Genomic DNA, 919,029 nt, shown 5'->3' on the forward strand with positions numbered 1-919,029 from the left:
ACCTTCCGGTTACCTTAATACCGGGGATCCCACTGACCAGTGCGAGGCACTTTGTAACATGCATGCAGCGAGCTAACATAACCTGCTTTCAGGACATCTTCCCGAACGGGCAGCTCCTAACACTGGAAGCAATGAGAAGTAGGGGGGAACACACGCCCCTGGATGTGTTCCTATACTTCTGGCTGAGGAACTCCCTGAAAACAGCCCTTGCCAACATTTCCCCAGGAACCGGAATCGCTCCAGTATTGGACAAAATGCTTTGGAGGGTCGACAAGGGCATGGTGGTATCTACATTACATGGCATGTGCATTACCGCCACGACAAGGGGGGGAACCTCCTCCCGGAGCAAATGGGAAAGCTCACAGTGGGCGTGTAATACCAGACGAGACATGGAAGTACTGCTGCAGAGAGACGAGAAGAGTGGTCCGGAATACCAAATTCAAACTGATCCATTTTAAATATCTGCATCAATTCTATTATACACCGGCTTTGCTGCACAGATTCTTTCTGGACACCTCGGAGAGATGTGTAAGGTCCAGCACCACTCTGGCTTATTTCCTACATCTGGGTGGAGATGCCCAGCAATCCTGTTCTTCTGGGAAAGGGGCTTTGGAACTCTGAGTGCGATTGTGAGGGGAAAAGGTGGCCCAAGTTCAATGACTGCGTTGTTGGGTCACACAAATCAAATCCCGAAAAGGGTAAAAAAGCTGGTTGGGTTGCTCCTGGTTCTGGCCAAGAGGAGGGTGGCGATGGTATGGGTAGGGATCCAATTTCCGAGGCTGGAAAAGTGGTGTGCAGATATCCTGTACCATAATCCAATGGAGACAGAATTTGGCAGACTGACACATCCCCATGCTAAACCCAGAGATATCTGGGCACCAAATGTACATTATCTAATTGCTTATTCTCAGACACGAGCTGAGGATGCCCAGAACTCTCCCCGGAGGCCTCCATAAACTCTGTGTGGTATAACAAGAGGTAGTCGGTCAGTGGAGGAGTTACACCTGATGTTACTAGCAAAGTATAACTACCAAAACTGTTCATCCACAAGAGTCACTGTGATGTTGTACGGACTTATTGTTCAAGATGTATGAGCAGACAGGGAGATTGGGGAGAAACCCAATGGACCACTGTGTTGTTTATAGCTCTGGTTGATTTTGTATTATGTTATGTTTGAGTGGTGAGTGTTAAAGCTGCGAAATGATAGTAAAAAAGAGTTTAAAAAAAGAATCAACAGCAAATTCAAACTCTGAGCGCAGCAATATTTAAAGCATTTACAAAGTGTAACTTCTGAATACAGCACAGTTCAAACAGTGGCAGAAATCAACATAGTAATAAAACCTTGGGCGTCTCGAGATTTAAGCAGCGGCTGGAGTCAACACAGTAGTAAAGCCTCGGGGCAGATCGGGATGTAAACAGTGGTGGGAATCAGCAATAATTTACATCGGGGTGCAGCAAGAATCACACATATTGGGTCAAGTAGCAACATCTAACATCTAGGCAAATTGTCCACTGTTGTACTCGCAGCAAAGGCATTTAGCCCTCCACCCATTGTATCCCAAACCTTGTAGTTGCTGCTGGCATTGTTCTGCTCACATCTGGGCGTGTCTCCCTAGTCCAGGTGTCCCAGGTCTGAGTGCTGCTGCATTTTACTGTCTACTGTTGTATCCCCATTTAGGTGTCCCCTCGATACAGGTGTCCCAATCCTGCTCCTACTGACCCCTCCTTAAACGCTTGTCCCCCTGACCAGGTGCACAAGGCCAGGTGAGTACACATCTACTGTTATATCCCAGTTGGACGTGCCACCCTCTACTCAGTCACATATGCCAATGTATCCTTCCCAAAGGTTAGATACCATGTCACACACTGGCAAAATCAGAGCTGCATGCTGACACACCTGTAGACCAGATGCGACCCACCACACCCTAACCCAGCCATCGCCAACGCACAGCCCATCATCCCAACCCTCCACCTTGGTTCGCAGCACCCCCACCCACCTTCCAAAACTCCAAGGTATACGTCCCTCCTCCTCGCCTTTTCAACGCCCCTTGCCCCCACATGCTACACCCTCCACATAGATCTCGCACTGCTCAAACAAGAGCGGCACAATGGCGAGAGGTAGCTGAAAACATTGACGCCCCAGAACATACCGGACCACCCAGTGACCTAGGTAAAAGAACATTCCCACCCCAACTGTCAGCTACTCACCTGCACCCTCTACTCATACCTCCCCCGAACAACAAAGCACCCCTGCCCCCAACACACGCTTCCCTTCTCTTAGCGCAGCAAGAGCAGCCCTGTCCAAAACCCCAACCTCCACAGCCGAAAGTCAAGATAAGGCCCAGACCAAAGCCACCTCAGGCTCCTCCTAGCATCACCCATTCTCCAACCGAGATCCCAAACCCTGCCCCCTTACTATAGGGCCCAAACCTCCCTGCTGGCACCCAACCTGGTCCTAGCATTATTCCCCTCTTCACCCATCCCCCCTGGTGAACCTCCCCACCCCCCCATGCCTCCTCCAACACCCTCGCCGCTACCCACCCCAACCAACCCCTTGCCCATAACACCCTCCCCCTGGTCACACCCTCACCCAACTCCGAATAGTTGGCACCCCTCCTCTTCCGCTCCTCCTACCACCCCCACCCGCCCAGCACTTGCAAGCATACTCCACCAACTCTCTTGCACCCTCATCAATGCCAGATCAGTCTCCCAAAAACAAATTCCACATCTTTGACCTCATCACAGAAGAAAATCCAGACGTCGTTTTCATCACAGAGACCTGGTTTGCTGACGATTACGAGCCCGTTGCGCACAATGCCTTCCCACCCGGGTACAACCTTACGGTGCGGAACAGTTCGTGAAGGGGTGGAGGACTTGCGATACTACATAAACACCAGTCCCCACTAATAATTAAGGACACCAGAGACTACTGCTTCTGGTAAAACTCCAACTCTCACCCTCCACCTCGCACGTCTTCCTACTCATCTACAGACCCCCCTGGCTACAACAAAAATGTTGCAGACACACACTGCGATGCTCCGACAACCACTCTCAACCTCCATCCAACACTTACCATCCTATGGGGTTTCAACATCTGGTTCACCCACCTTTGAACCCTATGGCCCGATCTCACAGACAACCTAGAAGCCTTCAACCTGACAACGCATCTCCACACCCACCCACACTGGAGGCCACACCCTTGATGCGATCTTCAGCACCACAAACATATCCACACTGCCACCTCGCCCCCATCATGGATATATCACTCAGCAATTTTCGTCTCCGCCCCAAAGGCCATGCCCAACCATCACCAACCTCCATACCTCTCACTCCACTATGGAAAATGGTTATCACCCAGATCTAGCCAACTTCCTCCTCACCTGTCTCCCAACACTCTCCCTCCAGGAAGGACGACCCCATCAAACATTTCGACTTCTGACTCTCAAACGCTCAAACGCCCTTACACCCCTCACCCCAACAAAACAGACCTCTCAGAGATCAGGACCCACAACCAGTTGGTACACCGCCAACCTCAAATCACTAAAATCCCTCGATCACTGTCTGGAACGGACCTGGGGAACCATCCCTACAGCCCAGAACAAAACTGCCACCGCAAGACTAACCAGAGCATACAGATTGGAAATCCGAAAAACCAAGAAAGCATTCTATGGGAACAGAATCTTAAACTCTCGCAACTCGAGCAAGGCACTGCATAGAATCATTTCCGAATTTAACTCCCCAGCCTGCTCTACCCCTTCCCCCCATCTCCCAATCCCTATGTGACATCTTATCAGAACACTTCCACAATAGTGCTATCGACAGATACTCCATCTCTAAATTTGAACACATGCCCCGCCCTCTACCCACCCACAACCCTAACCTCCTGTCGAAACCCCCCTTTGATACAAACCTTTACCTCTTTCTCTCCAATCTCACAACAGGAGTTCCTCTTGCTCCTATCACAAAGCCGCCAATCAGGCGCTCCTGAGGAACTCTGCTCGCCCACCATCCTCGATAACATCCTAGCCTCAACCTGTGCAGGCTGTATCGCATGCTCAATCCTCAACCACTCCCTAACACTGGGAACCTTCCTGGAAGCCCTAAAAACCTCCTACATCAAACCACTCCTCATAAAACTGAAACTCAACCCCCTCCTCCCCCAGAACTATTGGCCTATGTCCAACACACGCCTCATGGCCAAACTCATGGACCGCACAGCATACAAGCTGCTTTGCCTTTTCACTAAATCTAACAACCTCCTGAGCGCAGCATAATCTAGCGTCAGACTGCTCTGAGAAACAGAATCCTCCCCAGTGTCCATCTGGGATGACCTAAAAAGAACAGCGGATGCAGAAGGCTGATCTGCACTCATCCTTCTTGACCCCTCTGCCACATTCGATACCATTGATCACACCATTCTCCTAGAAAGGCTACACTCATTAGGAATCAAAGACACTGCCCTCTCTTCGATCTCTTCTCATCTCTAATCGCTCACAAATCAGGCTTCTCCACCCGTTTACCTTCACCTCACGACCAGTAACAAAAGGGGTCCCACAAGTTGCATCCCTATCTCCCCTGCTCTTCAACATCTATCTAAACTCTATTCCCGCACTCATCCGCTCTCACAATCTTACCTGCTACAAATACACAGACGACACTCGGATCATCCTTAAAATCCCAAAATCTTCAGGATCCAACCATCCAGATCTGTCATCATGACTTTCTGATAGGGACTACTGAATGATGACCAATCACCTCATCCTCAATCCTGGGAAAACTGAAATCCCAGTCTGTGGGAAAATAGTGCTCCTTCCCCAACCTATTCCCTGGCCGCAATCCCTAGGCCACCCAACGGCAACCTCCACCTTAGTGAAAAACCTCAAATGCGCACTGGACACAGATTTATTCTTCTCCCAACACATCAACTCCATATCCAAAACCGGTTTCTTCCATCTACACATCCTAAGGCGTATCTTCCCTTATCTCACCTATCCTCACCGTTGCTCCGCCATCATCCTCTCCCGCTTAGACTACGTAAACTGCCTTTAACTAGGTGCACCAGCGTTTCTGATAAGGAAACTGCAAAGAATTTAAAACGCTGCAGCCCACCTGCTCATTAACCTACCTCCCAAAGAACACATCAGCCCTACACCAAGAGTCCTCCATTGGCTAACTATTGGCCGACGCACTACCTTTAAAGCCATGTGCATCACACACTGGGCCATCCATAACACCGGCCTGGAATTCCTTCAAGACAAAGTCACTCACAACCACCCCTCAAGGACTCTCAGATCTCGCGCAGCATCTCCCCTAGTTGTCCCACATTACAACTCCTGCGGACTGGGCAGATCCTCTTTCTCCTTCCAAGCACTGATCTGGAACTCCCTACCCCTGCACATTCACAATATTGACAATCACCTAGTGTTCAGAAAGATCCTCAAAACCTGGTTTTTCCCTCCCTCCTCTTGAAACCCACTCACATTCTACACTGTCGATAGGTGCACAGAAACATTGACCCAAACAACAGTCCTGTCCACCAATAAATACCCCATGGATGCCGGCAGCGTTTGCAGCGGCACACCATAACAAACTATTGTCCTCCCCTACCCCCAACCCCCACCCCCATCCCTCCGGCCCACTCTCCCACTGTTCAGACTTTTGTTTCAGCGAGACCAGGGAGGAAGGATAGCTCAGGGGCATTTGTCTTGGAAACAAAACAACACAGAGCAACACAGGTTCGGTCCTGCGCTTGGAAACTACTCACTGGCAATTAAGCGTGGTACAAATGAACAATAAAATAAAAAAAATAGCAAGACCAATCAATCGCATTGGACCAAGAAAAATATCATTGCAGCTGAATTCCATCCAAGCATATGGTACATATACCTTACACCATGCCTGTGGACACAGGCACGGCCACCCATCCATCCATCTATGCACCCTAGAATGCAGCTATGGCTATTCTATTCCAGTCTATCAGCTCACATAGCCGTCCACACTGGAACCCCTGATGTACCTCAACACCTCTGCCATTAGTATACAGCAACAAACTATGGAGAAAATGCAATCTATCTGGGCACACATTGAATCTTCAGCACGAGCACTCTATCCTAAACCACCAACAGCACCCATCCACGTGCCTGACCTCCGGGCTGCTTACTGGAGCCTAACCAGCCCACCCAAGTCCTAACCTGGCAAAATGCACATATGGATCTTTTAATGTAAACTCTTCGAACCTCCTGCACATGGACTGAGGTCACAGAGGGCATTCCAACCATAAAGCACACTGAAGTAATACAAATGGCGAAAGGGCCCTATATAAATGACAACTACAATACAAGATATAAAAGTAGTCAAAATGTTACTTCTGGATCCAATAAAATGTAAGTAGTAGCAAGAGTCAACAACTGCTAGACCTTTGAGCTAAGTCACACATTGTGCGCAGCTTTAAAACTTGCTGACTGGAACGAGAAATGAGCAGTGGTGGGATACAGTTGAGATAGTATAGTAATGGCTAGCTAGACAGCAATGTTTCACTCAGTTGCTAACTAGAGGTTGCAATACAGTTCAATATTGTGGTAAGAGCCAGTGGTAGTAATGTAGGGGTGGCAGGGGTTTCCAGAGAACAGTGATGGGGGTGCTCCCAGCCTGTCTCACCTTACCTGCTTGTAGCTATAGATTTTTCCATCAGGCGTCCAGTTCGAACAGGGCAAACACGGGATGGATGGGAGCTGCCCTTTTCCTTGTGGCCCTTATCTAGCTGCCCTTGGAGGGTCACAAAGAAAGGTTCTTCTGGGTCACATGACTCATTCACAGACCAATTAAGCAGGCTGCAGGCGGGTCTAGGTGTGCAGGAGGGAGGAATTTGGGATGGAAATGGACAGAGGAAAACAAAAATTGAAGCGAGGGACAAAGTTAGCCCTAGATAAAGGAGACACTCGCCAGCCACTGATAATCAGGCTCCACAAACGAAGCCAAATGGGACAAGGAGAGCGTGGGCAGCAGAGAAAACTCTCTGCTCCTCGCAAGATGTTCTGGGTCACATGACTCATTCCAATCGAGAAGGCTGCAGGCGAGTCTGGGTGTGCAGGGGGAGGGTCTGAGGGGAGAGTTGGGATAAAGAGAAACAAAATAATTGGAAGCAGGGGTTGAGGGCCAAGGTAAGCCCCAGCAAAAGGAAGCATTCACCAGCCACTGATAATCTGGCTGTACAGATTAAGGCAAATGCCCACCACCCAGTGGCAGAGCCAGGGTGCGTTGCAGGGGATGTGGTTGCACTCCATAAGCGCCCCCTGGTGTCCAGTGTATGCCCAGTGCACCCCCAGCCTCCTGCTGGTGCCCTATTATCCACCCCTCAGAACCAAAAGCTGCCTCCACTACTATCACCACCGCCATCAACTTGGTAAACATCAGGGGCAAATCCATATTTGCAGAGCCATGTCAAATGCCTGATTACTGCACTGGACCCCATGCATCTTCCAACGTAATATGATGCATCTATTTCTAACTGAAAGGATTGGCAGCAAGCCTCCATTCCATCATTAATTAGGTTATTAAAACCTTCTTGCAACTACCCTTTAGGAATGTTTTCTGCAGCTTGTGGAATCAAATCCCATAATGTGTATGCATAGTTTGCTAGTGCACGAGATGCTTTAATAGCTTTTAACGCCATACTTTCTGCTGAAAAGAACCTTTTAGCAAGGGCACCATACCGCTTATCAATCTTATCAGGAGGGATGGTTCGATAAGCAGCACCTTTTAAAGTTAAAGTTGCCGCCTGTACAACTAAGCACTCTGGTGTTGGATGATTCGGGAGGAAATCAGGGACCACAGAAGAAGGTTTGTTCTTTTTCACCAATTCCTTATCTTTAGCGGGAGTGGTGTCTGGCTTTTTCCAGATTTCCATAATTGTGATCTTTAGTGCTGTATGTAAGGGCAGCACAGGCTCTTTAGGAGCCCCTTGTCTAAGGTATCTGTTAGACCATCTTGGGTAATGTCCTTTGCAGGATGACCCTATCCTAAATACTCTATCACACTATTCATGACATTCCTATATGCTGCATTCGGGTGAGAGTGCACGTCAGGTGCTTCACAATCAACCTTATGGGAGGTATCCAAGATACTGACATCTTTCAAGCATGACGCCTTCAAGTCAGGATTCATCTGAAATCAATTCCTCTGCAACATTTGGTGTTCCAAAACATTCTTACCCAAAAGGGATCACGTCTTGTTCCTCCTCTTCGTCCTAGAAAATGGACCCAATAGAAATCAGGCTTAGATTGCAGCTTGAATTTTGAGGTTGACACAGAGATCAACGTCCTTTCGACTTCTTTGAGAGGAGGTCACTGAAGCATTTTGCATCGATGCTAACTCAGTGGCCGATGAAACTCGAGTAGACATCTCGGAAGCCTTTCAACTCAGGTTTATGGGCACGCAGGTCAATGTCTGACTCAATTCCCTGCTGGTCTTGGAGGACGCAGTGGGATCAACAGCTGCCTTAGACTCTTTGAGGGATGAGGAGGGGTCACCTTTGAAAAAACCTCCAGCAATTTCTCATGAAACATTTCCCATTCAGCCACTGAGGTGGTATTTTGGGGAAAACGTACCCGACAAACAATGGTGTTGTTGCCCACTCTTCTTCTGTAAAGATGAATAGGAGGAGTGACAGGAGTCACTCCTGGATCCCGATCACTTTGAATGTTTGGAAACATTTTCTGGGCCTTTCCAGAGATTTGTCTCTGTTTTCTCTCTGAAGGTGTGGAATACAGATTTTAAAACCCGACTGACCAAGGTTGACCTTTGACCTTCTCTGCTTCAGGGCCTTACTGGTCACCGCTTGAGACACACATTCAATGTCTTCATGATTTTAGCTAGGGCACATGAGAAATCCTGTGTAGATCAGGGATATCCATCTCAGAGTAACAGTCCACACATCTTTTGAAACCTGTTTTTGGCATAGACATTGTGATAAAATCACAAAAAGATGATATTAGGACTTGTGGTGGTGAAATCCGCTGAGCCAAGTTGAACCGTTCAGAGAGTGTGCTGTGTGTGTGGAAAAACACAACTGAGGCAACAGGCGCAGTGGATTCTCTTTATACTATCATCGACGTTACATCCGGATGTGGGGATGGTAACCATCGATGGACATCCATGCCGCACAGCACCCCCTGCTGTTGAAAAAGTTTGAGACTGCCAAGCAGTTTACAAATATATCTAAGCTGAGGAATTCATGGGAGGACACAATCCATTAGAAAGAACATTACTGAGAGGTAGGTTATTTGTTACTCTAATGGACTCCTTCTCCCCCATAAATTCCTCAACTATGATAGAGTCCCAATACAGTACAAATGACCTGGAGGGAGAGAGCGAGAGAGACAGAGAGAGACAGAGAGAGAGAGAGAGAGAGAGAGAGAGAGAGAGAGAGAGAGAGAGACAGAGACAGAGAGAGAGAGAGAGAGAGAGAGAGAGAGAGCGCAAGAGAGGAGAATCAAGGACACCGAAATGAGCATTCTGACCAGATATAGAATCCAAGCATTAATGTTCAGCAATCTTGTGCAAGGACGAACATTTTGCTGCTTTGCAAATGTCCAAAACAGGTACTCATTGTTGCAGAGCTGAGGTGGTGCTCAACCCTCTGGTGGAGTGGGTCTTGAGACCCTCACAGACCTCCTTGCCAGCCAGATCATAGCATTCAGAGATGCAGAATATGATCACAAACTGCTTGGACTTCATATTCCGGAACCATGGGCCACAAGTACAGGTCCAGGCTGAGCAGGCGATCTTCCAAAGGCATCTAGAACATAACGCTTCAAAAGGAAAACATGGAAGACTGGATTTATTCGCTACTGTTTGGGCAAAGGTAGGTGGTAGGCGACAGGGGAGATGATCCTGGTCAGTAGAAAGGGTCCTAGATATCAGAGCGCAAATTTATAGGGAGGTTCCACAAGGTTAAGCTCTTAGCAGACTTTACTTTATATTATTTGTAATGCGCACTATGGACCCAGAAGCATTATGGCGCGTACAGTAATACAAACAAAAAGCAAGGAGAGTGCAGTCAGATATCAATGGCATGAGAATGAAGAGAGACAAATATTGAGTTTAGGAGAATAACTGTGTTTTTAAATCTTTCTTTAAGGCCGTCAGCAAACTCTGGATTCTTAAGGCTGCCGGGAGCAGATTCCAAAGCTTAGGCACAATTCTCTGCTTTCTTTTTTCTACTTCTCGGTAAGAACGAATAGTTCTGCCCGCTAGACCTGAGGGCTCCCTCGTCGACCTTCTCAATGATCTGCTCCTGCAGGTAGGAAGGCATCAGGCTTAGCCTGCACTTAAAGGTTATGACCAATAGTCTAAACTTGGTCCGTGTTTCCACTAGTAGCGAATTCAGGGAGCACATAGCCTCAGAAATATGATTTCGGCGAGACAGGCCAATCACAACTCTAAGAGCCCAGTTTTGTACTATCTGGGGTCTACCAATGTCCCACTTACAGAGACCAACCAGGAGACTACTGCAGTAGTCGATCTTGGACCCTATTTATAGCTCTGGCAATTGTTTCCGAGTTAGCCTGGCTAATGAGGGGTCGGAGGTGCGATAGCAGTTTGACATAATATACAGAGGCTGAGACAACACCGGTAACATGGAAACTCATAGTGAGAGACTGATCCAGAACCACACCCAAGATTTTCAATTTGGGAAGGGGTGTGATGTTATCAACTCCTAACCTAAATGAACTGTAAGCCGGGTCCAGTTTAAGAAGGGAGACTGAACTGCCAACGAACATCAGTTCCAGCTTCCCTTTGTTCAAAGCAAGGTTGTTATCGAGCATCCACTTCTCTATGAGATTCAAAACTCTATTGAGTTCCTGTTCGTCATGCAAGTGGCAGCCTGAGAGAGACAACACATTGAGTGTTGTCGGCATAGTTCGAGAACAAGACCCCTTCCAACTATAAAAGCGAGAAGAACGGGGCCATGAAAATGTTGTAGAGGCATAAGAACGTACTTGCCCCTTGAGGAACCCCAAAGATAATTGGGAAAGCCTCTGCCTTGTCAGAGCATACTCTACTATGTCTTCTATCATCCAGGAAGGATGCGATCCAGAATACGGCTGTGGGCGAAAAGTTGGCAACTTCCACCAATCTAGAGATCAATCTAGATATCAATATAGAGTGTTCGACCAAGTCGAACGCAGCTGACTGGTCCAAGGAAATTAAAAGGGAGCGAGAACCCTTGCCTAGCCGATCCAGGAGTCTAGACTTCAACTCCAGAAGTGAGGTCTCAGTACCATAGCATGGTCTAAATCCGGATTGTGGGGGTTCAAAATAGGATACTGAGAGAGGTGCTCCGAGATCTGGCCATAAACTACCCTGTCTAGTATTTTTAACAAAAAAGGTGCATTTGAAATGGGACGATAATTAAGAGGATTAGAAAATAGAAGTGACCATAGTCTTTTTTTTTTTTTAAACTTGACTTTTATTAAGTTTAACATTGGATGTGAACATACAGGTGGGTACATGTTATGCATTGCGAGTTATTTCGCGAAGGTATTCCAGTCCACCTTAACAGCATTTATCAACATTATTGTACATTATCCCAAAAAAGAGTAGGAAAAAAGAAAACAGGGGAAAGGGAGAAAGAAAAAGTAGAAACGCCCCACCCCCCTCCCTCCTCCCACTCCCCCAGCTTTCGAGTCCACTTCCCCGAGGCATTGCCACTGTGAATCGTAGTTGGCTGCGTGACGTTCATGATTATTCATCTTAAAGTCATACATTTCCATTATGGTCTGTGACAGGCAAGGGTTGTTGGCAATGGGCCTTTCAGCTTGCCACCAGTGGTGGCGCAGGTTAAGCGCTAGTCTTCTTGCTGTGTTGGGTCATCCGTGGTTGAACGCGAGATGTATTGTACAGTGAAGTCATACCAGGCTTCTTCTTGTCGTGCGGCTTTTTCATGTAGTATTGCCGTTATTTTTTCCATTGTGTAGATGTTCGTGGCGATCTGTATCCAGTCCTTTTCATTAGGGAAGCGTGGGGCTTTACATTTTATCACGAGGGCTGTTCTCGCTGCGAGTAAAAGGGAGGATGTTAGACCTTTTACCCTGACCATTTCGTCATCTTCTTCTTCGAGGCCCAAAAGAATCAGGAGGGGTGACATTTCCCTCTCTATGCCGTCCAGCTGTTTGATCCATCCCAGGACTTCTTGCCAGTAAATGCGGACTTTGGGGCAGGCCCACCACATGTGCCAGTAGTCGGCATTCATGCCACATTGTCGCCAGCATCTTGGGCTGGAGGTCTGGAACATTTTGGACAGCCTGTATGGATCGTACTGCCATCTGTGGAGTAATTTTATGGCGTGTAGTTTATACTGGGCCGCGATTGATAGTTTAGATGGCGTCTCACAAATTTTGTCCCAGGCCTGCTGATCAAACTCCCTGGCAAAGTCTTGTTCCCATCTTGCTTTAAGACGGTGGTTTGGTGCGTCATCTTTGGTAATTAGAGCCCTGTACATTCGCGCTATGAGGCCTTTGGAGGCTGTAGTTGTATCCAGGGCATGAGTTCTCTTTGTGTGGTGGCTTTCCACTCCTTTCTGGATATGACGCCTTTCAATCGGAGGTACAGGAAGACTGGTATCGGGTGAATTTGGAGGGCTTCTTCCAGTTCCATTATTGAGATGAATTTCCCTTTTCTCCACAGCTGACCGACTCTCTCGAGACCGGCATCAAACCAAGATTGGTATCTACCGTGTTCCAGGATTTCTTCTCTGATCCCGGGGGACCAGAGATGGCTCAGTGGCAAAGGCCACGTGGTGACTCCTAACATCGCCTTCCCCTTCCTCCATATGTTCCAGAGTGTGCTCAGTATCGGGTGGTTGCGCAACTTTCTAGATAGTTTCTGTCTGGGGACCCATAACCATTCTGCTAGCGTTATGTTGAAGAAAATGTTGTTGTCCAGTTGGACCCATTGGAGGTCCTTCCTGTCTCGCAGATGCGGGATTAAAATTCTGAGCTGCGTGGCCTGATAATAGCTTTCTGTGTCCGGCAGGCCCACTCCTCCTAGGTCCTTTGGTAAGATTAAAACCTCATAGCGGATTCTGGGTTTCTTATCGTTCCACAGAAATTCTAGTATGGCCTTTCTGACTTGTCTGAAGAAATGCTCCGGGATTGTGATGGTCAAGACCTGAAAGGGGTACAGGAACCGTGGGAGGGTCACCATTTTGATTGCGTTTAGGCGTCCCATGCAGGAGATTGTCAACGGTTTCCATTTTTTTAGAACAGTCTTGAGGGCTTCGAGGAGCTGAGGGAAGTTTGGCTTCGTAAAGGTTGTCGAGATGTCACATCAAATTAATCCCCAAGTATCTCAGTGTTAGGCCTCCGATGATCAGCCCAAGGTGTTCGAGGATGATTTGGTGTTCCAGGGATGGCTCATGGAGTGGAAAGAGAATGGATTTGGATTTGTTGATCTTGAATCCCGAGAGCATGCCGTAATCCTCTATCAGCTGGATCGCTCGAGGAATGGAAGACGTTGGGTTTGAAGCATGGAGTAGAATGTCATCCGCGTACAAGTCTAGGTTGTTTTCTTTGCTGTTCACCGTAATCCCTTCCACTGCAGGATCTGCTCGCAGCATTACGGCGCGGGGTTCTAGGGACAGCGCGAACAATATTGCCGAGAGCGGGTAACCCTGTCTCGTACCCCTGCTGAGAGGGAACCAACGGGAGAATTGGGTGTTCACCGTGACCGATGCTCTTGGGGAAGTATAGATTGCTTTGATCCCTCGACGGAGTGTGGGGCCTAGGCCTATCTTCTTTAGTGTGGCCTCGAGTAAGTGCCATTCGACTCTGTCGAACGCCTTTTCGGCATCTATGGAGAGTAGCGCAGGTTTGCTCGACGAGGTTTGGGCCTCATGGAATAGGTGCATGGTTTTCCGGGTGGAGTCCGCTCCTTGTCTGCTTAGGATGAAACCCACCTGATCATTGTGGATTATTGCGGGCATATGTGACTCCAGCCTCGCAGTAAGGATTCTCGTATACATTTTTGCATCGATATTTAGGAGGGATATTGGGCGGTAGGAGGCACACAGCTTTGGGTCCTTACCCTCCTTGGAGATGACTGTTATCAGTGCTGCAGCAAAGGATTCGGGTGCCACGCCGGAGTGCAGGATATTGTTAAATAAGTTGACCATGAAAGGGAGAAGGGCATCTTTGAAAGTTTTATAGAACCCTGCCATGTACCCGTCATTTCCGGAGGCTTTCCCCATTGGAAGTCTTTTGATTGCTTCTTCAATTTCTTCTCCTGTGATGGGGGCTTCTAAGGCAAGTGCTGTATCGGGCGGGATAGTGGGCAAGGGTATTCGGTCCATGTATTCACTTATTGCTTCTGGATGCGAAGCAGCGCGCGACTTGTATAACTCTTCTTAAAAGTCGGCAGAAGCTTCGGGGACACTGGGGGGAGGTGGTTCGTCGGAATTCCCTTCTGTTTGGATCGTGGGCAGCCACCTCTCTTGGCGTTGGCCCCGCAATCTTGCGGCTAATAAGGCGCCTGCTTTGTCCCCATGTTCATAGTGTTTCTGCCTAAGGTATTGGAGTTTGCGCGCGATGCTACCCGCCTCCAGTTGTCGTGGCTCCTCCCTCTTGTCGTTGGCCTCTTTGATCTTCTGTGGTCTATCTTGGTCAGCTGACTGTGCAACAAGGTCCAATTGGGTAATTTCGTTACGGAGCCTATTTTCTATCAATAATCTTTCTCTTTTTTCCGCTGCTCCCTCTCTAATCAGTAATCCCCTCCAGGTCGCCTTGCCTGCTTCCCAAATTGTGTTCATGGGGGTTTCGCCCGTGTTGTTAATCTCAAAATATTGGGTAATATCCTGCTCAAGTTGTGCCCGAAAGATTGGGTCCTTGAAGAGAGTTTTGTTGCAACGCCATTTGGAGCATATTCGAGGAAGGGCCATTTGATCAAGGATGACCGTGACCATGTCGTGGTCTGACCATGTGACAGGAATTATAATGGCTTCGGTCATTGCCGTGTTGAGGTCTGCGGTTAAGTATATATAGTCTATTCTGGAGAAGGTTGCATGCGGCGCTGAGAAGAAGGTAAAGCCCGTCCGGGTGTGATTGGTATGTCTTCACGCATTAGTAAGGTTGTAGGCCGCCATCATGTCTGCGGCCGGAGGGCGTCTGGCACCTGCGGAAGGGGGCATAGAGGTGAGACCCGATTGTTCTGGGTCCATCCATGTGTTCAGATCCCCTCCGAGTATGATGTCGCCTTCTGCTTCGCACATGACTTTCGGAATTATCCTCTGTAGAAATCTGTCTTGTCCTGTATTGGGGGCATATATTGCTGCAAGGGTGACGACCGTGCCTTGTATCCTGCCCACTAGGACTAATGCTCTGCCACTGACGTCTGTCCGTGACTTCAAGAGTTCGAATTGGATCTTTCTGTTGACCAATATGCCGACTCCTGCCTTCTTCAGCGGGCCAGAGCCCCAATAATCAGACCCTAGCTTGGCATATAAAACCTTCCTCTCTTCTCCCTTGCTATATCAGGTTTCTTGTAAAAAGAGAATGTCCAGGTTGGCCCTCTTGAACTCTCTCGTTACCAGCAATCTCTTGGTGGGGGAGTTAAGTCCCTTAACCTTCAGCGTGACAATTTTAATTGTGCCCTGCCTGTCACTTGATTCATTATGTCTGTGAGACATTGATATATTTGTGGAAATCATTTGCAATGTCACGCTGCGCATTATAAGAAATTGCCATGTCGGAAGTAGTGCTGTAGCTGCCTCTCCTTAACAGGGGTTGTATCTGAGGTTGTGCCATTCCCTTTGACCCTCCCCCCATCCTCCCCTGCAGGGTATTGAACATCATACCCTTTGCCCTCTGATCAATCGCATTGTTCTCTGGTTCTTCGATGAGGGTCTGTGAGTTTTTGTGATGGCGTCCGAGTCGGACTGGGTGTGAACAACCGGTCCACTGTCGGACCACCATTGAGGGTCGTAACCGCACGACCCCGTTGAATAATTACATCAAAATAACGTTTTTGACCCCCCGCCCCCTTCTCATGAGATTATGTAACAAACAAGAGTGTATCAAACAACAGCAATTTTAACTATGAGATTATGATACATGCGTTTTCCGGAGTCTTCATTCCTCGGCAGTTCTCGTACGCTATTCAAGAAGCCTCGTCCGCCGGGATATAGAACTTGGAGTCGCAATGTCACTTGTTGTTGTCTGGTGTGTCGTTGGGCCGTCTGTATTTTCTGGATCCCTTTACCCTTTTCCTTCTCGGGCCCTGAAGTTCCCATCGTGATCTGTCCTGCGCGGGGGTGTTCTGAGTCCCCTCCCCCGAGGCTGCTCCGAGGAGATCGGCAGTGCAGTCTCGGATTTCCTCTTCAGAGCGGAGTAGAAACTTCCTGCTCCCATGTTGAAACTCAAGGGAGAAGGGGTATCCCCATCTGTACCTCGTGCCTTGATCCTTTAGCCATCTTGTGAGAGGGCCGCACATGCGGCGTAAGGCCAGCGTCAGTGATGAAAGGTCCTGAAAAATAGTAATCTGGGCTCCCCCAAGGGTAAGGGTGCCCCCGGACCTGGCTTTAGCAAGTATCCTTGTTCTATCCTGATAGCTGTGGAATCTAGCAAGGACCGATCTCGGGCCACCTGGTGGCCCACCAGCTCTGTGAATTCTCTCAGTCTTGAGTTCGTCAATGTCCTCATCCGCGGTCAAAATTTTGATGATATCGTGTATCGTCTGTTTAAGGTGTTCCTCCGTCTCCCCTTCTCTCTCCGGAATTCCAAAAAAACGTAGGTTATTCCTTCTCTCCCTATTTTCCAAGTCGTCAATCTTAAGGCGAATCTCGTCCTCCTTCTTCTCTATGTTCCGTATTCTAAGCTCCATTTGGGCTTCCAGAGTGTCGATCGAGGCCTGGTTGTTCTCGACTCCTTCTAGTCTCTCCTCGATGTTATCTATCCTTTGGGTCATCTTATCCATTTTACCCCCAAGGTTGGCTCCCATGTTTCGAATTTCACTTAGAAGGGCAGCGATGCCGCCCGTTTCGGAGGCTTCCAATGACATTGTTGGCCTTGAGTCAGGAGCCTGTGGCAGTGGGATGTAGGCGTATTTGGCGAGTTTACTTGGAACGTTCATGGAGCACTGGCCTGCGAGGAGGCACATGCCCCGGGTTCGGGGGCTGTACCCTCGGGCCTGGTGTGTTGAGAGGCACATAGGCAACGTCAGAGGGCCCCGACGTGATGATCCTCATAGCGGGGGCTCTTTTGGTGGGAGGAGTGGGAGGAGGCACACGCCCTGTCTCCAGGAGCTCTACACTCCGTTTTAGTCTGCGTCCTGCGTTGGATTTAATGTCCCGGGGGGCTTGGGTATCGATACCGGCCCGTAGCGGGGCTCCAGAGAGAGTACGTGGGGTCCAGCCTCAGGGAGAGGGTCTCAGGTGCAGGTGCAGTGGGGGGGTGAGCTCCTCTGGGTATTCTGCTGTTTCTCAGTTCCTGGGCCACTTGCCCGTGTCTCGATCAGGCCGTAAGTTAGGGCCTTGCCAGAGGAGGGCACACGCCTCATGTGTGAGGGCCCAACCCTCTGCTTCCCCGTCGTGTGCAGCCAAGTTCGCCTCTATGTTGGGAGAGGCCTCGGGCGTTGAAGTCTGCAGGAATTGCGTTGATGGGTCCAGTTAGAAGCAGAGGAGGCTGGGGTGGGAGCAGCACTTTAATGGTTGTGCGGGTTCCCTGCAGCTGGGAGGCGAAAGTCACTAAATATGGTCCCCCAGCGCTGATGCCGTGTGGCGCGGGGACCAATGATGCAGCTGGTGCATGGAGTGCGTCGAACCTGCAGCTCCGTTTCAAAATTAGGGCCGCTTTCGGTTGTGCTCCAGCGCTCCGTTCAATGGGGCCCCCTGGGTGCGGCGCCATCAGATCCTCTGTGAGAGTGGGGGGGGAGGGGTCGCCTCAGCAACCCCCACTCAGCTGTCCAAGAATAGGGGGGAGAAGCGGGCCCCCGTCCTGGCGAGATGCCTCAGAGCACTACAGGAGGGGCGGGCACTCACCTCCGCGGGCTCACTCTGCCCGCCGCGGGGCCAGCGTCCCAAGACTCGGAGGCAGCCGTCCAGGGAGTGCGCACGGGGACGCCTGGGGGGGCCGGCCCCCGAAGTACGCTGGGGCGGTTGGGTGTCCGCGGCCTCCTCCAGAGTCCCCGCGCGGCTCCAATCTCCGGCAGGGAGCGCAGTAGGCGGAGTCGGGTGGCGCGGGCTTTGGCCTCCTCCCAAGCTGGTATCCTCGTGGGCGAGGGGGGGACAGGTACCAGCGGGCTTTTCTCCCTCTCTGGAAGTCCGATTCCGGTCAGGTTTTCGCTCGGGAGGTGGGGGGCGCTTCTCGCGGCTCGGACTGCCGTTATTGGGCACGGGGGGGCAAAAGTGGGGGCTCAAGGCACTTTTGGGGCCTGTGGGTCAGGAGCTCACATGGAGGCAGTCATCGTCCGTGCGCCCCCTGGTGGCCAGTCTGACCATAGTCTTTTTAAGATCATCAGGGACCTTGCCAACATGCAACGAGGCATCAACAAACTTACAAATGGCCTTAATGAGGGACGGTGGACAAGTTTTTTATGATCAGAGAAGAGCATGAATCACCTCTGTAGCAAGATGCTTTGAGCTGTTCAATAACTTTCTTCAGGTCCTCCTCCGACATGGGTTGAAAATGTAATTGTGTAACGGCCGGATTACATGTAAAGGGCTTCTGGGAACCAGTATCTACCGCACATGGTGAATCTTTCTTTTTGCCAAGTATGTCCCTTCTGATACCTTGGAGTTTTTCTTGGATGTCATCTTGTATCTGCTGACACCACTTGGCATCTTTTAAAACTATTTGGTCAGCAGACTGTGGAACTAACTCTGGCTCTTTTGGAATTTTAAAGATTTCCTTGACGTCCTAGAGAGCATTTGATATTCTAGTATTATGAAATTCTTTTTTGGTTCCAAAATGGCCGATTTATAAGCCTTGGCTAGGGTTTTATAAGCTGCTAGCGATACTGGACCAGGAGCTGCCTTCCAGAAGTAAAACGCCTTTAGTGTTTGGGCTTTTTGTTTTCGAAGCTCAGCAGTAAACAAGAGTTGACCTTTATAACCCTCTTCATTGTGTTTTTTTTTGCTTCAGCAGAGCAAGTGTGTTAGAAATAAGGGTCATATTTGAAGCTAAATAGTGTGACTATTGGTTTCAATAGTGGTAGCAAATAGTTATTAAGAGTGTCTACAAGGATTGCATTCTGTGAGGGGCCGATATATCAATATGATGTCGATAGTGGCCTCCGCATTCATACCTACCTTAAACCTACGTCATACCTACAGACAACTAGACCTTGTCCGTAGGAGCAAAGTCAATTTCAGAAGACCTCCGCTTATCCGCATACATTTTTTGGAGATACTTGGTTTATTAAAGCATCTCTGCTACCAGTTTGTGTACGTCTCAAAGTTTAGTGAGAAGAGCATTGGTAGAGGGAACAACCGAGGGCTGTACAGTGTGTATAAGTAACTTCTTCGGGTGGTATCCATACGTGTACAAAAAAGGGCTACAACCGATGGAGGAATGCAAAGATTTGTTATATGCCACTTACGCTGTGTCCAGGTAGGTAATACAGTTGCCGTGAAGGGCATTGGCATCTCATTGCAGACATTGTTCCAATGTTTGGTTTGTTCTCTTGGTCTGGCCATTGGTATGGGGATGAGAACCAGAACTGAGACCTTTTTGGATTCCAAGATGTTTACAGAGTTGGGACCACAATACTGAAATTAATTGTGAGCCCTGATCAGATGTTATCTCGTCCGGAAGACCATGTAGTCCTGTACATGTAGTGAAGAAATGCTTGAGCCATGAGATGGCTCTAGGGATGGCTGGCATGGGTATGAAGCGTGCCAACTTAGAAAAACAGTCCACAGCTACCATTATACAAGTGTTACCCGATGACTTAGGAAGATCCACGATGGAATCTGTGGCAATAGTATGGCAAAGACATGGAGGACATTCCAAAGGATGCTGGAGTCCCTCTGCTCACCTACGGGAGGATTTATGTTGAGCACAACACGACAGACACAGAGGCGGTAACCTGAGCCGGTAAACCCAGCCACCAGAATTGTCATTGTACAATACACGATTGTGGTTTTGATGTCTCGATGACCGGAAATGGGAGTATCATGGCAGTCAAAAAGGAGAGATGCACACTTTTTTGGGAAAATAGTCAGTTCCCCCAGAACAGCTGGCTGTCCTTGTACTCATGCTTTTGATTCTTGGATAACATGGTGAATTGAGGATCGATAGAGGTAGATGATTGTATATGGTCCAAAAAGGACTGGACTAGGTTCAGGAAATGCTTGCAGGCAACATTGGTATGGGTTCCTGGTCCAGGTTATCGTCAGCTAAACATTACCTGGAAAAGTCGCCGGCCCTGAGGTACGAAGAGCCAAGCATGTGTGTAATGGAAAAATCGAACTGGGCGAAGAAAAAGGCCCAACGAGCATGTCGGCTACTGGGGCACTGTAGTGAGCAAAGATGTTCCAGGTTTAGGTGATCAGTACGTACGTGGATGAGGTACTCCCAAAATGTGATGACGCCACTGTTCGAAGGCCCCCTTAATGGCCAATAATTCCTTTTGAATGACTGCGTAATTGAGTTCACAGATTGTCAATTTCCTAGACAAAAAGGCAACCAGATGTTCTTCGACAGTCACAGGATCGATTTGCAAGAGTACTGCCCCGATGGCAACGTCTGAGGCATCTGCCTCAATAACAGAAGGTCTGATATCGTCGGGATGATGTAAAATAGGGGCCTCCATAAAGGACTTTTAAGGGTTCTAAAAGCGTTTTTTGGCCCGCTCATCTCACTGAATTATAATACTTTTTTTGTATTTAATTAAAGTGCATTTGGTTAGATTGTAGCCTTTTACACCAACACACAGTAAGAACCCAATATACAAAAACTGTACTTTGTAAACTGTATATTAAAAGGACCTTTAAGACGACCCATAAAATCTCTTAAAATAGAAAATGCAGAATAAAAAATTAGGGACAAAACATTACAGTTTACATTACATTTAACCTTCCCTGATGGTAGAGGTAATCTGCCAAACCACTGATTTCCAAACGTAATATGCCACCGCCGTTATAACCAGCGACTCTGCCCCAAAAATACTGCTCCACAGTTGATCAGAAGTGTACAGAGTGAATTTACTATATGCTTTCTTGTAAGAGCTATCAAGCAATTATAATTTTTAATTTATAAAGCGTTTAATAACTAGACGGTTTCCAGACGCAAGCCTGGGATTCCAACTTATGTTGCTATGCGTTGTTGTGCTTTCAAGATTGAAGTCACGATTAGCCTAGAGAATCCAAGAGAAGTCTGTAGGTAAGTGGGTGTATTCAGCTATGAATTCACAGTAATAATTGGCAAAGCCCAGAAACCTCTTTGTAGAATTTAACATCATGGGAGCTCTGCCATAGATGATGCTGCTTAAGAAGGGCCAGGCCTCTGTTTCATGCTTCTGGTGTTCCTCCAGGGTATTGGAAAAAAATCAGTATGGCGTCTAGGTAAACCCTCATGTTTAGGCCAGTGAGGTCGGAGAAAATGTGATCCATGTACACGGTGGGGTCATTACTTAGTCCAAAAGGCATGACCTTTTATTTGAAATAGTCCAGAGTTGTCTTGAATGCAGTCTTCCATTAGCCGCCAGGCTTTATGCGGATGAGGTGGTAAGCACCCCTGTGGACTAATTGGAGAAGCAGGCGTTCTTCAGGGATTCTATTATGACTCTAATGAGAGGCAAGGAGTAGCAATCTGTAATGGTTATTTCATTGAGTTGGTGGTAATCTATGTATGGGCACAAGGTTCCATCTTTTAGGCACAAAAAATATCAGTGCTCAAGCAGGTGATCTAGAAGTTTCTGTGTACCCCTTAGACAAACATTCTTCAATGTACTGTTGTAACACTTTCCGTTCCTTGGGTGATAAACAGTATACCTGTCCATGCCGAACAGGCTGTCTCCTCAGAGGTCCCTGATGAGGAAATTCCCTTGAGCAGAACCACTTGAACTTCCTGTTCAGAATGGAAGTGAAGAGGTCCAATTGGGAAGTACCCCAGTGTGGGATCAAATCACCTCCAGAACTTCCTGGCAGAGCTACCACTCATGGGAGGTTTAGGACTACCTGCTCAGTGCATCCAGTAGTATGTTCTCCTTGTCAGCTAGATGTGCCGTAGTCGGAGCCCAGAACCACAATCAAATTGCTCCTCTTCACAGAGGCAAGGAGCCCACGCCTCCCATATTGTTGAGCTAGAGGCTACCGTATTGTCCATCAGGACCATTGCCATATTGCCCTTCAAGGAGGGGAGGAAAGTGACCAGGGCCAGCCTGATCATCCTCAACTCCTGTAGGTTGATGTTCTCTGGCACGCTGATAAGGATACATCTGTGACTACAGTCGCCTGTGGCTAAGGTTCACTAAATAGTGATCCCTTCAAAAGGATGTCCTTCATGGATCATCACTGCAGATCCCTAGAAATTCAGACCAGAAGGTGGTCTGAATTTCATCCCTGAAACTGTGACCACTCTGAGCTCAGAAGCCACTGTTGAGACCTCATGCACAGACAGACCTCAGGACCATAAAATCCTTAGAGCTAGCAAGCGCAGAAAAGCAGAGGCTGAAACAGTCATCTGAGGTTGGAAAACCTGAACCATCTTGAGGGCGTTCGCCACTGTCTTCGAGTGGGAAACCCCGACCCAGGCGAGTGCTCAAGACTGCACTGATAAATCAGAGGGACTGCAACAGCGAAACCTTCCACTTCCTGAAGTTCAGGGAGAAGTTCAAACTGTGCAATAGGCTGCCCGTCCGGTAAAAGTGTGCCAATGCTAGATTTGGTGAGCGAGCTCAGACGAGCCAGTCATCCAGGTAGAGAAAGAAATGAATGCCCTCTCTGCTAAGCCAAGGCACCACCAGTGCGAGCAGTCTGGTAAAAACCTTGGGTTTGAAGAAAGACCAAAAGGGAGTATTTTGTACTGGAAATGAGTTTCCCACTTTGAATCTCTGGTATTTCCTGTGCTTCTTGTGGAAACCACTTGGAAGTAGGCATCCTGGAGAGCTAGGGATACAAGCCATTCGTTGACTTCCAGGGCCAGGAGGATCTGTGCCATAGTGGCCATCTTGAACTTTTCCTTGCGCAAGTACAATTTCAGAATCCGTAGATCCAGAATGGATCTCTAGCCTCTGTCCTCCTTTAGCACCAGAAAATGTGTGGAGTACTGACTTGTTCCGAGCAGGGTACCATCTCTATGGCCCTTTTTTCCAGAAGCTGACAAATCTCTTCCAGTAGGAGAGGTTCCGGAGGCAATGGCTGGTGGTATAGGTAGAAAAAGGAAGCCAGTATCCCTGTTTTATGACCTATAGGACCCAGGGTTCTGAGGTGGTAGTTTTCCATTCCTCGCCAAACAGGGATATTTTGTCTCCCACAGGGAACAGATGGCAGAAGTCCACTTCAGAGGGGCATCATGCTAGGAGCTGCGGAGGACACAATGGCGGTTGGAGCGCCTCCTCTAGGTTCACCTATACCCCTGTATGGATGACACTGCCCTTACCTGCCCGAAAGTGCTTGACCTCCAAATGTTTGGTAGGGGGGCGGGCAAAGGGGCGAAAACACCTTCCCCTTCTTGGCGAGCTCACAGGTTGCTGTTGCTGTAGTGCCAGCACCAGCGACTTGGCGGTAGCCTTGGAGGCTTGGAACTTCTGGAGCGACTCATTGGCCTTGGTGCCGAACAAGTTCATGCCATCGAATGGCATGTCCAGAAGTAGCAAACCCAGATGTCCTTAGCCAAGAGAATCTTCCCAAGACCGTGCTGGTTGTCATCGACCTTGCAACGCAGTCTGCGGTGTCCAGACCAGATTTCAGAATCTGAAGGGATGCTTTGTTTCCATCCTTGATGAGGGCCTCAAAGCCCTGCTGCATCTCCACCTCAGGGATGTGCTCTGATGCCTCTGACCATGACTGACCACAGGCCAAAGGAAACCTTGGCCAAAGTGCTAGATGTGTTGACAAACCGGAGACCAAGGCTGAAAAGCGGAAAATCTTCCTACCCCATGCATCCAGTCTCTTGCTCTACCTATCAGGGGAGGAAAAGAAAGGAAAGCGGTTCACTTAAGGGTAGCGGCCCAGACCCCTTCTCTGGGGAAGCATGGGCAGAAAGAAACATGGGGTTAGAGGGTGCCGGCTTGTGCTTTTTGGCCAGGTCACGTCCAAAGTGAGAGATGAAGCAGGTCTGGCCCATAGTTCCAGCTATGGTCCCAACCCATCCCGAAAGTTATTAACTTCTCTTTTTTTGTGACCCTCGAGGAGGATGCCAATCAGGAAGTTCTGCACCCTAGTTTGTGAAGGAGCTGGAAGACCTAAACTGTCAACCACCTTCACTGTCAGGTGCTCTAAAGTGGCCTGTGGCTTGAATGGGCTGGCAGCAGGGAACATGTCTATCCCTCGCAAAGTGTCCAGGTCACTTGCTTCCTGCAAGCCGGCCACCATGTCTATCAAGTCACCTTGTTCCCTGTAGAACTCCTCTGGAAAGTCATTTCTCTGGGGTGGAAGGGCTCAGTCTGAAAGGGGCAGGATCCCAGTCATGAAAAATGTACCTCTAATTGGGACATTTATGCCCTTCTGAGGAGCAGGAGGAACACTTTTGCATCACCAGCACTGCTAGACAGGAACCTGAGGTCAGGGCACTAGCATCCGAAGATCTAGTCACTTCTTACAATGGAGTCCTAGCCGGTCCTTCTAGTCACTTCTTACAATGGAGTCGTAGCCGGTCCTTCCAAGTGCAGTGGGATTCATCAGCTTGGACGAAGGTGGTGGGAGGGAATCCGGTAGTGCCGATGCAACGGTTTATGGCTTTAGGGCCAGGTCCGCCAAGGCCTTGGTGAAGATGTCCATCATCTTCATCCTGAACGCCTCCCACTCCTCTGTGGTAGAGGACTGGGTGGGAAACGTTATCTGTTGAGCCTCTTCCTCACTGTCGTTTCTTGAGTGGAGGCTCGTCTTCTTTGAAGATAAAGAAGAATAATGTCACGTACAACTGTCAGGGGATCTTGGCCTCTTGTAGTGCTTACAGACAAAAGTGAAAGGAAGGTGAAAGGTTTAGCTCCAAACTCTCGAAGCACCAGGTGCATTGATTGACACCACGTGCAGTCCACATTGGAGGCCTGCAAGCTGCTCCGGGTTTAAACCCCGAATACATCTAGTTGGAAACGGCATCGCAACAAATTTGAGAAGATGTGGAGAAAATGTGTTATTCAATTTGTGCCTCGCCAGATGTTGGACTACATCTCCCATGATCGTTCACAAGAAAATATGCTGGCTAGTGCAAAACATCTGGTGGTCCACAAATTGAGTAGCCATCGTCTGGTAAGACTTCTTGATCATCATACATAGTTCTGCGAATACCCCAATCCTGTCATTGATGGGGTTGATTGTGATTTTTCTGATACAGCATTTACATACTTGCCATTTTGAAAATATACAAGCAGTGCAGAAATACGCAAAAATATGAACATTTAGCACATGTTATTGCAGTTGGAACTCGCAATATAAACATTAGATAATGTTGCCAGAGACTTGGAAAGATATGTAGCGTGATGACAAGCCTGAAAGATGAGCCACCCCAATAATTCATGTATAATGCAGTACTGGACAGGCTTCATCGGGTGCTTGAACTTGTGCTTCCATCGGTCCTTTAGCAGAACGGGGAGTCTCCAAAGATTTCTCATGTTTACAGCTTTCATTTAAGAGGGAGAAACCAAGAAATTGCCAGTGTTACAGTCTGCCCTGTTGGAAGGAGGCTCTATGTGCATTACTGTGGTTGTAAAATAGCAAGAGGACGCCAGTAGAGAACAGCAGTAGCAGAAACACTAATGATCTGTTCAGTCACTCGCTGAATTTAGCCACTAGACCTATGGCAGAACCTTTTTCTGGGTTAACAGTATGGGGTGGGGTGGTATTTTGACTGGCAGGCTACTTGTGAGAAGGCTGCAGTAGGCAGCCTCTGGGTTCATCCTAGTCCTGCGCATGATGTCGCTTCAAATGGAGCACAAATGATATGGCACCCAACTTGGCCCAAGCGTTTCCCAATGACAAAGATTTCATTTAGTACAGAGTGCAGGTGGTGAAATTAAAAAAAAAAAACACTTACCTTCAGCAATGTACTTTTTGATGGATTAGTCCGCACTCCCACGTAGTCCCTAACCTACAATAAAACTCCTAAATCCTAGTCCAGCACAGGAAATCTTTTCAGCCACTGTTGCTCTGCCACTGCTCTGCTCGACATAGCTGGTGGCCATTGCTGACAGATGTGACGTCCGAGTGTTCTATGTTGCGCCGGCCGTGCCCAATAACCACACTTCCACACATGTTCCCTGCCTCCAAATACTGAGGCAATGCGTAACTGTCATAGGCTAAGAGGATCCTGTATGAGGGGTAGGGGTTGATGAATCTGTGGGAGAAAAAAACGAATATACAAGATAAAACACAGGATGTCAGCAATTGATTCTTCTAATGGCTTCTTTCCTCCCACAGATTTCTCATCTTAGAAAGACTCCCCAAGCAGCACCAACACAAGCGAGAGAAAAAGCCTACAACAGAAAATGAGAGCACTGCACGACAACCTGGTGTCCTGACCAAACAGGTCATCTGAGGGTATTGTACAAAAATGTTGCCCTCATTTGTGCGCCCCCGTAATCAATGCGACTTTGTAGGTGCACAAAATGAGGGTGACATTTACAGCGGTCAAGCAGAGCAGGAGTTACAGGGGTGTCCCCCGCTCTTCCTGGGCGCAGTAATGGGGGTCGGGGGTTGCAGGGATGTCCCCCGCTTAACATTTCAGAAAGCGGGAGACACATAATAAAAAAAAATTTAAAAAAAAGATAAGCACCCTGCAGTGTCAGCTCCAACCCACGTTAGTGGGAGGAACTGACACCGCAGGGACCGCAGAGTGTGCGCGGCACACTTCTGCGTGTGCCGCCCTAAATGTAAGTGGAGTGGGGGTTTGGGTGGGGGGTAATGCAGGCCAGGGGAAGGGGGCACAGTGATCCATATGATCGCTGCGCCGTACCATAACTGACGTCAGCATTTTGGCTGTCGCAGTTACGGGCGGCGCAGTGATCACATAGATCCCACCAGAGTAATGATGCTTTGAGAACATATCGAAGGATGCCAGTGTAGCTGCCCAACAGAGGTCAATGACAGGGAACCCCATCTGCAAGGCAGGCCTCTTACAGAATGAGCCAGGTGACCTGAAGGCACTTCCTTGTTTTGCTAGAACACAGGACAGAAACATTAGCAAAGATGACAGAGCTGGTCGTCCTTCTGGAAATCCCCCCTCCAAGAGACATTGTAGCTCAGGGTCTATCGGCATTGATATGATGTTACATCTCCTCTGTCTTGGAAGGATGATGTGGAGGGAAGAAGGCAGAATGATGGATATCCTAAAACAGATGGAACTCAATCACGGGATGGGGAGGAAGCGTCGTCAGACCCGCAAAGTTCCCTTCTCTTTAGGAAAACAGTAAGGAGGCGGCTACAGAGAAAGGGTCCTGAGCTCAATCATGTCTAGTGGAAGTTACGTCAACCAGTAAAATCACTTTAAAAGGTAAGCAAATGCAGAGCACGTGAATGAAAAGGTTCAAACAGAGCTGCCACTCAGAAAATGGCATGTTGGAAACATCTTAATTAACCCTTTTAAAAGCAGTACACCTGTAGGGGTTTTGCAAACAATGAACCCGATTCAGGCATCCTTTCCAAGACCAGATTAGCAGGCAAGAACACTATCACAAGGCCAATCTGCAGGCCATCAAACTCAGAGGAGGTTAAGCACAAGGGACCCACATCATTCTTCAAGTACCAGCTAAAAAACACCGACTCCCTGTACCTCAGTCTCTCAGCAGCAAAGCATGGAGGTTGGGAGTGCGGAGGCGTTGAGTAAAGACTTTGGCCCTGACTGGTAAAGTAAGTCCACTCTCATTGGGAGAGGGTTGTCAAATGTTAAGGGTGGACCCGAGCTTCCGCAGTATCTTGAGAACAATCGGGCTAACAGAAATATGAGGGGCAAAGGGCTGAGAGGCACAGAGAAAGTTGAAGCTTTAACTCAACAATCAAAGTGTCTCAGAGTGGTTCCCTCAGGACCAATTGCCTGGAGCCGAGCGACTCACATTTCTGCTTAAGGCTGGAGGCAAAGAGGACAACACTTGAAGGCTCCCCCAGGAGTCAACTATTGCCCTCCTCCAGCACCTCCTGATACAGCTCCCACTTGTGAGAGACTACCACCTGCTCAGAGCATTCACCAACAAAATATTCTTGATCGCGATAGGCTGCCAATAGGGAGTCACCATTTCCTACAGCTCAGAATCACAGTTACATTGCCTACATGCAGAGGTGGCAACCCCACCACAATTTTCATGTTAGGGTAATGCATGGTACAGTGTTGTTGGTGTGTATGTTTTGTGAAAAGAAAAGCCAGAAGGGTCAATTCGACGGCGTGCTGTTCCAGGAGTTTGACATGCTCCATTGAGTCCACTGGGGACCAAAGGCCACACATCATCGGATCATCCAGGTGAGCCCCCTACCTTTCAATAAGGCAACTATGACCACCCTCACCTGAGGTCAAGGCTGCTGGAAAGATTCTCATTTCAGTACATGGTCTCGGAGGGTGCGCCATAGGAGGTTATGGGGCATCTTGGTCATGAATTGAGATGTCTGTTATGGGACATTATGAGACCACTGACCGTGCAAAAGCCACTGTAGAGACCTAACATGCGGCCAGGACTCTGCCACAAGAAAAATGCAGTCTGCCTAAAAGGTGCAGAGAGGGTGTGATCCTGGACTTAGGATACAAGTGATGGCCTGTCTGAAGGATGCCGAAAGCACTGGACTCTGGATGCAATGCCCTCCCTGAACTTGTTTCCATAACTACCCAATTTGAGGGAAAAGTTCAAGCTGTGCAGCATAGAACATGTGCGGAACAGGTGGTCCAAAGCAGGCTCTACCAAGGCGGCTTGAAGGAGCCAGTTCCCCTGCTGAGACAAACAGCCGTTACAGCTTTAGCTTAGTGAAAATTGGGGAGAGAGCGTATTGATGGCTTAAAGGTAGGGCCATAAACGGACAGTGACACCACTGACGATAAACCTCAGATACTACCACTTGTGTAGGATTGTCAATTGAAAGTATGTGTTCTGTAAGTCTAAGGGCACAAACCAGTCGTGAAGGTCCAGGCACGAGACACCATTTTGAACACGTCCTTGAACAGAAACAAGGTGACTTGCCACAAATCGAGGATGCGCCACAGTCCTCCATCCACATATGGTAGCAAAAGAAATGAATGTACCATTGCATCGCCCTCTCTGAAGTGGTCACCAGCTCAATGGCAGCTTTACCCAGTTGAGAAAGCCCCAGCAGGACGACATCCAAGGCACGTCATGACAGGGGAAAGGGGGCCTGCCGGGGTTGAGAGGAAGCAGGGCCGGTTTTACACCATATTGCACCCCAGCCGGGAACCATTGTTGGCACTCCCAAACCCCCAAAAACAACAAAAATAGTATGTTACAAATGTTGTAAATAGGGCATTCAATAAAGAACTAGATGGAAATACAAATGCGATAGAAAGTGCATACTTTAGACACTAGGTTACAGTCTTAGAATGTTACCTGTATTAGGTGTTCAAAAAGCAACTTTTCTTGACTTTGCCCTTTGCTGCTGCCAGGGAGCTTAAACACAAAAGGCCCACTGAAGAGCTCTAAACCTTCTTTGTCAGCATGTAGCTGATGTGGAGGAACCAGTGCTAGAAGGCAATGAGGTGATAACACTCCTGTATAACACTGATAACACTGATCACTGATGTATATCCCATGGGAAGAGAAAACACAGCTTGTAATGCAAGCGCTGCAAAGCTCATATTTTAAGGAAGAGCAAGGCACAGGGTAGTGGGGGGGGGGAATCAAAGAGGATTTTCTGACAACCCGGTACAAATAGGGACAGACTCGCCCACCCTTGGCAAAGAAAAATGAAAAAACAAATAAAAGCGGTTTAGAAGCTGAGATGAGTTGACTGAGGAGGCAAAAAGGTCTCTGGGTGTACCTCTCCCTCTGGCTGAGAGAGTGTAATGCCTATCAAACCCTTTAGGCTGCTAACCCCTGTACCGATGGACAAAAGAGGGAAAAGACAACGGAGCATCCCATTGCCAAGGATGTGAAATGTTATGTTGATGGATACCACGCACTGCTGCCATTAGCAGGGTCTCCTGGCGCTGTTTATTCACTGCCAGCGCCAGCTACTAGCCCATATACCAGGATGCCTTGAAATTCTCCAAGGACTCATTGGCCCTGCAGCCTAAAAAAAGATTTCCTGAAGTCCAAAAGTTTGGAAAGGATTTCAGGCATAAAATCTGAGGTATGAATTCACAAATCCCCCTAACAACCACAGCAGAGCCCATTGACCGTGCCATCCAATTTGCCATGTTTATGCTAGCCTGCAAAATTTATATTGGCACCTTCCTCATCATCAAATCGGCAATGACTCCCTGAATCTTTGGCAGGAGACTGGCAGTTGCCTGCGGGACCTATTCCCAAAAGGCATGGGAGCAACATGAGTAAGTGAAAGTGGCAGTAACCAACCAAAGAGCCCGAGTAACTGCCAGAGGAAAAGAAGTTCCTCCCTACTACTTTCAGCTTCTGGCTGAATGTGGCAGCCTTGGTTCCTTGCTAAAGGCTCGAACCACCTCAGGGGCTAGATCGTTGGACAATAAAATCATTGTCGGGTGCAAGTCTGTGTCAATGGCCAGGGCTGAAGGTTTCTCCCACATTGAAAGCATGGGAGTCAGAAGTGGCAAACCTGAAGCTGGCACCACAGCACTTGGCACAGGGGCTAATGTGCCGGAAGGTGGACATGCCCATGGGGGCCCTCTCCTGGCCTTGTAGTTCAGCATTTTCTGCATGAACTCCTCTGGTGTGGAGTAGATAGTGGAGAATGGCACCTGCACAAACCTATGTGCCGATTCCTCCAACTCAGATGCCAAAGTCGAGAGTGGTGGCATTTCCTCTGAGAGGACGCAGCAGAGTGCGGTTTTTAGGAAGATGAATTTGGGGGTTGATAATCCTAGAGGCTTTACTTTTTGTCTTTCTTTTCAGCTTCCTCATTGCAGACCTTGGACCTCTCTGGTTCCTTAACTGTCAAAGGATCTGATGGAACCATAGACTGGAGGAGTGTGATGAATCCTGTGGTGCCGTCACTTATCCCCAGCCTAAGATCTCCTCCCATGCAGCCGCTATATAACCCTGGAGGCGGAAGGGGGTTTTGTGAGGGAGGATCACACAGGAGGAGATGGCTGTCGGGGAGATGTGGTCATCCCATCAGGAGGGACGCAGTATTCTTCCATTCCATGTAAAGACCACACTATAATTCCTAAAATCCTGTGGCATGTTGTCATTATAAAAATCCTTCCAGTTGTAACACTTTAAAATCCCTTCTTGCCAAACACCCTAGACAGAATACCATGTGCACCTCATATGTACCTAATACATGCATAACACCTCCTGTTTCGGATGGTTTTGACTTTAACAAACATCCAAAGCAATACAACTTTAAAAAGCACAATAATCCTATGGACACCAACTCTCAAAAAACCTCAAGTACTGCCACGAGGAACGAGGTGTTCATGTGGATTAAAAGAAACCTCAAGCTAAACGTGCAGGCTAGTTGTGATGAAAATCAGCTGTACAGGACATTTAAAAATGGTGTGCCTCTTCAAGTTAAATGTTTCGGTGGAGACGAGAGATGCAGAGTGGGCAAAGTTGGTAGAGCAGAACCGAAGGCAGGCACACGAGCAAGACTGTGCTGAAGGAGGTAGCTGCTTCCTACCGAAAAAGGCGAGAGCCCAGGAGAAGCACACTGGGTACCGCAGAACCACCACTGGGGTGCAGACAGTGACAGAGGCTGTCAGAGACACAGTCGCATTGAAGAGCAGCAGTTCAACCGGCGGGTGAATAAGAAGCTGATGGGAGAACTGCAAAATGGTCTGCAGAGCAGGAAATGCTTTCCCGAAGCAAGGACCTCGCCGCAGCCATGCAGCATGGATCGGAAACACCAGCAAACACCAGTGAGTCTGCCCAGTATTATTGGGAGCCACAGGGCATACCGACAGGCGTACAGAACATTGGAAACTTGTTTTAAATATTAACCAAGTAATGTAGAAAGACATAATTTACACAAGTTTCCGTATATGAGATGTCGATATGGGGAAAACTGGAGTAAAGATTGTCATAAGTAATTGTACACTAATGAAAAAGTAGAGGGACAAGTCTCTATTTATAAAAATGTCAATATGGGGGAAGTTGGAACAAGTAATACCTGGAGCCAATGAAAGTATAAATGGTGAAGGAGTACAACTGTGTTATACTTCAAAAGAAAGAGAACTGAAAGATAAAGAAAACGTTATAAGAAGACCTGTTGAAAGACGTATATACAAGGCAGTGACCGTTTGGGGAAAGGAAAGGCTGGCAGGGGAGTATACCAGCTAATCGATCTAGATAAAGTGAGAGTAAAATACATTGTGAAAAGGTTCCTGGCAGGAGAGTATACCTGGAGACCATCTTTAAGAGGTTGTGTACAAGAAACACTTTTTACATCCTTTCAAACAGGATCTATGTCATCACTGTGACCCCCGGAAACCCAACGGCCAAAAATGCCAATGTTTTTTTTCTCAACTCCCTTTACACCACAAACATATGCAGGGGGGAGAACCCTCCCTAGCCCCTCCGATACTTGTATTATATCCCATACTCCCCTTACATATATATGAGGTGTAAGTGGGGTGGTCGAAAAAAAAAGTCTGCATTTTTGGCAGTTGGAGTCCTGGAGGCGATATTTTGATATATTTCCTATCAAACACCATTGCTTAGTAAAGACACTGATCATCCTTAAGAAAGTGTTATGTAAAAGAGAAATTTTAACTAATCTTAAGGGGTCATTATTTGAACAGAATATTTTCAACATTCTACCGGAGATGGTTCAGGGGAAGGGAATCATCTCCTGGATGCAGGGATTGTTTTGGTGGAATTGCATATTTCGTTTTTGCGCACTTTTTTGGTGAATCTAAAGCAGACACATTTACCTTGCACCTTTTGTTGTTCATTTTTAGTGTGAGCAGGGGCGTTGCTAGGGGGGGTAAGGGGGCTAAAGCCCCTGATCTTTTAGTTGTAGCCCCGGATAGAATCTCAGGAGCTACAGCCAAAAGACTAGCTAGCCCCCAGTCCCAACAGTTCTGACATCAGAGTAGCCCCGGGTCTTTTCCAGACCTACCAACTCCCCTGAGTGTGAGGGTCAGATACGTTTTGGACACAAGGACAGTTTGCCCAATTTTAATGAGACACAGGCTGATTTTTAGTTTTGATTTCCTAGGCTGGGAAACTCTCTTTAGGATAGGGACAGAAAGGCCTTTATCCAAACCCTTTTATTTTGGATACAATGTCTAATGTTTAAAACATTACAACTTTGCGTCCACCTCTCATTTCTGACCCCAGAGGTTTTGCCACGCTTATGCAGGGCAGTAAAGTGCTTTAGCAGTCTGCAGATGCATTTTCTTCTGTTCTGTTGTGCGTCACTTCCCTGCATCTCTTTCCACAGGGATAGTGCTGTAGGCCTGGGAATTAAAAGGTATCCTGTGATTTGAATATATAGCTACTGTTGTATGCCACCACTAGGTAGGCCTGGGAATTTAGGTTCTATGTGAATACTGTGCATTTTTAATGCCGAAAATGAAAATGTCCATTTTATTTTTCAAACAGAGAACTCCCATAACCCCCTCCATACTCCTCATTTGTTATAACCCTAAACTGCCCCCCCCCCCCGATATAATTGTGGGGAAATGTGCATGTCAAAACCTGATATTTTAATTTCCTGCAATTTCTAGTGATTACATGATACAAAAATTGAAAAGTGTCTGTCCTAGCCAATGCCACAATTTCTGCGTCCCCGCCGAGAGACAGACACACACCCCCCCCCCCCCCATGGCACCACAGAAATATAAATTACTCACCATAGTGAGTAGGACGACTCATAGTCCTAAGTCCTCTTTCATCCATCCTTTTGGGTGTCCCCCAGGAAAGGGGACGAGAACCAGAACATTTTGGCAGCGAAAAAATGAAATTCCCTTTATTTTATATAGAGCGCAGGGGCACTGCCCTGGACGTGAACACGTCTCCTAGCCCGCCCTCCAGTGCCTCACCTCAGTCCCCTTTTGACACAGATGCTATAAGGAACAAGTTACTTACCTGTAACTATCGTTCTCCAGCATGGGTCTGCCATGGATTCACACACTCATGAATATTCCCGGTCATCAGGCTGGGAATCCTCTATAAAAGAACAAACAGTTTCACTTTCACTTACAAACTGTATTTCTCCTTTAAACCAATCACTGTCCTCTGGGTCATACTGCCCCCATCCAATGACAGTCCTCTCTCTAAGCCCCTCCAATGGCAGCCATCTTCAGATTTGGTACGCACATAAAGTGGCAGTATGACAAAGAAGAGCCGCAGAGGGGATGGAGGGAAGGTTCACATGTGAATTCATGCCAGACCCATGCTGGAGAACAATAGTTACAAGTAAGTAACTTGTTCCTTCTCCTGCATGGGGTCTGGCATGGATTGACATGCTCATGAATAACGAATACATAGCAGTAAAACATTAACAAACACAGGAGGTAGCAAGGCTCAACAGAAGCAATCAACTCCTACCTCTGGAACAGACTCACCTCAACTGAACAGGTTGCATAGCACTGCTTGGCCAAATCTGGACTCCTCCCTGGAATGCCTCTCAACGCAGTCAAATCTCGTGAAGGTGTGCCTGGACTTCCACATAGCCGCCCTGCAGATGTCCAGCAGGGGCAAATCAGACAGGAACGCCGTTGTCGCAGCCAACCGATGACAGTGCGTGATGCAGCCGGAGAGCCACCTTGAGATGGAAGCCTTGTGCAAGGCCTTCCCATGGTTCAGAGGACCAAAGTTCATGAACAGTTGAGAAGTCTTCCAAAATCTCTTTGAGCCTGTTAAATAGAACTTCAGGGCATGACCAACGTCCAGAGAATGCAAGGCCCTTTCAGCCGGTGACTAAGGCTTCGGGAAAAAACAGGTAACACCAAAGGCTTGTTGAGGTGGAATTCTGATGGAATTTTAAGCATAAAAGAGGGGTGCGTCTGCAGCACCACCCTCAATTCGTGGAAAGTCAGGTATGGCTGTTTCCAGGATAAGGGCCTGGATCACACCTACCCTCCTGCCAGAGGTGATGGCCACAAGGAAAGCTGTTTTCCAAAAGAGGAACTTGAGGAAGGCCTGATGCATAGACTCGAAGCGGGCCCCCATGAGACTCATCAGTACCACGTTGAGTTCCCACACCGGCGCAAAAGCCTTCAACGGCAGGAAAGGTCAAAACAGTCCCTTGAGTAACTCCCTTAACGACCCAATGAGACCAAAGTGAAGATCTTCCTGGAGACCTGGTGTAGCGGGAGATGGCCGCCAGATGTACCTTGATAGAGGTGTGCACCAGTCTGGCCTTGGCCAAGGATAGCAAGTATGGAAGAATCTGAAGCGCCGTGTCACTCAGAGGGGTAATCTTCTGAGACCAGCACCACGTTGTCATGATTCCTGCTCCTCATGTCCCCAGCCCTCCAAGATGTCAGGCTGGAGCCTGGCCACGATCACCTACATGGCCCTCAAGGGCCTCTCCATCCCTCTAAAGACCCACTTGGAGTCAGACTTGGCGCTTGTGGCACCAGACTCACTCACTCCCATAGGAAAACATTGGGGATTGGACTTGTGGTGCATTGATGGGGACAAGATGGATGCCCCCACATATTTCGGTTCCCAGAACTGCATGTGCAGTCTAGTCTTTTGGGTGTGGTTCAGCCCAGAGACACCTGGGATACCCAGAGACTATTTAAGCCACGCCCAGGCTGAGAAACATGCTTTGTGTTTTCTGCACCTGCAGCGTGACACTCCCCGTGTTGGGATCGGTCTCAAGTAGGCCTGCATCTTTCTTCTGCGCTCAGCTCCTGCAAGAACAAGAACACTGTTAGGAACAGCCTTACCTTGCAGCGCTTCTGCCCATCATTCATCGCTTCTTCTGTTCTGCGGGCATCTTCGGCGGTGTCATTTTCATCCCGGCATGCCGCTTCCTAAGGAAAAGGGAAAAGAACAGAAAAAAGGCATTAGTAAGCATTCAGCAAATCTTCGCTTATTTTTAAAGACTGTACGAGCTACAAACGCTTACCTGAATCCCAGCCACTCTGGGGGAACTCTGCCTCCGGAACTTCTCAACCATCTGCAAGAGGGAAAAGACACTCCAGGTTAGCGTGGAAACATCTAGAGGCGCCGCACACCGCGCTTACTCACCGCATTTCTTCTTCATAACCGGCATCCACGCTGAAAACGTCGGGGCACCTAAAAGACACAGAAAAAGAACTCAGTTCAATACAAATACGAAAGGGTCGCATCGCGCTCTCACTCACCTTCAGCGCTACTCATCTCAGCAGCACGTCGCCATGCCCGGAATGCCGGCCATCATCTAAGGAAGGAAAGGAACGAAGTTAGAGAACTGTTCAAAAGACTCATTATACTTACCTGTCGGACTCTTGCCAATGAGGTAACTAGGCAGCAACGAGCCTGCATCAATCAACGCGCCCCTGCGCTGACAGCAGGATGGAGAGCACACTTTCCAAGAAAACAAGGTGAGCTGTGGATCAAAGGGAAGGGTTGGACCCCGGGGAAGAAGGTGTTCAAGCACACAGAGACAATAGGGAGTTAAACCAGGGGCGTAGGAGACACATAAAATCTGGGGGGACAGGGGACATCTTGGGGACTTTGCTTTATTTATTTATTTATTGTGTTTTAGTCAAAGAACTCGACTTTTCACAAAATTAGAATTAAAATAGCAGTACGTATTAAAGTACAAATATCTCTGTATAAAACAAGAGAAAAGAAAAGAAAACAGAAGAAAATTAAAGGACTCCGCAGCAAAGAACATGTCTTTGTATGTTGCATTTCTGGATTTTTCATCTGACTATGAGCTCATGGTAAGAGAGAGGAAATAACAATTACTTCCAGTGGGCCACAGCTAGGGCGCCAGCTCGTTAAGAGGCAGATCACCTGTAATTGGACTCCTGCCAATTGAAGGAGTTGAAGCCTTTTCTACCAACTGCAAGTTGCTACATTTTTGTGTGGGGCAACGGGACGTGTGTGTCTCTTGGAATGGAAGGATGGGGGTTTCAAAGAAAGAGGAAATCTTGTTTGTACCTCTGAGTAAGCCCTGTAATGGGAGTAGAGGGACCAGGTGTGTGATGCTGCTGCTTTGACTTTCCTCGGGGGAGGGGAGGGAGGCTGAGAGAGTACAGCAAACAAGGAGGATGAGCGATCGCAAGCCCACCCCCTTATAAGAACTCCCCAGGTCCACGGCCGGATATGTCGGACTCGGGGAATGCCTAGTAGGTGGGGTGTATGTGGACCCAGGGGGGTGGCCAGAGGGGCAGCCCGCTATGTTGACTGCCCCTCTAGCGCCCCTGCGAGTTTAGTTTAGTTTAGTTTAGTTTATTATTTGTAGGGCGCGCCAAGCCCTGGAGCATCAGGGCGCACAAGACAAGAATATGCTCAGCTTTGTTACAGGTACAATTACATAAACATAATACATTCTGCCATAAATAAAATATATACAGGTACATGTGCATGGTCATAATGCAGTATACAATAAGCAAGAATGAGCAGGGCTGGAGCAAGGTCGAGACAGGAGGTGATCAAAGTACAGGAATATTTACAATGTGGAGGTGATATACAGTGGAATAGGTACAGTAATATATAATGGAGTAAAATAAAGAAAGTGGTATCAGAACTGGGGCATGTAGGTGGAAAGCTAGTAGGGACAGTCAGGTCAAGCAGGTCGGATTAGTTAGATGTCATTAGCTCTCAGCCACTTGGTCAAATTCTGCCTAGATTTCGCAAAGGGCTGGGGTTCTCTTATGTCATGTGGTAGGGAATTCCAAAGCTGTGCTGCTTTGACTGCGAAGCTATGTCCTCCAATAGTGGCACGTTTAAAGCGAGGGACATAGAGGCAATTTGCATTGACCATTCTTGTTGGTCTAAGTGAAGTTCTTAAGTGTAGCCTGTCCATGAGGTAGGGTGGTGCCATGTTATTGAGGCACTTGTGAGTAAGGGAGGCAATTTTAAGTTGGATTTTGTCCTGAGTGGATAGCCATTTATATTCTCTTCTTATAGAGGAGATATGCTCTTTCCTGTTGATCTTAAGCGCAGCTCTCAAGGCATTATTCTGTAGGACCTGGATTTTTTGGATAGTCTGTTTGTTAGCCCCAATGTAAAGACCATTACAGTAGTCCAGTTTGGACAGAATAAGGGCTCTGGCAAGCGTGATGCAGCTGTCTGTAGAGAGGAATTGCTTGCTGGCTCTAATGAGTTTGCAAGTATATGCTGTGGAAGAGGCTAGGGAGTTGACTTGTTTGCCAAAGTTTAAGGTGGCGTCAAGGTAAAAGCCTAGGGTCTTGACTTCCTTTGCTACTTTGATATTGTTCCCATCGATAATGAAGCTGGCATAGTCAGTGTTGAGTTTAGTTATGTATGTCGGGGTGCCTAGGATTATGAGCTCAGTTTTGTCGTTGTTCAGGCATAAGCCATGTGTGGCCATCCATGCCTGAACGATGCTGTACATTTTATTCACTAAAGCCAGATCCACGACGTAATCTCCTGAAAGCGGAAGGAGGATCTGGGTATCGTCTGCATAGTTGGTGTAAGCGATACCCAGATGATCCATTTCGTCAAAGAGCGGCTTTGTGAAAATGTTATAGAGGGTTGGTGATACACAAGATCCCTGGGGTACACCGCACGTTATAGGGATCGGGTCAGCTGAGGCTGATGGAGAGAAGACTCTCATGGTACGGTTATTCAGGAAGGATTTGATCCATAATATGGCCTCTATAGAGAAGTGAGCAGCAGAGTCTAGGTGGCTGCATAAGACTGTATGGTCCACTAAATCGAACGCTGCTGAGAGGTCTAGCAAGAGGAGTAAGGCTGCTTGGCCATTGTCCCTACATTGATCTATTTGGGCCTTGAGATCGATAAGGGCAGTCTCTGTACCATGCTGGGGACGGAATCCAGATTGGCGGGTTCCGAGCAGGTGGTTGGATTCAAGGAAATTTTGTATTTGCATGTATGCCACTTTGTCTAAAATTTTTAGAAGAAAGGGCACAGTCGTGATAGGCCTAAAATTGGTAGGAATGGCAGGGTCGAGGGTTTGCTTCTTTAGGAGTGGCAGGACCCACGACTCTTTAAGATTTTTCAGTACAATGCCGGTAGTGAAGGATGAGTTTATGAGTTTAGCTATGAATGGCGATAATTCTCTTGCAGCATCCTTAATTAATTGGGCAGGGCATTGGTCACCTTTACAGTTGGACGGTTTAAGTCCCAGGATCACTTTTTCGACTTCAATGGTAGAAACCTTGGAGAAGCAGAAACGTGTTATTTGTTTAGCTTTAAGTAGGGGTGCTGGGGTTAGGGCGTCCTGAGGTGTGAGAGATGCTTTTTTTAGGGCGATTTTGGTTTGTAAGTTGACTACTTTGTTGATAAGGGCAGATTGAATGTCTGAGCACCATTTTTTGTCCTTGGTGCAGTTTTCTTGGGGAATGATGGGTGTTTCCAGCTCTTTCAAGATACTGAACAGTTCTCTGACACTTGATTTAGATTGGGATATTCTGGTATTGTATGTTTCCTGTTTGGCTAGTAGGATATCTTTGCAAGGTTTAGTTTGTTTTCAACTGTAGGAGTAAGTCTCCATTTGGATTCTAGTTTTCTTTTGGTTAACCTGAGATTTTTTAGGTGGGGGGTGAACCATGAGTTGAGATGTTTTTTCGGTTTACTAGTCCGTAATTTGAGCGGTGCTATGTGATCAAGGGCTGAGTTCATAGTTTCATTGAATTGATCAACTAGCATATCAGGCTCCGTGTTAGCTGGGAGCGAGTTTAGTTGGGGTAGTATGATTGGCAACAATTTTTCCGTGGTTATTAGCTTTTTGTTCCTCGTGGGTATAGGAGGGGCAGGTGTGGGCTTGGCTGTGGCTAAGTTAGTATCTACTATAAATAGAAGAAGAAAGTGGTCCGTCCAGATCTGGGGAACAGTGTCTGTAATGGTTACTCCACAGTTGTGATCAGCTATCCAGTCAAGGATGCGACCTTTATTATGAGTGGGACAGGTGACTCTTTGGGCAAAGCCCAGCTCTTTTAGGATCAGAGCAGTGGCTGTGGACTGGGTGTCTTTAATATCATTGTAGCCTAGGTTGAGGTCTCCTAGCACTATGGTTTGGGAGGTGTTTTTCAAATTGTTGGACAAGGTGGTGGAGAGGTCCTCAACAAAGGTTCCAATAGGACCAGGAGGTCTGTAGAGCAGGACAATGTTTAATGTTTGGGAGCTGGCGGTGGCTATTTTGACCGAGAGGCATTCACAAGATTTTGTGATGGGGGATGTGGAGACTCTTATGTCGAGACTGATCTTGGCAATAATGGCTAGACCCCCGCCTCGGGAGGTGTGTCTGTCAGCTTGTATGATGGTATAATTGTCGGGAACTGCTAAGGAGAGGGCGGGACCCGCTGCATCATGAAGCCATGATTCTGATATGGCTAGGAAGTCTAGGTGGTGTCCGAGAATAATATCTGAGATTTCTGTAGCATGAGCGACTAGGGACCTAGCATTTATGAGTGCACCATTGAGGTAATGTTTAGTGAGCATGGTGCTTGCTATAATGGTAGGTTTGGAGCATTTTTGTGTAGGTCTTTTAGGGATATGAGCTTTCCTAGTGTGTTCTGCAGTGGTTTTCGGCAGTATGTTCATTTTTAGGAAGTTGATTTGTTCAATTTGCTTTGCTGGAAGTTCGTACAATTTTGGTAAGTGAGCACGAAGTTTGAGGTTTCTGTCTATGGTACTACAGGCCCTGTATGTGGTAGTGTCATCTTGATATTAGTTTACTATAGGTCCAATGGTTTGTTGAGGAATAGGCATGGTCAGTGAGGGGAGTGATAATACCACTAATAAGATGAGGGAGGCAGCGTAGAGAGGTAACTTAGCTGTCCTATCTAGTGGGGTGATACTTTTTTTTTTTTTTTTTAAATATTTTATTGATTTTATATTTTAGAAAAACAAACAACACACAACACAATACAACTGTTAATTATTTACAGAAACCACAAAAGAAAATACGAGAAAGGAAAAAAAAAAAAAGAAAGGGAAAACTCCCCCCACCCCCCATCAAGCCAGAGCCGGCTCCCTTGTATCCTCAGTCGGGGCACCGTCAGGAGAAACATTGTCCGTGGGCACATCTTCAGAATTCTCAGAGTCGTCCAAGCCCTGTTGTGGGTTGGTCATAGAGGCCACCAATTGTCGCCAGGCCAGCAAGGGCCCTATCTCCTCCTCGCCCCCTCTAGTGACCGCTTCAAACCAGACCACGGATTCAGCCTCCGCCCACCTCACAATGTCCGCCCACCATAGTTCCACTCTCGGCCTGCTAGCCGATTTCCAGTTCATGGCAATCCTGCGTTTGGCCAGAACATATGCCAGGTCCCTCAGCTTGCTCAGGTGCCTAAAATGTCTGGGCCTGGGGAAGATCCCAAGCATACATGACCAGGCAGATCCCACGTCCAACACCACTCCCCCACTTGCTAGCTTCATCTTGACCTCCTCCCAAAATCTATACACTTCCGGGCAGGCCCAAAACATATGTAGCAACCCAGCTTCCACCTCCCCACACCTGGGGCATTTTTGAGTAATCGAGCCTCCGAACCGTGCGATCCTCTGGGGAGTCAGGTAGGCCCTGTGAGTAATGTAGAACTGGAGTTGTTGGAGCCGTGCATTTCTGGACACCTTATGATATCCCAGGACCCTCTTCCACTGACCCTCCGTCATGAGTTCACCCATCTCCTCTTCCCATTCATGCCTCAGTTGGGGCAACTCTTTCCCAGCCTTCGTTCTGAGGAGTTTGTATATTCGTGATATTTCATGCCCACCCTCTGAGACATCATACATAGTTTCAAGGGTGGCATCAGGATCATCTGCCAGTGCCGTCTCCGGCCATCTCTTTCTTACACGTTTTACTAGCCTAGCATGGGTGATGTACTGGCCTCTGTGCACCCCCGTCTCATCCTGCAACTTTTGAAAGTCCAGCGCTTCCCCCTCTCTCCATATGTCCCCAAGCGTGGCCAGGCCCACCGGCTCCCAATGCCTGCGGACAGAGTGAAACAGTTGGGTGTCGTTTTCGCACAGGGCCACCAGCGGGACCTGCCAAGATAGTGGTTCTGACTCTCCCATCAATTTCCATGTTCTGTGCCAGACCTCCCATCCCAACCTCAATAGCCACCCTCTTCCCGTCAGTTTATTCCTTTGTAGCCACACCACCTCTCTCAGGAAATATGGGGCCGCATCATCACGCAGCAACCTAGATTCCGCCGAATCTTCATCAGACAACCACCTGGCCACATACAACAGTTGTCCCGCCAGATAATATAGTTCGAAGTTGGGCAAGCCTATACCCCCCTTCTCGTACGGGTTCTGAAGCTTCCACAGGGCCACCCTATTCCTGGAGTTACCCCACACGAAGCCCCTACACATACTATGAAGTCGTACAAATAGGCTTTTAGGGATCAAATACGGGACGTTCACGAAGAAGTGCAGGAGTCTGGGAAGGACCACCATTTTCAGCAAAGCCGCCCTCCCCATCATGGACAGGGGCAATCTGGACCAGAATGTCATGCTAGTGCGGTGATACTTAGTATGTTTGGTTTTGGAGAGTACATGCTAGCTGACAAAGTCAGGTGCGCAGATAGCAGCACAGTTAGATATAGCTTTCGCTATTAACCTGAAGATAGGGAGTTGCGGCATGCGAATCGAGGCACAGCTAGATTCAGCTTTACACTAAAGGTATGCAGTTATAGAATGCAACTAAAAACATAGCAAGGTTCTAAGTTCCATTTTAGCGACTAAAAACATATCCCTAAATGCAATTTTAACCTGCAATTGAATGGTCTGTAGGCGACCTTAAGGCACAACACAATAGAAATGGTCTGTAAGCAACCATAATGCACAACACAATAGAAATGGTCTGTAAGCAACCATAATGCACAACACAATTGAGTGGTCTGTAAGTGACCTTAAGGCACAACAAAATTAGGTTGCTGTGGCAAGGTCAATTAAAGAAATAACCCCAGAGAGGGCTGACCTAGTGCGGCTTGGAGAGTATGCATAGCAGGCCAGTAGCATCGTAGCAGGATCCTATAAGTGGCTGCAGATGGTTCAGGTCTATAGACTATAATCTCGGGCAGCACACAAGACATTGATCATGGGGGACCATAGCAAGGTGAGGTAACAATAGGTACAGCCACCTAGGTTCAAGAGTTAGTGAGTGTCATAGTGTAAGGCTAGTGGTAAAGGCAATACAGAAGTTCAATGGAGAGCATGTAGAACAGGTTGGGTAGAGAGGTAGGTGCGGCCAAGCATGCAGAGCATAAAAATGATGGTAAAGTGGTGTTTAGAGTAGAGAGTGATGCACCGTTGCAAATCTAAACCTATGGGCGGCGTTGTCGACAGAATGGCTGCGAAGGGGGGGAGGACAGAGGTATGTGTGGAGTTGCGCTTGATGCTGTGCATGGATTAGGAGCAAGGGGAGCAATATATGCAGTGCGAGGTATCTTTGGGCACAGATACATCATACAATCAGGCATGAGTGCATGAAAATGGCATTATGAAAGTTTGTGGTAGCAAAGCCTTTTCAAGAATCAAAGCAGTTCAATTTATCCACGGGCTGCATAAGGGAAGTGGCGTTTACCGTTGTGGTTGGTCTGGAATCCGGCAGGGTGTCCGGGCGAATGGCGAGGAAGGCTGAGGACAGGTGAAGACAGGTATTGGCCTTGTTATCCTGGGCCTTGCTGGGAGTGGGCCGGCTTCGCCTACCGGCTGGTGATAGGCTGCTTAAGGTGGCTCAGTGGCCAATCAGATGCGAGGACAGTCGGCTGTGCTCTGTTAGGCACTGGGGTTCCTTGAGACATGGCGGGCGGCCATCTTGGAAGTGTAAAAACCTTGTGGTGGCTGATGGTGGCAGGGGCAAACACAGCAGCCGAATTCGAGGGCAATTCAGGATGGATCCAGGAAAGGGAGACCACTGCTCCTGCAGGGTCCGGGGGAGCTCCTGCTCCTCTGGTGAAGGAGGGGGTCTGCTCCACGGCTGGGACAGGTGAAGACAGCCTCTCACGATGAGTCTGGTGCCCCTTATTCCATCTCATGCTGGCTTCAGAGCCTAGCCTTCCTTTTCCTTTGTTATTCTGAATGCAAAGCTGGACTCTGTTCCTTTCTCGTTTAACATGTGCTGCAAAGCCTGATTTATTTGATTCTCTCATACGTTACTAGGAAAGCAGAGCATGGGTCCCCTGCCCTGTTACATTATTCAAAGAGCCCCTCTGGCCTTTCTTTTTCTCTCACTGCTTGCTTGTTTAATACATACCTCCTTGCTTGAACACTCAACATATTCTTCCTAACACAGCAATGGCAGCTGCAGTCTGTCTTAACTTCTATTAGTTCCGTGTCTTGAATTGGCCTCTTATTTCCGCTTTTCTGTCTGCAGGGGAAAGGCATTTGCCAGTCACTACCATGATGGTTCTACCAGGTCATAAGAGGGCAACAGCTAGTCAATATTGGAAGAACATGGGCATATTGTGCCAGAGGCTGGCAACTGCCTTCCTAATGCCTACACAAGAGACACAACTCATGCCTTTGTTTCTAACAGTAATTCAGTGGATGATTTCTGGCTTTAAATAACGTTAGTAACACCTGGAAAGCACAGAGGTTGCTCAACAGGGTTCCTGGAGCATGAGGGGTACCCTACTCATGGGCATGCATGATTGGAGGGCATTCTTGCCCTGGTTTGGAGCCTGGCCCCTACAGCCATGATGGGGGGAGGGGCATATTACTTTTGGTTGTACGTACCCCTTTGAGGGTGGGCAGACATTGCCTCCTGCTTTAGCCCACTAACAGCTCTGCTTTGCAACTTTATCACACATACCTGTCAGGTGGCATGTAACTCAATGCTACTAATGTTATCAGCCTTAGAGGTCTGGAATCCCTTGCCACATCAACTAGGGTAGAGGCTTGCCACCCGAGACTTACCCATGTCTGAGTCGGCATCTGTCGCCCTGTGGGGAAGACACACACAGAAAGAGCAGGGCACAGTGCCCTTGTGGGTTTTTCACACTTCTTCCTTGGAGTGGGCAAAATTAACTCCACAGAGAAAGTGGCTCATGCTGGGCAATATTCTGCCACTTTGAAAATGTCACCCAAACAGCGAAATTGGCCATTTGAAATACCTCTGTCGACTGCTTTACACGAGATGGCAATTAAGGGAATTTGCCAACGCACTCAAGAAGCACAGGACACGCTCTTACCAGCGACATGCCATGCTCCCTCATTCTGATTACGAATTGCCATTTATCTGGGGTCATGTTAAATGTATTTATTTATTTATTACATGTGTAGCATCACGCAAAAAAAACCCATGCATCAAGGCGCAAAGTAAACTGCATGGAGTGGACCATTTCCATTGGCGCACATTTTTACTTTTCCGCCACAAAATGGAAGATTTTAGCATAAACGGCAAGTGAAATCACATTGCTTTTCCACTTTGGAAGAGTGTAAATACCTCGCACAATTAGCGATTGCTGGCGGTATTGACAATGGCTTCCTCTGGACTCTGCCCACTTACCAGGTTAAATTTCCAAGCAGATCCCAGAGGAATCCCTTCCCTGATTTCCAGCATGAGAATCCATGCTGGCAGTAAGGCCGCATTTGTCTGGTGGAGTGGGAAATACAGGGGGTCCTCGTGTGTCCACTCGGCTCCCGAACTCCACCCAGAAAATGCACGAAAATCTGGCCAATTAGAAAAAGTGACAATAATAGTGTTTTCCACCACTTTTTCTGAACCAATTGACCTGGAAAATGCTGTGTTGCATCGGAATCTGAATGCATTCACTCTGCCTATTATCCCACCAGAAGCTTAAGCCAGGTGCTGAACACAGGTGCTACATATTCCTTTGCCTTTGTGGGTGGCCAGAGTGAAATGTCTGAGAATTGTGGTTTTTTCCACCAAATTTCAGAGACATTTCCCTCTGCGCACCCTCCGAAACATGCCGCCAACAACAAATGTCCTACCTTCCCAGGTTCCCACAGGTGTCCCGACAAAAACAGTAGCTCTCATGTGTCGATGCACCTACCTTGGCGCAAAGGGAAAAGGCTAACCAACTGATAACCCCAAGCCTTTCGGCAAAGAAGCTTTTGCTAATCTGGACAATCTACAGAATTACGCCTAGGTTGTCGAAGCCACCAAAGAAAACAGAGAACCCCATGCATTTCCTAAAAGAAGACACCCTTGGGCACCCCCCTTTCCACTAAAAACATCCATGGTGGTTTAGTGACCCCCCCCACTCACCCAAAACAAGTTGTTATTATTTTTTGTTATTTTTGTTTTGCCTCTTTCCTAGGGCAGATTGTGCTAGCAATCTGCCCCCAGGGAGTGCTACATGAGATGCCCCCCATCCATTTGGGGTGGGGGGAAGGGTCACCCCCTTTCCACTAAAAACATCCATGGCGGTTCAGTGGCCCCCACACCCACCCAAAACAAGTTATATATTTTTTTTATTTTTGTTTTGCCCTTCCCTAGGGGCAGATGGGCACATGTGTGTGACCATCTGCCCCAGAGGAGTGGCAAAATGTACTGCCCCAAGCTTAGGGGGTGGGGTGGCTCTAGCAATATTTGCAGTGGCCTCTCCCCTCACCCCAAACGGATGGAGGCATCTCATGTACCCCTTCCTAGGGGCAGGAATCTGCCCCAGGGGGGGCTACATAAGGTGCCCCCATCCACCTAGGGTGGGGGGAGGGCCCCCTCCCTTTCAAACACAAAACGTCCTGGTGGTCTAATGCCCCCCAGACCCTCACCCAAAACAAGTTTTAATATATATATATTTTTGTTTTGCCCTTCCTTAGGGGCAGATGGGCATATGTGTGTGGCCATCTGCCCCCGGGGGGGGTCAAAACATACTGCCCCAGGTTTGGGAGGGGTCGCGCTGCCAATATTTGCAGTGGCCTCTCCCACCCACCCCAAATGGATGGAGGGCATCTCATGTACCCCTTTCTAGGGGCAGAAATCTGCCCCCAGGGAGGGCTACATAAAGTGCCCTCCATCCACTTAGGTGGGGGGAGAGAGGGCCACCCCGCTTGCAAAAATCCCTGGGGGCTAGTGGTCCCAACCGCACCCACCCCACCCAAAACTACGTTTTAAAAGAAAATCGTTTTTTTTGTTAGCCCTGCTTCCCTGGGGGCAGATTATCACCCATCTGTCCCCAGGGTATTGCCCCCATGCTTTGGGGGCCAGAGGGAGAGGGCAGCTTACATAGTAAGCAGCCCCTCCCCCCACTTCAAAAACAGATCCCTGCATGACAAACCAAACACATATTCTGGGGGGATACATGATATTACATCCCCCACTTAAAATTGTGGGGGGGATTTGTCCACCCGGTCCCCCCATGTCCTACACCCATGAGTTAAACTCTACCAATCCTGTGTTTCAGGCCCAGTTCTCCAGTCGAGTAGACTCCAGGGAAGGGTTTGAGTTTGTAAGAGGTCAGAACAGGCTGAGTGACGTCCATGTGGATACCAGGTGAGCGTTACACACGTAGAGTAACGCTCCACTTGTGACCGTAGCACTTTAAAGTAGACGATGCCCTGGCCTTGGCGAGGACCTCCCTACAGTCCACAGGCAACTCATATCCTCCAAATTCTAGGGCTGCAGGAGCCAAACCCTCAGGTTCAGCGATTCTGGGTCGTGGTGAAGGATTGCACCTCCTCAAGTGAGAAGATCCGGAACCACTGATAGCTTGACCAGAGGTGACGCTGACAGGCTGAGAAGGTCTGGGTACCAAATCTGCTTCGGCCCCGCCGACGTGATGTGTGTCATCCTGCATTGGTACTGTCTGAGTGCATTGATGACTCGTAGTGGGAGAGGAAGCGGAGGAAAAGTGTACAGAAACAGGCCTTCCCACGGGAAGGAGAATGCGTCCCCCAGGCTCTTCGCTTGGTGGAATCTGCTGACAAATGTGAGAAACCTGAAGTTCTCTCACCCGCTAGTCCCCGGAGATCTGTCATCCGGGTGGCCAGGACACGGTCATCACTATTGGATCTAGTTCCTGGGGAAGGACCAGTAGGGAAGGATCACCTGGATAGGGGGGTCTTTGGGGAGTGAAAGTGGGACACTGATGGGCAAGACACAGTACCCCCTTCCTTCTTAACCCTTTTTCCCCATTCTACTCCATAGGATACTTAGAATCTCTACCCAACCCCTCATTTTGCAACACAACCACTTTCCTACAATGAAAAAGACAACTGACTAACACCAGAGCCGTTTATCTGACATGTCCCAACACAAGGGTCAGGTAGTCAGGCAATTGAAAATAACTACGCACACCTGACGGCCCTTTCCTGTCCCCACAGGGATAAAAGGCAGAGCAAGAGAGCACACTTTGAGCAAGGCCGAACGCACCAGGAAGCAGCTAATCTGGACCGGCAGTTCAAACGAAGGAGAAAAGTGGCGAGACCTGAAGGGATGACTAGGGGGGAACTGCCCTTGCCCCTTTTAACTCGACCCGCAAAGCCTCTGAAAGGAAAATCATAACACCAGGTAGTCCAGCTGGCATGTGGTGTGACAGGTGTCAACATCCTGCGCTGATAGCCAAAGTTGGGAGAAGAACTTGCCACTGTGGTGCCGTCCTTGACTCCCAAGACAAGAAACGCCAACAGCTCAGCACAGCCGGTGAGTCGGCAAAGACAGATAGTAAAACCAAATTGTGCTGGGCCCAAATTTGCATGCGGCAACTTTGTTGAATAAAGAACTTGTATAATTGAACTTTAAAATAACCCTAGTAGAAGATTCAGAAGCAGAGTGGTCAGGTGTCGCAGGGCACTCATTCAAAAGGACTCTGACTGAAACCCTTGTGGGTTGTGTTTGTTGAAACTACGAGAACCAAGAGGCCTTAGGAGAGGTCCTACGAGGGTCGAGCAAAAACCCTCGTACACGCAAAAGTCTTTGACACATTGGAGAATACTGATTGAACTGTAAAACTGGCAAGTGCAAACCCGGCTGAGGCATGTCCACAATAGATAGTTGTTTAAAAGGATGTTGAGACTGTTGAATGATACATTTTGAGGGAAAGGCTGTAGTGAACCCGATTGAGGGAGGCTAACATTGCAAGAAGGATCAGAGCCCGGCTGAGGGGATGCAAAGGGGCAGAGGGCAATCATTACCTGAATGTGAAATATTACCAAAGGAACTTTTGTTTGTTTATTGTTTATAGTGCAACAGGCCTTCTAAGGCAAGAGACTTTGGAGAAAAGAGACTTGGCCCCAGAAGGTCCCGGCATCGTTGAAAGGAGCTGTAACCTTGTGCTGGCGAGGCCCAGAAGTGTGCTGTGCTCAAAGGTCCAAACTTGCCCCGTGCTAAAAACGTGGGGAAGGGAGACCCCAGCCCTATCATCCTGACTTATCATTTGGTGAACATTATACCACACTACTAACTTAGTTATAAGGATTTGCAATATTTTCTTTTAGTACATGCCCTTTTTAATTGACAAGACACCACTACGACTGCCTTATTATTATTTGACGGTCAAAGCGTGCTCACATCTTAGATTTATGTTTAGATTAGGCACATTTTCGCACCGATTATAAAGTTTAATAAATAACCTTGAACTGTGATCACTTGTGTCTGTCGTTACAATTGCCACCATGAGTTCCTTAAACCTCTGTCATTTAGAGTTCGCCATCGTCACAAACCGATCATTCCGGGGCCTGTACCACTTGATGAAGATGCAGTCCACCTGGTCCTGCCGCAGTTCCTACTCGTGGCAGGAGTGCAATTCCCTGCTGAGGGAGTCTGCAATGGTGTTCTTGACTCCCACCAGGTGAAAAGAAACTTCTCTTAACTGACGGCCCAGTGCCACAAGTAGTGAACTTCCTTGGAGAGTGGTGGGGACCGAGTGCCCCCCAGTTTCTTGATGTAGAACATTGTGGTGGTGCTGTCCGTGAAGATCCTCACCACCTTGCCCTTCAGAGACAAATGAAATTACTTGAGGGCCCAGAGCACTGCCCGTAGCTCTAGGATATGGAGATCCTTCTCTTCTGGCAGCCACAGGCCTCTGGCGTGCAGACGTCAGGTGTGGGTTCCCCAGCCTTCCAGTCAGGGGTGTTGCTAGATCTGGAAAAGATCATAGGGCTAGGCTGCTGTTGGAACTGGCAGGACTTGTGGCTAGCTAACCTTTTGGTTGTAGCACCTGAGCTTCTATCTGGGGCTACAACCAAAATACCTGAATCTATAGCCTCCTCAGCACCCCCCAGCACCACCAGTGAAGAGTTTGTGGTGACCATCTCCTGGTATGGGGGTTGGGGGTTTGAAACCCAACACCCTGGGCGATGTTGGAGTGGACACCCCTCCACCTTTTCGCCCGACGGAACTCATCATTGAACGGGATCTTGTCCGAGAAGCTTGTGGACACCTGTATCCAGCGAGCATCCAGGAACTCTGAAGAGGTCGAATCTGTAACCTGCAGAGCCAGATGAGGTAGATGCAAGACGACATCATGCCGATCAATGACTTGATGTTTTGCACCGTGGCAGTCTTCATCGACATTAGTCACTGCACTTTCCCCTGAACGGCGGCTAATCTCTCCTCTGAGGGTAACGCCAGGCAGGAGACCGTATTGCTTCTAGCTCCTAGGAACAGCGCATTCTGCAATGGGGTCAAGCAGGACTTTGGATAGTTGATGGAGAATCCCAGATCCATCAACAGCCGAAGGGTTGTCTCTGTGTGTCCATCTGCCAACTCCCACAAGTGGGCCCGGATGAGCCAGTCGAGGTGCGGGTACACGTGTATACCTCGTAGTTGCACCAGTGCCAGGCTCTTCGTGAACACCATGGGGGCCGACTTCAAGGCAAAAAAAGGGCCTTGAATTGGTAGTGCTGTCACTGCACCACAAAGCATACAAACCTTTGGTTTTTCCTGTGAGTGGGGACATGGAAGAAGGCGTCCTCCAGGTACAGCGATGTTAAGAAGTCTCCTCTTTCGAGTTGGCCGAGCATGTGCTGCAACGTTACCATCCTGAACTTTTGGGACTTGAGGTTCTTGCTCAGACATCGCAGGTTTAGAATGGGCATCCAGCCCCAGGTGATCTTTTTGACTAAAAACTATCTGGAATAGACTCCGGAGCCCCGGAGACGTTGGGGAACTAGCTCTATAGCCCCTTTCCACAGCATGGCCCGCACCTCCTCCAAGAGCTGAGGGATGTGCTGCTCCTGCCGGGCCACTGGTGGGATCTATGGACACCTGCGCTGAAATTCCAGGGTATTGCTTGGATGAGAGCATCCAGCACCAGTCTGTCAGTGGTGATCTTTTCCCACTCGCTGATTAACCTCGTCAGCCGGCCTCCCACTAGGGTGCATGGGTTGGGGCCAATTGTCCTGGACTGTTCAGGCTTGCTTCGGTGCCAGCGTCCAGCCTTGTGGGCGATGGCAGCACTGTCCTCCACCACCATAGGCCTGGGAATGACCTCTGAAGGCTTCCCGACTCGTGGACCTGGAAAGCTGACGGTACGAGGAGGAAAAACCTTTTGACGACCTGCTCGACTTGCCTCTGGAGGAGCGAAAGGAAGAGCGGTGCTGCTGGAGTGTGCCCAGGGAATGGGCCGTCTCTGTATCCACCTTGATGGCCTGTAGGGATTTGTCGACAACTGTGATGGCGTGATCCAACGCTACCTCCCCCTCCTGGAAGAGAACGATTGCCTCCATTCTCTTGTCATCGGGGAGGAACTCCAAAATCGGACCCATTGTGTACCACAGCTCCCTGTCGTGCCTGGCTAGGACACCTTGATGGTGGACACCGCAGTGTAAATCACCTTTCTTCCAATGGTGTCCATTTTCTTCCCCTTGCTGTCCAGAGGGACTGAAGACGACGAGTTAGCCGACCGTTTCTTTGCAGCTGCTGAAACCACAGAATCCGGCGATGGTTGTGACCTCAGGCCCTTGGCTGCAGATTCCGGCACCCGGTACTTCTTCTCCAGCCTATCCCATTTGGCCTGAGCCGCGCAAGGGTTCTTCAAGAGGGCCAAGCCCGACTCCCACACATCGACCCCCTGCTCAGACAGAAGGTAAGCATGCACCGACATGTGTTTACACGCTCTGTCCCCACAGGCCATCCGCACCCCTTCTGGTCCCCCTGTGATGTTCCCTTGTGCCCTCCACCCTTCTCGCACACAGATGTTGCCTGTTTTGCTTCATTCTTCTACCCTGCTCCCCCTCTCCTCCCTCCCACCCTCCAGCCTACTTCTGCAGGAGTCTGTCCTGATACATTCTGGTTTCACATCACTGTCTTGTGGCCAATGCTGGATTTGACTTTTATGGACTTCATTGATTCATGGTGCGTCACCCTTTCTCAACTCTCATGCTGGACTTCCTTTGCATCTTGTACTCATGGTGGCCCTGAATCATGCTGTTCCCATCATCATCTTGTATGCTGGCTTGCAACATTATGTGTTACTACTGACTTCTGCAATTGTATTCGCTCTCCCCTCTTGCTTCTCCACTCCTTTTGACTGCTTACTCTCTGTTCTCTCCTCCTCTCCCTTTTCCTATCTCCTCCCCTTACTTTCTTCTATGCACTTTATCAGAATTGTCCCTGTACCTAGTATGACAGCAACATTGTCTGTATCCTTCCCCCACCCCTTACTTGTTCCCCCTCACCCCCCTAGCTCTACCTGAAATGTCGTCAGGCCTAGTACGATAGTCTCTTGTTTTGCTCCTCCCCTCCCTTTCTGCACCCCTCACCTGTTTTTCTCTGGCTCTACCAGAAATGTCGTCAGGCCTAGTACGGTAGTTTCCTGTCTGTTTCCATTTCCTTCCCACTCTCCCCCTCCTTTCCTTATCTATGTCTTAGCTCTTGCACTATCAGAAATATTGTCATGCAAGTACGATAGTAAACATCACATCCTTACTGTTTCTGGCCTGTAAGAATGTCATTGTATTTTCCCTTGTGCCCTCCCTTGCCTTGAAGTGCTTTAAAAAACACTGTGTAAAGGCGCTACATAAATAAACTATCATATCATTCAGAAGGGGCACCGCCATAATTGTCTTCCTCTTGACCTCATGCCTCTGGTACAGAAAACCCTCCTTTTTGTTTTTTTCGGGGCACAAGCTGGAACAGCTCGGAGGCTCTGGCAATCTCGTCCGGTGGGGATGCCCTAGGCTGTGGAGACCCGCCACCCACTGCGACAATATAGTGGTCGCCCGTCGTTGCCGTGGCCGTATCCGTCCCTGTCTCTTCTGAGGGTGCTCGACGCAGAGGTTGAAATGGGGGCGTCGGACGACGATTCCTCCTCTTCGCTGGTGGCTGATCAGGGGCTTGGGGAGGAATCTTCTTTTGGATCTCCGACACCAAGGTGTGGAGGGTCGACAGGATGTCCAGAGACACAGCCCTCAGCTGAGCTGGCGTGATCAGAACACTAGGCCCCGCGCTGTCGTCATCTTCCACGTCCTCGTGAACAATGCGCAAGGACTTCAAGTCCTCGACATCCGTGGTTGAAACTTCCATGGCCTGGGACACGGTCTGGGGCTGGTACGGGGCCACCATGCCCTCCCCCATTTTTCCACCTTGAGGGATCAGAGCTGGGCTCAGAGACAGCATCGCCCCTTTGCCAAAGTCACTGCAGTGGTTTCATACCTCGGGGAAAGGGACACCTGTGCTGTGGGGGCTACCTTCATGGGGTAGCCCCCTTGGCCTTCGTAAGAGCAGCCGCCACCAGCTCTATCGTCAATGAAGACCTCTCCTACGCTGCTTGGGCCTTCTTGGGAAGTTCGGCCGCCTTCTCCTCTGTCCCTGGCTTCTCTGGCTTCTCCTGCAGCTTAGCCAGGATGGACGATTTTCTCTTTGAGGAGGAACTTGAATTCCGGCTGGCGATGGAGACGGATGCTGATGTCGATCACGCCCTGTCCATCGCGGGACCCGCTTGTGCGGCGACCCCGATGGAACCAGACTTGCGGTTCTTGGCCTTGTCCACGGATGAGGCACCCTCAAAGGACTTAGAAGACATCTCCTTGGACCGGCCGGTCCTGGGTGAGGCATGATCCTGCTCGGAGCATGGGGCAGAGGCCTTGGCGTTCAGCCACACCACCAGTCTACTGTGCCTATCCTTCTTCATCTTCTTGGAGAAGCCAAGGCATATCTCGGAATCTCATTCCTTGTGGTCTGGATTCAGACAGTAGAGGCACTGCAGGTGCTTGTCCTCAACAAACACATTCTGCAGCCCACACCTGGTGCAGGTCTTGAAGAGGGATCTTCCTTCCTTCTCCTCCGTCATGGTCGCACGGCACCAAATAGGCCCAATGGCCTTCTGGAAACTTTGACGATCTTCGCCCCTGAGGGGTGCTGAAATTCACCAACAATGGATCCCCACTGTCGGCAGAAGGAGTAAAGAGCACACAGGCTCTTTTGGAACGAAAATAGAACCTTTTTCAGTTGAAAAACACAAACAAACATAGCAGCAGCTTGCAGAGAAAACTCGAGTTCTCCCAACACTGAAGCGTGCAGTAAAAATCTGAAGATGGGTGCCAGATGGCTTAGGGGCTTAAGGAGAGGACTGTCATTGGATGGGGGCATTATGACCCAGAAAACAGTGATTGGTTTAAAGGAGAAATACAGTTTGTAAGTGAAAGTGAAACAGTTTTTTCTCTTACCGAGGATTCCCAGCCTGTCGACAGGGAATATTCATGAGCATGTGAATCCATGCCAGACCCCATGCTGGAGAAACCTGGCTATGACTATTTTAGTTTCTGGTCTACCAGTGGGGACTGGCAGGTGGGATGCATGGAGGAACAGGGATTTAGGACTAGGAGTACTCCCGTCACTACGGTGAGTAAAGTAAAATGTACTTACCTATATAACTCTTGTTCTCCAGCATGGGTCTTGCATGGATTCACATGCTAATGAATATTCCCAGTCAGGCTGAGAATCCTCAGTAAAAAGAATGCAGTTGAGCTTTAAACTTTAAAAAACTACACATCTCTTCTATAGTCCATTAGTGTCATTTGGGTCATACCGCCCTAGTCAATGCCGCCAGAGCATTTAAAGTGGCAGTATGAACTAAGAAGAGCCAGAGAGGGGAAGGTAAGTAATGTGTACATTCTCCAGCATGGGGTCTTGCATGGATTCACATGCTCATGAATACGATTACACAGCAGTACATATACACAACCACGGGAGGTGGCAAGCCTCACAGAAGCAATATATTTACCCCTGGAGCAGACTCACCGCAAACAAACAGGTTGCGTAGCACCGCTTGGCTGACCCGGGACTCCTCCCTGTAATCCCTGTCGATGCAGTGCAATCTCGTAAAGATGTGGGTAGACCTCCACATAGCAGTCCAGCATGTCGAGCAGGGGAACACGAGCGAGAAACAGTGTTGTCGTTGCGATGGCTCTGATGGAGTGTGCTCTCGGCCAGCCTGGAAGTGGTCTGTTGGCCAGACAATGACAGTGCATGATACAGCCAGAGATCCATCTGTCTTTGAAAGCCTTAAAGAGGACCTTCCCGTGTTCCACAAGTCAAAAATTGACAAAAAGCAGAGACATCTTCCGAAATTCTTTAGTGGGTGCCATGTAGAATTTAAGGGCATGAGCAATCTCCAGTGAATGCAACACCCTTTCAGCAGGCATTGAAGGGTTCGGAAAGAAGACTGGAAGAACCAAAGGCTCGTTGAGATGAAAGTCTGATGGAACCTTTGCAATGAATATGGGAGGAGTCTGCAGAACCACCTTAGTAGTGTGGAATCACAAGTATGGATGTTTGCAGGAGAGGACCTGAATCTCCCTGACCTGCCTGGCTGAGGTGATCGCTACCAGGAAGGCAGTCTACCACAATAAAAACTTTAGAGGGGCACAATGTTTTGTTTAAAAAGGTGACCCTGTGAGCTTAGACAGGACCACATTCATCTCCTGAGTTGGGGCAGGAGCCCTCACTGGTGGAAAAGACCTGAAGAGACTCTTGAGGAACTCCTTGATGAGCCTGTGGAACCACAGGGAGAGCTTGCCTCAAGCCCGTGTGTACCAGGATATGGCAGCCAGATGAACCTTGATGAAGGCTTGTGTCAGGTCTGCTTTGGTGAAGGAGAGCAGGTATGGGAGGAGCTGCAGAGCCATTACTCGCAGCGACATGATCTTCCATGCCTGGCACCACACTATGAAGCACTTCCACTTCTGCCTGTAGCAAAATACCCTGCACGGTGCAGCTTCCACTCTCCTTTAACACAAACGCTGGGAAATGGCAATGACTAGCTAACGCCACATTAATCAAAGCCAGGTCTCTAAAGAATGGTTCAAGTGTTGGGGAATCACCTGCGCACACTTTCTGTCGTGTGACCAACCAATGCGCAAAAGATGTTTCAGAGCATGGGGCTCTTGATGCCACCCATTTCTGCATTTCATACACCAGCAGCTAAGCACAACCTAGGAAGGCAGCTCCTTCTGCATAGTCCATTTCTCTCCCAAGCTCAGGACAATGTTCTTTACCATAATGGAGAATGTGAAAAAGCGCAGGGCTGCAAGGCTGGGGGGTGAGAACGGAGGGCAAAGCGCACTACGCTTGGGGTACACTGGAGATGCTTCCCCTGATACCCGCAGTACTCCAAGTCCCTTGAAATGAAATTCGTCTATACACTGCACAATGTGCAAGGGACGCTCTTATTCAAGCAGCACGCGACTAATAATTTGCAAAAAGTCAACTTCACGAGTCCCAAGAAAAGGTCACCTTCCCCCCCTTTAAGAATTTGATTGTTTTTATGTTGGGATGGTAGACATCGTTTTTCTTTGCGATCTTACAGTTTCATGGTGCTGTCGGGAGCTAAAATGAGATCACGAAGGAAACATTTAAGAATTTTGAGAGTTCACAAGCATGAGCGCATATGTTTAAAGTAGACTTTACCACTCACATGGAGTAGTGATATTGTTTACGTGTGTCCCTCTTACAAATATTTAACTTCCCGTGAAATATTTGATGCAATACATATTGCATAAATGCATGTATTTTAATGCTGAGATAGACGGGCTTGTACAACTATCGGTGGGTATGTTGCTGGTGCTTGTTCTTGGAGGTTTGAGTAACACTGTTCAAGACAAGGTTAATCACCTTTTAAGAGTGGCTAAATGTTTAAGGTCATACGAATGACATTAGTGTAGATCTGAAATTGTCGATTCTCTGACCTGAGTCACAGCAGCAAATTGGTCATTGTTACTAAAAATGAAGAGCAAAAGCAGACTAACATAACCAGGCCTGTTCGGGTTTGACCCTCTCATTGCTGTTTTCTGAGGTTCATGAAATTCAGCAGATGCCAGCATTGACAATTTTGTTAAGTCATAGTCCCCACTCCCTCTGCACAGCCCATGACACATGCATGAGATCACAGGTCGGAGGAGGGGGGGGGAGCAACGATGCATCTCGCCTGGGGTGCAATCTGTTGTAAAACAGGCCCTGCTCCCGGGTCAGCTTCTCACCCCTGGAGAACGAGCACCTTGAGCAACAGAAAAAGGTGCAACCTTCCAGCACGGCTCCCCTTTTACGCTTACTCCGGTTACACATAGCCCCAGCTCCCAGGCCATTCTTCCATGAACCATAAGCGTGATGCACAAGGACAGATCCTTGCTTTTCTTCTTGAACTTTCTGCTGCTGCAAATTCACTGGCACTGCTCCTATCACCATTCCCTCTATTACACTCATTTGGCGTTTTTTTTAAAACAGCTACATCCCTTTAACAGGTGCGAGTTCACAATTAGCCCTGCATGACCATCATTAAGGGGACATGTTTGACCTCTACTGCTCTCAACAGGCCTCTTCTTCGTCCCAGTACCCAAGTGGCGAAAGCAACTAGTCTTCAATGATCTTAGTTGCCTCTTCTTCGTCTCAGTACTTTTTGTAGCCATGTATGAAGAATTCAGGGGAGTTTGTTTGTAATATCCCATAAAGACGGGCAATGGGTTGGTTTGGACATTCTTAGGGAAGGGGCGGTACCAGGTCTCTCCCAAGGGCATCCCACTCCCAGTGCCCACAGACCCTTCACCAATGTGATCCTCCCTCGCTTGTCCACCCCTCCGGGTCAGGATCTTAGAGCAATGGCCTTTCCCTGGCCACTTGCGCAGAGGATCCATGGGGAAGAGGAGTGAGAATACCCTTCGGTTTCTCAGTCCCCAGACAGCATGCTGTCTCTGTATCAGTTTTGATGGCCTGGTGAATGACATCCACCACCTTCCCAAACTGGTTGTCCCTGTCAAAGGGCATGTGGACGACTTTAGTCTTTGTGGAAATTTGTGGCCTTCAGCCAACCCTGGCACCAGAAATCCACACATAACAGGTCAATATTTCCATACAATGCCCCACAACAGCATGACTGAGGTTAATCAACCCTTAGGGTAGACCTTATATCACAAAAAGGGGTGCAGATGCCCATAAGATAGGCAAAAATGTCCGATTGCTAAGTTACACCAGTTCCTTTAAGGAACAGCCACACCATTCCTTTGGGGGAACCATGAGTCCGCTATGTCGAGCTCAACTGTGCTGGAGTGGTCTGAAGCCACCTGTCCTTGCGGGAATAGGGTCAAATGTTCAGCCTTCCTGTCATCAGGGAGGAAGTCTAGTATCAGTTAGAGCTTGTACCACAGCTCCCTGTCATAGCTAGACAGGCTAGCGAGGGGGTTGGCAGCCTTGATGGTGGAGGCTGATGTGGTAATGATGTGCTTGCCAGCCGCATTAAGCTTCTTTCCTTGCTGGTCAGGCGGCACCATGGATGATGCCGAGGGATTTGAGGAGCTTTTCCTGGCGGCGGCCAATGCCACCGAGTCCCGAGAAGGCTTAGACCTGAGACCCCTGGGGGTCAAATCTGGGACTCAGTACTTCATCTCCAGCCTGTAACGCTTTGCTGGTGTGATGTTTGAAGCCTTCATGACTGCCAATCCATATTCCCAAATGTCATCCAACAATGGGACCAACACAACGGTATTGTTTGCGGACTCCCTCCTTTGAAAAAGGAAGCCTTCCTTCTTCTCATCAGGAACCAGATTGAAGAATTTAGCCGCCTTGGAGATTGAGTGGGAGGAGCCAATCTAATCCGGGGGTGAAGCCCTAGCAGGCTCGTAAACATCCAGTGGTTCCCCATATGTGGGAACGTAGTCATACTCATCCGTGTGAGTGCCAGTGGTGTCTGTGCCAGTATCTGTGCAAAATGACTCCTCTACAAAAGGGGGCACGGTCCCTAACACTGGCCCAGGGGTAAAGTGTGCCCTATGGGGCGGTGTCAGCTGACGCCAGGTATGCCTTGGAGGATTTCTGGCTGGGACAGGAGCAGCAGGCAGCCGCTGCTGAATTTCCACCACCAGCGTATACAAGGTGATTAAATGTACAGGGACATGGCCCTCGGTGCAGGTGGTGCAGCAGGAGACGGGCTCAAGCCCTTTGGAAGGCTAAACGGCTGCTAAGGCTCATGGGACAATGATCCCTCATGAGGCAGGGGCCCTTTGCCCCCTATTGGTCCAAGTAGAAATTGCCAGTCAGATCCTCCTCAGAACTGGTAAAAATATGTATTAATCTCTGGGGGGTGGGGGGAATCCACAGAAGCCAGAGGGACAGCCTTGGTAGGCATGGGCAGAAACTCCAGAGTTGGAGGCAACACTCTCATGCAATCAGAGTATCTCGGGAATGAGACTACGACAGGAGCCTGCAGGGCGGGAACAGGTACAGCAGTCGATGGGATCATGGTCGGAACTGACAACGGGGGTCTATGAAGCAGACACATCCTGGGCAAGGTGGTCATTGTGAAGATGACCTTTGTCAGCAAACTCTTTGTCGCTGAAGGAAGAGTTGTTTTCCCCGACAGAGTCATCAACGGGGTGCTTGTCACCAAAGTGGTCAGGGCAGTAGTCCTGAGGGACGAGGCCATCGTCGTCAGGGCTTGCGCAGCTGGCAGCAGAGCCGGTGACCGGACCATCAAAGATCTGCTCTTCATATGCTTGGAAGGTGTCAGTGACTTCCTCACTGATGGAGGCAAGTCGGCAGGCTAACCGTCGACTGGGTCGGTGACGGGGAACACAACCTTCCAGAATTCCACAGCCACGGAGGACGTTGATGAGGGTGCCGATGGAGCGTTGAATTTCGCCTTCTTTTGGATCTTCATATAGGAAGCATCCTCAAAGGACCTCAACCTCTTCTTACCAGAGGGAGTACGCTCAGAGGACCAGCCAGTCCTGGATGAGGCATGACTGCGTCCGGAGGCCACGTCAGAGGCCCTCCTCTCCTCATTCCATGTCACCAACCTCCGGTGGCGATCCAGTTTGATCTTCGGTACATAGACCACACCCCAGCTGGGACCTGAACGTGCTGTCAGCCCTTCAGCGTAGGCCCTTTGAGCCTCTGGTGGTCTTACTGATCTACCACAGTGGGGCAAGGACCGGTTGTATAATTCCCACTCGTACGTATTGGACCCCAGCCTGCTTCCAGATTGCTGTCCCCCAAAAGGAGCTTTTATCCAAATTCCCTGAGCTATGGCCCACTCCCAGATGCAGACTGCCTCCATGCAGAGAAGCGTGTATCTGGTGCCACCCTGTTTGATGAGATAGAACATAGTCGTTGAATTGTCAGTCCTGTTCAAGACTGCTTTGCCCCTGATCAAAGGCAGTAAGATCTTGAGAGCTAGGCCTAACACCCTGAGCTCCAGCAAGTTTATGTTTGAACATGCCTCTTGCTTGGGACGGGAGCTGTGAATGGAATGGTTGAGGAAGGTTGCCCCCCCCCCCATCCCTGGTGGGATGAATCAGTTGTGATCACCATCGAGTGCTCAGGAGGAGTGAGCAGAGACCCCGCCACCACATTGCTATTGAGGAGTAACCATTGAAGATCTGCGTGGAGTGCCGGTGGAATGGGAAGTCTGTCCGACTGCGCACCAGTCTCTTGATCCCAAGATGATGCCAGCTGTTGCTGAATGCGCCTCATCTTAAGCCGGGTATTACGGACGGTCAGGACACATGAGGCCATGGACGAGTGGAACATCTGAGCCCTGGAAAGGAAGATCTAGTATCCTGTCTTACACATGAAGGAGAACTTGGCAATCTGCATCCAAGCGGTCCTCTGCATTTCCACGCCCACACAGATGTTCCTGCAGGCAGTGTCAATGTGCGAGACTGTGGACTCTAGGTCCTGTGCAATGGTTTTTGCTTCTGCCAACCCAGTCTCAAATGCTACCTGCTTGCCCAATGGCAGGTGCTGGAGGAAGTCTCCAATGTCCGTCCATAGTTTTTGATTCTCTGCAGCCAATGTGGTGTCAACATTGGTTGTCATTTTACCGACAGTAGTTTTTCTGATGGATTTTACACTGAACAAAAACAATCGAAAAAACTAATCAAAATGTTTCTTTTTTATTTTGGGGTTCCCCCCACAAGCTATGCATTTCCCTATGTTATTAACCCTGACCCCACTCCCCACCCCTTTTAACCCATTACCCAACCCCCATATGTCTTTCAATGAGTTTTTTTGATGGAATTTTTTCAGTAAAAATTCCACCGAAAGCACTAGTGTCAGCAAAAGGACATTGTACCTCAGCATTGGCCTGCCGAAGACGAAGCCCTGCATTGAAGTATACTTTTTTACCTAAAAATTCTAATAATTTATCATCCTTTGAAAGACAGTTTGTGGTAGAGGAAGCCACTGATTAACCAGACGGTTTGGAATACATAGATGCTGTCATCACCACCGAGGAGTGGGTCTGTGGGTTTGCCACCAGCATCACTTGCTCGCTTCTCCAGTAGCCTAAAGTGTGTGTCCAAACGTTTGTTGAGCTGAGCATTGGCCCGCGGCTTTTCCCAGACAACCTTATCAACCGTTTGCACATCCTTTCGGAGCAGGATGCCAGACCTTCTTGCAGACCTAAGAGGTAGAACCTCAGCCACAACCTCTGGATCTTCTTGTGTCGGCTCTGGAATGCCCAGGAAGTCGGTAAGATCCTGCAAGCAGTCATGAAATGTCCTGAATGAAGCGGAAGACTCGTCCTCATCAACATTATCTTGTGCCTCTGGAGGAGAACCCAGGGTGCTAGATTGCATGTCAGGAAGACACCCCTGTTGATCCTGCAACATAGGTGCTGGCATAGGAGGCACTAGTGAAGGAGAAGGGGTGGGGGGAAGCTGAGAGGGAAGCAGGACCTGCACGGGAAGTGGAGGCAAGACAGCTGGACTTTGAGGCACGGGCAATACCCGGGGCTGCATCAGAGGCCCTAAAGGGGGTGGTAGCATTTGGGGAAGGACATCCTTGATAAGTTCCTTCCAGTACCCATCCATCTGTTGTGATCTCATGAAGGCGAGGAAGCGCTTGAAAAACCTCTTCGTGCAAGCTGCCTGGTCAGGACAAGAGGGCAGGGCCAGGGCAAAACCTTCTGCTGCGCTGTGCCACCTTACCAAACCTTGGAACTTGCAAGGGTTATTCCAGAGAGTAGGATATATATATATATGACTAATTGGTTACCAGGTCAACTGAAATGTTTGACTAAGTGCCAAAAATGCAAGGCCGGTCCACATGCTACTGTATGTAAATCTTTTGTACATCCTATTACAGGCCTTGAATTTGAGATCAGGCATTTTATCATACTCCATTTGTTGTGTATGTCCTTGCATGTCCTTGCTTGAAATGGTACATAGGGTCTAATACATGTAAACTTAAGCTCAGAATTCTGCAGCGTCTCAGAGATTAAGAATTTTGATCCTACATACCCGATGGCCAAATATTTCAGGCAGGAGCATGACAGTGACTTTCATTTACTCACGTTTTTTTCTGTGGTCCATGTCCCGATTCACCAGAGAGGAGGATACCGAACCTTGAGATTGAGACAACTGGAAACTAGGTTTATTTTAGATTTTGACACTATTTATGTATTTATTTTTTTGTATTTTTAAAGTACACAACAGCCCGTGGGCATAGTGGCACTGTTACGTACAAAACATTGGCTGGTTACAAAAGGCGGGTTGATAATGATTACAAGGCATTTTGCTTTACAGTAGCATTTTTAGTTACATAAACTGGCAGTGCAGACATGAAAATGTTAAGGTACAGTTCATGTCAGCGGGGGGAGGGCGGAAAGATTATATAAAAAGAGTGGTTTTGAGGGATTTGCAAAAGGAGTACAGAGAGGGTTCAGCTCGGAGAGAGTTGGGAAGGTCGTTCCAGAGCTTGGGTGCTATGTGGGGGAAGCTAATGCCTCCAGCCTTGGCTCTTCTTATGGTAGGAACTTGGAGTTGGTTGGCATGGTGGCTTCTTGTAGGACAGAGGGAAGATTTCCTGGTTATGGCTTCTGTTAGATAGGAAGGTGCAGTGTGATTGATGCATTTGTGTGTGAGGCTGAGTATTTTGAAATTGATTCTTTCCTTGACTGGGAGCCAGTGAGCATTTCTTGTGGCCTGTGATACATGGTCAAATCTGGGGATGTGTAGAGCATCACGGAGCGCATTGTTTTGCACTGTTTAGATTTTTGGATGATGTGCCGGCTAAAAGGGCGTTGCAATAATCTAGTCTGGCTCCTATGGTGGCTCTAGCGATGAAGAGGCAGTTAGGAGTGGTAAGGTAGGGTTTTATGGCACAGATGAGTTTGGTGTTCAGTGCGGATGAAGAGGAGATGGCGCTGACTTGTCTTGTCATGGAGAGTGTAGCATCTAGGTAGACTCCAAGGGTCTTCACGGCAGAGGAGAGAGATATGCTAATATTGTCAATGGTCATGTGTGAGTATTCTTGGCTGAGCTTGGATAGAGTTTCGCTGGGGGCCAGGATGATGATGATCTCTGTTTTGTCGCTGTTAAGGCAAAGACCATTAATAGCCATCCAGGTTTGGATCGTGGTGTAGATGTTGAGGAGAGCTTCTGTGTCTTGGACATAGTCTCCAGTGAGGGGGAGGAGAACTTGTGTGTCATCGGCATAGTTTGTGTAGTCTATGCCAACTGAGTCCAGTAAGTTAAAGAGGGGTTTAGTGAAGAGGTTGTAGAGGGTCGGTGCAGTGCATGACCCTTGTGGGACTCCACAGTTTATGGTGGTAGGGGGAGCGTTGGCCTGGTCAGAGTACACTTTCATGGCTCTACCTTCTAGAAATGAAGTGATCCAAGTAGTTCCTTTGTGAGAGAAGTGAGCTACATTGAATAGGTGAGATGTGAGGATGCCATGGTCCACTAGGTCAAATGCTGCGGAGAGATCGAGTAGTAGGAGGAGGAGAGCAGGTTTGCCTGTGTCCATTATTTTGGTAATTTGATTCTTTAAATCTAGGAGGGCAGTTTCGGGTCCCATGGCCTTTGCGGAATCCCGATTGTCTTCTGCCTAGAATGGCCTGGGTTTCCAAATAGTGTTGGATTTGGTTATGGGCGGCTTTATCTAGGATTTTGCGGAGGAAGGGGATGGTGGTGATGGGGCGATAGTTATTTGGGGAGGTGAGATCTAGAGAGGGGTTTTTTTTAGGAGCAGGCAAACCCAGGCTTCTTTTAGGCATTGAGGTACGGTTCCGGAGGAGAAAGAGGCATTGATGAAAGCTGTGATGATAGGAATGAGTGCTTCTGTGCACTCTTTGATGGTGGTGGGTGGGCAAATATCACCTTTGCATGTGGAAGGTTTGATATTTTTGAGTAGCGCAGAGACTTCTAGCTCTATGACTTCTCTAAAGACAAAGAGAGGTATTTGTGGGCAAGGGTTGTGAGGGGGGATTGAAGGGGGCATGGGGAGGTTGTTGAGTGCTTTACGTTGAGATGCAATTTTCTCCTGGAGCGTTTTAACTTTGTTTAAGAGGGCTGTCTGGATGCCTGTTCACCATGCTTCATCCTTGATGATTTCGTCAGGGCTGGACTCGGGGGTAGTGAGTTCTTTGAATATAGAGAATATTTCTCTAGATTTGGAGCTAGCTTTGGTAATTCTTTGATTATAGGATTCGGATTTGGCTTTGAATATGGCATTTTTGTAGGTCCGTGAGATTTCTTTGAACTCGTTGAGAGAGGATTGGTTGGGTGTTAATTGCCAGTTGGATAGAGCTTTTCGTTTCTTGGTGCGCAAGGCAGATAGTTCTTCTGAAAACCAGGTGTTGGAGTGCATGGATTTTTTTTCTTTTTTAACTTCCAATGGGGCAATTGACTCAATAGCTTGGGCGAGGGCATTGTTAAAGATGTTGGCGAGAGAGGTGGGCTCTTGGTTAAAAGGATGCTTGAGTTCAGGGATATCAAGAAGAGGAGCGAGGTTGGTACAGTGAGTTTTTTGGAGCTTCTGACTTTAGCGGGGGGGCATGAGTAAGGGTTTTACGAATGGGTGTGGTTGGAATGGAAAATTGGATGAGATAGTGATCCGTCCAAGGGAGGGCTGAGATGGAGGTGATGGTCGATGCGCAGTTATGATCTGCTAACCAGTCGATGGTCCGACCTTTGCAGTGAGTTGGTCTGGTGATTAGTGGGAGCGATCCTTAGCTAAGTGTACAGCAGCCTTATCTTTGGGGTCATCTAAACCAAGGTTAAGGTCGCCAAGTAGGATGGTTTTAGTGGAGCTTTTCAGGTTGCTGCCTAGGATTTGGAGGAGTTGCTTTTGGTAGTCTGGGGGGGAGCCTGGTGGTCTGTATGTGACTATGAAGTTAATGGTGCAGTTAGGGGAGAGAGCTAGTCTAGCAGAGAGAAGGTCTGCGTTGTTGTCCCATTGTCGGTTACACAGCTTAATGGCAAGGGAATTTTTATAGATGAGGGCGACGCCCCACCTTTAGAGGTTTTGTGGTCCTGTCTAAGGATGGTGTAATCCTGAGGGAGGGCGAGGTGTATGGATGGGTTGGATGCTTCATGGAGCCATGTTTCGGATATGGCTAGTATGTCTAGTTTGTGGGTAATGATGAGGTCATTGATCTCATGGGCATGGATGGAGCGTGCATTAATGAGTGCGCAATTTAGGACAAGATTGGCTGTTGATGGATCATGAGCGCTGGTGATCGGAGTCGGCGAGGTGGTGGGTACACGTATAAGTGAGGGAGGTTGGGGTGTAGGTTTGGGCGCAGGGTGATGGGGGATGTGTGCGTGGACAGGTGGGTGTGTGTGTGTGAGAATGTTGTGTGGGTGCGAGAGCTAAGCTTGTGGTTCCTGCTGTGAGTGGATGGTGGAGAGCTGCGGAGCGAGAGGGTGGCTTAGTGTGGGTTCTTAGTCTATAACGCCTAAGGAGGTGTCCAGGCTGGTTAGAGATGCAGTGGTTAAGTGTGTTGTATAGTGTTGTGCATGAAGCAGAGTGCATGATGTTTGGTGGTGGTGTAAGGTCTGGGTGTGCAGGGAGCAAGCTGCAGGTGGCCCAGGGAGAGAGTGATGAGGAAAATGGAGGAAGGGGAGAGGAGAGGTGTAGGCACTGTAAGGTGGGTAGCTGTAAGGTGGGTAGCTGAGAAATGCATTTGTAAACAAATGCTGTATAGTGCTTGTGAAGGACTAGTTGAGCAAGTCCACTAGTATAGTATCAGTGGAGCAGTCAAAGGCCCGTAGGGGCTGGCAAAGGCATACACAATCAATAGGCCGCTAGAGGCTGGCAAGGGTCAAAAATATTTACTAACTAAACATCCTAATGGTCATAACGTGGATGAGGAGCTACATATGTTCATGAATATCTGATATTATTGCTTTTTTGTTCGACTCCCTCTCTTCTTTATTCTCGCTATCTAATACTGTTTCTCCCAGGGATTAATATGGTATAACGACCTGGCCTGGAAATGCCTCTCTAATTTTAATATTTGTGTTTTTTCACAATAGATCCTTTTTTTCTGGTTCTAGTGCTGCCGTGTCTCCTCTAACATTTGGAGAACGTCATTGCATGATTCATGCAGGACATTTTATTTAAATCTGTCTTGCACTCTCCTTTCAAACCCCCTTTTCTCTCCATTTTGTTATCATATGGGTCCTTGCTTATTACTATAACTGGTTTTTCTTCGGCATTTGCACTTTATTACTCATTTTTAAGTGATGCAAACTGAAGGCTATGTATTAACTGAATGCACTTGCACTTTAGCTTTTGACCATACGTATTATATACTGGCATGTATTATTGATAGGAAGATATTGGTTTACAAATGCACTTGCACTTTATTGCCAACTACATCTTTGGCTGTATACTGCTGCTATGTGAATGTATCTGCATTGGAAGGTATTTCCTCTCTGCATCTCAAGGCTTTGGTTTAGGATACTTAAATGCATTTGCACTTTTTGCCGAAGTTATGAACTGTAGAACAAATTACATTGTTGATGAATGCACTTGCACTTTATGGTTTCTCAGAAATATGTCCTATTTTTATGGTTGTAGTACTGATACTATTGCATTTGTCTTTGGTATCAATATGTGTTACATATTTTCAAGGCAACCACATCTATGTACTTGCACTTTATGTCTTATTATTGGATCTAATGTTTTCCACTTTGGTTGCATTTTATCTGTTTTAATTGTAGACATGTTTCTTAGACTGCCCCTTTTTTTCAGCAGCTTAGGAAACCATTGTGCTCAATCCATTTCATCATTGGATTGTACTTGCTTCTACTCCAGCTTACTATGGCTATCCTGTTTTCATGGCATATTGCAGGACCGAATGGAGATGGGTGAAATGAAAAAGGGACTACATTTTAATATCTATGGTGATTGTTTGCCTCGTTCCCCTAACGTGACCAAGCGCTCAGGGAAGCGAGAAACACGTTGTTCAGGATTCCCTCTTGGCATCCTGTTTTGTTTGTTGTGTGTTTTTGCTGTGATTTTGCTGATAATAAACTTGTTTCTCTAATCTGATTCGAGTTTCTATTTTTGGGATTGTGAAGTGCCTCATCCCGGAGTGCGGTTTTCTCCTCTGCTGTTTTCCTATATAAATAAATAACCTTGGGGAGACCAGTCTCCTGACGCCTGGGGCCCACTTCCACCTGCTGGAGAACTGCTGCCCCCTTGTGGGGCCTATTTGGAGGGAGAAACCATGGTGTGTGGCTTACCCTTTAGCCCAACAGCATCATCGATTCGTCTTGGCTCTACCACGTGCTTGGATGTGATTTTGTGCGGGTGTACCCAGTCCTGGATAATGCCCGGGAAGCTATGGTCCGGCGGAGGGTCCCTCAGAGGTGTCTTTGTTGTATGGCTATGCCCTACAGGTTTTGGACCAACCTCAAAGGGCGCTCTGGTTGACTTTTCACGTCTGTACCTTAGTCCGACCTCAGAGGAAGCTCAGGAAGGCATCTTGCTCTGCGTCTAAAGAAAGGCAGTCAGACTGCAGTGTACCAAAACCTCTATATTATGCTTAAATTAGAGCCCAAAGGCCACTCGCACCCCAGTGCGGAAAAAGAGCTGGAACACCCCTTGGTGCATGGCTGGGCAGTCGTGCCCCACGGTGCCGGTAGCTCCTGGACACCCGTCTCAGAGACTGAACAACCCCTCCCAGCCGAGACAATCGCCATGCTGGGGTGCCTTAGAGAACAAGGGGCCTACCTTGTCCTGCTGCTTCGATGATTTTGCCACAAAGTTCTTAATATGATTCGCCGGCGATTTACTGAAGATTTTTCTCCATCGGGATAGATGGTTCTTCAAGGACCATGGAGCTAGGGCGTCAGAAGCGTCCCAACGGTGATCGGGATACAGGCACTCAAGGCAAAGCGTGTGAGGGTCTGATGTCGGGAAGGCACGAGGCACACCTGGTAAAGCCTCCCGAGATCAACATTTGCCAGGGAGGAAAGGCACTGAAGGATGGTGAATTATTGAAAAAGAGAGTCAGGGAAGTGCGCAAGCACCAAAAAAATACACCGGCGCAAGCTGCCAGGTCTGTTCCCCTCCAAACAGAAAAAGGGGGCTGAGGTGAGGCACCAGAGGGCAGGGTTAGTACACTCTGAAGACAAATCACTCTTATTTCACACTTCTCCCTTTTGAGCTATGTTATTTTGTCAGGATGGTTTACATAAAAGTTCATCAAAACATATTGGTGGAATTGTCAATTTTTTCACACCACTCTGCACTACTTAACCTCTTCTTTCTGGTCCACTTGCCTGCCAGGACTAATCTCTATGTGTCCCTTTCCTGGTATACTCACCTGACAGGATAAAAACTGATACCTCTAAGAGGTGTACTCTGTGGTGAGGCTTGTTCCAATCTTTCCACACCTATTTCCTCATTGAGCAAAGAACATTTAACAACTGCTTCTTGATTCAATCTCTTGACTTTCAACACCATCGGTTCACAACTTCTTTTACATACATATGGTACAAAAGAAAAATGTTCACATGGAGGACAGTTTGTCCTGGGCAGGTCATACTTCTCTCTGTCATGGTCATGAAGTCAGGGGCACAGGAATGCAGGGGTCGCATGCACAGGAGACCTGGGTGGACACTGTCCTGGCACCTTTGGCACCAAGCTCATGAACAAAAGTAAACAAGAACATCCATTTAACACCAAAAAGCTTTTATTATGGACATAGCACTTCAGATGCATTAACCTTGAACATTCCATCCATTAAGCAGGATGCATTAACCTTGAACATTGCATCCATTAAGCAGCCCCAAGTGTATTCTTGGGTGTGGCTGCTAATGGATTGCCTTTGCACGTGCTCACTCTCTAGGAGTGGCAAGGTATGGCTGGTAAACCAGCCCTAATGGGCGCGCCCACGATCTCAGCTATATAAAGCTGCCCCGATCCTCAAGACAAATGCTTTGCGTTAGTCTGCACTTGCAAGCAGCGTAACGCTCACCATCGCCTGAGGTCAGACTTACCTTTGAAGATCCTGCTTCCTGGACATCCTGCTTCCTGCCAGCATACTTACCGACTGGGGGAAGCTGTTCTTACCTGTACATCTCTTCGGCGAACCAAGTATTCATCTTTACACTTTCCGGAATGCTGAAATCTTCATCTTGGCACCGCAGCATGACACGCTCCATCGTCGGCAGCAGCGCCTGCAAGGAAAAACAGAAGACAAGGTTAGACATAGAAAAAACAGTCAGTTTAAGGTTGCGCTTCCACTTTATATAAGGCACAACAAGCCCCTTTTCAAACGTTCTGACACGGTCAGGGGATGACCCAAATATATTAATATGTAAAGGAGATCATTACACCAAATAACATTTTTCTGATCTTGTGCACAGGTGTTGGTGTATACCCCACAATACTGGTACCTTCAGTCCTGAAAAAATAGACCCGGTACTTGTTGTTTCTGTTATAAAAAGTTTTTTTTAGTTTTTAATCATTAATTCACAAGCATAAAAACACTTATAAAAGTGTTTGGTATGAGTCAGACCCAACCTCACACAGCATGGTTATAAAAAAACAATACAAATCACGAATTACACATCCATATACCCACATACAAAGATAAAAAGAAATACACAAACAGACAATAAACAGATTTAACAATTTTCCAAAAACCTGAGTGTAATGACTCGGGTGCACAAAACTCCCGACATGTTTCAGTTCTTAGTTACTCAGATGCATGAACTTTCTTCAGGGGAATATTTCAATTTCAAGGTTTCCACCATGCAATCCAAGGTCAAAATTATGGGTTCTCACACGCTTCCTAAACCAGGAAACAAACAAAAGGGGGCAGTCACCACCCATATACATCAGTCAGATAAACTCAGAAACAAATTCCATAAACCAGTGCAAATTGTTTAATAAATCACAAAGCACTGATAGAATTAGGACATGATTGCACTCAACCTGACTCCAATATCGAGCTACATACCTCTTCAATTGGTACCAGTAGCGCCGGTGTAACTACACCACAATTTAGCCGTTGACTCCAACAAGTCGAGTCTTCGTTACTCAATAGCTCCCTAGTAGCTGTAGGTCAACTTCAATGCTGCAAACCAGTCAAAACATACAATTCATCACATTGAGACCACAAAAAGTTTCTCCCTTTACCAGCAAACACCAATATGTCACCAGACAGCCCTTCTAGCTGCACCAGAGTGTACCAACACCAGACCGTGATAGTATCCCATGGCCCACATGCACCACTGTGTGACCAACACCCCCACTCACTTCCCCTAGGTGTGACAATGCTATACCCTGTTGAATTTGAGAAACCGTAATCTCTAGCTTAAAATGCGGCACCCCCACAGTGGTAAAAACAGTACACCGTACCTCCTTTTTCAATATGTGCCGTGTCACTATATATCCAGTTCTTCTTGGAAATGGATCAAAATCGCTGTATTAAAGTATCCAAGGCTAAAAACCTATATGGAAAATGAAGCGGGATAACCTCTGTGAAAGTAAACTTATCCGTACCGCTGTACTCATTTATTTATGAAAGTAACGATGGCCCCGGTACAGACCACTCATCAAATTACACCCCATAGGACTAAATACCCAAAAAGGCATACCTGTAACATGCATAGCAAAAAATTCCCAGTGAACCCAAAGCTTCGGAATAGCCGTGTCTGCGGTACCAATGTAGAACGCACTGTGCTTCGATTATCTGATCTCGCGTCCAAACACGGAAGTGTGTTGCGCGACATAGAGAGAGGACTACGGAGGCTGTACCATTGGAGAAGAACACAAAGAAAGGACTTCCGTGCCCAGGACATACGGCTATTACAATTACACGAGGTCCCCGAATGGCAGCGCTAGGAGTGCTGTACCCATGAAAAAAAGGCTGGAATGCCATACACGTGATGGTGGGCCACCACACGGGCCAGCATAACAGGCCCAGTTGCCCAAATGTAGATTAAAATAACCTATCACCTCAAACGAGTACCATCCTCACACCGAATCAGACAAATAAAATACAAATGAAAAGAGCACATACGAAAATATTAAATAACTGCAGAGTGGCCAGATCTCAGCGTGTCCACCAGAATCACACTACCTCTTATACCAAGTCAATCAGGACATACAAAGATGGCAACCACGACGACACTGGATTGCATGTGGGACTGCAGAAAACGCCAGGACATATATCCTGCACATAAGTCCAAACATCACATTACACATTAGATCACATTTGTGACAACAATGATTGTCTCGTGGAAGGTATTAATCGTGTGTACATTGTCACTCAATTTCTTCATTTAGACCCACAACGTGGCTTTGACATTTAAATATCATTTTCTGTTCAGACAATAACAATTTCCTATCTGTTTCACATTTGTTCTTACCCACCACTTTCTTCAAAATTACCCATCTCAAATCCTCAAGTGTATGCTTCATTTGTGTAAAATGTTTGACCATGGGTGCTGTAAGAATCTGATTCTTTATACAGCTACGATGTTCAACCATCCGTGTCCGACACTTTCTATTCGTTTTCCCAATATATTGCAATCCACATGGGCACGTGATTAGATAAATTACATTTTCCGTGTTACAATTCGTCATGTCATCAAGGGACCACATCGTAGTCGGATTCAGTAAGACCTGTTTGGTTTCTTTTGTATAGGCACACATAATGCATTGTCCACATGGGAAATGTCCTTTGACAGGTGGGAGACCCCACAGTGTAGTTTGTCTGGGTGCTGTCATCTGTTTCACCGATATATTGTTCCTGATCAACATGTTTCTGATGTTTTGGCTTTTTTTGAACGCTATTAAAGCAGGATGTATAGATTTGTCATTATAAACCTTTCTCCAGGTTTTGTTAATGATACCTTTGATTTTGTAGAGAAGGTATTTACAAACACAATGCGGTTTTCTTTATCTTCCCCCTACTTTTTCTCTAGTAGAGCTTCACGATTATTAAATGCTCTTTTGGAAGATGTTTTCACCAATTTGGCCGGATAACCTTTGCTACATAATTTTTTGGACAACACGGCCGCACTACTACAGTAGTCCTGCTGTAAGCTGCTGTTCCTTTTTAGTCTTAAAAATTGTCCGAAAGGCAAGTTTGTTTTGATGTGGTTAGCATGATGACTCGAGAAATGTAACAAAGCATTTTTGTCAGTCTTTTTGTTATATGGTTCCACTTTTAAATTCCCTTCATGATGAAAAATAGTAATGTCTAGGAAATTGATTTCATGAGAATTTATTTCTTTGGTGAATTTTAAAAAAAGGATTTTGCAAGTTTAGCCATTCCACAAACAGTTGAGCTTCAACTTCTGAGCCTTCCCATACTATAAAAATGTCATCTATGTATCTTAGCCATTAAACTAGATGTTTTTTGAAAGGATTAGTGTCGGGGTAGATGACCAGTTTTTCAAAATATTCTACACAGAGGTTGGCCAAATTTGGAGCCATGGCTGCACCCATAGCGGTGCCCTCTATTTGTTCATAGAAACTTCCTTGAAATTGAAAGAAGTTTCTAGTCAGTGCCATTTCAGCACACCACATTATAAAAGCACTACTCACCGGATGCCCATCTTCTCTGTCTCTCAGAATTTCTTCGACTACATCAAGACTAGCTCTTTGTGGAATAACCGTGTATAAAGATTGTATATCGAGGCTAATCAATAGAAAATTGTTACAATTGTAGGGCAGATTCTCAATTTTATTGATGGCATCCAAGGTATCCCTCAGGTAACTACTCATTTTCAATACGCATTTTAAGCTAGAGATTACGGTTTCTCAAATTCAACAGGGTACAGCGTTGTCACACCTAGGGGAAGTGAGTGGGAGTGTTGGTCACACAGTGGTGCATGTCGGCCATGGGATACTATCACGGTCTGGTGTTGGTACACTCTGGTGCAGCTAGAAGGGGTGTATGGTGACATATTGGTGTTTGCTGGTAAAGGGAGAAACTTTTTGTGGTCTCAACGTGAAGAATTGTATGTTTTGACTGGTTTGCAGCATTGGAGTTGACCTACAGCTACTAGGGAGCTATTGAGTAACAAAGACTCGACTTGTTGGAGTCAACGGCTAAATTGTGGTGTAGTTACACCAGCGCTACTGGTACCAATTGAAGAGGTATGTAGCTCGATATTGGGGACAGGTTGAGTGCAATCATGTCCTAATTCTATCAGTGCTTTGTGATTTATTAAACAAATTGCACTGGTTTATGGAATTTGTTTCTGAGCTTATCTGACTGATGTATATGGGTGGTGACTGCCCCCTTTTGTTTGTTTCCTGGTTTAGGAAGCGTGTGAGAACCCATAATTTTGACCTTGGATTGCATGGTGGAAACCTTGAAATTGAAATATTTCCCTGAAGAAAGTTCATGCATCTTAGCAACTAAGAACTGAAACATGTCGGGAGTTTTGTGCACCTCAGTCATTACACTCAGGTTTTTGGAAAATTGTTAAATCCATTTATTGTCAGTTTGTGTATTTCTTTTTATCTTTGTATGTGGGTATATGGAAGTGTAATTTGTGATTTGTATTGTTTTTTATAACCATGCTGTGTGAGGTTGGGTCTGACTCATACCAAACACTTTTATAAGTGTTTTTATGCTTGTGAATTAATGATTAAAAACTAAAAAAACTTTTTATAACAGAAACAACAAGTACCGGGTCTATTTTTTCAGGACTGAAGGTACCAGTATTCTGGGTTATACACCAACATGTGCACAAGATCAGAAAAATGTTATTTGGTGTAATGATCTCCTTTACATATTAATATAAGGTTGCGCTTCACCATACTTCATGATTTTCCTTAAACCATCACTTACCTGCTGTCGAAAATTGCGGTAGCATCCATCTTCCATCCGGCTGCGTCTCACAGCAGCATTGAGGCTGCATTTCCATCTAAGGGAAGAAAACAGAAGAGAGACATTATTGCGGGCATAAATGGGATAAACATATAAAGACATTTAAGAGAACGAACAGCATCACAAGAGCTCACGAAACACTTACCAATCATAAGGAGAAGCATAGTGGCAGCTGGACTGGACTAATCCTTATCAGGGATCAGGGAAGGAACTAGATCCCATTCGACGGGCCCCTGCCAGAAGTAGCAGGACGGAGAGCTTATCTTCCATAATTCACATCTTTATGGGCCGGCGGTTGCTCACAGAAACCGTACTTTGGGGTGAAGGGTTCGAGAGGTACAACAATCACAGATTGGCGCACTCACACACTCATCTCCACGCAGGTGTCATGCTTCCCCGATGGAAGCTGTGGCATTCCTGGAGACTCCATTGATATTGCCGTCACGTTTTCTGACGTTCTGTTCTCAGCAGTCTAGTGACTACCAAGATGGCCGCCTGCCATTTATACTGGTGACGGTTCTTTCAGTCCAGTGCGTTGCACCTTCGGTAATTCTTCCTGCCAACGCTAGTGTTATTTCACTCTTTGAGCTAACGCTCCTTTGGTGTTCTCTCCTCTGTCTTTCGCCCTCCTCTGTGCGGTTGTCTCTTCGATCGCTTCTCTGTAATTTCTGTCCTTAGCGCTTCTCTGGCGCCCCTTGTTTATTCTACTTCAAGTTGCCTTACCTGCTCCTGCTACGTCTCTCTCTCTGTCCACGTTTCTTTTTTCGTTGGACAGCTGCTTCCCAGCTCCTTGGAGCCTTCCGCGTACTGTTCGCTCTGAAGACCACCTCTCTTCTAGTGCCCGCCTTTGTATCCTTCCCTAAGCGGTTCAGTCCTTCCTCTTTAGCACCATGCCACCTTTGGGTGACTGTGCGCTCTACAAGTGAAGATAACATAACTGTTCTCACTCTACTCTGCACTGGTGCCTCCAATCATCCTGTATTCACTGCCTTACCTTTTGTTCCTCGGTGCCTTTGATAAAGGAAGTTCTGCAAGCTGTTCAAGGAGCTATTATATTCACAAAGCTTGATCTAAGGGGTGCCTACCATTTACTCAGAATCAGGGCCGGTGATGAATGGAAGACTGCCTTTCGGACACCCTTGGGTCATTTCGAGTACACAAAGTAATGCCCTTTGGGTTGGTGAATGTTCCTGCAGGATTTCAGCGTTTCATTGACAAGCTATTTGCTGATCTGCTGTATACCACGGTAGTGGTTTACCTGGACGACATCCTGGTGTTTTCTAACTCAACCATAGAGCATCACCAACATGTACGGGAAGTACTCAAAAGACTCTTGCAGAATCAGCTATTCGTTAAACCTGAGAAGTGTTTTCGACTTTCCCTCGGTATCTTATTTGGGTTTCATTCTTTCGAGAGATGGGATCCACATGGATCCGGGGAAGATCAAAGCTATCTTGCAATGGCCTACACCCAAGAACGTTAAGGATATGGAGCGTTTTTTGGGTCTTGCCAATTTCTACAGGCAATTCATCTCTGGATTTTCCAATCTGGTGCTTCCCATTACAGCTCTCCTGAAGAAGGGTGTACCATTTGCCTGGTCGTCTGAAGCTGATCAAGCGTTTCTTACACTAAAACAGGCTTGTACCTCAGCACCCAAATTGATACAACCCAACCAAGCTCACCCTTTCATAATTGAGGCTGATGCTTCAGGTGGAGCGACAGGAGTGGCACTATTGCAAAAGGATACAGATGATAAAGAACACCCAGTGGCTCATCTATCACATACCCTTACCTTCAGCCAACGGAATTATTCCGTGATAGAGAGAGAGCTATTGGCTATAAAACAAGCATGTGGACAGTGGCGTCACCTGTTACAAGAAGCAGTACATCGCTTTACAGTCCGTACAGAGCACAGAAATTTGAATATTCTTCAACAGATGGAGTGCAGGAATGCCAGACATGCCAGATGAGCGTATTTTTTTCCCAGTTTGATTTTGATATTACCTACATCCCAGGGAAGGAAAACGTTCTTGCTGACACTCTATCTCACAGCCAAGGTATGGACATTGAATCCAGATCAGAGCCAGAATTGTTGCTGACTGGCAAAGCCTTTCAGACCATGGCTAATACCTTCCTCAAAGATACCAGAGGCAGCTTAGCTCTCAACAGACCATCTCAGGCCTTAAGGTTGCAGCTGGAGGAAAGATCAGGACTTTACTTCAGAAATCATTCATTATATCTACCCAGTTTTGTCTTGGAGTCATGACAGTCCCTTGGCGGGTCACAAGGGCCAAAAAGCTACTTTGGATCTGTTATCACAGTATTTTTGGTTTCCAAGTTGTGCTTGCGACGTCAAGACTTACATGTCTACTTGTCCCACTTGTGCCATCAGTAAACATCAAACCTCTCGACCCCTTGGTCAGCTACAACAAGAATCAGTTCCATCCCAACCTTGGACCCATATATCGATGGATTTTGTGGTAGATCTCCCGTTATCACAGGGTAAGATTGCCATCGTGGTCACAGTTGATACTCTAAGTAAGCTGGCTCATTTTGTAGCATTACAGGGGGTGCCTTCAGTGCCAAAAACTGCAAGAATTTTTCTCAGAGACGTAGTGAACTTACATGGTCTCCCTGAGACGGTGGTGTCGGACAGGGGCTCCCAGTGCACTTCATTGTTTTAGGCCTCCTATTTAAACAACTGGGTATTCAACGTGCTCTCTCATCAGGTTATCATCCCCAAAGCAACGGACAGACCGAGAGAATCAAACTATGGAACAATATTAATAATGTTTTTGTAGCCAAAAACAGGAAGATTGGAGTCTGTACCTCCCGTCGGTGGAATTTGCTTATAATAACACCTCCCATTCGGCTATCCGGATGAGTCCTTTCTACTGTACCTATGGATATCACCCTCGTCACCTGTCTGTGGGTTTACCTGAGCCTTCAAAAGTACCTTCCATTGAACTTCTTATCCAATCGCCTTAAAGAAACCCATCAGCTAGCATGTGATACCCTAACAGCTAGCCGCATTGACTACTAGAGATGGGCAGATAAGAAGACACTTCCCAATCCACCATGGAAGGAAGGTTCCAAGGTATGGCTGGCCACTACGTTTTTACCCAGGTGGGTTCACACCGGAAAGTTTGCCCCAAGGTACATTGGCCCATTCAGAGTAAAGAAGAGGATCAATGCAGTGGCATTTCAGCTAGACCTTCCCACTCAACTGAGCAGAGTTCATCCGGTGTTTCATTCTTCGTTACTCAAGGAATATCAGCTGGACCCTTATCGGAGAAGGACCATCCAAACTAAGTACGACAAGCCAAGTTAACCAGAGGAGTATGAGGTTTCACATTTAGTGGATTCTCGCTACCATCAAGGGGGTCTCCAATACTTGGTACATTGCAAGGGTTAAAGGGTTATTCTACTGAGGAACGTACTTGGGAAACCCACCATCATGTCCACGCTCCCTTACTCATTTGGAGATTCCATTGTCTCCATCCAGGGAAGCTGGGGGGACCCCCGGTGAAGAGGAGGCATACTGTCATGCTTCCCCAATGGAAGCTGTGGCATTCCTGGAGACTCCATTGATATTGCCGTCACATTTTCTGACGTTCTGTTCTGAGCGGACTAGTGGTTACCAAGATTGCCGCCCGCTCTTTATACTGGTGACGGTTCTTTCAGTCTGGTGCGTTGCACCTTCTGTAATTCTTCCGACCTGTCAACGCTAGTGTTATTTAACTCTTTGAGCTAACGCTCCTTTGGTGTTCTCTCCTCTGCCTTTCATCTTCCTCTGTGCGGTCGTCTCTTCGATCGCTTCTCTGTCATTTCTGTCCTTAGCGCTTCTCTGGCGCCACTTATTTATTCTACTTCAAATTGCCTTACCTGCTCCTGCGACGTCTCTCTCTCTCTGTCCGCGTTTCCCTTTTCGTCGGACAACTGTTATGTTATGTCATTTGTAATGTGCACCTGGTACCCAAAGGCTGATGGGCGCAGCTCCCTGAACTTGAATCACCCCCTTCAGGCCTCTCCCTCAGTAGAAAAGCTGTGAGCGGTGGTACGCAGCTGCTTCCCAGCTCCTTGGAGCCTTCCGCGTACTATTCTCTCTCCACTCTCCACTGGTGCCTCCGATCAGCCTGTATTCACTGCCTTACCTTTTGTTCCTCTGTCTCTTGTTGGAGGGCAGTTTCTACGGATCACTCCTTCTGTTGTCCTCCTTCCATATCCGGATTCAGACATAAGACACACCATACTCCAGATAACATCCAGGAGGAACCATCACTGGGTTTTTTCAGCCAGTAGGCTTTTTCCCTGCTTTGATGACGGGCTCCCGGGAGGCCTCGCGGTCTGGTGTTTAACCTCCGGACAGCGTGGCTTCCAACGGAGCCCGGCCTTATTTACATGACAAGAAGGCGGCCAAAGAGCCAAAGGTTTCTCATAGAAGAAGAAGGGCCATAACCCAAGAAGACGCTATAGAAGAACAAGGTGAGGAAGAAGGAGGGAAGATTTGAATCAATTCTGACAGCAGGAGCAGTATCACCACGTACCACCGCTCACAGCTTTTCTACTGAGGGAGAGGCCTGAAGGGGGTGATTCAAGTTCAGGGAGATTGCAACCGTGCCCCAACGCCTCTGCAAAGACCAGGTGAGCGTAACACTCTCCCCCTTGATCCTTTCTATTAGGGGGGCCTCTCTCCTGAAGATTCTTGTTTCCTTTTACACATGCTATTGACTGTAGGTCAACTAGGGTATAGTATTCCTTAATAGGATATCTTCCTTTAGGCAAGTGACGTCCTTTTTGCTCTTTAAATGTGTCCTTTTGGCTTTGGTAATGTGGGTTATTGTATTATCTCATTCGACCTCTCCTTCTTGAAAGGCTACACTTGTTTCCCCCAGTTATTGCCCCCTCTTGGCTTTGGCAATGTGGGTTATAATGTCCTTTCATTCGTTCATTCACCTTTGAAAAGTGACTAATGCTTCTCTTGGTTATTCCCCCCTAGTGGTCTATTTTGGAGCACCCCAGGGTTACCTCTAATAGGCCAACTCACCAGTATATCCTTGCGGCTCCTGCAGACATGATGCTTCTGTTTCTTTACACGTCGGGCCTTCTCGAACGTTTGACAGCTCAGTAGCACCTCTCTCAGCATGGACTGTCAAAGGAACACCCGCTGCTCCAAACACAAATCGATGAAAGGTTTTCACTGAAGCCCGATGCAGGACACAGAGAGCCTCTCTCTCTGCGGGGCAGCCGGCCTCCACACTGCTTACCGCTGTGTCTCCTCTGTATCTGCCCGGGACTCTGACCTTCTCCGCTTGCTCTGCAGGGCTTCCCGTTTCTAGCTACGTGTCGGCTTCTACTTCCTCCTGCTGCTGCTGCTTCTGCTGCGCATACTGCTCCCACTACAACCACTTATCAACCTGCACCTGAACGGCCTTTAAATGTTAAAAGGTCACGCTCAGGTGTGGGTTGTTACAACATCTAGAACGCTCACTGCGGTTCAGAAACTCTGCATCCCTCCTCCTCATCTCTGTACTAAGAGCATTATGGGACTTGAAGGTAGAATGTTCCTAGTTATTTTAAGATTATGTAATCTACTTGGATTACATGTTTTAGAAGATATGATTTTAAGGGAAGGTTTTAAAGGATATGTTTTCATTTTATGTTTATCTAAACCTATTATAGAATCATAACTACTAAAAGTGGTTCCATTATCACCCTGTTCCCTAAATACCTTGTTTTCCTGTTTGCGCAAGGATGCCTTCCTATGACAAAATGTCATCAGAGATTCAGGCATTAGGGAACCCTCACCCTCAGAAGATAAATACTGTGTCTCTCCTGACTAAATCATCCCATTTCCCTGAGGGCCTTCTCCTCCTGTGTGATCCACTCGGCTAACTCCACCCCCAGGGTTAGGATCAAGTAGTGGCTGCCTTCCACTGGCCACATGGGAGGAGACATTAGGCAGGGATTCTGTGAGGATTCTGCAGGAATCATCACACTTACCACTATGGAACAAGGTAAAAGTAACTCCAGACTAACTCCCTGCTTGCCTTCCTCCCTCTCTCTCGCTCTCGCTCTCCCTCTCCAAGGAGGTCAGCTCCTCAGCGGCCATTTTGACCTTTGGCTCTCTAGAGTTCAGACCTCTGACCCCCCCCCCCTCTATTCCTGTCCCAACAGATAAGGCCCCTCCCCCAGAAGGTTCACCCCAACCCTTAAATGCCACAAAACCACATCCTGGAACGCAGATGGTGGGCTGACCCCTCACCTCATAATATATCTACATACGCCCAACAGATCAAAGCCTACAAGGCAGAAATTCAAAAGGCCAAAAGAAAATTCTACTGGAACAGAATCTCCAACGCCCTAATATCAGCAGGGAACTCCACAAGATCATCTCAGAATTCAAGGGCCCCTGTGCACTTCCTCTCCCCACTAACCCACTTCCAAGCACTCTGCGACACGCACTCTGACCACTTCCACAACATAACTGTGGAAAGAAACTGTCCCATTGACTCCAAACTAGCAGCGCTCCTGCCCCACTTCCTTGCACCCATGCCTGACATCACTGACCCACCCTGTCCACTGTTCTCTACCTTCTCACCCATCTCACATCCTGAATTGCTCAAGCTACATGCCAGCAGCCTTCTCTTCGGATCTCCTGGAAACCCCTGCAATCACGCTCTCCTAAAACAGATCCTTTCCTCAACCTGTGCCAGCCGCATTGCAAGATCCATCATTGACTCACCCCTTACCTCAGGCACATTCCAAGCAGCTGTCAAGACATCCCACATCACAACTCTGCACTAAACATCCACCTTGACCCCCCCTTCGATCAGCCAACTGCAGACATATCTCAAACAACTGTTTCATGGCCAAACTAACTGACTAAAAAGCCTACTCCCAGCTATGCCTTTTCACTGAATCCAATCTCCTCCTTGACTCCGCCCAATCCAGCTTCAGACCCCCCTACCAGGAACTGAATCCTCCCTAGTCTACATCTGGGATTATCTCAAAAGAACTGCAGAAGGTTGTGCCACACTTAAACTCCTTGACCTCTCGGTGGCCTATGACACCATTGACCACTGCACGCCCACAAACAAAATCCACTTGCTCGGCATCAGGGAAGTGGAAATCCTTCACGTGCCTCTGCTTTCCTTGATCCTGTACCCTGTCACCAACAAAGTACCAGAGCGAGTATCCCTATCACCCCATGCTCTTTAACCTCTACCTAAGCCCCCCTCCCTGTTCTTATCTGTTCCCATGGCCTGACTTACTACAACTGCACAGATGACACCAACAACATCTTCAAGATCCTCAAGGACACCTTCAACAACCCCCACGCCTCATGCTTCACAAAAGTCAACCACTAGAGAATGGCTAACCACCTCCTTCTCAACAACGGAAAAACTGAAATCATGATCCACAAGAAGACTATCTTCCCCTAACCCACCCCTGGCCGTCCTCCCTAGGCCCTCCACCCCCTACCTCCAACACAGCAAAGAGCCTTTGATGTACAATGGACACAGATCTGATACTTTCACATCACATCAACCTTGAGAATAAATCATGCTATTTACATCTATGCCAACGTATTTTCCACTCTCTCCTATCCGGAGGCACAGACAGGGTAGGACCTGAGCAGGCAATGCCCACCCCAAAATCTGTACATGCCCATTCAGCAGTGGTGTGTGGGCTTTTTCAGATGTTAATGTCACTGAGGTGGGCCCACCTACATTAGCTTCAGGCCCCAATTATTAAACAATCCTGATTACGCCTCTGCTACTACCCTCACAGAGTTGCGCCATCACTGCCGTCCTCTCATGCCTAGTCAACGCCAACTGCAGGTAGCTGGGCACTCCAGTATCAACTCAGAGGGGTCCAAAACACTGCAGCCAGGCTCCTCCTCCTAACCCTAGGCCCAAGAGAGTGCATCTCAGCCGCCCTCCATGTCCATAGAAAAATTGAATGGGGATCGCCCATTATGCCCAATGAGGCATTCACTTGTGTAGTCTCCCCACCTCACTTTAGTCCTATATGACCCTAACCAATGAGGTGACAGGGCTTAAGCTCCACCCCAGGCAGCCATCGTCAGATTTTGAGCCGTAAGTAGACTACATGTATGACTGCCTGGCCTTGGAGCAGCCTCTCAGGGGAGGCGGGTGGGCGCATGTGAATGAAAGATACCAATGCTGGAGAAATACAGTTACAGGTAAGTAACTAAGACTTCTCCAGCATTGGATCGTTCATAGATTCACATGCTTGAATAGAATACCAGGCAGTTAAGAATGCTCAAATTTCTTTACCCCTGAAGGTTAGTCTTCAGTATACCTAGTGTATAGCAACTCAGCTTAGGTCACATTTACTAGGAAAGGCAGGAGAAAGCTGCTCCTACCTTACACAAATAGATATCGGAGGACCGCCTGCCCAACCGCTGATTCCTTGTTAGTGTCTTCAGTCAAGCAATAATGCTTGCCGAACGTGTGCAGCGTGCTCCAGGTAGCCGCTCCGCAAATGTCTTATCAGTACTCCTGCGTGGAAAGCAACTGAGGCTGCTCTTCCGCTGGTGGAGTGAGCTGTAGGAGGTCTAGTGAGTGGGTCACCTTTAGACTGATGGCAGTGACTTATGCATTTAGTCACCCAGCGTGCAAGACTTTGCTTAGAAATAGGTTGTCCTTTTGTGTGACCTAAGAATGCTATGAAAAGCCTTGAAGAAGCACGGAGCTCCTTGGTCCTTTGAATATAAAATTTGAGGACTCTGGCAACATCTAGCGAGTTCAGTGTTCTCTCGGCATTTGAAGTGTGGTTGCTGAAAAAAGTCAGGAGTACGATACGCGCCGAGAGTGACATTTCCAATGGAACCTTGGGTAGGAATTGAGGGTGTATTTTAAGGATGATGCAGTCCCTCTGGAATGTGGTGAACGGCGATTCCGATGATGGGGCTTGCAGTTCGCTGATCCTTCTACCCATGTGGTGGCTACCAAGAAAGCAGCTTTCCAGGATAGAAACTTCATGTCACACCTATTTATGGGTTCATATGTTGATTACATCAGTGCCGACAGGACAGTGTTCAGGCTCCAAGAGGATACCGGTGCTGGTGTTGGTGGAAAGATATGCAGCAAACCTTTAAGAAATATTATAATCGCTGGATTGGTGAGTAAAGATGATTGATTAGGATTTGTCGTATAGGCCGATATGGCTGATAGATGTACCTTAATGGAGGCCACAGAGAACCCTGTTTTTGCCAGGTGTAAAAGGTAGCACTTGTTCCACTGACATAGTGAGTGGGTCCAAAAGTGAAGTCTCTCACCATTTGCTGAACCGTGTCAATTTCCGGATGTATGTGATTTGTGTGGACAGAGCTCTAGATGCTTTGATTATGTCGCAGGTTTGCTAATTTCCGCTGTTCAGGAACCATGTTTTGAACGATAGGCTTGCTGGGTCGTGGTGGAGAACCTTGTAGTTCTGCTGCATCATTAGGGTCTGGTGAGCCCCGAGGCAAATTGGTGACCCTTGCAAGAGGTAACAGAGGGTCGGATACCACACCCGTCATGCCCATTCCGGTGCTATGAATTATCATTCTGCACGGTTGCTCCTTAACTCTGCGTAGAATGCGCACTATCTGTGGAATTGGTGGGAAACTTACCTGTCCAGGTTACTGAAAATGCGTCCCCTAGTAGTAGGTCCTCCGGGTATCTCAAGGCGAACAGTTGACCTTTCTTATTGTCCTCGGTGGTAAAGGTGTCGATCTCCGGATGTCCCCACCTGCAGAATATCCATTGAGCCTCTTTCTTGTCTAATTCCCATTCGTAGGAGGTTGTGTAGACTCTGCTCAGTTTGTCCGCTAGGGCATTGTTCACTCCTGGCAGGTTATTCTGCTTTGAGCTGAACTTTGTGCTGTAGTGCCCATGACCATAGCTTCTGTGCTTCCTTCGATAGCATCTCTCATCTCGTGCCTCACTGCTTGTTGGTATAATGCATGGAGGTTGTGTTGTCTGTCTGGATCGTTACTACCTGCCCTGCTAGTACAGGTAAGAAAGCTTTCGGTGCCCCGCGTATTGCTCTGAGTTCCAGAACGTTGATGTGTAGTTGGGACTCTTGGTAGGACCACGTGCCCTTTGTTTGCAAATCTGCCAGGTGTGCTCCCCAGCCTGATAGAGACGCATCTGTTCTAAGAAGCGTTGACGTCGGACCTTGGAATGGCATTCCCTGTGACAGATTCTGCGGGGTGCTCCACCATTGAAGTGCTTTGTGGAAGCTTGTTGGAAGCTGGATGATGTCTTACTATGACCCGAGTGCTTGTGTCCATTGGTGGTCCATGGTCTCTTGAATTGGCTTCATGTGTAGCCTGCAGTTTGGAATGAGAAATATACATGAGGACATCATGCCCAGGAGGGATTTGAAAGATTGTACTGTGGTCGTCTTGCTGTCGCAGAACCATGAGATCAGTTGTAGCATTGCTGATACTATGTCTGCAGAGGGCCGTACCCTGGGTATGCAGGTGTTCAGCTGTGCACCTAGGAAGAGAAACGTCTTGGCAGGTATCAGGCAGGATTTGGTTTCGTTTATGGAGAAACCTAGCTCCTTCAGAAGATTCATTGTTTTCTTGACAGCGGAGGTTGCGAAGTTCAACGAACATGCCCTTATTAACCAGTCGTCTAGATAGGGAAAAACCTCTGTTCCTGATCTTCTGAGGTTTGCTGCCTCCGGTGCCAGGCACTTAGTGGAGACTCTTGGTGCTGACCCTTGGCCGAATGGGAGGATATGGAATTGGAAGTGTGCATTTCCCACTGCAAATCTAAGAAACCTGTGTGGTGGGTGTATGGTGGAAGTAGGCGTCCACAGTTGCTACGAAGTCGTGTTTGTTTAACCAAGGGAGGACATTTTGTAATGACGTCATCTTGAATTTGATGCGCTGTGGGCTATATTGACCCACTCAGCAGAATCCCCATTCATAACCAAGCTGCGCTTTTGCAGTCAACAGCAAAATGGCTGCACTGGCTCCTTGGAGCACATCCTAAGTACCAGGCCTGTGTATAAAATTAAAACTAAATCATCCCCAAAATAGGCAAAAAGCAATAGAATACAGATCACCCTTACATAAATACATTAATAAAGAAAGAACATTTCCAAAATGACCACAGTAGAGATCAATATGGCCAGGGAGCACCTTCTGCACAAGTTATTTGTCAGAGGGAAATGGCCAGAGCAAGATGAAAAGGTCTGGCTAGAAGAAATGATACAACAAGTCACTGCCATAAACATGGACATGTGACAGGACGGTGGCCTATTGCATCAAGCTTTGAGCGAGTTATACATGACTCCGATAATTAAAGAGGAGCAGATTAAAATTGTAAGAATCGTGGCCTACATGTATCTCCATATGGGAGTGATGCAGGAAAAGCATGAAGAAAATACAACTCTAGCACAAAATCAATCTGATCTCTTAACTAAAATCCAGACTGAACTAAAATTAGCGGAACAAAACTTGCAAAAGAGCCAAGATTCGCCAGGTCCGGAACCTCACACAGGATCTGGGTCGCATGTTGAGGGCTCAACAGAACCCTCAGATGAACATGGCGGCTCAGAACCCCTCAAATCAAGGGTCTGGTACCCCAGAACAATGACAGGGGGAGAACCCCGAGAACTCACCGGTTCCAGAGGCGGCGGCATAGGGTGCAGGGGGGTGTAAAGCCCAAGAGGAAGCTTCCTTCCTCACCTGTGAAAAGCCCCTGGACACCCCGGAACCAGAAGAAAAATCTCTTGCCCCTGAAAATCTGCAACCCGGGGAAAAGCGGGTAGGTAGGAGAAATAAAGCCAGTAAAAAGGCCCATTTTGTGGAGGAAGTTAGTGTCCTCCAATTTGAAGGGGAAGAATCCTCAGAAGAATCCTCAGAGGATTCTAGGGAAAAAATCTTTTCCTTCAGGGACAGGAGGAACTCCTCCAAAGAAAAATGGGTCCCAAGAGATCCGAATGACTGGATGGGAGTGGGGACTGATTCCGAGTCACCCATCCCTGAATCCCAGAAGAGAATAGTAATGCAGGGATCCTCCCCACAAATTGGTTGTAGTGACTGCCACCCGGTAAGCGGGGGCAGCACAGACCTAAGGGAAACGGGGGATTCCAAAATCTCTACTATTTCAGGATGCCAAATTTTCATTACAGATCCCCAGACTCTGGCACAGAAAATTGTCCGAAACTCCACTGTGTCAGAGCCTAAAATGAAGAAATTGACCACCCAGCTTGCCGAAAATGCACATTACCTTTGTCCGCTTGAGGAGAAGGAGGGTAGATTTTATGCCCTGGCCCAAGTACCAGGGCAATGTGAATTTTCAGCACTGGTGGACACTGGATCCCAAGCCACTCTTCTGTCAAAAAGGTCCCTTGAGCAGCTAAATTCAGGAAAGGGGGGAGAGATACCAGTTCCCTCTTCCTGGACAACTCCAGAACTTCAACGGGAATGAAATTCTGGTCGAGGGGAGAGCGCATTTGGAAATAAAAATTGGGCGACAAAAAGTGAAACACCCGGTTATAGTCGTTACTCCAGAGGGAACACCCTGTCTACTAGGGAATGACATCCTGTGCAGGTTGTCTCCCCTAATAGACTGTGTGAACAAGGTCCAAAAATCAACCTTCCTTCCAGTTTTAAGTGGCATTCCACATTGTAAGGAAATACTTTGAAATTGTATACTGATTCAGAATCTGAAAATCCCAATTCTATAGCCAAAAGTGATGAGAAACCAGCTCAAAGTTTAGCTGCTATTCAGAAAATTAGAGAACAGTTGTTCATCCCTATTCAGTTAAATGAGGGGAAGGAGTCTGTTCTCACCCGAGTGTGCGTGAAAAACAGAAAGGGCTTAATCAGCGAAGCCATGTTCCGAAAGCTCCCAAAAGATCCAGCCATTCCCACATTTAAATTGATCGATAAGTGGGAAATGGGCCTGGAAACTCCCAATTCCAGACATCTCCTTCCTAGCAGGTGTATGCTCAAAATGTCTATAGGAAACAAAAGCATAGAACATAATTGTTGGGTGGTGCGAGATGTCCCTGCTGCACTCTATTTCTCAATCGATTTACCATTCATTTGGACCTGATAAATTACAAAGCTTGGTCCCGACTAGGGGGGGCAATCCCATGGACTTTGATGATTCAGAAAAAGCATTTTGGTCAGCCCAATTGCTGCCATATGCAGTTGAAGTTCAAATTCGAGGAGGTCACATCCCAGGACGGACTAGACAATTCCCACTTGGATTAAAAATTAAAAGGGGACAGAAACTGCAAAAACCTGACACATCTGTACACCTCAATGCCCATCTCCAACAGCAAGGGTTGGGGTTAAACCCAACACCATTAGTTAATGTAGAATACAACACCATTCCAATAGTGTTGAATAATAGCAACCTCAGGAGTATCACTCTGGGCGCAGGCACCATCATAGGAATGGCGCTTGATGACTGACATTATTTCATGGATCTAGGGAATGAACTGATAGGAGCAATCCCCAATGACTGTTTTGACAGTGACAATGACTTACCACCAGACAGGATCTACACCCAGCAAGGGGGGGAAATTTCTGGTGTACTCTTGCTGCCAGTGAGGAAGAGGTGACCTGTGACATCAGGCAGGATGTGGTTATATTCCAAGTCCACAATGACTGCCTCTTCTACCTGAAACCCTGTGTCCAGGTCAATACTCTAGCCAGAGACCTCTCCACCCAGCTGGAGGAGGCTGCTGAGATAGCAAAACCAGAGGTATTTCAAGGCTTCAAGCAAATGGTTGAAGAGGGAGTCAACCTAGCTGATGCCTGTGAGACTCCAGAGCAAAAGAAAAAGTTGAAACAGGTGTTCTTAGATTTTCAATATCTCTTTGCTGTGGACTCTTACGACTGTGGTCGCACCGAGATCCATACTACAATAAGTCCCACGGACCCTGGAATGACTCCAGCGTTTGTGAAGTAATATCGCTTGCCTCTCACATCCATGGAGTCCCTGACGGAAATAATCAAAAACCTTGAGTCCCGTGCGATAATTCATTCAGTCCACAGCACCTTTAATAATCCGGTGCTGGGGATTTAAAAACCAAAAGGCCAGTTCTGATCGTAGGGAGCTAAATAAATGGGTCCACATGTCCCGATGGTCTCTCCCGTACATTGACCAAGAACTGGTCTCAGATCCAGGGATCAAAGATATACACTGCCATTGACCTGACCAATGGGTACTGAACTGTGCCTGTCAGTAGGGAGGACCATTACAAGCTGTCCTTTACCTTTGAGGGCAGCGGTACACATCGACCCGGACTCCCTTCGGATACATAAACTCCATCAACGAGTTCAACATCTTCCTACATAAGGCCATGCCCGACCTGGGTGCGAGGGGTAACCTGGCTTATGTAGATGATGTCCTCATCAAAAGTTCATCTGTGGAGGAACACATAGTGGAGATCCGTTATGTTCTGACACAGTTGAGGGCCGCCAGAGCAAAGCTTTCCTTCCAGAAAGCACAGTGGTGTAGAACCCGTGTTAATTTCTTGGGACATGAAATAACTCCTGAAGGTCTCTGTCCCCAGGAGAAGAAAATGGAAGCACCCCTACAACTGAAAGACCCCACACCTCTGCGTGAGCTAAGAAGCCTCCTTGGACTGACTAATTACAGTAGGAAGTTCATTGAGGATCATGCATAGGTCACAAGATCCCTGATCCATCTGTTGAAAGGGGGGGGGTTAAGAGGGAGTGGGTTCCAGAACAAGCTAAGGCAGTAAAACAGCTCAAAAGAAGCCTCTCACAAGCGCCTAGTCTAGCTTACCCTCTCAAAAACAAGGAGTTCTTCTTGGAGACAGGGTTCCAGAATACATGCTTGACAGCAGTATTACATCAAAAGCATGACAAGGAGGAAAAATTCAATGATTTTGAGAAGGCACTCCTGGCAACGGTGTGGGCATTGAAAAATTAACGCCCGTTCATCCAGGGGAAACACATCATAGTGGAGACTCCACACCAGCCTTTGCAATAACTCCAAAGTGACAGAATCTGGGCCAGAAATGTGAGTAATTTTAGAATTACTTCCTGGATTCTGTCAATGCAAGGCTTTCCTGTGGAAGTCAGATATGGCCAAAACAAAAAGAGTCCCCTTGCGCAAGGTCTGGCTGACTTGCATGATTGTGCCAGAGAAAACTGTCTCGAGGACGAAAGTCTTAAAACCCAGGACAACATGGAGGCGTACCTGAATTCCCCACACAAAGTCTGTGAAGAAGACAAGTGCGAGGGAATGGCCACAGTTTATGTGGACAGGGGCTCCTACCATGTTGACAACAACGGGGAAAAGAAACTGGTGGCCGGCGTTGGGAATGCCTGGGTGAATTATGCCCCGCAACCCTCTGCTGGGTACAAAATCGGTCCACCGCAGTAGTCAGGTGGCAGAGTCGATGGCAGTTCACCAGGCCATCCTCACTGCCGTCCAACACCAACTCCACAAACTGGTCATAATCACTGATTCAGATTATGTCCGGAACGGGTTTGTGGAGCACCTGGTTAATTAGAAAACCAGAGGCATGCTATGTTCTAATAACAAACCACTTACACTAGGCAAGCTAATCCACAATATTGATGATCTCGTCACTGCTTGTGGGATGACCATCTATTGGAAGAAAATCAAGGGTCATTCCAGAATAGAGGGGCCAGACAAAACTGGAAACAACCTAGCTGAACAGTTGGCCAAAACCAGAGCCATCCAGGGTAACCTCCTTGAGATCAAGTCCCTGTTGGGGGTAATCCAGGTCACTGCTATCACTAGGTCCCAGACAAATGCTCACAATGAACTCTCAACCACCCACTGAAGTAAGGAGACCCCAGATGCTGATTTAACCATGGCACAAAAAGGGGAACTGATTATAGGGAAACTTTATCAACACATTGAGAACTTTCCTCTGGCGGATACCGATTACATTGAGAAAGAGGACCTCAGGGTGGGTGTTGTTGAAGTGTCCAAAAATGTTCTGAATCTAAGACGGTTTGTTGGTAAGGAGATCCATCTCTTGTTGTGACCAGTGGGTGGTACCTACCTCATTCCGAAGCCTGATGCTTAGTCACGCCCATGATGCAGCCACAGCCGGTCATCAGGGGTTTCACACTACTTTAGAAATCTTACGAGAAGTTCCATACTGGCCACACATGGGGCAGGACGTCGACCAGTACTTGAAGGGGAGTCTTGTGTGTGCACAATTTCAGCCAACATCCCTCACACACCGAGCTCCCCTCCAGAAGAGGGGGATGACACTGCCTTGGTCCGATTTACAAGTAGATTTCATCATGCCCATGATTCGCTCGTCTAGGGGGAACAAGTACATGTTAACAGTAACATGTTTGTTTACCATATGGGTGGAATGTCTCCCGGCCCCAAATTGCAAGGCAGAAATAGCAGCTGCCCTAATGATCAACCACATCTTCTCGTGTTTTGGCCTACCCCAAAGGATTGAGTCAGACCGAGGTAGTCACTTCACCAGCAAAGTGATGATAAAGACGCGGGATATACTTGGGGTATAAAGGAAACTTCACATTGCATACCACCGGTCCTCTAGTGGGGAAGTTGAGAGGAACAATAAAACCATTGTGAACATTCTAAAAAAGTTTGTGGCAGAACCTGGGCCAGGTTGGGACATCCGATTACCGCTTGTCCTGATGGCCATCAGATCTACACCTTCTTCTGCAAACAAGATGTCTCCATTTGAGCTAATGACTGGACGAAGGATGGTGCTACCTCAGCATCTGTTCTACCCCTTCAACGTGCTTTTGCGTACGCTCTGCAGAATCTGGAAGAGGGGATGAAGACTCAATATGACTTAAAAAATGACAAAAAGGAATACCAAACAGGAGACAGGGTCTACCTGTACAATTTCCAAAGGAACCAGACCAAAGAGCGAATTTTTATTTTACCAAGCTGGCGTGGCCTTTTGAAATTGTAGATAAAATTTCACCTCCCCATCCGCATCCCCAAAGGAGAACTGACAGAAGAGAAATGGGTCCCTATGAATCAGCTAAAGAGTTGTCACTCTAGGCACACTTTGCAGCAAATTGAGGAGCCCAGGGAAAACCAAATAGAGGAGACATCTAGAGAATAAGAACAAGAAGAATAAGAAGGGAACAAATAGATATATAGGTATAATTATTTAACAGGGAGTATTTTTCTTCATTGTCAGGACGAAAGAGATTCCCAAACCTTCTACCCAAATCCATAGTTATCTGTGTCTTGTGAGTGAGCATTTGTCTTGTTGTCTGAATACTGTCATTATTGCAATGCATGCAACCTTCGTTGAGGGCAGTCAGTGCGAAAATGTATTAACCGGTTCTTATCTATTTCAGTAGATTCATACTGGTTGCACCCTTTATAGACCAAGGAGGACCTCCCCGGGGACCTGGAAAGGAGAGATGGAAGAAAAAGCTGGGGGTGTCGCTCAACACCACAAAGGAAGAGGTCAGGGAAAGCTGTGGGTGTCACTCCATAATCCAACGAGAGAACGCGAGGATCGTGGCATACCACTCCCTGATGGAAGGACTCCTACCTGATGAACCCCACTTTGCCCTACTCTCCCTCGAAGAGGAATCTCAGAAGAGTCAGGGGGGGTTGTGGGCTACATTGACCCACTCAGCAGAATTCCCATTCATAACCAAGCTGTGCTTTTGCAGTCAACAGCGAAATGGCTGCGCTGGCTCCTTGGAGCACCATTGCATCAAAGCTGCATTTTGCAGTGACAAAAGGATGGCTGCACCATCTTGCCAAACCCCTATTGGGCGAGTTGGAACAGGGGGCACACCAAGAAAGGTGCCAGTGTGTTCTTGGGTGCACCCAAAAGAAGCAAATCAAAGCAGGGCTGTTCTGCTGCTTGCAAAAAATTCCCATTGAAAACTGAATATTTTACACTGAAAAGGATGCTGCCCTGACTATTTTCAACTATTACACATGACATTGTTTTGATCAAAAAGACCCTGCAATTCCCATCTATATCCACATTGTGCTTCAGTAGAAAAAAGCATGATCCGTGAATGACAGGCGGTGCCAGCAAAATCTGAATTTCTTTTTTTTTAAATCAAAAGAAACTTCATTTTCAGCCGCAGAAAAAGCTTGACATTTGAGTCACTAAATGTCAAAAAGATCAATGTTTCAAAGAAATCCTAGCTCTCTGGGCCTATGTCAATTCCAGTGCATCAGTGTTTCAAACAAATTGCTGCAAGAAACTAACTAACTATGGCTACAGAACAATGCGGGAATTCAGATGGAAGAGAAAAACCGAATTTGAAAGAAAAATGCCAGCAGTCACCACATGTTTAAATGTACTTTGGCAAATAAGAAAAATACCCGTTTAAAAGTGTATGTTGGATAAGTCCCTGCCCTCATCTAGAAATGTAAAGGGGTTTGTGCTGTGAAACCTATATGGCAGGCTTTCTTCTGATTCAGAACAAAAATAAATAAAATAAGGATTTAAATTACATTGGCTGCATGGGGGAAATCAGATCCAAACAGGTTTCTGCTTGGTGGTTGCTAGCAACAGAAGGCCCCTCACAGTAGATTCTAGGGCACACATGGGTGATAATTGCAACCTTGGCAGACTTTTGTCTGGGCTGAGGCCTCTTACAATAGAAATTCTAGGACACCAAACTGTGAAGTGGAGAAGTAGCAATAAACATTCAATCAAACTGGGCAACCCCCATCCCCATCCCCACCCTGGGCTGAAATGACAGTTGGTGGTAGATGAGAAAATAATGGGCCAAGTGAAGGACAAAGGCACGCCCCATTTGTTTCCAAAGACTAAGGTATTAATAAAATGTTAAGACTTTTATCTTTGCAACAGGACTTCTCAAAAATGTAAAAAGTAACAGTGTATATGTAATTTTGTGGTTTTTAGTTTAAGACGTGGTAGCTTTCACTGCCATGTTGGGAACAGAAATGGCAGAGAAGTGGACATTCTGCGGAAAGTATACATGATGCTATTGTAAAATTCAATACTGATATGCCTAATAATAATCTATACACATGTATAGTGTTATAGAATTCTCACTGAAAACAACGAAAAATTGTTAAACAGACAAAACAAGGTCCTACAACTGTGACAATTGGACTGCCATGCTCTACATAAAATATGTAATCTGCCCATGTGATTTGTTAAGATGCCACAACTGTAAACATGTGCCATTTATGTCAAAACTGTGTTGTGGCAATATTAACTGTGGGAGGTTCTGTACATTGTACATAGTAAACCCACATCATAAAGCTGATGTCATGTCCAATTGGTTAACACGAAGGCAGTAACCATCACCCCTGACCAATCCAGTTTAGGGGCGTACTCAGCTAAGCCTGCCCCAACATAAAATTCTGTGATGTCACCATGCTTTATATAAAGGATGGCTGACAGGACTCTAGACAGACTGTCCTGAATTTCCAGCGCCTGCGTTCCTGATCTTCTACATCCATCTTGCCAGATTCCACTGCCAGGCCAAAGCATAGCCTACCCCACCCAGCAAGGCCTTGATCTAAAAATCCCACTAAAATCCCATTAATCAGGGGAAAAGCTGTGGTACCTTTAGCATCCTGTGACCAGACTGGCTGGCTGTCCGCTAACTGCATCCAGCTGTACCTGTGCCATCGAGTGACCAGAATTGCCCTGCTGTTTGCTTCAAGGGGTGCCCACGGTGCGGTGACCAGACCTGGTTGACTGTTCAAAAATCCCAAAACTCAAGCGTGGACTGTGAGTATTTCCCATCCCATAGAAACACATAGCCTACCCATTCTGACCCTTTTATCTTTATTCCACTCTCCAACCCATCCTATCCATGCCTTGGTAATTTGTCCTACTGTCAGAATTATTTGTGCATCTTGTCTGTGATTTCCTAGTGTTAGTGCCATTCTTTCATTCATCCCATCTTGTAACTCCTTAGCGATATTTGCAATAATTGAAATTAATTCCCATATAGATCTGATCGGGGGGGTGAAAGGGTTAAGTTGCAAATTAACCCAGGATCCTACCGTGTCTTTCTTTAACAACATAGTCTTAATAATCTAGTTTAATTAAAATCTGTCTTTCTTTCCCAGCCGATTTTCTCTCTTTCACAGCTTCATTTTCTCAAAAATCGAACCTCCTTTGATCTTGCAAATCCCATCCATATCTTCAGCTACAACCATCCTTTCATGCTTATATTATCCCTGTGATATACATCTATTCCCCAGCCCAAAAACCGCATTCCAAATCGGAGCATTTCACCCGTTTTCCATAAAAAACGTTTGTGACATTTAAAACTGCATCTGTGTAAAATGCAACTTTCCAACGTGTGATTCGGATGCATCGTTTTCTTACTTGCAACTGGTTATTGAACTGTATGCCTTTTGTTGAGAACTTGCCTTGTGATTGCTAGTGTTCATCCATTCCTGCTATCTTAAGAAGTCATATTTGCCTCATAGATTTAACTGCACATTAATTATTTATCAATTTCCGAGTGTCATTTTGTGCCATTGCAAAGGGCCTCTTATTTTATGAGAGAAGGTCGGATTTTGACTCAGTTTGCTGCACAATATCCCTGACTCCCTGCTGTCCACTTCAAATTTGATTCCCAGGGGTTTGGGAGTGCATTGCAGGGGGAAAGTCTAGCTCTGGTGCTATCTACCCAAAGAGAAAACCTGCTCCTATTCATTTGTGCTTTGTATATGCTCTTGTAGAAGGTTAACCAAGTGTATTGTTTCAATTTCCATAGTAATTATCAACCCATTGGTGATTGCTGCCCAATATTAAAATTTGTATGATTTCCTTTGAATTTTAAAAAGAAATAAATATTGCATTCACACCAACCGGCCTGGTTCCTGGTTCATAATGACCCGGGATATTGAAAAAGGGTGTGTGAGATGGGTTGTGCGCCATCTCAAATTGAATTCATAGAATATAAAGAAGAAAAAGCATTCCAATTGTGCGCTACATACTAGGCTAAGACCAAGGTGTGTCGCCCGATTGAAATCCTTAACAGCGATTGATGAATTTGTTTAGCGCTCTTAAGTTCAATATTGGCCTCCACTGGCCGTTCTTTTTCCTGACTAGGAAACACTGGGAGTAGAAGCCTCTTCCCCTTTGTTTGACTGGAACTGGTTCTATGGCTGCTTTTTGGAGCAGCTGGTGAATTTCTATTGTCATATGTTTCACGAGGTGTGCCTTGCGTGGTGTGGGCGGAAGTGAGGGAGGCTGATCCAAAAATTCGATTGGGTGTCCCTCACGAATTACTTGCAACACCCACTTGTCCGATGTAGTCTTTCGCCAGAGTTGGTAATGACGGCTTATTCATTCTCCCACGGGGTGTGCTGTGGGTGGAAACGGCATGATTGGATTGTGTTTTGGCGTGGTTGGAGCCACTCCTGCCTCTGTGTATTGAAAGTGATAGTGGGTTGTAGTGGTGCACACGTCTTAACATTAAAGAATTCACTTAAATTCAGTTAGTTATCATGGTAGTTTCCAGGTGCTCCTTGTTAGATCTGTGCTACAATATCAGATAGAGAGGAGAGCAGGTCCCTCAAATAACGAGGTGCAAACAAGGGCACACAATTAACGATATAATTGTTAAGGTATTCACACTCTTTTTCAGACAAATCACAGTTAATTGTATAAAAGAAGAGTTTTAGATTGATAGTTATACGTCATACATTCTGAAGCGATGAACTTGATGTCAAAAACATTCTTACAATTAGGTAATTAGTGGCATTACACTGTGTACTGCTTCAAACAATTCACAAATAAACATTATTACATTCACAAGTATTTCATGTTAATCATACAAGTTTTCTGCATATTGTATGCAGGTTTTCAAAGTTACAAGTAGGTTCAATCCTTGTCAGTCCCGATATCTCGATAAGGATTAGTTTGATTACACCAATAGATGTCACCCATCAGCTACTACGCGTTTCGGGCTCTCGCGCCCTTCTTCAAATATAGGTATCAGGAGTAATTATTTTCTGTAAAAATAAGAGTGATAACTTTTTAGTATCTGGACTAAGCTTGTTTTCTTTGCCAACTGTAAAAGATTCATTTCGCTCTAGTGTACTAACCTCAGAACCAAGGGTGGGCCAGACGTTGTTGCCCTTCAATCTTTCAAAAATACTTTCGGGCGCCAGTTCCGTGGGTACAAAACACTATTACTATTCTGTGGATATTCACATGGTGGTGGTCTCCAGTGGGACAAGTCGCTATACTAATGTGCTGTGTCCCACTGCGAGACCTACTGCGTAGGAATTTAAAGTAAAAGTTTTCTTAAATTGGGTCAAGAGACTCACCTAGAGCTTTTTCATTATCTTGTATGAGGTCTGATTTCCATCACAGACACACTAAGGCTGTGGCATTCACATGGAGAATGTCAGTTCCAGTGACTGCAAGAGGATACTATATATTAGATGTCTGATGTTGTTGCTAGACATATATCCCTCATAGGCATTCAGTGTGTGTGATTATTTAATATAAATATTCATACCTCTCAATCAAGGCTGTCTTGATTAATTCCTCCTGTTCTCTTTTGCCAGCAATAGTTGCAGAATATGCAGGTTGGCAATCTGTAATAGCCAGATAATCAATTCCTGTCTGCATAAATGCATAAAACTCGAATCAGTGGTCTGTGTTCCAAAAGTCTTAAATGCGACCAAATAAGTCAACGCGTGTTTACATTCATGCAATATATATCCACCTTCTTACCTCAGGTAATTTGAACAGAGTTGTGAGATTAATATGTTGTTTCTCCTAGGGCATTCTTCAATAAGTAGATACCGCAGCATCTTTCCTAGGAATATGCCGGATCATAGATCGGCATGCATGAGTAGGTCATATTTCCTGTTAGTTTAAACTGCTGTCAATATCTGGTGAAACTGCTGGGTGATTATGTAATTAGAGTCATCTATTACTAAAAGTACCCCTCATATAAATTTGTCAGTGTCTCTTGGTTATAGGGAATTCAATGTGCGTTGTTCACAAAGACCAGCTGCTAATCAACCGTGCTGTGTGTCAGCTTTTATGTAAATCTCTATGTACATAAGGACGATTCTGGCCGCCATTTTAGGAGTGTTTATAGCACACGTGTTTCAACTGAGTCCTATACATTAATTGACCTAACTGAGCTATTCGCTCTTGTGATTAATAATACTGGCATCTTTGAATGTCAGCGTTACAATATTCTCATTGGACGCTGTGTTTGTTTGCCTAAATATGGCTATTATTTTGTTATAATTTTAAACCTACAGTCCTGTATGGATTTTGATGTTCGGGAAAACCCTCGCCCGATTTATTATTGATGCCAATTGGTTTTCGAACATTGTTTACAGTTATACACATTATCAATTCCTGCAGTCGTCTCTTGACTTTCCCAAACCGATATCTGTATACAAACTTATGATTGACCAAATGCATCCACCAATACAAGATAAACAGGGATAATTAACAGGACAAATAGATCATATTAATATCACAAAATGATTCTGAAGCATACGTGTTCTTTTCTCAAATGATATGAGATGACCATTCCCAGTGTTTTTTCAAGGTTACATCTGGATGTGCAATCACAATTAATATGCTATATTCATCAATTCATAGTAACACAGGTCATTCATACACGTATGTAAATCACATTGATGTCACAAGCATATTTACTGAGATACCTTGACCATATATTCGACTCTCAACAACTTATATAACAAAATCCAAATGTGGATGGCTATCAACGGCCTCTGTCTTAACTCTGATAAAACTGAGCTCCTACTCGTAGGATCCCCTGACACCCTCAAGAAACTTGACGCCCAGTTTAGCCACTTTACTATTGACTCAATCAAAATTCCAGTACTAGACACGGTAAAAACATTAGGCGTCTATCTAGACTCTAACTTATCCATGACCAGGCAAGTAAACACAATCGTCTCCTCTGCTGCTTACCATGCTAAACTCCTCAATGCAATCAGACCTTATCTGTCAAAAGACTCATGCACCAACATAGCCAGAGCCATAACTGGCTCGCGGCTAGACTACTGCAATGTTCTTTTCCTAGGGACCTCCAACAAAAACCTTGAGAAGCTGCAAGTAATCCAGAACAGCGCCCTGCGTGCTGCACAAGGCATTGCCAAGAGAGAGCACATCACTGCCACCAGAAAAGCATCCCACTGGCTCCCCATAAAGGAAAGGATCATTTTCAAAGCGCTAAGTATCACCCACAAATGCATCCACCTCTCGGCCCCAGTGTACCTATCCCAGAGAGTCCACCCGGTCTCCTCCCTGGAATCCACTAGGACACCATATGCAAATATGCTTTCTGTACCTAGGGTAAAAAGAGCCAGAGCAGGGGGCGCCAGCTTCCCTTACCTTGCTGCCTTACACTGGAACACCCTTCCCACCTCTCTGCGAGCTGACTGCTTTCCGCAAAGCCATGAAAACTTCCTTGTTCACCTAACCAACACCATATGTTCAAGCTCTCATGTATGATGTATTATGATGTATGATACCGCCTAAACGCTGAACATAGGATCCTGCCGCACTGTAACCCAAGGCACAACCTGTACTCATTGTAACTAAGCGCATCTACAAGTAACAGCGCCACAATGCCCCTGGGCTGCCTGTGCGCTATATAAATGTAATAAATAAATATAATTGTCTCTTATAATTATGATAAATCACAGCATGATTTGAGTAGCGTCCCAACCGTCCAGTGTGTCACAGTTTGACCAATTTCCAATTTTTTTAAATAGCAATTCAAATCCCAATCTAAATTCATCCCTCGTGGGTGCATGGTGTCAAGTTTCTGAATCACAGGTCGATATGTGCATAAGTGTTTTGCGGTGTCCTTTGTATGTATGGTTAACATAATTCCCTCTGATTATGTTATGACAACAATTACAGTTATTAAAGGGAATGGTACCACTAAAGTCCTTCTTCTTAGTTTTCTTGTGACTGAAGTCAGACTTAATCAGATGGTCACGAACAGATCTACTTTTACCGTAGGCAAACAAGGGGATGGGGAGGATAGGGAAGAGTGTTGCCAGTGCTGGATCTAGTGCCAGCATCTTCCAATTTTTCTTAACAATTTGTTTTATCCGACTACTCTGTTGAGAATAAATAGTAACATACACAATGTCACTGCTTGTGTTTTTAGTGCTCCGTCTTCGGGCTTCTGGTCTAGATGTATTTTTGAACTTGGTAGCTTGTGCTTGTACTTTTTCTTTGTCATATCCTCTGTTCAGGAATGTGTTGGTAAGTTCTCTCGCTTTAATGTCAAATTCAGTTTCCTCTGATATAATCCTTCTATATCTCAAAAGCTGGCTTAGCGGAATACTCTCTATCACGACTGTGCCCTTTCTTCTAAAAATTTTAGACAAAGTGGCATACATGCAAATACAAAATGTCCTTGAATCCAACCACCTGCTCGGAACCCGCCAATCTGGATTCCGTCCCCAGCATGGTACAGAGACCGCCCTTATCGATCTCAAGGCCCAAATAGATCAATGTAGGGACAATGGCCAAGCAGCCTTACTCCTCTTGCTAGACCTCTCAGCAGCGTTCGATTTAGTCGAACATAGTCTTATGCAGCCACCTAGACTCTGCTGCTCACTTCTCTAAAGAGGCCATATTATGGATCAAATCCTTCCTGAATAACCGTACCATGAGAGTCTTCTCTCCATCAGCCTCAGCTGACCCGATCCCTATAACGTGCGGTGTACCCCAGGGATCTTGTGTATCACCTACCCTCTATAACATTTTCACAAAGCCGCTCTTTGACGAAATGGATCATCTGGGTATCGCCTACACCAACTATGCAGACGATACCCAGATCCTCCTTCCGCTTTCAGGAGATTACGTCGTGGATCTGGCTTTAGTGAATAAAATTTACAGCATCGTTCAGGCATGGATGGCCACACACGGCTTATGCCTGAACGACGACAAAACTGAGCTCATAATCCTAGGCACCCCGACATACATAACTAAACTCAACACTGACTATGCCAGCTTCATTATCGATGGGAACAATATAAAAGTAGCAAAGGAAGTCAAGACCCTAGGCTTTTACCTTGACGCCACCTTAAACTTTGGCAAACAAGTCAACTCCCTAGCCTCTTCCACAGCATATACTTGCAAACTCATTAGAGCCAGCAAGCAATTCCTCTCTACAGACAGCTGCATCACGCTTGCCAGAGCCCTTATTCTGTCCAAACTGGACTACTGTAATGGTCTTTACATTGGGGCTAACAAACAGACTATCCAAAAAATCCAGGTCCTACAGAATAATGCCTTGAGAGCCGCGCTTAAGATCAACAGGAAAGAGCATATCTCCTCTATAAGAAGAGACTATAAATGGCTATCCACTCAGGACAAAATCCAACTTAAAATTGCCTCCCTTACTCACAAGTGCCTCAATAACATGGCACCACCCTACCTCATGGACAGGATACACTTAAGAACTTCACTTAGACCAACAAGAATGGTCAAAGCAAATTGCCTCTATGTTCCTCGCTTTAAATGTGCCACTATTGGAGGACATAGCTTCGCAGTCAAAGCAGCACAGCTTTGGAACTCCCTACCACATGACATAAGAGAACCCCAGCCCTTTGCGAAATTTAGGCAGAATTTGACCAAGTGGCTGAGAGCTAATGACATCCAACTAATCCGACCTGCTTGACCCGACTGTCCCTACTAGCTTTCCACCTGCATGCCCCAGTTCTGATACCACTTTCTGTATTTTACTCCATTGTATATTACTGTACCTATTCCACTGTATATCACCTCCACATTGTGAATATTCCTGTACTTTGATCACCTCCTGTCTCGACCTTGCTCCAGCCCTGCTCATTCTTGCTTATTGTATACTGCATTATGACCATGCACATGTACCTGTATATATTTTATTTATGGCAGAATGTATTATGTTTATGTAATTGTACCAGTAACAAAGCTGAGCATATTCTTGTCTTGTGCGCCCTGATGCTCCAGGGCCTGGCGCTCCCTACAAATAATAAACTAAACTCTCTATAGTTTTTCTGGGAATAAGGCTGGATGCCAGCAAGAGGCTTTCTGTCTGTAGATTTAGTAAAGACTGTGGTCTCTAATTTGTTAGAATTTAGATAGACCAGTACATCCAGAAACTCTATAGATGTTTTGCTGTATTTGTGTGTAAACTTAATTCTTGGAGCTAATGTGTCCATATATTGAAAAGATTCACTCAATTCATCTTCAGTACCAATCCATACTCCGAAATGATCATCAATATGCCTCACCAGGCATTTGAGTTTGTTTTCCCATCGCGGATTGTGTATCACTTGGGTTTCCTCTAGGTAAGACATATATATATATATATATGTATATTAGCATAACTTGGTGCCATTACGGCCCCAATTGAAGTACCTGATATTTGTACAATATAACGGTCCTCAAATCTGAAGAAATTGTTTAGTACGATCTAAGTAATTATAGGATGAGTAACCGATCGCCTTTGACCGATTCTTCCATATTGTGTAGCATCCATTCCATTGCTTCCAGACCTGCTTGGTGGTTGATGTTCGTATGCAAGCTGGACACATCCATTGTGAACAGTATATCTGTATTCTCATCAAATATTATTTTGTTGAGCTTTTCCAAAAAATGGTTGATGTTTTGATATAGCTAGTAGATTTGTGTGCAAGTGGTTGGATAATCTTATCGATATACTGGGCCAGTGGTTCTAGTAGACTATTATTTGCCGCTATGATAGGACGTCCTGGTGGATCTTGTAGAGACTATTATTTGCCGCTATGATAGGACGTCCTGGTGGATCTTGTAGATTTTTAAAAATTTTCAGTAAAATGTCTATGACAGGCATAATTGGATGTAGATTTGCAAGAAATGCTTTTGCCTTGTGTGTTATCAACTCGTCCATTTCTGCCTCATCTAATGTTTTCTTAATCAGTTCCCGTATTTGTTCTGTGTGATCATCAAATATCTCTAAGTATCTTGATCACTTAATTGTTTTTCAACCTCCAATTTGTACTTAGTGGTATCCCAAATGACTAGCGCGCCTCCTTTGTTGGCTGGTTTGACGATCAGGTCAGGGTTCCGCCATAGTTTATCCAACACTTGTTTTTCTCTGTTTGTTAGATTAGAGCGCGCCCTATTTTGGAATTGAATTTTCTATACATCCTTTAGGGCCGATTTCTGAAATGCTTCCAGGACACAATTTTGGACCGGTGGAGAAAAAGTACTCTTAGGTTTCATCTCCAGGAATTCTGCCGTTGTCTATTTTCTGATGTTTCGATGGTATCAAAAAAGACTTTCAATTTCATTCTCTGAGTTAATTTAAAGAAATCATTTTTTTCTTTGAGTAAAGTGCTACTGTGATGGGAAATAAATGAGATTCCTTTCTGTAGTGTAGATCGCTCAAAGTTACTCAACTTGTAGCTTGAGTTGTTTACTACTAGGTCTTCCTTGGTGGTTGGTTTACTTTCCTTGCTGGTTTTTTTCTTTTTGCTTCTTCTAACCTGACAAATCTAAAAAAGAATAACTGGTTGTTGAACTCTGTGGTGGTTTTGAGATACTTGCTATGTGACTTGTGTTCCTTGGGTCCCTTACAGTTTCTTGTTCGTTTTCAGGTGTTTCCTCCGAACTATCGGGGTCTCTGCTGGATGCTTCTGATGAGGGCAGTGTCTGACTCAGTGGTTGTTTATTCCTGTTATACTGTTGTCTTCCTCCTTTTTCAGTTGTCTCGTTGATAGTAGTAGTCTTTCCAGGTGTACACTATATCAAGTTTGTAGGCAAGGGTGTCCCTTCTGAATATTCTTATTTTCTTTGATTCGATCTCCTTCTTGTAGTCCTCAAGCTTGTTTTTAATCTCCTCCAGTAATAGGGATAATTCTTCTTTTGTTATCATAGATGATAATGCCTTCATGGGGGTTTCTAAATCCATTTTGATTGTTGTAAGGGATTTTGCTAGTTCTTCAATGGTTAGGATTATAAAATCTAGTGAACGTTTGTTCAATATCAGTCTCCACCTTTTTACAAACTCTGTATTTTCTTTACATACAGTCGGTTCTAGGTCTATTCTTAATCCATGCGGGATCCGTTGGGCTCTGGCGCACAAAAGTATTTTTGAAAGAGTGAAGGGCAACAACTTCTGGTCCACCCTTGAAGATACTAAAAAGTTATGAATCTTATTGTTACAGAAAATAATGACTCCTGCTACCTATACCTGAAGAAGGGCGCGTGAGCCCGAAACACGTAGTAGCTCATAGGCGACACCTATTATTGTAATCAAAATAATCCCCATCGGGACTGACAAGGATTGAATCTACTTGAAACTTTGAAAACCTGCATACAATATGCAGAAAACTTGTATGATTAACATGAAATACTTGTGAAGGTAATAACTTTTATTTGTGAATTGTTTGAAGCAGTACACAGTGTAATGCCACTAATTGCTTTGTACAAATAATGTTTTTGACAAAGTTAATCGCTTCAGAATGTATGAAGTATAACCATCAATATATAACTCTTCTTTTATAAAACTAACTGTGATTTGTCTGACAAAAAGTGTGAATACTTTAACAATTATATTGTTTAATTGTGTGCCCTTGTTTGCCCATCGTTTTTCGAGGGACCTGCTCCTGTCTGTGTATTCAACGTGGCCAAAGAGATCATACCCGTCAAAGGGCATATCCAGTATTTGTGCTTGGACTTCTGGTCTGAGGTTTGTTACTTTCATCCAAACTTGCCTTCTTAGGACTGTGCCGTGGGCCGTTTGACTGAAGCCTGATTCTGCAACGCCTACCGCAGTATCAATCAGGTGATCGGATGTGGCTTCGCCGTCCGTTATTATTGCCCTTGCTTCCTCTTGGAAATCAGCCAGTAGATGTTTGGTTAGCTTCGATATGCGAAGCCATAGTTCCCGGTGCAAGCGCACTGTCATAGCCAGAGCATTACCTGCTCTGATGGTTAGGGAAGCTGATGATACTTTCCTGTCCATAGCTTCAATATTTGTCCTCCTTTGTCAGGGGGTGCGGACAATACAGATGAGGGGTTTGCCAGGTTCTTTCTAGCTGCCACTTTGATTACAGAGTCTGGCTTTATATTTCCTCTTAAGCATAGCGGAGCCGTGTCTGGGGCCTTGTAGTTTTTCTTTGCTCGCGATACGAGAGCAGGTGTAGACAGAAGAACGAGTTACTTACCAACTGTAACGTTCTTTCGACTGGATGTTCCTCCCACGTATTCCTCATCTTGTGACAATTCGTTATCTCCAGCTTCGCTGCTTCGGAAAAAAAATTCTCGGCAGAGGGCACTGTGCTCGAGGGCGTGGCGTCGATTGTCCCTCGATGTACTCCGTCGACGTGGCCGATGGTATAAATAGCTCGAGCCGTGCCCGTTGCTTCAGTTCAGTTTTTTCAAAGAAATATATATATAGGAGGAACACCCAGGCGTGTCCCATGACCAATACATTCTTCGTGAGAGGAAAGTGTAAGAAACGTAAACTGTACTGTGGGGTAGGATGGGAGGGTCGATGAGGAATACATGGGAGGAACATCCAGTCGAAAGAACGTTACAGTTGGTAAGTAACTTGTTCTTCGAATGGATTGTGTCCTCCCACGTATTCCTCATCTTGTGATAGGCTCCCATAGCAGTATCAATGTTTGGAGGTGGGAGTACTAATTTCAGTTTTCGTGGACAGAATGCAGAACTTCCTTTGCAAATAAACCCTCGTTAGAGGAGGCAGTGTCCAAACAATAATGTTTAACAAAAGTATGCATTGTTTTCCAGGTTGCAACTGCACAAATAACTGCTGCTGGGACTCCCCTCTTTAGAGCCGCAGAAGTAGCCATTCCCCTTGTAGAATGGGCACGAAGCCCATCTGATGGTTCTTTTCCCGCTAATCTGTAGCATTCAACTATGGCTAATATGATCCAGCGGGAAATGATCTGTTTTGTTACAGATAAGCTTAATTTATGACCAGTATAACCCACAAACAGTTGGTCATCTTGTCTCAATTTAGCCATGCTTGAGATGTAAAAACTAAGTGCCCCCTTGGGATCTAATCTGTGTAATCTCTCCTCTTCTTTGCCCAGATGAGGAGGAGGATAAAAAGTTGGTAGTACTATTTTTTGTGACAAATGGAAGTCCGAGACTACTTTTGGCAAGAACGAAGGTTTAACTTTAAGGACTACCTTATCTTTATAAAAAATTGTATATGGTGGTTTGCATGAGAGAGCCTGAAGTTCGCTAACCCTGCGGGCTGATGATAGGGCCACAAGGAGGACAGTTTTTAGAGTCAAAAGCCTCAATGGACATGAGTGCAGAGGCTCAAAAGGTATGCAAGTCAAGAATTTTAATACTGAATTTAAGTACCAAGTTGGTACATGAAAAGGTACTGGAGGGTATACATTACTAAGCCCCTTTAAGAATTGAATTATTAACGGTATTTTGAAATATGAAACCTCTTCCGAGGAGCGCTTGAAAATGGACAGCCTAGCAAGGTATCCTTTGATTGTTCCTATCTGGAGCCCCAGATTAGCTAGATGTAGTAGAGAAGAGAGCACCATTGGGGTGCCACACTGAAAAGGGTCCACATCCTTGTCTTTGCACCAGTTACTAAACCTGTTCCAGCGACATCGGTACAAAGACTTGGTTGCTGGTCTTCTGGCCGAAAGCAAGATTTCCATTACGTCATTCGGAAGATCCCAATCCTTGTATCCAACCTCTCAGAAACCATGCGTGAAGGTTGAGTGTCTTGACCTCTGGATGGAGAACCCGACCTTCCTCTTGCGAGAGAAGATCCTCTCTTTGCGGAAGACATATTGGAGGGCAGATGGACATGTCTAGACGGTCCGGGTACCACGTCCACCTGGCCCAATCTGGGGCAATTCGGATCATGGTTTTCCTGAACTTTCTCAACCTCCTGATTACTTGAGGAATCACAGGGACTGGGGGAAACGCATCCAGCAGTGGAAACTTCCACTCCACTACGAATGCGTCTCCCAAAGCTCCTCTTTGAGGAAATTCCCTTGAGCAGTACTGATCGCACTTCTGGTTGATCGCGGTGGCAAACAGATCCACTTGAGGGGTTCCCCAAAGGGCGAAGATCTCCAGAAGGACTTCCTGAGCCAGCTCCCACTCGTGAGAGACCGTACTCTTCCTGCTCAGAGCGTCTGCCGCCGTGTTCTTCTCTCTGGCTAGGTGAATTGCCGACAGAGAGATTCCTTCTCGCATTGCCCAGAACCAGAGCTGCATTGCTTCTCTGCACAGTGGCAGTGACCCTACTCCTCCTCTTTTGTTGAGGTAGTACATGGCCACCGTGTTGTCTGTCATTACCAGGACATTTTTTCCCTGTACAGAGGGCAGAAAGGCCTTCAGAGCTGGTCTGATTGCCCTCAGCTCCAACAGATTGATGTGTAGTTTGGACTCCGATGGAGACCAACAACCGCTGATTGTCAGATCGTTGGTGTGTGCTCCCCACCCCATGAGTGAGGCGTATGTCACTACCGTTATCTCCGGCGATGGTTGCCAAAAAGACTCTCCCTTGAGAATGTTGTTGTTGCAAGCCCACCATAGAAGATCCTGAGCAACTGCGCTCGGGACTTGCAGAAGATCCGACATATTCCCTGAGAACTGGGACCACTGAGTTCTGAGTGCCCATTGAAGGGATCTCATTCTCAACCTGGCCTCTGGTACTAGGAAAATGCAGGATGCCATGAGGCCGAGCAACCTGAGAAAATCGAAGGCCGGTAGATGTTGGGCATTCTGAAACTTCGTTACCATCTGCTGGATGTGGAGAGCTCTCACTTCGGGAGGCGAGGCTTTTCCCGATGAAGTGTCCAAGACTGCTCCGATAAACTGGAGTTTCTGGGATGGTATTATGTGGGACTTCTTGAAAATGAGGGAGAAGCCCAATTTGTGGAGGAAGTGGCAGGTGATCGAAAGATGTTCCTGAGCTTGTTCTGGAGAACTTGCTCTGATCAACCAGTCGTCCAGGTAGGGATATAGGGGAATACCTCCTCTCCAGAGACTTGCTGCCACAACCGCCAACAGTTTGGTGAAAACCCTCGGGCGGAGGTCAACCCGAATGGCAGAACTCGAAACTGATAATGAGAATTGCCAATCGCGAACCTCAGGTACTTTCTGTGCTTTGGATGGATTGGCACATGAAAGTAAGCATCCTGAAGGTCCAATGATACCAACCAATCTTGGAGTTGGAGAGCCTGAAGGATCTGAAAAAGAGTCACCATCTTGAAATTGTCCTTCCTGAGGAACTTGTTCAAGTTTCTCAAGTCCAAGATGGGTCTCAGTCCTCCGTCCTTTTTTGGGATGAGAAAATATGGGGAATACCAACCGTTGTTCCTCTCCGCTACAGGTACCAGTTCTATGGCACCTTTCTCTAGCAGGGTTAAAATTTCCTGCAACAGGAGCGGATCCGGAATTTTGGCAGAGTTAGTTCCCGGTGGATGATTGAGGCCTTTTTAGAAAGGGGAGACACTAACCTTGGGCTACTGTTTCCAGCGCCCAAGCATCTGAGGTAATGCCCCGCCATTCCTTCAGATGTTGAGAGATCCTGCCTCCCAAGGGTGTTTTGTGTAACAAGGCCTCAGAGGGATTTGGAGGCGGCTGCAGGAGTGGCTGAGGGTACAGATGCCACTCCTGAGGCTGATTTTGCACCTCTTCCTCGTGCTCCACCAGGGAAGTTTCTTTTGCCCCTTTGAGAAGCCTGTCCTCTTCCTCTACCAAAAGAGGAGTAGTATCGAAAAGAACGACCCCTCCAGGAAGATGAGCTGGAATAGGGTTTTAGAGGCTGGCGCAAAGAGGCGCTAAGTGATTTAGCTGCCACTTTCGAGGTCTGAAGTTTTTCTAGGCTTTCATCAGCCTTTCTGCCAAAGAGCCTCGAGCCGAGCCATCAAAGGGCATGTTGAGGAGTCTAGCTTGCACGTCTGGTGCAAACCCCGACTTCCTCAACCACGAAAATCTGCGTAGCACAACGCTTGCAGCCATGGATCTGCTAATACTATCAGCATTATCCAGTCCAGACTGGAGACATTCCCCCATTGCCTCCTTCCCGTCTTTGACTAAATTCCGGAAGCCTTCCCTTTCCTCGCATTCCAGAATATGATCAACCGCCTCCGAAATACAGTCCCACAGGGTATGGGTAAACCTGGCTAGGGTACAGGTGACATTTGCCGACTTAAGTGCCATACTGCATGACGTTAAAATTTTACGTGCCCAGGCATCAATTTTTTTATCTTATCTTGAGGGATAGTTGGATAAGCAGTTTGTTTTGAAGTAGATGCTGCCTGAATTACTAAACTCTCTGGAGTCGGATGTTTATTCAAATATTCAGGATCCGTTCCAGCTGGTCTATATTTTCTTGGAAAAGTGCTATCTGCAGCAGCAATAGTTTCTGGTTTCTCCCAGTTTTTCTCCACAGTCCTTTGAAGGGCCCTGTGAAAAGGGAGAACATGATCTTTCTGAGGTCCCTTGACAATTATATCCGTCATGTCATCTTGTTCAAAAATGGGTGAAGTATTACCCCAACCCATATATTGAACTACCCTGGTCATAAGACCCCTGTACCCAGCATCTGCATGCTCTGCAGGATCAGGTTTGGCGAACTCTAATTCTGGGGCTGTGTCAACTCCATTGGCAGAATGTAGAGTATCACTCAGGTCTCTCATTCTAGATTCCTGGTCAATAAGTTCCTCAGGAACTTGTCTTGTACCATAAGTAACTCCCAAAAGAGTAACCTTGTCTTCTTCTGAAGCAGACTCTTCATAGATTGCTGACATAGATTTGAAAAAGTCTGACCTGGGCAAAGGAGTGAATCTCCTTTCTTCCTCTTCCATCTGCTTCGAAGGAATTGGCAAATCCCTCTAAGTTTTCAAAGGTGTCTTCGGAGTCTTCGAAGATGACTTTGATAATGGCGTCGGTGACGCATTTGGCTTTGGCGTCGAAATTATCGACGTCGAGGGCGTCAACGAAGTTGTCGAAGTCTTCGACGACTTGTGTTTCTTGCATGGCACTGGAGAGGTGCTCGACTCTCGAAGAGTCTTCGACGGTTTTACGTCGACTCGAGGTTTTTTGGATTCCTCGACACTACCGGTCTTAGCCATGGTAGCCTTGGACTTCCCTTTGTCGTCCAATGGAGCGACTTTAGGGGTATGGCTTTTTCGAGAGTCTTTCGAGGAGGTCGGGCTGCATTCTCGAAAACCTCCATCTTTTTGCGGAATTCTTCCCACTTACTGGGAGAATCCAATTTAGTCGGACAACGAATTTCTTCTGTCGACTCTGAAGAAGAAGATGAGGGAGATCTATGTCTCCTCTTCATTTTCTTCGAGAACGACGAAGAGTGTCTCGATCTACTACTAGATCGAGATCTCTTTGAGTGCCTATGGCGATCCGATTTCTTAGAATCAGTCGCTTTCTTGTGTCTTTTTGACAAAAACTTTTTTGAGGCCTCACTCCCCACCGACAGTTTACCTCTCCTCTCACAAAGAGCTTTTTTGGTCATAGATTGGCAGGACCCGCAGTCGTCGGTTCGGTGACTGGAACCGAGATACCAGAGACAAATCCGGTGGGGATCGGTGATCGACATCTTAGATCCACAATTTGCACACTTCTTAAACCCAGTTCTGGGTGTCGAAGGTGTCGAAGATGATGACATTTTCTTCACAGGAAATAGAAGTGTGCCGTTCTCGATAGCGAAGCGATCGGAAAAACGGAACTGAAGCAATGGGCGCGGCTCGAGCTATTTATACCAGCGGTGACGTCGACAGAGTATGGAGTACGTCAAGGGACAATCGACGCCACGACCTTGAGCACAGCACCCTCTGCCGAGAATTTTTTTTTCCGAAGCAGCGAAGCTGGAGAAAATGAATTATCACAAGATGAGGAATACGTGGGAGGACACAATCCATTCGAAGTGTAGCTAGTATTTTTACTCATGCATCCAATACTGTATCTAAGAGAGGGATAGTATTGACAGTTCGTCTACGCTTAGCCCCGTGTTCGTATAGGACCGATTTTTCTTCTGACATTACTTGCAGTTTGAAAATGTCTGCCGCCTTGCCAATAATGGTATGGAATGATATCAAGTCATCCAGTAGTGAAGTTTCCCCTGGGGAATCCCTTTTCCTTGGTTTCTCTATTGCATAGTCCCATTCACTGTGTGTCTGGGTTGTGAGTAATCTCCCCTTCCTATGGGTCTGAAAAATCTCTTAACGGGTCAATCGGAAACAGAAGCAGTTGAAGGTATTATAGTTGGGTCCCTTATTGGCAAGTGTGGTCTTGGTCTAGGCAAAGATCTCAGTGGTGAGAATCTTGTCGGTGAAGCACTCTAAAACCAGATAGTATGGAGAAGCCTGGTTTGTTATCATTAGAGAATCATTACCCATTATTAGAGAATCATTACCCATTTAGGGATCCAGTTATTCATCATTCATTCTGATTAGTAGTGACATGAAGTAGTGACATCATTAGATTATCCACATATATGTAGCCATTTGCATTTGCTATAGAATGAGGCCTGTTATATTTGAAGTGCCATTTATAGACGCGTTATATTTCTAGACATGCAGACATATATTGTTATGTATTATGTATGCATATAGAGACACCACGCATGAGTGTGCACTTAGAATATGCATTATAGATAGCGCTTGGGTTTGAGAGAGAGAGAGTAAGCATCAGAGAAAGCATGAAGCCATTCCATTGAGACAGAACAGAAGCGTTAGTGAAGAAGTTAGTGTGAACGAGGAATGCGTAAACAGTTTCTTAGCAGACAGAGATTAGATGTGACTATTGCCTTAGTAGAGACACAGAGAAAAGCATGGTATTATTAGCCTGGGTTGTGCTTCGCAGACAGAAAAGGTGGGGGCAGGCAGCAGCAGAAAGCGAAAGGAGCTTTGCAGACAGAGACATGCAAAGATAGAGGGATTTGAATGGAGGAATATGGAGAGAGGTATGGTATGGTAACAGAAGCACTGATAGATATGACAATTGTCATGACGACCAGAACACGCAGTGATTGAGCAGTACACGACATGCATCACAGACTTTAAGGCACTGCTCAGATTTAGAAATGCTGACAGATAGACGGAGAGGCATTTTAGCCTAGAGAGACATGTAACCATGGATATGTATTTATGTCATCGAACAGTATAATGAGAGGTGAGGCTCTGAGATTTGGAATGCTTCTCTCTGCTGGTCTGCTCTATGGGATGTAGTTGGAGATGGAGTTCTAGATGGAGATGACACACTGACACTCAGAGTTCTGAGATCGAGGGAGCTGCTCTCTGAGATGGAAGAGAGATGTTTGGATGACTCAGTGAGGAAGCTTTTGGAAAGCATTCTGATGAGAGCTGATGAGATTGATGTGGCAGAGAGAGGCCTGGCCCTGACTGACTGGCTGATTGCAGAGTTAGCTGGAGAGGAGAGACAGAGCAAGAAGGGGAGTATTGATCAGACACGTGCATGGGGAATTAGGACAGACACTCACACAGAGCTTTGGCTGACATGATAGATGGGTAATCAGACAGGGATCGTCTTAGAGAGAGAGAGTATGAAGTGTGGTGTGGAATGGAGAGGAATGGTGTGGATTGGAGTTGCTATTAGATTGCTTGCATTAGAAGCCTGTAAGGTTCATAGTTATTGCATTGCACTGTAGATTTACACCCAAAGCATAAAAGGTGCAAATTCGAGATTTGCACTATAGTAGTGTTTACATCATGCATTGCTGTGTATGAATAAAAGTGTTTCTAGTGTTGAATCAATTCATGTGTTTTCTTTGTGTCTTATGTTAGTGTGTCCGTAGGAGTAACACAGTGCACAAAGGCCCTGAGATTGAAGAGCGGGGGGGGGCATAGTGATCTGCTTCTAGGTCTGTTAGGAGGTTCCAGCGACCGTGGCCTTTTATGAGCTCTGTTACTGGTGGGATTGCCTCTAGGCGTGCTGTAATGTGGCGATTTGTCTCTCTGAGGGGGATCTTGTGTTCCTCGAGGTAGTGGACAAATTTCTATGTCTGGGCCCAGTTGGTACCGATGGTTGGGATCTTTGGCGCCTATTGACCTCATCAATAATTCTTTGCATTGACTCCATCAGCGTAGGGTCATATGGATCTGTGACATCATCAGTGGTGGGGTGCCACGGTGGACTTTTCTCCTTGGGGATGAGAATAGGTTGTTCTTGTATGAATTCAGTGTCAGAAAAGTCTTCTTACAGAATGTTATCTGGCAGCTCTACCATATCTTTTATTGGCGACAATTGTAATATCAATGGTTCTTCCTTCTAGAGTGGTAGGGGTCATGTCTTTTGGTTTATTCATGTTATCCTCGTGGACCTCCGTGGACTGCATCCCTGCCGTCACTGGGGTGTTCATGGACGGTGCTTCTGGCTTGTTTTTGCCTGCCGACGGAGAAGTAGATGGTTTCGTCGACAGAGCAGATGATTCGTGTTTCGACGATGACTTTGTGGACAAGTGTGGAGACTGGTGCAGTCAACGAGAAATGCGCGGACGAATGGCGAGTCTCCTTCGACAGCTGTTTCATAGACTATTTCGATGACAAGGATTTACTCGTCGATGACTAGGTTTGGAGAGTGGTCGTAGGCGTCTTTTCTTTCGTTGACGGTCTAGTCATTTATGAACTTTTATTATTACTGCTTGTAGATGGCAGTTCCGTGGATGATCGTCCACCTGACGAAGTTTTAGAAAACACTGCCTTACCTTCAGCGGTAGTTTTTTCCTCAGCATGATGTTTTTTTCTGGTCCCCAGAGCTGGAGGAAGGTGTGAGGGAAGTCTTCTGTACCTTTTTCCTGCTCCTATGCGTGGGGGATGTCCTCTTTTCCACTGAAGAGGCCCTTCTTTTAGAAGTTTCTCTCTCAGATGATTTTTGAGATAGAACAGTCTGTAGAGTTTCACTTGAGGTATATTGTTATTGTTATTTTGCATTTGTATAGCGCCTTATATACCATTGGTATGGTCTGAAGGCGCTGGTAGGTTGAACGCCCTTGGGAACCGAAGTTCGGGTCAGTGGAAAGATTAGAGTCCAAAGGTGCGTGTGCGCACCGGTATGTGTGCAGCTGATGCGGAATTCATGTGGTAGCTGCTTCTTAGCGGTAGGTGTGGTGGTTGAGAGATCAGGGATATGTGTTCGGTCTGGCTGGAATTATCCAGACCGAGTGTGGCGGCGTTAGGCCTGAGGAGATACGCCTGGCTGGGGGTGTGAGACCAGCCATGTTTACTTAGAGTGATGGGGGGTGAGCGGCAGATGTTGATATGAGAACAGTTATACCGAATGGGGTCATAGTATCTCTGTGTTCTAGTTGAATGGTGGTGTAAGGAGAGAGTAAGCGTGGGGTGTGATATGCAGTATGCTCTTTCAAAGATTCCTTGCATTCCAAAACAAAATAAGCACGTCGCGCAATTCTGAGCGGTCAGGTCCGTTCTATGTGTTTTGGTTCACATCCGCTCTATGCACTATTCACCCATACACTCATTTGTTCCATGCTTTCGTCCGCTCCACAACGTTCGTTCGTTCCATACATTCGTTCGCTCTCCACACGTTCGTTTGCTCTCCGTAGCCTCGTTCGTTCTCTGCACCATTGTTCGCTCTACGCACCCTCGTTCGCTCTACGCACCCTCGTTCGCTCTACGCACCCTCGTTCGCTCTCCGCACCCTCGTTCGCTCTCCGCACCCTCGTTCGCTCTCCGCACCCTCGTTCGCTCTCCGCACCCTCGTTTGCTCTCCGCACTCTCAGCCGCTCTCCGCACTCTCAGCCGCTCTCCGCACTCTCAGCCGCTCTCCGCACTCTCAGCCGCTCTCCGCACTCTCAGCCGCTCTCAGCCGCTCTCCACTCTCCTTTGCTCTCTACGCTCTTTCGCTCTCCACGCTCCTTTGCTCTCTACGCTCTTTCGCTCTCCACGCTCCTCCGCTCTGCACGGTCCTCTGTTCTGGACACTCTTCAGCTCTCCACGCTCCTCCCCTCTCTGCACTCAACCTCTCTCTACACTCATGTGCTCTTCACATTCATCTGTCTTCCACATTCATTTGCTCTTCATATTCGTCCGCTCTTTACTCTCAGCTAACCTCCACACTCATCCGCGCTCCACACTCGTCCACTGGCAGCGCTCCTCCTCCACGGTCATCTACACTCATCTATATTCATTCGGTCTCCTATTCATCCTCCGCACTCATCCGCCCTCATTCATCTGTTCTCGACATTCATCCGCTCTCGACACTCACCCGCTCTCGACACTCACCCGCTCTCGACACTCACCCGCTCTCGACACTCACCCGCTCTCGACACTCACCCGCTCTCGACACTCACCCGCTCTCGACACTCACCCGCCCTCGACATTCATCCGCTCTCCATACTCATCTGCTCTCTACATTCTTCCGCTTTCTGCACTCATCCGCTCTCCACACTCATCCGTTCCCCCCACTCAGTCGCTCCCCCCACCGCTCTGCACACTCATCCGCTCTCCCCGCTCAGTCGCTCTCCCCGCTCAGTCGTTCTCCCCGCTCAGTCGCTCTCCCCGCTCAGGCGCTCTCATGCTACTCTGCTCTCCACGCGCCTCCGCTATCTACGCTCCTTCACTCTGCACGTTCCTCCGCTCTGCACGCTCTTCCGTTCTCCACGTGCCTCCGCTCTCTGCACATAGCCGCTCTCCACACTCGACTGCTCTCTACACTCGACGGCTCTCCACACTCTTCCATCCTCCACATTAATTTGCTCTTCAAATTCATCCGCTCTCCACACTCATCCGCCAATAGTATTCATCCTCCTACATTCATCTACAACTCATCTATACTTATCCACACTCATCCTTACTCATTCGCTCTCTCCACTCATCTGCTCACGTCCTCCACACTCATCCGCTCTCCACAGTCAGCCGCTCTCCACGCTTATCGGGTCTCCACGCTCATCCGCTCTCCACGCTCATCCGCTCTCCACGCTCCTCAGCTCTCTACGCTCAACCGCTCTGTACATTCATGAGCTCTCCACATTCATCCGTCTTCCACATTCATTTGCTCTTCATCTTCTTCCGCTCTTTACACTCAACCGACCTACACACTCGGCTGCCCCCCACACTCATCCGCCAACAGCATTCAACCTCCACACTCATCTATACTCATCACAGTCATTCGTACTCCCCACTCGTCCAATCACGCCCTCCACACTCTTCTGCTCTCCACGCTCGTCCGGTCTCAACGTTCATCCGCTCTCTGCACTTTCTACATTCCCAGTGATTTATTCCTATTGTCCACTTCACTGTTTTAGATCTCCATTACTCGTTTTAGTTCTGTTTGTCATTGTAGGTTACAGTCTGGTTAGTTTAGCTGTATTTTATTTATTTATTTATTTATTTTGTGGTTTGCTGGGTCGGTGTTATTGTGATTGGTGTTGCTGGTTTGGAACCGGTTGGTTTTAGGGAAAGAGCCAGGTTTTTAGTAGTTTGCGGAATGCCGTTAAGTCCTTAGTTAGGCGGATGTGGGGAGGGAGCGAGTTCCATAGGGTCGGGGCCAAGGCTGAGAATGATGCTCCGCCTAACCTGACTGAGTTTGTCTTGGGAATTACTAGGAGGCCGGCTGAGCTTGATCTAAGGGTGCGAGTGGGGTGATAAGGTATTAACTTTTCTTGAAGATATTGCGGTCCAGTTTTATGTAGTGCTCGATGGGTGAGGCATAAGGATTTGAAGGCCACTCTACGGGCTACTGGAAGCCAGTGCAGTGTCTTGAGGGCTGGGGATACGTGGTCTCTTGGACCGAGCGCGAGTAGGACTTTGGCCGTCACGTTTTGTGCTCTTTGGAGTTTATTCAGTTTGTAGGCATGAATTCCGAGGTATAGGGGGTTTCCGTAGTCCAGTCTTGATATGACGATTGATTGGACCGCGGAAACTCTGTTGGGAAATGAGAGATATGGAAAGATGCGCCTAAGGTTTTTGAGGTGGTAGTGGCAGGACTTTGAGACATTGTTGACTTGGCGCGAGTGTGTTAGGTCGGAGTCAAGGGTGCATCCAAGATTTTTCACTGTGTTGGAGGGTGTCGGTGAGTTGCCCATGGCGGGTGGCCAGGGAAGTGGGTGCGGTAGAAGATCAGAGTTGCCGCAAACCATGATTTCTGTTTTGGATGGGTTTAACAAGAGGTGGCTTTGGGTCATCCAGCGTTCTATGTTCAGGAGGCAGGATGCAATATCAGGTCGGGAGTTGGGTTTTGCGTTCAGGATTTTTAGAATTAGTTGAGTGTCGTCGGCGTAATTGTAACACAGGATGTTGTGTGAACGAATTATTGGTGGGAGGGTGATCAGGTAGAGATTGAATAGGAGGGCGGATAGACATGCTCCTTGTGGGACTCCTGTGTCGACTGGTTGGGCTTGGGAGGTAAAGTCGGAGAGTGTCGTTATTTGGTGCCTGTCTTTGAGGAACGAAGCTATCCATTTAAAGGCGGTTCCACGAATCCCTAGGGAGTGGAGGCGGTCCAGGAGGATTGCGTGATTGATCGTGTCAAAGGCGGCCGATAGGTCGAGAAGGATTAGTGCGACGCATCCCGCAGAGTCGGCTGTCATTTTAAGGTCATCCCAGATCGAGGTTAGGGTGGTTTCAGTTCCATGACGGGTTCTGAATCCTGACTGAGCGGGGTCCAGGAGATTGTTGGCTTCAACAAAGGCATTTAGTTGGGAGTAGACGGTTCGGTCAATGAGTTTGGCAAGGAACCTAGTGTTTGAGAGGGGGTGTAGTTTTTGGGCTCGAGAGGGTCGAGCGCAGGTTTTTTAATTAGAGGTTTGACGTGCACCAATTTGAATGCGTCTGGAAAGATACCGGCGGAAAGGGAAGCATTTATGATAGATCTTGCGTGTTCTCCTGCGCAGATGGAGGCAAAGATTTCTTTTAGGGTTGTGGCTGGGCAGGGGTCCAGTGGTGATCCAGATGGTTTCCGGGCGGATAGGAGTTTGAGAAATTGTTCTGGTGATATTGGACTGAAGGAATCGAACGTTGGTTGCGTAGAGGTCGCAGCTGATGGGCTGGCCGGTACGGGCGGAGGATTGCCAGGTGGCTGTAAGAGAGCCAGTTTGGTGGTTAGAGTTTTTGTCCTTTCGATAGCCGTGGAGTAAAAGTGGAGGGAGAGAGAGTCACACAGTGATTGTGACGCGGTCGGGATGGTTGTGTTACAAGCCGGATTGGTGAATTCGGAGATAATTTTGTGAAGTTCTTTGCTTTGGTTTTTGCAGTTTAGGATTCGGGAGTTGTAGTGGGCCTTTTTTGCTTTCCGGATTTCGGCTTTGTACCGATACAGGTGTCGGGCTAAGGAGGTCTTGCTCTCATGGGTTTTCTCTTTCTGCCATTTGCGTTCTAGGTATTTGTATTGTCTTTTAGTGGTCTTCAGCTCAGGGGTGAACCATCTGGGGAAAGGGCCACGGCGGGTTGATGGTTTGCACAAGTGGGTGAACCGCATCAGAGATGCGTTGAGCCATGAATCAAAGGCCTTAGGGGTTAGTTGGTTGTTCAGATAGCAGGTAGGTGGAGGAGACTGGAGGAGTGCCTCGGCTAGGTCTGGGATGATTATTAGTTTCTTCCAGCATTTGCGTATGTTTGGAGGTTCAGATGCGAGTACGGGAAGGGGTTCGGGTGAGTGGATGGCGAACGAGAGAATGAAGTGATCGGACCAGATGACAGGGATGGGCGGCATTAGATGGGTCAGGGAGTTGGAGCTAAAGATGGCATCAAGGGTGTGTCCTTTATAGTGAGTCGGGCCGTTTATGTGGGGTTGGAGATTAATTGCATCTAAACCGTCAACCAGGGAGTATGTCATAGGGTTGGTGGGGATGTCGAGCCATATGTTGAAGTCTCCAAGAAGGATGAGGTTGGGATGGTTTAGTTGGAGGGTGGCAATAGAATCGCAAAGGTTGTTTGCGAAGTGTCTATCGTAGCCAGGAGGCCTGTACATTATTAGGAAGGTGTGTGAGAGCGACGGGGAGAGGGATAGTTTAACGAGGAGAGATTCGCAGGATGGAATGGAGGGTTGCTTGTCGATGATTGAGGCGCGGAAGAGAGATTTGAAGACTAATACTATCCCCACTCCCCTGGACGGACGGTTCAGTGGGATGAGGGAGTAGTCAGGCGGGAAGGCTTCATTAGCAATTGGGCTGAAGTCGTCAGAGAACCAGGTTTCAGTAATGAAAACTAGGTCTGGTTTGATTGAGGCGAGGAGATCAAAGATGCAATGTCTGTTTTTTGCCACAGATCGGGCGTTAAATAGGATGCAGTTCACATCGGCAGTCAAGGATGGTCTTGGTGCTGGAGCGGGATGGGGCGGTGGAGAAGAGGGTGGACGGAGGGGGGTAGGGTGGGTGATGATAGATGGGAATAGTGGGCGAGCAGAGAGATTGGCAGGCTTCGGGTGGGGTTGGAAGGCTGCGTGTGATAGGATGATCGGGTTTGGGTTGGGGGATTTTAAGGAGGGGTGTTGGCGGTTAGGTGTTTCAGTTGCAGGTGATGTGAAATCGAGGGAGAGGGGTTTCAGGCAGGGAGAAGCCATGGGGGAAGGAGGAGATTGCGGGATAGAGGTGATGGGTCGAGACAAGGGAGGTGAGGAGTGCTGAGAGATTGAAGGGGACAAGGAACGTTTCCTCCTTAGCTTCTTTGCTGCGACTGGTGTGTGGGAGAGAGTAGAGGGGTCGGAGGGGTAGAGGGATGCAGCTTCAGTTCTTGCTAGGGCTAGGCGTGCAGTTTTTAGGGAGGGGAAAGGGTGTGGTCAGGGGGCAGGGTGGCAGGGGTATGAGGGGAGGGTGGGAGGTGGGAGAATGCAGGGTGGGGTGTGCCAGGAATTATAGTGAGGGGAGCGGGTATGGGTAATGCTGGTGGGTCGGGGGTGGGGTTCAGGGGATGAGTGGTCTTGGGGTGAGTGGCTCGCCATCGTGCCCCCCTGGCTTGGTGTTTGGAGAGGGGAAAGGCAGGGAGTGCGAAGGAGGTTGGAGAGATTTGGGAGGGGGGGGCGGGAGGGAAGACAGATCGGAGAGTGGGGGTGGTCCACGGGGTTCGTTTCTGGCTGACTCTTGAGGAGTGGGTGCACTCATGATTGGTGCGAGCTTTTAGGTTGATTTAGGAGGGCTTTCTGATTGTAGTTCTGAGGCGCGGTGGTGGTGACATGCTTTTAGGCACACCTTAAGGTTCAATTGCTTGAAGATGATACTAGACTATTGGTGGTTTTCTAGATAGAATAGTAAACAGAGGTGATTTTAGTTTATTGGGTACACTTCTAAGTTCACCTGTACACAGAGAAGATATTCGGTCAGCCTCTAGATTCAATTTGCTTAGAGGGGGTATTAGATTATTAGTCACAATTTTGGATTCTATATTACAGATATATTGTTAGTTATACTGTTGGGATTGAATAGGGCACGGTAGTGGTGGACTTCTTTCAAATCACCTTTATACAAGGAGGGTATTAGGCATGGATCTAAATCAACTTTGTAGTTAGATTATTAGTCACTGTTTTAGATTCTACATTACATAGCTATGCTGTTAGTTATTTCTAAATCAGAGTTTCACAGCGAGGTTGTTGGGCACAGATTTAGATTCTATATTACACAACTATGTTTTTAGTTATACTAATAGGATTGAATAGAGCACGGTGGTGGTGGACTTCTTTCAATTCATCTTTATGCAGGGAGGGTATTAGGCATAGATATAAATCAACTTTGTAGATTATTAGACACCGATTTAGATTCTACATTACACAGCTATACTGTTGGTTATTTCTAAATCTGAGTTTCACAGAGAGGTTGTTGAGCACACTTCTAAATTCAACTATCACCGATAGTCAATTGGGTCCACTTATAGATGTATAGACAGGCTATTGGGCACACTTCTAAATGTAACATTCGGGGTGGGTAACTTTCTAAATTCAACTTTCACAGAGAGGCAAGTTGGGCACACAACTAAACAGACTTCTCGCGTTCTGTTCACTTCTAAATGCAACTTCACTTCTAAATGCAACTTCTAAATGCACTTCTGAATTCAACTTTCATATAGAGGCTATTGTGTACACTTCTAGATGAGCTTCTTAATTCAACTTTTCACAGAGAGGCTGTTGGGCACACTTCTAAATTCACAATTAGTCTATTGGGTACACTTCTACTTTTGACTTTCCACAGGGAGGCTATTGGGCACACTTCTAATGCAACTTCTAAATGCACTTCTTAATTCAACTTTTTACAGGTAGGGACTTGGGTACATTTGTAAATGCACAGAGAGGCAATTGGGCACACTTCTAGATTTAGCGAGGCAATTGGGCACACTTCTAAGAGCACTTTTAAATTCAACTTTTCATAGGGAGGCAAATGGGTACACTTCTAAGTTCACAGCGAGGCTATTGGGAAGACTTCTAAGTGCACTTCTAAAATCAACTTTCACAGAGAGGCAATTGGGCACACTTCTAAATTTACAGCGCGGCTATTGGGCACACTTCTAGATTCAGCGAGGCTGTTGGGCACATTTCTAAATGCACTTCTTAATTCAACATTTCATAGAGAGGGAAATTGGGCACACTTCTAAATGAACTTCTTAATTCAACTTTTCACAGAGAGGGCAATTGGGCACACTTCTAAATGAACTTCTTAATTCAACTTTTCACAGAGAGGCAGGTTGGGCACACATCTAAATGGACGTCTCGCGTTCTTTTCACTTCTAAATGCACTTCTAAATTCAACTTTCACATAGAGGCTATTGGGCACACTTCTAAATTAACTTCTTAATTCAACTTTTCACAGAGAGGCAACTTGGGCACACTTCTAAATGAACTTCTTAATTCAACTTTCACATAGAGGCAAATTGGGCACACTTCTAAATGCATTTCTAAATTCAACTTTCACATAGAGGCAAATTGGGCACACTTCTAAATGCACTTCTAAATTCAACTTTTCACAGAGGCAAATTGGGCACACTTCTAAGTGCACTTCTAAATTCAACTTTCACATAGAGGCTATTGGGCACACTTCTAAATTTACAGCGCCGCTATTGGGCACAATTCTAGATTCAGCGAGGCTGTTGGGCACATTTCTAAATGCACTTCTTAATTCAACATTTCATAGAGAGGGAAATTGGGCACACTTCTAAATGAACTTCTTAATTCAACTTTTCACAGAGAGGCCAATTGGGCACACTTCTAAATGAACTTCTAAATTCAACTTTCACATAGAGGCTATTGGGCACACTTCTAAATGATCTTCTTAATTCAACTTTTCACAGGGAGGCAAATTGGGCACACTTCTAAATGAACTTCTTAATTCAACTTTTCACAGAGAGGCAAATTGGGCACACTTCTAAATGCACTTCTAAATTCAACTTTTCACAGAGAGGCAAATTGGGCACACTTCTAAATGCACTTCTAAATTCAACTTTCACATAGAGGCAATTGGGCACACTTCTAAATGAACTTCTTAGAGGCAGATTGGGCACACTTCTAAATGAACTTCTTAATTCAACTTTTCACAGAGAGGCAAATTGGGCACACTTCTAAATGCACTTCTAAATTCAACTTTCACATAGAGGCAAATTGGGCACACTTCTAAATGCACTTCTAAATTCAACTTTCACATAGAGGCAAATTGGGCACACTTCTAAATGCACTTCTAAATTCAACTTTCACATAGAGGCAAATTGGGCACACTTCTAAATGCACTTCTAAATTCAACTTTTCACAGAGAGGCAAATTGGGCACACTTCTAAATGCACTTCTAAATTCAACTTTTTACAGATAGGCAAATTGGGCACAACTCTAATGAACTGGGTGCAATTTGAATTTAACTTTCTCAGAGAGGCTATTGGTCACAGCTTATAAGTGCACTTGGGAGCTACTTCTAAATACAGTTGGGTACACTCCTGAATGCAATTGGGTTCAACTTTCTCAGACAGGCTATTGGTCACAACTTCTAAATGCAATTGTGTATACGTCTGAATTCAGCTTCTAAAGTACTTCAAAATCAACTTTCGCGGACAGGTACACTTCTAGATTCGCTTTCAAAGAGAGGCTATTAGAGATTCCATCAAGTGTGGCATATGCTAACATTCACACTTCTGCTCAGAGGTGGCGCAGGCTAATTTGTGTGGTTCTCTCGGGTTACTGTACTAGTTATCATTAGACTGCAGGCTATTGAAAGGTAGGTTAGAGTGGCAGGAGCTTTCAGGAGCAGAGTAATTGCTCTACGTCCCACCCAAGCCAGCACTTACAGTTTTGTCGGTGCCTGGTGTCTGTTGGCTTCCTTGGCGTCCCCTGCGGATACCTGCTGACACTCCCTGGAGTCGCCTCTGTTGGAGTCGCCCTTGGCCTAGGGGCCCTTAGCCGCTGGGGCTGCCGGGCGGGGGCTGCCCTGGGAGGACTGGTGATGAAGGGAGGGATGGGCGGGGCAGGAGGCGGGGGGGTGGGTGGTACCAGAAAGGGGCTGGCCGCTAGACCCGGAAGGCAGAGCGGATGGCCCAATCAGAGTGCGGGGCGGGCTGGGAGGTGGCCTGCGGGGCCCGAGGGGACTGGAAGAGGGAGTGGGGAGGGATGGAGGGGAAGACATGGGCTCGAGGTGGCCTGGGGGGGCCTGCAACGAGCGTTGGGATGGGGAGAACAACACTACACGGCCCAATCACGGCACGATGGGCAGGGATGGAGGAGGGCGTGCTCGCAAACCAGGAAGGGATGCGGGAGGGAGAGCGGGCAGCAGCGGGCTAAGCAGGGCCTTGGGGGACCTTCTATATGTTAAAAATGGGGTCGGATGGCTCACGGGACACTTCCACTCAACTCGGATTGCTGGTACAAGTGAGATGGCTGGGGCCTGCAACGAACGTTGGGATGGGGAGAACAACACTACACGGCCCAATCACGGCACGATGGGCGGGGATGGAGGAGGGTGGGCTCACAAACCAGGAAGGGATGCGGGAGGGAGGGCGGGCAGCAGCGGGCTAAGCAGGGCCTTGGGGGACCTTCTATATGTTAAAAATGGGGTCGGATGGCTCACGGGACACTTCCACTCACCTCGGATTGCCGGTACAAGGGAGGGGGCTGGGGCCTGCAACGAGCGTTGGGATGGGGAGAACAACACTACACGGCCCAATCACGGCACGATGGGCGGGGATGGAGGAGGGCGGGCTCACAAACCAGGAAGGGATGCGGGAGGGAGAGCGGGCAGCAGCGGGCTAAGCAGGGCCTTGGGGGACCATCTATATGTTAAAAATGGAGTCGGATGGCTCACGGGACACTTCCACTCACCTCGGATTCCCGGTACAAGTGAGGGGGCTGGGGCCTGCAACGAGTGTTGGGATGGGGAGAACAACACTACACGGCCCAATCACGGCACGATGGGCGGGGATGGAGGAGGGCGGGCTCACAAACCAGGAAGGGATGCGGGAGGGAGAGCGGGCAGCAGCGGGCTAAGCAGGGCCTTGGGGGACCTTCTATATGTTAAAAATGGGGTCGGATGGCTCACGGGACACTTCCACTCACCTCGGATTGCCGGTACAAGTGAGGGGGCTGGGGCCTGCAACGAGCGTTGGGATGGGGAGAACAACACTACACGGCCCAATCACGGCACGATGGGCGGGGATGGAGGAGGGCGGGCTCACAAACCAGGAAGGGATGCGGGAGGGAGAGCGGGCAGCAGCGGGCTAAGCAGGGCCTTGGGGGACCTTCTATATGTTAAAAATGGGGTCGGATGGCTCACGGGACACTTCCACTCACCTCGGATTGCCGGTACAAGTGAGGGGGCTGGGGCCTGCAACGAGCGTTGGGATGGGGAGAACAACACTACACGGCCCAATCACGGCACGATGGGCGGGGATGGAGGAGGGTGGGCTCACAAACCAGGAAGGGATGCGGGAGGGAGAGCGGGCAGCAGCGGGCTAAGCAGGGCCTTGGGGGACCTTCTATATGTTAAAAATGGGGTCGGATGGCTCACGGGACACTTCCACTCACCTCGGATTGCCGGTACAAGATACACTGCTCATGTGGATCCCTCATATATACAAGTTTCATCGGGTGCAGTCTCTGAACACTGAAGGCTTCTTGGCAGTTGGTGTTTCCTCAGCCATTGTGTGAAGTAATCTTTCACTTGACTAAAACTGGTTGAATTTTGTGTTTTCTGGTCCCAGAAAATCACAAACAGTAGTTCTTGACTAGAAGATAAAAATAGGAAACATTTTGAAAAGTAGCTTGAACAGCTAAATATAGATAAAACATCTAAAAGCTCAGAGAGCTGGAGGATTCCCTCTGTTATACTGCAGTGAAAAATCTGAAGACTGCTGCCCAGGGTGGAGCTTAGGCGTGCCACCTCATTGGTTAGGGTCATAAAGGACCAAAGTGAGGTGGAGGAACTACACAAGTGAAAGCCTCGTTCGGCATAATGGGCAATCCCCTTTCAATGTTTCTATAGAAATAATATTTAATTATTAATAATTATTTTAAATCACTGAGGATTCCCGGTTTGATGACAGGGAATATTCACACATGTGAATATATGACAGATCCAATGCTGGAGAAAATATGGAACTACATTCCTTTTATCATCGACCGTATAGGATCACCTCACCTTACAAAAGGCCCTCAAGAACTGGCACCCCACACCCCTCCTAACCCCTTGAGTCTTGATGGGCCTAATCCGTTTCTCAGGTGAATTTCACCCCAACAGCTAGGTTTGGACATCAATGAGTCCCTCACAGAAAGGACTCGCGTAGACCCGCAGGACAGGACCTCGATGGAAGATGACCTCAATGTCAGTCCAGAAAAAATACCCTTCCGTAACAGAGGCAATGTATTTTGTTGGCGGAAGACCAACCGCCTCATATGTCAGTATTAAGTAAATGCAGACTCACAAACATGACCAAAGTGCGGCCATTTTGATGGGATTAGAATTCGCCATTTTGTCTAATTTTTGCTTCTTGCTTTCTGTTCCACCTGCTTTGCTGTAAGCTTATTCTATTACGTTATTTCATTGTTGCTCGTGCACAGAGCAAGGCCACGAGATACATGTTGAAACACAACGCAGGCAATCCAGACTGCAATGCCCAGTCCCCTCCCTCACAAGTCCTTGGAAGTAAGCAACAAGGGATTTAATCATTACGCAGGTGCCAGTTAGTCTCGCAGATGCGGTAGAAATGGTAGTAAATGAACAATTAATGGCTTGAATTATGCTCTCTTATACGGCCCCCCTTCACTGAGCCCTATAGAGCCCTGGAGAGCGAACTGACCCCTAGCACAGGAATAGAACGCAGAAGATAGCGAGGCCTGGAATGTGTCTCTCCCCTGCACACAGCTTGCTTGAAAGAACAGGAGCAGGGTGTTCTCCAAAACAAAGATTCATGTCTCTGAGTCCGCAAAAATGAAATGTCTGAAGCTGTCATAATCGTCACAATTGTCAATCATCAAATCCATTTCAAAAGAAATACATTATGGGCGGTTTTGAATATGTAATTACTGATAGGAAGATGGTTGCTTTGTATTTATGTAACTGATGTAAAACGCTCGCTCTCTTGCGTCCCTCGGGGTCTGGAGAGACACGTTGCGGGACGTGAGACCCAGTTGGCCAACTGAGACTATTTGCTTTGCAATAAACCCTAGCTTTTGGGAATACAATCTTGTGTCTGGCGTATCAGTTTGTGTGTGGCGATTGTGCCTTGTTTCCATACGCGAGGGTCCCCTCGGGGCCCCATCAGTATCCCTCTGAAGGCATGGGCGCACATATCTGCAATCATCCGTTACTTGAAGATACATCGCACAAAAAATCTGCCACTAGAATGCATCTAAATCAAACTATAAAATTCTGTCTAGTTGGCCACAATAAGTCAACTTGACTCGCATACTCTCCTGACAACCTATACATCACCCATTTTTATATTATTTATTGAACATTTGTATGGCGCCCATACAGCAAAATGTGCTTCCAGGCACAAGATAAAGGGGTGTGCAGGGGCACGGGGACAGCAGAGAAAACAACAACAGTCCTACTAGGCCTTGTGACATTGGATCGTGCAAGTGGCATAGCAGGAAGTGCATGGCAAGGGGCAGATCAGGAGGAAGGGATGGAATAGGGGAAGAAGTGCAGGAGCGAGGGAGCCCCAGGGGCTGGGCAGGTGCCAAGGGGAGCCCGGGAGGGCAAGCACAGGGAACAAGGGATGGGGTCAACTAGTGAGAGGGAAGGGGGTAGACAGACTCAGTAGGCTAGTCGGCGAGGGGTGCCAGGGCAAGTGCTGATAGATAGGTGAGGGGCAGTCAGGTCGAAGGAGGGCCTGGCCCCAGTAAGGTTCATAAGGGATACAAGCAACCAGACATAGTGGCAGGTGTAGACTAGCAGGGGAGGTATATGGGGAAGGAGAAGAAAAGGAAGGTCTTGATAAGCTTCCAGAACTTAAGGAGATCCAGCTCAAGGCGTTGAGGGGCAGGGAGGATATTCCAGAGGGAGGCTCCTGCCGAGGAGAGATATCTACCCCCCACACTCTGCTTGGAAAAACATCTGAGCTGAGTTGAAGCTAGAGGACTGACGGACACAAGCAGGGAGGCATTTAGTGAGAGAGTCGGATATAGTGAGGTCCCAGGCCCTAGAAAGCCTTGTGAATGATGCAGAGGGTCTTGAATTTGATCCTTGCAACCACAGGGAGTCAGTGGAGAGATTTCAGGGCTGGAGAGATGCAGTCCCTGGGCTTGAGGACAAGGATAAAAGCAGTGCAGTCCTATTCTGGATTAGTTGAAGAGGATAGAGGGAGGAAAGAAGCAGATTAAGGAAGAGGCTGTTACAGTAGTCCAGCCTGGAGAGAACCAGAGCTCTGGAGAAGGTGAAGAAAGGAAGATAGCCTCTGAGGTGAAGCTGAAAATGAGACTTCTTGACAAGGTCAGCGATATGAGGTGAGGGGAGTCGAAGATGATCCTCACATGAGGGATAGGGGAGGGGGCCCAAGGAGGGCCAGTAGAGAGTAGGAGGAAAGGAGGGGGCAGGAGTCCCAATGAGAAGGAGCTCAGTCTTACTGGCATTAAAGCAGAGATTGTTAGCAGCTCACCATGCCTAAATAGCAGTCAGTAGGGAATGAGGGAGGAAGGAGAGGAGGAAGAGGAGGGAAGCTTAGAGAGCTCTTTGTCGCCAGCTTTGCATTGGAAATGACGAGAGAAGGTGGATATCAGGTGGGCAAGAGGGACAAGGTAAATGTTGAAAAGCCACGGCGAGAGGATAGAGCCCTGCGGCACACCGCAGGTAGAGTGTGACAGAGGAGAGAAGAGGGCCCAGTTGTACTTGGAAGGGCCGATTCAAGAGGAAAGGGGTCAACCAACTCAGTGCCTGGCCAGTGATGCCCAGGGTATCACGTAGTCGATTTATAAGAGTGGTATGATTGACTGTGTCAAAGGCAGAGGACAGATCAGGGAGGATGAGCTGAAGTTGAGGGTTGAGAGCAAGTCATCACAGGTGTTCAGTGGAGCAGTTTCCGTGCCTCTGGCTGCTCTGAAGACAGATTGGTGGTCGTGGAAAAGTGATGGATGCCCAAACAGGGGGTAGTGGAAATAAGGCAGTGGAAATAGCAGTCGGTAGCCAGGAAGGGAATGTCCGCAGAAGGCTTTTTTAGAAAAGTATTTAGAACCACCAAACAGCCGACACATGTCACAAGGTCGTCCTCTAGGCTGTGACATGCAAACAAGACACAATTTCCAAAATCATATATGAAATTATAATAAAATATCAAAATTAAAAATTAGAATAATACAAACAAAATGCAACAGTATCAAATGTAAAGTTACATACCAAGTTGCAAGTCAAATTCAAGGATGAGAGGCAGGTGCAGAGGAGGATGTCGCAAAAGTTGAGAAAGGTAAAAATAAATTACACACATCAAACCTTGAACATATTAGAATATAGACAGTCTAGATGCTGCCAATGCCCTTGGTTAAGACCATGCAATGCTACGTCTAAGGGTAACCAGATATAGAATGTGAACCAAACCTAGGCGGATCGCAGGAATGAAATGCCACTGTCCTTTTAGACAAGTATTTTTTATTCTGTATGATTGTGCCCTAGTCTTGTCACCAATATTGGTGAAAATATAATAGTAGTCCCAGAAATAGTGAAGTTATCCTTTGCAAGATTGTGTGTTAATGGTGGTGTGGAAAACAAAAGAAATCTCACCAATTGGTCGGTGGATGAATTCCCTGCGGGTGTCCAGAACTATTACGTCACTCATAAGAGGGGTTTTCCCTTGGTGACCCTTGGATTAGCATGTGCTGAAATCGAAAGTACAAAGAAATTGCATAGGTATATTGGCTAGGAAATGGCAGTAATGCAATGGTATTGGGGATGGACTAAAATCAAGCTTGCCCAAATTTAAATGTGCAGCAACTCGTGGTTGCATCCATATGGTCACTGGTGTGCTACTCGCAGTAAGATGTGGTATTAAAAGTAATTGGGGTGCTGCTGATAGTGACTAGATCCACAGTTACTCAAATGGTACCGATACCTAAAAAACTAATATTAGTCGGTAACAATCTGATAGAACTTATTGCTGCCCATACCAAAATGTGCAGCCATCTGAAAAAAAATATTTTTGGTGAAGACCAGAAAGCCCATAGCTCGGGAATAATCCTGCGTATCTCCTCGTGGCGCGCATCCAGCGCCATTTTGTTTGGGCTAATAAAGTGGAAACAAGGCGTGTGACATCACACGCACAGTGTGAAGTAACACACCCAAGTCGCGCGTATACGTGATGCACAATTATCAAATATAGATGTCATCTGTACAAAGATGCAATGTGTTGACATTTAGATATTCATTTTTAAAAGATGATATAGAAATTAGATCTGCCGCATCAATGTCCATGATAAACTCATAATAGTATAAACTCATAATAGTCTGGGTCTTGATAGGGGAGATCCTGGCCAACATGGGCATGGTCCAGGACAAACATCCTGGCTAGGATCATCTGGGTCATTCCCAAAAACATTCACTGTGGGGATCCTGATGGGATGCCTCCAACAAGGGAAATTGGACACCAGGAGAGTGGAGACTCTGGGACCCAAAAGGATGGGGCACACGTCCACATCCCTACGTCTTTTCAAAATGTCCTCAAATTTGCCTGGGAAGTCAATGAACTCGGCCCACTTGTTCATGTAGGCCTCAAACCTATCCCTGGTCCAGTCAGAAGGGGCCGAAGGGCCAGGAGAGGGAAATGGCTGAGCAGGAGGTGGTGAGCCATGACATAGGGTTCTAGAAAGAGGAGGGGAGGCTGGAAAATAACCATCTGATCCGAAACAGGCAAATCAGCCTTCGTTGGTGAGCATTCAATAGGGTTGATGCTCTTGGCATTGCACCAGATGACAAAGCGTTTCCATTTGCTGGAGTAGCAACGTCTGGTGTTAGGTTTTCGTGCTTCTCAAGTATGTCCATACATCTTTGAGGGAGTTGGAAGTGTCCGAACTCTATGACCTCAGGAGCCAGACTGCTAAGTTAAGAGTTTACGGCCATGGAGGAAGTGTTGCCCCCCGTCTTGTCACAGCATGTTTTACGGGCATGGCAGCTTTCTCGCAGGGGAGACTGACATTGCCATAAGATGAGAACCAAGGCTGGCAGGCCCACATCGGGGCCACCAGAATCATCGTTACTGGTTCCTGGTGCATCTTGTGCACCATCTTGTTGAGTAGGAAAGTCGGGGGGGGGGGAGCGTAGACAAATTTCCCTGACCATGTTATCCAGAGCACATTCCCCTTGGAGCAGTTCTGCAGGTACCTGGAGGCATAATCTGGGCATTGGGCGTCCTCCAGAGTCGCAAACAAGTCGGTCTTTGGGAAGCCCCAGTCTGAGAAGACGTTGAGAACAATGTCTTCGTGCAATTGCCACTCGTACTCTACGGGTAGTGGGAAGTCTATGCTGAGCACGTCCACCAGAAGATTGAGTTCCCCTGGAATGTGTTGTGACAGGAGGAACATCTTGTGTTTGAGAGCCCATTTCCTTGTGTTCTGTGACAGTTTGGATAGCCCTGGAGAGTGAATGCCCCTTTGCATGTTCAGGTAATACATGGTCGTGGAACTGTCCGTGAGGACTAGGACTCTCTTTCCCTGGAGGTGTTTGAAAGGCCTTCATGGCCTTGAACACTGCTAGCAGTTCAAACAAGGTTATGTGGTTGGATGCTACTGCTGGCACCCAAACGCTGTGTTCCGTCTGATGAAGGAGGTGAGCACCCCCACCCCATCAGAGATGCATCCGTGGTGAGAGTGGCTTCGACTGCAGGGGTGGTGAAGGTTTTCCCCCTGCAAGAGGTTTTCCCTTGGCTACCACTGCAGAGAGAGAACGAGGGCTCCCGAGACAACCACTACATCATCCCACTGTCCGCTGGCCTGACACCATTGGCTTGCGAGATACTCTTGCATGAGGCGCAATGTGCGTGTGGAACTAGATAAATGCAGGAGGCCATCATCCCGAACTGTTGCATGGCTTTGCGTATGGTCAACTCGTGCTTGGCTACAGTGAGGGATCTGGAACAGCATGTTTTGCACCATCTCGTTCAAGGGAAAGACCAGCCTGTCTTTGGTCCGAATTAGAGTCCCCAGAAATTGTTTGACTTGGCTGGGTCGAGGCTGGAATTTTTCTCGTTGATCGAGAATCCCAGACTGAAGAGGAGATCTACTGTCTTCTGGGTATTTGATAGGCATGTTCCATACGAATCCCCTGTTAATAGCCAGTCATTGAGGTAAGGATAGACTGGAATGGACTGCCTGCGCAGGGGAGCAGCTACTACCGCCAGTACCTTCAGAAACACCCTTCGGTGTGAGGAAATGGCAAAAGGAAGGACCCTGAACTGATGGCATTTGTTCTCGATCATGAACCTTAGGTACTTTCTGTGCGCTGGCAACATTGAACTTCAAAAGTATGCAACTTTCAGATCCAATGTTGCCATGTAATCCCCCGGTGTCAACAGTGGAATTACTTCCTGCAATGTTGTCATTCTGAACTTTTGCGGCTTGACAAATTTGTTCGCTGGGCGCAAGACTAACACAGGGTGCATGGTGAGATCCTTTTTGGGTACAAAGAAGTACACTGAATAAATACCCTTGTTTACCTGATGAATGGGGACTACTTCTATGGCACCCTTTTCCTGAAGGTTCTGCACCTCTTCCAGCAGAATCTGCAGGTGTGCTGGCGATAGGTGTCTGCTGCTTGGTGGATGGTATTGAGGTGGCCGGTGGAACTCGATACATTGAACTCGATGATGGTCTTGAGCACCCACTGGTCTGAAGGGATCCCCTCCCATGGGTGAAGAAAAGATGTTAAACGTCCCCCTATTGTGGAGGCATGGGAGGGGACCCGGACTGGTGAGTCATTTTCGAAGCGGAGACCAGGGAGCCTCTTGGGGTGGAGTTTCTGCCTCTACCCTTGCCTATTCATTGTCCCCTCTGCTGGTATTGGCTTTTGCCAGCTGACCCTTGTCCAGAGGACCATGGGGTACCCCCTTGCCTGCGCCATACTGGCTGTATGGAGATTGCGAAAAAGACTGACCCCAAAGGAACAGCGAGAGTTTGCCCCTCCCCGTTGTTGAAAAGGTCTGGCTGTGATTTGGTTAAGAGACTTAAGAGTCTCATGCTCTTTTTTTTCACCGTCTCCAAGGCGTCGTCCACAGCCTTACCCAACCAATTTGTTTCTTCCACAGGTTTATTGAGGCCGGAATCTCTGGCTCAAATCCTGAGTTCTTTAGCCAGGCATGCCTTTTGTGAAGAGTACCCTGGGTCAGAGTATGCCCCGTCGTCTCAGCTGCCTCTAATGTATTTTTTAGGATGTTGTGGGTCACATGTTTTCCCTCGGAAACGACTGACAGCAGGCGTGATCGCACAGGTTCAGGGACTTCTTGGAGGCCTTCCTGAAGAAGGTTCCACTGCACATCACTATAACTCGTAAGAGTAGTATTATTTGCAATTCTTGTCGAATATGCCGCCGAAGTGGTGATACCTTGCCAAGGGCATAGAGCTTTTTGCATTCTTTGTCGAGGAGGGCACCTCTACAGTAGACAGTGGCACCCCAGCACTCTTCCTGGTGGTGGTAACAACCAGGGGGTCTGGAGTGGCATGCCCTCAAATGTACAAAGGCTCAGACAGAGAGGGGCAAAACAGTTTCTCAACCCAATGGTTGGCAGCCCTTGTAAGGGTAGGGGACAGCAAAGAAGGGGCAAGGCTCTTTTTAATGGAATTTAGCATTGGGATTGCCTGACTTGTGGGTTTTATATCCTTCAGAATGTCCTGAACAGAATCAGTGTCTTGAATAGCTTCCTGCGTGGCAATTTGGACGTGGTCTGCAGTCCATTCCAGTATTGCATTAAAAGCCATATGATCGTCAATAGGCGATGCCTGCCGCTGTTGAGGCGAGGAGGGAGGATCCAGACAAATTACTTCCGGTTCAGGAGTTGGAGTGGGGGAAAGCCAAGGTGCTTCCTCTGCTGGTTGATCTTGACCCCAATCTAGGCACTGGTCAGTTGTGTCCTGCCCAAATGGATTGTCATCACCATAGGGATCTTTGTCTGCTTCTTCTGGTTCAGAGAACTCAAAAACCTCTTCTTGTTGAGTTAGAGTTTGGCTTCTAAGCTTCTGCACCTTTGGTAAAATAGGTCTCTTGGGAGTAATAAACGTTTCTGAAAAGTCTACAAATTGTGACAGTTTGTCAATTTAGTTCTCAAACCTCACTCTGGTCCACTGGGATGAACCAGTGGGATTGGAGGGTGCAAAGGCTCTCCAGGAGGAAAAGGGTCCTTACAAGGAAGGGACTTATCTGATAAAGCCTTAGAGAGGGGCAGGGACCCTTCAGAATAATCTCCTCAACAAGAAAGGGTGCTTTTCAGTCGGTTCGCTGCTGAAACAATAGCTGCGAGACTCTTGCATAGCTCCAGTGGTTTTGAGAAGGATTTCAACATGCCTGTAGGCATCGCTACGGTCTTCAGCTCCGCCAAAAGCTTTGATGCCGACACGCTCTTTTTTTTTTTTTTAAATAAGAGATGCCCTTATGGGTGGAATGCCCGGACCCATGCCGAAACGATAGATGCAGGGACGGCCGATCGTTAGGCACCAAAGTTTTCAGCAGGCATGTTGGCGTCTGAAGCTTCTTCGAGGGAGCTTGTATGTTTATCGTTCGGTGGTGCGGGTGTGATCTCCCCATAGCAGTACCGGTGGGCTGCCTGTCGGGGCCGGGCAACTGGGGTCTGGACGGATCCGAAGAGAGATCTATGGCCTCCACATCAGAGCCATGGCTGCCGCTAGAGTCTTCGTTACTTGAGGCGACAGCGGAACAACTCTCGGACTGCATCACACAGACCGCCCACCGCTTCGTCCGCCTATCCTTTAACATCTTAAGACAAAACAGTCCGCAGGACGTAGGGGTCCACGAAGTAGCCGAATACTAGACGACCATCAGTCGTGGGACAAAGAAGCGACGAAAACTTCCAATATATGTCTTTCAAGCTCTGCATAAGGCAACCAACTAGTTGGAATGAAAAAATAATCTGGAGGGACCTCGATGTGCGAGGGATTTTGGGTACAATGCACGTCACGTTAGGGATAGTGTTACAGGCACGCCTATGTTGATGTCCCCTTCGATCCTTGAAATAAAGATGCAATACTCTGACTACCACAAGATGTCGGACTATATGCACAGCATGTGATTCTAAGCAGATTAACAAGCATCAGAAAAACTCTTCAGAGCTCCACATCATGTGCAACCAACTCGGGAGGTGGAAAAAATTATCTGGTGGGACCTAGACGCGCGAGGAATTTTTCTGCATACTACATGTCACATTAGGGATAGTGTTAGTCACACCAATGTCCCGAGCCTGTTCAACAGCTGATCCAGTCCTCCAGGGAGCAGGAGCAGTGTGTCCTCCCAGTCCGGGAGACAAGAGCAACTCCAGCTTAATTAGGTAAGCCTGTGGGCTTCATTGTGACTACAGCTGAAATCAGCCATTCATTCCAATATATATATATATTGCTTTGACTTTTTTCTACGTGCCATTTCTTATCAGAATCTAAGAGGAAAGTGTGCAGCTGATCGTGCATTTTAAAATATTTGCACCACACACCACAAGGGTTAGCAAGTGCTAAAATGGCTGCCTCATGTTTTGTTGTTAATTCTGCTGCCTGATCTGTCAAGTTCCTGCAGTCCGCCCTGATCGGCTAACCTTGCATACGTCAACCAATACTGTGCCGCAGGCAGGCATTAGCCAGCCCACCAACTAAGGCACACTAACCAAGGCTCCTGTCCCGAGCCTGTCGGAGCCAGGAGTAACGTTCTACAATTCCCGCAACCCGCACCTGCCACGTTGCCTTTGTCCGCTCTACTTCCACGGTATGACTGTTCTCAGTGACTCATGGTATATTCAGCGCCGTCGCCCGTCTCAGCTACAATCACACTTGCCAGTCACTAATTACTACTTACGGGTCATTCTATAACATCCACTGTATAGTCTGCGCATTCCCCCCTTGCACACAATCTTCTAATATTGTATACCGCTCATGTCTCTCTATACCCACTGTTAAATACTTCTTCCACTTTCTTACAGGTAAGCAAAAGATCCATGCAAACTATTTTATCACAATCTCTCCGCTGCATGCTGCCCCTAACCCTATGCTTGACTGTTCTCAAGCTACTGGCCACGTGCCAACCAGTGTTACCATACTATAACTTCGCTTAGCCACTGTTAAAACACCAGTTCCGCCGCCTGATTCTAGTGAATGTTGTGTAACGGTGCTGCCTTTCTGCTAATGGATGAACTTATTTCTTAGTACCATTCCCAGCTCTGACCTCAATGCAACTCTTAAACTACAATTCCACCCCCCACGTAGACTAGATGTCTCCTCGTGATCTCTGCACTATCGCATTGTACCATATGTTAGCATTCTAAGTACTCCAAGTTACCCTTTAACAACGTTTATCACCACTCATTTGGGGTAGTCATCTATTTTATCTCCTGGCATGCTTTTTTAATATTTAATGTTTATGCTGTTCTTGCCTGCCTATTGCCAGTGTCTACCCGAGCAGCCTATTTTTACTGTGCTACATCACCTGTCCAGCAGGATAGCTATATATCATTGTTTTCTACCTCTGTATTAATGTCTAATGTTAACGTTTCCTGCCTGCTGCATGACTCCTTTCAAGTGATTACTTGATCACTTCGTCTACCGTGCTTCCCTTTATACCAATGTATCACAAGATCCATCAACAGGCATCCCACCTACGCACTCCACAGATCACACACTTCACTAAATTAACCTGGCATCTGACCCTATTAATATTGCCTGCCCTAACCATCTACCTTAATACTGCACCGCTAACAATGCATGATTCCAACAGGACTTGCCCCCCTCACATTCCTCTACAGGGACGGAGTACCGCCACTCATTTATCCACAGTGCACTCACCCTGCCGGCCTGCCCCCCCCCCCCAGGTGCTCCGTTGCCACAACCTGCCTTCCTGCCCCCTTAGTATCTAGGCTCTTCAGCGTTAGGTCTTGCACTAAACCATCACAACACCTCAGTGTCACCATGTCCACGGCCCTGAGGAATCACAGATTGGACACTAGCTCACACTTCACCTATGCCTCGAATTACACTAGAGCCAAACACACTTGCATCTTGCCTGTAACGCTAACAAAGACACCTCCTCAATGGATCACCGCCGTCCCTAACACCCACCAAAACTCACCTGCTCTCCCCTCCTGCCCTACCCTCATTCCACAGTCTGCTGCCATTCACTCAATCAATAAGAGCACACCCCTCCTCTCAAAGGCGCACTTATAAATGCACCCTCTATCCCCACCCATGCTATGGAGATCCACGAACTCATCACTTTCCATGATCTCGATTTACTTGCCATCACCGAGACATGGCTCCATGAGGCGTCTGGACCTGCCATTTGACTTGCCCTCCCATCTGGATACTCCATCCTCTGACAAGGAAGACTGCTGATGTAAGGAGGAAGAGTAGCTCTTATAACTAAAGATGCTCTTTCCATCAGGCTGCACAATCTCCCATGGGCAGGTAACGCCAACATTATCTCCGCCAAACTGTCAATGTCCCCTAACTGCACCATAAATATACATTACATCTACCGGCCCCCAGGCCTAGCCCTAGATTTTCAGGCGCATCTCCATTTATCATGTGGTAACCGTAAGAGCTCCACCAAAAACCATTTTACTCGGCGACCTTAATCTAGGCCTAAATGATCCTAAAGATAAAGCAGCCTTAGCCAAGGAACTCAAAGACATGGGATTCCTACAAAAAAATCACTAGCCCCACTCACTGCAAAGGTCACACCCTCGACTGGGTGGCTGACCATAACTGCTCTACCACCGTCAGTTCCAATTCACCTTACCCATGGTCTGACCATAATTGTATACAATTTCCCATTCCTACAGCCCCAACCACAAAAGCCCTCACCTATGCTCAACCTGCACAGGTTAGAAGATCTAAGAAATTAACTAAGGACACCATTTGTCCTTTTCTGGATGTCCCAGAACTCAAGCCACCATTCTCCAGTGACCCTGGAATGCTAGCAGATATCTACACTGACCACCTTACCAAAGCAATCAACGCTATTGCCCCGATTGAATGCAAAAATGGGAGAAAATCTATGCAGGCTAGCTCATGGTTCACAGCTGAACTAAAGACCTTACGTACCAGTATGAATCGAGATGAACTAACTGCCATGCCTAGTGATTCCACTAAGGAAGATTTCAAAAGGTTATCCTCAAAGTATAAAGAAGCAATCATTAAAGCCAAGTCTAACTCATTCAACACACAGATCTCTAATGCCAACTCCCAATCCAAGTAAAAGTTAGCGATATTCAGAGACCTTATCGCCCCCTCCACCAGCCCGGACGAGATCATTAAATATGAAGCGTCGTGCTCCAGGATACAAGCAGCCCTGCTCTGCAAAATATAATTACTCCAAGAAAAAATCCAAGTGCAATCCAAATCCTTACCAAACCATGACCAGCCTCTCCCGCCTAGCCTTTCCACCTATAATCCTAACATGCTCTTTTCTTTCCAAGACGTCACAGAATCTGAAGTACTCTACCTCCTCCAACATCTAAAACCATCCGGCTGCAAAGGAGACATTTGTCCTCCAAACGTCATTAAAGAATGCACGGACTCCTTTGCACTTCTCTTTACGGCTTTCATTAATGCTTCATTCACCACAGGTACGGTCCCATCCAGCCTCAAAGAAGCTTGGGTGCGCCCACCATTAAAAAAAGCCTCCCTAGATCCCTCCTCCCCCAAGAACTACCGGCTCATCACCACTGTCCTATTTCTCCTAAAAATACTAGATAAAGCAGCTCACAATCAGATTCAACACTTCCTCGTGGCCAACTCCATCCTCGGCAAAAGGCAATCAGGATTCTGCAAAGGTCATGGCACAGAATCTGCCCTTCTCGACCTTAAAAACCAAATAAATTATGGACGAAGGCAAGTTTCCTCTTCCCCTACTTCTGGACCTCTCAGCCGCTTTTGATCTTGTGGACCACAATATTCTTACTAGACATCTCACTCACGCGGCGCAATTCTCCAAAGAAGCCACCTTGTGGATCACATCTTTTCTAGAAGGAAGAGCCATGAAGGTTTACTCAGACCGAGCAAGTGCAGCTCCAACTACTATCCACTGCGGAGTCCCTCAGGGTTCATGCACAGCTACTACTCTTTACAACCTGTTCACAAAGCTGCTCTTTGACAAACTGGACACCCTCAGCATAGCATATGCAAACTATGCCGATATCGGGTCCCAGCGCCGAAATCCTGCGGAAGCAGCCGAATAGCCCGCCAAATCCCCCAAACTGGTACACGCAACAGTAAGTTATACAACTAATTGAGTTGACCAGGGGAAGAGGGGGAAGTGGAAAAAATAAACGGTCAGGATAACTCCGGTTTCCTCAACTTCTAGACACCTTGGAACTCAGGATACCTGCAAATGACAGCATAATTAGCATCTCTACTGGAACTCTTCATTTACCAATATGTACCTTCCCATAACCTCTAGATACCTGACAGCTGCTGTATATTTACTCAGAGGCACTTGAAAGGGTTTTATCATAATTATTTACCTTTGCTTTCCACTGCTGAATTCTCTAGGACTTCTACACTTCTCTTGAGCAATCTAACTTCTGTGTTGCTGAACGTCTTCTGTAATTTTGAACACTTGAACATATATTGAATTCTTGCTGAACTACTAATGGTTTGCAACTCTAATCAGGTGATGCTTCTGCTGCTTACTTGTCACTAAACTTTACTCAGTTTGTTTAAATCGCTTTTGCTGCTCTCATGTAGTTTTGTTGCCTTGCCTTTTGGCTTATTATGAAACTCTCCTCAAATCTCTCTTCATTGCCTTTGCTGTACTTCATGCAATTCAATTGCCTTGTATAAAAGTAACTTGAAACTAGAAAATGCCTTTTTACTTTTCTCATATCCTCTACAGAAACTGATGAAATCATTTTCTCAGTTTAAAAGCTTGCGTGCACACGCTACCTGAACTTGCTTGCCACTGCTGGATCGCACAATTTAGGAGAACGCTGTCTTCTTCACTGATCAGCTGCTCTCCAAAACCACCGAACGAATCTCCTCAGCGGGTCTGTTGAGAACCGTGCTACGCGGCTGCAACAGACTTTCTTGACACGCCGCCTCGCGCTATAAAGTCCTTTCCTCGAACGAGCCGGCACACGACGCGTGCCTGAACACTTCTATTTACACAGCTGTGCTTTCTTGACACTCGCGCAAGCTGACAATAACAAACTGCTTCATCTTCTAACCATTTTGTCAATTAAAAACTTAACTACACAGGTTACAGAAGATAGTCTTTGACTTTTCTTCTGTACTTCTAAATAAATGAACCTTCTTGACTAAACTTAAATGATATGATATTAAGTAATACACTTTCTTAAAATTGGTTTTCAGAAAACTTCAGTCACTTATCTGAACTTTCACATCACTGGCTCTTTCAGATGATTGGTTGCTGGTAATTTGATGTTTCTTCCTTAAATTTCTTTTGCTTTAACCAGAACTATTGAACACTGTGACCATCCTTGAACAGATCTTGAATGAAAGGCAGTTTAGAACCTCACTTTCCAAACTGCATCACCGTAGTCCCAGTCAAATCACTGCCGAACAGGAAGTACTCCATCATGAGTTGGGACACTAGTTGTTGGCTGATATTAGAAATACCATTTCAAAGCAATTGACCTTCCGAAACTACAACTACCAAAATTGACAATTAGTAATGCCTAACCTGATGCCTTCTGTTAGCCAGGGACCGGACCGTACCCCCCCCACCCCCGGTAAATCACTGCCACAAGGCCTGGTTTCTCATGTCTGCGTAAATGAAATCCTTTGACTAACATTGGTGAATTTACATCTTGCTTAGCCTCTCACAATCATTCCTCAGGACCATACCCCTTCCAATCTATTAAATACTGCAATCAACCTCAAACAACCCTGTAATCCAGAATGTCCTGAACTTCATACTCTTCTCCTGAACCTTCCACACGAACTGGACTAGGTGCCCGAGTTAGTCTAGTTCCATTAATACAAGGTTTCAAGAGATGGATGTGTAAAGTGGGATGAACCTTCAGACTAGGTGGCAACTTTAAGTTTTATAGTGACTTGAGAAGAACAAGTTACTTCTTACCGTGTAACGTTCTTTCGACGGGATGTTCCTCCGACTTATTCCTCATCTTAGATAGGCTCCCATAGCAGTATTCTATTATTGGAGGAGGGAGTACTAACTTCACGCTGTCTTCTATTGATGAATAGAATGCAGTACAGCCCTTCCAAACCTAGTCTCTTGACTGGAGGAGGAATCCAAATTGTAAAAACGTGTAAAGGTATGGACAGACGACCATGTAGCGGCCGCACAGATGTCTTTAACCGGCACGCCTCTTTTGAGGGCCGATGAAGCTGCAATACCTCTGGTCGAATGAGCCCTAAGGTTTTGAGGGGGCTCTTTCCCTGCCAGTTTATAACATTCCAGAATGGCAAGAATGATCCATCTGGAAATGGTCTGCTTAGTTATTGGTAACCCCAGCTTGTGACCTGAGTAACCTACAAACAGCTGGTCTGCCTGTCTTATCCTGGCTAGTCTACTGATGTAAAAACTTAAAGCCCTTCTAGGGTCTAGCCTGTGTACCCTCTCTTCCTCTTTCCCCGGGTGAGGAGGAGGATAGAAAGATGGTAGGGTAATCTTCTGAGTGATATGGAATTCAGAAACCACCTTTGGGAGGAAATTAGGTTTCACTTGCAGGACAACTTTGTCTTTGTGAAATATTGTGTGAGGGGGTTTACAAGAAAGAGCTTGTAATTCGCTCACCCTTCTAGCAGATGTAAGTGCTATTAATAAAACAGTTTTAAGGGTAAGGAATCTTAACGAACAAGAATGGAGTGGTTCGAAAGGTGTGCCCATCAAGAAAGTTAGTACTAAGTTTAAATCCCATAGGGGAACTTGGAATGGTCTTGGGGGATAAACATTGGTTAACCCCTTTAGAAACTGTATTACCAAGGGTAATTTGAAATAGGGTGGTTCTTCCGCAGTGCGCTTAAAGATGGATAGCGCTGCGAGATAGCCCTTTATGGTGCCAACTTGAAGGCCTGAATTCGCCAAATATAGAAGGAAGGACAAAACCATTGGTGTACCACATTAAAAAGGGTCGATATTGTGTTCTCTACACCAGCTGCAAAATCTGTTCCAACGGCAGCGGTATAAAGACTTTGTTGCTGGCCTCCTTGCCGAAAGCAACACCTCCATAACATCATCAGGGAGCTCCCAATCCTTGTACCTCAACCTTTCAGAAGCCAAGCGTGAAGGTTGAGGGTTTTGATGTCTGAATGGAGAACCTGACCTCCCTTCTGTGAGAGTAGGTTCTCTCTGAGTGGAAGTCGAATTGGAGGGCAGATGGACAAGTCTAGAAGGTCCGGGTACCACGTTCTCCTGGCCCAATCCGGGGCAATTAGGATCATGGTTCTCCGGAATCTTCTCAACCTCCTTATCATTTGAGGAATGACAGGGACCAGTGGGAACGCGTACAGAAGCGGAAACTCCCAGTCCACTATGAACACGTCTCGCAGAGCTCCTCTCGGGGGAAATTCCCTTGAGCAGAACAGATCGCATTTCCTGTTGACGCTGGTGGCGAACAGATCCACCTGAGGGGTTCCCCAAAGGGCGAAGATCTCTTGAAGGACTTCCTGAGCTAGTTCCCACTCGTGGGAGACTGTGCTCTGCCTGCTCAGAGCGTCCACTGTCAAGTTCTTCTCTCCGGCTAGGTGAACTGCCGATAGAGAGATTCCTTCTTGGATTGCCCAAAACCAGAGCTGCATCGCCTCTCTGCAGAGGGGTAGTGATCCTACGCCTCCTCTTTTGTTGAGGTAATGCATGGCCACTGTGTTGTCCGTCATTATCAGGACGTTTTTCCCTTGTACAGCTGGCAGGAACGCCTTCAGCGCAAGTCGATTGGCTCTCAGCTCTAACAGGTTGATATGTAGTGTGGACTCCGATGGAGACCAACGACCGCTGATGGTCAAGTCGTTGGCGTGGGCTCCCCACCCCGTGAGTGAGGCATCCGTGACTACTGTTATCTCCGGCCAGGGTTGCCAAAAATGTTCTCCTTTCAGAATGTTCTCCTGACAGGCCCACCACTGAAGGTCTCGAGCCACCCTGTCGGGAACCTGAAGATCATCTGTCATTCTCCCTGAGAATTGTGACCACTGAGTCCTCAGTGCCCACTGGAGGGATCTCATTCTCAGGCGAGCCTCTGGCACTAGGAAAATGCAGGATGCCATGAGGCCTAGCAACCTCAAAAAGTCGAAGGCTGGGAGACGTTGGGCATTTTGAAACTTGGTAATCATCTGTAGAATATCTTGAGCCCTCACCTCTGGTGGCGAGGCTTTTCCCAGGGAAGTGTCCAGGATCGCTCCTATGAACTGGAGTCTCTGCGATGGTATCATTTGTGACTTCTTTAAATTGAGGGAGAAGCCCAGTCTGTGAAGGGAGTGGCACACGTGATTTAGTTGGATCTGAGCTTGTTCCGAAGAGACAGCCCTGATCAACCAATCGTCCAGGTAGGGGTAGACATGAATCCCTTCCCTCCTTAGACTTGCCGCCACTACCGACATTAACTTGGTGAAGCCCCTCGGGGCGGAGGTCAGCCCAAATGGCAGCACTCGAAATTGATAGTGAGAGTTGCCAGTTGCGAACCTCAGGTATTTCCTGTGTTTGAGATGGATAGGCACATGGAAATAAGCGTCCTGGAGGTCCAGAGATACCAACCAGTCCTGGAACTGAAGGGCCTGGAGGATCTGAGAAAGAGTGACCATCTTGAATTTGTCTTTTTTGAGGAATTTGTTCAATTCTCGCAAGTCCAAGATGGGTCTCAGTCCTCCGTCTTTCTTTGGAATGAGAAAGTAAAGGGAGTACCAGCCCTTGTTCCTCTCCGCTACAGGTACCGGTTCTATGGCACCTTTCTCTAGCAGGTCCAAAATTTCCTGCAAGAGGAGCGGATGTGGAGCTTTCCGAGAGCTGATCCCCGGTGGATGACTCTGAGGTATGCGTAGGAGAGGCAGGCAGTAACCTTGGGCAACTGTTTCCAATGCCCAAGCATCTGACGTGATAGCCTGCCATTCCGCCAGATGTTGAGTCAACCTGCCTCCTACAGGTGTCCTGTGAGGGAAGTCCTCAGAGTGGTTTTGGGGCGGCTGATGCAGATGCCGATGGTAAAGAGGCACCTGCTGTTGCTGCGGCCTTTGAATATCTACCCCGTCCACCTCGGGTAGTTCTTCTTTGTCCCCTTTGAGCCGGTCGTCCTCTACCTCTTCCGAATGCGGAGTAGAAGCGAAAGGACTTGCCTCTCGCAGAGGTTCCTGTGGGACGAAAAGGTGTCTGACGGATTGCAGCGCCTAGGGATTTTGCTGCTGCTTTTGAAGTTTGCAGTTTTTCTAAACTGTCATCCGCCTTTTTCCCAAACAAAGAAGAGCCATCGAATGGCATGTTCAAGAGCCTGGCTTGCACATCTGGGGCAAAACCAGACTTTCTCAACCAAGCAAATCTCCTGGTTGTTGTACTTGCCGCCATTTCTCTGCTGATACTGTCAGCCGAATCAATGCCCGTCTGGAGGGATTCGCACATAGCGTCTTTACCGTCCTGTATGATATTCAGGAACGCCTCCCTTTCTTCTCCCTCCGGGATGCAGTCAGCCGCTGTAGAAGCACACTCCCAAAGTGTATGGCTGAATCTAGCAAGGGTGCAAGTAGCATTCACAGATTTTAACGCCATGCTACATGCCGAAAAAACTTTCTTTGCCATAGCATCATATTTTTTTATCGTCCCTGTCTTGTGAGACGGTAGGATAAGCCGTCTTGACATCGGTAGAAGATGCTGCCTGTACCACCAGACTTTCTGGGGATGGGTGTTTTGACAAAAACTCCGGGTCTGTAGAGGATACCCTGTATTTTTTAGAAAGTCTTTTATTTACTGCCGGGGCGACATCTGGGGTTTCCCAGTTTGTCATAATCTTCCTCTGAAGAGCTTTATGGAAAGGCACCACAGGATCCTCCTGTGGGCCTTTATCAAGAATATCCGTGAGGTCATCTTGTTGGAAAGATTGTGAAGGAGCAGACCACCACATAAACTCTGAGATCCTGGCCATTAAGGCTCTATAGGGGGTTTCAGCATGCTCCCCCGGGTCTGGCCTAGCAAACTCCACCTCAGGGGAAGTGTCTAACCCACTTGCCTCATGTAAGGAATCATGAAGATCCTTTAACCTGCGTTCTTCAGAGGGAAATTCTTCTCTAATTGGGGTTACAGGTCCCTGCAACGCAAATGTGTCTTCCTGTTCAGACAATTCACCCTCTTCCAAAATTGAGGACATAGTTCTCAATTGTTCTGAACTCATGAAGGGAGTAAATCCCATTTCCAAGGCAGAGGGTGCCGAACTTGTCATTATCGGCCTCGAAAACGTCGATGTCGTCGACGCCGAAGGCTTCGAGCGTGGCGTCGAAAACAAAGGCGGAGGCCTCGATGACCTCGACAGAATTGGGATTCTACTCGACAATCTCGAAGCCATCGTCAGAGGACCTGGGGATAGTCACTGGGTGTGTCGTGACCGTGACTTTTCTTGGCGTCGACACCGGTGTCGAAGGTGGCGTCGAGTCGACAGACCCGTGTGTCGAAGGTCCCTTCGACAACGGCGAAGACACCGACCTCGGCGTCGACGGAACCCTCGTCGACGGCGTTGACGGAACCTTCAAGGAAGGTTTGGAGGTCATAGTCCTACTCGAGGTTCGAGACGCGCTCAAGAGGTTTCCTTCGCCGGGTACTGCGACTCGTGGCGTTTTTGACCTTCGGGTCGCTCTCGGCAGTCTTCGAGGGGGTCGAGGCCGCTTTCTCGAAGACGCTCATCATATTTTTGCGGAATTCCTCCCATTCAGCCCGGGAACTATGTTTCGTGGGGCAAGGGATTCTTTTTGGCGAAACAGAGGAAGACGGAGAAGGGGATCTTCGACGTCTCCTCTTCGAGTGCTTCGATCTCGAGGAGTGATGGGACCCACTCCGAGACCTGGAGCGCGAATGGTGACGAGGAGACGAGTGTCTCGACTTCGTCGACGAAGAAGAAGCTTTAAAAGTCTTTCCTTTCTCCAGCTTCCCCCTACGCTCCTTCAGGGCCTTAGCTGTCGTGGACACAGTCCTCGCACTCCGAACAATGGTGTTCAGCTCCCAAACACCACAGACAAACTCTATGAGGGTCAGTCAGCGACATCTTTTTTCCACAATCTCAGCATTTTTTGAAGCCGGATCGAGGAGTTGTCGGTTCCGACGAGGAAGCCATCGAGTACGGATCGAATAACTCGATGTAAATAGGATTCATCTGACAAGAACTGAGCAACGGTATTCCGAGGCACTGAGTAAGCGCGGAAAAACGGAACTGAGCAGCGGACGCTGCGCGCGGCCTTTATAGGCAGGATGACGTCGATACGGCGGCTGTCGAGGGACATCGACTCGGAGGACGTCGACGCGCAGCGCCCTCTAGAGAAAAAATTTCCGAGGCCAGCAGAGCTGGAAGGAGATATCTAAGATGAGAAATACGTCGGAGGACACAATCCCTTCGAAAGAACTTTATCAATTTCAAATGGCCCCAAAAACTCTGTACTAAACAATCTTTACCCTTCAGGGCTATGTTCCTGCTGGAAAACCAAACCATAACCCCTGGTTGATATCCTGGAGCTGTTCTACGCTTACGATCAGCAAATCGCTTACAGTTTTTTTAACATTCTCAACCATGGCTATTAATCTACCTTCAACATCAGGAACTTCCACTTCCTCCAAATTCACATCCCTAAGAAATCTGGGATGAAACCCCTGGTTTAAATAAAATGGCGACATGGTAGTCGAATCTTTTGCCCTATTATAACAAAACTCTGCCAACCAAATTAACTCCACCCAACGCTCATCTGTCTTGAGATAACAACGCAAATATTTCTCCAACTCCTGATTCACTCTCTCGGTTTGACCATTCGCCTCAGGATGGAAACTAGTGGTTAGACAGACCTCAATTTTCAACTCCTTACAGAATGCATGCCAGAATTTGGACACAAACTGTGACCCCTGATATCACTTGTGTTGGAAGCCCATGTAATCTAACTACATTTTGCAAGAAAGCTTGTGCTAAATTAGTGGCTGTAGCTGAACCCTTTATTGGAACAAAATGACTGGCCTTGGAGAGCACATCAACCACCACCAACATTTTAGTGCAGCCCTGATCTAGAGGCAAATCCACAATGTAATCACAAGATGATTTGCCATGGACAGGGAGGAATGGGTAGAGGAGTCAACAACCCTGCTGGCCTTTGATTTTCTGACTTCACTCGCGTGTAGATTTCACACATTCTCACATAATTCAAAATGGCCTTACGCATCCTTTCCCACCAATACTCTCTACGTAATAGTTCTAAGGTTTTCCTAAAACCTGGATGTCCAAAAAGCGAAGAGTCATGACACTGTTGAAGAGCCTCCTCTCGCATCTTTTCAGAAGGCAAAAATAACCTTGCATTCACAAATGGCAAACCATTCTTGATCTCTCGTGCCGGATCCATCATTTGCTCCGCAGTCATTCCTTTCGACACCTGATCACTTAAACTCAACACCTTTTGAATCTCAGAAATCCTAAAGTTACTATCTTGAAGCAGAGGCACTGGGGTAAAAGGATCATCCTTGGAACTTCCAGGATTACATCTGGATAAGGCATCCACCTTACCATTTTGTCGCCCTGGCTTAAAGATAATCACAAAGTCATAATCTCATGAAGAAAAGAGATCATCTCAGCTGGCGTTGCATGAAGGCCTTCACTGAACGCAGAAAGGTTAAGTTCTGATGATCTGTAAGCACCGTCACTTTATGTCTAGCTCCAAGCAAATAATGCCTCCACTCGCCGAACGCTGCTTTGATAGCCAAAAGTTCTCTGTCAGAAATGGTGTACTTTCTTTCGGCGCTTGAAAACATCTTAGAATAGAAAGCTACAGGAAGTAGTTGACCCGTACTTGGATGTCTCTGTGAAATAACTGCTCCTAAAGCCTGATCAGAGGCATCTGCCTCAACAAAAAATGGTTGCTCTACATCAGGATGTAATAATATCGATCCAGGGGTGAATTTTCTCTTTAAAAAACTAAATGCCTCCTCCGCCTCCTTCTCCCAGATGAATTTTACACCCTTCTTGAACAACTGAGTCAGAGGTGTAACCACAGACGAAGAGTCTTGAATTAACCACCGGTAGAAATGAACAAATCCAATGAATCTCTGAACATCTTTTACGCAGGTGGACGCGGGCCAGTCCAAAACTGCCTTAATTTTACTGGCATGCATTTCCAAACCGGCCGGAGAAATTCTGAATCCCAAAAATTCCAATCTGGTCGTGTGAAATTGACTCTTCTCCAATTCGGCGAATAAATGATTCCCAGCAACTTCAGCACAACCTTTCATACGTGTTCCTGAGGTAGATCCTCTTCCTGAGAAAAGATAAGAATATTGTCGATGTAGACAACTACAAAGACATCTAGATACGCCTGCAGAACCTTGTTGATGAAATATTGAAACGCTGCTGGCGCATTGCAAAAGCCAAACCGCATTACTTGGTATTCGAACAATCCGAAGCGAGTTAGAAACACTGTTTTCCACTCATCACTTTCTCTGATTCTAACCAAGCGATAAGCTCCATGGAGATCTAACTTGGTGAATACCTTGGCACCTTGAATGGAATCTAACATGGTCGAAATCAGGGGAGGCGGATAACGATTCTTGATAGTTATTTTGTTGAGGGCCCTATAATCTATGCAAGTTCTTAGACTTATCTTTCTTGGGCACGAAAAAGAGTGGTGTTGCTGCAGGCGATTGAGAATGATGAATAAATCCTTTCTCAAGGTTCTCCTGCAAATAAGTATTCAAATGTTCATTCTCTCTCTTTTAATGCATACATTCTGCCACATGGAATTGAAGCCCCTTCCTCTAAATCAATCTTACAATCATAAGAGTGATGCAGTGGTAACTCATTAACCTCTCGCTCACTAAAAACATCCTCAAAATCTAGGTAGCATTCAGGCAAATTTCCTACCGCAGCCCCAATCATATGCTCCTCAGCTATTCCACCAGGCGAAAATTCTCCCTGACTCACTTTCTCTCCTATATCACACTCCTTCCAAACTTTTACGCAGTGTACCAAACAAAACTCAGACCGAAATTCCACCGTCCCCTTAGCCCAATCTATTGAGGGGTTATGCAAAGTAAGCTAAGGCATACCTAAGATAATTTGCAATTGATGTGCGTCAATTAACTCAAACATGACCTACTCCCAATGCCCTTCTGAAATCTTCAGCTCAAAGAGTTCTGTGGTTTGTGTAATGAGCCCCAAGCTGAGCTGTGTCCCCTTAACTGCTCTGACTTGTGCTGGGACCTCCTTGTCAACAACTGGTAGCCCTAAATGATTGGCTAGAGTTTTGTCCATAAAATCGCCAGTTGCCCCAGAATCTAAAACTCAAGTACCCCCACACATCAAACCACCCTTCCAAAACAAGGATACGTTTATTGTGATATGCGGTACTGATGCCTGAATAGTGTTTGCTACCATCTGACCTCTTCCTAAAGATGGAAAGATTTTTCGAGGGGTTCTGGGACAATTCCCAACAAAATGCCAGTATCCCCACAGTAAAGACAAAGATTTTCCTTCAGTCTCTTGTCCTTTTCCTCTTTAGTTAATGGAGGTCTAAACTGTCTCTAACAGAACCCTTGATCTCTCTTTGAACTACATCTACCTTAGGACGCTCACTTCTTACCCAAATCCTCCCCCTCAGGAACTGATCCCCTACGCTCCTGGCGTCTCTCACTTAATCTTGCGTCTAATTTCAAAACCAGGGTAATTAACTCCTCATTGATGCCTGGTCTCTCTACCACTGTCATCAGAGCATCCTTTTAATTCTCGCAAACCACTGTATAGAAAAGTGAAGATCTTTTCTCCTCCGGCCAAGTACTTTCTAAAACTAATGCACGAAACTGAGTAATATAAACAGATAAATCCTTGTTTCCTTGTTACAGTTCTAACAACTCACTGTCCACATTCTGAGTCAATGTACGCCTATCAAACATCTTTCTAAACTCGGCTTTGAATAGTTCCCAATTCCCCAACTCATTAGCCCTTCCTTCAACCAACAGAACCGACCAAGCGGCCGCCTCGTCTGACAAAAATGAAATTAAAAAAAGCCTTCTTAGCTCTTTCATTAGGGAACGACTCACGTCTACACACAAAATGCAATTAGCATTGCATGAGGAAAGACTTAAACTTGTGTTGATCTCCAGAGAACCACTCCGGTGGAGCCAATGGAGTGGTTACCACAGAAATGGCTGGCACACCCCTTTCACGCTTCTCCATCCCTCTAACTCCCCCAACTGTAACACCTTCTACTTCCGGAAATAACACCGGTGGTTCTCTTTTTGGATTCCAACCAGACACTTGGTTTCTCAGCCTCTACACCTTCCTTTTTCACCAAAAGACTTGACTCCTTAAGCTTGTCACTTAATTCTACAGTCTCTTTCTTTGACATCAACATCTCTTCCCTCATCTCTGCAAGCATTTTAGCTAAGGAGCCTAATGACGCATCTGCTCCAAGCTCCATTTCTGCTCAGGCAGGTATTTAACGTGGGCCTTTCATTCTATCAGGTCCCAGCGCCGAAATCCTGCAGAAGCAGACGAATAGCCCGCCAGATCCCCCAAACTGGTACACCCAATAGTAAGTTATACAACTAAATGAGATAACCAGACCGGGGGAAAAGGGGAAGTGGAGAAAATAATAAACGGTCAGGATAACTCTGGTTTCCTCAACTTCTAGACGCCTTCGAACTCAGGATACCTGCAAATGACAGCATAATTAGCATCTCTACTGGAACTCTAACATTTCCCAATATGTACCTTCCCATAACCTCTAGTTACCCGACATCCTCTGTTTATTTACGGATAGGCACTTGAAAGGGTTTATCCTCATTTACATTTGCTTTCCACCGCTGAATTCTCTAGGACTTCTACACTTCTCTTGAGCAATCAAACTAACTTCTGTGTTGCCTAACATCTTCTGTAATTTTGAACACTTGAACATATATTGAATTCTTGCTGAACTTCTACTAATGGTTTGTAACTCTAATCAGTTGATGCGTCTGCTGCTTACTCGTCATTAAGCTTTACTCCGTTTGTTCAAATCACTTTTGCTGCCCTCATGTAGTTCTGTTGCTTTGCCTTTTGGTTTACTATGAAACTCTCCTCAAATATCGCTTCATTGCCTTTGCTGTACTTCATGCAATTCAATTGCCTTGTATAAAAGTAACTTGAAACTAGAAAATGCCTTTTTACTTTTCTCAGATCCTCTACAGAAACGGCTGAACTAATTTTCTCAGTTTAAAAGCTCAGACGCACACGCTATCTGAACTTGCTTGCTGCCGCTGGATTGCACAATTTAGGAGACCACTGCCTTCTTCACTGATCAACTGCTCTCCAACTCTGCCGAAATAATCTCCTCAGCGGGTCCGTCGAGAACCGGGCTAGACGGCTGCAACAGACTTCCTTGACACGCCGCCTCGCGCTATACGGTCCTTTCCTCAAACATGGCCGGCACACAACATGTACCCGAACGCTTCCATTTACACAGCTGTGCTTACTTGACACGCGCACAAGCTGACAATAACAAATTACTTCAACACTGGCCTGCGCACAGAAGCACCACATTCATTTTTATCTTGTAACTATTTTTTCACTTAAAAACTACAGAGGTTGCAGGAGATAGTCTGACTTTTCTTCTCTTCTTGTAAGTAAATTAACCTTCTTGACTAAACTTAAATGATATGATATTAAGAAAAAGACTTTCTTAGACTGGGTTTTGAGAAAACCTCAGTCACTTATCTGCACTTTCACATCACTGGCTCTTTCAGATGATTGGTTGCTGGTAATTTGATGTTTTTTCCTTAAGTTTCTTTGGCTTTAAAAGGAACTCTTGAGAGCTGTGACCATCCTTGAACAGATCTTGAATGAAAGGCAATTTAGAACCTCACTTGAAGTTCCAAACTGCATCACAGTAGTCGCAGTCCAATCACTGCTGAACAGGAAGTACTCCATCATGAGTTGGGACAATAGTTGCTAGCTGGTATGATGATTATATTAAGGAAATACCATTTCAAAGCAATTGACCTACCAAAGCTTTAACAACCACAATTGGCAATTAGTAATGCCTAACCTGGCGCGTTCTGTTACCCAGGGACCTGACAGATGATACACAGGTACTCCTACCACTCTCGGGCTCTTATGACCAAGACGCCGCAGCCCTCCACCTGATATACACCACCATACAAACGTGGATGGCGGCAAAAGGGCTATGTCTCAATGGAGATCAAATCGAGATCCTCATTACCGGCCCTAAAGAAACTCTATCCAAACTTGGTAAATACTGTAACTTCACCATCGACAACTCCTCCATCCCGGTCTCCTCCTCAGTAAAGACTCTAGGGGTTTACTTAGACTCCACTCTGTCCATGACGCGACATGTCAGCTCTATTGCCTCCGCTCACACCACCAAACTAGTAAATTCAGTACAACCCTTCCTATCCAAGCAGAACTGTCTTTCAATAGCTAGAGCCACCATTGGGGCTAAACTAGATTATTGAATGCCCTCTTAGCAGGTACCTCGGCCAAAAATCTAAATAGACTCAAAGTCATCCAAAATAACACCCTCAGACCAGCACTAAGCATTCCTAAAAGACACCACATCGCTCAGGCCAGGCACACAGTTTACTGGCTCCCGGTCAAGGAACGGATCCCATTCAAGATGCTTACCATTACGCGCAAGTGCTTAGCATTCAAAGCCCCGCCATACTTATCCGAGAATATCATCAGACCCACATCCTCGCATCCTAAAAGAACCTGTCATGCCAACCAAGGAACAAGTTACTTACCTGTAACTGTTGTTCTCCAGCATGGGTCTGGCATGGATTCACATGCTCATGAATATTCCCCGTCGTCAGGCTGGGAATCCTCGGTAAAGAAAAAACCAGTATCAGTTTCGTTTCTGATCTGTCTTTCGTAGTAATAACCAATCACTGGTCTCTGCGTCATACTGACCACAGCCAATGACTGCCCTCTACCTAAGCACCGCCTCTGGCAGCCATCTTCAGATTTGGAAGCACGTGAAGTGGCAGTATGACCAAGTGAAGAGCCGCAGAGGGGTAGGCGGGAGGGTTCGCATGTGAATCCATGCCAGACCCATGCTGGAGAACAACAGTTACAGGTAAGTAACTTGTTCCTTCTCCAGCATGGGGTCTGGCATGGATTCACATGCTCATGAATAAAGAATACATAGCAGTACACACATGCACAACCACGGGAGGTGGCAAAGGCTCAACATTAAGCATTACATCAAACTCAACATTAAGCATCTTACCTCCTCACCAGGCTCACCTCAGGCAAACAGGTTGCGCAGCACTGCTTGGCCGACCCTGGAATCCCGATCGACGCAGTAGAATTTTGTGAAGGTGTGCGTCGACCTCCACGTAGCAGCCCTGCATATGTCCAGCAAGGGCACACCAGAAAGGAACGCCGTGGTAGCTGCGATCGCTCTGGTGGAATGGGCTCTCGGACGGCCAGGCAGCGGTCGGTTTGCCAACCGATGACAGTACATGATACAGCCGGAGAGCCATCTGGAAATGGAAGCCTTCGAGAGAGCCTTCCCCTGATTGAGAGGTCCAAAAATCACAAAGAGTTGTGACGTCTTCCGAAAACACTTTGTGCGGTCCACGTAGAACTTCAGCGCTCTAGCCACATCCAGCGAGTGCAAAGTCCTCTCAGCCGGCGACGAAGGCGACGGGAAGAACACAGGCAACACCAAGGGTTCGTTGAGATGGAAGTCCGACGGTACCTTGGGCATGAAGGAGGGGTGCGTCCTGAGCACCACCCTCGTGTCGTGAAAAGTCAAGTACGGGGCCTTGCAGGAAAGGGCCTGGATCTCTCCCACCCGTCGTGCGGAGGTGATGGCCACAAGAAACGCTGTTTTCCACGACAGAAACTTCAACGGGGCCGAGTGCAGAGGCTCGAACGGAGGCCCCATGAGCTTGGTCAGCACCACGTTGAGCTCCCACGCCGGGGCCGGAGCCTTCACCGGCGGGAACGATCTGAACAGTCCCTTCATGAATTCTTTCACCAGACGATGAGACCACAAGGACGTCCGGCCCGTGGTCCTGGTGTATCGGGAGATCGCAGCAAGATGAATCTTGATGGACGCGTGTGCCAGTCCAGCTTTGGCCAGCGTCAGCAGGTACGGCAGTACCTGGGGGGCCGTAATCCGTAGAGGGTTAATCTTCTGTGCGTGGCACCAGACAGAGAACCTCTTCCATTTGTGCCCGTAGCATTTAAGAGTCGAGGACGCCCTGGCATTTGCAAGAACCTCTCTGCAGTCGGCCGGTATGTCGTATCCTCAAAACTCTAGCGCTGCAGGAGCCAGGCCTGCAAGTTCAGCGATTTCGGGTCGTGGTGGAGGATGGCGCCTCCTTCCCTGGAGAGTAGATCCGCGTCCACCGGCAGCCTGATTGGCGGGGACGCTGATAAGTCCAGAAGGTCCGGGAACCATATCTGCCTCGGCCACGCAGGTGTGACGAGGATCATCCTGCACCGTGACCTCTTGAGCTGGTTGACGAGCCGGATTAGCAGTGGCAAAGGAGGGAACGCGTAGAGGAACAGGCCCTCCCAGGGGAACGAGAAAGCATCGCCCATGCTCCTCGCCTGAGGAAACCTGCTGGCGAACCTCCGGCACTTGGAGTTCGTCGCCGTCGCGAACAGGTCGATCTGGGGTGTGCCCCACCGTCGGAAGAGGCGATCCACTAGATCCTGCCGTAGTTCCCCACTCGTGGCACGAGCGCAGCTCCCTGCTGAGTGAGTCGGCGATGGTGTTTTTTATCCCTGCCAGATGAAACGGCACCAGAAACATCCTTTGGGCGACGGCCCAATGCCACAGGTCCTGCGCCTCCCTGGACAGTGCTGGAGACCTGGTTCCGCCCTGTTTCCTGATGTAAAACATGGTGGTGGTGTTGTCGGTGAAGATCCTCACCACCTTGCCCTTGAGGGACGGAAGGAAAGACCTGAGGGCCCAGAACACTGCACGGAGCTCCAGGACGTTGATATGGAGGGACTTCTCCGTCGGGAGCCAGAGGCCTCTCGCGTGCAGATTTTCGGTGTGCGCTCCCCACCCTTCCAGGGAGGCATCCGTGGTCACTGTCTCCTGGTGGTCTGGGGACTGGAAGTCCATGCCCGCCGTCAGATGCGTGCGGGTGCTCCACCACCTGACCGCTCGGCGGAAACTCTCGCCGAGTGTGATCCTCTCCTTGAAGCCGCCCGTCGTTTGGATCCAGCGCGCGACCAGGAACTCCTGCAACGGGCGCATCCGGAGCCTGCACATGGGAATGAGGTAGATGCAAGAAGACATCATTCCGAGGGGGGACTTGATGGACCTCACCTTGGCCGCATCGGAAACCAACATCCGCTGTACCTTGCCCAGGATGGACCTGGTCCTTTCCTCCGACGGGGAGGCCAGAAGGGACACTGTGTCGAGCTTCGTTCCCAGAAACAGTGCGTTTTGCGCGGGTACCAGGTGGGACTTGGCGTAATTCACGGAGAATCCCAGGTCTGTGAGAAGTTGGACGGTCCTTGCCGTGTGCTCCACGGCGAGCTCCCTCGTCTTGGCTCGGATGAGCCAGTCGTCCAGGTAGGGGTAGACGTGGATCCCCTCGCGGCGCAGCTGCGCCGCCACCGGTGCAAGGCACTTGGTAAATACCCTGGGTGCCGACCGTATTCCGAAGGGGAGGGCTTTGAACTGGTAGTGACGCCCTTGGACCACAAACCTGAGGAATTTTCGGTGCCCCCTTAGGATGGGAATATGGAAGTAGGCATCCTCCAAATCCAACGACGACAGGAAGTCTCCTTCCTCCAGCTGACCCAGGACGTGCTGGAGGGTGACCATCCGGAACTTCTGCGCCTTGATGAACTTGTTCAGACGTCGGAGGTCTAGGATGGGGCGCCATCCTCCCGTCTTCTTCTTCACGAGGAAGTATCTCGAGTAAACTCCGGAGCCCCGAAGCCTCTTTGGGACAAGTTCGATGGCGCCCTTCCTGAGCAACGCCTTTACCTCCAGGAGAAGCTGAGGGACGTGAAGCTCTTTCCTGGCCACGGGGGGGACGCGCGGGCACCTTCTTTGAAACTCGAGCGCGTGGCCCCGGGCTAAGGCGTCCAGCACCCAACGGTCGGTTCAATCCTGTTTCGACGAGGCTTTGCCGCCTTGACCTCCTTGGCGACGACGGCGGGGTCCGCCAGACTTGCCTCGTCCTCTGTAGGCCTCCTGAGACGACAAGCGGGCCGCTTGACGGTAGGTGGAGAAACCGCCGCCGGAACCTTTGGAGGCGCCCTTGCCTCCGCTGCTCCGAAAGGGCGTCCGTCGTCGCAGAACCCCAAGGGCCCGGGCCGTCTCAGTGTCCGCTTTAATGTCCTGGAGGGAATCGTCCACTGTTTTCCAAAACAGGTTGTTCCCATCGAACAGCATGTCCAGGACTCTGGTCTGTACGTCTTGACGGAAGTCCGTAGCCTTGATCCATCCACGCCGCCTAAGGCACACGCCGTTGCCCAACTGGCGAAACCCAGTGTCGGCGATGTCCGTCGCAATAGTGATGGCGTGGTCCGACGCCACCTCACCTTCCTGTAGGATCTCCAGGGCATCCGCCCTCTTGTCGTCCGGTAGGAAGTTCAGCAGGGTAGCCAGTCTGTACCATAGCTCCCTGTCGTAGCGGGCCACGATAGCCAAGGCGTTGGCCGCTTTAATAGTCGTCGCTGCCGACGAGATGACCCTGCGTCCCATCGCGTCCAATTTCTTTCCCTCGCCGTCCGGTGGGGAAGTCGATGTGGAGGCCGCACCCCCCCCGCTTTCTTCCTGGCCGCCGCGGAGACGACAGAGTCCGGGGTAGGCTGCGCCCGGAGGCACAGGGGGGGCCGCGTCCGGGACCCGGTACTTCTTCTCGTACCGGTCTCTTCTAGCTGGCGTAGTGGAAGGGTTCTTGAGGAGGGCGAGGCCCTCATCCCAAATGTCGTCCAGTAGAGGCACCGCGAGGACCGTCTTCCTCTTGGCCTCGCTCCGTTGATAAAGGAATCCTTCCTTTTTCTTCTCCTCAGGGCAGAGCTGGAAAAGCTCGGATGCCCTGGCGATCATGGAGTGGAACGATCCAATCTCGTCGGGCGGAGAAGCCCTGTGGGAGGTGACGACGGGAGATCCTCGTCCTATACCTCGTCGTCCGTACCCGTCGCTGCCGTGTCAGTCCCCGTATCATCCCCTCGGGTGGACGGGGAGGAGGGCTGGACGGGTCGCGACGGCTGAAAAGAAGGTGGAGGGTGAATCCTTCTCTTCTTGGGCGGGGGAACACCCGAAGGTCCCGGTTCAGGATCCCCCGACGGGAGAGGTTCCTCCGTCGGTAACGGTAGTCTTGTCCTTATCTCTGAGCATAAGGACTGTATAGCCAACAAAATGGCCGCCGAGTTGTCTTGCAGTGCTGGCAGAGGGGAATCCGACGGGCGATCAGGGGCCCCGTCGTCACCCTCGACGCTGTCGTCATCACCTGCGTCGGGATCCATCCCGACGGGCCGGTCTTCATCCACGCCAAGGCCGTGGCTTAAGACCTCGATCAGCTCTTCCTGAGGCCGAATCTACGACGACGCCCTGCCCCCCCTTTTTCTTCCCCGCCGGGGATTTCACGGGGGTCCTATCGATGGGCACAAAAGAGGACTCCCTCCGAGGTGGCAGGGAGACTCTGAGCCCCGAGGTCGCCACCACTGGTGTAGCCTCCACAGGCTGAGCCAGGGCCGCCCCGACAGTATCGATAGAGGGCTTGGCCGGATGGATTAAGGCCTTCACCACCTTTGGTGCGCTCACTGCCTTATCTTGAGGGGGGGGGGACACTGCCTCGCTCCCCCTCCGATGGGGCCTTCGAGCTCGACCGGGGCCTCTCCAGGAGCTTCGCCGGGTGCTCGCCCTTCCTCTTACCCGACCCAGAGCATTGGCTCGCGGCTGAAGGTGCCGGGGAGGGTGCGCCCTGCCTGGCGCCCGTAGAGCCCGACCGTTCGGCGCTCCCGGTGCCAGCGGACTCGCGGTGCTTGGCCTTGTGTTGGACCCCCGTCGCCGGGGCGTCCTCAAAGGTCTTAGAAGAGCGCTCGGATTTCCTCCTCTTTTCGCCTGACAGGCTCTTCCCTTCCAGCCAGTTGGCGAGGCGTTGGTGGCGGTCCTTCATGGTCCGCTCCGACATATTGCCGCAAAACGCAAAGTCCTTCTCCACTTGCGTCTTGTCCTCATGTAAGCAGTAGAGACAAAAGGAGTGTTCGTCCTCCTTAAAGACGTTCTGAAGCTGGCATCCAGGGCAGACCCTGAACAGCTTTCCGGGCGTCGAGCTTCCCTTCTCCTGGGCCATGTCCGGGCCTGAGAAGCTTCTGGAGTCCTCCAAAACGTAGCTCGACGAAATCTTCACCCTTGAGGGGCGCAGACGAATCCGACACGGGTCCCCGTTGATCGGATGGAGAGTCGGTGGAGCTTGAGGCTCTTTTGACCGAAAAAAACGAAGTTTTTGAGAAAAAACGTGAAAAAATAGCACTAACGCTCGAGAGCAATAGCACGAGGATCCCAACACATGAACGTGCGGTAAAAATCTGAAGATGGCTGCCAGAGGCGGTGCTTAGGTAGAGGGCAGTCATTGGCTGTGGTCAGTATGACGCAGAGACCAGTGATTGGTTACTACTACGAAAGACAGATCAGAAACGAAACTGATACTGGTTTTTTCTTTACCGAGGATTCCCAGCCTGACGACAGGGAATATTCATGAGCATGTGAATCCATGCCAGACCCCATGCTGGAGAACTGCGCATTTCACCTATCAAAAGGGCCAAAGCGGGTGGGATTGGTTTCCCCCACATAGCCCCTAAACTATGGAATGCCCTACCCAACACAGCAGAGACCTCCATCCCAGCCTTCTGGGAAAATGCTAAAAACCACTCTTTTCAACTAACACATCTCCTACCCTATTCTCTCCCACCCCCTGTCCCTTCCTCCTCCTTGTACTGTTTATGTAAGTATGCTGTCTTTTAACAGCGCCACAATGCCTTCGGGCTGTTGCGGGCTTTATACATTTTAATAAATAAATAATAAATGTCCACGTCACTTTTCGATCTTTGAAAAAAGATGCATACTATATGCATAGCATGTTATTCTAAGCAGATGCACAAGCATCAGAAAAGGGTTTCTTTGGACCATATGTATGCTACAAGTTCTTTTTACCTAGTGTCAGTCCTGTCTCCCTCCTAAAATAAGTCTGGCTGCCCTGCAATAGCTACCACTTTAATGAGTGGTACAGGCCTGTACTAAGAGTTGGAGCTTCTCGAACTGCCCAAGGTATAGTTTTATAAAGTCCCTTTGTGTGGACTTTAGAAAAACTGTGCTAACAATATTCACTCCAGAATCCTAGCCTCACCTTTAGAGGTTAAAAGTTCTTAGAATTGTGGGCAACCACCAACACAACACAGCTGAGCAATACTTTGCAATCTCAAACTGAAACGCACAACTCCAATCCAAAACTAGCAATCCAAGAATGTTTGTAAGGCAGACAATTTTACAGTGGCCTCAAATTATGAAATTGTGTGCTTTGTTCACTTTGATTATGCTTTGTCACATTGTTCTTTAGTGTGTGCCCTTTCATATTTCTTACAAGAATTCATCTTGATGTCACTCATGTAGGCGAAGTGTAGGAGTGACTGTGGGAGACTTTAAAGTAGGGGAATACAAGGTCTCCAAGACCAAGCACAAAATCATTGTTTTGCTGGCTCTTTTTCCGGGTTTGTGCGTCTTTCCGTATGCTACTCATTCATGAACTAATATTTTAAGTATGCAAACCTGGTATGATCCATTGGGAGGTAATGCTCCGGGCAATGTGCTTACTGCTGTATAATTTGTGTAGCATTTGCAAGCAAAGTCCAAGGACCCTGAACAACAGCACTGGGTTTGGCTGCTGCACACTGAACCCATTGTATACATTAATATTACTATCTAGTAGTTTACAACAAGTACATAAACAGTAAGTTTGACATGCAACATGGAAAAAAAAAGAATCACTTTTATTTGCAAAATAAACTGAAAACAAATGAACATTATGTTTGCATGCTAACAGAACAGATTTAAGAGCCACTTTCTTTTTTAATACCCAGAAAGAAAATTTAAATTTGTCATCTATCCCTGCAACTTTGGACAGAAATTGTTTTTAATCATAGCTGTCCAATAGTACATGGGCATAAACTAAAATCACGCCTGGCTAATCGCCAGCCGCACCATCGTTATCTTGTTCTGTGACAGCCTCTCCACCAGCATCTTTTCCTTCTTTGCTTCTTTTAGACTTTTTGTGTTTGTGCCTCCTGTGGCCATCCCCTTCTTCACTATCATGTCGACGCCTGCTAGTACTTTAAAAACACAAAAAGAGGAAGTTAAGATTAGTGTTAGCATACAAAATAATAGCAGATTCAAAATACAATTTGAGTTAACAGATAAATGAAATAAGATGGGAAAAAGGTTCCCCACCATCACTTATGATTGGTTTGTAATGTTTCTATTTTTATCTATTGGTATTTGTAAAGTGCTTTGGCGATAGCGCTAAAGAATCAATTTAACATGGCAAGAGATTTTTGACAGAAAGACTGGTATTAAGTGTGAGAAATTAGGGATAGAAAATTAATTTTCAGATGACTGCGAAAAATATGGAAGGAAGTGAAGGATCGGAGAGTAAGGGGTAGAGCGTTACCTTGTTTTAGGGCAAATAAAGCGAAGGAGTGAAAGCAGGAAGATGCACACTGAGGCTTAGGGATAATAAGAAGGTACTGAGATTGTGAATGTTGAGAACGCAGAGGAGAATAGAAGGACACAAGAGAAGACATATGATGGGGCGAGACCATGGGTACAATTAAAGACTGCACAAAGGAAGAGGAAACTGAAATCAAAACAGCAGCAGAGACGCCAACTGCAGAGAGGAGGAAGTAGACGTGCAAGGGGATGAAAGGAAAAGGAGGCTGATAGCAGGTAGATCAACTAAAAGAGCAAAATAATCAAGATGAGCTGGGAAAATAAGTAGCTTGGTGGCATGAAACGAGAGAATTGGGCAGGCAGGACAGATTGTACAGCTGAAAGCGATAGATACAAGCAGTGTTTGTGATGTGTGTTGAGAAACAAAAGATTTGAAAACGACACAGGTTACAGGCAGAAGGGGAGAATGGTAGGAGTGCAGGGTAGTAAAGAATGTCAGAAGGTGGACGAGCGAAAACAGAAGGGAGAAAGAACAGACTTTTTTCAGAGTTGAAATGAAGTGAGAAGACTTCCATGAGAAAGAGAAGATATGTGAATTGTCCACATAGAAATGACAGGAAAGGTTGAATTATTTAAGGATAAAATAGGAATGGTGCAGAGAGAAATTAGTAGAGGCACAAGATAAGGCTCCTGGAGTTCAGGGACTTCTGACTCCCATTTCGTCGGTATGTTCTCCAGTTGGAACATCCCGAACATGCTTCGGAGGGAGCGCGGAAGATGATGAATGTCGGAATTTCGGATAGATGGGATCAGCTTGATGTTATTAAAAAGTGTGCTGGGGAGGAGGGAGAAGGTGGATGGTTATATGTGATCTTCGCTAGGCTGTTATGATGGGTTGTGTTGGATGACAGAGAAGGGAACAGTGACTGGGGGGAAAAGGGGGGGAAGGGGGATTGTTTGAGTATTAAAATGCAATAAAGAAAGTTAAAAAAAAAAGAGAAGGCTCCTGGCGGACAGCATAAAGTGTGATAGGAAGAGAGGTTACCAATGTAATAAACAGTCGAGTGTTAGGTAAGATTTTCATATCAATGATTAATCTTCCTGACCTATGTCAACCCCAGAACATTTTGCTTTACTGGTGGCTTTTTTCCCCTTATACTTCAGCGAGTGGGAACCTTTTTCCACACACAGAGTCTTTAACTCTTTCTATGGATGTCGTTTCTAAGACTCTCTAGAGATTTTATCAACTTTGACAACTTTTGGGACTTACTGCCTATTGTTCCTGGGTTGCGCTTCGGGCTCCCATTTTAACTTTCTCTGGCTAACCTTAATATGATATGATAGGTTATTTATAACACGCTTAATACCAAGAGGTTTCTAAAGCGGACCCGGGGATCGAACCTGTGTTGCTCCCTATCGTCTTGCTTCCAAGGCGAGCATGTTGCCCCTGAGCTATCCTCCCTTGTGAGAACTACAAATCCCAAGGGTATAAAAGATCTTTGGATCCCTTTTACATTTTATTAGATGAAATCAGTACACCCCACCTTATGTGGCATGCTAGGGAGGTAACAATGTATCCCCTTTCTCCTTTTAACTAACATTTATACGACTGGGACAAGCTTACCTTTATTTCCACAGCCCCAGTAAAATGGGCCCCAGTCTTCTTTTTTGCCATTTTAGTGTTCCTTGTCCTTTCTTGTTCCTTCCTCTGACTTCCAGGGCGGAAAAGCCTTTGTATTAGCTTTATCTTCGTCGGGAATCCTGTGGATTACCCACCCAGGCTCCAGAGTGACCGAAGGCAGGAAGAGCGTGAGGAGTCCAAAACTCAGCAGCCCTTTGTCTTCCATCCTGACTGCGAGAATTCAGTTCAAACTGGAAGGCTGGCTGTGCTGAAAGTACTGCCAACCGCCGAAGTTTAAATGGTGCATGGCTGTTTGATTGGCTGGGTTCCTGCATGAAAGTCTGATCCTGGAAGCTGAAGAGGTATTCTACCACTGGATCCGAAAAGGAAGATGAAGAAACAAAGGCAGTAGCGATTTCCAGCTACCGGAGAGCATGCTTATAATGGCCGCGCCTTTCGTTTTAAGTCTCCCGGACTCCCCTCCCCAGAAGGTTTAATACAAGTGTTGCAGCCATTATAAATACAACAGTGTTGTATTTATAATTGCCATGAGTTTTAAATCTCCCAGGTTGCCCCGATCCTGGGGGAGCCCGGGAGACCTAAAACGAAATTCGCAGCATTTATGAATACTTCGCCAGCCGCTGTGGTGTAGTGATGGGACAAGCAATGGGGTTTTTCCTGCATTCCCTGTACCACACCTCAAATCTTTTACATCTGCACACATACAGAGATCATGTAGATGGATGCGTGCAGCCAGTAGCACCTCAAGTACCTCAGAGAGGTCCCCAGTCGTCATACCTCATCTTCAAGAGCCACGCATGTAGGTTGAGGGATTTTGGGTTCGAGTGAAGTACATGAACTTCCGACTGGGATATGAGGTCCACCCGCCGAGGCAACCATAGAGGTGGGCAGATGGTCGATTCCAGGCGTTCCGAGTACCATATGTTCCTCACCCATTCGGGGCCGAACAAGATCATAGTGGTTCTAAATCTCCTCAATTTCCTGAGAACCCGTGGGATGACTGGTATCAGAGGGAAGCCATGATGGAGGTGGAAGACCCACTCCACCAGGAATGAGTCTCCCAGTACACCTTTCATAGGGAAATTCCCTCGAGCAAATCTGTCTGCACTTTGTGTTGGACCTCTGTTAAGGGAGTTTTCCTAAAGTCGACCTGTGGTAAGACTTTATAAAACCACCCCTGGGTATATAGGCCCCAGCTTCTAGGATAAGTCTGTACTACTCCAAGGGTTGGCAGTATGGCAGAACAGCAAGGCTTATTTTAGGAGGGAGATGTGAGCTGTATGTAAGTACAATCAATTCAGTAAATACATAGGCCCTAAGAAACTCGTACACACTTGTAGTTCTAGTAAAATAGATATTTATTTTATATACAGAAGGTAAAGTTATATTCAGGTAAGTACTACTTTAGCTAATGAACACAATAGAAAACATGCAATACTTCAGGTGTGTTAACCAATAGTAAAGAATTATACAGATCATGAGCACTGTTCAATGGTAAGTAAAATCACTTGTGATAGCAGCTCAGGAAATATTCTGTTATAGGAATAAAAGGGCTATTTAACAGCAACAATAGCAGTTCAATACTTTAAACTACTTGTAATATACTTTTCAGAGGACTTGAGTCATTTGCAGAGAACTCCCTGTCAGCACACCTGATGAAAACCGCTTTTTGCAACTTGACGGCCTATATGAGAAGGCTCTGTCCCAAACGAAATAGTCTATGTTGCTTCATATCCTAGGTGGTGCTGGGGAGGCTACGGCCATAGAGGATGCCATGAGGGCAGCTATGCTGATGGCTCACTGTATCTATGTTAATTGGCATGTGTATAGCGCCTACTGCACATTGGTATGGCCTCAAAGAGATGAGGATGAACACCCTTTGGAAGACTGTAGTCTAAGTTGAGAAGTTGTGAGAGGAGTGGTTAAATGTGTTTGTGTGCATTTATAACCTGACTGAAGATAGATGGGGAATGGCTAGTGCCCCAACAGCAGCCCATATTAGAATGTGTGGGACGGGTGCTGTGTCAAATTGTCAAGCAAGTCAGTTATGTAAACAACGGGACCCAATTGTGTTTGTGAGACTGCTTTATTCGATGGGTGGTGGTGCTCGGCTGAGAGTGATGTATGTTAGCGTAGGGTGTAGTCAAATAGTGTGCATGTCAAATGTGTGAGGCTATGCGTAATGCAATCTAATTTAGGAGCCCTAGTGAGGCACAATCCAAGTGTGGCAAATAACCAACTGTGGCATGATTGAAATGGCAATCTAAAATGAGAAACCTAGGCCTGCAAAATGCAAGTGTGGGAAAATACAAACTGTCTACTCACATCTCGTTCCCTCGGCACTCAACCTCACTTTCCCATGTACCACTGTGCCTTCTCGCACCTGTGCTCCTTTACCCAACTCACCCCACTCCATTTCACATCACTGTCAAAGACAGCCCGGCCTTGCATCTCTGCAAAGCTCGATCAGGATGCAGCTTTAGGAAACGGTGGACCTTTACTTTACAAATTTATTTTTTTATTTCAATACAGTAATACAAGATGTAAAATAGCAACAGATACCTTCGAGATGACTTGTGCCGCGTTACTGTTTCTTCTTTTTCTCTATGCCTTCTTTCTCTGTGCCTTTCTTCCTTTTCTCTGCTGACACTTTCTCTGCTTACACGTTCCCTGTGCCGTTCGTAACCTCTTTCAGCATATTCTCTGTATCGGTATCGCTCTTCCTCACTGTTAAAAAGTCAGGTGCAAGAATTAAATGTTTAAAGTTCATGGGAAAGAAACTACATCTTAATTCAATTAAATTCACCATAGAAGCATGGGGAATCTGGCATGAAAAGCTTTACAAACAATATTATAATTAACATCTTTTCACATGTAAATATAATGAACAATGTTTAATGCTCTCATCACTACACAGGTGTAGATTTCAATGCATATCAATTTAAGGGCGATTATTTGGTATACCAGTAACCCCCATAATTATCCTCAAAGAAATGTGCAGCTAAGATCTAAATATAGTAACTTACAATAACCTCTGGCTTATTCTACCATAGCATAAATATGGAGGTACAGACATGAACCACATGGCAAGGTGATCAGGAGCAGCAAGTTCTTCAACAAAAAAGCAATTGTCTAGAGTAACTAAAGCAGCCCTTCGATCTAGAAGACAAAAACATTACCTTTTAATTAAAGTGCTATATTGAAACCTCTTTAATGGAGGCATGTAATGCAGTTAGTCCCATTGAAATTTGAATATTTAGAAACATGTGTGCGTGATAAAATTAGAGGCAAAGAACACACTTCTCCCCATTTGTCCAAGCTTAAAACTATAGAACAAATTACGTACCCCTAAGTAATGTTCTTTCTAAGGGATGTTCCTGTTAGGCAAAGTTTGTATGCAGTACCCTCTGGGACCACTACACACAACTGACCACAGGCATAGGAAACCCAACCTTTGGTATAAGCTTGTACTACACAGGTTGGTAGTGTGTTGAGCAGCCAGGCTTATCTCAAGAGGGGTCAATGTCAGCTGTAGTGGAGTTACAGAGAGTCACAGTGACAAGTGTACAAATAAACTCTTACACACAAGGTGTCTTGATTAAACACGTATTAATTTATTTAACAGTCATAGTAAACCTTCTTTAGAGGGGAGCAATGTTAACACAAATATACTTCAACAAAAATACACACTCTTACGTTTTCTAAATCAGCAGATACCCATTTGGGATGGCTCACAGACACTACATACACCCTCAGGTGACTTCAATTGCTAGGGTGCTGTAGACATTAATATATCACTGTTTGCATTTAGACTTTCTTAGGAGAGTCAAAGAAAAGAGGGATCGGAATAAAACAAGTATTCACACAATGATTCTAAGCAGATAAGTACTTTCAATAACCCCCAAATGCAAAGTGAGTTAAACCCTTCCTATAAGGAAGGCAAAAACTCAGGAGAGGGGAGTCATTCAGGGAGCCAGGCCAGCCAATGTTCAAGTCAGCAAAAGTCAAGGTGAAATGAAGCACTTCTTGAAGGTAAGCAGAAAGTCTTTCAGTGTTTTTAAAAGTCTTGGTAGAATAGAAGAAATCAAAGTAGGGCCACAGGCTGATTAAGCTTGTGATGTAAAGAAGCTGGTAACAAATCTACAAATGCAACCAAGAAAGTCTCCAATGAGGACAATTGGCTACACAACAAGATGGAAAGTTCTCTTAGACTGTACAGTACCTTTAGGCTGAAGAACAAGTGCAGCAGATGACTTCTGTTCCTGTGCAGCTCCGCAGATCCCGCTGTTCCTGGGCCTCAGTCGTGGGGACAAGAGGGACAACATCTGGGGACTCCTGCACTGCAATGGGACGGTCACCATTCGCACCCAGAAATCTTCGAACAAGTGGCACTTCGGTGTTTCAGCTCCTCGCGTCTACCGCAAATAGCACCACCATGGTTCCTGGCTGTCGAGATGGGCTTTCTTTGCGTCTGGGGTCCCGCACTCTTAAGGGGGCTCAGGCTCGGTCAGTCCTGCTTCCTGGGAGTCCGGAGGATCTTCCTGGAGCAGCTTAAAAGCAACGCACACAGAATTGTGTTCCTCTCCCTGGCTATCTGGTTCCTGCAGCGACTGCAGTGGAAACTTAACCAGCTTCGAGAGGATGTCCAGGCGGCTTACTCTGGAGTTGATTGGTCCGACCAACTCGAAGGGAAAAGTCGTCCTTGTGGGCCTCTTCTGTCGATACGAATTTGAAGCTTCAGCACAGCAGCAAGGCTTCACCGGGCAAACATGTCCACGAGTTGTAGCACGCGTTGCTTCCAAGTTCTTCTTCGAATTCCTTCGTCCAGTGGTCGAGACTGCCTTCCAAGCCAAAAAGCTCTTTACACAGGTTTCTCCTATTCATTCCAGTCCAGCTGTCAGTCACCCAGCAGGGTAGCTGTCCTTGCCGGACAGCCAGCCGGCCAAACACCTAAGAGTGCTTACCTGTCTCCTAGGAGATTAAGCACAGGTAGTTTTGGGCACCTCCCTCATTTCCTGCCCCCGCCAGACACCCTGGAGCCAAAGCGGGCTTCACTCGTGAAAAAATGGCACCCTTGGGTGCTTTACTGCAGCTGCGAACGCAGCCCACGGGAAAAGCACACCATGGTAGTTAAAAGTAAACTACTGCCACCAGCCATTCATCGAGGAAAGATTAACATAAAATTGTTACATGAGAAGCTAGACAAAGGGGATACCAAGTAACCCCTCCAGCATCCCATTGTACGATTGTGTGTGCTGGGTCTAGAAAGTTACAAATGTAAGTAAAGTCAATTTCACTTTACTGCTCTTGGAAACCGTAGTTTATCCAAGAGAAGGTATTTAAACTTTTGGGAAATCTGAAAGACTTCCCTATGCCACTGCACTGAAGGTGTGGTGTGCCACAATGTTTATGTTAAAGGATATTTGTACTGCACACTAAAAGGATATTTGTACTGCACACTATCACCACAGGAGTGGTCCCCTTGAGATCCGGCTGCTCTGAAAAAGGGAAAGCAGTGGGGGGTGGGTTAGTGGGCAAATGCTGGAAAAGTGCAAGAGAGCAGTGATGTGCTGTTGGCGGCTTCAGCCTGGTGGGTCCGTTGGATGGGCTTGGGTTGTTTTACGGTCGGTAATCGTGCGCTGTTGTGCGAGTCTATGTGTGATTTGTTTTGTTGTTGCAGTGTAGTGAAGTTTGTGCGGATTGTTGTGTTCTAAGTTTGTGGTTGTGTTTGGTTAGAATTTGAGAGGTGTATGCAGAGGGGTACAATCTTTAGTGGATTGGTTAACTGGCATTGCTGTACTGAAGTGAGGCGCTGAGTTTCTATGTTCTCCCCAGGTGGGTTGCGAGAGCATCTCTGTGTCTTCTGTCTTGATCTGGGCTGTCCGATATTCACAGTCCCTTTCACACATGGCATCTACTCACATTCTTAACCCAACCCAAGTTCGGCTTTGGCCACCTACTTGACACCTGTCTGTATGCGGGGCAGGCAGGTAGGCGTTTGTGCGTCCCTTACAATCTGGCCCAGAAAGCATTCCCAATCCAGTCGGTGCACGGCATTGACTAGCCAAAGCTACTCCATCTATATGTGGCAGATGATTGGCATTCGTCATCTTATTCAGTTGTTTTTATTGCTATCGCTCCCAACCCCTTCGAAACGTGGCACATGCCATAGCTTGCAATAACGTCAAAGGGCGACACCTGCTTTCATTCAGGACTCCATACTGTCAGTGCCCGTGCCAATGTCCACAACTTAGTTCAAGTGTAGCAAGTGCTAACATTCACACAACTCTACAGAAGTATGATACTTGATAGCGATTATGGGGCAGGTGAGGATGTTGGCATTGAGTGTTGGCATTGAGTTGGCTAGGGATAGCGATTCCTGTCCTCAAGGGTGTCGCTTGTCTCCTATTCGACTTAGCATTGTCTCTCTTGTTGTAGTAAGAGATTCTCTGGTCGGTTCTGGGTGTTGTCAGTGTCATTCTAAATGTAGTCATCCTTTTTCTTTGTGTTTCTGTTAGGCAAAGTTTGTATGCAGTACCCTTTGGTTTGGGACCACTACACACAACTAGGACTGCAGGTGTAAGCAAAACCAACCTTTGGTACAAGTCTGTACTACACAGTTTTGGTAGTGTTGCTGAGCAGCCAGGCTTATCTCAAGAGGGGAATGTGAGCTGTAATGATGTTACACAGAGGTCTACAATCACAAGAGGTCAAGTAGACTCTTAGACTCAAGGTTTCTTGGTAAAACACCTATTACTTTATTTCAGTTAGTTATAAAACATTCACTAGAAGGAGGCAATATATATCACGCACAATGTACTTCAGTACTCTACACGGTATGTTACTGAGGCATTAAAACTACTTTGAAGTAGGAGCAAAAGGGCATAGGTTAATAAAATAAAGACGACAAGTATTCTTTAGACGTTGCAAATATTTTGAGTTCACCAGAGGAGTCAATTCAATGCAATAGGTTAGGCCAAAGCCAATGGGCTAAAGTCTTGTATAAAATAAAGCAGTTCTGGTAGTTAAACGGAAAAGTCTTTGCCAAAGTTCTCAGAAGTAGTTTGTAAAAGAACAAATCATATGTTGGGTCACAAGCTGATTAGGCCTGTAAATTGCAAAAGTTCCAAGCACTTTTGCAGTGAGAGGCAAGTTCTCTCGATCGGGTTTTCACAGTACTTTACAATGAAGAAAAAGATGCAGCTGAAGACTTCTGTTCCTGGCAGTTCCTGCAGATCTCGCTGTTCCTGAGCCTCAGTCGTGAGGACAAGAGGGAGGACGTCGGGGGACTCCTGCACTGCACTGGAACTGGTCAAAAAACTGGCAACTGGCAAATCTTCAATTCCGGTAGCTGTAGTCAAGCACACAAACTGGTGTCCCTCTCCCTGGTTACTCGGTTTCCTGCAGCACTCTGAGGAAAATACAACCAGCTCCGAAAATGGTATCAAGGTAGTTTAGTGTCGAGTTGATGGGTCCCACCAACTCAAAGGAAGAAGTCATCCTTGAAGGGCTTCTCTGTCGAGATGAACTTGGCGATTCGGACCTGCAGCAGGGCTTGCCTGGGCAAACCAACAGTCCAGGAGTTGCAGCAGCCGTCCTCTTCAAGTTCATCTTCGGTTCTTTCGTTCCAGTGGTCGACTGCCTTCCAAGCCAAGCGACTCGCCTTTCATTCAGTTCTCTCCCATTCATTCCAGCCTAGCAGGGTGGCGGTCCTTGCCGGACAGTCAGCCAGTCAATCACGCCAGAGTGCAGTTGGGTTTCCTAGGAGACCAAGCACAGGGAGTTTCGGGAACCTCCCTCACTTCCTGCCCACCCCAGACACTCGGACGCCAGAGGCAGTCTTCAGTCCTGAAGCCTGCCAAAGGCGAAAGAACAAAGGTACCAAACCTGGTTTGGTGCGCAGAGAAACTCTAGAAGGACCTTTCCAAAAAGAAGCGCCGAAAAAAGAAGACCGGGACCTGTTTAAACATAGGGGGCTCAGAAGCCATCTTGAAAAACATGACTCCCGCGATTTAACGCTACCAGTGTTCGTGGTCGGGGAAAAATCATGGTAGTTCGCTGTAAAACCACTTCCACCAGCCATTTCGAGAGGCAAGGGTAGCATGAGACTGGTACATGTGTTTCTAGACACAGGGGATACTAAGTAACCCCTCCAGCACTATATAGTAAGATAGGGTGAGTTGGGTCTAGGAATTTGAAATGACTAGTAAAGTCAATTTCACTTTACTTTCTCTTGGAAACAGTAGTTTATCCCAGAGAAGGTATTTAAACCTTGGTACAGCCTAAAAGGCTTCCCTGTGTCACTGCACCGAGGGTGCTGTGTGACACAAATGAAAAGATCATGCCTATGGAGTTTAGGCTCCATAACCAAGTGAACACACAAGAGTAAAACACACATCAAAAGAGTGGGAAAAAAGGCTCACACACTCCAGGTAAAAAAAATCAAGTCCTCAAAATCCAGCATAGTTGCTGGGGGTCCCTAAGGTGAGGGGAATTAGCACATTTATGAGAATTCTCCCTAACAGTTTCCTGTTCGGTTGTTTTGGGTTTTCAGTTTTAGTCTGTGGTGCTGAAGAGCCAGGTTTAAATAATTTCCGAATTGTAGGTGATCTTTGGTGTTTATTTCTTTCGAGATGTTCCAGGTTTTCGCAGCTAGGTGGGAGAAGGAGGAGCCCCAAGTTTTTTCTTAAGATATGGTTTTTGTTCCAGGTGGATTTCGTTGCTTGATCTGAGTCTCGTTGGTTTGTAGATTGTTATTTTCTTCTGCACTAATTCAGCTCCTTATCAGTTGATTGCCCTGTGTGTTATGCACATTGTTTTGAAGGTGATGCAATGTTTGACTGGGAGCCAGTGCAGTGTTTTTAGGGCTGGAGTGATGTCTCTTCTGGATAGTTTGAGGAGCAGTCTGGCTGCTGTATTTTGGATCCGTTGTAGTTTCTTCAGGAGGTATTCTGGTATCCCGAGATAGAGGCTGTTTACATTTCGATTCTTGACATGAGGGGGCGACAATTTTGAGTGTTTTGTGGGAGAAGGAGAGGAAAGGTAGGATTCTTCTTGCCGTGTGGAGGAGGAAGAAGCATTTCTTGATTATTTAATTTATTTGTGGTTCTAAGGTTAGGGTGTTGTCCATCAGGACTCCCATATGTTGTATTACCTTAGATGGAATTGGTGCGGTTCCCATTTCCGTTGGCCATGGAATATAGGTGTTCTCTTGATTTTTGGATATAATCATGATTTCCGTCTTTCCTGGGTTGATTTTCAAGTTGTTGGCATCTATCCAATTAAAGACTTCTTTTAGACACTTCGATTAGGGTCGAGTGATCGGCTTGAGTGTCTTCGATTTTGTAGATGATTTGAGTGTCATCTGCGTAGTTATAGCACGTAATGTATTTTTTGAAAGTTCTGATTACTGGAGTCCGGTAGATGTTGAAGAACAGTGTAGATAGTGAGGAACATTGTGGTACTCCACAGTCGTTAACTTGTGGGGTGGATTTAAAGGGTTTTATCCATACGGTTTCTGTTCTGTCTGCTAGGAATGATTTAATCCAGAGTAGTGCCATGTTCGTTATGCCCATGTCTTCTAGTCTTTTGGTTGGGGTGGCATAGCTAACTGTCGAAGGATGCGGAGAGGTCGAGCAGAATCAGGACTGAGGTTGTGTTAGAGCCGCATTATTTTTTAGGTCGTCCCAGATGGATAGTAGGGCTGTTTCTGTTCCTCTTGCGGGTCTGAAACCGACTTGTGCTTGGTCTAGCAGCCGGCGTTTTTCTACCTGTTCTTGGGTTCGTTTGTATACGTAGGTTTCAAAGAGTTTCAATGAGTTTTGCTGGGTAGGGAATATTGGAAATCGGCCTGTAGTTGGAGGTCTTCGACATCGCCACTTGTGTTTTTTAAAAAGCGGTTTGATATATGCTGATTTGAAGGCTCCTGGTACAGTTTCTGTTGCTAGTGAGAGATTTAGGAGGTTTTTGTAATGTTCTGATGGCGTTCCTTGTGTGAGGATTGATTTGTAGATGTGAGGGAGTGTTAAGATGGATTTCTGAACTCTGACCTGGAGGGGCAGAGGTTCAGAAGGCCAGCCTAGTTTCTTGGAACAGGGTAACCTCTGGACAAGCCAGACCAATCAGGGTAGCGATAGTGGCGGTCAAGACTAAGTCTCAAGAGGGGTGAGGGTGACTGAAAGACCTCAATGAGCACACAAAGCAAGGACACTTACAAATTACTCCAGACAGGTGTTATATTAAAACTATAGACACATTTATTACAAGGCATTTGTAACATCGACCATAGCAAAGAATCACAATAATACTAAAGTAAACCAACACATCACAATCAATACAATATATATGCAAGACCGAGGGGGAAAAGGAGTTAGGAGCACGAAATATGTAGACCACCTAGATGAGGAGGAAAACAGGCAGTGCAAGTAATCATTAGACCCAGTTCGACATCAGAAATCCACCTAACTAGGCGACAGTCCAAGCCCTACGAAAAGAAGAGCCTTATGCTCAATAGTACCTGCACGCGCTTGTGCCAATGTATAAAATAGGGTCTCTTCAAGGGTCTCTGACAGTTCAGGAAGGTGGATGAGGCGATGAAGAACAAGTTCCCACTAAAGCAAGACCTCCACTTGCGGGCAGAGGCAGGATGGATCCGCTATTTCGCAACGGTAGAAAAGAAACTGGTTCCTGCGTTAGGGGCCACCGGTTGGGGTATGGACTACTCACCGGTCCCCGACGCAGGCTGACCCAGACTTCGCCAGTTCAGTTCACGTTGCTGGCAGGTTCGGATGCGACAATACGGACGTCTCGAAACCGTGTAGATTCCGCGGTAGCAGGGTTCAGGCCAAAATGGAGAGGACCCAATGGGAGATCTGCTCACACTCACTCCATACGTGGACCAATCACGGACCACGGTGGTCCCAGGCATTCAAGACACTCCAGACTCTCTGGCACCCAGGATGTGTATTGGGAACAGACATCCCAGCCCACGTCCTGGAGGCACACACACAAGGCATGCAGAAGCCCGCGAAAGCGTTGGATCTTGCGGGAAAGTGCATGGCCAAATAAGGGCGTACCCAGGTCGGCTCGACCTGCGGGCAGTTGAAGGGGCAAGATGGCCAAAGGACAGGACAAAGAACCTCGTGGCATGGCCATTTTGGGGGCCAGGCCACCTATTCGTGCCAGACGCGGTAAGCGCAGATAACGTGGCAAAAAAAGGTTCAAAACATAAGATAAACGATAGCTGCCACTAGTCCTGTCCGTGACACCTGCACAGTTCATAATAAGTCCAGCGAGAGTTTCTAGGGCCTTTGGAATGACTAGAGACACAAGAGTGCAGTAAAGTAAGTTACATTGCACTCTTGTTACACGTTGCAAAAAAGCTGCAACATGAGGAAAGGACTAAGGGAAACAGTCTCCCAGTACTGACTGTCTTAAGGGCATGTCAGTTTCCCCATAAGAATTGAGCGAAAGCCCAGAGGAGTGCGGCAGAGGGCTGCGCTTCTCTGGCAAAGTTTCGATCATGGGGTAAAACAGCAGCAAAAAATTTGGGGGTTGCCACATGGAGGGAAAATTACATTAAAATATGAAATCTTTCCTAACAGGGAGGCAGGGATCCATGGGTGATTCTGCTTTCTTGCTGTGTTTTTACCAACAAGACGAATGCCTCTGCTGATATTTCCGGAAGGTTTTGGAGTTTGTGCTGTGGCTCTGTGTTAGGTTCTGTTGGTTGAATGTTGTGGTGGTTAGGTCTGTTTTTTTATGATTTGTCATTGATGTCATTGATTTTGTTCTTGAAGTGGTCTGCCAGGTCGTTGCAAAGTTTCTCTGAGAGGGTTGGGGTGTTGTTGCAGCCTGGTGGGTTTCTCATTTCTTTAATGATGTTTAAAATTTCTTTTTGTGTGTTGGTGGCATTGGTGATTCTGTCGTCATAATGCTTTCTCTTCGCCTTTTGCATTTCATTCATGTATGCGCAGATTTGTTTCTTGAACAGTATTTTTTTGTCTCAGTTGTATTTTTTCCTCCATTCGAGTTCCATCTTCTTGTTGTCCTTTTTCATAGTGCTTAGTTGTGGGGTGAACCATTTTGCCATTGCTCTTTTTTTGATGGGGGGGAATAGTTTTTCCAGGGTGATTTTATCAATTTTATCAGCAATCCATTTGTGTAGTAGCTCCGCATTCCCGTCTAGGTCAGCCAGCTCTAGTTCTATAGTTGAGAGTTCGGTCATCTCCAGTTCGAATATGTTGCTTGCTTTGATGCTTTTGCAGTTTCTTTTTGTGGTGATTGAGAGTTTGGGGGGTTGGATGCAGATGTGAGTTGGTAGTCTGATCACAAATGGGATGATGAGATGGTCGTTCCAGAGTATTTGTATCGGTGGTGCTGTGGGGATACGTTTTTCCTTGGCGAAGAATGCGTCAAGGGTGTGTCATGCTGAGTGTGTTGCCCCTTTGACCAGCTGTCATAGTTTCATGGTTGTAAGTTTTTGTATCAGTGAGTTTTGGGAGTTTCCTCAAACCAGATGTTGAAGTCCCCCAGGATGAATAGAGGTGTGTGGTTGTTGGCTATGTTGGTGATGGCTTCTATGAAGTTGTCAATAAAGGTTGCATCGTATGTCGGTAGTCTGTACACCAGGATGAATGTGATGTTGGTTTTCGGGTTTGCTGATAGGTGTATGACCATGGTTTCAGAGTTGATGTTGAGAGGTTTGTCTGTTTGTATTTTCAGGTGTCCTTTGAATGCTATTGTGATGCCTCCTCATTTTACGTTTCCTGTTTACCTGAAGGCATCTGAAGTTGGTTGGGAAGCAGCTTTGGAGTGCGATTTTGTAGTTGTCGTCCAGCCATGTTTCTGTGATGAACAGGATGTCAATGCTGCAGTCATCAAGGAGGTCAAAGATCTCTGTTGAGTGTTTTGACATGGATCTTACGTTTATTAGGTTACAGTGGAGTTTGGAGGTGTAGTTTGGTTTGGGCTTTATTGTTGGGGTTGTCTTCTGATCAGTGTTTAGGTTTCCTTTCTGATCAATCTCTAGTTGAGGTGTTGGTACAGGTGCGTCTATGTCGTCGAAAAGTTCTTCTAGCTTCGTTCTTGGGTTTTTGTTTTCATCATGTTCTTCTAAGAATTGTGGGTGTCGAGTGGAAGTTCCTCTTGTTTTGGTGATGTAAGGTGTTATTGCGTCGATTGTGTTTGTTGTTTGTAGTGTTGTCCGTCCTTCTGCGTGGTTGTGTTTGGTTGTCTGCTGTTGATTCTAGCGTTGGGTTGGTTCGTTCTGGTGACCAGTTGTTTACGAGCTATGGAGTTAAGTAGAAGAATTTGTCTCTTCTCTCAGCGGTTGTTCGGTTTTCGTTCCCGTCTGTGGGAGTGTGTTCTGCAGTTGTGAGTCATTGTTGCTGTTCTTGTGCGTTTGTTCTTTCTTTTACTTTCCCTTGGTATAGGTCTTTTGATCAGCATTTTGAGCTTGAGAGTTGTTTTGGTCTTTATTTTGTTTGTTGATGCCGAGTTGATTTTTTGTTTTGGTCTGGCTGTCTAGTGGTGCATTACTGAGTGTGGAGAATTGTCCGCTAGAAGTTTGGGTTCTGTCTGTAGTTGGTGTTGTCAGCTGGTGCTGCCGACTAGTTCAGTCGCTTTCTTGTGTAAGGGAGGGGAGGGGAGGTAGTTAGGGTTATATCGTTGAGTGTTATCGGTGGCTGTCCTTAATGTCCATCACCTTGGACGAAGTTCACGACAGTGAGCTGGCTATGTGGAGATAAGAAGGATAGCTACTAACTACAAAATTGCCCTAAAGGGCATAACTAAGAATCACTCTCTCATCTTATGAGGCGTGAGCCCCAATTCCCAGTATCACTCTACAGTAATCAGCCAGTGATTTCTGTCTCTCTACAGTAATGCTTTTCTAGGTGTGAGTTGGTCAGTCACATATGAGCGTCCTGTATAGTGGGACAGAGGACTACCATCAACGGTGCAGTTTGGAATGGGGCACTGTTAGATTTGAGCGTCCAGTACAGTGGGAGAGAAGCCTATGCCTAACTGATCAAGTGGGTGTTGTTCTAAACACAGCTATGTTTGAGACACAGGTGACCAGAAGATTACAATAAACACAGAAAGATTTGAGTCCTGTATAGTGGGAGAGAGGCCCACGCCCAACAGGTCAAGTGGGTATTGTAAAAGATGATGCCTATGGAGTTTGTCCGACTCCACAACCAAAACAAAAACAGTGTTTAAAATCACATTAAAATACATGAGAGAGTGGGAAAAAGGGTCTCACTCTCTCCAAGTTAAAAATGTAAAGTCCTAAAATCGAGCAAAGTTGCTAGGGGTCTCTAAGTCAGAGAGGAATTAGCACATTTCTGAGAATTCTCCCTTACACTCCAACCGAGTTTGTGCAAGACAAATGACTGGGGGTTAGTAACAGCACTGTGAGAAAGTGCCTGAGCTGTAGAATGGGCAGCATTGTCGCTCATACAGCAGGCAAAGCTGGGTGGTCTGAGCTTTGATGTGCACGGCCCAACTGTCTGGAATTTCCTTCTGCTGACTTGGATCAATTTCTTCGACTTTGGCTTTTAAAAAGGGACTTAAGACAATGTTGTTCAATCAGTCTCCTGATTAGTTGCCCTCTGCCTCGCCCCCTGACATTTCGATCTATTCTGACTTAAACCTTCAAAATAGGTCTCCTCGTGTTTTTCTCATTGTGTGTACACATTGAGGCCTGCGGCGCACTGTATAAGAACTCTAATAAGGAACAAGTTACTTACCTGTAACTGTTGTTCTCCAGCATGGGTCTGGCATGGATTCACATGCTCATGAATATTCCCCGTCGTCAGGCTAGGAATCCTCGGTAAAGAAAAAAACAGTATCAGTTTCGTTTCTGATCTGTCTTTCGTAGTAGTAACCAATCACTGATCTCTGCGTCATACTGACCACAGCCAATGACTGCCCTCTACCTAAGCCCCGCCTCTGGCAGCCATCTTCAGATTTGGTAGCACGTGAAGTGGCAGTATGACCAAGTGAAGAGCCGCAGAGGGGTAGGCGGGAGGGTTCGCATGTGAATCCATGCCAGAGAACAACAGTTACAGGTAAGTAACTTGTTCCTTCTCCAGCATGGGGTCTGGCATGGATTCACATGCTCATGAATAAAGAATACATACCAGCACACACAGGCACAACCACGGGAGGTGGCAAAGGCTCAACATTAAGCATTACATCAAACTCAACATTAAGCAAATCTTACCTCCTCACCAGGCTCACCTTAGGCGAACAGGTTGCGCAGCACTGCTTGGCCGACCCTGGACTCCTCCCTGGAATCCCGATTGACGCAGTAGAATTTCGTGAAGGTGTACGTCGACCTCCACGTAGCAGCCCTGCAGATGTCCAGCAAGGGCACACCAGATAGGAACTCTGTGGTAGCTGCGATCGCTGTGGTGGAATGGGCTCTCGGACGGCCAGGCAGCGGTCGGTTTGCCAACCGATGACAGTACATGATACAGCCGGAGAGCCATCTGGAAATGGAAGCCTTCGAGAGAGCCTTCCCCTGATTGACAGGTCCAAAGTTCACAAAGAGTTGTGACGTCTTCCGAAAACCTTTCGTGCGGTCCACGTAGAACTTCAGCGCTCTAGCGAGCCACATCCAGCGAATGCAAAGTCCTTTCAGCCGGCGACGAAGGCGACGGGGAGAAAACAGGCAACACCAAGGGTTCGTTGAGGTGGAAGTCCGACGGCACCTTGGGCATGAAGGAGGGGTGCGTCCTGAGCACTACCCTCGTGTCGTGAAAAGTCAAGTACGGAGCCTTGCAGGAAAGGGCCTGGATCTCTCCCACCCGTCGTGCAGAGGTGATGGCCACAAGAAACGCTGTTTTCCACGACAAGAACTTCAACGGAGCCGAATGCAGAGGCTCGAACGGAGGTCCCATGAGCTTGGTCAGCACCACGTTGAGCTCCCACACCGGGGCCGGAGCCTTCACCGGCGGGAACTATCTGAACAGTCCCTTCATGAACTCTTTCACCAGACGATGAGACCACAAAGACGTCCGCCCCGTGGTTCTGGTGTATCGGGAGATCGCAGCAAGATGAATCTTGATGGACGCGTGCGCCAGTCCAGCTTTGGCCAGCGTCAGTAGGTACAGCAGTACTTGGGGAGCCGTAATCCGCAGAGGGTTAATCCTCTGTGCGTAGCACCAGACAGAGAACCTCTTCCATTTGTGTCCGTAGCATTTAAGAGTTGAGGACGCCCTGGCCTTTGCAAGAACCTCTCTGCAGTCGGCCGGTATGTCGTATCCTCCAAACTCTAACGCTGCATGAGCAAGGCCTGCAAGTTCAGCGACTTTGGGTCGTGATGGAGGATGGCGCCTCCTTCCCTGGAGAGAAGATCCGCGTCCACTGGCAGCTTGATTGACGGGGACGCTGACAAGTCCAGAAGGTCCGGGAACCATATCTGCCTCGGCCACGCAGGTGCGACGAGGATCATCCTGCACCGTGACCTCTTGAGCTGGTTGATGAGCCGGATCAGCAATGGCAATGGAGGGAACGCGTATAGAAACAGGCCCTCCCAGGGGAACGAGAAAGCATCGCCCATGTTCCTCGGCTGGGGAAACCTGCTGGCGAACCTCCGGCACTTGGAGTTCGTCGCCGTCGCGAACAGATAGATCTGGGGTGTGCCCCACCGTCGGAAGAGGCGGTTCACTAGATCCTGTCGTAGTTCCCACTCGTGGCACGAGCGCAGCTCCCTGCTGAGTGAGTCGGCGATGGTGTTTTTTATCCCTGCCAGATGAAACGGCACCAGAAACATCCTTTGAGCGACGGCCCAATGCCACAGATCATACGCCTCCCTGGACAGGGCTGGGGACCTGGTTCCGCCCTGTTTCCTGATGTAGAACATGGTGGTGATGTTGTCGGTGAAGATCCTCACCACCTTGCCCTTGAGGGACGGAAGGAAGGACCTGAGGGCCCAAAACAGTGCAAGGAGCTCCAGGACGTTGATATGGAGGGACTTCTCCTTAGGGAGCCAAAGGCCTCTCGCGTGCAGATTTTCGGTGTGCGCTCCCCACCCTTCCAGGGAGGCATCCGTGGTCACTGTGTACTGGTGGTCGGGGGTCTGGAAGTCCATGCCCGCCGTCAGATGTGCGCAGATGCCCCACCACCGGATCGCTCGTCGGAAACTCTCGTCGAGTGTGATCCTCTCCTCAAAGCTGCCCGTCGTCTGGATCCAGCATGCGTCCAGGAACTCCTGCAACAGGCGCATCCGGAGCCTGCACAGGGGGATGAGGTAAATGCAAGAAGACATCATTCCGAGGAGGGACTTGATGGACCTCACTCTGGCTGCGTCTGCAACCAGCATCCGCTGCACCTTGCCCAAAATGGCCCTCGTCCTTTCCTCCGACGAAGAGGCCAGAAGCGACACTGTGTCGAGCTTCGCTCCCAGAAACAGTGCGTCTTGCGCGGGCACCAGGTGGGACTTGGCGTAGTTTATGGAGAATCCCAGGTCCGTGAGAAGTTGGACGGTCCTTGCCGTGTGCTCCACGGCGAGCTCCTTCGTCTTGGCCCGAATGAGCCAGTCGTCCAGGTAGGGGTAGACGTAGATCCCCTCTCGGCGCAGCTGCGCCGCCACCGGTGCGAGGCACTTGGTGAACACACTGGGTGCTGACCTTAGTCCGAAGGGAAGGGCTCTGAACTGATAGTGACGCCCTTGGACCACGAACCTGAGAAACTTTCGGTGTCCCTTTAGGATGGGAATATGGAAGTAGGCATCCTCGAAATCCAACGATGACAGGAAATCGCCCTCCTCCAGCTGACCCAGGACGTGTTGGAGGGTGACCATCCGGAACTTCTGTGCCTTGATGAATTTGTTCAGTCGTCGTAGGTCCAGGATGGGACGGCATACTCCCGTCGTCTTCTTCACGAGGAAGTATCTTGAGTAAACTCCGGAGCCCCGAAGCCTCTTTGGGACGAGCTCCATGGCGCCCTTCCTGAGCATCGCCTTTACCTCCAAGAGAAGTTGAGGGACGTGATGTTCTTTCCTGGCCACAGGGGGGACGCGCGGGCACCTTTTTTGAAACTCCAGCGCGTGACCCTGGGCTAGGGCGTCCAGCACCCAACGGTCGGTGGAGATGGACTCCCACACGCTGACGAAGCTCGCCAGCTGGCCTCCCACCGGGGTGCTTCGGTGGGGGCCCGACCCCACGGCCGGTTCAGTCCTGCTTCTACGAGGCTTTGCCGCCTTGACCTCCTTGGCGACGACGGCGGGGTCCGCCTGACTTGCCTCGTCCCCTGTAAGCTTCCTGCGACGACGAACGGGCCGCTTGACGGTAGGTGGAAAATCCGCCGCCGGAACCTTTGGAGGCACCCTGTTTGCCTCCGCCGCTCTGAAAGGGCGGCCACCGTTGCTGGAGAACCCCAAGAGCCCGGGCCGTCTCCGTTTCTGCCTTGATGGCTTGAAGGGGATCGTCCACTGTTTTCCCAAACAGGTTGTTTCCATCGAACGGCATGTCCAAGACTCTGGTCTGCACGTCTTGACAGAAGTCAGTAGCCTTGAGCCATCCACGCCGCCTAAGGCACACGCCGTTGCCCAACTGACGAAATCCAGTGTCAGCGATGTCCATCGCAATCGTAATGGCGTGGTCCGACGCCACCTCTCCTTCCTGCAAGATCTCTAGGGCATCCGCCCTCTTGTCGTCCGGTTGGAAGTCCAGCAGGGGGGCCAGTTTGTACCACAGCTCCCTGTCGTAGCGGGCTACGATAGCCAAGGCGTTCGCCGCCTTAATCGTCGTCGCTGCAGACGAGATGACCCTGTGTCCCATCGTATCCAATTTCTTTCCCTCGCCGTCCGGCGGGGAAGTCGACGTAGAGGCCGCGCCCCCCCCCGCTTTCTTCCTGGCCGCCACGGAGACGACGGAGTCCGGGGACGGCTGTGCCCGGAGGCACAAGGGGGCCGCGTCCGGGACCCGGTACTTCTTCTCGTCCCGATCCCTTCTAGCCGGCGTCGTGAATGGGTTCTTGAGGAGGGCGGGGCCCTCATCCCAAATATCGTCCAGTAGAGGCACTGAGGCCTCGCGCCGTTGATAAAGGAAACCTTCCTTCTTCACATCCGGCAGAGCTGGAAGAGCTCGGATGCCCTGGCGATCATGGAGTGAAAAGATCCCATCTCGTCGGGCGGGGAAGCCCGGGTGGGAGGTGACGACGGCAGATCCTCGTCGTAAACCTCGTCGTCCGTACCCGTCGCGGCCGTGTAAGTCCCGGTTTCATCCCCACGAGTCGTGGACGTGGAGGAGGGCTGAACAGGGCGCGATGGCTGAAAAGGAGGTGGAGGATGAATCCCTCTTCTCTTAGGGGGAGGGCTCCCAGAAGGGCCTGGCTCCGGGTCCCCCGTCGGGAGCGGTTCCACCGCTGGTGGTAACGGCAGTCTCGTCCTTATCTCCGAGCATAAGGACTGTATAGCCAACAAAATGGCCGCCGAGTTGTCTTGCAGCGCTGGTTGAGGGGAGTCCGACGGGCGGTCAGGGGCCCCGTCGGCATCCTCGACGTTATCGTCGTCTCTTACGTCGGGATCCCTCCCGATGGGCTGGTCTTCTTCCACGCCATCGCCGTGGCTAAAGACTTCGATCAGCTCTTCCTCAGAGGTTGAGGCCGAATCCACGACGACCTCCTGCCCCCCCCTTTTTCATCTCCGTCAGAGGTTTCATGGGGGTCCTGTCGATGGGCATAAAAGAGGACTCCCTCCGTGGTGGCAGGGAGACTCTGAGCCCCGAGGTCGCCACCACTGGTGTAGCCTCCACAGGCTGAGCCAGGGCCGCCGCGACTGTCTCGATAGAGACCTTGGCCGGATGGATTAAGGCTTTCACCACCTTAGGTGCGCTCACCGCCTTCTCCTTGGGTGGAGGGACACTGCCTCGCTCTCCCTCCGATGGGGCCTTCTAGCTCGACCGGGGCCTCTCGAGGAGCTTCGCCGGGTGCTCGGCCTTCCTCTTACCCGAACCAGAGCGTTGGCTTGTGGTTGATGGTGCCGGGGAGGATGCGCCCTGCCTGGCGCCCGTAGAGCCCGACCGTTCGGCACTCCCGGTGCCAGCGGACTCGCGGTGCTTGGCCTTGTGTTGGACCCCCGTCGCCAGGGCGTCCTCAAAGGTCTTAGAAGACCGCTCGGATTTCTTCTCGCCTGACGGGCTCTTCCCTTCCAGCCAGTTGGCGAGACGTTGATGGCTGTCCTTCATGGTCCGCTCCGACATATTGCCGCAAAATGCACAGTCCTTCTCCACGTGCGTCTTGTCCTCATGTAGGCAGTAAAGACAAAAGGAGTGTTCGTCTTCCTTAAAGACATTCTGAAGCTGGCATCCAGGGCAGACCCTGAACAGCTTTCCGGGCGTCGAGCTTCCCTTCTCCTGGGCCATGTCTGAGATGGGCCTGAGAAACTTCTGGAGTCCTCCAAAAGCGTGCCTCGACGAAATCTTCACCCTTGAGGGGCGTAGACGAATTCGACACGGGTCCCCGTTGATTGGATGAAGAAACGGTGGAGCTTGAGGTTCTTTTTGACCGAAAAAAATCGAAGTTTTTGAGAAAAAACGTGAAAAATAGCACTAATGCTCGAGAGCAATAGCACGAGGATCCCAATACTTGAACGTGCGGTAAAAATCTGAAGATGGCTGCCAGAGGCGGGGCTTAGGTAGAGGGCAGTCATTGGCTGTGGTCAGTATGACGCAGAGATCAGTGATTGGTTACTACTACGAAAGACAGATCAGAAACGAAACTGATACTGGTTTTTTCTTTACCGAGGATTCCCAGCCTGACGACGGGGAATATTCATGAGCATGTGAATCCATGCCAGACCCCATGCTGGAGAAATGAAGTTTTTTTTCTAAATTAAAAGTTGCTGTATAACATGCTCTTGAATGCTCCCACTTCGCGCAATAGCATTTCCCAAAGCATATAGAAAAGAGGATGTAAGAGTTATAACCTCATCATTTTGGGGATATACTTTTTGCTGGAGAGTGTGTTGTCCACGTAAATAAAGGGTAGCTTGTATTGTTTAAGGATTCTTTCAAGGGGTGCATTTATGCACTGCCTCCCTCGAAATGACCAAACCATTGGTATATGGAAAAGGTGCATTCTATTACAGCTTGTTTGCCACAGTTTAATGGGTCAACAGACTTACAGTTTAAAGGAAGTAATTATTGCAAAATGGTTTGCGAAATAAAACTTCTGATACAGGACATACCTTCTCAATGGAACAGGATCAACTCTAAAAAGAAAAAACAAAAAGGTATTAACTTGATGGCAAATTTGCTCCACATTGTGTAATACACATTAACACAAACACATTAATTGTATTGAGAAAGGCAGAGCACCACATTTTTATTAATATGCGACAGAAAGAAAAGGCAGCATTAATCTCTTATGCATACAGTACTTCAGAAAAAAAGATGTTTCGTGGGATCAGTGCTCACACATTTCTGGGTTTGTAGAAATTTGGCCAGTTCTGGAATACACTTTAAATCTGCAGAAGAAGCAGATGCTTGGCTGCAAGTGCATCTAATATTAATGGAAACTAAGTAAAATAGAAACCATACGAAGCTTGCATACACGTTTGTTCACCAAGTACACCTGACTATTGAGATTTCATAATCACCAAGTCAATACAAATATTTACTTATTCTGAATAGAGACTCATACTCTTGTTGCTATTTGAAGTCACTTCTCATGGGTCCTAGAACATTCATATTGATGGGGGAAGATAGGATTTTCTTTTGCACAGCATCAAAGGAAATCACTTGGTAGTGTGATGCAAGCAAATCTCCAATCATGCCTTGCCTTCAAAAACATATCCTCCCACCTGCCACACCTCATGTACCTTTCCGCAAGTCCTTACAAATAGCACGGATACATGGGGGCGGTGGTGCTTTAGAGGCGAGAATAATGCAAAAATAGCCAAAGCCTCATGACAGACCAGTTGCGTTTCTGGTCTAGAGCATACATCCACCACTTCCTGTTTACAGGACACGTGGCAGAGTCGAAGTGGGAACTTTGTAGATCAAATCCAGAAAAACACGCTGTAAATTCAGATATTTCCTTTACCCTGAATAAGTACATGAAAACTACCTAAAGTAAAGAACCCACTATTGCAATACACAAAACGAATGGTCCTCATAGGACACACTGTACCTACATTCAGACTTCAGGCCAACATATATGGAATGAAGCCTGTAAGTTGGCGTGGTGCTCTTGTAAGACCCACTTAAAAAGTGTGTGCTGCGTAGATATGTTTTAGAGGGCCGATTACATAGCTAAGAGACGGTCTAAAAGAAAGGGCGAGAGACACTTTCACATGAAAGTCTAAGACTTTTAGATAAGGAAAGATGAATTCAGAGAGCTACCATTTTCCCATGGAACATGGACACAAATAACTTATCCTCTTGGTCAACGAAATACAAGGTGGATTCTTGCAGGCGGGGGAATGCGAGTATAAGGAGCAGAATGTGTGGATGGGGAGTTAGAGCGTGGTAGGTGAGTGATGGCAGGTTGGGGGGTTAACACCATGATCAAGTTAAAGTCAAGCAGGCAAGACTTCTGGGACCATTCCAGGGAATATTTCCCTGGATGCCTTCTGAAGTAGATTTGGCTTGAATGTATGTGCATGCAGACATGAAGTGGGCCCTTTCTTCTGAACTTTGTAAGACTCAATGAAAGACACCTGCCCGTTAGGTACGTTTTTCTAAAGTGTAATTGGTGTGGGACTTCGAAAGTCTTGATATAGGCCAGCACTACACAAGTTGGTAGAGAGGCTGAGCAGCCAGGCTTCTGTTAGGAGGGAGTTATGCGAGCTGTAGAGCAGTACAAAGATCAGTACATACATAAACCCAAAAAAACACTTACTCACTTAAAGTTATATTAACATATTTGGAAAAAGGGAAAGTAATTTCATCCCTCCCGAAGAGGATAGCACACAAAAGAACAAAGTTTTACGCCAGTAAATGACTTCTTCCAAATAATTCACCAAAAAAAGATCGTAGAATCCTTAGAGTGTCCAGTTTATTGAAATATATGCATTTATATATATACACAAGGCAAACAAGCACATCTAAAATGCAGCAAATAACTTTCAATTGGAAAGTGAAACAAATTATAAAAAGGAACAATAATGCAGGTGAGTAACTTTTTCTATGCTTTACATATCCAGCACACAGAGTGACATCAGTTAAGGTCAGTAACAGCACTAATATGTATTACCTTTGCAGAAGTGAATTAGGAGGGAATGTTTAAGGTTAGACAGAACACAGCTAGCAACTGTTAACGAGTACACTCTCCCAGAGTGATATAGGCAGTGTTTCCTAACTCTAAAAGTGTTCAGAATTAAAGTTTGTGGAGGAACAAGCATTGCCAAAGGCAGTACGATCAAGAAGATGGACTGTTGGGCCTTTGAGAAACCAGGACAGCCACAGTCAAATGGACAGTTCCAGTCCTGATGAAGATCTTCACAGGTAAAGTTAGTTTACCAGTCGGTGGTTCATGAAGAAACCACAGGAGCACAAGGAAGCCTTCCTGGTAACACAGACTGTTCGGTCAGCACTTAGGAGTTGAGGTCAGCTCTCAATAAAAGAAAACAGCACTTTCCATGCAAGGAAGCACCGAAAATGGCACAAGGTAGTTACAGCCTGTTAGGTAAGATTTGCACAGAACTGGTCAATCTTCCTGACCTGGGTCAACCCAGGAACCTTTTTCTTTATTAGTGGGATATTTGTCCATAATACCTCAGTGAGTGGGAACCTTTTTCCACACTCACAAGCTTTAACTCTCTTTATGGGAGTCATTTTTAAGACTCTCCATAGTGTCTTTTTAAAGTTATCCTCATTAACAACGTATTGACAATAAGTGCCTGCTGATGCTGGGTTGAACTTTGAGCTCCCCTTTTAACTTTCTTGTGCTAACCTTGAGTGAACTACAGTTCCCAAGGGTAGAAAGGATCGTGGGATCCCTTTTACATTTTGTTAAGTGAAACCAGCACACCCCAACTTACGTGGAGTGCTGGGGAGATACAATGCATCTCGTTTCACACTAAAACTGTAACAATTCTGTTACAGTGACAAGCTTACCTTCAATGGCTGGTGGCAGTGATACCTTGTATTAATTTGGTGCACCTTTACCGCGGGCTGTGTTCACAGCTGCAGTAAAGGGACCCAAGGGTGTATTTTTACCAAAGTGCTCCCCCACCCCCGTTTTTTTTGCTATTTCAGTGTTTGTCATTTCTTGTTCCTTCCCCTGCCATCCAGGGCGGGAAATTCCTTTGTGTGATTTTTGTCTTCGGCGGCAGTCCTCTTGACTGCCCGTCCAGGCTCCAGTCAGTCTGTGAGAGAGAGAAGTGAGGGAGGAGTCCAAAACTCCCCAGCCGTTTGTTTTACGCCTTGCCTGAATGGGGACAAATCCCAGTGGGGGGGGGGGGGCTGGCTGTCCTGATTGGACAACCACACCACCCCTTCTTGTAAAATGCGGGGAGAGAATGCAGAGGTTGTGCTGCAATTCCTGATAAATACTGCAAACCTGAAGACATGTCGACCCCTGGAACTTAAACTGAAGAGGAAGATGAAGGAAAAGCGGCTGAGACGATTTCCAGCGACCGGAGAACCTGCTGTGTAACCAGAGCCTCCTGTAGCCCTTCCTTCCAATCGATCTGGGGTCTCTGGAAACGACGACCCCGAGCCTGGTGAGACCCACTAGACTCAAGAAAACATGCATTGAGCCATCCCATGTGCTGCTGTGATCTTGCGTTGTTGCAATACCACAATACCCTGGGACCTCAAGCCATCATGCGGTGCACGGTCTTCCGAATCTCGTTGAAACTTCGTGGGCATCCTGGTGGATCTGCAGGGACACGAATCGAGTCCGAAAAGTCCACTCACCAGTGTGCTGGACCTTTGTAACGATGAGAATTCAACCGCGATTTACTGTCTTCTTCTGTGCTCCTTGAAAAGGCGCCAAATCTGCAGAACCCCATTCAGCTGCGAGGGAAACCTTGCCTAGAGGCTTCTTCATTGATCCCTGCTGCAAAGTCCCTTCTGAGGTCTTTTTTTCAGTCTCCACGACAAGGAATGCACTGACCGGGTATTTGGCTGAAGACCCCGAAGTTCCCCTGCTGCAAAATCTTCTTCAATGCTGAGGTACTGTGTTGGCTTTGGTATGTGTTAGGCAATGTTTGAATGCAGTACCTTCTGGGAACACTACAAACAACTATGATTACAGGTGTAGGCAACCCAACCTTTGGTATAAACTTGTACTACACAGTTTTGGAAGCGTGTTGAGCAGCCAGGCTTATCTCAAGAGGAGTAATGCGAGTTGTAGTGGAGTTACACAATCACAATTAAAGGTATTCAAATAAACTTTTACACTCAAGGTTTCTTGCATAAACAATAATGTATCAGTCAGTTATAAAGCCTTCTTCAGAAGGGAGCAATAGAATAGTAACACAAATAGACTTCAATACCGTACACTTTGATTTTCTGAATCAGACAAGGCCCTTTTGGGATGGCCCACAGTGTTAGGCAACGTTTGTATGCAGTACCCTTGGGGACCACTACACACAACTAGGACTACAGGTGTAAGCAAACCAACCTTTGGTATGAGTCTGTACTACACAGTTTTGGTAGCGTTGCTGAGCAGCCAGGCTCATCTCAAGAGGGCAATGTGAGCTGTAACGATGTTACACAGAGGTCTACAATCGCAAGTACTCAAATAAACTCTTACACTCAAGGTGTCTTGGTAAAACACTTATTAATTTATTTCAGTCAGTTATAAAACATTCACTAGAAGGAGGCAATATGTCTCACACAAATATACTTCAGTACTTTATACTGTACGGTTCTGAGGCATTTAAACTACTTTGAAGGAGGAGCAAAAAGGCATAGGTTAATAAAAAGAAGCTTAGTGTTATTCCTAGACAGTGCAAATACTTTGAGTTCACCAGAGGAGTCAATTCAATGCAATAGGTTAGGCCAAAGTCAATGGGCTAAAGTCTTGTATAGGATAAAGCAGTTCTGGTAGTTAAACAGAAAAGTCTTTGCGAAGTTCTAAGAAGTTGTTGGTAAAAGAAAGATTCATATGTTTGGTCACAAGCTAACTAGGCCTGCAAGTTGCCAAAGTTTCAAGCACTTTCGCAGTGAGAGGTAAGTTCTCTCGGTCGGTTTTCACAGTACCTTACAATGAAGAAAAAGATGCAGCTGAAGACTTCTGTTCCTGCAGATCTCGCTGTTCCTGAGCCTCAGTCGTGAGGACAAGAGGGAGGACGTCGAGTGACTCCTGCACTGGGACTGGTCAAAAAGCTGGCAATTGGCAAATCTTAAATTCGGTAGCTGTAGTCAAGCACACAAACTGGTGTCCCTTTCCCTGGTTATTCAGTTTGCTGCAGCACTCTGAGGAAAATACAACCAACTTCGAGATTGGTATCCAGGTGGCTTAGTGTTGAGTTGATTGGTCCCACCAACTCAAAGGGAGAAGTCGTCCTTGAAGGGCTTCTCTGTCCAGATGAACTTGGCGATTCGGACCTGCAGCAGGGCTTCACTGGGCAAACCAACGGTCCAGGAGTTGCAGCAGCCATCCTCTTCCAGTTAGTCTTCGGTTCTTTCGTTCCAGTGGTCGACACTGCCTTCCAAGCGAAGAGACGCACCTTTTATTCAGTTCTCTCCCATTCATTCCAGCCTAGCTGTCACTCACTCGACAGGGTTGCTGCCCTTGCCGGACAGTCAGCCAGCCAATCATGCCAGAGTGCATTTGGGTCTCCTAGGAGACCAAGCACAGGAACTTTCGGGCACCTGCCCCACTTCCTGCCCACCTCAGACACGTGGGCGCCAGAGGCGGTCTTCAGTTCTGAAGCCCGCCAATGGTGAAGGAACAAAGGGACCAAACCTGGTTTGGCGCGCAGAGACCATCTCTAGAAGGACCTTTCCAACAAAATAAAATGGCGAAAAACGAAGACCGGGTCCTGTTTAAACAAAGGGGGCTCAGACGCCACTTTGAAAAGTATGGCTCCCGCGATTTAACGCTACCGTTGTTTGCGGTCAGGAAAAATCATGGTAGTTTGTTGCAAAACCACTGCCACCAGCCATTTCAAGAGGAAAGGGTAGAATGTGACTGCTACATGAGCATTTAGACACAAGGGATAGTAAGTAACCCCTCCAGCACTCAATTGTAAGATAGGGTGCGCTGGGTCTAGGAATTTTAAAGACTAAGTGAAGTCAATTTCACTCCACTGTCCTGGGAAACAGTAGTTGATCCCAGACAAGGTATTTAAACCTTGGGAAAGCCTGAAAAAGGCTTCCCTGTGTCACTGCACTGAAGGTGCTGTGTAACACAAATAAGACGATGCCTATGGGGTTGGAATGTTAGGTGCTGGCTTTGGAGGTAGGTAGTTTGATTGTGAGAAGTTCACAGGACTTGATGTCTGGAGAGGGGGCTATTCTCATGGCTAGGTTTGCCTTTGAAATAATGGCTATACCTCCACCTCTAGTGTCAGGCCTGTCGGCTCTTAAAATAATGTTGTTTTCCGGGACTGCCAGAGCTAGGGCTGGGTCTGCAGCTGTGTGTAACCATGACTGTTGTTGCAAGGAAGTCCGTTTTAATTCTGTCCGCGATTCTGTAGCATCTAGAGCTGATTTAAGGATGGAGGTGTTGGTCAGGAAGTTTGTCCTGACTTACTTTGATGTTAGGCTTAGAGTTGGTTGTTGTGGCATTCTTTATTTGGCTGACACCAGTGTTGGTGTTCATCGGACAGGCCGGACGTTTGTTTGCAATTGTTTTAGGGTTGGATTTCCAGATCGGACACTATGACATTATTGTTCTGTATGGCATTGAGGTTAATATGAAGGCTGTTAGTCGTGTTATAGTGGCTTGTCTTAGATGCTCTACTGGAGAGAGGTTCATGAAGTTTAGAGAGTCGTGGACAAAGTCTTGTTTCTGATTAAGGTAGGACAAGGTGTAGCCAATTTAGTGCGCGCATAATGTCCTTGGTAGGATGTATTTGGCAGGATGATATGGTCCCTAGCATTTGCATGTACTGCATTGGTAAGGAAGGAGTCTATGTTTAGTTTCGGTAAAAATCTTGTAGGTTTGATGTTAGACGTCTGGTAGTCTAACTTGGGACGAGGGAGGAATGTGGTAGGTTTAGGCTCCATGGGCAGACATGTATTGTTTACAATGGTTCGAGTTACTAGGTCAGGGCGGTCAGAATCTATTGCTGTTATTTGTAGGTTTATGGCTCTTAAGCCACAGACATTTTGTCAGTGGGAAGGTGGTGGCGTGCAGTGGGTAGCTCGGTTATGGGCTAGCGAGAGGCCCTTAGGTAAGCATTAGCAGACGGCTAGAGCAGTTTAGTACACTAGGCGTAGAGGGCTAGAGTAGTGCAGTACAATGCGATAATGGGTGTATATCAATAGTTAGTTCAAGTGCAGTATAGTCGGTAGATGGGGGCAGAGTTGTACAGGGAGCCAGAGGACTTGAGTAAGAAGGAAGGCTAGGTCAATACAATGTAATCAATACAGCAGAATGCTCCAAGGGCGTAAAAACCGCCGATAGAATGGTGCGTTACATTGGTCAAGTCAAACCAGAGCAGTTGGACTAATGCAATCTAGTATGGGCTGAAAGGTGTAATGCAGAATCTAGACAGACAAATGTGGTATTGCAGTTGAATGTGGCAGGCATAGAATACATGGCAGTTCGAAACAGCAGTGCAAGATGCAAGTAAGGCAGTTTGAGTCATACCAGTAGGGCTATTACAAAGAGTCGCCTGTATGATGTACTGGGGCCGTTCGCATCAGACCAAATGTGGTATAGTAATGTTGTGAGGCACGAATGGAGAGCAACGGCAAGTAGTTTAAGATAATAATGGGGGTTAAGAGGTAATCAGGTAGAATGCAGTCATAATAAATAGCACAGCGGTGTAGCACGAGTAGATTAGGACGCTGGTCACAATACAGCAGGTAGGTCAATGGACTTATGGATCAGAAGTAAATGCAAACATAAGGCTGTAAGGCATGTTAGTATGCAAGTCAGGCTTAGAATCAGATGCGCGGGACCACAGATGTCACAATTGTCTCAGGTTGTCTTCTAATAGGAAGGCTTGTAAGGCACTGGGAGTAGGGTACACTTGTATACCCAGCGTGCAAGGGACATTTCCAGACAGTAACAGTTCGTAACACATTAGGTGTAGGTCAACAGCAACAAGAAGTTGTGCAGCAGCGAAAAGCAAAGTGCGAGTTTGGTGTATAGATGGAGCAGGAATCAGGCAAAGCTTACCCTCCATCAATGGTAGTTCAGCCATGGTGCAGCATTACTTTACGACTGCGTATGGCCATAGATAGTACTTTACAGTGTGCAGGTCTCGTAGCGCTGCGCCGAGATAGGGAAGGTGAAACACGAGATGGGAAGAGTCACTGGCTTAGGCATCTGGCAGCTCTGGACAGGCTCAGGACAGGAAGAGCCTTGGTAGTCGTACCTTAGGAGGTGGGACGGCTTCTCTTGTGTGCCATCTCAAACAGATTGACCTGGGGCCTGCCCCAATTGGAGATGCGGTCCACCTGCTCACGCAGAAGCTCCCACTTGTGGCAGGAGCGCAACTCCCTGCTGATGGAGTCTGCGATGGTGTTCTTGGAGAGCGCTGGGGATCGAATGCTCCCTGTTTCCTGATGTAGAACATTGTGGTGGTGTTGTCCGAGAAGATCCTCACCACCTTGCCCTTCAGAGACGGAAGGAATGACTTGAGAAACTGGAAAACTGCCCGTAGCTCCTGGATGTTGATATGGAGATCCTTCTCCTCTGGCAGCCACAAGCCTCTGGAGTGCAGACACCCGGTGTGGGCTCCCCAGCCTTCCAGGGAAGCGTCTGTGGTGACCGTCTCTTGGTATGGAGGGTTTTGAAACACTGTGCCTCAGGCGATGTTGGAGCGGATGCCCCACCACCTTATCGCCCGATGGAAATCCTTGTTGAGCAGGATCCGAACACATGTATCCAGCGAACGTCCAGGAATTCCTGAAGCTGTTGCATCTGTAACCTGCAGACCCGGATAAGGTAGATGCAGGACAACATCCTGCCGAGCAACGACTTGATGGTTCGCAGCGTGGCGGTCCATCAACAACAGCCGCTGCATTTTCCCTTGAATGGCCGCTACCCTCGCCTCAGAATGTGACGCCAGGCAGAACACTGTAGAGTCTTGTGCGCGTAGGCACACCGCGTTCTGCGATGGTGTCAAGCAGGACTTTGGATAGTTGGAGAATCCCAGATCTGTCAGCAGCTGGACGGTCACCTTATGTGTCCGACAGCCGACTCTCGTGAGTGGGCCTGGATGAGCCAGTTGCCGAGGTACGGATATACGTGCATATCCCGTAGATGCAGATGGGCCGCCACCAGTGCCAGGAACACCCTGGGGGCCGACTTCAATCCGAAAGGTAGGGCCTTGAACTGGTAGTGCTGTCCCTGCACTACAAAGCGTAGAAACATTCAGTGTTTCCTGTGAATGGTGACGTGGAAGTAGGCATCCTCCAGGTCCAGCGACGTAAAGAAGTCTCCTTTTTTCAGTTGGCCGAGCACGTGTTGCAACATGATCATTGTGAATTTTTGGGACTTTAGGCATTTGATCAGATGTCGCAGGTCTAGTATGGGCCTCCAGCCCCCGTATTCTTTCTGACCAAAAAGCATCTGGAAGACACTCCGGAGCCCCGGAGTCGCTGGGGAACTAGCTCTATCGCCCCTTTTCGCAGCATGACCTGTACCTCCTCCAAGAGCTGAGGGATGCGTTGCTACTGATGGGCAACTGGAGGGATCAGCGGACACCTCTGCTGAAACTCCAGGTTATGTTAATAGGTGAGAGCGTCTAGCACCAATCTGTCGGTGGTGATCTTTTTCCACTCGCTGACTATCTTCTTCAGCCAGCTTCCCATTGGGGTGCACGGGTTGAGGCCCAATGTCCTGGTCGGTCAGGCTTGCTTCAGCGCTGTCCTCCTCCACCGTAGGCCTGGGAACGGCCTCTGTAGGCATCCTGAGTAGTGGATCTGGAAGGCTGACAGTACGATGAGGAGAAACCCTTTGAAGACCAGCTCGACCTTCCTCTGGAGGAGTGAAAAGAAGAGCAGTGCTGCTTTGGCGGGCCATCTCTGTATCCGCCTTGATGGCCTGTAGGGACTCTACTACCTTCCCGAAAAGTTTAACTCTGTTGAAAGGCACGTCCAGGACCTTCGCATGAACTGAAGTTTGGCAGACAAAGGCAGACAATGTTCCACATCTGGCGGAACCCTGTGTCGGCAATGTCCAGCGCCACTGTGATGGCGTGATCCGATGATACCTCCCCTTCCTGCAAGAGAGCGATTGCTTCCATCTTCTTGTCATTGGGGAGGAATTCCAAAATCGGACCCAGCTTGTACCACAGCTCCTCGATGTACCTGGCTAGGATCGCCAGGTCGTTAGACGCCTTATTGTGGATGCTGTGGTGTAAATCACCTTCCTTCTAATGGCGTCCATCTTCTTCCCCTCGCTGTCAGGAGGCACTGAAGACGAGTATGAGTTAGCTGGCCATTTCTTCGCGGCCACTGAAACCACTGAATCTGGCGATGGTTGCGACCTCAGGCACTTGGGTGTGGATTTCGGCACCCGGTACTTCTTCGAGCCTATCTGGTTAGGCCAGAGCCGTGCACGGGTTAAAGAGGGCCAGGCCCTCCTTCCACACATCGTCTAGAAGGGGCACCGCCATGATGGTCTTCCTCTTGGCCTCGCATCTCTGGTACAAGAAACCCTCCATCCTGGTTTCTTCAGGCACAAGCTGGAATAGCTCGGAGGCTCTGGCAATCATGGAATGACCCCACCTCATCCGATGGGGGCGCCCTAGGCTGCGGAAACCCGCCGCCTGCTGCGACAATCTCGTTGTTTTGGCGGTATCCGTCCCTGTGTCTAGGTCTGCTGAGGGAGAGGGGGCCTGACGCAGATGTGGAGGCTGAAATGGGGTCGACGCTTCCTCTTCTTCGCTGGCAGCTGTTCAGGGGTCTGGAGAACCATTGGAACCGTGCCCTGTGGCATCCTCTTCTGGATCTCCGACACCAAGGTGTGGAGGGTCGACAGGATGTCCAGAGACATCCCTCCACTGAGCTGGCGTGATCAGAACACTAAGCCCTGCGCCGTTGTCGCCCTCATCCTCTTCCACATCCTCGTGGACTGTGTGTAAGGACTCCAGGTCCTTGTCATCCGTGGATGAAAATTCCATCGTTTGGGCTGTGGCTTGGGACTGATCCAGGGCCTCCTCGACCCCGCCCCCTTTTTTCCACCCTGAGGGGCCAGAACCGGGTTCTGAGACGGTGTCCCATTTGTCCCGCGTGCCAGCAGACTTTGCCAAAGTCACTGCAGCGGTTTTGCATCTCTGGGGCATGGAGACCTTCTGCGCTGCGTGGGCTACCTTTACAGGGTCAGAACCATTAGCCGTCGTGAGAGCAGCCGCCACCAACTATTGTCTGCAAAGTCTTATCCTGTGCCGATTGGTCCTTCTTGGGCTGTTCGGCCTTCTCCGTCCGTGGCTTCTCGTGCTTCTCCTGCAGTTTAGCTGGGTTGAATGATTTCCTTTTCAAGGAGGAGCTCGATTGCCGGCTGGCAATGGAGGCTGATGACGATCGCGCCCTGTCCAACGTGGGACCCAGTTCCGTGGCGACCTCATGAGTCCCAGACTTGCGGTTCTCGGCCTCGTCTTGGGCCCCCACGGATGAGGTGCGCTCAATGTACTTAGAAGACCGTTCCACAGACCGGCCGTGCCTGGGTGATGCATGACCCTGCTCGCAGCACGGGGCAGAGGCCTTGACGTTCAGCCACGCTGCCAGTGTACTGTGCCTGTCCTCCGTTTTCTTGGAGAAACCGAGGCATATCTTGCATGCGCCTTCCTTGTGGTCTGGGTGCAGGCAGTAGAGGTATTGCAGGCGTTTGTCTTCAACAGACAAATTCCGTAGCCCGTACTTGGTGCAGTATTGAAGAGGGATCTTCCTTCTTTCTTCTCCTTCGTCATGGTCGGAGGGCACGAAGTAGGCCCGATGGCCTACTGGAAACTTCGACGATATACACCCTTGTGGGGGACTGAAATTCACTAACAACGGATCACGCTATCGGCAGATGGAGAAGAGAGCAGACAGGCTCTATCAGAACAAAAATAGAACCTTTTTCCGATGAAAACATGTAGAAGTAGCCTGAAAAGCTAACTAGAGCACTCCCAACAGTGAAGTGTATGATAAAAATCTGAAGATGGCTGCTAGAGGAGGGGCTTAGGGAGAGGACTGTTATTGGATGGGGCAGTGTGACCCAGAGAACAGTGATTGGTTTAAAGAAATAGAGTTTGTAAGTGAAAGTGAAACTGTTTTTTCTTTTACGGAGGATTCCCACCCTGATGACGGGGAATATTCACGAGCAAGTGAATCCAAGACCAGATTCAAAAATAAAAGCAACAAGTTTGGGGGTTCCATAAAGATGGAAGTAAATGTGCAGTAAAGGGAAGTCTTTCCTAACACACGCCCCCCCGCATCCCAGACTAAGGGACAGGGGGAACTAATCCACCCCTGGATGGGTCCTCTGTTCCAGTCCATTATCCCTGTTGGACAGCCCATCAAAATTAATAAATTTTGGATCTGGCATATGCCCAATAGTGAAGTTCAAGGCCTGCAGACTCATGAACCACCTGAGACACTTTGGATTCTCTCTCTTGACATCTATTAGCCACTTCAAAGGCTTAGGGTGAGCAAAACACAGTGAAGCGAGTCCCATGGAGGTAGCACCTCAACTTCATAAGGCACCGCAGCTCTTCTCCACCTGTGGCCAACTGAGTTCTCCACTCCTAAACTGGTAGCTCATTAGACACATAGGTTGTTCCTCGCCTTTGTCATTAAGCTGTGAAAGTTTTCCAACTATCCCAGTGTCATAGGCATCTGTCCACTCTATGAAAGGTCTCTTCCAATCAGTTGCCCTTAACCCAGGGTCCTGACCTAAGGATTATTTCAGGCCAGTGAAGGCCTCCTCGCAATCCAGGGTCCATAAGAACCCCTTCGGTTGCCCGCTTGAAGTAGTGAGGGCAGTCAGAGGGACAGCTATGTTGCTATAGTCTGCCACTTTGCTCCTGTGCATCCCAGTGAGGCCCAGAAAAGTTCTCACTTGGGCTTGGGTAGTGGGGATTGCCCAGTTATGTATATAAAGGTCTTCACTGACAAGAGGTTGCATCTTGTCCCCACATACACCAACTACATGCGTGAGGAAGGCCAATGGCTCCTGTTCAGTTTGACACTTGGTTGTCTCCCTGAACAAAATGGTCTGATGAAGGTCCTGACACAGAGACTCTTGAGTCATACCTAGTTCCTTCCAAGTGGGGGTTGAATCTGCCATGTCATCCAGACATGCATCACTGAGCTCCATTTTCCCCATTCAGAACAGGGGCTAAGCTCATTTGACAGGTGTCAGTTGCAGCCATCAAACCATAAATCCATACACTGAAGTAAGGATCTGAAAAGGCCGAAACTGCTGTCTCCTCCTCAGCATAGACTGCAAGGGATATGCTGCCATACCCTGCAGAGAGATCATAAAAGCAACCGGACTGTTCAGTAAATAGCTGATCCACTTGATGGGGCCCCTAGGGGACCCTCGCGTATGGAAACAAGGCACAATCACCAAACACAAACTGATAACGCCAGACATGAGGTTCAATTCCCAAAAGCTAGGGTTTATTGCAAAGCAAATAGTCTCAGTTGGCCAACTGGGTCTCATGTCCCGCAACATGTGTCCCCAGACCCTGAGGGACGCAAGAGAGCGAGCATTATACAACAGTTACATATATACAAAACTAACATCTCGCTATCAGTAATGACATGTTTAATACCGCCCATTAAGTATTTCCTTTGAAATGGATTTGATGATTGACAATTGTGACAAATATGACACGTTTGGACATTCATTTAGCAACAGTTTGCAATCTGCGGACTTGCAGACATGATTCTTTGTTTTAGGGAACACACTGCTCTTGTTCTTTCATGCAAGCTGCGTGCAGGGGAGAGACACATTCCAGGGCTTGCCATCTTCTAGTTTCTATTCGTGTGCTAGGGGTCAAGTCGCTCTACAGGGCTCAGTGAAGGGGGGCCGTAAAAGAGCATAATTCAAGCCATTAATTGTTCGTTCCTACCACATCAGTGAGATTAGCTGGCACCTACGTAGTGATTAAATGCCTTGTTGCTTACTTCCAAGGACTTGTGAGGGAAGAGACCGCCATTGCTGTCTGGATTGCCTGCGTTGTGTTTCAACATGTATCTTGTGGCCTTGCTCTATGCATGAGCAACAATGAAATAACAGAATAGAATAAGCTTACAGCAAAGCAGTTTAAACAGAAAGCAAGAAGCGAAAATTAGACAAAATGGCGAACTCTATTCCATCAAAATGGATGTACTCTGGTCATGCTTATGAATCTGTATTACTAATACCGAATTTATGAGGCGGTTGGTCTTTGGCCAACAAAATACATTACCTATGCTATGGGAGGCTAATTTCTAAACTCGCACACTAAGTTGCTACCTCTTAGTGAAGAGTGTCTGTCTTGGGGACAGAGTACAGCGCTATAGCGGCCATACAGAATCCAAAACTGGCTTGCTCTTTATTCTGTTCTAGTTCCTCATTACTGGAATCTGGACAGCTAGAGTGCTCAAACACTCCTTGTTCCAGATCTCACAACAACTCTGGGGCAGATCCAACACCAACTTTCAGAACTTATTTGTTCTGAGTCACCACAATACTCAAGCTTGGTGGGTTCACTCACTCCCAGAATGCAGTCTGGTTTACACCAACCTGTGTTAAGGGGTATCAGTGACAAGGGGGGAGATTGCTTCAGCAAACTCTCCAGCTCACCATGCCAATGCAGGGTCAGGTGAGGATACACTAGGTCATCCTCAGTGAAGCCATTAGAAGGGCTGCTTTGGCAAAGGGCAGGGAAACACATTTCTCTGGCTCCCACTGTATAGCCATATGCAGGGCTCCAATTATATCTCTCAAGATAAAATCCTTTACACCATTCCTAGGAAACTGCATGGCAACTGTTAGGTAAGAAATGGTGCTGTCCAAATGGTGTAGGACTATACAAGACTTATCTACTTGGTATTAGACAATCAATCCACCTTTTAATATAGGCCTGTACTACACAAGTTGGTAGTGTGACTGAGCAGCCAGGCTTTTCTTAAGAGGGGTAATGTGAGCTGTAGAGCTGCACAATTGAAAATAGTAAGTACAAGTAGCCAAGTAACACTTACACAGTTATATATAAATATATATTTTTTTTAATTATTTGAATTTAATTGTTATTTAACTATTTTTACAAAACGTGAGTCTTTTTCCCTTTTCCCACTGATGTGTCTTATGTTTTATTCAGTTGATCCAAGCTTTATCCCGTTGATGTTGTCTCTTTGGCCTTGAATCCCGTTTCTTGTTCCAGGCCAATACTCCAAGATCTTTGATGTGGCCAGAGCATGTGAGATGTTCTCCCCATTAATCAATCTGTGCCACCAGTGTTCTTCGTCCCATATGTGTACTAGTTTCACAGGGTGTTTTAAGTAGGCTTCTCTTGAATTTATGGATCCTGGGCATCTTAACAGGAGAGGTCTTGATTGTTTGTCTGAGTGGCATCCTTGCAGTAACGGCATTAATTGGTGGGGGATTGTCCCCTGATGGCCAAAATCGTGTTTGTTTTTAAGAGATTTAGCGATGCTTTTAATAAGTAGCACGCAATGTCCTGTCAGGAAATTTGATCAGATGGTCCACTTTTTGCATGTTCGGTCTCAGATGTGAGGTTATTTTGTAGCTGGCAGCTATTTCTAAGGTTTGGATCCAATCTCAGATTTTACAATTTCCTTTCACTTTTTCGGGGTTGAAGTCCAGCTCTTCGTTTGAGCTTCCCATGTCATATAGGGTCAAGTTTCTCTTAGCCCAGTCCATTAGCATTTTATTCCTGCCGCTTTCCATTTCTTTTCTGATAATGTCCAACAGCTTTGGACGCGGGGTTCTCTTGATTTTGCTGTAGAACATCAGGCCGTTTCTGTTTATGATCCCTTTTAGCGATGTTAGGCTAAGTTCTTTTCTGATCGAGGCTATCGGCGTGCCATTTGGTAGTTTCAAGATTTTATACCAATAGAGACCTTCCAGTTTATTCCAGATTCCCCTCTCGCATTTGTGGAATTGCATCCATTCCATATGATATTGTTGGTATAACCTTGGCCTTGTAAAACTTTAAAATTGGAAGGAGGGAGGCCACCAGGGGGCGCACAGGCAATGGCTGCCTGATCGCATCGCTCCCGCCGGATCCGGTCTGCCAGAGGGAATTGAGCCCCCCCCTGATACCCCTCCGGGGCCCCACCCGCATTTACTGGCCGATTGACCCCCCCCGGACACCCCCGCAGCGAAAGAACGGAGTCTGCGGACCCCGGGAAGCCCGAGATCGAGACCCGCGGGAGCCGCGGGAAAGCAAGATACGCGGCCCGCCCCGCCGCAGAACCAGCAAGGCAGTGCAGCTTTCCGGCGTTTCCCCCAGACGACACGCAGCAGAGGCGGGCGGAGCGCAAGCCAGAGACCAGCGCCGGAGGCGGGGAGCGGAGACGGGACGACGCGGTCCCAGAGAAAACCCCCGTCGGGGTTCGCCGGAGCCCCTCCTGCGCCTTCGGGCCCGGCCACTGCAGAGGACGGGCCCCTCCTCCCCCGCCGAAGCTGAAGATCCACGGGCGGCGGGAGCGGGCCCCCATGGGGAGGCAGTGGATTTGTGCCGGGGATCGGAGGTGAGGAGGTGCGCTCGAGCGCCGGCCCCCCCCTCCTGCCACCAGCAGCTACCCGGGTGAGTGGCCCCCGCCGAGGGACGGTGGGGCGAGTGCCCGCCTGGAAGGATCCCCCCCCCACTGTGGGGATCAATCCTAAGTGCAAGGGGGACAGGGGGACAGGAGCAGCAACCCCCCCCCCCGCCGAGGGTCCCAAGGGGGAAGGAAGGGGGAAAAAAAAAAAAAAAAAAAAAAAAAAAAGAAAGGACGGGCCCCGGCCGGCCACAGTGACCCCGAGATAGGGTGTGAGGCCCCCGCCGGACGACGGTGGGGCGTGTGCCCGCCCTCAGTGAGGTGAAGCTTGCTCCCCTTCCCACGGAAGCGCCTGCGGCCCGTGCCGGGGAGGCCTCCCCTCCCCCCCCCCCCCGAGGGGGGCGCAAAAGGCGGACCCCCCGCCCTCGGGACACACACCGGATGAGCTGGAGAGAGACTTTGCAGGGGTTCCGCTTTCAAGAAGCCAAGAGGGGCAACAACGGTTCGGGCCCCAAAAGAACCATGGCCTAGTCGGAGGATGCGGCTCCCCCCCCCCGTCAGCTATGGAGAGGGGCTTCGCCTCGATCCTACAAGAAATCAGGGACATGCGCTCTGACATAGCCCAAAAACTCGAGAAAATGGACCAGAGGGTGGAAAAGGTCGAAGACAGATTACTCCAGGTTGAGACCAACCAATCCTCATCAGTGACCCAAGACATACAATTTAAGGTGAGGTTGGAGGCCCTGGAAAAGAGAGAAGAGGAGAGAGCCCGACAGATGGACGATTTTGAGAATAGGGAGAGAAGGAATAACCTCAGATTCTTCGGGGTGCCGGAGTTGGAAGGAGAGACAGAGAGGGACGTCATCAGAGCAGTGCGGGACATCATCACCCTCCTATTCGCCGATGAGATGACCACAGAACCTATATTCGACAGGGTGCATAGGGCGGGGGGCAGACCGGGGGGCCCCCGGTCGATACTGGTCAGGTTCCACTACTACTCGGAGAAAATTAAGGTGCTGGAGGAAGCCAGGAAGGCCAGAAATATCACCTACAACAATGCTCAGGTCTCAATATTCCAAGACCTTTCCGCCTACACGCTAGCCAAGCGGAGAATGTGTCGCCCGCTCACGCAGTTACTCAAGGAGAAGGGAGTGCGATACAGATGGGGCTACCCCTTCTCCCTGACTTTCGAATACATGGGTCAAAGAACTACCCTGGTTATTGAAGAGGACATCCGGGGTGCCCTGCTGGAATATGCAACGGACACGAATGACCGGAGGGGCCCGTCGGGGCCGGAGAGGGCAGGACCTAGTGGACCCGGCCCGTCGGGGGAAAGGAGGAGGCGAACCGGCGCACGAAAGTTCAGGAAAATGAATACGCCATCACCAGCTAAAGACGGGGAGAGGAGAGACCCGGATGACTAGGAAAGGGATCGCTGCACACAGGTTGGGACAGCTCAGTCAGGAGCAAGTGGGCGTACCGATTCCTACGCCCCGACGAACAGCAAGTATACGGGATGTATTGAAGGGGTGGGGCCCTGGGGGGCCCGGGGGGCTCAGGAGGAACAGCTTCCAAAACGATCGGCCCGGCCAGGGGAGCGGGCTGGTGGTTCGGCCAAAAGCCAGATATGGCGGGACAACTTGGCTGGACGCCGGGGAGGGGGGAGGGGGTCAACGCGGGAGTTTGGGGGTTTCAGTTTGGGGGGGGTCTGGGGGGCAGTTGGGGATTAGTTACAGGCCCTCCGGAAGGGGTTGGGAGGGGGGGGTGCATAGGATCCAACCATGGGAGTATCCAAACACAGGTGGTGTAGGTGAGCCGACACGGAGAACGGAACCGCTAGATGACGGCTGAGGGTCTGCCAGCCCTGGGGGTGGGCACTCTCAATGTACGGGGCCTGAACACCCCCACGAAGAGGTCCCTGGTCACTAGAGAATTCAGAAGGGCCGGCCTTGATATTCTCTTCCTGCAAGAGACTCACTGGGCAAGAGGAAAGGAACCCACGATGAGGGGGGAGGTATAGGAGAGGTGTTCTGCGCGTCCCACAGGTCCAAGAAGAGGGGGGTGGCCATCCTTCTGGGGAGAAACGTGGGCTTTGTAAAAGAGGAAATAGTGAAAGACCCGGAAGGCCGATACCTGCTGGTGCGAGGATCCCTACAGGGCTCACCGCTCACCCTGGCGGGGATTTACGGTCCCAATGAGGGCCAGGCCCAGTTTTGGGAGCGAGTGGCGGAGAAACTCAAGCTCTTTGTCCGGGGGGGGTTGGTAGTGGGAGGTGACTTCAACATGGTAATCGACCCCGACTTAGACAGAAGGCGTGTTGGCCCTCAGCTCCCCAGGCCCACGGACGTCCACATGGCCCGGTCCTTCCGGAAGGTTAACGCAGAGTTGGGCTTGGTGGACACACTCCCCTCCCCCGGAACGGGTACTCCTTCCTACACATATTATTCGTCCACCCACTCGTCCTTTTCTAGAATTGACTACATCCTGGTGGACGAGTCCCTGCACTCGTATGTCTCAGGCCACAAAGTTGACCCCGTCCCCTGGTCGGACCACGACCTGGTTCGAACCACCATAGCAAGGGGCTGGCTAAACGACCGCAGAGGGAGATGGAGATGTAATGATTCCCTGCTGAAAGATGAGGTCCGTGCCCAAGAGGTGCTAGAGGCTATTACGGAATTCTTTGAATTTAATGACAATGGCGAGGTGGGCCCACACACCCTATGGGACGCCTTCAAGGCCACAATAAGGGGCTTTCTCATCAAAATGAGCGCTCAGGCCAAAAGAGTGAGGGAAGCCCAGGAGAAAGCCCTGAGGGGGAAAATTGCCCAACTGCAACCGGTGGGGCCCCGAACGGCCCCCTTGGACCACGGTCGGCTCGAATCACTAGCCGACTATCGGCTCCAGCTGCGAGACCTCCTCTTACACAAAACGGAGCGAAGCCTCCAACTGGTCAAGCAGAAGTATTACGAAAAGGGGGACAAAGCGGATAGAATCCTAGCCTGGAAACTGAGGGAGGTCCAGAGGGAAAGAATGGTAAAGGCAGTGAGGAGTGAGGAGGGGACCATGGGCCATGACACTCCCCACATAGGAGAGGCCTTCCGGAGATATTTTGAAAAACTCTATACCTCGGAATGTGGCGGGCGGGACGAGGAGATAGAGGGGTTTCTCAACTCGGTTCGGATACCGGCCCTGTCCGGGGAGATGGCCGAGGGACTGGAGGGGCTGGTGACAGAGGAGGAGGTGGGCAATGCTATTAGCGGGATGAAGGCGGGGACCTCCCCCGGGGAAGATGGCTTCACAGTGTCCTTCTATAAACGGTACCGCTCTACTCTGGCCCCACACTTAGCAAAGGTTTTCAATGCAGTATTAGAGGGGAGGACCCTCCCGGACTCCATGATGGAGGGCATAATTGTCGTCCTTCCCAAGGAAGGTAAGGACCCCACTGATTGTTCCTCATATCGCCCTATATCTCTACTAAACATTGATGTCAAGGTCCTTGCCAAAATCATTGGGAAACGGATGGAGAAGATCCTGCCGACACTGATCCATGGAGACCAGGTGGGGTTTGTAAGGGGTAGGCAGGGCTCAGACAACATCCGTAAAACCATAAACTTGATCCACCACGCCCAGAACTCCGATCTTGACGCGAGCCTCCTCTCTCTGGACTCGGAGAAAGCGTTCGACCGGGTCGAATGGCGATATATGGAGCTACTCCTGCAGAGAATGGGATTCGGTGCACACATCAGGGGTTGGGTGATGGCTCTTTACAGAGCTCCGAAGGCCAGGGTACAAGTGAACGGCAGGCTGTCGAGCCCCTTCTTCCTCTCACGGGGCACGAGACAGGGGTGTCCACTGTCCCCCCTGTTGTATATCCTAACGATGGAACCCTTGGCCATAGCGGTGAGGTCGCTCCCGGAGATCAGAGGGATAATGAGAGGGGAGGTGGAATTTAAGCTTTCCCTGTTCGCCGATGACATCCTGGCGTACCTGGTGGACCCCGGGGCCTCCCCCCCCCCTCCTGTCCCTGGTGAATACATTTGGGCACTTCTCGGGGCTGAAAATTAACGCTTCCAAATCGGTCCTTCTCCCCATGCGGGTAAACGACCCAGCTCTGGACCCCGTGGGAACCTTTCACGGCATCACAGTGGGCAGGGTTTCTATTCGCTACCTGGGAGTCCTCCTCACCAGAGACCTATCCCAACTATCCCCCGCTAACTATGACCCGGCCCTGGCTAGCATTACCAGGGACCTCAGGAGGTGGAGCTCCATGATCTTGTCCTGGTACGGCCGCATGACGGCAGTAAAGATGAACGTGCTGCCGCGCCTGTTGTATCTCTTTACCTCTCTCCCATCCAACATTCCCGACCACCTCATGAGGACACTACAGAATGCGGTCCGAGAGTTTATCTGGCAGGGTAGGACCCCGAGGACTGCGAGGGCGGTCTTGACCCTGCCGAGGGAGGAGGGAGGGTTCGGCTTGCCTGACTTCCAGCTCTATTTCCGAGCCGCCCAGTTGCGAGTCCTCCTGGAGCACATGAGGGAGGGGATGCGCACCTACTGGTCTTACCTGGAGGACATGGACGCTCACCCCCTCAAGGTACGCGATCTTCTCTGGGCTCCACACAAGTTTATCCCGAACAGATTGAAATCCCATCCCACCTTGGGTGTCCTTTGGGCAGTCTGGAGGGAAGGCCCCCAGACGGCGCACCTAACGACGTGGCCATCCCCAATGTCCTCTCTCTGGGGACACCCGTTCAGATTAGGTAACAGGGGTTTTTCCAAGGCACAGGCATGGTCTGACGCGGGTCTGGAGTGGGTGGGACAACTGTTCCGGGAGGGGGAATTCCTGCCCTATGAGGACCTAAGGGACGCCATTGGGCGGGGGTCTCTTTCCGTGTTTGAGTATCTACGCTTGAAGGGAATCCTCGGCGACCAATCATGGGGAGAGAACTTGAGGAGGCAGTTGACCCCCTTTGAGAAGTTCCTTGATATGGCGACCTCTAGAAAGGGAGCAGTCTCCGGAATGTATAGAATCCTCAATACTGTGAAATTGGTAGAACGGAGGGGCTTTCGCTCATATTGGAACGATCTCGCAGGGGAGGTGATTTCGGAAGACGCTTGGGCTAGGATCTTCAAAATTGCTTTTCACGGTAATTTGTACACGGCGGATATGGAACATAACTTTAAGATTCTGCAGGGATGGCACAGGGACCCTGTGAAACTATCTAAAATGTTTACGGCGGTGTCCCCCGACTGCCCGAGGGGCTGCGGCCAGAGGGGCTCACGAGGCCACATGTGGTGGCACTGTCCGAAAGTGCAGGCATACTGGGCAGAGGTGAGGGGCTGGATGGCTGAGGTCACGGAGGAACTGCTTCCCCAGGCCCCCCTGACGGTGCTGTTGGGCCTCCCGCCAGAGACCTCGGACCTCTACAGGTACCCCAGAATGTGGGAAACGATGCTACGGGCGGGGAGAGTGGCATTGGCACAGAAATGGAAGAGCCCGGAGACCCCATCCAAGGCTGACTGGCTAAAGAAATTGAAAAACTTGTTTCTAATGGACAAACTAACGGCCATGGTGAACAACGATTCTGGGTCATTCCTTGAAAATTGGCAGGGGGTAAGGGAGGCCTGGGGATGGGATGTGCACTGAGGCCAGGGGGGGTGGCCGAGCGGGGCTCGGGGGGACTAAGCCGAAAGACTGGACCATAAAGTACCAGGGCCCCCCATGGGCGGAATGGGCGCCCACGGCCCGGGGACATTCGGTCGGCCGTTGGCCGTCAGAGAACACCGACGCTCACATTCACTACCAAAGTAATGGACGCAAAAGAAAAGTCCAAATCTCCCTATGTCATGGATCAAGTTGGTAAAATGAGGGGTGGGGGGGAGTTTGCTGGGCAAGTGCACCGTGAACAACTGATGATTACAAATATTGCCTGCTTGTTATACTCTTTAAAATGCCAATAAAACCAAAGTTTAAAAAAAAAAATTGGAAGGAGGGAAAACCGGACAAATTTTCTGTTTAGAGCGGCAGTTTGCAACGCTAGTGCGTTCATCTTGGCATAGAGCGCTTCTTGTTTCGGTGTTTCAACCTGACTCCTGTTTATTATCACTTACAAGGTATTTGAAGAAGTTGACGGTTTCCAACTTCTCATCTTTCAGGTGCCATAGCATCTTTTCCACCCTTCTGGTGGGCTTTTCCATGATCATTATCTTGGTCTTGTTAGTGTTAATTTCCAAGTCATTTTTTTCAGTATAATGTACCAAGCGGTCTGTCTGGCGATGGAGGCCTATTTTTGTGTAATCCAATGGGATTATGTCATCCGCATAGATCAGTCGTGGGACCTTTTCCTCTCCAACTGATGGTGGGAAGGGTTTGATGTCATCCATTTCTTCAATGTCCCCCATATAGGCGTCTAAAGGGTGGGAGCCAAGGGGCATCCCTGCTTCACGCCTTTTGTTGTTTTTAAGGGTCTGAGAGTTTGCCAGTACCTTTGAGTCTCACCCACATGGAAGTGTCGGTGTAAAGTAATTTGACCGGGTCTAGGATTGAGCTAGGGCAATTCTAGGTTAGCTTTGACCATAGTTTCCCTCTGTTAACTCTGTCAAACGCTTGCACTAAGTCGATGAAAGCAATGAACTCTTGGACGGCCCTCCAGAACTTTGGCTTTCAAAATGCTGATCAGCATGATGTTCCCACTGACTGAAATGGGTCAGCGTGCCCTGCCGTTTTGATGCAGGGTGAAAATTTGTCGAGATGTCAGGAGCCAAACAGCTTTCCTACCACATCGAGCAGGGCTATCGGGCAGTAGTTTTTTGGGTTGTTTTTCTCTCCTTTTTTTTGAAAATGGGGACGATGTTAGCCCTTTTCCATGAAGCCGGTATGGCTCCTACACTCTAACATCTCTCGATGATTTTACTGATCAGGTTTGCCCACTCAGCCGGGTTGGCCTTTAGTTGGATGTTAGTAATCCCGCCTGGCCCCGGAGCTCTCGAGTTGTTTAATTTTTTGATTTTATTCATGAGGGTTTCTTTGTCGTAGCCTATGTCCCAGGCGGACTGTTGGAGGTTATAATCTGTTTTTTCTGTATCGTGCATTTGGTTAAAGAGCTCTCTGAAGTACGTTGTCCAGGCATTCGCACTGACACAGTTTTCTAAGTTGTTTTCTGTGTAGGTTGAAGTGGCTTTGACCAGTGTCCAAAGTCATTCGCTTTTCTGTTGGAGTGCTTGAGTCTTTTTGATACAATTCAAATCGGTGATTGCTTAGCCAGTTTCAATAGGTGCTTTTGGCTTTTGCTGCCTGTGCTTTGTTAGTTTCAGAAGGGCGTAGGTTTGCGTACCTAGTTTCACACTTCATGGCTTTCCTCCTTTCCCGTATTTCTGCATTGCAAGCATGTAAGTGCTGTTGTGGATGTTTACCTTGTAAGTATGGGTTCAGAAGAGGTTGATAATCCGGAGCCATAAAAAACGTATTTGATGTCATCTGGTCACTCTGGGCTGTGTAGGTTCTCATGATTGAGCAAATCGCTTCTTTCGTTAGTTTTAGACAAAGGCCTTGGGAGGCACTCTCCATGGGTGTTCTCATTATTTGTTGTCTAACTTTTGAAGTGGGCCAAGTGACCGTTAGGATGTGATCATTGTGCTGCGTTTCAACCACTTAAAATTTGTTATGATGCAGAAAAGTTCCTTTGAGACGTAGATGTGGTCTATGTTCCTTTCTGGAACATCTCTTTCCCAAATCGGGACTGCCCGTTTGGTCTTTTTCGATAAGGATTGTAAATTATAAAGGTCCCGTGACTCCATTAACTCGACCCAAGCATCGCCGCGTTTCCATCAATCTGTATGATGCCCAATGTTGCTGGTGATCTGCTCCATTGATTTTCTGCTTTTGCCCTCCCCAGTTTCAAAGCAAATGGCGTTCAAGTCTCTACAAATGATTGTATCACTTATGTTGTGAGCTGTGGTGGCCTCTTCGATGGTGGAGTCGATGGTGTTTAGAAAAGTCTTTGCTGTAAATGCTTGTGGGTTCCAATAGACATTCATCGCCAAAAGCAATTCAGTTACGGGCAGTGCAATTTGAGGTTTGCAATGAGTCCCTGAGAGCAGGGCTGCCTGCACAAAGGTGGTTGATGTTAAAACCTTCATCCTATGTAGGGGGCTGCCAGAGCAGACTGCCATCATGAGGCCTGAGGACGGTCTACCTTTTATCCCCTTTACGGCGGCACTAGGCTGATTTCAAAACCATCTAAAATCGGGGTGTTTAGCAACCAAGTTTCTTGCAAGCATGACAGGTCGAAGTCACTCAGAATACCATCTCCTGCCGTAGTGAGGTTTGTGCACCGTCTGGTGTTCCAGGAGCCAAGCATCAACTGTTTTGCTGGCTGGGTTTCCAAGTGTGTGACTAAGGGCGGCAATGGACCAGAGTGTGTTGGTTGCTATTTTCTAGACTTGCACGATAAGGTCCCCGGAACCCACGCCCATCTCTTTAGTTCTTGATCTGAAAGAGCTTTTAAAGTGTGCTCTGACCGGGGGAATATATCCCTCTACGTTTTTCTTGACTTAATGTAAATTTCAGGTTTGAAGGTGGCCCGTGAGGTTTACGTTCATCCACTATGGAGTGTTCTTGATTTTGTTGAAGGTTGCAGGGATGCAAGGATAGGTGGTTTTCTCTTGCCAGTGGTCATTGTAATGATCAGTAGACTTGGGGCCATCTTTTTTTATTACAGTATTTCTCTTTTGGTGTATGTTTTTCTTCCTGCTCTACTCTATAGTGTAGAGTTGATGGTGATCTGGTTTGGTGGAAAGATCTTTGATGGTGTTCTCTGAGTCGGGATCGCCCTGGATCTGTAGCGTCCTGAGCTTTGTTTGTCAGCTGGGGAGTCAACCTGTCTTTTTTAGGGGATTGGGTCGGGCTCTCTATTCCTCGTTCCTTAGATGTTTCTCTGAGGTTGTATCCCAGTCGTCATAGCTTCCCAGCGGCTTTGCTTAGCATTAGCTTGATGCTTGGCGATGTTGAGTGTAAATAGATGCTGTCCAAGCGGCCGCTTCTGGCAAATTCGATGATTTTTAGGTCTTCTCCTCTTCTAAGGCTCTTCAAGTCCGATATATGTTTCAGTAAGTCCATTACCATGTTCCTATTCAGAATTAAGCTGTCTCCTTTATCTAGGACCCGTTCCAGTTTCAGGGTCCTTGTCGCTCTACTTTTGTGTATGAGCAGGGCCCTGTCTCTAGGTGCTGTGGCTTATAGTCGAAATTTGCCTTGTCCTGCCGGCTGGGCGGACTGCCTTTCATGGTTATTATAGTTGGCTTTGTTATGCAAATTGTTTGTATTGTGGCCGCTTTGTCTTTTTGGAATTTTGTCAGTGCTCCGACGGGCCCTTGGTTCCTCTATGTTTAAATTGGGCTGTCTGCTATGTCTCTCGACTGATTCCGGGCGATTCTCGTTGCTTGCCCTCAATTCACAAAGAGTTCTTTTTCTGTTGGTTCGATCTTCTTGCCTTGTTAGGCTATCACGTTTTTTTTTGCAGGGTTCTAAAGGTGGGAGAGCCTGCCTCCACTAAAGCAGATTTACTTCTCGGTTCATACTGTGGGGGTGTATCATCGATGAAACACACTTTTCGTTTTCTATCATGCACGGGTATTAAGTCCGATTCTGAATCTTCGAGGGTGTACTGGCTAATCTCCATCAAGTTGTAGCATCGGAGTCCTCTTGCACTATAGTCGGTTCATTTGTGATACATCACGTTGGCAATGAAGGTTGCAGTATCTTGGTGTCGCATAGCCCTGGTATCGTCTGGTGATAGTCGAGAAACATGGTCAACATTTCTTTCTTTTTTTTTTTACTTTTCCAAAGAAATTCTTTCTCTGGTAAGGTGTTGATCTTCCCAGCCGATACTGGCTCTTGTTTTTGTGACTGATCGGTTTGTTCTGAGCCGGCTGGTTTTTGCCCGGCTTCCGTGGGATGTGGGCACATTTCTGTTTTGTTTCTAGCTTGGTCCTTGGACTTCATAGGTGTCTTTTGTTTAAGTTCCTGTGGTTATCACGCAATTCTTGTTTTGAAGATTGGATTTAAGTCCATCAGTTTGTCCCCCCACTGATCCTTTTCTGTCATTGAGCCTTGATCTCTTGTGTTGGTTTTCCAGGCTTCACTGGCCATTATGTAGCCTTCCAAGCGTATGAGTTTCGAGTGCATTAAAGCCGTCATGGACGTATAGTCTTTTTGTGTCTCTAGTAATGACTTGTATAATTTGCCGAACGGTGCTAGGGCTATTGTCACCTCTGACATGATTGCAAAAATGTCCAGTTTTTCATTGGGTGACAGTTTTTCTGTTGCGTGATCCATCTCGATTGATCTTTTGGTTCGCAGTGGAGTTTGCAACTGGCTGTTGGGTGGGACGGCAAATTCATTTGCGATGTTCTTCCCGTTGCTCCATTGTTGGTTCATTTTTCCCTTTGTTGTTTGTAGCGTTGGAGTTTCTGGGAGCTTTACTTTAAGTTCCAGAGCTTTTGTTTCCCCAAAAAGGAGTTCATTTGTTTGGCAGAGTGATTTCTTTCATACTCGTCACTGCTTTTGGGGTTGAGGTCAGGTTGAAAACCTCAGCTAATCTTATCGGATTTATGAGATTTTTTATCTCTAATGTAGTAGTTTCGTTGAGGGGCCCACTTTGGGCTTGCTTGGTCACAGTACTGGATTTTCCAAAGTGCCATCTTACTGGATCAGGAGTAAGGTTCATATCTTCTTTTGTGGATCTTTCTGGCTTTTCCTGTAAAGTCTGGGGTTCCTGCTTTGCGGACGTCTGGTCTAGTATATCGGGCTCTATCCCTTCTAAAAATTTCTTATATTTCAATAGCTCGGGTTGAAAATTCTTTGACTAGTTTATTGAAATTTTTTCCGAGTGATGTTTATCGGTTTTTTCGCCGACCTTGGTTTCGGTTTTCCAGAGTTTTCTATAATTTGTGTTCATTTAGTTTTACTGGCTATTTTGTCTTCTTTCAGTTTTTCCTTTACTTTCGTGATAGGGAGGCTGTTTGTTTTAGCCTTAGTTGTGGACAATCCCTGGAGATGTTCCTGGTATATTTGGTACAGCACCAGCATTTGTCTCCAACTCTAATTTGTTATCAAAATTGGTTTGTGGGGTTGCATGTGGTACCTCGTCTAGTATGATCTATTTGGTTTTTCACTTGGGCTTGCTTCTCTCCTAGAGGTGACAAGATTTTTGTGTCGCTCTTCTTCAGGGCTTGTTGCAGTGTCACAAGCTGGGGTTGTAGAGAAGGAGCAAGGCAAGTCACTAAGATTAAGCCTTGGGCTGGACAGGTCCTTTCTTGCTGTTACCAGTTGGATTTCATTACTTATTTGCGGTAGTGTGAGAAGAGGTTGTTCAAATTGTGCCACTACCATTGATGACAAAATGTTATTTGGATTGGCTTTGGAATCAATGGATAATGAGTCATTTAACGCTTCTGAAGTGGTTTGTGTATTTGGGAGTGTGCCAACCTTGCAGGAAGGGGCACCCCCATCCTCCCCTTTACTTTATCCTGCCCGCGCCGTTGGATCCAGGCAGCTGCTGTTTTCTTCCCTGGCCTCTGCGCATGCTCAGTCGCAGGCTCCCTCCATGCTTCCGCCCCTCCCCGCTCCAGTGACGCTGGCAGCTCGGAGCTGCCACGCACCCTGAAAGGTGCGGATAACTTATTTATTATATACAAAAGGTTTAAATAAGCATTCTTTAGCACACAGAGTGACTTCAGTAAAGATCAGTATTGCACTTATTTCAGTTACCAATTCAGTTATTGAGTTGTTAAAGGAAGGAAAGGTTTGAAGAAGATTTAAAACATACCTTCAACTGTTTGTAAAACAATTACAATCTCCTAAAGGGAGGCAGGTAAACTTTTATCCCAGCAATAATAGTGTCAATAATTAAAACCTATCAGGGGAAAAAGTACTGCCAAAGCCAGTAGGGTCAAAGGAGTGCCTTTAGGGAGCCAAGACAACCAAAGTCAAAGGACAAAGTCAATAGTTGTGATGCCCTTCTTCTTAGATACAGTCCTGAGAAAGTTAGTAAGTTCAGAAGAAATCACTACCTCAAGTGAGATACTTTGTCGCAAGCACAATCTGTTAGGCCAGTGCAAGTGAGTGGAGATCAACTCCAAAAAGTACTTTGCAAGACGGGTAGCACAACTTCTGGTTAAAAGGTGAAAACCCCAAGCCCCACAGTACCTTCGATTTGAAGAAAAAAGTTCCAGCTGGATTCCTCCTTGCTACAGCTTGGGAGACCCTGGTTCCTGGACCTTGGTCGTGGTGACGAAAGGGAGGACGCCTGGCGGGCTCCTGTGGCAGTACTTGGGAGATGGACTCTGCAGCAATTGATTTCCTTTGTTTCAGCAGCACTTCAGTGTTTTGGCACCTCTTCCTCAGCATCAATGAAGAACAAAAACTCTGGTTGGAAGAAGCTTTCTCCCTCGGTCCTGGACTCTGGTGTGGGGACTCTGAATTAAGATTTCCTGCTTCGATAGGGTCCTCTGGATGTCCACAAAGATTTGGACGGATTCAGACTTCGCAAGACGATGCACCCTGCAATGGTCACAAGACCCCTGGCAATGGGCTTCTGCAGCTCTGGTGAAGCACAGCAAGTCGGCGGTTGCGCCAAATGGAAGCTTGTCTTGAGGCTAGTTGGTCCCACCAGTCTAAGAGGAGAAGTCGCCCTGTACAGGTTTCCCAGTCGATATGAAAATGGGGTCAGCACAGCTGCAGTGCTTCAACCAGGCACCTCGTTGTCCAGGAGGGTGCTTCTGGCGTCTAGTTAACTTCTTCGGATTTTCCGCTCCAGTGGTCGACTTTTGTCTCTAGTTCCAAAAACCTCGCCTTTTATGCGTTTTCCCATTCATTCACAGCCTATGCTGTCAATCGCACAGCATGGTGGCTGTCCTTTTGGGATACCCAGCCGGCCAATCAAGACTGGTTTCACTAAGACACACCTAGAGACAAAGGACAGGGAAGTTTCGGGACCCTCCCCCAATTCCTGCCTTTCCAGACACACTGGAGCCTGGGCGGGCTTGAGGGTTGAAGCCTGCCACAGGCAAAACACACAAATGACTCAAACCTGTTTCAACCAACAGAGTAAAAGCCAAGAAGAAACTAAAACAGAAAATGTGAAAAAAAGAAGATGGAGCCATTTTGGGAAAATGGTCAGCCATGGGTGCTGTACTGCAGCAGATACCGCCCTGCAGTAAAAATGCACACTGGTAGTAAAATTAAACCAATGTCAGCAGCCATTTAAAGTATGTAAGTGTAACAAAAAATGTCACATGAGTTCTGGGATAGGGAATTACTAAGTAAACCCCCCTCCCCAACATTCCACATAAGGTGGTGTGGGCTGGTCCCTCAAAGAGAAAGGTAAGTAAGAAAGGGATCATCTTACTATACTTGGTAACGGTAGTTCACCAAAGAAAATGTAATTAAACATTAGGAGAAGTCCAAGGGACTTCTTGGTGGCACTGCGCCTATGGTGCTGTGTCACACCATGCAAAAGCAGATGCCTACAGAGTTTGTCAGACTCCATAAAACAGTGAAAACATAAAAATCCCAGTCAGGAAAAATACATGATAGAGTGAGAAACGGTCCCACTCAGGAGGGAAGAAATCACAAGCCCCAAATATGTTAATGTTAAAGGACATTTGTACCACGCACTATCACCACTGGAGTGGTCCCCTGGCGGCTCTGAAAGAGGAGTGGAGGTTGAGTTAGTGGGAGGAGGCAGGAAAAGTGCAAGAGAGCAGTGATGTGCTGTTGGCGGCCTCAGCCCGGTGGGTCCGTTGGCTGGGCTTGTGGCGTTTGCGGCCGGTAGTCGTTGTGTAATGTTGTGCAAGACTATGCGTGTTTTTGTTTTGTTGTTGCAATGTAGTGACCTTTGTGCGGTTTGTTGTGCTGTAGATTTTGGTTGTGTTTGGTTTGAGTTTGAGAGGTGTATGCAGAAAGGGAAATTGTTAGTAGGGTTGGTTAGTTTGCATCTCTATGCTGAATACAAGAGCTTGGGGTCACTAAGGTTGAAGGAAGTTAGCACAGAAATGAGAATTCTCCCCAACAGCAACCTGTCCAGGTCCACCAAAGCCTTTTGAATAGTTTACCTTGCCAAGTTGTGACACATGGCAAGGCCCATGCCTCTGACAAGTGTTCTGGGATTCACAGATCAAGTTTGACAAGAGAAGGTCCCACCTCCTTCTCTGGGGCTCACTTTATTTAATGTATTTATTTATAACGGTCTGTTAGGGAAAATTCTCAAAAATGTGCCAATTCCGCTCTACCCTAGAGACCTCCAGCTCTTTTTGCTGGACTTTAGGACTCGGAGGACAGCCACCCTGCTGTGTGAGTGACAGCTAGGATGCGAATGAATGTGAGAAACCTGCATAAAAGGCGAGATATTTTGCTTGGAAGGCAGAGTCGACCACTGGACGAAGGAATCCAAAGAAGAATTAGAAGAGACGCTTACGGCAACTCCTGGACTGTTGGTTTGCCCGGTGAGGCTCTGCTGCGGTGCTGAAGCTCTGAATTCGCCTTGACTAGAGAAGCCCTGCAAATGACGACTTCTCCCCTTGGGTTGGTGGGTCCAACCGACCCCAAGACGAACTCATCTGGAAAACCTCTAGGAGCTGGTTGTACTTCCATTGCTGCTGCAGGAACCGATTGCCAGGGAGAGCAACACCAGAATTGAGTGTGTCGTCTTTAAGTCGGACCCGAGCTCCAGGAAGATCCTCCGGACTCCCATGAAGCATGACTGACCGAGCCACAGCCACCTCAGAGTGCTGGACCCCAGATGGGAGAAAAGCCCATAAGGTATCCGAGAACTGCGGTGGTGCTATTAGCGAGAAGCTGAAACCGCGAAGTGCAGCTGATCTGAAGTTTGCCCACTGCTGCCACCGACCTTTGAATCGTAGTGCAGAAGTCCTCCGTCTTGTCCCCACGACTGAGGCCCAGGAACAACAGGATCTGCCAGACTACAACAGGAACAGAAGCCAGCTGGTACCAATTTCTTCAGATATAAGGTACTGTCAACTAACAAGTACTTACCTCTTGTCATGTAGCCTTGCTAGCTCTCAGTTGAGACTTGCCTTGGTTGCCTGTTGCAGAGTTGCTTGCAGCTGTGCCCTTCACAAGCCTCCCAGCTTGTGCCCCCAACAGTGATTTCATTTTTTACAAAGATTTCTAAAACATTGTGCAAGACTTTTTACTTACTTTCAGGAAGTGCTTCAGCTCCCCTGGACTTTTGCTCAATTGACATTGGCTGTCCTGGCTCCCTGAAAGACTCTTCTAACCTCTGACTTTGTGCTTTAACTATCCTTCCAAAAAGTCACACATTCTATAACTTGTGTAGCTGGGAAAGGGGTACATTACATTGGGGGGACGAGGGGAATGGGGGTTCACAAAGTACTTACCCGCTTAAGAATATTTGTGAACCACTGTTTTATTCCCGAACCTTTTCCTTTTGACACTAAACTCAGTATTGCTCAAAATGTACCAGTGATATATCAATGGCCACAGTGTCCTAGTTATTGAAGTCAGCTCAGGGTGTAGGAAGTGTCTGTGTGCCATCCCAAATGGGTGTCTATTGATTTATTGAATCTGAGTGTGTGTATGAGTATATTTTTGTGTTACATACTTGCTCCCTTCTAAAGAAGGCTTATTCAAACTGACTTTTTAATACATCATTGTTTAATCAAGAAACCTTGAGTGTTTATTTGAATAACTGTCACTGTGAAACTCTGTTGCAACCCTACGGCTCATATTGCCCCTCTTGAGTTAATCCTAGCTGCTAAGTAACTCTACCAACTTGTGTAGTACATGCTTATACCAAAGGTTGGATTAACTATTGCCAAGAGGACAAGGCTGGTGCAGTCTCCCACAGGGTACTGCATACAATCTTGCCTAACAGCTTTTGTGACAAAGCTTTTAAATATTTCTGTAATAGGTCTATTCCACAGTTGTCATATTGCTGAAGCTCTAACTAGAGAACAAAAGTAGTTTGTATTTTTCACTCACCTGTTATATACACCTCCGCCCGGACTATGGTCCCGATCCCTCTCCCTTTCTCTATCCCTCTCTCTTGTGCGCTCACGTTCCCTGTCACGATCGCGATCCCTTTCTCGGTCACGTTCACGCTCTCTTTCTCTTTCTTTCTCTCTTCTTGGATAATAATCCCACTGTTTGCTGGAATCCACCATGTTTGCCCATGGAGGAACAGAGCCAGAAAGGTGAGGAAATGAAACTAAAGAGAAAAAAAGGCATCATTAAGAAAGTTTCAAAATATTATTTGTATGTTCACATGCACAGTAATTGCCAAATGTATCCATTATGCACAGGAAATGCGAGAAAATAGACAAATCATTCAAACTGCTGATTTTAGATGTTTACGCAGCAAGTTGAAAATACCCACTAGAGCGCATGATTGTTTACTATAAGGAACACTTTACCTTCTCATATTTTGATATTCATGAGTCTATGACATAGCAACATTCTGTTGGCAATTCCAAGCCTTGAGTTGATGGACCAAATTAAGGATCTCCAAGCCCACGCCCAGAGAGCCCCAGACGCACCACGGTTTCAGGCTTACCTCTGATTCGGTACAGAACTCCCATTTAGAATTAATATGGGAGTAGTTTCTTAACTGCAATTCCATTTCTCCAGTGTTGGTATCTTTCATAGATTCACATGCTGTGAATATTCAGGTTGGGAATCCCTGGTTACTTATATTTTAATACCTTTCCTAAGGAAAAACGTCTGAAACCGTGAGTGTCCTGCCCACATCGTTGTGGGTGCTTTTGGTTCCTACCAATAGGATGTCGAGTGTTTAACTCCACCCCAGCAGCTTCCCCTCATATTTTAACCACTCTTGTAGGAGGAATAAAACATACAGAGGTAGTTTGCCTGGAGTGGAAGGCTGGAGGGCGCATGTGAATCTATGAAAGATACCAACACTGGAGAAATTGAGTTACACGTAAGAAACTACTCCCTTCAACATCATTGGATCTTTTCATAGATTCATATGCTGTGAATACATTTTTATAGCAGTATACATTACAGGAGACAGGCAAACAGATCACAACCCCTGATTCTATGCCCATGAAAGAAGCATTTATACGTAGCGATAACCCTGGAAGCTGCAGGGTTTACCTTACTGGAACAGCCATTGAAGAACTGCACATCCTCTGCGTGCTGCTGCAGGCAGTGGTGCCTTGCAAAGGTGTGAGGCCCTGCTCACGTTGCTGCCTGACAAATGTCTTTGATGAGCACGCAAGACCACAGCGCTACCGAGGCCTCAGCAGCCCTTGTGGCATTTGCCCTGGTTGTAGTCTGCAGTGGCCTGTTGACCTTTGGGTGACGAGATCGTAGAGGATATCCCACCTTGCGATACCCTGCTTTGTGATAGCTTTCCCCTTGCTTGAAGGTCCGAAAGCGATAGAGCCGTTTTGCTGTTCTGAAGGATTTGGTCCGGTCCAGGCAATATTTCAACGCCCTTTGACGTGCAGGGAGTGTAATGCCCTCTCCGCAGGGGTAGTGGCATTTTGGAAGAAAGTAGGCAACGTGATAATTGCGATTTTGTGGATGAAGTGGGGACTGGTGGAGAGGATCACTTTGTCGCTTGCAAACCTATGGTATGGAGGGGTCCACCAGCAATGCTTGTAGCTCTGAGACCCGTATGGAGGAAGTAATAGCGACCAGGAAAGCCAGCATCCAAAAAACTAGATGTGAGCTGAATAGAGGGGCTCAAAGGGAGGTTTTGTGAGGCCTGCTGGGACCATGTTTAGGCTCCACACCAGTGGTATCCATTTCTATGGGTGAAAGGAGTGGAAAAGTTCCTTTAGAAAATGTTTGAGCAGCCCGTCGCTGTAGAGGGCTGCTGCCAGGTGTACTTTTGAGGAGATAGGGTGACCTTCCTCTTATCTTTTGCAGGTATGGAAGGACCTGTTGTGTTTGTATAGTGGTTGCAGGTTGGGCTGTTGTGAACACTATGTGCAAAACCTTTTTCACTTTTGGTTGCACAAGCTGTTAGTGGAGGGGGTCCTATCTGAGGCTAGTATATGTTGACATTCCTGCGGTATGTCTAGGTGGCCGAATTCGGAGTGATCAGGAGCCACGCTGACAGCTTGAGGGAGGGTGGGTCGTGATGCAGAATTGCACCGTTGCTCTGTGACAGGAGATCTGCCTGGGCTCCCAGGTGGATTCTTTTATCCGTCGATATGTGGAGGAGGTCCGAGAGCCATGTTGGTCTAGGCCAGTACGGTGACACTAAGAAAATTTTACAAGTGTATCTCTGGATCATTTGGATTGTTCTCCTGATCAACGGTACGGGGGAAATGCACACGCAAAGACTTTGGCCAAAGGAAATGAGAACACGCACCCGCTGTTCTGGAGAATGTATATTACTGTGCTAATTCCTCCCACCTCAGAGACCCACAGCTTTTTTGCTGGACTTGGGACGTTTAAGCCTTAACTCCTGAGTGAGTGGGACCTTTTTCTCCCTCTCTCATGCCTTTATACCAGATCTGGTATAGTCTGACAAACTCTGTAGGCATCTGCTTGTTGTATAGTGACACACAGCACCCTCAGTGCAGTGCCACTGGGAAACCCTTGGATTTCACTTAGGTTTAAATACATTTTCTTGGGTGAACCACTGTTCCCAAGAATAGTAAGGTGAAATTGATCTTAGTGTTCAGTAAGATTTCATAGAAATGGTAAATCTAGGGGGCGTGACTTGTCGCGAGTGCTATGGCATCGTAGGAGCCCCTGCATAAATGATGATTGGAGCGAGGAAGGGACGGGGCGCTGAATGCCTGAAATCTTAGGGTTCGTGCACCCTTCCCACATCGTTGTTGAAGGTAGTTTGTGTGCGGCCTGGCAGGAAGGAAAATGGAGGCTACTTACTGGAGCTTCGGAGAGAGAGTGCGAGCTCCGTGGAGCTGCAGATGAGGGGGCGAATATGCACTCCTTACGAATTGAGGGATAACAGTGAGCAGAAAATATTGAAGGCATGCTGCTGCTGTTAATTCAATACAGACTATTTTGCAGTATAATCGCCCAGCAACCCCAGGGAGCACAGATACCCCCCTGCCAAGCCGAGCTGCGGCTCCGGAAAACAGAAGCAGTTGGGACCTTGTAAGGAGGAATCAGAGCGTACTAAGGCTGAAGTGAAGCTCTGGACCTGATGTGCCCCGCACCCAAGCAACGCTGCAGGGGCCAGACTATCAGAGTACCACGCACAGCATTACAGCAGGGCTACACCCAGCCTGGGCGACTCATTCTAAAGGCTGACTCGAGTCGTGTGTAAATCGCACGGGTGCTCGGTGCGCCCAGTAACACTCCCAACGGCCACCATCACGTCGCTTCGGGCAAGCAAGTGAATCCTTAAGTGCAGGGGACCATGACGCAGAAGGTAAGCGGTGGGGGCCCGGGAGCGGGCTTCCAACCCCCGTTCTCTCCTCCCCTTCCCTCCCGAATGGATGTCAGTGTGGCCTGGCGAGGTCTACACCAAAAATAGCAGCTGGGTGCCAGGATCGCAGGAAGATTACTCCCCCTGCACCCTGCCAACCACCTCCTCCACTACCATTCTGACGGCAGCCCAACTTGATCATCGCTCAACTCTGGACCTGCAGGATTGTGGGGGTCCCTGCCTGTCTGCAGTGGTGGAAATGGAAAGAATGTGGTGGGGGATCCCACAACACAGGGGTAGGCGAGGAGTTTGGTGATGGGCTGTGCCCGAGGGGCGTGGTCTAGAGGGGGGGCGGTGCTCGTAGTGGACATCCAGCAATGCTGGAATACTTTACATGTACCATCAGTTGTACATGTAGCGAGAATTGTGCATTACTCACCAGTGCCAAAGCTGCGCTAAAAGGCAATGCCTTCGCAGCAGCAGCAGCACCCTGGCCGAATTGGCGCCCTGCCTTCCCTGCGCACTTTTAGGAGCCTCACACAGTATTTATGTAGAGCAGTCTTCCTTGCGCGTTAACTCATGCCATGCGGGCATGTTTTAATGAATATTTTTACCAGCCAGAGCAAGCTAATTGACTGGGTTCAAATCCCAGCTTCACAGCCTATTAATAAATCTTGTGACTTGGGAACAAGGTTTTCTTTTGCTGTGCCCCATCTGCCAAAATGCAGAGTCGGTAGAAGCGACTCAGTGTAGGCTTTGCAAAGAAAGCAGTCATAGTGGAAATGCGAACCAATGGAATGCACATCACACACTTTTTAACTTCAAGAATCAAAGGCTAACTTAAATCCTTGTTGCGTCCGGTGATATCCACACATATGCACATTATGGCAGATCTTTCACTGTTTCAATTCAGACCCGCCCAGGATCCCATTGAGTGTGCGAAGGGGGTGCTCATGTGAGCCGGGTGCATTTAATAAGAAAAGGGCACCTGCCGCGCCTTCTCCCAGCTTGGGGGAGCCTTTGAAAGACTCCCCAGTGCTGGCTGGCAGGGGGCTAATGGCGCCCTGAGGGGGCTTGGCGCCACAGTCGCCTGCCCTACGCTTTTTTTTAATCTATTCTGTCGCGGTTCATGGTCTTGCGCGGCTGACTCTGGCCGGATCCCGAGATCCGGCTCCATATCCGATGCTGGATCTCAGATCCGCCGAGAGCCGGCCCAATGAGCAGCACTGCCTGTCTGGGTTTATCTCTGGACCCCCTCTTGAATTCGTGTGCTGCCTGAAACGGCCTTATACTCTACAGGGCCCCCTCCTGATAGGGCACCCTATATCACACCCAGATCCATTTCTGTGGCTCGAGACAGTGAGATCCTCCGCCTATTGCCGCTATCCTGTAACTATAACTGCAGTGGGGCAAAATCCCACACACACTCTTTGGATCCTCCCACTTGTGGCTGCTCGGACGACTGCTTCTTTAGCGCAGTGGGAGTGGGTCCTGGTCCGCAGACTCTGGCACACTCTCACAACTAGTGCAGCAGGGGGCCTGGGCGAACTCGGGAACCTGGAGTCCCATCTGGCCATTCTTCATCCTCCCAGCCACCTGGCTCCCAGGCGGGTCTGGAGGATCCACACATCCTACTCAGTGGGACCTGGTCCTGTCTGTCCCATGATCGCTTCAGAAGGGGGGGTTAGAGGGGGCACTCTGTTGAGATCCTTGCACTAACTGTGAGAGGAGTTGGGGCGGACCACTCCCCTACTTTGAATCCTTTGGATCTGAGATTTGGTCTCCACCGTGGGTCCCTGTGCTGGGGCCCGGACCCTATGTGACTTCTGACTGCCTTCCTGGCTACTGAGATTAAACGCTGTTCGGCAATATTGTTTGCAGTACCCTTTGAGTGCACTACAACAACCCTGACCTACTGGCAATAGGAACCCAGACTTTGGTATAAGTCTGTACTACATAAGTTGGAAGTGTGGCCAGTAGCCAGGATTATCTCAAGAGGGGTTAATGTGAACTGTAGGGGAGTGACACAGAGATTCACAGTGACAAGTATTCAAATAAACTCTTACACACAAGGTTTCTTGATTAAACCATTATTCATTTATTTTAACAGTCAGTTAGGGTAAGCCATCTGTCTTCAGAAGCGAGCAAGATAAAGCAACACACAAATGCACTTAAAAAATACTTAGTTTTTTAAATCAGCAAATAACAATTTGGGATGGCATACAGACACTTCCTACACTCAGGTCACTTCAATAGTTAGGGTGCTGTTGACATTCATATATCACTGTTGCATTTAGAATATTCTTGAGAGGAGTGTCAAAGAAAAGAGTTTACAAGTATTTACACAATTATTCTTAACCAGTTAAGTACTTTCAATAACCCCCCAATGCAAAGCCAGTTACCCCTTTCCTGGAAGGTAGGCAAAACACAAACAGAAGAGAGAAGAGTCATTCAGGGAGCCAGGCCAGCCAATGTTAAGTTAGCGAAAGTCAAGGTGAACTGAAGCACTTCTTGCAGGCAAGTAAAAGTCTTGCACAATGTGTTAGAAATCTTTGTGTTATGTATATTCCTAAAGCGCACATACACCCGGAGGTATCTTGGCGCTAGGTAGAGCAGGAGGCAGCAGCAGTCAGGAGGACCTAATACAGAGAAGTCTTTAGGGCTCGGCGGAAAGACAGATTGTCGACAGAACGAAGCGACAGTGGAAGACTGTTCCAGGTTTTTGCAGCAATCACAGAAAAGGCACGGCCGCCAATGAGAGAGAGAGTCTCACTCGGGGGGATAGAGATCAATAGAGCAGACTGAGTACGCAGAGGACGAGACGGCGCATGACAGGGAAATTTAGCCTTGATGTATTCTGTGCCCCGCTTATAAAAGGCACGGTGCACCACACAAGATTTAAAAAGAATGCACTTCTCGATAGGTAGCCATTGCAGTTGCCCAAGCGATGGGGTCATGTGGGCTCGAAAAGGGGGACGAATCACTGCATGGGCAGCTGCATTTTGAAGCAGTTGGAGGCAGTTAGTAAGGTTGCCTGGCTGACCTAAGTAAAGAGAGTTACAGTAGTCCGTGGTGCTCAGCACTAGAGCAGCAACCACAGGTGTGTGGTATTTGGTCGGGACAAAAGGGAGTACCTTATGTAATATGCACAATTTAAAGTGTCCAGACTTGCATACAGCACCCACTTGGGGTATCATGGATAGAGAGGATAACGTGAAACCCACATTTTTTTTTACATAGGGCAGGTACCTAGTGAGACTAGCCAAAACTCATGGGTCCAAAAAGACAGGGGGCTGGAGGTGCCCAACACCAGCACCTCTGTTTTGGATCCATTGAGCTTCAGCCAGTTGGCCGCCATGCAGGCGCTGAGGTCTTCCAGACAACTCCTTAGCCCAGTCACAGTGTCTGCTCTTGTGAGATCCAGCCGGACCAAAATCTGCATATCATTGGCATAAGAGTAATATCTGAACCCATGCGACAAGATAAGAAGCAGAAGGGGACGGATATACATATTGAAAAGAATGGGAGAGAGAGCCGATCCCTGGGGGACTCCACATGAGAGCAGCCCAGGAAGAGAGCAGAAAGGGGGCAAAGATACTGACTGGGTCCGAATAGACAAAAAAGCTTGGAATCAATCAAGTACTTGACCTGAAATGCCAGCATCGGAAAGCCGAGCCAGGAGGGTGAGGGTCAACCGTGTCAAGCGCAGCTGACAGATCCAACAGCAGTACCGCTCCCACCCCGCTCTGATCAACTAGCCGGGAGCGATTGTCCATTACAGAATTAAGGACAGATTCCGTTCCCCTTCTGGGACGGAAGCCAGACTGAAAGGGATCAAAGAAACTAGACGATTCAAGAAACGAGGATAGCGGCAACGCGATCAACATGAACCAAACTGTAGCCTTTGGGGCCAAAACCTGGGCAATAGAAGAACCAGAGGATTCCTGAAAACAGGTTTCAATACGTAGGAGAAAGTCAAACTGATAGGTGGACACAAGGTCATGGAAATGCGCAGCGAGCGTGTGTTCAGCATGCCATACTTGAGACTGTCAGAATTGGTGTTATAAACCCTGGGGCCATAGAGTGTCAGGGGGTGCCAGGAAAAGTAGCAGCATGCAAGTACGTTAATTTAAGGATATTTGTACCACATACTATCACCAACGGATTGGTCCCCTTGCGGCTCTGGAAAAAAAGGGAGGGGTCAGAGTTAGTGGGATGAGCTGGAGAAGTGCAAGAGAGCAGTGATGTGCTGTTAGCGGCCTCAGCCCGGAATGCCGTTGGCTGGGCTTTGGGTGTTATACTGTTGGAAGACGCTGTGTGCTGTTGTGGTGGTTTTTGATTAGAATTTGAGAGGTGTATGCAGAGGGTGAGGTTGTTATTGGGTTGATTAATTGCCATTGCTGTCTTGAAGTGAGGTGCTAAGATTTACGTATTTCAAATTAGGTGGGGTGTGTGGGTGTCTCCGTCCAGATCAGGGGCTGTACGACACTCACGATCCCTTTCCCATATGGCATCCGTTCATATGCATAACTTTTCCCAAGTTGGGTACAGGCCGCCTATGCGGCCCTTTTTGTGTGTGGGGCAGGCAGGCGTTTGTGCGTCCTTGCAGTCTAGCCCAGAAAGCACACCCAATCTAGTCTATTAGGAGGGCGGCATCGGTAAACCCGGGCTTACTCCCTCCATCTGTTGGGGCTGCTTAGCATTCATCATCTTATTTGGTTGCTCATTCATGTTACTGCTCCTACCCCCTTTGGAGTGTGGCAATGCAAACGTATGCAATTATGTCCAGTGGCGGTGTCTGCCTTCATTCACAACTCTCTTCGGACCATGCCCCTGCCAATATCCTCAGCTTACTTAGTGTGACAAGTGCTAACGTTCACCCAACTTTATACAGGTATGATCTATAGTAGCATTTATCGAGTGGGTGAAGGCTGTTCACTGGGAGTTGACTAGGGATGGTAGATTATGTCCGCATGGGTGTAGCTTGTGTCCTATTAGACTTGGTGTCGTCTCTCGTTGTAGTAAAAGTATCTTTATTCGGTTCTAGATGTTGTCATTGTCGTCCTAGATTTGTCATCCTTTTCGTTGCGTTTCCCCGATTGGTTTTTCAGTTTGAGTCTGTGATGTTGAAGCCAGGATTTTAGTAATTTTCTGAATTGTAGGTGGTCTTTGGTGTTTCTTATTTCTTTCGGGATGTTGTTCCAGGTTTTTGCGTATAAGTGGGAGAAGGAACAAGTTACTTACCTGTAACTGTTGTTCTCCAGCATGAGTCTGGCATGGATTCACATGCTCATGAATATTCCCCGTCGTCAGGCTGGGAATCCTCGGTAAAGAAAAAACCAGTTTCAGTTTTGTTTCTGATCTGTCTTTTGTAGTAGTAACCAATCACTGGTCTCTGCGTCATACTGACCACAGCCAATGACTGCCCTCTACCTAAGCACCGCATCTGGCAGCCATCTTCAGATTTGGAAGCACGTGAAGTGGCAGTATGACCAAGTGAAGAGCCGCAGAGGGGTAGGCGGGAGGGTTCGCATGTGAATCCATGCCAGACCCATGCTGGAGAACAACAGTTACAGGTAAGTAACTTGTTCCTTCTCCAGCATGGGGTCTGGCATGGATTCACATGCTCATGAATAAAGAATACATAGCAGTACACACATGCACAACCACGGGAGGTGGCAAAGGCTCAACATTAAGCATCACATCAAACTCAACATTAAGCATCTTACCTCCTCACCAGGCTCACCTTAGGCGAACAGGTTGCGCAGCACTGCTTGGCCGACCCTGGACTCCTCCCTGGAATCCCGATCGACGCAGTAGAATTTCGTGAAGGTGTGCGTCGACCTCCACGTAGCAGCCCTACATATGTCCAGCAGGGGCCCACCAGAAAGGAACGCTGTGGTAGCTGTGATCGCTCTGGTGGAATGGGCTCTCGGACAGCCAGGCAGCGGTCGGTTTGCAAACCGATGACAGTACATGATACAGCCGGAGAGCCATCTGGAAATGGAAGCCTTCGAGAGAGCCTTCCCCTGATTGACAGGTCCAAAGTTCACAAAGAGTTGTGACGTCTTCCGAAAACACTTCGTGCGGTCCACGTAGAACTTCAGCGCTCTAGCCACATCCAGCGAGTGCAAAGTCCTCTCAGCCGGCGACGAAGGCGACGGGAAGAACACAGGCAACACCAAGGGTTCGTTGAGATGGAAGTCCGACGGTACCTTGGGCATGAAGGAGGGGTGCGTCCTGAGCACCACCCTCGTGTCGTGAAAAGTCAAGTACGGGGCCTTGCAGGAAAGGGCCTGGATCTCTCCCACCCGTCGTGCGGAGGTGATGGCCACAAGAAACGCTGTTTTCCACGACAGAAACTTCAACGGGGCCGAGTGCAGAGGCTCGAACGGAGGTCCCATGAGCTTGGTCAGCACCACGTTGAGCTCCCACGCCGGGGCCGGAGCCTTCACCGGCGGGAACGATCTGAACAGTCCCTTCATGAACTCTTTCACCAGACGATGAGACCACAAGGACGTCCGCCACGTGGTTCTGGTGTATCGGGAGATCGCAGCAAGATGAATCTTGATGGACGCGTGTGCCAGACCAGCTTTGGCCAGCGTCAGCAGGTACGGCAGTACCTGAGGAGCCGTAATCCGTAGAGGGTTAATCTTCTGTGCGTGGCACCAGACAGAGAACCTCTTCCATTTGTGTCCGTAGCATTTAAGAGTCGAGGACGCCCTGGCCTTTGCAAGAACCTCTCTGCAGTCGGCCGGTATGTCGTATCCTCCAAACTCTAGCGCTGCAGGAGCCAGGCCTGCAAGTTCAGCGATTTCGGGTCGTGGTGGAGGATGGCGCCTCCTTCCCTGGAGAGTAGATCCGCGTCCAGCGGCAGCTTGATTAGCGGGGACGCTGACAAGTCCAGAAGGTCCGGGCACCATATCTGCCTCGGCCACGCAGGTGCGACGAGGATCATCCTGCACCGTGACCTCTTGAGCTGGTTGACGAGCCGGATTAGCAGTGGCAAAGGAGGGAACGCGTAGAGGAACAGGCCCTCCCAGGGGAACGAGAAAGCATCGCCCATGCTCCTCGCCTGGGGAAACCTGCTGGCGAACCTCCGGCACTTGGAGTTCGTCGCTGTCGCGAACAGGTCGATCTGGGGTGTGCCCCACCGTCGGAAGAGGCGATCCACTAGATCCTGCCGTAGTTCCCACTCGTGGCACGAGCGCAGCTCCCTGCTGAGTGAGTCGGCGATGGTGTTTTTTATCCCTGCCAGATGAAACGGCACCAGAAACATCCTTTGGGCGACGGCCCAATGCCACAGGTCCTGCGCCTCCTTGGACAGTGCTGGAGACCTGGTTCCGCCCTGTTTCCTGATGTAAAACATGGTGGTGGTGCTGTCGGTGAAGATCCTCACCACCTTGCCCTTGAGGGACGGAAGGAAGGACCTGAGGGCCCAGAACACTGCACTGAGCTCCAGGACGTTGATATGGAGGGACTTCTCCGTCGGGAGCCAAAGGCCTCTCGCGTGCAGATTTTCGGTGTGCGCTCCCCACCCTTCCAGGGAGGCATCCGTGGTCACTGTCTCCTGGTGGTCTGGGGTCTGGAAGTCCATGCCCGCCGTCAGATGCGCGCGGGTGCCCCACCACCGGACCGCTCAGCGGAAACTCTCGTCGAGTGTGATCCTCTCCTCGAAGCCGCCCGTCATTTGGATCCAGCGCGCGTCCAGGAACTCCTGCAACGGGCGCTTCCGGAGCCTGCACATGGGAATGAGGTAGATGCAAGAAGACATTCCGAGGAGGGACTTGATGGACCTCACCTTGGCCGCGTCGGAAGCCAACATCCGCTGTACCTTGCCCAGGATGGACCTGGTCCTTTCCTCCGACGGGGAGGCCAGAAGGGACACTGTGTCGAGCTTCGCTCCCAGAAACAGTGCGTTTTGCGTGGGTACCAGGTGGGACTTGGCGTAGTTCACAGAGAATCCCAGGTCCGTGAGAAGTTGGACGGTCCTTGCCGTGTGCTCCACGGCGAGCTCCCTCGTCTTGGCTCGGATGAGCCAGTCGTCCAGGTAGGGGTAGACGTGGATCCCCTCGAGCGCAGCTGCGCCGCCACCGGTGCAAGGCACTTGCTGAATAACCTGGGTGCCGACCGTAGTCCGAAGGGGAGGGCTTTGAACTGGTAGTGACGCCCTTGGACCACAAACCTGAGGAATTTTCGGTGCCCCTTTAGGATGGGAATATGGAAGTAGGCATCCTCCAAATCCAACGACGACAGGAAGTCTCCTTCCTCCAGCTGACCCAGGACGTGCTGGAGGGTGACCATCCGGAACTTCTGCGCCTTGATGAATTTGTTCAGACGTCGCAGGTCTAGGATGGGGCGCCATCCTCCCGTCTTCTTCTTCACGAGGAAGTATCTCGAGTAAACTCCGGAGCCCCGAAGCCTCTTTGGGACGAGTTCGATGGCGCCCTTCCTGAGCATCGCCCTTACCTCCAGGAGAAGCTGAGAGACGTGAAGCTCTTTCCTGGCCACGGGGGGGACGCGCGGGCACCTTCTTTGAAACTCGAGCGCGTGGCCCCGGGCTAAGGCGTCCAGCACCCAACGGTCGGTGGAGATGGACTCCCACACGCTGACGAAGCTCGCCAGCCGGCCTCCCACCGGGGTGCATCGGTGGGGGCCCGACCCCACGGTCGGTTCAATCCTGTTTCGACGAGGCTTTGCCGCCTTGACCTCCTTGGCGACGACGGCGGGGTCCGCCAGACTTGCCTCGTCCTCTGTAGGCCTCCTGAGACGACGAGCGGGCCGCTTGACGGTAGGTGGAGAAACCGCTGCCGGAACCTTTGGAGGCGCCCTTGCCTCCACTGCTCCGAAAGGGCGTCCGTCGTTGCTGCAGAACCCCAAGGGCCCGGGCCGTCTCAGTGTCCGCTTTAATGGCCTGAAGGGAATCGTCCACTGTTTTCCCAAACAGGTTGTTCCCATCGAACGGCATGTCCAGGACTCTGGTCTGTACGTCTTGACGGAAGTCCGTAGCCTTGAGCCATCCACGCCTAAGGCACACGCCGTTGCCCAACTGGCGAAACCCAGTGTCGGCGATGTCCGTCGCAATAGTGATGGCGTGGTCCGACGCCACCTCACCTTCCTGTAGGATCTCCAGGGCATCCGCCCTCTTGTCGTCCGGTAGGAAGTCCAGCAGGGGAGCCAGTTTGTACCATAGCTCCCTGTCGTAGCGGGCCACGATAGCCAAGGCGTTGGCCTCTTTAATCGTCGTCGCTGCAGACGAGATGACCCTGCGTCCCATAGAGTCCAATTTCTTTCCCTCGCCGTCCGGTGGGGAAGTCGATGTGGAGGCCGCAGCCCCCCCGCTTTCTTCCTGGCCGCCGCGGAGACGACGGAGTCCGGGGTTAGGCTGCGCCCAGAGGCACAGGGGGGCCGCGTCCGGGACCCGGTACTTCTTCTCGTACCGGTCTCTTCTAGCTGGCGTAGTGGAAGGGTTCTTGAGGAGGGCGAGGCCCTCATCCCAAATGTCGTCCAGTAGAGGCACCGCGAGGACCGTCTTCCTCTTGGCCTCGCGCCGTTGATAAAGGAATCCTTCCTTTTTCTTCTCCTCAGGGCAGAGTTGGAAAAGCTCGGATGCCCTGGCGATCATGGAGTGGAACGAACCAATCTCGTCGGGCGGAGAAGCCCTGGTGGGAGGTGACGACGGTAGATCCTCGTCGTATACCTCGTCGTCCGTACCCGTCGCTGCCGTGTCAGTCCCCGTATCATCCCCTCGGGTGGACGGGGAGGAGGGCTGGACGATGCGCGACGGCTGAAAAGGAGGTGGAGGGTGAATCCTTCTTTTCTTGGGCGGGGGAACACCAGAAGGTCCCGGCTCAGGATCCCCCGACGGGAGAGGTTCCTCCGTCGGCAACGGCAGTCTCGTCCTTATCTCTGAGCATAAGGACTGTATAGCCAACAAAATGGCCGCCGAGTTGTCTTGCGGCGCTGGCAGAGGGGAATCCGACGGGCGATCAGGGGCCCCGTCAGCACCCTCGACGATGTCGTCGTCACCTGAAGGTGCCGGGGAGGGTGCTCCCTGCCTGGCGCCCGTAGAGCCCGACCGTTCGGCGCTCCCGGTGCCAGCGGACTCGCGGTGCTTGGCCTTGTGTTGGACCCTAGTCGCTGGGGCGTCCTCAAAGGTCTTAGGAGACCGCTCAGATTTCTTCCTCTTCTTCTCGCCTGACGGGCTCTTCCCTTCCAGCCAGTTGGCGAGACGTTGATGGCGGTCCTTCATGGTCCGCTCCGACATATTGGCGCAAAACGCACAGTCCTTCTCCACGTGTGTCTTGTCCTCATGTAAGCAGTAGAGACAAAAGGAGTGTTCGTCCTCCTTAAAGACGTTCTGCAGCTGGCATCCAAGGCAGACCCTGAACAGCTTTCCGGGCGTCGAGCTTCCCTTCTCCTGGGCCATGTCCGGGCCTGAGAAGCTTCTGGAGTCCTCCAAAAGCGTAGCTCGACGAAATCTTCACCCTTGAGGGGCGCAGACGAATCAGACACGGGTCCCCGTTGATCGGATGGAGAGTCGGTGGAGCTTGAGGCTCTTTTGACCGAAAAAACGAAGTTTTTGAGCAAAAAACGTGAAAAAATAGCACTAACCCTCGAGAGCAATAGCACGAGGATCCCAACACATGAACGTGCGGTAAAAATCTGAAGATGGCTGCCAGAGGCGGTGCTTAGGTAGAGGGCAGTCATTGGCTTTGGTCAGTATGACGCAGAGACCAGTGATTGGTTACTACTACGAAAGACAGATCAGAAACGAAACTGATACTGGTTTTTTCTTTACCGAGGATTCCCAGCCTGACGACGGGGAATATTCATGAGCATGTGAATCCATGCCAGACCCCATGCTGGAGAAGGAGGAGCCCCCCCCAAGTTTTTTCTTAAGGTATGGTTTTTCTTCCAGACGGATTTCGTAGCTTGATCTGAGGAGTCTCGGCTTGTAGATTGTTAATTTCTTTTGCACGTATCGGCTCCTTGTCCGCTGATTGCCCCGTGTGTTATGCACATTGTTTTGAAGGTGATGCAATGTTTGACTGGGAGCCAGTGCAGTGATTTTAGGGCTGGAGTGATGTGGTCTCTTCTGGATAGTTTGAGGAGGAGTCTGGCTGCTGCATTTTGGATCTGTTGTAGTTTCTTCAGGAGGTATTCTGGTATCCCGAGATAGAGTCTGTTTGCATAATTGATTCTTGACATGATGAGGGCGATGATAGTGAGTGTTTTGTGGGTGAAGGAGAGGAAAGGTAAGATTTGTCTTGCCGTGTGAAGGAGGAAGAAGCATTTCTTGATTATTGCATTTATTTGTGGTTCTAAGGTTAGGCTGTTGTCCACCTGGAATCCCAGATTTTTACTACCTTAGATGGAATTAGTGCGGTTCTGATTTCCGTTGGCCTTGGAATTGGTCTCTTGATTTTTGGATATAATCATGGTTTCTGTCTTTCCTGGGTTGATTTTCAAGTTGTTGGCTTTCATCCAATTAAAGACTTCTTTTAGACACTCGATTAGGGTCGAGTGATCGGCTTGAGTGTCTTCGATTTTGTAGATGATTTGAGTGTCATCTGCATAGTTGTAGTGTGTAATTTTGTATTTTTTGAAGATTCTGATTAGTGTAGTTTGGTAGATGTTGAAGTACAGTGGTGATAGTGAGGACCCTTGTGGTACTCCAAAGTCAATGACTTGTGGTGTGGATTTGAAGGGCTTGAACTTAACGGTGTGTGCTCAGTCTGCTAGGAAAGATTTAATCCAGAGTAGTGCTTTGTCTGTTATGCCTATGTCTTCTAGACTTTTGATTAGGGTTGTTAAGGATTTCAATCAGGCGATACACCCTGGTCTCAGCCTAGGATGCAGCATACACAACTGAAATGCTTATTTTATTATATATATATAGGTTCAATATTTGAGAGATACACCACTCATATCACACACCCTTTTCAAATACCCTGGGTCACAATGTACCAGGAACCAGGCTGGTAGGAAAAGGTAATATTTATTTATTTAGAAATTCAAGAAAATCACGCTCTTTTTAATATGGGGCAGCAATCACCAATGGGGTGATTAGAACAATATGAATGTAAGCAATGCACTTAGTTTAACCTTCTATTGACAACTACAAAACACCAGGGAATACAGACACTTTTGAACTTTGGGAAAGATAGCACTCAAGTTAGGATTTCCCCCTGCAATATTCCTCAACCCCAAAATAATCAATTCTAAATAGATATAAGGAAGCAGCAGGTAATCAGGAGTGAGGGATAAGAAACAATTCAAATCCAACCTTTCCTCCCCAAACAAGAGAAAACGGATTTGAACCCTTGCACTGTGAAAAGGACACTTGGAAATGGCTGAATAAAACAATGAATGTGTGCAAAAATCCTTAAAAAAGTACAACTCTCCACGGGAGCAACACTGGAAAGTTACAAGCAATTATAAGCAATAGATTTAGCAAAAGCATATAATTAAAACATGAATGGAAGGTTTAAAACAATTGATAGTAAAAATAACATGTGTAAAACTTTGCAAAAATGCTCATTCCCGCCTAAAATTAACCAAACGGTTTTTGATAAAACGGGTGAAATATTGTAAAGTGAAATGAGCTCTCTAGCTGTTAAATCGAGTGAGTTATGCCAGATCTAGTGAGGTGCGTTTTTGAAAATAAAGGCGCGTAAAACGAACAGATATCCATTTTGACAAGGACAGTTTTACTCTACACTAGGGCATTCAGGCTAGGCTACCAGCTTGAGAGACAGTAAGCTCTAGAGTTCATTCGCGGAATTAACCCTAGCACCACCGTGCTTGTCCTGGAGGACCCAGTCCGATTACCCGAGGCAGGACTAAGGGCTTAGGAATTAAAGGTATTGGCGCTAGCACAAGGAATCAAAGCAGGGTAGCAAGAATGATTATGACACTATTACAATTATCAGAATAAAGATAGGATGACTTGGAGATTGGGATGGAACAAAGCAAGGCAAGGTTTACTATGTTTCTATTGATAGTCCACTTTTAGTTCGGATTTTGGACAGTCAGCGCTCTGGATCACCACACGGATCTGGTCTAACAGGGCAGCCGGGCAAACTCAGCGGGGCAGAGTCAGCTGGGCAGGGACTGAATACCAAAGGATAGATCTTCTGGACTGGCAGTTCTGGTTACTGGATCCTATAGGGCATCAGGATAGCAGTGAGTGGCAGCAAGCCAGGTAAATTCAGGATGCTTCCCCAAAACACCACAGCGCTTCCCTTGGTTATGGGGATTATTTTAGAATTGAGGCCTAGCTGAAGCAGGATCAGCAATTGCTTGGCCTTGTGGTTGGGAACTGGAGTTGAGATGGATAGATGCAAGATGAAGACAGGAACAGGACGTCGGCGTATGAATCGGTGTGTCCCCTGACTGCTAGTCAGGGGCCCTTATTTATAATACCAAATGACGACCTTACAGTATATGACAGGGGCAGGATTCACTACCCATGCCTATAACAATAGGAATGGGCAAGGGAATAGTCTCCACCTTACAATTGGTTGGATATCAGAAAAGTGATGTCATGTCTATGAGGTGATTGTTACTGTATCTAGAAACTCCCACATTTCCTTTACTGAAAATCCAATTTTGCCAAAAAACGATATTTATGCAGTTGCCTCCTCTTACTAAATCAGATACACAGGTTACATATTTTGTGCAGCACGAATTAGTCCAAACCTCCAGTCTGTGCGACCTTGTTTCATCTTTCTGACCCATTTTGGTAATTTTACACATTAAATATTTGGTCCACGATTCCCCAATTTTATACACAGATGCAAATTGTCCCCAGGGATGTATGTACAAAATTTGACTTTTGCAACATGGATGCTTTTCTGGGAATACAACATATATCACTGTTTCTGTCCAGGGTGTGCCACGACATTCTACCAAGTTTTCAAACAGCCCACAATTCCACTTTTACGCTGTGAAAATTCCACATTTTTACCAATTTTGACAGCTGAGATATAAGTCTTTTTCTTCATAAAATAGTCTTAAGACAAATGGGAGTCATTGTCATTTTTTTCTTCCCAGCTAACACCAACAGGCAGTTTCTTCCAAGCAGGATAGGGCGACTCTCTTAAAGGGATGGTCTAGTAAAAATATTTAAAAAATAGATAGGCAACATAAAAAAAAACACTAGCATTCTCCGTTTTAAAACTTCCTATATAAAATTTTGAGCTATTCAAGCTAAATTCGCAAAAGCAAGCACATGGGCGCATCCATTTTGTGAAATGGAGGCCCTCCTGCGCTGGCTTTTGCGGCACTAATGAAGGAAAAGCCTGCCAGCTGTAGTAAACAAAGGCTACCGCTGGGTGGCTTTCCCTTCATTAGTGCTGTAGGCGGAGGACGGGGACCGGAGACCAGAGCAGGAAAGCTGCAGCTGAATCTCAGTAAGTGCTATTTATTTATTTTTTTTAAAATAAGCACTAGTTTCTTTTTGTGGTGGTTGTGAGTTTGGGGGCCTGGGTGCAGAGTGGAGTTGGTAGTCTGATGATGAAAGGGATGATGAGATGGTTGCTCCACAGTATTTGTATCGGTGGAACCGTGGTGATAAGTTTTTCCTGGGCGAAGTATCAACGCGTGTTCTATGTGGCATACCTGTTTTGACAGGTTTGTCATTTTGCTCAGCGTGCCCGAGCCGGGCACAGACGGGCCTTACTCAGGCACATAAATGACTGGGGAGTGTCACGTGGGAGTCGAGGAAGCTCGGCCCCACAATCAAAGAAAGGACTGCGGGACTCGCAGTTGTACGTTAAAAGCACAGAGCACTCGTATTCACACAACCTTAAAATTCATGAACTCATCAAGGCAACCTAGAAGCACGAGGCGCTGAATTCAGTAATTATTCTAAAACAATTTAGGTAACAGCAAGAGGCTGCGAGAGGCTTTATATGGATCCCGAGGGACACCTCACCTCCGGCAAGTCGCGGGCGTGAGCTCTGGCACTAAATTCCTGGAGAGCGGTTAGGGAGAATTCTCATAAATGTGCTAATTCCCTTCACTTTAGAGACCCCCCCAGCAACTTTGCTGGATTTTGAGGATTTTTTTACCTGGAGAGAGTGTAAGCCACTCTCTCATATATTTTGATGTGTGTTTTACTCTTGTTTCTTTGATTATGGAGTTTTAGACAACTCCATAGGCATCATCTTTTCAGTTGTGTCACACAGCAACCTCAGTGCAGTGACACTGGGAAGCCTTTTAGGTTCTCCCAAGGTTTAAAAACCTTCTCTGGGATAAACTACCATTTCCCAGAGAAAGTAAAGTGAAATTGACTATTAGTCGTTCCAAATTCCTAGACCCAGTTAACTATCTTACAATAGAGTGCTGGAGGGTTTACTTAGTATCCCCTGTGTCTAGAAACCCAAGTAGCAGTGAAATGCTACCCTTTTCTCTCGATATGGCTGGTGGCAGTGGTTTTACAACAAACTCCCATGACTTTTCCCGAACGCGAACACCGGTAGCGTTATATCACAGAGGCTATGTTTTTAAAGACTGCGTCTGAGCCCCCCCTTTGTTTAAACAGGCCCCGGGCTTCTTTTTTCGCCGTTTCTTTTTGGAAAGGTCCTTCTAGAGTTTGTCTCTGTGCGCCAAACCAGGTTTGGTCCCTTTGCTCCTACGCCTTTGGCGGGCTTCAGGAATGCAGACCGCCTCTAAGACCCTAGTGTCTGGGGTGGGCAGGAAGTGAGGAAGGTGCCCGAAACTCCCTGTGCTTAGTCTCCTAGACTCACTCTGGCGTTATTGGCTGGCTGACTGTCCTGCAAGGACAGTCACCCTGCTGGGTGAGTGGCAGCTAGGCTGGAATGAATGGGAGGAAACTGGATAAAAGGCGAGTCTCTTGGCTTGGAAGGCAGTGTCGACCACTGGAACGAAAGATCCGAAGAGGACGGCTGGTGCAACTCCTAGACCGTTGGTTTGCTCGGTGAAGCCCTGCTACAGGTCCGAATTGGCAAGTTCATCTCGACAGAGGAGCCCTTTAAGGACGACTTCTCCCTTTGAGTTTGTGGGACCAATAAACTCGTAAGCCACCTGGATACCCTTCTAGGAGCTGGTTGTATTTTCCTCAGAGTGCTGCAGGAAACTGAATAGCCAGGGAGAAGGACACCAGTTTGTGTGCTCGACTACAGCTACCGGGATCGAAGATTTGGCTTTGTAAGCTTTTTGACCAGTCCCAGTGCAGGACTCCCAACGTCCTTATGCTTGTACCCACACTGAGGCTCAGGAACAGGGAGATCTACAGGAACTGCCAGGAATAGACGTCTTCAGCTGCATCTTTTCTTCATTGTAAGGTACTGTGAAAACCCGACCGAGAGAACTTACCTCTCACTGCGAAATTGCTTGAAACTTCGGCAACTTGCAGGCCTAGTCAGCTTGTGACCCAACCTATGAATCATTCTTTTACAAAGTACTTCTGAGAACTTTGGCAAAGACTTTTCCGTTTAACTTCCAGAACTGCTTTATCCTATACAAGATTTTAGCCCATTGACTTTGTCCTAACTTATTGAATTGAATCAACCCCTCTGGGGAACTTAAACTATTTGCACTGTTTAAAAAGAACTGCAATATTCGTTTTATTAACTTATGCCTTTTTGCTCCTACTTCAAATGCTCTGAATGCCATTTTGCTCCTCCTTCATAGTAGTTTAAATGCCTCAGAACCTGATCTTGTGAAGTACTGAAGTATATTTTTGTGCGAGTTTGCCTCCTTCTAGTGAATGTTTCAGAACTGACTGAAATAAATTATTAAGTGTTTTACCAAGAAACCTCGAGTATACGAGTATTTGAATACATGTAATTAAAGACCTCTGTGTAACATCCTTACAGCTCACATTCCCTCTTGAGATAAGCCTGGCTGCTCAGCAACGCTACCACAAAACGGTGTAGTACAGACTTATACCAAAGTGGTTTTGCTTACACCTGTAGTCCTTGTGTGTAGTGGTCCCAAAGGGTACTGCATACAAACTTTACTTAACAAGCGTCAAGTGGGAGTCGAGGAAGCCCAGCCTCACAAACAAACAAAGAGGACTGCCAGGACTAGTAGTAGTATGTTAAAAGCACAGAGCACTAGTATTCACAAAAAAGCGTGAATTCACAGTCAAATTCACAGTAAAAGTCGGGTCAGAAGCTGCAATGCCTGTGGGTAGTAGAAGATGCAAGCCACTCCACAAGAGCAACCGAGACAAGTCAACTGAGATCAAGTAAGGTGGCACAACAAGAGGTAAGTTCTCTTAAGACTGTACAGTACTTTTAGGTTGAAGAAAAGTGCAGCAAATGTCTTCTGTTCCTGTGCAGCTCCGCAGATCCTGGTGTTCCTCTGCCTCAGTCATGGGGACAAGAGGGAGGGCTTCTGGGGACTCCTGCACTGCAAGGGGGCAGTCACCGACTGCAACCGGTGTTAGGCAATGTTTGTATGCAGTACCCTCTGGGAACACTACAAACAACTCGGACTATAGATATAGGAAACCCAACCTTTGGTATAAGCTTGTACTACACAGTTTTGGTAGCGTGTGGAGCAGCCAGGCTCATCTCAAGAGGGGTCAATGTGAGCTGTAGTGGAGTTATACAGAGAGCTACAAGTATTCAAATAAACTCTTACACTCAAGGTTTCTTGAATAAACAATTATTTATCAGTCAGTTAGAATAACCCTTCTTCAGAAGGGAGCTAAATAACAGTAACACTCAAATACACATCATGAAATACACACTTATAATATCTCTAAATCGGTAGATACCCATTTGGGATGTCCCACAGACAATACCTGCACCCTCAGGTGACTTCTATTGCTAGGGTGCTGGGGGCATTAATATATCACTGTTGCATTCAGAATCATATAGTAATAGGTCAAGGGAAAACATTATTTAGAACAAACAAGAGACCACAAATATTCTTAAGCAGGCAAATACTTTCAGATCCCCAATAAGGGTCATTCAGTGGAAGACGCTAAGCCAAAGTCAATAGGCAAAAGTCTATGGAGCTGAAGCACTTCTTTGTAGGTAAGTAGAAAGTATTTGCACAATGTTTTAGAAGCCTTTGAAGACAAGAAGAATCAAATGTAGGGCCACAAGCTGATTAGACTTCAGACTTAGAAGATGCAAGCAACTCTACAGTGAGAGGAAAGTTCTCTCAGACTTTGTACAGTACCTTTAAAATGAAGAAAAGATGCAGCAGATGACTCCTGTTCATGTGCAGCTCTGCAGATCTCACTGTTCCTGGGCCTCATTCGTGGGGACAAGAAGGACGACGTCGGGGGACTCCTGCACTGCAACGGTAAAAACTTGCAAACGGTAAAGTTCACTTTCAGTGGCTGTTCAGTGTTTCAGCTTCTCGCGTCTACCACAAATAGCAACACTGCGGTTCCTGGCTGTCGAGATGGACTTTCCTTACTTCTGGGTTCCTTCACTCTTGAGGGGGCTCAGGCTCGGTAAATCCTTCTTTCTTGGAAATAATAAAACTAGTATGCCAAGGCATGCAAAAAGATCCAGGACAAAAGCGCCTTGTTCGTGGTGATTGCAACATGAATTCTAATTTCAACTATGAGATAGATTAGAAGGCATCTAACTCATCATAGTTGAAATTAAAATTCATGTTGCAATCACCACGAACAAGGCGCTTTTGTCCTGGATCTTTTTGCATGCCTTGGCATACTAGTTTTATTATTTCCGACGGGTTTTCCAGTGGCTCACCGTCGGTCCAGTGACTAGCGACATATCGATACCGACAAGAAACAAAGGGGTTATATTTGGTTACAACCATATTTTACTTTCACTTAATGCTGAACGGGTCGCCCAACGGACCAGCTGTCACTGTAAGCGCAGTACATTTTTCTTCCTTCTTTCTTGGAGACTGGAGGATCTTCCTGGAGCTCTTGGCCAACTTAAAAGCAATTCACACAAACTGGTGTTCCTCTCCTTGGCTCTACGGTTTCCAGCAGCAACTCTGTGGAAATTCAACCAGCTCCGAAACAGATGTCCAGTTGGCAGTTGATTGGTCCCACCAACTCAAGGGGAGAAGTTGTCCTTGCAGGGGTTTCTGTCGATGCAAACTTGGCGTTTCGTCACTGCAGCAGGGCTTCACCAGGAAAACCAACAGTCCAGGAGTTGCAGCAGGCGCCTTCTTCGGTTCCTCTGTCCAGTGGTCAACTCTGCCTTCCAAGCCAAAAGCCTTGCCTTTTATTCAGTTCTCTCCCATTCATTCCAGCCTAGCTGTCACTCACCCAGCAGGGTGGCTGTCCTTGCCAGACAGTCAGCCGGCAAATAACCACAGAGTGCATTTGGGTCTCATAGGAGACTAAGCACAGGGAGTTTCGGGCACCTCCCTCACTTCCTGCCTATCCCAGACACCCTGGAGCCAGAGGCGGGCTTCACTTGTGAATCCCACCAAAGGCAAAGCAAACAATGGGATCAAACCTGGTTTGGCACGCAGAGTAAATCTCAAGAAGGACCTTTCCACAAAGAAATGGCGAAAAAAGAAAACTGGGGCCATTTTGACAAAAATGGCAACCTTGGGTGCTTTACTGCAGCTGGGAGCGCAGCCCGCGGTAAATGCCCACCATGGTAGTTAAACCACTGCCACCAGCCATTCAGTGAGAAAAGGTTAACAAAAATGTTACATGAGAAGCTAGACAAGGGGGATACTAGGTAACCCCTCCAGCACTCTATTTTAAGATAGCGTGTGCTGGGTCTAGAAAGTTACAATGTAAGTAAAGTCAATTTTACTTTACTGCGCTTGGAAACAGTAGTTTATCCCAGAGAAGGTATTTAAACCTTTGGGAAATCTGAAAGACACTGCTGTGTCACTGCACTGAAGGTGCTGTGTGACACAATGTAAATGGATGCCCATGGAGTTTGTCAGACTCCACAACCAAAAGATACCGTGCCCATAATCACATTAAAATACATGCGAGAGTGGGGAAAAAGGCTCTTGCTCTCCACAGGTTAAAAAAATCAAGTCCTCAAAATCCAGCAAAGTTGCTGGGGGTCTCTAAGTTAGAGGGAATTAGCACATTTCTGAGAATTCTCCCCAACACAGGCAAAGGCAAGTGCGTAGTTTGTCAGATAGGGTATTTCTGATAAGTGCAGAAGAAAGATGGGGACTGTATGGGTACAGAAACAGATCCCAGTGCAAGGGGTGGCTCAGGAGGCAGTGCAGGAGGATGAGCAGGTACTTGGGCAGGAAGGACAAAAGGTGGCCAGGAGTATGATGCCAAGAGAGAAAACAGATCAGCAGCGGCTAGGAGTGGCAAAGGCAGAAGCGAAGAGGAAGGCCTTGAGTTTCTTCCGGAACCGAAGATGGTTCTCCTCAAGTATCAAGGTGGCCGGGAGGCTGTTCAAAAGGGAGGCTCCCACCAAAGACAGATCCCCCCCCCCCCCCCGCTCGTTTCTTTGAAAAACGACTGACCCTGAGGTAGTTGGAAGTAGACGAGCGAAGGGCTCAAGAGGGGAGGTATTTACAGAGGGATAGTTGAAGGTCCTAGAAAACCTTGTGGACAATACAGAGGGTTTTAATTTTAATCCTTTCGTCCACTGGGAGCCAATGGAGGGATTTTAGAGCTAGAGATACGATCCCAGGGCTTGAGGCCAAGGACAAGTCTCGCAGTCCCGTTCTGGATTAGTTGTAGAGGGCGGAAAGTGGAGGCAGGTAGATTTAGAAAGAGGTTGTTACAGTAGTCCAACCTAGAGAGAACCAGAGCTTGGGAGACGGTGAGCTTCTGGGGGAAGGAGAGGCAGAGTACCTCCAAGGAGGTGCAGTAGGAAGTTTGACTTTTTAGAGATGTCAGAGATGTGTGCGGAAAAGGAAAGTGTGGAATCAAAGATGACACCAAGATTTTTAGCCTTGCAGGTAGGGTAGGAGGAGGGCCGAGGGAGAATAGCCAGAGAGTGAGGGGAAAGGATGGTGAAGGTGTACCAATGAGGAGGATCTAAGTCTTGTTGGCATTTAGACAAAGATCACTGGCGGCACACCAATTTTAAATGGCGATTAGGCAATCAGAGATGAGGGAGGGAGAGGCAGTGTCAGAGGGAAGCCTGAAAATGAGTTGGGCGTCATCAGCATAGCACTGGAAGTTTGAGCAGAAAATGGAAATGCAGTAGGCGAGAGTAGCCAAGTATTGGTTGAAAAGCCAGGGTGAGAGGTTAGACCTCTGGGGAACATCACAAGTTGTACCTGGGAAGGTTGATCAGAAAGGAAAGAGGTCAGCTAGGCCAGAGCCTGATCGGTGATACCCAGGTTGCCACAGAGACGGTTGAGCAGGATGGTATGGTTGACCGTGTCTAAAACAGAGGAGAGATCAAGTAGGATCAGGACAGAGGGAATGTTAGAGTCAAGGTTGGAGAGCAGGTCTTAATGAATGTTCAGGAGAGCAGTTTCCGTGCTTCTGGCAGCTCTGAAACCAGATTGGTGGTCGTGGAGAGAGCCAACAGAGTAGGAATGAAGATTAAGCTGCGATATGGCCAGCTTTTCCAGGAGTTTCCCCAAAAAGGGAGTAATGGAAATTGGGCGATAGTTAGCCAGGCAGGAGGGATCAGCTGTAGGTTTCTTGAGGAGAGGATGCACAAGGGAGTGCTTGAGAGGGGAGGGGAAATAACCAGAGGCAAAGGAATGGTTACAGAACTCAGCAAGGGTCGGGCGAGGGTTTCGATGTGGTCCTTAATGATTTTAGAGGTACAGAGATGAACCTGTTTTGATGAGGCTTTCATAGATCAGACTTGCCTAGCAAAGTCATCAGGAGAGAAAAAAGGAAGTAAGGAGAGTGAGGGGGAGGGGTGTCAGGCTGGGAAGGAGAGGAAAGAGGAAGGGGTGGAGGAGAGGGAGGACAAGATGTCTTGAGTTTTGGAATTGAAGTGAGGCAAGAGAGTTGCAAAAAGCCCGAGAGGCATCAGCGGGGTAGAGGGCGGAAACTGCAGCAGGGTTGGCAAGTTGCTGGCAGATTTTATAGAGTTTGGCCGAGTTGTTGGATGCCGCAGGGACGGGGGCTTGAAGGTGGCCTATCTTAGAGCGGACAGCGAGACGGTATTGCCTTTGGAGCAGGCGGCAGGCCAGTTTGTCTGAGTATGAGCAGGAAGCCCTCAATTTTCTCTCAGCCACCCTACACTTCCGTTTAAGTATAGCTAGGTCAGAGTCATATAAGGAATTCCACTTGGCTTTGGAGTTCTGACTGATCCGCTTGACGGGGGGCAAGAACATCAAGAGTGGCAGAGCTAGAGGAAAAGAGCAGGGACAGGGCTGTGCCAGGGTGAGAGTCAGCCTGAAGTGGGGGAGGGGAGAGAAGGTGCCAGCCAAAACTCGATTGACACACGCTTCATGGGTTGGATGTCCGAGAAGATGGGTGGCAGTCTTGGGGTAGGCTTGGCAGGAGGAGAAGGAAAGATGAGAGGAGAGGGGGCAGTGATCACACCAGGAGAGAGGAGTGGTCAGGGGAGCACAGAGGGGGAGGCCGGAGGAGATCGCGACAAAGTGTGTGACCAGCAGAATGAGTAGGGCTCGAGGGGATGGTAGAGAGGGAGAGGATCGCAGAGGTCACGAAAGAGTGCAGCTGGGGAACAGGGAGAATCAAGATGGATGTTGAGGTCACCAAGAAGGAAGAGTTGAGCGGTTGAGGCCAGGAGGGAGGATGAGAGGTCTGCCCACTAGGAGAGAAAAGAGGTAATTTGGCCAAGCAGCCGGTAGAGAGCAGCGACAGTGAGAGTGGCTAGGTGAGAGGGAGAGCCTGCAGACAAGGCATTCGAAAGAAGAGTAACTGAGTGGGGATAATAGAGGCAGGAATCCAACTCACGAAAGATCAGGGCTACACCCCCTCGTGGCCGATTGGATCTGGGGGCAGATAGGAGTGTGTAGCCGTGAGGGAGGAGAGTGTCAAAACGCGTGACAGAGCTGGCCGCGAACCAAGTCTCGGTAAGACTAAGGACATCAAAGTCAAGTTCTTCAAGGAGGTGGCAGATGTCAGGAGTGTGTTACAGCAGAGCGGGAGTTGAGTGTGGCAAGATGAAGAAGGTTGCCAGCCTTAAAAACCTTTCGGGGAAGGGTACAAATCAGGGGTACGCCCTGCAGAGGTGTGGAGGGAGCTTGAGATGGGGCAGAAGGCAAGAAGGGCAAGGTGGTCAAGGGAGGAGGGTAGGGGACAGCAGGAGATAAGAGAAAGTTGATGAGGCAGCAGAACAGTGTCAAATTGGAGGAGATTTGCCTGAGGGCCTCCACCACAACAGTGACATTCAGGTAGACATTAATGATGACTCTGGAGGAGTCAAAGAAAGCCATGAGGACTTCCCAGCGTGTGCCACCATTAATAGAAGAGGCGACAGGACAGAGCACAGAGATCATATGAGGGGTCCATAGATCCGGAGAAGGAACGAAAAAGAGAATGTCAGTGAGGGTTTGTCTGGCAGATATGCTGGAATAGGTATCAGCGATGGGGAGGCCTGGATTGAAAGCCAAGAGATCTTTTTGAATTTTTTATTGCCAGACGGTGTGAAGGGAGGGATAGTTTATAGAGAAGCAGTTAGAGTAGCTAGGAGAAACAAATAGTGTCATGAGCAAGAAAAGAGAGGAGGCAGTAGGAGAAAGTATGCAAGTACAGCCGTATGGAACAGTCACTGGGCTAGCAGATACAACTGAGGGCCAAGGTAATGAGAAAAACAAACCAAATTTGACTTTTAACACACCCAAAATTACAGTTAAAGAAACACCCAAATTAGACTTAACACTCACAAAGATTTGACTTACAAAGGCCGTAATAGGGGAACATAGGTGGAGGGAATGAGGTATGCGATTAGAGGAAGGTGCTGAAACGAGGACACTCGACAGCAACTGGGGAGACGAGTTGGAAAAAACAGAGGGAAGAGTAAGGTTTACAATGAGGAGCAAAGGAGTGTGAGAGCAGGAGGAAAACTAACCCATGCAGAGGGAGATTCGAGAGTCTTAGTAGTCCAGAATCATTGTTGAGTGAACTGGAAGCGCCAGGGCAGATTAGGTTGAGATAGTAGCCTCACGTAGGGTTCCGGTAGCAGACAGGGGCCTTAGAAGTGGGCCTTTGATGAGGGGGTTGGCTAAAGCCTGCCAGTCCCCAGTTGATTATTAAAAAGACAAGCGCCAGCCAATGGTGCGACAGGACAGAGGGATGCAGCACACTGCCCCTGCCTCAGGTGAAAGATGCACCAGAGAGGCCATCTTTGAAGCACTGCATGGTGAGGGCAGTAAAGTTGGCAAAAAGAAGACTGCACGCTTCAACACCACGTAGCATACAAAATCAATGCGAGTCCGGGACTGATGAAGAGTCAGTGCGATTGCAATGCGCGGTAAATTTGCAAATTAACACATACACCATAAGTGATCCAAAAAGCTTTCCATGATCACTCCATAATGCAATTGTCCCCAGGAGGAGCTGGGGTAGTGGGCTGCACACCTACCTCCAGAAAGAGCTTGCTGCTGCAGATGCTCGCCACGAGTGAGCCCGAAGTGAAGAAGTCAGCAAGGCAATGAAGAACCTCATGCTCCGTTGTGCAAAGAAGACAGGAACAAGTTACTTACCTGTAACTGTTGTTCTCCAGCATGGATCTGTGTCAGGCAAGATTGTATGCAGTACGCTTTGGGTGCACTACAATAACCTTGACCACCGGGCAATAGGGACCCAATCTTTGGTACAAGTCTGAACTATGCAGGTTGGTAGTATGGTAGAGCATGTAGGTTTATCTCAAGAGGGGTCAAAGAGAGCAGTAATGTTGTGACAGAGTTTTAGAACACAGTTATCCAAATAAACACTTACACTCAAGGTTTCTTGATAAAACAATTATTAATATATTTCAGAGCCAGTTATATAAGCCTTCTTCAGAAAGGGAGCAAAACATGTAACACTTCTATATATTTCAAAACACACTGTTTCTCTAGATCAGATGATACCCATTGGGGATGGCACACACACTTCCTCCTACACCATCAGGTGACAAATAGCTAGGACACTGGACATTGATTTGTCTCCGGTACATTTAGAGCAATACTGAGTTAGGTGAAAAAGATAGAATAGAGGAATAAAACAAAGGTTAACAAATAACTCAAACAGGCAAGTACTTTAAAACACCTTCCAAAGCACAAAGTCAGAGGTAAAGAGGAGTCTCTCAGGGAGCCAGGACAGCCAATGTTAATTGCACACGCAATGTCAAGGAGAGCTGAAGATCTTCTATACAGGTAGGTAAAAGGTCTTGCACAATGTCTGTAGAAATGTTTGTAGAAAATAGAACACTTGAAGGGTCACATGCTGGGAGGCTTCTGAAGGGCAAAGCTTTAGAAACTCTGCAAGGTAACCAAGACAGGTCTCAACTGAGAGCAAGTAAGGCTACAAAACAAGAGGCAAGTTCTTAGACTTTACAGTAGCTCTGGTTAGAAGAAATGGTTCCAGCTGGCTTCTGTTCCTGTGCAGCTCTGCAGATCCTGTTGTTCCTGGACCTCAGTCATGGGGACACGAGGGAGGATGTCTGGGGACTCCTACTCTGTAATGGGACGGTCAGCGGCAGTCTTACGGAGAATTCTCTGAAATGTGCTAATTCCTCTCGACCTAAGAGACCCCCAGCAACTTTGGAGAATTTTGAGGACTTTAATTTTTCCCACACTCATGTATTTTAATGTGATTTTGAACTCTTTCTCTTTTGGTTGTGGAGTCTGACAAACTCTATAAGCATCATCTTTTACATTGTGTCACAGCACCTTTAGTGCAGTGGCGCAGATAAGTCTTTCATATTTCCCAAAGGTTTAACTACCTTCTCTTGGATAAACTACTGTTTCCAAGAGCAGTGAAGTGAAACTGACTTTACTTACATGTGTACATTTCTAAACCCCGGCACACACTATTTTACCATAGGGTGCTGGAGGGGTTATTTAGTAATCCCTTTGTCTAGCTTCTCATGTAACATTTTTATGGTACCCTTTCGTTGATGAATGGCGGGTGGCAGTGGTTTACTTTTTACTACCATTGTGTGTTTTTACCACGGGCTGCGTTCGCAGCCACGGTATGGCACCCATGGGTGCCATTTTTGTCAAAATGGCCCAGTCTTTTTTCGCCATTTATTTGTCGAAAGGCCCTACTTGAGATTTACTCTGCGCGCCAAACCAGGTTTGGCCCCTTTGTTCATTTCGTCTTTGGCGGCATTCACGAGTGAAGCCCGCCTCTGGCTCCAGGGCTCTGGCAGGGGCAGGAAGCGGGGGAGGTGCCGAAACTCTCTGTGCTTAGTCTCCTAGGATTAGTCTCCTAGCAGTTGACTGCTACATGAGTATCTAGACACAGGGGATAACTAAGTCACCCCTCCAGCACTCTGTTGTAAGATAGGGTGTGCTGGGTCTAGGAATTTAAAATACTAGTAAAGTCAATTTCATTTTTACTTACTGTGGGAAACAGTAGTTTGTCCCAGAGAAGGTAGTTAAACCTTGGGAAAGCCTGAAAGGCTTCCCTGTGTCACTGCACTGAGGGTGCTGTGAGAGACAATTGCAAAAGACGATGCCTATGGAGTTGGTTAGACTCCATAACCAAGAAAACACACACAGAAAACACATTGATTTGTTTGTTTGTTTACTCATTTGGTAATGTGCACCAACCCCTTAGGTAGCTGGGCGCAGCGATACAAGTAGTCTTAAACCTTAGTTATAGTGCATATCACAGATGCATACATATACATGCATACTTGGTACAGTGCATATCAATAGCATATACTTTCATGAGCAAACAGGTATCGAGGTAAGATATAATACTAGCACCAATGGTTATCACATGGTGGCGGCAGGTGTTTACATATTAGGTGATGCCTGGGTAAATGAAATGGGTGCGGTAGTCGTGTCATGTAGGGGAGGGTAGCAATTCAGGCTAAGGAGGTTCTGGTTAAGAGTCATTAGTGCAAAGCCGTTTGAGTACATTATGTCTGAATTTAGGGTAAGGTTGTTCCTGTCTGAGGTCAAGTGGGAGCATATTCCAAGAACTGGGAAACTGGTTCCTCCAGCTGTAGAGCGTGTAAATCTTGGGATCTCAATCATAGATGTGTTGGCAGATCTCGTGGGGCGGGTGGCTGTTCTAGTGATTTTTTCCGAAAGGTAGGGTGGTGCTAAGTTGTTCAGGCACTTAGAGGTGAGGGAGACTGTTTTGAGGAAGATTCTGCCCTTTATTTATTAGCCAGTGAACCTCTTTTCTGAATTTGGTGATGTGCTCTCTGTGAGGGATCTTCAAAGCTGCTCTCAAGGCGTTATTTTGCTGTCTTTGTATTTTATCTGTGACATACTTCTTAGCTCCCGAGTACAAGGCGTTACAGTAGTCTAATCTGGACATTATGAGAGCATTGGCCAGGGTAATGCAGCTAGCACTAGAGAGGAACGGTCTGGAGGCTCGGATAAGTTTGCAGGTATAAGCTGTTGAGGAGACAAGGGAATTGACTTGTTTAAGGGTGAGAAAAGAATCCAAATAGAATCCTAGGGTTTTAACCACGGGCATCACCTTGATAATATTGTTATCAATGTTGAAGGATGCGTAGTTTGGGCTTAGTTTTTTGAGATTGGCTTCAGAGCCTAGGATCAATATCTGTTTTGTCGTCATTTAGGCAGAGGCCATGCAATGCCATCCATGCCTGAATGAGGATGTATATCTTGTTCACCAAGGCCGAGTCCGCTTCAAAGTTGCCCGAAAGGGGTATGAGGATCTGGGTGTCGTCTGCATAGTTAGTGTAGGTGACACCCAGTCTATCCAACTTGTCGAACAGCGGTTTGGTGAAGATGTTATACATGTGGGTGAGACACATGATCCCTGTGGGACCCCGCAAGATATTTGGATAGAATCAGCGGAGGGGGAGGGGGAGAAGACTCTCATAGTGCGATTGGCTAGAAATGAGAAGTTGGCTGCAAGCCTAAGGTGGTTGCATAAGACTGCATGATCCACCAAGTCGAAGGCTGCTAACAAGTCCAATAGAAGTAGCAAAGATGTTTTTCCGTTATCCTTCAGCTCCTCTATTTGAGTCTTGAGGTCTAACAAAGCTGTTTCAGTGCCGTGGAGAGGGCGGAAGCCAGACTGCCGTGAGCCTAGCAGGTGGTTGGCTTCTAGATAATCCTGAATTTGTAGGTAGGCAACTCTGTCAATTTTGAGTAGCAAAGGCACGGTAGTGATAGGTCTGTAGTTGGTGGATATGGTAGGATCAATGGTTTGTTTTTTTTGAGCAGGGGGAGGACCCAGGATTCTTTCAAGTTAGTGGGCACTATGTTTGATTTAAAGGAGTTTATAAGCTTTGAGATAAAGGGGACTAGGTCCCTAGCTGCATCCTTTATTATTTGCATTGGGCAGCTGTCGCCCTTGCAATTTGAGGGTTTGAGGGAGAGTATGACTTTCTCTGTGTCATTAATGGAAATCGTCTTGAAGCTGAAAGGCAGAATTGTTCTGGTCTCCATATGTTATGGAGGTTGTTGATCAAGGATGGGTAATGTGGCCTTTTTGTTAGCTATTTTGAGTTGGAGAGATGAGATTTTATTCGATAGAGCATTTTGTATGTTGGTACACCAGGTCTTGTCCTTTGGGACATCGTCTATCACTTGGATTGGTGATTCCATTTCCCAAAGGATGGAGAAGTAGTTGGATTTAGCTTTTGCAACTGTCATTGAATATATTCTTTTTAGTGTTGATTAATTCTTTTTTTATAGAGTTTGGATAGTTCAGTTAGTTTGTCTTTGTTAGAATCAGTAGGGGAGCTACGCCAGATCACTTGGAGCTTTCTTTTTTGTAGTCTTAGCTCTTTTAGTTGGGGCGTGAACCAGGTATTCAGACGTGATTCCTGCCCGCCTTTGCGCAGGTTGACTGGTGCGATAGTGTCCAGTGCCTTTGTCATAGCATTGTTATAGGAATTTACTAGTGTGTCGGGTTAGGCATCACTTTCCAGTCCATTGATGGAGGGGAGGAGGTGGGGGATTAGTTTTTCTGCAGAGATGTCCTTGTTACTTCTGGTTGGGAGAGGAGGTCCCATGCTAATGGTTTTTGGCCTGAGGAGATGAAGTGTGGTGGAGAAATTGATTAAGGAGTGATCCGTCCAGAGTTACGGGACAATATCAGTGATGGCAATATTGCAATTTAGATCGGATACCCAGTCGAGGGTCCGTCCTTTGATGTGGGTAGGAGAGAGGACTTTTTGAGTAAGTCCGTGATCAGTTAGTAAGGCTGCTATAGATTGGGTGTGTTTATTATCTAAATCATTAAAGCCAAGGTTAAAGTCTCCCATCAGCACAGTTTGTGAGTGGTCTTTTGTATTATTAGCTATAAGACTGGTCACGTCATCTTTAAATGTATCCATTGGTCCCGGTGGCCTGTATACCAGGTGGATGGTGAGTGTACGGTTATTAGATAACAGTTTAGCTGTGAGTATTTCACAGGTTGAGCATGGTGGTGCGGTGGCAAGTCTAATGGGAAGGGTGGTTTTGGAGATGATGGCTAGTCCACCGCCTCTGGCCTTAGGTCTATCAGCTCTGAGTATCTGGTAGCTGTCGGGAACAGCTATCATAAGGGTTGGTCCTGCTGCCTCGTGGAGCCAGGTCTCCGTTATGGCAAGCAGGTCCAGATTATCATTGATTAGGATGTCTGCTATTTTTCGTTAGCATGGGCTTCCATTGATTTGAAAAGTTCAAAGTCCCAAAGTTATCAAAAGAGCTGGAAGGCTCCAAGGTGGGAGGAAATGGCACATATTTGAGAATTCTCCCTAACAGCGGGGAGTCCAGGGGACTCCCGCCAAAGATAATCACACAAAGGAATTTCCCGCCCTGGATGTCAGGGGAAGGAACAAGAAAGGACAAGACAGACTAAAATGGCGAAAAAAGAAGACAGGGGCCATTTTGGTAAAATGAGCACCCTTAGGTGCATTTACTGCAGTTGTGAACACAGCCCGTGGTAAAGGTGCACCAAATTAATACAAGTTATCACGGCCACCAGCCATTGAAGTTAAGCTTGTCCCTGTAACCGAATTGGTACAGTTTTAATGTGAAAGGGGATACATTGTATTTCCCCATCACTCCACATAAGGTGGGGTATGCTGCCATCAAAGAATAAAATGTAAAAGGGATCTAAAGATCCTTTCTATCCTTGGGAACTGTAGTTCTCTCAATGTTAGCAAAAGAAAGTTAAAAGGGGAGCCCCTAGGGAAACCCAGCAACAACAGGCACTTATTGCCAATAAGTTGTTAAAGAGGATAACTTTAAAAGGACACTATGGAGAGTCAAATAAATGACACCCATAAAAAGAGTAAAGGATTCTGTGAGTGTGGAAAAAGGTTCCCACTTAGAGGAAAAATATCCCACTAGTAAAGCAAAATGTTCTGGGGTTGACCCAGGTCAGGAAGATTGACCAGTTCTGTGAAAATCTTACCTAACAGCGTCCAGCACCCAACGGTCAGTGGAGATGGTAGTCGACACAACTAAGTTCACCAGCGGGCCTCCCATTGGGGTGCACATGTGGGGGCCCGACGTCCTGGCCGGTTCAATCTCGTTTAGAGATCGACGGGCCGCCTTGCAGTCCTGGATGACGACGGCGTCCGCCCCCGAAGGCCTTGGAGTGACCCCTGTTGTGTTCCTGGGTCGAGGAGCGGGAGGGCTGGCGGTACGAGGACTAGCCCCTGCCGAAACCCTTCAAAGATCGGCTAGACTTCCCTCCTGAGGAACGAAAGGGCGGTCGTCGTAGCCTGCCTATGGCACGTGCCATCTCTGTGTCCGTCTTGATGCCTTGGAGTGATTCATCCACAGCCTTCCCAAACAGGTTGTCCCCATAAAAGGGCATGTCGAAAACCCTTGTCTGGACATCCTGCCTACGGTTGGTGGCCTTGAGCTAGCCACGAAAGACATAATTTTCCATCATGCGGAAACCTGTGTCCGCGATGTCCAGGGCCACTGTGATGGCGTGGTCCGACGCCACCTCACCTTCTTGAAGGCTCGCCAAAGCCTCTACGCGCTTGTCATCGGGAAGGAAGTTAGGAGCGGTGCCAGCTTAAACCACATATCCAGGTCGAATCTGGCCACGATTGCAAGGGCGTTGGCAGCCTTGACTGTCGTCACTGCCGAATAGATAACCTTTCTACCCATAGAGTCCAATTTCTTCCCCTCATTGTCCCGCAGGGGTGGAAAAAGACAAAGGCACAGAATTCGACGATTTCTTCCTGGAGGCAGTCGAGACCACCGACTCTGGCGACGGTTGAGATCGCAAGTACTTGGGTGCAGAGTCCGGCATCCTGTACTTTTTCTACAGCAGCGCTCTCTTCACTGGGGCTGTCTAGGGGTTCTTCATCAGAGCCAGCCCTTCATCCCAAACATCATCCAGGAGTGGGACCGAAAGGATGTCTTCCTTTTCGCCTCCCGGCGCTGATATAAAAAACCTTCCTTCTTTTCCTCCAGCGTGAGCTGTAAAGCTCTGACACTCGGGCAATCACTGCATGGAAGGATCCCAATATGTCTGGCGGAGAGGCCCTGGGCGGAGGCGACGGGAGGTCTCCCATCCCGCTGTCATCCGTGCTCGTTGTCGCTATGTTCGATTCCATCACCGTTTGGGGAGAGGGAGGCGATGAGTGGCATGGAGGTGTGGGATGCCTCTCCTTCTTGGCCAGCGGTTCCCTCGGTGTCAACGGGGTGGCCGGAACCAACGCCGGGGGTGGAGCGGGCGGAGGGGCTGTCGGCATCTTCCTCTGTATCTCACACACCCATCCACGGTATCCCTGTCCAAGTCGCCCCTGTTGTGGGGCGATTCCCCGATATCCCACTCGTCCTCGTCTCCCCTTCTTTGGGTCGTGACTGGTCGGTCTCGAGCTGAGGTTCGTCCCCCTGGATGGTGTGGACGGAAAGGATCTCATCCTCGTCATCCGAAGAAATGTCCGTTCCTTGGAGGCCTTCACTCCCCCTTCTTTGGGTCGTGATGGGTCGGTCTCGAGCTGAGGTCCGGCATCCTCTTCTCCAGGGTCTTTGCAACTGGCTTGCTCGAAGCCTCGCGCTCCTGTGAGGAAGCAACACCCTGGCAGTCATCTGGGTTCGCCCCCACGGCCTTCGAGAGTGACTCCACCACCACCTAGATGGATGGGGACGATTCTACCTGGTGCACCTGGGCCTTACTCCGGTAAGATGGACACTGTACCTTGCATGGCCTTCTCCTGTTTGGCCTTCTCCGAATTCTCTTTCAGCTTCCCCAGGCTAGCTGACTTCCTCTTAGACAAAGAACCAGAGTGGTGACTGGAGATCGATGACTATCGCGCCCAAACACTGCGGGACCCGCTGCAGCGACGACCCCGACTGAAGTGGACTTGCAGTGCTTGGCCTTAGGTTGGGTCCACACAGGTGGGACCCCCTCAAAGGTCTTAATAGCCTGCTCAGGTTTGCGGGATACGGGAGAGGCATGTGCCCCTGGGTACCACCCGGGGGAGAGGACTCGGCCTGCAGCCAAACTCTAACCGTGTTGATCCTTTATCATGAGCTTCGTGAAGCCACAGCATATAACACAATCTTCTACCTTATGCGTCGGGTGCAGGCAATATAGACACTGGGAAGGTTTGTTGTCCATGTACACATTCCACAAACTGCAGTCGGAAAAAAGCTTGAAGAGGGAAGCGCCATCCTCCTTGTCCGACTTGATCCACGCGGTGTAGGCCTGAACAACCTCTGGAAACTTCTTAGAAGAATAATCGAAGAAATCAGCGCTTGAGGGGTGCTGGAAAGAGCTGATTAAAGGATCCCCATTAGTGAGAAGGATAATCGATGGAGCACACTGGCTTGATTGACTGAAAAATAGAGTTTTCCTATCAAAAAAGCGAACCAACGGCAGACGAGCGTGAAGAGCGAAACACGAGGACTCCCAACACTTTAACGTGCAGTTAAAAATCTGGATATGGTTGCCAAAGGAGGGGTTTAGGTAGAGGGCCGTCACTGGCTGGGGGCAGTATGACCCAGAGATCCGTGATTGGGTTATAGGAGAAAGACAGTTTAGAAACAAAACAAACATTTTTTTCTTTTACAGAGGATTCCCAGCGTGACGGGGAAAATTTATGAGCAAGGGAATCCGTGCCAGACCCCATGCTGGAGAACAATTATTTTGACATGAGTAGGTAGGAAAAGGAGCTACTAAGTAACCCCCCCCCAGCACTCCACAAAAGATGGGGTGTGCTGTACCAACAAAGAGTAAAGTCAATTTCACTAGTTCACACAAGAAAAGGTATTTAAAACTTAAGAGAAATCTAAAGGATTTCTCTGTGACACAATCCAAATCAAGTCAAAACAAATGAGTGAGAAGAAGGGCTCACTCACTCCAGGTTTAAAATTTAAAAGTCCTAAAGTCCAGCAAAAGAGCTGGGGGTCTCTAAGCTTGAAGGGAATTAGCACAGAAATGAGAATTCTCCCTAACAGGGGATCGACCAGAGTTTCTCGGGGCAACACCCACGTGGTGCCGGTCCCCTTCTGCAGCTGGTGTCCCCTTTACAATGTTACAGTTCGTTGAACTTTTCTCACTTTCATTTACCACAGCCTAGTTCTTATCGACTCTCCCCACGACTCACTGGCTGTGATGAACCGCTTGGTTTTCCCTCTTTACTGGAGTCAAGGCCGGTACCACAGAAGCAGGAACCTTGTTCGCTCAGGTTTATCGGCGTTAATATGCTCCGTATACCGTTAACATCTGATGCAGCACACTTGGGCTATTGTCCTCGGTCTTCCATTTCTTTCAGCTGAGGGTTTGCGGGGGTTTACCGAAGATGGCAAGGTTTTGTCTCTCCTCGTCCGCCTCTCGATATTTGCTGCATTTGCCCTCTTCTTAATCTCCCGGGTTTGGATAGCTGTCTCGTCGTGCGGTCTGCCTTGCTCGTAACTAAGCTCTCTTGCTCCCCCTTTTATCCCTGTGGGGAAGGGAAAGGGCCATCAGGTGTGTGATTCTGATCAATTGCCTGACCCGTGCTTTGGGACATGTCAGGTAAACGGCTCTGGTTAGTCCGTTCTCTAGTGTGTCATGCGAAAGTGTTTATAGAGGAAAAGGGGGGGCAGTGGTTTTGAATGTCCTACGTGGTAGAATGGGGAAAGGTGTTGAAAGAAGTGGGATACTATGTCTGACCTGTCGGTAACCCACTCCCCGAGAACCCACAATCCAGGTGATCCTCCCTCACTGGTCCACCCCCAGGAAGTGGATTCAATAGGGATGGCCGTGTCCTGGCCACCTGGATGACAGATAACCAGGTACTAGCTAGGAAGACACCTTCAGGTTTCTCACAGCACTGCAGGCATTGTAAAATGCTGTCTTACTATAGTATGCCATGACCAAATGTTTGTTAAAAAATAAAAAATAAATTTAAAAGCAGATGCATATTTTTGGTTGGTTTATCACTCACTTTATACAGCAGATCCTGCTGATTCGGCAAACTGAAATAGCCGTCCTTTTAGTATAAAAAAATATACCAGGGGACTGCATGGACCACACTAGTCAAACATTTATGAACGTCTGCCGAGTGATGCATCTTCTCAACAAAACAAAGATTATCGTAAAGTGCTGCATGAAATCTTTCTGATCGATGCCAAAAATTATTTTCACACGTTTCTTCATAGGTCCATGGACAAAATGGAACAATCTCTGTAGAAGGGTTTTGGGCAATTATGAGTTTATATCATGAATTCACAAAACAATTCTGAAGACAGTAGTAAATAATGGATTTTTCTTTCTTTAGATTACCTCGGACATACTAGTTCAGTGCTGGGTCAATTTCAATTGTAGTCGCACAGTTTATACGTTTAAAATAAAATCAGAAGGTATAAATGTATAAACAATTCATAGAACATGTAATGAATTGACTTACCACCTCCATATGGAAATGCAGGACCAGAGCGACCATCGTACCCAGAACCATGACCGCTGTTTCAAAAAAGAAAATTAAATTTTCAAACGGACAGAAATGTTTGAGCATGAACACAAGTCACAGCATATTGCATGCTAGAGAGAATTTTCATTTTTGTGCGAATTCCCTCGAACCTTTGAAAGCCCCAGCTCTTTTGCAGGACTCAGGAATTTTTACATTTTAATACTGAGCGAGTGGAACCTCTTTCTCACTCCCATATGTGTTTTACTGACTATGATTTTCTATGTTCCTTACTGTTTAATGGAGTCTTGTAAACTCCATAGGCATCTGCCTTTGCATTGTGAGACAGCACTATTTGGGCAGTGCCAGGGAGAGGTCCTGTAGACTTCAGCATATATTCTTCAGTGAACTACTGCTCCCAAGAATAGTAAGATTACCCCGGTCTTACTTACGTTTACTTTATGGATCGAGCGCACACCACCCCGTGGAGTGCTGGGGGGTTACATAGTAATTCCTTTAACCCATTCAGTTATGGAGAATTTTCATTTCAGTGCTAAATTCCTCCCACCTTAGAGACCCCCAGCTCTTTTGCTGGACTTAATTTGAACCCTAGGTGTTTTCTTTGTTTTTGTAGTCTGACAAACTCCATAGGCATGTCTTTTACATTGTGTCACACAGCACCTTCAGTGCAGTTGCACAGGGAAGTCTTCCAGATTTCCCAAAGGTGTAAATACCTTCTCTGAGATAAACTACTGTTTCCCAGAGCAGTAAAGTGAAATTGACTTTACTTACATTTGCAACTTTCTAGACCTAGCACACACCATCTTACAATATCCCCTTAGTCTAGCTTCTCATGTAATAATGTTACGTTACCCTTTCCTCACTGAATGGCTGGTGGCAGTGGTTTACTTTTAACTACCGTGGTGTGCATTTAGCGCGGGCTGCATTCGCAGCTGCAGTAAAGCACCCAAGGGTGCAATTTTTGTCAAAATGGCCCCAGTCTTTTTTCACCATTTCTTTGTGGAAAGGTCCTTGTTGAAATTTACTCTGCGTGCCAAACCAGTTTTGGTCCCTTTGTTCATTCACCTTTGTCGGGCTTCAAGAGTGAAGCCCGCCTCTGGCTCCAGGGTGTCTGGCGGGGGCAGGAAGTGAGGGAGGTGCCCGAAACTCCCTGTGCCTCGTCTCCTCTTAGGAGACCCAAATGCACTATGTGGTGATTGGCCGGCTGACTGCCCGGCAAGGACAGTCACCCTGCTGGGTGAGTGACAGCTAGGCTGTAATGAATGGGAGAGAACAGAATAAAAGTGAGTCTCTTGGCTGGGAAGGCAGAGTCGACCACTGGACGAAGGAACCAAAGAGGAGCTTGAAGAGGACTGCTGCAACTCCTGGACCGTTGGTTTGCCCGGTGAAGCCCTGCCCAAGGTCCGAATCGACAAGTTCTAATCGACAGATAAGGACGACTTCTCCCTTTGAGTTGGTGGGAACAATCAACTCCAAAGTAAGCCACGTGGACACCCATCTCGGAGCTGGTTGAATTTCCTCAGAGTTGCTGCGGGAAACCATACGACCAGGCAGAGGGACACCAGTTTGTGTGAGTTGCTTCACCCACCGGAATTGAAGTTTTGCCAGTTGCAAGGATTTTGACCAGTCCCACTGCAGGAGTCTCCCGACGTCCTTCCTCTTGTCCCCACGACAGATGCCCAGGAACAGCAACATCTGTAGGAACTTCCAAGAACAGAAGTCATCAGCTGCATCTTTTCTTCATTGTAAGGTACTGTGAAATGAGTCAGAGAACTTACCTCTCGCAGTGAAAGCGCTTGAAACTTTTGCAACTTGCAGGCCTAATCAGCTTGTGACCCAACATACGATACTTTTTACAAACAACTTCTGAGAACTTTTGCAGACACTTTACTGTTTACTTACCAGAACCGCTTTATCGTATCCAAGACTTTAGCCCATTGGCTATTGAATTGACTCTTCTGGTCAACTCAAAGTATCTGCACTGTGAGAATAAATTTAGTCTTTTATGTTCTGATAACTTTTACCTTTTTTTAAGAGTGTACAGTACTGAAGTATATGAGTGTATGATTATATAATTGCCGCCTTCTAATTAATGTTTTATAACTGACTGATAAATTAATAAGTATTTGTCAAAGAAACCTTGAGTGTAAGAGTTTATTTGAACACCTGTGATTGTAGACCTCTGTGTAACATCATTACTACTCACATTCCCCTCTTGAGATAAGACTGGCTGCTCAGCCCTGCTACCGAAACTGTGTAGTACAGACTTATACCGAAGGTTTGTTTGCTTACACCTGTAGTCATAGTTGTGTGTAGTGTTCCCAAAGGGTACTGCATACAAACTCTGCCTAACACTGGCAAGCGGTGAGGATAAATTGTAGAGTTATTACATTGAGAGTTCTGCTTTACTTTTGTTCAAATAGTAACCTTCACAAGGCTAAGCACCACTAGAAAAGGAATTGTAACATACCAGATATGGACAACTTCAGACAGGAAGCCCTCATCATTCTAATAGAGCAACTGAAAGAAACGTGTAAGGGCAAGAATCATCCTGTTAAAGGAAAGAAAAATTAATTGAAAGATTGGTGAATCAAAACCTGAATAGTAGGCCTGTCACACTTGCTATCTCAGAAAATGTGGAAAATGTTGATGAGGATGATAATGATTCAGAGTCGAACTAATGTTATTGAAGAGTAAGAAGAGTTAGAGTCTCAGCATGTGAGCCCCTCTTTACCTCAACAAGCTCTTAGGCCTCAACCTTTAGCCACAGGGACCCTACCAGGTCCAGTACCGAGTCCAGAATGTGTCTCTCTTGAAAAAATGAGACTTTAGAGTTCAAATGATTCCAACTCCAAGCTGAAAACAAACAGCATGATCTCAAACTAAGGGAAATGGAATTACAACATGCTCTTGAAATTAAGAAATTGTCTCTTGAACAAGTTTCTATCCCAGAGTCTTCTAGGTCTTCCAGTCCTAAGAGACCTTGCATGCCTAAGGAAGCAGTGAGTATGTATGAGGTGAAGCTTGATATTTTGGATTGGTTGGGTGCTTTTGAATAGAATTATGGGATTCAGGGTTTCACAGGGAATCAATTGATTCCTTGGCTTTTGTCTAGGCTCCTCCAGGTTCCAACTGATGCTGTAATGGAGCTGGGGGAACTTGAAAGACTGGAGTACGAAAATGTGAAGCTAGCTTTGACTGATAGATTTGGGAAAACTCCTTCCCAGAACCTCAATAATAATAATTTAGCATTTATATAACGCTACGAATCCACGGGCATCTGAGCGCTGCTTATTATTACCCACAGTGTGTGGTGCTCATTTATCGACCTTGGAAGGATGAAAGGCTGAGTTTGGCCCTCTGCCGGGATTCAAACCTGCGTCAACAGGCTCTGCACAGATGTCAAAGCGAGCGCTCTACTTGCAGTGCTATCGGACCGGCATAAGAGGTTTAGGACCCTCATTTGGAAAATGTTATGCTTGTGGGTCAACTGACCGTGTGAAAGGGGATCCCAGATGCAAGGGTAAACCTTCAGGGGTCCACGCTGCCTCCTTAGCCTTCAATTCCTGAGGGGAAAAGTACATATGGCAAGTGGAAACATTCAACTATTGGCTGAAGACCCCATTGGAGTCTCTACCAGTGTTTCATTTGTGTCTCTGGGTCTGTGGGAACAGCAGAGATTAGATGTCTATAATTCTATACCAGATAACACAAAAGAATACTACAAGGACAGTGTACTTGTAAATGGTCAGGAGACCCCTGCCATTAGAAACACTGGGGCCAGCATTACAGTGGTGGATGAAACCTTTTTCAAACCTGAGGTTGTTGCTAAAGCGCCCAAAGGCCTCACTTAGCTTGCTGGAGGCCCTGTCCAAATGCTTCAAAGACTACCAGCTCTCATCCAGTGCAACAACATGACTAAGAATACCTCTCAGTGTACAAAGTGGAGTGAGGTGCCTGGGAGAGTCCTGCTGGGGAATGGCTTAAAAACTCTTGGAGTTGTATCAAGCACCCCCAGGGCTCCCAGTAAAAGGAAACAGGAGCAGACAAGGAAGGCCAGAGAGCTCACCCTAGGTGACTCTCGAGGTTGTTATAGGAGAACCTATAACACTGAGTTCACAGGAAATGCCAACTTCTATTTCCAGGAAAAAGGGGAAACCCTAGGTCTCAGCAAACAAGAAAGATAGCCCTCCTATGCATCAAACCAGGACATCCCTGAGAGGACAGTCCAAAGTCACCCCTGTGACTCCACCAGCTGAGGCTGAGTGAGAACCAACCAGGAGAGGTTGAATCAGCTGCTGAAGCTTCAGAGCTAGAAGAAGACATTCCCCCTGTTGGAGAGCTAGATCCTAAAGACCATCTTGAGCTGCAGTCTTTACTGGCAGAAGGTGGCCCCTGTAAGGCAGACTTCAGCAGAGGTCAAAGAGAGTGTCCTACTCTTGAGCCAACAGGCAGCTTTCCCAGCTGGACGGGCAAGAGCCAGGGAAGCATAGGTTATACTGAGAGGATGGCATCTTCTACAGTGAACCTACTGAGTCTATCCCAGGGGACTACAGGAGACTTGTAGTGCCTCAGGAGATAAGACCAGTTTCTACAGCCCATGAGATTCCTTTGGCTGGTCACTTAAGCTTTAAGACCAAGTAAAGGATTTCTCTATATTTCCACTGGCCTAAATTGGGGTCTGATGTAGATAATTCCGTAGAAGCTGTCACACTTGTCAGACATCTGGCAAGAGTGGAGCCAAGAATGTGGCACCATTGGTGCCTCGCCCAGTGATGGAAGTTCCTTTTGAAAGGGTAGGAATCAACATTGCTGGTCCCTTAGCCCCCCCCCCCCCAACATCTTCAGGCAATAGATTGATACTGTTTGTGGTAGACCATGCTACCAGATATCCTGAAGCTATACCTAGGAGGACTGTTACTGCTCAGGCAGTTGCTAAGGCCCTACTTGGTATTTTTAGCTGGGTCGGGTTTCCTAAGGAAGTCATCTCTGACAGGGATCAAGCTTTATGTCCCACTACATGCAGGCCATGTGGAAAAACTGTGGAGTGACTTACAAGTTCTCAACTGCCTACCATCCTCAGACAAATGGATTGGTAGAGAGGTTTAATCGAACTCTGAAGAGCACGATAGATGCTTTAGAGGAAGCTCTTAGAAGAATCAGACCTTCTACTGCCATGCCTTCATTTTGCTTATAGAGAAGTCCCTCATGAGGGAGTTGGTTTTAGTCCCTTTGAGCTCCTCTGTGGTCAGTCATCCAGTTAGAGGCCCCTTGGCCCTAATTAAGGAGGGGTTGGAGAGTGCTCCTTCCCCCACGCCAGTGGGAGTCACTGACTATGTTAGGTCTCCGAAGGAGAATGACACAAATGAGGACAGAAGCTTCTGATAACTTGAAAGCAGGTCAGGCTCTGGTGGAGCATTGGCATGACCAGAAGGCCAACATGGATGAGTTTACTCAAGACCAGCTAGTTCTAGATATGGTACCTACAAGGCAGAGGGCATTACCTAAGGAGGCCCCCAGGGTCTTTCACACCAACCGTCTAAAAGCCTGTGTCTCTAGACCAAAACTGGGAGCTTTGCTTCTAGCCTCTGGTCAGGAGGAGGAGGAGAGTGAACCTCTACCTGACATCCTCAGGGGACAACCTTTAGATGGAAAGATAGGAGTTAATCTCTCTTCTAACCTGACACTGGAACAACAGGAGGAGTGCCAATCTCTATTAAATCAGTTTGCCCCTCTGTTTTCACTATCACCAGGCTTGACCCCTTGGGGCCAGCATGAGATTCTCACTGGTGACTGTTCATCTGTTAAAAGCAGGTTAAAGCAGAGGTTACAGAATGTCAGACCGTGTAAGAACCAACCTAAACGAAGATGTTAACAAGTTGCTTTATCTCTGGGTAATAGATCCATCTACAAGTCCATAGTCTAATCCAGTTGTACTAGCACCAAAGGCAGGATCCAAGGAGTTGAGATTCTGTGTGGACTATAGAGCCCTTAATGCAGTCACAAATACTGATGTCCATCCTTTACCTAGGAGAGATGAACTGGTGGACAAGCTTGGTTCAGCCAACTACCTCAGTACATTTGACCTAACATCAGGTTATTGGCAAATAGCTCTGACAGACCATGCCAAGGAGAAAACTGCATTTTCGACCCCAGCAGGCCTCTACCAGTTTAAGGTTATGCCCTTTGGATAAAAAATGCACCTGCTACATTCCAAAGGATTGTGAATCATGATCTGAAATTGGATGGAGGACTTCTGCATGGCATACTTGGATGGCATTGCAGTGTTCAGCCCTACTGGGAAAGATATTGACCACCTAGGATATGTATTGCAGGCTCATGAGCAGGCCCATCTGACCAGAAGAGCATGTAAATGTCAAATTAGTCAGAGCAAAGTGGTCTAGCTTGGACATGAGGGAGGAGGTGAAATAAGGCCATTGCCTAACAAAGTACAAGCTGTACAAGAATGGGCCACCCCTACTACTCAAGCCCAAGTGAGAGCCTTCTTAGATCTCACTGGCTATTATAGGAACTTCATAGAGAACTATGGAACCATAGCTTCTCCCTTAAATGTGATCTCCTCACCCAAATTCCCCAAGAAGCTCAGGTGGAATGAGGAGTGCACTAAGGCATTAGAAAGCTCTTTGTCAAGCTCCAGTCTTAAGAGCTCCCGACTACAGCCAAACCTTCATTGTGCAGACAGATGCTTCCAATGCAGGCATAGGTGCAGTCCTGAATCAGCTGGGTGAGAAAGGCAGAGAACACCCTATCTGCTTCATCAGCAGGAAGCTGAAGGAACCTGAGACAAGGTGGGCAACCGTAGAACGCAAGTGTTTTGCCATTGTGTGGTATCTGAAGAAGTTTAGACCTTACTTGTATTGATCTACCTTTGAAATTCAGACCACCAACCCCTGAGATGTTTAATGCAGATGAAGGGGGGCCTAAATTGTTAAGATGGTCAATAAGCCTAAAGGGGTTTGATTTCACCATTGAACACAGGTCAGGGTGTAATCACCAAAATGCTGATGGTCTCTCCAGAATGTATGACCGACTGTTATGCTCACCTGGTATCCACAGGGACGTCACCCAGCCAGGTCACTCGCTGGTATGCTTCTCAGCTTTGCTCCGATGTGGTCTGCAGGGAAGGTGCTGCCTGAAAATACAGGAGGACTGTGTTCAAGACTGACCGACTGGGGCAAGTATCCTCCCTCCACCCCCGTATGATTTCAGTCCCTCTGGCGCCCTCTCCTCACCTTGTGTCTTTCATGGGTGAGTGCGGTCCAGTTACTTCACCGACACCGGCCCGTTTGATATTGTTCAGGTAGGTCTTATTGCTGTTTAGTTTTGTTGCTATCCTGCATGCCTTTGTTTAAAGTGTCTCTTTCTCCCTTAGGTATGCGGAGCTTCAACGCAGCGAACTGGCTTGCTTGAGCCCTGCTGGTAAATGTTGGCGCATTAAGAGCGCTATGATGCAGTAAGTAAGCGCTATAGGCAGCGCTGCGAAGTCTTGCCTTTGCTAACCTGTGTTTTCCTTCCTTGTAGGTCGTGGTGTTCTTCAGCATGAGTGGAATGTCCGGAGTGGTGCCAGCCGAGAGGCGGCCAGCCAGGTAAGCCTTTTGAGCAGTTCGTAATTTGTAAATGTCTCTACTGCTTTCTTTAATGTTTCCTCCATCTTCCACTTTCAGGTCGTTCTGTCCGGGAGGCGTGCAGATTCAAGGAAGCTGTTCTCAGTAGCTGCAAGTGTTTAAAGATGAAGACTGCAGGTGAGATGATGCTGCTAATGATGTTCCTTTTGTCTCCTTGCAGGTCCTGCTTCTCCAAGGTTCGAGGGAATAGCTGAACACGGTGAGCGTCACGTTGCAAGCTGCAAAGTAACGCGAAGCGTGTTGTCTTGCTCAGGTGTGGTTTAAATAGCCCCAATAAAATAGTCCAGGAAAAGTAGTCCCTAGGCTACCACACCCAAAACACTAGACCGCATAGCTTGGTTCTTAGAAACCAAGCTATGTGGATGCCTCCATGTTGGCTGACAATAATAAAGTAGTTCCCAAGCACATTGTTTATTCATGGTGTATGAGCCTGGCACCATAGGCGCCAGGACTGGCCCCATGAGGGCTTTTGAAGAGGATGCCAGGCTCTAGAGGCCTGAGTCCTGACTCCACCTGGCCAACGGGTTTGCTAGAGGGGGTTTTGGGCGAGGGTCGTGACACCGACTGGAGTAAGGTGACTCATCCAGGGGTGGTGTAAATTTTCCTGTCCCTTAGTCTGGGGGGGACGAGTGTTGGGGAAAATTCTAAAAAATGTGCTAATTCTCTTCACCTTAGAGACCCCCAGCAACTTTGCTGGATTTTGAGGACTTGATTTTTTTACCTGGAGAGAGATTGACCCTTTTTCCCACTCTCTCATGTATTTTGATATGTGTTTTACCTATGTTTTCCTGGTTATGGAGTCTAATCAACTCCATAGGCATCATCTTTTTGCAATAGTGTTACACAGCACCCTCAGTGCAGTGACACAGGGAAACCTTTCAGGCTTTCCCAAGATGTAAATACCTTCTCTGGGATAAACTACTGTTTCCCAGAGTAAGTAAAGTGAAATTGACTAGTCTTTTAAATTCCTAGACCCAGCACACCCTATCTTACAATAGAGTGCTGGAGTGATTACTTAGTATCCCGTGTCTAGATACTCGCGTAGCAGTCAAATTATACCTTTCCTCTCAGAATGGCTGGTGGCAGTGGTTTTACAATGAACTACCATGATTCTTTCCCACCGCAAACTATTGATAGCTCCGGTAATGTTAAATCGCGGGAGCCATGTTTTTCAAGATGGCGTCTGAGCCCTCTCTGTAAAAACAGGTCCCAGTCTTCTTTTATCGCCATTTCAGGAAGTGAGGGAGGTGCTTGAAAATCCCTGTGCTTAGTCCCCTTAGCAGACTCAAATGCACTCTGTGGTGATTGGCTGGCTGACTGTCCGGCAAGAACAGCCACCCCGCTGGGTGAGTGACAGCTAGGCGGGAAGGCATGGGAGAGAACTGAATAAAAGGTGAGTCTCTTGGCTTGGAAGGCAAAGTCGACCACTGGACGAAGGAACCAAAGAAGAGCTTGAAGAGGACGACTGCTGCAACTCCTGGACCGTTGGTTTGCCCGGTGAAGCCCTGCTGCAGATCCAAATCGCCTAGTTCTAATCGACATAGAAGCCCTGCAAGGACGACTTCTCCCTTTGTGTTGGTGGGACCAATCAACTCCAAAGTAAGTCACCTGGACACCCATCTCGGAGCTGGTTGAATTTCCTCAGAGTTGCTGCAGGAAACCGTAGGACCAGGGAGAGGGACACAAGTTTGTGTGCGTTGCTTACTGCCACCAGAAGAACAAATTACTTACCAACTGTAACGTTCTTTCGATTGGATGTTCCTCCCAAGTATTCCTCTTATTATATATTCGCCAGCTTGCTGCTGCTTTTCTGAATTTTTTTCACCAGAGGGCGCTGTGCTCAAGGCCGCGTAGCTTGGTCCCTCGCAGGCCGCCATCAAGTCTCAACGTTATCAGTCGTATAAAGGGCTCAAGCCGCGCCCGTTGGATTCAGTTCTGTTTTTTCGATGTTAAAGGTTTCATCAGTTGTATCAGGTATCGCAGGCTCTTAAGGAAGTACAAGTGCAAAAAGCGTAAAATCTGTACGGAAGGGTAGGTTGGGAGGGTCAATGAGGAATACGTGGGAGGAACATCCAGTCGAAAGAACGTTACAGTCAGTAAGTAACTTGTTCTACGAATGGATTGTGTCCTCCCACGTATTCCTCATCTTAGACAGACTCGCACAGCAGTAGTAATTTGGAGGAGGGAGTAGGAACAAGTTACTTACCTGTAACTGTTGTTCTCCAGCATGGGTCTGGCATGGATTCACATGCTCATGAATATTCCCCGTCGTCAGGCTGGGAATCCTCGGTAAAGAAAAAACCAGTATCAGTTTCGTTTCTGATCTGTCTTTCGTAGTAATAACCAATCACTGGTCTCTGCGTCATACTGACCACAGCCAATGACTGCCCTCTACCTAAGCACCGCCTCTGGCAGCCATCTTCAGATTTGGAAGCACGTGAAGTGGCAGTATGACCAAGTGAAGAGCCGCAGAGGGGTAGGCGGGAGGGTTCGCATGTGAATCCATGCCAGACCCATGCTGGAGAACAACAGTTACAGGTAAGTAACTTGTTCCTTCTCCAGCATGGGGTCTGGCATGGATTCACATGCTCATGAATAAAGAATACATAGCAGTACACACATGCACAACCACGGGAGGTGGCAAAGGCTCAACATTAAGCATCACATCAACTCAACATTAAGCATCTTACCTCCTCACCAGGCTCACTTCAGGCGAACAGGTTGCGCAGCACTGCTTGGCCGACCCTGGACTCCTCCCTGGAATCCCGGTTGACGCAGTAGAATTTCGTGAAGGTGTGCGTCGACCTCCACGTAGCAGCCCTGCATATGTGCAGCAGGGGCACACCAGATAGGAACGCCGTGGTAGCTGCGATCGCTCTGGTGGAATGGGCTCTCGGACGGCCAGGCAGCGGTCGGTTTGCCAACAGGTGACAGCACATGATACAGCCGGAGAGCCATCTGGAGATGGAAGCCTTCGAGAGAGCCTTCCCCTGATTGACAGGTCCAAAGTTCACAAAGAGTTGTGACGTCTCCCGAAAACCCTTCGTGCGGTCCACGTAGAACTTCAGCGCTCTAGCTACATCCAGCGAGTGCAAAGTCCTCTCAGCCGGCGACGAAGGCGACGGGAAGAACACGGGTAACACCAAGGGTTCGTTGAGATGGAAGTCCGACGGTACCTTGGGCATGAAGGAGGGGTGCGTCCTGAGCACTACCCTCGTGTCGTGGAAAGTCAAGTACGGGGCCTTGCAGGAAAGGGCCTGGATCTCTCCCACTCGTCGTGCGGAGGTGATGGCCACAAGAAAAGCTGTTTTCCACGATAGAAACTTCAACGGGGCCAAGTGCAAAGGCTCGAACGGAGGTCCCATGAGCTTGGTCAGCACCACGTTGAGCTCCCACGCCGGGGCCGGAGCCTTCACCGGCGGGAACGATCTGAACAGTCCCTTCATGAACTCTTTCACCAGACGATGAGACCACAAGGACGTCCGCCCCGTGGTTCTGGTGTATCGGGAGATCGCAGCAAGATGAATCTTGATGGACGCGTGTGCCAGACCAGCTTTGGCCAGCGTCAGCAGGTACGGCAGTACTTGGGGAGCCGTAATCCGTAGAGGGTTAATCTTCTGTGCGTGGCACCAGACAGAGAACCTCTTCCATTTGTGTCCGTAGCATTTAAGAGTCGAGGACGCCCTGGCCTTTGCAAGAACCTCTCTGCAATCGGCCGGTATGTCGTATCCTCCAAACTCTAGCGCTGCAGGAGCCAGGCCTGCAAGTTCAGCGACTTCGGGTCGTGGTGGAGGATGGCGCCTCCTTCCCTGGAGAGTAGATCCGCGTCCGCCGGCAGCTTGATCAGCGGGGACGCTGACAAGTCCAGAAGGTCCGGGAACCATATCTGCCTCGGCCACGCAGGTGCGACGAGGATCATCCTGCACCGTGACCTCTTGAGCTGGTTGACGAGCCGGATTAACAGAGGCAAGGGAGGGAACGCGTAGAGGAACAGGCCCTCCCAGGGGAACGAGAAGGCATCGCCCATGCTCCTCGTCTGGGGAAACCTGCTGGCGAACCTCCGGCACTTGGTGTTCGTCGCCGTCGCGAACAGGTCGATCTGGGGTGTGCCCCACCGTCGGAAGAGGCGATCCACCAGATCCTGCCGTAGTTCCCACTCGTGGCACGAGCGCAGCTCCCTGCTGAGTGAGTCGGCGATGGTGTTTATCCCTGCCAGATGAAACGGCACCAGAAAAATCCCTTGGGCGACGGCCCAATGCCACAGGTCCTGCGCCTCCTTGGACAGCGCTGGGGACCTGGTTCCGCCCTGTTTCCTGATGTAAAACATGGTGGTGGTGTTGTCGGTGAAGATCCTCACCACCTTGCCCTTGAGGGACGGAAGGAAGGACCTGAGGGCCCAAAACACTGCACGGAGCTCCAGGACGTTGATATGCAGGGACTTCTCCGTCGGGAGCCAGAGTCCCCTTGCGTGCAGATTTTCGGTGTGCGCTCCCCACCCTTCCAGGGAGGCATCCGTGGTCACAGTCTCCTGGTGGGCTGGGGTCTGGAAGTCCATGCCCGCCGTCAGATGCGCGCGGGTGCCCCACCACCGTATCGCTCGTCGGAAACTCTCGTCGAGCTTGATCCTTTCCTCGAAGCTGCCCGTCGTCTGGATCCAGCGCGCATCCAGGAATTCTTGCAACGGGCGCATCCGGAGCCTGCACATGGGGATGAGGTAGATGCAGGAAGACATCATCCCGAGGAGGGACTTGATGGACCTCACTTTGGCCGCGTCGGCCACCAACATCCGTTGCACCTTGCCCAAGATGGTCCTGGTCCTCTCCTCCGACGGGGAGGCCAGAAGGGACACTGTGTCGAGCCTCGCTCCCAGAAACAGTGCGACTTGCGCGGGCACCAGGTGGGATTTGGCGTAGTTCACGGAGAATCCCAGGTCCGTGAGGAGTTGGACGGTCCTTGCCGTGTGGACCACGGCGAGATCCCTCGTCTTGGCGCGGATGAGCCAGTCGTCCAGGTAGGGGTAGACGTGAATCCCCTCGCGGCGCAGCTGCGCCGCCACCGGTGCGAGGCACTTGGTGAATACCCTGGGTGCCGACCGTAGTCCGAAGGGAAGGGCTTTGAACTGGTAATGACGCCCTTGGACCATGAACCTGAGGAATTTTCGGTGCCCCTTTAGGATGGGAATGTGGAAGTAGGCATCCTCCAAATCCAACGACGATAGGAAGTCTCCTTCCTCCAGTTGACCCAGGACGTGCTGGAGGGTGACCATCCGGAACTTCTGCGCCTTGATGAACTTGTTCAGCCGTCGCAGGTCTAGGATGGGGCGCCATCCTCCCGTCTTCTTCTTCACGAGGAAGTATCGCGAGTAGACTCCGGAGCCCCGAAGCCTCTTTGGGACGAGTTCGATGGCGCCCTTTCTGAGCATCGCCTTTACCTCCAGGAGAAGTTGAGGGACGTGAAGTTCTTTCCTGGCCACGGGGGGGACGCGCGGGCACCTTCTTTGAAACTCGAGCGCGTGGCCCCGGGCCAGGGCGTCCAGCACCCAACGGTCGGTGGAGATGGACTCCCACACGCTGACGAAGCCCGCCAGCCGGCCTCCCACCGGGGTGCTTCGGTGGGGGCCCGACCCCACGGCCGGTTCAATCCTGCTTGGACGCGGCCTTGCCGCCTTGACCTCCTTGGCGACGACGGCGGGGTCCGCTAGACTTGCCTCGTCCTCTGTAGGCCTCTTGCGACGACGAGCGGGCCGCTTGACGGTAGGAAGCGAAACCGCCGCCGGAACCTTTGGAGGCGCCCTTGCCTCCGCCGCTCCGAAAGGGCGTCCGTCGTTGCTGCAGGACTCCAAGGGCCCGGGCCGTCTCAGTATCCGCCTTGATGGCCTGAAGGGAATCGTCCACTGTCTTCCCAAACAGGTTGTTCCCGTCGAAGGGCATGTCCAGGACTCTGGTCTGGACGTCCTGCCGAAAGTCCGTAGCTTTGAGCCATCCACGACGTCGAAGGCAAACGCCGTTGCCCAGCTGGCGGAACCCAGTGTCGGCGATGTCCGTCGCCACGGTGATGGCGTGGTCCGAAGCCACCTCACCTTCCTGCAGGATCTCAAGGGCCTCCGCCCTCTTGTCGTCCGGCAGAAAATCCAGCAGGGGAGCTATCTTGTACCAGAGCTCCCTGTCATAGCGGGCCACGATAGCCAAGGCGTTGGCCGCTTTAATCGTCGTCGCTGCCGACGAGATGACTCTACGTCCCATAGCATCCAATTTCTTTCCCTCGCCGTCCGGCGGGGAAGTCGATGTGGAGGCCGCACCCTCCCCCGCTTTCTTCCTGGCTGCCGCGGAGACGACGGAGTCCGGGGTAGGCTGCGCCCGGAGGCATAGGGGGGCCGTGTCCGGGACCCGGTACTTCTTCTCGTACCGGTCTCTTCTAGCTGGCGTCGTGGAAGGGTTCTTGAGGAGGGAAAGGCCCTCATCCCAAATGTCGTCCAACAGAGGCACTGCGAGGACCGTCTTCCTCTTGGCCTTGCGCCGCTGGTAAAGGAAGCCTTCCTTTTTCTTCTCCTCAGGGCAGAGTTGGAAAAGCTCGGAAGCCCTGGAGATCATGGAGTGGAAAGATCCGATCTCGTCGGGCGGAGAAGCCCTGGTGGGAGGCGACGACGGAAAATCCTCGTCGTATGCCTCGTCGTCCGTACCCGTCGCTGCCGTGTCAGTCCCCGTATCATCCCCTCGGGTGGACGGGGAGGAGGGCTGGACGGGGCGCGACGGTTGAAAAGGAGGTGGTGGATGGATCCTTCTTTTCTTGGTAGGGGGAACACCAGAAGGTCCCGGTTCTGGATCCCCCGACGGGAGAGGTTCCTCCGTCGGTAACGGTAGCCTCGTCCTTATCTCGGAGCATAAGGACTGTATGGCCAACAAAATGGCCGCCGAGTTGTCTTGCGGCGCTGGCAGAGGGGAATCCGACGGGCGAGCAGGGGCCCCGTCGGTATCCTCGACGATGTCGTCGTCGTCACCTGCGTCGGGGTCCATTCCGACGGGCTGGCCTTCTTCCACGCCTAGGCCGTGGCTTAAGACCTCGATCAGCTCCTCTTCTGAGGTTGAGGCCGAATCTACGACTACGCCCTGCCCCCCCTTCTTCCCCACGGAGGGTTTCACGGGGGTCCTATCGATGGGCACAAAGGAAGACTCCCTCCGAGGAGGCAGGGAGATTCTGGGCCCTGAGGTCGCCACCACTGGTGTAGCCCCCACAGGCTGAGCCAGGGCCGCCGCGACCGTTTCGATAGAGGGCTTGGTCGGATGGATCAAGGCCTTCACCACCTTAGGTGCGCTCACCGCCTTATCCTTGAGGGAGGGGGCACTGCCACGCTCCTCCTCTGCCTTAGAGCTCGACCGGGGCCTCTCCAGGAGCTTCGCCGGGTGCGCGGCCTTCCTCTTACCCGACCCAGAGCGTTGGCTCGTGGTTGATGGTGCCGGGGAGGGTGCGCCCTGCCTGGCGCCCGTAGAGCCCGACCGTTCGGCGCTCCCGGTGCCAGCGGACTCGCGGTGCTTGGCCTTATGTTGGGCCCCCGTTGCCGGGGCGCCCTCAAAGGTCTTAGAAGACCGCTCGGATTTCTTCTTCTTCTCGCCAGACGGGCTCTTACCCTCCAGCCAGTTGGCGAGACGTTGATGGCGGTCCTTCATGGTCCGTTCCGACATGTTGCCGCAAAACGCACAGTCCTTCTCCACGTGCGTCTTGTCCTCATGAAGGCAGTAAAGGCAGAAAGAGTGTTCGTCCTCCTTGAAGACGTTCTGCAGCTGGCATCCAGGGCAGACCCTGAACAGCTTTCCGGGCGTCGAGCTCCCCTTCTCCTGGGCCATCTCCGAGACCGGGCCTGAGAAGCTTCTGGAGTCCTCCGAAGTGTAGCTCGACGAAATCTTCACCCTTGAGGGGGCACAGATGAATCCGAAACGGGTCCCCGTTGATCGGATGTAGGATCGGTGGAGCTTGAGGCTCTTTTGACCGAAGAATCGAAGTTTTTGTGAAAAAAGCGTGAAAAATAGCACTAACGCTCGAGAGCAATAGCACGAGGATCCCAACACATGAACGTGCGGTAAAAATCTGAAGATGGCTGCCAGAGGCGGTGCTTAGGTAGAGGGCAGTCATTGGCTGTGGTCAGTATGACGCAGAGACCAGTGATTGGTTATTACTACGAAAGACAGATCAGAAACGAAACTGATACTGGTTTTTTCTTTACCGAGGATTCCCAGCCTGACGACGGGGAATATTCATGAGCATGTGAATCCATGCCAGACCCCATGCTGGAGAATCAGAGTTTTTAATTCTGTACTGAATGGAGGACGGCTTTTGCAAAAAGGCCTCCTTGGTAAGAAGTGGAGTCTAAACAATGTTTTACAAAGGTGTGCATGGATGACCAAGTGGCCGCAGCACTAATGTACTGCACAGGAACACCCCTCTGAAGAGCCGTGGAAGTTGCTATGCCCCTGGTTGAATGAGCCCTTAAACCATCTGGAGGCTCTTTTCCTGCCAAATTGTAACATTAAGATATTGCTAGAATTATCCATCTGGATAAGGTTTGTTTGGACACACCAAGGCCCAATTTGTGTCCAGCGTAACCGACAAATAACTGATCAGTTTGTCTAAATCTTTCAAGTCTATAGATGTAGAAGCCGAGAGCCCTTTTAGGGTTTAGTCTGTGGAACCTTTCCTCCTCTTTACTAGCATGCGGAGGAGGATAAAAGGAAGGTAAAGTAATCTTCTGTGACGGATGGAAATCAAACTATTTTAGGTAGGAAAAAAGGCTTGACCTCCAAAATAACTTTATCCTTGTGGAAAATAGTGTGAGGAGGCTTACAAGAGATTGCCCACAACTCACTCACCCTGCAGGCTGAAGTTAAAGCCACTAGTAAAACAGTTTTTAAAGTTAGGAGCCTTAAAGGGCAAGAATGTAAAGACTCAAAAGGGGCACACATAAGAAACTTTAAAACTAAATTTAAATCCCAAACGGGAATTTGAAAAGGTGTAGGAGGGTACACATTTGTTAACCCTTTAAGAAATTGGACAACTAAGGGCATTTTAAAATATGAAACTTCTTCTGAGGTTCGCTTGAAGATAGATAGTGCTGCCAAATATCCTTTAATAGTTCCAACTTGGAGCTTCAAGTTGGCCAAATGTAATAGAAAGGAAAGCACCATGGGAGTGGTACATTGAAAAGGATCCACATTCTTATCCCTGCACCAGTTACTAATTTTCTCCCAATGACACCGGTATAAGGATTTTGTTGCTGACCTTCTGGCCGAAAGCAAAATCTCCATAACGTCATCCGGGAGGTCCCAATCCTTATCCCGCAACATCTCAGAAGCTAAGCGTGAAGGTTGAGTGTCTTGACCTCTGGATGGAGAACTCGACCTTCCTCTCTTTGTGGAAGAACTATTGGAGGGCATATGGACATGTCCAGAAGGTCTGGGTACCACGTCCTCCTGGCCCAATCCGGGGCAATTCGGATCATGGTTCTCCTGAACTTTCTCAACCTCCATATTACATGAGTAATCACGGGGACTGGAGGAAACGCGTAAAGGAGTGGATATTCTCAGTCCACTACGAACGCATCTCGTAGAGCTCCTCTCGGGGGAAATTCCCTTGAGCAATTCAGTTCACACTTCTGGTTTGCCCTGGTCGCGAACAGATCTACTTGAGGGGTTCCCCAAAGGGCGAAGATGGACTTCCTGAGCTAGCTCCCACTCCTGGGAGATTGTGTTCTGCCTGCTCAGAGCGTTCGCCGCCGTGTTCAGCTCTCCGGCCAGATGAACTGCCGATAGAGAGATTCTTTCTTGTATTGCCTAGAATCAGAGCTGCATTGCCTCTGCACAGTGGAAGTGATCCTACGCCTCCTCTTTTGTTGAGGTAGTACATGGCCACTGTGTCAGTCATTATCAGGACATTCTTCCCCTGTACAGAGGGCAGAAAAGCCTTCAGTGCTAGTCTGATTGCTCTCGGCTAAAAAAAAGGTTGATGTGCAGTTTGGACTCCGTGGAGACCAACAACCGCTGATTGTCAGATCGTTGGTGTGGGCTCCCCACCTCGTGAGTGAGGCGTCCGTCACTACAGTTATCTCTCGCCATGGTTGCCAAAAAGGTTCCCCTTGAGGATATTCTCCTTGCGAGCCCACCATAGGAGATCTTGAGCCACCTTGGACGGAACTTGTAGAAGATCTGATATCTCCCTGGAAAACTGGGACCATTGTGTCCTGAGGGCCCATTGCAGGGGTCTCATCCTCAGACGAGCCTCTGGCACCAGAAAAATGCAGGATGCCATGAGGCCTAGCAACCTTAGGAAGTCGAACTTAGGACGTCGAACACCGGTAGATGTTGGGCATTTTTAAACGTTGCTACTATCTGCCGAATGTGGTGAGCTCTCTCCTTGGGAGGCGAGGCTTTCCCCGAGGTAGCGCCCAGGACAGCTCCGATGAATTGGAGTCTTTGGCTCAGAATCGTTTGCTACTTCTTGTAATACAGGGAGAAGCCCAGCTTGTGTAGGAAGTGACAGGTCATGCCTAGAAGTTCCTGGGCTCGTTCGGGTGAACCTGCCCTGATTAGCCAGTCGTCAAGGTAAGGGTAGATGTAAATCCCCTCCCTCCTGAGACTCGCTGCCACAACTGCCATTAGCTAGGTGAAGACCCTTGGGGCGGAGGTCAGCCCAAAAATGGCAGAACTCGAAACGGATAGTGAGATCCGCCAATTGCAAACCTCAGGTACTTTGTGTTTGAGATGGATTGGCACATGAAAGTAAGCATCCTGAAGGTCTAATGAAACCAGCCAGTCCTGAAGCTGAAGAGCCTAAAAGATCTGAGAAAGGGTCACCATCTTGAACTTGTCTTTCCTGAGGAAATTGTTCAAATTTCTCAAGTCCAAGATGGGTCTCAATCCTCCGTCCTTTTTGGGGATGAGAAAATACGGGGAGTACCAGCCCTTGTTCCTCTCCGCTACATGTACATGTTCTATTGCACCTTTCTCTAGCAGGGTTAAAATCTCCTGCACAAGGAGTGGTTCTGGAATTTTTACAGAGTTGGCTCCCGGTGGATGATCTTGAGGTCTTTGATGAAAAGGAAGACAGTAACCATGGGTCACTATCTCGCATCTGACATAATAAACCGCCATTCGTCGAGGTACCTAGTGATTCTGCCTCCCACCAGGGTGTTGTGGGTTAAGACCTCGGAGTGGCTGCAGCATTGGCTGAGGAGGTAGTAGCTGCTGCTGTGGCTGATCTAGCGCCTCTCCCTTTTCCACCACAAAAGGGTTTCCTCTGTTGGCCTCTGACTGGCCTGCCCCCTCCCTTTTCCAAAAGAGGAATAGAAGCAAAAAGGGCGACTCTTCCAGGAAGATGACCCTGCGTAAGAGTGTTGCTGAGGTTGCTTTATAGTGGCGCTGAGTGATTTTGCTGCCGCTTTCGAGGTCTGCAGCTTCTCCAAGCTCTCGTCCGCCTTGCTGCCAAACAACCTCAAGCCATCAAAAGGCATATTAAGTAATCTGGACTGTACATCAGATTTCCTTAGCCATGCAAATCTACCAAGACCGTGCTAGATGCCATGGACCTGCTTATACTCTCTGCCCTGTCCAGTCCTGACTTGAGGCACTCCTTCATAGCCACCTTTCCATCCCTTACTATCGCCAGGAAACGATCCTGTTCTTCACCCTCCGGGATGTGATCAGCCGCTACATTCAAGCAGTCCCACATAAGGTATAAGTAAATCTAGTAGAAGTAAATCTAGCTAATGTACAAGTCACATTAGTAGATTTAAGGGCCATACTACCCAAACTGAAAACTTTCCTCGCTCAGGCGTCAATCTTTTTGACGTCCCTATCAGGGGGCATGGAGGGATAAGCTGATTGCGTATTTGCAGTCGCAGCCTGAATCACCAAGCTTTCAGGTGAAGGGTGTTTAGACAGATACTCAGGATCCGAAGGAGAAGGTCTGTACTTTCCCACAAATTTCATATTTACAGCTTGTAAAGACTCGGGGGTCTCCCAATTTATCATAACTCTCTTTTGAAGAGCTTTGTGGAAAAGGATTGGGTCTCTGATGTCCTTTATCAATAATATCAGTCAGATCGTCCTGGTCATACCTTGGAGACACTGACTTCCACCCCATAAAATCTATCACTCTTCCCATGAGGTTCCAATACACCCCTCAGGTGAGGTATCTAGGCACCTGGCCGATTGTAGGCAGTCATAAATGTCTGCCATTTTTGAACTAGGATCTACTAGTTCCCCTGGGACTTCCCTTGTCCCAAATCTAACACCAGCTGATGTAATTTCCTCATCAGAGGTATGTTCTTCAAAAATAGCAGACATGGATTAAAAGAATTCCTGCCTGGGCTAAGGATGGAAAAGGATTTCTGGTAAAGGAGGCAGCATAGACCTAGATTTAGCCATAGATGTCGCCTTGGGTATCGGTATAAAAGATTTCCCCGTCAAAGGCGTCGAAGGCGACAATGGAATCGACAATGGCTTCGATATGCTCGAAGGAATCCCCAAGGTCATTGAGGAAGGCTTCGATGTCATCGAGCAAGGCTTTGACGCCGAAGGCATCAACGCCATCTTTGGCTTCGACAAAGTCGTTGAAGAATGCGTCGAGTCAATACCGGACTTCGACGATGAGGACAGCATTTTGTCCTCCGTCAACCTCGATTTGTGCACCGAAGGTTTCCGTTTTGCTTCATGAGGCACTGGAGAATCATCCTCCGAGGACACCCTCTACTTCTTGTCGGATTTAGCGTGTGCTGTTTTAGATTTCCCTCTGTCACTTTTGGAGTGGACAGGGGCATGCTCTTCACGCAACTTTTTTGAGGGGGTCGGGCCGCCTTCTCAAAATATTTTTGCATTGAAGCCCTAAAGGCCTCCCATTTTTGGGGGGAATCATGCTTAGAAGGACAAGAAACAAACCTGTCGGCCGAGGAGGAAGAAGAGGACGAAGATCTGGGACTTCGCTTTTTTTATTTTTTAGATGAGGAATAAGACTTCCTCGAGCGACTCTTCGACCTCGACCGCCTCGACTCGTGATGAGATTTTCTACTCGACTCTCCCGAGTCTTTTAGTCTTTTTGCTGACTTTAAAGACTCCTCTCCCGTCGCTAGCTTACCTTGGCGTTCCTTAAGAGCCTTGATTGACATCGCCTGACACGACTCGCACTTGTCGACCTGATGGTCAGGACTAAGGCACCAAAGACAGTTGCGGGGAGGATCCATAATGGACATCTTTCTTCCGCACTTCAGACACTTTTTAAAAGCATCTTGGGTGTTGTCGGAGGGGAGGATAAAGACATTTTTTTACTGGGATAACTGACGCACCGTTTCGAAACATGAAGCAGAAACTCGGAAAAACAGAACTGAATCCAACGGGCGCGGCTCGAGCCCGCAGCAAGCTGCCGAATACATTTAAGATGAGGAATACGTGGGAGGACACAATCCATTTGAATTGCTCTTTTGCCAGTTGCAAGCTTTTTGACAAGTCTCAGCGCAGGAGTCCCCCGAAGTCCTCCCTTTAATCCCCACGACTGAGGCCCAGGAACAGCGAGATCTGCTGGAAATGTCAGGAACAGAAGTCATCAGCTGCCTCTTTTTCTTCATTGTAAGGTACTGTGAAATGAGACCGAGAACTTACCTCTCACGGTGAAAGTGCTGGAAACTTTTGAAACTTGCGGGATAATCAGCTTGTGACCCAACATGATTCTTTTTTTTACAAACTACTTCTGAGAACATTTGCAGAGACTTTACCGTTTACTTACTATTAGGAAATGTTTGCATGCAGTACCCTTTGTGACCACTACACACAACTATGACTACAGGTGTAAGCAAAACCAACCTTTGGTATAAGTCTGTACCACACAGTTTTTGGTAGTGAGCTGAGCAGCCAGGCTTATCTCATGAGGGAATGTGAGCTTGTAATGGTATTACACAATGGTATTACACTATATAGGACCTTCCAAGTGCACTTCCTCAAATTTGAATCTGCATTTGAAACTACATTTGAAACTCTCTTCCACTATACAGGACTCAAATCTCAGTGTGTTCTCCTATACCAAACTGCATTGTGAATCTTGGGCCTCTCTCCTACTATACAGGACTCTCAATCACAGCATGCTCTCCTGAAATATACTGCACTCTGAAACCTAGGCCTCTCCACCTCAATACAGGACCCTCAGGTCCAGGTGTACTCTCCTGCATCAACGTGCACTGTGGGGTATGAGTCTCTCCTTCACTGATATAATATGATAGTTTATTTATGTAGTGCCTATACACAATGTGTTTCAAAGTGCTGTGCAGGACTCTCTAACCTCAGTATCCGCTCCCGCACCAACCTGCATTGTAGAACCTAGGCCTCTCCCACCATGCAGAACCCACATCTGAGGGTGCTCTCCTGTACCACTACACCTAGGTGTACTCCCCTGTGCCTGTACTGCACTGTGAAACCCGAGCCTCCTCGCCACTATACACGAAAGACAACTCTAGGTGCCCCCACCTCCATCTCATAATTTAAACCTGCCACACTGTGAGGCCGGAGCCTCTCCCGCTATCCGGGTACTCCAGTCGAGATGTTCAATTGCTGCATAGGTGTTCAATTGCTGCCAGCCTTTCTGAGAGGCCTGAACCACCTCCTCCCCCCCACCCTGCGATATCTAGGCTTCTTAAGATAGAGCGTTAATTACCACCAACCTCCATCAAAAATAAACCTCCCGTCACCCAGGCGTCCCCAACCTGATACTTGATCACCTCCTGCCATCAGCGAAGCCAGACCCCTCTCCCGATTGCTAAATATCCCATTCTTTATCACTGCCTGACTTTGCGGAAGCGGACCTACCCGTTACAGTCCAAGAATCAGAAATCAAGCTGTTCAATCATCTTTGGCTCCCGCCGAAACCTACATCGCTTCGGACATCTGATACCCCACATCCAAGAATACATGCTCATTGTAAACCACCTCTAACAATCTAAGCTCTCCACCTCTTGCTTCTCATTCGTCTGGGTTTAGTTTATTTACTTGTATAGCGTACCCCACCGAAAGGTATCTGGGCGCTTTTACTTGGGTACATGGATACAGAGATAGTAAACAGGACCCCGCAAAGCAGGGGAGGTGTGTTACAGATCACCTTACAGGCAGGAGCAATGAGAAACATAGGGGAAACAGCTATGCAGACAAGCATATTTACAGAAAGAAGTACAATTTATAGATATACAGTCACTAGGCCTAAGTTACATTTACAAGGAAATAGGGCAGTTACATTTACAAGGAGATGGAGCAGCACAAACTATGTGTGTGTGTGCTCCGTGTCGGAGTTTAGTCATGCTCAGAGGTCGTTTGAGCTAGGGAGCCGTGCTTTAATTTTAGCTCTGAAGGTCCAGGACTCAGACTCTGCTCTAATGTCGGAGGGGAGGGAGTTCCAGCGTTTGCCCACTAACACTGGGAAGCTAGAAAGACATGCTGTTTTTACATAGTATTTAGGGATGGAGAGTTGGTTGAGTTAAATGGATCTGGTGGGTCTATTGGTCTTATGTCTCAAGAATTTAACTGTCAAATAAGAGGGTGCTGTGTTTGCTAGACATTTATGGGTGATGACAAGCGCCCGGAGTGTAATTCTGTCACAAATGGGTAACCAATGAGCCTTTCTTCTGAAGGAAGAGAGGGTATTATCATTACCTGCTACAACTGATTTGTAGAAACCCAACACACAGCAAGCACCAAGGCCAGTAACTACCACCATAATCCCCACCCAAGTTACCTGCACCCATAGCCCATATTCAGACGCCCCACCCGCCTATGTACAATAACCCCAAGGACAGCACTCCCGTTGTAAGAGGAACACCCCTACTCAACTGATTGAACAAAGACACACCCTTGAAAAACATCCAGACGGAACAACCTAAGAGGATTAAAATCAACACTAGCCTAGCACGAGGCACCACAGTTGGAAAAACTGCCCCTATAAACCTAACTCCTCCCACCAAAGACCCAAAATGCCCTGACGTAGAATTGGACGGAGACGAAGAGAAAAGGAACACGATACAAATAATACAGATACACAAGCTCAACCACCCCCAGCAGAAGACGCCTTCAATACAGAACACACCACGCAAAATAATACTATCTACAAAACAAACATTGCAAGAGAAAAATCCTTACACCTTACACGGTACCTCGCACCAACCAAAGAACCTAGATACTTCAGCAAAACCAACATTTCCAGAGGGATACAAAAAAAAACAAACGGAACAAAAGAAGAGTGGACCCAAGAAGAGAATAGGACAACGTCAACCCCCTTACTCCCTAGATCGCAAGAACAGAAGGGCACTATTGATACCCACATAAAATGACAGGAGATAAAGAAACAATAGAAGTCAAACGAATTATCAATCTCCCAGACTGATTCAAAGACAAAGCCGCCTTCACAGAACCTCAACTGCTCGGAGCCAACATAAAAGAACCCCAACGTAACACCCACAAATCAAAACCGGGAAAAAATAAACCAAATGACACCAAAAAGATCTACTGCAATCTAACGCAAGATCAATGTCCAAACATGCCACTGAAATCTACGACCTAAGTGATGGAGGCATTGACATCCTTTTCGTAACCAAAACATGTCTAGATGACAACTATAAGATCACCCTCAATAACTGCCTCCACGATACCTTCAAGTGCATCCAAGTAAACAGGAAAACCAAAAGAGGTGGTGGATTGGCAATCATCCACAAGGAACACTTGGAAATTAAAGTGGAAGACCCACTAAACATCAACAAATGCGAATCCCTAATCATACGTCTATCAACAAATCCCAAGACAAATCTGAAATCCATACTGGTATACAGACCACCAACGTACGATGCAGCCTTTGTAGACAACTTCAAAGAAGCAATCACCAACCTAGCTATCGAGCGTAACCACCCGATTATCCTCTGAGACTTCAACATCTGCTTTGAAGAAGAAACCACAACCTCACAAAAATCTCTTATTTGCCAACTAACAATGAAACTACATCAGCTGCTCAAAGGAGCAACCCACACGGCAGGACATACACTGGATGCAATCTTCACCAACAGAAAACTAATTACCATGGTGCCACCGATTCAGATCCTCTGGAGCGACCACCTCATCGTGCCCTTCGTAATCACACTGCCCTTCCCAATAACCAAGAAACAAGAAAAGCTAACGATCATCATGAAAAGAAATTGCAGAACCATAAAAAATTCCAACTTAAAGGAAAGACTGCAGATCACCAAACCACAACCATGGGCGAAGCAGACCTAGACACTAAAATATATATACTTCACAACCGGAACGCCACAACAATCGAGATCGCCAAAGAAAAGCCTTTCAATCCATCACGCAAAAGATAAACAGCAAAATGGTTCACCCCACTACTAAGCGCCATGAAAAGGGAAAAAAAACTAGAACTAGAATTACAAAAAGCAAAAAGGAAATACTACGACAACAGAATCCTCAAAGCATTAAACACCCAAAAAACGATTTAAAATCAAACCAAATAAAAAACCCATCCGGCTTCAACACTCCAATACCATCGAAGAAATTATGCAGTGACCTCACAGACCACTTCAAAAATAAAATCATGACTGTTGCTGGATTTTGAGAGAGTGAGACCGTTTCCCCCACTCTCTCGTATATTAATGGGATTTTGTACTCTGTTTCTTTTGGTTGTGGAGTCTGACAAACTCCATAGGCAACATCTTTTACATTGTGTCACACAGCATCTTCGGTGCAGTGACACAGTGAAATCTTTTAGATTTCCCAAAGGTTTAAATACCTTCTCTGGGATAAACTACTGTTTCCCAGAGCAGTAAAGTGAAATTGACGTTACTTACCATTTGTAACTTTCTAGACCCAGCATACACTATCTTACAATAGGGTGCTTGAGGTGTTAAGAAGTATCCCTTTGTCCATCTTCTCATGTAACAATTTTATGTTACCCTTTCCTCAATGAATGGCTGGTGGAAGTGGTTTACTTTTAACTACCGGGGTGTGCTTTTACCGCGGGCAGCGTTTGCAGCTGCAGCACCCAAGGGTGCAATTTTTGTCAAAATAGCTGCAGTCTTCTTTATTTGCCAGTTCTTTGTGGAACGGTCCTTCTTGAGATTTACTCTGCGCGCCAAACCAGGTTTGGCCCCTTTGTTCATTTTGTCTTTGGCGGGATTCACGAGTCAAGCCCGCCTATGGCTCCAGGGTGTCTGGCGGGGACAGGAAGCAAGGGAGGTGCCCGAAATTCCCTGTGCTTAATCTCCTAGGAGACGGGAATGCACTCTTGGGTGCTTGTCCGGCAAGGACAGCCACCTTGCTGGGTGACTGACAGCTAGGCTGGAATAAATGGGAGAAACCTGCATAAAAAGGCAAGGCTTTTTGACTTAGAAGGCAGAGTCGACCACTGGACGAAGGAATCCAAAGAAGAACATGGAAGAGACACCTGATGCAACTCCTGGACCGTTGGTTTTCCCAGTGAATCCCTGCTGCTGTGCTGAAGCACCAAATTCGTACCGACAGACGTCCTGCAAGGACGACTTCTCCCTTTGAGTTGGTGGGACCAATCAACTCCAAAGTAAGCCACCTGGACATCCTCTCGAAGCTGGTTGAAGTTCCACTGTAGTCGCTGCTGGAACCGAATAGCCAGGTAGAGGAACACCAGATAGTGTGTTGCTTTGAAGCTGGCCAAGAGCTTGAGGAAGATCCTCCGGACTCCCAGGCACCAGGACTGACCGAGCCTGAGCCACCTTAACAGCCTGCTGGGCCCCAGATGCAAGGAAGGCCCATCTCGACAACCAAGAGTCGGCAGTGTTGCTATTTGCTGAGATGCGAGGAGCTGAAACCGCAAAGTGCCACTGAATAGAAGTTGGTCCTTTTCTGTCACTGACCGCCCCGTTGCAGTGCAGGAGTCCTCCAGATGTCCTCCCTCTTGTCCCCACGACCAAGGCACAGGAACACAGGATCTGCAGAGCTGCACAGGAACAGAAGCCAGCCAAAGCACTTTTCTTCTAACCGAAAGGTACTATAAAGTCTAAGAGAACTTACCTCTTGTGTAACCTCACTTGTTCTCAGTGGAGACTTGTCTTGGTTGCTTCGGTAGAGTTGCTAACAGCATCTTTACCTCACACGACTAATCAGCTTGTGGCCCTACTCTGATTTCTTCTTTTCTACAAAGACTTCTAAAACATTGTGCAAGACTTTGACCTACCTGCAAGAAGTGCTTCAGTTCACCTTGAATTTCGTCCAATTGACTTTGGTCTGGCGTGGCTTCCTAAAGGACTTCTTCCCTCTCACATTGTGTTTGGTCTTCCTTCCAGGAAGGGGTTAACTTACTTTGCATTGGGGGGTTACCAAAAGTACTTACCTGCTTCAGAATATTTTTGAGATCTCTTGTTTTATTCTAATAATCTGTTTCTTTGACATACTCCTGAGTATTGCCCTAAATGCAACAGCGATATATTAATGTCCACAGTGTCATAGCTATTGAAGTCACCTGATGATGTAGGAAGTGTGTGTGCCATCCCAAATGGGTATTTGCCAATTTAGGGAAACTCAAGAGTGTGTATTTTTGTAATATTGTAGTAATGGTAATAATTTGTTTCTAGTGTATAAGGTTTTAATTAAACAACTTGCACTTTAAATCAATTGTCAGTGTCTTTTGGAGTGTATTTTTGTGTTACTATTATATTGCCCCTTCTGAAGAAGGCTTACTCAAACTGACTCTGAAATAAATTAATTGTAAAATCAAGAAACAATGTGTGTAAGAGTTTATTTGAATACTTGTCACTGTGAATCTCTGTGCAACTCCCCTACAGCTCACATTGACCCCTCTTGAGAGAAGCCTGGCTGCTCAACAGGCTACCAACCTGTGTAGTACAGACTTATAGCAAAGGTTGGTTCCTATTGCCATGAGGTCAGGGTTGTTGTAGTGCACCCAAAGGGGTACTGCATACAATCTTGCCTAACAGAAAGACAAAAGCTGTGGAGTTTTGGACTCCTCCCTCGCTTCCTGCCTACTCAGATACTCTGGGACCTGGGTGGGGAATACAAAGGATTCCTGCAGTGAGACATTTCCACTGAGGTCGTTCTGGCCTAGAATGGCAGAGGAAGACCTCGGAAACAGCTAGCATAATTACAAATGGCGGAAAAATAGAAAGGTAGCCCTTGTGTGCATTACCGAGGCTGATTTAACAGCCTGCGGGTAATAAGACTAAAAAGTCACGAAGGTAAAACCACTGCCACCAGCCATTCAAGTAAACCTGCAATTGTAACAAATGCTACAGGTAAGTAAGGGGATAGACTGTATCCCCAAATCACTCCACATAAGGTGGGGTGTGCTGGTTTACTATATAAAATGTAAAGGGGGGTGAAAAATCCTCCTTTGCCCATTGGGAACAGTAGTTCACCCAAGCAGATTAAAGAGAAATTAACAGGGAAGCCCAGAGGGGCAACCCAGCCTAATCCCAAAAGTTATAGGAAATTATAACTCCAATCAGACTATGGAGAGACATAAAAATGTCACCCATAAAAAGAGTATAAGACTAGGTGGGAGGGGTAAAAAGATTCCCCACTCACATAGGCACAAGGGGAAATAATCCCCAAATTCAAGTAAAAGGTTTTGGAGTTGACACAGTTCAGGAACATGTATCACAAATATGAAAATACTATGTAACAACTGCTAAAACCTTAAGGCCTCTGAAAAGTGCTTGTTAGGCAAAGTTTGTATGCAGTACCCTCTGTGACCACTACACACAACTCTGACTACAGGTATAGGAAACCCAACCTTTGGTATAAGCTTGTAATATACAGCTTTGGTAGTGTTTTGAGCCGCCAGGCTTATCTCAAGAGGTGAAATGTGAGCTGTAGTGGAGATTTACAGTTACAGGTATACAAATAAACTCTTACACTCAAGGTTTCTTGCATAAACAATTATTAATGTATTAATCAGTCAGTTAGAATAAGCATTCTTCAGAAGGGAGCAATATAATAGTAACACAAATACACCTCAATACTGTACACTCTTAGTTTCTAAATCAGTAAAGACCCTTTTGGGATGGCCCAGAGGCGCAACCTACGGCCACAGTTGACTTCAATTCAATAACTAGGGTGCTGGGGACATTAATATCTTAATGTTGGCATTTAGAATACTTTTAGAAGTTGGTAAAAGGTAAAGATTATTAGAGCAAGAGACCACAAATTGCCCAGCAGAGTCTTTGGAGCAGAGTGAGCAGTGTCTTGGAGTATCTCTGCAGTTTAAATTGGCGTGGCCGTGACTCTGTTAAAACCTGACTCGCACCGTGCAGCAGTCGCGGTGTCGAGCAGTCTTTGGAGTCCTGGGAGCGGAGCGGACCTGGAGCCGGCAGTTAGCAGCGTAAAGAACTTATTTTACTTATGGACAAAACAAATTTCACTATGCGGGAACGAGGGAAGTCCCTCCCCCTACCTCCTTCATTGCCGCCGCCGAAGACGCAAGCCCAGCTGCAACGGGAACATGCAGAATCAAGGCTCGAGACGGGAGGGCAGATGGAGTCGACCGAAGAGGTTGCAAGTAATCAACACCAAGTAAGTCATCTCATATCTCCAAATCAAAGTCAGAGACTCACCTTTTATTCAGTTCTCTTCCATTCATTCCAACCTAGCAATCACACGCCAAGCAGGGTGGCTGCCCTTGCCGGCATCCATTATTTGCACCAGGTTCCTTTCTGATTTTGGACACGCATTTGAGGTCGTTTCCTCATTTCCACCAAAAGTACATGGGACACATGTAAATTGGCTTTTATATGCAGACGACCTAATCCTCCTTAATGCGACTCCTATCAGACTACAGCAGAAGCTGGACGCTGTAAAAAATATATGTTAAAAACAATGGTTTGCAATTCAACAAAATAAATATGAGATACTGGTTCTACAAAACCTAAGGTACATCAAGAGAAGTAACGGGAAACAATGTAAGTGGTGCTTGGGAGAGGAAAAACTAAATATTGTAACCAACACCAGATACCTGGGAATGAAGATCAGTTGCAATATTGATGATAGTGAAAATTTCCCATATTTTTTTTTATTAAGGATGGTTGCCTGGCATGCTAGCTGTCAACACTTGATTTTGGCCATTTCAACCCAAGGACTAAGACCAGTGATGAACTTTTATAATCAAAAAGTGGTCCCGGCATTGATACTTGGTGCAGAAGGTGCCTTTGGATGCTCACATCAATTGTGGGCGACACTGGAAAATATCTTTTGGGTAAAGGTGCTACAGTCACCTAAGGGTACTCCAACAGCGTGCATACGATATGAGCTAGGGCTTATATCTATTAATGCACGTGTATGCACGTGTATGTTAGAATATGTTAACAATCTCTCGCAAAACAACGATGAAAGATGTTGTCCCTCAATTCCAAATATAGAACAATCCTGACAATGGCAACGCAGAGGGTATTAGTCTTAGGGTCCCGACGATGTGAGGTCTTGCTTGAAGAACTAGTAATTGACATCACAACTCTACATTGCAATCCGAATTTAGCCAAGACTAAACTTTGGAGGCTCGACTGGATTTAAACAGGAGCACAAAGATCACGATGCAGAATAATGAAGGATGTGCCCTCTGAAGCGAGAGCATTCAACAAACTTCAAAACTTTGCGGAACACTTTCCGGATTCATACCGAAGAGCCTTGTACCTGAGCTTTCTACTGAACACATTTAAAACTAAAGAAAGGTTAAGCCATTGGGCGAAAAACCAGGGGATGGATTTAACTTGTAGATCTTGTGCTCAACAAGAGGAGACTTTAAAACATCTCGTACTATTTTGTACTGCTGTTCGAGCTCAAATAACAAAACACTTAACATTAATTCTCAAAAAGCAGCAATCGCTGAGTGCTGAGATCTGGTGGGCAAGGATTTTCAGTGGAACTGATCGGAAATTAATTTACACCTTGTCCTTCTTGGAATAAGAAAGAGACTTGCTGCTGCTTAACAATAACGTGTAACTAGAGACTAAAGAGAAACTGTCGATGAAATTATGATTTATTTTACTCAAGGGAAATAATGGAGGGTACGATGTGATAATGTCTATGTTTTTTCTTGTGTACTTTTTAAAGGTTTGAATAAACCGTGTTAAAAAAAAAAAGAATATTCTTAGCAGGCAAATGCTTTTGGATCCTCCAAGGACAGTCGTACAATTCAATAGGCTAAGCCAAAGTCAATGGGCAAAAGGCTTATATAGGATGAAGCACTTCTGGTAAGCAGAGGGAAAAGTCTTGGCACAAGTTCTTGGGAGTTTTTGAAGAAAAGAAGAATCAAATGTAGGGCCACAAGCTGATTAGGCTTGTGAGGTGTAGAAGTTGCAAGCACTCTACAGTAAGAGGTAAGTTCTCACAGACACTTTACAGTACCTTAGAAATGAAGAAAGAGATGCAGCTGATGATTTCTGTTCCTGTACAGCTCTGCAGATCTCGCTGTTCCCGGTTTCCATCAGCAACTCTATGAAATTCATCCAGCTCCAAGATGGATGTCGAGGTGGCTTACTTTGGAGTTGATTGGTTCCACCAACTCAAGGGGAGAAGTCGTACTTGCAGGGGCTTCTCTGTTGATGCGAACTTGGTGTTTCGGCACTGCAGCAGGGCTTCAACTGGCAAACCAACGGTTCAGGAATTGCAGCAGGGGTCCTCTTCAAGTTGTTCTTCGATTCCTTCGTCCAGTGGTCGATTCCGCCTTCCAAGCCAAAAGACTCGCCTTTCATTCAGTTCTCTCCCATTAATTCCAGCCTAGCTGTCAGTCACCCAGCAGGGTGGCGGCTGTCCTTGCCGGACAGTCAGCTGGCCAAACATCACAGTGCATTTGGGTCTCCTAGGAGACTAAGCACGGAGTTTCGGGCACCTCGCTCACTCCCTGCCTACCCCAGACACTCTGGAGCCAGAGGTGGGTTTCACTCGTGAATCCCGCCAAAGGCGAAATGAATAAAGAGACCAAACCTGGTATGGCACGGAGAGCAAATCTCAAGAAGGACCTTTCACAAAGAACTGGCGGAAAAAGAAAACCGAGGGCCATTTTGACAAAGATGGCTCCCGTGTGTGCTTTACTGTAGCTGCGAACGCAGCCTGCGGTAAAGGCACACCATGGTAGTTCACATGAAACCACTGCCACCAGCCATTCAGTGCGAAAAGGGTAATATAAAAAATGTTACATGAGTAACTAGACAAAGGGGATACTAGGTAACCCCTCCAGCACTCTATTGTAAGATAGGGTGTGCTGGGTCTAGAAAGTTACAATGGTAAGAAAAGTCAATTTCACTTTACTGCTCTTGGAAACAGTAGTTTATCCAAAAGAAGGTATTTAAACCTTTGGGAAATCTGAAAGACTTGCCCGTACCACTGCACTGAAGGTGCTGTGTGACAATGTATAAGATCATGCCTATGGAGTTTGTCAGACTCCACAACCAAAACAAACCGTGGATAAAATGACATTAGAAATACATGAGGGAGTGGGAAAAAAGGGTCACACACTCTACAGGTTAAAAAAATTAAGTCCTCAAAATCCAGCAAAATTACTGGGGGTCTCTAAGGTGGAGGGAATTAACACATTTCTGAGAATTGTCCCTAACAGTGCTAACCTGCTAATGTTGGTGTTCATATATTTTATCCCTACAACATAATAATTGGATTTACTATAACAGTGGAAATGCTTTAATCAATTGTATAGGTTTTACAGTGTGGTTAACATACCTGATTTATTGCATCGGTGTCCTATAATGTTTATTAGCTTTGCAATAGTACTTGCTTAACTTAAGATTCATCATTGCCTTGTGTATATATAAAATAAATAACTGATAACTATTTTGATATAACTAAGTATGTGTTTCTTTTGGCCGATGTATACTCTAAGTAATACAGCTCAAATCTACCTCCTAAAATGAGCCTGGCTGCTCTGCCATACTGTATGAGGGATAGTGGAGACTCACCCCTTCTGGCTGGAAAGGTATGCAAATCCCGTGGACAATCTAGACCTCCTTTGCTGGGGAGAAGCAGGGCTTGTAAGATTGAGTAATTACAGTGTAATTCAGATTGGTATCTACAAATAGAAAGGGGAGTAAGGTCAACCCCTCTGGTATTCTCATCTAGTAAAGAAATCAAGTTAATTCAAAACAATTGGACAGAAAGCTGTCCTCTCGTGTGTGCATCCTCTGCAGCTTCTTACCTCTGCAGTGTTAGTGAGGATTCCGAGAAGGCAACCGCGAATGGACGAAGAAGCGGAATGCCTGTTGACTATACATGGACGCCTGCACGAGCCGACGCGATGACGTCAGATGTAAACATCTGACGTCATTGCGTGACGCGCACTCAACATCGCGCCAGCATCTCCATTCCCGGTATATGGGACAAGGAGAGAAAAAGCGTGACGTGCGTCGCCATAGTTTTGTAAAAGGTGGTGTGCTCATGACCGTTAAAGTTGATAACATTGAATATTTTGCTCCTGAGGAAGGGACATCACTTCCCGAAACGCGTTGAGCCATCTGAATAGTGGCTAGGCCTCCGGTGTACCTAATATGTATATATTCTTTGATTGAAGACATGTCACTAGATGACGATCAACAATTGGTAATATTGCTGAATATAGACTGGCATGTATTAATAAATTGGATATTTGTTGAAATCAATAACCAAGTGACTATATGATTATTATTCATACAGATTACAAAAGCACAGAAGAAATTACCTAATTACCTATAAGAATACTCCTTTTGTGGTAGATTAGCCCTATAATTCAACCAAACTTTGACTTACCTTTTCCTGTTTTCAAAGCATGAGTACCACATAACCTTATGTCTTGACTAATTGATTGCCTTTGGCATTAACCCGAGTGTGCAGGGGACGCAAATGATCCCCAGCCTGTGGACACTTTATTTCTCTTGCTCTGCCATACTACCAATAACTAGAGTGGTACAGGCCTATAATAGAAGTTGGAGCTCTGTATAACAAGGGTATAGTTTTATAAAGTTCTACCAAGGTGGATTTTAGAGAAACTTCCCTTACACAGCTGCACTGTTAAAGGCATGTAATTAAGCCAATTCCCAAACAAAGTAGTAAACTGACCGTGTAACATTTTTAATATTAGGTATGCTATTGGTTTAACAGGCATGCTTGCGTTAGAAACAGTTACAAAAATAAAGGTACCTTTCGATGGTTGGTATGAGGGAAGGTGGTGGGCCCCCAGGCGGTGGCGGAAAACCTGAAATATTAGAACCATATCATTTAAGCATCATTATCTATTGACACACATTTACAAATAAATATTAAAGTCCATGCAAACAAAGATTATTCCATAAACTGGGTGTTGCACTTTTTTCAGAGAACAAATCTGTAACCTAGCACATATGCAGCACCTTACTAGTGGAGATTTATATGTGCATTCCTATGTGACTGGCTTACAAAGAGAAAAAAACTGGTTCTCCAGCATGGGCATTCTTAAGAGATTAGTATGCTCTTGTAAACCACACATGCTGATCGAGTGCAGCACTTTTACAACAGACATTTTTGCATTAGAAAGCATGTCTATGCCAAAGAGCACATATCTTTACAGGTCCTTTAAGAAAGTAGCACAATCGCTCGGTGTGAGGGGTACCAGAGCATGCAATACAGCAACCATCATCTGAGCTAGTTTTGACTTCTGAAAGAGTGAGGTTCAGAAACTAGTTACATCCTTTGCAAGGGAGGTCCACAAACAAAACTGGTACGAAGCATGTTATGTTATTGGGTCACAGAGCGCAGCTTCGGCCATTTTAATGGGCTCTTGGCCATTAGGGATCTTAAGAAATGGGGTGGGGTGTTAAACGTATAGCCAGCTAATGGTTGCTGGAGGGTTGAGTTATACAGATCGAAAAGGGAGGCTGTGTAAATAGGTGTTTTGGGGGTGCACTGTGTTAAAACCCGGCCTGAGCACATTTGATATCAAGTGAGAGTTTGTTTGGAGACCCATTTGGTTCCATACAGGCATGTCATATGCTCTGATGTTGTAGTTAGTGTTTGGCCAATAGTTGATCAGTATTATGATTTGTTAGATAAGAATTGATGTAGTAACCCTGTGGGAGACTACACAACATACGTCCTCTTGGTATTAGGTAACCCACCTTTTGGTATAGGCCTATACTACACAAGTTGGTATTGTGACTCAGCAGCCAGGCTTATCTCAAGATGGGTAAATGTGAGCTGTAGAGCTGTAGCAATGAAATCCACAAATACAAGTAGCCAAGTTACACTTAAAATCAAGGTTGTCATCAATATATATTTAGTTAACAGTCGTTTTTAAATAAGCATTAAGAACCAGATGAAAACAAAAACCCAAGACAGAACCTAGAACTCTTTGATGGTGCTGACACCCCAAACCCTTCACCTCAAAAAGAGATCGAACAGGAAGAAAACCCCAACTCCGATCAGAAGACGACCTCAACTAGAAAGTCCATACCAAACAACACCTCCAAACTCCACTGCAATCTTATAAACACAAGATCCATGTCAAAACACTCAACTGAAATCTTCGATCTACTCGATGACAACGGCATTGACATCCTGTTCATCACAGAAACATGGCTGGACGACAACTACAAAATGACACTCCAAAGCTGCCTTCCCACAGACTTCAAATGCCTTCAAATAAATAGGAAAAACAAAAAAGGGGGAGGCATCGCAATAGCATTCAACCACAGAAAATAAAAACAGATGACCCGCTTAACATCGTCAACTACGGAAACCATGGTAATACACCCAACAGCAAGCCCAAAAACCAACGTCACTTTCATCCTGGTGTACAGACCACCGACATGATGCAACCTTCGTCGATAACTTCATAGAAGCCATCACCAACATAGCCATCAACCATGAACACCTAATCATCCTAGGGGACTTCAACATCTGGTTTGAAGACAGTCACGCCAACTCTCAAAACACACTAATTGAACAACTCACGACCATGAAACTACGACAACTAGTCAAAGGGGCAACACACTCGGCAGGACACACCCTCGATGCAATTTTCACCAAGGAAGAACTCATCACCACGGCACCGCCAATACAAATACTGTGGAGCGACCATCTCATCATCCCATTCGTGATCACTATGCCTACTCAAGTCTGCATCCAACCTCCAAAACTCACAACCACCACCAAAAGAAACTGGAAACAAGTCAAAGAAAGCAACCTATTCCAACAACTAGAGCTAACCAAACCTTCAAATACAGAACTAGAGCAAGCTGACCTAGATGGGAAAGCGGAGCTACTACACAAATGGATTGCAGACACAATTGACAAGATCGCCCCATAAAAAACATTCACCCCATCAAAAAAAAGAGCAACGGCAAAATGGTTCAGCCCACTATTAAGCACCATGAAAAAGGAAAACAAAAAGATGGAACTGGAACGGAGGAAAGAATACAACCCAGGCAAAAAAAACACTGTTCTAGAGACAAATCCGCACATACAAGAAGGAAATTCAAAAGGCGAAGAGAAGGCATTATGTTGACAGAATCACCAATGCCACCAACACCCAAAAAGAAATGTTTAACATAATTAAAGAGATGAGAAACCCACCAGGCTGTGACAACACCACAGCCCCCTCAGAGAAACTATGCGAAGACCTAGCAGACCACTTAAAAAAAAAAAAAAAAATCAATGACATCCGACAAACCATACAAAACCTACCAACCTACCACAACATACTACAAAGCGAACCTATCGCAGAACCTCAGCAGAAACTCAAAACCTTTCCAGAAATATCAGCAGAGGCATTCGCAATGCTGGTAAAACACAGCAAGAAAGCTGGATCACCCATGGATCCCTGTCCCCGGACATCTACAAATCAATCCTCGCACAAGGAACCCCAGCAGAATACTACAGAAACCTTCTGAACCTATCACTAACAGGAACTGTACCGAGGACCTTCAAATCAGCATTTATTAAACCACTTCTAAAAAACACAAGTGAGACGTAGAAGACCTCTCCAACTACAGGATGATCTCGAACATTCCCGACCCGGCAAAACTCCAGGAAACCTACGTATATAAACTAACCCAAGAACACGTAAAAAAACACCACCTGCTAGACCAAGCTCAAGCCGTTTTCAGACCTGCAAGAGGAACGGAAACAGCACGATTATCCATCTGGGACGACCTAAAAACTAACGCAGACTCAAACACAACCTCAGCCCTTATCCTACTCGACCTCTCAGCAGCCTTCGACACAGTCATGACACCCTAACCAAAAGATTAGAAGACATAGGTATAACAGACACAGCACTTCTCTGGACTAAATCATTCCTAGCAGATAGAACAGAAACCGTATGGATTAAACCCTTCAAATCGACTCCAAGAGCTAACGACTGTGGAGTGCCACAAGGATCCTCACTATCACCACTGTACTCCAACATCTATCAGACTCCGGTTATCAGAATCTTCAAAATGTACATTACATGCTACAACTACCCAGATGACACTCAAATCATCTACAAAATCAAAGACACCCAAGCCGACCATTCAACCCTAATAGAGTGTCGAAAAGAAATCTTCAACTGGATGACTGCCAACAACCTAAAAATCAACCCAGGAAAGACAAATCATGATCATATCCAAACACAAACAGAACGAAATCGCCATCCCCTGGCCAAAGGAATTGGGAACCGCACCATCACCATCTAAGGTAGTAAAAAATCTGGGAGTCATGATGGACAACACCATAACCTTAGAACCACAAATAAATGCAACAGTCAAGAAATGCTTTTTCCACCTCCGAACGGCAAGAAGAATCCTACCTTTCCTCTCCTTCACGCACAAAACACTCACTATTGTTGCCCTCATCATGTCAAGAATCGATTATGCAAACAGCCTCTACCTCGGAATACCAGAATACCTCCTGAAGAAACTACAGCGGATCCAAAATGCAGCAGCCAGACTACTCCTTAAACTATCAAGAAGAGAACACATCACTCCTGCCCTAAAAATACAACACTGGCTACCAGTAAAACTTTGCATTACCTTCAAAACAATGTGCATAACGCACAGGGCAATCAGCAGACAAGGAGCAGAATTCTTACAAAAGAAAATCTACAAGCCAACAAGACCCCGACCCCTCAGGTCAAGCAACGACATCCGCCTGGAACCAAAACCATACCTCAAGGAAAAACTTGGAGGCACCTCATTCTACCACTTAGCCGCAAAAACCTGGAACATCCCAAAAAAAATAAACACCAAAGATCACCTAAAATTTAGGAAATTACTAAAAACCTGGCTCTTCAGCACCACAGACTCAAAGTGAAAACCAAAAGAGAAAGGAATAGGGATGACTTAACAAAAGTGGACACGGACATCTCCCAGACCCGACAGGGTAGCTCCCATGGCACATGGACGAGTGATGCCGAGCATAGAGTGGAACTCAGGTGAGACACATGGAGACGGACTCAACAACCCCACCTAAACCCCGCACTTGCCCCTTAGTTCCCACCAGGTACCACAGTGTTGTGAGATTGTCGGGATATTATCAAACATCACAACTACTGAGCCATGTACATTGACAGGTGAACTGGCCATATGACTTGGAAGGGAAGGCAGGTAGGTAGGGCTACGAGGTAGACAAGGAGGAGGGGGGCAGATTTGAAAGGGACCTTCAAGGCCAGATGGTCCCAGATCAGGACAGAGGCGCAGTAGTGCTCCCGAAACCCATCTAAGAACACTACAGAAGTCGAAATCCACCGCCTCAAGTGAGGATAGAAATGCTAACTAATCAATTTGCACTAACAATTTCCGGCCTCCGCATACATCTCTCAAACTCCAAACCAAACAACCACAAACCTACAGCACAACAAACCGCACAAACTTCCCCCTTTCAAATCGCACATTGCACTACCGGCCCCTTTGGCAACCTTAAAGTGATGCTATGAACCTCTTGTGATATTCCAATACATGTACGACTAATGTAGTAATACACCCCATGATTGCTCATTGCCTTACTAGCCCCATGGTGACCTTAACATGATGCCTGAATCCACTGTCATTCCGATATGTAATGGTGTCATTTCGATTTCTATGTGATTTCATGCTGCATATATTAAATTATATGATTTATGGGATTTACTAGCCCTACTTGACCATAACGTGATGCTTGAATCCACTGTCACTCTAATATGCAATGGTGTCATTTCGATTCTTATGTGATTCTCATGCTGCAACTATACCTTATGCTGGAGTACCACACCCCCAGCCTTCCTGTCCTAGCACTGTGCTCTATGAACTTGCAGCGACTCTAATTCGGATGTGACCATTGAACCTTGCTATGATTGTTTTTAGCTAAGCAAACCACCCAAGGCTGAAACAGCATACACCTGCTACACGGCCCTATTAGCATATTCCATGATCCATACCACTGGGTGAACCCCTTGGTTACAACTAGCCACCCTCAATCTACACTGCAACACCTTAGCCAGACAACCTTAAGCAAAGTAAGGGAAGTAACCTGAACCCATAACTACTCTAACTACCATGTGTAGAAACCTGACCTCCCTGACCCTCCTAACTACACTTACAATCCTGGCCTTTGCTACCTATAGCACTAGCCCCCCCCCCCCAACAGACAGAAACCCGATACTTAGGGCAAGACTACCTTGCATATATGAACCAAAAAAGAAACAGTGCAAATAATACTGCTAGACTCCCAATTACACAGACTCACTTGGATAAGCAAACTCAAGCCACAAAACTCTCAACTCTGACCCTGAGGCCCACTCACTCTCACAAAAAGAAACACCTGAGTCAAAATAAACACGACAAATCTGTAAGCAATCCCATTCCCAAGAATACTTTGTCATTAATTGGATCCCTTATCAATGCCAGATCCATGGTAGCCCATACAACCGAAATTGCTGACATGCTAAATAACGGTAGCATCGACCTCCTTGCCGTAACAGAAACCTGGCTCCACGAGGCAGCAGGACCCTCCCTGATGCTAGCCGTACCTGACAATTACCAGATCCACAGAGTAGATAGACCCAATGCAAAAGGCAGTGGCCTAGCCATCATCGCTAAAACCGCTCTGCCGATCAGGCTCACCACCTCACCTCCCTGTGCTTCTTGCGAAGTACTCTCAGCAAAACTGCCACTCTCCAATAACCGCACGCTAACCATCCATTTCATCTATAGGCCCCCAGGTCCCTTGGATACCTTCGAAGATGACTTTACCACCCTCATAGCTAACAATACCCAAAACCACTCGCAAACGCTGTTGCTGGGTGACTTTAACATTGGCTTTCATGAGCCAGATAACAAAAATGCCCTTTCTTTAACAGCCATCCTAAATGACCACGGGCTTACCCAAAAAGTCCTCACCTCCACACATGTTAAAGGTAGAACCCTTGACTGGGTATCTGGACTTAACTGCAACATAGTCATTACTGACATCATCCCTCAACCATTGACCGACCACTATCTAATAAACTTCACTGACACACTTGATCTCCTCAGCTCCAAAATTATCAAAATGATACCAGCACTCCCCACCAGAAGCAAAAAAGACATTACTACAGAAAAACTCATCCCCCTCCTCATGCCTACTATTAATGGCCTGGAGAACAATACTGACCCAGATACCCTAGTAGACACCTTCAACAAAGCTATGTCCCATACACTACATACTATTGCACCACCAAAACTATACAAAGCTAAGCAAGAAGCCCACCTTAATGCTTGGTTCACACCCCAACTTAAGGACCTCAGAAAGCAGAAAAGAAAACTCCAAACTATCTGGCGCAATTCGCCCACTGACAATAATAAAGCTAACTTAACCCAATTCTCCAAACATTACAAGACAGAAATTATCAATACAAAAAAAAAATGTATTCAATGACAGAATTACTAATGCTGAATCTACTACCAAGGAACTTTTCGCCATCCTCCGGGAAATGGAATCCCCCATTCAACCAACTGACACTGTCCCCAAGGACAAGATATGGTTTACTAACATATAGAACGCCCTATCGAATTAAAATATCCACCCTCCAACACAAAATAACTAATAAAAAGGATTCCCTCCCTTCTACTGATCAACAAGTACCCTTAGCAGCTGAACACAATACTATCCCGCCTTTTAGCTTCAAACCCATCTCTATTATCGACACTGAAAAGGTTATCCTCTCACTGAAGCCATCTAACTGTAAGGGCGACAGTTGCCCAGAACAAATAATAAAGGATGCAGCTAGAGATTTAGCCCTGTTTATCTCGAAGCTCATTAACTCCTCCTTCAAATCCAACAGTACCGACCAACCTAAAAGAATCCTGGGTCCTCCCCCTACTTAAAAAACAAACCCTTGATCCATCCATCCCAACCAATTATAGGCCTATCACCACCGCACCCTTCCTACTAAAAATCATCGAAAGAGTAGCCTATCTCCAAATTCAAGATTACTTAAAAGCTAACCATCTACTAGGCTCGCGCCAATCGGGTTTCCGCCCTCTCCATGGCACTGAAACAGCCTTGATAGATCTTAAAACTAAAATTGAGGAATTTAAGGATAGTGGGAAAATAGCGTTGCTACTCCTACTGGACTTGTCAGCAGCTTTTGACTTGGTGGATCACGCAGTCTTATGCAACCACCTCAAGCTCGCCGCCAATTTCACAGGGGAAGCTATAGCCTGGGTCCAATCCTTTCTAGCCAACCGGACCATGAGAGTCTTCTCCACCTCTACCTGCGCTGATCCCATCCAAATCACATGTGGGGTCCCACAGGGCTCCTGTGTCTCACCCACTATGTACAACATTTTCACCAAGCCATTGTTGGACAGACTAGGTGTCACCTACACAAATTATGTAGATGACACCCAGATCCTCATAGCCCTTTCAGGCAACTATGAAGCGGACCTGGCCTTGGTGAATAAAAAATACAAACTCATTCTGGCATGGATGGCCACGCATGGCCTCCGCCTGAACGACGATAAAACCGAAATCCTGCTCCTCGGATCAGACCATAACCTAACTAAACTCACCCCGGACTATGCTTCATTTAACATTGATAATACTATTAAGGTTATGGGAGAGGTTAAAACTCTAGGTTTTTACCTCGACTCAGCTCTCACCCTCAAAAAGCAAGTGAACGCCCTCGCCTCTACAACCACTTACACCTGTAAACTCATCCGTGCTGCCAGACCATTCTTGTCCAGTGCCATCTGCCTCACCTTGGCCAATGCTCTTATGTCTAGACTGGACTATTGTAACGCCCTATACTCAGGAGCCAACAAGTCGGTCATTGACAAACTCCAGAGACTACAAAACAACACCCTAAGAGCAGCTTTGAATATCCCACGCAGAGAGCATATCTCCAAATACCAGACTGAGGCCCATTGGCTAAAGATAAAGGACAGAATCCTCCTTAAAACTATTTCTCTCACATCTAAATGCCTAAACAATCTAGCACCCCCATACCTAGCTGAAAAAATCAACAGGAGACCCTCAAACCGACCGACAAGATCTGCCAACACCTTCTTACTCGAAGTCCCTAGATTTAAACTAACCACGGCAGGAGGATCTAGCTTCCCTGTTAGAGCTGCACAATCATGGAACACACTCCCACCTGACCTCAGACGCCCATTACCCTACATTAGATTTAGAAGTAACGCTCTCAAATGGCTGCACAACAACGATATGCAACTCCCCCTCATCTAGTTGATCATGATATGCATATGTTAAGACCGTCTTCTTCCAATGCTGCCCCATTATGACACTGTATGTACTGTTATCATTTGTATCATGTGTTGTAATTTTGTTCTGTAATAGCCTGTTTCAGGCACTGTAACTAACCTTTGAGTCTACCTGTACTGTTGCGCCTTGCTGCCCAAGGGCTTGGCGTGCATTATCAAATAAATGAACAAACGAACACTACATTGCAACAACAAAACAAAAACACACAGACTCGCACAACAGTACACGATGACTACCGGCCGCAAACACCCCAGGCCCAGACAATGGACCCACCAGGCTGAGGCCACCAATAGCACATCACTGCTCTCTTGCACTTTTCCAGCTTCCTCCCACTAACTCCCTTCCCTTCCTCTTTCAGAACCACCAAAGCGCCAGGGGACCACTCCGGTGGTGATAGTGCACGGTACAAATGTCCTTTAACATTAACATTCTTTTAAAAGGGCAATATATTTAACAATCAAATATAGTTTAAAATACTTTTTCAGAATCAACACAAAGCTAGTAGATACTCTTTAGAGATGCTTCTTACACTCTTCCTACACCCTGAGGTGACTTCACTAACTAGGACAGTAATGGCATTTATATATCACTAGTACACTTTGTAGATTCTGACGTTTGTAGAAAGGAAAAAGGTTAAACAGGTTCTCAGAGCATGTGAGCACTTAAACCTTCCAATGAAGACTAGATAAAAAACTTTCCCAGCAATAATAGTTAAAAACCAAGTTATCACCTATGACGGACAATAAGTATCAAAGTCAAATCGACAAGAAGAGTCTGCAGGCAGCCAGGACAGCCAAACTCTATTGGAGCACAGTCTATGGAGCTGAGCCACTTCTTAGATAGCAAGTTGTGCACAAACTTGGAGAGTCTGTTGAAGAGAATCAATGTAGGGTCACAAGGGTAGAGCTGTAATCAACTCTAGCAAAGTAGCTACTTCAAGTCTCAACTGAGAAGAGCAAAACTAAAGACACTGAGGTAAGTACCCCAAGTCAAAACAGTACCTTTGGTTAGAAGAAGAGTGGTCCAGCTAGATTGTTTGGTTGCAGTGATGCAGATCCTGGGTTCCTGGGCCTCAGTCGTGGGAACAAGAGGGAGGACGTCTGGGGGACTCCTGCGGCAGCAATTCAGAGTTTGGTGGCAGCTGCGGGTTCTTTTCACTTCGTTCTTTTTCTTTTCAGTGCAGAAGCACTTCGCGGTTTCAGCGCTCGGTAAACAGCACCACCATGGATCTTGGATACGATTGGGCTTCCTTCACTCCTTAAGTGGGACTCTAGCTCGGGTTGCGCTGCTTCTGGAGGGTCCTGGGGAGAATCCTGGAGCTTCTGGCCAGATCACAGACGCTGCACTAGACTAACGATTTCTCGACCCCTGGCACTCGGTTCCTGCAAAAGCAAAGAAGTACAGCCAGTCGGGGAAGATGGTCCAGTGGAGTTAGTCCACCTAACCCAAGGGAAGAAGTCGTCCCTTTCAGAGCTTTTCTTGTCGATCAGAATAAACGGCAGCAGGGCTTCACCTGGCAATTTAAAGGTCCAGGAGGATGCAGCAAGCTTTGTTCACAGTTTCTTCGTCGGGTTGTTCTTCCGAGTGGTCGACTGTCTCCAGTCCCAAAACCCTCATCTTTTAAGCAGGTTTCTCGCATTCATGCACAGCCTAGCTAGCTGTCACTCAAACGGGAAAGGACAGCCAATCAGGACTGGGTGCAATCAGGCATTCCTAAAGACAAAGGGGAGTTTCAGGAACCTTCCTCACTTCCTGCCCTTTTAGACCCACTGGAGCCAGAGGCAGGTTTCAGTACTGAAGCCCGCCAAAGGCAAAACAAACAAAGGGCTCAAACCTGGCTTGGTGCACAGAGTAAAACCCAAGAAATACCTCAACTGGAAAATTGCAAAAAAAGAAGACCGGGGCCATTTTGACAAAATGGTCACCCATGGGTGCTATACTGCAGCTGAGGAAAAATGTTACATGAGTAGGTAGGAAAAGGGGCAACCCACCAGCACTACACAAGATGGTGTTTGTGCGGGACCTACAAGGAGAAAAGGTAAATTAAGTCAATTTCACTTTACTATTTTTGGGAATAGTAGTACACACAAGAAAAAGTATTTAAACCTTATGAAAAATCAAAGGATTTCTCTGACACTGCAATGAAGGTGCTGTGCGTCACCATACAAAAAGTAGATGCCTATGGTGTTTGTCAGACTCCAAAGTCAAAGGAAACAATCAAAATCAGGTCAAAACATATGAGAGTGAGAAAAAGGGCTCACTCGCTACAGGGTTAAAATTAAAAAGTCCTAAGGTCCAGCAAATGAGCTGGGGGTCTCTAAGGTTGAAGGGAATTAGCACAGAAATGAGAATTCTCCCCAACATGGTAATGCATAGGAATTTGGTGTTCGATATGGTAGGAGGCTGAAAGGCTAGTTGGTAGTTACCGTTAGGTTTGGCCACAGGGGACTCCCAATGGGTGTGCTCCATATATCTGGTTGACAAGTACATAATAAAAGGTATTGAGCAGGTCAATTTCACAAAGACCAGCATTTGGCATCTTTATATTAAACAGCCATAAGCGTGGGCGGAGCAAGCTTAACGCCAGGTGTTGGGGTGAATTTGCATTTCTGTGCCAATTCCTTTTAACCTTGGAGACCCCGAGCTCTTTTGTTGGACTCGGGGCTTATTCATTTTAACTTGTGAGTGGGACTTTTTATTCTAACTGTTTTTTCTGACTATGATTTCGGTTTCTTACTGTTTAATGGAGTCTGGTAAACACCATAGGCATCTGCTTTTTGCATTGTGACGCACAGCACCTTTTGTGCAGTGCCACTGAGAAGTCCTTTGGAATTCTCTTAATGTTTAACTACATTTTCTTGGGTGAACTACTGCACCCAAGAAAAGTAAGATGACTCCTGTCTTACTTAGCCTTTCTTTTGTGGGTCCAGCACACACACACTCCCTATGTGGAGTGCTGGGGGTTACATAGTAACTATTTTATCCCACTTCTCATGTAACATTCTGGCTGGTAGCAGTGGCTTCTTTTTTACTACCTTGTTCCATGTATCAGCAGGCTGATTCCTCAGCTGCAGTACTGCAGCCAGGGAGGACTATTTTCTCAAAATGGCCCTGTCTTTTTTGCCATTTCTTGTCAGTTCCTTCTGGGCTTTTACTCTGTTTGAATCAGGTTTGAGTCCTTTGTGCATTTTCCCTTTGGCAGGCCTTAGCCCTGAAGCCCGCCCAGACACCAGTGTGCCTGGAAAGTAAGGAAGTGAGGGAGGGCACACGAAACTTCCCTATGTGTCTGAGTGAAACCAGTTCTGATTTGCCAGCTGACTGTCCTGCAGGGCAGCCACCCTGCTGGGTGATCGATAGCCTATGGCCGTGAAAGAATGGGAACCTGCAGAAAAGGAGGTTTTTGAGACTAGAGGTCAGGGCCGACCACTGGAAGACATGAACAGACACCAGCAGCACCCTCCTGGACCGCGAAGTGCTTGGTGAACCCTTGCAGCATTGCTGACCCCGTTTTCGTTTCGACTGGGTAGACCCGTACGGAACAACTTCCTCCCTTGTACTGGTGGGACCAACAAGCCTTAAGACGAGCTTCATTTTGGCGCAACCCCCGACTTGCTGTGACTTTCCAAGGCTGCAGAATCCCAATGCAGGGGGACCCCTGACCATCATCAAGTGCATTGTCTTCAGAAGTGCAAATCCAGCCAAAGCTTTGTGGGCATCCCAGAGGACCGAAGGAAATCTTCTGTCGCGAGCCCCCTCACCAGAGTCCAGGACTGAGGAATCAATAACTTCTAACCAGAGCAGTTTGTCCTTTGGCGCTGAGAAAAAGGCACCAAAACCACGAAAGGCTGCTCAATCGAGTAGAATCCATTGCTGCAGAGCCCCTGTCTCCCGTGCTGCCGCAGAAGCCCGCCAGACACCCTACCTTTCGTCACCACGACGAAGGACCAGGAAAAGCGTCTGCTACACTGAAACAGGAAGGCATTCAGCTGCAACGAATTCTTCAGTTCACAGGTACTGTGGGGCACATCTACCTTATGCCAATTGTGGTGCTACTGAGTTTTGGGCATACTATATTACCCTCTTTAGAGTTGACCTCAACTCATCTGCCCTGGCCTTGCAGCTTGTGCTTCCTCAAGGTGGCTCATCTTGAGCTTCTGTGATTGTCTATTTGAACTACTGACTGCTCTAAAACATTTTCTAAGAACAGAATATCATAACTTTAAACTAGCCCAATGACTTTGGATGTACTGGCTCCCTAAAGGCCCCCTTCTGAACCTATTGGCTTTGGCAGTGCTTGTTCGCTTACAGGTTGTATTGTTGAACACTATTATTGCTGGGATAAAAGACTGCCAACATCCCTCTGGGAGAAACTAACTGTTTTCTCCTTACAAAGTATGTTCTGATCTGACCATCTTTCCCTCCTTGAAACTCAATATTGCAATGGTGATCATGAATAAGTGTTATTACTGACCTCAAAAGACGTCACTCAATGTGCTGGAATATGTATAACATGAAAAGTTACTCACCTGCTTTATTGCCCTTGGTGAAATTGAATCCTAACTTTGTAATTTATATTAGTTGCTACTTTTTAAAGATGGTCTAAAACTGAGTGTATATAAATAAATATTTAAACAATAACTAAGTGTTTAATTGGATACCTGTATTTACTGATTTCATTGCACAGCTCTACAGCTCACATTATCCATTTTAAGATAAGCATGACTGACTGCTCAGTCACACCACCTTGTGTAGTACAGGCCTATATTAAAAGGTGGATTATCTAATACCAAGAGATAAGTCTTGTACAGTCCCACACCAATTGGACTCTACAAATTCTTACCCAACATAGTTTTATCAGTGCTATGCTTAATCCGCTCTCCTAGTGAGCCCCTCGGCACTTTTTTCTGGATTTCTGGACCTTTCTCTTGAACCTTCCCCCCCCCCCCTCATTCATTCTTAGATGGTGTTTGGGAGAATTCTAAGGAAATGTGCCAATTTCCTTCAACCTTGGAGACCCCCAGCTCTTTTTACTGGACTTTAGGACTTAATTTTTATCCTGGAGAGAGGGAGACCTTTTTCCCACCCTCTAATGTATTTTTCTTTGATTTCAACTCTTTGTTTGGAACAAGTTACTTACCTGCAACTGTTGTTCGCCAGCATGGGTCTGGCATGGATACACATGCTCATATATATTCCCAGTCAGACTGGGAATCCTCGGTAAAAGAGAAAAATGTTTCAGTTTTGTTTCTAAACACTGTCTTTCTCCTATAAACCAATCACTGAGGTCTGGGTCATACTGCTGCAGCCAGCCAATGACTTCCCTTTACCTAAGCCCCTCCTCTGGCAGCCACCTTCAGATTTGGTAGCACGTAAAGTTGCAGTAGGACCAAGAGAAGAGCCGCAGAGGGGCAGGCAGGAGGGTTTCCATGTGAATCCATGCCAAACCCAGGCTGGAGAACAACAGTTTCAGGTAAGTAACTTGTTCCTTCTCCAGCATGGAGTCTGGCATGGATTCACATGCTCATGAATAAAGAATACATAGCAGTACATACATGCACAACCACAGGCGGTGCAAGGCTCAACATAAGCATTTCTTACCTCCTCACCAGGCTCACCTTCAAGCGAACAGGTTGGGCAGCACTGCTTGGCCGACTCAGGTCTCCTCCCTGGAATCCTTGTCGATGCAGTCGAATTTCGTGAAGGTGTGCATCGATCTCCACGTAGCAGCCCTGAAAATGTCCAGCAGGGGCACACCATACAGGAACGCCGTTGTAGCAGCGATCACTCTGGTAGAATGGGCTCTCGGACGGCAGGCAGCGGTCGGATCGACAACCGGTGATTGAGTGATATAGCCAGAGAGCCAGATGGAAATGGAAGCCTTGGACAGGACCTGCCCATGGTTCACAGGACCAAAGTTCACAAAAAGCTGAGAAGTTTTCCGGAAACTCTTCATGCCGGCCACATAAAACTTCAGCACTCTAGCCACATCCAGTAAGTGCAAAGTCCTTTCAGCCGGCGACGAAGGCGTCGGAAAAAACACAGGTAACACCAAGGGCTTGTTGAGATGAAACTCCAATGGAACCTTGGACATGAAGGAGGGGTGCCTCCACAACACCACATTGTCTCGTTAAAAGTCAAGTAAAGCCGCTTGCATGACAGGGCCTGGATCTCACCTACTTGTCTTGCAGAGGTGATGGCCACAAGGAATGCTGTCTTCTACGACAGAAACTTAACCGGATCCGAATGCATAGATTCGAATGGAGCCGCCCCCCCACGAGTACCTACTTGCAGTCCGTGGAAGATCGTAGCCCCCAAACTCTAATGCTGCACGAGCCAGGCCTTCAGGTTCAGCGACCCAGGTTGTGGTGCAGAATTGCAAATCCTTCCCTGGCGAGCAGATCTGCGACCACTAGCAGCATAACTCAGACGGTGACACCAGGCAGGCTACCGTATCAAGCCTGGATCACAGGAAGAGCGCGCCCTGCGATGCAGTCAAGCAGGACTTTGCATAATTCACAGAGAACTCCAGTTCCATCAGCAGGTGTACCGTCTTTGCTGTGTGGTCAACGACGAAGTCCCTTGATCCGGCCCGGATGAGCCAGTCATCCAGGTAAGGGTACATGTGGATCCCTTGCAGTCGTAGATGGGCCGCCACCGGAGCCAGGCACATGGTGAAGACTCTGGGTGCTGAATTCAGCCCGAAAGGAAGAGCCTTGAGCTAGTAATACTTCGACGAAGCGCAGATACTTGCGGTGGTCTTTGTGTATGGGGACGTGGAAGTATGCGTCTTCTAGATCCAACAATGACAAAGTCTCCCTACTCCAGCTGGCCGTGCACATGCTGCAGCTTGACCATCCTGAACTTCTGGGACTTTATGTACTTGTGGAGTCGTCATAGATCGAGAACAGCCCTCCATCCCCCGGTCTTCTTTCTTGCGATAAAGTATCTTGAGTAAACTCCGGAGCCCAGAGTTTCTTTGGAACCAGCTCCATCGGCCCTTTCCTTAACATGGCCGGAACCTCCAGCAGTAGCTGAGGGATGTGTTGTTCCTGTTGGGCCACCGGTAGTATTCGAGGACACTCACTGAAACTCCAAGGTGTGTCCACGGGCGAGAGTATCCAGCACCCATCTGTCGGTGGAGATTGTCTCCCACACGGTGACTAAGTTCACCAGCCGGCCTCCCACTGGGGTGCAGCGGTGGAAGCACAACATCTTGGCCATTTCAGTCCTGCTTGGCAGTCGGCCGCCTAGTGAGCCTTGACGACGACGGCTGTTAAGCAGAATTGCATGCAGTACCCTCTGGGACCACGACATACAATTAGGAATATAGGTGTAAGCAAAACCAACCTTTGCTATAAGTCTGTACTACACAGTTTTTGGTAGCGAGCTGAGCAGCCAGGCTTATCTCAAGAGGGAATGTGAGCAGTACAAGGATGTTACACAGAGGTCTTACAATCACAGTGGTTCCAGTAGACACTTACACTCAAGGTTTCTTGGTAAAACATTGATTAATTCATTACACAATCATTTAGAAAACATTCACTAGAAGGGGGGCAACTTAATATTATACACAAACACACTTAGATACAAAACCATTAAGTTTCTGATTAAATTAGGCTCCACTGATATAGGAGAAAAATGGCATTTCAGTTACTTTCAATGGGAGTAAAAAGGCACAAGTTAATAGATCAGATCACAAATACTTTCTTAGGTCGTGCAAATAGTTTCAGTTCACTAGAGGACTCGATTCAGTTCAATAGGCCTAGGCCAAAGTCAATGGGCTAGTGTCTTGGATAGGAAAGAGCAGTTCTTGTAAACAGTAAAGTCTTTGCCAAAGTTCTCAGAAGTAGTTTGTACGAAAAAGAATCATATGTTGGGTCACAAGCTGATTAGGCCTGCAAGTTGGGAAAGTACCACGAACTTTCACCACGAGAGGTAAGCTCTCTCAATCCGGTTTTCACAGTACCTTAATATGAATAAAAGATGTTGCTGAAGACGTGGGTTCCTGGCAGTTCCTGCAGATCTCAATGTTTGAGCCTCAGTCATGGGGACAAGAGGGAGGACGTCGGGGGACTCCTGCACTGCACAGGGACTGGTGAAACAAGCTGGCAAATGGAAGCTCTTCGGTTCGAGTAGCTGTAGTCAAGCACACAAGCTGGTGACCTTTCCCCTAGCTAAACCTAACCAGCTCCGAGAATGATATCCAGGTGGCTTAGGAGTTGATTGCTCTCACCAACTCAAAGGAAGAAGTCGTCCTTGAAGGGGCTTCTCTGTTGAGATGAACTTGGCGATTCGGACCAGCAGCAGGGCTTCACCAGGCAAACCAACGGTCCAGGAGTTGCAGCAGCCATCCTCTTCCAGTTCATCTTCGGTTCTTTCGTTCGAGTGGTCGACTCTGCTTTCCAGTCCAAGAGACTCGCCTTTTAAAGAGTTTTCTCCCTTTCATTCCAGCCTAGCTGTCACTCACCCAGCAGGGTGGCTGTCCTTGCCGTACAGTCAGCCAGCCAATCACGCCAGAGTGCATTTGGGGCTCCTAGGAGACTAAGCACATTCCGTTTCCGGCACCTCCCTCTCTTCCTGCCCACCCCAGACACTCGGGCGCCAGAGGTGGTCTTCAGTCCTGCGGCCCGCCAAAGGCGTAGGAACAAAGGGGCCAAACCTCCTAGGATTAGTCTCCTAGCATTTGACTGCTACATGCGCATCTAGACACAGGGGATACTATGTATATTTAACCCCTCCAGCACTCTATTGTAAGATAGTGTGTGCTGGGTCTAGGAATTTGGAAAGACTAGTAAAGTCAATTTCACGTTACATTCTCTGGGGAACAGTAGTTCATCCCAGAGAAGGTATTTAAACCTATTGGAAGTCTAAAAGACATCCCTGTGTCACTGCACTGAAGGTGCTGTGTAACACACATGAAAAGATGATGCCTATAGAGTTATCTAAAACTCCATAATCAAAGAACACAAGAGTAAAACACACACACACCGTATGATGTGTTGTATCTATGATTGTTACCTCCATCACCCTGAAACATCTGTACTCAAGCTTTGCATATCCTGTAACTGTTGCATCCTGATACCCCAGGGTCTGGAGCGCATTACAAATGATTAAACAAACAAACATCAAAATACATGAGAGTGGGAAAAAAGGCTCCCACTCTTTCCAGGCAAAAAAATCAAGTCCTCAAAATCCAGCAAAGTTGCTGTGGGTCTCTAAGGTGAAGGGAACTAGCACATTTATGAGAATTCTCCCTAACAAAAGCAGTCACCTCTGAAGGCCTTGGAACAACCCCGGTTTGCTTCCTGGGTCGCGGAGAGGGAGGGTTGGTGGTAAGAGGATGAGCCCGTGCCGAAACCCTTCGAAGACATGCTAGACTTTCCTCCTGAGGAACGAAAGGACGGCCTGGCCGTCTCCGTGTCGGCCTGGAACGCCTGGAGGGATTCACCAACAGTCTTCCCGAACAGGTTGTCTGCGTCGAACGGAATGTCCAGGACCATCGCCAGGACCTCCTGCCTGAAGTTGATGACCTTTGCACTCTGAAACACTTGTGTATGAGCGCAATATAAATAAAATATAATTTCATTTCAGCCGGAAGGCTGTGCATGTTGGCTGGCAGCGGCTTGCGCTGCCCCTCATAGGCCTCTGATAGCGGCAACCATCCACCTTCCTAGACCTTGGATACCCGACAACCGGGCCTGGAGCCCGCAAAGGTGAAAAGAGTGCGTCCGACTGGCAGAAGCCCTCCAGATAGAATTTCAGAGAGCGTCTGACATCCAGACAGTGCAAGGCTCTCTGAGCCTCGTCCTTGTGGTCAGCCAAGAATGTAGGTAGGACTATTTCCTGGTTTAGATGGAACGCAGAGGGTAACTTAGGTAGGAACGCTAGGTGAGTCCGCAGGACCACCTTATCCATGTGGAAAGTGGTATAGGGTTTTGAAGCCACCAGAGGCTGGATCTCGCTGACTCTGCGAGCGGAGGTGAGGCCTACTAACAGAGCTGTCTTGATGGTGACCAGTCTGATGTCCATGGATGCCATTGGCTCGAAGGGTTTGTGCGCCTAGGCGCCCAACACCACATTAAGGTCCGACACAGGGTGTGGCTTTTTGATGGGCGGGTAAAGCCTGGACAAGCCCGCCAAATGTTTCCTGACTATCGGGTTGGAAGAGGAGAAGACCTCCTCATTTCTGTAGGCCCCTATGGCTTTGAGATAGGTGCGACATGTGTCCACCTGTGTTAGACAAATTTTGAATGCAGTACCCTCTGGGAACACTACAAGCAACTATGACTACAGGTATAAGCAACCCAACCTTTGGTATAAGCTTGTAGTACACAGTTTTGGTAGCGGGTTGAGTGGCCAGGTTTATCTCAAGAGGGGAAATGTGAGCTGTAGTGGAATTCCACAAAGATTCACAGTTACAGGTATTCAAATAAACTCTTACACTCCAGGTTTCTTGCATAAACAATTAATAATTTATCCATCATGCAGTTAGAAAGCCGCCTTTAGAAGGGAGCAATAGAATAGTAACAAACAAATATACTTCAATACTGTACACTGAGTTTCTGAATCAGAGGTGGCCCTTTTGGGACCCAGTGTAAAAAGGGTCCCATTCTCTTCCAGGTAAAAACAAATCAAGTCCTCAAAATCCATCAAGTTGTTGGTGGTCTCTAAGGTAGAGGGAATTAGCAAATGTTTGAGAATTCTCCCTAACACTCTGTACGCCTGAGTGGGCAAGGTGTGCCGAGAAAAAGCGCATCGTCCAGTGTGCGCTTCAGGGGAGTTGATTTCCTTAGAATCTGCCCAGTGACAGAGTCTGCTCCATTTACTTCTGTATTGGCTCCTAGTGGCCTTGCTCCTAGCGCCCTGGATGATCACCAGGTTATCCTGAGATAGGCTCGGGTGCTTGAGGGTGATCTGCTCAAAAACCACGCTGTGAGGGATAGCTTCTGAGGAGCGGGGTGAAGAACCCTGTCCCCCCCCTGCTAGCACAGGAGAGGTGCTGGGGCCAGCAGAAGGTGAATGGATGGTTGGTCCGAGAGGCTGAGCAATTCGGAGAACCACAGTCTCACCGGCCACCAAGGCACTATCACTATGATGCTGAGGTGACAAGCCTCCTTTATCTTGCAGAGTAACCTGGGGATGAGGGGTGTGGGTTGAAAAGCATAGGTTGTCATGCCCTCCCATTGAATCTGCATGGCGTCACCCAGGGAGCCGGGGCCTAGTCACTGCCAAGATGCAAACTGATGGCACTCCCTGTTCCTCCAGGAGGCAAATAGATCCACTTGAGGATGGCCCCATGTGTTGAAAACCACCCGCAGCACCTGGTCGTTCATTTGACACTCGCAATTGTCAGCTCCTAGCCTGTTGAGTCTGTCCGCTTCCAAGCCCGGAGATGGATGTTTTCCAGGGCCAATTCCCACATGCTGACCGCTAGGTTGCACAGTGGAGGGGACCTGGTATTCCCAAGCTTGTTGACATAGTACATGCAGGTGGAGTTGTCGGTCTGGATCAGGACAGTCATGCCCTTGATGAGCAGGTGGAAGGCACTGAGGGCTAGCCAGATGGCTCTGCGCTCCAGCCAGTTGATATGAGACTCCTGCCAGGACTAGACTCCACAGATGGTGTGGCTGTCTAGAGTGGCTCCCCAGCCCTCTAGGGAGGATTCCGTAGTAATGGTGACCTGCGGAGTCAGCTGCCGGAAGGGCCTGCCCGTCCACAGATTGCAGTCCTTGGACCACCACCTAAGGTCTGAGTGGAGAGAAGGCGGTATGCTGACCAGCTCCGCTTGGGAGCCCTTCTACTGATTCCATGAGGCTGCAAAGTGCAGCTGCACTCTCCACATCCAGAGCCTTGTGTGTGACACGGCCAAGAGGATTGCTGCCATGATACCCAGTAGGTGCTGGTACCGCCAAGTCAAAGTCACTGATCTGGTAACGAAGTGCATAGTGGCCCTCTTGATGGCCATAGTCTTGTCCTTCGAAGGAAATACCTTCTCGGATCTTGTATCCCAGATGAGGCCCAGGAAGATGAGGCTCTGCGTGGGCTGCAGCTGAGACTTCTTGAGGTTGATGGTAAACCCCAGGTCGTGGATTGAACTCATAAGTGCGGAGGTGGTGTGGACAACCCCCTCCGGGGATTTCGCCCCGATGAGCCAGTCGTCCAGGTACAGGTAGACATGGTGGCCCTGAGGAGGGCTGCCACTGCATTCATGAGTCTGGTAAACACCCTGGGGGCTGAGTTGAGGCCAAAGGGTAGCACCTTGTACTGGAAATGATAGCCCATGATCCTGAAGCGTAGGAAAGAGTGATGGGCTACCAAATCGGGACGTGTAGGTAAGCGTCCTTCAGATCCAGGGAGCACATCCAATCTCCCCTGTCCAGTGTCTCTGCAATGAGTGCTGGCGTAGCCATCATGAACTTTTAAAGAGGGAGGGAGAGGTTGAGGCTGGAGAGGTCCAACACAACTCACATGCCAGCCTTGTTCTTTTTTTGTATGGTGAAAATCCTGGAATAGAAGCCTAATCCTCTCTGGGAGGCAGGTACTTCTTCCACTGCCTGGCTCTCGATGAGCGACTGGGTCTACGCCAACCGAGTTGCCGCCCCAATCTGTGGAAGGGGAGGAACGAGGCGAGGGAGGGAGGTATAGGTAGGCGGTAACCCATGGATACTACAGAGAGGATACAAGGGTCCGCAAAGTTCTGGCGCCAGAAATGAATGCGAGAGGCTAGCCTGCCCCCCAATGGAGACACCTGGACCTGGAAGGACTTGTCATGCCTTTTTGCTCTCTGAAGCTTCTACTGAGGAGGTGGACTGAAAGAAGCCCTCTCCCCCCCCCCTCTCACCCCTGGTCACCCTTTTTGTTGCTTGCGCCGGTTCTGACTCGGCGAAAGGTCAAGTTGTCTCGACCTCCATTCCTGGAATCCCCAGAACTCACCAAATGCCCGTCCCTTATCGGAGCGTTGATGCGACTGGGTGTACGCCTTGGGCGTGGCGTTCCAAGTTTAAAGACATTGCTGTTTGCAAGCTGTTCTTACCCAATTCCTCATTGGTGGTAGAGTGGAAGAGGTCACTAACCTCGAAAGGAAGGTCCAATGTGCGATCCTGGACATCAGGGTTGAACTTTGTAGCCCGCAGCCAGGCCGTCCGTCTCATGTCCGTGGTGATGCAGATGGCCCATACAGAGGTGTCGATGTGGGCCACTGTGGACTCCATGATAACTTGCCCTACAAGCTTGGTTTCTCCTAGACTTGCCTTAAAACGTGCCTGGCTCTGTGCCGGGAGTTCTGGAAGGAAGTCCGATATATCCCGCCACAACCTCTGGTTAGTCGCTGCAAGCATGGCATCCGCGTTGGCTTGACGCAGGGAGGCGTTGGGAGTACAGCTTTTTCCCGTACGCCTCCAAGATCTTCTCCTTGCCTAGCAGCGCCGAGAACGAGGTGGCAGAGGACGACCGAGGCTTAGAGTAGAGTGATGCTGCAGCAATAACCGTCGAGTGCGGCTGGCAGTGCGTTGATAGCAAGAGTGTATCCCCCCCCCCAATCCGTCTATACTTGGCATCGAAGCACCGATTGACATGCTGGGCCGAGTGTGGCTTGAGTCAACCCTTCTTGGCTAGAGCGACGACATCCTTCTGCATCGGGACATCCGTCTTGCTAGGGGGTGTTAGGGAGAAGACCTCTGCCAAGACTCCCTCCTCGGGGTGCTCTACCTCGGGATGAGGATGGCCCAGATATTCTGCCAAACCTGCAAGCCTATCATGAAAGGCCATCGCTGAAGACAGCGTGTCAGGGTCCTCCTCCTCCTCGTCTGTCTGCCTGGTCCGTCGCGGGAGGATGGGTGCTGGGAACCTTGGGCTGCGGTGTGGAGCTGGAGGCTGCTGAAGAGGTTGGCTCGGAACCGACTGCACTGGGGGCAGATTCGAAGGAGCCAGCAGCAGGGGCTGTGCTGGGGCCTGTTGTGCTGGAGCCATGGAAGGACGAACTATAGGCACCAGTGGAGTGACCGGAGGAAGCAAGTCCATGACTGCATTCCTTAGGATGGCCAACATCTGGGGGTTCCCCATCAGCCTCAAAAACCTTTCGAAGAACCTATCCTCAGAGGCTGAAGAGGAGGCAGGGGATACTGACGGAGTGGCTGGGGGCTTCTGGGGCCAGAGCACACTCAGTCTGGGTTGCACGGGGAACCTCCCCTGCGCTACTGATGGATACACTGTAGGCCACATACCTGGTTGACACCAGTCCCACCTTGAAACTCGTTCACCCGCCTGCTCTGTTCCAAGGAGTGGCATTGGACGAGCGGCCATGTTGTCTGACGCAGCGGCCATTTTGTCGGGCTGCGTGCCATAGGCCAGAGACTTGGTTCTTGGCCCTCCGGACACGGCCTCGCCCAAGACTCTTGGTGTTGGAACATGAGGCCTATCATGCACCTCGGGTCTAGACCAGGAAGGCGTATCGCCCTCGGCCTTGTCACCGGTAGTGCTGCGTGCAGGCGCCCCCTCAGACATGGAGCCGGTACTAAGGCATAGCCCCTCGTGTGTAGACCCAGTAGAAGAACCTTGCGGTCCCTCAGCACTGATACCGGTAGGTGTGTGTGCTGGTAACAGAACCAGAGTTTCCTCCCGCTTGGGCAGTTCCACCTAGCTAGCCTGTTCCTCAGTACGCATGGAGTCAGTCGCACAAGGTGCAACCTTCCCAGCCGTGGTCAAGGCCAAGGCAGCGGAGGCAAAGAGCATAGCGGTCAGACGTGGGAAAGTCCCTCGCAGGCTGGACACCTGCTGAAAGCCGCTGAAGTCGACATGGGCCGGGGAGAAGCGTGATGCCGGAGGAACAAGTACCCGGATGACAGACAAAACGTTAAGAGAAGAATCCAGGGAAGAGCGCATGGAATTACGTGGCAAGGCCAAACCCATGAGCGCTGATGAAATCGGCCTGTTCCAATCGACGCAGAAAAGGGGACTGAGGAGTGGGAACCGGTGGGCGGAGTCAGGGTAGCACCCCTGCGCGCCTCTATTTAAAGGGGAAGGTTTTTCTGGTGAAAAAGGTTCAGTTTCCCATCCTTAGGAAGGGACGCCCATACAGTATGGAGGAAAGGGGACGTAAGAGTATGTGGAGGCTCGTCTGGCGCTGGGGGCCCCTAAAAAGGAGTGCAAATCCCTGCTGATGGAGTCTGCGATGGTGTTCTTGACTCCCGCTTGGTGAAGAGGAACATAGAACATCTCTTGTCCGACAGCCCAGCGCCACAAGTCCTGCGCTTCCTTGGAGAGCGCTGGGGAGAATAGAGTGCACCCCTGCTTGCAGATGTAGAACATTGTGGTGGTGTCTGAAATCCCTCACCGCCTAGCCCTTCCGAGGCGGAAGGAATGCCTTGAGGGTCCAGAACACTGCATGCAGCTCCCTGATGTTGATATGGAGATCCTTCTCCTCCGGCAGCCACGGGCCTCTTGCGTGAAAACTTCCAGTGTGAGCTCCCCAGCCTTCCAGGGAAGTGTTTGTGGTGACAGTCTCCTGGTATGGAGGGTTTTGAAACCTTGTGACGGAACTCATCCAGCGTGATCTAGTCCGCAAAGTTTCTAGACACCTGTATCCAGCGAGCATCCAGCAACTCCTGAAGAGGTTGCTCCTGTAACCTGCAAAGCCGGATGAGGTAGATGCAGGACATCATGCCGAGCAACGACTTGATGGTTTGCACTGTCGCGATACTCATCAACATCCGCTGCAACCTTACCTTGAATGGCTGCTACCCTCTCCTCCGAGGGTGACCCCAGACAGGACATCGTATTGTGTCTGGCTCTTAGGAACATCACATTCTGTGATGTGTCAAGCAGGACTTCAGATAGTTTATGAATGATCCCAGATCCGTCAGTAGCTGGGCAGCCAACTACCGCGAACGGATGAGCCAGTCGTTGAGGTATGTGTATGTATGTGTATACCCCTGCAGACGTATATGGGCCACCACCGGTGGCAGGCATTTTGTGAACACACTGGGGGCTGACTTCAATGTGTAGGGCCTTGAACTGGTAGTGCTGTCCCTCCACTACAAAACATAGAAACGTTTGATGTTTCTTGTGACGGTGGACTTGGAAATCGGCATCCTCCACGTCCAGCGACGTCAAGCAGTCTCCTTCCTCCAGTTGGCCGATCACGTGCTGCAAAGTGACCATGCAGAACCTTTGTGAAGTACTTGTTGAGACGTTGTAGGTCTAGGATGGGCCTCCAGCCCCCAGTCGTCTTTCTGACCAGAAAGTATCTGGAATAGACTCCGGAGTTGTTGCTGAACTAGCTCCATCGCCTCTTACCGCAGCATGGCCCATACCCTCTTCCAGGTGCTGAGGGATGTGCTGCTCCTGACAGGACACCAGAGGGATCCGCAGACACCTGTGTTGAAACTCCAGGGTGTGTCCCTGGGCGAGAGCGTCCAGCACCCATCAGTCTGCCCTCGATTGCCCATCGATTGTGCCCTATCCACCTTGAGAACCGCTTCCGCTGCGAACCCGGTGGACTTAGACTTGCGGTTCTTAACCTCATCTTGGGGTCCCAAGGATGAGGCACCCCCAAAGGACTTGGAAGACCGCTTCACGGAACTGCCGGTCCTGGGGTGAGGCATGACCCTGCTTGGAGCACAGGTCAGAGGCCTTGGCATTGAACCTCGCTTCCAGTCTACTGTGCCTGTCCCTCGTCTTCTTGGAGAACCAGATGCAAATTATGCACTCCACTTCTTTGTGGTACGGGTGCAGGCAGTAGAAGCATTGCAGGTGCTTGTCCTCCACAACAATTTCCGTAGCCAGCATTTGGGGCAGGGGCTGAAGAGGGACCTTCCCTCCCTTCTCCTCCGTCATGGTTGGTGGGCGTGAAGTAGGCCCGATGGCCTTCTAGAACCTTCAACGATGTTTGCCCTTGAGGGGTGCTCAAATTCACAGACAACGGATCCCCGCTGTCAGCAGATGGAGAAAAAAGCACACAGGCTCCTTTGGGACAAAAATAGAACCTTTTCCGTCGAAACCCACGTACAAACACACAAATAGCTCAGAGAGCAAACTCGAGGACTACCAACACTGAAGTGTGCAGTAAAAAGCAGAAGATATCTGCGAGAGGAGGGGCTTAGGGGGGGACTGCCATTGGATAGGGGCAGTATGACTCAGAGGACAGTGATTGGTTTAGAGGAGAGATACACTTTAAGTGAAAGTGAAACAATTTTGTTCTTTTCCAGAGTATTCCCAGCCCGACGACGGGGAATATTCATGAGCATGTAAATCCATGTCAGACCCCATGCTGGAGTGGGTGCTGGGTCACCATGCAAAAAGCAGATGCCTATGGACTTTACCAAACTCAAACAGTAAGAAACCAAAAAATCCTAGCCAGAAAAACACATGAGTGAGGAAGAAAAGTCCCATTCACTTAGGAGTCAACATTAAAAAGCCCAGAGTCCAGCAATAGAGCTGGGGGTCTCTAAGCTGAAAGGGAATAGGCACAGACATGAACATTCTCCTTAACATACAAAAAAACACAAAGCATAAGACGTCTGCACCTATGCTAACAAACAAGAGACTGATGCACAAGTAGTGGTCTTGAATGGGCAACGCAAACAAGGAACTGAACGGAGAAGCGCACTGGTGGCGGGTCAGGAAGATTTGACGAGCCAGGCATCCCTTATACTCGCATTTTCTAAACTTCCAGGATATAGTTTCCGGCACAATGATAAACAGGAACCAATCTGTGGATGACCTTATGCTTTAGGATTTTAGAGCGCATTTCAGTGCAAACTTGATACACTGGACAATAAGTGTCCCTATGCTGCCAGCAATCACTGTAGGAAAACAAGGGTTTTTAATTGTCAAGGAAAGTTTGTGAAGGCCGTATTACCAGGGCATAATAAGAATTTTAAAAACACGCTCTAGAGGATTACATTCTGACCAATAGACATCATTGTGACATATTTCATGAAATAAACTAGCATGGGCAGCTAAGCCCTGTGCGTTTGCTTGTGGCTTTGCGGCTCAATGCCGAAAAGCGATGCCACCACCTAAATCAGACAGCAGCGTCCCCACTTATTTAATTTCTTCCTCACCCCCGATTTGCATGGGAGGTGCTGCGGCAGCAGGGATTTAGATATCAAAAGAGTGGTACCAAAACTTCCACGAGATGTGTGGCTAGCCTGTGAAACTATGTGTTGCAGTTCCATGGAGACCCTGCAAAATAAACAAAGACCCTGGAAAAGAAGGGGCAGAGCAAATTGGGAACCACAATTTAGACTACTTTTTTCATGCATCTACCTAAAATAAGAACAGCCAATTGTGCAGGGATCCATGCCTGCAAGAGTGGGAATGGCCATCCAGGCGAAAGGGTGAGAAAAGTGCACTCGGATGTTTTCCATGGTGGTGGAATACATGCGGGTGGCATGCTCTCATTGAGCAAAACCTACTACTTTTGGCATTTGGCTTGAGGGCCGTTTATTCGGACTGCAATGTCAGCTGCGTCTAAACAACCCTTGAGCCAAATCACTGGCGCTGAATTGGCTATCGCGCCACTCTGGCCACGTCAAAAGAGGCTGTGCGGCCAAAGTGGTGCACCAAAACAGCCTGCGACCAAAGGCTTGCGCCAAAACCTGATGTACCCAAGAGATTCTACCAAAAGGTTAGAGGACATTAGTTTAAAAGGAACTACTACACACTGGATTACTTCATCTATCTGGACAAACATTCATATCCCTCTGAGGTCATGACACAGAAACCTCATGTGTGGACTTCCAAGCATCCGGTCTTTCACCTCCTTTTCAATATCTTCATTACCAAGCACCTAGAACTTACCAATAGCTTATATGCTTCAACAATGCAAGCAACCCCCATATCTCATGCAAGCTTGTATAAAAATGACAATGCAGCAGATCCTCCCACAGGTCTTGCACATAGTGTCTCCGGGATGACAAAAAGATTGATGCTTAACACGGTAAATGATTCACAACCCACACTGCCGAGACCCGCACCAAACGCCTACAACAACTGTAAAAAAACGTCAGACAGATCAAACCAGAGGTTTTAGCCATTGCTTCTTTCAAATCCACATCTGGCTCACTGTGCCTTACATTATTTCCATGAAGAGACTCATGGTAATGGTCACAAAAGTACTCAAGATTATACTATGCCACCGGCCACTACCTGGCGTTCCCAGATTACCTTCTGTATAGGCCCGAAAGAATCCAAAATGTGCCATCTAAACTTCTACTGAGACTGTAAAAACACTATCACATCACGCAGCCCTCCAAAACTCCACCGGCCCTCAATCAAATAAAACCTATGCATAGCCCACCATGATGTCCATAGTAGAGGCCTGAAAATTCCCCACTGGGAAATTCGTCTAAAACCTATTGACACCGCTTCGATTCAATCACTGTGCCAAGCTTCAACGGGAAGCTGACTCCATCATGTATCCACTTTAAACTATGCAAAAATAAACCCTCACAAACGACAGCAGGCTGCATACAAACACATCTTGTCAACAGTGCAATGCCATTGCAAACATCTCTCGCCCCATCCCATCACCCCCTCACACCAATGGCTAAGGTTTATGCTTTGGTCTTTGTACATTCAAGCATGGTGTTGCGCTTTTATATTTGGTTGATAATTTTATGACCAAGTACATACCCATCAAGATTTATCTCGGCTTAACTTGGATTTATAATAAATCATTATTTGTTGTAATACTATTGCTTGGCAGTGTTTCTGTTGAACCCTTGGTATGATACATGTTCTTCGTACGTTCCTACAGCACACTCTCTCTCCTAAAATAAGCCTGGTTGCTCCGTCTACGTTACCACATACTCAGGTGGTACAGCCTTATAGTAAGAGTGGAGGCTTGTACTGTCTCAGTTGAATAGTTTTGCTAAGCCCTTAGTTGGACTTCAGAAAAGCTGTCTTAATACGCGACGTGTGGGCTGGAATCATGGACAAGTAATATCAGAAGCGACTAGCATTGTCAGAACAGAAAAGGGACTGATTGGTACTACTTTTACATGAAAATCATGTTATACTATGGGTCTTGTTACCTTTCATGACAAACACATGGTGCATTCTTATTTGATATACCCTATCCTCAATACAAGCACCATTATAAAGACAGAACAGCTCAGCAATGGCTGTTTCCTTCATGCAATATATTTACCTGGAGGAGGCACAGTTATGGGTATGCCTAAAAATGAAGAAAAAAAAACACATTAAAATATGTAGCCAAGTACTTCTTTATGTATCTTACCAAAACAACAGATCTACAATGATTATGCCCCAACGTCAACATAAGGTACTTATTTTAGTTACAAGACATGAAACAAACAGAATTCTGAAAGGGTATGCAGACTTCCGATCGAATTCTACACTGAAAGGAAACTTGGGACTCTAATACATATGGTTTCTCTGAGGTTTTAGGGTGGATCTGTCCATTCTCTCAGTCACCCATGCTGAAGACCTATCTAGAGGAGAGGAATCTCAATACCAATGTAAAAAAGAGCCATCTTGACTGTGCTTCTCCTTAGGCAGCATTCAAGATGAGGGACAAGGGCACTCATACAATAGTCTTTAAACATAAGTTGTAGAGTGCTCGCTTTGACATCTGTGCTGATGCAGGTTCGAATCCCGGCAGGGCCAAACTCAGCCTTCCGAGGTCTATAAACGAGCACCACACACCGTTGGGTAATAGGCAGCGCTCAGATACCTGAGGGTTCGTAGCGCTATATAAATGCTAAATTATTATTATAATAATGGCATCAGGAATGCACAGCTGTATGCAAGTTGCAATCAAGAATGCATGTCACACTGCAAGGTGCACTTTACAATCGCCCTAAATTGTACTTGCTTTGCTGAGGTAACATCACAGATGCCCATTTAATAATACAACTCAACAGATTAAAGAGTAAGCACATCACAAACTAACTAAAACAAACTATCCCCTCTAAACGACAATACAACAGTAAAAACACACCTGTTATTAAGTTTCAATAAAAAACATGTTTGCCAAAGGTATGCAAAATATTGGCTTTAGGAACATTCCAGCAATCTCATAAAAGGCAAAAATAAAATGTTACTTATCTCTTCTACAGAGACCGGAAAACAAACTGTGCCTGCTATCAGGATGGCCAACGCATTATACAATATTGCTAAGAGGCACCTATGTAAGCATTAGAGAGCCGTTTGAAGGCCTTACCAGGCGTTATGGGCCTGAATGCCTGTGTTAAATGAAAAAGGGCAGCAAGGAGTTTTACGGGCCAAAAAGCCCAGCAAGGCTCAAGGTGCGCTAATAAAAACCATGTTGTTCTTGACCCTCTATACTATAGCACGGTTATCCATCAACCTTCAGCTTTACTCATGAAACTATCCAGATGTTTTTGACTGCAGCTCCCATGATCATGACATAGTAGTTCTAGTCCAAAGCAACTTGAGGGCCACAATAGTAAACATGGCGTTATGGAGATTTGTGTACAATCGTCAGGTTAGATGGTTAAAGAGCCTTCACCAAAGAGTAGACCAGTGTGTCGCAAAAAAGTAAAGACCAGACATCACAATGGTAGATGTAGAAGAGCACCTGTGCTTAACTTGAAGAGTGAAGATGGCAAGCAGGGAGGTACAATTATTCCAAATGGACAACACACAAAAATTCTATACAGGTTATACTGAAAAATATCCACTATTTATGAGGTCACAAAATATTGAGGATAAGAAAAATTAAAAATTGGGTTAAACAAAGCAATCCGTTGATGAAAAGCAGTAAACTTTCGGTTAAGGCTTAACTACATCTTTACCCTAAAATGTAAGCCCCATACCTGGTGGCTGTTGGGACAGTTTTTCTCAAGTCCTACCAAGACTTCACCAAAACCATATCTGAAGCAGTACAAACACTCCACTTTTACAATAAGGCTGTACCACAAAACAATGAGGTAGCACGGACAGAGCAGCCAGGCGTATCTTAGGAGGGAGAGAAGACTGTAAGCTTGGAACAAAGAAAAAGCATACGTATGGTTTTAAGAAATACTGTAATACTAGGAACAGTAAAAATGATTATAAATACATGTAGGCCAAGATAAATCTTGGGAAAGTTAAGTACTAATACATAGGTATCATACTAAAACACAAACTCGGACTCACATTACACCGAGTAAGGGAAGCAGGGATTGAGGGTTGTGTGGCCTGGATCGACTTGTTCAGTACAAAGTGAGTCCGAATTGTTAAACGTCCGGCAGCAGCAATCAACAAGAGAGGCTTCCAACAAAGGATTCTTCAAGGCTTCTAGCGGCTCTGTGAATTTGGCACCCTTTTACAGGTATCTGAAGGACGAATAACTCTGGTCGGATTCTCTTCACTCTTGGTCCTGCACTCTGGTGAGGGGACTTCAGGGATTTGAATCGTGTCTCTGCAGGTCCAGCAGGAGTCCAAAGTTTTAGAGAGAATCGGAATTCGGAAGGTCATGCACAGCACACTAGCTCGAGGTCCCTGATATGATATATATGATATGGTATTTGTAACGCGCCTATACACAGGTGTTTCAAGGCGCGACGAGGCGGGGGGGAGGAACAAGGGGAGACAAAACAAACGATCCTACTAGGCCAGGTGTCATTCAGATCGCGCAAGTGCAGGGGTGGGGGAGGGGGGAAAAAGTGCAAGGGGAAGGGGAGGGTGGGCAAGTGCAGTAAAGGTAAGTGGCGTAAAGTAATAAATAAACAAGGGCCAGCTAGTGGCAAGTGCAAGGTAAGTGCAGAGCAAGTGCTGGGGAAGGGGGGGGGGCTGTAGGGATACAGAGACAGTCCCGTAGTGCAGAGGGGTTCCAGGGGATCAGTGACTGGGACCAGGACCGAAGGCAGTTTAGAGTGGTCCAGTTGCAGGATCAGTGCAGTTTAGTGAAGAATTAATTAGCTGTTCAGCAGGGGAGAGAAAGCAGAAGCAAAGAGGAAGGTTTTGAGGTGCTTCCGGAACCGGAGGTGGTTCTCCCTCAAGTTTCAGGGAGGCAGGAAGGCTGTTCCAGAGGGAGGCCCCTGCCGCGGAGAGAGATCTACCCCCAGCTCGTTGCTTCGAGAAGCGACTGACCATGAGGGAGTTGGAGGCGGATGAGCGAAGGGCTCGGGGAGGAAGATATTTGGGAAGAGAGAGTTTGGTTTGCAGCCCAGCAAGGTCGCAGCACGTTGAGGGATAGCTCAAAAGGCAGGTGTTCCTGAGACTGGCGGGTCTCACCAAATGGGAGTAGTGGTCGTTTTCGGGACCCCCCATGTCGAATGGAAGGAAGGGTTAAAACAGGCTATGTTTACACAGCAGGCTATCCAGTTGCTGGAATTCGTTACAGATGTCTTTTCTTCATCATCCTCTTTGGATTTGGTTCCAGTGGTCAACTTGTCAGCAGCTTCCAGGATCGGACTTTCAGACAGGAACTACAGCATAACTTCTACAAACTTTTCCTGAAGTTTACAGAGAGGCGCAGCTGGCTGTCCAATCAAGACAGCCAGGCTCCCCGTGGGAACGGGGCATGGTGGAAGACAAAGGGCTGCAGAGTTTTGGACTCATCCCTCACTTCCTGCCTTCACAGGCACTCTGGAGCCTCAGCGGGGAACACAAAGGATTCCTTCCGAAGACAAAAATTCAACCAGTTTCTTTCCCGCCTTGGACGGCAGAAGACCCAAGAAACAAGCCAACGTGAAATGGAGGAAAAAAAAATAAAATGAGCCTGCCATTCTAGCACCATGGAGATTGTTAGGCAATGTTTGTATGCAGTACCCTCTGGGGACACTACAAACAACTGAATACAGGTTTAGGCAACCCAACCTTTGGTATAAGCTTGTATTACACCGTTTTGGTAGCGTGTTGAGCAGCCAGGCTCATCTCAAGAGGGGAAATGTGAGCAGTAGTGGAGTTACACAAAGATTCACAGTCACAGGTATTCAAATAAACTCTTACAATTTATTTATCAGTCAGTTGCCTTATTCAGAAGGGAGCAATAGAATAGTAACACAAATACACTTCAATACTGTACACTGAGTTTCTGAATCAGTAAAGACCCTTTTGGGATGGCCCACATACAGCCTACACCCACAGGTGACTTCAATAACAAAGGTGCTGGGGACATTAATATGTTACTGTTGGCATTCAGAATACTCTTGAAAGTTGGTAAAAGACAAAGGTTATTAGAACACAAGAGATCACAAATGTCTTAAACACTTAGATCCTTTTAGAAGAGTCATACAATTCAATAGGCTAAGCCAAAGTCAATGGGCAAAAGTCTTGGATATGATGAGGTACTTCTGGTAGGTAAATGGAAAAGTCTGTGCACAAGTTCTTAGGAGTCTTAGATAAAAAGAAGAATCAAAGGTAGGGCCACAAGCCGATTAGACTTGTGAGTTGTGGAAGCGACAAGCACATCAACAGTAAGAGGCAAGTTCTCTTAGACTTGTTTTACAGTACCTTAGCAATGAAGAAAAAGATGCAGCTGATGACTTCTGTACCTGTGCATCTCTGCAGATCTCACTGTTCCTGGGCCTCAGTCGTGGCGACAAGAGGGAGGACGTCGGGGGACTCCTGCAATGCACTAGGGTGGTCAAAACTTGCAACCTGCAAACTTCACTTTCAGTGGCTATTTCGTGTTTCAGCTCCTCGCGTCTACCGCAAATGGCAACAGCGCGGTTCCTGGCTGTTGAGGTGGACTTTCCTTGCTTCTGGGGTCCTGCACTCTATTGAGGGGGCTCGGGCCAACGCCAGGAGTTGCAGCAGGCGTCTTCTTTGGTTCTTTCGTCCAGTGGTCGACTCTGCCTTCCAAGCCAAAAGACTAGCCTTTTATTCAGTTCTCTCCCATTCATTCCAGTCTAGCTGTCACTCACCCAGCAGGGTGGCTGTCCTTACCGGACAGTCAGCCAATCACCACATAGTGCATTTGGGTCTCCTAGGAGACTAAGCACAGGGAGTTTCGGGCACCTCCCTCACTTCCTGTCTACCCCAGACACTCTGGAGCCAGAGGCGGGCTTCACCACTGAATCCCGCCAAAGGCGAAATGAACAAAGAGACCAAACCTGGTTTGGTGTGCAGAGAAAATCTTTAGAAGGACCTTTCCACAAAAAAATGGCGAAAACAGAAGACCGGGGGCCATTTTGTCAAAGATGGCTCCTGTGCCATTTTGAAAAAGATGGCTCCCGCGGTTGCTTTACCAGAGCTGCAAACGCAGCCCGCGATAAATGCAAACCATGGTAGTTCAAATGAAACCACTGCCACCAGCCATTCAGTGAGGATAGGGTAACAAAAAGTGTAACATGAGGATCTAGACACACGGGATACTAAGTTACCACTCCAGAACTCTATTGTAAGATAGTGTGTGCTGGGTCTAGAAAGTTACAATGGGAAGTAAAGTCAATTTCACTTTACTGCTCTGGGAAACAGTTTATCCCAGAGAAAGGTATGTAACCCTTGGGGAAATCTGAAAGACTTCCCTGTGCCACTGCACTGAAGGTGCTGTGTGACAATGTAAAAGATGATGCCTATGGAGTTTGTCATACTCCATAACCAAAAGAAACACATGGGTAAAATTCACATTAAAATACATGAGTGGGGAAAAGGGTCACACACTCTCCAGGTTAAAAAAATCCAAGTCCTTCAAATCCAGCAAAGTTGTTGCGGGTCTCTAAGGTGGAGGGAATTGGCACATTTCTGAGAATTCTCCCTAACAGAGACCCTCCTGTGCATTACTGTGACTGATTTGACAGACTGCAAGTGATAATGACTAAAAGTCATAAAAGTAGTTTCACAGACACCAGCCATTCAAGTTAACTTGCAATTGTAACAAATGTTGCCAGGTAAGTGAGAAAGGCGGGGTGTAATGGCTCACTATATAAAATGTGGCGGAAATGGGTGTTCGGGACCGTTTTTCTAAAGTCCAACTAACGGCAACTAAGGACTTCATAAAGCCATATCTGAGGCAGTACAAATCTCGACTCTTAGTATAAGGCTGTACCGCCTGAACATTTGGTAGCATAGACAAAGCAGTCAGGCTCATTTTAGGAGGGCGATAGGGCTGTAGATCATTACAAAGAAATTGCAGCACACACATGGTCAAAAGAAACACTGAAACACTATGTATTGTAAAAATAAAGGGGTTATTTAAATACAAGTAGGCCAAGATAAATCTTGGGGAATTAAGTACTATAACATAGAAAGACAAATAAAAAAACCAACTCAATAATTATTGTATACAAACTACAAACCAAAGTATAATCTTTAGATTAAAATTAAGAAGTCACGGCGAATCAAACCTATAACATTAAGCAATTCTTGGGGAATAAAACCACAGTTCGTTACTTTAAGTTTACAATAAGTAATTCAAGAAAGAAAGATTCAGATTGCGGCAGTTTGCACACCAGAATTCATCCAGCCTTGCTGAATCTGATTGTTCCTCTTTGTTTAGGTGCTGAGCCTGCCTACTGTGCCTGGGACCGGGCCTCTGCCACGAGGTGCATCAAACGGCACCTTCCAACATGGCCGCCCTGGTCTCTTGCCCTTTCCAGTGCTGGGCTGATTACTCCCTCTGTGTGATTTGACTTGGCCCTGCATTTGTGGGCCCATCAGGAGCCGGTAGGCTCACAAGAAAAAGCCCGGTCTGTCCCAGTCAGTGCTGCTGGGACGTGCCCTGGGTCCCACTTCTTGGCCCCATCAATCAATATGCCTTTGAAGATTATTTCGCCACACACAACGCTCTGCCAGACTGTTACTTCTAGGTCCACGCTATCAGGTGAGATCAGTGGCTTCCCCAGCCCCATTTAATCTCTTCTTTGCGGCCTACTAAGTTGTCATCCCTGGAATGGCCCCACGATCTACGGTGACTGTTTTCTGACTTTACCCACTGTGACTCACTTCACCATCTACGGTATTGCTGTGCTGCAACCCCCATTGCCTCCCTAAGTCCTTTGTTTCCTTGAAAATCGTTTTTAGCTCTGCCTCTCTGCTGCATTGAAAGTCTGTGTTCCCCTGAAATTCCTTCTTAATGTGGCCCATCCCTGCATTAAGAGTGCCTGTCTGTCGCACCCTCTGTCCCCCACCCCCTGTGTTTTTGCCCCGCAACTCCCCTCAACCCCCTCCATGTGCCTCAGCACATCAGCCTGCTAAGTGTCCTCCCCGCCTCCCCCGCTCTCCTCACCTTCCTTCCTCCTGAATCCTCAGGACCTTTCTGCAACCATTGTGATTCTCTCCCTCTCCATCTAACCTTCTGGCTCCATGCACACAGCGGGCCACTCCTTGGATGCTCTCATCTCTACCAACATCCCTCTCTTTAACCCTCATTACCTCGGTCTCTTGGACTGACCACTCTTCTCAAACTTGAAGCGCTCCTCTTGCATCAGCACACCTGTCCAGTTTCAAAGGTTGTATACTAATTGGCCTTTCCATAATTGACCTTGGGAGAATTGACCCAATTCAGAAGGTCAATTAGGACATACATGTGGGGCGAAAACCCTCCGCAGCCCCCACCCAATCCAAAAACCCCTGCAGCTCCCACCCAATCCCCTTATATTATTTATAATCCAAAAACAACCCAATACATATATAAAATAACTAAAATAATATAAAGGTAAATTATGCAGAAGGTCAATTAGGACCACTATAATTAGGTCAATTGTGCAAAAAGGTAAATTGTAAAAGGTCAATTTGGGTAATACCATTTCAAAGTCACCAGACCCATGACAGCGACTGCCTTTGCCTCCAACTCCACCTCCTCTTGGCCTCCTATTCCTGCGGCTGACTGCTACCCTGACACAGCCCTCGCTAATTTCAATCTATCACCAAAACCCTGGATACTCTTGCCCCTCTCATGAGGGTCCGACGGAAGGCTGCCAAAAAAGTGCAACTCTTGGTGTTAGGGAGAATTCTAATACATGCGCTAATTCCCTTCCCCTTGGAGACCTCCAGCAACTTTGCTGGATTGCGAGGACTTGATTTTTTTACCTGGAGAGAGAGAGAGCCTTTTTCCTCCACATTTTGATGTGTGGTTTATTCTTGTGTTCTTTGATTATGGAGTTTTAGACAACTCCAAAGGCGGCATCTTTTCATTTGTGTCAAACAGCAACCTCAGTGCAGTGACACAGGGAAGCCTTTTAGGCTGTCATAAGGTTTAAATACCTTCTCTGGGATAAATTACTGTTTCCCAGAGAAAGTAAAGTGAAATTGACTTTACTAATCTTTCCAAATTCCTAGACCCAGCACACCCAACCTTACAACAGGGTGCTGGAGGGGTTACTTAGTATCCACGGTGTCTAGAAACTCATTTAGCAGTCAAATGCTTCCCTTTCCGCTCAAAATGGCTGGTGGCCGTGGTTTTACAATGAACTACCATGATTTTTCCCGACCGCAAAAAACGGTAGCGTTAAATCACGGGAGCCATGTTTTTCAAGATGGCACTTGAGCCCCCCTCTGTAAAAACAGGTCCCGGTATTCTTTTTTCGCAGTTTCTTGCTGGAAAGGTCCTTCTGGAGTTTGTCTCTGCACGCCAAACCAGGTTTGATCCCTTTGTGCCTACGCCTTTGGCAGGCTTCAGGACGGAAGACCGCCTCTAGCGCCCGAGTGTCCCAGCTGGCTTAGAAGGCTGAGTCGACCACTGGAACAAAAGAACCGAAGACTAGCTGGAAGAGGACAGCTGCTGCACTCCTGGACCATTGGTTTGCCCGGTGAAGCCCTGCTGCAGGGCCGAATCACCAAGTTCATCTGGAAAGAGACGCCCTGCAAGGAGGACTTCTCCCTTTGAGTTGGTGGGACCAATCAATTTAACACAGCCACCTGGATCACATTTTCAGAGCTGGTTGTATTTTCCTCATAGTGCTGCAGGAACCAGTGAGAGGGACACCAGTTTGTGTGCTTGACTACAGCTACCGGAATTGAAGAATTGCCATTTGCCAGCTTTTCGACCAGTTCCAGTGCAGGTGTCCCCTGACGTCCTCCCTCTTGTCCCCACGACTCAGGCTCAGGAACAGCAAGATCTGCAGGAACTGCCAGGAACAGACGTCTTCAGCTGCATCTTTTTCTTCATTGTAAGGTACTGTGAAAACCCGACCGAGAGAACTTACCTCTCACTGCGAAAGTGCTTGAAACTTTGCCAACTTGCAGGCCTAGTCAGCTTGTGACCCAACATATGAATCTTTCTTCTACAAACAACTTCTGACAACTTTGGCAAAGACTTTTCCGTTTAACTACTAGAACTACTTTATCCTATACAAGACTTTAGCCCATTGACATTGGCCTAAACTATTGCATTGAATTATCAGAGGGTCCGCTTGACGCATTCTATTTCCTCTCAGCTACCCTACACCTGCGCTTAAGGGCAGCCCGATCAGAGTCGTACCAAGTGTTAGGCAACGTTTGTATGCAGTACCCTTTGGGACCACTACACACAACTAGGACTACAAGTGTAAGCAAACCAACCTTTGGTATAAGTCTACACTACACAGTTTGGTAGCGTTGCTGAGCAGCAAGGCTCATCTCAAGAGGGGAATTTGAGCTGTAATGATGTTACACAGATGTCTACAATCACAAGTATTCAAATAGACTCTTATACTCAAGGTTTCTTGGTAAAACACTTATTAATTTATTTCACAGTCCGTTATAAAACATTAACTAGAAGGAGGCACTCTATATCACAAATAAATATACTTAACAGTACTTCACACTATCAGTTTAAGGCATTTAAACTACTTTAGAGGAGGAGCAAAAATGGCAGAGTATTTGAAGTAGGAGCAAAAAGGCATAGGTTAATAAACAGAAGGTTACAGTTACTCTTAAACAGTGCAAATAGTTTGAGTTCACCAGAGGAGTCAATTCAATGCAATAGGTTAGGCCACAGTCAATGTGCTAAAGTCTTGTATAGGATAAAGTAGTTCTGGTAGTTAAACTGAAAAGTTTTTGCCAAAGTTCTCAGAAGTTGTTTGTAAAAGAAAGATTCACCTTGCGTTCTTGCAATACCCCAATACCCTGGGACCTCCAGCCATTGTGTGGTGCACGGTCCTCCGAATTCCGAATCTCGCGGAAACTTTTTGGGCATCCTGGTGTATCTCCAGAGACGCGAATAGAGTCCGAAAAGTCCCCTCACACGAGTGCTGGACCTTAGAAAATCGCGGTTGAATTCTCGTCTAAGTCTTCTGTGCTCCTTGAAAAGGCGCCAAACACGCAAAACCGCATTCAGCCACAAGATAAATCTTGCCTAGAGCCTTCTTCATCGATCCCTGCTGCAAAGTCCCTGCTGAGGTCTTGTGTTCAGTCTCCAGGACAAGGAATCCACTGACCGGGTATTTGGCTGCAGTCCCTGAAGTTCTCCTGCTGCAATCTCTTCTTCATTGCTGAGGTACTGTGTTGGCTTGGGTATATACTTACCTTAAGCCTGTTGGGATTTCTGTGTAGTCCTGGGGTGTTTTCTGTGATTGGGAGGTCCCTCATCCAGTGCACCCAGTCCCACTGCTAGAATCCTGCTGGGGTGTCTTCTGTGAAGCCCCTAGACCCTCTTTTAACCCTAGAAAGTAAAGTACTAGCCTGTTTTCCCAGTTTTTCTAAGGAACTCTGACTTTTGCTACTAAAGAACTTATTCTAACATTGCCTGTTGGTCACTAGTCCCAGTGACCCCCCCCCCCCCTCCTGCCACTGAGAACACTCATGCTCCAAGAATAAGGGAAATACTTTGAAGGGATTGGGACTTCTGCCTAGAAAAGAAATCAAGTGTTTTACTTACTTGTAAAGAGTTGGTGGGTAACTGTAGTTCTAGGAGTGAAGAGTTAAAAACGTTCTTACTGATCTTGAATGTGTGATGCACTATTCTTAAAAGTATGGTTAACATCTTTTCTTCCTTAGCCACTGTTTTGCCAGTCTAAAAGAAAGTAGATGTAAAGGTGTTTTACTCTCCTGTGATTAGGTTGTGCCTCTTTACAAAAGTAATGTGTTGGTTTCACCAGATTATTCTTGTAGGGTAATTGTAGGAGTGTCCTCCAACTGTTGGTATCACCAGGTTAGTCCTGTTAGGATAACTGTATGAGTGTCCCCCACTGGGTCTTGCTTCCCCCGACTTGCTGCTAGCCTGTCCTTAATAAGTCTACATTAGGTTGTTGTCTACCTAGAATAACTATTCAGTAAAGTGTGACATTGGGTTTTACTTTCCCCTTCATTGTGAAGCTAAAGTAGGTGGGTTTTACTTACCTTGTGTTAGCTGTGTGCCATTCAAAACAAGTTACCAGAGTTATTGCTTACCTCCACCTGGTGTTTTCTGATTTCCAAAGCAACTGTAATTGTATATTACTTCAATAGGTTTCTACTGCACCTAGAATAAGTGTTTCACTATTCACCAAAAAGTATATTGTCCATTTGAATGTTTATGTGATTTGTTCCAAGAGTCACTGTACAACTGGAAGGGCCTACTGCCCTTGTATTACCAAAAGTAATCTAAAAGTAACCGTTGGTCTTTTACTCACAAAGAATAGGCTTGACCTATACTAAATGTGTATAACAAGGTTTTGACTTCCCTAGAACTACTGTTTGGTGTTCCAAATAAGGTTTATACTTGGGTCTGTGTGCTTTCAGGTATAGTGTTGTGTTTTATATTGTGATTTCATATAATGTGTTAGTACTTACTCAACCCCTAGATTTATCTGGACCTACCTCTATTTAAATAAATCCTTTATTTTTACAATACATAGTGTTTCAGTGTTTATTTGGATCATTTGTATTACAATTTCACTTGTAAAGTATCTACTGCCCTCTCTCCCTCCTAAGATAAGCCTGGCTGCTCTGCCTACGCTGCCGCGTACTCAAGTGGTACAGTCTTATACTAAGAGTGGAGTCTTGTACTGCCTCAGTTGAATGGTTTTGAAGAAGTGGGTAGCACTTCAGAAAAACTGTCCTAACAGACCTACTGTTATTTCCCCTTTTGTTCTTTCAAGGCCTTTCCCATCATCGACGGGCAACTGAAGCAGTCCGAGGTGTTATGGTCCACTCAGAGGCACCATAAACATATACAATGAGGATCAGTCAATGATATTTTCGACCCACAATCAACACTTGGTGAACCCGGTCTTCAGGTTTGTCGGTGTCTACGAAGAAGACATTCTCGATTTCTCAAAGTTATGATGTCATTACACAGTAAAGAAGCGCGCTGTATTTCTAAAAGCGATAGCATTCGCGGAAAAACAGAACTGAAGCCAACAGGCGCTGCGCATGCAATGCCTTCGACGACGACATCCACAGACGGAGGCCCTCAAGGGACATTGAGTCGACACCGAAATGTTTTGCCGGAGCATCTGAAGCTGTATATCGAATACCAAAGATGAGGAATACGTGGGAGGACACAATCCATTTCAATGTCCTATACTCTGGACTGCGGTGTGTCCAAAGGAGACCTCTGCACTCGTGACCCTGGCGGCTTCTTCAACCGGATCAAGCACAAAGGCACTGTCCACAATGGATTCCACAACCTCAGCAGTGGTTTCTGGTGAATACCGATTCATGAGGGTAAGATAACATAACTGTTCCTTTCCGCTCATTCTCATTAGGGTTACATAGGCATAAAGTCCTGTCCCTAAATCATTTTTCCTGAATCTTGTTAATGGAGGCCAGGTCAACAATCCCTTCCTAGGACAATCGTAGTGTCCGTGATTCAGTGAGTTTGCATACTTGAACTTTACTTATCTCTTTGACTTTTGCCCCAAACCATCTTAGTGTTGGACATTCAGTGATTATTGCAAAGTGCCCTTACTGAAATATCATGCATCCGACTTCATGCCTGCATCACACTGGTTATTGAATCATATGCTTTCTTTCTTCTCTTAAGGGAGCATGTGTGCATCTGTTTTATATTAAGTGTGGCATAATATTTGCCTATAGGTTTAACTTGCTTAGTATGGATTTTAATGGCCCACGACATCATTGAATATGTTTGTACTTCCATGTCTAACTGGAATTATTGGTATGGTTCCGTTTGGACTCATTGTAGCCCTCAACCACTCTGAGCCCTTATCAGAGTAAGCCCTGGTCCTCTGCTATCTTTTATTTATTGGGTAGGGCTAGATCGGTGTGTCTCCCTGTTCACCATAATATGTTGGCCTACAAAACCCTGCCCAATGTGCATTTTGGAAATCCATCTAAACGGAGAGCTTGCCAAAATACAGGACAAAAACCTCAAAACGTTTCATCCAAGCTTTAGGACTAAATTAACCTCTTTCTTGAAGGTGCGCACTACCACATTTGACAGATGTGCCAACTACAGGTCTCTATGCCTGCGATAAACCCTTTTACTCAACAATCTCCTGCCAATCCCCAAGCTGCAGATAACTCTCCAGAATGCGCTTACTTATTGACAGCATGTGATTTTATTTTGCTTCTTGTACGCTCTTGCCTATCACTGTCAATCCCTTGTGTTTTTTCTTTTCAACTCTTATGCTGATCTGAATGAACCAAGACCTATGAATGATCACATGTGTTGTTACCAATTAGTCTATCTCCCTTCCTCCTCACCTCTAGTCTTGGAGAACTCAATTTTGAAGGGGCATTAACAAGAGCACCAACTGAAAAGGAACATTCTTAAATGATTCAGTGCTCACCTGGCGGTGGGATCAGTGGTGGTGCATTGGTGACGGAGGGAGGCGGTGGAAGGAATGGAGGTGGTGGCAGGTGCGTAGGAGGAGCACCCGGAGGGAAAAATGGCGGCAAGGGCTTCATAAAATTGTTGTTATCCACTTCTTGCGGAGACTGCTCAGATATCACCTGAAAGAGTTAAAGCCACAATCAGCTAGTGATATAGCCAACTTCATTACCAAAAATAAAACAGTGATAATTAACATTTTGGAACATCTTAATCATTGTACCCAAAGGAACACATTTGCACAAACGCATCAGCTGAAACCGAACATACACAATGTTAAGGCTTCTAAAAAGGATACATCCATCAAAGGACGTACTCTGACGAGTAATTACTTTTTGGGGAGAACTGAGCACTTTACAAAATAACAAGAAAGGTTTATGTTTTTTAGATATTTATATTAATGCAAATTGTCTTTCACAATTTCGCTCTGAACCTCAGTACTAAAAGAATAACCAGGCAAGTCACAAGGGAACCTTTCCATCGTACCAACATTCACAATGTATTTACTATGCTCACAACAATAAAAAAAAGGTTTCATGTGTTCCATCACTTACATGACCTTAGGTTGAGAACGACCATCTCAAACAAGATTATGATTGGAGTTCATGCGTTGCGATGAGCAGCTGTGGCAGAGTCTGGAGATTTAATACTTTTAGCTTTCCATATCCTGACCTGAATGGTTAGTTTGGACTATTAAGCAGTGCTTGCACCACCTATAAGCCGAAACTATTGCATTGGGGTAGACATAGGGAGAAAAGGAAAATGAGAAGGGGCACAAACCTTGTAGGTGGCATTTGGTATTTGGCCATCCATTGACTGTCCATGGCATGGCCATGCTAATCCCTATGGCCACTCCCACCAAAAACACCTCATCGGAACTCTGAGCTGACAATCACACCTTACAAACTATTCACTCAAGTGCCTGCCAGTGTTATTTTAAAGGAATCTTCTGAGAGATAATGGCTTAATTGGAGGTGTAAATGTGCCACTGGAGTAATAAAAATGTCTTACGCACGTCTGCCTTCAGCCACTCAATGTATAAGCATGATGTGTCCTTTCACTGAAGTCCTTTAAAATGAGCATTGGCAAACCAACAGCTCTGGCTTGTGTTATAAGTATTAGGTATTTGCAAACACTGCTATTAGATGCGCAGGCACTTGCACCTGCTACTATCTATTGGCAGTTAATACTATTTTTAGAGTGCCTGGCACGTGCCTTTCCCATGACTGAACAAAGGCCCAAACTGTTGGCATTGCCAAAGCTTGATTTTTGTGGCGCTGAGAGGGACTGTGGTTCCTCATCAGTGTGGACAAGTACTGGCTGCTTCTAGGCCAGCCCATCTACTTACTTTAGGAACATCACTGGGTAGGTCTCAGTGTTGAGGTGAAATAAACAGTTACTCACCGTAGTGAGTGTACTCCTAGTCCCATTTAGTCCATTGTTGGGAGGCATCACACGGGCATGGGGGCCGTTTGAACCCCGGAAAAAAACATACAATTTACATCCGACTCTCAACGCTGACTGATCTGCAGGAGACTCGCAGGTAAGGATTTTACTGCTTGTGTCATACTAGCAACAAACAGATTTACGGGGCGTTGGGTAAGATTTTCATAGTAATGATACATCTTCCTGACCGGTGTCAACCCCAGAGCTTTTTTATTTCACTGGTGGATTATTTTCCCTTATGCCTCCGAGTGGGAACGTTTTTGAACACTTACGGAATCTTTTACTCTTTTTATGGGTGTCATTTTTAAGACTCTCCATAGTGCCTTATAAAAGTTATCCTCTGACAACTTTTTGGCAATAAGTGCCTATTACTGCTGAGTTGCCCTAGTGGCTCCCCTTTTAACTTTCTATGCTAGCCTTGTGAGAACTACAGTTCCCAAGAGTAGAAAAGATCCCTTTTACATTTTATTAGGTGAGACCAGCACCACTCACCTTATGTCGAGTGCTGGGGAGATACAGAGTATCCCCTTTCTCATTTTAAATGTAACATTTATGTTACAAGGAAAAATGTATCTTTAATGGCTGGTGGAAGTGAACCTTTTTATTAGATCGGTGCACTTTTACAGCAAGTTGGTAGCCGGTAAAGGCACCCATGTGTGCTGATTTTACCAAAAAAGCCCCCTTTTGCCATCTCAGTGTTCCTTGTCCTTGAGTGTTCCTTCCCCTGACCTCCAGTGTGAGAAATTCCTGTGTGAGATTTTTATCTTCGGTGGAAGTCCTGTGGATTCCCCGCCCAGGCACCAGAGTGTCTGAAGGCAGGAAGCGAGGGTGGAGCCCAAACATCTGCAGCCTTTTGTCTTCCAGCCCGTCTGCGAGAAACCAGTTCAAACTGGAAGGCTGGCTGTCCTGAAAGGACTGCAAACCCCCCAAGTTAGAACATTGCAAGGCTGCTTGATGGGCTGGATTCCTGCATTAAAGTCTGATCCTGGCGGCTGAAGAGGTAGTCGACCACTGGAACCAAAGAGGAAGATGAAGAAACTGCAGCTGAGACGATTTGCAGCAACCAGTGAGCCTACCTGTGTAACTGGAACCTGCTGTAGCCCATCCTTCCATTCGACCTGGGGACTCCGAAAATGATGCCCCTGACCTAGAGAATGGTGAGACTCACTAGATTTAAAGTGCCGCATTTTGAGCCATGCCATGTCATGCTGTGACCTTGCGGGACTTCAATACCCTGGGACCTCAACTCATTGTGCGGTGCACAGCCTTCGGAATTCCGAATCTCGCTGAAATTTCGTGGGCATCCTGCTGGATCTCCAGAGGCACAATTCAGGTCCACAATGCCAACTCACCAGCGTGATGGACTTTAGAAATGATGAGAATCCAACCAGTGATATTCTGTCTTCTGTGCTCCTCAAAAGGCGCCAAATCCACAGTTCTGCATCCAGCTGCGAGGAAACCCTTGCCTGGGGCATTCTCCTGTGATCCCTGCTGCAAAATTCCTTCGCAAGTCCTGTCCTCCGTCTTCTTGACAAAGGAATCCATCGATCAGGTTTTTGGCTGCAGATCCTGAAGTCTTCCTACTGCAACTCTTCTTCTGTGCTGAGGTACTGTGTTGGCTGGGGTATTTTACCGACCTTCAGCCTTAGTGATCTCTGTATTGGTTTGGGGTATTTTCTATGATTGGGTGGCCACTCATCCAGTTCACCCAGGCCCACTGCGGGATCCTCCTAGTGAAGTACCTGGACCCTTTAACTAAAATAAAACACTTGTTTGAACAGTCTTCCACTGGAACTCTGACTTTTCCTGCAATAGAACCCCATCTCACCCTTCCTACAGCTGGCTATTAGGGAGAATTCTCATTTCTGTGCTAATCCCCTTCAATCCCCAGCTCTTTTGCTGTACTTAGGACTTTCATTTTAACCCACGAGTGAGTGAGACCTTATTCTCATTCTCTCATGTGTTTTTATCTGATTTGGATGATGTGTTTTCACTGTTTTTTGAGTCCGACAAACTCCATAGGCATCTACTTTTTGTATGGTGACCCACAGCACCTTCAAGTGCAGTGTCACAGAGAAATCCTTTCAGATTTCTCACAAAGTTTAAATACCTTTTCTTGTGTGAACAACTGTTCCCAAGAATAGTAGAGTGAAATTGACTTTATCTTCTCTCTTTGACGGTCCAGCACACCCCAGGGAAAGCAAACCCCAAAGATACACTATAGGAATGATAAAAGGATCTTCAAGGCAAAAACGTATTGGTGAGCTTTTACACTCATTCAGTGAATACTACTAAAACAGTACCAATACTTATTACTTTTCAGAAGAGGGGAAACACCATTCAAAGTTAGTAAAGCAACTTATATACTTTTTAGAGGGGTGCCATGAAACCCAAAGGTAAGCATATACTTTTTGGCACTTTGTAACCACTTCTTTTACAGAGCTAAAGTTACCACACTAACTACGCAAGCAACGTTTACACTCGTTATACTTTTAAGGAAGAATCCTATTGAGGCAGAATAGGGACACTAGTTTTCTAAGTGCCAGCTGTAGGCATGATGAGATAGGGTTCAGTTGCAGGAAAGTCACAAGTTCCGTAGGAGATCTTCTTAAACAAGTATTCTTTCACTTTGAGTTAAACTGTTCAGGGACTTCACAGAAGGCTCCCTCTATATGCGCTCCACATTAAGCATGGTCAAACTTTTAACCACATCAATCACAGACTCGAGCATCACACGATGCACACCAGACATAAGGGAAGTACTACCCAAGCCCATAGTACCTTAGGAGAAAAGAGCTTCAGAGCGGACGCATTCGGGATGCAGCAGCACAGGACCCTGTCCCTGGATTTGATTTTTGGTCTGGAGACTAAAGAACTGGACACTGAATAGGAACTTGCAACAGATATCTTCAGAGGAAGCCTCCAGCAAAGGCCTCTTCACGGATTCTCGCAGCGCTGTGGAATTGACGCCTTTTTACAGCAGCCAGATCAAGAACAAATATCGCTGGTTGGATTCTCTTCACTGTCTCAATTCTGCACTCTGGTGAGGGGATTTCAGGGATTCGAATCGTGTCTCTGGAGGTCCAGCAGGAATCCACCAAAGTTTTGGACTGATTCAAACTTTGGAAATGCATGATCAGCACTCAGACTCGAGGTCCCAGGGTATTGGTGGTTTTCAGCCTAGAAAGGTCACAGCATGGGATGGTTCAAAATGCAGGTCTTCATGAGACCAGTGGATCTCAACAGCCTCTGAGAAGGAGTAGTCGTTTTCGGGACCCCCACGTCGACTGGGAGGAAAGTTTGCATCAGGATCCGGTTACATAGCAGGCTCGATGATCGCTGGAAAACGCTACTGACATTTTATTCTTCCTCTTCGGATTCAGCTGCAGTGGTCGACTTGTCAGCCGCTTCCAGGTTCGAAGTATTAATCAGGAACTACAGCACAAACTCTGCAATCTCTCCCTGCAGTTACAGAAATGGGCGGTCTGGCTGTCCAATCGGGACAGCTAGCTCCCCCACTGGGAGTTGGTTCCTTTAAGGCAAGATTAAAGACAAAAAGGCTGCAGTGTTTTGGACTCCTCTCACACTTCCTGCCATCTCAGACACTCTAGAACCTAGGCGGGGAATGAAATGCATTACTTACCGTAAAAGCATTTCTGATGATTGTATCAGCTTAGATTCACATGCTGTGCATATGGTCCGACATCCAGTGGTAACCGCAGAGTATTGCATCTTGTCTTTCGGGGACCGAAAGGGGACGTCGGCATAGGCGTGTCTGAAACACTATCTCTATCGTGACGTGTGTAGTACCCAAAATCCCTCACGTGCCGAGGTCCCTCCGATTGTATTTTTTCTGCCATGAGGGAGCCCAAGGCTATAGTGAGTGAGTACATGAAGAGAGAAAGTAGTAAGAAGTCTATGTTCCTTCCACCCCGAGCGGGGAGGCAGGGAGGGCGCATGTGAATCTAAGCAGATACAATCATCAGAAATGCTTTTACGGTAAGTAATGCATGTCGTCTGATGCTTGTTAATCTGCTTAGAATCACATGCTGTGTATAGACTAGCGAGCAGTACCAAGAGTTTCAGGTGGGTTGTGAGAAGGACCAGTAGAAAAAAGATGTCTTAGTACTGCTTGTCCCACCTGAGAATCAGCCCTAGAATGAGTGTCTAGGCAATAGTGTTTTGTAAAAGTGTGTACAGAACTCCAGGTTGCCGCTTTGCAAATGGACTCTAGGGGAACATTTGCAATGAATGCTATGGATGCCCCAGTGCCTCGAGTAGAATGAGCTCTAGGCTTGAAGGGCAGTTCTCTCTTTGCAAGAGTGTAACAGTGTGTTGCATTTGACAATCCACCTTGATATTGCTGATTTAGAGACAGGGTCCCCTTCTCTGCCAGCTGCCACTGAAACAAATAATTGTTTAGTCTTCCTCAGTGGTTTAGTTCTATCCATGTAGAACATGACTGCCCTGCGCACATCTAGTGTGTGAAGGCTTCTTTCGGCCATGTTAGTAGGTCTCTGGAAGAACGTGGGTAGTTCGATTGACTGGTTCACATGGAACTTCGAAATAAATTTCGGCGCAAATCTGGGATGTGTGCGCAGAACTACCTTCTCTTTGTGGACTGTAACAAAGGGGTCCAAAACCGAGAGGGCCTGTAGTTCGCTAACTCTTCTGATAGAAGTGATAGCTACTAGAAAGGCTGTCTTGTAAGTCAGATCTTTCAGACTAGCTTTATGCATAGACTCAAAAGGGGGTCCCATGAGCCTAGTTAAAACCACATTTAGATCCCACCCAGGGGCTGGGTGAGTGATGGGGGGATAAATTCTTTTAACCCCTTCCATAAAGGCTTTAATCACAGGTATTTTCCACCACGACACCTTTTGCTGTGACGTGGTGTAAGCTGACAACGCCGCTAGGTGAACCTTTAAGGAATTGAAGACTAACCCAGAGTCCAACAGATGGGTTAGATATAACACAATGTGTGAAGGCGAGCAATCGGTGGGATTGAAGCCTTTGGAACTGCACCAGATGACAAAACGTTTCCATTTGCTGGCATAGCAATAACGTGTGTTAGGCTTTCTTGCCTCCCTCAGTATGTCCATGGATCTTTGAGGGAGTTGCAGATGTCCAAACTCTAAGACCTCAGGAGCCAGGCTGCTAAATTCAGAGTTTGTGGGGCATGGGTGCAGAGTCTCCCCCCTTGTCCTGAGACACCATGTTGTACGGGCAGGGCAGCTTGACTGGTGGGGAGAGAGACATTTCCATCAGGTGCGCGAACCAAGGTTGGCGGGCCACATGGGAGCCACCAGAATCATGATGACTGGTTCCTGGTGCATCTTGTGTACTATCTTGTTCAGAAGGGGAGTCGGGGTGGGGGTGGGTCGAGCGTAGACAAATTTCCCCGACCAAGTTATCCAGAGACCGTTCCCCTTGGATCGGTTCTGGGGGTACCTGGAGGCGTAATCTTGGCATTGGGCGTTCTCCTGAGTAGCGAACAGGTCGATCTCTGGAAACCCCCATTCTGCGAAGACGTTGGATACAATGTCTTCATGCAGTCGCCATTCGTACACTTATGGCAGAGGAAAATTTCTGCTGAGTACGTCTGCCAGCAGATTGAGTTCCCCTGGAACATGTTGGGATATCAGGAGCATCTTGTGTTTGAGAGCCCATATCCAGATGTTTTGGGACAGCTTGGATAGCCCCGGAGAGTGAGTGCCCCCCTGTTTTTTCAGGTAATACATTGCTGTTGTGCTGTCGGTTAGGACCAGCACTGTCTTCCCTTGCAGTTGCTCCTGAAAGGCTTTCAATGCTTTGAACACTGCTAGTAGCTCCAGTAAGTTTACATGGTTGGACGCTACCTGAGGGGACCACACTCCGTGCGCTGTCTGTTGAAGCAGGTGAGCGCCCCTACCCCGTGAGAGATGCGTCTGTCGTGCGAGTGGCTTCCACTGCAGGGCTGGTGAAGGTTTTCCCCTTCAAGAGGTTCTCCCTCGACCACCACTGCAGAGAGAGAACGAGGGCTGGCGAGACAACAGATCTTCCCATTGTCCGCTGGCCTGACACCACTGGCTGTTGAGCCAGTCTTGCATGGGATGCATTCGCAGCCACGCGTGGGGAACCAAGTATATGCATGACGCCATCATCCCTAGCAAACGCATAGCTTTGCGTACCGTCACCTCTCGACTGGCTACATACTGAGGAACCTGAGAGAGCATGTTCTGAACCCTCTCGCTGGAAGGGAAGACTAGACAGTCTTCCGTACGAATTAGAGCCCCCAGGAACTGTTTTACTTGGCTGGGGACTAAGCTGGATTTCTTTTCGTTGATAGAAAATCCCAGGCTGAACAGTAGGTCTACTGTCTTTTGGGTGTTCGAAAAACAAACGTCGAACGAGTCCCCCGTGATGAGCCAATCGTCGAGGTAAGGGTGAACTGGAAGTCTGCGCAGGTGTGCCGCTGCCACTGCCAGGACCTTGGTAAACACCCTTTGCGCCTAGGCAATGCCGAAGGGGAGTACCTTGAACTGGTAGTGTTTGTCCTGAATCACAAACCTTAGGAATTTTCTGTGCGCTGGCAGCATTGAAATATGAAAGTATGCATCTTTCATATCCAATGCTGTCATGAAGTCCGCCTGTTTTAGCAATGTGATCACCTCTTGCAGTGTTACCATGCAAAACTTCTGGGGCTTTATGAACTTGTTCGCTGGGCGCAGGTCTAGAACAAGACGCATGGTGAGATCCTTTTTGGGTACAAGGAAGTACACTGAATAGATACCCTTGTTTACCTGAAGAATTGGGACGGCTTCTATGGCGTCTTTTACCAGCAGCGCTTCCACCTCTTGGATCAGGATCTGCAGATGTTCCGGTGAAAGGCGTCAGACTGTGGAGGTCGGGCGAATTCCACGCAGTAACCGTGGGCTATGGTCTTTAAGACCCACTGGTCTGAAGTTATCCCCTCCCATGCCTTGAGGAAAGATGTTAATCGCCCCCCGACCGGGGAGACATGGGAGGGGACCTGGACTTGGTGGTCATTTCTGACCCGAAGTTGACGCTCCTCTGGAATTGGAGCCTCTATTCTTTCCACGCTTCTGACCCCTCTGGGGGTAGTAAGTGGGGCTTGCAGCAGGTTGACTTGAGTTGAAGTTGCCAGTGCCGAAATTATTTTGAGCGGCGCGGGCTTGTCCTCGAAAGGACCGCCGAGAATTACTGCCCCTCTGTGAAGAGGTTTTGGGAAATCTGGTGCAGCGACTTAATAGTCTCATGCTCCTTCTTGGCTATCTCCAACACATCGTCTACCGCCCTGGCTTGCCGGAGGCTTTTCATTAATAATGTCCTCTGTGAAATCTTGTTCGGGCAAGGCTTCCAGGGCGGCAATTTTAAAGAATTATGCTGCTTTTTTCAACATGTTGGTGAAAGCCATTTGATCATCCACCGGGGAAGCTCGTCGAATCGGGATGGATGGGGGAGACTCCAGGCAAACGATATCAGAATTGTGATCATTCTGCTGGGTGTCCTCCCAGTAGTCCGTTGCCCCTTGATCTTCCCCATAGTTGTCCAAAAAAGAAGCCTCCTCTTCTTCTGTATAGATGTCTCTATACGTGTCCATCTGGACCTCTTCTTGATAGTCAACTTGGTGTTGGGCATCTTGTGTTTGAGGGTTAGGGTCTTTTCTGCGGAGGTTGATCAGTAGCCCTGAAAAACTGCTCCTTCCGATCCATACATCCCTCGAATTGCTACGTGGTCCACTTGGATGACCCAAATGGACCTAGCTGAGTAGGAACCGGGTTCTCTGCCCTAAGGCGTTGAGAGGATCTCCTCAGGGTGCTTGAGAGGGGTACCTGGCTTTCTTCGGAAGAGTCTTCGGGATCGTCTTCCAAATCCATGGAAAACTTTTCAGCGGATTGGCCCATAACTGTGGACGGAACCGGTACTAAGCCCACCGCCGTAGCAATCCTATTGATGCTCTTACGGATAATCACCGAATCTTCGGGAGACAACGCCTCCGATGATGTGTCGGCAGTGAAAATGTCTTCCGTGGCTCCAGAAGGGCCAGCGGATGGCTTCTTGGGTAGAGGCCTTCTTGTAGTTTTCGGGCCTATACGGGCCTTGGGAACCTTGGAATCCGTCGAAGTTTCTTGTTCTGAAACTTCGGCGCATGTAGTTTGGGGATTAGCGCCCTTGTTATGTTTCTTATGCCCAGTCGTCATGCGCTGCTGCGGATGCGGGCAAGGCTTCGGATCAGACCGATCCGTGGGCGTCGCCAAAGTTTCCGGCGGACCCGTTGGCGCTTTCGCCTTCTTCGACGAAGTTGTCGAGGAGGGCGCTTGGGTTGTTTGCTTTGTGTGGTGCGATTGTACGCCCCTGTCACCGGGTGTGGTCCCTGTAGCAAGACCGGAGTCGAGCCTGGAAGGGTTGGGGACGGGCGTGGCGGCCCTAGAATAGTCCGCCTCAAGGTCTATAACGTCCGCGTTGGACGTTTGGTCATCCGATGTACCCCCGTCACTTTCGGCTGGTCTCGCGGCAGGGGAGGGAGGCTCCACGCGTGACATTCCATACGCGGCCTACCGCTTCAACCGGCACTCCTTAAGGGTTTTATGTTAGAGGAGTTTACACGCCGAACACCGCTTCTCGTCGTGCTCTAGGGGGAGACAAGCGTTACGACGTGTGCTCGTCTTTCCACGGATATCTGACCCTACACACAGGGCAGAATCTAAATGGAGTCCTTTCCATAGCAGAAGGGAAGGGTGACCAGACTCAGCGTCGTGGAACCAGGAGAAGGGATCGCAGGCCGAAATCATCAAGACCCCCACTTCTCTCCACGCAGACCTCACGTGGTGGTACAAGGACTGCAACCGGCTGACGGGCAAGCCCTTCAGCCCCCCTGCCCCACAGGTGACGATTACCAGAGACTCCTCCCTCAAAGGATGGGGAGCCACCCTGGAGGAGCTATCGGTCCACGGCACGTGGACCCGTCGAGAACAAGAGTACCACATACATTGGCTGGAACTGAACGCCATCTGGTTAGCGCTCAGAGCCTTCCTCCCACAGATCATGGGAAGGGGTTTCCTCATCCAGACAGACAACTCGACCAGTATGTGCTACATCAACAAGCAGCGGGGGGACCAGGTCCCCCACCCTGTGCAGACTGGCAATCAACATGTGGGAATGGGCCTTGGAAAACAAGATTTTCCTCACAGCAGTCCACCTCCCGGGGGAATCCAACCTGGAAGCGGACAGGCTCAGCAGGTTGGGAGCGGACAACTGCGAGTGGCAGCTAAACGACCTAGTTGCACTGGAGATCTTCCACAGATGGGGATCCCCCCCAGCTGGATCTCTTTGCCACCAGGCACAACAGGAAGTGCCCCCAGTTCACCTCCTGGCAGGGGCAGGGCCGGGGCTCCCTGGGCGACGCCTTATGGATTCAGTGGAACGGCATGTCAGCATATGCCTTCCCGCCCACTTCACTGATTCACAGAGTGCTTTGCAAGATCAAGGAGTCTCGCCAGCTCAACCTCGTTCTGAAAGCTCCATGGTGGCCAGCCAGGCCATGGTTCTCGGAGCTGCTGAGCCTCTCGGAGGTCCCTCCAATCCATCTCCTGACGGGCCCAGCATATCTTGACGCAGCAAGGGGGCAAGGTAGTTCACCCCGCCCCTCAGAAGCTGGCCCTCACAGCGTGATTCCTGAGCAGGTGACGCTCAGACGCCTCAACGTATCCCAAGCCAATCTGGATATCGTACAGGGAGCTAGGAGCAAGGCTACCAGAGCCCAATATAAAAGTAAATGGACCAGGTTCTGCCACTGGGCACACTCCAAGGAGATCGACCCTGTGGCCTGTTCATTGGACGACGTGCTGTCATTTTCGGCGCACCTCACCAACTCCGGCGTGCAGGTGGACACCTGCTGCACATCCCTCTGTGCTTATAGGAACTCTGAGGTGGAGGTCTTCTCCTCCAACCCGGTTGTCGAGACATTTGGCCGGACTCGCTAGACTCTCCCCGCCCATTAGGAAGCCATATTGTGGGATCTGAACCTAGTCTTGGGCGCCCTCGCGCACAAACCATTGGAGCCTATGGCGTCCGCTGACATCAGGCTGGTCACCGTCAAGACGGCCCTTCTAGTCAGCCTCACTTCAGTGCGAAGGGTCAGGGATATCCAGGCCCTTGTCGCATCAGAGCCGTACACTTCATTTCACAAAAGGATAAGGTGGTCCTGCGGACCCATCTGGCATTTCTACCTAAAGTGCCATCAGCCTTTCACTTGAACGAGGAAATCCTCCTTCCTACATTCTTTGCTAACCCGAAGGACGAGCCTCAGAGAGTTCTGCACTGCCTAGATGTCAGGTGTGACCTGAAATTCTACCTGGACAGGACCAAGGGCTTTCGCAAGTCGGTTGCCCTGTTCATCACCTTCAGAGGCGCCAGGCTATCAGGCCTCCATTTCCCACTGGATGGTCTCGGCCATCAAGGAAGCGTACAAGGGCCAGCATAGACCCCTTCCGGTGAACATGCATACCCACGCGGTCAGGGCCAAGGCAACGGCCATCGCCTTTCAGGTCATAAGCAGGGCGGCCACATGGGCCACTCCATCGGCTTTCTGCAAGCATTACTGTTCCCCGGAACCGGTTTGCTTAAGGAGGGTCTCCTCTCCACCCTGGGGCTGCATTCAGTTGTAATTGCCCATGCAGTATGGAGGAAAGGGGACGGTACGTAAGAGTAATGTAATTATAAGTTACTCACTGTAGTTAATAAAGTACTCTTAGTCCCCTTTCCTCCATACGTCCCACCATCCTGCCCCCTAATAATCTGGTGTCATTAGGCAATGGTAAGTATTGTCGACGCGTCTTTGGGGACTGAGGTGTGGCGCCTGAGGGCGGAGGCAGGGCAGCGCATGCTCCCAAGGCCGCGCCTCTAAATTTAGAGGGGGAAAAAGGTTCCGTCTAACGTCTCTTGCGAGGGATGCCCATGCAGTATGTAGGAAAGGGGACTCTGGACTAAGTACGTTAGTCACTACGGTGAGTAACTTATAATTTATTACACAATCTTTTAGAAAACATTCACTAGAAGGAGGCAACTTAATGTTATATACAAACACACTTCAGTACTGAACCAATAAGTTTGAGTAAATTAGGCTCCCCTAAAATAGGAGCAAAATGGCATTTCAGTTAATTTCAATGGGAGTAAAAGACACAAGTTAATAGAAATGGATCACAAATACTTTCTTAGGCAGTACAAATAGTTTCAGTTCTCTAGAGGACTTGATTCAGTTCAATAGGCCTAAGCCAAAGTCAATGGACTAGTATCTTGGATAGGAAAGAGCAGTTCTTGGAGTAAATGGTAAAGTCTTTGCAAAAGTTCTCAGAAGTAGTTTGTACGAAAAAGAATCATATGTTGGGTCACAAAGCTGATTAGGCCTGCAATTTGGGAAAGTTCCATGAACTTTCACCGTGAGAGGTAAGTTCTCTCAATTGGGTTGGCACAGTACCTTTATATGAAGAACAAGATGCAGCTGAAGACGTTGGTTCCTGAGCCTCAGCCGTGGGGACAAGAGGGAGGACGTCGGGGGACACCTGCAATGCACGGGATCGTCGGAAAACGCGGCCAAAATGTAGTCACTTCAGTTCCAGTAGCTGTAATTCAAGCACACAAGCTGGTGTCCCTCTCTCTGGTTAAACCTAACCACCTCTGAGAATGGTTTCCAGGTGGCTTACGAGTTGATTGGGCCCACCAACTCAAAGGAAGAAGTCGTCCTTGAAAGGGCTTCTCTGTCGAGATGAACTTGGCAATTCGGACCTGCAGCAGGGCTTCACCGGGCAAACCAATGGTCCAGGAGTTGCAGCAACCGTCCCTCTTCCAGCTCGTCTTTGGTTCTTTCGTTCCAGTGGTTGACTGCTTTCCAGTCCAAGAGACTCGCCTTTTAAACTGTTTTCTCCCTTTCATTCCAGCCTAGCCGTCACACACCCAGCATAATGGCTGTCCTTGCCGGACAGTCAGCCAGCCAGCCAATCACGCCAGAGTGCATTTGGGTCTCCTAGGAGACTAAGCACAAGGTGCTTCGGGTACGTCCCTCACTTCCTGCCCACCCCAGACACTCAGACGCCAGAGGCGGTCTTCAGTCCTGAAGCCCGCCAAAGGCATACGAACAAAGGGACCAAACCTGGTTATGCGCGCAGACACAAACCCTAGAAGGACCTTTCCAAAATCCAAAAAGAAACAGCGAAAAAAGACGACCAGGGCCTGTTTAAACAAAGGGGCTTAAGGCGCCATCTTGAAAAACATGGCTCCCGCGATTTTTTGCTACCAGTGTTCGCGGTCGAGAAAAAATCATGGTAGTTTGTTGTAAAACCACTGCCACCGATAATTTCAATAGGAAAGGGTAACATTTGACTGCTACATGAGTATTTAGACACAGGGGATACTATGTAACCCCTCCAGCACTCTATTGTAAGATAGGGTGTGCTGGGTCTCGGAATTTGGAAAGACTAGTAAAGTCAATTTCACTTTACATTCTCTGGGAAACAGTAGTTTATCCCAGAGAAAGGTATTCAAAACTTTTGGAAGTCTAAAAATACATCCCGGTGTCACTGCACTGAGGTCGCTGTGTAACGCACATGAAAAGATGCCTGTGGAGTTGTCTAAAACTCCATAACCAAAGAAATCAACATAGAAAACAAACAGAATTGAAAAGTTCAGAGCCCCAAAGTTTAGCAAAAGAGCTGGAGGGCTCTAAGGTAGAGGTAATTAGCACATTTATGAGAATTCTCCTTAACACTCTGAATGCTACAGACTGGCAGGCAAAGACTCTCCTGAGAGTTTACATGCTCATTCCTCCAGGGGCATGGCTACATGGACAGCCCTTCAAGGGGGTGTCCCTATTAAGAAAATGTGATGCTTTAACGTGGTCCTCAGTACACACATTTACCAAGCATGATTCTCTGATGCTTCCTGTGCTCAGGGTGTCGCTTTTGGTAAGGCAGTACTTTATTCCGCCCTTTAAAATTCTGAATATACAAATTTTACTCCCTCCTGCAATCATGGATACCTCTATGTGAGCCTGTCAAAGATGAGGAATTCTTTGGAGGACAGTCCATTCGAAGAACAAGATACTTACCAACTGGTAGCGTTCTTTCGACTGGATGTTCCTCCAATGTATTCCTCATCGCCCTCCCAACCTACCAGTCAGTAGAATTTCCCATGCTATTACAGCTTTCGTTCCAACAAGGCGGAGTACTCTCATGACTGTATTTATGGGCACTGGTGCTACACAAGGAGGGGAAAAACAGAACTGCGGCCAACCGGTGCCGTGCGTGATACATATAACCTCAGATGACGTTATCCTCGATGGAGGACTTCGAGGGACATTGAATCGACGCAGCGCGCCCTCTGCCAAAAATGTTTTCAAAAGCAGCCAAAGCTGGACATTACATGTCAAAGATAAGGAATATGTTGGAGGAACATCCAGTCGAAAGAACGTTACCAGTTAGTAACTTGTTCTTCTGAGGTCTTCCCCTGTCATTCTAAGTGGGAACGACCTCAGTGGAGGTTTTTATCTTTGGCAGGAATCCTTTGTTTCTGATACTTGTTAATCTGCTTAGAATCACATGCTGTTCATATGGTCCGACATCCAGTGGTAACCGTGGAGTATTGCATCTCGTCTTTCGGGGACCGAAAGGGGACGTTGGCATAGGCGTGTCTGAAACACTATCCCTATAGTGACGTGTGTAGTACCCAAAATCTCTCACGTGCCGAGGTCCCTCAGATTGTTTTTTCCCACCCAGATAACTGGTCGCCCTATAGCGGAGCTCTTCATGAGTCTTTGTTTATCTTACCGAATTGTCGGTTTAATCCCCGTTAAGTCACTTCGGCCATCAAGAACATCTTCGACGAAGACTACGGGGGAATCGTCTACGGCTGTGGGTTCCGGCGCCTAAGATCCGGCGTTCGGACTTCCACGTGGTCGGGCCTTCTGGCCGGCCTACACAGTAGGGAGAGTGGGTTTGGGGTTTGCCATACTGCTATGGTCTCTCCTCTTCTTCACTGCTTTCCTTTATGGTAAGGGACGGCCAACAGTACCGCTGCAAAAAGGCCAAGGAGATGTTGGTACCACCAAGCCGAAGTGGAGCTTCAGCTGAGAAAGGGGGATGTGGCCTTCATGATGGCCGAGATCTTGTCCTCCGAGGGGAAGACCCTCTCGGAGCGCGTGTCCCAGATGAGGCCTAGGAAGGTTAAAGACTGCGTGGGTTGCAGCTGTGACTTCCTGAGATTGAGCGAAAAGCCCAGGTCGTGTAGTGTGTTCATCAGTGCATGGGAGGAGTGGCGAACTGTTTCTGGAGATGTAGCCCTGTTGAGCCAGTCGTCCAAGTATGGGTATATGTGGAGGCCCTGAGCCCGTAGGAGGGCTGCCACTGCATTCAAGAACCTGGTAAAGACCCTGGGGGCCGAGTTGAGGCTAAAAGAGAGAACCTTGTACTGAAAATGGCAGCCCATGATCTGAACTGGAGAAAAGAATGATGGGGTTGCCAGATCGGGAAGTGCAGATAAGCATCCTTCAGATCCAGGGAGCACATCCAGTCTCCCCTGCACAATGTCTCCACAATAAAGGCTGGAGTAACCATCTTGAATCTCTGAAGAGGTAAGACAAGGTTGAGGGTGGAAAGGTCCAGAACAACTCTCAGGCCAGCCTGATGGTTCTTCTGAATGGCGAAGATCCTGGAGTAAAAGCCCAAACCTCTCTGGGAGGCTGGGACTTCCTCCACTGCCCGGCTCAGGACTAGCAACCGAATCTCAGCCAAAAGAGTTACTGTCCCAACTTGAGGGAGAGGAGGAGGGAGGGGAGACAGGAATAGGTAGACTGAACCCCGAGGATACTACCGACAGGATCCAGGGGTCCGCAAAGGTGTGTGTGAAGAGCAAGCCTGCCCCCACTGGCAACTCGTGGACCCGGAGGGGTGTGTCAAGACTTTTTTCCCCACCAAGGCCGAGGAGGGGGACTGGAAAAAGCCCTTGCTCCCCCCACCCCCCTTTTTGATGCTTGCGCCGACTAGGTGTAGGCGAGCGTTCCGGCTGCCTGGACCCGCTTTCCTGGAAGCCGCAGAAGCCTCCACATGAGCGACCCTTATCTGAGCGTTGCTGAGACTGGGAGTATGCTTTGGGCGTGGCCTTTGACAGAATGGACAGAGACTTAGCCATCAGAGCTATTCTTCTTCTTGTCCAGCTCTTCGTCTGTGCTGGAGTGGAAGAGGTCACTGCCCTCGAAAGGCTGATCTAGAATACGTTCCTGGACATCCGGGTTTGAAATTGGTTGCCAGGAGCCAGGCCATCCTTCTCATGTCCGTGGCAAGACAGGTGGCACGTCCAGAGGTATCGATGTGAGCTAGTGTGTACTCCATGATATCCTGCGCCACAAGCTTGGCCTCGGCTAGCCCCGCCTTACAACGTGATTGGCTGTGGGAGTGGATTTCTGGGAGGAAGTCCGCAATTTCCTGCCATAATCTCTGGTTAGCAGCTGTCAGCATGGCGTCTGCATTGGCCTGTCACAGATGCAAGGAAGCGTTGGAATACAACTTCTTACCGTATGCCTCCATGGTTTTCTCCTCCTTGCCTAACAGCGCCGTCGAAGTAGACGAGGACGACAGGTTTGGAGTACAGTGATGCTGCAGCGATCACCGAGCAGTGTGGCTGAGGATGGAGGAGAGCAAGAGTGTATCCCCCCTCCATCTACCTGTACTTGGCGTCTAGGCGGCGGTTGACTGGCTGGACGGAATGTGGTTTGAGCCAACCCTTCTTGGCGAGGGTGACTACATCAGTTTGCAGTGGAATTCCCGTTCTGGCAGAAGGGAGGCTCATGAGGACCGCTGCGAGGACGCCCTCTGCCGGCTGTGGGAGGCCCAGGTATTCTGCCAGGCCCGCAATACGTTTGTGGAAGGCCCTGGCCGATGATGGTGTGTCAAGATCCTCCTCCTCCTCCTCATCAGTATCCTGAGGGTCTGGGGGATCCTGTGGTGGAGGAGGAGGAGGAGCTGGAGGCAGGGGCACAGAGACCACTGCCATAGGCTGAGGCGGATGTTGGTATGGAACCGATTCCGGAGTAGGCTGAGGAGCCGGAGGAGGTGGCTGCGCTGGAGCCAGAGGCGTCGGCATAGGCATCTGTGGTGCCGCCAGCCTTAGCGGGAAGGACTTAAATGACTACATCATTGATTATAGCCCCAAATCTGGAGATTTCATGAGGTCAAGGAACCTCTCAAAGATCCGATCCTCGCTGGCTGAGGAGGAGGGCACTGAAGGGGTTACTAGAGGCAACTGAGCCCGCTGCTGGACCCTGTACATATGGACGCAAGGGAAAGCAGCCCTGCGAATAAGGGAAGGCCGTAGGACACGTACCTGGTTGATGCCAGTCCCACCTCGATCCTTTTCTGGCCTGTCGGCCATTTTGTTGAGCTGCCTACCACGTGGCTGCGACGTGTTGCTCGGCTCGTCGATGCGATCCACTGCCAAGTCTCATGTGTGAGGCGTGCGACTTGCCCCGCTCCTCGGGCATGTGCCAGGTGTGTCCACCTCGACACGGGGGTCGTTAGAGCTGCGTTCTGGCGCCCCATCGGACGTACTGCCAGTAACAGCGCATAGCCTCTTGGCCATGATTCTGGTACAAGGGCGGAGCCCCTCGGGGGCAAGCCCGATAAAAGAACCTAGCGGCCCCTCCGCCCTGGCACCGGGAGGATCTGAGGACCCCCTCAGCCCGAAGGCCGGTAGCTGCGACTGCCTAGGTGCTCGAGTTGGTATAAGGACCAGACCGGTCCCTCCCGCGTAGGAGAGTCCCCGGGAAGGAGTCTCCCTTGCAAGGTGCGGATGAAAATATAGGCCCTACCTCTTGGCCTGGAACGTTTCACAAAACTCTTGAGGTCCTGGGAAGGAGTCCGCTGGAAAAGCTCCCTCCACCTGGCTAGTCTGTTCTTCAGCGCTTTCGTGGACAGCGGGCCGCACCCCAAACAGGCTTGCCAACCGTGGTCTGGGCCAAGGCAAAGTAGGCAGGCAGAGGGCGTGGGGGTCTGAAGATGGAAAAGGCCCGTTGCAGGATGGGCACCTGCTGAACCCTGCCGGGGTCGACATGCGCCGGGAGGAGCTGTGGCGTCTGAGGACCCAGTACCTGTTGAGCAAAAAGACAAAAGAAGATAGAGGAAGAATCCACACTTGGAATTACATGGCCGAAGCCAAACCCAGGAGCGCTGGTGAATTCGGCCCTTTCCCGTCGACGCAGAAAAGGGGACGGGGTGTGGCACCGGAGGGCAGCGCATGCTCCCAGGGCCGCGCCTCTAAATTTAGAGGGGGAAGAAGATTTTTCTGGTGAAAAAGGTTACGTCTCCCGTCCCTCGCGAGGGACGCTCATGCAGTATGGAGGAAAGGGGACAGGACGCAAGAGTAAGTGTTTTACCAAGAAACCTTGAGTGTAAGTGTCTACTTGAACCACTGTGATTGTAGGACCTCTGTGTAACATCCTTGTACTGCTCCCATTCCCTCTTGAGATGAGCCTGGCTGCTCAGCTCGCTACCAAAAACTGTGTAGTACAGACTTATACCAAAGGTTGGTTTTGCTTACACCTGTAGTCCTAATTGAATGTGGTGATCCCAGAGGGTACTGCATGCAATTCTGCCTAACACAGATATTGCTAAAATGATCCATCGAGACAAAGTCAGTTTGGTAACAGCCTGTCGCAATTTGTGTCCTTTATACCCTACAAAGAGCTGGTCGTCGACTCCCAATTTTGACATTCTGGAGATGTAAAAGCGTAACGCTTTCCTAGGGTCCAGCCTATGGAGCCTTTCCATTTCTTTACCAGGATGAGGTGGAGGATAGAAAGCTGGTAGCACAATTTTCAGACTTAAATGGAAACCTGAGGCTTCCTTAGGCTTGTTCTACATTATTTAATCGCGTTAACCCCCCGCCCCCCCCTCCCGTTCGCTTCATTTATTTTTTTATTCCCTCACACACATTTTTTACCCCCCCCCCCCCCCCAAAAAAACGAGTTTTTTTTCGGAAATAAATTTGCGGTAAAAAAACCCTGCAATGAAAAGTCCCGCGATCAAAGGACGGTATACCCTTATGCAAGAACGAGGGTTTTACCCTTAACACAACCCTGTCCTTGCGGAATATGGTAAATGGTGCTAGGAACAAAGTGCTTGCAACTCGTATTGACTTAAAGGTTAAAAAACTTAACGGACATGTGTGCAAAGGTTCAAATGGGGCACACATCAGCAATTTTAAAACCAGGTTCAGGTCCCAAACCGGAACCTGAAAAGGAGATGGAGGGAACAAAATCAGTAAGCCCTTTTAGAAATTGAGTGACCAGTGGGATCTTTAAATAGGAGCATTCCTCAGATGAGCTTTTAAGTAGCTGTTAGGGAGAATGCTCAGAAATGTGTTTATTCCCTTCTACCTTAGAGACCCCCAGCTCTTTTTGCTGGACTTTAAGACTTTTTATCTCATGTAATTTTAATGTGATTTATTCTCGGTTTCTCTTTTGACTTTGGAGTCTGAAACTCCATAGGTATCATCTTTGCATTGAGTCACACAGCATCTTTGGTACAGTGGCACAGGGAGATTTCCCAAAGGTTTAAATACCTTCTCCTTGGAAACTGTAGTTTTACCAAGAGAAGGTATTAAAACTTTTGGAAAATCTGTTTCCAAGAGCAGTAAAGTGAAATTGACTTTAATCACATGTGTAACGTTCTAGACTATCTTACAATAGAGTGCTGGAGGGGTTACCTGGTATCCCCTTTGTCTAGTTTCTCATGTAACATGTTTATGTTACCCTTTCTACAATTAATAGCTGGTGGCAGTGGTTTACTTTTTACTACCACTGTATGTTTATACCGCAGGCTCCGTCCGCAGCCACGGTAAGGCACCCATGGGTGCAGTCAAATGCTACCATTTCCTCTCGAAATGGCTGGTGGCAGTGGTTTTACAACAAACTACCATGATTTTTCCTGACCGCGAACAACAGTAGCGTTAAATCGCAGGAGCCATGTTTTTCAAGATGGCGTCTGAGCCCCCTTTGTTTAAAGAGATCCCAGGCGTCTTTTTTCAACATTTCTTTTTGGAAAGGTCCTTCTAGAGTTTGTCTCTGCACGCCAAACCAGGTTTGGTTCCTTTGTTCCTTTGCCTTTGGTGGGATTCAGGACTGAATACCGCCTCTGGCGCACAAGTATCTGGCGTGGGCAGGAAGTTAGGGAGGTGCCTGAAACTCCCTGTGGTTAGTCTCCTAGGAGACCCAAATGCACACTGGCATGATTTGCTAGCTTCTCAAGGACAGCCACTGTGCTGGGTGAGTAACAGCTAGGCTGGAATGAATGGGAGAGTACTGAATAAAAGGAGAGTCTCTTGGCTTGGAAGGCAGAGTCGACCACTGGAACGAAAGAACCGAAGACAAACTTGAAGAGGACGGCTGCTGCAACTCCTGGACTGTTGGTTTGCCCGGTGAAGCCCTGCTGTGGGTCCGAATCACCAAGTTCATCTCGACAGAGAAGCCCTTCAAGGACGACTTCTTCCTTTGAGTTGGTGGGACCAATCAACTTAACACTAAGCCACATGGATACCAATCTTGGAGCTGGTTGTATTTTCCTCAGAGTGCTGCAGCAAACTGAATAACCAGGGAAAGGGACACCAGTTTGTGTGCTTGACTACAGCTACCAGAATTGAAGATTTGCCAGTTGCCAGCTTTTGATCAGTCCCAGTGCAGGAGTCCCCCGACGTCCTCCCTCTTGTCCCCACGAGTGAGGCTCAGGAACAGCGAGATCTGCAGGAACTACCAGGAACAGAAGTCTTCACCTGTATCTTTTTCTTCATTGTAAGGTACTGTGAAAACCCGACCGAGAGAACTTACCTTTCACTGCGAAAGTGCTTGGAACTTTTGCAATTTACAGGCCTAATCAGCTTGTGACGCAACATATGATTATTTCTTTTACAAACTACTTCTGACAACTTTGGCAAAGACTTTTCCGTTTAACTACCAGAACTGCTTTATCTTATACAAGACATTAGCCCATTGGTTTTGGCCTAACCGATTGCATTGAATTGACTCCTCTGGTGAACTCAAAACATTTGCAACGTCTAAGAATTGTGATCTTTTTATTAACCTATGCCTTTTTGCTCCTACCTCAAAATAGTTTAAATGCCTCAGAAACGTACAGTGTAAAGAACTGAAGTATATTTGTGTGCGATACATCGCCTCCTTCTAGTGAATGTTTTATAACTGACTGAAATAAATGAATACATGTTTTACCAAGAAACTTTGAGTATAAGTCTATTTGAATCCTTGTGATAGTAGACCTCTGTGTAACATCATTACAGCTCACATTCCCCTCTTGAGATAAGCCTAGCTGCTCAGCAACGCTACCAAAACTGTTTAGTACAGACTTATAGCAAAGGTTGGTTTGCTCACACCTGTAGCCCTAGTTGTGTATTGTGGTCCCCAAGGGTACTGCATACAAACTTTGCCTAACCCGCAGCTGCAGTAAAGCACCTAAGGGTGCCATTTTTGTCAAAATGGCCCTGGTCTTTTTTTTGCCATTTCTTTGAGAAAAGGTCCTTTTTTAGATTTATTCTGCTTGCCAAACCAGGTTTGGTCCCTTTGTTTGATTTGGCTTTGGCGGGATTCACAAGTGAAGCCCGCCTCTAGCTCCAGGGTGTCTGGGGTGGGCAGGAAGTGAGGGAGGTGCCCGAAACTCTCTGTGCTTAGTCTCCTAGGAGACACAAATGCACTCTGTGGTGATTGGCCGGGTGACTGTCCGGCAAGGACAGCCACCCTGCTGGGTGATTGACAGCTAGGCTGGAATGAATGGAAGAGAACTGAATAAAGCGAGGCTTTGGGCTTGGAAGGCAGAGTCGACCACTGGATGAAGGAACTGAAGAAGAATTTTAAGAGGATGCTTGCTGCAACTCCTGGACCATTGGTTTGCCCGATTAAGCCATACTGCTGTACTGAAACTCCAAATTCGTATCGATAGAGAAGCCCCTGCAAGGACGTATTCTCCCCTTGAGTTGGTGGGACCAATGAACTCCAAAGTAAGCCACCTGGACATTCTCTCAGAGCTGGTTGACCTTCCACAGAGTTGCTGCTGGAAACCGAAACGCCAGGGAGAGGAACACCAGATTGTGTGCGTTGCTTTTAAGCTGGCCAAGAATTCCAGGAAGATCATCCAGCCTCCCGGGAAGTGGAGAAATGACAGGGAACAATGAAATGACGAAAAAAGACGAAAGTGGCCATTTTGGTAAAATGAGCACCCATGGGTGCCTTTACATGGGCTGTGGAAACAGCCAGCTATAAAGGTGTACCAAATTAGTGAAAAGGCTCACTGCCACCAGCCATTAAAGGCAAGCTTTTCCCTGTAACATAATGTTACATTTAAAAGGAGAAAGGGGGTACATTGTGTCTCCCCAGCACTCCACATAAGGTAAGGTGTGCTGGTTCCACCTAATAAAATGTAAGAGGGATCCAAAGATCCTTTCTAACCTTGGGAACAACAAGTTACTTTCTTACCTGGTAACATTCTTTCGATGGGATGGTGCGACGACGTATTCCATATCTATGGCAGGTAATGTCCACAGCTGTGCTGCTTCGGAAAATCTTTGGCGTCTGCATCAATGACGTCGATGCGCCGTCCCCAAGGACCTCCTCCGACGGCCGACGTCACCCGATGTGATAAGTAGGACGCACAACGCCCATAGCCTCAGTTATAGTTTTTTCCCAGAACGTGTGCCACCAGTTCTCTGCCAGTAAGACACACAAGGCCTTGCGGAACGCAAGCTTCAATCGCAAAAGAAATTCTGCAGCGGGGAAGGCAGGGAGGGAGGGATATGGAATAGGTCGTCAGACCATCCCATCGAAAGAACGTTACCAGGTAAGAAAGTAACTTGTTCTTCGAGGGGATTGGGTCCTCCGACGTATTCCATATCTATGACAGACTCCCAAAGCAGTACCAAGCAAGGAGGTGGGAAAGAATTTAGAAGGAACAAGTTACTTACCTGTAACTGTTGTTCTCCAGCATGGGTCTGGCATGGATTCACATGCTCATGAATATTCCCCGTCGTCAGGCTGGGAATCCTCGTTAAAGAAAAAACCAGTATCAGTTTCGTTTCTGATCTGTCTTTCATAGTAGCAACCAATCACTGATCTCTGCGTCATACTGACCACAGCCAATGACTGCCCTCTACCCAAGCCCCGCCTCTGGCAGCCATCTTCAGATTTGGTAGCACGTGAAGTGGCAGTATGACCAAGTGAAGAGCCGCAGAGGGGTAGGCGGGAGGGTTCGCATGTGAATCCATGCCAGACCCATGCTGGAGAACAACAGTTACAGGTAAGTAACTTGTTCCTTCTCCAGCATGGGGTCTGGCATGGATTCACATGCTCATGAATAAAGAATACATAGCAGTACACACATGCACAACCACGGGAGGTGGCAAAGGCTCAACATTAAGCATTACAACAAACTCAACATTAAGCAAATCTTACCTCCTCACCAGGCTCACCTTAGGCGAACAGGTTGCGCAGTACTGCTTGGCCGACCCTGGACTCCTCCCTGGAATCCCGATTGACGCAGTAGAATTTTATGAAGGTGTGCGTCGACCTCCACGTAGCAGCCCTGCAGATGTCCAGCAAGGGCACACCAGATAGGAACGCCGTGGTAGCTGCGATCGCTCTGGTGGAATGGGCTCTCGGACGGCCAGGCAGCGGTCGGTTTGCCAACCAATGACAGTACATGATACAGCCGGAGAGCCATCTGGAAATGGAAGCCTTCGAGAGAGCCTTCCCCTGATTGACAGGTCCAAAGTTCACAAAGAGTTGTGACGTCTTCCGAAAACCCTTCGTGCGGTCCACGTAGAACTTCAGCGCTCTAGCCACATCCATCGAGTGCAAAGTCCTTTTAGCCGGCGACGAAGGCGACGGGAAGAAAACAGGCAACACCAAGGGTTCGTTGAGGTGGAAGTCTGACGGCACCTTGGGCATGGAGGGGTGCGTCCTGAGCACTACCCTCGTGTCGTGAAAAGTCAAGTACGGGGCCCTGCAAGAAAGGGCCTGGATCTCTCCCACCCGTCGTGCGGAGGTGATGGCCACAAGAAACGCTGTTTTCCAAGACAAGAACTTCAACGGAGCCGAGTGCAGAGGCTCGAACGGAGGTCCCATGAGCTTGGTCAGCACCACGTTGAGCTCCCGGGCCGGAGCCTTCACCGGCGGGAACGATCTGAACAGTCCCTTCATGAACTCTTTCACCAGACGATGAGACGACAAAGACGTCCGCCCCATGGTTCTGGTGTATCGGGAGATCGCAGCAAGATGAATCTTGATGGATGCGTGCGCCAGTCCAGCTTTGGCCAGCGTCAGTAGGTACAGCAGTACTTGGGGAGCCGTAATCCGCAGAGGGTTAATCTTCTGTGCGTGGCACCAGACAGAGAACCTCTTCCATTTGTGTCCGTAGCATTTAAGAGTTGAGGACGCCCTGGCCTTTGCAAGAACCTCTCTGCAGTCGGCCGGTATGCCGTATCCTCCAAACTCTAACGCTGCAGGAGCCAGGCCTGCAAGTTCAGCGACTTCGGGTCGTGATGGAGGATGGCGCCTCCTTCCCTGGAGAGAAGATCCGCGTCCACTGGCAGCTTGATTGACGGGGACGCTGACAAGTCCAGAAGGTCCGGGAACCATATCTGCCTCGGCCACGCAGGTGCGACGAGGATCATCCTGCACCGTGACCTCTTGAGCTGGTTGATGAGCCGGATCAGCAATGGCAATGGAGGGAACGCGTATAGAAACAGGCCCTCCCAGGGGAACGAGAAAGCATCGCCCATGCTCCTCGGCTGGGGAAACCTGCTGGCGAACCTCCGGCACTTGGAGTTCGTCGCCGTCGCGAGCAGATCGATCTGGGGTGTGCCCCACCGTCAGAAGAGGCGGTCCACTAGATCCTGTCGTAGTTCCCACTCGTGGCACGAGCGCAGCTCCCTGCTGAGTGAGTCGCGATGGTGTTTTTTATCCCTGCCAGATGTAACGGCACCAGAAACATCCTTTGGGCGACGGCCCAATGCCACAGATCCTGTGCCTCCCTGGACAGGGCTGGGGACCTGGTTCCGCCCTGTTTCCTGATGTAGAACATGGTGGTGGTGTTGTCGGTGAAGATCCTCACCACCTTGCTCTTGAGGGACGGAAGGAAGGACCCGAGGGCCCAAAATACTGCACGGAGCTCCAGGACCTTGATATGGAGGGACTTCTCTGTCGGGAGCCAAAGGCCTCTCGCGTGCAGATTTTCGGTGTGCGCTCCCCACCCTTCCAGGGAGGCATCCGTGGTCACTGTCTCCTGGTGGCCGGGGGTCTGGAATCCATGCCCGCCGTCAGATGTGCACGGGTGCCACACCACCGGATCGCTCGTCGGAAACTCTCGTCGAGTGTGATCCTCTCCTCGAAGCTGCCCGTCGTCTGGATCCAGCGCGCGTCCAGGAACTCCTGCAACGGGCGCATCCGAAGCCTGCACAGGGGGATGAGGTAAATATGCAAGAAGACATCATTCCGAGGAGGGACTTGATGGACCTCACTCTGGCCGCGTCCGCAACCAGCATCCGCTGTGCACCTTGCCCAAAATGGCCCTCGTCCTTTCCTCCGACGGAGAGGCCAGAAGCGACACTGTGTCGAGCATCGCTCCCAGAAACAGTGCGTCTTGCGCGGGCACCAGGTGGGACTTGGAGTAGTTTATGGAGAATCCCAGGTCCATGAGAAGTTGGACGGTCCTTGCCGTGTGCTCCACGGCGAGCTCCTTCGTCTTGGATCGAATGAGCCAGTCGTCCAGGTAGGGGTAGACGTGGATCCCCTCTCGGCGCAGCTGCGCCGCCACCGGTGCGAGGCACTTGGTGAACACCATGGGTGCCGACCTTAGTCCGAAGGGAAGGGCTCTGAACTGATAGTGACGCCCTTGGACCACGAACCTGAGAAACTTTCGTTGTCCCTTTAGGATGGGAATATGGAAGTAGGCATCCTCCAAATCCAACAACGACAGGAAATCTCCCTCCTCCAGCTGACCCAGGACGTGTTGGAGGGTGACCATCCGGAACTTCTGTGCCTTGATGAATTTGTTCAGTCGTCGTAGGTCCAGGATGGGACGCCATCCTCCAGTCTTCTTCTACACGAGGAAGTATCTTGAGTAAACTCCGGAGCCCCGAAGCCTCTTTGGGACGAGCTCGATGGCGCCCGTCCTGAGCATTGCCTTTACCTCCAAGAGAAGTTGAGGGACGTGATGTTCTTTCCTGGCCACAGGGGGGACGCGCAGGCACCTTTTTTGAAACTCGAGCGCGTGACCCTGAGCTAGGGCGTCCAGCACCCAACGGTCGGTGGAGATGGACTCCCACACGCTGACGAAGCTCGCCAGCCGGCCTCCCACCGGGGTGCTTCGGTGGGGGCCCGACCCCACGGCCGGTTCAGTCCTGCTTTGACGAGGCTTTGCCGCCTTGACCTCCTTGGCGACGACGGCGGGGTCCGCCTGACTTGCCTCGTCCCCTGTAAGCTTCCTGCGACGACGAACGGGCCGCTTGACGGTAGGTGGAAAATCCGCCGCCGGAACCTTTGGAGGCACCCTGTTTGCCTCCGCCGCTCCGAAAGGGCGGCCGCCGTTGCTGGAGAACCCCAAGAGCCCGGGCCGTCTGTGTCTGCCTTGATGGCTTGAAGGGAATCGTCCACTGTTTTCCCAAACAGGTTGTTTCCATCGAACAGCATGTCCAAGACTCTGGTCTGCACGTCTTAACGGAAGTCAGTAGCCTTGAGCCATCCACGCCGCCTAAGGCACACGCCGTTGCCCAACTGGCGAAATCCAGTGTCAGCGATGTCCGTCGCAATCGTAATGGCGTGGTCCGATGCCACCTCTCCTTCCTGCAAGATCTCTAGGGCATCCGCCCTCTTGTCGTCCGGTAGGAAGTCCAGCAGGGGGGCCAGTTTGTACCACAGCTCCCTGTCGTAGCGGGCTACGATATCCAAGGCGTTGGCCGCCTTAATCGTCGTCGCTGCAGACGAGATGACCCTGCGTCCCATCGTATCCAATTTCTTTCCCTCGCCGTCCGGCGGGGAAGTCGACGTAGAGGCCGCGACACCCCCCCCGCTTTCTTCCTGGCCGCCGCGGAAAGGGGGCCACGTCCGGGACCCGGTACTACTTCTCGTACCGATCCCTTCTAGTTGTGGATGGGTTCTTGAGGAGGGCGAGGCCCTCATCCCAAATATCGTCCAGTAGAGGCACGGAGAGGACCGTCTTCCTCTTGGCCTCGCGCCGTTGATAAAGGAAACCTTCCTTCCTTCTTCTCTTCCGGGAAGAGCTCGGAAGCCCTGGCGATCATGGAGTCAAACGATCCAATCTCGTCGGGCGGGGAAGCCCGGGTGGGAGGTGACGACGGCAGATCCTCGTCATAAACCTCGTCGTCTGTACCCGTCGTGGCCGTGTCAGTCCCCGTATAATCCCCACGAGTCGTGGACGCGGAGGAGGGCTGAACAGGGCGCGATGGCTGAAAAGGAGGTGGAGGATGAATCCTTCTCTTAGGGGGATGGCTCCCAGAAGGGCCTGGCTCCGGGTCCCCCGTCGGGAGCGGTTCCTCCGGTGGTGGTAACGGCAGTCTCGTCCTTATCTCCGAGCATAAGGACTGTATAGCCAACAAAATAGCCGCTGAGTTGTCTTGCGGTGCTGGTTGAGGGGAGTCCGACGGGCGGTCAGGGGCCCCGTCGGCACCCTCGACATTATCGTCGTCTCCTACGTCAGGATCCCTCCCGACTGGCTGGTCTTCTTCCACGCCAATGCCGTGGCTTAAGACTTCGATCAGCTCTTCCTCAGAGGTTGAGGCCGAATCCACGACGACCTCCTGCCCCCCCTTTTTCTTCTCTGTCGGAGGTTTCACGGGGGTCCTGTCGATGGGCATAAAAGAGGACGCCCTCCGCGGTGGCAGGGAGACTCTGAGCCCCAAGGTCGCCACCACTGGTGTAGCCTCCACAGGCTGAGCCAGGGCCGCCGCGACTGTCTCGATAGAGGCCTTGGCCGGATGGATTAAGGCTTTCACCACCTTAGGTGCGCTCACCGCCTTCTCCTTGGGGGGAGGGACACTGCCTCGCACTCCCTCCGATGGGGGCTTCGAGCTCGACCGGGGCCTCTCCTGGAGCTTTGCCGGGTGCTCGGCCTTCCTCTTACCCGAACCAGAGCGTTGGCTCGTGGTTGATGGTGCCGGGGAGGATGCGCCCTGCCTGGCGCCCGTAGAGCCCGACCGTTCGGCGCTCCCGGTGACAGCAGACTCGCAGTGCTTGGCCTTGTGTTGGACCGCCGTCGCCGGGGCGTCCTCAAAGGTCTTAGAAGACCGCTCGGATTTCTTCTTCTTCTCGCCTGACGGGCTCTTCCCTTCCAGCCAGTTGGCGAGACGTTGATGGCGGTCCTTCATGGTCCGCTCCGACATATTGCCGCAAAACGCACAGTCCTTCTCCATGTGCGTCTTGTCCTCATGTAGGCAGTAAAGACAAAAGGAGTGTTCGTCCTCCTTAAAGACATTCTGAAGCTGGCATCTAGGGCAGACCCTGAACAGCTTTCCGGGCGTCGAGCTTCCCTTCTCCTGGGCCATGTCCGAGATGGGCCTGAGAAACTTCTGGAGTCCTCCAAAAGCGTGGCTCGACTAAATCTTCACCCTTGAGGGGCGTAGACGAATCCGACACGGGTCCCCGTTGATCGGATGAAGTAACGGTGGAGCATGAGGCTCTTTTTGACCGAAAAATCGAAGTTTTCGAGAAAAAACGTGAAAAATAGCACTAACGCTCAAGAGCAATAGCACGAGGATCCCAACACTTGAACTTGCGGTAAAAATCTGAAGATGGCTGCCAGAGGCGGGGCTTAGGTAGAGGGCAGTCATTGGCTGTGGTCAGTATGACGCAGAGATCAGTGATTGGTTACTACTACGAAAGAAGATCAGAAACAAAACTGATATTGGTTCTTTCTTTACCGAGGATTCCCAGCCTGACGACGGGGAATATTCATGAGCATGTGAATCCATGCCAGACCCCATGCTGGACAATACAAATTTAGCATGCCCAATCAAATTGCGGAATAGAGAACTGCCTTGCCAAAACGTACAAAAGTGACGTACAAAAGTATGTACTGAAGCCCAGGTGGCTGCATCACAGATGTGACGAATAGGAACTCCCCTCTGCAGGGCAGTAGACGCAGCCACTCCTCTGGTAGAATGGGCCCGCAAGCCAGCCGGAGGGTCCTTACCCGCCTAGCGGTAACACTCGGGGATCACCAAAATAATCCAACGAGACAAAGTCTCTTTCGTCACAGCTTGTCCCAAACGCTTTCCAGCGTAACCAATGAAAAGTTGATCGTTCACTCTGACCCGGGACATGCGTGAAATATAAAAGCTCAACGCTCTCAGAAGATCAAGCCTATGGAGCCTCTCCTCTTCCTTACCAGGATGTGGAGGAGGATAGAACGCCGGAAGAACAACCTTCTGGCTCAAATGAAAATCCGAAACCACCTTCGGAAGAAAAGGATGAACTCTAAGGACAACCCTGTCCTTGTGAAACACAGTGAAGGGTGGCTTAACTGAAAGTGCCTGTAACTCACTCTGCGAGCGGAAGTAACCGCAACCAAAAACACAGTCTTCAGAGTCAACAGCCTCAAAGGGCAAGAATGTAAAGGCTCAAACGGAGCACCCATAAGAAACTTAACAACAAGGTTCAAATCCCAACCTGGCACCAAAAAAGGTGACGGAGGGATCACATTAGTGAGCCCTTTCAAAAATTGCGAAATTAAAGGAATCTTAAAATAGGAACACTTCAGACGAGCGCTTCAATATGGACAGCGGCGCCAGGTAACCTTTAATGGTCCCCACTTGCAAGCCCCTGTGGGCCAAAGAAAGCAAAAAAGACAAAACCATGGGAATGTCGCATTCAAAAGGATCCACATTCTGAACTCTGCACCAGTCGCAGAACTTTCTCCAACGGCAACGGTACAGAGACTTTGTTGCCGGCCGCCTGGCCGAGAGCAATACCTCCGTCACGTCTTCAGGGAGGTCCCAATCCTTATACCTCAAACTTTCAGAAGCCAAGCGTGAAGATTGAGGGATCTGACCTCTGGATGGAGACCCTGACCCCCCCCCATCCCGTGAGAGCAGATTGTCTCGGTAGGGAAGACGACGTGGAGGGCAGATGGACAAGTCTAGAAGGTGCGGGTACCACATCCTCCGGGCCCACACCTGAGCAATGAGGATCATCCGGGAACCAAACCTCCGTAACCTCCCCAGCACTTGCGGGATGACGGGGACTGGAGGAAATGCGTACAGCAGTAGGAATGAACACTCCACCACGAACGCGTCTCTTAAGGCTTCTTTTGGAGGAAATTCCCACAAGCAAAACCTTTCGCACCTCCGGTTGACACTGGAGTCGAGGAGATCCACTTGAGGGGTCCCCCAAAGGGTGAAGATCTCCAGGAGAATCTTCTGAGCCAGCTCCCACTCGTGAGAGATCGTGCTCTGCCTGCTCAGAGCGTCCGCCGTCTCGTTGTCGTCTCCGGCCAGATGAACCGCCGAGATCGAAACTTCCTGCTGGATGGCCCAGAACTTGAGCTGCATCGCCTCCCTGCACAGCGGAAGTGACCCTGTCCCCCCCCTTTTTGAGGTAGTGCATGGCCACCGTGTTGTCCGTCAGAATCAGGACACTCTTCCCGCGCACAGTCAGCAGAAAAGCCTTTAGGGCTAGCCTGACGGCCCTCAGCTCCAACAGATTGATATGGAGTCTGGACTTCGACGGAGACCAACGACCGCTGACTCAACTCGTTGGCATGAGCTCCCCATCCCGTGAGGGATGCGTCCGTCACGATCGTCACCTCCGGCCAGGCCAGCCAAAATGGGGCCCCCTTCATCAGATTGCCCTCGACGGCCTACCACAGAAGGTCCCGGGCTACCGAGGGCGGCACCTGAACACGGTCCGACAGCCTGCCGGAGGACTGAGACCACTGGAGCTTGAGTGCCCACTGCAAAGATCTCATCCGCAGACGAGCCTCTGGCACCAGAAGAATGCAGGATGCCATGAGGCCGAACAGTCTCAAGAACTCGGACGCTGGTAGATTCTGGGCAAACTGAAACTTGTGCACCATCTGCTGAATGTGAAGAGCCCTCACCTGAGGAGGAAAACACTGCCCCAGGGACGTGTCGAGCACTGCTCCGATGTACTGGAGCCGCTGCGTTGGTGTCAAATGGGACTTATTAAATTGAGGGAGAAGCCCAGCCTGTGAAGGGAGTGGCAGGTGACAGACAGATGATCCAGGACCTGCTCGGGAGAGCTCCCCCTGATCAACCAATCGTCCCGGTAGCGGTAGTCGTGAATCCCCCCTTTCCTGAGATGCGCTGCCACTACCATGAGCTTGGTGAAAACCCTCGGGCGGAGGTCAATCCGAACGGCAGGACCCGAAACTGAAAGTGCGAGTCGCCAACCGCGACCCTCAGGTACTTCTTGTGCTTGGAATGGATCGGCACATGGAAGTAAGCATCCTTAGGGTCGAGAGACACCAACCAGTCCTGAAGTTGAAGGGCCTTGAGGACTTGAGAGTCACCATCTTGAACTTGTCCTTCCTGAGGAGTTTGTTCAAACCACGCACGTCCATGATGGGTCTCAATCCCCCATCTTTCTTTGAAATAAAAAAATAAGGGGAATACCATCCCTTGTTCCTCTCCGCTACAGGCACCAGTTCTATGGCGCCTTTCTCCAGCAGGGCTTGAATTTCCTGCGCAAGGAGCGGATCTGGACTCTTCAAAAAGAGGTTTCGTGGTGGATTGTCGCGAGGCTTCTGCCGAAAAGGAAGACAGTAGCCGTGGGTTATGATCTCCAGAACCCACACATCCTAAGTAATGGCTTGCCACTCTACAAGATGCTGCGCCAGCCTTCCCCCAACCGGCGAACCATGGAACCTGGCCTCATGACTGAGTGGTAGCGGCTGCGGCGTTGCCCGAGGGCAAAGAGGCAACTGCCCGAGCGGCCTTGGCACCTCGAGTACCTTTGTTTCCACCTCTGGCACTCTTACGATGGCCTCTTTGACTGCTAGCTCCTCTTGCTTTACTGAAGGACGAGTAACAGCGAAAGGAACCTCCCCTCCATTGCTGTCCCCTAGGACGAAAAGGCAGAGGTTGGCGAACTGCAGCACCCAACGATTTCGCTGCAGCTTTGGAGGTCTGCAACCTCTCAAGGCTCTCGTCAGCCTTGCTGCCAAAAAGGTGTACACCGTCAAAAGGCATGTTGAGGAGCCGGGACTGCACATCAGGAGTGAACCCAGACTTCTGCAACCACGCAAACCTGCGCATTACGGTGCTCGCCGCCATGGACCGGCTGAAACAAGCCGCCAAGTCCAAACCCGACTGAACGGCCTCACACAGCATCCTTGCCATCCTGAACCATAGCAAGGAAACCATCCCGTTCGTCCCCTTCGGGAATATGATCAGCCGCTAATGCAACAGTTCCACATAGTGTGTGTGAAACGAGAAAAGGCACATATGGAGTTGGCCGCCTGAAGCGCCATACCCCCCGAAGAAAACACTTTCTTCGCCCAGCCGTCAAAACATTTGTCGTCCCTATCCGGAGGGATGGTAGGATACGACGCCTGCTTTGCCGGGGCCGTAGCCGCCTGCACCACCAAACCCGGGGTGGGGTGCCTAGACAAGTAGCAGGGGTCGCTACTGGCTGGACGGTATTTTCGTGACAAAGACTTGCCCACTGCCGGGAGACTCTCCGGAGCAGTCCAAGCCGCCGCCACCCTTCTCTGCAGAGCCATATGAAAAGGCAAAACCGGGTCAGTGGGTGGACCGAGATCAAGGATGTCCATGAGATCATCCTGAACAAACTCCCCTGGGGGAGCTGACCAACCCAAGTACTCAGTAACCCGAGACATAAGACGCCGATATGAAGAATCGCCATGAGTGCCAGGCTCCGGCCAACAAAACTCCACCTCCGGAGAGGTGTCCAGTCCACTGGCATCATGCAGCGACTGCCTCAGGTCATCAAACTGGCTATGGCCCGAGATAAGGTCATCTGGAACCGTTACTGGAACCAGGCCGCCATCAGAGCCTTCATCACCCTCTGAAATGTACTCCAGGCGGGGAGAGGAAGACCTCTGCGGACCAAAGCAGTGCCGGACCTTAGCCATAGCCTTTCTAGGGGCAAACCCCGTGCCACGGGGCCCCTCCGACACCACCGCCTCGAAAGGCGCCGGCAGAAAAGGCGTCGACGTCTAGCGAATCGACATCAGCTGCAGCGCCGCCAGCATCAGCGGCGTCGACACAGTCCTACAAGCCGGAGCTCCGAGCGTGTCTCTCGAACAACCTGGGCGCCGACGGCATCGACGACCCCCTCGGAGGCGGAGCCTCGAGAGAAATCCTCGAACGGGCATGGCAAGAACAGATACCCTTGTCTGAGCGGGACCTCTCCCGCGAGCCGTGCCGACCACCCGAGCCCGAAGGCGTACGGGCGGTGTCTCTCGACCGGTGCCGACCGACCCCACTCGGAGGCGCGGACGGACCAGTGCCCTGCGACTCCAAAATCGCTAGCATCTGCTTCCCGAAGGAAGCCCATTCCTCCGGTGTTGCTTGCATGGAGGGATAAAGTATCCGCCGACGGGCAGAGCCCTCGTAAGAGGACGGGGAAGGCGACCTATGCCGGCGCTTCCTGGATGCCTAGAAGAGGCAGAGGAGTGGCGAGACCGACTCCCGGAAGGAGACCGACCGGACTTCCGACGACGACGCGGAGAGTCATCCCTCGAGTCATCGGTCGAAAGCCCCACAGACCTTGACTTCCGGGGCTTAGACACCCGGCCTACCGACAGCTTCTTCTACCATTCCCGCAAGGCCTTTGCAGTGAGCGACTGGCAGTCGACACAGTCGTCCGTATCGTGGGCCTCCCCGAGGCACCAGAGGCAGGCGGCGTGCGAGTCCGTGACCAACATCTTGGACCCACAGTCCCCACAGTTCTTGAAGCCCGGACGCGGGGTCGAAGATGAGAAAGACATCGCCACGAACAAGTCTTCACAACAAACCGAACAGGTTCAACGAACCGAGAATAGAAAACAGCAAACTCCAACGAGTCGAGGCGTACCGAGATTCACGAAGCGAACACGTTCGCGGAAAAAACGGAACTGAGGCTATGGGCGACGTGCGTCCTACTTCTCACATCGGGTGACGTCGGCCGTTGGAGGTGGTCATCGGGGCGGCGCATCGACGTCATTGACGCAGGAGCCAAAGATTTTCCAAAGCAGCACAGCTGTGGACATTACCTGTCATAGATATGGAATACGTCGGAGGACCCAATCCCCTCAACTGTAGTTCTCACAAGGTTAGCAAGAGGAGGTTAAAGGGGGAGCCCCAAGGGCAACCCAGCAACAATAGTTAGTATGTGCCAAAACGTGTCAAAGATGATCACATTAAAAAGACACTATGGAGAGTCATATAAATAACACCCATAAAAAGAGTAAAAGACTATGTTAGAGGGGAACAAGATGACCCTTCACCTAGGGAAAATAATTACCAAGTCCAAGCAAAAGGGTCTGCGGTTGATACAGGTCAGGAAGATGTATCGTATATATGAAAATCTTACCTAATAGCATGATAAACCTACCACCCTTTAGCTTCAGGGAGGAGTATGGAAAAAAGCTACAGCTTGTCAAAATTAGCACTTTTTCATTCCGATGAGATGACTTGCAGTTTTATTTATTTCTAAGCATCGGATATAAAACATTTGAAAACAGTGCACAGACACTTTCTAAAACCATCCTTAACAAGCAAAAAACAAATGACATATTTGGCTATCTTCCTCCGAACAACAGATGTGCCCATCGGGCTACGGTATTATTGATACTGAGCACTGCAAACTGACAGCATAGGAAAATACTGATACGGACGAGATAAATACATGATTGGCTACACAATAGGAATATATGAAAAAACCTGAATATTGCTGTTTTCATTGGCACCTCGTCGTCTTCCTTCCACGCGGGAGATCGTTGTCTGACCAATAACATCAATGGCAGTGGTCATTTTCCTACTGTTTAATGCTGAGGAGTATCCAGAATCATACCCAAGCTTCTCTGGAAGACTTCAAAAAATCATAAAATAATGTTAGGCATTAATCTCAGACAGCAATATAACTGTAGAAAAATGCCACATTATACCCACATATAGAAACCATTTTACACGTATTCTTTCTTTCAAGACAAGGAATGTATGTGTGCATGTTTTTAAAGTGTTTGCAGGTAGAATTTATTTCAGAGCACAAGTATTTTAGTGTAAACCGAGCAGGAAGGTAGAATTAAAGAAATATCGGGTAGTTTAATGAGTAAGAGCATTTGCAAGTGCCAAGATAAAAGTGGATGTTAACACATGCATTAAATAAACTATCTGAGGCAAAATCTGTACTTTCTGGTATTCTATCTCCCAGTAGCAAACCTCGGCCTCTGCCGTCACATAAGTAGAGGGAAGACTACAAAATCTACAATCACAACTTCAAAAAATACATATATACATATGGGATACACTACTTAATAGTATTTCTGGTGCTTGTATCTGCTTAGATTTACATGGTCTGCATAATCTGACATCTAGTGGTAGTCGCAGAGTATTCCAACATTGTTTTTTAAACTCGAAAACATATGTCAACAAGGCGTGTTAGTAATACCATCCATAGTGTGACATTTACTGTACCCATGGTCCATCACGCGTCATGGTCTCTTACGATTGTTTCTTTCTGACATGAGGTTTCATGAAGTGTAGCTTTAGTACAGATGTGATGAAGCAGAAACAGTGATAAAACAGAAAAACATCTATGCGCCTTCTACTCCAGTAGGGAAGGAAGGGTTGGTGCTTGTGAATCTAAGGAGATACAAGCAGCAGAAATACGATTACAGCGAGTAATGTATTCCTTCCGGATCTGCTTAGATCACAAGCTCTGCATAATTTAGCGAGCAGTATCTGGAGACGGAGGTGGGAAGTAAGAAGGTAAAGCAGCAAAGATGTTTTAGAACCGCTTGTCCTCAGCGGCAGCGTGCGCGTCTTGGAAACAAGAAGACACGAAGCAACAGGTTTGATCCCCGGGTCCGCGCTTAGAAACCTCTGGGTGTTTATGCGCATTATAAATACGTAACTAAGACAAAAAAAAACACAATTACGCAACTAAGAAAAAACAAAATTCCTGTAACAGCGCCTCGATGCCTGTGGGCTGTGTGAGCGCTTTATAAATGTTAAATAAATAAATAATAAACTAAGAATCTGTTTTCGAGTGAGTGTCAATGCAATGATGCTGTGTGAAAGTATGGATGGAACTCCATATAACAGCTTTGCAAATGGCGTCTCGAGGGACGCTTGCAATGAAGGCTAAGGTAACTCCTGTACCTCTGCTAGAGTGAGCCCTGGGAGTGAAAGGTAAAACTCTTTTAGAGCGGGAATGGCAGAGCTGTATGCACTTGACTATCCATTTGCAGATGGTGTTTTTGAAGTGATCGCCCTCTGTCCCAGGTGCTATGGAAACCAAGTTGGTCTGTTTTTCTTAGAGGTTTAGTTTTGTTCACATAGTACAAGACCGCCCTCCGTACAGCAAGTGTGTATGGAGGCTCTTTTCAGCTGAATTGGATGGATTTAGAAAGAAGGTAAAAAGTTCTATGGATTAACATGGAACTTTGGGGTGTGTTCTGAACATAATCTTGTCCTTGTGGATCATGAAGAACAAGTTAATTAACAACTGGTAACTTTCTTTCGACTGGATGTTCCTCCAACATATTCCACATCTTTGACATGTAATGTCCACAGCTGTGTACTTCAGAAACTCTTTCGGCAGAGGGCATCCTGTGTCGATGGTGTTGGGTCTATGTCCCTCGAAGGCCTCCGTTGAGGGCGACGTCACTGGATGTTATAAATAGGACGCACAGCGTCCGTAGCCTCAGTTTATGTTTTTTCCTCCATAACTTGTGACCTGCACATATCCAATGCCTGATTGACTGCGCATAGCCTTGTGTGAACGTAAGCTGCAATAGCATAGGAAATTCTCCCGAGGGGCAGGCTGGGAGGGCGACGTGGAATACGTTGGAGGAACAACCAGTCGAAAGCATGTTACCAATTGGTAAGTAACTTGTTCTTCGAATGGATTGTATCCTCCAACGTATTCCACATCTTTGACAGACTGCCAAAGCAGTACCAGAAAATGGAGGAGGGAAAATAATTTATTCTGCCATCTGATTGGGTATTCTAAAGAACCGCCTTACCAAAGGCCATATCTTGGCAATGGAGAGTATCCAGGGAGTAATGTTTGACAAAGGTGTGCATAGAAGCCCATGTGGCTGCATCACAAATATTCCTAATAGGAACTCCCTGCTGCAGGGCTGTGGAAGTAGCCACGCCCCTAGTGGAATGAGCACACAACCCTTCTGGAGGGTCCTTGCTCGACAATCGGTAACATTTAGTAATGGTGCGGATAATCCACCTGGACAAGGTCTGTTTGGTAACAGCCTGGCCCAATCAGTGTCCAGCATACCCCATAAAGAGTTGATCTTCCACTCTGATCCTGGACATTCTAGAGTCCAACCTAAGTAGTCGCTCCTCTTCCTTACCAGGATGAGGAGGAGAATAGAAAGACGGAAGAACCACTTTCTGGCTTAAATGAAATTCAGATACTAACTTAGGTAGAAAGGAAGGACGTACCCTCAGTACAACCCTATCCTTGTGGAACACAGTAAAGGGTGGCTTACATGAAAGTGCCTGCAATTCACTCACTCTGTGAGCAGAAGTAACCGCAACCAAGAACACCGTTTTGAAAACACAACAGTCTCAAAGGACAAGAGTGCAAAGGTTCAAATGGAGCACCCATCAGGAATTTCAAGACCAAATTCAGATCCCAAACCGGCACCGGGGACGGCGGGAACACATTAGTGAGCCCTTTAAGAAATTGTGAAATCAAAGGAATCTTAAAATAAGAAAATTCTTCAGACGAGCGCTTGAAGATAGACAGTGCCGCCAGGTAACCTTTAATGGTACCCACTTGAAGGCCCCTGTGGGCCAAGGATAGCAAAAAAGATAGAACCACGGGAATGGAACATGGAAAAGGATAACCATTTTGAACCCTGCACCAGTCGCAAAACTTGCAGCAATTGTACAGGGATTTTGTTGCTGGCCGCCTGGCCAAAAGCAACACCTCCATCACATCACTCGGGAGGTCCCAATCCTTATACGGCAACCTTTCAGATACCAAGAGTGAAGATGGAGTCCCGACCTCTGGGTGGAGAGTCCCGACCTCTGGGTGGAGAGTCCCGACCTCTGGGTGGAGAGTCCCGACCTCTGGGTGGAGAGTCCCGACCTCTGGGTGGAGAGTCCCGACCTCTGGGTGGAGAGTCCCGACCTCTGGGTGGAGAGTCCCGACCTCTGGGTGGAGAGTCCCGACCTCTGGGTGGAGAGTCCCGAACCCCAACTCCCTCCCCAGGAGCCCCTCCCCCACCCCCTTCCTCACGCGAGAGCCGATCCTCTCGGTAGGGAAGATGGCATGAAGGGCAGATGGACATTTCTAGAAGGTTCAGGTACCATGCTCTCCTGGCCCAATCCGGAGCAATGAGGATCATGTGGGTTCAGAACCTCCTTACCACTTGAGGAATGACCGGGAAAAACGTGTACAGAAGTGGGAATGACCAATCCACGACAAATGCGTCTCCTAAGGCTCCTCTCGGAGGAAATTCCCTTGAGCAGAATCTCTTGCACTTTCGGTTGGCACTGGTCGCTAAGAGCTTCACTTGTGGGGTTCCCCAAAGGGCAAAGATCTCCAGAAGGACTTCCTGAGCCAACTCCCACTTGTGAGAGACCGTGCTCTGCCTGCTCAGAGTGTCCGCCGCTGCATTCCCCTCTCCGGCCAGATGAACAGCAGAGTGTGAGCCCTGCTGGATTGCCCAGAACCAGAGCTGCATCACCTCTCTGCACAACCAGAGTGACCCTGCCCCCCCCCACCTCCCTTGTTGAGGTAATGCATGGCCAATGTGTTGTCCATCATGATCAGGACACACTTCCCCAACACAGACAGCAGAAAAGCCTTCAGGGCCAGCCTGATGGCCTTCAGCTCTAACAGGATGATGTGGAGTTTGTACTCCGACAGAGACCAACGACGGCTGGCGGTCAAATTGTCGGCATGAGCTCACCATCCTGGGAGGGAAGCGTCAGTCACTACCGTCACCTCTGGCCACGGTTGCCAAAACGGCTCCCCTTCATCAGGTTCCCCTCGTTGGCCCACCACAGAAGATCCTGTGAGACCAAGATTGGAATGTGAATGGGATCCGACATCCTGCCTGAGAATTGGGAGCACGGCATCTTGAGGACCCACTGCAGGGATCTCATCCTCAGCCTGGCCTCTGGTACCAGAAAAATGCAAGATGCCACGAGGCCGAGCAACGTTAAGAATTGGAAAGCTGGGTGATGCTGGGCATGTTGAAACTTGTCCCTCCATCTGCACAATGTGATGAGCCCTCACCTTGGGAGGCGAGCACTTCCCCAAGGACGTGTCCAACACAGCCCCGATGTACTGGAGCTGTTGGGAAGGTGTCTCGGGAGAGCGCGCACAGATTAGCCAGTCTTGCAGGTAGGGGTAGACGTAAATCCCCCCCACCACCATTAACTTGGTGAAGACCCTCGGGACGGGGGTCAATCCAAATGGCAGGACCCGAAACTGAAAGTGCGAGCTGCCAGCCGCAAACCTCAGGTACTTTCTGTGCTTTGGATGAATCAGCATATGAAAGTAAGCATCCTGTAGGTCAAGAGACACCAACCAACCTGGAGGACCTGATAAAGAGTAATCATCCTGAACTTGCCCTTCTGGGGAAGTTTGTTCAACCAACGCAAATCCAAGATGGGTCTCACTCCTCAGCCTTTCTTTGGAATAAAAAAAAAATGGGAATTACCATCCCTTGTTCCTCTCCGCTACAGGTACCAGTTCTATAGCGCCTTTCTCCAGCAGGGTCAAGATTTCCTGCACAAGGAGCGGGTTTGGAAGCTTCAAAGAGATTCCCCGGTGGATTGTCATGAGGCAGCTTTAGAAAGGGAAGGGAAGGCAGTAGCCATGGGCTATTGTATCCAGAACCCACGCATCCGAAGTAATAGCGTGCCATTCTTCGAGATGCTGATAGTCTGTCCCCAACTGGCGAACAATGGAACAGGGCCTCATGACTGTTTTGGAGCTGCTGCAGCAGTGCCTGAAGGCAAAGAAGCAGCTGCGAGAGCGGCTTTGGCACCCATATTTCCCCGACCACCACAGGTACTTTTTTCGCTGGCCCCTTTGACTGGCGTCCCCTCGTTCTACCAAAGGAGGAGTAGTAACGAAAAGAACCTCCCCTCCACTGCTGTCCCCTAGGACGAAAAGGCGGTGGTTGACGCACAGCTGCGCTCAAAGATTTAGCTGCAGCTTTTGGGGTCTGCAACCTCTAAAGGCTCTCCTCAGCCTTGCTGCCAAATAAATGCACGCCATCAAAGGGCTTGTTCAAAAGACGGCTTTGCACATCCGGAGCAAAACCAGACTTCCGCAACCACTCAAATCTGCGTATAACGGTGCTCGCAGTCATGGACCGGCTAACACCGTCTGCCGTGTCCAAACCCGACTGAAGAGATTCACACATGGCATCCTTGCACAAGAGCAAGGAACCCCTCCCTTTCTTCCCCAACGGGAATATGCTCAGCCACTAAAGAAAATTCCACAGAGTGTGTGAAAATCTTGCCACGGCACAAGTGGAGTTGGCCGACTTTAGCGCCATACTCCCCGCAGAAAACACCTTGCGTGCCCACCCGTTGAAGCGTTTGTCGTCCCTATCAGGAGGGATGATAGGATACGCCGCCTGCCTAGAGGTGGCCGTAGCCGCCTGAACCACCAAACTCTCAGGAGTGGGGTGAGATGAAAGGTAGCTGGGCTCTACCGGAAAGGCAGTATTTCTTAGTTAATTTATTAACTGCCGGAAGAGATTCTGGTGTCTGCCAAGCAGCTGCCACCCTTTTCTGCCACGTCAAATGAAAAGGTAACAACGGGTCAGAGGACGGACCTGGATACAAAATTTCTGTGTTGTCGTCCTGAACAAAAGCATCAGGAGGACTAGGCCAAATAAGATATTCAGTGACCCTAGCCATGAGTCTCCTGTAGGACGACTCAGCATGAGCCCCAGACTCAGGCCTGCCAAATTCCACCTCAGGAGAAGTGTCCAAGCCACTGGAATCATGACGAGATTGCCTTAACTCTTCCAACTGACTCTCCCCGGAAAAGACAGGAGCCACATCAGTCTCAAGGTCAAAATCTGACCTCATCCTCATAGATGTAATCCAGAGGGAGGAAATACTCCTGCCTTGGGACAGAAGGTGGTCTGGAAACCTCAACAGGCCTCACAGACTTGGAAGTAACCTTCCTTGGAGGATCCGCAGTACCAGGGACCTCCATCGGCAAATCCCGGCCAAAAGGCCCTGAAGGCGTCGACCGATTCGGTGTAGTGTGCGCCACGGCGCCGAGGACTAGTGTGAAGGCAAAGCTTCGACATCCGTAACCGACGGACAGTGCTAACGGTGTCTACGCCGACCCCAAGCCCTCACCAGGTTTCGTGGGTCTCGCCGGGGACGAGGAGTGAGACCTGGAAGCACGTCTCTTGCGATTATCCTGAACCTTGTCCGAACGGGACCTCAAAGGTTCCTGGTGGGAATCGCGCCAAGGACTCAAGCCCAAAGGCGCACGAACCACGGATCGAGACCGTTCCCGGCCGGCTTTTTGCAAAGGCACGGACGGAACTCTGCCCTGGGATTGGAAAATCGCAGCATCTGCTCTCTGGAAGCTGCCCATTCCTCTGGAGTCGAGGACTTAGTAGGACAAGCCACTTTCCTTGCAGCACCATCCTCCGAGGACGACGGGGAAGGCGACCGGTGACAGCACCTTTAGTGTAGTGTCACATAGAAATCCTTTGTATTCCTATTAAGGTTTAAAAATACCTTTACTTGGGTGAACTACAGTTCCCAAGAAGAGTAAAATGAAATTGACTTTACTTGCCTTTTCTCTTTGTACGGCCAGCACACACCATTTTATGTGGAGTGCTGGGGGTTACTTGGTAGCCCCTTATCCTACTTTCTCTTGCAACATGTTTTGTTACCCTCACTCTTAAATGGTTGGTCCCAGTGGTTTACTTTTTCGTACCATTGTGCTTTTCTACCGCAGGCTGAACCCTCAGCTGCAGTACAGAACCCATGGGTGCCCATTTTGTCAAAATGGCCAGTCATCTTTTTTCGCCATTTTCTACTTGGTCTTTCTTGGCTTTTTCTCTGTGCATTGCGACATGTTTGAGCCCTTTCTTTGTCTTGCCTTTGGCGGGTTTCAGCCCTGAAGCTCGTCCCTGGCTCCAATGTGCCTGGAAAGACAGGATGCGAGGGAGAGTCCCAAAACTCCCCTATCCTTTGTCTCTAGGAGTGCATGAACAAAAACTAGTCCCGATTGGCCGGCTGGCTGTCCTGAAAGTACAGCCACCCAGCTGTGATTGACAGCCTATGTTGTGCATGAATGGGAAAACTTGCTTAAAGGCAAGGTTCTTGGGACTACAGGCAAAGTCGACCACTGGAAGAAACATCCGAAGAAGAAGAAATTGTGAAGAAAAGCCCGCTGCAACCTCCTGGACGTCGTTTTGCCCGGTGAAGCCCTGCTGCTGTGCTGACCGCCTTTATCACCTTGACAGAGACGCTCCGACAGAACGACGTTACCCCTTGGATTAGTGGGACCAACTAACCCCGAGACAAACTCCACTTTGGCCCAATACCCGACTGGCTGTGCCTCTCCGTTGCTGCAGAAGCCCAATGTCAGGGGTCGAGTGTCCATAACGAAGTGCAACATCTGCCGCAGAACAAATCTGGCCAAAAGCTCCAACAGCCTCCACAGGACACTCCAGAAGCAGGAATTCCCGATCCAGAGTCCCCTCAGCAGAGTGCAGCACCAAGGGAGCAAGGAAAGTCCAACCTGTGTCCATCGTTCTGCATCAGTGCTGTTTGTGAAGCGCTGAAACCGCCAAGTGCGGCTGAAACGAGTCCTGCCGCAGGAGCCCTCCAGACGTCCTCTCGCTTATGATCACGACTGAAGCTGCGGAACCAGGAACTGCTTGGCTGTAGCAAGAGAGAATCCAGCTGGACCTCTTTCTTGTAACCAAAGGTACTTTTTTCGGGCTTGTGGGTACTTACCTTCTTGCCTTAAGTCATGCTGTCTCACTTGAAACTTGCATCGGCTTACTTTCCGAGTTGATTTCAACTCCATTTGCACAGGCTTAACAGCTTGTGCCCCTACAAGTGATTTCCTGAACTCTCTAACTTTGTGCAAGACTTTTATCCAAGAAGTGCATGAAAACTATAGGCTGTATCCAAATTACTTTGGCTGTTCTGGCTCCCTAAAGGCATTCAACTAAATCCATTGACTTTGGCATTGCTTATCCCCCCATATGTTGTAGCTTGTTAACCACTGTTACTGCTGGGAATGATTTATCTAGACTTCATCGGAGGATTCCATGGTCCTCACATTTTCCGAGTAACTGTTCTAACCTTTTTACTTCCCTTAAGCCCTTCTTTCTGCAACTCAGAATATCCAAAAGTATACTCGTGTGGTATATGAATGCAAATCTGCCATCTGCCTGCCACCTTTGAATTGTGCTGCATCCAGTAACCACTGTGCTTCCCCTAATTGCCTTCCCTCCCTAGCTTCTGTCCGTCTCCACCCCCACTCCCCCCGCAGTGTCTGCATTCCCCACTTTTCTACTCTCTCACCTCCACAGATATGGTGCTCTTTATCTCTCCTATCTTTTCCAACTATTTCTCCATCAACTATCCTTCCCTTCTCACTAAGTTTGGTAGGAAGAAGCTCAAAAAGGATATCCTGGTCTCCAACCCAGGCCTATCTATTGCTGATACCTACACCAACGCTTCCAGCAGACAGACTGTAACCGGCATTCTCTTTGTCGTTCCCTCGCCAGACCTATGGACTCTTCATATGGTCTGTCCTCTCGCTTTTCTCTCCTCTCCCATTAATGGTGGCACCCGTTGGGCGGCCCTCCTTGCCTCCTTCCACTCCTCTAAGGTCATCATTAATGTCTACAAGAATGGCACCGTCCTGTTCCAAGGCCCTCAGGACAACCTCCTCCTCCTCTTCCTCTTGACAGACCCTTCCCATGCCTTACCAATTTCCTTTCTGCTCTTGCTATCCCTTCTCTCCCTTCTGCGGCTTATTTGCCCCCCCACACTCCGCCACTTTGCTTGCGCCGCCTTCTTCCACCACGGCTACTCTTCCCCCTCCTCTGACCTCCCGTGTGCTCCTACACCTTCGCACAGATTACTTCTGATCTGTAGCCCTCCCCGGAAGTCTTTCAAGGACGGCAAACTTCTCCACCTTGCCACTCTTAACTCTCGCTCAGCTGTTTAATACTCCTCTGACACATGCCGGCTTCTACAAAAGCTTGACCTCAATGTACTTGGTCTCACTGAGACATGGTTGAAGGCCGGCTCTGTAACAAGTTTTGACACACTCCTATCTGACAGCTCAAGATCCTCTTTGCGCCCAAAGCCTACTGCATCGGTGGGGGTGTAGCCCTGATCTTCCGTGAGTGAACTCCAACCTCCATCATTCCCACTCAGGCCTATACCTCCCTTGAATGTCTGGTCTGTAGGCTTTCCCTCTCTCCTGGAAACTCCCTCACAGTGGCTACCATCTACCGACCACCTGGTCTGATCACCTCGTTCCTATCCGAGTGGGCTGACCTCTCCTCCTCACTCTTGGCCTAGACCACTCACCTTCTCGGAGACCTCAACATCCACCTGGATGCCCCCTGTCCCTACTCTGGACCCTTTCCGCAACCTCTGCGAGACTATTGTTCCCTCTGACCCGACTCACTCAGCAGGGCACACTCTAGATGTTCTCATCTCCACCAACCTCCCCCTGTCTAACCTTCTCACCACTCCTCTCTCCTATCCTGACTACCTTCTCCTATCCTCCCATCTCTCCCTCTCTACCCCTCAGGCCAAGACAGCTCCACAACTGCCACCTACCTTCTCAGTCATCTGACCCATGAAGCATTTGACAGCTGTGGCTTTCGCTGTCACGGACTCCCCCCCTCCTCCATCTCTCCTCCTGACACTGCCCTTTTCAAACTCCACTCTATCTCTGATACTCTTTATGCTCTTGCCCCCGTCACGAGGATCCGCCTGAAGTCAAAAGCCAAGTGCAACTCTTGGTACGACTCGGACCTCGTCACCCTGAAACACAAGTGCGCGGTTGCCGAGAGGAAATGGCAGGCTTCTTGTGCATCCTCTGACAAACTGGCCTGCCTCCTGCTCCAAAAACATGAACAGCTCTCTGCCTGCACGGAGAAGAGCCCACATCCAAGCCTGCGTCTCTGTGGAATCAGACAAACTCTTTAAAATCTGCAAGGTGCTGGCCAATCCTGCTGCAGTCTCTACTTCTCCTGTCCCCTCCGAGGGACACTAAAGAAACGCTGGCAGAGACTCCAGTGGGGTCTTCAGCCAATAGTTGAATGTTTTCACTTGCCAAATGTAGTTCTCCCTCAGGGATTAAGGCGAAGGAGGCAGAGTGACCCCTGTAGGTTTACCCTTGCATCTGGGATCCCCTTTCACATGGTCAGTAGAACTACAAGCATAACATTTTCCAAATGTTTTGACAAATGGGGGCTTCTGCTGACCTCCCTCTGGTTTGGCACCAGAGGTTTCACTAGACTGACCTGATTTTCCATGTGGCTTACCCTTTTTCTGTTTGTGGCCCTCTTTTGACTTGGATGTTTTAGAATTCTCGGTCATCTTTCTTGTGCTGCTTCCCCTCATCCTTTTTATGAGTGGCCCCAGAAACCTTGTGAGTAGCCCTGTTGACAACCCATAAGTCAGCAGCCTTTGCTAGCTTCTTGGGATCCAGCTCTTTAGAGTCAGCCAAGTGCTGTGTCAGCTCAGGAGAGCAGGCATCCAAAATAGACAAGTTTAACAAAGGAGGTTCAGCGCCATTTTGAAAAACATGGCTCCCGCGATTTACCGTTACCGGAGCTGCAAACAGTTTGTGGTAAATCATGGTAGTTCATTGTAAATCCACTCCCGCCAGTCATTCTGAGGGGAAAGGTCAACATATAAATGCTACATGAGTAACTAGACACAGGGGATACCAAGTAACCCCTCCAGCACTCTATGGAGTTGGATAGACTCCACGACCAAAAAGAAAGTGTGTATAAAATCATATTAAAATACATGAGTGGGAAAAAAGGTCACACACTCCTGGTTAAAAAAATAAAATCAAGTCCTCAAAATCCAGCAAAGTTGCTGGGGGTCTCTAAGGTGGAGGGAATTAGCACAATTGAGAATTCTCTGTAACAGACCTTCAAACGAGCTGCCAAGTCTCATGAAGAATCGGAGTACAGCAGGTGAGTTATTGTGATACTTACCTGCACCCCTACGTCCCCTTTAAAGGTTTGATAACTTTTATAAAAGGCTTCTAACACTTTGGCTTTGCCATTACTTGTTCACACAAGCACTCTGAAAGTGAAAGTTGGGAACACATTTATTAGCTACTTTAACTCGTCCCCTGACACTTGGAAATATTTACTGGACCCCATAGACCCTACCATCATTTTTTTTCCAGCTTCACAAAACTGTAATGAACAACTTTGATGAGCTTTGGGAACAAGGCCCCCAACATTTTAGGAATGGACGTCTGAAATTGGGATTGAATCTCTGGATTAGTGCTATTACTAATCAGAACTTCCCATTTCATGGGATTGAGATGTATTTTGCCCTTCTCCAGCAAGTGCATAGATGCATCTAATTTTTAGTATTGAGTGATAACATTACCTTTTATTTGGCCATAAGTAGAGAAGTATTTGTATACCCGTTTAAGTATGCTCCTTGACTATTTCACTGTGTGCTCATTGTGGACCCCTTACAAGCCAACCACCTCAAGACTTATCCTTCAGCACTCGCCTAGTGTGGGGGAGAATTCTCATTTCTGTGTTAATTGCCTTCTACCTTAGAGAGACCCCAGCTCTTTCGCTTGACTTTAGGACTTTTAATTTTTTACCCTGGCGTGAGAGACCTTTCTCTTACTCCCTTGTGTATTTTTCATTGATTTGAACCCTGTGTTTCTTTTGGTTTTGGAGTCCGACAAACTCAATATGCATCATCTTTTTGTATTGTGGCACACAGCACCCTCAGTGCAATCTCACTGAGAAGTTTTGGATTTCTCTGAGGTTTAAATACCTTCTTTTCGTCTTTGTAGACCCAGCACACACCATCCTGTGTGGAGTGCTGGGGGATACTCAGTATCTCCTTTGTCCACCTTTTCATGTACCATTTTTTGTTACCCTTACTACAATTAATGGCTGGTGGCAGTGATTTAATTTTCTTACGTTTGAGTGTTTTTACCACATGCTGAATCCTCAGCTGCAGTATTGCACCCATGAATGCCCATTTTGTCAAAATGGCCCTGGTCTTCTTTTTTTTTGCCATTTCTTGTTTGTAAGGTCCGGTTTGAGATTTACTCTGCGCGCCAAACCAGGTTTGGCCCCATTGTTCGTTTAGTCTTTGGCGGGATTCACTGGTGAAGCCCACCTCTTACTCCAGCATGTCTGGCAGGAAGCGAGGGAGGTTCCCGAAACTCCCTGTGCTTAGTCTCCTTGGTTTCAGGAATGCAACCAAAGTTGATTGGCTGACTGGCTGTCCTTGGAGGACAGCCACCATGCTGTGTGAGTGACAGCTAGGCTGAGAAATGAATGGGAGAAATTTGCATAAAAGGCGAGGTCTTTTGCAAGGAAGGGCGAGTCGACCACTGGACGAAGGAACCGGAGAAGAAACTGGAAGAGAAGCTTGCTGCACCATACTGGACCGTTGGTTTGCCCGGCGAAGCCCTGCTGCAGTGCTGAAGCTCCAAATTTCTAATGGACTAGAGAAGCCCGGAAAGGATAACTTCTTCCCTTGGGTTGGTGGGACCAACTGACCCAAAGACAAACTTGACGAACCCCTCTCCCTGCTGGCTGTACTTCTTTGCTGCTGCTGCAACCAAGTGCCAGGGGACAGGAACACCAGAATCGAGTGCATCATTTTCAAGCCGGACCCGAGCTCCAGGAAGATCCTAAGGACTCCCTCGAAGCAGGACTATCCAAGCATGAGCCACCTCAGAGTGCTGGACCCCAGAAGCAAGGAGAGCCCATAAGGTGTCCAAGAACCACGGTGGTGATATTTGCGAGTAGCTGAAACCGCAAAGTGCTGCTGATCTGGAGTGTGCTTATTGCTGCTGCCGGCTTTCAAACCGTAGTGCAGTAGTCCGACGTCCTCCCGCATGTCCCCACGACCGAGGCACAGGAACAGGATCTACAGGACAACAAACAGAAGCCAGCTGGAACCTTTTCTTCAGACTCAAGGACTTGCATTTGCTGCCCTTTGCAGAGTTGCTTGCATCTTTGCTCTTCACAAGCCTCCCAGCTTGTGGTCCAACAGTGTGGCCCAAGAAGTGCCTCAGCTCCCCTAGACTTTGCTCAATTGACATTGGCTGTCCTGGCTCCCTGCGGACTCATTTTACCCTCTGACATTGTGTTCATCTGTCCCTCCAAAAAGTCATACATAAGTAACTTGCATAGCTAGGAAAGGGTTAACCTATATTTCATTGGGGGATTGTAAAGTGCTTACCTGTTTGGAGCAGCTTGTTAACCTATTCTTTTTCCACAACCTCAGTATTGCTTTAAGTGTTACCGTGATATATCAATGTCAACAGTGGCTCAACAATTGAAGTCACCTAAAAGGGGGGGTGGGGGTTGCCTATTGCCCTTTCTAAAGAAGGCTTATTTTAAAACAGCTTAAATTCATAAATAATTATTTAAATAAGCAACCTTCACTACAAGTGTTATTTGAATACCTGTCACTGTGCATCTCTATGTTGCACCTCTACAGCTCACATTAACCCCTATTGAGATCTGGCTACACAGTCATTCTACCAACGTGTGCAGTACAGACCTATACCAACAGTTGGTTTGCCTATTGCCAAGAGGACAAGGTATTAGGTACCTCAATGTTGTACACTGGTGGAGTGTCTGGCTAACACTTACACAGTACACTGATATTTGATTACCTTTCAACTAGATATGATAATATGGAAACCATTATTTTCACTACTTTAAATTAAGTGGATCATTTGAAAAAGTTGTGTAGTTAGGAAAAATGTCTCTTTACTGCACCTTTCCTTCCCCCAAACTTTTTGCTTTTATTCTGGATCCTGACCTGTACTTTTTACAGTGCAGTGAAGCCTTAAGCTTCACTAACACTGTCTTTTGCTCATCGGTTCGTCTATGGGGAAACTGACATGGCCTTCAGGCTGTCCGTACTGGGAAACATTGTTTTCATTAGTCTAATTACATTGTCACTACGTTTGGTAACTTTTTATCATTGTACAATGCATCTTAGAATGCAGTACAATGGGGTACACTTGTCTTTGCCCTAAACTAACAATCAGAGGATTTGTGGCTACTCTAGGTTCACAAATGGACATGCTGGTGGCAACAGTGACTTTTTACCATCTTGTTGGTGCTTTTCGTTTTAGCTTTTCGGCGGTTACCGCGTTTGGCTACTAACTGTGGCTAGTGACCAAACATGGCCATGCCACAAGGTTTTTCACATGTCCTTTGGCCAGCTTTTCTTTTAGCCTTCTTCCTGGCCTGTGAGGCCAGGAAATTCCCAATATGGACTTACAGTGCCTGTGAAAGCAGAAGCTTTTGGCGGGCTACTAGAGGGCTACGTGTGTTTGCTGGCAGGATGTGGGCTGGGACTGTCTGTTCCCAATCCACAAACTGGTTTTCAGTGTGTGAGGGGTATGCAGGACCACTGCTGGGGTGTGTGTGGAGCTAGTTCTGCTATTAGTATGTTCTGCTCTTACCTGGCTTTTGGGATAAGAAGAGGGCCCATGCACCCACTCTAGAGAGATCCTGGAGAAACCTTAAGGAGCCAAGACTCCTGTGCAGCAGTGAGACCTGTGAGAAGACCAGAAACCCATCTGAAGGAGGCCAGGCGACCAACTTCTGCTGCTCTCCTAGAAGAGCCATGTCTTGATATTGATCTTCAACAGTTCTGCGAGGGAGCTGCGACCTTTGGAGTGGTGGGAACATCCATTCCGGATTTCTGCTCGGTTTCCTGCGAAGAAGAGCCATTGGAAGTGCCCTGGGACCTCCCTGTGGTTTACCAGCTCAGTTTGGGCTATCGTGCTGCAGACATCGGCGTTCCGCATTGAGGCCTGGAACTTGGGAGATCCTCAGCTTGTCCTATAAGACATACCTCAGCGAGATCTCTGAGTCCTAGCTTCAAGGGGACCCGAGATAGAAGGGAAAGTCTGAATGTGATAAGCAAGTCCCTTTGCTGCAAGGACCATCGTCCAAAACAGCTTACCCGAGTCCTGTCCTGAGAGAGGCCCTGCATCGTGTTTTTCTGCATTCTGCCACGCGAGTCCTTGCACCAGCCAAAGACACTTACCGTAGAACTGCCCTAAACTGCAACGCCTGGAATAATACTTGGAACTCTTGGTTTACGAATATCTCAACCGCAATGCCCTTGTTATTATATAGGCGGTATAGAAGGATAGCAATTAAGGCATACAATACAGAGTACTTGATAGTCAATCTAGCAGCTAATTAAACAGCATTTGACTACAATCCATACATTCTTGAAAGATTATCAACCCCACGATACATAAATAATTTTTTTAGCAATCATTTGGTATGGGATTACCCAAGAATCATATTTGATGCAATCAAATCTCTAGAAATCACTGGTCGTTGGTTCAAAGAGAAAAGTGTTGCCAGATTATGTAGGTTCTGTGGAGACCAAGAACTGGAATCTATTCGTCATCTACTGACCGAATGTAATGCTATGGCCTGGTTGAGATCAAAAGCCTTGACATCTATGGGGTTTACTACACCCATTGACACCATTGATCTATGGACATTGTTCTTAAGTGGCAATCTTGAGGGGTGTATGATTTATCTTACTTTGCTATGGCGGAAAATGTATGAAATCATTTTGATTGTTGAATTTTAAAATTGATTTATGATATGGCATTTGTAACGCGCCTATACACAAGTGGCCCACAAAACACTGTACACGCCCCACAAAACACTCAATCGTCACCCTCATCATGGCAAGACAGCCACTATCTCAGAATGCCAGAATACCTCATGAAGGAACTACAACGCATCCAAAATGCAGCAGCCAGACTTCTCAAACTATCCAGAAGAGACCACAAAACCCCAGCGCAAAAAATACTACACTGTCTCTCAATCAAACAACGCATCACCTTCAAAACAATGTGCATAACACAGGGCAATCAGCAGAAAGGGAACTGAATTCCTACAAAAGAAAATAAACTACAAGCCAACAAGAGCTCTCAGATCAAGCAACAAAATCTGCCTGGAACAAAAACTGTACCTCAAAAAAAAAAAAAACTAGGAGGGTCCCCCTTCTACCACCCGGCTGCAAAAACCTGGAACAACATCCCAAAAGGAATACGAAATATCAAAGACCACTTACAATTCAGAAAACTACTAAAAACCTGACTCTTCAATACTGCAAATTCAAACTGATAAACTAAACAATCAAACAGGAAACACAAAAAACAGAATGACAGATTTTAGAAGGACACTGACAAACAACCAGAACCGACCAAAGGAAACCCCCACAACTACATGAAAGACTACACTAGATCGAAAAGGACACGACTAACAACCCATGAATACGGAATCGGCACCCATGGCCAACCCACCCACTCCTTAAACGCTACCAGATACCTTATTTGAATAGAGTTGAGTGAATGTTTGCAGCTGCCACACTTGAAGTTGCGGACATTGGCATGGACAAGGCTAGAATAAAGTTGTTAATGATGGCAGATGCTGCGCCTGAACGTATATGCGAGAGCTGGCACCTGCCAGGCTTTGAGCGGGCTGTGAACGGTAGCCTGCGTGAGCAGCTGATTAAACTGTGAATGGCGACCACCGCTAAGTCTGGATGGAGTGGCTTTGGCCAACCGGTGCCGCGTACCGATGGGAATCTGAAGGCCATCTTGGCTAGATTTGGGTGGAGTCATTAACACCCGCTTACCCCGCACACAGATAGGTTTGTCAAGAGATAGGCAGGGCCAAACTATGAGAAGGTGTTGAATGTGGGTGGACATCATGTGTGGAACGGACTATGGGATGTCAACCGATCCCGGAGCTGGATGGAGGTGTGGAGCTGCTCCCGTGCCCCAATCGAAGAGGAAATATGGACATTTAGCACCTCGCTTCCTAGTAGCTATGCCAACTAACCAATCCACTAACAATTTTCAACCCTCTGCATACACCTCTCAAACTCTAACCAAACAACCTCAAGCTATAAACGCAACAATCCGCACAAACTTCACTACACTGCAACAACAAAACAAACCACACCGATTCGCACAACAGTACACGATGGCTGCCGAACGGAAACACCCCAAGCCCAGCCAACATGTGTTAACCGGGTTGAGGCCGCCAACAGCACATCACAGCTCTCTTGCACTTTTCCAGCTTATTTCCACTAACTCAACCCCCCACTTCCCTTTCTTTTTTTCAGAGCCGCCAGAGCACCACTCTGGTGGTGATAGTGTGCGGTCCAAATATCCTTTAACATTAACAAGTGTTTCAAGGCGCAATGAGGCAAGGGAGGGGACAGAGGGAAGAAAGACAATGATCTGACTAGGCCAGGTGACATTGAGAACGCGCAAGTGCTAAAGGGGGGGGGGTGATGTGCGAAGGGAAGAAGGGAAAGGGACGTGCAGTATATAGGATAAACAGTACATAAATGCGAAGTGCGGCCAGCTGGTGGCAGGTGCAGGGTAAGTGCAGATTACAGGTGTCAAGTGCTGGTATGGGCTGTAGGGATACAGACAGCCACAGAGTGCATGGGTTGCCAGGAGGGCAGTGCAGGTGTGCAATTGGCGGGGAGGGACCTGGGCCCAAGAACAGAGGGTTGCCAGGTCACCAGTGCAGTTGCAGCCAGGAATTCAGCAGGGGAGAGGGCAAGAGAAAGCAGAAGCAAAGAGGAAGGTCATGAGGTGCTTACGGAACTGGAGATGGTTTTCCTCAAGTTTGAGAGGCAGGGAGGCTATTCCAGAGGGAAGCCCCAGCCGAAGAAAGATCTACCACCGACTCGTTGCTTGGAGAAGCGACTGACCCTGAGAGAGTTGGAAGCGGATGAGCGAAGAGCTCGAGAAGGAAGATATTTAGGAAGTTGTTAGGTGGTTAGTTGAAGGTATTGAGGCCCCAGGCCCCAGAAGGCCTTGTGGACGACAGGGAGGGTTTTAACTTAATCCTCACAGCCACTGGAGCCAGTGCAGCGATTTCAGAGATACGATCCCTGGGCTTGAGGCCAAGGACAAGTCTTGCAGTCCTGTTTGGGATGAGTTGGAGGGCGGAGAGTAGAAGCAGGCAGATTTATAAAGAGGCTGTTGCAGTAATCCAGCCGGGCTCTGGAGACAGTGAGCATCTGGGGGGAAGGAGAGGAAAGGATGAATACAGGAGGTGCAGCTGGTAGTGTGGCTTCTTAGAGACGTGAGGAGAGGAGTGTGTGGAGTCGAATATGACCCTGATGTTTTTAGCCTCACAGGTGGGAGCAGGAAGAGGGCCAAAGGAGGCCGGCCAGAGAGTGATGGGAAAGGAGGGAGCGGGTCTGCCGATGAGGAGAATCTCAGTCTTACTAGCATTAAGGCAGAGATCATTGATGGCACACCACTGCTGGCTAGGAGACAGATGAGAGAAGGAGAAGAGGTGGCTGAGGGGAGCCTGACAATGAGCTGAGTGTCATCTGCATAGCACTGAAAGTTGGGGCAAAGTGCGCCAATGCGATGGGCAAGAAGTGGCAGGTATTGGTTGAACAGCCAGGAAGAGAGGTTAGACCCCTTGGGAACACCACAGATCGAGATAGAGGAGAGGTAGGACCCAAGTTGGACCTGGGAGGGTCGATCGGAGAGGACAAAAGGAAGCCACGCCAGGGCCTGATCGGTGATAATCAGGTTATCACAGAGACGGTTGAGCAGGATGGCATGGTTGACCGTGTCAAAGACAGAAGAGAGATCAAGTAAGATGAGGACACAGGGGGTGTTGGAATCAAGGTTAGAGAGCAGTTTCCGTGCTTCTGGCAGCTCTCTAGCCAGTCTGATGGTCGTGGAGACAACCAACAGATTCAGTGTGAAGATTAAGCTCGGAGATGGCCAGCTATTCCAGGTGTTTGCCCAGGAAAGTAGTGATGGAGATTGGGCAATAGTTAGCCGGGCAGGACGGGTCGCCAGAGGGTTTCTTAAGAACAGGGTGCACAAAGGAGTGCTTCATGGGGGAAGGGAAGACTCCAGTGGCAAAGGAGTGGTTGCAGAAGTCAGCCAGGGCAGGAGCCAGTGTGCCAATGTGGTCCTTGATGGTCTTGGAGGAACATGGGTGAACCTGTTTTGATGAGACTTTCATAGATCGGACTGGTCTAGAAACGTCATCCGGGGGGAAAGGCAGAGAAGGAGGGAGGAGACGTGGCCGAAGATGGACCAGAGGAAGAGCAGGGAGTAGATGGAGATGGGGCGAGGAGACTAGAGAGAGGACATTGTATAGCAGATTGTAATTATTGTTTTAATTTCATGAATGTAATTGGATTTGTGATTGGTGCTAGTATTAAAAGTCAATAAAATGACCGTATAGTACTAAAATAAATATGCCCTACTCTAGTGACTGTAGATATGTATTCTATTATTAGTGTTATGTTATACTTATACCTGTTCGTGATTTTTCACAGTTTTGCATGGCCATAAATAACTATTTTTATACATACTGTAATTGTAATTTGTGACTCCCATTGTGTGTACTCATTGCAGACCCTTTACAAGCTCAGCACTTCGTGACTTTGCCTAGACCACTCGCCTTGCTACCTTGAACGGGTTTGGCTACAGCTCCAGAGTTGTCCCTGTCACAATATAGGTTGGCATTCTATACATCGGTCCACCAGGCCAGAGCATAGAAAATCAATCCTAACCAAGACATAATTACAGCTGCCTCCAGCCTACCCCGCAGCACACTTGTATGGTATATGGTAACAATCACCATGGTGCCAAAATGGGTGCTTAAATTGCACTCCTGCCCTCATACCAATATGGGCTTCTAGGGCAGCTCATCAGAAAAGGGGTTGCAGTGGCTGTGTGGCTATAGTAGAAACACTGGCCACAAAAGAAAAGTAAAAGAATATTTTAATCAACTGAGAATCCAGCAAAAAGCAAGCAAAAATATGGAAAAATGGCACTGACATTCAAGGGAATATGAAGACAAAAATATTAACATTAGAGGTGGTACACCCATACAGTTGAACAAATTTGGTGTACAGGGCAATTTAAAGACATTTGGCATTGATTACAATAGATCTAGCTTGCTCTTAAAGAGATTAATGTAGCGATTCACATAAAGTAAACCAACCTTGGAGGTGGCATTCCCAATTTGAAAGGTGGGGGAGGTGATGTAAAATCTGGTTTGACAGACTGCTGAACTACCTCTTTCTCTTGATTTCCAATTCGCCCCTGTTGAACCTTTAAAAAAAGAATTAATCATTACTTCAAGAGGTGCAACTGCTTAGACACTGATGCACCTTCCGAGAAGGTTACAAAACATGAAAGTTTACATGGACACAATAGGTCCTCATCCCATCAAAAATGCATTTCATTGTAAAACAAATATATAATAAAGGATTTATATTTTCCCAATTAGCCTTTAACCAAAATTAATAAATACACCTTGATACTATCTTACTCCTGCATTCTTCCCTTATTGCAGCCACTTCCTTATCCTGACACGGTTATGAGGGTTTTTTAAATTCATTACCTGGGATAGGACTTCAAGAAATCAAACTTGGGGAACAGGGCTGTTATAACCAGATTTGACCATAACAACTTTATCAAGGGTAGCGAGGCTGAGCAGATAGGCTGAACTGAGGGAGGTGGGTAGTGTTATGCAGTACACTTACAAGTAGGATAACTACATGAAATTCAAGTCCAGACCAAAAATGCTTATTAAACTACCACACAGAGTTTACACACGTAAAGGCAAGCAAAAATTAATATAAACATATGACAAACATTACCTACCACTAATGTGTTGCTTATATCTGCTTAGATTCAACATGCCTTTCGTAAGCTGGTATCTAGCAGTTGAAGACGAGCATTACATTTGTTTTTTCCTTTCTTTGTAAATTTTAATGTATTAGTATTTACATTATGTTTGTTAAACCTTTATCTACCGTAGAGGGGAGGATGGGTGGGCGCATGTGAATCTAAGCAGAGACAACCACATAAAGAGGATTATTGGTAGGTAATGCTTAACATCTTAGGCTTGTGGATCTGCTTAGAGTCACATACTTTGCATAGAGTAGCAAGCAGTACCTGAAGGAGGTAGTTCATTAACTGTAGGAACAGTAAAGGTTTTAACACGGTCTGCCCTAATTGGGAATGATATATTGCCCGACTGTCAACAATAGTGTTGTGTAAAGGCATGCACGGAGCTCCACGTTGCTGTCTTACAAATAGCTTCAAGTTGCACATTAGCAATGAAAGGAAGAGTAATTCATGTACTGGGTGTGGAATGTTGTGCTTGTGAAGCTGAGGCTGTAACACGGTTGAATGCACCTTATAACCATCTGATGATAGTAGCCTTAGAGACAGGGTCAACTTCTCTTTTGGCTACTAGAGACAAACTGATCTGTTGTCTACTGTTTTGTCTTGTTAAGATAGTACATGACTGCTCTACATAAACCCAATGTATGAAGAGCACATTCCTGTGATTTCTGTGGGTTTTGAACGAAAGCCAGCAGTCCAATTGATTGGCTGACATGAAATATGACTATGTAATTTAGAGAAACATGGATGTGTTCATAATACAACCTTGTTTTTAAGATATGTGAAAAAAGGCTCAGACACTGATGAAAGCTTGTAGTTCACCAATTCTGCAAACGGATCTAATGGCTACAAGAAAATGCCACCTTGTAAGTGAGGTCTGTTAGGCAAGATTGTATGCAGTACCCTGTGGGAGACTGCACCAGCCTGGTCCTCTTGGCAATAGTTAACCCAACCTTTGGTATAAGCATGTACTACACACGTTGGTAGAGTGACTGAGCAGCCAGGCTTATCTCAAGAGAGGTCAATGTGAGCTGTAGGGTTGCAACAGAGTTTCACAGTGACAAGTATCCAAATAAAACTTACACTCAAGGTTTCTTGAATAAACAAGTATTTATTAATTTAACAGTCAGTTCAGTAAGCCTTCTTTAGAAGGGTGCAAATATAAATATATTTGAAGTATATTAAATATACTTCAAAATACACTCAGTTTCAATAAATCAGTAGATACCCATTTGGGATTGCACACGGACACTTCGCTACACCCTGAAGTGACTTCAATAACTAGGACAATGTGGACATTCATATATCACTGGTACATTTAGAGCAATACTGAGTTTGGTGTCAAAAGGAAAAGGTAAGGGAAGGAAGCAATGTTCAACAAGCTTCTCAATCAGGAAAGCACTTTTGAACCCCCCCCCCCCCCCCCAATGCATTGCAGATTAACCCTTTCCCAGCTACCCAAGTAAACAATATATGACTTTCGGGAGGGATAGTTAAAACACAAAGTCAGAGATTAGAAGAGTCTTCCGGGAGCCAGGACAGCCAATGTCACTTCAGCAAAGTCTAGGGGAGCAGAGACACTTCTTGAAGGTAAGAAAAAAAGTCTTGTACAATGTTAGAGAGTTTTGTAGAAAATGAAATCACTTGTTGGGCCACAAGCTGGGAGAGGCTTGTGGAGGGCAAAGCTGCAAGCAACTCTGCAAAAGGCAGCAAATGCAAGTCTCAACTGAGAGCAAGCAAGCTACACAGCAAGAGATAAGTACCCCTTAGTTCATAGTACCTTTGGTCTGAAGATATTGGTTCCAGCTGGCTTCTGTTCCTGTTGCAGTATGGCAGAACCTGTTGTTCCTGGGCCTCAGTCGTGGGGACAAGAGGGAGGATGTCTGGGGACTCTTGCACTACGATTCGAAGGTTGGTGGCAGCAATGGGCAAAGTTCAGGTTGGCGGCAGCAATAGGCAAAGTTCAGGTCGGCGGCTCTTCGCGGTTTCAGCTTCTCGCGAAAAGCACCACCGCGGTTCTTGGACACATTGCATGCTTTCCTTTCTTCTGGAGTCCAGCTCTGTTGAGGTGGCTCAGGCTTGGTCAGCCCTGCTTCAAGGGAGTCTGGAGGATCTTTCTGGAGCTCCGGTCCGGCTTAAAGACCATGCACTTTATTCTGGTGTTTCTCTCGCTGGCCTGCGGTTTCTGTAGCAGCAATGGAAGTACAGCCACCTTCGAGAGGATTACCAGATGAGTTCGTCTTGGGGTCGATTGGACCCACCAACCCAAGCGAAGATGTCCTTTGCAGGGTTTCTCTAGTCGAGGTGAACTCTGAGCTTCAGCAATGCAGCAGGGCTTCACCTGGCAAACCAACGGTCCAGGAGTTGCAGCAAGTGTCTCTTCCAAGTTCTTCTCCGGATTCCTTCATCCAGTGGTCAACTCCGCCTTCCTTGAAAAAGGCCTAGCCTTTTATGCAAGTCTTTCCCATTAATTTGCAGCCTAGCTCACACACACAGCAGGGTGGCTGTCCTACAAGGACAGCCAGCCAACCAATCACCTTTGGGTGCATTCCTGTAACCAAGGACTCGAAGCACAGGGAGTTTCGGGCAGCTCCCTCACTGCCTGCCCTGCCTGACACGCTGGAGTCAGAAGCAGGCTTCACCAGTGAACCCGCAAAGACAAAACAAAGGGACCTGGTTTGGTGCGCAGACAATCTCAAGAAGGACCTTTCCAACAAGAAATGGCGAAAAAAAGACTGGGGGCATTTTGACAAAATGGGCATCCATGGGTGCTGTACTGCAGCTGCAATCGCAGCCCACGGTAAAAACACCCAATGATAGGAAAAACTAAACCCCTGCCACCAGACATTAATTGTAGAAAGGGTAACATAAAAATGTTACATGAGAAAGTAGACAAAAGGGATGGGAGTAGTTTACCTGTAACTATTTCTCCAGCGTTGGCATCTTTCATGGATTCACATTCTGTGAATATTTCCCGTTAGGGTGGGAAACCTCAGTAACTTTAACCTAGCGTTTTTCTATGGAAAACTTTGACACCTTAGTGTCCTATCAACGTCCTTTTTGGGTGCTTTAGGCTACCCAATAGGACGTTTGGTATAAATAGACCCACCTACGCGGCTTCCCTTCAGATTTTAATCTCCAAAGTAGAGGCAACTCGAATCATGGTTTGCCTGCAGGGGGAGGCCAGAGGGCACATGTGAATCCATGAAAGATACCAACGCTGGAGAGATCGAGTTACAGGTAAGAAACTACTCCCTTCTCCAGCATTGGGTCTTTCATGGATTCATATGCTGCAAATAGATTACATAGCAGTACGAACAACCCTTGGAGGTGCATGAACGGCAAACCAAAATCCCATGCCCCAGGCCATAACCACGAACATAACTAATCACATCCAACAGCATGCATGATAACAGAACCAGCAAGTGATAGAGTAAAACACAAACCCCAGAAGCTGCGGGGCTTACCTTATTGAAACAGGCGTTGAAGGACCGCCCGTTCCACCTGTACATCTTTCACATGTTGCTGACCCAGACAATAGTGTCTGGTGAAGGTATGCAGCACCGCCCAAGAAGCCGCCTGGCAAATGTCAATGAGCGGGATTCCAACCCAGAGCACCGCCGAGGACCTTGTAGAATGGGCTTTAGGATTGCCCCTCAAGGGCTTGCCAGCCTTTCCGTGACAAAATGAAATTGTGGACGAGACCCTACGGGAAAGTCCTTGCTTGGAAATGGATTGTCCCTTGCAGGAGGGACCAAACGCCCCAAATAGCTGTTTCAACTACCTTAAGTCCCGAGTACAGGCCAGACAAAACCTCAGCGCCTTCTTAACTTCCAGAGAATGCAGGGCTCTTTCCGCCGGTGTGGCCGCCTTAGCGAAGAACGAGGCCAAGGCAATTGTAGCGTGTTTGTTAAACTCCGAAGGCGCTTTCGGTATGAAGTGCATGTTAGTAGACAGGAGAACATTCTCCCTCATGAATCACAGGTAGTGTGTCAATTACCAGCGCCCGAAGTTCCAAAATCCTCCAGGCAGATATGATTGCCACTAGAAACGTGACTTTCCAAAAGAGGAACTTCAAGGACACCGTCGACATGGGCTCAAACAGCGGTTTCATGAGAGCAGCAAGAACCACATTGAGACTCCATACCGGAGCAAACATTTTCCCCCGGGGGAAATATCAGAAAAAGTCATTTCAGAAAATGCTTAACCAATCTGTCACTAAACAGAGGAGTAGCATGACGCCGTTTGGTGAATCTGGAAATGGATGCTAAATGCACCTTGACTAAAGACAACGCCAGGCCCTCCTGCACCAGATGAAGCAGGTATGGGAGGGTAGGAGCAGGCATCGAAGTGGAAGTGCAAACGCCGGAAGCCTGTATCTTGGGCAGATACAAACGCAGCAGAAAAACCTCTGAACAGGCTTAAGGACCCAATATATATAACGGCAAAGAGACGCATAGCCAGGGGATGGAAGAGCCCCAAAAACCTAAGCGAAGCAGGGGAACCTCACGAGGTGGATAACGGCAGAAACTGGAGCATGGGAAACCGCAATTCAAGAACAAAGGCTAGACACCAGCGAGGATCTGCACCGATGGATAGCGCCAACAGTACCATTGCTCCATCCCAATGTGTCAGGCGCTACCTCAGACGAAGCGGATAGCCCAAGCTCGAAAGCTGGCACAAAGAGGACTGATGAATAGACTGGTCTTGGTGGAGGGAGGTGAGGGAAGGGAATTAAAGATGTGTGAACTATGAACGTTGCATTGATAATGTTATAAGTTTGTTTCAAATTGTTAAAACCAATAAAGAAATTAAAAAGAAAAAAGCAGGTATGGGAGAACCTGGGCCGGAGTAACCTCTAATGGCCGCACTCCTGGCTGCTGTTCACACCAGGAAAAATATATATTGGCAAAACCCTCTTTTTTGTGGGGCCTGACTCTTGAGGGTAGATAATGGTAAAATTATAGGGGGAGTAGAGTCAGAGGCTTCCCTAGCCAAAGGCGTGATTGGGGGGAAAGGGGGTCAACAGGACCTTGCAAAGAAGCTATATAATTAATAGCTTTGAAAAAAGAAATTCACCGTAGGATACATGGAAAACAATGAAGATTTATTTTAACAAGACTTTTTGAATTTGTGTGTGCCGTGGCACAACACAAGTACATATAAAAGTGCATGTGTAGTCTGCACAGTAGTGGGTTAGTATATTGTAGTGACAAGTCTGTTTTGTGTATTGTTCAAAATCACTGCACAGTTAACATTGTCATAGTGGTGACAGTATTATATATATTCAGAATCACAATACAATGTTTAATGTATTGTGATTTAGAAAAATATGTCTTCTTGTTAAAATAAATCTTCATTGTTTTCCATGTATCCTACGGTGAATTTCTTTTTTCAAAGCTATTATATAGCTTCTTTGCAAGGTCCTGTTGACCCCCTATCACGCCTTTGGCTAGGGAAGCCTCTGACTCTACTCCACCTATAATTTTGCTGTTCACACCAGGCACAGAATCTTACCCATTTCCTACTGTAAGAGACATTAGTGGAAGGAGCCCTTGCCACCTCCAGGATCCGACAGCACTCCTGTGAAATACCTAAATGAACAAACTGAGTGGTCAGGAGCCAGGCAGCCAGGCTCAGATGCCGGATCGTGATGCCACACTCTCCCTTCGTCCTGCGATAGTATTAGATCCTGTACTGCCCCCAGACAAAGTGGCTCTTCCACCGCTAGATGAAGGAGATCTGAGAAGCAAGTCTGTCTGGGCCAGATTATTCAGCACCGCTATCTGCGCACCCACTGGATCGACGGTCAAAGCAGCGGAAACGGCGGAAGGGAATGCATGCCCAAAGAGGCCTGTCAATGGGAACGAGTCTGCTTTTGACCCTGGATGAGCCACTCTGCTGGAAACAATGGGCACTGCTTGTTCTGCTCCTCCTTCAGCATCCACTCATGCAACTGCACCACCACCCCCCCCCAGTCTCTGCTAAGAGCGTCTGCCTGCACATTCTGGACCCCTGGCAGATGGTAAACTAATGTAAATTCCCCGAGCAATGGCCCAATGCCACACCTCCTGAGCCTCCCTGGACAGGAGCCAAATAGCGTGCCGCCCCTGCTTCCTTAAATAGAACATTGTGGTGGTATTGTCCGTCAACACTCGAACCACTGTGCCTTGGATGTGAAGGAGAGAGGATTTTAGGGCCCAGTGCACCGCTCGCAACTCCAGTACATTGATGTGAAATCCTACCTCCACCCGAACCCGTACCAGATTGTCTGTGCATGCCCACCATCACAGGGCTTCCACCAGTCCTTTGGAGATGACCACCTTGTCCGACCATAACCCCTGACTTTGCGACCACCTGTCTGCGAGAAATTCTTGGACTGGTCCCATGAACAAGCAACAGTTTGGGATAAGCGTGATGCAGGACGCCATAAATCCCAGTAGTGACATGTAACTGCGGACCAAGACCACTGTTTCTTGGCCCCATTCGGCCGCTCCCCGCCCAGGCTCCAGTCCGTCTGTGAGAGCAGGAAGTGACGGAGGAGTCCAAAACTCCCCAGCCCTTTGTCTTACGCCTTGCTTGAATGGGGACAGATCCCAGTGGGGGGCCAGCTGTCCTGATTGGACAACAGACCGCCCCTTCTTGTAAAATGCAGGGAGAGAATGCAGAGGTTGTGCTGTATTTCTGGATAAATACTGCGAACCTGGGAGCCGAGACAAGTTGGCGACTGGAATTGAAACTGAAGAACATGACTAAGGAAAAGCGGCAGAAACAATTTCCAGCGACCAGAGAGCCTGCTGTGTAACCGTAGCCTGCTGTAGCCCTTCCTTCCAATCGACCTGTGGATTCCGAATATGCAGATGCCGACCCAGAGCCAGGTGAGACCCACTAGACTCTAGAAGACCTGCATTTTGAGACATCCCATGCGTTGCTGCAACCTTGCGTTGCTACAATACCAGTCTACCCTGGGACCTCAAGCCACTGTGCGGTGCACGGTCTTCCGAATTCCAAATCTCTCTGAAACTTTGGGGGCATCCTGGATCTCCAGAGACACAAATCGAGTCCAAAAAGTCCCCTCAACAGAGTGCTGGACCTTTGTAAGGACGAGATTTCAACCACGATTTTCTGTCTTCTGTGCTCCTTGAAAAGGTGTCAAATCTGCAAAACCGCATTCAGCCGTGCGGGAAACCTTGCCTAGAGTCTTCTTCATCGATCCCTGCTGCAAAGTCCTTTCTGAGGTCTTGTTTTCAGTCACCACGACAAGGAATCCTCTGACCGGGTATTTGGCTGCAGACCCTGAAGTCTTCCTGCTGCAAAATCTTCAATGCTGAGGTACTGTGTTGGCTTGGGTATGTACTTATCTAAAGTCTCTTAGGATTTCTGTGTAGCAGTGTTTTCTGTGAAGGGGAAGCCTCTCATCCAGTGTACCCAGGCCCACTGCTAGAATCCTGCTAGGGTGTCTACTGCGAAGCCCCTGGATCCTCTTCTAACCCTAGAAGTAAAGTACTCACCTGTTTGGCCAGTTTTCGTAAGGAACTCAGACTTTTGCTACTAGAGAACCTATTCTGACACTGCCTGTTGGTCACTACTCCTAGTGACCCCCCTTCTGCCACTGAACACTCATGCTCCAAGAATATGGGAGAGACGTTGAAGGGATTGGGCCTTTTGCCTAGAAAAGAAAATAAGTTTAAAAGTTACTAATTTATAAAGAGTTGGTTGGTAACTAATTCTAAGAGTGAACAGTAACAAAAGTTCTTACTTGTCGTGAATGTGTGATGCACTATTCTCAAAAGTATGGTTAACATCTTTTCTTCCTTAGAAACTGTTTTGCCATTCTAATAGAAAGTAGATGTGAAGGTATTTTACTCTCCTGGGATTAGGTTGTGCCTCTTCCAAAGTAAAGTGTTGGTTTCACCAGATTAGTCCTTTTGAGGATAATTGTATGAGTGTCCACCAACTGGGTCTTGCTTCCCCTGACTTGCTGCTAGCCTGTCCAGAATAAGTCTGCATTAGGTTGCAGACTACCTAGACTGAGTCATTCAGTAAAGTTTAACATTGGGTTTTACTTTCCCCTTCATTGTGAGGTTAAAAAAGTATATGGGTTTTACTTACCTTGTGTTAGCTGTGTGCCATCCAAAAATAAGTTACAAGAGTTACTGCAGACCTCAATCTGAGGTTCCTTGTTTTAAAAAGCACCTGTAATTGTACATTACATCCTTAGGTTTTACTCACCCAGAATAAGAGTGTTATCCCAAAAGTAGTTATAGGTTTTTACTGCACCTAGACTAAGTTTTCCACTATTCACCAAAAGTATATTGTCCAGTTGACTGATTATGTGATTTGTACTGAGAATCATTATACAACTGGAAGGGTCTACTGCCCTTACATTACTGAACGTAATTGTAAAAAATAAACATTGGTTTTTACTCCACAAGAATAGGCTTGACCTATACTGAATGTGTATGAAAAGGCTTTGACTTCCCTAGAACTACTGTTAGGTATTTTCAAATAAGGTCTATACTTGGGTCTGTGTACTTTCAAGTATAGTGTTTATACTGCTATTTCATAATGTTTTAGTGATTCCTTAGCCCTAGATTTATCTGGCCCCACCTGTATTTAAATAAATCATTTATTTTTACATACAAAATGTTTCTTTGGATCATTTGTATTACAATTTGACTTGTACTGATTCTACAGCCCTCTCTCCTTAAGTAAACCTGGCTGCTCTGCTTACGCTACCATGTACTCAGGCGGTACAGCCTTATACTAACAGTGGAGTCTTGTACTGTCTCAGTTGAATGGTTTTACTTCAGAAAAACTGTCTTAACACCCTCTTAGATTTGTTAAAAACACCTAGGCTTTTCACATCCATCTGGACCACCTCCACTGTAAGTGGGTTTTCAGGTGTATCCATGTTTAGAGTTTTAGGAACCACTTCCACTGTAAGTGTGTTTTCAAATGGTTCAGCCACTACAGGTTTAACTGAAGGGGCCTTTATTTTAAAGGACATACAGCACACAGGGTGCGTGGCATCAACACCAAGGCTCTTGTCAGCCCTAGGAATTGCTTCCATAGCAATGGGTCGAGAGTCCAGGTTTTGAGATTCAAGGACTCCCCTCCACTGTCTGAGGTTTCAGAAGCACTTTCTACCTCAGGCTCAGCTGAAGGTAGAATGACATCAGTGACTTGAACAACGCTTTTACACAGCGTTATAGATTGGGCAGGAACACTTAAGTTCCTATCGACGGGGTGAACCACTTCCATTCTAGGTGGGTTTTCAAGAGGTCTTTCACCTCAGTGTGAACTGAAGGTGGGGTCACACCAGTGACCTGGTTAATGGCATCACACCATATTTGATACTAGGACAAAGGTGTTTACGTTTCTGGGAACTAGTTGAACCACTTCCACTATGTGGTTTTTCAGGAGGCTCCATCACCTTAACAGCAGCAAAAAGGTGTGGTTGCAGGAGTGACCTATAGCTTTGTGGGCCCAAGGGCTTTGTACCAATTTGAAGTTATGGGTGCTACACCCAAGTGCCATTCAGAGTGGCAGTTAATGCCTTTTGTCTCTAAGGTGGGGTCGCCTAAGGGGCCCTTTCTTACTTCAAGGTTAAGAGCCTCAACCTTTTTACAAAGGGGCTCAGCTGAGCCAAAGGCTACAGCTTTTCTGCTATACTCTGTATTAACATATTTCTTAAGGGATGAGGGGATAGAATGTTTAGACCTACCTTTATTCTCAGAGTGCCTTAAGGGGTTTAGACATTGAGAAGCGTTGTTTTATCTATTTATGAGAGCTTATTTTACCCTATCCCAGTTACTTCTTTCCACTTCATGATTTCCAAGATCACTTGGTAGTCTCTCTTGGGAAGCATAAAAAGAACCCAGGGTATTATATCACTGTCACACAGACCAAACTTTGTACAAGTGAGGCCAAGGGTGTTCAGCTATGCAACAACGTCACTTCATCTTATATTGACTCACCAATTCTGGAATATGCAGACTCAGAAGAGCCCGGAAAAGAAGAAGGGTCCAGAAACTTGTCTTTTACAGATATGTTACACTTTTTCTCACTTTCCCAGATCTTCAAATTGTGTTTCCACAGGAGTTGTCTTTTATACAGTTCCAGAGACATTTCAGCAGACATGGTAGGTAGTAAGGTAGAGCAAAAGAAGGAGGGGGGGGTGAACTAACATCCTCCTCATCAGAACCCTCATATTGCTCCTCAGAGGAGTTTGGACAGCTGTTTGAACCCTCATCATCCTTACTTTCAGCAATATTGTTACAAGTGGGCATAGGTTCAATGGAGCCATTCTTATGGTCCCACAACCTTTGTATAAAGTCAAGCGCATTTCCTTTACAATTGAGGCCCTTCTCTTTACACATTGTGAACAATCTTTTCATTGAAACATTAGAGTACTCCTCAGGCCTAAAGCAGGCCATGGTGTTGGTTCTTGTATTAAATACAATAAGTAAATTTTACTTTGGCTAAACCAAACCTACTGCATGGTTTCCTTTAGACACAAAGTATATCAATAATCAATGTAATGTAATCCACATTTATCCAAGTGCATGCCAACGGTGTTAGGACAGTTTTCCTGAATTCGAACTAAGGGCTTAGTAAAAACATTCAACTAAGGCAGTACAATACTCCACTCTTCGTATAAGGCTGTACCGCCAGAGTTCATGGTAGCGTAGACCGAGCAGCCAGGCTCATATTAGGAGGGAGAGAGGGCTGTAGAAGCAGTACAAATGAAATTTTAAAACAAATGGTCCAAAGAGAAACAAACACTATGTATTGTAAAATATAAATGGTTTATTTAAATACAAGTAGGCTGAGATAAACAGTTGGGGGAATAAATACCATCGCAAATCATATAAACACATTATAAAAACACAACAGTATGCTTGCATGTACATAGACCAAAGCATATAACCTTATTTGGAACACCTAACAGTAGTTCTAGAGAAGTCAAAACCAATAGTTCGTTTTGGATTAATTACAGTAATACAGGGTAGTAGACCCTAGCAGTTACACTGAAGCGCAGCAAGAAGTCACACAGTAAATCAACTGGACAATATACTTCTCAGAATAGTACAACACTTGTTCCAGGAGCAGTATAAACCTATAACTCTGATTCAGGATAAAGGTTATTCTAGGGGAGTTGGACCTTGAAGTGTAATAGTATATTACATTAGGTTTTACCTGCCTAGAATAGCCGTGTGCCATTCTTGAAGTGTTCTTAGGTGTAGCTAAACTTGGTCTGCCTTCAGCCATCCAAAAATAGTGTAATACATTCTTTCTGATCTTAGACTGTTCCACTGAGATGTAAAGTAGATCAGTTCAAGAGAGATTAAGGCAAGCAATAACTAACTTGTTTTAGGATGGCACACAGCTAACACAAGTTAAGTAAAACCTATACACTTTTCAAAACAAGTTATCAGAAACTTAGAGGTAAGTATGAACTAGGCAGACTTCTCCTGGACACGCTAACAGCCATTCAGGGGAAGCAAGACCCAATTGGGGACACTCATACAATTATCCTAACAGGAATAATAAAGTGAAACCAAAAGTATTACTTTTGGAAAGAGGGGGACCCAATTCACAGGTGAGTAAGTTAAACTTCGATATACTTTGTTAGAATGGCAAGAGTTTCAAAGGAAAGTAAGACTAAGAATTCTTAAGAAGGCATACAGATTATTCAAGATGTGTAAATCCTATATATATGTTTATGCTTATTATTTGATAATGCGCTCCAAACCCTGAGGTAACCGGGCGCAGCAGGTACAAGATAACTTAAGCTTAGGTTACATACAGAGGACACAAACAGCTGATGCAATACAAATCAGAATAGCATATTTACAGTACATATATACAGAAAGTACAAGATAAAAGTATCTCGCAGCCCAGAGTGGGTGATGAGGTCTAGAGGCGAGGCAGTAGAGTGCAATGCTCCCTGGACCTAGTGTAAGGGCTCAGTTTATTTGTCATTGGCCCACAGCCAATTTTTCACCTTACATCTAAATCTAGATTAGGGTAGATCAACTCTTAATGCAATGGGGAATGTGTTCCAGGCTTGGGCGGCTCTAACCGGGAAGCTAGCACCACCTGATTTAGCTCGCCTAAATCTGGGAGTTTCTAGTAGATGGTTAGAGGCCCTAGTATGTAGGTGACTGGAGGATTTTCTGGTCAGTCTAGCCGAAATGTAGGGAGGTGCAGTGTTGTTCAGTCCTTTGTGGGTGAGAGATAATGTCTTGAGGAGCACTCTGTCGCTGATTTTTAACCAGTGGTGGTCTTTCCTGACGTTAGAGATGTGAGCTCTGCGCGGCATGTCCAGGGCTGCTCTAAGGGCATTATTTTGCAGTATTTGCATTTTGTTTATGACAGTTTTATTGGCGCCCGCATAAAAGGTGTTGCAATAGTCCAACTTGGACATTATTAGTGCTTTGGCTAGTGTGATGCAATTAGTTTTGGAAAGGTAGGGTCTGCAGGTCCTGATTAGTTTGCAGGTGTATGCTGTAGAGGAAGCCAGGGTGTTGGCTTGTTTTTTGAGAGATAATGTGGAATCAAGGTAAAATCTTGAATGGAAAAACAGATCTAAGGTAAGTAACACCTTTTTTTGTAACTATACACTCAGAGCTACAGTTACCAACTAATTAATTTGCAAATAAGTACATTTCCGACACATGGTTTTCTTTTCAAGGCAGACCCCCTTAAAGTATTCAGCCCTTCCCAATTCTAGTAGATGAGTTCTCTCAGAGGCAGAAGAGGGACCCTAGTGGTCTAGGAGCCAGCTGTAGGTAGGGTGAGATAGGGCTCAGTTGCAGGTAAAGTTCAGAGTCCCAGAGGAAGACTGTTCAAACAAGTATTTTACTTTAGAGTTAGTTGAGGACCCAGGGACTTCAGAGAAGATACCCTAGGAAGATTCCAGCAGTGGGCCTGGGTGAACTGAACGAGGGACCTCCCAATCATAGAAAACACCCCAAAACTACACAGGAACCACAAGGGACTTAAGGCAAGTAAATAACCATGCCAGCACAGTACCTAAGCACAGAAGATGATTTTGCAGCACAAGGACTTCAGGATCTGGAGCCAAAACTCCAGGCACTGCATTCCATGTCAGGAGGACAGAAGACAAGACCCTGGATGTGGTTTTTCAACAGAGATCAACACAAAAGGTTTCAGGCAAGGGTTTCTTTGTGGCTGGACGCAGCTCTGTGGATTTTGTGCCTTTTCAGGAGCTCAGAACACAACAGAATATCGCTAGTCAGAGTTTCGTTGTTTTCAAGGTCCAGGACTCTGGTGAGGGGACTTTTCATACTCAAGTCTCTGGAGGTCCAGCAGGATGCCCACACAGTTTCTCCAAGATTCGGAAGACCGTGCACGGTACAATGGCTAGAGGTCCTAGGGTATTGGGGTATTGCAGCCCCGCGAGGTCACAGCATGATGTGGGATAGCACAAAATGCAGGTCTTCTTGAGTCTTTTGGATCTCACCAGGGTCTGCGGCGTACGTTTCGGGAACCCCAGGTCGATTGGAAGAAAGGTAACAGCAGGCTCTAGTTGCACAGCCAGCTCTCCAGTTGCTGGAAATCATCTCAGTTGTGTTTTCTTCATCGTCCTCTTCGGTTTCGGTTCCAGTGGTCGACTACCTCTTCAGCTTCCAGGATCAGACTTTTATGCATGCACGCAGCCAAACAAACAGCCATGCAACTTTTAAACTTGGGGGGGTTGGCAGTCCTTTGAGGACAGCCAGCCTCCCAGTTTGAACTGGTTTCTCGCAGTCAGTCTGGAAAACAAAGGGCGGCAGGGTTTTTGAATCCTCCCTTGCACCCTGCCTTCACAGACACTCTGGAGACAGGGCGGGGAATCCACAGGATTTCCACCGAAGATAAAGTCAACACTAAGAATTTTCCCAACCTGGAGGACAGGGGGAAGAAAGAACAAGGAACACTGAAATGGCGAAAAAAGAAGACGGGGGCCATTTTGGTAAAATGAGCACCCATGGGTGCCTTTACAAGGACTTTGGAAACAGCCTGCGGTAAAGGTGCACCGAATAAAAAGGTTCAATGACACCAGCCATTAAAGACAAGTTAGTCCTTGTAACTAATGTTACATTTAGAATGAGAAAGGGGATACCCAGTATCTTCCCATCACTCCACATAAGGTGGGGGATGTATGGGGGTGGAGGGGTTTGCTGGTCTGACCTAATAAAATCTAAAAGGATTTTTGGATTCTTTTTACCCTTGGGAACTGTGGTTCTCGCAAGCGTAGCCAGAAAAAGTTAAATGGGGAGTCCCAAGGTCAACCCAGCAACAATAGGAAGTATGTGCCAAAAGTTGTGAAAGTGGATAAAATTAAACTATGGAGAGTCTAACAAATGACACCCATAAAAAGAGTAAAAGATTCTGTGTGTGTAGAAAAAGGTTCTCACTGAGGTACAAGGACAAATAATCCAGCGGTAAAACAAAAAGCTCTGGGGTTGACAGGTCAGGAAGATTTATCATTGCTATGACAATCTTATCTTACAGGTCATGGGTAACCCCTCCAGCGCCCTGTTGTAAGGTGGTGTGTGCTGGGTTGATAGGCAGAATTGCAGGCAGTACCCTTTGGGGCCACCACACACAATTAGGACTACAGGTGTTAGCCAAACCAACCTTTGGTGCAAGTCTGTAACACACAGTTTTGTGGTAGCACTGCTGAGCAGCCAGGCTTATCTCAAGAGTGAATGTGAGCAGTACAAGAGGTTACACAGAGGTCTTACAATCCAAGTGGTTCAAGTAGACACTTCTACTCAAGGTTTCTTGGTAAAAACACTTAGTAATTTATTACGCAATCATTTAGGAAACATTTAGGAAACATTTCACTAGAAGGGGGCAACTTATTATATACCAATACACGTTGAGCGGACCGGAGTGTGTGGTGCAGACTGGGGTGCATGGAGGGATAGTAGTGCATGGAACGGACTGGAACGCATAGAAGTGCGTGACATATATAGTATGGTTTGGAATGCAGAGAACGTTTGAAAGAGCATATAACCCATCATTCACAGCACCACGCTTACCCTCTCCTTTACACCACCACTCAATTAGAACACAGGGATACTATGACACCATTCGGTATAACTGTTCTCATACCAACATACGCTGCATACACGCCATCATTCTAAGTAAACACTGCTGGTTTTACACCCCCCAGCTAGGCGTTCTCCTCAGGCCTAACGCAACCAGTCGGTCTGGATAAATCCTGCCAGAACGAACACATACTCCTGATCGCTCAACCACCACACCTACCGCTAAGAAGCAGCTATTACACGAATACCGCACCAGCTGCACACATACCCAGTGCTCACACGCACCTTTGACTCTCTACTCTCTACTGATCTGAACTTCGGTTCCCAAGGGCGTTCAACCTACCAGCGCCTTCAGACCATACCAATGGTATATAAAGCGCTATATAAATGCAAAATAACATAATAACATAACATAACATATGGAAGAAAGGGAACTATGGACTTGGGAGTACAGTAGTCACTACAGTAAGTAACTTTCTAACTCCTACATCCAATCCCCTTTCCTACATACTGTATGGTTTTCTCAAACACAACAAACTTAAGGAAGGTGATGCATAAAGTAGTTTTAAGCAAACAAAATTTGGAGTACTGCATGGCCAAACACTGCATCTTTGCGTGAACTGACATCCAGACAGTAATAACGGTGGTGTTGTCCAAGTGGCTGCTTTGTTGATGACATCCTATGCTACATGATGCTGAAAGGCGACTGCAGGTGCTTTTGTGCTTACCAAATGTGCTTGAATACCTTCAGGCCGTGTTTTGCCCTGGACATTGTAGGCTTCTGCTATACACAACACTATCCATCTCACAATCAATGCCTTGAAAGCTATTTTGCCTGTCAAAGTCCCACTGAATGTTACAAAGAGAGCCTAAGAGCTTCTGAAGGACTTGAACGTGCTTAAATAAAACTTTAAAGCTTGTCTGATGTCTAAATAGTGCAAGACTGTCAGCTTGCGACTGTGGGTTAGGAAAGAATTTGGGCAATGCAATATTTGCTTTATGTGAAATTCAGATATCACATTAGGTACAAAGGTTGGGTGTGTACGTAAAATCACTTTGTCCTTGTGAAATATTTTGTACGGCTCAGATGCTGCTAGCGCTTGAATTTCACTACTCTTCTTGCTGATGTTTATGCCACTAACAGAACTGTCTTACTTCAGTGTCACACATGTAGTGTCTTTTGAGGCCATATGCTCAAATGGCTCATGAGCTAGTGATGCTAAGACAATTTCGAGATCTCAGGAGGGGCAAGGCCTTCTGACTGGGGGAAATCATCTTAACCATTCCAGGTGTTCGTTGTGGTGCGCTAAAGGAAAGGTGATCTGAATTTCTATACCCCCTATGGGATCTAGATACATCCTGCAAGTGTACCTGTACTCCTAACCAAGCTAAATAAGCGGAAAAAAGATAAAATATTAAACAGCGTACAATTTCAGGTGTCACCACCACACTTGCTCTTGTATTGGGACCTAAATGAGTTATTGCTAGCTCTCTGAATTATGTCCATGTTGTCTTCAAACATCTTCAGATGGGCCGTTCGTTTTACAAGCACTAAGCTGCTAGGACCATCATTTGTGGGTTCGGGTGAAGCACTGATCACCCTTGTTGAGTGTTAGGGAAAATGTTGATTTTAGTGCTTAATTCCTACAACCTTAGAGACCCCCAGCTCTTTTGCTGGACTTTTAATTTTAACCTTGGAGTGAGTGAGCCCTTTTTATCACTCGTGTGTTTTGACCCGATTTGGATTACATGTTGGCTTTGTTTATGGAGTCTGACAAACTTCTTAGGCATCTCTTTGTATGGCGACACACCGCACCTTCGGAGCAGTGTCACAGAGAAATCCTTTAGATTTCTCATAAGGTTTAAATACTTTTTCTTGTGTAAACTACTGTTCCCAAGAATAGTAAAGTGAAATTGCCTTTACTTACCTTTTCTCTTTGCAGGTCCAGCACACACCATCTTATGTGGAGTGCTGGGGGGTTACTTAATGGCCACTTATCCTACCTACGCATGTAACTTTTTTAGGTTGCCCTCACTACTTTAAATGTCTGGTGGCAGTAGTTTAATTTTCCTACCATTGAGCTTTTCTACCGCAGGCGGAATCCTCAGCTGCAGTATAGCACACATGGGTGATCATTTTGTCAAAATGGTCCCAGTCATTTTTTTCCGCCATTTTCTGTTTGTGAGGTTTTTCTTTGGATTTACTCCGCACGCCAAGCTATGTTTGAGCCCTTTGTTAATTTTGCCTTTAGCAGGCTTCAGTACTGAAACCCGCCAGTCACACGAGTGTGAGGAACCTTTCAAAGAACCTGTCCTCACAGGATGGTGGGGTGGCAGGCGATATTGACGGGATCGCAGGAAGCTGTTGGGGCCGGTGCGTATTCTGTCTAGTTGGTTGCAGCGGGAACCTGCCCTGCGCTGCTGATGGATAAGCTGTAGGCCATGTACACCTGGTTGACCCCAGACCACCCTTGTAACTCATACACCCACCTGCGCATTGCTCGGGGAGGTATCGAAGAGCCGCCATCTTGTTTGGCACGTCGGCCATCTTGTCAAGCTGCATCCCGTGTGCCTAAGTCGTGGTGCTAGGCTCACTGGGCCAAGCCTCCTCCAGGACTCGACAGTGGAGCAGGATATCTGCCCTGAACCTCAGGCCGAGGCCTGGTAGGCGGGTCGCCCTCAGCGAGGTTGCCGGTAGTGATGCGAGTAGGTGCCCCCTCTGCCATGCTGCCAGTACAAGGGCGTAGCCCTTTGGGTGTACCCCCAGTAAAAGAACCTCAGCACTGTCTTCGGGTGGATCTACTGACCTCTCGGTCTGGCGGCCGCTAGCTGACTGCGCCTCAGTACTAGTGCTGGTATGAGAACCTGAGGTTCCTCCCGCTCGTGCATTTCCTTGGGAAGGTATCACCCTTGCGGGGTGCGTTGGAAAAGAGCAGCCCTACCCTGGGCCTTGATCGATGCTTGACAAAGTTCTTCAGGTCCTCTGGAGGCAACCTCTCCAAGAGTTCACTCCACTTAGCCCTGTCTATTCTTCAGGGCACACAAAGTACAACCTTCCCATCCGTGGTCGGGGCCAAGGCAGCGGAGGCAAAGAGCGTGGGAATCGGACATAAGGAAGAGTCCCTCGCAGGCTGGACACCTGCTGAAGCCCGCTGAGGTCAACAAGCACTGGGGCGTGGCGCCAGAGGACTGCGTACCTGATTGATAAAAGATGACAAAAAGACAGAAGAATGTGCGGGGAAGAGCATATGGTATTACATGGCAGCGCGCCTCCAATTTTAAAGGTGAAGTATTTTCTGGTGAAAAAGGTTCCGTCTCCCGTCCCAAGGAAGGGACGCCCATGCAGTATGGAGGAAAGGGGACGGGACGTAAGACTAAGTAGTGATTCATTGAGACAGGAGTCAAAGGATTTGATGGTTAATGGACTGAGGTAGGCGGTGCAGGGAGACTAGCAGGGCTTCAGCTAGCTCAGGGAGTACCTTGACTGTTCCAGCATTTGTTATCCTGTGTGGGAGTAGAGTGAGCCATGGGTGGAGGGGTTAGGGGCTGGGGCGTGAACAGTGAAAGGTATGGCACAGTGGTCTGTCCAGATGAAAGGTTTGGGACTAGATACAGAAATGAGATCCTCAGTGCTGAAGATTGCATCGAGGGTGTGACCTCCAGAGTGTGTTGGACCAGTGGATTGTCAGGAGAGGTTGAGAACCTCAAAACTGTCGACCAAGTGTTGGATCATGGAGTTGTTTGGCACATCAAACCAGATGTTGAAGTCTCCCAGAGGTGAGGGTAGGGTGGTTTACCTGGATGGGAGCTAGTGAGTCACAGAAATTGTTGGCAAAAAATGTCATATCCGGGGGTCTGTATACGAGTAAGAAGCTGTGAGTTAGGGTTGCCAGAGAGTTTCACTAGAAGAGATTCAGAGTTAGCATTGCATGGCTAACTTTCGATGAGTGAGATGGAGAAATGTGGTTTATAGAGCATCGCAAGGTGTTAATAAATCTGCAATTCTGTCCTCCACTAGGAAAACTCAGGCCTTTACACCATGTCCCTCTGTACCAGCCGGTGAGAGAGCTTGTCAAAATGGCTGCTTCAGACCACGTGGGCTGAAATGCCATTTTGTCACTGCCTGAAGTGATCTGCATCACAGGTTTTAGTGATCCATTGTCTCTACAGGGATTGTAGGGGCTTTTGGATCTGTTTTAGCCCTCTAACAGGGAACCTCGGCTAGAGACGGCACTAGCAGACCTGGAGCACTTGTTAACCCTTTTGGTTTCTGCAGAGAAATTAGCCATCAGTCATTGTAACTCAGCAGGGGCGGTGCTTGAAGATTTAGGGCCTTTGCCCTCTTTCTTTGACCCCTCAGCAGGACTGGTATGACCACAAGATTGTTTGTGGTAAAGATTAGGGTCACGCTTGGTAGCCAGAGCTCCAAAATGGAGCTCCACGAACCCACTGGTCTTTGAAAAAGCCCCCCGATTGGGGATCCTCAGGGTTTTACCCCAGAACCTTTAGTCATTTGACAGGAAACCTCAAGACTAGGCTCAGTATGTTTAGTCCCAGACTGAGAAACCTCGGAAATTACTGCGGTTGAAGCAGCCCCAGAAGCATTGGGTTTAGTCTTAGCCCCCCCCCCAGATGGGGCACCTCGGATTAAAAAAAAAACGTTTTTTGTGGTCCCATTTGATCTTCTGTGATGGTCTGTCATGCCTCCAAATGAGACGATATAGGTCCTCCCACCGGAGACTCTTGTGGCTGATGGAAAACAATTTGGATGATTTATCAGGCTCAAGACCACCTGTTGCCAAAGAGGAGGCTGATTACCAAGAGAAAAACCACCCACTTTGCCTTTGCTGCTCGCGCCGAGGTGAACCAGAGGAGCCCTCTGCCTGGCATGCTTGATGCTCCTGGGTCCCACTGAAACCAGAGTCGGAACTCGTCTGGGTCCCGACCTCTGCGTATAGGTTGCTTTAGCTGGTGGTTTTGGCAAGGACCGACAAAGATTTAGCCGTTTGCGTACTTGCCTTTGTTTTATTGAGTTCCTCATCGGTGGGAGAGTTGAACAGCTTTTTACCTTCAAAGGGACGATCAAGTACTTTGTTGTGAATCTCCTTGGCGGGAGAGGTCTACTCCAACCATAAGGCCCGGGTAGATATGTCTAAATGATGGGTCGCGGCCTCCAGCAGGTCCTGAGCCAGAACGCTGGCATCGGATATGCCCCCATTAAAATCTTCAAGCCTGTCCTAAGGGATACATTCCTGAAATTCAGAAAAAGTTCCTTCCACAGCATGCAAGGATGACTTCGGTATTCGCCTGGCGCAGTTGAAGACCAGAACTGGAAAATACTTTATTCCCCAATGGCGTCAAGGAGTTTGTACTCTTTAGACAGGACCTGAGAGGCAACCGTAGAGGGTGGGGAGTAAGGCTTAAACTTGAGCGTAGCTGCTGCCACCACCGTTGATGAGGGGAGTGGACATGCAGTCAAGGGTAGGTCTTCTGACAAGTGTAGCTTATAGCGAGAGTCAATGTTCCCATGTACCTGCTTCCCGGACTTAGGTTTTTCCCCAGACCTTGCGGGCTTCAGCAAGCACATCGTTTTGAACGAAAAAGCATGTGCGCTCCTGTGTTTTAAGAGTTAAGGCTCCTGAAAGTACAACACCTTGTGGAGCCGGAGGCTCAGGTATCAAAATATCCAGCAATGCCATATCTACAACCCAGTCATGAACGACTCTGACAGAGTGGGGCGGGTCATCACTATCCTGGCCTGCTTGCTCTTAGTCAGCTGTGGCGGAAACAGAAAACTGATCTGCAGCACGTGGTACCTCAGACCGTGCAGCATACTTAATTGCGCAATGGGCATCTTAAGCACAGGTGAAAGTGGAGGCAATGATGGCAGTGTAGGAGGGGGCCCCACCGGAAGAGGAAGGGGCAGCACTACCGAAAACTGCTGAGGGGTTGTATGAGCAGGCTGCGGGTCCAGAAGCTTAGGATACATTTCTTTGAATAAATCTTTAAAGTATGCCATCGTCGGGGCAGAGTGCATAAGGTCCTGGAATTTGCCAAAGAACGTGTCCTCAGAGGAAGGTCGAGGCATATGAGTGGATAGAGGCCGCTCTGGAGGGCATACCCCCAGGATTGTAAAGAGGCTGGTTGCCAGGATGGCCCTCCACCAACTGGATCCACATAGACAAAGGAAGCGAGACTATGGCAGCAGAAACAGAGCACGCCAATCCAAAGGCAGCGGAAAGGATTCCTATTGCCCACGCTCTCTGAAAATGCTGCTCAGCCCCAAATATAGGTCCCTCTGCACCAGTGGTTTAGAACGTTGGTGTGAAAGATCTTGTCAAAATGGCCACCTCAGACCACGTGGGTTGAACCGCCATTTTGTCACTGCCTGAGGTGAACTGCGTCACAGGTGTCGGTGAGGCCATTGTCATCACAGGGGATTTAGGGGCTTTTAAATCAATTTTAACCTTGTGACAGGGAACCTTGGCAATCAGTACTTGAAGACTTGGGGCCTTTGCCCTCCATTACCCATTCAGTAGGATCGGTTCGTCCACAAGACTGTTTGTGGGTAGGCTTAGGGTCACCTCTGTAGTCAGAGCCCTCGTAGAGGGCCCCTCGATCCTGCCGGTTTAAAATATAGCCCCTAATTGGGGATCCTCTTGGATAACCCCCGGTGCCCTTTAGTCACTGCACAGGAAACCTTGAGACTAGTCACAATAAGTTTAGTTCCAGACTTGGAATACTCAGGAATAACCCCGGTCAAAACCACCCCAGAAATGCTGGGCTTAACCTTAACCCCCAGATGGGGAATCTTGGATGACTATCCGGTCTTGACCAACCATTGACAGGGGGCCTTGGAGCAAACTCTGGAATCCAGGTTATATCCTTTAGGGACACCTCCGGAGAACCCTGGTACCAGAGCCACTTGGGCCACTCCCGGAACCAGAAGACCACAGGTAGGAGTCCCCTGGTCAGGGTGCCATAAAAAGTAAGGAATTTACTGGACGCTTCCCTTATTTCCATCGATGAACTGCTGTAAATATGGAGGAGGAATCCATTGGAACACCGCTCACCTGACGAGATGGCGCTGCAGTGCCTGGACGGAGAGGGAGTCACAGTAGAAGCAAGAGTGCCACTGATGTTCTGGGCCCAAGCACTCCATACAGAATGGGGATCCGGTCTCGCGAAACTACATTTGCACGAACAGGACACGAATCCCTGATGCTTTCGACAGAGTAAAGACGACCGAGGAACCGGAGCAGGAAGATGAATGACAGGGGAATAAACAAGAAGAACAAGTTACTTTCTTACCTGGTAACGTTCTTTCGATGGGATGGTCCGACGACGTATTCCATATCTATGACATGTAATCACCACAGCTGTGCTGCTTCGGAAACTTTTTCGGCGTCTGCGTCCTGCGTCGATGACGTCGATGCGCCGTCGTCGAGGACCTCCTCCGACGTCCGACGTCATCCGATGTGATAAGTAGGACGCACGACGCCCATAGCCTCAGTTGTAGTTTTTTCCCCCAGAACGTGCGACATAAGTCAACTGCCAGTCAGACACAAAGCCTTGCGGAACGTAAGCTGCAATCGCAAAAGAAATTCTGCAGCGGGGAAGGCAGGGCGGGAGCGATATGGAATACGTCGTCGGACCATCCCATCGAAAGAACGTTACCAGGTAAGAAAGTAACTTGTTCTTCGAGGGGATTGGGTCCTCCGACGTATTCCATATCTATGACAGACTCCCAAAGCAGTACCAAAGCAAGGAGGAGGGAAAGAATTTAGAATCAAAATGTAGAATAGCCAATCAAATAGCAGAGCAAAGGACCGCCTTGCCAAAGGCCAGATCCTGTGCTCGGATGGAATCAAGGGAATAGTGACGTACAAATGTATGTACTGAAGCCCAGGTGGCTGCATCACAGATGTTGCGAATAGGAACACCCCTCTGCAGGGCAGTAGACACAGCCATACCCCTGGTAGAATGGGCCCGCAAGCCAGCCGGTGGGTCCTTACCCGCCAAACGGTAGCACTCCGAGATGGCCAAAATAATCCAGCGAGACAAAGTCTGTTTCGTCACAGCTTGCCCCAAACGCTTTGCAGCGTAACCAATAAAGAGTTGATCATCCACTCTGACCCGGGACATGCGTGAAACATAAAAGCTCAAAGCTCTCCTAGGATCAAGCCTATGAGCCTCTCCTCTTCCTTACCAGGATGCGGAGGAGGATAGAATGCCGGAAGAACAACCTTCTGGGCCAAATGAAATTCCGTCACTACCTTCGGAAGAAAAGAAGGACGAACTCTAAGGACAACCCTGTCCTTGTGAAATACAGTGAAGGGAGGCTTAACTGAAAGTGCCTGTAACTCACTCACTCTGCGAGCGGAAGTAACCGCAACTAAAAACACAGTTTTCAGAGTTAACAGCCTCAAAGGGCAAGAATGCAAAGGCTCAAACGGAGCACCCATAAGAAACTTAAGAACCAGGTTTAAATCCCAACCGGGCACCAGGAAAGGTGACGGAGGGAACACATTAGTGAGCCCTTTCAGGAACTGTGAAATCAAAGGGATTTTAAAGTAAGAACACTCTTCAGACGAGCGCTTAAAGATGGACAGCGCCGCCAGGTAACCCTTAACGGTACCCACTTGCATGCCCCTGTGGGCCAAAGAAAGTAAAAAGGACAGAGCCACGGGGATGTCACATGCAAAAGGATCCACATTCTGAACCCTGCACCAGTCGCAGAACTTACGCCAACGGCAACGGTACAGAGACTTTGTTGCCGGTCTTCGGGCCGAAAGCAACACCTCCATCACGTCCTCAGGGAGGTCCCAATCCTTATACCTCAACCTTTCAGAAGCCAAGCGTGAAGGTTGAGGGATCTGACCTCTGGATGGAGAACCTGACCCCCCTCCCGTGAGAGCAGATCGTCTCGGTAGGGAAGACGACATGGAGGGCAGATGGATAAGTCGAGAAGGTCCGGGTACCACGTCCTCCGAGCCCACGCCGGGGCAATGAGGATCATCCGGGAACCGAACTTCCGTAACCTCCGCAACACTTGCGGGATGACGGGGACTGGAGGAAACGCGTACAGCAGCGGGAAAGACCACTCCACCACGAACGCGTCTCCTAAGGCTCCTTCTGGAGGAAATTCCCGCGAGCAAAACCTTTCGCACTTCCGGTTGACACTGGAGGCGAAGAGATCCACTTGAGGGTCCCCCAAAGGGCGAAGATCTCCAGGAGAATCTCCTGAGCCAACTCCCACTCGTGAGAGATCGCGCTCTGCCTGCTCAGAGCGTCCGCCGTCACGTTTTCGGCTCCGGCCAGATGAACTGCCGAGATCGAAACTTCCTGCTGGATGGCCCAGAACTCGAGCTGCATCGCCTCTGCACAGAGGAAGTGACCCTGCCCCCCCCCTTTTTGTTGAGGTAGTGCATGGCCACTGTGTTGTCCGTCAGGATCAGGACATTCTTCCCTCGCACAGACGGCAGAAAAGCCTTCAGGGCTAGCCTGACGGCCCTCAGCTCCAACAGATTGATATGGAGTCTGGACTCCGACGGAGACCAACGACCGCTGACTGTCAGCCCGTTGGCATGAGCTCCCCATCCCGTGAGGGATGCATCCGTCACGATCGTCACCTCCGGCCAGGGAAGCCAAAATGGAGCCCCCTTCAACAAGTTGCCTTCGACGGCCCACCACAGAAGGTCCCGGGCGACCGAGGACGGCACCTGAATCGAGTCCGACATCCTGCCGGAGGACTGCGACCATTGCGTCTTGAGTGCCCACTGCAAAGATCTCATCCGCAGGCGAGCCTCTGGCACCAGAAGAATGCAGGATGCCATGAGGCCGAGCAACCTCAAGACCTCGAACGCTGGGAGTGTCTGGGCATGCTGAAACTTGTGCACCATCTGCTGAATGTGAAGAGCCCTCACCTGGGGAGGAAAACACTGCCCCAGGGAAGTGTCGAGCACTGCTCCGATGTACTGGAGCCGCTGTGTTGGCGTCAAATGGGACTTCTTTAAATTGAGGGAGAAGCCCAGCCTGTGAAGGGAGCGACAGGTGACCGACAGATGCTCCAGGACTTGCTCGGGAGAGCTCCCCCTGATCAACCAATCGTCCAGGTAGGGGTAGACGTGAATCCCCCCTTGCCTGTGATGCGCTGCCACCACCACCATGAGCTTGGTGAAAACCCTCGGGTGGAGGTCAATCCGAACGGCAGGACCCGAAACTGAAAGTGCGAGTCGCCAACCGCGAACCTCAGGTACTTCTTGTGCTTGGGATGGATCGGCACATGGAAGTAAGCATCCTTGAGGTCGAGTGACACCAACCAGTCCTGAAGCTGAAGGGCCTGGAGGACTTGAGAGAGAGTAACCATCTTGAACTTGTCCTTCCTGAGGAGTTTGTCCATGATGGGTCTCAATCCCCCGTCTTTCTTCGGAACCAAAAAATAAGGGGAATACCCTCCCTTGTTCCTCTCCGCTACAGGCACCAGTTCTATGGCGCCTTTCTCCAGCAGGGCTTGAATTTCCTGCGCAAGGAGCGGATCCGGACTCTGCAAAGAGAGGTTCCCCGGTGGATTGTCGCGAGGCCTGTGCCGAAAAGGAAGACAGTAGCCGTGGGTTATGATCTCCAGAACCCACACATCTGAAGAAATGGCTTGCCACTCTACAAGATGCTGCGCCAGCCTTCCCCCAACCGGCGAACCATGGGACATGGCCTCACGACTGAGTGGGAGCGGCTGCGGCGTTACCTGAGGGCAAAGAGGCAACTGCCCGAGCGGCCTTGGCACCAAGGGTACCCTGTCGTCCACCTTTGGTACCTCTGCGTTGGCCTCTTTGACTGCCAGCTCCTCTCGCTTTACTGAAGGAGTAATAGCGAAAGGAACCACCCCTCCACTGCTGTCCCCTAGGACGAAAAGGCGGAGGTTGGCGAACTGCAGCGCCCAACGACTTCGCTGCAGCTTTTGAGGTCTGCAACCTCTCAAGGCTCTCGTCAGCCTTGCTGCCAAAAAGGTGTTCACCATCAAAGGGCATGTTGAGGAGCCGGGACTGCGCATCAGGCGCAAACCCCGACTTCCGCAACCACGCAAACCTGCGTATTACGGTGCTCGCCGCCATGGACCTACTGACGCATTCAGCTAAGTCCAAACCCGACTGAACGGACTCACACATGGCATCCTTACCATCCTGGATCATAGCAAGGAAACCATCCCGCTCATCCCCTTTGGGAACATGTTCAGCCGCTAACGCAACATAGTTCCACAGAGTGTGCGTGAAACGTGACAAGGCACAAATGGAGTTGGCCGCCTGAAGCGCCATACCACCAGAAGAAAACACTTTCTTCGCCCAGCCATCAAAACGTTTGTCGTCCCTATCAGGAGGGATGGTAGGGTACGACGCCTGCTTCGCCGGGGCCGTGGCCGCCTGCACCACCAAACTCTCCGGAGTGGGGTGCCTGGTCAAGTAGCAGGAGTCGCCACTGGCTGGACGGTATTTTCGCGACAAGGATCTGCCCACCGCCGGGAGACTCTCCGGAGCAGTCCAAGCCGCCGCCACCCTTCTCTGTAAAGCCATATGGAACGGCAGAACCGGGTCAGTTGGGGGACCAACATCAAGGATGTCTGTCAGATCATCCTGCACAAACTCCCCTGGGGGAGCAGACCATCCCAAGTACTCAGAAACCCTAGCCATAAGGCGCCGGTACGAGGAATCAGCATGAGAGCCAGGCTCATGCCTACAAAACTCCACCTCCGGAGAGGTGTCCAGTCCACTGGCATCATGCAGTGACTGTCTCAACTCGTCAAACGGACTATGGCCCGAGACAATGTCATCCGGAACCGGACTAGGAACCAGGCCATCAGAATCCTCATCCGCCTCTGAAATATAGTCCAGGTGGCGAAAAGAAGGCACTCGAGAGTGCTTGCTCTTAACCAGAGCCTTCCTAGGGGGTCCACCCGTGCCCTGGGGTACCTCCGACACGAAAGGCGTCGATGGCGTCGAGCGAATCGGCGCCAGCGTCGAGAGAACCGGCATCGGCGCCGAGAGGATCGGCGTCGAGGAAATCGGCGTCGACGTCGGATGCAGCGCCTCCAGAATCGGTGGCGTCGACACAGCCCTCGAGGCCGGAGCCCCGAGCGTGTCCCTCGACGACCTGAGCGTCGACGGCACCGACGACTTCCTCGGAGCCAGAGCCTCGAGAAAGCCCGTCAACGCCCTCGACGCCACAGACGTCGATGCCTTCTTTGAAGACCTCACAGGTGCACACCGTCTCGAACGCGTCGAGGACCGGGACCTGGAACGGGTACGTCGAGAACGAGTCCCCTTGTCCGAACGGGACCTCTCCCGTGACTCGTGCCGACCACTCTTGCGAGCGGTGTCTCTCGACCTCACACGACCGACCCCACTCGGGGGCGCGGACGGCTGAGTACCCTGCGACTCAAGAATCGCCAACATCTTCTTCCCGGAGGAAGCCCATTCCTCCGGCGTCGCACGGCTGGAGGGGTAAGCGACGTGCCGGGCAGAGCCCTCCGAAGAGGACCTGGAAGACGACCGGTGTCGGCGCTTCCGAGAATGCCTCGAAGAGGCTGAGGAGTGGCGAGACCGACTCCTAGAAGGAGACCCACGAGACTTCCGACGATGACACGGAGAGTCACCCCTCGAATCATCCGTCGAAAGCCCCGCAGACTTCGACTTCTGGGGCTTGGACACCCGACCTACCGACAACTTCTTCTTACGTTCGCGTAAGGCTTTGGACGTGAGCGACTGGCAGTCGATACAGTCATCCGTGTTGTGGGCCTCCCCGAGGCACCAGAGGCAGGCGTCGTGCGAGTCCGTCACCGACATCTTGGACCCACACTCCCCGCACTTCTTGAAACCCGGACGCGGGGTCGAAGACGAAGTAGACATCTTCAGAAGGATTTTCACAAACAAACAGGTTCGAAGAACCGAGAAGAACAGAACTCCAAAGAGTCGAGGCGTTGAAACCGAGAAACACGAAGCAACACGTTCGCGGAAAAAACGGAACTGAGGCTATGGGCGTCGTGCGTCCTACTTAACACATCGGATGACGTCGGACGTCGGAGGAGGTCCTCGACGACGGCGCATCGACGTCATCGACGCAGGACGCAGACGCCGAAAAAGTTTCCGAAGCAGCACAGCTGTGGTGATTACATGTCATAGATATGGAATACGTCGGAGGACCCAATCCCCTCGAAATTTCCCTACGATGCAAGTGCATCCAACCATGAAAAGAAAAGGCCAGAAGGGTGATGCACGGGGCGGAACTATGGGAGGCGGAGCTACGGTCACATGCAGTGGAACCACGTTTAAAAAAAAAGGACAGTTATTTTGAATGCTTCAAAAGTGCTCCGGTCCCGTCACGATGGACAGAATGTCCCAAAAATAAGGAGGAAAAGTGACAGGTCGAAGGAGTATGATCCCCAACTAAAAGAGTCCAGCCCTAAGTTGTCTGGGGTCTTTTGCCCAATAGTTCAGGTAAATTGCCACAGATTCTTTGAGGCAGGACAAAATATGCAGGTACGGTCTCTGGGGTCCAGTGAAGAGTTAATTGTCAAAACAAGTTAAACTAGCTAACAAGTAGCCACAAATTTCATAAGTCTTTCGTGAGCAAGCAAAGGCAAAGCCAATATTGTAAGAATAAATTTTATTATAGGCCCATAGACTTATAATGGGAGTTTAGGGGCAGGCAAGAATCACCAACTTAAACCCCATACTCTAATTCTTCCGCAGACTAGGCAGGAAAAAGGAAGAGGCTCCAAGGTTGCTTTTCCCCACCGATAGTGACAGTCCTCGATTCACTGGGGTTGTAGGTACTAGCTTAACTTCGGTTGACTTTCACTGTTGCAAGGATTCTCAAATGAAGAACGCAGCAAAACTCAATGCATGACCCTCTCAGGACTCGACTCGGGCCAGTTAAGCGATTTCAGATGGTGGTCACCACAGCACAGCGACGCAAAGGGTTTCAATTGCAGCGGTCAGACTTTCCCTCCTATCTCGGGTCCCCTTGATGCTAAACTTTCGCAGAGGTGAGACTTCTAGGGCCAGCTGAGGATCCCTAAAGTTCCTGCACAGTAGCCCAAACTCAGAGATGGGCAGCCACAGGACTGGAGCACTTCCAAAGGCTCTTCTTTGCAGGGTACCGAGCAGACATCAGGAATGGATGTTCCCTCCACTCCCAGGGTCGCAGATCCTTCGCAGGGCTGTTAAAGATCTTCTGCACGAGAGGGCTCCTCCAGGACAGCAGTAAAAGTTGGTAGCCAGGCCTCCTTCCGACGGGTTTACATTTTCTTCGCAGGTCTCACAGTTGGCTAGAAGTCTTGGCTCCTTCAGGTTTCTCCAGGATCTCTGAAGAGATGGTGCAGGGGTATCATTCTTATCCTAAAAGCAAGGTTAGTACAGCTGCCCTCAGTAGCCAATGACGGATATTAGCCCCCACACACAAAAACCTTTCGGGACACTCATGCCTATGACTCACACTGAAACCAGTTTTGGGATTGGGACCAGACAGTCCCAGCCCACATGTCAGCAAACAAACAATGCCCACCAGTAGCCCGCACTGAAAGTCCTTATAAGAATTATCCAGGCCTCTCACTGGAGCTGTTGGGAAGGTGTCAGATGCGACTTCTTGAAATTGAGGGAGAAGCCCAGCTTGTGGCAGGAGCGGCAGGTGGGACCAAGGTGATCCAATACTTGCTCGGGAGAGCGCGCACAGATCAGCCAGTCGTCCAGGTAGGGGTAGACGCGAGTCCCCCCTCGCCTGAGATACTCAGCAACCACCACCATTAGCTTGGTGAAAACCCTCGGAGCGGGGTTCAATCCGAATGGCAGGACCCGAAACTGAAAGTGCGAGTCGCCAGCCGCAAACCTCAGGTACTCTGTGTTTGGGATGAATCGGCACATGAAAGCAAGCATCCTGTAGGTCCAGAGACACCAACCAATCCTGAAGTTGAAGGGCCTGGAGGACTTCAGAAAGAGTGACCATTTTGAACTTGTCCTTCCTGAGAAGTTTGTTCAACCAACGCAAGTCCAGGATGGGCCTCAAAACCCGTCCGTCTTTGAGATAAAAAAATAAGGGGAATACCATCCCTTGTTCCTCGCCGCTACAAGGCACCGGTTTTATAGCACCTTTCTCTAGCAGGGTCAATATTTCCTGCACAAGGAGCGGATCTGGAAGCTTCAAAGAGAAATTACCTGGTGGATTGTCACGAGGCCGCTGTAGGAAGGGAAGGCAGTAGCTGTGGGCTATTGTATCCCGAACCCACACATCCGAAAATAATGGCTTGCCGCTCTTCGAGATGCTGAGACAGTCTGCCCCCAACTGGTGAACCATGGGACATGGCCTCATGACTGTTTTGGAGCAGCTGCGGCAGCGCCTGAAGGCAAAGAGGCAGCTGCCTGAGCGGCTTTGGCACCTCGATTTCCCCGACCATGAGTACTTTTCTGCTGACCCCTTTGACTGGCGGCTCCCCTCGTTCTATCAAAGGAGTAGTAATGAAAAAACGACCCTTCTACTGCTGTCCCCTAGGACGAAAGGGCAGAGGTTGATGCACAGCTGCACTTAAAGATTTTGCTGGAGCTTTTGAGGTCTGCAACCTCTCAAGACTCTCGTCAGCCTTGCTGCCAAACAAATGCGCGCCATCAAAGGGCATGTTCAAAAGACAGGCTTGCACATCCGGGGCCAAACCAGACTTCCGCAACCACACAAATCTGCGTATAACGGTGCTCGCAACCATGGACAGGGCCACACTGTCTGCCGTGTCCAAACCCGATTTAAGGGATTCACACATGGCATCCTTGCCATCTTGCATGAGAGCAAGGAACCCCTCCCTTTCTTCCCCCTCGGGAATATGCTCAGCCGCAGGAGAAACAATTCCACAGGGTGTGTTAAAATCTTGCCAAGGCACAAGTATTGTTGGCTGATTTCAACGTCATACCCCCTGCAGAAAACACCTTGCTTGCCCAACCGTCGAACCGCTTGTCGTCCCTATCCGGAGGGATGGTAGGTTAAGACGCCTGCCGTGAGGTGGCAGTAGCCGCCTGAACCACCAAACTCTCGTGAGTGGGGTGAGAAGATAAGTAGCTGGGTCGCTACTGGAAGGGCGGTATTTTTTGGTCAACGATTTGTTAACAGCCGGAAGCGATTCCGGTGAATGCCAAGCAGCCGCCACCCTTTTTTGTAAAGTGAGATGAAAAGGAAACACTGTCAGAGGGCGGACCTTCATCTAAAATGTCAGTTAGATCATCTTGCACAAAAGCTTCCAGAGGACTGGACCGCATGATCCCCAGGCTTGCCAAATTTCACTTCCAGAGAAGCGTCCAAACCACTGGCATCATGAAGAGTTTGCCTCAACTCTTCCAAATGACTGTCTCCAGAAAAGACAGAAGCCTCATCAGGCTCAGTAGGGTCCATGTCAAAGTCTGACCTTTCCTCCACCCCATAAATGTCATCCAAAGGGAGGTAAAAACCTTCCTTGGAGGATCCACAACATCAAGGATCTCAGATGCTACATTTCGGCCAAAAAGCCCCAAAGGCTTCGAGAGCGTTGATGGCTTTGGCGTCGACAAGGGCACCAATGGTGCCGAGGGCTGATACGAAGGCACTGCTTCGACGTCCGTATCAGAGGGACACAGCGCTGACTGAGTCAATGCAGATTTCGAGCCCTTCGCAGGATTCTGCGGTCTCGCTGGGGACGAGGACCGAGACCTGTAAGCACGTCTCTTGCAACCATCCTGAGCCTTTTCCGGACGGGACATCGAAGGTTCCCGATGAGGATCGCGCCGAGGACCTGAGACCGAAGGCATGCGAGCTACGGCTCGAGAGCGTTCCTTGCCAGCTTTGCGAAAAGCGCAGACGGAACTGTGCCTTGCGACTAAAAAAATCGCCAACATCTACTCCCTAAAGGCAGCCCTCCTCTTGGACAAGCCACTTTCCTCAAGGCACCATCCTCCGAGGACGGGGAAGACAGATGACGGCGCCTCCTTGAATGCCGAGACGAGGAATGGCGGGAAGCACTCCGGGACCGAGAGCCCCGAGATTCCTTCCGATGCCGAGAGTCGCCCCTCAAATCATCGGTGGACATACCATTGGACTTGAAAGTACGTTTGGACTTACTGGATTTAGAACCCCTACCTACCTGAAGCATTCCCTTACGCAAGGCCTTAGCAGTCAGCAACTGGCATTTAGAACAGTCGTCGGTGTAGTGACCCTCACCCAAGCACCACAAACAAATGCGATGCGGGTCGGTGATCGACATTTTAGACTTGCAGTCCCGGCAAGTCTTGAAGCCAGACCGCGGAGTCAGAGAAGACATGCACTCTGTGGTGATTGGCCAGCTGACTGTCCGGCAAGGACAGCCACCTTGCTGGGTGCCCGACAGCTGGCCTGGAATGAATGGGAGAATTCCTGAAGGGGTTGCATTTGCAACCTGCAGAGCCGGACGAGGTAGATGCAGGACATCATGCCCAGCAAAAACCTGATGGCCCGCACCATGGCTGTCAGTCATCTACAGCTGTTGCAGCTTCCCTTGAATGGCTGGTATCCTCTCCTCCAAGGGCGAAGCCATGCAAGACACTATTGTGTCTGCCGCCTAGGAACAGCACGTTCTGTGATGGCGTTAAGGAGGACTTTGGAAAGATTGAGAATCCAGGATCATTTAGCAGCCGGACAGTTACTCTGTGTGTCCGTCGGCCAGCTCTCACGAGCGGAGGCACGAATCAGGTATGGGTACACATGTATGCCCTGTGGACAGATGGGATGCCACTGGTGCCAGGCTTCTCGTGAACTCTGGGGGCAGACTTCAAGCTGAAAGCTAGTGCCTTGAACTGGTAGTGCTGACCAAACTTTAAAAAGTCTGGTGTTTCTTGTGAATGGGGACATGGTAGGCGTCCTCCAGTTCCATCAACGTCAAAAAGTATTTTTTCCAGTTGGCCGAGCATGTGTTGCAACGTGACCATCCTGAGCTTTTGGGACATAAGGTATTTGTTCAGATGTCATAGGTCTAGGATGGCGAAACTTCAATCACCTCCCATGATACAGACCCTCGACTCTTTCTCTCCCATCACAAACCTAGAGTTCCTCTCGCTCGTAGCAGATAGCCGCCCTTCAGACTCACCTGAGGACCCCCCCCGCCTACCCTCAATCAAAAACATCCTAGCCTCCACCTGTACAGGTAGCGTTGCATGCACAATCCTCAACCATTCACTCACATCAGGATCTTCCACGAAAAGCCCCAAAAATTCCTACGTTAAACCCATCCTCAAAAAACCAACACTCTACCCACTCCTCCCCCAGAACTACCACCCTATCTCCAACACACGCTTCATCGCCAAACTCGTGGACCGCGTGGCATACAAACATCTTCGACACTTCGCCGAAGCCAACAATCTCCTAGAACCTACACAATCATTTTTCAGGCATCTCAGAGGAACAGAATCTTCCCTAGTCTCCATCTGGGACGACCTAAAAAGAACAGCCGACGCAGAAGGCTGCGCATAACTCATCCTGCTGGATCTCTCCGCTGCCTTCGATAGCATTGATCACACTATTCTATTAGACAGGCTAAAAACAGAAGGAATCAGAAACAGCCCTCATGGATTTCCTCCATCTCCAATCCATCACAAATCAGGCACCTCCACCAGTTCACTTCCACATCACACCAGTAAGGATAAGTGTCCCACAAGGAGCATCCCTACCTCCCCTAATTTCCCACTTCTACCTAAAACCCCTGCCCTCAATCATCCGCTCATACAGTCTTACCTGCTACAACAGCGCAGATACACAGATCATCCTCAAAATACCAAAATCTCAAGGCTCTGGTAGTCCGTACCCGTAATGCCTCTCGGATATTAATGACTGGATGACGACCAACCATCTCATCCTCAACACAGGGAAAACTAAAATCCTAGTGTGCAGGAAAACTGCCCCCTCCCCCAACTGATTCCGTGGCCTCAAGCCCCAGGATAAGCACCAGCAATCCCCAATGTGGTAAAAAGACTTGGGCTGCACATTCGACACAGACCCATCCCTCACCCAACACACCACTACTGTAGCTAAAAACTGTTACTTACACCTACGGATTCTCAGAAGCATCTTCCCTTACCTCACCTATCCCAGCCGCTTCTCGGCCATCAACTCAATCATCCTGTTCTGCCTAGATTATGCAAACCGCCTCTACCTAGACACTCCAGGATCTCAACTAAGGAAACACCAAAGAATCCAAAACGCGGCAGCACACCTGCTCATTAACCTAGCCGCCAGAGAGCACATCAGCCCTACACTAAAGGTCCGCCACTGGCTCCTGATTTGTCGATCACCCACTGAGCCATCCACACCACCAGACCGGATTTCCTTCAGAGACAAACTCATGCCCTTTTAGCAATCAAGGAACATCAGATCTCTCACAGCGTTTCGCCTAGGTGGTCCCAACTCACAACTGAGGCTGAGCGGGTCTTTCTCCAGAAGGACCAATCATCTGGAACTCCCTACCGCTACACATTCACAACACTGAAAACCAATGAAATTCAGAAAGGCCCTTAAATCATGGCTCTTAGCAAAATACTCCCTCCCACCCCCCTCGAATCCACTTCATCGAACCCAGTCAGGCCAGCCAATCAGGACAGGACACCCTTGCACCAATTACAACACAGGGGCGGGCAGCGTTCACAGCAGCTCACCTGACATACTATCCCCCACACACAACATTCACTGCTTAAATACATCAGGGAAGCCAGCAGCCTTCCCTGTGGTACACTGCAATATACTCACACCCCCATACCCCCAAACCCGAGAACGCCAATCATCTGAAACTCCACAACCTACACATTTGCAACACTGAAAACCATCTGCAACTCACAAAGAGCCTATAAATCCTGGCTCTTCCCAATCTCCTCCTGAACCACTGTTCGTTGAAACCACACTACCGAACCCACCATCCGCTTACACCAAGCACAACACAAGCAGTCAGCAACTTTCGCAATGGCCCACCTGACACCATCACCCCATGGACCACACTCCTACCCGACAAATACACCAGTGAAGCAAGCAGCCCTCACTGTGGCATACACCAATAAACTCACCCACGCTCACTGCCTCCCCCGGCACATTCCCCACACCTTAGCACAAGAGAGACCACGAATAATGAGACAAATAGACCAGGGAAGCCAGCAGCCCTTGCTAAGGGACACCGCAACAAACTGACCCACACCCACCGCCTACTCCGACCTTCACACTAGAGACCATGAACAATGAAACCATGCCGTCCACACTGAACAAAGATCGCTCCAGCCGAAAGACTCGAAAAGGCACCAGTCCCTTTAACCTCGAAGACTACGGTACATATACCTTACACCACACCTGTGGACACAGGCCACAGGCACAGCCAACCATCCATGCACCCTAGAATACAGCTATGGCTATGCTTTCTGGTCTAGCAGGACATATAGCCATCCACACTGAAACACCAGACGTACCTTAACACCTCTGCCACTAGCATACAGTGACTACTAACAAAATTTGGTATAGCTGGCCACACTGACTCTTGCAACAAAAGCACCCTATCGCAAACCACCAACAGCGCCCACCCACATGTCTGACCTCTTTTGGGCTGCTTAGACAAGCCTAGACAGCCACCCACCCAAGTCCTAGACGGGCATAATGCACACAACCATCTCCTACTCTACATTTTTTAGAATTTTCCAGCACATTGACTACAGTCAGAGGGTGTTCCTACCACAAAGCACATTGAAGCCATACAAATGGGGAAGAGGGCTATATAAATAACTAAATGCTAATACAATGGGCCTCCAGCCCCCTGTCTTCATCCTGACCAGAAATTATCTGGAATAGACACCGGAGCCCCGGAGCCGTTTGGAAACTAGCTCTATCGCCCCTTTTTGCAGTTTGGCCTGTACCTCTTCCAGGAGCTGAGAGATGTGCTGCTCCTGATGGCAACTAGAGAGATCTGCGGACACCTGTGTTGAAACTCCAAACTGTCCTTGGGCGAGAGCATCTAGCACCCAGCTGTCAATGGTGACCTATCTCCACTCGCTGATGAACATTGTCAGCCAGCCTCCCACCGGGGGTGCACGAGTGGGAGTCCAACTTCCCGGTCGGTTCAGGCTTTCTTCGGCCCTGCTGTCCTGCGGGCGACGGCGACAGTCCTTTGCTACCGTGGGCCTGGCAACAGCCTCTGTAGGCTTCCTGCGTTGTGGATCTGGAAGGCTGTCATTATGAAGTGGAGAAACCTTTGGAAGACCTGCTCCCTGGAGGAGAGAAGAGCAGTGCCCAGGGAATTGGGGGTCTCCATATTCGCTTGGATGATCTGGAGCAGGGGTCTCCAAACTTTAAGTTAGCAACTGGTAGTGAGGGTCCAATGGTGGAGAGCTAATAGCGGGCAATATCGGCGGTAGGGATGTCCATAAACAGAATTTGTTCTCATTTCTTGGGCTGTATTACCTCTTTATACAAAGACAGAATAACATTAATTCACTGTTCTATTCATAACTACAAAAACATTTTCATTGCATTTTTTTTAATTAGGAGAGGTCTCAAATTAGTATCAGAATTTAGGAACGATAGAGACATTCAATGTGAAGGTTGACACTGCATGCTATCCACCAGTGCTCTGTAGTCTGGTGTACCTTGGTACAGCAACTCAGAAGGAGTCACTCAAATGCTCAATGGTCAAGCAGGTTCTAAATTTTGGTTTGAGGAAGTTCATGTCTGAAAAAGCAGATTCGCAGAGATATGTAGAACCAAACGGAGAAGTCACTTAACACAAATTTGTATTTATTGGTTATTTGTAATGGGCCCCATACAGCAAACAGGAATTACCTGGAGGTGGCAAGGCTAGGAGCCATCTGAAGGCCAGTTGTGTCGGAGTAAGTAAATTTGGACGTTACCATTTGATGGCATACTGGGCTTTTTTTATAGCACTTCATTCATGAGGGTCTCTTGAGGCTTCTGTGTGCTACATAGAAGAACTGCACTTAACCCCATACTTCTCCGTTTCAGCAAGCCCAACCCTTTTCCCATCCGAATATTTGGAAATAAAATATGTTACCACGCAAAAGAGGCCCAGGGTAGAGGCATACCGGAGACTCTCCAGAGTTCCCAATAGGCCAGACCATCCCTGTTTAAAAGGTATCCAACCAGCAGGGATGCACCCAGCTTCCTGTGCTCCCAGGGTTAAGGATGCATGTGAAAAGATACCGTGGTAAAATTGCAGAATCAGACCCGAATTATATGAAGTCAGGCCATGCTTTTGTTGCACCATAGTTGAAGTATGTGCCGATATCTGTGCCTGTTTTTGTTGTAATCCTTAGTCCGGATGTGAGAAAAGAAGGCACATATTAGGCCATTTACGAAAAGGTGTCCAGATTATTACATCAGCTTCACAGGGTTGCAGTTTGGCTTTCAATGTATAATTTGTAGATCAGTCTTACATTTAAAGATGTATAACTGCAGTGTAAAGCTTGTAATATTGCCCATTCTTAAAAAGACTAAAAACACCACATTGATAAGCAGCGGGGCTCCAGTGACCAAGCTTGGCTCATTTCCGAATTGTGCCAGGGTGAAACAGTGTCCGGAAAATTCAGAACGGCCGAAAGGTTTGACCAGATGTGCCATGCGGTGCTAAGGGCTGCAGGGGTGTCCCCCGCACCCTTCCTCATATTGTGAGCAGGGGTTGCGGGGGGGGGGGGTGCCCCGCAGCCATCCCAAAATATAAATAAAAGGAGAGGACCCTGCAGCGCCAGTTGCCGGTAACAAGTGAAAGGGAACATGTGTTGCAGGGACACTGCGAGTCAGCAGCCACAAGGTAAGTAGAGGGCTGGGGGTGTGGATGGGACCAGGGGCAAAGTTAGAAATGTTCTGGGGAGAAAAGAACGAAGGCTATTTCGGAAAAATTATCTTCAGTCTTTTCTCCCCCGAACATTTGGATCTCGGGCTTTCAATCCCGATCCGTTCTGACTTGGGGTACTTACCTCATGGTCTGTAGCTTCGCTCTTCACATTTGAGACTTGCAGAAGCTGCTTTGCTAGATTTGATTTCAGCTCTACCCTTCACAAGTGTAACAGCTTGTGACCCCTACAGAGATTTTTCTTCAGCAAACTCTAATTTTGTGCAAGACTTTATAATCTAAGTGGTGCCTCAGCTCCATAGACTGTGCTCCAATTGACTTTGGCTGTCCTGGCTCTCTGCAGACTCTTCTAGTCCATTTGAGTTTGATACTTACTGTGCCTCATAGGTGATAACTTGGTTTTTAACTATTATTGCTGGGAAAGGTTTTTATCTAGACTTCATTGAAAGATTTAAGTGCTCACGTGCTCCGATAACATGTTCAACCTTTTTCCTTCCCTTAACCTTTCTACAAACCTCAGGCTCTACAAAGTGTACTAGTGATATATAAATGCCATTACTGTCCTAGTTAGTGAAGTCACTTCAGGGTGTAGGAAGTGTGTAAGAAGCATCTCTAAAGCGTATCTACTAGCCTTGTGTTGATGCTGCAAAAGTATTTTAAGGTATATTTGATTGTGATACATTGACCTTTTTGAAGAATGCTTATTTATATTGTTAAATAAATATGTAAAACAAAAACCTTGTGTACAAGTGTTACTTGGCTACTTGTATAGGGGGATTTCATTGCTAGAGCTCACATGCACCCCTCTTGAGATACACCTGGCTGCTCAGTCACACTACCAACCTGTGTAGCACAGGCCTATACCAAAAGGTGATTGACCTAGAACGAAATACGCTTGCACTCGAATAAGGTTGGAACAAGTCAATATAGAGTCAGGTCTATGTTGCTGAGGGGCTGCAGTAGCAGTGGTTATGGTGACTTCCCTATGGCACCTTCAAGGAACAAAGTTGCATTAAATGGTTATCCACTGCTTGCTGCGCCCTCTACTTGGGTTTAAAGTGTGTATCAATAAAGAACAATTTACAAAACGTGTTCAAATAAACTGCCTGTGTGGCACTATTTATTAGTGGTTGCTATTGGAAGCATACATGAGTTAAACAAAAGCAAAAAGAAGATTGTAACAATCAATTTAGATTGTCAGTCATAAGTCACTGTTTAGAAAGCAGAAAAGGAAACATGTGGACAAATTTAGGAGGTTATTGCTAGTAACCTAGATAGAAGCTCTGGGAGTGACTGCTTTTTTGCCAACACATGTTTCGACCTACTGCGGTCGTCATCAGGGCTAAGGGTTTGTCTGAACATCATTAGACATTTCAACATATGTAGTTATCTGGTACAGATGTTCTTGCTAACTTGAAGGTAATGAACAAACAGGATACTGCAGGATGCAGTCTCAACCTTCCACTCTGTGACCAAAGGTGCGTTTGTGCTGAGTGCGTTTTACTGGAAATCCAAGCCGTTATACATGCTGGTTTATCCAAAAGACTCCAGCAGATTAAATTTCTTTCTCTTGTAATAGATGCGTGTTGATACTGACTGCTTAGAATGTAGAGTGAAAGGTATACAACTTGGAAGGTGGCTGTGCGAGCTTGCAATGGGAAAGCCTTTCAGAATTTCTTTTCGTGCCTCGTTTGGCATACTTTCTTTTCATACTCCAGTATCCGTACCCTTCTTTGCCATGTGGACTATTTCCTGCATTTGAAGCAGTTTATTCGCCTTCATATCATTTCTCCAAAAGAGGTACGAAAAGAAATTCTGAAAGGCTTTCCCATTGAGAGCTCGCACAGCCACCTTCCAAGTTGTATACCTTTCGCTCTGCATTCTAAGCAGTCAGTATCAACACGCATCTATTACAAGAGAAAGAAATTGAATCTGCTGGGGTCTTTTGGATAAACCAGCACGTGTAACGGCTTGGATTCCCCTCTGTCTTTTGACAGGCATTGCAGTTTCCGCACAGGTGAGACTGACATTGCCATCAGATGAGAACCAGGGTTGGCAGGCATTGGGGCCACCAGAATCATTGTGACTGGTTCCTGGTGCATCTTGTGCACTATCTTGTTGAGATGGGCAGTCGGGGCGAGGGTGGCCAGGGGCAGCCCAGGGGGGTCAGCGTAGACACATCCCTGACCATCTTATCCAGAGACCGTTCCCCTTGGAGTGGTTTTGCGATTACCTGGAGGCGTACTATGGGAATTGTGTGTGTTCTCCAGAGTTTGCGAACTAGTTGATCTCTGGGAAGCCCCAGTCTGCGAAGACGTTGCGAACAAGGTCTGTGTAATTGCCATTCATACTCTAGGGTAGTGGGAAGTCTCAGCTGAGCACGTTCCCAGAAGATTGAGATGCCCTGGAACGTGTTGTGATAGGAAGAACATCTTGTGTTTGAGAGCCCATTTCCCCATGTTCTGTGACAGTTTGGATAGCCCTGAAGAGTGTGCACCCTTGTTTTTTCAGGTAATACATGGCCGTGGTACTATAAGTGAGGACTAGGACCGGCTTTCCCTGGAGGTGTGTTTGAAAGGACCTCAGGGCCTTGAACACTGCTAGCAGTTCCAACAAGGTTATGTGGTTGGATGCTACTGTAGGGGACCACACTCTGTGCGCCGTCTGATGGAGGTGAGACCCCCACCCCACCCTGTCAGAGATGCGTCCGTGGTGAGTGGCTTCTACTGAAGGGGTGGTGAAGGTATTCCCCTGCAAGAGGTTTTCCCTTGACCACCACTGTAGAGAGCGAGAGCTACTGAGAAAACCACTAGATCGTCCCATTGTCCACTGGCCTAACAGCATTGGCTCGAGAGCCACTCTTGTATGGGGTGCAGGCGCAAACATGCATGTGGGACTAGATAAATGCAGGAGGCCATCATCCCCAACAGTCTCATGGCTTTGCGTACGGTCACCGCGCAATTGGCTACATAGTGAGGGATATGGAACAGCATGTTGCGAACCCTCTAGTTGGAAGGGAAGACAAGCCAGTCTTTGGTACGAATTAGAGCCCCCAGAAATTGTTTGACTTGGCTGGGGTCTAAGCTGGACTTCCGTTGATCGAGAATCCCAGACTGAAAAGGAGATCCACTGTCTTCTGGGTATCTGATATGCATGTTCTGTTCAAATCCCTTGTTATTAGCCAGTCTTCGAGGTAAGGATAGACTGGAATAGACTGCCTGCACACGTGCGCCACTACTACCGCCAGTACCTTTTGTAAAAGCCCTTGGGGTTGAGGAAATGCCGAAGGGGAGAAGCTTGAACTGAGGGTGCTTGTTCTCAATCATGAACCTTGGGTACTTACTCTGCGCTGGCAACATTGTAATATGAAAGTATGCATCTTTCATATCTAGTGTTTCCATGCAATTCCCCCTGCGTCAAGAGGGATTACTTCCTGCAATGTTGTCATTCTGAACTTTTGTGGCTTGACAAATTTGTTCGCTGGTCGCAAATCTAACAGGGCGCATGGTTAGATCCTTTTTTGGGTACAAGTACGTACACTGAATAAATACCCTTTTTACCTGATGAATGGCGACTTCTATGATTCCCGTTTCTTGAAGGATCTACACCTCTTACAGCAGAATCTGCAAGTGTGCTGGCGATGGGTGTCCGTCTTGGAGGATGGTATTGAGGTGGCCAGTGGAACTCAATAAAATAACCCTGGGCGACGGTCTTGAGCACCCACTGGTCTGAAGTGACCCCCTCCCATGCGTGAAGAAAGGATGTTAAACATCCCCCAACCAGGGAGGCATGGGAAGGGACCAGAATGGCGGGTCATTTGGGAGCCTCTTGGGTGGAGTTTCTGCCTCGGCCTCTTTGTCACCTCTGCTGGTATTGGCTGGTGCCAGCTGCGCCTTGTGCAGAGGACCACGAGGTACCTCCTGTGCCATACTGGTTGTGTGGCGATGGGGCGGGGGAGGGAAATACTGGCTCGAAAGGAACAGCGAGAGATATCTCCCCGTTGTTGATGGGGTCTAGCAGTGATCTGTTTAAGAGACTCAAAAGTCTCGTGCTCTTTCTTCGCTGTCTCCAAGGCATCATCCACAGCCTTGCCAAAGAAATGTGCGTCTTCCACCGGTTTATTTATTAAAGAGGCCTGCGTCTCTTGCTTAAACCCTGAGTTCTTAAGCCAGGCGTGCCTTTTGAGAAGAGTGCCTTGGGCCAGAGTTCACGCCGCCGTCTCTGCTGCATCCAATGTATTTTTTAGGATGTTGTGGGGAACCCGTTTACCTTCTGAGACAATCGCCAGTAGGCGTGATCACACCGGTTCAGGGACTTCTTGGAGGCCTTCCTGAAGCAGGTTCCACTGCAAAACACTAACTTGCAAGAAGTTTTGAATTATTAGCAATTCTTGTTGAATATACTGACCTGTAATGAGTTTGCCAAGGGCGTACAATTTATTGCAGTCTTTGTTGTGGGGTGCTTCTGCAGTTGATAGTGGCACCCCAGCCCTTTTCCTGGTGATAGACACAGCCGGGGAGTCTGGAGTGGCATGCCCTCGGATGTACAACAGGTCAGAAGGAGGCTGGCAAAAAACAATTTCTCCACCCGAGGGTAGACAACCCTTTTAAAGGTAAGGGGATAGGAAAGAAGGTGCGAGGTGTTTGATGGAATTTAACAAAGGGATTGCCTGACTTGTGGGAGGTTTCTCCTACAGAATGTCTTCAACTAAAGTCAGTGTCTCAAACAGCTTCATGCGTGAATTTGGAAATGGTCTGCAGCCCTTTCAGGAATGCATTAAAAGCCATCTCATCAGGGGCGCTGTTGCACAGCAGCACCATGCAGATGTGAGCGTCCATAGTTCCCGAGTAGCGCACATATCCTGCAGTTTTGATCCTGGTCCAGGCATGTTGGTAAGTTCTAAAACATTGTCCCGGACAGCAGAACAACGCGGCTGCACACCGCCACAATCCTGATGATCACATAAGGGAACCCTGAGCACAGACCGTCAGCAGGGGAGCGCGACAGCAGGTGCCATCTTTCAACCCGGCCCGGCAGCATTGTCGGAGCCGGAGGCCACAGGCTGGAACATTGCTGGGTGACAGCAGCCGCCTCTCCAACCCCCCCGGACAGCCAGGAAGCAGGCCCCATAGAACAGCGCTGCAGCGGTTGGGACCGCACAAAGAAGCAGAGGACCTGACATCAGGTCCCCCTTCCCCCCGGGCGGGAGAACAGCGACCATGGATCGCAATCCACCAAGAGACTCCTGCGGCAGACTGAGGTGAAAGGCCTGGGGGTCTGCAAAGCATCCTGGGGAACTGAAAAGGGTCTGCAAGTGAGAGGATGGCCCCCAGTGTAGGCAGCAGGGCACTCCTCCAGCATCAGGACTACTGCCTGGGCACCCCGAAAAGCTGTGAGCCACCCAATTTGCTGGCAATCATTACTAGTCTCACCTCCCACACAGCCCCCATCCCCCCCCACACCCCCGTGCAACAGGGAGCAGTGCTGGAGGACGCAGAACAGCAGGAGTCCTTCCTTTCCCCCTCTAGGTGGGAGGAAGACAGCAGCGCGCCACTGGCATAACAGAGGATGCAGCAGCAGGGGAGGAGTGTAGGGATCAAATCATCAGGCCCACTGGGCTGTGACAGAACCAAGGGGGGTACAGTGGGGGCACCCCTCCACCAGACCTGAGAGACAGTCAGAGACCATACTGGACGCCAGAGGTGGGGAGGCAACAAGATAAACGATACACGGACACTCACAATCTGAGCCCCATCCGGGGGTGGGCAACAGGAAGCCTACATAACCGTGCATGGAGGAAGCAGAAAGTCCCTGCGCTGCCATCAGCAATGGGGTATCCTCCACCCACTGGGGCCACAGCATGCCCACCTTGACCGGACAACACAAAGGAGCAGGAGGCGGCGCTAAAACTCACCACACAGGTCATCCAGACCAAAGGGATAAATCCTGGCACGTCCCAAGCCACTGGCGGAGAAGAGCCAACAGGGCATTGGTAACCCCATTGTGTAGTGAGAAAGGAAGCCGACTGCACCATGATCAAAGACAAGGGGTAAGAAGGCCGGGCTCCAGTGTAAGATGGATCAGTATACGGCGGGTACGTCCCAGTTCCGCACAACTTGCGCCACCGAGACAGCGGGCACGGAAGGGGAGCTGCCAGACTGCCAAATCACTCTTCGCAACATAATGAGCTATAGGGGAATCCAGGTCCCATATGGAGGAGAACAGACGGTATCATCAGAAGTGACTTTCCACAGGCAAGATATGCGAAACATGGCCTCGAGGGTCGGGGAGGCAGAGCAGCACATCTCAGACTCGGAGGACACCATTTAGAAAATGGTGAACAACCGATGGTGGTCACCCAGAAGGTCACATTGTGTTCAGGGGTCAAGAGAAGGTTAGTCCTACAGTTTCTCAATAGGCTGTACCCCAACATCATATTCCTCACAGAGAATCATTTAGCAGTCACGGAATGCAAATTCTTTCTCGGATCCAACTACAGGGTGGCTTTCCACGCTGGGTTTGCATGCCAAGGGCTCCAGGTGAACGCTTATACCATTCTAGCTTGTGGAGGTGAGGTCCGACCCCAGGGGGCGCTATATCTTGGCAAAGGGGGAGCTATGGGGTGTGTTCTCAACTGATCTAGCGGAATTACAGGGGCTCACACTTCAAAGCCATGCGGATGCTTTGATATAAAGGGGGGTGGGGGAGCTCACTGCAATGAGGTGCTGGACCGGGGGTTGGCCAGAACAAATGTCGGTACAAGGAACCTAGAGGCCTGCACTAAATTGCGCTGATTTGCTGAAGCTCTGGGGTGAGTGGACACATGGAGATGGCTGCATCCCACTGAGGGGCTATTCCTTTTTTCCCAGGGTACATGCATTGATGTCAAGGATTGATAATGTTTTCGGCCCAGCGAACATGACCCATCCGCTGCTATCTGCCAAATACCTGGCAAGAGGGATATCGGACCATTCCCCCCTTAGTTATGGAGCTAAAGAATGGGACAAAGCTCAAAGGGTGCTGGTGCCTCAATACTTATTACCGGGGATACCTCGAATTTGTGGATGGCCTAGCAGCAAAAAACAAGGAATACTTTGGAATAAATACTGGGACGGTCGATAGCCCAGTCACACTTTGGGAGGGGGTATAAGGCCACATTACAGGGGGGAGGCGCTCTCATCGGTGGCAGCTAAGCATAGGAAGCATGTGGAGGAGGAGAGAGTAGTGCAACAGGCGGAGGAGGAATCTCTCTCCTCCGTGGCACAGAAGGCCAAGCAGACGGTAGTTAGCGCAAGAAACACTGCACAACATGGCACTGGACAATGCAAAGGGAGTGCACTCGGCCAGACAAAGCCAAATCCACGAAACCAGGGATAAAGGGGTGAAATACTCGCCTGGTTGGAAAGGAGCGAGAGAGGGACTGGACATGTGCGTGGGGACTGAGGACCGGAAGGTAGGGGAACTGGATGCACTGAATCAGGTGCCTCTCCCAGTTATCTGCTCAATAAGCTTTGGGGTTGGAAGCAGACGCCTGAGGAAATTTCTGCAGCAATTGCACAGCTACAGACAGGGAAAGCGCCAGGGCCCAATGGGTTCCCAATAGAGACATGGAAGCGGCTGGGGTAGAAGGTGAGCGGCCCTCTGCATCGCCTTTCTACAGTGTAAACAAGATGGAAGTCTGCCGCATGACCTCAGAAGGGCTAGCATAGTAATTCTCCCAAAGCTCGGTAAATCCCCGGAACAGTGCCTCCTATAGGCCAATAACACTCATAAATGGGGAGCCTAAGATTTAGGCCCGAATATTGGCCAATCGGTTAATGGGGGTGATGAGCTCACTGATACACCCCAACCAGGGCGGGTTCATGCCCTCCAAATCCACGCAAATGAAAATTTGCCAGGCACAGCTCATTATTGGTCTAGCAACTGAAATACCAGACACGTTGGCACTCATTGCCATAGATTTCGAGAAGGCGTTTGATTCTGTGCGGTAGGACTCGCTTTGGGGAATAATGGGCCGCATGGGATTTGGCAAAAACTTCCTTGCATGGGTCAGCTTATTATATACCTCCGCCAAGGCAATGGTAAGAGTAAACTTGGTCACCTCCTGGGCCTTTGAACTAGGAAGGGGCATAGAACCTCTAGAAATAAAACTGAGGGAAAGCCCAACATGGGAGTGATTCAAATGGCCCTAAGGGTGCGGGGGAGGTGGTGGTGGGGGGCAGGACAACCTTAATATACATGAGTAACCAAGGCTTGGTGCCTGGAATACTACAGGCATACCAAAGCTTTAACGGGCTCAAATGGCAAAAATCTGTCCTTTTCCCATTGCAGGGAGAAGTAACATGGCTCCCCCATGAATGACCATACACAATAGCAGAGGCTGGCTTCAAATACCTGGTTTTCACCTTAACCCACGCTTGGCAGACAATATCCAGCTCAATCTCACCCCAGTAGTGAACAGGTTCACACAGGGTATCATTCACTGGCAGTCCCTCCCACTAAACTTGTTGGGCAAAGCGGCCGCATTTAAAATGCTGGCACTACCCACATTTCTCGATGCCCTGCAGAACTCCCGATTCCAATGTAGGTTTTTGTGGAAATTGAGGGATCCTTAAGGGGGCTCCTATGGGAGGTGGGAAGGTTTGTGGTGGGGGGGCAGGGACACGGGGAAGAACAATCGCCAGTGGCATTGAAAATGCTACAACAGTCAGTATGGGAAGCAAGAATAGGCTTGCCCAACCTCTGTACATATTACTGGGCAGCCAAGCTGGGGATGGTGAATGACTGGCTACACAGTGACCAGTCACTCCCACACATCGTTGGAGAGCGGAAAAGGATGAAAAGCCGGACGCTCAGACAGGCTCTATATGGGGGGGGAAAGGTACACAAGGACCCTACCTGGGCCGATGAGACATGCATGCAAAGTATGGGTGGAGGCGCACCAGACCATTTGGCATAACACGCACAATGAGATGTATAAAATGGGGTATTTTGAGAGTAGGGCGGCGAAAGGAATAGACACCCTGGTGGAAATAACACAAGTTGGGCACCTTCGGTCGTTTGAGGAGCTGCAACGACAATATGGCCAATCAACTGCAACAGCCTCATTCTTAATCTGCCTGCCTCTACTCTCCACCCTCTGCAACTCATCCAAAACAGGACTGCCAGACTTGTCCTTGGCCTCAAGCCGAGAGATCGCATCTCTCCAGGACTGAAATCTCTACACTGGCTCCATGTGGCAGCAAGGATTAAGTTCAAAACCCTCTGCATTGTCCACAAGGGCTTCTGAGGCCTGGGGCCTCAATACCTTCAACTCACTTCCCAAATATCTTCCTTCTCAAGCTCTTCGCTCGTCCGTCTCCAACTCCTTCAGGGTTAGTCGCTTCTCCAAGCAGCGAGTTGGAGGTAGATCTTTCTTCTGCTGGGGCCTCCCTCTGGAACAGTCTCACTGCCTCTCTCAAACTTGGAGAACCATCTCCAGTTCCGGAAGCACCTCAAGACCTTCCCTCTTCGATTCTGCTTTCTCTCCTCCTCTCCCCTGCTGAATCTGAAACTGGTTACCTGGCTACCCTCTGATCTCGGGCCCAGGACCCCTCCCCTGCCAGTTGCACACCTGCACTGCCCCCTTGGCATCCCTTGCACTCAGGGACTTTCTGTATCCCTACAGCCCCCACCAGCACTCGGCACCTGATGTCTGCACTTAGCCGTGTATTGCCACCAGCTAGCCGAACTTTTATTTATTTATGGTCTATTTATTTTTACTGTTATATTATGTACTGCACCTCTCTCCCCTTCCGCCCATAACCCCCTTCCCCTGCACTTGCGAAATCTCAATGTCACCTGGCCTAGTAGGATCGCAGTGTGTCTTCCCTCAGTTTCCCCTCCCTTGCTTCATCGCGCCTTGAAACACTTGTGTATAGGTGCGCTATAAATGCCATTTTGGACCTGGGTCCAAAATACCTTCAACTATCCCTCCGTACTCTCCTTCCCTCAGAAGCTCACTGTCTCCCAAGCTCTGATTCTCTCTAGGTGGGACTATTATAACAGCCTCTTCCTAAATCGACCTGCCTCCAATCTCCGCCCTTTACAACTAATCCAGAACAGGACTGCAAAGCTTGTCCTTGGCCTCAAGCCCTGGGATCGTATCTCTCAAGCCTGAAATCCCTTCACTGGCTCCCAGTGGATGCAAGGATTACATTTAAAACCCTCTGCATTGTCCACAAGGCTTTCTGGGGCCTGGGCCCAAAATACCTTCAACTATCCCTCCGTAAATGCCTCCCCTCTCGAGCCCTTCGGTCCTCCAACTCCCTCAGGATCAGTCGTTTTTCAAATAAACGAGCTGGGGGTAGATCTCGGTCTTCGGCTGGGGCCTCCCTTTGGAACTGCCTCGCTGCCACCTTGAAACTTGAGAACCATCTACGGTTCCAAAAGCTCAAGACCTTCCTCTTTGCTTCTGCCTTTGCCCCGCTTCTCCCCTGCTGATCTGCTTTACTCTCTCGGCACTGTGCACCTGGTCACCCTCTGTCCTTTGGGCCCAGGTACCTGCTCACCCTGCCTCCCTCCGGGCCACCCCTTGCACTGGGGCCTGTATCTGTACCATACAGTCCCCCAACTACTCTTCTTCTGCACTTATCAGATATACCCCATCTGACTAACCTAGCACTTTACCACCTACTGGCTGCACTACCACTGTTCATCACCTTTATTTAACTTATTATTTATTTTCTCCTCTCCTATGCTCTCCACTTTGCAATTTATCCCCCCTCCCATGCACTTCCCCCTTTTTTCCTCCCCCATGCACTTGCGCGTTCTCAATGTCACTGGGCCTAGTAAGATTTTTTTTGTTTCTCCCCTCTTCCCCTCGCCTGGTTGCGCTCTGAAACACCTGTGTACGTTTGCGATATAAATAAAATATATATCTAATTTCATAACAGGGGAGGAATTTCGATATATGCAAATCTCATGCCATGAAAGCCCAAGCCCCAAGTAGTTCCCCGCTGGAGGCAAACCTATTCTCAACGGGCATCCCTGCTAAGGTCACGTCCATATTATACCAAGTGCTAACGGCATTTGGGACCACAGAGCTCACCGGCCTTCGAGAGAAAAGGCAGCAGGACCTGGGAAGGACTTTAAATTTAGAGGCACGTGGGAGTGCAGCCCAGGGAGCATGCGCTGCCCCGACTCCGCCGCCACACCTCAGTTCCCATTGACGCGTCGACAATAGATTTAACATTGCCTAATGACACCAGTATTATGAGGGGGAGGTTGGTTGGTGGGACGTATGGAGGAAAGGGGACAATGGACTAAGTACGTTAGTCACTACGGTGAGTACCTTATAATTACTCGTGTCCCGTCCCCTTTCCTCTGTACTGCATGGGCGATAACTAAATGTAGCCCTAGGGTGGAGAAGAAACCCTCCATAAGCAACTAGGTTCCTGAGAACCGCCTGTCCGAAAGCTGTGTCAGATCTACAGCCAGCATCCAAACAGTCATGCTTGGAGAAAGGAGTAATGCTTGCAGGGAGAAGTCCTTAGAGGAGACGGAGATAGACGATCTAAAGGGAGAAGATGAGAGCTTCCATTTCAAAACCATCGAGAATGAGACTGTTGGCCCTGATAATCCAATTAAAACCAACAAAGGACCTGGCATTTCCAATGCCAGCGTGTACAGCCATTCGTTTGGCAGCAAATCTCACGCCATTTATAGCAAAGTTTATAAACAAATCCTTAATGGAGGGTTATGTCCTAAGTGCCCTGAAGGGAGCACTGGTGAAACCCCAACTGATGAAGCCCAACTTAGATGCTACAGTTTTGAAAAGTCCAGTAGCTAATCTATACTGGCCCACAGAAATTATAGGCAAAGTGGTCTGTGGTCAATTTCAGGATTTTGTGGACAGCAAGAGTTTCCTGGACGAATGCCAGTCGGTTTCGACCCATTCATGGGACAGAGCCCGCCTTATTGGCGGTCCAGGATCATCCATTAGAAGCTACAGATAGGGGAGGATCCACAATATTGTTGATGCTGGACCTACCTGCGCCTTTTGATACGATCGACCATAAGATTATTCTTCAACGCATTGGTAAAATTGGAAGAGCTTTGAAAGTAGTGGTAGACTGGTTTAGCTCCTTCTTGAAGGACAGGACCCAGCGGGTAACACTAGGAGGCTTCCTTTCAGAGTTACTATGGCTAAGATGAAGAGTCCCACAGGGATCAGCACTGTCACCACTGATCTTTAATCTATATATTCGACCATTATTTGATATATTAAGGAAGCATGGATTAAGATTCCATTATTACACCGATGACGCCCAGATTTACGTGGAAACAGAACATAGTGCAGGCATTTGAAAAAATTGACCAGTGCATGCAATAGATTAAAAGATCGATGGCATGCAATCAGTTACAGCTTAATGCAGCTAAAACTGAGGTAATTCTATTTGGACCAGGCAGTAAGATGAGGGCTGAAAAAAAATATAACCCCACGGATCCTGGGCGAAGAGGTTCAGTTTTCAAGGAAAGTAATGAACCTTGGATGTATATGGCAGGAAAATCTGGGCAGCAAAGCCCAGGTAGGTGCTAAAGGGAAGGCTGTGTACCATTCCTTGCACATGCTTAGGAATGTGCTTACCTTTATGTCAACTGAAGATCATTCAGTGATCGTGGGGGCCTTAACTGATCGCGACTACTGCAATGGCCTAATGGCAGGGATCTCGGCAAAACAGATGAGACTTCAGAGGGCCCAGAATGCGGCGGTTAGGATAATCCCTCACCTGGGAAAAGGGATCATGTCTCGGCCTCCCGTAGATCTCTCCACTGGCTGATGGTAGAGGATAGGGTCAAGTTTAAGGTGGCGTGCCTTATGCACAAATGTTTATGACCATGCACCATAATATTTGAGTGCCAGGATCCATCGTTTCCAACCAACCAGAGTTCTTCACTCGGAGATAAATTGTTGAAGACTGTACCCAAGACTAAACAGATCTCGAAGGGTGATAGGTGGTTCTCTGTGTTTGGTCCGAAGTTATGGAACCAGTTACCAACTATTATTCGCTCATGTCCATCGCTGGAAAGCTTTAGAAAAGCACTAAAAACCTTCCTATTCAAGTGAGTCTAAGTCACATGTGCCACAGCCCCTATGCTCTAGTCAATGTGTGAACCATAGTCTGCCTGGTGCGCATAAAAAAACTCAATCAAATCACAAAACAGAGTGAGTGGCCCAAGTGCCCGCCCTGCTTATGACTTGCCAAGGGACATGTCGCTGGAATGCGATGGCCGTTGCCTTGGCCCTGACTGCGTGGGCATGCATGTTCACCGGCAGCGGCTTGTGCTGGCCCCCGTACACTTCTTTGATGGCCGAGACCATCCAGCGGGATATGGAGGCTTAATAGTCTGGTCTTGAGGCTCCAAAGGTGATCCGATTTGCGGAAGCCCTTGGTCCTGTCCAAGTAGAACTTCAGGGCATGCCGGACATCCAGGCAGTGCAGCACTGTGATTAGTCCTTAGGATCGGCAAAAAAGTATGAAGGACCATTTCCTAATTCAAGTGGAAAGCAGACAGCACCTTGGACATAAATGCTGGGTGTCTGCAGGACTACTTTGTCCCTGTGAAAGGTGGTATGTTTCCAAGGCGACCAGTCCCTGGATTTCGCTATGAGCCGAGGTCAGGCCGACCAGCAAGGCCGTCTTGATGGTGACAAGCTCGATGTCCGCGGACGCCATTGGTTCAAACGGTTTGTGCGCCAGGGCGCCCAAGACTATGTTAAGGTCCTAAACTGGGTGCAGCCTCTTGATGGGCGGGTAGAGCCTTGCAAGCCCTGTCAAATGTTTCTTGACGATAGGAGAGGATGAAGAGAAGATCCCCTCAGTTCCTGTAAGCCCCGATGGCTGCGAGGTATGTAGGGCAGGTGTCCACCTGGACCCCCACCAAGTGAGCGAGGTGTGCCGAGAGCACGTCAACCAAAGAACATACCAGAGGGTCGATTTCCTTGGAGTCTGCTCAGTAGCAGAACCTGGTCCATTTACTTTTATATGGGGCCCTGGTAGCCTTGCTACATGCGCCCTGTATGATTTCCAAATTAGCCTGAGAGAGGTGCCGCAGCGTTACCTGCTCAGGCACCACGCTGTGAGGGCTAGTTTCTGGACGCGCGGGGTGGATGACCCTGCCCCCTGCTGCACCAGATGATGTGTTGGGCCTGTTGGGAGGTGAATTGCAGGCACCTCCAAGAGGCTGAGCAGCTCCAAAAACCATGGTCTGGCCGTCCACCATGAAGCTATTAGAATGATGTTGAGTTGGCAAGACTCTCATCTTGCAAATCACTGAATCAGCAGAGTGGGCGGGAAGGTGTAAGCCGTCAAGCCGAAATGCGTTACCCAGGGAGCTGGGACCCGGTCCATGCAGGAGGCGAACTGAGGGCACTTCTTGTTGAGCCAGGTGGCAAAGAGATCAACCTGGGGATGACCTAACCTGTTGAAGATCTCCAGAACAAGGTTGTTTAGCTGCCACTTGTAATTGTCCGCTCCCAACCTGCTTAGCCTGGCTGCCTCCAGGTTGGATTCCCCCGGGAGGTGGACTGCTATAAGGTAAAGGTCATTTTCCAGGGCCCACTCCCACTGCTTGGCTCTCTGAAAGCACTGTCACAATGTAAAAATATGATGCCTATGTCAGACTCCAAAACCAAACCAGCATGTCTGGCTCTGCACCAGAGGTTCTGGAAGGAAGTAGGCTATTTCCCGCCAAAGCTTCTGGTTAAAAACTGCCAGCATGGCATCCACGTTGGCTTGACAAAGATGCAGCGAAGCGTGGGAATAAAGCTTCTTCCCCTATGCCTCCAAGATCTTCTGCTCCTTGCCTAGAAGCGCTGATGACAACTGAGGCTTTGAGTAGAGTGACGCCACAGCAATCACCGAAGAGAGTGGTTGATGGTGGGCCGACAGCAAGAGAGTATCCCCCTAATTTTGCCTATATTTGACATCCAGGCGTCGATTGATCGGCTGAACCGAGTGGGGTTTGTGCCACCTCTTCTAGGCCAAGGCGATTACGTCCTTCTGCATTGGAACCCCCCATTCTAGCCGTGGGGGCGTAGAGTGAGGATTTCGGCAAGTACTACTGCCTCCAGTTGTTCGACTTCGGGTTGAGGAAGGCACAAGTACTCTGCAAACCCAGCAAATCGTTTGTGGAAGGCCTTGGCTGACGAACGAGTGTCAGGGTCTTCAATCTTATCCGTGTCCACCTGTGCGCCTGGTTGGTCCAGTGCAGGTGGAGGTGTGCAGGGCGCCAGGGCTGAGGTGTGGAGATCGCAGCTAGAGGCTGCAGGGGAGGCTGGTACCGTACAGCCTGAACCGTGGGAGGCAGGGGAGCCGGAATCGAAGGAGCCGGTGTGGACAGCGGGGGCTGCACCAGGACCTGCAGCACTGAAGCCATAGGAGGAATTACTATGGCCGCAGGCGGTGGGGCCAGAGGGAGCTTGTCCCTGGTAACATCCTTGAGGATCGCCACCATCTGAGGAGATCTCCGGAGTGTGAGGAACTTTTCAAAGGCCCTGTCCTTGCAGGCTGGTGGAGTGGCAGGTGACAGTGACAGGATAGCAGACGCTGAGGAGGGTGCGTATTTTGTCTAGTTGGTTGCAGAGGAAATCTGCCCTGCGCTGCTGATGGATAAACTGTAGGCCACGTACCTGGTTGACACCAGTCCCCACCCTTGTAACTCATTTTCCCACCAGCTCCATTCCTCGGGGCGGTATTGAACGAGCAACCATCTTGTGGTGCTGCATGCCACATGCTGAAGTCATGGTGCTTGGCTCAACGGCTCCGGCATCCTCCAGGACTCTTGATGGTGGAGCATGAGACCTACCCTGCACCTCAGGCAGAGAACAGGTAGGCGGTGTCACCCTCGGCAGAGTCTCCGGTAGTGCTGCATGCAGCCACCCCCTCCGCCATATTGCCGGTACAAGGGCGTACACCCGGTAAAAGAACCGTGCAGTCCCTCAGCACTGTCTCTGGAAGGATCTACGGAACCCTCGGCCTGGCGGCCAGTAGCTGAACTAACCTCGGTACCCGTGCTGGTCTCAGAACCTGCGGGTTCCAGACACTCTGGCATTTCCTTGGGAAGCAGTCACCCTTGAGGGGAGCGCTTGAAAAGAGCGGCCCTCCCTTGGGCCTTGACCTATGTCTGACGAAGTCCTTCAAGTCCTCTGGAGGCATCTTCTTGAAGAGATCCTTCCACCTAGCTAGTCTGTTCTTCAGACCAAGCGAAGTAAGTATTGCACGCAGTACAACCCTCCCATCCATGGTCGGGTCCAAGGCAGCAGAGGCAAAGAGCATGGGGATCTGATGTAGGCTGGGGAGGAGTGTGGCGCCAGAGGACAGAGTACCTGATTGATAAAAGACGACAAAAAGACAGAAGTATCCGTGGAAGAGCGCCTGGTATTAACATGGCCGAAGCCAAACCCAGGAGTGCTGGTGAAAATGGCCCGTTCCCGTAGACAAAAAAGGGGACCGAGGTATGGCGCCGGTACATGCTCTCAGGGCCTAGCTCATGCAATATAGAGGAAAGGGGACAGGACGCAAAAGTAAGCATCTCTAAAGTATATCTACCGGCTTGTGTGTTGATTCTAGGAAAGCTATTTTAAAGTATATTTGATTGTTATATGTATTGCCCTTTTTAAAGAAAGCTCATTTATTTAGAATCTGATGTTTAATAAATAACTATCCAAATATTCAAATATCTCCTCTGTATCTCCAGTGCTTGTATTGCATTCAAACACCAGCAGATTTTCACTCCGATAAAGACCCTTAATTCTAGTGTAATGAGGATACCTGTTGCACCTACATGATTTCTTGGCAGGCGGTGCAGTCCGTTGGTTTGATGCCTTGAAGTCGTTTTGCCACAATTAGCATGCACTTATTTTCAAGAATTGCTTTACCATTTATTAATTAATACAGCATCTGCAGTGCTGTCGCATTTAGACCACAACTACCGGACATCCGTCTGGGACCCAAGGTGGTACCATCCGGTGCCACCTCCCGCGGATAAGATCCGCTATTTGAATAATTGGATATTTACACAGTAGCATTTTCACTAAATGTTTTTTACTATCATGTTTTGTTTACATGCTTTCCATTCATGATGTGCTTATTTCCATTTTTGGTTTACATTAATACCGTTGGTTGTCTTCTGGCAACCAGTATTTCTGCTGAGTATTTTTCTCTCTGTTTCACCCTTTTTTTCGTTTTAATTTCTGACCTGCTCATAATTTTTGATTCACCCCCTTGTGTATCTACAATTGATTGTTTTGCCTCTAGTGTCTACTGCGCGTTCAACTGAAATCCCGGCCCCATTCATCAATAGGGCCTCTAGAGCAGGCTCCAACCTTTTCAGTTTGCCGGAGATTGCCTTGGCGGAGTGGCAAAGAGTGGCAGTCTTGCAGCTTACCTCGTTGACTCCAGTTTCCTGCGTTCACGCCTGGAGGCGTGTCCCTACAGCTTCCAATATCTCTACAAAACGCCATTGCCTCCGCGGAGCAGACACGGAGTGGCGAAGAGTGGCAGTCTTGCCGGTCATGACTGCCAAGACTGCAGACTCCAATTAGCCCCTGGAACAAGCGGTTCAAGCTCAGGACTTGGAAGAAAGGCGCCTACTACGTATTGCCGTGTTCGTACTACAACAAACATTCACAAACTGGGAATGCGCCCTTCTGAGAAAAAGCGTTTCCCCCAGCTTCTCAAAAAACAAAAAGACACTTGCAGCTCGAAAATGGAAGAAAAAATGAATGCATCGTCCTCACCTTCGTTTGAAGCCAGTGTCCTGGGGGAGCAGCTAGCCGGGGACCGTGGAGCTTTGGAAGAGGACTCGCAGACTCCCGGGCGGTCGCTGCAGCCCGCAGGAATACCATCGAGCAGTTTGCCGGCTCCCGCTGCCGCCTCCTCCCCGCTCCAGCTCCCCAAGTCCTTCTGGAGGGAAGGGCGGGTGCAGTGAGCTAGAGGAGAAGGGCGCGGGCACGCAGACGACGGGAGGAAACTGCCGGCCCAACACCAGAACTTCAGTGAGCAACGACCCTCGAAGCGGGGAGGGTGGCGTGAGGACCAATCGATTTTGATCCTGTCGACTCCGAGGCCCTATGGGAGTGCCACCCACACAAAACCCCCCTTAGACTCGGCAACCACAGAAAGGTTGCCACCTACCCCAACGTCAAAAAAGTGCTTCAAACAACAGAAGAAAGAAGGAACAAGTTACTTACCTGTAACTGTTCTCCAGCATGGGTCTGGCATGGATTCACATGCTCATGAATATTCCCCGTCGTCAGGGCGGGAATCCTCGGTATAGAAGAAAAAAAAAAATCAGTTTCGTTTCTGATCTGTCTTTCTTAGTAGTAACCAATCACTGGTCTCCTGGTCATACTGCCCCCAGCCAATGACTGCCAGCTCCCTAAGCCCCGCCTCTGGCAGCCATCCTCAGATTTGGTAGCAAATAAAGTTGCAGTATGACCAAGTGAAGAGCCGCAGAGGGGTAGTTGGGAGGGTTTGCATGTGAATCCATGCCAGACCCATGCTGGAGAACAGTTACAGGTAAGTAACTTGTTCCTTCTCCAGCATGGGGTCTGGCATGGATTCACATGCTCATGAATAAGAGAATACATAGCAGTACACACATGCACAACCACGGGGGTGGCAACAGGCTCAACATTAAGCAATACAACAACTCAACATTAAGCATCTCTTACCTCCTCACCAGGCTCACCTTAGGAGAACAGGTTGCGCAGCACTGCTTGGCTGACCCTGGACACCACCCTGGAGTCCCGATCGACGCAGTAGAATCTTGTGAAGGTGTGCGTCGACCTCCACGTCGCAGCCCTGCAGATGTCTAGCAGGGGCACACCAGACAGGAACGGCGTGGTAGCAGCGATCGCTCTGGTCGAATGGGCTCTCGGACGGCCGGGCAGCGGTCAGTTCCCCAACCGGTGACAGTGCATGATGCAGCGAGAGCCATCTGGAAATGGAAGTCTTCGAAAGAGCCTTCCCTTGATTCACAGTCCCAAAGTTCACAAGCAGCTGCAACGTCTTCCGAAAACTCTTCGTGCTACATCCAGCGAGTGCAAAGTCCTCTCGGCCGGCGACGAAGGCGACGGGAAGAAAACTGGCAACACCAAGGGCTCGTTGAGGTGGAAGTCCGACAGCACCTTGGGGATAAAGGAGGGGTGCGTCCTCAGCACCAGCCTCGTGTCATGAAAAGTCAAGTATGGAGGCTTGCAAGATAGGGCCTGGATCTTTCCCACTCATCGTGCGGAGGTGATGGCCACAAGTTAAGCCGTCTTCCATGACAGGAACTTCAGAGGCGCTGAATGCTTAGGCTCGAATAGGGCCCCCCCATGAGCCTGGTCAGCACCACATTAAGCTCCCACACCGGGGCAGGAGCCTTCACCGGCGGAAATTATCGGAATAGTCCCTTCATGAATTCTTTCACCAAGCGATGAGACCACAGGACGCCCGTCCCGTAGTCCTGGTACATCGGGAGATTGTAGCCAGATGTATTTTGATGGAGACCTACTGTCAGCTTTGGCCAGCGACAGTAGGTACGGCAGCACTTGAGGGGCCGTAATCCACAGAGGGTTAATCTTCTGTGCACAGCACCAGACAGAGAACCTCTTCCATTTATGTCCGTAGCACGAGTCGAGGACGCCCTGGCCTTTGCAAGAACCTCTCTGCAGTCGGCCGGGATGTCGTACCCTCCAAACTCTAGTGCTGCAGGAGCCAGGCCTGCAAGTTCAGCGACTCCGGGTTGTGGTGAAGAATGGCGCCTCCTTCTCTGGAGAGAAGGTCTGCGTCCGTCGGCAGCTTGACTGGTGTGGACATTGACAAGTCCAGAAGGTCCGGGAACCAGATCGGTCTCGACCACGCCAGTGCAACGAGGATCATCCTGCACCGGAACCTCTTCAGCTGGTTGATGAGCCGGAGCAGCAGCGGCAGCAGAGGGAATGCATAAAGAAATGGGCCGTTCCAGGGGAATGAGAAAGCATCGCCCATGCTCCTCGGCTGGGGGAACCTGCTGGCGAACATCCGGCACTTGGAATTCGGCGCCGTCGCGAAGAGATCGGTTTGGGGTTCGCCCCATCGTCGGAAGAGTCGATCCACTTGATCCTGGCGTAGTTCCCACTCGTGGCACGAGCGCAGCTCCCTGCTGAGTGAGTCGGCGATGGTGTTTTTTATTCCTGCCAGATGAAGAGGCACCAGAAACATCCGTTGCGCGACGGCCCAATGCCACAGACCCTGGGCTTCCTTGGATAGGGCCAGGGACCTGGTTCCGCCCTACTTCCGGATGTAGAACATCGTGGTTGTGTTGTCGGTGAAGATCCTCACCAAATTGCCCTTGAGGGACGGGAGAAAGGACCTGAGGGCCCAGAACACTGCGCGGAGCTCCAAAATGTTGATGTGGAGTGACTTCTCCTCCGGGAGCCAAAGGCCTCTCGCGTGAAGATCTCCGGAGTGCGCTCCCCAACCTTACAGGGAGGCGTCCGTCGTCCCAGTCAACTGGTGAGCTGGGATCAGAAAGTCTGTGCTTGTCGACAGATGGAGCGGGTACCCCACCACCGGATCGCCCGACAGAACGTCTCGTTGAGGGATCCTGTACTCGAAGCTGCCCATCTACTGGACCCAGCGGGCGTCGAGGAACTCTTGCAAGGGGCGCATCCGAAGCCTGCAAAGGCGCACCAGATAAATGCAGGAGGACATCATCCCGAGGAGGGACTTGATAGATCTAACCCTGGCCATGTCCGTGGCCAGCAGACGCTGCACTTTGCCCAGATTGGTCCTGGTCCTTTCCTCCGACGGCGAGGCCAGCCGCGCCACTGTGTCGAGCTTGGCTCCCAGAAACAGGGCGACTTGCGACGGAACCAGGTGGGATTTTGTAAAGTTGATGGAGAATCCCAGGTCTGTGAGCAGCTGGACGGTCTTCGCAGTGTTCTCCACGGCGACCTCCCTCGTCCTTGCCCGGATGAGCCAGTCGTCCAGGTAGGGGTAGACGTGGATGCCCTGTATGCGCAGCCGCGCCACCACCGGTGCGAGGCACTTGGTGAAAACCCTGGGTGCCTAATGGGAGGGCCTTGAACTGGTAGTGCCGCTCTTGGACCACGAACCTGAGGAACTTTCGGTGTCTTTAGAATGGGGATGTGGACGTACGCATCCGCCAAGTCCAACGGCGACAGGAAATCGCCCTCCTCCAGCTGTCCCAGCACGTGCTGGAGGACCACCATATGGAACTTCTGCGCCTTGATGTACTTGTTCAGTCGTCGTAGGTCCAGGATGGGGCACCATCCTCCTGTCTTCTTTCTTACGAGGAAGTACCTTGAGTAAACTCCGGAGCCCCGAAGCCTCTTTGGGATGAGCTCGATGGCACCCTTCTTGAGCATCGCCCTTACTTCCAACAGTAGTTGAGGGACGTGATTTTCCTTCCTGGCCACGGGTGGAACACGAGGGCACCTCTGAAACTGGAGGGCGTGCCCTTGGGCCAGGACGTCCAGCACCCAACGGTCGGTGGAGATGGACTCCCACACGCTGACGAACCTCGCCAGCCGGCCTCCCACTGGGGGGGTGCTTCGGCGGGGGCCCGACCCCACGGTCGGTTCAATCTTGTTTGGAGGCCGCCTTGCCTCCTGACCTCCCTGTCGACGACAGGCACCACCTGGCTTGCCGCGTCCCCTGTAGGCTTCCTGGGACGAAGATCTTGCCGCTTGGCGGTATGTGGAGGAGCCACTGCCGGATCCCTTGGAGGCACCTTGTCTGTGGCCGGCCGTTGTTGTTGGAGCATTCCCAGTGCCCGGGCAGTCTCTGTCTTGATGGCCTGAAGGGACTCATCAACCGCCTTCCCAAACAGGTTGTTCCCGTAGAAGGGCATGTCCAAAACCATGGCTTGTATGTCCTGGCGAAAATCCGTGGCCTTAAGCCATCCTCGTCTCAAGCAAACGCTGTTGCCCAACTGACGGAAACCGGTGTCGGCGATGTCCGTTGCCACCGTGATGGCGTGGTCCGAAGCAATCTCGCCCTCCTGTAGGATTTCAAGGGCCTCAGCCCTTTTGGTGTCCGGAAGGAAGTCTAACAGAGGGGCGATTTTGAACCACAACTCCCTGTCGTAGCGGGCTACGATAGCCAGGGCGTGGGCCGCCTTGATAGTCGTCGCTGTGGATGAGACGATCCGTCGTCCCATCGTGTCCAACTTCCTGCCCTCGCCGTCCGGCGGGGAAGTTGATGTCGAGGCCGATGCCCCCCCAGCTTTCTTTGCCGCCGCCGAGACGACCAAATCCGGGGTAGGTTGCGCCCGAAGGCACAAGGGGGCAACGTCGGGGACCCGGTACTACTACTCGTACCGATCCCTCTTTGCCGGCGCCGTGGCAGGGTTCTTGAGGAGGGCCAGCCCCACATCCCAGATGTCATTAAGAAGCGGTACGGCGAGGACCGTCTTCCTTTTAGCCTTGCGCCGTTGGTAAAGGAAGCCTTCTTCTCTTCTGGGCAGAGCTGGAAAAGCTCGGATGCCCTGGAAATCATGGCATGAAAGGATCCAATCTCGTCGGGCGGGGACGCCCGAGCAGGGGACGACGGGGGACACGTCCCGTCGTCGCCTCTGTCGTCATAAGTACCTGTCGTAGCCGTGTCCGTGCCTGTATCATCCCCATGGGTAGTAGACCGGGGGGAAGGCATAGCAGGCCGCAGAGGTGGCGTAGGATGCATCCTCCTCTTATGCGGTGGACGTTCCGAAGGTCCTGGCTCCGGTTCCCCCGTCGGGTCTGGCTCAGGTACCTCCGTCGGGGGAAGGGGCAACCTTGTCCTCATCTCCGAGCAGAAGGACTGAATCGCTGACAAAATGGCCGCCGAAGTGTCCTGCGGTGCCGGAAACTACAGGAGCGAGGGTTCTTGAGGAGCCTTGTCGGCGACACCGTCGCTCTCGTCGTCGCCCTCGCCGGGATCCCTCCCGATGGGCTGGGCCTCTTCCACGACTTCGATGAGCTCTTCTTCAGAGGTCGTGTCCGTATCCACGATGGCCACCAGCCCCTCCCCCACCTTTTCCAACGAGGACTTTGTGGGGGTCTTCTCAATGGGCCTGAAAGACGACTTCCTCCCCGGTGGCAGGGAGACTCTGGGTCCTGAGGGCACCACTGGTGTAGCCTCCACAGGCTGAGCCAGGGCCGCGGCGACATCCTCAATCGAGGTCTTAGCAGGGTGAATTAAGGCCATCATCACCTTCTGGACGCCTGGGGCCTTCACCTTGGGGTGGGGGGGAGGAGGGTCCGAGCCTCGCTCCCTCTCTGCCGGAATCTTTGAGATCGACAAGGGCCTCTCCAGAAGCTTCGCCGGGTTCTCGGACTTCCTCTTACCCGAGCCAGAGCGTTGGCTCATGGTTGATGGCGCCGGGGAGGATGCGCCCTGCCTGGTAGCCAAGGAGCCCGACCGTTCGGCGCTCCCGGTGCCCGCGGACGAACGGTGCTTAAACTTTTGTTGGGCCCCCGTCGTGCCCTCACAGGACTTCAAAGACCGCTCGGACTTCTTTTTCTTCTTCTCACCTGACGGGCTTTTCCCTTCCAGCCAGTTGGCGAGACGGAGGTGGCGATCCTTCATGTTCCGCTCCGACATGTTCCCACAAAACGCACAGTCATTCTCCATGTGCGTCTTGTCCTCACGGAGACAGAGGCATAACGAATGCTCGTCCTCCTTGAAAACATTCTGAAGCTGGCATCCAGGGCAGGTCCTGAACAGCTTCCCGGGCGTCGAGCTTCCTTTCTCCTGGGCCATGTCCGGGGTAGGCTTCGGAACTTCTGGAATCCTCCAAAAGCGTAACTTGACGAAAACTTCACCCTTGAGGGGCGTAGAAAACTATGCCCGTTGATCGGATGTAGAAACGGTGGAGCTTGAGGCTCTATTTAACCGAAAAATGAGAAAAAACTTCTGAAAGCGCGAAAACGCAGCAAAAGCTCGAGAGCTACAGCACCAGGACTCCCAACACATGAACGTGCGGTAAAAATCTGAGGATGGCTGCCAGAGGCGGGGCTTAGGGAGAGGGCAGACATTGGCTGGGGGCAGTATGACCCAGAGACCAGTGATTGGTTACTACTAAGAAAGAGATCAGAAACGAAACTGATACTGATTTGTTTTTCTATACCGAGGATTCCCGGCCTGACGGGGAATATTCATAAGCATGTGAATCCATGCCAGACCCCATGCAGGAGAAATAAAGTTTGAATTACTGCCATAGTTCACACATATTCAGAGAAACAAATGTGTGAAAAGACACCAGTTAAGTCTAAAGCGCCAAAAAAGCTATCGCAGCTTCATGAGGCTGACCCCTTTTTTTCACACCAGGAAAAGGTCCAGGAAAAAGACATTCCACATATTTCAGTGCTGGAAACTACGAGCAATAAAAAGAAACTACGTCAGAGCCAGACGGCATCACCAAAGAAGGGGAAAAAACAGACAGAAGGCAAAAGTGAATACAAAGTCTAACACTAAGAAAAAGAAAACGTTGATACAAGAGTCCCGGAACAGTGTAAATTCAGGGGCCAGAACAATAAAGAAATTATGGGCGCTGGAACCAGGTAAAACTCCAGTATTTAACCTGGTAACGGACTTCTTTAACGCCTTTGCCCCGCAGGTTAGGGGTCCCCAATACGATCTCACAGATTCTGAAATATTAGAAGCAATTAACTCTTGCCAACCACCTCAGAAAACCAGGAAAACTGACTTTCCAACTAGCACCCCCCTGAAACCTTCGACCCCCCACGAGCCACAAGCCTTACCAACATCTGAGCACTTGCCACCAGCGTTGGGTACTCCAACGCTGGACGTATCCTCCCTGCCACAAGATCATGCTCCGGATGGGGACATGGTCAATCAACAAATTCCCCCGAAAATCCCAGCGAACCAACATGAAGAGCGCAGGCGTGACACCCAGGTCCCCCACCTCGCGAATGGGAAATTTTCAACCGACTGGGGAAAACCTTCTGGCCCGGGAAAAGAACCTGCCCGTTTACCCAGAAATATCCTCAGAGGCTCTATTGTAAACGACCCTTCAAAGTCTCCTACCCCCTTCCGAAAAGGCCAATGAAGACAAAACCCCCGTGGCCTTTCCACCACCAAACAGTCCCGAGCCAAACCAAAATCATGGCAACAGAAAGCAGATGGGAGGCCAACCCCAAGGAGGGAACCCAAGAGAAATACAAAAACAAATCAAGTCGGGAGCGGCAGGATTCTACAGACTATTTCAATAACTCCTCAGCAAGAAAGTTGACGGCAAACAAGCAAAATCCAAATAAAAATATATCAGGCGCTCCAAACGACTTTACGGCAAATAAGAAACTGGACTTCATATCAATCATGTCTGCAGTGTCGACAGCTTTGGCACCTTTCACAAAGTTATATGAATCTATCAGCGAAAATCTGAAAGTTCATACCACCATGCAGGCAATGATATACACAAAATTGATCTTTCTGGAAGGATACATTACTGCCCTAGACGAGTGCCTAAATACAAACACCTTATCTTCAAAAGAACAATCAAAGGTGGAAATTCCGTACGGCCAAGAGAGGACCTCTACTTCAACACAAAGTTCACCAATCCCATCATCGACAGCCATTCCAGTGGCCAGAGAGCCCCCGACTTCAACTAAAAATGGCGCTGTGATCTACAATCAAAGTGAAGTCATACACATCAGTGAAGAAACACCACCAAGACCGAATGGAAACTAAACCCAATCTAATGAAAAAGAATCACTTAGATCGAATGGAAACTAAACCAAACTCATCGAAAAAGACTAGGCTTAGCCGATATTTTGTGCACAAAATGGAACATCGACGAAAAAAAAAATGGACAAGTCAGATTCAGGACCCATTCAGCAGAAGCAAAAAAAGAACCAAATCAAAAAGGGCCGTCCCTCTACACTCCAGGGCTCTACCCTTGTCTTCCAGATTCCAAACGACACAGGAACTCAACAATCTCCAAAAACAGTAGAAGACTTCCTGGCCGATCAGCTAATGAATATTAGTGAACATCTAGAGAAGGATCCAACAAGCAGCATGCTCACCAGAAAAGAACAAGTCGAAGAAAAGGCATCGCTTAGCCCCCCCGTCTCGCCAACTAAAGAGTCCACCTTTTCGTACCATGGAAGAAAGAACCACCATTCTTCACCAGCTCCTAAAAACCAACCAAACCAATGCTGGACACAGGAAAGTATCATTTTCCTCAAGGACAGAGTCGCCTTCGCCAAAGCGGGGCACCCCAAAATCGGAGCCCTGGCACAAACCCAGAAAATGGGGCAGACTTTCAAGCGGGGAGGACTTGCGGTGAGCCTTAAGCAAAGAGCTCAAAAGAACACCTAATTCGGGCTAAGGAGCCCCTACGGAGGGTCCACTATAAATCAAAAACTGAATCTTACCACGACCGGGGCAATTCCACCAAAAAGACTGTCTGGTCTTTAAAAATAGAATAACAATCAGAAAATTGTGACGAAGTAATTCTTAACAGAAGAGGAGTTCTAACCCTCTTTGGCTTCATCCCAGCGCTTCGACATATCAAATCCGAGGACCTGAAATTAGTGGATCCCTACCATTCAAATCGTAGAGCAAAAACTTACCTGTACATTGCCTAAAAGAAAATACAGTCCCAAATAATCGAAGAAGCAGAGGAATTATCTAAATTCGGCTACAGGGTGACTGGAAACTCGACATCAACCGGGGAGCGCAGAGAAATACAGGTCAACACCGCAGCGAAGATAGCAAGCACAGGCTCAACAAGAAACAAGAGTGAGGACTACTCTTACACAAAGAAATCGTACAAGGAGGCGGCCAATTCTCAAAGAAGTAGTGAGAGGAACTAAACAAGTGGAAAAAACAGGGATACAAGCTCAAACAAAAACCCACAGAAATCAGTGAACAAAGAACCTCCAAAAAAACAAACGCCTAGGGAGCCGCAAACATACAATCAAGACCTAATGAAAGCACCGGAAACTTCACAATCAAAAGGAAATTTACAGGGAATTTGGTCTTGGCTCCCAAAAGCCCTCTCAAACAACCTGAATAAATAGCAATGCGAAGGTCGGCAGAGCCACGACAACGACATCCTGCCAGCCGACCCGCCTCGTACTGCCCTAAAACTTTGTTCTTGGAATACTCGTGGATATACACATTTGATGACACAGAATGATGCCGATTTAGCTTCATTTGATGTGATCTGCCTACAAGAAACATGGCTCATAGATAAACCCATCTTGGATGGCTATGACCTAGTCCTGGCTCCTGCAAAAAAAGGCGTATTAGGCCGTCCATCATCCGGCCTACTTGTGGCTTGCAGAAATGGTGCAGGAATGAAAATGAAAAAACTCTGCTCACAAACCTATCTATACTGGCAGTCCTCATTGAAATCGAAGCTCCTGAAAAGACACAAAGCAAAGAAATAGCCATCTTAAATACCTACTGAAACCCAGCGACCACAGATCCAAAACACTTCACCCATATGATGGAAGAAATAATAGATGCAATCCAATCAACACGACAGGTTTCATATCTTATAATCTGTGGAGACCTCAACAACATCCAAAAAACCCGGTGCGACAGAGGGGAAAACCAGCAGCCGTTCAGAGAGGAAATCTTTGGCGCAAGTTGATGTCCTCACGACATATGCTAAACCTCGACACGGTCTTTAAAGAGAAAGACCGTTTGCCGACATGGGAACAGGGAACGTCGAGAGCTACAATTGACTACATCTATGCCTCCCGCCCCTTTCTAGAAAGTCCAACAACCTTCAAGGTCCGCAAAACAGCCAGTGACCATAACCAGTTAATAACAACGTGGTTGACCAAATTCCGGAGAGCAAACGACAAGCCTTATAGCATCGAAGTAAACAACCAGGGAAACCGCCTAAAACTTTCATCTTCGGCAGTAAGGATGCTCACACAGAGGGTCCGTCAGAAGAAAACCCCGAACCAGACTATGTGCCTCTACTCGTGGCTTTTTCTAAAAAAAAAAAAAAAGGGCATCTCAAACCCCCGGCACCATGCATAAACACACCTATGATGCCCAGTTGGCCTCTAAAAGAAGGGAATTCCGAAGAATTAAGAGACAACTGAAACAACCATCGCCCAGCCAACAGGAAAAAAAACTGTCAGAAGCATCCACAAACTACAGAAACTGGGTAAAAAAAAAAAAACATCGCTCTCTCCTGTACCAGCAAGATTCTGAAAAAGTCCTGAAAGCGATCTGTGGCAACAAAGCCAGGAAATTCTGGTCCCTCATAAAATCCACAACCCCATCAAAGAAAAATTCCATCATTAACTCAATGGGTGAGCAAAAATGGATCGACCACTTTATCAACTCTTTTTGAATCCCCAACAAAGGAGGACGGCTGCACAGAAAATGACCCCTCAAGTTGGTTACACCTTGATGATCAAGAAGAAATCCTCGAGACTTTATAAAAACTAAAAAACTCTTGAGCAGTCGGTCCAGTCGGGATCTCCAACATGGACCTAAAAATAAACCCACAGAGCGGTCAAACCTCCAAAAAATCGAAATCGAAATCGATTCCACCTTCGTGCACTAAAGCGACCATCGTCCCAATCTACAAAAAGGGGGACGTGTGTGATCCTTCAAACTTCCATCCAATCGCACTTTTAGATTGTATCGGAAAGGTTTTCGGGGTCTTACTGTTGAAGATTACAAACTTGGGCTAAGCTAGCCCCATGCCACGACAGATTCCAAACAGGCTTAAAAAAAACGTCGGCACATCAGCAAACATCTTAGTCATCAGCATTCTAAAGAGCAAGGTTCTGGAAGGAAAACCAAGATGTTTTATGGCTTTAGTTGACCTTTCCCAGGCCTTTGACCTGGTAGACAGGTCCCGACTTTGGTCAAAACTTGATGGATGGAAATGTCCTAAGGAGATCCTCCTGCCGCTAAAAGCCCTGCATACAAACACCTCTCTCAGAGTGCGACTGACCCCGCAAGGACAAGTCTCTGCAGAAATTCCCACGGGCATGGGAGTTAAACAGAGGTGCCCTCTTCCCCTCCCCGAGTTATTTCTAGCGTAGATGGGCGACTTTGGCGAACCAGAAGACCTTACAAAAACATTTCCACCAAAACTGGCCAAGGTACAAATCAGCCGACTCATGTACGGCGACGTTCTCATCCTGTTCGACCAGACCCAAATAGGACTGCAGATACAGTTAACAAACCTACGTTACACGATGGAGAACAATCTACAAATCAATAAAGACGAAACAAAAATTCTAATCCTGGAATCAGCACCTAAAAGATCAGACAAATACAACTGGTACCTGGAAAGTATAGAGATTGAAAGAACAAAAGAATTAAAATACCTGGGTGTGACCTTAGACAGTTCTCGTCACGAAAGTGCAATGCAAGAAAGCCTGATATCAAAAACCAAAAGTTAGCAGCCCAAGGCAAAGCCATCGACCTAAAATTCGGAAAATTCTCGACAATCCCAGTAAGTGAATTTTACAACAAAAAAAAGTAGTGCCTTCTATTACATACGGAGCAGAAGCAATGCCACAAATCCCAAACAAACTCTGGACAAAGCTGGAAGGCATCTTCTGGAAAAAGGTCTTGTGCTTACCTAATTCAACTTCAATGCCGGCCATCCGACGTGAACTCAGTCTTCTTTCCCTAGCAGGCACAGTAAACATCAACTCGGTCCTGCTCTATCGAAAGCGCATCTCTCAAAGTCGACCAGAACATCTACACGATAGGCGAAGAAATTAAAACAGATTCAGTGAAAATTTTAACTGGAAAGAGGAGAATTTATCTTTATTGGCCTCAGTCGCATGCTCAGAAGATGATCTGACCTCGAATCCGGTCAGAGTGTGCGAAAAACTTAAAAATCTCGACTGGTCATACACCCAAGCGGAAGTAACAGCCAACAAACTTCTAGCTCATCTTCCACTTACACTGTGCAAAGTAAATGAACTTCAGAGATACATTAAAACATTTCCAAATAGATCATCCAGGAATTACTCGCTCAGGCTAAGACTAAATCTAATTGAAACAAACGAGATTCGCCACATCCGAGGTATTTCAGCCACTAGTGAGTGCCGTCTTAGTGGCGCAGAAAAGGAAACCATACGCCACTTACTAATGGCCTGCCCAAGGAACCAAGCGATAAGATCAGCATACTTCGACTTTTCCTGGGTAAACGGTCACTTCGACGCCGACCAATGGTGGCTCAGACTGATTGGAGGTGATAGAACAACGTGGCAGATTGCCTTGGTGAAGATCATCCAAGAAACATTGAAAATGCTTGGCTGAGGCATCCTAGGACTTGAATACAGGAACAAGAATTTTGTAAAGTTCCATTTTGGAACATACATAAATAAAAAAAAATTCAAAAAATTAAGGTCACATTAGTGATCATTTCTTTTTGACATTTTGATATTTTTTTGATAAAAACACATTTCTTTAACCAAGACTCCGGATTAATTTGAACTCTAACAGATGAAGTTGAAGCAGTAAACTTGAATTGTTTTGAATAACTGGTTTCAAATTACACAACCCAGGTTGGGTTCTAACAGAGACCGGCTGTTTGACTAGGTTGTTTATCTAGTCTATTGTTTCATTTGTTTTTCGGGTCAGGGTGTCTCCAGACCCATTGCAGCCAGCTCCTGTGAGCTTTCACTTATTTTTGCATATATTATTTTGTCAAAGCTTGAAGATTCATACAGACACTTATACATTATCTATGTATCTACCCAGTGGTGCCCACATATTCCTTTTTTTTCCACTTCTAGCCAGCCACAACTCATCTTCGCTTTTAAAAGCGACAGTTCACCGATACATATGATGGAGAACACAACCAAATCCCTGCCTCGTATGGCAGTCTTTTTTGAGCCCCCTTTAAGTCATATAGCCAGAAAGGTTTGGTTCGAGATTCAGGTTAGTATCAGTGTTAAGAGCACCCAGAAATGTGCCAATTCCCTTCTACCTTAGAGACCCTCAGCTCTTTTGCTGGACTTTATAACCTTTTATTTGTAAACTGGAGAGAGTAAGACCTTTTTCCCCACTCATTTATTTTTCTGTGGTTTGAACTCTTTCTTTTGACTTTGGAGTCTGAAACTCCATAGGCATTATCTCATTGTGACAAAGCATCTTCAGTGCAGTGGCACAGGGAAGTCCCTTAGATTTCCCAATGGTTTAAATAGCTTCTCTTGGTAAAACTACTGTTTCCAAGAGGAGTGACGTGAAATTGACTACTTACTTTTTGTAACTTTCTAGACCCAGCACACACTACATTACAATAGGGTGCTGGAGGGGTTACTTAGTATCCCTTTTGTCTAGTTTCTCATGTAACATTTTAATGTTACCCTTTCTACAATTAATGGCTGGTGGCAGTGGTTTACTTTTTACTGCTGTTGTGTGTTTTTACCGCGGGCTGCGTTCGCAGCTGCAGTAAGGCCCCCTGGTGTGCCCATTTTGTTAAAATGGCCCGGTCGTCTTTTTTCCCCATTTGTCAGAAAGGTCCTTCTTGAGATTTACTCTGCGTGCCAAGTATGTCTGGCAGGAGCAGGAAGTGAGGCAGGTGCCCGAATATCCTTGTGCTTACTCCCCTTGGTTAAAGGTATGCACCCAAAGGTGATTGGCCAGCTGGCTGTCCAGCAAGGACAGCCACCCTGGTGTGTGATTGACAGCTACGCTGGAATGAATGGGAGAAACCAGCATAAAAGGCATTGCTTTTTGGATTGGAAGGCAGTTTCGACCGGTGGACGAAGGAATCCAAATAAGAACTTGGAAGAGACACCTGCTACAACTCCTGGACTGTTGGTTTGCCCGTTGAAGCCCTGCTGCTGTGCTGAAGCTCTGAATTTGCCCTGCAGGGACTTTTTGCCCCTTGGGTTGGTGGGACCAATCAACCCCAAAGTGAACTCAACTGGACATCCTCTCAAAGCTGGCTGTACTTACATTGCTGCTGGAACCGAAGGGCCAGGGAGAGGAACACCAAATCGAGTGCATTGCTTTTAAGACGGACCAGAGCGTCAGTAAGATCCTCCAGACTTCCCTGAAGCAGAACTGACCAAGCCCGAGCCACCTCAGAGTGCTGGACCTCAATGTAAGGAAAGTCTGAAGAGGTATTCGAGAACCACAGTGTTGCCATTTGCTATAGATGCGAAGTGCTGAAACCGTGTAGTTCTGCTGAATTGAAATTTGACCTTTGCTGCTGCCGACCTTCACATTGTGTTGCAGGAGTCCCAAGAAGTCCTCCCTCTTGTCCCCATGACTGAGTCACAGGAACAACAGGATCTGCAGAGCCACACAGGAACAGAAGCCAGCTGGAACCATTTCTTCTAAACAAAGGTACTGTCTTGGTTGCTTTTGCAGAGGTGATTGCAGCTTTGCCCCTCATAAACCTCCCAGCTTGTGGCCCTTCAAGTGAATCTTATTTCTACAAACTTTTCTAAAAACATTGTGCAAGACTTACTTACCTGCAAAGAAGATCTTCAGCTCCCCTAGACTATGTTCAACATTGACTGTCCTGGCTCCCTGAGAGACTTCTACCTATGACTGTGCTTTGCCTTCCCCTCCTCCCCCCAGGAAAGTATTATTTTACTTTGCAGTGAAAGGTTTAAAAAAGAACTTCCCAGTTGATGAATTTTGTTAACTTGTTTTTCTCCTCGATCTAATCTTTTGCACCCTAAACTCAGAATTGCTCTAAATGTAGAAGGCTTATATAATTGACTGTTAAATTAATAATGGTTTAATCAAGAAACCTTGAGTATAAGTGTTTATTTGAATAAGTGTCACACTACTGCTCACATTGACCCCTCTTGAGAGGAGCCTGGCTGCTCAGACACACTACCAACCTGTGTAGTACAGACATTTACCAAAGGTTGGGTTGGGTTCCTATTGACAGGAGGTCAAGGTTGCTGTTGTCTCCCAAAGGGTACTGCACACAATCTTGCCTAACAATCAACCAGTAAGTATCGGCCAGTTCTGACTGTGCAAGCAGGTTCAGAGGTTTTTGAGGTCTGATGCCAAACACCCTAGACTGTGTACACCATGGTTATGGACTTATATTTGGAATGAGAAGAATACATGAGCAATGTAAAGGAAGATTTTCATATGGCACCTTTTCCTATGGTACCACCAGTCTTTTTGCTTAATTTATAATCCTGAGAAGACTTTAAGGTCAGTAAAGCCTTCTGCTTCACTTACCTGGTCTGTTTTGCTCATTACTATGGGGAAAAATAGTCTCCAGGACTGTCAGTACTGAGTGTGAAGAATCCAGCGGAAACTCCAGCCTAAAGTCTTCACGCAGATGGCAAGGGCAGAAGCTTACCGATCACAACCCTGGGAGTAGTGTACTGCGGGAGTATCACCTGTGTGGAGACCATGCCCAGGGTAAGGGGGCGATTTCACTAAGTGAGAAAGTATTTTTCCTTAAATAGAAATACTCTTATCACAGGTTTAGAGGAGGAATTGGCTTATTGCCATCTTGATATATCTCGGACTCCTACTAAGGTTGGAAAGATACATTCTAAAGACATGACTCAATCTAGTGTTGAACCCAAAGAACAAATCTTTTATAGCCATAAATACCCACAATGCCAAAGATATGTTGAGCGGCAGGGGCGCAAGTCCCAGGCCCTTCGTTGCTTTAGGACAAGGCGATTGTAGAGGCTGTTTGAGGGGAGCCAGGAGATCAGAAGGGGGATTGGGGGTTGCCTATATGGAGTTGGATTGTAGTGGAAACAGTGAATTATATTAGTATCACGCGTGAAATGAAACTCCATTTTAAAAGTTAGCAGCCATCTTGAAATTGAGGCCTAGTGCCATAGCTATGCCAGCGTGCTTTCATCCCATCCAGAGGGTTAGATGGGTGTGCAAGCGTTTTTGCTTGCAGCCCTGGTAGCCCTACATAAGTTTTTATCTTTATTGATCAATTGTTAGGCGCTTATACAATAAGAACATACGGTTTCAAAGTGCCCACAGGGCAGGGAGGGAGAGTGGAAAATACATTACAACATAATATTTAAGAGCAAAGGGAGAAAGAGGGAAGGGGGCAAATCTACTGTGCATTGTGAGTATTCAGAACGTGCAAGTGCAGAAAGGAAGTGGGGTAAGTGCTGGGGAGTCCGAGCTCGTGGGTGAGCCACGGAAGAAGTGCTAGGAATGTTGAGTGCTACACAGCCTGGGCCACAGGAGGTCTAAGTTCGAGTCTCCAGAGCAGAGGGTGTGCAGATTCAAAGTGCTGTGGAATGACAAGAGCTGGGGAAAAATGGGTGTTGGAGGTCAAGGCCCCGAAGATGCACAAGAGTCAAGGATACAGATTCAGCAACTGTGGGATTAGCAGAGGCAAGGATGAGGAAAATAAAGTCTTAAGGAGCTTCCAGAATTTGAGAAGATCCTGTTCAAGGCACAGGGGAGGGGAAGGCTATTCAAAAGGAGGGATCCGCAGAGGAAAGCGAGCGACCCCCTGTCCCCTGTTTTGCAAAACACGTTACACACTGAGTTGGTGCCAGAGGAGCGAAGTGGTCTAGAGAGACTATTTAGTAAGAAAGTTGAAGATCGTGGGGTCCCCGGGCCGAGACGGCCTTGTGGGTGATGCAGAAGGATTTGAATTTAATCTGTAGCAACCGGGAGCCAGTGAAGAATTTCTTGGGTAGGAGCAATGCGGTACCTGGGCTTAAGGCCAAGGATAAGTCCCTCTGCACTATTCTGGATAAGCTGTAAGGGGTGCAAAGTGGAAGGACGATTCAGGAGACACTGGTTACAATAGTCTAGAGAGAACCAGGGCCTGAGTCACATTGAGCCTCTGGAGGAAGTGAGAAAAGGTAGGATTCCTTTGAGAAGGAAGAGCCAATAGTTGGACTTCTTGGCTATGTCCCGAGTGTGATGGGGAAAGAAGAGCCGAAGAGGACCCCAATGTTTCTGGCTTCAGTTGAAGGCGCACGGGGGAGCCCATGGAGGAAGGCCAGAGTGAAGGGAAGGAGGAAGCAGGAGTCCCAATGGGAAGGATCTCAGTTTTACAAGCGTTGAGGCAGAGATCAATAGAGGCGCAGCAGGACTGGATGGCAGATAGGCAGTCAGGGATGATGGGGGGTGAAAAAGGGTCAGCAGGGAGTGTGAAGAGCTGTGTGTCTGCAAAACTGGAAGTTGGAGGAGATGAGGCGTGCAAGGTAGATGTCAACAAGACATGGGGAAGAATATAGAGCAACTTAATTTCTTGAACACAGTTCTTCATTGTGTCTTATTGGTGGATGTAACTCAGAAGGAATGTGCCCTGCAAGGTCAAGACAGGGCCGGAATGGAACTTTGAAGAGGTCCCAGGACAAGGGGGTGAGGGTTTAAGACTTTTGCCAGTCTAGATCTCTAAATTATAGTGGCTGGAGACCGCAGAGCATAAACATTGGAGCACACTGACCAGCCCAAGACCCATGGCCATATACCTGTAGAGTGACCAATCGATTAGAAAGATCAGAAAACGGTGACGGGCTGCTCCCCACCATCGGTTTATGTGATTTGTGCTGCAAGGTGCCAGGGGAGAAGGTAACATTTCTGCTGCGGGTGGGATAGATGTGGAGGTGCATACATGTCTGGGAAAGAAGCAGGGCTCACATAGTTCTGAGAAGTTATCACGATGTTGAAAGAAGCCGCCTCGCCCATGTCCTGGATACCAGGTAGTAGAGCTATGAAGTTAATTGTGTAACCAAATTGCCAATTAGAGTCCTCTTATTTGATAACAGAAGATCCTCACGAAGAAGAGAAGATGCTGGTACAAATTGCCGGGCATCCTGCATGAAGCAGGCTATATATGTATATGGTCGCACCAACCAGCTACATGAATTTGTAATTTACGTGCTGTACATCACTCATGACTATGTGCATCTTTAAAACCCATTGCTCATGCTGTTTTGGCCAGTGTGATTGGTAGCAGCAGAGTTCTTAGCTGGCACGTACTTACATTTTTGCGAGAATAAGCTTTGTTCTCCTTGCAAGGTGTGCTGGACCTTTTTCCCTAGCAAGTTATATTTCTTCTGATCTGAGCTTTGAGGGGCTACTCTACAGGTATGTCAAAAGGAATGAGACGAACAAGTTACCTACCAACTGTAACGTTCTTTCGACTGGATGTTCCTCCCACGTATTCATCTTATGATATTCCTATTCGCCAGCTTTGCTGCTTCGGAAAAAAATTTCAGCAGAGGGCGTTGTGCACGAGGTCAGGGCGTCGATGTCCCTCGACGGGCTCCATACCGTGTCGATGTCAGTGTCAGTATAAATAGCTCGTGCCGCGTCAATTTGCTTCAGTTCTGTTTTTTCAAGGAAATATTCAAGTCAAACTACTTTTGGTAAGAAAGATGGTTTAACTTTAAGAACTACTTTGTCCTTGTAAAACGTAGTATATGGGGGTTTACTTGGGAGCCTTTAGTTCACTAACCCTGCGGGCTGATGTTAAGGCTACAAGAAGAACAATCTTTAGTTTAGAAGCTTCAAGGGACAGGAGTGCAGAGGCTCAAATGGTGTACAAGAAACTTAAGTACTAGATTTAAATCCCAAGTTGGGACATGAAACGGTACTGGAGGGTATACATTAGTAAGCCCTTTCAGAAATTGAATGATTAATGGAATTTTGAAGTAGGAAACCTCTTCCAAGGAGCGCTTGAAAATGGACAGCGCAGCAAGATATCCTTTAATGGTTCCGATCTGGAACCCCAGATTGGCTAGATGCAGTAGGAAAGAGCGCCATTGGGCTGCTACATTGAAAAGGGTCCACATCCTTAACTTTGCACCAGTTACTGAATTTGTTCCAACGATACCGGTACAAAGATATTGTTGCTGGCCTTCTGGCCGAAAGCAAAATCTCCATTACGTCATCCGGAAGATCCCAATCCTCGTATCGCAACCTCTCAGAAACCATGCGTGAAGGTTGAGTGTCTTGACCTCTGGATGGAGAAAGCGACCTTCCTCTTGCGAGAGAAGGTCCTCTCTTTGTAGAAGACGTATTCTAGGGAAGATGGACATGTCCAGAAGGTCCGGGGTACTCCTGGCCCAATCCGGGGCAATTAGGATCATGGTTTTCCTGAACTTAATCAACCTCCTGATTACTTGAGGAATCACAGGGACTGGAGGAAACGCGTACAGAAGTGGAAACTTCCAGTCCACCACAAATGCTTCTCCTAGAGCTCCTCTCAGAGGAAATTTCCTTGAGCAGTACTGTTCGCACTTGCGGTTTACCGTAGTCACGAGCAGATCCACTTGAGAGGTTACCCAAAGGGCAAAGATCTCCAGAAGGACTTCCTGAGCTAGCTCCCACTCGTGGGAGACTGCTCTGCCTGCTCAGAGCATCTTCCGCCTTGTTCAGATCCCCGGCTAGGTGAACTGCCGATAGAGCTTCCTTCTCGTATTGCCCAGAACCAGAGCTGCATTGCCTCACTGCACAGTGGTAGCGACTCTAAGCCGCCTCTCTTGTTGAGGTAGTATATGGCCACCATGTTGTTCTTCATTATCAGGACATTCTTTCCTTGTACAGAGGGCAGGAAAGCTTTCAGCGCTAGTCTGATTGCTCTCAGCTCCAATAGGTTGATGTGTAGTTTGGACTCCGATGGAGACCAACAACCGCTGATTGTCAGATCGTTGGTATGGGCACCCGTTACTACAGCTATCTCTGGCCAAGGTTGCCAAAAAGATTCTCCCTTGAGGATATTGTCATTGCAAGCCCACCAAAGTAGATCCTGAGCAACTGTGCTCGAGACTTGCAGAAGATCCAACATACTCCCCGAGAACTGGGACCACTGAGTTCTGAGGGCCCACTGAAGGGATCTCATTCTCAATCTGGCCACTGGCACTAGAAAGATGCAGGATGCATGAGGCCGAGCAACCTCAGAAAATCGAAGGCCAGCAGATGTTGGTCATTCTGGAATTTTACCATCTGCAGAATGTGGAGAGCTCTCATCTTGGGGGGCGAGGCTTTGCCTGAGGAAGTGTGCAAAACTGCTCTGATAAACTGGAGTTTTTGGGATGGTATCACGTGAGACTTCTTGAAATTGAGGGAGAAGCCCATGTTGTGAAGGAAGTGACAGGTGATCAACAGATGTTTGAGCTTGTTCTGGAGAACATGCTCTGATCAGCCAATCGTCCAGGTAGGGGTAGACATGAATCCCCCCTTTCCTGAGACTTGCTGCCGCCTCCACCATCAGCTTGGTGAAAACCCTCGGAGCGGAGGTCAGCCCGAATGGTAGAACTCTAAACTGATAGTGAGAACTGCGAACCTCAGGTACTCTGTGCCTGTGTTGGATTGGCACATGAAAGTAAGCATCCTGAAGGTCCAATGATGCCAACCAGTCTTGGAGTTGGAGAGTCTGAAGGATCTGAGAAAGGGTTACCATCTTGAACTTGTCCTTCCTGAGGAACTTGTTCAAGTTTAAGTCCAAGATGGGTCCCAATCCTCCGTCCTTTGGGATGAGAAAATAAGGGGAGTACCAGCCCTTGTTCCTCTCCGCTACAGGTACATGTTCTAATGCACCTTTCTCTAGCAAGGTTAAAATTTCCTGCAACAGGGGCGGGTCTGGAATTTTGGCAGAGTTGGCTCCTGATGGATGATCCTGAGGCCTTTTTAAAAAGGGAAGGCAGTAACCTTGAGCTACTGTTTCCAGTGCCCAAGCATTTGAGGTAATGCCCCGCCATTCTTTCAAATACTGAGAGATTCCACCTCACACTGGGGTTTTGTGTGATAAGGCCTCAGTGATTTGGAGGCGACTGCAGTGATTTGGAGGCGACTGCAGAACGGCTGAGGTTAAAGATGCAGTTCCTGAAGATGGCTGTGCAGTCTTTCCTCGCCCACCACGAGTGACATTTCTTTTGCCTCTTTGAAAGGCCTGTCCTCTTCCTCTACCAAAATAGTAGTACCGAAAAGGATGACCCCTCCAGGAAGGCGAGCCCGAATAGGGTTTTTGAGGTTGTCGCATAGAAGCACTAAGGGATTTAGCTGCCGCTTTTGAGGTCTGTAGTTTGTCTAGGCTTTCCTCAGTCTTACTACCAAACAGTCTCAAGCCATCAAAAGGCATGTTGAGGAGTCTGGCCTGCACATCTGGTGCAAACCCTGACTTTCTCAACCATGCAAACCTGCATAGCACTGTGCTTGTAGCCATGGACTTGCTGATACTTTCAGCAGTGTCCAGTCCAGACTGGAGACATTCCCCCATTGCCTCCTTCCCATCTTTGACAATATTCAGGAAGCCTTCCCTTTCCTCGCCTTCCGGAATATGTTCAGCTGCTGCCGAAATGCAGTCCCACAGGGTATGTGTGAACCTGGCCAGGGTACAGGTGACGTTAGTTGACTTTAAGGCCATGCTACCCTAAGTACAAACTTAACAGGCCCATGCATCTACCTTCTTATCCTCTCTATCCGGAGGGATGTTTGGATATGCAGTTTGTCTTGAAGTAGTTGCAGCCTGAATAACCAGGCTTTCTGGAGTGGGATGTCTGTTCAAATACTCAGGATCAGAAGTAGAAGATCTATACTTCTTAGGAAAATTACTGTTTACTGCAGCAATGTTGTCAGGAGCTTCCCAGTTCCTTTCTACTGTTCTCCGAGGTGCCCTATTGAAGGGGAGAACTGGATACTTCTGGGGGCCCGATCTAGAATGTCCGTCATGTCATCCTGATCAAAGGTGGGTGAGGCTCTACCCCAACCCATATATTCAACGACTCTGTTCATTAAACTACTGTACCCTGAATCTGCATGTTCTGCAGGGTCAGGTCTCGCAAACTCTAGCTAAGGTGACAGATCAATGCCACTAGCAGAGTTAAGAGTCTCGCACAGGAATCTCATTTTAGGTTCTGGGTCTATTAATTCCTCTGGAACCTGTTTAGTGCCATATTGCACTCCAAAAGGAGAAACCTCCTCATTTTCAGAGCCACTTTCTTCAAATATCAAAGACAGACTTTAAAAAAGTCTGATTTTGGTAATGGAGTAAATCTCCTGTCTTGTTCATGAGTTTTCATCGAGGGAATGGAAGGATCCGTCGAAAGAATCTTCAACGACACCGATGGAGTCTTCGACAAAGGTGTCGAAGACGCTTGAGGTTTCGATGTCGAAGCTGTTAGCGCAAACGGCGTCGACGAAGTTGCGGGTGTTTGACAACTGTTTATGCGAGGTCAGGGAAACTCAATTCTCGAAGATTGACGACTTAGCGTTGACTCGAGTCTTACGAGTTTCACCCATAATACTGGGTTTAACCGCAGTAGTTCCCGACTTCCGTGTCGTCCGATGGGGCAACAGAGGTCTGACTCTTCTGATGTTTCTTTGAAGGGGTCGAGGCTGCATTCTCAAAAGACATCGATCATCTTTTTTCTAAAATCTTCCCATTTTCTTGGGGAATCCAACTTAATCGGGCATCGTACCAACTCGGCCAATGTTTAGAAGAGGAAGATGAAGAGCGCCTCAATCTACTACGAGATCGGGATCTCAGTGTTTTTTGTGATGCTTCGATTCTTTCGAATCGGATGATTTTTTGTCTTTTCGACAAGGCCTTCAAAGAGGGCTTAGAAGCATCCCCCCCCACCGCCAGTTTACCTTTCGTCTCACAGAGGGCCTTCATCATCGACTGACAGGAGCCACAGTCGCCGGTTCGATGATCGATCTGAACCTAGGCACCAAAGAAATGCGGTGAGGATCTGTTATCGACATCTTCAAACTGCAGTCAATACATTTCTTGAACCCAGTTTTGGGTGTAGGAGTAGATGAAGACGACATTTTGACAGAAAATTTTGAAGCACGCTGTTCCAGAGCAAAGCAATCGGAAAAACGGAACTGAAACCAACAGGCGCAGCACAAGCCATTTATACAGACGGTGACGTCAACACGGTACGGAGCCCGTCGAGGGACATCGACGCCACAACCTCATGCACAGCGCCCCTTGCCGAATTTTATTTTCCGAAGCAGCAAAGCTGCCGAATACGATCATCATAAAATGAGGAATACGTGGGAGGACACAATCCATTCGAAATATATGTTTATTCCTGTCCCATCTGGCTCTAAAAAGGTTAAACCTTACAACTCCTTTCATTATCAAGTGAGGAAAACTCAGAAGAACAAGTTACTTACCATATCTGGTAACGTTCTTTCGATGGGATGTTCCTCCAACGTATTCCACATCTATGACAGGTAATGTCCACAGCTGTGCTGCTTCGGAAAGTTTTCGGCAGAGGCCGTCCTGCGTCGATCCGTTGTCCCTAGAGGGCCTCCGTCGAGGGTCGACGTCATGGGATGTTATATATAGGACGCACGGACGCAATCTCCTGCCATTATGACTGCAGAAAGCCTTGCGGAAACGAAGGCTGGGAGGGCGATGTGGAATACATTGGAAGAACATCCCATTCAAAGAACGTTACCCGATATGGTGAGTAACTTGTTCTTCGAGGGGATTGTGTCCTCCGACGTGTTCCACATCTATGACAGACTCCCAAAGCAGTACCAACTTATGGAGGTGGGAAAAGAATTTACAATTTTAGAATGCCCAATCAAATGGCTGAATAGAGGATTGCCTTACCAAAGGCCAAATCCTGCCCATGGATGGAGTCCAAGGAATAGTGTCTCACAAAAGTATGGACAGAGGCCCATGTGGCTGCTTTGCAAGTATTGCGAATAGGAACCCCCCTCTGTAGAGCAGTGGAGGCAGCCACACCCCTAGTAGAGTGAGCCTGTAAGCCTACTTGAGGGTCCTTTCCCGCCAAAAGGTGAAACTCAGATTGTCAAAATGATCCATCTGGACAAGGTTTGCTTGGAAACAGCCTGACCCAAGCGCCTTCGAGTATAACCAACAAAGAGCCGATCATCCACTCTGACCCGGGACATCCGTGAGAGATATAAACTCAAAGCTTTCCTAGGATCCAATCTATGGAGCCTCTCCTCTTCCTTACCAGGATGTGGAGGAGGAAAAAACGCCGGAATAATCACCTTCTGGCTCAAACCGAATTCCGACACAACCTATGGAAGAAAAGAAGGCCGCACCCTCAGGACAACCCTGTCCTTATGGAAAACAGTAAAGGGTGGCTTGGCGGAAAGTGCCTGCAACTCAGTCTGCATGTGGAAGTAACCGCAACTAAAAACACAGTTTTAAAGGCCAACAGTCGCAACGCACAAGAATGTAAGGGCTTAAACGGAGCTCCCATTAGGAACTTTAAAACCAAATTCAAATTCAAATCCCATCCCGGCACCTGGAAAGGCGACGGTGGAAACACATTAGTTAGCCCTTATAGAAACTGGGAAAACAAAGGGATCTTAAAATAAGAACATTTCTCAGACGGGCGCTTAAATATGGACAGCGCCGCCAGTTAACCCTTAATGGTACCCACTTGCAAGCCCTTGTGGGCTAAAGAAAGCAAAAAAGACAAAACCAAAGGAATGGAACATTGGAAAGGATCCACGTTCTGCCCACTGCACCGCTCACAGAACTTCCTCCAATAGCAACAGTAATTTCGTTGCGGGCCTTCTGGCCGAAAGCAACACCTCCATCACGTCTTCGGGGAGGTGCCAATCCTTATACCTCAACCTTTCAGATACCAAGCATGAAGGCTGAGAGACTGGACCTCTGGATGGAGAATCCGACCCCCCTCCCGTGAGGGCAGATCCTCTCGGTAGGGAAGACGGCGTGGAGGGCAGATGGACATGTCTAGAAGGTCCGGGTACCACGCTCTCCTGGCCCATGCCGGAGCAATGAGGATCATTCGGGAACTGAACCTCCGTAACCTCTGCAACACTTGTGGAATGACGGGGACTGGAGGAAATATAACTTCCTGCTGGATGGCCCAGAACCAGAGCTGCATCGCCTCCCTGCAAAAAGGGAGTGACCCTGCCCCCCCCTTTTTTGTTGAGGTAGTGCATGGCCACTGTATTGTCCGTCATAATCAAGATATTCTTCCCCCGCACAGACAGCAGAAAAGCCTTCAGCTCTAACACATTGATGTGGAGTCTGGACTCCAACAGAGACCAATGTCCGCTGGCTGTCAACTCGTTGGCATGAGCTCCCCAACCTGTGAGGGATGCGTCCGTCACGATCGTCACCTCTGGCCGTGGCTGCCAAAATGGTGTTGCCTTCATCAAATTGCCTTTGTCGGCCCACCATAGAAGATCCTGGGCGACCGAGGTCGGAATCTGAACGGGATCCGACATCCTGCCGGAGAACTGCGAACACTGCATCTTTAGAGCCCACTGCAGAGATCTCATCCGAGGCCTGGCCTCTGGCACCAGGAAAATGCAGGATGCCACGAGGCCGAGCAACCTCAAGAATTCGAACGCCGGGTGACTCTGGGCACGTTGAAACTGGTCCACCATCTGCAGAATGTGATGAACCCTCACCTGGGGAGGCGAACACTGCCCCAGGGGTGTGTCAAGCATTGCTCCGATGTATTGGAGCCACTGGGTAGGTGTCAAATGTGACGACTTTAAATTGAGGGAGAAGCCCAGCTTGCGAAGGGAGTGGCAGTTGACGGACAGATGATCCAGGGCTTGCTCGGGAGAACGCGCCCTGATCAACCAATTGTCCAAGTAGGGGTAGACGTGAATCCCCCCTTTCCTGAGATACGCTGCCACCACCACCATCAGCTTGGTGAAGGCCCTCGGGGTGGAGGTCAATCTGACCGGCAGGACGCAAAACTGAAAATGCGAGTCACCAACCGCGGACCTCAGGTACTTCCTGTGCTTGGGATGAATCGGCACATGAAAGTAAGCATCCTTGAGGTCCAGAGACACCAACCAAATCTGAAGTTGAAGGGCCTGGAGGATTTGAGAAAGTTACCATCTTGAACTTGTCCTTCCTGAGGAGCTTGTTCAACCCACGCAAGTCCATGATGGGTCTCAATCCCCAGTCTTTATTCAGGGTCAAAAAATAAGGGGAATACCATCCATTGTTCCTCTCCGCTACAGGCACCAGTTCTATGGCACCTTTCTCCAGCAGGGAGAAGATTTCCTGGAGCTTCCCTGGTGGATTGTCGTGAGGCCTCTGCCGGAAGGGAAGACAGTAGCCGTGGGCTATGATCTCCAGAACCCACACATCTGAAGTAATGGCCCGCCATGCTCCAAGATGCCGCGCAAGTCTGCCCCCAACCGGCGAACCATGGAAATGGCATCATGACTGAGCGGCTGCGGCAGCGCCTGAGGGCAAAGAGTCAACTGCACTAGCGGCTTTGGCACCCCGAGCACCTTGCTTTCCCCCCCAGGTACTCCTACGATGGCCCCTTTGACTGGCAGCTTCTCTCGATGTACCAAAGGAATAGTACCACCGAAAGGAACCTCCCCTCCATTGCTATCCACTAGGACGAAAAGGCAGAGGTTGATGAACTGCAGCACTCAAAGACTTTGCTGCAGCTTTGGAGGTCTGCAACCTCTCAAGGCTCTCGTCAGCCTTGCTGCCAAACAGATGACCACCATCAAAGGGCATGTTCAGAAGACAGGATTGCACATCAGGAGCAAACCCTGACTTCCGCAACCATGCAAACCTGTGTATCACGGGGCTCGCAGCCATTGACCGGGTGACAGTCAGGTGTGTCCAACCCCAACTGAATGGATTCTCACAGGGCATTCTTGCCGTCTTGCACAAGGGCTAGAAAACCATCCCTTTCATCCCCTTCGGGAATATGCTCAGCCGCCAAAGACTCAGTTCCAGTGTGTGTGTAAATCTCACTAAGGCACAAGTGGAGTTGGCCGACTTCAACACCATACCCCCCATTCGAAAATACCTTCTTCGCCCAACCATCAAAGCGCTTATCGTCCCTATCAGGAGGGATGGTAGGTACGCAGCCTGCTTCGAGGAGGCCATAGCCGCCTGCACCACCAAACTCTCCGGAGTAGGGTGCATCGATAAGTAGCAGGGGTCACTACTGAATGGGCGGTATTTCTTCGGAAGCGAATTAACTGCCGGTAGACTTTCCGGAGCAGTCCAAGCCACTGCCACCCTCCTTTACAAAACAATCATCGACAGGTGAAACGGCAACACCGGGTCAGTGGGCAGCCCTTGATCCAGGATGTCCGTCAAATCATTCTGAGCAAACAGTTGGAGCAGACCACCCCAAGTATTCCGTCAACCTTGACATGAGACGCCAATAGGAGGAATCTGCATGCGCCTCAGGCTCAGGTTGGTCAAACTCTACCTCTGGAGAGGTGTCAAGGCCACTAGCGTCATGCAATGACTGACGGAGTTCCTCCATCTGACTATGCCAAGACAAAAGGTCATCAGGGACATCAGGAGGCACAGGCATCTCATCAGACAGTTCAACCTCTGAAATATCCTGTAATGTTGGGAAAACTCCAATCTAGGAGGAGGAAGAGAATAGGGCTCAAAAACAGGCCTCACAGACTTACTGAGAGCCTTCCTCGGAGGTTCCACAGGCCTCAGGGGCACCTCTGGCAAATCCTCCACAAACTGCATCAAGGGAATCTGCGTCAACGTCCGAGGCGCCGACAACTACAAGGGCGGATCCCAGAGTGTCCCTCGACAGGCTTCACAGGTTCCGACAGTCTGGATGACCGCGATCTGGCACGGCTATGGCAATTTCCCTTGTCCGAGCGGGACCTCGACGGCTCGAAATGATCGCGCCAACCCCCCCGAGCCCGAAGGTGTGCGAGTGGTGGACAGAGCCCGTTCCTTGCCGCCTTCTTCCGAAGGCGCGGACGGAACTGTTCCTTGCGACAGAAAAATCGCTAACATCTGCTGGCGGAATGCATCCCATTCGGTCGACGACGAAGACTTGGTGGGACAAGTCAACCGTCTGTCAGTCCTCCACCGACGAAGACGGGAAAAGCATCCGGTGACGGCACTTCCTAGAATGCCTCGACGAGGCAAAGGAATGGCGGGAACCACGCCTAGACAGAGATCCCCAGGATTTTCGCTGACACAGAGAGTCGCCCCTTGAGTCATCGGTCAAAAGCCCAGCAGACTTCGATTTATGAGGCTTAGACACCCTACCTACCTTCAGTTTCCCCTTACAATCCCGCAAGGCCTTAGACGTCAGGCACTGGCAATCCTTGCAGTCGTCGGTGGCGTGGCTTTCGCCGAGGCACCAGAGGCAGATGTCGTGTGGGTCCGTGATGGACATCTTCGAACCGCAGTCCCGACATTTTTTAAAGCCTGACTCCGGGGTAGTAGAAGAAGAAATCGTACACAAAGAAAGAATCGAGCGTGCTGAGATTCCGAAGCAAACGTTTGCGGAAAAAACTGAACTGATGCTACGGGTGCCGTGCGTCCTAGATAAAACATCCGGTAATGTCAATGCTCGACGGAGGCCCTCGAGGGACAACGGATCGATGCCATTGATGCAGGATGCCCTCTGCCGAAATTTTTCCAAAGCAGCACAGCTGCGGACATTACCTGTCATAGATGTGGAATACGTCGGAGGACACAAGCCCCTCGAAAGATTTTCTTCTTTAAAAGGGTTAACTTAAGTGGACTGCATGTCCCAGAATCCCTCGGGGACTGTGGCGAAGAGGAAGGCTGAGGAAGCAGGCACGAGCTGAGGACAGGCAGGCCTAACAGCTTTTGGGAAGGTCGGGCAATTAGCCCAACGGGACTGTACCTGAAGCAAATTAAGCCATGTGAGGGGCATAATAGGCTGCAGCAGGAATGAGCAAAAGAAAGAAGCAGGAGCTGGAAGGTCGGCAGTAGCAGAAGAGCATGAGCCTGGCAGTTCACTAGGAAGTGTGACCACAGAAGGGACGCCAGAGCAGAGGAATAGCAGATGTCACCTGCAGTCCAAGTTAGTCTGTGCACAAACCCTGTTTGGCTGTGGCAGCATTGGAAGAGGCTGGCACAAACAGGCAGTCGTTCCAGGTGCACCCAACTGCTGTGAATGCAGAGCTGAAGTTGTGCATCAACCCAAGCCCATGCGCAGAAGCAAGCCGAGGGAAGATGGAGAGTGGAAGACTCCTTTAATGCGGCTGGATAGGAGACAGCCGTGCAGCAGAGGGGTGTGGGTTGCAAGAATGCCTGTAGCAGTAGAACAAAGCCAGGAGGCAGAAGCAGCCCACAGTTGCTGTGATTGGGAATCAGTAAAGAGAAGCTTGTACTCCAAATCAAGAATACATTGCCAGTAACCAGCTAATTTCATACTCGCGCCAACATAGAAGGGAGTAAAAGTTCACAGAAGTGAGAAGTCTCTTACATGGGAATCCTATCACGCACATTTTTACAAAGCTGAAGCACACGTGTCTAGAAAAAGCATCTTCTCCCCCTTGTTTGATCTAACATGTTGCCAAGGGGTCCCTTGACTCTTGTTAAAGTGGAGAATGTTGCTGCTAATCTTAATAAACCAACTGCCTTTCCTGCAATATTACAAGTATATTTACCAGTCACATGAAACCGTGTTTCCCAAATGCCTTGGAAGCTAAACGCCAACCGAAAGGTGGGAGCACTTATCCTTTTGAAGTGGAAGTTCAACATCAGAACGAGATCGCGTACACCTAATTATCTTTGCATTAAGAAACTTGCTACTTATAATATACCGAAGACTGTTGTAGAAGTGGCTGAAGACAAATTAAGAACACTGCATGATTTAAGCAGGCAAGGGAAGCATCATCAGATCAATGGATTTGTTTAGGCCCAAACCAATTGACTTGCTGCTGAAATTGTATAATGGCAAAGTGGCCTCTGTCGCTGGATTTGGGATGGAGCTGTTAATGTTAAAGGTTACTTGGACCGTGCACTATCACCACCGGACTGGTCCCCTGGCGGATCTGAAAAAGGCCAGTGTGAAACAGGGAGGCAATGGGAGCTGTTAGTACGGTGAAGTGGGAATAGGAAAGTGACCTATGATGTTCGGTTGGCAGCTTCAGTTTGCACCGTTTGTTGAGCTTAGGTGCGATTTTCAAGTATGGGTGATTCCCATGGGCTGTTATGTATGGTTGTGTTTTTATGTTGCAGTGTGAAGTACGTGCAGTTTGCTGTGCAGAGATGCAGTCGTCCTAGTTTCTGTAGTAGAAGAGTTTGCAGAAAAATTAGGTTTTAGTATTGGCTTCTCTGTAGGGATACTCCAATGTTAATCCCATTCTAGTGGAGAATCATTTCTTTAAAAGAATTTTGTGCTTGAGGTCCTCTGCTCCAAATTTTGGTGTTGACCTAGAGCTGAGGTGCAAACTAATTGGGGCGGATGCAAGTGTAAGGCAGCCCATTTTTCTCTGGCTCAGGTTATGGGGCAATAAGAAGGCACCATTTACCCAGGAGTGGATTCCTTTCATGGTTGTTAAAAGGCATTTGCAGAAAGGTTTTGTGAATGTGTTATATGAAGAAATAAATGATGGAACTTAATATAATACATTTTTAACTGCCTTCCAATGTCCTAACTCGAGGTGATGTAAGATTGCTGTTCAGTTGCTTCCATGATCATGCAGGGTCTAAGAAAGCACAGATGTTGAAACTCAAGAACAAAGGGCTAATTACCATTATGTTCCCTGGCATACAGAAGTACTTACTGCGGGACTAGTCCTCATAACAAGGGCAAAGTGATTGCGTTTTATAAAGGGCAGTGGTGCAGCATGGTCTGGGGACATTGCCAATCAGTCCTGTCCTCTGTGTGATGCCCCATACGAGAATCTTGCCGACTTGCTATTCAGTCGACCATATGCAGGACAAAAGAAGTTCTGTGCTACGTTCCTTGTTTCATGACTTGGGCTTTGTTCAATATCAGCCTGCCCCGACCTTATGAGCTGAATCTCCACATGGTGGATGGTCTTTTAATCTATCTAAAATCTGCACTTTAAATTAGAAAGTGTTTGATTAGAGTAAGTCATGAAATGTGGATTTGTATGGTTAAATATTTTATGATATGGTGATGTATATGCTCTTAATATTTGATCCCCCCGTTATTTGCATAGATGTATTTTATTCATTGAAATGTTTTTATGGAATGTTTTGTACATATCCGAAATAAACATTTTGATGAAGAACAAGTATTATCTAAGCCAGTAGGCCAATCCATGTTAAAGTGAAACCAGCTCATTTAAGAAATAAATATCACTACTTTAAGGTCCAAGGCAGAAAGGGTGGCAGATAGTGAGCTAAAGACTCTAATCTCACCCTAAGTTACTAGGGGAATCCAGACGTGGACCCCTTGCTCACTACTCTTAAGGAGGCAAAGCTCCTCCCTACTGATGAGGTCCAACCAGACCGAAACACGTGTCTGGGGATGCTGTTGGTACTCTTGTTCAGAGGAGAATTGCCTAGCATTTTGGTGCTGGACTGCCCCAGGGCAGGACAAAGACTGATATGTTTGGGTCATTTCTTCTCTGTGAAAGATAGTGAGCTAAAGACTCTGGGTAAATCTCTCGTAACCAGGACTAATGTCTGGCAGAGGGACCCCCCCTTGTTATTTTGCATGAAAGGGTGGCAACTACAGCCTAAGGGCAAATAATAGAGACACAAGACATATGAAGGGAGCTGGGTACTAGAAGAAAATTGGTAAAATCTGTGTTAGGGAGAATTCTCAGAAATGTATTAATTCCCTTCTACCTTCGAGACCCCCAGCTCTTCTGCTGGAATTTAGGACTTCATTTCAAACCTGGAGAGAGGGAGACCTTTTTCCCCACTCAAATATTTTTCTGTTATTTGGACTCTGTTTACTTTGACTTTGGAGTCTGGGAAATTCATAGACCTCTTTACATTGTGACACACAGCACTTTCAGTGCAGTGGCACAGGGCAATCTTAGTAGCTTTACCAAGAGAAGGTATTGAAACCTTTGGGAAATCTGTTTCCAAGCGCAATTTAGTGAAATTGACTTTACATACATTTTGTAACTTTCTAGATCCAGCCCACACTATGGTGCTGGAGGGGTTACTTAGTATCCCCTTTGTCTAGTTTAGTTTATTATTTGTAACGCGCACCTAACCCTTGGGTAACTGTGCGCTTCTCGTGTAACATTTTTATGTTACCCTTTCTACTATTAATGGCTGGTGGCAGTGGTTTAGGTTTTACTACCATTGTGTTTTTACTGTGGGCTCCGGTCGCAGCTGCAGTAAGGCACCTATGGATGCCCATTTTCTCAAAATGGCCCCAGTCTTTTTTCGCCATTTCTTGTTGGAAAGGTCCTTCTTGAGATTTACTCTGCGCACCAAACCAGATTAGATCCCTTTGTTTTGGCTTTGGCGGGATTCACAAGTGAATCCTGCCTCTGGCGCCAGTATGTCTGGCAGGGGCAAGAAGTGAGGTAGGTGCCGAAACTCCCTGTGCTTAATCCCCTTGTTTACAGGAAAGCACCCAAATGTGATTGGCCGGCTGGCTGTCCTTTGAGGACAGCCACCCTGCTGTGTGATTGACAGCTAGGTTGGAATGAATGGGAGAAACCTGCATAAAAGGCAAGGCTTTTTGGCTTGGAAGGCAGAGTCGACCACTGGACGAAGGAATCCAAATAAGAACTTGGAAGAGACGCCTGATGCAACTCCTGGACCATTGGTTTGCCCGGTGAAGCCTTGCTGTGGTGCTGAAGCTCTGAATTAGTTTCGACTAGAGAAGCCCTGCAAGGACGACTTCTGCCCTTGCGTTGGTGGGACCAATCAAACCCAGAGTGCACTCGTCTGGACATCCTCTCGAAGCTGGCTGTACCTTCCACTGCTGCTGCTGGAATCGAAGTGCCAGGTAGACGAACACCAGAATCAAGTGCACCGCTTTTAAGTCAGACCGGAAACACCAGGAAGATCCTCCGGACTTCCCTGAACCAGGACTGATCCAGCCTGATCCACCTCAAAAGAGTGCTGGACCCCAGATGCAAGGAAAGTCTGAAGTGGTATACGAGAACCGCAGTGTTGCAATTTGCTGTAGACGCGAGGAGCTGAAACCGCTAAGTGCAGCTGAATTGAAGTTTGCCCATTTCTGCTGTTGACCTTCCCATTGCAGTGCAGGAGCCCCTAAACGTCCTCCCTCTTGTCCCCACGACAGAGGTCCAGGAACACCAGGATCTGCAGAGTTGTACAGGAACAAAAGCCAGCTGGAACCATTTCTTCTAACCAAAGGTACTCATGTATTGTGTACTTGTTCCTTCTCCAGCATGGGGTCTGGCATGGATTCACATACTCATGAATAAAGAATACACAGCAGTACATATATACACAATCAATAGGAGGTGGCAAGGCTAAACAGAAGAAATTACTCTTACCTCCTCACCAGGCTCACCTTCAATCGAACAAACAAAAAGGTTGCCCAGCAATGCTTGGCCGACTCTGGACTCTTCCCTGGAATCCCTGTCGACGCAGTATAATTTCGTGAAGGTGTGCGTAGACCTCCATGTAGCAGCTTTGCAGATGCCCCGCCGGGGAACAACAGTCAGGAACGCAGATGTAGCGATTGCTCTGGTAGAATGGACTCTCAGACAGCCAGGCAGCAGTCGGTTTGCCAACTGGTGACAATGAGCGATGTAGCCGGAGAGCCACCTTGAGATGGAAGTTCACAAAAAGCACATAAGTTATCCATAAACTCTTTGTGCGGGCCACACAACTTCAGCACTCGAGCCACATCCAACGAGTGCAAAGTCCTTTCAGCCGGGGAAGAAATTAAAAGCTACTCACCGTAGGGACTAACCTACTCTTAGTCCATAGTCCCATTTCCTCCATACTGTATGGGCGTCCCTCATGAGGGATGGGAGACAACGTTTTTCACCAGAAAAACCTTCTTCCCCTTTGAATTTAAAGGGGTGCGCCCGGGGCGCATGCACTCGCCTGACTCCGCCCACCGGCACCACTCCTCAGTCCCCATTGATGCGTCGACAATATGCAACATTGCCTTACGACACCAGTAATATCCAGCGTGGGGATGGTGGGACGTATGGTGGAAAGGAGACTATGCACTAAGAGCACGTTTGTCACTACGGTGAGTAACTATTAATTACTTTCACGTCCCGTCCCCTTTCCTCCATACTGTATGGGCGATTACAACTGAGTGTAGCCCTAGGTTGGAGAGGAGACTGTCTGACAGAAAGCCGCGTCTGACTGGAGGTGAAGTCCAGACAGTGCTTGCAAAAAGTCGAGGGGGTGGTCCAGGTGGCAGCCCTACTGATGATCTGCCACGGAACATAGCGTTGGAAAGCAATAGCCGTGCTCTTGGCCCTCATAGCATGAGCCTGCAAATTAGCCAGGAACTGGCTTGTGCTGCCACTCATAGGCCTCCTTGATGGCCGCGACCATTCACCTAGACACGGAGGCCTTGGAAGCCTGCTACCCTGGCCTTGTACCGAAATCCTTGGTACTGTCCAAGTAATACATCAGAGCGTGTCTGACATTGAGGCGATGCAACAATCTGAGATTCATCCTTGGAATCTGATAAGAAAGTAGGTAGAACCATCTCCTCGTTAAGGTGTAAGGAGGATGAGACCTTGGGTAGGAAGGCAGGGTGCGTCCGGAGGACCACCTTGTCCTTGTGAAAAGTGGTGTAGGGCTCCAAGGCCACAAGGACCTGGATCTCGCTGGCCCTGCACGCTGAGGTGAGGCCCATGAGCAGAGCTGTTTTTAGGGTTACCCACTTGATGTCAACAAACGCCATTGCCTCAAATGGTTTGTGTGCCAATTCGCCCAATACCATGTTGAGGTCCCAGGCTGGGTGAGGCCTCTATGGGTGGGTAGAGTCTGAAGGCCTGCCAGGTGCCGCTTGACCACTGGGTTACAGGAGGAAAATAGACCCCACTGAATTCCGGTAGGCACCTATGGCTGCCAGGTAAGTGTGGAATGTATCGACTTGCACTCCGGAGTGTGCGAGGTGTGCGAAAAGGAGAGGACATCATCCAAAGAGAACAGAAGGTCTTATTTCCAGATTAGCCTGCGATAGGTTCAAGTGTTTCGAAGTGACCTGTTCAGGACCCACGCTGGTAGAGCTAGCATGTGAGGAGCAGGGTGGAGGACCATGCCCCCTGCTGTGTCAGGAGCAGAACTGGGCACAGCAGTAGAAGAATGTGAGGCCTGTCTGATAGGCTGAGCAACTTTGAGAACCATGGTCTCGCCAGCCACCAGGGAGCTATCAAAATGATGCTGAGATGACGCTTGCTTTATCCTGCAGATCACCCTGTGGACCGGGGGGTGGGTGGGAAGGCGTACGCCCTCATTTAGTTCCACTGTAGCTGGAAGGCATCGCCCAGGGAGCCGGGGCCTTGTCAGGAAGCAAACTGCTGGCATTTCTTGACGTGGGAGAAAAACAGATCCACTTGGGGGTGCCCCCACCTGCGGAAGATTTCCTCCAGTACCAGGTCATTCAATTGCCACTTGTAATTTTCCGCCCCCAGTCTGAGTCTGCCTGCCTCCAGGTTGGCTTACCCCAGGAGGTGGAAAGCAAGGAGGTAGATGTTCTCCAGGGCCCACTCTCACATGCTGATCGCAGGGTTGCAGAGTGGAGGGGATCCGGTACCACCCTGCTCGTTCACATCGTACATGCTGGTGGCGTTGTCTGGATAAGTACTGTCTTGCCCTCTGAGAGGTGGGAAGGCTTTGAGGGCCAGCCATATGGCCTTCAGCTCTTGCCAGTTGATGTGGGACTCCTGTTCCTGCCCGGTCCAGACTCCATGGACGCTGCGGTTGTCCAGAGTGGCTCCCTAGACCCCGAGGGAGGATTCTGCTGTGACAGTGAACTGAGGGAGAGTCTGCCAGAAGGGCTTGCCCTGCCATAGGTTGAAGTCCGCGGACCACCACAGGAGGTCCGGGTGGAGAGACGGGGAATGTCCACAAGCTCCGATTGTGAGCCCCTCTCCTGATTCCAAGAAGCTGCGAAGTGCAGCTGCAGTCTCCACATCCGGAGTCTCGTGTGGGGGACAACCAGAAGGCCTGTCGCCATAATGCCCAGTAGGTGTTGGTACAACTAGGCCGAAGTCAGTCCTGGAGAGGAAGTGAGAAGTAGCTCTCATAATGGCCGTGATCTTGTCTTGAGGGAAACACCCTCTCGGAGACGGTGTCCCAGATGAGGCCCAGGTAGGTCAGCTTCTGCGGGGTTGCAGCTGAGCCTTCTACATCAATATTGAACCCCAGGTCATGGAGTGTGTTCATAAGAGCGGAGGAGATGTGAAGAACCGCCTCCGGAGAGGAGGCCCTGACGAGCCAGTTATCGAGGTATGGGTAGATGTGGTGGCCCCGAGCAGAGCCGCCACCGCATTCAGTCTGGTGAATACCCTGGGGGTGGAGTTGAGGCCGAAGAGTAGAACCTTGTACTGGAAATGGCAGCCCATGATCCTGAAGCAAAGAAAGGACCGATGAGGCTGCCAAATTGGGACATTTAGATAAGCGTCCTTCAGATCAAGGGAGCACATCCGGTCTCCCCTGTTCAGTGTCCCCGCAATGGGAGCTGGCGTAACCATACTGAATTATTGAAGAGTTAGGGAGAGGTTGAGGGTGGAAAGGTCCAGCACAACTCTCAGGCCAGCCTGGTTCTTCTGCATAGTGAAAATCCTTGAGTAGAAGCCCAAACCTCCGGGAGGCTGGGACTTCTTCCACTGCCTGGCTATTGACGAGCGACCAGGCTTCTGCCAGCAGCGCTGTCACAATCTGTGGGACGAGAGGGAGGGAGGGACTGGTAGGAGGTACCCCATAGAGACTAGATAGGATCCAGGCGTCCGAAAAATGTTGGCCCCAAAATTGCATGTTAGATGCAAGCCTGCCCCCCACTGGAGACACATGGCCCCGAAGGGGCGGGTCATGCATTTTTTCCCTCAGTCTGCTGAGGGGGATTGGAAAAAAAACCTTGCCCTCTCCCTTTAGTTGTTTCCTCCGATGTTGACACGGGGAACGGTTAGGTGCCTGGACCTCCATTCCTAGAAGCCTCAGAACCCTCCAGGCACCCGCCCCTTGTCGGAGCGTGGGTTGGACGGTGTATGCCTTGGGCGTGGCCTTCTTAAGAATAAAGACTTAGCAGTCTGAGCTAGTGTTAATTTTACCTAATTCTTCATCCATGGAGGAGTGAAAGGTCAATGCCGTCGAATGAAGGGTCCAATATGCATTCCTGGACATCCGAGTTGAACTTTGTAGCCGGAGCCAGGCCATCCTGGTCTCTGTGGCGATGCAGATGACCCAGCCAGAGATACCAATATGGACCACTGAGGACTCCATGTCGTCGTATGCTACCAGCCTGGCTTCTCCTAGTCCCGCTTTGAAGCGAGCCTGGCTTTGGGGCAGGCGTTCGGGAGGAAGTCTGCGATTTCCCCCGGGAGCCTGTGGTTAGCGGCTGCCAGCATGGCATTGGCTTCACGCAGGTGCAGGGAGGCGGAGTACAGCTTGTTCCCGTATGCCTCCAAGATCTTCTCCTTGCTTAGCAGCGCCGAGGAAAAGGTGGCTGAGGACGACTGAGGCTTAGAATAGAGTGACGCTGCAGCAATCACCGAGGAGTGCAGCAGACTATGATTCGAAAGCAAGAGTGTATCCCCTCTAGCTGGCTGTACTTCGTGTCGATTGATAGGTTGGGCAGAATGCGGCTTGAGCCACCCCTTCATGGCCAGGGTAACAACGTTCTTCTGCATCGGGATCCCCGTCTTGGAGGGGGGCCTTAGCGCAAGTACTGGCAGGATCCGCTCCTCGGGCTGCTCAACCTCGGGCTGAGGAAGGCCCAGGTATTCTGCCAGGGCCGCAAGGCGTCTGTGGAAGGCCTTCGTTGATGTTGGTGTCGGGGTCCTCGTAGTCTGTCTGCCAGAGTGCTCGAAGGATCCAGAACTGGTGGAGGGGTACTGGGTTGCCGTGGGCTGCTGTGTGGGAACCAGAGCCTGTGGAACCGAGTGTACCGCCGGTGGCGCAGGGGCCGGAGCAGGAAGCGTGGGAAGCGCAGGGGCCTGAGGCACCAGAGCCATTGGAGGAATTGCAGGGAACCAGTGGGGCGACCTGAGGGAGCATGTCCCCGATAGCATCCCAAAGGATATATTCCATCTAGGGTGTTCGCATCAGCGCAAGAAACCTTTCGAAGAACCCATCTACGGAGGCTGAGGAGGTGGCAGGATATATAGATGGAGTGGCTACGGGCTCCTGGGGCCAGGGCACACTGTCTGGGATGCAGGGTGAACCTGCCCTGTGCTGCTGATGAATAAGCTGTAGGCCACATACCTGGTTGACCACAGTCCCACCTTGTGACTCCTTCGACCCGCTCTGAAGAGGAGGCATCGGACGAGTGGCCATTTTGTGGAGCTGCGTGCCACATGCCAGTCCTGGTGCCTGGCTCGCTGGAACCAGCCCTGTCCAAGACGCTTGATGTTGGATCGTAAGGCTTATCCGCACCTCAGGCCGAGTCCTGGAAGGCAGAGAGCCCTCGGCAGACCTGCCTATAGTGCTGCGTGAAGACGCTCTTTGGAACATTATGCTGGTACTAGGGCGTTGCCCGTTAGGGAATAACGCCAGTACAAGAACCGTGCAGTCCCTCAGCACCAATACCGGGAGGACCCAGAGACCCCCTCGGACGCAAGACCGGTAGCTTGACTAGCCTCGGTACGTGTGCTGGTACTAGAGCCCAACAAGCCCCTCCCAGTCAGGTGCTTCTTTGGAAAGGAGTAGCCCATGCGGGGTGCAATAGTGAATAGAGGCCTTACATTAGGCTGCAAACAAAAAGGTAGACAATGTCCTTAGGTGACGTCTGGCAGAGCGCTCTCCACCTAGCTAGCCTGTTCTTCAGTGCCCGAGGTTTCAAGGAGTTGAACGCTGAGCAACCTTCCCAGCCTTGGTCGGGGCCGCGGCGGCGGCCGCGGCAAAGGGCGTGGGGGTCTGATGTGGGGAAGAGCCCCTCGCAGGCTGGACACCTGCTGAAGCCCGAAGTCGACATGTGCCGGGGAGGAACGTGGTGTCGAAGGACCAAGTATCTAGAAGACAAGACAAGATGGCCAAAAGCCAAGAGCGCTGGTGAAATCTGGCTGTTCCAGTCGATGCAGAAAAAGGGACTGAGGAGTGGTGCCAGTGGGCGGAGTCAGGTGAGCGCATGCTCGCACCCCTAAATTTAAAGGGGAAGTAAGAGTAGGCGTTAGAAAAAACACAGGGTTCGTTGAGATAAAATTCCGGCAGAACCTTGGTCATGAGTGAGGGGTGCATCCGCAGCACCACCGTAGTCTCGTGGAAAGTCAAGTTAGACTGCTCGCAGGACAGGGCGTGGATCTCCCCCACTCTCCTGGCAGAGGTGATGGCCACAAGGAAAGCGGTCTTCCAAGACAGGAACTTTAGTGGAGCTTCATGCATCGGCTCTTATGGTGCCCCCGCCCCCTCATGACCCTAGTCCGTACCACGTTGAAGTTCCCACGCTGGGGCAGGCACCTTAACCAGCGGGAATGAACGGAACAGTCCTTCGATTAACTCCTTCACTAGACGGTGCAACCAAAGAGAAGGCCATCCTGAGGACCTGGTGCAGTGGGTGATGGCCGCCAGATGCACCTTGATGGAGGCATGTGCCAGCCCAGACTTAGCCAGAGACAACAAGTATGGAAGGACTTGGGGAGTTGTGACCCTCAGAATGTTAATCTTCTGCGACCTGCACTAAATCATGAAGCACTTCCATTTGTGTCCAACAATTCTGAGTCTACGACTTTGTGGCCGTGGCGAGGACCTTCCTACAGTCCGCAGGCAGCTTGTTACCACCAACCTCTAATACTGCAGGAGCCAGGCCTTCAGGTTCGGCAATCCTGGGTCACGTTGCAGGATTGAGTCTCCTACCCTAGCGAGAAGATCAGCAACCACTGGTAGCTTGACTGGAAGGGACGTTAACATGCTGAGAAGGTCCAGGTACCAGATTTGCTGGTGACTCGTAGCAGCGGCAACGCGTATAGGAACAAGCCTTCTCAAGGGAAGCAGAATGCATCCCCCATGCTCCCTGGCTGGGGGAACCAGCACGCGAACCTCCGGCACTTGGTGTTAGTCGCTGTCGCAAACAGATCGATCTGGGGACTGCCGCCCCTGAGGAAAAGGTTGTCCACTTGATCCTACTGAAGCTCCCACTTGTGGCAAAAGCGTAGCTCCCTGTTGAGGGAGTCGACGACAGTTCTTGAATGCTGCCAGGTGGAAAGGAAAGATGCACATACCCCTGGGCGACAGCCCAGTGCCACAGCTCCAACGCCTCTATGGAGAGCACTGGGGATCTGATGCCCCCCTGCTTCTAGACGTAAAACATCATAGTGGTATTGTGCATGAAGACCCTCACCACTTTGCCCTCGAGAGATGGAAGAAATGACTTAAGAGCCCAAAACAGCCCGTAGTTCCAGGACGTTGATGTGTAGTATCTTCTCCAGCAGCCACAGGCCTCTGGCGTGGAGACATCCAGTATGTGCTCCCCACCCCTCCAGGGAAGTGTCAGTCGTGACAGTCTTCTGGTTTGGAGGGCACTGGAAGTCTGTGCCGCGGTGATGCCCCATCACCTTATCGCTCCACGGAACTCGGAGCACAATCCTGTCCTTGGAGCTTCCAGCCACCTGGATCCAACAGCAGTCCAGGAATTCCTGGAGCGGTTGCATTCGCAACCTGCTGAGTCGGGCAGTAAGATGCATGACGACATGCCGAGCAGCGACTTGATGGTTCTCAACGTGGCGATCTTAAGTGCCAACAGCCGTTGCACCTTGCCCAAAATGGCCACCATCCTCTCCTCCGACAGAGCCGCTAGGCAGGATACCATGTTGCGCATGGACCCCAGGAACAGCACTTTCTGCGGTGGAGTCAAGTAGGATTTTGCATAGTTCACAGAGAAACCCAGATCAGTCAGCAGCTGGACGGTCCTCTGTGTGATCAACAGTGACATCCTTCAACTTGTCCTGGATGAGCCAGCCAAGGTATGAGTGCACATGAATTCCTTGTAGTCTCAGATGGGCCGCCACCGCAGCCAGGCACTTCGTAAAGACTCCGGGCGCTGACTTCAGTCTGGAGGGGAGAGCCTTGAACTGGTAGTGCTTCCCTTGAACGAAGCGCAGAACTTGCAATGTTTTACATGAATGGGGACGTGGAAGTAGGCATCCTCTAGATCCAACGATGACAGAAAATCTCTGCCTCCAGTTGGCCGAGCACATATTGAAACGTGACCATCCTGAACTGGGACTTTATGTACTTGTTGAGTCGTCGTAGGTCAAGAAGGTGCCTCCAGCCCGTGGTCGTCTTTCTAACTAGACTCTCCATAGACTGCTCCAATTGACATTGGCTGTCCTGGCTCCACGCAGACTCTTCATCCATTTGACTGATACTTACTGTCCCTCATAGGTGATGTATTGGTTTTAAAACTAAAATTGCTGGAAAAGGTACTTGATTGGAAGATTTGAAAGTGCTCACATGCTCCGAGTACCTGTTTCAGATTTTCTTTCCCTTAACCTTTCCCTTCTACCAACCTCAGAATTTACAAAGTGCCTAAGTAATATAAATGACAATACTGTCCTAGTTAGTGAAGTCACCTCAGGGTGCAGGAAGTGCGTATGAAGCATCCCTAAAGAGTATCTACTTGCTTTGTGTGGATTCTAAAAAAGTATTTTAAAGTGTATTGATTGCTACATATATTGCCCTTTTTAAATAATGCTCATTTAAACTGTTAATTATTTATAACTAAAACCTTGTGTAATTGTTACTTGGCTACTTATATTGGTGGATTTCATTGATACAGCTCACATTTAGCCCTCTTGAGATAAGCCTGGTTGCTCATACACTACCAACTTGTGTAGTACAGGCCTATACAAATATGTGGGTTACCCAATACCAAAAGGGTTGTGTAGTCTCCCACTGGGTAACTACCCAAGTTAGTGGCTTATACCTGTGTCATGGACATTAAAGATGTCCTGGTCAGGTCATCCAGGAACATCTACAGAAGGTTGCTGTGGACGTTCATCCAGGGATGCAAATTGAGTACCTGGTGAAAGGAGCATAGTGGACTTCAGAGGAATAGGACAGGAATTCACAGACATATGTCTCGACTATAACAGCGAACTGGCCCGATCTCTAGTCCACCCAGAGGCGTGATGGGCTGGGCAGATGGAACATGATCCTGCTGCAGGGCCTTAGATGGAAGGGGGAAGGCTGGAGAATATCCCTCCGGTAGCGGGAAGGCCTTTTTAGGGTGAGAACCCTGTAAACAGGCTTTAGAGAGCTTCACCAGAAGCTTTGTGAGCGTTTTGGCAGAATGGGTCCGTTTCGATGCGTCTTTGGACACTACTGCATAGAGGGCCAAAAATGTATTGGGAACGCCCACCAAAGAAGAAGTCAATGCTGCGATGAAGGGTGCGCAAAGCACGCCGTGTTAGGGAAAATTCTCAGAAATGTGCTAAATTCTCTACCTTGGAGACTTAATTCTAATTGTTTTTCTGTGTTTGTTTCTTTTGGTTATGGAGTCTAACCAACTCAATAGGCATCTTTTCATTTGTGTCACACAGCACCCTCAGTGCGGTGGCACAGGGAAAACTTTTCAGACTTTCCCAAGGTTTAAATACCTTCTCTGGGATAAACTACTGTTTCCCAGAGTAAGTTAAGTGAAATTGACTTTACTAGTCTTTTAAATTCCTAGAGCCAGCACAATCAATCTTCCTATAGAATGCTGGAGGGGTTGCTTAGTATCCCCTATGTCTAGGTACTCCTGTAGCAGTCAAATTCTACCCTTTCCTCTCAGAATGGCTGGTGGCAGTGGTTTTACAACTACCATGATTTCTCCTGACCGCAAGCGCCGGTAGCGTTAAATTGCAGGAGCCATGTTTTTCAAGATGGCGTCTGAGCCCCCTCTAAAAACAGGTTGTGGTCTTTTTTCGCCATTTCCTTGTGGAAAGGGCCTTCTAGAGTTTTGCTCTGCACCCAAACCAGGTTTGGTCTCTTTGTTCATTCACCTTTGGCAGGCTTCAGGAGTGAAGACCGCCTCTGATGCCAGAGTGTCTGGGGTGGGCAGGAAGAGAGGGAGGTAACCGAAATTCCCTTTGCTTTGCTTAGTCTCCTAGGAGACCCAAATGCACTCTGGCGTGATTGGCTGGCTGACTGTCTTGCAAGGACAGCCACCCTGCTGGGTGAGTGGCAGCTAAGCTGGAATGAATGGGAGAGAACCGAATAAAAGGATACTCTTGGCTTGGAAGGCAAAGTTGACCAATGGAACAAAGGAATCAAAGAAGAACTTGAAGTGGACGGCTGCTGCAACTCCTGGACCGTTGTGGTTTGCCCGGTGAAGCCCTGCTGCAGGTCCGAATCGCCAAGTTCACATCGACAAAATAGCCCCTGCAAGGACGACTTCTACCTTTGAGTTGGTGGGACCAATCAACTCACAAGTAAACCACCTGGACACTTATCTCGGAGCTGGTAGAATTTCCTCAGAGTTGCTGCAGGAAACCGTAGAACCAGAGAGAGGGACACCAGTTTGTGTGCTCTACTCACAGCCACCGAAATTGAAGTTTGCCAAGTGCTAGCTTGACCAGTCCCAGTGCAGGAGTCTCCCCCCCCCCCCTCCTCCCCCCGACATCCTCCCTCTTGTCCCCACGACAGAGGCACAGGAACAGCGAGATCTGCAGGAACTGCCAAGAACAGAAGTCTTCAGCTGCATCTCTTTTCATTGTAAGGTACTGTGAAATAAGACTAAAGAGTACTTACCTCTCGCAGTGAAAGTGCTTGAAACTTTTGCAACTCGCAGGCCTAATCAGCTTGTGACCCAACATATGATTCTTCTTTTCACAAACTACTTCCAAAAACTTATGCAGAGGCTTTACCGTTTACCTACCAGAAGCACTTTCTCCTATCCAAGACTTTAGCCCATTGACTTTGGCCTAGCCTATCGAATAGATTTCTGGTGAACTCTAAGTATTTGCACTGTAAGAATAGTTGTAACCCTTCATGTTCTAATAATCTGCCTTTTACTCCTCTTGAAAAGTATTCTGCAATAGTATTGAAGTATATTTGTGTGTGATTATATTGTCTCCTTATTAATGTTTTATAACTGACATAAATTAATAAGTATTTATCAAAGAAACCTTGAGTGTAAGAGTTGATTTGAACACTTGTGATTGTAGACCTCTGTGTAACATTACTGCTCACATTCCCCTCTTGAGATAAGCCTGGCTGCTCATCTCCGCAACCAAAACTGTGTAGTATAGACATATACCAAAGGTTGGTTTGCTTACACATGTAGTCCTAGTTGTGTGTAGTGGTCCCGAAGGGTACTGCATACACACTTTGCCTAAAATGCTGAACTGAGTTTCAGTAGGCCCTGAATTTTGACAAGCCTGCAGGTGTCGAAGGCTTTCTCTGCAGATCAGTCAAGGAAACCATAGGGGTTGTGTCTTCAGGTGTAGTGTGTGTGTGTACTCGACACAGGGGTGCGATTTCCATATTGCACACCTGGAGGCATGCTTGTCAGGGCCAAGGATGGGCATGCAAAAACGCATAGGTTCCACTGCATGGCTTCCAAATCGGAGCCATGACTGCTGACAGACTTCTAGTCCAATGCGAGTGGGTAACTGCTTGCATAGGGTAGGCTGCCTACCGCCTGGTGCGCAGTCAATGTTTTGGGACAAAAAAGCTTACAGGCCTTGTGGTCACAAGGGAGGCACAGATTGCACTGGCAATGTGCCTCTTTCCAGGGTAATTTGCTGTTCCAAAACCAGCAGAATTTAAATGGTGTTCGCTTTGTAACAAATGGCAGGCAGACTGAGGAAAACTGCAAAGAATCCTAAAAGCTGCAGTCTGCCTGCTCATTAACCTATCTCCCATAAAACACATCAGCCCTACACAGAGTCCTCCATTGGCTCCCTATTAAAGATGCACTACCTTTAAAGCCATGTTCATGACCCACCAGACCATACAGAACACAGGGCTGGAAATGAGTCGCCCACTACCACCCCTCAAGGACCCTCAGATCTGGCACAGCATTTCTCCTAGTAGTCCCAGTACAACTCGTGCAGACTCTACGGTCTGCATATTCACAATATTGACAATCACCTGGCATTCATAAAGGCCCTCAAACCAGTGCTTTTCCCTCCCTCCCTCTTTAAACCCTCACCCACTCTAGACTCTCGATAGGTGCACATAAACACTGACCCGAATACAAGACCCCTCCATATCAACACCCCTCTGATGCCAGCAGTGTTCACAGATGCACACCGTAACAAACGAACAAGTTACTTTCCTGTAACTTGTGTTCTCCAGCATGGGTCTGGCATGGATTCACATGCTCATGAATATTTCCAGGCAGGCTGGGAATCCTTGGTAAAAAGAAAAAACAGTTTCACTTGCACTTACAAACTGTCTTTCTCCTCTAAATCAATCACTGAGTTCTGGGTCATACTGCCCCCCAGCCAATGACTGCCCTCTCCCCAAGCCCCTCTTCTGGTAGCCATCTTCAGATTTGGTAAGCGTGTAAAGTGGCAGTATGAGCCGCAGAGGGGACGGCGGGAGGGTTTGCATGTGAATCCATGCCAGACCCATGCTGGAGAACAATAGTTACAGTAAGTAACTTGTTCCTTCTCCAGCATGGGGTCTGGCATGGATTCACATGCCCATTAATAAATAGATAGCAGTGCAACATTACACAACCACGGGAGGTGGCAAGGCTCAACAGAAGCAATTACTCTAACCTCCGGAACAGGCTCACCGTCAAGCCAACAGGTTGCGTAGCACTGCTTGGCCGACCCTGGAATCCCTGTCGTCACAGTATACTCTTGTGAAGGTGTTGCATGGACTGCCATGTGCAGCCCAACAGATGTCCAGCCCAACAGATTTCCAGCCCAGGCACACCAGACAGGAACGTCGTTGCAGCAATTGCTCTGGTGGAATGGGCTCTCAGACGGCCGGGCAGCATTCAGTTTGCCAACCGATGTGTGAAACAGCCGGAGAGCCACCTGGAGATTGAAGGCTTGGACAAGGCCTTCCCATGGTTGACAGGACCAAAGTTCACGAATAGTTGATACTTCTTCCTGAAACGCGTTTTGCATGCCACAAAACTTCAGAGCACGAGGCACATCCAGCAAGTGCAAAGTCCTTTCACCCAGCAACAAAGGTTTCAGAAAGAACAAACACCAAAGGCTTTTTGAGGGGGAATTCTGACAACCTTCGGCATGGAGGGGCACATCTGCAGCACCACCCTCGTGTCATGAAAAGATAAGGCCTGGATCTCACCTATCCTCCTGGAAGAGGTGATGGCCACGAGAAAAGCAGTTTCCCCATGAGAGGTGCCTGACGCACAGGCTCGAAGGGGGCCCCCCAATGAGCCTTCTCAATACCACGTTGAGTTCTAACGACGGAGCAGGCACCTTCACCGGCGGGAGGGAACAAATTCTTTGAGGAACTCCTGACGAGACGGTGGGACCAAAGAGTAGACCGTCATGGAGACCTGGTGTGGTGGGAGATAGCCGCCAGATGCACCTTGATAGAGGCGTGCTCCAGCCCCACCTTGGCCAAGGACAACAAGTATGGAAGAATCTGCGGGGCCGTGACACTCAACGGGTTAATCTTCTGCAACCGGCACCACGAAGCAAAATGCTACCACTTGTGCCCGTAGCACTTAAGGGTCGACCACGCTCTAGCCCAGGCAAGGACCTACATGCAGTCCGCCAGCAACTCAGACCCACCAAACTCTTAAGGCTGCAGGAATCAAGCCTTCAGGTTCAGCGATCCTGCGTTGTGATGCACGATCGTTCCTCTGGTGAGCAGATCCGACCACTGGCAGCTTGACTGGAGGTGACGTTGACAGGCTGAGGAGTTCCAGGAACCAAATCTGCCGTGGCCACGCTGGGGCGACTAGGATCTTCCTGCATCGGCACAGTTTGAGTTGATTGAGGACTTGCAACAGGAGAGGCAATGGAGGGAACGCGTACAGGAACAGGCCTTCCCACGAGAAGGAAAAAACGTCCCCCATGCTCCACGGCTGGTGTAAACTGCTGGTGAATTTCTTGCATTTGGAATTAGTAGCTGTCGTAAACATATTGTTCTGGGGTCTGCCCCATTAAGGGCTGCCAATTTCATCCCATCGAAGCTCCCACTTGTTGAAAGAACAGCCGAGTGAGTCGGCTGTCATGTTCTTGACAACCTCCACCCCTCCAACTGCCCGCTGGAAAGGAGTTCTTGACCCCCGCCAAGTGGAAATGAATGAGGAACATTTCATGGGCGATCAGTCAGTGTCACAATTCCTGCGCCTCTCTGGAGAGCGCTGCGGATCTGGTTCCCCTGCTTCCTGATGCAGACCATCGTGGTGGTATTGTCTGTGAAGACTCACCACCTTGCCCTTCAGGGACGGAAGGAACAATTTGAGGGCCCAAAACACAGCCCGTAGTTCCAGGACGTTGATGTGTAGTGTCTTCTCCAGCAGCCACAGGACTCTGGCGTGGAGATGTCTGGTGTGGGCTGCCCAGAACTCCAGGGAAGCATCTGTGGTGACTGTCTCCTGGTACAGTGAGCTCTGGAAATCCGTGCCCCCGGAGACAAAGCGCACGCCCCACCACCTTATCGCTCAATAAAACTCCTCGTCGAGAGTAATCTTGTCTGTAAAGCTTCCAGACAACTGAATCCACCAAGCGTCCAGGAATTCCTTAAGGGGTCACATCCGCAACTTGCAGAGTCGAATCAGATAAATGCAGGACATCATGCTGCGCAGCGAATTGATGGTCCGCACTGCGGCAGTTAAGCGACAACAGGCGTTGCACCTTGCCTAGCAGGGCCGCCATCTGCTCGTCCAAGGGAGCTGCCAGACAGGCAACCGTGTTGAGTATGGCCACTAGTAATACTGCATTCTGCGATGGTATCAAGCAGGACTTTAGATAGGTGACCGATAACCCCAGATCCGTCAGCAGCCGGACAGTCCTCTCCATGTGTTCCAGGGCCATTTCCCTTGACCTGGCCCGGAAGAGCCAGTTGTCGAGGTACAGGTACACATGTATTCCCTGCAGACGCAGATGGGCCGCCACCGATGCCAGGCACTTCCTAAACACGGCGAGCGCCGACTTCAGTCCGAAGGTGAGCCTTGAATTGCTTTTCCTGCACTACTGACAGCAAGAATTTCCAATGTTTTTTGTGAATGGGGACATGGAAGTAAGTGTCCCCCAGATCCAGTGATGTCAGGAAGTCTTTCCTCCAGTTGGCCGAGCACAAGCTACAATGTGACCATCCTGAATTTCTGTGACTGGAGATTTGTTGAGGCGCTGCAGGTCTAGAATGGGCCTCCAGCCCCTCAGTCTTTACCAAGAAGTATCTGGAGTAGACTCAGGAGCCGCTTTGTAAACCAGCTTCATTGCCCCTTTTCATATCATGGCACGTACTTACTGAGGGATGAGCTGCTTCTGCCGGTCCACCGGTGGCATCCGCTGACATTTTCTTTGGAATTCCAGAGTGTATCCGTGGGCGAGCGCATCCAGCACCCATCAGTCGGAGATCTTTCCCCACTCACGGACGAAGCCCGCCGGCCGGCCTCCCACTGGGGTGACTAGGTCAGGGCCGGACGTCCCAAGCGGGTCAATCTTGCTTCAGGGCACTGCGTGCCACCTTGGGAGCACCTGACCCATCCACCGAAAGCCTTGGAACGAGACAGTTTGCAGTACACAGAGGATCCCCACTGAAGCCCTCCGAAGATCTGCTGGATATCCCTGCTGAGGCACGAAAGGACGGATGATGTTGCTGAAGCATGACCAGGACAGCGGGCCTTCTCTGTGTTTATCTTAATGGCCTGCAACAATTGGTCAACACCCTTCCCAAAAAGGTTGTCCCCTTCGAAGGGCATGTCCAGCACCCTCGTCTGAACCTCCCGACGGAAGTTGAAGCTTTCAACCAGCCACCACGACCTAGGCAGACACTGTTCCCCATCTGGCGGAAACCTGTGTCCACGATGTCCAGGGCCACAGTGAAGGCATGGTCTGATGCTACCTCGCCCTGCTTGTCTGGAAGAAAATCCAGCAGCAGGGCCATCTTCTTCCACAGCTCCCTGCTGCATCTGGCCAGGATTGCAAGCGCGTTAGCTGCTGGACTGTTGTCGCCAAGCAGATCATTTTCCTACCTATGGCATCAAACTTCATCCCTTCACTGTATGGAGGAATGGAGGCTGAAGACTGGGGGTTAGATTACTTCTTTCTTGCTGCCGAGACCAGTGTCAAGAGAAGGCTGCGAATGTAGGCACTTGGGTGTGGACTCCGGCACATAGTACTTTTTCTCCAGCCTATCCCTCTTGGCCAGGGCGGAGGCAGGTTTTCTCAAACGCCAGGCCCTCGTCCTGAACATTGTGCAGGAGAGGCACAGCCAGAGTGGTCTTCCTCTTGACCTCACACCGTGTGTAAAGGAAACTTTTCTTGGTACCCGCTGAAAGAGCTCAGACGCTGTGGCTAACATGGCATGGAACAACCCCACTTCGTCCAGGGGAGAAGCTCGCTGTGGTGGAGAAACAGTGTCCGTAGTCACAGTGTCCATCCCCATATCCCATGGTGGAGAGGGGGTTCAGCATGTGCTGAGGTTGATGTGGCGGTGTAGGGTGCGGTCTCCTCTTTGACGGGGCCTGGCCCAGTGTTGCCGGGGCCAGATGTTTCGTCGGCATCCTCTTCTGGATTTCTGACACCAACGTGTGGAGGGTTGAAAAGATGTCCAGCAAAACGTCCCTTGGAGGTGTCAGGGGAATAGGCTTGCTGGGCCCAGCGCCCTCGTCAGCATTTCCTCTGTCGCCCCTCCTCTGCGTTCCCACAGTCGTCGTTCCCCATGTCCTCCAGCACCGTGTGAACAGACACCAGGTCCTCCTCATTCAAGGAAGAAATATCTGTGCCCTGGAGCACGGTCAAGCCTCCCACCCCCCCCCCCCCCTCCACCACTTTTTGGATCCTGAGGGGTCAGACTCGGGGATGGCATCCTCTCCTCCGGCGTCGTCTCCACCAGCGTGGCCAAGGCCTCCTGCCTCTGAGGCAGATACACTCTGGGCACCGCCGGGGCCCCTGAACCGGGTCAGCCCCTTTTGCCTTAGAGAGGGCTGCGGCCACCAGCTCCATCGTCAAGGCTGACTTACACTCGTCGCCTGGGCCTTCAGGTGCAGGTCGGACTCCTTTCCCTGCGCCTTGTTCTCCAGCTTCCCAGGGTTAGCAGATTTCCTCGGAGGAAGAGCTGGAATCAGATGGTGAAGAGTAGTGTGCCCTGCCCATTGTGGGACTTGCTTGTGCTATGACCGACGGACTTGCAGTGCTTACAACCTCTTCACAAGGCCCCTGTTCAGCATCATTGACTCCCTGTGCATATCGTATACCAACTATGTGGATGACAGGTACTCATCCCGCTCACGGAGGACTACCTAGCGGATACAAATACACTTGCCACCATTTACTCCACTATCCAATATTGGATAGCAGATGCCTCAAAGTGAAAAAACAGAACTTCTACTCAAAGGATCATCCTCTACATTGGGTAACCTCTGAACAGTACGCATCTTTCACCTTTTACAATATTCCCATCAAGGTCTCCAACAATGTTAAGACACTGAGTCTACCTGGACTCTGATCTGTCTATGGCTAGACAGGTTAATGCCATCGCCTCAGACTACTACTCTTAAGTTCTCAAAGCTGCCAGACCCTTCCCGTCACGCCAGAACTGCTTCACCATTGCCAGGGCAAAAATTGGATCGAGGCTGGACTACTGCAATGGCCTACTAGTTGGGACCTCCAACAAAAACACGACCAAACTCCAGTTAGCCCAAAATAACGCACTAAGGGCAGCCACAGGGATCTCTAGAAAAGACCACATTTCCGAAGTGAGAAGACAGGCCCACTGGCTCCCGGTCAAAGACAATAGTCTTCAAAACCCTTGCCCTCACCCACAAGTGTCTCCATGAACTTGCTCCCCCTTACCTGACCCAAAGAATCAACAAGCACACTGCCACAAGACCCTTAAGGAAGTGCTACTCCAACACGATTCTCACGCCAAAAAAGCACAAAGTGCGAGCTGGGGGCTCCAGTTTTCTCACTCTGGCCGCCACCCACTGGAACACACTTCTTCCCCTCCCCACCCTCACATTAAAATGATCAAAACCCACCAAGCATTCCGCAAAGCTTTTAAAACTAAGCTCTGTTTGAAATGAAAATGTTATCATCTGTAACAGTAAGCCTCGTATCATGCATCTGTATGTAACTATTTATATTTGTATAACCAAAAGACCTCTGGTCACCTGTCTAACCTTTGAATCAAAATTCCTACAAATTCTTGTAACAGCGCCTCGATGCCCCCAGGCTGCAAGTGCGCTATACAAATGCAAATAAATAAAAATAAAGTGCTTGGCCTTTTCTTGGGCCCCCAGGATGGAGCGCCCTCAATCTAAGTGAACTGCGCACAATGCATTTAGACTAATTCTTACTTGCTGTGCCTTCTACCAAGGTATCTTGTGCTCATCTCTTAACCCATGTGCCCAATTGCATAGTGTCTCACTAAGTTACACCTTGTTTTCACCTTCTGCCAAATGTGCCCATATGCATAGTGCTTAGACAGATACCTCCCAACAACATACACTTGTTGATTAATTATGTGCACCAGAAAGACTTGATTTCTCTACTACTGATCCTACTTATCTACATAATGTCAGAAGCAAAAAACTCACCCAGTCCCCTACCCGATAGAAATAGCAGACTTCGCGCTAGACTACCCTGTCTCTAAGAACCCAGAACTAACAACAACTCAAACCTAAACTCCATCCTCAACTACAATACCACTGCTCCAGGCCATGAACTGTTACCTAGTTCAGACCTCGAGAACGACCAGCCTAAATCGCTGAACCCAGCCTACCACTCCATGAAATCCCGCACCACAACCAATCAACCCAGATCAGGCCCTACCAGTCCTTTAGAGACTAACAACTCGACCACTATCTTGGGAGTGCTCATCAATGCAAGATCTCTAGTGGCTCATGCTACTGAAATAGATGACCTATCCTCTGATGACCTGGATATCCTAGCGGTCACGGAATCATGGCTGCACGACGCAGCAGGTCCTGCCCTTATGCTAGGTAGATACTTAGATTGGACAGACCTAATGCTAGAGGTGGAGGCTTAGCAATCATAGCAAAAACCAACCTTGCCTTAAGACTTATGACTCCACCACAACTTAAGTCCTGCGAAACACTTGCCGCCAAACGGCCCATATCCAGCTGCCGCACCTTAACCATCTACTTACTATATTGACTTCCAGGGCTGATGGCACCTTTGAGGAGGACCCATCTAATCTCATAGCAAACACTAAAACCTCTGGGCAATTTCAAACTTGGCTTCAATGACAGGGAGGACAAACAGGCTCTGTCCATAGCGACCATCCTCTCAGATTACGGATTTACCCAAAAAGTTCAGGTCAGCTACCCTTGACTGGGTAGCTGACCTGAACTGTACCACTTCTATCACCAAAATAATCCCGCAACTGTGGACTGACCACTCACTATTTGATTTATTTCTCCATAGCAATAAACAAACTCCAAAGGTCATAACTATGCCTCCAGCCCTAATTACCAGATGCAAAAAAACACCACACAGGACAAACTACTACCTCCTTTCCTCCCACCACCCCTCAATATCCTACCAAGTAACACTGACCCTAATATCCTAGTTGAAGCTTTTAACAATACCATGACTAAGGCCCTAGATATTATTGCACCAATTAAATCACGTACAAGTAAACAAAAGGCTCACCTTAATGCCTGGTTCACACCCCACCTCAAAGAACTAAGACTCCAAAAAGAAAACTACAAGCCCTTTGGCAACACACCCGATCGGCAGAAAACAAACTTCAACTAACCCAGTTTGCAAATAACTACAAAAAAATAATTCGTACCAAAAAAACCTTCAATGAAAGAATATCCAAGGCTAGTTCCAACAAAAAGGAACTTTTCGTGATCCTCCAAAAATTGGAATCTCCATCGCCCCACTAGACAAAGCACCCAAAGACACAATGGTGTACCAGCATTCAGACTGTCCTGACCAACAAAACAACTACACTCCAAGTCAAAATTGCTAATAAAAAAGCTTCCCGGCTCACCACCGAGACGCTACCCACCACCCCTACTGAAACTACCAACATTCCAGCGCCATGCAAACTCACTAATGTCACCATTCAGGAAACTGAGAAAGTTCTCATCCCTGAAGCGGTCTGTCAGGGTGACAATTGTCCTGCCCAAATAATAAAAGACACTGCAAGAGACCTTGCGCCATTCATCCAAAAACTGATCAACGCCTCCTTAATGACAAACACTGTCCCAAGTAACCTAAAAACGTCCTGGGTTCTACCTCTGCTCAAACACTCTAGACCCAGCCATCCCCACTAATTACAGACCCATCACCACAGTACTGTTCCTCTCAAAATAATCGATAGAGTAGTTTACCTGCAAATTCAGAACTACCTCGAAACTAACCACCTACTAGGCTCCCGCCAATCCGGATTCAGGCCGCAACATGGAACGGAAACAGCACTAATCTACCTAAAAACCCAAATCGATCAGCTGAAAGACAAAAGGTAAACTGCTATGTTGCTGCTCCTTGACTTGTCGGGGGCCTTCGACTTGGTGGACCATGCAGTCTTGTGCAAAAACCTGGCATCGGTTGCCCACTTCTCAAGTGATGCAATAGCCGGAGTCCAGTCCTTCCTAGAAAATAGAACAGTGAAAGTGTTTTTCCCTACGGCTTCGGCAGACCCGCTCCAGACGACCTGTGGCGTTCCACAGGGATCGTGTGTCTCGCCTACTATGTATAATATATTTACCAAGCCCATATTTGACAAGTTGGACATGCTGAGTGTCACCTACACAAACTATGCAGATGACACACAGATCCTCATACCCCTTTCAGGCAACTGTCTCGGATACGGCATACAATATACCTCCTCATTCAGGCATGGATGGCAGATCATGGCCTCTGCCTGAATGAAGAGAAAACAGATCCTGATCCTTGGCTCAGATGCCAACCTAAAAAACTGAACTCCAACTACTCGGCAATTAATCTAGATGGCAACACAATCAAAGTTGTGAAAGAGGTTAAAAAGCCTATGTTTCTACCTCGACTACCTTAACTCTAAGTAAAATAGTTAACTCCCTGGCATCTTCCACCGCTTACACTTGTAAGCTCATCAGAGCCTGCAGACCATTTCTAACTACAGCTAGCTGCATCACCCTTGCTAATGCCCTAGTGTCTAAATTGGACTACTGCAACACCCTCTATCTAGGAGCCAACAAATATATCCTGGATAAATTACAAACGTTACAAAACAATGCCCTTACAACAGCCCTAAACATACCACTCAGAACCTATATGTAATATCAGAAGAGAATACCACTGGCTAAAAATAAGCGACAAAATGCTCCTCAAAAACGGTCTCTAACCTCCAAATGTCTCTACAATGCTCCTCCCCCTTACCTTACAGAAAGAATAGTTAGGACAACTTCGACCCGCCCCTCCAACTCCCACTGTCTAGAGATACCCAGGTTCAAGTTAACTGAAACTGGAGGAAGTAGCTTCTCGGTGAAAGCTGCAGTGTCCTAGAAAGCATTAACTCTAGCCCTTAGAACCAATCAGTCCTATCTCAGCTTTAGGCATAACACTCTAAACTGGCTCCGCTCAAATGCCCTTTATACCCGCCTTATGTAACCGACTGCACATTCCCACCGCACCTGCCTGTATTGCCTGCTTTACTGGCCTTATGTATCTGTGAACTGTATGTCATTATTGTGCAACTAAGCATCAAGTTTCCTTGTACCTCTTTTGCCCAGTTACCTAAGGGTTCAGTGCGCATTACCAAATAAACAAAGGACTTCGAAGCCCGCTCCTCGGACCAGCCGGTACGGCTTGATGCACAGGGTAAAGGCATTGGCCTTTAGCCACGCCGCCAACCTACTGTGACTATCCTGGACAGTTTGCTTGGAAAAACCAAAGCGGATTTCACAATCCGCTTCCCTGGGTTCCGGATGGAGACAGTAGAGGCACTGGAGGCGTTTACCCTCTACAAACCCGGTTCCTCAATCCGCAGCTGGAGCAGAGCTTGACGAAGGAGCCTCCCTCCTCCTGCGACATGGTCCGGCGTGCCGTGTAGGCCCAATGGCATTCAAGAATCTTCGATGAAACTTCGATTATTGCCCTTGAGGGGCGTTGAAAGGCACCGACAAACGAATCCCCGTTTGCCAGTCAAAGGAGCAAACGAGCACACAGGCTCCAATGACCAAAAATAGAAATTTATCAGAAATAGCGTGAAAAATGAAGAAAAGCTCACGGAGCAAAACACGATGACTCCCAACACTTGAGCGTGCAGGAAAAATCTGAAGATGGCTGCCAGAGGACGGGCTTGGGGAGAGGGCAGTCATTGGCTGGGGCAGTACGACCCAGAGATCAGTGAATGGTTTAGATGAGAAAGGCAGTTATTAAAAGAAAAAGTTTCACTTAGAGGATTCCCGGCCTGACAACAGGGAATATTAATGAGCATGTGAATCCATGCCAGACCCCATGCTGGAGAACCATCGTCCTCCCCTCAACCCCCGGCCCGTCATCCCTCCAGGCCCTCTCCCACTGCTCAGACTTTCGTTCCAGCAAGACCAGCCAACAGTACTGAACCAAGAACAAAACAAAAAAAAAGAACATTGCAGTCGAACTCCAGCCAAGCCCACGGTAAGTATACGGCCCTCCATGCACCATAAAATGCTCAACCCTCCCGCGACTCCACCTTGACCATTCTCCATAATAACCTTGATTTGTTTGGCTAAGTTCCCTGTTCACTATAAACTCGGTTCATCAGGCCAGCGTTTAGAAATCCATCTTAAATGACTTATCGCCAACAACACTAATTTAAGTGGGGATGTTTACTTCAATCTTAAAGTGGTTTGGGTACATACCTGTTCTTGTGCCTACTAGTCCGTTATCCATCGAGGTATAGTTCACTCATGCAGCTACCTACATCTAAAATGTGGTGCTCACCATTCTTTTGAGGGGTACCCAGTCAAATAACTCTTGGGCAAGCTCCTAGAACAAGCACTTGTATGAAGGACACTTCTATGGGAAAACTGCATTTACTATGACCAAATACCCTTGAAGTATAGAAGAACAAGTTACTTACCAACTGTAACGTTCTTTCGACTGGATGTTCCTCCCAAGTATTCCTCATCTTATGATAATTAGTTTTCGCCAGCTTTGCTGCTTCGGAAAAACATTTCCGGCAGAGGGCGCTGTGCTCGAGGTCGTGGCGTCGATTGTCCCTCGACGGACTCTGTGCCTTGTCAACATCACCGATGGTATAAATGGCTCGAGCCGTGCCCGTTGGCTTCAGTTCTGTTTTTTCGATGAAATATTGGAGGAACACCCAGGCGTGCCTCATGACTGATGTACTCTTCGTGAGAGGAAAGTGTAAGAAAACGCAAACTGTACTGCGGGGTAGGTTGGGAGGGGTGATGAGGAATATGTGGAGGAACATTCAGTCGAAATAACGTTACAGTTGGTAAGTAACTTGTTCTTCGAATGGATTGTGTCCTCCCATGTATTCCTCATCTTATGATAGACTCCCATAGCAGTGGCAATTTTGGAGGTGCGAGTACTAGATATTGTTTTCATGGACGGAATGAAGTACCGCCTTGGCAAATAACCCCTCATTGGAAGAGGCAGCATCTAAACAATGCTTGATGAAAGTATGCATCGATTTACATGTTGCAGCTGAACAAATATCTGCTGCAGGAACTCCTCTTCAGAGCCGCAGAAGTAGCCATCCCCCTAGTAGGATGGGCTCACAATCTGTAGCATTCAATTATGGCCAGAATGATCCAGCGGAATATGGTTCGTATTGTCACAGATAATCCCAATTTAGGACCTGAACATCCTACAAAGAGTTGGTCATCTTGACGTAATTTTGCCATTCTTGAAATGTATTAACAGAGCCCTTTTGGGGTCTAGTCAATGCAGTCTCTCCTCTTTGCCCAAATGAGGAGGATAGAAAGTTGGTAATATGATTTTTTGTGACAAATGGAAGTCAGAAACGACTTTTGGTAAAAAGGAAGGTTTAACTTTAAGAACTACCTTGTCCTTGCAAAAAGTAGTATATGGAGGTTTAGATGAGAGCCTGTAATTCACTAACCCTGTGGGCGGATGTTAATGCCAGAAGGACAGTTTTTAATGTTAGAAGCCTCAAAGGACAATAGTGCAGAGGCTCAAAATGTATACAAGTTACATACATAAGTACTAGATTTAAATCCCAAGGTGGGGCATAAAAAGGTACTGGAGGGTATACGTTAGTAAGCTCCTTCAGGAATTGAATGATTAATGGAATTTTGAAGTAGGAAACCGCTTCCGAGGAGCGCTTGAAAATGGACAGCGAAGCAAGATATCCCTTAATTGTTTCAATCTGGGGCCCTAGATTGGCTGAGTGGATCCTAGGAAAGTAAGAACCATTAGGGGGGCCACATTGGAAAGGGTCCACATCCTTGTCTTTGCACCAGTTACTGAACTTGTTCCAACGACACCGGTACAAAGATTTCGTTGCTGGCCGAAAGCAAAATCTCCATAACGTCATCTGGAAGATCCCAATCCTTGTATCTCAACCTCTCAGAAACCATGCGTGAAGGTTGAGTGTCTTGACCTCTGGATGGAGAATCCGACCTTCCTCTTGCGAGAGAAGATCCTCTCTTTGCGGAATACGTATTGAAGTGCAGATGGACATGTCCAGAAGGTCCGGGTACCACGTCCTCCTGGTCCAATCCAGGGCAATTAGAATCATTGTTTTCCTGAACTTTCTCAACCTGATTACTTGAGAAATCACTTACAGAAGTGGGAACTTCCACTACGAACGTGTCTCCGAGAGCTCCTCTTGGAGGAAATTCCCTTGAGCAGTACTGTTCACACTTACGGTTGATCATGGTAGCAAATAGATCCATTTCAGGGGTTCCCCCAAAGGGCAAAGATCTCCAGAAGGACTTCCTGAGCTAGCTCCCACTTGTGGGCGACTGCGCTCTGCCTGCTCAGAGAGTCTGCCGCCGTGTTCTGCTCTCCGGCTAGGTGAACTGCCGATAGAGATTCCTTCTCCTATTGCCCAGAACCAGAGCTGCATTGCCCCTCTGCACAGTGGTAGTGACCTTACTCCTCTCTTGTTGAGGTAGTACATGGCCACTGTGTTGTCCGTCATTATCAGGGCATTCTTTCCCTGTACAGAGGGCAGGAAGGCTTTCAGCGCTAGTCTGATTAACCCTCAGCTCCAATAGGGTGATGTGTAGTTTGGACTCTGATGGAGAGTAACGACTGCTGATTGTCAGATTGTTGGTGTGTGTGCTCCCCACCCCGTGAGCGAGGCGTCCCTTACTACTGTTATCTCCGGCCATGTAGCCAAAAAGATTCTCCTTTGAGGATTTTGTTGTTGCAAGCCCACCATAGTACATCCTGAGCAACTGCGCTCGGGACCTGCAGAAGATCGACATATTCCATGAGAACTGGGACCACTGAGTTCTGAGTGCCCATTGAAGGGATCTCATTCTCAATTTGGCCTCTGGCACTAGGAAAATGCAGGATGCATTGAGGCCGAGCAACCTCAAAATCGAAGGCCGGCAGATGCTGGCCATTATGAAACTTTGTTACCATCTGCAGAATGCGGAGAGCTCACCTCAGGAGGCAGGGCTTTTCACCGAGGAAGTATCCAAGACTGCTCCAATAACTGGAGCTTTTGGGATGGTACCATGTGGAACTTGTTGAAATTGAGGGAGAAGCCCAATTTGTGAAGGAAGTGGCAGGTGATCGAAAGATTTTCCTGAGCTTGTTCGGGAGAACGTGCTCTGATCAACCAATCGTCCAGGTAGGGGCAGACGTGAATCCCCCTCTCCTGAGACTCGCTGCCGCCACCGCCATTAGTTTGGTGAAAACCCTCGGGCGGAGGTTAACCCGAATGGCAGAACTCGAAACTGATCGTGAGAATTGCCAATCGCAAACCTCAGGTACTCTGTGCTTGAGATCGATTGGGACATGAAAGTAAGTATCCTGAAGGTCCAATGATACCAACCAGTCTTGGAGTTGGAGAGCCTGAAGGATCTGAGAAAGGGTCACCATCTTGAACTTGTCCTTCCTGAGGAACTTGTTCAAGTTTCTTAAGTCCAAGATGGGTCTCAATCCTCCGTCCTTTTTTGGGATGAGAAAGTATGGGGCGTATCAACCCTTGTTCCTCTCTGCTACACGTACTTGTTCTATAGTATCCTTCTCCAGCAGGGTTAAAATGTCCTGCAACAGGAGCAGATCTGGAATTTTGACAGTTGGTTCCCGGTGGATGGTTCTGAGGCCTTTCTAGGAAGGGGAGCCAATAACCTTGAGCTACAGTTTCCAGTGCCCAAGCATCCGAGGTAATGCCCCGCCATTCCTTCAGATTCTGAGATCCTGCCTTCCACTGGAGGTTTGTGTAACAAGGCCTCAGAGTGATTTGGTGGCGGCTGCAGGAGCGGCTGAGGGTAAAGATGCCGATCCTGAGGCTGGTTTCGCACCTCTTCCTCGTCCACCACGAGGGACATTTATTTTGCCTCTTTGAAAAGCCTGTCCTCTTCCTCTACCAAAAGAGTACCACCGAAAAGAACCACCCTCCCCCAAGAAGATGAGCCGGAATAGGGTCTGATGCTGACGCATGGAGGCGCTAAGAGATTTAGCTGCTGCTTTTGAGGTCTGAAGTTTTTCTAGGCTTTCATCAGCCTTACTACCAAACAGCCTCGAGCAATCAAAAGGCATGTTGAGAAGTCTGGCCTGCAAATCTGATGCAAACCCAGACTTCAACCACGCAAATCTGCGTAATACAGTGCTCGCAGCCATGGATCTGCTGATACGATCAGCACTAGCCAGTCCAGACCGGAGGCATTCCCCATTGCCTCCTTCCCGTTTTAGGACAATATTCAGGAAGCCTTTCCTCGCCTTTCCGGAATATGATCAGCTGCCGCCAAAATGCAGTCACACAGGGTATGGGTAAACTTGGCCAGGGTACAGGTGACATTGGTTGACTTAAGAGCCATACTACCTGAAGTAAAAAGTTTACGGGCTCAAGCATCAACTTCTTTACCCTCTATCCGGGGGGATAGTAGGATATGCAGTCTGTCTTGAAGTAGATGCTTCTTGAATAACCAGACTTTCTGGAGTGGGATATCCGTTTAAATATTCAGGATCAAAATTAGCTGGTCTTTATTTTTTGGTAAAAATTACTGTTTACAGCAGCAATATTTTCAGGATTTTCCCAGTTCTTCTCCACTGTTCTCTAAAGTGCCCTATGGAAGGGGAGAACTGGATCCTTCCGAGGACCCCGAACAATTATGTCCATCATATCGTCACGTTCAAAAGTGGGTGAGGTTCTACACCAACTCATATATTCTATCACTATTCATCAGACTCCTGTACCCTGAATCTGCATGTTCTGCAGGGTCAGGTCTAGCCAACTAATTCCGGTGACGTGTCATTGCCACTAGCAGAATGCAGAGTCTCGCACAGGTCTCATCTTAGATTCTGGGTCTATATGTTCTTCTGGAACTTGTCTAGTGCCATATTGCACTCCAAAAGGAGAGATTATCATCCTCAGAGCCAGATTCTTCATAAATGGAAGACAGACCTTAAAATTTCTGATCTTGGTAGTGGAGTAGATCTCTCGTCCTCCTGAGTTTTCGTCAAAGGAATGGAAAGATTTTTCGAAGGTGTCGAAGGAATCTTAGACGACCCCGATGAAGGCTTCGACACAGGCGTCGAAGACGCTTTTGGCTTCGATGTCGAAGCTGCCGGCGACGAAGTCGTGGAAGTTTGACGACTTCTGTTTATGTGGTATCTGAGAGGTACTCGACTCTCGATGAGTCTTCGACGACATGACGTCGACTCGAGTTTTTCGAGTATCCTTCATACTACTGGCTAGTACCACAGTAGTTCGACTTCCCTTTGTCGTCCAATGGAGCGACAGGGGGTACGGCGCTTCTGAGATTTCTTTGAGGGGGGGAAGAGGCCGCATTCTGAAATACCTCCATCTTCTTTCGAAATTACTCCCATTTTCTAGGGAAATCAGACTTTGTCGGGCATCGAACCACTTCGGTCGATGAATCGGAAGATGACGAAGGAGATCTGTGTCTCCTTTTCACTCTCTCACAAGAGGAAGATGAAGAGCGCCTCGATCTACTACGAGATCTCTTAGAGTGTCTATGACTATCCGATTCTTTCGAATCGCTCAATTTTTTTATGTTATTTAGCCAAAGCCTTTGAGGCGGCCTTGGACGATACCCTCCCCACTGCCAGTTTACCTTTCCTTTCACGAAGGGCCTTCTCCGTCATTGACTGACAGGAGCCACAGTTGCTGGTTCGATGATTAGAACCGAGGCACCAGAGACAAACGCGGTGAGGATCTGTGATCGACATCTTCGATCTGCAGTTGAAGGTGTTGAAGACCACACTTTCAGTAGAAAATTTCGAAACGTGTCGCTCGAGAGCGAAGCAATCGGAAAAACGGAACTGAAGACAACGGGTGCAGCTCGAGCCATTTATACCATCGGTGACGTCGGCAAGGTACGGAGTCGGTCGAGGGACAATCAACGCCACGACCTAGAGCACAGCGCCCTATGCCGAAATGTTTTTGCCCCGAAGCAGCGAAGCTGGCGATAACGAATTATCATAAGATGATGAATACATGGGAGGACACAATCCATTCCAAGAACCAGTTTAAATCAGCTTAAAGTTTACTTCCACTATATTGGTCTGCCTTATAAAACCTAAGGCCTATGTAGGATTTTTTTTCCCCCCTATCTTACCAAATCAATACTGTAATGCAACCTATACACATTCTTTGGAACTGTTCATTCTAAATTGGGATGGAGGCTCCCATTTTGAACGTTAAACTGTTTAATGTTGAAGTCGTTTTACTTACCTTCTAGCATCTTATGCCCAATACATGTGGACTGTTATTAAACAAAAGGTTTGTTGTTGTGTGTGAAAATTAGAATGCTTTTTAATCGCTGGAGTTCATTGTACTTCACAAACAACCCTCTGACTTCCAATGTCACAGGCCATAGCTAATACGCACACTTCATCAAATCGTTGCAGGTCCAGCAAGTCTGGTTTTACAAAACGAAACAGGGTATTCTGAAAAACCTGGCACACCCCTTTAATGTTTACCTTATTTTGCACATTGAATGGACCCCCTCACTGGCTAGCACAGTGAGAGGAGGGGACTGACCTGTTGAAGTCTGGCAGGTTCGCGGCCGGGCCACAGGAAACCTTGACACAAATTGTTACTTTAACGTACTGTAATCCTTGCATGATGCCATCTTGTGACAGAAAATGTGCGGGTAGGATTTGGGAGGAAATCTGCAGGACCAACAGAACTTGCTGGACAAGGTGAATGGCGACAGGCTAGGCACGAGAAATAAGACTACCCACTGCATTTTAGAAATGTTTTACAGTGACCAAACCAGTACATCTCTTGGGCCATATCTCCGAAGGTCTGAGGAAGCCACAGGAAAGCTGACCAGAAAAGCACTTAAGCTGTGAAAACACAATTTCTAGGAATAACCCTTGCACTTAGCTGTCAGGGCACTTGCACATTGTTTTTGTTGGCCAAGCTCTGTAGCAGATGTGGCAGACGTGGAAAAACTGAAATCCAGAGCAGTGGGCAATGAATGCAGAGGTGCAGGGTACAGGCAGTAGACCTAGATCCAACATGGTCTGTAGACAACATGCAATGGAGTCAAAGAGCCTCATCTTATGGGATGTTCTTATAGCAACTAGAGCCACGCAGTTAAACACCAGTCTCTTGAAGATTCCTTCCCACTGCTTGCAACTGGAATTCAGCACACAAAGTGCATGACATAGGTGGATCTGGGCCCCCAATCAAGACAACACTAATACTCTGCGCCTTATAAAAAAGCCAGGCCCACAAAAGGAAAAGAAAAGCCAATCTAGCCTGTGCAATTGGAAAAAATAAAAGCAAAAGAACAATTTACTGCGCACGCAACCCAATCTAAGTTGAGAAAAGGAATGGCTGGGTGCAGAAGTAATGCAAGCACTCCCTGGCGTTGCACCTTTTACTAAACTGCTGGGCATTGTGATGGGATCCCATCCCCAGAGGACGGATAAAATAAGGGGAAACCTGAAAAGGCTGTAGAAGTAGAACTAAATTTCACATCAAAAATATTTCCTTATTCAAGTGACAAGCTGCAAAGCAAATGTAATTAAAGGTAAATCACACCTCAAAAGGAAACCCATATTAAAACAAAGCAATCTGCCCTCCCACCTCACCAGATAGGCTGCTCGAAATGAATGCTGCCCGACTCTCCAAATCATTACTGAAATGTATTTCATTACCCCCGCAAAGCATGGAATAAGTAAAAATCCCCTGCTAAAGCGCTACTTTTACATCTTGCTAAAGAAAAGCTCACAGCCAGTATGATAAATGGTCTAGCACCAGATCTATTCAGAAGGAAATTTGCTCCCATTATTAAATGGATATCTTGAACAGCACATCTCCACACATTTAAGCCGATTGTCGCCATTAAAAAGGGTAAACTAAACAATGCATGTCACTTCAGAAGGGTGATATGAAAATTTAACATAGGATAGACACATGAAATCTTTCTACTGGAGAGATCATGCTTAAGATGCAAAAAAGTTAATGGGGAACTGACTAATCAATGGTGCTGCATACAAGCCAAGTATTCGATACTGATTTCATCAAGTTGGATGACTGCTTTAGCCATCATTTGGCTCAGTTCTTCTGGTGGTACAGATTAATCCTTTTGAAAAAAACAAGCTGAAAGAAGTTTGTAGTAAGCAAGGTGATTGGAGCACTATTCACAGATCACAATGCAGCATAGGAACATGCTTAAGGGAAACAGTAAATCTACCACATTTTTCACAAAAGTAAACTGCCCTAAACCCACTCTAGCAAAACCTCAGTTCTCTTATTTAGTTTAAGATTCTTTATTAGGCTTTAGCTTCTGCTGTAGGAAATAGTGCAGTAGATAACATAACAATGTCTACAATAAAGACTAAATTAATTTTACATTTTTGTAGAAGAGCATTAGCACAAATGGAAATGCAAATTAACAGATGCATCAACATTCTAAAATCGAAGGTACTAAAGAAAAACAATTTATCTCAAGATAATTCTGTAAGTAATTTGTATTGTTACAATACGTATGAATTTGTCACTTTCAGCAAAGAAAATAAAACTGAAAGCGCAACAAAAACTATCAACTCAGCACAAAATTTACCAGTTATACCACTATAATCGGCATTAAATAAATTAAATGAACAGTATGATTAGGCTCCAAATAAGTTGTGTAGTTGATAAAATATAAGGCAATCCTCAAGAATTTCTAATTCCTGTACCGAAATCTTATTCGTTGTTGAGGTAACAGGTAATGCTTCCAGTCCCATTCTTAACCTCTTCTGTTTCTCACAATATGATTTCCAAGTATCCTCATTAAAGCCATAGTTGAAATAATCGGACAGGTCAGCACCTGTGATGTGGAGAAAATAAGCAAGGTTTAAAAATCAAACCACTACACAGATTTGGGAAATTAAATGCGTGCATGTTGTCACTGCTCCATTTTAAGCCAAATACAGGAACAATTCAAAACTAGGCAAGAAGCCTACAGTACACACAACCCTAACTGTTTTGCAGGGGGTGGAACAGGAGAAGACAATCAAACCTAACATATGGCCAACTTTATAGCACATATTTGGTATTATGACAAATGTTCCACACAGACATTTGTCTTTGCACTTTTACGCCCATTTCTTTACAATACTGTAGTCCTTTTGTACAGCTTTAGTAATTTATGGAGTTTTAATTTTCAAAGAATAAGTGGCAATTTGCTTTATGTACCAATATTTAATTCTTCCCATGTGCGATTCATTTTAAATGTCATTAAAAGGTAAGGAGAATGTGCCATAAGCCCACGCAGTAAGAAATCTTACATTATCTACGAACTCAAAAAGCAATATACCTGGTTTTCTCCAAGGCTTATCCTCAAATGAATCCAAGTCCACATCCACAAGGGGAACACCATTAATACTGCCTGGTGCCTCAAGATCAACACCTTTTACTTTACCTCCTAAAAAGCAACAAAACGAACAATGAATTGCTTTTCCTGGGACAAAAACAAACAGCAAATTATGTCATGCCTATTTTGAAGATAACTATGCAATTTATTTTAAACATTCATGAAAAACGTTAGTGAGGTCAAGTACGAAAGAATGTTCTTTTTAAATAGGGAAATTGTATGTTGCAAGACAGGTACAAGAAGCATTCTCAAACACTGCAAATTCGAAAACCAAATCAACTTTCAAAAATTGAACTTTTTTACAAAGTCTGGTAGATATGCCATAGGTTTGCAATAGAAATGGTATTCAATGTTAGGGAGGATTTTCATTGTTGTGCTCAATTCCTCCCACCTTAGAGACCCCCAGCTGTCTTGCTGGACTTTGGGACGTTATATTATGCGTTGTCTTGTTTATTGGAGTCTGACAAACTCCGCAGACATACCTTTCGTATCGTGACACACAGCACCTTCAGTGTAGTGACAGAAGTACTTTGGATTTCTCCTAAGGTTTGAAAACCTTCTCTTGGGTGACTACTGTTCCCAAGAGTAGTAAAGTGAAATTTACTTTACTTACCTGTGTTTCCTATGTAGGTCCAACACACCCCATCTTATGTTGAAATGCTGGAGGTTGTGGGGGTTACTTAGTAGCCCTCTTTCCTACTTATTTCACTTTTGCGCTCTAACACACTTGTGTACAACCGTGTTACAAATAAAATATATCATGTAACATTTTCATGTTACCCTCTACTTTAAATGGCTGATGGCAGTGGTTTAATTTTCCTACCATTGTGTGTTTCTACCGCAGGCTGAATCCTCAATTTGTCAAAATGGCCCCGTACGACTTTTTTCACCATTTCGTGCTTGGGAGGCCTTTCTTGGGTTTTATAATAATAATAATAATAATAATAATAATTTGGCACTTATATAGCGCTACAAACCCTCAGGTATCCGAGCGCTGCTTATTATTACCCACGGTGTGTGGTGCTCATTTATCGACCTCGGAAGGATGAAAGGCTGAGTTTGGCCCCGCCGGGATTCGAACCTGCTTTAGCGGGCTCTGCACGGGTGTCAAAGCGAGCGCTCTACTCGCTGTGCCACTTGACCGGCTTTACTCTGTGTGCCAAACCAGGTTTAACCATGTTCTGTTTGCGGGCTTCAGTGCTGAAACCCACCTCTGGCTCTAGTGTCTGGCAGGGCAGGACGTGAGGGAGGTGCCTGAAACTCCCTATGCTTAGTTTACTTGGTTACCTAAATGCACTCAGTGGGGATCATCTGGCTGGCTGTCCTTGCAGGACAGCCAACCTGCTGTGTGAGTGACAGCTAGGCTGTACATGAATGGGAGAAACCTGCATAAAAGGCTACGCTTCTAGAACCAAAGAGTCAACCAGTGGCCGAAACATCAGACGAAGGAAACTGGTAGAGAAGCTTGCTGCACCCTCCTGGACTTTTGAACTGCCTGGCGAAGCACTGCTGCAGTGCTGAAGCTCCAACTCCAAATAGACTAGCGAAGCCCCGGAATGGAAGACTTCTTCCCTTGGGTTGGTGGGACCAACTAACCCCAAGACGGACCTTGCTGGAGGACCTTCCCCCAACTGGTTGTACTTCTTTGCTGCTGCAGGAACAGAGTGCCAACGGTCGAGAAATCTGTAGTCTAGTACATCATCTAAGTCGGACCAGAGCTCCAGGAAGATCCTGAGGACTCTCCCGAAGCAGGACAACCTGAGTCCGAGTCATCTCACCAGAGTGCTAGACTCCAATTTCAAGAGAAGCCCATAAAGTGTCCAAGATCCTCAGTGGTGCGATTTGCCCGTAGCAGAAACTACGAAGTGCCGCTGAATTGAAGAGCCCGTAGCTGACGCCGACCTTCAAACTGCAGTGCAGGAGTCCTCCAGACATCCTCCCTTTTGTCCCCACAGTTGAGGCCCAGGTACCCAGGATCTGCAGGACTGCAACCAGAACAGAATCCAGCTGGATCCTCTTCTTCAAACCTAAGGTACTATCTTGACTAAGGGGTACTTACCTCTTGTCTGTAGATCGCGTGTTCACTGGAGACTTGCAGTAGCTGCTTTTTGCAGAGTTGATTCCAGCTCTGCTCTTCACAAGCCTAACAGCTTGAGGTCCAAACATTGATTTCAAACTCTAAACTTTGTGCAAGACCTTTGTGCCATCTGAAGTACCTTAGCTCCTAAGACATTCAAATTGACACTGGATAAACTAGCTCCCTGTAGACTCTTCTGACCCACTGACTTTGTTATTAACTGTCCCCCTCATAGGCAGCGCATAAGTTGAACTTGTATTGCTGGGAAATCTCTTATCTAGAATTCATTGGGAGATTGATAAGTATCCACATGCTGAGAGAACCTTTTCCACAACCTCAGAATTGTATTAAGTACAAAAAGTGATATATAAATGCCAAAACTGTCCTAGTAATTTAAGTCACCTCAGGGTGTAACAAGTGTGTCTGAGGCATACCAAAATGGTATCTACTTGCTTATCTTAGGATATGATTGTGTATAGGTGCTATACAAATAAGGAACAAGTTACTTACCTGTAACTGTTGTTCTCCAGCATGGGTCTGGCATGGATTCACATGCCCATGAATATTCCCCGTCGTCAGGCCGGGAATCCTCGGTAAAGAAAATAATCAGTATCAGTTTCGTTTCTGATCTGTCTTTCTCAGTAGTAACCAATCACTGGTCTGGGTCATACTGCCCCCAGCCAATGACTGCCCTCTCCCAAAGCCCCGCCTCTGGCAGCCATCTTCAGATTTGGTATGTTAATGTTAAAGGACATATGTACCGCGCACTAGCACCACCGGAGTGGTCCCCTGGCGGCTCTGAAGACAGGGGGGGGTTAGTGGGTGAAGGCTGGAAAAGTGCAAGATTGCAGTGATGTGCTGTTGGCAGCCTCAGCCCGGTGGTTCCGTCGGCTGGGCCTGGGGTGTATGCGGCCAGTAGTCGTGTGCTGATGTGCGAGTCTGTACGTTTTTGTTTTGTTGTTGCAGTGAAGTGCGGTTTGTTGTGCTGGAGGTTTGTGGTTGTGTTTGGTTTGGAGTTTGAGAGGTGTATGCAGAGAAGGAAACTGTTAGTGGTATTGGTTAGTTGGTATCTCTACCCTGGATTGACCAGTTGGGCTTGTGTTATCATACACGACGTGGTCGCACCGTGCCTCAGAAGGTGCCCATTTTGCATTCGAGGCCCCTTGAGCATTTAGCTGTCCCCTCCGTCCGCTCCCTCAATAACTTTGCATGCTCCTCACCCCCATCCACATGACCAGCGCACCTGCTAGTGTCAATCCTTCAGATTGTGTGGTGATTGGTGGTATCTCGTCCGTTCCACAACCCCGTGGTACCTAGTTGTAGCTGTATGGGCGGTGGGGGATGGCAAGGATTGGTTGGGGTTGTTGCTCCAGTCTCCCTGGGTCTCGCAGGTGGACCCCTGTGTCCAGTGTCAGCCCTACTGGTGCTCAGAGTACTTCTGACAGTTCTAGGGGCTTGTAAATATCCTTTCCTGTTGAGTCATTTGTCTTACTGTTTCGGTTTTAGCCTCTGGTGTTGAGGAGCCAGGTTTTTTAGTAATTTTCTGAATTTGAGGTGATCTTTGGTGTTCCGTATTACTTTTGGGATGTTGTTCCAGGTTTTCACGGCTAAGTGGTAGAAGGTGGTGCCTCCAAGTTTTTTCTTGATGTAAGGTTTTAGTTCCAGTCGGATTTCGTTGGTTGACCTGAGCGGTCTCGTTGGCTTATAGATTGTTATTTTCTTTTGCAGAAATTCTGCTCCTTGTCCGCAGATTGCCCTGTGCGTTATGCACATTGTTTTGAAGGTGATAGTGTTTTACTGGGAGCCAGTGTAGTGTTTTTAGGGCCGGGGTGATGTGTCACGCAAAGTGGCAGTATGACCAAGTGAAGAGCCGTAGAGGGGTAGGAGGGAGTGTTCGCATGTCAATCCATGCCAGACCCATGCTGGAGAACAGTTCCAGGTAAGTAACTTGTTCCTTCTCCAGCATAGGGTCTGGCATGGATTCACATGCTCGTGAATTAAAGAATACATAGCAGTACACACATGCACAACCAACGGGAGGTGGAAAAAAAGCTCAACATTAAGCATTACATCAAAACTCAACATTAAGCATCTCTTACCTCCTCACCAGGCTCACCTTAAGCGAACAGGTTGCGCAGCACCGCTTGGCCGACCCTGGACTCCTCCCTGGAATCCCGGTCGACGCAGTAGAATCTCGTGAAGGTGCGCGTCGACCTCTACATAGCAGCCCTGCAGATGTCCAGCAGGGGCACACCAGACGAACGCCGTGGTAGCAGCGATAGCTCTGGTCGAATGGGCTCCGACGGCCACGCAACGGTCAGTTTGCCAACCGATGACAGTGTGTGATGCAGCCGGAGAGCCATCTGGAAATGGAAGCCTTCGAGAGAGCCTTCCCTTGGTTCGCAGGTCCAAAGTTCACAAAAAGCTGTGATGTCTTCCGAAAAACTTTGTGCGGTCCACGTAGAACTTCAGCGCTTATTCACATCCAGCGAGTGCAAAGTCCTCTCGGCCGGTGACGAAGGCGAATGGAAGAAAACGGGTAACACCAAGGGCTCGTTGAGGTGGAAGTCCGACGGCACCTTGGGCATAAAAGAGGGGTGCGTCCTCAGCACCACCATTGTGTCGTGAAAAATCAAGTATGGAGGCTTGCAGGATAAGGCCTGGATCTCTCCCACTCACTGTGCGGAGGTGATGGCCACAAGAAACGCAGTCTTCCACGACAGGAATTTCAACGGTGCGGAATGCAGGGGCTCGAATGGCACCCCCATGAGCCTAGTCAGCACCACGTTGAGTTCCCACGCCGGGGCAGGGGCCTTCACCGGCAGGAACAATCGGAACAGTCCCTTCATAAATTCCTTCACCAGGCGATGGGACCACAAGGCGCCGGTTCTGGTGTATCGGGAGATCGCAGCCAGATGTATCTTGATGGAGGTGTGAGCCAGTCCAGCCTTCGCCAGCGACAGTAGGTACGGCAGCACTTGAGGGGCCGTAATCCGTAGAGGGTTAATCTGTGCACGGCACTAGACAGAGAACCTCTTCCACTTATGTCCGTAGCACTTGAGAGTTGAGGACGCCCTGGCTTTTGCAAGGACCTCTCTGCAGTCAGCCGGGATATCGTACCCTCCAAACTCTAGTGCTGCAGGAGCCAGGCCTGCAAGTTCAGCGACTCTGGGTCGTGATGAAGATTGGCGTCTCCTTTTCTGGAGAGAAGATCCGCGTCCATCGGCAGCTTGACTGGGGGGGACGCTGACAAGTCCAGAAGGTCCGGGAACCAGATCTGCCTCGGCCACGCCGGTGCAACGAGGATCATCCTGCACCGGGACCTCTTGAGCTGGTTGACTAGTCGGAGCGGCAATAGAGGGAACGCATATAGGAACAGGCCGTCCCAGTGGAACAAGAAAGCGTCGCCCATGCTCCTCGGCTGGGGAAACCTGCTGGCGAACCTCTGGCACTTGGGAGTTTGTCGCCGTCGCAAACAGGTCGATCTGCGGTTTTCCCCATCGTCGGAAGAGTCGATCCACTTGATCCTGACGTAGTTCCCACTCGTGGCATGAGCACAGCTCCCTGCTGAGTGAGTCGGCAATGGTCTTCTTTATCCCTGCCAGATGAAAGGTCACCAGAAACATCCCTTGGGCGACGGCCCAACGTCACAGATCCTGGGCTTCCTTGGAGAGGGCTGGGTATCTGGTTCCTCCCTGCTTCCGGATGTAGAACATCGTGGTGGTGTTGTCGGTGAAGATTCTCACCACCTTGCCCTTGAGAGACGGGAGAAAGGACCTGAGGGCCCAGAACACTGCACGGAGCTCCAGGATGTTGATGTGGAGCGTCTTCTCCTCCGGGAGCCAAAGGCCTCTCTCGTGTGATGTTCTCTGGTGTGTGCTCCCCACCCTTCCAGGGAGGCATCCGTCGTCAGTTATCTGGTGGGATGGGGTCTGAAAGTCTGCTGGCCGTCAGATGAGCGCGGGTGCCCGCCGTCAGATGAGCGTGGGTGCCCCACCACCGGATCGCTCGCTGGAAGGTCTCATCGAGCGGGATCCTGTCCTCGAAGCTGCCGTCGCTTGGATCCAGCGGGAGTCGAGGAACTCTTGCAGAGGGCGCATCCAAAGACTGCACAGGCGCACGAGATATATGCAGAAGGACATCATCCAGAGGAGGGACTTGATGGACCTCACCCTGGCCACGTCTGTGGCCAGCATATGCTGCACCTTGTCCAGGATGGCCTTCGTCCTTTCCTCCGACGGTGAGGCCAGACGCGCCACTGTCGAGCTTGGCTCCTAGAAACAGTGCGACTTGCGACGAGACCAGGTGGGATTTGGGAAAGATGGAGAATCCCAGGTCCGTGAGCAGCTGGACGGTCTTTGCTTTGTGATCAACGGCGAGCTCCCTTGTCCTTATTCAGATGAGCCACTCGTCCAGGTAGGGGTAGACGTGGATCCCCTGCAGGCGCAGCCGCGCCGCCACCGGTGAGAGGCACTTGGTGAACACCCTGGGTGCCGACTTCAATCCGAACGGTAGGGCCTTGAACTGGTAGTGCCGTCCTTGGACCACGAACCTGAGGAACCATGTGTCCTTTCAGAATGGGGATGTGGAAGTACGCATCCTCCAAATCCAACGATAGGAATTCGCCCTCCTCCCGCTGTCCCAGCACGTGCTGGAAGGTGACCATCCAGAACTTCTGTGCCTTGATGTACTTGTACAGTCGTTGCAGGTCCAGGATGGGGTGCCATCCTCCTGTCTTCTTTTTCACTAGGAAGTACCTCGAATATACTCCAGAGCCCCAGAGCCTCTTCGGGACGAGCTTTATGGCACCTTTTTTGAGCAACGCTCTTACCTCCAATAGCAATTGAGGGACGTGATTTTCCTTCCTGACCACAGGTGGAATGCGGGGCACTTTAGAAATTCGAGGGCATACCCCTGGGCCAGGGCATCCAGCACCCAACGGTCGGTGGAGAGTGACTCCCACATGCTGACCAACTTCGCCAGCCGGCCTCCCACCGGGGTGCTTCGGTGGGGGCCCAACACTGCTGCCGGTTCAATCTTGCTTGGAGGATGCCTTGCCGCCTTGGCCTCCCTGGCGACGACCGAGGGGCCCACCCGACTTGCCTCGTCCTCTATAGGCTTCCTGCGATGAGGAGCGGGCCGCTTGGCGGTACGTAGAGGAGCCACCGCCGAATCCCTTGGAGGCACCCTGCTTGCCTCTGGTGCTCTGAAAGGACGGCCTCCGTTGCCGGAGAACGCATAGGGCCCTAGCTGTCTCTGTGTCCGCCTTGATGGCTTGGAGAGACTCATCCACCGTTTTCCCAAACAGGTTGTTCCTATCGAACGGCATGTCCAACAGCTTGGCTTGTACATCCTGGCGGAAATCCGTCGCCTTGAGCCAACCTCGTCTAAGGCAAACGCCGTTGCCTAGCTGACGGAAGCTGGTGTTGGCAATGCCCGTTGCCACCGTAATGGCATGGTCCGATGCCACTTAGCCTTCTTGCAAGATCTCCAGGGCCTCAGCCCTCTTGTCGTCCAGTAGGAAGTCCAACATGGGGGCGATCTTGTACCATAACTCCGTCGTAGCGGGCCACGATCGCGAGGGCGTTGGCCGCCTTAATCGTTGCCACCGACGAGAACACGCCGTCCCATTGCATCCAGCTTCTTCCCTTCGCCGTCAGGCGGGGAAGTTGACGCTCAAGCCGATGCCCCCCCCCCGCTTTCCTCTTGGCCGTCGCTGAGACAACCGAGTCAGGGGTTGGTTGTGCTCTAATCCAGCAACGTCATCCAGCAGAGGCACGGCGAGGACAGCCTTCCTCTTGGCCTCGCGCCGTTGGTAAAGGAAACCTTCCTTCTCTTCGAGGTAGAGCTGAAAAAGCTTGGATGTCCTGTTGATCATTGCATGGAAAGATCCGATCTCGTCGGACGGGGAGGCCCGGGCTGGCGATGGGAGCTCCGTCCCGTCGTCACCGCCGTCTGTACCCTTCGTGGCCGTGTCTGTTCCTGTGTCATCCCCAGGGGCGGGGGACGTGGGTCAAGGCCGTGAGGGCCTTCTCTTGTTCGGGGGGCTTCCCGCCGTGCCCGGCTCTGGTTCCTCAGCCGAGCCTGGTTCCGGATCCTCCGTCGGTGGTAAGGGCAATCTCGTCCTTATCTCCGAACATAAGGATTGTATTGCCAACAAAATGGCCGCCGAGTTATCCTGCGGCTCCGGAAGCGAGGGGTGACTAGGACCCTCGCCGGGATCCCTCCCATGGAGACGGGCCTGTTCGACGAGGGCCCTTGTCGAGGCCCTCTAAGACTTCTACCAGCTCCTCCTCGGATGCTGTGTCCGTGTCCACAATGGCCACCGCCCCCCCCACCTCTTTTTCCACCGGGGTCTTTTCGGTCTGAAAGAGGCTTCCCTCTGCGGAGTCAGGGAGACTCTGGGCCCCGGGGTCACCTCCACTGGTGTAGCCTCCACAGGCTGCGCCAGGGCCAGCGCGACTCCCTCGATCAAGGCCTTCACCGCCTTAAGCGTGCTTAAGTGGTTCACCTTGGGGGGTTGGGGGGGGATCACCGTCTCGCTTCCCCTCGGCCGAATCCTTCGAGGTCGACCAGGGCCTCTCCAGAAGCTTACCCAGGTTCTAGGATTTCCCCTTCCCCAAACCAGAGCGTTGGCTCGTGGTTGATGGTGCCACGGAAGGCGCGCCCTGCCTGGCAGCCGAAGAGCCCAACCGTCCGGTGCCCGCGGACTCGCAGTGCTTTGCCTTCTGTTGGGCCCCTGTCGCCGGGGCGCCCTCACAGGACTTCGAAGACTGCTCAGACTTCTTTTTCTTCTTCTCACCTGACGGAATCCTTCCTTCCAGCCAGTTGGAGAGACGAAGGTGTCGGTCCCTGATGGTCCGTTCCGACATGTTCCTGCAAAACGCACAGTCCTTCTCCACGTGCGTTTTGCCCTCATGAAGGCAGTAGACCCATATCGAATGCTCGTCCTCCTTTAATACATTCTGTAGCTGGCATCCAGGGCAACCACTGAACAATTTTCCAGGCGTCTAGCTTCCCTTCTCCTGGGCCATGTTCGGGTAGGCCGCAGAAACTTCTGGAATCCCCCAAGAAGCGCAACTCGATGAAATCTTCACCCTTGAGGGGCGTAGAAAAAAATACGACATGGATACCCGTTAATCGGATGTAGAGAGGGTGGAGCTTGAGGCTCTATTTGACCGAAAAATGAGAAAATCTCTTTGAAAAAGCGCGAAAACGCATCAAAAGCTCGAGAGCTAAACACGAGGACTCCTAACACTTGAGCGTGCAGTAAAAATCTGAAGATGGCTGCCTGAGGCGGAGCTTAGGGAGAGGGCAGTCATTGGATGGGGGCAGTATGACCCCAGAGACCAGTGATTGGTTACTACTGAGAAATACAGATCAGAAACAGATACTGATTTTTTCTTTACCGAGGATTCCCGGCCTGACAACGGGGAATATTCATGAGCATGTGAATCCATGCCAGACCCCATGCTGGAGAAACTATGTTTCAAAGTGTTCTGAGGAAACTTTATGAAGTGTATTTTTATTGTTGCATATTGCCCTTTTTAAGACGGTGTACTTAAAACGGACCGTTAATTATTTTACTAGAAAACCTCGAGTAGAACAAGTTACTAACCAACTGGTAACGCTCTTTCGACTGGATGTTCCTGCAACGTATTCCTCATCTTTGATATTCTCGTCCAGCTTCAGAAAAAAAAATTCTCAGCAGAGAGCACCATACAGCTAGTCTATGTCCCACGAAGGCCTCCGTCGAGGGTGAAGTCATCGGGTGTACAAGCAGCACGCGCGGCACCCGTTGGCCTCAGTTCTGTTCTACCCTCCTGTTCGTGTTAGTCTAGGCAGACGGTAGGCAGCCATGCGAGCGCTGAAGTAGTAAAAGGAAATTCTACAGAGGGCTAGGATGGGAGGGCGATTAAGAATGTTCGAGGAACATCCAATCGAAAGAACATTACCAGTTGGCAAGTAACTTGTTCTTAGAATGGATTTTGTCCTCCAACGTATTCCTCTTTGATGGACTCCCAAAGCAGTATAATAAGGAATTTGGTGGAGGGAGTAAAATCTTGAGATTGATGGTATCTTACAACGCTGAATATAGTACTGCCTTACCAAAGGCGACTTCCTGAGAGTGGGAAGCATCTTAACTAAATTCTTTGTGAAAGTATGCATTGAAGACCAAGTTGCTGCATCACAAATTGATTCAATAGTGACACCCCTTTGAAGGGCAGAAGATGCTATACTCCTGGTCGAGTGGGCTCTCAAACCTTCTGGTGGGTCCTTACCAGCCAACCTGTAGCATTCTGAAATGCAAAGTACAATCCATTTGTACAAATCGTGTAAACCAATTTCCTTCCAGTATACCCAATTAAGAGTTGATCATCAACTCTGAGCGTGGAGAGCCTAGAAATATAAAAGCTTTAGGGTCCAGCCTGTGGAGTCTTTCCTCCTCTATACCAGGATGAGGCGGAGGTTAGAACACCTGCAGAATGATTTTCTGATTCAAATGGAAATTAGACCTGACTTTAGGTAAGAATGAGGGTTTCATACTCAACACAACCCTATCCTTGAGGAACACAGTATAGGGAGGCCTGGAAGATGGAGCCTGCAACTCACTCGCTCTACGTGCAGATGTTAATGAGACCAATAAAATGGTCTTGAAGGTTAGCAACCTCAATGGGCGTGTTCAAATGGGTGTTAAGCAAAGTTTGTATGCAGTACCCTTTGGGACCACTACACAACTAGGACTACAGGTTTAAGCAAAACAAACCTTTTGTATAAGTCTGTACTACAGTTTTGGTAGCGTTGCTGAGCAGCAAGGCTCATCTCAAGAGGGGAATGTGAGCTGTAATGATGTTACACAGAGGTCTACAATCGCAAGTACTCAAACTCTTACACTCAATGTTTCATGGTAAAACAATTTATTTCACATTGTTATAAAAAATTCACTGGAAGGAGGCAATACATCTCACACACAAATCTAATTCAGTACTTTAAATGCCTCCGAAACATAGTGTAAACTACTTTTAAGGAGGAGCAAAATGGCATTCATAGTACTTTGAAGTAGGAGCAAAAAGGCATAAGTTAATAAAAATAAGCTTACAGTTATTCTTAGACAGTGCAAATATTTTGAGTTCACCAGAGGAGTCAATTCAATGCAATAGGTTAGGCTAAAGTCTTGAATAGGATAAAACAGTTCTGGTAGTTAAACGGAAATGTCTTTGCCAAAGTTCTTAGAAGTAATTTGTAAAATAAAGATTCATATGTTGGGTCACAAGCTGACGAGGCCCACAAGTTGCCAAAGTATCAAGCACTTTTGCAGTGAGAGGTAAGTTCTCTCGGTCGGGTTTTCAAGACTTCTGTTCGTGGAAGTTGCTGCAGATCTCGCTGTTCCTGAGCCTCAGTCATGGGGACAAGAGAAAGGACGCCGGGGACTCCTGCACTGCAACTGGTCAAACAGCTGGCAAATGTTCAATTCCCGTAGCTGTAGTCAAGCAAACAAACTGGTGTCCCTCTGCCTAGTTATTCGGCTTCCAGCAGCACTATGGGAAAAATACAACCAGCTCCAAGAAAGGTATCCAGGTGGCTTATTGTCGAGTTGATTGGTCCGACCAACTCAAAAGGTAGAAGTCGACTTTGTGGGGACTTCTCCGTCGAGATGAACTTGGAGATTTAGACCTGCAGCAGGGCTTCACCGGGCAAACCAATGGTCCAGGAGTTGCAGCAGCCATCCTCTTCCAGCTAGTCTTCGTTTCTTTCGTTCCAGTGGTCGACTGCCTTCCGAGCCAAGAGATTCGCCTTTTATTCAGTTCTCGCCCATTCATTCCAGCCTAGCTGCCGCTCACCCAACATGGTGTGTTACGCTCACCTGATTCCCACAGAGGCGTCGATCTGGACTGGCCCGCTGTTGCTTCCACCAGAGTAACACGTAGAGCCGAGATGACAGACCCACTTAGCTTCGTTTGTTGGACTCGTACGAATATCTTTCTGCAATGGAGAAGGGGAATTAACCGCCCATAATCTGAGCGTTAATCCGCCTTCCCACTCCCCTTGTCTGCCCACAGAACACTCATGAAGTGCCCTCTTAATCTCACCTGATTTGGAAAGATGAGCTCCCCATCCTGCGTCGAGTGCAGGGGTGTGTAGACTACCAGTTACTTCACTGGCGTGGAGGAATTGGCGAGTTCCAGTATTGACTCTAAGTCCAATCGTTCGTAAGAGTTCAAAAGTCTGATCTTCACTCTGCCAGATTCCTTGCAGGTTGCAGATTTAAACCACTAGAAGAGTTCCAAGTGGCAATTGGTAAGATCCTGGTAAGTCTATTGTGGTTCTCCCCTTTAGGGCCGGGGTACAGCGATGATGCAGAATTAACTGCGCCGACCCGAAAAGAGGCGAGTACCCCCGTGTGGTAATCAGGTAAGTCTTTGGGGTTAGGTTGTATTGTCCTTGTTTTTTCCCCCTTAGGGGCCGGGGTGCAGCAGTGATGCAGAATTGACTGCGCCGACCCGAGATGAGGTGAGTACCCCCGTGTGGTAATCAGATAAGTCTTTGGGGGTGGTTTATATTGCCCTTGCTCACCCATTTGTTCTCGTCTCCCCCAGGTGTTGAAGAATGGCCTGGAGATGCTGGGTTCGCTATGGAGTAAAGTAATGCAGCCCCGGATGGTGAGTTCAGCGCGGCGCTGCGAGGCACTGTGAAGGCTTCTCTCTTCCAGATCGACAATGTGCTGGATCAAGGATTCAGGTAAGGGTTTTGTTCTGATCTCTTCTCCTTTTTTTGTTCCAGATGTTCCAGGGCTGAAGCGGGCGTGGCTGAAGACTGGAGTTGCTGAAGACACGGTGAGCGTTACACTGCAGCACGCAGTATAACACGAAGCACGTGTGGCTGTCCGGGTGTGGGTTAAATAGCCTAGTAAGAAGTTCCAGGTAAGTATTCTTCCACAGCCCCACCCGAGAGGAAAGGAGTCCCTGAGGTAAAATAGTCCCTCTAAGCCTCATCTGGCTTGTGGCTTCGTGCAGCATGGTCTGCATCAGGTAGGTATGCAGCATGGTCTGCATCAGGTAAGTTTTCTGTAATGAGCTTGGCGCCCATGACGCCAGGACTGACTTTATTCTTATGAGCCTGGCGCCATAGGCGCCAGGACTGTAGCCAAATAGCCCCTAACTGGGGTTTTTGGCCATGCTTCAAGTGGCATGATGCCTGCTTCTGGGGTTGCTGGGCCTGGTCTGGCTTTCCGGGGGCAGGCATTGTGACAGCTGGCTGTGCTTGCCGGACAGTCAGCCAGCCAATCACACCAGAGTGCATTTGGGTCTCCTAGGAGACTAAGCACAGGGAGTTACAGGCATCTCCCTCACTTCCTGCCCACCCCAGACACTCAGGCGCCAGAGGCGCTCTTAAGTCCTGAAGCCCGCCAAAGGCATAGTAGCAAAGGGACCAAACCTGATTTGGTGTGCAGAGAAACTCTAGAAGGACCTTTCCAAAAAGAAATTGGGAAAAAAGACTGGGACCCGTTTAAACAAAGGGGGCTCAGACACCATCTTGAAAAACATGGCTCCCGCGATTTAACGCTGCCGGTGTTCGCAGTCTGGACAAATCATGGAAGTTTGTTGTAAAATCACTGCCACCAACCACTTCGAGAGGAAAAGGTAGCATTTGACTGCTACATGAGTTTCTAGATGACATGCATTACTTACCGTAAAAGCATTTCTGATGATTGCATCTGCTTAGAATCACATGCTGTGCATATGGTCCGACATCCAGTGGTAACTACGGATTATTGCATCTTGTCTTTCGGGGACCGAAAGGGGAAGTCGGCATAGCCGTGTCTGAAACACTATCCCTATCGTGACGTGTGTAGTACCCAAAATCCCTCACGTGCCGAGGTCCCTCCGATTGTATTTTTTCTGCCATGAGGGAGCCCCAAGGCTATAGTGAATGAGTACATAAGAGAGAAAGTAGTAAGAAGTCTATGTTCCTTCCACGCCGAGCGGGGAGGCAGGGAGGGCACATGTGAATCTATGCAGATATCATCAGAAATGCTTTTACGGTAAGTAATGCATGTCTTCTGATGCTTGTTAATCTGCTTAGAATCACATGCTATGCATAGACTAGCGAGCAGTACCCGGAGTTGGAGGTGGGTTGTGAGAAGGAACAGTAAAGAAAAGATGTCTTAGTACTGCTTGTCCCACCTGAGAATCAGACCTAGAATGAGTGTCTAGGCAATAGTGTTTTGTAAAGGTGTGTACAGAACTCCAGGTGGCAGCTTTGCAAATGGACTCTAGGGGAACATTTGCAATGAATGCTATGAATGCCCCAGTGCCTAGAGTAGAGTATGCTCTAGGCTTGAAGGGCAGTTCTCTCTTTGCAAGAGTGTAGCATAGTGTGATGCATTTGACAATCCACCTTGAGATTGCCGATTTAGAGAAAGGAACCCCTTCTCTACCAGCTGCCACTGAAACAAAACTGTTTAGTCTACCTCAGTGGTTTAGTTCTTTCCATGTAAAACATGACTGCCCTGTGCAAGTATAGTGTGTGAAGGCTTCTTTCGGCCTTGTTATTAGGTTTCTGGAAGAACGTGGGTAGTTAGATAGACTGGTTCACATGGAACTTTGAAACACATTTCGGCGCAAACCTGGGATGTGTGCGCAGAACTACCTTATCTTTGTGGACTGTAACAAAAGGGTCTAAAACAGAAAGCCTTTAGTTCACTAACCCTACTGAAAGAATTGATAGCCACTAGGAAGGCTGTTTTATAAGTCAGGTCTTTCAGACTTGCTTTATGCATAGGCTCAAAGGGAGCTCCCATGAGCCTGGTCAAAACAACATTCAGATCCCACCCAGGAGCTGGATGAGTGATGGGAGGATAAATCCTCTTAACCCCTTCCATAAAGGCTTTAATTACTGGTATCTTCTAGCACAATACTTTTTGTTGTGATGTGGTGTAGGCTGACAGCACAGCCAGATCAACCTTTAGGGAATTGAAGACCAACCCCGTGTCCAACAGATGGGTTAGAAACAACACAATGTGTGAGGGTGAGCAATCGATGGGATTGACGCCCTTGGAATTGCACCAGATTACAGTTTCCATTTGCTGGCATAGCAATAACAAGTATTAGGCTTTCTCGCTTCCCCGAGTATGTCCATGCATCTTTGAGGGAGTTGCAGATGTCCAAATTCTATGATCTCAGGAGCCAGGCTGCTAAGTTCAGAGTTTGTGGGCATGGGTGGAGGGTCTCTCTGTCGTGAGACAAAATGTTGTACGGGCAGGGCAGTTTGGCTTGAGGGGAGAGTGACATCAACATGTGAGCGAACCAGGGCTGGCGGGCCCACATCCACATGGGGGCCACCAGTATCATGGTAACTGGTTCCTGGTGCATCTTGTGCACTATCTTGTTGAAAAGGGGAGTCTGGGGGAGAAGGGTGGGAGGACGGGATTCTGGGGGGAGGAGAGGGCCGAGGAGAGGACGGGGGGGGGGGGGGGCGGTGAGGGTTTGAGGAAAGCGTAGAGAAATTTCCCCAACCAAGATATCCAGAGACCGTTCCCCTTGGATCGGTTCTGGGGGTACCTGGAGGCGTAGTCTTGGCATTGGGCGTTCTGAGTAGCGAACCGGTCGATCTCTGGGAAACACCATTCTCCGAAGACGTTGGACACAATGTCTTCGTGCAGCCGCCATTCGTATTCTTCTGGCAGAGGAAAAGCTCTGCTGAGTACGCCTGCCAGAAGATAGAGTTCCCCTGGAACATGTTGAGACAACAAAAACATCTTGTGTTTGAGAGCCCATATCCAAATGTTCTGGGACAGCTTGGATAGCCCTGGAGAGTGAGTGCCCCACTGTTTGTTCAAGAATGCATTGCTGTAGTGCTGTTGGTTAGGATCAGCACAGTCTTCCCTTGCAGTGGTCTCTGAAAGGCTTTCAATGGTTTGAATACCGCCAGTAGCTCCAGTAAGTTTATGTGATTGGATGCTACCTGAGGTGACCACACTACGTGTGCTGTCTGCGGTAGCAGGGGAGTCCCACACCACGTGAGATGCGTCTGTCGTGAGAGTGGCTTCCACTGCAGGGGTGGTGAAGGTTTTCCCCTTCAAGAGGTTTTCTCTTGACCACCACTGCAGAGAGAGAACGGGGGCTGGCGAGGCAACCAACAGATCTTCCAATTGTCCGCTGGCCTGACACCATTGGCTGTTGAGCCACTCTTGCATGGGACGCATCCGCAGCCGCGCGTGGGAAACCAAGTTTATGCATGACGCCATCATCCCTTGCAATCGCATGGCTTTGCGTACCGTCACCTCCTGACTGGCTACAGATTGAGGAACCTGAGAGACCATGTTCTGAACCCTCTCGCTGGAGGGGAAGACAAGACGGTCTTCCGTCTGAATTAGCACTCCCAGAAACTGTTTTACTGGGCTGGGGACCAAGCTGGATTTCTTTTTGTTTATTGAAAACCCCAGGCTGAAGAAGAGATCTACTGTTTTTTGGGTGTTCGAAAAACAAGCGTCGAATGAGTCCCCGTGATGAGCCAGTCGTCGAGGTAAGGGTAAACTGGGACTGATAAGTCTGCGCAGGTGTGCTGCTGCCACTGCCAAGTCCTTGGTAAACACCCTTGGCGCTGAGGCGATGCCGAAGGGGAGTACTTTGAACTGGTAGTGTTTGTCCTGATTCATGAACCTTGGGTATTTTCTGTGCCATGGCAACATTGAAATATGAAAGTATGCATCTTTCATGTCCAATGTTGCCATGAAGTCCCCCCTTTTCAGCAATGGAATTACCTCCTGTAGTGTTACCATGCAAAACTTAGGCGGGTTTTATGAACTTGTTCGCTGGGCGCAGGTCTAGAACAGGATGCATGGTGAGATCCTTTTTTGGGTACAAGGAAGTACATTGAATAGATACCCTCATTTACCTGAAGAATCGGGGCGGCTTCTATAGCGTCCTTTCCCAGCAGAGCTTCCACCTCTTAGATCAGGATTTGCAGATGGTCCGGTGAAAGGCGATGTGATCGCGGCGCTCTGAACTGAGGAGGTTGGGCGAATTCCACACAATAACCGTGGGCGACCGTCTTTAAGACGCACTTGTCTGAAGTTATCTCCTCCCATGCCTTGAGGAAAGATGTTAATCGCCCCCCGACCGGGGAGACATGGGAGGGGATCTGGGCTTGGTGGTCATTTCTGACCCGAGGCTGAGCCTCCTCTGGGATTGGGGCCTCTGCATCTACCTTTGCTGCGCTTCTGACCCCTTGGGGGGTAGTAGGTAGGGCTTCCGGAGGAATGATTTGTGTTGAAGTTACCCATGCCGTAGTTATTCTGACCGGCAGGGGCTTGTCCTCGAAAGGACTGCCGAGACTTATTGCCCCTCTGGGAGGAGGGTTTCGGTGAAATCTGGTGCAAAGACTTAATAGTCTCGTGCTCCTTGGCAGTCTCCAACGCTTCATCTACCGCTTTCCCGAAGAGGTTAGTCTCCAATGGGTTTGTTAATAAGAGAGGCCTGGTTCTCAGGCCTGAAGCCCAACGTGCGCAGCCACGCGTGTCTTAAGAAGAGTACCTTGAGCGAGAGACCTGCCTGCTGTCTCTGCAGTGTCCAGGGTGTTCTTTACCCAATTCAGATTAACACGTTTTCCCTCCGAAACAATGGCAGGAAGCTTTGTTCTGGCTGGCTCAGGAACCTCTTGGAGGCCTTCTTGGAGCAAGTTCCATTAGGCATCAGCATAGCTTGCTAATAGCATGCTGTTAGCAACCCGAATGGTATAAGCAGCTGCTGACGTGACAAGTTTGCCTAAGGCATACAATTTCTTGGACTCCTTGTCCGGGGGTGACTCCCATGGCAAGGGGAACTCCTGCCCTCTTACGAGTGTTGGTCACTACCAGTGAGACCGGGATGGCGTGTCCATTAATATACAGAGGGTCAGTAGGAGAGGGCCGAAATAACACTCAGGCTCACGGCCCTGTCTGGGCAGGTGTGACTAAAGATGGAGCTATTCGTCTCTTAACAGAGTTAAGGAGGGGAATGGATTGATTTGCCAGAGGTTTTTCTTTAATAATGTCCTCCACAAAATCCTGCTCAGGCAAAACCTCTAGAGTGGCGATTTTGAAGAATTCTGCTGCTTTTTCAACATGGAGTTGAAAACCATTTGGTCATCCACAGGGGAAGCCTGGCGAACCGGGGAGGACGAAGGAGAATCGACGCACAAAATAGAGTCCTGATCTTGCTCCGACCAAGGATCCTGACCTTCTTGCTGGGTTTCCTCGCAGTTGTCCGTTGCTTGTTGATCTTCATAATCGAGAAAAGAGGACTCTTCTTCAGTATAGATGTCCCTATATGTGTCCACTAGGACCTAATCTTCCTGATGGAAAACCTGAGGCTGAACATAGTGTTTGAAGGTTAGGGTCTACCCGAGCCTGTTTTTCAGCAGAGGCTGATCAGAAGCCCTGATAAAGTGCTTCAGCCGATCCATACACCCCTCGAATTTCTCCGTAGTCCATTTAGAGGACCCAAATGGACCTAGGTGAGGAGAAAACGTTCTCCGCCCTATGGCGTTGAGGAGCTTCTCGGGGTGCTTGAGAATGGCTCATGGCTATCCTCAGAATCGCGGCCCAAATCCATCAAAAACTTTTCCGCGGATTGGCCCATAACTCTTGGCGGAACCGGAATTAGGCCCACCGCCGCTGCGATTTTACCAATGCCATTTGTCGTGAGACAAAGCCTCCGATGATCAGTCAGTAGTAGAAACCCCGTCTGCGGCACCAGAAGGCTCAGAGGACGGTTTTCCAGGTAGAGGCCTAGTCGAAGTTTTCGGGCCTATAGAGGCCTTGGAAAACAAAGTTTCTGGTCCCGAAACATCGGCGCGTGTTCTTTGGGGACTAGCGCCCTTATTAGGTTTCGTTTGCCCAGTCACACGCTGCTGAGGGTGCGGGGAAGGCTTTGGATCTGAACGATCCGAGGGAACAGCCGAAGTTTTCGGCAGGCCCGTTAGCGCTTTTGTCTTCTTCGACGAGGGTGTCGAAGACGGCGTAGTGGTTGTGTTTAGTGCGATGCGATTGTATGCCCGTCGCCGGGTGTGGTCCCTGTAGCAAGACCAGAGTCGAGCCTGAAAGGGTCGGGGACGGGCGTGGCGGAACTAGAAGTGTCCACCTCAAGGTCTATAAAATCCGCATTGGACGTTTGGTCATCCGAAGTACCCCCATCACTTTCGGCTGGTGTCATGGTATGAGAGGGAGGCTCCACGTGTTGCATGCCGTACGCGGCCCACCACTTTACACAGCAATCCTTAAGGGTTTTAGGCTTAAGGAGTTTGCACGCCGAACACCGCCTTTCGTCGTGCTCGTCCTTCCAAGGATACCTGATCCTACACACGGCAGAATCTAAAGGGAGGCCTTTCCATAGCAAAAGGGAAGGATGATCAGACCGAAAGGGAAAACAGAGTAAAGGAGGAAAGACATAATATGGCCACCCTGAACCCACTCTTCCTAGTGTATAGGCAGGCGGATTTTAGGCACCAAAACCCACAGCAGTAGACGATTCCCTGTAGTTTTCGTCAAAGATGTCAAAGATGTTCTTACAGGGCGAAGTGACTTAACAGGGAATAAACCGACAAGATCCCCGAAAGACAAGATGCAATACTCCGCAGTTACCACTGGATGTCAGACCATATGCACAGCATGTGATTCTAAGCAGATTAACAAGCATCAGAAACAGGGGATACTAGGTAACCCCTGCAGCACTCTATTGGAAGATCGGGTGTGCTGGGTCTAGGAATTTGAAAAGACTAGTAAAGTCGATTTCAATTTACTGTCTCTGGGAAACAGTTTATCCCAGAGAAGCTATTTAAACCTTGGGACAGCCTAAAAAGGCTTCCCTGTGTCACTGCACTGAGGGTGATGTGTGATACAAATGAAGAGATGTCTATGGAGTGGTCTAAAACGCCATAACCAAAGAAAAGAGTCAACACATCCAAAATGCATGAGTGGGAAAAAGGCTCACTCTCCAGGTAAAAAAATCAAGTCCTCAAAATCCAGCAATGTTGCTGTGGGTCTCCAAGGTGAAGGGAATTAGCACATTTATGGGAATTCTCCCCAACAATGGGGCACACATCAAAAGCTTTAAAACCAGATTAAGGTCCCAAACTGGAACTTGAAAAGAAGGTGGGAACACAATGAACCATTTTAGGAATTGAATCACCAAGGGAATTTTAAAGTAGAAACACTGTTCCAAAAAGCGCTTAAAATAGAAAGCGCTGCTAGGTAACCTTTTGTGGTCCCCAACATCGAGACCTTTGTGTGCCAATGGTAAGAGGAAAGAACACCTCTGGAATTGAAGATAGAAAAGGAACATTCTTCTCCCTGCACCAGTCGCAAAACTTATTCCAACCGCAATGGTACAGAGATTTTGTTGCTGGTCTTGTTGAAAGCAATACCTCCATGACTTCATCTGGGAGGGTCCAATCCTTGTATCTCAGCCTTTCAGAAACCAAGCTTGAAGGTCGAGAGGGATGACCTCTGGATGGAGAACCCGTCCCTCCCTTTGAGAGAAGATTCTTTCTGCGGGAGATGAATTGGAAGCCAAATGGGCATGTCTAAAAGGTCCGGGTACCACGTTCTCCCAACCCAATCCGGGGCAATTAGGATCATGCGGTTTCAGAACCTTCTCCACCTACTGATGACTTGAGGAATGATGGGAATCGGAGGGAACTCTTAAAGTAGTGGAAAATCCCAAACTACCACAAACGCGTCTCCTGGAGCTCCTCTCAGAGGAAATTCCTTTGAGCAATACCTTCCGCACTTACAGATGACCCTGGTCACAAACAGATCTACTTGAGGGGTTTGCCAAAGGGGAAAGATCTCTTGAAGGACTTCCTGAGCTAGTTCCCACCCCGACACTGCGCTCTGCCTGCTGAGAGTATCCAAAGTAGTATTTTACTCCCCAGTCAGGTGAACACAGTGTTAGTGACCCTACACCCGCTCTCTTTTGTTGAGGTAATGCGTGGCCACTGTTGTCCGTCATTTTCAGGACATTTGTTCCCCGTACAAAGGGCAGGAAGGCTTTCAAGGCTAGTCCGATTGCCCTCAGCTCCAAAAGGCGATACGTAGTTTGGATGCCAATGGAGACCAACGACCGCTGATTGTCAGACCTTTGGCATGGGCTCCCCACCCCATGAGAGGCATCCATCACTACTGTAATCTCCGGCCATGGATGCCAAAAAAGTTCTCCCTTCAGAATGTTGTCCTCGCAGGTCCATCACTGAAGATCCTGTGCGACCCTGCTTGGAACCTGAAGTAGGTCCGTCATCTTTCCTGAGAACTGGGACCATTGAGTTTAGAGCCCATTGAAGGGATCTCATCCTCAGGCGGGCCTCTAGCACCAGAAAAATGCAGGAAACCATAAGGGCCGAGCAACCACAAGAAAACGTAGGCCGGAATATTCTGTGTATTCTCAAAATTGGAGACCATCTGAAGAATGTCTTGAGCCCTCGTCTTCGGTGGCGAGCTCTTTCCCAAGGATGTGGCCAATACAGCTCTGATGTACTGGAGCTGTTGAGGTGTCGTTTGTGACTTCTTGAAATTGAGGGCGAAGCCCAGTCTGTGAAGGGAGTGGCAGGTGACTTTCAGATCCAGGGCTTGCTCAGGAGAACACGCCCTGATCAACCCATCGCCTAGGTAGATCATCCTGAAGGTCCAATGACACCAACCAATCCTGAAGTTGAAGGGCCTGAAGGATCTGAGAAAGAATGACCATCTTGAACTTGTCCTTCCTGAGGTACTCGTTCAAGTATCTCAAGTCCAAGATGGGTCTCAGTCCTCTGTCCTTTTTGGGGATCAAAAAATATGGGGAATACCAACCCTTCCTCTCCGTTACAGGTACTGGTTCTATAGCACCTTTCTCTAGCAGGGTTAATATCTCCTGCTGTAGGAGCGGATCTAGAATCGTCAAAGAGTGTTTCCCTGGTGGTTAGTTGTGAGGCTGTTTTAAGAATGTAAGGCAGTAACCGTGGGCTATTGTTTCCAGAGCCCAGGCATCTGAAGTAATGTCTCGACATTCTTTAAGACGCTGACACAGCCTGACTTCGCACTCTTACCTCGTCCACCACGAGGGATTTTTCTTTGGCCTCTTTGACGGGCCTTTCCTCTCGCCTTTCAAAGTGAGGAGTAGTAACTAAAGGATTGTCGCCTCCAAGACTGTCCAGATGAACAAAAAGGCTGAGGTTGTCATGATGCCTACCTCCAAGGAGCCAGGTCCGACCCAGCAACCCCAGAGGCAGGCATAATTTTCGCCAGGGGAGTGCCAGCGGGCCCAAGCTGGGGCCCTTTGGACGCAGTCCTGGCGCCTTACACACCAGGCCCATGTTGGACCCCTGTCCTGGCGCCTTAGGCGCCAGGCTCATAAAGCTAGACATGTGTTCAAGTGTTTTAATGTGCACTTACCTGATGCAGACCATGCTGCTACATCCAGGCCCTCTTGAGGCCTGAATGGAACTACTTTACCTGTGGGGCTACTTTCCACCCGGGTGTGGTCGGGGAAGGATACATACCTGATCGGTGGAAGGATACACACTTGGAACTTCTTCCAAAGCTATTTAAACCACAACCGATCAGCAACTCACGCTTCGCGTTGTTCTGCTCCTCGCAGCTGGACGCTCACCGTGTCAGCTCCTGCATCTGGACCTCAGCCATGCCTGTCAGTATCCTGGGTCACCTGCAGAGAGACACAAAAAATCTTACCTGCTAAATCAGCACCACAGAGACATCACACCCACGATCCTGAAAAGGAAGACATTTTTTTAAAGCATTTCACTACGATCGCTGCAGAGCTGCTTTTCACTCACCTATCCTGGACGCCTCCATCTTCAGCAGCGATCATCCGGATCCACAGCCACTTCCCAGAGTCTAGAGAGAAAAAGACAAGAACGAGGTGAGAGAAGGAAAGGAATAGGAAAAGCTCAGTTTCCTTCTAAGACTTACCTGTTGGGTCATTTCCATTTCATTTCGGGTCTTGCCGCTTCCAGGCATTTTCCGGACCCCAGCCCCTATGGGGAAAAAAGACAGACATTGAATGAGCGAATGCAAAGACATTACCCGAACGCTCATCCAGAACTCACCTGTTATTTACTGGAACTGCACGTTTCACTTCGGGTCAGCGCCATATCTCTGGCATTCCGAACACCGGCCCCTAAGGGGAAAAAGACAAGCATTAGCGCTTGCTGCAACAAGACAATGAACATTATTATTAAGCTTGGACTTTTGAACTTGCAGCAGAACTTTTACAGCGCCTTACCTGAATAGTCAAGCTTACCTGAACTCCCATCAATCCTCAATCCAGTGAAGTAACTGGGTTTCAACGCGCCCCTGCATCAGAAGCAGGATGGAGAGCTCATCCTTCCTGACCGTAAGATGAGACTTCACAGGGAATCGTGGAAGGGCATCGTGGAGGGTTGGAAGAGAGTGGGAGGCTTGAGCATAACTCAGTCAGTAGGTAATACTCCCTTTTCACGCACAGGGGAATATTCCTGCGAGCCAGAGAAGCCAGAGTAGAGGGACCCTTCCTGTCCATCTTCAGAGTCCTGCGCTTCACCATTGAAGAAGCATCAGCACTCGAAGCCTGACCTGCGCCTCCGTGGGAATCAGGTGAGCGTTACAGAGGTTGCCTAACAGCCGCCCATAAAGATTTGGCAGCCAATTTCGAGGTCTGCAACCTCTATGGGACTGCACATCTTGTGCGAAACCAGACTTCCACAACCACGCAAACCTGCGCATAACTGCTTGCAGCCATGGACCTGCTGACGCGGTCTGCCGTGTCCAAACCAGACTGAAGGGATTCACGCATGGCCTCCTTGCCATCTCTACCATTGCTAGGAATCCCTCCCTTTCGTTCCCTTCTGTTATGTGCTCCACCGCCATAGAGTGCACAAACATTTGGCTAAAGCACATGTGGAGTTGGACGATTTTAAGGCCATACTTCTCTCTTCCCCCCCCCCCCCCCCCCCAAGAAAATACCTTGCGTGCCCTTCCCTACACACGCTTGTTGCCCCTATTCATAGGGATGGTAGTGTACACCACTTTGTTAAATGTAGCTGTGGCTGCCTGGACCACCAAACTCTCGGGAGTGGGGTGTTTGGACAGATAGCCGGGGTTGCTACTGGAAGGGCAGTATTTTCTAGTAAGGGACTTATCCACAGCTGGGTTAGAATCCGGGGACTCCCAATTCTTGGCCACCCTATTTTGCAAGGCCACATGGAAGGGTAAAATTGTGTCAGTAGGCAGACCTTGATCTAGAATGTCTGTCAGATTATGTTATAGGTACTTGTATAGCGTACCGTCACCAACAGAATTGGTCCCCAGGCGCTCTGGCCGATCTGTAAACAGGAAGGACGGGTAGGGTTATTTGGGAGGAGGGGAGAAGGCGAGTGGGAGAAGTGGTGTGATTTTGGCAGCTTCAGCTCGGTATACACAGTGTTGGGCTTTGGTGCTAGTATCGTGCGAGGCCTCGAGTGCTGTGGGTGATGTTTATGTGTTGATGCAGTGTCGTAAAGTGCGTGCGGATTGCTGGGAGAGAGATGTTGTGTGGCTTTGTGTGGGTTAAGTATGCAAAGGATTGAGGGTTGGGCTAGTGGGGTCTGTATCCTGATTCAGGTACTTATGGTTCCGTTAGAGATGTCCATCTGTGGGTTGGGTTGTTGCTGGGCCGAATCGCTTTGTTGGTGCTGCGCAGATGCAGCTGTATCAGTATTATTTTGATTGGTAGGTGCGTCGGAACCTTATCTTCGGGTGTGGGACTGGGTAGGTAATATCTATTCTCAGGTTATGTAGTGAGACACTGGTCGGTCGAGGCTTTGAACTGTTCAGGGTCGGAGTGGTGTTGATGTGGCGTCCTAGTGCATCAGTCTTGGTGAGCTTGTTTATTCAGTTGTTAGTTTCCTTCTGTTCTGACTGTCTTTCCGTTGGTTCTTTTGTTTCCGTGGGGTGAACATCCTTGGGGCTATTGTTTAGTTGTATGTGGTGGGGCATTGTGCTTGCTGTGTATTGGTGGACAGTGTAGTGATGAAATATTGTTTCTCAACCACTGCATTGGGGCTTGTGGTGCAGTGCTTCCTTTCCATCTCTATATTTTGTCCTTAGCGCTGTTGGGGATGGTTATAATTTAAGGTCATGGTCCTCTTGATTCGTCCTAGTGCTTGTCTTCGTCTTGCTAGGTTTACAGTCTTTGGTGGTATTGCGGCTGTCTCCCGTTCGGTCGTTTAGTAGGTCGTATGATATTTACTTTGGGTTTTTCCCCATTGATTGATCGGTGTGCATCAGGGTGTCTTAGTTGTGTTCATTGATGCTTTAGTTGTGTGTATGCCCCTGTGGCCGGTCTTTCTAGTTATGACGTGAACAGACAGGTTTTGAGTAATTTCCTGAATAATAGTTGGCTTCTTGTGTTATGTATTTTGGAAGGTCATTCCAGGTTTTCGGGGCTTGGTGAGAGAAGGAGGATCCAAGTTCTTTTCTTGTAGGGTTTCGGTTCCAGGCGGATGTCCATGCTTGATCTGAGCGGTCTTTTGGGTTGATGAAGGCGCAGTTTTCTTTAGGGACTCAACACTTTCGTTGTGTACTGCTCTCTGCGTAATGCACATGGTTTTGAATTGTATAAATTGTTTTATTGGTAGCCAATGTAGTGTTTTCAGCACTGGTGCAGTGTGAGTCTCTTCGGGGTAGTTTCAGGAGTAGTTTGGCTGCCACATTTTTAAAAGTTGTAGTTTTTTTTTTTTTTTTTTTTTTTTTTAGAGTGGTTCAGGCATGCCTAGGTATAGGCGTAGTCTACTTTGGACATGAGGGCGAGGATTGTGGTTGTTTTGTTGGCAAACGATAGGAACTGTAAGATCCTCTTTGCTGCTCGCAGGAGGAAGAAGCATTTCTTGAGGAGAGCGTTTACTTGTGGCTCTAGCGTGAGATTGTAAAAAAAACCTGGGGTTCCCGATGGACAATCAGATAGAGTGCAGGGGTTTCCCCCGAGTTCCCTTGGCCAAGGGATGAATTGGTTTTCTCCTCCAATTTTTGTGAGGATCATTATTTCAGTTTTGCCTGGGTTGATTTTGAGGGAGTTCGAGTTTATCCAGAAGAATACATCGCGGAGGCAGTTTTCTAGCATCGTTTATTTCCAGGTTGTCCTGTATTTTAAAGATTTGTGTATCGTCAGCGTAGTTGTAGCAGGTGAGGCCGTGGCTTTTGATGATTTTGATAAGTAGATACATGTAGATGTTGAATAATAGCGGGGAGAAGGATGATCCTTGTGGTACTCCACAGATGGAATCTCATGCTGGATTTGAAGGGTTTCATCCATAAGGTTTCCGTTCTGTTAGGAAAGATTTGATCCATAGTAGGGCGGTGTCTGTTATTCCAAGTTCTTCTAATCTCGGTATGAGGGTGTCATGGTTGGCTGTCGAATGCTGCCGATAGGTCTAGGAGTATCAAGGAAGTGCTGTTATCCGAGTCTCCGTTGATTTTTTATATCGTCCCATATTGAGAGTAGAGCCGATTCCCTTCCTCTCAGTGGCCTGAAGCCAACTTGTGCCTGGTCTAGCAGGCCGTGCTCTTCTATAAACTCTTGGGTTGTTTTGTATATGTACGCTTCGAGCAGCTTGGCTGTATACGGGATGTTTGAGATAGGTCTTTAGTTGGGGGGAGTCCTCTACATTTCCCGCTTTATCTTTGAGTAGTGGACTGATGTATGCAGTGTTGAAGGCTTGTGGTACTTTCCCAGTTGCGATGGAATGGTTGAGGATGTTCCTGTGAAATTCCATGGGCGTTCCTTGTTTAAGAAGCGATTTGTATATGTCTGGTGGGCAGGGGTCGTCGGGGGACCCTGAGTTATACGAGTTTGACTAACGCCTCAACTGATTTCTGGAAAGCTTTGTAGCTTGTTTAGGTCTTCCTCCTGGGTGTAGGTAGGGGTCGTAGTCTGATTAGACTGTCTGCTTTGTATGGTTTGTGGATGTTGGTGATTTTGTTTTTGAAGTGTCTGCGAGGTCATTGCAAAGTTTTGAGGACGGAGTTGGTGTGTTACATCCCGGAGGGTTTTTGATTTCGTTTATAAGAGTTCTTTTTGGGTGTTTGGTGCTTCGAAGATTCGGTTGTCGTAGTGTTTCCTCTTTGCATTTCCTTTTTGTATGCCCGGTTGTGTTGTAGGAATTTCAGTTTGTTCACTGTGTCGTTTTGTTTTCTCCAATCATGTTCTAGTCTTCGGTTTTTCCTTTTCATGGTGCTAAGTAGTGGGGAGAACCACTTTGCCATTGCCCGTTTATGAGAAGAAGTGAAGGGTTTTTCTTTGGCGATGTTGTCTATAGTAGTTGTAATCCAGAAATGCAGCAGGGTTACTTTTTTGTCCTGTTAATCTTCTTACATGAATGTTGGGTGTGGTTTGCTTAGCTCCAGGAGTTCACTCAGGTTTCAGTTTGAGGGTTCTCCACTTTCTTTTCATGGTGATCGTTGTTTTATCCGGTAGACTGACTGTTGGGGTGGTCATTTTGATTACGAAGGGGATGATGAGGTGGGCGCTCCAGGGTATTTGTATTGGGTGTGCCGTGGCAAGGAGTAGTTTGTTTGTGAAGATTCTGTCAAGTGTATGCCCTGCTGAGTGGGTTGCTCCTTTCACTAATTGTAGGTTCATTGCTGCTAGTTGGCTGGTTAGCGATTTTTGTATGGTCGTGGTTTCTCCTTTGAACCAGATGTTGAAGTCTCAGTGGACTATCAGGTGATTGTGTTTGATGGCGATTGCTTCTGTGAAGGCGTCTACGAAGGTTGCATCGTAGGTTGGTGGTCTATAAATTAGTATGAATTTCAAGTTTGTTTTGGAGCTTACTGCTAGACGCATGATTAGGGATTCGCATTTATCTATGTTTTGTTGAATCTTCCAATTTGATATCAAGGTGTTCCTTGTGAATGATTGCCAGTTCTCCCCTCTTTTGGTTTTTCTGTTTGCTTGGACGCATTTGAAGTATTCAGGCAGGCAGTTGAGGATGATCTTGTAGTTGTCGTCTAGCCAAGTTTCTGTTACAAACAGGATGTTGATCACCCCCCCACCCCCGTGGCAGAGTAGATCGTATATCTCGGAGGCATGTTTGGACATTGACCTTGCATTGATGAGGTTGCAGTGGATTTTTTTGGTGTGGTTTTGCTTGTTAGTTGTTCCTTGTTTTGGTTTGTGTCTGTTGATTTTATTTGTATAGCGCTCCAGACCCAGGAGTAAAAGGCAGCTTAAGGATAGGTAACAGGCACAATAATAGAGATTGCAGTAATACATTTGTCAGAATCTGTACAATATATACAGTCAGAGGTGGTTAGATATACAGTTGTGGCATCTATAAGTACAATATATACAGTTTGTGGTGGACTGAATCAAGCTATGGTAGGTGTTTTGTTTTGTTTAGTAACCATCCAATGGCGAGTGTCCTGAATAGTTGGAAGGATATGGCCAGCTTGATGTTCAGAGGCAGAGTGTTCCAAAGTTGAGAGGCGAGGACCGTGAAGCTCGAGCCGCCGGCTCTTTTAGAGGTGAATCTGGGCACTGTGAGGCAGAGAGTGTTGGAAGATCTGGTGATTCTGGTTTCAAGGTGAATTTGCTCGTGGGGGGGGGTGGGGCTAGGTGGTTTAAGGCTTTGTAGGTAATGCACAGGGTTTTTAGATCAATTTTTTGTTGGAGACCCATTTGCATGAGATTCTAGTGGCAGAGGTATGATCGCGCCTAGAGATGTTTAGTGCTGCCCGTAGCGCATTATTTTGGAGTACCTGTAGTTTATTGATGGATTGGTTGGCACCTAGGTAGAGGCTGTTACAACAGTCTAACTTAGATTGTATGAGAGCTCTAGCCAGCTTGAGGCAGCTGGTAGTGGATAAGAAGGGTCTGCAGGCTCTAATTAGTTTCCCGGTGTAGGCGGTGGCTGAGGCGGTCGTGTTTACTTGTTTAGTGAGGTTAGTATTGGCGTCAAGATAAAAGCCGAGAGTTTTGACATTTTTTGCGATGGGGATAATATTGCCATCGATAATAATGTTGGTGTAGTCTGGGCTAAGTTTCTGTAAGTTGTGAGGTGATCCGACAAGAAGTTCGGTCTTCTCATGATTCAGGCAGAGGCCGTGTGTGGCCATCCATGCCTGAATGATGCTAAAGATTTCATTGATCCTACTGACGTCAAAACTGTATTTGCCAGAAATGGTGAGTAGTATTTGGGTGTCATCTGTGTAATTGGTGTAGGTGACACCCAGATTGTCCAGTTTGTCAAAGAGGCTTTGTAAAGATGTTGTAGAGGGTGGGGGATACACAGGATCCTTGTGGGACGCCACATGTGATTGGTATAGGGTATGCTGCTGCTGATAGTGAAAAAACCCTCATGGTTCTGTTAGCCAGGAAGGACTGTATCCACGTGACTGCGGAGGAGGAGAAGTGGGCGGCGGATGAGAGGTGGTTGCAAAGTATTTTATGGTCAACCAGGTCGAAGGCTGGAGAGGTCTAGGAGGAGTAAGATGGCAGCCTTGCCTTTGTCCTTTATGTCATCAATCTGACGTTTGAGGTCAACAAGGGCAGTTTCTGTCCCGTATTGAGGTCGAAAGACAGATTGGCGCAGTCCTAACAATTGGTTGGTCTCTACGTAATCCTGAATTTGCAGGTAGGCCACTCTATCAAGGATTTTTAACAAGAATGGAACCGTGGCGATTGGCATGTAGTTAGTAGGAATGGCTGCGTCTAATGTTTGTTTTTTTAGGAGAGGGAGAACCCATGATTGTTTCAAGTTGTTGGGTACTGAGTTGGTGGAGAAGGATAGGTTTATTAGCTTGGAGATTAAAGGGGAAAGGTCTCTTGCTGCATCTTTGATGATCTGGGCAGGGCAGCTGTCTACAGTTAGATAGTTTGAGGGATGTTATATTTTTTAGGACTTCTGGTATGGTTACCTTTTCGAAGGTGAAGCCAGTGGTAATGTTAGAGGTGGTAGGTATACTCTGGGTTGGGGGGGGTTGCTGTTGGAGAGTTGAAGTCTCTTGGCTTCAATTTTCATTTGGAGGCCAGTGATTTTGTTGGCCAGGGCATTTTGGATTCTTGTGCAGCAAGGTTTGTCTTTCACAGGCATGTCCGTCGGTGGGTTGGGATTTTTTAGCTCCTTTAGGATGGTGAAGAGTTCTTTGGTACAGGAGGCTGCGTTGTTTATTCTAACATTGTAGGCTTGCTTCTTGGTACGGATTATCTCCTTTTTGTAGTGGGAGGAAATGTTCATGAGATTGGATTTATTTTCCGCTGATGGAGTTGTTTTCCATAGGGTTTCCAACTTGGCTTTCTGTTTTCTAAGTAATTTAAGTTCAGGTGCGTAGCTTTAGTGGGGCAATGGCGTCAACGGCTTTGGCCATGATGTCATTATAGGTACTGACTAGTAGGTTAATGTCAGAGGTGGCAGGGATCATATTTAGGGTAGGGAGAACCAGTGGTATAAGTGTTTCTGCAGTAATGTTGTGCTCGTTTCTAGTTGGGCAGGTTGGTGCAAGGGGGCACTGTTTGGAGTTTTGGATGTTAATTCTAATGTCAAATGATATGAGGAAGTGGTCTGACCATAGGAGAGGTTTGGGGGCTTTGCAGGTGATATTGCAATTGCGGGCAACGAGCCAGTCGATGGTTCTGCCTTTCTGATGAGTTGGTAGAGTAATAAGTTGCGTAAAGTCATGTTCAGAAAGGGCAGTAGCAAGGGAGGACGCCGGCGTGTCGCTGGGGTCGTTGTACCACAAGTTGAAATCGCCCAAGATGTTTTGTGAGTGAGGCATGGAGTTCTCGGCTATGAGAGCTGTGAGGTCTTCCTCAAAGGTACCTGTGGGTCTATATATTAGTTCCAGGGTAATAGTGCTCGGAGGGGTAGTTTGTATTTTGATGGTGAGGTGTTCGCATGGCTTAAGTGGAATGGAGGTGACGGATCTGATATCGAGTGAGGATTTAAATATAATAGCTACACCTCCTCCGCGAGCATTAGGTCTGTCTGCCCTGAGGATGGTGTATTTGACGGGAACCGCAAGGGTTAGATAGGGACCTGCTGCAGCGTGTAGCTAGGTTTCTGTAGTGCAAGGAAGTCGAGATCTGCTGAGAGGATAATGTCAGCGATTTCGGTGGAGTGAGCCACGAGGGATCCGACATTAAGTACAGCACCTTTTAATGGGGCGATGTTGTTCTCATTGGTAGTGATCTTGTTATTAGGCTTAGTCCTAGGTGTTTCCAGTGATTTATTAGGTGCAGTGTGGAGTCTGGAGCCTAGTCTATTGTTGTGGGTAGTGAGGTTAGGGTTGGCTTTGGGCCAGTATGCTAGAGGCTTGGAGGGTTAGTCTTGGTTTGGACATGTTTAAAGTTGTTGGGAGGGTTAGGTAGAGGGTTGACTGGTGTGGTACTGGCCGTGGCGGTATGATGTGAAAGGGCACTAGGTGGGAAAGGTGGCAGGGTAGGTAGGAAAGGTGTGGGGCAAGGGACAGGGTGGTTTCTCGGGCAACAGAGTTTGGCAAGTCCATTTCTAATCGGTATGGAACCGTCTCTGCTGCAAGGCGCGTTATTGTGCAGGACAACAAAAGGGAACATGATGAGGATGAGCCAGGTGGGCATAATTGTAACTGAAATGTAGGTTGGGATGAAGAGTAGTGGGAGGTGAGAGGGGCTGTGAGATAGGTACTAGCAGGTGTGCATAAGGTGGCGTCTAGGATCAGGCAATCTCAGTTAGGTTGAGATGCAGGGGGTAACACCTAAATATGCACTAGCAGTGGACCAATATGCACTAGCAGTGGAACATCCAAGTATGGGATAGCAAGGTTAGGCAATAATGCACTAGCAATGGAACATCTAGATATGAGATATCAAGGTTAGGCAGTAATGCACTAGCAATGGAACATCTAGATATGAGATAGCAAGGTTAGGCAATAATGCGCTAGGTAGCACCTGGGTACTGTTCAGAGGTTAAATGCACAGCATAATAGTGTTCTGATGCAGTGAGCAGAGTCGAGGCATAATAGGACACTATTAAGTACAGTGCGTAACAAGTTTAGACTAATCTACGGATGGGCAGCGCCTAGTTCGATTGGGCCAATAGGTCTTAATGCTGGAGGATTACTCTGGAATAGGTTAGAGAGATAATTAGAGGCCAGTACATTGGGTTACAAGTTATGCAGTGACAAGAATTATATTAACATATTTGCGCTGGGTCATACATTGAACATTAACAGCATGAAATGAAAATATTAGCAGTTGGCTGTTCCGTGGGCTTAACACACATGCCAGTCACAGGTGAAGCAAGTATAGAGGCATAGGTGCCGGGTCAATGGCAGCAGAGTTACGGCACACTTATGACCATGTCGGCTGTAGGTAGTTCATGTGAAAGCTGTATTAAAGTTACCTTCTCGGGCATACGTGTGAGGACAAGGGGGTCTGGCAGACAGCAGTCACGGCACCGAACAGGCACAGAACAGGTGTCGGCCTTGTCTCCCGTGGACCTCAGTGAGAGGGGGCCAGCTTTGCCTGCCGGCGGCCAATGGAGCAGTAGATTAGCCGGGTAGCCAATCAGCTGGCTGCTGGTGGCCTAGCTCCGGCATATGTGGCTGCTGGAGTCGAGGGCGGCCATCTTGTAATGGCAAAAAGCCTTGTGGTTTCGGTGCGGCAAGGGGCTCTATTGTAGCTTTTCCGATGCGTATGCAATGTAGGTGAAGCATCCACATAAAATATTGCTCATATGCTCGCAATCAGGGAAGCGCTGGCGAAATGCACGTTTGGTTGCGGTGTATCGTTATTGGCGTTGATTGGGGGTGGATGAGGATCAGCAAAGGCTGCAACTTCATTGAAGCGGTCTGCTAGATTGAAAGCTTGGCTGTTCATCGGTGTTGCTTCTCAGTTTATGCCGGTTTGGTGGCGGTCCGTGAAGTCGTTTTCATTGAATTGGTTAGGTTGATGTTTGGGTTGCTGGTTATAAGATCTTCGTTGTCGCTATGTCCGGAATGGCGCGGGTGTTGAGGCTGTCCTTCTGTTCTTGTGATGTATGGGGTCGGACTCAAGCCACGTTCTTCTTGGGTGCTCCAGTTTTTTTCCTGGTTGTCTCGGGCTGTTCTTTGTGCGTCTTGATGTCTCTGTCGTAGGGGTATCCTGGTTCTGGGGTTGTTGCGAGGTATGGTGTGAGACGTAAGGATTTTTCCATTTGGAAATTTGTTCTGGACGTTTTGGTTTTTGGCGTTGTGTTTCCTCTATTTGCAAGTGTTGCTTCGGTGGTAGGTTGGTTTTGTGTGTCTGTGTCCAGTGCGGCCTTGTCCTGTGCCCTTTCTCGGCATCCCTTCCTGGTCCGGGGCATTTTGGTGCTCAGTGGGGAAGTGCCGGTTGAGTGGTTGGCTGCTGTGTCTTGTGATGTGAGTGCTGGTATTTGTGTTGGTAGGCTTGGGTGCTTTTTTGTGTGTTATGTTCTTCGGGGGGTTGGTTTGTGTATCCTCAGAGCGCTGTCCGATGGGGTTGTGGTGTTGGGCGAACAGTTGTCGGGGGTGTAGTTCAAAATTCAGTGCTGTCTATGTAGGTCTCTCGGAAAAGGAAGAGGGCGGCAGAACTATATTATCACGGTCTGGTCCTCACTCGGAGTATGTTAAGGGGGTTAAGCTAAGTTTGTGATTGAGACCAAGTCTGTGTTCTACAGTCTTGTATGGTAGGAGGGACTCCGAGTATTGTAATCCTTAAAATGCAAATTATGGGAGCGGAACCCCTGCTAAATTTGGGAGCCCCGTTTAGTGGGGGAGGGGTCCACATCCAGCGGGTCAGATGAGTACCGTATTTCTTCAAGGTGTGGGAGACAGAGGCAAATGGGAGCTAATAACGCTGTTTTATATCAGTTTGTTAAGTGGCTACGATTATAGGGTAGAGTGTTGGATCTACTCTTAACCCAGGCCACTCCTACCTTACTGGTCCTTGTAGTTGACGGCTCGCCACTGGCTTCCCTTGCTGACACTTCCTGGAGCCGCCTCTGTTAAGCCGCCCTTGGCCTTGTGCCCTTAGCCGCAGGGCTGCGCTCGGTAGTCCAGTGATGAAGGCAGAGCGGACCAATATGAGTGGCGCAGGGCGTGGGGTGTGCATGGGTTTCTGGGGGCTAACAAAGGGCCACAGGAATATCAAATTTAAGGCTCACCAGGATGGGTATTGTGCTCACCGCGCTCTGTGGGAGGGTCAGGTGGCGGGAGGAGGGAAGACAAACCAGGAAGCGGTGCCGAGGTTTGGGAGACGAAGGCTCACAGGGTCTGGGCAAGTTTGAAAAACACTATAGGGGCACAGATGGGGTCGTGCACCCTGCTGCACCTACCTGCTAGCTCAGTTGAAAAGGAGGCAGGCAGCTGTGCCGAGATCACAAGACCCGAGCAGCTATGGCAGCAATAGCCAGTCAGTGGGGTGGGAGGGTCGGGGAGGCAGGAAGGAAGCGAACCAGGAAGCGGGTGTGGGGATGAAACGAGGACAGTGAGCCAGGCTACAAGGGCCTGGGGGGCACCGCAAATATCACGTTAAGTGCACAGATGGAGATGCCTACTCACCGTGCTTCGGCAAGCCCCCTTGGTGAAGGGTGGTTTGGACCAATCATGGAGGGTCGGCGGTTATGGGAGGAAGGGGAAGGAGCCGCAATGGAGCAGGGAGGGAGAGGAGGCTAACGGGCCCAACGCAGCCCAAGAGATGTTTAATAAAGGGCCAAGAGGGTTTCACAGGCCCATGCCAAGAAAACTCACCTGCTCAGCTCCACAGTACTGGGCTCCTAGGCCTCAATGGATGGATAGCCAATCGGGAGGCAGGGGCGTGCTGGAGAGAGGAAACCAGGAAGGAGGGACCGGGAGGGAGAGGGCTGGCAACGGGGCTTGGGCCTGCTGCAAACGAGCTAGAAACCGGGTCTGGAGGCCCATGGGGACTTTCAGAGGCAGAAAAACACTCTCCTACTCAGCTCCACGTTACTGAATAAATTGAGCTGGTGGTCTAGCCCATCCTAAATAGTCTACTACCTTTGACATCAGCTGCCGGTAAGAGGAATCAGCGTGTTCTTCGGGCTATGGTTTGCTAAATTCAGTCTCTGGCGATTTATCTACACCACCACCATTATGTAGTGTGCAATAAGGTCACTAATTTTACTCTTCAGATATCAAACACTCTGGCACATAAGGAGTACCAAACTCCAGACCAAAAGGACCCTCATCCTCAGATCTTACCTGTTCTTCGAAAATTGATAAAGATTTAAAGAATTCCTTTCTGGGCAAAGGAGTGAAAGTTCTTTCAGGAGGAGTTGGTTTTGTTTTAGCAGCTTTTTCATTTGCTGCAACATGCTCAGAGGACCAAGTTGGAACCTAAGTAATCTTCGGCGCAGACTTCAACAAAGGCATCAAAAATGGTGCCGAAGTCGGTGAGGTTTCGATGATTACCTTCGAGGATTCCGCCTTAAGCGTGTGCGGGCTTTGGACGGCATCAAAGACCTCAAGCACGCGCCCCGGCTCGAATGACTTCTTTATCGGAGACCTTGAGGGCTCATGATCGGATCACCCAGGCTTGAGGGTGCATCAGTGTCGCTACGGTAACGCTCTCGGCCGGCTTCCGAGGAAGGCGCGGACCGTGGCTTGGCCTTCTCAAAAACTCCCACCATTTTTTTTTTATTTATTTGTATTTGACTCTCCTAACGAGTAGGAGAGTCTTTACAAAAGGAAGAAAAATACAATCAGATAAAGTGAGAAAATCATTACATAAAATACCTTCAGACATGGAACATTACAGTATATAATCAAAAGAAAAGAAGAAGAAAAAAAAAGGAGAAAAAAGAACCATCCTTCAAATAAAATTAGAGACCAAGAATTAGAAATATCTACTCATTAAAATGGGCGTGCATCATCAATCTTATACAGATTTGCAAAGGGTAGAGAGAGGGGAATGGATAATTCATGAAATATTCATGTAACAGTCTTTTTCCAATTCTCTTACAATTACATTACATAGTTTCGTTAGGGCATATAGGAGCGGTTTGTGGTTGCCTTGCATCATTCTAGCCCAAAGGAAAGGCAGGCAGTCAGTAAAATTAATATTTACAAATTCAGTCAATAAAATCGTTGTTTGATTCTTGAAATGGGGACAATATAAAACCAGATGTTTTAATGTTTCAATGGTTTCGGTGCACATAGGAAATCTGCAGTGCGTACTCGATGCATACAACTACTACTCTTTCTTTGGTATGGAACAAATTAAATTTAAACCAAAGGAACATCTTCCGAGTAGAGTTACAAGGAAAAAGCACAATATAATCGTATCTAGGGATACGTTTGCGTGTAAATAAGTGATATTCCTTGTAAAGTTTGTATGATCTCATTCTATCGAGGGTGGTACACCAATCGAGTTCGAACAGTTTTTTTTTTAGCATATCCTGGTCTGTAGTGAACATCATCCACAGTAATGTTGGCCATCTTAAGTATAGCAGCCATTTTTGTCACATAGAGAGCCATAGAGGACGTGGGCAACAGGTTAATGGTCCGATTCAACTCAACATATAGGGAGTTCGCTATGGGATGTCCAATCTTAGCGAAATTGGTTAGGAGTCGCCATTTCCAACGAGTGGATAGAGCGACTAAACCTAATTCATGCCTCAAGATTACGTTGGGTAGGGACATCGGAAGCGACATGGCACGTTTCAGGGCAGTTCCTTGCATTTGATCCAGAATTGGGCCCATCTCACCCATACATATGTCGAGAGAGTACAGAATTACACTTTCAATTTTTAAAGTTAAAAACTCGATGAGGGGAGTTAGTGAAAACTTACAATATTTCGCATAAATTACTTTGGATTGTGATATCAGGGGTCTGATCTTTTTATTGAGGAGGTCAGTCCACATGTGGATAGAGTTTTTCTCTGTTAAATGATAACCCAAATAGATAGTTTCGGTAATGAGGAATGGGGGTCCGCATGATGTGCCATTGCGACTTGCCAGTTCGCTTCCGAACACCAAATTGCATTATTGCTGTTTTGGCAGGGTTAGGTGTCAAATTGTGTGCTAATGCAAATTCCTCAAATAGCCGTAGTTTGAGTTGGAGGCCTGACAGGGTGGGATCGAATAAAATAATATCGTCTGCAAAGGCGAGCCATTTGAGACGGATCAAGCCAATTTTAACAGAGAAAAGATTTTTTGCATCCCAACCTTTATCGAGATCGGAGAGGTATAGATTGAAAAGGGTGGCGGCAAGGTTACAGCCTTGCTTTAGGCCTACCTCTGTGCTGATAGCTTTAGTAATACGTCCCTCTGAGGTGAGCTTAATTCTATAAGAGGTGTTTGTATGTAAGGCTTTGAACCAGTAAATCAGGACAGATGGAATTCCCATATTGGTAAGTTTAGCCCATAATAAGTTACGGATCACTATCGAAGGCTGAGGACATGTCGATGAGAGCAATATATACAGGGTTAGATGTTGGTTTCTTAGCTTCTGCGATGGTAAATGCCATAATCATGGCATTAAGCGAGGTGGACATACCTTTCCTAAAGCCAGTTTGGTATTTGGAATATAGTCCTAGTGCTCCAATGTGATTCTCCAGGTCATGAAGGAGAGAGGCGAATAATTTGGCCGCAGTGTCAATTAGGGCAATAGGTCGATAGTTCTGCGGCAACGCAGCGTCTCCTTTTTTAAAGATCGGGAAGATATTGGCAGTTAGCCATGAAACAGGAATAGCTCCTGTATTAAAAATAAACTGAAACTTGGTATTTAAGATACCTGCCCACAAATCCGGGTCATCTTTATATAGACAGGGAGGCAAGCCATCGGGGCCGGATGATTTGGAATAATTGAGTTTAGATATTGCCCACTTAATGTCAGCGATAGTCCAAACCAACCGCGGCAGGTCATGATATCTTAAAACTGGGGTCGTTATATTCGAAAATCGCACAGGAGTCTTGAATTTGTGTCTGATATACTCATACCAGGTGGATTCCGATATAACATTCGGCATAGAAAGCGATACTTGAGAAGTATGGCTCTTGATCGTTCGCCATATAGTTCGAGTGTCATGAGATGCAATGGCTCTAACAAGTTTACAATTTATTTCATTGTGTCTTATTAGCCTTATCTGCTTCAGGCTGCGTTTGTATGCTGACACGATAGAATTGCGCCGCGCGAGATACCGTTCCCGCGAGAGATCAATGGATTTTTTCAAAGCTCTAAGAGCCTTGTTTTTCTCCCGCTTCTGTGCTTTGCAAAGAGGATCAAAGAAGTGACGATTTTTAATATCAGTTTTTTTCTTTTTGCTAAAATATGTTAGTGCTGCATGCGTTATTTCAACATATCGCTGCTCAAGAACATTCGTGGGCATTCGTTCCAAGTTGTTCCAAAGTATTGTGGCTGACTTTACAAATTGGGTAAATTACTTGCAGTGTCATAGACCATCTGATAGAAGTCATAGAGCGATCTACTTCACACAATGCAGTAGCATGGTCAACTCCAGTAATGGAAATGTCGAATTTCAAGTTGCCTGATAACACAGCGTGGTCACCAAAGGGCAACATGGAGATTCTTAGAGGAGATGATCGTAGAAGCAAATTGTGACTAACCAATATGAAGTCAATTGTTGACCCTTTTCCATCCCTTGACCATGTGGTCCAATTTGACAGGTCAACGGGGGGAATAAGATCTAAATCCCAATCTTTCAAGAAGGTCCTCCATATATCACCTCTATTTTTCGAAAGTAGGTTTCTAGGAGATCCGCCAGTTTCATTGGGGGTTCTGCAATCGCATTTAAAATCACCGCCGAGAATGATTTCAATATTATATTCGTGAGTTACAAATTCTAAGCAATTCTCAACTGTCTCAATCATCTCATCAATGGGGGTAGTAGACGGATTCCAATAAATGGTCATGACAATTAAATGACGATAATTATAGCTATTAGTTTCCAATAATATTGCTAGAAGATTATTGGCATGCCAGACAATTTTTGAATTGAACATGAGAGCATTGTCTATAGCTATCATAATACCACCAGATGGATGACCGGCAGGAGCTCATATAGCAGGGATATAATGCGTTGAGTAATCAGGCAAAAGAAGGGAAGTGGTTTTCATAGTCTCCTGAAACATAAGTATTGATGGACGACTAAGGCAATCAAGAGTTGAGTGCCATTTCATAAGGTTAAGGTAGCCACATGAATTCCACGATTGAAAAGAGAGTAGAGTTTTAGAGGACGGCTATGAAGTGGGGGAGCGATCCGTAGTTTTTAAAAGAGAATTAAGCATGGGGGCAAGCCATGGTAGGTCATGAGAAATGCCTACTTTAAGCAGAAGCTCGGTGATTACGTCATTGGCAGCCCCATGATTTTGGGATTGCAATGAAGCATGTGATTTGGGGCTCAGAGCCTGAGGACATTTAAATTGAATAAATTTGGTAGCCTCTTGTTCGTTTTCCAGTGAGTTTAAGGTGAGACCTTCTTCATAGATACCTTCCCTATTAAACCATAGATATTTCTTTACAGCCTCTGAAGCTAAATGAATTACAGCACGATAATTATTGTCCGTAGCTAATGACACTCTCAGAATGTCTGCTGATTTAAACATCCGTAATTGAGGGATGCGATTGAATAGTGCCAAGATGAAGGCCCGATTAATCCGGTTCCTACCAAGTAGATCGCTTTTCCCCTCAAATCCTAATAAATGGTGCTTTTCTGGGAAGATTTGTTCATTAGTGTTAGATGACTGGTCAAATGATTTTAGGTGGGGATCAAAGGCGATTTCACTGGAGGAAACAATGTGAGAGATCATAGATGGATCTTGATGAAGTTACATTGGAAGAATTAGATTTCAATGATCTTTCATTAAGTTCCTTCCTAAGGATGTCTAAAATTTCATGATGGGATAACATGGTAGCAGCTTGAGGATCAAAGTTGCAGTTACCTGTTAAAGAGCCCTGCTTCGAGGTGCAGTTCTGGACATGAGATGGAGGTGTAGTACATTGTGGCTGACCGTTAGGAGGAAGAATAGAAGGTTCCATAACAAATTGGGGAGCCAACGATGCTGCCTTACCTAGTCCGTTACCGGACATCCCCGGGCTAGTTCTACTGGGGAGATCAGCATTGTCGTGCAAGATAAGACAATAGTTAGTTATTGCTCGAGTGAGAAAGTGCAGGTAATGTCACCTTATTACTGCTAGATTGTAAATTAGTCGAGCGTGCAGGTGCTAAATGCACAGATGGTGAACCGGAGGCATTTGGTGCGTTAACTCGAGCCTTGACATCGTTCATTGGATTACTAGTGTTGACGTTTCCGTTGGTTCCGGAGAATGAAGTACATGCTTCACTATATGTTCTGGAAATGGAATTAGATGGACAATCAACAAGTACGATTTCATCATGCCGAGTAGTGCGATTTCTCCCACAGACCGGGAAGTAGGTGGCCAGGTTAGATTTAGCTCCTACCAAGGGTGATGATACTTGTCCTTTGAGAACTGAATTAGTTGGTATTACATTATTATTTTTCGTTTTAAGGTGGGTGTTTCAGTAGAGTCAATTCGCTGTTTTTCGACTCGATTAGTATCAAGAGTAGTCAATCTAGCGTCATCAGTTATGGGTATTCTGGCGGGTAGCCCAGTCGTCTCACAAGGATGAACTGCAACATAACTTGCAGACATATCTGAAGTTATGGGTGGAAATAAGACGTCTTGGCTTTCTTTCGAAAGTTGATTAAGGTCAATATGATCCTCATCTATTAGTGGGTCGACAGAGATCTTAATATTCAAATCAGTTACAGGATTTGGTTCTTTTATTTCAGTATTCCTCTTTCTTTTAGCATTTCTTTTGGCCGCTATTTGGTGAAGTTTCTTAGCTCTCCGCGACATGAAACCAGCATAATTACCACTAGAAGGAGGATCCGGAGGTTCAGATTGCATATGTTCAAGAGCTGTCAGAAGAACAGAGGGGCTGTCCGAACCGTTCAAAGAGGTTGGGGCTACAGATGAATATAGAGCTATTAGAGTATTCATTTTCTCTATGGCAGATTTCAGATGGCAGGAAGAATTGTGACATATGCACGAGGCAGAATCTATTGGTGTTTTCAAGGGCGTAGCAGGCAGATCGGGAGTCAGGTCCAGGGAACACTGAATGCTTTTATTTTTCATAAGCGAATTAATAACAGGTGGATGGGTCGTGAGGCATACATTGTGGAAATTTCTTAGCGTTTCAGCTGCCACAATGAAGCCTTCGATCCGATCCATCTTTGAAGTTATCAGTGATTGCGTTGACTTGATCTCCCTCAGTGCAAGATGGGTCAAATCATGACCTTTATCCAAGAGATCTAGGATACGGATGATCACCGGAAACGAATTAGGAGAGTATTGGGATTGGTTCCCCTCACAAGAGTGCTGGGTTTGACACTCAGCAGGCGGTAATAGGGAAGGGTCCGCTTTGTTATCTAAGGAAGTGGATTCAGGTGAAAACAATATGTGCGGAAAGGAGAGTTTTTATTAATAACATTGGCCGAGCCAGCACTCGTATCCAAAAAAGTTTTGGGATCGTGAGGCGCATGAGATTGGGAAACCATGCGGTTTTTTACACAATTAAAGACTATGGGTGTCAGGGTGCCAATCGAACGACAAACAGCCTTGTCCAATGCCTCCATTTTCGCCATGGTTAGAGCGAATTGGCATTGATCAGTCTCAGAGACCAGGGGGGACTCAGGACAGCTTTTGAAGTCATCGATAGCCTTACATACTTCAGGACTGATTAAGGGAGAAGAAATAGGAGGCACCGGAGGAACCAGGGGCGAGGAAAGTAGGGGAAGTAGTGAATTATTTTGAGCATTTATTTGCACAACATGTTCGGCAGGGCGGAGTGTGCTCGGCATCTCTTGGATAGATGTAGTCGCTAGAACTTGCAGGGCTGGTAATTCAATATAAGAAGTTGTTCCCGGGCATACCAGTGAATCAATGGTGGTTACAGAGAGCGGAAGAGGGGCGGTGAATTTGCCCTTGATGCTTCTTAAACCAGTTGCCATTTTCACGGAAATAACCTTACAGGAGATAGAAATCAGGAAAGTCCAAGAAAATAAAATAACTTTCACTTTTGGAGTGTGACGCGAGCAGTCATAGAAGAGACAAAACCAATCAAAAATATGTTAGCACATTAGATAGAGCAAAGGATATTAGACTGCACATGCATCGCAAAACTGGTAAGGAACCTAAAGAGAGATGTGGACCATTAGGGGTAGCCTCACCCCGCAACAAAGCAGCAAACAGCGAACAGCAAACAGCGCTACTTAGAGCGCGTACTTAATGCACGCGCGCAAATGCGCACAGGAAGAGGATTAAGTACACTTCCGGTGGCGGGGGGCGGGACCAACTAAAATAATGAAAAAAGGAACATATATAAGTAAAATATACTTATACTAAAGAGTGTAAAGTCAATGATGAAGGCAGATGGAATGTATACCAAAGTCCAGGCAGGGTCAGGCAATCCAGGCGAATCTTGAGCGCGTAGAGCAGCAAGGATGGCCAGCAAACAGCGCTACTTAGAGCGCGTACTTAATGCGCACACGCAAATGCGCGCAGGAAGAGGATTAAGTACACTTCCGGTGGCGGGGGGCGGGACCAACAAAGTCCAGGCAGGGTCAGGCAATCCAGGCGAATCTTGAGCGCGTAGAGCAGCAAGGATGGCCAGCAAACAGCGCTACTTAGAGCGCGTACTTAATCCCACCATTTTTAAACGAAATGCTTCCCACTCTTCGGAAGAAGGTTTAGTGTGGCATCTAAACTTACTTGGGGGATTAGTCTGAAGACTAAGATGGTGAACGGTGGCATTGTTTCTTCGATCTTTTTGTCGAAGACGAGTGGCGGGAGCCACCAGGATCTCAACCTTTCTTCCGTGTCGAGGGGAATGAACTTCAACAGTCTATGATCGGTCGGATATAGATTTACAACCCACCTGCAATTTCCCCTTCCTCTCTCGCAGGGCTTTACCAGTCATTGCCTGACACTTTGAGCAGGCCTCTGTGTCGTGGTCTTCTTCCAGGCACCATAGGCACGATCGATGCGGGTCTGTGATTGACATCTTAGAACTGCACTCCTTGAAACCCGAACAAGGGGTAGTTGGGGTCATCTTGGATGATTTTTATGAAGAATGGAACTGCATAGCAGAAAACAGCAACAAGGTGTGCCGAGTCGAAGCAACACGTTATGCTGAAAAACAGAACTGAGGCCAACGGGCGCCACGCATGCTACTTGTACACCCGATGACTTCACCCTCGACGGAGGCCTTAGAAGGACATCGACTGCACGGCACCCTCTGCAGAGAATTTTCTTTTTTCCGATACAGCCAGACGAGAATATCAAAGGTGAGGAAAACGTTGGAGAACACAATCCATTCGAATTAGTGTTACTTGGATACTTCTAATTAGGAATCTCAGTGTTGCATCTCTACAGCTCACATTGACCCCCCCTTGAGGTAAATATGGCTGCTCAGTCTCTACCAACTTGTGTAGTAAAGACCTATACCAATAGGTGAGTTACCAATTACCAAGTGGACAAGGCTGGTGTAGTCCCACAAATGGGTACTGCATTCAATCTTGCCCAACATGACAGATCGGCCAAAATAAACGACAGTAAAAGTGCATTGAAGGGAGCAAATGGTCCAGAGATTCAAGACACAGATGTAGTGGGTTGTCCATAAAAATGGTATAAATGGAAACAGCATAGCAGGACAGACTGGCCAACCAAAGAGGAACCAAGGCATCTTAACGAGAGCAATAAGGGATTCCAACAGGTGCTCCTTTTGCATCCTAAAGAAAGGTACTGGCGTAATAGAGGGTATAAAGGGTATGGTTATGGTTATCTTTTCGTGTGCAGGAGTGGAAGTGCCAAAACAAACAAGGAGCTGACAAACAATGCCAGAAAGAAGAGCTCTTCGACACAGGAATCAATGAATACCAGATAAGGGATAATCAAAGGTTGTTTAAAGGCGGTCTCATCAATTAAGTCAATATATGGTCTCAACACGCCAGCACTGAAAAAGCTAATTGAGTTTTAAATGTTTTCTTAAGTCCTACCAAGACTTCACAAAAACCATACATCTGAGGCAGTACATAAGCTCCACTCATATGGTCCAAAGAGAAACAAACTATGTATTGTAAAAAATAAAAAGGTTTATTTAAAAACAAGTAGGCCAAGACGAATCTTGGGTAAATAAGCACGATCATGTTATATATAAACAATTATAAAAACAACTCAATACTTAAGGAACACAACCCAAAGTATTACCTTAATAATAGTAGTCAGCAGTTAAAGGTTAGGTAAACCTAGAACGCATTAATTCCTGGAGAATAAAACCAGGTTACATATACTTTGGATAGTCCGTAATTAAAGGGTAGTAGACCTTGTCAGTCATGCTGTGACAGCCAAGAAACCACACAGTAAACCACCCTGTTAGAAGGATACTTTTCTGAATAGTGGAACCAATTCATGGAACAGTATGAACCTATAACTACATGTAAGATAACCTTCAGTTATACCAGGTGATTAAGACATAACATTGTATTAAATAGCTGCTTTTCAGATTAGTGAAACACAGATTAAGGTAAGCCATAACTATTTAAACTATTTTAAGATTGTACACAGCAGACCAAGGACAGTGAAACCCACGGTACACTTATTTAGACTGGCACACTGGTATGCAAGGTAGGTAAAATCCAAGGAAGACTTCTTGTAGAAAGGCTATAAAGCAAGCCAGGGGAAGCAAAACCCAGTTGGTTAACATACACTTATTTTCTGAAGGAAATAGTGAAGCCAACAGCATTACTTTGGGAAGAGGAGGATCCAATTCACAGCCAAGTAAAAAAAACACTTTTCAGAATGGCAGAACACACTTCAAGATAAGAACGCAACTATTCATATTTCAGGGGAACAGTTACAAATACAACTTATACATCAGTAAAAGACTGTTTGGTCAGATTTTCATAGTGATGATAAATCCTCCTGACCTGTGTCAACCCCAGTGCTTTTTGCTTTACTAGTGGATTATTTTTCCTTATACCTCCAGTACAGTCTTACTCTTTATGGGTGTCATTTCTTTTTACACTCTCCATAGTGCCTTTTTAATTTTATCCTCTGACAAGTTTTGGCACATACTGTCCATTGTTGGGTTGCCACCAATTTCTCTGGCTAACCTTGAGAAAACTACAGTTCCCAAGGGTAGAAAGGATCTTTGGATCCCTTTTACATGTTATGTGGTGAAACCAGCACACCCCACCTTAAGTGGAGAGCTGGCGAGAAGCAATGTATCCCCTTTCACACTAAAACTAACAATTATGTTACAGGGACAAGCTAACATTTCATGGCTGGTGGCAGTGATACCTTTTACTAATTTGTTACACCTTTACCACGGGCCGTTTGCACAGCTGTGGTAAAGGCACCCAAGGATGCTCACTTTACCAAAACGACTCGGTCTTTTTTCACCATTTTATTGTTGCTTGTTAGGGAGAATTCTCAGAAATATGCTAACTCCCTCTACCTTAGAGACACCCAGCAACTTTGCTGGATTTTTGAGGACTTGATTTTTTTTTTACTTGGAGAGAGTGAGACCTTTTTCCCCCCCATTCTCATGTGTTTTTGTACTCCGTTTCTGTTGGTTGTGAACAAACTCCATAGCCATCGTCTTTTAAATTGTGTCACACAGCACCTTCAGTGCAGTGACACAGGGAAGTCTTCCAGATTTCCCAAAGGTTTAAATACCTTCTGAGATAAACTACTGTTTCCCAGAGCAGTAAAGTGAAATTGACTTTACTTACCTTTGTAACTTTCTAGACCCAGCACACACCATCTTACAATAGGATGCTGGTGGGGTTACTTAGTATCCCCTTTGTCTAGCTTCTCATGTAACATTTTTATGTTATCCTTTCCTCACTGAATGGCTGGTGACCGTGGTTTACTTTTTAGTAACATTATGGGATTTTACAGCAGGCTGTTTTCGCAGCTACGACAAAGCATCCATGGGTGCCATTTTTGTCAAAATTCATTTCTTTGTGGAAAGGTCCTTCTTGAGATTTACTCTGCACGCCAAACCAGGTTTGGTCCCTTGGTTCATTTTGCCTTTGGCAGGATTCACGAGTGAAGCCGGCCTCTGGCTCCAGAGTCTGACAGGGACAGGAAGCAAGGGAGGTGCCCGGAACTTCCTGTGCTTAGTCTCCTAAGAGACAGGAATGCACTCTTAGGTGATTGACCGGCTGGCTGTCCGGCAAAGACAGCCACCCTGGTGGGTGGCTAACAGCTAGGCTGGAATGAATGGTAGCAAGCTGCATAAAAGGCAAGCTTTTTGGCTTGAAGGCAGAGTCAACCACTGGACGAAGAAACCCGAAGAACTTGGACGCCTGCTGCAACTCCTCGACCATTGGTTTGCGCGGTGAAGCCCTGCTGCTGTGCTGAAAGACCAAATTCAGAAGCCCCTGCAAGGACGGCTTCTCCCTTTGAGTTGGTGGCACCAATCTACTCCAAAGTAAGCCACCTGGACATCCTCTCAAAGCTGAACACCTGTAATTGAATATTACATCCTTCGGTTTTACTCACCTCGTATAACTTATCACCAAAGTAGTTATAGGTTTTTACTGTACCTAGAATAAGTGTTCCACTAGTCACAAAGCTTATATTGTCCAGTTGAGTTATGTCATTTCTTGCTGAGCATCACAGTACAACTGTTAGTGTCTACTACCCTGGTATTACTGAATGTAATATGAAAGTATCCATTGGTTTTACCCCAAGAATAGGTGTGTCCTATACTGAATGTTTAAAAAGGTTTGAATTCTCTAGAACTACGGTTAGGTGTTCCAAGTAAGGTTGTATGCTTTGGTCTGTGTACCTTCAAGCATTGTGTTTTGTTTTTTCCTAATGTGTTTATGACTTTGACCAGTACTTCACCAAGACTTAACTTGGCCAATTTCAATTTATTATAATACTTCTGTTGTCCGTTTCCATTGATTCATTTCTGTGATAGATTATTTTTACCGGTCTACAGCCCTCTCTACCTCCTAAAATAAGCCAGGCTGCTCAGTCTATGCTAAAATGCACTCAGGGTGATAAAGCCTTATACAAAGAATTCTCGTACTGTCTCAGTTGACTAGTTTTGATGAAGTTTGGTAGAACTTCAGAAAAACTGTCCCAACACTAATACAGCTCAAGGCAAAGACCTGACCTTGTAAGTCCTTCCCTAATCTTGAAGCATGCGTTCAGTGGCAGAAGATATCTAGACCCTAGTGGTTTATAGGCCAGCTTTGGAATGCTGAACTGTCAAGAGCTCCTGAGAAAGGCTCTTCAAACAAGTACATACTTTACTTGCAGAAAGGGTCCTGGGACTTAGAAGACACCCTAGAGGGAATCCAGCAATGGGCTGGGCGAGCTGGATGAGGGAACTCCCAATAACACAAATCACCCCGTAAGCTTCACACGAATCACACAAGGCTTAAGGTAAGTAATACCCAAGCCCATGCAGTACCACAGCAGTGAAGAGGAGTTTGCAGCTGGAAGTCTTCAGGATCTGCAGCCCAAACCAATTCCTTAAATTCCTTGTTGTGGTGACTGACGATAGGGCACTGGAGAAGACTGAATATCGCTGGACGGATTTGTCACTTTTTGGGTCCAACACTCTGGTGAGGGGACTTCAAGGATTTAAATCAAATCTCACGGGGCATTCTGCTAGACCTCCAAAGTTTTAGCGAGATTCTGAATTCAGAAGACCGCACAATGGCTCGGGGTCCCATGGTATTGGGGTATTGCAGACCAGGAAGGTCACAGAACATCGTCGGATGGCTCAAAATCAAGATCTTCTTGAGGCTAATTGATCCCATCAGCCTTTGTGTTGAGCCTCCATGTCAATTGGAAGGAAGGGGTACAGCAGGCTCCGGTTACACAGCAGGCTCTCCAGCCGCTGGAAATCACTACAGCAGTCTTTTCTTCATCTTCCTCTATGGTTTCAGCCCCAGTGGTTGACTTATCAACTTCCAGGTTCAGAGTAAGCATCAGGAACTACAGCACAGCGTCTGCAATCTCCCCCTGCATTTTACAGAAAGGGGCAGTCTAGCCGTCCAAACGGTATTAGCATACTTGATGACAAACCAAATTGACCTTTTCAATTTGACCACATTTGATTGTTTTTGTGGGTAATTTCAGTCAATTTAAAGTAAATGTTTATATGGGGTGGGGAATAGGTTAAGGTGAGGGAAGAAGGGGGAGAAAGAGGGTCTCCACCTACATTTCCGAACAAAATAAATTAACACAAAAGATTTGGTCAAATTGCACAAGGTCAATTCTTTCCCATCAAAAAGACCTAAACCGTGGAAGCCTGATACCCCGGTTGTGCTTCGTCCAAGGTGACAAGGTAACCCTTGGTTCTTTTTATGTAGAATTTCAGGGCACGCCTGCGAGCCAGGCAGTGCCAAACTATCTGTGCCTCGTCTTTGGGCTCAGCAAGATAAGTAGACAGCCCTATTTCTTCGTTCAGACGGAAAGCACCTTATGCAGGGATGCTGGATGTGTCCGCAGGACTACCTTACCCCTGTGAAACATGGTATAGGGCTCTGAGGCGAGCAGCACCTGGATTATGCTTATCCTGCGAACTGAGGTGCGGCTGACTAGCAAGGGCATCTTAATGGTGACCAGCCTGATGGCCGCTGACGCAATGATTCACATGTTTTGTGCGCCTGGGCACCTAGCATTATATTGGGGTACCACACCGGGTGCAGCCCCTTGATGGGCGGGTAGGGTCTCAGAATTCAGTTAGGTGCTTCTTGACAATCAGGTTGCAAGAGAAGACCTATTCCTTAGTTTCTGTAGTCCCCAATAGCTGCCCTGTAGGTGCAGCAAGTATCTACCTGCACGCCCGAGTTGGTGAGGTGCGCCAATAAGGAGAGCACGCCGTCCAATGTACATGTAAGGAGGTCGATATCCTTGGAGTCAGCCGAGTGGCAGGACCCGGTCCACCTGCTCCGATGCTGGGCTCTGATAGCATTGCTCCTAGCGCCCAGTATGATCTCTAGATTAGCCTCGGACAGGCTGAGGTGTCCTAGAGTGACCTGCTCAGGAACCGTGCTGCAAGGGCTAGTTTCTGTGGCACAGGGTGAATGTCCATGCCACCCTGCTGCGCCAGAAGATGTGCTAGACCTGTCAGAAGGCGAATGGTAGGTCTCTCCGAGAGGCTGAGCAGCTCCAAAAACCATGGCCTGGCTGGCCACCATGGAGCGATCAGAAAGACGCTGAGTTGGCAAGACTGCTTAATCTTGCATATTGCCCTGTGTATCAGCGGCGTATGCTGTCCTGCCATTCCACTGAATCTGAAATGCGCCCAGGGCTCCAGGGCCCTGTTCCTGCCAGGTGGTGAACTATTGTAACAGGAGGCAAATAAGTCCACCTGGGGGTGTCCCCATCTGCAGAAGATTTCCTGCAGTACGAGGTCGTTTAGCTGCCACTTGTAATTGTCTGCTCCCATTCTGCTGAGCCTGTCCGACTACTGGTTGCATTCCCCCAGAAGGTGGACAGCCCTGAAGTAGATGTCAATTTCCAGGGCCCATTCCCACATGCAGACTGCCAGTCTTCACAGTGGAGTGGACCTGGTACCTCCCTGCTTGTTGACATAGAACATGCTCGTCGAGTTACCTGAATGAGGACGACCTTGCCCTTGATAACTGGAAGGAAGGCTCTGAGCGCTAGCCTGAGCCTTCAGTTCCAGCCAATTGATATAGTACTCTTGCTCCTGCCAGGACTAGGTGCCCTGTATGCACTGGTTGTCGAGGGTGCCCCCCCAATCCCTCGAGAGCGGCGTCTGTAGTGATGGTGACCTGTGGGTTGCCGGAAGGGCTTGACCGTCCACAGGTTGAAGTCCCTGGACCACGATGCGAGGTCCGGGTGAAGAGTAGGAACGATCATCTCTGCCCGAGAACCCCGTACTTGGTTACTTGATACTGCGAAGTGCAGCTGTATCCTCTTCATCCTGAGTCTCGTGTGGGGGACAGCCAATAGGACCGCTGCCATGAGACCCAGTAGGTGTTGGACCCACCAGGCCGATAACACTTATTTGCCGAAGAAGCGCGCAGTGGCCCACTTGATGGCCGTGACCTTGTCCTCTGAAGGAAAAACAGACTGCCCAGATGAGATCCAAGTAGGTCAGAGTCTGCATAGACTGCAGCTTCGACCTCTTGAGAATGAGCGAAAAACCCAGATTGTGAAGTGTGTTCATGAGGGCATGAGAGGTTTAGCTCACTTGTTGGCTGCCATCTTGTGCTCAGAGGGAGAAACTCCTACAGAGCTTGTGTCCCAGACGAGGCCCGGGGAAGGTCCAGCTCTGCATGGGCTGCAGCCAAAACTTGAGATTGATAGTGAACCCCCGGTAGTGGAGTGTGTACATAAGTGCGGAGGTCGTAGCAGCCGAAATGCAGCACCTTGCATTGGAAATGGAAGCTTGTGATCCTGAAGCGTACTAAGGAATGCAGCAGCTGCCAAATCGGGAAAAGCGGTTAAGCACCCTTCAGATGCAGGGAGCGCATCTAGTTTCCCCTGACCACTGTTTCCACAAATGCTGGCGTAACCATCTTAAATTTTTGCAGTGTGAGAGATTGAGGGTGGAAATGTCCAGCCCCACTCTCCTGCCTAGTTTTTCATCTGTATAGTGAAAATCCTGGCATAAAAAGCCCAAGCCTTGTTAGGAGTTTGGGACTTCAACAGCCTGGATCTAGGCAAGCGCCTGGGACTCCACCAGCAGAGTTGCTGTCCCACCTGTGGGAAAGGAAGGTTCCAGTAGGCGGTACTCTGCAGAAACTACAAGGAGGATCTGGGGGTCGGAATAATTGCACGTGAACGGCAAGGAGGCACCGCAATTGAGTCACGTGGACCCAAAGGGGTGCGTCATTTTTTTGTGGAGGGTTGTCTGGAACTCAGCCCAGGAAGCCCCGGAAACCACCAAGCACCCGCCCCAGTCAGAGCGTGGCTACGACTGGATGAGCTCTTGGGCTGGCCTTCATAAGAAGAGCTAAAGCCTTCGTGTGTGTGCAAGCTGTTACAGCTTTTATCCAATTCCCCATCCCTGGAGGAGTGGAAAACATCGCTGCCATCGAAGGGAAGGTCCAATATGTGTTCCTGGACCCCGGGGCCAGGCCGTCCTCATGCACGTGGAAATGCGGATTGCCCAGGCATAAGCAATGATGTGGGCCCCGGGTGACAATGTCCTGCGCTGGCAGCCTGGATTCTCCTAATCCCGCTTTGAGGGGTGCTGGCTCTGTAGAGCGCTGAATGCAAGAGTGTTCCCCTCCATGTGCCCTTACCTGGCGTCAAGACGAGCGACGGACCGGGCCGAGTGCGGCACGAGCAACCCCTGTTGTCCAGGGCAACTACCTCTATCCATTTGGAAGGGGGCCTTAGTGTGAGCGATTTTGCTAAGACCCCCCTCATGGGGCTGCTCTACTTAGGGCCGAGGTAGGCCCAACCACTCTGCCAAACCTGAGGCGTTCGTGGAAGGACGGGGCTGAAGATGGCGTGCAAGGTGTACCTCCATGTCCACTGTGCTCGGGGGTTCCGGAGCTGGCAGAGGAATGCTGTGCGGCATGATGACCAGAGCCGGTGGCTGATGTGGAGCCGCCTGTACTGTGGGTGGCAGGGAAGCCAGAGTCGGAGAAGCCAGCTGGGGCAGCAGCGTCTGCGCTGTGGCACATGGCACCAGAGCCATCGGAGGAATGACTATGGGTGTAGGCGGGTGTCCGGAGTGAGCATGACCCTGATGGCGGCTCAGAGGCTGTAGACACGACAAGTGATATCAGCGGAGTGGCCCAGAGCATCTAGGGCCAGGGCACACCCTACCTGGGGTGCAGGGGAAACCTGCCATGTGCCATTGATAGATAGACTGTACACCACACACCTGGTTGACGCCAGTCTCCCCTTGTGACTCTTTCCTCCACCTGCTCCACAAGAGGGGATATCGGACGAGCGGCCATCTTGAATGGTGCGACAGCCATATTGTCATGCTACATGCCAAAGTCGTGGTGCCAAGCTCTCTGGTCCCCGCCCAAGACAGTTGGTGTTGCAACAAAAGGCCTATCCCACGACTCAGGCTGTGACCTGGAAGGCATATTGCCCTCGGCAGAGCTGCTGGTAGTGCTGCGTGAAGGCGCCCTCCCCCCCATGGACCTAATGCTGTTACTAGGGCATTGCCCCTCGAGAGTAACCCCAGTAAAAGAACCTTGCAGTCCCTAAGCCCTCTCGGCCGTGAGGCTGGTCGCTGGACTATAGTACATGTGCTGGTACGAGAACCCAACAGGTTCCGGAGATCAGAACCTTCCGGTCCCTCAGCACTGTCATCTGCTGACCCCCCTCGGCCTGTAGCTGACTTAGCCTCGGTACTTGTGCTGGTATAAAAACCGAGAGGTCTCACCCACACGGGCGAGTCCCTAGAAGGAATCTCCCTTGCGGTGTGTGCTGGAAAAAAAGTGGCCCTACACGAAGATTGACGTAACCATTCTGGTCCTCTGGAGGCGATCTCCGGAAGAGCACCCTCCTGGCTAGTCTGTTCTTCAGAACCCGAGGACAGCGCGTTGCACATGGTGCAAGCTGGTCAGCCGTTTTCAGGGTCAAGCCAACGTAGGGAGAGGCGTGGGGGTCTAAAGTTGGAAAGAGTTAGTGGCAGGATGGACACCTGCTGACCCCTGTAGAAGTCAATGTGCACCGGGGAGGAGCGCGACGCCTGAGGACCGAGTATCTGAATGATAAAAAGACAAAAAGACAGAAGAGAAGAAGTATCCACGCGTGGAATTACATGGCCGGAGCCAAACCCCGGAGGTGCTGGTGAATTTGGCCCATTCCTGTCGATGTGAAAAAGGGGACTGAGGTGCAGTGGCGGAGTCAGGGCAGCGCATGCTCCCAGGGCAGCACCCCCACGCACCTCTAAATTTAAAGGGGAAGAAGGTTTTTTCTGGTGAAAAAGGTTCCGTTTCCCGTCCCTTGGAAGGGATGCCCCTGCAGTATGAGGGAAAGGAGGTGGGATGTAAGAGTAAAAGGCAATTATTTTTAACAGTTCAAGTAAGCTTTAGCATTACTTTTCAGAATAAAAGCTGGTGAATACTCTTTGAATATGCTTAATAGATTTCTCCTAAACCCTCAATTGACTTCAATTACAAGTGTTAGTCAAGATTGTGGGCTGTACCCTTTGCGAGACTACACCAACCTTGCCCTCCTGGCAATAGGTAACCCAAAGTTTGGTACAAGTCTGTAATACACAAATGGGTAGTGTGGCTGAGCAGTCAGGTTTATCTCAACAGGGGTCAATGCGAGCTGTAAGGTTGCAACATAGTTTCACAATGACAATTGTTCAAATAAACACTGGAACTCAAGGTTCATTGATAAAACAATTTATTTCAGTCAGTTGTATAAGCCTTCTTCAGAAGGGAGCAATATATGTAACCATTAAAATAAACTTCAAAACACTCTTAGATTCTCTAAATCAGAGGATACCCATTGGGTATGCACACAGACTTCCTACACCTTCCGGTGCCTTAAATAGCTAGGACACTGTGGCAATATCTTACCTTTAGAGCAATACTCGGTTTGGTGCAAAGGTTAAGATCTGGGAATAAAACAAATGTGAACAAATGATTCATAAACTGGTCAGCACTTTTCAACCCTCCAATGAAAAGTAAATGAACCCTTTCCTAGGGGAAAGGCAAAGGCACAAGGTCGGAGTGGCGCTAGACAGCCCACCATGATGGCAGCTCTTCTGTGTCTGAGGTGGCGGAAAAGACATACCAGCAAGAGTCTCAATTCCCCCCGTCCCCAACTCCCCAAACTCCAGAACACTAGTAAAACGGCGTAAGAGCCGCCCCCACCACCCCCCCCTGATCACTGGGTGGGCAGCGGCTGCCCCTGGGCGGGAGAGTGACCACGGCCGTGGGTGAGACCCTATGGCCGACGTGAAGACGGTGGTGGTGACCACAAATCGTCAGAGGAGCCAGACTAGTGCCCCAGACCCATCAAGGGACCAGAAGATTGCGGGTTGGGGAAGCTCACCCCTATGGGGAGCAGGCAACGGTGGCGCTGTTGGTGGGGATCCTAGCACTGACAGCATCTCATGAATCCAACAGGCACTGAGAGTCAGCCCAACACCAACTTGCGCCGCCCGCCGGAGAGATGAGCGTCGGAAATCAAAACTGCACAGAAGCACTTCAAGAGACCCTCAACCGCCCGGACCAGCCTGGGGCCCTCTGAAGTACACCGTGCAGACCTGCACTACAAATCAATAGGGCGTGGAGCGGAGACAGTGTGGAGACACTCCAGACTCCCAAAATGTATGGTGTAGGGTGAGTCCGTTGGAGTGCGAGCAGGACCTGCGGGAGACCGAGTTCACACGTGTCGAAGGCTTTAGCAGCACCTGCTGTGCTTCTCCAACAGCCCTGTGAGCCCAGGGAACAGCGGGCTGCTAGACTCCACCGAAAAGCAGCAGGAAAGGAGGGCGCTCCCCACTGTGGCATTGGGCCTTACTTCCTCCCATGCAGCGACGGCAGACCAGAGGCTGACACGGATGGCGCGACGATTGAGTCGAAAGACCAGCCCAGCAAGATCCAGGCCCCATCGGGAGTCCGGAATCCTCGTCTCCCGCAGCCTCCCACTTGTGACGAAGTCCACTGAACAAACCCGGCGGGCTGAGGCGGCTCTGCCCAAACTGGACCTAGGGCTGGAGGCAGTTGGAGCCCATCCCTAGGTCCCCAGTGGAGATCCACCCTTGAGACCTTAATAGTGTAAAGCACTGGGACACCTGGAGTTGAAGCCTCCTGTTGCTGTGCAACTCGACAGCACCGCAAGACAGAGGGCTAACTCACTGCAGCACACAACCGAAAAGAATTGCCTGGGAACCAGTTGACTCAGAACATCACTGATCATAAAAGCAGCAGCCAGAGGGTAACAGTGGCTAACGAACTTGCCTGCGGCCGATTCGGTCACAAAACAGCTCAATAACGCAGGAGGAAATTAAAAGCCCCCTGCGGGAAGGACGTGGAACGCAAACCAGGGGTATTGTACGTTCCTACACAATCTCCTGGCATGTACAGCAAGAACAGGAACCATCTGGACCCCATGAGTTCCAAGGGCCAGTTAAAATCCGCCCCCTGGCCGCCCCATGCGGCTGGAGCCGAACAAACTGAATAAAGCTACCCAGGTGCAGACAAAAGAAGGCCAATGCATGGTGCAATGGTGAATGGTGAAATAAAAACACTGATTGGCGAGCCCCCTCACAAACAGGGTGCCCCGAGGGCAAACAAAACCCTGCACAGAAGCTGTTGCCAGTCTTAAAAACTCCCCAAAAGGTGGCTCCCAACAATACTCCTGACCAAAGCAGTCCTGAATGAGAGCCTGATAGAGAGCTGGGCCAACACCTGCAGCCATAATCCTGCAAGCTATATCGCCACTGCAGCTTCAAACAATTGATCCTCCATCGTTACGCCTCAGAGGAAGCTAAACCCTGCTTGCTGCTGCAACACTTCGTGGTCGGGCCACTCTTTTTAGATGCAGAAAAGGCCTCCGACTCAGTCGAATGGACATACCTTTTTGCATTAAACTAGTCTCACTCCTTTACAGGAATCCCTCGGCCAGAATATGGCCGGGGAGAACATAGTCGCCGCAATTTGAAATAAAAAAGGGGGGGGGGTGGAGATCAAGCAGGGCTGCCCTCTGTCGGCCCTGCTGTTTGCCCTCTCGATGGAACCGCTCGCAGAAGATCTGAGACACCGGCAAATTGAGAGGAGGCTTACTCTAGGCCTGCATAAACTAATTCTATCACAATACACGGATGACGTGGACCTCTTCATTAGTGACCCAGAAGTCAATTTGAATTCAGTGATGCAGGAGGTGCTCAAGTTCAGGGTATTCTCTGGGCTCAAAAATCAATTTTAGCAAGTCAGTAGTGCTCTCTAACAGCAGAGACCAAGAAATTCTGTGATGAATTGGAATTTCAGTGGGAGTCCTCCGGCGTAAGATACCTGGAAATAATGCCATCTAGATACCGCAAGGAACTGTTGTGATAACCATGGGAAAACCATTGAATCGCTCCAGGAAAAAATAGCAAGGTGGCGACTCCTTCCACTCACACTAATAGGACGTGTATCCATAGTTAAAATGATAGTATTACCCAAACTCCTGTACTTATTCGTTAACGTTCCTTTATTGCTTTCTTCTGACACTCGCGTGACGTATCTTAGACCTAATATGAGCCCCTAATATGAGCCCCTAATATGAGCCGAAAATCCAGCAAGAGTAGCCTACACAACACCATCAACCACAAAGGGAAGAGGGTTGGCTTTACCAGACCTGGAGCGCTACTACTGGGCCGTACAACCACAATTCCTGGGGAACTAGTAGGCCACCCACTTTGTTTGCCCACATGTTCAAATAGAGCGAGCTCTGGTGACCCCCAATTTGTTACAGGCAGTGATTGAAGGAGAGCTCTGGGTCCAACTGTCAGGGTCCCATACTAGTCACTCTTCAGACACTCTACTTCGAGGGTAGGTTTGTAGGAATTCAGGCTGGGAACTAAGGGAAGTGAGTGATGCGGAAATGGCTTGGGGCAGTGTGTAAGAAATGTCCTTAATGTAATTCTCAGGAAGCCTTTGTCAGCCCTGGGCAAGATGGGGGCTCTGAACTTAAGCATGAATTGGCTGTGGCTGGGAGTGAGGTAGTTTGGAATTCTTTAGAGAGTTCTAAACTGCCTTTCATCCAAGAAAACACCAGAGCAGGTCGCAGCTTTAGAAGTTACATAATCATAGACTAGTAACCAGAGTTTGTAAAAGGAATCTTGGCATTTGAAGTGAGACTCTTGAACTCTGTACCATAAAAGCTAAAAGCATACAGGAGTCTCTGAGAAGAAAAGAGGAAGTAGAGTTAAAGGCACACAGATGAAGAAAGCTAAGTGATTCCTACTTTTCTATAGTTTAACTGAAGAAATGTTCATTGAGTTTTCAAAGCAGTTTATATTTAAGCAGCAAGTTATAGTAGCATAATTGCATTTCCGTTTGTACTAAGAATAAGTATCTAGAAAAGGATTGCAGATTAAGGCAGTTTATCGTAAAAGATTAACATTTAGTGTGTGTTAAGCAAGCGGCGTGATAAAAAAAGACTAATTTACTAATTAAATCTGTTGCTGCTCGTGTGCAACAGTAATCCATTAGCGTTTCGTTGCTACGCGTCTTCATGCAGAGTTCCTGTCAACCCTATAGAGTAAAGGACCCATTGACTCCGCATGCGCTCATTCCCGAGCATCGCAGTCCACGTCCATTAACCAGGCAGCTCGCGAACCGCGGCACGTGACAGACTGAAAGTCGCGTTTACCTACCAGACTGAAAAAAAAAGTTAAACGGAACAATTACCTGGGTAAAGACAGTTCGAGCAGCGTTACAGCAGCACGAAAGAATATTTCTTTAGCAGCAGTTCTGTCTACAGCAATTCAGTGACCAAGTTGTACGAACTGTATAGTATTAGGATTCACTTTATGATTCAGTTTTCAGAGCACTGCATTTGGCAATTGGTTGAGCCCCTTTCCAAAGAGCAAGGACTCCATTAAGGGTTATCTGGAAACGTGGGGTAAAAAGTGTCAATAGAGGGTCTGTTCTCAGGTAGAGGGAATATGTATATAATTTACAAAGTGAAGAAAACAGAAAAGACTCCAAAGACAAAAGCTTCTGAAAAGACATAGTAAGAGACAGGAACTTCCATTAGAAGATGGAAGTGTCTCAGCTCAAGCATCAAGCCAGACTATTGAAAGGGTTTTCAAGCTGTCATCCCTTCCAATCTTCAAACCTAAGGGGCCTATCCGCCAATGAGCATTGGCAGCAGGTATGTGAGTGAGTATGGGGAAAGAGTTGGCCACAGGTAAAATAGGAACAATAATTAAGCAATGAGTGTAATTGTTTCCTAGGTATCTGAGCAATCTAGTCCAGAGGTGATCGGGTTCAGAAGTTTTGACCTAGAAGAAGCCTGCGTTTTTTATTTTCTCCATTTCCCCTTGCGTTTGCCAGTTCGTTAGTTGTAATTCAAAGACTGTCGGATTGGCGGGGGCAGGGGGTGTAATGGGCGCTTCACTATCGTCACTCCTGCAGGAATTCAAAGGCTGGACCGGAAACACACCAACCAAACACTAAACGTAGTCCTGATTACATACGCAATATGGACAAAGATGGCAGCAAGGGGCAACGTCTACAGCCGATACTCACCCTCCTTCCAGCAAAATATATCCCATATCCCAATGGTACCCATAACTGGTGAGCAGTTATACCTGCAGTGGGCAGGCAAGTTAAGGATAGTAACCTTGGGACACTTGTTTGTGGACAGAGTCCTCCCCACAACCCAGCAAGCCAGGGAGCGGGAAGCCGACTCAGCCCTTGATACATTCGTGCATTTCTGGCTCTGCTACACTCAAGTCCTTCTTTCCCTCATTCCCAGCTCAAACACCAATATGGCAATTACTACACAGTGATTCAGAAACAAGGGGCGGGTCGGTTGACCTCAGAGATATACAGTGAACTGCTGGGAGATGAACAGGGCAAGATGGAGGACCCAAGCAAAAAGGTGGTAAATATCCCTGGGAGCCCCCATTGAGGAGGACTGGACCTATATACTCTGGCAGACTCAAAAGCCTTCTCTTAATTCTAGATTTGAACTAATTAATTTTAACTATGTCCATCAAGTGTACCACACACCAGCTAGGCTAAACAAACACTCAGTCCATCTCGTAATCATGCACCAGATGCAACTACGCCCCAGCGGACTTCCTCCACCTTGCTTGTGAGTGTCCGGGAGTTGGCCAGTTCTGGACAGAGGTGTTTGCTAAGATCCCAATAATGGTTGGGGGAACAGCTGGAATTGCGCCCGCTTGTTGCATTACTGGGATGTACTAAGGCCCTACAACCTGCTGTGAAGAGACAGGGTTGCTGCTAGTGATGGCGGTGACCATATCCTGGAGCCATAGCCACTACACGGCTATGGCTCCAGGGTATGGCATACGGTCATAACGCGGAGACCGTATTTATGTTATGTTATGTTATGTTATGTTATTTTGCATTTATATAGCGCCTTATATACCATTGGTATGGTCTGAAGGCGCTGGCAGCTTGAACGCCCTTGGGAACCGAAGTTCAGGTCAGTAGAGAGACTCAAGGTGCATGTGAGCACCGGGTATGTGTGCAGCTGGTGCGGTATTCATGTGATAGCTGCTTTTTAGCGGTAGGTGTGGCGGTTGAGATATCAGTAGTATGTGATTGTTCTGGCAGGGTTTATCCAGACCGAATGTGGCTGCGTTAGGCCTGAGGAGAACGCCTGGATGGGGGGGGGTTGGGGGGGGTTGGGCGGGGCGGGAGGCGTAACCAGCAGTGTTTACTTAGAATGATGTGGAGTGAGCGGCGGATGTTGGTATGAGAGCAGTTATACCAAATGGTGTCATAGTAACTCTGTGTTCTAGTTGAGTGGTGGTGTAAAGGAGAGTAAGTGTGGTGGTGAGATATGATGGGTTATATGCTCATTCAAACCATACTATGTACATCATGCACCATGCATTCATCTGTTTTGCTCATTCACCCTCTCTACGCACTCATCCGTTTTATGTCCACAAGTACTATGCACTCACCCCCTCTACACCACACTCACCCCCTCTACACCACACTCACCCCCTCTACACAGAGGCTATTGGGCACACTTTAATTCAACTTCTAAATGCACTTCCAAATTCGGCTTTCACAGAGACGCCATTGGGGCACTTCTAAATCGGCTTCTAAATGCACTTCTAAATTCAGCTTCCACCTAGAAGCTATTGTGCGCTTCTAGGTTCAACTTTTCACAGAGGGGGTATTGGGCACAATTCTAAATACCACTTTCTTTGAGCGGCTATTGGGTACCCTTCTGAAATACAATTTTCACAGGAGGCAATTAGGGATTCCCTCTAATTGGGGCATATGCTAACACTCACTTTCTGAAATTCCATCTACGTGTGGCATATTCTAACAGTCACATTTCTTTCTAGATTTGGCCCAAGACTAAACTTGAGTATTCTATCTAGGTGCGGCTTACGCTAACAATCGGATTTCCGTCCGGATGCGACGCAAGCAAGGGTTCAGAATCCTGAGTGTGGTGTATGCCAACAGTCATATTTCTATCTACATGTGATGCAAGCTAGGTTTAGAATTCTAAGTGTGGTGAATGCTAAGAATCACATATGCTAACAATCACAATTCTGTCTAGACTTGGCACAAACTAAACTTGAGAATTCATCTAGGTGTGGCATATGTTAAGTCATATTCTATCTAGATGAGACACAAGCTATCGTTCACATGCTAATAGTAATTTCTATCTAGATTTGAAGCAAGCTAGATTCAGAATTCTAAGTGTGGTGCATGCTAAGAATCACATGCTAACCGTCACATTTTTGAATTCCATCTAAGTGTGGACATGCTAACATTCACAATACTATCTAAGTGTGGACATGCTAACCATCACAATTCCATCTAGATGCGACGCAGGCCAATGTTCACAATTCTGAGTGTGGACATGCTAACATTCACAATTCTATCTGAGTGTGGATATGCTAACATTCACAATTCTATCCAAGTGTGGACATGCTAACATTCACAATACCATCCAAGTGTGGACATGCTAACATTCACAATACCATCCAAGTGTGGACATGCTAACATTCACAATACTATCTAAGTGTGGACAAGCTAGTATTATGGCACTTTATGTTATTGGTAGGTAAGATAGAGTGGCAGGGGTTTTCGGGAGTAGAGTGATTGCTCTACTCCCCACCCATGTCACACTCACGGTTTTTGTTGGTGTCTGTTGGCTTCCTTGGCGTTCCCTGCGGACACCTGCAGACACATCTTGGAGCCGCCAATGTTGTTGCCGCCCTTGGCCTTGGGGCCCTTAGCCGAAGGGGGCTGCCGGGCAGAGGGCTGGCCTGGGGGTTTCAGTTAGGCCAGAATGTGGACCAATCACGTACACAGGGAGGATCGGGAGGCGGGTGGGTTGGAAATGGAGGCTGCACGCGAGACACAGGGCACACGGGGACACTTCCACTCACCTCGGATTGCCGGTACAAGCGAGGGGGGTGGGGCCTGCAACGAGCGTTGGGATGGGGAGAACACTGCACGGACCAATCACTGCACAATGGGCGGGGATGGAGGAGGGCGGGCTCACAAACCAGGAAGGGATGCGGGAGGGAGAGCGGGCAGCAGCGGGCTAAGCAGGGCCTTGGGGGACCTTCTCTATGTTAAAAATGGGGTCAGATGCTCACGGGACACTTCCACTCACCTCGGATTGCCGGTACAAGTCAGAACATTGCCCCTTCATGCGCACCCCCCATTGAAATTTGGGGTATTACATTCACTATATGCAGCTGCAGACAGATAAACTGTATGGCGGCCAACTTTTGTCTGGCTCAGAGAATGTAATTCCAATGTGATGCTTGTAAATTATGCTTCTTGGGACTCTGCAAGGGGGCTAGGGGCAAGAGACCCGGACACCTTGTGTTATTTGTTGGTGTTAAAACCTCCAAAAAAAAGGTATTTAAAAAAAAAAAATGCACAAAGTCTGAGGTAAGAATAATCTTTCAGGTAGCCAGGACAGCCAATGTTATTTGAGCAAAGTCTAGGGAAGCGGAAGATCTTCTTGCAGTAAAGTAAAAGTCTTGCACTCTTTTTATAGAAAAGTTTGTAGAAATAAGATTCACTTGAAGGGCCACAAGCTGGGAGGCTTGCGGGGCAAAGCTGCAAGCGACTATCCAATGGCAAGACAAGTCTCAACTGAGAACAAGTTAGGCTACACAACAAGAGGGAAGTTCTCTCAACTTTACAGCACCTTTGGTTAGAAGTGGTTCCAGCTGGCTTCTGTTCCTGTGTAGCTCTGCAGATCCTGAGCCTCAGTCGTGGGGACAAGAGGGAGGACCGTCTGGGGACTCCTGCACTACAATTTCAAGGTCGGCCGCAGCAATGGGCAAACTTCAATTCAGCGGTAGTTCGCAATTTCATTTCCTCACATCTATAGCAAATACCACTGCAGTGTCTGATACCACTACACTTTCCTCACATCTGGGGTCCAACAATGTTGAAGCAGCTCAGGGTTGGTCAGTGCTGCTTCAAAGGAGTGCGTAGGATCTTCCAGGAGCTCGGGTCCGACTTAAAAGCGATGCACTTTGTCTGGCGTTACTCCCTGACATTTTGGTTCCTGTAGCAGCAATGGAAGTACAGCCAGCTCCAAAAGAGGTCCAGATGAGTTAGTCTTGGAGGTCGATTGGTCCCACCAACCCAAGGGGAGAAGTCGTCCTTGCAGGGCTTCTCTAGTCAAAACTAATTTGGAGCTTCAGCACCACAGCAAGGCTTCACCGGGCAAACCAATGGCCCAGGAGTTGCAGCAGGCGTCTCTTCCAAGTTCTATTCCTTCGCCCAGTGGTAGAGTGCCTTCCAAGTCAAAAACCCTTGCTTTTATGCAGGTTTCTCCCATTCATTCCAACCTAGCTGTCAATCACAGCAGGCTGGCTGTCCTCCCCTCCAAGGACAGCCAACCGGTCAATCACCTTTGGGTGCATTCCTGTAAACAAGGGGATTAAGCACAGAGTTTCGGGCACCTTCAGCACTGCAGCAGGGCTTCACTGGGCAAACCAACGGTCCAGGAGTTGCAGCAGCTGTCTATTCCAAGTTCTTCTTCGGATTCCTTTATCCAGTGGTCAACTGCCTTCAAAGCAAAATACCTACTCTTATGCAGGTGTCTCCCATTCATTCGCAGCATAGCTGTCATTCACAGCAGGATGGCCAGCAAATCACCCTAGGGTGCATTCCTGTCAAGGAGATTAAGCACAGGGAGTTTCGGTCACCTCCCTCACTTCCTGCCCTGCCAGACACACTGAAGCCCGACAAAGACTAAACGTACAAAGGGACCAAACCTGGTTTAGCACGCAGAGTAAATTTCAAGGACATTTCAAACAAGAAATGGCAAAAAAAGACAGGGGCCATTTTGACAAAATGGGCACCCCATAGGTGCTTTACTGCAGCTGAAGGCCACATTAGAAAACCTCAATGGTAGGAAAAAGTAAACTACTGCCACCAGCCATTATTTGTAGAAACAAATGTTACATGAGAAACTAGACAAAGGGGATACTATGTAGCTCCTCCTGATCCATATTATAAGATAGTGTGTGTTGGGTCTAGAAAGTTACAAATGTAAGCGAGATCAATTTCGCTTCACTGCTCTTGGAAACAGTTTATCCAAGAGAAGGTATTTAAACATTTGGGAAAACTGAAAGACTTCCCTGTGCCACTGCACTGAAGGTGCAGTGTGTCACAATGTAAAACGATGATGTCTGAGTTTGTCAGACTACAAAACCAAAAGAAAATGTTCAAATTAAAGAAAACTACATGAGTGGGAAAAGGTTCTCTCACTCTCCAGGATAAAAATGTAAAGTCCTAAAGTCCAGCAAAAAGAGCAGAGGGTCTCCAAGGTAGAAGGGAATTGGGACATTTCTGAGAATTCTTCCTAACAATGTGGGGCCCTAGGAATTGTTTGATTTATTTATAATGCGCACCATACCCCCGGGGCATCAGGGCGCAGAAGATATGTTCAACTTAGTTACAGGGTACATAGGTACAAGATATACATGACAAATATACAAGAGATTAGGCATACTACAGAGTACAGGGGGGATACATAGGATTCATTCCGTAACAAGAATTACATAATCAGATAGCATATTATTGGGAAGGCATAATACATTATGACTAGTTAATAGGTAGGGGGCTGGGGGAGTGCAGTTTTCATGCAGACTAGGATGTCAGTAAAAGAAAAGCCTTATTCCATGGAAGTTAAAAACACAAATCTTACCTGCTGCACCATAAACTCTTCCTCCTGTCTTGATGTTCAGATTTACCGGTGCTGTTCCATAGCTCCTAAAATTGCAACACAAATGTTAGAATTAAATAGATAAAAATGCAATTAAAAAGACAAAGCAGCAAGAGACCCAGTGGGTCTTGCAAATCACCGATACAACAATGCTCAAGCCGTTTTGAAACAGTACTAAAATTCATAGACACATTCACTGGATTCTCGTATGTGTCTACTTTGAAAATGGCGCTCAATCATGCCTTAGTAAAGCATTAGCTCATTTATATTACATTTTCTTCTGCATCAATTGACTAGCACATGTTCTAAGCATACGGCCCCAGTCTGGTATATTGGCTCCTGTAGTCTTAGCCTAAAATAGAAATTTCTACTAGTTTTGTCACTTGATTGGTTTTTGCTGAAACCCGAACCAACCAAACAAATTGCATGGTTTGTGCTCACTTTTTGAAGCAGGATAAAGTAAATTCAACAAGAAGTCAACCAGGTCAGCAAAAGATTTAACTTAATACGAGTCCAAAGTCTGAGTTTGTCTTGTCTGGACCCAAAACTGGCATTACAAGGAACGGTTTTGTCCTGAACCCAAGGGTATTTTGATCAGTTTTATATAAAGTCAGATTTCCCCCCTCCCTCGGATTTTAGCGCTTCTAAACAGAATTGTGTGTTAGTTTCCCACTTTAAACTTTTACCAAAAACAGAATTTAACTTGCCAATAGCCATTGGCACACCTCTCCCACTATTCCTTGGTGAAACCCAAGCCTCCAATAGGTACATTAATTAACAGAACCAATTGCCAGTCCTACTTCTGTAGATATCCTAGGGCAGCAGGCAAAGGTCATAGGCTTGTCCCAAGCGGTTTTACCTTTTGTAAGAAGCTATGGTGGCTGAACAAGCTCCATTGCAGCAACAGGCTAAGGCCCAATTCTGGGGCTCTTTAAGTTTATTTATTTAGCAATTTTGTTTATCATTGTGCTCATTTAAGTGTGATTGTTAGTCCAGGAACGACCCTAACCATGTATAGTATGTATAATATGTTGGCCGGAAGCCAATCGCATCATATGACCAAAATCGCAAACACAGAATTGTCAGTATACCCACAGGGCGTCCATCTTGTGTAACATCTGCCATATGCTTTTGTCCTTTCTGTAAAATGCTTTGCAAAATGTATTTGATTCTGAAAGCTCATACACGATGCGAGGCCACAGCCTGCATGTTGAAAGATCAACCCAGACAGGAATGCCAAACAGTACAGAAATACATTGTTTTCCTCCATCACAAAGTCCTTGGATGCAAGCAGAAACGGCATTTAATCAGCGGCCCAGGTGCCGGCCCGTCTCACTAAAGCTATAGCAATAGGCAGTTAAAGCATGAATTATACTCTTCTAGCGGTTCTCCTTCGCGTAGCTTCCTTAGAACAGGCTGACCCCTAGTACACGAATAGAAACTGGTAGATAACGTGCTTTGGAATGTGTCTCTCGCGAACACGATATTCTTGCTGATCAAGTGCTTTATGTTCTCTATAACAAAGAACTGTGTCTGCAACTGTTGCTAAAATAGGTATAATTAGATTAAGAAACTTGTCATATTGTGTCATATTTGTCATAATTGTCAATCACCAAACCCTAGATCTAGAAGATACATTACGGGCAGTTTTGATGTGCCTTCAAAGATTGCCTGTTTGTATATATGTTACTGCTTGAATTATGTTCTCTTGTGTCTCAGGAGGTCTGGGTGACACGCGTTGCAAGACGTTCGACCCAGTCGGCCGACTGAGCATACTTTGCAATAAACCATAGTACTTGGAAAATCGAACCTTGTGTCTGTCGTATCACTAGTATATGGTGAATGTGCCTTAGTTTCCATATGCGGAGGGTCTTCAAGGCCTAGCACGATCTGTGCTTTTACTTCCTCCACACAGCAGCTGCTTTTGCCCTACCCACTCTCACCAGCTCGGATTAGTTGATTCTATGTGAGAAGATATGGAACACAACTAAAATAAGCTATGGGGTATGGGATAAGACTTCAACGAGCTAAGGACAAACAATAAAAGCAAAAAGAACAAGTTACTTTCTTACCTGGTAACGTTCTTTCGATGGGATGGTCCGACGACGTATTCCATATCTATGACAGGTAATCAGCACAGCTGTGGTGATTACCTGTCATAGATATGGAATACGTCGGAGGACCCAATCCCCTCGAAATCTTATTACCAATTTATTAACCTTGGCTAAAGAGGGAAGTTTAGCCAGCAATGGTCTTACCAAGTGACAGTAGCCCAAATGTCACCTAAAAAAAATTGACTATATAGCCATGGGAGTAGCGCATTGATCACACTACTTGGATAATCTGTTGCCTTAAAACAATAGCCATTCGTCAGGAAGGTTTGCCATAGTGTTAAAAAAAAAATCAAGGGTTAGTATATAGTTGATGAGCCTTTCTTTTAAATGGTTTGCCAATGCACGTTTTAACCTGAAAACAGTTAATCCAACCTTAATAGTTACTCAAATTCACACTTAGTCAAAGGCTGTTCCTTGTCAAAACACTCCAAGGAGCATGGAATATTCCCAAAACATCCATTGCCTCAATGGCAAATTCTTGTCTTCCAATTTGTGACCTTAATTATTGGGCTAAAAAAATTAATCAAAGCACATCAGTCCATTTGCCTTATTCAGTGTTCCTCATTTCTTAAAATGGAGCTCCTTCCCTCCGTCAAGGACAATGGCGCACTTTAGAGAACAGCGCTGTTCTCCAAAGTGTGCGGAACGCTGTGCTGCTCGCATTGGTCATTGTAGGAAGGAGTTCCATTTTGTCTGGGAAGGCAGGAAATTAGGGAGGAGCCCGAAACTTCCCTGTCCTTTGTAGGCATGCCTGGCTGAAACCAGTTCAAACTCCATAAGAGTGAATTAATGGGTTCCAGAATATAAGGCGATGATTTTGGGACTACAGGCAGAGTCAACCACTGGAATAAGGAATCCGAAGCAGAAGACTAGCAGTGACAACAGCAGCACCTCCCAGGACCGCAGAAGCACCGGTGAAGCAATCCAGCTGTGCTGAACCCGTTTTTAAATTGACTGGGAAGATCCACCAAAGACTACTTCCTCCCTTAAGCTGGTGAGACCAACAATTATGGAACTGCGGAATCTGCAATACTAATTGAGGCCGCAGTGTTTCCCCCCCCCTTTTTTCCTTTAATTTTTTTCCTTTAATTTCTTCACTTATCTCCTTTGCATTCACATTCACTCCATAAAGATTTTGTGCTTATTTAATAAGGTTTTTCTTGCTTTGTTTTCTCTGTGTTCAAATCTATTTTGAATGTATGTGTCCTGATGACTTTTGATTTTTCTGAACTTGGCCTAATATTTTGTTTTAAAAATTTAATTTTGTTGTACTTCTGTTCAAATTTGTATAATTATCTTTGCTGTGATTTTGATTCTAAGCTATTCTTAGAAAGCAAAACCTTTGGAATTTGTCTCACCAATCATGTACAACTGATGGTTGCTTTATGTTCTTAAAGATTTCATTAAATATTTTCTTTCAAAAAAGGAGTGTTTTCAGTTTTTAGAGTGGCACAAAATAATTGTGATATCCGCTGTTAGGATACACTATAATTGAAACGGATTCAAATTATATTAGATTTTTTTGATAACAGCATAGTGGATACTATTGGTATAACAATATATTACTTTTTGCATGTCCCAATCTACATTATACTTTAGACTATCCCTACATCATTTTTATGTATGAAGGTGAGACCAACTAGCCTCAAGAAATTCATTTTGGGCCGTTGGGCTGCTCCCCCCTTCACCCCCCCCCCCCCCGACTTACTGAGACTTTTCTGGGCTGCAGAAAACCAATACCCAGGGTGCCTGGACCATTATAGAGTGCATCATCTTACGAAGATCGAATCCAGCTGAAAGTTTGCAGGAACCCATGTGGACCTCAAGAGGCAGGAATTCTTCACCAAAAGTCCTCTCACCAGCGTTCAGGACCAAGTAATGGAAGAGAATCCAACTGTCAATATTTGTTTCTACTTGGCGCTGAGAAAGACACCAAAACCACAAAGCCGCTCAAGTGAGCTGAACCCATTACTGCCAATCCCTTCTCCAGAGTGCTGCCATAGAAGCCCGCCAAAGGTCCCCCTTTCGTCACCACAAACAAGGAGAATGAGCATAGCACCTAGAAGGAAGCAAGCTGCAATTTCTTCTTGATCTTCAAGGTACTGTGGGGCTTGGGTTGTAATTACCTGGTGCCATTTTCGGTGCTTCCTTTCTTGGGAAGTGCCGTTTCCTTTCATTGAGCGTTCACCTTAACTGCACTGTGCAAGCCTAACAGCCTGTGTGTTATCAGCAGGGCACCCCTTGAGCTCCTGTGTTTTCTTCATGAACCACTGACTGGTAAACAAACTTTTCGTCTGAAGATCATCAGAACTGGAACTGTCCATTTCACTTTGGCTGTCCTGGTTTCCTAAAGGTCAACCTTTGTGATCCTACTGGCTTTGGCAATGCTTCATCCTCCATAGAATAATTAAGCACTTTCAGAGTTGGGAAACTGTCTATATCCCTCTTGGAGAGTACTGGTTATTAACAGTTGCTAGCTGTGTTCTGTCGAACCTTAAACTTACCCTCGTAACTCAATGCTGCAAAGGTGATACATAAAAAAGTCATGTTATTGACCTTAACTGACATTACTCTGGGCTTGATATGTAAAGCATAGAACAAAATACTCAATTGCATTATTGTTCCTTTTATAAATGGATTCCATTTGCAATTCAATGTTAGTTGCTGTATTTTAGATGTGATGTGTATGACATGCATTACTTCCCGTAATAGCATTTCTGATTCATCTCCTTAGATTCACATGCAGTGCATATAGTTCGATATCTAGTGGTAACCACAGAGTATTGAATCTCGTCTTTCGAGGATCAAAAGGGGACATCGGCATAGGCGTGTCTGTAACACTATCTCTAACAGGTCCCGCCGATTGTATTTTTTCTGCCTTCAGGGAGTCTTACGGCCATCATGAGCGAGTAAAGAAAGATAGCAGTAGTAAAATGTTCCTTCCATCCGAGCAGGGGGGAGGGGCAAGGGGTGGAACAAGGGTGGGCGCATGAGAATCTAAGCAGATACAATCATCAGAAATGTTAGTACAGTAAGGAACAAGTTACTTACCTGTAACTGTTCTCCAGCATGGGTCTGGCATGGATTCACATGCTCATGAATATTCCGTCGTCAGGCTGCGAATCCTCGGTAAAGGAAAAATCACCATCAGTTTCGTTTCTGATCTGTCTTTCTTAGTAGTAACCAATCACTGATCTCTGGGTCATACTGCCCCCAGCCAATGACTGCCCGCTCCCTAAGCCCCTCCCCTGGCAGCCATCCTCAGATTTGGTAGCACGCAAGTGGCAGTATGACCAAGTGAAGAGCCGCAGAGGGGAAGGAGGGAGGGTTTGCATGTGAATCCATGTCAGACCCATGCTGGAGAACAGTTACAGGTAAGTAACTTGTTCCTTCTCCAGCATGGGGTCTGGCATGGATTCACATGCTCATGAATATAAGAATACATGCAGTATACACATGCACAACCACGGGAGGTGGCAACAGGCTCAACATTAAGCAATACAACAACTCAACATTAAGTATCTCTTACCTCCTCACCAGGCTCACCTTAAGCAAACAGGTTGCGCAGCACTGCTTGGCCGACCCTGGACTCCTCCCTGGAATCCCGATCGACGCAGTAGAACTTCGTGAAGGTGTGCGTCGACCTCCACGTAGCAGCCCTGCATATGTCAAACAGGGGCACACCAGAAAGGAACGGCGTGGTAGCTGCGATCGCTCTGGTGGAATGGGCTCTAGGACGGCCAGGCAGCGGTCGGTTTGCCAACCGATGACAGTACATGATACAGCCGGAGAGCCATCTGGAAATGGAAGCCTTCGAGAGAGCCTTCCCCTGATTGAGAGGTCCAAAGTTCACAAAGAGTTGTGACGTCTTCCGAAAACACTTTGTGCGGTCCACGTAGAACTTCAGCGCTCTAGCCACATCCAGCGAGTGCAAAGTTCTCTCAGCCGGCGACGAAGGCGACGGGAAGAATACAGGCAACACCAAGGGTTCGTTGAGGTGGAAGTCCGACGGTACCTTGGGCATGAAGGAGGGGTGTATCCTGAGCACTACCCTTGTGTCGTGAAAAGTCAAGTACGGGGCCTTGCAGGAAAGGGCCTGGATCTCTCCCACCCGTCGTGCGGAGGTGATGGCCACAAGAAACGCTGTTTTCCACGACAGAAACTTCAACGGGGCCGAGTGCAGAGGCTCGAACGGAGGTCCCATGAGCTTGGTCAGCACCACGTTGAGCTCCCACGCCGGGGCTGGAGCCTTCACCGGCGGGAACGATCTGAACAGTCCCTTCATGAACTCTTTCACCAGACGATGAGACCACAAGGACGTCCGCCCCGTGGTTCTGGTGTATCGGGAGATCGCAGCAAGATGAATCTTGATGGACGCGTGTGCCAGTCCAGCTTTGGCCAGCGTCAGCAGGTACGGCAGTACTTGGGGAGCCGTAATCCGTAGAGGGTTAATCTTCTGTGCGTGGCACCAGACAGAGAACCTCTTCCATTTGTGTACGTAGCATTTAAGAGTCGAGGACGCCCTGGCCTTTGCAAGAACCTCTCTGCAGTCGGCCGGTATGTCGTATCCTCCACTCTAGCGCTGCAGTTGCCAGGCCTGCAAGTTCAGCAATTTCTGGTCGTGGTGGAGGATGGCGCCTCCTTCCCTGGAGAGCAGATCCGCGTCCACCGGCAGCTTGATTGGCGGGGACGCTGACAAGTCCAGAAGGTCCAGGAACCATATCTGCCTCGGCCACGCAGGTGCGACGAGGATCATCCTGCACCGTGACCTCTTGAGCTGGTCGACGAGCCGGATTAGCAGTGGCAAAGGAGGGAACGCGTAGAGGAACAGGCCCTCCCAGGGGAACGAGAAAGCATCGCCCATGCTCCTCGCCTGGGGAAACCTGCTGGCGAACCTCCGGCACTTGGAGTTCGTCGCCGTCGCGAACAGGTCGATCTGGGGTGTACCCCACCGTCGGAAGAGGCGATCCACTAGATCCTGCCGTAGTTCCCACTCGTGGCACGAGCGCAGCTCCCTGCTGAGTGAGTCGGCGATGGTGTTTTTTATCCCTGCCAGATGAAACGGCACCAGAAACATCCCTTGGGCGACTGCCCAATGCCACAGGTCCTGCGCCTCCTTGGACAGTGCTGGGGACCTGGTTCCGCCCTGTTTCCTGATGTAAAACATGGTGGTGGTGTTGTCGGTGAAGATCCTCACCACCTTGCCCTTGAGGGACGGAAGGAAGGACCTGAGGGACCAAAACACTGCACGGAGCTCCAGGACGTTGATATGTAAGGATTTCTCCGTCGGGAGCCAAAGGCCTCTTGCGTGCAGATTTTCGGTGTGCGCTCCCCACCCTTCCAGGGAGGCATCCGTGGTCACTGTCTCCTGGTGGGCTGGGGTCTGGAAGTCCATGCCCGCCGTCAGATGCACGCGGGTGCCCCACCACCGGATCGCTCGTCGGAAACTCTCGTCGAGTGTGATCCTTTCCTCGAAGCTGCCCGTCGTTTGGATCCAGCGCGCGTCCAGGAACTCCTGCAATGGGCGCATCCGGAGCCTGCACATGGGAATGAGGTAGATGCAGGAAGACATCATTCCGAGGAGGGACTTGATGGACCTCACCTTGGCCGCGTCGGTCACCAACATCCGCTGCACCTTGCCCAGGATGGTCCTGGTCCTCTCCTCCGACGGGGAGGCCAGAAGGGACACTGTGTTGAGCCTCGCTCCCAGAAACAGAGCGTCTTGCGCGGGTACCAGGTGGGATTTGGCATAGTTCACGAAGAATCCCAGGTCCGTGAGAAGTTGGACGGTCCTTGCCGTGTGAACCACGGCGAGCTCCCTTGTCTTGGCTCGGATGAGCCAGTCGTCCAGGTAGGGGTAGACTTGGATCCCTTCGCGGCGCAGCTGCGCCGCCACCGGTGCGAGGCACTTGGTGAACACCCTGGGTGCCGACCGTAGTCCGAAGGCGACGGCTTTGAACTGGTAATGACGCCCTTGGACCACAAACCTGAGGAATTTTCGGTGCCCCTTCAGGATGGGAATATGGAAGTAGGCATCCTCCAAATCCAACGACGACAGGAAGTCTCCTTCCTCCAGCTGACCCAGGACGTGCTGGAGGGTGACCATCCGGAACTTTTGCGCCTTGATGAACTTGTTCAGACGTCGCAGGTCCAGGATGGGGCGCCATCCCCCCGTCTTCTTCTTCACGAGGAAGTATCTCGAGTAAACTCCGGAGCCCCGAAGCCTCTTTGGGACGAGTTTGATGGCGCCCTTCCTGAGCATCGCCTTTACCTCCAGGAGAAGTTGAGGGACGTGAAGTTCTTTCCTGGCCACGGGGGGGACGCGCGGACACTTTCTTTGAAACTCGAGCGCGTGGCCCCGGGCCAAGGTGTCCAGCACCCAACGGTCGGTGGAGATGGACTCCCACACGCTGACGAAGCTCGCCAGCCGGACTCCCACCGGGGTGCTTCGGTGGGGGCCCGACCCCACGGCCGGTTCAATCCTGCTTCGACGAGGCTTTGCCGCCTTGTCCTTGGCGACGACGGCGGGGTCCGCCAGACTTGCCTCGTCCTCTGTAGGCCTCCTGAGACGACGAGCGGGCCGCTTGACGGTAGGAGGAGAAACCGCCGCCGGAACCTTTGGAGGCGCCCTTGCCTCCGCTGCTCCGAAAGGGCGTCCGTCGTTGTTGCAGAACTCCAAGGGCCCGGGCCGTCTCGGTGTCCGCTTTAATGGCCTGAAGGGAATCGTCCACCGTTTTCCCAAACAGGTTGTTCCCATCGAAGGGCATGTCCAGGACTCTGGTCTGAACGTCTTGACGGAAGTCCGTAGCCTTGAGCCATCCACGCCGCCTAAGGCAAACGCCGTTGCCCAACTGGCGGAACCCAGTGTCGGCGATGTCCGTCGCAACGGTAATGGCGTGGTCCGAAGCCACCTCAGCTTCCTGCAGGATCTCCAGGGCCTCTGCCCTCTTGTCGTCCGGCAAGAAGTCCAGCAGGGGAGCCAGTTTGTACCAGAGCTCCCTGTCGTATCGGGCCACGATAGCCAAGGCGTTGGCAGCTTTAATCGACGTCGCTGCAGACGAGATGACTCTGCGTCCCATAGCGTCCAATTTCTTTCCCTCGCCGTCCTGTGGGGAAGTCGATGTGGAGGCCGCACCCCCCCCGCTTTTTTCCTGGCCGCCGCGGAGACGACAGAGTCCGGGGTAGGCTGCGCCCGGAGGCACAGGGGGGCCGTGTCCGGGACCCGGTACTTTTTCTCGTACCGGTCTCTTCTAGCTGGCGTCGTGGAAGGGTTCTTGAGGAGGGTGAGGCCCTCATCCCAAATGTCGTCCAATAGAGGCACTGCGAGGACCGTCTTCCTCTTGGCCTCGCGCCGCTAATAAAGGAAACCTTCCTTCTTCTCCTCAGGGCAGAGTTGGAAAAGCTCGGATGCCCTGGCGATCATGGAGTGGAACGATCCAATCTCGTCGGGCGGAGAAGCCCTGGTGGGAGGCGACGACGGTACATCCTCGTCGTATACCTCGTCGTCCGTACCCGTCGCTGCCGTGTCAATCCCCGTATCATCCCCTCGGGTGGACGGGGAGGAGGGCTGGAAGGGGCGCGACGGCTGAAAAGGAGGAGGGTGGATCCTTCTTTTCTTGGTAGGGGGAACCCCAGAAGGTCCCGGTTCTGGGTCCCCCGACGGGAGAGGTTCCGTCGGCAACGGTAGTCTCGTCCTTCTCTGAGCATAAGGACTGTATAGCCAACAAAATGGCCGCCGAGCTGTCTCGCGGCACTGGCAGAGGGGAATCCGACGGGCGATCAGGGGCCCCGTCGGTACCCTCGACGATGTCGTCACCTGCGTCGGGATCCATCCCGACGGGCCGGTCTCTCTTCCACGCCGAGGCCGTGGCTTAAGACTTCGACCAGCTCCTCCTCCGAGGTTGAGGCCGAATCTACGACGACCCCCTGCCCCCCCTTTTTCTTCCCCACGGGGGATTTCACGGGGGTCCTATCGATGGGCACAAAAGAGGACTCCCTCCGAGGTGGCAGGGAGACTCTGAGCCCCGAGGTGGCCACCACTGGCGTAGCCTCCACAGGCTGAGCCAGGGCCGCCGCGACAGACTCGATAGAGGGCTTGGCCGGATGGATTAAGGCCTTCACCACCTTAGGTGCGCTCACCGCCTTATCCTTGAGGGGGGGGGCAGTGCCTCGCTCCCCCTCCGCTTTCGAGCTCGACCGGGGCCTCTCTAGGAGCCTCGCCGGGTGCTCGGCCTTCCTCTTACCCGACCCAGAGCGTTGGCTCGTGGTTTATGGTGCCAGGGAGGGTGCGCCCAGCCTGGCGCCCGTAGAGCCCGACCGTTCGGCGCTCCCGGTGCCAGCGGACTCGCGGTGCTTGGCCTTATGTTGGACCCCCGTCGCCGGGGCGTCCTCAAAGGTCTTAGAAGACCGCTCTGATTTCTTCCTCTTCTCGCCGGACGGGCTCTTCCCTTCCAGCCAGTTGGCGAGACGTTGATGGCGGTCCTTCATGGTCCGCTCCGACATGTTGCCGCAAAACGCACAGTCCTTCTCCGCGTGCGTCTTGTCCTCATGTAGGCAGTAAAGACAAAAAGAGTGTTCGTCCTCCTTGAAGACGTTCTGTAGCTGGCATCCAGGACAGACCCTGATCAGCTTTCCGGGCGTCGAGCTTCCCTTCTCCTGGGCCACGACCGGGCCTGAGAAACTTCTGAAGTCCTCCAAAAGCGTAGCTCGACGAAATCTTCACCCTTGAGGGGCGCAGACGAATCCGACACGGGTCCCCGTTGATCGGATGGAGAGTCGGTGGAGCTTGAGGCTCTTTTGACCGAAAAAACGAAGTTTTTGAGAAAAAACGTGAAAAAATAGCACCAACGCTCGAGAGCAATAGCACGGGGATCCCAACACATGAACGTGCGGTAAAAATCTGAAGATGGCTGCCAGAGGCGGTGCTTAGGTAGAGGGCAGTCATTGGCTGTGGTCAGTATGACGCAGAGACCAGTGATTGGTTACTACTACGAAAGACAGATCAGAAACGAAACGGATACTGGTTTTTTCTTTACCGAGGATTCCCAGCCTGACGGGGAATATTCATGAGCATGTGAATCCATGCCAGACCCCATGCTGGAGAATGGTGCCTTCTTCTCTGGAAAGAAGATCCGCGTCTGTCGCCAGCTTGATAGGTGGGGACGTTGACAAGTCCAGAAGGGCCGGGAAACAGATCTGTCTCGGCCACGCCAGTGCGACGAGGATCACCCTGCACCTGGACCTCTTGAGCTGGTTGATGAGACGGAGCAGCAACGGCAGGAATGCGTACAGGAACAGGCCGTCCCAAGGGAACGAGAAAGCATCGCCCATGCTCCTCTGCTGTGTGAACCTGCTGGCAAACCTCTGGCACTTGGGAGTTCGTCGCGAACAGGTCGATCTGGGGTTTGCCCCATCGTTGAAAGAGCCAATCCACCTGGTCCTGGCGTAGTTCCCACTCGTGGCACGAGCGCAGCTCCCTGCTGAGTGAGTCGGCAATGGTGTTTTTTATTCCTGCCAAGTGGAAGGGAACCAGAAACAACCCCTGGGCGACCGCCCAGTGCCACAGATCCTGGGCCTCCTTTGATAGGGCTGGGGATCTGGTGCGTCCCTGCTTCCGGATGTAGAACATCGTGGTGGTGTTGTCGGTGAAGATCCTCACCGCTTTGTACTTGAGGGACGGAAGGAACGATTTGAGAACCCATTACACGACTCGTAGCTCCAGGATTTTGATGTGGAGAGACCTCTCCTCCAGGAGCCAGAGGCCTCTTGCGTGGAGATCTCCGGTATGGGGCCCCCCATCCCTCCAGGGAGGCGTCCGTCGTCACCGTCTCCTGATACGCCGGGGTCTGAAAGTCCGTACCTGCCGTGAGGTGCGCACAGGTACCCCACCAGAGAAGCGCCCGACGGAACTCCTCGTCGAGTGGGATCCTGTCTTCGAAGATGTACAAATACTGAAATTGATGAAAATCATCAAGTATTAAACTATCGTTTTTTTTGCAGTAAATCAACAGAAGTTAATTATTTTTTTGCTTTGAACTACATTGTATCTATACACCACGAGTGGTGTTTAGGAGTGCAGCCCGCACCGCTGGCTTAACGGCCTTGGTCCTCACCTCCTGTCTTTGAAGCTGCCCGCCGCTTGAATCCAGCGGGCGTCGAGGAACTCTTGTAGCGGACGCATCCGAAGTCTGCAAAGGGGCACAAAGTAGATGCATGTGGACATCATCCCGAGGAGGGACTTGATGGACCTCACCCTGGCCACATCCGTGGCTAAAAGGCGCTATACCTTGCCCAAAATGGCCTACGTCCTTTCTTCCGACGGAGATGCCAATCTCTCCACTGTATCGAGCTTTGCTCCCAGAAACAGTGCTACCTGCGACGGAAACAGGTGGGATTTGGGGTAGTTGATGGCGAATCCCAGTTCCGTGAGCAGGCGGATAGTCCTCGCTGTGTGTTCGACGGAGTTCCCTTGACCTTGCACGGATTATCCAGTCGTCCAAGTAGGGGTAGACGTGGATCCCCTGCAGGCGCAGCCACGCCACCACTGGAGTGAGGCACTTGGTGAACACCCTAGGCGCCAACTTTAATCCAAACGGCAGGGCTCTGAATTGGTGGCGACACCCCTGGACAACAAATCTGAGGAACGTTGTTTCCTTTTAGAATGGGGATGTGGAAGTAAGCATCCTCCAGGTCCAACGACGATAGGAAGTCACCCTCCTCCAACTGTCCCAGCACATGCTGGAGGGTGACCATCCTGAATTTCTGTGCCTTGATGTACTTGTTTAACCAGTGCAGGTCCAGGATAGGGCACCAACCGCCTGTCTTCGTTCTGACGAGGAAGTACCTTGAGTATGCCCCAGAGCCTTTTGGGGACGAGCTCGATGGCACCTTTCTTGAGCATCGCCCTTACCTCCAACAGCAGTTGAGGGACGTGATTCTCCTTCATGGCCACGGGAGGAATGCGAGAACACTTCTTTTGAAATTCTAGCGAGTGTCCATGGGCCAGGGTGTCCAGCACCCAACGGTCGGTGGAGATGGACTCCCACACGCTGACGAACTTCGTCAGCCGGCCTCCCACCGGGGTGCTTCGATGGGGGCCCGATGCAACGGCCGGTTCAGTCCTGCTTGGAAGAGGCTTTGCCGCTTTGGCCTCCTTGACTACGGTGGCGAGACCCTCATTGCCTGCCGCGGCCTCTGTAGGCCTCCTGGGACGAGGAGCAGGCCGCCTGGTGGTACGTAGAAAAGCCACCGGTGGATCCCTTGGAGGCTCCCTGTCTGCCTCCGGAGCTCCGAAAGGGCCGCCGTTGCTGAAGGACTCCTAGGGCTCGGGCTGTCTGTTGGTCTTGAGGCCTGGAGGGAGTCATCTGTCTTCCCAAACAGGTTGTTGCCGTCGAACGGCATATCCAACACTCTGGTCTGGACGTCCTGGCGAAAGTCTGTAGCCCTGAGCCATCCTTGTTGAAGGCAAACCCTGTTGCCCAGCTGGCGAAATACGGTATCGGCAATGTCCGTTGCCACCGTAATGGCGTGATCCGACGCCACCTCGCCTTCCTGCAGAATCTGTAGGGCCTCCGCCCTCTTGTTGTCCGTAGGAAGTCTAGCAGGGGAGCCATCTTGAACCAGAGCTCCCTGTCGTAACGGACCACAATCGCTAAGGCATTGGCCGCCTTCATCGTTGCCGCCGAGATGACTCGTCCCATGGAGTCCAACTTCTTGCCGTCGCTGTCCGGCGGGGAAGTCGAAGTTGAAGCCGCCGCACCCGCCTCCGCCTTCTTGGCCGCTGCCGAGACGACCAAATCTGGCGTAGGGTGGGCCCTGAGGCACAATGGGGCGGCGTCGGGGACCCGGTACTACTTCTCGTGCCTGTGCCTCCTGGCGGGTGTCGTGGAAGGGTTCTTCAGGATAGCCAGCCCTTCGTCCCAGATGTCGTCAAACGGTACCGCGAGGACCGTCTTTCTCTTGGCCTCCCGTCGTTGGTAAAGAAAGCCTTCCTTTTTCTGTTCCTCAGGGCAGAGCTGGAAGAGCTCGGATGCCCTGGCTATCATGGTGTGGAAAGAGCCAATTTCGTCGGGTGGAGAGGCCGGGGGGGGTGATGAAGGAATGTTTGTTGCATCATCGCCACCGTCGTCGTCTGTCCCTGTCGCTGTATCCGCCGCTCATTCATCCCGAGGGTCCGGCAAGGGGGATGAGGGGTCCACAGGCCTTGTGGCACGAAGGGCGGTGAGGGGTGGACTCCCCTCCGCTTTTTCGGAGGGATTCCCGACGGTCCAGGTTCTGGATCCTCCGTCGGATCAGTTTTAACCTCGTCCTTATCTCAGTACATAAGGATTGGATCGCCAACAAAATGGGCTCCTTGCTATACTGGTGCTCGAGCAATGGCTGCGACGGGCGGGATGGCTACTCCACTGGGCCCTCATCGTCGCCATCTGCGATCACATCAGCAGGATCCTTCCCCTGGGATCGAAGCATCTCGAACCTCTCGTTGAGGCCTCCGAACCTCTAGTTGAGGCCTTTCACGGTTTCCACCAGATCCTCCTCGGAGACTGAATCCGAGTCTGTAATGGCCACCGCCTCCCTCCACCCCGCTTTCCACCGGGGTCTTCACGGGGTTCTTAACGATGGGCTGGAAAGAGGCTTCCCTCCGCGGTGGCAGGGAAACTCTGGGCCCCGAGGCCGCCTCCTCTGGCGTAGTCTCTGCCGTTGCGACAACCGCAATAGAGGCCTTTGACGGGTGGATGAAGGCACTCACCACTTTAGGTGCGTCATGGGCCTTCGCTTTGGGGGGGTGGGGGGGGGGGTCATCGCCTTGCTCCCCCTCGGCTCCCTTTGAGATCGACCGGGGCCTCTCCAGAAGCTTAACCGGGTTCTCAGACTTCCTCTTCCCCAAACCAAAGCGTTGGCTCGCGGTTGATTGTGCCGGGGAAGTCGCGCCCTGCTTGGCAGCCGAAGAGCCCAACCTTTCGGCGCTCCCGGTGCCCGCTGACTCGCGGTGCTTGGCCTTCTGTTGGGCCCCCGTCACCGGGGTGCCCTCACAGGTCTTAGAAGACCGCTCAGACTTTTTCTTAGCCTTCTCACCTGCTGTGCCCTTCTCCAGCCAGGCGGCGAAGCAGGAACGACGATCTTGCTTGGTCCGTTCCGACAGGTTCTTGCAGAACGCACACAGTCCTTTTCCACGTGCGTCTTGTCCTCATGAAGGCAGTAGAGACATCTCTAATGCTTGTCCTCCTTGAAAACATTTTGCAATCCGCATCCCGGGCAGCTCCTGAACAGCTTGGATCCGGGAGTCGAGCTTCCCTTGTCCTGGGCCATGTCCGTTGAGGTAGGCCTCAGATCTTCTGGAACCTCCAAGAAGCTTAACTCGACGGAAACTTCACCCTTGAGGGGCGTAGAAGAATTCCGAAACGGGTCCCTGTTATCGGAAGTGGAAACGGTGGAGCTTGAGGCTCGATTAAACCGAAAAATGAGAAATTCTCCTGAAAAAACATGAAAACGCAGTAAAAAACTCAAGAGCTAAACACGAGGACTCCAACACTTGAACGTGCGGTAAAAACCGAAAATGAGAAAATCTGAAAAAAGCGTGAAAACGCAGTAAAAGCTCGAGAGCTAAAGCACGAGGACTCCAACACTTGAACGTGCGGTAAAAATCTGAGGATGGCTGCCAGGGGAGGGGCTTAGGGAGAGGGCAGTCATTGGCTGGGGGCAGTATGACCCAGAGATCAGTTATTGGTTACTAATAAGAAAGACAGATCAGAAACGAAACTGATACTGTTTCTTTACCGAGGATTACCAGCCTGACGGGGAATATTCATGAGCATGTGAATCCATGCCAGACCCCATGCTGGAGAAGTAATGCATTTCTTCTGATGCTTGTTAATCTTCACATGCTGTGCATAGTCCAGAGAGCAGTACCCAGAGTTGGAGGTGGGATGCGAGAAGGAACAGTAGTGAAAAGATGTCCTAGTACTGCTTGTCGCACCTGAGAATCAGGCCTAGAGTAAGTGTCTAGGCAATAGTGTTTTGTAAAGGTGTGTATAGAACTCCATGTTGCCGCTTTGCAAATGGACAAAAGTACCATGTGCAAGGGAGCGACCAGCTGTTTCAGCAGCATCCAAGATATTGTTGAACATTTTGTGATTAACTTGTTTGCCCTCCAATACGATTGCAAGTAGGCGGTTGCGCACTGGTTCTGCAACCTCCTGCAGACCCTCTTGCAGTAGGTTCCACTGGACATCTGAATAACTAGCCAATAGGGTGGTATTATTGCTATGCGTGTGGAGTAAGGTGCAGCAGTGGGCTTTGCACATCTGGAGCAAAACCAGACTCGCAACCAAGCAAATCTCCTGGTTGTTGTACTTGCCGCCATGGCCCTGCTGATGCGGTCAGCAGAATCAATGCCAGTCTGAAGGGATTTGCACATTGCGTCCTTACCATCCTTAATGATGTTGAGAAACGCTTCCCGTTCTTCTCCCTCCGGGAGGCAGTCAGCCGCTGATGAAGCACACTCCCAAAGTGTGTGGCTGAACCTTACGAGCGAACAAGTAGCATTGATGGATTTCAACGCCATGCTACATGTGGAAAAGACTTTTTTGGCCATAGAGTCATATCTCTTATCATCCCGGTCCTGTGGAACAGTAGGGTAAGCAGATTTACTACCTGCTGAAGTAGCTGCCCGAACAACCAGACTCTCCGGAGTAAGGTGTTTGGATAAATATTCAGGGTCAGCAGAAGACACCCAATATTTATCTGATAATTTTTTGTTAACCGCCGGGAAAAGCAGGGGAGGGTGTGGACCATCCAATAAACTCTATTATCCTTGCCATCAAGGTTCTATAAGGGGTTTCAGCATGTTCCCCTGGGTCTGGTGTGGCAAATTCCACTTCTGGGGAAGTGACCAACCCACTTGCTTCCTGTAGGGATTCGTGGAGGTCTTTCAACCTACCTTCCTCAGAGGTAAATTCCTCTGGTGCAGGAGTTGCAGATCCCTGCAACTCAAAAGGTCTTTCCTGATCCGAATCCTCCCCTTCTTCATAAATAGAAGATAAGACTCTGGAGTGATCAGGTCTTGAAAATGATATGAATCCCATTTCCAGAGCAGAAGGAGCCAAATTTGTCATGATTGGCTGAGAAAACGTTCACAGACGTTAAAGGCTTGGAAGCCATCGAAAAAGGCATAGAGAAAGGTGGTAGAGGCCTCAATGAACTCGAGAGTATCGGGATTCTACTCAAGGTTGTCGACAACATTCTCGTGCTCGAGGCTCTGGGTATGGCCACTGGCTGTGAGGTGGCCGTGGGTTTATCCTTTCTCGGCGTCGACTCGACTGACCTATGCGTCGAAGAACACTTCGATAACGGCACCGACGATGCCGATCTATGTGTCGAAGGGATCTTCGACGATGGCGAAGACGCAACTTTGCCTTTACTCAAGGGTTTGTGACGCTCTCGAGTGGCTTCTTTCGCCGGGTACTGCGACTCACAGCTTTTTGATTTTTCGGGTCTTTCACCCAGGGTATCACCCTCAGCAGTCTTCGAGGGGGTCGAGGCCACTTTCTCAAAGACGCTTAGCATCTTTTTCCTGAATTCCTCCCACTCAGCCTGAGAGCTATGTTTTGTGGGGCAGGAGACCCTTTTTGGGGAAATGGAAGACGAGGAAAGGGATCTTCAACATCTCTTTTTTGAATGCTTAGATCTCGAAGAGCGATGGGAACTGCTTCGAGACCTAGAACGAGAATGTCTTGTGATGGCGAGGAGACTAATGTCTCGACTCCGCCGAGGAAACTTTCGAAATAAATTTTAACTCTCGAGCTTCCCCTGACGCTCCTTCAAGGCTTAGCCGTCATGGACATGCAGTCCTCACACTCCGAACAATGGTGCTCGATGCCCAGGCACCACAAACACATCCTGTGAGGATCCGTCAACATTTTCTTTCCACAGTCTCGACATTTTTTGAAGCCGGACTGTGGCGTCGTCGGTTCGGGTGAGGAAGCCATTGAGTACAAGTCGGTATTCACAAGGAATATATTGATATATTTGACTGGAGAACTGAGCAACGATATTCCGAGGCCCCACGAAGCGCGGAAAAACGGAACTGAGCAACGGACGCTGCGCGAGACTATTTATACGCGTGGTGATGTCGGCGCCGATACGAGGCCGTCGAGGGACAATGGCTCGAGGGACGTTGATGCGCAGCGCCCTCTACTGAAAAAAAAATTCCGAGGCCAGCAAGCTGGTAGATGATCAAAGATAAGCAATACATCGGAGGACACAATCCCTTCGAAATATAGTTTCATGTAACAATGTGTGTAATACAGGCCTAATATTAATAGGTGGGTCCCTAATGTTAAAGGACATTTGTACCGCGCACTATCAACAGCGGAGTGGTCCCCTGGCGCTCTGGAAGGTCTGAAAGAGGGAGGGAAGGTGAGTTAGTGGGTGGAGGCTGGAAAAGTGCAAGAGTGCAGTGATGTGCTGTTGGCAGCCTCAGCCCGGTGGGTCCGTCGGCTGGGCCTGGGGTGTATGCGGCCGGTAGTCGTGTACTGATGTGCAAATTTATGTGCGTTTATTTTTTGTTGTTGCTGTGTAGTGAAGTTTGTGCGGTTTGTTGTGCTGGAGGTTTGTGGTTGTGTTTGGTTTGGCGTTTGAGAGGTGTATGCAGAGGAGGAAATGGTTTGTGGTATTGGTTAGTTGGTATATCTGTCCTGAATTGACCAGTTGGGCTCGCGTAATCTAACCCGATGGGGTGCTTGGGCACCCTGTGCCTCTGAAGGTTAATAATAACAAGCGATCAGTCTTGTGAAGTCCCACACCAGTTGGACTTTAGAAAAACATACACAACAAGGAATAAGATTGTAAAAGGAAAAATAATGCAGCCGAGTAATGTTTGTTTATACTTTTCATATCCAGCAAACAGGGACTTCACTTAAGGTCAGTAAAAGCAGTTTTATGTATCACTGTTGAAAAATTCAGTTTAAGGTGAAGTAAAGATTAGACAACATAACTAGCAACTGTTAAGATTACTCTTAACTGCACCTTTGCTTCCATTTTAATGGACCCCCAGACTTTGCCTTTATATTTGATCCCAACCTGTACTTTTTACAGTGTTATTCGGCATTTATATAGCGCTCCATATATCATTGATATGACCTCAAAGCACTGGTAGGTTGAACGCCCTCAGGGACTATAGTCCAGGTAAGTCGAGAGTAAGGTTTCGTAGGGTGCTTGAGAGGGTGCTTGGGTGCACAGATTATGTGCGCAGATGATGCAATTGCCCGATAGCTGCATCCAAGCAATTCAGTGCAGTGGTACTTGATATCAGTTGAATGTGTGCAGTCTGGAGAATGGTCACAAAAACTAGGTTCTGGCTGCATTAGGCCTGCGTAGGATGCTTGTGTGCAGCTAGGCTGTTTTGCGTGGGGTATAGCTGCATTTTATCAGAGAGATGAGGTGTTCATGAAGTGTTTGTATGTGAGCCGCTAGGCTGAAATTAATTGAGGGGTGTAGCTGCGCTGTAATTGTGTGTTGGTGTAGAGATTGAGCATGGTGATAGGAGAAGTGAGTGTCTGGAGGTTTTGATCCAACAAGCTCACTATTCCGGATTTCAGGTGAGCGATTGCTGCCTTCAGAATAAAATTATTAGGGACTTAATGGACGCTTTCAGTGGCGTCATTGCTCGGGATCTCTGAACATTTGTCGGCAGATTGCAAGGTGTCAGCAGCCTTTGATGTCTTAATTGGCATTTATGGAAAGAGTCAGGTTTGTAGGGCTTTGTGGAAAGCCATGTAGTCTTGGTCAGGTGTGTCGAATATGTGGAGGGAGTGAGTGCCACAGAGTTGGGGCCAAGCTCGAGAAGGCGGATCCTCTAATCCTGACAGAATTAGAGGACGGAATCACTAGGAGGGTGGTGCATCATGTTAGGGTGTGAGATGGGAGATCGGGTTTTATCTTCTCTTGTGGGTACGTTGGACCAGTCTTGTGCACTGCTCGGTGGGTAATACATAGGGTCTTGAAGGTGGCCCTTCGTCTGACTCGACGCTTCACTACACTGTCTCATCATTGTACAATGCAGTACAATGGGGTACACTTGATTTTGCCCTAGACCAGCACGCAAAGGATTTCTGGTTACTCTAGATGTGCTAAATAGTCAAGCTGGTGGCAGCAGTGACAAATGTTTTGGTGCTTTTCATTTTAGCCTTACCGCGTTTTGCTACTAACTGTGGCTATTGACCAAACGTTGCCATGCCTTGAGGTTTTTCTCTTGTGCTTTAGCCATCTTGTCCAGCCGCCTTCTATCCTTAAATGGACTTCCAGTGCCCGGGAAAGCAGAGACGTTCGACAGCCTACTGGAGGGCTGTGTGTGTCAGGCAAGATTGCATGCAGTACCCTTAGCGTGCACTACAACAACCCTGACCTCCTGGCAATAGCAACCCACCCTTTTTATAAGTCTGTACTACGCAGGTTGGTAGTGTGGACGAGTAGTTTGGCTTATCTCAAGAGGGGTTAACGTGCGCTGTAGGGGAGTTAGAGATTCAAGTATTTAAGCAAACACTTAAACAGGGTTTCTTGAAAAAACAATTATTAATTTACCAGTCAGTTAATGTAAGCCTTCAGAAGTGAGCACTGTAAACCACCACATAAACATACTTCTAAACTATACACTCTTAAGTTCAGAAGCAGTAAATGCCCATTTGGGATGGCATACAGCAGAGACATACACCCACAGGTGACTTCAATAGCTAGGGTGCTGTTGACATTAATGTATTACTGTTGGGATTCAGGACTGGTTTAAGAGCAAGTCAAAGGAAAAGGTTATTCGAGCAAACAAGATACGACAATTATTGTTAAGCAGGCAAATACTTTCAGATCCCCTAATAAGAGTCATTCTGTAGACCAGGCCAAGCCAAGGTCAACGGGCAAAGGTCTATATGAGCAGAAGCACTTCTTTGCAGGTGAGAAAAATCTTTGTACAATGTTTTACAAGTCTTTGAAGAAGAAATGTAGGGACACAAGCTGTTAGACATGAATAGTAGAAGATGCAAGCAAGAAACTCCAAAGCAAGAGGTAAGTTCTCTCAGACTTTTACAGTACCTTTGTATTGAAGATAAAGTGGAGCAGATGACTTCTGTTCCCGAGTAGCTCTGCAGATCTAACTGGTCCTGGGCCTCAGTCGCGAGTACAAGAGAGGACTTCTGGAGACTCCTGCACTGCAATGGGACAGTTACCGCTCGCAACCAGCAATAATCTTAAACAAGTGGCTGTTCGGTGTGCCAGCTCCTCGCGTCTATCGCAAATAGCAACACAGCGGTTCCTGGCTGTTAAGAGGGCTCAGGCTTGGTCAGTCCTGCTTCCTGGGAGTTGAGGGTCTTCCTGGAGCTCTTGGCAGCTTATAAGCAACGCACATAATCTGGGTGTTCCTCTCCCTGGCGTTTCGGTTTCCAGCATCAACTCTGGAAAGTCAACCAGCTCCGAGAGAATGTCCAGGTGGCTTACTTTGGACTTGATTAGTCCCACCAACTCAAGGGGAGAAGTTGTTCTTGCAGGGGCTTCTCTGGCGATACGAATTTGGAGTTTCAGCACAGCAGCAGGGCTTCACCAGGCAAACCAGCAGTCCAGGAGTTGCAGCAGGCGTCCTCTTCAAGTTCTTCTTAGGTTCCTTAATCCAGTGGTCAACTGTGCCTTCCAAGCCAATAGCCTCGCTTTTTATTCAGTTCTCTCCCATACATTCCAGCCTAGCCGTCAGTCACCCAGCAGGGTGGCTGTCCTTGCACGACAGCCAATCACTACAGAGTGCATTTGGGTCTCCGAGGAGACCCTAGCACAGGGAGTTTCGGGCACCTCCCTCACTTCCTGCCCACATCATACATCCAGGAGCCAAAGGCAGGCTTCACTCGTGAATCAAGCCAGAGGCAAAGCGAACAAAGGGACCAAACCTGGATTGTCACGCAGAGTAAATCTCAAGAAGGACCTTTCAACAAAGAAATGGTGAAAAAAGACGACCGGGCCATTTTGACAAAAATGGCACCCATGGGTGCTTTTACTACAGCTGCGAATGCAGCCCACGCTAAATGCACACCATGGTAGTTAAAACTAAACCACTGCGACCAGCCATTTATCGAGGAAAGGGTAACAAAAATGTTACATGAGAGGCTAGACAAAGGGGATACTAAGTAACCCCTCCAGCACCCTATTGTAAGATAGGGTGTGCTTGGTCTAGAAAGTTGCAAATGTAATTAAAGTCAATTTCACTTTACTGCTCTTGGAAACAGTAGTTTATCCCAGAGAAAGTATTTAAACCTTTGCCAAATCTGGAAGACTACCCTGTGTCACTGCACTGAAGGGGCTGTGTGACACAATGTAAAGGATGCCGCCTATGGAGTTTGTAAGACTACATAACCAAAAGAAATCTTGTTCAAAATCACATTAAAATACACAGGTTGGAAAAGGAGTCTCTCGCCAGATTCAAAAATCAAATCCTCAAAATCCAGCAAACTTGCTGGGGGTATCTAAGGTAGAGGGAATTCGCACATTTGAGATTTCTCCCCAACACGGACCAACCTCTGATGCACCTTCCGCTGAGCCCAGCTCATCTACTGTCACAACAAGGGGGGTACAGTGATACTCCCCGCCCACAGAAGTTAGCCCTTGCAGTGTGTTTCCTGAACAGGTCACAGAAGCATCTGCGCCTCTCGCAGGCTAATCCAGACATTCAGGGTATTATATGAGAGATGCCACTAAGAGCCAGTTCAAAAGCAAGTGGACAAGGTTTTGCCACTGGGCCGAGTCCAAGGAAGTAGATCCTCAATTGCTCACTGGACGATGTGCTATCTTTCTCTGCACACTTAGCGCACTCTGGAGTGCAGATCGACACATGTAGCACCCATCTAGCGGCCATCGGAGCCTACTGGAATTCGTAGGTGGTGCTCGTCCTCAAATCTGGTGGTTAAAGACATTGGACGGGACTCACTAGGCTCTACCCGCCCATCAACAAGCCACACCCTGTGTGGGACCTCAACTTAATGTTGGGCGCCTTGGCGTTTGCGGACATCAGGCTGGTCACCATGAAGACAGCCCTTTTGGTGGGTCTACATGATGAAGACAGCCCTTTTGGTGGGTCTACATGATGAAGACAGCCCTTTTGGTGGGTCTACATCATGAAGACAGCCCTTTTGGTGGGTCTACATCATGAAGACAGCCCTTTTGGTGGGTCTACATCATGAAGACAGCCCTTTTGGTGGGTCTACATCATGAAGACGGCCCTTTTGGTGGGTCTTGCGTCTGAAGACAGCCCTTTTGGTGGGTCTTGCGTCTGAAGACAGCCCTTTTGGTGGGTCTTGCGTCTGAAGACAGCCCTTTTGGTGGGTCTTGCGTCTGAAGACAGCCCTTTTGGTGGGTCTTGCGTCTGAAGACTTATACTACCTTTCACATCGACAAGGTAGTACTCTGAACACATCGCGCGTTCCTTCCTAAGGTAGTCGTGGCGTTCCACCTAAATGAGGTGGATAGTACGGCCTACTTTCTTTACAGACCCCAAGGACGATTCTCAGAAGGTTATACATTGTTTAAATGTTAAGGGAGCGCTAAAGTTCTACCTGGAGAGAGAAGAGCTTCTGCAAATCTGAGGCTCTATCACCTTTGGCGTTTCAAGGCACGCATAACAGGCTTCCAAGGCTTCCGAAGCACGATGGATGGTGGCAGCCATTAAGGAGGCATATGAGAGGCAGCACAAGCCGCTTCCGGCAAACATGCTTGCCCATGCTGTCAGAGACAAGGCACGGCGGTCGCATTCCAGAGACACATTCCGTGGCAGGTCACTATCATGGCAATCACATGGGCCATTCCCTTTGCCTTTTGTAAGCACTACTGTTTGGATGCCTGCTAAGTCGGACGCGGCATTCGGGGAGGCAGTTTTAAGGAACTTATTTTCTTAAGGAGGGTCACCTCTCCCCCCTGGGGCTACATTCAGTTGTAATCGACCATACAGTGTGGAAGAACGGGGACGGAACGTAAGAGTAATTATAAGTTACTCACTGTAGTGACTAACTTATAATTTATCCTGGAACCGCTTTAGATGGCTTAAAGGAACAATGCATTGAAGTGTGCATTTCTTTCAGCTCTCGTAATACATCTTTAGGTTACCTATTGCAACAATACACATTCTTTTATACCGTTTTAACCTACAGATTATAGTCTTATCCAGCTCTAATAAGATACTTCAACATCAAATATTTTTTTGGGAAATCCTAAATCATTTTTAGAATTATTGCAATCTTGCTGTTCCTGATTTAAAGGTGTGATTAAGCGAGACAAACAAGTTACTTACCAACTGTAACATTCTTTCGACTGGATGTTCCTCTCACGTATTCCTCATCTTATGATAAATCGTTATCCTTCCAGCTTTGGAAACATTTTTTCGGCAGAGGGCGCTGTGCATGAGGTCTTGGTGTCGATGTCTCTCGACGAGCTCCGTACTGAGTCAAAGTCACCGTCAGTATAAATAGCTTGTGCTGCGCCCGTTGGCTTCAGTTCTGTTTTTTCGAGGAAATATTGAAGGAACACCCAGGCGTGTCCCATGACTGATACTCTTCGAGAGAGGAAAGTGTAAGAAACGCAAACTGTACTGTGGGGTAGAATTGGGAGGGGCGATGAGGAATACGTGGGAGGAACATCCAGTCGAAATAACGTTAGTTGGTAAGTATCGTGTTCTTCGAATGGATTGTGTCCTCCCATGTATTCCCCATAGCAGTGTAAATTTTGGAGGTGGTAGTACTAGTTACTGTTTTCATGGACGGAATGAAGTACCGCCTTAGCAAATAAACCCTCATTGGAGGAGGAAGCATCTAAGCAATAATGCTTGATGAAAGTATGCATCGATGCCCATGTTGCAGCTGAACAACTACCTGCTGCGGGGACTCCCCTCTTTAGAACCAAGGAAGTAGTAATCCCCCTAGTTGAATGGGCTCAAAGCCCATCTGGTGGGTCCTTTCCCGTCAATCTGTAGCATTCAATTATAGCCAGAATGATCCAGCGGGATATGTTTTGTTTAGTCACCGATAATCCCAATATATGACCTGTATACCCTACAAAGGGTCATCTTGACGTAATTTTGACATTCTTGAAATGTAAAAACTGAGAGCCCTTTTGGGGTCCAGTCTATGCAGTCCCTCTTCTTTACCCAAATGAGGAGGAGGATACAATGTTTGTAATATGATTTTTTGTGACTAATGGAAGTCAGAAACTACTTTTGGTAAAAAGGAAGGTTGAACTTTAACTACCTTGTCCTTTTAAAAAGTAGTATATGGAGGTTTACATGAGAGCCTGTAGTTCACTAACCCTGCAGGCTGATGTTAAGACCACAAAAAGGACAGTTTTCAATGTTAGAAGCCTCAATGGACAAGAGTGTTGAGGCTCAAAAGGTATACAAGTTAGAAACTTAAGTACCAGATTTAAATCCCAAGTTGGGACATGAAAAGGAACTGGAGGGTATACATTAGTAAGCCCTTTCAGGAATTGAATTATCAGTGGAATTTTGAAACCTCTTCCGAGGAGCGCTTGAAAATGGACAGCACAGCAAGATATCCTTTAATGGTTCCGACCTGGAGCTCCAGATTGGCCAGATGCAATAGGAAAGAAAGCACCATTGGAGTGCCACATTATAAAGGGTCCACACCCTTATCTCTGCAGTTACTGAACTTGTTCCAACGACACCGGTACAATGATTGTTGCTGGCCTTCTGGCCGAAAGCAAAATTTTCAATAAGTCATCCGGAAGATCCCAATCCTTGTATCTCAACCTCTCAGAAACCATGCGTGAAGGTTGAGTGTCTTGACCTCTGGATGGAGAACCCGACCTTCCTCTTGCGAGAGAAGATCCTCTCTGTGCGGAAGACATATTGGAGGGCAGATGGACATGTCCAGAAGGTCCGGGTACCACGTCCTCCTGGCCCAATCCGGGGCAATTAGGATCATGGTTTTCCCGAACCTTCTCAACCTCCTGATTACACGAGGAATCATGGGGACTGGAGGAAACTCGTAGTGGAAACTTCCAGTCCACCACGAATGCGTCTCCTAGAGCTCCTCTCGGAGGAAATTCCCTTGAGCATTACTGTATGCCCTTCCAGTTTACCGTGGTTGCGAACAAATCCACTTCAGGGGTTTCCCAAAGGGTGAAGATCTCCATAAGGACTTCCTAGCTAGCTCCCACTCGTGAGAGACCATGCTCTGCCTGCTCAGAGCGTCTGCCGCCATGTTCTGCTCTCCGGCGAGGTGAACTGCTGATGGAGCGATTCCTTCTTGTATTGGCCAGAACCAGAGCTGCATTGCCTCCCTGGACAGTGGTAGTGACCCTATGCCGCCTATCTTGTTGAGGTAGTACATGGCCACTGTGTTGTCCATCGTTATCAGGATATTCTTTCCCTGTACAGAGGGCAGGAATGCCTTCAGCGCTAGCCAGATTGCCCTCAGCTCCAATAGGTTGATGTGTAGTTTGGACTCCGATGGAGACCAACGACCACCGATTGTCAGATCGTTGATGTGGGCTCCCCACCCAGTGAGTGAGGAGTCCGTTACTACTGTTCTCTCCGGCCATGGTTGCCAAAAAGATTCTCCTTTGAGGACGTTGTCGTTGCAAGCCCACCATAGTAGATCCCAAGCAACTGCGCTCGGGACTTGCAGAAGGTCCGAAATATTCCCTGAGAACTGGGACCACTGAGTTCTGAGTGCCCATTGAAGGGATCATATTCTCAATCTGGCACTAGGAAAATGCAGGATGCCATGAGGCCGAGCAACCTCAGAAAATCAAAGGCCGGCAGATGTGGGGCATTTTGGAAAATTACCATCTGCAGAATGTGGAGAGCTCTCACCTCGGGAGGCGAGGCTTTGCCCGAGGAAGTATCCAAGACTGTTCCTATAAACTGGAGCTTTTGGGATGGTATCATGTGTGACTTCTTGAAATTGAGGGAGAAGCCCTGTTTGTGAAGGAAGTGACAGGTGATCGAAAGAGGTTCCTGAGCTTGTTCGGGAGAACGTGCTCTGATCAACCAATCGTCCAGGTAGGGGTAGACGTGAATCCCCCCTCTCCCGAGACTCACTCCCACCACCATCAATTTGGTGAAAGCCCTCGGGGCGGAGGTCAACCCGATTGGTAGAACTCAAAACTGATAGTGAGAATTGGCAATCGCAAACCTCAGGTACTTTCTCTGTTTGAGATGGATTGGCACATGAAAGTAAGCATCCTGAAGATCCAATGATACCAACCAGTGTTGGAGAGCCTGAAGGATCTGAGCAAGCGTTACCCTCTTGAACTTGTCCTTCCTGAGGAACTTGTTCAAGTTTCTTAAGTCCAAGATGGGTCTCAATCCTCTGTCCTTTGGGATGTGAAAATATGGGGAGTACCAACCCTTGTTCCTCTCCGCTACAGGTATTTGTTCTATAGCATCTTTCTCTAGCAGGGTTAAAATTTCCTGCAAGAGGAGCGAATCTGGAATTTTGGCAGAGTTGGTTCCCGGTGGATGGCTGAGCCCTTTTTAGGAAGGGGAGACAGTAACCTTGAGGACATGCATTACTTACCGTGAAAGCATTTCTGATTGTATCTGCTTAGATTCACATGCTGTGCATATGGTCCGACATCCAGTGGTAACTGCGGAGTATTGCATCTTGTCTTTCGGGGACCGAAAGGGGAGGTCGGCATAGGCGTGTCTGAAAAACTATCCCTATCGTGACGTGTGTAGTACCCAAAATCCCTCATGCGCCGAGGTCCCTCCGATTGTATTTTTTCTGCCATGAGGGAGCCCAAGGCTACAGTGAGTGAGTTCATGAAGTGAGAAAGTAGTAAGAAGTCTATGTTCCTTCCACCCCGACGGCGGAGGCAGGGAGGGCACATGTGAATCTAAGTAGATACAATCATCAGAAATGCTTTTACGGTAAGTAATGCATGTCTTCTGATGCTTGTTAATCTGCTTAGAATCACATGCTGTGCATAGACTAGCAAGCAGTACCAGGAGTTGGAGGTGGGTTGTGAGAAGGAACACTAGAAAAAAGATGTCTTAGTACTGCTTGTCCCAACTGAGAATCAGACCTAGAATGAGCGTATAGGCAATAGTGTTTTGTAAAGGTGTGTACAGAACTCCAGGTTGCCGCTTTGCAAATGGACTCTAGGGGAACATTTGCAATGAATGCTATGAATGCCACAGTGCCTAGAGTAGAATGTGCTCTAGGCTTGAAGGGCAGTTCTCTCTTTGCAAGTGTGTAACAGTGTGATGCATTTGACAATCCACCTTGATATTGCCGATTTAGAGACAGGATCCCCTTCTCTACCAACTGCCACTGAAACAAAGAATTGTTTAGTTTTCCTCAGTGGTTTAGTTCTATCCATGTAGAACATGACTGCCCTGCGCACATCTAGTGTGTGAAGGCTTCTTTCGGCCAGGTTAGTAGGTCTCCGGAAGAATGTGGGTAGTTCGATTGACTGGTTCACATGGAACTTCGAAATACATTTCGGCGCAAATCTGGGATGTGTGCGCAGAACTACCTTATCTTTGTGACCTGTAACAAAGGGGTCCAAAACCGAGAGGGCCTGTAGTTCGCTAACTCTTCTGATAGAAGTGATAGCTACTAGAAAGGCTGTCTTGTAGGTCAGGTCTTTCAGACTAGCTTTATGCATAGGCTCAAAAGGGGGACCCATGAGCCTAGTTAAAACCACATTTACGTCCCACCCAGGGGCTGGGTGAGTGATGGGGGATACATTCTTTTAACCCCTTCCATAAAGGCTTTAATCACAGGTATTTTCCACCACGACACCTTCTGCTGTGACGTGGTGTAGGCTGACAATGCCGCTAGGTGAACCTTTAAGGAATTGAAGACTAACCCAGAGTCCAACAAATGGGTTAGATATAACACAATGTGTTAAGGCGAGCAATCGGTGGGATTGACGCCTTTGAAACTGCACCAGATGACAAAACGTTTCCATCTGCTGGTATAGCAATAACGTGCGTTAGGCTTTTTTGCCTCCCTCAGCATGTCCATGCATCTTTGAGGGAGTTGCAGATGTCTAAACTCTAAAGGAGCCAGGCTGCTAAATTCAGAGTTTGTGGGCATGGGTGCAGAGTCTCCCCCATGTCCTGAGACAACATGTTATACGGGCAGGGCAGCTTGACTGGTGGGGAGAGGGACATTTCCATCAGGGGCACAAACCAAGGTTGGCGGGCCCACTTGGGAGCCACCAGAATCATGTTGCCTGGTTCCTGGTGCATCTTGTGTACTATCCTGTTCAGAAGGGGAATCAGTGGGGGCAGGGAGGTGGCAGGGGGTGTAGATAAATTTCACCGACCAAGTTATCCAGAGACCGTTCCCCTTGGATCGGTTCTCGGGGTACCTGGAGGCATAATCTTGGCATTGGGCGTTCTGAGTAGCGAACAGGTCGATCTCTGGAAACCCCCATTCTGCGAAGACGTTGGATACAATGTCTTCGTGCAGTCGCCATTCGTACTCTTCTGGCAGAGGAAAATCTCTGCTGAGTATGTCTGCCAGAAGATTGAGTTCCCCTGGAACATGTTGGGATATCAGGAACATCTTGTGTTTGAGAGCCCATATCCAGATGGTTTGGGACAGCTTGGATAGCCCTGGAGAGAGTGCCCCCCCTGTTTGTTCCGGTAATACATTGCTGTTGTGCTGTCGGTTAGGACCAGCACTGTCTTCCCTTGCAGTTGCTCCTGAAAGGCTTTCAATGCTTTGAACATGGCTAGTAGCTCCAGTAGGTTTATATGGTTGGACGCTACCTGAGGGGACCACACTCCGTGCACTGTCTGTTGAAGCAGGTGAGCCCCCCACCCCGTGAGAGATGCGTCTGTCGTGAGAGTGGCTTCCACTGCAGGGGTGGTGAAGGTTTTCCCCTTCAAGAGGTTCTCCCTCGACCACCACTGCAGAGAACGAGGGCTGGCGAGACAACAGATCGTCCCATTGTCCGCTGGCCTGACACCACTGGCTGTTGAGCCACTCTTGCATGGGACGCATGCGCAGCCGCGCATGGGGAACCAAGTATATGCATGACGCCATCATTCCTAGCTAACGCATAGCTTTGCGTACCGTCAACTCTTGACTGGCTACATACCGAGGAACCTGAGAGAGCATGTTCTGAACCCTCTCACTAGAAGGGAAGACTAGACCGTCTTCCGTACGAAATAGAGCCCCCAGGAACTGTTTTACTTGGCTGGGGACTAAGCTGGATTTCTTTTCGTGGATAGAAAATCCCAGGCTGAACAGGTCTACTGTTTTTTGAATGTTAGAAAAACAAACGTCGAACGAGTCCCCCGTGATGAGCCAATCGTCGAGGTAAGGGTAAACTGGAACTGAAAGTCTTCGCAGGTGTGCCACTGCCAGGACCGTGGTAAACACCCTTGGCGCCGAGGCTATGCTGAAGGGGAGTACCTTGAACTGGTAGTGTTTGTCCTGAATCACAAACCTTAGGAATTTTCTGTGCGCTGGCAGCATTGAAATATGAAAGGACGCATCTTTCATATCCAATGTTGTCATGAAGTCCCCTGTTTTAGCAATGGGATCACCTCTTGCAGTGTTACCATGCAAAACTTCTGGGGCTTTATGAACTTGTTCGCTGGGCGCAGGTCTAGAACAGGACGCATGTGAGATCCTTTTTGGGTACAAGGAAGTACACTGAATAGATACCCTCGTTTACCTGAAGAATCGGGACGGCTTCTATGGCGTCCTTTCCCAGCAGCGTTTCCACCTCTTTGATCAGGATCTGCAGATGTTCCGGTGAAAGGCGTCGATGTTTCGGCGGTCTGAACTGTGGAGGTCGGGCGAATTCCAAGCAGTAACCATGGGTGACCGTCTTTAAGACCCATTGGTCTGAAGTTATCCCCTCCCATGTTCTAATCGCCCTAATCGCCCCCCCGCCCCCGACCAGGGAGACATGGGAGGGGACCTGGAGGTCATTTCTGACCCGAAGTTGACGCTCCTCTGGAATTGGAGCCTCTGCCTCTATTCTTTCCGCGCTTCTGACCCCTCTGGGGGTATTAAGTGGGGCTTGCAGCCGGTTGAGTTGAAGTTGCCCGTGCCGAAATTGTTTTGAGCGGCGCGGGCTTGTCCTCGAAAGGACCGCCGAGAATTACTGCTCCTCTGAGGGTTTCGGGGAAATTTGGTGCAGCAACTTAATAGTCTTGTGCTCCTTCTTGGCTGTCTCCAACGCATCGTCTACTGCCTTCCCGAAGAGGTTGGCCTCTTCGATGGTTTTGTTGATAATGGATGCCTGGGTCTCAGGCCTGAAGCCCGACGTGTGAAGTCACGCGTGCCTCTTTAGGAGAGTACCCTGTGCGAGAGACCTGCCTGCCGTCTCTGCGATGTCCAGGGTATTCTTTACCACATTCTGATTGGCAAGTTTGCCCTCCGAGACAATGGTGAGAAGCTTGGCTATGGTTGGTTCCGGAACCTCTTGAAGGCCTTCCTAGAGTAGGTTCCATTGGGCGTCGACGTAGCTTGCTAGTAACGTCGTGTTATTGGCAATCCGGACGGTATAGGCCGCCGACGTAACCAGTTTGCCTAAGGCATACCACCTTTTGGACTCCTTGTCCGGGGGCGACTCCCGTGGCAAGGGGAACCCCTGCTCTCTTGCGAGTGGTGGTCACCACCAGCAAGGCTGGGATTGCGTGTCCTTTGATATAAAGCGGGTCGGTGGGGGAGGGCCGGAAAAGTTTTGACCCTTGGGTTCACAGCCCTAGTTTTGAGCGGGTGTGAGTAAAGAAGGAGCCAGCCGTCTCTTTACAGAGCTCAAGAGAGGGATAGACCGGCTTGCCGGAGGCTTTTCTTTAATAATGTCCTCCGCGAAATCTTGTTTGGGCAGGGCTTCAAGCGCTGCTTTTTTCAACATGTTGTTGAAAGCCATTTGATCATCCACCGGGGAAGCTTGTCGAATCGGGGTGGATGGGGGAGAGTCGAGGCAAACGATATCAGAGTTGTGATCGTCCTGCTGGGTGTCCTCCCAGTTGTCCGTTGCTCCTTGATCTTCCCCATAGTTGTCCAGAAAAGAAGAAGACTTCTTCTGTATAGATGTCTATACGTGTCCATCTGGACATAATCTTCATAGTCAACTTGGTATTGGACATCTAGGTGTTGGACATCTTGTGTTTGAGGGTTGGGGTCTACCCAAGCTTTTTTCGGCGGAGATTGATCAGAAACCCTGAAAAACTGCTCCAGCCGATCCATATACCCCCACGAATCGCTCCGTGGTCCACTTGGATGACCCAAATGGACCTAGCTGAGTAGGAACCGTGTTCTGTCCTAAGGCGTTGAGAGGCTCTCCTCAGGGTGCTTGAGAGGGGTACCTGGCTTTCTTCATAAGTCTTTGGGATCGTCTTCCCAATCAGTGGAAAACACTTCGGCAGATTGGCCCATAACTGTGGGCGGAACCGGTACTAGGCCCACCGCCGTGCCAATCCTATTGATGCTCTTACAGATAGTCACCGAATCTTCGGGAGACAACGCCTCCAATGTGTCGGCAGTGAAAATGTCTTACGCGGCTCCAGAAGGGCCAGCGGATGGCTTCTCAGGTAGAGGCCTACTCTTAATTTTCGGGCCTGTACAGGCCTTGGAAACCTTGGAATCCATTGAAGTTTCTTGTTCTGAAACTTCGGCGTGTGTAATTTGGGGAGTAGCGCCCTTGTTATGTTTCTTATGCCCAGTCATGCGCTGCTGCGGATGCGGGGAAGGCTTCGGATCAGACCGATCCGTGGGTGCCGCCGAAGTTTCCAGCGGACCCGTTGGCGCTTTCGCCTTCTTCGACCAAGTCGTCGAGGAGGGCGCTTGGGTTGTGTGCTTTGTGCGGTGCGATTATATGCCCCTGTCACCGGGTGTGGTCCCTGTAGCAAGACCAGTGTCGAGCCTGGAAGGGACGGGCGTGGCGGCCCTAGAATAGTCTGCCTCAAGGTCAATAACGTCAGCGTTGGACGTTTGGTCATCCAATGTACCCCCGTCACTTTCGGCTGGTGTCGCGGCAGGGGCAGCTCCACGCGCGACATTCCATACGCGGCCCGGCGCTGTTTAAGGAGTTTACACGGCAAACACCGCTTTTCGTCGTGCTCTAGGGGGAGACAAGCGTTACACGACGGATGCTCATCTTTCCATGGATATCTGACCCTACACAGGGCAGAATCTAAATTGAATCCTTTCCATAGCAGAAGGGAAGGGTGGCCAGACCAAAAAGGAAAGCAGTGGAAAAGAGGAAAGACATAACAGTATGGCAAACCCCGATCCCACTCTCCCTACTGTGTAGGCAGGCCAGAAGAACCGACCACGTGGAAGTCCGAACGCCAGATCTTAGGTGCCGGAACCCACGGCCGTAGATGATTCCCCCGTAGTCTTTGTCGAAGATGCTTCTTGATGGGCGAAGTGACTTAACGGGGAACAACCGACAATTCGGTAAGATAAACAATGTCTCAAGAAGGGCTCCGCTATAGGGCGACCAGTTATCTGAGAGGAAAAAAACAATCTGAGGAACATCAGCGCGCGAGGGCCTTTGGGTACTACACACGTCACGATAGGGATAGTGTTTCAGACACGCCTATGCAGACATCCCCTTTCGGTCCCCCTAAAGACAAGATGCAATACTCCGCGGTTACCACTGGATGTCGGACCATATGCACAACATGTGATTCTAAGCAGATTAACAAGCATCAAAACTACTGTTTCCAGTGCCCAAGCATCTGAGGTAATGCCTGCCATTCCTTCAGATGCTGAGAGATCCTGCCTCCCACTGGGGTTTTGTGTACATGGTCTCGGAGTGATTTGGAGGCAGCTGCAGGAGCGGCTGAGGGCAAAGATGCTGTTACCGAGTTTGGCTTTGCAGTCTTCCTCGTCCACCACGAGTGACATTTCTTTTGCCTCTTTGAAAAGCCTGTCCTCTTCCTCTACCAAAAGAGGAGTAGTATCGAAAAGGACAACCCCTCCAGGAAGATGAGCCCGAATAGGGTTTCTGAGGCTGTTGCATGGAGGTGCTAAGAAATGTAGCTGCCGCTTTTGAGGTCTGTAGTTTTTCTAGGCTTTCATCAGCCTTACTACCAAACAGTCTCAAGCCATCAAAAGGCATGTTGAGAAGTCTGGCCTGCACATCTGGTGCAAACCCCGACTTCCTCAACCACGCAAATCTGCATAGCACAGTGCTTGCAGCCAAGGATCTGCTGATACTATCAGCATTATCCAGTCCAAACTGGAGACATTCCCCCATTGCCTCCTTTCCATCTTTGACAATATTCAGGAAGCCTTCCCTTTCCTCGCCTTCCAGAATATGATCAGCCGCCGCCGAAATGCAGTCCCACAGTGTATGGGTGAACCTGGCCAGGGTACAGGTGACATGGATTGACTTAAGAGCCAAGCTTCCCGAAGTAAAAACTTTACGGGCCAAGCATCCACCACCTTATCCTCTCTATCCGGGGGGATAGTAGGATATGCAGTCTGTCTTGAGGTAGTTTCAGCTTGAATAACCAGACTTTCTGGAGTGGGATGTCAGTTTAAATATTCAGGATCAGAACTAGACGGTCTATATTTTTTAGGAAAATTACTGTTTACAGCAGCAATATTATCAGGAACTTCCCAGTTCTGCTCCACTGTTCTCTTAAGTGTCCTATGGAAGGGGAGAACTGGATCCTTCGGGGGGCCCCGAACAATTATGTCCCGTCATACCGTCCTGTTCAAAAGTGGGTGAAGCTCTACCCCCAACCCATGTATTCCACCACTCTATCCATTAAACTCCTGTACCCCGAATCTGCATGTTCTGCAGGGTCAGGTTTTGCAAACTCTAGCTCAGGTGATGTATCAATGCCACTAGCAGAGTGAAGGGTGTCACAGGTCTCATTTTCGATTCGGGATCGATAAGTTCTTCTGGGACCTCTCTAGTACCATATTGTACTCCAAAAGGAGAAACATCCTCTCCTTCAGAGCCACTTTCTTCAAAAATTGAAGACGTAGAGTTAGTCGGATTTTTGTAAAGGAGTAAATCTCCTGTCTTGTTCATGAGGTTTTGACGAAGGGATCGGCATAACCTTCGATGGCATCGAAGGAATCTTCGAGGACACCGATGAAGTCTTCAACAAAGGCGTCGAAGATGCTTTTGGCTTCGATGTTGAAGCTGCCGGCGCAGATGGTGTCGACAAAGTCGTGGATGTTTGACGACTTCTGCTTATGTGGTGTCAGAGAAATACTCTACTCTCGATGAGTCTGACGACTTGGCGTGGACTCGAGTTTTTTGAGGTTCGTCCATACTACCGAGTTTTACCACAGTAGTTCCCGACTTCCCTATGTCGTCCGAAGGAGCAACAAGGGTCCGGCTCTTGAGGTTTGAGGGGGTCGAGGCCGCATTCTCAAAGACCTCCATCATCTTCATTCGACATTTTTTCCCATTTTCTAGGGGAATCCGACTTAGTCGGGGATTGTACTAATTCGGTCGATGAATCGGAAGATGACGAAGGAGATCTGTCTCCTTTTCATCCTTAGACGAGGAAGATGAAGAGCGCCTCGATCTACTACGAGATCGAGATCTCTTAGAGTGTCTAGGACTATCCAATTCTTTCGAATCGCTTGATTTTTTGTGTCTTTTAGACGAAGCCTTCGAAGTTTTAGAAGCTTCCCTCCTCAACGCCAGTTTACCTTTCCTCTCACGAAGGGCCTTCTCAGTCATTCACTGACAGGAGCCTCAGTCGCCGGTTCAATGGCTTGAACCGAGGCACCAGAGACAAACGCGGTGAGGATCTGTGATCGACATCTTCGATCCGCAGTCGATGCACTTTTTACACCCTGTCTTGGGAGTTAAAGGTGTTAAACGACATTTTCAGAAGAAAATTCCGAAGTGTGCCGGTCGAGAGTGAAACAATCGGAAAAACAGAACTGAAGCCAATGGGCGCGGCACTAGCTATTTATACTGACGGTGATGTTGACGCAGTACGGAGCCCATCGAGGAACATCGACGCCAAGATCTTGTGCAGAGCACCCTCTGGCAAAAACATTTTTCCAAAGCAGCGAAGCTGGAAGGATACCGATTTATCTTATGAGGAATATGTGGGAGGACACAATTCAAAGTTACATATTAAAAGTCTGAGCAAGAATGGAGATTTCAGAATTTAAGAGGCTCATTGCCATCAAGAAAATCAATGCGTTTCCCAGGAATAATTGTGGTGTCATTCTGTATTATGATCTTTGTTTTTTCCTCCTGATTATTTGGCATTTAGACAAATACAGAAACGGTGGAGGACAATGAAACATTAACTACTGCCCCTGATGAAATCACAAAAAGCATTTTTTTTTATATTCTTACTAGACATTTATTTCAGTTTAAAAGGGATGTTTTGGAAGATCATGTATATTTAAATATGTATCTTGATAAATCATCATTTAAAGAATAATCTATGGTATTAGCACATTAAGGTGGAATTCAGCACATGAGGTGGGATGGAGAAAGTCAGGCCAAAGCTGCTATGTGTGTTCCCTTAAACCTTATGCTTTGAGAGCTTCTAAAAAATCATATCAACAGAAGTATTGGTGAAAAAGACCCCTGGCACTCGGTTCGCACAGCAGCAAGTCAGTACAGCCAGCAGGGAGAGGAGTTCCACCAAATTTAGTCTTGGGGTCAGTTGGTCCCAGCAACCCAAGGGAAGAAGTCATTCGGTAAGATATTCATAGAAATGGTAAATCTTCCTGACCTGGGTCAACCCCAGAACTTTTTTGCTTTACTAGTGGGATATTTTTCCTTTATACCTCCGAGTGGGAACCTTTTTCCCCACTCGCAAACTTTTTTTATGGGTGTCCTTTTTTTGACTCCATGATGTCTTTTTAAAGTAATCCTCTAACATTTTGGCAATACGTGCCCGTTTCTGGGTTGCCCTAGGGGCTCCCCTTTTAACGTTCTCTGGCTAATCTTGAGTGAACAGTTCACAAGAGTCGAAAATATCTTTGGATTCCTTTTACATTTTATTTTGTGAAACCAGCACAGCCCACCTTAAATGGCGTGCTGGGAGGATACAATGTATCCCCTTTTACACTAGAACTAACCATTCTGTTACAGGGACAAGCTTACCTTCAATGGCTGGTGGCAGTGCTACCTTTTATTAATTTGGTGCACTTTTACCGTGGGCTGTGTTCACAGCTGCAGTAAAGGCACCCAAGGGAGCTTATTGTAACAAAAAGGCAACACCCCCTAACCCCTGTATTCTTTTTTGTCATTTTTGCGTTTGTCCTTTCGTGTTAATTCCTGTGACATCCAGGGCGGGAAATTGCTTTGTGCGATTTTTATCTTCGGCTGGAGTCCCCTGGACTCCCCACCCAGGCTGCAGTCTGGAGGAAGGAAGCCAAGGAGGAGTCCAGAACTCTGCAGCCCTTTGTCTTCCTCCTTACCTGAATGTGGACAAATCCCAGTGGGGGCTGGCTGTCTTGATTGGACAACCAGACCACCACTTGTAAAATGCAGGGAGAGAATTCAGAATTTGGGCTGTAGTTCCTGTTAAATACAGCGAACATGGAAGCTGAAGACAAGTCGACCACTGGAACCGAAAACCAAAGAGGATGAAGGAAAGGCAGCTAAAACGATTTCTAGCGACCGGAGAGCCTGCTGTAGCTCTTCCTTCCAATCGACCGGGGACTCTGAAAATGACAACCCCGACCCAAATCCTGGTGAGACCCACTAGATTCAAGAAGACCTGCATTTTGAGCCATTCCACGCGTTGCTGCAACCTTGCGTTGCTGCAATACCCTGGGACATCGGGCCAATGTGCGGTGCAGTCTTCCGAATCCCGCTGCAACTTAGAGGGCATCCTGGTGTATCTCCAGAGACACAAATCTAGTCAGAAAAGTCCCCTCAACAGAGTGCTGGACCTTCAACTAGAGCCTTATCCATTGATCCTTCTGCAGAATTCCTTCCGAGGTCTGGTTTTCAATCACCATGACAAGGAATCCACTGACCGGGTATTTGGCTACAGAGCCTGAAGTCCTGCTGCAAAATCATCTTAAATGCAGAGGTACTGTGTTGACTTGGGTGTGTATGTGTGGAGGGTCAAGGGAGAGAACCAGTCCATTTTACGGTGTTTTGAGGGTTTTGGTGCCATGAGTGAGGGTAGGGGGGAGATCAAGGGGTAGGAGGATGAAGCAACTGTCCTGCAAAGGGTGAGGCGAGCTACTTTCAGGGAAGAGATTAAGCGGGGGGGGGGCTGTCGGCAGGGGTAGAGTAGGGGTTGAGGGGGAGGGCGTTTCTCGATGGGTACAACGATGGCACGATAGGCGGGTGGGCGCAGGGAGAGAGGATGGGAGGTAGAATGAGAGGTTGAGGAGTTACACTGGGCAAAAGGATGGCGTGGTAGTGGAGTGGGACTCATGTTTGGAGCGCCAGAAAGTTCCCTTGACTGGAGTTTGATAATCCATGCGGTGAAGGGACAGGGAGTGAGGGGGGATCAATGGCTGCAAGAGGGATGATGGGTGGTGTGTTTTGGAGGGTTGAGAGGTGCTTGTGAATTTGGAGCGCCAGAGAGATCCTCTGGCTTGCGAGTACTGCGCAGGGTGTGTGGATGAGGGGAGAGAAGATGTTCTCAATAAATGCTAGAGGGAGGGTGGAGGTTGAAGTGTTCTGAAGGGCTGAGGAGTGAGGGATGAGCGTTTGAGGGGACAGAGGCATGGCGTACCAGGGGGGGTCTTCCGATCTCAGAATTGGGGTGGGGAGATGGTGGGGTGTGTGCAGGCGAGTTCCGGGTGGAGTGGAGTTCGGGGGGGGGGGGGAGATGGGTTCATGGGTTGTGGCCTGACATGGGGAGTACGGGTGGTTCATGAAGTTGGGTGCAAGGTTGCAGGCCATGAGCAGGGTGGATGAATTACAGGGAGAGGGTAACGTCTTGAGGCCGGGAGTGAAAGTGGGTAGGCAAGGAGGATTGTGGGGATGTGGGGATGTGGGGTCTCCATCCTGGGACATGTCAGGGGCAGCACCTGAGTCAGAGGATCCCCCTATGGCACCAAAAACTCCAAAACGCCGAAAGTGTGACTGGTCCTCTCCCGCAACACCTCACCCCTTCTCCATTGGACCAACCTACCAGCCTCTCCCAGCATTCCTAAACCCCCAAGACTAACCTCAAGCAATCCGCTAAACCCCCAGCTCATGTGCTCCACTCACCTCCCTTACATTCCCCTGGATCCTCTCCTCCTAGTCTCCCATACCTCCCCCGTAACCACCTCACACACCACCCAAAGTGCACATGCATCCAGTCCCCCTTGTAAACGCTGTCTCCACCACCCAGAGTGACCCTCCCACAGCGCTTTCTTCGCCTGGCACCCATGTCCCCCAAACACCCCGTGATGAGCGCCACAAAATCCACCTCCCCAAGTCACATGCATCCTTTTTAATGCCCGCTCCGTAGCATGAAACAGACAGCATCTTTGACCTCCTTTCCTCCGACAGTCCAGACCTTATTTTTATTACCGAAACCTGGCTCTCCGATGATTTTGTGCCAGTAGCGCACCAGGCCCCTCCCCAACCTTACCACCCCCCCACATCCTCCCAAACCCCTTTCCCTGGCTACTCTCTAATCACCCACAATAGACCCTCCAGAGGTGGCGGAGTGGCAATCCTCTACAAACCCCATTTCTCCATCCCTCTCGTCAAAACCCAGACATGCAACGCCTCTTGTGAATCCCTTCTGGTAACACTCGACGATCAACATTCACCCGCAGCTTCCTACTCATCTACAGACTCCGTATACGACAGACATTTTGCCAATAATCTGACTCCATTGCCACCATTCAGGTAAAGCACCCATCCCTTGCACTCTTGGTTTGATATGCCCAACAGCCCCATGACCCATCCACTGATCAGTCTCAATTTACTGAACCTCTCCCAACATACAAATGGTCCAAACAACTCAGGTGGGCACTCCCTTGACACGATCTTCAGCTCCTATGACCTGGTCTCTATATCCCATCCCAAAACACTTATCTGGGCAGACCACTTTGCCATGCCTTTCTCAATCCACACACAAGGCCCCACCCCCTACGGCCACCCTGGCCAACAGACATGTCCATAAATGCTGTAACAGAGTCAAAGTACTCCACTTACTTGGCTGAAGCCCTGCTACTCCATCCCATCTGCAACCCTGTCCCGTGTAAGACCCTTAACCATCGAATCTTTCGACTCATGGCTTGAAGAATCACTAATTCCACTCACCCCCCTGCAACCTCATGCAAAGGACCGTCATCCAAATGGTTCACTCCCCTCCTGAGGACACTCAAACAATAACTCTTGAATGCAAATGGCGAACTTAGAAAACCATCCCCACCAGATCATTGTTCGCCCTCCACCACCGTAATTACAAATCCAAGATCCGTAAGGCCAAAAAAGCCTATTACAATAAACAAATTCTTAACTGTGGCAGCAGCAGCAAAGAACTCCACAAGATCTCCGAATTTGTGAAACCTGCTTGCACCTCCGTCCAATCCACTAACACATAATCACTCTGCGAATCCCTCTTGCTACATCTCTACAACCTCGCACTTGACCAGACGGCAACCCTTCACTCCAAACTGTCCCTGCTGAAAACCTACCCCGACCCTTCCTGATTGCCCCAACGCCCACTCGACCAACCGTCGACTCTTTCAAACCCATCTCCAGAGACATGTTCCTTGACCTACTAACAGCCAGCAGACCCTCAGGATCACCCCTCAACCCTTACCCCGCCTCCGTTCTCAAAGATATTCTCCTCTACATGTGCAGGAGAGCATGCAAGAGCTATATTTAACGGCTCCCCCACCTCTGGCCTCTTCCCAGAAGCCTTTAAAACAGCGCATGTCAAGCCACTTCTAATAAAAGGCCTCCCCTCAACCCACTTGACCACAAAAATTACAGATCGATCTTCAACACCAGATTTCTAGTGAAACTGACCGGACTGCATACTCCCAGCTCAACTGCTTTGTAGAATCAAACAAGCTCCTTGACCCGCACAATCAGGCTTCAGACCTTGACACAGAACATAAAGCACTCTGATCTCGATCTGGGATGATCAAGGCCACGGCAGATTGAGGGACATGCAGCACTGATACGCCTATATCTCTCTGCAGCCTTTGAAACCGTTAAACATACAATTCTTGACCGCATCCATTCACTAGGCATCCATGGCTCAGCACTCAAATGGATTGCCTCCTTCCTCAGCAACAGGAAACAGTCTTTCTTCCCCCCCCCTTTTCTATCAACTGCTCACCCCGTCAACACAGGAGTACCCCCAAGGTGCATGCCTCTCTGCTATCTTCAACCTCTATCTGACCAATCTACCAGGAATCATCCGCGTACACAACCTCTTCATACAACTATGCTGATACCAAATCATCCTAAGAATCCCCAAGACTAACACCAACCCACGCACTGACCTTGAGGTTCATCTCTGATATTGACCAATGGATGACATCTAGCCACCTCCTTTTGAACCCTGATAAAACCAAAATCATGGTGTGTGGCAATACTGCCCTTCTTCCACACCACCTCACCCTTGCCTCCCTACCTAGATCCCCCTCCCTCCGATAGTCAAAAACCTAGGCTGCACTATGGAGTCAGGCCTAACCCTCTGTCAGATCAATGTTTCAAAATGGTGTCACCATCACCTCAAACTTCTAAGACACATTTTCCCTTATTTATCCTACCAACAGTCACGCCGCTGTTCTGTCTATTGTTCTGTTGAGAGTGGACTATGCCAACTCCTCATACCTGGGAGCAGTGGCATACCAACTCATACTACAAAGAGCCCAAAACGCTGCCGCCAAACTCCTCACCCTCGGGTACAGACCACATCTCTCCCGCTCTTCGAACCCTCCACTGGCTACCAGTCGGAAGAAGGGCCATCTTCAAGACTGTATGCATTGCGCACTGTGAGGTGCACAAGAATGGCCCCACATACCCACATGAAAAGATAAAACCCTACCTCCCATTACGCACCCTCAGATCAAGCACTGTACTCTTTCTAGCAATACCAACCTCCAACTATGCCAGGATTAGAGGATCTGGTTTTTCAACCTTGGCCCCTACTCTGTGGAACTCTCTCCAAGCTCATATCAGACAAACCCACAACTACATGGCCTTTCGCAAAGTTCTAAAAACTTGGCTCTTACCAAAATGCCAAATAGGACCATCTAAGACTACTAAATCCTTGCTATCTGAAGACAAATGTTCCGAAATCTGGAGCCATAACACCACTGAAGAAGTCTAATAAATTATTAAAAAATTCACTCTAAACGCAGCAATCGCCAACGCGGACCTTAATGCCTGAACAGCAAGCCCACTAGATCAAACCCTTCTCCCATACACTCACCTCTTATATCGCTTCCCTCACTCTTCTCTACACCGAAACAATTATAATGCAGCTATAACCCTCGTATTCAGCATAGCTGCACAGCTGTTCCTAAACAGGCCTAATGCAGCCAGAATCCAGTCCTGGTGACCATCCCCCTGACTGGACACATTCTACTGATATCAAATACCACCAAACCTAATGCTAGGATGCAGCAAACATCGCACTGGCACTTCAGCTGTACACAATCTGTGCACCCTATGTCACTCTCTCAACGGACCTGGACCACAGTCCCTGAGGGCGTTCTACCTACCAGCGCATTGAGGTAATACCAATGATATATACAGCGCTACATAAATGCAAAATAACATTTACTTACCTTAAGTGTTAGGATTTCTGTATAGCTGTGGGGCGTTTCCTATGATGGGGAGGCCTCTTCATTCAGTGCACCCAGTCCCACTGCTAAACTCCTGCTAGGGTGTCTTCTGTGGAGCCCCTGGACCCTCTTCTAACTCTAGAAGTTAAATACCCAAGGAACTCAGACTTGCTACTTAATAACCAATCCTGACACTGCCTGTTGGTCACTAGATCCCAGTGACCCCCCCCGCCGCCCTTCTGCCACTGAGAACACACATGCTCCAAGAATAAGGAAAAGACTTAAGGGATTGGGCCTTTTGCCTATAAAAGAGAATAAGAGTTGAAAAGTTACTTGTAAAAGAGTTAGTTGGTAACTGAGTGAACAGTTACAAAAGTTCTTACTTACCTTGGATGTGTGAGGCACTATTCTTAAAAGTATGGTTGACATCTTTCAATCCTTAGGAATCGTTATGCTGTTCTAATAGAAAGTAGATGTGAAGGCTCACCTGCAGTTAGGTTGTGCCTCTTCCCAAAAGTAAAGTGTTGGTTTCACCAGATTATGCCTATTAGGATAATTGTACAAGTGTCCCCCAATTGGGTCTTGCTTCCTCCGAGCTTGCTGTTAGCCATTCCAGAATAAGTCTGCATTACGTAGTTGCCTACCTAGAATAACTGAGTCATTCCGTAAAGTGTAACATTGGGTTTTGCTTTCCCTGTGCTGTTGTAGACAGACCCACAGAGTCTTTGGTTCAAACTGTCCCTCATAAATCATACATTAGGCACTTATATAGCTGGGAAAGACCTAACCTGGATTTCATTGTGAGGTTAAAAAGTATATGGTTTTACTTACCTTGAATTAGCTATGTGCCATCCAAAAATTATCTGACAAGAGTTACTGCTTATCTCAATCTGTTTCACTGATCTCAAAAGCACCTGTAATTGATTACTACATCCTTAAGTTACCTATCACAAAAGTAGTTCGTTTTTTACTGTACCTGGAATAAGTGTTCCACTAGTCACAAAATGTATACTGTCCAGTTGAATGATGTGATTTGTTACTGAGTCATTGTACAACTGGTAATGTTTGCTGCCCTTGCATTACTGAATGTAATTGTGAAAGTAACCATTGGTTTTTAACTCGCCAAGAATAGGTGTGACCTATACTGAAGGAAAAAGTGAGTCTTCCCTATAACTACTGTTAGGTGTTCCAAATAAAGTTTATGCTTTGGTATGTGTACCTTGAAGCACAGTGTGTTTATATAAAATTGTGATCACATATAATGTGTGATAAGGAACAAGTTACTTACCTGTAACTGTTGTTCTCCAGCATGGGTCTGGCATGGATTCACATGCTCACGAATATTCCCTGTCAGGCCGGGAATCCTCGGTATAGAAAAAAAAATCAGTATCAGTTTGGTTACTACTAAGAAAGACAGATCAGAAACGAATCACTGGTCTCTGGGTCATACTGCCCCCAGCCAATGACTGCCCTCTCCCTAAGCCCCGCCTCTGGCAGCCATCCTCAGATTTGGTAGCACGAAAAGCGGCAGTATGACCAAGTGAAGAGCCGCAGAGGGGTAGGTGGGAGGGTTCGCATGTTAATCCATGCCAGACCCATGCGGGAGAATAACAGTTACAGATAAGTAACTTGTTCCTTCTCTAGCATGGGGTCTGGCATGGATTCACATGCTCATGAATAAGAGAATACATAGCAGTATACACATGCACAACCACAGGAGGTGGCAACAGGCTCAACATTAAGCAATACAACTCAACATTAAGCATCTCTTACCTCCTCACCAGGCTCACCTTAAGCGAACAGGTTGCGCAGCACTGCTTGGCCGACCCTGGAATCCTCCCTGGAGTCCTGATCCACGCAGTAGAATCTTGTGAAGGTGTGCGTCGACCTTCAAGTCGACGCCCTGCAGATGTCCAGCAGGGGCACACCAGACAGGAACGCCGTGGTAGGAGCGATCGCTCTGGTCGAATGGGCTCTTGGACGGCCAGGCAGCGGTCGGTTTGCCAACTGGAAATGGAAGTCTTCGAGAGATCCTTCCCTTGATTCACAGTCCCAAAGTTCACAAACCGCTGCAATGTCTTCCGAAAACTCTTTGTGCGGTCCACGTAGAACTTCAGCGCTCTAGCTATGTCCAGCGAGTGCAGAGTCCTTTCAGCCGGCGACGAAGGCGACGGGAAGAAAACTGGCAACACCAAGGGTTCGTTGAGGTGGAAGTACGACGGCACCTTGGGCATTAATGTGGGGTGCATCCTCAGCACCACCCTAGTGTCGTGAAACGTCAAGCATGGCGGCTTGCAAGATCGGGCCTGGATCTCTCCCACTCGTCGTGCGGAGGTGATGGCCACGGGAAACGCTGTCTTCCACAACAGAAACTTCAACTGTGCCGAATGCATAGGCTCAAATGGGGGGCCCCATGAGCCTGGTCAGCACCACGTTGAGCTCCCACGCCGGGGCAGGGGCCTTCACCGGCGGGAATGATCGGAACAATCCTTTCATAAATTCCTTCACCAGTCGATGAGACCACAAGCGCGCCCATCCCGTAGTTCTGGTGTATCGTGAGATGGCGGCCAGATGTATCTTGATGGAAGCGTGAGCTAGTCCAGCCTTGGCCAATGACAGTAGGTACGGCAATACTTGAGGGGCCGTAATCTGCAGAGGGTTAATCTTCTGTGCACGGCACCAGACACAGAACCTCTTCCATTTATGTCCGTAGCACTTGAGTTGAGGACGCCCTGGCCGTTGCAAGAACCTCTCTGCAGTCGGCCGGGATGTCGTACCCTCCAAACTCTAGTGCTGCAGGAGCCAGGCCTGCAAGTTCAGCGACTCCGGGTTGTGGTGAAGAATGGCGCCTCCTTCCCTGGAGAGAAGATCTGTGTCCGTCGGAACCTTGACTGGTGTGGACGTTGACAAGTCCAGAAGGTCCGGGAGCCAGATCGGTCTCGGCCACGCCGGTGCGGCGAGGATCATCCTGCACCGGGATCTCTTGCGCTGGTTGATGAGCCGGAGCAGCAACGGCAGCGGAGGGAACGCATTAAGAAATAGGCCGTCCCAGGGGAACGAGAAAGCATCGCCCATGCTCCTCGGCGGGGAAAACCTGCTGCCGAACCTCCAGCACTTGGAATTCGTCGCCGTCTCGAAGAGATCGATTTGGGGTTCGCTACATCGTCGGAAGAGTCAATCCACTTGATCCTGGCGTAGTTCCCACTCATGGCACGAGTGCAGCTTTATGCTGAGTGAGTCGGCGATCTTGGTTTTTTTATTCGTGCCAGATGAAGAGGAACCAGAAACATCCTTTGGGCGACGGCCCAGTGCCACAGATACTGGGCTTCCTTGGATAGGGCAGGGGATCTGTTCCGCCCTGCTTCCGGATGTAGAACATCGTGGTGGTGTTGTCGGTGAAGATCCTCACCACCTTGCCCTTGAGGGACGGAAGAAAAGACCTGAGGGCCCAGAACGCTGCACGGAGCTCCAAGAAGTTGATGTGGAGTGACTTCTCCTCCGTGAGCCAAAGGCCTCTCGCGTGAAGATCTCCGGAGTGTGCTCCCCAACCTTCCAGGGAGGCGTCCGTCGTCACCGTCACCTGGTGAGCTGGGGTCTGAGAGTCCGTGCCGGCCGACAGGTGAGAGCGGGTACCCCACCACCAGATCGCCTGACGGAACGTCTCGTCGAGAGGGATCCTGTCCTCGAAGCTGCCCCTCGACTGGACCCAGCAGGCATCGAGGAACTCTTGCAAGGGGCGCATCCGAAGCCTGCAAAGGCGCACCAGATAAATGCAGGAGGACATCATCCCCAAGGAGGGACTTGATAGATCTTACCCTGGCCATGTCCGTGGCCAGCAGACGCTGCACCTTGCCCAGAATGGTCCTGGTCCTTTCTTCCGATGGCGAGGCCAGCCGCGCCACTGTGTCGAGCTTGGCTCCCAGAAACAAGGCGACTTGCGACGGAACCAGGTGGAGAATCCCAGGTCCGTGAGCGGCTGGACGGTCTTCGCAGTATGCTCCACGGCGAGCTCCCTTGTCCTTGCCCGGATGAGCCAGTCGTCTAGGTAGTGGTAGATTTGGATCCCCTGCAGGCGCAGCCGCGCCTCCACCGGTGCGAGGCACTTGGTGAACACCCTGGGTGCCGACTTCAAGCCGAACGGGAGGGCCTTGAACTGGTAGTGCCGCCCCTGGACCACAAACCTGAGGAACTTTCGGTGTCTTTTTAGAATGGGGATGTGGAAGTACGCATCCTCCAAGTCCAATGACAACAGGAAATCGCCCTCCTCCAGCTGTCTCAGCACGTGCTGGAGGGTGACCATCCGGAACTTCTGTGCCTTGATGTACTTGTTCAGTCGTCACAGGTCCAGGATGGGGTGCCATCTTCCTGTCTTTTTTACGAGGAAGTACCTTAAGTAAACTCCGGAGCCCCGAAGCCTCTTTGGGACGAGCACGATGGCACCCTTCTTGAGCATCGCCCTTACTTCCAACAGTAGAGGGACGTGATTTTCCTTCCTGTCCACGGGTGGAACGCGAGGGCACTTCTGAAACTCGAGGGCGTGCCCTTGGGCCAGGGCGTCCAGCACCCAACGGTCGGTGGAGATGGACTCCCACACGCTGACGAACGTCGCCAGCCGGCCTCCCACCGGGGTGCTTTGGCGGGGACCCGTCCCCACAGTCGGTTCAATCTTGTTTGGAGGCCGCCTTGCCTCCTTGACCTCCCTGTCGACGGGCACCACCTGACTTGCCGCGTCCCCTGTAGGCTTCCTGGGACGAAGATCTTACCGCTTGGCGGTATGTGGAGGCGCCACTGCCGGATCCCTTGGAGGCACCTTGGCTGCCTCCGGAGCTCCGAAAGGACGGCCGTCGTTGTTGGAGCACTCCCAGTGCCCGGGCAGTCTCTGTGTCTGTGTCTGTCTTGATGGCCTGAAGGGACTCATCAACTGCCTTCCCAAACAGGTTGTTCCCGTCGAAGGGCATGTCCAAAACCATGGTTTGTACGTCCTGCCGGAAATCCGTCGCCTTGAGACATCCTCGTCTTCTCAGGCAAACGCTGTTGTCCAACTGACGGAAACCGGTGTCGGCGATGTCCGTTGCCACCGTGATGGCGTGGTCCGAAGCAATCTCACCTTCCTGTAGGATTTCAAGGGCCTCAGCCCTTTTGGCGTCCAGAAGGAAGTCCAACAGAGGGGCGATTTTGAACCACAACTCCGTCGTAGCGGGCTACGATAGCCAGGGCGTTGGCCGCCTCGATAGTCGTCGCTGCGGATGAGATGATCCGTCGTCCCATCGTGTCCATCTTCCTGCCCTCGCCGTCCGGCGGGGAAGTTGATGTCGAGGCCGATGCCCCCCCCAGCTTTCTTCTTTGCCGCCGCCGAAACGACTGAATCCGGGGTAGGTTGTGCCCGAAGCACAAGGGGGCAGCGTCGGGGACCCGGTACTACTTCTCGTACCGGTCCCTCTTTGCCGGCGCCATGGCAGGGTTCTTCAGGAGGACGAGCCCCTCATCCCAGATGTCATCAAGAAGCGGTACGGCGAGGACCGTCTTCCTTTTAGCCTTGTGCCGTTGGTGAAGGAACCCTTCTTTCGTCTTGTCTTCTGGGCAGAGCTGAAAAAGCTCGGATGCCCTGGAAATCATGGCATGAAAGTATCCAATCTCGTCGGGCGGGGCGCCCGAGCAGGGGGCGACGGGGGACACGTCCCGTCACCTCTGTCGTCATCTGTACCTATCGTAGCCGTATCCATGCCTGTATCATCCCTGTGGGTAGTAGACCGGGGGAAGGCAGAGCAGGCCGCAGAGGTGGGTGAGGTGGCGTAGGATGCGTCGTCCTACTCTTATGCAGTGGACTCTGCCAAGGTCCTGGCTCCGGTTCCCCCCGTTGGGTCTGGCTCAGGTACCTCCGTCGGGGGAAGGGGCAACCTTGTCCTCATCTCCGAGCATAAGGATTGAATCGCTGACAAAATGGCCGCCGAGGTGTCCTGCGGCGCCGGAAACGACGGGCGCGAGGGCTCTTGAGGAGCCTTGTCGGCGACACCGTCGCTCTCGTCGTCGCCCTCGTCGGGATCCCTCCCGATGGGCTGGGCCTCTTCAACGACTTCGATTAGCTCTTCTTCAGAGGTCGTGTCCGTATCCACGATGGCCACCAGCCCCTCCCCCACCTTTTCCGAGGACTTTGTGGGGGTCTTCTCAATGGGCCTGAAATACGACTCCCTCCGCGGTGGCAGGGAGACTGGGTCCTGAGGGCGCCCACACTGGTGTAGCCTCCACAGGCTGAGCCAGGGCCGCGGCGACATCCTCAATCGAGGTCTTAGCGGGGTGAATTAAGGCCATCGCCACCTTCTGGACGCCAGGGGCCTTCACCTTGGGGGGGGGGGGAGGGGAGGAAGGGACCGAGCCTCGCTCCCTCTCTGCCGGAATCTTCGAGATCGACCGGGGCCTCTCCAGAAGAGTTCTCGGACTTCCTCTTACCCGAGCGAGCGTTGGCTCGTGGTTGATGGCGCCGGGGAGGATGCGCCATGCCTGGCAGCCAAGGAGCACAACCGTTCGGCGCTCCCGGTGCGCGCGGACTCACGGTGCTTAGCCTTTTGTTGGGCCCCCGTCGCCAGGGCGCCCTCACAGGACTTAGAAGACCGCTCGGACTTCTTTTTCTTCTTCTCACCTGACGGCTCTTCCCTTCCAGCCAGTTGGCGAGACGGAGGTGGCGATCCTTCATGGTCCGCTCCGACATGTTCCCACAAGTGCACAGTCCTTCTCTGTGTGCGTATTGTCCTCATGGAGAGAGGCATAACTAATGCTCGTCCTCCTTGAAAACATTCTGAAGCTGGCATCCAGGGCAGGTCCTGAACAGCTTCCCGGGCGTCGAGCTTCCAGTAGATTTATCTAGGCGTACCTGTATTTAAATAAATCCTTTATGTTTACAATACATAGTTTGTGTTTTTTTGGACCATTTGTAATACAATTTCATTTGTACTGATTCTACAGCCCCCTCTCCCTCCAAAGATAAGCCTGGCTGCTCTGTATACTATACCATGCGCTCAGGTGGTACAGCTTCATACCCAAGTGGAGTCTTGTACTGCCTCAGTTGAATGGTTTTACAAAACCCTTCGTTGGACTTCAGAAAAATTATCCTAACAATTGTCTGTTCCGCCCATCACTAGTCGATACGAAGTTGGAGCTTCAGCACTGCAGCAGGGCTTCGCCGGGCAGTTCAATGGTGCAGGAGGATGCAGCAAGCTTCTCTTCCAAGTTCTTTTTGTCAGATCTTTCTTTCAGTGGTCGGGTCTGCCTTCTATTCAAGAGACCTCTATTATGCCGGTTTCTCCCATTCATGCACAGCCTAGCTTTCACCAACTGCAAGGACAGCCAGCCAATCACGACTGGGTGCATTCAGGTAAACAAGGAGACTAAAGACAGATAGTTTCGGGCACCTCTCTAGCCTCCTGCCCTGCCAGATACACTGGAGCCGGAGCAAATTTCAACACTGAAGCCTACCAAAGTCAAAACAAAAAGGGTTAAACCTGGTTTGGTACGCAGAGTAAAACCCAAGAAAGACCAAGCAAGAAATGGTGAAAAAAATAAAACCAGGGCCATTTTGACAAAATGGGCACCCATGGGTGTAATACTGCAGCCTGCGGTAAAACGCAAAATGGCAGGAAAGTTAAACCACTGCCACCAGCCATTAAATGTAGTGAGGGTAACAAAAAAACAACAAAAAAAGGTGCACAAGTAAGCGGGTAAGGGGGCTACAAAGTAACCCCCCAGTACTTTAAAAGATGGGGTGTACCATACCTACACAGGAAAAAACAGGTAAGTACAGTCAATTTCACCTTACTACTCTTGGGAACAACAGTTTACCCAAGAGAAGGTATTTAAACCTTAAGAGAAATCCAAAGGACTTCTCGGACACTGCACAATACAAAAATTGATGCCTATGGAGTTTGTCAGACTACAAAACCAAAAGAAAGTCTTAATCAGATCAAAAATACGAGAGTGGGGAAAAAGGTCTCAATCACTCCAGGATAAAAATATCAAATCTTAAAGTCGAGCAAAAGAGCTGGGGGTCTCTAAGGTTGAAGAGAATTAGCACAAAAATTAGAATTCCCCCTAACAGGATGGAACTCCATGTAGCTGCCTTGCAGATCGCGTCCAGAGGGACGTTTGCAATGAAAGCTACGGTAGGTCCTGTAGTGTGCTCTTGGGGTTAAAGGTAGAACTTTCTTGGATTGGGAATAGCAGAGTTGCATGCATTTGACTATCCATCTGGAGATGGCGCTCCGATATGTGGTCGTGGTTGGAAACAAAGAGTTGGTCTCTTTTCCTTAGGGGTTTTATTCACATAGCACAAGACCGCCCTCCGTACATCAAGTGTGCAGAGGCTTACTTCTGCTGAGTTTGATGGATTCTGAAAGAAGGTGGGAAGTTCTATGGATTGCTTTACATGGAACTTTGAAATGGACAAGCTTGGCCTTGTGTATGATGAAAAAGGGGGTCTTGTACAGACAAAATCTGTAGCTCATGGACTCGTTTTATGGGGTTGATAGCTACCAGGAATGCCGTATTATAGTTAAGATGTTTTAGGCTGGCCTTGTGCATAGGCTCTAAGGGCCCCCTCCCCCCTCATGAGCTTCGCGAGAACAAAATTGAAACCCCAACCCGGGGGAGGGTCTGAAAGGGGGCAGGGGTCTAGCCTCTTTACCCCCTCCATGAATGCCTTAATGTTAAATGTTAAAGATATTTGTACAGCGCACTGTCACCAACTGCGTTGGTCCCCAGGCGCTCTAGCATATCTGCACACAAGAAGGTGGGATGGGTTAGTAGGGTGCAGAGGGAGTAGGATAGTGAGAGGAGTGGTGTTCTGTTGGCAGCTTCAACCCTTTATACACCAGGTGCTGAGCTTTTTGGTGCGACTATCTGGTAATGTCACTCCTCGTGTGCTGTTGGTGCGGTTTATGTATTGTGGCGGTGTGGTGAAGTGCATGCGGATTGCAGTGCGAGAGGTGGTTGTGTTTGTTTGAGTGAGATAAGTACATACAAAGTTCAGAGCTTTTTGGTTAGTGGGTTAAATGGTTTTCAGCCAATCACAGCATGGCTGAATGCCCGGGCCTCAGGATTCCTGCCTGGTGCTGAAACAGCTAGACAAGACCCGCACAGTGAGGTAGAGGCCCACACCCAACTGAGCAACTGAACATAGCAACCTACTTCGCTGGATTTCAGAGACAACAGAATAATTCAGTGCAGTCCCAAAATACAGCTCGAATTGAGATTCCCGCAAGGTGAGAGGGAGGCCCACACATGACATTCGGTTTTTTTGCACAACGCATTCCCTGTTGTGGTCTAATGAGCAAAGTCTACTGTAGTATTTTAATGAGCTATGTATAGTGAGGTTGGAGTGTCTGTTCTCCCCTTAACTTACCATCTAAGCGGGAATGTCTGCCTGAGCTTTCGGAGTGGGATGTGCCCTGATGCGGTAGGTGAGTCGATCGAGTGGTTTCGTCTTGGTCCGACTGTTTGGTCTGTAGTGTCCTCTTGTGACTATATCTTGAGATGTCTTATGGGGTGCATTCTGATCGACTTTGGTTGTTTAGTGGGGGTCGAGGTCGGTCTCTTTATTCGTCGATGAGCGGTGTGGGTGGTCTTCAAGCATTCTTGTCGGCTGGTGTAGTTGTAGTTTTTCTCAGGAATTCTGCACCTTAGTTGAGTATTGATCTGTAAGTGATACACATGGATTTTAATTTTGTTTTATTGGTTGCCAACGCAGTATTGTTGGCACAGGTGCGATGTGTTCTTGCCGCAGTAGTTTGAGAAGGAGTCTGGCCGCCGTATTGTGTATGCGTTGTAGTTTTTTTTTTTTTTTTTTAATAAGTCTTTCAGGTATAGGCTGTTGGCATAATCTACTCTGGACGTGACCAGAGCGATGGTGAGTTTTGTTGGCAAATGACAGGAACGGTAGGATCCTTTTTGCTTTTAATGACAAGGACTTTCCACCAGGACATCTTTCTGTGAAGTGGTGTAAGCATATAGGGCAGACAGGTGTACCTTTAAGGAACTGATTACTAGGCCAGAGTCTAGTAAGCTATGCATGTAATATAATTGATTACTGGGGCGGAGTCGAGTAAGCTAAGCATGTAGTGTAGAATGTTAGCTGGAGAACGTTCGGATGGATTGTGATGCGCACCATATCACAAATCTTTACTACTTATTAAAATAACTGTGCCTGGAGTCGGGGTTTCATGCCTCTTTGAGGATATCCATACAGCTTTGTGGAAGCAATGACCAAACTGACTTCAGGAGCCAAGGTGCCAAGTTCATGGATTGTGGTTGGAGGGATGCCCCCTTGTGTTGTGGCAACATGTTTTACGGGCACAGGAGCTCGATAGGGTCCACATCGCTAGCTTGAGCAAGGGTGAAAACCGAGGCTGTCTCGCCCACATAGGAACAACCAGGATCAGGGTTACTTGTTCCTGGTTAATCTTGTGCACTATTCTGCCCCAGAGTGGTGTCAGGGGTTTGGGGGTCCAGAGCATAAGCACATTTCCTTGACCCGTTCCCCTTGGACCCTGGCTGGGGAAACCTGGATGCGAAGTCTGGGCATTGTGCGTTTAGCTTTGTGGCAAACAAGTCTAGTGGGGAGGGACCCCATAGTGAGAACATTCTGTTTAGGATATCTATCGAGTTGCCACTCGTGTTCTTCTGGAAGAGCGTGTCTGCTTAAGAGGTCTGCCAGAGAATCGAGTTCCTGTGGAATATGTTGGGATGTTAGAAACATGTTGTGCTTGAGTGCTTACCACCATATTTTCCGGGATAGCTTGGACAGTGAGTGTGTCTGTGGGTGCGTCCCAGCTTGTTCTGATAGGACCTGCACCGTCTGACCCTGGAGATGTTGCTGAAAGGCCTGAAGAGCCTTGAGGACTGCCAAGAGCTCCATGAAGTTGAAATGTCTTTGGGCAGTAGCGTGTGTCCACTGTCTTTGGGCTGTGTGGTGAAGGTAGCGCGCCCCAACCGGCGAGTGAGGAGGCTGTAGTTCGGATCACTTGTGCTGGTGGAGCGCAAAAAGGTTTTCCTTTTAACAGGTTGTCCTTGAACCACCAGTGAAGAGCCTGAACCAGGGTTAGCGAAACAGCCACTAGATCATCCCACTCTCCGCTTGCCTGAACCACTGTTCACAAACAATTCCTGCTTTGGATGCATGCGCAGGTGCACATGAGGAACTAAACGTTAATGTTAAAGGATATTTATACCGCGCACTATCACCACCGGGGTGGTACCCTGGCGGACCAGAAAAGAAAGGGGTTGGTTGATACACATTAGTAGAACAAAGTTTGGAGAAAGACCAAGGGACCTTTGATGCGCTGTTGGCAGCTCCAGTTCGGTTAGCACAGTGCAGAGGTTTTTGGTGTGATATTCATTCGGTATCAGAGTGCTGTTGTGTAAAGCTATGGGTGGGTTGTTGCTGCAGTGAAGTGCGTGCGGTTTGCAGTTTTAAAAAGGTATGGTTGTGAGAGGTGTATGCAGATGGGTGAGATTTTAGTAGGGTTGGTTATTAGCATCGTCGTCTGATGAGACACTCATTTTGTGGGTCCCATCTCTGTGCAACTCAATGTAATATCCACAGTCCTCTCCAAATATGACTCAAGGCAAGACTCAATTCCCAACTGATGCGACACAGGCAAACATTTACATTTCTATATTAGTGCGGCAGAGGACAGTAATCACAGTCCTCTAGGAGTGACTCGAGGCAACACCCTCAATCCTCTGGGGATGCGACGCAGGCCAATATTCACAGCTCAATCCCAATGTGGCACAGGCTAATATTCACAGTTCTAGCCCAGTGTGGCACAAGACAATCACAGTCTCCTCTAGGTGCATCCCACGATAAAGTTCACAATCCTCTCTGGAAGCGACACGTGCCATCATTCACAGTTCTATCTCAGCATGGCAAGGGCCAATATGACATGCATTACTCACCATTAAAACATTTGATGATTGTATTCATGTCTTAGTGTGGCATAGGTTAATATTCACAGTCCTCTCTAGATGTGACTCACGTTAAAATTCTCAGTTCTTTCCTGATATGGCACCAGTCAGTATTCACAATCCTCACTAGTTGTGAAGCTGGTTTAGTACTAACAGTCTGGCGTGCTATGTTCTGAGGGTAGGTAGAGTGGCTGTGATTCTGGATTATAGTGAACAACCTACTCCTCACCTAGGCCACACCTACCTTGATGGTCGCTGACGGGTGATGGCTGGCCACTGGCCTGCCCTGCCGACACCTGCAGACAGTGGCTGGATCCCAGTTGGAGGAGTGCCCTTTGCCTTATAACCCTTAGCGGCAGTAGCTGCCGGGCATGGGGCTTGCCCTGGTTGGATTGTCCATTATGGGAACGTGGACCAATCAGGGAACGTTGGAGGGCTGGGAGGCAGGCTGGAAGTGGATTGGGAAGCAGGTCGGGGAGAGGGGACAAGGAACAAGTTACTTACCTGTAACTGTTGTTCTCCAGCATGGGTCTGGCCTGGATTCACATGCTCATGAATATTCCGTCGTCAGGCTGGGAATCCGCGGTAAAGAAATAATCAGTTTCGTTTCTGATCTGTCTTTCTTAGTAGTAACCAATCACTGATCTCTGGGTCATACTGCCCCAGCCAATGACAGCCCTCCCCCTGAGCCCCTCCCCTGGCAGCCATCCTCAGATTTGGTAGCACGTAAAGTGGCAGTATGACTAAGTGAAGAGCCGCAGAGGGGAAGGAGGGAGGGTTCGCATGTGAATCCATGCCAGACCCATGCTGGAGAAGAACAGTTACAGGTAAGTAACTTGTTCCTTCTCCAGCATGGGGTCTGGCATGGATTCACATGCTCATGAATATAAGAATACATAGCAGTATACACATGCACAGCCACAGGCTCAACATTAAGCAATACAACAACTCAAATTAAGCATCTCTTACCTCCTCACCAGGCTCACCTTAAGCGAACAGGTGCAGCACTGCTTGGCCGGCCCTGGACTCCTCCCTGGAGTCCCGATCGACGCAGTAGATTCTTGTGAAGGTGTGCGTCGACCTCCACGTAGCAGCTCTGCAGATGTCCAGCAGGGGCACACCAGACAGGAACGCTGTGGTAGCAGCGATCACTCTGGTCGAATGGGCTCTCGGACGGCCGGGCAGCGGTCGGTTTGTCAACCGGTGAGTGCATGATGCAGCCGGAGAGCCACCTGGAAATGGAAGCCTTCGAGAGAGCCTTCCCTTGATTCACAGGTCCAAAGTTCACAAACAGCTGTGATGTCTTCCGAAAACTCTTCGTGCGGTCCATGTAGAACTTCAGCGCACTAACTACGTCCAGCGAGTGCAGAGTCCTCTCGGCCTGCGACGAAGGGAAGAAAACTGGCAACACCAAGGGCTCGTTGAGGTGGAAGTCAGATGGCACCTTGGGCATAAAGGAGGGGTGCGTCCTCAGCACCACCCTCGTGTCGTGAAAAGTAAAGTATGGAGGCTTGCAAGATAGGGCCTGGATCTCTCCCACTTGTCGTGCGGAGGTGATGGCCACGAGAAATGCTGTCTTCCACGACAGGAACTTCAACAGCGCCGGATGCATAGGCTCGAATGGGCTCCCCCCCCCCCATGAGCCTGGTCAGCACCACGTTGAGCTCCCACGCCGGGGCAGGGACCTTCACCGGCGGGAACGATCGGAATAGTCCCTTCATAAATTCCTTCACCAGGCGATGAGACCACAAGGACGCCTGTCCTGTAGTTCTGGTGTATCGGGAGATGGCAGCCAGATGTATCTTGATGGAGGCGTGAGCCAGTCCAGCTTCGGCCAGCCACAGTAGGAACAGCAATACTTGAGGGGCCGTAATACGCAGAGGGTTAATCTGTGCACAGCAGATAACCTCTTCCACTTATGTCACGAGCACTTGAGGACGCCATGGCTTTTGCAAGAACCTCTCTGCAGTCAGCCGGGATATCGTATCCTCCAAATTCTAGTGCTGCAGGAGCCAAGCCTGCAAGTTCAGCGACTCCGGGTCGTGATGAAGAATGGCGCCTCCTTCTCTGGAGAGAAGATCCGCGTCTGTCGCCAGCTTGATAGGTGGAGACGTTGACAAGTCCAGAAGGTCCGGGAACCAGATCTGTCTCGGCTACGCCGGTGCGACAAGGATCATCCTGCACCTGGACCTCTTGAGCTGGTTGATGAGACGGAGCAGCAATGGCAAAGGAGGGAACGCGTACAGGAACAGGCCGTCCCAAGGGAACGAGAAAGCATCGCCCATGCTCCTCGGCTGTGTGAACCTGCTGGCGAACCTCTGGCACTTGGGAGTTTGTCGCTGTCGCGAAAAAGGGTGATCTAGAGTTTGCTCCATCGTTGAAAGAGCTGATCCACCTGGTCCTGGCGTAGTTCCCACTCGAGTCGGCGATGGTGTTTTTTATTCCTGCCAAGTGGAAGGGAGCTACAAACAACCCCTGGGCGACGGCCCAGTGCCACAGATCCTGGGCCTCCTTCGATAGGGCTGGGGATCTGGTGCCTCCCTGCTTCCGGATGTAGAACATTGTGGTGGTGTCGGTGAAGATCCTCACCACTTTGTCCTTGAGGGACGGAAGGAACGATTTGAGAGCCCAGAACACGGCTTGTAGCTCCAGGATGTTGATGTGGAGGGACCTCTCCTCTGGGAGCCAGAGGCCTCTTGTGTGGAGATCTGGGCCCCCCCCCCATCCCTCCAGGGAGGCGTCCGTCTTCACCGTCTCCCGATACGCCGGGGTCTGAAAGTCTGTGCTTGCCGTGAGGTGCGCACGGGTACCCCACCATAGAATCGCCCGACAGAACTCCTCGTCGAGCGGGATCCTGTCTTCGAAGCTGCCCGCCACTTGAATCCAGCGGGCGTCAAGGAACTCTTGTAGCAGACGCATCCGAAGACTGCAAAGGGGCACAAGGTAGATGCATGATGATATCATCCCGAGGAGGGACTTGATGGACGTCACCCTAGCCACATCCGTGGCTAACAGGCGCTGCACCTTGCCGAAAATGGCCTTTGTCCTTTCTTCCGACGGAGATGCCAATGGCTCCACTGTATCGACCTTCGCTCCCAGAAACAGCGCTACCTGCGACGGAACCAGGTGGGATTTGGGATAGTTGATGGTGAATCCCAGTTCCGTGAGCAGGCGGACGGTCCTCGCTGTGTGTTCGACGGCGAGTTCTTTTGACCTTGCACGGATTAGCCAGTCGTCCAGGAAAGGGGTAGACGTGGATCCCCTGCAGGCGCAGCCGTGCCACCACTGGAGCGAGGCACTTGGTGAACACCCTGGGTGCCGACTTTAATCTGAACGGCAGGGCTCTGAATTGGTAGTGACGCCCTTGGACTACGAATCTGAGGAACTTTGTGTCCTTTTAGAAAGGGGATGTGGAAGTAGGCATCCTCCAGGTCCAACAACGATAGGAAGTCACCCTCCCTCCAGCTGTCCCAGCACGTGCTGGAGGGTGACCATCCTGAATTTCTGTGCCTTGATGTACTTGTTTAACGAACGCAGGTCCAGGATGGGGCGCCAACCGCCTGTCTTCTTTCTGACAAGGAAGTACCTTGAGTATACCGGAGCCTTTTGGGGACGAGCTCGATGGCACCCTTGAGCATCGCCCTGGCCTCCAACACCAGTTGAGGGACGAGATTCTCCTTCCTGGCCACGGGAGGAATGCGAGGACACTTCTTTTGAAATTCTAGCGAGTGTCGGCGGGCCAGGGTGTCTAGTACCCAACTGTCGGTGGAGATGGACTCCCACACGCTAATGAACTTCACCAGCCGGCCTCCCACCGGGGTGCTTAGGTGGGGGCCCGACGCTACGGCCGGTTCAGTCCTGCTTGGAGGCGGCCTTGCCACCTTGGCGACGACTACAAGATCCTCCTGACTTGCCGCGTCCTCTTTAGGCCTCCTGCGACGAAGAGCGGGCTCCTGGCGGTACATCGAGGAGCCATCGCCAGATCCCTTGGAGGCACTGCCTCTGGCGTTCCGAAAGGGCAGCCGTTGTTGCTGCAACATTCCCAAGGCCCGAGCCATCTGTGTCGGTCTTGATGGCCTGAAGTGAATCCACTGTTTTTCCAAACAGGTTGTTCCCATCAAAGGGCATGTCCAAAACTCTGGTTTGCATGTCCTGGTCGGCAATCAGTTGCCTTGAGCCATCCCTGCCGTCAAAGGCAAACACTGTAGCCCAACTGGTGGAATCCGGTGTCAGCGATATCTGTGGCGAGCGTTATGGCGTGGGCCGACGCCACCTCACCTTCCTGTAGGATCTCCAGGGCCTCCGCCCTCTTGTCGTCCGGTAAGAAGTCCGGCAGGGGAGCGATCTTGTACCACTATGGACGACCGAATCCGGGTCAATCTTCCTTTTGGCCGCGCGCCGCTGATATAGGAAACCCTTCTTCTGTTCCTCCGGCAGAGCCGAAAAAGTTCAGATGCCCTGGCAATCATGGCGTGGAAGGAGCCAATTTCGTCGGTCAGGGAGGCCCGAGGGAGTGGTGATTGAAGGCCTATTCCGTCGTCACCACCGTCATCCGTCCCCGTCGTGGCCGTATCCGTTCCCATGTTATCCCTAGACTCAGGGGAAGGAGGCGAAAGCTGAGCGGGCCACAAGGGCTGGAACGGCGGGGGAGGGGGAGGTTTTATGAACTCTCCTCCGCTTGGTCAGAGGGATTCCAGATGGGCCCGGTTCTGGCGGGTCGTCCGTAGGGGTGAGGGTCAATCTCGTCCTCATCTCCGTGCATAAGGTTTGGATTGCCATCAAAATGGCCACCGAGTTGTCCTGAGGCTCAGGCACTGGCTGCGGCGGGTGTGACGGTTGCTACTTCCCAGGAGTCTCGGCGCCACCGTCGCTCTTAGTCTGCCTCCTCGGGGTTCCCCTCATGGGACCGGACCTCCTCGAACCTCTTGTTGAGGCCCTTCACGACTTCAACCAGCTCCACCTCAGAGGCTGTATCCGTGTCCGTGACAGCCACCGGGCCCCCCCAAGCCCCTTTTTCCACAGGGGTCCTTATCGATGGGCTGTAAAGAAGATTCCCTCTGTGGTGGCAGGGAAACTCTGGGCCCTGAGGTTGCCTCCACTGGGTTAGCCTCCACAGGCTTTGCCAAGGCCGTCGCGACTCCCTCAATAGAGGCCTTCACTGGGTGGATCAAGGCCTTCACCACCTTGGGCGCGCTTGAGGCCTTCACCTTGGGGGAGGGGGTCACTGCCTCGCTCCCCTTCGGCTGATCCCTTTGAGATCGACCGGGGTCTCTCCAGAAGGTTCTCGGATTTTCTCTTCCCTGAGCCAGAGTGTTGGCTCGTGGTTGCTGTCGTCTGTGAGAGTGCGCCCTGCTGGCATCCAAGGAGCCTGACCGTTTCCGCGCCCGGTGCCCGCGGACTCGCAGTGCTTTGCCTTCTGTTGGGCCCCCGTCACCGGGACGCCCTCACAGGACTTAGAAGACCGCTCAGACTTCTTCTCACCTGCTGAGCCCTTCTCTAGCCAGCTGGGGAGGCGAGTCCAACGATCCCTCAGTCCGTCCGACAGGTTCTTGCAAAACAGTCCATTTCAATGTGCGTCTTGTCTTCGTGAAGGCAGTAGAGAAATCTCGAATGCTCATCCTCCTTGAAAACATTCTGTAATCCGCATCCAGGGCAGTTCCTGAACAGCTTGGATCCGGGTGTCGAGCTTCCCTTGTCCTGGGCCATGTCCACGAGGTAGGCCTCAGATCTTCTGGAATCCTCCAAGAAGCACAGCTCGACAAAACTTCGCCCTTGAGGGGGCGTAGAAAATTCCGAAACAGGTCCCTGTTGATCAGAAGTAGAAACGGTGGAGCTTGAGGCTCGTTTGACCGAAAAAAATGAGATAAAACTTTGAAAAAACGCAGAAAAAGCTCGAGAGCTATAGCACAAGGACTCCCAACACTTGAACGTGCATTACAAATCTGAGGATGGCTGCCAGGGGCGGGGCTTAGGGAGAGGGCAGTCATTGGCTGGGGGCAGTATGATCCAGAGACCAGTGATTGGTTACTACTAAGAAAGACAGATCAGAAACGAAACTGATACTGATTTTTTTCTTTACCGAGGATTCCCAGCCTGACGGGGAATATTCATGAGCATGTGAATCCATGACAGACCCCATGCTGGAGAAGAACTAGTTACTCTTACCTTGTAACGTTCTTTCGATGGGATGTTCCTCCGACGTATTCCTTATCTTAGATAGAAATCCTTCAGCTTTGCTGGCCTCGGAAAATTTTTTCGCCAGAGGGCGCTGCGCGTCGATGATCGCCGAGTCGATGACCCTCGACGGCCTCCGTGCCGACGTCGACGTCATCCTGCCTATAAAGGCCGCGCGCAGCGTCCGTTGCTCAGTTCCGTTTTGTAGTCCCCAGTAATGTTTTTGGATTAGACTAATCACCTTGAAGGAGCATAGGCTGCAAACCCACAGGAAGTCATACTGCGGGGATGGATGGGAGGGTCGATAAGGAATACGTCGGAGGAACATCCCATCGAAAGAACGTTACAAGGTAAGAGTAACTAGTTCTTCGAAGGGATTGTGTCCTCCGACGTATTCCTTATCTTAGATAGACTCCCATAGCAGTGGTATTGTGACTGGAGGCGGGAGTAATAAAAGTTATGTTACCCTTCCAGAATGGACAGAGTGTAACACAGCCTTGCCGAATCTAGTTTCTTGACTAGAGGAGGAATCCAGGCTATAGAATTTGGTAAATGTATGTGCGGACGACCATGTGGCAGCCGCACATATATCTCGAATTGGCACCCCTCTTTGAAGGGCTGAGGATGTTGCGATACCCCTGGTAGAATGAGCCCTTAGATTTTGAGGAGGCTCCTTTCCTGCCAATTTGTAGCACTCCAGAATGGCTAAAATAATCCATCTGGAGATGGTTTGTTTTGTTATTGGAAGGCCCAACTTATGTCCTGCATAACCTACAAAGAGTTGGTCTGCTTGTCTGATCTTAGCCAATCTGCTGATATAGAAGCTCAAGGCTCGCTTAGGGTCCAGCCTGTGCAGTCTCTCTTCCTCCTTCCCCGGATGAGGAGGAGGGTAGAAAGAAGGTAATATAATCTTCTGAGTGATGTGAAACTCCGAGACTACCTTCGGGAGGAAGTTAGGCTTCACCTGAAGAACAACTTTGTCCTTGTAAAAGATTGTATGTGGAGGTTTACACGATAAGGCTTGCAACTCGCTAACCCTTCTAGCAGATGTCAATGCTATTAGCAAAACAGTTTTGAGGGTGAGAAGCTTCAATGAACAAGAGTGTAGTGGTTCAAAAGGGGCACCCTTTAGGAAGTTTAAAATTAGGTTTAAATCCCATAAGGGAACTTGAAAAGGTTTCGGGGGATAAACATTAGTTAATCCTTTTAGGTATTGTATTACCAATGGAATTTTGAAGTATGAAGGCTCCTCTGCAGTGCGCTTAAAGATTGATAGCGCTGCGAGATAGCCCTTAATTGTGCCAACCTGTAGGCCTGAATTAGCCAGGTAAAGTAAGAATGACAACACCATAGGTGTACCACAAGAAAAGGGTTCAATATTCTTTTCTCTGCACCAGCTGCAAAATTTGTTCCAACGGCAGCGGTATAGAGTTTTAGTTGCCGGCCTTCTGGCCGAAAGCAACACCTCCATAACATCATCCGGAAGGTCCCAATCCTTGTACCTCAACCTTTCAGACACCAAGCGTGAAGGTTGAGGGTCTTGATGGCTGGATGGAGAACCTGACCTTCCTTCTGCGAGAGAAGATCCTCTCTGTATGGCAGTCGAATTGGAGGGCAGATGGACATGTCTAGAAGGTCCGGGTACCACGTTCTCCTGGCCCAATCCGGGGCAATTAGGATCATGGTCTTCCGAAACCTTCTCAACCTCCTGATCATTTGAGGAATGACAGGGACCGGAGGGAACGCGTACAGAAGTGGGAACTCCCAGTCCACTACGAACGCATCTCCTAGAGCTCCTCTCGGGGGAAATTCCCTTGAGCAAAATCTGTCGCACTTCCTGTTGATACTGGTGGCGAACAGATCCACTTGAGGGGTTCCCCAAAGGGCGAAGATCTCTTGAAGGACTTCCTGAGCTATCTCCCACTCGTGAGAGACTGTGCTCTGCCTGCTCAGAGCGTCCGCTGTCAAGTTCTTCTCTCCGGCTAGGTGAATTGCCGATAGAGAGATTCCTTCCTGAATTGCCCAAAACCAGAGCTGCATCGCCTCTCTGCACAGTGGTAGTGAGCCTACGCCTCCTCTTTTGTTGAGGTAGTGCATGGCCACTGTATTGTCCGTCATTATTAGGACGTTTCTTCCCCGTACAGACGGCAGAAAAGCCTTCAGCGCTAGTCTGATGGCTCTCAGCTCCAACAGGTTGATATGTAGTCTGGACTCCGATGGAGACCAACGACCGCTGATGGTCAAGTCGTTGGCGTGAGCTCCCCACCCCGTGAGTGAGGCATCCGTGACTACTGTTATCTCCGGCCATGGTTGCCAAAACATTTCTCCTTTCAGGATGTTCTCCCGACAGGCCCACCACTGAAGGTCTCGGGCTACTTTGACCGGGATCCGAAGGAGATCTGTCATCCTTCCTGAGAACTGTGACCACTGAGTTCTCAGTGCCCACTGGAGGGATCTCATTCTCAGGCGAGCCTCCGGCACGAGGAATATGCAGGATGCCATGAGGCCTAGCAACCTCAGAAAGTCGTAGGCTGGGAGATATTGGGCATTCTGAAATCTGATGACCATCTGCAGAATATCTCGAGCCCTCACCTCTGGTGGCAAGGCTTTTCCCAGGGAAGTGTCCAGGACTGCTCCAATGAATTGGAGTCTCTGTGATGGTATCATCTGTGACTTCTTTAAATTGAGGGAGAAGCCCAGCTTGTGAAGGAAGTGGCAAACATAATCTAGTTGTCTCTGAGCCTGTTCCGAAGATACAGCTCTGATCAACCAATCGTCTAGGTAAGGGTAGACATGAATCCCTTCCCTCCTTAGACTTGCAGCCACAACCGACATTAGCTTGGTAAAGACCCTCGGGGCGGAGGTTAGCCCAAATGGCAGAACTCGAAATTGATAATGAGAGCTGCCAATTGCGAACCTCAGGTATCTCCTGTGCCTGGGATGGATCGGCACATGGAAATAAGCGTCCTGGAGGTCTAGAGATACCAACCAGTCCTGAAGCTGGAGGGCCTGAAGGATCTGAGAGAGAGTCACCATCTTGAACTTGTCCTTTCGGAGGAATTTGTTCAATTCCCGTAAGTCTAAGATGGGTCTCAGTCCTCCGTCCTTCTTCGGTATTATGAAGTAGGGGGAGTACCAACCCTTGTTCCTTTCCGCTACAGGTACCAGTTCTATGGCACCTTTCTCTAGCAGGTCTAAAACCTCCTGCAAGAGGAGCGGATCTGGAAGCTTCAAAGGGTTGTTCCCCGGTGGATGACTCTGAGGGATATGTAGGAAGGGCAGGCAGTAACCTTGGGCCACTGTCTCCAGAGCCCAAGCATCTGACGTAATAGCCTGCCATTCCGTCAGATGGTGAGTTAACCTGCCCCCTACTGGTGTTCTGTGAGGGGAGACCTCAGAGTGGTTTTGAAGCGGCTGATGCAGTTGCCGAAGGTAAAGTGGCTCCTGCTCCTGCGGGTGCGGCTTTCTTTCCCCTACCCCGTCCACCACGGGTAAATCTTCCTTGGCCTCTTTGAGCCGGTCGTCCCCTGCCCCTTCCATATGAGGAATAGTAACGAAAGGACCGTCCTCTCCACGATGATCCCGAAGGACGAAAGGTATTCTGACGGATAGCAGCTCCCAATGACTTGGCTGCTGCCTTGGACGTTTGCAGTTTCTCCAAACTGTCATCCGCCTTCTTTCCAAAGAGGGTAGAACCGTCAAAGGGCATATTCAAAAGCCTGGTCTGCACGTCAGAGGCAAAACCAGACTTCCTCAACCACGCATGCCTGCGGATTGTGGTACTTGCCGCCATGGCCCTGCTGATACTGTCAGCAGAATCTAGGCCAGTTTGTAGGGTCTCGCACATCGCATCTTTACCATCCCTGATGATGTTTAAAAATGCGTCCCTTTCCTCTCCTTCTTGGAGGCAGTCAGCCGCTGATGAAGCGCACTCCCAAAGGGTGTGGCTGAACCTAGCGAGCGTACAGGTCGCGTTAATAGACTTTAACGCCATGCTACAGGCAGAAAAAACCTTCTTAGCCATGGCATCATACTTTTTGTCATCCCTATCCTGCGGAGCAGTGGGGTATGCAGATGTGCTGCCTGATGAGGTTGCAGCCTGTACAACCAAGCTCTCAGGAGTAGGGTGTTTTGACAAATATTCAGGGTCAGAACTAGCCACCCTGTATTTTGTTGACAGTTTTTTATTTACTGCCGGGATAATTTCTGGCGTTTCCCAGTTTGTCAAAATCCTTCTCTGTAGAGCAGAGTGAAATGGAACCACAGGATCCTCCTGTGGGCCCTTGTCCAGTATGTCAGTGAGGTCATCCTGCTGAAAGGCAGGAGAAGGTGCAGACCAACCCATAAATTCTATGATTCTAGACATCAGAGCTCTATATGGAGTCTCCGCATGTTCTCCTGGGTCTGGTTTGATAAATTCTGCTTCAGGAGAAGTGTCCAAGCCACTAGCTTCCTGAAGTGCATCCTGAAGATTTTTTAATCTTCCTTCCTCAGAGGCGAAAGTCTCTGGCTCTGGTGATGTGGTCCTCTGTAAATCAATATCTTGGTCTGAATTCTCCCTTTCCTCAAAAATCGAGGTTAAAGGGGGATACATTGGTTTTTGGAATGGTATAAACCCCATTTCCAATGCAGAAGGAGCCATCATCACAGGCCTTGAAAACGTCGATGTCGTCGACACCGACGTGAAAGTACTCGAAGGCGCCGTGAAAAGCGTCGAGAAATGTGTACTAGGCCTCGAAGAACTCGAAAGGATCGGAGTCCTGCTCGAGAACGACGTCGACGTTCTCGGCGTCGAGTCGGAGGTCTTTTGTCTAACCGTTGGCTGTGGAGTAGCCGTGGTTCTTTCCTTCACCGGCGTCGATATCGGCGTCGACGTCGGCGTCGACTCGATCGACTGATGCGCCGATGAATCCTTCGACAACGGCGTCGATGGCGCCGACCTCTGTTTCGAAGGAGTTTTCGACGATGGCGTCGATGATGCTTTATCTCCCGATGGCTCGAGGCGCTTTCGGGTTGACTTTTCCGCCGGGTACTGCGACTCGCGGCGTTTAGATTTTTTGGGTTTTTTACCCGGGGTATCACCCTCAGCTGTCTTCGAGGGGGACGAGGCCGCTTTCTCGAAGACGCTTAGCATCTTTTTCCTGAATTCCTCCCACTCAGCTTGCGAGCTGCGTTTTGTGGGGCAATGAACTCTCTCAGGAGAACTCGACGAAGATGACGAAGGGGATCTCCTACGTCTCTTCTTCGAGTGTCTCGATGTCGACGAGTGGTGGGAGCCACTTCGTGATCTAGATCGAGAGTGTTTTTTATGGTGAGGAGACGAACGTCTCGACTCTACCGAAGAAGCTTTCGAGGAAGTTAAAGTTGACCTACCTCTCTCGAGCTTCCCCCTACGCTCCTTCAAGGCTTTCGCCGTCATGGAAAGGCATTCCTCACACTCCGAACTCTGGTGCGTGATTCCCAGACACCACAAACAGACCCTGTGAGGGTCCGTCAACGACATTTTATTCCCGCAGTCTCGGCACTTTTTGAAACCGGACCGAGGGGTCGTCGGGTCGGAGGAGGATGCCATCGATATCGAGGTAAATAGTAGTTATTATATACGTTATCTTGACGAGAACTGAGCAACGGTGTTCCGAGGCACAACGAAGCGCGGAAAAACGGAACTGAGCAACGGACGCTGCGCGCGGCCTTTATAGGCAGGATGACGTCGACGTCGGCACGGAGGCCGTCGAGGGTCATCGACTCGGCGATCATCGACGCGCAGCGCCCTCTGGCGAAAAAATTTTCCGAGGCCAGCAAAGCTGAAGGATTTCTATCTAAGATAAGGAATACGTCGGAGGACACAATCCCTTCGAAAGAAAACATCTGCAAGAGCCAAGCATTGGATAATGTATAAAAGTCTATTCAAGGTTAAATGAGCAAGTCTCTAGAGACCAAGAAGAGCAAGGCCACTCAGTATGATTAAATCGCATTAAGAAGCCGAAGTCGACAAATTTGTGGTCTCTTCACATGCAACTCAGAAGTCGAAAACAAGGGCTATTCATTAAGCCTTGGATGAAGATCGTAATGTGCTTGCACTCCCTTGAATGTCCCAGAGCAGGATACAAGGTCAACCACAGACAGGAAACATTGGCTCATCGCAGGACTGATGAGATGGACGCATTTGGGAAAGAGGGGATAATCTGACTTGATACAAGCACCTGTTTCATTTTGCTAACGTGCTGCTAGCTGAGCCAAAAGTCCAAGGTTGGGTGAGCATGCCAACCAATGAGTGGGTCTATGGGGCAACCTGCTGTATAACGTTGCAAAGACCTAACCACTGCCAGTTTGTACCCTATAATCTGTATTCTACGTATAGGGGAAGTTGGAGGCATGCCTCACAGATCAGCCAATGATGTACTAACCCTTATGTATTCTTAAAGTAGACATCTTCCCCTAACCAATCCCCTCCAACTAATCAATCCCTCCCGCTAATAAGTTTTATAGGTTGCCACGTAGGAGGACGTCCTAGATAACGCATATTGGGATACAAGACTAATCCAGTTTGAGTGTGCAAGCATCAGTCCAATGTCTTCCCGTTGACCTTGCATTTTAAAGAATAAAGTTGTACTTTGCCATATTATTTGAGTTTATCCAGTTATTTGGACAAAGATCTTGATAATTCCATGTAGCACAAGAGACGCTTCAAGGTGCTTGAGCACACCAAAAACAGATACAGCTCTATAAAGTGGAAATCCTAAAAGCAAGGAAACTGCACTACGCCAAATGCATCTCAAAAGCGAGCAATGCTTAAAATGGATGTTCATCACAAATGCAATACGAAAACCAACATCTTGCAGTAACGCCATAAATAACTTGCAAAACAGTTTTGCAAGTCAAACCATCGTCCACACTATACCCATGGACATGAGCAACAATATAACCAACAACCCCACCCCAGAGGCAACTACAATACTCAACAACTTTACACAGATTTTACAGAAGATAACACTAAACTAGTGAAACAAACAAGAAATCTGGCTCGCTAGAAGACCCCTACAAAATAATTCTGCAACTTCATGAACCAATTGCTGGAAACAAGACTTTCCACGAGTTTCAAAGCTACCTAAGTTGACCTACTTCACAAAGATCCCTCAGTAAACATACTATCCCACCAGCGACCAGGCAAACTGCTAGAAACCGGTGTACAAGGGCAAATCATGACAAACACAAACCACCTACTGGAGTTGACTTCAGGCCTACAAGAGGAACTGAATCACCTCTACGCTATCTTGGAAGACCTTTCCACCCCGATACCATTAGAACCCTGATACCATTAGAACTTTCTGCAGCTTTTGATAGTCAACCATACAACCCTCAGTAAAACTATAAGCAGCAGGGATAAGCAACACTGCACTACAATGAATGAAATCCTTCCTGACAAACCCAAGCCACCCGTCTACCACCCTTGAGCTGAACATCACGCATTACCGGTGGGGTTTAACAAGGCTCATCCCTTTCACCACAACATCAAGACAGGACCCCACTCAAACTCATCAAGGGACAGACTTGCATGCTACAACTGTGCAGAGGACTTGTTATGCTAACGGAAATTTGTATAGCGCCTTTCACCATTAGTACAGTATCAATGATCTGTGGGTTGAACCCGAGTCCAGCTCAGTGGAGCTAGTCAGGGCAGTAAACTGTGTGCTTGTGCACTCTATGTGCGCAACTAGACCATATTTTTTGTGATGGATAGCTGCATATGAAATTTGAATAGGAGTGTGGGACCACCTCTGAGAACAAACATGGGTCAAATACCCAATTCTATGCAATTTCTTCCATTTAGGAGGGCCTACAACCATGTTTAGTTAACTGCACTCTTCAGGGGAACAATATACATCGACATATCTGTCTTTGTCCCACTAACAAGAGCAGTCCACCACCGAAATGCTAGGCAAGGTGGTATATAATTATGTGTGCAGCTAGGCCTAATGGATCATGGTGGAAAGTTGCATTCTAGTGCTGTAGATGCTGAGCAGAGATTCAGGGTACTGGGAGATATGCTGCCAAGTATCCAGAACACAGAAGCAATTAGACTAAAAATTCAGTAACAGAACATTTCATACCAGCACCAAGTTCCCTACATCGGCTACAAATCAGGAAAAGGATCTTACTTTTTCAAAAGCCTTCGCCTAGTTCAAAGAGCAATCCACAGCAAGGCGCAGGATTCCAGCAAGAAAGATTCTGCCGAAAGACCTAGATGAATGAGGTGTAGCAATGACATACGTCTTGAAACCAAACCATATTAGAAAGAGAAATATGGTGGGTATCAACAAAACATTTCAACTCCCAAAAATAAGTTACATAACAGAGGAACACCCAATCTTCAGAAAAGCACTAAAGATGGCTCTTTAATATGCCAACCAAACTCGCCAAACAATGGCCTGGGGTGAAAGTGTGCAGAGGTACAGCATCAAGTACTGGTTCTTGGTTCTGGATTCCTGGTACACATGACTAAAATGAGTTGACCTACCAGTGAAAGAGCCAAAATAGACAGGTTTCCGTTTATTCAACAGTCACAACAACGATGCAACCCAATACGCAGAAACAGCAAACACCGCCAAATTCTCCCACTAAAGCTCTCCATACTACTGCAAACAATACACTGACCAACTATGCCACCCTCTCACGGCAATAACTAGCTACAGAGACAGACCCCAAACAGCAAAACTCCACACTTCCAATACTCACAATAGTCGTATGCCTGTGGAGTAGGGAGCATCAAGGCCACCTATACAGACTAGCACCATCACCAACATACCACTTAGAAGCGAAACCACAGTAAATGGTTTTTCCAAACTTAAACTACCAACACAACAGCAAAACAGACTATCCCTCCCCTCACACTAACAAACCCATCGAGTCCACTTCAGATCTGCCGAGCACCTGCAAACGATGCAAACCATGCAAACAGTAGCAGTGTGAGGTTTGTTCCCAATTTACATACTTCTGGAAACCTTAAGTGCCGCAGACTTCCATTCACACATTGCACAATAAAGATTCTTCATTTGGCATATAAAGGCAGAGCCAACAAAATGTTCACTCTTTAGCTAGAAATAGATTAACAGCAGTTCAACAGTGGATACACAAACATCTAGGAATCCCAACCTAATGACCAGATACTAGTCATAAAAAGCCCATCTAAAGATAAAATGCTAGAAGCCGGCAAACCCCTTCAATTGCATGTAAAAAGGTACAGCTTTGTTTCCACTGATAATTGGGATAAAGCTGGAAAAAAAACACCAAATAAGACAAACATGCATTTTATGTGCTTAACTGGTTTCCTTTGTAGTACAAGGTATTTCAAGAGCATAAACAATGCTTACCCATACTGGGGTGCTCCAGTTTTAATATCTCCAATTGTGACATGAACATCATCATCATCGTCATCACTATCTGTTTCACTATCCTCTTCGGTCTCAGTCACCCTCTAGTAAAAAAAGAAAATTAAAGTTATGAAATAGTGCCTACCTTTTTTAATCTATTACAGTAAACAATTTAAGCAAAAAGTCAAGAAACAAACTATTTGCATCCAATGCTCTCCTTTGGACTCCCACCAAACTACCATTTCTGGCATCAAGAGGAAATGGAAACACTGAAAATTGACGTTTTTGTCCTTTTAGAAATAAATTTACAATAATGGTCCTATAACCTAGCAAAAACTCTTGTAACTAGTCCCCTCAGAGTCACACGACACCTTTGAATGGTCAACAGATCTTCAGCCACTTTTTGCACTTCTATATGGGGAACAGACCAGTATTGAACAACTTTGGTACTACATTTCTCATATAGGATTGGATTTTTTCCTAGTTAACGGGGCTTAACATTTGCACTGGTCATTGACAATATCTACATACACTAGTATCCATTTTTTGCTGCTTTGAACGGATATTCAACCTGTTGTGTATTGGTAATTGATGACTTAAAAGGTTTAAAGTTTCCCATTTAACTTGCCAACACAATGCAAGGGAATGTTTTATTTATTTTATGTTTATGGATTCTTTTACTAATCTGAATAAACTAATCCTGACTGACGGCACTAGGTCTACTTCTGGGATACACAACATACAGCCCGGGGGCCAAATGCAGCCCTCCATCCCGAGATGGGCAGCCACAAAGAGGGTATATTTTGTAATGAGAAACGAGCCACTTAAATCAATCTGGCTCCAGACCACTCAAGAACGGAATCCTCCCGATTGTCCTTCTGAGAGGACATAAAAAGAGCCGATACCGAAGGCTGCGCTCCACTCATCCTTGACCTCTCTACCGCCTTCAATACCATCGATAACACCATCCTCCTAGTCAGGCTACACTCACTAGGAATCAAAGACCAGGCCCTCTTTGATCGTCTATTTCATCTCCAATCATTTAAAAATAATGCTCCTCCACCCGTTCATCTCCACCTCACGACCAGTAACTAAAGGGTTCCCCTGCATTTCAACAGCTAAACCTACTGCACACACTCATCTGCTTCCACAATCTTACCTGCAATAACTACGCAGACACACAGATCATCCTTAGAATTACAAAATCGCCAGGTCTGAAGTGCTCAGATCTGCCATGCCTCAATTATTGACTATGGATGACGGCCAACCACCTCATACTCCATCCTGGGAAAAATGAAATTCCAGTCTCCTGGAAAACATCGCTGCTCCTGAGAGGACTCAAGGAGTGAAAGAAGCCCAACTGGTGTCCAAGATCTGCAGTGGTGCAGTTTACCGAGCGCTGACACCGCGAAGTACCGCTATTCTGAAAAGAGCCCATAGTTGCTGCAAGAGTTAATGTTAATGTTAAAGGTCATTTGTACCGCGCACTATCACCACCGGAGTGGTCCCCTGGCGCTCTGGCGGCTCTGAAAGAGGGAGGGAGGGGTGGGTTAGTGGGTGGAGGCTGGAAAAGTGCAAGATTGCAGTGATGTGCTGTTGGCAGCCTCAGCCCGGTGGTTCCGTCGGCTGGGCCTGGGGTGTATGCGGCCGGTAGTCGTCGTGTGCTGATGTGCGAGTCTATGTGTGTTTTTGTTTTGTTGTTGCAGTGTAGTGAAGTTCGTGCGGTTTTCTGTGCTGGAGGTTTGTGGTTGTGTTTGGTTTGGAGTTTGAGAGGTGTATGCAGAGAAGGAAGTTGTTAGTGGTATTGGTTAGTTGGCATCTCTATCCTGGATTGAGCCGGTTGGGCTCGTGTAATCTTACACGACGGGATGCTTGTACACCCTGTGCCTCAGGAGGTACGTGCTCGTTTTTTTTTTTCTCCATTCGAGGCCGTTTGAGGATTTAGCTGTCCCCTCCGCCCGCTCCCTTAATAACTTTGCATGCTCCTCACCCCCCCACATGACTAGCGCAGCTGCTAGTGTCCATACTTCCGTTTGTGTGGTGATTAGTTGTGTCTTGTCCGTTCCACAGCTCGTGGTACCTAGTTGTGGCTGTACGGGTGATGGGGGATGGTGAGGGTTGGCTGGAGTCGTTGCCTCCGTCTCCCTGGGTCTCGCAGGTGGACCCCTGTGTCAAGGTCCTTTTTGTTGATTCATTTGTCTTATTGTTGTTTCGGTTTTAGTCTCTGGTTTTGAAGAGCCGGGTTTTTAGTAATTTTCTGAATTTGAGGTGATCTTTGGTGTTCCTTATTATTTTTGGGATGCTGTTCCAGGTTTTCGCGGCTAGGTGGTAGAAAGCGGTTCCTCCGAGTTTCTTCTTGATGTAAGGTTTTTGTTCCAGTCGGATTTCATTGGTTGACCTGAGCGGTCTCGTTGGCTTGTAGATTGTTATTTTCTTTTGTAGGAATTCTGCTCCTTGTCCGCTGATTGCCCTGTGTTTTATGCACATTGTTTTGAAGATGATGCGCTGTTTTACTGGGAGCCAGTGTAGTGTTTTTAGGGCCGGGGTGATGTGGTCTCTTCTGGATAGTTGTGTTTTGGATCCTTTGTAGCTTCTTCAGTAGGTATTCCGGTATACCGAGGTAGAGGCTGTTTGCATAGTCGATGCTTGACATGATGAGGCCGACGATGGTGAGTGTTGTGTGTGTGAAGGAGAGGAAAGGTAGTATTTTTCTTGCCGTGTGGAGGAGGAAGAAGCATTTCTTGACTGTTGCGTTTATTTGCGGTTCTAAGGTTAGGGTGTTGTCCATCAGGACTCCCAGATTTTTTACTACCTTAGATGGTGATGGTGCAGATCCCATTTCCGTTGGCCACCGGATGGCGGTTTCCTTTTGTTGGTTTTTGGATATGATCATGATTTCGGTTTTACCTGGGTTGATTTTCAGGTTGTTGGCATTCATCCAGTTGAAGACTTCTTTTAGACAGTCGGTTAAGTTTGAATGATCGGCTTGGGTGTCTTCGATCTTGTAGATGATTTGAGTGTCGTCTGCGTAGTTGTAGCATTTGATGTTGTGTTTCTTGAAGATTCTGATTACTGGGGTTTGATAGATGTTGAAGTACAGTGGTGATAGTGAGGATCCTTGTGGTACTCCACAGTCGTTGACTCGTGGGGTAGATTTGAATGGTTTGATCCAGACGGTTTCAGTTCTGTCTGCTAGGAATGATTTAGTCCAGCGTAGCGCTGTGTCTGTTATGCATATGTCTGCTAGTCTTTTGGTTAGGGTGTCATGGCTAACTGTGTCAAAGGCTGCAGAGAGGTCGAGCAGGATAAGGGCAGATGTTGTGTCGGAGTCTGCGTTTGTTTTTAGGTCATCCCAGATGGATAGTAGTGCTGTTTCTGTACCTCTTGTGGGTCTGAAGAGTCCCCAGACATCCTCCCCACGACTGAGGCCCAAGAACACAGGATCTGCACCGCTGCAACCAGACAGAAGCCAGCTGGGCCCTCTTCTAAGCAAAGGCACTGTTCAGACTTTGGGGTGCTTACATTAATGCATGTAGCTTGCTCTTTAGGAAAGCAGCTACTGCAAGTCTGAGTTGATTTCAGCTTTAACTACACACGTGTAACAGCTTGTGACTACAGTGATTTCTCTCAACAAACTAACTTTGTGCAAGACATCTACTATCTAAGAAGTACCTCAACTCCATAGACTTTGCTCCAATTGACTTTGGCTGTCCTGGCTCCCTGCAGACTCTTGTATTCCATCGACTGATTCCTAATGTCCTCCGTAGGTGATGCATTGGTTTTAAACTAATATTGCTTTGAAAGGTTTTTGTCTAGACTTCATAGGAATATTTAAAGTGCTCACATGCTCCGAGAACCTGTTTAACTTTTTTCCTTCCTTTAATCTTTCCTTTCTACCAACCTCAGAATTTACAAAGTGATCTATAAATGCTAGTACTGTCCTAGTTAGTGATGTCACCTCAGGGTGTAGGAAGTGTATGAAGCATCTCTAAAGAGTATCTACTTGCTTTGTGTTGATTCTGAGAGTATTTTGAAGTGTATTTGATTGCTATATATATTGCCCTTTTTAAAGAATGCTGATTTAAAAACTACTGTTTTATTATTTTAATTACAAACCTTCAGCATAAGTGTTACTTGGCTACTTGTATTGGTGGATTTCATTACTACAGCTCACATTTACCCCTCTTGAGATAAAGTGGTGTCCAGTCATTTTATCAAATGTAAAAGTTCCGAAAGGCAAACTTTGAATGACAATTTTTGAAAAAAAATGTGAAAGTTCCGTCGAAATGGGTTGGGAGGGTGGCGTGGGGGTTGGGGGAATGGGGGGGAACCCCCCATCCCCCCAATATACACCAACTTTGAAACGTTACATGGAGCTGTCCAGTGCTGAAATTCCAGCACTGGACAGCTCCATCCAATGTTTCAACGTTACAAAAAAAAGCAATGAAATGCTACTTTTAACATGTAAAAGTGCATTTCAATTGAAACCAGTCCAAGACTATTGTCGACGGATTGTTTTGAAAGAAATGCACTTTTACATGTTAAATATAGCATGTCACAGCTTTTGTTTTCGAAACTATCACTATAAACCAAGTCTGGCTGCTCAACCACATTACCAACTTGTGTAGTACAGACCTATACCAATAGGTGGGTTACCTAATACAAAGAGGACAACGGTTGTGTAGTCTCCCCCAGGTTTACGACATACATTCTTGCCCAACAGCTCCCATTTGTCGACGCACTACCTTCAAAGCCATGTGCATCACCCACCAAGCCATCCAAAACACTGGGCCTGAATTCCTTCAAGACAGTCACCCACTACCACCACTCAAGGACTCAGATCCTGCACAGTTTGTCTCCAGGTGGTCCCACATTACAACTACACCAGACTCGGCAGATCCTCCTTTGTCCGTCCAAACTCCCAACCCCTGCACATTGGTAATATTGACTATCCCCTGACACTCAAAGTCAGTCAAGACCTGGCTTTTCCCTCCCTCTTGAAAAGCTCCCCACTAGATTGGTGCATAAAAATAGTGACCCAAACACTCCTACCCACAGATGCCGGCAGCATTTGCCGAGGCACACCATAACAAACCACACGCCCCCCATCCCCCTTTCCTGCTGCTCAGACTTTTGTTCCAAGAAGACCATGAATAGCAAGACCAGCCAATCACATTGGACCAAGAAAGAAAAAAAAAACACTGCAGTCGAACTCCAGCCAAGCCTACGGTACGTATACTTCACACCACGTCTGGACAGTCACGGCCACCAATCTATGCACCATAGAACACAGATATGGCGATGCTATTCCGGTCGAGCAGCACAGAGCCAGCAACACAAACCCCTGATGTATTTCAACACCTCTGTCATTAGTATACAGCGACAACCAACTAAAATTTGATTTGGTTTAGCTGGGCGCACATTGAATCTTCAGCACTAGCTCTCTATCCTAAACCACCAACAGCACCCACCCACATGCCTGACCTCCAGGCTGCTTATTGGAGCCCAGTCCTAACCTGCCAAAAAAGTGCACACAAGCATCTTTTCATTTAAACTCTTAGAACCTCCTACACATGGACTGCGCTCACAGAGCATTCGAACCACAAAGTTCTGGGTGGTGAATAATTAATCAAGTGTGCTGCCCAGTGCTTTCCACATTTCGTTTTTGCATCTGTACTCTTTTGGGCCTTTACCCTTTTTTTGCTCTGTTTCCTCGTTTCCCTCCCCTTTGAAGCCCCACTCTGGCACCACCCCCCTCCAACTCCCGAGCCATGTGATTGGGCCTTGTAGATCGTAGTATCCCAGCCAAGGATCCTCCCTCACCGACACCCACCAAGCCACTTTAGCTCCAGCTGGTGACAGGGTCCAGCACTGGCTCCTGCTGCAACCTCATTCAAGGAGGTGGTTGCAAAGGCATAATTCCACCCACCAACAAGCAGTAGCAACCGGCTGCAGTACCCAGAGGAGTCAAACAAAGAAAAGACTGCTGTCAACCAGCACCAACAGATAAGGTAGTCCCAATTCTTGCACAAACATGTACCAATAACCACTTTAGCATTCACCCCACCATACAACACTACCACTGGAAAGAAGTACACCAACCACTCACACCCATCACTGGCACTAGGAAATCCACTGTGAAGACAAACTATTTAAGAACTGTATTGTAAAGCCTAGGCCTCGCTCCCACTATACAGGATTCTCTAATCTAGGTGCTGTATTACCGTCTGCCATTCTGTGAAACCTATGCCTTTATCCAGTTACCTAGGTATCTCAAAACTGGGTGAACTTAATTACAGACAGCCATCCCGGACCATTTTGGTCCCTGGTGCAGGTCAGCGTGGTGCCTTAGTGCTGCCGCCCCTTGTTAGGTCATTTTTGTAGTAAAGTTGGGCCCCCAGCATGCACACCACCTTGCAGGCTGTGTTTCCTGTTGTAGCCCCCACCTCCAGTCCCTCCCTCCTCGTCAGATTGGTCCATTCTCTATCTTAAAACCCTTTAGGGCAGCCCTCAGCCTCGGGTCCTTCGCCGCAGAGACTAAACAGGCCGAGTACGACGCTTGCAGAGACAGCCTCATACTGTGTTGGCCTGGGATGCCTGCAAATAGCAACCGACAAAGCAGGTGGGGTCTGAACAGTGGGGGGTCCAGCAATTGCTGCCCCTCTAAACTGTCCAACCCCTACGAAAATCATCATTTCTAAAACTGTTGAGTCCAACTAAAGTTAGATACAGCCCTCAGCCAAACTTTGCATCTAGACTGCTCCCTAGCCATATCTACCGTTATGCCCCCGTGTTAAGCCCTCTCTCCAGCTCCAGGTGTCCTAAATGTAGCTGCTGCTATTGCATTAACTCTCACTAGATTTGCTGCTTAGTCTTCGGTGCATCGACCCAGAAACCTTCTGTCCTAACCCTATATCTGCGGATGTATACGAATTGTTCGAACTACAATTGTTCGAATTACAATTGACCTTTGCACAATTGACCCAATTGTGAAGGTCAATTGTTACATATATGCGGGGGAAACCCTATATGGGATACATTACTCACCGTAATCGTATTTCTGATGCTTGTATCTGCTTAGATTCACATGCTGTGCATAGGCCGACATCTAGTGGAAGCTGCGGAGTATTACAGTTTGTTTTTCGAAACTCGAAAATGGGCGTCGACACAGGGCGTGCCAGTAATACTATCCCTAGTGTGACGTCCACTGTACCCAAGATCCCTCACGCGGCTAGGATCCTCAGATTGTATTTTTTTCTGACATGAGGTAGCATGAGGAGTAGCGCGAGTACAGGTAATCCAAGCAGATAGATAGAAAGGTAAGACTACAAGCAACCATGCGCCTTCTCTCGGAGGGGAGGAAGGGTGGGTCGCATGTGAATCTAAGCAGATACAAGCATCAGAAATACGATTACGGTGAGTAATGTATCCCTTCTGAGGCTTGTGGAATCTGCTTAGATCACATGCTGTGCATAGATTAGCGAGCAGTACCAGAAGAAGGAGGTGGGATGTGAGAAGGGTCATGAGCAAAAAAATGTCTTAGAACCGCTTGTCCCACTTGTGTATCTGCCTTGGAATGGGTGTCAATGCAGTAATGCTGAGTAAAAGTGTGAATCGAGCTCCAAGTAGCTGCTTTGCAAATGGTGTCAAGGGGTACATTTGCATGAAAGCCAGAGTGGCCCCAATGCCTCTAGTAGAGTGGGCTCTTGGCGTGAAAGGCAGAGTTCTTTCAGAGAGTGAGTAACAGCTGGATACAGTTAATAATCCACTTCAAGATGGCACCTTTAGAGACGCGATTCCCCTCTCTGCCTGTAGCTATGGAGACAAACAGCTGATATGTTTTCCTTAGCGGTCTGGTTTTATTTACATAGTAGAGGACTGCCCTACGCACATCTAGGGTGTGTAGTTTCACCTCAGCCGAGCTTTGAGGGTCCTGGAAGAAAGCCGGAAGCTCGATGGACTGGTTTAAGTGGAATTTAGATATAAACTTAGGTGAGAACCTAGGGTGTGTGCGTAAAACCAGTTTGTCTTTATGGACAGTAAAGAAGGGTTCCTGCATTGACAGAGCCTGAATTTCACTGACCCTTCTTATAGAATTAATAGCTACTAAGAAGGCCGTTTTATAAGTCAGGGGTTTGAGACTGCTTTTGTGCATGGGCTCGAAAGGGGGGCCCATGAGCTTAGATAGCACCACATTTAGGTCCCACCCTGGTGGTGGGTTTGAAATAGGAGGGTGAAGTCTCTTTACTCCTTCCATGAAGGCTTTAACTACTGGTACTTTCCACCACAAGACCTCGTTATGGGAAGTGGTGTATGCCGACAGGGCTGCCAGGTGTACCTTCAGTGAGTTAAAAATCAATCCTGCATCTAGCAGGTGGAGCATGTATGTAACAATAGTGGAAGGAGTGCAATCAACTGGGATGATTTGTCTACTCTGGCGCCAGATAACCAATCTCTTCCACTTGTCGAAGTAACAGTGCCTTGTGTTTGGTTTCCTAGATTCCTTTAGGATGTCCATACACCTCTGTGGTACATTGAGATGTCCAAACTATGACCTCAGGAGCCATGCTGCCAGGTTCATTGAGTTGGGTTGCCGATGCACTGTTTGACCTTGGTGCTGGGACAGTAGGTTGTACCAGGCTGGAAGTTTGATGGGCTCGCACACCGCCATCCTGCGTAGGTGTGGGAACCACGGTTGTCTTGCCCACATGGGAGCAACTAGGACCAGCGTCATCGACTCTGTTCATCTTGTTGTCCACCTTCCTGATGAGGAGTTGGTGGAAAAGCGTACGCAAACATCCCTGACCAGTTCATCCACAGGGCGTTTCCCTGGGAGTCTGGTTGGGGGAACCTGGATGCAAATCATGGTCAGTGTCTGTTTTCGCTTGTGGCGAATAGGTCTATAGTGGGGAAACCCCACTGAGAGAAGATATCTTCTACGACCTCTCTGTGTAGAACCCATTCGTGTTCCCCTGGGAGGGAGTCTCTGCTCAGAGCATCCGCTAGGGAATTGAGCTCCCCTGGTACATGATGTGATGACAGGAAGATGTTCCGTCTGAGTGCCCATATCCAGATTTTCTGCGCAAGCTTGGACAGATTTGGCGAACAAGTCCCTCCTTGCTTGTTCAGGTAGAACATGGCTGTTGTGGTGTCTGTCCTGATTTGCACTGACAGGTTAAGTAGGTGGGGCTTGAACGCTTGAAACGCTCTGAAAACTGCCAGAAGCTCTAGCAGGTTGATGTGGTTCTTGGCGACTGAGGGAGACCAGAGACCCTGTGCAGTGTGGTGGAGATGGTGAGCTCCCCACCCCGTCAGACATGCATCTGTAGTGACTACTGCCTGTACTTCGGGATCGTAAAAGGGTTTTCCCTGTGCAAGATTCACTCTTGTCCACCAGTGAAGGCTTTGTACTAGTGTTGGCGAAACGACCACTAGATCGTCCCACTGACCACTTGTCTGAGACCACTGTTTCGCCAACCATTCCTGCATGGGAGTAATGCGCAGGCGTGCGTGGGGGATTAGGTAAATACATGACGCCATCATGCCCAGCAAACGCATTGCTTTGCGTACCGTTATTTGGTGACCGGACTGATATTGCGGAATTTGCAGTAGTATATTCCGAATTCTTTCCTCTGAAGGAAATGTCAACCCCTCTTGAGTATCTAGGATTGCTCCTAGGAACTGTTTGGAGGTGCTTGGCACCAGGCTTGACTTTCTCGTTGATTGAGAAGCCTAATTCGTGGAGGAGGTCGATAGTCCTTTGGATGTTTGTTCTGCAAATTACTGTGGTTTCCCCAGTTATGAGCCAGTCATCTAGATAAGGGTACACTGGGATTGGCTCCCTGCGTAGGTGTGCAGCCGCCACCGCCAGTACCTTGGTGAATACCCTTGATGCCGAAGCTATCCCGAAGGGCAGTACCTTGAACTGGTAGTGCCGACTGTCCACCTTGAAGCGCAAGTACCTTCTGTGCGCTGGGAACATGGAAATATGAAAATAGGCATCTTTCATATCCAAGGTTGCCATGTAATCCCCTTTTTTAGGAGGGGGATTACCTCTTGTAGCGTAGTCATACAAAACTTTTGGGGCTTGACATACTTGTTGGCAGGCCATGAGTCCAATACTGGGCGCATTGTCAAATCTTTTTTTGGCACAAGGAAGTAAGTTGAATAAATACCCTTGTTTACCTGGTGTCCCGGGACGAGTTCTATCGCGTCCTTTGCTAGCAGATTGGCGATCTCCTCGAGGAGAATCTTCTGATGTTCTAAAGAGTATACTTTTTGTCGTGGAGGATGGTTCTGGGGACGCTGCAGTAGTTCTATACAGTACCCTGCAGATACTGTTCACAGCACCCATCTGTCTGAGGTGATCCCTTCCCAAGCCTGGGTGAAGTTGGAAATGCGTCCCCCCCTACTGGGGTTGCGTGAGAAGGGACCCTGAACTGAGTGTCACTGCTTTGGTGGAGGCGTGCCGCCTCCTTTACTGGGGCTGCCTCTGCCTTTACCACGTCCTCTATTACCCCTGCCGTAACCCTGGGTAGACTGTTGGCTGTTGTTCCACTATGTACCCAGCCCCTGGGAATAGTTTGATCCTCTCTGGGAAATTTGGCCACGGGGGCGACGAAAATTACTATTCCCTCTCTGGTTAGGGGGTTTATTGGTTAACTGTCCAACGGACTCGAGTGTCTCGTATTCGTCATTGGCATTCTTCAGCGCATCCTCGACCGCCTTACCAAACAGATCGGCTTCCACCGGTTTGTCCAATAATGATGCCTGGGTTTCTGCCTTAAAACCAGACTGCCGTAACCACGGATGTCTCTTGATAACAGTACCTTCTGCTATCAATCTGCCTGCATTGTCCGCGGCGTCAAAAGTTGCTTTTAAAATGCAACCAGACACGGCTCTACCCTCTGCGGAAATTCGTGCTAACTGGCCCTTTAAGGGTTCTGGTGCAGAGGCTATGAGTGCCGCGACTTCTTCCCACCGATGGCAGTTGTAGCTGGCCAACAGGGTGGTGGAGTTAGCAATCCTTGCCTGATAAGCGGACGTTGAGGCTACTTTCCTGCCAAAACCATATAGTTTTTTGCGCTCCTTGTCTGGAGGAGCTTCAGACAATGACAAGGGTGTTCTAGCCCTCTTACGAGTGTTAGTGACAACTAGGGAGTCTGGCTTCAGATGTCCTCTTATATAAAGAGGGTCAGACTGGGCTGCCCTGAAAAGTTTTTCAACTCTGGGATTGACTGCTCTGGTGAGGTTCGGGTTCACCAGGGACGGGTCTATTCTTCGCTGAATAGACTTAAGGATAGGGATGGTCTGGACAACGGGCCTCCTTTCTCCCACTATTTCCTCGGCGAAGTCCCTCTCTTCCTGGACACCGTGGGTGTCAATATGGAAATGTTCTGCAGCAAGTGCGAGAACCTCGTTCAGGAGGGGTTGTTATCGACAGGGGAGTCGGTAACCGGGGCTTCCTTCTCTACCGGGGAATCTACTCTGTAGGTTTCAGGGTCTTCCTCTTCCTGGTCCTCCTCATCCCCATAGTAGCCCGTCCCGGTTTGCTCTTCTACCATGCCAAATTCTTGGTCCTCACCAAAGGAAGTCTCTCCTTGATACAGTGAGTATGTCCGCGAGTATGGTTGTACCTCGAAGGGGTCTGTAGACCTCATCGGTGTCTCAAACCGGGGCTTCTTACTCGGGGGGGATAGGATCATTAGAGCCTGAGGGTGTAGCCCCTTGTGGATTATATGAAAGGAAATGGTCTGGATTTTTATCGTAAAAGTCTGCCAAAGAAGACATCCTTGACATGACACTATCTTTGTCATCACTCGACCATTTTTTGGAACTGGGAATGACTCAGAAAGTCTAGGAGATTTATCTTGAGTAGATTTGCTGGTTTTAGAAATATCAGCAGACCTGGTCTTGCCTGTCTGTTTAGGAGGAGTTGAGTGTTTCACAGGTGTGGAAGAGTGCAGAGGCTGCTTCTTCTGCTGTTTTCCCCCCTCCCCTTGAGTAGAAAAGTGTTTTCCCTGTCCCTTTGTGGCTCCGGAGGTTTTCGACGCCTGGGGCCGCGCTGATCTCGTCTGCGGGCTCCGACTCCTGGAGCGCGGCCTGGGGGTGGAAGTCGTCTTCATCCTCCGACGATCGAACTTCTGTTAGCCTAGGGAGCAAGGCACTCTTGGCAAGAGTGGATGATTGCCTGGAATCATGCGGCGATCTCGATCGAGAACGCCCAGAGGACACTGATTCGGACCGTTCTGTTTGTGCCTCTTTCCGAGAACTCGACGTCGTCGAGTCTCGGTTGGACTTCATGTGTTTAGTGTGAGTGGTGTGTGAAGCGCTTGTGTCGCCGGGGGTCTTCCCCATAGCCGCCCTGTCGGACGACCTTCCGAGGTCGGGGACCTGCGCTCGGCTGTCTTTCGACGCCGTAATGCCCTCGCCGTCCGAAAGCACGGCGTCACTGCCATCACTGACGGCGTCCTCCGCTGCCATGGCCGCCTGCCTGGCGTGGTGGGCCCAACGCTTCGTCGAACGGTCCTTAAGTGTCTTAGGTTTAAACCTACTACACGCTCTGCAGTTCGCTTCGGGGTGGTCCCTCGGCAAGCAGAGATTGCACGTGGCGTGCCTGTTGACCCAAGGGTATTTGCGATTGCACTTGGGGCAGAATTGAAAAGGGGTACCCTCCATACGCACCTTGAGGCAGCGGGCTGGTAAGTGTAGGAAATGTATAAGGTGTACCTATATACAAAGAGTGTAGAGTATGTGCAACCCCCCACTCTCCCTACTTGCAGGGCTGACGCCAGAGGCCTTCCAAGGCCCAGGCTGAGGCAAGAGGCCTTCCGAGGTCCAAATCCGTCGTGCAGCAGCCGACTGTCGATTTCTTCTCCAAGCCGACGTCGAGTGTCGAAGTTCGACGTTGGGATGGGGAAAGGATGTAAATTAATCAATATTTTAGCAAAAGTATGGCTAAGGCCAGGGGACTCCGCAAAATGCTTCCGACCAGTATGGCGGAAAAAAACAATCTGAGGATCCTAGACGCGCGAGGGATCTTGGGTACAGTGGACGTCACACTAGGGATAGTATTACTGGCACGCCCTGTGTTGACGCCCATTTTCGAGTTTCGAAAAACAAACTGTAATACTCCGCAGCTTCCTCTAGATGTCGACCTATGCACAGCATGTGATCTAAGCAGATTCCACAAGCCTCCGAAATATATGACAATGCATTACTTACCGTAAAAGCATTCTGATGGTTGTACCTGCTTAGATTCACATGCTGTGCATAGGTCCGAAATCCAGTGGTCACTCAAGAGTATTGCATTTTGTTTTTCGTAGTCGAAAAGGGGACCTCGACAAGGCGCGTCTAACACTATCCCTATAGTGACGTGCGTTGTACCCACAATCCCTCATGCGTCGAGGTCCCTCTGTTTGTATTTTTTCTGCCCTGAGGGAGCCTTCTATACGTGAGTGAGTACAGAAAAGAGAGATATGTAGAAAGATGTTCATGTTCCTTCCATCCTAGCGCGGAGGAAGGGTGGGCGCATGTGAATCTAAGCAGATACAACCATCAGAAATGCTTTTACGGTAAGTAAGGCATTGTCTTCTGATGTTTGTTAATCTGCTTAGAATCACATGCTGTGCATAGCCTAGCGAGCAGTACCCGGAGTTGGCGGTGGGTTATGAGAAGGAACAGTAGAGAAAACATGTCTTAATACTGCCTGTCCCACCTGGGAGTCAGATCTAGAGTGTGCATCTAGACAGTAGTGTTTTGTAAAGGTGTGCACAGAACTCCAGGTAGCAGCTTTGCAGATGGACTCAAGGGGAACATTTGCAATGAACGCTATGGATGCCCCAGTGCCTCGAGTAGAATGTGCTCTTGGCTTGAAGGGTAGTTCTCTCTTAGCAAGAGTGTAGCAGAGAGTGATGCATTGAACAATCCATCTAGATATAGGGGACTTCGAGACTGCATCTCCTTCTCTTCCTGCTGCCACCGAGACAAAGAACTGATTAGTCTTTCTCAGTGGCCTGGTTCTTTCCATGTAGAACATGACATCCAGTGTATGCAGACTTTTCTCCCAAGTTGGAAGGGTTTTGAAAGAACGTTGGTAGTTCTATTGACTGGTTTACATGGAATTTCGAGATGAATTTCGGTGCAAACCTTGGGTGTGTGCGTAGAACCACCTTATCTTTGTGAACTGTTACAAAGGGGTCTAGAACAGAAAGAGCCTGTAGTTCATTTACTCTCCTAATGGAGGTGATAGCTATTGGAAAGCAGTCTTAAGAGTGAGGTCCTTAAGAGTTGCCTTGTGCATGGGTTCAAATGGCGAGCCCATGAGTCTGGAAAGTACTACATTTAAATCCCATCCGGGAGCTGGGTTAGCTATCGGGGGGTGTATTCTCTTTACTCCCTCCATGAAGGCCTTAATAACAGGGATCCTCCACCACGACACTTTGGGTTGGGAAGTGGTGTATGCGGAAAGTGCCGCTAGGTGGACCTTAATGGAGTTAAACACTAGACCTGAATCCAATAGGTGGGTCAGGTATAGGACCACATGTGTGGGAGAGCAGTCAATAGGGTTGATGCTCTTACTCCTGCACCAGATGACAAATCTTTTCCACTTGCTAGAATAGCAGTGGCGAGTGTTCGGTTTTCTGGCTTCCCTGAGGATGTCCATGCATATTTGCAGGAGTTGTAGATGTCCGAACTCTATGATCTCAGGAGCCAAGCTGCTAAGTTCATGTTCTGGGGGCATGGATGCAGAGTCCTGCCCTTGTCCTGAGACAGCATGTTGTACGGGCAGGGGAGTTTCACTGCGGGAGATAGAGACATCTCCATCAAGTGAGCGAACCATGGTTGTCGTGCCCACATTGGGGCCACTAGTATCATGGTCACTTGTTCTTGGTGCATCTTGAGAAGGGGAGTCGGGGGAAAAGCGTAAACAAATTTCCCTGACCATTGCATCGACAGACCGTTCCCCTTGGATTGGTTCTGGGGATACCTGGAGGCGTAACTTAGGCATTGTGAGTTTTCCAGGGTTGCGAACAGGTCTATCTCTGGGAATCCCCATTGTTTGAAGACGTCGAAGACGATGTCTTCGTGCAGGCGCCATTCGTACTCTTCGGGCAGGGGGAAATCTCTGCTGAGTCTGTCTGCCAGCAGATTGAGTTCCCCGGGTACATGTAGTGACAGTAGTAACATGTCCTGTTTGAGAGCCCACTTCCATATATTCTGGGCCAGTTTGGACAGGCCTGGAGAGTGGGTGCCCCCCTGCTTGTTGATGTAGTACATGGCTGTAGTGCTGTCTGTAAGGACCATTACTGTCTTGCCTTGTAGGTGTTCTTGGAAGGCTTTTAGCGCCTTGAACACCGCTAGTAGCTCCAATAGATTGATGTGTTTGGATGCTACGTTTGGAGTCCACACTCCGTGAGCAGTCTGATGGGATAGGTGCGCCCCCCCATCCAGTGAGGGATGCGTCTGTGGTTAGAGTGGCTTCCGCCGCGGGTGTGGCAAAGGGTTTTCCTTTTCCCATGTTTTCCTTTGTCCACCACCGTAGCGAGAGAACCAAGGCCTGCGAGACCACCACTAGATCCTCCCATAGTCCGCCGGCCTGACACCACTGGCTGTTGAGCCACTCTTGCATTGGGCGCAGGCGCGCGTGAGGTACTAAATAAATACAGGACGCCATCATTCCTAGCAAGCGCATTGCTTTGCGTACCGTCACCTCTCGCCCGGTTACATATTGAGGGATCTGAAACAGCATGTTTAGGACCTTCTCTTTGGAGGGGGAGACGAGGCCGTCCCTTGTTTGAATTAGAGCCCCTAGGAATTGTTTGATTTGACTGGGGTCTAAACTGGACTTCTTTTCTTTGATGGAGAAGCCCAACTGGAACAAAAGGTCTACCGTCTTTTGGGTATTGGAGAAGCATGTTTTGTAAGAATCCCCTGTTATGAGCCAGTCGTCGAGGTAAGGGTAAACTGGGATGAACAACCTGCGCAGGTGGGCCGCTGCCACTGCCAGCACCTTCGTGAATACCCTTGGTGCTGATGCTATACCGAAGGGTAGCACTTTGAACTGGTAGTGTTTGCCCTCTATCATGAACCTTAGGTATTTTCTGTGCGCTGGCAACATTAAAATATGAAAGTATGCATCTTTCATGTCCAACGTTGTCATGTAATCTCCCTGAGAAAGCAGTGGGATCACTTCCTGTAAGGTTACCATACGAAACTTTTGGGGTTTGATAAACTTGTTCGCTGGGCGCAGATCTAATACAGGGTGCATGGTTAGATCCTTTTTGGGTACAAGGCAGTACACTGAATAAATACCTTCCGTTACCTGAGAAAAAGGCACGACCTTTTTCCAGCAGTTGTACTTCTTGGAGAAGGATGGCAAGATGTTCCGGTGTCATGCGACGTCCCCTCGGGGGTCTGTAGGATGGGGAACTGTTGAATTCGATACAGTATCTGTGGGGTACGGTGGAAAGTACCCAACGGTCTGACGTTATCTCCTCCCATGCAGGAAGAAAGGATGTTATCCGGCCCCCGACCGGTGTTGCATGGGAGGGGACGCGAATCTTCGCGTCACTTGGAGTTGTTGGGGGCTTGGGAGCCTCTGGGGGTGGATCCCCGACCTCTCCCCTTACCCCGGCGTTGGCCTCTTTGGCTGTACTGCCCACTATTGGTTTGGTAATTGGTGGCAGGGTATTGTTGATGTTCACTTTGTTGTTGTTGCTGGCGTTGGCCACGAAAAAAGCGTTTGTTGCCATAGCCGCGTCTGGTAGTGGGCCTAGAGATCTGGTCAAGAGTCTTGATCGTATCGAACTCTTTTTTAGCCATCTCTAGAGCTTCATCCACCGCTTTTCCGAAGAGGTTAGAGTCATCGACAGGTTTATTTATTAAAGACGCCTGCGTCTCCGGTTTAAAGCCTGAGTTGCGCAGCCATACATGGGGTTTTAGGAGTATTCCCTGCCCCAGGGAACGTCCCGCTGTTTCTGCCGCGTCCAGAGAGTTTTTTACAATGCTCTGGTTCACCTGGGTTCCTTCGCCAATAGTTGAAAGTAGGCGTGTACGTAAAGGCTCCGGTGCTTCCTCGGCGTCCTTGCGCAGTTTGGTCCACTGCGCAGCTAGCCAGCAAGGAATTGTTGTTCGCAATTCTTGCTGAGAAGGCAGCCGAGGAAGTTACTCTCTTTGCAAGGGCATATAGCCTCTTGCCCTCCTTGTCAGGGGGTGCCTCACTGGTGGAAAGTGGTACCCCTGCCCTCTTTCTAGTATTAGATACTACTAGGGAATCCGGTATGGAATGTCCCCTAATGTAGAGCGGGTCTGAGGGTGAAGGAGTGAAAAGTTTTTCAATCCTCGGATTGACCCCTCTGATCACTGCGGGAGTGGACAGCGAAGGGATGATTCTCCTCTTCACTGAAGCGAGGAGGGGAATGGTCTGGCTGACCGGGGGTTTCTCTTTAATAAACCTTTCTACAAAGTCCAATTCTGGAGAAAGCTCCCCAGTGTCCAGTTCGAAATGCGCTGCTGCTCTGCGCAACAGTGCATTGAAAGTGGGTTGATCGTCAATTGGAGACGTGTTCCTAACCGGAGAATTGTCCGGAGGAGTTAAGTTTAGGACATCAGTGTCGGAATATACTGATGGGGATTGCCAGGGGTGCGAAGGTCCTTCTGGGTTTTCTTCGAAGCCTTCTTCTATAATGTCTGGTCTGTCTTCCAGACATTCCTCCTGGTTTTGTCCTTCATTGTCCATGAAATCATCTTCTTCCTCCAAGTATTGTTCCTCCCCAGTGAGGTCGTATACCCTATGGAAGTCTGAGGCAGTGTCCTGCTGGGGATCGACTAGCCTCGGATTTTTGGCCCTGGGGTCCTCCCGAGGCCCTTCTCTAATCCTCTTGTGAGTTAGAGAGGTCTGGGTGCTAATAAACTTTTCCATCCTCTCCATACAGAGGTGGAGTCTTTCCATGGTTTCAAGGGGTACCCCAGAGCGGTCTGGCGGGGGAAAAATAGAGTCATCTAGTTGGAAATGGCTCGACCTCTCCCAAAGTGTTGAGGAAAGTGTCTCGTCGCCCTCCGAAAAACCTTCAGGTGTGCCGGGTGACCCCCCGATTGAAGGGGTAGTCCCTGCCTTTCTTCGGGTTTTTTCGGCGTGTCTTTCGACTTATGCGTAGCGCTAGACGTGTTCTTCGGCGTACGCTTCTGGGCGTCGGCTACAGCGATCCTCGCCAAGCTGTCGGCGACTCGTTTGTCGGCGGAAGCTTGTGTTTTCGACGCTATGGGTGTCGAACGCTCTACGGCGGTCTGCGCATTCTGTTGATGAGCGCCGGCTGACGGTTTGGGGGCGGCGCCCTTATTTGCCGAAAGCCCAGTCGCTGGTCGCGGCTGCGGTTGCAAGAGGGGCTTCGAACCTGAACGGTCCGAGGAGTCCGCCGGTGGAACCTGCGTCTCCTTGGGCGCCGAAGCTCTTTTCGTCTTAGACGAAGAAGAGCCGTGGGTTGTGTGCTTATGTGAATCTTTGTGTGCGTCAGTGTCGCCGGGGTGTTCATCCCCATAAGCAGGACGTGAGCCGAGCCCGTCGGGGCCGGGGACAGACGACGAAGCGCGCAAGCGCTCTTTAGAGGGGGTTTCGACTTCCGTAGCGGAGGTCGTGTTATCGCGTTCCTCGTCACTGTCGGTGGTAGCAGCGGCGGGTGAACCTTCGGCCTTCGACATCGCGTAGGCCGCCCACCTTTTAACCCTACGGTCTTTTAGAGTTTTAGGCTTAAGAAGCCGACAAGCCGCGCAACCTTCCTCCTTGTGATCGAGGGGCAAGCAGCGGTTACACCGTGAATGCTTGTCCTTCCAAGTAAATTTGCCTTTGCAAAGCGGGCAAAACCTAAAGGGTGTCCTCTCCATAGCCGAGGCAATAAATCGCGATAAGCACCCCAAGGGAAAGGAAGTGGAAAGGGAAAGGCATTCTCAGAAAGACCCAGAGATGTCCCACGACCCCACTCTCCCTACTGTATATGGCCTGCGAGGCCAGGCCACGTGTTCGGCAGCGCCGAAGGATTTCCTCCGCTCGTCCCTCCGTCGAAGATTTAGCTCGGCGGAGAACAGCTACAACTGCGTTGAGGGAGGGTTTATTAATATGAGAAAAAAACAACCAAAGGTCGAGGGCTGCAATGTCTCTCGAGGAGCTCCGCGTGAAGGCGACCAGAAGCTGGGCGGAAAAAAACAATCTGAGGGACCTCGACGCGTGAGGGATTGTGGGTACTACGCATGTCACTATAGGGATAGTGTTTCAGACACGCCTTGTCGACGTCCCATTTTCGACTACGAAAAACAAAATGCAATACTCCGCAGTGACCACTGGATGTCGGACCTATTCACAGCATGTGATTCTAAGCAGATTAACAAACATCAGAAAAGAATATATAGCAGTACACACATGCACAACCACAGGAGATGGCAACAGGCTCAACATTAAGCAATACAACAACTCAACATTAAGCATCTCTTACCTCCTCACCAGGCTCACCTTAGGCGAACAGGTTTCCCAGCACTGCTTGCCAGACCCTGGACTCCTCCCTGGAGTCCCGATCGACGCAGTAGAATCTTGTGAAGGTGTGCGTCGACCTCCACGTCGCAGCCCTGCAGATGTCCAGCAGGGGCACACCAGACAGGAACGCCGTGGTAGCAGCGATCGCTCTGGTCGAATGGGCTCTCGGACGGCCGGGCAGCGGTCGGTTTGCCAACCGGTGACAGTGCATGATGCAGCCGGAGAGCCATCTGGAAATGGAAGTCTTCGAGAGAGCCTTCCCTTGATTCACAGTCCCAAAGTTCACAAACAGCTGTGACGTCTTCCGAAAACTCTTTGTGCGGTCCACGTAGAACTTCAGCGCTCTAGCTACATCCAGCGAGTGCAAAGTCCTCTCGGCCTTCGATGAAGGCGACGGGAAGAAAACTGGCAACACCAAAGGCTCGTTGAGGTGGAAGTCCGAAGGCACCTTGGGCATAAAGGAGGGGTGTGTCCTCAGCACCACCCTCGTGTCATGAAAAGTCAAGTATGGAGGCTTGCAAGATAGGGCCTGGATCTCTCCCACTCGTGCGGAGGTGATGGCCACGAGGAAAGCCGTCTTCCATGACAGGAACTTCAAAGGCGCTGAATGCATAGGCTCGAAAGAGCCCCCCCATGAGCCTGTTCAGCACCACATTAAGCTCCCACGCCGGGGCAGGAGCCTTCACCGGCGGAAATGATCGGAATAGTCCCTTCATGAATTCTTTCACCAGGCGATGAGATCACAAGGACGCCCATCCCGTAGTCCTGGTATATCGGGAGATTGCAGCCAGATGTATTTTGATGGAGGCGTGAGCCAGTCCAGCTTTGGCCAGCGACAGTAGGTACGGCAGTACTTGAGGGGCCGTAATCCGCAGAGGGTTAATCTTCTGTGCACGGCACCAGACAGAGAACCTCTTCCATTTATGTCCTTAGCACTTGAGAGTTGAGGACGCCCTGGCCTTTGCAAGAACCTCTCTGCAGTCGGCCGGGATGTCGTACCCTCCAAACTCTAGTGCTGCAGTAGCCAGGCCTGCAAGTTCAGCGACTCCGGGTTGTGGTGAAGCATGGCGCCTCCTTCTCTAGAGAGAAGGTCTGCGTCCGTCGGCAGCTTGACTGGTGTGGACGTTGACAAGTCCAGAAGGTCCGTGAACCAGATCTGTCTCGGCCACGCCGGTACGACTAGGATCATCCTGCACCGGGACCTCTTGAGCTGGTTGATGAGCCAGAGCAGCAACGGCAGCGGAGGGAATGCATAAAGAAATAGGCCGTCCCAGGGGAACGAGAAAGCATCGCCCATGCTCCTCGGCTGGGGGAACCTGCTGGCAAACCTCCGGCACTTGGAATTTGTTGCCGTCGCGAAGAGATCGATTTGGGGTTTGACCCATCGTCGGAAGAGTCGATCCACTTGATCCTGGCGTAGTTCCCACTCGTGGCACGAGCGCAACTCCCTGCTGAGTGAGTCGATTGTGTTTTTTATTCCTGCCAGATGAAGAGGGACCAGAAACATCCCTTGGGCGACGTCCCGATGCCACAGATCCTGGGCTTCCTTGGATAGGGCCGGGGACCTAGTTCCGCCCTGCTTCCGGATGTAGAACATCGTGGTGGTGTTGTCGGTGAAGATCCTCACCACCTTGCCCTTGAGGGACGAAAGAAAGGACCTGAGGGCCCAGAACACTGCACGGAGCTTCAAGAGGTTGATCTGGAGCGACACCTCCAGGAGCCAAAAGGCCTCTCGCGTGAAGATCTCCAGAGTGCGCTCCCCAACCTTCCAGGGAGGTGTCCGTCGTCACCGTCACCTGGTGAGCTGGGGTCTTAAACTCCGTGCCCGCCGACAGATGGGAGCGGATACCCCACCACCCGATCGCCTGACGGAACGTCTCGTTGAGGGATCCTGTCCTCGAAGCTGCCCGTCGACTGGACCCAGTGGGCGTCGAGGAACTCTTGTAAGGGGCGCATCCGAAACCTGCAAAGGCGCACCAGATAAATGCAGGAGGACATCATCCCGAGGAGGGATTTGATAGATCTTACCCTGACCAGCAGACGCTGCACCTTGCCCAGAATGGTCCTGGTCCTTTTCTCCAACGGCGAGGCCAGCCGCCCCACTGTGTCGAGCTTGGCTCCCAGAAACAGGGCGACTTGCGACGGAACCAGGTGGGCTTTTGGAAAGTTGGAGAATCCCAGGTCCGTGAGCAGCTGGACGGTCTTCGCAGTGTGCTCCACGGCGAGCTCACTTGTCCTTGCCCGGATGAGCCAGTCGTCCAGGTAGGGGTAGGCGTGGATCCCCTGTAGGCGCAGCCGCGCCGCCACCAGTGCGAGGCACTTGAACACCCTGGGTGCTGACTTAAATCCGAACGGGAGGGCCTTTAACTGGTAGTGCCGCCCTTGGACCACGAACCTGAGGAACTTTCAGTGTCTTTTTAGAATGGGGATGTGGAAGTACGCATCCTCCAAGTCCAATGACAACAGGAAATCGCCCTCCTCCAGCTGTCCGAGCACGTGCTGGAGGGTGACCATATGGAACTTCTGTGCCTTGATGCACTTGTTCAGTCGTCGCAGGTCCAGGATGGGGCGCCATCCTCCTGTCTTCTTTTTTACAATGAAGTACCTTGAGTATACTCCGGAGCACCGAAGCTTCTTTGGGACGAGCTTGATGGCACCCTTCTTGAGCATCGCCCTTACTTCCAACAGTAGTTGAGGGACGTGATTTTCCTTCCTGGCCACGGGTGGAACACGCGGGCACTTCTGAACCTCGAGGGCGTGCCCTTGGGCGAGGGCGTCCAGCACCCAACGGTCGGTGGAGATGGACTCCCACACGCTGACGAACCTCGCCAGCCGGCCTCCCACCGGGATGCTTCAGCTGGGGCCTGACCCCACGGTCGGTTCAATCTTGTTAGGAGGCCGCCTTGCCTCCTTGACCTCCCTGTCGACGACGACGGGCACCACCTGACTTGCCGCGTCCCCTGTAGGCTTCCTGGGACGAAGATCTTGCCGCTTGGCGGTACGTGGAGGAGCCACTGCCGGATCCCTTGGAGGCACCTTGTCTGCCTCCGGAGCTCCGAAAGGACGGCCTTCGTTGTTGGAGCACTCCCAGTGCCCGGGCAGTCTGTGTGTCTGTCTTGATGGCCTGAAGGGACTCATCAACCGCCTTCCCAAACAGGTTCTTCCCGTCGAAGGGCATGTCCAAAACCTTAGTTTGTACGTCCTGGCGGAAATCCGTGGCCTTGAGCCATCCTCATCTCAAACAAACGCCGTTGCCCAACTGACGGAAACCGGTGTCGGCGATATCCGTTGCCACCGTGATGGCATGGTCCGAAGCAACCTCACCCTCCTGTAGGATTTCAAGGGCCTCAGCCCTTTTGGCGTCCAGAAGGAAGTCCAACAGAGGGGCGATTTTGAACCACAACTCCCCGTCGTAGAGGGCTACGATAGTCAGGGCGTTGGCCGCCTTGATAGTCGTCGCTGCGGGTCAGATGATCCGTCGTCCCATCGTGTCCAGCTTCCTGCCCTCGCCGTCCGGCGGGGAAGTTGATGTTGAGGCCGATGCCCCCCCAGCTTTCTTCTTTGCCGCCGCCGAGACAACCGAATCCGGGGTAGGTTGCGCCCGAAGGCACAAGGGGGCAGCGTTGGGGACCCAGTACTTCTTCTCGTACCGGTCCCTCTTTGCCAGCGCCGTGGCAGGGTTCGAGGAGGGTGAGCCCCTCATCCCAGATGTCATCAAGAAGCCCTCCTCCTCCTCGCAGAGCTGGGATGCCCTGGAAATCATGGCATGAAAGGATCCAATCTCGTCGGGTGGGGACGCCCGAGCAGGGGGCGACGGGGGAACACGTCCCGTCATCGCCTCCGTCGTCATCTGTACCTGTCGTAGCCATGTCCGTGCCTGTATCATCCCCGTGCGTAGTAAACCGGGGGGAAGGCAGAGCAGGCCGCAGAGGTGGGAGAGGTGGCGAAGGATGAGTCGTCGTCCTCTTATGCGGTGGACTTTCCGAAGGTCCTGGCTCCGGTTCCCCCGTCAGGTCTGGCCCAGGTACCTCCGTCGGGGGAAGGGGCAACCTTGTCCTCATCTCCGAGCAGAAGGACTGAATCGCTGACAAAATGGCTGCCGAAGTGTCCTGCGGCGACGGAAACTACGGGCACGAGGTCTCTTGAGGAGCCTTGTCGGCGACACCGTCGCTCTAGTCGTCGCCCTCGTCGGGATCCCTCCCGATGGGCTGGGCCTCTTCCACGACTTCGATGAGCTCTTCTTCAGAGGTCGTGTCCGTATCCACGATGGCCACTAGCCCCTCCCCCACCTTTTCCAACAAGGACTTCGTGGGGGTCTTCTCAATGGGCCTGAAAGACAACTCCCTCCGTGGTGGCAGGGAGACTCTGGGTCCTGAGGTCGCCTCCACAGGCTGAGCCGCGGCATCTCAATAGAGGATGTAGCAGGGTGAATTAAGGCCATAGTCACCTTCTGTACGCCTGGGGCCTTCACCTTGGGGGGAGGGTCCGAGTCTCGCTCCCCCCTCTGTCGGAATCTTCGAGATCGACCAGGGCCTCTCCAGAAGCTTCGCCGGGTTCGCGGACTTCCTCTTACCCGAGCCAGAGCGTTAGCTCGTGGTTGATGGCGCCGGGGAGTATGCGCACTGCCTGGCAGCCAAGGAGCCCGACCGTTCGGCGCTCCCGGTGCCCGCGGACTCGCAGTGTTTAGCCTTTTGTTGGGCCCCCGTCACCGGGGCACCCTCACAGGACTTAGAAGACCGCTCGGACTTCTTTTTCTTCTTCTCGCCTGACGGGCTCTTCCCTTCCAGCCAGTTGGCGAGACGGAGGTGGCGATCCTTCATGGTCCGCTCCGACATGTTCCCACAAAACGCACAGTCCTTCTCCGTGTGAGTCTTGTCCTCATGGAGACAGAGGCATAACGAATGCTCGTCCTCCTTGAAAACATTCTGAAGCTGGCATCCAGGGCAGGTCCTGAACAGCTTCCCGGGCGTCAAGCTTCCCTTCTCCTGGGCCATGTCCGGGGTAGGCCTCGGAACTTCTGGAATCCTCCAAAAGCGTAACTCGACGAAATCTTCACCCTTGAGGGGCGTAGAAAACTCTGAAACGGATCCCCGTTGATCGGATGTAGAAATGGTGGAGCTTGAGGCTCTATTTAACCAAAAAATTAGAAAAATCTCCTGTAAAAGCACGAAAACGCAGCAAAAGCTCGAGAGCTACAGCACGAGGACTCCCAACACTTGAACGGGCGGTAAAAATCTGATGGCTGCCAGAGGCGGTGCTTAGGGAGAGGGCAGTCATTGGCTGGGGGCAGTATGACCCAGAGACCAGTGATTGGTTACTATTAAGAAAGACAGATCAGAAACGAAACGGATACCGATTTTTTTCTATACCGAGGATTCCCGGCCTGACGGGGAATATTCATGAGCATGTGAATCCATGCCAGACCCCATGCTGGGGAATTAGTGAAATCCTACCTACAGGAACCCTTAAACTAATCCCATCCACTAAAAAATGCCTTTACACTGTAAAACAAAAAAATGTTGAGACCTAGGCTTCCCAATAGTATAGGACTCAAGTCTAGGCCTGTTCCTCTGCTGCACTGGACAAAGATCACCCCAGCCAAACAATTTCAAAGCTTACAGTACTTATATCTCACACCACCAGTGTGGACACAGGCCACAGGCACGGCCAAGCATCCATGCACGGTAGAATGCTGCTATGGCTATGCTCATCCGGTTTAGTACCACAGCTGTCCAGACTGAAACACTTGACGTACCACAACACCTCAGCCACTAGCATATAGGGAACACCACCCGAAAGGAATTCAGTATAACACATTGAAGCCACAAAAGTGGGGGACGAGCGCTATATAAATAACCAAATCCAATACAGAAACTTAGTTCTCTTGACGATTTTGCACCAGTGGCGCACAAAGCTTTCCGCCGGGCTATTCCCTCATCTCCCACAACAGAACTTCAGGGGTGGCAGAGTAGCGATCCTCTATAAAGCTAATTTTTTCCATCTCAGTCACCGAAAGCCAGCCATGCAAAGCTAACAATCCCTTCTTGTAAAACTCACTGTCACTAACTCACAGCTTCCTACTTGTATACAGACCCCCTGGAAAGGACATTTTTCCAACAATCTGACTCACTAGCTACTGTTCAGTAGTGATTGTGTTGGGTGGGTTACCTGGGGGGACGTCCAACTGGCTTGATGTGCCAAAATCCTCCATGAGCCAACCCCCTGGTCGACAGTCTAGAGGCACTCGACCTCTCACGACATACCACTGGTCTAACCCACTCTGGAGGTCACACCCTTAATGCAATCGTCAGCTCCTATGACCTTGTCTCTGTATCTAGACCCAAACCGCTCATCTGGACAGACCACTCTGCCATCCGTTATGTCCACAAGCCACCCAAGGCTCACCCTGCCCGCACTCATCACAAATGCTGGAACAAAGTCCAGGTACTCCCTGGCCTAGCAGTAGTCCTGCTACAGTCTTCCAGCACCGCAGACCTCAGATAGACCATTAAGCAATGAATCCCTCGACAACTAGCTTAAAGAATCACTACTTCCTCATCCCCCCACAGCCTCTCGCGAAGGACCGTCCCCCAAATGGCTGATGCGCCACCTAAATACCTTCAAAAACCAAAATAACTTGAGCGCAAATGGCAAACATCTAAAACCACTCAGATTTTTTAGTTAGTTACCTGTAACTGTATTTCTCCAGCATTGGCATCTTTCATAGATTCTCAGGATTCAATATTCCCCATCAGACAGGATCCTCAGTGATTTAAATAAATATTAATATATACATTATTTCCATAGAAATGCAATGTAGATTGTCCCTTATGGCCTATGAGCTATTCACTTGTGTAGTCCCTCCACCTCACTTTGGTCCTTATGGCCCTAACCAATGAGGTGGCAGGGTTTAAGCTCCGCCCCAGCAGCCATCTTCATATTTTGAGCCGTAGAAGACTATAGGAAGGATGGCTGCAGGAAGAGGGAGAAACCTTTCAGTGGAGGCCGACGGGTGCATGTGAATCTATGAAAGATATCAAGCAGCATTGGATCTTTCATAGATTCAGATGCTTTAAGAGAATACGAAGCAGTTAGGCCATGCCCATATCATAAGTCCATTCTGCAGATCCTACTACTCGCCTTACTGTACAATAACAGGTTACATTACCAGGGAAGCGGGAAGAGAAGGCTGCTCCTACCTTACGCAAAGATGGCGAAGAACCGCTTGTCCCACTGCAGACTCTTTGTTGTATTTTCTGCCAGGCAGAAATGTTTGGCAAGCAGATGCAGAATGCTCCAGATTGCAGCTCTGCAGATGTCTTTCAATGGTACTCCAGCGTGAAAAGCAACCAAAGCTGCCCTCCCTCTGGCAGAGGGAGCTGAAGGCGGTCTAGCAAGTGGATCGTCTTTGGACTGATGTAGTGGCTTATACATTGGAAACCCAATGTGCCAAACTCTGCGTTGAAATGTACTGTCCTTTAGTCCGGCCAGCGAATGCAATGAAGTCTCTAGTCGAGGAGCAGCATTCTTTAGCTCTCTGGATGTAGAACTTTAGGACCCTTGCAACATCGAGTGAGTGTAAGGACCTCTCCGCATCGGAAGAGTAATTCATGAAAAAGGTAGGCAGTACGACGCTCGGTGAGCGTCATTTGACAGTACGTTGGGTAAAAATGTTGGGTGCATCCTTAGTATGACACGGTCTCTAAGAAACAAGGCGAAGGAGGTTCTGAAGACCAGGATTGCAGCTCGCTAATCCTCCTGGCTGACGCGATAGCTACTAAGAAAGCTGCTTTGCAGGATAAAAATGTTAAGTCACACCTGTGAATTGATTCGTATGGTGGATCCAGGAGCGCTGCTAAAACCGTGTTCAGGCTCCATGTAGGAACTGGTGTAGGAGTTGACGGGAAAGTACGCATCAATCCTTAAGAATATTTTGATAGCCGGTCTTGTGAGTAAAGATGGTTGACCTGGGTTAGTCGTGTATGCCGATATGGCGGACAAGTGCACCTTGATGGATGAAAGGGAAAGCCCTTTTGCTAGGTGCAACAGGTACGGTAGTATTTGCTCAATGGAAACAGCAGGTTCACTGAAGATTTTGCACCACTTGGTGAAACTTGTCCCTTTCCGGACGTTCCTATAGGCCTCAATTACGTCCCAGCATTCTGCAGGATAATTTAGATCTATTAATATTCACTGCTCAGGAACCATGCATGCAGTGACATGCTTGCTGGGTCGTGGTGGAGCACTGTCCGACCTTGTTGCATCAAGAGGCTCAGATGAACTTTGAGGCGAATAACAGACATGTGATGCAGGGTTGGATACCAAACATGGCAAGCCCAATCCGGTGCTATCAGGATCATCGAGCAGGCCTGTTTTTCAGTCTGCGTAGAAATCACGCTATGAGTGGGATAGGAGGGATGCATAAAGGAATTTGCCCGGCCAGTCCACTGAGAAGGCGTCCCCCATCGAGAGGTGTTTGATACCTGGAGGCGAGCCTGTGGCATTTTCTTTTGGCTTTGGTGGCAAAAAGGTCGATCTGTGGAAGATCCGCCGGGTTTCAGGTTCGTCCAGCTCCCATTCGTGGGATGCTGAAAAATCTCTGCTTAACTTATCTACCAGGACATTGTCCACTCCCGGTATGTGTTCCGCCTTGATAGGGACCTTATGATGCAAAGCCCAGGTTCATAGCTTTTGTGCCTCAAGGTTGTGTTGTCCGTTTGAACGGTCACTGCTGCCCTGCCAGTACTGATAGGAAGGCTTTCAGCGCCCATCGAATTGCCCTGAGCTCTAACACATTTATGTGCAGCTGAGATTCTTGGGTGGACCAAGTGCCTTTGGTTTGTAGATCTGTTAAGTCTGCTCCCCAGCCAGATAGCGAGGCATCCGTCCTGACAAGGGTTGACGTTGGAGCCTGGAAAGGCATTCCCCGTAGCAGGTTCTGAGGTAAGCTCCATCATCGGAAGGCTTTGTTAAAGGCTGCCGGTAGTTATATGGTATCTTCCCATGAGCTGATTGCCTACTTCCATTGGTGGTCCAGGGTCTCTTGGATTGGCCTCATGTGCAGCCTGCAATTTAGTAGGAGGAATATGCATGAGGACATCACGCTCAGAAGAGATTTGAGGGCGCGCACCGTGGTCGCCCTGTTGCTTTGAAACCATGAAGACTGATGAGTTAATGCAGATATTCTGTCCGCTGACAGTCTTACTCTGTGTATGCTGGTGTTCATTTCTGCCCCCAGAAACAGCACTGTCTTGTTGGGAACAGAGAAGGATTTTTCTTTTTATCGAAAACCCTAACTCCATTAAGAGTTTTATTGTTCTCTCCACTGCGGCACAAACCAGTCTGAGCGAGCTGGCCCTTATGGGCCAATCGTCTAAATATGGGAAGACTTCAGTTCCCGACCTTCTGAGGTGTGCTGCCACCGGTGCCAGTCACTTGGTAAACTTGGGCAGGATGAATGGGAATGAGGAAATATGAGTCCTCCAAGTCGAGGGTGGCCAGGAAGTCATGTTATTTGAGCCACGGGAGAACGTTCTGAAGAGACGTCCTCTTGAATTTGATGCGCTTGATAAACTTTTTGAGAGCGCTCTAATCCAGAATCGCTCTCCACTGACAGTTCACCAGAAAATAGTTTGTCGGTATGGTACCGGCTCTGTAGCTGCTTTTAGGAGTAGCTTGTGAACCTTCAGTATGACCTGCTTCTGGTGATGCACCTTGCGTGGAACGGGGGCAAGGCACGGAGGTTGGTCCAGGAATTAGATGGTGTGACCTTTGCGGACCAGGTGTAGCAGCCACCTGCCTGATGTTTTTAGCCAACGTTGATAAAAACTGCTTACTCTCCCGCCCACTGGGGTGCGTCGTGAGCGAGGAGGAAGCAGTCTGTTTTGCTTGCTCTGGGTCTTGCTGTGGCTGGGGCCACGCTTGCCCTTATGGGTGTACCCGTTTTATGACTGGTGGTATCTGTCTTGAAAGGGGTTACTCTGCGTTTTTTGATTGTAGGAGGGGCAGCTGAAATCCCTATATTTTGAGGATGCACCTACAAAGGATCTACGATCTTTGTCCTTAGGGGAACTGATGGCATGTGCCGTATTGGTATCCCCTTTAACACCCTTGAGATGGTCGTCAATCTTTTTACCAAAGAGGTCTTGCCTATCGAAAGGCATAGCTAAGATCTGAGCCTGAACCTCTGGTGTAAAGTTCTTAGCCTTCCATTCAGGCTTGCCTTCTTAAGACTGCATCAGGGGCCATTTGTCTGAAGCCCGAATATCTACAGCCATGTCGATCATATGGTCGGAGGTGGCCTCGCCATCCGATATGATTGCTTTGGCCTCTTCTTGCAGGTCCTCAGGCAAATTCTTAGTTTGGATATACAGAGCCACAGCTCACGGTCCAGCAGTGCAGCCATGGCCAGGGCGTTACCAGCCCTGATGTAGAGGCCGAATAGGATACCTTCCGGCCCATGTACTCCAATTTACGTCCTCCTGTCCGGTGGAGCTGAAAGAGGCTAGTATGGATTAGCCAACCTTTTCCTGGCTGCGACCGTGATGTAATTCCGGTTTGGTATGACCCCTTAGGCATAATGGTGCCGTGTTCGGTGCCTTATACTACTTCTCAGGCCTTGAAGAGGGCCGGTGTTTACAGTGGGGTAACCAAAATGTTTGCTCCAGTGCCCCATATAGTGTCCAAAAGAGGAAACGTAGCGACTGTTCTACGTTTATCTCCACGTTCATAGAGCATCATTTTTTTCTCTTCCGATGCAACTTGTAAATTAAAGAGGTCAGCCGCTTTACCAATTATGGTATGAAAAGACACTAGATCTGGTGGTGAAGCAACTCCTGGGGAGTCGCCCATACTAGGCTCCTCTACAATGTAATCGTCCCACTCGCTCTGCACGTCTGGCTCCTGAGTAATCTCCCCTTCCTTCAGGGTCTGAAAAATCCCTGAAAGGATTTTCTACCAGTCGGAAACTGATGAGGTGGATGGGACTATTGTGGGGTCCCTTGTAGGTGGTCTCATAGGATCCCTTGTGGGTGGTCTTGGCATAAGAGATTAACTAGAAAGGGAGACCCTTGTCAGCGAAGCAATGAGCGTGCTGTGCTGCTCTTGGACCTGCGGGGAGGTTCCGGCAAGCGTGCTCTCTTCTGACATCTGCTCCTGCTGAGGCGGTGAAAACGGCCTTTGAGGAGATGATCTCATCGGTGTAGAGGAACGATGCCTCTGTCTGACGCCTATTGAATAAATCTATGATCTTCTGCATTGAAAGCACGAGTTCTGGATCATATGGGTCTGTGGGTTCCCCTGGAGAGAGATGCCAGGGAGGACGGTTCTCCTTGGGAGGGATGTCGGTTGCTCAAGAATGAGTTCGGAATCCGAGAAATCCTCCTGTAGGATGATGTCAGGAAGTTCTGCCAATATATTTAAAGGAGATGGTTGAGCTATTGGTAGAAGGAGGTCTTCCAGTGTATGTAGGCCTGTGTCCATTGGTTTGAGCGACTCGCTTTCCTTGGAGGACATGTCGGGGACATTAGTGGACGGTGCCTTGGACTTGTTTTTCTCCGTCGACAAGGGGTCAGTAGTAGCCGACGGTATCTTCATCAACGATGGTTTGGACTTCGTCAACCAGGATGTCACTGATGAGGGTTTCGTGGAGTAAGGCGGCTTTGTGGACGACTAGGGCGTCGTGGACGGATGGTGCTCCTTGACCGTCGACGATAGCTTTGTTGACGAGTGCTGAGATTCTTCCGTCGACGATTGCCTGGAAGTGGCCGATTTCAACGATGACAGTCATGGACGACGAGGTTTGAAGAGTCACCGTTGACGTCTTGGGTTTCGTCGACAGCTTACTCGTCGACGGGCCTCTATTGCCAATGCGGCTCGTAGACTGTTTTAGATGACGACCTGTGCCCCCCACACCCTGGAATTTTTGAAAACCTCTGCTTACCTTTGGAGGAGGTTCTAGTCAGGGTGCTTTTTCTGTCTCCAGATCCAAGGGATGGAGAGAGAGGACACCATCTTTTTCTTGCTCCTATGTCAGAGGAGCTTCCTTCCACAGAGATGGCCCTTCTTTTTGAAGTTTGCCTCTCTGAATGTTTCATAGATAGCACAGGGGCTGTCTTAGCTGATCCTTCATCAGAGTGTCCTATAGAATCCAAATGTAGGAGTCTGTCCAGGAGTTATAAAAAGTATTACAAATATCACTTTTGTGAATTTCATGCGGAGAGACAGTAAATGCACTGCTCATTAGGGTCTTTCATGTAGACCAGCTGCTTCTTGCATCCAACAGTCCCTGAAAAGGGAAAGCTTCTTGGTAGAAGATTCCTCTGACATGGTGTGAAGAGATGATTCACTCGAATTCTGAGTGAAAACAAGTGTTTTCTGGGCCCAGAAACAGTGTACATAAAGAGTTTGATCAGAAGATCAAAGCAAAACTTTAAGAAAACATTGAGCTAAAAGCAAAGAAAAATCTTAAAAGATAAGAGAACTGATGATTCCCTCCAGTCTGTTAGACTGCGGTGAAACATCTGAAGATGGCTGACAGGGGAGCAGCTTAAACCCTGCCACCTCATTGGTTAGTCCTATAACGACCAAAGTACTACACAAGTGAAAGGTGCATGAGATTAAGTCTGATTCATTGTAGGGCAATATTAGAAAAACGAAAACAAGACTAAAGCAAAATAATTGTGTATCATATGCATAAACTCTACCAAGCAAACATTAAAACATCGATTAATGGACTGTGAAGGTTCATGGACACCGTCTAAGACTAAGAAATTTGTGCGCAGAGAGGAAGACAGACTTTTTTTGGGACGGACTGGTCTCCGGCACAAACGCTGCTCTGTCATTGGCTGCTCTAGAGGTGTTAATGAATTGCGAAATAGTCATTTAATTTGTAAAACTCAGGAAATAGATCACCACAATAATATGGACCTTGATGGTACTTGAAACGTGGCAGAGTTTTTGGTAAAGAAAAGGATTGTTTTAATTTTGTAAAACTGAAAAAGTGAAAAAATGTGCATCTTTGGGGGGCGTGGCTTGGAGCGCCATCGATGTGGTCGCTCCTCTGAGGCCGCCCGTGGGATGTCCGCCGCCGCCGTCGAAATCTGGCGGTTCTAGGCGGGGTTTCGTGTCGCTAATGCCATCTACAGCGACCGGAACCGACATGGCATAGCCTGGCTAAACACCGTCCTCGACCATGGCGGCGTTCTACTAGAAATTTGAAGCTGAACTTCTCGCCCGTACCCGACGGACGAAACTAAGATGGCCGCCATACCGGGGCTCAGCGGCACGCTCCGCACCTGTCGGTAGCGGGACCTTGGGAGGCAGAAGAACCGGAGAGGGGGAGCAGTACCTAATATAGAATCCCCTGATTTTGGTTGGGCAGCCTGGATTCCTCCTGGGTTGCTACCGAGATCAGGTCCCCACTCCTCTCTCTACTTTGCAGATCAAGTCGGGACCACTGCGGCCATCTTGGATCAGCCCTACCGAGGTCCTTCTCCCCGTTCCACCCTTCCTGGGGCGCCCCTGCCCACCCACCTACACCTGACCCGGAGCGGAGGCCAGGGTGATGGAGTTCTCCAGCTGCCATCTCCCACCGTCCTGGGCCTTGCCGCTAGTCTCCCGACTGGAACTGTTTGGCGCGAGCAACATGTCGAGACAAACAAAAGTGAGCAAAGGCACGGATATCTCCGCCATGTTTACGGCTACAGAGAAACCCAAGAAACAGGAACCTCCCAAACTGACCCCACAGAAGCAGCAAGAGGACAGGGGCGAGCTTGCCACTAAAGGAGACCCAATAGCCTTCATGGCGGACATCAAATCTGAGTTCCGCACTTGCCTCTCGGAACTCGCCACCAAAGTTGACCAAACAGATCAGAGAGTCACAGAACTCGAGCAGAGGGTTGGAGAGATCGAAGATCATGCCCAGGAGCACACCACCGCTCTGGGGGAAATGCAAAAATCGATTCCCTGCATCACAAATGCGAGATCATGGAATTTAAACAGGAAGAACTCGAAAATAGGGCCCGGCGCAATAATCTCCGCATCCGGGGCATCCCATCCTCCATCCCCGATAACAAGCTAGCGGACTACGTGGCAAATTTCTTTGAGGCTCTACTTCCGGATCTAGACAAATCTCGGCTCATATTGGACCGCACCCACAGGCTTCGCCAGTGCCGCGGGACAGATTCGGACCCCCTTCCAGACGTGATCACCAGGGTCCACTTCTTTACAACGAAAGAAGCGATATCAGCGATCAGCCGCCAAGATGAAGAGATCACTTTCCAGGGCACCCCTCTTCAAATTTACCAGGACCTTTTGGCACTCACGCTCCAGAAAAGAAGAGCACTTCGGCCTCTGACATTATTCCTCCAGGAGCAAGAGATCCGTTACAGATGGCTGTTCCCGACAGCTCTTCAATTCACATATAATGGCACCCTACGCCGAATCAGCCACCTGGAAGACGCAGAGAAAATCTTGCATTCGACCGCTCCCCGGGACCCTCCCACGCCACTCTTAGAAGGGACTGAACCCTGGTCCGCCTCCCTCCCCAAAAGCTAAACGCACGCCTTGGTTGTCGATACAACGAAACAACAAGAAGTGATGAACGTGGACGCCTCCACGGTCCCAGGCTCCGTCAACGAGCTAGCCGGGACACAGATCTGCTCGTCTGAATTAGAACCCGCTACCTACTTGCCAACTTCTTTTAAGTACACGACGACGGCGGGGCATTCCCATGGCTCATACCCACCCCAAGGATACTTTCCATCTTCTGTTCCTTGGGAACCCACAGTATGGGACAATTGGCCCTGTTGGCCTTAGGTACGACCGCACTGACAAAGTCGGTCTACCGCCCTGTTAAAGTTGCGATCCCCCGTTGGGATTTCGCGTTAAAACCTCAAGTGCAGAATGATTTTGTGAGTGCTTCCATCAGTCATGGCAGTTGAACCTCCACCCCAGGACCCCCCCCCTAACGCAGGGAACGGAGAGTGAGCCTTCAGAGGACTTTCAGTCGCTTCGGATCCTCTCCCTGAATGTTAATGGCTTGAATTCTCCCAACAAGCGAAAGGCAATTCTATTAAAACTCCGCGACGAGGAGGCCGCGATCGCCATGCTTCAAGAGACCCATCTGTTGCCCGCTGATGTATCCCGCCTTCGGTCTCGGCTATTTCCGCTTCAATTCTTTGCCTCCGGCACAAGCAAAAAAGGAGGCACGGCGATTCTCTTCAGGAAAGACTTGAACCCACAGATTCTGGAAACAAAGACATGCCCAGAAGGCCGATTTATAGCGATCAAATGTCTCCTGTTGGGAGACTTGTATACCCTCGTTTCAGTATAAGCCCCCAACTCTGGACAATCACATTTTTATGACGCCTTGGGCACATCGCTCGCCAACTTCGTGGAGGGCCAAACGATCGTCGGTGGGGACTTCAACGGGGTCCCTGACCCCACTAAAGACCGGTCACACCCCCCGACCCCAGGCGACTTCGCCCAAGCACTCAGACTCCTTCGTCTCTTTAGGACCCTGGAGATAATAGACTCATGGCGGGTGTTTCACCCTGATAAGGACTTCTCCTTTTACTCGTATGTCCACCGCACCTTCTCAAGGATTGACCTATTCCTGCTTTCACCTCACTCGTTCCCTTCAGTTAAGAAGGGAACTATCGGCACAAGAGCGATCTCCGACCACGCCCCAGTGCTCCTGGAGCTTCGGGTTCAGAACCCTGACCCCACCACTCCACGCAAATGGATGCTATACGACCCAATCCTCAACGACATGGCCACCAGAGACAAGATTGCAACGGAAATAAAGAACTTCTTTGTGGAAAACCCGGCCTCAGACACCTCATTAACAAACAACTGGGACGCCATCAAGGCAGTAATCAGGGGCTCCCTGATAGCCCAGGGTGCGGCCTACCATCGAGATAGACGACGAACCCGGACGGCCCTGGAGCTTGAATTGAGAGAGGCCGAGGCACTCCACAAGGAGAAAGGCTGGTCCCCCAGAACACAACGGGCCAGTCGCACGGCACGGAAAAGACTGAAAGCCCATTACGCGGAACAAACCGCCCAACTAATGGCGAAGGTCAAACAGTCATATTATGCGAAGGGCAATAAAGCGAACAGGTTCCTGGTGGCCAAATTAGCCAAGCAGAGACGCAGCATCGCGATCATGGGCCTGCGAGACACCAACGGGGTCATACTATACTCAGAACCCGAGAAGCAACGCCTCGCGATTGAGCACTTGGCCCAAACCGTGAAGGCAACCCCACGAAACCCAGCACAACAGAAGGAATACCTTCGGCAGGCAGAGGTGCCCCAGCTCTCCGACGCAATGAGAGATGAACTGGAGGAGCCCATCACGGGGGAGGAAATTGAGGACGCCATTAAATCTCTCAAAACACGGGCCCCTGGCCCGGATGGCTTCTCAACCAGGTTCTACAAGCTATTCAGGTCGCAACTGACCCCCCATCTCACCACCCTATTCAACTCCTTCAGGGAAACGGGGGCGGTGACCCCATCGATGCAGGAATCGACCACCATCCTTCTGCCCAAACCTGGAAAAGACCCAAGAAGCATAACTTCTTATAGACCCATCGCACTCTTGAACATAGATGCGAACATTTACTCGAAAATTTTGGCGACCCGCTTGAATCGCATCCTGACGAACATCATTCATCCAGACCAGGCTGGGTTTATCCGGCACCGGACCGCAGGCGATAATATCCGGAGAACCCTGAACCTGGTGGACCTCGCCTCCCGGAACTCCCAAAAACTAATCCTGGTGGCCCTCGATGCAGCCAAGGCGTTTGATAGTGTGGATTGGACGTTTATGGGACACACTTTAGGGGCCTTCGGCTTCGGACCGGTGTTCCGAACGATGGTGCTGGCCAACTATGATCGACCTACAACAAGCCTGAGGATCAACGGCCACTTCTCGGCTCCAATCCCCTTGTCATGCGGGACTCGGCAGGGCTGTCCTCTGTCGCCCTTACTTTTTGCACTCACCATGGAGCCCTTCGCACAAAAAATTAGGCGGAATGACCAAATCAAGGGCATAACAAGCGGCCCTTCACATCATAAACTTGCCCTATATGCGGATGACATTTTACTTACGATCTCGGAGGCCCCCTCATCGCTTGAACATGCGATTCGCGAAATCACCAGCTATGGCGAAGTCTCGGGCCTCACCATAAACTTCGATAAATCTTCCGCCTTGGGCATTGGCCTCACCCCAGCAGAGCGAGAACCGCTGACTAGGATGTGCCCGATAGTATGGGAAAGGAGCGCCATCCCCTATTTGGGGGTTTACATTCCGGCTGATCCAAAGGAGACGTACAAATCCAATTTTCCCCGATTTTTCAAGGAACTAGAGGGCGACTTGAAGCGATGGGGGACCCAGGAGATTTCGCTGCTTGGACGCATCACGGCATGCAAGATGAACCTTCTCCCGAGATTTTTGTACATATGCGCCTCACTGCCAGTGGCAATCCCCACTCCGATTCTCAGAGGGATCCAGAGGAAAATGCTGAACTTTATCTGGAGAGGTAAGAAAGCGAGAATCCCTCTCAGAACTATGTTGGGGAGTCCCAAACTGGGGGGACTGGGGGTTCCAGACCTTCAGGCCTACAGAGTGGCAGCCCAACTGGCCCGGGTCCAGGCCTGGCAAAATACGACAGACCGCCCGAGATGGGTGGAGCTGGAACAGTCGCGGATCCCCCTGCCTCTGCGATTTCTGCCACACATCCCGCCCCCCCTCAGGTCCCATGGGGGAGAGCTCCTGCTGTCGACCAAACACCCTGAGCACTTGGGACTGGGCGCTGAAACGAAAGGGAGTGCCAAGAGGACTGAGCCCACACTCCCCGGTCTTTCTCAACCCAATGTTCGCACCGGGCATGCATCCCCGCAATTTCCAAAATTGGACCAAGGGTGGGCTAGAAACCATAGACCAGCTGTATACAGGGGAGAAACCGCTCACTTTCGCCCAATGTAAGGAGAAGTTCCAACTTCGGGAATGTGACAGATTTACTTACATCCAACTACGCCACTGGTGCTCACACCCCCAAACCTTGCAAGCAGCGACCCGTCCTCCCACTGCCCTGGAACTCACCCTAGGAGACCTTCCGACTCGCGGCAGCGTATCCACCCTCTACAGACGCTTCTTAAGCGACTTCCTAACCACAACAACCCGATGTATGGCTCAAAGGGAAGCGGACCTAGGACACCCGATAGAGGATCAAACCTGGGTGGACATATGGACCCGAACACATACCGCATCCACCTGCATCACCAACAGAGAATGCGCATACAAAATCATGCTGCGATGGTACTATTCGCCCCTCAGACTCCACCATATGAACCCCCAGATAGACCACGCTTGCTGGAGAGGATGCGGCCTCCCTGGCTCTTTCTTCCATATGTGGTGGGACTGCCCGAAGATCCGACCATTCTGGAAAGCTTGTCTAGAGTCTATTTCGCTGATTACCGGAACAATGATTCCCTCGAAACCGGAACCGATCCTGTTAGGAGCTCCAATTCCCGGGATCTACCCACGCTCTGGACCCAGAACGAAACTATTGACTCACTGCCTATTGGCAGGGAAAACGGTGGTGGCCCGAACCTGGAAATCCCCGGAAGGCCCCCACATTGCCCAATGGTGGACCAAAGTATGGGACATTCTGATAGCGGAGAAGGTAACGGCAGCACGAGCGGGGATGCTACACCGCTTTCAGAACATCTGGGCCCCAGTCCTGGAATTCGACCAGCGCTTCCCCCGCCCTGACCTATAGGCCCGCCAGAGCCCTCTGGATCTTGACGAACCAGGCGAGCCCGGAGGAAGACTCCTGACCGCTGAGGCTCCAGCCGGACCGCCCGGGCGGGAGGAGCCCGCTCGCAGAGCCTGTGGGACTGATAACCCAGGGAGGAGGATAGAGAGAGAAGACACAGAGGGGGTCTAAAGACTGGGGGTCAACTTGCTGAGATAACCCTTGCATATAATGTCTGTATTTATCATTCTGCCTTGATTTAAAATAAACAAAGTTAAAAAAAAAATGTGCATCTTTGTCTTTTTGGTTTCTTTTTTGTAAAAAAAAAATTAAAAAAAAGTTAAAGGCTCATAGGCCATAAGGGATAATCTATACCGTATTTCTATGGAAATGTATATATTAAAAAAAAATGTATAATGATAAAAATCACTGAGGATTCCCAGTTCGACAGGGAATATTCAAGCATCTGAACCTATGAAAGATCCAGTGCTGGAGAACTATGTTCGCCCACCACTAATCACAAATCCGCGATCAGAAAGGCCAAAAAGGCCCATTACATTAAACGCATCCTGAACTGTTGCAATAGCAGCAAAGATCTCCAAAGGATCATCTCTGAATTTGTGAAACACTCCTGCACCTCTGCCCTGACCATGCAAACGCTCTGACTCCTTCTCCCTCCATTTCTACAACACATCACTAGACAGGTTGGCAACCCTTAATGCCAAACTTGCCCTCCTGACTCCACTGCTCCGACCACCGCAATGCAATCTTTCAACCCCATCTCAAGAGACTACTTTCATGATTGACTATCTGGCAGGAGACCCTCCGAATTCCCCCTTTGGACCCTGTCTGGCCTCTTCTGAAAGAAATATGCTCCTCCACATGTTCAGAAGAACATGCAAAATTCCATATTAAATGACTCCCTCACCTCTGGCATCTTTCCCAAGGCCTTTAAAAAAGTGCATGTCAAAACACTTGTGAAAAAGGCATTCCTCGACCCCCTTGAGCTGAAAAATTACAGGCAGATTTCCAACACCGGTTTCTTGGCCAAACTGACTGCACTGCGTACTCTGCTGAACCGTTCGCAGGACCCATCAAACTACTCGACCCCGCTCAATGAGGCCTCAGGCTGCACCATCAGTGCCAAAATCGAAGGAGAAGCCATCAACGCCACGAGTGTTGACCACAGACGCCATATATTCCAATTCCTTCAACACTATAGAAGACCGACTTTTACTTCAAAGCCATCAATGACTTTGTGCAACCCTTCCAAGTCGGTGAAAGCTTTGTCGAAGCCATCGCCTATTTCGACACTCAGCTCCCATTATGACACCTACAGCGCCACCTTCTTTTGAGAAGATTTATGCACCACAACCTCGCTCAGAGTATTTTAAAACCTTCAATTTATGAAGATGCAGAAGAGTCATCTGAGGAGCAAAGACCATTTGAACTAGAATATGGTACACCTTCTGTACCAGAGGAATTCATATTAAAAGGGTCTTGTATGAAAAACCTGCAGGACTGCCTTCATGAGGCAAGTGGTACCGACAATTCCCCAGAAATTGTTTTAGTAAGGCAGATCCAGGAGAGCATACCGAGGGGGACATATAGACAACTCCTGACAAGTCATGGAATACATGGGATGGTCCAGACCCACATCTATTTTCAAACAAGACTACTTAACTGACATATTGGATAAAGGACCACAGGAAGACTCAATTGTTCCATTTCATAGGGCTCTGCAGAGAAGGGTAGCTTCCAACTGGGAAACACCCAAGGTTGTCCAGGCAGTGAATAAGAGGTTGTCCGTCAAATACAGAGCTTCAACTTCTGATCCTCTATACCTTTCAAAACATCCAACACCAGAAAGCCTGGTTAAAGCCAGCTGCTACTTCTGGTAGACATGCCTATTCCACAAGATGGGGATGATAAAAGATAGGATGCCATGGCCAAGAAGGTTTTATTGGCCAGAAGTATGGTGTTAAAATCTGCTAATGCTACATGCACGCAGGCGAGATTTACCCACACCCTTAGGGACGCTTTCTATGGCTGCTGACCACATCCTCGAAGGGGAGGAACAAGACTTTCTTGAAGATTGTCAAGGATGGGAAGGACTCCATGTGTGAATACCTCCAGACTGGTCTTGACTCTTGACGGCATCAGCAGAGGCATGGAGGCTAGTACACTGATCTGCAGATTTGCATAGTTGATAAAGTCAGGATTTGCCCCAGACGTTCAATCCAGACTTCTCAACATGCCCTTTGATAGCACATATCTATTTGGGAATCAAGCTGATGAAAGTTTGGAGAAGCTGCAAACTTCCAAGACAGCGGCCAAGTCCCTTGGAGCTGCAACATGGCAAACTCCAAACCACCACACAGGCTTGCCCTGGAGGGTTTCGGTCCTTTTGCTATTCCACATTCGTTAAGGGCAGAGGACAGCCAGCTCAAGGAGGTCAAAGACCAATCCCCTGTGGTGGATGGGGTAGAGGTACTTAGACTGCAACAGCAGGGGCTGCCTTAACTTCAGCAACTACGTCAGCTGCTCCAAAACCTCAGAGGTCTTCGGTCACAAGACTGCAGTAGGAGGCAGGTATTCACAGCATCTGACCGAATAGCAGGGTATTACTTCAGATGCTTGGGCATTGGTACCACTTACAAGGTTACTGCCTACCTTTCCTGCAAAAACCTCAAGAGTCATCCACCGGGGAACAAATCTTTGTAGGTGCCGGATCCACCCCTTATGCAGGAGATTTCTACCCTGCTGGAGAAAGGTGCAATAGAACCAGTACCTCTAACTAAGAGGAATAAGGGTTGGTACTCATTTTCTAATTCCAAATAAGGACGGAGGATTGAGACCCATCCTGGATTTAAGAGACTTGAACAAGTTCCTCAGGAAGGACAGGTTCAAGATGGTAACCCTTTCTCAGGTCCTTCAGGTCATCCAGCTTCAGGATTGGATGGTATCATTGGACCTCCAGGATGCTTACTTTCATGTGCCGATCCATCACAAGCACAGACAGTACCTAAGGTTTCCCGTTGGCAACTATCAGTTTGGGGTTCTGCCAGTTGGGCTAACCTCCGCCCGAGGGTTTTCACCAAGCCAATGGTGGTTGTGGCAGCAAGTCTCAGGAGAGGTGGGGGTAAGTGGGGGGGGGGGGGGTGATTCATGTCTACCCCTACCTGGACTATTGGCTGATCAGGTCCAGTTCCCCAGAACAAGCCCTAGATCATCTTAGCTATACTTGCTGCTCCCTCAATTGGCTGGCCTTCTCCCTTAAATTCAAGACGTCCCACATGGTACCATCACAAAGACTCCAATTCATCAGAGCAGTCCCAGATGCATCCCTGGGGAAAAGCTGCGCCACCAGAAGTGAGGGCTCAAGACATTCTGCAGATGGTGACAAAAATCCAGAATGCCCAACATCTTCCGGCCTTCTACTTTCTAAGGTTGCTGGGTCTCATGGCATCCTGCATTTTTCTGGTGCTAGAGGCTCGCCTGGAGAATGAGATCTCTCCACTGGGCTCTCAGGACCCAGTGGTCACAGTTCTCAGGAAGGATGTCATATCTCCTACAAATCCCAAACAGTCTCACTGGATCTTCAGGGGTAGGCCTGTCGGGAGAACATCTTGAAAGGAGAATTGTTTTGGCAACCATGCCGGAGATAACAGTAGTGGCAGACTCCTCACTCACGGTGTTGGGAGCCAATACCAACGATTTGATCATCAGCGGTCGTTGGTCTCCATAGGAGTCCAAACTACATATCAACCTTAGAGCTGAGGGCAATCAGCCTAGCACTGAAGGCCGTTCTGCCTTCTGCACAGGGAAAGAATGTCCTGATGATGACAGCCATGTACTACCTCAACAAAAAAGGTGGTGTAGGGTTACAACCACTGTGCAGAGGCAATGCAGCTCTGGGTCTGGGCAATACAAGTGTTATGGGGAATTCTCAGAAATGTGCCAATTCAATCTACCTTAGAGACCCCCAGCAACTTTGCTGGATTTTGAGGACGTATTATTTTTTACCTGGAGAGAGCGAGGCCCTTTTTCCCTCTCTCATGTATTTTAATGTGATTTTCTGTACTCTGTTACTTTTGGTTATGGAGTTTGACAAACTCCATAGGCATCATCTTTTACATTGCGTCACACAGCACCTTTAGTGCAGTGACACAGGGAAGTCTTCCAGATTCCCCAAAGGTTTAAATACCTTCTCTGGGATAACGTATTGTTTCCCAGAGCAGTAAAGTGAAATGTACTTTACATTTGTAACATTCTAGACCCAGCACACTATCTTACAATAGGGTGCTGGAGGGGTTAACTAGTATCCCTTTGTCTAGCTTCTCAGGTAACATTTTTATGTTACCCTTTCCTCACTGAATGGCTGGTAGCAGTGGTTTCGTTTTTACTACCGTGGTGTGCATTTACCACAGGCTGTCAAAATGGCACCAGTCTTTGCCATTTCATTGTGGAAAGGTCCTTGAGATTTACTGTGCGCGCCAAACCATGTTTTGTCCCTGTGTTCGTTTTGCCTTTGGCAGGATTCACGAGTGAAGCCTGCTTCTGGCTCCAGGGTGTCTGGGGTAGGCAAGAAAGGAGGAGGTGCCCGAAACTGTGCTTAGTCTCCTAGGAGACCCAAATGCACTCTGATTGGCTGGCTGACTGTCCGGCAAGGACAGCCACCCTGCTGGGTGACCAACAGCTAGGATGGAATGAAAGGGAGTGAACTGAATAAAAGGCAAGTCTTTTGGCTTGGAAGGAAGGCAGAGTCGACCACTGGACGAAGGAACCGAAGAAGAACTTGAAGAGAATGCCTGCTGCATCTCCTGGACCGTTGGTTTGCCCGGTGAAGCCCTGCTGCTGAATTTCCCACGAGAGGTGGTCTAGGAGACACGTTCATGGTGGCCTGGAGGTTCCACTTCTCTACGAGTTTCCTGCAGTCCCTGTCATTCCTCACGTAATGAGGTTGAGAAGGTTCAGGAAATCCATGATCCCAATTGCCCCGGATAGGGGCAGGAGGATGTGGTACCCGAACCTTTTGGACATGTCCATCTGCCCTGCGATTAGTCTTCCACAAAGAGTACCTTCTCTAGAAAGAGGAGGGTCAGGTTCTCCATCCGGTTGTTAGGACTCTCAGCCTTCACGCATGGTTTCTAAGAGGCCGATATACAAGGATTGGGAACTCCCGGACGACGTAATGGAGGTTTTGCTTTTGGCCAGAACGGCAGTAACCAAGTCTCTATACCACTGGTGTAGAAATAAGTAACTCACTGTAGTGACTAACATACTCTTAGTCCTTAGTCACCCTTTCCTCCATACTGCAAGGGCGTCCCTTCCTAGGGACGGGAGACAGAACCTTTGTCACCAGAAAAAAAAACCTTCCCCTTTAAATTTAGAGGCGTGCAGGGGTGCAGCCCTGGGAGCAGGCACTGCCCTGACTCTGCCCCCCAGCGCCACACCTCAGTCCCCATAGACGCTTCGACAATAGACTAACATTGACTAATGACAGCAGTTTTATTAGGGGGGCAGAGGGGGAGGATGGTGGGATGTATGGAGGACATAGGACTAAAGACTAAGAGTAGGTTAGTCATTACGGTGAGTAACTTATAATTACTTACATCCTTTCCCCTTTCCTCCATACTGCATGGGCGATTACAACTGAGTGTAGCCCCAGGGTGGAGAGGAAACCCTCCTTAAGTATAGGTTTCTAAGAACCGCCTGTCCGAAAAAGCCATGTTTGAGCTAGAGCCAGCGTCCAAACAGTGCTTGCAGAAAGCCGTAGGGGTGGCCCATGGGGCCGCCCTGCTTATGACTTGCCAGGGGACATGCTGCTGGAATGAGATGGCCGTAGCCTTGGCTGACCACGTGGGCGCACATGTTGGCCGCAGTGGCTTATGCGGACCCTTGCAAGCTTCTTTGATGGCCGAGACCATCCAACAGGCAATGGAGGCCCGATACCCCAGTCTTCATCCGCCTAAGATCAGTGCGTCTGACTTGTGGAAGCCATTGGTCCTATCCAAGTAGAATTTCAGGGCACGCCGGACATTGAGGCAGTGCAGAACTCTGTGCCTCGTCCTTCCGCTCAGCGAAAAACGTAGGCAGCACCATTTCCTCGTTCAGATGGAATGCGGAAGGCATCTTGGGTAGGGGCTGCTGGGTGTTCACATGACTTTAGCCTTGTGAAACGTAGTATAGGGCTCTGAGGCGACCAGCACCTGTATTTCGCTGACTAAGCCGAGGTGAAAGACTAGCAAGGCCATTAATGGGGACCAGCCTGATGTCCGAGGACGACATAGGTTCAAATGGTTTGTGCGCCAGGGGCCACAACACTAAGTTAAGGTTCCACACAGGGTGTGGCCTCTTGATGGGCGGGTAGATTCTGGCGAATCAAATACCTCTTGACAATCAGGTTGGACGATAAGACATGGCATTCATAGCGCGCCTATACACAAGTGTTTCAAGGCGCAACAAGGGAGGGGGAATAGAGTGAAGACAGACAACGATCCTACTAGGCCAGGTGTCATTCGGATCGTGCAAGTGCATGGGAAAGGGCTAGTGCGGGGGGGGGGTACAGTGCAGTACATGGGATAAAAGAACAAACAATAAGTAGAAGTACGGCTAACAGGTGGCAAGTGCAAGTTTAAGTATAGACAACAGGTAGCAAGTGCTGGTAGTGGAACCGAGGGATAGAGAAAACAGCCCAAGTGCAGGAGTTGCCAGGAAGACAGCAGTTGAGCTACTGCAAGGGAGGGGACCTGGGCCCGAGATCAGAGGGTAGCACGGTAACCAGTGCAGTTTTGGTTTCAGCCAGGAAGTCAGCAGGGGAGAGGAGGAGAAAAGGCTGAAGCAAAGAGAAAGATTCTGAGGTGCTTCCGGAACCGGAGATGATTCTCCTCAAGTTTCAGGGAGGCTGTTCCAGAGGGAGGCCCCAGCTGAAGAGCTACCAGCTCGTTGCTTGGAGAAGCGACTGACCCTGAGGGAGTTGGAGGCGGATGAGAAAGAGTTCTAGAAGCAAGATATTTAGGAAGAAAGAGTTGAAGGTTTGGAGGCTCCAGGAGGCCTTGTGGACAATGCAGAGGGTTTTGAACTTCATCCTCGCAGCCACTGGGAGCCAGTGCAGAGATTTCAGTGCTGGAGCGATATGATCCCTGGGCTTGAGGCCAAGGACAACTCGTGCAGTCCTGTTCTGGATGAGTCGTAGAGGGCGGAGAGTAGATGCAGGCAGATTTAGAAAGAGGGTGTTGCAATAGTCTAGCCTAGAGAGAACCAGAGCTCTGCAGACGGTGAGCTTCTGGCGGAAAGAATGGAAAGTAACAATACCTCTGAGGAGGTGCAGCAGGTAGTGTGGTTTCTTAGAGACAGATGTGAGGAGAGAAGGAGAGTGTGGAGTTAAATGAGGCCAGCCAGAGAGCGATAGGAAAGGAGGGAACAGGTGTGCCGATGAGGAGAATCTCGGTCTTACTGGCATAAGGACCTTTACCTCCAAGTTTCTGTAGGGCCCAATGGCTGCCAAGTACATGCAGCAAAAGGGTACCTGCACACCCGAGTGGGCGAGGTGCGCTGAGAAGGAAAGCATGTAGTCCAATGTACATGTGAGGGGCTTAGAGTCTGCCCAGTGGCAGAACCTGGACCACTTGCTCTTATACTGGATCCGGGTAGCTTTGCTCCCAGCCCCCTGTATGATTTCTAGATTACCCTGGTACAGGCTGAAGTGCCTTAGTGTGATGTGCTCAGGAACCACACTGAGAGCTAGTTTCTGTAGCGCCGGATGGATGGCCCTGCCCCCCTGTTGTGCCAGAAGATGTGCTAGGCCTGTCGGAAGGCAAATGGGTGTTCTCCCTGAGCGACTGAGCAGCTCCCAGAATCATGGCCTGGCTGGCCACCATGGAGCTATTAGGATGACGCTGAGGTGGCAAGACTCTTTGATCTGGCTCATCACCCTGCGTATCAGCGGTGTGGGCGGGAAGGCGTATGCGGTCATGCTGTTCCACTGAATCTGAAATGTGTCGCCCAGGGAGATGGGGCCCTGTCAGGAGGCGAATTGCTGGCACTTCATATGGTCCCAAGTGACAAATCGGTTCCATCTGCTGAAGATGGAGATGCAGCACGAGGTCATTCAACTGCCACTCGTAATAGTCCGCTCCAGTCTGCTGAGCCGGTCTGCCTCCAGGTTGGATTCCCCCGGAAGGTGGATGGCCGTGAGGTAGATTTTGTTATCCAGGGCCAATTCCCACACGCTGGCCGCCCTGCTCCTGATAACCAGAAGGAAGGCTCCGAGAGCTAGCCAGATGGCCTTCAGTTCCTGCCAATTGATATGGAACTCCTGCTCCTGCCTGGTCCAGGCGCCATGGAGGCACTGGTTGTCCAGGGTGGCCCACCCTCTCGAGAGAGGAGTCCATAGTGATGGTGACCTGAGGGGTAGGCTGCCGGAAAGGTTTGCCCATCCACATGTTGTAGTCCCTGGACCACCATGTGAGGTGCGGGTGAAGAGAAAGAGGAACATTGATAATTTCAGCCTTAGAGCCCTGCTCCTGGTTCCATGATGCTTCGAAGTGCAGCTGTATCTCATCCTGAGTCTCGTGTGGGGGATGGCCAGTACGACTGCTGCCATTAGACACAGTAGGTGTTGGTACCACCAGGCGATGTCACTTCTCTGCTGAGGAAGTGAGCCATGGCACTCTTGATGTCCGTGATCTTGTCCTCTGAAGGAAAAACTTGGAGCATGTGTCCCAGATGAGCCCCAAGAAGGTAAGACTCTGCGTGGGCTGCAGCTGCAACTTCTTCAGATTGAGCGAAAAGCCCAGATCGTGCAGTGTTCTCATGGGAGCGTGGGAAGTGGGGAGCACCACTTCTGGAGATTAAGCCCCGACGAGACAGTCGTCGAGGTATGGGTCTATGTGCTGGCCCTGCGCCCTGAGGAGGGCCACCACTAATCACTAGCCTGGTAAAGACCCTGGAGGCTGGATGGAGGCCGAAGGGAAGCACCATGTATTGGAAATGGTAGCGCATTATCCTGAATAGTCGAAAAGACTGATGAGGCTGCCAAATCGGGACGTGTAAGTAGGCGTCGTTCAGATCCAGGAAGCACATCCAGTCTCCCTTACACAATGTCTCTGCTATTAAGGCTGGCATAACCACCTTGATTTTGTGTACGGGTAGGGAAAGGTTGAGGGTGCAAAGGTCCGGCACAAATCAGGCACGCCTGGTTCTTTTTCTGAATGGCGAAAACCCTGGAGTAGAAGCCCAAGCCTTGATGGGAGGCTGGGACTTCCTCCACTGCCTGGCTCGACGAACGACCTGATCTCCGCTAAAAGAGTTGCTGTCCCAACCTGTGGGAGTGGAGGGGGAAGAGGTTGGGGAGGCTGGGATGGGTAGGTGGTGCCCCCTACTGGAGACACGTGGACCCGGAGGGGCGTGTCATGCCTTCTTCCCCTCTGAGGCGGTTGCAGGGACTGGAAAAAGCCCTTACTATGTTGGTTCGGTGAGCGATCTGGTTGCCTGGACCTCTGCTCTTGGAAGCTGCAGAAGAACAAGTTACTTTCTTACCTGGTAACGTTCTTTCGATGGGATGGTCCGACGACGTATTCCATATCTATGACATGTAATCACCACAGCTGTGCTGCTTCGGAAACTTTTTTCGTTGTCTGCGTCCTGCGTCGATGCGCCGTCGTCGACCTCCGACGTCATCCGATGTGATAAGTAGGACGCACGACGCCCATAGCCTCAGTTGTAGTTTTTTCCCCCCAGAACGTGTGACACTAGCCAACTGCCAGTCAGACACAAAGCCTTGCAGAACGTAAGCTGCAATCGCAAAGACAATCTGCAGCGGGGAAGGCAGGGCGGGAGCGATATGGAATAAGTCGTCGGACCATCCCATCGAAAGAACGTTACCAGGTAAGAAAGTAACTTGTTCTTCGAGGGGATTGGGTCCTCCGACGTATTCCATATCTATGACAGACTCCCAAAGCAGTACCAGAGCAAGGAGGAGGGAAAGAATTTAGAATCAAAATTTAGAAAAGCCAATCAAATAGCAGAGCAAAGGACCGCCTTGCCAAAGGCCAGATCCTGTGCTCGGATGGAATCGAGGGAATAGTGACGTACAAATGTGTGTACTGAAGCCCAGGTGGCTGCATCACAGATGTTGCGAATAGGAACACCCCTCTGCAGGGCAGTAGATGCAGCCATACCCCTGGTAGAATGGGCCCGCAAGCCAGCCGGTGGGTCCTTACCCGCCAAGCGGTAGCACTCCGAGATGGCCAAAATAATCCAGCGAGACAAAGTCTGTTTCGTCACAGCTTGCCCTAAACGCTTTCCAGCGTAACCAATAAAGAGTTGATCGTCCACTCTGACCCGGGACATGCGTGAAACATAAAAGCTTAAAGCTCTCCTAGGATCAAGCCTATGGAGCCTCTCCTATTCCTTACCAGGATGCGGAGGAGGATAGAATGCCGGAAGAACAACCTTCTGGGCCAAATGAAATTCCGTCACTACCTTCGGAAGAAAAGAAGGACGAACTCTAAAGGACAACCCTGTCCTTGTGAAATACAGTGAAGGGTGGCTTAACTGAAAGTGCCTGTAACTCACTCATTCTGCGAGCGGAAGTAACCACAACTAAAAACACAGTTTTCAGAGTTAACAGCCTCAAAGGGCAAGAATGTAAAGGCTCAAACGGAGCACCCATAAGAAACTTAAGAACAAGGTTTAAATCCCAACCGGGCACCAGGAAAGGTGACGGAGGGACCACATTAGTGAGCCCTTTCAGAAACTGTGAAATTAAAGGGATTTTAAAGTAAGAACACTCTTCAGACGAGCGCTTAAAGATGGACAGCGCCGCCAGGTAACCTTTAATGGTACCCACTTGCAAGCCCCTGTGGGCCAAAGAAAGTAAAAAGGACAGAACCATGGAGATGTCGCATGCAAAAGGATCCACATTCTGAACTCGGCACCGGTACAGAGACTTTGTTGCTGGCCTTCGGGCCGAAAGCACCTCCATCACATCTTCAGGGAGGTCCCAATCCTTATACCTCAACCTTTCAGAAGCCAAGCGTGAAGGTTGAGGGATCTGACCTCTGGATGGAGAACCTGACCCCCCTCCCGTGAGAGCGGATCGTCTCGGTAGGGAAGACGATGCGGCGGGCAGATGGACAAGTCGAGAAGGTCCGTCTACCACGTCCTCCGAGCCCACGCCGGAGCAATGAGGATCATCCGGGAACCGAACTTCCGTAACCTCCGCAGAACTTGCGGGATGACGGGGACTGGAGGAAACGCGTACAGCAGCGGGAACGACCACTCCACCACGAACGCGTCTCCTAAGGCTCCTTTTGGAGGAAATTCCCGCGAGCAAAACCTTTCGCACTTCCAGTTGACACTGGAGGCGAAGAGATCCACTTGAGGGGTCCCCCAAAGGGTGAAGATCTCCAGGAGAATCTCCTGAGCCAACTCCCACTCGTGAGAGATCGTGCTCTGCCTGCTCAGAGTGTCCGCCGTCACGTTTTCGTCTCCGGCCAGATGAATTGCCGAGATCAAAACTTCCTGCTAGATAGCCCAGAACTCGAGCTGCATTGCCTCCCTGCACAGAGGAAGTGACCCTGCCCCCCCCCTTTTTGTTGAGGTAGTGCATGGCCACTGTGTAGTCCGTCAGGATCAGGACACTCTTTCCTCGCACAGTCGGCAGAAAAGCCTTCAGGGCAAGCTCCAACAGATTCATATGGAGTCTGGACTCCGACAGAGACCAACGACCGCTGGCTGTCAGCCCGTTGGCATGAGCTCCCCAACCCGTGAGGGATGCATCCGTCACGATCGTCACCTCCGGCCAGGGAAGCCAAAATGGAGCCCCCTTCATCAAGTTGCCTTCGACGGCCCACCACAGAAGGTCCCGGGCGACCGAGGGCGGCACCTGAACAGGGTCCGACATCCTGCCGGAGGACTGCGACCATTGGTCTTGAGTGCCCACTGCAAAGATCTCATCGCAGGCAAGCCTCTGGCACTAGAAGAATGCAGGATGCCATGAGGCCGAGCAACCTCAAGAACTCGAACGCTGGGAGCGTCTGGGCATGCTGAAACTTGTGCACCATCTGCTGAATGTGAAGAGCCCTCACCTGGGGAGGAAAACACTGCCCCAGGGAAGTGTTGAGCACTGCTCCGATGTACTGGAGCTGCTGTGTTGGCGTCAAATGGGACTTCTTTAAATTGAGGGAGAAGCCCAGCCTGTGAAGGGAGAGGCAGGTGACGGACAGATTATCCAGGACTTGCTTGGGAGAGCTCCCCCTGATCAACCAATCGTCCAGGTAGGGGTAGACGTGAATCCCCCCTTGCCTGAGATACGCTGCCACCACCATGAGCTTGGTGAAAACCCTCGGGGCGGAGGTCAATCCGAACGGCAGGACCCGAAACTGAAAGTGCGAGTCACCAACCGCGAACCTCAGGTACTTCTTGTTCTTGGGATGGATCGGCACATGGAAGTAAGCATCCTTGAGGTCGAGTGACACCAACCAGTCCTGAAGCTGAAGGGCCTGGAGGACGAGAGAGTAACCATCTTGAACTTGTCCTTCCTGAGGAGTTTTTTCAAACCGCGCAAATCCATGATGGGTCTCAATCCCCCAGTCTTTCTTCGAAATAAAAAAATAAGGGGAATACCATCCCTTGTTCCTCTCCACTACAGGCACCAGTTCTATGGTGCCTTTCTCCAGCAGGGCTTGAATTTCCTGCGCAAGGAGCGGATCCGGACTCTGCAAAGAGGTTCCCCGGGGGATTGTCGCGAGGCCTGTGCCGAAAGGGAAGACAGTAGCCGTGGGTTATGATCTCCAGAACCCACACATCTGAAGTAATGGCTTGCCACTCTACAAGATGTTGCGCCAGCCTTCCCCCAACCGGCGAACCATGGGACATGGCCTCATGACTGAGTGGGAGCGGCCGCGGTGTTACCTGATGGCAAAGAGGCAACTGCCCGAGCGGCCTTGGCACCACGGGTACCCTGTCGTCCACCTCTGGTACCCCTGCGTTGGCCTCTTTGACTGCCAACTCCTTTCGCTTTACCAAAGGAGGAGTAATAACGAAAGGAACCACCCCTCCACTGCTGTCCCCTAGGACAAAAAGGCGGAGGTTGGCGAACTGCAGCGCCCAACGACTTCGCTGCAGCTTTCGAGGTCTGCAACCTCTCAAGGCTCTCGTCAGCCTTGCTGCCAAAAAGGTGTTCACCATCAAAGGGCATGTTGAGGAGCCGAGACTGCACATCAGGAGCAAACCCCGACTTCCGCAACCACGCAAACCTGCGTATCACGGTGCTCGCCACCATGGACCTACTGACGCATTCAGCTAAGTCCAAACCCGACTGAACGGACTCACACGGCATCCTTACCATCCTGGACCATAGCAAGGAAACCATCCCGTTCGTCCCCTTGGGAATCTGTTCAGCCGCTAACGCAACACAGTTCCACAGTGTGTGTGTGTGAAACGAGACAAGGCACAAATGGAGTTGGCCGCCTGAAGCGCCATACCACCAGAAGAAAACACTTTCTTCGCCCAGCCATCAAAATGTTTGTCGTCCCTATCAGGAGGGATGGTAGGGTACGACACCTGCTTTGCCGGGGCCGTGGCCGCCTGCACCACCAAACTCTCCGGAGTGGGGTGCCTGGTCAAGTAGCAGCGGTCGCTAATGGCTGGACGGTATTTTCGCGACAAGGATCTGCCTACCGCCGGGAGACTCTCCGGAGCAGTCCAAGCCGCCGCCGCCACCCTTCTCTGTAAAGCCATATGGAACGGCAGTACCGGATCAGTTGGGGGACCAACATCAAGGATGTCCGTCAGATCATCCTGCACAAACTCCCCTGAGGGAGCAGACCATCCCAAGTACTCAGAAACCCTAGCCATAAGGCGCCGGTACGAGGAATCGGCATGAGAGCCAGGCTCAGGCCTACAAAACTCCACCTCCGGAGAGGTGTCCAGTCCACTGGCATCATGCAGTGACTGTCTCAAATCGTCAAACTGACTATGGCCCGAGACAATTTCATCTGGAACCTGACTAGGAACCAGGCCATCAGAATCCTCATCCGCCTCTGAAATATAGTCCAGGTGGCAAAAAGAAGGCACCCGAGAGTGCCTGCTCTTAACCAGAGCCTTCCTAGGGGGTTCTCCCGTGCCACAGGGTACCTCTGACACGAAAGGCGTTGAGCGAATCAGCGCCGGCGTCGAGAGAACCGGCATCGGCGCCGAGAGGATCGGCGTCGACGTCTAGGAAATCGGCATCAACGTCAGATGCAGCGCCTCCAGCATCGGCGGCGTCGACACAGCCCTCGAGGCCGGAGCCCCGAGCGTGTCCCTCGACGACCTGAGCATCGACGGCTTTGACTTCCTCGGAGCAGGAGCCTCGAGAAAGCCTGTCGACGCCCTCGACGCCTCAGACGTCGATGTCTTCCTCGAAGACCTCACAGGTGCACACGGTCTCGAACGCGTCGAGGACCGGGACCTGGAACGGGTACGTCGAGAACGAGTCTCCTTGTCCGAACGGGACCTCTCCCGTGACTCGTGCAGACCACTCTTGCGAGCGGTATCTCTCGACCTCTCACGACCGACCCCACTCGGGGGTGCGGACGGCTTAGTACCCTGCGACTCAAGAATCGCCAGCATTTTCTTCCCGAAGGAAGCCCATTCCTCCGGGGTCGCACGGCTGGTGGGGTAAGCGACGTGCCAGGCAGAGTCCTCCGAAGAGGACCTGGAAGACGACCGGTGTCGGCGCTTCCGAGAATGCCTCGAAGAGGCTGAGGAGTGGCAAGACCGACTCCTAGAAGGAGACCCACAAGACTTCCGACGATGACACGGAGAGTCACCCCTCGAATCATCCGTCGAAAGCCGCGCAGACTTAGACTTCCTGGGCTTGGACACCCGACCTACCGACAACTTCTTCTTACGTTCGCGTAAGGCTTTGGACGTGACCGACTGGCCGTCGATACAGTCATCCGTGTCGTGGGCCTCCCCGAGGCACCAGAGGCAGGCGTCGTGCGAGTCCGTCACCGACATCTCGGACCCACACTCCCCGCACTTCTTGAAACCCGGACGCGGGGTCGAAGACGAAGTAGAAGACATCTTCACACGAAGGATTTTCACAAAACGAACAGGTTCGAAGAACCGAGAAGAACAGAACTCAAAAGAGTCGAGGCGTGAACCGAGAATCACGAAGCAACACGTTCGCGGAAAAAACGGAACTGAGGCTACGGGCGTCGTGCGTCCTACTTATCACATCGGATGACGTCGGACGAGGTCCTAGACGACGGCGCATCGACGCAGGACGCAGAAAAAAGTTTCCGAAGCAGCACAGCTGTGGTGATTACATGTCATAGATATGGAATAAGTCGGAGGACCCAATCCCCTCGAAACCTCTGTATGGACGCCCTTTGTCCGAGCATCTCTGTGACTGGGTGTATGTTTTGGGCAAGATCCTTACAAGGATGGATAAAAGACTTCGCTGTTTGTGACCAGTTTTTCTTGTTAGCCAGCTCCTTGTCCATAGTGGAGTGGAAGAGAGCTCCCCCTTCATACAGCAGGTCCAAGATGCGTTCCTGTATATCTGGGTTGAACTTTGTAGCACGGAGCCAGGCCTTTCTTCTCATGTATGTAGCAATGCAGATGGCAGGGCCACAGGTGTCAATGTGAGCCACGGTGGACTCCATGATGTATTGTGCCACCATCTTGGCCTCTGCCAGTCCTGCCTTGAATCGAGATTGGCTCTGCGCCAGAAGCTCTGGGAGTTAATTCGTAATTTCCTGCCAAAGCCTCAGGCTAACGGCTGTCAGCATGGCATCCACGTTGGCTTGACGATGCAGGGACACGTAATACAGCTTCTTCCCATACGCCTCAAAGATCTTCTCCTTGCCTAGCAGCGCCGCAGACAAGGAGGCAGAGGACGACTGAGGCTTCGAGTACAGTGATGCCGCAGCAATATCAGAGAAGTGCGGCTGAGGGTGGGCCGATAGCAATGGTGTATCCCCCTCCATCTGCCTGTACTTGGCGTCCAGGTGTCAATTGACTGGTTGGACAGAGTGGGGCTTGAGCCAGTCCTTTTTGGCCAAGGCGACATCCTTCTGTATCATGATCCTAGTTCTCGCTGCAGGACGCAGCGTGAGGACTTTGGTGAGGACTCCCACTGATGGCTGTTCGCCTTGGGTTGAGGAAAGCCCAAGTACTCTGCCAGCCCTGCAAGACTTTCGTGGAAGGCCTTGGCTGACGACATTGTGTCGGGGGTCCTCTTACTCATCTGTGTCCGCCTGGGGGTCCGGTTGGTCCAACAGTGGAGGGGTGCTGGGAGCCGAAGGCTGAGGTGTGGCGTCCAGAGCCTGAGGCTGCAGCAGAGGCTGGTACAGAACTGCCCACGCCAACGGTTGGAGGGCCGGAGCGGGTGGCGGAGGCTGCACAGGGGCTAGGGGCGCCTGTACTGGGACCTACAGTGCTGGAGCGATTGGCAGAAGCACATCCCGGGTGGCATCCCTGAGAATGAAACCCCACCCGAGGAATTTCATAAACCTGAGGAACCGTTCAAAGAATCTGTCCCCACAGGCCAGAGGAGTGGTAGGAGATATTGACGGGGTAGCAGGCGGCTTCTGGAGCCATTGCGTGCCCTGCCCATACAGATGCAGCGGGAACCTGCCCTGAGCCAAAGGTTAGGCTGTAGGCCACATACCTGGTTGACTACCGTCCCACCTTGACACTTGTTCCAATCGATGCGGAAAAGGAGACTGAGGTGTGGCGCCAGAGGGCGGAGTCAGGGCAGTGCATGCTCCGGGGCCGAACCAAGTCGAAGAACGTTTTTTCTGGTGAAAAAGGTTCCGTCCCCAGTCCCTAGGAAGGGACGCCTATGCAGTATGGAGGAAAGGGGACGGGACGCAAGAGTATATTGATCCATATGCAATACACCTACTGCGTTATCTTTTCTTTTGCACTTCGCAAATCTAGGGCTCCAGATTGACCCAATCAACTTATCTAGCAGCACTTTCCATCTTCAAGAGCACTGCAGAGGAGCCCTCCTACATCAAGATTCCTCTAGTAATTCAATTCTTAGAAGGATTAACTAATGTTTATCCTCCAAATCCGTTTAAAGTCCCACTGAGAAATCTCAATTTGGTTTTAAACTTTCTATTGGGTGCTCCTTTTGAGCCTCTTCATTCTTTTCTATTAAGACTTCTTACCTTGAAAACAGTTTTCTTAGTGGCTATAACATCTGCCCGAAGGCCGAGTGAGCTATAAGCTTTATCGTGCAAGCCTCCTCACTGTTTTTCATAAAGAGAAGGGTATTAAAAGGTGAAGCCTAACTTTCTCCCCGAGGTTGTTCCTGAATTTCACAACACTCAGAAAATAATTGCCATCCTTTTATTCTCCGCCACACCTGGGGAAAGAGGAAGAAAGGCTTCACAGACTCTAACCAAGGCTTGCACTGGGTTGTTACATTACCAGATTGTCAAAATTGAGACAGAATGATCAGTTTGTGGGCAATACAGGTCATAAATTGGGTCCAGCCATCACCAAACAAATCTTCTCTAGATGTATTATTTTAACAATTTCAGAAGGCTACAAACAGGCCGGTAAAAACCCACTCAGAACATCTAAGGGCTCACTCAACCAGGTGTCGCAACTTAGTCTGCTTTGCAGAGGCGAGTTCCAATAAAGGATATTTGTGCAACTGTCACATGGTCACATGGTCTGCACACACCTTTACGAAAGACTACCGTCTGGATTCCTCCACTAGCCAAGATTGTTTTTGGAAAAGCAGTACTGCACTCTGTGCATACTTGAATTTTACTCCCTCCTCCAAATTATGCAACTGCTTTGGGAGTGCATCAAAGATAATACATGGGAGGACACAATCTATTCGGAGAACAAGTTACTTACCCATTGTAACGTTCTTTCGACTGGATGTTCCTCCCACGTATTCCTTCTCACCCCTTCCATCCTACCCCGCAGTAAAACTTCCCTTGTGGTTACAGTCTGCACTCTCTCAAGGGGAGTAACGTCCAACTCAAGACAGTGCTTCGCTCTTCAAAACGGAACTGAACCAACAGGCGCTGCGCAAGCTACTTATACCTGTGATGACGTCGCCGTCGAGACTGATCTGAGGGACGTCGACTCGACCAGGCACTCGGCTGAATAAAAAAAAATTCCTAGGCAACGAGCTCGATATTAGGAAAAAAAAAAATCAAAGATTAGGACTACGTGGGAGGAACATCCAGTCGAAAGACCGTTACCATGGTTAAGTAACATGTTATGTGCCAAATCCCTTCAAACTTAGAGACCCCCCAGCTCTTTTGCTGGACTTTAGGACTTTTAATTTTTATCCTGTAGCGAGACCTTTTTCTTGTTCTCATGTATTTTTGATCTGATTTGGACTCAGTTTTGTTTTTGGAGCCTGACAAACTCCATAGGCATGTACCTTTTGTATTTTGACACAGCACCTTCAGTGCAGAGTGTCACAGCGCAGTCCTTTGGATTTCTCATAAGGTTTTAATAGCTTTTCTTGGGTGAACAACTGTTCCCAAGAGTAGTAAAGTGAAATTGACTTTACTTACCTTTTTCCTATCTTGGTCCAGCACACCCCATCTCATGTGGAGTGCTGGGAGTTTACTTAGTAGCCCCTTTTCCTACTTCTTCATTTAACATTTTTATCTTACATTCACTACGTGGCAGTGGTTTAATTCTCCTACCAATGTGCTTTTCTTCTGCAGGCTGAATCCATAACTGCAGTATAGAACCCCTGGTTGACCATTGTGTCAAAATGGCCATTTTATTTCTTGCTAAGGAGGATCTTTCTTGGGTTTTACTCTGTGCACCAAACCAGGTTTAACCCTTTTGTTAGTTTTGCCTTTGGTGGGGTTCGGTACTGAAACCTGCCTCTGGCTCCAGTGGGTCTGGAAGAGCAGGAAGCAAGCTAGGTGCCCAAAACTCTGTCCTTAGTCTGCTTGGTTACCTGAATGCACCCAGTCCAAATTAGCTGGCTGCTGTGTGAGTGACAGGCTGTGCATGAATGGGAGACACCTACATAAAAGCCAAGGCTTCTTAAACTGAAGGCAGAGTCAACCACTGCACGAAACATTCGAAGGACTCGTGAAGAGAAGCTTGCTGCTTCCTACTGGACCATTGAACTGCCCGGTTAAGCCCTGCTGCTGTGCCAAAGCTCCAATTCCGAATAGACTAGAAAACCCGGAACGGGTAACTTTTTCCCCTTTGGGCTTGTGGGACCAACTAACCCCAAGACGAACTTTGCTGGAGGACCTTCCTCAACTGACTGTACTTCTTTGCTACTGCTGGAACCAAGTGCCAGGGGTCGAGAAATCGCTAGTCGAGTGCATAGTCCTTCAACCGGACTGAAGCTCCAGGAAGATCCCGAGAATCCTCCCAAAGCAGGACAACCCAAGCTTGAGTCACTTCACCAGAGTGCTGGACTCAAGGAGTGAAGGAAGCCCAACAGGTGTCCAAGATCTGGAGTGGTGCAATTTGCTGTTAGATGAAACCACAAAGTGCTGCTGAACTGAAAAAAGCCTACTAAGATCTGCTAGTTGTCGCGCCAGCCCTCGTTCTCTCTGCAGTGGTGGTCGAGGAAGAACCTCTTGAAGAGGAAAACCTTCACCACCCCTGCAGTGGTCGGCAGAGGTACTAGGCCCACCGTCGACATCCAGTGGTAACCGCGGAGTATTGCATCTGGTCTTTCGGGGACCGAAAGGGGACGTCGGCATAGGCTAAAACACTATCCCTATCGTGACGTGTGTAGTACCCAAAATCCCTCACGCGCCGAGGTCCCTCCGATTGCATTTTTTCTGCCATGAGGGAGCCCAAGGCTATAGTCAGTGAGTACATGAAGAGAGAAAGTAGTAAGAAGTCTAGGTTCCTTCCACCGCGAGCGGGGAGGCAGGGAGGAAGCATGTGAATCTAAGCAGATACAATCATCAGAAATGCTTTTACGGTAAGTAATGCATGTCTTCTGATGCTTGTTAATATGCTTAGAATCACATGCTGTGCATAGACTAGTGAGCAGTACCCGCAGTTGGAGATGGGTTGTGAGAAGGAACAGTAGAAAAAAAGATGTCTTAGTACTGCTTGTCCCACCTGAGAATCAGACCTAGAATGTGTATCTAGGCAATAGTGTTTTGTAAAGGTGTGTACAGAACTCCAGGTTGACGCTTTGCAAATGGACTCTAGGGGAACATTTGCAATGAATGCTATGGATGCCACAGTGCATCGAGTAGAATGAGCTCTAGGCTTGAAGGGCTGTTCTCTCTTTGCAAGAGAGAAACATAGTGTGATGCATTTGACAATCCACCTTGAGATTGCTGATTTAGACAGGATCCCCCTTCTCTACCAGCTGCCACTGAAACAAAGAATGGTTTAGTTTCTCCTCAGTGGTTTAGTTCTATCCATGTAGAACATGACTGCCCTGCGCACATCTAGTGTGTGAAGGCTTCTTTCGGCCATGTTAGTAGGTCTGGTATGTGTGCGCAGAACTACCTTATCTTTGTGGACTAACAAAGGGGTCCAAAACCGAGAGGGCCTTGTAGTTCGCTAACTCTTCCGATAGAAGTGATAGCTACTAGAAAGGCTGTCTTGTAAGTCAGGTCTTTCAGACTAGCTTTATGCATAGGCTCAAAAGGGGGTCCCATGAGCCTAGTTAAAAACACATTTAGATCCCAGCCAGGGGCTGGGTGAGTGATGGGGGATACATTATTTTATCCCCTTCCATAAAGGCTTTAATCACAAGTATTTTCCACCACAACACCTTCTGCTGTGATGTGGTGTAGGCTGACAACGCCGCTAGGTGAACCTTTAAGGAATTGAAGACTAACCCAGAGTCCAACAGATGGGTTAGATTTAACACAATGTGTGAAAGCGAGCAATCGGTGGGATTGACACCTTTGGAACTGCACCAGATGACAAAACGTTTCCATTTGCTGGCATAGCAATAACGTGCGTTAGGCTTTGCCTCCCTCAGTATGTCCATGCATCTTGGAGGGAGTTGCAGATGTCTAAACTCTATGACCTCAGGCTGCTAAGTTCAGAGTTTGTGGGCATGGGTGCAGAGTCTCCCCCCTGTCCTGAGACAACATGTTGTACGGGCAGGGCAGCTTGACTGGTGGGGAGAGGGACATTTCCATCAGGTGAGTGAACCAAGGTTGGCGGGCCCACATGGGAGCCACCAGAAGTTATCCAGAGACTGTTCCCCTTGGATCGGTTCTGGGGGTACCTGGAGGTGTAATCTTGGCATTGGAGTAGCGAACAGGTCGAACTCTGGAAACCCCCATTCTGCAAAGACGTTGGCTACAAGGTCTTCGTGCAGTCACCATTCTTATTCCTCTGTCAGCGGAAAATCTCTGCTGAGTATGTCTGCCAAAAGATTGAGTTCCCCTGGAACATGTTGGGATATCAGGAACATCTCGTGTTTGAGAGCCCATATCCAGATGTTTTGGGACTGCTTGGATAGCCCTGAAGAGTGAGTGACCCCCTGTTTGTTCAGGTAATACATTGCTGTTGTGCTGTCGGTTAGGACCAGCACTGTCTTCCCTTGCAGTTGCTCCTGAAAGGCTTTCAATGCTTTGAACACTGCTAGTAGCTCCAGTAGGTTTATATGGTTGGACGCTACCTGAGGGGGACCACACTGTGCGCTGTCTGTTGAAGCAGGTGAGCACCCCACCCCGTGAGAGATGAGTCTGTCATGAGAGTGGCTTCGACTGCAGGGGTGGTGAAGGTTTTCCCCTTCAAGAGGTTCTCCCTCGACCACCACAGCAGAGAGAACGAGGGCTGGCTAGACAACAGATCTTCCCATTGTCCCCTGGCCTGACATCACTGGCTGTTGAGCCACTCTTGCATGGGACGCATGTGCAGCCACGCGTGGGGAACCAAGTATATGCATGACGCCATCATCCCTAGCAAACGCATAGCTTTGCGTACCGTCACCTCTCGACTGGCTACATATTGAGGAACCTGAGAGGCCATGTTCTGAACCCTCTAGCTGTAAGGGAAGACTAGACCGTCTTCCGTACGAATTAGAGCCCCCAGGAACTGTTTTACTTGGCTGGGGACTAAGCTGGATTTCTTTTCGTCGATAGAAAATCCCAGGCTGAACAGTAGGAGTACTGTTTTTTGGATGTTCGAAAAACAAACGTCGAACAAGTCCCCGTGAAACCAATCGTCGAGGTAAGGGTAAACTGGAACTGAAAGTCTGCGCAGGTGTGCCGGTGCCGCTGCCAGGACCTTGGTAAACACCCTTGGCGCCGAGCCAATGCCGAAGGGGAATACCTTGAAATGGTAGCGTTTGTCCTGAATCACGAACCTTAGGAATTTTCCGTGCGCTGGCAGCTTTGAAAAATGAAAGCATGCATCTTTCATATCCAATGTTGACGTGAAGACCCCCCGTTTTAGCAATGGGATCACCTTTTGCAGTGTTACCATGCGAAACTTCTGGGGCTTTATGAACTTGTTCGCTGGGCGCAGGTCTAGAACAGGACGCATGGTGAGATCCTTTTTGGGTACAAGGAAGTACACTGAATAGATTAACAAGTTACTCTCTTACCTGGTAACGTTCTTTCGATGGGATGGTCCGACGACGTATTCCATATCTTTGACAGTAATCACCACAGCTGTGCTGCTTCGGAAAATTTTTCGCCGTCTGAGGCCTGCGTCGATGCGCCATCCCCAAGGACCTCCTCCGACGGCCGACGTCACCCGATGTGATAAGTAGGACGCACGACACCCGTAGCCTCAGTTTTTTCCCCAGAACGTGTGACACCAGTCTTCTGCCAGTCAGACACACAAGGCCTTGCGGAAATGTAAGCTGCAATCGCATAAGAAATTCTGCAGCGGGGAAGGTAGGGAGGGAGCGATATGGCATACGTCGTCGGACCATCCCATCGAAAGAACGTTACCAGGTAAGAGTAACTTGTTCTTAGAGGGGATTGGGTCCTCCGACGTATTCCATATCTTTGACAGACTCCCAAAGCAGTACCAAAGCAAGGAGGTGGGAAAAGAATTTAGAACACAAATTTAGCATGCCCAATCAAATTGCAGAATAAAGGACTGCCTTGCCAAAGGCCAGATCCTGTCCTCGGATGGAATCGAGAGAGTAGTGATGTACAAAAGTATGTACAGAAGCCCAGGTGGCTGCATCACAGATGTTACGAATAGGAACACCCCTCTGTAGGGCAGTAGATGCAGGCATACCCCTGGTAGAATGGGCCCACAAGCCAGCCGGTGGCTACTTACCCGCCAAGCGGTAACACTCGGAGATAGCCAAAATAATCCAACGAGACAAGTCTGTTTCGTCACAGCCTGTCCCAAACGCTTTCCAGTGTAACCAATGAAGAGTTGACCGTCCACTCTGACCCAGGACATGTGTGAAATATAAAAGCTCAATGCTCTCCTAGGATCAAGCCTAAGGAGCCTCTCCACTTTCTTACCAGGATGCGGAGGATGATAAAATGCCGGAACAACCACCTTCTGGCCCAAATGAAATTCCGAAACCATCTTCGGAAGAAAGGAAGGACGAACTCGAAGGACAACCCTGTCCTTAAGAAACACTGTGAAGGGTGGCTTAACTGAAAGTGCCTGTAACTCACTCTGCGAGCAGAAGTAACCGCAACCAAAAACACAGTTTTCAGAGTTAACAGTCTCAAAGGGCAACAATGCAAAGGCTCAAACGGAGCACCCATAAGAAACTTTAGAACAAGGTTCAAATCCCAACCGGGCACCAGAAAAGGTGACGGAGGGAACACATTAGTGAGCCCCTTCAAAAACTGATAAATTAAAGGAATCTTAAAATAGGAACATTCTTCAGACGAGCGCTTAAAGATGGACAGAGCCGCCAGGTAACCTTTAATGGTACCCACTTACAAGCCCCTGTGGGCCAAAGAAGGCAAAAAAGACAGAACCATGGAATGTCACATTCAAAAGGATCCACATTCTTAACCCTACACCAGTCGCAGAATTTACGCCATCGGCAACGGTACAGAGACTTTGTTGCCGGCCGTCTGGCCGAGAGCAACACCTCAATCACGTCTTCAGGGAGGTCCCAATCCTTATACCTCAACCTTCCAGAAGCCAAGCTTGAGGTTAGAGGGATCTGACCTCTGGATGAAGAACCTGACCTCCTTCCCGTGAGAGCAGATCGTCTCGGTAGGGAAGACGACGTGGAGGGCAGATGGACAAGTCGAGAAGGTCTGGGTACCACGTCCTCCGGACCCATGCCGGAGCAATGAGGATCATCCGGGAACCGAAACTTCGTAACCTCTGCAGTACTTGCAGGATGACGGGGACTGGAGGAAACACGTACAGCAGTGGGAATGACCACTCCACCACAAACGCGTCTCCTAAGGCTCCTTTTGGAGGAAATTCCCGCGAGCAGAACCTTTCGCACTTCCGGTTGACACTGGAGGCGAAGAGATCCACTTGAGGGGTCACTCAAAGGGCGAAGATCTCCAGGAGAATCTCCTGAGCCAGCTCCCACTCGTGAGAGATCGTGCTCTGCCTGCTCAGAGCGTCCGCCGTCTCGTTGTCGTCTCCGGCCAGATGAACAGCCGAGATCAGAACTTCCTGCTGGATGGCCCAGAACTCGAGCTGCATCGCCTCCCTGCACAGAGGAAGTGACCCTGTCCAGCCTCCCCACCTTTTGGTTGAGGTAGTGCATGGCCACCGTGTTGTCTGTTAGAATCAGGACACTTTCCTCGCACAGTCGGCAGAAAAGCCTTGGAGGCAAGCCTGACGGCCCTCAGCTCCAACAGATTGATATGGAGTCTGGACTCCAACGGAGACCAACGACCGCTGACTGTCAACTCGTTGGCATGAGCTCCCATCCCGTGAGGGATGCGTCCATCACGATCGTCACCTCCAGCCAGGGCAGCCAAAATGGGGCCCCCTTCATCAGATTGCCTTTGACGGCCCACCACAGAAGGTCCTGGGCGGCACCTGAACAGGGTCTGACAGCCTGCCGGAAGACTGAGAACACTGGCGCTTGAGTGCCCACTGCAAAGATCTCACCCGCAGAAGAGCCTCTGGCACCAGAAGAATGCAGGCTGCCATGAGGCCGAGCAGTCTCAAGAACTCGGACGATGTGAGATTCTGGGCAAGTTGAAACTTGTGCACCATCTGCTGAATGTGAAGAGCCCTCAACTGGGGAGGAAAACTGCCCCAGGGACGTGTCGAGCACTGCTCCGATGTACTGGAGCCGCTGTATTGGTGTCAAATGGGACTTCTTTAAATTGAGGGAGAAGCCCAGCTTGTGAAGGGAGTGGCAGGTGACGGACAGATGATCCAGGACTTGCTTGGGAGAGCTACCCCTGATCAACTTATCGTCCAGGTAGGGGTAGACGTGAATCCCCCTTTTCTGAGATGCGCTGCCACCACCACCATTAGCTTGGTGAAAACCCTCGGGCGGAGGTCAATCCGAACTGCAGGACCCGAAACTGAAAGTGCGAGGAGTCAACTGCGAACCTCAGGTACTTCTTGTGCTTGGGATGGATCGGCTCATGGAAGTAAGTGTCCTTGAGGTCGAGAGACACCAACCAATCCTGAAGTTGAAGTGTCTGGAGGACTTGAGAGTAACCATCTAGTTCTATGGCGCCTTTCTCTAGCAGGGCTTGAATTTCCTGCGCAAGGAGTGGATCCGGACTCTTCAAAGAGGTTCCTAGGTGGATTGGCGTGAGGCTTCTGCCGAAAGGGAAGGCAGTAGCCGTGGGTTATGATCTCCAGAACCCACACATCTGAAGTAATGGCACGCCATTCTACAAGATGCTGCGCCAGCCTTCCCCCAACCGGCGAACCATGGGACCTGGCCTCATGACTGAGTGGCAGCGGCGTTGCCTGAGGGTAAAGAGGCAACTGCCCGAGCGGCCTTGGCACCTCGAGTACCCCGTTTTCCACCTCTGGCACTCTTACGGTGGCCTCTGACTTCTAGCTCCTCTCGCTTTACTGAAGGATGAGTAATAGCGAAAAGAACCTCCCCCTCCATTGTTCCCTAGGATGAAAAGGCGGAGGTTGTCGAACTGCAGCGCCCAACGACTTTGGTGAAGCCTTTGAGGTCTGCAACCTCTCAAGGCTCTCGTCAGCCTTGCTGCCAAAAAGATGTTCACCGTCAAAAGGCATGTTGAGGAGCCGCGACTGCACATCAGGAGCGAACCCAGACTTCCGCAACCACGCAAACCTGCGTATTACAGTGCTCGCCGCCATGGACCGGCTGACACAATCTGCCATGTCCAAACCCGACTGACCGGCCTCACACATGGCATCCTTGCCATCCTGAACCATAGCAAGGAAACCATCCCGTTCGTCCCCTTCGGGAAGATGTTCAGCCGCTAATGCAACACAGTTCCACAGAGTGTGTGGGAAACGAGACAAGGCACATATGGAGTTGGCCGCCTGAAGCGCCATACCTCCTGAAGAAAACACTTTCTTCGCCCAGCCGTCAAAACGTTTGTCGTCCCTATCCGGATGGGTGGTAGGATACGAAGCCTGCTTTGCCGGGGCCGTAGCACCTGCACCACCAACTTCTCCGGAGTGGGGTGCCTGGACAAGTAGCAGGGGTCGCTACTGGCTGGACGGTATTTTCACGACAAAGACTTGCCCACTGACGGGAGACTCTCCGGAGCAGTCCAAGCCGCTTCCACCCTTCTCTGCAGAGCCATATGAAACGGTCAGTTGGGGGTGGGGGGGGGGGGGGCAAGATCAAGGATGTCCGTGAGATCATCCTGAACAAACTCCCCTGGGGGAGCCGACCATCCCAAGTACTCGGTGACCCGAGACATAAGGTGCCAGTATGAAGAATCGGCATGAGTGCCAGGCTCCGGACTACAAAACTCCACCTCCGGAGAGGTGTCCAGGCCACTGGCATCATGCAGTGACTGCCTCAGGTCATCAAACTGGCTATGGCCTGAGAGAAGCTCATCTGGTACCGGAACCAAGCCTTCAGAGCCTTCATCACACTCTGAAATGTACTCCAGGCGGTGAGAGGAAGACACCTGGGGACCAAAGCTATGCCTGACCTTAGCCAGAGGCTTTCTAGCGGCTAACCCCACACCACGGGGCCCCTCTGACACCGCCTCGAAAGGCGCCGAGGGCGCTAAACAAGTCGGCGCCGGCATCGACAGAAACCGTGTCGACGTCAGCTGCAGCGCCGCCAGCATAGACTGCGTTGACACAGGCCTCGAAGCCGGAGCTCTGAGTGCGTCTCTCGACGACCTAGGCGCTGACAGTGTCGACGACCCCCTCGGAGGCGGAGCCTCGAGAGAAATCGACGACCTCGGCGCCACAGGTGTCGACGCCTTCTTCAAAGATGGCACAGGATCACGCGGTCTCGAGCGCGTCGAGAACCGGGACCTGGAACGGGCATGGCGAGAACGGCTACCCTTGTCCAAGCAGGACCTTTCCCGGGAGCCGTGCCGACCACTCGAGCTCGAAGGCGTACGAGCGGTGTCTCTCGACCGGTGCCGACCGACCCCACTCGGAGGTGCGGACGGACCGGTGCCCTGCGATTCAAGAATCGCTAACATCTGCTTCCCGAAGGAAGCCCATTCCTCCGGTGTCACTTGCATGGTGGGATAAGTGACCCGCTGACGGGCGGAATCCTCGGAAGAGGACAGGGAAGGCGACCGATGCCGGCGCTTCCTGGAATGCCTCAAAGAGGCGAGACCGACTCCTGGAAGGAGACCCACTGGACTTCCAACGATGATGACGCGGAGAGTCGCCTCTCGAGTCATCCGTCGAAAGCCCTGTAGACCTAGACTTCCGGGGCTTAGACACCCGACCTACCGACAGCAGCTTCTTACGTTCCCGCAAGGCCTTGGCCGTGAGCGACTGGCAGTGGACACAGTCGTCCGTATCGGCATCGTGCGAGTCCGTGACCGACATCTAGGACCCACAGTCCCCGCATTTCTTGAAGTGCGGACGCAGGGTTGAAGACGAAGAACAAGTTACTTCTTACCTTGTAACTTTCTTTCGACGGGATGTTCCTCCGACGTATTCCTTATCTTAAATATCTCCTTCCAGCTCTGCTGGCCTCGGAAAATTTTTTCTCTAGAGGGCGCTGCGCGTCGACGTCCTCCGAGTCGATGTCCCTCGACAGCCGCCGTATCGACGTCATCCTGCCTATAAAGGCCGCACGCAGCGTCCGTTGCTCAGTTCCGTTTTGTAGCCCACAATAATACTTTCTGGACTAAACTAATCACCCTGAAGGAGCGTAAGCTGCAACAACAAGGGAAGTAGAACTGCGGGGATGGATGGGAGGGTCGATGAGGAATACGTCGGAGGAACATCCCGTCGAAAGAACGTTACAAGGTAAGAAGTAACTTGTTCTTCGAAGGGATTGTGTCCTCCGACATATTCCTCATCTTAGATAGGCTCCCATAGCAGTATTCTATTATTGGAGGAGGGAGTACTGACTTCACGCTGTCTTCTATTGATGAATAGAATGCAGTACAGCCCTTCCAAACCTAGTCTCTTGACTGGAGGAGGAATCCAAATTGTAAAAACGTGTAAAGGTATGGACAGACGACCATGTAGCGGCCGCACAGATGTCTTTAACCGGCACGCCTCTTTTAAGGGCCGATAAAGCTGCAATACCTCTGGTCGAATGAGCCCTAAGGTTTTGAGGGGGCTCTTTCCCTGCCAGTTTATAACATTCCAGAATGGCTAGAATGATCCATCTGGAAATGGTCTGCTTAGTTATTGGTAAGCCCAGCTTGTGACCTGCCTAACCTACAAACAGCTGGTCTGCCTGTCTTATCCTGGCTAGTCTACTGATGTAAAAACTTAAAGCCCTCCTAGGGTCTAGCCTGTGTAACCTCTCTTCCTCTTTCCCCGGGTGAGGAGGATAGAAAGATGGTAGGGTAATCTTCTGAGTGATATGGAATTCAGAAACCACCTTTGGGAGGAAATTAGGCTTCACTTGTAGGACAACTTTGTCTTTGAGAAATATTGTGTGAGGGGGTTTACAAGAAAGCTTGTAATTCGCTCACCCTTCTAGCAGATGTAAGTGCTATTAATAAAACAGTTTTAAGGGTAAGGAATCTTAACGAACAAGAATGGAGAGGTTCGAAAGGTGAGCCCATCAGGAAAGTTAGTACTAAGTTTAAATCCCATAGGGGAACTGGGAATGGTCTTGCGGGATAAACATTGGTTAACCCCTTTAGAAACTGTGTTACCAAGGGTAATTTGAAATAGGATGGTTCTTCCGCAGTACGCTTAAAGATGGATAGCGCTGCGAGATAGCCCTTAATGGTGCCAACTTGAAGGCCTGAATTTGCCAAATATAGTAGGAAGGACAAAACCATTGGTGTACCACATGAAAAAGGGTCGATATTCTGTTCTCTACACCAGCTGCAAAATCTGTTCCAACGGCAGCGGTATAAAGACTTTGTTGCTGGCCTCCTTGCCGAAAGCAACACCTCCATAACATCATCAGGGAGGTCCCAATCCTTGTACCTCAGCCTTTCAGAAGCCAAGCGTGAAGGTTGAGAGTTTTGATGTCTGGATGGAGAACCTGATCTCCCTTCTGTGAGAGTAGGTTCTCTCTGAGTGGAAGTCGAATTGGAGGGCAGACGGACAAGTCTAGAAGGTCCGGGTACCACGTTCTGCTGGCCCAATCCGGGGCAATTAGGATCATGGTTCGCCGGAATCTTCTCAACCTCCTGATCATTTGAGGAATGACAGGGACCGGTGGGAACGCGTACAGAAGCGGAAACTCCCAGACCACTATGAACGCGTCTCCCAGAGCTCCTCAGTGCCCACTGGAGGGATCTCATTCTCAGGTGAGCCTCTGGCACTAGGAAAATGCAGGATGCCATGAGGCCTAGCAACCTCAAAAAGTCAAAGGCTGGGAGACGTTGGGCATGTTGGAACTTGGTAACCATCTGTAGAATATCTTGAGCCCTCACCTTTGGTGGCGAGGCTTTTCCCAGGGAAGTGTCCAGGATCGCTCCTATGAACTGGAGTCTCTGCGATGGTATCGTTTGTGACTTCTTTAAATTGAGGGAGAAGCCCAGTCTGTGAAGGAAGTGGCACACGTGATTTAGCTGGATCTGAGCTTGTTCCGAAGAAACAGGCCTGATCAACCAATCGTCCAGGTAGGGGTAGACGTGAATCCCTTCCCTCCTTAGACTTGCAGCCACTACCGACATTAACTTGGTGAAGACCCTCGGGCGGAGGTCAGCCCAAATGGCAGCACTCGAAATTGATACCTGAGGTTCGCAATTGGCAACTCTCACTATTTCCTGTGTTTGAGATGGATAGGCACATGGAAATAAGCGTCCTGAAGGTCCAGAGATACCAACCAGTCCTGGAACTGAAGGGCCTGGAGGATCTGAGAAAGAGTGACCATCTTGAATTTGTCTTTTCTGAGGAATTTGTTCAATTCTCGCAAGTCCAAGATGGGTCTCAGTCCTCAGTCTTCCTTTGGAATGAGAAAGTAAGGGGAGTATGAGCCCTTGTTCCTCTCCGCTACAGGTACCGGTTCTATGGCACCTTTCTCTAGCAGGTCCAAAATTTCCTGCAAGAGGAGCAGATCTGGAGCTTTCTGAGAGCTGATCCCCGGTGGATGACTGAGGTATACGTAGGAAAGGCAGGCAGTAACCTTGGGCAACTGTTTCCAATGCCCAAGCATCTGACGTGATAGCCTGCCATACCGCCAGATGTTGAGTCAACCTGCCCTCCTACAGGTGTCCTGTGAGGGGAGTCCTCAGAGTGGTTTTGGGGTGGCTGATGCAGATGCTGATGGTAAAGAGGCACCTGCTGTTACTGTGGCTTTTGAATATCTACCCCGTCCACCTAGGGTAGTTCTTTGTCCCCTTTGAGCCGGTCGTCCTCTACCTCTTCCGAATGCGGAGTAGAAGCGAAAGGACTTGCCCCTCGCAGCGGTTCCTGTGGGACAAAAATGGAGTTTGACGGATTGCAGCTCCTAGGGATTTTGCTGCTGCTTTTGAAGTTTGCAGTTTCTCTAAGCTGTCATCCGCCTTTTTCCCGAACAAAGAAGAGCCATCGAATGGCATGTTCAAGAGCCTGGCTTGCACATCTGGGGCAAACCCAGACTTTCTCAACCAAGCGAATCTCCTGGTTGATGTACTTGCCGCCATTGCTCTGATGATACTGTCAGCCGAATCAATGCCGTCTGGAGGGATTTGCACATAGCGTCTTTTCCGTCCTGTATAATATTCAGGAACGCATCCCTTTCTTCTCCCTCCGGGATGCAGTCAGCCGCTGTAGAAGCACACTCCCAAAGTGTATGGCTGAACCTAGCAAGGGTGCAAGTAGCATTAACATATTTTAACGCCATGCTACATGCTGAAAAGACTTTCTTTGCCATAGCATCATTTTTTATCGTCCCTGTCCTGTGGGACGGTAGGATAAGCCGTCTTGACAACGGTAGAGGATGCTGCCTGTACCACCAGACTTTCTGGGGATGGGTGTTTAGACAAAAACTCTGGGTCTGTAGAAGATACCCTGTACTTTGTAGACAGTTTTTTATTTACTGCTGGTACTTCATCTGGGGTTTCCCAGTTTGTCATGACCTTCCTCTGAAGAGCCTTATGAAAAGGCACCACAGGATCCTCCTGTGGGCCTTTGTCAAGAATATCCGTGAGGTCATCTTGTTGGAAAGATTCTGAAGGTGCAGACCACCCCATGAACTCTGTGATCCTGGCCATTAAGGCTCTATAGGGGGTTTCAGCATGCTCGCCCGGGTCTGGCCTAGCAAACTCCACCTCAGGGGAAGTGTCTAACCCACTTGCCTCATGTAAGGAATCATGAAGATCCTCTAACCTGCGTTCTTCAGAGGAAATTTCCTCTCTAATTGGGGTTACAGGTCCCTGCAACTCAAATGTGTCTTCCTGTTCAGACAATTCACCCTCTTCCAAAATTGAGGACATAGTTCTCAATTGTTCTGAACTCATAAAGGGAGTAAATCCCATTTCCAAGGCAGAGGGAGCCGAACTTGTCATTATCGGCCTCGAAAACGTCGATGTAGTTGACGGCTTCAAGCGTGGCGTCGAAAACAAAGGCGGAGGCCTTGAAGACCGACATAATTAGAATTCTACTCGACAATCTCAAAGCCATCGACGTCGAGGACGTGGGGATAGTCACTGGGTGTGTCGTAACCGTGACTTTTCTTGGCGTCTATGCCGGTGTCGAAGCTGGCGTCGAGTCGACAGACCCGTGTTTTGAAGGTCCCTTCGACAACGGCGTCGAAGACATCGACCTCGACGGAACCCTCGTCAACGGAACCTTCGAGGAAGGTTTGGAGGTCATAGTCCTACTCGAGGGTTCGAGACGCACTCGAGAGGTTTCCTTCGCCGGGTGCTGCGACTCGCGGCGTTTTTGACCTTCGGGTCTTTCGACCAGAGCATCGCTCTCGGCAGTCTTCGAGGGGGTCGAGGCCGCTTTCTCCAAGACACTCATCATATTTTTGCGGAATTCCTCCCATTCAGCCCGGGAACTATGTTTCGTGGGGCAAGGGATTCTTTTTGGCGAAACAGAGGAAGAGGAAGACGGAGAAGGGGATCTTCGACGTCTCCTCTTCGAGTGCTTCGATCTCGAGGAGTGATGAGACCCACTCCCAGACCTGGAGCGCGAATGGTGACGAGGAGACGAGTGTCTCGACTTCGTCGACCAAGAAGAAGCTTTAAAAGTCTTACCTTTCTCCAGCTTCCCCCTACGCTCCTTCAGGGCCTTAGCTGTCATGGACATACAGTCCTCGCATTCCGAACAATGGTGTTCAGCTCCCAAACACCACAGACAAACTCTGTGAGGGTCAGTCAGCGACATCTTTTTCCCACAATCTCGGCATTTTTTGAAGCCGGATAGAGGAGTTGTCGGTTCCGACGAGGAAGCCATCGAGTACGGATCAAATAACTTGACGTTAATAGGATTAATCTGACAAGAACTGAGCAACGGTATTACGAGGCACCGAGTAAGCGCGGAAAAACGGAACTGAGCAACGGACGCTGCGCGCTGCCTTTATAGGCAGGATGACGTCGATACAGCGGCTGTCGAGGGACATCGACTCGGAGGACGTCGACGCGCAGCGCCCTCTAGAGAGAAAAATTTTTCCGAGGCCAGCAGAGCTGGAAGGAGATATTTAAGATGAGGAATACGTCGAGGACACAATCCCTTCGAAGTAGATATCGCCATGAACAGGTCTTCACAAAAACCGAACAGGTTCAACGAACCGAGAAGAATACAGCAAACTCCAAAGAGTCGAGGCGTACCGAGATTCACGAAGCGAACACGTTCTCAGTTCCGTTTTTTCCGCGGCTTCGTGTGTCATGCGTCCTACTTATCACATCGGGTGACGTTGACCGTCGGAGGAGGTCCTCGGAGACGGCGCATCGACATAGGACGCCGAAGATTTCCCGAAGCAGCACAGCTGTGGACATTACCTGTCATAGATATGGAATACGTCAGAGGACCCCAAACCCCCCGAAAAACCAGTTTGTTTTGTTTCTAAACTGTCTTTCTCTTATAAACCAATCACTGAGCTCTGGGTCATACTGCCCCTAGCCAATGACTGCCCTCTACATAATCCCCTCCTCTGGCAGGCATCTTCAGATTTGGTAGCACGTAGTGGCAGTAGGACAAGAGAAGAGCCGCAGTGGGGCAGACCAGAGGTTTTGCCTGTGAATCCATGCCAGACCCATGCTGGACAACAGTTACAGGTAAGTAACTTGTTCCGCCTCCAGCATGGGTCTGCATGGTTTCACATGCTCATGAATAAAGAATACATAGCAGTACACATGAACAACTATGGGAGGTGGCAAGGCTCAACAGAAGAAATCTCTTACCTCCTCACCAGGCTCACCTTCAAGTGAACAGGTTGCGCAACACTGCTTGGCTGACTCTGGACTTCTCCCTGTCGACGCAGTAGAATCTTGTGAAGCTGTGCGTCAACCTCCACACAGCAGCTCTGAAGATTACCAGCGGGCGCACACCAGACAGGAATGCCGTTGCAGCAGCGACCGCTCTGGTAGAATGGGCTCAGACGGGAGGCAGCGGTCGGGGGGGGGGGCGGTCTTCGGGTAGTCAAATTTCCCCGACCATGTTATCCAGAGTCTGTTTCCTCTTGGAGCAGTTCTGGGGGTACCTGGAGGCGTAGTCTTGGCACTGGGCGTTCTCCCGAGTTGCCAACAGGTCGATCTCTGGGAAGCCCCATTCTGCGAAGACGGAGACAGAATGTTTTTGTGCAGACGCCATTCGTATTCTACAGGCAGTGGGAAATCTCTGCTGAGCACGTCCGCATGAAGAACGGGTTGAGACAGAAACATCCTGTGTTTGAGAGCCCACATCCAAATTTTCTGGGACAGCTTGGATAGCCCTGGAGTGTGTGCCCCCCTGTTTATTTAGGTAATAAATGGCTGTGGTGGTGTCTGCAGGACCAGGACCATCTTCCCCTGTAGCTGTGTCTGAAAGGCCTTCAGTGCTTTGAATACCGATAGCAGCTATAAGATATTTATATGGTTGGATGCAACTTGTGGGGACCACACACACCATGCGCGGTCTGCCGAAGCAGGTGAGCCCCCCACCCCATGAGGGGAGTCTGTCGTGAGAGTGGCTTCTACTGCAGGAGTGGTGAAGGTCTTCCCCTTCAAGAGGTTTTCCCTAGACCACCACTGGAGATAGAACGAGGGCTGGTGAGACAACTACCAGATCTTCCCATTGTCTGATGGCCTGACACCACTGGCTGCTGAGCCACTCTTGCATGGGACGCATGCGCAGCCACGCGTGGGGAACTACGTAAATGCATGACGCTATCATACCTAGCAAGCGCATGGCCTTGCGTACTGTCGCTTCCTAACTGGCCACATAATGAGGGATCTGAGACAGCATGTTCTGTACCCTCTGGTTGGAGGGGACGACGAGGCAGTCTTTTATCCGAATTAGAGCCCCTAGAAATGGCTTGACTTAATTGGGGCCTAAGCTGGATTTCTTATCGATGGAGAATCCCAGACTGAACAGAATGTCTATTGTCTTCTGAGTATTCAATAGGCACGTTTCGTAGTAGTCCCCGGTTAGGAGCCAGTCGTCGAGGTATGGGTAAACAGGGACGGATAGTCTGCGCAGGTGTGCTGCCGCTACTGCCAGGAACTTCGTAAATATCCTTGGCATCAAGGCAACGCCGAAGGGGAGTACTTTGAATTGACATGGCCTGTCCTCCATCATGAACCTTAGATATTTTCTGTGCGCTGGCAACATTGAAATATGAAAATATGCATCTTTCATGTCCAGTGTTGCCATGTAATCCCCGTTTCAACAGTGGGATTACATCCTGCAGGGTTACCATACGAAACCTTTGAAGTTAGACAAATTTGTTCACTGGGCGCAAGTCTAACACAGGGAGCATGGTGAGGTCCATTTTGGGTACAAGGAAGTACACTGAATAAATACCCTTGTTTACCTGATAATAGGGAGGGCTTCAATGGCGTCCTTTTTCCAGAAGTGCCTCTACTTCTTGTATTAGGAATCGCAGATGGCCTGGCAGCAGGAGTCGTGCTCCGGGCGGTCTGAATTGTGGGGGTCAGGCGAATTCCACACATTACCTGTGGGCGACCGTTTGAGCACCCACTGGTCTGATGTAATCCCCTCCCATGACGAAAGGAATGATGTTAAGCATCCCCCGACCGGGGCGGCATTGGAGGGGACCTGGATCAGGTCATTTCTGACCTGAGGCTGTGACTTCCCTTGAGTTGGGGCCTTTGCCTTTCCCGTGCCTCTGACCCCTAGGTGGCTAGTTGGCGGGGGTGCTGGATGCTTGTCCTGAGTTCTTGGTATTTCCCGTATTGTACATGTTTTGTGAGGAACAGGATTGGCCTCAAAAGGACAGGCGGAAACTGCTTCCCTTCTGAGGAGAGGGTTGGACAGGCGGAAACCGCTTCCCTTCTGAGGAGAGGGTTTTTGGGTGCTTTGTTGAAGGGACTAAAGAGTCTTGTGCTTTTTTTGGCAGTCTCTAGAGCACTGTTGACTGCTTTACCAAAGAGATTCGACTCCGATAGGTTTATTAATAAGAGCCGCATGGGTCTCCTGCTTGAAGCCCGAGTTTTGGAGCCAAGCTGCCATTTGAGCAAGGTGCCCCGAGCTGGGGATCTTCCTGCCTACTCTGCAGTGTCCAGAGTGTTTAGTACATTTTGTTTGACCTGCCTGCCCTCGGCCACAATGGCAAATAATTTGGTTGTTGCGGGTTCAGGCACCTCCTGGAGACCTTGTATAAGGTTCCACTGTGCATCTGCATAACTGTCAAGAGCAATGTAGTGTTTGCTATGCGCGTGGTAAAAGCAGCTGCCGGTATAATTCACTTGCCCAAGGCATACAATCTTTTTGACTCCTTATCGGGAGGTGCCTCTCCCGTAGCAAGGGGTACTCCCTCCTGTTTCCGGGTGGTGGTAACCACTAGGGAGTCAGGGGGGAGGGAGACCTGGGGTGTTGTGACCTTTAATATATGTAGGGTCAGTAGGCAATGGCTGAAATATTTTCTCCACCCTCGGATTTACTGCCCGAGTCTGGGCTGGTGTGACCAGGGAAGGAGCCAATCTCCTTTTAATGGATTTCAGGAGAGGTATGGCGCTGTTGGAAGAGGTGGTTGGGGGCGGGGGGGGGGGGGGGGTGTTTCCTTTAAGAAAATCCTCCACAAAATCTTATTCAGGTAGGGCTTCCTGGGTGGCAATTTTAAAATAATCTGCCACCTTTCTTAACATGGCATTGAATGCCATCTGATCGTCCACTGGGAAGCCTACGCCCGGGGACCCAGACCAGGTCCAGCAACCCCAGAAGCAGGCATCACGTTATTTTGAGCAAGCCCAAAAACCCCTGCTAGGGGCTGTTTGGGTACGGTCCTGGCGCCTATGACCTATGACGCCAGGCTCATATGGAGAGTCAGTCCTGGCGCCATAGCATAGAGTACAACTTACCTGATGCAGACCATGCTGCAAGCTTACCTGATGCAGACCATGCTGCAAGAGCTCCAAGCCAAATGAGGCTTGGAAGGGACTATTTTACCTAGGGACTATTTTTTTACTCAGAAGCTATTTAAACCACGCCCCAAGAGCAGCACACGCTTCGCCTTATTCTGCATCCAGCAGCATAACGCTTACCGTGCCTGCAAGTCTGCCTCCAATCTTCTGCCACGCCCGCCTCGAGTTTGGAGCTCCTAGAAAAAGGGAGAAAGGAGAAAAGGTTAGAACAAGAGCAATACCTTTCATCCATCGCACCTTCAAGCTGGAAGAAAAGTTATTATTTTATGGGCGTCGCCTGCTGCAGCGCTGAACTCACCGGCCTTCGCAGTATCTTCACATTCCACTGCATCCTCCTGCATGTTCCGCCGCATTCCGGCATCTAAGGAGAAAACAAGGACAGCAAGGTGAGCCAAGGGAATACACACAGGAATATTAGTTACCCACCATAGACTTACCTGATTTTACCACCGGGGGTACTATTCCTCTTCCACTGTATCTTCGCCGAACCCCTGCCCCTAAGGGGAAACAAAAGGACAGCAAGGTGAAAGAAAGGGACTATCAAGGGGAACCCTCCTCACCACAATAGACTTACCTGATTTTACCACCGGAGGTATTTTTCCCCGAGACTTCATACTTTCTCTCAGCGCCTGAATAAGGGAGAAAGCAACAGGTTACATATTGACATTTTATCGAACTGTGTTGGAAAATACAAATCCTTACCAGAATATTACCGGTTGCCACGAGGAACTCTACACTAGGGTCAAGCTGCAACCTGCAAGGAATCGGACAAGAGTGAAAGTCAGGCATTTGAACTCTTACGAACTACATACTTTTCAGAGTCAATATTGTTCTGGAACTCACCAATTCCTTCGAGCCAGTGAAGCAACTGGTTATCAACGCGCCCCTGCGCTCAATGCAGGATGGAGAGCTCATCTTTTCAAACCATCAGGTGAGACTAAGAGGTAACATCAAAGGTGATCTGGGGGGAGAACAGCGGGGGTGGCGGCGATTTACACTCAACTCCACGGGTGGTCAAATCCCCTTCTCCATTTGCAGAAGAATATTCCTATGGGCCAAGCAAACAAAGCTAGGTGGGCCAGTCCAGTCCGTCATCTCGGCCCTACGCGTCACATTGGAGACCGCAGCGGTCCAGTTCAGATCGACGCCTTTGTGGGAGCCAGGTGAGCGTAACACTGGAGTGGAGATGGGGGAATCCAAACATAGGACACAGATGTCCTAGTTGTGAGTAGGGAGTGCCCATGGTTCCATCTCAACTTGCTGAGCGTCTTCCCAGCCTTCCGTGGGATCCCCCTGGTCATCCACAGTGTAGTCTTCTAGGAAGTTAGTATCCTCTTCCTCACCATAAATGTCCTGATAATCTCATCTTCTGGGTGGATAGAAGTGAAATGTTCTTGAGACGGTCCAAAATTTCTATGAAATTTCGAAACAGCCACAAAAGGAGGGTGCTCCAGTGGTCTCTTGGGGGGGGGGGGGGGCTGTTTATTTGCTCTGAAATTGAGAAACATTTCTAAACGGTCCGTGCACCCTTCACATTTTTCTTTGGTCCATTTAGATGAACCAGAAGGGTCCAAGGGTGGAACATTTTCATTTTCCTCCCTATGGCTCCGAAATTTGTTTCCAATAGAGCTAGCCAAAGGCTCCCGACTCTTAGTCCTCTGCAGCATCGGAGTGTTGCGGCACGTCTTTCGACGTGTTTGCGGCCCGCTCTGTGCTTCGTTGTGTCTTTAGCCTTCAGTCCCACTACCGAAGCAATCCTAGCGATGCTATCGGCGATGTTTGGCAAAGTGGGGTGGGCCGTATGACTAGGAGGCCTAACAGTACATGTTTCTCCTACCGGGCGACTAGGACGCCTAGCGGTAGATTTTTCCCCTACCAGGGCGTTGGAGCATCAGGAGAGCACACTTCGATGGCTGAATGTGGTTTGGAGGTAGCACCCTAATTTTTTGAAGGCCCAGTCGCAAGACGCTGCTGCGGGGAAGGCTGTTCATCTTGAAGATCAGAGGATTCAGTCGAAATTCCAGCGGTCCTGTTGGCACCTTTGCCTGTTTCAGCGGGACCATCGGGGGAGGAGTTGTGGGTTTAGTGTGGCAATCTTGTACACCCCTGTCGCCGGGTGTTTTCCCCCATAGAGTGACTCGCGTCAGGCCTAGCGGGTTCGGGGACTGATGTGGCGGACATAGGTGTCCGTCGTGTGGTTGATGGCATCCGACACTGATGCCTGGTCATCACTAATACCCTGTTCACTTAAGGAGGGTGTGGCAATGGGGGAAAATCCAGCCTGCGAAATGCCATTGGCGGCTTAACGCGGCGCTCCTGAAGTGTTAAATCGAAGGAGACTACAGGCCGTGCACCGCGCTTCGTCGTGGTCACAGGGTAGACAATTATTGCACTTATCGTGTTAATCCTTCCATGGGTATCTGGCCCTGCAAGAGGGGAAAAACCTAATTGGTGTCCTTTCCATAGCGAAAGGTAATAAAGGCGATGACCAGACCTAGAGGGCAAAGAGGGAGAAAAAGGAGAGACATAGCTGAAAGGATATGACCACTCCGACCCCACTCGCCCTACTGTGTAGGCCGGCCAGAGGGCCCGGCTAAGTGGACAGCTCCGTCGCTGGAATTTAGGCGTTGAAGTCCCCCGTTGTCTTCAGGTAGCACAGGAAGCACCGTAGTTATTATCAGGGGATAATCGACAAAGTCGATAGACAAGGATCTGACCATGTCTCTTATAAAAGAGCTCAGCAATAGGGCGACCAGTTATCTGGGCAGAGAAAAACAATCTGAGGTAACTCAGCACGTGAGGGATTTTTGGGTACACTACACGCACGATAGGGATAGTGTTACAGACACACCTATGCTGAAGTCCCCTTTCGGTCCCCGAAAGACAAGATGCAATACTCTACGCTTACCACTGGATGTCAGCCCATATGCATAGCTTGTGATTCTAAGGAGATTAACAAGCATCAGAAAAATAGTTATTTGTAGGTTGCATGAATGATGGCACATTAACAGATACATCTGGCTTTTCTGTCCACTGCTATGTGATTGAGACTGCTCTGCTGCAGATGTAGTTTGCTGCCCTGGAGGCGTTGCCATTTTCCATGGCTGCTGGCATTTCTCAGCCGCGAAGAACACAGTGGGCCTGCCCATCTGCTTCTGATCTGCTGTGTGGTGCCACGACCATAGTTCTCTGGAGCTGAAGTGCAGTGCTGCGTCAATCATTAGCCAAAGTCCCCCTGGGTCTAACAGAGGCTCATTGTGGCAAGCTCCATGTCTGGTCTTACTAGTGGGCCCTGATGTGGTCAGCGGTGAGCAGCCCTTGTTTGGAATGGCCTTCCCACCTTGTAATCTGCAGAGGATCCTCCGGGGAACAGCTGTGGCCTCTCAGTGAGCGAGTTTGGTGAAGTGGCATGTCCAGTATAACTGTGGGGAAGTGGTGTCTGATGAGTGTCCCCCATCAGTTCTTGAGGTGGCCGAGGATTTCCCCAAGGTTGTGGAGCAGGTTGATTGTCCCATTGGCAGGATGGTCCAGGGGACAGTCCATTTCAGTTTAGGCCTCTTGGTAGATGCAAGGTTTTCGCTGGGCCTAGCTCAGAAAGGTTTGAGCATGAAACGCTGCAAATCCGGACCCCCAGTCCCTTGTCTTTCAGAAGGCATGCTGGAACTCTTAGTAGAAGTGCTGGGCTCTGCAGCTAATACAGCACTTTGTGAGGACGGCTGACAATCCTTGTATGGTACAGCGCTTTAGGTGGTTGCTGGCTGAGAGGGTCCTTGACTACATTTTCCAATTGTTTTCGTTTTCACACTTCTGTCTGGCTTCGTCCCCTGCAATTCCATATTCTAAGCTGCCTTGTCTTGGACAGTGGGTTGCTAGCGTTATCAGTACATATCCTTCCTGGTACCAAAGGGATCGGCAGCAGCCCCTCCTTGTCACTTCTTAGTGGAATAGGGAATGCACAGTCGCTTTCTGCTGGACTTTACAGATTTACTGGCTGGAGCCTTGGCGAAGTGTCCCTAATGGTGTATGGCTCCCGATGGCGCACACCACTTTGGAATGCTTGGGATGCCCTGCTACCCTAAGTAGAGTGACCAACTGGTCTGCAACTGTCTAGCTGCTAGGCTGCCTGGTGAGTTTGTTGTGCAGTTTCTCCATGCATTGCGTAGTCTCGCCGCCTTTTTACTTCTTTCTGCCATCTCCCTCCATAGTAATCTCCATCTCTCCTATTTACTCTAACTGCTACCGCATCACCTATCCTCCCTCTCCCTCTCGAAGCCTGGAAGGAAAAAGTTCAAAAAAGATCTCCTGGTCTCCAATACAGGCCTGCCAATCGCAGACATCAATGCTTCCGCCAGGCAGACTGTCAAGACATTCTCTTTTACTCCCTCTCCAGACCTATGGACCGTCCACATGGTCTCTTGTCCTCGCCCCCTTCTCTTTGTCGTGCATCAATGGTGGCAACACATGGGAAGTATTCTTGGCAGGCTTCTCATCCTCTAAATGCATCATTAATGTCCAACTGAATGGCTAAATCATGGCCCAGGGACCTCAGGCCAAACTCCTCCTCGACAGATCAGTCTTTCATCAACTTCCTCCCCTGCCATTTCTGTCTGCCACCCCTCTTGCCCCTTCTACACCTCAGACAGGCGTGCCACTTCCCTGTACCCCTTCTCAAAAGTCCTTCAAATATGAAAACAGCTACAACTAGCTACCCCCAACTCTCGCTTTGCTGTTAAACACTCCTACGATATCTTTATCCTTCTTGAAGAACTTGATGTTCTCGCTCTCACTGAGACTTGGTGCTCTGCCAGCACCGTCACTGCTTGACACTCATTCCCGAGGGCTACAAGATCCTCTCTAAGCCCAGGCCTAACCTGTCTGGAGTCCGAGTGGCCTTGATGTTCCCCAAGTGGGATCCTGCTACTGCACTCAGACCTACTCTTCCTTCAAACCTCATCTGCAGGTCTGGCGTCCCTCCAACCCCTTTGTTGACTCGCCATCTACACAATGCCTTATCGGTCTCCCGCCTTATCGGTCTCCCTCTTCCTCTCAGAATGGTCTGACTTCACCTCTTCACTGCTTGCCTTCACCTCAAGCTCAGAGACTTAATATTCACTGACTCTTCTGAATCATCAACTGGACTCCTCCAACCTCGGACTCTTTCCCTCGCCATTCATCCCTCTGGGCCAAATCACTCAGCTGGACATACCTTGGAAGCCCTCATCTCAGCCAAAATCTTTTGCCACCCCCCCATTCCCCAACCCCATCTCAGACTACCCCTCTCCTGGTCTGACCATGCTCTCCTGTCCTCTCACCTGGATATCTTAGGTCCCCCGGCTAAGCCCCATGCCTGCACTGAAAGTCTTCTCTGCCATTCGAATGATGAAGCAAGTGCCTGTTGCTTCTTTTGCCGCCACTTTCATCCCCTTCTGCTCCTGCCTCCGACTCCCACACCGATTCTGCCCTTGCCAATCTTCACCTTGCTATCAGCAACACCCTGGACATCTTTGCCCATCATGAGGATCTGCATGAAGTCTGCCTCTAAGAAGAATACATGGTATGACTGACCTAGCCGGTCATAAACGCAAGTGCAGAGTTGCTGAGCGGAAGTGGCAGGCATCAGGCAAACCCTCTGAAACTGGCCTGCTGCCTGCTCTGAAGGCATTACAGACTCCTATCCACTCAGAATGCCCATATTAAATCCTGCATCTCTGGGGCTACCAACACTGGTGAACTGTTTAAAATGTGCACAGAAATCGCCAATCCTACCATAGTCTCAACGTCTCTCCTGCCTGCCCTGACCCTATGTACTTCAATGCCCACCCCTGCTCCTTAACCTCCCTTGGCTTGGTTCTCCCCTTACCTTCGGTCGTCTTTCTCGCCCATAGCACCGGATGATGTCTCTAGACAGGTCCTCTCTATGAATGTCTCCTCCAAACACTGGCTCCTTCCCTCTCCGCTCAAGCACTCACTTGTGCATCCTCTCAAAATGCCTTCTGCCGACCGTTCCTGCCCTGCAAATTATGGCTCTTTTTCCATTACCCCTTCCTGGAACAACTCCTAGCGAAGCTGGCCAACTCCCAACTGACCCAACACACTGAATCTGTTGGTTGTCTCCATGACCACCAGTAGGGCTTCAGAGCAGCTAGAGGCACGGAAGCTGCTCTTCTGAACACCCATGATTACCTGCTCTCAAATCTCAATTCCAACTCTCCTTCCGTTCTTATTCTACTGGATTTTTCCTCTACCTTTGACACGGTCAATCACTCCCACCCTCACGAGTCGGCTCTGTGACACCCTTGGAATCACTGGCCTCGTTGACCTCATTCCTCTGACAAGACCTTCCCAGGTTCAACTGGGCCCTTCTCTCCTCCATCACCTTCTCCACCTGCTGCATCCCTCAAAGATCCATCCCATCCACGTGGCTCTTTAACATCTACCTTGCCCCTGACCCACTTGATGACCTCACCTCACTTTGTGTTATGCAGACGACAGCTCTCCTTCAAGCTTCCCACCTCCCCGACTGCTATTCAGGCTTGCGTGCTGTCAATGATCTCTGCCTTAATGCCAGTAATGCAGAGATCCTTCTAATTGGGACTCCAACTCCCTCTTACCCTATGTCCGCTCTGCGTCCCCTGACCCTCATGTGAGGCTAAAAACCATGGTGTCATGTTTAACTCCATTCTCTGCTCACATCAACGACCTTGCCAAGAATGCCCACCATCAGCTGCACCTACACAGAGGTGTTGTTGCTTTTCCTCACCTTCCCCTCATTGTCTCCAGAGCTCTGGTCCTCTCTAGGCTGGACTACTGCAACAGCCTCTTCCTCAATCTTCCTTTATCTTCCCTTCCTGATTTTCAGCTAATCCAGAATAGGACTGCAAGACTTATCCTTTGCATCAAGCCCAGGGACTGCATTTCTCCAGTCCTAAAGTCTCTCTACTGGCTCCTGGTTTCTGCTAGGGTCAAGTTCAAGACCCTCAGACATCCACAAGGCGCTCTGGGGCCTGGGACACTGCTACATCCAACTCGCTTCCTACATAACTCCCTGCTAAAGCCCTCCGGTCTTCGTTTTAGCGCCAACTTTCTGCAGATCAGACTCTTCTCTAAGAAGAGTGGGGGTAGATCTCTCCTTCGCAGGAGTATCCCCTTTAGGAATGGTCTCCCTGCTCCCCTCAGGTATGAACCGGACCTCCTTAACTTTGATAACCTCCTCAGGACACTACCCTTTTCTTCCTTCTCTTTCGCATGCCAAAATGCTCCACGTCCCCAATCTTGCAGTGGCTGGCTGCCTGCTTCCCTTAGTTCTACAGTGCACCAACCCCCTCTTCGGACTTTGCATGGATAAGCAGGAGAAAAGGGTCCATATACAATGGGAGGTTAGCTCAGGGGCAACATGCTCGCCTTGGATGCAAGACGACACAGAGCAACACAGGTTCAATCTCCGGGTCCACACTATGAAACCTCTGCGTATTTAGCGCCATCATATCCCTGGTACTGGACCTCCCATTAGCACTTTCTTAGCACTGGTTGCCCTCTTCTCCCCCCTCCCTGCGCCTCCCTCTTCCTTGCACTTTGCATGTCGCCCAGACCGGCACACCCGGTCCCCCTGGCGCGCTCCCTCACACTCGTTACTGCACTTGCACAATCCTAATGCCCCATGGCCTAGAAGGACTGTTTGCATCCCCCTGAGGCCCCGTTTGGTCTTGTGGCGCTGTGATCCACCATTTGTTGCATAGGCGCCTTACAAATATCCAATAAATAAAATTACATAATTATAAGTACAGGTGCTGAAGCTTTTTAAACTTTTGTATGTTGTAAATGCAAAGTGAATAAAAAACACGCTTCAACAGAACCTAAATCAAGATATTCTAGGCGAAAAGAAACTCACTAGTGATAAAACAAAGTCAATATTAAAAATGGTCGACACCGAAATGTACTGCAAATTGTAGATGCACAATGAAGTGCTTAGCAAAACTGGTGTATAGTGAACATTACCGGCTTTAATATTCCATTTTCAGCAGTACTATCCACTTCAGGGCGTGGAGCAGGCTGGGTACTGTAAAACAAAACATGCAGAATTACCAAAGCTTCAGAAGACATAACTAAAACAAGTACACATTCTCATTATTAGAGCTCCTTTGCAATTGTATTTTCACCAATTACCTAGGTTTCGAATCAAACAAACTAAGAATTACAGCACACTATCTTACAATACTGTGGCAGGCAGGCAATACAAGATTTACCATAAGAACAACATTTTAAAGCCAAAAAAATTAATTGCACCAACACCCTTTCCTTTTTTGGATTTAATGTACCTTGTTTTGAAGAGGAAAATCAACATTGTAATGCCCATGCACAGCCCTAAAGACTGACTAGTGCAAGGTTTATTGCCATAAACATTTTGCCTTAAAGTTATTGTCACATGGTGGTTTGAATATGCATTGTTTCAGCTTTCTTTGTATTCAATTTAGAAAGCAGAGTACAAGGTCTCAAGTAGTAAACGGGAAAACTAATTGTTAGGGAGAATTCTCAGAAATGTGCCAATTCCTCTCTACCTTAGAGACCCCAGAACTTTATTTCTTAACCTTTTCACACTTTCTCGTGTATTTTTCTGTAATTTAACAAGTTTTCTTTTTGGTTTTGTAGTCTGACAAACTTCATAGGCATCATCGTTGCATTGTAACACGCAGCACCTTCAGTGCAGTGGCACATGGAAGTCAGTCTTCGATTTCCCAAACGTTTACATACTTTCTCTTGGATAAACTACGGTTTCCAAGCACAGTAAAGTGAAATTGACTTTACTTACAATTTGTAACTTTCTAGACCCCAGCACAAATCTTACCATAGGGTGCTGGAGGGGTTACTTAGTATCCACTTTGTCTAGCTTCTCCTGTAACATTTTTATGTCACCATTTATACAATAATTGCACTTAGCAGTGGTTTACTGTTACTACCATTGTGTGTTTTTACCGCGGGCTGTTTTCGCAGCTGCAGTCAAGCACCAATGGATGCCCATTTTGCCAAAATGGCCCTGGTCTTTTTTCACCATTTCTTGTTGGAAAGGTCCTTCTTGAGATTTACTCTGCGCGCCAGACCAGGTTTGAAGCCTTTGTTCGTTTTGTCTTTGGTGGGATTCACGAGTGAGGCCTGCCTCTGGCTCCAGTATGTCTGGCAGGAGCAGGAAGTGAGGGAGGGGCCCGAAACGCCCTGTGCGTAATCCCCTTGGTTACAGGAATGCACCCAAAGGTGATTGGCTGGCTGGCTGTCCGGCAAGGCCAACCACCCTGATGTGCGATTGACAGCTAGGCTGGAATGAATGGAAGAACCCTGCATAAAAGGTGAGGCTTTTTGGCTTGGAAGGCAGAGTCGACCGCTGACCAAAGGAATGCAAAGGAAACCTTGGAAGCGACGCCTGCTGCAACTCCTGAACCGTTAGTTTGCCCGTTGAAGCGCTGCTGCTGAAGCTCCGAATTCACCTCGACTGGAGAAGCACTGCAAGGATGACTTCTCCCAACGAGTTGGTGGGACCAATGAACTCCAAAATAAGTCCGTCTGGGCATCCTCTCTGAGCTGGCTGTACTTCCACTGCTGCTGGAACCGAAGTGCCAGGGAGGGGAACACCAAACGGACTGCACTTTTAAGACGCACCCGAGTTGCTGGAAGATCCTCCGGACTCCCAGTAAGCAGGACTGACCAAGCCTGAGCCACCTCAACAGAGTGCTGGACCCCAGATGCGAGGAATGTGAATAGAAGTTGGTCCTTTTCCATCGCTGACCATTGTGTTGTAGGAGTCCCCAGAAGTCCTCCCTCTTATCCCCACAACTGACGCCCAAGAACAGGATCTACAGAGCCACACAGGAACAGAGAACCTACCTCTTGTCTAGTAGCCCTACTTGATCTCAGTTAAGACTTGTCTTGGTTACCTCTAGAGTTGCTTGCATCTTCTACAACTCACAAGCCTCCTAGCATGTGACCCTACATTGATTCTACTTTTTCTGCAAAGACTTCTAAAACATTGTGCAAGACGTGCTTCAGCTCTACTATACTTTTGCTCAATTGACGTTGGCTGGCCTGGCTCCCTGAAAAACTCTTCTCTGCTTGTGTCTTACCTTCCCTACAGGAAAGGGTTAATGTAGTTTGCATTGGGGGGGATTCAAAAGTACTTACCTGCTACAAAATATTGTGATCTCTTGTTTTATTCTCAAATCTCTGTAACACTCCTCTCGGTATTGCACATGGACCCCTCTTGAGATGAGCCTGGCTGTTCAGCCACACTACCAACCTGTGTAGTTCAGACTTTCACCAAAGGTTTGGTCCCCATTGCTAGGAGGTCAAGGTTGTTGTAGTGCACCCCAAGGGTACTGCTCCAAATCTTGTCTAACACTAATCATACCCCATCACGGTATTGTGGTAAGAATATCGAACCTTTGCCTCAACTAAAGATTTCAGCACAAATGAGTCCATGTTCTGGCAAACCATAAATATTACAAATATACATGCTATTTTTCCATGCCAGCATTTTAAACAAACATGTACTGAGGAAGCTGCTTAAATGCACGGAGCTTGGGAATATTTATTCTTTAGACCCATCTCATGTGGACATTGGTTCTTCAGACTGAGATGAATTGGAGTTTAAAAAAACAGAGTGGATTAGCTACTTGAAGAATTGACAAAGACAATATTTGTGTTTATTTTTTTTTGGGTAGTTTTTGGTTTTGCGAAGGCATACAATGGGCCTATTCCAAGCATTGTCATAATGATGTCACGGCCATAAAACGGCAAACGACGTAACTGGCATTACCTAGACATAGGATACCAGTGCCTGGCAAATGCAGAGTACCTATACAGAAAGATATTTACCAAGATAGAACGGTTGGTACTGGCCATGCTGGTTACAGTCCAAGTGACTGAAGGCTGCAGTCAGACCCACAAAAGCGCCAAGCAATAAAAAAGTCATACTAAGTGGGTGGATGCTCTTCTGCTTCCCACCTCACTGCGGGGCCCTGCCACCCGATCCCACAAGTAAGGAAAAGCCTACTGCCTCTTCCGAGAGGCTGCCCCTCTAATCTCCAGCACAAATCCCCTTCACAACCCAAATACAGTCCCCTGCCCACCTATTGACACTCGCTCTGAAAGCCCCCCACCCCCCCTCCCATGTTGCTGCTGGAGGTCAGTAGACCAGGAACAGCACTTAAGGGAGCCAGCGAAGGGCACAAGCTAAGGGAGATTCCCTAGTCGTTTCACCTGGTGCCCCCTCTGCAACCCCCTCCCTCATGGGATCACAGACTAAAAGGTTAAGGGTTGTCATAAGACAGTGATAATGAAAGGTTTTGCCTTGCCGCCATGGGGTCTGTGCCGCAGTGAAGGCTGTCACTGGAGGTCTGCCACTGAATCTTGCCATGGTGAAATCTGACATTGTGAGGCTGTTTTTACCATTGTAAGGACTGGCCATTCTGAGTCCGAGATGTTGCCATGGGTTAGTGGACTACCCACTGAAAGTAAGCTCAAGTTTTGCGAATGTGAATTTTGCTAATGTGAGACTGCCTGTAAGTTTTGGACACCAATTTTGCTAATCTGAGTTTTCTAATGCGAGATTATGCCATCATCAGATCTTCAGAACATTTGCATATGCACCATCAGATTTTACCATTACACATTACAACTGGAAGGTTTGACAACTAAAATTGGGTTGCAATGTTTGCCATAATCAAAATCTGGCCCCATCTGATATTGCCACTAAGGTTTTGCCACAGAGACACACTTATTGCTAATTATTGCCACTATCCGTTTCAACCGCTAAGAATTCGACCGTTGCGATCTTGCCATTGTAAAACCTTTGAGATGTTCCCCTTGACTCCCCGACTAATCCAGATGCATCCTACAGGGAGACCATTTGACAGTCTTCAGGGCTGGTTGATCGTTTTATATTGATTAATACATTTATGGCTCGTTTTAGGTATCTTTGTGGAGGTATTTGTGAGCATTCTGCAATCATTTTATGCCTAGTGTGTGGTTTTCCATTGGGTTTATTTTGTGTTTTTTGTGTAGTCCCACTCAGTTTTCCGAGCTGGTTTCCATCTACGGTATGCAGCTTTGGGGTGTAGTCCTTTGTTTCTGGCTTTTTTTAATCCCCCCACCATACCCCTTGCAATTGGCTGAAACAGTCAAGTGGCTATTTGCCCATTTGATTCTCATTGGTCCGTGACACCTGTGACTGGAATAGCTGTATTTTAGAGGCCCTTCCAGGGTAGCCCCAAGGCAAAGGTCAGCTCTTGAAGCAGCTCCAGTCTACACTTGCCCGTGTTTGCCTGGGACGCCAGCAGTCTGCAGTCAACCAGCAGCAACTGATAAGGCAAGTGTGGTCTGGGTGGAGAGTACCGCAATCTCTATTCCAAAAAGCCCTGCCACTCCGCTTACCTTCAATAACCTAGCATACCAAATTTAGCCAGTTGCTTAATAGTATTTCCATCACTCCTGTGTACCAACCTATGTGGTATTTTACTGCTGTGGTCCAATACCTAGGGCGTTCTCCCTAGATCCACATCTCAAATCTAGGCGTTTAACATTTACTGTTGTTCCTCCAATTTAGGAGTTCACCCTCTGTCCAGGTGAAGTTTAACCATGCGTCAGACTTCGAACTGATGTTTAGCCAATAAAAAATAAAAGTCATCCCTCTGCCCACATCTCTCAAACTCTAAACTAAACACAACCATACCTAGATTGCACAGCAAAACGCACTTACTTCACTACACCGCAACAAAACAAACCACACAGCCTCGCACAACAGCACATGACAACTACCAACCAAATATTTTTGTTTTAAATAATGAACTGTAAACTGAACTGAAGCTATCACAGCTTTTGAGCCTTTTCCCGCTCAGGCCTACTAAACCTACCCCACTCTCACCTTTTCAGATCCGCCAGGGGAACACTCCGGTGGTGACAGTGCGAGGTATAAATATCCTTTAACATAAAACGGCCACTGGGAAAAATCTGCCACTCAAACCTAGAGGCCTCGCATTACAAGTTCTGCCCCTGCAGTGTTCTGCTGCTTGCTCTGCATCCTCCCACACTAGACACATTGTAAGCCCTGAAACAACTTGATCCCGGAGGTCCCTGTGGCATGGATATTACCCTAAAACCAACAAAATGCAAGCAGCCAGTTGGAATAGCTCTAGCGAACATTGCTCAAATAAGTATTGCCCACTAAGACGTTGGCAGAACAGGAATATTATCCAAAGAAAAGCAGTTATCACCCATAAATTGCACAACTGGGCAACGTGCCATCAAAACCTGTAGAGATCCAGACAACCTACCAGGAAAGACAAGAAACGCAAGTAAAGCATCCCAAATCAAAACCAGGCACAGACAACCAACCAAAAAGCCTTCAAACAAAAAAATATGAATCTACTTAACAGTAAAGACACGAGAAGGTACCATAAAAGAAAAGGTACCATAAGAGAACAAACCTGACAAAAGGCAGCCAATCACCTCCACTTACCATGTCAAGGAGCAAATGTATAACAAGAAATTGCATCCAAGCAGTTTCTGGAAGAGCCTCTTCACCAGAAGGCTACCAAATTCACTTTGTCATGCCACCCACCAACTTACAACCAATTGACAAGGAGCCATCCTTACCATCACAACCACATGAGGGATGCTGAAAACACAAGACACAGACCGGAGATGGCCATGAGAAACCCAACTGAACCGAGTAACCAACACAAAAAACTGGCAAGAGAAAAAGAATCATCAACACGAGATGGACAACTCTGAAGACCATATCAACACAAGAACTCAACCAACAAATGGTAGCAAAGTTTAGCCACAATAACTAAACCGCAAAACCAATACCAAATAAAATGACCAACAGAGATCGAAAATTAAGATTGGATAAGCTTGAGCAAAAAGCAGCTCCCGGGTATCCTGCATTAACCAGGAGCCAGTACAAACTTTCCACAAATCCAATGTCCACGTAAGATGCAAACAATTTTGCAATTATGACCCCTTAACCTTTAAATGTCGTGTAAAAGTGACCCAATGTTCACATAGGTGTGTTGCTTAGTCAAAGATAGATTACTATTGATGTGTGTAACAGACCCAAGGAAGCAGTACGTTTTTGGAAGAGATGTTTGGGGTTTTTCGTGAGTTGATAGGGCATTTAAAGAGTCAGTTATTCGACAAATTAAGTAGACATGAGGTGGGGGGGAATTCCGTTCTATCCAGGAGCAAGGCCGCGGGCCTTATCCAGTGAAATTATTGGGTGAAGTCCATTCACCAATAGTTGTCAGCAATTGGTCTATGGGTTCCTGTTATAATCATAATTCTGGGTTCAAATTTCATAGGGTTGAAATAGACTCACGTAGGTGTATAGGTGGTTGAGGTTTCAGTGCTGGGGTTAGTTCAATAGTTGGGTTTTGAATAGTTTGGTTTCTAGCAGGTTTCTGAAGGGTGATTTTTTTAAACTTTAGTCTCAAGAGCAGTCTGGCTGCTGCATTTTGGGCTTATCTGTTAAATAGGTATTTCAGGGCTGTTATCATAGTCTGGAAGTTCGGGGATTGTTTGTGGGTCACATTGTGGGGCTTTCCATGATATTTGAAGTCAGTGATTTCATCCATGCCGTCATCTGTGAAGCAACATTATGTCCTGGGTGTTAGGGCAGTGCATGGAGGAATCACGAGTTATGTTTGCATAGCTTATCACAAATTGAAGAACAAAATATATCTATTTTGCGCTGCAACCATAACATCCCTTTAACAAAGTTTTCTGATTTAAAGGTTTTTGTAGCTCGTCATTTTTTAATATGTTCCAGCACTGTATGCAAGTAAATAATTCCACTTTAACATGCATGAATCAAGAAACATCCATTAACAAACACCTTTAGCAGCACGTGTGCAACTTTGAGGAGCACATTTTGAGAATGTAAGTCGTGGATTAATTGACTAGGGCTTGAGGTTCAAGCAGGACCCTTGACCCACCAAACCACCCAAATATCCACTGGGCCTGGTCTTCTGATGGTATTATGGGGGTACAGTGGACCAGCCTGGAGGCAATGTCCACGTTTGCAGCCATTGGCAGTGGACGCAATCCCTGGGGCATGGGCTTCGGTCACAGCACTACCACCAGCCAATCTACAGTAGAATTTGCACAATAAAACTTAACCATTAATATGCCTTTAACAAAGTTTCTTCAGTGAATTTCAAAGATTTTTATAGCTGAAGAGATTTTCTGCTCCAGCGCTGCAAATTTATTTTGAAACTATAAAGTTCCCTTAAATGTTTGTTTGCAGCGCACATTATGTCACTGTGTAACACATGCAGGGGATACAAGGTATTGCTGAAGTGCCTGGGGCATGAGGTTCAGACCCAGAACTATGCCATAACGAGACCATTTGCCACTGTTCACAGGCCAAATTAAATGGGAACCCCCCCAAAATGCCCAAGAATGAGACTACCTCTACACTGGGGACAATGGAGGACAGAGCGCACCCCCCGGGAGGGTGTACCAGAGACCCACTTCTAGGAAGATGTGAACCCAACGGCATCAGATCACAATCATCTGCGGGCCACTGGGAGCAGAGGGCCCAGGTACCCGACCCTATTCAACAGTACAGACTCCGCAAGAGAGACCCTGTACCCATGACAGGGCCCAGCACTACCACCATGCGACCCACACGCCTGTGCCCTTGGCAAGCCCCCTGGGAGAATCTTCCCCACATCAAAAGCTGTTGGGGAAAGCTGTTGGGGGGAAAGACAGCCTACTTGTGAAGACACGCCCCTCCCCAATCCCCACCCCTAAGCCCTCCACCCCAGTTGCATAAGTAGTGCGGACCCCCGGCCGAGGCAGTGCAACGGAGGCCCCGGCCCAGGGACACCACAGCTGCGGTGCAGGCCACCAGGAACCTCCAGCCGTGCTCAGGAGGGCGTGGACTTCATTATCACAGTGCCACAAGCACCCAGCTGAGTCCCTTCTTGCCTCGTTGCTGGACCACTGCACACATTGGTAGCAGTTCATAGTGCACTACAAACTCAGCTCCAACAGACACCCTTCATCTCCTACTGAAACGGCAAACCTGCTCTTTATTACTTCCGTTTATCTCCCACTAGTCTTCACTAAGGCATCTGATTTAGCCACAGGATCATTGCATGAGATCCCCTCCGTTGAGCCCAGCCAGCGCCCTGAAGGGGCAGCCAACCCCACATTGTTCCTGAATTCAGAGGCGCCAGCCTTTGTTGAACCCAATCATGATCTTGCTGGTTGGCGCAACGCCCTAAGGGCACTGGAATAAGCTAGAACCCCCCCACTGCCTCCATGTGACTCCCCCCGGACACAACTAAAGGGGCAGTCGGAGACCCCAAAGTAGTTTGTGGCCTACCGTAGATCTGCAAGCGTCAGTGGGGAGAACCAACACCCGAGTTGCAACCCCTTTGCCTACAATACCTCGCATACTGAGGACCCCCCCATGGATTATCCTCTACCTGGGGCAGTGTTAGTGCCCTGTGACTCTGGCCCCCACCCCGAAAAACAGGTCGACGTACCCCCAGTAAGTGGTGTGGAGCACGAAGGAAAGGCCCCAACAGAGTTGCATCAGTAAAACCCAGAACAGGGCCTGTGGACCCTTGACCCCGCCAACCTCATGGAGTGCCATTACCTTGGGCACCCACCTCAAACATCAAGGTTTCGACACCCCCCCCCAACCACCAATGAACTGGACAACTGCCATTCAAAGACACTGACGCAACCAGATCCTATCCCAGACAACCATGCCGTCCACATGCGCAACAGACTCGGAGGAGGCCCAATCCGAGGCCAAAAGGCATGGCAGCACTCATTTAAGAAATTAGAGGCTTTAGGGCTGACATCGGCAAGAGACTGGACGGACTGGACAAAAAAAAGTGGACAGTGTGAATGAACATCTTCAAGACTTAGAATCCAATCGAATCTGAACCTTTTGGAAACCCAAATAGACAAAGCTTTCGGAGTTAGGGGAATAGACGCGCATCTGGTGTCCATCGGCTCAGACCTTTGACCGTGTTAAATGGCCCTACATGCTTAAAGTCCTGCAGAAGATGGAGCTTGGCACCAATTTCAGGAGGTGGCTAGTGGCTGTTAATGGCACGGTCTCCGCCCTCCCTGCGCCCCTCAAGAGGGACAGGAATGGGCTGCCCCATCTACCCCCTGGCCATGGAGCCTCTGGCATTTGCCATTAATAACGGGAATAATGGGAATTCAGTTTGGGGAAGTCAACTATAAGCTCTCCCCATTTGCATACAATATTCTCTTACCTGACAAGACTACCAGCTGCTCTCCCCGAACTATTAAGTCAGATACAGAGGTTTGGCAGGCGCTTAGGCCTTAAAATCAATCTCTCCAAATCATGTGTGCTGTCTATAGAAGACGACTCCGCAACCAGGGGCAGAAAGACAATATGTGGCATGAGAGTTGAGGGCAAGTCCTCCCCATACCTGGGCATACACCTACCCAGAGATCTTACAGGACTGGCAGACGTAAACTATACCCCCATCCTAGAAGCTATAAGATCAAATCTCCAGTGCTGGGCACCCCCTCGCGCTCTTGGTTCGGGCGAATGGTGTCAGTGAACATGAATATTCTTCCCCGGCTCCTCTACTTGTTTATCTCCCTTCCTACACCCCTACCTGAATTCTTTTTTTGCAAAACTCTACTGCCTGGAGTCTTTGTTCATATGGCAAGGCAAGAAGCCTACAAATCAAGACTTAGGTCACCCAACCCTTGACAAAATGCCACACAAAAGATGATTGCAGCGGAGATGGAAAGAAACTTTTTTTTGCTTGGTCCTATTAATTATGACCTAATATATATCCACTAGAACTAGCTAATTAAGGAATCACTATTTAACTGAGTTTCATTTTTTTGAGCAGTATATTGATTGTGTTAATAGTTGAATTTAGGCTCAATTTTCATTTTTGATTGATTTTTTCAATTGTGTTGCTCAATTCGGTTCAGGTATTGCTTTGTATGGATATGGCGTGTGAATTAGGAGTATGCGAGTTTGTGAGAATACAGTTTCTTTTTTTTACTTTTTGCATTTTTGTATTAGGCATTTGTTGTCCACAAAAGATGCGTTTTGCACAACTTATTTCGTTTGACATTGCATTTGTATTATGAATTTTTAATATTCCATTAATGGATTGTTAAGAGTAATACAGTTACTATATAATTGACAAACGGGGCATAAATTGAATCTTTTCGAAAGATAGATAGGTGCTGACCAGGTATGACCAGAGTTTAAAATGCCTAGTGTCCCCTGTTCTCATGTCCACTGCTGATTGCGCATGGCTATCGGTCGTGGGACAATATACTCACCACTGACTATGTTATATGAGCCAGTTGGTCTGAAGGGTGTTTAATGTGTGTGTGTGTGTTCTATAATTGACTATTTCATGAATACCTCGTAATAGGGCAGCAGACAAGACTCGCAGTTAGGATGAAAAATATTTAACAGATTTACTGGCAAGATCTGCCATCTTTTCTAACGAGGTGGAGAGTTTCCCCCATAACCAACATTAGTAACTGGGATGAGTTGTTTCAATTGAAAAAAAGATTTATTCATACTGAACTTCATGGCACGATAATGCTGGAATATTTCAGAAGTGGAGTGCTACCGCAAAGGCTTGTGGTAAGGAATGAGCCTAGTCTATTTTTAGACAATAAGGCGTTTATAATAAGGTGGGGCTACATAGCCAATAAATGTGGCAGGGATTGGCTCATCCTTATTATCATTGTAATCAAAACAGATTGAGGGCAATGAGGTTGGATAGGTTCTTCACTTACAATTTAAGTTCAAAGAAAATATTTTTAATTCTTTTTTATATCAATTTTTTTTTTTTTAACATACACCCATAGAAACTTTGTACGCCAAATGTTTTGGACCATACCTTTCATAACCTGTTACGCTCACCTAGACCCCAGAGGGGTGTCGATCAGACCCGGACAGCTGCGGTCTCAGTCAACGTGATGCGTAGTGCAGAGATGACTGTCTGGACTGGCCCGCCTAGTCTTGTCTGCTGGACCGGAAGAAGTATTTTCCTGCAAGTGGAGACAGGGATTAGCCACCTGTGGGTTTTAGTGATGGCCTCCCAACTGTTCTCGCTCTCCCCCACTAATCACCTCCGATCTCCCCTTAGTAACCTCACCTTATGTTTGTAAAAGATGAGCTCTCCATCCTGCGTGTCTTGCAGGGGTGTGTAGATACCAGTTACTTCACTGGTTTGAAGGCATTGGGAGAGTTCCGGTAAGCATTGACTCTGAAGTCCCAGACGGGATTGCTAAGTATCAAGTTCAAAGAGTTCAATGTGCCCGATGTTCACTCTTGTCCACTTCCTTAAGTTGCAACTGAGTTCGTGAGAAGAAGGTCTCGTAGCTGCTGCTGGCGTTCAGGTAAGAGTGTTAGCCAACGCTGTCCGGTAACTATTGCATGCGTTAACGTGTTTTTCTCCCTCTTTACAGATGCGGCATATGAAGATATGGAGAATACCACCGCCGGTGGTAAATCAGGTAAGTCTATGGTGGTAAGAGTCATTTGTTGATTCCCTTGGCTCACCTTGTTATTCTTGTGCCCCTAGGTGCCAGAGTACGGCGAAGAAATGAGACAGTGCCGGATCGAAAGATGCTGTGAGAACAGGCGAGTATGGCGCCGTGCTGGAGCTGGCGAAGCGACGCGTGCAGGACTGATGTACTTTCCAGGGCAGGAGATGAAATGGATCCGGAATCAGGTGAGGAATTTGAAAAAAAATTGTTTCCCAACCTTGTCCTTTTCTCCCTCTTTATTCTAAGAGCTCCGGATTCGAGGAGGGCATGGCAGAAGACTGGATGCTGGCTGCAGGCACGCGGGCGTGGCAGAAGACTGGATGCTGGCTGCAGGCACGGTGAGAGTCACGCTGCTGGATGCAGAATAACACGAAGCATGTGCTGCTGTTGAGGCATGGTTTAAAAGTAGTCGTCCCAGGAAAGAAGTTCCCCAGGACCACACACAAGTAAAAAATAGTACCTGTAGGGAGACAGAACTTCAGGCAAGTGTATGAGGCGATGGTAGGGGAGGAGGTAACAGAATAAACCTGGGGGACAATCTATAAGTTAATGTTTACTGGCGGCCTATACACGTCAGCCATGGAGCACAAGTTTAAAATCCTTGATTCTGGTACCTACGTCTAAAATGTTATTGGGACCCCCCCCCCCCCCATTATGCCCAACACAGTGTGGGCAGCGGGAAACGTGGTTCCACATGTGGGAGTGCCCAGCTGTTCCAGTGTACTGGACAGAAGTTCTAAATTGGATCAAACACATGGCTGGCGTGGCTCCGGCCTTATGCCCTCCAGATATTGCTACATGTCCAGCCTGCCGATTCCGAATCCTCCAGCTTCCCAAAAATTGTCGAATCCATGTTGAGAGCTGGCTGGGTGGTCCTAGCCCAGAAGTGAAAGGACAAGGTTGCCCCGTCTAGGAATGATTTGATTACTAAACTGTGGGATGTATTCACATATGAGAAGTTGCCATGGAAAATGACAAAATGAAAAGTTTCTTTATCATATGGGGCCACTTTGTTGACTGTGGGAGATGCATAGTTTAACCTCGGAGCTGGACTCCACTACTGGTTTGGACTCTCCACTGGTCTCCCTGATTGTATATGTTAGTCGAACTGTACAAGAGTAACATGCAGAGCCTGAAATGCCATAATTAAGCTCTTGGACTGTTAGTTTTAACATCCCAAGGGATGGACGGTCATGGTAGCTCATGTGAGGGGGGGGAGGGAGTAGGGAGAGCATTATTTGTTAATGTTGTCATTGTTGATTGAAGTTGATAGTTTTGTCTATCGGAAAACTCAAAGTGAAAAAAAAAGTATGCAAAGACTAAAAAAGCGCACGTCGAGTTCAGACAAAAATAAAAGGATTAATAAGAATCCCTAGAAGTGTCAAACCTTTAGGGAGAAATCAAAGTAATCCAATAAAAAAATTAGAACATTTAATGGAAATATTCTCAAGAGTATTCACAAGTCGGATATTAAAAAACATACAAAAACCCTTAGAAGAGTGGCATCAGTTTCAAGGAACATTTGAGACCGTTTTTGAAGATTGATACTAGAAGTACTTTTAGGAGAAGGGAGTCCTTCTCCTGATCCAAGTTTGTTTTCGCATAGTGGTAGGGTCAGTAAAATAACTTTTCGTACAGCAGACTGGTTTGGACAATCCTGACAGATGAGCACCTTCGTTGATAAATTAAAGTTACTCACTGTAGTGACTACAGTACTCTATAGTCCCTTTTCCTCAATCCATGTGGGCATCCACCCACGCAACGTCCTCTGCTGCTTCCCCCCTTTTCGCTGGGCGACCCGTCGGGCCTGTGTACCATGGTCACGGAACCCCTCCAATTCGGAGACAGCACGTGGCTTGACAGGGGGAGGGATTTCTGACCTGATTTTGTCAGGATGGCCAAGGACTTGGCAGTTTGATTGGAGGTTTTCTTTGTGAACTCATCGGTCGACGAATGAAAAAGGTCCATGCCCTCAAAGTGAAGATCCATGATCCCCCTACTGCACGCCAAAAGAAAACTGGTGTGCTTACACAGTCATCCTCATCTCAACACCAAGGCACAACTCTCTGCTGGCTGCGATGATGTGGGGGACCGAAGACTCCATGAGGTACTGCGCAATGGCATGGGCATCTGCCAAACTGACCTTGAAGGATTCTTGCTTGTCCAAAAGGAGTTCTGCCTGAAATTCCCCAAGCTCCCACCACAGCTCACAGCTGCTGGTTAGCCGCAGCCAAGAGGTTATCCGCGTTCTGAGATCAAATAACAGCGCTTTCCCAAAGACTCGAGAACTTTGTCCTCAGTTAACTGAGGTGGCTCCCTTGGAGGAAGACAATGGTTTAAAATACAAGGCTGCAGCCACCACAGAAGAATGTGGGTGGGCGGCAAGGAGGATTGGCTCCCCATCAGTCAGCCTAAAACTGCTGTCCCACGTCTTGTTCATCTGGGCGTTAGGCCTGGGTTTCTCCCAGACTTTTTGCACCACCTGCAAGACATCCTTCTGGAGGAGGATGCCAGACGAGATTGTGGAGCCCTCTCTCCCCGCCACCCCGCCCCCTAAAGACTTCTGCTAGCACAGCCGACTCCTGAGGGGCTTCCCAAGAACTCCTCCAGGCCATGTAGGAGGTCGTGAAAGGCGTTAATGGATGCCGAGACTCAACGACCTGGTCGCCATCGTCCACCCCTCCCCCACACACCCCTCCACCCTTTTATTACTCAGACAAAGGGAAATCTGGCCCTTGGGACACAAGTGCCAGCGAGATCCCCCCCCCCTCTCCACAGATCTGGACCCGCAGACAGGTCCAACGGCTGCTAAGGGGGAGTTGTTGGTGGTACTGGAGGTGGTGGAGGGGTCAGAACGACTAGTAGGGCCTGAACCAGTGGCGGGACCGGAGTGAAGAGCACGGGAGGAGTACCCAGAGGGGGTCTGGGTGGCGCCACCTGCAGGATGACCTTCACAACTTTCTTCAGGCGCCTTTCTCTGAGGGGAACGCATGAGGAAGCACTCAAAGGAGTCCTCACAAGCTGCTGGGTCCCTAAGGGCCCAGTCCTCTGAAGCGCTAGGCCTCCCCTCCTGGTCAAAGCACGGAGGTGCCTGGTGCGTGTAGCCATATGACTGATGGGTAGATGTATCCCTGAGGGGGACCAAAAACCTACACCTTAGGATCTGTTGCCGCTTCCAGAGGGAAGGGGGCTAGGATTGTCCTGCAAAGCCCATACGATGGGCAAAAGCACTGGCAGGCTCTGAGCCGGATCTCAGATTGCGTTCTGCCTGACAGGCTCTGCCAGGTGCCACTGCCATTTTGGAGCCTTGCACAAAGCCCTGGGTGGAAGGGCACAGAGGACCCGAGACAAGAGGCCTCCAATACAGGAGAATACAGCTTGGGTCTTGCACTCAAAGCAGAGGCGTCTACTTCAGATCACTGTGGTAGGTGCTGTCCCTCAGTCACACAGCCAAAGGTTGCAACGCCCAGACTTTACCTTGGAGCCCTCAGCACCTGTGCTGGTGGCCATGCTGCATATAGCCGAGGACACTTTGAAGTGGCACTAGGCGATATCTTACCCTCTGGGGTAGAAGGAACCAGTTACTTACCTGCAACTATTGTTCAGACCCATGCTGCAGAACAATAGTTGCAGGTAAGTAACTGGTTCCTTCTCCGGCATGGGGTCTGGCATGGATTCACATGCTTAAGAATAACTAATACATAGCAGTACAACACCACGAAAGGTAGCAAGGCTCAACAGATGCAATTAATCTTACCTCTGGAACAGCCTCACCTCAAGCAAACAGGTTGCGTAGCACTGCTTGGCTGACTCTGGACTGCTCCCTGGAATGTCTATCGACACAGTAGAACCTTGTGCAGGTGGACCTCCATGTAGCAGCCAGGAGCACACCAGTCAGTAATGCCGTCAGCGCAGCAATTGCTCTGGAAGAGTGGGCTCAACGGTGGGGCTGCGGTCAGTTCGCCAACCGATGACAAAGCAAGATGCAGCCAGAGCCACCTTCAAATGGAAGTATTGGACAAGCCCTTCCCATGGTTGACAAGACCAAAGTTCACAAACAGTTGTGAAGTCTTCCGAAAACCTTCTGTGCGTCACATAGGACTTCAAGGCACAAGCAACGTCCAGCAAGTACAAGGCCCTTTCAGCCAATGACGAAGGTTTCGGTAAAAACAGTGACCACCCAAGACTATTGAGGTGGAATTCCAACTGAACCTTCTGCATTAAAGGGGTGCGTCCGCAACACCTTCAATTCGTGGAAGGTCAGACATGGTTGCTTGCAGGGTAGGGCCTGGATCTCACCGACCCTCCTGGCAGAGGTGGTGAATCCAAGGAAAGCAGGTATCCACGAGAGGGGCCTGATCCATCAGCTTGAAGGGGATTCCCCCCCGTAACCCACCCCATGAGCCTAGTTGGAACCACATTGAGTTCCGACACCAGGGCAGGAGCCTTCACCAGCGGGAATTGTCAAAAAAAGTAATTCAAGTTACTCCTTGATGAGTCAGTGAGACAGTGAAGATCTTACTTGAGATCTGGTGTAGCAGGAGCTAGCCACCAGATGCACCTTGATAGATGCGCGTGCCCCGCCAGCCTTGGCCGTATGGAAGCATTTCCCGGGGTGTGACCCTCTGAGGGGTAATAGTCTGCGACCGGCACCACTTAGCGAAATGCTTTCACGTGTGACCGTAGCATGACTAGGCCCTGGCGAGGATCTCTGCAGTCTGCAGGCAACTCATTACAATCAAACTCCAGGGCTGCATGAGCCAAGCCTTCAGGTTCAGCAACCTTGGGTCGTTATGCAAGATTGCAACTCCTCCTCTGGTGAGAAGATCCGGAACTACCGGCAGCTTGACCAAGGGTGACGCCAACAGGCAGACGGTCCGGATACCAAATCTGCCTCAGCCACGTCAGGGCGATAAATTTCATCCTGCATTGGCGCTGTCGGAGTGTGTTGATGACTCTTTGCATGAGAGGCAATGGAGGAAACTCGCACAGGAACAGGCCTTCCCACAAGAAGGAGATCATATCCCCCCATGCTCGTTGGTTGGTGGAATCTACTGGCAAACCTGACATTTGGAGTTCGCTGCTGTTGTAAACGGATCAATCTAGGGCCTGCCCCACTTGGCGAAGATGCAGTGCACCAAGGCCTGTCAAAGTTCCCACTCATGGCGGAGCGCAACTCCCTGCTGAGGGAGTCTGCAATGGTGTTCTTGACTCCCGCTAGGTGAAGAGGAATAAGGAACCTCACTTATCCGACGACCAAGCACCTTAAGTCATGTGCTTCCTTGGAGAGCGCTGGGGATAAGTCACCCCCCCCCCCTTCACCCCCCTGTTTCCTGATGTAGAACATGGTGGTGGTTTTGTTCATGAAGATCCTCACCACCTTGTCCTTCAGAGACAGAAAGGCCAAATTGAGGGCCCAGAAAACTGTCCGTAGCTCTAGGATGTTGATATGGAGCTCCTCCTCCGACAGCCACAGGCCTCTGGCGTGCAGACAACCGGTGAAGACTCCCCCACCCTTCCAGGGAAGCGTCCGTGGTGATCGTCTCCTGGTACGCAGGGTTTTGAAAACCAGTGCCCCGGACAAAGTTTGAGCAGACACCCCACCACCTTATCGCCCGATAGAACTCACTGTTGAGCAGCATCTTGTATTAAGCTTCCCGACACCTGTATCCAGCGAATGTCCAGCAACTCCAGAAAAGGTCACATCTGTAACCTGCAAAGCTGGATGTAGGATGACCTCAAGCCAAACGACTTGATTGTTCGCACCGTGGCAGACAGCCGCTGCAGCTTCCCTTAAATGGCTGCAACTTGCCCCTCAGATGTGCGCGCCAGGAAGGACACCATATGGAGTCTGTCTCCTAGGAACAGAGCATTCTGTGATGGTGTCAATAACGACTTTGGATAGATGGAGAATCCCAGATCCATCAGCAGCTGGACGGTCACCCACCTCAGTGTGTCCGGCAACCAATTCTCGCAAGCAGGTCAGGATGAGCCAGTCGTCTAGGTACAGGTATACCTCTGGTGCCAGGCACTTCGTGAACACACTGGGTGCCGACTTCCAGTAGGGCCTTTAACTGGTAGTCCTGTCCCTGCACTACCAAGCATGGAAAACTATGGTGTTTCTTGTGAATAGGTCCAGCAACATCAAGAGGTCTCCTTTTTCCAGTTAGCGGAGGAGTGTTACAACATGACCATCTTGAATGTTTGTGACTTTGTATTGGTTCAGACGTCGTAGGTCTAGAATGGGCCACATGCTCCCCCTCTCCCACCCCTCCCCATCTTCTTTCTGACCAAAATATTTGGAATAGACTCCAGAGCCCCAGTCTCGCTGGTGAACTTGCAACATTGCCCCTTTTTGCAGCATGGCCCATACCTCCTTCAAGAGCTGAGGTATGTGCTGCTCAGACAGGCCACTGAAGGGATCCGTGGACACCTGTGCTGAAACTCCATGGTATGTACTTGGGCGAGAGCGTCCAGCACACAACTGTTGGCAGTGATCTCTTCCCACTCGCTGACAAACCTAGTCAGCTGGACTCCCACCTGGGTGTTGGGCAAGATTGTATGCAGTACCCTTTGGGTGCACTACAACAACCCTGACCTCCAGGCAATAGGAACCCAACCTTTGGTATAAGCTTGTACTACACAGGTTGGTAGCGTTTTGAGCAGGTAGGTGATCTCAAGAGGGGTCAATGTGAGCTATAGGAGTTAGAGATTCACAGTGACAAGTATTCAATTAAACTTACACAATGGTTCTTGATTAAACAATTAATTTATCAGTTAGGGTAAGCCTTCTTCAGAAAGGAGCACTATAACAGTAACACTCAAATATACTTTACAGAATACACACTCTGAATCTTTCAAAATCAGGGAGTAACCTTTTGGGATGGCCCACAGCCACAACCTACACCCTCAGGTGAATTCAATAGCTAGGATGCTGGGGACATGAATATATCACTGTTGTATTTAGGATCATTTAGGAGTAAGTCAAAGGAAAAGGTTATTAGAACATACAAGAGACCACAAATATTCTTTAAGCAGGCAATTACTTTCAGATCCCCCCAATAAGAGTCAATTCAGAGGACCGGCTAAGCCAAAGTTAATGGGCAAGTCTATATGACCTGGAGTACTTCTTTGCAGTTTAGTAAGAAAAAGTCATTCCACAATGTTTTAGAAGTCTTTGAAGAAAAAGACGAATCAATGTAGGGCCACAAACTGTTAGACTTGTGAGTAGTAGAAGATGCAAGCAACTCTATAGCAAGAGGTCAGTTCTCTCAGACTTTTATAGTATCTTTGTATTGAAGAAAAAGTGCATCAGATGACTTCTGTTCCTGAGCAGCTCTGCAGATCTCAATGTTCCTGGGCCTTAGTAGTGGGGACAAGAGGGAGGCCTTCTGGGGACTCCTGCACTGCAGTGGGACGGTAACCGCTCGCAACTAGCAATCTTCAACCGAGTGGCTGTTCGGTGATCTAGCTCCTCGCATCTATCGCAAATAGCAACAAAGTGGTTCCTGGCTGTCGAGATGGGCTTTCCTTGCTTCTGGGGTCCTACACTCCGTTGAGGGGTCTCGGGTTCGGTCAGTATTGCTTCCTGGCCAACTTCTCCCTGGCGTTTGTTTCCAGCAGCAACTCTGTGGAAAGTCAACCAGCTCTGAGAGAATGTCCAGGTGGCTTACTTTGGGGTTGATTGGTCCCACCAACTCAAGGGGAGCAGTCTTCCTTGCAGGGGCTTCTCAGTCGATACGAATTTGGAGTTTCAGCACAGCAGCAGAGCATCACCGGGCAAAACCAGTCGCAGCAGGCGCCCTTTTCAATTATTTCCTGGGTTCCTTCTTCCAGTGTTCAACTGCCTCCCAATCCAAAAGTCCTGCATTTTATTCAGTTCACCCATTCATTCCAGCCTAGCTGTCAGTCCCCCAGCAGGGTGGCTGTCCTTGCCGGACAGTCAGCCAATCCCCAGAGTGCATTTGGGTCTCCTAGAAGACCAAGCACATGGAGTTTCGGGCACCTCCCTCACTTCCTGCCCAACAGACACCCTGGAGCCAGAGGCAGGCTTCACTCGTGAATCCGGGCAAAGGCGAAATGACCAAAGAGACCAAACCTGGTTTGGCACGCAGGGCAAATCTCTAGATGGACCTTTCCACAAAGAAAATGGCAAAAAAACAAGACTGGGTGCCACTTTGACAAAGATGGCTCCCATGGGTGCTTTACTGTAGCTGCGAATGCAGCCCGCAGTAAAGGCACACCATGGTACTTCCGACGAAACCACTGCCACCAACCATCAGTGAGAAAAGGGTGACATAAAACTGTTACATGAGAAACTTGACAAAGGGGATACTAGGTAACCCCTCCAGCACTCTATTGTAAGTGTGATGGGTCTAGAAAGTTACAATGGTAAAGTTAATTTCACTTTACTGCTCTTGGAAACAGTTTATCCAAGAGAAGGTATTTAAACCTTTGGGAAATTCGGAAGACTTCCCTCTGCCACTGCACTGAAGGTGCAGTGTGACAATGTAAAAGATGATGCCTATGGAGTTTGTCAGACTCCACAACCAAAAGAGAAACCGTGTATAAAATCACATTAAAATAAATGTGTGGGAAAAAGGGTCACTCTCCAGGTTAAAAAATCAAGTCCTCAAAATCCAGCAAAGTTGCTGGGGCTCTCTAAGGTGGAGGGAATTGACACCTATCTGAAAATTCTCCCCAACAACCCGCCTGCGAGGAGTGGCATTGGACAAGAGGCCAGGTTTTATGGCGCAGCTGCCATTCTGTCGAGCTGCATGCCAAAGTCGTGGCATGTTCCCTGGGTCCAGCCTCCAAGGCTCTTGGGGGTTGAGCAGGAGGCCTACCCTGCACATCGGGTCTAAGCATGGAAGGCGTATTGCTCTCGGCATAGTCACTGGTGGTGCTGCGTGCAGGTGCCCCCTCGGACATTGAGCCGGTACTAGGGTGTTGCCCCTCGGGTGTACATCCGGTAAAAAACATGCGGTCCCTAGGCACTGATTTCGTAAGGGTCTTACGACCCCTTGGCTGTGAGGCCAGTAGCTTGACTAGCCTCAGTGCGTTTGCTCGTACCAGAACCCGTGAGGTTCCTCCTGCTTGGGCGTTTCCTCTGGAAAGAGTCGCCCTTACGGGTGCAATGGAAAATAGCAGCCCTCCATTGGGCCTTGATCTCGGCTTGACAAAGTTTTTCAAGTCCTCTGGAGGCTATCCTTCGAAGAGTTCCCCCCCCCCCACCTAGCTAGCCTGTTCTTCAGTGTGTGTGGAGTCAGTGCGTCGCATGCGGTACAACCTGGTCAGCTGTGGTCGGGTCCAAGGCAGCGAAGAGAGCGTGGGGGGGTCAGACGTAGGGAAGAGCCTCTCGCAGGCTGGACACCTGCTGAAGCCCGATGCAGTCAACATGTGTTGGGGAGGAGCGTGATGCCAGAGGACCAAGAACCTGAATGACAAAGAAGACAAAAAAAAGATAGAAGAATTTGGGGAAGAGCGCGTGATATTACATGGCCGAAGCCAAACCCAGGGGCACTGGTGAAATAGGCCGGTTCCCGTCAATGCGGAAAAGGTGACTGATAAATGGCGCTGGTCGGCGGAGTCAGGGCAGCGCATGCTCTCAGGGCCTCACCTCTAAATTTAAATGGGAAGGTTTTTTCTGGTGAAAAGGGGCGTTTCCTGTCCCTTGCAAGGGACGCCCATGCAGTATGGAGGAAATGCGACTGAATGTAAGAGTATAATGTCTTATGTTTGGCTTGCATGCTTCTTTTATAATATCTATGCACCTCTGGACTAGGTTTAAATTAACACATTCTATGAATTGGAGCCAGGCTGCTAATTTCAATATCTAATGGCAGGGGGGCAAGTGTAAATTTCCCTGACCAGTTCATTAACTGAGCTTTGCCACAGTACATGTTCTAGCGTGTCGGAAGTGGCTGTTCGTGGGCTAACGAGACTAACAAGAGTGCGGCTTGACAGAGCACCACAGACACGTTCTGCTACGTGATGCCTGGTAACTTGTGGGTCCCTTCCTCAAATTATTGGCAAGGCGAGGCAAAGCAGAGCAGAGGCCGCACCGCAGAGACGTGGCTATGCGGAGACAAGGGGACAGGGAGGCAAGAAATCCTTTCGCAGGACCTGGAGGATTGCAAGTAAAGTGAGTGTGCAGTGCCTAAGCACATGAGCATGTGAGCCCACAGCGTCAGCGTTTCCTCAGCTCCTTCATCTCCCTTAGCTCCCCTCTTTCCCCCCCCCTCCCACCACCTTCCGCAAAATCCTAACCATTGTAGAGCAGCGCGGAGTGACAGAGCAATCAGTAGTAACCAGACTCTTGCACGCCACTGCAAAGCAAACAAATAGGCAAAATAGACTGCAATCCCTGGAAGCAAAATCACCTCGCCCACTTACATTTGCATGCACACTGAAGTTGGGGAGTAGCGGGAGACTGAGTTCTCGCCTTTGATCCCGCTGGTCCTACATCAGTAATGCAAGTTGAAAAAATCCATAGAACCCTGCAGAGTTTGCGGCACTCGGAAAATATCCACATTGGTCTGTTTGTCATTAACAAAATCAGTGTGCCTCTCGTGTTGTGGTAATATTGCAGCTTCTCAGCCTGAACCCTTGCCTGGAGGTACTTTGTGAATCGCTCCACATTTTCACTAATCACCCAGGAGGTTGGCTTCACAAACTGCTCACTATCCTTGGGTCTTTACAACCATACCTCTGGTGCATCTTGTGGCTAAACGCACCCTAATCTAAGGCGGTGCGGTCCACCGCAAGACTGTTGATCAGCAAGATCGCGGTGCAGCGGTAGAACAGCAGTCCCGGCAGTCTATGGCCGACATGGACACCAGAGACGCTACCCCGCTGAGCCCAGCTGCGGAGGGTCACCGACTCCAGAGTTCGAAGCTACAAGGAGATGAGGGGAAAAAAAAAAAAAACCCCACACTGACTTTGAAAGAGAAACCAGTGCTAGGGGAGAATCAAGTCCCTTCGCCTCCCCTGAGCGAGGAGCCGCCGACACTGACAAACAGCCAACATACCCACCCTCCTTTGTCTTCCGAGCCTCCCGAACCAACTGGAAGACCACCTGCTACTATTGGCTGCCCAGGGGTTGGGGGAAGGGGGTGAAACTCTCCAGGAGCCAAGTTCTCCAGAGGAACTTGCAAGCGTATCCGGGGGCTTGCAAATGGCGAAAGCTCCCGCAGACAACCTCGAATTACCTTTGCCTCCTTCCCGCAGTGGGGGCCCGCCGGTGTGTGCCTCGCCCACAGCCGATGTCTGCTCCGCCTGTCGGAGGAGAGATGGCGCTGAGCTTTGGGGGCAGGCCCCCGGCGAGGCCTGCTGCGGTGGAGTGGGAGCAGGTGGTGACCCGGACGTGCAGCCAGGAGCGCCGTGCTGACTCAACACCTGGAATTTCGGGGAGGCGTTGCCAGAGGTGTATACCTGGCCTTGGCAACGCCCGAGAGGACTTAGAACACAGTAGTTGCTCGGACCTCTCCGACTCCTCGTACATCACGGCAAACAAACCATCCAAATAAGAGGGGCCAAGCAAAAAAATGGAATAAAGTTCAACGCTCTAAAAGGCCCTTGGCTCCCGTCGTCCCTGGACAAATCCAGAAATCAAATGGGGAGATAAAAGGGCGATATTCAGGGCCCTAGACAAAAGAAAAAGTGTACTCCAAGCCCCAGAAAAAAAACCTCAACACAAAACTGGACTCAAAGCAGATCTCGGCAAACCGCCTACGACACCCTGAAATAATTATTTGGCAAGCAGTACAAACGGAAATTCGACAGGATCAATTAAATAAGCGACAGTGAAATGCTGGAAGTGGTGTTTGTTTCTGAAGCACCAGAAAGCCAACTAGGCACTGACCTGGCGACTTCTGGCATTCTGACACTCCTTTGGCTCAACCTGGGATTCCAAGCAAACCATCAGCTCCCCAAATTGAACCATCAGAGGGATGTCGAAAACCTCAAGATGAAACTATCATGAATCTGACCACACATGACAGTGGTCAGGCGTACGAAGATCCCGCTAAACAACTTACCCAAAAGAAACTAATAGAGCCAGAAAAGGAAACGAACATGACGACTGACCCCCAGAAAGCGGACCTTGAAAGAGGGTCGCTGGAGGAGCATCCTGACACAAACTCCTGACAAACTAATTCCCCCCCACCCCCCCCCAGCATGGGGCTTTTGGCACAAGAAAAAGAAAAGGGCCCGGAATTGGACCCGACGCAAGATGGCCACCCAAGCAAATCCAACGGAAGGGCACAAACGCCTCCAAAAAGCAAAACCCCTCCATGCGCTAGACCGCCAAGAAGAGACTCGCTATCGTCAATGCCAGCTACCCCCTTTAGATCTCGAAGGTCTAGTGAACTTCCATCAAGTGCTCCTTCAGATTCACAGAGAAAAAAACGGTGTTAACAATTGCACTTGCGCCATTCACCAAGTTATACGAGTCGATAAAAGACACGCTAAAGGACCAGAGCACCATCTCAGCTATGATGCACTCTAAATTGCTACACCTGAAGAGGTACATTGCAGCAACGTAAAAGAAGAAATGAGACCACAACAACTTTGAATCACGCAATGCAAGCACTGACCGGAGAGAAGAACCACCCCCATCAGTCGCCTCTTGCACCTAAAACCTTCCAGACAGTGGCCAGCCAAACGGGAGAGCAAAGGAAGAGCAAAGGAAGAGCAAAGGAAGAGCAAAGGAAGAGCAAAGGAAGAGCAAAGGAAGAGCAAAGGAAGAGCAAAGGAAGAGCAAAGGAAGAGCAAAGGAAGAGCAAAGGAAGAGCAAAGGAAGAGCAAAGGAAGAGCAAAGGAAGAGCAAAGGAAGAGCAAAGGAAGAGCAAAGGAAGAGCAAAGGAAGAGCAAAGGAAGAGCAAAGGAAGAGCAAAGGAAGAGCAAAGGAAGAGCAAAGGAAGAGCAAAGGAAGAGCAAAGGAAGAGCAAAGGAAGAGCAAAGGAAGAGCAAAGGAAGAGCAAAGGAAGAGCAAAGGAAGAGCAAAGGAAGAGCAAAGGAAGAGCAAAGGAAGAGCAAAGGAAGAGCAAAGGAAGAGCAAAGGAAGAGCAAAGGAAGAGCAAAGGAAGAGCAAAGGAAGAGCAAAGGAAGAGCAAAGGAAGAGCAAAGGAAGAGCAAAGGAAGAGCAAAGGAAGAGCAAAGGAAGAGCAAAGGAAGAGCAAAGGAAGAGCAAAGGAAGAGCAAAGGAAGAGCAAAGGAAGAGCAAAGGAAGAGCAAAGGAAGAGCAAAGGAAGAGCAAAGGAAGAGCAAAGGAAGAGCAAAGGAAGAGCAAAGGAAGAGCAAAGGAAGAGCAAAGGAAGAGCAAAGGAAGAGCAAAGGAAGAGCAAAGGAAGAGCAAAGGAAGAGCAAAGGAAGAGCAAAGGAAGAGCAAAGGAAGAGCAAAGGAAGAGCAAAGGAAGAGCAAAGGAAGAGCAAAGGAAGAGCAAAGGAAGAGCAAAGGAAGAGCAAAGGAAGAGCAAAGGAAGAGCAAAGGAAGAGCAAAGGAAGAGCAAAGGAAGAGCAAAGGAAGAGCAAAGGAAGAGCAAAGGAAGAGCAAAGGAAGAGCAAAGGAAGAGCAAAGGAAGAGCAAAGGAAGAGCAAAGGAAGAGCAAAGGAAGAGCAAAGGAAGAGCAAAGGAAGAGCAAAGGAAGAGCAAAGGAAGAGCAAAGGAAGAGCAAAGGAAGAGCAAAGGAAGAGCAAAGGAAGAGCAAAGGAAGAGCAAAGGAAGAGCAAAGGAAGAGCAAAGGAAGAGCAAAGGAAGAGCAAAGGAAGAGCAAAGGAAGAGCAAAGGAAGAGCAAAGGAAGAGCAAAGGAAGAGCAAAGGAAGAGCAAAGGAAGAGCAAAGGAAGAGCAAAGGAAGAGCAAAGGAAGAGCAAAGGAAGAGCAAAGGAAGAGCAAAGGAAGAGCAAAGGAAGAGCAAAGGAAGAGCAAAGGAAGAGCAAAGGAAGAAACTTCATTTGTATGGACCCAACGACGACAAGTTCCCCTGTCTCTCCGAAAACGACAGAGGACTTTTTGGAAGAAGACGGGCTGATGAACCCAAGTCAACACCTACACAACTCGCCATCAGACAACCCAGAGAAAATCGCCTCTCCTCCTCCCAATTCTGCCCTAGAGACGACAAGTCCAATCAACATAAGCATGACGGAAGAAGAGGATCAATCCTTCTTTACCTTGGAGGACAGATGCAAAAAGACAACTAAAATCAAGGAGTGGGGCCAAACATCACCCCCACATAAAGCACACTAGAAACCTCCTAAAGAGCCACCACACCACTACTGATCAAGGGTGGCAACATCAACACTCCATAATTCACCCGACAGAACTAAGACCAGGGCAATCAATCTTGATATCTCTACTCGGATACACAAAAACTGCTCAACCACAGAAGAGTGCTCAGCATCTATAATTGAGTGATTGCAAGAAGTAGAAAACCAAGTCAGAGGTAAAGAATCTCAGAGGTGTCACGAGGGAGAAAACACGCTGAAATTCAAATTAGAACTAAGACAGTCGAGAATATGTTGTTCCAAACAGAAGAACAGTCATGAAACTCCTTCATAGTGTTCCAAACCTCAATTCGCTGAGAACAGAGGACTTAGTCGAGCCCAGCCATGAAGGGAGACAAGCGACAACTCTCCTCTATATTACCTCTAGATCAGTGAAACGAAAGCTAAGAGACTCAACAGAAAAACTATTGAAACTGGGCTATGACAGGAACTTCACAAGCTCGCTTACCATCGAACACCTCAAAAGGCTCGACTCAATCATTCAAGGCCTTCAAAAAGCGAAGGCCATAGCGGCTCAAGACCCGTTCAGTCAAATAGCCATGGCCAGAAATCACCAGTACATCACTCAAGGACATTAAAAAGCGCTGAAGGCAACAGCAGCTCAAGACCTGCTCAGATTAGCAGCCACGGACAGAAATTCTAACGACCACTCGGGTCTACCACCTACCGACTTGCAGTTAACAAGGGAAAGGATAGAGGAAATGGCCCACCACTTACTACATCGACCATAGCTCCAAGAAGCCTGAATCGAGGTGATCCTTCCTTGGCAACTGGGCCTGAAAGATCAGGAAGAAGGTCCTTGGGACCTTTACCTGCAATAACAAGAACTTTGGTCCAGGTTCCTGCAAAAGCAGCAGGAACAGACCAAGAGAAGGAAAAACTGCTCCAAAGGCCCCGTCTTCCTACCGAAAGTAGGTAATTCATGAAACCACAGAGCCTCCACCTGGCTGCAACGCAAAGGCAAGCAGCAGCTACCATGAGACTGGGCTCATGGAACACCCAAGGCTTCTCACATCTGATGGTTCCTGGCAACAGATCTGGCCTTGTTTGACATCCTCTGCCTTCAGGAAACATGGCTAATGGCGAAACCAACTCTAGATGGCTTTGTCCTTGCTCTCGCACCAGCAAAAAAGGAACAAGAGGTCGCCCTTCCTCTGGCCCGCTAACAGCAATTCGCTTAGGAAAAGGAATTATACTGAAAGAAATTCTCACAACGCTCTTCCTACTAACTGTGCTAGTCACATGGAATCATCAAAATGTGGAAACAGGGAAGATCTTTGTAGTTGTCATGATCACAGGACCGTTCCATATAACTTCCCCCAAAAGGTCTTGGGCTGCGGTGCATCATTCCTGGGCTAAGAGCAGGGAAAACCCATTGGCCAATTGTAATTCAGACTATCCCGCGTTACTCAACATGGCCGCCAGGCAGCCGTCCCTGAATCCTGCAGAGCATTCCAGTAGTGCAGGCTCTGCAAGAATTTAAGCCCCTCCCCTCGGTGGAGCTGCGCTTCGCGTCCTCTTGCTGTTAGCGGACGCTTACCTCAGCTTGTTCCTGACGGGAATTTCTTGTCCTTAGTTTTTCCCTTTAGTCATCGAAAATTCCTGTGCCTTCAGTCACTCTCAGTTCACATTTGTTGTAGATTCTTAGTTCCAGCTTGAATTCCTGTCCGTTCACAGTTTGAGTGTCCTGTGAGAAGGAGTGTTATTCTGTGAGGAACAGGAGAAGCTGTCTGTGTTGTTTCGATCTCACCGCAAGTACAGTTTCTTGTGAAGCATTATTTTGGCATCTAATTGTCTCTTCAGCCTTTGTAGTTGGTACGCGGGCATTTTAGTTGCTCGCGTCACTTGGTTTTTTATTGAGGCTGTGGTTTTCACATTGTTTATTCTGTAGTAGTGGGGTGGTCTAGTCTCAGCAGCCCATTGTTTTACATGGTTTGTTAACACACACGTAGGAATATACAGTACATTTAGTGTCCCTTTGTGCAGGTTCCACGAGTCCCTCTGGTGTTATGTGAGGGAAATATTTTGCTTAGTGCATTGCCTGATAGAGGTGTCTTGTTACCATTGTGTGCATGTGCAACGCACTCACGTACCATACATTACATAATAGTGGTGGAGTAATAGGTCTCAGTGACATTCCCTTCAGATTAGGAGTGATTTTCTTCTCAGGTCTCGTCACCTAGTGTCTCTCGGTCATTGAACCTTTTCTAGCATACACTTACCTCCTGAGGCATTAGTACTCCCTTAGCCCTTCCATTCGAGTTGGTTCTTTTCCCGCTTTCATTCAATCCCATCTTCAGAACTTGCGCCCCTGCACAGATGCAGGACAGATAGCCCATCAAAAAATAAAAGGTGAGCAGGGCAAACTCAGTGGGAAGGAGTGTTGGTTGGTGAGGAGATAATTCAGTTATCATAGATTCCACTTTTGACTGGCTGCTTAATTTCACAGTTTCTCAGCTTATTGAACACTAAACAGGGAAATAGTGAGAGAACCAGGCACCCCGAGAAGAGTAGTAGAGGTGTTCGCGGAGCCCAAGCTAAGAGTTACAGTAGTACCAGCAATAATTATTAACACCTACTGGAACCCGGAGGCCATTTCCAACACCAGTTTCTTCAGCCTTTTGGAAAACGAGATAGACCCGTTCTACATTGAAAACCAGGCATCCCACTTACTCATCTGTGGAGACCTAAACGCAGTATGCGCAAAGAAACACCAGTCTCTTCGTGCCACACTGGCAGAAGAACGAGGTTGTGCCTGGTTGTCTCTGATGGGCTCAAGAGAGTTGGTCAACCTGGATAGTATATATGCACATAAAAGCCAGTTACCATCTTGGGAAGGCGAAAAATCTTCAGCATCAATAGATTACATCTTCACCTCTAGCACATTTCTACCGACGATTACCTCTTTTGACGTACTAAAGACCGCAACAAGTGATCACAATCTCTTGAGCACCACATGGACCTCTTTCCACACAGCAAACCAGACGCTAAAATCAGAGCTGGAAGTGAATAATCAGTGCAATCGCTCCATGTTAAGTGCCAGAAACTTCACTAAGCTTACCACCAACTGCTCTCTGCTGGGACTTTCCGACCTGACAGACACCAAGCCAGACTATTTCCCACTTCTCATTCCATACAAGAAACCGACAGCTAACAAGGGAGCAAGACCAGAAAAGCTTTCCCACAAGTATGATAAAATCTTGGTCCTAAAAAGAAAACCATGAAGAAGCCTAAAAAAGCAGTAGCCCGAGACAATACAGAAAAGTTCTCCTGGTAGCTTCCAGGAACTATAAGTCATGGCTGAATAACTACTGCCTTGCCCTTTACCAAAAAGGACCTGCTGAAACAGCTCTGTGGGAAAAAACAACTGGAGTCGAGGAACAAACATCGGAAACCCCAGCGAAAAGACACCATGGGTGAAGCTCCATGACAGGGTGGAAATCCTTGAAGTTATTCAAAAGCTCAAAAATTCCAGGGCCCCTGGTCCTGATGGACTCATACATCGAATTGAAAAAACATTGAGGAATGGGCGTCTTTCATCAGCTTAGTGTTCGAACGCTGTTCGAAAGCCAAGCAGCTACCAGACTCTTGGACCTCCTCTGTGGTCGTTCCGATCTACAAGAAAGGCAACAGAGAAGATCCAACCAAATTTCACCCTATCGCATTAATGGATGTGATCGGAAAAGTCTACGGATCTCTTCTGCTACGCCGCTTCCAAAGCTGGTCACATGATGCAGAATGTAACAACCCATTCCAGTCAGGGTTTAAGAAGAACATGGTCACCACCATAAAAATCCTGACCTTGAGCATCCTCAAATGCAAGGCGATGACAGGAGTCGTCTGAATCTTTCTGGCATTTATAGACCCAAGCCATGCTTTTGACCAAGTTGATAGACCTAGACGGTGGGGAAAAACTACAAGCATGGAAATGCCCAGAAGAACTTCTCCAACCAATCATATCCCTACACAACACCACCAGCATGCAAGTTCACCTCAACCACCAAGGCATACCTTCGGGAGCAATACCAACAAATCGCAGAGTAAAACAGGGATGCCCGCTGGCCCCGGCACTTTTCCTGTCCTACACGGGAGACTATAAAGACACGGAGCAAAGAGTGCGTTCATTTCCCCCGCAGCTAGGACAAGTAAAAATCTCAAGACTGCTGTACGCGGATGATGTTATGTTGCTCAACCAAACAGCCATTGGTCTCCAAAGGCAGTTGACCAACTTTGCGCAATACATCGCCTTTAACTATCTGGAAATTAAGAGCAAGACCAAAATTCTGTCACTGGTTAAAGGAAGAGGAAGCTCTGGAACATTCAAATGGCTGCTTGAAGGTGCGCCGATCGAAAGAGTAACCGAATTCAAATACCTGTCATGCTGGACAGTTCAAATCAGGAGAAGGCCATGCAGAACACTCTACGGGAAAAAAGGGAAGGTTAAGTTTAACATCCCAGGCTCAAGCAGTGGACAAGAAATGTGGTCGCTTCTCCCTAATGCCGGTCATAGATTTCTATAAAGCAAAGGTCGTACCATTGATCTGCTATGGAGCAGAAGCTATGCCATTGTTGCCCAAAATGATCTGGAAAGCACTGGAAAGCTATTTTTGGAAAAAGGTTCTTATCTTCCCAAACTCAACACCAATCGCACTCATAAGACCCGAACTGAGCCAGCTGTCACTGGAGGTAATGGTAGAGCGGAACACCCCGATGCTATAACTCCTCCTGGAAGACCGCCCAAAGCTTCTGGAAGCCATATACGAAAAACTAGTAGGCTCCCGCTGTAAACTTCTAAACCAAAAGCAGAGGAGGCAAAAATTGAAGAGATCCAAAGCTCGATAAGTGAACAGACCAAAACCCCCACAAAAACTCAAGTGACTGAATGTTATGTTATTTTGTATTTATATAGCGCCTTACATACCATTGATATGGTTTGAAGGCGCTGGTAGGTTGAACGCCTTTGGGAACCCAAGTTCAGGTCAGTAGAGAGAGTAGGGAGAGTCAACGGCGCGTGTGCGCACCGGGTATGTGTGCAGCTGGTGTGGTATCCGTGAAAAAGCTACTTCTTAGTGGTAGGTGTGGTGGTTGAGATCAGAGGTATGTGTTTGTTCTGGCAGGATTTATCCAGACCGACTGTGGATGTGTTAGGCTTGAAGAGAACACCTGGCTGGAGTGTGTGTCACCAGCAGTGTTTACTTAGAATGATGGGGAGTGAGCAGAAGAGTTTAGTATGAGAACAGTTACACCGAATGGCGTCATAGGATCTGTGTTCTAGTTTAGTGGTGGTGTAAAGAAGAGTAAGCATGGGGTGTGATATGGTGAGTTGCATGCTTTTTCAGACGTTCCTTGCATTCCAGACCATACTATGTACATTGCGCAGTTCTATGCGCTCATTCCGTTGGCTGTACACGCGCTTATCCCCCTCCCCTCCCCCCCTTCTATCATTGACGCCATTCGTCTTTCCCTCTTCATGCATTTTTTGCATTTCAGCAGTTTACATCTCATTACAGTTTCCCTATGATTTACTCTTATTAACCACTTTACTGTTTTGAAGGCCGATTCCAATAAATGCAGATTCCGCAACCACCAAAATAAGGTTTAAACTGACACCTGCTACTTCATGCCCAGAGGTCGACCACATTAGAAAACCATACCTGAAAAACCTCTTGGCCTCTGCCTACATATACAAGGAGTTTTGGTGGACTCGGCTGATGTGATGTGAGAAGACAGCATGGGTGTCTTCTCACCTCCATGATTTTAAAATCAAGTCCAGCGAAAATCATGGACTTTATTTTAAAAATCACAACCAAAGAAAACAAAACCAATTAGAAACAAGACAGATTTTAGAAAAAGTTTGTTGATTCACCTTGTAGAAACTTTTTAGGTTAAAGCCAAGAGTAAAAAAATTAAGAGAAATTAACTGAGCTTTCCACTTGGATTTTGTCTGGGGAAATCTAGATGCTTAGTCTTGGCATTGTGTGCCCTTTTATGTTTATTTGTATTGTGCAGAAACAGGCCCGTGGGCATAGTAGCACAGACATGACTATCACAAAAACGAGTAGTGTCAGATAAAAAATAGGTCAAAGTTCAATAAAATAGGAATTTTATGTTTAAACCTAGGTAAAGACTGACTGTCTCAGATCAGGGGGGGAGAGATTTGCAATTGTTTGGGGCTGCATCACTAAAAGACCCCCTGTGCCACTACTGCAAGCTTAGCTGTAAGTTTGCAGGAGGCCCGTATTGTTGGATCGCAGTGTCCTGCGTGATGGCAACCATGCAAGGCGGTTAGATAGACATACGGGGCTAGGAAAGAAATCCTGCTGGCTACAGGAAGCCAGTGTAGTGCACACCATTCCTCAGAGACATTATCTTTTTTCCAAAGGCCATCCACCACTCCTACAGCATTATTTTGGACATGCAGGCGCATTATTTTTATTAATGCCTTATAACAGGCTAGAACCATAGCCCAATTTGGCAAGAACTGCCCTAGAGATGGAAGAAAAATGTTCATGTGACAGAAACTGCCACAGCTGCGCCAGGAGTTTCAAATAGTAGGATGTGGACGCCAACAAGCTACTCACATGGGCCCACATACTTTACTCCTGGTCAATCACTACCCAGTGTCTTGACTTGCGGGAGGGTTGCAATACTAAAGCCAGCTATCTGAGCCAATTCTTTTCCTTTTATTGTGCTGCTGTGCCAACAATCAACTGTTTCAGCATCATTGAGCGCCAAACCATTCATCATCCAATTTGTATGATGGAGTTAACCGAGTGGCTAGACACTCAGTGTTGTCCCTGGTGCAATGTGGGATGAGACACTCCGTATCAGCATAGTTTGTATATAGCACCCATTTTCCATCTCAAAGTTGAATAATGACAGAATATGCTCAACAAAATGGGAGACGGGAGCCCTGTGGAACTCCGCAGGACACCACAAAATCATCTACCTTGTGGCAATCAGCAAAGACACTAGCCGTACAGTCTCAGAAAGGACTCCACCCAGCTCGCAGCTGTGTGAAAAAAAGGTTGATTTTACAAACCTAGAGATGAACTTTGAGTAATCCACCAGGTCGAAATGCCCGTTAAAGATTGCTATCCTGAAGAAAGGATGAACAGCTCTTCTAATGGTTGTCAAACATTAAGGTCCAATAGAGCCAATTGCGTGCTATGGGCCTTATGGAAACCAGACTGCCTCTCCCCAGGATCTGGTGAGTATGCAAGAAGATTTATTCTTGCAGATAAGCAGCTTGAGCCAGCATCTCAAGCACAAACGGACCATTAAAGATGGGCCTGTAATTGGATGGCACATTCAGGTCGTGGGACTTTTTTTTAAAATTAGTGGGGCTATCCATGTCAGTTTAATGCTAGTTTGTACCAGATATTTCTTAAATTAGGAGCTTATCGATTTTGTGACCATCAGGGTCACCTGTCTAGCACATGCTTTGACAACCTTGGAGGGGGCACACATCGCCTTTACAGAAGGTATGTTCAAGCCCGTCTAGTTGGGAGTCTCACATTCTGTGACTCATGAAAATTCAAATGAGGGAATGCTATTGACGTTAGAGCAGATCTCATGATGTATAGTCCTACCATGAGTTTTCTGCTTTGCCAGAGAGTCCTCAATCTTCTTGATTTCATCATTCATGGCGTCCTGAATATAGGTACACAAGTTTGTCTTTGATGCAGCCTTTGGAGGTCACTGGTCCTCTAGTTCCCTTCAGACCTTGAAAAGCTCTTTGGTGTCAGACACTGCACTCTATTCTCTGATCATAGGTAGACATTTTTGCATCAGAGTTAGCATCTGTGATCTTTATGCAACTGTGCACTTTGCTCCATTTGTTTGAGTTGACGGTTTTCCAGCTATCAAAGCATTTACCACTTTCAGCTTTTGAATTTTGGTTGAATAGGAACTTTTAGACCCCCTTTTGATTCTAGTGCAACAGTGTTTACAGTGTTCAAGCATGGTGTGGTAGGCATCAGCTGCGAGTAGGTTGTATAACTCATTAAGAGTAGATTCTAGGAAGTGGGCTAGAGCAGTAAGCCAGCGAGTGTTCCTGAAGGTGATGGCCATTCTGTCTGGTGTTTCTTGTATTGTGTGGCAAAGACAAGGTTGAAATGCATCAGCATATTGTCTAAACATGGACAAGGGATTAGGTCTACATTATTGGCAACATTAAGACTGGCCACCCAAACCAGCATTCCGCCCTTGATATGGGTTGCATCCAAGACATGTTGAAATACAAAGCTCGAGAGGGTTGCTTCTGTGCTGGCTGCCAGAGGGTCGGATCCTTCATGGACTCCTAGAATAAGATCCAAAGACCACCATCTTAGAAGAAGGCTTTGAAAGTGAGACCAGAATGTCGGGCAGTTGCACTGGAAAATCCGCCATAGGAATGGGCAGCCGAAAGATGAGAACAATGTCAATAGTTGTGTTAGGGTTCACTAGTAACTTTGCATACAGAAGGTCAGTCATCTGTCTTTCTTAGTAGTAACCAATCACTGGTCTCTGGTCATACTGCGCTCTCCCTAAGCCCCTCCCCTGGCAGCCATCCTGAGATTTGGTAGCATGTAAAGTGGCAGTAGGACCAAGTGAAGAGCCGCAGAGGGGAAGGAGGGGGTTATGTATGTGAAACCATGCCAGACCCATGCTGGAGAACAACAGTTCCAGGTAAGTAACTTGTTCCTTCTCCAGCATGGGGTCTGGCATGGATTCACATGCTCATGAATATAAGAATACATAGCAGTACACACATGCACAACCACGTTAGGTGGCAAGGCTCACCATTAAGCATTACATGAACTCAACATTAAGCAACTCTTACCTCCTCACCAGGCCCACCTTCAGGCGAACAGGCTGCGCAGCACTACCTGGCCGACTCTGGATTCCTCCCGGGAATTCCGGTTCGACGCAGTAGAATCTCGGGAACGTGTGAGTCGACCTCCACATAGCAGCCCTGCAGATGTCCAGCAGGGGTACACCAAATAGGAAAGCTGTGGTAGCAGCGATCGCTCTGGTCGATTGGGCTCTCGGACGGCCGGGCAACGGTTGGTTTGCCAACCGGTGACAGTGCATGATGCAGCCGGAGAGCCTTCTGGAAATGTAAGCCTTCAAGAGCCTTCCCTTGGTTCACATGTCCAAGGTTCACAAACAACTGATGTCTTCCAAAAACTCTTTGTGCGGTCCACGTACAACTTCAGCGCTCTAGCTACATCCAGCCAGTGCAAAGTCCTCTCGGCCGGCAACGAAGGCGACGGGAAGAAAACAGGCAACACCAAGGGCTCGTTGAGGTGGAAGTCCGACGGCACCTTGGGCATGAAGGAGGGGTGCGTCCTGAGCACCACCTTCGTCTCGTGGAAAGTCAAGTATGGAGGCTTGCAGGATAGGACCTGGATCTCCCACTCGTCGTGCGGAGGTGATGACCACCAGAAATGCTATTTTCCACGTCAGGAACTTAAACGGTGCCGACTGCAGAGGCTCGAAAGGCGCCCCCGTGAGCCTGGTCAGCACCACATTGATCTCCCACGCCGAGGCCGGAGCCTTCACCGGCGGGAAAGAACGGAACAGTCCCTTCATAAACTCCTTCACCAGACGATGAGACCACAGAGATGACCGTCCCGTAGTTCTGGTGTAGCGGGACAAGTCCAGGAACCAGATCTGCCTGGGCCACACCAGTGTGACGAGGATCATCCTGCACCGGGACCTCTTGAGTTGGTTGATGAGTCGCAACGGCAACAGGGGGGAGGGGCATACAGGAACAGGCCGTCCCAGGGGAACGAGAAAGCATCGCCAATGCTCCTCGGCGGGGAAACCTGCTGGCGAACCTCTGGCACTTGGAGTTTGTCACTGTCGCGAACAGGTCGATCTGGAGTTTGCCCCATCGTTGGAAGAGTTGATCTGCTTGATCCTGATGCAGCTCCCACTCGTGGCACGAGCGCAGCTCCCTGCTGAGTGAGTCGGCGATAGTGTTCTTTATTCCTGCCAGATGGAAGGGCACCAGAAACATCCCCGGGGCGACAGCCCAGTGCTACAGATCCTGGGCCTCCTTGGATAGGGCTGGGAATCTGGTGCCCTCCTGCTTCCGGATGTAGAACATCGTGGTGGTGTTGTCGGTGAAGACCCTCACCACCTTGCCCTTGAGGGACGGAAGGAACTACCTGAGGGCCCAGAACACAGCTCAGAGCTCCAGGATGTTGATGTGAAGTGACCTCTCCTCCGGGAGCCAAAGGCCTCTTGCATGGAGATCTCCGGTGTGCATTCCCCATCCCTCGAGGGAGGCGTCCATCGTCACGGTCTCCTGATGTGCCGGGACCTTGCCTGCCGCAATCTGCGCGCGGGTGCCTCACCATCCAATCGCTTGGCGGAAAGGCTCGTTGAGCGGGATCCTGTCTTCGAAGCTGCCCGTAGCCTGTACCCAAAGGGCTTTGAGGAACTCTTGCAAAGGACGCATCCGTAGGCTGCACAGGCGCACCAGGTAGATGCATGAGGACATCATTCCAAGCAGGGACTTGATGGATCTCACCCTGGCTATATCCGTGGCCAGCAGGCGCTGCACCTTGCCCAATATGGCCTTCGTCCTCTTCCGACAGAGAAGCCAATCCCGCCACTGTATCAAGCTTGGCTCCCAGAAACAGGGCGACCTGCGACGGAACCAGGCAGGATTTCGAGTAGATGGAGAATCCCAGATCCGTGATCAGTTGGATGGTCTTCTGTGTGTTCAATGGCGAGTTCGCTTGTCCTTGCACGGATGAGCCAATCGTCCAGGTAGGGGTACACGTGGATCCCCGCAGGCGCATCTCCACTGATGCAAGGCACTTGGTAAATACCCTGGGCGCCGACTTCAATCCGAATGGCAGGGCCTTGAATTGGTAGTGCCGCCCTTGGACTACGAATCTGAGAAACTTTCGGTGTCCTTTTAGAATGGGGATGTGGAAGTAAGCATCCTCAAAGTCCAGCGACGATAGGAAGTCTCCTTCCTCCAGCTGTCCCAGCACATGCTGGAGGGTGACCATCCTGAACTTTTGGGCCTTGATGGATTTGTTTAACGGACGCAGGTCCAGGATGGGGCACCAACCGCCAGTCTTCTTTGACGAGGAAGTACCTTGATTATACTCTGGAGCCCCGGAGCCTCTTTGGGACAAACTCGATGGCACTCTTGAGCATCGCCCTTACCTCTAACAGCAGTTGAGGGACGTGACTTTCCTTCGTGGCCACAGGAGGAATGCGAGGGCACTTCTTTAGAATTTCGAGAGTGTGCCTGTGGGCCAAGGCATCCAGCACCCCAAAGGTCGGTGGAGATGGACTCCCACACGCTGACTAACTTTGCCAGCCGGCCTCCCACTGGGGTGCTCAGGTGCCCCCCCCCCCCCCGACGCTACAGCCGGTTCAGCCCGACGCTACAGCCGGTTCAGAACTGCTTGGCGGCGGCCTAACCATCTTGGCGACGAGATCTGCCCGACTTGCAGCGTCCTCTGTAGGCCTCCTGCGAGGAGGAGCAAGCCGCTTGGTGGTACATCGAGGAGCTGCTGCCGGATGCCTTGGAGTCACCCTGTATGCCTCCGACGTTCCGAAAGGGCGGCCGTCGTTGCTGCAAAACTCCCAAGGCTCGAGCCATCTCCGTGTCGGTCTGGATGGCCTGAAGTGACTCATCCACTGTCTTTCCAAACTGGTTGTTCCCGTCGAAGGTCATGTTCAAAACTCTGGTTTGCACGTCCTGGTGGAAATCTGTTGCCTTGAGCCATCCCCACCGTCAAAGGCAAACACTGTTGCCCAACTGGCGGAACCCGGTGTCAACTATATCGTGGCCACTGTTATGGCGTGGTCCGACGCCACCTCACCTTCCTGCAGGATCTCCAGGGCCTCCGACCTCTTGTCGTCCGGTAGGAAGTCCAGCAGGGGAGCGATCTTGTACCACAGCTCCCTGTCGTAGCAGGCCACCATCGCTAGGGCTTTGGCCGCCTTAACTGTAGTCGCCGCCGACGAGATGACTCATCCCATGGCGTCCAGTTTCTTTCCCTCGGTCCAGTTTCTTTCCCTCGTCGTCAGGTGGGGAGGTTGAAGTTGAAGCCACCGCCTTCTTGGCCGCCGTTGAGATGACTGAATCCGGTGTCAGCTGTGCCCTAAGGCACAAAGGGGCAGAATCGGGAAACCAGAACTTCTCGTACGATACCTCTTGGCGGGCGTCGTGGACGGGTTCTTCAAGAGAGCAAGTCCCTCGTCCCAGATGTCACTCAACAGCACCGCAAGGACCGTCTTCCTCTTCGCCTCGCACCGCTGATAGAGGAAGTCTTCCTTCTTCTGTTCCTCGGGGCAGAGCTGGAAAAGCTTGGATGCCCTAGCAATCATGGCATTGAAGGAGCCAATTTCATCGGGCGGGGAGGCCCGAGGTAGTGGTGACGGAAGGCCCATCCAGTCGTCACCACCGTCATCATCCATCCCCATTGTGGCCGTATCTGTTCCCGTGTCATCCCTAGGATCAGGGGAAGGAGACGAAGGCTGAGCGGGCCGCAAGGGCTGGAAAGGACAGGGGGGAGAGGGGTGAACTCTCCTCCGCTTGTTTGGAGGGCTTCCCAATGGGCCCGGTTCTACTGGGTCGTTCGTTGGGGTTAGAGGCAACCTCGTCCTTATCTTCGTGCATAAGGTTTGGATTGCCATCAAAATGGCCACCGAGTTGTCCTGAGGCTCGGGCACTGGCTGTGACGGGCGCAATGGTTGCTCCTCCACGGGAGCCTCGTCGGCACCACCGTCGCTTTCCCCGTCAGCCTCCACAGGGTTCCTCCCGTGGGACCGGACCTCCTCGAACCTCTCGTTGAGGCCCTTCACGACTTCAACCAGCTCCTCCTCTGAGGCTGAATCAGTGTCCGTAACGGCCACCGCCCCCTTCTGCCCCCCTTTTCCCACCAGGGTCTTCACGGGGATCTTAACGTTGGGCTAAAAAGAGGATTCCCTCTGTGGTGGCAGGGAAACTCTGGGCCCCGAGGTTGCCTCCACAGGCTTCGCCAGTGCCGCCGCGACTCCCTCGATAGAGGCCTTAGCCGAGTGACTCAAGGCCTTCACCACCTTGGGCGCGCTTGAGGCTTTCACCTTGGGGGGGGGGGGGGGGGGGGTCACCGCCCCCCCCCCCCCCCCCTCGGCCGATTCCTTCGAGATCGACCGGGGTCTCTCCAGAAGCTTACCTGGGTTCTCAGATTTTCTCCCCCCCCCCCCCCCCGAGCCAGAGCGTTAGCTCATGGTTGATGGCAGTGAAAGTGCGCCCTGCCTGGCAGCCAAGGAGCCCAACCTTTCGGCACTCCTGGTGCCCGCGGAACTTTGCCTTCTGTTGGGCCCCCATCGCACACTCATAGGACTTAGAAGACCGCTCGGACTTCTCACCTGCTGGGCCTTTCTCCAGCCAACTGGCGAGGCAGGTTCGACGATCCCTCATAGTCCGTTTCGACAAGTTCTTGCAAAACGCACAGTCCTTTTCCACGTCAGTTTTGTCTTCGTGAAGGCAGTAGAGATCTCGAATGCTCATCCTCCTTGAAAACTTTCTGTAATCTGCATCCAGGGCAGTTCCTGAACAGCTTGGATCTGGGTGTCGAGCTTCCCTTGTCCTGGGCAATGTCCACAAGGTAGGCCTCAGATCTTCTGGAATCCTCCAAGAAGCGTAACTCGACCAAATCTTTGCCCTTGAGGGAGGTAGAAAATTCCGAAACGGGTCCCTGTTGATCGGAAGTAGAAGGGTTGAGCTTGAGGCGCGATTGACTGAAAAAAATGATTAAACACTTTGAAAAAATGCAAAATGCAGTAAAAGCTTGAGAGCTATAGCACGAGGACTCCCGACACTTGAACGTGCAGTAAAAACCTGAGGATGGCTGCCAGGGGAGGGGCTTAGGGAGAGGGCAGTTATTGGCTGGGGGCAGTATGACCCAGAGACCAGTGATTGGTTACTAAGAAAGACAGATCAGAAACAAAACGGATACCGATTTTTTTTCTTTACCGAGGATTCCCAGCCTGACGACAGGGAATATTCACGAGCATGTGAATCCATGCCAGACCCATGCTGGAGAAGTGACCTCTCGCTCCTAACACCAAACTGCCCATCAGGCACCCCCGAGGACCCCTGTCCGCCCACCCTCATCCTAGTCTCAACTTGTGCAGGCAGTATTGCACGCTCAATTCTCAACCACTGACTTGCATCAGTATCTTTCCCAGAAGCCCAAAAAACTTCCTACATCAAACCCTTCTCAAAAAACACTCATCCCTCTCCTACCCCAGAACTACCAGCCAATCGCCAACACCTGCTTCATGGCCAAACAATTGGACCGCACAGCATACAAGCAGCTAGGCCTTTTTTCTGAAGCAAACAAACTCCTCAACCCTGTGCAATCAGGCCTAAGACCACTCAGATAAACAGAATCCTACCTAGTGCCCGTCTGGGAAGACCTAAAATGAACAGCTAATGCAGAAGGCTGAGCTGTACTCGTCCTTGACCTCTCTGCTGCCTTCAATACCATCCATCACACTATCCTACTAGAGAGGCTACAAACCATAAAGACACTGCCCTCGTGGATCTCCATCTTCAATCACTCACAAACTATGCTCTTCCACCCATTCACCTCAACCTCATGAACAGTAACAAAAGGGGTACCACAAGGAGAATCCCTATTTCCCCCCCCCCCTCCGCCCCCTCGTTCGACTATGTTATTTGGCATTTATATAGCGCTCTATACATCATTGGTATGACCTCAAAGCGCTGGTAGGTTGAACTCTGTCTGGGACCGTAGTCCAGGTCAGTTGAGAGAGTAAGGTGTTATAGGGTGTTTTGGTGCACCAGTTGGCAGTTAGGTGCAGCTAAAGTAATTGTCTGATGGTAGCTGCATCCTAGCATTAGGTGAGTGGTATTGATATCAGTTGAATGTGTGCCGTCTGGAGGGTGGTCACCAAAACCAGTTCTGGCTGCGTTAGGCCTGTGTAGGACGCTTATGTCCGCAGCTAGACCCGTTATGGATGTAGCTGCATTTTATTTTCGAATGAGGTGTTCATGGGGTAGGAACAAGTTACTTACCTGTAACTGTTGTTCTCCAGCATGGGTCTGGCATGGATTCACATGCTCATGAATATTCCCCGTCGTCAGGCTGGGAATCCTCGGTAAAGAAAAAACCAGTATCAGTTTCGTTTCTGATCTGTCTTTCGTAGTAATAACCAATCACTGGTCTCTGCGTCATACTGACCACAGCCAATGACTGCCCTCTACCTAAGCACCGCCTCTGGCAGCCATCTTCAGATTTGGAAGCACGTGAAGTGGCAGTATGACCAAGTGAAGAGCCGCAGAGGGGTAGGCGGGAGGGTTCGCATGTGAATCCATGCCAGACCCATGCTGGAGAACAACAGTTACAGGTAAGTAACTTGTTCCTTCTCCAGCATGGGGTCTGGCATGGATTCACATGCTCATGAATAAAGAATACATAGCAGTACACACATGCACAACCACGGGAGGTGGCAAAGGCTCAACATTAAGCATCACATCAACTCAACATTAAGCATCTTACCTCCTCACCAGGCTCACCTCAGGCGAACAGGTTGCGCAGCACTGCTTGGCCGACCCTGGACTCCTCCCTGGAATCCCGGTCGACGCAGTAGAATTTCGTGAAGGTGTGCGTCGACCTCCACGTAGCAGCCCTGCATATGTCCAGCAGGGGCACACCAGATAGGAACGCCGTGGTAGCTGCGATCGCTCTGGTGGAATGGGCTCTCGGACGGCCAGGCAGCGGTCGGTTTGCCAACCGGTGACAGTACATGATACAGCCGGAGAGCCATCTGGAGATGGAAGCCTTCGAGAGAGCCTTCCCCTGATTGACAGGTCCAAAGTTCACAAAGAGTTGTGACGTCTTCCGAAAACCTTTCGTGCGGTCCACGTAGAACTTCAGCGCTCTAGCTACATCCAGCGAGTGCAAAGTCCTCTCAGCCGGCGACGAAGGCGACGGGAAGAACACAGGTAACACCAAGGGTTCGTTGAGATGAAAGTCCGACGGTACCTTGGGCATGAAGGAGGGGTGCGTCCTGAGCACTACCCTCGTGTCGTGGAAAGTCAAGTACGGGGCCTTGCAGGAAAGGGCCTGGATCTCTCCCACTCGTCGTGCGGAGGTGATGGCCACGAGAAAAGCTGTTTTCCACGATAGAAACTTCAACGGGGCCGAGTGCAGAGGCTCGAACGGAGGTCCCATGAGTTTGGTCAGCACCACGTTGAGCTCCCACGCCGGGGCCGGAGCCTTCACCGGCGGGAACGATCTGAACAGTCCCTTCATGAACTCTTTCACCAGACGATGAGACCACAAGGACGTCCGGCCCGTGGTTCTGGTGTATCGGGAGATCGCAGCAAGATGAATCTTGATGGACGCGTGTGCCAGACCAGCTTTGGCCAGCGTCAGCAGGTACGGCAGCACTTGGGGAGCCGTAATCCGTAGAGGGTTAACCTTCTGTGCGTGGCACCAGACAGAGAACCTCTTCCATTTGTGTCCGTAGCATTTAAGAGTCGAGGACGCCCTGGCCTTTGCAAGAACCTCTCTGCAATCGGCCGGTATGTCGTATCCTCCAAACTCTAGCGCTGCAGGAGCCAGGCCTGCAAGTTCAGCGACTTCGGGTCGTGGTGGAGGATGGCGCCTCCTTCCCTGGAGAGTAGATCCGCGTCCGCCGGCAGCTTGATTGGCGGGGACGCCGACAAGTCCAGAAGGTCCGGGAACCATATCTGCCTCGGCCACGCAGGTGCGACGAGGATCATCCTGCACCGTGACCTCTTGAGCTGGTTGACGAGCCGGATTAGCAGAGGCAAGGGAGGGAACGCGTAGAGGAACAGGCCCTCCCAGGGGAACGAGAAAGCATCGCCCATGCTCCTCGTCTGGGGAAACCTGCTGGCGAACCTCCGGCACTTGGTGTTCGTCGCCGTCGCGAACAGGTCGATCTGGGGTGTGCCCCACCGTCGGAAGAGGCGATCCACCAGATCCTGCCGTAGTTCCCACTCGTGGCACGAGCGCAGCTCCCTGCTGAGTGAGTCGGCGATGGTGTTTTTTATCCCTGCCAGATGAAACGGCACCAGAAGAATCCCTTGGGCGACGGCCCAATGCCACAGGTCCTGCGCCTCCTTGGACAGCGCTGGGGACCTGGTTCCGCCCTGTTTCCTGATGTAAAACATGGTGGTGGTGTTGTCGGTGAAGATCCTCACCACCTTGCCCTTGAGGGACGGAAGGAAGGACCTGAGGGCCCAAAACACTGCACGGAGCTCCAGGACGTTGATATGCAGGGACTTCTCCGTCGGGAGCCAGAGTCCCCTTGCGTGCAGATTTTCGGTGTGCGCTCCCCACCCTTCTAGGGAGGCATCCGTGGTCACAGTCACCTGGTGGGCTGGGGTCTGGAAGTCCATGCCCGCCGTCAGATGCGCGCGGGTGCCCCACCACCGTATCGCTCGTCGGAAACTCTCGTCGAGCTTGATCCTTTCCTCGAAGCTGCCCGTCGTCTGGATCCAGCGCGCATCCAGGAACTCTTGCAACGGGCGCATCCGGAGCCTGCACATGGGAATGAGGTAGATGCAGGAAGACATCATCCCGAGGAGGGACTTGATGGACCTCACCTTGGCCGCGTCGGCCACCAACATCCGTTGCACCTTGCCCAAGATGGTCCTGGTCCTCTCCTCCGACGGGGAGGCCAGAAGGGACACTGTGTCGAGCCTCGCTCCCAGAAACAGTGCGACTTGCGCGGGCACCAGGTGGGATTTGGCGTAGTTCACGGAGAATCCCAGGTCCGTGAGGAGTTGGACGGTCCTTGCCGTGTGGACCACGGCGAGCTCCCTCGTCTTGGCGCGGATGAGCCAGTCGTCCAGGTAGGGGTAGACGTGAATCCCCTCGCGGCGCAGCTGCGCCGCCACCGGTGCGAGGCACTTGGTGAAAACCCTGGGTGCCGACCGCAGTCCGAAGGGAAGGGCTTTGAACTGGTAATGACGCCCTTGGACCACGAATCTGAGGAATTTTCGGTGCCCCTTTAGGATGGGAATGTGGAAGTAGGCATCCTCCAAATCCAACGACGATAGGAAGTCTCCTTCCTCCAGCTGACCCAGGACGTGCTGGAGGGTGACCATCCGGAACTTCTGCGCCTTGATGAACTTGTTCAGGCGTCGCAGGTCCAGGATGGGGCGCCATCCTCCCGTCTTCTTCTTCACGAGGAAGTAACGCGAGTAGACTCCGGAGCCCCGAAGCCTCTTTGGGACGAGTTCGATGGCGCCCTTTCTGAGCATCGCCTTTACCTCCAGGAGAAGTTGAGGGACGTGAAGTTCTTTCCTGGCCACGGGGGGGACGCGCGGGCACCTTCTTTGAAACTCGAGCGCGTGGCCCCGGGCCAGGGCGTCCAGCACCCAACGGTCGGTGGAGATGGACTCCCACACGCTGACGAAGCCCGCCAGCCGGCCTCCCACCGGGGTGCTTCGGTGGGGGCCCGACCCCACGGCCGGTTCAATCCTGCTTGGACGCGGCCTTGCCGCCTTGGCCTCCTTGGCGACGACGGCGGGGGCCGCCAGACTTGCCTCGTCCTCTGTAGGCCTCTTGCGACGACGAGCGGGCCGCTTGACGGTAGGAAGCGAAACCGCCGCCGGAACCTTTGGAGGCGCCCTTGCCTCCGCCGCTCCGAAAGGGCGTCCGCCGTTGCTGCACTCCAAGGGCCCGGGCCGTCTCAGTATCCGCCTTGATGGCCTGAAGGGAATCGTCCACTGTCTTCCCAAACAGGTTGTTCCCGTCGAAGGGCATGTCCAGGACCCTGTTCTGGACGTCCTGCCGAAAGTCCGTAGCCTTGAGCCATCCGCGACGTCGAAGGCAAACGCCGTTGCCCATCTGGCGGAACCCAGTGTCGGCGATGTCCGTCGCCACGGTGATGGCGTGGTCCGAGGCCACCTCACCTTCCTGCAGGATCTCAAGGGCCTCCGCCCTCTTGTCGTCCGGCAGAAAATCCAGCAGGGGAGCTATCTTGTACCAGAGTTCCCTGTCGTAGCGGGCCACGATAGCCAAGGCGTTGGCCGCTTTAATCGTCGTCGCCGCCGACGAGATGACTCTGCGTCCCATGGCATCCAATTTCTTTCCCTCGCCGTCCGGCGGGGAAGTCGACGTGGAGGCCGCACCCCCCCCCGCTTTCTTCCTGGCTGCCGCGGAGACGACGGAGTCCGGGGTAGGCTGCGCCCGGAGGCATAGGGGGGCCGAGTCCGGGACCCGGTACTTTTTCTCGTACCGGTCTCTTTTCGCTGGCGTCGTGGAAGGGTTCTTGAGGAGGGAAAGGCCCTCATCCCAAATGTCGTCCAACAGAGGCACTGCGAGGACCGTCTTCCTCTTGGTCTCGCGCCGTTGGTAAAGGAAGCCTTCCTTTTTCTTCTCCTCAGGGCAGAGTTGGAAAAGCTCGGATGCCCTGGCGATCATTGAGTGGAACGATCCAATCTCGTCGGGCGGAGAAGCCCTGGGGGGAGGCGACGACGGAAAATCCTCGTCGTATGCCTCGTCGTCCGTACCCGTCGCTGCCGTGTCAGTCCCCGTATCATCCCCTCGGGTGGACGGGGAGGAGGGCTGGACGGGGCGCGACGGTTGAAAAGGAGGCGGTGGATGGATCCTTCTTTTCTTGGTAGGGGGAACACCAGAAGGTCCCGGTTCTGGATCCCCCGACGGGAGAGGTTCCTCCGTCGGTAACGGTAGTCTCGTCCTTATCTCGGAGCATAAGGACTGTATAGCCAACAAAATGGCCGCTGAGTTGTCTTGCGGCGCTGGCAGAGGGGAATCCGACGGGCGAGCAGGGGCCCCGTCGGTATCCTCGACGATGTCGTCGTCGTCACCTGCGTCGGGGCCCATTCCGACGGGCTGGTCTTGTTCCACGCCTAGGCCGTGGCTTAAGACCTCGATCAGTTCCTCTTCTGAGGTTGAGGCCGAATCTACGACGACGCCCTGCCCCCCCTTCTTCCCCACGGAGGGTTTCACGGGGGTCCTATCGATGGGCACGAAAGAAGACTCCCTCCGGGGAGGCAGGGAGATTCTGGGCCCCGAGGCCGCCACCACTGGTGCAGCCTCCACAGGCTGGGCCAGGGCCGCCGCGACCGTTTCGATAGAGGGCTTGGTCGAATGGATCAAGGCCTTCACCACCTTAGGTGCGCTCACCGCCTTATCCTTGAGGGAGGGGGCACTGCCACGCTCCTCCTCTGCCTTAGAGCTCGACCGGGGTCTCTCCAGGAGCTTCGCCGGGTGCTCGGCCTTCCTCTTACCCGACCCAGAGCGTTGGCTCGTGGTTGATGGTGCCGGGGAGGGTGCGCCCTGCCTGGCGCCCGTAGAGCCCGACCGTTCGGCGCTCCCGGTGCCAGCGGACTCGCGGTGCTTGGCCTTATGTTGGGCCCCCGTCGCCGGGGCGCCCTCAAAGGTCTTAGAAGACCGCTCAGATTTCTTCTTCTTCTCGCCAGACGGGCTCTTACCCTCCAGCCAGCTGGCGAGACGTTGATGGCGGTCCTTCATGGTCCGTTCCGACATGTTGCCGCAAAACGCACAGTCCTTCTCCACGTGCGTCTTGTCCCCATGAAGGCAGTAAAGGCAGAAAGAGTGTTCGTCCTCCTTGAAGACGTTCTGCAGCTGGCATCCAGGGCAGGCCCTGAACAGCTTTCCGGGCGTCGAGCTTCCCTTCTCCTGGGCCATCTCCGAGACCGGGCCTGAGAAGCTTCTGGAGTCCTCCGAAGTGTAGCTCGACGAAATCTTCACCCTTGAGGGGCACAGATGAATCCGACACGGGTCCCCGTTGATCGGATGTAGGATCGGTGGAGCTTGAGGCTCTTTTGACCGAAAATCGAAGTTTTTTGTGAAAAAGCGCGAAAAAATAGCACTAACGCTCGAGAGCAATAGCACGAGGATCCCAACACATGAACGTGCGGTAAAAATCTGAAGATGGCTGCCAGAGGCGGTGCTTAGGTAGAGGGCAGTCATTGGCTGTGGTCAGTATGACGCAGAGACCAGTGATTGGTTATTACTACGAAAGACAGATCAGAAACGAAACTGATACTGGTTTTTTCTTTACCGAGGATTCCCAGCCTGACGACGGGGAATATTCATGAGCATGTGAATCCATGCCAGACCCCATGCTGGAGAAATGTTTGTACGTGAGCAGCAAGGCCGTGTAGCTGCACCCCAAATGTGTGATGGTGCAGAGTAGAGAGTAAGAATAGTGATATGGGAGGTGAGAGTGTGGAGTTCTGATCTAAGGGGCTCGCTATTCGAATTTCAAGCGTGCACTTGCTGAATAGTGACTTAGTAATCATATTCAGTGGCATCAGTGCTCAGGATTTCATTGAGCATTAGTCATCGGGTTGCAAGGTTCAATCGCTTTAGATGGTTGTGCTAGGTATTAAGGAAAAGTCACATTTTTAGAGCTTTGTGGAACGTCAAATAGTCTTGGGTGAGTTGAATATGTGGGGGGAAGGGAGTTCCACAGAGTTGGGGTCAAGGTTGAGAAGGCGGATCCTCCAATCCTGACAGAACTAGAAGTTGGAATCACTAAGCGGGCAGTGCTTGATGGGAGGTATAGTTTTCTCTTTTCTTGTAGGTACAACTGGCCTGACCTTGTGCATTGCTTGGCAAGGGATGCATAGGGTCTTGAAGGTGGCCCTCCATCCGACTGGGAGCCAGTGGGGGGTTTCGGAGAGCTGGCGACATGTGGTCTGAGACCCAGTGCAAGGAGCAGTTTTGCAGCAGCGTTTTGGGGTCTTTTGAGTTTAAGTAAGCCGGAGCTCCTAGGTATAGCAAGTTGGCATAATCCAGTCTCGACATCACAATGGACATAATTGCGGCAAGTCTGTCCGGGTAGGAGAGGTAGGGAAAAATGCGTCTGAGAAGTTTTGAGGTGGTAGTGACAGCATTTTGACACATTGATCCGACGGGAGAGGTTTAGGCCAGAGTCCATAGCGCAGCCTAGGTTTTGTTACTATATCGGAAGGAGATGGGGCGGGGGGCATGGGAGTGGATGTGGTAGAAGGGTAGTATTGCCACACACCATGATTTCAGTTTTATAAGGGTTCAGAAGGAGGTGGTTTATTGGCACCTATCAGTCAATATCGCAGAGACAGGCTTCAAGGTCGGGAAGGGGGTTGGTGCCTGACTGGAGTATTCTTAGGATAATTTGGGTATCGTCAACATAACTACAACAGGAGATGTTGTGCATGAGGATTATTCCTGGTAGAGTGGTCATATAGAGGTTGAACAGGAGAGCAGACAGGTATGCGCCTTGGGTTACCCCAGGGTTCACTGAGCGAGCAATTGAGACATAAGGGAAGAGGAGGGTCATTGGTTTCCTGTTGCTGAGTAAGGAGACTATCCATTTGAGAGCAGTGCCACGGATTCCTAGGGAGTGAAGGTGGTCAAGGAGGATTGCGTGGTTATCAATGTCAAAGGCTGCAGAGAGATTGAGGAGAATCAAAGCTGCGCAGCCTTCAGAGTCTGCAGTAACATTGAGATTATCCCAGGGGTTGGGATGTAGGACAGTTTGGTGTTAAGGGATGTTGTCCTGTCAAGAGCAGTGTTGAAGTGTAGGGAGAGGGAGTCGCAGAGTGATTGTGTGGTGGTGGATTTGGTAGAGGAGGAAGTGGGTTTGATGAATTCTGATATGATCATGTGGATTTCTTTGCTGCGGTTGCCAGTTGAGAATGTGTTCATTGTAATGGGCTTTTTTGGCCTTTTGGATTTCAGCTTCGTAGCAATGGTGGTGCAGGGCAAGCAAGGATCTTCTGAGATCCGTTTTAGATACTCGCCATGAGTACAAGAGAGTTATTTTGTTTTTTGGCATTCCTCAGGAGAGGCGTGAACTATTTGGTGGACGGTCCATTGCGTAAGGAAGTGGGCGCGAGTTAGTGAGTCATTAAGCCAGGAGTGCAAGTAGTCAATGGTTAAGGCTCTATGGGGGTAGGGGAAGCGTTGCAGGGGGCGAAGAAGTAGGGTTTCGGCTAGGTCAGGAAGGATATAGACCTGTTCCAGCATTTGAGATCCTGGGACGGGGGGATAAGGACCATGGTAGCTGTATGAGATGGGGCACAGGTGTGGCTAGGGAAAGTGATGGCATAGTGGTCAGTCCAGATGATTGGTTTGAGACGGGATATATAAACCAGGTCATGGGAGCTGAAAATTGCATCAAGGGTGTGGCCATCTGAGTGGGTTGAACCAGTCGTATGATGGAGAGGTTGAGCGCATCAAGACAGTCAACCAGCGGATGAGTCATGGGGTTGTTGGGGATATCGAACCAGACATTGGAGTCTCATCGGAGTGCAAGAGCGGTGCAATTTCCGGTTGTTGGCGAAATGTCTGTTGTATCCAGTTGGGTCTGTAGTTGGAGGAGGAAACCGTTGGTGATAGAAATAGTTTTACTAGAAGGGATTCACAGGAAGCAATGCATGTCTGGGATTCGGCGCGTGAGACGGAGAAATGACGATTGAAGAGGACTGTCATTCTGCCACCTGTGGAGGGTCTAATGTGGGTAATTAGCGAGTAGCCAGGTTGAAGGCTTTGTGGGCTTCAGGGGCAGAGTCGTCCAAGAACCAGGCTTCAGTGATAAAAATTTGTTCCGGCTTGTCAGAGCATAGGTCGTCAAAGATCCTGTGTCTGTTTTTTGCTACAGAGCGGGCATTAAAGAGGATGCAAGCGACTGTGAGGGTGTGGGGTGCTCATCGGAGTGGGAGCTTGAGGGACATGCGTGCCCGGTGGGGTGGTGGATGTGGTAGGAACATTCAGAGGTAATGAGACAGATTGAGGAGGGGTATGGGAGGGGCTGTGTGCATGTGAACAGTGTCTGCTGAGAGGGTTACGTCGATGGGGCAGGAAGAGTAGGTGGCAGAGGTAGGAATGTGAGACGAGGGGTGGGTCAAGGGGGGTTGGGAGAGTGGTGAATGGATCGGATGGCATGAGGGGGGTTTAGGTGGCAGATTTGGGAATGAGTCTTGGGGCGTTGGGTGTTTAGGAGTACAGGTTGAGAAGGCAAGAGAAAGGGGGTGGAAACTGGGTGTGGGGGGTGTTAGGGGAGTGAGGGCTGATGCAGAAGTGGTGAGTAGAGGGTCGAGGGGGGAGGCTGACCAGTCAGGTTTTCTGCATTTCGTGCGATTTGGTGCCATAGGGTTCTGGGGTCTGAGAGCGGAGTGTGGGGAAGGGCAGGTGGGGGAGATGAGGCTACCATTCTAGCAAGGGCGAGACGTGCTACATTCAGGGAAGGGATATGAAGGGGCGGTTTGTTGACAGGGGTCGAGTAGGGGTTATGGGGGTTGAAGGGGTGGTATGGGAGGTTGGTTGAGTGGGTGGTGTATTCCCCAGTGGGCTAAGGGGGAGGGAGTTGGCGGCATTGGAGGGTGGCAGAGAGGGAAGTTCCTCACAAGGGTGGAGTTGAAGTGGAGGTTGATTTGCGCCGTTTGGAGCGCCAGAGGGCTTCCCTGGCTTGTGAGTTCGATAGAGGGCGTGGTGTAGGGACGGGGGGTATTAGGGTGTTCTCAATAGATGTCAGAGGGAGAAAGTCTATGTGTAAGGGTTGGATGGGGTTGGGGGGTTAAGCGCTTGAGGGGCAGTTTGGCACGCCGGAGTGCCCCACTGATCTTAGAGTTGGATGAGGGATGATAGGAGAGTGGGCAGGCAGCATCTGGGTGTATTGATGTACGGGGAGTGGACGTGGTTTGCCATCAGGTGGGGGATAGAGGGAGGGATCGTGAAGCTTGGTGCTAAGAGCACGGGCCAATGCGCCGTGAGGGGGAGGGATGGGGTGGGTATGGCGCAGAAAGTCTAGGGTTCAGGTCAGAGAAGGGGTATATGAAGAGTTGGGATCTTCATTCCTGGGGGAGGACACTGCAGTACCTAGAGGTTAATTAACTATAGGCTCAAGATGTACAATCTGCGTCTACATTCTGGTCACCGGGACAGTTGGAGCGGGCTGAAGAGGACAGTAAGTTCTAAGTGAGCGGCGGAGGCAACTAAATCACAGTGTGCACTTTCTAGAGGCGGATTAAGCTAACAGGAGCAATTATAGGTGAGCAGCGCAGGCAAATAGATTACAGTATTATCTAAGGGGCACCCTCTAGATGTTAATCAAGCTACCAGGAACGATTTCTAAGTCACAAGATAAGAATCAATGCAGCAAGAGCAGATTTCTAGGTGTGTGTAACAAATAAATCAGTAATATCTTCGAGGGCACTTCTAGATGTGAATCAGGCTAACGGGAACAATCTTCAACCTTAATCTACACCCACTACCCGCATTCATCCGCTCCAATACTTTTACTTGCTACAACTAGGCAGACACCGAGAACAAACTTAAAATCCCAGAATCGGTAGGCTCCAAAAGTCCAGATCCGGCATCATGCCTCTCGGCTATACAATACTGGATGACGACCAACCACATCATCCTCAATCCTGGGAAAACTGAAATCGTAGTCTGTCGGAAAACAGCACTCCTTCCCCAACCAATTCCATGGCCGCAATCCCAAGGACCCCCCACTGGCAACTTCCAACTTGGTGAAAAACTTCAGATGCACACTGGACATGGACTTAACCCTCTCCCAACACATCACCTGCATATTGTTTCTTCCATCTACAGATTCTCAGGCGTGGTTTCCCTTTCCGCACTGATTCTCTTCCGTATCATCCTCTCCCACTTAGAGTATGCCAAATGCCTTTACACCTAGGCGCACCAGTTTTTCAACTAAGGAAACTGCAAAGAATCCAAAACGCTGCAGCCCGCCTGCGCATTTACCTCCCTCCCACAGAGCACATTGGCCCTACACTAAGAGTCCTCCATTGACAACAGATTGATCGACGCACTACCTTTAAAGCCATGTGCACCATCCACACCACCGCCCGCGGATTTCGTTCAAGACAAAGTCATTTGCTACCACCCCTCAAGGACTCCGATCCTGCACAGCATCTCTAGTTGTTACACAATACAGCTCCTCCAGACTTAGTGGATCGTCTTTCTCCAGCCAAGCGTCGATCTGGAACTCCCTACCCCTGCACATTGGAAATATTGACAATCACCTGGCATTCAGAAAGGCCCTCAAAACCTGGATTTCCCTCCCTCTTGAAACCCTTGTGCACTCTCGATAAGCGCACAGAAATACAACACTCCTATCCACCAATACGCCACAGACACCGGCTGCATTTGCAAAAGCACACCGTAACAAACCATCGTCCTCCCCTCATACCCCACCCCAATGTCCTTCCAGACAACACTCCCACTGTCCAGACTCTCGTTCCAGGGAGTCCACGAATAGCGAGACCAGCCAATCACAGCTATTCCGGCCTAGCAGCACAGAGCAGACAACGCGAACCCCTGACGCACCTCAACACCTCTGCCATTAGTATACAAACTAGCAACGAAAAAGAAAAGTTTAGCTGGGCACTCAGAATCTTCGGTAGTAGTACTCTATCCTAAAACACCAACAGCACCCACCAACCCACGTGCCTGACGTCTGGGCTGCTTCTAGCCAGCCCACCTTAGTCCTAAACCGTCAAAAATGCACACATGAATCATCTAAATTTAAACTCTTAGAACCTCCTACACATGGACTGTCACCAATGGTGTTCCAACCACAAAGGGCATTGAAGACATACAAATGGGGAAGGGGCTATATAAGTGACGAATACAATACACTCCGATCGCAGGTGGGTGCAGAGAATTTTGATTGATGCTGTGAAGTACATCCTTTGCCAAATTTGGCAACATGACAGTCTAGGCACTATTTACTGAAGTTGTGTAAAGATCTACAAGTAACCGCTTTGCAGATATCCTGCACGGGTGCCAAAGTTGCCACTCAGATGGAACGTGCCCTTCAATTTTCAGGCCGGTCCTTGCCGGCTATAGAATAGCATTTGTAAATGCACAAGATTATCCATCGTGAAATATTGTGACAGCTAATCCTAATGTATGGCTTGAGTAGCCTATAAAAAAAAAGTTGATCATCCTGCCTGATTTTTGCCATTCTTTATACGTTTGATTCCAGCACAGACATCCCAACGGAAGGCGGAACGTCCCCTGGTGCGGCCATCCAAACGCTGAACGAAATCGGAGAGGCTTACCCCTTGAAAATCTGCACCAGCGCCCCCCCCCCCCGTCCCCAGCTTGCGCCCATCCGCCGGCTGCTGGAAGGACCCTTCAGGGACCGGGACAGCAAACCTGCCAGGTAATCGGCCTGGGCAGCTCCGCATAGCCCCGAGGCACAACGGTGTGCGTCAACAGCAGATCCTGAGCTCGGAGAGGCAGGAGGCCCCCCACTACACCAGCCCGATCTTGGCCTCCCCCCCTCGAGAGTCTGGAGTGGAGGGAGGCCCCCTCCCCCCAAGCATACATCAAGGGAGCTGCAGGCACCCGTAACGGCTGGCCCTGGGAGGCAGGAAAGGTGGCTGCCCTCCCGCCCGCGGAGCTGCGTGAGATGCCAGGGCCCGCCTGTTCCACTCCGTGGGCCCGCACAGCACTGCCTCCTCTCAGGAGTTAGAAGCAGCAGAGGAGCGATCCCGACGTCTGCCTCATCCCGCGGGGGAAGTCTTTGGAGCGACGCCAGCTGACGAGGCAGTACACACCCCCAGGCTCTGGAGCAAGGGGAGCCACAGGAGTGCCACCAGCCACCCGCCTACAGCCCCAACACTCTGCCACAGAACTGCAGGCAGTGTCTCCCCCCTCACCACCAGCAGGATCCTCCCAGCGGACCCTCCGGGCTGGCCCTGGGGAGGGTGAGGAGGCCTGTGCCCCATACGCCCGCCTGCACAAGCCCAGCTGGGCCCTCTCAGCATCAGTGCAGCACCACATCTCTTGGCCTGGGGCAGTCCTGCGATTCTGATCGGCCAGGAGAGGCCCAGGGCCGCCTTCCCCCTAACCTCCACTTGCCCATTTAACACCCCTCCGCCGCAGCGGGCCACCTTGGGGGCTTCCCCCCCTATATACACACAAAGGCGCCAGCCCTGTCCCGCTATCCCGACCATACGTCTGAAACCAGCAGGCCCCCGGCACCAGAGGCAATGCTGAGGGAGCCGCCCGAGTAGCACACCTGCACTAATGGGGAAGCCGGAAGAGCAGGGAACAAGCAGCCCGAACAGGCTTGGCAGAACTGCGGCACAGACCCCACCCTCTGTAGGGGACCTCAGCAAACACTAGCCTGTGGAGCACTAGAGTGGGCTGCGCAGCTGATCTGGGACCCCTGCCAGCGATAACTCGACAGGCAGCGTTGTCTGGGCAGGCCCTCCCCCAGGACGCCCTGGGAGGATCTACACATCCAGCTGGAGCAAAAAGGGGACTGCAACTGGATCCTGAAACTGCACCCCCGCTCAATAATAGCCTGCGGACACATCTCTCACACAGGCGGAGAGCGACCCAGGCACCAGAATGTCCAAGCAGAAGGGCCGAAGACGGCACATAGCCAACTTGCTCCATCTGAGGGCTCCATCTGAGGGAGAAATCCAAACAGCCAACCACCCCCCACCACCGACCCAGCCTTCCTCACCCACAAGGGCCCAAGGACAATGGGCTACAAAAGACGACATTCAGGCCCTCCTTGCAGACATCAAAACGGAATTGCGCAAGCGTATGGCAGAAGTCACAACCAAGAGACACGGCCTGGACACCCGCGTTGAGGTGGAACATAGGGTCGGGGACACAGAAGACCAGGTCCTGGAACACTCAGCTCAGATTGCAGAGCTGCAACAGAAAATTCAGTCTCTAGAGGATAACGCAGAAACTATGCATCACAAACATGACTTGGAAAACAGGACCCGCAGAAACATCTGTATCAAAGGGGTCCCCACCTCGATCCTGGACCAGGCCCTCCCTGCCTACATCGGAGACCTCTTCCAGACTCTCCTCCCAGATTGCGATAAGTCACTACTACTACTACTCGATCGGACTCAACTGCGAGGCAGCAGAAACTCCCCATCGACGGATAGCCCTCAAGTAATCACCAGAGTTCACTTTTTCTCGACGAAACAAGAGATCATGACAGCAAGCGGCTCGTAAGGCGACCTGACATACCAAGGAGCCGCCATACAGCTGTTCCAGGACCTAGCTGCTCCCACGGTGCAGCGGCGGAGAGCCCTTCGACCTCTAACAGCCTTTCTGCAGGAGCAGATCAAATATCGTTGGCTCTACTCGGCCCGCTGCAGTTCACTCTGGAGGGCCACATGAGGGTAATCCATGCCCTGGAGGAGGCAGGCAGCATTATGGGGTGCAAGCCCTCGACACCCGAGGAAGACACATCTACCTCCCCGACAGACAAACCACGCAGCTCAACGCCCCAGCATAGCTGCTGGATGAAAGTTCCAAAGGGAGGGAAAACTGCCGCACACGACCAGTAACTAACCTTCAGCTCTCCATGCCGTAACCTGCACTCTTGGCACCCGGGCGTCCCACGCAATGCCCCAGCCGAGGGGAGGGACAGTCACTTCGGCCCGAGGCACATCAGGGCCAGTCTGTTTATTCTTTGTACCTTCCTTTCTTGTAGTTGGGCTGGGTCCGTCGCCAGCCCCTTTGGTTACCAGGGCACGGTTGGCCCTAAATTGGACAGTTAAAACTTGGTTGCACGCCCCCCCCACCCCCCGAGGGCAGGATCACCCACCACTCACATGAATCCTAAAGGTGCCCCGCTGGCCTCGCCTCTGGCGCACACCAAACTCTGCACATCTCACTAAAGGTCGGGGGCCTGAACTCTCACACAAAACTTAAGTCCATCCTCCGCCGCCTGCAGGACCTTCAGGCCTCAATGGGGTTCCTCCAGGAGACCCACCTCATGGCGGAGGGCTTCACCAGACTGCAATCCCGAGCATACCCAACACAATACCTGGCCGCTGGCCCCAGCAAGAAAGGCGGCACAGCGATTCTGCTAGTGAAAGGTATTCCCTTTAAAGAGAAGGAGACCCTGCGCAGCCCAGACGGCAGATTTGTGGCGGTTAAGGGGGATCTCTACGGGCAGCTCCACACACTGATCGCCGTCTACGCACCAAACGACGGCCAGGCAGCCTTCTACACTACCCTGGAATCCACACTTCTCACCTTCCTCGAAGGACAGGTGGTCCTGGGCAGGCACGTCAATGGGGTACCCAACCCCTCACTGAACAGGTCAGCCCCCCCCCCGCCCCCCCCCCCCGTCCAACGGGGACTTCAGGTTGGCTTTGGGCCTCTGCCACTTGTTCAAGACAATGGGCATGGTGGACACCTGCAGGGTTCTCCACCCGGACACCGTGGACTACTCTTTCTTTCCCACATCCACCGCTCCTCATCTCAAATTAACCTAATTTTAGCCGGCCCACAGCTCCTGCAGTTCACGGACGATGTGGAAATCGGCACAAGGGTACTGTCGGACCACGCCCCAATCCTCCTTACTGCAAGGGTCTTTGACCCAGATCCCCCAGAGGGACGTAGATGATACCTATATGAACCAATGCTGCATGATATGGCCGTGCGTGATGCCATAGCCAAGGCGATCAGAAATTACTTTAAAGAATCCCCCCTCCTCCCCCGACCTCACCTCTACAGCAACAAGATGGGAAGCCATGAAGGCCGTAATCGGAGGGGAACTGATAGCCCAGGCTGCCGCATATACGAGTAGGCGAACCATGAACAGAAACCAACTAGAGAAGACACAGCCCTAAAAAAGAAGTGGTTGCCCGGGGCCGCCAAGATGGTCAGACTAGCTCGTACAAATCTGGAAGCCCACTACGCCGAGGAAACAGCCCAGACCTTGCTCCGGACCAAACAAAGCTATTACGCGAATGGCAATAAAGCTAACACACACCTGGTGAACAAACTAGCCAAAACCCACCGACTGAACCACATCACCGCATTGAGGGACCCGAAAGGTAGAACCCTATACAGAAAAGGGGCAAAACCACGGGTGGTGGCAGCCCACCGAACCAACACCCTGACCTCAGCCCCCACCCACAGACCCTCCAGAATATATAGCAGACACCCGGCTCCCACACATCTCAGAAGCGAATAGAGCTGCCCTGTTAGCCCCAATTACATCCGAAGAGGTGGAGGAAGTACTCAAAAATCTGAAACCCAGGGCCCCAGGCCCAGACGGCTTCCCACCAAAGTTCCACAAACTCTTTCGCCCCATGTTGCCACACCCAATGACAGAGCTATTAACACTTTTCGGAACTTGGGTACCATCGTGTCCTCTATGCAAGAGGACACACAATCAGACTATTGAAACCCAGCAAGGACCCAAAAGAGTGCTCTTCGTATAGACCGATATCTCTGCTCAACGTGGACGCTAATAAATATTCAAAGGTACCGAGTAACGGGTTGGTGCAAATCCTCCCAACTATCAGACCAGGAAGGGTTTATCGGAGGGAGAAGCACCACGGACAACATCCGCCGAGCGCTCAATCTCATCGAAATCGCAACCCAAGAATGTTGGGGCATGAGGGTCTTGACTTTGGACGCTACCACAGCATTCGACAGGGTGGACTGGAACTTCATGCGCCTCACCATGGAGGCATTCTGGTTTTGCCCGATATTCCAGAAAATGGTGCTAGCAAATTACAAAGCCCCAAGAACATCACTCTGTCTAAATCAGACCTAACCCCGATCCGGCTTTCGTGCGGGACGAGACAAGGCTGTCCGCTCTCCCTGCTGATCTTTGCTATGGTCATGGAGCCCTTTGCTCAAAGGGCTCGAGCTAACGAGAACATCACTGGGCTAGAAATAAACGGCGAACAATTCAAGATCTCCCTATACGCCAACGATGTGCTGATCTCCATCACCAACTGTCAATCCTCCTTGCCCGCTACCCTAACTGAGCTAGAGGCGGTCGAAGGAGTGACTGGATTCCAGGTGAACTACTCCAAATCAGAGGCACTGAGCATCAACCTGAGCACCCCCCCTCGTAGCCAACCTCCAGGCACTTTGCCCGCTAGCATGGAGCTCCTCCTCAACAGCCTACCTGGGAGTACGCCTCACAGCAGATCCGAAACAGCTCTACAATGCCAACTTTCCCCACCGCTTCTCAAGGAATTGGAAGCATTCCCTTCAGACGATGGGACAACCAAGAGATCTTGCTACTGGGACGGGTCAGAGTGTGTAAAATGAACCTCCTCCCTAGACTGCTGTACCTGTGCTCCGCTCTCGTGGTCCCCCCCCAAAACAGGCCTTGGAACAACTACAGAGGAAGCTAGCTAAATTCGTGTGGAGGGGACGCAGAGCCAGGATACCTATGAGGGCCATGACTGGGGCTGCAAAATGGGGCGTTTTCGGACTCCCCAACTTGATTAACTACTTCCTGGCGGCCCAACTAGCTAGCGCAACAGCCTGGACGAACCCAGAGCCCCCCCCCCCCAAAATGGTCCCGCATAGAGCAATCCAGAAGTCAGCCACAACTACACTCCCTGCTTCATATCCCGGGACCTCACCGGAGCCAGGGACCACAGATGCCATCAGCCACCAAAGCAACTCTTGAGGCATGGGCATGTCGGAGGAGGAAGGTGCCCAGGGACCCGAGCCCGCTCTCCCCGGTCATCTGGAATCCTGACTTCAGGCCAGGAATGGAGGCAACCGATGGACCAAAGGAGGCCTTCCAACACTCCCTCAACTCTACGAAGCCAGCAACCCACTTAGCTTTGAGGAATGCAAAGCCTGCTTTCAGCTGACTTAAGGAGAGAGGTTCGCATGTATCCAACTCCGCCACTGGATCTCGCAGCCCGCGGTCTGCCGGGGAGCCACCCGGGACCTCAACCCTCTTGAACTGGCAACAGAGGAAAGCACAGGCCGAAGTCAGATTACCAAACTGTACCCACTCCTCTAGGAGGACATGCTAAAAGTTAGACCGCCATACATGTCCGGATGGGAAGCACACTTGGGACATGCCATAGAAGGCCAGACATGGGTGGAGATGTGGTCCAGGACCAACGACATTCAGATGCGTTACAAAGAATGCGCCCTGAAGCTCCTTCACCGCTGGTACTATTCCCCAGTTTGCCTGCACCATTGCAACGCTGTGGCAAGCGGGGATCCTTTTTCCACATGTGGTGGGGATGCCCGACAGTACAGACCTTTTAGAGGGAAGTCCAACAGTTTGCGGAAGACATAACCCAGCGCAAACTGCCGATGGATCCAGAGGTCGTCCTGCTCTGGGTGGCGAGCCCGGACTGCTATCCCAGAACGTGCCGATCTGCCAAACTGCTCACACACCTACTGCTAGCAGCTAAAATTACAGTGGCGCGGAAGTGGAAAGCTCAGGAGGGCCCTCTTCTGGCCCTCTGGTGGATAAAAGTTTGGGAGATCCTGGTGGCAGAGAAGGGGCTCTCCACCGCTTCACAGACTGCTGCGCACCAGTACTGGACTACCACTCCCGATTCCCGGCGCTAACATTTCAATCCCGCCGGGTATCGAACTTTCTGGGCCCTCAAGGTTCTGATGGGTCTCCTACCCATTAGAGCACCACAGACTAAAGGGGTGGCGGTGGTGGGACCAATTGGAGTGGGTAAAGGGCAAGCTGCATGCCTATTAACTGTAAAGGGAGTCACAATGACTCATGTAATGCATAGATAACGCTGTAACCGAAATAAAGTTGTTAAAAAAACAAAAAAACAAACATGAAACCAACGACAGATTTCTGAACGCGAGTTCCAGTATCAAAGAACTATTAGGAATTCTTAGAGCTAGAATCACCCATAGCCCCTGACGACTCTCCCTAAAAACAAAGACTAGTGCACTGGCACCAAAGTGCCTTAGCCAACAAAATTGCCACCAAAAGAATTAACATTAACTGCACTGAGACTACCAAGAAACTTGAAAAACTCCTGGCCTTCAACACCCTATCAGAATTCAAATTCACCCCAATCACGTCATCTAAGTTTGTAAAAATTATAGCTTCTTTAAAATCCTCTTGTTGCCAAGGCGATATGTGCCCGGTACAAATTATTAAAGATGCTGCCAGTGATCTCACCCCCTTCATCATGAGGCTAATAAATGCATCCTTCAAGTCATGCCAGGTTCCCACTAACCTGAAAGATGCCTGGGTTCTCATCTTACTCAAAAGAAAAGCTTCACTCGACCCTGCTATCCCGACGAACTACAGACCCATAACGACAGTTCCCTTTCTACTGAAAATCTTTGACAAGGCAGCGTACTCCCAAATCCAGACCTACCTTGAGACGAACCTCCTCTTAGGGCTAAAACAGTCCTGCTTCAGACCTCTTCACGGAACGAAACAGCCTTGATCGACTTGAAAATACAAATAAACCTCTTGAAAGACAACAGACAATGCGCCTTACTCCTGCTACTAGACCTCTGCCGCCTCTGACTTGGTTGACCACAACATACTCTGAACACCTCGCTTCATCTGCCAATTTCTCACAAGAAGCTTCTAATTGGATTAAGTCCTTCCTCAACAACAGAACTATGAGGGCTGTCCCCCTACAGACGCGGCTGACCCCATCACTTGTAGCATCACTCCTGTGTATCCCCCACAGTTTACAATGTCTTCACTAAACCCATGTTCGACATACTGGACTGCCTGGGTGTCATCTACACCAACTATGCAGATGATGCCCAGATACCGATTCCATTATCAGGTGACTGACAGACAGCGCCATACTCAACAAAATCTACCTGAATGACGAGAAGACCGAAATTCTCATCCTAGGTGCCTCCCCACACCTCAACAAACTAAACACCAAATACGCGTCCTTCCTCATAGATGGCGACATAATTACAACTGTCAAGGAAACTAGAACCTTAGGTTTTTACATCGATTCCCCTCAGTTTGAAGAAACAAGCCAATGCCACTGCCTCGTCTACGAACTACGCCTGTAATCTTATTAATTCCTGCAAAGCCTACCTACAAACAGCCGCATTACACTAGCACGTGCACTAATACTGTCCAAAATCGATTACTGCAACGCATTGTACGCAGGAGCCAATAAACAAGTGCTAAATAAATTGCAAATTCTACAAAACAATGCCTTGAGACCAGCCCTGAGTATTCCAAGGAAGACCACATATCTGAAATAAGACAGAGCTGCAAGTGGATCTATCCGAGATAGAATCTACTCTACTCATCCGCAAGACCTCAGCCAGACCTACCAGATCAGCCAACTCATGTTGCATCATCACTCCCCGCTTTAACCTACAAACAGCTGGTGGTGCTAGCTTCCCGGTTCAAGCAACCAACGCATGGAATGCAATCCCACTCAACCTAACGGACCAAACCCTCCAGTTTGACTTGACACAAAAAAGTGCCTCCTCGCAAACGGTGCCCACCAGCTCTACCAGGGCCTGCTAACTCTGCCACTCCTCGATCTTCACATGGCACCCACCTACCCTGACTGTCACCAAACTGCCTGTCAGCTAATTATGCATCGGTTGCCTAGTTCTATTGTAAATTATGGTCATGTATCCATGTACACCGTATACCTGCCCCATGTATTGTGTATTTTGTATACATACTGTATTTGCATATGTATTCTAAGCTGTCTTGTAATGCACCCAGATACCTGTGGTCCAGAGCACTTTATAAATAATGAACAAACAGCAATGATACAAGGATTTCATTGCTGGCCTTCTGGCCGAAAGCAAAACCTCAATCACTCCTTCCCGAAAGTCCCAATCTTTGTATTTTACCCTTTCAGAAACCAGGTGTAAAGATTCAGAGTACTGATTTCTGGATGAAGGAGACCACCCCCATTCCCCTCTTGCAAAAGCAAGTCCGCTCTTTGGGGAAGACTAATTGGAGTGCAGAGTGCAGATGGCCATCTCTAGAAGGTCTGGGTACCATGTTCTCCTTAACTAATGTAGAGCAATGAGTATCATGGATTTTCCTCAACCTCTTGATGACTGAGTGGCAAAAATGCATACAGAAGTGGAAATTCCCCGTCAACCATGAACGGGTTCCCTAGAGCAGCTCTTAAAGGAAATTCCCTGGCGCAAAATAGGTCACATGTTGACGCTGATTGTGAACAGATCGACTGGAGGGGGTTCACCAAAGGGCAAAGATCTCAAGAAGGACTTCCTGAGCAAAGTACCGCTCATGGGAGACCGTGCTCTGCCTGCTCAGAGCGTCCGCCACGGTTTTCTTCTCCAGCCAGATGAACTGCTAGAAGAATTCATTTTCTTAGTGCCCAGAACCAGAGCTGCGTGACCTCTACACAGAACAGCACCTCCCTTGTTGAGGTAGTACATGGCCACTGTATTATCTGTCATTTTCAGGACATTTCGCCCGTACTGAAGACAAAGGCCATCAACGCTAGTCCAATTACGCTCAGCTCTAAAAAGGTTCATATGATGTCTGGATTCCAACCAAGACCAGTGACCACTGATTGAAAGGTCTTTCATGTGGACTCCCTGTCCTGTAAGGGAGGAGTGTCAATGGTCATCTCCAGCCATGGTTGCCAAAAGGGTTCTCCTCATTTTCTCAGCAGGTTCGGCACAGGAGTTATTGGGCTACCTTGTTTGGGACCTGAAGTAGATGCGTCATTCTGCCGGGGAACTGAGACCACTGGGATCAGAGAGCCCACTGAGGGGGATCTCATTCTCAGACAGGTTTCTGGCACCAAAAGAAAATCCAGCATGTTATGAGGCTGAGAAACCTTATGAAGTCGGAAGAGATTGGGCACTCTGAAATTTGTGGACAATCTGCGAGAGATGTTTAACCATCTACTCTGGTAGCGAGGCTTTCCCTGAGGATTAATCCAGGACTGCTCAAATAAATGTAAGCTTCTGTGATGGTGTCAAGTGCGACTTCTTGAAGTTCAGGGAGAAGCCAAGCTCATGGGCAAAGTGGCAAGGGCAACTGAGGTGACTCCAGGCCAGAGAACAAGCTCTGATCAATTAGTCGTCCGTGTAGGGGTAGATGTGAACCCCCCTTCCTCCTTACACTTGCTGCCAACCACAGCCATAAGCTTGTAGACTCAGGGCAGAGGTGAGTCTGAAGTACCAAACTGATGAGAACCACCAACTGATTTTGAGGCATAGGCACATGAAAGTAAGCATCCTGAAGGTCCAACGACAAACCAATTCTGGAGCCCAAGAGCCTGAAGGATCTGCAAAGGAATTACCATCTTGAACTTCTTGAAATTGTTGTTCAAGCATCTCAAGTCCAAGAGGAGTCACACTCCTCAGTCCTTCTTGGGACTTAATAGGGAGTATACCCACCTCAATTACACTCCGCCGCAGGTACTAACTCGATCATACCTTTATCCAAAGGGTAAGAATGTCCTGTAAGGGGATTGGATCAGGATTAAATACAGAATGGTCTAAGGGGACAATCTGCGGGCCTTGCCAGGAATGTGTGGCAGTAGCCACAGGCCACCGTCTGCTGTGCCCAAGCATGTGCGGTTATGCCCCTCTCTAGATACAAAGACACCTGCCTCCCATCACAGTCTTGCTGACAAAGGATTCAGAGTGGTTTTGAAGGAGCGGCTGAAGGTAAAGCAGTGGACGCTAAGAGGGAAGCTTTACTGCCTCTGGAACCACAAGGAGCTCTCCTTCGGCCTCTGAATATTGGTGCCTTCCTCTTGTGATTGACGAGTAAAAACAAAAAAAGGCCCAACCACTTCCTGAGAGAGCCCTTGGTTTAATAGATGCTCCTAGCAATTTTGGTGTGGCTTTAGAAGCTTGTTGCTTTTCTAAGCCTTCATCAGCTTTTGATCCATAGAGCTGACAACCATCAAAAGGCATGTCAATCAAGCAGCTGAGTGAAGGGGGGAGGGAGGGTGGACACGAGCCGGGGAGGTAGGAACCCTCTGCCTTCCCGACGCCATGGCCCAATGCTACAATGAACTCCCCATCAGAGTAAATCTGCTACTTAGATGAAACGGGGAGTCTGCCGGATCAGCAGCTACATATACCAGCATAGCGTGTCCTGAAGACTGGCTGAGCGCCATCAGAAGGATTGATACAGCAATTCAACATCACTGCTGAGGGCCCTAGCCCTACAGCACATCAACTACCTAAGATCCCCAGAACCAAGTGTGGCGTCTGGAGTCTATATAACGCACAGGGATCCACTGACCCGCATACTAAACTACTGCACCTGAACTGCCCCAGGATCAGATTGAGACATACATGTAGCCCAGGATGACAATCGTCAATATCTGTCTAGCCCTGCGTCAAAACAGGGGATTGGAGAACCAGCGACTCAGGACGCGGACTCCTCTGCCCAACCCAGACTGGAACACACACACACACACACACACACACACACACACACACACACACACACACACACACACACAAACGCACCATAGAGGCATCTGGAAGAACAGTACAGGGAGACAACCGAAGGAATAGTACGAACTCTGCGATCCTACATTGGAAGCCATCAAGTAAGCTTGCAGCAGAGGAGAATTGTTGGGCTAAGAGTAGAAGGGATTGGGATCCTCAAAACCCGACCCCTAACCAATCGGAGGAAACTACTGATCGCACGAATCCAAGGAAGCCATTGAACCAGTACAGCAGGCTGGATAACAGTCTTGACTCCGGCCCAGAGACTCCGTAATGGGTAGAATACAAAGGTATATCAACAGAGTAGAATTGGGATCCCGAGACATCCAGAAAAACAATGGCAAAGTGGGAAGAGCGCTAAGCAGACAAGACATATCCACGCTATTAGGCCATTTTAAACCCGAAAAATGGGCATCAAATAGCATTCCCACTAACGCAGTCTGTGACTAAGTCAGACCTACACCTGTGTATAGGCGCATTATAAATGCCATATCATACAGGACCTGCTAGCAGCAATGACGAGAGTTCCAGAAGGGCACTGAGAAAGATATCCACTCTGGACAAGGTGGAGGATGTGGAAAGCAGAAAGGCGGAGATAGAGAACAACCTCTGAGCAAACGTTTCAATCGGAGAGGGACGGGACAGGATTACAGCCCTAGAAGCTAGATGCAAGTCACTAGAATTAAAACAAGAAGATGCAGCTAACCGCTCTAGACGGAATATCCGCCTACGGGGTATTTCCATCTCAGACGCAGACCTGGAGAATTTCATGAAGGACTTATTCCGGTTCATACTAACTTTTTCCAGTGGGGCCCCACTGGAAATCGACAGTACACCGAACCAAGACTAGGCAAGCCTACTCCACTCCCCTGGACGTTCTAGCAAGAATACATTTTTACAAGGGGAAGGAGGAAATAATGCAGGATGCCAGGAACTCTACGCAAAAACAATTCAGAGACATGACCACCCTGCTATATCAGGACCTGGGATTCAAACACCTCACAGAACAGCTACAAGAAAAGATGCCATATCGCTAGGGGTTCCCGACCTCACTAAAGGCAAACAGTGGCAAATACACAACCTAAAGGAAGCCGAGATGTTTTTGCGGTCTGGGGAGGAAAGCAGAGAATGAGAAAGTCAGTTCCTCAAGAACCGCCAAGGAAACCCTCTGTGGCGGCCTGGACTAGAGTGGACTGGAAGTGCAGAATTCAGGGTCCTCCCCAAAAGCACAAGAACCCGGATAAAATCTCAGACAGCAACTTACCACAGTCAAGGTCAGTTATCCTTTCAAGACCCCACATTCCCGAAACCACGATGGGATCCGTAAAGTAAGGGTGGTGACTAGCCCTAGTAGACAAACCAGATTTAGTGGTGCCCCCGAGGAGGGAGGAGATTGCCTTGATCCAAGGACCAAGCGCCTTCATTGCCGAAATGGAGGGAACACCCAAGATTTCCGAGAGAAGTTTATATCTATACGCATTTCCGAGTTATGCCGTTGAATGAGCATTTGGCCCAGTTGGCCTCTAGAGAAGTCGGTGGTGTGTTAGAGCCGGATACCGTGTTGGTTGAGGGCTGCACTCAACACTGACAGTTATGGGAAGGGGGAGGGGGAGGGGAAATAACCCTGAGACCTCAGGTGAGTAAAGGTAACAAAACATCAACATCCCAAGCAAGCAGACACATACGGACAGAGCAAACCAGGCACCACAATTTGGGAGAGGGACTACGAAGACCCAAACAATAGCGAGAAAACTAAAGAGAAACATGTGATCTGATAAAAAGTGTGAAATACGAATAACATAGAATTTATAGTGACTTAACTTCCCGGGTAAGAGGTCAGTAGAACGCAGACTAGTCCAGCTCTTGGCGGACATTGGATGTCTGCAAAACACCCATCTTCTGCAGGCAGATTAACAAAGCGTTAAATAGAACAGATTCAAGAAGTGCTACTTTGCCATATCAGCGGGAAAAGAAAAAAATAAGAGGGTAGCCCTACTGTTGAGAATGTTCCTTTAACACAGACCTCCGTAAAAAGAGAGCAAGGGTAGATTCATATTGGCCAAGGGATACTTCCTGGAGCAACCACTCACTATAGCTGCCATCTACTGACCGAACAATGCACAAGATCGATTCCTTCACAATCTGATTCCAACCATTTTAACTTTCACTGAAGGGCACCTCCTGATGGGCGGAGATTTCAATGTTGTCCCAGACCTGCAAATTGATTAACTCCCCCAACCAGAGCAGATTTCTCAGGGAAACAGGGACAGTAGACATTTGGAGACTACCCAACAGTGGTTCTAGAAACTTCACTTTCTACTGAAATGTGCACAAAGGCTTCTCCAGAATAGATCGGATCTGGACATCCTGCGTCCCATTCCCCTGTCTGCAAAGGGTTCAAATCCACACAAAAGTAGTATCAGACCATGCTCCTGTCACTGTAGACCGGCAAATACAAGGTTCCCCGAATCCCCCGCAAAGATACTGGAAATTGCAAGACCCCATCTCATTAGATGCAGATCTCAAAAGGGAAGTGGGGAAGACCCTTACCCACTACTTCAGCGAGAACACAACAGGGGACACCCCCCATAGCCATGGGATGCCATGAAACCAATAGTACGTGGGGCATTAATCACTGCAGCAGCAAGGCAAAGTCGGTGTGCCCGACTCCAGGAAACTAAACTGGAAGAGAAAGTAGCAGCAGTAGAAAAGTTTTAACACATACCAAACTAGACAAGCAGAGAGGGACCTCAAAAAAGGCAAGACAGCCCTAGATATTCACTGGGCGGACAAGTCAGCCAGAGCACTAGCATATACAAAGCAATATTACATAAATGGTAAAAGCAACAGCACAATCAGAAGCTGGAAAAAGTACACAGGAGAAATATCCTAAAGCTCAAGGGGCTGAATGGTATCCCTCGATATGTTGAGGGGAAGGAAATGGAAATCATGTTAAAGAGCACCACAGAGAAATTATGGCTGGGCCCCCTACAAAATCTGAAAGGCAAGCGCACTATTTACGATCCATCATTGAAGTTTAGCCAAAGACGGGGCGTGGCTTGGACGCCATGTGAAAGGACGTGCCTGTACGGGAGCTCCCGCTGATCCGAACATTATCCGGCTGAATCCGCGCAACGGCCGCTACGATGTGGCATAGACGGTGATGACTAAATGCGAAGCTCGGCTGCACATGTGGATGCATTTTCATACGGGATTGTGCAGCGCTTGTGTCCCCAGGAGCCGCGTGAAGTTTTTGGGCCGGAGCTTCGCCGGCAGACAAAATGGCTGCCGCCGCTTGATGTTGGGACAAAGGATCGGGGACCGGATTCTGGAGGCGACTCCCTCAGTTCACGTTCGGTGCGATCCAGCGAAAGCAAGCTTGACTGGAGGTAGCCGAAACTGTGTGGCGACGGGGGGACATAGTGCCCCCAGGCTTGGGGCCTAAGCGAGATCGAAGGGACGCTCCTGATCGAAGATATGACGAGCAAGCTCCTGAGGGCGAAGAATAAACAGCCCACGCTCGACGAATTTGCCAACACATCGCCTGGCACCGAGGGGACCAGGAGCAAAGAAAAGGCCCAGCCCAAGGAGATGGCCGCAGGAGGAACGAACCAGGAGGTCCTGGCAGCGATCGCAGATCTGAAGGCGACATGGGAGACCAAACTCCAACTTGCGGTGGCCGAATTGAAAACTGCGATGGAACTTCAGGTCGGGGCGGTACAGGAGGACGTGAACCTCCTGAGGCAAGATGTGCGAACCCTGGCCGAGCGCACAGAGACCCTGGAGAAGGAGATGGGCCCGACTGTGGTGGAATGCACCACGCACAAACGAGAGATCCATGCCCTGGTGCAGAGGGTAGGCAACCTGGAAAGCAGGGCTGAAGAGGCAGAAGGTCGGGCCCGCAGAAACAACATCCGGATTGTGGGCCTACCGGAGGGAGCTGAGGGCCAGAACCCCACAGATTTTATTGAGACTTTGCTGCTTCAGGAGATCACCGGAGGTGCCCTAACGCAGGGATTTGCAGTGGAGAGGGCACATAGGGCCCTGATCAGAAGGCCACCGCCGGGTAATCCGCCCAGGCCCGTGATCGCCAAGATCCTCAACTACAAAGACCGGGAGAAGATTCTGGAACATTTTCGTAAAGGGGGCACCATACGGCGAGGGGAGGCAACCATCTCTGCTTACCCCGACTACACTCTACAAGTGCAGCGCAGTCGGATGAACTTTGGGGCGGTCAAAAGGCGCCTGCGGACGGCCGGTTTCAAGTATATGTTACTCTACCCAGCCAAACTTAAGGTCTTCTTCAAGGCTAAGACGCTGTTTTTCGACACCCCGGAGGAGGCCATGGAATGACTCGATGCGCAGAACTGCCCTCAGGAGCCTGATGAGCAGATGGCGGACGGAGCAGGGAGAGCTAAGTGAAACAGTGGGCCTGGCGGACTTTGAACATTTGGACTGGAATATAGTCTTTGCCACTTTGTGATGGGGATGCATTTTTTAACTGTTTCGAACATGGTCCGCGAGCGCGGATATAAATGTGTAGGGAGCAACCGAGGGCCGTTTTATTCGTACCCCAGTGTGTGGTTAGGTTAGTCACTGTGTGGGGTGTGACACCCTGTCGGGTTCTCTGCGGGGGCTTCCGTAGAGAACCGAACACGGGGATGCCTGAGATCCAGGGATGGAGCTGGGCGGTTGGTTGGGTTAGGGGGGTGGGGGGTGTTAGTTGTTATGTGAGCCTGGGGAAGAAACTGAGAAGGGATGTAGTCGGGACTGGGGGGAGGCGATCAGACCAGAGGGGGAAATGGGAGCTACGGACAAATCATGGGAGACCTTAAGGTATTGACATGGAATGTTAGAGGGTTGAATAGCTACCTGAAGCGTAATAAGGTCATGTTGTATTTGAAGAGGCAGAGGATAGACGTGGCCTTGTTACAGGAGACGCATTTGACACGGGATAAACTTGAAATGGTGCGGAGAAAATGGAGGGGGACAGTGGTTGGATCCACATTCTCTGCGTATGCCAGGGGTGTGCTGGTTTGGGTTGCACCACATGTCCCGTTCAAGCTCTTGGGGGAGGTTGTGGAGTCGGACGGGCGGCTGGCCATGGTTCGGGGGATTGTGGAAGGTAGAGTTGTCTGTATCATAAACACTTATGCGCCCAACCAGGACACAGCGACTTACTTCAAGACACTGTGCGCGAGACTCGGCGAAGGGATGGGGAGCACAGTAATCTGGGGTGGAGACTTTAATTGTGTGCTTAACCCCAGGGAGGACAGGTCGGATGACAAAATGGTTAGGCCCAGCCCAGCGGCCAAGGTGTTGCAGTCGCTGCTAGCGGATCTAGGCCTGGTAGACGTGTGGAGAGCGAGACACCCGGGTGGGAGGCAGTATTCGCACTATTCGGCTCCGCACCAACTGCACACGAGGCTCGACTACTTTTTTGCCACTCCAGACATTCTTACGGAGTGTGAACAGATTGACTACAGGGCGAGGGTCCTCTCGGACCACTCGCCCCTAATCATGCATTGGCGGCTGCGCCCCCCACGTGCACGGATTCCAATATGGCGCCTTCGGGCGGAAGCGCTACGGGATCCGGTATTCAAGGAGGACATGAGGGAGGAGATAGTCGCGTACTTTGAGTCGAACACAGGGAGTGTCAAATCGGCTGGTACTTTGTGGGAGGCTTTTAAAGGTGGTGATGAGGGGAGTTGCTATTGCGAAGTCCAAGGGATTAATGGGCGGAATCCTGACCGACCTGCGAGAGGCCGAGATCGAGCTGGAAAAAGAATTGGAGAAGGGTGGGACCGATGTGGAAGCAGTTACTGAGCTGCAGCAGCGGTGCTCTGGGCATTGGGACAGACTTTGTAACCTGAATTATACGAAGTACATTGAGAGGTTGCATGCGGGTGGGGACAAGACAGGCAGGCTCCTCGCTTGGCTATATAAGAGCGTAACCCCTAGGGTCCCGATCCGATCGGTCATCACTGAAGGGGGTGCGGAGATCGATACGCAAGAAGGGGTAAATGGGGCATTCGCAGAATACTACCAAACATTGTATGAAGATCGGGAAGGGGGGAGCCGAGAGGAGATAGATGAAGTACTCGGGGATATAGGCCTGCCCAGAATCAGCGATGAAGAGCGAGAGGAGATGGATGCTCCGATCACTCTGGAAGAGCTCAGAGAAATAGTGCGACAGCTGCCCACTTGCAAGGCCCCGGGGGCGGACGGGTTCCCCAGCGAGTTTTATAAGGCGTATGGGGAGGAGGTACTCCCACCCATGCTGGACATGTTTAATGAGGCGTTTGAGCTGGGACAGCTACCAGAATCACTCAGGGAAGCGGTCATAGTGCCACTCCCCAAGCACAATACACCGGGACACGGTTGCGGCTCCTATCGACCCTTGTCAATGCTGAACCAGGACAGCAAGATCCTAACAGCTGTCTTGGCGGCTAGAATGAGGAGAGTGATAGGCAAGCTGATTCACCCTGACCAGACGGGCTATGTCCCGGACAGGAACATTACCCACAACCATAGACGCCTACACAGAGTGGTCGAATGGGGATGCAGCAAAGACGGCGAAATGGCGATAGTGGCGCTGGATGCGGTCAAGGCGTTCGACTCTGTTCGTTGGCCGTGGCTGTTGGCGGCACTGGATCACTTCGGAATGGGGCCAGGGTACAGGAGGTGGGCCGAATTATTATATAGCGCGCCTCTAGCCAGAGTTCGTACGGGGGCAGTAGTGTCGGACAGGTGGCAGTTAGGTAGAGGCACCAGGCAGGGATGTCCTTGGTCCCCAATGTTGTACATCCTGGCCCTTGAGCCCTTGGCAATTTACCTCCGGCAACAGTATGACCCGGTGGGCATAGAGGTGGGGGGGGAGAGCCATCTGATATCCCTGTATGCCGACGATATGCTGTTGTACCTCCAATACCCAGAAGAGAACTTGCAATATGTCTTGGAGGTGATGGAGAGGTTTGCTTGGCTTTCTGGTATAGCGGTCAACCCTCGGAAATCCACTCTGTTCCCGCTGGGCGGCTATGTGGGGATACCGGCTGAGAGGTTGCCAGTATTGCGAATCCCATGGGCGACAAGCACCTTTCGGTACCTTGGCATAGACGTATATCACACGACCGGGGAGGAACACAGGCACAATACTGAATTGGCAGTGGGGAGGATCGAGAAGTGCATGAGGTTTTGGGTGAAACTACCTTTGGCGATGATGGGCCGGGGTGCTATGCTTAAGATGGTCGTGCTACCTAGGCTGCTGCATTATTTCAATAACATTCCATACATGATACCCAAGGGGTTTTTTGCTAGACTACATGGGGTATGTAGAGATTTCTTATGGCAGGGCACGCGTAACAGGGTCGCATTGTGGAAATTGCAGAAGGCTTATGAGAAAGGCGGCGTGAGGCTGCCGAACTTTGAGGCCTACTACGTGGCAGCGCAGCTGCAGTACGTGGCCAAGTGGCTTTCGGACGACGAAACCCCGGAACATAGACTGTTGGGAAAGGACTGCTCCCCCTTCTACCTGCGAGAGATTATTTGGGTATCCAGCACATGGATGAGGGGGCGTCCTAAGATGCTAGCGTTGGGCAGGAACATGTGGCGAAGAGCCTGCCGGATGATGGGGGATCCCCTGCCGTGCATGCCGCAGCTGCCGCTGGTGGCCTTGGCAGGGGAAGACGGACAGCTTAGGGCCATCCTGCGGACATACTGGGAGTCAGTGGGGCTGGTCACTTTGGGGGACATTTGGCAGGATGGGGCCTTGGCGGAGTTCGCAGATCTGGAGGCGGGGGCGGGGCTGCATGCGGGGCAATACATGATGTTCCACAGAGTGGTTAGGGAGGTCCGGAGCACTTGGCCCGAGACCGTATTGGCGGACGAGCCGGATGCGACACTGGAGATCATGTATGACGCATCCGAGGGCGGGCATGAGGTCTCCAGGCTGTACGAGATGCTGATGGCAAAGGTTGGGAAGGATTTGGGGTACCTGAGGTTGGAATGGGAAACAGAGATGGGGGCCCCGATGGCGGATGGGCAGTGGGAGCGCGCCCTGGGGTACCACAAAAGGGTATCGAGGAATGCCAGGTTTAAACAGATACAACTATATATCACGCATAGGGCATACATGACCCCCCTGAGAATTTCCAGATTTCGAGACGCTGGGCGCCAGGCGTGTCCCAAGTGTAACACAGAGAACGCTGATATGATTCACATGTTCTGGGCCTGCCCTGTGATTGCAACCTACTGGGGTGAAGTGGCGCAGAAGCTGGCAGGGAGGGGCATTGTACTTAAGATAGATTCGGCCTGGGCCTGTTTGCTTGGAGGGTACCCCAGGGCGCGCAAGCTTCGGCACGTGGAGAAGCTTAAAGATTTGGCTTATACACTTGCCAAATGCAGAATAGCCATGGGATGGAAGAATTGTCAGAGGCCACGGGTGGAGGTATGGTGGCGTGACCTCCAGAAATGGGCTGCCGCCGAGACGACAGCATGGTGGGAAGCCAGCAGGGCGGGAGGGGAGGAAGAGGTGAGCTCCCTCACGGCATGGAAGGTGCTATTGACTGAACTGTTTAGTATGGGGTCGACCTCGGCTGGATCTGAGAGCGACGGAACCCCACCACACGGAACGGACAATGATGGTGGACACCCTACAGGCTCATAGGGGGGAGGGAAGGGGATTGTTAAGTTAATTTTGTTCTGTTTTTCTTTTTTTTCTTTTCTTTTCTTTTTTATATCTGTTGTTTGGCCTTTGTTGTGGCTTGATGTGTTCTATTTATGTTTTGTTGCACTGTGTGGTCGTTATAAAATAAAATACATTTAAAAAAAAAAAAAAAGTTTAGCCAAAGACCAGCTAGAACCCCTAGAACTGCCGATCAGAGTAGAGGAAAGCACAGGGGCGATAAAAACCCCAAGAGTTCTGCCCCAGGTCCCAATGGACACTCAGCCAGATTTGATAAGGCCTATACCCATATATTGGCCCTGCAGCTCACATCCCTATTCAACTCATTACTAACAACGGGCAGCATTACCCCCCCCCCTCCAAGGCAGAATCGCTGACAATACTCCCCTCAAACCAAGCAAAAAACCCGAAAAAGGAGATAGTCCAGGAGCCCGGTGAGTGTAGCGCCTGAATCGCGGGCATTTTATTTGTAACATCAGCTGAGTTAGAACTCAGCGTAGCGTGCCCCATGCTCTCCTCCCCTGCCGCTCCCTGGTTTACCTCCCTCCCGACCCGCCCACAGCCCTTCCAATTGGCCATCCGACCCGCTTCCTGCACCTATTTCCCATCCTAGGAGCAAGTGAGTCAGTCCCCACTTCCCCTCCTCTAAAAACCTCTTCCTAATCCCATCCCTCCCGCCCACCCCCCCCTCCCTCTGATATGCCACTCTAACTTCATCACTGGTCCTCCCAGGGCAGCCCTCTGCCCGGCAGCCCCCAGCGGCTAAGGCCGCGAGGACAAGGGCGACTCCAACAGAGGCGACTCCAGGAAGTGTCAGCAGGTGTCCGCAGGGAAAGCCAGGACAGTGGCCAGCCGTCAACCAGCAACTACAAGGACCAGTAAGGTAGGGGGATCGGGGTTGGGAGAAGTACAGCTTTACACTAGATACCTAACCTCGTTGCCCCAAACTCCATTTGATAGAAGTCTGTTCTCCAAACTGCACTGATAGGCTTTCCTTTCTCCCACTATACAGGTGTCTCAAACTTAGCAGGGCCACAGTGCCCAAACTGCATTGTCTGTTCTCCAAACTGCATTGATGGGCCCCTCTCCCTCTATACAGCGGTCTCAAATTTAGCTGGGCCACCGTGCCCAAATTGCATTGTCGCTAAGGGAGACGGAGACTAACGAGAGCCACGGTTAGAACCCAACCATATAACTATACAACCCTTAACTCCACCCTTACACCCCGACCAAGACAACAACTAGACAAAAACAACTCGGAATCGTACAATGCCGTGCAAAAGACCCACCCAGAGGGAAAGAAGAGAAGAAAGAACAAACACCCCGAAACTTCAACTAAGAACCGCAACAGAACACACCCCCACAGACAGGTTCAAAGATCGGACCAACACTGAAAGAAGAGACAAATCCCTTTACCTAACTTCATACCTCGCTGAGACCTACTCACCAGATCGAACCAACGCGAGGCCAAAACCAACTACACTGAACAACCTACCAACATCACGAAGGAGGACAAACCCCACCAGATACAAGCACACAACTGAAGCAATAACACCATACATCACCAAAGCAAAAAGAACCCCCAACCCACAACCATGTCCCCTGGAAGACGAAACCGATGAAAACAAAAACCCTAGACTAAACCAACTACTCGAGAACGCCGACAACCTGAAAACGGCTCCTGAACAAGATCAGAAATCGACCCTAACAAAACAAGGCAAACCAAGCTACACCTCTAAACTCCACTGTAATCTAATAAATGCAAGATCCATGTCAAAACACTACAGAGATCTTCAACCTACTCTACGACAACGGCATCGACATCCTCTTCATCACAGAAACTTGGCTGGACGACAACTACAAAATCACACTCCAAAGCTGCCTTCCAGCAAACTTTAAATGCCTTCAAATAAACAGGAAAAACAAAAAGAGGAGGCATCGCAATAGCATTTAAAGAACAGCTGAAAATAAGAACAGCCGAACCACTCAACATCCCCAACTGCGAGTCCATGGTCATACACCTAACAGCTAGCCCAAAAACCAACATCACATTCATCCTGGTGTACAGACTCCCAACTTATGATGCATCCTTCGTCGACAACTTCATAGAAGCCATAACCAACATAGCCATCAACCACGAACACCTAATCATACTGGGGGACTTAAACATCTGGTTCGAAGACAGTCATGCCAACTCCCAAAACTCACTGATTGAACAACTTGCCACCATGAAACTACAACAACTAGTAAAAAAGGGGCAACTCACTCGGCAGGACACACCTTGGACGCAATATTCGCAAAAAAAAAATCACCACGGCACCGCCGATACAAATACTGTGGAGTGACCATCTCATTATCCCATTCGTAATCACTCTGCCTACTCAAGTCTACATCCAACCTCCCAAACTCACAGCCACCACAAAAATAAACTGGAAAGACGTCAAAAAAGGAAACCTATTTTAACAACTGGAGTTAACCAAGCCCTCAACAACAGAACTAGACCTAGCTGACCTAGACGGGAAAGCTGAGATACTACACAAATGGATTGCAGATACAATTGACAAGATGGCCCCAGAAAAACCATTCACACCATCAAGAAAGAGCAATGGCAAAATGGTTTACCCCACTAGTAAGCACCATGAAAAAAGAACAAAACGATGGAAATGGAATGGAGGAAAGATTACAATCCAGACCAAAAAAACAATGTTCCAGAAGCACATTCGCGCATACAAAAAGGAAATTCAAAAGGCAAAGAGAAGGCATTATGATGACAGAATCACAAATGCCACCAACACACAAAGAAATGTTCCGTATCATTAAAGAAATGAGAAACCCACCAGGCTGTGAGAACACCCCAACCCCCTCGGAGAAACTATGCAACAACCTTGCAGACCACTTCAAAAAGAAAAATCAATGACATCCGACAAACCATCCAACAGAGACAACCAAACAAACCTAAATCAGAACCGCAGCACAAACTCAATAACTGCCCTGAAATATCAGCAGAGGCATTCACAATGCTGATAAAACACAGCAAGAAGGCGGGCTCACCGATGGATCCCTGCCCCCCGGACATCTACAAATCAATCCTCGGACAAGGAACACCAGCAGAATACTTCAGAAACCTTCTAAATCTATCACTGGCAACAGGAACAGTACCAAGGATCTTCAAATCGGCTTACATCAAACCACTTCTGAAAAACACAAGCAGAGACGTAGATGACCTCTCCAACTACAGACCAATCTCCAACATCCCCTACCCAGCCAAACTCCTTGAAATCTACGTATACAAACTAACCCAAGAATACGTTGAAGAACACCACCTGCTAGACCAAGCTCAAGTCGGCTTCAGACCCACAAGAGGTACAGAAACAGCACTACTATCCATCTGGGATGACCTAAAAACAAACGCAGACTCCAACACAACATCTGCCCTTATCCTACTCGACCTCTCCGCAGCCTTCGACACAGTTAGCCATGACACCCTAACCAAAAGACTAGAAGACATAGGTATAACAGACACAGCGCTACGCTGGACTAAATCATTCCTAGCAGACAGAACTGAAACCGTCTGGATCAAACCCTTCAAATCCACCCCACGAGTCAACGACTGGCGTACCACAAGGATCCTCACTATCACCACTGTACTTCAACATCTACCAAACCCCAGTAATCAGAATCTTCAAGAAACACAACATCAAATGCTACAACTACGCAGACGACACTCAAATCATCTACAAGATCGTAGACACCCAAGCCAATCATTCAAACTTAACCGACTGTCTAAAAGAAGTCTTCAACTGGATGAATGCCAACAACCTGAAAATCAACCCAGGAAAAACCGAAATCATGATCATATCCAAAGACCAAGAGAAGGAAACCGCCATCCCGTGGCCAACGGAAATGGGATCTACACCATCACCATCTAAGGTAGTAAAAAATCTGGAAGTCCTGATGGACAACACCCTAACCTTAGTACCGCAAATAAACGCAACAGTCAAGAAATGCTTCTTCCTCCTCCACACAGCAAGAAAAATACTACCTTTCCTATCCTTCACACACAAAACACTCACCATCGTCGGCCTCATCATGTCTAGTATCGACTATGCAAACAGCCTCTACCTCGGTATACCGGAATACCTACTGAAGAAGCTACAACGGATCCAAAACACTGCAGCCAGACTACTCCTCAAACTATCCAGAAGAGACCACATCACCCCGGCCCTAAAAACACTACACTGGCTCCCAGTAAAACAGCGTATCATCTTCAAAACAATGTGCATAACGCACAGGGCAATCAGCGGACAAGGAGCAGAATTCCTACAAAAAAAAAAACAATCTACAAGCCAACGAGACCGCTCAGGTCAACCAACGAAATCAGACTGGAACAAAAACCTTACATCAAGAAGAAACTCGGAGGCACCGCTTTCTACCACTTAGCTGCGAAAACCTGGAACAACATCCCAAAAGTAATAAGGAACACCAAAGATAACCTTAAATTCAGAAAATTACTAAAAACCTGCCTCTTCAACACCAGAGACTAAAACCGAAATAATAAGACAAACGACTCATCAAAAAAGGGACATTGACAAACCCCTAGAATCCGACAGAAGTACCCTGAGCACCAGTAGGGCTGACGCTGGACACAGAGGTCCACCCGCGAGACCCAGAGAAACGGAGGCAACTACTCCAACCAACCCTTACCATCCCCCACCGCCCGTACAGCCACAACTAGGTACCACAGGGCTGTGGAACGGACAAGATACCACCAATCACCACACAATCGGAAGTATGGACACTAGCAGCCGCGCTAGTCATGTGGCGGGGGTGAGGAGCATGCAAGGTTATTAAGGGAGCGGGCGGAGGGGACAGCTAAATCCTCAAACGGCCTCGAATAAAAAAACGGGCACGTACCTCCTGAGGCTCAGGGTGTACAAGCATCCCGTCGTGGAAGATTACACAAGCCCAACCGGTTCAGTCCAGGAGAGAGATACAAACTAACCAATACCACTAACAATTTCCTTCTCTGCATACACCTCTCAAACTCCAAACCAAACAACCACAAACCTCTAGCGCAGCAAACCGCACAAACTTCACTACACTGCAACAACAAAACAAAAACACACAGACTAGCACATCAGCACACGACTACCGTCCGCATACACCCCAGGCCCAGCCGACGGAACCACCGGGCTGAGGCTGCCAACAGCACATCACTGCAATCTTGCACTTTTCCAGCCTCCACCCACTAACCCACCCTCCCTCCGAGCCGCCAGAGCACCAGGGGACCACTCCGGTGGCAATAGTGCGTGGTAGAAATGACCTTTAACATTAACCTCCTATATGCCATTACATTAATGAATAACAATGTGAAAAATCTTTTCTAAGATCCTGGCAACTAGACTACGGAAGGAGCTCCCAAAACTAATAGACCCAGACCAGACGTGCTTCATCCCTGGGCGGTGTACCCAAGATAACATTAAACACACAATTAATCTCATAGAAAGTGCTACCAGAATGGGCAAGGAGCTGGCACATCTACCTTGATGCCCACAAGGCATTTGACCTGCTAGACCAGGCATATCAGAAAAACCCTTGCCCACTTCGTGTTTGGCCCCAACTTCATAACACGGGCAATGTCCAATTACCAGAATCCAACCACATAAGGATTAATGGCACAAGATCAGGCAAGATACACTGTGGTACTCAACAAGGCTGCCCATTATCGCCACTGATATTTGCCCTATCAATGGAACCATTTGCCCTCAGAATCCGACATAACAAAAATACAGGCCCTCAGAGTGGATAAGACATGCATTATTTACCGTAACATCATTTCTGATTGTATCGGCTTAGATTCACATGCTGTGCACATAGTCCGACATCTAGTGGTAACCGCAGAGTATTGCATCTGGTCTTTCGAGGATCGAAAGGGGAAGTTGACATGGGCGTGCCTCAAAACACTATCCCGATCGTGACATTTAGTGTAGCCAAAATCCTTCACGCATCAAGGTCCCTCAGATTGTATTTTTTTCTGCCGTGAGGGAACCTTAGGACTACGCGAGTACAGAAAGAGAAGTAGTAAGAGGTCTATGTTCCTTCCATCAGAGCGGGAGGAAGGTTGGGTGCATGTGAATCCAAGCAGATACAATCATCAGAAATGCTAAAATGCTATTACGTCAAGTAAAATGTCCCGGGAGGATAGCTCAGCGGCAACGTGTTTGCCTTGGAAGCAAGACACGAAGCAACACAGGTTTGATCCCCGGGTCTGCGCTTAGAAACCTCTGGGCATTTAAGTGCGTTATAAATACTTAACTAAGACAAAAATTACAATTCTGCAACTAAAAAATATACAATTCCTATAACATCGCCTCGATGCCCGCAAGCTGTGTGAGCGCTTTAAAAAAGCAAATGAATAAATCCGGTCTTCTGATGCTTGCGACTCTGCTTAGCATCACATGATGTGCATAGACTAGCCAGCAGTACCCGGAGTTGGTGGTGGGATGAGAAGGAATCATAGTGAAAAGGTGTCTAATACTGCTTGTCCCACCTAAGAATCAGACCTGGGGTGTGTGTCTAGGCAATAGTGTTTTGTAAAGGTGTACAGAACTCCAGGTTGCCACTTTGCAAATGGACTTGAGAGGAGCATTTGCAATGAATGCTATGGAAACCCCAGTGCCCTGAGTAGTGTGCGCTCTAGGCTTGAAGGGAAGAACTCTCTTGGCAAGAGTCTAGCACAGTGTGATGCAAGTGACAATTCACCTGGAGATGGCTGATTTAGAGACGGTCTCCTTCTCTACCAGTCACCACTGAAACGAAAAACTGGTTGGTTTTCCTTAGTGGTTTAGTTCTTTCCAATGCCCTGCGCACATCCAGTGTGTGTAGACTTTTTTTCCGCCACGTTAGTGGGGTTCTGGAAAAATGTAGTTCTATAGACTGGTTCACATGGAACTTCTAAATGAATTTGGGTGCAATCCGTGGGTGAGTGCGCAGAGCCACCTTATCTCTGATATGTGACAAAAGGGTCTGGAATTGAAAGGGCCTGTAGTTCACGGACTCTCCTTATTGAAGTGACTGCCACTCTGAAGACGGCCTTGTGAGTGCTTTGAGGCTTGCCTTGTGAATAGGTTCAAAGGGAGACCCCATACGTCTGGTTAATACCATATTTAGATATTATCGGGGAGCCGGGTTAGATAGAGGGGGATTAATTCTTTTAACCCCTTCCATGAAAGCTTTAATTACTGGGATCTTCCACCACACCATCTTTTGCTGGGACGTGGTATAGGCTGAAAGTGCAGCTAGGTGGACCTTCAAAGAATTAAAAACTAGACCCGAGTCTAGTAGGCGAGTCAGGTATAGTACAATATGAATAGGAGAGCAGTCAATGGGATTGATGCTCTTGGAATTGCACCAGATGACGATGAGTTGCCCTTTATTGGAGTAGCAATGTCTGGTGTTAGGCTTTCTTGCTTCCCTAAGTATATCCATGCATCTCTGAGGAAGTTTGAGATGCCCAAACTCTGACCTCAGAAGCCAGGCGGATAAATTGAGTCTTCAGGCATGGATAAGTGTTTCCCCCTTGTCCTGAGATAGCATGTTAAATGGGCACGGTAGTTTCATCAGAAAGAGTGACATTTACATCCGGTGGGAGAACCAAGGTTGGAAGTCCCACATCTGGGCCACCAATCTCATATGGGAGGGGAGGGGGGTGGTATGTAAACTAATTTCCTAACCATGTTATCTGGAGACCATTCCCCTTGGATTGGTTCTGGGGTTAGGTTACCTGGAGGCGTCATCTGGCTGTTGCGAGTTCTCCAGCGATGCAAAATGGTCAATCTCTGGTAAGCCCCATTCTACGAAAACATTGGAGACTGTCTTTGTATAGTCGCCATTTGTACTCTGTGGGTCGAGGGAAGTCTCTGCTGAGCATGTCTGCCAGAAGATTGAGTTCCCTTGGAACATGTTGAGACAGTAGGAAAATCTTGAGTTTGAGAGCCCACTTCCAAATGTTCAGTGAGTTTGGATAGCCCTGGAGAGAGTGCCCCATCCGGCTTGTTCAGGTAGTACATGGCCGTGGTGCTGTCGTGAGGACCAGTACTGCCATTCCCTGCAACTGTCTGAAAAGCTTCCAAAACCTTGAACACGGCTAACTGCGCCAACAGGTTCATGTGGTTGGATGCTACTGCTGGGGACCAATCCGTGCACGGTCTGCTGAAGGCGCTAAACCCCACACCCCCCCGCCCTGTGAGACGCATCCGGAGTGAGTGGCATCTACCGCTGGGGTGGTGAAGGTTTTCCCCTTCAAGAGGTTTTCCCTCGACCACCACTGCAGAGAGAACGAGGGCTGCTGAGCAACCACTAGATTGTCCCATTGTACACTGGCCTGACACCACTGGCTGCTTAGCCACTCTTGCATGGGGCGCATGAGCAAACATGCGAGGGACTAAAATTCAGGATCTCATCATCCCTAACAGTCACACTGCCTTGTCTCCCGTCACCTCTCGACTGGCTACATACTGAGGGATCTGAAAGAGCATGTTTTGTACCCTCTTGTTCGAGGGGGAAGACAAGGCCGTCTTTCTGCCGAATTAGGGCCTGCACTCTCGACTTGGCTGGGGTCTAGGCTTCACTTCTCGTTTATGGAGAAGCCCAAACTGAACAGTAGGTCTATGGTTTTTTGACAGGGATGTTCCGTAGGAATCCCGTTATGAGCCAGTCATCGAGGTAAGGCTATACTGGGATGGATTGCCTTCGCAGGCGAGCTGCTGCAACTATCAGCATCTTTGTAAATACTCTTGGGGCTGAGGCAATGCCGAAGTGGAGAAACTTGAACTGATAGTGTTTGTTTTCTATCATGAACCATGGGTATTACCGGTGTGCCAGCAACATTGAAATATGAAAGTATGCATCTTTCATGTCCAATGTTGCCATGTAATCCCTTACGTTAGCAGAGCGATTACTTCTTGCAGCGTCATCATTCGAAACTTTTGTGGTTTGACAAATTTGTTCGCTGGGCGCAAGTCTAGCACAGGGCGCATGGTGAGATCCTTTTTGGGTACAAGGAAGCACACTGAATAAAATACCCTTGTTTACCTGTACGGTGACGACTTAGATTGTGCCCTTTTCCTGCAGGATCTCAACCTCTTGCAGCAGGATCTTTAGGTGTTCAGACGTCTGGACTTTGGTGGTCTGAATCGAGGTGACCGGCTGAACTCTATGCAATAACTGTGGGTGACGTTCTTGTGGGAGGGGACCCAGATCTGAGTGTAATTTCTTACTGGAGGCCGCATAGCCTCTAGGGGAGGCATTGCGACCCATTCCTTTCTCGCGGCGCTGTCCTCTAGGTGGATGCCGATTTGAGGGAGCAGACCATGTCCTGAGGACCATGCGTTACCTGTTCCATATTGGCTATGTGGGAAACGTGATTAGGACTGCCCGCGAAAGGAGCAGCAAGAACTTCCATCTCGCTGCTGAAGGGGCCTTTGAGTGATCTGGTTTAAAGATTTCAAAGTCTCATGTTCTTTCTTGGCTGTTTCCAGCACCTCATCTACAGCTTTGCCAAACAGGTTCCGGTTTGTTGATGAGACGCTTGTGTCTCCGGTTTGCACCCAGAGTTCTTTAACCAGACGTCCGATTTCAAAAGGGTACCCTGGGCCAGAGTCCTCGTCTCCGCAGCATCTAGGGTGTTCTTGAGGATATTACGATTTACTTTTCTACCCTCTGCCAATCGTGAGCAGACGTGGACGTACTGGTTAGAGGACCTTCAGCAGGTCTTCCTGGAGCAGGTTCCACTGCACAACACAATAGCTGGCCAACAGTTTGGACTGTTGGCAATCCTGGTGGATTACGCTGCAGTAGTGACGCGCTTTCGTAAGGCATACCGTTGTTTGCAGTCTTTGTCCGGCGGTGCCTCACCTGTGGACAAGGGTACCCCTGCCCTCTTTATTGTTGTATGTCCCCGAATATAGAGGGTCTGTAGGGGAGGGGCGAAAAATTCTCCACCCGTGGGTTCACAGCCCTGGTCTGTGAAGGTGCCCGTAAAGAAGGTGCAATGCGCCTCTTAATGAAATTAAGCAAAGGGATAGCCTGGCTGGCAGGGGGCTACTCCTTTAGAATATCCCCCAGGAAATCAGAGTCCTGCACCACTTCATTTGGAAATGTTCGGCTGCTTTTTTCAGAATGGCATCAAATGCCATCTGGTCATCGATGGAAGATACCCGCCGCAGAGGTGGGGAGGCGGGAGGATCCATGAAAATTATGTCAGCATCTGGGATATGGGTAGGTGACTAACATGGTGGGTTATCCACCTGTGTCTCAACTCCCCCTGCCCCCAATCTGGGGCCTGGTCAGTGGGATCCTCAAAAGGATTATCCTCTTGTAATTAGGGGTCATGAGGAACCTCTCTCCCCCCCCCCCCCCCGATTCTTCTGATCAAAGACCTCCTCATGAAGAGGGCAGGAGGTTCTCTCGAATTTAGATACTGTTGGGTAAATGTCTTCTTCACTAGGCCTCTGGGCGTGGTAAACTTTTCTGTTAAGTCCTCAAACTTTGCAAGCCTATTCATACACCCTTCAAACTTTTCCCTTGTGCATAAAGAGAATCCAGAGGGTTCAGAAGGGGGGGGGGAAAGGGCTCCTCCTGGGGATCTACCTGCTTAGAACGCCAAGATTTTTCTAAAAGTGTCTTAGATAAAGGCTGGGGTCTCAATAGACTTCTTGCTTTTCTCAAAGTTTGGATGAGTATTTCTACCCGTCTTTGGGCTTATTGGCCGCCAAAACAATCTTTGAGAGACTCTCGTGGATGTTTGGCGTCTCTGGGGAGGGGTTTGGCTGTTAAAGCGGCTTAGCAGTAGATGACATTGCCGGAAACTTTTGCATCGTCGCTCTCTTAAGAGGCGTCTCGACGGCCTTGTAACTTTTGGTGCTGCGCCCTTCTTTGTGGAGTGCCCTGACGCATTGCGCTTACAGAGTAGCGGGTGCGTCCCTGTCGCTGGGATGTACACCCCCCATAGCAGAACTATCGCCCTGCCTGCCAGGGTTGGACGATTCAGAGTGCAATCGCTCTGCTGAAAGGTCGATTGCATCTGTATCGGATTCACAGCTGCCGCTTAACTCCTAGTCACACTGCACCTGTGGCGGCGGGGGAGCTACCCTCGGCCTGCATCATGGTGTAGGTCGCCCACCATTCAACTATGTTCCTTGATCGTCTTAGGAGGCAAGAGCTGACAAGACCGACAGGACGCCTTGTGGTGATCAAGGGAGACACTTATTGCACCTCTGGTGCGGGTCCTTTCAGGGGTACTTCTCTTTACAAGAAGGGCAAAATGTAAAGGGTGTCCTGTCCATAGCTCAGGTTCATGGAAACCGCAAAACCAGAGGGGCAAATGAGGGGAGAAGGAAATAAATTCTTGAAGGAAATGGAAGACCCTACTCTCCCTACTGTATAGGCCAGCGAGAAGGTCGACAACGTCGACCTGAGCACCAGCCGAAGTCTCTGGTTGTCTACCGCTGTCTTCAGCAGTGGCAGAGAATTGAAGGGGGTGGGCGGAAAAAAAAAACAATCTAAGGGACCTCGACGCGTGAGGTATTTTTGGGTACACTACAAGTCACGGATAGTTTTTTTTTAAACAATTTATGTTTTTTTAAACAATACAACCAAACTTGCAGTACAGTTAACGTTATTACAATATTGTATTTCTTTAATATATACTACTCCCTCTACCCACCCCCCTCCCGAGTCTATTCTTCCACACCTTCTGTTCCTGTGCCTTGCAGGTGAAGTCCCTCCTACAAATTCTCTACTGAGACACGATCACTCGACCCATCGTGCGTGGGCCCAAATATCGTAGCTACTAGATGCTTCCAAGCTATCAAGGTTTCTGCTTCCTCCTCCGCACCCGGGTTACTTGCCTCCTGCCATACTGCAGTTTCAGCCTCTGACCACTTTTGTAGATCTTTCCACCACACTTCCACTATCGGACCATGGCATGCCTTCCAGTTCATAGCAACTATACGTTTCGCCAGTATATACGCCAGGTCTTTAAGTTTACTGAAGTGCTTCAATTTACGTGGTCCGGGGAACCCTCCCATCAGGCACGCCCACGCCGATTCAATCATTAGCTTAACCCCTTTTGTGTTCAGCCTATCCGCCACTTCCCACCAGAAACTTTCAATCACTGGGCACTCCCAGAACATGTACACCATCCCAGCATTATTCTTGTTACATTTAGGACATGCTTGCTGCCCTGCATTCGCAAATGTAGCTATTCTTTGGGGCGTCATGTAAGCTCTGTGGGCGATATACAACAATCTGCTGCAACCTAGCATTTCTTGACACCGTCTTGTAATATCTTTGGGCTCTCTCCCACATCCCATCTGACATAGGGGCGCCCACCTCTTCTTTCCATTCCTGCCGTAATCGCATTGGTTCTTTCCCCACTTTGGACAACCATCTCATAATCTGGATAGCTCATGTCCTCCTTCCGCTATGTCGTATATAACCTCTAGGGTGGCATCCTGTTGGCCTTCCAGTATCATCTCTGACCAAGTTTCTTTAACCCGTCGCACCACCCTGTGGTATGTAATATACCGTCTCCCTGTTTAATCCGGTTTCATCTACTAAAGTCTCAAAATCCATAATCTTCCCATCTTGCCATACATCACCCAGCGTTGCTATCCCCAACTGGTTCCCAGTGCTTCCTGATTGTTTTCATTAGTTGGGCGTCTTTTCCCACCAGTGGCACCTGCGGGGAGCATGGGGAAGGGCTCTCCATTATCCGACAAGCCCTGTGCCATATGTCCCGTCCCAGCAACATCATTTTCGGGCACTCTTTCATATTCTCTCTAGGCAGGCACATCATTTCTTGTAGAAAAAATACGGTGTGCATTCTGATCTTCCGAGGTCGATTCTCCCGATAACCATTTCGCTACATATTGCAACTGACTCGCTAAGTAATAGACCTCATAGTTTGGCAGTTTTATACCTCCTTTCTCATGCGTATTTTGTAGCTTCCAGAGGGCTATTCTATTTCTAGTCCCACTCCATAGGAAATCTCTACATATGCTATGTAATCGGGCAAAGAATCTTTTTGGGGATCAGATGCGGTATATTACTAAAGTAATGCAATAGTCTCGACAAGACCACCACTTTTAGCATTGCTCTTCCCATCATCGCCAAAGGAAGCTTTGCCCAGAACTTCATGCTACTCTCGATTCCCTTGACCACCCTCTGTGTTGTGCAGGTGCTCTGCTTCATATGGTAGAGGTCTATTCCAAGGTACCTAAATCTGTCCACCTCCCACGGTATTGGCAGTACCTGCAAGTGCTCTAGCGGGGTCCCCTTATATCTACCCAGCGGGAACATGCATGATTTAAGATTTACTGCTATGCCGGACAGGAACGCAAATTGTTCCATCACCTTCAGCACATATTGGAGGGTTTCTTCAGGGTATTTCAAGTACAACAGTAGGTTGTCTGCATACAGGGAGATTAAATGTGGCTCTGCTTTAATGGTAATACCCATCATATTATACTGTTGTCTTAGGTATATTGCTAGTGGCTCTAGAGCTAAAATATATAACATTGGGGCCCCAAGGGCAACCCTGTCTAGTGCCCCTGCTAAACTGCCACCTCTCCGAGATTATCGCTCCTGTTTTCACCCTGGCTAGAGGCGCGCTGTATAACAATTGGACCCATCGAAGTTACCCCGGCCTTGGTCAAGAGGTACCTTACTGGTCAAGGCAGCCACCATGCAGGGCCATTTTACTGAATCAAATGATTTTATTGCGTCCAGTGATAAGATTGCCATCTCCCCCTCTTCTTCATGCGCATACTCAATGACTCGATGGAGCCGCCTATGGTTATTCGTAATATTTCTGCCTGGGACGTACCCAGTCTGGTCAGGGTGTATGAATTTGGTGATAATTCTTCTCATCCTATTTGCTAGAACCGCTGAGAGTATTTTGCCATCTTGATTTAGCATGGACAATGGTCTATATGATCCACATTCCTTGGCCTGCTTATTAGGTTTCGGGAGTGGTATAATAACGCCTCTCGCAGGGACTCTGGGAGCCTACCCTTGTCATAAGCCTCATTTAGTATTGCCAACAGCGGGGGAAGCACCTTGTCTTTATATTTTTTGTAAAATTCGCTCGGGAGTCCATCGGCTCCTGGGGTCTTGTTTGTGGGTAGCTGCACCACTACCACCTCCAATTCTTCCAGTGTGATCGGGGCGTCTAGCTCTTCTCGTTCTTCCAAACTAATCTGTGGCAGACCTAGGTCTTCTAGCGTTTCACTTATTCTCCCATGATCACTCCCTACTTGATTGTCATATAGGGCTCGGTAATATTGTACAAATTCTTGATTACCCGCTTCTTGGGTGTCCACCGTACTCCCATCATCTCTCGCAATAGTCCAGATTGTGGGTCTGGGGGTTTCATTTTTATAGAGCCATCCCAGCATTCTTCCTGGTTTATTCCCTCCCGCATGCAATCTCTACGTACTTCCTATAATTCAGGTTACAGTCTTTCCCATCATCCCACACACTTTTGCTGCAGCCCCAGTATCTCTACATTCTATTCCTCAGTGGTACCACCGCTTCCCAACGCCTTCTCCAACTCGTCCTCAGCCTCTTGTAATTCAACCACTATCCCCCCCTGCAATCTTTTGGATTTCGCTATGGCCGCTCCCCTTACTAGTACTTTAAAGGCCTTCCACAGCACACCAGCTGATTCCACACTACCAGTATTCATTTCAAAGTAGCTTACCATGTCGTTGCGCAGGCTCTCTCTAAATATAGTATCTCTCAGTGCTTCAGCACAGAGGCGCCAGGTCAGTATCCTTGTTCTCAGGGGCTGATGTTGCCATCCTAGTATCAACCGAGTGGTCCAATAGGACCCTCGCTTTGTATTCTGTGTTACCTCCGACATTAGTTCATGCGTGACAAACATGTAATCCAGCCTAGTGTGCACATTTTGTGGGGCTGAGTAATGTGAGTATTGTCTGACATGTGTTGCTCTCCATGCATCGTCAAACCCGAGGTCCGTCAGCAATGTCTGCAATGCTCTGGCCGCTGGGACAGGTCTATCTATTTTATTATCCGATCTATCGATTCTCGGATTCAGCGCGCAATTAAGTCTCCTCTCCAGAACACCCCCCCCCCACCAGGCACCTGCCCATTTTACTATACAGAGACTTAAAATACGCTGCCGTATCTTGGTTCGGGGCATATGTGTTAATACTTATTTATACGTGGCGCCTACCGCAGTTCCCCTCCATTTTTTTTAACCCCTTCTAACTTATGTGTGAGGTGTATTTCCTGTATCAATGCTGTATCTATTTTTTGTCTGCGCAGGTACATCATAACCTTGTTCCTCTGCAGGTAGCAATTGAGACCTCTTACGTTCCACGTAGCAATTCTGAGTTCTCCCATTATTTATCAATCTGTCCCTCACCCTCCCACCGGTGCACTTTCTGTTCAAAACACTAATTCCTGCGTGTAGACTCATAGGCTCGGTCCACAACTCCAAACACCACACAACTCCCCAACACCCGCCACCACCCTCCCTTTTCCCATCCCCTTCCCGCCCAAACACAATATCTACCCCTCCATTACTTCCCAACCCTCCCAACTGTTGCCCAGCTCCATCCCTGGATCTCAGGCACCCCCGCATCTAGCCCTTAACCCGACAACTCACGCGCTCGGGGCTCAGCGGGGCGATTCAGCCCTAGTGGCTTTTCTCCTCACTATTTACTAGGGGGGGGGGGGGGGTCTTGGCCACGTCCCAGTTTGTGCCTCCTGCGTTAGCCATCACATTGGAATATCATTGTTTCACCGTGCCATATATATTCCAGGCCAGTATGTCCAGCATCACTCATCTTGAGCAATCAATGTCATGTCATCAGGTCATGCCACAAAGTATCCCCCCAGAATATCTCTTTTGCAGCAACCCATACCATTGCCACACATCACTTATCTTGTGACTCTCGTCTCTGATCCTCTTCAGCATCCAAGCATCCTTGGGCGCCCAGCCAGTTCATCGCTGCCTCCGGGGTGTCGATGAAATATGTTTTGTTCTTATATATTATCTTGAGTCTTGCAGGATACAGAAACATGTATTTAAGGCCAGCTGTGCGTAATCTCGTCTTCAAAGCTACAAATCCGTAGTGTTGCCTTTGTACTTGCATGGTGTAGTCTGGGTATGCAGTTATGGTCGCTGCTGCTCTTTTTATCGTCCCTCCTTTCCTGAAGAACTCCAGGATCTTCTCTCGGTCTCTATAGTTAAGGATGTTTGCTATGATCGCTCGGGGCGGGTCCCTGGTTGCGGCCTTCGCATCAGGGCTCTATGTGCACGTTTAATTGCAAATCCTTGAGAGCGCTTGCCGGCCCCAATTTCCTGCATAATCATGCTCTCCACATAGTCTGTTGGGTCTTGGCCTTCCTCTTCCATCTTCCTTCGGCTTACTCTGCTCGGTTCTCTAGGTTGGATACTTGCTGCTTTAGTACGTGAACCTCTTTAGCATTACTGGTGCTGGTTTCTGTGTTGGTTTTCACGGCACTTTAAGACTAGTCCTCTCTGCTAGCGCCCTCATGTCTTGCCACAATAGATTGATCTCTATGCCCACTGCGTCTATTTTGGTCTCCAGCATCACTTTCAAGTCTGCCATTGTTGTCCCCCACGAAGATTTCAGCTCCATGATAACAGCCTGAATCGCCTGGTCATCTCTTGAGGGGGCGACTTCTGCTGACCCGCTGGTGGGGTCTGTGCCAGGGTGGTCGGTGTCTTAGAGAATATATCTATCGTTGGTTGTTTGGCTTTCGTTTCATCTCCCCTCACCAACATTATCCCACTCTTGGTCGAGTAATTGTCAACACCTGGGCCTTGCCCTGGAACCAAAGCCAGTACTGCTTTATATGATGTGTTGACCAAATTTGGTCTCCGTCCCTCCGATGTCTGCCAGCACTGGGGATTGCGCACAATGCGCGCCCACTTGCTCCTCCGTCACATACAGCTCCCGTCACCAGCAGTGTTCGTGTGTCTGGCCCCAGCATGTTTATTTTCGGTCTATAGATACAGACCTTCGGGTGGGAGTGGGCACCATCTTGTGTGAATCTCCACTGCTTTCCGCTGCTTCACTTCGCAGCGATGTTTTGATACACATAGGCCGCAGTATGCGCTGATCTGCCCGACCACTGGAGCATATCAGCTACGATTCTGGTTACATCCGTTCACTTGTATCCAGGTCCCCTCCAATGTTTCAGATCCACTTTCATTGGCGAGCGATGCCGTTCCACGATGTGCCAATGCAGCTGTCCTAAGGCTCACCCCTTTGTTCTCTCATGGGTGCCATTTTGTATCTCTCGCCGACCGAAGCTCGCCATCTTCCTTAACTCACAAAACAGCACTTCGTGCACAGTTAGCGCCAGCTCCACAACCTCCATATGCCTCTCATTTTCATGTATTCATAGTTCCAAAAAGGCAGCACTCTGCATGCTCAAAGTATGTTTTCTTGGTCGGCTCAGCAGGAGCTCATAGGGATCACGTCCTAGCCTGTGGCCATGTAGCCACGCCCCCGTCACGGATAGTGTTACAGGCACGCCCATGTGGACGTCCCCTTTCGATCCTCGAATCGAAAGATGCAATACTCTGCAGTTACCACTAGATGTCAGATTACCTGCACAGCATGTGATTCTAAGCAGATTCACAAGCATCAGAAACTACATAGAATATAAAGCTGCCATGTATGCAAATGATGTCCTCACAATAACACAAGTAGATCAGTCGATGGAGTCCCTCTGGCAAGAAAGCGAGGCATTTGGCAGGGTCTCAGGATTCAGAGTCAATTACGCAAAATCGGCGGCGTTCGTAAATAACCCGCAAAAACATAGGGACTCCCTGTCCCCCAATCTTCCCATCCCATGGGCAGAAACCTCCATTGGGTATCTAGAAGTGCAAATACCCAGGAAAATGGAACGAATATACCAAAGTAACATCCCACAACTGTTCAGTGAGCTACAGAAAGACCTAGAGCACTGTGAGAAGCAAGAGATCTCCTGGCTAGGGAGGATAGCAGCTGTAAAAATGAATATAGTGTCTAGAGTGATTTACTACTGTGCAGCTCTACCAATCAATATTCCAGAGGGGGAGACTTGCAGAAACTGCAAAAAAGCATACTGAAATTCATTTTGGGGTGGCGGGGGCACACATGTGCATAGCGGATCATGCTCCATTGTAGGGGTTCCGGAGTACTGGGGTCCCAGACGTAGCCAGATATTGCCGAGCCGTACAACTTTCTCACGCATTCGCATGGGAGACTGTAGACCAGCCGAGTTGGAAGCAACTGGAGGAAGCATGGTGTTCGTCCCGATTATCATCCCTTCCACACATCACGGACCCTTGAAATGCTGCAAACTCATGCCCCCTCACAAACTGGAGTAAAGCAGCACACAAATGGGGTGCACAGGCACTCAGTCCCCTTACCCCAATTTGGACCAAACCAGACTTTACTCCTGGTATACCACCATAAAGCTTTGCGGTCTGGCGGGAGGTCTAAGTCGAGGAGCAGACTCTTGTCAATGGTAATCCCCTAACATTCGAAGCATGTAAAACAAAATTCAACATCCCAGAGGCGGAGCGATTCCGCTATGCACAGTGAAGACAATGGCCATCACATAGTGCTATTAGGGAAAATGGAGGGAGGGACTTAACAGCATTAGAGCTTACCCCAACACCACCACCCAAAGGTAAAGTCTCAACCCTATACCGATTGCTGGACAAAACAGATCCCACCAGGAAGGCAAGATACATGCTTAGCTGGGAACAGGACCTGGGGCGCACACTAGAAACAGAAGACTGGGATAGAATATGAGCAAGAATGCATGAAAGTGCTAAATGCATCACTAACAGGGAAGGGGGATATAAAGTATGCTATAGGTGGTATTTAACCCCCCGAGCTGTTAAACAAAAGCAATCACCCCGATAAGCTGGAGAGGATGCGCAACCACCAGCTCCCAGTTTCATCTGCTGTGGTCCTGCCCAAAAGCAGGACCATTTTGGCAAGAGGTGCTGGAGCAAATTCAGCTTATCACAGGCCTAGAAATCCCATGGAACACAGGCAAAGTACTACTAGGCGAAACTGGGGACGGGGCTTTTCCACTAACGGGTCAGATAGCAAACTTATGCACCCAACTACTAACTGCAGCCAAAATCTCCATAGCTAGTCTGTGGAAACACCCTGAAGGTCCAGTGTTGACCATGTGGTGGATGAAATGTTGGGACATAGCATCTGAAAAAAAAAAAACAATACGCCTGAGAAACCAATACCTTGGCCTCTGCCTGGACTAGGAGGAAAAACTCAGGGATAGCCCGTTGCACTCCCCATGACCCGTCGGCTCAATTAGGGTCTGGGAACTAGTACTAACCCAGCCCATGGGTCCCATGGAATCTCCTCATTTGCAAATGCGTGAACAGGGTTACGAATTGGACTAAGGCAGAAAAATCAGTACATAGTGACTGGGACATCCACTTAGCAGGAAACGAGCAAGTCCCAGAGAAAAGGCCCTCAAAGTGCATAGTTTAAGCAACTATGCTTAAGTATGATGATGAACATCATGAAAAGGTCCAATAAAAGCTTTTATTTTACTGTCAGAATTTGATTGCATAGCTATTTGCTGCCAGAGAAGGTCATCCCATGGCTAGTTGTGTTGCAGCCGTAGCTAGACTAAATGGATCAGTTGGGCATAATCATTAAACAGTGCTCATTTTACCAACAAGTTAATTGAATAGATAAAAGCTTATTTCATGGCCAGAGAAATTCAAAGCAGGGCTAAATTAAATATCTTGCTCCCAGGGAATATCCCTGAACAGAAAGATTAATCTATTCGAACAAAAAGCCTCAGTGCATGGTTTTAGAAAATTCACTGTTTTAACAAAATATCTTCATTTTATATACCTGAAATAAAGTTGCATGGCAGGAGATCTCTCCTTCACCGCCAGAAACGTATATCCAGAAACTTATTTTGATGCCATTTTCTTTTTGCAGCCACTCCCGATCCTGATTTTGCTGCATAGTTAGAATCATTTTGCTGTCAGAGAATCTAGGTAGATTATTTTCACAACAAAGGTTCAGAAAAATGGAAAATGATATTGTTCCACGGGGTTAGTATATGGATTGTTATTACTGGAATATCACATAGCGCCATCCCTGTTTGGTACAATAATCAATGTTTCCAATGCCACCCTGTGGATCATAGAGCAAAATACTTCATTACTACATCACACTCACCAGCTCATTAATAGAAGCAATTGTTATTGTATGCCTCCATTATCCTGCTTATGTTGATGAAGGGCTTCCGTTGCAGCAACTTCCACTAGCCTTTTTGACTTATGCCTTGCATATTGCCATTGTTCGAAGAGATCTTGGTAGTATTGTTGGTGCATTCAGCAGTACCCCAGGGCGCTAGGTGTCCACCCTCTTTGTAAGAGCCCTATGCTGATAGCATGAAAGTGATTTTCTCCAAGAGAATGGGAGTTTTCCCTCCTCGGATGTGCTCTCTACGCTGCTAGGGCCGATGAGAAAATAACATTCGTGTCCCCATCTCTTCACATCCGCAACTACACCAAACTCTTTTGTATTTCTAGCTATGGAAGTACATAACTTGGCTAAACTTTACCTTTATATACCTTCTACCTTGCAATCCGCTTGCAATCCGCTTGCAATCATTTCCCTTATGCATCAAAGATGATCAATTTCATCATTTCATTTGCAGACTGAGTGCAGGCCGAGGAGAAAGGGGTGGGGTGGGGTGGGGGCCTGTCAGGGGGCCTGTCATAGGGTTCAGTTCTTTCATACCCAACTCCTCCCCCTTTGTGCATCACGCGATAGATAGCCTTCAGAGCATCGCTGACCAAGCTCATGTCCCACTGGAACATTGGATATAGGTGGTTCCCTGTGGTCTATGTTAACTTATGTATAGCAACTTCCAACCAAAAGGTTAGCATTAGCAATAGTATTTCTTACAAGTTCATGGCCCCAAAGAAACACTTGTTAAACTGGATCCAAAATACTGCAACTTACCATTGACAACTCCCTCATCCCTGTCTCAGTTAAGACTTTAGGTGTCTACCTAGACTCCACTCTATCCATGACACGACAGGTTAGCGCCATTGCTTCCGCACACACCACGAAGCTCAAACACAGTAAAAGCTTTCCTCTCCAGACGCTCTATAGCCAGAGCTACCACTGGAGCCAAATTAGAGTATTGCAATGTCCTCATAGCAGGCACCTCGACAAAAAATCATAAAAGACTTCTCATACAAAACCACTGCAGAGCAGCCCTAAACATTCCAAAGAGGGACCACACTACTCGGGTGAGACGCCCACTGGCTCCCTGTGAAGGAACAGATCACCTTCAAGACCCTTACCTTACACACAAGTGCCTCACACTCTCAGCCCTACGCTACCCATCCAAGATCATGGTCAGACATTTCCTCACGCCCAAAAAGAACTTTCCATGCCAACCAACTATGCATCCTGCCCATTCAAAGAGCCAAAGCAGGAGGGATTGGTTTCCCCTCATAGCACCAAACCTTTGGAACGCACTGCCCCAATGCACTCAGAGCAAAGACTTCCGTCCCAGCATTCAGGAAAGCTTTAAAAACCACTATTCACCTACCACCACCTTCTTTCCCACCCTCTCTCTATCCCCTTCTCCCCCTCCTCTCGACTGTACCCTGCTGGTTGCAACCAAGTCTGTTTGATGCAACTACGGGCTGCTGTGTGCGCTTCATAAATGTACCTAAGCAATAAAATAAATAAGGTTTCAACTGCCTTCCTGCAATGTGTCAGACAATAACTGTGCCTCAGTCACTTCTGTTGCAACCTCAATGCTTTCACGATGCAGGAAAATGCCATCAAGAACATTATAGCCATAGATATTACTGACTGTTTTGCCACTCACTTAGGTGCATAGTTGAGGGTTCCCTAGTTCCAAAAGGTGGTGAAAGAACTGATGTTCAAATCTAGCTCGAGCATGTGCGAGGACTTAAAATAAGCGGTTTTCAGCATGTCGTGGGGAAAACAGGACTACACTGTGGGCTAATTCTGTTGGCCTAGCTTGCCAACGCTTATTACAAACTGAAGCGACAAACTAGCTGGCTGACCCGTGTGCTAAGATTATGTCTTGGGCGTATTATGTTCACTGAGCTCCTTTTTATGGTAACCATGCGTCATGTAATCATGCTGGTCAATATGTATAAATCTGAACCCCGATGAGAAGGCAGAGGTAGAGACTAAGCCTTAGCCGTTTTGCTCTTGGCTTAAAGGGATGGTCTAGTAAAAATTTTTATTTAAAAAATAGATAGGCAACAAAAAAAAATACTAGCATTCTCCATTTTAAAACTTCCTATGTAAAATTTTGAGCTATTCAAGCTCAAAATTCGCAAAAGCAAGCACATGGGCGCATCCATTTTGTGAAATGGAGGCCCTCCTGTGCTGGCTTTTGCGGCACTAATGAAGGAAAAGCCAGCCAGCTGTAGTAAAAGGCTACCGCTGGGTGGCTTTCCCTTCATTAGTGCTGTAGGCGGAGGGCGGGGACCGGAGATCAGAGCAGGAAAGCTGCAGCTGAATCTCGGTAAGTGCTATTTATTTTTTTAAAATAAGCACTAGCTGTGTTTGTTTTTCTAAGTTTTCTACCATCATCGCTCTCATGTCCAGATTAGACTAAGCCAATAGCTTGCATCTAGGCATGTCTGAACAACTCCTAAATAAACTCCAACACATACAAAATGCGGCGGCCAGACTGCTCCTTCAACTACCTCGAAGAGAACACATCACACCAGCGCTGAAAACGCTATACTGGCTACCCTTCAAAGAGCGGATCAAGTTCAAATCAATGTGCCTAACGCACAGAGCAATCCACGACCAATGTGTAGAGTTCCTTAGAAGAAAAATTAACGTACATCACAATACAAGGCCACTCCGCTCCAGTAGGGACAACCATTTGGAACCCAAACCATACACCAAAAGAAAACGGAGGATCCTCTTTCCCCTCACCTGGCACCAAAAACCTGGAACCAACTACCAAAGAACATCCGGAACACAAAGGATCACCTACTATTCAGGAAACTCCTCAAATCCTGGCTCTTCGCCCCATAACTAGAATGAATGCCCTTAAGAACATACACAGCGGAACTAGACTGATAGAGGAACCTATCCCCTAAGCCTCGACCTTTAATACAGTAAGGATATACTGATCTACAACATATCCACTAATCAATTGAAAGATAGACCACCTAAAATCATACCAAAAGGAAGGCAAGGTATGACCTAGCCTTACACCTTGGCCCACATTGTAATCACAGGCAGCAGTGGACCACAGACAGTAAATAGATAGGAAGGAGCGGGGAAGGATAATATATCACCACTACCCAAGTAGTGGGGATATTGCTCGGCCACCCGGGTGTACTAAGCTCAATAAATTAGCTGGGGACCAGCCTCCCCATTGCCCTAGAAACTAGACAAGCAGGAAAGAATATACCTACCCAGTAGGACAACCGGAAACACAAAACAAAACTACAAGGATTAAGAGACCTATAACCCACTAACCAAAACTTCACATTTCTGCATACTTCACTCTCACAAAAACGGGGATGCTGACAGATAAAATAAAGAATGTATTGCTGAGTGATTGGCCAGGACCAAAACAGGCTTCATCTCCGGTAGGCAAAAGTGGGATAGGAAAGAAAGGTCACCCATCTGATGATCAACAGGTCCCTGGAGGTACCAAGATCACTAGATGCTGATAAGACCTTTGATAGGGTGGAAAGGACATACCTATTCCAAGTAACGAAACACATAGGATCTAGCCAAATTATATTCAAATGGTGGACAAAGACCTGTCACTGGGACTCTCCATTAACACAAATATTAGACACAAAACAAATAGAGCGGGTTAAGAGGCAGGGTTGCCCCCTCATGACCCCATTTACATGCCATTTTCCTTGAACCATTGTTAGCTCTATAACACAAAAGGTATCCCATTTGGTGGGGAAATTCACAAGACAGAGGCATATGCAGACGATATGCTGATGATAGTGGGCCGGAAAAGTCAATTCCAGCCTTGGTAAAAGCATTGGCGGAACAAGAAAAGATAACAGGACTTTAAATATGACTTATTCAGAACTGCTGGAGATGGGCATACCAAGGCATAAAAAAAAGCAGGGTTGCCATTCAATTCTGTAGGTTTGGTAATTAAATTTACAATGTACAATGTAGCAAAGTTAGCTATTTAAGTTGCCCTGTTCAGTAAGTACTGCTCACCCTGAATTCTGCTCTGGCTCTCACCCCACTCTTCACTGCAAGTACAAAGGGGCTAATGGAGAGAATGCAATAGTAATCATTTCCTTCACTCTAAGTTCCAAACGCCTCTGTGGGAGTGCTAGGCTGGATTTTGTTCTTTTTCAAGCAATTGAGAACCAAAAGTAATCTTGATGATACTTTTAAACTATATCCACTTTGGCAAAGACCAGTCTGTAACTTCATTACAAACAGTCATGCAATTCCATTCCTAACAATTTAAGAGTTGTTGCATAATGCATAATACTACAGTATTTCTTCTGTAAATCACTGCAATGTCTCCTTGGTTTACAGTAAAGCTTAGGTTAATGCATTTAAATCTCAGTATCAACTAGATTTTTTTTGTTGGAGAAGATGCATCACATTCAGTGAATACTTTTGAAAATGTACATGATCGCACAGCCAACTGCTTTTAGTGGAAAATCTAGTCCTGTGACCTGTAGGTTGCATCTCTTACTGCTGCTGAACGCATAAGCAACTTTATAACTCAGTTACCCTAAAAGTGAGATGGCATCAAATATTCCACTTAGTTTGACCAGTTCTCTGTCTGATTTGCCATAAACTCTGCTTAGTCTTACTTTCCTTCAGCTTACATAATGAATGCACAAGGCTAACTAGTTGTTTACGCAAAACTCTCCCTTTAAATTAGCTGCAGGAATTATTTAATATTTAGGGGTAGAAATGAGAGGTCCACCCTATACAAGGCGGACTACGTACGGATATTAAAGAAAACACAGGAAGATTTCCTGAGATGGAAACCTCTCCAAATTTCCTGGCTGGGGCGAATAACGACAGTTAAAATGGTGATAATCCCATGATTGTTGTACACATTTCAGGCCCTCCCGATAGCAGTCCCAGTGTCAATCCAGGCAATAAATGGGATGTCAACATTTGGCAGAACAAACACCCCAGGGTGGCCTTAAATCCACTTATTACCCAAATCTATAAAGGGGGATTGGGACTGCCCAACCTAAAGAGATATTATGAAGCCGCCCAATTTAGAGTGGTGCGAGAATGGCTCACAAAGCAGGGAAAATGGCTGGGCTAGGATGGACAGAGCAGTGGTGGGGTGCCCTTTGGCAAGGCTACTATGGTTACTAAGGAAAGATAGCCCCCGCCCCCCCCCCAAGCGCAAGACACAGTGTGGTCCTACGTACAACATGCGACATCTGGGATAAATGGCTAAAAAAAAAAAGGTATCTTTCAGCCTGCCCATCCCCATTCACCCCACTGTTCGAGAATCCAAGCTTCACCCTGGGGATGGCAAAGGGGCTATTTAGTCAAAGGCGAAAGCATGGGTGTAGAAAGGTAGGAGAGATAGCGACATTTGAAGAATGCAAAACTCGGGAGTGAAGGAAATCAAAGATAAAAATATATACAATTAAGACACTGGTTAAGGCAACCAGAGATTCGAACCGCAGCAACACGCCAATAGACAGAATTCAAAAGACACTAATACACCTAACCTCGAGTATCTATGCTATTCTTCAGGGTTGTTCAGTCAGCAGGAAATGGCCATACCAGGCAACTTGGGAGGAAACAATAATATCGGATATTACACAGGAACAATGGGAAGGTTTCTGGAAGAACATCCTGAAGCTGACCAGGTCCATATAATTAAGGGAAGCCTGGTACAAGATGTTACAATGGCATTACACACCGAGTAAACTCCACAAAATGTATAAAACACCCTCCCAAGATTGCTGGAGGGGCTGTAGGAAGGGGGGGGGGAGATAGGGGATTGGAGGCACATATGGTGGGATTGCCCTAAAAATAAAGGAATTTTGGGAGGAGGTGATGGTTCAGATAAAGATTATTATGCCTGAACTCTCCCTAGGGGTGAATCTATGCAGACTGTAGGACCAGGAATGGTACTCAAATCTCAAAGCCCCGAAAGAGTTATGATAATTGATAACTGCTTGGCTAGTGATAGCAAAGAATTGGAAACCAAAAAAAAAAAAGGAAGATCACCCACAAGGTTGAAATGGATATATAAGACGTGGGACATGATATTGATGGTGTGGCTCACGTACACATACAGCGAGATGCAGATACATTCCAGGGAAGAGGTATTAGACTACTTAATCCCTGGGTAAGTAGATCTAGACTCAGATAACAGCAGAAAAAGGAGCATTCACGAGACAATCTTGGCTAAGACACTGCGGGAGCAGGGAGGGGGGTTAATGGGTGCAAATGTTGTAAAAATGCTAATACATTCTTTTTTTTTTAGGTTTCTCCTACCTACATTCTATCAGATGGATCCAGCCCTTTATCGCTTTTCCACACAGAACCCATGTCATGATCTCAATTAGCAAGAACCAACTATGCCAACAGTATCAATGCTGGCATGCCTGGCAACCGCACTCAAAGGAAAACAAAAAAATATATATATGTATAACAGAAGACTCCCAAGACTCTGCAAGAGAGACCACATTGCGCCGGGCTGGCTACCAGTCGATGAAATTTCACAGCAATTCACTGGCTCGGAGAAGAATCCCTGCAAAGAAAAGTCCCCATCTACAGACCAAATAGAACCCTATGGTCTAGCAAAGACATACTCCTTGAGCTCAAACATTATTGGGAGGGGAAAGAAAATGCAGTGGGTCAAACTTTTCCAACATATCAACAAAACCCAGGAACTCTGTCCCCATTGGAATATGCACAACAGTGGAACACATGTCTTTCAGGAAAGCAGTAAAAACATGGAGAGCCAACTCCCAAAGCCATTTTAGAGGCCAAACAGTTGATCACAGCACAAAGGATTCAGTAACTAAAGCTACCTGTGTGACCGATTACACCATAAGGATCAACCTTTCCCCCACTACCAACAAATTAAAAAGCCCCATAGTCATACAAACCCCCCACCCACCCACACCAACTATGCAAAGTACACACACAGCATCTAGGTCATCAGCCACTGACACCAGAGTAGAACGGTTTAATGGAGGGGTGGAAAGTCCCAGCCGTAAACATAACAGACAGGCAGAGAAATCCTGCGCCCAAAAACAGCAGTCAAGGTAATTGGCAAAGCCCTGTTTTTATTTAACAATCCAGATGAAACGGGGACAGCAAACAAAAAAAAGTTTCCACGCTCATCGATTTTGAGCTGGACAACAGTTCAATACTAAATACGTCACAACTAACATCACATTACAAAAACCTATGAGAAGGTGGGATTGGTTTGGGAAATCATCTATATGTAATGCAGAGGTGTACGTTTTCTCATTGGTTATGTTCCACCCGAGACCACCCCTAAATTGATTGCCCCTACTGCAACAGTTGCAAGAAGGCATCATTTGAGAACTGTGATGGTTGGCATTCGCTTTACCAACATCGACTGCTTGGCAGGTCATCAGCACATGAGCATCAACAGTAGTGCTGCTTCCCCCCCCCCCCAATTATAAGACACAATCACTGATTTCCTAGGCCACAAGCCAGGACTTTGAACTTGACTCTTCTCAGAATGATTGATACAAGGCCAAGGCCTCAGCCTGCATCTGGCCTTAATGAATAGCTACTTTTCTCCAACTTTAAGTCACCTTTGAGGAGACCACGTTATTCTGCTAGACTTAACATGATTTTAGACAATTTCTATACGGGTGCCTTTACCCGTTCTGTGCACTGGAGACTAGTCCGAGCTACTTTTAATAAATAATAAATGTTCTTCCAATATTAAACCTCTATTAACTAGCACCGGGCTTTCAAAGGATGCTTATTTCTTTGATTGATCTATGAGAAATGTGTTTTACCACTGAGAATTATCTTCTGTTCTGCTAAGTGCTAGTCCAAACCACCCTTTTTCCACAGTAACCTTGGCAGGAGTTGGGCAGCCATTGTCTTGTATGCTTGAATCTGTATCGAGCTCAAGTCTGACCATCCTGCAACTTTGAGGCTTCTTCGATGCATCACATTTACTCTAAAGTCACTGCCCTTTTTATCCAAAGCATCTGCTCGTTACTGTTGTATTTCTACATTAAGCAAGCCTGCGATTCCCTCATTTGCCTTGTGTTTCAGTGTATACATTGATTGTGATATGTTTTCTAGTATCTATTGGTTGCAGGCAATATTCTTCATGCCCAAGACGCCCTCCGCTCTGGAATGTTTCCCCGATGCCTTCAAAATTGCACATGTCAAGCCTCTTAAACCATTCCTCGACCCCTTTGAACCTAAAAATTACCGTCCCATCTCAAACTCCAGATTCCTTGAAAAAACCTCGACCGAACTGCATACTCCCAACTAAACGCCTTTGTCGAACAAACTCCTTGACCACGCCCAATCAGGAGTCAGACCGTGATATGGAACCGAAACCACTCTGGCCTCAATCTGGGACGATCTCAGGATCACTTCTGACTCCGCAGGATGCGCTGCACTAATTCTCCTCGACCGCTCTACGGCCTTCGACACAATTAACCATTCAATCCTCCTTGACCGCCTCCACTCCCTCTGAATCCGTGGAACCGCTCTCAAATGGATCACCTCCTTCCTCAACAACAGGAAACAACCCTCCTCTACCCTTGTGTCTCTGCTGCTCGCCCAGTTAATACTGGGGTACCGCATGGCGCCCAACTATCAACTCATTCATATACATGTCCACCCTCTCTGGAAATCATCCACACGCACAATATCCTGTTTTACAACTAAGCCAATGACACCCAAATCATCCTTAAAAGCCACAACAGACGCCAACTCTCAGCCCGGCCTCACATCCTGCCTCCTAGACATCAACCGTTGGATGACCACAAGCCACCACCTCCTAAACCAAACCAAAACTGAAATCATGGTGTGCGGACCTTCTCCCTCATCCACTCCATTGGCCCCCCCTACCATGGGTCTACCACCCACCCCTCAGTCTCAGTAAAAAAAAAAAACCTTGAATGCACTATGGACTCACCTAACCCTCTCCCGACAGATCAACAACGTATCTAAATCTTGTCACTACCATCTCAAAATTCTCACGCGCATTTTCCCCTACCTCTGCTTCCCGAACAGACTCGCCGCTGTTATGTCCATTGTAATGTCGAGACTGGACTATGCAAACTCCCTTTACCTAGGAATCCCAGCATACCACCTTAATAAACTCCAAAGAGCGCAAAACGCTGCTGTTAAAATGCTACTAGCCCTGGGTCCAGGAGACCATACCTCCAGTTCTAAGAACCCTCCACTGGCTCCCAGTTGGACGAAGGGGCACTTTCAAGACCCTGTGCATCACTCATCATGCAGTGCACAAGACCGGCCCTCTATACCTGCAATTTAAGCTAAAACCTTACTTTCCACCCCGCACCCCAAGATCAAGCTCTGCCCTCCTTTTAGTGATCCCAACCACAAACAGTCAGGATTGGAGGTTCCTCCTTCTCAGCATTGCCCCCCCCCCCCCCCCCCCCCAACTGTGGAACTCTTCCACCTCACATCCGACACATCCAAGACTATATGACCTACCGCAAATTACTAAAAACATGGCTCTTTCTCATAACGACAACCCCAAAGATGTGTCCCAACTCCCAATACCACAATGACCAAATACACAATGAGACTCTCTACCATGTAGTCAATTACCTCTAATCCTACCCACAGGCTAGGAATGATGGATGTAATGGATCGACAGAATAGATGAACAGTAGAGTTAATAGATCGACAAAATGGATGGAATGAATGTTGAGGATACATGTATCGAGTGACAGAGCGAGAGGATGGGAAAAATGGAACAGAGACGCATGTGAAATGAAGGGATTGAATGTATTGAACAGATGCATGTGGAATGATTGGATGTTAAGTATATAGAGTGGATAGAATGGATGAACTGTTTAGAATAGAAAAAATCAATTGAACTGATCAATGGAGAGATGGGTGGATGGGTGGATGAGTGGACGGACGGATAGAGGGGATCGATGGAACGGATGCTTCATGGAATGATGAACACAATAGATAAAAAGACGGAGGGATAGAAGGATAGATGACAGGGATGGAGTGGGCAGAACAGACAAGAGGATGAACGGATGGACTGGAAGTAGTGTATTGGATCAAATGGATGCAATGGATCAAATGGATGCAATGGATAGAATAGGCAGTTGACGGAATGATATGGTGCACATGAAATGGACGGAGTCGATGGCATAGACTGGGTGGACGGAGTGGATGAGCTGTGAACACTGCACCAGATCCTGTCAGGATTGTGAACGCTGACCTGAGCCGCCCCCGGATGGAGTGCAAATGATAGCATGTCCCACACTTGGAGCTATGAACATTAGCGTGAATCGCACCAGATAGAAATACAAATGTAAACGTTAACATGCCCCACACTTGTATCACTGTGTGCCCTGCCCCCGTTACCCATGCTATTGCTATACATCCTTATCTCCCCTCCCCCCCTCTGTCGCTGTAACCTCAGCCCCTGTCTGTATATGTCCTTGTGTCGCTCTGTTCCCTGCGGGCCTTGTCTCGGGCGCTTTAAAGATGACCATCTTACCACATCACTACGCTTACTCTCTACTTTACACCATCATTCAACTACAACACAGCTAGAACCCTGACTAATTCGGCTTAGCTGTCCACATACGATTACCCCCATTAACACCTACCTCATCACCCTAATAAAACGCAGCTAGCCGAGCACATTCCAGCCTAGTTGCTCACATATGTCTCCTTCAGGCCTAATGCAGCAAGAGCCCAGTCTTGGTGTCCACCCATCAGACTGCACACATACAACTGATATCTCCAGCCCCACACCTAATGCTAGGATGCAGCTACTTCTCGGGAATCACATCAGCTGCACACATACCCGATGTACCCTAATATTATCTCCCTCTACTGACCAGCGCTACAGTTCCCGAGGGTGTTCAACCTACCAGCGCTTTCAGTTCATACCAATGATATATGGAGCGCAATATAAATGCCAAGTAACATAACAAATGCAAATTTGACCTAGTGCCTGTATCTTCGTGGCGAGTGCATATCTGATTTGTTTCAAGTGCATCTATGTGTGTCCGTTTTGACACTGATGTCACTTGTTCTCGTAATCTTTGGTTACAGCATGTTCATGTCTGCTCTAGCTTGCAAATGTACCTGCTCCGCAATAAGGTTGCTAGGGTTGTCTTAGTGAACGGCGTCTCATACATGACAGGCGCAGTGGACAGACTCCATAAAAGATGCACTGCTTTCGTTCCTATGATGGAGGCGGGGGAGCTGCCGACGCTATGCGTGATGTATTAGACCTGCCTTTGCGACGACACCTCTTCCAATAACTTGGCAGAGTGACAGGAGTTTTCCTGTGTTTGAGACCATTGGCAAGCATTTACTTGCATTTTGGATCGTGTTGCAAGTCTGTTTTTCTCAACTGTGCACCGATTAAGAGGGGGCAACCCTTTAAAACCTCTCCATGGCATGAAACAGAGTCAGGAGTGTTTCCTGTAATACCAGGGATTATGGCACCTGAACCTCAAAAAACACTGCCCCATAATAGGTCCACCGACCTGGATAATTAACCAGCTTACTGCGAGAGCCCCGCTCCAAACAAGATGTGGAATTACCTGGAGCCCCGAGACCAGCCACCACTGATGCTGCTAATGAGGTAAGAGCACCTTACACGCCTGTTCCCAAACTCTTGCACAATGAAATCTCGGAGTGCGGGGTGAAAAGTAAATTCAGTTTCAAAACGTTAGTGGGAAGAAGAAAACATGCAGAGGAAACAGACTCCCTCTTTCGGCGACCCTGATTTTGCAGCGAACACCTGATTTTGCAGCAGAAAGATCTATTGATCATCCATGAAACAGAATGCATGTTAAGTGAGCTCCTCAACTCACTACCGGAACAACCTAATCAAGCGGCAGGTGAGATTACTCCGTTCCAGCCGAGCAATGTAAATATAAACCCCTTCCTTCCTCCCACCGCAATCATCAAAAGGCCTAATGGCTGAAGAACTGGCCAACTGATAAGCAGCTTAATGAAGGAACAGCTGCAATTAGAGAAACTGATGTTAATGCTCAAGTGAGGAATGCAATTGAGGGCTTGCCTAGTGAATGAGTTGCAGCCGAATGGGCAGACAGAATTGCCTCTCAATATAGAAATAAGGAGAAGGAAGCATACACAGCCACCAACCGACATCGAAGATACAGAAAACAATGAGGACGCAGACACAGGTGCTCCCTCAATTCAGCTGCCTTATGCGGCCTGAACGAGGACAAACTAACTGGAAACAAACGTCAAAAGAGTTCACAAAGAAGGAAGTGGCAACAACAAAACTGTCCAAAAAAATGACCGACACAGAGGAAAAAAAAAATGCAATGAAAAACATTACCTTATAAGTAAACCGTCCACCTCTGCAGAAGCGGAAGGGATAGTGGGAAACCCTATAGACTTAAGCTCTCCGCCAAAACCAATAAAGCAATCCAACCATGGCTAACCAATTTTGCACACAGGTAAATCACAACTGGATACAAGTAAAATTAAACCTATGCAAGTCATGAGATCAAAAAACATTACAAAACTAGAAACATTAAATCTAACGCCTCGCCAAAATGAAATCTAAAGTCGTATTCAACAAAAGCAGAGGAAACCACCACTAGAAAAAAGGCTGAACCATCAAACAAATTCAGCAGACAAAAGTGCTCTACCAGCAGCCTGCTTGAATGACATGATCTTCTGAATTTGACCACATACAATGTGGACTCAGAAGATGACAAAGCAGGTGAGGATGAGAAAGAATATCAAGTTGACCTGTTAGTGGTAGCCCCAAAAGCCCCAACAGACTCTGAAGACGCTAATAAATCGCAGTGTAGTTGTGGAAGAAAATCAAACCTTCAACGAAAAAAAAAAAAAAAGAAAAAAAAAAAAGCTACATTTTGCAAAGAAGTGGACCATGAGAAAGTCCAATCCTGAGACAACACTGTAGAGCAACACCAGGGAGACATGGTCCCCAAGTTATCTATGGCCTTCAGTTGAGATGAAAATCTCACTACAATTTTACCTTTGACCAACAACCGATAAAAGAATCACAGAATACAAGAAAAGCAGCAAGGATCATAACAAAAAAAAGAGCAAAGAAAAAAACAAAACACAAGACAAAAAAATTAAAATGTATATATAAAATTACATATATTGGAACAGATGGTCTGATTTGAACAGACAAAAACGTGTTGAGTTTACTTCATGTGCCACCGCTACGTGCAATAGAATCGGATGAACTTGCAGTGGCAGAATAGAAGGAATGATGCGGTCCGAAATATTATTGTCCCTATGGTTCAGCCATGTGTTTTTAACCCTAAATCGATCAATTGTAAAAACATTGCCTATGCACCGTACCCGAGTTTATCTCTTGAACACAAGCGAAATCAGGCAGCAGGGCGCGGCCATCTTGTCATAATCTTAAAACTTGCCGCATCGCCCTGGGGACCTGCCTTTGCGGCACTAAATAATATCCCCCGCCCCTGAGACTGGCAACACTAGACGCATACCGCCCATTTCACAACGCCAAAGCACGCTTCATGTCAACATTCTCTGCGCTTCAGCCAATGACGTGTCGCCATGGAAATGGCAGGGCGCCCCTTTACTCAATAAGTATAAACAGACCGTTTCACAACACACAACAGCAGATATTCCATTCCTCTCACTGTATTTCTTCGAGTATTCTGTGACTCGTTTCTGTGCTCTGGTCAGCTACCTTCGTTGCTTGTAGGCCGCGTGAACAGATACCAGTACAATCGCTATAAATTATTTTCGTTTGTTTACCACACAATGGCAACAATAATGCCCTACCTATACGAGCCCGGGTATTCCGAGGAGGAATTACTGGAAAGAGAAAGATGCGGAAACAATGGTGCTTCGGACGACAGTTGGGAGGACGATTCAACAGATGAAGAGCCTGGGCCTAGTTGCATGGACAGTGTTGCCACCTGGTGTACCTGCAATCGGTGCAAGCTAATGCCAACCGAGGAGGAGAACTGCTGCTGCCGAGAAAACTCTGGATGCTTGTCCTACATATTGCAAGGCAAGCCACAGCCGCAATGCGTTACCGAGCTGCTAGACCTCAGGGCAGCCTGCCTCACACGGTCTGTGTTGAGGATTTTGATGGTGCTTATGCACGAACTTCGCACAACACTTCACCCACATAATCCAACTAACAAGTAAGTATGCTCTGGTTGTGATGTCAGTTAGGCCACTACTATTTCATGGTGGTCTCCTATATTCTTGTAACTTCAATATATCATTGTCATATCAGTTTAGTCTTGCAATTCTCTAGTAATAGTCGCATAAAAGTCGTTCAATATTGTGCAGTGTCTACTTGGCATTTGTCCTGGCAAAAATGCCATTGGATACAAGAATTGTCATTGACAACTAAGGTTTAATACAATTACATTGGTAATTTAAAAACAGTTTCTATCTTTCCTTTTCACAGGTGGTACAGGCTGGTGGCCCATCGTTCGTTTACATGGTGGCTTCATGGGAGGCTTGGACACCGCGTTCAACATGCAATACCCACCTGTGTCGTTGGTGCCATTAGCGAAACTTTCCCCAGTGACAGCGGTCAATACATGGGATTTTTCCTCGCTGTGCTGCAATCAGACCTTTACAATGTGTAGTAGTTTTGTGCCATCAAAACAAGAAACCAAATAAAAACAAACTATTGATAAGAAATATGTTTTAAGTGAATCAGGTGAGTTTCCATTCAGCAGTGTTCCGGTGCCTTGTCTGCACGCCCCATGCCCATCCACCCCTCCTCCACTATCAAAATCAGCTTGCACCAGTGGATGTGCACTGGCGAGGGGTGCTGTCAGGGGCACGAATGGCCAAGGTGCCCAACACCATGTACACTTCAAAGCTATCTTTCGCGCAGGGGTCATTGTTCACAAGGCCTCCTCAGACCCTGTGTATCCAGGCAGGCTCCCCCTCGAAGCAGGCCGCGCCCCTGCAGTACACATGATACCATGACATATACACGTCATTCATTCACAAACACACCCTTTTTGTAATTCTTTATAAACCACTTGATATTTATCATGAGAACATCTGAGCACTGCAAGTCAACTCGTGAACGTGCTACTCGAGAAGCCCAGTGACCGATGCTAGATGCTAATCTGCTCTTTGTCGTGTTATCTGTGAACATCCGTGACCGCTTCGAGTGAACTAGTCAGTGTTCTACCTGTGAACATCTCCCTGTTCATCTGCCACCAACTACTCTGCAAGCTGAATCAAACTGTTTGCTGGTCAAGGTAAGGGCATGTATTCTAATGATATCGCCTTCATTTGTAAATGTATATCTTTTTCGAAGTAACATACTCAGTAGTGCTATGCTAATTTGTCTCATTGCCATTAACTTGAGTTTCTTTTGTTATGTTATCGATATATCAATTTTTAGCAGTGTCAATTGGCATCGGATTGCATCCTTCGCGGACCGTGTCTATAGTATAAGCATGTTTCCTTTTCATGCACGATAGAACATTCAAGGGACAAGTAGCATGTTCTGATTTTCAATACATCAATGAATTGTTTGTGAAAGTCATCCTATAATACAGCAGCCCACGCTGCACTGGTTTTGCTCTGGTATCCAAAAGAAACCGTACAATGAACAATGTATACTCCAATTCCTTCTCTCACATTTTTATGCAAAATAATTTTTTTCGAATAATGTTGACCTTTATTTTGCAGAATTAACAACAATGCCTGCGTGTTCTATTTTTGGTTGCCCTTCGAAGACCCATGACAAATCTGAAGGCATTACAATGCATGTATTCCCTAAGACTGTTGATCGAATAAGAATGGGTCAGATATTGCGGATATCCACCGGAAGAGCTTGAAAGTAGAGTCAAGTCTTTGAGGACAAGAGGGGTCATCGATACTGCATCTGCAGCCTGCACTTCACCCCGAATATGTACGACACATCCTTGTACACAAAGAAGAATCAACTGAGAACAACTCGAAAATTGCTCCCAAGCGCTATTCCGACTTTATTCGCGAAAATGCCACCACAGGTGAGTCACGCTTCTGGATTTAGCTTTACGCCTGTATTTTCAGTGTAAATGTCACTTATACTTTCAATATTTATATGATTGAATAGCTGTTTAAATAATGACTATTTTGCTAAACATCAGTCCTCGTTTGAGAACCCTCATAGAAAATTGATTTAAAGGCACAGATAACTATGCTATATTATGCATTTACATAAGGATAATTCGGATATTTAGTCTCCTTACAGGCCACTTTCTAATGTTGGCATTTCTAAATCTAATACTTTCCCTTTACAACTCCATGACTATCCACCGAATATGAAGCAACAAGATTCAACATCAATGTCTTGCCTGGAGTCATCAACCACTCTGAGCGCGTATCAGATGATTTTACCTAGCTATTCGGTTCCAGACTGGTTTTATGCACGGAATTTTAGATAATGTTTTCGCAACTCATCATTGCTTTACACAATGTTTATCGTGGTTCGATATTGATATGTACTTTTGTCACCGTCCCAATGTGTGTGTTCAATTTCCAATATTTTCATCCTTACTAATGCAATTACTGCGTTTCAGGGAGATACTGAAGCGTCCACTACAATTACAACATCCCTCGTAGTAGATCCAGAGCCAGAGGTATGGGTCTTGACAGTTCAATCAAACGAGATAATCTGATCATATTTACATATCGTGTAATTGTTTTACACAATGTTTCATTTGTACTTTACTATTGATATGTACCTTTGTCATCTTTTCAAATTGTGTGTCCAGTTTCCAATATTTTAATCCATACTAATACAAGTACTGTGTTTCAGGGAGATGCTGGAGCGTCCTCTACAATTACAACATCCCTCGTAGTTGTTCCGGAACCAGACCTTGTAGTTGATCTGGAGCCAGAGGTATGCGTACAGACAGTACCCTCTAATGAAAGAAAGTCGGTCTAATTATGTGTGTAATGCAAATTACTTATTTTAAATGGATACTATTTTATGTAGGGATGTATACAAGATCCGTATATTGAACGGGAGGCACGTGGATCTGAGTCCGTGCGCCAGCTTGGTGATGTTAGAGTAAAGAAGGTTTCAAAGAAAAGAAAGAAAAATAAGGTTAGTTATAAACAGTTTATATTTCTGGCAATTGTTTTGTGCTGAGGCATTCGTTATATGCCTTTTTTAATGTAAATTGTACAACACAATGTTGGATTTACACTGAACATCCCTTTCCCTATCTGTCCTGTAGTGGCCCAATGGAGTACAGACTATGCAGACACAGACAGCGATACAAATGACAGATGCTGCTTGCCAAACTGTTTCACCATTGAGGAACTATTGATTGAGGCACGGCTTGTTCACACTTGAGATGGCTATGTCCAATAGCCAGAAAATGAATTTAATGTGATTGGCGAGTGTTTTTGGACCCTTGCTACAATGCGCCTGCTCTGCCAGATGAAGATGAAATTGAATTTATAGAGGATTGCTGAGCACTTGGCACTATCAACACCCGCCAAAAAAATGCCCGCCAAAAAACAGTCGACATTGATGTTTTCTCCTATCCATGGTCAAGTAACAGATGTTGAATTGACAGACTGAAGCCTCAACACTATTGACCGACGAACTAGACAAAGATATCAACTATAGTATGTCCAGTTTGGCTGATATGTTCACAAAGGTCAGTTCGAAACAGTGTTGCCGAATGACAGTCTAATAAAAGAGGCCAAATACATAATATTCAACAGCAGCTTGATGGAGATTATAAGATGCTGAAATGTGTGCATTCAATGGGAGGGGGAAGTATCTGGGAAGCTATTGGTGAACGTGACTCGTCTAACACAAGGCAGTAACCTCAAAATACATGCCACCTGTGAAAAGTCACAAAGCATTTTCAGGGTCCGCTCAACCGGTGCTGGGGAAACTACCAGCTGGCAATCTACTGTGTGCAGCAGCTTTACTTTTAAGTGGCTCTAGTTTCACAAGTTATCCACTTTCTTTCAGTTTGTGGGACTCCATTTAATTTCTAAAACGTAATAGCAACAGAATTATCTATTCCCTGCCATTAGTGAAGCTTGGAAAATGTAACAATTGGCTATTCAAAGTACATTCTCCTACAAACGGTTCAGGCTAGCCGGAGATGGACAGTGTGACAGCCCCAGACTTTCTGCTAAGTACTGCACATAACATTTTCAGGACATGGAAAGTAAGAAAATTGTGAGTTCAGTGGTCGTGCAGGTGTCCCAATGTAAATCCTCAGTGGCCATGGAGAATCTTGGTTTTATAAAATCACTGGAAGATCTACAATCGAGGGGAATGCAAATCGACCTCATAGCCACGGACAGGCAAGTTTCAATAACCAAGACAAAGAGCAGTTCCCAAATATTAAACATCAATTTGATGTATGGCATGTTGCCAAATCAATCAAAAAAAATCTCAGCTGCAGGGAAAAAAGTTTGGAAAGTATTTCACAATAGTCCCAGTCTTTCAGCAACCATCTTTGGTGGAGCTCCAAAACATGTGATGGTCTGTGGAAATTCTACTGCAAAAATGGCGGTCACTAATGCACCACTGTTCCAACGTTCACCACTGGACAGAAAACCAACATTTCCACCAATGTGACCATGGCCCTTTGTCCCCAGAGCAGACACGGAAGAAGTGGTCCCATCTTCACCTCTACACAAAGCCCTTAAGAAGATCGTGAAACTATCAAGATATCTGAAGGGACCAGGAGATTGGAGCTGTTCCACAATATGTGCCTAAAGTACAGGCCAAAGAGATTGCATTTAGGCATCCAAGGGATGAAATCTAGGACTTTACTAGCGGTATTAGCGCATAACGAGAATGTAGGCCGAAAACAATAGGACCGCAGGAAACTTGTGCTTCGCTACACTATGGCCTTTACGAAAAGAAGCAAAAAATGGGTTGTCAAACCAGTATATGAGGAAATGGAATTCGATTTTGTGAAAGATCGTATAATTAATGTCGTAGAGATGCATACTCATGGAATCGCACACAAATCTGTTCAGAGCACACATACATTGCCACAAAACATTGCCAACGTGCCATGTCCACCCAAAGCAGAGCTTGTTGAACAGTTCAAATCCCGGTACAAATGATTCCCATCTGTTTTTATTTTTGCAAAAAATGTTTTTATAAAGTGTCCAAATAAAGTATGCAATTTGTCTTTTGAAATGTGTCCTCTTAGTCCCTTTTTTTAAATTAAAAAAAAAAAAAAAACAGGACAATTATTACGATTGCCTTCACATTTCACAGTTTAGTCGAGCTACTGTGGGACCTTCATTTTTCGTGTTAATGACCAATGGATAACTAAGAATCTTTGGGTTTTGGCAGTTGCCTTGCCATAAAGTTCCCCAAACAGCTGAATATCTGCTTGTCACACAAAAGAGATTAGACCCTAGGCTACATAACATACTAGGCACGCAAAAAGTACTGACTGTGAAAACATGCCATGGGGTAGGAGGCCATGAGAAGACAAAGTGGGCCTATTACTAGACACACTGACTCCGTTTTTGTGTTAAATCGGCTATAATTTTGGAGTAGGGGACATTCTGTCATTGGCAAGTTTACCCTACCCCTCATCAGTGCCACGAACAACGAGCAGTGACAGCCCCCAATTTTTTCCTCCAGGCCCTGTGCTTCAAAGTTCATGTTCTCATGGATGCGTTGACACGGGATGTTGTAAAGTAAGACTGTATGTTCATTGTGAGTGAAGGTCACCAGCTTTGAATGTTTGCTTGGGAGCTGGAAGGCGCACACGCATCCCGCGCACAGTAGAAGGTTCTACTGTTTTTTGACTTTGAGAGACAGGGACCATTCCAAAAGGGATTGAATTTAAGAGGGGGTGTAATAACGTATGATAAGGTTCTCCGTTCCGAAACTGGACCTAGTTACTTATAAGTTCAGTTATAAAAAATCGTTGACACGAACGGAGGAGTCTGCATTACGCCAAGAGAATGGAAATGCCGAATATAATGTAAGTTTCTCTTTCAACGATTTTATACCAGAACTAGGCGAAATACAAATAGCTGACCGTTATTGCTGGGTTACATTGTACTTCTTCGTTCTGTGTGGCATATTGCAATGAAGTGCTAGTACAACCCGTGTGTGCTGGGCTATCTACCGGGCACATGGGCAGGCCAGCATCGAGACACATGTAGACCACCACTGGTTTCCCCCTGGCTCTACGCTAATAAATTACATTGTGTGCACCTCATATTGTTGGCTCAGTTTACGCATTACGTGGAGCTCAACATACTCCATTGCACTATCCTCAGAAGCAAATCGCAAGAGTACTTTGATATTCCACGTTGTATTCTCTCGTTTCACATTTTGTCACCTCTGCGCTAATAAAGAAAATTATTAACTGTAATAAAGATCGGCTACTTAGACACATTTCTATTTTTATCTTTTGCAAACAGGCACATCGTGCCATTCTGCGATTGTCATCTATTCCAAACCCCGACCGATGGATTCTTCAATCGCCAGCTGCAGCTACATGTCAATCACTGGATTTACTTGACCATTTTTTTGGGACGGACAATAGACAAGGACCAATATGCCCCTACGGGGTACCAGCGATTAGGAGCAACATAACCTTTACGGTGGTCTAGTGCCAAGTTAATGCACCAGCCTTGCAGTTCACTGTGTGACCGAAGTGCTTCATTTAGCCAAAACGAACACCCTGTGTACCAAAAAGGAACAGCACGTGACTCACGATAGACATTTGCGAATTGAGAGCAAAGAAAAAAAAATCCCATTTTGAACATGCTAATGTGAAATAAATGTACTTTACCAATTGTACAGTATTAGTGTTTCCTTTTAAAGTACAGTTTCATATTCCTAATAGTGACGCGCTGTGCTGTGAGACGATGTGAGTTTTCCGGGTTCTGCGTTTAGCCGCGTAGGTGACAACTGGGCACGTTTGGCTACGCTGCCCAGTAACATCACGTAGAGAGGCAGAGAATATCAATGATTTGGTGATGTCAGGCTCACGGGCGGGGGATAAGATTTAGTGTCGCAAAGGCTGTTCACCCAGGGCGATGCGACAAGTGATGAGATTATGACTAGATGGCCGCGCCCTGCTGCCTCATTTTGCTTGAGTTCAAGAGACAAACACTCTGGTAAGGTGCATAGGAAATGTTTGTATGATTGATCGACTTATGGTTAAAAACACATGGCCGAACCATAGGGACAATAATATTTCTGACCGCACCATTCCTTTTATCGAACACCACCACAATCGTGTCAGATCTCCTACTTGGCGCATCAGATTTTCTGCTTCCATTAGGGATCTTCTACATGAACAAGCCAAAAATTATTTTAGAGAAAAACAAGTTCCAACAAGTAAAAGAAACGGAACACAGTACAGAAATCAACTCACAAATTGAGTTTGAAAAACGCACCAAAAGAACGGAAGCAATTAACTTCGCACAAGAGACCAAAGTCACTAAACATCCAACGAAATAAGTGTCGAAAACATCAATCCTCTAAAGAGAACCATGAGATACATTTGGAAGAAAATGACCAAATACAAAACATGGTGCTGGTTAGCGGAGGATCCATCCACAAAGAGCCAACACCAGAAATTGCAGCATTAGAACGACCCTAATTGAATAATGGAACACCAGGGTGTTTGTTCACTTGTTTTCTAATGACGAGTGCAACATAAACCGATCGACATCTTCGGTTTACAGGAAAAGTGGCTAATCGTTCCACCAATCGCTGAGCATTTTGACATTCTTGAACCTTGCAATGGAAAGGTAAAAAGGGCTGTCCAGTGGCCAGCTTATAAACACTCAAAATAGGCTGTCAGGTAAAATCAACTCAAAACCCAAACCCATACCCATACATACAAGTGACAGTCTTCGAATTAACGGTAATCGTGACACCTATACTGTCATCGCACAGGTTCCATCCATTTTATCGACCAAATATACAGCTTGACCAACCTACTCTACATTTCACTAAAAAATCCAACCATGTTCTTATGCAGAGACTAACTTAAATTGCTTAGGCATAGACAAAAACAAAGCGAATACCAAACGAGTCACCAGAGCAAACATAGCAAAGACTTGGACGGAAGCAAGAGGCATTTGCATTCTGAAGGGCCAAATAATTAAAAATGGAGACCCGAGCATTTGCAACCTGGATCCACACTGGACTACTTTTTAGTTTCATAAATAGTAAAGTGCAACAGAAAATGTACATTCGCTCCAAGCGATCTAAATGGAAAACAGCGACCATGATTTACTGGAGCTAATGCAACTTTCAGAAGCATACCAGACAAAATGTGTGGCATGCTCGTGCCATGTCTGGAACATTCGGTTCACTTAGCAGCACATAAGCTCATACCCAGGTAGCAGTAGAGGACTTGACCTCCCCACCCAATTAGCCCAACATCCATCACCCATGCCTTCAGCCATACAGATTATCTTTGAAATTGGCCTTGCAAAGTATCCTTGTCTGTGGGATATATATTCAAGTATAGGCTTTCACTATTGTTCTAGGACTCCAAGCTGAACTATTTTTCCATTCTCCGCTCACGTGACAAGAGACCATGTTTATGGTCTATTCAGCAGCATTTCGAAGTCTTAATTGAATATATCTTGGTACTCTTGTAGAAAGACCGACTAAACACAGGCAATACGATGCAGAGATGATGCTGATGCAAGCTTCATCTAATAGAAATATTTCTGCCAGCTCCTAAACATAAATAATCTACATCTAGCACTATAAAACAATGGTACCAGAAGAAGAATGGGTCAGAAACTGATGAATTGCATGAAAAAAACAAACAGATATAGGCAAGTGGGAAATTGAATTTGATAAAGATGACTTGAGTGTTAAAATAAGCCAGTCAGCCCCCAGCCCTTATGACTTAACCAACCAAATGCTAAAGGAATCACCCGAAGAACGGGACTATTTCTGCACGAATATTTCTCGAATAATGGAAAAAAGAAATACCAAAATCATGGAAAACTGGAAATGTGGCGCGATATATAAGAAAAGAATAACTGCCCTGAGAATAATCGCCCCATTGCTCTTTTGGATGTACTAGGCAAAACTTTTGCATCATTGATACAAACAAAAATAACGACCTGGATCACCACCTCACAACATTATGACCGTCCCCAAACAGGATTCATAAAGGGAGTACAACTTACTCCCGATTAATGTAAGATAAAAGCGATCAGACAAGGAAACAAAGATTACATGGCCTTTATAGACCTAGCCCAAGCGTTTGATAGAATTGATAGACAACTTTGAGGGTCTAAACTAAAAAAAAATGGAAGCGCCCAATAAGCCTCTTGCTAGCTACCAAGGCCTTAACATTGAGAAAACGAAATAAAATGTGCCCTGACAAATCTGGCATCCTCTAAAAAAAAGTCTTTCAAAACATACAGAGGCATAAAAAACAAGGCTGCCCATTTGCATCGCTATTGTTCAAACGTGTTTACAGCAGACATTGGAAAAGTGTTGAAAACTCGTACCCACCAAAAATCAATGGGAAACCAATAGGACAAATGTTGTATGCCGATGAGCTAGTCATATTAGACAAAACCCCAATAGGTCTACAAAGAAAGGTGAAACGACTTCAAAACTATGTTGAACAGAATGGCCTAAACATAAACACTAACAAGTCAGAGATACTAGTAATGCAAAATCTAAAAGAAGAAAAAGTTGATTGTGTCTTGAAAAAGAACTACTGAACCATATAGAGTCACTAACATATCTTGGAATGTTTATTAACTCAAACGACTCTGTGCGGGTAACCACCATCAAGTCTAAAAACAAACAGCTGACAGCCCATGGCATCATGATACACACCAGAAAATGCAAATTTTCATCGATACCGACAATCACATTTTATAAGCAAAAGTTGTCCCAGTCCTGCTCCATGGTGCAGATTGTGCTTTGTGCTGCCCTTGCAGTCAGGTCATCCTTGGAAAATAAATTCTGGGGAACAATACTCCACCTTCCAAGAAGTGTTCCCAACTGGGCCTGATCGCCATAAACGAAAGAGTAACATCAAACACATTATCCCTCCACAGAAAAACAATCACGGATGACACCCGTGTACAATTCACAATACTACCTCGGATTGCAAAAGAACGGTGCGATTGGCGTTTGAAAATTCTAGATGACATGGGTGCCTCTGCTGTGACATTGAAAACAAATCCTGAGGCAGCGAAAAGAAAAACTTTACAATCGAGATTGGTCTGAAACAGATGAACAAGGACATCATCCCAGGCCATTTAAACATATATGCAGTGAAGTCAAGCCCCCCAATAGCTTGCTTAAATATCTGACGAAATTTCCAAATCAACATTGCAACCTATTCATGAGATTTCACTTCAATCCATTTCATACAAAAGGAAAATACAAAAAAAAAATCTGAATGCTCAGGTTGTTTGAAGAGGATAAGTTCCGATTTTGCGAGGGCACAGTGGAAACCCATCAACACCCAACTCTATTCTGTCCGGCCCTATGGACACAAAGAACACAACGTTTAGGCAGTTTTATTGCAGAGAGACCGTCGATAAATGGACGATTGGTGGCAAATGATATGTTGGGGACAAAACTTTAAAACCAACGTATGTCTTGACCTCATTCCTATAACAAATGTATAATCGATTACTGCAGGCCACAATGTGAGCTCATACCACAAAAACTAAAAAAGTTAAAAATGTGCAATTAAGCTTCTCTAAAAGTTTACAACACAAAAAAATTAAAACAAACATTCTAATCATTTAGACAACAACAATCGGCAATGCATCCTTGCACCAGGTGCACCCGAGGACCCCCAAATTTACACTAGCTCGTGCACGCCCACTAACCCATTCTACCTAGAAACAATACAGTGTTGCTGCTTTTTCTGCACTGCAGATACTAACACTCATGTCCTTCCCTGCATTCCCACTAACAAAGCCATGCCCTGCTCTCATTTTCAGATCCAGCAGAAGGCATGGAAACCATGAAATGGCAGCAGTAGCTGGCGCAAATCAAAAACTTTTGCAATTGTAAATGAGAGATTAGTTATTAAAGGGTTAGTGCCAACATGACCTTCATGTTCAAGGACAAAAGAAGATAAAGACCTGGTCACTTGCCCCAGTACTGATTAAATTCACCTGATGGAATCAAAGAACCAAACTGAAAAAAAATATGTATGTATCCAGATAGATATGTTAGAGATATTATCTCAATGTTTCTCTGCCATTTGCACGGGTATAACTGGCAAGATTCTTATAACAAACCCTATCATATGAGGAAATTATACGCCAAGCTGAACACACAGGCCAATCAGTTCATGCCAATCAGTACCTTATTACTAACAACCTCACAAAACAGGTGGAGGCAAACCAGGGGAGCAAGAAAGAATTTCTCATACCCATCTTACCAAAAGTACCATTAAAGTCTCTGACAATGACCACATTGTGCCGAATTCCCCAATCAAACCAATTTTCTACAGCGTCTAAATAAATGCAGGTAAATGGAGCCCATTTGATAGACTCTATTCTAAGTTGGCTGGGTTCAATTAATCGTAAAACGTATCAGTTCTCCAGCCATAACATGTCAAGATCTTCTAATGAAATAATGCAAGCCATCTGTAGTGTAACCTTTTTTAGCCCTCAAGTGCAAACTTCTAAAAAATACTTGCAATTAACAGTGCACTGTAATCATGTTGCATGAAAAACAATCAAGCGGTAACAAATCAACTTCTAAACCTGTCTTTTAAAAGTTGTAAAATCGCTGCAACTACAGGATATTGGGCAATAATGACCATAATCTATTACTTCAGATTTTATTTTTTTCTCAGATCGTATTAATCTTTGGCGTTTCATAGGATCAATAATACAACTGTCTTGATACTGTCATATTAGAAGCATTGCCTCTGTATTTCTGAGGTTACATTCTCACTGTATATGACAACATACCCCGTAAGATGTGAAACTGGAAAAGAAAGTCTTACAATCGATAGTTATCCTAAAGAACAGAAGATGCAGATCCCCCTCTATAAAAAAAAATCTAATTTTTACTCTTAAGTGAAGGAACCTGAAATATGGTCAACACACATTTAGCGGATTATAGTTAGTTAACCCCGACAGACGACGATACAGGCTCCGGAGCCAGAACATTAAGGGATGCTTTCTTCAGAGCTGTCCTAGTCCCATGCATGAAGAATGTTAGGCAGATTCCTGTGCAGTGCCCTTAGGGACCACTACACACGATTAAGACTACAGATGGCAATACAAGTTTTACCTTTGGTACAAGCCTGTACTACTATGTCAGAGCGGTAGCAGTGGCGGAGCAGCCAGGATTATCTAGAGTATATGAGCAGTAGCAAAGATTACACAAAGGGACCACAATTATTGTGACTCCAGCAAACACTGACTCAAGGTTTCAGGTAAAAGAAATATATAAGTACATTTATTTTTAAACCATTTGTTATAAACACAACACTTCTATTAAATTCAAATAAAAACCACACATTAAATATACTACCACTGACCAATTCACTTTGTTCAGTAAGTCTCATGGTAAGTACCCTGTGTTTGAATGAACCGGTGTTACGAACAAACACGTTACCACGAATACGATCACTTTTTGACAGTTCGGTCTACTAAATAAACGCGTATCCGTGACATGAAATGCTACCGGGGCAAAAACACACTTCGCACCCGAGATACCCAGAGGGAGTTGGGGGCAAAAATCACAGGCAATATTTTGGTTAGGCAGGCAGAATCAAGAAACACTCAGACAGGAGTTCAAAAAAGTCAAAGGGCCGGGGCCTGTTGCCGAAGATCACACAGACAGTTCACGATTCAACGTAGCCAAAAGTACTCGAAATAGTCAATGTTCGGAAGCAAAAGTTATAAGAAGGAGGGAAGACAAGGGCAAGCCTTGGAAATGAAGAAAAGGGATCACCCAGTTTCCTCAAGTAGAACAGTACCTTGTTCCAATGGTGCAGTTGGTGTCCTGGCAGTTGTTCCTGTTGGTTTCCCGCAGACCCACGATTCCTGGAGCTTCGGTGTGAAGGAGGACGTCTGAAGGGGGTCTGCACCACACAGGGATGAAGCCGGCAGCAGAGACGAGGAATAAAAGGTGCACCTCTTCAAAACAGGAGAGGCTCTTCAGGTGGCTATCCGGACCACTACAGCAGCGTGCAGCTATTTCGACCAAGGAAGAGGATCCTCTTGCTTTAGAAGATGAGCTGGTTATCCCCACCAAGCTGAAGGGAAGAAGACTCCGGGCTGGATCTTCTCCGGGTCGTTGAAGGGAAGATAGCTTAGGACTGCAGCAGGGCTTCACCGGGACGGGGTAGTTGCAGCAGCCGTCGTTTTCTCTGCTTCTCTTCGGTTCCTTGTCGTTCCATTGGTGACTGACTTCTAGCCCAAGAGACCTGCCTTTTATGCGAAAAACCCCCATTCACACAGCCTGGCTGTCAATCACCCAGCAGACGGTGGGGGGGGGGGGGTTGTCCAGCCCGGACAACTACCCTGACCAATCATGACAAAGTGCGACTTGGGTTTCCTAGGATACCCTGGGCAGGGAGCGACTACACCCCTCCCTCACATTCAGCCCACCTAGACACCCAGGCGCCTTGAGGAGGGCTTCTGAGCAGAAGCCCGCCAAAAGACAGTGAACAAAGGCGGCAAACCTAGTTTGGCGCGCAAAGTAAAACCTCTCATCGGCTGCCGCATTCTCACAGAATGCCACCAATTGGATTCAGTCATTTTTGTCTGACAGGTCGACTAGGGTCTTCGCCCCCCTCAGCGGCTGCCGACCCTATCCCAATCCAATGTGGAGTCCCCCAAGGTTCCTGCATTTCTCCCACACTAACATCTTCACTAAGCTGCTCTTCGACCGTCTTGGCGATCTGGGTGTCAGCTACACTAATTACGCAGACGACACCCAGGTCCTCACCACACTCACTGGTTGCTATGAAGATGCTGCAGCTTAACAAAATCTACCTAGAAATCCAAGCCTGGATGGCTGCACACAGTCTCTGCCTCAATGACGATAAGACGGAACTGCTTATCGTAGGCTCCCAGGCCCGCCTCAATAAATTGGACTCTAGGTACCAATCTTTCTCCATCAATGGCAACATCATAAAAGTCTCCAAAGAGGTCAAAACTCTAGGTGGGTACCTTGTCTCCACCCTACCACTGAAAAAACAAATAAATGCTACAATCTCATCTACCACATACACCAACAAACTTATCAATGCCTGTAGACCTTTTCCATCTTCAACCAGCTGCCTCACCTTATCCAGAGCACTGATACTGTCTAAATATAGACTATTGTAACACTCTTCCTAGGCACCACCACTAAAAATCTGAACAGACTCCAGATTCTTCAAAATAATGCCTTAAGATGCGCTCTTAACCTCCAGCGCAAGGCTCACATCTCCACTGCCAGCAAAGATGTCCACTGGCTCCCAATCCGAGACAGAATCAAGCTAAGAACTCTTGTCATTACACACAAGTACCTGTCCCTGACTGCCCCGCGCTACCTATCTGACAAATTCTCTAGACACAGCACCACCAGAACTCCATATTTGCACCAACTCAGGGTCTCCCACTTCAATCTAAAAACAGCAGGAGGTTCCAGCTTCCCAGTTCTCGCAGCACAATGCTGGAACACACTCCCGCTTGCAATCAGATCAGAAGCTTCCTTCTGGCCATTCAGAGCCATGGTGAAATCCTGGCTCTCTGCCTAACATGCTACTTACCCACCCCAGGCCGCTTCACTCTACCAATTTCAAATGTATGCCTTAACTAACCTGTAACGGACTGCCATGTAACCAGGTCCTATATAATCTACTGTATTTATCTCATGCCACATACTGTACCATTGAATTTATGTACTCTTTCTTTATGCTGCGCACACCGATATGCAACTATGTTGTCCACATGATTATGCGCCCAGCTACCTGAGGGTTCGGACGCGCTCTATGAATAAACTAGACTAAGAAGGACTTTAACAAAAAGAAATGGCGAATAAACCCAATCGGAGCCAAAAGAAAGACGATTTGGTCAAGCGGGTTTATGTTCGAGGCTAATATAATAGCCAAGAACAGTACCACGTTTATCTAATATAATTGCAGTAGAAAAGTTAAGGTAGATACCACTGCCACCAGCCAAGTCTAAATGTTAAAAAGAGCGAAACAATGTTCTAGGAGGTACAGATACAAAGGGATACGAATTAACCCTTTCCAGTACTCCATGGAAGAATGGGTGTACTGGATCTGTGGTAGATTGACTAAGTAAAGTTAATGGTAACTTTACCCTTTTCTGGGGGACGGTAGTCGCCTCAGAAATGGAGTCGAGGGAAGTCTCAAAGACAACCCTGTGCCATGGCACTGAAGGTGCTTCGTGACAAAAAACGAAGAGGGCTACTGAAGTAGTGTACTTCAGAGTCCACAATCACAAAAATAGGTAGAAACACAGGTAAGAGTGGGGAAAAAGCTCCCTCTCTTACCAAGTGGAAAGAAAAAACTCCAGAAGTCCAGCAAAGCTGCTGGGGGACTCACTAGGTGAGGGAAATTAGCCATAGATAAGAATTCTCCCTAACAAAAAAATCCCAGTCCTGTTTTTTTTTACTTTTAATTCTGGACGCACGCATGGAATTAGGAACCATGAGTTCCCTGCAACTGTCAACCCCACTCTTCCCCAGGAACCTAATGGCACAAATTGCATGCTAGAGCAATTCGCTCAAGCATTTAAGGTTAACAAATTAAATGCCCAGTCTACTCCAGAATCAAACAATCAGAAGCAATCTGCATACAAATGGCCAGAAATAGTGTTCATGAGTAAACATTCCAAATTGTAAGCGACTAGCTAATCAGCCCACATCTACATCCATAAAGCACAATTTCGTACCCTTAAATTACGTCTACAATTAATCATCTGTTCGAATTACTATAAACAGGGGAGGGCAGACGGCAGTCCATGACGTTGTATGGATTTGTTGCCTTGTACACAAATGGAAACAAGCAGCCTTGCAACTACTACATACAGAACGCAAGTGAAAAAGTGATCACGCAATGTAAAATGACCATGGCATAAGTACAGTCTGTCGTGGCCACATTTATACCGATTCCGCAATTAATTTGTTGACTCCAAATAAGTTACAACTGTTTTATAGCACAACAGTAATGAAATTGGAAGGAATCATGAAGGGGGGTGGGAGGGTATAGGATGCACAGGTAGGTTCCTGGATCAACTAACAAATACATCAGATCTGGGTTGAGCTAAATGGTATTTATATGTTTATGTGGGAATGAGAACGTAAGTTGGGAATTGGAACCTAGTACTATGAGACAAGATGCATCTGCCAGAATAATGGCCACATTGAGAAAACATGGCAAAGTCTATGCACTTCTGCTATGAAAACGAAGAATTACGATTTTTTTTTATTTCATCAATGACCGCGGGGGATTCTTTTCTACATTGGCCGATGCCATAAGGAACATCAAGGTAAAGGGTGAACCATGTGTGAAAAACATGATACGCGTCTGTTTGTTGCTGGAATAGTTCAACCAACCCTCCCCCGATTTTGCACCAGCTGCCAAACTTTCGTTTTATAGCTAGTGCTGCCCGACCCGCTGAGCCAAACAACTGCTATCCAAGAACCCAAACCTTGGAGCTTTGCAGGAGCAGCCACCTATGCCCAACGCCATGAAGTGGGTCACTGCAAACAGCAGGACACACAAAGTGACCGGGCTGCTGTGCTTCCAAGTCCATTGCAATGGGATAGAGACGGTGAGAGAAGGTACATGCAAGCGATGAGGATATTGAAAAACAAGGTCAAAAGAAAGTAAACATAGAAGAGAGGGACGACGTAGAGGAGCTGCAGGAGAGAGAGAACTGAGGGGCAAGCTGGGAGTGAAAAGTGAAGGTGAAAAGGAAAACGTTACGAAAGAGGAAACAAAAGGGTAAGCCAGAATTAACCATTCATGATTAGGACGGGGTTGCCCATCACAGATGTTCAGTCAAACAGTTTATTCCACAGATGTTCAGTCAAACAGTTTATTCGGTATCCATCAATAAAACCAAAATATAGATCACAGTACATTAAATAGTCTATAAATGGTAAAATCATGACCTAACTGCCAATAAAAACACACATTAAACGTACCCAATAAAAAGTCTTCTGATCTGTCTGCGCAACGCAATAACCAACAATGCTGACGACACTCATCCTTATTCATGACCAAGACTCCAGATATACCAATAGTAGCGATGACACTTTCCAAGCTTGGATGGCCACACATCAGCTCTGTCTGAATGACAAGACGGAAATACTGATGAAGGCACCCCGCCCCATCACGCCTAAATAAACTTGGCCCAGGCTTCGGCACTTCAACCTAAATGCCTATTCACCCCGATCTCTTAACGCCGTCACAACACTTGGGCCCGATTCAGAGAGTATTCCTGTGGGATTGCGCCATTATAAAACACTTCTGTGAATCGGGCGCTTTGTGTATACCTGGACTCCAGCCTCACCATGACCCACCAAGTGAACGCAATCGCCCCAACAGCCCACTCCACCAAGCTACTCAACGCAACCAAGCACCTCCTCTCCCGGACAGGACTGACAATTGCCAGGCCAGGAATTGGATCCCGGTTGGATTACTGCAATTCACTCATGGACGGCACATCGGAACACAATCTCAGCAAGCTCCAATCTAAAGGATGGTTATACTGCGCACCATCACCTCCTGGTTGGCTTTTGGCACTCTGGCAGATCTGTAAAACAATAGGGTGAAGTGTGGAGGGTAATATTAGGGCTGAGTGGGAGAAAGATCAAGAGACTGATGTGCCGTTGGCAGCTTCAGTTCGGTTTACAGTTTGCAGAGCGCAGGTGTGAATTCTCAGTCGGTAGCCGCCATGTGCGTTTATGCAAGGCTATATGTGGTTTGTTTCATTGAAGCGTGTGCAGTAGAGGTATGGTTGAGTCTAGTTTAGAGTCTGAGAGGTGCATGAAGGGGGATGAGTTGGTTAGTGGGGTTGGTTCACAGACTACTAATTGTACCACCCTCAGTGTTGGCCACCTGTGGCACATATCCCTGCCAAAGTTGTACACTGGTGTGCTATAATTCCCCCTCCTACTTGTGTGCAGAGGTGTGGGTCAAAAGGCTATCGAGTACTCTAACCCCACCCCATGTTTTGCCCAAAGGAAGTCTAATTCACTTTTCCACGCACGGCATATCCTGGTGTGCAGCATCCATCACCTCCATGGGCCACTTGAAGAGGGGGGTACCCATTTCCTGTGGCCCTGAGCTTCCTGGCCCCCATAGTCCACCTGTTTGGTCAATACTCTTGCCCCTTTCATTCTAACGCCCTCTGTCTGTGGTTCCATTAGGTCAGTCCCATCTCTCAACTTTGTTTCTGATAGGGAACTCTATGGGAACAAGTGCACCTGGGTCTCCCAATCGGAGGCTTCAACTCCTGTGGTCTGGTCTTCTCCACCCTTTTTCCATGTTTGTTTATTAATGCGGCGTCGGTGTTGCTCATTAGTTTTCGTCCATTTCCAAGTTGAAGATTTGTGTTTTTTTTTTAAGTTGTTTTAGATGATCCTCCATGGTTCATAATTTCTCTCTGAAGGGGGTTCCAAAGTTAAGCAGCTAGGCAAGAGAAGGCTGATCCACTGAGTTTTTTCCTGGTGTGTGGTTTAGGTTCCAGGCGAAAGTAGTTGCTGGATTGGCGTGCTGGTTAGCGGGTTAGTAAATTGCGATTTTCTTTTTTTATGAATTCTGCTCTGTGAGTTATGCACAGTGTTTTGAATGTACTTTTTTGACTGGCAGCCAATGTAGCATCTTCAGCGCCAGAGTGAAGTGGCCCCTTCGTGTCACGAAGTCTGGCAGCTGCATTCTGTATATGTTGCAGTTTCTTCAGTAAATAATCTGGCATTCCGAGGTAAAGGCTGTTGGCGTAGTCTATCCTGGACATGAGGGAGATGATGGCCAGTGTTTTGTGCGTGAAGGAAAGGAATGGTAGCAACTTTTTGATCGTGTGTAGGTGTAAGAAGCATTTCTTGATCACCGCGTTTACTTGTGGTTCTACGGTTAGCTCGTTGTTCTTTAGGGATTCAAGGTTTGACAATTTTGAATGGTGTGGGTGCTGTTCCTAGTTCTGTGGGCAATGCGATGTACTGGTTGCTTTCCTTGGGTTTTGAATCAAAGCATGATTTTCATCTTGACCGGGTTGACATTGAGGCCGTTAGTGCTCATCCATTCGTAGTATTCTTTGAGGCAGTATATTAGCATTGTCTTTTCCTCCTGCAGATTATTTGGGCGTCATCTGCGTAGTTGTAGCGAGTGAAGCCGTGCCTTTTGATTAGGTTGATCAGTGGAGTCACGTAGATGTTGAAGGAAGGGAACAGTGAGGATCCATGTGGTTCCAGTGTGATTTGAGTGGTTTTATCCATGCCGTTTGCTCTTTCAGACGAGAAAGATTTAATCCAGTCTCTTGATGAGGATGTTGTGGCTGACAGAGGTTGTGTAGTATCAGTGCAGAGTTTGTGTTGGAGTCTGCGTTGGTCTTTAGGTCGTCCCAAATAAAGAAATGCGGTCTCCGTCCCTCTCATGGGTCTGAAGCAGTTGTGCCTGGTCTAATAAGGTGTCATTTTTCTCCATGTTCTAGTGTTTGTTCATAGACATAGGTTTGCCGGATAGGGAATGTTTGTTATCAGTCTGTGGTTGAAGTGGTCTTCCACAACGCCAATTGTATGCTCGAGGAGTGGTTTGATGTACACAGATTTACTCTTCGCATTGAGGGTGATTGGTTGACTAGTTGCATTCTGATGGTGTGCCATTTGTGAGGCCCGATTATAGATGTCCGGTGGACAGGGGTCCATTGGGGACCCTGCTTTGTTTCACCAGAATTTGAGCAAAGCTTTGCAGCTTGTTCTGTGGCTCCTGGGTTTTTACAGGATGCTGTACAGTCTGGTTGATTTATCTACTTTGTATGACCAGAAGCATCAGTGATTTTATTTTTAAAGTGGTTTGCGAGATCATTGCATCATTTTTTAAAGGTACAAGTGTATTATTACATCCAGGGGGATTTCACCATCTCATTTATGATGTTGGATAATTCTTTCTGGGTGTCAGTGACTTAATCATCGTTGCTTTGAAAGTTTCCTTTTTGTATGCTCATATTTGTTTTTGTTAATTTATTATTTTTGGGATGGTCGTAGTTCTTCCTCCGTTGTAGTTCAAGTTTCACGTTTATGCAGAAAAATGCCATCCGAGCCACATCGAGCTTAAACAAAACGTGACCATGTCTCAGCCCATAGAAAAGATGCACACTAGTTACAGTGCATTCACTTAAAAATCTCTCCATACCTCACTGACGCCTTACTAATACAGCGCCGCCATAAGAACAACTCCAAGAGACCTACAAGATCGCCTTACTGCCACAAACTGACCATCCCGTGCTTCAAATGCAGTAGAGCTTGGGGGTGGGGGGGGGGGGTCATCTAGCTTCGTAGTCACAGCTGTCCGCAGAACAACCAGCCCCCTCACCTGTGCACTGAGTTTTCATGCTGGCCTTTGATCTGCAGGGCATGACACCTCAGAACCCTTTCTTTTTAATTTGATGTAATTGCGGTACCAAGGATAACAGTCCTACCCTCTTGCCTCTCTCCTAACCCCCCCTCCCATCCTAATCAGCGCATAGATGCCCTTTGGTTTTGCGCACTCTACAAATGTAAAAATAAAACAAAAATTGGTTGGATTCAATGTTGTATGTTCCTATCTAATCCCAGCAACGGGGTTCTAGTTTGAACATTTAACCTAATCATTAACATTATTTGCCCGCTTTCGTGAGATTTTAACTGTATAATACATTTTCAGGGGGGGTCACCTTGGAACATAACTCCCAGCCATGACACGCGCTGCTGGGTATTTTCCCAATCTTCTTTTTCAGTGCACTTTGAAACTTTTTCGTGGCCCTTTTTTGACAGTGTTCTTAATGAAACTCCGGTATCCACGTACTGGACCTAAAGGGCGATCGAGCACCCAAATCTTCCTTTAGATATGATATTTCCACATTAGGATTCAGGTATTTTTATTCTTCAATGATTTGTTAAGAAGCCAACATTTTATCACATGTTATTGCTTTTTTGTCATAAAAGACTGTCCTTTAAGTGAAACACTTTGTAGCTTTATTCAGTTTGTATAGAGGGCAGATTTTCTTTTAAAAGCCCACAGTTTCCTGGTTGTATCGTAGCATTTTTGTCATATAACTGTGGTGTTTGTAAGTGGGTATAGATAATAAATGATGGACCAAAGGTACTTGTATAAATTTCTTTCTATCCTCATGCATGAAGTTTATTTTTGTCCCTGTGACTTCAATGCACAGCAGGATCCTTGATCTGTCTATCAAACTGTAGTCTGTCGTTTTTTAAAATCAGTTTGACTGCAGAGATACAGTATAAAGATGAGCCGACCTGTTTCAGTGGTGAGAACCACTTTCATCAGGGCTTTAACAGCTGATACGCGGTTATTGATGTTTAGTGTTGCAGCTGGATCTACCTCTACATAGTCAAAGGACCTGCCCTGGACACTGGTGCCCTCTCTCGTCGTGGTGGTCCTAATGTGGGACTGGATGACTTCAGTCTCACTGCAGGTGCTGACAGTACTCAACCACATGCTAGGAATCCCATTGTTGTGGAGGTCTGAAAGTCACGGTAGTTTAGGCTCCACTAAAGAGTGTGGGAGCGACATCCTCACTGTTCTCGCGAGGGGGTGCAGGAAGTCCTCCATGCACCCACATCTTTCCAGCACAATTTCATCATCATTGCTTCTATTAACAGAGATTGAGGCAGACCCAATGCAAGCCTCCACAACTTCTCCTCCAACGTCTTCAACCAGCTTAGTTGTTTATCATTATAACAATGTATTTATGTACTTGGCATTTGCTGAACGCGCCTATCCCGTAGGTATCTGGATGCTTCAATGTTCAGATAGCATTGCGTTGTTGCACCTACGAAACACACCCCATTCCACCAAAGGGTCTTAACAAATCATTAAAGAATAAAAATACCTGAATCTTAATGAAACTCCCTCAGCCCCCATTGTTCCATTAGAGCAATCCCCTTTGATAGCCATTGGCATTTGCCCTGTCTGAATAACGGGCCATTTCTTTCAGAGCATTCTCAATGTTGGGATTCAATGATGCGTCAAAGTGTGCCTTCATGAAAAACTGGGCGAAGCTGGAGAGCGTCTCGCACCCTACACTGGGCAACCCCAGGTCGCCCAGGGTGTGCGTCTTAGTTTTAGCACATCGATACACTTGTAAAGCCTTTGCCCCCCCCACCCGCCCTATAATTAGTAAAACTGATGAAGACCATGAAGACTTTTCCATCGGCTTGGACGTTTGTTTACATCAGCACACCAAGTCCCTTCTTTTAGAAAACAATAGCACCAGGGTATCTATAGAGAGACAACCTGTAGTTTTTCCTGATAAATACACCATGTTCCCCTAGATCTGCCTTTTCTTAAGACCACAATCTTTGTTTTAGATAAACGTAACGCTAAGATTTAGTCCCCGAGAAAAGCATCTGCGTAAAGGCGGCTTTGTTGGAGAAACCTTACGGTGAAAACTATCAAAGCGGTGTCAGGCATGTGCACTGCAGCCCACATTTAACTTTAATGGGATAATTTTATAAGAAGAGTCATGTAGGTTAAAATCAGACAAAAATTGAGAATAAAAGTGGAGCCAGTGGACCCCTTGTCTCACTCCTCTGTTAGTGCTGATGTCTTTTGAGCTGCGTTTGCCTCCGTGCAGCGGATCGCTATTGGAGGTGTCTTTATACAACAAGGTAATCTTCTAAAGCAAACAACCGGGAAAACCAATTTGGGCTAACTTACTCCATATTAGAGTCCTCAAATGCCTTAGAAAGAAGTAAGCTAATGGTGACGTGTACCATTCAAATAAGACATTAACTGGCATTACTATGGCATAGTGTGTGTAATTAATGGTATAGTAGCACTAGGTCCAGTCTCAAACTGGCAGTTGATACTGGCATATCAGATGGCACACCAAAGACACGGGAGCCACATTACACAATGTATAAGTGGATGATCAGTTCCTCTGGTGCTGTTTGCAGGTACAGAGTATATCTTTACATCCAAAGAGGTGAATCTGATGCAATACTGCAGTGCCATGTGATAAAAGAAGGAACACGGGCCCAACAAATATACATACAAAGTGCAAGATAATCCATACATATTTTCAGCTACTTCTGACAAACCGTAATAATATGTGAAGATCCCTGTACTAAAATAGTCATTTGCACCACTAGCCAGAAAAGATTAGTTCCGGATGCACACACTGGTACCGAGCATCACAGAAAGTGAACCAAAAACTATTCTGTCACAAAAACATCTGCATTAGGAGGTACCAGGATCGAGGGTTTGCTCATTTTACAGAAAACAAAGCTTGTTTCACCACCCGGACATTCTGCACTTAAACAGACCCATACATGCCATGATGCAGCCCTCTAGTTGAAAAGAAGCATGACATTTGGAATTACCTGCACTTCCCCACTACAACTTTGGGAAGTGCCATTTAAAGCAATAAAGACCACCACCAAAATGGATAGCAATATAACCTTAGGAAAAACATGGACGAATTGAACACAGGCAATACATACTTCCAATCTAACGGCCCCACATGTACTGGTTACAATCAAAACTATTTGTAAAACACAATGTCAGAGCCAAGCTACAAGCAACTTCATTACTCTTCCTTTACCTTTAAGGTGGGGATTGCAAGCACCTGTGCACAGTGTTAAATATAATACATGTCTGTGCCATTTCCTTACAAGAAAACTAGGCTAGCACACACTTGGGACTTAATGACTATTCAGGCACGGTAACAGTTTGCACCACTGGCGTTGATCAAGAAAACTGCTGATGCTCACCTCTTAGTTTCCTCCTCCTCTTCCACGTCCTCTTCTGGTCTAGCAGCCTCATTTTCATCTGCAAAAAAAGGGGTTAGCATTTTACTTACATGTGTTTATTACGGTTTGCTCAGCGACAAAAACATGATATTCAAGACTACTTAATTGAACATAACCGAGCAAAGAGAAGGAAATGCAGCGCTTTTCAACGCTTAAGCCAGTTCCCCATTCTCTTTCCCAGAGGTAGCGCTCCAAACCTACCTACACCCAGAAGCCGGACCCTCAAACCAGTACACAATTGTTACACATGCAGCAAGGCACTCATTTGAGCCATGTGTAATCGTAGGAGTTGTAGGGCGAACCTTGTGGGACAAATGACACTTCAGCCAAAGGGCTAAATTAAACATCTACCAAAATGTAATGCCAGGGCCTACCGGTCTACCTGAAGTCTGTTCACCATGAAACAGTGGGCAGTTCAATATTACATGTTGTGGCTGTAGGGAATGTGGCCCGAGTAGAACTTGGGGATGGAATGGAAAGGGAAGGTGTTCAGTTAAGAGATAGGAATAAAGAAGGAAAGACATGTACTGGTATCCTGTCATCATTCAATGATGTATACAAATGTATCGACAGGTACATAAAATTGGCGACGAGATAATGATTGATCCACACTAGCTGTAAAGGGAATCAGTGGCTCATGGAAATGGCCTGGGGAAGTAGTAACCCAAAGAAGGAATTGTGGTACGAGAAAGAAAGCTGGCAAGAGAAGCTGCACATAATGAAAATAACAGAAGAATACAGCGTATGGAGGTGGCTGACATTCAAAAATGTTTTTTTATTTATTTTTTTTTATTTTTTTTATTTTGAAAGGAAGTAATTGACTTATATAAGAGGACGTAGTTGGCATTTGCAGGAAACGCATTAGGGGAGTGAAAAGGAAACTTCCAGAGTTAAAGGCTGTGTGGGAGCCGTGAGTGGATGATTTTTGCCAATGCAAATACAATGAGGGCAACACAGATTCGACACGTGAGATACAAAAGGAGGCAGCAGCTGGAATGACGGTAGGAAGCCCTAGGCTGCATAATACAATACAAGTATTATTGTATAACACGGCAAACGGACAACGGGGGAAAAGAAACAGAAGGAAGACGCTCACTAAAAGCCAACACACGCAGGAAAGTGCGAAAGTGAGTGCGAGGACCGTGTAAGAACTCACCGAAGCGCAAACAGACCCTGACCAAGCAGGACCTAACTGCAAGCCAAGAGTAGCAGGTACCAGCATGCCAGACAAGCCAAAAAGCGGCAGAGGAAGACAAACAGTCATGGAGACATTTGCCCGCAAAAGTGATGACCAGCAACCGTAGGCAGGGGAGAAAGCTACGCCGGAGCCATACGCCACGCAAGGAGAGATCAGGCAAGTGGAAGGCAGCATATTAGAAGCCACAGGGGCGTTAAAGACGTCGATAGAAGGCAAACTGGACGCAGTGATGGTGGATGTAGGACTCCTCAGACAAGATACGAGGAACCTGGCGGAGAGGATGACAACAGTAGAACAACAAGTACAGAGCAACTCAGTGGAAGTAACCACCTCGCGAACACAAATGTCAGAGGCACTGGAGAGAATCAATATACTAGAACGCAGAGCTGAAGACGCAGAAGGCAGGGCCCGGCGCAACAACGTACGCATAGTGGGGCTGCCAGAGGGGGAGGAAGGTAGAGACCCCACGAACTACATAGAGAACCTCCTGATCCAAGAAGTGGGAGCTGAGACCCTGTCCCAAGGCTTCGTAGTAGAGAGGGCACACCGGGCGCTAACTAGGAAACCGCGCCCAGGAGCACCACCAAGACCAATGATAGCAAAAATCATGAACTTCAAGGACAGGGAAAAAATCCTGACTTTCTCAAGAGAAGGAGGGAACATAACAAGAAACGGGGCCAGGATAACAATATATCCAGACTATACGGTTCTCGTACAAAGACAGAGAGCCCAGTTCTGGCAGACCAAAGAGCGCCTTCGAGCGGCAGGGGTGAAATTCATGCTGCTGTACCCAGCCAAACTAAAAATACTGCATGACGGAAAGACACAGATCTTCGAGACAACGACCGACGCCCAGGAGTGGATGGACCAACGAGGGATTCCGCAGTTAGCAGAGAGAAATGAGCGAAACAGAACCCCCCCCCGGCAAAACAGGGACTAGAACTGAACATGACATGCGAATCCAACACTACGGGAACAAGGCGGTAGAGACACCCTACCGGGAAATAACGAAATGGGGAAACCGACAGCCTCCAAGTTGAAAAGCCTACAGTAAAGAGACTTACAAAGGGAGCACAAGACTCGGGGAAGTGGAACCGCCAAGACCCACAGAGAAACCCCAGTAAAAACAAAGTCTATAGTGTCAGTTTCAAGACACTACGCCGCGACAGGCATGCCCGAGGAGGAAGAAGCGGCACCTGGAGAGCGGTGGAGCCCGAGCAGATGGGGGGAGGCTGGGCGTTTGTTGATGTTATTTAGGTTAATAGTTATAATAGTTCGAAAGTTAAGGCTAAGCCCGCAAGGAAAGAAGAAGAGCAGAAAAGGAAACAACAGTTGTCACACACAAAGAATCGGCACGAAAAGCAAATTCAGGGAGCAGCACCCACAAACAAAGAGCTGGTGGAAAGCACAAGGTAAGACCGTCCACAACAGAGTGCAGCCAACAGCAAGAGAACCAACCCGAGAAAGCGGACGAATAGACGATTCAAAACTCAACAGCCAGAGAAAGGGACACAAATCCCCGACAAGAGCAAACCAAGAGAATAAGACACTGAGCGGGCCCATGGGAAAAAACAGACCGCGAGCGCTAATCCCCACAAGGACCGAGATGACCTGAGGATTGTCACGTGGAACGTCAGAGGGATGAATGCATATGTCAAGAGGCTGAGAATTTATACCTGGTTGAACAAAACGAGGACCCACATTGCATTGTTGCAGGAAACGCACCTGACGGCCGAAAAACAAGCTAAAATAAAGAAAAAATGGGGAGGTCAGATGTATAGTGCAACATATTCTAATTACGCAAGGGGAGTAATAACCTGGGTCGCCCCAGGTGTCCCATTCCAGCTCATCAACCAGGAAAAAGACGTGGAAGGCAGAATCCTGGTAGTCCACGGGATGCTAGAAAATCGGGAGATATGCCTGGTGAACACCTATGCTCCCAACCATGACGCCACGGCCTTCTTCAGGACGCTTCCGCCCCGGCTAGCCCCGTACAGGAATGCAACGATGATCTGGGCAGGCGATCACAATTGTACATTGGACCCCCGGCTGGACAGGTCGGACAATAAGTACAAGAGAGCGGCGCCACCAGCGAGAGCACTACGACAGACACTAGACCAACTCGACCTCGAAGACATCTGGAGGAAGGTACATGGGGAAGAGAGGGGATACACGCACTATAGTGCCCCACATGGGACATTCACACGGATAGACTACCTGTTTACGGGCAAGGAGACACTAGGGGAATTTACTGAGGCACACATACACGCGCGAACCCTATCTGACCACGCCCCCCTGAGAATCACATGGGCGCACACACACAGGAGAGCCCCTATACCCACGTGGAGATTAAGGGCAGAGGCATTATCGGACGTAGGCTTCAAGGAACACATCCAAAACGTAATAGAAGACTATTTCGAACATAATGTGGGTAGTGTGGAAAGCACAGGAACGGTCTGGGAGGCCTTTAAGGTGGTAGTCAGAGGTGAGGCGATGGGGAAAATGGGAGGTCTCAGGCGAGAAACCCTAGCACAACTAGATGAGCTAGAAAAGAAAATCGAGAAGGCCGAAGGACAAGCGGGGCAGAAAGGGGCGGAACGAGAGAACCTCACCACCCTGCGACAACAGTGTGCGGAGACCTGGGAAAGATTAGGGCGGCTCGACTATGGGAAATATATACAGAAACTACATGCTGAGGGGGACAAGCCCGGCAGGCTCCTGGCCTGGCTAACCAAACAGGAAACTAGGCGGGAGCCGATTAATGAAATTCAAAATAGACAGGGAGAGGTGATTAGATCCCAAGAGGGAATAAACGAGGTGTTCTCGCAATTTTACGAGGACTTATACTCCAGGGTCCAGGAGGCGGAAGAAGGGGACCTAGAGGAAGCCCTCGCGGAAATCAGACTCCCACAATTGACGGAGGAACAGGCCCAAATGTTAGACGCCCCTCTCACTGTAGAGGAACTAACAGACGTGATCGCCCAGCTGCCGACAGGGAAATCTCCGGGGCCAGAGGGGCTCCCGGGGGAATTTTATAAACAATACAAAAACGACATAGCCCCGAGACTGCTAGAAACACTAGAAGAAGCATATGAGAAAGGAAGACTCCCGAATAGCATGTCAGAATCTATAATAATCCCGATCCTTAAACCAGGTAAGCCGCCCTTCGAATGCGGCTCCTACAGACCGATCTCCCTAATAAACCAGGACTCTAAGATCCTGACGGCGGCATTAGCTAACCGCCTTAAAAGATTGCTACCCACCCTGATCCACACAGACCAGACAGGGTACGTGCCAGAACGAAACATGTCCTGGAACCTACGCAGACTCCATTATGTTATAGAAAAAAACGAACCAAGAGGGAGGGGAGTGTGCCGTAGCCTCACTGGATGCAATTAAAGCATTCGACTCAGTGGGATGGGACTGGCTCCTGGAAACGCTCACCCATTACGGGATCGGACGAGGGTTTACACGATGGATAGAACTACTATACAAGGACCCGAGAGCAAGAGTCAAGACGGGTAGACAAGTCTCCAGGGAATGGAGCATAGAGCGAGGCACAAAACAGGGATGCCCCCTGTCCCCAATGTTATATATTTTGGCCCTGGAGCCGTTCACAGTATTCCTAAGAATGCACTACAAGGAAATGGGCATAGAGATAGATGGGGAAATACACCAGATATCCATATACGCAGACGATATACTCCTCTACATACAGAATCCACGCACCCACCTGCAGGACTTGCTGGAGGCGCTGCGCGCGTTTGGTAGGCTGTCCGGAATAGTGGTCAACAGGGAAAAATCCTTACTGTTTCCCCTGGCAGGCCTACGCGCAATACCGACGGATCAATTGCCGCACTTAGGTATCACATGGGCCCCGAACACCTTCAAATACCTGGGAGTGGACATTTACCACGACACCATGGAAACACATGCAGGTAACACACAAGTAGCCCTAGACAAAATCGAAATTCTGGCAGACGTTGCCGTTGGGCATGATAGGCCGGGCGGCACTGCTAAAAATGACGGTCCTACCCCGACTCTTATATTACTTTACAAACATCCCATATAACATACCAAGGTCCTTCTTCAAGCACCTACACACCATGGCGAGAACCTTCCTGTGGGGAGGGGGGAGAAACAAGGTGGCACTAGACACACTACAAAGAAGCTACGAATGGGGGGGCATTAAACTCCCAGATTTTGAATACTACTACTTGGCAGCACAACTCCAATTTGTGGTGAGATGGCTGGGTGAAGAGACCTCGATAGACAATACTTATGGGACCAACACTCCGGAGATACCACCTGAGAGAACTACTATGGATAAAAGCCGCCCAAGCCAAAGACCTACCCAATATAGCCCAACTAGGCCGGACACTATGGAAAAGAGCCTGGAAGACACAAGGCATACGAGACCCCTGCTCAAGACATATCCCACTGGCGGGGCTGGTAGACACCTGAGTGGCCAGCCTGGCCACGTATAGAGCACAATGGGAGGACAGAGGAGTAGCACAAGTAGGGGACCTGTGGCGTGACGGACAATGGGTTGAATTCCAGACCCTGATGGATGAACAAGATGTACACAGGGGCCAATTCATCCTGTACAATAGCCTAGTTCGGACAATAAAGGAGAGGTGGAACACCATGCCGGAGCCTGAGGACACCGAAGGAGAACTAGATGCATGGTATGATGTTTCCGAGGGAGGACACACTGTGTCCAGACTCTACGAGCAACTACTGGGATACACCAACAAAAAGACATTAAAAGCACGAACGAAATGGGAGGAAGAACTACAACAACCCTTCGAAGATGAGGAATGGAACAAAGTCCTCACGTACACAAAAAAGGTGTCCAGGAACGCCAGGTTTAGACAACTGCAAATCTACATAGTGCATAGAGCATACCTAACTCCCAAGAGAATGTCGAGGATGGGAGACGGACAGACCCGGTGCTGCCCGCGCTGCGGAGACGAACAAGCCGACATGGTGCACATGTTCTGGTCATGCCCGCAGATAACAGACTTCTGGAATATGGTGAAAGAAAAGGCGCTGACAGCAGATATACATATGCCGGCAAGATCGCCAGCAACATATTTATTGGGCCTGTTCCCAAGGGGGCACCGGCAGATGTCACATGTGGCAAAAATGAAAGACTTGATGACAATATTAGCGAAGCGCCGCATAGCGATGGCATGGAACAAGAGCGAAGGCCCCTCGAGGGAGGGCTGGTGGGCCGACCTACAAAAATGGGCAATAGAGACAGCAGTCTGGGCGAGAGCCACGCAAAAGGGGGAGAGCAACAGTGGGACCAGACTACTGGCATGGAACTCTCTGGTGCAGGACCTGTTTGGCAGCAGAAGCAGGGATGACACGGACGACCCAAGCGACTCAGGAAATTAAGAAATTGGCCCGCCCACGCCGACGGGGCACCACATAACTTAGAGAAAGGGAAGAAATGGGAAGAAGGAGACGAGATCAGGACCAACGCACACACTGAACAATGCAATCCTACCTGGGAAGGCCAGCGAATACACACATGGACGAAAGCAGAGGAAACTCCCAGGGAAAGAAGGGAGGTCGCCAAGAGACCGGCCCCCCACTATAAACTCGACATCTGTTTGAGCCAGGCCCGAAGAGGCATCGGACCATAAACACACTGCGGCTGCCTTTGGGGAGAGGGAGGGGGGAGGAAGAGGGAAGAGGGAAGAAAGGGGGTTATGTTATGTTGTAAAACCAATAAAAAGAAGTTAAAAAAAAAAAAAGTATTATTGTATAACATGATGGGAAGTTATATTGTGATGTGCGTGAAAATATCAAATGGAATGGACACGCATTTTTAAATAATCGAAAGCCGCGCGACGCTTACCTGACCATGGCGCATGAAAGCACAGGACAGCAGTGACGTTAAAGAGTAGTGTGCATATCAAAGAAAAGGACCTAGAAAACCTGAGAAAGCGTATGGGGTCATATTAGATTTGACAACTGTAGCATTGAGCAACAATGTTGCAAAGGGACAAGTTCGGTTGTCTGAAGTCATCAGAGGAAAGGACCCAGGTACGTGAGATAATGTGCCGCCATGTTGGATACATCTTGGCCGAATAACATAGGTCGTTATGACGACGCAACGTGTCAGTGTAAACGAAACGTTGGGAGCAGAATGAAAGCAAATCCAATGAAATAAACGCAGAAATAAAGACGAAAAGTACAAATATAAATGTGCAGACGTGCAAACGTTATCGTGACAACACAATGAGTGTGAATATAATGAAACGAAGTTGAATACTGGTGTAATGCAATATTCGTGAAAATTACACAAAGTCAACATAAAAGCATTTCTTAACGGAGTGAATACAAGATAAACACGCACCATTATCAGTCTATAAGAGAATAACTGCAATAGAATGCATAAAGCAAATGCTGCAATTCGGAAGGTGTGAACAACTCATTAAGAGGAAACACGGTAAAGCAAAGGATCAAGTTAACACAATGGGGGTCCTGCAGGTGCTACAGCCTCATGTGTAAAACGGAGTCTAATCATTGGAATGGAACTCTCCTTGGCTGAGTGAGAAGCATCCGCATAGAGAGTCATGCCTGGATCTAGCACACAAAGAAAAGTGAACAAGGGATTGAGCTATGTCACCCGTGTAACAAAGCAAATAAACGTTACAACAGTGCTGCCAACTCTGAATCAAAAATCGAGTGGATTGTGTCATCCCAGATAGTTAAGTCAAGGCAGTGGAATGTACTGTGGTACGAAGGCAACGAACTGCATAAACAAAATAATCCGCACAACAGTAAGAATCTTGACATTGTGCAATCAGGCAACACGGTCAAGAGGAGTGGAACAACGGCCAGAAGCGAGTAAACATGCCCCCAGATGGCTAGGATTCCGTTGAATTATTTACATCGACCTGACCAGTTCATGCTTGAGCCACGGAAAGATCAAGGGCAGCGCTGGCAAGAAGAGTTTGAAGAATTTCTGAGAGCAATGGGAAACCAGGATGCCCTAAACAAAATGGATATATTTATGAACTTGGTGGGAGAAGAAGTCAAAAGCATTATTACAACTATTTCTAGTGAGGAAAGAGCAACATATCAATCGCTGATTTCTGTCATTGGTGAACAATTGGTTACCCCTTCTCAACCAGGATTATGAAGGGTATGTATTTAACCAGTGCACGCAAGGGCCACATGAAACAATTGCGCAGTTTGTGTTGTGATTGCAGACAAAAGCAGCGTACTGAGAGTTCACAAATTTTGGTGATGATGAGGCGATAAGACTAAGAATAACCGAAGAATGCATGTCACCACAGCTTCGGAAACATCTCTCAAGACTGCCGCTCCCATTGAAAGATGTTCTGGAACTAGCAAGAATATATGAAAGGGTTGAGACGCAAACAGTCAACACAGCAAAAAGGAACTGGATACTATCTTGGCCATGAGGCATAACAGGCAAGTGTGGTCACGAAATAACGGTAACACCATGCCGAGCTAACTGTAGTGGTATAAGACAAGGTTATAGATGTGGGTTTGAGTTTCCACACTTGGGTCAATGTCCAGCTCTTGGTTGAATGCATTTGCGATGTGGTCAAGGGAATCACTTCTGCATTATGTGCAGAGAGAGGACTCCATTATTGTCTGCGTGCCGACCCAAGTCTCGATTAATGTTTGATAATAGATTTAAAATACAGAGAATCCCCAGGGAGAAATCATACTGGGAGCGAGGCAATTTACAGACTGATCGTAATAGCTATGACGGGTTGCCTCAAACTCAGCCAGGGATTGTCTTACAAAGTAGACAAGAGTGTGAGAGTTCAGAATAAGATGGTAACCCATCATCATATGAAGGTCATGTGGTGGAAGGGAAGCATACAAATACGATGATAATTGATCCGGTTAAGCAGCTCCTCAAGAGGGTCTCAAAATATGAGTGGAACGGAAAATGTCAAAAAAACAGTTGAGACACTAAAACTTACTAATGAGTTATTTCTGGAAGGAAGTAATGCTGGTCTTATCACACAAGCAGTCATTCAGCCCAATGACACTAAGGGGTGGCAGTGCCTGACCGAGGAACATTTTGAGGATGGTGAGGACGACAGGAAGGATTTAAGTAAAGTGGCTGTCACAGATGAAGGCCTACTATTGAGAAGAAATCGGCTGGGGGCCTCGGGAAGATTGCAGGTGAGCTCAAAAGTGCTAAGAAGTCAGAACACCCATGACGTGACTGAGCGCACTCCCGTGTATGTTGCCGAGGTCAGTTTGGAACTTGCTCTGAACAATTTTAGGGCTACAGAGAGAGAAAAGATAGAACAAATTGCAAGAGGGGGAGCTGAAGAGCATTGGGTGCCTGTAGGTGAAAGGAAGGTGGGCTTTAGTCATGAGCATGAGTCGTCAAGAGTCACGCTTGGCAAGAGGCCCATGGCTACTTTTATTAAAAGTGATGGTGAGATAACTGAGGATACTTCTTTCGTGAAATGTTTCAGGATGATTCACAAGGAGAAATAAAGAACCTGTTGGTCTAATGTCACAGGATGATCTGGATGGAGATTCATGTGGGGAAAGGAAAAGGAGGAACGTGTTGGTGTTTTGTCACTTAAAGACTCTGGACATTCCAACCTTGCCTGCTTAGCAAAGAAGTTCGAGAAGTCACTAGTAGCCCTTACAGGATCATACGCAAGCCAGCACGCCATATTGAGGAGATGTAGATGTGATCCTTTTGGACAAACGGAGAGTGAACTTCTATAATAAGCAAGGGGGTGGGGGGCGATGTTGTGGCTGTGGGGAATGTGGAATGTAGCCCGAGTAGAACTTGGGGATGGAATGGAGAGGGAAGGAGTTCAGTTAAGAGATAGGAATAAAGAAGGACAGGCATGTAACTGGTATTCTGTCATCATTCAATGAAGTGTATGACAGGTACATATCATGTCACGTTACCCCGGTTCATCACCATTTCTGTATACAAGTTTACCAAATGTTTCAGGCGTCGTTGGGGAAGGAAAGATCACTGTTTGGTATGTATGCTGCATGGAGTGGAGATATACAACACCTATGTCATTTAAATGTATCTGCTACTCAGCTCAACACCTGTACTTGGTGTTGATTAACGTACCAATATAGATTCACAAAAGAAAATTACTTGCCCAAACTAGAACACAACTAAAAAGGTCTCTAATTGTGTTATTTTATAGGTATGATGTACCGCATCATAAAGAACCTAGTCGTCGATTACCATGGATTGTAAAATCCTCTGTTAAAGCTAAACCGACACTAACATATGGATATGCGCCAGTCGTCTATTGCCCCACCTAGTTGCTCACTCCATGACCCCTCAAACGCAAGGCACAAGGAATGCGCTTGTCCATACGAGTATGTCAACTTCAGACTTGCCCCATCACTTGTACAGTTCAGAAATTGCGCAAGACCTTCCTCTTCAAGCAATGGCTCGTCCTTAACACCTAGGTCCACACACCCTACCCTAACCGAGACTTGGTGATCTGTTCTCCACTGTCTTACCCCATGCTGCCAATTGCCCACCCCGTTAGCTCCCCACTCCTTTTTCCTCTGCTTCCCGAAGTGTTCTTCCCCCTATGATTGTAAAGGGCTATTGCTTCCCGAAGCTAGGTCTGCACTATCCAATAATGAAAAGTAATATGCAGTAACTTGTCTAGCCACCATTCAATATAGGGTTAAGTGCAGATGTATTCGTGACTGCTGGCTAACAAGCTGTGGGTAGAACAGTCGGTCAAGTGTAGGAGAAAAACTGACCGATATAGAATTGTTGTAGGGTGTGTAAAGGGCAGCCTACACTCCCCATATGGCCACCATCCCTCTCAGTTACAAACATGTCCGTGTCCAAAATATTAACCGTACAATCTTTTGGCAACAATGACCAGATCCAGATTTATATTCATTGTTTAATATTTGTTTTAAAAAAGGACTGCCATATTTCACTTTAAGAATCTCTGGAGTTGTTGTTCCGGCACCCCATACCTAGGTTCAGTAGCTTAATGAGAATAATGGGGGTTAAACTTATTAAGAATGACGGCAAACGGTAACTGTTCACCAAGGAAGTGCAACATAAGGAAATGCGTTTTTTTCGCTCAATCTACTGCACTCTTATACTGTCAAACCTCATTTTACAGTGGAAAAGTGAGGTTTGCTCCATCACCACGTCTCCAACTTAAACAAGACACTCTAACCACCTCAGTAGCCGATTCCGCACATAGCAGTAGAAAAGTCCGGCTGGTGATACGTTCAATATATCGGGCACTACGGGGCAATTCTAAACGACCTTATAACCCATTAAAAACAGAAGAAGCAACCGCAGCACTTAAGCAAACTGAGATAACTTGGCACACGAAATACATAGAACCATCGATTCTACAGGTACGTGGCTGGACACGGACTGCATTCTCTAAGCCTATGTGGGTTCCCTACTACAACTTGTTCATGTGGGCGGTGATCGGGGCCAATCTGTGGAACGGGAGATCCGTGTGCTAAGCCTTTCAATTCTACGCTTTTCGTACCACCATAGAGCCACTCTTCCTCCTCATCCCCGTCACCTCCGTGGGCCGCAGTTGCCACCGATGGCACGGGTTCCGTTGGGGCTGTGTCGGGAGCTGAGGCGGCAGATGGACCAGGTGAATCACTGCTGTTCGCGGCACCTCCCGCATCTGCTCCTACTGCAGCACTGCTCGCGGGGCCCACCGGCTCCGGCGTCACCCGCATTCGCTCCGCTGCGGCCTCCCCACCGCCCCCAACTGGCATGTCGCCGGCGGCGGGAGTGGGGGAGCCGCTGCTGGAGGCAATGGCTGCGGCAGGGATGGTGGCGCCGGGTCTGGACGGAGCCTGAGAGAAACAGAGGCGGAGGCAGCGTGCGCTGAAGCTTCAACAATTCCCAGGCCGCAGACCGATTCTGTATAATTGCGCATGCGCACCCTCTACCCTCGCGCTCACAAGCGGCCACGATGAGATTGGAAACAGGAAGTCGACGGGAACCGTAACGTTCTGCAAAGGAAGACCTGCTTGTCCCTCTTCGTTCTCCACAGCTACCTACAAACTAAATCAGCGGCCATCTTCGATTGTTATACTTCTAGTTTCGCAGGAAAGTCACCAAAAATAGGATTTTTTTTCGGAAGTGCCTTGTATCATGACATGTGGTAACTCGGTGATAGATAATATCGAATAGCAGGGGCAAACACAGCTCCTGAGTATAGGCGCCACCAAGAAAGCAGGATGAGCTAGTGGTGCTGTTTGCTAGAAAGCCTACTTTTTTTTTTTTACCGAATATGAGGAACTTGTACTGTTAGGTAAACATGTCACTTTTTACCTGATGAAGTAACCCCTCACTTTCTGCTGGGTTTTTAGACTTTGTTCTTACAGCCAGGCATAATCCAAAACTTGTTTGCATACATGCCAACCCTCCAGATGTGGGCGAGAGACTCATAATTTTGTATTAAAAAACTGGTGCTATTTTTTTTACTTTCTCCCTCCCGAAGTAGTTCTAACCCCAATTCAATCAGATGGGAAAATGCAATTCTCCACATTTCTGTAAAAAAAATCGTTCCACCTGTGACAAAATGTTGGCATTTATTTATGACTGAGAGGTGGCTCTCTTTTCATGTTCTCACACTTTAGCGTCCTTATGACACCTAAGGCAGAGGTACACCAATATGTTCCAGAAGTACCCCTCCTAACTTTGCCATATGGCTAGGGTGGTACTGGCTTTGTCGCCAGTGCCTAGTAGTTTCACTGGGTGAAATCCATTTTACCTGGCTGGTTCCTTTTGGATCTCCTCTTCCGCTCTCCAAAATCGAAGTTCTCTTTGTTTGCCTCAAAGAAAGACAATATACTGTCACTGATGGCATCAAGAATCCACAGACTTGATGTGATTCAAGCTTGTATTAAAACTAAGTAAGTAGTGGTTTCGGATTGTTAAGGGTCCTTCCTGTCTGCTACCCAGGACCGCTGTCTGGACCAATTCATACACTGTTTATAGCATAACTACCATGTTAAAATCCACAAACTGCCTCTGTATTTGCCCGTTTTACTACTGGTTTTGGGTTAAGCCAGCAGATGTATTCTGGGAGATGTCTACTGACCAAGAGGCAGAGGGCTGCGGGAGGCATAATAAGTACATTCACTTGTAGCAAGCTGCTAAGAACTGGAGAGTGTCATGGTGTAAAGACCCTGCTCGCTATGGTCATCATGTCGACTGTCTCCAACATATGGCATTAATACAGAACTGGTAGTATTATCTTTCGAAAAGCTAATCAAGTTTGCTCAGAAAATCTGCCCCCGGGACATCCAACAATACAACGTTGATAGCACACCCTGATATTCCATGGGACTAAGTGGTTTAGATATCACTAGCCGGCATATAGGTTGTGGTTGCGGCTCACTGATGAATAATTGTCACAATATGCTCCAACTAACCATCCATAACTATGGCCCTCATTCCAAGTTAGGAGGTAACCATGGAGTAAATAGCTCCATGGTTGCCTCCCAACTCACCGGAAATCCGGCATGGTGTATGGAGTAATTACCGGTCCCATTCCAAGGTTGGAGGGACCGGTTATTCCCCATTCACCTTTTCCCTTCCCCATTCCCATTTCTGCCCCATAGGGCTCAATGGGAATTGGGAAGGAGGTAATTACGGCACCGTAAATTACGGTACCGTAATTACCTCCGAGGTACCTTTGCGGGTCCCGTAATTTACTACTGCTAAAAGCAGGAGGTAAAGAGGGACCCGCAAAGGGAACTCGGAATACGGAGGTAAGGGATTACCGGCATCGGTGCCCTTACCGGCGCCGGTAATCCCTTACCTCCAACCTTGGAATGACCCCCTATGTCTGTAAGCAATACCGGTCAAAAAATCTAATATTTACTCACTCCTCTTTAAACTGTATATAAGTAACAATTATTAGTAGACTTATAAACAAACCGCCAGTTACGCACTTGGTTTTTTAAAATATGGCGTGGTATTAATTTAATCAACGGACAACGTATTGTGTACACTATTTTCGTCATATGGCATACTCGCATGTCGCTGAATTGTTCATATGCATACAGCACAAATACTATTTTTAAGCGCAAAAATATTATAGATAGTTGAACTTACATTATTTTTGGTAGTTCCATTCTCTTGACGTAACACAGTGTGTCCGCTCAGAACAACGGTTTGCATAAATTGAAACAAAATGTTCCAATGTCCACTTTCAATATAGTAAATGTTATAATTTTTGCCGGAATCCGACACCTACTAGCCTAGCGATTGCTCCCTTTCGTCCAAGGTCAAATAACGATTGAAGCTTGTTTTCAACGTGTATGCATGGTAGGTTTTGTTTTTGTGAAAAAATGCCACAATAATAAAAAATACCGGACAAGACGCATCAGTGTGAACTGATTAATTTCTTCTATCCCCACAAGCATCATCCCACGAAGTGACCTTGACTCCATGGAGCGATGAGCCCAGCTGAACAACGGGGTATTCGAAATACGCCTGAAAAATAAACAAATTGTTGGCTGGCATCCACCAATGCCACGCAATCATGAATACTGTCTTAGTAATCATTAGTGCAGGTTATCAACCTATATGTTATGTCATTCATGACGCTGTGGCATTTCGCTATGCAAAATCATTCATTCTGGAGTCTCAACCTTCTCGAAGAGCAGACACCTTTGATGATTCTTTTTTTTATTTTGAAAAAAGTTAACCTGGTTAAACTCTGCAAGCTATGTCTTGGCTTCTTTGCTGAGAGGTTTGTATTTATTATGTTGTGAGCGTAATAGGGGACAGCCTTCGATTGCACACTGTCGTCTATAATTTATGCATGTCCATTCAGACTATCTATCCCACCTGAAGCAGTCCTGTCTACGTTTAAGCGAGTCAGGTTACATTGTTTGCCCCAACCTAGTTAGTTGCATTCATGATCCGACTAGGCTTTGTGTCAATCGGCCGTGCGAGTGCATAGGGTAAGCGAGGATGAGTGTTAGACAATTTTTCTGAGTCGTTCCCTAACTTTCTGAATCGGACCTGAGAAGTCGGTAGCTTTGTGCTCAACATTGCAATTGTGTGTGAAAGCGCACAATCGCGACGGTCAAGCAAAAAGCATTTATTTTTGGGAGGGCCGTAACAAGTCAGGAAAGGGCCTGAGGCGATGAATAATTGGTTCCCACTATTGGAGTAGGATGTGCCCTTGGTGGCAGATCAGTTATAGCTGCTGAGCTCAGGCTAACCCAGCCAACATCGAATTCCTTTACTAGACCCTATCCGTTGTACCGTGACTCTCAGCAAGAAATCACCTAGTGTATTAAACTGGACAATACATTTTTCTGATCTTCTGATACTCGTATAATAGGCACAGTATAAACCTATGAATTGTATTCTGGATAATTGTCATTCTAGGGGAGTTGGACCATGGGGTGTAATGTTATAGTACAGTTGCTTTTCAGTTCACAGGGTAGGGGAAGCAATTACTTCAACATAGTTTTGGACCACAGTTATACTCAAGGTAAGTTAAATCGATACTACAAGCCACTGAAAGGCTGGTGTAACCTAAGATTCCTTTTGTGTCTGAGGAAGTTGGAAGTGGAGTAGCGAAGAGTTTGAGTAGGAAGGTATTTATGATGGGAGAGCTGAAGATATTGCGGACCCAGGCCCCAGAAGGCCCTGTGGACAATGCAGAGGGTTTTGAACTTAATCCGCGCAGTCACTGGGAGCCATTGCAGAGATTTCAGTCCTGGAGAGATACTGTCATGCAGTTCAATACTTTCCACATCTTCCCTTAACTCCTCCTCACCTCTCTCTTCTGTTGAATCCGTGGACTGTTCAGTCTCCTTCTTCATGCAGAGCCTTCTTATCTTCTTCTCTTTCTTCTCCTTCTTGTGATGCAAATAGGGGCGTTGCTCCTCAGAGGCCGTCATGACTGGAAGGAAACAGGTCCCAGAGACCCCCAAGGAGCCAGTCCTAAATCAGGGAAAAAGCCGGTTGGCAGAAAAAACCCTGAGGATGATGTCTCTTCCTCCGTGAAGATTGGTAGGTATAAGATACAAAAGTTGAATGTTATGACTGTTTGGAACAAGATAACAATCCTATCTTGATCGCAACTATTAAGAGGCAGATGACAGGACCCGGTAGTGTGGCTGGAGAAGTCTCGGGTTTATGGAGGAGTACAGCGGTGGAGGACCGCCTTCGGTCGGAGCAGAATGCAGCCGTGGGTTCCGCTGCCTGGTCGGAATGAAGTGCAGCCGTGGAATTCCACTGCCCGGCCAGAGGAAAATGCAGCCAGGCGTAAGGTAAGGTATTTTGCCCAATGAAGAGGAAGAAGGATGCGCAAGAGATGCGCGACTTCGTCTGAAGAATGGGCAAGACTAAGTCAGAAGAAAGAGTAAGAAGATAGCAGCAAGCCGAAATAAGACCGAGAATAGGTAAGGGATGGAAATATGAGTAAGAGGGTAGCACAGAAAGTAAACAGACAAGCGACTGAAAAACCCTTACCTCCTCCGTGCAGTCTTGACAGCTCTCGATATACCCACACCCGGAAAACCAGGCACTAAAGAGTGCAGGAAGCACAGAAAAACAAGGATAAAAGGAAGAAAAAGATAAGTTAGCAAGTAAGCTAAGTACAGGGAAACAAGAGTTAGAAGTTTCTTGCGAGAAAAAACAACGATACAATGCATCAGTACACTGAGGCGTGTGACGTATATACGTCACGGTAGCCATCTTGGAAATAAGGCATAGACCGCTGAATGGCACTTCTTATTCCATCTTAGGTATATCTCCATCGGTTCCATACCTTCCATCGCTGATGCAATACAGTATGCCCCCTCCGATGTGTCGGGCCTCCAGGTTTTCTGGGAGGCCCTATGAAACTTGTGTACCAATTCCGGAGCATGCACGTGGGATTTGGGTTCCCACGTTCTCTCAGATTTTGGATACCCCTTCCAGTGTACTAAGTACTGAAGGTTGCCACGTCTATAACGTGAATCCACCAATATGGCCACATCGTATTCTTCAGGTTCCGGAGAGGACCTGATGTTTGTCCTCTTGTCTGTTCTGTGAAATGGGTCTTCCACGTAAGCCTTGAGTAAAGAAGTATGAAAAACCGGGTGTATTCTCTTGAATCTTGCTGGCAGCTTAAGTTTATAAGATACTGGGTTTATCTTGGCCTCAATTGGAAAGGGACCTATGTATCTTGGAGAAAACGTACCCAGATGCACCCATCTGGGTAAATATTTGGTGGATAACCAAACCAATGTTCCAGAGTCCCACTGGGGATTGGGTCATCTCTTGGAGTCTGCAAATCTCTTGTAGACCTTTCGGCCTTCTTCCAAGATATTGAGAGCTAACCAGTGTATTCTCTGCAGATCTGCCAGCAGTTCATTCACGGCAGGTGCCTTGGTCTCAATTAGATCTAGTCCCGGTAACCAGCGTGGATTATAGCCATAGGTGCATTTAAAGGGGTTGATACCGATTGCAGTGTGGAAAGTGTTATTATAGGTAAACTCGGCCATAGGAATCAGTGTTGCCCAATTATCCTGTTCCTTGTTGCAAAAACAGCAACGATACTGTTCCAAGTTGGTGTTGCTCCTCTCAGTCTGACCATTGGACTGTGGATGGTATCCAGAAGAGAGCGCCCTTTGGATTCCTAACTCCTTGCATACAATAGTCCAGAACCTGGAGGTGAACTGGACACCTCTGCCCGAAATGATTATTTGTGGTAGTCCATCTAAACGCACTTTGAGAAAGACAGATGCCGTCTCTGCAGATGAAGGTATTCCCACTAGAGGAGAGAAGTGTGCCAATTCTGTGAAAGAGTCTACTGTGACCATTATGGCGGTCTTCCCCTGTGATGGTGGCAAATCCACAATAAAGTCCATTAAAAGGTCCTCCCAAGGACCAGTAGGCAGTCAGGGTTGCTGTAAAAGACCCAAGTGTTTCTGTCGAGAAACCTTTCCAGTGGCACATACTGGGCATATCTTGACGAAAGAAATAACGTCGGAACGAACTGAAGGCCACCAGAAACTTCTTGTCAATAGCTCATATGTTGCCTTCTGCCCTTTATAACCCGCTAGAGGGAGATCGTGACAGAAGTGCATTGCCTGTTGTTGGAGTTCTTGAGTCGGTAGAAAAAGGGCAGTATCGTGAAACCACAGGCCCTCCTGTAAACATTCCAGGAAGGGATTCTTCTTCTTCCAGACCCAACTCTCCTCTCTAACCCCCTGGAGATATCGGCTGATAATTGCAATACATTTTTGGGTATTAAGAGCTCCTCCTCGACCTTCTTCTCCTCTGTCATCGGCCAGCTCCGTGAAAGGGCGTCTGCTAATCCGTTCTGAGTTCCTGGTATGTAAGTGATCCGGAAACCGAAAGTCGAAAAGTAGTATGCCCACCTGGCGTTCCGGGAATTGCGACACTCCATCTGCTGGAGTACCCGCCAATTTCTATGATCTGGTCGGATAATGAATGGGTAAGTGGCTCCTTGTAATAGGTGCCTCCACTCCGCACAAGCCATTCTCATTGCCAACAGTTCTCTTTCTAAGAACGAGTAGTTCCGTTCACTGGATGTGAAAGTCCGGGAATAGTAAGCAATAGGACGTTTTTGGTCCTTCTGGTCCTCTTGTAAGAGTACTGCTCCCATGGCTCCACTTGAGGCATCTGTTTCTACAATAAAGGGTTTGGATTGGTCCGGCTGAATCAAAATTGGAGCGGTAGTGAACAGATCCTTGAGTCTGGTAAAGGCTTCTTGCGCCTCCGAGTTCCATTTGAAAACGCTTCCCTTCTTGAGGAAGGAGGTTAATGGTAGGATGATTTCAGAGAAGTGGGGAATAAAATGGCGATAAAAGTTCGCCAAGCCAAGAAATCTTTGAACCTCCTTGACTGATGAAGGTTCTGGCCACCTAAGAATGGCTTTCACCTTGTCGGTGTCCATTCGCCCCCCTCTGGAAGAAAGGATGAATCCCAGGTAAGGGACCTCAGAAACTTCGAAAATGCATTTCTATGGCTTAGCGTAGAGGTGGTTCTCCTTCAATCCCCGTAACACCTCCCTGACCTGGATCCGATGCTCCTTTAGGCCTGTGGAAACGATGAGGATGTCGTCTAGATAGACGACTACCAATACGTTGAGCATATCGGCAAACATGCCATCCATGAATCTTTGGAACACCGCTGGGGCATTGACCAAGCCAAAAGGCATCACACAGTACTCAAATAACCCCAGCAGTGTTCTGAAGGCAGTCTTCTTTTCATCACCGGATCTTATTCTTAACAGGTGGTATGCCCCACGAAGATCGATCTTAGAGAAGATCTGAGAGTCTTTGACTGCGTCCATTATATCTCTGATAAGGGGCATTGGGTATCTATCCCGGACTGTGATACTGTTGAGTCTCCTGTAATCTATACAGGGGCGCAGTTCCTTAGTACCCCTCTTAGATACAAAAAACAAGGACGCACCTCCAGATGACTTTGCCCTTCTTATGAGAGCATTCTCGAGATTAGAGTCCAAATACTCCTGGAGAGCGATTCTTTCTTGCTGTGACAACGGGTACATACGACCAAAGGGTACTGGGGTCTGCTCCTTAAGATCTACGCCGCAATCCTCTGGGCGATGCGGTAGGAGGAGTTTAGGAACCTTACCTTCAAACACCTCAACAAACTCCTTGTACTGTTCAGGAATCGAGGAAAATGAGACACATGACTGTCCTATCCTGAGTGCAGGCAGTACCTCTACCTCAGGCTTCCTAAAACAATGTGCCTCACAATAGCCAGAATTGAAACTTAACTTGTTAGAACACCAGTCTATACAGGGATTGTGTTTGCGTGTTATGCTTGAATTAAAATGGTGCTGGTGCGTAGTGCATTCTGGGAGCGCTCGGAGCCATGATGGATATTTATTTCATGCCGCAGTGAAAAGCTGCACACATTTTGCTGAGTGTTAGATTCACGGTGCTGAGGAAAACATGCTTTCCAAACCTGGTATGCGGTCAAGGACATTTCTGCTGGGAAAGCTAACTTTGTTATGGTTTGTTACTGTTCTCCAGGGAGCGTGTTTTTAGAGGAGGGAGGCACTCTGCTCCTTGAGGGTGGCTGTCAATTGACCCAGCTGGCAACCGACGGCTGCTCATCAACTGCGCAGGTGCCATTTCCAGAAGGTTCGAGAACTGCCACCCCTTTTTGGAGTGTGTATATATGCGGAAACCCGGAGGTGGTCAGGTGAGACTTCAGCCGGAGGAGGACGCTTATGTCTGGCATTCCTGTGAGCTGTGGTGCTCTCGGCCTGGCTGTTCCCGGGGTCTTCCAGCCGCTTCTGGGCGAGATGAGGAATCCAGTTACGCTCACGGTGATGTATTTCCTTTTGAATTCTTTGCTTCGTCTGTGATTTATGTCTATGTTATTTCTCTGAGTTATTTCTATGTTATCACTGGCTGCTTCTAAACTTTGAATAAATAGCTGTATAAGTGCTGATTATCTTCTGAGAGTGTGTGGTTGCGAGTTATTGCGTCTTTCTGCGTTCAAAGTATTGGCTCTATAATTGAATTGGTGATTTATGTTTCTCCGTGCACTCTGGGGAGAGCAATACATTTTTGGTGTCACAAACAGGATGCTTGTGATGAGTTGTTCCGAGTATTCAAGAATCTGTTTGAACATAGATAGGATTCGGTTGTCTTGCAAGTGAGTGCATGCCTGTGGGAGTGATTGCAGTGTGGAGAGACCAATATATCGATATAAAGAGGTTTTGTTTTGTTTGCGATAATGAGTAGTTTGTTCAGGAAGAAGAGCGTTACCGCTGGCGGTGACTGTTCTGATGTTGTTATTCCAGGCTGGACTAAGAGTCCATATGATAAATTGGCCCAGGCGTGGGCATGTGGTGCAGGTCTAAGTGAAACATGGGATCAAGGATTGGGAGATGCCGATCCGGCTGATGTAATGGCATGCTTGCAACAAGTTCCAGTAGAACGTGGCAGAGAATGTGCGGCATTAGGTAGGCGAAGTTGGGTTCTTTTGCATGCTTATAGTAAAATACATCAAATGAAGGTGGAAATGAAAAATGAGGTTTTGCAATTAGAAAGAGAGCTGGCTGCAGAAAGGCAGACTGCGTTAATGCAGCAGATTGAAATGAAACTGTTTAAAGATAAGGCTGACACATATCAGGCTGTGGCCGAGAGGGCAGCAGTCAGAGTAGCCCGGTATAAGTATAGGAAAAGACAGGGAGGGGTCAACAAAAGAAAGGTGGCAGCTGTAATCGCTACCGCTGGTGTGGACTGGGATCCTGATAAGTGGCATGGTGATATTTTGGATTCAACCAGTCTAGAAAGTAGTTCCGCAAATGAGTCTGACCCCAAAATGGAAGTGAAACAGAAAACAGTGGTGGCTAAGCCCGTTAGAAGACGGCGAGCCAGACCCCACCCGCAGAATCCTGCTGGCAGAATGGTGGATTTAAACACGCTGGAGGATTACACACAGCAGGAGGTTGGGGAAATTATTACCCGTTTGAGGCAAAAATCAGGTGAAGCTTTATTGACATGGATGGTGAGATTGCTAGATGGGGGTGCTTCAGGGTTGTTAGTAGATTCTACGGATTCACCGCGTTTTTTACCCCTGTCAATTAACACCAATGTACAAGAGGTCTTAAGGGCAGGACCACCCCCTGACGCAAATGGTCAAGATACACAGGTGTCTTTGTTGCACCTGGTAGCCCAAGCATGTAATCGTAAATACCCCATTACCACAGATTGGCCTAGCGAATAAACGAAGTGGTATACGTTGAGAGAAGCAATTCAAAACGTCAGAGAGCATGCTATGAAAGAGGCTATTCACATAGATGCTCCTGATCACATGGGAGCCGTGCCGCTCTCCGTTTCAACTCGAAACATGGTGATTAGAACCGCGCCACCCGCATACAAAAGTGTCATTATGACTTTGCTCGTAGGTATGACAGGCAAAGCTACTGATGAGGTAGCGGATGCCATTCGGCAACTTGCAGATTTAGGGGAGTGGGATAAGAGCGATAACAAGCCACGGGAGAGAGAGGGGCATAGTGAGAGAAGAACCGAAGGCAGGCGGCAAGATAGCAGAGACTCCCGCGTGTCCCGAAAAGACATGTTTTTGGCTTTGTTAAAAGATGGTGTGCCACACGAAGAAATTGATGGCATTGAAACCAGAGTAATGTATGAATTATACAAAAAACGAGGACTTGCAGCCAAAGAGCGGTATAAACAGGTTAAGAAACAGGTAGTCACCACGCCACAGGGGGACACCTCACCTTCTGCTCCCCCTGCGGAAGAACAAGACGAAGGCTCTATGGGGACACCTTCCCCGTACCAGCCAACATACGCTGATTTGAGAAAGGTGGTGAGTGCAATGTCAGGGGCGGAGTCGAGTCACACTCATTCTAAGTTTGACTAGGGCTTCGGCCAAGCTCCGGCAGCGTCTGCCCACGTAAAAGTTGATAGGCGGCCTCATGTGGATGTTAAGATTTTTTGGGGGCCAGGAAATACACCAGGGGTGCGAGCATTGATAGACACCGGGGCGGAGGCCTCTTTGATTCATGGCAATCCAACACGATTTAAAGGCAAACAGTTTACTATTACAGGACTAGGGGGAAAGGAGACCCCCGCAGTACAAACGAAAGTGGAGATGAAAATAGGCAATTTGAATAGGCAGAAATACCAAGTGTTGATTGTCCCGATACCTGAACATATAATTGGCTTTGACATTTTGGAAGGGTTAACCTTGGGACTTGGCGGTAAAACGTACCAGTTTGGGGTGAGTGCATTGATCTGTACACCCATTACCATAGGCAAATTGAAGATGCCCCCAGTGCAAGTGCCGGTGGCAACCAAGCGGGTAGCAATGAAACAATACCGCATTCCTGGGGGGGCACAAGGACATTTCTGACACCATCAAAGAGTACCTGGAGGCGGGTGTATTACGCCCTATTACCACCGCGTGGAACAATCCTCTCTGGCCTATTAAAAAGGGAGATGGGTCGTGGAGGATGACGGTGGATTACGGGGAGTTGAATAAACACACTCCTCCCTTAGTGGCCGCAGTCCCAGATGCCATTAACTTGATTGAGAATGTCCAAAAGTTTGAGGGGACTTGGTATGCAGTGATCGATTTAGCCAATGCATTTTTCTCTGTGCCAATTGCTGATGAGTGTCAAGAGCAGTTTGCATTTTCGTGGAGTGGACATCAGTACACCTTCACAGGCTACCTATGGGGTACTTACATAGCCCGACTAACTGTCACCGGCTGGTGGCAGAGCACTTAGACAAGCTACCGTGTAAACCTGACATACAAATCACTCATTACATTGATGATATTTTGATTCAGGGCAAGGATGAGCACAGTGTGCAAAGACTGTTAGATGTCATTATGGAAGGATTGAAGAAGGAAGGGTGGGAGATTAACCCGAGTAAAATTCAAGGTCCAGCTGAAACAGTGATATTCCTAGGGATTCAGTGGCATCATGGGCATCGAGAAATGGTGCAAAAAGCCAGACAGAAAATACTTGAATTCACCACTCCAATGAACAAAAAGCAAGCTCAGCAGTTTATAGGGCTGTTTGGGTTTTGGGGACAGCACGTTCCCCATTTAGGGCAGATATTGGCCCCCCTCTACAAGGTGACACGAAAGAAATATGAGTTTCAGTGGGGGGAAGAGCAACAGAAAACCTTTGAGCTGGCGAAATACACTGTGCAGCAGGTGTTTGATTTATAGCCATTAAAGGAAGGCGAAGTGGAATTAAATGTGTCTGCACAAGACAATTATGCTAACTGAAGTGTGTGGCAGAAACAAGACAGGAAACGTATGCCATTGGGGTTTTGGAGTCGTAAGTTGCCCGATACTGGTAACTCATACACTCTGTTTGAGAAGCAATTGCTGGCGTGTAATTGGGCCGTTGTTGATACCGAGCAAATGACGGTGGGCCATGATGTATTAATGAGACCAGAAATACCAATAATGCAATGGGTACTGAGCTCTCCTAAAACGCATAGAATAGGTCATGCTCAAGAAGCCAGCATAATTAAGTGGAAATGGTATATTCAAGACAGAGCCAAATCAGGAAAGGGTGGAGTGGCAAAACTACATGAGCAAGTAGCCAACATACCGCCCACAGATTACATACAACCGGAAGTGCCTGAAAAACGTGAGTCTCCCGTGAAATGGGGAGTACCTTACAGCGATTTGACCGTGGAGCAAACAGAGCATGCTTGTTTCACGGATGGCTCAGCTCGATGTGTGGGAACTGAGCGGTACTGGAAAGCAGTGTCGTACAATCCCAAGACAAAAAAGATGTTGACAACGTCAGGGAAAGGGAAGAACAGTCAGTTTGCAGAGCTTTACGCAGTTTACCAAGCATTGAAACAAGAGACCCCTGGTCAATGTTATGTGTACACAGATTTATGGTCAGTGGCGAATGGATTGGCAGTATGGTTGCCAACTTGGCAAAAGAATGGTTGGAAGATTCATTCAAAAGAGTTGTGGGGAAAAGAAATGTGGCAAGATATTGCAGAAATGTTATTACAAAGTGAAGTCACTGTATATCATGTGGACGCGCATTGTGCCACAGACTCATTAGAACCTTGGTTTAATTCTGTTGCAGACAAACACATTAAAATTTCATCTGTGGATGCAGAGGCTCAGGAAGACGATTTGGAGGGTTTGGCAAAATGGGCCCATCAGAAATGTGGGCACCTTGGAGAAAAGGCTATCAGGTGGGCACAAGCTCGAGGAATCAGTCTTCCTTTAGAAGTAGTGAAAATGATCATTTTGCAATGTCCAGTGTGCCAACACCAACTGCATAGACCTATCCCTCAGATTGTTCGAGGTACATTGCGAAGAGGAAAATTACCAGGTCAAATTTGGCAGATTGATTATATCGGTCCCATGCCAATCAGTAGAGGTTGTCAGTATGCATGCACTATTGTGGATACATACTCAGGATATTTGGTGGTTTTGCTGTGCAAACGTGCAACACAACTGAACACCATCAGGTTGTTAGATCAGATCATACTACATTATGGAGTGCCTTTGCAGATTCAAAGTGACAATGGGTCATGTTTCAAAGGCAAATTAATTCAGGAGTGTTGTCAGGAAAAGAGCATTGAGTGGTTGTATCACGTACCTTATTATCCAGCTGCTTCAGGGTTAATTGAACAAATGATGGGTTATTGAAAGAACAGTTGCGCAAATCTGGAGACGGCAATTTGGCAAGCGTGATTGTGTGTTTGATGCGGTGCAAGTATTAAACAATAGACCTGTGAATGAGCATGAAACTCCTTTGATGCGATTAATGACTCCTACTTTACAGGTTCAACCCAATTCAGTCAGAGAACCACTATTGTACTGGGAAATTTCTCTGGGTTCTTTAGCTCCCTATCGAGCAACTCCAGAGTCAGCAGGGGTAGACTTGCATTCCCATGAAGAAATCAGATTAGACCCGAGAGGGATGGTTGTAATTGAAACAGGGATTGGAGTACAAATTCCCCCATAGCTTATGGGATATATTGCCCCCTAGATCTGGCCTAGCATTGAAGGGAGTTCAAGTGTTGGGAGGGGTAATTGATACTGATTACCAAGGCGAGATTAAAGTCATCCTGATGAATAGTGGGGACCAATTGTTATCGATCCACAAGGGTGATCGAGTGGCCCAATTGATCATTATTCCCGTTAAGTTGTCCATGATTAAGAAGGGGGAGCATCCTACAGTGTTAACTACCCGGGGGGATCGCGGATATGGCTCTTCAGACAGTATGGTACCGGGTGCAAAGATGTGGGTGGAAAAGCCAAGTGGCCCACCAGTGCCCGCAGATGTCATTGCATCAGGCAAAGATCGAGCAGTTTCAGTCATGGAGCCTGGTAGAAAGAAATGGCAATATGTGCCCGCCGACAAAATGTTACCTGAGAGAGTGATGTACAGCACTGATATCTCTTTTATGGGTTTGCCTTGTAGATCCTGTGTCTGGCTGGTGTAATTGTGGTACTAAATGGATTCCATTTGGGAGAGTTAAACAGCCTGCTGCTACCAACGAAAAATGTCACATATGTGTCAGTGATCAAGGGGATACTGATAGTGATGAATAATGTTGTCCCAAAGCAGCCCTATGCTGATGCCGAAAAGCCTGCCAGACCGAAGACATGGATCGTGAAATGCGGCAAACACGTCAGGAGCAAGTGAAAACAACCTTGATGCCAGTCATGCGAGAAGCATTTTCAGGGCGGCGAAAACATTCTCCCATGATCACCCAGACGGAGAATATGTGTATATATCTGGCACAGCAGGTGCTCAACATATCACACTTCTGTCTTACTGATTTGCCCAATGCTGAAGCTTTACTGATTATGTGTTTAGTAGCAGTGCCGACGCCTGTTCTGGTTTTAAAGCACATTTTCAGCGTCACACACAATGATTCTTTGGTTCAAGATTCGGATATTAGGCAATCTTTTTCCGTTTATGAGTACTGTAGGTTCTGCCAAGAAACCGATCGCAAATGGCGATTACTTATAAAATAACCCAAGGTGATGTATGTTATTTCATGACATGCAATTCACAAGAAATTGGCAAATGCCAACAGATCGATTTAACCAAACAGCAGAATCATACAATGTTTGAGCGACGACTGTGTTCGCGAGTGCCACGCACATGCACCAGTGTAAATAATACTATGTCTTGTAATCATGCAGTGATAGCTGCCAGTCATTTGAATCATGTGAAACTTCCAACAGGATGGCTCTTCTCATGTGGCAACATCATATACACCTATATTCCAGCTAACATTTCCGGAGGTCCATGTGCTTTAACTCAATTAGGACTAATGATGTTTCCTTTACACCCAGCGATAACTCGAGGTAAACGGTCAAATTTCGAATCTGTGGGTCTATCTCCTGATTGTGATTCACATGTACACTTGTTATCAGAAGCTGAGGTTCTAGCATTAACCCTTTCATTAGTAGGAGTTTGTGGTTTAGCTGCTGGGGGTTACACATCTTTGATGAAATTACCATGTTTAGTAGTCAAAAGCCTTAATCATACTTCTCAGGCATTAGAGGAATTACTCATTGATAGTCAAGTTATTAGAAAAGCAACTTTGCAGAACAGAGCTGCTGTTGATTATCTATTGCTAAAACATAATTTAGGGTGCAACGCATTTGAAGGTATGTGTTGCTTTAATCTAAGTGACCATTCACAATCCATTGAAAGTCATATTCGAGGTTTGAGGGATCTCATTTCTCAAGTGTCTCAAGATCGTACTGGGAATTGGTGGGATTGGTTATTTTCATGGATACCTGATATTGGGGGTACACTACGTTATGCTTTTGCTTGCATTTTCATTATATTAGCTATCATAATATCTTGTTGTTGTTGTATTCAATGTATTCCCAATTTAGTTTTAATGTTTCGTAGGTTTCAGAGACCGGCTCCTTTGCCACCGGGCTATGGAAGGTAAATATCCAAGGGTATAATTGTTATGCTTGAACTAAAATGGCACTGGTGCGCAGTGCATTGTGGGAGCGCTCGGAGCTATGATGGATATTTACTTCATGCCGCAGTGAAAAGCTGCACACATTTTGCTGAGTGTTAGATTCACGGTGCTGAGGAAAACATGCTTTCCAAACCTGGTATGCGGTCAAGGACATTTCTGCTGGGAAAGCTAACTTTGTTATGGTTTGTTACTGTTCTCCAGGGAGCGTGTTTTTAGAGGAGGGAGGCACTCTGCTCCTTGAGGGTGGTTGTCGATTGACCCAGCTGGCACCCGACAGCTGCTCATCAACTGCGCAACTGCGGTACCCTTTTCGGTGTGTGTATATATGCGAAAACCCGGAGGTGGTCAGGTGAGACTTCAGTCGGAGGAGGATGCTTACGTCCGGCATTCGTGTGAGCTGTGGTGCTCTCGGCCTGGCTGTTCCCGGGGTCTTCCAGCCGCTTCTGGGCGAGATGAGGAATCCAGTTACGCTCACGGTGATGTATTTCCTTTTGAATTCTTTGCTTCTTCTGTGATTTATGTCTATGTTACTTCTGTGAGTTATTTCTATGTTATCACTGGTTGCTTCTAAACTTTGAATAAATAGCCGTCAAGGCGAAGGCCACAGGACAAGGCCAACGCCGCTCTCTGCAGCTCCGCTGCGAGAGCCTACTCCAGGATCCCTCATGCCCCACTCGGCCACCATGGAGCTCGCCCCCCCTGCCGCCGCCATTGAGGCAACGCGGCCTCGAAGCCCGCAGCCAGCTGCAACACGGAGCAGCGCCCCGCCCACACACAGCGCCGCCGTACAGCAGCTGATGCAAGATCAGCTGTTCAGCCTACCAGCCCCTCCTCTCCCGCTTTAAAGGGAGAGGAGGCGGACCGGCAGGCAAAGCCGCATCAAGGCGAAGGCCACAGGACAAGGCCAACGCCGCTCTCTGCAGCTCCGCTGCGAGAGCCTACTCCAGGATCCCTCATGCCCCACTCGGCCACCATGGAGCTCGCCCCCCCTGCCGCCGCCATTGAGGCACACGCGGCCTCGAAGCCCGCAGCCAGCTGCAACACAGAGCAGCGCCCCGCCCACACACAGCGCCGCCGTACAGCAGCTGATGCAAGATCAGCTGTTCAGCCTACCAGCCCCTCCTCTCCCGCTTTAAAGGGAGAGGAGGCGGACCGGCAGGCGAAGCCGCATCAAGGCGAAGGCCACAGGACAAGGCCAACGCCGCTCTCTGCAGCTGTCCGCTGCTCGACGTCGCTGATGGCGCACAAAAACTCTGCCAATCCAGGCCAAGGTAAGGCCAACATCCCCTCTGCCCCCTTGTCTCACGCTTTACCCGCATGCCCTCCGCTGCACAACAGTAGGAATGCGCGCCTACGCTCCCGCACCCTGCTTACCAACCTCAACAGCTATACTCCTACCATCGGCTACCGCAACGCCAGGTTGGCCACAAGAAGCCAGCTGCCAGTACTCTTGAGCGCTGCCACCAAATGCACCCTGGGCCACAGGGTCACCTCGCAGTCTCCCGCCACGACGCAACAAGTCTTCAAGGCCTGTACGTACAATCACTACCCCTCCATTAACACTAACTCTCTATCCCTACCTCCGCCCCTTGGCCCCAATGCAATTACCGCTATCGCCCACTCTGCCACTCTGGTGTGTGTACGGCCCAATGATGCTCATTTGTTTTCTGAACCCACTGCTGGTGCCTCCATTGACTGTGTGCGGCCTAATGATGTTCATATGTTTTCTGGTCCCACTGCTGGTGCCTCCATTGACTGTGTGCGGCCTAATGATGTTCATATGTCCTCTGAACCCACTGCTGGTGCCTCCATTGACTGTTTGCGGCCTAATGATGTTCATATGTTTTCTGGTCCCACTGCTGGTGCCTCCATTGACTGTTTGCGGCCTAATGATGTTCATATGTTTTCTGGTCCCACTGCTGGTGCCTCCATTGACTGTTTGCGGCCTAATGATGTTCATATGTTTTCTGAACCCACTGCTGGTACCCCCCTTGATTGTGTGCTGCCCAATGACACCTTTGTGCCCCCTAATCTTACCGCTGACTCCCCCCTGACCACCCCACCTAGCTCCTTTGATCCTCCTTCAGCTACCAGCCTCCCACTCCCCCTGCCTCCCCCCAGCCGCACGCTCTTGTGCGCCCTGCTCAATGCCCGCTCTGTACCAGCCCACGCCCTCGACATCAATGACATGCTCATAAAAGACGAACTAGACCTCCTCATCCTCACTGAAACCTGGCTCAATGAAAGTTCGGGCCCTGCCCTATCACTGGCCATCCCACCTGGTTACTCCATCTACAGGAAAGACCGCACCTCTCAGAGAGGTGGAGGCGTTGCCCTCATCGCCAAAGACACCCTCTCCATCAGAGAAGTAGAAGGCATCCTTGACAGCAATAGCGACTACCTCCCTCTAAAAATTAACGTATCAGCCAACTGCACCATATCCATGCACATTGTCTACAGACCCCCAGGACCGTGCACCGACTTCCACGACACACTCATCTCTGCACTCTCTCATAACATCAAAAAGACCTCACAGGTCCTACTCCTCGGTGACCTTAACTTAGGGTTGAACGACCCCAAGGACTCCCCTGCAAAACACCTCAAGAAGGCACTCTCCAACCTAGGCTTCACGCACTCCATCTCCCAGCCTACACACATCAAAGGACGCACCCTTGACTGGGTCAGCCATCACAACTGCACCCTTCTCATCAAGGACAACAACCCTATTCCTTGGTCCGACCACCACTACATCCAATTCAACCTCGGAACTAACAAAGCTGCCTTCTCCCCGCCACCACCCTGCCCCGACACGTACTCCAGAAGTTCACGCCTTCTCACAGCCGAAAACCTGGCACCCTACCTCCTTAACCCAGCCCTTCAAACCCCCTCTTCGAACAACCCCGATACCTTAGCTAACACCTTTAAGGATATCATCACATCAGCTGTGGATGCCATTGCCCCCCTAACTCTCAAAAAAGCCAAAAAAGCCAAACATGCCAGCTCCTGGTTCTCCAAAGAACTCCTTGATCAACGTGCACAGAAGAGGGTTGCTCTCTCCACATGGAAAGCAAACCCGTCTGAAGCCACTAAACAAAAATTCAAAGCCATTTCCAAACTATATAAGACCAACATCACTCGAGCAAAGGCTGCCTCCTTTAACACCAGGATTGCTGACGCTAAGTCAGGCTCCAAGGAACTTTTCACCATCTTCAGGGAACTCGAAAAACCATCTGCCCCCCCCCTCCTCTATCATCAAAGATGACAAATGGTGTAACAACATTCAATCTGCCATGCTTGAGAAGCTCAACACTCTCCAAAGTAAAATTCGTGGCCACCAAAAAGCCCTCTCCGAGATTATAGTGAACATGCATGCTAAACCACCCACCAAGACCACGTCCGCCCCGCTGTTCGAATTTAAAAATATCACAGAGCAAGAGGTCATCACCCTGCTCAACTCCATTAAACCCTCCAACTGTAAAGGGGATGCATGCCCCGCCAGCCTCATCAAGGATTCTGCACCCAGCCTAGCCCCCTTCCTCACAGCCTTTATCAACTCATCCTTCCAATCAGGCCATGTTCCACCAGGACTTAAGGAAGCTTGGGTTCGCCCGCTTCTCAAGAAACCTTCTCTTGACCCAACCGTCCCGGGGAACTACAGGCCCATTACGACTGTACCGTTCCTTCTCAAAATCTTGGACAAAGCAGCTTACCTGCAAGTCCAGAAGTTCCTAGAGGACAACCGCCTCCTCGGTCTACGACAATCTGGCTTCCGCCCTCGCCATGGCACTGAAACGGCCCTCCTAGACCTGAAAAACCAAATGGACGATCTCAGAGACGCAGGCAAACTGCTCCTTGACCTCTCTGCTGCGTTCGATCTGGTCGACCACAATACCCTGTGTCACCACCTAGCCACACAAGCCAACTTCTCCCCTAAAGCCTGCCAATGGATCACCTCCTTTCTCAAAGAAAGGGCCATGAAAGTCTTTTCTGAAGTTGCTGCTGCCACGCCCAGCCTCCTCACCTGTGGTGTCCCCCAGGGCTCCTGTATCGCTCCTACTCTCTACAACCTCTTCACGAGGCCACTGTTCAGCATCTTGGACTCCCTGGGTATCTCATACACCAATTATGCGGACGATACGCAGGTACTCATCCCACTCACAGGCGACTACCTAGCGGACTCTAACACCCTCTCCTCTATCTACTCTACCATCCAATCCTGGATGGCGGAGAATTGGCTTTGCCTCAATGGTGAAAAAACCGAACTCCTCCTTATTGGCTCACCTTTCACCATCGGCAATCTCGGAGAACAGTACACCTCTTTCACCATTGATAATATTCCAATTAAAGTCTCTAACCATGTTAAGACACTCGGAGTCTACCTTGACTCCGACCTGTCGATGGACAGACAGGTCAATGCCATCGCCGCCTCCTCAGCCTACTACACCAAAGTCATCAACGCAACCAGGCCTTTCCTGGCCCGTCAAAGCAGCCTCACGATTGCCAGGGCCATCATCGGATCAAGACTTGACTACTGTAACGCCCTTCTCGTCGGGACTTCCAACAAAAACATCGCCAAACTTCAGCTAGCCCAAAACAATGCTCTAAGGGCAGCCACCGGCACCGCAAGGAGAGACCACATCTCCGAAATCAGAAGGCAAGTGCACTGGCTCCCTGTTAAAGAAAGAATTGTCTTTAAAACTCTTGCCATCACCCACAAATGCATTCACGAGCTTGCCCCCCCCTACCTGACGAACAGAATCACCAGGCACTCCGCCACAAGACCGCTTAGATCTTTCTACGCCAACACCATTGTCAGGCCTACCTCGCGGAAAGTGCGTGCTGGTGGCTCCAGTTTCCCCACCCTAGCAGCCACGCACTGGAATGCCCTGCCACCTCACCTCAGACTCATCGAGTCACACCTAGCCTTTCGCAAGGCTATCAAAACCAGACTCTTTGTATGACTTCAACCTGTTTCTGCCTATATGCCTGCTAACCTGTAACTAAGAGCCTCCTGCACCCGAATGTAATCTTAAATCTTTGTATCCTCTGTAACAGCGCCTCGATGCCTCATGGGCTGCACGTGCGCTTAACAAATGCAAATAAATAAAATAAAATAAAATAAAATAAAGTGCTGATTATCTTCTAAGAGTGTGTGGTTGCGAGTTATTGCGTCTTTCTGCGTTCAAAGTATTGGCTCTATAATTGCATTGGTGATTTATGTTTTTCTGTGCACTCTGGGGAGAGCAATACCTTGCGCAACCAAGAATTCCAAGTATTAACGGAAAGTGGGCTGCCCTAATAACGTCAAAGACAATGTCCTCAATATGATAACCCATCTTGATCTGTAGAGGATGGGTTTCCATGGTTATTGGTCCCGAAGAGAGGGCACGCCCGTCTACTCCTTCGACTGGTATGCTCTTTGTCTTGTCTTGGAGTGGAATCTTCTTTTCCTTAGCCCATGCCACATCAATGAAGTTGCCTACTGCACCGCAGTCCAACATAGCCAGCACAGGAATTGCGATTCCTGGAGTGTCTGCTAGAGAAACCTGTAACACCATCAGTCGGTTGTCCTCTATTCTTTCTTCTTCTGCTCTGGTTGTATTGCAAAGGTTTGAGCCGCCTTCCCCGTTATCTCCCATGCGTAGATATGAGGTTGTGCGTTTCCCTGGCATCTGGAAGGTATTTCAGTGCATTCCTTAAGATAATGCTTCGATGATCCGCAATACATGCACAGGCTTAACTCTCGTCTGCGCCTTCTTTCCTCAGAAGTTAGTGGACCTCTTGTTGCCCCTATTTGCATCAGTTCTTCCGTTGAGGAGTGATCCTTAGACTGAACAGGGGGATGATAAACTAGTGTCTGTCTTCGACCTCTTCTTCTTTCCTTCCGTCTCTCATTCAGTCTGAACTCTATCCGAAGGGCTAGTGTAACCAGTTCAGAAAACGTCTCTGGTCGAGCTACTCATGCTAGCTCGTCTTTGATCTCTTCGTGAAGTCCTCTGCGAAAAATCGTCTGTTGGGCCATGTCTGGCCATGCTGCCATGGTAGCCAGATCTTGGAAACGAGCTACATAAGACTGGACATCCTGATTTCCCGGTTAGACATCCAGAAAGGCTTTGTAAGTAGAGTACCTCACCTCTGGTCTTTCAAATCGTGACTTAAAGTTTCGAACAAACAATTCGTAGTCATTAACCGATGGATCATCAGCAGTTACCAATGGGGTTGCCCATGCCAAGGCACTACCTGTCAGGTTAGCAACCAGGTAACCCACTCGAGCTCTGCCTGTCTCTTAAGACTTCCTTCTAAAAGAAAAATAAACCTGACAGGCATCAAGGAATTCCTTCATTCCCTTTGGATTACCATCATACTTTTTAAGGGTAAAGGGCATAGAAGGCAGTTTGCTTCTCATCTCCTCTGGCTGCAGCTTGTTGGCGCAAGGCCTGGTTTTCCGTCTGGAGAGTTTGCATGTCTACTCGTAGATTTTTAATTGCCTTGAACATCTCCTGAAATTGCTCTAAAGATGTCATGGTTCCTTCTTGGCGTTGTATACTGTCATGCAGTTAAATACTTTCCACCTCTTCCCTTGACTCCTCCTCACCTCTCCCTTCTGTTGAATCTGTGGACTGTTCAGTATCCTTCTTCTTGCAGAGCCTTCTTATCTTCTTCTCTTTCTTGTCCTTCTTGTGATGCAAATAGGGGCGTGGCTCCTCAGAGGCTGTCATGACTGGAATGAACCAGGTCCCGGAGACCCCCAAGGAGCCAATCCTAAATCAGGGAAAAAGCCGGTTGGCAGAAACAACCCTGCAAATGATGTCTCTTCCTCTGTAAAGATTGGTAGGTATAAGATCTGAAAGTTGAATGTTATGAGTGTTTGGAACAAGATAACAATCCTATCTTGATCGCCGCTATTAAGAGGCAGATGACTGGACCCGTAGTGTAGCTGGAGAAGTCTCGGGTTTATGGAGGAGTACAGCGGTGGAGGACCGCCTTCGGTCGGAGCAGAATGCAGCCGTGGGTTCCGCTGCCTGGCCGGAATGAAGTGCAGCTGTGGAATTCCGCTGCCCGGCCAGAGGAAAATGCAGCCAGGTTGAACGTATGGTATTTTTCCCAATGAAGAGGAAGAAAGGACGCGCGAGAGATGCGCGACTTCGTCTGAAGAATGGGCAAGACTAAGTCAAAAGAAAGAGTAAGAAGATAGCAGCAAGCGGAAATAAGATCGAGAATAGGTAAGGGATGGAAATAGGAGTAAGAGGGTAGCACAGAAAGTAAACAGACAAGCGACAGAAAAACCCTTACCTCCTCTGTTCAGTCTTGACAGCTCTCGATATACTCGCAACCGGAAAAAGAGAGTCACCCAAAGAGTGCAGGAAGCGCAGAAAAACAAGGATAAAAGGAAGACAAAGATAAGTTAGCAAGTAAGCTAAGTCCAGGGAAACAAGAGTTAGAAGTTTCTTGCGAGGAAAAACGACGATACAACGCATCGGTACCCTGATGCGTGCAACGTATATACGTCGTGGCGGCCATCTTGGAAATAAGGCATAGACCGCTGAATGGCTCTTCTTACTCCATTTTAGGTATGTCTCCATCGGTTCCATACCTTCCATGGCTGATGCTTCACAGATACGATCCCTGGGCTTGAGGCCAAGAACAAGTCTTGCAGTCCTGTTTTGGATGAGGGCAGAGAGTAGAGGAAGGCAGATTTAGAAAGAGACATTTGCAGCAGTCCAGCCTAGAGAGAACCAGAGCTTTGGGGACAGCGAGTTTAGGGGGGAGGAAAGGAAAGGAAGAATCCCTCTGAGGAGGTGCAGCTGGTAGTGTGACTTTTTAGAGACGTCAGAGATGTGAGGAGAGAAGGAGAGTGTGGAGTCGAAGATGGCCCTGAGGTTTTTAGCCTCACAGGCAGGAGCAGGAAGAGGGCCAAGAGAGGCCAGCCAGAGAGTGACATGAAAGGAGGCAGCAGGTGTACCGATGAGGAGAATCTCGGGCTTACTGGCATTAAGGCAGAGATCATTGGTGGCACACCACTCCTGGATAGCAGATAGACAGTCAGATATGAGAGCAGGAGAAGAGGTGGCGGAAGGGAGCCAGAAAATGAGTTGAGTGTTATCTGCATAGCACTGAAAATTGGGGCAAAGGGCTGCAATGCGGTGGGCAAGAAGTGCCAGATATTGGGGAACAGCCAGGGAGAGAGGTTAGACCCATGGGGAACACCACGGGTAGAGATAGAGATAGAGAAGAGGAAGGACCCAAGTTGGGCCTGGGTGGGTCAGGTTATCACGGAGACGGTTGAGCAGGATGGCATGGTTGATCGTGTCGAAGGCAGAAGAGAGATCAAGTAATATGAGGACAGAGGGGGTGTTGGAATCAAGGTTGGAGAGCAGATCTTCACGGATGTTCAGGAGAGCAGTTTCCGTGAGTCCAGATGAAGGACAGGAAGCATCCAAGTGGATGTTAAAGTCTCTAAGAAGGACGAGTTGAGTGGTCAAGGCCAGGAGGGAAGAGGAGAGGTCCGCCCACTCAGAGAGAAAGGAGGAGATCTGACCAGGTGGCCGATAGATGGTAGCCACAGTAATGGAATGGCCAGGAGAGAGAGAGAGCCTGCAGACGAGACATTCGAAAGATGAGTAGGCCTGCGTAGGAATGACAGAGGCCTTCATTGATTAAGAGGCATTAGGTAGACATGAATGATGGCCTTACAGGTAGAGGAGTGGAAGGAGGCCAAGAGGGCCTCCCACCGGGTGCCAGAGCACAGAGACCATATGTAGATTCCATAGGTCTGGCTAGGGAACGACAAAGAGGATGTTGTGAGGGTTTACCTGGAGGAAGCACTGGATTAGGTATCAGCGATAGGGAGGCCTGGGTTAAAGACTAGGATGTCCTTTTTAAACTTCTTCCTACCAGATTTAGTGAGAAGAGCAGGATAGTCAATAGAGAAGCAGTTAGAAAAGATAGAAGAGACAAAGAGCAACATAGAGTATGTAGGGATAGGAGAGAAGAGGACGGGTGGGGAAGGTGGTGGGGAGAACAAAAGAGAAGGACACAGTGAGGGGCTCATGCAAAGCAAAACCCAGAGTTACACTGTATGGCAACCTAGCAACAACAGGCACTTATTGCCAAAAAGGTGACAAAGCGAATACATTTGAAAAGACAATTTGGACGCTATGGTGAGCTATTTAGAGCTATGGAGAACCCAAAAAAATCACACACATCAAAAGACCAAAATACTGTGTGAGTGTGTAAAAAGGTGCTCACTCGCGGAGGTGTTTGAAAAAATAATACACTGTTAAAGCAAAACGTTCTGTTAGTTATGGGGTGATACAGGTCAGGGCGATTAATCATTGCTACGAAAATATTACCCACGATAGGCCATCAAGGCCAGTGCCATGCACTGCATGGGTGGATGTGGTTTGGGTCTAGCATAGGGATTAACAGACACCATGCCTCAGTGTACCTTTGCCTGATGGCAAATATCCATTTGCCTATCAGTATTTCAGCAACCCAAATGGGCAGGGCAGCACCGATGTGATAGGGCAATACTATTCTGAAATATATCACCAATAGCAACCATAGACATGTGTCTTATCGATCAAGGACCGGTAATATAAATGAAGGGAAGGTAAAAGCTATACATTAATGAATCATACACCTGATTAAATCTCCATAATGAAATACTTTTTATAGCATTGAAATTGAGTGTAATAGCATTCGATTGTTGACGTAGAATGTCCAAACATTGGGGAACATATCTAAAATGTTATTGTGAGCACATTATGAAGACAGCTACAAATCAATAATCATTTAATTTGGGAAGTCAACTTTTCAACAGGTTCCACTTTATGTGGATAGGGCTTGTTTGCAATGTTTTGTGGCATGTATGTATCCTAGGAACAAAATCAGGATTGATTCCATCAGTATGCATGGCCAAAACAGTCAATGTCAGGTCTTTCACAAATTCGAATTCTGTTTCCTGGTGTATTGGCTTGGCCACCCATTGTTTGCTTCGTTTTGTAAAGGCCAAGAGGTAACTAAGGATCCCAAAGTTTCCAGCAGTTTTTGCTTGTTCCCTCCCAACGTTCTCATTATGCACAAGTACAGCTAGTCTTGTTCTGGCCTCCATACCGTCTATACCAAAATGAAAACTTTTAGGCCTGGACTTAAGGCACATATTATGGAACACCTCCAAATCTCTGCTATGACAGAATTCTGTGAGTCCCTTCAGGTCTCTTGAAAGAGTTTTTATCGTACACAATCTTTTCAAGAGGTTCTCTGTCCATGAGTGTACATTGGAACAATGGTGCATCAATGAACACCATTTCTACAGACTCATCACAAGTTTTGAAGCTCCACCAAAGATTGTTGCTGACACCAATTTTAAAATATTTTCTGAACCCTTTTTTTACCAGCAGGTGTAATGTATTTATTGACTGATTTGGACATGTGCCATGCATCAAATTGATGATGAGTGTGTGGAAACTGCTCTCGCATGGCATTGGCTATTGAAACATGCCTGTCAGTGGCTATCAGATCTATTTGCATTCCCCTCGATTGAAGATGCTCGACGGATTTGATGAAACCATGTTTCTCCATGGCCATAGAAGATGTACATTCGGACACCTGCACGATCTCCGAAGGACTTGCAATTTTTTTACTTTCCATGTCTTGAAAGTGGTATATGCAATACTTTGCTGAAGATCCGGGGCTGTCACACTGTCCGCGCCAGCTAGCCAGAAACATTTGCCAGAGAATGTGCTTTCGATTGGCATCTGTTCCATTTTCCAGGCTTGACTAATAGCGGGGAATAATAATTCCCTTTGATATTTGTTGTACTGGGTTTTAGCAAGGAACTCAACTCCCACAAATTGCCAGAAACTGGAAATCTTACCAAAAGTCGACCCACTGAAAAGTAAAGCTGCTGAACATAGTAGCTTTCCAGCTGGCACTTTGCCCAGTATCGTTTGAGCAGACCATGAAAATGTATTATCAAGGTGGACACAGCTGGCTTGAATTTTCAGGTTAGTGCCTTGTAATACACGAGCCACATTTACCAAAGGCTCCCCTCATATGTTCCCCCTCAATGTATGGACACATTTCAGCATCTGTACAATGTCTAGCAGTCAGCTGTCAAATAAAATGTATTTTTGCTCCTTTATTAGCCAATTGTCTGGCATGAATGTGGTTTGTGACTCGACTGTGGTGGACAAATCGCCAAAACTAGGCAAACTGAAGTTGGGATCTTTAGTTCTTCGGTCAATTTCGTTGAAGCTTCAGTCTCTGTTAGTTCAGGTTGTGATATTTGCACACGAATTGTGGAAACAGGTAACATCGAACGTTTCTTGGGTGAAACATTTTTAGCGAGCGAGTATAGATTGTGTCACGGGGTCTGTGAAGAATTGCAATGCATCTTCATTGTATTCAGTTTCGTCTTGTCGAGTTGTCACATGATAGCAATGGTCCATGGACTCTTTGCACAGATCGCCGGTCACATTCCATTCAGTTTCCAGCCATTGGGCATAAGCACCACAAGGCTGCTTATTGACTGGACCACGCTGCACCCCAAATAGTATTTGCTCCATTGTGAAATCTGTTTGGCAAGCAGCATCTTTGGTTTCATTTGGTCTGTGTCTTTATACTATTCTTCTTTTTGGGCCTCTAAGAGATGTGTTGAAAAACATGCTCAATGTGTAGCACACATACAGCAGATACCACTCTAAAAACAAAAACATTCTATGAATAAAACACCAGCCTAGAAATGTCTACAAAACAAACTTGTTTGTTCGTTACCCTTGTTTTCTTTGTTTTCTTCAAAACTGTGGGCTTCTCTTTTTCCACCGCACCAGCAAGCTGAACAAAATAGCGTTTTTATATGGTTTAAATCAAGCACATTTCATTTCCAAGCAAACAAACATGTGTAGATATCTACAAACAGAACCAACTTGATTGAATACAAATAAATACAACATTAAAATGTATTCCAAATGCAATGTGATGTCCAAATGTATTCAATATTAGGTTATGTTCACCTCTGGTCCATCTGCCTTCTCTTCTAATTCCACACGTTGTGTACATTCCTTGAATAGAATATTCATTTAAAAAAAAATAATCAATCATACTGGAAATTAAAATCTTCCATTGCACAGAGCAATTACACACAAAGTAGTCTTAAATGATTAAGAACCGTATACTACAAGATTTGTTGTTGCAACACTAATAGAACATTCGTATGAACATACCCTCCCAAACAGTGTACATCATTTAGTCATAATATACTTTTCAGATTTCACCTGATAATCTTCCGAGATGACAGAGATCACTGTGCAAAACATACTGATTGTAATGTTGCCCTCAAACCTTTTGTAATGTATTCTGCATTCGGGAGGAAGTGTAACGTTAGAACGGAAATCAGAAAAGTTTGCACGTTACATGTATTTCACTCTCTAATAATATCCTTTGTAGAATTTACTTTCATTCTTGCAAGGGTACTGTAACTACGCATACCTCATACTCTGGACCAGTTGCAAAGGAGGAAGTGATTGTAGTTGAAGTTCCAGCATCCCCCTGTAACACAGTACTTGTTTTAGTAGGGATGAAATCTGCGAAATAGAACTGAGAAAATGAGATGCAGACAATGATACATATAGAGAGACACCCGTACATGTCACTTAGTGTAAATAACCAATAGCATTCATAAACATTTTCATATTATATTATTATTATTTTTTTTTTGTTTTTATTTTATTAGTTCATTACAAACTTTTAAAATACAGATTTTTAATTACAGGAATTCCACAGTAAAAAAAATTCCACAGTAAAAAATTCCTCAGTAAAAAAGACAAAGAAAGAGGAATAAAAAACAAAAGAAAGTAAAAGAAGACAAGCGAACTTAGAGAAAGAATGAATACGGGTGGTTGTTCCGCTTAATCTAAAATAGAAAGATGAAAAGTCGTACTATTTCAAATGGTCCAAGAAGCTAATTTTAGGATGAACAAAGACGGTAGATGAAATGGCACCCTTCGTCCAGATTCACATGTTATTTCCCTTCGTTGTTTAGGCACTTTTCCAAATTCTCTAAAAAGAATGTTAGTGCAAAAGTTACTTGTTTGATGTCTCCTTGATGGAGCATACTCCACACTATTTCTGCGCTTCGGCATATTGCCAAGACATTTACCTTTTTAAGAATGGCTTGCCTTAGTCCGTCAAACTTTGGACATATCAGGAATCAGGACGAGATGTTTCAGGGTTTCTTTGTCTTTTTTACAAAACCGACATTCATCATCGGTTATTACTGATTTGTTCCAGATGTTTGTTTTTTCCTTAGTGCGGTACAAATTTAGGCGAAACAGCATAAAAGTTCTTCTTTCATGATTAGAAGGGAAGAGTTCCAAATATTTAGGAAGTTTCAAGGGTTGTCGAGCTTCTATGGGCGCGTTGTTCATGCAACTATGTGCTCTTTTCAGTTCCGACGTTTCAGTCTAATCTTGATACCATAGTTTTTTTTTTATATTGTTTGGGTTGTTAATGAGTGTATGTAGATCTGTTGCCAGATCACTTAGAATTTTTGCGCATGATTCTTTCCACATCGTCAGTATAGACGTTGGTTGGGCCGCCCCATCAGAATTTAAAATTTGTAACTGCGGGTAGCAGTCGGCTCCCATAATTTTCCGATATAAGGTTAAAGTGCTCCATTGTATTTTGGAATTTATCGAGATCAACCCAAGTTCGTACCAGAGACATGCAATCGGAGCTCCTTTTGGTAACCGTAAGATCTTGGGCCAAAAAGTGTTTTCACACCAAGGCCAGATGGTGTGTGAGCATCCAAGCATCGTTTCCACTCCAAATATTAGCGATGGGATGACTTTCACTCGATAAAAGTCCATGACCGGGTTCAGACTGAACTTCCCATATTTGTTGTTGATCACAGCTCCTTGAGCTGTTAGCATTCTGCATTTTCGTCTGTTCCTTTGCATCGTTGGCTCATTGTTTATGTTTGAGCTGATTGTTACTCCCAAGTACTGGACTTGGGTCGCTTGGGCTATTAGCTTGTTTCTGATGTACCATTTCGGTTCCTTTTTCCTCTTCTTTGTCCTTAGATCCTGAAAAGTTAGGATCTCCGTTTTAGATGGATTAATTGTTAGCCCATTGTTTCCATATACAGCTCTAGGGCTATCAGCTTTCTCTGCAGACCAATTGGAGTCTTTTCTAAAATGACCATGTCATCTACATAGGCCATGTGGTGCAGCGCTCTCTCATTTATCTTCGGAGGGAAGGAGCGATTTTCCGACAGGTCTTTATCCACATCTGAGATTAGGAAATTAAACAGAGTTGCCCCCAATGGGCAGCCCTGCTTGACCCCTCTTGATGTTAATATTGGAGAGGAGAGCAAACCCGCCTGGTTCAGCCTTATGCGAATTGATGTATCTGAATGTAGATCATGTATTGGTGTTAACAAATTTCCTGGGCAGCCGTAGTGCTCAAGTTTTCTCCATAGGTTTTGACGGTCTACACTGTCAAAAGCACAGGCCAAATCAACAAATGCCACATAAACCTTCTTGTTGTTTTTAATCGCCTCCATTTTCAGGATATTAAGCATCAACAGATTCAGGGCACAGCCAACTCCTTTCACGAATCCCGTTTGCCGGGTGTCGAAGTTGTTGGAATCGTGTATCCATTTGGTCAGATGGTATAATATTTGACTTGCAAAGATTTTCCCGAGGACATCCAGGAGAGCGATTGGCCTAAAGTTTCCCGGCTGGCTTCTATCTCCTTTTTTGAATATTGGTACTATAATGCCTGTCTTCCATGACATTGGGACTCTTTGTTTTTTTGATATGTTTCGAAAGAGGTTGATGCAAAACTTTGACCAGGCCTCAGGATGTTCTTTTAAGAGCTGATTTGTGAGCCCATCGGGCCCTGGGGCTCTTGAAGTACTCAATTTATATATATTCTTGAGTATATCTTGTTCGGAGATTTGGAGCACCCAATCTTTCTTATCATTTGTTAGTTCATATCCAATAGCCGTTTGTTTTGCAAACAGGTCTGAGAAATGTTTAATCCAACGAGCCTCTGGGACTAGACTTGAAAGGAGCGCTTTCTGTGGAGCTTCTGTTTTGTTTATGACTTCCCAGTATTTTGCTAGATTTCTGTTGTTCATAAGTTTTAACATTGCCTCGGCATCTTCTTGTAGCATGTTCTGTTTGTGAAGTTTTAGCCATCTTTTATAAGTTTTTCTGATGTTGTCAAATTCCAGCCACCATTCTTGCGTTCCTTTTTTTTGCAATTGTCTTCGTGTTTTCCTCAATTCCCGCTTCTTTGCCACTATCTTTGGATCATACATATGCTTATGGGTCAGTTTGTTCTTTAACGGGCCACGCACCGTCTCTGAGTATTGCTCGAACATTGTCAGATATTCTTCGTTTGTGTCCAAGTCTTCTCTGTATATATTTTCCAGGATAGAGGACATTTTGTTAATTTTTCTTTCGTTCCATCGGATCCTGTTTCGCCCTGGTTCGACCGTAATCGGGGTTTGCCAATGATCCCGCCTTGTTCTTTTGATTCCATCTATAGTCGCTATCACCAGATTGTGGTCACTTTGTGGCATTTCTACTATGTTTAGACTATAGACTTGTTCAAGGATTGAATTTGCAACATAAAAGTAGTCCAAGATTGAGTGGTACTTTCCATTGCTCCATGTAAATTGTGGAGGTATATCCCCGTTTGTGTTTCCGTTCAATAGGGCCATTCTTCTTACGTCCATTTCTTCGACCCATGCCGTTTGTATCTTAAAGGCACCTTTGGACACAACTGGGTTAGAGGCAATTTGATTAGAACCCACTAGATGAAGAGAGGGCATGTTCAAGTCACCACATAAGATTATATGAGGTTTCCCTTCGTCACTCTGTAACGAGTCGATTAGATCGCATATCTGGTCAAGAAAGTCTGATTCGTCATTGACATCATGCTGCCAATAGATATTGATGATGGCAAATTGTTCTTTTTTGCCATTTTTGGCAGATCCAACCTCAATCCAAGTTACTTGAACATATGGCGAAATAATTTTAGAGGTTCTCATAGTTATCGAATTTCCGCTTTTGGTTAGTGTAATTAAGCCTGCTTTTGGTCGTCCTTTCTTTAATTTCACTGCTGGATTAAAGGCAATTTCATAATTTGTCACAACAGGGCATTCTACAACCCATGTTTCCTGAAGACAGATTACGTCCACCTGCCTGAGTTCCTTTGGGAATGTATTAAAAAGATACGCAAATCCTCGGGTGTTCCATGACCCTATCCTTAGGGTCTGGTCCGGCGGCTCCTTCCGGCATTATTTGTCTGAATTGGCATTTAGAACACTCGGTAACCACGCCCAGGAGTCTTTCTCCCTTGTGACACCCACTTGCTTTGCATTTGTAGGTTCCATATCAGGGATCGCTTCAGCTGCAAACGTGATTTGAATTACGTCACGGTCTTCTGATCTCTGGCTTTTTCCCTGACATATTTGTCTTTCGTTTGCAACGATTGCACGATCAGAGGTTTCCAATTTCTTCTGTTGATGGTGATTATCAAGATGTCGGGAGGTCTGAGCTTGTTCAATGGATTTGTTTGTCCAATTATTTCTGGAATTCGCATTCGGACTGTAGGATTGCTCTCCTTCTCTCTCTTGAAATTCAGACAGATCGAAGCCTAAACAGTTCAAGTCCGAGCTGTTCAACAGCAACAAATCTCTGACAATTCGTGAGTGTATGTGGAGTTTTACTACATCCATTAGATTTTCGTTGACAAATTCCACTGTCCTAATATCTTCAGAGGCAATTGATCTCAATTGTGGTATATGATTAAACAGTTGGAAAACAGTTCTACGATTTAAGATTAGCTCATCTTTCCCTTTTAGGATCTGCTCTAAAACCAAACGGTAATTTGCTGCCCTTATCGTTTTTATTACTGGTTGTTTTATTTTTTTGTATTTTTGAGATCCATCTTTGCTTTGGGTGAGAGTTTTCATCTATTTCGCGTTCAATTTTGCTCAGCTTAATACCACTTATTTGCTGGTCTTCATTTACACGACCTAAATCATTAGTGTTTACCAAATATAGAGCTGCTTTCTTTTTGCCTTCTATTATATTTAGACGCTCACTTAGGGTCAGATAAATAGGTTCTGAAGGCAGTTTGTTACTGTGATTTGGTGTTGAAGTATTGGATTCTGGGAGCTGCTTAATAATTTGACACCTTCTTCCTGTTTTCCCACAATCCCTTCCAGTTGGACGAGCACTTTCCTGAGGTTCCGCCGTTAGTTTAAGAAGTTTAACGCCCATAGATTCGGGCTGGTTCGAGGCTGGCTGTTCTTCACTAGCTTCTCCTTGATCCTCTTCGTATGTGGAATGGTTTATTAGATCCGTGATATCAACAACTTCTGCGAGATCTTCTTCTGGGATCGCTGAAGGATCGGTGTCGTGGGCAGCTGCTTCCCAGACGTGCTCGGTTGGGCGGCTGATTTCAAATCAGCATTTAAATTGATTGGAAGTACAGCCTCAGATTCTAATCTCGTCTGTAACAAGGCATTTAAAGTCTTCACGTTCCTTAGGAATTTACTTGAGCCCCGTGCTTGGAGATTTTTTCGTTTGATTATGTTTTTGTATTTCCTGTCTCCATCCCTTCGTTTTCACCTTGGACAGGTTTTTGGAAAATTGGAAAAGTAGGTTGACTTTTCTCCATCACTTTATCGAGTCAAGGTTCCAGGGGGATCTCAGTAGCAGTTGTTTTTGGGTGGGACGCGAATGGTTGAGCAGCGATAGAGGGCAATCTTTCGCAAGACGAATCCGTCGACTCTCCAGAGTCCAATTGCAGATTTATCCGGCTGGTATCATTAGGCACGATTGTATTATTAAGAGATTTGTCCACAGTTGATACCGGCATATCCATTTGGACTGCTCGGGTAATAGCATTGCAGCTGCTCTGCAGGATGTCTTCAACGTCGGTGCTGTTAGAAAATATCACATCGCCTGTTGCCTCTTTTCTTAGATTTTTGTCAGATTTCGACTCAAAGCGTGCTTGTGAGCCCACCTTTTGACTTTGCTCGTCACTATTATGCCAAAAAGGCACATTTTGTGTTTGGTAACTTTTCATCATTGATACTGTTTCTCTAGCTACCTCCGCGAAAAGGCGTTTATCTTCCGCGTTTGTTTTTAGCTGCTCTCGGATTATCTCCATAAATGTACCACAGGTCTTTGTATCATTTTTCGAATTGGTTTTTAACCCTTTAATTTCGTCTTCACAGCTTTTCATCTTCGCGTTTAGTAAAGCTAGCAACGCATTTTGATCTCGACATGCCTCATTCAACTGTTCATAAAGTTTAATTAAAGGTGCAACTGTTATTGTCAGGGCCGATGTTAAATTAGGTCGAAGTTCATTTATTACTTGTTCAATGAAACTAAAACATTGTTGCCTATTTTTGTCGCCTTTATCTTTGGTACTAAGTTTGTCATTATCAAGTTGGGATATCCGTCCGTTTATTTTTTGATTCGTATGATTTGACGAATCGGAATCTGATGAACTTGTCTCCGAGCTAGATGGAGAACTTGGATGGGGACCTCTCTTTGTAGTTGTTTGCAGGCATTTACCCGCTTCCTGTTCCCGGTCTGAGCATAGCCGTTTCTGGGATAGCGGAATTGATCCGTGAAAACTATGCTCCATCCTTCTCCGCTTCAGTTGCTGAAATTAGTTTATCATGGGCCTCTGACCAAGACTCGGTATAACAGATTGTGTAGCCACTAGATTTTCAGACAAGGTTTCACGTGATTGTGGCTCTAAGTTTTCCAACATAGATGAAATGTTTTGTTTTTGTCTGGTTTGAGCGGCTGCCATTAATTGGTTCATTACTCTTAGGTCTTCAATCAGTTTGTCAGCAACACTCAGAGAATCACGACGATTTTTTGTAGAGTTGGCCGGATTCTGAGCTTGTGCATCAGACGGATGTGGGCTAGTAATTAAGAGCTTCGTAGGCAACGAAGGACCTTCGGAGCGTTGCTGTTGCTGTGTTTGTACCTGTGCCACAAAAACTTCCTCCTGAGCGAAGATCAGCGCCCCCTCAGACAGATGATTGCTTAGTTTTTCCAATATTTCCGGGTCGCTAGAATTATGATAGATTACTTTGTGATCCATGTCGCGACCTAAGCTCTCAGTTTTGTTTCTTGTCTCGTTTATAAGTGTTTTTTGCGCTAAATTGGACAATGAGCTTATTTTGCCAACAGGACTATCATTGGCACTACTAACATAGATTTCTTAAAAATCTGTGTTATTTTTGCCACTTAGATTGTTAGCCGAGTCTCCAGGTTCACATGCACTAAGACACACGTCAGCATTTAATAATTTAGGAATAGATGCAAACGTCATAGGAAGTTCATTTTCGGTTGCAATACAACCCTTACTACTTTGCTCCGCCAGCGTATCTTGACCGGCTGAGTTTAAATGTTTTTCCAAAATACACTGACATTGTTTACATTTAGTGGGCGTTGACGTTCCCACACTCCCAAATTCACTTACGTGTGTTAGGCACAAGGTCTCATGAGGATGCTCAGCAGCGGCACCATGTTGGAAGAGGAAGAAGTCTGCCACATTTCAGATAGAGTGCTGCTTTACGCTTCCCCAGCGAACACAGCAAACACACTCAGCTCACTCCGCCTCGGCTCTGCCGAGGGGTGGGTGTTTTATAGCTCCGCCTGGCAAGTTCAAAGAAAATGATGACAGACTCCGGTCTGGGTCTTCAAAGGCACGGCAGCAATTCCACTGGAGAATGGAGGTTACAGAGCAGCAAACATACTCAGCTCACTCTGCCTCGGCTCTGCCGAGGGGTGGGTGTTTTATAGCTCCGCCTGGCAAGTTCAAAGAAAATGAAGACAGACTTCGGTCTGGGTCTTCAAAGGCACGGCAGCAATTCCACTGGAGAATGGAGGTTACAGAGCAGCAAACACACTCAGCTCACTCCGCCTCGGCTATGCCGAGGGGTGGGTGTTTTATAGCTCCGCCTGGCAAGTTCAAAGAAAATGAAGACAGACTCCAGCCTGGGTCTTCAAAGGCACGGCAGCAATTCCACTGGAGAATGGAGGTTACAGAGCAGCAAACACACTCAGCTCACAATTATTTATAATTCCAAGCATAGCACATTCTCGTAAAGGACAAGTAAAATAAAATTACTTGATAGGCGAGTGAACTTGATGTTGACTCCGGAAAAGAAATTGATGCAGAATCTTGCTCCTTCATTTTCAGTGCATTGTCATAAAGAGGTACAAGGGAAAATTAAAGTTGTATTAGATATGTGGGCAGATCCAACGCTCGACAATATCACTTTGTGCATGTCGGTAGGGCTCACCATTGGGATACTGGACGTGTCGTGGTTTAGTCACTTGTGAGGGTCTGTGCTTCCATCAGTGTGCTCTACGAAAAAAAGGGACATGTCAAGCAACCGATTACGGAAGCATTATGCTTTTTTTAAAGGGCAATATGGCATTGTTACTCTAATGGTCATAATTCCTTGATTTTTTAGAGGCTCCAGAAAGCGGCGACAGATGAATATAGTAAAATGTAGTATAGTAAAAATGAATTACAATCTGGTAACTTTGCCTTTGGCGCCAGGCTCATAACCATCATGAAGACCAACATTAGAATGGGACTATTTACTTGGGACTATTCAACTTGGGGGGATTCAGCCAACACGGAGGCACACACATAGCTCAATTACAAGGAACTGAGGTATGCGGTCTAGTCTTTTGGGTGTGGCAGGCCTGGGACTACTTTACCTGGACTACTTTGGGTGTGGCAGGACTGGGACTATTTTACCTGGACTACTTTACCTGAGACTATTTAAACCGCACCCAAACAGCAGAACATGCTTTGTGTTATTCTGCTGTGGGCAGCGTAACGCTCACCGTGTCTAGTTCTTTGATGCCAGCTTAGCTGAAACCAAGGACCTGCAGAGAGAGAAAGAACACTACAAAACTTACCTGGAACAGTATCCTGTCTTCAATCCATCTCTGACTTCAGTTCCACTCACCTGAAGGTACGAACTCCATCATCCGGCACCGCATGCATCCTGGAATACCATAACCTGAAAAGAGGAGAAAGAAAGACAGCATTAGTAAGTGTTTACTCACGTTTCCTCACGAATGAAGAAAGCCACACAATTCTTACCTGGGTAGTCATCTCCTGGTCAGTATCATTGCTGGAACATTACGGCGCTCGGCGAGGAACATCGCAACCTGCAAGGAGAGAAAAGACACAGGTTAGCAATATAAAGGGTGAAAAAGTGCCGCGCATCACTCATTACTCACCGGACAGCATCGCGCACACCGCGCTTTCACCTACTGGCCCATGCTCATTTTCAAACTGCATGACAACACCAAAATACCTTTCCATACCTAAAAGGAAAGAAGTAAGACATTATTATTCAAACTAAGAGGAACATAAGAACTGCATATAAAGACTGTAAAGCAGCAAACCTACGGAGTCACAGCAGGCCTGGATTCCCACAGGGGGGCTTGCACCAGTGAGGTAACTTGGTTGCTGCTCGCCCCCCACATCTATGCGCCCCTGCCACAAGGAGCAGGACGGAGAATCCACCTTTTACAATATTAAGGTAAGGAGAAGGCCCAAGGGGGAGGAAGGAGTTGAGGCCAAGGGAGGTGGGAAAACAAAGACAATCTGGTATTGAATCCAGCTCTCCTATGTTTAATAGACCCATCTTTAACCAGAGGCCTTGCCAAGGTACCGGGAGAGGGTTCGAGAGTGCAAATCATCCAACCAGGGCTGGGTGGCGTCCCCGTGGATACCAGGTGAGCGTAACAATATCGTCGGTAAAGTGCAGGCTGCAGATGCGGAATTGATTGGCCCTCACGTCCTTCAAGACATTCTGTGCTTTACTTTCAATCTCGTCCACTGGAAAACCTCAATATTTAACCCATCTTCTTATTAAATCAATATCCTTCGGGAATATATGCAGGACTGTGCCCAGACGTTTGGCATGGCTCCTAGAAAGGCAACCGAAAACCATACAAGCAGGCATTCTTGAAAAGTCTGTAAGATCTGTATAAAAAAAAAATAATTAAAAAAAATTATACTGTATGCATGTGATTGATGGAATTATATCACCGCTTTCTATGCAATATTTGTTTTAGTCAAAGAAAGAAAACCTGTGTAACCTAGTCGAATGAACACAGTGATCACTTTCTTATAGAATTGATTGGTATACTGCAAATCGTAACGTGCTACTCGTCCGTTGAATGTACTTTCATGCTTCAAAAGGAAACATGCTTACAGACATGGACCACGAAAGATGCCATTCTATGACAATGGACACTGATACAATGTGCTGTTTATCGAGATCAAAATACTTGAAACATTAGACAACGGTGAAGTCATTGAGATAAATGAACATCACAATACTGGGTACATTTGGTGGAGATGGATAGAAAATTTGAGATCAGCAATTGTCGGGAAAAAGGGCTGGTGCAAGAAAGGAGTGTGCAAAAGGCGGTAGAGGTCTGTGGAATTCACGAATGCAACTCTAACTACAGTTCCCAGCATTCTCTAAGGAAAATTGTAGTTGAGGGCCGTGCGGCCGTTGACACAGCTGGTAAGGATTAACAAACGTTTATAAGGAGTAACGGAGCCACGGCAGGTGTGGCTTATTTTGTGTATTGAAGAAGGAGCAGGCGAAGCTACGACGCTGGCGGCAGCATGTGAAAACACTCTACTGAACTCAGACTTCAGGCGGCTGCAGAATCCACTTTAGAAGCTGAAAACTGCTGCGTCCGAGAAGGCTTGCGGGCCTCCTGGACTTGAGTTAAGTACAGGGCGAGTGGCGGTACACCGAATCACGCTCTTTTGTGTGTTATTTGATGTGTGTGGAAACGGCGCGCTTATCGCTCTGATATATGTAGCTTTGTCCTTGTTCTAGTAGCCTGCTGCCTTGAAATCCTGTGCTATAAGTTTGCTCGCTCACAAGTTTAATTTATCAATGCGAGTGGAAGAGCCATTACTGCATTGCATGACAGCACATCACGTTCTAAAATCAAAAGGGGAATATGTTATTTGTTATTTATGTTGCTGCAAATACGTTCCATGTTTCATGTTACGTGTTCATATTCATTGTTTTCTGGAAGCCCACGGGCCATGTGTTTGTTGATTCATTGTGGGATTTTCTCCCAAGTATGACATGTGTAGGGTATCATCTATGTTTCTGTGTTTATGAGGTCATAGGGGCAGGTCTAAGACTGGGTAGAGGCACGTATTAAGGTGTTTCTAATCTCTGGTCTAAATTCTGTCTATGGTACGCTGGATATAGGTGTTAAGTGTTCAGAGGAAAATAGGTAGGGTTTTTTCCCGTTGCTCCCACTTGTCCTAGCCAACATAGGTTTTCCTAACCCTCTTACCGGTGTTCCTAATTTCCCCTACCCTATCCACAACCTCTTCCTAACTCCTCTTCCCCCCATTGGCTGCCATGTGGTGTGCTGTTTATTCTATCAGGTGCCTGTGCCAACCACGGGTGGAGGGTAGACTTCATTCGGCTTCTGTGGTTCGGGAGAGAGTGTCGAATTCTCTTCCCTTGTTCTTGACATAATACGCCACCCCCATATTGGGATACTTACAACCGCCCAAGCCAAATGGACGCGACACCTCCGCCTTTAACAGATGTGCTAAAGGCTCGTCAGGAGATTCAGTTGGAGTTGGCACATGCCAGACAAGAGTCAGATAATCTAAAAACACAAGTTCAGGGTTTGGTAGCTCAGGGAATTCCTTTGGAAGGCAACCGAACTCAGGGAGCGTTCACAAGTCAAAGCCCAACAATCATTGTGAAACCTCCGAGCAGTGTTCCTCTAGCAGCGCCGGAGCGGTTTGCGGGAGATCCTCGCAAATATATGACGTTTCTCACGCAATGCAGATTACATTTTTTGGGAGTATACAGACGAGAACAGCTTTTTTAATCTCTTATTTAACTGGAGATGCAGCTGCTTGGGCCATGCCTTTGGTACAAAAGGATGATCCATTGCTATATAATTGGGATGGTTTCTTGGCAGAATTTGGTAGACTATTTGATAGAAGAGAGGTGTCTTTAGCACAGGACAAAGAGTTGTTGGGATTGAAGCAAGGAGCGAGGGATTTGGTCACCTATGTCACACAATTTAATCGGCTGGTAATCGAAACAGAGTGGCCAGCGGCGAAACAAACAGTGTTATTTTACCAGGGGTTACGCGAAGAGTTGAAGGATGCTATTGCTCAAGTAGAGCCGCAACCAAGTACTTGTACGGCAATGATTGACTTGGCATTATGATTGGATCATAGGATGAATGAGCGAAAAGGGGATAAGAAAAGACCGGAAGTAGTACCATTTGTGAGGCTGGATAGAGGTAGAGGAGGAAGACTCAGTGAAGCGGAACCAATGCAAATTGGCAGTATTAGAGGACCATTATCAGCCTTAGGAAAGGAACAACGTAAAATGAATAAATTGTGTCTTTATTGTGGGCAGGCAGGACACTTTATACGTACTTGTCCCAACACCCCGCAAAAGAAGGTGGGTGGAGAAAAGAGTACTAAGGAGTCGGGAAAAGAGTTGGGCCGACCTTAGGGGGAACACAGGTCTCAGGCCCAAACAAATTCAGGTTCCCAAGATTAGTGGCTGTAAAATAGTAGGCTGTAGTCGGATGTAGGTTTAGCAATTTTAAGATTTATTGCGGTGTTAACTTAAAAAACAGCTCTCCTTGTGCACATCAAACAGTATTAGTTTTCATGAGGTTTGGTTTCCGTGAAAGGGTTAATGCAGTCCAGAGTTCAAAAGAAGCTCCACTTGGCTTCTCACATCTTTAAAAGGGAAAATAAAGTCAACTTAATTCTTTTTCTCCACGGACTGACTCACCCTCTGTTCACTGGGTTAAGAAAACAAAAAAAAAACAAAAATCCACATGGAAGGCCAGTCCTTGATTAATGGTTGACGGCTGGCGCTTCTCCTCAGCGAGTCCGCCTCTGATAGGGATCTCCCCTGTGCCTCTCACTGAGCCTTCTAGTACGCCCAGTCACAATCACCTTTCCATTCCTCTCTGGTCTCCGGCTCGGCTTGCAGCTGTAATCAGAAACACCTGGTGAGCTCTCTGTTGCTGCATTTAAGCCCCTCTCTGCTCCTCCCCTCCCTTCAGTCTCCAGCCAGTTTTCCCTCCCATTCCCCACACCTGCAGGGCGTTTTCTTTCCTCAGTGCACCCAGTTTCATGTACTGTTTGACCCCACCCTGTATGTCTCTGGGGCCACCGATCTACATGCGGGCTGACTGCATTATACCAGTGCCAATCTCTGGTACATCTATTTCCATGCTGTATGATTAGGTTGTACCTATGCCGTTTTCCCTTTTTTAATTCTGTCTCTGCCCCCTCCTTGGTTTCGTTTCTCGTGGTGGTTTCTGGGACATGTAGTTTTCTTTTGATTTGCTGTGTAAACCTTTTGTTGGCTGGGTCTCATTACTAGAATAGGATCCTCCCTTGATTCTGTTGCCTCTTTGACCACCTCACATACTCCCCCCCGGGAACTAGGCCGTTCGGGCATGTTCAAGGCCCTGGACAAGCAATCAGCTACTAGCTGATATTTTCCGGGTTTATGTACTGTAACAAAATGATAGGGTTGAAGGGTTAAAAACCACCTAAGGACCCTATGGTTTGAGTCTTTCTGGGTGGCTAGCCATCGAAGAGGGGCATGATCTGTAAAGATGGTAAACTTTCGACCTAGTAAATAATAACGAAGAGATTCAACGGCCCATTTTATCGCTAAACATTCTTTTTCTAAGGTGGAGTATGGTATCTCGTGTGGGAGGAGTTTTCTACTGATGAAGGCTATTGGGCAGAGGTCTTGTTCTGATCCTTGGGATAGCACGGCACCTAGACCACATCCTGATGCATCAGCCTGTAAATAGAAGGCTTTTGAGAAATCTGGGCAGTGTAGAACCGGTTGGGTTGATATTGGTTGAATTAAGTGGTGAAAAGCTTGCACAGCTTCTGGCTTGATTTGAAGTGGCCGGTTGGTTTTTAAGGCGTCTGTTAGTGGTGCTGCTATGGTAGAAAAATGCGGTATGAATCTTCTATAATACCCTACGAACCCTAGGAAGGCTCGGATCTCTTTCCGGGTTTCCGGTATTCGTAATTTTTTCAAAGCCTGTATTTTGTCCACCAACGGTGTGATTACTCCACCTCCTACAGAATAACCCAGATACTTGGTAGTTTTGGCTGCCAGCTTGGTTTTCTTGGGGTTGATATGCAGTCCTGCCTCTTGTAAGGACGTAATTACTTTGATTAGATGTTCTAAATGTTCCTTCCAGGTTTTACTAAAAATCACTATGTCATCCAAATAGGCAGCTGCGTATAGTTCATGAGGTTTTAGTACCTTATCCATTAAGGCCTGAAAAGTGGCAGGAGCCCCGTGTAACCCAAATGGTAACACCGTAAACTGAAATAGACCTTGAGGTGTTGCAAAGGCTGTTTTCACCTGATCCGCTGGGTTGAGCGGTATCTGCCAATATCCTTTGGTTAGGTCCAATGTACTCAAAAAGGATGCAGCCCCCAGTTTCTCTATTAGCTCATCTATTCGGGGCATAGGGTAGGCTTCATATCTGGAAATGGCGTTTAGTTGCCTAAAGTCCATACAGAACCGGGTGGTACCATCTGGTTTGGGTACTAGTACCACCGGTGAACACCATGCGCTCTTGCAAGGAATAATGGTACCTAGTTTCAGCATGCTCTCTATTTCTTGTGCTATTTCCCCTCTTTTTGCTTCAGGGATTCTATAGGGTCGGAGGCGTATAATCTTGCCTGCCTCGGTTGGGATTGAGTGAGTAGCCATATGAGTCCTTCCAGGTAGACTCGAGAATGTCTTTGCCACAGGGCCCAGGGTGTCAAATAATTCAATTCTTTGGGTGTCGCTTAATTGTTCCCCCAAGCCCACATCTCGTAGGTTACCAGCCGAATGTGTGACCATTTGTTGCGGGACCGACTTCTCTACTAGAGACGTACACAATATTGCTGGGTCTCTTTCTTTCCACAACTTGAGTAAATTAATGTGATAGTTCTGATGTTTGTTTTGTCTATCTGGTTGCTCCACCTCATAATTAACTGGACCCAACACCTTTGTTATACTATGTGGGCCTTTCCATTGGGCGAGCATTTTGTTCGTGTGAGTGGGTAATAACACCAGCACTTTGTCTCCTATTTTAAGCGTCCTAGGTCTGCTTCCTTTGTCGTAATACTTCTCTTGCGTTTCTTGAGCTCGCCCCAGGTTTTCCAGAGCATAGTCTCTGAGTTTTCCCAGGTGATCCCTTAGTTCATTCACATATTCCGTTAGGGTTGTTTCTTCCTGCTGTTCCCAAGTGTCCTTTAGTAATCCCAAGATAGATTTTGGCTGTCTCCAAATAATAATTCAAATGGGGAATACCCTGTTGAGGATTGAGGTGTATCACGTAAAACCATCAATACCCATGGCAGTACTTTCTCCCACCCCAGACCAGTGGGGCTGGTTGCTCTTTTTATCATTTGTTTGATGGTTTTGTTATATCTTTCCACCAGCCCATCAGTCTGTGGATGGTACACCGAGGTCCTTAAATGGTTGATGCCAAGGGTCTTGCATACTTCTTTCATAACTTTCGACATAAAATTACGTCCTTGGTCTGTTACAATCTCCAGGGGAATCCCCACTCTAGCGAAATAGGGTAAAAGTACATCACATACTTGTTTGGCAGACATTCCTTTTAATGGAAATGCTTCTGGATATCTAGTGGCATAGTCCACTACCACTAGTATGAACCAGTATCTTCGGCTGGTACGCTCCATTGGACCCACAATGTCTAGCACTATCCTCTGAAATGGCTCTTTGATCAATAGCATTCTTTGTAAAGGTGCTCGTGCTGGAATATGGGGGCTTGTTTTCTGACATATATCACAATGTTGGCAATATTTGGTTATCTCAGCGTAAACTCCGGGCCAATAGAAATTTTGCAACACCCTTTTTATGGTCTTGTTCTCAGCTAGATGTCCCCCTGTGGTGTGGTCATGTGCCAGCTGGATCAGCCCTTTCCTGTAGGACTGGGGAACCAACAATTGCTCCTTCATTATGTTATCAGATCCTTGGGTTACTCGATAGATTAACCCCTGTTTCTCTTTAAAGTAGGGAGTAGGGGGTTGGACCCCACTAGTGTCTAGAGCTTGTTCCCTGGCCCTTTTTAATGTTTCATCCAGCCCTGTTCTGTTCGAAATGAAGGCATATGGTCCCCCGCCTTCCAGTCTATAATGGAAATATCTTTATACGCTTCCTGATTCACTCGGTTTCTCCTTTTCTGGGCCTTAGATAATTTTTCCCGACTACATGCCCCCAATAGTTCTGTTTTTGAAAACGGGGCTTCTCTCAACCATCTATCGAATTCAGGTAGATCTGTTCCTATTAGCACCGGAGCGGGCAAGGTAGGAATAACGGCGGCTTTGATTGGCATCTCCTGCCCCTGTATTCCCAACACAATGTCTTTAGATGGATACCCTTTTACATCCCCATGCACGCACTTTATGTCAATGGTTCTCACCTGTTCGCTATCTTGCTTGCTCACATGGGGCTGTATGGCCGTCTGTCGGCTTCCGCTGTCCATCATTGCTTGACGGGGATGTCCATCGACTGTGATCTCTATCACGTAAGGCAGTCGTTTCCTTCGGTATTCCTGCGCTTGTATGGATCCGATTTCCATTGGTTCAATTTTTGGTTTTTTGGAACAGAAACGCGCAATATGCCCCCACTGTCACACTCAAAACATTGGGGTGCCTGTCCTTTGCTTAAGCCAGCCCCATTAGTGGGTCGGGTTTCGGCCTTGTTCCTGGGTTCGGTTCCTGCTCCTTTATAGGTTCCGATACGTACTTGGGAAGCTTCCACACTTGGTCTCAATTGGGTGGCCGGGAAAGGTCGGGTGCTCCCTGCCTTCTGATATGCTGTTGCCACGTCTATTGCCTCGCCCAGTGATAGATGGTGATGTTGCCTCACCCACCTCTGAATTGGTCCTGGTAAGGCATCAATGAACTGTTCCATCATTACTTTATCCTTAATCTGTCCTATTGTGGCTGTGCCTGTTTGCAGCCATTTTTCCGCCAAATCTTGTACTCTGTAGAACAATTGTCTTGGACTTTCACCTGGTTTCAATCGGGTTTCTCGAAACTTGAGCCTGTAGGAGTCTTCATCCATGCCGAGTCTTTCCAAAACAGTTTTTTTAATCTCGGTATAAGGAGTGTCTAAGGTGGGGTTAGCCGCTTGGTATGCCCCCTGCATTACCCCTGTGAGCAAGGGAGCCAGATAGAAAGCCCATCTGTCCTGTGGCCATTGGGCTGCTCTAGCTATTCTCTCAAAATTTATGAAGAAAAAACTGGGGTCTTCTCCTACTTGGTATTTTTGTAATACCGTAGGCAGTATTACTGGATGCGTCCGGTTCGTGGCCACTGCTTCTCCCAGTATTCTTAAAGCTTCCCGTCCTTGCTCTTGGGCAGCACTTTGCACTTGTATGGCCTGTTGGAGGGCTTGTCTGTCCGCCTGCGCCTGGTGACTTTGCACTTGTAAAAGTTGCTGCAGCTGCTGTTGCCCTTCTGCGAGTGCATTTACCACAGCTTCCATGTCTTCTGCTTGGGCGTTCTCTTGAATCCCACCGCTGCCACCACTGTAAAATAGTAGGCTGTAGTCGGATGTAGGTTTAGCAATTTTAAGATTTATTGCGGTGTTAACTTAAACAACAGCTCTCCTTGTGCACATCAAACAGTATTAGTTTTCATGAGGTTTGGTTTCCGTGAAAGGGTTAATGCAGTCCAGAGTTCAAAAGAAGCTCCACTTGGCTTCTCGCATCTTTAAAAGGGAAAATAAAGTCAACTTAATTCTTTTTCTCCACAGACTGACTCACCCTCTGTTCACTGGGTTAAGAAAACAAAAAAAAACAAAAATCCACATGGAAGGCCAGTCCTTGATTAATGGTTGACGGCTGGCGCTTCTCCTCAGCGAGTCCGCCTCTGATAGGGATCTCCCCTGTGCCTCTCACTGAGCCTTCTAGTACGCCCAGTCACAATCACCTTTCCATTCCTCTCTGGTCTCCGGCTCGGCTTGCAGCTGTAATCAGAAACACCTGGTGAGCTCTCTGTTGCTGCATTTAAGCCCCTCTCTGCTCCTCCCCTCCCTTCAGTCTCCAGCCAGTTTTCCCTCCCATTCCCCACACCTGCAGGGCGTTTTCTTTCCTCAGTGCACCCAGTTTCATGTACTGTTTGACCCCACCCTGTATGTCTCTGGGGCCACCGATCTACATGCGGGCTGACTGCATTATACCAGTGCCAATCTCTGGTACATCTATTTCCATGCTGTATGATTGGGTTGTACCTATGCCGTTTTCCCTTTTTTAATTCTGTCTCTGCCCCCTCCTTGGTTTCGTTTCTCGTGGTGGTTTCTGGGACATGTCGTTTTCTTTTGATTTGCTGTGTAAACCTTTTGTTGGCTGGGTCTCATTACTAGAATAGGATCCTCCCTTGATTCTGTTGCCTCTTTGACCACCTCACAGTGGCAAATACGATGGGAAGTAAAACTTCTCATTTATACATTCTGGTAACATTATATTTTGCGTGTACTAAACAAGAAGTGATGGCCATGGTAGATTCTGGGGCTACAGGCAATTTTGTGGATATTTCATTTGCTGAAAGGTTGGGTTTACGCTTGGTTGATAAACAGAAGATGGAGGGAGTGCAATCTGTGGATGGTTCACCACTAACATCAGGGCCCATTCGGAAACAGACACAAGTCATGGAGATGATTTGTACATCTGGGCATAAGGAGGAAATCACGTTTGATTTAATTGCAGGCCCACAGTTTGGATTGATTTTGGGTATGCCATGGTTGGTGCTACATAACCCTCGGATTGATTGGGTAAGACAAGTCTTGTGGTTTGAGGAGGAAAGTTGTCAGGCACATATGGTACCAGAAGTAGGACCTGTCCAATTTATGGTAGAGAAAGGATTGGACAATCAGGTGGTGGGGGCCATGAGTGGAGAGATTCCGTCACAGTATCAAGAGTTTGTCCAGGTATTTGACAAAAAGGTAGCAGAGCAGTTACCACCTCACAGACCATATGATTGCGTGATTGATCTTGAGGAAGGGGCAAAATTACCTTGCAGCAGGATTTACGCTCTTACTGAAAAAGAAAATAAGTATTTACGTGACTATTTGGATGAGATGTCGGCTAAGGGGTTTATAAGACACTCTACGTCCCCAGTCTCCTCACCATTGTTTTTTGTTCCAAAAAAAGAAGACACTTTACGAACTTGCATAGATTACCGTGCATTAAATAAGGTGACAATTAAGAACAGGTTCCCATTGCCTTTGATTGCAGTCCTTTTAGATCAAGTAAGGACAGCCAAGATTTATACTAAGTTGGACTTGACAGGAGCATATCATCTGATAAGAGTAAAATAAGGTGATGAGTGGAAAACCGCTTTTCGGACAAAGTTTGGGTTATTTGAATACTTGGTTATGCTTTTTGGTTTATGTAATGCTCCAGCGGCTTTTCAGTTTTTATGCAAGAGGTATTGCATGACTTTCTTGATGTTTTTGTTATTGTGTACATAGATGACATTTTGATTTATTCAGAGTCTCTAGAGCAGCATGTTCAGCATGTGAAAGCTGTGTTGCACAGGTTGCAAGCTTATCAACTGTGTGTTAAGCTAGAGAAATCTGACTTTCATGTGACCCAGGCGGAGTTTTTGGGCTTCATTCTGACGGCAACAGGAATTGTGATGGATCCTAAAAAAGTGCAGGCCGTCAGGGATTGGCCATCTCCACAATGCATAAAGGATGTTCAGTCTTTTCTGGGTTTTGCTAATTTTTATAGGCGGTTTATTAGTAATTTCTCAAACATTGTTACCCCAATTACACCATTACTCAAAAAGGCAGTGAGATTTCATTGGAGTGCTGAAGCAAAAAAAGTGTTTCACGAATTGAAGATAGCCTTTACCACTGCTCCAGTACTTAGTCATCCAAACACTGAGAGGGTCTTTCAGGTGGAGACAGATGCCAGCAATGTGGCCATAGGAGCTATTCTTTCCCCAAAAGGATGAGAATGGAGTTTTGCATCCGGTGGCATTTTTCTCTAGGAAATTGTCTGGATGCGAACAAAACTATTCCATCACTGATAAGGAACTATTGGCTATCCGATCAGCATTCCTTGAGTGGAGGCATTACTTACTGGGAGCAAAACATCAGGTTGTGGTAGTAACAGATCATAAAAATTTACAATACTTTAAGACAGCTCAATCTTTGAGTCAAAGACAATTAAGGTGGTCTCAATACTTCAATGAATTTGATTTTGTGGTGACATTTAGGCCGGAAAAGAAAAACGGTAAAGCCAATGCTTTATCCCGGCAACAGAATTTAGACAAATCCAATAAGCGAAACAAAAACGATCATTGCACCCGATAGGATTATTGGGACTATTACCACAAAGTTGATTGAACAGGTAAAGAAAGCAGTATCATCTAGACAACTGCAAGAGTGGCAAAGGAGTCATTCGACTAGGACAGTACGGAATGGCTTACCATATCATCAGGGTCGATTGTATTTACCAACCAAGATGTTGCAAGAAAAGGCTTTGTTTTGGTGTCATATGTCTCCCTTGGCGGGACATGCAGGTCAGAAAAAAATGAAAGTGATGTTGGAAAAGTACTTTTGGTGGCCCACATTAAGACAAGACATTATGACTTACTTGGTACGATGTGAAAATTGTTTAAGAAATAAGGCAGATCATGTTAAGAAAAGAGGTTTGTTACAGCCATTACTGACTCCTGAGAGACCCTGGACTCACATTTCAATGGATTTCATCACAGATTTGCCTCCTGACAATCATTCTGATACAATATTAGTTGTAGTGGATTTCTTGTCAAAACAGGCACATTTTGTGCCGTGTGTTGGAATACCAGGGGCAAGCCAATTGGCTGAGTTATTTCTACAACACATAGTGAGATTACATGGCCTACCTAAAAGCATTGTTTCAGATCGAGGTTCTCAGTTTACTTCCAGGTTTTGGCGTGCTTTTTGTCGACTATTAGGAATCAACTGTGCTCTATCCACCAGCTATCACCCTGAAAGAGATGGTCAAACGGAAAGAATGAATCAAACACTTGAGCAATATTTGCGAGGGTATTTGGGGGATGGAAGAGGATCCTGGGTGCAAGCTCTTTCATTAGCGGAATTCACATACAATAACACCTTTCACAGTTCTTTGGGAATGGCTCCTAATGAGTGCCTGTATGGTCAGGAGCAAAATATGATGCCTGAACATTTGCCCAAAATAGAAAGGCGGCATGACGTTCACCGATGTCCCGGTGTCGATTGTTATTAGAGTCTCTTGGCCTTGAATGGCCACTAGGCATTTCTGTCTTCTTTGCCTTTTTGTCGAAATGGTGCCTCTGTGGCCAAGTGCTGAGACTAGGTAGACTTTCCTCCCTCTTCTCGGTTGTCCACTATCTGTCTCTTTTTTTGTGACACCGTCGCCATCACCTTCTTCGTCGGTGGATGAGTTGGCCGTCTCGACTCGGTGGGCATTGGCCTGTTTCTTTTTTCTCTGGGCCCCTTTGTCTTGTTGCGGCAGGGGGCGTTGTGCGGGTCTCGACGTTCTGCAGACTCTTGCGTAGTGGTCCTTCCGGCCACATGCACTGCACGTGGTTCCCTGTGCTCGACAGTTTCGCTTTCCATGATGTACGCCTCCACACCATCCACATTCGGCAGGCCCTGGGGTCCTTGATTGCCACTGAGATGAATTGTTTGCATCGCTGGAGTCTTCTCTTGACTGTTGGCGGCTGGCAATTTGCGCTATCGTCGCTGCCGTCGGTGTTAGCTGGAGATTCTGCAGGGTGGTGCTCATTTGTGCCGCCCTCGCGTGTGATAGTTCCCTCTGACGTCCGTATTCAAGGATTCTGGCGAGTGAGATACCCTTTTCACTCAACACCATCCTGCATAGTTTTTCCGAGTTCATGCCATTGATGACTTGACATCTGATCTCTTTTTTTCGATGTTGTCAAACTTACATGAGAGCACGAGTTTTCTGAGTCTTGTGTGATATGCGTTGAGCGTTTCCTCTTCTAGCTGGATGGTGGTGCAGAAAAGGAACGTCTCGTAGTCTGGGTTTAGTTGAGGCATGAAATGGGCTATGAGAGCGTCCTTTGCTAGCTGGTATACGTCTAAACCATCTCCGATGAGGAGTGAGTTGAAGATGCGTAGGACTTCGTCTCCCACGTTGAGTAGGAGGTGCGACCTCATTTTCCTGGGTGTTGTGACATCTTTGCAGTCCATGGCCATTTTGAACTTCTGGACCCAAAGCAGTCATCGGGGGCCCACAGATGATGGGTCCGTGTATGGGTCAAAAGGTCCGAATGCCATTGTGGTACCTCCTTGCGGTCGTGGGGACGGTGCTGTGGGCGTTAGGTTGGCCGCAATCCTCGATGGCGTGCCAGGCCTGGGTGTGGATAGTCCCGTTGCCGGCATGCTGAAAATTAAGGCTGTAGTGGAGAACGTGCGCCGAAGTTTCCTCACCTCAGGGGGCGTGGATTGTAGCTGGCGGTGCTGTGCTGCCTTCACAGCCGCAGGTCTGTTGGCTGGCTACAAATATGCAGTGGCCTCAGGCATGCGTCAATGGTGCATACCTCTCAACCTTTTTTGATACCAAGGCGGGTGAAAACCCAGAAAGGCCATAAACATAAAAGTAGGACTGCCGTAAAAACATGAAACGGCAGTCCTACTTCTATGTCGCTGACCTTTTACGGGAGGGGGGTGGGGAGGAATGCTCCCAGGCACAATCCTCTCATTGGAGGAGAGCGCCAGGGAGGGGAAGGGGGAGGAAATGGGGGCGTGAAAAGCATGACACTTGCTTTTCACGCCTCCATTCGCGCAGGAGGAGTCGCGCCGGGACCCGATTTCGGGATCTCGAAATCGGGTCCCGGCAAAAATGAATCGTAGCTCCCACCTTTGCCAAGGCGGGTGAAACAGATGAGCTGGCGGGTGGGCGGGTGTGTAGATGCTTTGGTGGGTGACACCGGCCAAAAGCGGGTGAGTTGAGAGCTATGATGGTGTTCTCGTGAGAAAGAAGAGAGAGAGTTGTCTTCCTTATTTTTCTTTTACTTGAAGAAGAGAAGATTTTTTTTCGTCTTTTTTCCGGTGGGGGATGGGCCCCCCACTGTGTATCCAAAAATGTCGCCTATGTCGAGATCTTATTATTGAGGCACACGCACGTGGTGTGGCATGGTTCGTTCCCTCGTCGCCAGTGTTATGATTTCTCCTGCCGGTGCGCGGGCGAGGGAGAGAGAGAATGCACACGGGGCTCCACAGGCCGAGGCCTGGCTGCGGAGCATGAAATAAAATACACACACACTGCAGCTTGTGACTTGCCCTGAACTGCCCTCCTCCTGCGGGGGCAGGGCTTTTATTTAACGTGCCACACGTCCCGCAACGCAGTGACGTGAGGCATACACAACAGCGTCCTT

At 48.5% G+C, this 919,029-nt stretch overlaps 1 protein-coding gene across 3 annotated transcripts; it reads right to left on the minus strand.

Annotated features, from left to right (window-relative positions):
* Window positions 1-159,496: 159,496 nt before the first annotated feature.
* FIP1L1 (factor interacting with PAPOLA and CPSF1) lies at window positions 159,497-868,018 on the minus strand. Of its 3 annotated transcripts, none has more exons than XM_069631658.1 (17): window positions 867,558-868,018; window positions 855,756-855,813; window positions 724,774-724,834; window positions 641,528-641,631; window positions 571,229-571,293; window positions 507,245-507,352; window positions 506,625-506,755; window positions 385,841-385,950; window positions 365,283-365,430; window positions 329,830-329,992; window positions 316,413-316,439; window positions 287,705-287,759; window positions 253,864-253,919; window positions 215,647-215,872; window positions 183,032-183,055; window positions 164,398-164,562; window positions 159,497-159,856 (listed from the first exon to the last, which is right to left on the minus strand). In XM_069631658.1, exons 1-17 carry the CDS (start codon window positions 867,760-867,762, stop codon window positions 159,712-159,714), a joined length of 1,851 nt encoding a protein of 616 aa, XP_069487759.1. In that variant the 5' UTR covers window positions 867,763-868,018; the 3' UTR covers window positions 159,497-159,711. The 3 variants fall into 3 exon arrangements, with proteins under 3 accessions (XP_069487759.1, XP_069487757.1, XP_069487758.1); XM_069631656.1 differs by having other exon boundaries at window positions 867,522-867,978; XM_069631657.1 differs by lacking the exon at window positions 316,413-316,439 and having other exon boundaries at window positions 867,522-867,973.
* Between the last annotated feature and the right edge of the window lie 51,011 nt (window positions 868,019-919,029).

Source organism: Ambystoma mexicanum, chromosome 6q (genome assembly GCF_040938575.1).
Source record: "Ambystoma mexicanum isolate Mex_15411 chromosome 6q, UKY_AmexF1_1, whole genome shotgun sequence".
NCBI lineage: Eukaryota > Metazoa > Chordata > Amphibia > Caudata > Ambystomatidae > Ambystoma > Ambystoma mexicanum.

Coding starts and splice junctions, on each gene's coding strand:
- FIP1L1 (XM_069631656.1), bottom strand. CDS start 867,762: ATGCCAGTTGGGGGCGGTGGGGAGGCCGCAGCGGAGCGAATGCGGGTG. Junction 506,756..507,244: donor TAAGCCTTGGAGAAAACCAG/GTATATTGCTTT, acceptor TCCACATCACAG/GTGCTGACCTGTCCGATTAT. Junction 253,920..287,704: donor CTCATACCAACCATCGAAAG/GTACCTTTATTT, acceptor TTTTTGAAACAG/CGGTCATGGTTCTGGGTACG.